The sequence below is a fragment of the Schistocerca nitens genome, chromosome 3, assembly GCF_023898315.1.
Source record: "Schistocerca nitens isolate TAMUIC-IGC-003100 chromosome 3, iqSchNite1.1, whole genome shotgun sequence".
Lineage (NCBI taxonomy): Eukaryota > Metazoa > Arthropoda > Insecta > Orthoptera > Acrididae > Schistocerca > Schistocerca nitens.
In genome coordinates, this window is record NC_064616.1 from 674361454 (window position 1) to 675514886 (window position 1153433).

The 1153433-nt window shown below is 42.4% G+C and overlaps 1 protein-coding gene, 1 non-coding gene and 2 pseudogenes across 3 annotated transcripts; 2 read left to right on the forward strand and 2 right to left on the reverse strand.

The window, feature by feature from the left end:
• Positions 1–67072: 67072 nt before the first annotated feature.
• LOC126249708 (protein Wnt-16-like) lies at positions 67073–946885 on the reverse strand. 2 transcript variants are annotated; one of them, XM_049951388.1, is made up of 7 exons: positions 946792–946885; positions 495315–495604; positions 213352–213508; positions 149322–149463; positions 120872–121012; positions 100368–100589; positions 67073–68455 (listed from the first exon to the last, which is right to left on the reverse strand). In XM_049951388.1, exons 1-7 carry the CDS (start codon positions 946842–946844, stop codon positions 68354–68356), a joined length of 1107 nt encoding a protein of 368 aa, XP_049807345.1. In that variant the 5' UTR covers positions 946845–946885; the 3' UTR covers positions 67073–68353. The 2 variants fall into 2 exon arrangements, with proteins under 2 accessions (XP_049807345.1, XP_049807344.1); XM_049951387.1 differs by having other exon boundaries at positions 100368–100592.
• Positions 244970–245087, forward strand: LOC126250179 (5S ribosomal RNA; annotated as a pseudogene).
• On the forward strand, positions 268352–268470 carry LOC126250562 (5S ribosomal RNA; annotated as a pseudogene).
• Positions 333771–333845, reverse strand: Trnal-caa (transfer RNA leucine (anticodon CAA)). Its single transcript has one exon. It is a non-coding gene; the product is annotated as a tRNA-Leu (tRNA).
• Positions 946886–1153433: the final 206548 nt, after the last annotated feature.

Below are 1153433 nucleotides of genomic sequence, written 5' to 3' on the forward strand. Positions count from 1 at the left end.
CAGTGCTTCGAATTCTGTTTGTGTACTTGTTCTCATTTTACCGTCTGCGCTTAGACCTCAGTGTGTGCGACGAGAAGGATGGAAAATAACGTCCATGACTCCAGCATAAAACATAAACTAAGCCTACTTACCGTTCCAGAAAAGTGATAAACACCACAGCAGCTGTAGGACTCAGAAATTTTCTTTATCTCTCTCTCTCTCTCTCTCTCACACACACACTCTCACTCTCTCTCTCTCTCTCTCTCTTTGGCGGACATTAAAACAAGCAGGTAAATCTTTAATGTTGGTGAGTGTCCTGCTTTTATAGTTACAGAGCGACGTTTATTTTGACGTCCAAATACCGTCGTTTTTGCGTGTAAAATCATGTATTACAGCTGATATCGGTTAGAGGATCTGGTTTTCTCACAAAAGCGTGTGACGTCTCAGGGAGGTTTCACAAGTATGCAGCTATCTTTTTGGAATGTGTGTTCGAGTGTGGCGGTATATCATAAAATTGTAGCAAACTACTGTGCTGCGATCTTTTTTGAAAGTGTGTTTAGAAACATATTCGGTTGCATTTAGTAACACATAAAGCAGTCCATGCTCAAAGACAAGGGTATTTCCCACAAAAGCGCACAAAGTGTCTCGGGGATCTTTCCACAAGTGTGCCGCGAACGTCTTTCTGAATCCCTTTTCAAGTGTGTTGGTGGTATTCCTCGGAATAAAACGCTTACACACCAGATGTAATAACTCCTGAGGCAGTTCGTGTTCAATGGCAAACGGTATCCATGCGCTGGGGATGGGAAGGAGGTAGGCTGCGGGTATTTCCAACAAAACAGGAAGTACGTGGCTGTCGCTGCGACTACCTCGTGGCTGTGCCCTGAGCCCAGCGCGTGGCCGCTGGGGCAAGGAGCGCTCTCACTCTGGAGTGAACATTTTGTTCTTGAGTTTCAAAAGACTGACTAGAGTTTTATCGAGTTATCTACTGTTCCAGCACACACATTTTTCAGCACAAGTTACGAAGTGTAACTTAGCCCCGTCCTGGTGCGTCTTCATTATCTGATGAAGCATATTCTTCTTCTTTATACGTTCACCAAATATCCTGCAGGTGGCTATGGATAGTCCTCAGCTGGATGATTGCAGCTAATATAGTCGTTAAAATCCTTCTCCAGTAGAGACATCTCATAATTAAACACATACGGTATTACACACAGTAAATAATCACATCCAACCTCCTAGTGCAGCTGCTGAACACAGAGTTCTTTTCCTGTCATTTTTCCCAAGACTGTCATCTTGGATTACGTCATGGGAGATGAGAAGGGGAGGGTTGACAGCACCCTCTGCTGGTGGTGTTGTAAATCATGTCAGTTGGACTCTGGACCTCATGGTGAACACACTGCATGGAGCTACTGTCTACAAAAACTCAAATTGTTTAAATAAACAATGCATATAAATGAAGACTTACGTCCATCCTAACCAACAGCCTAGCACAGACTGTGTCCTCTTTCCACCAATTTCCAGGTGGGGGTGGGGGCAGGGGGGAAGGGTAGGGGAGAGGGGGAAGGAGGTTGAAGATAGGTTAGTGGAGAATTTCATGATTCACACAGTCAAAAGCGTTTGAGAGAGCACAAAATTCCCAATGTGTAATTTTCGGATATTCAGAGTACTTTATATTTGATCAGCTGAAGCACATACAGCATTTTTTGTTGAAAAGCCTTTGTGAAAATCATATTGACATATTGTTAATACTTCATTTTCACAAATACATGAAGCTGTTCTTGAAAACATTATTTTTTCAAGAATTTTGGATCAGTAGACAATTAAGTGAGCTTGGACCACGATGTTATTCTTGGCGAACTTGTGCGGTTGCAGATAGAAGCCGCAGCTTCACATCGTTGCTGTCGAACCAAATTCAGTAGCTTTAGAACCGCGGAAATCATGTCCGCATTGCCATCGGAGTTACACTAAACGTCAGTACACGTATTGTCACAATATTTCGTGCCTGCCAAAGAAAAGTGCAGGTAGTTAATGTCTCTAAGGTCTGTCAAGTAAGGTGGACATATTTTCAGGATCCAAATTATGGACGCGTTACAAATTCTGATATTGCAAAAAAGATGTCATAATACAACTCACTTCAATTAGTACCGTCAAAAATAAAGTGAAAGCAGAAAGGCCGTATTTATCAGTGCTGTGAATTTTCTTCAGCAAGTTCGTATTCTTCAATAGTATATGAAAAAATTCAACACAGTGTCATCATAGTTTACTCTAGTCACTAACGTTGCTTTCATAGTTTCTACAGCAAACTGTGTTTTGTCATTAGTGTGTTTTGTCATTTATGTAGGTAATGATCCCTTCAGTAACATCATTAGTGCTAGGAAAGAGGAAGAGAAACTCCGTTAAGTGGAGTGAATTTGAGAATAGCACGTGATTCTAGCTGACATGAGAAATCATTTCAACACGACTTTCAGTTGGCAAAATGTTGTTAGCAATCAATTCTCTGATTTACTCACTGATTACAAACTATTTGACACAGAAGTAGTTCTTACAGTACCATCCCATAAGGGTATTTGATTTAAGACAACCCAGCTGAACGACTTTAAGTTCTTGGAACTTTCTTGAGTCTATTTTTTGAAGTAGGATAGAGCAGTTTCGTAGAGCAGTACAGTGCTATGAAACGTTCTGGCTCTGCTGGGAGCTGACCTTTCTCTGTTCAAAGCTTTTCAACCATTGTTTTATACTTGAGGGGAGAAACTAGTCTTCAATTTTGGACTCGAAGGTAGCTTTCAGCTTACTAATACAATTAGTCACTTCAAATAGAGTTACTGTCCTACAACTTTCTTCACTGCTTCATGAAATGATGAAGCCTGGTTGTGAAGAGAGTATAATCATTCTCCAGATAACGTGTATTGAAAGACGTTTTCCAGGAATATTGGGCATCTCTTTAAAGTGTGATTATAGTGGTTTAAACATGTTTATGACCCGTTCAACAGCAGGTAGCAGTGCTAACCACCTTGTTTGAGCAAAAGCCAAAATCATTGCAAAATCTATCTCCACAAAGCAGCAAAAGTCCTTGAGAGTTTCAACTCTCACAGCGTATGATTTGATTATACAAATATCTTGGAAACTACTATTCCTACACCTACAGGCAAAATATCAGTATCTGTTCGAACTGCAGAGGCATTCTGTTAAATAGGATGAGATGTTCACTCTGCAGCAGAGTGTGAAACTTCCTGGCAGGTTAAAACTGTGTGCCGGACCGAGACTCGAACTTGGGACCTTTAGGAAGTAAAGCTGTGAGAACGGAGCGTGAGTCGTGCTTGGGTAACTCAGATGGTAGAGCACTTGCCCGCGAAAGGCAAAGGTCCCGAGTTTGAGTCTCGGTCCGGCAAACAGTTTTAATTTGCCAGGAAGTTTCAGTCTGTTAAATAGTCAATCACTTTAATAGATGTTTCTCCAGGCAACGATTGTAATTGTAATATTCTTACTTTTGAATCAGGTTGGTGAATAAAATGTCTAACAAGGACAGATAAAAACATAATCTCTTTGTGGATAGCTCCCACAGTCAGAAGTGGAAATAAATGTCACCTTTTACAAATCACACCGCAACATACCTAAATCATGAGGTGCTAACACATTCACGATTGTGACCTCTGTTTTTTGTAATTACACAGGCAAATTTAGGCTCTAATGCTGCTTGAAGATATGAAGCTATAATTGTGCTGCATAGTAAATGCAAAGACTGCCTCAGCTACAACTAATCTCTCCTCCAAACCACACAATTTATCAGATTTAAAGAACAATTTAATGTTGGACTAGATGCCGCTGTAGAGACTGCTCTGCTACGTTTGTCACTTTTTAAGTTGAGTTGTCTGTATCCACGTCCACCGTGACTTGTTGAGAAACTAAAAGCACACGCGTGGCTGCTCACTTTTCCTTTTGAGTCCGAGGAGCTATTGCCACTTATGAGTAGAAATTCTTATTGCAATTGTTCATTGAAGCAGCATTTGCACTTCTTTGAATTCATTCTTACCGGAGGTATTATTAATGAAGAAAACGTCCGGCCGTCCAGATTTAGGTTTCCCGTGATTTCCCTAAATCGCTCCAGGCAAATGCCGGGATGGTTCCTTTGGAAGGGCACGGCCGACTACCCTTCCCCGTCCTTCCCTAATCCGATGAGACCGATGACCTCGCTGTTTGGTCTCTTCCCCCAAACAACCCAACCACAACCCAATGAAGAAAACTTAACTATTCCCAATATAGCATAACGCTACGTAACACAACACAATCTGATAAAATTTTGCACGAATTGATGAGATATAGTGGTAGGAACCAGCTTTGTGCGCCTTGTGCCCAAAAATGTAAGTGGGTGCTCTTTGGTAAGAGTACAATATCTTTGCCAAAACTTTTTCGCCAACTTAACTCAAACTAATAAGAAAATATACCAGTGTACGCGAAATAAATATCTACTTCATAGTAAATCGTTTCATAATTGCCAAAAATGGGATATAAAGGCGTCCGGAATTATTTCTGAAACAAATTGGAGATAGAGCTACAAAAGTCGTAACTGTCCCGGGAAAAAAACGCGACTGATTGGCACCTGTCGTCTAGCGGCTCGGCCACGGTCTGGTGCCAATACGGTGCTATCATATCGGTATCTACGTCAACCGACAGAACAGAACTCCAACCATATTGATAACCTTCTTAGTACAAAAAAAAAAAGAGACACACACAGACGTGGAGTTTCAGGTTAATGCTGCTGCTGCTGCTGCTGCCGCCTTATCTGTAATCAAATCGGAGAGCTTCTGTAAAGTTTGGAAGGTAGGAGACGAGATACTGGCAGAATTAAAGCTGTGAGTAGCGGGCGTGAGTCGCGTTTCGGTAGCTCAGATTGTAGAGCACTTGCCCGCGAAAGGCAAAGGTCCCGAGTTCGAGTCTCGGTCGGGCACACAGTTTTAATCTGCCAGGAAGTTTCAAATCGGAGACTATCACCACCTGGGTTCATCGCCGCATGGAAGACAGAGCGGCGACTAGTGATCTATAGTCCTCAAAATATTCCTTTAGAAAGCGAGCTGTCATTACCAGCTAAGTTTAAATAATTAGCGCGGTATGTAATATTTTTAGGAGTTACTTCATTCACAATTGGCTACTAATATATGAGGCTTGGATGAATTTTCTTTGTTTGGTTTCCGTACAGACGAACAGATCAATCTAGTATGAACCTGTATATCATTCAAAGAGACTACGCCATATTATTGCTACGCATGGTGGATATGTGGAAAATATCGTACTATAGAGTTTCCCAGATCGCAGCGCCATCTGTTGTTGAAAATTGTAACTACTGTACTTTCGAAAGTTAGTCCGCCTGAAAATGTACTGTTGTCCCAAGCATATTGCAACAAACGGTGTATTTCTATCGCTGCTCGTTTAGTTGTTATTGCCGTTTCAAATATACCGGTCATTTTTGAAACACCCTGTATATAGTTATCGGTGGACACAAAAACAATGGGGACACTGGTGCTTAACATCCATTTCGGGGTGTATCAATATAATAGGCTTCCATTTGATGTGGTTCGTCTCTGCTGATGACCAACTCCTCCGCCTCACTCATCTCCTCTCCCTCCAGCTTAACTCCCGTCGCCCCGCCATTTTTGTCTCACTTGACCTCGAAAAGGCCTATGACCGTGTCAGGCATCCCGGTCTCCTGTTTAAACTCCAAACCTACGCCCTTCCTATCAACTATATCCGTCTGGTGGCCTCCTTCCTCTCCCACCGCCCCTCCTATGTTACCATCCATAATGCCAATTCCCACACCTTCTACCCCTCTGCCGGTGTGCCCCAGGGCTCTGTCCTCTCCCCTCTCCTCTACCTCCTGTACACGGCAGATATGCCCCAACCCCCCCCCTCCAGTACACCTCTTGCAATATGCTGATGACACCGCATTCCTCGCCCTCGCTCCTACCCTCCAACGGTCCCAACGCCTTCTCCAGAATCACCTTGACCTTTTTGCTGCATGGTGTAACCAATGGCTCCTGAAACTCAATCCTTCCAAGACCCAGGCAATCATCGTAGGTCGTACCACTCGCTCCTTCCGGCTCCTGGATTTCTCCCTTACTGTCTGCGCACGTCCTGTCCGCCTCACCCCCACCCTCACCTACCTTGGCCTCACCATTGACCGTCACCTCACCTGGCTACCTCATCTCCGCTCCATCCAATCCAAAGCCCGCAACCGCCTCCGACTCCTCAAACTCCTCTCTGGCCGGACATGGGGGTTGCACCCCTCTACCATCCTCCACACCTACAAATCCTTAATCCGTCCCACCCTCTGTTACGCCAGTCCTGCCTGGATATCTGCCCCCCCCAAATTCTATCAGTCCCTCCAGATCCTTGAGCGTCATGCACTCCGCCTTGCCTTCCGTATCCGCCTCCCGTCCTCCACGCGGATCCTCTATGATCTCATTCCTTTCCCCCATCTCCTCCTATTCCTCGAACATATCCGCATCCTCTACACCTCCCGCCGTCTTGAACCCCCTCACCCCCTGGTTGCTCCTCTCCTCTCCCATCCCCGCCCCCTGCCACATCTTCACCGTTGTGTCCCCCCTACCCTCCATCTCTACACCCTCCATCTCCTTTCCCAAGGTGGCTTCCGTCAACTCCCCCTCCCGGATGATGCCCTCTCTCCCTCCATTTATCCTTCCTATCAACTCTGATCCTCACTCCCCCTCCTTTCCTCCGTCCTTTCCCTGGGCTCCCTCTTCCTCCCCCCCTTCCCTCCTGTGTTTTCTCCCCGCCCATCCTCCCCCTAGGTCCCTTCTCCCCCCCCCCCGAGTCCTTTTGCATTCCCCTCCTCTGCCTTCCCCACTCCCTGGCCCGTCTGCTCAGCGCCCCCCACCCCTCTTATGGGTCCTCATTCTCCACTGGCTTCTTTCCCCCCTCCCACCCTTCCCCTTTTCCTCTCCTTCCCCCCCTTTTTTATTTCTCCGTCATCTGTCCTGTTTCCCCCCCCACCTGCTCTCGGCTGTGGTATGTCATGTTTGTGCCCACTTTTTAGTGCCGTGTTTAAGTGAGTGTTCAGTGTTGTGCGTCCTTCCACAGTGATGCGAACAGAAATCATGCTGTCGCTGGGTGTGCATTTTATATTTTGCGAACGGAAACCAGACTGTCGCCGTGTTTTTTAACTGTCTGTCTGTTATTTTTCTGCTTCTTGTGTATTTTCTTAGTATCATGAACCCTGTGTTTTATGTTTTAAGTTCTAGAATTTTCTGCCATTTTACCTTTAAATCACCGATTTTGTCGCCAACTGTTATTTTTTTTCTTATCTTCATCTTTTTAACACAACTTCTGTAGGCTGAAGAGCGGCGTAGTAAGCTGCTGCCAGCCCGCCCCCTTCGGGGGGAATTGAAATTCAATAAAGAAAAAAAAAAAAAAAAAAAAAGATGTGGTTCGTGCTCATCTCCGGCGGTACACCGAAAGGTTACCGCCCTTCGATAGTGCAATTTTCGCGCTCATCGAAGTGCTAGGTGTTCCAGGTGCCAGCCAGCCAGCCCAGCAGCAGCAGCAGCAGCAGTAGCAGCAGCAGCAGTTCCCGGTCCCGGCCTGCAGCAGTGGTCCCGCAGCCAGCCGGCCAGCCAGCCAGCCCGCCAGCCCGCCAGCCCGCCAGCCCGCCAGCCAGCCAGCCAGCCAGCCAGCCCTCCGGTGGCAGCAGCAGTCCAGCCAGCAGCAGTCCAGGCAGCAGCAGCAGCAGCAGCAGCCGCCGCCGCCGCCGCCGCCGCCCCGGCCCCGTCCGCGGCAGCAGCGTTCCTGCCTCTCGCCGTCGCCGTCGCCGTCGCCGTCGCCGTCGCCGTCGCGCCCGCCGTCGCCGCCCGCCGTCGCCGTCCGTCGTCCCCCAGTGTGTGTCCTGTTCTTTTAGTGCTGTGTTTTTTCTTTCTTCTCCTTGTCGTCATGTCCGCCCCCACCACCACCGTCACTACTACCACCACCGCCATCGTGTATACGTCCCCTTCCGCCGCCTCCACCACTATCACTTGGTGTGCCCAGTCCCACCCCCCTCCTTCCATCCCTCCCCTCCTCTCTATCCCTTCGCCCTCGCTCTTTGTCGCCCCCTCTCCCGCTTCTTCCTCTCGTTCTGATTCTTTCCCCCCACTCCCCCAGCCTGTCACTGCAGCTCCGGCTAGGGTGGTGGCCCGTCGGGCCACTGTCCACGCCCAGCTCTCCCCGTCGCCATCGCCATCACCGCCGCCACCACCACCACCACCACCACCACCGTCATCATCGTCGCCATCACCATCACTGACACCTTCGCCTGCACCGTTACAGTCACTATCTCCGGCGCCGACTGCTGCGTCCGTGCCGGGACCTGTCCCTTCCCACCACCTCCCCATCGTTCCCGTCCCTCTTATCACCACCCGCCCATCTGCCGCTGTCAAACGCCCTAGTGGCGCCCCCACTTCCTCTGCTCCTAAAAAGGCTCCACCCCGCCCCCCCTCCCCACCCCAAAATGCTATGGACGTCTCCCCCCCAGGCCCCGCTCCCTCCTCCTCCTCCTCCCCACCCGGTCTCTACAAATATCTCCTGTCCCGTCCCGATCCTTCCTTCCTCGAGGCCCGGAATCTCTCCCTCCTCCTCCGCCAACATTTCCCTGGCGCCCCCATCTCTCTCCTTACTCCCAGACGGGATTCTGTTCTTATCTCCTCCCCCAGCCCAACCCTCCATACTGACATCCTCTCCCGCCTCCCCATCACCCGTTTTGGTCCCCACGCCTCCCTCACCCCTGCTCCCTCCCCATCTCCTACCCGCCAACCCCAACCCCCGCGTCGCCCGCCGACCCTCACCGCCGTGATCACTCGGCTTAGTCCGTCGATCACAGAGGAGGAGGTGTTGGCGGAGCTGAAGGCCCATCCCACCCTGGAGGTGCGGGCTGTCCGCCGCATTTTCAACGCGACCGGCCCCACCCGCCTTATGCGGGTTTTCTCTGAGGACGCCCCCTCCATTGACCGTCTCCTGAAGGAGGGTGCCCTCCTCTTCAATCAGCGGTACAAGGTCGACCCCTCCCGTTCCCCCCCTCAATCCCTGCGCTGCCAGAGATGTCTGCGCTACAATGCACATCCAACAGCGGAGTGCCGTGAGGCCCCCACCTGCCCGCATTGTCGGCAAGCGCACTTCCTCCGGCAGTGCCCCAACCTCCAATCCCCTCCCTCCTGTAATACCTGCAGCCTCCCCCACCCTACCTACTCCCAAAAGTGTAAAGCACGACCCCCTCCCACCACCCCTGAACTCACCGTACCTGTCCGTCCCCTGGACGCCCCCACCCCTCCTGGCAATTCCCTTCGTCCCCCCCCCCCACTGCTGAGGACATCATCAGGTTCCTCACAATTGTCCTCCAAAACGTCCATCCCTTTCAGCGCCCCCACACCCTCCAACAGATCTCCCTCGCCGCCCGTTCCATATTCCACCTTAAAATGTACGCCACCTATTCCAATAACCAGGCCCATTTCACCTTCTCCCGCCTTGACACCCTCGTCTAAATCCTTATCATGGCGCGACAGCATCGTATCCTTTTCAACAATATCCGCTCCCTTCCCGCCAACAAGAACCTCTTCCTGCACACCCTTGCTACCCACCATGTGGATGCCTTCCTCCTCAATGAAACCTTCCTCCAACCCCACCACTCCATCCACACCTCCCCCTATCTCCTCCACCGCTCCGATAATCCCCTCCCAGTTGCGCGTGGCGGAGTTGCCATTGGCCACCACCGCCAGATCCCCGTTCGGCTCCAACCTCTCCTTCCCGACCCCACCGAACACCTGATCCTTAGTCTCTTCTTCCCCGGCCTTACCATTACCTGTGCCACCATCTATGTCCGCCCCAACGCCCCTCTTCCTTTCGACTTGCTCTCCCACATCGACCGTACCTTCTCCTCCTATGTGATCGCCGCCGACCTCAACATCCATAGTCGCTACGCTGCCCAGTTACGGCGGTGGCATCGGTTCCTCTCCTCCCTTCAAGGCGACCTCATCCCCATCCCCCAGCACACCCGTCCCGAATCCAGTTCCACTCCCGACGTTATTCTCTCCTCCCCCAACCTCCTTGGTCGCATTACGGTGGATGTCCTGGAGCCTATTGGTAGCGACCATCTCCCTGTCCTCCTCACCGTTTCAGACGGTCGTCGCCCCCGCCCCGACCCTCGTCATGACCCGCCTCCTAAGTACATCCATGACTATTCCCGTGCCAACTGGAATGCCTACCGGGATACCCTCTCCACTCAGGTCGATAGCCACCCTCTCGCCTACCGCCGTCCCGATGATGTCTCCCATGCCGCCTCCTTTCTCCAGCAGACCTTGTCTGAGGCCGTGGAGGCCCACGTCCCTACTGTTGCCATCCACCCCCACCGTCCTACCTTGCCACCACAGGCCGTCCTCCTCCTCCGTGAATCTCGTCGTCTCTACCGTGCCTTCCTCCGCACGCGTGACCCGGACACCCTACGACGCCACCGGCAACTACAGCGACACATTCGAAATTTGCTCGCGGCTAAGAAACGTCGGGACTGGCGACAGACATGCACCCGTTTACATGCTACCCTCCCTATAAACTCGTCCAAGTTCTGGACCGCCTTCCGTCGCCTTACCGGAACTAAGCCCTCCCCCTACTATCCTCTTCTCCACGATGATCACCCCTTCCCTGACGCCCTTAGTAAGGCCAATCACTTTGCCTCCTACCTGTCCGATGTGTTTTCCATCCCTGATGATCCCCAGTTCGATTACTCCCTCTTCCCAGATATCCGCGATCGAACTGACACCTCTGTCCCTCCCCTCGCTCCTGGTTTCCAGTACTTGGACAACATTCCACACACGGAACTTAATGCCCCCATCACTACACAGGATCTCATCACTACACTCCGCACCAAACGCAACACCGCTCCTGGTCACGATCGTGTCACCTACCGTCACCTTCGTGAAGCTCCTGTCTCTTTTCTCTCCACCCTGGCCAGGCTCTAAAATGTAGTCCTGTCCACCAGTTACTACCCCGACCTGTGGAAAACCTCCCGTATCCTCATGTTCCTCAAACCTGGCAAACCGCCGTCCGCCGTCTCCTCCTACCGTCCCATCAGCCTTACCTCGGTCTTCAGCAAGGTCCTGGAATCTATCCTCACCCGCCGCATCCACCAGCATCTTCGCCAGCACCGCCTCCTCCCCGTTACCCAGTGTGGCTTTCGGCCGTCCTTCTCTTCCGACGATCTCCTCCTTCACCTCACTCATCTCCTTTCCGAACAGCTCAATTCCCGTCGCTCCGCAATCTTCCTCTCTCTTGACCTCGAACGCGCATATGACCGCGTATGGCATTCCGGTCTCCTCTTCAAGCTCCAAACCTTCGCCCTTCTCATTAACTACGTTCGTCTGATCGGTTCCTTTCTCTCCCGCCGTCCTTCCCATGTCACCATCCATAACACCGATTCCTACACCTTTTTCCCCTCCGCCGGTGTGCCCCAAGGCTCCGTCCTCTCCCCCCTTCTGTACTTGTTGTACATGGCGGACATGCCGCCGCCGTCACCCCCCGTCCACCTTCTCCAGTTTGCCGATGACACCGCCTTCCTTGCCCTTGCCCCCACCCTGCAACGCTCCCAACACCTTCTCCAATCCCATCTTGACCGGTTCACCGCTTGGTGCAACCAGTGGTTGCTCAAGGTCAATCCTTCCAAAACCCAGGCGATCATTGTAGGCAAAACCACCCCTTCCTTAAGCCTCCTTGATTTATATCTCACCGTTTATGGCCGTCCCATCGCTCTCACCCCCACCCTTAAGTACCTTGGCGTCACCCTCGACCGTCGCCTCTCCTGGACTCCCCATCTCCAGACAATCCAAGCCAAGGCACGTTCCCGACTCCGTCTCCTCAAGCTCCTTTCCGGCCGTACATGGGGTCTGGACCCCTCCACCATCCTCCACACCTATAAGTCCCTCATCCGCCCTATCCTCTGCTACGCCCATCCAGCCTGGATCTCCGCCCCCCCTTCCTTTTATAAATCCCTCCAAATCCTTGAACGCCATGCTCTCCGCCTTGCCTATCGCATCCGTCTCCCCTCCCCCACGCGGATCCTGTATGATCTTATCCCCTTCCCCCACCTCCTCCTCTTCCTCGAAAGGATACGAATCCTATACACCTCCCGTAAACTCGATCCTCCTCACCCGCTTGTCTCCCCGATCCTCTCCCACCCCCGCCCGCTGCCGCGCCTGTACTCCCATGTCCCACCCGGTCTCCATCTCTCCACCCTCCTTACCCTCTCCCATGGTGGCTTCCGCCAGCTCCCCCTCCCTGATGATGTCCTCGTCCCCTCCATCTACCCCTCCTATCAACTATGACCCTGCCCCCCCCTCACTCCTGGTGTCCTTTCCCTTAGGCACCCTCCCTCCTTTCTCTTCCCTTCCCTTCTCTTTCCTTTTCCCCCGTCCCCTCTCTCCACCCCTCTTCTTCCGGGCTTCCCCTCCCCCTTCCTCTCTCCCCCCCTCTTTCCCTTGCCCGTGGCGTCCCTGCTCTCCCCTCTCGCTTTCCCACTCCCCCTCCTCCTCCTCCCCCTCCTCCTCCTCCTCTCTTGGCAGGTCCCCGGACTCGCACACGCATCGTGAACTTTCGCGCGCCGGAGATCGTCGCCCTCGGTTTAGTGTTTGTGCCGTCGTGTCTGTGCATCAGTGTTTTTCGCCGTCCACGCTCCTTCGTTCACGTGCGTCGTCTACCTCGTCAGTGTTTGTGCCCAGTGCCGCCGTTTTTCTTGTTGTTTCGTCGAGTGTGAACGGCTTCATGTTTTTTAACTATTGTATCTCCTGTTCTTTAAACCGCCATTCTGTTACTTGTCTGTCTCCCTTTCTTTTTTATTGTACTGCCTATGGCTGAAGAGCGGAGTACACTGTTCCGCTGCCAGCCCACCTTTGTATGGGGTGTTCAAATTACAATAAAGAAAAAAAAAATGTGGTTCGTGCTATCGCTGTATTTTAACGATGCTTACAGCAGCTCATCATGGGCATCCCTCTGTGTTCAAACTGCCGGGACGACGACATACCGGTGACAGGAGCGACAAAGGAGAAACGCCTGCAAAATCTGTAAACCCCATTTGAGAGACGACAGTTAAGTGACCTACGTTACTAGCTTATCGTCTTTTCATTACTGAGATGGCTGGATGGGTACGATCCGAAAGCCAATAAATTGTAATAAAAACCTTCAGATGGTGTCTCTCTGCTGGTCATCGAAGACTCGCAATGTCGGGTAGTCATTCGCCTTGTAACGTTCCAGATTAATGGCCAGTAATCTTCACTGTTTTGTGTAAACTTGTGCGTGCCTTGGATTTTGCTGGGGAGCTCGTTGTATCTGTGATAATTTCCGATATTAGCATTCCTATGTCTTCTTTGAAGTTTATTCGAGCATTTTGTATACACTCAGAAGATGTAATTACGATCTTTCCGAAATGTTTAGTCATCCTGGGAGTCTTACGTTAAATTAAATCATAATTAGTAAAAATGATAAATATTAATTCAAATCGTATTCCGCAATAGCACAGGGATCTCCAGATTTCAGTGTACCAAAAAAATTACCGTGACGGGTTACACTTTAAAATCAGTATACCATCTGCGAAAGTTATGTTATACATATTTGTCTTTGGTAGTAGTACGTTAGAATCAAATGTGGCAGAGACATTTGTTCTGTGTTGCAGTTAACTTTCGTACTGTGCTGGCAATGTAATGGACTCTTTAAGAGCAGCGTTTGCTATTAATGTAGGCCTAAGTTTTTAAGGATTTTGGCAAGTTTTACACGAAAAGATTTGTGGACTTTATGGACGTGGCAACAAAGTTTGCAGTGAAAAATGTGAAGTACTAAGAAGAAAGCACTTAAACCTTTTCTTAGCCAACCCGTATCTCATTTTTGGAGTATCTAAATGGAATTTACCTGCCCCTGGACAAAGACGTCGCAATTACAAAAAATGAAATGATCTTTTCTTTTTCCGACCACCGCTACTGTTAAAAAAATCACGTCGTTGCAGTAAATGTGGTTTACAGACATACAAGCATTACGCACTGTAGATAATTCATCTAAGCAATTTATTATTGATTAATTTTCAACTGTAGTCCGCCGTGCAGTGGGGGATGAGGTATATCAGATAGAGGAACAATGGGCTGACTTCACGTTTACTGGCCCAAAGTCTGCGCTAATATTGAGCATAAGATCTGTAAGCGTCACGCTTGTTCACAAAAATCAAGCGGCTGCACCTCAGTGTTCTTATTCATGGCCCAGGCGTGAGCAACCTAGGGAGCAAATGTACATAGACTTCACTCGACCGTTCAAGGGTTCCATGTGGCTTTTACTTTATATACACTAAAATTTCGAGTATGTTGGCCAGATACAATTAACGACCATAGCTTCTACGATCCGGGACCTAGCTAGCTTATTCACTATAGAGCGTGAAGCACAGACTTTAGTATCGGGTAATGCTTTCCAGAATTACTGCAGAAGGAATGAAGTCGCGCTGTTGAACACTGCTCCCTTTGACTCGGCATCAAACTCGGAGGCTGACCGATTGGTCAGCACACTCAAGTCACGGATGAAAAAGATTCATCTATCGACACCATATGAATGCGAGTTGACTAAGTTGCTAGCTATGTATCTGTCCACCCCGGTCAACGATCGTAACCTGCCCGTATCCAATCCCGCCATTGTGGAAATGACGTTCTCAACATTAGCAACATTAGCAACGTCACTTCTGTAGAGGCGGATGTGGACCACAGTCTGCATTTTATGATCTGAAGATGGCCGATGCCAGCCGAAATAGCTCAATTCGGTAGCAATACCTGTGGGTGTATCATACAATCAATCACTGTAGTCTGCGCCTCTACAGAAATACCGCTCTTTCCAATGTAGTTAAATTTGTTCCAATATCTGTACAGATAGTTTAAAAAGTAGATGTAACGTTCTATTTAGCCGTCCGATGTGTCCGAGCGGTTCTAGGCGCTTCAGTCTGGAACCGCATGACAGCTACGGTCGCAGGTTCGAATCCTGCCTCGGGCATGGATATGTGTGATGTCCTTAGGTTAGTTAAGTTTAAGTAGTTCTAAGTTCTAGGGGACTGATGACCTCAGAAGTTAAGTCCCATAGTGCTCAGAGCCATTTGAACCAACGTTCTGTTTAATAGGAATCGAAGATGGTCACTTCTAGTGGCTGTGAATATATATATATATATATATATATATATATATATATATATATATATATATATATATATATATATACTGGCAGACTAGAAACATACGATTTGCTCACGAATATGAAGTGGCTCTAACGTAGTGTCTTCGAGTTAGGGGCTGTATATCTTATGACGACCGGAGAACTCTTCACTGAAAGCTTCATGCCGTTATTTAACAACAATAAATTTGGAAATTATATGTGAAATATCCGTCCATTGGCAGTTCTGGCAACTCCGTAGACGTTGTTTTCCAGTAATTGTTGGTTTTGAAAGTCTCTAATCGTCAATGGGGGCTAGGAAAGCGAGAATTCCGGTGGTCAGATGAATGAGGCAATCACTGAAACTGTGATCTTGAGTAGTGATAGGGGGTTAGCTGGCTCTATGGTTAGATGTCAGGGTGTTTATGGATTATGAAGGGTTAGTGTGCTGAATTTCGCTTGGAATAAAGTGTAAAGGATGTGGAGCTGCAGGATGAGCGAACATGTTGGTTTAGATGTGGCATCAACCACAGATTGGTGAATATTGGGGGGAAAGTTGGTTTTCGGTCTTCGAGATCACAATATGTATTGTATTTTCTAAGACGTTCCAGAAATTTGAAGAGAAGGGGAATTTTGTCAGTTGGTGGAAGATTCGTCTAGGAGAGGGAGTTGGCTGCGGAAAGATAGGCAGAGAGCTTAGTGCTCTAGGTCTAGTAAAAGTGGTAGCAGTTTGAACAGTCAGAAATCGAACTTACATCGACGAAGGTGAGGATGGGTCAGCTAAAGTGTTCTTGTTTGCAGAGAACGGTGGAAGGCTGTAATATTCATGTACTGTTAGCAGAGTTAGAAATTTCAGTTATAGTGGGCATTTTGCTCGAGTTTTGGTAAATTGGGGTGCCACGTTAGTTTGCGATCAAGGATTAATCCAGCATTGTACTGCCGCTGACAGTGGTCATTTTGAACAACCTGTGATGGTCTGGTGTCTCGTTACTGGTCAAAGTCCACTTACCTAGTGAATGCACACAGTTTCTTCTTTAGTGTTTGCTGCCATGGTGTTTTAATAGTGTCGATGTGGAAACTCTTCAAAATACATCACGTAAACACCACTGACATTCTGATATTGGGACCCTACTTTCAGTTTTTGAATGTCAATAGGCATTGTTACATTTAAAAAGTGTATGCTTTCACAAAAATGCATTTTATAAGTATTATTACAGTATGTGTATTGGCTAAGAGTATGAGCCCCTGGCTACCAATCCATTCTATGAAAACCGTACATCAATAGTGCTTTCAATTTCCGCATTGTTTGTGGTGAAAGTTTTCGGTTATTCACGTGATATAGTTGTTGCATTGAAATGTACTCATACCTTACAGTGATAGGTTCCATCAAAAGATAGATAAAGGGTGTACATCGTGCAACATCAATCGCTGTCATGGTTGAGTCTGCTAGGTGGTGTTGGTTGTGTTCCACCTGTCCCATTGTATTTCGTGCAATAACTTACTGTTCAATCACAAGACGGTAAAGCCTATCATATGCACATCCCTCATCCAGGTGATAGTGAGAGTGTGGGTATTAGCGAATACCATGTGTGCCCATGTGTGAATGAATACAGGATAGTATGACCCATTTATCATAGTGTAAATAGGTATGTGTGTGTGTGTGTAAAGTGAAACAAGCAGAGCAAATAAAAATGATACTTTTATTCAAGGACAATAATTAAACTGAAGTTACTGCGATTAATGATGGTCCCCCACCACTACAGAAGGCGGGAAGTCATTCTGAATAGGGTTTCTGATCACTAGACAACAGTGCATATTCAGGAATGTGCTCCCATGCTGACAAAAATGTTGATAAGGTCTTGTGGTAGGGCATTCCATTCCTCCACAGTGTGGTCGGCAACAGCTGTGTGGTCGTTGGTGTATGTTGGTGTACTATAAAACATCTTTCCAATGCGTCTCACAGGCCCTTGAGGGGATATAAGTTTGGGGAATGGGCAGACCAGTCAATTTTTCCCATATCCTCTCGTTCCAACGGCTTCTTCACCTGCGTTATTCGATGCGATCGTGTATTGTCACCCATAAAAAATTATTCAAGGTCAAATTCACCACTGAAAAATCGCATATGTTGCAGCAGTATAGTGTCACAATAACGTTACTGGTGAGTTCATCGCGTACATAGACTAGAGGTTGCATGCCCATGCAACATTATGCCTCACCATACCATAATACCTGGAACACAAAAACGATCATGCTCAATGCTGGATGCACCCCTCATATTGCGAGAGGTGGGAACTTGTATGCACCGAGGGACACTGTCAAATGTAATAGTTTTTGGTGATTCGGGCTCTATGATATTAGGAGGCACAATGCTGCAAGGGCATACTGACCAAGTCTTTGAATACGGTCATGGCATTACCTGTAAGATTACTGGAAAATGTAGTTATGTTGGTCAACATGATTTCGTTGAGTTTCTCCACTGAATCCCAATTTCTGCATGGGAAGACCCCCTTTTTCGTCACCAGCTGAAACTTCATTTCATCGGGACGTGTTGCTCAAGTGAGAAATAAAACAAGAGAAAAGGGCAATTGAAGAGAAGAATTCGTTAGTGCACTTACCATATGTGAAGAGCGTCAGTGGGCAGGTAGGCAACGTCCTCCGCCCACAAGGCTTAGAACAGATTTTTCGCAGCAGCTACAGGATCCACAATGATAGGTTCCACGAAGCAAGATGTCAACAAACTAAATACTGTAGGAGTATATGAACTACGTTGTGATAGCGGAGCACCTTATATAGGGGAGACAGGAAACCAGTTAGTGCACAAGTTCTAATACTCAAATGTGCGTTAATTCCTAAGGGACCAAACTGCTGAGGTCATCGGTCCCTAGACTTACACACTACTTAATCTAACGTAAACTAACTTACGCTAAGGACAACGCACACACCCATGTCCGAGGGAGGAGTCGAACTTCCGGCGGGAGGGGTTGCGCAAGCGCACAAGTAGCAGAACATGGGCGCTATATGAGATTAGAAGAGCATAATAAATTGGCGATTGCGGAACACCACTGTGGAATGTGGATAGCCCATCTTATTGCAGGAAGTCTGTGTGTCGTGGACAAGACAATGCAAAATTCGATAGGCGACTGAAATTATTAAGTACCCCGCCAAAATCAATAGAGAGGACGGCTACAAACTTCGGAAGTTCTATCTGCCGCCTGTACCAGTCCAACAGGCATCTGTATAGGAACTGTCAGTCCATTTCCGCGCACAGCAGTAAGAGAAGGTGCCCACCGGAAGCCAAGCGCCGATTTGCAGCCATCGCCAATCACTGACAAGCCGGCTAGCCAATGAATAGCTTCTTTCCTACCCTCCTCCTTCAGTCATGAGTACTGGTAGCCTATTATATTCTGGGCACAACAAAGTTTCAAAAATATGACGTATTCACACCGATTCTCGGTAGTAAATAGAGCCACCTTTCCTCCACTAAAACCAATCTTCCCTGAGGAAGGTCGTTGTAATACGGTCTAAATGTTTGTTTTAAGTTTACAATTAAAGTGTTTTAGACAAGGATGCGGAAAAACACCCAGAAGAATTTTGATTCTCAATACAGGACATATTCTTCACCTAGCAGTAGCGTAGTTTCTCCTCCTGGGACAATAGAAGAAACTGTACGTGCTGCTGACAGTGACAGGCTAAATTTGAGTAATGAAGGGGGTCAGACAAATTTGTTCTTGTCTGGCTTACTCTGCTTCAGGCAATAAATGTGCACGTATATACCACGATCTTCCCTCTCAAATGTGGGTACATCCTATAGATCTACAGGGTAATCAATACAACCAAAGCTACAATACCCACATTGTACTGATTCGTATGCTCAGGGTATATCTTATTTCTCTCACAAGCCAGTATTGACCAGACAAAGCAAAATTCGTCTTTAAGAATTTGAACATTAATAATGATATGCTTTTAGCTATATTCTCTGGAAGAGTTATATCGGAGAGTGTCTTACCAGCTCCTCTTTCCTGCATTTCAAAAAATTGACCCAGTATGACATTTGACGTGAAATCTCGGAAACACTCAGCAACAGAGTGCCCCAGATGTCAGGCCACTTCGCACCTCAAATACAGACAGAGATTTTCTCTTCAACATCACCACCTTATTTTGGGGGTACACAAGCTCGCAGCATGAAATTACATTGTGCTTGATGGTGGAATACCATGGATCGTAATAGATTGTGAGAAGATTCCATTCCAAAATGGATAGACGCATGGTTGGGAAACAGATCAGGTCTTGTTAGACTGTAGCAGGATTATGAATGTGGACATATGAAATCCTGTCCTCAAATGAACCTCAAATTATTAAGTTAAAACTGGCATATGATTAAGGTGATGCTAGTTGGATAAGCTAGAAAACTGCTCTCGTTGGTGGATAGCTATAACTAGAAGAGGTTAATGGCCATGATGAATGTGATAACCTGGCCTGGGATGGGGGGTTGGTTCCAGTGACAATTGTGGTGATCATGCAGCCAGTCATCCAGCACATGGTGATGATGACAACTGAGTTGTATTCACTCCTAGACTGTCTCTGGTTGTTTCCAACATTCTTACAAGGAAAAAAAATGAAAAACTAGTTAAGGGTTAAATCATAAGAGGTGCAAATTTCACAGCTAGAGTGCTGGCCTGTCATATTGGGTGTTTCATTCACAGCCATCAGACAGGTTCAGTCAAATACAATCCTGTAAGACCAATTTGGTTCTAAAAATTTCAAATAAACATTATAAAAATAATTGTTTACATATGTAAGAACTTTTACATATGATCTCAGTCCTTATTGCTTAGAGGAGCTGGTAAAGCCACCTCATTCAGGATCAATGCCATCAGGGGGCCTATGGTGTCATCACCCAGTAGTGGCTATGGCATGCTGATGTCTGTAACAGCAGAAAAATTCTTTAGATCATGTACAAACAAATGACACACATACATAATATATATTACATACATACTTGCAATGTTCTCAGCCAGACAAGGACGTTTGCTCCAATCACCACCACATCAATCAAAGGAGCATTTAACAGCTGATGACGGTGCTGGTAGTCATTATAAAACCGTAGTTGATCCAAATGGCACAGTGGTGTCTTTCTATATACTAACTTGGTCGTGAGCAGAGAGGGAATGCAGGATGTGCCCACAAAGGATGGGAGGAGAGGAATGAGGGATACTGCCCAATAGGTTAAAAGCCTACCAAAATTATAGGGATTTTCTCAGGAAACGAGATTCTCAGAAGCACATGTGGCAACCAGAACCCTGGGCAACTAATAATTGAGTAAGAAATTGTGGTAACATGGTACATTGTTTGGATGATCATAAAATTACAACAAGTGCCCACCAACTGCTGAAGTGGAGAAGTACAGCAATATTAAAAGCATCTGGTATATATTTTGAAGCTACAGCACCTAGGAGCACTTGAAACAACACATCTCAGGCTGAAGACCACCTGCAATGATACAGGACACTGAACTGCATTGAGCACTAGGGCTGGCTGTGTGATGAATAGCAAGGTGGAACGTTGGGCTGCAGCAGTGCATCACAGGTGGCAGCTGTCCACCAGGGAGTCATAGCCAGCTGATAGATACCACTGGCTGTCTATATGCTGTGGCTGTAGTAGTGTATGGGGATTCAGGCCATCTACATCTACATCTACTTTTATACTCCGCAAGCCACCCAACAGTGTATGGCGGAGGGCACTTTACATTCCACTGTCAATACCTCCCTTTCTTGTTCCAGTCGCGTATGGTTCGCGGGAAGAACGACCGCCGGAAAGCCTCCGTGCGCGCTCAAATCTCTCTAATTTTACATTCGTGATCTCCTCGGGAGGTATAAGTAGGGGGAAGCAATATATTCGATACCTCATCCAGAAAAGCACCCTCTCGAAACCTGGACAGCAAGCTACACCGCGATGCAGAGCGCCTCTCTTGTAGAGTCTGCCACTTGAGTTTGCTAAACATCTCCGTAACGCTATCACGCTTACCAAATAACCCTGTGACGAAACGTGCCGCTCTTCTTTGGATCTTCTCTATCTCCTCCGTCAACCCGACCTGCTACGGATCCCACACTGATGAGCAATACTCAAGTATAGGTCTAATGAGTGTTTTGTAAGCCACCTCCTTTGTTGACGGACTACATTTTCTAAGGACTCTCCCAATGAATCTCAACCTGGTACACGCCTTACCAACAATTAATTTCATATGTTCATTCCACTTCAAATCGTTCCGCACGCACACTCCCAGATATTTTACAGAAGTAACTGCTACCAGTGTTTGTTCCGCTATCATATAATCATACAATAAAGGATCCTTCTTTCTATGTATTCGCAATACATCACATTTGTCTGTGTTAAGGGTCAGTTGCCACTCCCTGCACCAAGTGCCTATCCGCTGCAGATCTTCCTGCATTTCGCTGCAATTTTCTAATGCTGCAACTTCTCTGCATACTACAGCATCATCCGCGAAAATCCGCATGGAACTTCTGATACTATCTACTAGGTCATTTATATATATTGTGAAAAGAAATGGTCCCATAACACTCCCCTGTGGCACGCCAGAAGTTACTTTAACGTCTGTAGACGTCTCTCCATTGAGAACAACATGTTGTGTTCTGTTCGCCAAGAACTCTTCAATCCAGCCACACAGCTGGTCTGATTTTCCATAGGCTCTTACTTTGTATATCAGGCGACAGTGCGGAACTGTATCGAACGCCTTCCGGAAGTCAAGGAAAATAGCATCTACCTGGGAGCCTGTATCTAATATTTTCTAGGTCTCATGAACAAATAAAGCGAGTAGGGTCTCACACGATCGCTGTCTCCGGAATCCATGTTGATTCCTACAGAATAGATTCTGGGTTTCCAGAAACGACATGTTACGCGAGTAAAAAACATGTTCTAAAATTCTACAACAGATCGACGTCACAGATATAGGTATATAGTTTTGCGCATCTGCCCGACGACCCTTCTTGAAGACTGGGACTACCTGTGCTCTTTTCCAATCATTTGGAACCTTTCGTTCCTCTAGAGACTTGCGGTACACGGCTGTTAGAAAGGGGGCTAGTTGTATCGCGTAGCCTACTCTGTGTAGAATCGAACTGGTATCCCGTCAGGTCCAGGGGACTTTCCTCTGTTGAGTGATTTCAGTTGCTTTTCTATTCCTTGGACATTCATTTCGATGTCAGCCATTTTTTCTTTTGTGCGATGATTTAGAGAAGGAACTGCGGTGCGGTCTTCCTCTGTGAAACAGCCATTCCGTGTCTTGCCGGTTTTATCTGTCTGCAGCAATTAATGAGCAACATTCATGGATGTTACATACACATTTTGTAATATCACAGCCATGAATGTGTGATGTAGGCACAAGTTAGGACATTTTTTATTTAAAGTTATAGTGTAATAAAACAAACTGTCCTGCTTCTCCGTTCATATAACAGAAGCAAAAGCTGCTCAGACTGAAAGGTTGAAAGACACATCTCAGGTGTGCCTATAGGAGGTAAGTGCAAAGAAGAAGAAAATGCAGTTTGCAGATAGGGAAAGTGGCTTAGTTTACAAATAATTGCATAGAATTTTGCCTATTGTCCAGCACATATCAACTCTTAGAAGCATTCCTCATCTGATGACAGGCATTTCCAATGACATATCTAAGACTTGGGTAAAATCCTGTTGCCTGTACTGTATGAATGACATATGCATCTTATCTGGATGAGAATGTATACTTACTGTGAATAAATTTGGCAACACGTACACTTACGGAAAAACATGACAACACCAAAAGTTATTAATGTAGAGTAATGCAATTTTGGGAATACGTTTGTCTGATAACATATGTAAGTGACAGATATTGTAAGATCACGCTTAAGGTAAGTGCAAGATAAGTCATTGAAAAGTCTTAATGCTGGTAAGTTAATAAGAGGTGTAACCACCAGAATGTTCTGTGAAGTCATGCAAACTTGCCTGAATTGTGTTTTACTGGTGCTTGATGTCAGTTTGTGGGTTGTTGTTCCATGCCCGTTGTTTGGTCAATACAGGAATGGTTAATACTGTTTGTGAATAACACTCGAGTTGTCACCCGGTGTTCTCAATTGGAAATAGCTCTGGTGGCCAAGGCAAAATGTTGACACTCCATAGAGTATGTTGGATTACAACAGTGGTGTGTGGGTGAGTGTTATCCTGCTGGAAAACACAGCCTGGAAAGCTGTTCATGAATGGCAGCACAAGAGGTCGAATCACCAGGCTACCTCATAACCAACACACTGGCATCAATGCAGAACCTGATTTCATTAGAAAACAGAACAGACCTCCACCCTGCCCCCCCCCCTCCCCCTCCCAGTCAGCTCACGGTTGACACCACTGAAATTGCAGGTGGCAGTGGTTTGATGTCAGTGAAATGCACACTACATGGCATCTGCCAAAGAGCTGTCTTTCAAGTAACCTGTTTGTGACGGATCATTCTCACTCTGGTACCAACTGCTGCTCAAGTTGCTGCTGTGGATGCAGTTCAATGTGCCAGAGCCATACACCCAACATGATGGTCTCCCTCTCGGTAGTGCCATGTGGCTGTCTGGAGCCCAGTCTGCTTGCAACTCCACATTCTCATGACGAACGCTACCGGCAATCATGTACAGTGGCTATATTCCTGCTGAGTCTTTCTGCAATGTCATCGAATGAACATCCAGCTTCACGTAGCCCTATTATATGTCCTCAATTACACGCATTAAATTGTTGATAATGGCATCTTTGTTGTCTTAAATGCATTATTGACTAACTTCAACTTAAAATGTCCAGTCTCAAAGGTAACTAACACTCATGACCATTACAGCTTGTATTTAAAGCAAACCTGATTCCCTTCCTCATAGAAACATTCATAATAATTTTCATTTATGTTGCACAATACCTTCTTGAGGTCGTAATATTTTTCCGTCAGTGTATATCCATGTTCTTATTTATAAACCTTATCTGCAGACATGTAGCTGCATAGGGTAGCTATGTGGTCTGAGGTGCCTTGCCCTGGTTCATTCGGCTCCCCCCGTTGGAGGTTCGCGTCCTCCCTCAGACATGGGTGTGTGTTGTCCTTAGTGTAAATTACTTTAAGTTAGATTAAGCAGTGTGTAAGCCTAGGGACCAATGACCTCAGCAATTTGGTCCCATAAGAACTTACCACATCTTTCCAACTTCTTGCAGACATGTAGGGAAGCTTGCTCAAACACTTTGATATTAAAGGATGAGGGGAAGTCACAATAATAAAACACCAATACACCAACATGAAAAAAGTTGTGGGATACCTCCTAAGATCATGTCAGACCTCCTTTTGGCTAGCATGCTGCAGTAGTTCAATTTGACATGGACTCAACAATTATTTAGAAGTCCCCTGCAGAGATATTTGCCGGCCGCGGTGGTCTCGCGGTTCTAGGTGCTCAGTCCGGAACCGCGTGACTGCTACGGTCGCAGGTTCGAATCCTGCCTCAGGCATGGATATGTGTGATGTTGTTAGGTTAGTTAGGTTTAAGTAGTTCTAAGTTCTAGGGGACTGATGACCACAGATGTTAAGTCCCATAGTGCTCAGAGCCATTTGAACCATTTGAACCAGAGATATTTAGCCATGCTGTCTCAATAGCCATCCATAATTGCAAAGGTGTTACTGGTGCAGGATTTTTTGCATGAACCAACCTCTCAATTATGTCCAATAAATGTTTGATGCAATTCATGTTGGGCCATCTGAGTGACCAAATCATTCACTTGAATTGTCCAGAATGTTCTTCAAACCAGTCACAAACAGTTGCAGCCCTGTGGCATGGCTCATCATTGTTCAGGTCCATGAAGTCCATGAATAGCTGCATGTGGTCTCTAAATGGCTAAACATAACCATTTCCAGTCAATGATAGGTTAAAATGGATCAGAGGACCCAGTCCATTCCATGCGAACACAGCCCACACCACTATGGAGCAACCACCAGCTTGCCCAATGACTTGTTGACAACCTGGATCCATGGTTTCGTGGAGTTTGTGCCACACTCAAACCCTACCATCAGCTATAACCAACCAAAATTGGGACTCATCCGACCAGGCCATGGTTTTCCAGTCATCTAGGATGCAACCAATATTCTTACAAGCCCAGAAGAGGTGCTGCAGCGGATGTCACACTATTAGTAAAGGCACTGGAGTCAGTTGTCTGCTGCCATAGCCTATTAACACGGCTTCGATTTGGTATTCTGGGCATACCCTTGACACTGTGTATCCCAGAATATTCAATTCCCTAATGATTTCCAAAATGTAGTGTTCCACGAGTCTAGCTCCAGCTACCAGTCCACATTCAAAGTTTGTTCATTTCTGACATAACCACATCAGAAATGTTTTCACATTAATGATCTGAATACAAATGACAGCTTCCCAAGGCATTGCCCTTCTATACCTCATGTACATGAGACTACGACCATAGATATGCATATTGTTCTCGTATGACTTTTGTCACCTCAGTGTAAATTACATTTAAAGCATCATTTATTTGTCACCAAACTTCAAAGTAATTTTATCTTATCTGAAGCACATATAACACTACTTTGTTCTTCTCCATACTCCTGGTTGAGCCGCCTGAGAGATGAGAGATCTATATGATTCCAGGTTCCAAATTGCTGCATGCCTGTAAATGCTACACATACATAAAGCCTTCTTGGTGTCTTCCCCATACAGAATTTGGTCTACATGACTGAATATTCAAAGCTATGTCCCCATTTTCTCATAAGTTATGCCATGAGAGTCCCAGTGGATCAATGATGGCTGTGCATTATTTCTTACCAAATGCTCAATCTGCCTAAAATACATTGTATTGCAGCAGCCTCTTATACAAAGAATAAAATCAGTCAATTACTTGTTCACAATTGGCAATCAATAAATAATGCATTGAATAAATCCATTATATATCAAATTAACTGTTAAAGCCAGATATATTGGCCCAACTGAGAGTGCATTTAAAACTAGATTCCTTAAACAAGGTACATGTGATTATTTGCAAGAACCTATTATCTGTCATGGATACAACATTATCATTCAGTAGGCCATAATCAGTGGTATAATCATTTTACTGCAGATATAATCAGTAGGTTATACTCAGTAAGCTGCAATTAGTATTTTATTTTCAACAGTTTGAAGAAAGTTTGTATAATCATGAAGCAAATAATTATCACTACTGCTACACCTTATCAGTCGTAAGAATTTAAATTTGTTCTTATTCATCAGCCTCCCAATCTCTCCCTTCCTTCCACATCATCCCACCTCACAAACACGTTTCCAACCAATTTATCTCCTTACCTCACCTCTTACTCCTCCAACCCCACTGCCCCCTCCCCCCTTCCCACAAACACAAACGTTATGTTTTGCTCACAAGTTTTGCGTATATAGTTTAACTTCTTTCTTCCCTCTGCCTCTGTATTTAAAGCCAATCCCACCCATCACCCTTGAATACCCTCAACTCCCCCCCCCCCTCCCCCTGTGTCTTTCTCATTATCAATTTGATGCCAGCAGAAACTGCATTCATTTGGGAAAAGTAATCAGCCACAACGTTATTAGCAATACAAAGGTGACAAATGTCAGTAGCAAAATAGTTGATGAATTCCATAAGCCAGATTTGCCATGGTGAGAAATAGCTGCAGGGGGTGTTGAAAGCCAACAAAACTAATTTATGATCCATACCAACTGTGAAATGCCATGCCTCCACATCTAGTCAAAAATATTTAATGGCTTTGTAGACTTTAAACATTTCCCTGTGTTAGGCACTCCGTCTTGTCTGTGCTTCTGTCAGTTTATGGGAAAAGAACTTACTGTTGTAGGGCCACTCCAGGCCCAGTCTGGTTTGCATCAACAGCAACTGCTAGTAGAGCAGAAGGGAGAGGGTGTGCTAAAAGCAGACTTTGATGATGTTGGATGCAGTCATCATTGCTGAGCTACATGTTACTCAGCATTGTTCTCATAACATTGTGCCAGTGAGTGCAGCAGTGAGTGGTGCTTGTAGGACCATGGCATAGGCATGTGGCTCCTGTAGAACTATCCCATACCCAAAAATGGCATAACTGCTGACAGTTCTATGGAAGGGGAACTGACTGAATCAGTTGTAAAAGCTGGATGCCAGAAAGGGTAGCCTGATGTTTCAAAAATTCAACTTCTTATTGTTTGAGCACAATTATACTTTTTATATTTAGTCTGTAAGAAGGAAATCTGTCAAAAATTATTTGCAGAAGTTTGTCATGTTCAGCAACAGAGGCATGGAAAACTTACACATAATTTCAAAATTTGAAACAGAAGAGCATGTCATGAAGGATTTCATTGATGAATCACTGCCTAGTTCCTTCAGGCCTAATGGCATTCCAGTATATTTGAAGAAGCCGAAGGGAGTGATTACTGCTGGCGTTTGTATAACTGCTGGTGCCAATATAATCTGGTAAAATGATATTGAAAATCAGTTATGCTAAACAGCTGAGTGCCTGTTAACACAGTAGTGAAAGCATAAGGATGCAGAATGGGGTAGCAGTCAGGTGTAGTTCATGTGTTTAAGGCATTATAGTCCCCATAATGATGCCAGGACATGTCTTTCTTCTTTGCTAAATGGAGGGCAGCCACCCCTTGAGCTATGTGAATGTCAAATAATAGCTGCAACCAGTAATTCTTCAAATTCCTTCTTCGCTCCACAGTATTTTGCAGATACCACCCAGTGGACTTTGGCAGCAACCAGAACTCCCAGCATAGTAATGTAGTGGTGAGTGTTATGTTGTATTCTGGGCAGTGAAGAGACTGTTTTCTCTCTATTGTCAAAGTGGTGTCATTCCATAGCTTATGTGTGTGAACCCAAGCAGTCTTTAGAGCAGCAGTATAGTCTTTAATGTGCACACACAACACATCATTGTCTGCAACAATACATGTTTTCTCTTCTTCCATGGCTGTCACTTTCCCAATAAGTTCACTAACAGTGTTTGATATGGTAAGAAGTTTGTTTAATAATGATGATTTCACATCCACAGAGGACTATGCAGCAGCAATGATTGTCCATATTGAATTTCCATAAACAGTCTCATTGGCCAGCGTGCATTGTGCCACTCGTATTGACACACCAGTGTGGAAATGAAATAGAATGTCTGATCCCATAATAGACTTGGCAACATATGAAATCAGGAGGACCTACTAAAACTACTGCATGAAACATAACCTCTCTACCTCACTTGCTTGGAGCTATAAGACAAGATGTAACCAAAGAGCAGACTTCTAACATTGCTAGCAGGGCACTAGCATAAGATATTGCAGCAATTAAATACTTTTGTGCATTGCAGCTGTCTTGAATGTACAAGTGGTGTGATGTAGGAAAGCTGTGAACAGCAGAGCATCTGTCAGGCATGTCAAGGGTACTCACATTTCAGATACAGGGATAAGATCTGCTTTTTTACAGCATATGGTTAATTACAGCCATTGAGTCATATGATGATGATGATGATGATGATGATGATCTGTTTGTAGAGGTGTGTAAGCACTTTACTTTGGAGTGGTCAGTTGTGCCTAATTCTGGTCTCTGTCCATGTTTGGGAATGCATTGAGGGACACATTTTTGGGTCAGCCATCAAAAGAAGGAATGATTCCCATACTGTATGAAATGCTGGCTGATGTCATGGCAAGCACTGCATTGTTTTGTAGGGTGGAGGCTGCTTTCAGCTGCCAGTGCTTCTTGGAGTTGTTGCAGAATGCTGAAGTCACACTGCAGTGAACTAATTTGTTCTGATATTGGATGCTGCTCTTAGCAGTCATGGCAGGAGTGTAGGACAAATGATGCAGGACAGATTAGGAACAGTGTACCAGCACATAAGAATTGTGAAGCCAAGAGCTAGCTTTAGCCAGGTGATAACGAACACAGGGAATTTGTGTACAGATATTGACAAAGAGTGCCAGGTTATCATAGCAGATAGAACAAGGAACAACCTGGCTAAAGACAGAAATAGTAGTATCAACTACACATACAGTGTGAGTTTTGCAGAGATCGTGTTGCACCATGACCAACTCTGGGTTAACACTTCTGTGACACAATTGAGCTGTCCCCCTCTGGCAGCAATTACATCTCATATGAGTGCAGTGCCTGTTGGTGCAATTGTGAGAAAGGGGGTGGGGGGTCGGGGGGTGGATATCACACACAGTCTATGGCTGCATAAGAGTGAAACATAGGTTGGCACAGCTTCTTGCAGAAGAAGTTATAGTGGGCCACTCTCACACAAAATTAGATACCTCAGTTACTGTTTCAGAAAGGTGCCTTTTTTAGGTGAGAATAAAAATTTAAGTAATCTACCATGAAGGAAGTTACATTAACAGCTGACCACCACATGATACTTAAGAATGCACAGAAAAGTAAGTTTGGCTTATTTCATCACAATACTAGAGGATTGAGTAAATGGAGTAGACGAGCTGTTGTCTGTTAAGAGAGCTCTGTAACAATAGACATCCTATGTCTATCTGAACACCACACAAACACAGGATAAGGGAAATTAAATATGAGTGTACCCTCTAACATATTACTCATGTAGAACTAATATGGGAAAAAGAGAAGTTATTACATATATTAAGAAAGAATACAAGTTCAAAAATATTGAGACAACTAGATTTTGTAGTGATCAGCATATAGAAGTGTGTGCTTGTGAACTAATACTGAAAAATATTTCACTATTGTCACTACATGTAGATCGCCACAGGGATATTTTGAACTGCTTCAGGCATTTCGATTCCTTACTATGCTATCTGTCAGAAGGCAGCAAGCAGTTAATAGTTTGTGGTGATTTCAGTGTAGATTTTTTAATGGATTCTGACAGCATAACTGATCTGAAAACCCTATTTGGATACTACAATTTGATCTCAATAATTAACTTTCCAACACAGCAGTATAAAGAAAGTAGAATCTTACTTGATCATGCGTTGTTTGATTAAGCTAAGAGCAAAGAAAATAACTGTATACCCAGTGACTAACGCTACTTCAGTTCATGCTGCACAGTTAGGTAAAATTAAAGGATGCGTTATGGTGAAACTTACTGGCAGATTAAAACTGTGTGCCGGCAAGTGGTAGAGCACTTGCCCACAAAAGGCAAAGGTCCCGAGTTCAAGTCTTGGTCTGGCACACAGTTTTAATCTGCCAGGAAGTTTCATATCAGCGCACACTCCGCTGTAGAGCGAAAATTTCATTCTAGAAAAATCCCCCAGGCTGTGGCTAAGCCATGTCTCCGCCATATCCTTTCTTCCAGGAGTGCTAGTTCTGCAAGGTTTGCAGGAGAGCCTCTGTGAAGTTTGGAAGGTAGGAGACAAGGTACTGGCGGAATTAAAGCTGTGACGACGGGGGCGTGAGTCGTGCTTGGGTAGCTCAGTTGGTAGAGCACTTGCCCGCGAAAGGCAAAGATCCCGAGTTCGAGTCTCGGTCTGGCACTCTGTTTTAATCTGCCAGGAAGTTTCATATCAGCGCACACTCTGCTGTAGAGTGAAAATTTCATTCTAGAAACATCCCCCAGGCTGCGGCTAATCCATGTCTCCACCATATCCTTTCTTCCAGGAGTGCTAGTTCTGCAAGGTTTGCAGGAGAGCTTCTGTGAAGTTTGGAAGTTAGGAGACGAGGTACTGGCAGAATTAAAGCTGTGACAACGGGGCATGAGTCGTGCTTGGGTAGCTCAGTTGGTAGAGCACTTGCCCATGAAAGGCAACGGTCCCGAGTTCAAGTCTCGGTCCGGCACACAGTTTTAATCTGCCAGGAAGTTTCATATCAGTGCACACTCTGCTGTAGAGTGAAAATTTCATTCTAGATGCGTTATGGTATTTACACTCCTCAGTTGAAATCAGTTACAATAATTAACGATAAAAGAATAAATTTTATTTAAAGGTAGCTTAGAAGAAAGGACCTGAATGAAATTTATAATGAACCAAATGCTGACATAAGGTTTAATCTGTTCCATGATAAATTCATAACATTATTTCAGAATAGCTTTCCACATAAGCTAATCAGAAAGGATGTTAAACACCTATGTGAAAAACCATGGAAATCTATAAAGTTAAGGTATACTGTGAAAAGAAAGGGGAAATGTATCTGTTGGGAAAAAACAAGCAGAGATCCTGCAGTAGCTGAACAGTACAAAACAAAGTGCTTAAAATTACTAAGAGAAGTTATGAAAAGTCAAGTAACAGGCACACTGTATCAGAAATCAATAGTTACAACAACAGACTTCAGGCTATATGGAATGTAGTGAAAGAGGAGACATGACAACAGGTCACAGTAGAGAATATCACTATTGAATGAAGAGGAAAGGCTGTAAATGATGAGTCACAGGTAGCAAATATGTTTAATAATCATTTGTTAAATATAGTAGAAAATATAGGGACAAACTGTTCAATAGAAAAATCATAGGAGTCTGTAGAATAAGCAGTTCCCATAAAAGTCAGTCACATGAAATTCTCCTTCTGAAATTAAGAAAATCATATGAGGAATGATGTTTCAAAACGTGATAACTCTACTCATGATTGTAAATTTGTCTGAAGCAGATTTCTCCTCTAGAAGATGGGCTGCATCAAGCTACGTTGTTTTCATACAAAACACAATTTTAACCATTTAAATCAAGTTTAAAGTTTGACCTTTTGTTCAAACATTGTATTTCCAGCAGCAAATCTAGTTCATATTGCAACACATCCATTGTCTAGGCTAGAGAAAGTCACAACAACAGACAACAATGTAAAAGGCTGTATCTTACTTCAGAATTAACTACAACAATACTCTTAGTGTTGTACATGAGCTTTCCCAACTTTTTAAAGGTAATAAAGTATTTCTTGAATAATGGTTTTGGAAAACTTTTAATGTAATATTTGGTGATCCTGCAAAGATGACTGTAGCTATTGCTGTAGAATGAAACACAAAATGAAAATCATTTAAGGCTTTGTCAAAAGACAAAGATTTTGATCAGAGTTTGCTCCTCATAAAAGGAGAGCAAACAAATAGTATAAAATTATGAAACAGAAGGTTCCCAACAGTCTGTCTGTCTGCCTTGATCTACAGCAAGTCCAACTCTCACCAAAACCTGTTACCTGTGCAGCATATTATGCAGGGTAACTGTCATATTGTGCTCCCTGTGTTACCAACACTAAAAATGAGTCTTCAAATTCCTACAGCTGCACTGAAGATCAGGGTGGTTGTTGATCAAATGAAGTAGCCTTGACCTTGATAGATACTTTACACAAACATAGATATGAAGAATACACTAAAAGTAAAAGATTATTTTATAATGACTGTCTAGGGCACAAAAGAAATTCCCATGCAGTTATTTCCCTCTACTGGTGGCTTCTAAATGAATCTCCAGACATATTGAAAGAAATATATCTAATATTTGCAGTTTGCAGTCATTCATACTTGCCTGCAAATTAACTTTTTGGTGCAGTGGAGAAGAATCTTCAGAAACAGACTGAAGTATTAACTCGTCAACAACAAAATAATATTTATCAGAAAATGGGAAATATTTGTGGGTAGGAATAGACTGGAATATTTTAAGCTTCAAGGAGCTCTGCCATTATCTGAGGAACATTATTTTTAAAATGGAGACTTCATAGAGCTTTGAGGATATATCAAAAAGTTATATGATCGTGGTACAAATAAGTGTATCAAGAGATCACCTACCTGACCCAAATATCATCAGTTTGATACACCCCATACAGCCAGAAAAAAGACTTGATAAATCTTCACCTGAAGGTGATGGGTATGAATCTCATTGAAAAAGCCGTGATTAGGTGATGCCCTACACTTGGTCGATCACCCAAGAAGATTTTGTCAAATGTATGTAATTACAATACCAGAATTCAGTACCCAACATTAATGTTGTCTTTAGCTCAGAAAATGGTGCACGATACTGTAACCAAAGTTGCTGATATAAAATGTCTGACAGACAGGAAAGTAAAATTTGAAAACAAACTGAAAAGGTTTCCCCTTGACAACTTCTTCTATTCTGTAGAAGAATTTTTATTATTGAGTTGAGCATTTTTTAGAGAAAAAGCACTTTTAAATTATCAGCGTATAGTCCTATTTACAAAATAATTCATGATATGAATATACAATCACTCATTCCACGCAACTGATTTATCATGCAAATTATCTTTTGAACATGAAACTAACTGACTAACCAACTAGTTAACATTTTGTAACTTATGAACCATACTTGATGAACACAGGATATCCCACAAACCCAGGTACATGCCACTGTGGCACAATAGACACTTATTTATATCTCACAGTTTCAGTTGATTGACTAAGTTTTAAATTCGTATTTTTCTCCCATGTATTCATTTCAGTCAAAAAATGTTTCTTCACAAGGTGTATATGTACTGTATTTATGATGAAATGTTGGAGTGCTATCGTTTAAGTATTTTTGCTTATGCCTAAGAGATGGTTTCTTATTCTGAATACTGAATATAAAACTTGCTCTCATGAAACATGAACCCATATGTATTCATATAGATAAGGATTACTGGCTAATGATCTTCTTCAGTGCAGATGCACTCACATTTCTCAAAATCTTATGGGAATCAGTAGATTGACTGCCATGAGTAGTGAGTATAGTGTGCAGGGGGACTACAAATGTAGTGTGTGGATAGTAAGTTGGAAATGAGGGTCTCACTTGGAGCATGTCAGAGATAAGTCCCTGCAGTCACACTGTCTTCTATGTCCTTGATGGCTCAGTTGGATAGACCATGTAAGCAGGAGATCTCGGGTTCGAGTTCAAGTCAGAGCACACATTTTCAACTGTCCCCGTTGATATTTATCAATGCCTGTAAGCAGCTAATGGTCTGGATTTCACTGTAATTTCATTCTTTGAGAGCTGGAAGGTAATCATATATATAATTCTTCTGTTTACATTACTGAGCTTCAAAGAATGAAAACAGAAGTTTAATGTTCCTTTCACTAAACTTGCTCCTCATAGTCTACCTGGGCAGTAATTTTCCCACCTTACGTTTGGGCAACTAGCTGTAAGGATAAACATTTTTCACCAGCTCCAGAGCTGCCAATGAAAATTTTGTCCCACTAATTGGTGACGAGGATAGATTTATTTACTGGCTCCAGTTTCACCATTCCACTTTCATCTCAGCATTAGCAATAGTTTCCAATTTTGTACTAGTTCCTGGTGATGGCTTCCCCATTTCTCATTCTGTATCAGTTGACAATGGCTTTCAAGTTTTGTTCCACTATTGATGAAAGCTTCACAGATTTAATAACTTTGTGCCTATCATTGTCAACAATTTCAGAGTGTCTCATCCACTTCTGCTAGCAGTGTGTTTTTTATGTGAACTCGCTCTGAACTTGTCCTAGTTCCCAGCCACGCAACCTAGTGTGCTAACTTTCAGCTTTCTTTGCAGTATGTTTGTCATTGACTCTGGTGTGACTCTCCAAGTCATGTCAGTATTGTGAGACATCCAGCAGATTGAGTGCTGCATACAGCAGGCACTGTACTTGGAAACAAAATCTGGTATCACTGCAGCTTCAAAGGGATATAGTGGTCTTACCCAAAGTGCCTCCATGGTGCATTGACTCCGGATGTCTCCACTGTAGCCCACTTCTTCTGTCTCAGCACCAGCTCTGAGTTACTTCTCTGCTCCAGGCTTGGGCATGCACTTAATCAATACAGACCCTCCAACAACACCCACCAACAGGCTATCATTGTCATTGCTGTCCCACCTGACGTCCCTCAACAATGTCATTGAGTGACCTCAGCAGTCAAAACATTTCCTGGTCACATGGTCCAAGACAACACTGCTTTTACCTATAGTTTTTCATGCTCTGCAAGGTGCTCAGTAGTTGGAGTCATTATTACCAATGTGCCAGGACTCCTTGCTGGCCTCTCTCCTTGTCACATTCTGTAGCCTAGGTGCTTTTGCACACTTACAAGCCCTTTGGTCAAAGGAATACTTAGAATGAGCTCTCACACTCATATACACCCTCCACATGGAATATTCCTATTTCTCAAGTGCTCCCACACCCTTATAAATCCTCCTGGTGCTGCACCGTTCATGCTTTGGTGCTCTTGCCTTCATATCCACCCTCCATGCAGTGTTTCCATCATGTTCTTTCCAGTGTGCTCTCACACTACTGTTCACTCTCTGAGCATTCTGTGCACACTTCCCAGGTGCTATTTCACCATTTTCAGTCTTCCTGGCATAGTGAGTTCATGTTGCTCTTTTTCTTACTTCTGCAAATTTGCTCAAGGTGGTTTGCTACTCAGCTGCTACCAGCTGGTCTAGGTCCACCCATGCCAGATTCAGGATGGGGCCAGAGTCAAAGCCAGTCACAGGATGTCATCTCTGACACCCCAGGCCACTTCACAATGGTGTCTTGCTCGCATCTCCCAATAGTGCCACCATCATTTTCTGGGGGATGATGGAGGCAGTGTCATTATGCTCCACCAATATGGCTTTTCCATCTATTCCCTGAGGGAAAGGGGTGCAGCACCTTCAGCTATGGGCCCACAAGACAGGAACCAGTTCCAGAATGAGATTTTCACTCTGTGGCGGAGTGTACACTGATATGAAAATTCCTGACAGATTAAAACTGTGTGCTGGACCGAGACTTGAACTTGGGACTTTTGCCTTTCGCAGGCAAGTGCTCTACCAACTGAGCTACCCAAGCATGACTCACACCCCATCCTCACAGCTTCTGCCAGTACCTCGTCTCCTACCTTCCAAACTTTACAGAGCCTCTCCTACAAACCTTGCAGAACTAGCACTCCTTAAAGAAAGGATATTGTGGAGACATGGTGTAGCCACAGCCTGGGGGATGTTTCCAGAATGAGATTTTCACTCTGCAGCAGAGTGTGCGCTGATATGAAACTTCCTGGCAGATTAAAACTGTGTGCCGGATCGAGACTCGAACTGGGGACCTTTGCCTTTCGCGGGCAAGTGCTCTACCAACTGAGCTACCCTTTCTTTCAGGAGTGCTTGTTCTGCAAGGTTCGCAGGAGAGCTTCTGTAAAGTTCGGAAGGTAGGAGACAAGGTACTGGCAGAAGTAAAACTGTGAGGATAGGGTGTGAGTTGTGCTTGGGTAGCTCAGTTGGTAGAGCACCTGAAATCACAGTGACTGAAATACTGAGCACACAGCCATACTTAGTTGTCTACATGTATGTATTTTGCTATTTCAGTTTATGTTCCATGTGCAAATCAAAAATGGAAATTTTATAGCATTGCACACTTCTTGAGTTGTACAAACTATCAGCAGGAGTGCCCTAGAAAAGTGTGGTTGGACTGCTCTTGTTTTCTATATACATAAACAAACAGATGGATTGGGTGAGATGCAATCTGCAATTACTTGCTGATGAAACTGTATCTTACAGGAAAATGTCACAGTTGAGTGACCATAGGAGTTTACAACATACTTAGATTTATACACTCCTGGAAATGGAAAAAAGAACACATTGACACCGGTGTGTCAGACCCACCATACTTGCTCCGGACACTGCGAGAGGGCTGTACAAGCAATGATCACACGCACGGCACAGCGGACACACCAGGAACCGCGGTGTTGGCCGTCGAATGGCGCTAGCTGCGCAGCATTTGTGCACCGCCGCCGTCAGTGTCAGCCAGTTTGCCGTGGCATACGGAGCTCCATCGCAGTCTTTAACACTGGTAGCATGCCGCGACAGCGTGGACGTGAACCGTATGTGCAGTTGACGGACTTTGAGCGAGGGCGTATAGTGGGCATGCGGGAGGCCGGGTGGACGTACCGCCGAATTGCTCAACACGTGGGGCGTGAGGTCTCCACAGTACATCGATGTTGTCGCCAGTGGTCGGCGGAAGGTGCACGTGCCCGTCGACCTGGGACCGGACCGCAGCGACGCACGGATGCACGCCAAGACCGTAGGATCCTACGCAGTGCCGTAGGGGACCGCACCGCCACTTCCCAGCAAATTAGGGACACTGTTGCTCCTGGGGTATCGGCGAGGACCATTCGCAACCGTCTCCATGAAGCTGGGCTACGGTCCCGCACACCGTTAGGCCGTCTTCCGCTCACGCGCCAACATCGTGCAGCCCGCCTCCAGTGGTGTCGCGACAGGCGTGAATGGAGGGACGAATGGAGACGTGTCATCTTCAGCGATGAGAGTCGCTTCTGCCTTGGTGCCAATGATGGTCGTATGCGTGTTTGGCGCCGTGCAGGTCAGCGCCACAATCAGGACTGCATACGACCGAGGCACACAGGGCCAACACCCGGCATCATGATGTGGGGAGCGATCTCCTACACTGGCCGTACACCACTGGTGATCGTCGAGGGGACACTGAATAGTGCACGGTACATCCAAACCGTCATCGAACCCATCGTTCTACCATTCCTAGACCGGCAAGGTAACTTGCTGTTCCAACAGGACAATGCACGTCCGCATGTATCCCGTGCCACCCAACGTGCTCTAGAAGGTGTAAGTCAACTACCCTGGCCAGCAAGATCTCCGGATCTGTCCCCCATTGAGCATGTTTGGGACTGGATGAAGCGTCGTCTCACGCGGTCTGCACGTCCAGCACGAACGCTGGTCCAACTGAGGCGCCAGGTGGAAATGGCATAGCAAGCCGTTCCACAGGACTACATCCAGCATCTCTACGATCGTCTCCATGGGTGAATAGCAGCCTGCATTGCTGCGGAAGGTGGATATACACTGTACTAGTGCCGACATTGTGCATGCTCTGTTGCCTGTGTCTATGTGCCTGTGGTTCTGTCAGTGTGATCATGTGATGTATCTGACCCCAGGAATGTGTCAATAAAGTTTCCCCTTCCTGGGACAATGAATTCACGGTGTTCTTATTTCAATTTCCAGGAGTGTATTTGGTGTGACTAATGGCAGCTTGCTCAAAATGAAGAAAAAGGTAAGTTAATGCAAATGAGTAGGAAAAAGAATCCTGTGATGTTCAGTTATTTTACATATATGTGTAAGTGTATTGTAAAATAATAATATATGTGCTCAAAATGTAATCTGCACTGTAACTGAAATTTTAAATGTGTGCTGATTTATTCAGTATCACTCTAAACAGTGATCAAAGGATGAATATATGAATAATACAGTATTAATGATGGGCTGCTTGACACTGTCATGTCAATTAAATATTTAGACATAACATTGCAAAGCAATATGAAATGGAATTAGGGGTATGGAAAGTGAATCATCAATTTCAGTTTACTGAGTGAATTCTTCCAAAATATAGCTCATGGGAATGAAGCAGTTGAGTTAGTGCGTAAGAGGATGTCTGCATGGGTGAATGTTTGCTGGAGGAATCTGGGAGAGTGAAGAGGGCTTCTGTTCCACACCAAGCCTTAGGATGTGGGTGGAGAGGAGTGGAGAAGATGCAGCCCTGACCAGGGGAAGCAGGGTGGGTTCTGTTTAGATCTGGTAGAATGGATATATATATATATATATATCAGGGCAGATATCATTGTTGGGTAAGGGAAGGTGATTACTATTTCATTGGGAGAGGATGTAGAGAGTGAGGAGTTATAGCTTTAGGGTAATATGGTGGTAGAGGAATGGCAGAGTACCAGGACTGGTGAGCAGAGGGGAAACTAGGGGGAGGGTAGGGTCACATTTATGAGTAACATAGGATATTCAGAGCTGTTCAAGATGGAAGAAGAAAGGAGGGGAAGGGGGGGGGGGTAATTTTATAAGCTGTTAGAAGATGGTGGGAGTGGGTAAGTGGATTCAGAAGGCTAAGTATAGTGCATGATGTTTAAGAATCTGAAGGGCATGATAAAAGGATGGAGGAGTGGAAGTTCATGGCACATTTGCATAGTGGGGGATGGGTCAGATCAGGGATTTACAGGTGTGAAGCATTGTGGAAGGATGCAATCTCCATGTTTGGCCAGTTAGTAGTTTTAGTAATTTTAGTCTATTGTGGGCTTTCTTTTGAATGGACAGTAGATTCAGCATCCATGTTAGTCAGTGATCAAGTGTTAGTATTTTAGTGTGTTAGTGGAGCATACCTTTTATTTTCTTTTGTATTCTATCCTCCAACATCCTCTCCACATGTCCTAACCATTATACTCATTGTGATTAGACAAACTTTACTAGATCTTCTTTGTATTAATGCTTGTAGTTAAGTGTTATATGATATCCTGCAGTCTTCTGCCTCCTTTATCCCTTTTGTAGGCAACAGAAAAAATTCTTCCCACCCCTTCTAGGATACTGTTCCCGACCCTATGACATACATTGTTCCTGCCTCTGTATGATGGTGCCACCTAGAGAAAAGTACAGGGTACTATTTCCAACTTGAATTTCCCACTATTATAGCTGTACAATCTCATAGAAGTATTGTTTCATCAACTGTTGATCTGTAGTGGAGCTTTTGAGTGCAGATATTTTGACTTTCTGTAATTTTGTTCTCTTTGCTTTAGTCTAAGATAGATAGTTCTGATATTTGTTATCATAACTTATTGTTTAGTGATTCCTGTTAATTGTAAAATGTGTTATTTACATACCTTGTGGACATCACCTGCAATGTTTGATATTGTTGGTGGGAAGTATCCTTCCCTGTCTCTATAGTCTGGATCATTTCCCTTTCAGATGGCTCATTCTCTAGATCTCAACAATCTTAAACATGTTTAACAGTCAGGTTTCTGCTGGTTATTCATGGTTTTTCTGAATGATATTTCAACCAAGTGACTCACAGTCTTCATCAAGAGCATATGACACTGATTACCATGTGAAACGAGTCAAGTATTTATCTCTGTCATGCTAGGGTTCTATTATTTGCTAGGATTAAACATCACACCAATTCCAGAGCAGTCAACAGTATTAAGCATTTGAGTGAGCTTAGCATTAGTCAGAGAGAGTATGTGCCATGTGCCACTGACCTGATGTGACATTCAGAGAGGTGCTTTCTCTACACCTTTTTATAGCAAACTCTCTAACTAGACAAAACTGGGACCAAGTTGATGGCACCTCATGCTCCCTAGCAGAGTGCACAAAGAAGAAATCAATGTACTGTCAACTAGCCAAGTTTCAACATCTTAACAAGGCACAGCAGAAAGAAGATGCTCGCATGGTTGTCAACCTGAGTGAGAAGGAATTCTATGCAACCATCTTGAAAGTACCAAGCAAGAGTCTTAATTTCACAGCTATCCCCAGAAGTTTTCCTGGTGCATCTTTTTACAGTGCAGTGGAGCAGGTGGCTCTGAAACTTCCTGCCAGTGTGGCTGAAGAAGTCAGAAGAGACACATGTATGTTGCTCACTAAAACCAAGCCGCCCTAATCAAACATCTTTGGTGATGAGGAGCTGGCCCTCTAACAACTCTACAAAGATGATAGCTGATAATGGGAATGCTATTGTCATCCTACAGAAGGCAGATTATGACAGTAAGGTGTGATAATTTCTGGATGACCCAGCATTCAGACCAGTAGAAAGGGACCCCACAGACAAGTTTCACCCAGACTTGCTGGCCTCCATAAAGTGCACAAGGAAGGGCACCTTAAGAAGTAGCTCTTGCCATATGTGAGGAAGTGAGCCCATTACATTCGCAGCTCAGAGGATTTCCTATGTCATGTCAGGCAGCTACAGATAACTGACTTTAACATCACGGTCAATTTAGAAATGGTCTCCCTGTTCACCGCATACCACTGAATGATACACTTGAGCTGGATGAAACTTTGATGGCGCTCTCCTGGACTTATTCAGGCACATATGGAACTCAGTGTACTTCCTATATGGGGGTCAGTTCTACAAACAAATGGGGGGGGGGGGGCGGGGGTGGCAACTTACAGCTCTCTCTAATTGGTGGTGGCCAATCTCTTTATGGGGAGATTTGAAGAGGAGGCATCTACATCAGGTCCAGATCAACAAAAAGGCTTTTCTGAGTACATGGATGACACCTTTGTTATATGGCCCCATGGGAGGGATAAGCTCGATGTTTTCTTGGACCACCTAAACTCATGCTACCCTAACATTAAATTCACCTTGGATCTGGAGAAAGATGGATTAATCCCATTCCTAAATGTACTAGTCAAGAGGAAGGCAGATAGTACCTTCAGTAACAGTGTGTACCACAAACCTACTTGCACTGACTTGTATTTGCAAGCCAGTAGTTGCCACCACCCAGTACAGAAAAATTGTGTATTCTGAGCTCTGGTTAACTGGGCATGAGCCCTGCCAGATTCTCATAACTTAGTGACGGAAATAGAACACCTATGCTCTGTGTTCTACAAAAATGGATACTCTACTTGAGATGTTCAAAAGACACTGTGCGCCACTTTCCTGCCAGAGGTTCCTCAAGATATGCAAGAAGAAATGGAGGAGGTCACATATTTGCCATACGTAAGGCTGATATCTGCCAAAGTCAGCAGAATTCTCCTCAGACATAAAATCAAGAGCATAATCCATCCACCCACCAAGATTAAGGCTCTGTTAAGAAGTGGTAAAGATGACTTGGGTCTACACAAACCAGCCATTTACCACTTATAATGTGAATGTGATATGGGATACATCATCCAGAAAGTAGGACTGTTGACATCAGGTGCAAAGAACACCAAAGACACACCAGACTCTGACAGGCAACAAAGTCAGTGATTGCTGAGCACTTTTTAGATCTTAGTCACTCTGTGGATTATAATCATGCCAAAATTTTAACACAAACATCAAGATATTGGGACAACATCATCAAAGGATCGATTGAAATTAACATCTTAGAGAATCTCATTAAACAATGACACTGGTTTCAAGCTGAGCTCTGTCTGGAACCCAGCACTCAATCTTCTGAAGACCCAATGGAGGCAGCATCAAGGCACCAAGGGACACATGTATGATTACGGAGTTAGAGCCAGTAACAAAGGACACACGTGAAATGGTATCTCAGACAACAGACCCAATGCCTGAAGGCATTTTACTGAGTCTAGAGTGGCAATTTGAACACCAGTGGCCTGAAAATAACACTGCAGCAACTCTTGGCAGGCATGGATCTCGGACAGAACACCTGACAAGGCAATCTACAGTAACAGAACATCCTAGATCACAGGAGAGCTTAACTGACAGCATTCGGAAGATAAAATGCCTAGCACAACTTGGATGTCATCCAGAACTTCATACAGCAGCGTTGACAATGGATAATAACCCCAAAGTACACATATACTATTTGGAACAGCCGCAGCTAGAAGAAAACAGTACAGACACGGCTATCAGACAGTACCTGAAGAAGACTGTGAGTCACTAAGTTGATATATTGTACAAGAAAGATACAAATAACTGGCAGGAACCAGATTATTCAACATGACAATACCTCACTGGGAAAACCTGAAGAATTACAAACCTAAAAATGTTGCAGAAGATTACATTATATTATTTTCGTTGCCTGATAAAAGTGATTTGGGAACTGATAGAGATGAAGGTGCCGTCAGTTAACTGAATGTTGTAGATGATACAACTGCACATGATACAATCACATTCAGTGGAGCAAGATGCTTATATTGGTGAACTTGACACTGAATAATTTGTCCTTCCTATAAATGCCAGTAGCAATAACTTGGACATAGTTGTGCTCAAGCAGTGGAGACATGCACATCACTGGTGCAGTGCATTACCTGTGCTGAGCTAGAAGAAGAACTGTGTAGCCGTGCTCTGACTGTGGAATGAGGCTGAGCAAATTGTTGTGCATTGTTATTATGTCACATCAAAATTGTCATGTTTTCCATAGCATAGAGTGGGCAGAAATGGGTAGAAGAAGAAGAAGAGGGCAGACACAGAGAAGCAGCCTTTGACACCGCAACCCACTGGGAAGGAGGAATGGAAGCACGACGAGCATCACGTACCTGTCCCCCCTCTGCATATTCAGTGTAGTAGCAGGTCGCGGATAGAGATGTATGGTGTTATAGCCAGCTGCTGCAGGGAAGAAGCAGGTGTAGAGTCCCTTGACACAGACTCCATTGTTCAGCTGCAGGCAGCGAGTGTGGCTGACCACCGCATATTGAAGAGCTCAGTAGCCACCCACATTGTTGATCCACCTACTGTGGAGAATACGACTGCACTGAAACAATGCGAGAAGCAAGCAAAGGCCCTCATAAGAGGGCTGCCTTGGATCTGTGATGAAAAGATGGTCCAAGAGGGGCTGTCACGTGCTGGATTCTGGGGTGCAACTACTAAGCTGCACAATCAGACGAATAAGAAGATGGGATAAGGAAGCTCTTAATCTTCCCTGTAACCAACAAAGCTCTCCCCCTAGGCATGGACCCTAAGCCACAGTGCTTCAGGTGCCAAGCTTAAGGGCGTGTGGTTAAATACTACCGCAACTCGCCACGGTGTGTAAACTGCCCCAGCGTGCATGACACGGTCGCCTGTGACAGGCAACAAGAAGAGGCACCAACTTATGCTCACTGTGGTGGGCCACATGTGGCAAACTGGCATGACTGCCTGGCTTTTGCCAGCAATGGCTGCAATGGAAACAAGGTGCAAACTGAGAAGACATGATGACGGTGCCATAAGTGCCGCCGAATGAAGATGCAACCAAAAGGAGGAAAGACAGCTGCCACTGCCCACAGGCAGCCAGAATGTTGCGCCAGTGAGAGTGGAGCAGGGGACTGCTCACTGGCGGTAGTACAGCAGGCACTGCAAGTGCAGGAGATGGGAACCATGCTGGCAGCCATGGTAGAGGAGGCGATTGCGGTCTACAAAGACACCATTGACTCAGATAGGGCAGCTTTTAAAGCCCCTCTGACTGCAGAAATGGAGGAGGCATGCATCCAACTATGGCAATTGTGCTTGAAGATGGTGCATGACATCTGTGCGAATGCCACACTCTGTATGGAGCAGCTGGCAGAAGGGCACATCTTGGTGTAAAAACCGAAGAAGAAGACAAAAGCTGCTACAACACCACCAAAGTCCATCTGTTCCTAGCAGCTCTACTCTAACGTGTGGGCTACCAGAGCAATCAGGATGCTCAAGGGCATGGGCTAGGTCATCCTCTAAACAGGGAAGACTCAACCGCACCCTCACTGAGCCTGTCAGTGCTGCCAACAAGTGAGGAGTGGTGCCGCTATGTGACCACACATCTCTGAGCGCTTGAATTTGATGCTTGCCCACCAGACACCGTTGGGCAACTTGGCCCTTCCCCCATGCCAAGTCACCACTGACGCTGTGTGGCAGGGGGCTCTCACAGCCCGAACTGCAGCACACCGTGCTGCAGCACCATCACGGACTGATCTTTTATGATGAACATATGCCATGACATGGTATCCGCTTGCATGATCTGCTACTCCTCTTACTACTTGACCTAACTATTGTAGAGTGAATTCTACAAAAATATAGCTCTAACCAGAACTCACCCTGCCTCCCCTGGTCAGGGCTGTATCCTTTTTTTCCCTTGGCACTTGCCTTGGCACTTTTTCCCTGTGCCCTTCTAACCACTTCCCTTCATTCAACTTTCGACCCTATCTATCTCCAGACAAGTGTGTATAAATGGTTGACCTTAACCAGACATAAGCAAAGATTGCAGTACCTACATCCTGTGACATCTCACTTTAGTGAAAACTAACCCGTATACAGAGATGGCAGTAGAACTTTTGAGTTGGTCATCATGCTGGTGTGAGTGGGGAGGGGCTCCACCTCTTTTTTTTTTCTTTTTTTTTTTTAAGAAAAAGAACAAAAAAGAAACTTGACATTGTAAGTGAAATTAAAAGTGAGAGTGAAATTGAAAGTGAAAGTGAAGAGGAATGGAATAGATATTATTTTTACTTTGACTATGTGAGGAACAACTTTCAACGAAGAAGGGAAGGGAAACTAATACTTATTTCTAGTGACAGTGAAAGCTCAGTCATTTTTTTCTGAGTTCTTTGGTGATGATTTTTTCACTTTCATTTTAAAGGAAGTAAAATTACATGCAAAACTAAATCATGTTAGCAGAAGCCCATCAAAAACCAAGATGGACAAATCCATTCAAGAAATTAAAGCTTTCCTAGGATGCTTTATTATAATTTTCCTGCTGTCTCTAACGTTTTGAATATGGACCATATGCTAAAAGTAGAGCCAATTACTAATGTAACAACAAGGGAAAGGTTGAGGAGACTATTCAGTGCAATAACAATGAAACTGCAAAACCTAGACATCATGCAGAATATGACAAATTACATAAACTGCATCCATTGATATCAAATGTCTATAGAATTGTAAGAACAATTATGGGCCTTCACCATTTGCATCAGTAGATGACTCAGTCATTTATTCAAAGCAAAAGCGTCAGTGAAACAATACATGCCAATAAATCTAGTGAAATGCGTCTGCAAAGTGTGGTGGTTGTCAGATTCAGTCTCCCAATAAATAATGAACTTTTATGTTCACACAGGAATTTGTAAAACAGTAGTTTGCCATAGGGTGAAAGGGTTGTTGTAGATTTAACAAAGGAAATACACAATAAAAATAACGCAGTTGCTTTCGATAGGCTCTTCACCACTGTGAAATTAATGCCAACACTTCTTCAGAAGTATGTTTACCCATGTGGGACTGTGATGACCAATAGGACAGATTTACCCAAAATTATGAAGGGAAACTTCAGATTTGGAAGAGGAGAGTTCCAGTTCAAGATGAAAGGAGCCATTCCTGCTATAAAGTTGATGGACAACCATCCTGTCACTTCCCTGTCCTCTGTTCAGGACCCAAGAGAAGCAACAGTGGTGAAAAAGGAATAACATGGTTTGTTCTAGTACAGACATTCCCTGTCCTGAAGCTGTGACAGGATACATCAAAATAATGGGTGGCATCAATAAGTTTGATAATCTATGAGACAGGTATGCTCTTGACAGACACTCTGTGACGTAGTGTCACAGAATATTTTATTTCCTGGTGGATGTTGCCATAGTAAACACTATATACTATGGAAAATAAGTAAAATAGAAAGTGTAGAGCATTATCAGCTCATATACAGAGCCTGTCTGACAAGGCAATCGGTTGCTGGCTTCTAATCCTGGAAAAGATGTTATAAATCCCTTTTTCTGGCAAAAAGGGGTAAAACACATGAAGATGTTCATCCTGTGGCTGTGGGACACACCAAACAATTCCAGGAGACACCTACAGGTAGTGCCGTCATTGTAGTACCAAAGCACCAGAAGAGTGCACTCACTGTGTTTGTACATACTGTGAAATTCCACTTAGCATTGACCCATGTCTTAGAAAATTTCTTGGAGAATAATTGTGAACAATAACTATAACAAAACAAGTAAATTTTTCAAATAAATATGAAATAAATTGAAAGTCTTGCTCATATCATTTAACTTTGAAGGAGGGCAGTGGGAAGACTATTCCCCATCTCATTTCATGGACTCACCTTTAAAAACACAGCAAATTTGACATTTTTATGATTAATATATTTATCTATTAACTATAATTTGCTTTCCATTTACTGAAATGATTATTGAGCCACAACTTCCACATATTAATTTTTACTCAAATGTTTTTTGAGCATTCTGCTTGTCTTCTGTCAGCATCTATACACTGGATCATATGTGACAACTGGTTGAACTAGGGAGTTGTAACAAGGCTTTTTCAGAAGAGTTGTGAATTTGCAAAGTAATCTCTGTTTCCTGCTTGTATCATTTCTCTTGTAGCCTTTCCAGTGCTGTTATCATTTGATATTAAGGCTACCAAGTAACTAAGAGAGGACACTGGAAGGGATTCTTGAGTACTACAGGAGTGTCTGAGATCCCCGCCAGGTTAGATCAGATGAAGGAATCAATGCAGTTCAGAACTGTTCTGTTGGATTTGTTACACTACTGAGAAAATTTATAGAACCTGTATTTGCTGCTGACTACAGAAGAATTCTACTACTGCCAATGTATTAAGAAGTCCTCCCAAACACTTAAATACCTCATCAAAAAGAGTTGCAGTGATCCTGAATTCTTAAATTTCTGTCACGGATCCAAAAACATCTATAGGAAGGTGCTGATTACTGCAAAAAACTCATTTAATCACAAAATGATATATAATGCAGAGAATAAAAGCAAAGCAGTCTGGGATGTTATAAAAAAGTAAATGGGGAGAGGCAAACAAACACAGAATAACATACTGCTAATGGAGGAGATAAGGTAATAAATGATCCACAACACTTAGCTATCTATGTAAATGAGCATTTTTCAAGTATTGCAGAGAAGTTACAGCAAAAATCCCCCAAACAAATATAACACCTGTAAATAAAGTTGCACTAAATACAATGATGTTACTTCCAACCACAGAGAATGAAGTCAATCAAACTGCTCAAAAACTAAAAAATAAAAAGTCAGTAGGCTTAGATGAAGTACCTATATGTGTACTGAAACAATGCATAGAGATTATACAAGGCCGCTTAACAAATATAATAAATGAATCCTTCACATCAGGGACATTTCCAGAGCAGTTAAAACAGGCAAGAGTTATACCTTTTCTTAAGAAAGGTAATGCAGAAGGCATAGAAAAGTACTGGCCCATTTCCCTGCTGTCACCATTCTCAAAAACAATAGAAGCAATTATGAAAGACAGATTAATGAATTACCTGAATAAATACAACCTTTTAACTGAATCACAGTTTGCTTTCCGAAGTGGCAAAAATATGGAATCAGCCATAGTAGAATTCAAACTGGTTCAAATGGTTCTAAGCACTATGGGACTTAACATCTGAGGTCATCAGTCCCCAGTAGAATTCACAAAGGTTGTGCCTGATGCTCTTGACAAAGATGAGTGTGTCACAGACATAGTTTTGGATCTTTCTAAGGCCTTTGATACAGTTGATCACAAGATTCTATTAAATAAATTAGAAGCATTAGGAATAAGAGGGGTAGCTAATGACTGGTCTCGATCATACCTAGCAGATAGGGTACAAAGAGTAGAGATAACACAATTTCAAATAGATCTAAACATTCAGTAAAACACTTATCAGAACCAAAATACATTAATATATGGGTTCTGCAAGGTAGCGTATTAGGACCAATACTATTCCTGATATACATCAATGACTTTCCCAGTAGTGTTACTCATGGTGAAAAAATTCTCTTTGATGATGACACCAATATTATAGTCACTGAAAAAACAAGAGAACTCCTTGCAGAGAAAGCAAATGAAGCTCTCAAGGAAGTTTATGACTGGTAAATAAGCAATAAAGTGACATTGAACATAAAGAGAACTAATGCCATGAATTTCAGTTTGAAGAGGGAAAATGACAATGTTAGATTAAATGTAGATGGCACCTCTATAGACTGTGTAACAAATGCCAAATTTCTAGGAATGAATATTGATTCTCAGTTGAAGTGTGAACACACAACGGTACCTGCAAACAGAATGTCATCAGCATGTTATGCCCTTAGAATCCTATCATCAGTGTGTAACATGCAGTGTCTTTTAGTTACATACTAGTTCTATGTACACTGAGATCTTAGCTATGGCATTCTTCTTTGAGGAACAAATGCACAAAATATGAACACAATTTTCAAACTCCAGAAAAGAGCCATAAGAATCGTAACCAAAAATTTTAGTCAAGCTCATTGTAAAGATCTGTTCAAAACACTGGGATTTTAACTGCTCCATGTGAATACATTTTCCAGTCAGTTGTGCAAATCTAAAATAACATTGGTAATAACTGCACAAACAGTTCTGTCCATGACCATGGAACAAGAGCTAGGCTCAACTTACACATTTGCCAAGAAAAAATAAACATAAAACTCAAAACAGCATCTTCTACCAAGGAATAAAGCTGTACAATAAATTACCAAACAGATAAAATAAATTGCTAAAATACACTTATTTAAAAAGGCAACAAAAAAGTGCCTGTTATACAATACATTGTATACATTGAACGATTACTTAGATAAAACAGAGTAGGGGTTTGGTTAAAAAACTGTTATACAAATAAATAACAATAATGATTATAAAAAATCCAACATTCCACATAATACCTTCACACTATGTTTTTTCCCTCTTTTTTCCTTTTCTAGGAAACTTACCTCCAAGCTATGCATTGCACAATACTAACACCTCTCCCTCTTTCTGAGCTCGTCTCACTCAATACAGAGGGACGCTGACTCAGATTTTCAGGATAGCAAATGGGAAGTTGTGGTACAGAAAATGGCCCAGAGATCACCAGTTTGTGTGTGTGTGTGTGTGTGTGTGTGTGTGTGTGTGTGTATGTAATGAGTGAGTATGTGCATTGACTGATAGTGAGATATGAGTGAACAGTGTGGCATTACATTATTTAATAGGTTATTTGTAAAAAAAGTATTGTATACCAGGAGTAAATCTAGTGATTGTCTCTAACTAGAAATCTGTAAATGTATGTGTGTATGAATTAGCTTATTTTAAATTGGTCTAAACTTGTAAATACTTTGACATGTCCTATATCCTTGTAAAAGGAGATCTACAGATGAATAAAGCTACTACTACTACTACTACTACTACTGCTACTACTACTACCACTACTACTACTAATGTACATTTCACATCAGGACCATGAAGACAAGCTAATAGAGAATAGGGATGTACTAAGGTGTACAGACTAGTAGTGGTACAGGGTACCTGCCACCTCGTACTGTATGATGGCTTGTGGAATATGAGTATTTATTTATTTATATATTCATCCTTAGATAATTCAGTACAACAGTACTGGACACATTACAGAAATAATATAGACATATATTCAGTATAAACAAAGTAGGATAGCATTTGTTGAGGATGCGACAGGAAGCTAGCTGTGGCCTAATGAAGGAACCATCCCTTCATTCACCTTAACAGCTACAGAAAACCATGTAAAACCCAAGCCGGGATGGCCAGATGGAGAGGAACACACACTGCTCTCCCTAAATCAGAGTCCAGTTCATTAAGACTGGCATAACCACCTCACTCTGTACATGACTGGAAGAGGAATTACATAATACACATTCAGACCGAAACACACAAGAAATAAATCAGTTATGTAACTAAAATATGAACTTTGATATAAACACTTCTGAAGAAGTAAATCTACATGAATACATTACATTACACTGTTGAAACATGTAGCTTCCTACTTCTGCAGAGTAGATATGGATGGAGGAGGAGTTGCCACATTTATCAAAAACTGCGATAAATTCAAGAACATTGACATTAATAAATTCTGTTTGGAGCAGCATCTAGAAGCATGTGCAACAGAAGTAAAGTTCCATAACAGATCCTATATAATAATAACTATTTACCAAGCACCTGCAGGAAATTATAATCTATTCTTAGATCATCTAGAAGCTCTTTTGGGTTATTTAACAGGAAGAAACAAAGAAATTTTGATTGCTGGTGACTTTAATACACATTTTCTAATGCAATCTTCCAGTAAACATTCACTGCAGTTAGTAATGTTGTCTTTCAATCTAACTCACACTGTAAACTTTCCAAGTAGAATCACTAAATCCTCAAGGACAGCCATTGATAACATTTTTATAGACAAATCAAAGGAACAAAATCATATCATAAAACCTGTTATAAATGGACTATCAGATCATGACATGCAGCTCCTTGTTTTAGATGTAAATTCTAAGCAGATTATCAAGACTGCTAAATATGAGTACAGGAGAGTAGTCAATCAACCAAAAATTGAGTGTTTTAGAAAACTGCTCAAAGATATGAACTGGAAAGATGTTTATAGTGCTCATGACATGAATGAAAAATATAACACATTCATGAACAATGTCAGTACCATGTTTGAAAGCTGTTTTCCTCTAAAAGTTACTCAAATTAAACAGAAGTCTATAATAAAACCATGGATTACACAAGGGCTAAAGATTTCCTGTAAGACAAAAAGGAAAATGTATCTGTCGACCAAGAATAGCTCCAATGCTGATGATTTAGCTAAATACAAGGAATACTGTAAAACATTAAAAAAAGTAATTCAGATGTCTAAACAAATGCACTACGAGAAGAAGATAGCAATGCCAGGGAACAAAATAAAAACAATATGGGTTATAGTGATAGAGCAGACTGGTAGAACCAGAAAAGAAACAGGAGCAAATAGCACTAAGGGTAGATGACACATTAGTAACTGATGGGCATAGTGTGGCAAATCTATTTAACAAGTACTTTATATCCGTTACTGATAGAATGGGACTTTCAGGATCAGTAAATAATGCCCTTGAATATCTGAAACTAGACTTCACAAATAGCTGCAAGTACATGAATATATCACTCACTTCACCAAAAGAAATAACGTCCATAATAAAATCTTTAAAAAACAAAGCATTCTAGTGGGTACGATGAAATATCAACAAAGTTAATTAAGGCATGTTCTTGTGAGTTTAGTACAATTCTAAGTTACTTGTGTAACCAGTCAATTATAACTGGGACATTTCCTGACTGGCTAAAATATGCAGATGTTAAGCCTCTATTCAAGAAAGGGGATAAAGAGATACCATCAAACTACAGACCGATTTCACTTTTGCCAGCATTCTCAAAAATTTTAGAAAAAGTAATGTACAGGCAGCTGCTCAACCATCTGACCACAAATAACATATTATCAAGAACACAGTTTGGATTTCTGAAGGGATCTGATATTGAGAAGGCTATTTACACCTACAGTGAAAATGTACTTAATTCATTAAATAACAAATTACAAGCAGCAGGTATTTTCTGTGATTTGTCAAAGGCATTTGATTGTGTGAACCACAACATCCTTTTAAGTAAATAAGAATTCTATGGTGTCACGGGCAGTGCTGCAAAATGGTTCAAGTCATACCCCACTAACAGGAAACAAAGGGTGTCAGTGCAAGGGACTAGTGAATTAAGTCATCAGTCAACATCAGAATGGGAAGAAATTACATGTGGTGCCCCACAAGGATCCATCTTAGGGCCATTGCTTTTTCTTGTGTACAATAATGATCTCTCATCAGTTACATTGACAGAAGCACAGTTCGTTTTGTTTGCAGATGACACAAGTATTGCAATAAATAGTATGTCAAGTGTAGTTCTAGAAAGATCTGCTAATGACATTTTCATGGATATTAATAAATGGTTTAAAGCCAACTCACTGACATTAAACTTCGAAAAGACTCACTATATGCAATTTAGAATCTGTAAGAGGTTTCCACCCAGCATATGCATAAAATACGAAGAAGAGCAGATATAAGAGGTTGACAGTCTTAAATTCCTGGGATTACAACTTGATAATAACTTCAGTTGGGAAGAGCACACCACAGAACTGCAGAAATGCCTTAACAAATCAGTATTTGCAATTCGAGTGTTAGCAGACATAGGCGACATAAAAATGAAAAAGCTTGCATACTTTGCCTACTTTCATTCCATAATGACATATGGTATAATATTTTGGGGTAACTCTTCAAGTCAAACAAAAGTTTTCAGAGTCCAAAAGCGTGTAATACATATTATTTGTGGAGTAAATTCACGGACGTCCTGTAGAAACCTCTTCAAAGAACTGGGTATACTAACTACTGCCTCTCAGTATATTTACTCATTAATGAAATTTGTCCTAAATAATATATCTCTTTTTCCAACAAACAGCTCAGTTAATACATACAATACCAGGAACAAAAATGATCTGCACAAGGACTTAAAAGCACTCACTTTAGTTCAAAAAGGGGTCCACTACTCAGGAACACTCATCTTCAATAATTTGCCAGTAAACATAAAAAATTTAGTTACAAATAAAGATCAGTTTAAAAGGAGCCTGAAAGACTTACTAGTGGCCAACTCCTTCTACTCCATTGACTAATTTTTTAATAGAAACTAATGATGTATTGTATATATTCATACTATTAGTATTGTTATTTCAGCTTTTTTTTAAAAAAAAAAAAAAATGACATGTTCCACATCCACGAGGATCTCCTCAGCACGGATCTATGGAACGTAAACTAATCTAATCTAATCTAATCAAATGAACACCCAAAAACCTGTCGACACCCTATACCTATCACAACTAAGCTAGAAACAGATCCCTTGTCTGAGGAGGTATATTGTGCTGAATTTGAAACAGAGAACACAGAAAAGAAATGGCAGAAACGTTCTTTTGCAAAGACAAACACAGCATATGTTGTTGATCAGTTAAGAGAATCAAAAGCACTCAACAATAAATGAGAACCTAGTATTCCTGTAAGCTCACATATTCATTTATGTTGTAGAAATACCTCTATAAAAGAAATGATTTTAGCTCTGTGATAAAAGCCCCTTCTTTCTCCAGCCTCTTTATGTACGTGGACAGTGGATTATAAGGAGTGACACCAAACTGTCTCACATGTCTTTGAGTATGAATTGTTCCTAATTGTACTACATGGAGGGACCCAAAATTGCGAATACTGTACCTATGGTAATCATGGTTGGTTTGCTAGTCACAAACACTAGCTCTTTTCATCAACACACATTTTTGTATATGTAGAGGGAGGGTACAGATCTCAAACAGAACTTTTAAAATAAGTGCTTCAATTAACCACAGCAGAGCTATGTGGTAAGATTTGAATAGCCTTTTTCTGTAATGCAAAAATTTCCTTTACTGTAACTGACTATTAATTTTACTCCAAAAACTATTCTGAAAAGATACAAGAGTCAGAAAGGACCAAAAATAAGACATTTTAGCATCGTCTGAGGAGCAAACTTCATAAATAATTCTCAGAGAGAAACTTGCACAACTGAGTCTCTGGGTCAGTTCAGTTAAATGGTCTTTCCAGTTTGACTTGATCAACATACATTGTTAATAGTTGTGTCCATTGTACCCTTTCTAATTCATTTCTGATGAGAGCCAGCTGGAGATCTTAGATTTGTTGATTCATCTTTCAAAATTTAATCTAATATGTTTTCTTCACCAGCCAGTGTGGCCGAGCGGTCCTAGGCACTGCAGTCTGGAATCGCGTGACCACTATGGGCACAGGTTCGAATCCTGCCTCGGGCATGGATGTGTGTGATGTATTTAGGTTAGTTAGGTTTAAGTAGTTCTAAGTTCTAGGAGATTGATGACCTCAGATGTTAAGTCCCATAGTTCTCAGAGCCATTTGAACCATATTTGTTTTCTTCATATTAAATAAAGGCCAGCCTGTTGACATTGAACTATGAATGTCTGGACTTCAAAACTTAATCACTTGTTGTGGACAAAGATTCCTTAACATTTCTCACTATTATACTAGTATCATCAGTGAACAACACATTAGCTGCAGTTTCTGAGGTGTATATCTCATTTATGTAAATGAAGAAAAGATGGGGGCCTAACACACTACCTTGCAGTAAACCTGTTTTGACACTCTTTGCATGTGATAATAATCTGATTTTATCATTAGCATGAGCTAATGTAGGTTTCACAACATGTGCTTTTTCGGCAAATATGACTGAAACCATTTGTTTCTATACCTTTCAGTCCCATTGCTTCCACTTATCTGAAAGAATTCCATGACTAAGAGTATCAAAAGCTTTAGAAAGGTCTGAATTAACTTGTACAATACTGTTGCTGATAGAAAAATTTCTAGTTAGTTCATCTGTGTAATCCATTATGATTGTTTATGGCCTTCTGAAATGGAAAATTCAAGATGGAATCCAACAATATTATGAAAAGGATAGTTGCTAGTAACTATAAAGTGGAGATTCATAATAACAGAAAGGCACAACAGAATGACGACTGACACAAACACACACACACACACACACACACACACACACACACACACACATGTGCATGTGCGTGTGTGTGTGTGTGTGTGTGTGTGTGTTCTTTGTCTGGCGAGGACCTTGTTATATGAAAGCTCATTTTATGGTCTTCTACCTGTTCGAAAGGCATTTTGATTATTATTCAGCAGGCCATGGTCTTCTAAGTACTTGGTGATTAGTTGTTTCATTAATCTCTCAGTTACTTCACAGACTATTGCAGACATATATGTACATCACAAAATTCTTTGCCTCGTCTGCTCAGCACATTATTTTCCTGAGCAGTTCATGCTTGTCGTACACTACATCATTAGACCCATGGATATTATCATAAGATTACAATTAACAGAAACAATTCAATTGTTAAACTACATTTCTTTAAAAATAAGTCTATTTGCACAGAACATTTGAAATTTTTATGTTCCTATAGATTTTGTGACTAAATAATCTTAAATGCTACAGAAAACAACTTTACAAGTATCAAATTTTTATACACTGTCAGTGTTACTTTAGTATATTTTGTATGTGGAAGATTAATACAGAATCCTTCAAATTTTAAATGTAAGCAATAAACACTAATAAGTGTCTGCAGCATAATTAATTTTTTGCAACTTATTAGAAGGATTTTGCATCATGGAATAAGAGTCATATTTTAAATCTAAAGCCAGACAGCTAATCAGTTTATCAGAATGAATATATTGCTCTTTGTCAGCACTGATGATAGTCTTTGTTGTGTCTAAAACACTGTGGCACACATATTTGTACACATAATGCAAATATTTGTGTTGCAGTCAATTAAATATTTATTATAAGCAGTGCGAAGTCATGAGATATTATTTGGTAGTCCATAAATGATATGGATTACAGACTGTCACAGTGTGGTTATAATGTCAAGAAAAATGTGTACATGTCTTCTTGTAGTTACCAGGCTGTGATCTGGACGTAAATAAAAAACCTCAAGAAACATTTGTGATAAAAATCCTCTTTAATTAGAGAAAACAATAAAATGAACTTCAAGAAAATAACTGCAAGGCTATTACAAAGGTGGTATTTTAGTGTGCTGAATCATTGTTAATGAAATGCAGACCTGAGCTGTGAAAAAAAATATTATTTGCTGTTATTACTGGGTCAGTCATGATAATATATCAAGAAAATGAACATATGTAAGAGCTGGTAGCATTTGAATCACTTCCTGCATATTAAATTAGATGCAAAATGAGTAAATAATGTTACTTCACAAATAGTTGTATTACTGTAGAAATGATAGGACTGTAACTATATGAAATGAAACTTGAATTGTACTTACTGTACCAATTAAGTCAGTATTAGGCATTTTGTTTCTTCAGACAATACACATGATGGAAGTATGATTTACCCATTTAAATATTATATCATATGATTACAATTAACAGAAACAATTCCATTGTTAAACTACATTTCTTTAAAAATAAGTCTATTTGCACAGAACATTTGAAATTTTTATGTTCCTATAGATTTTGTGAGTAAATAATCTTAAATGCTACAGAAAACAACTTTACAAGTATCAAATTTTTATATGTTCATTTATACTATGGTCTGTAAAACTGCAAAATAAATTTGTAAGAAAATCTGCCAATCATTGATTGTATAAAGATTGTTAAGCAATAGAATTGCATATGTATCTACATTTATAGTAAATGCTTTATGTTTGACACATTTTTAAGAATGAGTGAAATGCTACTGAAGATTCATCATACTGCAACATGTCTCATTGTCTTGCACACTTACTATCTTGTTGTACAAGTGGCATCAAAAGAGAGCATTCATAATCTTATTGTTACTCAGGTTTGTATAATGCCGCTGTGACACCACTCACATTATACAGAAGTGAAGAAAACCTACAGTACTACATCCATAGCACTCAAACATGCATCAACTCAGTGATAATGTAAATTTTAGCACACTTATTAATCATTCACTGTGCAACTCACAGTCCACAGAGAAATGTAGTAGTGATTTGCACTTAATATCAGCACAGTATTCTGTAACAACAGCAGCAAAAAATGCATAGTCAACAATGTAGTTGGTGTTAGACTATCTACATTGTAAAGTTTTTCATCGGATAGCTGTTAAGATAATAGAATTGGCGAAAATTATTATTTTTTTATTTTACAAACTACATACTATGTTTTACATTTAATGAAGATGTAAAGATTACAGATTGTACTGTACAAATTGGATGCCTCTGGTTTCAGAATACTTTCTGGAGTTGTGGTGATCTGTTACACCTGGAGCTACACCTAATATTAATCACTGACAAATTACACTGTTTCCTGTGAGCTGACACACATTCATTCAAAATGTAAAAATTGTTTCTGTATCAAGATAAACCAGTCACATAACTCCAAATGTCAAAAACTTTGAAGGGAATCAAGATTAGGGTTTAACACTCAGTGATCAATGAGATCATAACAGAAAAAGCACAAGCTCCAACTTGGGAAGGGTGTGGAAAGAAGTCAGCCATGTTCATTTCACAGGAACCATCTCAGCATTTACATTCAGCACTTCCGGAAGTCCATGGCTGGCCTAAATAAGGAGGGGAAGAAGGGGATACTAACTGATATCTGAAATGTGAGTCCAGCATCTTACCACTGTACCATATTGTTTGTGCAAAACCTATGGTGGTTTGAACTAAGGTATAGTGAAAGAAGTTTTACTAAGAAAAAAAAACACACAAGAAAATAGATATTTTAAGTCATTTTGTAATGATTTATGCACAAAGCTGTACAATGATTCAAGATGGATGTTTCTGAAAAGTTAATTTACACTTATGAGTTCTCACAATAATTACAGCATGTTAAAGATGTGTCAGGAAGCTCACCAGGAAACCGATGTGCACAAACAAGGAAAGTCACACTGATTACTTATATAGCAGAAGAGAAGTTGGACATGCTCACCATACACAGAACAAACATTTTTACTAAATACAAATAATCTTTAGATGAACATTTACATTTAGCTTTCTTCTCCACCATTTCCTTCTAACTTCTTCTTCTGCTACTGAAGAAAGTGGAAATGGTGGTGGTCATCAATGTTATTGTTATTATGACAGCAACAATGGCACTAGCAGTCATGCTTGTTTGGAGGTGGGGATGGGGCTGGAGATGGAGGTAAACGTGCTAGTGGAGAAAGTATGTGGTGGGGGCAAGTCATCAGTCACATTATCAACAATGTCTCATCTAAGATATGAACTTAGTGATTCCATCTAGCTGCCTAATTTCTTCCATGCAAGTTTCTTTTTAGTTCTAGAAAGAGGAGCAGACAGTGTCATGCAATAAAGAATTATTGTTATTTGTGCTTTTAAATTAATCCTGCCTTAGTGTTTAATGTCTCTGGTGAGTAGAGTTTTTAAACTCTCAGTCCACATATTGAAGAAAATAATATTGAAAAATCTTCCTCACAAAAATGTCGGATGTAGAATTAACATAAAATCTTAAATATAGAATTTTATTTTAAAACAGTTTTTTTTTTTTTTTGTTTTTCTTGGTATTTTTCTAGCATTTTACAGAAACTTTTGCATTTGCAGAATATTTTGTTCATGTCAAAAGTTACAATCAACATATTTTCACTTGTGACTGCAGCTGAATTTATTCTGTATAGAAGTTGGTTCCATCTCTTGGTGATTTGTAAAACTTACAGAACAATGAAATGCACAAAACAGATTAACAGTTAACATAGGAAGAAAACTGCAGAGAATGAATTCCTTTTAAAAGTAGAAATTCCCAAAGCAGCTATTACAGCCAATTACAGACTGCATATGGTCATTACTGGCCCACTGCCAGTATTTGAAGGAACAGGAAGCTACATACATTAACAAAAACAGATGGAGTTGGGGTATTGAAAAAAGAGTTGTCATTTGATACCACAGTTATTAAAGAGTTGTGCGCATGGGAAATCCTTCTGGCACCTGCCAGTAGACCCTTATCTGATTTTGACAATGATCAGATGCCACAGGGATTCTACGTAAATAACTAAAACGTTTGACACTTGCTGTTACAGCAAAATGTTCAGTAGTGACTAGATGCTATGTATCCATCAATATCTGATCATGCTGTAAGGAGAAAAGCAGGTCATAAGGAGTGGAAAATAAAGAAATATTGGTAACCAAGACAAGAATAAATTCATTTGAGCCAAACATGGTTACAGACCCTGTGAAGGACTTAATGTCTAAATCAATATACTACAATGTTCATGAGATATGTCACATGACTCTTATTGAGCTATACAGGTAAGATATTAGCAGACTACCTAATCAGAAGACAAATTACATCACACGAAATGGAAATTTGATGAAATACAGATACAAAGAGGCTACTATGGTGACATTTGAAAATTTTAATCTCCAATCTTCAATATGTCTTGGAACAAAATACTTCCAAACATTTCTTCTTTCTGGTGTCTTTGCCCTGGTTGCTTCCCAAGATTTCTATCATGAACTGTTAATGTATATCAATTTTACAATGAATCAGAAATAATGAGGACACATGGATAGATGTTCTGCTGCCCACTCTACCTAACAGTATCCCTGGCCTTCCTTCTGGTCTTCCTGCTCCAGAATACCTATCAGATGGCCATATCCTTGGAATAGATCCAAATGCAAAACACATCCTATACCTCTATCCATCACCTCCCATTCCACACTTGTATCTGTAAGTTCTTACTCCAACAGAGGCAGAACCATTTGTGAAGACAGCCACATCACATATTAATTTTGATGCAAGCATTTCAAGGAATTTCATGTGGGTATGGCCACAAAGAAATAGTACACTCAAATTAATAACTACAGTCAAACCAAAACCAACTGCCAACTGAATCACACAGTTATAGAACATGCTGTGCGACATAATTTGGTGATCTTTGACAACTGTTTCATTACTTTTGCCAATTCTTACCCTCCCCTTCCCTCATCCTCTCCACCTCACTTCCTTTCTGAATTTCAGAGGTGGGGCTCTCCCTGAAACATATCTTTCATGCCCATAAATCACTTGGCCTCTGACTTTGCTAATCTCAGTTCCACACTTGATCGCTCTCCGTAATTCAAACCCCATTTCATTATCTCATTACCACACCAGTCCCTCACTCCTCAAGATTATTTTCTACTCCAGTTGAGCTCGTCCTCCTTCTTGGAATGTTTTCCCATCTTCCCATCTCTTTCTTTCTCCCATAAATCTCAGAATCCCACAAACAACCCCTACTTGCAGTACTTGCTCCACCTCACCCCAATATTGTCTAACACCTTCTGACTGAATTCTACACTCTTCTTAGTCCACAACCCTTCTGTTTCCACATTTCCTATATGTATGCTAAAGACCAAGATATCAGGTTCCCAGATATGCCTGTCCATCCATCATTTTCTACATACTTGTCAGCTGGCAGCTGTGAGGATTACTCCTTTCTCATACAGATATGTCTACTGTTCATAGCATGATGATACTGTGTTTGTCATTTTAAACCTTCTGGCCATTATATACTGATTCATCTTTCATGCTAAATTTATGGCTACATCATACAGTGTCTGGCTGTATTTCCATCTTTGAAGTTTAATTAAATACATTCCTTATATACTGATAATGAGCTGTATCATTATGAAGTGTGATAATTTCATTATACAGTTTCAAATGGGAAACCTGAAGCACTTGTTGTCTTCCTAAGACAGCATAGAGATTGGAAATACCCAATTTTTGTTTTACAGAGGGTCTATTTACATGTATGCTAGCATAGCTAGCATACTTAGTATTGCATTTTCAGCAATATGAGAGGTTGGATAAACTAACACTTGTGAATCATTGCTACAAACGAAAGTACAGTCTAAGATTTGTATGTAAAAAATGTGTTCAGTACAGTTCTTCTTCTTCTCCTTTTTTTCTTTCTGATATGTCAATTTTTACTGAATCCTGCGAAATCTCTGTAATTCTGATAGAGATTGATTAGCCATTTCCAGTAAACTGAAAGCTTTGATTACTTTCTATCTCTTTTTAAAACTATATTGTATCTCTATATCATACCCTTATGTTAGAAATGTGTACACAACTCAGTAATTCCTCCTAGAGTGGTGGCCAACATTTTAAGCCTGCTCTGACTCTTTTGTATGGACCTGCATTTCCGTCATTAATATTTACTGTCAGTAAAACAGTAGGATCATTAAATACAGAGCATTAAACAAGATTCTGACAAGTACTTAATCATCTGTTGCCTTTTTTATTTGGCACATCAGAGCCCTATTTGGATGACTACATGAACATATAATGCCTTAGATTAATCTGTAGGATTCACAAGCACTCTCAGTTAAGTCCCAAATAAGGTTTTATGTCCAAGCTTAAAAGTCAGAGCAAGGATATATCCAAACAGAACTGCTAACTGTCATGCCTGTAGCCCTTTTATAAACTGCCTGCGTATTGGTACCTGAGAAATTCATGTAACAACAAATATATACATTTAACATACTCTCTTAATTTGAAATGTCAACTTTTGTGTTTTTCAGCAGTCTTTGGAATGTATAACAGTATGAAATTAGGAGGTTCCTTTCATAGTTCAAGGTAATTTTATATCTCTCAAACGTAAGGGAACACAAAAAAATATGTATTTGACAGTGTGTGAGATCACTAATACCATTGGCAATTGTGAACTGTCTGCACTTGGGTTTAGCTAAATGAGCCTAAAAACTCAATGTCAAGGACTTTCTCCACGGCGGATGAAAGACAATTTGAAGAGCACTCATATGTAACAACTGCAGTTACCCATGGAAATAAATCAGCATTATAAGGCATTTAGAGTACTGAGGAAAACTGTGTCTTACATATTACACTACGAAACAGAAGGCTGAAATTTCCAGATGTAGCTGCATAATAAGTATTCATCTGTTTAGCAATGGGCATCCTGCATTCTCTCACATAGAGCTGTCCTATAGTCAAACAATGTTATTTGTTAGTTCTCTGAACTTATAATGTATTTGTTTAGGTATTATTTGAACAACTGCAGCCAGTTTCTTTTATTTTTCTTCTTTTTTAAAAGATAGTTTATTTAAATATTTGTAGCTAGTTTTGATAAGATAATCTCTCATCTCCAGATGGCTTTAAATACATTAATACAGAAATTGTCCAGTAGTTCATACTAATAATCCACCTACTGTGTAAAAAAAGGATAATTACTTGTTTCTGCTACTGTTCTAATAAAAAAAAAACAGGAATAAAAAATCTTTGAACTAGCTTTATGTCATTGTTTGGTTTAATTTTGCAGACAAGTGACAGTAAGACAACAAATTTTCCCCCAGTTCTTCAAGGGGAAAATATTTCCCAGTACATTTTTCACATGGAAAAATTTGCTAAGTATATTTCTGGTGTGACTGTAATAGACACATTAGTGTCTCTCATCTGCAGAATTAAAGTAGACTAGGACATGGGAGTATAATGTATCTATTTTTACAGCATTTGTTCTCATAATATTCATTCAGATATATAATTGCATGTCATTTTAATGGCCATTATTATTAACATGTGTTTCAACCATATTGGGATTATGTGTTTTAAATAAGAGGGAACAAAAATGAAAATACCCCAGTAGTGGTTATTATAAGCACACCTAAAACTGTACTCTACTTGCATGGAGTTCATTACAAACTAATGTGGGACTGATGACCTCATTGTTGTGTCCCTTCCCACAAATCAACCAACCAACCAACAAATTAATGTACTTTCTTTGTGCAGTAAAACTATGATATCTGACTATACTTTTTAATATCCCCTATCTAGCATCACCAGCACAATTTAGTCGTACAAATCTGAAGCATGCTCTATTAGCTATCAAGTGTATATAGTGAACTGTTAGTAACACATTTCACATATGATAATCAATACATACGACATAAATTATGAAAGGAACCTCATATACATATTGCACTAGGCAATAGTGAGCAACTAATACAGCAGCCAATGTAAATTTCAGTATGGTTACAACTCCTGATTCAATATAATAGGATATTTCCTTATTTTTACATATACACAAAGTAGTGTAACAAGTTTAATATATAGTAAACAAACAACAATTGTCAGAGCTGTCTTCAAATTGCAGCTATGCATATTAAAAAATAGTCAACAGCTGCCTCCGTAAATATGAACATATTTGATATTCCTATGGTGAAATGGTAAAATGCTGACAACCTGTTTGATTGAATTATTCATATTATCATCATATGGATTCTCACCATTCTTTGTAGTATACATCTTATGCAAATTTTGGCTGATTACTTCCCTTGTCCTCCCCATATCCTTGAAAATGCTATGTTGCTGATGGGTTCACTGTCACAATGAAGATGTTCCAGATTTTATTATGACAACAGGATCATTATCAAGTCACTGAATGACAGTTGTTTTATTAAAAGATACATACATCAGAAATTTTCAGTCTTGATTTGTATTATGCGTGTAAAAAATATGTTTCTGGGCTATTATCAAGTAGCAATCAAGTTTAGAAGTTAACATTATTTTTAATGCAGTGAGAATACAGTTTCAAAGTGAAACATTTTGGAAAACTAATCATCTATATGGTGTAATTATTAGTGCAGCAACTAGCAGATCTAATTTTCCTGAGTGTTCGCATTTTCAGTGAGTCCAACAGAATTTTCATATTGCAGCATAATTTCCAAAACAGCTCTATTACATATTCTAATTTATCATTGAGGTAAGTCTGTCCTGAGACAATCCTAAAGCACACACAAATTTTTATTGAAAATATAGTTTGTTTGATATTTTTCAAGCATTATTATACTTTCCAGTAGCTTTATGTATTAGCCACAGTTTAAATATGCTCCTATCACTGCAGCCTCTGTGCCAAACTTGGATTATTTAAATAAGGAAACTACTCTTTATGAGTGGTATTTGCAAAGAATTCTACATAATACTTGGGAGTGGGAGAGCCCAAATAATGACATAAAGGGATTTTGGGACAAGATACTGAAAAGTTACCATGTAGTCCATGTGATCTGAATTGCCCTACTAAAGCAAAATGGAAAGAAAGTAGCTGTTTCATAAGATATTAAACTTTGAAAAATATTTGGTGGCAGATGACAAGCTACCAGTGTATGATAATGTGTAAATGGTCCTGTACAACCATATAATATAAAATGAAGGTAACAACAAAAAGAAACAAAACTGTCTTTAGGTGTAATTTTTCTAGAGTAGTTATCACTTAAAATGTGTTCACATTTCACTTATTTTAATAAAAGAAACCCACTGATGATGGCACAGAGTTGCTGAAACAGGTTTACATCACATGAAAAACCTGTGCTTTGCATTAACAGGTGGACCGCATATCCAAAAATTTTAGCTACAAACACAGCAAATTCAAGAGCAGCAAGTCATAATTTAGAAAATACATCAAGTTCAGCTCCAGAGATCTGAATAAGTATTGAGAATAAAATGAATATTCTGCATTGATAACCTGGATGAGGTCACAGTGGAAATACATTCCTCTTAAAACAGGAAGATTGAGATTTTATGTCCCCTCGAGGATGGGGTCATTAGAGATGGGACACAAACACAAACAGGACAAGAATAAGGAGGGGAACTGGCCATATTCAATTTGAGGGAAATATCCTCTGGTATTTACACCAAGCTATTCAGGTAATCTGCTTAATACCTAAATCTTAATAAATGAAGGACAATTTAGGTTCATTGGCTCATTAACAATGATTTCATTTAAGATAGATAATCTGAATTTGGATTTCTGTGTCATACACTGATTCCCATTTCTCCCAGATACACCTCCAATCCCTTAACCTTTGTACAACCACACTTAGTGCCTTTCTTGAACCCATATGCAAAGGGAGAAGGTGAAATGCAGGACTGACACACAACTTGACCCTCTAAAAATCCATCAAGGAACACTGAATTGAAGGTGTGCATCCAATGGAGAAATTAACATCACCAGTATCTAACAACCTGACACAGGAAGGCAAAGAAGAAAGCCTGTAATAAAACTGAGGACACTAGCTCATGGTCAGAAACACTGTACTGCCTCCTCAACTTTCTTTATCCCTGAAATTGAGAAGATGAAAATGTCTTCTTCTACCTCAACATCAAGATCATCTACAGATAATTCCATTAGCAACCTTTTTCATTGAGATGAACAAGATTTCAGGTATATCAATGCATAGAATGAACACTGACAATATAATGTATTTCATAGAAATACATCATAAAGGACTTACAAATATTATACAGTTTAAGGATATGAAAAATAAAGTGCATAATGTGTCCCATGACATTTTAAATGAAGTGACTGAAACCTACCAAGACAACATTTTCCCAGTTGATGACACTTTGAAAAAATGGTGTGAAAGAGTTCAATGTATCAAGAATTTATTTCATTTCTCTTTCAGAGTACCTGTTCTGTAGCCCACATGGATAGTCAAGTATGTTGAAGTGCTTGCTTCTTGGACATGGAGAGGCATGCTGTCCTTGGATCAAATCCATCTCATCAATTAACACTAGGAGCCAATGCATTAGCCAACTTGGATGTGGCTTTTAGGCAGTTTCGCATGTTCACTTAGGTAATTATTAGGTGTAGTTGCAGGTCCTTCCACTGTCACACAATGCACAAACACTTCAAAAACTCAATCACACTCAACCCTGCTATGTATTCTAGGCACAGATCTCAGGTATACATAGATTCCTCCCCAAGGGGAGCTGGGAGTATCTTCAAACTGCCTTTGGGAGTGGTGACCCCCATCATAATAGTAGCCTACATACAGGTATAGTTCTCTGGAAAAATGGAGCAGTACCATACCATTTCCAACCCAAAATTAGCTAGATGTAGGACACCGAACAAATTGATAGATTACCTGTTTTCTGAGGAATATTAAATTTTGACATCAGCTTTCTTTCTGATCTTCTGATTTCACCGTCAAAACTGGGCCCACACACACAACCGTTAAATATAAGCAGAAACATCGTAAACTGAAATATTATCACTGATCTGAATTGTGTGCAATTCAATATTATACAAAATATTGGATGATTAAGAATTAGATGTAGTTCTCACCTATAGGTCATAAATGCTGACAAAATGAGTATAATACAATTGTTGAGCAAGAAGAGGAAGTGTTAAGAGTATTCTTAAAGAGAAATTTTATCTTCAGTGTTTGGCTAGCAGTATGTGCGGTACCTCTTTTTCCTATTCATCTCAAACTAATATCGTATCTGTCACTGCTACCTTTCTTCTTGGAGAAAGTACTGCACCTATTCATCTAGTTTCATCTCTCAGTATGAATTCTTATTAGTTATAATACTTTTTTCAACACTGATCTATTGCAGATCATTTTTAAAATATTACCAATCAGTCAGTTATCATAATTGTTCATTATTTCCAGTCTATCAGGTAGTTTTTTTTTAAATGTTATGTGTCTATATCACTGCAACTACATAAATTCCAAACAGTTACAAATCATCCAAAACGAATTTTCACTTTTTAGCATATTGTGCACGGATTTGAAACTTCCTGGCAAATTAAAACTGAGGGCAGGACTGAAACTCAAACCCAGGACTACTGCCTTTTACAGGCAATGCTCTAGTGACTAAAGTACCCAAGCATGACTGATGACCCAACCTCACAATTTAGGAGTGTAAGATACGACACACTGATGGAAGTAAAGCTATGAAGGCAGGCCATGTTTGGATAGCTCATATAGTGCACTTGTTGATGAAAGGCAAATGTTCCAGGTTCAAGTCTCTGTCCAGCATACAGTTTTAATCTGCCATGAAGTTTCAGTTAATAAATATGTTTACGTGCAAGTAGAAAAAGTTTCACACAGAATTACAGATGCTTCTGATGATGTATTGATTAAATGACTGAAATACCCTTTTTTTTACTACACAGAATTTATAACTAGGAGCCCATAGGAACAGCAACTTTAACAGCTACAACAAATATATAGATGGAAACAGCATCAGACTGCTTAGGAACAATGTAAAAACAAAATATATTTCAAACAGTGTGACTTTACATTCCAGGAATGATATTTTCTGACAAAGTGGTCTGTGTTTGTGTATTTCATGAGCTCATCATACCTCCTTCCCAATAGATTCCACAATTAGGAATTTTTGTTATTAATCTATGTTTTGGTGTGTATTTTTTACATCTGCACAGTTATTGTCAGGTAAAAAAATAGGAGGAAAATGGTGGAAGTGAGGGAAGGCACAGTGGTTGTGACATTGGACTCACACAGTTCAAACATGAAGTTTTTTATTGTTTTCCTAAAATTGCTTCTGGCCAACTTTGAGATTTTTTTCCAGCAAGGTCACAGCTAATTCTTCTCTGCACTCATTCCAGTTAAATTTGTGCATCTTAATGACTTCAGTGTACACAAGATGTTATAAATTAATAAATAAATAAAACTATTACCTTAGAAAGAGTACCCAGTACTGAACTAAGAGGTTTCATGAACCTGTGATGCAAACAGGAAGTATCTCTGTGATAACACTTCACACATTTCTATTTCTGATAGTGCAGTTCAGTAAATGCTATCACTTCAGACTACAAGAATTCCCGTATGTTACAAGTAGAGAATCCACAGGCTTATTGCAATAAACATACAATGCCATACACACCAGTTAAAATGCAGCCTTTTTATGCCAAAATAATATTTTTAATACTTGTGAGAGAAAACTGATCACAAAGTATGCAAAAGAAAGTTCCATTTCTGTATACATGACAACATGGACGTCAATGAGTAAAACACCTTCTTATATTAGTCACTGCTAATACCTAATTTACACTTTTTTTCTTCAAGTGAACATTGTAAAGAATAATAGGTTGATAAAATTTAACTGGCAAACAGAATGTGGTCAGCTCACACCATATAGTTGCAGTTATCAACATATGACAAAACTGTAAGCAACTTATTGCTGATAAACAAGTACTTCCTACAAAATAAATCTTTGCTCACAGTTGAAGATGTGTTGTTGAGATACCCAGACTTCAAATGAAAATAACAATAATTCACAGGTAACAAAATAATAATACTAGGAATAATAAAAAATAAAAATAATGTATCTATTTACACTTAAACAAAATCTATACAGCAAAATAACTTAAACAAATACTGGTACTTGTACTACACAATCAACTTCTTGAATAAACAGTATTCTTGTGAAAGTATTAAATGTTTAACTGAGTATTGCACAAATAGCAAAGCTAAAGTGGCCCTTCTGGAGGAACAGTCAGTGTGTGACACACCAAGGATGAGTTCAAGATAACAAATGAGCTGTTAACAGTCAGTCATAGTTTAAATGATGGAATGTACACTGAATGCATGTACATTATTTACTTAAAATAATGTAATGTTGTCGATTTTAATATTACATTTGGTATTCGAGTTTCAACAGAAAGTCTGATGAAGAAAATTAAAATCATTTATGTGCTATTTACAATAGGAGAAAGTTAATGACATGAATAAATACTTGTAGGAAAAATGTTGGCACACATTAATGCATGTCCGACACAAAAATCACTTGCACGTGTGACGATCAACTTGAGTTTCACAAGTCTTGCACTTAACGTAGCAGCACCATACAAATTTGCACTGGCATCTCTCTGCATGTTTGATTACCTATAAACATGTGAAAAGAAAAAGACATCAGTTATTTACTCTTATTTAATGTTAAAGATCTGTGCACATTTTACCATTTACCATCAATGTACAATTAAGTCACGAGCTAAATCAAATCTGGGGCCTCTATTTAACCTCAGAGCCAGTGAGCCTATGTATAAAGTGCACCAGCCATAAATAAAAGTGTTTCCACCATTCTATTGCTGTTTCACAATTGTGAGCCCATACATATTCCTTCAGTATTGTTTCAACTAGCACAGTGATAAATTGTGTTGTCATACATCCAAGTGAGCAGTAGTAATATAAAATAAACAGTGAGCTGAAGGAGAAAAAATTATATCCCATGCAGAGAAATAATCCAGATTATGTGCTAGTAGCTCAATCCTACAATGAGGAAGTTGACTATGAGATAATTAATAATCAAACAAGCAGTTTCCTGGGATATGATGCAACTGTGCCGTTTACTGCCCACTCATATTCTTAAAAACAGGGTGCCCACTTAGGGGATGAATCTTAAGTTACCCATAACTGTTGTATGAAAACAGGTAAAAGCAGAGAGAGAGAGTCAAAGTCGACAACAGTGCTCAACTTGAATTTGTAGAACAATTTTTGCATTTAACTCAGTTCATATTTCCTCCATTTGCACATTACACATTTCTTATGCAAGAGAATTTTGGTGTTGTACTTACCAGAAATTTAATTTTACCATATTGTACTGTTAATGTGAAATCACTGCATCATTTTCTGTGAGTGCATTAATTATGAAGGATGCAGAAAATAAAGTATCAACAGTAAGTGTTTCATGAAAGTTCTGTGTGCCTAGAATGATGTAACTGAAATATTCTCCTTCATTGTGTCAGACTCGATAATAACTTTTAAAACAATTTTTCATCATCATAGTTTCAGAACCTATTTGATCATTCTGATACTTTCTTCCAGTGCAAGCTTTTCAGATTATCATAGAGTAACTTCCTACTCTGCAGATTCTTGGTTTATGAACTGCCTCACTTCAAATTTCTTACAAAGGTGCCTGTTCTTTCTACACTGTCTTTATATCCTTCATTCATGTAACCTCCTTCATTCCACCTTCCCTTCAAAACTTTATAATATTCTTTGCCATTCCTGATTTTATATTTTCCACTGTCTGCTCAATTTTGTCAGCCCTCCAGAGGACCAAGTACACAGCATGATGCTTCTGGGGTTTGCGTAGCACACTGGGCCCAGAATAAATTTGCCTGGCTGATTAATGATGAGGCTCAATATACTGGCCAGCCTGGATATATATTTTAGGCACTTTCACAGGTCCAGATACATTAATACTGGGCTAGTACTCATATTCAGCTCCAGTCACACTATTCTCCAACATTTTAAAAATGTTCTCATACATTCACATGGGCTAATACTAGAGACAGACAGGTGGGCTACACACATTGCATCCTGGTGGAAGGGGTGGCAACGGGAAGGACATCCAGGTATCTTCTGCCATTAACATCGCCTGAGTGAGAATAACATACTGACCCCATGAAGACTTGAGATAAGACCAGGAAAAAGAAGAAGCAGAAGAAGAAGAAGAAATTATGCTCTATTTTGTTAGTTTGTAATTTTATAGTGTGCCTTATTTCATATTTATTTACTTTTATTTTTGTATTTGTATGTGTTTAATTTATTTTCGTCTGTTTATTTTTGGCTATCCCCTATCACATGCTCTCAAACACTTGCAAGATCATCTCACCTTTCCTCAGTCTCTCTTTTTTGTTCTATGTGCCTTTTTCTATTTTCTATGGACTATTAAAAAGTGATCAGAAATTAGAATAATGTATATTACGCAAATTTCAGGTTTCCAGCGAGTTCATAGATGAGTAACAATATTTTGACAGGTTTTAATTATTGTTATATCACAGCTGACAACAAAATATCTATGCATCAGTCGCAAACAACAGTGAAAACAAAGGCTACATAATATTTAAAGATGACAGGAGATACTAAAGCAGCCTGCATACCACTGGTATTATTTACATACCCTTTACCTAACATTTAATTAATGATTTACTTAGTTATGAGTCCTATTGATTATATTTATGGTAAACATTATCATGTGAAAAATGTTAACTGAACAAAATTAATAACACATGTATTTAAATGAGTATGTTTTAGCAATTAGTGGGTTTGCAGATGGCAGCTTACTCCTCTTGAAGATTTATTCAGTGGTATAAGGAAAAATAGGTTTAATTGGCAACTGAAAATGATTATGTTTTCTGTAAGACACTTTTAGTTCCATGGGCACACTATAAAAGAATTTTTTAGCTTTACTTATTATTATTTTTAGCATCAGTGTTAGATTTAGTAGAGGGTGTTATGGATCATTGTTCCTCCTAGTATTTTATTTGTAAATATCTTCATTACTTTCAAACTTTAACAAACTGTTGATAAAAAATTTTATCAATGAAAGAAGGTGAAATATGTCTGACTTTGCAGCCATATTATTTGGCTACAAGAAGCTCTTTTTGGAGCAGGTGAGAAGGTAGCTGTGGCTAGATGACGTAATGTGGTGTGAGGTACTGATGACAGATGATTTATATGGCACAGATATCATGTCACCGAGTGAGGTGGTGCAGTGGTTAGCAAACTGGACTCGCATCCAGGAGGATGACGGTTCATTCCCGCATCCAGCCATCCTGATTTAAGTTTTCCGTGATGTCCCTAAATCGCTTCCGGTGAATGCTGGGATGGTTCCTTTGAAAGGGCACGGCCAAATTCCTTCCCTAATCAGATGAGACCGATGACCTCACAGTTTGGTCTTCTCCCCAAATCAGCCCAGCTCAGTATCATGTGAAAGACCACCAAAATTGTGGTCCTTCTCCATAATTGGCTGCCGTGTTCAGAAGTTGTGTACCAAAATGATAATCTTCTATTAATAATATTTGAAAAATTAAACAGTGTATTCACTTGAATTTCAAATTAAAGGATCTCTCAATAATGTGCTATCATTCCATTATTTCACAAGTATTATTAACTAGCAGAATAATAAGCAACTGCAAAACAAAAAGGCAGTGATTTTTGAATTGCGCCTAACTTAGATGGTGGGCGAAGTGGTTCAGCTGTAAGATGAGAGCTCATTCGGCAGTCTCGGAGGACGGTATCAGTTAATACTTAGTGAGCTGATTTGGCAGTGTCTGAAGACAAACATGAAGTCTGCCATGGTCAAGGTTAGTTAAGACTTTATTAGCAATGTATGGTTATTTGAACATATAGTTGAGTGATGCTAATTATGGAAACATGCAGTTCATTAATTCACTGAAAAATAAAAGCCATTTGTGACTCTAAAAAGGAATGTAATTGTGCTGTTTCTCATGTTCTACTAATAAAAAGTGAGTGGCATCCCCTGTAAACAAGCTAATTGGAAACTTAATCATTTCTAAAACAACATTTCCTCACTAAAATCAGAGGTAGGGTGTTTCATAGATATTTTCAGTAGAATAGTGGGACACTGTGACCCAAACGAGGTAACAATACTTGGTGACTTGAATATAGAGGCAACATCTTGCAATAACCATAACAGCAGGCTAATAGATACCCTTAACTCCTATAATCTTACAACTGCAGTAAATTCAGATACAAGAGTAACTCAGTCTACTTCTAGTAGAATGGACTACATAATACTAAGTAAAGAGGTAAAAGATAGTATTAGACGCTGGAATGTGGACTTCCACTACTCAGACCACAAATGTCAATTTGTAGACTATGAACACACAAGCATCCAAGAAAGTACTCAGGTCGTAGAACATCAAAGAATGCTTAAAGAGAGAAACATTAATGCTTTTAAAAGTAAACTAGCATCTGAGGAATGGCAATTAGTTCTTCAGCAAAAAGGGTCCGACTACAAATGGGCCAAATTTTATGATATTGTACAATATCTTAATTTTTGCTTCCCAGTGAAAGAAATTAAGAAAGTAGTAACTCACAACCAAAATGTAAAAAACACCAGATTGACTCTTCCAGCTTACATGATTAAACTCAGGCAAAATATCGAGGATCTAAGTATGCTACATAAGTCAACTAAATTGCGAATATTTAAGGATAAGCACAATGAAGCTAAAAAACAATTTCAGGAACAGCTCTCAAATTTAAGAAAACAGATCGTAGGTATGGAACTAGCTCAGTCAACAAATATAGGGTAGACTTCATGGAATATAATAAATAGATATCACACAGCCACCCATCAGTTAGATGCTCAAATTGACAGAATCTAATATGAAGGAAACTATACTAATGAGCCAGATAATATCTGCAATATATTTAATGAATGTTTTATGTCTTCAGCTGTGAATCCAGTTAATAACACAGGTCTGACTTGGATGGTAAAGCCTTACCCAAGGATGGAAACTGCTTTTGAATTTAAGGAAGTAAGTGTGGAGGAAATAGGAAAAATAATAAATAACTTAAAGAATAAGACCTCATTTGGCTGGGATGGACTGAGTAGTATTATAATTAAAAAATAGTTACCCATATAATCAACAGTAGTATAAGGGAGCACACATTTCCAAATTCATTGAAGAAAAGTACAGTTAAACCTGTGCATAAAAAAGGATCAAAAGAAGAGCTATCAAACTTCAGGGCCATATCACTAATACCAATTTTTGGTAAAATATTTGAAATTGTTTTGTTGACACAACTTATTGATTATTTTTCAAAGAACAATTTACTAGCAGAAACACAGCATGGCTTTAGAAAGCATCACAGTACCATTACAGCAATTACCAAATATCTCCACAAGGTGTATGATGCTCTGGATGAGGGAATGCAGACAGCACAGATATTTCTAGACCTTACTAAAGCATTTGACTCAGTGAACCATGAGCTACTACTAAGCAAATTAGTAACTTATAATGTAAATGCCACATCCATACAACTACTGATCACTTATCTAACCAGTCATAGGCAGTGTACAAAACTGAGTTATGAAATTAATGATCAGATCAAACATTTCCAATCCAGCTATGAAACAGTAAAATCAGGTGTACCTCAGGGCTCCATATTGCGCCCTTTCCTTTTCCTGGTCTACATTAATGATTTAAAGGCACCTCTGTTCTACCAATTAGTAAGTAATGCAGATGATACCTCACTTTTGTTCTTTTGCAAAGAAACTAATGACTTGACATTGGCTGCAACCTGATGGCTTAAGTCAAATAACTACTTACTTCCATGATCAAGGTCTAAAAGTCAATATTAGCAAATCCCAGCTTATACCATTTAAATTTCGTGATTGATACCAAACCTGTATTGATAATATAAGTGACATCAAAAAAGTAGGCACTGACAAATGTAAATTTTTGGGGATATACCTAGACAAAAATCTTAGATGGGTAGACCGTATCACTTTTGTATGCAATAAAATCAGCAGTTCACTGCACTTAATTAGCAAACTATCAAAATTAGTCTCTGAACAAACATTAAAAACTGCTTATTAGGTGACAATATTTGTATATATTCATTATGGAATACAGGTATTGGGGTGTGCTGCTAATAGTCACATGAACAGAATCCTAACACTGCAGAAAAGAGCAATCAGGACCATGCATCGACTAGGATACAGAGATTCATGTAGGGAAACCTATGTACAACATAAATATCTAACAGTATATTCTTTGTATCTTTACAAATTAATAACATTCTTTGTGGACCATAAAAATAATGAAGCTAAGTCCTCTGATGTGCATACCCATAACACAAGACAAAAAGATTGCTTCTTCAGAAAGAGAACTAAACTAAAGACAACAGATCATACTCCTTGGATTAATGGCCAGATATGGTTTAACAAACTGCTAAGTGCTGTAAGATGCCACAGAGGTAAAGTATTCAAAAGGGAATTAAAATCATTCTTAACTCTCAAATGTTTGTAATCACTGAAAGAATACTGATATTAAAATGTAGCAATTCTTAAATGTGGGCTTAACTCTTCTATCTATATGATGTACTATTCTGAAGTGATTGTAATATATATTATTTTTGTAACAACTTACTGTAAATGCAAATACCTATACTATGTAACAGCTGTATGTTGCATTATAAAGTTCTGTACCATATATTGCCAAGTGCATCACCTGTAAGTGGCTTCTTGCACACATGAATTGCAAATTCCTACTGTTTGTAAAAAAATTGTATAAAAATGCTATGACATTTGCAAACGTCACCAGTCGCTGACTATATGCATAAAAAGATAATAACTAAATAAATAAAAGTGTTTCTTACAGCCTCAAAACTATGGATTCATGACCTATGTGCTTTTGTCATCCTTGCTAACACAGAGGAGGTATGAAGAAGAGTAATATTTTTGAGGGAAAGGGTTTATCATATGCACTTATATAACTCCCTTTTTCAACTTGCCATAAAGAGCATCTTGCCTCTGTTGTTAATATTCCCAACTGCTTGAACAGATACCTGTAACATGTGCATGTCTTTTGTAAAACAATGTGCACTTTCCACTTAAGTCAGATGTAGCCCCAAAATATAATCCTTAACGATGTCTACAAAATTTGTGTGCAAAAATTGTAATTTACTGATTTTTATGTCTTAGAGCTGGTCAGTCATTCTTATGGAGAAAATGTACAAGCCTTAAGGTTTTAATATGCCTTTTGCACTTTAAGTTTTTATTATTATGTTCAGCCAGTAAATGAGTGTTTTCTACCTTGTTAATAACTCATTGTTAGAGCCCTACATTAACTGAAGGTGGGTTATTTTTTGAAGAAAAAATCTGTATGAGCAATGTTTTCACAAAGTGTGACACATTGACTACTGCAGCCAAAATGAGTAAACTGCCCCCAGAAGCCATATTAAGACGGTTGTATGTAGTGAATAAGTATCTCATTTGTAGTCCATCTGTATAAAATAAAGTTTTTATTGGTAGGAAAATGGAGCCTGTGAGTTATCCCATAGTTTGTGTACAAAATAGAAAGTTCAGTTCACGTGGCAACTATAGGATAACTTATTGTCAACAATCAGTCACCAGCTTCTGTATTTTGAAGCATGTATGAGAATATGAACCAGATCTTTGTTGTAACTGCATCAGTAGTTGTCCAGTCTTCATTGTACATGGTTCAGTGACATTTATCATTATCTGTAATCAATTTGTCTCATGAAATGGCTAGTAATAACAGGAAACTGAGTGATGTAAAACATGAACAGCTAGCTAACATGAATGATTTAGAATGGGAAGAGTTTATGAATCAAATCTCAGGTGGTGGAAGTCTCCACAAACCATCTACATGTGAGCATTCAAGTGAGGTTTCAGATGCAGGCAACAGTGAATGCAATGAAGAAGATGAACAGGTTGGTCCAATAGCAGCAGTTCAAATAACAGTGATGAGTGGAGTGACATTCCTCAAGACCCGCCAGTATTTGAGTTCAACGAGGATGTTGGATTGGCATTAGACTCAGAAAATTTTGGCATCAGTGCACTTGTTGATTTATTTTTTTCCCCAAAGAGTCCCTAATGTCATTGTTTGATGAAACAAATCTTTATGTGGGCCAGGAAGCAGAGAAATGTGGGAGGAGAGGGTCATCAAGGCTCTCAAGATGGAGGGATGCAGATGTTGTAGAACTGAAAGTATTTCTGTGGCTGTTGTCTGTAAAGGGACATCCTCCTCTAGCATTACTTTTCTTCAACAGAGGTTATCAATACCAAAAATACTTTCCACTTTTTAAACAACTTAATATTATCTCAGCTGTTCTTCTAAAAAAATTTCAAATGATTTTGTACAAGATGATGTGTATTTCAGACTGTTACCCATAAAAAGAAATTACTTTATTTTCGTTGTTACAATCAATGTGTACTAACTCTACATGTAAAGTTAAAATTACTTTTCTTTTAGATACATTTGAAATCATGAAATATCTGGCACATTTAAAATTCCTCTTATTAATTGTGCAATTTGATGATATTTGTTAAATTTATTTCTGGATTCATTTATAAAATAATGGTATAGATTTAAAAAAAAGTCATTTGTCAAGAAAGTTTGTAAAGTCTTTGGAATATTGTTAGGTCTGCAGAATGGATTGGTAGTGAGCATGCCTCTGATGTGATTGAACACATTTTTTATGTTTGACAATAACAATGTAATTTTCGATTTTGTAGTGAAAATTGTAAAGACAGAGTGATCTAGAAAAATGTGAAAGAATAAAAATCAACATAAAAACAGGAATTCTTCAGTAGTTATCATGTCAGTTGGAACCATGAGAACCTATAACATCAAAAAATTTCAGCTTCAAGAATCAACTCCTGGACATGAAGAACTGGAGCCAACTTTGAGAGAAGAAGATAAGTTTAGATTAGATTAGATTAGATTTACTTTCATTCCAATTGATCCGTAGTGAGGAGGTCCTCCAGGATGTGGAACATGTCAGAAAAACAACAATACATGACAAATATTTACAATTAAAACAAATAAGCTAATGTACCATTCCACAGGTCCCAAGTGGAATGATCGTCATTTTTTAATGAACACTAAGAGTAATTTTACAAATACTAATGCACTGAATTTAAAATAAAAAAGTTTTTTATTTATTTATAAGGTAATACAACTACTGTAATACTTATTTACAATGAACACATTACTGCACTGAAATGGTGCAGAAGTTAGATTATACTAACACACACACACACACACACACACACACACACACACACACACACACAAATTTTCAATGAACACATTACTGCACTGAAATTGTGCAGAAGTTATGTTGTACTTATATACAAATCAGTTGGTTTTACTAAGAAATTCATCAATGGAGTAGAAGGAGTTGGCCACCAATAAATCCTTTAGGCTTCTCTTAAACTGAATTTCATTGGTTGTTAAGATTTTTATGGCTGCTGGCAAGTTATTGAAAATGTGTGTTCCTGAATAATGCACACCTTTTTGTACAAGACTAAGTGAATTTAAATCCTTGTGAAGATTATTCTTATTTCTAGTATTGATTCCATGAATTGAGCTGTTGGTTTGAAAAAGTGATATATTTTTAATGACAAATTTCATTAAGGAATAAATATATTGGGAAGCAGTAGTTAGTATCCCTAGTTCCCTAAACAGGCTTCTGCAGGATGTTCTTGAGTTCACACCACATATAACTCTCACTGCACGTTTTTGTGCCCGGAAAACTTTAGCTTGGCTTGATGAATTACCCCAAAAAATAATCCCATATGACATTATGGAATGAAAGTAAGCATAGTATGCCAGCTTTTTCATTTTTATATCCCCTATGTCTGACAAAATTCGCATTGCAAACAGAGATTTGTTAAGACGCTTCAGCAGTTCTGTGGTGTGCTCCTCCCAGTTGAATTTATTATCAAGCTGTAATCCCAAGAATTTAACACTGTCCACTTCTTCTACCTTCTTGTCATCGTATGTTAGACATATACTCTTGGGACACCCCTTACAAGTTCTGAACTGCATGTAGTGTGTTTTTTCAAAGTTTAGTGACAAAGAATTGGCTAGGAACCAGTGATTAATGTCCACAAATATTTTATTGGCTGATCTTTCTAAGACTACATTTGACTTGCTATTTATTGCAATGTTTGTGTCATCGGCAAACAAAACAAACTTGGCATCTGGTAATGTTACTGATGAAAGGTCATTGATATACACAAGAAATAGTAAGGGCCCCAAAATGGAACCTTGTGGGACCCCACATGTAATTAGTTCCCAGTTGGATGAGGCCTGATAGCTTGATACATGTCTCTTTCCTAATAACACCCTTTGTTTCCTGCCAGAGATATAAGATTTGAACCATTTTGCAGCATTTCCTGTTATACTATAATATTCTAGTTTACTTAAAAGGATATTGTGATTTACACAGTCAAATGCCTTTGACAGATCACAAAATATACCAGTTGCCTGCAATTTTTTGTCTAATGAATTAAGCACATTTTCACTGTAAGTGTAGATAGCCTTCTCAATATCAGAACCTTTTAGAAATCCAAACTGTGACTTTGACAGTATGTTATTTGAGATAAGATGGTTATAAAGACGACTGTACATTACTTTTTCGAAAATTTTTGAGAATGCTGGCAACAGTGAGATTGGACGGAAATTTGATGCTATTTCTTTATCTCCCTTCTTAAACAGTGGCTTAACTTCAGCATATTTCAGCCATTCAGGAAATATTCCACTAATAAACGGCTGGTTACACAGATAGCTTAATATGTTACTTAGCTCAGAATCACATTCTTTAATTAACTTTGTTGATATTTCATCATACCCACTAGATGTTTTTGATTTTAAAGATTTTATGATGGACATTATTTCTGTTGGGGTAGTGAGGGTCAAATTCATATTAAGGAAGTTACTTGAAATGTCTGGTCTAAGGTAATCCATAGCAGCATCTACCGAACCTGACAACCCCATCTTGTCAGTAACAGTTATAAAATGTTTGTTAAAAAGTTCTGCAACACTATACACATCTGTCACCAATGTATCATTTACTCTTAATGCTATTTGTTCCTCTTCATGCCTGGTTCTACCGATCTCCTCCTTCACTATATCCCATATTGTCTTTATTTTGTTATCTGATATGACTATCTTTTCCTTGTAATATATTTGCTTTGACATCCGTATTACAGTCTTTAATATTTTGCAGTATTTCTTATAATGTGCTATAGCATCAACATTGGAAATGTTTCGGAGTGACAGATACAGTTTTCTTTTTGTTTTACAAGATACCCCTATTCCTCGAGTAATCCATGGCTTCTTTGTAGACTTTGCTCTAACCTCGGTAAGTTTTGGGGGAAAGCAGTGTTCGAATAAGGTAAGCACTTTATTAGCAAAAATGTTATATTTTTCATTCATGCCATGAACGCTGTAAACATCAGTCCAGTGAATGTCTCTGAGGAGTGTCCTAAAATAATCAATTTTTGGCTTACTGATTACCCTTTTGAGCTCAGATTTAACAGATTTTATATCCTGTTCAGTATTAACATTTAACAGAAGAAACTGCATGTCATGGTCTGAGAGGCCATTGACTATTGGTTTTGTAATATAATTTTGTTCATTGGACTTTTCTATAAAGATATTATCAATGGCTGTTTGTGAGCAAGTGGCTATCCTAGTGGGGAACTTTACTGTGGGAATTAAGTTGAATGATAGTGTTACTAACTCAAACAAGTTCTTATTGGGAGAGTCTTTAAGGAAATCTACATTGAAATCACCAGCAACCACTATTTCTTTGTTTTTGGTTGTTAAATGGGCCAGTACAGCTTCAAGGTGGTTGACAAACAGATTAAAGTTACCTGCAGGTGCTCGATATACACTTAATATTATGAAGGATTTTTTGTGAAATTCTAATTCTGTTGCACATGCTTCCATATGCTGTTCTAGGCAAAATTTATGAATGTCTATGTTCTTAAATTTATGACAGTTCCTGATGAATGTGGCAACTCCTCCTTTCTCCATTTCTGATCTACAAAAGTGAGATGCTAACCTAAACCCTGTAACACTTAAAAGTTCTATACCAGTGGTCACATGATGTTCAGAGAGGCAAATTATGTCAGCTGGGTTTGAAGACTCTAATTCATCTACGCAGATAGTTAATTCATTAATTTTATTTCTCAGTCCTCGAATATTTTGATGCAATAAAGATAGCTGACATTTCTCATTGACTGAGTTAAGATTGGGTGGAGTTAAAATATCTGCTGACAGTTGAAAATTCTTAACGAATGGCTGTTTATGCTGATGTAATAAGCTGGAATTATGTTTTTTGATTTCTTTCTCAAACTGAAGATTTGTCTCAGTTCTAACCTCTCTTAAAATTTGCTTTCTTTCTGTCCTCCCTACCCTAAAAAAGGGTCTTTTCTGAACCCTATAACCACTGGTATTTTACCACTCATGATAGTGCCTCCCCCCTTTAACTTTCATGCTATTTCCCCAGCCAATTTACCCTTCCCCTTCCTGTTGAGGTGAAGTAAAAAAGTTTATTGTAAATCTTGCTCCTCTCAAAGTTTATTAAGAGAATTTATTGTAAATTCAGTGACAATCAGCAAATAAAATGATGTGAGGGAGGAGCAGATTACATGCCGCACATGAGACCTTATTGCTTTCCATTAACAGAATGTTACTGCAGTACACTTCCTTTTTACAATGCCACATTCTGGAGATCTGTTATGAGTAGAAACAGATTTCTGCTGTTACTGAGATATTTACACTTGTCATACCACTCAATGCAATCTAATGACCAACTCTACAAAATTAGACCATTTTTATTCCATTTCAGTAGTATCATGCTCAATAATTACAGTCCTGACCAGAATCTCTGCATTGACAAATCAATGGTTTTGTGGTCCAGCTACCTGTTTTTCAGGCTGCATAGCAAAAAAAAAACAAACACAAGAATGGTATACAACTTTTGGAACTCTAGGAATCTAATGGTGTATTTCACAAAATAAAAATCTACTGTAGCAAGTCACAGAAGAAGATTGAGATGGGTCATGCATCTGACATTGTTTTACACCTGATGGAAGCTTTCTTTAATGAAGGATATGTGCTATGTATGGATAATTTTTATAATTCCATATCACTTACAAAATTTTTGTTGACTTACAAAACCTATGTGTGTGGAACATTACATAAAAAAAGAACGAAAAACTCAAAATTATTAGTTATTATGAAATCAAAAAAAGGTCAGTTGGCATGGAAAAGAAATGACAATGATTTGGTTTGTAAATGGAAGAAAAAAAGGGAAGTCATGACCATTTCTAATATGCAACATGGCAAAATGGTGGAAGTTCACCATAGAAATGGTGAAGTTGCCTTGAAATCAGACATAGTCAGAGACTACGACAATGGCATGAGTCAGATCAAGTGCTGTTATGTTATTCAGCACTGGAAAAAACTATTAAATGGCCATAAAAGCTTGCTCTACATGTAATGCAAATTTGTCTGCAGAATGTTCAGTGCTTTTATAATCAATAAGCAGGCAGGAGTATCAAGTCTCTAGCTTTCAGAGAAAAAATTATTCAAGCATTGATTGGGGATAGGACGGCAGACATTGCAAAGAAAATCATGACTGATGGCAGCTTTTATTATTTAGAAAAAAAAAAAAAACCTCTGTAAAGTGTGTACACAACAAAAGAAATGCCATGAGTCATGGTATTTTTGTCTTATTTGTAAAGAAAAGCTGGATCTTTGCATGGAAGAATGCTTCAAGACATACAATCAATAAAAAACTTTATTTTAATTACCATTAATGACACAAAGTATACATTTTACATCCAAAGCTAAAATAATTGTATGAACTTTTGTATGGATTTTTTTGTTAGATTATTCCAATTATGAAAATAAAAATTCTGTTCCATTATGCCCAGATGATTTAGCATACTTGTTCCTGATGTTTCACATCAGTGCATACTCCACTGCAGTGCACACTCCACTGCAGTGTGTGCACTGATGTGAAACTTCCTGGTAGATTAAAACTGTGTGCCAGACCGAGACTTGAACTCAGGACTTTGCCTTTCGCAGGCAAGTGCTCTTCCGTCTGAGCTACCCAAGCATGACTCACAACCCATCCTCACAGCTTCAGTTCTGCCAGTACCTCATCTCCTGCCTTCCAAACTTCACAAAAGTTCGCAAGTTTGAGTCTTGGTCTGGCACACAGTTTTAATCTACCACAAAGTTTCTTATGGACCTCCTCTCCACACAACCAGAAGGAATTATTTATTCCATTACTGTCTTAGCCTTTCCAAAGATGTGCAGGAGGTTACCCTCACTGCAGATGAGCCCCCTATGGTCCACATTTGCTCTCTGGCCTCCAGACACACCTGATCCATATATTTTTATCTCTAATCATTTCCTATCTTTGGCATCAATACTGCTTTTGATGCTTCATTTTTACTAGTGCTAGATACTACCACAGTTTGATCAGAATTCTGACTGATGTCACTAAATCCAGATGGACTGTCACATGAACAAGAGACTGATGACCTGGCTGTTCAGTCCTTTAAACCCTCAAGCAACCAATCAGTCTTCCTCTACATAATTAATTCATGACATTTTCACAGACAGATAAATACATCAATATATGACAAATGAAAACTTGTGCAGGTTGGTATTTGAACATGAACAATATCATTAACCATTAGGCTTTTTAAGCATCCTCTTAGATCAAACTAAAGTTTACATTATCATAGATGTTTTCATCTATTAATTTCACTTCAGTGGATTTAATTCAACTGTTGTATATCTGTATGACAGGGTGAACCAGGGTCCTTCACCAAATCAATACCCCATCGTTTTCTCCCGTACTCCTGAGTAACAGAAGGAAAGATGAATGTCAATGAAAATCTAATCCAGTGCTGATTGCAAGCTGTAATAGCTTGATAGTAAAGGCTCATGTCTGAAGATCTGAGTTGCAATCTAGCACAAAGTTTGTCATGTCACATTTATTATATTGCAGGTTTAGCTTTTCTGACCAGCTTTTGTTAATATCATTTCATGTCATTGCATTGTGATTGATTTCATTTACACTGACTGCATTCATTTCATTCCAGTGAATTTATTTTATTTCAGATTAATATATGCCATTGTGATGCCTCCCTATAAGAAGGATGATTCAATAAACATCAATAACTCACTCTCTCTCTCAACCACACTATCTGATGAGATAAAATGTTCCAGGCTTGCACATACAAGGGCAGTATGGGATACTTAGCCAATGACATACCACATTTCAGAATTTCTGCTCCACTGGGGAAAATATTTATACATTCAATGAGTAAAAAATAATTTTGAACTAATGCAATACTTCCAGTTGGCATCTTCTGTGCCACATGAAAGACATTTTAACATTTCTATGATTTTCTATTAAAAATCTTACATTTTTATGGAACACATGGTTCAACACAAGACTGCTTCACTTCCTACCTAAGAAACAATAAGTAGCAAGTTACACCACACTGTTGAAGATATTCACAAAGTCACAATAACTTCCTGTACAAGGTAAATAATAATTAGCGGCCTCCAAATTTAATTAGGTCTAACACCATCCTTGATCTAGAATAATGATCTACCATTTTATCTGTTTAATATACAAAGGAATTACAGACCTTTGCTGCAAGCAGGTTATAATTGAAATCAATGAGAGAAGTTGGAAATTTGCACCTGACTCCCCCACTGAGTTGAGTCAATGCCCACACACAGCCGAGGTCTGTAATTCCTTTGTGTATTAATGCATAGTGGCTGCTGGAGCAAAAATGGTGTCCGGTATTTCAGACATGTCTGAAAGAGCAGACACCGTGTGTGTGTGTGTGTGTGTGTGTGTGTGTGCGCGCGCTACGAGTTTCAAGCAACAGGGCAAATTCATGCTTTAAAACTAATACACTACTGGCCATTAAAATTGCTACACCACGAAGATGATGTGCTACAGATGCAAAATTTAACCTACAGGAAGAAGATGCTGTGATATGCAAATGATTAGCTTTTCAGAGCATTCACACAAGGTTGGCACCAGTGGCGACACCTACAACGTGCTGACATAAGGAACGTTTCCAACCAATGTTTCATACACTAACAGCAGTTGACTGGTGTGGCCTGGTGAAACATTGTTGTGATGCCTCGTGTAAGAAGGAGACATGCCTATCATCACGTTTCCGACTTTGATAAAGGTCAGATTGCAGCCTATCATGATTGCGGTTTATCGTATCGCAACATTGCTGCTCGCGTTGGTCGAGATCCAATGACTGTTAGCAGAATATGGAATCGGTGGGTTCAGGAGGGTAATACAGAATGCTGTGCTGGATCCCAACAGCCTTGTATCACTAGCAGTCGAGATGACAAGCATCTTATCTGCATGGCTGTAACGGATCGTGCAGCCACGTCTCAATCACTGAGTCAACAGATTGGGATGTTTGCAAGACAACAACCATCTGCACGAACAGTTCGACGACATTTGCAGCAGCATGGACTATCAGCTCAGAGATCATGGCTGCGGTTACCCTTGATGCCTGCACCTATGCCTGTGCCTGCAATGGTGTACTCAACGATGAACTTGGGTGCACGAATGGCAAAACATCATTTTTTTGGATTAATCCAGGTTCTGTTTACAGCATCATGATGGTCGTATCCATGTTTGGCGACATCGTGGTGAATGCACATTAGAAGCGTGTATTCGTCATCGCCATACTGGCGTATCACCAAGTGTGACGGTATGGGGTGCCATTGGTTACCTGTCTCGGTCACCTCTTGTTCGCATTGACAGCACTTTGAACAGTGGATATTACATTTCAGATGTGTTACGACCTGTGGCTCTACCCTTCATTCGATCCCTGCAAAACCCTACATTTCAGCAGGATAATGCATGACTGCAGGTTGCAAGTCCTGTACGGTCCATTCTGGATACAGAAAATGTTCGAATGCTGCCCTGGACAGCACATTCTCCAGATCTCTCACTAACTGAAAACGTCTGGTCAATGGTGGCCGAGCAATTGGCTAGTCACAATACGTCAGTCATTACTCTTGATGAACTGTGGTATCATTTTGAAACTGCATGGGTAGCTGTACCTGTACAGCTCTGTTTGACTCAATGCCCAGGTGTATCAAGGCCATTATTATGGCCAGAGGTGGTTGTACAGGGTACTGATTTCTCAGGATCTATGCACCCAAATAGCGTGAAAATGTAATCACATGTCAGTTCTAGTATAATGTATTTGTCCAATGAATACCCGTTTATCATCTGCATTTCTTCTTGGTGTAGCAATTTTAATGACCAGTAGTGTAATAATTACAGCATGTGCCAAACATGATCATATACATCAAAATCAATATTATCCATTTAGTGTTACCATATTGAGCCAAATTAATTATTAATGAAAAACACTATATGGTGTACTTAATTAACAATTATGATGTAGCTCTATCAAGAAACAAAAGAAGAATAAGTTAACATGACCAAATTATGAATTTTGAAACGTATTTGAAAGCTGTAAATCATCTGTCCTTCAAAATAAAGCTGGTTACCAGTATTTAATACTTTTGCACAAATGGGTAACTTTTAATACACTGACAGCCATCTACAAGTTATCTTGTAACTGATGACATGTCTGCTGGTACCTGATATGAGTTTCTGCATAAAGGCCAAAAAAAAAAAAAACAAAAAAAATGTTAATAGCAAATACATGCAATTTACAGGAATTTTCATATCACTGCACACTCCACTGCAGAGTGAAAATCCTATTCTGGAGGACCATAATATTGAAAATGCTAAATATATAATGGACATTGGTGGGACTGAAACAGCAAAATAAGGTGAAGGGAATAGTCAGGTTGGTGAGCAAGTAAGTGCTGTTGAGTGTCCTCTATGGCTCAGCATGTAATGGGAGACCACTCTCCCACAACTGTCTTGCCCCTAACCTGATATAGTCAAAGTGTTAACACCTTCTCTTGATGGAATCAAAAAAGCCTTTTCAGTTGTCCTTTGTCATCAGTTAAGATAAGGTACAAAGAATCCGTAAGACCTGGTCTTCCTTAGGATGCTCTGCAAAGGTGCATTTCTAAAAGAGTAATATAGAGTGCTACAGATATATGGGCTAACATCATCAAAAATTAAAAGTAGAGTACAAGAGGGATGAACAGTGTGGCTAATGGAGTAAATAGTGTTGAGGATGCCCAATTCCAGCTTGTGCAGTGAGGCACCATAAAGCCTATACATTGCCCCCTCCCCCCTCTATCCCAGAAAATAGATAAATAAAGCAGTTTAAACCATTAGATATGAGAATATGAATCACATTCTTTGTGGAAACAAGGAACAACTTAACTTCCCATACATTGTTTGCTAACATTAGAGGCAAAATTCTTGATTTAGAGATCCGGAAGAAGGTGGCATTTCACCAGATGTGAGCTATAAGGCTCATGAACCACAATGTGGAGGTGTTTCATTACATAAGACAAAACTATGTGTTAATCTGGTGTGACTGATGTGGAGGTGACATAGGACAGTGGTTCCATCTGGGAGGAATGGAAGAAGGGTTGCCATGCAGCTACAGTCTCCTTGATAGAGTGTAGTTCATTAGAGAGGGCAATAGCCCACCAGATGGTGTTCCATATCCAAAAGAGTAGAGGTCTTAAACGCACCTGTAAGTCCATGCCTGGGATTGTCAGAGGTGACTGGACAGGTAATTGCTTCTAGTCAAATGGCTGCCCAGTTCATTCTCTGGGATACGCACATAAATTTGGACCCAGTGAAAGACAACTGAGCAGGTAGTATGGCTAAGGTCAGAGAGAATATCATGAATAGCAGATATCACAGGGTGACAAGACTAGCACTGATCAATAATGGGAGGTTTGTTAAATAAATTGTAAATCTGTTTTAATGGCTATCAGCTCCACCATAAAAACACATGTTCCTGGCAATGAATTTTGTAACCCACTGTATGAAAAAAGAATTTAATAAGGTGGATGATTAGGAAATTGTTGTATGGTGATTGTATAAGTGATCAAGATGTGGTGTCACTGTAACTGAAAATGTATGATATCCATTTGCAGAAGGAGAATGTCTGTGGGACTAGACCAGATGATGTGAGTGGCCAGATTCAGTCCACAATGATGTATTGGGTTCAATAACTTCAAAACCAGTGGTTGCACTGAGCCATTAACCTGCCAAACATTGTCTACTTGGGACAAGATCAGGACCTGGTAAATACAGAGCAGAATAGCATCATAGCACAATATGCAACCCCAAGAAGTGTGGGTGAGGTAACAAACAACATTTAACATTCATTTTTAACTAATGAATATGGGACAACTATGTCAACTTTTTATCGAAGAGGGGTCCCAAAAATCAGGCCTCAACAACAATGTCTGAGTGCTAGGTATCCAAGCAGAGTTCTGGGACAGGATGAACTGGAGCACAATGAAAAATGGTTGATCATGTTTCCAGGGGGACAGCATTTCCAGCAGCATGGGTGATCACAACAGAGATGTCTCCCACAACCTTGTTAATACAACCTGTTGGGGAGGGGATGAAAGTTATAGCAGAGGTGTACAATTGCCTGTTTTCCCTTAAAAGAAGCCAACACGGAGGCCTTGGGAAAAGGCCCAAAGGAAAGCTCTTTGGGTGGCTCCTAGCAGTTGTCATTCAGCTGCAGCTGTGGATTAGGAAGTTTAGCAAATGCAATAATTTTCAAAATACAGTGTGGGGTTAACCACAGGCCCAACAATGATCACTGTCCCATTGATGGCTATAAGGAAGGACATAGCATTTAGTAAGGCGCCCAAGGCACATTGATCTCTTGAACCTGTGGAAGGTGGGCAATGTACCAACCCTAAACCAAAATGTTCAGATTGATATAAATTGACAAATAAGAATAACAAGGGAGCCTCTAAATCTCCAGTCATGATGGGTAAGTAAAATCTGATAATGCTAAATGATGTAGTAAGCTTAATGTAGCTCTAAAATGACTGCAGCAAGATGCTGCCATGAAAAAAAAATCCAGTAGGATTGCTATTTTCACCCTAGCCAGATGGTCAGATGTGGATCGTCCCTCTCAGAAACCCCACTGATAGGAGCACTAAAGGCCCTGTGATTCAAGAACCCAGCTTAATAATGAGGCTATCATCCTTTAAAGTACTTTGCAGAGTCTGTTGGTGAGGCTAATTGGTCAATAGCTCTTGACGGTCATTGATTCTTTTTAAGAACTTGGATGATGATGTGGTCACTCCATTGTGAAAGGAAGACACTGTATAGTCAAATACAGTTGAAGACTCTGAGTAAGTGGAGCATGTGAGTTAATTCATAAGTTGGACAATCTGATTATGAATTGAATCAGAACCTTGGGCCATATCACGTGATGAATAAAGAGGCTGAAGCAGTCCTCAGTCAGTGAAATGATAATTATATAAGTCTGGATTACTGGGGTACAGGATAGGGTGATGTGTTGAATTTGTCTTTTATGTGCTCAAAAGAAGGCAAGTAAGAAGAAGATGCTAATGATCTTACAAAATGGAGCATAATACATTCAGCAAGAACACATGCCTAGCTAGAAATAGAAATATGGGAAAGGAGACCTGGAACAGTTGTTGATTGTTGGCAGCCCAGTAGACTAGAGAGCTTGGCCGACATCTGAGATGAAATGACATACTGTACATTCCCAAAAAAGAGATATAATGCTCCCAACATTGCTTTTCATTGAATTTAATTAGGTAGTGCACCTTTGCATGGATCTGCTTCAAAGTGATGAGGGAAGTCTGTGAAAGATGTCACTTGAAATGTTGCAGGGCCCTTTGATGATTTGAATACATGCTTGCAATGTATTTTGTCCTGTACAGCACTGGTCACCATTGGAGGGGGTCAATACAAAGGGGGACAGCATTTCCAGCAGTATGGGTGATCACAACAGAGATGTCTCCCACAACCTTGTTAATGCAACCTGTTGGGGAGGGGACGAAAGTTATAGCAGAGGTGTACAATTACCTGTTTTCCCTTACAAGAAGCCAACATGGCAAATGGTCCATCAAGTAGTTAGTTAGTTAGTTAGTTAGTTATTAGTGGCAAAGAAGTGACAGGATCACCAGAAAGTGATAATTATCTCTGGGTCATCATGTAATGATCATTGTAGCAAGGCCAGAAGTCTGGGGAAAGAGACTGCCAGGCTGGCAACCAAAAATATGCATTGGACACAGAACAAAAATTGAATTGTTCAAACTCACACTGATATTGCTTGTGGTCTGGTAAAGAGGAGAATCCACTCATTGACAACTGTTGTGCAAACCAATGTACAAACCCTTCCAATACATTCTCAGGGACAGTATGATTCTGACACGAGGCATGGTAACATTAAAGGATTGGAGAATAGTCATCAGTGATGTGTCATTTTATGAAAGCAATACATACTGCAAGATTCCATTAGCTGTAGTAGTTTTAGTAGGTGACAGTAACATCCATTGCAGTTCCATTGCATTATCATGTTCAGTGTAGCCTAGTTAGGCATGACGGGGTCAAGGAGAATGGTCATTCTCCAGGATCACTGTCTGTCACCTGTGTGGGTGGAGCAACATCTACAGACAAGGGTTCTGGGCCTGCTGGTAGGGGAAGATCTGGTGCCTCCAGTGTAACCAGATTTCTTCTTTTTCTCCTTAACTACATTAGAGTGATGGGTTTCTTGTGGAGAATTATATTCTGTAGGCGTAGGAACTGAAGAGGGGCAGACAACACTGGAACCTGCGGCCTGTGACTCTATTAGCCACCAGTTCACATTATGTCTTTTCTGGGAAGAGTTTACATGGCATACGAGGATGCAGTTTCTCTGGCTGGGTGCAGTGATTCAATGACAACAAATATGGTGCTGCCAGAACCCCAACATCTATTCCCCGAATGGGTTAATTTACTGTTTTGAGTATCAATAATCAACTTTGAGAGAATGAAGAGAGTAAGTACTCGGGGAACTGCTGATGGCCTGGCTATAGCACCAACAAAATTCGATACCCCTGGGATGGAATGTAAGTAGCCACCCTTTCTTGGGCTTAAAAATATGAGGGGTGATGGAGACTTTAAGTTCATGAATTTTATATTCATTAATTAAGGTAGCACATTTATGTCAGGGATTGAGTATGGTGATCATCTCCACAATTGACACAGACTGGAGGTTGCTCACATGGTAAATTTTCATGAAGTGGTCATCCACTATCTCCAATAATTGGGCTATTCATTTAATAGGAAGATTAGAATCCCCAACAGAGGAGGTCAAATTAAATGACCATTAGGGGGCACCATGGCTATGTAATGCTGTCCTCATATGGGGAGATCACCACCATCTAGCAAAATGAGTACAGTGGTAAACAGCAGTCTGTGTAGCTAGTACATAGGTGGCTGTCAAGCACACTGTTGGTCATTTCAATGATCATGATTAATATTGTCATATCTAACTTTGCTGTACTAGGACTGCTTGATAACTACCTTGCTTGTCATCTAGTTACTGTCTTTGGATGCATCTTGGATTTGTCTCTGTGCTGCTCTTGGACTTATCGTCATCATTGTGGAGAAGTCTTTAGGTAGTGCCTTCTTGTAATCTAGGTTTTTTGTCCTTGTCTTGATCTGTTGCTTTTTCTGCAGTCTATGTGATACATTTTGTATACCTATTGTTAGATTGGGTTACTCTTCTGAATGTGGCTCTCCTGCTTGATGGCTCCCTCTGTTTCACCATTTCTTTCAGAGCTCTAATGTGTGCACCGACATCTGGCTACCCACAGGAAGTTATTTGGTAGCATGGACACAAAACTGGTTTCTCTGCTGAAGCATCAGTAGCAGTTAATGCAGCAGCTGCAGCTCCAGTTAGACCTGTTACAAAAATCACTTCAGTTTCAGCTGGACAAATTCAGAGAACATGAGACCCACTTGTCCAGGCCTCAGCACCTCTCACTGGTTGCACCCTCGTACCTCCCCCATCATTTCCACCTTTTATTGACACATACTTGTAATCATCTGAAACAGTATCCCACAGTGTTTCAAGTCACAAAGTCACAGCTGATTCATCACAGCCACCCTTTTTTTTTCTTTTTTTTTCCCCTCTTCGGGTTCATCAGAAAAGGCCATTCTGTTCCTAAAGTTAGTTACTCTGTTAGATCCTGTTGCACTCTTCATTTGTGAGATACACATTCTGTTGACTAATGACTAGTCCCAAAGATACCATGTGGTTGCCTCTGGGTTCAAGTTCCATCAGTACCATAAACAGCTGGTACAATCATACCACTCTTTGGTCGCTGATTTGCAAGGTGTCAGCTACAAATGCGATTTCCCTCACAAGAGTGAAGGCTGCAAGGCTTTGTACACAGACTCCTTGATTAATAACATGGTGGTCCAACATGCACCAGATTTAGGTGTCCACATTGTGGCACTGAAACTCGATAACCTCTCATTGGGGAACATTTTGTACACTGTACACTTGTTCAAAATTGCACAGGCTCAAGACTCATGGTGCGGCCACAAGCTATGGTGCACTTTCATCCACTGCACTCCCACACTGCAGGTGTAGAACAGCTCAAAGGCAGCACCATCATGATTTGTCCTTGTTTGACATTCCTTTGGCATCAGAGCCTCTGGTCACACCTTGTAGCAGATAATGGGGATAGCTCCCCTCATGCCCACAGTGTTTTTTCCACTCACTCCTGGGCTGACTGTCCAGATTGCTGGGGGTGCTGCACACTTTGTCACAAAGATGAGCAACTTTGATTGAAGCACAACCTGCTCCCATCCCTCCCCACAAGAGTATCAGAACACCATACATGTGCTGCAGTCAGCAGTCCCACTGGAAGACCTTTTGATCAGGAAGCTATTTTTCACACTCAACATTTGTAACAAGGATGTCCATTCTCAGGTGGATATGGGGCCACAATCTCTTTCATCAATCTGACGTCACAACTGGGTTCACCAGACTGGTCTCCACACTTGCAGCATTTTGTGGCCTATGAAAACAATTCTGCCCCTCTTTATGGGCAGTTTTTGATCACAGCAGCCTACGAACACCAACGTTTTTGGCCTCACTGCCTTCACACTGTTTCAGTTTTCTGTCTCCAATGAAGTGAAGGTCTATTCACTGCAGTCCACATCCACGGGGATCTCCTCAGCACGGATCTATGGAACGAAAAACTAATCTAATCTAATCTAGTCTAGGAAATGGATCTTTGTTCAGCATTTGCACCTCTGTTTAAATCAGAATTGTGGTGTGCCTCAGATTTTCAGGCACAGATCACCCTTCAACTGGATGGCACACCCCACCATTTTTACTGTGTCAGACCCATGCCAGTTGCCTTACATACTGCAGTGAAGCAGGAGCTTGATCATCTCCAGGCTGCTGGAATTACTGACCTTGTGAAATCTAGTGTGTGGGCCACCTGACTAGTCATAATAAGAAAGCCCAGTGCTTCTCTTTGATTCCATGGGGATTTCAAGGCTACCATCAATGCTCAGTCTGTGGCCAATGCTTAGCCTATTCCCTGGATGGAAGACCTCCTTACCAAACTTGCTGGGGTGGAATATTACTCAAAGACTGAGCTTGCCAACACTTACCTTCAGTTGCCCTTAGAACAGTTATCTCAGAAAATTGTTTTCAGCAACGCGCATTTTGGATTATGTAACTACAAGCAACTCCCATTTGGCACTGCCTAGGACCCTGCAATTTTCCAAAGGTATATGGAACAACTGACACAGCACAGTCCAGCTTGTGTGAATTATCTGGATAATCTCATTGTCATGGGGCCCTCCCACCAGGAGTATTTGCGAAACCTCCGCACAAAATTTACAAACCTTCAGGATGCAGGTCTGTGTTGTCATTTGGATAAGGGTCAATTTTTCAACCAGAAGAGGAGTATTTAGGGAATTGGCTCACCAAACACAGAATCAGGCCTACAGATTGAAATGTCCCCATCCAAGGAACTTACCTGATCTGCAGGTGTTTCTGGGCAAAGTCAGCTAATGCTCCAAACTCATACCTTAAGCAGGCTACATTGTACAACTCCTCAACCAACTGCTTAAAAAGGGAGCATTCTACAACTGGACCCCTGCCTGTAACCTTTATTTTACCCAATTAAAACCACACTGCAATCTGCTCCTAGTCTCACCCCTTTCTCTCCCGAACATTTGTTGTTCGTGCCATTCAACATATCTGCCTATAGCATCAAGGGGATTTTGGCACAGAGGAATGAGGATGGCTCCAAACAACCAATTGCATGTGTGCCTAAGATGGTGACCACTGCACAGTGCCACTATTGACAGATCGTAAAAGAGGCATTGCCGATACTGTTTCCCATTAAAATATTTCATGTCTATGTTCAGAGACCATTCTCTGATGAGAATTCATCATTGTTAAACATTGTCCAGTCTTTCAAAGTATCTCATGCTAATAGTGATCAGATTAAGGCTTGGTGTGACACTGCCACATGGGCTGCTGTTTCTGGTTATCAGGCATCAGACATTTATCCAGGGGATGATGATGTGGCAGCCACATAAACATCACCTCCACACCGCACTGGACATCTATGTGTCTACCAACAACAACAACAACAACAACAACAACCACAGCAACAGCAGTGTTCCAGGATTGCATTTTCCCCATACTGTTTCCTGCAACATGAAAGGTATGCATGCCTTAAGTATTGTGCGACTAGCAACAACTGCAGGAAAAAAAGATATATAGTACCTGTGTGTCCTTCCCAGCTCCCTCCTGCAGACATGGACAGAGATGATAATTGCGTGTCTCCAGTATATACAAATAATAACCTCTTTAGTGAAGTGTGAATGGTGGACAAAGTGATCAGACTACAAGTGGACACAGATGCAGCTGTGACTTTAATAAACTCACAAACTTATGTAGATTTGGGATGGCCAACTTTTTCTTCAGTTACTTGACATTTGGTGAGTTAAAACATGTAGAATTACAATTTTAGGGCTATTTTATGTCTCCCCCTATGTATAAATCGATGGTTTATTCCTGGACTTTTTTGAGATGGATGAAGCTGACACTACCAATTTGTTCAGTCTGGATGCTTTCAATGCTTTTGGATTTTCCATTTTTGATATGGTGCACCTCATTTCTGATGAGGTCCTTTCCAAGCAGTTAGTTTTTCTGTGTTCTGTGTTTGTAACTCTTTCCTCAGATAGGTTAGGTCTTGCCACTAATTTTACAGCCCACTGTACTTTTTCCATGCATGTCCTATTCCAGTGGCTTTGCATGGTCAAGCAAAATTAGAATTGGACAGGCTGACATTGTTGCCGTCATACAGTCTATTACACTGAGTGAGTGGTGTACCCTCCTTTGTGTTAAAAAAGAAAAGTAAGACACTGGGCACCTTCACCTCTGTGGTGACTTTAAAGTTTCAGTAAACATGCAGTCTATTGTTGATAATTACTCTTTGCCCTGTATGGACGAGTTATTAGTTAAACTCAGTTTTTCTCCATGAATGATTTACCTGAAGCCTAAGAGCTTGGAAGAGCATTTATATAACTTTTTAATAATCTTACATACTGCAGGGCTGAAATATAACTTGGTCAAGTCACATTTTTTTTACCCATCTATTGTGTATTTGGGCTTTGAGTTTTCTTGGGATGGTGTTAAGCCCTTATGTCTCCATGTTTCCATGGTCACAACTCTGCCTTTCTTTACAAATCTGAAAAAACTACAAGAATTGTTAGGTAAAATAGCTTTCTATTACAAATTTATTGTGACTGTGGCAGCATTGACCCATCCCTTCCATCGGTTGCACCACAAGACTGTTCATTTTCAGTGGACACTGGCCTGTGAGCTTGAATTCATGCTTTTGAAATCTAAATTACATTCTGCTCCTTGCCTGGCTACTTTCCACCCTAGCCACAACCTGATTTGGTTAAAAATGCCTCTTGATATGGAGTCAGGTCCATTCTTGTGCATCAATATGAGGATCATTCTGAATGTCCGATAGCTTATGCATGAAAAACACTCAATTCTGGTTAGCAGTGCTACTCTCAAGTTGGAAAGGAAGGACTTGCAGTCAGCTGCACCCTCAAAATGTTTCATGTGTTCTTGTATGGGTGTAAGTTCCACCTCTTTATTAACCACAAGCCCTTGATTTCATTGTTAAATTCTTCTGCTTCATTGTCTGACAAAGCAGCACATTGCCTCCAGCATTGGGTCTTGCTTCGGTCTCAATAAAACTGTGAAATACACTTTAGGACTACAGTGCAGCATGTTAACACTGATGCATTGACACAGCTCCCAAAGGAGCTAGATCCTGCTTTTGATCAGGATGAACTCATCTTTTTTCACTTAGATATTGAGATGCAACATACAGCCGAAGGGTTTCCTATTAAAGGCTCCCAGATCATAGTTGCTACCACTGCTGGTCAAGTTTTATGTGAAGTTCTCACCCTGTTCAGCTTGGGTGGCTGCATGGGCCTATGGGCAGGGCTTCTGATCCCCTGGGAAACTGTTTTGCCCTCTGTGACCACCTTTCAGTATTTGATGGTGTTGTTCTCTTAGCTACAAATGGGCTCTAACTCAGAGTTGTTATTCCATCTGCCCTACATTGGCATGTGCTTCAGCTCATACATCAGGGACATTTGGATGTCTTGCATACCAAGTTACTGGTCCATCATCAATGGTGACATTTTACATCTTATTGTGGTCTGCTTTCACTGTGCAACCCAACAGGAGGCCCCATGGGCAATGCTATCTCTTTGCCTTGCACTGCAGCCTCCATGAAAATGTGTCCATGTTAATTTCATGGAACATTCCATAAACTCTTACTAGTTGTTGGTTGTCAGTGCTTTCTCTAAATATCCATACATTATCCACCGTCCTTCCATGTCAACCATGGCTGATTCATTCCCTCTCCAAAAATTTTTCTATTGAAGGATTGTCTTATGCACTACTGATGAATAACAGTCCACAGTTTGTGACTCAGGCCTTCCACAATTTCTGCGCCTGTTAAGGCATTCACCACATGACTGCTCCTCCTTTTCACCACCAAACTAATGGTGAGGCAGAATGTCTCATCCACATGACCATGGTTCAAATGAAGAAGTACATCACAGACTCCTCCACAGACACTACCTTGTCATGCTTCTTCAGTTCCTACAGGTTTATGCCAGTGGGGGATCTGAGTCAAGATAAGATGCTATATCAGGGCTGTCCACAGTGTGCCCAACTTCACATGTGCAGCATATGTGGGCCACATGTGGGCCAAGGTCCACCTGTCCCTCAGCTCTGATCAGTCCTTCTTGGAAGTATTTGGAACAGCATGACATTTTGTTTAGCATTGTGGTAAAGTATTTTGTGAACAGCACAACTCTTTGCATGTGGAAGAATCAAGATATCAGTGCTGTTTCTCATTTTCTGCTTGTTCATGGTATGAAGAACATTCACAGGTCCAGTGGCTGTGTGCACAAAAAGAGGCAGTCTATCATCACATTCCTTTAAAATGAATGGGAATTACTGAAGAGAGGGATGAAGCTATGGGTACTGCTTAATTGCTAGGAAATAACATTATAGTGCCATGCAGAAAGAATTTAAACTTTCAGTTGGCAATGAAGGCACAAAAAATTACAACAATTGACAGTTGGAATTCACAGTTCTGCACATCGTCCTAAATTTGCAGGCTTAGACCACTTGAAAATATTGATGGTATGAATAGTAAACTTTCTGAAGTTACACTCATTATTTGTTTTTTCAGTTGCAAAGGTTTTCAGGGGAAAGGAACAAAGAGCCTGAAAAATTTTTCAGTTTAAATCTCACTGTTGTTGAATTTATGAAGGAAAAATGAGTGCAGGAACGAAAATTAAAACACCTTAAATCTATTGCAGACTTTGTATTTTAAGTGCAAGGTAACTTCTTTCTGATTTTATGGGTATGTATTTAAAAACCAAATCATGTTGCAGAAGGAACACATTCTGACAATGAGAGTCTAGTTCCCTAAGCTCACTGGTGTTAAAGAAAATGCAAAGTTTGAAGACTTCATTGTGGACTTGCAAGAATTCCAATGAAGGTTTTATATAGGTTATAAGGACACGCAATCTTACATCTATTTTTGAGATCATTTGCCATTTCAGCTGAAAGTGCCCCTGTACATTTGTGGATGTAACTGATTGACCTGCAAGGTAATTCCAGTTTTAATTACAAATCATTTTACATTAAGACTATCCAGGACATCTACGTTGATTTTCTCAAGTGGGTTTCTCAGGTCTCCATAATGAGGCTTCAAAAGTGCTTTAATATTTCGATTGACATATTTGAGTGAAAGACCTTTTTTTGATTATGAAACTAAATGAGTCATGATTACATAGCAACTTTAATGTGAAAGTTGGTGAAATTGTCTGTGTCTGTCCATAGCCAAAAGTCTGTAACAGATAAAAATTATACTGTGTCTTCAGCACATCTAAAATAATTAATGAATACTGGAAACTTGCTTCATTTGTGGTCTATGTTGTTGAGAAGTGTGAAATATAAAATCAAGTCAATGCAGTATGGCTGTACTGCTATTTAAATGCAGTGTGTTCACTGTTTTCCACTCTTTTCCCCTCCTCGCACTCAACAGTGCAGTGTGGTGGAGGGGGAAATGCGAAGCAAGCCATGGCCCACAAGCTGAAATCTTGGCCACCCCTGTGCTACTTGGTCACCAGCCACACAGCGTCCTACATCTGCTCACATTGACACACCAATGCATGTTGGTGCAGCCCTCATTATGGGCCACCTCCTTCTCTCGATTGAGGTCCAGCCCCCCCTGATGCCAGATTCTGAGTACTCCTGTGATGCTTTACTGCCTCTGGCAGTTTCAAGTGGAGTTCCCAGCACCCTGAGTGGCTGGAGTCTTCACTGTGAGTGCAGTCTTACCACAATGGGGACCAGACATTGACATGCTACCAGTGCCCTTGTTAACAGTTCTCACTTATGGTACTTAGTGGGGGAGAAGCCATTGCACATGTCCACGGCTGCACCACTTCACCCCTACTCATTGATTCTGGTCTGGAATCTCCTTCTGCCATCGCTGCCCTTTTCTGTGGCATCCATCACAAGAGGCCATGGTGATTCAGCTGGGATGCTGGTGCCTGCATTGACAGAGTGCCCTTTCCTCAATGTGCGAGGGGTACTATAACCCTGTATGTAATACTTGGGTATTCACTGCAGCACCAAGCTGATGGCACACTACACTTCAAATATTCTGCCAGCTGCATATGTGGCAGCCAACAATAGAGGCTACCTGCAGTGGCTCACATGACTTGTGCACAAGTCAGAGCATGTACCACACCATCAACCAGAGCCCTCTTCTTTACAAGGGTAGTGCGGCAGGCGCTCGCCCTCATATCATATCCATACTTATTGTCAGCAACTGCTTGTATCAATACCTGGATTGTTTCTATGTTTTTGTCTATGTTCACAACTGCTTTTTCTTGTACATGGAAGTGGAATAAACTTTGGTTCATTATGGTCATGCTGTTGTTTGTGTCTTACAGTACTATAAATGCACTACAAGTGTAAGTGAAGATGGCAATTTATAGTGTAATGCCATCATCTTTGATAAGATCATTACAGATGAATCTGTGAACTTATCTTCTGTGGCATATAAAAGTGATGATCCTGATGAGTATCCTGTATTTCCATGACTATTACAGACTATTCAGTCATTACAGAAATTTATTAAGTTGTATGTTTTAATGAGAAATTACAGGACCATATAGTGGAGTAACTCACAAATTCATTGTAAAAACATAAAGACAGTTTTCATAAAAAATACTTTAACAAGTCATGCATAGTATTGCCTCTCAAGAAGTTTCAAGAGTCAGCAGAAACATGACTGACTTATTCTGATACATGTTGGTGCACACCACTTTACATAAGAAATATGAAGCAAATAAATTACTAAGACTGAAAAGAATGTAAGCATCTTATTGATCCTGATGTGTTATTTCTTAGTTTGTCACCTTTAGTTACTAAATTTATAAAACTTGTAATAAAAATATTTGATACAGTTATGGCCTGATATAAACTGAGTAAAAATTTACTACACTATAATCCCTTTTTCCCTTTATAATTTCCTAATGTTCAGGTGACCATTCCATGAAATGAGCTGTATGACTTAGAAACAGATAGGTAGATAGTGAAGCAAGGCAGAGGATACTTTAAGTATTTGTTTCTCATAATACCAACAGATGATGCAAAAACTGTTTCAGTCTTTCTTTAAAAGTCTGAGACAATTAACACTCCAGGAGAAAGTGAAAATAAAAATGATATTTCTTTAAAAATTAAGGTTATGGAATGCAAAATGGTAAACATTGATGATGGGTATGTTCAGCCTCTTTTATTTATTTTTATCCATCAGTATGGCTGGACAGAACAATTCCATTCCCCTAATATTAGATCAGTGTTTCAACAACTGTACCGACTCATTTGGTCAATCTCTATTGTACAATGTTCCTTGATTTACACAAAATTTTGTTTCAGATAACTCACAAGATAAATCATAGTTTTGTTCTTCATTGATGCACATGTTAAGGGCACCTGCTCATGACTCCTGGACTATGAATATACGGCTATGCTGCTTGCATTGTCCGGAAAACTGACTCCATGCCCATAAACATTCGACTATGCTCCATGGATGTCTTCACGTTCTTCCCTCAGTCCACCCGATTAACTAAGTCAGTATGTGCCACACAGAGCTATCCTTTGATTTTTAACCCTCTAGACATTTTCCTATTGGGGTCTAAGAAGGCTGTTGTGTACCCAGTGCTTGCAGAAATAACTTATGAACTCACTGCATTTATCTTTACTACATCATAACAACAGAGAGAAGAATCCCACAAATAATAGGACATGATTTGGCATGACCAGCTATGTAGAAACATTGGTGGTCTTCACACTGAACATTTATTGTACACTGTAACTGAATAAAGCTCTGCCAATTACTCTGGAGGTGTGCTGCCTCTCCTGACTGCATGGAGAATGCACCATTATAAGAAAAGTAGTAAAAACATATCACAGTGCTGTAGATGTTCCTACGTTTATTTATGGGCATAGTTTATAGGTGACAAATATTCTTCATATCACCCTCCACAATCCTCTAAACTTTGGAAGTATCATTCACTTACACTCCACAACAAAAGGAATCCTTTCAGCTGTATGCACCCATACATACTTTGTCACATTATTTTTAAATGTTTTATTTATGTCATTCACCAAAATTTGATTTATCAGTTTCTTAACAGAGAAAATGTTTTTACTCTTGCACAGAATTCAGCTGTCACTCCCAGAAAAATGACAATCACTTTTTAGCAAGTGTTCATTTCATGAAACAAAAGGATGTTTCAGTATGTGATGTAAATTTCTTTTAAATATCTCTTAGACTTGACTCAATATCATAAATATTTCCAAAGTTTATATGATATTTTGTTGATTCTAATTAAATATGTTTAGTACCTGCGTATTGTAGCCTCGGCCACAGCAGAGTAGGTCACAACTGTCTGGACCATGTGAAGTCTTATTACAAATTCTTCCTGAAGTACCAGGAATATCCTCTGCAGGATTATGTACACAGTAATTTGGAGATTTGTGAATGTGGACTAAATCTCCTTTACTGACAGGCAACCCCTGTTTTGTCTTGCTCTTACGCCGAAGACGCTTCCTTGTCTTTGTCGCCACCTGCTTGAAAGGTGAGAAAATATGGAGAGACATAAATGAGTGTTACAGAAATAACATACAAAACAAACAAACACACTTGAAATATGAATAATAATAGATATGTATGTCATGCTCATAAGACTATATAAAATTTGCTGCATGTCAATGTAAAGTTCATTGTTGAGTAAGTGTGTCTCAACATAGGTTTTAAGGGTTTTATAGTGTACACTAATTGTCAGTGACAAATAGTGCAGCAGCTGAGTGGGGTGGAATGAGACATTGGGAAGAAAGAATAAAGAAACAAACCAGAAACACGAAAGCTAAAATTCTAGTAATATTAATGTCAATAATACAATTTTGTGGGAGTGAATGTGGTTCTGATTGTTGAAACATTACGAGCAGACATGAGAAGAGCAAATGGGAAATTCCTCAGTATTACAAACTAAGGTAAAATAGTGCCTTATTAGCCAAAGCTTGTAGAATTTATTTGTTTAGTTTCAGGGATGTAAACTCTGGTTAAGATTAATGTTCATATTAAACAGGGTTTAACTTCTCTAGTACACAGACAGCTGATCGCATTCTCTGAAATCGTTAAAGTTGCTTAAATGCTTTATGTAATATATATATATATATATATATATATATATATATATATATATATATATATATATATATATATATATATTAAATTAAGTCATTCTATATCAACAAACTCTTTATTATTTTACAACCTGTCCTTATTTGTGTAATAACTCGAACAATACTCAGCTGAATGGTAGAAGCATACTGGTAATTTTCAATGTATCTTCTTTCCTCCTAACAGAGTAACAGTATTCATAATTTGTTGTTAGTAATGTTAGTGCAGAATTACTCTATAGCATTGATTCTGCCTGTTACTGAATACTTTGGCTTGTTCCTCTTCTTCATGGTTGGACTGACAGAACATGACACGTGAATGAATGAATGAATGAATAAATGAATGACTGCACTATAGTGTGAATTTAGTTATTAAAATGGCTGGGGGAAAGGAGGAAAATATGGAAAGATACAAAGGATGAAATGGATAGAAAAAAGAAAGGAGAGGATGAGAAATGTAAAACAGAAGACAGATGACCATAAGAGTAACAGATGGGGGAACTGATACCGCGTGAGACACATGGAAAGTATGAAAATAAATAAGTAAGAGAGACATGAGAGTGAGCACATCATCAAAAAGAAGTGGAGCCAATGATGAGAAGTGCTGAGTTTACATGCATCTTGGGAGAAACTTGTGTTATCTAGGATGTTCTATAACACCAGCACAGAGTTAGAGCATATATGACAGGAATGTGTGGAGCATAGCATGGATCCAAGAGAGAGGACGAATCATGAGGATCAAAATCATGCTCCCTCCCTCACACAGAAAAAAAGCAAAAGCACTGTACTAGTGGTTTATACAGAATATTATTATCATACTAAAGCATTTTACATATTTTAATGTTGTTTTTAAAATCCCAGGCATCTTTGTCACAGTAAATTCCCTCAAAAGAGCAATAGATCTGTGGGTGGCTCTAACTGAGTATAGTTCTTCCCACATGTGATTTGCAAATGCAACAAGGAAGAGGATTATTGATAGTGACACTATGATTATATTAAACCATTTTATATATTTTAGTGTTGTTATTATTAAAATCCTAGGCATCTGTTGTATGTTAAAAGTGGGGATGGTGGCGAATTATATTCATTGTTTTTGGGGTGGGAAGTAAATAACGGTGATCCCCTCACATTCCTCAACAGAAAACTAAATCTATGGCTGTCTCTGACTGAGTATAGTTCTTCCCACACTCGATTCACAAATGGAAAAGGAAGAGGGGGGACTAACAGTGACACTAGAGGTACCTTCTGCCATCCCCTCAGAGTTTCAATGTTATAGAAGATCTTTTTAACTGTACTATTTTTTCAAGCTGCATTTACAATGAGTCAAGTGCATAAGTGCACAATGTGGATTATTATAAACAGTGCCTGTAAAGTATTGTGGTGAACAAATTTTGCTGTGAATTATAAGGAAACAGAGGAAAGTGAAAAAAAGGGTAGAGGTAGGGTGAGATCAAGTACGCCGCCAATACCTGTTCCTTTTGAAAAGCACCAACATGCTACAAAATTTGGTCTTCTTGCCTCTGCTATCAGGCTATCTGCAGTTAAGGTTCCATATAGTATTTTGCTTAGTATGGTACAAGAAGTAGATATTATAATCAACTTTCCTGTACCTGACACAGTAGCCATATCAACGCAAGAAACTAGACACACTTTACATATAAACTTGTAAAGAACTAGATTAGGCTGTTACAGCTTGAGTATCTGCATGTAGGCCGTTGAAAACCCAGAGTCACAGGAGGGCAGGGGTAACCAAACAGCCGATGCCCAGGCAGTCCGTTAGTTGACCTGTTGCTGACATGATTGTAGTACCCTGACCAAGTGCTTGCAGGCATGGATGGACAAGTGGTTTGTGAATGCACAGAACTTATGCAACTGGACATTCTGGTGGAGTAGCATGTACTATCATTGTTTGTCCATTGGCAACCTGACGAGCATTCACGGGGCAGCTTTAGGCAGCACTGGAACAGCTTGAACTAGACTGTTTTACAGATGGTTTTCTTGTACGGGGTGGTCAGAAACAGTCTGAAAAGCTTGGAAGGGTGGTGCATGTAAGGTTGTGCTGAGAAACAAGTGTTAGGAAAAAAAAATTTTATACATTGTGCTTTTTACGAGTTAATTAGCATTGAAGTTAGCCAATCAGGCCATTGTGTGCATAAATTCAAGTGGCTTGCCAGTTTTCTCATAGTATAGATGACAGTGCACTAGACTGCTCAGACTTTGGCTCAAGTTCAATCCTTACTACCATTCCATGCTCAATTTTTGAATAGCTCTCTTGTTTGGTTTTAGGAAACCAAACGAACAACACGTATGGTGAGACAGTCTCTGGTGAGCCACTCCAATTTGTGCATGAAACAGCCTGATTGGGCCAACTTTAATGCTAATTATCTCAGAAACAGTGCAACACAATGAATTTTTTCTTAACAACTATTTCTTAGCAAAACTACCCTGCAACATCCTTAAAAGCTTTCTGTACTGTTTCTGATCACCTTGCATATGCTGTGAGTCTTCACTATGTTCCAGGCCATAACATTCCTATCATAAGTGTGGTGTCACCGCCAGACAACACACTTGCTAGGTGGTAGCCTTTAAATCGGCCGCGGTCCGGTAGTATACGTCGGACCCGCGTGTCGCCACTGTCAGTGATTGCAGACCGAGCGCCGCCACACGGCAGGTCTACAGTGACTGCCTAGCACTCTCCCCAGTTGTACAGCCGACTTTGGTAGGAAAGGTTCACTGACAAATACGCTCTCATTTGCCGAGACGATAGTTAGCATAGCCTTCAGCTACGTCATTTGCTACGACCTAGCAAGGCGCCATTACCAGTTTATATTGAGATTATAAATTATGTATCATCAAGAGTGATGTTCTCCAATTATGAATTAAAGTTAAGTATTCCAAGATCTTCGTACTTTATTTGCAATTCTCAAGACATTGTCCTGTTCCAGACCTCACGCCAGTCTGCGTGAGCTTAAACGCGTGCCTTTCGGCTACCTCCGAGTGGCTTGGCTGTCTTGCCAAGTCACTACAATAAGCATTATGAACAAAAAATGTGTGACAGGTAGATTGTTGGAAATCATATGTACTGCACAAAAAGTGGAAAACAAATGAGATGCTGTGATCCACAAGGGCAAACTCAACATTGGACTTTTTACTTTTTTACTGCTACCCATAATCTCATGAAAGTTGATGTACAGTTCTATGCTTTTACTTTGTTGAGTTCATCCTTATTCCACACAGAAAATGAAGTTTAAGACATTGATGGATTTCTGTTAGAGTGGTAAGAGAGCTGGCCACATATGAGAATGCCACAGCTCCCTGCCACAAGGGTTTTGTGTAGTGAAACACAGTGCATGTCACAAGAGTGGAGTGCATAGTTTGAAAGTGCATTGTTCCAGTTAGCTAATAATTAGTATTGCGCTACGTTATAAAATATTGTGTGTCTAGTGTATGTGGGGACTGCTGTTTGGAAACTGATATAAATTATTAAATAGCTACTTTTCAAAACTATATTTTAGACTACGGATAAAATGAATGAGCTGGATTTGTATTTGGGCGAATGGAGGTTCCAATTTACATCCTGGTTTAGGTTTCTTACAGTTTCCCCTAATCTTTTTATTATTATTATTATTTATTCATATGGTTCACATGCAGTTTAAAAATACAGTATATAGCAGTAGTATCTGTATATAACAAGAGTACAAAAGAACAAAACTACACATTACACTAACTAAATGTCAATATCTACGTTCTTAATCCAAATAAGAGCTGTACCATCAGCTTTCATGAGGTCACTCCAAATGCCCTGATAGGGATGCAAGGACCATTCACCTCTAATGTATATGATTGTCTAGTTCAGAGCCCCACAGTCACAAACGAGGGACCCCGTAGCACCCCGTTTGTAAAGAGAGTCTGTGCATCATCGATTCCCAGTGCGAGCTCTGTTTAATTTAACCCATAGTTTCCTGTTGAGCTCTGTGCCAGCAGTAGGGGCACACATATACTTTTTAAGCCACTCGTGCTCTTCAGGATTTTCAACAAGTTGACATTTCTGATCCCCCAGGTCTCTCACCCCAGTGTTACTGGCATCTAAATTACTTCAGGCAAATTGTGGGATGGTTCCTACTATAAGGGCATAGCTGACTACCTTTCCATCCTTGTCAGACTAGACTTGTGAGTATGTAAATGCCTATTATATGTGATATTTTGTTTGCTTTAAACACTATCACTATGACAGGTCAAATAGCCTTGTAAGTGAGTCACAGACAAATAAAACTATTACTAAAATCACAGCTACCATCACTACAATTCTATGTCCCTGCTGGGGAGTAGAGTTAGTGTTGTATGTGCATTCTGTGGTGTCACCGCTAGACACCACACTTGCTAGGTGGTAACTTAAATCGGCCGCGGTCCGGTAGTACATGTCGGACCCGCGTGTCGCCACTGTGTACTCGCAATCCTAGCGCCACCACATGGCAGGTGACAAGACACGGACTTGACCTCGCCCCAGTTGTACGGACGACATAGCTTGCGACTAGACCTACCAAGTATTCCTCTCATTTGCCGAGAGACAGATTAAATAGCCTTCAGCTAGTCCATCGCTACTACCTAGCAAGGCGCCATGTGTATCATTGCTAATTGCTTACTACTATGCAAGAGATGTATTTCAACAAGAAGAACATCATTAAAGTTAAGTATATTAAAATCTCTCTTCTTTTCTTTATAGTTTTCATCCAGTCTCCTGTTTCAGAATTTACGCCCGTCTGCGTTAGTTTCGCGTGCACCTAGCCACTCATTGTGTCGAGACCTTAGGGAATCGACACAACAATATTTTGGCGACGAGGATGGGATGCCGCGCCCACGTTGCAGTCTTTGTGTTCTATTTGCTCTAATTTGCTTGTGTCATGGCTTCGCCGCATTCTCCAGATGTACTGTCCGAATTTTTTCGCTTGCAGAATCAGCAGACGCAGGCGTTATTGGAAGCCCTTGGACAGCTCGTCCAGGGTCAACGTGCGCTGCAAACCGATGCGGCGGCAGCCGCTTCTTCGCTACCGCAGCCACACAACGCTGTCGCACCGCCATTTAGGCCCTTTGAGGCCACAAACGAAAGCTGGACTGAGTGGGCCGATCAGTTCAACTTCCACCTCACTGCTTATGGAATTCAAGGTAAAGAGCGGCAGCCGTTTTTGCTTTCTTGTGTCGGTGTGTCTACCTACCGGGTGATAGTGAAATTGTTTCCCCGACGCGACGTAGCAACTCTGACCTACGAGGAAATTTTGTCGGCTTTAGATGCCTATTTCAAAGAAACAGTTAATGTTGTTGCAAAACGGTATACGTTTTTTTGTACAAAACGTACGGCCGGTCAGACTAATAGGGAGTGGGTAGCAACTTTGCAAGGACTTACTAGAGACTGCGCGTTTGCCTGTGAATGTGGCCTCCCATATTCAGATACTATGGTGCGTGATGCAATTGCACAGAACGTTTCTGATGTTCGCATAAGGGAACAGATTTTGAAGCTAGTTAATCCCTCCCTGCAACAAGTGATAGACATATTGGACAGGCAAGACACACTTGACTTTGCTCAGGCATCATTTGAAACTTCGCCAGCCGTGTGTCACATTAATCGGCCCGCCCGGCCCGCTGCACGGGACGCTAAGCGGCCCTCGCGCCCGACTTCGCTGCGGCCGCCTAGCTTGCAACCACGTGCGCCGCGTAAGCAAGCAAATGCAGTGAAATCTTGCCCGCGGTGTGCAACTAGACATTCGCGTGCAAATTGCCCGTCACGCCAAGCTATTTGCTTTTACTGCCAAAAGAAAGGACATGTACAAAGTGTTTGCCAGAAAAAGTTAAGATCAGACAATCACACAAATTCCAGGCCCTTTGCTTCGCGCCGGAATCGCACCCAGGACAATCAGGCTCGTGGACCTTCGCCCATGGACATTCATGTCGTTCATTCCCACCCGTCCAGTGACACTTTAGCTAACAGTGACTGTGTTCGTCCCACCCAAAGTGTGTGTCGACGTCGAAGGAAATCCCGTAAAGTTGCAAGTGCTTCTGGACCTGTATCAGTTCAAATTGCACGAGACAGTCGCTCTTGTCGTCAACAAGACAATAAACTTTTTGTGGACTTAGACTTTGCAGGAAAAGTGATACCATTCCAGCTCGATACCGGAGCTGCTGTTTCATTGCTCAATCACGACACGTACAAACAACTGGGCGCACCGCCATGGCGTGCCGCAAATGTTACGTTAACTAGTTACTCAGGACAGCATATACCTGTGTTAGGACAGTGCAGCCTTATTGCAACATACAAGGGACAGACAAAACTTGTGTCATTTTATGTTCTTCGTTCCTCTAGTGCAGTGAACTTGTTTGGTTTAGATTTGTTTCAATTGTTTAATTTGTCTATAGTAAATCAGGTCCTATCAGTGAATCAGACTGTGCCTTCCGCCAGTGTTTCTAGTCTTTGTGAAGAATTTGCAGACATTTTTGCACCGGGCCTTGGTTGCGCTACGAACTATGAAGCGCATTTGGAACTGAAAGACAACGCGCAACCGAAATTTTTCAGAGCGCGCAATGTTCCCCACGCATTGCGTGATGAGGTCGCACGAACTTTAGCCGAATTAGAATCTCAAGGTGTCATTGAACGAGTGCAGGCTTCTCTCTGGGCCTCACCCTTAGTAATTTTGCCAAAACCTTCCGGAAAACTGAGACTTTGCGTGGACTTCAAGGCAACTGTGAATCCGCAACTTGTGACTGCTACTTTTCCTTTGCCCCGCCCGGAAGATCTTTTTGACAAACTGTGCCCGGGAAAATATTTTTCAAAATTGGACCTAGCAGATGCGTACTTGCAGATACCTGTGGACGAAGACTCCCAGCGCGTCTTAGTGGTAAACACGCATCTTGGCTTGTATCGCTTCAAAAGACTGCCATTCGGGTGTGCATCCGCCCCTGCTTTATTTCAGCAATATTTACAAACTATTTGTGCGTCGGTCCCTACGGCTGCGAACTATCTGGACGATATTGTAATCTCAGGAAAGACAGAAGCAGCACATTTGCAGAATCTCCGAACATTATTTCAGGTATTGCGTCAGAATGGTCTTCGCTTGAGGCAGGACAAATGTGTGTTTTTTGCTCGTGACTTACCGTACCTGGGGCATGTCATAAATGCCCAAGGTATACATCCGAGTCCAGAGCACCTTCGTGCCATTCAGGACTTGCCGTCACCGCAGAACTTCAAACAGCTACAGAGTGTGCTGGGTAAGGTAAATTATTATCATCGGTTTGTGCGCAATGCTTCTTCTATTTCAGCTCCGCTTCATCGCTTACGCCGTAAAGGTGTTCCGTTCGTCTGGACGACGGAATGCGAACGCGCCTTTCGCCAGTTGAAATCGGCGTTACTTTCCAATACTTGCCTTACGCCATTCGATCCCCGAACACCCCTTTTGTTGATGGTCGATGCATCGGATTTCGGGATCGGTGCTGTGCTTGCGCACAAGGATGGCTCGCATGATCGCCCTATTGCCTTTGCGTCCAAATTGCTCTCATCTGCGCAAAGAAATTATTCACAAATAGAGAAAGAAGCTTTAGCTCTCGTGTTTGGTGTTACCAAGTTTCACGATTTCTTGTATGGTCGTCACTTTACCATACTCACGGACCACAAGCCTTTGACATCGCTTTTTCATCCGAACAAGCCTGTACCTCCACGTACAGCGCAGAAATTCATTCGCTGGTCTCTTTTTCTCTCGCAGTACCGCTACGATATCTTGTATCGGTCCACTGCTAAGCACGGAAACGCTGATGCGTTGTCCCGTTTGCCTGTTGCTGAGGATAAAGCATTCGATTCTTCCGAACTTGCTTGCATGTTCATTGATTCGGAAGCCGATGACGTGGTCGCATCGTTTCCGATTGATTTTCGTCGTGTAGCTACTGCCACAGCTGCTGACCCTGTCCTTGCTTCCGTTTTGCGTTTTGTTGCTACGCAATGGCCCTTGTCAAAGTCACGGATCGAGGATCCTTTGGTTCGCCGTTTTTTTGCTCACAAGGAGAGACTTTTTGTCCGACGTGGTGTTTTGTTGTTGCGTTCCGATAATGATCAATCCCGAGTCGTGGTCCCACGTTCGTTACAGTCCTCTGTCTTAAAGCTTCTTCACCAAGGACATTGGGGTATAGTGCGAACGAAACAGCTTGCTCGTCAGCACTGTACTTGGTTCGGAATCGATGCTGCGATTGCGAATATGTGCTCCTCTTGCGTGGCGTGTGCCGAACAACAATCCGCACCGCCGCGGAAATTCTTTGCATGGCAGAAAGCCACTTCCCCTTGGCAACACTTGCACATCGATTTTGCTGGTCCATTCTGGAATGCTCGATGGTTGGTTGTGGTCGATGCTTTCAGTAATTTTCCTTTTGTTGTCCGGATGTCTTCCACGACGTCTTCTGCCACCATCCAAGCCTTGTCTGCTATCTTTTGCATTGAAGGTCTTCCGCAGACTCTTGTTTCCGACAATGGCCCACAATTCATGTCCGCAGAATTTCAGTCGTTCTGCAAGGCCAATGGTATTCAACATCTGACATCCGCGCCGTTTTCGCCTCAGTCAAACGGTGCCGCGGAACGATTGGTCCGGACTTTCAAGTCGCAGATGTTGAAGTTGAAAGAGTCGCATTCTCGGGAGGACGCTTTGTTGCTCTTTTTGTCCTCATATCGCTCTCAGCCTCGCGATGGTCGCTCGCCGGCTGAATTGCTCCATGGTCGTCCTCATCGAACTCTGATGTCTTTGTTGCATCCGCCACATCAGGTTCCTGTGCAGCGGCAGAGACCTGCTTTTGCTCCTGGCGACGTTGTCTATTATCGCACCTATCGCGGTTCACAGCGTTGGCTCGCAGGGCGCATTCTTCGCTGCCTCGGCCGCGCGATGTATTTGGTTTTGGGGGCCTCTGGTGAGGTGCGTCGGCATCTCAATCAGCTGCGCCTCTGTCGTCGCCTGGGTTCTGCCGCTCCCCGTCTGCTTTCAGCGACGGAGCCGTCCGGTCAGCGCCCTGGGGACCCATCTACTGGCTCGCCTCATCCCCAGGTGTTACCGACGATGCCTTCCATTTTGCCTCATGGCGTCGCGCCGCCGCAGCCGCCGCCGGCGCCGCCAGCAGCGGACGCTTCGCTGCAGCCGCCTCGCGCCTCCCTGGGTCACGCGCCGCCGCTTGCTTCCCGTGACCAGCCGTCCTCCGCCATGGACCTCTTGCCCGCTCCGGACCAGATGTCGTCTTCGCCCGTCGGGTGCTCCGACCACATGGAGGTCGACCCCGCGGCTCCTCTTATATCATTACGTGCGCATACACCTCCTGTTGACGTGCACCCTGGACTAGGTTTGCAGGCGTTTCCTAGCTCCCCTCGGACCGAATGGCCGGGTGCGGGTGGCACAGCCTCGCCTGTTGTTAGGCTCCCCACCTCATCGCATACGTCAACATGGGGTCCTCCCCACGGCGGGCGGAAGCCTTATCTCACGACCGTTCGCCGATTTGCGGGGGAGGAATGTGGTGTCACCGCTAGACACCACACTTGCTAGGTGGTAACTTAAATCGGCCGCGGTCCGGTAGTACATGTCGGACCCGCGTGTCGCCACTGTGTACTCGCAATCCTAGCGCCACCACATGGCAGGTGACAAGACACGGACTTGACCTCGCCCCAGTTGTACGGACGACATAGCTTGCGACTAGACCTACCAAGTATTCCTCTCATTTGCCGAGAGACAGATTAAATAGCCTTCAGCTAGTCCATCGCTACTACCTAGCAAGGCGCCATGTGTATCATTGCTAATTGCTTACTACTATGCAAGAGATGTATTTCAACAAGAAGAACATCATTAAAGTTAAGTATATTAAAATCTCTCTTCTTTTCTTTATAGTTTTCATCCAGTCTCCTGTTTCAGAATTTACGCCCGTCTGCGTTAGTTTCGCGTGCACCTAGCCACTCATTGTGTCGAGACCTTAGGGAATCGACACAACACATTCTATGTGTCAATGATGGAAGATAAGTAGGTTGAGGAGGGTTAGCTTTGGAAGAGAACTCGAACTCCACCAAATGAATCAAAATGGTCTTGAAGGGGAAGCGGAATGACAGACAATAGTACACATCTTAAAAGATGGGAAGATATGCACATCTTGAACAACAAAAATGAAGGTGGCTACATTATGTTAGTGAACCTTGCTTCTGTGACTGTTATGAAAAGTTGGATCATAATAATATTCAATTTATTTTTGGTAACTTCATGTCTTTGGCAGATTATGATCTACAAAACTCATTCTTATGTAAACTTTTAGAAAACACTGAGGTGAAATAAATGTATGTTAAAGGAAGATCAAACTGAAAGTATGGTGCATTAGCTATAAAAAAGCAAAGCTTCATGTTCTGACCCAGATGGGCCATCATCTTCTGCCAATCATGTCATTTGGATGTGGTATGGAGGGGTATTGGGTCAGCAGACCACCATCACATTAGCTACAGTATAACACTGCAGTCTACAGTAGAACACTCATAGCAACAGTAAAAAATGTGTCCATATTGTACTAAACAAGATGCACGAAACAGGAACAGTCAAGAAAGACTTGAGTGGAAAACATGAGACTGCAAATAAAGTTGTAGTATAATGGATGTGAAAGGTAGGTCTGCACCTTAAGTCACTGTCTGTTCTCCCAAGTCATTATAGTCAGGCAAGAAGTCTGTTCAGAAAATATCTGAATGCTGTGTATGAAGTATGTGTAGTGGTTGACCAAAAATTATGGAGTTCTTGCATTTTTTCTAAAATTTTTTATCACAACAGATTTAATATAAATTTTAATATTGGATTTACCCCTCTCAGATTTCATATCGGCCACTTTGGAAATAAAATCACAATTTTCATAAAAATCCTGAAGGCCAGTGGTCAGCAGAATTCTGGAAAAGTGAAGAAGTTCAAAGCAGACAAACAGTAGCATATGACTCATGCAAAAGTGCCACACAGTTTCGTAAGGGCTCCTTACAAAAGCTACCAACACTGAGATGTGTTCATCATTATAAACACATCAAAAAAAGTTTTGCATCACTGCAGTTATCAGAACTCGTGAAGATAAACACTAACTGGGGATATTGTATCACAGACACAGTCCCTTTGACTGTTCAGAGATTTCACTAAACCTGCCCAAAAATGTAAACAACCATGCATGAGCAGTGCGTATTAGACGGATGGAGTCCAACAGCCAATCATTTCCAGTTATTCCACCAGGAAGGAGGTACATGGCTTGTGTTGTCTGTAGTTCAACCATCCCTAGATGGTCAATACCACAGTTTGATAGTGTCCACATTGTTACTTTGTGCCAGGAGGGACTCTCAACAATGGAAGTGTCCAGGCATCTTGGAGTGAACCTGTTGTTTGGGTATGGCGAAGATACAGAGAGACAGGAACTGTTGATGACATGCCTCACTCAGGCTGCCCAAAGACTACTATTGCAGTGGATGACTGCTACCTATGGATTATGGCTCAGAGGAACCCTGACAGCAATGCCACCATGTTGAATAATGCTTTTTGTGCAGCCACAGGACGTCACGTTACAACTCAAACTGTAGACAATAGGCTGCATAATGCACAACTTCACTCCCAACATCGATGGCAAGATCCATCTTTGCAACCATGACACCATGCAGTGTGATACAGATGGGCCCAACAACATACTGAATGGACTGCCCAGGATTGGCATCAAGTTCTCTTCACCGATGAGTGTCGCATATGCCTTCAACCAGACAGTTGTTGGAGATGTGTTTGGAAGCCATTCGGTCAGGCTGAACACCTTAGACACACTGTCTAGCAAGTGCAGCAAGGTGTAGGTTCCCTGCTGTTTTGGGGTGGCATTATGTGGGGCTGATGTATGCCACTAGTGGTCATGAAAGGCACTATAATGGCTGTATGATACATAAATGCCATCCTCCGTCCAATAGTGCAACCATATCAGCAGCATATTGGCGAGGCATTCATCTTCATGGATGACAATCCATATCCCCATCATGTACATCTTGTGAATGACTTCCTTCAGAGTAATGACATCACTCTACTAGAGTAGACAGCATGTTCTCCAGACATGAACCCTATCGAACATGCCTGGGATAGATTGAAAAGGGCTGTTTATGGATGCTGTGACCCACTTACCACCATGAGGGATCAACACAGAATTGCCATTGAGGAGTGGGACAATGTGGACCAACATTGACTTGATGAAATTGTTGATAGTATGCCACAACAAATACAGGCATGCATCAATGCAGGAGGACGTGCTACTGGGTATAAGACGTACTGGTGTGTACAGGAATCTGGACCACCACCTCTGATGGTCTTGCTGTATGGTGGTACAACATGCAATGTGTGATTTTCATAAGCAATTAAAAGAGTGGAAATGATGTTTATTTTGATCTCAACTCCAATTTTCTGTACAGGTTCCAAGAATTCTCAGAACTGAGGTGATGCAAAACTTTTTTTGATGTGTCTATTTGATCTCCAGCAGGCTCTTCCAGCTCCCAAAGTTATGGCCAGAATTCAGTTTTACAAATGAAAGCTGTCGACCTTCAATTTAGACATACACAACACCAAGAATGCAGAGGCAACTATGTATTTATGGGGTGAAACAGTTGCAAAATACGCAGCGTTTCGCTCATTACTTGTCAAATGCATATGTTAAGCATAAATTTTTGTGATTGCTTTGGCTGGACAAAAATTCTTAATATTGTTCTGGTCAATTCATCATTCATCCACAATAATACATGGTACCTGGCAATCCATAACTGAAGTGGAATTGTGATTTTGGCTATACTGAAAATAAGTATTACATGCTGAGGTTTCTTGTAAGAAAACTATGGATTCTTCATTGAAAAATTTGATAAGAAACACCTAGTTAAAGGAAATAAATCCAGGCCAGATTTCATGGTAAGTTTCTAAGTTGCAGTAATGTATCCCAAAATCACCACCCAAAGGATGTAAATCTGAGGATGGGAGAATGTTTGAATATAGTAAATACTATAAAGAGGGAGTTTACACACACAGCAGCTATGACACAGATTATGCAAAAGAGAAAGCAAAACTTCAGAAGGGAAAGTGGTGTCTGTATAACTTTAAGAAGTTCAGTCCTAGGGAGTAACACGTACATTCAATGTGAGGTTAGCCCATCCATGTACCATTGGTGAAATAAAACATGTGCAAGCTGCTCTTTCAAACACCTTGTTGTCATGTAGTGCATTCTTGACAAACATAATACACAATCACATATTTAGTTTTTATACTGTGGCCATGAATGATTATGATGAAAATTATGACATGCATATAAATTATGAATGAACTTTGTCTTCACAATGATTTTTTATTTTCTGTGTTCATTGAACCAAATGCACAATCAAATGTTTCAAATGTGAATAAATAGTAAACCCATAGAGAGTAACTGATGTAATTCATGTTGAGTTTACTGCACTGCCATTTCATAAATACAGGATTTACTCAAAATATGTAGTTGTTGAATTTGCCTTTGTGGTTTACAGTACCTCAAATGAAGGTGTAGAGAAAGAACTATGAGTAAAAGGACTTTGTTTATATGTGTTACAAGAAATTTAAGTAAACTTTTTATGTTACAGAATTATAACAAATACTTTCACAAAAAAACACTGTCAGCAGATTCCCCACACCAGAAGCAAATGAGAAAGTCCATAAAAATACACACCCAAACATCCTTAATTTCAGGATTATAACTGACAGTAACAACTTCCTTAAAAGAAAAATTTGTAAGAAATGTTCAAAATTTTATCCCCCTCTCTCTACACCCATGCACCCAATGGACCGGGACTGTTGGGCCCTTCCAGACACTTTCTGGTAGTGTTACGTGTTTCATAGGCATCCAGGATACAGTGACAAAACACCTCCAAATTATAAATAATGACTGATTATTTTGTTGTGGTTGTTGTTGTGGTCTTCAGTCCTGAGACTGCTTTGATGCAGCTCTTGATGCTACTCTATCCTGTGCAAGCTGCTTCATCTCACCGTACGTACTGCAGCCTACATACTTCTGAATCTGCTTAGTGTGGATTCATCTCTAGGTCTCCCTCTACAATTTTTACCCTCCATGCTGCCCTCCAATACTAAATTGGTGATCCCTTGATGCCTCAGAACATGTCCTACCAACCGATCCCTTCTTCTAGTCAAGTTGTGCCACAAACTCCTCTCCTCCCCAATTCTATTCAGTATCTCCTCATTAGTTATGTGATCTGCCCATCTAATCTTCAGCATTCTTCTGTAGCACCACATTTCAAAAACTTCTGTTCTCTTCCTGTCCCAACTATTTATTGTCCATGTTTCACTTCCATACATGGCTACACTCTGTACAAATACTTTCAGAAACGACTTCCTGACACTTAAATCTATACTCGATGTTACCAAATTTCTCTTCTTCAGAAATGCTTTCCTTGCCATTGCCAGTCTACATTTTAAATCATCTATTTGTTTTGATGTAAACATATAGAAAATAAAAGGACTGAGTTCAGGAGGTCATGCAGGCCATGAAGTTGGTCCTAACCTGCCTCTCTATTTGTCATGGTAGTATCACCTTCTTACTTGCTGAAGTACCACCTGTAGCAAGACTGGAAGAAAGCTCTGAGTAAAATCCTTTTAGACAATATGTGTAATATGTGCTGGCAGAATATCTAGATCTACCAGATGATCTGTAATTCCAGCCCACAGACTTATTATGAGTTACTGCTGGTGTCTATCTTGAATCACACAATGAAGATGATAAATTAGAGCACTTACATTGATAAGAAAATTAGCTATTCAGTCTCTTCAAAGTATTGCTACATCTGTAAAGAAAACTGAATATTCTAACAATAAACTGACAGTTATTGTGACAAACTGTCAGCAAGAGTATTCTATTAGTTGGTGATCAATAGGTGAAAATTCTTGCACAAGTTGAGGATGTTATGGATACATGAACTGCATATAAAATACCTTCTATACATTCCTATGAGTTGTGTAAGCTGCTAGTGCAATGTGAGTGTGTTGATAGATAGGTATTCTTTGACAGCCTATAGGATGTGTTCCTTCTGGTCAAGCATGCAAGTTAATCTTGGGCTATCTAAATCCACTATTTGTAATAATATGTATCCTCTCTCAAAAACAATGATAAACAACAACAAATACTGGTTGATGCCGTTATATTCTGGGTGGAAATGAATTTTGATAGAGCCCTTCAGGTTCATGTTCATGAATCATTATGATTTATATGGCCTTATATAAAAATCATGTCTGCCTCCTCACAGATAAGCTAGAGAATGTCCAAGAATGAATGCCAAGTGCCTTCATGGGTTCATTTTGTAAGTACCAGAGTTTTCTGGAGATGCTCATTGAAATCAGCTGGCAGAGTTGTTGTGCATTACACAGAGGAATAGTGTTCAAATTACAAGAGAAGGGTGAGACTACAATTAATTTTTTCCACACACACACACAGATAGAATCGAATGACTATAATGTGGATTCCTGGAGAAATTGAGCTGATGTGGAGTACTGCCAGTTGTCCTCCACACACACATCATCCTCGAGTGGAACAGGAGAAGAGCAAATGATATTGATACCAGAAATACCCAATACCAAACACACTACATCATGGATTGTAGAGTACAGGTGTAGGACATGAACTTCAGTTACTGAAATATACTTTGAAAATAAACTTGCACAAATACCTAAGAAACGAGAGTGTTTTATGTGCCTATGTTCAATATGGATCTTTTACTTTTATTTTCTAGGATATCCACTTGCAATATTTGTAAAAGTATTTCTGATAATTGAATTCTCATTGTGTTTCTCACTTAAAGATAGGTTGAATGAAATACTTTCATTGTTTCAGATGAGTAAACACAACTTGATCCTTACAGGCACAGTAAATATTTTTTCCCCTGCTTCAGTGAGTATTGGTTATGGAAAGCTTTACATAAAATGAGCAGTTAAGTAACTTCAGAAGAGCTTACTGATGAGAATTCAGGTGAAAAGACACTAGCTCAGAATGCCATCCAAAAGTTATTAAAAATTGTCTCTGTTATAAGCATTAAGTAGATAATGCCAGTTATAACATGCTTACAAACTAGTCTAATGAAAAAATAACATAGAAAAGACAATAGTCAAGGGCCTATAAGACCATGATATGCAGATCTTCATTAATATGAATTAATATTGATCAGTGTATGAAACCAATTAAATCTGAGTACAGAGGGGACATTAATATGCAAAAATCGGTGAGTTTAGGAGACTGCTCACAGACATCTACTACGGAGACCACTCATAACATGATACAAAAATACTGTACACAATGGTGAAGTTATAACCTTGTTTGACAAACATTTCTCCCCAATTGTATCTCAGACTAAACAAGAGTCAACAAAAAACCATTGATTATTCTTGAAATAAAGAAATCTTGTAGGACAACAAGGAAAATATCAATCAGTTATAGGTAATTCATATTGTGATGCTGTAGCTCATTACAAGGAGTACTGCAGACTTTCAAAAAAAGTAATTCAGACATCTAAGAATACTTATTATGGAAAAAATATAGTCAAGCAAGGCAAGAAAATAACAATAAAAAAGGATATAAAATGGAGGAGCTTGGTAGAACCAGGCATGAGATCAGAGTAAGTAACATTCAACATCCTTTCTTTCCAGTTTCTTTATCCAGCCAACACCAGGTAAGGACTGGAATGGTTCTTCTTCAGTTTTTGTGGCAAGCCAACCATACTCTTACTCAGGCTAGTATTACTTTGAGGTCACCACTGCCACAGGTTGGTTGGTTTTGGGGAGGGGACCAAACAGCAAGGTCATTAGTCCTATCAGATTAGGAAAGGATGGGGAAGGAAGTTAGCCATATGCATTCAAAGGAACCATCCTGGCATTTGTCTGAAATGGTTTACGGGAATCATGGAAAATCTAAATCAGGATGGCCAGACACTGGTTTGAACCATCATCCTCCCAAATTCAAGTCCAATGTGCTAACCACTGTGCCATCTCTCTGGTACTCCCAAAGGTATTCTAAAGCTACTGCCAGCTCCTCTCCTTGGGAGGAATCCAAGCACCCCTTCTGTCTGTTTCTAGTGTAATCACTTGGTCAAGTGTGACAATAGTTTCAAAGTGTTTCCACATTGTATATCTGAGGCATAACTTGGGAACCACACTACTATTTACCTAGATGGATTTGGAAAACTGCCAAAAAATCACATCTAGTCTGGATAACACAACAGCCTCCATAGTAAAATAATACATGAGGTGGTTTTGATCCTAGGCTGGCTCACCTCCCTGTGTCCCAATTGGATATCCAGGTGGGTCAAGTGAGGCCTTAATGCCCAGAAGTAGTGACTAAGTGTTTATGAGTTGTTGTTGCATGAATGAGTGTGAGTTTTCTACCTCTGAAGAAAACTTTGTCCAAAAGATGAAACTTTTGTAACATTCTTTCTCATTGTGCCTATTTGTGACTCACCAACTGCTCAATATGGTTAGCAGCAATCTATCCTTTCCATATTGCTGTTCTTGTGAAGGTGTTAACATTTGAACTCTTATTGAAACACATAAATAATCACTGAAATATATCCAGGCTGGGTGAAATATGATGAATTTATGTCTCTTTCCAGAAAAAGAGTTTAAGAAATGTCATCAAACTACTGTCAATAATCACTTTTGAAAGCATGCTACTAAAATTTGAGAAATATTATTTATAAAAGCTTCTAAATTACCTTACTGCAAATAATACATTTCCAATGCACAGTATGGATTTCTGCATGATTCCAGTAATCAGAAAACTGTTTACACACACAGGGAAAATTTACTTAATGCAATAGAAAATAAGTTACAGGTTACTGCTATTTTGTGTGATTAATCAAAGGTGGCTGGGTGCTTCAATCATAACATCTTTTTGAGTAAATTAGAATGCTACGTCTTCACAGGAAACATTGCAAAATGATTCAGGTCATAGCTCTGGGGCAGGAAATGAAAGGTACCATTAAAAAACACACATTGATAAAGGTGTCTGATTGATATGACTAGGAATAATTACAGAAAGTATGGTTTCTCCCATGGTTCCATTAATGGTAATTGACTTATGACTTATTTACTGTTTAACTTCCAGAGGCTAAGTTTCATGTGATACAAATATCATGATATGCAACAAGTTAAGTGTGGTTCCAGAAAGGGCTGTTAACAAAATTTTCCTGCGCTATTTGTTTGGCTGGTTATAGCTAAGCAAACAGTGGACAAACATAGTGCAGGCAGCCTCTTTAGTAGACCTGTGGCATTCTCTAAGTGTTCCGCCAGTAAATTGTGGTCTTTGTTTAGCTTTCCCCATAAAGTTATCAGTGAGATCTTTCCAGTTTCACTTCTGTTTTACTCAATGACTTTCTATCAGTTATTAAAAACTGTGACCTCTCTGACTGGAAATCATGAATACAGTCATACAACTGAGATGATACTCTATAGGCACACAATTTGATTAGAAATTGCTTGTGAGGAATGGTGTCAAAAGCCTCCTGGCAATCTAAAAATATGGATGCAATTTGACTCCTCTGTAGACAGTGTTCATTATTTCATGAGAATAAAGAGCTAGTTGTGTTTCACAAGAACTATATTTTCTAAATCTAAAATTTACAGTTATCTTATGCATGTTAACAGCCAGTATTAAAAACTACTTAAAACATGAATACAGAAATCAGTAACATGTATCTGAACATTACCGGCCTGACAGTAGGAAAATATGTACAGATCTAATACAAACTATATTATTTTATTTAAGTACATGGTAGGTGGTGTGTATTTTTTAAAGTGGTACCATTAATATGTTTTATGATTAATAAACACAGGTTTTCAGTAGCTTTGAGTTTACACTCCCTTCATTCCTCACACTTACACAAAACAAACAGTCTGTGACCATCCCTCACCTATATGCAAAACAAAGAGTTGCTATTTAGTCCTCCCTCCTTTTTTTCACCACATTATAGCCTCATATTCAGTGTACACTCATGTCACTGATGAACAATAATGAGGGAAGGAAGTGGAACAAAAGATCAGAGATAGATAAAAAATCTGAAATTCATATACTCTCTGCAGATAAGCCACCAACTTCCAAAGAAATCTACCACATCACAGGCTTTATGCAACTGACAGTATCTCCTCATTGGCAGTTATGTAATGTGACCAGCATGTGTCCACAGTTCACCAGTCCCTCCCTCATTAAAGTCATCACACTATTACGAGAGCTTGGTAATAGAATTTTTGGTTTTGCATGAACAGCCAGTATATACTGTGCTCTGTTCCTTAGAATTGCCTTTTGACAAATCACTGGGTCAAAATTTGTTATAATTCATTAGTTATAATTCATTATCCTACTTCTGCTTACATGACATCCACATTACCTTTGAAGTTTGGTAAATTGTGTTATGTTGAGAAAGGTGAGAGAAAAGCATAGGGAAAAGAGAGAGCTGAGTAACAATTTGTGTTAAACCAGTATTTTAGCTTTGAATGAAACACATTTTATTTTTTTCTACCTAGGCAGGGATCAACACAACAATGGAAAGATTTCTGCACAGCAGCAAAGAATTTCTCATCACTTAATGTACAGTATACATAACACATGAATGATACCTGCACAGCTTGATGATATTTTCTCTTGAGTGCATCACCAATCTCACTAAATGATGGCATAGTTTTCCAGCAAGTCTTCAGCTCACAAGAGCCAGAAACTCCATGACAGCGGCACTGCATACGCATCAAAGAAGCAACAATCTGGAACAGTTTCAATTCCCATTGTTCTCAGTTAATGGAATTAACCTAGTAAAATATGCAACAAAACTTCTGTGATATTTGTGAATGCAGGTTCCTGTGGAACGTAACTCATATAAAATATGTCAACATTTTGATGAGTTTTAAAAATGTTCTTTTATTTCTTTTGGTGCTTGTAGTTACTTCACTATTATCATGAATGCATGTTTGTAGCATTATGCAATATATCTTCAGACACATCATTTTGATTAGTTACAACATTATTTGTTTATGAAACTTACTGGCAGATGAAAATGGTGTGTCTAACTGGGACTCAATCATGCCTGTCACGGGCAATACTCACTTGTGCTGGGTATCCACACATGACTCATAACAACCATTCAGAGTTTAATTTTCTTCATTACCTCTCTTCTATTCCATTGGGAAAACCACTGAAGGATGCTGCATCCCTTCAAAAAAATACTTTAATCAAGTGCCCCTAAATGTTATAGCTATGAAAGAACCTGAATGAATGCTTGTAGAATATTCACTAACCCCCATTCCACTCTAGCTTTCAGTGTACTGAAGGATCTTTAGACAACAAATTACAGGCTACTAGTATACTCTGCAATCAGTGAAGGGCAATTTGACTGTGTAAATCACAATATTCTTTTATGAAAATTGGAATGTTATGGTGTAAAGTGAAATACTGCAAAATGGTTCATATTGCATAGCTCTGACAGGAAACAGAATATTTCAACAGGAAAGAATCTCATATTAAGTTATTAGGCATCATCCATATACGAACTAATTGAAAGTGGTGTCCCAAAGATTCCATCTCAGTGCCCTTACTTTTTCTGGGGTATATCAATGACCTTTTCTCAGCATCTTTTTGCATATGATATTGTAATAAATAGCAAATCAAGTATAGTTTAGAAAAATCAGTTGATGGAAATTCCTGGACATTAATACATGATTATGTACAGTCTCTACCAAACGAACTTGATGAAATAAATGTACTTCTTAGGAATGAGTGGAAGGAGGTATCAGTTTTATGTTTTTGTGAGCACTGGCTAGAGAAGGAGCATTTACAGTATTCAAACTTAACCGGTTTCACTCTGGCAAACTACTTTTGCAGATCAATATCAAAGCTTGGAGGAAGCTGCATTTATGTAAAAGAAAACATAGACTATAAGATAATAGACTGTGTATATCACTTAGGAAGCGAAAAACACTTTGAAGCCTCAGCTATTGAAATAACATCAGGAAAAACTATAATAATGTGTGTTTACAGATCACCCAACAGCAATGGAAACATTTTCTTTAAAAAACTTAACCTTGCACTAGGGAAACTTAAAAATACTTGCAAAACTATAGTTCTGTGTGGCGATTTTAATATTGACCTCTTAACACACAGCCACCAAAGAGAAAAATTCCTTAATATTATTCAAGAATATAACCTGTGCACTAAAATAAACTCCCCTACACACGTAACAAAAACTAGTGCTACAGTTATTGATCCGATCTTTGTAAACACTGACATGCACACCTCAGAAAACTTTAATACTGGCTACAGTGACCACAATGCACAGCTACTTGCCGTATGCGGAAGTGTTGATTTGTCTAGGAATGGAAGTGTTATCTACAAGAGAAAATACAGCATGCAAAATATTGAGCACTTCAAACATATGCTAAGTACCCACTCGTGGAATAAAATCTACAACAGTTACAACACAGATGAAAAGCTGGATAATTTCATGGAAATTTACAGACATTGTTTCGAAATTGCATTTCCAAAAAAGAAAATGATTTGTAAAGGCCCCAGCAAACCCAAAACTTGGATTACATCAGGGATTAAAGTATCATGTAGAAGAAAAAGAGAACTTTTTGCACTGTCACAAACAGATAGCAGCCCTGAATTTGCTCACCACTTCAAAAAATACAAGTTAACCCTGAGTCGTGTAATAAGGGAAGCAAAATTAAGGGAAAATGACAAACTTATTATGGAATCATCAAACAAAGCTAAGACAATGTGGAATATGGTACAGAGACTTACTAGAAAGGTGGAAACACACAAAAATATTGTATTGTCACAGGCGGGCAGCAAGATCACTGATCCAAAATCAATTGCTAACCACTTCAATTCTTACTACACCAATATTGCTAGTGAGTTAGCAAAGGAACAAATGGGGAAACCATCAAACAAAATATTACAGGAAATTTCTGGAAATAGTGTAACAAATACATCCATGTTCCTCCGTCCAATAAGTAGGGAAGAACTGTTAAACAGCATAAAGTCATTAAAAAATAAATATTCAGCCGGAGTCGGCAAGGTGCCAGACTATATTATAAAAGTATCAGCTGAACAGATACTCACACCACTGCTAGATATATGCAATTCTTCACTATCAAGTGGTATTTTCCCACAACAGTTAAAAACTGCAAAAGTTGTACCCCTTTACAAAAAGGGCGATCGGCAGCAGATGGTCAACTATAGGCCTGTGTCACTCCTATCAGGTTTTTCAAAAATCATTGAAAAACTAGTTCTGCTACAACTAACTGATTTCTTTAACAAAAAAAATATGATTTCAGGATGTCAGCATGGCTTCAGGCCTCAGTGCAGTACTGAAACAGCCACTTTTAGCCTCATAAATCATATTTTAAATTCAGTGGATAGTCACAAAAATGTTTTGGGGATTTTCCTGGATTTAACAAAAGCATTTGATCTAATAGACCATGAAATTCTCCTAAGAAAGTTAGAGTGGTATGGTGTAAGAGGCCTGCCACACGAGTGGCTGAAATCCTACCTAGAAAATTGCTCTCAGATAACAGAGGTAAAACACATGGGAAAAAATGAACTCCAAGCTTATCAATCAAAACCTTCCACATTACCCCACGGTGTACCACAAAGCTGAATTTTAGGTCCCTTTCTCTTCCTACTTTTCATAAACGACTTCCCCCTACATGTTCAATACTCCGAACCAGTGCTATTTCCAGATGACACAAGCATATTAATTGAAGGTGAAAATGGAATGGCTGTAAGTTTAAATGCTAAAGTCACAAGTGAAAATGTCTCAGAGTGGTTTATGAGGAATAAATTACTGATAAACCCTCAAAAAACAGTCGTCTTACACTTCCATACACAACAAAATAAAAACCCATTAAAACCAAACATGTCAATGGAAAACCAAAGAGTTAACAGTGTCACTGAAGCAAAATTTCTTGGCATCTACTTACAAGACAATCTTAAATGGAATTCCCACATCACTTCATTAAATTCTAAACTATCCAAAATGACTTATGCAATGAGGATTATATGGAACAACACAAGTCCTGAAACAGTTAGATCAGTGTATTACGCTTGCATACACTCCCTATTAAGATATGGCATCATATACTGGGGAAATTCTCCTCATCGCATAACCACATTCCGGAAACAAAAAAAGATTGTGAGGGTAATGAAAAATGCCAACAGCCGAAAATCATGCAAACCATTCTTTAAAGAACTGGGGATTCTACACCTACCATGTATCTATATACTAGAAGTTGTAATGTTCCTAAAAAAAGCATGCTAAAAAATGGAAATGTATTTATTCAAAATAAATCTGTACATGAACACCATACAAGGGCAAATAGTGACATACACAGACATCATTGTTATACCACACTGTGCAAGAAAGGTGTATATCACTAAGGTTCACATTTGTTTAATAAGCTGCCAAGTAACCTAAAGGCCATAAACAAAATCCATTGCTTTAAAAAATCTGTAACATCATATCTCTTGGAAAACTGTTTTTACTCAGTAACACAGTATCTTGAAAAATAAGTTAATTTCGGTTGTAACAATATAAAAATGTAATGTAACAATATAGCAATATAAAAATGTAACAATTTATAAATGTAATGTATACACCAATGTAACCGTATATTAATGTAATGTCATTTTGTCCAACATCTAAGGTATGGTATATGTACCAGGAAGATTCAGGATGTAAATAAATAAATAAATAAATAAATAAATTCCTAATCAATTATTTTATCCTAAACACTGGAAAAATTATTCACTATACGCAGTTCAAACCTTGTAAAAGGACGCACTCCCCCCTCCCCCCCGCCATTCCCACAGTAGGTACCTACAGTATGATAAGAAGCAGATAAAAGATACTGACTGTCTTAAATTCTTGGAATTACAACTTAATATGAAGTTCAACTAGGAGGATCTTGCCAAAAAATTGCTGAAGCACCTAAACAAATCTTTATTTACAAAATGGATTGTGTCACACGTAGATTATATAGAAATGAAAAATCTAGCATACTATTCTTACTTTCATTCCATGATGTCATATGGGATCATTCTCTCTCCAGTCTTAAAGGAGGTCAGAGTTCAGCATCAGCAGTTAATTGTTTGTACACAAATTCTGTACATTGTTTAGTTAATTGGTGTTCTTACATGCTTCTATATATAACATAACCATTAAAATTAGCAAATAGAACTTTATGGCCATGTCAGTTGTAGGCTTACAATTCCATGTTGCACTCAAAAAATTCTTTTAATTCACAGAAGGGATTGGCAACAAGCCATTTATTTAATGTTTTCCTAAATTCACACACTGGAAGATATTGTAGCATCTGCAGAAGCTTATTATACAATTTATGGCCACTAGCTCATAGCTGTTGATTGACTTTGATAATCTATGGTATGGCATATGTATGGAGATGTTTTTTCTTGTGCTGTGACCAGGAATATTATTTCTACATTTCACTTCATGTAGATTCTTTTTTGTATAGGTTAACACTTGGTATATATATAGATTTATAACAGTTGTTATTTTACATTCAGGGAACAAAGGCTTACAATGTGCTTTATGCTGGAAACATGTAATGACTCTTGATTGCTTCCTTCTGCAGAAGCAATATGTTTTGAACATGGCATGAGTTTCCTGAGAGAATAAGTCCATATAACATAATACTTTGAAAAAATGCAGAATAAGATGTTTTAACATAAGCTGTTGGTACACATTTCATAAGACATCTAAACAAGTAAATTACTCTGGATAATTTAACAGTAATGTGTTTTATGTGTTGCTCCCATGACAATTTGTCATCTAAGTATACTCCCAAGAACTTTATATAAAACAGATCATTAAAAGGACTTTTGTCCTTTAGACTAAAGACCATTTTTTGTGTTTTGTTCTCAATCAGGACAAACCCATTTGACATGGTACTTGGGCAAATGTAATGTCAACACAATCTTTTAACTTATTTATATTATTGTTATAGTTTAAGAAGGTACTGTCATCTGCAAGTAGCACTGTATTGGAACTTATAAAGGAGGGTAGGTCATCGATCATGATCAAAAACAACAATGGTCCCAAGAGAGATCCCTGCAGAACTGCCACCTCTGTTTGTTTATTGGTAGACTTTTCTGTGCTAATACACAGAACTTGCTTATGGTTTTGGAGATCAGACTTTAGTAGCTTTATGCTGTTATCCCAGATGCCATAAAATGGAGTTTCTGTAAAAGTGTGTCATGTCCTACACAATCAAATGCTTTATTCAGGTCACAGAAAGTGGCCTGAGCAAATCCCTCTTCCTCAAACACTTCAGAAACATACTTAATTACAGAGTCTATTGCAGCTACTGCTGACGATTTTTTTCTAAATTCAAATTGTGCTACACTAAATATTCTGTTTTTCAAAATAAGCAGACAACTGATGGGAAATGATGTATTCTATTATTTTGGCCATGACTGGAACTACTGATATTGGTCTGAAACTTGCAGCTCCTCTGGAAATTATCCCTCAGATAAACATTTATTTATGCAGTAAGTCAGTGGATAAACAATGGAATCAATGACTTTCTTCAGCAAATTGCACTATCTGAAGACATAAAGTTTCTTACTATTTTAACACAGTACTAGGTGTAACCTCAGAGAAAGTGAGAATATTATTGTAGGGTGTCCCATTATAATGTTTTTCTAAGAGTTCTGATGGACTTGTATGAGGCTTACTGATGCCACTGCTTACATCCTCCACAGGTTTAATAAAATAATAATTAAACTCTTGTGGAAAGATATTGATTTTGACCTTATGTGATTCTCTGGGAATGATATTTATGAGACTCCAAGCAGTTCTGCATTTATTGTTAGACGTCTCAATGTACTGGACATTGTGCAACTTTTTTGCTACAATAATTGCTTTTTATAATCATTTCTCCATAGTACAAACAAAGATTTTGCATCTTCATACTTGTTGTTGTTGTTGTTGTTGTTGTCTTCAGTGCAGAGACTGGTTTCATGCAGCTCTCCATGCTACTCTATCCTGTGCAAGGTTCTTCATCTCCCAGTACCTACTGCAACCTATGTCCTTCTGAATCTGTTTAGTGTATTCATTTCTTGGTCTTCCTCTGTGATTTTTACCCTCCACGCTGCCCTTCAATACTAAATTGGTTATCTTCATACTTAGTATTATTGTGTGTACCTAACAGCATCATTACATGATATTTCTTATCAGACAGCATTTTAGCATACCAAGAATTTTTTTACACCTTCTTTTTACAACCTGTGTCTCTTACTTTACATTTTCTAATGGGAGTACTGTTATTATATATTTGCAGAAATGAGTTAAAGAAACATTCAAAATTTATCTTAACTGACTCATTATTTGATAGACAAGTATTAGCATCATTTCTCTGGCAGGACCAATCTCTATCTGCAATGGTTTTCCTGAACTTGTCAGTTTTTCCAGTAGCTGTTTATTTTCTGTGTTTAATAGTAGTTTTTATTTTGTTTTAAGTGAAAGAGTGTTTTTCAGTAATTTGTGCAGAGAGAGTTAAGTTTGTACTGTAGTTTTCTAACCCTGTAATCAATAGTGGTGATTTATTTACACGATTTATTTGACCTTTGTGAGCTGCTTCTTTTTTCTTAATTAACCACTGATTGACTGGTTAGCAGATTTATTCCTGACTTTGCATAGATTTATGTAGTAGGAAACTGAGGCAGTGTATGTTGTGTGTGAAGACAAGGAGAATTGTTCATTGCCCAGAAGCAGCTAGAAGCTGTGTTGGCCACAACTGAGAGGCTTCAGACTGCTGTGCTAAGCTGTGGCAATGTTCAGGCACCAGTGGTGGTAGCTGTGCCACCTCTGGCACTACTGAAATCCACAAGCAGTCCTAATGTACTGAGTCTTCTGATGTGCATCATCTGAACAGGTTATCTTCCCCCAAGGGTGAATGGTTGACTGTGGTGGTTCACATATCTCTGGACATAAGGCAAAAGTGGGTACTGAATGCATGATGTTTGTAACACGTGTGAGCCAGCATGGGATGCCTCATCTGTTGGGATACAGGCCAATTTTCCTGCTAAGTCTGGAGAATCACAGAGAAGGGGTTTGTTGGTTATTGGGAGGTCCACAATTAGATGGATAATGTAGCTCCTCAGACAAATGGCACAAGGACCAGGAAAGAATGCCAGTGTAGAGTTGGTATGGAAGTTCTCATCCAAGATGTGGAGCATGCTCTGCTGCCAGCTACTGACGGCATTGGGTGCAACCGGCTGCAAATAGTGGCTAATATCAACATGAATAATGAATACTGATTGAGTTCTGAGTCCATCTTTGTATCCTTTCAGTGGTTGGCTTTATTAGTCCAGTCAATGAAGGAAAATTAGGGTAAATTTTTATACTGTGGTATGGATGAAGGAGGGTGTAATGAATAATGTACTAAAACTCCAGACTGATGGTATATGAGTGTGGAGGTGGATGGACATTTAAAGGTAACTTTCCTTTGTTTTTTTCTTGACTATCTCAAAAACTACAGATTCCAGTGAAAATGTTTCCCAGTAAAAAATTGAAGTACAATAGATTTCCTACAGTAAAGGTCTTATTAATTTTTTCTCTAGGGCTAATAGTTTCCACATTGCAGGGGATGAATAAATCACAGATTAATGAAAATAGTGTTTTAAGATTACAAAATTAATGTATATTGCTAAAAATTGTGAGTTAAGAACAAAAATGGTTGTAGCACATCTAGCTGGAGAAGAACTGTATGAAGGGATAAACTACATTCTGAAGGTATAACAGGGTAGGAGGGTCGGGGCGGAGGTTAGAAGCATGAGGGAAGATAGGTACCTGGTTGTGGTCATGGATTTCCCTCCATCATATGTCTGTGAAATGAAGAGCAAGCAGGCAATTCCCTATTCTCTCTACTGCACTGCATCACAAAAAGCAACTGCAGGGTATTTCACAAAGTTATAGCAATCCTTCTGAAGCTCACATTATAATCACTGATGCAGAGTGCACATATGCCCAGAGGTGTTTATTTTCCACAAAGCATGTCAGCAGTACATGGAATACTGATATGATTTACTGATAATGCTAATGGAAGAAATACATATGGATAGAATCTACATAAATCTTTGCACATTATTCTACAATGCTAGGGGGAAACTAATTCTTAGTCATTCTGTATGGTAGTTGTAGCATTATTACAGCAAAGGCAACTTATCTATCACAAGTACTGCTCACTCACTAAAGATGTGAATTTCTCAATCTCTGTTATAGAGTGGATATTTGTAGTGCCCCACCTCAGTAAGTCAATGTGCACTACATGCAGTAAGAAGGTACTATGATAGCACAACATGTGTGGCTTGAACATGGCAATTTTTAAATTAGAGGAGCCCCTTCTTGGGACCTGTCATGAATCACCTACAGAGATAGATGACAGATCAGTTACAATGTTCCCAGATAACATTTGTCCTGACTGATTAATACAATGTCAGTAAACTGCTAGAGAATCCTTCATGAGATACCAGAATTAGTATCACTTATTAAAGGTAATAATGCCCAGAGAGTATTAAAAACAGGAATTTGGTTAAGACCGGAAGTGAACAGAAATAAAATCCTAAATTCTGACTGGAGCATATATTGCAAGCATAGCCAATGGTGCACAATATTTACTGCAGTAAAGTATTTCATTATATCTAGTGAGGTTAAACAGATTCCTAATACAAAATAGTCTGGGTAGAAGTAAGCATCCAAGTTGGATCAAACATGATAAATGGATGCTTTTATAGACCCCATGGGTCAGGAGCTGTAGTGTTAGAATGCTTCAGAGAGAACCTACAGAATATTATTAATAGCTTTCCTCATCATGTTGTTCTAATAGGGGATGATGTCAACTTGCCAGGTTCAGATTGGGAGATTATGTCACCATGACTGGTGCCAGAGACAAGGATTTGTGTGACATAATTCTGAATGTCTTGGCCAAAAATTACTTTGAGCAGATAATTAGAGAACTAACTTGTGAAGATAATATCTTCAACCTCCTAGCAACAAACTGACCTGCACTTATCAAGTCATTTGACATAAAGGAAGGTATCAGTAATCTTAAGGCAGTTATAGAAACTGTGCCTATGGGCACAACAAGGAATGTTATGAAATGTAGGAAAATTTTTTGCTTAGCAAGAGTGACATGATACAAACTGAAGAGTATCAGAGTAGTCAATACTAAATATTTAATGCTGGAGATGAAGAGGTGGACCACAAATGGAAAAAATTCAAAAGCCTCATTCAATATACCTTAGACACATACATGCTGAGCAATGTTGTGATAAAAGGGAAAGATCCACCGTGATTCAATTTTCATGTTAGGAGATTACTGGCAAAACAAACAGAACTTTATCCCCAGTTTAAGTGAGGTCAGATCCTGGTAGACAAATAGAAGCCAAAGTGTGTGCAAGAGGAGTGATGCAAGAAGCATTCAATTAATTTTGTAGTAACATTTTTGGGAAACGTTCTGACTACTAATTCTAAGAAGCTTTGGTCTTAGGTAGAGCCAGTAATTGCATTAAAATCTTCTATTCAATCACTCATTGAATATAATGGCACTAAGACCTAAGACATCATGGCCTTCTGAAACTATTTCACTGCAGAAGACCATAATATGGCTACTCCTTTCAATTATTATATGAATTCTGAAACAACTTGAACTGTGGTAAGCTATTGTGGTATAGAAAGTCAACTAAAACTGCTGAACAGTGGGAAGACAAATGGATCAGATGAGATATCCATGATGTTCTACATAAATTATGCAAAAGAACTTGTTCCTCTTCTAGTTGTAGCTTATCATTATGTTGCTGGAAGTATGAAAGTTATCTAAAGGTTGTAAAAAAGCACAAGTCATTCCTGTTTTATGGAAAGCTAACAGACATGTGTGATTATAGGTTAATATCACTGACATCAGCCTGTGTAGAGTTATGGATTACGTTTTAACCTCATGCATTATGACATTCTTTGAGAATGAAAATGTATATGAAAATCAACATGGATTCAGCAAATAGACATCTTGTGAAACTCAGCTCACTTTATTCATCCATATGTAATGTGTCGCTCTTTCAAACCAGCAGCTTGGTTCATGGAATCAAAGAAATAATCTTTACAAAGTCACTTGCTTTGGTCCAAACCAGTTTACTCATGACCTCACATTTCCAGTAACATGAACACTGTGTATTCTTGTAAATGGGCAAATAAAAAAATGTACTAACCAAGTGGTGGCAGGTGAACACACACACACAAAAAGGTAAAACTTTTACAAGCTTTCAGAGGCAGTGGCTCCTTCTTCTGGCAGAAGAGTTGAAGGGGAAGGAAGAGGGATGGAGGAAAAGGACTAGAGAGCTATAGGGAAAGGGGTACAGTTCAGAAAAGTCACCCAGAACCCTGATCAGGGGAGACTTACTGGATGGGATGAGAAGGAAAGACTGATTCTTGGGTACAACACTGGATGAGATTTGAAAATCTGAGATCTTAAATATGGAAGATAGGGTAATATGCAAGACAGAGATTACTACTAAAGTATCATGCATGAATTAATAAGAGTGAAAAACTGAGTAGCTTGTGTGTAACAGAGTCAGGAGGGGGAATGGTGAAAAACAGACAGATCAAAAAATGAAAGATGTAGAGATGGAAGGAATTACATGAAATAAGGCCAGGTGGAAGGTGAGAACTAAGGACATGTTCTAGTGCTAGTTTCCACCTGCGGAGTTCTGAGAAACTTTTGTCTGGGGGAAGAATCCAGATGGCACACGTGGTAAAACAGGCACTGAGATCCTGACTGTCATGTTGTAGAGCATGCTCCGCAGCAGGATATTGTGTGTTGCCAGCATAAACCCTCTGACTATTGACTGGGTGGTAGTCATACCAATGCAAGAGCCTGAACAGTGTTTACATGACAGCTGGTATATGGCACGAGTCATTTGCAAGGTGGCAAGTCTTGCAGTTGTGACAGTCACCAGGGTCGATGCCATACCAATGCAAGAGCCTGAACAGTGTTTACATGACAGCTGGTATATGGCACGAGTCATTTCCAAGGTGGCAAGTCTTGCAGTTGTGACAGTCACCAGGGTCGATGCCATGAGGTAGGGAGATAGGTGCAAAAGGAGTATAGGGTCTGATAAGCATATTGCAGAGATTGGGTGGGTAACAAAAAGCTATTCTAGGTGTACTGGGAAATCTGAGACAGAATGGACCTCATTTCAGGGCATGATTTTAGGAAAACATGGCCTAGTCCAAGTAGCTGATTAATACATTCAAGACCAAGATAATACTGGGTGACAAGTGATGTGTTCTGAAGGTGTTTTTTGGAGGGAACAGCAGTACCAGGATTGAATGTGATGGCCCAGGAAATCTTGTTTTAACTAGGCTGTTGGGATAATTACATCCTGTTAAGGCTGAGGTGGGAGTGGTGGTATATTACTATAAGGGGTTTGCAACTGAACAGATGTGTTTGCCTCAAATGCCAAGGCCATATGGGAGGGAACATTTGTCATGGAAAGGATGGCAAAGTATAAAGTTGATTAAAGTGAGCAAGAAGGATATCATAGGCCTGGAAACAGCCTGGTGTTGACTGAGGGATTGTTCAGCAGCAGACAGATCATATATGTGGTGGATATTGGTACAGAGGGAGATAGCAAGGTGTGTGATGGGAGTGGGACAGGCATAGATTTCAGATGATCTAGGAAATGGTTGGTATATTGAAAATATTAGGGAAGTCTTTGTACTATGAGTTGCAGGTGTTGATCAACTAAGGCAGATATACATTCAGTGGGTGCTTTGAATCCAGCAAATGTAATATGGCCAGGGTGATTGGGATTGTGGATCTTAGAAAGAAGGTAAAAGGTGGGGGTGTGTGGTTTGGGTGGGGTAAAAAGTTCTATGGATTCAGGTTAAGTCTTTGTAAGGACACTGACGTTTTTAGGAGAGACTGCATGACAATTTGAATGACAGGGATGGAATCTTGATGCCATATGCTGCATGTACAGGTGTCAGACAGCTGTGGTGTAGACTTTCACTAACATACTCCTGTCGGTCAAGCACCACGGTGGTAGATCATTTGTCTGTTGGGAAGATGATGATGGAGTCATCAGGTTTTAGGGAATGTAGAACCTGGAGTTCTACAGAGGACAGCTTAGGGTCATCTAGTAGGGACCTGAGGAAGGGATGTGAAGCATTGTTGGGTGTGAGGAATTCTTGGAAGGCTTTTAAGGGATGATTTTGAGGCAGTGGTGGTGGATCAAGATGGGATCATGGTCATAACTGTTCAAGGCAAGATTCAAAGTCAGGTTTGCTGTTGGAAAGGTTTTGTGATTGTCTTGCAAAGTGATACTTCCAGTTGACACTGCCTGTAGAGCAAAGTAGGTCCTTCACCAAAGCAGCATGGTTAAATGCAGGTTTAAGGCTGAAAGTGATAACCATGGGTAATACAGATAATTTCCTTCATGTTGATCTCATCCTCTGAAGGCCAGGTACACTCTTCTGTCTACATTAAACCTACTAACAAACAACAGTAGTTACATTTTGACAGTTGACATCCTCTCCATGTCAAACATTCTTTCCCATACAACTTTGGAATTCGAGGCAAACATATTTTTCAGATGCAGACTCTTTACATCAGTACACCACCACTCTTACCTCAACCTTCACTTGACATAATTATTCCAACAGCCTAGTTTAAAAGTAGATTATCTGGGCCATCACATCCAACCCTAGTACTGCTGATCCCTCCAAAAAACATCTTCAGAACACACCTCTTGTCACTCAGTTTTATTATAGTCTTGAATGTATTAATGAGCTACTTCAACAAGGTCATTACTTCTTAAAATCAGGCACTCAAGTGAGACCCATTCTATTTAAGATTTTGCCCAGCACACCTAGAATAGCTTTTCATTGCTCTCCCAATCTCCGCAATATCCTTGTGAGACCCTATACTCCTTCTGCACCCATCTCCCTACCCATAGCTCCTACCCCTGTGACCATCCCCACAGCAAGACTGGCCTTGTGTACCCTCCTATCACCACCTACTCCAACCCTGTAACTGGCAAAACATATACGATCAAAGGGAGAGCCACATGTGAAATGATACATCATATACCAGCTATTATGTAAACCTTACATTGGCATGACTACTGCCCAGTTATCAGTCAGGATGAATGGGCATAGGCAGAGGGTGTATACCAGCAACACACAATATCCTGTTGCAGAGTGTACTCAACAACATGACAGTCATCGCCTCATGTGCTATCTGGATTCTTCCCCCAGATAACAGTCTCTCAGAACTCTGCTGGTAGTTTTTCAGAACCCTGCTGGTGGGAACTAGTGCTACAAGATGTCCTTGGCTGTCACTGCCCACCTGGCCTTAATTTTCATTAATTCCTTCCATCTCAGCATTTCTTCACAGTAACTACTCCTTTCTTCACTCCATTTTACATCTACATCTACATGACTACTCTGCAATTCACAAATAAGTGCTTGGCAGAGGGTTCGTCAAACCACAATCATACTATCTCACTACCATTCCACTCCCGAACAGCGCGCGGGAAAAACCTTTCTGTTCGAGCTCTGATTTCTCTTATTTTATTTTGATGATCATCCCTACCTATGTAGGTTGGGGTCAACAAAATATTTTTGCATTCGGAAAAGAAAGTTGGTGACTGAAATTTCGTAAATAGATCTCGCCGCGACGAAAAACGTCTTTGCTTTAATGACTTCCATCCCAATCCGCATATCATATCTGCCACACTCTCTCCCCTACTACGTGATAATACAAAACGAGCTGCCCTTTTTTGCACCCTTTCGATGTCCTCCGTCAATCCCACCTGGTAAGGATCCCACACCGCGCAGCAATATTCTAACAGAGGACGAACGAGTGTAGTGTAAGCTGTCTCTTTAGTGGACTTGTTGCATCTTCTAAGTGTCCTGCCAATGAAACGTAACCTTAGGCTCGCCTTCCCCACAATATTATCTATGTGGTCTTTCCAACTGAAGATGTTCGTAATTTTAACACCCAGGTGCTTAGTTGAATTGACAGCCTTGAGAATTGTACTATTTATCGAGTAATCGAATTCCAACGGATTTCTTTTGGAACTCATGTGGATCACCTCACACTTTTCGTTATTTAGCGTCAACTGCCACCTGCCACACCATACAGCAATCTTTTCTAAATCACTTTGCAACTGATACTGGTCTTCGGATGACCTCACTAGACGGTAAATTACAGCATCATCTGTGAACAACCTAAGAGAACTGCTCAGATTGTCACCCAGGTCATTTATATAGATCAGGAACAGCAGAGGTCCCAGGACGCTTCCCTGGGGAACACCTGATATCACTTCAGTTTTACTCGATGATTTGCCGTATATTACTACGAACTGCGACCTTCCTGACAGGAAATCATGAATCCAGTCGCACAACTGAGACGATACCCCATAGGCCCGCAGCTTGATTAGAAGTCGCTTGTGAGGAACGGTGTCAAAAGCTTTCCGGAAATCTAGAAATACGGAATCAACTTGAGATCCCCTGTCGATAGCGGCCATTACTTCGTGCGAATAAAGAGCTAGCTGCGTTGCACAAGAACAATGTTTTCTGAAACCATGCTGATTACGTATCAATAGATCGTTCCCTTCGAGGTGATTCATAATGTTTGAATACAGTATATGCTCCAAAACTCTACTGCAAACCGACGTCAATGATATAGGTCTGTAGTTAGATGGATTACTCCAACTACCCTTAAACACTGGTGCGACCTGCGCAATTTTCCAATCTGTAGGTACAGATCTATTGGTGAGCGAGCGGTTGTATATGAGTGCTATGTAGGGAGCTGTTGTATCAGCGTAATCTGAAAGGAACCTAATCGGTATACAATCTGGACCTGAAGACTTGCCCGTATCAAGCGATTTGAGTTGCTTCGCAACCCCTAAGGTATCTACTTCTAAGAAACTCATGCTAGCAGCTGTTCGTGTTTCAAATTCTGGAATATTCCATTCATCTTCCCTGGTGAAGGAATTTCGGAAAACTGCGTTCAATAACTCCGCTTTAGCAGCACAGTTGTCGGTAACAGTACCATCGGCACTGCGGAGCGAAGGTATTGACTGCGTATTGCCGCTTGTGTACTTTACATACGACCAGAATTTCTTCGGATTTTCTACCAAATTTCGAGACAATGTTTCGTTGTGGAACCTATTAAAGGCATCTCGCTTTGAAGTCCGTGCCAAATTTCGCGCGTCTGTAAATTTTAGCCAATCTTCGGGATTTTGCGTTCTTCTGAACTTCGCATGCTTTTTCCGTTGCCTCTTCAACAGAGTTCGGACCTGTTTTGTGTACCACGGTGGATCAGTTCCATCTCTTACCAATTTATGAGGTATGAATCTCTCAATTGTTTTTGCTACTATATCTTTGAATTTGAGCCACATCTCGTCTACATTTGCATAGTCAGTTCGGAAGGAATGGAGATTGTCTCTTAGAAAGGCTTCTTGTGACACTTTATCCGCTTTTTTAAATAAAATTATTTTGCGTTTGTTTCTGGTGGATTTGGAAGAAACGGTATTGAGCCTAGCTACAACGACCTTGTGATCACTAATCATGATGCTCTCTATCATCTCTGGATTGTTTGTGGCTAAGAGGTCAAGTGTGTTTTAGCAAACAATTAACAATTCGCGTGGGTTCGTGGACTAACTGCTCGAAATAATTTTCGGAGAAAGTATTTAGGACAATCTCAGAAGATGTTTTCTGCCTACCACCGGTTGTGAACAAGTATTTTTGCCAACATATCAAGGGAAGGTTGAACTCCCCACCAACTATAACCGTATGAGTGGGGTATTTATCTGTTACGAGACTCAAATTTTCTCTGAACTGTTCCGCAACTATATCATCGGAGTCTGGGGGTCGGTAGAAGGAGCCAATTATTAACTTAGTTTGGCTGTTAAGTATAACCTCTACCCATACCAATTCGCACGGAGTATCTACTTCGACTTCACTACAAGATAAACCACTACTGACAGACACAAACACTCCACCACCAATTCTGCCTACTCTATCTTTCCTGAACACCGTCCGAGACTTCGTAAAAATTTATGCAGAACTTATTTCAGGCTTTAGCCAGCTTTCTGTACCTATAACGATTTCAGCTTCTGTGCATTCTATTAGCATTTGAAGGTCAGGGACTTTCCCAGCACAACTACAATAATTTACAACTACAATTCCGACTGTTCCGGGATCCAAGCACGTCCTGTATTTGCCGTGCACCCTTTGAGATTGCAGCCCACCCCGTACTTTCCCGAGGCCTTCTAACCTAAAAAACCGCCCAGTCCACGCCACACAGCCTCCGCTACCCGTGTAGCCGCCAGCTGAGTGTAGTGAACTCCTGACCTATTCAGCGGAACCCGAAACCCCACCACCCTATGGCGCAAGTCAAGGAATCTGCAGCCAACATGGTCGCAAAACCGTCTGAGCCTCTGATTCAGACCCTCCACCCGGCTCTGCACCGAAGGTCTGCAGTCGGTTCTGTCAACGATGCTGCAGATGGTGAGCTCTGCCTTCATCTCGTAAGCAAGACCAGCAGCCTTCACCAAATCAGATAGCTGCTGGAATCCAGAGAGAATTTCCTCAGATCCAAAGTGACACACGTCACTAGTGTCGACATGTGCCACCACCTGCACCTGTGCTCTTCATGGCATCCGGAAAGACTCTTTCCACATCAGGAATGACTCCACCCGGAATGCACACGGAGTGCACACTGGATTTCTTCCCCTCCTTAGCCGCCATATCCCTAAGGGGCTCCATTACGCACCTAACATTGGAGCTCCCAACTACCAATAAGCCCACCCTCTGTGATTGCCCGGACCTTGAAGACTGAGAATCATCCTCTGAAACGGGGCAGGCAGCTGCATCTGGCTCAGCCAGAGACTGTGCCTGAAACCTGTTTGTCAGACGCACCGGGGAGGCTTTCTGATCAGCCTCCGGGGACGTCTTTCACTGCCTTGGAACGACCTCCCAATCAACCACAGACGAGGGCTCAGCCTCACTGCGGGCAGCAACCGGGGCAACCACAGCAGCAGACCGATCTGGGGACAGACGGGATGAGGTTGATATCCCCGTGATACCCAAGTTTTAGACGAAAACCAATGTAATTCTTAATAATTCATGTTACTTACTTATTTATGCAAATTAGAGAAGTCAATTGACAAACTTCTAAACAACGGCCTTTTTGTAACAAAGAATTATTCTGTCAAGTCAACAAATATGTCTGTCATTTTAATAACATGTTAAATTATGTCACTTGATGCAAATTAATGACTTTTCTGCACAAATTATGATAACAGATGTACATGTGACTTATAAACTATATCTCTTTTTAGTAGTTCTTTGACAATGTTATAAATACAAGCAGCGAGAAGGGTCGAGAGGCAGTCGGAGGCAGTCGGAATGTCACTTTGGTGAAGTGTGTTTCTGTGTTATTGTTTGGGATGGAAAAACAATGCAAAGAACATGTAAAGGAAGTACTACTTTGTGTTGTGTTATGGTCCTTGGTGGACAGTGGAATTAATATGGCCACCAAAGTAATAAATATTTGATGTTTACATATGTGTTGGTTTCGCTCGTTCTTTATCATCAAAAGCACATGAAAAACATGGGACCTCATGTTTTTACCCTAGACAACCAGATTTAGAGCCAGCATCAGCATCGAGACACAGCAGCGATCCAGCAAGCAGCAGTGATTGCTACAATGCATTGTAATGGCGCCAACCTAACATCAAGTGCTAACAAGCTCCGTAAATGGGAGTGAAATAGTGCGATTACAGCAATTAGCAAAATCGACGAAAAAGGCGGACCATTTACAAAAGTGGGGGCTCAGCCGGGATCTTTAATATCTACGACTAGGCGGACCATTACAAAAGTGGGGGCTCAGCCGGGATCTTTAAGTGCATCGATGATAATAGTGCAGCGATAAATTTCGTAAGTGCTTAGCATTCCAAAAATGTTTATTTGTGCAGTGTGTCAACAGTGAAAATATGTCAAAAATAAATAAATAAATAAATAAAGTGTGTTTGTGCGACCACAAAAAACTATCATCTCACCGCTCGGAAGATTAACATCTGGATTATGTCAATGGAATTCATAAATCAAGACTTCAGCTTCAATAAAACCGAATAGACGTGAAGAAAGCCAACAAGAACACCGATCATGAAATCATAGCATAGCTACATAAAGCAAGGTATTTTGTTGTTGTCATTTAAAATAATTAATTGTTAACATGTCTCTACCTGAGAGGGATGAGATCGTAGGAAATGTAAAAATTGAACCAGGGGATGGTGAACAATTAAACTTAACAGAGTGGCTAGCAGAGTTTACAACTCAAATAAGCTCGCAACTTAACCAATCAAGTGAAGAAAACACAGATAGACTGGATAAGTTAAGTTTGGATTTTAAACAATCAAGTGAACAAGTACGTTTGGATTTTAAACAATCAAATGAACAAGTAAGTTTGAAACTTAAAGAAAACACAGATAGACTGGATAAGTTAAGTTTGGATTTTGATCTATTAAGTACTCATCTCAATGAAAAGTGTGAGGAAATTAAAACTATCCTCAGTAAGAACACTAGCGAACAGATGATACTTCAGAAAAGAATTTCAAGTTAAAGTTGAAAGTTTAAATGAAAACATACAAGCGAACACAGACAGCATTGCTGTCATCTACAACAGAGTAGATACTGAAGTTGAAAGATTAGACCAGAGAATAGACAAAACATCAAAAAACCTCAAACAAAAATACAACCTGTATACCACTAATGTAGATACAAAAGTAGAAAATATACACACTAAATATACACAATTGGAAGATGCATTAATGTCAAAACAAGTGTTTTACAATCAAAATACAATGTATGGGCACATCCTAGTGAAATGCTTTCCTGGTGAAAATCTGCACCCTATTGACTTTATTCACCAATGTAAGGATATGTTTGTTGTAGGAATGTCAGATAACATAAAAATTAAGTTAGTAAAACGGTTTCTAGAAGGAGAGGCCCTATCCTGGGCAAATGAGAATAATGATTCTTGGAATACGTTTGAAGAGTTTGAAGCTAAATTTATTTGTAAATTTTGGTCACAGTCCATACAAGCCAGATTAAAGTCAGAATTTCTAAATGGACCAGTGTATAGAGGGAAAGTAGGGGGAATGCAAAAATTTTGCAGAGATCAATTGAAAAAACTTGCTCATTTGAATAACTCTTTTGATATTATGACACAAATTGATGTTTTAAAAAGAAGATTACCAGAGAGACTGTAGTGGGAATTGGTCCATGGACCAGACGATTCAATGGAAGAGTTCCTGAAATTTGTAGATAGATTAGATAGGGCCTTGGAAAGAGAAAATAACCAAAGTTTTGGCTCTGGCAACAACCAGTATGGGGGGTGGAACAGGAATGTAAATAGAGATTATTATGGGAGGAGAGACTTTGAAAATTCTGGAAATAATGCTCCAAATAGGGGAGATAGGAGATATGAAAATGGTTTCAGAAACAATACACAGGAGGGAGGATGGAGGAGAGATAACAGGAATTATAGAAATAGGTATTGGGGAAGAGAACAAGAGAGAAGGGGGTTTGTTGAAACTAGTGAACAAAACAACTACAAACGGACAGACTGAGGAAACCAGCCGGGAAACGGTGGACAGTCCCACTAGATGTCTGTAGTTTTGGGGCTAGACAATATTATGACAGGACAACACATAACCGAAACTGGAAAAGGAGAGGATACAATGTAAAGAGTAAATACCATGAAAATACTGATGTTGTTAGAATGAATAAATTAGAATTTAATAAAAGGTTTTGGGATACTATGAGTAAAAGTGATACAGTTAATAAAAACAGTGTTCAAGCACAGGTAGTTAGTGAAAGTGCAGAAGTTGAAAGTATTGCAGAGTTCCATAGTTGGGCTGAAAAAGATCATGGTGTTAATAACAAGTCAGACACACCACAAATAGAATCTATTTTGGGGGGTTTATTTGATAAGAAGGGGGATGACGAAGTGTTTAATGGAGCCAAAGACGCAATTGCTGAGAGTCAGATACATAGGGGGGAAACTGAAAATGGGGTTGTTGTGGAGAAGGAGGAAGAAGTAATAGAGGGACATTTAAATGATGATCCTAAATCAAGTGATGTTATTGATGAGAGTGTGGAGGAAGAAATAAAAATATTTGTAGAATTGAAAAGTGATTATGTGGTAAAGGTAAGTAATGTGACAAACATGGGTAATAATGAGGTTAATTTAAGTGAAATGCAGACTAGGGAATGTGTATCTGAGGACAAGCTATTGCCTATTGGGAACTATGAAACACTAATCTATGAGAATGGTAATAATAATAATATTAAAGAAAATATAAAGGGATGGAATGTAAATGTGTGTTTTCAAGAAAAAGGGGAAAAGTTTTTAGAAGTTTTGTGGAACAACTATGGGAACTGTATAAACAAAGAGGCCTTTTGGAAAGAATTAGCAAAGGTAAGTGCAACCTTGTATCCTATATGGTGGATAAGAATCCGTAGTGGACTTTATAAAAAATGGGGTGAAAACAATAGTTTGTTGAGTGGCAACACAGTGTTAAGAGGAACAGATGAAAGCAAAGGTTTATGTTTAAATGTCAATGCTTTGCTAACAGAGAGGGATGTGTCTAAGTGTAGGAAAGAGACATTAGACTTAGGAACTAAAGAAATTGAAAATGATCTATTGCTTGAAAATACTGAAATAGACAAAGATGTTGAGCTAGGTTGTCCATTTGAAATAAAAGAAAGCCCACATCCTAAGGCGTACAGACTTATCTTTCCCAGATCAAGAAGGTTATTTGGATTAAGAAACATCACTGAATTGAAACCATATAAACATGATTAAGCACATTTCCCTGTTTGAATACAGTTACTTACCCATTTTCCGTAAAGCGTGTTACCAGCAAAGATTTTTACTGGATGTGTCAAATAGCAACTACCACTACAGACCCTGGAAAAGTTCCAGATATCTGAGACAAGGTTTTTATATTTTTATTGTCACTATTGAATATTAAATATTGTGATATCTTCTTTACTTGCAATGGGCAAGAAGGTGACAAACATTTATTACTTTCTTTTTGTATTGTTGAATATGGGACATACTTGCACCAAATATAAAAGACAATGCAAAAATTGTTGTGCAAGACCCATCATTTTGTTACTATTCTTTTCTTAGGCATAAGATTTGTGTACAATTTTCTACAGCTAATCAGATGTTCACCAAGTTTGATGTTTGTGTTATGTTGTGACCAAATTAAGTGTGCAATTTTGGTATTAATATGTTCTGGTACTATCCTGACTATGTGTCTCAATGGGAGACAAGTTTTTTAAATATTTTCTTTTTTTAAATGCATATTATATTCATACATGTGACTTCTCTAGTGTTTGTGTTTATATATCATGTCCATACTTATAATTATGTTCTTTGTTTTCATTTCCTTTATGTGGCTCAAAACGAGCAGACAGTTGCAACATTTTCCTATGGACATCTGACCTGTCCATCTATGTAATATATTTATGTTCCTTCTATTATCTTGAATATTCTGTGACTCAATGAAAGCTGACTTTGAAAAAATTTACATATATTTTTTATATATCTTAACATCGCATGTGATACATTTGTGTCTGTTTTGATCATTTTCCATTGTGGCTCACTGGGAGCAAAGATTAACAATTTTTTTACTTTCATATATTACTAAATATTTTTATTATGCTGTCATACTGAGAGCCATAACACAAAGTGCATCTGAAACAACACAACTAAAATATTTGCAGGAAAAAGTCATTTTGAAATGGTGTAACGGTTGTTGTATACATACACATTATGCATAGTAATTGACACATTTGTCTTAGTCGGCTAATATCATTAACATTCTGTAAATGATATTACCCGAGGGGGGTATTGTAACGGAACATATTAAAGGCTTTACTTTAATGAAGTATGCGATCCCTTCCAAATTCAACCAGTTTAACGAGTATTTATGATTATAGAAAAATTATTGTGTATGTTAACAATGATTGCATAACATGTCTCCATAAACAGTCAACCCATTAAATTATAATGAATAACTGACCCACACAAAAGTTAATATCACTTGATCACTGATACAGCAAATGTCATCATGTAAAAACACTAAGTTTATCTTAAATAATTAATATGAAGTACGAAATATAGTGACCAACTTAGGTATTTTGGATCTCCTTAAATAAAAATCACCCAGTGAAACCTATTTGTTCACTAGGAGCGTTTTCACTCAGTATTCACGTAATCAATCCTATTTTAGATGAAAACCAATGTAATTCTTAATAATTCATGTTACTTACTTATTTATGCAAATTAGAGAAGTCAATTGACAAACTTCTAAACAACGGCCTTTTTGTAACAAAGAATTATTCTGTCAAGTCAACAAATATGTCTGTCATTTTAATAACATGTTAAATTATGTCACTTGATGCAAATTAATAACTTTTCTGCACAAATTATGATAACAGATGTACATGTGACTTATAAACTATATCTCTTTTTAGTAGTTCTTTGACAATGTTATAAATACAAGCAGCGAGAAGGGTCGAGAGGCAGTCGGAGGCAGTCGGAATGTCACTTTGGTGAAGTGTGTTTCTGTGTTATTGTTTGGGATGGAAAAACAATGCAAAGAACATGTAAAGGAAGTACTACTTTGTGTTGTGTTATGGTCCTTGGTGGACAGTGGAATTAATATGGCCACCAAAGTAATAAATATTTGATGTTTACATATGTGTTGGTTTCGCTCGTTGTTTATCATCAAAAGCACATGAAAAACATGGGACCTCATGTTTTTACCCTAGACAACCAGATTTAGAGCCAGCATCAGCATCGAGACACAGCAGCGATCCAGCAAGCAGCAGTGATTGCTACAATGCATTGTAATGGCGCCAACCTAACATCAAGTGCTAACAAGCTCCGTAAATGGGAGTGAAATAGTGCGATTACAGCAATTAGCAAAATCGACGAAAAAGGCGGACCATTTACAAACTTCACCGTAGATAACCAAGATGTTGCAAAATGAAAACTACATGCTAGACCTCTCAAATGTCTACATAAATATCTGACTTCAACAACATATATATGCCATATCATTTCCTAACAAACCTGTCTATTTTGTGAACATAAACATGTTTGTAAGACTTGAGATAACCATAAAGGAATATGCCAATCAACGACATACTCAGCAATAGGGAAAAAGGAGAAGGGCAGCTGCAATTTCCCCCCCTCCCCGTACCCCCTCCACCCTCCCCCCTCCCACCCACCTCCACCCTGTTTCACAGAAAATTATGACATTTGCACATCCAAACTCACATTTTGGCCCGTTACACACAGCCAGAAGACATATCGGTTCAGTTTCAGTTTGAAGAATCTGACAACATCTACTAAGCCATTTATTGTGAAATTGCAAAACTACTGCAGCATTCACTGCTGTTCTCCTTGCTACCAAAAGAGGAAAATGACTCTGGGTTCAGCAAATTTTAGTAGCACTGAACCTTTAATTCATAATGCTTTCACTTATGTTGTCATTCAGTGGTGAAATAATATTATAAAATGTGAATATAGCAAGTGTATCTGAATGCAGCTGAAAGTTACCTGCCTGACAGCACAATAATACATACAAATCTCACTCTCCTCACAAAACTCTCTCAGTTAAGTGTTTAGTAGGCAGTAAGTAGCAATAGCCTACTGAAGTTGTGGAATTAGTGTATTTGCTGGTTTGTAAACACAGTTCTCCTATGGCTTAGATTTTTATTTGCTTTTAAAATTGTGTATCACTTCCTGCATCCATCCCTCTTCCTAGCAACTAAAATGAGGCTCACACTCCTCCTCCTTACCTCAGTTTCTTGGTACACTCTTGATATCAATACATATTTGACACTATTACATAGAATATATTCATTGCAAAATGTTAATGCCAGTTGTAAGCGCACTTTTTTGTTTCAGTTGAATTAAATTCACTGAAATGAAATGAATGTAGTCAATAGGAATGAAGTTAGTAAAGCTGCAAAAGCATGAAATGATATCTGTGAAAACTGTTCAGCAATTCTGAACTTACTTGTATTCTAATGAACACATATTGGCAAATGGAAATTTGTGGTGCAGTAGGACTTGAAATTAGGTATTCTGCTACTCATGAGCAGTTACCTTAATCATTAGGCTACCTGAACATGTTTTCAGTATGGACTCAGATTTCCATAATCACTGACATTCTTCTAATACCACTGGACATATCTTTGAATCAATATATGTAATTACACATACTGGTATGTTTGATAAGGTCAGTGGGCATGGCGTGGAGTGTTGCATGTGCTGATGCCAGGTTATACAGGCAAACACATTTAGGCCAGCCACAGACCATCTTGGCCTTGCTTTTCCAATCTTGCTGATGAGTACTATACGCTCTTTGTTGGACTTATGAACAATAACCTTGTGATACTTGGCTATTTTCAAAGTAGGTACTTCCAAAAATCAGGAAACATGGATTTGAATCCTGGTGTGGTGTGAAATTTCATTAATTATTATGTATTCAGTATATTGCTGGTTCAACAATATGAATGATTTTCATGCTGTTGCATCTCTGTTGTTTTAATCCCCATTGACTACATTTCATTTCAATTCATTTCCCTGTGGCACAATAACCATGGTGCCACATCATATGCATTCTCCCAGCAGTGATTTTTCTTCTGGTTGTATTATTTGGAATACTAGAAGAAAACATAAGTGACAAAGAAGTTCAAGTCCCAGTGTTGCACATATTTTCTTTTGACAACCATTTTCACTTAGTGCATTGTTACTTTACAATTTCCTGAATTTATCATATTGTCTTTAATAGTGTAACTTAAAAATAATCTCATAAGATGACAGGAAATAAAATATTATTAATATGCTAGAATTTTTTGTGTACACATTAATGTGTTAAGAGAGAAGTAGTAGTGTCATTTACAAATTATGTCATAAGATAACAGGAAATAAAATATGATTAATATGCTATGATTTGTTGTGTGAACATTAATATGTTAAGAGAGAATTCTCGCTGTGATGTAGGATGACATGCTTGTTTGCACAGTTAGCAATTTTTCCTACAATATTTTTTCTTAATGTTCCAGTGTTACTGCAACATAGATCTGGAACATGTAAGCCACATGTATTTGCAGTTGCTATTCACTTAGTTCACATGAGCTGTCTGAAATCTTCAAGCTTTGACTTTTGTGTACTCTCCTGAATGCTTTTCATCTTTTGTACTTGTACTAAGACAAAATACTGTCTACTAAAAACACAATTTATGCAAATTACATAGAAAAACTACTGTACTGTATGTCTGGGAAGTCATGATATAATTATGTTAGATGTCTGGATATTTATCCTGATATTTTGAAACACAATTGTCAGGGATGTGTGTTAGTAATTTTATATTATTGTTTCTGAGGTTATGGAGGTGGGAAACATGCGTTGAAACTTCTCTAATAATAGCATTAAAAATGTAAAAAAAATGAAGAAAATTATTAAAATGGAATAATGTTCTCACAAAGATAGCTTGATGCCAAAGTACTGTTATTTATATTATACAGTCATTATTAATATGTTAACTACTGTATTTCTGCAGTAGAGTCACTCTGTCTCATAAAAAATAAGTACTACATTTAGTTAGATCAGAGATGTATTTGAAATGTGTAAATCATTGTATATCTGCAGTAGTGTCATTTTGTTTCACAAAATTTCTCATATGGTATCATGCAACACTCCTGAGAGGGCCATGAATTTGAAATCCTCTCACAGGAGCCACATGAACAAAAATAAAATAAAAACTAAGAAAATGTTGGTAACTACCATGAGAAAACTACACATAGATGTCGTCAAAATACTGTAACTCAAAAAAGAGCTGTCAACCATGACAGAGACTCCAGAACAGGGGTTAATTTTTTAAGACATTCATTAATTTATTGTTTTGAACAGCACCCAGTTTAATTTTTGCTGTATTTCTTCAGTAGTATAAAATGATGTGTGAACATCTATGGCTATAGCAGTGCTCTACAGGATACGATGTGATACAGTATAATTGCAAATTAATTTTTCACATACAGTAACAGCAGAAGTACTAATTTAGCAAGTGTGTTGTGTCTTATGTGTTATAGAATTTGTTTATCTTAGACGAAAGATTCTGTACAACTTTGTTATATATCAATGATTAAAAATCTTATTCAGTATCCTGACTTTATTTGTTGTAAAATTTTGATCAACAGTGGCATTCGTAATGTTAATTATAATAGAAAATCTGAAACAGAAAATAAACACTTGTGTAACTATTGGACAAATAAACAGTCCCAAGCAGAAGAAATATTGGCAATAGAATGAATAAAGATAACCACACAAACAAGACATATAACATGGTGATCCAACTTATGAACTTGAATTCTTCATCACATAACGCAGATACACAAAGCTACATCACTGAGATATGATTGGGATGGGGGATTGTGTTAAGTAGAACAGGTTAGATAAACAAGAAAGAGTAGGTGGAGGAAGTGGCAAATGAAAGGTAGGAGCATAATCTTGGGAAATGCAGAAAGTTGTAAGTTACCAGAGGAAGAGTCAGTTGTTAGTGCAGCCATATCTCAGACCAATCCCATTGCAATTTGTGCCCACCCTTTTATGCGGATACAACAACCAAGCAGCTGTCCAGCCAGATGACATGGCACTGCCAAACTATGATCACAAACATGTCAACAATTCGAAGGCAGAACGACATTGAGCACAAAATTGTCAACGTCAATCACTACTTCACACCCCATACCATGTGGAGCCTCTTCACTTAAAATCAGCTTCCTGGAATTGGGTAGGTGGGAACTGCCTTCTCTCACTTGGGTTCTACAGTCCACACTTGTATCAGTTTCTGCTAGCCCCTGCTTTTCAGCCAACTCTGCCCCTGCTACTACTACTTTCTGTTCCCCTTCAACTACAAAATTCTTATTCTTCCCTATGTCACTGTGCCTCTCCCACTTTATTCTGATTCATAAGTCTTTATATCCATGATTCTTTTCCTACACTGTTACCATGGTGTTCTACCTCTTCCATTATCTGATCCTACTTGAAGCTTCCTCCTACCCCTCCCCCCCTCCCCCCTTCCCCCCCCCCCCCCCATCCTCTACCAGCTGCCTATTTCACTATTTGCTTCTTAATGTTCCTATCCACTATGCCCCTCCAGCTTCCTGTCTCCACTGTGTCCAGCTTTCCAGCTCTACCTAGTTGGGCTGTAGCATCAGAACGTCACTGTGTTTGCATTTGTGTGTCTGTATGCTTCATAAGAAAACACAGACTCAATAGCTGAGCGATTGTACTCCAGTTCTTTCCCTATATGGAAAGTAGCTACCTTCACTTATAATATTGTCTGTATTTCACCCAGGATATGCCAGTATCATCAAAGAGGTTGTAACTCTAAAATAGACACACACAGAGAGTTAGGATGTCCTAATGGGTTATGTATTTTTTCCTTCAAAGCTAGTATCTAGGACCAACACATGCAGACACATACACTTCAAAACAGAATTAAAAGGTCACGTTTCCAAACCCAGTAATTGTCCCCAAATGCAATACAGAAGTTTGAAATTTGGCTCAAAGGTGCCTACAACTTTCCTCTGTAAATGTGCAAAAGCGTGGTGCCATGTGACATCACCCTGATGAGAGAGAGAGAAAGACAGAAAGAGAGAGAGAGAGAGAGAGAGAGAGAGAGAGAGAGAGAGAGAGAGGAAGTGAAAGGGGGACATACAAGTGAAAATGAAAGGATATCTACATTTTCATGTATAACTTCACTACTTGGTACGGCATACGTAAGAAGCAAATTTTCCAAAATTATTTAATTGTGTGTTTTTAACGTCTAATTCTTTGACATTTTGACAGAACTATGGATGACAACTGATAATGCTTCAAATTATAGCTTATTTACCTGCCTTCCAGCTTCATTGTTATGCAGGTTCATCTTTGTTCTTATGCTCCACGCTCTTTTATTTTTGGTAGTGGGTGGCTTCACCTTCTCTGCTGCATCAACAAATCTCCGAGCAAAGTTCAGACCAAACTGCAAATTGTCACTGAAAAGAAAATTTAGATTTGTAAAAAAATGATATGATATAAAAATTACTTGCTTGTATGGTAAAGTAAATGGTATAATGCAGTGAAATGAAATGTTTCATTCCATCTGAAAGATATGTACATTTATACATAAATTAGGATGCTTTGAGAAATTGAGCATTTCATTTCATAAATTATTAATCAACTTGAGAACAATTTTGGTTCCACTGCAGTCATTATATGGCAAAGAAATATGTATTTCTAATATTTGTATTTATAGTGACAGTTAAATTAAGAACATAAATTTTATTTTAATGTTAAATAAATTCTTCATTGATACATGGCAGAATATGGTAATAAGATAGAAAAGCAAACACTTACTTAATATTCAAGAAAAATTGTATTCAACAACAACTGGTATTTTGTTTTTGTCTCTCTTTTGTTCCTGTTACCATATTCTGTAAACCACAGACATTCTTTAGCTTCTTTCTCTTCTTATTATTATTATTGTTTTTAAGACCGTAACATATTTAATGATCTGGCATAACTTCATGTGATGTGATTTATGCAAAAGCAACTGTGTATCAATTTCCTGAGAAATGTTGCTTAGCAGGATATCAGAAAATATACTGGGAGAAATGCTATAATTTGAAATTTTTTAGTAATGCAATCATTTTTTCTGGCTATAGAGATTTATGTGTGAAGGTAAAACTGGCAAGGTTGTCAGTCTACAACTAACCAGGAAATTTTCAGCCAGCCACTGTGGCGGAGCACTTCTAGGCGCTTCTGTCTGGAACTCCACTGTTGCTACAGTCACAGGTTCGAATCCTGCCTCGGGCATGGATGTGTGTGTTGTCCTTAGGTTAGTTAGGTTTAAGTAGTTATAAGTCTAAGGGACTGATGACCTCATATGTTAAGTCCCATAGTGCTTAGAGCCATTTGATCCATGTTTCGGAAATTTTCACATAGGAGGGATGCACCGAAAGAAACACACTGTCAAAATTTTAGCTGTGATGGCGTACAGCAAATATTTTTTAATGTTAAAATTACTCATTTTTGCTGCACAAAGAATCACTTACAACAGTGGTTTGTATAGCCTTTCCTGCCTAGCGCCGAATTGGCGCCTTGTAGCGTGAAGTTGAATGCACACACACGTGAATTTTAAGCACTTAATCATACTGAAACTGTCTCACATCATTAATTTTTTGGATAACTTGCAGTTCATATTGACAACTAAACTGTGGCAAATGTAATTGTTACGCAAGATACTATCAAAGGAAAGAATATCAAGGCATTGTATGATGTTACATTACAGACGACTTCCATCAATCAAGACTTTAATTTGTCGACATTAAATATTTTATAACTATTTCTGCAGCCCTGATCTTATGATAATTTTGAACTATATATATTTTTCTGACAATGAAACTATTTCCTTCATTCATTCCCTGCAGTCGTTACTAAAATGCAAAATATCTATCGGATGAGGGACACAAACATTTTCATTGCATGAAGCAAATCTGATAAAAGAAAAGTGAAAGCAATATTTCAGTCCCTATGTTGATTAAGAAGAATGATGAATGTTGCTTCAGACATGCATGCACGAAAATCATGCAACATGTTCACATATTCGAATACGAAGTATCACCAGTTGCATAAGGGAATGCCAGCAATGAAAATTTCTGCTGGCATGCATGCATGTCAGAAGGAAAACTACATCACTCTTCTTAACAATTCAGGCACTGCAATATCATATTTATATGGCCATACCAGGCAGAAACGTTCAATTAAAATGTCCTCCCCTACTCAAGAATTACATAATGTGTGTACAAGTATTGGTTGTGACGCAGGAATGACGATGTATGGCAGTTTGGGTCAGGCTGTGAGTCATACATACATAAAGGTACATACATACATTAACACTTACTCCATAGATTATGAATATGATATTTCATAATGCTGCGGAATGTGCCACTTGAACATAAGTTTTCCTTACACAAAATAATAAATTAATTTTTTTAGAGTTAGGGCCTACTACTTCATATCTAAAAATTCATCTATTGAGTACAAGGAGTTGTCATTCAGAAATTCTTTTAATTTGTTTCTAAATGTTGGTTTGCTATCTGTCAGCCTTTTAATGCTATTTGGCAAATGAACAAAGATTTTTGTGGCAGCATAATTCACACCTTTCTGTGCCAAAGTCAGATTTAACCCAGAATAGTGAAGATCATCCTTCCTGCTAGTGCTGTAACTATGCACTTTGGTGTTATTTTTAAATTGGGGTGGGTTATTAGTAACAAATTTCATAAGTGAATATCCTGAGTTCCTAGAATAAATGTCTGCAGGGTGATCTTGGGTAGGCTATAGCTATTACTCTGATTACACGCTTTGGTGCAATAGATACTTTTTCTCTTAATAATGAATCACCCCAAAATATGATGACATATGAAGGCAGTGAATGAAAATAGTCATAGTAGGGTAATTTACTGATACGTTTTTATTACCAAAATCGGCAATAACCCTAATAGCATGAGTAGCTGAACCTGTTTCAGCAGATCATCGATGTATTTCTTCCAATTCCATTTCTCATCCATGCACACACCCAAAAATTTTGAATATTCTGCCTTAGCAACAGACTGCTGTTCATAATCTACATTTATCAATGGTGCTATGCAATTTACTACACAGAATTGTATATACTGTGTTTTCTCAAAATGTATTGAGAGTCAGTTTGCAGAGAACCATTTGATTATTTTTTGAAAGACATTACACAGAATTTCCTCAGCTGATTCTTGTTTGTTGGGTGTGATTACTATGTTTGTATCATCAGAAAGAAGAACTAACTTTGCATCTTCATGATTACAGAGTGGCCTGTCATTAATATATATTAAGAACCATAAGGGATGCAAAACGGAACTCTATGGGACACCATTCTTGATACCTCCACAGTTAGATGACTCTGCTGATTTTTGCAGACTGAATTCTTCCAGTTAAATATGAATTAAACCATTTGTGCACTGTCTCACTCATATCACAATGCTTAAGCTTATCAAGAAAAATTTAATGATTCACACAATCAATTGCTGGAAATGCCATCCATTACAACTGAGCTTTTACTTTTGAGTGAATTTATTATTTTCCTAATTTCAAGTAGGAGAGGTGAGTTGAATTACAGTTTTATCAGATTGCATAGGTATTGCCTCTTCCATGTACTGCCCTGCATTTTCCAATGAATAACTGGATCCTACTTGTATTTTCTCTACAACACTTAAAAATGATTATTAAAAATGACTTCTTGTTAACAAATTTTCATTGAGTTTGATAGAAATACAGTCCTCCTGTGCTCTCAGTTGCCCTGTTTCCCTTTTAACAATATTCCAAAATGCTTTAATTTTGTTATCAGATGTGCTAATCTCAGACATAATGTACTTATTCGGGACTTTTTGATAGCTTTTGTTAATACAGTGCAGTAGTTTTAATAAATGTTTCACTGCTTCTGAATTATTACTCCTCCTAGCTATGAGATACATTTCCCTTTTCTGTTTGCAAGATATTTTTATCCCTTTAGGAAGCCATGATTTTTAAATGGTATCTTACAATTATATTTCAATTTGACATCAGGTTCCCGGTATACCTTATCCCAGTCTAACTGTTGCAGGATTTCCCTAAAATTTTCAATTTGTAATTGTTAATTGAACACACTATTTTGGACGACTGTTTTGCATTACTGTGTGGGGCCACGTCGTATACTGTAACTAGCTGTGCATCATAATCAGGCAGACCATTCTTAACAGGGAATGTCTTTATGTGATTAAGTTTATCTTGGTCTATAAAAATATTATCAATCAGTGTGCTGCTTTCCTGTACTACCTGAGTAGGAAAATCAAAGAACTAAGTAATACTTCAAGATCAAGATTTCTATTGGACCCTTTCAGAAAATATACATTGAAATCCCCACAAACAATAATTTGCTTCCCTCTGTCTAACAGATAGCACAACAAAGAATCCAAGTTTTTCCCCCATGAGGACCAATACACGGCTACAGTTATAAACGTACCATTAGTTAGTTTAAGTTCACATGCACATGCTTCTATATCTTGCTCTACACAAAATGCTTATGTTTCCAAATTTTTCACACAGTGACATATTTTAACAAATATGGCAACTCCTCCTCTCTCCATAGTGTCTCTACTTACATGTGCTGAAAGCTTATATCCACCTACATTTATCATTTCCATACTTGTGACTATATGATGTTCAGATAGGCATAGTACGTCTATTCCACCCTCAGCTTCGAAATCCAAACAAACAAGAACCTCATCTATTTTGTTTTTTAATTCCTTGCTATTCTGATGCAATACACTTACATTATTTTTCACTGTGCATTTATGAGAATCATGTGACAAGCTAACATTACATTTCTCTGTACTGTTCTGAGAATATTGTGATATTTTACCATCTGTAGTACCTGCATGTCTGAGCTTCTCATTAAGATTAATTTCAATCAATGCTGGATGATTGGACACTGATATTAGCCTAAAAAAGAGGTACTCCCATGAGTTTCAGTGGGCCCCCTTATATATTTTGCTATCATCCCAGCCAATTTACACTTCACTTCATGCATGGATATCCAAATTGGTCACAATTTGGTGCACATAGCTGTAAGGAGTTGACATCTGCTTATGCCCCACCTGCATTAGTGTGTGAGCGACTGGTTTCCTTTTCTACTTCTTGCTGCATTTTTTGTGTATTGCGTCTCTCATACAACCAAGCCAAGGCACACTCTTACCACTGTGGAATGATCAAGATCAGATTCCATGCAGAAAATGCATGACAATGACCTTTTGAAATATACAACTTTATAAGGGAGGGTCTTCACCTGGATCAACAGGATGTAACTGGCATTCAGTTTTCCACCAGTGGAAACGTTATCTGTGTCAAGACACATATCGAAGAACTATGTACTGAAACTGTAAGCTGCCATGCTCAACACCTCATGTTTAAGCATCCAGACAGACACATAGGTGCCATCATGACTGACCACACCGGGTTTGGCCAGGAAGGACATGTCAACAAAAAATCTCCGATGGCAGCTTTAACAGACACCATTCAATGAAAATACCCCCACTGCACCATCCACTGTCCTTCCTATCTCCTAAGATATAGTCACTGCACCAAATGCTGATCTTCTGCAAGACCCACGTGACCCATCACAGACAATGACTGCTGTCACAGAGATTGTTCTGGCACCAGTCACATCACTGCAACCAAAGGCCTAGCACCAATGACCATGACATAGAGTGGAAATAGTGCCTGGATGGTATTGACTTCTGCCTTCCTTCCTATGGCAAGGAGGCAATGGACAGCCACTACCATTACGATTCCGAACAGCATGTAAGCACGAAAGCTCATCATGGAAGTGCCCAGTGTGGCACCATGCATCCTCAGATGCAGTGTCTCTACTTACATGTGCTGAAAGCTTATATCCACCTACATTTATCATACAACCAAGCCAAGGCACACTCTTACCATTGTGGAATGATCAAGATCAGATTCCAAGCAGAAAATGCATGACAATGACCTTTTGAACTATACAACTTTATAAGGGAGGGTCTTCACCTGGTTCAACAGGATGTAACTGGCATTCAGTTTTCCACCAGTGGAAACGTTATCTGTGTCAAGACACATATTGAAGAACTATGTATTGAAACTGTAAGCTGCCATGCTCAACACCTCATGTTTAAGCATCCAGACAGACACATAGGTGCCATCGTGACTGACCACACCGGGTTTGGCCAGGAAGGACATGTCAACAAAAAATCTCCGACGGCAGCTTTAACAGACACCATTCAATGAAAATACCCCCACTGCACCATCCACTGTCCTTCCTATCTCCTAAGATATAGTCACTGCACCAAATGCTGATCTTCTGCAAGACCCACGTGACCCATCACAGACAATGACTGCTGTCACAGAGATTGATCTGGCACTAGTCACATCACTGCAACCAAAGGCCTAGCACCAATGACCATGACATAGAGTGCTGCCAGATGGTATGGATCGTGCAAGGTCCCTGGAAATTCAAAGTGGCACTCCTACATTCGCCTCCTATTAGTGCTCCACAGGATCTACCACCAGTTACTAATGCCAGCCTGGACAGATGTACACCATGACTTGATGTCCCTTTCAATACAGCTTCCTGGTGTCTTTCTCGAAGGGTCGCTTTTTCCTGTCCATAAACCAAATGGTTGAACCTGTATCAGTGACTATTGTGAATTGGGCCACATGATGATGACTAAATGTCCGTTGATGTCATGTCCTCTGATGCTAAGATGTTTGACGGTATTTTTCCACCATCTCACCCCAACACTGGTTTATGTTGTAGTGACAGAGCGATGCTGATCCCTCCTGCTTGCATCCTGAGTGGCATCCTACCTACACGCACGAGGAATGACCCACCAAAGGACACCACATCTGTACTAACGGGCTCATGGGAATATCAGGTACAGAATGACACAGTGCTACTGCCTGGTGCCACAGAAGGGAGTGTTCCAATAGAGGTGTCGGGCACAGCACTGACACACTGACTGACAAACAACACATGCTGTGGCTGTTCATCCATGGATGGCTGCTGGCAGAGAGGACGTCAGTTTATTAGTGGACCTGGAGACCCAACGATGCCAAATGGCTACTCCCAGCGTCAATAACATCTGTGTGTACCATAAACTGACGATGTTGCAAGATATGCTCAGTGCAGCAGCTGTAGACATAGCCTTCTTACAGGAGGCTTATGCTGTGGATTTCATTGGCACTTTCAGATACACTGCTCACATGTCTTACATGTTCGCCACTGGCTGTGCCATGGAAATCCTTCTCCAAAACGGCATAATTTCGGAAGACTTCACATTTCTGCTTGACGCAACAGTTATGGTACTCCATGATGTCAGAACCATAACCATCTACATGCTCTACTGGATGGGGCCGTCGCTGTAAACAGTCCGCATTCTTCATAGATATGGTCACACCTCTCCTTACGGGACATCAGAACGCCTTAATTTTTGATGGGGATTTTAATTCAACCCCAAAGCTAAAGCACCAACTGCCACACTATGCTCCATGTGCAGCACTCTTCACTATAATCACCAACCAATGACTTGAGGACATGTGGGAGCATGTACATGGCGACAGGGAGGGTTTCACGCACTATACCAGCCATTCCTCCAGCCGCATAGATCGTGTCTATCTCTCATGCTCCATTGTTTGGGGCACATAGGCAGCTGTAATATGGCCGTTGGCTTTCCTGATCATGCAGCCTATATGAGCACTGTCACCTTGTGCTGCCAGATGGTATGGATCGTGCAAGGTCCCTGGAAATTCAAAGTGTCACTCCTACATTCGCCTCCTATTAGTGCTCCACAGGATCTACCGCCAGTTACTAATGCCAGCCTGGACAGATGTACACCATGACTTGATGTCCCTTTCAATACAGCTTCCTGGTGTCTTTCTCGAAGGGTTGCTTGTTCCTGTCCATAAACCAAATGGTGGAACCTGTATCAGTGACTATTGTCCACTGTCGCTCCTGAACTCTGACATGAAGCTCTTTACCGAGCTTTTGCCAGCTCACGTTTGAAGGTTCAAATGGTTCAAATGGCTCTGAGCACTATGGGACTCAACTTCTGTGGTCATCAGTCCCCTAGAACTTAGAACTACTTAAACCTAACTAACATAAGGACATCACACACAGCCATGCCCGAGGCAGGATTCGAACCTGCGACCGTAGCAGTCGCACGGTTCCGGACTGCGCGCCTAGAACCGCGAGACCACCGCGGCCGGCACGTTTGAAGGGTCACCTCCTTTGTGGTCTAACACGATCAAGCATCTTTAGGAGGTGATTACAAAATCTGGACTGTGTTATGTTGGCACCATGACATGACCACTCTTGCGTGGACACGGTGCATGATAGGGGTCTTTGGCTCCCTTGATTTCAGCAAGGCCTTTGATTGGGTTTACCACTCCTATCCGACAGCAGTGATGCAGAATATGGGATTCCCAGACAGTTTCGTGGTGGTAATAATGTGTCTGCTCCAGGATATGACATCTCAGATCTTGTACAATAGTCATCTTACGCTGCCCATCCTGGTACACCAATCTGTGTTGCAGGAATGCTCTCTCTCTGCTAGCCTGTACACTCTCGCCATGGAACCGTTACCTAACAGCCTTCGCCAATGCCTCACCGGCAGTCACTCTTGGTGGCCACACTTTTTGTTGCATGGCCTACACAGATGACATGGTCCTACTCCTGTGCAGCAGTAATTATGTTCTAGCAGTGTAGGCGAGGGTGGAGTCATACAGCGTTGCTTTAGGCAGTGGTATTAACATTTTCAAATCTCACCCACTGGCTATAGGATGTGGGCTACCTGATGAATGCATCGTTCCCTGTGAATCTGCAACGTGATACGATGTCTGGGCACTGAATTTAATGAGTGAGGTGACACAATGGTTAGCACACAGGACTCGCATTCAGGAGGATGACGGTTCAAACCTGTGTCCATCCTTCCTGATTTGGATTTTCTGTGATTTCCCTCAACTGCTTGAGGCAAATGCCAGGATGGTTCCTTTTACAGGGTGGGACCAATGACCTCGATGTTTGGTCCCTTCCCCCAGATCAACCAACCATTGAATTTACGGTCGACTTGTGGTGATCTGTGGCCCTTAAGAGTAGGCACTTACACTATGTGATCAAAAGTATCCGCACACCTGGCTGAAAATGACTTACAAGTTCGTGGCGCCTTCCACCCGTAATGCTGGAATTCAATATGGTGTTAGCCCACCCTTAGTCTTGATAACGGCTTCCACCCTCGCAGGCATATTTTCAATCAGGTGCTGGAAGGTTTCTTGTGGAATGCAACCCATTCTTCACGGAGTGCTGCACTGGGGAGAGGTATCGATGGCAGTCGGTGAGGCCTGGCACGAAGTCGGCGTGTCAAAACATCCCATAGGTGTTCTATAGGATTCAAATCAGGATTCTGTGCAGGACAGTCCATTACAGGGATGTTCTTGTTGTGTAACCACTCCTCCACAGGTCACGCATTATGAACAGGTGCTCGATCGTGTTTAAAGATGCAATCGCCATCCCCGAATTGCTCTTCAACAGTGGGAAGCAAGAAGGTGCTTAAAACATCAATGTAGGATTGTGCAGTGATAGTGCCACGCGAAACAACGAGGAGTGCAAGCCCCTTCCATGAAAAACATGACCACACCATAACACCACTTTATCCGAATTTTACTGTTGGCACGAAGTTCACTGGGCATTTGCCGCACCCACACCCTGGCATCGGATCGCCACATTGTGTACCACGATTAGTCTCGCCACACAGCGTTTTTCCACTGTTCAATCGTCCAATGTTTACGCTACTTACACCAGCGAGGCGTCGTTTGGCATTTACCGGCGCGATGTGTGGCTTATAAGTAGCCACTCGACCATGAAATCCACGTTTTTTCACCACCCGCCTAACTGTCATAGCACCTGCAGTGAATGCTGATTCAGTTTGGAATTCCTGTGTGATGGTCTGGTTAGATGTCTGCCTATTACACATAAAGACCCTCTTCAACTGTCGGCGGTCAGTCAACAGACGAGGTTGGCCTGTACGCTTTTGTGCGCTAAGTGTCCCTTCACGTTTCCATTTCATTAACACATCGGAAACAGTAGACCTGGGGATGTTTAGGAGTGTGGAAATCTCGCGTACAGCCGTATGACACAAGTGACACCCAATCACCTGCCCACGTTCGAAGTCCTTAAGTTCTGTGGAGAGCCCCATTCTGCTCTCTCACGATGTCTAATGACTACTGAGTTCGCTGATGTGGAGTACCTGGCAGTAGGTGGCAGCGCAATGCCCTAACATGAAAAACATACGTTTTTGGGGGTTTCCGGATTCTTTTGATCACATGCCAGACCATTCTTCATTATGCCAGATCCACGCAGAGCTCCTTGACAATCGACTCTGAACCCTGGACATGCTGCAATAGACCCAGTATGATGTCGCTTATGTTGCGCCGCAAATTCCACACCCTGGACATGCTGCAATGGACCTAGTATGCTGTCGCTTATGTTGTGCCGCAAATTCCACACCCGGCACAGACTTTCCTTATTCTGTCGTGAATGGCCAGATGCAGGTTGGGTGCACTGAGTTCCTTTGTGAGTTAAGGCATATTATTTAAAGTCAGCTAGGAGTCCCTCACGCTCCCAAGGGCAAAAGAGGCCTCATTCTTCATCATGTCCAACATCGAGCTACAACCCTCTTTGTAAGCATGCATGTCAAAATGTGGTGCTGTACTCCAACTCACCTCATCACCCTGTTGAGGGCCCTTACCCTGTGTTCGCTCATTGCCCCAGTGCCGCTAGCACATTTCCCAGCGCCCTTTTTCTACTTGAGCTATTTCTTTCTTGAATACAGCTATCTCCGGATCGTACTTCTCCCTCCATGTCTACCAACGGTGAACGTAGTGTATATGCCTTGCTGCAGTCGCGGATTCTGCTAAATGCGATTGAAGAAAAACGCCCCCTTATTCGGCAGAATGCCATGTGGTGGGCAGTACACGTCCCTAGTCTTGCGTCAGATGTCCAATCTATCTGGTACATGACGGTTAATGGGAAGCGGGTATGCCAGTCGTTTCTCCACCAGATACATCCGGCGGCATCACCATTACGTACCATGTGTGGCGTACGAGGGCGATGGCCATCGACTTGTCTGCGACGAAGTGAGCGATATTTGGTGTTTGGTCTGTTGGTTCGCCAAATGTTGGAATTCATCACACGCACGAACCCTTACAGCATCACCGCACAAATGCTTCTCTTACTGGACAAAAACTATTTCCCATGGATGAGGACCTACCCAGTGACTTGGATTAGCGGGAATGCTGTCCAGTACCCGTTTGGCGCCCATGACAAATCAACCCTCGATTTCTGGCAATATCTTAACGACTGACATAGAGCAGTTGTCAAGAACCTTAAGCACCAACAATATTTCTCGAACTTTTTCTGCAGTGCTTTCCACAACTCTCTTGCAGCTGGATCAGCCATGCTAGGAGCAGTTGACATACGTTGTTCCTTCTTCCAATTTACAGATTCGATCCCTTCAACGGTTATTCAACACACCAGCGAGAAGACGTATATCAATGATGTACTGATGGTCGCGAACACGCAGGGTTCGTGTCCTGGTCCTGCGAAAATTTTCATAGTTGTCATTTCCTTATACAGTTGATGGTTGTTCGTATTCGCAATTGCGAATACATTTCATGTAAAAATTGATGCATTCAGGCACTTCACAGTAAATACTAGTTTTATTTAGACACAACTGGAACTGAGTAAGAAATGCTTTTGGTCGTTGTTCTAGATATTGTGCTGTGTACTTGATCAAATTCTTAAAATGTTGTGATGCAAACTGACAACGGAGAAATGACTGACGTTTAAAAATAGTGTTCCGCTGATAAACCTGAAATGACAAAGAGTTAACGGAAACTATATTGCGTGACAATTTACTGAAAACTGCTTTAGACCGTTGAAAAATTTTAATCGAGAGGCTGAATCACACTATTAGTTCCGGGTGGAATCAGAATTCTATTTAACAGTCTTGTCGTCGTCGTCCTAATGAGGGAGATCTCGTTATGTCCAGGCCAAGAGACCAACAAAAGCTATGACTTATGCAAATGGTAAGAAGACGTTTTGGATGTAACACTGAAATTTATTTTCTCCCATTTTTCTGGATTTTGCTACATCGATTACAAGATTTTTACAAGGAAACAGTCCTTTTTTTTTTTAACTGTTGGTCCTAATTAGTATTGACGTATCTGAAGATAGTTATAAAACTACAGAAACAGTAATCCACTGATACTTATCACTGGCATCGTTGTATACGAATGTGTCACTCCTTTCACTGACTGCACAAGCGATTGCCTTTTTTGTCGCTCGAAAGGAAACCTGACTGTTTGGCTTTATACGCACCGTTTTAGGAGATAGCAAGTAGCTTCGTCTTCACTTTAGCTACGAATCTCTCTGTAGTATTACCTATCAGTTACGCCTCCTCTACACGTTTACTAGAGGTAAATTTCATAATTTTAAGACTCAGTTTTTCGTATAATTTCCTGAATTTGTTTAAACAGGTCGAAGAAACGAGGAAATCAGTAATGTTCATTTCACTTACAATTCACAGCGCCCAGTCTCGTAGACCTCATTCGGCAGCGGTTCAGTGACTTTCACGAGCGGTTCTAAATATTTCGAATAGTTTTTCTTTCATTTTATTTTGCGAAACGAGACCGGCTTTGCACATTACTTACTTATAAGCGTTCTCTTCTTACTTCGTTTATCTAAAAACGTTATAGCTTTCTCTTTCTCACTGAAAGCTATCCCTATACATGTTTACTTTGGGTTTGGAAGGTACTCCACTTTTGTTCTAGACTTTAAATAGCACAACAATCATCATTCGAACCACAGTTCACGGAATTGTAGGAGTTATTTCCTGTTACCTCTAATGTTTGCACAATTTATAAAGAAATGTCGACATCATTCGAATGAATGTCCAAGTAATTTACTAATAAATAACACATATGGAGGTCTTCAGGAGAAATAGATGATTTCGATTCCATATCATGCTTTTCATATTTCATCTTCACAAGGGTGAAACATTAACTAGATCCCACATTACTGTGAAACTTTGGAATCTGAACGAAGATAGATGCTATTAGTAAGTATACACCAAGAAATCAAAAAGAATACTAACTGAGTTTTCTTCATCTACATCTACATACATACTCCGCAAGCCACGGTACGGTACGTGGCGGAGGGTACCTTGTACCAGTACTAGTCATTTCGATTCCTGCTCGACTCGCAAATAAAGCGAGGGGAAAATATCTGTCTGTATGCCTCCGTTTGAACCCTAATTTCTCGTATCTTATCTTCGTTGTTGCCTCTGGATCACGGGGTCCCGGGTTCGATTCCCGGCAGGGTTGAGGATTTTCTCTGCCCGGGGACTGGATGTTTGTATTGTCATCATCATTTCATTATCATCGTCATTCGTGACAGTGGCTAGGTTGGACTGTGTCATCGGTCCCACCCTGTAAAAGGAACCATCCTGGCATTTGCCTCAAGCTGTTGAGGGAAATCACAGAAAATCCAAATCAGGAATGCGAGTCCTGTGTGCTAACCATTGTGCCACCTCACTCAGTAAATTCAATGCCCAGACATCGTATCACGTTGCAGATTCACAGGGAGCGATTGGACTGTGCAAAAATTGGGACTTTGTACGGGTGCTGACTACCGCGCATTTGAGCGCCCCACAAACCAAACATCATCATCTCATCTTCGAGGTTCTTTCACGAAATGTATGTTGTTGGCAGTAGAATCGTTCTGTAGTCACCTTCAAATACCGGTTCTCTAAATTTTACCATCACAATTCGAACAGTACTTCACGTTCCCTCCAGCACTGCAACTAAAACAGTCTCGCTTCAGTCCTCGGTTGACAAAAATCGGAAACCTTCGGTCAAGTAGTATATTTGTTTCAGCACCCGGAGCCGACCTTTGACATCCTACAATACCGTAACAAAATAACAACAAGAGCTCCACTCTTGAACATTACCGAGCTCTGTAGTCAGCAGCTGTGTGAACCAAGAGCACTGTTCCCAGACAACCTACGTCATGTGACACGTCTGTTGGATATTAGTCCTTAACTTAACCTAACCTATCCTAGATGGAATGATACTTTGATAACACTATGTGTATACAATCGTGCTCCACGGGAAAGGTTTCTTCTAGTAGATAGAAGATAAGAACAAGAGGTATAGGAGAGTCCATGGACCTCTTTGGGTTGATTTCTAAAATGTCTTTCCTTTTTTAGTCAGTTTCTGTAAACTGTGTGAGGATTAATGAGGCAAAAACTTTAATATCAAAACTTGAACAATCGCGAATAAAAAATCTAGGAAATATTTCAGATACAATGGCAGAAAATGCTGATCAACTTAAGGGAAGAGTAGAGTCAATATTAGAGTACAAACATCTGTATTTTGCATGTCGCCATCGCATTTTAAGAGAAACCTTGTAAGAAATTTTGCAGAATTGGTACAACAACTGCTTCTTAGTCAAATGTTTGGGAAAAATTCCAGACTGAGTTATGCAAGCAAGATCGGAGGAAATATAAAACAAGTTTGGTTGAAAAATTACTGTTTGAAGTAGGAAATGATATAAATTATTGTGATGACAGGTATGTAAAAGCAAAATTTATTCTGAAACTTCCTGGCAGGTTAAAACCATGTGCCGCACCGAGATTCCAACTCGGGAACTTTGCCTTTCGAGGGCAAGTGTTCTACCGACTTTTTTTTATTTATTACAAATCGCACGCGCTACTCTTCTCTTACAAAGACGCTACTTGTTTCTTTTTTAAGACCTCTTCCACTTCAGGCGTCGGCCTCTATCATCCATACTAGCCCCAAAAACCTTTCTAACCTAAAAACAAAAACAAAGCTAGTGCCACCGCCACTTTCACCCCAACAGCTAACTAGGACGGTTATTTGCCATCACTTCAGGCTCCAGCCACGAACAAAAGTTAAATACGCCTCTGATCGGTTTTTTTAAGAAAAGGCTAATGGAAAGGGTACAATCCTTTTTATCATATTTTTTCATTTTTTGTCGTTATGTCTTTGTTTGTAATTTTCTTTTTTATATTTATTTTTTTAATCTTCTTCCGGGGATGTCCACACCAGCCAGACGGCGGGATGTCCAGGTCGTCTTCTCGTTCAGTGAGGATGAAACAATCTATAATTACCGTTGATGTCTCTCAGCAGTCAGTCATGTGCTATATCTCAATCTCTTCTCACACCCGGTATCGCCTGAGCTACCCAAACACGATTCATGACCCATCCTCAAAGCTTCGTTCTAACATAAGTTAATCAATTATTGGGAGGAGATACAGATAACTTTTTTTCTTAGAGCTGGAGGTATTTAAGAGGATTGAAATCAATGCAGAACTGTTGATTTCAGCGTACAGCGTGAAAACGAACTTAATTTTAAAACTAAGAAAATGTTGAAAGTTTAAAGGACTGTTAATGACATCTGCAAGTTGACAGTTTTTTCCTGGCTTTTAAAAAGTCATCACATCGACGTCATTATCAGGTTAATCTCAATATTTTATATAATATTAATTTAGTGACATGTTTTTTTATATATTATTTCAAGGCTAAAGTCACTGTAAAGTGCAAGACAAAGAACAATGCAATTCATTTTCCAAGTTGTATCTGAATGGAAACGAAAACTTTCTACCTAACATTAACATAATAAAATACATATTGCATAATTTTATAATGTTATCAATAAAGATGAATTAAAACACAATCTTTTATAAGTTTTACACATATCATACTTTTAGTTTCTCTGATTCCTTCATTTTCAGTTTAGGTTTTGTTATATTCCCTTTTAAAAACAATTACTAAACTTTTTTATGAACAAAATAAAAAGGAAATAATTATACTGGTTAAGTACATACAATTGAATGTCTTGATGGTTTTGCCACTTTGCATAAAAAGTCAGTTTGAGGATACGCACTGAGACTTCACCTGAAACTTGTTAAGTACCACTACATCTTTAAGTTTTAGTAAACAAGTACTGCGAATGAAGCTTCAATGCAACAAAATTTTCTATGTTAATGTCGAGTTTTAGAATGTATGATTCCCGGACGAAAACGACAATTTTTTGATAAAAAACGTAGTTTTTCTGGGTATTAACCTAAATGAGGCAAGTGATAACACCATAAATTTGAAATGAACATGCCATACTCATTTTCTTGGAATTTGTCAACTTCGATTTCTTCTGACCACCCTGAAGTGTCACAGTTCCCAAGTGGTAACATCTCTCACAACTGGTAGATTTCAAAAACCTTTAAATGTTAGTGGGAACATTGCCTACCACAGCACCGAACCAAACTGGTACCTCAAATTCTCAGCGAATTGTGATTTTTTGTCTTTCTTGACGTTGTGAAAACGTGAAGAAATGTCTTATTAAAGACTAAAAATCACAATTCGCTGAGAATTTGAGGTAAAAACTTCCAAATGATTTGTGTGACCAGTTTGGTACGATGATGTGGTAGGCAATGTTCCCACTGCGCTGTAAAATACACTACAAAAGAAGTATTGGTTTCTTCTTCTGCCATTAAACCAAAAGCTGGCTATAGTTTGAAATGTGACTGAAGCAAATGTAGAGCGCCAGTGTGAGAACAGAAAGGACAACTGTGATGCGTTTTAATTAGTATAAGAAGGAGAGATCTCTCAGTCGGGCAAGCAGGTTGCAAAACTGATAAAGGGAAATGGACAGCATTAAGTTAGATATAGTGGCAAATGGTGAAGTTTGGTGGCAGGAGGAACAGGACTTCTGGCCAGGTGAATACAGGGCTATAAATACAAAACTAAATATGAATAATGTAGGAGTGGGTTTAATAATGAATAAGGAAATAGGAATGCAACTAAGTTACTATGAAAAGCATAGTGAATGCATTATCGTAGCCAAGACAGACACAAAGCGCATACCCATCACAGAAATACAAGTTTATATACCCCATGAACTTGAGCCCGCATCTCGTGGTCGTGCGGTAGCGTTCTCGCTTCCCACGCCCGGGTTCCCGGGTTCGATTCCCGGCGGGGTCAGGGATTTTCTCTGCCTCGTGATGGCTGGGTGTTGTGTGCTGTCCTTAGGTTAGTTAGGTTTAAGTAGTTCTAAGTTCTAGGGGACTTATGACCACAGCAGTTGAGTCCCATAGTGCTCAGAGCCATTTTTACCCCATGAACCATGGACCTTGCCTTTGATGGGGGGTGGGGGGTGGGGGGTGGGGGGGGGTGGGGGGAAGGATGCTTGCGTGCCTCAGCGATACAGATAGCTGTACCGTAGGTGCAACCACAATGGAGGGGTATCTGTTGAGAGGCCAGACAAACGTGTGGTTCCTGAAGAGGAGCAGCAGCCTTTTCAGTAGTTGCAGGGGTAACAGTCTGGATGATTGATTGATCTGGCCTTGTAACACTAACCAAAATGGCCTTGCTGTGCTGGTACTGCGAACGGCTGAAAGCAAGGGGAAACTACAGCCGTAATTTTTCCCGAGGGCATGTAGCTTTTCTGTATAGTTAAATGATGACGGAGTCCTCTTGGGTAAAATATTCCGGAGGTAAAATAGTCCCCCATTCGGATTTCCGGGCGGGCACTACTCAGGAGGACGTCGTTATCTGGCGTTCTACCAATCGGTGCGTGGAATGTCAGATCCCTTAATCGGGCAGGTAGGTTAGAAAATTTAAAAAGGGAAATGGATACGTTAAAGTTAGATATAGTGGGAATTAATGGTGGCAGGAAGAACAAGACTTCTGGTCAGGTGAATACAGGGTTACAAATACAATATAGGGGTAATGCAGGAGTGGGTTTAATAACGAATAAAAGAATAGGAATGCGGGTAAGCTACTACAAACAACATAGTGAACGCATTATTGTGGCCAAGATACGTACGAAGCCCACGCCTACCACAGTAGTACAAGTTTATATGCCAGCTAGCTCCGCAGATGACGAAGAGATTGATGAAATGTATGATGAGATAAAAGAAATGATTCAGATAGTGAAGGAAGTTGAAAAGTTTAACAGTCATGGGTGACTGGAATTCGATAGTAGGAAAAGGAAGAGAAGGTAACGTAGTAGGTGAATATGGAATGGGGGTAAGGAATGAAAGAGGAAGTAGCCTGGTAGAATTTTGGACAGAGCATAACTTAATCATAGCTAACACTTGGTTCAAGAACCATGAAAGAAGGTTGTATACATGGAATAGGCCTGGAGATACTGGAAGGTTTCAGATAGATTATATAATGGTGAGACAGAGATTTAGGAACCAGGTTTTAAATTGTAAGACATTTCCATGGGCAGATGTGGACTCTGACCACAATCTAATGGTTGTGAATTGTAGATTAAAACTGAAGAAACTGCAAAAACGTGGGAATTTAAGGAGATAGGACGTGGATAAACTGACAGAACCAGAGGGTGTAGAGAGTTTCAGGCAGAGCATTAGGGGAAGATTGACAAGAATGGGGTAAACAAATACAGTAGAAGAAGAATGGGTAGCTCTGAGAGATCAAATAGTGAAGGGAGCAGAGGATCAAGTAGGTAAAAAGACGAGGGCTGGCAGAAATCCTTGAGTAACAGAAGGTATATAGAATTGAATTGATGAAAGAAGCAGGCAAAAAGGAATAGAAACGTCTCAAAAATGAGATCGACAGAAAGTGCAAAATGGCTAAGCAGGGATGGCTAGAGGACAAATGTAAGGATGCCGAGGCATATATCACTAGGGGTAAGATAGATACTGCCTACAGGAAAATTAAAGAGACCTTTGGAGAAAAGAGAGCCACTTGTATGGATATCAAGAGCTCAGATGGAAACCTAGTTCTAAGCAAAGAAGGGAAAGCAGAAAGGTGGAAGGAGTATATAGAGTGTGTATACAAGGGCGATGTACTTGAGAACCATATTATAGAAATGGAACAGGATGTAGATGAAGATGAAATAGGAGATATGATACTGCGTGAAGAGTTTGATAGAGCACTGAAAGACCTAAGTCGAAACAAGGCCCCGGGAGTAGACAACATTCCGTTAGAACTACACATAACCTAGGGAGAGCCAGCCCTGACAAAACTCTACCATCTGGTGAGAAAGATGTATGAGACAGGCGAAATACCCTCAGACTACAAGAAGAGTGTAATAATTCCAATCCCAAAGAAAGCAGGTGTCGACATATGTGAAAATTACCGAACTATCAGTTTAATAAGACACGGCTGCAAAATACTAACACGAATTCTTTACAGACGAATGGAAAAACTGGTAGAAGCGACCTCGGGGAAATTCAGTTTGGATTCCGTAGAAATGTTGGAACACGTGAGGCAATACTTACCCTGCGACTTGTCTTAGAAGACAGATTAAGGAGAGGCAAACCTACGTTTCTAGCATTTGTAGATTTAGAGAAAGCTTTTGACAATATTGATTGGAATACTCCCTCCCAAATTCTGTAGGTGTCAGAGGTAAAATACAGGGAGCGAAAGGCTATCTATAATTTGTACAGAAACCAGATGGCAGTTATAAGAGCCGAAGGCACGAAAGGGAAGCAGTGGTCGGGAAGGGAGTGAGACAGGGTTGTAGCCTATCCCCGATGTTATTCAATGTTGAGCAAGCAGTAAAGGAAACAAAAGAAAAATTCTGAGTAGGAATTAAAATCCATGGAGAAGAAATAAAAACTTTTAGGTTTACCGATGATACTGTAATTCTGTCAGAGACAGGAAAGGACATGGAAGAGCAGCTGAATGGAATGGACAGTGTCTTGAAAGGAGAATATAAGATGAACTTCAACAAAAGCAAAACGAGGATAATGGAATGTAGTCGAACTATATAGGGTGATGCTGAGGGAATTAGATTAGGAAATGAGACACTTAAAGTAGTAGTGAGGATGGTCGAAGTAGAGGGGATATAAAATGTATACTGGGAGAGACAAGGAAAGAGTTTCTGAAGAAGAGAAATTTGTTATCGCGGAATATAGATTTAAGTGTTAGGAAATCTTTTCTGAAGGTATTTGTGTGTTGTGTAGCCATGTATAGAAGTGGAACATGGACGATAAACAGTTTAGACAAGAAGAGAAGCTTCTGAAACGTGTTGCTACAGAAGAATGACGAAGGTTAGATGGGTGGATCACTAATGAGTTACTGAATAGAATTGAGGGGAAAAGAGATCCGTGGCGCACCATGATTAGAAGAACGAATCGGTTGATAGGACACATTCTGAGACATGAAGAGATCACCAATTTAATATTGGAGGGAAGTCTGCGGTGTAAAACTCATAGAACGAGACCGAGCGAGGTGGCGCAGTGGTTAATCCACTGGACTCGCATTCAGGAGGACGACAGTTAAATCCTGCGTCTGGTCATCCTGGTTTAGGTTTCCAGTGATTTCCCTAAATCGCTTCAGGCAAATGTCGGGTTGGCTCCTTCGAAAGGGCGCAGCGGACTTCCTTTACCATCCTTCGCTAATCCGGTGAGACTGATGACCCAGCAGTTTGGTCTCCTCCTCCAAATCAATCCCCCCCTCATAGAACGAGATCAAGATATGACTACAGTAAGCAGATTTAGTAGGATGAATATTGCAACAGTTATTCAGAGATGAAGAGGCTTATTCAGGATAGAGTAGCAAGGATAGCTGCATCAAACCAGTCTTTGGAATGAAGACCACACAATAACAACAACAAGGGCAGTTCTGGCACGAAGGATGTCACCATCCCCTTCCTGTAACTTTTCCCCTCTATAATTCTCAAGTTCAAGGTCATCCCTCCTCCACCTCGTCCACTGTACTGAAACAAAGGGCATTGTTCTGAAAGTCACACCCTGCCCCTGCTACTGTTCTGGAACAAAGAACACCATCATCTCCTCCCCCTTGAGTTTTCTAGTTCTGGAACATAGGGCACTGCCACCTACTGCCTCCTGGATTGCCCATTTATGGGACAAAGGGTACTGTCTCCCAAGGTCATCCACTCCCACTCCCGAAAGTCCCACCAAATCCCTATTACATAGACCATTTACCCTACATATAAGATAGTACGACATTCAAAATGGAGGAATATTCAAATATAGCCCAATTGTGCTACAGAGTTTTCCCTCACTGATAGGAAAAGCATATGGTATATAGCATATGGTACTGGCCCTGCACTGTCAAGCGACCCCCACAGCGGCCGTCATTATCAGATATGAATTGAAAATAGTAACACTGTTTAATACTGTGTCCCCATGATTATATGTTATTTTTAAAGCACTGGAAATAATAGCTCATTGACATAAAATTATAAAGAATATATATTAGATGTAATTATATTTTTTAACTTTATTCTATGCATGGCAAATAAAGACAAGTATTTTATTTGTATGATCCGATTCGTTGTGCATTGTTTGGAATTTGACCCACACTATTGCTGACAGTATTATTTACTTCAAAGAGGTCGGTTAAACTTCGTTTCTTAATGTACCCTTGTAGCAAACCATGTAAGAATGTGAACCAATGAAATAAACAAAAAACAACAATGCTTCTGCAGAATCTGACAGCCAGTTGTCTGAAATAAAATTAAAAATTAGTGTTGATTGAGATAATTTAGTGCTGTTTTTGTGATCCTCTTTTATGTTGCTTTCACTAACTTTGAGCTTAGATATAGTGTCTTTTTACAGTGTGTTTTTGTACCAAGTTTCAAGGCATTTCTGTAAAGCTGTCATGCATGTTTCAATTGTAATCAATTCAGATACGCCAAGGTTCTCATTCTCTCATGCTAAGCACAACGTACATTAAGCTTTTCCAACAAGAGTGTAAGCTTCGTATGTTTAGAATAAGACGCATTTTACTTTTGAATGTGAGATGTTATAATTTACAATTAATTTCTCTACAGTCTACACAAATTGGTACCTGCAACAGGGGGAATCTTTCAGCTCTGCTTATAAAAATTTGTAACGTTGGTTAACATACATTTCTCTTCGCACTTCATATAAACAAGAACTATAGCACATAGTCATCTCAAAAAAATTTAAGTTTTATGATCCAGAGACTTAGTAGTCTAAAACTATGGTTTATCCTTTTCTTGTTGGGGAATGAAGTTAATAAGAGTCACTTGTGATGGGGAGGTCTAGTTATTTGAGTAATGTACATCTCGTTCCAAAGGTAATGGTAGAGAAGTATACATGCTTAGCATCTTTTCGAAGTTCAATGAATGAAATAAATTTTTACTGAACGTTATATTCACATATTTTTAAGGAAGTAAACAATACATAAAGCGATGGTATTCACTGCAGTGCTAGGGGTCCTGTGCGACTTTACACCAACTCTGGGGAAAGGATAATGATTTTGTCTTTCAGTCTCTTGACCTCAAGCCGAATTCAATCGGATGGGAGCGGTAGCACATATTTCTCGTGGAAGGTGTGAAAGTAATGTTCCTTCATATGCTTAATCCAAAGTGCCCGATTGACGGCATATGTTCCAAGCAGTTGATTAATTTAACTTTTGCAACTTGTGTCCACCACTGATAAAGGGAAGGAGTTTTGAACTTACCACCAAGCTCGAAAGCCACGCATACTCAATCTGCGCATCGTAAAAGTCTCTCTTAAAATTCTCAAGTTGAAATTCCAGCCAGCACACGTATATTGAGGGTGATGATACATACTAATGTTAAAAACAGCATGATCTGGACAAGGCATTGGCTCACTTTGTCAGTTAGTGTGAACAAGGGTGTCGGGCGTAAATATTAAGATAAATGTAGTTACAACCACACCGAACAAACATGCAGAAAAGACTGTTCTCTGTGTGAAAATGTATATGCAGGATTTAATAAAATGGCATTTGATTGACAAATTACAGAAGTGGGGGGGGGGGGGGGTAGTGTTGGCATTTAGGTAAACCGTACTAGATAAAGCAGTGCACGTACCTGAAAAAGATTGACACAGCGAGCATGTTGTATTTAAGAAGTAACTAGGTATGCGCCTACCACTCTACTCACTGAGACCCCAGTCATAAAGTTATTTCAGCCGAAGTGAAGCTGATTTCGGAGCAAAGTAGGTGTAAAAGGCCACGTAGGTTTGTTTGTTTGTGTTTGTTTGTGTGTGTGTGTGTGTGTGTGTGTGTGTGTGTGTGTGTGTTTGCCGTACATCAACAAGCTATAGTTCTCAGACAAGTGTTCGCAAATGCTTGGGAAAACTAAGCCCCGGTGTCTCATTTGAGGGTGAGAGAACAAAATTAAAATCGATGCCTAAAATAACCGGCGTGTATAAAAGTAGGACAGTAGTGTACGTTCAAGAACAGGGGCAAGGGGGATAGGCAACCTGTACCTCCGGAGGGAACGTAACACTAACTGATAAGCAGTAGTTATAATGAGCCACTTCCAGCCAAGATGACGAACTAATCTCAAGGTCACTGGCAAAGGCTCCTAGTGTCATGTTACACACTTGTGCTAGATATATTCATATAAGTAAGAAAAAAGGGTCCCTACATATTTGGCTACCTAGTTTAAAGTACTTTCCAAGGTCACTAAACTACCCATGAGTTACATGCATGTAGATCATGGCAGATAGGAAATTTCGTAGGATTTTTGACAAGTTAGCGAAAAGACAAACAAATATTCTCACAGAAATTCTTTATTAATTCCTGCATATACATTTACACACAGAGAACAGTCTTTTCTGCCTGTTTGTTCGGTGTGGTTGTAAAAACATTTATCTTAATTTTTAACTTATAATTTAAATCTACATTGGAGTCTTCTAATTCTTTTCCCATACAGTAATTTGACAACTCCAATGAAGGTATCTTCCCCAATTCTGAAACATTTCTAATTTTTTTCTGTAAAATATCTGTTTTATAGCTTTAACAATTAGTTGTGTTCCATCTCTCAAATCTTCTAGCCAGGAACATTCGGGGAGTTTAATTTTACCTCTTATTCACGCATGACGCTGTTGTTATATCACTTCACATCTTCCTCATGAGGGGCAATCCCCTTTCCTCCTACGTACATTTTGCATACACAGTAACTCAATGGGGATGGTCACATGGCCGAAGGTACTGCCATCTTGGAACTTTAGAGCATAAAAAGAGGCTTGACAGCTGTAAGCGGCCTGTCATCTGTGGTAGCAGAAAATGTCAACACGGATTCCTCCAAAGTGCTAAGCAACCCTCAGTTACTAGGGAGGAAGACGGGGTCATCCAACGAACGCTTTGGTTTGTGGTTATTACCGGAGAACCTGAACAATCTTGTTACATAGATTGGTTACATAAATTACTTCAAAAATGACATGCTCCTTAGCAATAAGTATTTAAATGTGCTTACATCCATTATAGAACCATTTTGCGATAACATTACGGTAGTAAAAATCTGTGATCAAGTGGAAAGTCAGGAGACAGTAAAGAAGGGCCAGGCTGTAATGTTAAAGAATATTATGTGTGGGTAATTTAACTATTGTCCACGAGGTAGCTTCTCCAATGTGAGACATGGTGTCAACGTGAAGATACTATTTCTTCTACAAGGAAAAAACACTGTGACAGTAAAAGAAATACTGAAAAAATCGTTAAGAAAGCACTGGCAACCATTTCGATAAAGCATAAAAATCCTGGGGCTCTACCATGCAAAGTGGAATTAGGCGACATTAAAATGGATTTTACAATGGAGGAGCTCTCTGGAATAATGCAACAGTTTCGTGTAGACGACTATTGCTTTTTTAATTTGGAAAGAACATAAGATTTTGCCAGGAATTTTCACAAAATGGAGATTTTCGACTATCTACTATCAAACCATGATTTCTGTATGGAAGGAAATTGCCAGGGAAACAGAAATGCGATTGTGGACAACGGTAAGGCAGTTGGGATCGGCCGTTTAATTTGAATGAGCTACAATTGGAGATTAAAAATATATAAAAAATTATATGTCAAATCACAAGCACAGGAGAGCACAAAGTTATTGGTAACCACATTACCGGTTTTGTGAAGTGCCCTGATATGCGACTCTGAGAAACATTTATGTCCTTCTTGGCTTAAGAATATGGTATTATCAGGTTGGAGGCTACAGAATCGATCGTGTGTTTGTCCATGAGCAAGATTCTTTAAGTGTTCAAACTCTAACAAACGCTATCTATAATGTGCGCCACTGTACTCTGTGCCGATCACAGCTAAGTGGTGTGAACTAACGAATAACTTGCAGAGCAACTGATGTGTGATGTTCAACAACATTATGTAGTTTGTCTACTGGGGCAATAAGAACACAGTTATAACCCTTTGACTATAAACTATGTGGAGATTCTTAACATTGACTTCACCACAGACGATAAAATTATTACACACATGTGTTATATTAAAGCAGGAAAAACATATTTTTCTCAATCTAGGGCACTGTTCACCACAATACCATCAACTATAGATATTTCCAACTTTGGGCTTATGTCCACAAACAATGTTATTCCACAAGTCTTATGAAAAAGAATAAATGTTTCGAACAGACTTAAACCATTCCCCATGAAAGAAATTACACCATTAAGTGCAGTTAATTTGTTATGGGCATGGGACTGGAGGAGGCCATAGTCAAAACAAGAAAACTGGAGTATCTGGTGAAAACAACTGCCAGGAAATAATAATATGAACTGCTATTTGAAAAAGAAGACGCTATTGTAGATGTGCAAGCAGAGTTTACATGCTGCTTTAAACACAGTGTATGGAGAAATCTGGGTATGACTGGGGAGTACAGAATTTATTCATTTATAGTAAACAGCAATCGAGACTGGTCACATGTCAGAATTCTAACCAAAATTAATGCAACTGTGAGTGTGTACAACATTAGAAGATACACAAAGAAGTTTTTCATACACCGTTCCCATATGGATCAGCTTAAATAGAGTGATCGCATTGCATCTAAATGAGGAAAACTGGATGTTGTCCACCTAACAAGAGAGCAACCATTTGCAGAGCTTAAAAACAACAGAATAGCCACATTTAATGAACACTCGTATACAAATGTTGTGTAGCTTAAGTCTTAAACGTAAATTCAGCAAGAATGTACAGCAGGAGAGCTGGCGGCGTATGTCCAGCAAGATTGGTGTCTTATAACAATAGAATAATGCAGGAAATAAGAATTAAAATTAAACTCCCCAAACCTTCACAGCTTGAATATTTGCAGGAAGGAATGGAACTAATTGTTAAAGCCATAAAACAGATATTTTACAGGAAAAAATTAGATAGGTATTAGAAATTGAGAATATACCGCCTTTGTATTTGCAAATTACTGGATGGGAAAAGAATTAGGATATGCCAATGTATATTTAATTTGTAAGATAAAAATTAAGCTAGATGCTATCAAAACGACACGAAACAAAAAAAAAAAAAGAGAAATGGTTGTTTTCTGTATGTAAATATATATTCACAAATTACTAAGGAATTTGTAAGAGCATATTTGCGTATCTTATTCGCTAATCTGTCAAATATCCTAAAAAGTTTTGCAATGATCTGCATGCATATATTTCAGAAGTGTGTCGGTGGTTACGTTACATTGAACAGTAGCTGAGACTAGGTAGCTGAAAGCATAGCGACCACCTTTTCTTACCTATATGAATAGAACTATTACAATTGTGTAACCTGATACCGGAAGTTCTTATCAGTGGCCTTGAGATAAGATCGTTATCTTGGCTAGAACTGACCCTTAACTACCACTTACCGTTTAGAGTGTTATCACCAGGCGTGCATACTCCCTATCCCTCTTGCCCCTGGCCTTCAACACACACCGCAACCGTACTTGTAAACCACCAAATAAGTCTTACAGTCTGGCCGTGATAATGACAGTGTGGCCAAATGGCCTGGTGCAAGTCTTTCAATTAGACCCCACTTTGGGTACTTGCACGTCTCTAAGCTGCCCCAGTTATCCAACAGTTTAACATGGGATCCTAACTATGTTTCGTTTCTGGCAAATCTTCACATCATTAAGAGGTGCCAAAGAAATCTGGGGGTCGACAGGGATTCGACACCACGACCTTTCAGTTTATGTGCAGATGCGCTACTGCTAGACAAACAGGCGCATCATTTGGCCCTGATGAAATTGCCTCTGTTCGACGTTGCAGTAACCAGAACGAACCCATGAAAGTTTGTCGAAACGCCATAGTTCGTTGTCAGGATCGAAGATGCAGGGTATCCACTGCTTAAACAATATTCACGTGTCTGCGTCGAGGCCCATTTTATGATATAAATCGTTTCGTATACCGATGCATTATATTCGTCTGAACCCCTGGGGGACATTTTCTTGGGAAAGATAAATTCAACGTTAGCTGCCAGCAAATAATGACGAAATCTTAGATATTTAACAATACAGTCTACCCGATAAAAATCACGAGTAGTATAAGGTATGACTGCTTGAAATACTACATGGGCTAAGTCAGATTGCGTGAAATACTGTTTGGTTTATTTCTCCTTGTCATTTGCATACACTATGAGTTTGACAGCTCCCCTGTTAAATGGGAAGTGTCAAAATGTGCAGTATCAATAGAGGATGATGGGTGGCTTCTAGATCTTTTAGAAACTATATCCTTTTTGCTAAAACGTCGCATGACTTATGTATTATTCGTAAACTACGTTGTGGGTTTGGGATGTCCATGTTACTCATGGCACTAAAGGCCTGCTTGGGGCAGTTATATTCCGACATGATTGTATCACTGTATCATAGATAAGGCATATAGATTCAAATTATTGGGTCCTGGGTGTCAGTTGTCTGGATGAAAATGGGGCAAGGAGCAACTGAAAGTTCGACAAAACTTTTATCGGAGCACACGATAAGAGATCGGAAGCGTCCGACACTATTTTCATGGGCCGAGAGGTAAAGTCAAGGCTACACTCGCTTCACCCATGTGTATACTAGAGCCGGTCAGTACTCGCATCAAGCTCGCTCGCTACTCGTGAGAATGGCAGCTGCTCGGGAGTGGGGCTCGAGCACAGGCGCTCACGAGTGAGACGACTCGGTCATACTCGTAGCGCAAGGGATATCGGCCAAGTTTATTAATCAGAGGCCTGCGATAAAACTGCACATATGATGTGTACACCCCATCTTCATAATATTTTGCCGACCGCGGTGGTCTCGCGGTTCTAGGCGCGCAGTCTGGAACCGTGCGACTGCTACGGTCGCAGGTTCGAATCCTGCCTCGGGCATGGCTGTGTGTGATGTCCTTAGGTTAGTTAGGTTTAAGTAGTTCTAAGTTCTAGGGGACTGATGACCACAGCAGTTGAATCCCATAGTGCTCAGAGCCATTTGAACCATTTGAACTTAATATTTTGACCTTTGTATTTTCGTGCTGCCTTGTTTACAAACACAATAGAAGAAAGAAATGGTCACACGGTTTGTTCCCTGGGCATGTGCCAAGAAGGGAAGCTTTTTTCTGCTATTATCAAACTGAATTTACGAAGTCATTTCATGGCTGTTTAATGAAAGAAATAACATTCTTTATGTTGTATATCAACCGGGGGCCTAAAGACGACGGAGAGGCTCCGTCCCCGCCGCAGCCGCAGTGGTCCACAGCCCCACGAAGACTACTGCAGTTCACTTCGCCCCTCCGCTACCCCACACCGAACCACTCTTTCAGGGTTATTGTGCGGTTCGGCCCCCGGTGGAACGCCGAGGGAACGTCTCACACCAGACGAGTGTAACCCCTATGTTTGCGTGGTCATGATTGTGTACGCGTACGTGGAGAACTTGTTTGCGCAGCAATCGCCGACATAGTGTAGCTGATGTGGAATAAGGGGAACCAGCCCGCATTCGCCTAGGCAGATGGAAAACCCCCTAAAAGCTATCCACAGACTGGCCGGCTCACCGGAGCTCGACACAAGTCCGCCGGGAGGATTCGTGCCGGGGACCAGGCGCTCCTTCCCACTCCGGAAAGCCGTGCGTTAGACCGTGCAGCTAACCGGGCGGGCAACATTCTTTATACTCAAATGCGAATTAGATTAAAACTACTGCTCTAATGAATGATAAAATGGAATCAGTTAATGAGGTTGAGGTTGAAGATAACATAACACAGTACCTGACATCCATGTGTCTAAAATACAAAAATCTTTTGGTAACAAAAACTTCTGAATATAAATCTGCATATTACATTTATATTATACAAGTGGACGCTATTTACACAGATTATTTGTGTTCCATCTCGTATGATATGATTGTCTTCATAAAATAACTTATTTGTCCCTCTTATTGTAATGAAGTAACAAGATATCATTGACACGTTCTGGATTGACACAACAGCGTTTCCCGGATACAATAAGCCTGCCCAGATAAAGTTTCTTTCGCTTGCAGCGCGACTAGCGGGAATGCAGATGCTTTCTTTCGCCAGTTCAAAGTGCTTGGGAAAGGCTATTAAATCTCGTTTCAACATCTTGATCTAATGATTTTCTGACCTTTCCACAAAACCAGAGAGTTTCATATATCCTACAGTTCTATGCACTGCCTGGATGGATTCAAAAATACCAGAAAATGCTTCACTAAGGAACTTGTCATCCAGTGTGTGCCTTAACCCGCGGTTTATACAGTGCACTGAACTTGGCAGACGTTTGTGGTGTTGAAGAGCTTTCTGTATGTTCAGCCCTCGATCCGTCACAAAAGTCACCTTGTTTAGTTCCAGAGGAGATACATCTATCTCAGGCAACTTTTCGAATAACTGTAAGAATATTTTCACTCGATTTTGAAACGTCGGGGAACCTCGTTGTAAGGAGCACATTGTTCCTCAGTTCACACCTGTTCTCAGAATCTATAATAATACTAGATATGACAGTCAGTTGATGTATTTTGCGGTAATTGTCAGTCCGGAGATCGCAAATCGTAGAACACTCGTTATGGTAAACAGCTTTCTTCACTTGAGACAGGATCTTACTTCTCACTTTATCGGCAATATCTTGTATATGTCGAGAAACGGTTCTCGGATAAAGCAAAATCTCTTGTGTTCTAACTGTCCCGTACTTGGCACCAATACAGATTAGTCTTTGTGAAAGGCTAATAAACCCTTCCCCCATAACAATATTGAAGGGCCGTAGATCCAGAGCACACATTTGCATACACCTGTCACAGATGGATTCTTTATCGCTGTTCGAAATTGTTGTTAATGTCGTGTGGGTAACACTTCTGCACGTATATCTTTTCGTGCTCCCCTTTCACAGGCCTACGAGTAACGCTTTGCATCCCTCTCTTCGGCGCTGAAAGTAATGCACAGGATCAAAAGTACCCCTATCAGCACCTATCTGGAATTAAATATAGCAGTAATGAACATCTGTTCTGACAAATACAGTTCCAATTTTTTTCTTGTATCTCTTTAACATAATCATGCAATTTTTCGGAAATTATAAGACAGAAAAATGTAAAGCGGAAAGTATGAATATTATTCCCACAAAGTCCCAAGTTCAAATCTGGTGGACTGTCTCTTTAGTACATTACAAACATCATTAAAATCTCAATGAAGTCTAGGGAACACGTTTTACAATTCCTCTCGCTAAAAGTACTGTTTATTTTATTTTTATTTTTATTTTTATTTTTAACAGCGACTTTCGTCCATGACTGAGCTTTTCAGCTTGATCTGGAACTGAGTTTACTTAAATTAAACTCTGAGCGAAAGAAATTCAACAGTTTTTACAGTTTGTAATGCGCACGTCTAATGTCCTGGCTATCTGGCGTTTATCGTGTTTCCTTAAGCTTTGAATTACATGTAAATAAACTTGGCATCGGATTTGTAAATACACAGTGCAGGTTATAAATTGAGTCGTAGTATCGTAATAAAAACACGCCAGATAACGAAACGTTGCACTAGACGCCACAATGTTATTAATCTATCAGAGCAGAAGGCATTTTAGGAAATTTAGACTTTAACAGCTAGCGGCTCTTCGACAAACTCTCTTTCAGTGAAGTTGATGTCTCTTGAAGAAACTGCGCATTCAGGGAAATGCGTCATTAATTAATCAACTTATGTGATGGCGTGCTAATTTAGACCATACATTCAGCCTGTCTGGTAGACTCTGGTTTATTTCTGCTGTTAGGTACAGATCGTACTTTTCCCAGGAAGTCTTAAACAGACGAAGCGAACATTAAAAGTAAGTAAATAAAACTTAGTTTTACTAGCTTTTTCGGTCAGTAATTGGAAGTAATTAGCAGCATCGAATAGAGAAGTTTTAACTCAACGTAGCGTCTTTGATTCACTCACTCGCAATGCATATCTCTTACGAGCGCTCAGAGTCCGCATTCTTAGTAACATTCGCAAATAAACTAAACGCTCTAATAATATTCTACAAGTTTTAACTCGTCACTGTTCACAAAGTAAAAGAGAGTCCAAAATAAGTGTTAACCACTTTTGTTTGACGTGGCTGTAAGAGTAAACTTCAGGAAAATGGAGAATGAAATGACAGAAATTTCTAATGAAATTAAATTAGTATCTTGAACTTATCCCAGCAGGAACTATCTGGCTTGTTCCGCGTCTGTCAAGCAGGACGTACGTCCCGTCTGCTAACGTTGCTAGAACGTCCTCTTTCGTTCATCATAGGTCTGTAAGAAACGGCACTGGAGCGCCTACGAGTCTCACGACTGCTACGGAAACTCGCAGAAGACGAGCCGCGGCAGGCTCGCCCAGCCCCACTGCTCTTAGTGGCTGCGAGTGCGACTCACGGCGGTAATGAGCTACGAGTGAGACTGAAGACTCAGATGACCAGTTCTAGTGCATACAGTAGAGAGCGAAAAGCGTGTGTCATCACTAGTTGGAGTCAGACGGTATTTTTGTGGCGCAGTGGGCTTTGACAAAAGTTGGATGGGCTTCGATTTCCTGCAAGTCACGTGTACTTGCATCCCGCAATTTATAATTGCGAATGGGTGACGTCAGGGTTCCATGTTTTGCCTACGTATGTGGCACGTGACTGGTGTTGTTGTAAATATAAGGGTTGCTGGTGGCGATGCATTTAACAAACGCTAAACACCAAAAACAAGGCTCTGATCACAGAGACGATCAGGGGTTCCGGTATTCGAGATAGTGCATATGAATTTCCGGATCAGTACTACGTAAGATGAAAGATGACGCCTCAGATCCGCGCACAAAGCGCGAAAGCCATTATCACTATTAAATCTATATTATGAGCCCACATTTCTTAGTTTCAGCTGTAGCACCGTACTGTAGGGTGAAAAAAAGACTTTGCATGAGAGCATTGGCTCTTTCAAAGGGCATGTTATACAGCCGGATGATACCAGGTGGCTATAATTAAAGTGTAACTTCTCACGGAGATCCAATGTGGGCTGTAATTATCGTGTGGCAGCGAAACGTAGTAGGTATGCTAATGCGGTAAATGGATGTAAACTGAAAAAAAAATTGTTCCTATTTTGGTCAACAGGTGCAAATCTGTCGCTGTACAGTATCTCGTCGACGTCTCCGGTGCTAATATTGAACAAACTCAACATTATGACTTTCTCACTTGTTTGAACTTTTCTGCTCAAGTCCCTTTCCTAATCTACTGCAGATGGAAACATTTCTACATGTCTCTCTTGCATTCACTGGGCCAGTTTTCACATGGTGGTCAAAACTGGAATTAGTTTTTTCCAAGGTACATCGGTTCCACATTAAAGCATTACAATCTCTACCAAGTTTCATTGCCATACGATAATTACAATCCACACTGGACCTCTGTGAGTAGCTGCTTTCGTTGCCATACGATAATTACAATCCACACTGGACCTCTGTGAGTAGCTGCACTTTAATTGTAACCATCCGGCATTACGACCTACTCCTGCACATGAGACAGAGACATTATAAACATTACTGTTAGAAGTCATACAGTCAGCTTCACCTTCAAATCTCGAGATTATTCATGCACAAATGTCATCACTCACAAGCTTAATATTAAAAAAAAAGTTTTCTTTTTTGCTGATGACAAGATGTAGACTGTGTAGTAGGTTTTATAGACTGTGTAGTAGGTTTAAATCTACTATCATACAAAACTAATAGCTTCATGTGAGTTACGTAAACAAATTTTTATAGCCACTGTATTTACAGATTCATCATACAACCAAAATCTTTAGACCTGTCGTAAATGAACAGCATATAATCCTTCAACTCGGTGATATATGTGGTAACTCTGTACCGTATGAAAACTAATTTAAAATGTTTGACACTTAATAATCACTCCTTTTAGAAATGCAAACATTTTGTAACAAAAATTCACATAACCCGCGCAAGAGGTTAACTTGCAACAAAAATTTTTAGAAAGAAAATTATCAATTAAGCACACTGAAGAAACACAAAAATTGATAAAACACCCCGGGGGGCAAAACTATAAACCCACAAGACGATATAAGTAAGTCTGCATTGGTAACAATGTCGTATTATAAACCTTGCGCCTTATGTTGATATGACTGATACCATCTGCTAGCCGCTTACATACAATCGCAATGCGGGGTTGTTCTTGCCCATAAGGGAAGCCTAAACCCAGAGTGCTTTATCTGAGTGTGGACTCCATCAAATGTAGGAAAGGAAGTACACACATGTCCTCAGCGGTTAAACGGCAGGATACACACCACAGCACACAGTGACTAGACGAAAACTGTGCTACCACCTCTCAAACCACAAGTATCAGCTCATGTCCTCACATGCAGCAGCTAAAAACGAGAAAATCCTTGGACCGAGACTGGTTCGAGGGCTAGACATTTGTATTTGCACATTGTCACTTATCAAATGAGCTACTGAGCAACAGCAGTGTGTGAGTAGGGAAAGTTTTATTTCTGTGACGTGTCAACGGTGCTAGGTGTGTTAGTGTGGTATGGAAAGAAGTACAAAGTTGAGCCTGCTTCCCAGTATGACGTTGAACCCCTTCTGAACTTGATACACATACTCATTCGTTTCGTAAGGTTACCATAAATCGTTGTAGCCTGCTTCGAGGCAAGGTGGCCCACAACCTCTGTAACTTGGTTGTGGTATCTTCGATACTGGAACAGGGACGGAGCTGACGTCCGAGCTGGTCCCATACATGTTCTACTGGGGACAGATCTGGGAATCTTGCTGGCCGTGAAAGTACCTCAACACCACACAGACAGCTCACAGAGACATATTACAAGTGTGAAAAGCATTGACCTGTTGAAAAATGGCACCAGGGTACTGTCACAGACAGGTAAGATTTGAGGACGCAGCGTGTCCATGATGTACCGTTGTGCCGTCAAAATCCCCGCAATCATTATCGGCATTGACCTGACGTAATACCCTATAGCTCCCGCTACTTTGACACAAGGAGTAACTTACAAGGGAACTTCCCCATCGCACCCCCCTCAGATTCAGTTATAAGTTGGCACAGTGGATGGGCCTTGAAAAACTGAACACAAATCAACCGAGAAAACAGGAAGAAGTTGTGTGTAACTATGAAAAAATAAGCAAAATATACATACTGAGTAGACCATGCGCTAGATAGGCAATATCAAGGATAATATGAGCTCAGGAGCGCCGTGGTTCTGTGGTCAGCGTAAGCAGCTGCGGAACGAGAGGTCCGTGGTTCAAGACTGCCCTCGACTGAAAACTTTAACTTTTTATTTTCAGTTTATGTGATAAACTCTTATGTTTTCATCACTTTTTTGGGAGTGATTATCACATCCATAAGAAAACCTAAATCGGGCAAGGTAGAACAATCTTTTTACCCATTCGCCAAGTGTACAAGTTAGGTGGGTCGACAAGATATTCCTGTTATGTGGCGTACATGCCGTCGCCAGTGTCGTATAGACTATATCAGACGTGTTTTCCTGTGGAGGAATCGGTTGACCTTTGACCTTGCGATGAAATGTTTTCGATTCCCATTGGGGAGGCACGTCCTTTCGTCTACTAATCGCACGGTTTTGCGGTGCGGTCGCAAAACACAAACACTAAACTTATTACAGTGAGCAGAGACGTCAATGAACGAACAGACAGACCATAACTTTGCAAAAATAAAGATAGTAAACTTTTCACTCGAGGGAAGATTTGAACCAAGGACCTCTCACTCCGCAGCTGCTCACGCTAACCACGGGACCACGGCGTTCCTGAACTCACACTATCCTTGATGTTGCCTGTCCTGCGCATGCACTAATCAGTTTGTATATTTTGCTTATTTTTTCATAGTTCCACACAACTTCTTCCTGTTTTCTCGATTGATCTGTGTTCAGTTTTTCAAGGCCTATCCACTGTGCCAACTTATAACTAAATCTGAGGGGGGTGTGATGGGGAGGTTCCCTTGTTAGTAACTTCGTGGCACCTCTCTAAAGTACTGAAAGAATGGCCAGGGTAGCTGCCATACTCGCCGACGATTGTCATCCTGGGTAATGCAAAACAGAGATTCATTGCTCAACACAACGTGACACCATTCATCAGCAGTCTATGCTTCCCGTTCCCTGTACGACTCCAAAAACGGACGTTTGTTGTGGTTTTAACGGCAACCTAAGTAAGCATGGGACGGTAATTCCGTATTTCGGCAGCCTCTAGTCTCCTACCAGTGACACAGTATGACACAGAATATTCAAGAGACTCCGTTATTTGTTCTCGGATGGTACGCGCAGACGTGAAGGGGTCGCTATGTGTTTGATGCCATAACAGACGCTGCTCCCTTTCGGTGGTCGACCTCGTCAAGTACAATCTTGACAACAATTATGCCTGTCCTCACTTTCCCAGTTCAATGTCGGGCCACTGTCTCGTCGAATGCCTCACAAACGTGGATATTTCACTATTCGAACAGCTGGCAAAATGGAGACCCACAAGCATACCCCTTTCAAACCCTGTTTTACACAAGTAAGCAGTATTCCCGTGTCCTTCACAGTGATCGCGCAACATCGGACGCTGTTCATACACCCTTTTATCTACTGTATATTACTGAAAGAGTATCCCAGAACCCCAGAATCCAGTAGCCGTTGCAGGTTGCCAATGCAACGGCTTCCAGGGGCAAAAAAATTTTGCTTCCCATACTTAGAGTAATCATTCACCGAGTTAAAATTTTTTTTAATGCGGTCATAATCTATTCATTAATAGGTATCATCTTGTGTTAAAAGTTTAACACAATAAGGCAAGTATTGTATTACAATGCGCAACTGGTTTAAAGGATTACTTTATCGAAACCCCATAGCTGTCTTCCATTGCGACGCATAAATTTGAAATTCGGTTAAAAGATGCGTACAACCTTCCCCTCTAACGTTGCAAAAGCGTGGGGCCCTGCGACGCCACCCTCGCGCTCGACGACGCTTCAAACGGTAGGTTGTCGAAACATGAGAAACAAAGGCCTCAGCTCAAAAGATCAGCTGAAACAAAACGTATATGTCGTGTGACTAGGGCCTCCCGTCGGGTAGACCATTCGCCGGGTGCAAGTCTTTCGATTTGACGCCACTTCGGCGACTTGCGGGTCGATGGGGATGAAATGATGATGTTTAGGAAAACACAACATCCAGTCCCTGAGCGGAGAAAATCTCCGACCCAACCGGGAATCGAACCCGGGCCCTTTTCCTTTTTTTTTTTTAAAAAAATTTGTTCGTTGTTTATCGTTGTGTTTGATCGTTGCGGACGTAACATGACATCCGTTCAAGTTCGTTTGTTGATCTTTCCACTCAGTTTTTTAATTACAGAGGCCAACGGACTCTCTGACCGAACACGCTGAGCTACCGTGTCGGCGGCCCTTCGGATTGACATTCTATCGCGCTGACCACTCAGCTACCGGGGGCGGACATCATGTGAATTGTAAGGTGGTTTAATGATGTCACATTGGCAATAAACTTCACCAGAATTCTGCTCAGCGTCACACGATGGGAAAGTCGTCACAGCCCCTCTTACCTAAATTTCACTCCTTCTTATGACGCCTCTGTAATGGGAGGTTTGAATTGTGACGCCCAGGGATGAAATCTCGCGGTTTTCTTACGTGACCGATGAAAAATTTCCAGTCACATAGCCGCTCATAATCGGTATGAAAAGGCGTCAGGGATTGGCCAAAGGGGCGTCGATGGAATGACAGCTCGCAGGGCGATGAGCATCAGGAAACCGTTCTTGACAACCTTTTACACTGTTGACACCCTCGGACGTTTCAGCCCTTCTGTAAGGACATTGTGGGCTGCAATCCCATTAAATGTCATCTGACCGTTTTGGATGGCAGCGCGACTGCAGTGTTTCCTCTCGTGTACAGTTTGGAACCAATAAACACTTTTGAAAACCAGTCGACGAAATTTGAAAGTGATCCATGGCAGAAAAGGGTACTTTGCACTTTCTTTCTTCCCTCCTTTCTCGCTCCCTTGCGCGGCTCGGAGGGGATGGGGGGCGGAGGGGGGGGGGCAGTAGAACGAACAACTTGAAGGCGTGCGTGAATAAAACGGCAAAGGAGCCCTTTAAGAGCCCCCCCCCCCCCCCTCCAGGTTCGGCAACACCCTGGGTACCACCTACCTACGCACGTTATTTGAGCACGTTACACATATATTTATCTGAAACTTTGACACACATTAAACCTTATGGCTGGTCTAGCGCTTGAGGGTTAGGTAACCCCTTTGACACCCCTCAGGCTGTGTTTGTCTCTCTTCAAGCACTGGGGTAGGCGCGAGGAAGAATGTTTGTTGAAGTCTCAGAGACGTACATTTGTAACGTACTCAACTAAGGTGCGTGGCTGGCAGCCATGGTGTTGCCGTACTGGGGGTCTTAGAGAGACCCACTTTGCTGTTTTATTGAGGATTGTATTAGTGCTGCCCCCACACGCCATGATCACGCAGTAGAAAGCTGCAATAAAGGAAGGATGAACCGCATAAGAATGCTTTCCTGCCACGGTTCACGCTCAAATTTCATCGAATGGTTCTGAATTGTCTCTATTGATTACATCCTGCACATAGGAACAAAAATTGCAGTCACACTGCTCTCCAAAGAAGTCAGATCACGTTTAATGTGTATGCAGACCCACAGTGTCCTTAGAGAAGGGCGGCAGCAGTGTCAAAGGTTGTCAAGAACATCGTCTTGTTGCTCGTCGCACTACGAACTGTAGTCTTCGATCGCGAAATGTGTGGGAATGAGCGCCCTAGGGAAAGGGGTGGGGTGGTTTCATTGGCCCCCATTTGTGCCAACCCTTGCGGCTGTGTGTCTGGAATGGTTTACTCGCCACTCATATGAAAACCTCGTGATTTCAACGATGAGCATTGCGGTTGTATCCTCCAGCGCAGAGGCGACAAAAGCAGGGGTGAAATGTCAGTAAAAGGGGCCGTGATGACCGTGTAATACGTTCACGGCGGCGTTGGGCAGAGTTGAGGTGAAGTTTGGTGTTAATGAGGCACCATTAACCCATCTGCCACGTCACACGAACTTTTAGCTGTGGTCTTTTTTCGCAGGTGTCGAAACCTAGCTGTTTGAATACTCGTTGACACCAGGGTAACGTCGGAGGGCGCCATGTTTGTGCACCGTTAGATAGGAAGGTTGTATGCACATTTGAGCCAAGTTTCAAACTTAAGCGTCGCATTGGGAGACAGTTGCAGTATTTCGAAAAAATTGTCTTTTAATTTTGTAGCACATTGTAGCTATAAACAATGTGTTTTACTTGAGGCTGCGTAACTGACGGCGCGCAAATATCCAAATTTTATTCATTCAGTATTTGAGAATGAGAGCACTTAGCGACTTGCAACAAACTTTACGTATAATTTCAAACCTTTACGAAACTTTTTATCACTTACTAGTCTCGCTAATATCAGATGCTACCCTATGTACCGTAATTCATATCTGTAAAGTTTGAGAATATTGTCAACAACCATGTTCCCCAAATGTGCAATATTGCTAGTCATAAAGTAATTCAAATGGATAACACAAGTTTAATGCCAGTGTCTGTGGATGAAATTGTTTGAATATAGGGATATTTTTGTGAGAGGAGTTCTATATGCCAGTACAGATATTGAAAATGACAAGTAAGATTCAAGGCAAACTTTATAATATGTATTAGAGGTAGAAACTATAAAGAAGAATGGCCTCTAAAAAGCGTTGTAATATGACATTCGTGGCGAAATTCACTTAAGTACACGTTGGGTGAACTTCAGTATCGTCATCAGGTGTGGCAGAGGTAAACACTTGCATCATTACTCCCACTAATAACTCTAACTAGTGTAATGGTGTGCTGTTTAAGGCACTACTTCCAACTGTCTGTCTGACCATTCAGATATGGATTTGCCATGGTTTCCATAAATCGATCAATGTGAATACTGGGCTCACGTTCCTGAATAGGTGACGATGGATTTACTTCTTCATTCTTGTCCTTTAAACTTGTCCTCCGTCTCTTACGACACTGTAGTCAATGAGCCAAATAATTGTAACGTATATTTTATCTTTTTCCGCGGTGAAGTTGAGGAATAATGAAGCTGATAAAATGTTCATCGACATTTGTTGCACTGCAGGGGGCAGAATGAGAAATCACCGAATCACTACCAGGGACATCAAAATTGGCACAATGAAGAAGAGATAATAAGCATCTCGTTCACATAGTTCTAAGGAGAGATTACAGATTTTACAAAATGCGTAATACCGTGCTGTCTGTGACAATGTTATTTATTCTGCTACCGGTTTCAGTTCTAAACCATCATCGGTGACAGCTGTACAACATACAAAAGTGGACAATGAGACAATGCCAAATTAAATAAGAGAAAACAGGAAAAACAGTTAAATCGATCGAAATACTCATAAAAATTAGTACAGGTTTATCACATCTCATGCATGATTCGACATAAGTTACCACTGAAGACCATAACCGCCAATAAAAATAAAAAATCGTGACAACATTAAAAAATGATGGTACATTGACAAAAGCACAACACGTGATGTATAGCAATACAATTCAAAGAACTTCAAAGTCAAAGCTGACAGTCTTGACCAAATCCAAAGAAGCTGCCGTTAAATACTTCTGTGGTAATAAGATTACAAAACTGAAGTATTAACAGTTCTACACTTGACTGATATCACATAAAAGCATCAATAAAATAAAATATAAGGTAATAGAATAACAGAATTGATGAATGTAAGACTATACAATATTTTACAATCCAGTCAAAAATATAAACATGCAAAACACCATCTACAAAGCAATCCATGGAATTCAAATCAGTCAAGCCATATCTGACGAAAATACACATTAAAATAAATTAATATGTAGGAAATACAATTTTTAAGAGTGAAGGAAAATATAAAAGGAATGTAGAATATGTAGATGTAAAACATCAAAAATTTTGTGCATATGCCACAGTCAAACTTTTATTATGAAGAAACATGGTATACATCTAAACTGTTATGCATTGGTTAGAAGAATATGTCATTCAGTGTCTACACAATCACAAAATGTAATTGAAATTCCGTTTATCATAGGGGTACAAATTAATGAAAAGATACGGTATGAACCTAAACGTTAACACACTGGTTCGAAAGTATTTCATCAACATTACTACACTGTCATAAGACAAAATTAAAAATACCAGTGAGAATACAGACAAAAATTAATCAAGGAAGAACAACACTCAGTTATGAAATCGAAATACAGGGTAATAATCGTATCATATTACAGTTTCTATAACTGACAAGACGAGGGATGCATTTGAAAAATTGTGCAGCTGCCATTGATGATGGCTTGGAACCGAAACCGCAGCAGAATAAATATCATTATCACAGACAGGACAGTGTTATGGATATATATGAATAAATAAACATGAATAGGATGAGCTGGGAGCAATATTGGGTGGTACTAGATCCTGATACTGCGAACTAACGAATCATAAAATTATGGATAAAAAATTCATATTGCACAATATAACTCTCGTTAGTGAATCACTTCGAAATGTATTAGTAACCGTCGACGGCTGTGACCTTTGTTCCGACCCTAAGAAAAACAGTAATGGAACTGGCAGTGATAATGGCACACACTGTTCCACAGTTATATATATATACACGCATTTCCAGTAAATTGTTTAAAAAAAGTACATGTCTTACCTCTTGAACTTTTAGAAAAATACATGCCTACTGAAAGCGCGTATTGCTCTGCTCTCTCGGAACAGGAACGTTCTGTTTTTGTGTAGGATACCGTTATGCAGAGATGGATAATTGATTTTAGATTATGGTAAACATTTCTATGATAATATGTTCCCCGATAATTTTTTTCCTAGGGTGAACCTTGGCGCAGACGAATGACAGTTCCTCTGACCACACCTCGAGTGTTCCTTGTGTGTTGTAGGCTGTGTAATTGACGCAGCACACTGGAAGGCAGCAGAATGGTCCCGTATTCATGTCGGTTACAAACCGAGTTAGTGTTTGTGTACGGCCAAGCAGACAGACAGGGTCGAGAGGCAGCACGGCTATACCATAACAAGTACGCACCCAGACGCCAGCCACATCGCACAACATTTCAAGCCCTATTTGGGCGTTTGTGTGATAATAAAAACGCACAAAAAGGGCTTGAAATGTTATGTGATGTGGTTGGTGACTGTGAACGTGCTTGTATTGGTATAGTCGTGCTGCCTCTCAACCGAGACGTTTTAGAAAGCCACAGTTAATTGAAGTTTCTTAAACATTAAACTTAAAATTTTTAGATTATATAGTCATAGAAAGCGATCTAATATTTTACACGTCATTATAATTGTGAAGTCTTGTGTACGTAGCCGTATGTTCAACTCTTGAAACAACACAATTACTTAATAAATTGTGACCATACTGGCTATGTCTGGGAACAGTGACTGTGTGGAATAATTATTTATTTGTATATTGTGCTACTAGTCACTTTTGTTTGCTTTATGTTTAATTAAATATAACGCGTTCTGGGCATGTTCTGCCCACCTTTAGACTTTTATATGTACAGAAAATTGTTACTTAAAAACAAATTGTCTTAAACTAGAACTTTTTTGCTTACTGTTGGCTGCTAAAGGGGCTGTTGCGGTATTCATGGGAAAGGGGGGAGGGGCAGTTGTGACCAGAAATTGATGTTCAGTGACGTCTTATGCTAGTCTGAAGCTGTGTCTCGTTCATTATGATTGATACCACAGCCTGTGTGGGTTGCAAATAGATTTGCATCAGTTATTATGTAGCGAAAATCGTGTGATACACTTTTCTAATATGGAACAAATGGAAATATGGAGATAATATTCTTAATGAGATAACCGATTTCAGAACTCAAAATTTTGCAGTAATCTGAAGTCAGTTCTAATGCAATTGATTTAAAATGGTCCAATGTAAGCATATGTACACCAGTGTGTTAATTTCTTGAATATTGCTACAAAGCGCTGTAATCGATATTCATTCGCGCTATAAGGACGTCGCATTGTATTAAGTGTACAGTGTTTACAAGTATATAGAAGAAATTTGTGCAGTGAATTATATCAAAAACAGTGACAAAGTAAATAGTACAAAGTTTAATGTTCCACAACAGCTTCACCAGTGTACCAAGGATGAAAAATGAAATTTATGACACCAAAATTATAAGTGAACAGCTGTCATATAGATAAGTGTATCACACGATTTTCGCAAGTCAATAGCTGATGCAATACTATTTGCATGCGACACAGACTATGGTGCAAATCGTAATAAACAACGAGACACAGAGCCACTCAAGTATAAGACAGCACATGAAATCAACCCCCCCCCCCCCGCTCCCACCCTCCAATACCCCAACAGCCCCTCGAGCAGCCAAAAGTAAACAAAACAGTGCTATGTTACTCTAATTTAAGGAAGTATTTTTAAGTTCCAATTTTCTGTATTCATAAACGCCTGAAGATAGACAGAACATGCTAGAAACGAGTTGCATTGTGTTAAATCAAACATAAAACAAATGAAAGTGACTGGTATCAGAAAATGCAAATAAACAGTAGAATCATTTATTTTGGTGACTGCTTACGGCACATTTCAGTAATTTTCATTGAAGCTGAAACTGTTAACGATTACCGACAATAACGACTCTCTAACAAAATTACGTAAAGGCTTCCGGAATGTTTACTTCGCGCACTTGGGCATTTAATAACAGTCTATTAAGTCTCTAAAATTAATCCATGTACATTAATACGCTTTGTGTTACTGGAGAAAGAATACCACGAATATCTAGCGCTGGAATACTGGAACTGAAGGTGTGAAGTCAACGATGTGTTTCGTCCCACACGAGGAGATAGAGACTATTTCTTCACGATACACAGAGCGATACGCTGAAATCAGGACTGATAATATTGTAAGTATAACCACTCGTTGATATGATATATGGCTGTGCGCTGGTGCTACTCTGAGCGAGATGCAGGATGTGTTGTTGTGCTGTCTGGTGTTTTGCGTCTAATGGAATCAAAGTACCGATCGTAGACAATCTCTAGCAATGATGCAGCGGACAGTTCAAGGGTGTTCAGTCGGACTATGCTTCTAACGACTGATGGCGAATGGAGCTTAAGTGAACCAACAAAGTGATCACATAGAACTTATTGGTCGATAGTGAGAAATATTATGCATGGCAGCTGGCGATAGCTCATCACTTTATCTCCAATGTTTACTGCACTGGAGGGTAGCGCAAAATCGTGCACTGTTAACAGACGCATTCCTGGTGCTATTTGACTTTCACTACAAGATTCGCTCCTCATCAGTTTTGACTCGTCGCTGATGTCGTAACATTTTCTTTGTTCTACTACCCTTCCTGACTCCAAAATATCATTTGAAACTTAGGAGGAGAACTGTGTATATACCATCTGCTGTGAATCGTTTAAATCGTACTATGGATAATTTAACAAAGCCAAAGAAAAGTTGAATGCCTCGTCGACATCAGGATAGCTAGAAACAGAGCAGTAGTTCGGCTGGAGAAAGATAAGGGTGAGAAACGATCGTGACCTTGTCGAAGGAACCATTTCTGCATTCAGTCTCTGTCGGTACATTATGGCCTGGGTGACAAAGAAATTTCTGCATTCGTGTGTAGTAATTTCGAACAGGCATGGGATATTCTAAAGAAGATGGTCCGACGGTAATGTGACCTCTGCCCCTCATTATTACGGATCCAGTGTCAACCACAGCGACAACTCACTCGGTAGTAGAAGTACGTAGCATATAATTTGGAAATATGCTGGGAAAATAATGTATGACTGGAAGAGAGATAGAATAGCGTAAAAGGCCGTAGAGAGTATTTAGAACCTTCACTTCTCAGGTTTTGAGAATTTTTTTTCTATAGTCAGGTAGCAGGAAAAGTAAAACGCGGAGTGCGCAAATAGAGTTTCGTTTCTAGAAGCAACTGATTCTGAAAATAATATAAAGTGATGTGACGCTCTGTCCAGGAAAATGAATTTAATCTTGTGTCAACTACAAAGATGTGGGAGATAGAGCACTAAATCAGTGTAGTATGGAGGAAGTAAGCGGGCACGATATTTCTAAGGTATCATCTCAGCATTGTCGCGTAGTAAACAGCATGAGTAATGTTTATCAACATGGCCGCGAAAGACTTTGAACATTCCTCCTGTCAGATACGAGCCCATCAGACACAGACACAAACTTCTTCAGAGACTCTCCCTCCACAATAATCCTGAGTAGATTGTTTGACTGAAACACTCGACTTACAGTCACATACCTATAGACGTAATCACAGTGAAAAAGACTGACATTTTGGTCAGACTTCGGCTCCAGACATCTCAGCACCTGACGTAACGATCCAATCCTCACAGCCCCCAAAGTTCTAACTGCGTCACATCACTTTTAGCGACATTAAACATATCGTATACTTGAAATGCATTCGTAGCTGCGAATATGGACAACCATTATCTGTATAGTGGAATGACGACAGTCGAAATTTGTGACGGACCGGGTTCGAACCCGGATTTCCTGCTTATCGCGCGCGATCGCCTTACCATTAGACTATCCGAGCGTGACTCACGGCCAGACCCAAACTTCCATACGTCCTCAACCATCGTTTACAACATGTACTCGTATATCCATTAAGTATATTCCCGAACACGCGAGGCACTTTACTTGAAAGTCGGTGGATAAATACGATACTGGAGTGCCTATCTTATTCCGAATTACGATGCAATGTTCCTTTGGACATGTATGCATGTCCACAGGAACAGGCATTGCGGTGACTACAGCCATCAAGAAATACATGGAATATACTCTCAGTTGCGAATATGGACAACCAGCAACTGTGTAATGAAATGGCGACAATGAAAATTTGTGCCTGGCCCGGATTCGATGTCGTCAATCACGTGTCTACAACCTGTACATGTTCATCCATTATGAATATTCCGATACAGACGAGACATTTCACTTCAAAGTCGCTTGCCCGATGTCGGCGGATAAATACGATGTTGCAGTGCCTGTGCTATTCCGCACCACGCTGTAATGTTTCGTTGCACATACATGCATGTCCAGAGAAGCATTACATGGCAACCCGGTATAATACAGGCATAGCAATATCGTATTAAGCATATCGATCTTAATACTCTGACAGAGGCCTCCTCAGAAACCCATTGCCGGCCGAAGTGACCGTGCGGTTCTAGGCGCTACAGTCTCCAACCGAGCGACCGCTACAGTCGCAGGTTCGAATCCTGCCTCGGGCATGGATGTGTGTGATGTCCTTAGGTTAGTTAGGTTTAATTAGTTCTAAGTTCTAGGCAACTGATGACCTCAGAAGTTAAGTCGCATAGTGCTCAGAGCCATTTGAACGATTTTAGAAACCCATTAGTGATACCACTATAGATGGTAAAATTCATGAATGTACTGATAAGCTCACAGCTCTCTACGACAGACAAGCTCCTATTCGTAGAATTCCAGTAATTGACAACAGAATTACGTATAATAATAAACAACAAGGATTCTGCTCACAGCTGTCTCAACTCATATCCAAAGCCTGAATGCTACAAAGAATACAGAAAGCTGCGACAGAGGGTAAAGCAATACGCTCACAATGTCAAAATCAGGCATGCTCGCTCCGTTGTGAGCAGCGATACAAGCCCTGCGATTCTGTGAAAGAATCTCTGTAGACTGGGTACCGGAAAGACAAAATCTTTCTTAGACCTCAGCTGACGAACTAAATGATTTTCTTTAGCAACATAATTCAGCCTCCATTCTGAAAAGAACTATAACACGCCAGAACTTCCAGATTACAAATTTTTCTCTCTTAAAGGGGATGTGCCCCATTAAATGGCATAGAAGTATAGCCAGACATTCCTTAGAGCGTTAAGCTTCAGCCAGTTTGTGATTAGCGTCCAATTTGCATCTTACCTGCTGCAACCAAAGTTCTGAAATAAATTATTAACTACCAAATAAAGACATATTGCAAACATCAGCCACGTTCTCGTAAACACCATAGCACAAACAATGCACTAATTAAGGCAACTGATGACCTGAAATATGCCACAGAGAACTGTGAGGGCCCGCATCTCGTGGTCGTGCGGTAGCGTTCTCGCTTCCCACGCCCGGGTTCCCGGGTTCGATTCCCGGCGGGGTCAGGAACTTTCTCTGCCTCGTGATGGCTGGGTGTTGTGTGCTGTCCTTAGGTTAGTTAGGTTTAAGTAGTTCTAAGTTCTAGGGGACTTATGACCAAAGCAGTTGAGTCCCATAGTGCTCAGAGCCATTTTGAACTGTGAGGACACAACGTTGTACTATTGGACTTCAGCATGACGTTTTGTTCCATCAGCTTGACATACTATTCAGAATTATGCAACAGCTGAAATTTATTAGTAGTGAGGTGGAGTATTTCAACGCAACTTGAGGAACAGGCAGTGATGTCTGTTAAAATAAAAAGTCTTTCTGGAGGGACGTAGCCACACAGCTTAGCCCTGGGCCCGTTCTTGCTTTCCTTGTATGTCGATAAAACCTCGTCGATTTACCGTCCTGTAAATATCATTTCTATGTCGAATTGCTTTCTATGTCGAGAAGCTCCAGCTTTAAGTAAGTTCCAGAGATGAAGATATCAATACAACTATCGTCAAGATGAATGACTGTCTGTCTTCAGTGGTTAAATGAACAAAAAGAAGTCTAAAACAATATGCCATCAGAAACTAATATCGCAAAGAGTTGCCCCCCAATTCCTCGCGAAGGTATCCAAGCATCTTAAAAAGAAAAAAAAAAAAAGCAGTGAAGAACTAGGGTGTAACTTTGAACACCTCGGTTGGAGACAAAGTATTATCCTCACGTGCAGGAAGACTTCTACTGAAGTTCTACGGAAGTTCCGTATCATATTTCCACAGGATGTGAAACCAGAAGTTGTGCTATCATTTGTTGTATCGAACCTCCACTACTGCACTGCGATGTAATCCAACACAGCAAGAGTAGTGAAAATTCAAGACGGTTAGAACTAATTATGAAAGACTGGATTTACTACAGCTGCAACATCCTTCCACTTGACCATGTCAGTACTTCATACTGACATTTAGGGTGACTGCGGCCAGACGGATTACGTGACTAGCATATACTACGTTTACTTCGTCGAATTCCTGTGCGCATATTCGTACACCCCAGTATGTCGCATCAGAGGTTAAGTACCTGTTATTCCATCATTCTCACAACACAAGGCCTAATTTATTTAGTGTCCTAGCTGTGCCCATGCAAAAAAAAAAAAAACCCTCTTCGCAAATACATTACCAGTTGGCGCTGTCCGCCTCTGGAACAAGCTACACTTTGCGCTCAATTCAGTGCCCTGGCATTTAAGAAACAGCTTTTGTCAATCTTATAACTTTTCCCTGAAAAATTAACGTATATGGTCAGTTTCTCTTTGTCAAAAAGTAAAGAAAATGCTTCCTTCTTCTGGTGTACTACTTTCTCTCTTCGTTTCAAATGGTTCAAATGGCTCTAAGCACTATGGGACTTAACATCTGAGGTCATCAGTCCCCTAGACTTAGAACTACTTAAACCTAACTAACCTAAGGACATCACACACATCCATGCCCGAGGCAGAATTCGAAGCTGCGACCGTAGTAGCAGCGCGGTTCCGAACTGAAGCGCCTAGAAACGCTCGGCCACAGCGGCCGGCTTCTCTTCGTTTGCTGATCAGCCATGTCACGTTCTTCCCACTTCTCTTCATTATCTACGTTGTACCGCGCTCCTCCTTTTCCCTCTATTCCAGCCCTTTTCTCGCGTCCATTGCTGCCAGTGTCCTCAGTTTAACTCCAGCTGCCTGTAATCTGTCTTTGTTGTTCTACTTTTCATCAACTTATATAGGTCAGATAATTTTCTACTATAGTTACTACTGATTTACGCTGTTTATGTTATAGTTATTTCTATATGTTATATCTTATATTCGATGTGGTTGTTGTGATCTTGAATCCGGAGACTGCTTTGATGCAGCTCTCCATGCCATGCTTCCTGTGCAATCCTCTTCATCTCCGAATAACTACTGCAACTTACATCCTTCTGAATCTGTTTACTGTATGCAGCCCTTGGTCTCCGACTACGATTTTAATCCCCCCCACACACACACACTCACACTTACACTCGCACACACACACACACACACTTTCCTCCAATAAATAATTGGTGATTCCTTGATGTCTCAGAATGTATCCAATCAACCGATCCCTTCTTCTAGTCAGGGTGTGCCAGAAAATTCTTTTCTCCCCATTTGTATCCAGCATCTTATTAGTTACGTTATCTACCCACACAATCTTCAGTATTCTTCTGTAGCTTCTCTTCTTGTCTGAACAGTTTATTGACTATGTTCCTGTGTAAGCCTTTATATTCTGAATATTGGAACCTGGATCCTACTGAATCTGCTTACTGTATTCATCTCTTAGCCTCGTTCTACGGTTTTTACCCCCCAAACTTCCCTTCAGTACTAAACTGATGATCTCGTCATGTCTCAGAATGTAACCCATCAATAGATTTCTTCTTCTAATTAGGTTGCGCCACAAATTTCTTTTCTCCCTAATTTTACTCAGTATCTCATCCGTTATGTGATCTACCCATCTAACCTTTGTCATTCTTATGTAGCAAAGAAGCTTCACTTCTTGTCTAGACTGTTTATCTTCCATGTTTCTCTTCCACACATGGCTACACTCGATACAAATACTTTCAGAAAATACTTCCAAACACTTAAATCCATATTAGACGTTAACAAAGTTCTCATGTTCATGATCGCTTTTCTTGCCATTGTCAGTCTGTACTTTATATAGTCGCTCTTCTTCAGCCATCATCATTTATTTTCCTGCCCCCCCCCCCAAAAAAAAACGCTCAGCTAGTACTTTAAGTCACTTGCTTCCTATTCTGTTTTGCTTCTATCCATGTTCATCTTATATCCTCCTTTCAAGATAATTTCCGTCCCGTTTAACTGCTCTCCCAGATCCTTTGCTATCTGTGGCATAATTACAGCGCCATCGCAAACTTCAAAGTTTTTATTTATTCTCCCTGAATTTTAATCATTATCCAGTTTTTCTTTTGTTTTCTTTACCGCTTTCACAATGTATAGATTGAATAACATCGGCGACAGGCTGTAATTCTCTCTCACTCTATTCTCAACCACTGCTTCCCTGTCTTCCCCCTGGACTCTAATAGCAACCATCTGGTTTCTTTACACGTTATTATTAGCCTTCCCGTTTCTTACCCCTGCTACCTTCAGAATATTAGAGTATTTCAGTCAATACTGTTAAAAGATTTTCTAAGTCTACAAATGCTATAAAAGTAGGTTTACCTATCCTTAACCTATCTTCTGAGATAGGTCGTACAGTCAGTATTGTGTCGCGTGTTCCTATCATTTCTCCGAAATCTCAAATTATCTTCCCCGAGATCAGTTTCTATCAGTTTTTCCATTCTTCTGTAAAGAATTCGTGTTAGTATTTTGCAACCACGACTTATTAAACTCATAGTTCATTAATATTCATACCTTTCAGCACCTGATTCCTTTAGAATTGGAGTTATTACATTTTTCCCGAAGTCTGAGGGTATTTCGTGGTAGGCTGTCCCACGGCTGTCAGTAGTTGTGACGGAATGTCGTCTACTCCCGGAGCCTTCTTCCGATTTAGGTCTTTCAGTGTTATGTCAGACACTTCTCACAGTACTATATCTACCATCTCCTCTTCATTTACGTCCTCTTCCATATCTACAAAATTGCCTTCATGCCCATTTCGCTTCATAGCCCCTCTATATACTGCTTCACCTTTCAACTTACCGTTCTTTGCTTAGTACTGGTTTTCCATCTAAGCTCTTTGATATTCATACAGCTGCTTCTCTTTTCCCCAAAAGCCTCATTAATTTTGCTGTAGGCTGTGTCTATCTTCCCCGCAGGGAAATACGCTACTAAATCCTGATACTTGTCCCCTAGCCATTCCTGCTTAACCCTTTTACACTTCCTGTCAGTCTCATTTTTTAGAAGTTTGTATTCCCTTTCGCCCACTTCATTTGCTGCATTTTTATATTTTCTCCTATCATCAGTTAAATTAAATATCTCTTGTTTTATCCAAATATTTATACTAGACCTTGTCTTTTTACCTGTTTTATTATCTGTTGTCTTCACTGTTTCATCCCTCAAAGCTAGTCATTCGTCTTCTTCTGTATTCCTTTCCCCTGTTTCCTAAGGCTCCATCTGAAACTTTCAACAACCTCTGGTTTTATAAACCAATCCAGGTCCCATCCCCTTAATTTCCTGCCTCTTTGAAATTTCTTTAGTTTTAATCAACAGTTCACAATCAGGAAATTGTGGTTGTTGTCCACATCTGCCCCTGAAATATCCTAAAAAATGGTTCAAATGGCTCTGAGCACTATGGGACTTAACATCTGTGGTCATCAGTCCCCTATAACTTAGAACTACTTAAACCTAACTAACCTAAGGACATCACACACACCCATACCCAAGGCAGGATTCGAACCTGCGACCGTAGCAGTCGCGCGGTTCCGGACTGAGCGCCTTAACCGCGAGACCACCGCGGCCGGCAAATATCCTACAATTTAAAACCTAGTTCCGAAATCTCTGTCTTACCATTATATAATCAATCTAAAATCCTCTGGTGTCCCCAGATCTCTTCCACGTATGCAGTCTTCTTTTTTCTTAAACCGTCTCTTAGCGATAGTTAAATTTTGCTCTGTGCGAAATTTTGTCAGGTGGCTTTCTCTTTGATTCCTTTCCCCAATCCATATTTACCTACAATTTTTCCTCCTCTTCCTTTTCTCACTACCGAAACCCAGTCCCCCATCTCAATTAAATTTTCTGCTTCATTAACTATCTGAATAATTTCTTTTATCTCATCATACATTCCTTCAATCTCTCCATCATCTGCGGAGCTAGTTGGCATATAAGATTGTGCTACTGTGGTGGGTGTTGGCGTTGTGTCTATCTCGGATGCAAACTACTCGTGCACTACCTTTATTTGATTTTCTGTTTATAAACTTGTATTCAACTAGCATGAAGTCCTGTTCCTCCTGCCCCCGAACTTCATTTATTGCCGATATATCTAACTTCAACCTATCCATTTCCCTTTTTAAATTATCTAACCTACCTGCCCGATTAAGGGATCTAACAGTCCACGCTATGATCTGTGGAACACTGGTTTAGTTTCTCCTGGTGACGATATCCTCCTGAGTAGCCCCGCCTGGAGATCCGAATGGGGTTATTTTATGTTCGGATTATTTTACTAAAGAGCATGACATCATCATTTAACCACACACTAGAGCTGCATGCCCTCGGGAAAAATTAGGGCTGTACTTTACCCTTGCTTTCAGTCAGTCGTAGTACCAGTACATCAATGCCGTTTTGGTTGCTGTTACAACGTGTGATCAGTCAGTCATCCAGACTGTTGCGCCTGCCACTACTGAAATGGGTGCTTTACCTCTTAAGAAACCACACGCTTGTCTGGTCTCTCAACAGATACCATTCCGTAATGGCTGCACCTGCGGTACGGCTACCTATGAGGCACGCAAGCCACTCCATCAGTGGCCAGATCCATGGTTCATGGAGCCATATTAAATGTATTTGAATTAAATGTAAGTATATTAAATGTAAAATATTTTATAACGGGTGTCGCTATAAACATATTGCAAACTATGTAAAATGCCTTATTAAATGTAAGAAGGGGCATGACTGCCCTAATTCTGCCTGGATAAACAGTTCATTACAAATTACTTAAAGAAATTAAGCCCCCTGCCAGTTTTCACAGCGTTTTAGGTTATGCCAAGACGAGTTTCGATGTTTCCACCTATCTTCGGTTCGTGTAATACAGTGATATTTTCATCAATATAACGTTTTCGTCGACTGCATTTTGAACGCTGCAGCTGCCTTTTATTATACATTCTTGTTTTTCATTTACATGCGTAATACAAAGCCTCATTGACAAACTGATACTTGGAGAAAGATGCAAGTCAGGGATGATGTAGTTTGTCACCGGTGTTGTTCAGTCTGTATGCTGAGAAAGGAATTGAGGAATTTAAAGATGATATGGAGGGGATAAAGTTTAAAGCATAACGCAGAGCGACGAAAAACTATAAAAACACTAGCAGAAATGAACTGTTAAGGACATTCAAAAAGAAACCAGCCAGAGGCTGTAAAATGAAAGCCGCTGAAGGGATCGTAATGTCATTGCCAACGGGAGAAAGTTTGGTCCCTATAAAAATGCTGAGGCCCTAAGCTCGCCGCTAGAGGGACATGGGTGCACACACTCGTGACGACTGAGCGAACACGTGGACGCATCGACCGTCCTCTAAATTCAGTAGTGCTGAAAATAGAGAAATGGAGGCTTCAAAAGAGGACGTAAAGGGATGCAGTGCGCTATCTTACAGCGGAAGGAGAGTAGGGAATGGAAATTCATTGAAAAATGGCACAAGTGTATGGAGAGCACTGAACGTCCGCTTGCAATTCCGAGGTTCAGTCCGACCTCTGGGATAATGACTACCTCTGTAATTCACCGGTCTTCAGTGAGGGCATCCACCTGCTGGACAATGGTGTCGGTAATACGATGTAGCGTTCCACATCGTACATCATTGGCCAACGACATCCGTCCCTCCTTGAATCTCTTGCGTCACGACTTGACCCTTGCAACAGGCACGGAGAGCTCTTCGTACACTTGTGCCAGTCTTTGATGAATTTCTGTCCTCCGCGTTCCTTCCGCTAACAGAAAACGCACTACACCCTTTTGATCTTCTTCCGAAGCTTCCAATTCTGTGTTTTCAGTTCGACTGAGTGCAGTAGACGGTCGACGCATGAACGTACTCGCTTTATCTTCACGTGGGTGTCCGCCCATGTCCCTCTAGCAACGGGTTTGAGGCCTCGGCTTAAAGATATTACCACACCCTCTTCCATAGGGAATGGCATTGTGATCTCTTCAACGGTTTTCGTTTTACAGTCTCAGAGTCTTTTATTTTTGAATTACCCTAATGGATGTCGTAAAGTAAGTGTAACATGAAAATTAACTCAAAGATAACAAAAATTATTATACGCAACAACCAACATGCTGTGGTAGAAAATATATTTAATGATATACCACTCAGAAATGTAAATACCCATACCGACTGCGGTGCCATACTCTGCCAACAGTTTCGTCCTGATATGGGATTGTGAGTTAACGAGCATTGCGCTCTCATTTAAATATATGGATGAAAGAATCAGCCTACATGAATTGTGAAACGAACCCTGTCGTCGAAGACAGTGTGCCACAAAGGGCGCAGATTCACCACAAGATGGGGAAATTCACAGGCGTATATTGAGGCCTAAGCGCTGTAGTGTGCGAGTGAGACGGACGAGAACCTACGTGATAGGGAAACCGAGTAGAAGCCGTTGGTGGCCGAGGAGACATAGCAGTGTTAAATATGGCGGACCTAAGATCGGTTATAAAGGGAAACATTTACGGAAACTATTTAATCCTCCATAAATTTTCATGATGATCCCAATAAAACTCGAATACTGATCATATCTATAATAGTTTAGGATTTACTGTTAAAGTTAAATTAACAAGTTTTCTAACAAAGAGCTGAATGCTACACTCTGAACGCTTTGGTCCATCTTAACGATCCGTATTTCATATAGAAGAGCATCATGAAAGTGACAAACGCTGTAAATATCAACTCTGTGACTTTGTTTGTTTAAAAGATAGAGTAAATTTAAATTATCAGTATTTGCAAGATCATCATTTCCTCCACACAAAACACATTGAACGACGACAGCACGACACCTTATTGAATCTTTAGGTAATAAAATATTTATTGGAAAGTTTAGTGCATAATAGTTACTTTTGTTCTTTATTTATTTATCAGAAAGCACATTGGTGCAAGGCTACTGGCCGTTACATTTAAAGTTAAGAAGGAAATTGTATTGGTTTTGTGTAAAAAATTTAACAATGGATATTATTGTTACTTTATTTAGAACGCGAAAGTGGTCAAGCTTTGATTATTTAAATATGTTAAAATGTAAAATAATTTAGAATAAGCTGTAGCTAATCAGATGGACGGCTTCAGGAAAGGGAACTGCCCTAGTCAGTTGAGCGAGGAGCTTCGGCGCGCGGGAAAAACAGCCGGGGACGAGCAGAGGGAGTGCTGTTGGAGACGCGACAGCGGACAGTTCGGCTGGAGACACCAAAGGGTACAGTTCGGACTGAGACGTGAAAGCGGACACTCGGTCTTTAGGCGGCTAGGAAGTGAAACGACTTAGAAAATTTCGCGTTATGTGGTATCGCGGTACTTAGTCTCTGAGCGGTGGGTAGTCGCGCGTAGATAACTTGTATTTCGCGATGAGATTGTGAATGATCTAACAGTGTCAAATGGATATGCGCATGAGTGTAACAGTAACTCTAAATACGACCACTTTCGCTATTAGTTTACTTCGTGAATAGACATTACTCTAACCAAATCGCAACTGTGTGGCCTACATCATTTAAGGGTCGTTAATTAAGTTCCCGACATTATAATTACTGTTATTATATTTTATGTTAACTTTGTATTTCGCAAACTTACCATCCTCCAGACAGTTTAACCAAAGGGTCACAAGTGTCTAATTTAGGGCGTGTAATGCGACATTTGCGGTTCAACCCCTAGACGAGTTTGAGCCAAGACATTTCGACGAAGAGGAACCGCCCCGAACATCTTTGGGATGTTAGCTCGCAGGATGCAGGGTCATGGGTTCAGTATACCGCTCTACTGGCCATTGTGGGCTTTCTTGGCCTTGAGCTGCTAAGACTCGCTCAAGCAGCTCGTCAGTTGGCATCACAAGGCTGAGTGGCCCGATTCCAGACGCCCCACCAAGAAAAAATGCCTGACAGTATCAGGAATTGAACCAGTGTCAAGCACATAACAGCTAGAGACGCTGACCACTTAGCTACGGAGGCGAACAAACACCTTTAACTGTTTGTTAAATAAAACCACCTGAGATGGTAAAAGTTTACCCGCCAGTGTAGCCGAGAGCGCTAACGTGCTGCTTTCTGGACTCGGGTGTTCGCGACGGCCCCGGCTCGAATCCGCCCGGCGGATTAACGACGAGTGCCGGCCAGCCTGGATGTGGTTTTTAGGCGGTTTTCTACATCCCACTAGGTGAATACCGGGCTGGTCCCCACGTTCCGCCTCAGTTACACGCGTCGCAGACATTTGAAACACGTCCGCACTCTTTCACGATTTACTCTCGACGCAGACAGTTGGGGTACACTGATTCCGTCCTGGGGGGTACGGGGTGGCGGCAGGAAGGGCCACCGGCCATCCCTCCAACTAACATTGCCAAATCCGTTGTAACCACGCCGACCCTGCAATCGCTGCGGGACTATGGCGTAAACGAAAGAAGAAAAGAAGATGGTAAAAGTTTAGCCAACATAAAGAGTAGAGCTCCGCAGGCAAACACATCCTATTGCAAGAAACAGATGCTGCTTACATCATGTAACCTAAATGTGGAGACAAACAAGAAATTTATTAAGAGCATTGCATGGAGGGATGCCTTTGAATGGCTCGGAAACGTGAACTAGTTAGTTGATTTGGGAAAGGGGACAAAACATCGAACTCATCGGTCCCATCGGATTAGGAAGAAAATTGACTGTGCCCCTTCAAAGGAACCATACTGGTATTTGCCTGAAGCGATCAACGGAAGTCACAGAATGCCTAAATCAGGATGGCCGGACGCAGGTTTGAACGGTCGTCCCCCGGTATGCGAGTCTACTGTGTTAATCACTGCGCCACCTCGCTCGCTGGAAACGTGGACTGTTGGTGCGTGCGACACTGGGGGCATTTGAAATGTGGTGCTGAAGAAGATTGGAAAACGTTTAATGGACAGCGAAGCTGACAAATGAAAAAAAAAATTAGAACAATGAGTGAAATAAAATAAATACTTCGACCCGTACAGGAAAGAAGAGATCAGTTAATTGGCTATTTATACTGACACAATAGTATCCTAATTAACGTTTTGGCCGGCCGGAGTGGCCGAGCGGTTCTAGACGCCTCAGTCTGGAGCCGCGTGACCGCTACGGTCGCAGGTTCGAATCCTGCCTCGGGCATGGATGTGTGTGATGTCAATAGGTTAGTTAGGTTTAAGTAGACCTACGTTCTAGGGGACTGATGACCTCAGATGTTGAGTCCCATAGTGCTCAGAGCCATTTGAACCATTTTTGTAACGTATTGGGATGAATGAGTGAAAACAAGAGAGGACGAGGAAGACCTAGATGGAATGAGAGATGCTGTAGGAGCAAGCTCGTATGAAAAAATGAAGAGAATTACAGGGAACGGAGAGGAGTGAAACAGAAGATTTGGTGCCACCCAGTCTTGGGATTGAGAACTGCGAAAGATATAATAAAAACCTGAATTAGGAAGAAGTAGTACATAATTCCAGCGTCTAGTGAACTGCGAGAATCGTTCTTGTGTGTAGCTGCTAGACTTACATACGAAGAGAACAACTTATTTGTGCAACTTCTCAGTGAAAACTTATAGCTTGCATCTACTTAGGGTTATTCAGACTCGAATACTGAGACATATTCCACACAAAGGGAAACAATTCTCGCTCAAAACCTCAAGTAATGTGTGGACGCTAAGGTTCAAATATGATATAATGGAAAAAAAATGCCTTGTTGTTCCGATTATTTTGTACTTGACGTACGTCCTAGAATGGAGTATATTAGATGATAACTCGGGAATGAAAGAAATAATTACAAGTTCCAATTACGTTTCGGTAACGGGACAGGGTACTGAAAATATATTAAAGCTTCTTACTGACGTAAAACAAACTTTTTACTAACGATTATATGGTACTTGTTTTCGTATTCTTGGCCAAAGCATACGACAACGCTGAGGCGAGAAAGAGAATAACGCATTCTCTCAAAGCTATTGACACTGCGATCCATCTGAGTAGTAGGAAATAGTATTCTGTTAAGAAGTAGAACAACTGGATCGAGGGAAAGTTGCGGAGTTGTCACACAGGGATCAGAGCTAGCCTCAGTGTTGTTCAACATGCATCCTGAAGATCCAAATGAATATTTCCATTACAGTTAATGGACAACGCATGTATTAACGCCAAAGACAAAACTGTTCAGTTGTTCCACAAAAAAATCTATACAGTCAACAGAAATTTACGTGATTGGTGGTCTTGCAATATTTCGTAGTAAATGATGATTTTTCACTAAACCAAATAATGCCAGTGTAGAATTTGCAGGAAGTGTTTCAGCTCACATTAACACTAATAGTGGTACGCTATGTTTCTGACAGCACAGGAAAGGCCAGCAGCATGAGAAGACTGTAGCAGCTATGGATCTAGTGAGTTCTTAGCTGTCCGCTCCAAGTGGAGGAAAGGAAAAATGGACCCTTCCTGGGCGAAAGGCAGTTCTCAATCAGGAATATTTGAACAATGACAGTAATAAACCTTGTATATAGTAACGTATCTGAGAACGAACTACACAAGTTTATGATAGTTATCAACAACAAGAATAAGAAATGTTTATAGGAAACAGATAGCGTTTGATAATATAGACACTTCTCACATCGAAGACGTTAGATTGTAATGAATGAATATACGATGACAACTATCACTGAAAATGTCAGCGGCGGCTTAGATGACAGTATAAGAACCTCAAACATATAAATAACTGTGGTGGCGAAAGAGTGCGTAAACAACATGTAATTGTGCATAAACAGCAGATGCTTGTAAGAAAGCTCTGATCTTTAGTATCTGAGCAATGTACGAAAGGTGAAAGTACATATAGACTATAAGGCACAAAAAAGGATTTATCAATTATCAGCCATGTTGTATAATAATAATAATAATAATAATATGAACAACAATAATAATAATAATTATTATTATTATATTTCAAGACATGACTCTTTGCATTCAAAAAATATGGCGACTGGATCATATTTTGTAATATTTTTCGGAACGACGTAGGTTCTGGACATAGGAAAATTTGTCAAGTAATTTCTGTGCGACTAGTACGAATTTCACAATGGTACAGTTGTGGACTTCAAAATTCACATGTGACTTTGCTTTTTATTTCGAACATGACTATGAAGGTAGGTGTTCGTGATATTTTAGATACTTCGTGGGAATTGTAGTAACGTATGCATCTCAGCGATGGTGAGTCATTCTGATAAATTAAGTCAACCTCAGTGTTAAACATGGAATAAATTAAGTACTGGTTATTGAGAATTACTCTAACTGATACCAGATTCTAACTTAATTTTGATACTCCGAACGTTTCTTGATCTAGTCAGTTGAATCAAACAGCTGATGTGCTTACTTATTGTATTTCAGTTGGACAGACATATTGAGAGCGTGTGCTGCCACATCTAGACACTCGATACGAGTGAACAAGCTGCTCTTCCACCCTAATAAGTGGATTGTAGTCATAGTAAATTGACACACTTGGACACTCTTAGGCTGACAGTCGGATGTGAAGCATAGTACTGGGTTTCATGGCTTCAATTAGAATAAATAAATAAATAAAAATGGATAATGTTTGTGTGTGTGTATTTTCCACATCTCCAATCACCTAGCCCCCATAATGGTGGGGGTGTGGGTGAAAAGGGTTGGTAAACACTGATACCTATGCTGCTCTAGACAACAGGCATATTATGAGGGTAGTATAGGAATTTATTGCGAATGGGCACAGTTGAGTCGAGAGAGAGGGGAGACAGAGATAGATAGTGAGAGCGAAGAGGATGAGATGGACAGAGAAAGAGGGAGGAGGAGACGGACAGATGGAGGAGTGAGCAGGGGATGGACAGAGAGAGAGGGGGAAGAAGAAATGGACAGAGTGTCTGGGAAGGAGACGATGGACAGAGAGGGAGAAGGAGAATTATGTGCTACTTATGTGCTGTTTGCATCCACAGGCGAAATCAGGGGGAAAGGATAGTATGCACAAAAATGGATGTGTGTGTTTAAGTTCCATATCTCCTCCTAAGCTGGTAGATCGATTTCCACCAAACTTCATACACATAACTGTCTGGAAAGAAGCACTGTGGGAATAAGATCCACCTAGCTCTCCTATGGGTGATGGTGAGGATGCTTTGTAATACCTGACATCTCGGCTGCCCTGGAGGACCCATGTATGTTTTCCAGGTAGTGTGTGAGCAGATGGGCACAGATGTGCAGAGAGAAGGGGAGGAAGAGATGGATAGTGAGGAGAAAGAGCTGGGCAGAAAGGAGGACAGGAGGAGTTGGAGAGAAATGGAGTAGGAGGAAATGGTTAGAGAGATGAGGGGTAGGAGATGGACAGACAGAGAAGAGGCGATTGCCACAGACACAGGGAGGAGAAGATTTGACAGAGAGGGGATGAGGAAGGTATAGAGAGAGGGGGAAGAGATGGACAGACAGTGTCGAGGGGAGAGAAGATGGACAGAGAGAGGGAAGAGAAGGTAGACTGAGGGAAAATACATTATCAGTTGGCGCTGCCCGCCTCTGCAACAAGCTACACTTTGTGCTCAGTTGAGTGCCCTGGCATTTAAGAAACAGCTTTTGTCAATCTTATAACTTTTCCCTGAAAAATTAACGTATGTGGTCAGTTTCTCTTTGTCAAAAAGTAAAGAAAATGCTTCCTTCTTCTAGTGTACTACTTTCTCTCTTCGTTTCAAATGGTTCAAATGGCTCTAAGCACTATGGGACTTAACATCTGAGGTCATCAGTCCCCTAGACTTAGAACTACTTAAACTTAACTAACCTAAGGACATCACACACATCTATGCCCGAGGCAGGATTCGAACCTGTGACTGTAGCAGCCGCGCGGTTCCGGACTGAAGCGCCTAGAACCGCTCGGCCTCAACGGCCGGCTGATTTTAGGTTACAGATGGTAGTGTTTGTGGGAACACTGACAACGTAACGGTACGTCACAGACATCCTGCGTCCTCATTCGTTACCTCTGAATGCACAATATCGTTGCGTCATTTTTCAGCAAGGAAATACTCGTCTGTGTGAACTTCCTGTATGGCGTTGAGGTACTACCGTTGTGGCAGGGTGCTCAGATCGATCCCCGATAGAATATTTGTGGAACCGGGACAGACGTCAACTCCGTCCCAGTATAAGTTAACAATGACGGTTACAAAGGTCGTGGGTCAGCTTGCCCCAGGATAAGATTCAGCGGTTTTGTGACGCCATTCCCAACCGAATCAATGCATGCATCCAGGCCAGAGGCGGTGCAACGTAATACTGATAAGTGCGCTCACACTGCCAAGTTTGTTCTAAATCTTACTCCAGTTTGTAATTACTGAAATAACATCACGTACCCTTTCAGCCCGTTATGTTTCACTTCATTTTTTCTCCTCTTCTGGGTTCTTCACCTTTTTGTCAGGTAGTGTACATTCGAAATGAAATACTAAAATTGGTAGATAAGTAACGCTGTTGGAGCAGCAAAATAACTGATAAACGCTGAAATAGAAAGGTCATAAAACCCGGCCTGCCAACAGCAAAGATAAGCAATTCTGAAAAACAGAAATTTGTTGACATCGATCATAAATTTAGGTATTACAAAAATTTTTCATTAACTATTTACAGGTAAGTGAAATATGAACGTTAACAGTTCAGGCAAGAAGTCAATATAAGATTTTGAACCGTTTATAATTACGAATATAAGCCAGCTACAGTGTTCTTTAAATAGTTTTTATTCAATAAATAATTCACGGTGAGCCTTTTTCGGCATATTTCCATCATCAGGTGCTCTGTAAATACATAAGTAAGCGATAGTCGTAATATAGTGGTAGGTAACTACGATCAGAAAAGTTATACTACATCGTTAGGTGTAATATCATTGTGGGTGACAGTGAATCAGCGACGTTACATGTTTACATAGTTACTATTATAAGTAAGTGATGTGTGGAAGTTCGGTTGTTTCTTATTATTGCTTCTAATTATGTTTTTGTTTGGAATTTGTTTTAGTTTTATTTGAGATTTTTATATAATATTTTTTATTTTTGTCGTAACAATTTGGCTATAGCATATGATTCATGGTGTTTACTTGATGTCTTTGTTTTATACTCTTCATGTTGTTATCGCTGTTACTATGGATATGTGTGACTTAGTGTCTCTGATTTATTACTTTAACCGTTTTCTTGATTTATAATGTGGATAGTTAAACAACCTACCTAAAGCACAACAATATACATAGAAAACTTTATTCTCATTATAAATCAAGAAAACGGGTAAAATAATAAATCAGAGACACTAAGTGACGGATATCCATAGTAACAGCGATAACAACATGAAGAGTGTGAAACAAAGACATAACACCAAGAAAACATCGTAAACCATAGGCCGAGTTTCCACAGATCACTTATTTATAATAGTAACTATGAAAACATGTAATATCGCTGATCCACTGTCATCCAAGCTGTCAATAGAAAAATAGCATACATAAAAACCAACTAAAGTCAGTTATACGTCTCCAGTGTACATCTAAGAAGAAACTAGTAAATCTAAAAAAGACCGAACGTGGCAGCAACGATATTACATGTAAGGTAAAACCACCTAACGATGTATTATAGTTCTTCTGATCATAGTTACAGACCAATGTATTAAGACTATCGCTTACTTGTGTAATTACAGATCACCTCATGATGGCAGTATGCCGAAAGGGGCTTATAGTGAATGATTTATGAAATAAAAACCATGGAGAGAGCAGTGTAGGTGGCTGAAATTCGCAATAATCATGCCATTAGAAGACATATTTTGCACTGCGGGCACCAAAGAACAAAACTTTTGAACCGTATTACTGCGAAGGAACGCTGAAGCTTAAAAGTACAGACCGAATAACTAATGAAGGGGAGCTGAATCGAATTTGGTAGGAACGAAATTTATGGCACAAGAAGCGGTGTCGTCGACTATCGACACTCACAACAAAAGGTCGACCACCATAAAGATGCTGCTAGCGAGCATAGAGAGAAGCAGTAATAGTACCGGAAATGGCCTCTCAGAATTTGTCTCAGAGTGTTACAATCGTCGAGTCAGTTCAGCGTACTGTTTCCAGGCTAACAAATGGAGTACTTCTGTTGTGCACCGCCTTACAGTGATTAGGAGTGTTCACTGTACTAAGTACATTGCACCTGCAGCAGTGGGGTGGTTTTGTCAGACCACCATTACCGAGGAGCACAGTTGTTATTTGACTGCTACCTTCCAGCTACCACGTATTAAACAACCACTCACAATTGTGTAAATTGCCACAGCGAGGGTGATCCATGAAAGTTGAGTTGTTCCTTATTTAATAAAGTCTTAGTGTTTCACTAAAATCTGTACTGATTTCTCTCCGCAGCCTGTACACAACACAACGTAACTAAACGAAGGGATCGGTTGAAAGGACCCATCCTGAGGCATCAGAGAACAGTAAATTTAGTAGTGCAGTAGAGTTGTATCTCCCAAAACTATGGGTCGGTAGTTTTGATGCAGTACTTAAATGATGTAGGACACGGCAGGATTACGGATAGTATTGGTAGGGAAAGAAACATATATGAATATGTAAGAGAGAAATTTGGATCCCTATTTGTATTTTGTTTGTTTGTTTTGCATATAATTACAACCGCACGACGTTCTGTGTTATACCACTATGTATTTTATATTCTCAGAAAATATAAACTTCGTTTAGTAAGTAATAAAAATTAGTTGATTGTGTAACTTCTGGTGTTTTATGTAAGCAATTACTTTTGATGCAGGTACAGTTTACATGCATGAACGTAAAAAATCTACATAATTATAGTTGTTGTAATGTACTCGATAGAAAGTTGTTCATAATGATCAAAGGCAAGCGTTTCCTGTTGTTGTTTATACGTATGATAGTTGTTTAGGAATAACAAATCGTTCAAATGTGTGTGAAATCTTATGGGACTTAACTGCTAAGGTCATCAGTCCCTAAGCTTACACACTACTTAACCTAAATTATCCTAAGGACAAACACACATACCCACGCCCGAGGGAGGACTCGAACCTCCGCCGGGACCAGCCACACAGTCTATGACTGCAGCGCCTTAAACCGCTCGGCTAATCCGGCGCGGCTTACGAGTAACAGAAACATGTTTTGTATAAGCTCGACGATGTATTGAAGCAATGTTTGATTTGTTTTGTTTTGCTGTTTTTCTTTAATTTTTTGAGGGAACTGCATTTTCTAGGGCAGTATGATAAATTTGTATTAATTTTCATTTTTAGTGCTAAATCCATCTATATCGCGTTAGATATCAACGATTTTCGAATAAAACCTGAATTAAACAGACAATTTCAATTTTGCTATAAATAATGTTTGTGTTTAAGTAATAGACAGGAGGATGACTACTTAGAAGCAAAATGTTCCCTAGGTTATGCGTCCCTTTATATACCATCACTCAGTTCCTAGACGGTTTAGGTTTCTAGTGAAACCTAGTAAAACACTGATCACAAACGCAAAAAAAGCGTAGGAAATAAGGTAACGCTGTATAGGTATGCAACACGCCTAAAGTACAAGTAACGCTGTTATGAACGTAACTGATCAAGATGGTTCAAATGGCTCTAAGCACTATGCGACTTAACATTTGAGGTCATCAGTCCCCTGGAACTTAGAACTACTTAAATCTAACTAATCTAAGGGCATCACGCGTGTCCATCCCCGAGGCAGGATTCGAACCTGCGACCGTAGCAGTAGCGCGGTTCCGGACTGAAGTGCCTAGAACCACTCGGCCACAGCGGCCGGCTAGCTGATCAAGAGTTGTAGGAAATCAATCGTAGTCTACACTTGTTCATGATAGTCTACGGTAGCCTAAGATAGCTTTATTACTCTGTAGTGAGGGAGGTGTGGAGGATTAAAAATGCAAGGAGATCCAGGCTTGTCTATAGTAAGCACGTTGATTTGGAATCAAGTTGCAATAGTTACGCAGAGGTGAAGAAGCTTGCACAGAGAAAACTATAATGGAGAGCTTCATCAAATAAGTTTTCTGACTGGAAACTACAACAACATGTGAAAATGTTTTCAGTAATTAGGGAGACTGAGACGCGTACAGCATGGAACAACGAGGGGCAGAGTGGGTACGTACCTGCAGCCGCCCCACTTCCAGCCCTCGGGCGTGTGCTGGCCCTGGCGCGACGAATCGCAGCTACACTCGGTCAGGTTGCCGGAGCTGCACGACTGCGTGACCGCATGCACCACGCCCGCGCTCGTCACAGCGTAGATGAACGCCGTCTCCTTGCTGCCTGCAACACGCACCACCGCACTCCCTTACTGTCTTTCCGGCTACATCAATAACATTTCTTTAGTTAATACTAGCGAACCCTGCAGTGCTCCGCAATTGCTAAATATCTATGGGAATTGCATATAGGGGAACGCGGGGCAGAACGGGATATTAATGTTTAACAATTTCTATAATATAAGGGAACACAAGGAAACACTTCTTAAAGTGATAAAAAAAACACCTTATGGTGTAACCTAATGTACCTTATATTAAAATCAATTAAAACAATACATTTTGCATTTTTTACTATTTTTCCATTCCATTAGAACTACTGATGGCCTTGGGAGAGCCAGTCATGACAAAACTCTACCATCTGGTGAGCAAGATGTATGAGGTAGGCGAAATACCTTCAGACTTCAAGAAGAATATAATAATTCCAATCCCAAAGAAAGCAGGTGTTGACAGATGTGAAAATTACCGAACTATCAGTTTAATAAGTCACAGCTGCAAAATACTAACGCGAATTCTTTACAGACGAATGGAAAAACTGGTAGAAGCTGTCCTCGGTGAAGATCAGTTTGGATTCCGTAGAAATGTTGGAACACGTGAGGCAATACTAACCTTACGACTTATCTTAGAAGAAAGATTAAGAAAAGGCAAATCTACGTTTCTAGCATTTGTAGACTTGGAGAAAGCTTTTGACAACGTTAACTGGAATACTCTCTTTCAAATTCTGAAGGTGGCAGGGGTAAAATACAAGGAGCGAAAGGCTATTTACAATTTGTACAGAAACCAGATGGCAGTTATAAGAGTCGAGAGGCATGAAAGGGAAGCAGTGGTTGGGAAAAGACTGAGACAGGGTTGTAGCCTCTCCCCGATGTTATTCAATCTGTATATTGAGCAAGCAGTAAAGGAAACAAAAGAAAAATTCGGAGTAGGTATTAAAATTCATGGAGAAGAAGTAAAAACTTTGAGGTTCGCCGATGACATTGTAATTCTGTCAGAGACAGCAAAGGACTTGGAGGAGCAGTTGAATGGAATGGACAGTGTCTTGAAAGGAGGATATAAGATGAACATCAACAAAAGCAAAACGAGGATAATGGAATGTAGTCGAATTAAATCGGGTGATGCTGAGGGAATTAGATTAGGAAATGAGACACTTAAAGTAGTAAAGGAGTTTTGCTATTTAGGGAGTAAAATAACTGATGATGGTCGAAGTAGAGAGGATATAAAATGTAGACTGGCAATGGAAAGGAAATCGTTTCTGAAGAAGAGAAATTTGTTAACATCGAGTATAGATTTAAGTGTCAGGAAGTCATTTCTGAAAGTATTTGTATGGAGTGTAGCCATGTATGGAAGTGAAACATGGACGCTAAATAGTTTGGACAAGAAGAGAATAGAAGCTTTCGAAATGTGGTGCTACAGAAGAATGCTGAAGATAAGGTGGGTAGATCACGTAACTAATGAGGAGGTATTGAATAGGATTGGGGAGAAGAGGAGTTTGTGGCACAACTTGACTAGAAGAAGGGATCGGTTGGTAGGACATGTTTTGAGGCATCAAGGGATCACAAATTTAGCATTGGAGGGCAGCGTGGAGGGTAAAAATCGTAGAGGGAGACCAAGAGATGAATACACTAAGCAGATTCAGAAGGATGTAGGTTGCAGTAGGTACTGGGAGATGAAAAAGCTTGCACAGGATAGAGTAGCATGGAGAGCTGCATCAAACCAGTCTCAGGACTGAAGACCACAACAACAACAACAACTATTTTTCAAAGAAAGTCTTGCACATTTCCCGTTCCGCCCCACCCACGGGGCAGAATGGGAAAGGGTATTTTTTGTTAAATTATTGCATAAATGTTGAATTTGAATTACGAATATCGTATTAAACTACGACAAAATGTTGTATAACAGGCAATTAAGACTAAGGACTGTGTAATTTAAACAATTAAAAAGTCATTTTTCAAAATAAGAAAATATTTTAAGTCATTCTGAAAAATGTACAATGCGTAATAACCATCAAACCACTAACTACTAGCCCTTTCGACAGCAGTCACTAATAAGTATTTCCTCTTCATCTTCACTGTCTATGCCTGCACATGAATTGTGTGCCCACTCTGGCATGCGACCCACCCCTCATTAGAAACGGAGTAGAAGTCCCCACAGTGGAGACACTCAGCATCCTTTCTCTCTCTGAATCTCTCTTCTCCATCATCTCCTTCCTTTTATTTTTCTTAAGGTCTTTGATGTACACTGTTTTGGTTATTTTGGGTGTACAGTTTGATATTTTTGACTTAAGTTGCATTGCACCTGACGTCTCTGCCCTGACATTGTTTATATTTGTGCACCCTCCTCCTTTCTGTAGGCCTACTTTACGTGCAACAGCATTCTGCAATTCCTTCTTATAAGGAGAATCTGTTAATAAGATGGTTTTCCCTTTTCGTCTTCTAGTCCGCCAAGTATTTTGACAGATTAGTGGGATTGGGATGACAGCCTCGGGCGATATCTGGAAAGCTGAGTTGTTCGGTGAACATAGCTGGTTGGGAGAGTCTTGCATCCATGAACATCCAGGCTGGGTTTGCTTTCTACTTGCATCAAAATATGACGGGGCAGAACGGGACACTATCCGTTTCTACCCCGACCCGTTCCGCCCCAAGAGCACTTTTGAGGTTAACACCTTTTATGGAGTGTAATAACTGACATATTTAAACGCATTAAATAACTAAAGTATAACAAATGCCATGCACTTTAAGGGAATGTATTATTTTAGTGTATACAATTAACAGTTTACCTGGCGTTGTAATTCACCAAACGTTAGAATAACGCAAGCGGTAACGTGACGGACAACAATTCACTTAGATCTCGCACTTCAAACTAAATCAAAATGGCTACCCTGACTTCCCTTCCATTCGGAGAAATAGTTACATGCCCATAGAACAGGTTGTAACACTGTCCAGTCTAGAAAAGAGCAATTTCCCATTGTGCCCCGCTATTCCGTTCTGCCCCGAGTTCCCCTACGTCTTGGTCTCCTTCTCCCGGCACCCTCCCTATCAGTCCATCTATTGCTTCCCGTATCTCTCGCCACCTCCTTCTCCCTGCTTCATCTCCTCCTCCCCCTATCTCTCTCCACCACCTCCTCTCTGCCTCATCTGTCCATTTCCTCCTTCCCTCTCTCTATACCCATGTCCCCCCCCCCCCCCCGCTCCTCTCTGTCCATCTCCTATCGCCCCCCCCTTCCCCCTTTATCGTCAGTCCTTGGACTATAATTACAAACTTCAGAACGATAGAGGTTCCTTAGTAATATTCCAATCGTGATGCGATACGTTAAAACCAACTGTGAACAATAAAATCAAGTTTTGGTTATAAAATTTTTGCTTACATTTATATACAAGGAGGAAGAATATATAAAGGAGAAACAGTTTGTCCAGTGGTCTAAATGCGGCGCTATTGTAGTTAAAACTGACCACGAGAAAGAGAACGAAACCGTACATTATCACAGAACAGCATTTTGTTTATCGCAGTTGGCTGAAACCGAAAGCCAGTCAATGATTTCTCAAAAAATATACGGCTTATGTCAGTCTGAATGTTTGTTAGAGTATCGTGTAAAATTTAACGTAAATAACGTTAGAGACTTGTGCTTGAGAGAGAGAGAGAGAGAGAGAGAGAGAGAGAGAGAGAGAGAGAGAGAGAGAAAGAGAGAGTAAACGTTGATGGTAAAATTCTCGAAAAGTTCTTGACCGTTTACTTCAAAGTTTTACACGATATTTAAATAAACATTTGGATGGACACATGGTATATACACTGCTGGCCACCGTAAATGCAACACCAAGAAAGACAAGAGGTAGCACAACAAAATTTTTTTTGTAGATAACATGTTGACCAAGTATCAACTGATTACGTTTTCAGACGTCTGTGACATGTGGTTCCTGCCAGAATCAGTAGCCAGAGTAGCCGCCATTGTTGGAGATCACCGCTGCCACACGTCTCGGCATTGAGTCAAAGAGACGTTGGATGTGTTCCTGGGGTACAGCAGCCCAAGCAGCTTCCACACGTTGCCAAAGATCATCTGGCGTGGCAGCGGGGTATGTAATCTGGGTCACTCGTAGAGCAACCATGGACCACATGTTTTCTATCGGCGAAAGATCCGGAGAGCGAGCCGGCCAGGGAAGCAATTCAATCTGGTTATTGACGAAGAACCTTTGGACAATGCGTGCCACGTGTGGTCGCGCATTATCCTGTTGAAATATGGCTGTGGCCGAGCCCTGAAGGTAAGGAAGGACAACTGGCTCCAGCACCTCGGATATGTAGCGCCGGCTATTTAAAGTACCGGTAATGCGTACTAGAGGCGTGCGAGAGTAATATCCAATACCGCCCCATACCATAATACCCGGTGCAAGACCAGTGCGGCGGTGCATAATGCAGCTGTCCAGCATCCTCTCTCCACGGTGTCTCCACACTCGAATCCGACCATCGTGGTGCTGCAGACAGAAGCGTGCCTCGTCAGTAAAGACAACGTCATTCCATTCTGCCGTCCACATCCGTCTGTCATCACACCATTGGCGACGGAGACGTCTGTGGTTCTGCGTCAATGGTAGACGAAGCAATGGACGTCTTGCGGACGGACCACTCTGCTGTAAACGGCGTCGAATGGTACGCGCAGACACTGGATGATGCGTTACAGACGCAATGTGCTGTGCTATGGTTCGGGATGTCACTGAGCGATCCGTCACTGCCATGCGCACAATTTGCCTATCAGCACGTGCAGTGGTGCACCGAGGTGAATGCGATCGCCCACGTCGGTCCGTCGTACCCTCCTGCATCCAACGGTCACATATCCGCATTACAGTTGTTTGGTTTCGTCCAACACGACTAGCGATTTCTCTGTATGATAATCCACAATCTCGGTAAGCCACTATCCTTCCTCTGTCGAAGTCGGATACTTGATCAAACGATGTTCGCTGTTGTCTACGAGGCATAACTGATCGTCTTGTGAAACAACCACAAGGTAAACACACGTGCCGAACGTACACTCGTCGAAATCGCCAAGCCTTAAATGGTGCTATGAGGTGGCGCCACAGGCGCGCGTGATGTGCGTCTGCGCTGAAATTCTAATCAGTTGCAGATCTCATCGCTGCAAACCCATGGTGGAAATTTCACTTGATTCGGATGCTTCCTTCAGGGTGTTGCATTTACGGTGGCCAGCAGTGTTTATACAGGGTGGTCCATTGATCGTGACCTGGCCAAATACCTCACGAAATAAGCGTCAAACGAAAAAACTGCAAAGAACGAAACTTGTCTAGCTTGAAGGGGGAAACCAGATGGCGCTATGGTTGGCCCGCTAGATGGCGCTGCCATAGCTCAAACGGATATCAACTGCGTTTTTTAAAAATAGGAACCCCCATATTTATTACATATTCGTGTAGTACAAAAAATATGAATGTTTTAGTTGGACCACTTTTTTCGCTTTGGGATAGATGGCGCTGTAATAGTCACAAACATATGGCTCACAACTTCAGACGAACAGTTGGTAACCTGTAGGTTTTTTAAATTAAAATAAAGAACGTAGTTACGTTTGAACATTTTATTTCGGTTTTTCCAATGTGATACATGTACCTTTGTGAACTTATCATTTCTGACAACGCATGCTGTTACAGCGTGATTACCTGTAAATATCACATTAATGCAATAAATGCTCAGAATGATGTCCGTAAACCTCAATGCATTTGGCAATACGTGTAACGACATTCCTCTCAACAGCGAGTAGTTCGCCTTGCGTAATGTTCGCACATGCATTGACAATGCGCTGACGCATGTTGTCAGGCGTTGTCAGTGGATCACGATAGCAAATATCCTTCAATTTTTCCCATAGAAAGAAATCCGGGGACGTCAGATCCAGTGAACGTGCGGGCCATGGTATGGTGCTTCGTCGACCAATCCACCTGTCATGAAATATGCTATTCAGTACCGCTTCAACCGCACGCGAGCTATGTGCCGGACATCCATCATGTTGGAAGTACATTGCCATTCTGTCATGCAGTGAAACGTCTTGTAGTAACATCGGTAGAACATTACGTAGGAAATCAGCATACATTGCACCATTTAGATTGCCATCGATAAAATGGGGGCCAATTATCCTTCCTCCCATAATGACGCACCATAAATTAACCAGCCAAGGTCGCTGATGTTCTACTTTTCGCAGCCATCGTGTATTTTCCGTTGCCCAATAGTGCATATTATGCCGGTGTACGTTACCGCTGTTCGTGAATGACGCTTCGTCGCTAAATAGAATGCGTGCAAAAAATCTGTCATCGTCCCGTAATTTCTCTTGTGCCCAGTGGCAGAACTGTACACGACGTTCAAAGTCGTCGCCATGCAATTCCTGGTACATAGAAATATGGTACGGGTGCAATCGATGTTGATGTAGCATTCTCAACACCGGCGTTTTTGAGATTCCCGATTCTCGCGCAATTTGTCTGCTACTGACGTGCGGATTACCCGCGACAGCAGTTAAAACACCTACTTGGGCATCACCATTTGTTGCAGGTCCTGGTTGACGTATCACATGTGGCTGAACACCTCCTGTTTTCTTAAATAACGTAACTATCCGGCAAATGGTACGGACACTTGGATGATGTCGTCCAGGATACCGAGCAGCATACATAGCACACGCCCGTTGGGCATTTTGATCATAATAGCCATACGTCAACACGATATCGATCTTTTCCGCAATTGGTAAACGGTCCATTTTAACACGGGTAATGTATCACGAAGCAAATACCGTCCGCACTGGCGGAATGTTAGGTGATACCACGTACCTATACGTTTGTGACTATTACAGCGCCATCTATCACAAAGCGAAAAAAGTGGTCCAACTAAAACATTCATATTTCTTTACTTACTACAAGGATATGTAATATAAAATGGGGGTTCCTATTTAAAAAAACGCAGTTGATATACGGTTGATCTATGGCAGCGCCATCTAGCGGGCCACCCATACCAGCATCTGGTTTCCCCCTTCAAGCTAGACGAGTTTCGTTCTTTGTAGTTTTTTCGTTTGATGCTTATTTCGTGAGATATTTGGCTCAGTCACTATCAATAGACCACCCTGTATATATATAGCCTACATCCGCCCAAACGTTCGTTAGAGTGTCCATAAAAATTTGAAGTAAATCGTTCAGTTTGCTAACAATGTTTCTCTTTTATTTGGTATATATGTATTTGTATACCACATGTATTTAAAAATGTAGCTTATGTCCGTCCGAACGTTTATTAACTGTGTAAAAATTTGATATTAAGTGGTTAAGAACTTGTCGAGATTTCTGCTAAAACGTTTCCCGTTAATGTAGTAAATACATATTTATATATCATAAACATTAAAAAAGACCTGCAGGCTATGTCCGTCCTGACATCTACTAAAGTATCGTGTAAAAATTTGAAGTAAATCGTTCAAGTACTTTTCTAGATTTTGGTGGCAACGTTAAACACCAATTTCTCTTTGTAAGGAAGCATAAATTTTAAGCATATATTTGTATACTACATATATTAAAAATTGTAGCCTGTGTCCGTCCTAGGTTTATTAGAGCGTCGTGTAAACATCTGAAGTAAATCCCTCAAGAACTTATCGAGATTTTTGCTAAAAATTTTTCCCGTTTATGTAGTATATATATATATATATATATTTATATATCATAAACATAAAATAATCTGCAGCCTATGTCTACTGGAGTATCGTGAAAAGAGCACGCCCATATGCACTAACAGCCATCCAGCAGTTGTCAGCTGGGCTGTTGGAGTAATAAAATGGTTCAAATGGCTCTGAGCACTATGGGACTCAACTTCTGAGGTCATTAGTCCCCTAGAACTTAGAACTACTTAAACCTAACTAACCTAAGGACATCACAAACATCCATGCCCGAGGCAGGATTCGAACCTGCGACCGTAGCGGTCTTGCGGTTCCAGACTGCAGCGCCTTTAACCGCACAGCCACTTCGGCCGGCTGTTGGAGTAATAGAATGCCCTACCACAGGAACTCCTTATCAGTTTTGTGGTTAGCATGGGAGCTCGTTGTAGAGCACACAGTGCCATTCGTGGTGATTGCGGACCCTGTTAAGAACCATGTCCCCCCTTTTGTAACATCTATGCGACCATCAGAAAGCCGGCCGAAGCGGCCGAGCGGTTCTAGGAGCTACAGTCTGGAACCACGCGACCGCTACGGTCGGAGGTTCGAATCCTGCCTCGGGCATGGATGTGTGTGATGTCCTTAGGTTAGTTAGGTTTAAGTAGTTCTGAGTTCTAGGGGACTGATGACCTCAGAAGTTAAGTCTCATAGTGCTCAGAGTCATTTGAACAATCAGAAAATGCAGTGACTTCGGTGTAATAACTGCCTTCGAATAAAAGTGCCATTTCTGTTCATCTCATTGCGAATTTGTTGCAATTACCTTCTGCATTGCACTGCACTGTACTTTACTATACTATAGCAGTTCTTTCTATGTATGGTCGAAGTTTAATCGAGTTATGTTACTTCGTAGTGATACATTATACGAGAGTTGCTTTACTCTTTGCTTTGCACATCAGTGTATATAAAAAAGACCAGCTACTTGAAACCTATTTACAAACACGAAAATGACTGATTATTTCCGTATGACGGATAACCTGTAGTGTAGAGGACGTTTTCAAGGTGTTACATATTTAATTTCCGCTTAGAAACACTACTGCTGCTCTTCAGACATGCTGGTTCAGCGGGTAGATTGCTAAGGCTTTTAATATGTGCGGATTTCACTGTTTTATGAGCCGATATTGGATTCAATAAAGGGAAATGCGTTTAACTTTTCCTTCTAGTATTTTATTTGTGGAAACACTACGTAGTGTACACACTGTCTAGTCACATTAATGTGACTACCTGTCAGAAACCTGGATAACCATCCTTCCGGGCGCGGACTACCGTGAGACGTGCAGGAAGACAGTCAGTGAGTTTCTGGGAGGTGCCGACAGGGATGTGGAGTCATGCCGACTCCAGTGCTATGTCTAGCTGCATTTAGGATTTGTGGTGCGAAGAGCCATATCGAGGTGGTCCCACAGAATCTCGATAGGGTTTAAGCTTGGGGAGTTTGGTAGTCTGGGTAATACGGTCAACTCATCCTCGTTCACTTCGAACCACACACATAAACTGCGAATTGTGTGACACGTTGCATTTTCCTCAACAAACTGCATGTACGGGTGGACATTGTCCCCAAGGACAGATACATATCTGAGATGAAGCTATTGCGCCATCCAGAATGACAAGGTTACCCGGGGAATGCCACGGAAACGTTCCCCAGACGATAACGCTCCCTCCTCCGGAGTAAGCCCTTCCGACTATTGTTGCAGGGTATTTGCTTTTAGTCCGGTGGAGCATAAAACGTGATTCATTTGTAAAGGCCATCTGTCGCCACTCACTGTACGTCCAGTTACGTTATTGGCGTCGATGAACAGCAGTCAGCACGGGTACATGGTTCAAATGGTTCAAATGGCTCTGAGCACTATGGGACTTAATATCTGTGGTCATCAGTCTCCTAGAACGTAGAACTACTTAAACCTAACCAACCTAAGGACATCACACACATCCATGCCCGAGGCAGGATTCGAACCTGCGACCGTAGCAGTCGCGCGGTTCCGGACTGAGCGCCTAGAACCGCTAGACCACCGCGGCCGGCACGGGTACATGAAACACGCGCCTGCTGCCGAGGCTCATACGCAGTAATGTCGCTGAACTGTCGCTGAGTAGACACTGTTGTAGCCCCTTGGTTCATCTCGGCGGTCAGTTGCTGAGCAGCTGCACGTCTATTCGCCCGTTCACATCGCCAATGGTCATGACCTTTCGTTGTCAGAAAAATCCCTCCGTTTCTTTCAATACGTGAACGATTTCAGTGTTTTCCGAATTCCCAGGCATGTTTTATATACCCTCCACTGTTAGTGCTGCCATCTGCTTCTTACAAGGGAACCTCCCCATCGCAACCCCCTCAGATTTAGTTATAAGTGGGCACAGTGGATAGGCCTCGAGAAGCTGAACACAGATCAATCGAGAAAACAGGAAGAAGCTGTGTGGAACTATGAAAAAAATATGCAAAATATACAAATTGAGTAGTCCACGCGCACGATAAGCAAAATCAAGGATAGTCTGAGCTCAGGAGCGCCGTGGTCCCGTGGTTAGCGTGAGCAGCAGCGAAAGGAAATTTCCGTGGTTCAAGTCTTCCCTCGAGTGAAAAGTTTAGTTTTTTATACAATCAACTTCGCTCTCCAAAATTCCAGGACACGCTCAGATTTGCTTGGACATATGCAGGATTTGACGGTTTACTCACGGAAATATTTTAAAACGTTAAAAACATATGTTTTGACAGAGCATAGGGAAAACTGTGCGACTGTGAAACTGTTGCATTCATTTGTTGCAGTTTATGTGACAAACTCATGTTTTCATCACTTTTTTGGGAGTGATTATCACATCCACAAGAAAACCTAAACCGGGTAAGGTAGAAGAATCTTTTTACTAATTAGCCAAGTGTACAAGTTAGGTGGGTCGACAACATATTCCTGTCATGTGACGCACATGCCGTCACCAGTGTCGTATAGAATATATCAGACGTGTTTTCCAGTGGAGGAATCGGTTGACCTATGACCTTGCGATCAAATGTTTTCGGTTCCCATTGGAGAGGCACGTCATTTCGTATGCTAATCGCACGGTTTTGCGGTACGGTCGCAAAACACAGACACTAAACTTATTACAGTGAACAGAGACGTCAATGAACGAACGGACACATCATAGCTTTGCGAAAATAAACTTTTCACTCGAGGGAAGACTTGAACCAGGACCTCTCTTTCTTTTCTTTTTTCTCATTTTGTTCGTTTTCGTTCGTTGTATCTGCTCGGTGCGGACGTCGCAAGACACCCGTTTCAGTTCGTAGTTGATCCATTATCTCAGTTTTTTTTATTACAGAGGGCAACTAACCCCCTGACCGAACACGCTGAGATACCGTGCCGGCTCATCCGCAGCTGCTCACGCTAACCAGGGGACCACGGCGCTCCTGAGCTCACACTATCCTTGATGTTACCTATCTTGGGCATGGCCTACTCAGTTTGTACATTTTGCTTATTTTTTTCATAGTTCCACACAACTTCTTCCTGTTTTCTCGATTGAACTGTGTTCAGTTTTTCTAGGCCTATCCTCTGTGCCAACTTATAACTAAATCTGAGGGGGGTGCGATGGGGAGGTTCCCTTGTTAGAAGTGGTTATTGCACACTGACGTCGAACGTAGTCGGAGGTCACAATAACGTGACTGGGTCTTTTAGTTTAACTTGCACATTACAATTTACTGATAAGTCGTTTCGGATAGCACTCATCATTTACCAAATTCCTAATACTGATGAAGTGGTGGCTTCAACATTAGTTGAAAGTTGAGAACGGATGCATGTCATCCGAAACTGATTGGCAAAAAATTGTAATATGGAAGTGAGACTACATACTAAGTACTGCATTCTAATGACTGACTGCTTTCTGCCACTAAGGCAAGTATTACCAAAGATTTGTGAAAGACAATACTATTCACTAGCTCGAAGATAATACAGACAACAATTTCATTTGTGAATAACTTATTGTGAGACTGCAATTAATGTCCTCAACTATTTAAACAAACGTTTACTATGCGTATACGCTACAAACATAAACTTCATATAGTAATTTTTTATTATGAAGTAAACAGCATTATTGCGATGCATTTCTTTCACATTTCGGGTTGTACTCGTATTTGCTGTATTCATTACAACAGCAAGCTTCAACAACGATTCCGACAGTGACGTGAACCAAAATGCTTACCTTCCATGGGAAGAGCGATACCATAGAAACAAAGCTTTGGCTTGCCACTGATTCTTTTTACTACTCTTCTTATGGGTCCGAGCTTTGCGTCGACTCGTGAATCGTATCCAGATAATCAGTTAGGTAGTACACTACTAGCAAATGGCCGGTACGACGTTTCGATTCGTGGTAATGTACACTTTTATATTTGTAACATAGGAAAAAATAGAAATACGATAGTATCTGTCCCCCAAAATACGAGTATACATCCCGCAAGACATTTTCAAATTAAAACGTACAAAAATGATTCAGTAGTAATATCTGTATTCCTGAACTACCCAATTACTTATCAGCTGAAGTCATGAAGTCTGTTAAATGAGTCCACGATCATGTTATGGCATTAATTTGTAAACGTCCGTCTTGCTCACGTAAATTGTACAGTTCACAGTTACCAGTTTCAGCCATTGCTGTCTTCAGGTCTGTTACAAATAGAAAAATAGCAGTGTAACCAACTGTGTCCAATTAGCTGAAACAAAATTTGCAACAAGCATAGTGTACATAAGAAAAATAAAAAAAATATTAGCGATTAACAGCCATGCATACCAGCTATACATGCCATAAAAATAGTCTGATGTAGGTATCAACGTCAAAGTTTGTGTACTTTTTCTAGGTGCATGGTAAGTTCTGGTGATGGCTTGGATGCGACCAGTATTTATACATATAACTGAGGCCAGTAGAGGTAACTATTAGTGGGGTAAATGAGTAACCAGTATCGTAAATTCAGTAGGTAAAATGCAGTATGCGTAGTCATTAATTAAAGATACATCATATGGCCAAATGAGCGTCTGACAATGAATTGAAACGCGATATGTGGAATTAAATTTATAATTAAAATTCATATGAAACGCGTAAAGAGTAATAATAGAAAACTTATAATCTGGCAAAGTAAATAACACATAATGGTGTAAAAGCCAGAGTAAAATGTTTAAAAGTAAGATAACATCTATAAATCGAAACCTGTCAGCAGGACAGAACAATTAAACATTAAGCTAAGTGTGAGATAGTTAACAAGACTGTGACTATTAATTAAAAATGTTGATAGACGATGAAACATACGGACTGGAATCTCAGGGACGCCACCACGTGGCTTCCCTGTAATAATCTTTGTTTTTCTGTAGCGGAGCTTGCGGAAGAAGCCCCAGTCTACTGCTCGCGGGTGACCGGCGCACACGACCGCAAGACAAGCCGTCGCGGCGCTCGACGCTGCTCAAACTAGTAGGTTTCTGAATACATCAGAATAAGAATTTAAATTAAACTCATTCTGTTTATTCAGCAGCATACCCGACTGCCGTTTTCTGTGTACGATAATTTCCATTTCTTCTAGTAGGTTCAATAATTGTCCTTTTCGCGTCTTATGCAACACTTTCATATTATCCTCTATATATCCTGCCACATGTTTTTATTCATCCAAATGTGTACCGAATGCGCTGTTATTCTGGCTGTTTGTATGCTTTCTAAAGCGAGACTTGAAATTCCTTCCCATCTGACCGACACAAAACTTTTCACAGTCTCCGCAACTGATTTTGTAGACGCCAGGTCCTATATATTTGTTACTGTTGTTCCCAACTTTGCAGTGTAGCCTAGAACCAACTATATCTTTCTTTCGAAATTCACCTTCTTTTTACTTTCGTTTATCTAAAGGCTTGTGCAATTCTGTCTGAAAATGCTCCATAGTGTGCACCCTATTATTCTCACAGCAATAGCAGCTGTCAGCAGTTTTTTACTCATTTTCACTCTGATATATTCTGGTGATATTTGCGCAGTAGTCACAGTCAAAAACTCACAAATTACCTCATGTCAGTGCACCACGTTCGTCTATGGTGCTACGCTTTTAGTACTAAGAGAGCTTCAAGCATCGGTTGCAATGTTATCTCGTTAGGACCAGTACATATGATCAGTGTTTGGCTGTTTTACTTAACGGACGGGCATTCCCATTGTTATTTTTCTTTTTGCACCTTTTACCGTTTCTTCTGCGGTGTCGGCAGTTGTTTATGGATTAAGGCCGTTTTAGCGATAGTTGGTGGTGGAATGCTTTTATGACGCTACTGTTCTCACCGGGAAGGAATATGTGTATCCCATCAGACTGTGTCTATAATAAATCTAAGTTCAAGCACGATCGCGTTTTTTAAATGTTTGTGTAGCGTGTATCCGAGGCAGGATGTGGGTAGAAGCCCGGTATTCACATAGCAGGATGTGGAAAATCCCTAAGAACCACATCCAAGCTGGCTGGTTCACCAGGCCTCGTCGTTAATACGTGAGGTGCATCTGATCTGGGGCTGGCTCACCCCCCTGAGCCTGCAACCAATAAAAGGTGCTTTAACGTGCTGTGCAATCTGGGCGCCTAGTTCCTTTAGACCGACCTGCTATTATTTATAGTTCTACTACTAAATCAAACATATCTTGTGCAACAACCTGGAAAATGGGGAAAATAAGGCAAATTGAATTTTTATGCATTACAATCTTTTTGCTCTATTTTTTTTATTTCCATCGATTCTTGAGGAAACTATAGTTAGGTTCGAATGTGATTTAGGAGTTACCGCTTTGTTTGCCACGCCTGTTGGCTATGGGCAGTCACGGCCCGTACGGCGCGGCCCAAGTCACGGAGCTTGTGTGACAGAGCGGCCTGCTTCTCCTTGCTGTGACAAGTACTTTGCTGGAGGAGCACATTACGCGCGAAGGCAGTTTATTAGGGCCATTGTGTCCGCTCCCAGACGACTGTTATTTTCTTTTGTTGTGAGTTTGGAGGCCATTGTTGACGCAGCGGCCGTAATGCTGGCTGTGTGGGCCGAGTGCGTGCGCTTGCTGGGCCGCGTGCTCGTTAATGCGTGAGCACGGAACAGTTCCGGTCGATGGCAGCGACCGCACTAGTCGAAGCCTGGCCTTTCCCTCAAAACGCCAATCCTGACTCTTCACTGGCGCGCATCTGCATTCTTTCTGGTTAGTCAAAGTTGTGGAAGGAATTAATTACCGTGTATACGTAGTCTATTGACACGCAAGGCTCTGTTGACATTTATCAGTTCCACTCTCGTGTACTGCTCGTCTACCTGGCATTGTTGTAAAAGGCAAACGAATGAAGTCATTATAAATGTGACGTAGGAGCGGCGGGATTTGTGGCGGATCTACTTGGTTGTTTCGAGAGCGTTACTGGCATGTTCTCAAACACGAGTTGGTGAAGCTAGAATAATATTATCCCGCCATCGTTCGAGCCTATTGTTGTCACGCGATAACTCTTGTACTAGATTTTTTTCTAATGGAGATAACTTTTACGTTTTTTGCTGTAAGTTCTACAGAAAACTACATTTATCACGTAAATTTCTTTTTCATTATTACCGACACATTATAGATACGTCAGAGCATTAAATGAAACATGTGTATTGCTTGACCTAAGAATATTTCAATATGGAATGGTTACAAGCAGTTTAGCATTACATTCACAACATCTCTCCTACTAGAGATTCGACATAATCTTAGGAAGTGAACAACTGAGGTGAACTTCATTCCCGTTTTACCAGACTGAGTCGATCCACCCTCTTGCGACTTTTTCAATTTTGCGAGGTACGTATAAAACACCAAGGAAAGCCGATAATTCTTCAGAATCTTTCTGTGAGCAGTCTCGAGCACTCCGCGAATAAGCTGCTCCTATTCTGTTTAATTGTTCTTGTTTTGTATATTGTACAATATGGCCAATTACAGCCTCTGGAAAAAATAGATTCCAGCAATACAGAACCGTTTTAGAATTTCTTTTTTCCCGCTTTACCCCTGGAAACTGCGTGACTGTATCCTGACGTGCAGTTTTTGCTGGAGGAACTTCATTCTTGAACTTTATTGTTCCTCCTTTTCTTGATACTTATCACGGTTTGCAGAAGTTAGAGCTACTATAGACGCAGTTTAGGAATCATTATCAAACTGCTCTGCTGTCCTTTCGTTCGCTTCATGCTCAGATTGTGCGTCCGTACTTGAAGACGAGCTCTCTATGTAGACAGTCTCGTCAAGCGGCTCCTCTAGCGACATCAACAGCAATTCGTCTGACATGGCTTCTTTCCTGTAAAATTTTGGATAATTTGGCATCTGGCAGAGTATGTATACCCAACTGCTTCAATCAATATGTAAAACCTTATAAGAATACTTATTCTACTTATAAAAAACGTAATATACGCAGAATACGTCGAGAAAAAAATTAACCTAGTCGCATGTTACTTACAGAAAGAAGTAAACTAAGAGAGAAGCAAGGTGGGGTATCAGGAATACATAAGGCATTGTTACGTAATAACTCGCGTGAGAGACGAAATCTTACAATGTGCACAGCTCCAAACAAAGCCGCTATTAGCAAGCTTTAATTGTTATTTGACCACTGAAAAATGCGTAGACTACAGATAAAGATATCAAAGAAAGCATTGATCGATCAACGCTTCAACACATTAAAAATACACTGAAATGTTTCCCTAAAATCATGATTATAGTGTACAGAAAAGTGAAGTTTAGTTACAATCATTTAGTTACAGTGTCTTAAACATCAAACTAGTGAAGTATTGTTACTGCATATACACATCTAAAAATATAAGAAAAGTGGGAAATCTTTTAGACAATAGTAATAAAGTCAGTAGGAAATATTGTTACCTTTAAATGCCAAGGGTGCTTGCCAGAGACATTGTGCATGCTTTCTGTAAGGTAGTTCAAAACACTTGTTGGCAGTGGACCGCACTACTGAGAAAGAACTGTCTCTGGATCTTGAATAATTTTTTGTGCCATCTGTCAGGCTGTACAGGAAATGGAAAAAAATATGGAAACACCATAAACACAAAACATTACCATGCCTAATACCACGTGGGAAATTCGTTGCCATTCAAGACAGCTTCCAGTAGTCTCGGAACGCATACATACAGTTACTGTGTGGTTTTCAAGGGAATCTTATACCACTCTTTCTCCAAAATAGTGGCAAGTTCTGGTAATGATGATGGTGGTGGATAGTGATCACGCACCCTGCTCTTCAAGGTAGACCATAAAGCCTCATTAATATTGAGTTCCTGTGACTGGTGGCCAGGGGAGATGCAAGTTCATCTTGTCCGCTATCCGGGACGTCTGCAGAGACGTCTTCGTTGGTCATCAGGGCTCAGTTCGAAGCGAAGACAATTCTACTCCGGTCAGTGAGGTTCCCGGCCGAAGACGTGTCAGGAGGCGCCCCAGACAACGATGGAATACCAGCTTGACTGTCGCCCGCCATACGGCTAGACAACCACGCGTGATGATCTGTGGTGCCATTTCATTTCATAGCAGAATCTCTTCGGTTGTCATCTGCGGCATTCTTAGAGCACAGCGATACATCAATCATATTCGACGCCCCGTTTTGTTGCCTTTCGTGGCAAGCCACCCTGGACTTACAGTTCAAGATAACACCCATCCCTAAAATGGTGAGAGTTTTTACTGCTTCTCTTCGTGTTTGCCAAACTCTACTTTTTACAAATAGGTCGCCAGATTACGCCGCAATTGAGAACGACTGGAACATAATGGGCAGGGCGCTCCAACCAGATCGGGATTTTGACGATCTAACTCGCCAGTTGGACAGAATTTTCGCACGATATCTCTCAGGAGGACATCCAACAACTCCATTAACCAATGCGAAGCGGAATAGCTACTTGCATAAGGCATGAGATGAACCAAAGGGTTATTGATTTGCTAAGTTTATGAAGTTCTTTCTCTTGAATAAATACTCCAATTTTTCTGAAACTATAATCATTTTTTTGCTGTATATATACATCACATCCACCCGATAATTAATTCGTGGTGGTTCTTATTATTTTGTCTCAGAGTGTAATAAGATAGAACAGCTGCTTGTCTCTTTGGAAAGTTTAAAATCTCTGAAAAGACTCAAGCCCTTTGCGATTGAGCACCACGTAACCACAGGATTTGAGAAGTTAAATATAAAAGATTACACTCTTGCACTGTAATCATGTAGAACTAACACTGGAAAAGGAGGAGTCGTCATATACGTACAATTTCAGAAACATTGAAGGAAGTAGATTTTGTAATAATCGGCACATAGAAGATTACACTTCTGAATTAATACTGAAAAATAGTTCACTTTTAGTTTTAACTGCATATATATTCCCACAGTGAAATTTTAAACTGTTTGAGGAATATGAATTTCCTGCAACGCTATCTGCCACACAACAGTAAGCATTTAATGTGTTGTGATAATTTCAATGTAGATTTTGTAGAAAACTCTTATAGGAAAATTATCAGGAAACCTTATTTGGACCCTACAATTTGATCTCAACAATTAACTTTCTAACAAAGGTGAATAAAGATTGAAGTATCCTAAGTGATAATATTTTATCTGATGAAGCATAAAGAACGAAAATAACGATATACACAGTAAAAATTGCTGTTTCTGATCAGGATGCACAGTTAATTAGGGTGAATGAAATATTGCCTTATAGTATAGATATTCATCAGAGAATGTTCATTAGCATAGTTAATGATTCCGGGACAAACATTTTTAAGAACAGTTTACAAGACATGATCTGGGAAAGTTTTTAACAAAATTAGTAATGAAAGAATGCTAAGATAAAATTATATCTATTCCATGAAAATTCATATCATTATTTGAAAATAGCTTTTCACGTAAGCTAATAACAAATCATGGACCACTAGAAGGTTTAAAGTATCCAGTGAAAGGAAAAGAGAATTGTATATGCCGGCAAGTACAAATAAAGATCCTGCAGTAGTTCCACTCTACAAAAACTACTCAAACTTACTGATAAAAGTTACTAAAAAGTCAAAGAACATTCACTTTATATCAGAAATCAGTAATTCTGACTACAGACGTGAGGCTGTAAGGGATGTAGTAAAACAAAATACAGGTCAATAAGCTATGAACTGGATAACAACACTATTAATTTAAATGGAATGTCTATAAATATTCAGTCACATATAGCATATCTGTGTAATAATCTTTTCTTACAAGTAGTAGAAAATGTGTGGACAAAGAGTTCACGATAAAAATCAAGAGGTGTGGTGAACAAGCTACTTACATAATTTAATTACGTGGATGTCCCACCCACTTCTCCTTCTGAGATTAAGAAAATTACAAATTCTCCCAAAAATAAAAGCTCATCTGTATTTTATGGGGTTCACAACACAGCACTAAAGACTTGTTCACATATAATACTGCTGCCTTTTCTGAAATATTTACTGCATCACAATAAGCCATTGTTAAACCCCAGTATGAGAAATGTCAATAACAACCAACCCATTTCACTGCTGTTATCTGAAATATGTAATGCATCACAATAAGCCATAGTTAAACCCCTGTATACCACAGGTGATAGGAAATGTGAATAACTACCAGCTCATTTCACTAATGGTATCGTTTTCTAAAATTTTTGTGACAGTCATGTATTCTAGAATAATATCCCATTTGTGCGACAATGATATCGTCAGTAAATTGCAGTTTGGATTTCAGAAGAATTGCTCAACTGAGAGTTCATGTACACATACATTCGCCGAATTTTACCAGCACTAAATAACAAAAAAAGTAGTTGGTATTTTCTGTAAAGTATCTACGGCATTTGACTGTGTGAATAACAATATTATCCTTGGTAAACTGATGTTATATGAAACTGATGGTATGGCAAACCAATGTATGCCATTTCTAACTAAAAGAATGCCAGAAATTATGCATAGTAATTCAACTAATGTAGGCAGGGGAGGGATATTTATGACTATTTCTGGCCAAGGAGAAACCACTTACGGCGCTCCACAGGGCTCAATCTTACGTCCACTATTTCTTCTCATACGTGGTAATGACCATCTGTCTAACATACAAGAAGCAGAATTAGTTCTTTTTGTGGATGACTCTATTATTGTTATCAATCCTAAAATACATACAGCAACAAAAAATGGTAAATGCTATTCTTAAAATATTATTGAGTGGTTTTCTGCGAATGTTCTCAGTCTCTATTTCAGGAAGACATGACATATTTAGCTCTGCACACATAGAGGTCCCACACCAATAGTAACTGTAACACATAGTGAGGAAACAATAACAAGGATGCAACAAGAGCCTTGTACGACATTTGCTTAAGATGATTTCTATGGAACGTCAAAATTCTTAGGTGTCCATATTAATAAGAATTTACACTGAAGTCCGCTCCCGTTAGCTAAGTGGTCAGCGCGGCGGAATGCCACGCCAAGGGGCTCGGGTTCGATTCCCGGCTGGGGCAGCAGACTTTCTCCGCTCAGGGACTGGGTGTTGTGTTGTCGTCATCATCATTTCATCCCCATCTCCGACGCGCAAGTCGCCCAATGTGGCGTCGAATGCAACAAGTACTTGCCCTCGGCGGCCGAACTTCCCCGAATGGGGGACTCCCAGCCCATAGTACTGTACGCTCATTTCCATTTTCACACTGAGAAAAACACCTTTTGGAACTCCTATAACAACTTAGTTTAGCCACATTTTTCCTTTGAATTATTGCAAATCTGCTGAAGATGAAGTCAGTGAGTTTGACATGTTTTGCGAATTTTCATTCAATAATGTTATATGGAATAACGCTCTGGGCTAATTCTGCTTTAAGAAAGGAAACCTTCATTGCTCAGATACGTGCTGTAATAACAGTATGTGGTGCTGACCCACGATCATCTTGCAGACAACTGTTTAAGGAGTTGGGCATTTTGACTACTGCTTCGCAGTATAATTCTCCTCTCCTGAAGTTGTAAGTAATCCACTGCAGTTCAAAAGGAACAATAATGTACATCATTACAATACCAGAAGAAAAAAATTACATTCATTACTCTACATTAATGTTTTCTTTACAACAAAAATGGGTGAAAAATGATGCAAGAAATGTGTGTAAAATGTCAGACAGATAGAAAAGTTAAATTTGGATAAACTGTAGGTGTTCCTCCATGAAAACTCCTTTCATTTCTTAGAAGAATATGTAATATGGCGATCAGAATAGATTGAAAATTGAGATTAAGGCAAGAAGCGCAACGGCAAATAGATCACATTTTTGTCTTATCGGTCGTACTCTACAACCGGTAATTCTATATTGCATTGAAACATTTACATTAAGGAAAATAAAAGAACAAAAGCTGCTAATCTTTGAGAGAGAAAGATATTAAGGAAAATTTTAGGCCTAGGAGGGACATCCAGTCGAAGGAATGGAAGGTATTAAAAAGCCAGGAGCTGTCAGACCTATACTTACAAGCTGATATTGTCCTAAGGATGAACAAAAGAAGATTGGTGTAGGCCGGACAACTAATTAGGATGGATGAGGAAAGACTACAACGAGTAGTAGTCTCAGGATCCATGGAAGTTAGAACGGGCCGAGGAAGACCACAGACATAATGGAAGGTTAGCAACAGGGATACGAAGGTGATGGACCTGAGAAACAGAGAATGGACCACGGAAGCCAGGAAGAGACATGGTTAGTGGAGGAATGTAGAGAACGCATATGGTCTCTGAGGCCTACGCGACAATTAAGAAGAAGAAGAAGAAGAATGAGGAAAAGAAAAACGAAAAGAAGAATAAGACGAAGAACAAGAAGAAAGAGAAACGGAAGAAGAAGTAATGCGTAAAAGTTGATGGGTAGGAATAACGGACTCAAAACAGGACTAAGAAAATGTAAGTGATCAACAAATAATCATATTTACATATGAATGTGTAATCTGATTATGAAATGACTCGTTTCATATCATTACGATTAATCGTCCAAATGATCCACGGAATCTGAAACTAACTAACATGCTCAATAATGATACCATTTTCCATGATAATGAAATGTCTCCATCACACGGAATAATTACTTGTATGAAAACACGATAAATAAGCGACTATTAGAATTCCCGGGATAGCTTATTCTGATGTAAATGTTAATTGTTGTTGTCGTCAGTCCGAAAGCTGGTTTGATGGAGCTCTCGGTGATAGTCTGTCTTGTGCAAGCGGGTTGATCTCTTCGAAACTGCTGCAACTTGCATCCATTTGAACCTGCGTGCTGTAGCCAAGCCTTGGTGTACCCCCACAGTTTTCTTTGCCGTACACTTCCTTTCATTCCTTGATGTCTCATGACGTATCCTGCCAACCGATCACTTCTGATATTCATATTGTTCCATAAATCTCTGTTCTTCCCAATCTGATTGAGTACCCTCTTTATTAGTTATCCGATCTATATATCTAGTCTTCTGGCATCGTCATTATTTTTTGATCTTCGCAACTGTGCCAATAACTCTTAAGGTATGTATTTTAGAGCCCATATTTACTGCACATTTTTTCTTGTTTTGGTCCATACTACCACCTGTGAAAGTTACCTACCTTACGACCCTAGCAACAACAGCACCGGCACACGTATTCCACTCTCAGAGGTGCCAGAACGAATTTCGCTTTATTTCGATTCGGTCGTTTCTGGACCGGGGCCTTTACATCAGATTGATACATTTACCCTCCTCTATCATCCTTGAAATTTTGTAATATTATCACGGTATTACCATGTATAAACTGCTGCAGAATATCAGTGCGAGTATATTGTTAAAATAATATTGAACGTTTATGTGCTTCAGGTTGACATAATATTATATCTACGTTCTCGAACAAGACTTTAAAGCACGTTGGGCAGACGTGACACATTCGCCCCTCCTCATCCATCCTCTTCAACGTTCATGGGGCTCTGGTGATCACTCCGCCGTACAGTACTTCGCGCTCGGACATCAGGTGGCTGCTGTCGGGCGGAGCGAGCGATAAACCGCCGGAGAGTGCGAATGTTCAAAAGCCGTACATTCAAGAGTTCATAACTGCATGTAGCTAGAATTATGGTCCCAATTTTGGCACTGGATCGATTTCTGGATCTGATATTGTGCAGGAGTGCTCTTTCATCGCTAAAATTGGAGGTCAAGATGGTGATGTTTCTTTGTTAGTTGTATTCCCGATGACGTTCCTGTGAGGTTATCTGACGTTAAAGAGCTGTTATCTACGTCCTTTTTACACCAAAATGAGTGACGTAAATGAACGGGAAGCACTCAACGCGACCATCACGTCTGGGAGATCGTTCACAGTGATGGCGGACAAGCACTTAACATGCCGTTAAGGCACTTGCGGCAGTGTGTTGCGCAGTTCGAGAGATTGGAAGAGGCTATACCTTCGGGCTCGGGGAGAAGGACTGCCCGCTTCTATCAACACCTGCCACTTCACCCGTTCGAGCTATTATCTACGCCTGCAGCGAGTGCCAATAAGATCGGATGCATTAGTCAGGATGTCCGATCCTAGGGCATCCTTATATACGGTACACAAGCACGCCGTTTTATTATAAAGTAGTACATTGACGGGTGGTAGAGTATCACTTTCTTTCCTTTGTTCCCCCTACACCTACATTGGCTCCCGCTAACTGCCAAACAAAGGTTTCGTAAGTGCTACTACTGTAAGTTCAATCAATATACAATAACGCGAAAAAATAGCAACACCAAGGAGAAGTTGAGCGACATAAGCGAAAGATGGTAGGTGTGTTTCTACATCTGAAAGATGATCTCTATTAAAATTTCACTCGAGTCTCATAAGAGTGGCGCTAATAGCACCACTACGAGACGCAAATAACGTTTGCTTTAAATACACGCATTCTTGACCATTAGTTACCTTTGAGATTGGATGTGGTGAGTTGGTGTCAGCTAGGAATGCCTTTAAGCCGTCAAAAAAGCCTTTATCAACACTCACTGTGTTTGAACGGGGTCTTGTAATAAGGCTATGAGAAGCTGTGTGTTCCACCTGCGATACTGCAGTAAGATCTTGCAGGGATGTTGCCACTGTGCATGACGGCTGGCTGCGGTGGTGACGAGAATGTACGGTCGAAAGAAGACCAGGCACCTGACGGGCACGAGCCGCTACCGAGAGGGAAGGCCATCGTGTTCGGCGTATGGCTCTGCAGCAGTAGTCTGAGCAGCAGTTGGCACCATAAAGACACAACGAACTGCTACAAATCGGTTACTTCAAGGACAGCTCCTAACCAGATGCCCTCTAGCGTGCATTCCATTGACCCCAAACCACTGCTATATTCGACTTCAGTAGTAACACGCGAGAGCTCAATGGAGGGCGGAGTGGAGGTCTCTTGTGTTTTCTGATGAAAGCTGGTTCTGCCTCGGTGCCAGTGATGACTTCGTGTTGGTTATGAGGGGGCCATATGAGGACCTACAAACGACCTGTCTGCATGATACGCACACAGGACCTACCCTGGAGTTGTGGTCTGGGGTGAGATTTCATATGACAACAGGAGCACTCTCGTGGTAGCATCCTGACTGAAAAACTGTACGTCGATCTGGTAATTCGACCTGTTGTGCTGTCATTCATGATTAGCATTCCAGTAGGCGTTTTTCAACAGGATAACGCTCGCTCAAATACCGCTTTTATAGCCCAAAAGGGTCTACGGAGTGTCTACATGTTGCCTTGGCCTGCTCGATCATCAGGTATGTCTCCAATCGAGCACATACGGGACATCTACATCTACATAGATACTTCGCAATCCCCCTTATGGCGTGTAACGGAGAATTCCCCGTACCACTACTAGTCATTTCCTTTCCTGTTCCACTCGCAAATGAAAGAGGGGGAAAAAGACGGTCTATGTAGCTCTATGGTCCTTATTGCAATGTTTGTTGAATTCTGTAGACTCGTTCTGCAGTCAGCTTCAAATGCCGGTTCTGCAAATGTTGTCAGTAGTGTTCCTCGAAAAGAATGTCGTCTTCCCACCAGTAACTCCCATTTCAATTACCGAAGCATGTCCGTAACATCTACATCTACTTCTACTTCATACTCCGCTAGCCAACTAATGGTGTGTCCCGGAGGGTACTTTCGATGCCATTATGTGATCCTTCCAGCCCCGTTCCACTTAAACTGTAAATCTCTACGAGACGCACATTGTCTCTCCTGTAACGTCTGCCAGTGAAGTGGTTTAGCATCTCCGTAACGTTCTCTCGCCAACTAAACGATCCCGTGACGAAACGCGCCGCTGTTCGTTGGATCTTCTCTGTCTCCTCTATCAGCCCTACTTGATAGGGATCCCAGACAGATGAACAATACTCAAGAAGTCTTAGGTGTTGTTCTAACCAACCAGTAACAAGTCTAGCAGCCCGTCTCTCAATTTCTTGAATTTATTCTTTTAATCTGACCTGGTACGGATCCCAAACACTCGAGCGGTACTCAACAATAGGTCTCCCAAGAGTCCTATATGCGGTCTCCTTTACAGATGAACCAGACTTTCCTAGAATTCTCCCAATAAATCGAAGCCGGCCATTCACCTTCCATACCGTACTCCACAAATGCTCGTTCCATTTCATATTGCTTTCCAGTGTTACAACAAAATATTTAAACGACGTGAATGTGTCAAGCAGGATGCTACTAACGCTATATCCGAACATTACGGGTTTGTTTTTTCTTCTCATATGCATTAGCGTAAATTTTTATACATTTTGAGCTATCTGCCATTCATCACACCAACTAGAAATTTTGTCTAAGTCATCTAGTATCATCCTAGAGTCACTCAGCTTCGACGCCTTACCGTACATCACAGCGTCATCAGCAAACAACCGCAGATTGCTACCCACCCTGCCCGCCGAGTAATTTATGTATATAGAGAATAATGGCAGTCCTATCACACTTCTCTTCTGACGATAAGCTTGTCTCTGATGAAAACCCGCCGTCGAAGACAACATACTGGGCCCTATAACTTAAAGAAGTCTTCGAGCCACTCACATGTCTGTGAACCTATTCCATATGCTCGTACCTCATTTGACAACCCACAGTGGCCCACCGTGTAAAACGCTTTTTGGAAATCTGGAAATACGGAATCTTCCTGTTTCTCTTCGTTCACAGTTCGCAATATATCATGTGAGAAAAGGGCAAGCTGAGTTTCTCACGATCGATCCTTTCTAAAACCATTCTGGTTCTTGGACATAAGCTTCTCGATCTCAAGAAAATTTATTGTATCCGAACTGAGAATGTGTTCAAGGATTCTGTAGTAATCCGATGTTAGAGATATTGCTCTGTAATTTCGCGGATCTATTCTTTTGCCCTTCTTGTATACAGGAGTCATCTGCGCTTTTTTCAGTCGCTTGGGACTCTGCGCTAGGTGAGAGATTTCCAATAAATGCAAGCTAGGCAACGGGTTAATGCTGTAGAGTACTCCTTGAAAAACCGAACAGGGATTCCATCCGGACCTGGTGACTTACTTATTTTCAATTCTTTCATTTGTTTATTTACGCCAGGGATGCTTATTACTATGTCGCCCATACGGGTGTCTCTTCGACGTTCAAACGGCGTTATGTTTGTACGATTTTCCTGCGTGATCGATTTCATGAACGTGAAATTTTAAACTTCGACTTTCGTTTTGCTATCTTCAACTCTCACACCAGATTGATCAACAAGTAACAGGATGGAGGCCTTAGACCCACTTTCCCATTTTATATAGGACCAGTATTTTGTCGGGTTCTCTGCCAGATATTTTGCTACGGTATGACGGTGGTAGCTGTTGTATGCTCCGCGCAAAGATCTTTTCTTAGTCACGAATCTCTACTAACCTTGGCTTGTCGTCATTTGCACGTTCTCTTTTGAACCGAGAGTGCAACAACCTCAGCTTCCTCAGCATTTCTCGGATTTCGTTAATAAACCATCGTGGGTCTTTCCCGTCCTTAATCCACTTACTAGGCACACAACTCTCCAAAACACAATTTACAATCTGTTTAAAATTTGCCCATAATTCTTCTACGTCCATCCTACTGGAACTAAGTGACGTCAATCCACTATCTAAGTGAGATGCTAACTGCTTTTCTGCTCTTCTAGCAGAAACACTATCCTAGCCTTCTTAACTGTTATATTAACTTTCGTAACCGTAGTTGCTATAATGACACCATGATCGCTAATACTCGTTTTTATACTGAAGTTGTTGATAAGGTACGGCCTATTTGTAGCTACAAAGATATTTCCAATGAATTTGGGCTGCCGAACAAGCTGCTCAAGACAGTTTCCAGAAAACGTGTTCAAAAGTACTTCGCAAGACTGTCTGTACCTCTGCAATGAATCCGTAGATATCCCATCCTATACTCGGTACGTTAAAGTCGCCTGCAACTAGTATTGCGTTATCTGGGTATTTACGCGCCACTGACCGTAAACTTTCTTTGAGTGATTGTAGAGCTGTCACAGTGGAATTGGGTGGCCTGTTAAAACATCCAACAATTATCATGCTTTCACCAAGACCTGTTATGACGACCAGGTAATTTCACTGTCAGAGTCAACTCGACCTCAGTAGGGAGAATATTTTTGTCAACTGCAATGAACACTTCCCCTCCTCTGGCCTCTAATCTGTCTTTCTGATGTGCGTTATATGACGCGCTAAATATCTCAGAGCTTTCCAATTCTGGTTTCAGGCAGCTCTCTCTCCCGAAAAAAATTGGAGCGCGAGAACTTTTTTCGAGGGCAGGAAATTCGAGAACTTAGTTATGAATAAAGCGCATGCACGTTTACATGCTTACAGTCAACATTCTGGCGATTACACCGGTTAATAATGTACCAGCGCTTCACATTTCCAACGGCTTACTTGCTCTTACATTAATCTGTGATCTTGCAATATTTACCACTTAAATATTTTACTTACACAAATGTATACCAAAAATGGTTCAAATGGCTCTACGCACTATGGGACTTAACATCTGAGATCATCAGTCCCCGAGACTTAGAACTACTTAAACCTAACTAACCTAAGGACATCACACACATCCATGCCCGAGGCAGGATTCGAACCTGCTACCGAAGTAGCAGCGCGGCTCCGGATTGAAGCGCCTAGAACGGCTCAGCCACAGCAGCCGGCAAATGTATTGCCGAAATTCCGATATTCTACATTACTTGTTGTTGGTGTGGCGATTTTTTTTCCGTCAGTGTATTTTCTAGCTGCCTATTTTCCATTTCCACAATCGATTTCAGCCCACATGTAAACGCACAACTGTTTCTGTAGCTTATTGGGTTTGTCAGGTTATCTATTATTTCCCATAATATTCGGCTAATGTAGAAGGAGTGATTTATTGTGCAGTGAAGGAGAAGTAGGAGTAGTAGACTAAGCATGAAGCTGTCTAACTGTAATATTTAAATTAAGAGAAATAGCGATCTCGCTGACTAAATCAGAATCTGGAACAGCTGTTTTCCAGACGCCGTTTTTTGACTGGGCTAGCAAATTCACTTTAGGCATTAACATGTAAACACGACAGCGTAAAACCGTTTCCGAAATTCGGTTTTCGTCTTTCGGAAGATGTTTTGCATGTAAACATACTGAATGTGTAGTCATCGGTGGAAGAGCATCCAGTTGTAAACAACGGATGCTGCTTTTGTCCGCACAGTATTGAACTCTGAATCTAGGTTCGAAGATGTTCTGGGTAGTTTCTAAAAAAAAAAAAAAGAATTTTAGGAATGACACTATGCCAAGTGGATTAGTGAGGAATTCAGATCCCTTCTAGATATGTTCCAGATAATATTACCTGTTTAATGAGTTTTCGATGAAATTATGCAAACTTCACATATTAGGGTGGCTACATGAATAAGTATTTGAAGAAAATAACGTTCACCATCATACTCATAAAATACAGTTCTTGCCTCTCGGTTTCCTTCGAGATGCTATGGCGTTAGCTCTATCTAAATTAATACTCAGTTAAAGTCATCATGATCAAAAAGCAGCGAATAACGGCTGCTTTTACATAATTGTGTTTTTTTTTTACTAGTTACATCTTAACTTCTGAGCACCATATCCTTAAGATGTTTAAAGGATTATTGTATTTTGTCAAATACGTTTGGAAAAAGAGACTGAAACTTCAACTTCAATTAATACGGCAAAATCTTCATAAAGAACAAATACCTGTCTCGCGTGAAGTGACTGATATGTAATTTTGAATGTACGAGTATATTTCTGGATGTAATGAATCATACATGATAACATTTTTCTGAAGGAGAATGTCATCCTCAACCCGCTTGGACACTTAAAAAAGTGACTTGTGTCAATCACTGCGAGAAGTCGTCGGGTTTATATGAGACTGCATGACATCAAATGTCAGTGCGTCAATAGAACTTCAAACGAGACATAAAAGAAATAAGGTGCATCGCTGGTTGGTTCTCGGCAGTAAAGATGGCTTTCAAGGTCATTATTCCCTACCATTAAACCACCTTATGTTGCCCTACGTTATTATCTACAATAACAAAGAAATATCATATTGTTCTTCGAAAATATGTGAATCTCAAAGACGCTCAAAGTGCAGCCGTATTGTATATTTTGCCATCCAAAAACCTTAGTTTCATCCCCACGTTAGCACCAGTGAAGATCATGACGTTAAGGCCTCCGTGGAAGCAAGTACCCCAGTACTAATGATAAGTAGGTTTATTATCGTTGCTTCGATAGAAGCTGCTAGTTACAAACGACAAAACAAAAAAAACAGAAAAACTGAGAGATAGAGATAAAGTGGACAGTTTCCTTTTCGAATTACAATGAGACGCAGTTTGCTATGAGGAACAAAACTGAGCTAGAGTGGTGATAAATGTAACAAAGAATACAGCTACATAAACAGCCTGCGTACCAACGCTGCATAGCAAAACTGTAATTGTACAAGTAAAAGGACTTCCTTATTGTGTGCTGTCACCATAAATTCCTAGACAATGCGTACTGCAGTTGAATATGGAAATACAGAAGTTTAAATATAGTTGACACATGATATGTCGTAGGAAGCAGACGACCAAGGTTATAATACAGTACTGTATTGAAGCTGAATAGATCGCTTCCAAAAAAGTCATACAGCCAGTGAAAAATTACTTTATTACTCAAACTTCTCACTTGACGCCTTCAGGATTTATTTCCATTAACAGAAATCTATTACTTCAGCGCAATGCTTGGATTTATATGTCAAGCGAACCTCACTTTTTACTTATAAACGTGTTAAGATCAAGCGCAGTCTCTTGCCCAGGATCAGTAGGAGGCTTACCGTAACACGGATCTTGAGGATCACGAGAAAATCATCGTTGATGTTGTGTGAAAACACCTGTGAGCCTGGGGAGCACAGTCTTCTATGAGAATCGCAGGATTTTTCTGTTCCGTGTGCAGTGAAATTTGTGTGCCCACTCGCAGGAAAGCCGGTGACAATAGTAAACATGACATCTTTGTATTACTTCACACCATGCAGCGATAACTTGCAGTTGCAAACAGGAGTACAGGAAGTTTCTACATCTGCTCCTACTTCTACAGGGTGTTTCAGAAGTGATAGTTAATAATTCACACATGGAAAGTACAGGTCAAAAGTAGGTAAAAAGCTTCAATAAACATGGGTCCACAAATCAACCGTTGTCGAGATACAACACATTTTCTCTTGTGGTTGACCAGTGTCTAGGAACACATGGCATCTCTAAACGTGAAAGTACGTAGGTGTTCGAAATTTTGTCCATGCGTCTAAATGCAACATTGAACTTGTCTCTGAAATGAGTTGCGAATCCTCTTAGGCACTCCTGGGGAATTCTGTAAACGCTGGAAGGTTGTATCAATACGCAAACGCCATTCCTTAACAGAGCTGGCCTCCGTAGCGTAGACCAGGCATTTGAGACGACCCCACACATAGAAATCCATGGGATTTAAATCCGAAAACCTTGGAGACCATGGTACAGGTCCTCCTCTACCTATCCAATGTTGGCCATACGTCAGAGTCGGCGCACTCGTAAATAAAAATATGCTGGAGCATCGTCATGTATGAACCACATGTTCAGGCGTTGGTTCAGAGGGACATCTGGATGTTTAGGCCGCAGAAACCGCATGTACGCTGTCCAGTTAGTCCCTGTGGTAGGAAGTATGGTCGAATTATGCGGTCTTCGAGCAGACCTGCATAAACGTTCAACGAATAAGGCTGCTGATGTCGTGATACATGTGTTGCATTAAGACTGACATCGGCCCATATGTGACAGTTATGGTTGTTCAAAATACCGCAACGGGTAAATCCTGCTTCATCCGTGGACAGAATACTGCTTACAAACAAGGGATTCAGGGTACAATGTTGCTGCATCCATTGGCAGAAATTCTCTCTAAGAGCGAAGTCTGCATTGTTGAGGGCTTGCACTCTCTGGAGATGATATGGATAGATGTAAAATCCGCCACACAGTGCTATGACTCTTGGGTAGCAGTCCTTCTTGTTGAAGTACTCGGCGTTCGTGTACAATGCGTAACACTCTTTCCTCAGCATCGGGTGTTATGGATTTTGATCGACCTTCTCGTACATGGTGTGCGAAACTCTCGGTTCCTCTGAGGCGCTGATGTAACCGGCTAAATGTACGCCTGTCGTGCTGTCTGCAGAGGGGAAAAGCTTCTTCATACAATCGTGCAGCCTCAAGGACACTGCCATTCGCCGTGCCATACATGAAGTGCATGTCAGCGTAGTCTTCATTGGTGTAACCTCTGTCCATGGTGCCTTCACATTCGTAACTAACACTGAGGCCTGTACGTCACAGTGCAATCTGTTAACATCCCTATTGAATATTATTGGTTAAATGCATCTATTCTTTCAACCGTCCTAACAATTAAAATTTCGATGAATTTGTCCTTCTTATATCCAGACAGGGCCAACGGCTTTGCCGCAGTGGTAACACCGGTTCCAGTCAGATCACCGAAGTTAAGCGCTTTTGGGCTGGGCTAGAACTTGGATGGGTGACCATCCGGTCTGCCGAGCGCTGTTGGCAAGCGGGGAGCACTCAGGCCTTGTGAGGCAAACTGTTGTGAGGCAAACTGAGGCGCTACTTGGTTGAGCAGTAGCAGCTCCGGTTTCGTAAACTGACGTACGGCTGGGAGAGGGTGCTGACCACATGCCCCGCCATGTCCGCATCGAATGACGCCTGTGGGTTGAGGATGACACGGCGGCCGGTCTCTGCCGTCAGGCCTTGATGGCCTGTTCGGGTGGAGTTTAGTTAACTTTAGTTTAGTTTACATCCAAAAAGACTCTGACTTTACCAGTTCTGCGGGCAATACGCGAACAACAGACATACACTACACTTAGATTACACAGATACAGACATAGATATATACACAGCAATAAGAGACGAAGAACACTGGGCACAATTAAACGCACTGACAAACAGTATTTCAAAAACAACACATGAAGAGTATATGCGGACACGACATCCCAGACATGCATATGTGCAGCGTAACAGCAATCTCCAGAGGATGGACAGCGATACCCACAGTGACAGTGAAAATAGTGACAATGAGGAGGAACAGGAGGAGGAAGCCGAGATGTGAATGTAAATAAGGAAATTGCTGGCAATCTAGCCAAGAAAACACCAGATGCTGTACATGGATGCGCACCTAATGTAGTTAATACATAGGATTAGTAACAAATAGGATAAGAAACATTATTTCTCTACTAATAACCATTTGTGTGTCTGTGTGACTTGCGGTCAACGGCTCGATGAAACCATTCCGAGGTATTCACCGCCAGTCACACTCGGTGATGGTACTAACAAATGTCTATCTATCCTATCTTCTTTTTAAATTCTTCTTAAAAACAACAAAATTTTATTTATATTTCAACCTCAAATTATTGTTATTTTGAATCATTCTTTGTAAATGTTGTAGATAAAACAAAAGGAAAGAAAACTGTAAAAAGATGAAAAACCAAAATTGTAAGATGTACGACCTGTTTTAAACATCAGGTAACAGGTCTATAATTTGGCAATAAATAAATAAAAAAAAAAAATTACCAGTGACGCTCCATGCGCGACTGCAAGCTTTCACAGTGGAGTCAGTTCATGATGCATGAACCTTAAAACGAGCTTTCTTATGACAAAGTGTTCTATAATTTTGAAAATGAGCTGGATCTTTTTCGTCGGAATTTTGTTACTATTGCTTTTGTTATTTTCCGCCTGCAGGCACGTTTCCTAATCTTCATTAATCATTCCTAAGCCTTGCTGTACTACGTACCAGTACATCGAGACGCATAGCGCTAATGGATGTTATTCTGAATGAAACAGGCGGAGTTCTTTCGCAGTACCTGAAAGACACTCCACTAGAAAAGACTTACATCTCATAGATGACGTCACAGAAACCAGCGGTTCAGTGATTGTGTCAGGTGGCTTCAAATTTGGAGGCGGCGTTACTATAAATAAATAATGAGACTGCATTCTGAACCGAAGTGTCTGCCGTGTATTTGTAACTGTTTGTACAGGAATGCCACATGCATACACTCCGTGGCAATAGCTAAAACAGATAAGCAGGAAATCTCCGTAGATTTTCCGTACTATCTCTGCTCCCTTCAATAAATCCATGCTATAGCTTTCGAAAGCTCTTTGAGACAGTGCACGGTTTAAACGTTACCTGTACGTAGGATGATGCTACTGAAGCTATAATGCTCTGTAAAACTTAAGGACGAGCTAGATAAAGTGACATAACATAGTAAAATACTGGGTGGAAATGAATGCAAATGCGAGAGCATGTTGCCAGTGGTCTCCCAGTCATGCATACAAAGTTGGATGGTAGACGGATTGAGGCCAGCGTGACTATAGCACCAAATTGGTCTGGCTTCGCAACAGGAGACAGTTGAAGGAACGGGAAAATACAGCGTGTCTCAGTTAGTGAGCAGATGTGATGCATTGTGGTTGTGTTCCTCATTGTACCATGACCCAGAGACAGTATTTGAAAGACTTAACACGGGGAAGAATCATTGGAAAAGTGGAAGAAGGAGGAAGTGTGGCGAGGTTAGCCCAGGAGTTTAGTATAGCTCACAGTACTGTTTCCGCGCATGGGAAGCCTTCCGAACCACAAGCACTGCTGCCCAAAAGAGGTGAGATGAATGACCACAGTCAACTACAGCAACAGATGACCTCTACATTGTGCTACAGGCAAGAATGGAACCACATCAAACTGCGGGTGCAATTGCAACTACATCTACATTCAACAGGGCTGTAAGGCACGCAATCTCACTCTCTACAGTGGCACAAAGACTACATGGGGGTGGTCACTTTTCCCGACGACCAGTACGTCTGGTTCTGGTGACACCCGCACATCGGCGGCACAGTATGCGGCGGTGCCAAGAGCTTAGGGAGTGTACCAACGAATAGTGGGATCAAATGGTTCAAATGGCTCTGAGCACTATGGGACTTAATGACAACGAGACGCTCAGATTGCATGTTTTGTACATGCCAGGTTCTGTGTTTGGACAAAAATATCGAAACACCGCGAGAAAGACATGCTTCAACATAAATGCTGGTGCTAGCCAAACCTGGGTAATGTCTTCAACACGCTGCAAGTGTCAGTCGTTGTCCGAACACTGTTCTGATGAGTTGTGAGTGAATTATGTCGGAGTAAGTGAATTCGAACGTTCGAAAATTGTTGGTGCTAGAATGGTGGGTGCCTCCTTCAGCAACGTAGCCGTAGTGTTTGGTGTTTCAAGAGACATCGAACTGAAGATTTATACTGGATACAGGGAAAAAAGACGAAAAACAATAGGGTGACAGCTGTAAAAGTCACTGCAGAGCTGCATGTCGCACTATTGAACCCTGACAGCACGAAATCAACACGAAGGGAGCTTCGTATGCAGGGAATTACAGGGAGAGCTGATATTTCAAAACCACTCATTAGTGATCTAACGCCCGTAATATGAAAACTTGGTGATGAAGCCATAAAACCTGGACTATTGATCTACGTCTACATCAACATCTACATGGTTACACTGCAGTTCACAATTAACTGACTGGAAGAGGGTTCATTGAACCATTTTCATACTACTTCTCTACCATTCCACTCTCGAATGGGGCGTGGGAAAATAGAAGACCTAAATATATCCGTTCGAGCCTGATTTCTATTATTTTATTGTGATGTTCATTTCTCCCTACGTAGGTGGGTGTCAACAAAATATTTTCGCATTCGGAAGAGAAAGTTGGTGATTGAAATTTCGTAAATAGATCTCGCCGCAAAGAAAACCGCGTTTGTTTCAGTGACTGCCACCCCAACTCGCATATCATATCAGTGACACTGTCACCCCTATTGCGCGATAAGACGAAACGAGCTGACATTCTTTGCACTTTTTCGATGTCCTCCGTCAGTCCTACCTGGTAAGGATCCCACACCGCGCAGCAGTATTCCAGCAGAGGACGGACAAGTGTAATGTAGGCTGTCTCTTTAATGGATTTGTCGCATCTTCTAAGTGTTCTGCCAACAAAGCGCAGTCTTTGTTTCGCCTTCCCCACAATATTATCTATGCGATCTTTCCAATTTAAGTTGCTCGTAATTGTAATTCCTAGGTATTTAGTCGAATTGACAACCGTTAGATGTGTGCGGTTTATCGTATACCCAAAACTTATCGGATTTATTTTAGTAACCATGTGGATGACCTCGCACTTTTCTTTGTTTAGTGTCAATTGCCACTTTTCCCACTTTTCACACCTTGCAGAAATTCTCTAATTTTGTAATTGGAATTGATGGTATGATGATTTTACTAGACGGTGAATTTCAGCGTCATCCCGCAAACAATCTAAGGGGGCTGCTCAGATTATCACCTAGATCATTTATTTAAATCAGGAACAGTAGAGGGCCTATGAGACTACCTTGCGGAACGCCGGATATCACTTCTGTTCTACTCGATGATTTACCGTCTATCACTACGAACGGCGACCTCTCTGAGAGGAAATCGCGAATCCAGTTATATAACTGAGACGATACTCCATATGCAATGGAAGAAAGTCATTTGGTCACATGAATCTTGTTTCACACTGTTTCCAACTTCTGGGCTAGTTTACGTCCAAAGAATGAAACACGGTAAGAGTTCGTGATAATTCTGGCTGCCGCACCGTAGTAATCAATGGGCCCATTGTTACTTTGCAAATTAGCATTAATGAAAAGGATTATGTGACCATTTTGGCTGATCAGATCCATCCCATGGTACAGGTTTTGTTCTCAAATGGTGATGCTGTGTTCCAAGGCGATAGGAACTATGTTCATATAGTTCGCATCGTCCAGGATTTGATTTGTGGGCACCAGGATGAATTGTCGCATCTCCTCAGGCCACCACAGTCATCATGTCTCAATATTATTGAGCTTTTGTAATCTGCTTTGGATAAAAAGGTATGTGATCGATATCTACATCCATAATCGTTACCTGAACCCTCCGGGATTAAAGCTAGAAGATTCCCTTGAAAACCGCACAGGACCTGTATTTAACCATTCCGAGATAACTGGAATCTGTTTCGAGTGCCAACGGGATTCCTACACCGTATTAGGGATGATAATGTGTTGTGTTTTTGGTGATTCCATATTGTTGTCCAACCTTGATATTTATTTACTTAAATATTTATGATTTCTGACAACAACAGGAGGCAAAGCTTTAATTAAAAAAGACGTTAGCTTTAGTCCCACACCCGTAGATGAGGTTTCGCTAGTTGTGACAGAATATGGTACTAGGACTGCTTTGAGATAACCCGTGCGTGTGTCTGAATGCTGTGTTGGATGAGCACTACTCGTAAAGGACTGGTAATCAGATCCCAGTACCAGTGAGACAAAGTTATTACTAATGCACGAACTTCATTCTGGGAGCCTATGTAGTCGAGGTCGCCAACGTCACGGCTGTCGGCTAGTGTTCGACACGTTGCACGTGGATCCCTTCTTGCCTGTTGCGAAGTGTAGCGGTCATCTGCTGCTGCAGTTGACCGTGATTGACCACCTCCTCACCTTCGGGCATCAGTGCATGTGGTTCCAATCGCTCACTATATACGTAAAACAATTCTGTGAGCAATGCCAAACTCCTGGGCTAGACTCGTCACACTTCGTCCTTATTCCGGTTTCCCTATGACTTTTCTCCGTGTGAAATCGTACAAAAGTTGTCTCTGGGCCATGTTGTAATGAAGGACACCACTACAGTGCACTGTAACTGCCTGCTGGTTGACACACACTGTCTTCTCGTGCTTCTTCAAGTGCCTTTTGTTGCGGCGCCAGCCCCATTCGACGCTATAGTCATGTTTATCTTACGGCATGTAACGATGTAACGTCCAGATTTCTGTGCAAGATTGAGAGACCTCTGGCAACGTGCTCCCGCACTTCCATTTATTTCCCCAAGGTTGTTGATATGTTATGTTAATTCATCTATGTCGTCCTAAATTTTGCAGAGATGCTTATTATGTCTTGATCGTAGCTAGGTTTCTATAACATAACTAAAATAAAAGAAACTTCATTAGACTGCTACCAACAACATGAAATCCACGATACTAAAAACTCTGTCTCCATCTTAATTATAGTAGTCATTAGTCGGATAGGTAAACTGAACTAACGAATGTCGTATAGACATCAATGCGTTGACGATCTGTAAAGCAGGGTGGGATCTATATTTCAATTTTTATTTATTCTTGTAAACATGTATGATTTATTATGGTACGGAGACTGGTTCTCAGCTTACCTATTAAATATTTATGAAGATTCCGGGCAGCCTAACAAGCAGGGTTTAGTGAAAAATCACTAAGTTCTTTGTTTATGACAACAAGTTTCGCTGTTTAGTGCCATCAGCAAGTCATATGCGATGGCATTAAGGTAATGTCCCTTCCCATTCGCTCTCTCTCTCTCTCTCTCTCTCTCTCTGTCTCTCTCTCTCCCACACACACACACACACACGCACACACAAATAGACTTCTGGTCTGGCTGTTTCTTACCCTTAGCCTCACGCTTCCTGGTTTACTCTAAATATGTTTGTTTGTTTGTTTGTTTATTTATTGTTCCGTGGGACCAAATTAAGGAGAAATCTCCATGGTCATGGAACGAGTCAATACATGAAATTATAACACGATATTAGAAACAGATAAAATGAAATATAGAAAAAAAAACATATTCAGGTGACAAGTCATAAGTTTAAATGAAGACAATCAACAATGTAACACTGGAATTTGCTTAATTTTTTAGCTCTTCCAGGAGCTCCTCGACAGAATAGAAGGAGTGAGCCATGAGGAAACTCTTCAGTTTAGACTTAAAAGAGTTTGGGCTACTGCTAAGATTTTTGAGTTCTTGTGGTAGCTTATTGAAAATGGATGCAGCAGAATACTGCACTCCTTTCTGCACAAGAGTCAAGGTACTGCATTCTACATGCAGATTTGATTTCTGCCTAGTATTAACTGAGTGAAAGCTGCTAACTCTTGGGAATAGGCTAATATTGCTAACAACAAACGACATTAAAGAAAATATATACTGTGAGGGCAATGTCAGAGTTTCCAGATTTTTGAATAGGGGTCGACAAGAGGTTCTCGAACTTACACCACATATAGCTCGAACAGCCCGTTTTTGAGCCAAAAATACCCTTTTTGAATCAGAAGAATTACCCCAAAAAATAATACCATACGACATAAGCGTATGAAAATATGCGAAGTAGACTACTTTTCGTGTTGAAGTGTCACTTATTTCAGATACTGTTCTAATGGTAAATAAAGCAGCATTTAGTTTCTGAACAAGATCCTGAACATGGGCTTTCCACAACAGCTTACTATCTATCCGTACGCCTAGGAACTTGAACTGTTCCGTCTCGCTTATAACATGCCCATTCTGTCTGATTAAAATGTCAGTTCTTGTTGAATTGTGAGTTAGAAACTGTAAAAACTGAATCTTACTGTGATTTAGCATCAAATTATTTTCCACAAGCCACGAACTTATTTCATGAACTAAATTATTTGTTACTGTTTCAATATTACACACAAGATCCTTCACTATCAAGCTGGTGTCATCAGCAAACAGAAATATTTTTGAATCACCTGTAATACTAGAAGGCATATCATTTATATAAATAAGAAACAGCAGTGGCCCCAGCACCGACCCTTGGGGAACGCCCCACTTAACAGTGCCCCATTGGGACTGAACATCACTACCACTCTCAATATTGCGGATAATTACCCTCTGCTTTCTGTTCTTAAAGTAAGAGGCGAACCAATTGTAAGCTACTCCCCTTACTCCATAATATGAGTTTGACTATTGATTTACACAGTGTAATACCGGTCTTATGTAGTGGTTTTTTGCTTAAATCATTTTCTTTCGCGTTTTTCAGAATTGGTTTAACGCATTTCTTAGTTGTTACTTTCGTGGATATGCACGAATTCTCACTTTTTTTGTTATCTTAGATAACGTATATTTTTGTGTCATATTCTTTGACGATCAAAGTCTGGTGCATGGTTTCATTGTGCTACCTTGTCTGCGTGTGCGTACTTTGGCATTCAAATCATACGTGGCTATTGTGATTCAACTAAGTAGTCATCCAAAAAGTGGTAACGGATTCCACACAGATTCGCATTAACGTGACCACCATCTATATTCGACGTCGACTTGCAGTAACTACTCACAGACAGCATGAGGCAGTACTAGTAGTGGACGACAGATAAAGCGTGTTGAGGGGACGCGGGAAAACAATGCAGTCGTTGTCGTAATGCGGAAACGGAGCGATTTGTCTGACGTCCAAATGGGCATGATCATTGGCTTTACGGCCAAGGGGGGAAGCATTGCCGAAGCGACTATGTTTGTAAACTGTTCGCATACCGCCGTGGTTGAAGTACACCGTGCGTGGCAAAATATCGCTATCCAAAACTGGCGCAGAGGCAACTGTGATGCACCACGGGCCATAAACGACAAGGATGAACGACGGCTGCGGAGACGTGTGCGAACTAATAGAATTGCAACTGTTGAGCAACTAACCGCTCAGATGAACCAAGGGTCTACCAATAGTGTCCCCTCAACGACCGTTCAGAGAACGTTCCTGTGTATGGGCCTCTGCAGCAAGCGTCTTGTTCACGGATCTATGCTGACTGCTGTTCAGTGGTGATGAAGCCTGCAATTTGCATTACAATAATACAACATGACGTCCATATAGCGGCGACAGGTGACACTCGGAAGGGTCTAGGTCGGAGGGGAGGGCGTTATGGTCAGGAGAATGCTTTCATGGCATTCCCTGGGTGATCAAATAAGTTTGGAAGATACATTGGATCAAAGGAAGTATCCTTCGGGCCATGCCTGCCCTTAAGTGCAATTTGTTTGTCCACAGCACGATGGTATCTACCAGCAGGGCAGTGCAACGTGCCACACGTGGTTCGAAGAGCACCAGGAATGAGTTGACCGGCGTCCCCTGGCCAACGAACTCCCCAGACTTACATTCAATCGAGAATCAGTGGAACATCTTGATCGGGTTGTTCGCACCGCGGATCATCAACCGAGGTACATAGTGCAGCTGGTCGCGGCACTGTAGTTGGCTTGGCTGCAAATCCCTGTCCGTACCTTTGAGAACATCATTTACTCTCTACACGTTTCGCAGCGGCAGCGCTGCAAGAGGTAGTTTTCACGCTTTTGGCAGGTGGTCACATTAATGTGAGTGGACTTTATCGAAAAGTACAAAAGTACATTGTAGCTCACTTGTAAGGAAAGTTTCCATGAAGGTAAGATAAATGAAGCTCCTATTAGATAAGATATTAAGGGAGAGTACACTTTCTTCTGTGTCATCAGTCTTCTGAGAGGTTTGATGCGACCCGTTAAGAATTCCTCTCCAGTGCCAAAATCTTCATCGCAGAGTATCACGTCCTCAGTTATCTGCTGTATGCATTCTCAATCATCCTGTCTCTTCTTCTCGTCAGTGTCTTCCGTACGTTCCGTTCTTCGCCGATTCTGCGATGGCCGTCCGCGGTGGCCAAGAGATTCTAGGCGCTTCAGTCCGGAACCGCGCGACTGCTACGGTCGCAGGTTCGAATCCTGTTGTGGCGTAACAAGACAGCCACGCCACTCGGAAGTAGCCGAAAGGCACGCGCTAACTCACGCAGGCTAGAGATAGGTCTGAAACAGGATACGTAATGAATGCTATAAAGAAAAATACGTAGCTCCTGGGATACTTAACTTTAATCCATCCTTGTAGTACATCGCTCTTGACGATACAAGTGAGACTCTTTAGATACAAGCTATGTAAGGCTAATGGCGCCTTGCTAGGTCGTAGCCATTGACTTAGCTGAAGGCTATTCTATCTGCTCTGCAAATGAACGAGGCTTCGTCAGTGTGCATCGCTAGCTACGTCGTCCGTACAACTGGGGCGAGTGCTAGTCCGTCTCTCGAGACCTGCCGTGTGGTGGCGCTTGGTCTGCGATCACTGACAGTGGCGACACGCGGGTCCGACATGTACTAATGGACCGAGGCCGATTTAAAGCTACCACCTAGCAAGTGTGGTGTCGGGCGGTGACACCACAAATCCTGCCTCGGGCATGGATGTATGTGATGTCCTTAGGTTAGTTAGGTTTAAGTAGTTCTGAGTTCTGTGGGACTGATGACCTCAGATGTTAAGCCCCATAGTACTCAGAGCCAGCCATTCTGCGATGAACAATCTTATTCTTCATGTTATCAGTCCACCTAATTTTCGGCATTCTGCTGTGCCATGTAAACACTTACCGCCTTGGTAAGTCAAATGACAGATAGGCCCCTAAAGGCAATTTTTTGTACTTTGCGGTTAATTTGGGTTATTCAGGGATTACTTTCAGTTATACGCACATATGATTTCTTTGTGTATGTCTCATGTTTTGTAGTCAGCTTTCCCGTTGTGTACTGAAGTTCAATGACATGAGTGGTGTCATTGTTGGAACAATATAAACCCATGCTTTTGGATAAACTGTGTGGGTATTAATTGTTCCTTTTACTTCCTGTCAAGATACATGGCCATCTATATTTCTTTGTGCTTTATAATATTTATAATACCGGTGCAGCCGGCCGTGGTGGCCGTGCGGTTCTAGGCGCTCCAGTCCGGAGCCGCGCTGCTGCTGCGGTCGCCTCGGGCATGGGTGGGTGTGATGTCCTTAGGTTAGTTAGGTTTAAGTAGTTCTAAGTTCTAGGGGACTGATGACCACAGCAGTTGAGTCCCATAGTGCTCAGAGCCAATACCGGTGCCGTATGATGGTCTCTCAGTGAAACCTGCCTAGTAATAAATATTTTTGTTTAACAGCAAAAAATGGCTGTAAGCACTATGGGACTTAACATCCGAGGTCATCAGTCCCCTAGACTTAGAACTACTTAAACCTAACTAACCTAAGGACATCACACACATCCACGCCCGAGGCAGGATTCGAACCTGCGACCGTAGCAGCAGCGCTGTTCCAGACTGAAGCGCCTAGAGCCGCTCGTTCTCAGCGGCCGGCTGTTTAACAGCAGTTTATGGTGATCTCGAGAATACCATGTCCTATGTAATTGAAAATTTGATAACTCATAAACATTATCAAGGTATGAACATGTTATGCCACCAGGACGCAACATTCCACTTCCTCATATTAGCCAGAACTATAGGCGGCGTCATGGATGGATTAGAGTGGGCTGGGTAGTCCATCGAAAATTTGTTTGGTCCACCCACTGACCAGCCCCCAAAAAAGACGGGCAACTTTCGTAATCAAAGTCCAAAGTCAAACATTATTTTATAAAATTGAACTAATTTGTATAAAGCGATGGGCACGTGGCGAACCGCTCTGATAATTTGTTAAATTTTGTATTGCCCCATAAGACAACAGAGAAATAACAGAAATATATTCGAATTGAACTATATGGCGACTAAGTCAACATCCATCCATCAATTGATCCGTACTTATTGAACAAAAAGCGAACGAACTAGTCGATCGATCTATTGAACACACGGTTCTTCCCCAGTTTCTGTTTTGGCTTTGTGTGCGTGTTTTATAGCCTGCATTAAATGTTCAGTTTTCGCGCTCCAGAAATTGAAGTAGAAGAAATTGTGTGTGATGATTAAATGGAAGCAGCAAAAGAATTAAAATGGTTGGGAAATGTAAAACGCGGTAAAAATAAAAGTAAAGATTTATTTTCCATTCCTAGCCGTGACACCAGGAGCTTTAATCCGTCTGCTTCAGTTTGTGATATAAACAACCTCTATTAAGGTATTTTTCTTTTCGCTTGTTTAGAAAAAGAAAAAGAGATTTTCAGGCTGTTACAAAATTCATCCATCGCTGGAACATAGACTCATAAATGATGCTGCATTTTGTTTTGTCTGTCTAATTTTCCGCCCCCAAACTTAAAGTGCGAAAAGAGAATCGCTTGGTTTTGTAAGTGAGGGTTTTAGTAATTGGAAAAGAGCAACAGAGTATAATTCCAGCTTTAAGCGGCGTGAGAACAGCTACACATACAAAAACTCTGTAGCTGTTTAGGAGTCCTTCAAAAACTTATAAAGGATATAGAGAATGAATCAGCTGCTGTTCTGTTAAATGAAACATGTGCTCTAATAGGTCAAGAAGACAGAAGATGCGTAGAAAACATGAACTTCGATACACAGCGCATCATGGACTAGCTCAAAGAGGTCATAATGATTTCCTTCAGGGCAAAGATTATGATATTGCTGCCGCAATCAACTTAGTAGAATCTACAAGGCACCATTTCAACCGAACGCGTGAATCATACTCAGGTTCCACTTCCGTTTGGAAAGAAAGTGTAGATGTGTCAACAAAAACAGGTGCTAATATTCCCACGGACTCTTTTTCTCTTGGTATAATTCGAAGATTGCCAAAATATCTTGGGGAATATGTCCGTGATTCGCGAATAAAGGCAGCCTGGAACCTGTAAAAACTACTTATTTCAAATATTTTGTATTTCATAAAGTTTTGCATACAATAGACAGCTATCTTGAGAGACGTTTTGTTTTAAACTCGGGAATAATTAAAGGAATCACTTGTCTAAATCGAAAAAGCCAAACTTTTATGGATAAGCAAATGTTACTGTCGCTGGCACAAAATTATTCTTGCCATACTGAATCATTGGAGGCACAAATGAAGATAGTAAAAACTCTTATCTTAATGAACAGCAAACCAGACTGAAGACTGACAATTAATTTGCTGCTCTGCCGATAGCTTGTTTTTAATGGAAAGAAAATATCAGGCTATGTATATTTAGCGGACGGTTGCATAGAAAGTGACTGTAGTAAGGTAGCAAAAGAGACCATTGTATTTACGGCCACAGTAATAAAAAGAAGTGGAGATGTTGTAGAACTGAAATATTAATCATTTTACTGTCTCTTAAGTCACTATTATTATTATTATTAATATCACTATTTACTTATCTATTTATGTAAATTAGTGCCACACAATTTTTTTTTAAATATTCTCGTCCAACGCGGAGTGGCTTTTGAGTCTACTATTGTACACTTAAAATACCAGCAAAATGACAGAATCAGTCACTGCTTTTATTATACAAGTGCAATGCATTTCGATGGTTACTCCATGATCTTCACTAGCACAGATTCAAATAACACTGATTTACATTCCTTCTGCAAGCAAAAAGTGAAGTCACCGTTATGCTTTGAATTTTCTTCCAATTTTGTTTGCATCGAAAACGTTATCCATATTTCTAATAAAACTTTGCTCATTGCTGCCACTTTATAAGGAAATCAACACTATTTGCTAGCATGAGCTATTTCATATTACGGCAACGAGAGAGACTTTTCAATGAGGCGTAGTACACAAGATGATGCCCTTGACAAAAACAAAAGATAGAAGCTCAATTCGCTGCAAATATTGCGGACGTAATCGCTCTATAAAATTTTATATTCGTTGATACAGGTACATAAATACACAAAAGAACTACTTTATCAGGTCACATAAATGTGACCAGCTGCCTAAAGCCTGAATAAGCACATTTTGCAAAGCGAACCGCCGCGAGATGTACAGGAAGAGAGTGAGTGAGATTCTGGAAGGTATCAACAGGGATGTGCTGACTACAGTGCCTTGGCTAACTGCGCTAGGTTTCTCGGCTGAGGATTCATGTCGCGAACAGCCCGAATGATGTTGTTGAAATCCAGAGAGTTTGATGAGCAGGGGAGTACGGTAAACTCATCACGGTGCTCTTCGAACAACGCACGTACATTGCGAGCTATGTGACACGTGGTATTGTCCTGCTGGTAGATACCATCATGACGAGGATAAACAATATGCACGTAGGCGTGCACATGGCCCCGAGGATAGATGCATACATGTGTTGTCACGTTGTGCCTTCCGGAATGATGGTATCACCCGTGGAATGTTACGGAAATTTTACTCAGGCCATAACTCTCTCTCCTCCGGTCTGGACTCTTCCGACGATGGTAGCAGGTTGTTTGGTTTCAGACGCCGATGGAGCATAAAAAGTGATTCATCTGAAAAGACCACATGTCACCTCAGTGGACGTCCAGTTACCGTACTGACGTGCAAATTCGAGCCTTCGTCGCCGATGAACAGCAGTCAAATAGGGAGCGGAGGTCCACACGCATTAACGTTCTGTGGTCTTTGAGGAGACATTTGGTTTATCTGGGCTATTAGTTTCTCAATAGTTATTCGTCCGTACACATCTCCGCAGCCATCGTTCACCACTGTCATCTATGGCCCGTGTTGCACCATAGTTGCCCTAGCGCCGGTTTTGGAAAGTGCCATTTTACCATGCATGGTATACTAAAAAACACAGCGGTACGCGAACAGCTGACAAACTTATCCGTTACGAAAAGTCTTCCACCGTTGGCCCGAAAGCCAATAATCAAGGCCTTTTGGCCGTCAGGTAACTCGCTCAGATTCTGCGTTACGACTAGGACTACATGACTGCACTGCTTTCCGTGTCCCCTGGACAACTTCTATGTTCCCTCCACTATCAGTGCTGCCATCTGCCATCTGTCAGTGGTTATTACACGTTTGACGTCCAACACATTAATATGACTGGACAGTGTATAAGTTTACAGTGACTATAAAAACACAGAACACCTACATAAACTTTATCTGCATCGAAACCAAATTTGGCACTGCGTGATATCTATTATAATGGATTTATAGGCGGAATTGAGCAAGGTGTATAAAGTAATCCTTTAAACTATATTTTGTCCTTCATATTTATCCACGTAAACTCGATGTTAGGCCCGCCTGTTTTATAAACTGGCCCATCAATATGACACAGGCTGTAGGCGCCACTGCCTATAACTGACTTGAGGGAGTGAAGACAAATTCGCCCACACACTTGATATTCTGAGGCTGTCTCCAGCGTTATCAGGTGAAACGTAAGCACATAAACATATGATATTCAGCACAGATTAGTACCAATGTAGGAAAAATTACGAAGATTTTATCCTAATAAAGTTTTTAGTGGTTTTACTAAATCATTACAGTACGAATGCCGGGATTATTTCTCCAACAGGGCTACGTCCAATTCTGAGCTACGCCCTAGTCTGTCTGAGCTGGAGTTCAATCTCTAACGACCTCTGTGTCGAAAGACGTCAAGACTATCTTACTATTGGACGTGGAAACCGTCTATTAAATTTTCCAAACATTTTGTGCAGTGAATATATGAGCACGCGGTACGGTTGCGAAACGGTGAGTCTGTTGAGGACGGGACGTCAGGGTCTGGCACCTACGAGTAAGTGGGTGCGCTGGCCTGTTTGCACAGGCGCGCCGCTGATTTCATCGGCTGACAATCTGATTCGTGACTGCCGTTTCTTCGCATGACCGGCTGCTGCGAGATGCTGCTCACTCCGCCAGTATCTCTGGCTGGAGTGTGAAGAAATGCGCTGCAGCACATACTCAGAAGCCGTTATTACTCCAGCTGCTGCTATTTCAACAAGCGCGTCTCGTCCGTGAGTCGAATCACATCTGGCAATAAAACCAAATTATGGGTTTTGCTAATGCATAACACGCGCTCGTAGAACTTGTGTTATTGGCCTGATGTTCTATGCTTCCGACAATGTCCTTCATAGTTTTTATCAAGAAAGCCAATGACTGTCAAGCAAGTGTTGGAATCCAAAGATGATATGGTAGTGCGCACTGGGTTGCCTACAACGGCCTTGCGCTCATCCGTATCTACAGTACGGAGTACACTCATCTGTAGCTTCTCGATATTAGAGTGTAGGAGTCTAGAATAACCGGGACTGGACTAACATTTTTATGGATAAGCGTGAGATCACTTTTAACACCGGAGGATTCTAGCCCATGCATTAATGACTGGGACTTAGTCACCAAGAGGCGCGGAAATCAGAACGCGAATTGACAATTTTAACTGAGATACAGTCTACACAGCGGGTATGCATGGAATTTTACGCTTAACAACAAGAATAGAAATTGGGAATTCTTTCTTAATTTACTTTTATTGTACGCTTGACAGTATCGTGCTTGTCGCCTGCGACATTGTATGTATGGGCCACAAGACAGATCTCACTGGAGAGTGAAAATGAGGGGGTATGGTAAATACAGAACTTCCTAGAAAAAGAAAAGGAGGGGGTATGGTCAAGAAAGAACTCTCTGTAGATTGATTTTTCAGAAATTGGGAATTGTTCCTTAATTTACTTTTATTGTACACTTAACAGTATCGTGCTTGTCGCCTGCGACATTGTATGTAATGACCACAAGACAGAACTCACTGGAGAGTGAAAAGGAGGGGGTATGGTCAATACAGAACTCCCTAGAAAAAGAAAAAGGAGGGGGTAGGGTCAAGAAAGAAGTCTCTGGAGGTTGCTGTTTCAGTGTTCAACTTTTCCCAGTGAGTGATTGAGCACGATATGCTCATGAAACTTCAATGACAACGAGTCTCACTGACAGAGGATGGATAGTTACCACAGTTCCTTCATGGATCTCTAAAAGTTACTGCCTCATTCTGTCTTTACTTACCGAAAAGAGCATATAAACTGTATGTGCATGATCCGATTGGCTCTCAAACACAGCTCTCACATATTAGACTCATATACACTCCTGGAAATGGAAAAAAGAACACATTGACACCGGTGTGTCAGACCCACCATACTTGCTCCGGACACTGCGAGAGGGCTGTACAAGCAATGATCACACGCACGGCACAGCGGACACACCAGGAACCGCGGTGTTGGCCGTCGAATGGCGCTAGCTGCGCAGCATTTGTGCACCGCCGCCGTCAGTGTCAGCCAGTTTGCCGTGGCATACGGAGCTCCATCGCAGTCTTTAACACTGGTAGCATGCCGCGACAGCGTGGACGTGAACCGTATATGCAGTTGACGGACTTTGAGCGAGGGCGTATAGTGGGCATGCGGGAGGCCGGGTGGACGTACCGCCGAATTGCTCAACACGTGGGGCGTGAGGTCTCCACAGTACATCGATGTTGTCGCCAGTGGTCGGCGGAAGGTGCACGTGCCCGTCGACCTGGGACCGGACCGCAGCGACGCACGGATGCACGCCAAGACCGTAGGATCCTACGCAGTGCCGTAGGGGACCGCACTGCCACTTCCCAGCAAATTAGGGACACTGTTGCTCCTGGGGTATCGGCGAGGACCATTCGCAACCGTCTCCATGAAGCTGGGCTACGGTCCCGCACACCGTTAGGCCGTCTTCCGCTCACGCCCCAACATCGTGCAGCCCGCCTCCAGTGGTGTCGCGACACGCGTGAATGGAGGGACGAATGGAGACGTGTCGTCTTCAGCGATGAGAGTCGCTTCTGCCTTGGTGCCAATGATGGTCGTATGCGTGTTTGGCGCCGTGCAGGTGAGCGCCACAATCAGGACTGCATACGACCGAGGCACACAGGGCCAACCCCCGGCATCATGGTGTGGGGAGCGATCTCCTACACTGGCCGTACACCACTGGTGATCGTCGAGGGGACACTGAATAGTGCACGGTACATCCAAACCGTCATCGAACCCATCGTTCTACCATTCCTAGACCGGCAAGGGAACTTGCTGTTCCAACAGGACAATGCACGTCCGCATGTATCCCGTGCCACCCAACGTGCTCTAGAAGGTGTAAGTCAACTACCCTGGCCAGCAAGATCTCCGGATCTGTCCCCCATTGAGCATGTTTGGGACTGGATGAAGCGTCGTCTCACGCGGTCTGCACGTCCGGCGCGAACGCTGGTCCAACTGAGGCGCCAGGTGGAAATGGCATGGCAAGCCGTTCCACAGGACTACATCCAGCATCTCTACGATCGTCTCCATGGGAGAATAGCAGCCTGCATTGCTGCGAAAGGTGGATATACACTGTACTAGTGCCGACATTGTGCATGCTCTGTTGCCTGTGTCTATGTGCCTGTGGTTCTGTCAGTGTGATCATGTGATGTATCTGACCCTAGGAATGTGTCAATAAAGTTTCCCCTTCCTGGGACAATGAATTCACGGTGTTCTTATTTCAATTTCCAGGAGTGTATTTCTTGGCCGGAGCAAGCCATTTACCACATCTGAACACTGCTTTTGAGTCCAACGGAGTTGTATTTCGAAAACGGCAAATTTTGTTGACTGTTTACATGATAGATACCGTGGGTGGGATACAGGGAAGATCGCTGTTAACTGAGGACATTGCAAAGCTCCCTGAGGTATTATTAATGTACGACGTGAATTTAGGTTGAAAGATTCGTGACTGCAACCTACACGCCAGTCACGAAAATTTTGTCCTCAAAATGAGGAAGGGAAGCACCAGCCTCCTAAAGACACACCACACACCAGCGATCGTTACCCTACAAAGCTACATATTAAGCTCCAAAGAACATGAAAGGTGTCTGTGCTCTCAGCAATGACGGTGAATACAGGGCGACGACTTGTATTTGAACGATAATCTCGATAATAGCCGATAATAGCGATGGGATATAACACCCAGAAAAATTTTAATCATCTTGACAACCGGTCGTGAAATACTTCGCTGTTATGTCACTGGATAATCATTTCTGGAAGAACACGGAGCGGTGGGGGTAGCATTATAATAAACATATTGTTTTTCATGGAATTCTCTAAGGTCAGTTAATCTGTATGTAAATTGCGCCCTTGGCCGACTAGGCTAAAAATCCATTTTTATAAGCAGATGCACACGGACCTAACTATTACTTTCTCTGTTTAGAGTAGGATATTGTAACAAGAAGATGTGACTTGACATATGATTAAGTGTCTGCAGATAACATAAAAGTATTTCGTATTCTTACCTATTCGAGAATTGAACTTCTGCGCTACCGTACCATTATCTCGGTCGTCGTGTTCAGTGTATGATATTTCCGGCACGTGTCTTTCAGTGGTTGTGAGGAGTGCTCCAGAAATTACGGAAACCTATTAGAACCTACCTGTGTCACGTCAACTTCTTCTGGCCACTTTGTGTATATGCTAGCAGACATTCGCCGTAATGACATTCGACATAGTAGACGTGTTTACCCTGACAAATTCCGTATGTCGCTGGACAAGAAATATTATTTCAAACTGCATACTTCAAATAAGGATGACGGAAACAAAAGACGTCCGATAACCACCGAGCGACGTGGCAGAATGGTTAGCACTGTAGACTCGCATTCGAGAGGACGATGGTCCAAATCCACGTCCGGTGATCAATTTTTAGGTTTTCCGGTATTTCCATAAAGTGTTTAAGGCAAATGCTGGGATGATTCCTTTGAAAAGGGCGCGACCGATTTCCGTCTCCATCCTCCCGTAGTCCGAGCTACTGCTCCGTATCTGATGACCTCTTTATCGATGGGACGTTAAACTGTAATCTTCGTTTCTATTTTCGAGCCATAACCCGCCCCGCGTCGTGCCCAGTACTCTGGCGCACACCAGCATGCGTCGTTAGCGACAAACAGTGACCGGCGCGATATGACGTAGCTGCGCCTACGTGCCGGCGGCCCTCTGTTTCGTCTCGCTTCGCTTGTGAGAGCTTTCGAGGACTTGTAGACTTTCCTTCATTAACTTTCATTTGCGTAAATCTTGTTTGGTCATATGTCAGCCTCTTGGCGTACCGTGCTTGCTCAAGGATCGACAGAACACTTCAAACTCTTTTTTTTTTTCTGAGGCGCGGCCGCAAAGCTCGGCTGCACCATTTTAACGAAGGACATGCCTCGCCGTTCAAACAAACTTCCTGGCAGTTCCTTAATATCTTCTACTTCTAATTCTTCCTTTTTCACTAAAAAAAAAAAAAGCGGTCCTTAGAAGAGATCGTCGGATATGGACGTTTTGCTGGTGCGCTGCTTACTATAAATGAAAGTTAAATTATTTGATATTTGGGATTATAAACGCACATTTTAGTATTATACAGCATCCGCAAAATCAGTCCTGTTTTAGGTATTCAGCTAGTTGTCAATAATCATCTACAACAGTTAATCATAGCCTTAGGAATCTGACAAACACACGATTCGCAAAGCGTCGTTAGGATCATTACACGATCTTCTGGCTTTTTCTGCTTCATATATTGGGACTTTCGTGATTTATTTATTTTGACATGACATTTCTGTGACAAGTGTACTATATGTCTGTAGCTTCCTCTCAACCACTCGTTGAAGTCCCTGCTATTTGCATTTGTATATGTCGCATGTTCAATTTATCCTTCATATGGACTGCTCTTTTTTCCAGGAAATTTAGAAACATTTAGTATTGTGCATAAGAATAACAACACTCAGCACTCAATAAACATTCAAATTATCATAATAATTATAAGAATTAAAATTCAAGAATGGTGAAGTGTTTCCAGAAGCCACATAGCTGTGTGAAGGTGCTTTATGATACTTCGAAAAACGAATGAGTACCCACCATATACTGCCACGTACAAATATTTCACTAAAAGACGACTCACATCCTCCTTTCATTTCAGGTCGGAGCAATGTTGGTCAGTATCCTTTACGTTTCTTGATATCTCAATAGACCCAGAAACTATCTGAAAGACTACGGTATGACGGTGAAATCACAGCGAAAGCTATGTTTGCTATTTCTCATCATTATGACAGGAGAAATTTTTACTCAAACCTAGGGAATTACACTCTAAAATCATTAAAATGTGACAAATGTGATTTTATCCAAGTTGAACTGGATGAAAAGGTAAATGAAGGTAATTTTTGAGACTGATCACTAGCAGTGGTTGATGAAAAAAGCAACTGGTGTATGTGAAATAGCTGAACTTAAAAGTTTCCTATTTGAATCGTTTTCATGGGTAAACACATGTAACAGTGCAAGTGCCTTTTTTTGGCGTTATCTGTCATGGGCCTTTGGTTGTAAGTGAAAAGAATCATAGAAAATCGACTAACCATTCGGTACTCCGGTTACAATGTGAAGACAGAGGAAACGAAGAGTTAAAACACAGCCAACAGACAATGCTTCTGCGAAAAGAAATCATCGTTCGTTAGTGCTGTGCAATATCATGAGCCATGCAGACACGTTCAATACGCAACGTTAGTCAGAGTGAAATGTGGCATTATTGTCAGGTTTTTCCAGAACAAGAACTTCAATTTTAGTCGGTCGAAACGGTCACCTAACATTCCACAGTGTACAATTCAAATGTTCATCTAAGCTGATGGTTCATGAGGTGCTCTTCGATTGTCCCTGAGTCTGTCACACCCTCGACTCTCGCAGCCTCCTAGCCCCTCTTTCTTTCACACACATATATAGACACATAAATAATCAGTTTATAGCTTATATTATAAACCAACCGATTCAGACATGCTTGTTTACTTCGTTCACCGTGGAAATAACTATTGAAACTCTTTCGAACGAACGCTGCGTAACTGAAATTCCTTCAGTTTTTATGAGAGTTAAGATTATAAACATAAATATTGACTTTTATGTTTCCTCGAGGTAAACCATCGTATTCAGCCATGATTAATATCGTAAAAATTTTGTGAATCTTTAAAGGTGCGCCGGCCGCGGTGGTCTCGCGGTTCTAGGCGCGCAGTCCGGAACTGTGCGACTGCTACGGTCGCAGGTTCGAATCCTGCCTCGGGCATGGATGTGTGTGATGTCCTTAGGTTAGTTAGGTTTAAGTAGTTCTAAGTTCTAGGGGACTGATGACCACAGCAGTTGAGTCCCATAGTGCTCAGAGCCATTTGAACCATTTTAAAGGTGCGCATGCTTAAGGTGGGTGTAGCCAGTACTTATTTCTGCCACCTTATAGCAACAAAGGATCGATTTATATTAGTTATATAAATTTAGCGAACACCAGCCCCGATAGCTGTACGTGTTGTAGCCCCGCTTCCAGGACGCGTAGCTATGCCGGCCCAGGCTCGAATCCATCAGACAGATTAACAACGAGAGTAATGTCTGTCAGCCTGCATGTGGTTATTAGTCGATTTTCCACATCCGACTAACTGAATACGGGCCAATGCCCAGGTCCTATGCAGTTACACGGTTCACAAACGCTTAGAAAACTTAAGGGACAGGAGGGAGAGGGGGGGGGGGGAGGCGGCTAACGGAGTGGTGACAGGAAGGGCATCCGGCCACTCCTTAAATTAACAATGCCACACCCGTTAGTAACCATGCCGACTCTGCGCTGATGTGGGACATTATTACCTCAGTTATCATTCCATTAAGAATGACACAATGTCAATCACTTCAAGTTCTGATGTGCAAACTGTTCATGCAACCTCAAATATTAAGCATATTCTTTTAACCAGTTTTAATCTTATCTATATTTGGAACTAAATATTTATTTAATTTTTAATCAAACATGGTTCATCTATTATTGTGTGGCATCATCACTGGTCTCTAAGTAAAAGAAAACTATTTCCTGGCAGAGAACGACCCGCCAGGGTAGCCGAGCGCGCTAACGCGCTGCTTCCTGGACTCGGGTAGGCGCGCCGGCCCCGGATCGAATCCTCCCGCCGGGTTAACGACGAGGGCCGGTGTGCCGGCCAGCCTGGATTTGGTTCTAGGCGGTTTTCTACATCCCGCTAGGTGAATACCGGGCTGGTCCCCACGTTCCGCATCAGTAACACGCGTCACAGACATTTGAAACACGCCCGCGTTATTTCACGATTTACACTAGACGCAGACAGTTGGGGTACAGTGATTCTGTACTGGGGGGTACGGGGTGGCGGCAGGAAGGGCATCCACCCATCCCTAACACTAACACTAACACTGCCAAATCCGTTGTAACCACGCCGACCCTGCGATCGCTGCGAGACTATGGCGTAAGCGAAAGAAAGAAAGACAAAAAGAAATTTTCTGGCAGGGAACGCTACATCCTAACAAAGTATGTATAGTTAAAAAAATTCTTTTCCCTACAGACCAATGATCATACGTCAAATGGATAGGTGAACCATGTTTCGTTCAAAATAAAGCAAACATTGATGTAAAATAATGACAATACTTTCAGTTGTATGTATTAGTTTTTATTAATCTACGACCGGTTTCGGTGGTACAACTCACCGTCTCCAGGTCTCTAGATACAACATACATATCCTATATCATATTACACATAAAAAATATTTACTTTTTTAAATGATAAAATGTTGACGGAACCAATTTTAATCATATATGTATGTGTGATCCATATAGTATTAAAAATGGAAGACATCAACTACGGAAAGTGTTTCCACTGTAAAAAATTTGTAATAAATGTTGAAAAACTAAACAGCCTATACGGTAGGTATATATGGTTTTCGAGGACTGTCTTCCTCTTATGCCGATCACACAACGCTGTCAAATGCTGTTGTGTCAATGTGTCATTTGCATGGGATGGAACAGAAGCGTATAAATAGAACAGTTATATTCAGTCTGGTTAGAACTGAAACGTATGTTAAAAAGCTGTTCACGCAGGGTAGAGTATTATTTACTATGTAACATGCTACAAGTGGCTATCTACGATGCTCCACATACTTCGTCTAATTAATGTAGGTGGAATTTCTATACGCAAGGTATATTGTAAGAGTGAGATCCTATTAGTAACAACGCAACACAGAGTAAACTGTATGTCCCTCACTGGATACGGACGTTTACATCAACCTACAACTACCAACACATGCTGTATTTCTGTCGTACATGATACATTTTTATCATATAGGAGACCTTTTTCGGATTAACAAAATGGTTCAAATGGCTCTGAGCACTATGGGACTCAACATCTGTGGTCATAAGTCCCCTAGAACTTAGAACTACTTAAACCTAACTAACCTAAGGACATCACACACATCCATGCCCGAGGCAGGATTCGAACCTGCGACCGTAGCAGTCGCGCGGTTCCTGACTGAGCGCCTAGAACCGCTAGACCACCGCGGCTGGCTTCGGATTAGCACACTCTTGGAATTATTTACTTCTTTATTACGTTAAGCCAACGGCCTAACCGCAGTGGTAACACAGGTTCCCGTCAGATCACCGAAGGTAAGCACTGTTGGGCATGGTTAGCACTTGCATGGGTGACCGTCGAGGTCTGCCGAGCGCTGTTGGCGGGCGGGACGCACTTAGCCTTTGTGAGGCCAATTGAGGAACTACTTGATTGAGAACTAGCGGCTCTGGTCAGGAAAACTGACAACGCCCGGGAGAGCGGTGGGCTGACAACATGCCCCTCCATATCCGCATCCTGTGATGGCTATCGAATGAGGATGATACGGCGATCGGTCGATAACATTGGGCCTTATGATACCTTTTCGGAGTTAGTTATTACGTTACATTTTGTTACATGGACGAGATGGAATAATGCTGTTGCTGAGTAAGTGTTTAAAGAGACCAGACAGCTAAGACCGTGTCTCCTAATCACTCCCCCACCCTCAGGACAGAAGAGTGTACCTAATCTGTCTGCGTATAGAACAAATTTTGTGTGCAAGTGTAAGAAAGTATTCTAGGTGCGTTGCGTGTATCTGAGGTGGAACATAGGAACCACCTCGGTATTTACCTAGTGCAGAAGTCCCTAAACATTTTTGACTCGTAGATTATGTGTTTCGGGTGAACCCGCTGCCTTTCATATATTGAATTTTTAAAAATTCATCAACTTCAAATGTGTTTTTTGACAACTGATACAGCGCTACTCACTTTGATAGGTTTCAGTGTAGAAATGAATAGTAAAAAACGTACAAAATATAAGCTCCGTACATTTACTGTTGTAAAAGGCGTCAAACGCAAATCTAGTGAAATTAAGACATACCTGCTTTCAATGGGAGAGATGAGTCTGATACTTTATTAGCAAATTTTCAATGAGGTTTAACATTAAATCACCTTTTCAGTGATTTCTACATCTACATCCACACTCCACAAGTCACCTGACGGTTTTAAGCTATCAAAAACTTACTCGCAATACTTAATAATATAGTATAAGTAACAGGTTTTTGTGACTGAAATCAGAATTTCTGACATCCGCCACTAAACTGTACCTAGGTTATTCGTCCGTGTTTATTCCGATCAGTAATTTTTGAAATATGAAGTCTGTTTTTTAAACATCACTGTATGGATTGATAACCGAATGTGGTATTTGCATAGTCAAATCCAGTTTCAAAGTCCGTTTTTAAACGACATTTAAATGTTGAGCGCAAGTTGAAATGTCATCATCCCGATCCCTTGTCTGTGACAGACTGGGAAACTGGATAAATTCGAACTGTCCCAAGTTTCACTTCGTTAGTTCAGTTATGGCAAGACAAGCTGAAGTGATGGACTTCGTGCTATTAGATTCAGGCTGCCACATTGTAACTACAAGTTAATTTCACTAAATTTAGAAAACGTACTTGTTGAGTAAGAAATGTCTGGTTTCCAGTTGATCAAATTTTCTTTCAAACCTTGAGTTTTAACATCCCTAAACTCTGAAACATTCTCAAAATGTGAGAAAAATATTGTCAAACATAAGCCTTTTAACACAAGCGTACTTCGGTGCGAAGGAGTAATCGATCAAAGTTTTCGTCATTTTCTTCACATAACAGCGCAAATAACCTAGAATTCAATGCGTTGCTTCGAATTTTGTTTACTGCTTTAATGACAAAGAGAAGAGACTAATCCAATCCACCATTCAAATCTTTAGTAAGTAAGCGTTGTCAATGCATGCCACAGTGCACTGCCAACAACCTGGGTACATTTCGTTTTAAATGGCTTATAAATCCACTATAGTACCCAACCATGGCAGGTGCTCCATATGCTGCTGCTGAAATTATATTTAATAAAGGAGTCGATTTCTGCTGAAATAATCATTCAGAACATTAAATATTGAGTCACCTTTTGTACGTGCTGTCACAATTCTTGCGAAGAGATTTCTTCGCGAATATTTCTCGGTCCGTAACAAAACGAATATATGCCAACGATAATCCCACATTACCAGATAAAACTGACTCGTCCAGTTGTGCGGAGAAATGGATAGTTTTGCAAACAATTACACAAGTTGCTTTCAGTGTCACAACGTATTTCATCAACATGTCTTTGAACTGCGTGGAGCCGGCCGGAGTGGCCGAGTGGTTCTAGGCGCTACAGTCTGGAACCGCGCGACCGCTACGGTCGCAGGTTCGAATCCTGCCTCGGGCATGGGTGTGTGTGATGTCCTTAGGTTAGTTAGGTTTAAGTAGTTCTAAGTTCTAGGGGACTCGTGACCTCAGAAGTTAAGTTCCATAGTGCTCAGAGCCACTTGAACCATTTTTGAACTGCGTGGTTGCTCAAAGAATTCCTTTTGAGTACATCATAAGCAGGTTTGTGGAGAGCAGTATTCAGAAATTCTTGAATAGTTGCAAAATATCCCTGATAGTAAGCGGTTTTTCAGATTTTGCTTTAAGTCGCAAGGTATTGTAAGACGCCCGCAAACCATCATCATCCCTTTGTGAAGTACAAGTGAACATTCTGTCCACCGCAGGTATCTTTCTGAGTTTTTCTTTAAGTATTTCAAATTTTTACTAGTTCATCAGGGGGACGCCTTCTCAGATGACCTACGCCTTGGATGGTTTCATAGCGTCATTGCTTACCCCTTTGTTACATAAAACACACATAGGTAGTCGTCTGCCCGACAATGATTGACTGAAGTCATCTTCAAGTAATCAACACTGTCCTGTCTACTTTTCCTTTTAGATTCTGCCTTGTTTAGTATCAGTTATCTGTGGGCAAAAATTAAGCCAATTAGGCAAATATGAGAAGACATAGCATTCAAAAACAGTATTCTCACCCTCAAGTCAAGATCAGCGCGTCTCCACGCAGTCGAAGGTACTACAAAAAGAAAATATGATACAAAATAATTTACTTACTCTTCTCTGCCACTCCCAAACAGTATGATATTGATCCACTTTAACTTGTGTGGTACCAACTATAGTCTGTCCACAAACAGATGGACGAGGGCTCCCTAATCTTGGACCAGCAGAAGTCGGTAGAAGTCAGTCGACTTTGACTAGCTCATGTTTTGTGTTTGGCCACCACCAACATCAGCGTTGTAACACAGAACTTTCGTATGTAGCCACTGGGTAGTGATTGTTGTGCAGCGTTATGTTTTGTAGAAAATTAATAATCTCGATATGTGACGAAGCAGTTCTTGGCCCATCACGAGCAGTTGGAGATACTGTCTCCACTCCTCGGAGAAGGACAAGGGGTAGTACCTTACCGAGTGGAGGTGGAAAAATAATTAATAACGTCGCTGAATGGTGCGAGCAGTACAGCGAAAATAAAGAATTGCCCCGCTCTCTCTTAGCCGATGAGCCAAACAGTGACATTCACAGGAGCAAGCTTCAGCACGGTGAGAGGAATTTGAAATTTTGTTTGCGAGCTATCTAAGTGGTATGGACGACTCCTAGGTTGGGATAGACCCCTTGGGATCGATATAAACCACTTTTTGAACTGCTGACTTTGTAGGATGTTGGAAACCGCCTAAAAACCACAGGCAGGCTGGCCGACACGCCGAACCCTTGTAGATAAACAGCCGTGCGGATTCGAACCGGGGCCATCATAACTCCCGTTCCGAATGCGGTCGCGTTAACATACACGGCAAACGTGACCTGCGGAATAATGCGTATAATCACAACGCACTATATACCTACATGTATTGTATAGAGAGAGATACAATTTACTCTATGTTGTCTTGTTACTAATAGGATCTCACTGTTAAAATATACCACGCTTATAAAATTTCCATTCCATATTGCATACCTACCGTAGTCCGATGAAGTGTGTGGAGCATCGTAGGTAGCCACGTGTAACCTGTTACATTATAAATAATATTTCTGCCCAAGGTGGATAGTTTTTTTAACATTTCAGTTGTGAACAAATTAAATACAGAGTGTCCCAAAAGAACACCGACAAACTTAAGGGACACCAAAACAAGGACAAAATGTCTGAGAAACATGGGCTCTAAAGCGCATTCCTTAAGAACTGTGAGCACTTGTTTAATAGAAGATGTACGTTTCACATTAGCGAAGATGAACAAGTGCTCATAGCTCTTAAAATATGCATTTTAGACGTCATGTTTAGTAGACGTTTTCCCTTATTTTGGCCAATACTTCTACCTCCTAAAAGATGGAAAGCAAAGACCTTGCAGTAGAAGAGATCTGTTTCATAGTATCGAAGATGAACAAGTTCTCATACCTCTTAAGGTATGCATTTTACAGCCCATATTTACTTAACATTTTTTACTTATTCTGTATAAGAACCCTTTCGCTGAAGTTTGTTGGTGCTTTTTAGGGACATCCTGTATAAGTGTTCTGCTATACTTTTCTATTGCATCCTCCATTGTACACCAAAGCATTTAACAGTTGTCTACAGTATTGGCTGTTTATAGTTTTCTAACAATTACTACAAATTTGTTACACTGGAGCCACTTTCTGTAACTGATGTTCCACATTTTTAATACATCGGTCACGCACACATATGTAATGAATATTATGGTTCTGCTTTTGTATAGTGCGATAAATTATACGTTTGCTGTATCTACGGGCATGAAGATGGTGAACTGTACCACAGAAGTCGGTCGTAAATAAATAAAAATTAATAATTACAGCTGCAAGTATTGTCATTATTGCTCATACGCATAGTAGGTACTATTTTATTCCATCATATATCAGGCGTGCGTTTCGGTTGACAACTTTACAACCACTCTCAAGTTGAGTCGCTTGCAAGATTTTTAAATCATTTTACGAAGTGCTCGTAGCAGCTGTTCTGCAAATAGCCTTCAGATAAAGGAGGTATATAGAAAACATTCAATTGCAATTGCAAGAGACGAATAGCACTTGTTCCTCTCTATCTGATAGACATAATCGAAGTAAAAAATGAAGAAGAATGGCTGTAGATATGAAAAATACTAATTTCCTTCTCGTAGGGAACACAATTTGTCTGCAGCCCAAGGTATGATTTACAGTTATCTTCTACAGTTAATGGCAACCAACTTCCCATTCCGAAAGAGACAGCGAGAAATTATCTTGATAAATTCAATTACTGGTTTTCTTACCTAAAAACAAAGAACACTCTGAATTTAGAAATAGGTGTCAGTGAACTGCAATACAGAACGGATATGGCCTGCTGAAGTAATATTTGCAGCTTCACATTTGACTCTCATTTCTTTCGCTTCCTTCAACAATCCAGTACATTGCAGAATAATGAGAATAAACGATGCACTAATTGTCTTAGTGTTGTCTTAGTGTTGTTGAAATAGTTATGTAAGGAAATTACAGTATACTTGCTCAGTAATGGAATGCATAACAAAGAAAGTAACAAGAAAGAGTTAGTTTAACGTCCCATTATTGAGCAAATTTCCATCATGTGTAATCCTTGTAAAAGCGGAAACAAGGATAAAGAGGTCCGCAGCTCGTGGTCTAGGGGGTAGCGGTGCTGCCCGGCCGCGTTTAGGTTCTTCTCTGCCCGTTTTCTCTGTTTGTGTTGTCCTCATCGTTTCAAAATCATTTGTAAGAGTGACTAGATTGGATTGTGAAAAGAAATTGGACTGTGTAAAAACTGGGACTTTGTACAGTTGAGCGCCCCACAAACCAGTCATCATCATCAAAGCCAAAGAAGACCTAAACAACACAGCAGGCAAAACAACTGTCACGGAGCAACACTGGTTGCGGTAACTTTCTTTAGTTCGTGGACTCCACCCTTTTGGGGGTTATCTGGGATGTAGTTACTTATCAACGAATCTTTTATATTTGGATGATTAAGTTACTACGAAGAGAGAGAAGTTTGTCGGTATAGCGTGATGCAGTCTGTGGGTGTATATTTTTCAGATACGTTGGTATACCCCGCCCAAGAACTAAATGCACTGGGTATCAGCTTTGTAATGAGTAACTTAGAGAGGAAAATTAGTCTTTCAGTCTTGTAGCTTGGCAGACACTTCGTGTTTTGGATGGCAGCCTGAGCGCTCCCCAGGCTAATCCCATGGGTTGCCGCGAAGGAAAATGACTTTTTGAATTGCGTTGTAGCTCCGGTAAACAAGGGAGGCGTGCAGCGGCACTAAACCGATTACGAGTTCATCTTCAGAGGACGCCAGCCGCTCTTCTTAACTCGTGCGCCGCTTTTTCCAGCAGCTGTACACACCATTCTACCGATTCTAGCCCCGTTCACTTGTATTTTATGTAAACATTAATAAAATGGAAATTTTATCAACATAACTGTTATACATTTTGTCACCAATGTGTCAAGAATCATTAGGATTTTTCAGGGTAATCATTTTATTGGCTTTTCAGATTCCTTAGATGAGACATAGATAATATAGGTAAACAGAAATAGTTCGAGGATATACAAAATTTAACAGAGAAGTTGAGGCTGCTGTTATCAGATTACTGCTGCACTAAAATAGCATATGAAAACCAACACAACCCTAGTCGACTGTCGCCATAGCGGACGACTGTGGTTTGAGTACAAGACAGCATTTGTTGCTGTGATATTTAGAGAACACAGCTCTAATCGCCAACACTGTCGAATGGCGTATAAACATTATTTATCCTAAAAATTATGGTGGCAGTCAATAGAAAAGCGGCAGGAAATGTGTGCTGATTTGCCGGGAAGAACTCTCATATCACCCATCTGCAAAACAAATGTTATTGTATGAAGCAGTGCCTATACGCTGCGTTATACAGGGTGATTAAGCTGCCATTACCGATGGATTTTATGCAACCCGCAACGCCTTGTAATATCTAGTTCAAGATTTTCCTATTCTCTCGCTCGCTACGAGCAAACTGTTAGTCCTACAGAAAAAATGAACAGAACATTTTTGTAGGAAATCCAATGTAGTTAAATTTTGTACTGTGATACATTGTGGATAGAGGCCGCACTTTTCGAATTATTCAAGAAGCTGACCTTCAAATGCGTTTTTTCTTGAATAACTGGAAAACCGTGGCCTCCAGCGGTATCGTATCATAGTACAGAATTTTTCTGTAGGACTAATAGTTTGCTCATTGTGAGTGAGAGTGTATGAAAATCTCACGTGTGGTTTTTGAAGGCAATGTGGGTTGCGTATAACTCATTAGTAAAAGCAGCGTAATCACTCTATATATAGTATATTTAGGGGCACGCAGAGATCTCTATAAGTTGTGGCACAAAACACATAAACTCACCGAACAAGTATCACACCCATAAACGAGTACACTGCTCTCTTTTGAGCGCTGTAGATGGTGTAGAAAGGAGGTATCGTATTAGGAAATGTCCTGACCGCACCGATAATTAAGTTCCCAGTATGTAGTTGTACCAACGTGGACTGTCCAAAGAGTCTACAAGATATAGTGTACCACTCACAAAACATGAAACACAATGTGGGAACAGTTGTCGTAGAAAGATCCTAACCGAAAGAGACTGGAGACGAGTGACACGCATTGTCAATGGTTCAAATGGCTCTGAGCAGTATGGGACGGAACTTCTGAGGTCATCAGTCCCCTAGAACTTAGAACTACTTAAACCTAACTAACCTAAGGACATCACACACATCCATGCTCGAGACAGGATTCGAACCTGCGACCGTAGCAGCAGCGCGGTTCCAGACTGTAGCGTCTAGAACCGCTCGGCCACCCCGGCCAGCGATTGTCAATGACTATCAATTTCAATCCCGACAAGAGCTGCTACTGTCAGTGATTGCAGCTGCATCTCAACCGGCTGCAGAGGGAACACTGCGGAGTGAACTGTATGCAATGGGTATTTAGAGTGAGATACATCGCGAAAAGCCATTGACCACAGTGGCACATAAGGCTGCACAACACAGAAACTGGACACTAGCTATCTGGAGATGTGGAGTGTGGTCCTTTGAATCGCAGCTTACCTATTTTCAAATCATATAGGCCGTCGAGAACACCAAAGGCACCACATGGTGTTAATCCGGGAGTGTGCGAAGGGTGTAGATTAGTTCAGAGGTGGTTCTGTGGCGTTTTGGTAATAGTTTCCGTACCATAACTTGGAAAAACTCATTCTCGAAGGTAACCATGACCGTAAACCATGATATTTATTTCAACATTCTCGATGATTAGGTGTTGTCCTTTCTTCTACACCTTCATGATGAGTATGATGTGAAAACTCCTGTCTTCTAAACTAACAACGGCTGTGTTTACAGAGCTACACACACAGAGGATTCAGGTGCACCTACACATGGGTTTTATGCAACCAACAACGCCTTCAAACACTACTCACAAGATTTTCATATTCTGTCGCTTGCACACAGGAAAAAAGTGAACAGAATCGTTCTGTAGAAAATTTAATATAGTTAAATATTGTACTGGGATACATTTTCGCTGGCGGCCGTATTTTTTGAATTAGTCAAGAAAAATGTACAAAAGCGACCTTTTAGTGCGCTTCCCTTGAATAACTCGAAAACCGTGCCCTCCAGCGAAAATGTATTCCAGAAAAAATTTAACTGCAATTTTCTACAGAAATGACCTGTTCATTTTTTCTGTACGACAGATAGTTCGCACATAGCGAGTGACAGAAAATGAAAACTTCGCGCATGGTTTGTGAAGGTGTTGCGCGCGTTGCGTAAAACCTGTTAGTAGGGTATTTGAATGGTTCAAATGGGTCTGAGCACTATGGGACTTAATTTTCTCTCTTCGTTTGAGATGGTTCAAATGGCTCTAAGCACTATCTGAGGTCATCAGTGCCCTAGTCTTGGAACTATTTAAACCTAACTAACCTAAGGACAGCACACACATCCATGCCCGAGGCAGGATTCGAACCTGCGACCGTAGCAGCAGCGCGGTTCCGGACTGAAGCGCCGAGAACTGCTCGGCCACAACGGCCGGCTGGGCAGTGGAAGCACCCTGTTCTATGTTCCTCGTTATACGAAAATTCAGGTACACTATCACGCCTCGATTGTACCGCTAAATCAACCGATCTTAATCTCACAAAAAAATACCTGGGATTATTTGGAATAGAAGATGACACCTAGAAATCAACATCCCGCACTTTTGTAGCTCTACGGTATCTAATCATTTTGCAAATACTCTTCTTCGCCAAATACATGTCATTATCAAGGAGTAAGACAAGGCTGCTGTCTGTCTCTCAACCTTTTGAATCTATATGATCGACCATTGCCCACTAAATGACAAGGGGGTAAAAATTGGAGGAAGAAGAATCTAGTGTTTGAGGTTTGGAACCGACAGTTTGGAAACTGCATGTTCCTTCTTGAAACAGGGGAAACAGAATTACAGGGTATTGTGAATATTACTGAATCTGATGGAAAGGTTTATGGAATGAAAATTAATACATAGAAAATAAAAGTAATGACACTAGGAGGAAATCAAATGGTAAAGGGAGAAATACCAGAATATATGCAAAGCTATAAATACCTAGGAAGCAGGACAGACACCACCTGGAAATTCAGCACACAAATTAAAACCAGTATAGCAATGGCGAAGTAGGCATTTCATAAGAAAAGGACAATTTTCTGCAGCAATATGGAAAAAGATTTGAGGAAAAGACTAATAAAATGTTTTGTATGGGTTTCCTCCTTTATCGTGCTCGATCGTGGACGCTGACGAAGAAAGATAGAGCAGTGCTGGATGCCTTTGAGTTGTGGACATGGTGGAGGACAGAAAGAATAAGTTGGATGGATAGTGTGATGGATAAAGAGATACTAAGAAGAGTGGGACAGCGAAGCCAATTACCAAATATAATAAAACGGCGGAAAAGAAACTGGATTGGACCTATATTGAAGAGAAGGAGAGGCTAATAAAAATAGTCTTAGAAGGGTATGTGGACGTGAAGATGATGAAGGTAGATATTTGTGATCCTGTATGATGAGATGGATGGTAGCACATACGGCAGCATTAAGAAGGAAGCAATGGGTTGCAGGAAATGGATAGCAGAAAACTAATGTGGTTCAAAAATGGTTCAAATGGCTCTGAGCACTATGGGACTTGACTTCTAAGGTCATCAATCCCCTAGAACGTAGAACTACTTAAACCTAACTAACCTAAGGACATCACACACATCCTTGTCCGACGCAGGATTCGAACCTGCGACCGTAGCGGTCGCGCGTTTCCAGACTGTAGCGCCTAGAACCGCTCGGCCTCCTCGGCGGGCAACTGATGTTGTGCTGATGAGCAAGGCTAGAGGCGTAGTTACGGAAGTAGCGTGTTAGCTTCCGGAGATGAATAATTTTTGGTTCGATGTACATATCAACGCTTACCTTGTGTGCAGACACAGTATTTTAATCTCTTGCTTGTTTATGCAGTTCAGCCCCACGTTAACGAAACAATCGCGTATAATTTGGGTTCCGTATCCTACAGACCTATACGTTAGAGACGTCATTTAAATAGTTACTGAGCACTTGTCCACACTGAAATTTTACTTCACTCCCAAAAGAAAACTGATATCAGAATTTATCAGAATTAGTCCTTCACGCTGCAGCGGAATGTGCACTGTATTGAGACTTCCTAATAGATTCAGACTGTGCTGAACCTGCCTCCCAACCCCGAACTTAACCTTCCGCGAGGCTTTCTCATACTGACTGACCTATAGAAGTACGAATCAGAACCTATGGTTCAAATGGCTCTGAGCACTATGGGACTTAACATCTGTGGTCATCAGTCCCCTAGAACTTAGAACTACTTAAACCTAACTAACCTAAGGACATCACACACATCCATGCCCAAGGCAGGATTCGAACCTGCGACCGTAGCAGACACGCGGTTCCGGACTGAGCGCTTTAACCGCGAGACCACCGCGGCCGGCGAATCAGAACCTATGATGACAGCTTCTTATTCATGTATATGTGACAGTAATTTGAACAGGTGCGTATAGTGTGATTTGCATTAAACATACATGGTTCGCTTCCCTGATGCTTCTGTCTAAATGTGATATTTTAATCACACAGGAATGATACGTTTCCAAATCACTTTGTGCACGTCATGCAGCTTATGTTTTAGAAGATGACTGTTGACGACATAACTGGCTACAAATATGCATGGCACACTATTTCTTAACGCACTGACAACGATGTGTCAACATCTGTTACTATAGGTGTTCTTGAAGGGGGACAGTGACTGAAACTAGTAGTTAAAATAAAGTAATTTACATCACAGCCTGGTGGAATCATGTCATTATTAAAAAACACAGATTCTGTTCTGGCAGTACCTCTCAGTCACGGTACAAACTTCACAGAAGCTCACCTGCATGCCTTGCTGGAGTAGTTACTACTTCTCAATTCCAGCCGTTGTCAGTTTTTAATTAATTCTATGTAACAGATTCGTAGTAATTAATATGGCATGGAGTTAAAGTTTGTGAAATATCATATATGCAAAAACAATGTCCTCTTAATGCACCCTTGTTTAAATAAAATGCGAATTACAGCGTGCAACGATGGCCATTGTACAGGCCTCATGGAGCACAACACCTAATAAACGGAAAAGTTGATAAAAAAAGGTGGACGCTAATATGAGAACGGCAAGAACTGAGAAACTGAGGAAGCCAATAAAGAAAATAGTTGCGCGATGGTAAGGAACTGGACCCGTATTTGGGAGGGCAGTGGTTAGATCCTCAGTCCGGCTATCTATACTTTTATTTTTCGTGGTTTCACTCAAAAAGTTCTGTGAGAAAAATGACGGGATCGCTCCATTGAAAAAGATACGGCTAATTTATTTCTTCCGTCCAAGCTTGAGCTCTATCTCCAGGACCGAGCGAGGTGGCGCAGTGGTTAGCGCACTGGACTCACATTCGGGAGGACGACGGTTCATACCCGCCTCCGGCCATCCTGATTTAGGTTTTCCATGATTTCCCTAAATCGTTTCAGGCAAATACCGGGATGATTCCTATGAAAGGGCACTGCCGATTTCCTTCCCAGCCCTTCCCTAATCCGAGCTTGTGCTCCGTCCCTAATGACCTCGTTGTCGACGGGACGTTAAACACTGATCTCCTCCTTCTCTACCTCCAGGGGCCTCGTATTCGATAAGACGTTAATACTCAAGCTTTCTTCCCTTTTCATTGGTCCAGAATTCAAATCCGCCTGCATGACCATTTTGCAAATTTATATTTTGCTCTTTTTCCATAATCCCCAACACACAAAATAAATTGGACAGTCAACCCACAAGCAGCGTGACACAAAATGTTTGGTTCACTGACAAATCAAACAATGGAAACTCCAAGTAGGTATATCAACAATGTAGGAAAAGACACATTGCCACTTACCGTAAAGAAGACATGTCAGGTAGCAGACAGGCACAATTAAAAGACACTTACAGAAAGCTTTCGTCCACAGCCTTTATCGGTATAAGAGAGACACAAACCACTCACACACACAAGCAAGCACACGCCTTGCACACACGTCCTCCACCTCCAGCATCTCCGGACGGAGATGCTAGAGTTGGCGATCGTCTGTGCGTCAGATGTGCCTGCTTGTGTGTGTTAATGATTTGTCTCTATCTTTTACTGATGAAGGCTGCTGGCGAAAGCTTTATGTGTCTTTTAATTGTGCCTGTCTGCAACCTGAAGTGTCTTCTTTACGATAAGTAGCAATGTGTCTTTTCCTACATTGTTCATTAACACATATACAAAGCGCATGTAGAAAACTCACCAACATAAGCCTATTGTATCATGCATATTTCGATATATTGAAATTGATTACCGTCATTGACTTTACAAAGTTTATAACTTCAAGCGGAGTCCCGTTACAAACAGAGTTACGTAAAATTATAACCGCTTTTCTAATAACAGATTTGGACTGCTTCAGCAGTTGAGACTTCAGTAGCAGGAGACACGGACTGGTAAATCAGTCAGTTAAAATGTCGACGACTTTAGTCTTGTTATTTATAGATTAAAAGTAATTTTCCTCAGCCAAACGAAACCACTAATTCACAGCTTGCGTAAATAGAGGACTATTGAATAATAGTGGTATAACAATATCCATTATCACCGATCTTTCAATTCATAAAATACACAAGATGGAGCAAATCGGCGAAAGTTCCAGGGCCCGTTAATTTCAGATTCAAGCCCAGGCAATAGCGACATGTAGGGATACTGGCCTCTTCCGCAGTCAGAGAACTGGCTCCACCCCAGGACCATATAGCCTGCGTATTGGGCGGACCGAGCTGCCCTCGGCTGAAAGCCGTAGCAACAATCTGCATTGCCACCCTCAGTCAAGATGGCTATAAGAACCGTTTCCTCTCTGAAGAAGCACGCTGCAGTGCGGCGTCGGAGGAAATAAAGCTTCGGAGATACTCGCACTCACTCAGTTAGCTGCAGTTCTTGACAGGTGTCACTTCGTGACTTACGGTAGTGCGGCAGGTGCCGACTTTTTCGCGATACATGTGTTGGTTTCCACATCTTGTAAGCAACCATGCACTGTTGTGTTCAGTTTTTTTCCAAAGATTCGCGCTCGTAGCAAATCCGTTCACTATTAAGATGGAAATATGCGATTTACACTGCGAGAAATCTGCATTACGGTTCCATGAATGTTACAGCGGTAAGCCTTGGCGCTCTCTCCCTGTCCGTGTGCTTCGCGTTACATGGTAAATCATGGCTCATTACTCTCGCTCATGATTCTAAATTCCGGATATTCATCTCTAGTTTTCTGACCAGTACTTTCTCTAGGGACTGGAAAAGATACAACGATGTCCCATGTGTTTCTATGTCTTTTCATGTACTACATTTCGCTTGACCTACGGAAAGCCTGCAGATCGCTGTATAATCCAAATTTGTGAGACGAACAATTCCAATTGTTTTGAAACGAGACTGTTACGCATTTCTGTGTTTTATCAAGCATGTAACTGATTTAATTACAGCTGTCAGTTACTGGTCTGTATTTTCACCCGTTCCCTTCATGTTATTTAGCTCGGAAATCGCATTCCCTGGTGTAAGAGAAGTTATCCGATGTCTCCACGGTCCAGAAAACGGACGATTTCCAGGTGAGATCACTTTCATCTGATTGTAGGGGAAATGGTGGTAGGCGTAACTCCTCGTTTCTCTCAATCCGCCAACACATTTCATCTACACGTCCACTCAGCATCGCGATGTCAACTAAGGAGTACCTGAATGAGAAGTAGCGGTTCCAAGGTCTGCTTTGCAGACAACGACCGGGAGAGCGGTGTGCTGATCACAGGACCCTCCATACTACATAAAAATGACGTCACTGCTGAGGATGACATGGCGGTCTGGAGGTCCCGGTTGGCTAGCCTGAAGCCATATCGGAGGAGCTTTACTATTTTCCGAATTCTTGAAACGTTTACATATAGAACTTACGTTAACGGTAACTTAAAAAAATTAGAAATTGGTATGAAGCATGGCGAATGTGCACGGTATTTGACAGACACACTTAACCTTTTTCCATCTTCCTGGCACAGTAGCTATAAGACAGCTCCTTAAACCACAATAATCGTAAGAAATGCTCTATCTTGCTTCAAATATGTCTCTTCTTCACGAAACATTTCGTATATACGAGGCTGTACGGAGTTTTGAAGGGCATACAGTTATACGATATCACTAACAGTACTGTAAAAAGCGAATGGTATCTGCTATCCCTAGTAAATTCAAGCGTTGTTAATCAACACTATGTATAATTTGAAGAGCCAGTAGGTGGAATTTTTTAGACTAAATATACCATTCCCACAAATGATGGGCGCATATAACCAGAAAATTTGGTTCAGAATAGCTACGAATTTAATACTTTTGTCCAAGTACATTAACAAAATTGAACTATACAGTCAAAATCATTCCGAAAATGTAAATGAATGTTAGAATGAGAATTTCCCAACAGGTACACTTCAAAAGGTGATGTATATTTGGATTCTTCGCTCATGAGCCATTTGCCCAACATTCTCCTTCGGGGGCTAGAGGACGGTGAGATCCCTCTTGTAGCAATGATAGACTAGGTTTTCACTTGAAAGCTCTGTCCACGGCAGTTTCACACTCTTTCTGCTGCTCCAAATTCATCCCAACGCAAGCAATAGTGCTTCACGTCGGCGAATTTTGTTCAATACCCAGGTTAACGGTATGTGTGTTTCTACGGTGTTCTCGTACTCCCGATACCTTCCCAACAGAATTTCCCCCCTCCCCCTTGCATCAAAATTTATCCGTTACTACGTCAATATATGAAGTTTTCTTGGTCACATAGAAACAGACACATTTCCATGCATGAACACCACTGTACTTCACTAGACATGTTCCTGTTGCACAAGGCATGCAACTGCCTCCCACCTACATTCGAAGTGCCTAACCTAACCAGTTACAGTGGAACCTATAGTTTAATGTTGATACCGAACCACTTTGCAACAAAACACTGGTGTCTAATGGGGATCAAACCCTTGGTTTTGGATTTTTAGTATATCACATAGGGTTTTGCATAGAAAACTCTAACATACGCTTAATCAAATTAATCATTGATGGCTACACATTGTGAATTTCTAAGATGCAGTAGTTTCATGTGCTGCAGTGATTGACAGTTGTGGTATTATATTCAACAGTCTTGTACTTTTAAGCTGAAGCACAAAGTCATAAATGTCTTAGTCTAACAGCAAAGCTGATGAGTCCCTCATTGAAACCCATTAAGGTGTGCAGTGTTGAGACAATATTCATCATATTCGTGATCTTAAGTTTCGTGCCTGTCTCTGGCTTCCACTTCTGAAAGTAAGGAAAGAAGATTGAAGATTTAACGTCTCATTGACGGTCAGTTGTCTCAGAATCAGGAAGGAAATCTCCTATGCCTTTTCAAGGGAACCGTCCTCTCAATTGATTAAAGCGATTTAGGGGACCACGGAAACCTAAATGTTGAAGGCAGGACGGAAATCTGAACCGTTGTTCTCTCGAATACGAGTGCAGAGTCTTACCACGGCACCACCTCACTCATTGTGTTCTCTTCTACTAGTACTGCTGCAGCTGTTGAAAAAACAGCAATTTTGCTGCAACAGAATTTGTTATGGAAGTTTGTGAAGAGTCTAAATAAATCAAAAGCAGAGGTTTGGAATTAATTAAAATATAGCTGTATGATGTATACTACAAAAACTTCTCTCCTGTGAGCCATACACCCAAAAGACAGCAAGACATAAATCGAGCATAGCACAATGGAGCTTGAAAGACACTCGTTTAAAGTAAACGAGTTTTTGCAGCGAACTGACATAGTGTATGTGCCTTTTTTGTTTTGTTTTAAGTTCCTTCTGTCATCGTCTTGTCTACCGCGATGTTTCAGAATAGCTTTATACGTCAACTAGATGAAGATATTCCTAATTTCGGCTTTCAACGGGATGTTGTTCCTCCACGTTTCCATCACACTATTCACGGAGATAGAAACGGTATTCTATTCGAATGGTGACAAAATGGACGAAACCTTTTGACATCTGTTGTGTCTCGCACTATATTTATTGCAAATCCTGAAAGTGAGAGGCCTGCAAGTTATGCAGGAGAACTTCTGTGAAATTGTGAAGGGAGGACATGAAGTACAGGCAGAAGTAAAACTGTGAGGACAGGTCGTGAGTAGTACCTGGATAGCCCAGTCGGCAGAGCACTTGCCCAGGAAAAGCAAAGGTCCCAGTTTCGAGTCTTCGTCCGGCACACAGTTTTGATCTACCAGTAAGTTTCTTATTTGTAATCTGTTTTCACTTAGACGAACAGTAATCAGACGCTCATGAAACTAACAGCAATGCGTCCTTACAATGTTATTAATAACCGAGGTACAAGAATCAACTTTTATTTGTATTTTTATATGGAACTATACACTTTTTGCCGACAGAATATCAGATCTTGATGAGACAAGTTCAATGATATAACTCTTTCGTAGAGCTAACAAGAAATCATGGAGCAAATACACAGTCAATACAAGGATTTTTGTGCTGATGTCGCTGAAATTTACACCATCCCCCCAAGTAAACTTTCGCTCGCAGATAATAGATACATAATGTTTATGCCACTCTCGACTGAAACCTGTTGTCTTCGAGCCAAGGCAGACGTCAGTTATGTATTGCCGTTGGGGGAGTTAACTGAAATGGAGTGGAATCACTGTCTACGTAGATAAGGATCGACACGTAGAATGGTGCAGTTCATTTCCCGTGTGTTGTTTGCAAAACGGACACAGGTGAATCGTTAGTAGCGCATAAAAAAGTTTCAGGAGTACAACGCTATTTACAAATGAAGAATTGGCTGACATGCTTAAATTTATTTAGAATGTCACTGTGGTGTCACCGCCAGACACCAGACTTGCTAGGTGGTAGCCTTTAAATCGGCCGCGGTCCGTTAGTATACGTCGAACCCGCGTATCGCCACTATCAGTGATTGCAGACCGAGCGCCGCCACACGGCAGGTCTAGTCAAGAGAGCCCTCTAAAACTCGCCCCAGTTGTGCAGCCGACTTCGCCAACGATGGTTCACTCTCTACATACGCTCTCATTTGCAGAGACGACAGTTTAGCATAGCCTTCAGATACGTCATTTGCTAGACCTAGCAAGGTGCCATATTCAGTTACTATAATCTGAACAGATAATATTGTGAATCATGTACCGTCAAGAGCGACGTTCATCATTAATGGATTAAAGTTAAGTATCAAACTAATTCCGTCCGCTTTCTGAATTCTAATTCCTTGTCATGTTCCAGACCTCACGTCAGTATAGTCCTTCCCTCCTCACGCCAGCCTGCGTGAGCAAAAACGCGTGCATTTCGGCCTCCACTAGTAACACGGTGGTGGCTCTTCTGCCAACACAAGTCACCAAAATGTATGCGGAACGGTTCCCAGATAGACGATGTCTAAATCGTCCCACCTTCTTTAGCACCATCCTCTTAAGTGATTTTCCGACAAGTATTTAAATTTTTCGTTCTACCGTTACAACTAACCTCACAGCGAAAAACCACGTTCCTGTAGGCCTTAAGCAAGACTTTATATGATACATTTTTAGAAATGGCGTTCGTGTAACTGACTAGGTACAGAAGCAGTTCCATCAGGGGGCCTTATAACTTCGACGATAACGTATTTGACTGTCTTGTCATCACGAATAAGTAATTCCTCAACAGCAATGGAGATTATCTTCGAAACAGTACATCCCAGCGAACGTGTTTTACTAAATGAACCATTTTAGCCTAATGCCCGCTGCAAAATGCACGCTAGAAACAAACGAGTAGCAGCAAGTAATTATTTCGCGGTGTGTAGTAATGGTGTTGAGGTTGTCTTAAGTAGTGCGGCTGCTGAACTCGCGACGTAACGGCCGTGCAGCGTTGACGTTAGGCTCCTTTCCCGTACGGCACGTGGGAGGAGAAACGAGCAGATTCAGCTGTCGTGCCACTCACTTTATCGTGCACTCTTAAGTACCTGCTGGGCGTAAGTAGAACAGCGTGAGCTTAATGTTGCTCCTTCCAATTTTTACGGTATGCGACACTTATACATTCTCATTTTTCAGTGACTACGGCACAGATCTGTCAGTTTACGTACTGAATTACTAAAAGCTACTACTAAACCGTTTTCTGAGAATTCGCTTCGTTTAGTTATTTTACGTGTGATTTGTAACATTAGGCAGATGCAGCCTATGTTGGTGTCTGCCGCGATTCTCTGTACACGTCAAGTGTCGGGCTTTATTCGCCTTCTACATTACAGTTGCACAAATGTATCAAAATGGATTTTTTTTCAGGAAATTGAGCACTACACAGAATTGGCAGCACCGATCACCATCGAACTCGAAAGCTGGAGTACACGGGACACTGCTATTTTTTGGGCAGAAGCCTCTACTGCGCATAGATTAGCCATGAAATTCTATCGGTATAGGGAGCAAATGCAGTATCGCTTCCAGACATAGTGAAATTGTTCCAACTATTTTACCAAGACCGCATAGACGTTTGTGATGCTGACCAGAAAGTCCAGATCTTGTGCCATGTGATTTCCATGTTTCTGGGAACCTAAAAGAACCTCTCCACGGAAAGAGATTTTCCGACGAGAGGACGTTCATACAGAGGTTCCCGAATGGCTCCGCGAAAAGGAGCACATTTCTGTTATCGAGGAACTGAACGACTGGTAGAACGTTCCCGGCCGGCCGCTGTGGCCGAGCGGTTCTAGGCGCTTCAGTGCGGAACCGCGCTGCTGCTACGGTCGCATGTTCGAATCCTGCCTCGGGCATGGATGTGTGTGATGTCCTTAGGTTAGTTAGGTTTAAGTAGTTCTAAGTTCTAGGGGACTGACGACCTCAGATGTTAAATCCCATAGTGCTTAGAGCCATTTGAACCATTTTGAGAACGTTCCGGCCATTGTTTACAGAGACTTGGTAACCATGTTGAAAAATAGTGTCATGTTTGTGTGTCACTTTGAAATGTAGTGCAGCATTCGATAAAAGTTATTTGACCTGTTACACTAATGTGGAACTTCCTCTTTGAAGTTTCCTCGTATTACAGGTAGAAGCATAGGCATTTCATCTCTGTCGTACAAGCATTTAGCGATTCATTGCGTGTGTCGCAAGTAAATTGGTTCAGACTTCTGGGTTTAATTGGGGAGAATTGTGACAGGGAATAGAAAGTTTACTGTATAGCAGATTGCTTATCATTTCCTTGCTGTATGACAGCAGCATAAAGAGTGTTTCCGTGATTTTGATACAAAACTTCCTGAGGTTATGTAGAAGGGTTAAATGTACCAGTCTGAAATTAGGAATCCTCATCCAAAAATAACTGAGACGAGAGTTTTTGGGCCGAGCATGTTGTGGATTAACTTTGCCAGTGAAATATGAGAAGCTACGAATCGTTGCTAATAAAATGTAATAAATTTATTTCTTATATACGGAGTTACTAGTATTTTGGGGTAGGTAAATCCCATCGACATGCTGAACATAACGAGAGATGAAGACAGGGCGCTCCACGTATAGTTTGGAGATGGTGTAACGTGGACGCTGACTTGGTCAGTCTTCCTGTCATGTCCTGTTATACTTCAGCCTGAATTTACAGTGTACAGTAGACCAGCTGTAGTGTGATGACGCCGTATCTGGTTATGGAACGGGCAATATGATTATGGATTTAGTAGACATGAAACTGTTGGAAAACGCGACAAGTTGTATCGGGTTAAGTAACCATATGGGAGCCATCCAACGCAATTCATGTTTCATACACCGGCACAATGGTAATTCGAAACAGGAAAATGGCACCACAATACAACGAACTCTGTACACGCCCCATGTGGAGAAAACTGTTGCTGCCCATACGGATGAGGAGTTTTCAGATGGTGCAGCAGCAACATTCTTACCATTCACAGAAAGTGGAAGCTTTAATTCCTGCCCACTTGGGATTTGTGTTGTGTTGATGCAATGGGTACTCTAACGCTGTATCTTTATTCCTAACTTTTTTGACATGTACTTGTCTCGGGTGAAATCGGTTGCATCAGAGACGGGATAGTCAAAAGTCATAGAAGTCCCTGCGTAGGCCGTTAAGTATAACCGCGCTGCAGTTACAACGAGCCATCAACACAGGTTTTTATTGAACCTGTGGGCGGGTACAGCCAATTAGTAGTTAAGGGTCACATCGGCTTTCTCTCTATTTACTCTTTTACATGGCATGAAGTAGCAGATTTCATACGTGAGCTACATCAAAAGAAAGTACCCAGTCCTCTCAAGATTCCTGTCGAAGGTTTATCAAACTATCTGGTGTACACCTGATTCTACGAGATGACAACGAATCGACGGGAGCCGGCCGCGGTGGTCTCGCGGTTCTAGGCGCGCAGTCCGGAACCGTGGGACTGCTACGGTCGCAGGTTCGAATCCTGCCTCGGGCATGGATGTGTGTGATGTCCTTAGGTTAGTTAGGTTTAAGTAGTTCTAAGTTCTAGGGGACTGATAACCACAGCAGTTGAGTCCCATAGTGCTCAGAGCCATTTGAACCTTTTTTTTGGATCGACGGGAAAATACGTACATCCGCAGCATAGTCACAAAAGAAGTTATGAACAGATGTCTAAGAAGTCCTCAGCAATATGACCGTTTAGTGCACAAGAAAAACTACGGATATTCAAAGGAGGACAAGGCGCAGTTGTTACAAAAAATGGTGTTTGCTTGATACATTTCTCAGGATGTGCATCATAGTAACCTATAACGTTGTGCACGTCAAAATTGCGCTCGACATAGATTACAGTGATATCAAGGGAATCAGTAGATGGTTGCATGATTTCAAACAGTGCTGCAGAACTGGAAGACGAGACAACGACATTTCAAACAAAGCGTTTTTTTTTTGACGATCCACAGCAGACTGCGGAATCGGCCCAGAAATTTGTAGATGAGATAAACAAACTTATTCCATCGTTCAATAAGGAATTTAATTTCAAGTCAGATCGATCTGAATTTGAGAGGAAATGCATATGGAAGGAAACCTGGCAATTATAGGTACCGAGAGAGTCGTATCAAGATCAACTAACATCAAAGCCCTAACGCATTCGTATACAATTATATCGAACTGACTGGAAGTTATTAATTGTACTGCGAGTAGTTGGAGGTGCTGTGCCTCCTACGATTCTTTCTCGTGTGCGTAATCTTGCAAGGGCAGTTGGGAATATCTACGTCACAGGAAGTAACAGTGGGAAAAATGGGCGTAAGAGAACTACAACTATAGTATAAGCACTGCTTTTGGCCAAGAGCTGGTCAATATAACTAGCTTTTTTTGGTTCCTGGTCTGCGTATATATGTCGTGCTCCTATAGAGCAAACTAACTTCCGGAAAAGTGTGTGACGTTGCAGTTCATACCACCTGGAACCACTGGACAAATACAGCCTATGAATGCTTGTTATCGCACTATTTGCAGCTAAGTCTCTAAGGACAACCAGTTGCATGATAAACTTCACAACAGACTATTTCGCATTCCGTTGCATACCATCACATTCCATCACCCCATTACATCAGTATGATTCTATTCGCATTTTTTAAGAGTGGATACCTAGCTGAACATCCTGCACGGTTTGTAACTCATAAGGAAGTCGCCTTCGATCCTGACGGTGCCACCTTCGTAGCACTGCGACGCTCCATTTTGCATTCGATCTTCATGTTGCAAGTTAACGGCTTGTTTTGAACATATCTTGAATGCCGAAGATGTCCATTTTGTGAAGTGTAATACACACATCCCTTAGAAGGTTGCTCTCTGCACCTCCTGAAGATTCGTTTTCTGTTGCCCACCTGATGCACCTGGTGAGTCATTTGCAGTTGATATTTTTCTTGTTATACTTGTTAACACAACACGTTCAAATGAGCCTTACTAAAGATTGAACTTACGACCTCGTACTCAAGGTGTTTCTTGTCAGTTTTCTGGAATATCAAGTGGCTACAGTCATTTATTCCGGCGGCTAGAAGGCCGTGGAATAGATGGAATATGCTTTTACATTTCCCACCACTCGGAAACAATATTTGTTGCTGGGATCATGTAGTGGTTTTATCGCGGAGCTGATAGCCATTAACAAAAACACAGTCTTTATTAATTAGTTTGTAATGACTCGATGAGTTGTCTCGAGCCCACTAACAAATGTTGCTCTTGTCACTCTACTTCACACTATGCGATCAAAAGTATCCGGACACCCCCCAAAATATACGTCTTTCATATTAGGTCTATTGTGCTGCCACCTACTGCCAGGTACTCCATATCAGCGATCTCAGTAGTCAGTAGACATCGTGAGAGAGCAGAATGGGGCGCTCCGCGGAACTCACGGACTTGGAACGTGCTCAGGTGACTGGGTGTCAACTTGTGTCATTCGTCTGTACGCGAGATTTCCACACTCCTAAATATCCCTATGTCCACTGTTTCCGAATTGTTAGTGAAGTGTGCCGGCCGGAGTGGCCGAGCGGTTCTAGGCGCTTAAGTCTGGAACCGCGCGACCGCTCCGGTCGCAGGTTCGAATCCTGCCTCGGGCATGGATGTGTGTGTTGTCCTTAGGTTAGTTAGGTTTAAGTGGTTCTAAGTTCTATGGGACTGATGACCACAGAAGTTAAGTCCCATAGCGCTCAGAGCCATTTTGTTAGTGAAGTGGAAAAGTGAAGGGATACGTACAGCACAAAAGAGTACAGGTCGACCTCGCTTGTTGACTGACAGAAACCGCCGACAGTTGAAGAGGGTCGTATTGCGTAATAGGCAGACATCTATCCAAACCATCACCCAGGAATTCCCAACTGCATCCGGATCCACTGCAAATACTATGACAGTTAGGCGGGAGGTGAGAAAACTTGGATTTCATGGTCGAGCGGCTGCTCGTAAGCCACAAATCACGCCGGTAAATGCCAAATGACACCTCGCTTGGTGTAAGGAGTGCAAACATTGGACGATTGAACAGTGGAAGAACGTTGTATGGAGTGACGGATCACGGTACACAATGTGGCGATCCGATGGCAGGGTGTGGGTATGGCGAATGCCCGGTGAATGTCATCTGCCAGCATGTGTAGTGCTAGCAGTAAAATTCGGAGGGAGTGGTGTTATGGTGTGGTCGTGTTTTTCATGGAGGGGGCTTGCACCCCTTGTTGTTTAGCGTGGCATTATCATAGCACAGGCCTACATTAACGTTTTAAGCACCTTCTTGCTTCCCACTGTTGAAGAGCAATTTGGGGATGGCGATTGCATCTTGCAACACGATCGAGCACCCGTTTATAATGCACGGCCTGTGGCGGACTGGTTACACTACAATAACATCCCTGTAATGAACTGGCCTGCACAGAGTCCTGACCTGAATCCTATAGAACACTCTGAGATATTTTGGAACGCCGACTTCGTGCCAGGCCTCACCGATGGACATAGATACCTCTCCTCAGTGCAGAATTCCCTGAAGAATGGGCTGCCATTTCCCAGAAACCTCCCAGCATCTGATTGAATGTATGCCTGCGAGTGGTAGCTGTCATCAAGGTTAAGGGTGGGCCAACACCATAATGAATTCCAGCATTACCTGTGGAGGGCGCCACGGACTTTTAAGTCATTTTCTGGCAGGTGTCCGGATACTTTTGATCACATAGATATCTGCTGCTCACGATATTCTCTCTTAACTTTATGGTATCATCTGTCGAGTCATCTTTCTCAAAATTTCCTCCACCTGTTCGTCTGACATGCATGCGCCACCAAAATGGGCGCAGGATATAGGGTTAAGGCTCAACCCTTCCAAAACCGAGGCGGTACCGGTTGGTCATTTTAGGCTCATTATGGCGAAGTATCAGGAATCCCTACCATCTTTAACCCTAAGTGGCACAAATATTACCTTTTCTCTTACAGCAAAAAGTGTAGGAGTAATAATTCATTAAAATATAGATATGGCTGAGCACATAACTGCAACATGCAACAAGGGATCAGCATCTCTCCATGCCCTACAAAAATATAAAAAAAAAATCTTCTTTCTTTACCCGAAAAAGAAGCTTGACAACTCTTCACCTTCCAATCATTGATTACAGCCATGTGATCGTGCAAGTACTTTCTCAGGAAAGTTCGCGGGCCTGGAAGTAGTTATGAAAAACTGCGTTCGTTATATCTGTGATGTTCGACTCTTCGATCATATATCACCATCATATGTACAGCTATCCTCGCTGCACCACACAAACGCAGAGATTTCCAGATTCTCCGCCTTCTCTATGGTCTTAACAACGACCACTGTCTCTCATATCTCTCCTGGACCTAACCCCCTAAGAACCATGGACCTTGCCGTTGGTGGGGAGGCTTGCGTGCCTCAGCGATACAGATAGCCGTACCGTAGGTGCAACCACAACAGAGGGGTATCTGTTGAGAGGCCAGACAAACGTATGGTTCCTGAAGAGGGGCAGCAGCCTTTTCAGTAGTTGCAGGGGCAACAGTCTGGATGATTGACTGATCTGGCCTTGTAACACTAACCAAAACAGCCATGCTGTGCTGGTACTGCGAACGGCTGAAAGCAAGGGGAAACTACGGCCGTAATTTTTCCCAAGGGCATGCAGCTTTACTGTATGATTAAATGATGATGGCGTCCTCTTGGGTAAAATATTCCGGAGGTAAAGTAGTCCCCCATTCGGATCTCCGGGCGGGGACTACTCAGGAGGACGTCGTTATCAGGAGAAAGAAAACTGGCGTTCTACGGATCGGAGCGTGGAATGTCAGATCCCTTAATCGGGAAAGTAGGTTAGAAAATTTAAAAAGGGAAATGGATAGGTTAAAGTTAGATATAGTGGGAATTAGTGAAGTTCGGTGGCAGGAGGAACAAGACTTCTGGTAAGGTGAATACAGGGTTATAAATACAAAATCAAATAGGGGTAATGCAGGAGTCGGTTTAATAATGAATAAAAAAATAGGAGTGCGGGTAAGCTACTACAAACAGCATAGTGAACGCATTATTGTGGCCAAGATAGACACGAAGCCCACGCCTACTACAGTAGTAAAAGTTTATATGCCAACTAGCTCTGCAGATGACGAAGAAATTGAAGAAATGCATGATGAAATAAAAGAAATTATTCAGATAGTGAAGGGAGGCGAAAATTTAATAGTCATGGGTGACTGGAATTCGGTAGTAGGAAAAGGGAGAGAAGGAAACGTAGTAGGTGAATATGGATTGGGGCTAAGAAATGAAAGAGGAAGCCGACTGATAGAATTTGGCACAGAGCACAACTTCATCATAGATAACATATGGTGCAAGAATCATAAAAGAAGGTTGTATACATGGAAGAAGCCTGGAGATACTGACAGGTTTCAGATAGATTACATAATGGTAAGACAGAGAGTTAGGAACCAGGTTTTAAATTGTAAGACATTTCCAGGGGCAGATGTGGACTTTGATCACAATCTATTGGTTATGAACTGTAGATTAAAACTGAAGAAACTGCAGAAAGGTGGGAATATAAGGAGATGGGACCTGGATAAACTGAACGAACCAGAGGTTGTACAGAGTTTCAGGGAGAGCATAAGGGAACAATTGACAGGAATGGGGGAAAGAAATACAGTAGAAGAAGAATGGGTAGCTTTGAGGATGAAGTAGTGAAGGCAGCAGAGGACCTAGTAGGTAAAAAGACGAGTGGTAGTAGAAATCCTTGGGTAACAGAAGAAATACTGAATTTAATTGATAAAAGGAGAAAATATAAAAATGCAGTAAATGAAGTAGACAAAAAGGAATACAAACGTTTCAAAAACGAGATCGACAGGAAGTGCAAAATGGCTAAGCAGGGATGGCTAGAGGACAAATGTAAGGATGTAGAGGCTTATCTCACTAGGGGGTAAGATAGATACTGCCTACAGGAAAATTAAAGAGACCTTTGGAGAAAAGAGAACCACTTATATGAATATCAAGAGCACAGATGGAAACCCAGTTCTAAGCAAAGAAGGGAAAGCAGAAAGGTGGAGGGAGTATACAGAAGGCCTATACAAGGGCAATGTACTTGAGGACAATAATATGGAAATGGAAGAGGATGTAGATGAAGATGAAATGGGAGATACGATACTGCGTGAAGAGTTTGACAGAGCACTGAAAGACCTGAGTCGAAACAAGGCCCCGGGAGTAGACAACATTCCATTGGCACTACTGACGGCCTTGGGAGAGCCAGTCCTGACAAAACTCTACCATCTGGTGAGCAAGATGTATGAGACAGGCGAAATACCCTCAGACTGCCGCCGTTGGATAAGCAGCTGCAAGCAGAAAGTCGTATACTCCTAGCTCACTCATTTGTTACATAGTTTAATTCTTAATTTCTTTGCGTGTTTCTGGTACTTGCATTGTTTAAATTCATAAATTTCGGGCCTATTATGGTATTTGAGAGTTGTAGCATCGCGTTTTAGTACCTGAATAGTGTAAATTCGCGTAGTCGCGTCTCTTCTGTTTTTGTTTTGAACGGCCAGTGTCGGTTGGTCACAGCCAGTGTGCTCCCTGCCGCCGTTGGATAAGCAGCTGCCAGCAGAAAGTCGTATACCCCTAAAAAAATGGTTCAAATGGCTCTGAGCACTTTGCGACTCAACTGCTGTGGTCATCAGTCCCCTAGAACTTAGAACTACTTGGACCTAACTAACCTAAGGACATCACACACATCCATGCCCGAGGCAGGATTCGAACCTGCGACCGTAGCAGCAGCGCGGCTCCGGACTGGAGCGCCTAGAACCGCACGGCCACCGCGGCCGGCCGTATACTCCTAGCTCACTCATTTGTTACATAGTTTAATTCTTAATTTCTTTGCGTGTTTTTGGTACTTGCATTGTTCAAATTCATAAATTTCGGGCGTATTATAGTATTTGAGAGTTGTAGCATCGCATTTTAGTACCTGAATAGTGTAAATTCGCGTAGTCTCCTTCCGCCGCCAAGCAGTGTGTCAGCAGTGCGCAAGTAGCAGCATTACTGCATTTACTGGGCAAACTTGTATTTTAATAACCGTTTAAATTTTGTGTCGATTTGTTTGTGCTCTCTGTAGATTAGTCCAGACGTTCTTTGCACAACAGTTTTTAGCATGGATAGGGACTGCAACTGCTGTGTTCGGATGCAGGCTGAGTTGGCATCCCTTCGCTCCCAGCTTCAGGCAGTGTTGGCTTCGGTCACATAGCTTGAGGCTGTTGGCAATGGGCATCACTGTGGGGGTCCGGATGGGGGTTTGTCGGGGACGGCCAGCTCGTCCCACGCATCCCCCGATAGGACTACGACTGTGGCTGCCCGGGATACTGCCCACATTGAGGCTGATCCCTCACCTGTGGTAGAGTGGGAGGTCATCTCGAGGTGTGGCAGGGGGCGAAAGACATTCCGGAGGGCTGAACGGAAGGCCTCTCCAGTTTGTCTGACGAAGCGGTTTCAGGCTCTGTCTCCGGCTGATACTTATGCTCGGCCGGAGATGGCTGCTTGTCCTGTTCCAGAGGTTGCCCCTCAGTCTGCAAGATCCGGGCAGTCGCAGAGGGTGGGCTTACTGGTAGTTGGGAGCTCCAACGTCAGGCTCGTAATGGGGCCCCTTAGGGATATGGCAGCAAGAGAGGGGAAGAAAACCAATGTGCACTCCGTGTGCATACCGGGGGGAGTCATTCCAGATGTGGAAAGGGTCCTTCCGGATGCCATGAAGGGTACAGGGTGCACCCATCTGTAGGTGGTCGCTCATGTCGGCACCAATGATGTGTGTCGCTATGGATCGGAGGAAATCCTCTCTGGCTTCCGGCGGCTATCTGATTTGGTGAAGACTGCCAGTCTCGCTAGCGGGATGAAAGCAGAGCTCACCATCTCTAGCATCGTCGACAGGACTGACTGCGGACCTTTGGTACAGAGCCGAGTGGAGGGTCTGAATCAGAGGCTGAGACGGTTCTGCGACCGTGTGGGCTGCAGATTCTTCGACTTGCGCCATAGGGTGGTCGGGTTTCGGGTTCCGCTGGATAGGTCAGGAGTCCCCTACACGCAGCAAGCTGCTACACGGGTAGCAGGCGTTGTGTGGCGTGGACTGGGCGGTTTTTTTTTTAGGTTAGATGGCCTCGGGCAAGTACAGAAAGGGCAACAGCCTCAAAGGGTGCGGGGCAAAGTCAGGACATGCGGGAACCAAGCAGCAATCGGTATTGTAATTGTAAACTGTCGAAGCTGCATTGGTAAAGTACCGGAACTTCAAGCGCTGATAGAAAGCACCGAAGCTGAAATCGTTATAGGTACAGAAACCTGGCTGAAGCAAGAGATAAATTCAGCCGAAATTTTTACAAAGGCACAGACGGTGTTTAGAAAGGATAGATTGCATGCAACCGATGGTGGAGTGTTAGTCGCTGTTAGTAGTAGTTTATCCTGTAGTGTAGTAGAAGTGTGAAATATTATGGGTGGAGGGTACACTCAACAACCAAGCTAGGTTAATTATTGGCTCCTTTTACCGACCTCCCGACTCAGCAGCATTAGTTGCAGAACAACTGAGAGAAAATTTGGAATACGTTGCACATAAATTTTCTCAGCATATTATAGTCTTAGGTGGAGATTTCAATTTACCAGATATAGACTGGGACACTCAGATGTTTAGGACGGGTGGCAGGGACAGAGGATCGAGTGACATTATACTGAGTGTACTATCCGAAAATTACCTCGAGCAATTAAACAGAGAACCGACTCGTGGAGATAACATCTTGGACCTACTGATAACAAACAGACCCGAACTTTTCGACTCTGTAAGTGCAGAACAGGGAATCAGTGATCATAAGGCCGTTGCAGCATCCCTGAATATGGAAGTTAATAGGAATATAAAAAAAGGGAGGAAGGTTTATCTCTTTAGCAAGAGTAATAGAAGGCAGATTTCAGACTACCTAACAGATCAAAACGAAAATTTCTGTTCCGACACTGACAATGTTGAGTGTTTATGGAAAAAGTTTAAGGCAATTGTAAAATGCGTTTTAGACAGGTACGTGCCGAGTAAAACTGTGAGGGACGGGAAAAACCCACCGTGGTTCAACAACAAAGTTAGGAAGCTACTGCGAAAGCAAAGAGAGCTTCACTCCAAGTTTAAACGCAGCCAAAACCTCTCAGACAAACAGAACCTAAACTATGTCAAAGTTAGCGTAAGCAGGGCTGTGCGTGAAGCGTTCAGTGAATTCGAAAGTAAAATTCTATTTACCGACTTAACAGAAAATCCTAGGAAGTTCTGGTCTTACGTTAAATCAGTAAGTGGCTCGAAACAGCATATCCAGACACTCCGGGATGATGATGGCATTGAAACAGAGGATGACACGCGTAAAGCTGAAATACTAAACACCTTTTTCCAAAGCTGTTTCACAGAGGAAGACCGCACTGCAGTTCCTTCTCTAAATCCTCGCACAAACGAAAAAATGGCTGACATCGAAATAAGTGTCCAAGGAATAGAAAAGCAACTGGAATCACTCAACAGAGGAAAGTCAACTGGACCTGACGGGATACCAATTCGTTTCTACACAGAGTACGCGAAAGAACTTGCCCCCCCCCCCCCCTTCTGACAGCCGTGTACCGCAAGTCTCTAGAGGAACGGAAGGTTCCATATGATTGGAAAAGAGCACACGTAGTCCCAGTCTTCAAGAAGGGTCGTCGAGCAGATGCGCTAAACTATAGACCTATATCTCTGACGTCGATCTGTTGTAGAATTTTAGAACATGTTTTTTGCTCGAGTATCATGTCGTTTTTGGAAACCCAGAATCTACTCTGTAGGAATCAACATGGATTCCGGAAACAGCGATCGTGTGAGACCCAACTCGCTTTATCTGTTCATGAGACCCAGAAAATATTAGATACAGGCTCCCAGGTAGATGCTATTTTCCTTGACTTCCGGAAGGCGTTCGATACAGTTCCGCACTGTCGCCTGATAAACAAAGTAAGAGCCTACGGAATATCAGACCAGCTGTGTGGCTGGATTGAAGAGTTTTTAGCAAACAGAGCACAGCATGTTGTTATCAATGGAGAGACGTCTACAGACGTTAAAGTAACCTTTGGCGTGCCACAGGGAGTGTTATTGGACCATTGCTTTTCACAATATATATAAATGACCTAGTAGATAGTGTCGGAAGTTCCATGCGGCTTTTCGCGGATGATGCTGTAGTATACAGAGAAGCTGCAGCATTAGAAAATTGTAGCGAAATGCAGGAAGATCTGCAGCGGATAGGCACTTGGTGCAGGGAGCGGCAACTGACCCTTAACGTAGACAAATGTAATGTATTGCGAATACATAGAAAGAAGGATCCTTTATTGTATGATTATATGATAGCGGAACAAACACTGGTAGCAGTTACTTCTGTAAAATATCTGGGAGTATGCGTGCGGAACGATTTGAAGTGGAATGATCATATAAAATTAATTGTTGGTAAGGCGGGTACCAGGTTGAGATTCATTGGGAGAGTCCTTAGAAATTGTAGTCCATCAACAAAGGAGGTGGCTTACAAAACACTCGTTCGACCTATACTTGAGTATTGCTCAACAGTGTGGGATCCGTACCAGATCGGGTTGACGGAGGAGATAGAGAAGATACAAAGAAGAGCGGCGCGTTTCGTCACAGGGTTATTTGGTAACCGTGATAGCGTTACGGAGATTTTTAGCAAACTCAAGTGGCAGACTATGCAAGAGAGGCGCTCTGCATCGCGGTGTAGCTTGCTCGCCAGGTTTCGAGAGGGTGTGTTTCTGGATGAGGTATCGAATATATTGCTTCCCCCAACTTATACCTCCCGAGGAGATCACGAATGTAAAATTAGTGAGATTTGAGCGCGCACGGAGGCTTTCAGACAGTCGTTCTTCCCGCGAACCATACGCGACTGGAACAGAAAAGGGAGGTAATGACAGTGGCACGTAAAGTGCCCTCCGCCACACACCGTTGGGTGGCTTGCGGAGTATAAATGTAGGTAGATGTAATTCCGATCCCAAAGAAAGCAGGTGCTGACAGATGCGAAAGTTACCGAACAATCAGTTTCATAAGTCACGAATGCAAAATACTAACGCGTATTCTTTACAGGCGAATGGAAAAACTGGTAGAAGCTGACCTCGGGGAAGATCAGTTTGGATTCCGTAGAAATATTGGAACACGTGAGGCAATACTGACCCTACGACTTATCTTAGAAGCTAGATTAAGGAAAGGCAAACCTACGTTTCTAGCATTTGTAGATTTTGAGAAAGCTTTTGACAATGTTGACTGGAATACTCACTTTCAAATTCTGAAGGTGGCAGGGGTAAAAAACAGGGAGCGAAAGGCTATTTACAAATTGTACAGAAACCAGATGGCAGTTATAAGAGTCCAGGGGCATGTAAGGGAAGCAATGGTTCGGAAGGGAGTGAGACAGGGTTGTAGCCTATCCCGATGTTATTCAATCTGTATATTGAGCAAGCAGTAAAGGAAACAAAAGAAAAACTCGGAGTAGGTATTAAAATCCATGGAGAAGAAATGGAAACTTTGAGGTCCGCCGATGACATTGTAATTCTGTCAGAGACAGCAAAGGACTTGGAAGAGCAGTTGAACTGAATAGACAGTGTCTTGAAAGGAGGATATAAGATGAACATCAACGAAAGCAAAACGAGGATAATGGAATGTAGTCGAATTAAGTCGGGTGATGCTGAGGGAATTAGGTTAGGAAATGAGACACTTAAAGTAGTAAAGGAGTTTTGCTATTTGGGGAGCAAAATAACTGATGATGGTCGAAGTTGGGAGGGTATAAAATGCAGACTGGCAATGGCAAGAAAAACGTTCCTGAAAAAGTGAAATGCATTAACATCGAGTATAGATTTAAGTGTCAGGGAAACATGGACGATAAAAAGTTTAGACAAGAAGAGCATAGAAGCTTTTGAGATATGGTGCTACAGAAGAATGCTGAATATTAGATGGGTAGATCATATAACTAATGTGGAGTTATTGAATAGAGTTGTAGAGAAGAGAAATTGGTGGCACAAAAAAATGGTTCAAATGGCTCTGAGCACTATGGGACTTAACATCTTAGGTCATCAGTCCCCTAGAACTTAGAACTACTTAAACCTAACTAACCTAAGGACATCACACACATCCATGCCCGAGGCAGGATTCGAACCTGCGACCGTAGCAGTCCCGCGGTTCCGGACTGCAGCGCCTAGACCGCACGACCACCGCGGCCGGCGAAATTGGTGGCACAACTTGACTAGAAGAAGGGATCGGTTGGGTGGGCATATCCTCAGGCATCAAGGGATCACCAATTTAGTATTGGAGGGCAGCGTGGAAGGTAAAAATCGTAGAGGGAGACCAAGAGATGAATACATAAACAGATTCAGAAAGATGTAGGTTGCAGTAGGAACTGGGAGATGAAGAACCTTGCACAGGATAGAGTAGCATGGAGAGCTGCATCAAACCAGTCTCTGGACTAAAGACCACAACAACAACAACCTATCAAGCTCATTATTTTTTTCACTTTGTTTCACAATTATCCATATTACTAGTGTTCATAAAGTTTTTAGCCTTTTTACTTTAACCGTTATCATTCTGCTCCTCACCCGGCAAGAACAAATTATTTATGCCGCTACTGTCTTACTCCTGAATCGGATCGCTGGACGGTCATGCGTAGGGACGTTCGTCACATGACAAATAATCCCTTGGAAAGGTGGAGGGGGTGGTGGGACAGGCTAGCCTTCTATATGACACGCAGGCCGGCTTTTTTTTTTTTATATCCATAACCTCTCACGTAGTTATTTGTCATCTCTAGCACCGACACTGTTTTCAATATCTCGATTTTACCACTCTTACATGTCCCGCCTCCCTGCTGAACCAATCGGACTGTATTCTTGAGACGAACACTGGTACCTGACGCTTATGCACTCTTCGACGACAGTCTTAAGATGTCAGAGAAAATCCTGCACTCGTCAGTGAACAAAACCCCACGTCAATGATACAAGTTCATTCCAGGGGTTCTTTTGTCAGCCTTCCTCACACACCGCGGTCCTGAAGGGTGTGTTCATACTATTGTTCGTGATGGACTCCTGGAGGCGAAATACAGTGGTTGGACAAAAATACGCAAACACCAGAAACACAATTCGGTGTAGTAAACCTGTTGGCATTCAAAACAGCTTCTAGTCGTCTCTGAAGGGATAAATATGGGTTCCGTATGGAATATGATATCATTTTTCCTGCAAAATAGTGAAACGCTTAGGCAACAATGATGTGGTGGATAGTGATCAAGCGCCCTTCTCTCCAAACTATACGACAAAAGCTCAATAATATTCAGGTCTGGCGACTGTGGTGGCCAAGGGAAAGGCGACAATTCATCCTCGTAATTGCAAGTACAGTCTTGGACGATGTGAGCTGTGTTAATAGGGACCCTGCCGTCTTGAAATACAGCATCCCCACTGGATCACAAACATTGTAGCATAGGATGAACCTGATCAGCCAAAATGGTCACATAATACTTCGCAGTAATACGATGTTGCAGAGAACCATGTATCCCATGGAATATCACGATATGGCTAACCAAATTATCTCCGAATATCCGTCATGTTTCACTCTTGGGACGTAAACGTTGTCAGAAGTCGGCAACAGTATGAAACAAGTCTCATCCGAACAAATTTTCCTTTCATTTCTCCACAGTCGAGGTTTTATGTTCTCAGCATCACGTTTTCCTGTTTCAGGCATTTGAATCACTGTCGAGGGTGTTCTAGAACTGAAGTTTGCTCTGCAATTCCCTGCTTATGGGGCCGGCCGGAGTGGCCGAGCGGTTCTAGGCGCTACAGTCCGGAACCACGCCGCTGCTACAGTCGCAGGGTCGAATCCTGCCTCGGGCATGGATGTGTGTGATGTCCTTAGGTTAGTTAGGTTTAAGTAGTTCTAAGTTCTAGGGGACTGATGACCTCAATGTTAAGTCCCATAGTGCTCAGAGCCATTTGAACCATTTTGAGCCTGCTTATGGAGCTCCCTACTTGTTATTTTGATGCTGACTCGGGTCGCGAGTACGACATTCAGTTCTGTAGTGAGTTATGCAGCTGTCGTCCTCTTATTTTTCGTCACAGTCCTTTTCAACGACCGCCTGTCACGATCACTCAACACTTACTTTCGTCCGCGTTGTGACTTAGCGTATGATGTTTTTCTGCTTTACCTGTATGAGGTATAAATCATCGATAGGCTGCGTCTTGAAACACCAAACACTTTCGGTACCACAGTTACTGAAGCACACACCATACAAGCACTAACAATTTGCACACGTTCAGATTCACTTAACTCCGACATAATGTACTCACAACTACACAGAACACTGTTCTGGCCACGAGTGACACCTGAAACATGTCGAGGACGTTACACATGTGCCAGTCATGGTCAGATACAACAGTGCCACCTGCAGGTTTGGCTAGCATTTGCATTTATATACGAGCATCCATTTCTCACCGTTTTTCATTATTTTTTTCCAACACCTGTATGTAATATGAGGCAGCTGAGTACTGTTTGAGCCAATTCATCCCTCCAAATTACTTGCGAAGAGGCAGCACGTAGTTGTGTTATATTCTCTCCAATGCAGCCATATGATTGATTTGTAGATAGTGGTCATCAGCAGGTGTTGGTGACCGCGGGTAAAGTCAACGAAGCAGGTCTTCAATGTCTCATCTATCACGATAGCTGCTGAATGTTCGAATGACATCAGTGTAGTGTACGTCAATTCAGTAGATATCTTCTGGTGATGACAACCCTTTTGCCTTGCAATGACGATACGCAAATGATCCAAGCTTGAAATGGCTCTTGTCAGCATGTTGACTGACTGAAGAGTGTACACAAGTCGCAACGTCGTTTAGAAAATTGAAGGCACAGCGAGATCTACTGAACTGCACTGAGAATTCACGTTTAATTTTACCACCATGAACTGGCGACTATACGTAACGGTTTCGTCTGGTCAAAAGAGTATGGAGGACACATTTCATATTTAAAACAGAGCTTCAACTGTGTAACCTATGAGAGTGGTATAAAAATACTTTTTGCGCTGTTTGGAAAGATACTACAAGACTCAGAGACTTACAAATTATGACGCACGCATCAAATTTTTCCTTTATGGAAGAATCAGTTAATGGTAGTCACTAATGTTTCTAGCAGCTTTGATGCAACACCAGTAGTTCTCAGGACGTAACAAATCATTGAAAGATATAAACTGACAGGGATATCGGTACAGATGCGACAGCATACGCTATAATTGTGGATCAAGACGCCGCGCATGTAAACGAGATTTTTCCGGGTACATATCTCGGGTTCTATTGGTGAGAGAAAGGTAGGGTCAAGTGTTTTGGGTAGCCCTTGGGCTAGGGACCATTTGTATACGCAGCTGAAGGATAGTCTTACTATAAGTACCCTACAATACAGGGTCAAAGTTTGAGTATCACATACTTCCTCCAGCTTTGGCAGATGGAGCGTATCGGTTGGTTCTTTTTGCATTAGATGTAGTCTACGGTGTGCCACGAGGGCAACCATTTAGTTTATGGGTGATGCCGGAGAAGACCCGAAATAAGCGTTTCTCGCCGTCAGCAGCGGATATTTAAGTTCCTAACCGCAGAAAACTGCTCCAATTTTGAAGATATATTCTCTAGGCATTTATGTAGGAGCGCCATCCTCCCGTTTCCAAAAATCTTTATCCGTCAGCGGGAAACAGCCCAGAAACATGATTTTTGGGTACCAAAACTAAGCCACCGATTCCAGGATGTCTCTGTACAGATAATGGCTGTAGTTTTTACGATATATTCCTGCCTGCGATCCCGATCTCGAACAACCTCCAAAATTTTCTTGATATCTTTATCTGTTTCCGGTATACAGAGGTTCAAATTTACGAAAAATACGCATGTAAAATCCGGTGTGAGGCGCAACGTAATTTAGAAAGTGACGTAGCATGGAGAAATATGCTTGTAACCATATTGTCCTGCTTGACACATAACGCTCTTTCAACAATTTTCATTTGAAGTGGACGTGAGTTTAATTTCTAAAGCAACTAGAGCCTGCGCTACACAATAAATCAGTTGGTGCACCACGGCGATATTAAACTCTTCATCACAAGAGAATACATGTGTATCGGCCTACATTTTTTAAAAACTTTGCTATGTCATTCGTCACCGTTTGTATGACTGCCTCACATGAAGAGAAACAACCACAGGACAAGTAAATTTGAGATCTGAAGCAGTTCACAAATTCATCAAGCAGTAGCTGATCCTGCAGGCAATTTATTTAATCATGGGAGTTTCCACTGTTACAGACAAAAATCACTGGATGAGAAAAACCCCTTTTGGGAAACATGAGACGATCATGTCTATGTCCGCGAATAGCTAAACACAGGTTGTTTTCCATACAAAATCTTCAGGATACCTAACACCGATACAAGTTTAGGTCATTCTAATAAGCAAATATAGGACGCAAATTCTAAAGGAACAAAGAGGCAGTAATAAATGTTGAAGATGGGAAGCAAGCAAGCAATACCTCATATTACATCTAGATTGCCGTCTATTATATAAAACCACAGTGTGGGACGAAAACACACACAACGAAATTGGAGAAGAGTGTAATCGGAAGTTGTCTTAGTTAGCTTGGTGTCTTCGTACTCAGCCTGCATTTCTGTATAGCTCACAGAAACAGTGCAGTTCAGCAGAAAGAAATTCATATTCGGGAGAGAAGGTTCATGTGGATGATAGACGAGGGACTCAGTAGTAACAGATAGTTGAGGTATACCGTACTTGGAACACGCCTGAACATTGAAATTCTAGTTAATATTCTGTTCACAATTCAAAGCAGTCGTGATATATATCGCCTGAGTTCCACAAGTTAGTTGTGGAGAAACTGTCGACTTCACGGGCGACAGAGATTGGTAGAAAAGCATTATTAGTTGCCATCAGCTGTATATGTTATATTTATTCCTGGGCGATTTCGGTTATTTCAGCAATCATCAATAACCATAACTGGTCAAGGATAAAGTTAATGTATACAGCTAATGGATAACAAAAATTCTTTTCTATAAATATCTCACAGCTGTAGTTAGTTACATACACACATTTTTAACGACGGAGATTGGCTTGCTAGTTCAGTTTCGCGAAGTGGTGGGAAGCCAGTAATTAACAACTGATATATTCAAGGATTCCATTCAGTATTGGCCCGAAGTTATTTTGAGATATCACAAAAAGTACGCCCAAGCGAATGGACAGGAATTCAATTCTGTTCCTGCCAAAACCGTCTCTAATATCGTAAGTACTCCATCACAGTGCTAGGTTTCACCTTCAAGTGCTTCAATACACAATCAACGCAAATGTTGAAAGATGTTACTAATTGATCTTTGATATTTGCTATTATAACATTATGATTGACTTACACAAATATACTGTAGGAAGACAAGTCTCGAATGCGTGGATTTGGAAACTCTGGGTCGCGAGGTACCTGGGAAGCCAATGTGTTTGACAGGATATATATATATATATATATATATATATATATATATATATATATATATATATATATATATATAGAGAGAGAGAGAGAGAGAGAGAGAGAGAGAGAGAGAGAGAGAGTTTCTTCTGGCCAGCAATGTAATTCGGTTTAGATATGTAAAATTAATTACATCGCCTGATCAAACCATATAAAATTCTGTTTCTTCAGTCCCATATTTTTAAATGAAAGAAGGCGTCTCAACGATATCCTCGCCTGATAGAACGCTACTTCTGAAAGGTCTGCTTCTCGCGTCAAATTCGGCGTTATGAATTAGCTATCTGTAGAAAGCAGAAGCGACATGCAATGAAGAATATTCATCTTGGGGAACGTGAAGGAGTTATTGGCGGCCGTGAGAGGTGGCTGTGTCGGCGCGGCAGGGATTTGACGCTTTTGATGGATGGCGGGGGTGCGGTAGGTCCGGAAGTGGCCTCCGGCCTCCCTCGCTGCGACCAGCTTGGTTGTTCCTACACGCTGCTCACAACTGACGCGGCCATTTTCAGTTTCTAGCTCCTACATCTACAAATAAAGCTTGCGGTACAAGACCTGTTTCATTCCAGAATTCACTAAGGACTCTTCATGTTGTATTTCCATGAGAAGGCTAGGATCATTACCGCTCAGTTTTTCTTGTCTGCATTTTTATTTAATCGTATTTTATCCTTCAGATTCAGAAAGAAGTTGTATGTAGCGGTATGGTGACTCAGTTTATTCTAGAACTCATCACCAAAATATTGTTCTTTATATTTCGTGAACAGAGCATGAAGTTATAACCGATGTCATTCTTACAGCGTCTCCCATTTCACATTTTGCAACTTGTATGTGATATGTGTCCCTTGTTTGTATATGACTGTCGTCATCCAGTGGTCTAGCCTAATTTAAATCGAAAGACTTTAACGATATTGTGTCGAAAGTAGTGGTCATTAAGCTGAAACTTGGTGTGAAAATCACAGTTTTTTATCTCATAATTAGTTCGCTAAACTAAATTACCAGTGACCTACAGTTTCACAACCCATGTAAACCACATTAATGTCTTTTATTTTCACATACACTAATAATATCTGCAAATGAAAGTTAATTAAAAAACAAAATGTACGCCAAGACAGTCAACTGAATACCTAGCACTTCTGTTATCTCCACGACTAGAGGTAATGGACAGTGGAGAAGACAGCCACCAGCAGCTGAGAAATTGACGACTTAATAGTACGCATAATTCTGTAGATATTGGCAAACTATCTTTTACTTATGGCTATACGGAAGCGTTTTCAGTGAGGAATACTCTCACGAGTGTGTCTCCTTCAATGGCAGAAGAGAGGCCGTTTGCAACAGCTACGAAAGCTGGTAATAAATATTTCACTTGGAAGAATGACAACTTCAAGGTTTCCAATCAGATGCATGGACATGTCCATAAAAATTAAGGAGAACGCTAGAGGAGACCATCCTAGGGTGAAGCAGTCTGCTACTACGTACTTCCACATTCTGAGTGCAATCACTGCTGTTGGAGTCTTTGCCGGTAGACACCTGATCCTTTTCAACGCAGCCACACATACAGTATCTGATGAAAAGTATCCGGACACCCCTTCGTAATGCGGAATCGAGCAGTAGATGTCGTGAGAGATGGACCCGCCGTTATAGGAGTGGCGAGGGGAGCGGGGTAGTCTTTGGATTTTAACTGAATAACAAATCCACCAGGGACATTTCACCCCATTTAAAGCTGCTGCAGTCGACTGTTCGTGATGTGACTCTTAAGTGGAAACGCGAGAACAACCGCAGCTAAACCAAGACCAGGTAGTTCTCAGGTACTGTTGGACAGGGGCCGTCGAGGATTTGTGGAGGTTGGTTGGCAAAAATTCGTCTGATATCAGCGGAAGGAATTGCTAGTAAGTTCCAAAGGGCTACCAGCAGCCCAGCTAACACAGTGACTGTGCTTACGGAGTTAAAGGGAGTGGGGTACAATGGTGGAGCAGCTCCTCACAAACCACACATTTCTGTAGTCAACGGTAAGCGACGTTCGAGGTGCTGTAAGGAACGAAGCCACTTGGCTGTGGATGACTGTAAACGAGTGATTTGGAATGATGAATCACGCCGTAACTGTGGAAATCCGATGTAGGAATTTTGGTTAGGCGTATGCCCGGAGAACGTTGCCTGCCGTCATGTGCAGAATTAAGTGGAGAAGGTTACAGTACGGCGATGGTTTTTGTGGTTAGGGTGTAGTATCATTATTGCGCTGAAGAAAACGCTAAATGCGCAGGATATGAACACATTTTACAGCGTGTAGCGGCTTTCGCTGAGACGAGACGACTTGCCTGTAACTGTAGCAGTTTATCTAATACATGGTAGTTTAGTTTAGCTACTGTTTTTTCAAGTACGTCTACGAATAAGTTTATAGTACCTGCATATTTTACTGTGTAGACTAGTGTTTACTAACGTACTCTGAGCTTTTTGCGTAAATTGTTGCGCATAATTGTGTGTGAGGTGATTTTCTCAGGCAGTATGTACTAGAGATAGCGTGGCAGCAGAACTGCACCCAGCCACTCCTTGGGTCAGCGTTACATTAATTATGATACAGACAAAAATAGGCTAAAGATGGACAGGGACTGTGCCTATTACGTACGAATGCAGCGAGAATTGATCACTGTCTGTCAACAACTGGAAGCATTGTCAACAGGCTTTAGCCTGATGCCGCGGGCTGCGGTAGCATTCGAGCACCTGAGACGAATACTTTGGCAGCTCTGCAGCTTATAACGACGCATAGCATCCATGATGCCTCTGCGCCTTCCGACTCGCACGTCCCTGGCAGTCGACTCTTGCTTGACGGTGATTGGCGAACAGTGGTGGGGATCGCGTATCTCGGGGATGAAGGCGAAAGTGATACCATCCGCACGGCTATCCTCTTCCGCTTCAACAATAGGTTTGAGGCATTGCCCACTGCTGAAAGTACATGTAAGCCAGCAAAGGATCCCACGCGTGTTGGGACTGTGACCGATCGTCCTCAGAGGTCCGGACGACTGCAGTGGGTGATGTTGCCATTGGAAGCTCTAATGTTACGTGGGTGCTGGAGACCCTCAGGGAAATAGTAGGTATGTCGTGGAAGAATGCTAGTGTCTACCCTGTTTGCTTCCTGGGAGAGTTTTGTCTGAGATTTGGAGGAGCCTCTGCTGGTAACGATTGAGTGTACTGGGTGTACATGGCTTCAAATCGTGGCTCACGTCGGTAAGAATGACTCCTGCCGCCTGTGTTAAGAGACAATCCTCGGCTCCGACAGGAAGCTGGGTGATCAGGTGAAGACAGGTAGACTCTCTCATGAGGTGGAAGCAGAGCTATCGTTTTGTAACATCGTTTCTATAACTAGTCGCCGTCCTCTGTTTTCGAGCCGAGTGGAAGGCCTAAACCTGAGGCTCAGACGATTCTGTGACCATCTTGGATGTGACTTGTCGACCTCCATTATCGGATGGAGAAATGTAGGACCCTCTTCAGTAGGTCAAGAGTGCTGTACACGCATGAAGCGGCTACCAGGGTAGCGGAGTACTATGGCATGCACATGTGGGTTTTTTAGCATAGTGAAATACATGCACAGGCCCTAAAAGACAAATTCTAAGTCCAAATAGTGTATTATTTGTCATAACAGTCCGGAGAAAGAAAGTATTAGTACAGTATTACTTAACTGCAGGGGCGTCTATGAAAAGGGCCCGAACCTACTCTCGCTCACAAACGTTAACAATTTCCATACAGTGCTATGGACACAAAGCTGGCTGAAACCAGGTGACAACAGCAATAAAATTTTAAACTTCGATTGGAAAGTATATCGCAAAGATAGATTCTACGCTGGTAGTGGAACCGTGTTTGTAGTAATAAAAAATACGATGGTATGTAGTGACATTAGTGCAGATTCAGAATGCGAAATAATTTGGGTGATGATGAGTGTTAAAGGTGGATCAGGCATGGTCATCGGCTGCGTTTGTTGACCTCCTGCCTTAGTAGAGGTAGTGCTGGATCATCTGAGGGTACACTTGAAAAATATTTCGCATAAATTTCCTGGTCCTGATACAATTTTAGGTGAAGATTATAACTTACCAGCTACAGACTGGGAGAATCAAGTAATTAGGACAGGTAGTAAGGACAGAGAATCGAGGGAAATGGTTCTAATTGCTGTATCCCAAAATTAACTTGGCCAGTCAATCAGAATACCGACTCGTGTAGATAACATCCTTGATGTATTGATAACAGACACACCAGAACTTTCCTACACAGCGTAGAAGAGGGAATCAGTGACGATAAAGCCGTTACAGTATCATTGAATACGTCTGTAAACAGGAATTCAAAGAAATGTAGGAAGAAATTTCTGTTTACCGAGGGCGACAAGACACAGATTTCAGGTCACCTGACATTTCATCTCCAGCGCTGACAATATTGAACATCAGTGGACGAAGTTAAATGGCACAATACAATACGCGTTAGACAGGTAAGTGCCGGGCAAAATTGTGAGGGATGGAAAAGACCCACCACGGTTCTAAAACGGTGTTCGGAAGCTGCCTCGAAAGCAAGAAGAGCTTAAAGAGCTTCACTGCAAATTTAAACGTAGCCAAAGCCTCACTGTCGAACAAAAACTAAATGAAGCCAAAATTTGTGCAAGGAGGGCTATGCGTGAAGCGTTCAACGAATTTTAAAGTAAAACTCTATCTGTTCAACAGATCGAAGGTATTTGCCCAGATATTCTGTGACCATGATGGCACTGCAGCAGATGATGATACAGAAAAGGCCGAAATAATAAACATCTTTTACCAAAAGCTGGGGGTGGATGGGGGGCGGGGGGGGATGGGCTTTATGACTAGCATTGCCAAATCCAATAATTAACATGCCGACCCCGTGAAGATACGAGACGAAGTCCAGCAGAAAGAATTAGAGATGAGCACATGTTACAACATTGTTACACACACACACACACACACACACACACACACACAACCTTTCATATAAATTATTAATCTCAGGCATAGACACAACAGTTCAGAAAACGTAATTTTTGGGTAAATGTTTTGCCTACATTAAGTTGTATATAGTTGCAGGTGACAATCTGTAAAGAAAAACAGACACTATAAAAACGTAATACAGCAGGAAGACCACACAATGTGGTAAGAAGGTATGAATACGCAATTTTACGTGCTCCCCAAAAACCTGTAATTACGATTTAGAAACTAATATTTGTATGTATTTAAACAGTAAAGAACATTCCTTATGTTTAAATGCCATAACAATAAAAAAAAACACTGATCATGCTGCAACTGCAGTGTAACATGTCTGGGTTGGGTTGGGTTGTTTTGTGGAAGGAGACCAGACAGCGAGGTCATCGGTTTCATCGGATTAGGGAAGGATGGGGAAGGAAGTCGGCCGTGCCCTTTCAGAGGAACCATCCCGGCATTTGCCTGGAGTGATTTAGGGAAATCACGGAAAACCTAAATCAGGATGGCCAGACGCGGGATTGAACCGTCGTCCTCCCGAATGCGAGTCCAGTGTCGAGCTACTTCGCCACCTCGCTCGGTAACATGTCTGGGACAAAAACAAAATTGTGTTTTGCTAAAGCCGGACCCCAATCTAAAACATGTTATTGTTAAAGCAGACGCAGACAACATCAAGATGATTGTTATAATTTATTATTATGTAAAGAATGTTTCATTCTTCTGTCTGCCTAACATTTTTTCATTGTGTCAGATGTTTTAGTTCATTCTTCATGTGAGATCACTCTCCTTGTAGCTCTTTTATTGATCTTCGTTTGTAGGCTGGTTTGTGTAACTAGTTATACTTTGGTTTTCTCAGTATTTTTAGGTAATCTACTGCAATTTGGAGATCCTTTATATCTTCCTTAATTTTTGTGATCCATTTAATGTTGGTCTTACTATTTCTATTTTTTCTATAATTATATTAAAATTTTGTTTTCTGGTGTTCTCATCAGATATTCAAAGAATGAGATGTGTTTCTTCCTGATCATGTTCACTACTCGTTCTCTATTCTTGCATACTGTTTTATTTAATGCATTTCCTAATTATTGTTCTTCCTATGTAGAATATTTTGTCAATTTATAATGTATACTTGTTTTGAATATTGTTTCAGTTGAATATGTTGCTTCTGGTTGTGTAACTGTTTATAACGTTGTAATTTTGTAGCTATAGGTAGGTATTTTTGTTGTATGTGCTTTCGGTAAAGTAATTTGCTTTGTTCAGTTTTTATTCTGTTTTGCCATGGTGGTTTCTCATTTAGTTGTATGTAATGATTTCGCATAAATACTTTAATTTATTAAAAATTTTGATTTTCTGTTCTTTAGCTGTAATTTTGTTTGCAAGTGGCGGATTAGTTAGTACGATCTGTCTTTTTTTAATGATATTCTATAGACGATTTTCTGTGTTATTACTTGTAGTCATTTAACTTTATGTCTGCTTTCTTGAACATTGTTGGCTAGGAGAGCAAGACCATCAGCAAATAAAAAAAAAAATTCAAATGGCTCTAAGCACTATGGGACTTAATATCTGAGGCCATCAGTCCCCTAAACTTAGAAGTACTTAAACCTAACTAACCTAAGGACGTCACACACATCCGTACCCGAGACAGGATTCGAACCTGCGACCCTACCAGCAGCGCGGTTTCGGACTGAAGCACCTATAACCGCTCGGCCACAGTGGCTGGCCATCACTAAATCCCAAACAGTTTAAACTTATATCGTTTTTCACACTTCCAATTCTTAAGTTCGCTGGGTTATCCTTGTACCATTCTCTCATAATATATTCCAGTGCACAGTTAAACACTAATGCTGATAGTAATCACCTTGTCTTAAGCCTGTTTTTATGAGGAACGGTTCAGAAATATTTTGCATGAAAGATTCCTTTGTAACGGTCCGGACTGCTCTTGCGCCCATTCTTGTGTGGTGGGTGGATGACGGCCATGGTACAAAGTTTGGAGGAATGTTCCGTTACCCAGATTTTTGTTAGAGCCATGTGTAAGGAGGTCTTGGTTCTGTCTCTCGAATATTTCCGCATTTCAACAAAAACCTTGTCTTCTACTCATGCCTTATAATTTTTTGTTCTTCGAGTGCTTTTCCTTCTTCTTGAAAAGTTAGAAGCTCTAATTTGTCAGTTTTGGTTTTTAATGGATATTTATGTTGATTTATAAGAGTTCTTTGCAATATTTGCACTTCAAAAGTTTAGTAAATTATTTTGCCACCCTTTATTGCTATGTGCCAATCTTTCATCTTTAAGTATTAGCGTAAGAAATGCATACTGTTGTAGTCGTTTCTCAAAGGTTTTGTGGTAGTTCTTGGAATTGGTTTTATGGTAATTGTTGTCTATAGAGTTTATTATGTCTTTATGGATTCGTCTCCTAATGTTTCGTGTAGATTTTTAACTTTCGTTTTTGAGGATGATGGTATTTTCTTCTGTTTTGCGTGTTTGAAACTTTAACCACGTTTCGTGTTTTTCTTAATGGAATTTGTCACATTCTGGTGTCCACCATGCATGTTTTCTTCCTCGGTTAAAGGGAGCTATTTTCTCTGCTTTTTATAAAAAAAATACTTCATACCTTATCGGCTAGATCATCTGCTGATTTAATAGTTTGCGTCATTTTTTGTTATTTGACATTTTTAATTAGCCGATGTGGGTCGTACCTCCTATTTTTTTCATTAGTTTTCAAGTTGTTCAAATGTGTGTGAAATCTTATGGGACTTAACTGCTAAGGTCATCAGTCCCTAAGCTTACACACTACTTGACCTAAATGATCCTAAGGACAAACACACACACCCATGTCCGAGGGAGGACTAGAACCTCCGCCGGGACCAGCCGCACAGCCCATGACTGCAGCGCCTTAGACCGCTCGGCTAATCCCGCGCGGCCATTAGTTTTCTATTCTTTTTCTATAACGAAGTGAATTTGTTTTGTTAGACAATTTGTTTCATTTGTAGGAAAATTGGCATTTGTTACTCTGTAAGTTTTATTGATTGTTTTAAAAGTTGGAGTTGGAGGTTGCATGAAAATCAAATATTTTCTCTGTTATTGTTACATTCGCTATAAACTCTGTTCCAGATTGGAAACATTGCTTCATAACCCTCTGTCCTGGTTTCCCATTATAAATTCTATATTATTTTGATTTTAACGGGCGCTTGTCGTGTTTGTCATTTCTTGAAGCCCCACTACTAAAATTTTGGTTTGTTTAATTCATCTGTGAAATTCCTGAGTTTTACGGTATTAAGTTGTGAGTTTACGTTGTGTGTTGGTATATAATTATTTATATAATATCTATGTTTACTAATTTGTCACTAAAATGTTACAGCTAGTTTACTCGCTGCAAAACATTACACTGTGTAGGGGGATGGCGTCTTCTGTACGTACACAGGATCTGCGCTCTTGAAATGAGTATTTAATCAGTTTTCGACACTCGCTGATCGTCGGCCAGCTACACCAGTCGTGTGACCGGTACCACTAATCCTCTGGAGACGTTCCGTTTACGACAAATTTAAAGTAAGCCATAGCTGGTACTTTCAAACGAAACATGGTATATCTTCAAATAGTTGCTTAGTCACATCTCTATTTGCTCTATGGGCGAACGAGACCACATGAAACAATAATTATTTCAGACTGTTGTGGTATCGGGTAGTGCACCTTCTTTGCTACCCAGAATCTTCCTGAAATGAAAAAAATCCCTTCCTTTTATTCGAATGTCTTTGTACGGTTGTAGAAATCCATAAACGGCGCAGTGTTGTGCCGTTCCTGAAATTCTCCTAAATGTTGTTTGAGCTGGGTACGTAGTATTAAACAAATTTTTCTATATGACAACTACCATTTTCTACAGTTAAAGCCAACTGCCAAAGTCTGTGTTAGGAGAGAAGTTTATTAACGCCTTAGTTGGCGCAGTTACACCTTTGTTCGAGGAAAGCCTAACATTGCAAACAATACTATATGCGACATGGCTAAAATATAATATGGGCAGCAGGAGCAATCGATATTAGTTCTGTGTTAGTTGATGACTATCTATCCAGGATAACGTACTGCTTTCTGTCTTCCAAGATGGACTTATGACTGGTTTGAGAAACCACATAAAAATTCAGGATTACCAAACTGTGTAGTCTTTTATTAGGCAGGCATGCAGTATTAAATCGAACACGGAATTGTTCAAGCATAGTTTAATTCTACCTTCAACGCACTTTCACCTTCGTCACATTGGATACAAGCATGCTGACGCTCCTTCATTGAGGTTTGGGTTGGGAGTAAAGAACTTTATAACCCTTTATCATTCGCTTCCTTGCTTTTTTCCCGTGCTGACTGTGCAGGTTGAAGACGTAAGTGCTGGTTTTTGCTAACAGTATTGGGTCTTAGTTTTGTATTTCCAAGTTCGTAATCTGAGCAGCTCGCATTTGGCTCATTCTTTTTGCAAGTTTGATATGGAGTTCATTGTTTATTTATATTGTTTATTTGGAAATGCGAGCTGAGCTAATACGGAACTCTGATTTTGTTCCTCCTTCAGTGTTCCTAACGATGTCAGTTAAAACCCCACATAATTAGTTTCGATTTTTCACGTTAGTTTTCCGCGTTTCTATTTTCCAAGAATAGCCCTCCAGTAATATTTTATGTTTCACTTTAAGCTTGAATAGAAGTTTGGTAATTGAGAAATGGACATGCATCTATGAGCCCTACATCCTAGAACTTCTCCCATGATTAGGTCACCCTTATTTAACTAATATAATCTGGAATACACTATGGTGTTATTTCAGTGTGACGGTATTTCCGTTGTGTGCAGTGGTCAAACTGAGTGGAATGATGCACGATATGCAAAGCTGCTAATTGCAGCGAACTGTGGAGAGAGCTCACACGTTTCTGTTTCAGGACTCAGGCCATTTACTAATGCATTAGCTTCAGATTTCTGGGGTCCCTCATTCACTACTGTCTTAAAGCCAGATGTAACTACATGCATTATGCAGTGTGAATAAAAGTATGCATGAAGAAAGGTAAATAAGAGGTCGTGCTAAAAATTAATACTTCCGAATATTTTATGTGGAAACTCTTAAAGATTATTAAATAAAATTAACATTATTAACATTCCATACATTTATTCTTCATGTCTACGTACCTATTTCTCAACATAGTTATTCTCGCGACGAATACATTTCTCTCAAATGAGACCAATTTGTTGATACCATACTGTAGCATGTTTAATATTGTTGACGGGGCCACAGCGTTACCTCCTCTTGCAGCGCTTCCCCATTGTTAAAGTGAAGTCCTCGAATGTGTTCTTTAAGTTTTGGAAACAGATGAAAACTGGATGGGGCCAAGTCGGACTATATGGAGGATGATAGATTACAGTGAACCCAAGGCGTCGGATTGTTGCACATGTCTCAGCGCTCGTTTGTGATCAAGTATTGTCGTACTGAAGGACGAAATCTTCGAATTCTATACTCCATAACAGCACACTGGTTATTACTCACCGACACAGTTACATTACACACCGCCATCTTACATTCTACAGTTTGGAGCTCACTAGCGGCAGAGGGCGGCAAATATTTAGACACGAAAAATAAAGATATATAACATTAATAGCGTTTGTTTCATTAATAAGGTTTTAGAAATTTTACATAAAAAATTCTGAGACATTACTTTTTCACCACGCACTCATACTTTATTTTTAAGAAAATTGTGACCCATGAAGCCTTCGTACGATAAAGTTATGGGTGAAATGTAAATCCCTGAAGACGGCTAGTCAGATAAAATTTATCTCAACGAATAAGGAATGTTGCGGGGACCAACTCTCTCTATGGTATGTATAAATCGTCAGGTAGGTAATGTCTGGAGCTGTATAAGGCTTGTCACAAATGATGACGGTCTCCATTGGAAAGTCACAACGTCACAAAATTGTAGCGTACTGAAGGTATATCTGTTGAAGAACCACCCCTGGAGTAAGAGCCACCAATTGACCCTCAACATTAATAAAGGCAACGTACTGCACAAATATGGATGACAAATACGCCATTGTTGTTCAACTACAACGATCGGCGATCAATCACCTGAAACAGTAACAGCATAAAAAATCTTGAACTGTGGGTCTGGAATGATCTAATTTACAATGACAACATATAACAAGTGTTAGAAAAACACTATACTAAACTGAGATAGCTTCGAAGAATCATAGGATAGGCAATTCAGACATGGGAGAGTTAGCCCATAAAACACTATTTCAACTGATCCTTGTTGCTCAGTTTGGGTTCCTAACAAGTTTGGATGAACAAAGGTGATAGATGTGATCGCAGGAGCAGCAGCTCGTTTGGTAATTCGTTTATTTAGGAAGCGAAAAGCCGTAAATACTTCCCCCGAGTTTACGTTACGAAGAGACGGGCACTTACACACTATGTGATCACAATTATCCGGACATCCCCCAAAACATACATTTTTCATATCAGGTGCATTGTGCTGCCGCCTACTGCCAGGTACTCCATATCAGCGACTTGAGCAGTCATTAGACATCGTGAGAGACCAGAATGGGGCGCTCCGCGGAACTCACAGACTTCGAACGTGGTCAAGTGATTGGGTGTCACTTGTGTCATACGTCTGTACGAAAGATTTCCACACTCCTAAACACTCCTAGGTCCATTGTTTCCGATGTGATAGTGAAGTGGAAACGTGAAGGGACACGTAAAGCACAAAAGCGTCGTACAGGCCGACCTCGTCTGTTGACTGACAGAGACCGCCGACAGTTGAAGAGGGCCGTAATGCATAATAGGCAGACATCTATCCAAAACATCACACAGGAGTTCCAAACTGCATCAGAATCCACTGCAAGTACTATGACAGTTAGGCGAGAGGTGAGAAAACGTGGATTTCATGGTCGAGCGGCTGCTCATAAGCCACACATCACGCCTGTAAATGCCAAAGACGTCTCGCTTGGTGTAAGGAGTGTAAACATTGGACGATTGAACAGTGGAAGAACGTTGTATGGAGTGACGAATCACGGTACACAATGTGGCGATCCGATGGCAGGCGTGCGTATGACGAATGCCCGGTGAACGTCATCTGCCAGCGTGTGTAGTGGCAACAGTAAAACTCGGAAGCTGTGGTGTTATGGTGTGGCCGTGTTTTTCATGGATGGGGCTAGCACCCCTTGTTGTTTTGCGTGGCACTATCACAGCACAGGCGTACATTGATATTTTAAGCACCTTCTTGCTTCCCACTGTTTAAGAGCAATTCGGTGATGGCAATTGCATCTTTTAACGCGATCAAGCACCTGTTCATAATGCACGGCCTGTGGCGGAGTGGTTACACGACAATAACATTCCTGTAATGATCTGGCCTGGACAGGAGTCCCGACCTGAACGCTATAGAACACCTCTGGGATGTTTTGGAACGCCGATTTCGTGCCAGGCTTCACCGACCGACATCGATATCTCTCCTCAGTGCAGTACTCCGTGATGAATGGTCTGCCATACCCCAAGAAACCTTCCAGCACCTGATTGAACTATGCCTGCGAGGGTGGAAGTTGTCATCAAGGCTAAGGCTGGGCCAACACCATATTGAATTCCAGCATTACCGATGGAGTGTGCGACGAACTTTTAAGTCATTTTCAGCCAGGTGTCCGGATACTTTTGATCCCATAGTGTACGTCTAGCGAAGTGACCATTATAGGATAATCAGAACAATTTTATCTCGTGTGGAAACTTATCGGCAGTTGTTCTTCCTCCACACAATTCGTGAGTGGAATCTGATTTTCAGTTCGTACAATTTATCTGATATGCACCTCTTATTTTACAGCAAACGACTTGGTAATGTTGTGTGGTCTAAATTGAAATAGTGTTGCGGCATTATAAAACTTATCTTATGTCTATGTGATACATATCTATATTTAAAATTTTTGGGATCATGAGAAACTAAAAATGTTGTTTGAGTTCCTAACAATAAGGAAATTTACACTGGTTTCACAACAGAAACCGAACGTTAAAGAAGTATGTTTACCAAACCGTTCAGAATTATAGTTTCATCCTTACATAACTTATCATAATATTACGTGAAAGATCAAACAGAGAAAACTATAAATTTCTTCAGAGAAGTTAAGGCCGCAGCATATACAGGGTACTTCACAATTTATGTCACACACTTCTAGAGGTTGTAGAGGGGACTTAGTAGATCAAGTTTTACATAGGAACCCATGTCTGGAAACATCATACAGTGATGCTACAGAGCCTCAGAGTTACAGGCATCGGCGTCTGTAAGTATTTGCACATACAGGGTGATCTCATGACTATGTTACAAACTTTATAGGATGATGGAGAAAGATGAACTTTCCTACCATACAGTCTTAGAATCTTAGAACGCTTGTAACATCGTCTGGGAATCGCCGCTTATACACATACATTTACAGATGCCGGCGCCTAAACCTTTGACGCTCCGCAGCGTCGATGGATGACGTTGCCGGACATGGATTCTTGTTCAGAATGTTAAATACTCACTTCCCTCTACAAGTCCTAAAGTTTTATAACGGGAACTTCCGAACACCCCGTAGGCGCCTGCAACTTTGACGCTCTGTAGCCTCGTTGGATTACGTTTCCGGACATGCGTTCCTATGTAAAACCTGAAGTACGAAGTCCCTCTACACTCTCTAGAAGAGTGCAACATGAATTGTGAAATACCCTGTACATCAGAAGAGTGTTTAATTTGTATTACTAAATGGTTTTTAAATTGTGTCCATATAGATACTTGCTGACTCCCTGCATAGCCGATTTTCACTTTATTCCAGATGCGCGCATCTTAATACTTAATGTGCTACTTCAGTTCCTTCATTCTTCCTACGGCTTGTAATCCTATATTCTTCCATCGTCCCACATGCTTTGGAATTTTTTTCGTCGTTGTTGTTGTTTCTGTGGTCTTCAGTCCAGAGACTGGTTTGAAGCAACTCTCCATGCTACTCTATCCTGTGCCAGCTTCTTCATCTCCCAGTACCTACTGCAACCTACATCCTTCTGAATCTGTTTTCGTTAGTAGTTCATAAATGGACTCGCATTGCGAAATAACAAGTTCAAATCCGCATCAACCATTCTGAGTGATACTTTCCGCCGCTCCCCTAAATCATTTCCTGCCCCAGTCTCATATTAATGATTTCTTGCTTTTTCGTCCATCCAAGATTTTTTCACACAGTGCCGTGTGATCGCCCAAAGCTCTCTAGTAAAACTGCTTCCATCACGTGATGCTACAGTGTAACTTAAAGATAGTATTTTAAGGCTGTTATTGGTGACACGTGTTCGGTGTCGCACGATTCCTTCAAGTCCTAACTTAACTACAGTACACTGTGGCTCTGACATTTATTTATTATGTAACAACGTAAATCGTTCTGACATTACACCAAAAACTTTGCTGTTGTTTTGACGGTCTTATACCTACGGGAACGAAAACCATCGAATCTCTTCCTGCTTTCATAGGTGTTTCCTATTGCCGTAAGAAAGAAACAAATACTTATAAACCAGATCATCTTTAGATATCAAGTTTTTTGCCTGTAGCAATTGACGTAATAACTATGAGCTGCTATTTATGATAAATTTGTATGTCACGATTGCCTCTCAGGGGAAAATGGTAAAGGTGTCGTATAAATCACGTCTATCATGGCCCAGGTTTTATTGGGCTCTCAAAACGAGGCGTATAATTAGTGCTCGTGTTTAGCTGTCACACCTGTTTTTATGCAAATGAGATCTTTGAACGATACTATAAAGTGTTGACGGTAATCAAGTGATATGTATATTAAACCGCACGCAAAAGAAAAACTAAACTCTAGAGTGCGTAGCTCTCACATATCAATAAGTACAACAACAAATAATTAAGTGAACTGTTTGTTTCCGTCTGATACATGTCTGAATATCAGTTTGTCATCAGTTTAAGTACGTAAATCAACCCATTAAAATGATATCTTACTTAAGCTGCCTTTATGCACCATAAATAAGTGCTTAAGTTCATTAAACGCGTGTCATTTTATTTACAAGTATTGTCAGTGCTCATTATTACAATTAAAATTTCTTTTACAGTTAACTTACAAAAACAAAAAATATAACCGATTTTCAAGTTAATGGCTATACAATAAGGATAAATCATTATCACCATCTTTTTACTAAATTGTAAACGAAATCTCAATTGTCACAAACACCACTGACGATTCTGTGAACTAAAGCAAAGCACAGTTGATCAAAGTAAAGTCTTGATGGCGTTGTGAAAGATGCCATAACTACGATATTCTTAAAATTTCTACAGAGAACATAAGATCACAAGAACATACGGGTGGAAAGCTAAAGTCAAGGCTCGGCATTACGTAATGGCCTTTACTTCATACATTATTTAGATTTTAATTAATTGTTACGCATTATATGAAAGGTGAAACAATAACAACAACCATGTCAATAGCAAACAGGAAGTCTCCAAATCGAAGATGAGGTAAGAAGTTAAAGATATCATCTTAGTTACATTTTTATTTTTTCCGAACTCCCGTGAACCAAATTTCAATTAATAACGATAAATCAGTCCGCATGTAAAGTAGATGATGTAAAAGTGCGGAATTTGTTTAAATTGTTCTTTACTAATTGAAACTGATCTTCCTTCTTGATGCTATTTTGCTATTTTTTTTTTAATATGGGACTTAGCATCTATGGTCATCAGTCCCCTAGAACTTAGAACTACTTAAACCTAACTAACCTAAGGACATCACACACATCCATGCCCGAGGCAGGATTCGAACCTGCGACCGTAGCAGTCGCGCGGCTCCGGACTGAGCGCCTAGAACCGCTAGACCACCGCGGCCGGCTTGATGCTATTGACGCACGCACTATTCATATAGCATTGCCACTGAATGTAAACATGCAGAAGACGAGAAAGAAACACTAGAAGCCGAACCAGGATTAACCCTGTGGTGCACACATCTACTGCAGTGGACAGCTGCTGTTGGTCGCTTCTTTGACGCTTCAGTCAGTCCTGAGGGTGCAAACGCACGCAGTCCAATGCAGTGGACGCTTCCTACTGGTGCGCCTTGTGTACATTTGCAGCCTCATGACTGACTGAAAACGCCAGAGAAGCAACCATTAACAGCTGTCCACTGCACTCGACGCATGTACCATGAGGTTAGCGGCATATCGATTCCATTTTCACACTAGACATCACCAAGCTCTTTCATGTATGTCTTATCACAAGCTACTTCATGTGGATTGACGATTTTTACGGCCAGGCAGTATGTGAATATTAGATTCCTAACATATCTAAGGAATCTGTATATATACTAACGTCATAAATCTTATGTAAGTAAAACAACACAGTTAGTCAAACATTATCATCTTAGTGAAAATTATGTATTTATGATAGTTTGATTTGGGACAGGTATTGTTTGACAAAGAGTATATTTCGAAATTGGCAGCGAGACTAATGCAAAAGCAAATTAAAGCTCTAGGAGAATTAATCCGTCTTTCAAGCAAAAAATAAAAAAAAAATCGTTAACGACGCATCACTTGTCATAGAAGGCTCTTACTTAGTAAGAGGAGTAAAAGGAACATGGATAACTTGTACCAGTAAAAAGTTTCGTCAAGAATCGTGCCTTATTGTTTAATTCATTTATCTGGAAGTTTCTGAACAGAAAAACTCCGTGGAAGTTGATTTTGTCAAGTTCAAATTTTTTGTGTTTAACCATGTGCGAAGTATTATAAAAGATTTGTACATTCAAAAGTGACGCATTTATAACAATGTGACACAAGGATGGTCAATCTTCTTCGTGTAGTAGACCTTTTGCACTGGTGGGACGAGAATGTTACACAGTTTCTCACGCCCTCGTCTATTGTGACACAGCGTTATTGCGGTAGTTCCAACAAAAATGACAGAAAAAAACACATATTTTACTTGATGGAAAAGATAGTGCCTAAGACGAGTATCTAAGTGAAAGTCTATGGCGCTCTGGAAGTGCACTATTTCTCAACAAGGTAATACCTACATCCAGAGATCGAAAAAGATTACAGGTACGCTTTACGGATTAAGTTCGGGAACACTTGACAATCCGCCAGAAACCATAGTTCATTTCTCGGAAGGTGTCCCCCTTTATTGATGACCTGAAGAAAGATATGCTAGAAGAATGATTCTCATTTGACGAGGAATATAACACTGGGTATGACCGCTGTTTTTCAGAAGCGCCTTTAGATGCCTGTTAGAAGTGAGCTGACTAGCACTCACGTTACTGTAATAAATGTCTCAACAGCTGCGTCAGTTACACTTGCGAGGGTTAGTTTCAAACATATGAAAAACACTGGGAATGGGATAAAGAAATCTATAGTCTGTTTGTCGATTTTCAAAGACAGCAACCACAGGAATAGCCTATGAAATGCACTTCTCAACTTCAGAATCTCTGAGAAGCTACTGAGGGTGATGCAAACTTGTATGGACGAACAGTACGTTTGCAAGGGATCACGTAAGAAACGTTAGAGCTGAGACAGATCTCAGACAAAAGGGTGATCTCGCATGTGATCCGTTCATCTTAGAGAAAGTAATAAGGAAATGTAGACAACAAGAAAGGTCTGGCGTAAGGATGGAAGATAATTTCAATTGTCTCGCATATGCAAATGATATAGTACTGCTAAGTTAATCAAACCATGAGTTGAAAGAAATTTACCAGAAAATTGACAACTATGCACAGAAGGTTGGGCTAAATGTGAACCAAGAGAAATTAGGGTTTATGCAGTTAGGAAGAAGACAAGAGCAGCAAGAATTTTTGAGATAGAAGGCATGAGATACAAGAGAGTTCACCACTTCAGATACATTGGATCTTGGTTTACTAGCAACAAAAGCATAGAAATGGACATAAAGGAAAGAATGGCAGTGGGAACGAAACGCACGCATTCATTCAGGGATACCCTCAGCTCAAAATCAATATCAGCGAATACTAAGATGAGAATATTTAAAACGGAGATATAGCCAGCAGTCATGTATGGTACAGTCAGCTGGGGCATGACTCAATTAGGAAAGGAAAAACTATTCATATTTGAAAGAAGAGTAATGAGGAAGGTACAGGGATCAATCTTAGATAAAAGAAAATGGAGAACGAGGAAAAAAATTGGAAATCTACCTCTTGATGCAACAACCAATAAATACTACAAAAGCTGAAGAGCAAAAGCAGCCGGCCGCTGGAGGCCGAGCGGTTCTGGCGCTACAGTCTGGAACCGCGCGACCGCTACGGTCGCAGGTTCGAATCCTGCCTCGGGCATGGATGTGTGTGTTGTCCTTAGGTTAGTTAGGTTTAAGTAGTTCTAAGTTCTAGGGGACTTATGACCTCAGCAGTTGAGTCCCATAGTGCTCAGAGCCATTAGCAAAAGCATCCAGCACCAGACCACACCTACATGTTCACATGTTGCTCCAACGCCGTAGTGAGTTATGATTGCATTGGAGACGGGACCATCGGGATTCCACCGTTGATCAACGGAAACGTGTCGGCTCTTCGGGAGAATCACATTTTTGCTGCAGTAAGTCGATGGTCGTCTCAACAAACGCCGTCATCGAGATGAAAGGCACCTCGAAACGTGCAGTGCCTTATGGACGAAGGTGGTGAGTGCACTATTATGCTATGGGAGTCATTCCCTTCGCTTGCGTGGAACCTATGGTAATAATCGAAGACACGCTGACAGCAGCGAACCACCTGCATCACTTCAAGCTTGATATCTTCCCCGAGGGCGATGTCATGTTTTAAGCAATATAATTGTCCATGGCTCGGAGCCAGAACCGTGCAGTGGTTTGAGGAGCATTATAGTGAACTCACGTTGATGTCTCGGCGACAAAATTCGTCTGATGTAAATCCTGTGGAACCCATTTGTGTAGCTCTGGGGCGCCACCACCGCGTACGCAAATCAGCGGGCTGTTATTTACGTGAACTGCATGACCTGTGCGTAGACATCAATGCCACATACTTCCACAAACCTACCAACAAACTGTCGGGTCCTGATACGCAGAATCAATGACGTATTTCGTTCCAAAGACAGACAAACTAGATATTAAGCAGGAGGTCATAATGTTTCGGCTCATCAGTGTGTGTATGTAATTAGTTACAAACATCATAACATTAAGGAAAGTTGTTGTTACTGTATAGAACCTACCTGTGATTATATGAAGTGTGACGAGGAAAGCATTTAAACCATATAGCAGAATGTTCGGACGGGGAACTGAATCCCATGATTTCCGAAATAAAATCCTTTACTCTCTGTGGAATTTCGCTTTATCTTTAACAATGTTGTCGAGTCATGAACTGTTCGTAGTGTACACGGACCTATCACACTAATGTGACCATCTGCCAAATGGGTGAATATCCAACCACTTTTGGCTGTTCGGACGTGCAGGAACAGAGTCAGTGACGTTCTGGGAAGTATCGAGAAGAATGTAGAGCTATGCCGACTCCAGTGCCATGGCCAGCTGCTCTAGGTTTCACGGCTGAGGAGATCCCACACATTCTGGATTTGGTGTAAATCCGTGCCGAGCGGAGTGGCCTAGCGGTTCTAGACGCTTCAGTCTGAAACCGCGCGACCGCTACGGTCGCCGGTTCGAATCCTGCCTCGGGCATGGATGTGCATGTCCTTAGGTTAGTTAGGTTTCAGTAGTTCTAACTTCTAGGGGACTGATGACCTCAGATCTTAAGTCCCATAGTGCTCAGAGCCATTTGAACCATTTTGTAAATCGGTGGAGTCTTCGAACCACGCACGTACGCTACGAGCTGTGTGAGATGCTGCATTATCCTGCTGGTAGACACCATCGTGCCTAGGAAAAACAAACCGTATTTAAGGATGGACATGGTCCCAAATGATAGATTTATACTTTTGTTGATCCATTGTGCCTTCCAGAATGACCAGATCACTCAGGGAGTGCTACGAAAACATTTTCTAGACCATAACGCTCCCTCCTCTAGCCTGGACCCTTCTGACGATTGTTGCAGAGCCGCATCCGTCAACGGCCATTTGTCTCATAGAACATAACACGTGATTCACCTGGAAAGGAAACCTGCCGCCACTCAGTGGACGTACAGTTGCGATAATGGTGTGGAAATTCGAGCCTTCGTCACCGATGAACAATTGTCAGCATGAGTACGTGAACCAGGCGCCTATTGCAGAGGCACATACGTAGCAACGTTCGCTAAACGGTCGTTGAGGAGACACGTGGCTCATCTCGGCTGTTAGCTACTCAACAGTTGCACGTGTATTCGACCGTACACATCTGTGCAGCCCGCATCTCGTGGTCGTGCGGTAGCGTTCTCGTTTCCCACGCCCGGGTTCCCGGGTTCGATTCCCGGCGGGGTCAGGGATTTTCTCTGCCTCGTGATGGCTGGGTGTTGTGTGCTGTCCTTAGGTTAGTTAGGTTTAAGTAGTTCTAAGTTCTAGGGGACTTATGACCACAGCAGTTGAGTCCCATAGTGCTCAGAGCCATTTTTTGAACATCTGTGCAGCTATCTTTCACCGCTATCATCTGTGCACCACAGTTAGCTCGGTGTCGGTTTCGGATAGTACCATTTTGCGATGCACGGTGTACTTTAACCACGACGTCAGGCGAACAGCTTAGAAATATAGCCATTTCGGAAATGCTTCCATCCTTGGCCAGAACGCCAGTGATCATGACCTTCTGGACATAAGATAAATCGCTCAGATTCCGCATTACGACAAGGACTGTAATTTTTTTTTCCTTGTTCAGCCGACACGCTTTATACAGGGTGTTACAAAAAGGTACGGCCAAACTTTCAGGAAACATTCCTCACACACAAATAAAGAAAAGATGTTATGTGGACATGTGTCCGGAAACGCTTAATTTCCATGTTAGAGCTCATTTTAGATTCGTCAGTATGTACTGTACTTCCTCGATTCACCGCCAGTTGGCCCAATGGAAGGAAGGTAATGTTGACTTCGGTGCTTGTGTTGACATGCGACTCATTGCTCTACAGTACTAGCATCAAGCACATCAGTACGTAGCATCAACAGGTTAGTGTTCATCACGAACGTGGTTTTTCAGTCAGTGCAATGTTTACAAATACGGAGTTGTCAGATGCCCATTTGATGTATGGATTAGCACGGGGCAATAGCCGTGGCGCGGTACGTTTGTATCGAGCCAGATTTCCAGAACGAAGGTGTCCCGACAGGAAGACGTTCGAAGCAATTGATCGGCGTCTCAGGGAGCACGGAACATTCCAGCCTATGACTCGCGACTGGGGAAGACCTAGAACGACGAGGACACCTGCAATGGACGAGGCAATTCTTCGTGCAGTTGACGATAACCCTAATGTCAGTGTCAGAGAAGTTGCTGCTGTGCAAGATAACGTTGACCACGTCACTGTATGGAGAGTGCTACGGGAGAACCAGTTGTTTCCGTACCATGTACAGCGTGTGCAGGCACTATCAGCAGCTGATTGGCCTCCACGGGTACACTTCTGCGAATGGTTCATCCAACAATGTGTCAATCCTCATTTCAGTGCAAATGTTCTCTTTACGGATGAGGCTTCATTCCAACGTGATCAAATTGTAAATTTTCACAATCAACATGTGTGGGATGACGAGAATCCGCACGCAATTGTGCAATCACGTCATCAACACAGATTTTCTGTGAACGTTTGGGCAGGCATTGTTGGTGATGTCTTGATTAGGCCCCATGTTCTTCCACCTACGCCCAATAGAGCACGTTATCATGATTTCATACGGGATACTCTACCTGTGCTGCTAGAACATGTGCCTTTACAAGTACGACACAACATGTGGTTCATGCACGATGAGCTCCTGCACATTTCAGTCGAAGTGTTCGTACGCTTCTCAACAACAGATGCGGTGACCGATGGATTGGTAGAGGCGGACCAATTCCATGGCCTCCACGCTCCCCTGACCTCAACCCTCTTGACTTTCATTTATGGGGGCATTTGAAAGCTCTTGTCTACGCAACCCCGGTACCAAATGTAGAGACTCTTCGTGCTCGTATTGTGGACGACTGTGATACAATACGCCATTCTCCAGGGCTGCATCAGCGTATCAGGGATTCCATGCGACGGAGGGTGGATGCATGTATCCTCACTAACGGAGGACATTTTGAACATTTCCTGTAACAAAGTGTTTGAAGTCACGCTGGTACGTTCTGTTGCTGTGTGTTTCCATTGCATGATTAATGTGATTTGAAGAGAAGTAATAAAATGATCTCTAACATGGAAAGTAAGCGTTTCCGGACACATGTCCACATAACATATTTTCTTTCTTTGTGTGTGAGGAATGTTTCCTGAAAGTTTGGCCGTACCTTTTTGTAACACCCTGTATACCCTCCACTGATAGTGCTGCCACCTGGCGTTTGTGAGTGGCTATTTCACGTTGACATCAAACGTCGGCGGTGGTCACATTAATGTATTGTGTATTTACTTCTACAGCAGTATGAAAATTTCTTTTCGCGCTACAAATTTTGATCAACAAATGAAGTGTAGGGAAGCAATCTACCAACATATGCGAGTAGAATAGAGATACCATAATAGGTGTGTTTCCGACTTAATAGTATCCTAACCGACCGACATTTAAAGAAAATGAAACTCCGCATAAAGACCTAAGGTCAGAGTGTGTAGAACTGTAGTAATTGTCCCGTGCCCCCAGATCTTGTTCATTATGCGATTAGTGGACATCAGGCTAATTGAGACTACGAGACTCCCATCGCAATAACTGCCCGAATCAGCAGCCTGATATTTGCTTATTAATTAAGCGATGCTGCCGCTGTGATGTCGATAATGGAATCGTTGAGTGAGGTGCCGCCCATGAATTGCGGCTGAATGGAAAGTCGAACAGACGGTGACCAACCGATTAAGCGCAGTGCAAAACGAAAAAGTTGTGCAAAGAGACATTTGAGACTGAAAGAGAACAGTAATTACATAAAATTAGCGGCATTTAAATTTATGGTATAATTGTGTGTTTATTTAAAAAGGTTCCGATTGCACCTACAAATTTATTATCGTTTCGGCTGCGAGTACAGGAGCGCCGTATATGTAACTTTTGTGTAATAATACTATACAAAATAATCTCCTCATCGTGTATACATGACTAAAATTACAAAATTCGCATCCCTGAGGCAGTCGGCGCAGCAGGCTTTTTTTTTCCTACGAAAATGTTTTGGGTTACCCTAAAGCGCCGCGCGAAATTACCCTTGCGGTCGCTGTAGTCATGGACTGTGCGGCTGGTCCCGGTGGAGGTTCGAGTCCTCCCTCGGGCATGGGTGTGTGTGTTTGTCCTTAGGATAATTTAGGTCAAGTAATGTGTAAGCTTAGGGATTGATGACCTTAGCAGTTAAGTCCCATAAGATTTCACACACATTTGATCATTTTTTTTTTGCCCTTAAGTGGTTCCATAAATACCAATACCGAAAGAAATAACTGAGTCCCCGAAACAAGTTTCAAGTTTTTGAGTGCAGAATTTTTGCGTGATTTCTGTTACGTCACTTGTTATGAGGTTGTTTGAACGTATGATTACACTACTCTCTATAAAGAGGTATAGTGAAATTGACTTTTTGTTTTCTTTTTACATCCTTTCAAAACTTTGATAACCTTAGATAACAGTATTTGTCAACGACACGAAAAAATATCAAAAATTTTAAAAAGTTCCTGCGGTCGAACATGCAGATTGAGGAGAATGACTTAATAATGAATGTATCGGAAGATGATACACTGAAAAAACTCTAACATATGTGGTATAGAAAACAAATAAACACAATAAGCGAGTGATTCATTTATTTATTTCCCTAAATACCTAGAAATAAGCAAAATCTTTATCAGGAAGTAACAATTTACGTAATAATGGGGAAGTATTACTGATTAAATCACGCAACAGTGGTAGCGTCTTGGTGAATGACGATTATACAGACGTAGACGAAACGAGCAATTGATTAAAAAAAGCAAATTATGCCAAAAAGAAATAATGTTGCAGATAAGAATAAAGAAAGAGAACAGAACATCTCAAGCAAATAACAAGTGAACTACTGATTACAAACGTGACAGTTTAAAGCAACTGCTAATACGAACATGGCTGAATATACTGATTATGGTGGCCTGGAAGCTTTTCCAGATGTAAACACTATGGCTTGGAAGACTAGGAGTATAGCCAAGAGTACAGGACTACTAGCGAATATTCCGTATGATACCTTGGTTCCATAAAAGCCGTTCAACATCTCAACTAGAAGAAAGAAGCTGCTTAATTCTGACGAGTATTTGTTTATTCGGGCCAAAGTGGGCAATGGAAATTGTAAGATAAAGATTGTAGGAGACTGTATGTTCTATTACAGGCAATAAATGACCTTCAATCTATAAAGTGTTTTATTTATATGACGTTGGACCCTACAAATACTCTACATTGATCTTGCCAAAAGCCGAGAAGCGATGCTTCTTTGTGTTGTAGCTCTTAGGGGCACTCTGGGATGCATACAGTGTCTCTGGGTACCTCTATGAGTCTCTGTGACCTTGAACACAGTGGTTTTATGTTTCTTTATTGGTCGCGCCTATAAGGCGGTGAGTGGACTTAGGCGAAATGTCTTCAAAAGGACGTAATAAAAAACAGCGCATATCTGGTAAAAGGATCGTTTGAAAACAGCAAGTGGATGTAATGAACAAACCATAAATGTATGTTGAATCGACATAACATTATATCAGGTAAGATGGTAGATGGCTCGGTAACTAACCCCAGAGAGAGAAATTAACGAGTTTTCGAATATTTCATTAAATTAAAGAGATGAATTAGATAGTGAATAATGAAAATGATGTTCTCAAAGAGAAGCAGTGTACAAAGTCATTAGAGATATGAAAAAAGGAAAGATGCCTAGAGATGACAGTGTTTCAGTATATAAAGAGAAGATTTAAGTAAAGTAATCCAAAAGAATTTTCAGTCACTTACTGAACGTGTATGGACTACGACAGTTCCCCAACTTTGCAAAGATTCTCTGAGTATGTTATTTTATAAGAAATGAGACAGAAAAGACATAAAAAAGCATGGACCTATCAGCCTCCACCCCATGATGTACAAGATATTTACTAAATTTATTACCAGACAGCAAGAAGTCGCATTGGATTTCTGTCACGCACAAGCAACATGAGGATTTACATGTAAATTAGTACACTAGAGCATCTGCAATTTGGGAACGAAAATTCAGACCAGAACACTGAGAGCTTTTTAAATCATTTTCAACGCGGTCTTCAGTCGCAGCTCTTGAGGAACAAGGCAATCATTCATTCTTTATTGCTATGCTATCTGCATATATGATAAAGAAAAACACCATTATTTTGTACGCAATACTCACGTTTATAATATAGTAAAACAATACTTTGCAATACTTAACATTTCATTTTATTATTGGTGGATCATCAGAATGCGTTTTAGCGGCAGTCTTCTATCACCAGCTGCTTTTATTTTCATGAGGGACATATACACATGTGACTGGGACCTAGCAATAAAAAAGCGTTGTACGGCTTCGTTAATGAGTAACTAATTCTGATGTAGGACTTATATTGGTTGTGTGTTAAAGTCACTGACCAATGTAAAACAAGAGGACAGATGCGGATACTGTTTTATTCTATCCCGTTTATGTATTGAACAGCTTAAAATGACGTACAGGCCCTTGTGAGTCAATTATTTGCGTTAAACTCTAACATAACATATGGATATTGACCATAATTAAGTCCAAACGAAACTGACTGACTGAAATTTTAAATTAACTGGCACTCCGAAGTGTGTTATTTCTCGTTGGTTGCTGTGCCCTGTTCCTCGTTCCATGTCACACATGAAGAAACGGGAATTTCATCCTACTTCAAACAAGAAAGAGCACATAGAAATTTGAGGTTTGAGAAGCATTAACTGGAAAGAGACCTTGTTTTCTCTAAATTAGCGAGAGCATTGAAAATTCCCTACCTTTATTTTGATGTAACCACAAGTTATGCTCATTGGTGCATGTTGTGGTAGGATATATTACACATAATACTGAGTCAGTGACTTACCTCCCGTTGTTGTGAATAATGAGGTGGACGCAAATGTTTTTAAGCCGACGATCCGCACGAGTTGTATCATAATGTAGCGAAAGGGTAAAATAGGGAAATGCGTTTCTGGGAACAAATAAAAACGGAACGTTGTACGTAAAATAGTTGAATGTAATACATGAGTAAAGTTTCAAGTCGTAGAAGTTTCACGACAATACGGAAATTCTCAGGGTACCTACATTAATTCCATTTAGAGAGTCTATGCAGAGAAATAACAAAAGAGAGGGACAAAGTTTTTAGTAAATATCGTCTTCTTAACGTGTTCACGTTTATGGTCAATTTTTCGCAGTTATCGTCGTCACTGGAGGCATGTGTGATTTTCAAAAGATACTGAGATTAAAAAAAAAAATTACGATACAAAACGTTTTTGCTATTAAAATTAGCCACTTACTTTCTTAAAATAATAGAGTTATTCAGTAAGCCAGAGTGTGTCATTTCTATTACTTCTATTTTTTCATTATTTCTATAATACCGTTATTATAAATTTCTTACAGTGAAAGTTCGGTTGAGGCCAAGAGCGATAAAGGATAATAACAAACTGCATGTGGTCAATTGCTTTGTTGAAGGTGTTGTTGAGATACTCTTTTCTATAGACGAATGCTCCTAGTTGCTAATGAGAGAAACTAGCTAGGTTAGGTGATAATCAGGACCAAATGTGGGGCTCAGAAGTTTGGATGAATGAATGTCGGGGGACTAGGGCCTCCCGTCGGGTAGACCGGTCGCCGGGTGCAAGTCTTTCGATTTGACGCCACTTCGGCGACTTGCGCGTCGATGGGGATGAAATGATGATGATTAGGGCAACACAACACCCAGTCCCTGAGCGGAGAAAATCTCCGACCCAGCCGGGAATCGAACCCGGGCACTTAGGATTGACATTCTGTCGCGCTGACCATTCAGTTACCGGGGTCGGATAGAAGGGTGGATGAGCTAAGAGGAAGTGAAAAGGCAAGAGCTGGAATCAAAGTACAGTTGTTTGAATGTGCCTTTATTTTACTAGCTTTGTACATTGTTTTAGCAGTGTTTATTATTAATGTCGATTTTGTATTAGGAATATTTTTCGATCCTACTGTAGCCTTCAAAAACAGATTTTGTGTGTGTGTGCGTGTGCGTGTGTGTGTGTGTGTTTAGTGTTAGCTTGCTTCTTTCGTGGTTTTTTATCGAGAATTTTCATGGCGTTTTCAATGTTTGAGTGTGTGCGACTTTACATTGTAACTCTGTGCAGAAAGTTTTGATCGGCTCGTTTCATTACGTTTATCATGTCGATAAGAACAAATACATATTTAAATTAGGCATTATCAGTTTTCTACAAAGTAAAAGATACTGTAAAAGTGTGTCCTAACGTGCTCTTTCTCTGTTGGTCTGCCCTATGTACAGGTTTTTGCAACTTTAGCAACCGAATTGTATGTTCCTACTTTCATGAATCTGTCTGTGTTTATTTTATTCCTGAGGATGTTTATGCACAGTGCGTTATTTGTTCTGTTAATGACATTGAAACTGTTTTTTAATATGTTTTCCCCTGTGTGAGATAATTTGTGTACATAAGTCTCAGTCTGCTAACTATCCTTTAATCATTTTGCCTGTTACTTATTGTGAAACTTCCTGGCAGATTAAAACTGTGTGCCGGACCGAGACTCGAACTCGGGACCTTTGCCTTTTGCGGGCAAGTGCTCTACCAACTGAGCTACCCAAGCACGACTCACGCCCCGTCCTCACAGCATTACTTCTGACAGTTTTAATCTGCCAGGAAGTTTCATATCAGCGCACACTGCGCTGCAGAGTGAAAATCTCGTTCTGTTACTTATTGTGTTTCTATTTGTCATTTGTGCTTATCAGATTTTTGCTGCAACTGATTTTTAATTACAGTAAAATAAGCAATCACACACACGCACGCACGCACCTACGCGCACACACAAACGGGTGAATCTCCAGTGAATTTTGCACTACAGTGTATAAAAACAGCATTTAAGGGTAGTCCTGAACGTTCTAACACTAAACTATGGTGTAATACTGACTAGTACTTATTACTATAAAATTTTTCTCGTTATCTAGCAAACTAACAATTACGGCAAATTACTTAAAGTAACAACAGATAATGACTGATAAGTACAATAAAAATCAGGTCTCAGGTGCTGCTTTTGGAAATAAAAAGCATCTCTTTCTATGTGCCTGATTTCTTTTTCATTCTCCGTGGGCAAAAAGAGTGCCCAACACATGATTGTAGATGACAGGCAGAGAAGAGCTACCTCAATGAAAAATAAAATAAGTTTTGGAAATCTACTCGTTCATCTAACAAAATACGGGAAAGTCTGCGATCTTCCTGAAATAAGAAATTTCCTTACATGTAATTTGAACTGTACAATATAACTGCGATGTATTGCGACTAGCATAGTAAAGAGTTCCGTGTAGGTCGCTGAGAGGACAAATGTAAGGATGTAGAAGCTTGTATCACTAGCGGTAAGATAGATGCCACCTACAAAAAAATTAAAGAGACCTTTGGAGGAAATAGAACCACCTGTATGAATATCAAGAGCTCAGATGGAAACCAGTCCTATGCAAAGAACAGAAAGCAGAAAGGTGGAAGCAGTATATAGAGGGTCTATATAAGGACGATGTACTTGAGGGCAATATTATGGAAATAGAAGAGGACGTAGATGAATATGAGATGGGAAATAAGATACTGCGTGAAGAATTCGTCAGAGCACTGAAAGACCGAAGTCGAAACAAGGCCCCGGTAGCAGACAAAATTCCGTTAGAACTACAGATAGCCTTGGGAGAGCCAGCCATGACAAAACTGTACCATCTGGTGAGCAAGATGTATGAGACAGGCTAAGGTATAAAGGGTTTACCAATTTAGTATTTGAGGGAAACGTAGAGGGTGAAAATCGTAGAGGGAGGCCAAGAGATGAATAGACTGAGCAGATTCAGAGGGACATAGGTTGCAGTAGTTACTCGGAGATGAAGAAGCTTGCACAGGAAGAATGGCATGGAGAGTTGCATCAAACAAGTCTTTGGACTGAAGACCACAACGACAACAACAACAACAATAGTGTGTATTTATTGATTACAATAACACTGCTCTACATCTAAAATGAGCCGTGCCAATATTTCGTACACTGACATTTAATTCGGCGTTGTTGGGGTTTGAATTACATTGTACATTAATTCTGGCCACTTTTGCTTCGCTAGGGTGATCTGGGGCAATGCTGAAATGAAGTACTTGGCAAGAAACAGCAAAATAGTAGGTTTTATTAACCCCGCACACCTTAACAGTCCTATAATATACTGAAATCCATCCTCAACCCGAAGATTAGTTTGAACAATATAGTGCCTTAATAGGTATGACTCTACTAGAAATGGTATACCATGGCCCTCTTCCGACCTTTGTACTTAATTACTTAAACAGTTGTAGCGCGACCTGCAATTTAACGAGGACTCTGTAGTGTTCTTCAAAGCAGCAAAGCATTGTCAGTGTTGAAGGATTCAATAAATTACATAAAATATCCCAGGACCGATTGAGGATCGATCTTCAGATCACTGGATTTGTAATCTGACATTTATACAATTCGAAAGCTAGCAAGGCCAAGAAGCACGAGCTTCAAAACGTGCTAAGTGCTTTCTTTGCTTTGCTTGACAATGTTCTAAATTAATATTTTTTAAATTTTTATTTCATTCTTCTCCATAATCATCGGCGGTTACAATTCGACGCTCTTCATCCAACCGATTTAATTTTTTCTAAGGAAAGTCCGACGCCAGCCGCACTGGGACATTGCAATAGTTCGATGGTGAAAGCTGAAAATTTCTGCCGAACCGGGACAAGAACCGGGATCTCCTGCTTAAAGCGAGCGGTCACCTTAACCGCCTTTTCCCCATTTTGTTCGTGATTGTTCGTTGAATTTGGTCTGGGTGGACGTCACTTCGCACCCGTTCAAGTGCATCGTTGATTCCTTTAGTCAGTTTTTTTTCTTTTATTACAGAACGCAACTAGTCCCCTGACTGAACACGCTGAGCTACAGTGCCGGCAGCGCCTCGGCCATTCGGAAATGCTTCCCGTCCCTCCCAAATTCTCAACTTGTCAATAGCTAGTAATCTTCACTGTCCATTCAGCTATTTGCTCACAACGAATCCTGTATACCCGCAAGAGACTCGGATCCTGTCGTGCATCTGCAAAGAAGTCATCAAGGCAGTCACGCCTAATATATATACGAGGGTTGTAAGTTAAATAGTGGCAACTATTTTTTCACAACCGATACAAAAGAGTTACATGTTTGCACCTGTTACTGTCTTTCAAAGTAGTCACCAGAGTTGTGCAGAACCCATTTCCAGCTATGTAGAAGGCGTAGTATACCGTTAGCAGAGCCTGTTCAGTTGATGGTGATAATGGAGCGGTCTAAGGTTTTGGTGATTCTCGTGTACGACTGTGATGGTGTTATCCTAACGCATTACGTTCCTCCACGGCAGACCGTCAATGCACAGTATTACTGTTCGTTTTTGCAGCATCACCTGCGACCAGATTTGCGAAAGAAGCGACGAGACTTTCTGCGCAACCCCACCCTCATTTTGCACGACAATGCGCTGGCGCATACAGCGCAAGCTGAGGCTGCTCTGTTCGGTCGATGGAACTGGGGGGCACTGTACCATCCACCATACTCCCCGTGCTTAAGTCCTTGTGACTTTGATTTGATTCCGAAGACAAAGGAACCACTTCGTGGCATTCGCTTCAGAACTGTTCCAGAGATTCGACAGGCAGCAGACTGTTCCATTCGCACCATCAACAGAACAGGTAACGGTATATTACTCCTTCCACGTCGCTGGCAATGGGTTCTACACAATGCTGGTGACTACTTTGAAGAACAGTAACGGGTGAAAACATGTAACTCTTTCGTATCGGTTGTGAATAAATAGTTGCCACTATTTAACTATTTAAGTTCCAACCCTCGTGTATATGGTTCTGAGCACTATGGGACTTAACATCGGAGGTCATCAGTCCCCTAGAACTTAGAACTACTCAAACCTAACTAACCTAAGGACATCACACATATCCATGCCCGAGGCAGGATTTGGACATCCGACCGTAGCGGTCACGCGGTTCCAGACTGAAGCGTCTAGAACTGCTCGGCCACACCAGGCGGCTTTAAGATTTTTGCTGTGTTCTAAATTTAAATTGTTTGCTACGTATGTGTGTGGTGTCTGTCCTGTCACACACACACACACACACACACATTATATATATATATATATATATATATATATATATATATATATATATATAAATTGAAATAAGAACACCGTGAATTCATTGTCCCAGGAAGGGGAAACTTTATTGACACATTCCTGGGGTCAGATACATCACATGATCACACTGACAGAACCACAGGCACATAGACACAGGCAACAGAGCATGCACAATGTCGGCACTAGTACAGTGTATATCCACCTTTCGCAGCAATGCAGGCTGCTATTCTCCCATGGAGACGATCGTAGAGATGCTGGATGTAGTCCTGTGGAACGGCTTGCCATGCCATTTCCACCTGGCGCCTCAGTTGGACCAGCGTTCGTGCCGGACGTGCAGACCGCGTGAGACGACGCTTCATCCAGTCCCAAACATGCTGAATGGGGGACAGATCCGGAGACCTTGCTGGCCAGGGTAGTTGACTTACACCTTCTAGAGCACGTTGGGTGGCACGGGATACATGCGGACGTGCATTGTCCTGTTGGAACAGCAAGTTCCCTTGCCGGTCTAGGAATGGTAGAACGATGGGTTCGATGACGGTTTGGATGTACCGTGCACTATTCAGTGTCCCCTCGACGATCACCAGTGGTGTACGGCCAGTGTAGGAGATCGCTCCCCACACCACGATGCCGGGTGTTGGCCCTGTGTGCCTCGGTCGTATGCAGTCCTGATTGTGGCGCTCACCTGCACGGCGCCAAACACGCATACGACCATCATTGGCACCAAGGCAGAAGCGACTCTCATCGCTGAAGACGACACGTCTCCATTCGTCCCTCCATTCACGCCTGTCGCGACACCACTGGAGGCGGGCTGCACGATGTTGGGGCGTGAGCGGAAGACGGCCTAACGGTGTGCGGGACCGTAGCCCAGCTTCATGGAGACGGTTGCGAATGGTCCTCGCCGATACCCCAGGAGCAACAGTGTCCCTAATTTGCTGGGAAGTGGCGGTGCGGTCCCCTACGGCACTGCGTAGGATCCTACGGTCTTGGCGTGCACCCGTGCGTCGCTGCGGTCCGGTCCCAGGTCGACGGGCACGTGCACCTTCCGCCGACCACTGGCGACAACATCGATGTACTGTGGAGACCTCACGCCCCACGTGTTGAGCAATTCGGCGGTACGTCCACCCGGCCTCCCGCATGCCCACTATACGCCCTCGCTCAAAGTCCGTCAACTGCACATACGGTTCACGTCCACGCTGTCGCGGCATGCTACCAGTGTTAAAGACTACGATGGAGCTCCGTATGCCACGGCAAACTGGCTGACACTGACGGCGGCGGTGCACAAATGCTGTGCAGCTAGCGCCATTCGACGGCCAACACCGCGGTTCCTGGTGTGTCCGCTGTGCCGTACGTGTGATCATTGCTTGTACAGCCCTCTCGCAGTGTCCGGAGCAAGTATGGTGGGTCTGACACACCGGTGTCAATGTGTTCTTTTTTCCATTTCCAGGAGTGTATATATATATACGTGTGTGTGTGTGTGTGTGTGTGTGTGTGTGTGTGTGTGTGTGTCCGACAGAACAGACATCACACACATACGTAGCAAACGATTTAAATTTAGAACACAGTAAAAATCTTAAATGGCACTAAACGTTGAATTTTTTCACAAAAATAGAACTGAGATAGTGAGTTGCTTCGGTTAAAAGATAAGAAGCCGATTTGTTGAGTGTTTAAACTATTTACACAGACTATAATGGAGTGACGAGTTTATGTAGACTGCGAGGGGCAATGGTAAATTGTGGGTCGTTTGGTGGTGTGTAGTATAGGTATTCTCTGGGTGGATGTTTGGTTTAGAGATATGAGAGGATGATGAGGGATAGGTTCCGCAACAAACCCTAGGATGTAGGTGGAGGGCAGTAGGGATGACAGAAGCGCTGACAAGCGGAGGAGTGGTAGGTTGTGCTATATCTGGTAGGACGGGTATATATTTTGGCGGATCTCAAGGTCGGATAAGGTGATGTGATTAACGTCTCGTTAGGGTAGGATGTGGATAGTGTGTAGGTTTAGTTTTGGGGGGATATATGGATACATACGCCTCAGAGAATTATCATCAGATAGCACGGTGGGGGGGGGGGGGGGGGGGGAAGCTGTAGGGTGATCTGCGTCAAGATCGTGGGTGATATAGGATATTCGTAGGTGTTCAATATGGAAGTTGTTGTAGGGGAAGGTAAACGGATACGAAAGGCTAGGTGAAGTGTGTGGCGTTCTAGTATTTGTAGGACTTGATAGGCTTTTTGTGACACAAAAATACATGCTATGTTAGCACATCAGAAGATAGGGCGGATCAAGGATTTATGGGTGTGGAGGACTGTGGAAGAGAGTAGTCCCCCTGTTCGGCCGGTTATTGGTTTTGGTGTTTTGTGGACTTCCTGCTGAATGGTTAGTAGGTGGGCTTTCGATATTAGACAGCGATCAAGCGTTAATCCGAGGTGTTCTACTATGTTAGTTGATTGGATAGGGCAGTCAAAAATGGTAAGGTAGAAGTTAAGTGGCGGAAGCTGCGTGTGAATAGTCCAGTAATTTGTAACTGGATTTTGGAAGGGTTTATTCTGAAGATTCGTTGGTTGCAACAGGAAGTGAATTGGTAGAGTTGAGTATGGAGGGACCGTTGTGGTTTCTAGAGGATATGCTAGAGAGCGGTGTCTTTGGCATACAGGAGGAGACGAACAGGAGGTGGCAGCTTACGCATATTGACTGTGCGTAGGACATACAGGAATGGATAAAAAATGGTTCCATAGGGTACACCTGCGGTGAAATGGAAGATACAGGAGTTGGTGTTGATGGTGACACAGGAAGGGCAACTGGACAGAAAGCATGCGATAAGGCGGACATTGTTAATTGGAAGTACATTATTATTAAGCTTGAAGAGGAGACCAGAATGCTGTACAAGAATATATGTTTTGTCGAGATCAAGGACATACAAAAATGTTAATTTGGGGGGATAGGAAACGGGTAACGTACAAGAGTAGGTCATTCGAAGTTAAGTTGAGGTGGATGCCACAATGGTTGACAGGAACGATTAGGTGTTGGTTTAGATGTTCATGAATACGTTGGAAGAAGGCGGACACGTAGACCTTTCTCTACACCGAGGTGAGGCTGATGGAACGGTAGGAGGAAGTGTTGCTGGCTTGTTTGTTGGGTTTGAGGAAAAGCTGAATTGAAGAGGTTTTCACAGTTCATACAGAAATCTTTGTGGAGGATTACATTGTAACGAATGGCCAGGATTTCTAGGTAGTGCATGGGGCATCCTTTCATATATCTGTAGTTAATACAGTCCTGAGAGGAAACTGTGTTGCGTTTTGTCTGGAGTACTTGTTGAATGTCATATGTTGTAACGGGAGTATTCAGCTTTCGCTGTGATATGTTGTATAGGTACTATAAGCTAGTAGCAAGAGATGGGAGAGAGGTATTGCTGCGTTTATGGAGTGTTGAGAATAAGGAGTAATAGAAGTGGTAGTAATCAGGGGCTGTAAAAGTCTCAGTGGTGAGGATAGTTGGGTTTGGTTGGGATGTAGTGAATTATGTCGTTTGACAAGATGTGTTACAGGTAGGTTGCCCCGTGGTGTGCGTCACTGAGGTGTGGGAGCAATAATTGATGGCTTCGAATTTGAGTATCAATCGATTCTCCGTCGGCAAATCAGTTAGTAAAGGAATAGTGTCGGATGTGCTTGGGATAGACATTACAAATGGGTGCACCAGTGGGGTGTGTTGTGTAGGAGATAGTTCAAAAAATGGCTCTGAGCACTATGGGACTTAATATCTATGGTTATCAGTCCCCTAGAACTTAGAACTACTTAAACCTAACTAACCTAAGGACATCACACAACACCCAGCCATCACGAGGCAGAGAAAATCCCTGACCCCGCCGGGAATCGAACCCGGGAACCCGGGCGTGTAGGAGATAGTGAGTAGGACAGGTAGCTGCTCACTTCCAGCTGGAGCGAGGGGTAACGACGATGTCACCATGTCTGGCGTCAGGAAACCGATGCCACCGGTGAAGTTCTGCACGAGGTTGTCAGTTAATGTTAAGGTAAGTGGTAAGTGGCAATAAAATAGGAGGAAACGGAGGGATTTCAGTGAATGAGAAAATCTTAAGGTATGGGATGGTGGGGTCGGGTACAAGGCTAGTTTGGAAAGTTCACGGAACCATCACCAGATGTCAGTGCTAGTGCAACGATGTTCATGTGTAATAAAGCGTCATATAAGTAAACACGTGAAGTTCAGTGCTCTGGGTACAGATCTGTGGTGTGGGCGTCTCGCTGTTGTTGTTACCGTCTAGTGATTTGTCAAGATGGAAAATATCGAAATTCGAAAAGCGGTTAAGTACTTCGTACAAAAAGGTATGAAAGCAAAGAAAGCCGATTTTGACAACACACTCGGGGACTCCGCTCCTTCGTACTCAACTGTTGACAGAGGGCAAACGAGTTATAAATTTGATTGGATCAGCTTAGACCCATGTAGTGGTTAGCCAAGATATGCCGCTACCCCATAAATTGTTGGAAAAGTTCATAAAATTGTCATGGGGGATCGCAGATTGAAAGTATGAAAAATTACTGACGTAGGGATGCCATTTGAAGAGTCATACCACATTTTAAAAGAGGAATTTGGTATGAGAAAATAATCTATCAGATGTGTTCCGCGGGGCCCTTAACGCAGGATCAGAAACGCATCGGAATGGAAATGTCCGAGCAATGCTTGACACGTTTTACTGCAACGAACAAGATATTTTGCGTTGGCCTGTGCCTGGAGATGGAACTTGGGTCTACTGCTATATTCCAGAGACGAAAAAACAGTAAACACAATGGAAACATTTTGATTCACCACCACCAAAGGAAGCAAGAGCCATATGGTCGGCCAGAGAGGACATGAAATCAGTTTTCTGTGATGGGAAAGGAATCTTCCCACTGGTCACGCGCCCAGGTTCCCGGGTTCGATTCCCGGCGGGGTCAGGGATTTTCTCTGCCTCGTGATGACTGGGTGTTGTGTGATGTCCTTAGGTTAGTTAGGTTTAAGTAGTTGTAAGTTCTAGGGGACTGATGACCATAGATGTTAAGTCCCATAGTGCTCAGAGCCATTTGAACCATTTTGAACCCACTGGTCAGGAAATTACGAGATAATGATATCTTGGACTAACCAAAGTAACAGATATGCGAAAGACTCCAGGTCTGGTAAGGAAGAAAGTCACGTTTAATCAAGACAGTGTACTCCCACACACAAGTGTCGTTGGCATGGCAAAAATACATGAACTAAGATACGAACTGTTGCTACATCCTCCCGCCTGATTTGGCTCGAACAGACTTCCATTTCTTCCCGGAGCTCAAAAGGTTCCTCGGCGGACGGTGATTCTCGTCAAAAGAAGAACTAACGGCCGAAGTTGACGGGTATTTTGCAGGCTTGGAGGAATCTATTTTTCGAGATGGGATCATGGCACTGGAACATCGCTATTTTTCTAATGAAACTATAACCGTTTTTCTGTGGCATCTAAAAGAAGCTTCAATTTCAACGACATAACATGTATCGGACTTCAACAAATAATATCAAGATAACAGCGCCACAAACCGCTGTTACGCCGTAGGGAGAAGAGGGACCACAAACTTCTGCCATATTACACCAAATGTAAACAAACACGTAACTCAGGTGTGGTTCTTGAGTTTACCTGTATGCTTACAGCCCCTCAGCCTGAGTTCTGCTGTTGCAGCAATCAGATAACTTGCTTGAGGAGGTATTGAGTCATTCACAATGTATACGACAATTGAAAAAATCGGTGTCGTTTATGGCGAATGTCAAAAAGCTATTACAGCAGCGGTGCGGTTGTATGCTGAAGAGTATCCAGATCGTGCCAAGCACTGAAGATCGGTCTTTGCCAACATTATAAAAATTTTCTTGGAACTGGAAGTGTGGAGAATAAAATACGCCAAAGAAAACGAAGAGCAACTGATGAAAGAAGTGAAACTATGGTCTTAGCAGCAGTAACTTACAACGCAAATGTCACTAAGAGGCATTTCAGAAGTTCGAGAGCGATCAACAGAAAGACTGTTCTGCTAACACTACATTCCATCGAATTTCATCCTCTCCACATTTTTTTGCATCTGCAGTTTCAGGAAAATGACTTCCAAAATTGGTTACAATTATCCGAATGTTATTTATGAAAAGTACAAAATTAGGTGAGAGATCTATAAAAAACTTGTTTAATGGAAAAGCATCTTTTACAAACCGTGTGCAAGTCAATCTTCGCAATATGTACTAATCTTTAGCTGAAAATCCACGCTGACTCAAAGTATTGGGTCTCGCGGGAGGCGTGCGCTAGATAGTCGTTCTATCCTCTGTGCCCTCGGTGGCTCATATGGATAGAGCGTCTGCCATGTAAGCAGGAGATCTCGGGTCCCCGTAGATATATATCAACACCCCTTATCAGCTGAAGGTATTAATATAATTCTAATTGCATAATGATCAAAGTTCTGAGTGTGTATTAATAATTTCTTGTACATCCGCGGACAGCAAGTCACACTGGAATGAACAACCTGAACACCATCGTTCAGCACCATGGGGATTCAAATAGTTTGTAAAAGGCACCAGAAACCTTTAAAAAATACTACCCATCGCGAAAAACACATACATGGAATTACGAAGGTCTGAGACTGATGACTGAAAAAACATCATCAAGAGAAAAGATGTAAATGCACGCTCCAGACTATAAAGAGTACAACTAACGTTAGAAGGGAAATCAGTATGCAAAATTGTGTCCACATAGCTTATAATGGTGACTCTGAGCACTATGGGACTTAACTGCTGAGGTCATCAGTCCCCTAGAAGTTAGAACTACTTAAACCTAACTAAGGACATCACACATATCCATGCCCGAGGCAGGATTCGAAACTGCGATCGTTGCGGTCGCGCGGTTGCAGACTGTAGCGCCTAGAACCGTTCGGCCACTCCGGCCGGCCATAGCTTATAGCATAAAGTAACATTAGGATAGACTTGTTTAAACGGCGTCTTTCGACAACTGTCCCCCGCCGGAGGCTCGAGTCCTCCCTCGGGCATGGGTGTGTGTGTTGTCTTTAGCGTAAGTTAGATTAAGTAGTGTGTAAGCTTAGGTACCGATGAGCTCAGCAGTTTGGTCCCGTAGGACTTACCACAAATTTCCAATTTTCATAACTGTAACAAAATCTATTGAAACACTATCCGGATTCCACAACAATGCCTCAAATGCATGCAAATAATACGCATAATAACATATTAGTATACCAACACGTAAAGAAGACGAAGATGATGAATGGCATAAAGAAGTCAGAGGCTTTTATGCAAGGGCAGGATGAACAGAAGACGATTAGGATTTCACGCAACAGTAAATTCTTGAAATATTAGAACGCATGAAACCCAATAAAGTAGTCTTTAAAATCTTAGATTATTAAAGATATAATATTGCAATTTAATGGAGCATTCTAAATAAATAATAAATAAATAAAAATAAAGTCATCGTCCCCGATGGTACGTTGAAATGCTAATATTTCTACTTCATTTTCTCAGCGCGTAGTACACCACCGAAAACCTCCATAATTTGAGTTTTGTGCCAACTGCTGCAATTCCTTTAGATTTCAATGCTTCGTAAATTCCTCCATCACCAGTTTTCCCGTATGGCTTACACTGACCTTCAGACATTTACAGGTGCATAAAGTAATCTTACCAGCACAACGTATGCAGTAACGTTGTGAATGACACAGAATGATATCTAAGTACTGAATTAATCTTTCGAATCTTCCAACCAGTATCGGTTTTATTGATCTCGACTCCTTGTTGCAATTTTCAGTAACAAGGATTATTTCTAATATTTACGACGTTCCTTAGCGTCCGGTGATCAAGCTTCCGGACTATGTTACCCATTCGGAAATCATTCTTCGAGGAACGGTTTATGATCCCTGGAACTTTGATAAAAACCACAAATACTACTAGAAAATAGGTAAGAAAGAAAATTTAGAGCGCAGCATCCAGTTAATCGTTGAGAACATTAGAGACTGCACTAGTTCAGTTCGATAAGCATATGGCAGAGGTAGAAGGGGAGATCGAATCGAATTTTAACTCAGCATCTTCTGAATGTGATACCAATCTCTTAAACACATCGTGAAAAATAAGAAATAAACTAGATTACCCTGGTGTTATTAATACTATCTTCGATTGAATGCAAGCATGATCACTAGCGTATTGTGCTGTGTTCCAGGAGAGGGCTCGTTGCTGTTGTTGGTGAGTCGCGAAACGTTCTCTGAGCGCCAGATTTCAATCGAATCCAGCTTAAATGCCAGTCCGCGACAATTATCGCCTGAGGATCGCAAGAGCCCTTGCACGCCTCGCCCAACTGATTGCCTATCTCGACTTTCTCACTTGCGGTAAATGAATTATCTCTCGCCAGCAACTGACAGTAATTTTAGTTTTATTCACTTCCTAACCTATCGTTCAGTCCTCTCCAGGTCTCTTCTGTGAGCCGAGTCCAGCGGACTTGAGTACGTACTACTTCGTGGCTGCGCCATTCCTTATCATAATTTACAAGCGGTAATTATTTTCGTGCAGAACGAGATACACTGTGATTCATGAGGCCGCAGTCTAACTTGCGCTGCAAGATTCGTTTTATATCTCACTCTGTATGAAAAAAAGGATGAACATAAACTGTAAACAGGAACAGGAAAAGTACAGCACGTAGAATTTCAGTGACCAACTTCGTCACCGTAAAGTCATTTTGTTATTTATTGGAGTATAATTTAGGTTGCTCAGATAAGAATTTTAGTGTTTGATAATGAAATCTTATCAGAGGTCGTAGTACTAAAGCAGAATAAATGTTGTGGAAGCTACCATAAAAACCGTGGATCAGCTACGCAATAACGCACGCTAGTAACACTGCAGGGAAAGTCAACTATCAACCTTTGTGTGTAAGCAAGTAACCATTCCCTTAGCGAGAGAGTCGGCGCTACTTCGTTATGGAACAGACGTCATCTTTTGGTGTTAATACCTACGAATGCTTGTAAAAATTTTAGTTTGTAATTCATACGATAAAATGGCGATTAGTATCAGGTGCCATATGCCCTTCTGGTATTTATTTGTCTGCTTTAAATATGAACTCCACGTAAATCTCATAATTCATTCGCAATGTTTGCTAGCGACAGGAGCAGAACGAATAAATTACCACCAATGACTCGCAACGGCTTCCACAAATTAGTAAAAAATTATGAAACAAGAAAATTACGAAGTTATTAATATGAAATTCTTCATTTGTGTGGCCATACTGTCCGTAGTTGATTTACAATTCTTGAGATTATGAAGATTGAGCGTTTTTTGCCAAACCAATATAGTGCAAGAATTCCGCAAGGAAAGCAGGCACTCAAGTGTTGATGGTGGACAACAGCATATCTAAGAATACGTGGCAATTGCAGCTGCGAACGTGGGAGAACATGTTGCGGATAGCCACCTTGGTTGAATGGTGTAGAGGAATCGTTTATTTGGTGGACTGTGATACATGGCATACTCTGGATGTAAGTAAATCAGTCAGTGTGGTCATGTGCTTGAAACTCTCGTCATTCTGTAGCTCAGATACTTGTGTAATAACTTGCGACAACCGTTTCGTAAAACACAATAACGGGAAAGAGCTAAGTCACTCTCGATACCGTCAACTGAATAATATGTCCCGCCATCCCCCGAGGGCATGTCTACATGTATATTCGACTAAGGATTAATAGTTCCATTTGCCGAGAAGTCGAAATACAATATCATCGAGTAAATGTTCGTGAAAGGTTTGTCTTCGGACAACGAAGTGTCTAATTGTCGAAAGGTGTACATGTTTTGCTACACGGATGAAATCCATGACACTTAAGAACGCCGTTTTGGTTGTGTGTGACGTGATGATTTCATTGTACAACACAACTATCACACTGCGCTCCTCTCGTAGACAAGAAACAATACTTCAGACTTCAAATTGTTCTGCTGTCAGTGTTCGTAGTCATCACTTTATTGACCGAACTGACACTTGTAAGCGAATGATCAAATATTATCTATATTCGAGCATAAATTCTTTGTCTAGAGTTGTATTCTCATGTTTTACATGCCCACCTCATGTATCGTGCACTTCAGCTATTCTTTGTCACATCCACAGAATAAATCTCGAATTATCGTCATTTCAATAATTTTGCGTTGATATATGTGGTACCTTGTGCCATGCAGAATCGTGGATTTGTATCACTGTCCCCTATTGGCTTTGCAAAATACATTTGGCGGCCGCAGTCGCAAGGGGAACTCCTCATCGCACCCCCCTCATATTTAATGGTAAGATGGCCCAGCAGGTAGTCCGACAAAAACTGAAAACAGATCAAGCACGAAAACAGGAAGAAGGTGTACTGAACTACGAAAGGGAAGCAAATTAGAAACACTGAACGGTCCAAGCTCAAGATGTGCGACATCGACCGAATGTGCTTTGCCACGGCGTCGAGGTTATATGGTTACGGTGTTGGAGTTCGAAAGGGGAGATCCGTGTTCAAACCTCCCTAGCGCCTCTTCTTTTCTCACAGAATCGTGAACTGTCCCTCCGGTCATTGATGTGTCTTTTCGCTGAATTCAGATTTGTGTCTGTGTAGTGGTGTAACGTCCGTTTGCAACAGCGAGGCGTAACGAAGGGACATCCAGACGTACGTACCCCCTACTTGTTCCACACAAGTACTACGTGTTATTACTCTTGCGTTCCGTTTTGGAAGTTTTGCCTCTTGAATTCCATTGTTGTAACATAGTTCACACAAGTTTATTTGTTGTTTCCATTTCTGGGAGAGGTCTACACGGCATCTCGCCTGCTCTCAGTATTCATCACATTTACTTGCGACGGTACTACACTGAAGAGCCAACGAAACTGGTACACCTGCCTAATAACATGTAGGGCCCCCGTGAGCACGTTGAAGTGCCGCAACACGACATGGCATTGACTCGACTAATGTCTGAAGTAGTGCTGGAGGGAACTGACACCGTGAATCCTGCAGGGTTGTCCACAAATCCGTAAGAATACGGGATGGGGATGGGGGTGTAGAACTCTTCTGAACAGCGCGTTGCAAGGCTTCCAAAGATATGCTCAATAATGTTCATGTCTGGGGAGTTTGGTGGCCAGCGGAAGTGTTTAAACTAAGAAGAGTGCTCCTGGAGCCACTCTGTAGCAACTCTGGATGTGTGGGGTGTCACATTGTTCTGCTGGAATTGCCCAAGTCCGTCGGAATGCACGATGTACGTGAACGGATGCAGGTGATCAGACAGGATGATACATACGTGTCACCTGTCAGAGTGGTATCTAGACGTATCAGAGATCCCATATCACTCCAACTGCACACGCTCCACACCTCTACAGAGCCACCACCGGCTTGAACAGTTCTCAGCTGACATGCAAGGTCCATGGATTCATGAGGTTCTATCCATACTCGTACACGTCCATCCACTCGATACAATTTGAATCGAGACTCGTCCGACAAGGCAACATGTTTGCAGTCATCAACAACCCAATGTCGGTGTTGACGGGCCCAGGCCAGTTGTAACGTCTCGTGTAGTGCAGTCATCAAGGGTACACGTGTGGGCTTTCGGCTCTGAAATCCCATACCAATGATGTTTCGTTGAATGGGTCGCACTCTGACACTTGTTGATGACCCAGGTCCGCAGCTCGTGGTCGTGCGGTAGCGTTCTCGCTTCCCGCGCGCGGGTTCCCGGGTTCGATTCCCGGCGGGGTCAGGGATTTTCTCTGCCTCGTGATGACTGGGTGTTGTGTGATGTCCTGAGTTAGTTAGGTTTAAGTAGTTCTAAATTCTAGGGGACTGATGACCATAGATGTTAAGTTCCATAGTGCTCAGAGCCATTTGCACCATTTGATGACCCAGTACTGAAATCTGCAACAATTTTCGGAAGGGTTGAACTTCTGTCACGTTGAAAACTTCTCTTCAATCGTTGTTGGTCCCGTTCTTGCAGGATCTTTTTCCGGCCGCAGGGATATCGGAGATTTGATGTTTTGTTGTATTCCTGAAATTCACGCTACACTCGTGAAATGGTCATACGGGAAAATCCCCACTTCATCGCTACCTCGTGCGCCGACTATAACACTATTGAAATCTTGACAACCTACCGATCTAACAACTGCGCCACACACGTGTCGTGATTATAGGCGTTGTCAACCGCAGTGCCGTCTTCTGCCTTTTACATATCGCTGTATCTGAATACGCAAACCTGCAGCAGTTTCTTTGGTGCTTCAGTGTATTTTCTTACCACATGACTAATGTTCTATAACCAATGTATAGTACGACAATTTTCAAGACTACAGAATGAGAACAGACACGTCGATGACCGGACAGACAATCCATAAATTTGTGAAAAAAAGAAAGAACTTTGAGCACGAGCGAGATTCGAACCCGTATCTCCCGTCTGGCAGTCCAACAATGTGACCACACAACGACAACGACGAGGCGCTTTTAATTTGCTCGATCTTGCACGTCTTAAGCTTTGATCGTTCAGTGTTTCTGTTTTGCTTTTTTCTTCACAGTTCAGTACATCGTCTTCGTGTTTTTTTGTTTTATCTGGGTTCACATTTGACGGGCAACCCACTGGGCCGTTTTGTCACTAAATCAGAGGGGGTGCGATGGAGAGTTCGCCTTGTTAGAAGACACGATATACAGGGTGAGTCTTACTAACTTTTAAAAATGCTGGAAGCGACGTAGGTGATGCTCAGACAAGTACTTTAATATATAAGACAAATAAAGCCACAAATGTCGGAAAATACCCCAGATGTGTATGACATATGTTGAACATGTGACGTCACCACATAACGTACTTCGCCACACGTGCAGCAGTTGGACTTGTCGATCCTACTCTCACTAGTAGGGGGCAGTGCTACACATCACTTCGCTAGGTTACACCGTTATCGTAAATGTAAACTGCCACTGTAGTCTTGTATTAACACTACCACGAGCACTACGATATCACATAGGATAATGCAGCAACGAAACAGAGTACCCTAGCGGAGCGGTGTGTAACACTGCCCTCTACCGGCGAGGGAGGGATCGACAGGCCCAACCGACGCATGTGCGATGAGGTACATCTGGTGACGTCACACGTTCAACATTTGTCGTACACAACCGGGGTATTTTGGGGGTATTTCCTGATATTTGCGGTCCGATGTGTCTTATACGGGGTATTCGGAAATTCCTGTTATAAAACTCTAGGACTTGTAGAGGGAAGTGAGTACATAATATTCTGAATAAGTATCCATGTCCGGCAAAGGCATCCAAGGACGCTACGAAGCGTCAAAGTTATAGGCGCCGACGTCTGTAAATGTACGTATATACAGGGTGATTCCGTGATAATGTTACAAAATTTCATGAATGATGGAAAAGGATACATGAACGAATTTGAGGTATGGTCCCTGAACGGGAAACTAACGAGTCGAAAGTTATAAGTGAAAACCGTTCTGATACCTCTAATAGTGGAATGCATGTACTGGTACTGTTTTGCTAATATTTTAGGGCACGCAACTTTCAGAGGTGGTAATACGGACCAAAACAAGAAAAAATGTCTAGTAAACATGGGCTCTAAAATGTATATCTTGAGAGCTATGAACACTTTTTCAGTAGAGAAGATGTGTTTCACAGTAGTGAAGATGAACAAGTGCTCATACCTCCTCAGGAATGCATTATAGAGTCCATGTTTACTGGACATTTTGTTTTGGTCCATACTACCACCTCTGAATGTGGTATACCTCACACTCGTGGCAATAACAGCACCGGTATATGTAGTCCACCGTCAGAGGTATCAGAATGGTTTTCGCTTGTCCATTTGGACTCGTTCATTTCCGAACTACGGACCCTTATCTCAAATTGATACATTTATCCGTCTCCATCTTCCCAGATCGTGTCGGCGCCTATACCTTTGGCGCTCTGTAGCGTCGTTGGATGACGTTTCCGGACATTAATTCCTGTTCAAAATATTATGTACTCACTCCCTTGTACAAGTCCTAGAAGTTAGTAACGGGAATTTCAGAACATCCTACATTAAATTACTGGTCTCGGAATCATCTGCTTCTGTATCGCTTCGGTTTTTTTATATTCCTGGGTACATTACGTGTTCCCACCTGTCGCTATATCAGGGTACGTTCAGCATAGTCGAATATGAATGTTTGGTGGTCCAGGTGGGGAAGCAATGTTGCATGGGCTTACTGATCTCCCAGTCTTTATCACTCACCGGTCAACGTTATTGTGACAACGAACTACTTCCACATGTGCATCTTAACAGAGGTGCATTCAGCGCTGACTTCATTTTTATTAATGACAATATGCGACGGCATCGGAATGCGCATGTGGAGGAGCCCTTGGAATGACAGGATTTTCTGCTAATGGACTGGCCTTCCGTTTCATCGACGTAAATCCCATTGAACACGTGTGAGATTCGTTGGGGAGATGTAATGCAGCACGTCCACATCCACCAACGGCCCTTCAGCAGTTGTCAGCCGTACTGGTAGAGGAATGGGACGCTCTACCGTAATAACTCTTTATCGATTTTAGGCCCAGAATGGGAGCTCGTTGTAAAGCAAGCGTTGCCTTTCGTGGAGGTCCCACACCCTATTAAGAACCATTTACCGCCTTTTGTAATGTCCAGGCCGGCCGGAGTGGCCGTGCGGTTCTAGGTGCTACAGTCTGGAGCCGCGTGACAGCTACGGTCGCAGGTTCGAATCCTGCCTCGGGCATGGACGTGTGTGATGTCCTTAGGTTGGTTAGGTTTAGGTAGTTCTAAATTCTAGGGGACTGATGACCACAGCAGTTAAGTCCAATAGTGCTCAGAGCCATTTTTGTAATGTCCAGGAGAACAGCACGTCTCCGTGATTTAAGTGTAGTTTTGTCTGAAAAAAAATTGGTCATTTCAGTTTGTCTCATTGTGTATTTCTTTCTGTTACCTTCTGTACTATACTATAGCAGTTCTTACCATGTATGGTCCAAGTCTCATCGAGTTATGTTGCTTGACAGTGACACATCATGCAAAGGTTGCTTTCATCCTTAAATTTTGAACACCACTGTACTTTGTGTAGTCACTAGTGCTCAAGAAGTCTGCAACCTATAGAGAAAGTGCTTTGTTTCAGAAAAGCAAGGGCTTTAGATTGAATTTTGCTGTTGGTACTATTTTCTTTCATTCCTACGCAACTCTAGCAACAGGTTTATTTTGGCTATGCAAATTATCAATATTTAATGTTTAATTTATATTTTAATAATCTTTATTATGAAAAAGGAGATAAACATTTTTGTAAACAGATTGGAATTAGAAATAACATGGATACATGGGAACTTTAAATCAAATCAGTAGAGTAATTTTATTTATGTTATTGTGTCTACATTTGTGACAAGTACAGCGTGTAACATACGGAGCATTACAAGAGTCAGGATCGCACTGGTCGTAGAAACATGGGAAATAATAATTATTGAAACATACAGCACATGTAAGAGAAGTCGAATTGTTGCATGAACTTGGTTTTTCACAAAGAGTCTATTCCAGAACAAACTTTGTTTACATTTATAAACGGTTCTTAGTGCTCATATAATTTCGTGGCGTACCACGCATATCAAAACATAACTGTCAGTGTACAACTGACTGAATTCTTATAGAATCTTCTCTAGCAGCTATCCGTCTATTCCGTTCGATGATGTACTTGCAATTTTGAGTCGTTGTATAAGGTTCTTCAACAGTCTGTAACAATAAACGTCGCCAGGCTGCACCAGTTGAACATATTTTGGAGTAATTGAATTAACACTGAACGTTGGCAAACTCTCTCTTTCTCGAAAAGTTTCGTCGTACAAACCCTCGTTCATTTGTCCTCTCGATGAATCGAGGAGCAGATTTGGAAGTTCGTGAAAATTTGTGGTGAGTTCCTATGGGACCAAACTGCTGAGGTCATCGGTCCCAAGGCTTACGCACTACTGAATCAAACTTAAATTAACTGACGATAAGGACAACACACACACCTATGCCGGTGGGAGAACTCGAACCTCCGACGGCGGCTGCGCGGAGTGGCCGCGTGGTTAGATTGCGCGGGCCCTCCCGCCGGAGGTTCGAGTCCTCGCTCGGGCATGTGTGTGTGTGTGTGTGTGTGTGTGTGTGTGTGTGTGTGTGTGTGTGTGTGTGTGTGTGTGTGTGTGTGTGTGTTGTCCTTAGTATAAGTTAGCTTAAGCAGTGTGTAAGTCTATGGACGGATGTCCTCAGCTGTTTGGTCCCGTAGGAGTTCAAACACACACACACACACACACACACACACACACACACACACACACACACACACACACACACCTCCCACAGGGGTAGCCGCGCGAACTGTGGCAAGGCGCCCTAGACCGCACGACTACCCCGCAAGGCGAGGAGCTAGTGAAATTGTTCTTCTCTCATGTATGATTTTACGATATAAATTCCTGCCTTATGCTGTTATGAGTTTGCCTTACTCTGAATATGTTATCATAACGTTTTTGCATTTGCGTGCGTACTCATAAACTTATTTTCTTTATCCCTGATCTACGGTCTCTTTCGAGATTGTTTTCTGGATAAAGAGTATGAAAATAATAAAGGAACCATAAAATATTGTTAGTGCAGTCACCATAAATTCGCTCGTAGGATTACTTGTCCCCGTTGATATATATCAACGCCCGTCAGCAGCTGAAGGTATTAATATAATTCTAATTTCGTTCTAGACGGTTGCAGGTCCGAAAGAACAGACACCCTATCCATAAAGTACATATATAGTTCTGGCAACACCGGCCATAACCTTCTTCTTCTGTGCGGATGCACACATATTCCCCGAACCCTTACGGGACATGGTAAGGAATGTGTTCCACGAGTAATGAGTGTCTTGGGGTGGGACACTACGAATGTAGTGTGTAGACATACAAGGTGAGAATGTGGGTCTCGCGGGAGGCGTGCGCGAGATAGTCCCTGCAGTCGCGCTATCGTCTGTGCCCTCGGTGGCTCAGCTGGATAGAGCGTCTCCCATGCATGCAGGAGATCCTGGGTTCGAGACTCGGTCAGGGCACACATTTTCACCTGTCCCCGTTGATATATATATATAAACGCACGTTAGCAGCTGAAGGTATTAATATAATTCTAATACAGCTTAATAATGTTTTCCATTACCCTTGCCGAACACGGTAGTTAAGTGATAGATTGATACAAATGGGTTTAACACATCTTGTTCCCTATTTGTGAATAGGGTTGATACGACATGTTTTCAGCGAGTCGATTTGGATCTTTTGTGTCCATACACTATTGTAAATTAGGAGCAGTATTAGTTTGCCTTTGAGTGGGATGTGTCGCAGCATTGGTTAGTCGTTGTAATCTGGGCCAGGTGCAGTACCCTTCCCTTTGGAGAGCGCAGTGTACCGTTCTTCCAGAGAAAAGGGTTATGGAATTACAGTGTTGTACTCTTCGTATTCCGCCTCATCTTCCTTGTCCATTACGAGAGGTGGATCTATCTTACACAAGAACGAATCTAAAGGTTCTTCGGATGGTGGTGGGGTGTGCATGGCCATTGTCAGACAGTTTTTATATTCCTTTTTACATTCCAAGTTCTAATTAGTTGCGTTTCTTTGCAGACCGCACTGCAGAAACTTTGCAAAGATTTTCTGTTTTTGTACTTGAAAATTTTTTTGGCTGCAACTTGTGCTTTCTTAAAGGCAATAAAGTTTGTGTCATTAGAGAGGTTTTTACAGTGTCTTAATGCCTCCCTGCGTTCCTTGAAGACTGCATCTCATTTTGAAGTCCACCAACAAGGTGGTAGCCTATGAGGAAGCCGCTTATGTCTTCCTGCTTCACTGATAAACGATGCCAAGGTCACATATTCTCCTTCCGGGTCCCCAGTTTCGACGTTCGATTCCAGTTTTTCTTCCAATCGTGTTTCGTATAGGTTCCAGATGGCTTTGTTTGTGTTCCAGATCCAGCTGTTTGCGTGTTTGGCAGTCTCCGTAGGTTGATCGTTTATTATACGAGGGGCGTTCAGAAAGTAAGCTCCGATCGGTCGCGAAATGGAAACGACTACGAAAATCCGATAAAGCTTTGCACAGATGTGTTGGGTAGTGTCTCTAGTATAACCCCAGTTAGCATGACGTCGCTCTTCTCATTTCTGAGCTCGCAGTGAGTGCGTAAAGATGTCTAGAAAGTAGTGTCTGCCGCCAAGTACGAGGGCCTGGTGAGAAATTTCGCCTGAAGCTATGCAGCTAACATTACATAACTGTCGTGCTGTTTCTGCTTCAAGACAATTCTCAGCCGCATTCTGCAGGGGCAATGAAGATGCTCCTGCATCGTTTTCAAATGGAAATGTGAGATTACCCGCAATACAGTCCGCAATTGTCTCCCCCTGAGTTTCATCTCTGGTCACATGAACCGCTGTCTTTGAAGACAACATTTTGACACAGACAACGAGGTGTAGGCCAGCGTGGAGAATTGGCGGAAAGCACTGGCGGCTGCCTTCTATGATGAGGCTATTGAAAAGTTGGTACAACGCTATGACAAAAGTCTAAGTCAGAACGGCGACTACGTAGAGAAGTAGCTGAAAGGTGTAGCTAATTGTTACAAGTAAAACATTTCTGATGTTCACTGTGGTTTCAATTTGGCAATCAATCGGAGGTTACTTTCTGAACAGGCCTCGTAATATGAACTGGCAAGTGATTCGAAGTTAAAGTATAAGTTATCATTTCCCATACTGTTCCGATAGAGTGTGCAGGGGATGGTATGCTCAAGTATACCGCAATCGGAACTTCATCAGGTCTGATTATTCGTGTTAGTGAATCACCATCTAGTAGTATAAGGTTTTCCGTATCTACTACTCGTACATGCACTAGTATTTTTCCCATTGAGTTGACATTTCTAGAGTACCACAGTGTACAATGGATGTTAAAGTCACGTGGTAGCAAAAGAAGTTCCCCTATACTAGGACAGCAACAAATCTAAAATGTTCTATATGTGTTTAAAAAGAAGCATTTTCCCACTCAATGTAAATGCATTTGTTGAAGAGGAATTTTCATCACATACAACAGAAAAAATGATGCCAGATCCCCAGAACACAACAGAGCCACCTACTGCTTCTGTGGGAGCCGCTGTAATCTAAGTGTCACAACATAAACTGGTGACGGCTTTGTTACCTTTTGCCCGTGGAGGTTTACAATTTTACTAAATTGGCAGATGTGAAAGCACATCATTTCCGTTAGCGACTCGTCATCTGTAAGGTAAGTTTTCAACATTATTAAGGATGCCTTGTTTAGTGCCGGAGTACATCGAAATACAGACCTCCTATTTTTTTGTCTAGGGAAGAATACTAAACCAAGACCTTAGCAAATTTTGGAAATTTGTGGTAAGTTCCTATGGGACCAAACTGCTGAGGTCATCGGTCCCTAGGCTTACACACTACTTAATCTAACTTAAATTAAGTTACGCTAAGGACAACACAAACACACCTATGCCCCGAGGGAGGACTCGAACTTCCGACGGGAGGAGCCGCGCGAACCGTGGCAAGGCGCCCCTGACCGCACGCCTACCCCCCGCTGCAGATGCCTTCGCAGTTAATCCTGACACAGTCTCAGTTTTCACACAGTTTTCCCCTGCCGCTGTAATATTGGTTAGGTGCTTGTATACTTTATTTCCATCTAATAGGTGTGCCTAGCACCATAGGGTGGAGCCTGTTTATGTTTCTGTCTCTACGGTCAACAAATAAGATGAAAGATCCGTTGTCGGTAGTTGCGTTTAAGTTACCAATGCCACTTAAATGTTGGTGGATGAAATTTCCTTCTTTGGTGGCATCGAAACTCGACACTTCCTCCATTTTGTCTCGTTGGTCGTCGTGTCCTTTTCCTCCGTGCAGTTCCACTTACGCTCCTTCGTGGGCTGCAGGTCTCTTGCTGGAGGTGCATCGACAGGTGGAACAGGTTGGTATGTGTGCGCGTTGGGGCGCGATGATTGCATCGCTGATCACTTCACTGATAGGTTCATGATGTGCATCACTATCCATTGCAAAACTGTGCAGCTGGTTTGTTGAGGCTTGGGGAGAAAGAAGGGTGAGAGGGCTGTAATCGCCACCGTCCATGATGGTGAACGCAGCGTAGCACAAAGTCTAACGATGTGGCACAGAATATGGAAATACTCGTATGAATATAGCAAAGACCGGTACGAACTATCACTGTGTACACCACGCGAGAACTAGGCGAGCCGGAAATGTTTACACCGTATTAGCGCGCCGATGTCATCTCTTCTGCGTCGCGGACCGAACGGCATCTCGGGAGGTGGTCGAGAAATTTACGGGTACTTTCAGTTTGACGTAAAATAGCCGTTTCCACACAAAGCGTAACACTTCTCCACCACTTTGTCGATATTAGGTTTCTTGCAATATATTACAAAGCTTAATTTACAGAAGACGGCGACACATTTTCCAACGAATTGTTCTCTGCTTTGCTAATAAAGAAGATATTTTAACGAAGTTTTTCAGTTATCGTTTCGCAATCTCTTGTGCGCTGACACTCTCCGCTCGATACCTAAATCTCTCTGTTTTTGTATGCCTGCTATTACTTTCCGAGGACACACCTATTCCGTTGTAGTATTTAGAGTTCGTAAGTTAAGAACCACAGAATTACAAGCAACAGCTGGAGGAGTACAAGCACCCCTCTCATTCGAGGAAACCTAACCAAGCTGGCTGCTGGCTTAGCAGTGGGGATCTTCGCACCCAGAAGAGAAAGGGAAGAAATTGTCAGGAGTGCTCTGACATCCGACGATCAAGCAGCTGCAGAATTGTCTTATTCTGATGCAAACAATTCACGGTAAGTGAAATACAAGGACCTGCACGTTCCATGCTGCAGAAAGCAATAGGGAACTTCAAGTCGCTTCCAAAGGAAGACATCAGTTGTAGACTTCTAGGATTACCATAATCGTACCTGTGGATATGGGTCTAGTGTAAAAAATTGTCCTGTGATTGACTGTGATGTACAAATCTGCAAGTTGTGTCTGCATTGTCCTTGATAAGATGAGAGCCAAAGTGAAGGAGAGAATTAAAACAAGTTGTAAATACATACTCCTTTCGTAAAAAAACCAACAGAGTCATCGAGCTTAAAGTCCGCATCAGACAGATGCATAATCTTCATGTCGACCTTAGGACCTCACTCCGTAATACACTGCGTACAGGTATGTCGGTAATGCTAATCTTCTTCCTTCTCCTCCCGCTCCACACAGATCCTTTTCCCTCCCCTCCTGCCCCCTTCCTCCATCTCACCATCGAACCTTGTTCATTGAGATGAATGAAGAAAACGTCTGTAATCTACATAGATCGTATCGGTTACCTCTTTTTCAAGGACAGCCACGTTACCGAGGTTTAATGGCCTCAACTATGGAAACAACAAGGGAACAATCCAGTACGACAATTAGATATTCTGATGCTTACTGCAAAAAGTAATTTTTCTTTAGCAATAAATTCACTTTTAAAACTAATATATGTAGGTATTATATTTAGGTAATTGCTAACTTCATTAGATACAAACTCGTAACTCTCTCTGGATGAACTGTATCTCCAACAGAAATATTGATACTCTCTCGCGCTAAAGAGAACAGAGGCTTGGAGTGATTAACATCTTTCGTTTTAAATTAGAGTTCATTCGTTACAGGAACCATAAATAAACCTTGTCAATGCTAAAACTAATTACGCCAGATCATTCTTACGTATATGTCACAAATGTAAGCCTCATGTTATTCAGAACTTTATGAAGTCTGAAGCAGCCCGTAACTTCTATTTGAATGGAACTTTGCTCGCCGACTGTCGAAGTATCTGATTTATGTAACAGCATTCTCGCTTCCCTTTCTTGGAAGCTATCCAATTTCTTTCTTAAGGATTTAGACAACATAGCGGGGAAAGTTTCTATTGCGACAGAAGGCTCTTGAGCTCCGCAAATATCGCTTTCGGAGTGTGCGCTGCCAAGACGAAGACACTCGAGCAATCTTAGTAGGCACGTTCCCAAGTATCCTTCCTGCCAACAGTCGGATGCGGTTCACCGCACCTTAATGTCCAATTTGTATTGTGGAAAGCGAGCTGAAAGAAATGTTTCCAAATTTTAATCCGGAGTTCTCTTAGATTGCACTTTGTCTCAATAGCCACATCTAACCTCGGATGTATACTCTGCATCTGGTGCAGTTTGAAAATGTGATGAAATCCTGTCGCAGTTACTGAATACTGAAGATGACGAAAATCTTTAGAACTATCTTTGTTCTGCATACACCTCGACATGGGCTCTGTATATTTCCCAAGCTCTGTGACTCATCCAGCGTGAAATGAACTTGCATGATGTTTCAAGAATAAGAAGAAGACTAAAAGACATGCACTGTCTGATCATAAACATCCGGAACCTCCTATGTAATGCGGAATTGTGCACTAAATATCACGAGAGGTGAAACTGCCAATATAAAGGAAGCGGTGAGTATCATGTTATCCGTAGAGAAACAGTAACAGAGGAAACGGCCGGTTAAAAGAGCTCAGCGAATTAGAACATGGAGTAGTTGTTGGATGTCACTTGAGAAATCCATCAGACACATTTGAAACCTTCTAAGTCTGCCAAGATTGACTGCTGGCGATGTCACTGTGAAGTGGAACGCGAAGGAACAACCACAGCTAAGAAAAGACCAGGCAGATTTCATTTACTGGTGGACAGGGACTGTTGAACCTTGTGGAGGGTGTAGTAAAAATCGCGTGAAACCAGTGAAAGGAAGCTGTCGTGAGTTCCAAAGTGCTGCTAGCAGTCCACCTAGTATAATGGCTGTGCTTAAGGAGTTAAAACGAATGGATGCGATACTTGAACAGCTCTTCAAAAGCCACACGTGTCTGTAATACTAACCTTCGCTTGAGATGGGGCAAGAGCGACGCCAATGGACAGTGGATGACTGAAAAAGAGTGATTTCGAGCAATGAATCACGTTATACCCTGTGGCTGTCAAACTGAAGAGTTCAGATTTGGCGAAGGTTTAAAGAACGTTACCTGCCGTTATGCACAGTGCGAACAGTGAAGTACGGAGGAGGTTGTGTTACAGTGTGGGGTGTTTTTGTGTTTAGGATGTGGTCCCTTACGCAAACACTAAATGTGGAAGAAGATGAACACATTTTACAGCATTGTGTACAGAGGAGCAGTTCAGAGACGATGACTGTACCAGCGTGACAATGCTCCCTGTCATAAAGCAGCATCTGTGCGGGTATGGTTTGTGGACAATAATACTCCTCAAATGGACTGTCCTGTCCAGGTCCCCATCTGAAACCAATGGACCGCCCCTGCGGGTCTGGGGGTTGGAATAGGCACGATGCATCCCTGCTTGTCGTAAGAGGCGACTAAAAGGAGTCTCACACTTTTCCGCCCTGTAAGTTCAGGTCCATTTTATGGTTTGACTTGCCACTTTCCAAATCTTACAGAAGTTCGGGCCATATGAGGAAGGACGCCTTATGTGGTGCATGAGTTATCCATAGTGTCCTTAGATTCGATCTCCTGAACTTCTTGTCATGGCTTTGCATTTCCACCTACAATTCAACTATTTGGGCGAGGACACTTTCTGGGGTATGTCATATTCTTCCGTCGTCTCCTGTCCTGTTTCACCCCAATGACAGTATTGGATTTCTCTGCGCCCAATATTCAGCACGGTAACCAGTTTGTTGTGGTGGGGCCGTCATGTACCCATTTGGTGGTAGCCCCCTAACAACACAGGGATCGCACTGCTGATGCCTGAGCTGTAAACTCCCCACGTATACCAAGAAGTAGATGCCTGTCTTCCTGGGGCCTCAGGACTCTCAGGAACAGCCATCATGCCAGGTGGCCTTTGCTGTGGCTGGGTGGCACCCATGGGGACAGTCCCTGATCGGAATGGGTGGCATCAGGGCGGACTAAGTCATCTCTTGCTGGTGACCGTACGGCGCCAGCAGTCTCTAAAATGGGCAAGATTGAGTGCAATGCTGACAGATATGACCCTAAATCGTTTCCCTCCCTCTATACACCATGGGAGGAACGTAGGGATACAGAAAGAGGAGAGCCATATTTGCCTCGGTATTTAGTCTGTATTAGAATGGATGGGGACTCCTTTCTACCTATGAAGCCTCAATTTTTTATTGGACGTTTTGAGGATAAGTTCAGAGAAGTGGCAGCGCTATCCAAGATGAGAAGCGCTGTAGTCTTGATTCAGACAGCATCGCCAGTCCAATCCTGGGCGTTACTCGTTTGTGATCAGCTGGGTGATACTCCTGTTTCCATCACTCACCATAAAAGCCTCAACATGGTCCAGGGGATTATTTTCATCGCGACCTCCTCTTGCAGTCTGACGACGAGCTCCGCGCCAATCTAGAACGGCAGGGTGTTCATTTCATGCGGCGCGTTTACAGGGGACCCAAAGACAACAGGGTTGCTACCGGTGATGGTTTACCGCTGTGACGGTAAACCATAAGTCCCTTCCCCTATGCAGTGCTTTAAGTGCTGGAAATTCGGGAACACGTCTTCCCACTGCACTCCCAACGCCACATGTTGAGACTGCGGACGACCACTGCATCCAGATACTCCTTTTGCGCCTCCTCTCACTTGCATCACCTGTGGAAAGCAGCACCCCCCTGCTCGCCAGACTGCACAGTACTCCAAAAGGAGCAGAAAATCATGGAGTACAAACCCTGGACTGGTTGACTTACCAAGAGGCTATACGTAAATTTGAACGATTACACCCCGTTCGGATGATGTCCACATGCGCTGCAGCTACATTACCATCGCCATCACAAGTACCAGTCGTACCACACTCTGTGCCAGGAACAGTGGGCCTTCTGGGCCTCCAGAATACATCCGCCCCCTTGGTGGTAGGGGGAAAAACTCCTTCCACTGCTTCCAAAGTACCTTCTTTGGGAACAAGTCCCCCCCTCCCCCCCAAAACGCAGGGGATATAGTCCCCTCCCCCCCCCCCCCAGCCAGAGAAGCAACAGCCTCCTCTGGCTCCTCTCATGTGGAAGGGGTACCTTGGGATCCTCTGTCCCAAGGTATCCACTAATTCCACAGAGGACACTCGCCAGTGGCTAAAGGAGCCAAAACCTGCTGGACGAAGAGCATCATGGTCCTCCTCCATGCCTGAAGCTACTTCAGATAAGTACTCACATTAAGCCCCTAAAGAGAAGTGAGAGGTTATGCAAACAAAGACGTCTGCTAAGAAAAAGGACCCTCTGGTGTCCCCAACGCCACCACTCCCTAACAATTGTGCACCTGCGGATAAGGTGGAGCTCTCAGCATCCTCTGAGGACCTGGATCTGACTGATGCCTCATCCACAATAGGAATGGATAAAAATACTCAGTCGGTGGCAGCAGGTGACCCTGAGGCATAACCTGCCTCCTTACATGCTTCATGCCCTCCCAGCCTCATGATAACGTGATCCTCCAGGGGAACTGCTGAAGTTTTTCCACCACCTGGCTAAGCTACGGCAACTGTTAAGCTGTATACCTGCTTTCTCTATTGCCCTCCAGGAAATCTGGTTCCTGTCAATGTGGACCCCTGCACTTCGCGGCTATAGGGGATATTATAAGAACCATAGCGACCATAGTAGTGTGTCAGATGGGGTTTGTGTCTATGTCCTGAACTCAGTACGCAGTGAACCTGTGCCCCTTCAATCCACTCTTGAAGCTGTGGCTGTCAGAATAAGGAAGACACAGGAAATAACTGTATGCAACGTATATCTTCCTCCAGAATATGCAGTATTCCTGAATGCATTGGCTGCACTGATTCATCAACTCCCTAAATCATTCCTGCTATTGGGAGATTTTAACACTCATAACCTCTTGTGGGGTGGCACTGTGCTTACTGGCCGACGTAGAGATGTCGAAACTTTCCTGTCTCAATTCGACCTCTGCCTCTTAACTACCGGGGCCCCCACACATTTCAGTGTGGCTCATGGCACTTACTCGGCTACCGATTTATCCCTTTGCAGCGCAGGACTTCTCCCATCTGTCCACTGGAGAGCCCATGGTGACTTGTGTGGTAGTGACCACTTTCCCATCTTCCTGTCACTCCCCCAACGCTATTCCCCTGGACGTCTACCAAGATGTGTTTTAAATAAGGCAGAGTGGGACGCTTTCACCTCTTTTGTCACCGTCGATCTCCCCCACATGGTACAATCGATGTGGTAGTTGAGCAGGTCACTAGAATGATCGTTTCTGCGGTGGAAAACACGATCCCTTGCTCTTTAGGGTGCCCCCGGAGAAAGTCAGTACCTTGGTGGTCGCCGGAAATCGCTGAGGCCATTAAAGGGCGTCGGCGGGCTCTACAGCAACATAAGGGGCACCCTTCCTTAGAGCACCTAATAGCTTTTAAACGGCTCCGCGCTCGCGTCCGCCAGCCTACAAAAAGACAGAAACAGGGGTGTTGGGAGAGGTAGATCTCGACCATTGGGTGCCATACGTCACCTTCCCAAGTTTGGACCAAGATCAAACGTGTTTGTGGGTACCAGACCGCGACAGGTGTTACTGCAATTAACATCAATGGCGTGTTATCCACCGACGCAAACGCAATTGCCGAGCACTTTGCTGAGAACTATGCTCGAGCCTTCACGTCAGAGAATTATCCACCAGTATTTCGCACCCTCAAACAGCAGATAGAAACGAAAGCCCTCTCGTTCACTGAGCGTCACAGTGAACCCTATAATGCTCCATTTACAGAGTGGGAGCTCCTCAGCGTCCTTGCACATTGCCCTGACAAAGCTCCTTGGCCAGATCGGATCCACAGTCATATGATCAAACATCTCTCGTCCGACTACAAGCGACATCTCCTCATCATCTTCAACTGGATCTGTTGCGATGGCGTCTTTCTATCGCAATGGCGGGAGAGCACCATCATTCCAGTGCTCAAACCCGGTAAAAACTCGCTTGATGTGGATAGCTATTGGCCCATCAGCCTCACCAACGTTCTTTGTAAGCTGTTAGAACGTATGGGAAGTTGGCAGTTGTCTTGGGACCTAGAGTCACGTAGCCTAATGGCTCCAAGCCAGGGCAGTTTCCGCCAGGGTCGCTCTACCACTGATAATCCAGTTGCCCTCGAGTCTGCTATCTAAACAGCCTTTTCCAGACGCCAACACCTGGTTACCGTCTTTTTTGATTTACGACAAGCTTACGACACGACCTGGCTACATCATTATGTGAGTGGGGTGTGCGGGGCCCGCACCCGATTTTGTCCGAAATTTCCTATCGCTCCGTACTTCCTGTGTCTAAGTTGATGCCTCCCATAGTTCCCCCCATATCCAGAAGAATGGGGTCCCGCAGGGCTCTGTACTGAGTGTATCTATTTCTAGTTGCCATTAACGGTCTAGCAGTAGCTGTCGGGACGTAGGTCTCACCTTCTCTGTATACAGACTACTTCTGCATTTCGTACTGCTCCTCCAGTACTGGTGTTGCCGTGCGGCGCCTACAGGGAGCCATCCACAAGGTGCGGGTATGGACTCTAGCCCATGGCTTCCAGTTTTCAGCCACGAAGTCGTGCGTCATGCACTTCTGTCGGCGTCGCGCCGTTCATCCGGAACCAGAACTTCACCTTAATGACAATCCACTCACGGTAGTGGAGAAATATCGATTCTTATGACTGGTTTTCGACGCCTCATTGACGTGACTTCTTCAACTTCGTCAGCTGAAGCGTGAGTGCTGGCAGCACCTCAATGCCCTCCGCTGCCTGAGCAACACCAACTGAGGTGCAGATCACTCTACCCTGCTGCAGCTCTACAGACCTCTGCAGTGGAAACACTGCAGCCATCTGGCAAGGAGTGCCTTGATGGCGCCATCAGCGTTGCGTTTACTCGGCCCAGTGCACAACTGTGGTGTTCGACTGGTAACAGGAGCTTTTAGGACGAGTCCGGTGAGGAGCGTCCTGGTGGAGGCCGATGTCCCTCCATTGAGTGTTAGGCGTGCACAACTGCTCACAACATACGTTGCACACATTCGTAGTTCTCCTGAGCATCCGATTTACTGTCTCCTTTTCCCATCCACGGCGGTTCATCTTCCTCATTGGAGGCCCAGGTCAGGGCTTACGATTGCAATTAGCGTCCGATCTCTTCTGTCTGAAACTGAATCCTTGCCTTTACCCCTATACTCGAGGTCCATTCTCATACACCTCCATGGTGTACACCTAGGTCGAAGCTTTGCCTTGACCTTTCACATGGTGCTAAGGACTCAGCTAACTCTGCGGCTCTCCGCTGTCACTTCCACTTGATTCTTGGCATGTATTGGGACCATGAAGTGGTTTACACTGACGGCTCGATGGCTGATGGTCACGTTGGCTTTGCGTACGTTCATGGAGGAGATATCGAACAGCACTCCCTGCCAGATGGCTGCAGTGTTTCCACTGTAGAGGTGGACGCCATTTCTCGTACCCTTGAGTGCATCCGCTCATGCTCTGGCGAGTCGTTTCTCCTCTGTACTAACTCATTGAGCAGCCTAGAAGCTATCGACCAGTGCTACCCCCGCCATCCTTTGGTAGCGAACATCCAGGAGTCCATGTATGCCCTGGAATGGTCCAGTCATTCCGTAGTGTTTGTGTGGACCCCAGGCCACGTCGGAATCCCAGGAAATGAACTTGCCGACATGCTGGCCAAACAGGCTATACGGAAACCTCTTCTGGAGATCGGCATCTCTGTAACTGACCTGCGATCATTATTACTCCGCAAGGTTTTTCAGTTTTGGGAGACGGGATGGCATAATCTCAGTATGCACAACAAACTGCGTGCACTTAAGGAGACCACGAGTGTGTGGAAGACCTCCATGCGGGCCTCTCGAAGGGACTCGGTGGTTCTCTTCTGGCCACGTATTGGCCATATCTGGCTAACACATGGCTACCTCCTCTGTCTCAAGGACCCAACTCGGTGTCGCTGTGACTCACATATGACTGTCGTCCACATCTTGCTGGGCTGCCCACTTTTCGCCGCTCTGCGACGGACTTTTAACCTTCCCAGCACCCTACCTTCGGTGTTGGGCCACAATTCCTAAACAGCAGCTTCAGTTTTACGTTTCATTCGCGAGGGGGGTTTTTATCGTACCATCTAAGGGTGGGCATTTAGCCTTCTCTCTGAGGTCGCCACACTCCCTCTATTTTAACTCTGTCTCACTTTCTTTGCATTTGTTTGTTTGGTGGTCGTCTTTTCCCTACATGTGTTCATCTCGCCTTGTCTTTTTGGGGTGGACATTTTAATGTGTTACACACTGGCAGGCTCATACTCTTTTATTACTGTGATCAGCCAGCCCAGACCATCTACTCTAAGGTTTTATTTAATACCTTCTGTTAGTTTTCCTTGTGGTATATGTTTTCCCGGTTTTTTTGTTCATTCCATTCGTTTTCTTTTTAGGTGTGGTGTTGGGTGTTTTTGTACCTTGAACCTAGCTTGCGTCATGAAAAAGGGACTGATGACCCTGTAGTTTGGTCCCTTTATACCCGAAACCAACGAACACCTTTCGGATGAGATAGAACGTTGACTTCCCTTCAAACTTCAACGTCCAACCTATCTTCCTTCTCTGGTTTCGGTTCTTGGGGAAGAATAGGTTGCCATTCCTCCTCAGACAATCAGATACCTGACGGAAAGTTTCCCGAACCGAGCTCAACCAGTAAAAAAGGCGAAATTTCAATGAATTACAGACATCAGCTGTGTCTGGGACGTTGATGGAAATCAAGGGGAGAGTTCAAAATGTGTGCTCTACCGGGATTCGAAACCGGGATCTCCTGCTTATTAGGCTTACTACCATACACATATAATTACGGCGGTCACAAGCCAAGGATCATTTCTGAGCGAATGCACAAATACGCTCAATCTCATCCGGGAATAGACCTTGCCACGAGCATTGAAATTATTAGAGATATAGGATCTTACCCATTCCTCTTGTATAGGGTGCCTTAAGGGATGCAGCGTTCTCGGAATGCTGCACGACAATTCATGCAAATAACAATAATAGTTTTATTTCTACGAGCAGATTAACAATTCTTAACTGTGGAGTTACATCAGTATCGTAAGTAACATGTAAACAGTAATATTCTTCTCTATAGACAAAGTCCAACTAAGCACTTCATACGGATCACGACAATCTGACATCGTAACACTAATGTCCGCATACTGAACCGATCTGAGGGGCCGAGGCTGGAAGGAGCGGCGCTTATATTCACTTCTTACAGATGTCACTCCTGGGGCGCCGAGGTACGTGTAAGGGGGCTATTGGCTGACGTTTCCTCACCGTCTTCTCTGGTCATGCGTTCGTCGTCTTCTTTCCGGCGCTTGTGGTTACACCAGAACAGGGCAGGTAGCACTACTTCCGTAGTTTGTGGAGTAAGTTGAGAATGTGCTGGGGGGGAGGGGGGAGGGGGGGCTGCTTGGGGTTAAGTCCGCACAGCAGAGCTAATTCCTGTGTCCTTGGTGGCTTACGGGTTAGAGCGTCCGCCTAGTAAGCAGGAGATCTCGGGTTTCAATCCCGGTCGGGCTCACATTTTCTACCTTTCCCGTTGATTTCGATCAACGTCCCGTACACAGGTGATGCCTGTTATTAATTGAAATTTCATTCTTCATGGCTGTCACGATCCACCATGGTGTCTGTTCTGTCGGACATGTCTGAAAGAACAGACACCGTAGATATAGTAATAAAGGCGAAGGATGGACGCGTCCCATAGTAATATCCACTATTAGGTGCCCAGATCAACTAGTATACGACATTTCATCAAGTACGACATCGTCGTGTCATAGCGGTAGTAGTGATTTGGGAAGTAAGCAAATTACTTTCATTGCAGTGTCAATTGTCGTCAATAACCTCAATAGATTATCTACTTCAGCTAATTATTATCAGTTACAAATCTAGTTATGTTGTAACGTAAACGGTTGCGAAAACTAACATAAATGCTTAAATTATTAAATTTTTCGAGCAGTTACCAACACCAGTAATGGAATAACATTAGTTGATGTTCTGAGCTTCCACTCAACGTGTTTTCCACCAGCAGAGGCACATCATCCGACACTGTCCTTGTTGTCTACGCAACAGCCGCATAACGTATCACCTCAGGTTTTCAAACCCGTCTTTCAGTGACATGGGTGGAAAAAAATGTATTTATATCGAGACCGTTCAAACTTCAATAATCATTACAAGGAAATGATATACGTAAACCAAATGCTAAAGAAAGACTGCCAAATCACGATGTACTGGATTGAAGCCCGCTACAGCTGACCGCTGTGGCCGAACGGTTCTAGACGCTTCGGCCCGGTACCGTGCTGCTGCTACGGTCGCATGTTCAAATCCTGCCTCGGGCATGGATGTGTGTGCTGTCCTTAGGTTAGTTAGGTTTAAGTAGTTCTAAGTCTAGGGGACTGATGACCTCAGATGTTAAGCTCAAAAAAATGGCTCTGAGCACTATGGGACTTAACTTCTGAGGTCATCAGTCCCCTAGAATTTAGAATTACTTAAACATAACTAACCTAAGGACATCAGATGTTAAGTCCCATTGCGCTTAGAGCCATTTGAACCATTTTAAGCCCGCTACAGCATATTGGGAAATCAGATAACTGACAGTCTTCCGTAAAAGGCAGTGATCTTTAGTTAAGATGATTATATGAAGGGTGTGCAATTAAGAACACAAATTTTGAGTTCATAATAAGATACAAATTTACTGATGAAATTAAGTAATTGAAATATTATAGAAGTGTAATCTACCTGTGATTATGTATTAAATATGATATTATGCAAATACTCTCCATGACTCTGTAGCCACACTTTCGTTCTTTTGATGAAACTTTCCATATCTTTCCAGCACACTTGCATCTCTAGTTCTGACATCACTCACTGAATCTCGATCTTTACCTGTGGAGGTGATCGTGGTTTGTTGGCATACACACGACATTTCAAATACACCTACAGAAAGATGTCACAGGGAGTCAAATCACAGTAATACATGGTAGCCAATTGACGTCATTGTTGCAAGAAATCTACAGCCCAGAGAACCTCACTCGCAATAAGTCCATTGTTGGAATCAATCTGTGACAGGTTGAAGCATCTTGTTGAAACCATATCTTTTCGTGATCGTTTGGTTTCAGTTCCGGTGTCAGATGGATTTTATATGCCCAAAGGTGCAGATATTTTTTCAGAATTCACTTCATGATGGTTCTGGGAATATTCAATTTTTGTGAACGTCGGCGCATAGATTTCATCGGACGTGCAGCAACATTATCACTCACGATTACGAAATTTTCTGCAGAACGGCTAACACGATTACGCCCCGAGATTTTAATGGTTAAACCGTTCTCACTTTTTTTTTCAAATTTAGCAATCAGTTGCATCGCATTATTACAGTTCGACTTATTCGATGCATTTCGTTGATCAAACAAACCGCAGAATTTGCGAACAGTCTCTGCGCAACAGTCACCACAATTTTAATTAGTTTTCACTATGACAACACGCTGTTCCGTCATGAAGTGCTCCATTACTGACCACAAAGAAAACAGACGATAACCGTACAACGTTCAGTGCTACCAACTTACTACAGGAAAAAGGGCAGGCACTTAAAAAGTGGCGTTATTTATGACACACACTTTACATGTTCAAACAGAAAATTTAGTAGCGATAATCAAGATCAAAATTCGTAATGAATAGGGCCAAGGAAGGCAAGTTTCGCGGGTAACTAAAGGTAAACACTGTTCTCAGATATTGCTACCTATATCTATTAGATTTTGGTATCAGTGACAGGAATATTTACATTATTATAGTGCGGGCCGCGTTCATCAATGTTCACCTTGGACAGCATCTACACCTTATAATCGTTATACTGGTTCCACTTTTCGACTGCGAGATCATGGAAAACATAAATCATTGTTACGTGTAACTTTGGGACCTCGAAACGGCTGCAGAACGTTGCCTCTACGATAAACCAACTAACAACATCTATGGCAATCACTGTATGTGAAGTGAAATGATATGTATGACCTAGCAACTGTAAATAAAAGAATTTTGTGTTATCCTATCATATTCTTGTTTGTACTGAATTAAATGCTAGAGATATAATCTTACAGAGCCCAAAAAAACGTATAATCTTATCATTTAATATAATTTCCATCTATTTATATTACCGAGGGTAAAGAAGAATCCGCTCACTTGGATATTAGAGCGTGATTCCTAGATTATGCCTGCACAAAATGTCGTGCTCTTCATACTTTACCCTGAAAAAAGAAGTCAAAGAATGACGAATAACAATACTGTAATAATATGCATGAGAAATATGTCCGTTCTAGAGATATTAGGATAAGAGTTCGAATGTGGCGCGAAGTAGTACTCTTTAATGATACGTCTATATGATGCTTACGACTGAACGGAACATGCATAGAGTAAGTATGAACTCAGTAGTGGAAGAGAAGAGAAGCGTCGGTAAGCTAAAAAGGATATGGATATAGTTGGTATTTATTACTTTTATAAAAGGAGAAGGAGTGAGAAGGGGGAAACAATTGTGAGAATGAATTGGAGAGAGTGAAGGAGTGTATTGCGTGGCGAGAGTACGCAGTGGACCCTTAAAGACAGAAGTTTTTAACAGTGAAGTAGTAGAATACTCCCGTTTCTGTATTACTACTGAGTAATTGTACACATTCTGCAAAAGACATACTACAATTACTGTTCAATGACTAAGAAACCGTGTATCATAACACATCAACTATAATTAGCAAGTAAAAACAAAAACACACGTCGCATAAGATCCTCTGCGTTGAGTACTGTGCAACGCCTGTAACGTCGTGTCGTACAGGCGATTACTGTATTGCGAAAATAAGATTATTCGACGTCTATTTCCTGCATAAGATGTACACAGGACCAAATTTCCTAACAGATAGTTTTGTATGGCTACAAAATAAAAAATTTCGCTTTGAAGTTCAAGTGCGTGAATGTTTGTTCATAATGTACAGCATTTGTACATGTTTTACCTGTTTTACTTAAGTAGTGGTAAAAGTTTTTTCAAAGCTAACTGTAGGTAAGCATATCTCCTGTTAACTATTTTGCGGTTTTGGCGGAGTTCTCTTGTTTTCTTAATTTAAAAATAAATGTTATTTTTCATTTCCAGAGCGTGATGGATTTTGTGGTTTGGAGTTTGTCACAATGTAAATCATGCATGACTGAGTCATCGTTCGTTGTTTACGAAACATGTTCTCATATCTTGATCATGGTTCACTTTTGGAAGCTAGCAATGAAGAGCGGTGTCACTGATAGGTAGTGACGAAGGTCAGAGAGTCATGGTGTTCTTCTAGTTTTTCTCTATGAGACGTATTTAACTCTTATTTTCATCTGAGCTGCATGTATCGTCTGTCAAATGCGTAGCTGTGTGTTCTTCGTAACAAATGCTCGCCTACGACATTTTGTACATGTATAGTTGCGAGTGAAAACTGAAAGAATAGATAAAGTGAAATCTGATGGCGAAAATGCCTGTTCCCTCTATAAAAGCATCTAGATAGCTAGCACCAAGTGCAAGGTTTTTTTTTTAAAAAAAAAATCCGAATTCTTCTACACGAAAGAAGATAGAAACTGGAGGTATCTTTAAACTAGGTACCTTTAAACTTGGTACCTTTAAACTAGGACTACAAAGTTCTATATTCATAAGAACCATCTGACTTAAGAAGGACACATATTTCACGTGCATGCACATACAACCTTGTAGCAGTTTTTAGGACCAAAGGTTTCATTTACACTGTAAAAATATTCAATGCGTCTTCCATTCGACGAACGATAAACATCCATACGATAGTCAGACTCGTCGAATACTTTTGCCAGCATGTCTGAAATTATTGCATTCAGTGCTGTTCCTATGCAAGGACGCTGTTCACCCAAAATTGTTAGTAGTGGAGGCACATTGATGGAATCTTCTACAAACACGTCCCCCCAAAAACGCAACATAGCATGAGACCAAGTAACCTGGGGGGGCCATTGGTGCAATGCAAGATCGGCACGCCTCATACGATGTAGGAGCTGCAGAGCCGTAGTATCGATGAAAATCATGTCACTCAATTGTAACTGAATTGCCTCTCTTGAAACGTAGAAAGAAGAATGCCTTTTGTTTGATATAATTCATTATGGAGTCGAGGTAGCAGTTGTCGTTATACTGGTTATCACTGTTAGCATTCAACCGCGATTCTTATACATATTTTAACAACGCGTTTCAAGAGACAATGCTCTCATCATCAGGTTGTAAAATCTATGTCATGAAGTTAAACGGATTAAAAAGACAAAATACCATCACCAATAGTTGGTAAGTCCATAGAGTAAAACAGAATTAAAAGTATATTGGACTGTGGGTCCTCGTCTTACATTGAAGTTGTTGACACAAGTCAATGGCCGTCCCATAGCTACCAAATATGCTGTCGACTGCGCCGGCTCGGGAGCTGTTGTGGACTGACGTGCCTAGGTGTTGTGGCGTGGTTACAGCCGTGTGCTTGACGGTAACGCTATGCTATTGGGCGCCTCATTTCCTTATTGCATTGGTCTGCCATCGTCAGCCTCTCGCAACTCCGTCATTGGCATGCTACAAGTTTAAAGTCGCATGCCTGCCCTAAAATAATTCTAAAAACCCGCTAAAAAATCTCATTTCTTTAAAGTTATCTTGTACATTTAGGATATTGCTTTGTTTCTTTTCATGGATAGCTATCTCGAATTCCTCTAGTAAATCAAGTTTCCTCCCTTTCTTTTCTACATGCAATATTTCTACGTTGTCTTCTATGCTATTAAGGGGATGGCCTGTTTCATATATATGGTTCGCAACAGCTGATTTGTCATAATTTCCTAACCTGAACGCATCTTTATGTTCTTTATACCGGATCGCGAATGATCTTCCTGTCTGCCCTATATATTTTACATCACACGTTCTGCACTGAATCTTATAAACTCCCGATCTTTCAAACTTATTTCTCTTCTCGCCAATATCGTGCTTAAGGCTATACCTCACTAGGTTATTAGTCTGAAAAGCTATTTTGACATCGTATGGCTTAAAAATATTTGCTATCTTTTGTGAGACTTTTCCGTAGTATGGCATCGTGATAATTTTCGCTTTCTCTCCATCAGGTTTATTCTTTTTGCGCTTATTACTTTTCCGTAACAGTTTTTTAACCATATCTATTCTGTAACCGTTATTCATCGCTATTCTCTTAACGGTATTAATTTCAGTCTCCCTATCTTTTTCACTCATAGGTATATTGACGGCCCTATGCACGAGACTACGGAAAGCAGCTTCTTTATAAGCCTGCGGATGGCATGAATCATTCGGGATCACGGCATCAGTCGTAGTTTGTTTTCTATAAACGGAGAACGCATGTTTGTTGCCCTGCTTTTTTATATTCAGGTCCAGGAACTGTAAACAATTGTCCGTTTCATACTCCACGGTAAATTTTATTTTATTATGTGCGTCGTTGAACTTTTTTACTATTTCCTCAATGTCCTCACGGGAACCATCGACAAGTAACAGAGTGTCGTCTACATAACGTTTGTAATAAACAATTTTATCCATAATGTTATCGTCAGAATTTAGAACTTTATCTTCAAGGTCATTGATAAAAATGTCCGCCATAGTTCCTGAAATACTGGACCCCATGGCTAACCCATCGTCCTGAATATAAAATTTGTTATTAAACGTAAAATAATTAAAACTTGTAATGAGCTGTAGGAGTTCAATAAATTCAATTGTCTCTTGCGTTGAAATTTTACCGTATTTCAGGAAATTTCTCTTAATGATTTCTATAGTTTCGTTAACCGGAACACTGGAGTATAAGTTCTTAACATCCAACGAAACCAAACGGGAAGTGTCAGTGACTGGCGTATCTTTAATTTCACCTATCATGCTCATACTACCACGCACCGAATAATTATTATTATACACGTAAGTCTTTTTCAGAATTTGGTCCAACATTTTCGTTATCTTATATGCTGGACTATTTCGACCGTTAACAATCGGACGAACCGGATGCAGATCTTTATGTATCTTCACCTGTGATCTTAATTTGGGGGCCGTTGGATTCATGATAACACATCTTCTTTTTTCGGCTTCTGTCAGCAGGAAGTGCGTGCGTTTAAGAGCATTTTTTAGTTTAATTTGGAAAGGAAATATTACCGATGAACGTATGGGAAGAGGTTACATGTAGACTTCACAAAATACTACAGAAGGAGTTTATAAAGAAAAAAGAAAAACAAGATAAAAAACTTCGTAAATTAAATAATAACACGCGCGAAGACGAAAAAGATCAACAACAAAGCCTTTCGTCTTTAGGCTTTTACCCACGGGTGGTTAACAAAACGGATATTGTATTTGATAATACAGAAGTAGAAATGTTAAATAAGGCATTAAAGTTTAATATTGAGCCGTCATTTAACAAGAAGGTCGCGAAAGAAGTAATTGCCCTCACTAAAATGACAACAGAAATTGCTAAATTAAATAATAATGAAACAGGGCATGTCGGTCATAAGCTACATAAAATAGTAAAAAATGAACTAAATAAGAGAAATAGTGTTAATCATAAGACTAGAGCAGACCGACTAACTATCGATTCTATAAATAAAAAGCTTAATGAAGTGAAAGCTATTACCACGAAAGCGGATAAGGGGAATACGGTCGTAATATTAAAAGAGGAGGAGTACGTTTCGAAGACCTTAGCGTTTTTTGTTGAAAATAGCATTACGGAAATTCCGAAAGACAAAACAGCCAATTTCCAAATTAAACTAAAAAAAAAAATGCTCTTAAACGCACGCACTTCCTGCTGACAGAAGCCGAAAAAAAAAAAAGAAAAAAAAGAAGATGTGTTATCATGAATCCAACGGCCCCCAAATTAAGATCACATGTGAAGATACATAAAGATCTGCATCCGGTTCGTCCGATTGTTAACGGTCGAAATAGTCCAGCATATAAGATAACGAAAATGTTGGACCAAATTCTGAAAAAGACTTACGTGTATAATAATAATTATTCGGTGCGTGGTAGTATGAGCATGATAGGTGAAATTAAAGATACGCCAGTCACTGACACTTCCCGTTTGGTTTCGTTGGATGTTAAGAACTTATACTCCAGTGTTCCGGTTAACGAAACTATAGAAATCATTAAGAGAAATTTCCTGAAATACGGTAAAATTTCAACGCAAGAGACAATTGAATTTATTGAACTCCTACAGCTCATTACAAGTTTTAATTATTTTACGTTTAATAACAAATTTTATATTCAGGACGATGGGTTAGCCATGGGGTCCAGTATTTCAGGAACTATGGCGGACATTTTTATCAATGACCTTGAAGATAAAGTTCTAAATTCTGACGATAACATTATGGATAAAATTGTTTATTACAAACGTTATGTAGACGACACTCTTTACAGTTCCTGGACCTGAATATAAAAAAAGCAGGGCAACAAACATGCGTTCTCCGTTTATAGAAAACAAACTACGACTGATGCCGTGATCCCGAATGATTCATGCCATCCGCAGGCTTATAAAGAAGCTGCTTTCCGTAGTCTCGTGCATAGGGCCGTCAATATACCTATGAGTGAAAAAGATAGGGAGACTGAAATTAATACCGTTAAGAGAATAGCGATGAATAACGGTTACAGAATAGATATGGTTAAAAAACTGTTACGGAAAAGTAATAAGCGCAAGAAGAATAAACCTGATGGAGAGAAAGCGAAAATTATCACGATGCCATACTACGGAAAAGTCTCACAAAAGATAGCAAATATTTTTAAGCCATACGATGTCAAAATAGCTTTTCAGACTAATAACCTAGTGAGGTATAGCCTTAAGCACGATATTGGCGAGAAGAGAAATAAGTTTGAAAGATCGGGAGTTTATAAGATTCAGTGCAGAACGTGTGATGCAAAATATATAGGGCAGACAGGAAGATCATTCGCGATCCGGTATAAAGAACATAAAGATGCGTTCAGGTTAGGAAATTATGACAAATCAGCTGTTGCGAACCATATATATGAAACAGGCCATCCCCTTAATAGCATAGAAGACAACGTAGAAATATTGCATGTAGAAAAGAAAGGGAGGAAACTTGATTTACTAGAGGAATTCGAGATAGCTATCCATGAAAAGAAACAAAGCAATATCCTAAATGTACAAGATAACTTTAAAGAAATGAGATTTTTTAGCGGGTTTTTAGAATTATTTTAGGGCAGGCATGCGACTTTAAACTTGTAGCATGCCAATGACGGAGTTGCGAGAGGCTGACGATGGCAGACCAATGCAATAAGGAAATGAGGCGCCCAATAGCATAGCGTTACCGTCAAGCACACGGCTGTAACCACGCCACAACACCTAGGCACGTCAGTCCACAACAGCTCCCGAGCCGGCGCAGTCGACAGCATATTTGGTAGCTATGGGACGGCCATTGACTTGTGTCAACAACTTCAATGTAAGACGAGGACCCACAGTCCAATATACTTTTAATTCTGTTTTACTCTATGGACTTACCAACTATTGGTGATGGTATTTTGTCTTTTTAATCCGTTTAACTTCATGACATAGATTTTACAACCTGATGATGAGAGCATTGTCTCTTGAAACGCGTTGTTAAAATATGTATAAGAATCGCGGTTGAATGCTAACAGTGATAACCATGCCTTTTGTTGCTGTGTTATCGCTATCTCACTTGGATGCACGTTGGGCAATGGAAGAACGAACTGGCTGCACCATCGAGACCCCTACCAGCAACTACATGAACCGAAAATTTACAACTGACCTCAAGGTAAACTTTTAGTTTGGATGGGTAAGTTAAAATCCAGCCCCACTGCTTATCTTCATTTATACATGGTGTTTCAGGTCAATATTCAGGGATATGACAGGAATGATCATTCGAAACAAGAAAAGTCAAGAAAACATGGGCTCTAAAATGCATGCCTTAAGAGCTGTGAGCAATTCTCGATCTTCGATACTGTAATACACATCTCTTCTACTGCAAGATATTTACTTTCCATGTTTTGGGAATTGGTAGTATGGGCCAAAACAAGAAAAAAAAGGCAGTAAACATGTGCTCTAAAATGCATACCTTAAGAGCCATGAGCACTTCTTCATCTTCACCACTTTGAAACATAACTAATGCAAGGTCTTTGCATTAGAAGGGATTTGCTTCACAGTATCAAAGATGAAGAACTGCTCATAGGTCTTAAGGCATGGGTTTTAGAGCCCATGTTTAATAACTTTTTTGTTTCGATTGATCATTCCTGTCATATCCCTGAATATTGGCCATCAATTCTGAAACATGCTGTATAGATGATACAGTCTTTTGAAATCGGATGAATGTCTTCGAAGCGCCCTGTGTTATAAAGAGTGCTGTACGCTGTTAAGACACTGCGGAGAACTATTCAGGCATACTGGTACAGAATCTAGTGACCATCAAATATATTTTTTTCCTCCACATTCCAGATGATGGAATTACTTTTTAAAAGGGACAAACCAACCGTGGAACCTTCCGAATGTGTGAAAATTACTAGTCTCAGCTACCGAGAGAGAATTCAGTAATAATAGGACAGAAAAATAAATTAAAACTTGCACAGAAACAAATAGTTTCTTACGCATTATTGTTAATGAAATTCTGAGGTAATGCTTGGAAAACTGACCTTTACGTCACATTTGCGGCGATTGTGATATTGGTGTGAAAGTGGGGATTGTCACGGTGGCAACTTCTGAGAAATGTGTGAGAAGAAGTCCAGCATTACCGATAAATTGTGGCGCTGTGTTGTGGGTGGTGAAGCTCGGCGCAGGAGGCGATGTTATGGCCCGAGCGGACCGGTAACGCGTTGCGTGTTTCCCGAGGAACACGCGTGTCTCGGCGTGCCGTGTGCGTTTTCCCGTCTAGGCGTCGTAAAACTGTTCCGGATAGCGCGCCGCCGTCAGTTGCGTGGGGCCACCCGGGGAGGCGCCAACACCCTTCACATTCAAATTATTATCACGCACTTTCCTTTTAAAACGGTCGCCACAATCAAATTAGCTGAAATATTTGTGGAAATACCCCATTCGCTCATTGCTGCGGAACAGGTAACTTTATACAGATTCTGTTTCCTAAATCTCATACTGATTTCGAATCAGTGGCGACTATTTTGTTTCGACTAACATAATTTTTGTCTCCTGTTCGACACGTATATTCTCTGTTTCGCTTCTCACTTATATCGCCGCATACCTTCGTTCGTGAATGCAGAACTTCACAGTCTGTTCTGAAGTATCCCCAAATATTTGAAGAGGGGGTAGTATGGGCAACTGCAGCGTGAAAGTCACGAAACCACATGTCTGATCTCCAGCGATGTAGTGTTTCAGCTTCTCGAATATACGAAGGGGAATTCAGAAGGTAAACTACACATTAATATGGCTGACTTGGTAACTATTATTGAATACTGCACAACACTTCAAATGATCCAGATACATGACACTATTATCTATTAACATAGTCGCCAATCCTCTGTAAGCAACGGCCGGAACGTTTACCAATCGCTAAGCTCCGCGATGATACAAATTCGCTCCTGGCCACAGAGCTATTCGAGAACCGGTGTGTGAACGTCCCCATCGTTGGGATATCTGCGATTACTATGTATCTGTTCCTCGATTGCCTGGGCATTGTCGTCTGTGGTCGATTCGATTGCTTCTTTCCCGCTCAGTATCACCCACGTCTGTGCGGTCTTGGTCAAATTCTTTGCACTATGGCACGACGCGTCATTGCATGTGGACCATATACTGCCACAACTGCACGGTGATTCTTTGTGCAATTTAGGCACTTTGCTCACAACAATCATACTGTTCCGCGTACTTCAACTTTTCCAGTTGCTGCGTCATTTTGCTTACACATTGATGCACCGGTTCTGCGTAGCGCAGCAGAACTATGTCTGCAGGTAGCCAAGAATACGTATTCTCTTCTCACACTGCGTCATTCTTGTTGCGTAATGGTCTTACAAGGAGAGGCCACGACGTTGGGATCACAGATTTACTTTAGACTTTGTACACCTTTAGTAGGACATTAAAACAACATAATGTTGAAGCACTAAGGTGCACTTCTCTGCCAATTCCGAGAAAATCGCAAGAGAAATTTTATACTTTTATTGTGTGGCTTATGTATCTGTGGGTAGCGGCTGGACGTTAGAGTACGTGGTAGTCAAGTGATAAGTGTTCCAGCTTCATAAGACAAGAGTCAATGACGCGAAGGCTCGACTCTCGCTCTAACTTAATTAATAATCTATATTTTTTCATCACTGGTCATATTATTTAATTTATATGACATTTGAGGGGTAACATAATGAAAAAACCACGTGTATTTGCATGAAGTTTCAATTTGTGTTCTCCACGTCTGCATGACAAATACTATCCTGCAAAGTGTGATGTCGAGCCAACATCCGGCGAGTGATTGTACATTAGTCTTGTGGTCTAGCACATTGTGACTTACTGTATTACTAATTATGGATAAAGTCAGTCCCATAACTATTTATCGAGGTTTGACTTGGGCTTTCCAAGCCTATCCCTCCACCTTGAAAATGTAATTACAAATAGTAAGTAGTTAAATTACATATGAAATTCACTACAACTCCATGAAAATGCACGTGGTTTTTTTTCATTACATTACCTCTCAGATGTCATATAAATTAAATAATGTGACGGGAACCGCGGGACTGCTACGGTCGCAGGTTCGAATCCTGCCTCGGGCATGGGTATGTGTGATGTCCTTAGGTTAGTTAGGTTTAAGTAGTTCTAAGTTCTAGGGGACTTATGACCTAAGATGTTGAGTCCCATAGTGCTCAGAGCCATTTGAACCAAATAATGTGACGAGTGAAGAAAATAATATAGATTTAAAAGTAAGTGTTACCGGAATTCGAACCGTCTTGTCGTTCACGACCATCTCTCCAAGCGCTACCGCTAACCACGAGTTCGTCAGAGAAGGTGGAAAATTTCTGTTTTGAAATGGGTCGATAATCGTTCTGTAACAGTAGCATCTACATTCTCTGGTGTATTTCCTACTAATGTAGTGAAAAGATGGGACACAAAAGCAAAAGAATTCATTGAAATACCTCAACCCTACTGTATCAGTGACTACAACAAATCAATGGCAGGTGTGGATCTTTGTGACAGAATGATTTACTAGTATTAAATCTCCACACGCACGAAGAAGTGGCCTGTAAGCGTCTTCTTCCATTTCATTGACATGGCAGTTGTGAACTCGAGGATTCAATACAAAAAGGATAAGCAGGCACTAGGTGTAGGAAAGAAATTAATCATGGATATACTAGATTTCAAGATTTACATTGGTGAATCGCTGAGTCCGGCTGCAACTGCTGCGAGACAGGACATTTACTCTTCAGACTCTGAATCTGAATTTCATGAAGTGGATCCTACAAAACGTGCAAAAATAGTTCAAATTCCAAACAAAGATGTTACATATCTGCCCAATTACAGACAAAGATAAATGGATGAGATGCCGAAACAAGGGCTGCAAAGCTAAAACCAAGGTCATATGCTCAGAATGCCAAGTATATTTGTGTATAACTAGTGACAGAAAATGTTTCTTTGACTTTCACAAATGAAATCGATTATAATGTACTACCACAATTTCAGAAATATCTGTGACAAAACTGTTTTTCTTGTGTCATAATTTTGTAACACTCTGTAAGTAATGTTTCTTAATGATAAATAAATAATATAAAACTTATACTAGTCTTCTTCCTTGGATAACCATGTATTATCAGTAGTTACTTTGCGTCCCAGTGTCCAGCCGGCTGGACATAGGAAAATCTCTTCCCAGATGAACTGTATCAAGAAATTACCATTACAATGCTCATTCATGATACCCATATGCAATGATCTTATTATAAAATATTTGAATTTTCCTTGGGACTGAAGAGGATAACAAATGATTCAGGACATTCCAATTAAATTAATCTTATTCGAACGCCCCCACGGGTTCCAATCATATTTACATTCCTTGTCACTGTGATACGTACACTTTACATCCTTCACACACACACACACACACACACACACACACACACACACACACACACATAAAAAACAAACGGAAGGAGATCTGTGATATATGGAAGTGACAACTGCATCTTCAGGTGCATACAAAAAGTCCTGGTTTCTAGTAAAAAGGATCTCATCCTTAAGCTGCATTAGTTAATCTTGCGTTAAGGCATAATACACTCCTGGAAATGGAAAAAAGAACACATTGACACCGGTGTGTCAGACCCACCATACTTGCTCCGGACACTGCGAGAGGGCTGTACAAGCAATGATCACACGCACGGCACAGCGGACACACCAGGAACCGCGGTGTTGGCCGCCGAATGGCGCTAGCTGCGCAGCATTTGTGCACCGCCGCCGTCAGTGTCAGCCAGTTTGCCGTGGCATACGGAGCTCCATCGCAGTCTTTAACACTGGTAGCATGCCGCGACAGCGTGGACGTGAACCGTATGTGCAGTTGACGGACTTTGAGCGAGGGCGTATAGTGGGCATGCGGGAGGCCGGGTGGACGTACCGCCGAATTGCTCAACACGTGGGGCGTGAGGTCTCCACAGTACATCGATGTTGTCGCCAGTGGTCGGCGGAAGGTGCACGTGCCCGTCGACCTGGGACCGGACCGCAGCGACGCACGGATGCACGCCAAGACCGTAGGATCCTACGCAGTGCCGTAGGGGACCGCACCGCCACTTCCCAGCAAATTAGGGACACTGTTGCTCCTGGGGTATCGGCGAGGACCATTCGCAACCGTCTCCATGAAGCTGGGCTACGGTCCCGCACACCGTTAGGCCGTCTTCCGCTCACGCCCCAACATCGTGCAGCCCGCCTCCAGTGGTGTCGCGACAGGCGTGAATGGAGGGACGAATGGAGACGTGTCGTCTTCAGCGATGAGAGTCGCTTCTGCCTTGGTGCCAATGATGGTCGTATGCGTGTTTGGCGCCGTGCAGGTGAGCGCCACAATCAGGACTGCATACGACCGAGGCACACAGGGCCAACACCCGGCATCATGGTGTGGGGAGCGATCTCCTACACTGGCCGTACACCACTGGTGATCGTCGAGGGGACACTGAATAGTGCACGGTACATCCAAACCGTCATCGAACCCATCGTTCTACCATTCCTAGACCGGCAAGGGAACTTGCTGTTCCAACAGGACAATGCACGTCCGCATGTATCCCGTGCCACCCAACGTGCTCTAGAAGGTGTAAGTCAACTACCCTGGCCAGCAAGATCTCCGGATCTGTCCCCCATTGAGCATGTTTGGGACTGGATGAAGCGTCGTCTCACGCGGTCTGCACGTCCAGCACGAACGCTGGTCCAACTGAGGCGCCAGGTGGAAATGGCATGGCAAGCCGTTCCACAGGACTACATCCAGCATCTCTACGATCGTCTCCATGGGAGAATAGCAGCCTGCATTGCTGCGAAAGGTGGATATACACTGTACTAGTGCCGACATTGTGCATGCTCTGTTGCCTGTGTCTATGTGCCTGTGGTTCTGTCAGTGTGATCATGTGATGTATCTGACCCCAGGAATGTGTCAATAAAGTTTCCCCTTCCTGGGACAATGAATTCACGGTGTTCTTATTTCAATTTCCAGGAGTGTATATTACAGTACTGCTAGAATGAAGTAGTACGGGATCGTAACATGTTGTTGGTATTAGTAAATGCACCTTTTCCTTCCACAGGATATTTAATCACCTTAGTTATCCGTGATTTAGTTTTTTATTAAATTTCTATAAATTTCTTTTTGAAAACTACTGTCAAACAGACAAATTTTTTTTTTGATAACATACAGTGAACTTTGCATTAGCATCTCTTTCCATATACAGTATATACACAAACCCATTCCAACTCTTTTGTCGTACTCTTAAAACATTGTTCGCCGAAATCATTAACAAACTTTCCTTTTGGTTTGGATGTGTCTCACCCGTCTGGTGGTACATTGTTTATATTCGTTTGTTGTCTGTTATGATCAAATGGCGCTTTAACAACGGAGAAAATGTTAAACTTTGCCGACCGGTGTGGCCGTGCGGTTCTAGGCGCTTCAGTCTGGAACCGCGTGACCGCTACGGTCGCAGGTTCGAATCCTGCCTCAGGCATGGATGTGTGTGATGTCCTCAGGTTAGTTAGGCTTAATTAGTTCTAAGTTCTAGGCGACTGATGACCTCAGAAGTTAAGTCGCATAGTGCTCAGAGCCATTTGAACCATTTGTTAAACTTTGCAGTCTGAACAGTATGAGTAAGGGTCCCACTGTCTCGCAGCACACTTATTGTATAATTCATTACTGAAATCAGAGTGTAACAACCAAATAGTGTTCCCTGGTCATTTAACTAACAGATTGTAGCCATAAATGAACATATAAATCTTCACAAACTATTAACAGTTTCTTGGTGTTTCACTGGTAGCTCAACAACAAATGTAGATTTCTCATTAATAACTGGAAGTGAAAGGTGTATCTGCAGACTATAAAAATTATAGGAGAAGTCTTCACTGTGAATAGTTTGGAAGCACATGTTTCTACGTTCTGACATATACGTATAGAAACACTGTTTATTTTAGTTACTGTGACTACGACTTCAGCTTCACGTACATGACAGCTTACTCTTGGCTCTACATACAACTGAAGATAGCTTATAACGACATATATTCAAGTATCTTTCCTGCAGTTCATACGTCTACGTAATAAATTTAATGTGAAAGTATGAAGGTCCGCCTATAGATGGAAGCTTCCTAATGATGAGATTTTTATGTTCTGTCCTCCAATTAGGTTAATGAGTTAATTTCAGTAGGTACTTGACGAAACAGGGAGGAGTGATCACCGTTTAACACCCCCACTAATGTAGATTTTATTGCAGACGGAGCATTAGCTTAGCTGGAAAAGGAAAGAGGAAACGACCGTCGCCTGTTCATGGAACCATTAAAAAAATTAGCCTGCAGCGGTAAAGAAAAATTATATAAAACATAAGTGAGAGTGACCAGACGGGTTTTGAACGCCGATACAACTTCACCGGGGCCGAAGGAAGAAAGGTTAAATTCTAAGATCCAGTTATTTAGAGATGATTGGAGGTAGTGTACTTACTTGTACCCACTGGAGAAGGAAGCCGGCAGTGACCTTTCTTTTAGGATCAATCGGAACTTTTGCCCCAAGTGAATAATGCAATCAATTGGCTGTAAAACTACTACATTTAGGTGGATATGCAGATGCTCAGAGTTGCAATGATCCTTGACGGTTTGAATCTCCATCAGTACACTTCTTGTCAACATGTAATAGTGTTGTTTTCAAGTCTGTTAGCGTATATAAAGGTCTTCCGAGCAGCGTCAAATGATTCGTGGGCACGGTGAGATACGCCATGGAATGACGCGTGCTGATGTAAGGCAACAATACCAAAATTTGAGAGAGATTGAAAGCTGCTTCGTTGAGGTCATAGACGCAGCCAGTTAGCCGTATCACGTAGTATCTAGTCATACGTGAGATTTGTACACAACAGTGGCGCCATGGTGTATTGAATGCGGACAAGCGAAAAACCATACGAGTCCTAACGACTGTGCTCGGCTAAGCATGACCACACCAAAAAAAGGTTCGCCGTGTTGTCCGTAATCCCTTAAAGCTTGCGTCTGCCATCCGGAAGTAAGCGATGAATTCACTACAACACCCCTCGTTTTTACTCGTCATTTTCCGGAAACTAACAGCAGCCAGACTTCGGACTTGCAGTCCAATGCGTAGGATGCCGTTAACAACGTCACACAGACGACTCAGATTGGGGAAGCATCTAATGAGTGCCACCGCATCATTTACAACCATTAATCTCGGTTCCGCATTGCTCTTGTCTTCGAGATCGGCGGCGCCAATGTAAGAAGACACACTCTGTCAATGTTTTGGGGAGAAACACCTGTATTACCTATAGTCATGATGCGGAGAGCCATCGAGTATGCCAGCAAATTCTGAGTTACTCCCCTGAGCAGCAAATTCCACTATCCGTGCCTGAAAAATACTTTATGGGGGCTACTCGGACCCCAGCTCTTTTCCAGCACAAAAATCCAGGGCGTAGACTGCCATTTACGACAGTTGTGTAACAGTTCCCTACCAAATCAGTGCACACACACACAGACCCAACTGGATGGAAAATCCTGTTGACAGGTTGGTTCTGTGTTCCACGTGATTTTGTGATCACTCGAACAACCTCTCGACGTTCGAAATTCCATTTCATTGCCTTATCTCTTGTAGATCATATTTTTTTTAATAAAAAAGGATATTTTGCCAAAAACTAATCACCAAGAGAACTAGCTGCTCTTTGACGACTTACTGTATTTGAATATTTTGCTCACCCCATTTTTACTTTAACTTATATTAATACTCACGTCATTGAGTGTTCACACCAGATCAATAGTAAATACACAGTTCAATGACATAAGTGAGATCTCCCTAAAATGATGAGACTGAAGCATCGTCCCCAACGTAGTGTTATAGGCCCTTTGCTATTCCTTATCTATGTAAACGATTTCGAAGACAATCTGAACAGCCAACGTAGGTCGTTTGAGGATGACACTGCCGTTTATTGACTAATAAAGACATCACAAGATCAAAACAAATTGCAAAACGCTTTAGAAAAGATATCTCAATTGTGCGAAAATTGGCAATTGACCCTAAATAACGAAAAGTGTGAGGTCATCCACATGAGTGCTAAAAGGAATTCATTAAACTTCGGTTACACGATAAATCACTCAAATCTAAAGGCCGTAAATTCAGTTAAATATTTAGGATTTACAATCAAAAACAGCTTAAGTTGGAAAGAACACATAGAAAATATTTTGGGGAAGGCAAACCGTTTATTGGCAGAACACTTAGAAAATGTAACAGATCTATTAAGGAGACTGCCTACACTACGCTTGTCCGTCCTCTTTTGGAGTACTGCTGCACGGTGTGGGATCCTTACCAGATAGGACTGACGGAATACACCGAAAAAGTTCAAAGAAGGGCAGCACTTTTTGTATCATGGGAAAGTATTGGAGAGAGTGTCACTGAAATGATACAGGATTTGGGCCGCACATCATTAAAAGAAAGGCGTTTTTCGTTGCGACGGAATCTTCTCACGAAATTCCAAACACCAACTTTCTCCTCCGAATGCGAAAATATTTTGTTAACACCGACCTACATAGGGAGAAACGATCAACACGATAAAATAAGGGAAATCAGAGCTCGTACGAAAGATACAGGTGTTTGTTCTTTCCGCGAGCTATACGAGATTGGAATAATAGAGAATTGTGAAGGTGGTTCAATGAACCCTCTGCCAGGCACTTAAATGTGATTTGCAGAGTATCCATGTAGATGCAGATGTAGATGTAGAAGACGTGGTCTAAGGTTTGCCCTAACATGTACAGTACCTTGTCTGTGGACGTGAATTCTATTCACGCCATATTTTATAAAATATGCAGACTTACGATTAACAAACCCAAAGCAAAACATACGAAAAAATTAATCACAAAATATTAATATTTGTTCCATACATCTAAATAGTCATAAGAAGTAGTAGATTTTCCATGGGTAGAGACTTTGTCATCAGTGTGCTTCCGTTCGGTATACTCATTTGTTGCAAGCGAACACGTCCTGTTAATAACTTAAAAGTTTCACGGATAAACAATCGATGACTTCCAAAACCAACCATATAGTCTAGTAGCATAATGAACCCCGTCAATAGTTTCCCTCTCGAAAAATTTTTCTCTGTGGAGTTATGGCAACATCAAACAGGTTAATATGATTGGAGCTGATTTCCTTGTCTAAGCGTTAACTGTTCTATTTTTAACATTCTTGGGAGCAATGGATTTTCATTAAAAACATACGGGGTAATAAGTGGTGCAGGTAATACCGTCAACGATTTTGTTAGCCGAAAACCTCACATACAATCTGCTACGACTATCATAAATAATGTTAACAGAATCTGATTAAGTGATAAAATGATAAAGTCGGCGATTATTCTCAATCATTATGACTATGATAAAGGAATTTTTCACAAGATTGAATTATCATGGACGAAGGAGACAATTTAGCTTGACATTTTAGAACATCACTAATATCTGCTTTACTGCTGCCTACGGTAGCCACATAGGATGTACTGAAACTTATGTATTGTTAACATTGTATCATCGAAAGGCGCCGTGACGTTAGTAACATTACGTGAATGATCTGTGATATACTGAAGCTCGTAGTAATATGGAGGTACTATAACTGAATTACTTATTTTTCCTCATCTGCGTTTTATTCATTTCAATACAGACTTCTCTTTAAGAAGTATTACTTCTCTTAGGAGCTCACTGTCCTGCGCGTACGTGCATTTACATACCTAAATACGGCTCCTCTCTTCCTAATTGTGTGAACTCTCCCACTGAGGCTTATACTGCACTTCGGAAGTAGTACCAGACACCTTATTTCCCCCTGATTACGACTTGGAAATTCAACTTTTTGCAGTGAACTGACATCCGATTTGTTTTATCCTTTATTTGATATTAGGTATTTATTATGACAGACGGCCATCCTTAAGGATATAAGAATAGAACACTGTATCAACTGAAATGACATACTTCCTTTCATCGTTATCATTAGCACCGTAAGTTCTATTCAATTATAGTTGAGAGTTAAATGTACATACATGTTTTGAAAAACGCTACAAAGTGTGTGGAAGAGCGTTCGCCCTAGCGTACCGTTCGTTATGCTTTTTGTACGTTGTAGTCACTGTTGGAAGATTTGAACAATGATTGCTACCATTTTTCTTTGTGGAACGTAGTTAGTCTCATTTGATCTTCACGGTATCCACATGTAGGATATGGAGAGCAGGAGATTATTTGTAGCTTTTGCCCTCAAAACTGATTCTTTCGAAGATTCTTTCCCAGTGACATTACAAAACTTTCTTCAGTTGTTGATGAGCTAAAATTACGCAGCTGAAGTTACACTGGTGAAGATATTCAGCTGAGATTACTCTGCTGTGTGGCTCGCCCGTTTAACAAATCTGTAACCAAACGTATTATCCTTCCCAGTAAAAAAATTTCAAATTCCCGTGTGCAGATAGCTTTTATTTATTTTCACACAACCGGTTTCTGGCGAGCTGCCCTTCTTCAGATCATTTGTTACTCTTACGGAGTAACCTATCGGTACATAACTGCAAGTTCACTGTTGTTTATTTGAAAATAAATAAAAGCGATATTCAGAATGAAATTGGACATTTTTGTGCAAATAAAGATTGCAGACAGTCCTTAATGACGAACAAGTCTAGTTTTGATACCCTTTCCAGTGTTTTGCAAGCTGTCTCTCTCGAAGGCAAGCTGCTCATTCCCATATCATCTCATTTAATTAACTCCTTCCATTTGATTTACCTACAACAGAGCATAAGTGATCACCATGATTTATTTCCATAACTATGTATCGTTACACTAACCTAACCTAACCTAGCCGTAACGATACACCAATTTCAATTGTGAATCTCTGATCGAATTGTCAAAGTTGTAATTTATCTTGAATTTCGATAATTGCAAAACTAAGCCTTCATCTACATATGCTGTCTGTTGCCTATGTTTAAACCAGGCTGACTTTTGTTTCGTGTGTGACTTTATATTATTCTTATTTTAGGTCGTAGCAAATCCTCATATGAGATGTCGACAACATCTAAATGGGGAGTTTAATGTCCTGTGGACGTCGAGATCATTAGAGTTTCAAATAACTGAAATTGCAACTAATAACCTTGTGGGCCAAAATGAATATCATATTATTAATAATGACTTCCATTTGTTCCTTGACCTGTGTGCTTTGGCGGGATGCAGTGGTGGCGACGCCGAAACAAAAGTCGCTGCGACCCGAGGGTAGGCTGCCGTGATGAGGCAGAGGCCACGTTGAATGGAGGCGCTCTGCCACCCCGCCCACAAGGGCAGCCGCTGCTAATCTGATATTAATGCGGGCGCCAGATGGGCGCCTAAGCTATGCGTATATTGAAGTTCAGCCTACCACTCGCTGAATTATTGAAGAGTTTCCAATAACGGCAGACGGCCCGTGCTCCGCATGTGCGTTTGCTGTTTTCTTTGGCCGGAAGCAACTCTTTGAAAGAATAACGCCGGCCGATTGGTTGTCCCTCGAAAGGTAAAGCCGGGAAAAGTAGCGGAGTGCTGGAGACACTGAACTCACTTTCTGAGGATTGTGGTTTCAAATCACAGTCGCCACCTAGATTTAGATTTTCCTTGTTTTCTTAAATCACTCAAGGTAAAAGCCTTACTGCTCCCTTAAAATTGTAAATCCAGATTCCTTTCTAATCATTGGTCCCATCCGAGCTTACGATCTATGTTTTAACCTTCCTTCTCAACGAGATGTGTAATCCTCAGGTTTCTTCCTATTTTCGAAATAATAATTTTCAATGTAGTTTCTCCTCCACAGTTTTTATTCCAACATCTAGTCTCTACTATTGCTTACTGTCGGCCTTTCCTTACCGCTGATCACAAAAACGTCACTTAGGGGCATTCGTGAGGAAACGCTACCTCAGTGGGTACCACAGAAGTACTAATACTGGATGGCCGGGTGGAGATTAGAAACTCCATCTTGTCGACTGCGCCAGTGCGTTAACCTCCATCGCAGTGACAACCTATATGTGGTCAGCAGCCATCATTGGTAGTTTTTGATTGTACCTGATGCTACAGCAGAGTGGAGACTATATAGGCGATGATTTATTAACTGGCACTGCAGTCTGGAACCGCGAGACCACTACGGTCGCAGGTTCGAATCCTGCCTTGGGCATGGATGTGTGTGATGTCCTTAGGTTAGTTAGGTTTAACCAGTTCTAAGTTCTAGGGGACTAATGATTTCAGAAGTTGAGTCCCACAGTGCTCAGAGCCATTTGAACCATTTTTTGATTTATTAACTGAACTAAGAATGCCACAAAGGTCGCATGCATGCCACATCATGTTAAACTATGAGGTGTATCATCATGTATAGCAGGATATATTTTAGTACTGTGTTTCGATATCATATCATGTTATACTGTGTCATTACGCTTTATTCCTGTTGCCAATTCATTTTTCAGGGCCACATTGTTATGAACTGCAGCTGAAATGACCCACTATTTGTATGAGGAACAATCAGGGAGAATATTTACCTATAAACCATCAGTTGAACTATAGTATCACAAGTTGAAAATGTAAAATTTTGCACTTAACAAAAAAATAAAATAAAACGTAGTATCTACCGGCTGCAACACCATTAGTCTCAATTGGTATCAGTCAACTTATAAAAATACGTGGTTGTATGAATTTGTAGGAGTATGAACAGAAACAACAACTACGAAGGCTCAGTCGCTGGTAAAGCAAATTACAGACTTCGATTCGCTGGCAGAATAATGGAAAAATGCGGTGAGTCTACAAAGGAGACTATTTAAAAATCACTTGTGTGTCACATATTAAAATACTAGAACTATCAGCGGATATTGAAGATCTACAAAGTAGGGCGGCACGAATTGTTACAGGTTTGATTGATCGACGAGAAAGTGCCACGGGAATATTGAGAATATTTAATTGACACATACTTGAATATAGACATCAGTGAGACTGTGAAAGCCTACTTATGAAACCTGATGAACCAATATTAAGTGAAGTCTCTAAAACTATAATTCAACCAGCCGCCTCCCTTCCCCTCCCCCGCAACGAATAGTTCTCATAGGGACAGAGAACACAAGGCTTGGCTGACTACAGCGCGCGCAGTATCATTTAGGCAATCGTTCTTTCTCCACTCCACACGCAGTTACAGTGAGAAGAAACCCTAACATGGTGCACCATGGCAAATACTATATGACTTATATTTCAAAGTTGTTTTCAAAGTGTATACGTAGATGCAGATGGTCGTCGAATCACAAAACTATCTGATTTGATGTATCACGTCGTTTCTACTGCTCCTCGGCATGAAAATGCACTCTACGGCAACCTAGATAAAACATAGACAAATTAAAAGTCATGGGTAGCTGAAATGAGCATTAGAATTGTTATTGGGCATGACAATATGAGCTTAACTGTTGCTTTTCCTGTCTGTAATCATCACCGAAAGTAAGTACTGTTTTTGAAACTCAGTTTTCGCTATTGAACAGCACCTACCTATGGACACAACCGTACAAAGTGTTGCAAGAGAAAAAAAAGGGATGTATGGACGGGAAAATAAATCGGTTACAGATTAGTGTGGAAAAAACTATTAATATACTCCAACTGGTGCAACTGCTTCTGCAAGATGCCCGCACTGTACTACTGTGCTCTAAATTTACATAATAAATTCTTTTTTCAAATAATACGTCTAATAAGGAAACGTTATCATAGAAAAAAAGGGAAAAAAAGACTGAGTTATAACATGTGAAGAGTAAACTAGCTGTTCGCGAAATGCCAACTGTAACGCCATTGCTTGGAATACGAAAGCCGTTGTAAAACTCAGCGGTAGCATGCGTTACTGCTGATTTTAAACGGCACCTACATGAGATTAGATGTTTTTATTCCTCGGAGGATCAATGTTACCGATGAATATTCGTAGCAAGTTCAACTGTGTGCCCGACCTGGTCTTGAATAAGGATACCAGCTTTTTACGGGCAGTACTGTAACAGTTGGGCGATTCAAGTAGGTCTCACAGACCGATTCAAGGCTTATAAATGTTAATAATTCCTTTGTAATATTCCAAACTCCATGCATTAATTTCACTGACAGAGCTGTCATGAAAAAGTACACGCTACCAGTAGTCTGTGTGTGTGTGTGTGTGTGTGTGTGTGTGTGTGTGTGTTTGTGTGTAGCTATAGGGAAGCGAAAAGAGGACAGAGAAGTGAAGTTGGTAGCTGATGGAGCGTCTGACACCGGACACATGTCATCGATAATCCATCCGACAACGGCAATTCACTTAGGCAGCAGGTTGGCGTCACCCTGGCAGTAGAGGTGTAGGTCTGGACACCAGAGACCATAGTGAAAAGCTGCTTGGCTATATACTCCGTATATTGCGTGCTCCACGCTGCCAGAGAATGTTCTGCGTAAAGTAGTCAGCACATTCAGAGATTATCTACATACTGATATGCACGGTTGCCTACATGAATTTTTCCAAATTGTACTGCACCTGTCAGAAATAGCACCAAATTAGAACATGTGGGAAATTTCTCTCTCTGACTCGGAAATGTCGACATCAATGTAATTTTGCAATTTATGTACTGGTAGATATTACACAATGACGTAAGCATGACATAAGATAGACCACAGCTCATTTTACATGAATAACTTACTATTGGCGTGTTTTGTGGACGATAGATGGCACCTTGGTTGAAATCTTATCAAACAGAAAAGCGAAAACGAATTTCCAATTTGAGCCAATACAAAATATTCCAACCAACTTCACACCTTAGTGAAATGTGCCAGTTATTTTAAAAAACCACTGATATTGTGTCAGTATGTGCATTTTTTACGTATCTAATATTACCATATGAAGAGACTAAACTAAAATAAAATCATAGGAATTTCCTCATAGACATCTGAAAAATTCTGTACGATATTGAAACGTTTAAAATTTCTGAAACTTAGAAGTCCCGAAAGTTGGACACTGGTATATGATACCTAGCGAACGTTTTCGGTCATGTGCTGTGGAGTACTTGTGCTTGCAGGTACTTTGCCACATGTGGAACTGAGAGGGTCAAAAATCGTGTTTGCAATCCAGAACTGCTGCATACATATAATGACAATGCCACGTTTTGAGTCATACGTTCAAGCGCGCGCAGTGTGTATTGTCAACAGACAGCAGACTTGCAGAGCCCATAAAATAATTTCAGTTTGTCTCAAGATTCAATTTAAACTGAGAGTCAAATATTTCATTCAGTATCTTCAGGCTTCTAAAAGTGCAATCAAATAAACCTTCTGTGCAGAACGTGCCATCATATACGTGATATGAGAATGCCTCATACACGAACGAACTCCCTTCGTTTTATGGTGTCGCTGCACAGTGCTTATTTGAACTAAATCACTTTCTATGTATTTTGAAAATTTTAACTATAATACGCACGCCACTAGTGCCAAGGTCGCTAAATCACCGTTGTGTGACGGCCTTTTAGAATTTTAGTACTGTGCGATGTGCTGCAGTAGCTACAGCACAAAATATGCGTTCTGCAAAAGTAAAGTTCCAATTTACGTGCATATAGTACGCAGGTACTTACTTTCCAGCCTTGTATCATATACAGGGAGTCGGAGGGTATAATTACAGATATTTCTAGTGAAGACTTGTACAGTGTACTGAACAACATTGCTTCAGTATCTGCAGACTAACAATTATAGCTATTACGAGTATATGTTTATAGGTTAGTCAGTAGTTATGGCACACGCAAGCCATTTGAGTTTATTTACCCTTGGGCAGTAGGTCAGGTATTGAAGTGTGGATGCATGGAGGCAGAAGGACAGTCTAGAGTGACAGGTGTAGTCCTCTTCGCGATGCAGTTAAGACCGTGCACAAAACATCAGTTAGTACATTAAGTGATGTGTTTGCGGGGAGACAGACGCATAGAAAAAACAGCTTACACGCTGAAGTTGGTACATATTAAGATCCCACTGATTACAGTATCTGTGCCTATACCCCTTATACTCTTTATTCAGTATCGTTTGTCAAAATATGTTCTGCCAATAGGAAACATGTGACTGAAATGAACTTTGTAGACAGATTAGGCGCATGACCATGCACAAGTGTTTAGCACCGTAGATTAGGAAGTGATGCATATCGTCGAAGGTACAATGTGTGTGATCGCCCATATTGCAAGCAAATGTCGTGGCATTGGATCAAAGATCTTCATATTACAGTGGAAACTCTACTTTTGAGTTGTTCGTACACAATTCGACAAAGCTTCAACAGTGATCAAGGCACAAAACAATTAAAGCCATTAGCTGTCAGTTGACACTGATTTATATCAATGTAGTAAGCTTAAAATTTGTGCTAGAGAAGGATTTGAACCAGGGTGTCCTGATTACTGGCAGATGCGCTGACCACTATGTCATCTACACACAGTGGTCACCACAGCAACACGCCTCCTGTCAGACCTGCAAGCTCAACTTGTATCACATACTACTGCTGTAAGGCCCCTGCTCATTTGCCTCATTACTCGCGGCATCTCGCCGATTCCCGTAAGAGTTCGAACTCGGTGTACATCAGCACTGAAGGGACCATTGGCTGTCATCGCCTTCTTTACATTTGTAGTGTCTGTTCATGTTGAAAAGACCAGACAACAAATTAACCTGCAGCCGCTATAAATCAAGACACGAAAGAATTAAAGACATTAGCTGCCAGTAGGCATCGATTTATATCAACGAGACAAGCTGAAAATTTGTGCCTGACCTGGATTCAACCTGGGTCTCCTGTTTACTATGCAGATGTGCTAACCATTATGCCATCTGGCCATACTGGTCCCACAACCGCCGCAGCATGAAATTGCCGTCTGTTCTTTCAGACATGCCCGGAAGAACGACGCGAATGAACAGACGCCACATACACCGAAGCGCCTAACAAACTGATATAGGTATTTGTATTGAAATACAGAGACATGTAAAGAGGCAGAATACGGCGCTGTGATCGGCAACGTGTATACAAGACAACAACTGTCTGGCGCAGTTCTTACATGGGTTAATGCTGCTACAATGGCAGTTATAAAGATTTAAGTGAGTTTGAACGTGCTGTTATAGTCGACGCACAAGCGATTGGACACCGCATCTCCGAGGTAGCGATTAAGTGGGGATTTTCCCGTACGACCATTTCACAACTGTATCAAGAATATCAGGAATCCGAAAAAACATCAAATCTCCGACATTGCTGCTGCCGGAGAAGGATCCTGCAAGAACGGGACTAACGACGACCGAAGCGAATCGTTCAACGTGACAGACGTGCAACCATGCCGCGAAATGCTGGCCCCTCAACAAGTGACACCGTGCGAACCATTCAACGAAACATCATCGACATGGGCATGTTGCCTAGTCAGACAAGTCTCGTTTCAAATTGTATCGAGCGGATAAACGTGTACTGGTATGGAGACCAGCTCATGAATCTATGGAACCTGCATGTTAGCAGGGGGCTGTTCCAGTTGGTGGATGCTCTGTAATGGCGGGGGCGTGTGCAGTTGGAGGGATGTCAGACCTCTGGTACGTCTAGATACGCTTCTGGCAGGTAACACGTACGTAAGCATCCTGTCTGATCACCTAAGTCCATTGATGCCCAGTGGGCATTCGGACGGACTTTTGGCAATTCCAGCAGGGCAATGCGACACCCTACACGTGCAGAATTGCTACAGAGTGGCTCCAGGAACACTCTTATGAGTTTAAACACTTCCGCTGGCCACCAAACTCACCAGACATGAACATTATTGGGCATATCTGGGATACCTTGCAACGTGCTGTTCAGAAGAGATCTCCACCCCCTCGCACTCTTACGGATTTATGGGCAGCCTTGCAGGATTCATGGTGTTAATTCTCTCCAGCACTACTTCAGATTCTAGTCAAGTCCATGCCACGTCATGTTGTAACACTTCTGCGTGCTCGCGGGGGCCCTACATGATATTAGGCAGGTGTATCAGCTTCTTTGGCTCTTCAGTGTATATGCACTGAGATGATGATAGTCACGGGATGCTTCCTAATATCGTGTCGGAAATACTTCTCCCTAGCGAGCGACTCAACGTGGCATGGACTCAACAAGTCACTGTAAGTCCCATGGAGAAATATTGAGCCCGGCGGCCTCTGTAGGATTACATACGTGGAGACATGGTACTGGCGGAATTGAAGCTGTGAGGACGGGGCGTGAGTCGTACTTGAGTAGCTCAGTCGGTAGAGCACTCGCCCGCGAAAGGCAAAGGTCCCGTGTTCGAGTCGCTGTCCGGAACACAGTTTTCATCTATCTGCCATGAAGTTTATCAGCGCACACGCCGCTGCAGAGTGAAAATTTCATTCTGGAAACATCCCCCAGGCTGTGGCAAAGCCATGTCTTCGTAATATCGTTTCTTCCAGGAGTGCTAGTTCTGCAAGTTTCGCAGGAGAGCTTCTGTGAAGTTTGGAAGGTAGGAGACGAGGTAGTGGCGGAATTGAAGCTGTGATGACGGGGCGTGGGTCGTGCTTGAGTAGCTCAGTCGGTAGAGCATTTGCCCGTGAAAGGCAAAAGTTTGAGTCGCGGTCCGCCAAACAGTTTTAATCTGCCAGGAAGTTTCCTTTCTATATTGATTCATCGTGGCTGCACTGTCAAATTGGTGTCTGTTCTTTCGGACATGTCCAAATAAGAGACACCACTCATATCAATATTGAAGATTGCTGCACACCAGTCACGTACAAGATGTCAACAAGTCATATCCTACACGTTAACGTAAGGTAACATGTGGAGTGGCTGCATATTCCAGGAAGACAATGGTGCCATTTCACCTTCGAAGATGGCTTGTAAATTTCTCAGTGCTTGTGCCAGGGTATTATTGTCCTGCTCCTAAGTCGTACCAACACCCAGTGAAGCTCTACATTCCATCATTTCTATGGAGTAATTCACTGCTATGATCGAACTACGTTGGTGCTGCATTCAACCTTCTCCTATCTATCGGTTCCGTACAGGCATGGATGCCGTAGCAGCATGCCGTCTGCAAGGGGAAATGACACGTTAGGAAAAATACATTTCTCACTGACAGAGCATTTTATCCCTTTCTAATTCACCGACCAAGACATTCCCATTCACATTCGTAGAGCGTAGGTTTCAAATCCCCGTCTTTCCACTCAGATTTAAGTTTTCCGTAGTTTCTCTAAATCGATTAAAGGAAATACAGGGATAATTACACTGAAAAGGACATGACTGATTTCCTTTCCCATCCTTCTTCCGTTTTTCGAAACTGCGATCTACAAGTAAGTATTCAACGACGTTAATACTAGAGTGTGGAAAGTCAGACCACGTGCTCATATTACGTTAATTTACGACTATGAGCATAGCAGCCCTTGCTTTTACTTTTCCATTTCGTTCGCAGGTTCTTCCGCCTGGGCTTGTCGTATCACTAGCATTTCCGATTACCTAAGATCTGCTGGTACTAGGTATATGTCATCCCGTCCACTGTTAGTATCCTATTGCTGGTGCAGTCTTATGCATATCATTCGAATCAGCTTTCATTGTGACTTTTGTTTCTACGTGCTTCAGTTTTCAGGAACATTAGTATATGTACTTTCTTAAGCCCCATAATACGATTTTAGCCTCATTATGGTCCTAATTTTAGGTTTATCTCAGCAAAGCTACTTGTTTTGCGTAGTATTTTTGAAATTGTAAGGATGATATGCAGCCGGCCAGTGTGGCCGTGCGGTTCTAGGCGCTTCAGTCTGAAACCGCGTGACCGCTACGGTCGCAGGTTCGAATCCTGCCTCGGGCATGGATGTGTGTGTTGTCCTTAGGTTAGTTAGGTTTAAGTAGTTCTAAGTTCTAGGGGACTGATGACCACAGATGTTAAGTCCCATAGTGCTCAGAGCCATTTGAACCATTTTGATGATATGCAAGTGAGGGACAATGACAAATAATTTTCTACCAACGAAATTTTTTTATGGGTTACTGTGAACTAGAAAGATCACATTTCCAGTTGCATAAAGGATTGTGTACATTGCCACGTATTTTGACAGCTTCCTCAGTATTTATTTATGTAACTGTACTGTAAAAACAATATTTTCGATGGAGCCGTAGATCAGAATTAGTGTGACATCCATGCAGCGTAGAGTAGTAGTCATAGTATATACACTCTCTTATCAAGAGTATCCGGACATTAACAAGGAGTATGACACCTTTTGCCAATATATCGGCTTGAACTCGTCTGGGGATACTTCCAATGAGATGTCAGAATGTCTGTGGAGGACTGGCAGTCTATTCCTCCTGGAGAATTGAAACGAGGGAAAGGTGGACGCAAGGGTCTGTAGTAAAGTCGACGTTCTGATACATCCCAAAGGCGTCCCATTGAGTTCACGTAGGGATCCTTGGGAGGTCAGTGCGTTTCAGAAATGTTATTGTCCAGAAACCATTCCCTCACAGATGCTCAATCATGACAGGGTGCATCGCGCATTGATACAACTAACGTATTTTCGAAATGTTCCTCTGCCGTACGCAGTACACAATGCTGTAAAATGTATTCACATCTTTTCGAATTAAGCATTTTCTATAACGTGTAAGAGGACCACAACGTACTCACGAGAAAGAACCCCATATCGTAACATAACCTCCTCGGTACTTCACTGTTGGCAGCTCACATGATGGCAGCCAATGTCCTCCAGGCGTTCGCCGTACCCAAATCCTTTCATCGGATTGGGACAAGTTCAGCGTGATTCAACAATCCAAAATAAGCGTTTTCAGTCATCCACCGTCCAACTGTGTGGTTCTTTACACCATCTCAAGAATCACTTAACCCTGACTACTGAGATGTGTGGATTATGAGGAGCTGCTCCATCATGGTAACCCATTCTTTTCAACTTCCAACACACAGTCGCTGTGCTAGCTGGGCTACTAGTAGCACTTTGGAACTCAGGAGTGAGTCCTTCCACTGTTTTCATGCCATTTTTGACAACCACTCTCCGAAACGTTCGATGGTCCATGTCCGGAAGTAATTGATGTCTGCCTTGTTTTGATTTAGCTGTTGTTGTTTCTTAGCGTTCCCATTCACAACCACATCACCAACAGTCGCCTGTTACACCTATAGATGGATTTAAGTATCGATGATGGATTTGTTACTCAGGAGACATCCAATGAGTAGTCCGTGTTTGAAGTCACTAAGCTCCCCTGACCGACCCATTATGCTGTTACTGCTGGTTTACTGACATCACAGCACTCCCCGCCTCCTCTTATACTGGCAGGTCCACTTCTCGTGACATCTAGTGTTCAATTCTGTATTGCCTAAGGAGCCCGGATACTTCTGATCAGATAGTGTATGGAGATGTTGCTTAACGCTTCTCTGGTATACGCTTCCGCCTCATTTATTACTTACTCTATAAAGTGTTTTTAAGATCATTGTTCGCGAATGAGTTTGTTCCGTCAAACGACAGTAATGAAAGTTTCGTTGTTTATCAGAGGCTAAATATTTCATTTTTTCCAAGACTTCTACAATTACTAATTAATATGCTCTGCACCAGGACCTATTTTTATGTTTACATATAGAGCTGTCAAAATGTGCAATGGATGGCATAAAGTTGCTTGTGATTAAAAGCTGAAACTTTGCAGTTGGTACTTCTTCGATCACTCATCTATTTTTTTGTCAGTGTAAAAGAACTGTTTCTATTTTTTCACTTCAGCAATTTCAGCCATACGCTTCTTGCTAAGTAGTCGATGGTCGTCAAGTTGTTGCAACTGCTAAGAAGGAATTTCATATGACTCACCCTGGCTAAGCGATCTACATACTATTAACAACCTTTCATCTATTAAAAACCCACGGTATTGTCACAGGTGCTGTGTCGAACGTTCGTCGCTTTTGCTTCCTTGGTTGTTTATTATTTATGCCGTCGACAGTTTTGTAGATGCAAAATTAAAGACAAAAAATGTGTGTTGCACGAGTATCTTGGCTGCATTTTAAAAAAACGGCAATGATCACCACCACATACACACAGACCTTTTTCATTGGTCCCATTACTCGTTCAGCTTCTTTCAAGATTTCTTTCTCACATTCTAACAGGTAAATTTCTAAATGTCTGAAATCAAATACGTTAGTCATCTATACTTTTCGACATTTTCCTCGTCCTTTTCTCCAGTGTTTATGATGCCAGCTCAGCTAACAACTTACAAACGAACGAAAACAAAAAAAAAGTTTCAAATGGCTCTAAGCACTATGGGACTTAACATCTGAGGTCATCAGTCCCCTAGACTTAGAACTACTTAAACCTAACTAACCTAAGGACATCACACACATCCATGCCCGAAGCAGTACCATATTAGGCCTATATTTACCTTACTGAAAATCTAGGCACTCTTACCGACTCCTCCGTGTGGGTAAAGATTTTAAGGATACGAGGCTCTGTAATGAAGACAGTTGTTGGTAATTATTACCATACGTTAATGAGAACTTGTTATTCCAAAACAATAAGTAAATGTAAACTCTGCCATTAACCAAGCTTCAGAGTGGAGCGGTCCGCCCTGAAATCAATCCGTGTATACAACACCGTGTGTGAACGAGTGCCCCTTCGTTCCCATTATCACAACGACAATACTACGCTGTCTCCGAAAATCAAAATGTGTGCTCAGCTTGGTGATAGCTCGTGCCTCTACCTTAACACGAACTCAAAACGGCTGAAACTTTTCGCTTCACATCGGATGTACATGTACTACGAACTAAAAACTAGTGACACTTCTCGCATTAGCACCGGACACACCGTAGTTTCACTCTGTGAGGGGGCGAGTTGCACACAAATGCTCGTGATGATCTTTCGCTCTGTCACGGTGGTTTTTACATTCCGGGTGGCGGAAATTGTACATATCTCCCGCTAAAGACGAAAGATCTGCACAATTTTCTAAAATAACACATTTTTTCTGTGTCACCTGAGCCCTTACGTAATATTCCCTCAATTTTTCTTTATTTCTCACCATCACAATTAATTGCCTTAGTTACAAAAAGTCTTTGATCAAAACTAACGATATGGCTCGACTCAAATGCTTTTCAGTTCTTCCTCAGCAACATTTGCAGTGATTTCGCCATTTGTTGATAAGTATCCTTCTAGGGCAATGGGAAATGATATTCCTTTCAAGGACTATCAGTCCTTTCGAAAACATGGTTATATTCTCCGTATGAATATGTTTCCCTTCGTTAATGCTTGTGCAGTGCACAATTGAAAGCTATTCCTGGATCAGTTAACACTATCTGTAAGTTTACTTTCATTTATGACGTTTACGATATAACATTTGAAAAGAAAAACGCCTGATGTGTTCAATGACACATTAATGTGACCACCTGTCTCTCAAAAGCCTGAATAACCACCTTTTGCAGTGCGGACCGCTGCGAGACGTGCAGGAGGGTCAGTGAGGTTGTGGAAGGGACCGACATGAATGTAGAGCCATGACAACTTCAATGCCATGGCGAGCTGCGCAAAGTCTCTCGGTTGAAAACCCATGGAGCGAACAGCCCGTTCGAGATGGTCCCACAAATTCTTGATTGGGTTTAAATCCGAAGAGTTTGGTGACCAGGGAGTACGGTAACCTCATCCTGGTGCTGCTTGAACCTTCGAACTACGCATATACACTGAGAGCTGTGACATGTTGCATTGTCCTGCTCGTAGAACCATCGAGCAGAGGAAAATCAAACTGCATGTAGGGGTGGACATGGTCCCAAAGATAGTGCATACTTATATCGATACAGTCAGCATTCCAGAATGACGAGATCACCAACGGATGGCCCCAGACCTGGGCCCTTCCGACGACTGTTGCAGGGTGTTTGCTTTTAGACGTTCCACGCTGTACACACCAACAGCCATCTGTCGGACGGAGCTTAAAACGTGAGTCATCAGAAAATACCAACTGTCGCTACTCAGTGGACGTCTGGTTACTGTGATGGCGTGCAAATTATAGTCTTCGACGCCGGTGGACAGCAAGCATGAATGCATCGATCAGGCGCCTGTTGTCGAGGCCCATACACAACAACGTTCGCTGAACAGTTGTTGAGGAGACAGTGTTGGTAACTCCTTGGTTCATCTGGGCGGACATTTGCTCAACAGTTGCACATCTATTTGCCCGTACACACCTCAGCCGTCGTTCACCCCTGTCATCTATGGCCCGTGGTGCACCACAGTTACCTCGGCGCCGGTTGTGGATAGCGCCATTTTCCCATGTACGATATACTTTAACCACGGCATCACGCCAACAGTTTACAAACCTAGCAATTTATGAGATACTAACACCCTTGCCCCGAAAGCCTATGATCATACCCTTTTGGACGTCAGATAAATCTCTCAGTACCCGCATTACTACCACGACTGCAGTGTTTTCCGCGTTCTCGCGACACCCTAATTTACATATCCTACACTGATACTGCTGCCACCTTCCGTCTATGAGTGGTCATAGCACGGTGATGTCGAAAATAGGCGTTGGCCACATTAAGGTGACTGCACCGTGTGTAAAAAATTAAAAACTGCTTGCTTGATGTTCTATGTCTGTACTCCACAGGCTATCGAACAGTTTCTGGTGGTATCCCACTGTCCGCCTCAGAAGATACGATACGCAAATTATTATAACACGATAAAACACAGAACCAAGTTTAAATATTCGCAGGCACACGACTTCCCTCTATTAAATAAGTGCCGACTTAGGTATCGGTCTTCGAAAATTTGAGCACGGCGTAGCCTGTACATGGTGGGATAAACTCTGATGAAAAGTAGAAAATTTTTTTCTGGATAAATTTAGTAATTTTTTGTCATATACATGCAAAGAAAAAGGTGTGATGACGAGCAAAATATGTTCCGAGTATATTAAATTACAGTTAAATAAATAATGTGACTGGTAACATTAGAAAACAATTAATTGAATCATAAGTGTCACGGTACATACGAGTACAATTGCCCGCTTGCGACAGTTCACATCTGTCAAACACTTCTGATGCAGTAAAAGTTGACGGACTCCTGACTCTCCTTAGTTAGTCGCTGTAGTAATTATTAGTAACTCTACTGAAGGAGCAATTCAACAACTTGTGCATAAAACACTATTTAACCTCCACTCTTTATACGACGACTCACTCTCACTGCCTTTTACAGACAAGCTCTTAACATGAACATACAAAAAAGCCTTAATGCCGTCCGTCGAACGTTCGGGTCATCGGTATTCTTTGGAGCAGCGTACGGCGCAGACGTCTCTTTGCTGCACTTATGGGTGACGTCAGGCGCAGATCGACCAAAGTCGGCAGCGGACGAAGGTCGAAACGAATATCTCAGACAGACAAACCACAACAACAATAAAACGCACTCTGAAGAAACTATCATCTCAACTAGGGATAACTTTAATCCTCGAGCTCCTCTTCCCATTAACGCGGAACATGTCACGCTCGTTCATTCATACGCTACTGCAGCACGTGATTCTCCCACCAGTCCATTAGATACATCAGAATTATAACTCAGGAAATACTGGGAAAATCTCGAACCCTTACACGCTATTCCCATAGATCATAATGGGTGTACAGTGTAGCAATATCATTTAACTACGAACGTTTAGAGGCTGTTCTGTAGGCGTCCTCATTGTTCTCAACTCTCCTTTGTCACACGATAAGCACACCTGCATTCAAAAGTCCCGATACGTGCCAATCGTACTTCAGCCTACTGGAGTTAAGTCGCATTTAACGCAGCGGAAGCAGTGGTGTAAGATTTCGTTTCGTAACGGAAGCCTCTGATGCCACATTTAAAACTTGGGGTTGCGATCCGCCGCTCCAGGAAGAGAACGGGGCTCGCTGAGGCTGCGGCGGCAGCCACGGCAATAACTCAGACCACTAATGAAGTTACCGGCCGCGGCGCCGCGGCGCCGCGCCGCAAACCTGCCAAACTTGGCTGTGAGCCCTTCTGCTTCCCTGCCCTGCGTCTTCGGAATCTGGAAGCGAGACACGACGAAATACGAAACTATTCCGTTTATTATGGAGGTGAACGGCAAGTGTAAGAATGAAGGTCTCACTGGTGCTCTCATTTTGTATCGACGGCCAATTATCAGCGAAAGTATATGAAAGTCCGCTCACCATTTATGAACGCCGTGCCTGTCCAGTCCTCAGTCGGTGTAATTCATTCACCATTTCAGTTTCACAACACCTGATCACGTGAGCACTCGAAGGGCTATTGCTGAGCGATTCTGGTTGAAAATGAAACAAACCGACAAACTGTAAGAATGGATTCCTGGTTGGAATTGGAGAAAAAAGTTGCTATGAACACAAGTCCGGAAATGTATCGTTGCCACGGTAGACGGCGCTGACAAATGACAGTTCCTCTGACCACTTGCAGTGTGTTCCTTATGTGTTGCAGGCCGTTTGAATGACGCAGCGTACTGTAAGCAGCAGAATGGCCAGTACTCATGTCGGCAACAAGCCAAGACGATGTCTGTGTACGGCAAAACAGATAGAAACGGTTGAGAGGCAACATGGCTATAACAAAATAAGTACCAACCATATCACACAACGCCTTTTTTGGCGTTTGTGTGATCATAGGTCCTTTCAGACAGACGGAAGTCCAGGAAGGCGGCGGACTGTGCGTACACGAGATTTGGAGGACCGGGTTCTACAAAATATTGAGACGAACACTAGTCCAAGCTCTAGGCAAGTGGCCCGGGAACATGGTGTAAGCCAAAGTATGCTTATGTGTATCTTGCATGATGACCATACTATCCGTATCACCTGCAATCCCATGGAGACCACTGGACATCAGTGTCTGTTCGATGCAGGTCTGTACTATGTTCCAGGACGATTTGTTGTCGTTGCAAGCACATCGTCCATTTCCAGACACATCTTCATTGGACTTGCTTCCTCGACTTCCAGTCAGGATTTCGTCGCTCGAGAGAAATACGTATAAGGCGCACAAAGGCCTGTGACCAAAATGACAACGATAGTCTATGACTTCTCGTTGTCTAGATTCTAAGACCTGCACGGGAATCACGAGAAGTGCGAGTGTGGTAAATGAATTAATAATCTATGAGAAGAAGTAGACAGGTGTGTGACATATGGAGTCGGCCCAGGAAGTTTCCTCGGACAGCCTAAGTAGGAGACCGCTCGCGATAAGCGGGAAATCTGTGTTCGAGGCCCGGTCCGGCACAAATTTTCGTTAGTCACTTTAGGTTGTGCATATATACCTATTACAGGCAACTTAAATTTTAGAAATAAATTTCAGTTTTAATTTTGATTATGCACAGTGAGGTGACAAAAACCGTAGAATACCTCCAGGTATCGTGTCGGACCTTCCCCAGCTTAGTGCAGCAACTCGAAATTACATGGACTCAACAAGTCACTGGAAGTCCGCTAGAGAAATACTGACCCATGCTGCCTCTATAGCCGTTCAAAATAGAGAAAGTGTTGTCGGTGCAGGATTTCGTGCACGAATTGACGTCTCGATTGTATCCCATATATCATCGATGGGATTCATGTCGGGTGATGCGGGGGGCCAAATCATTCACTCTAATTGTTCAGAATGTTGTTCGAACCATTCACAAACAATAGCTGCCCAGTGACATGGCGCATTTTTACACCTAAAAGTTCCATCATTGTTGCCTGCAAATGGTCTCCTAGTAGCCGAACATAACCATTTCCAGTCATTTACAGGTTCAGTTGGACAAGAGGATCCAGTCCATTCCATGTAAACATATCCCACACCATTAAAGCCACCTCGAGGTTGCATGGTGCCTTATTAACAACATGGGTCCACGGCTTCGTGGGGTCTCCACCACACTCGAACCCTACCATCAGCTCTTACCAACTGAAATCGGCATTTATCTGACCATGCCACGGTTTTCTATTCGGCTAGGGTTCAACATAAATTGTCACGAGTCCAGCAGAGGCGCTGCAGGCGATGTCGTGCTGCTAGCAAAAGTACTCGCATTGGTCGACTGCTGCCATAGCACATTAACGCTAAATTTCACCGCACTGTCCTAACGGATACGTTCGTCGCACGTTCCAAATTGATTTCTGCTGTTATATCATGCAATATTGTTTGTCTGTGAGCACTGACAACTCAACGGAAAAGATGTTGCTCTCGGTCGTTACCTACGGCCGTCGGCCACTGCGTAGCACGTGTTACGAGCTAATGCTTCAAATTTGGTATTCACGGCAGACTATTGACACGGTGGATCTCGGAATATTAAATTCCCTAACGGTTTCAGAAATGGAATGTCCCGTGTGTCTAGCTCCGACTATCATTCGGCGTTGAAATTCTATTAATTCCAGTCGTGCGGCCATAATCACTTCGAAAACATTTTCATAAGCATCACCTGAGTAAAAATGACAGTTCCCCCTACGCACTGCCCTTTTGTATCTTGTGTACGTGATACCACTGCCATCTGGGCATGTGGATATCGGTAGCCAACGACTTTTGTCACCTCACTGTGTATTAGTGAAAACCGACATTGATGATGAATCAATATATAGGTATATGTTAATTTATATTCGACTATGTTAATATATAAAGCAGTTTCAATCTCGATTCTCTGCAGAGTGAAGTGCTCACTGCTTCTACATTTCTTCCCAGCAGAATATCATTAGAAGACGGAGTGATTCTCCTCAGCATAGGCAGATTATTGAAATGCAGTGTACGGAAATCGTTACAGCTGACGTCAAACTGGCCAGAAAGACCCAATTTGCGACCTATGGTGTGGTTCAAGCGAGATATACAACTCTGTTCAGTACTTTATAAGTAAAATAACTTTACAGTTACTTACGTTAATTGACTATTCCGTTGGTTCTTGATAGAAAAATTTATAATTATAAATTAAGCGCACAAAGTTATGTATTTAGCGCATGCAAAATATTGTGCTTTTAATTGGTAACTATGAAGTTATTCTATCGGAAAGCAATGGAAGAATAAGTTAACACAAATATTATATAGATTATAAAATGAAAAAACACAATTGTATAATAGTCTAAAATATTGATTATTTAGCTAACCGATTTCCGCTTTCGGCTGTTAGACCATCACAAAGTACAAAGATTAATCTCATCTTTGCATCCGATGATGATTCAAAGCTGAAAACTTGATACTTAAATAATAAGTATTTTTACACATAACGCTTCTAACTACTCATTTCCACTCCATAGTAACTTTTGGTTTAAAAGGCTATAATCGGATGACAACTAGTGACAGTTAACGTAAATGGATAAGAAGTGGAACATTCAAACTTTCGCATTTAGTTCAGAATAGTAAATTGTGCATTTTGCCAGCTGGGCGACTTGACCTTAATGATCTTCGAAGTATGTCGGCTGAATGTTAATATATCATATTGTATCAATATCGCTGTCATAGGAGGATAAAAAAAGTGTGTGAAATATTATGGGACTTAACTGCTAAGGTCATCAGTCCCTAAGCTTACACACTACTTAACCTAAATTATCCTAAGAACAAACACACACACCCATGCCCGAGGGAGGACTCGAACCTCCGCCGGGGCCAGCCGCACAGTCCATGACTGCAGCGCCCCAGACCGCTCGGCTAATCTCGCGCGGGTCGTAGGAGGATAAATATGCACTTAAAAACCCAACTGTCTCGCGAATTTCAGCGAAACTGATCTCTTAAAGGAGCTGAAAAAAACGAAGCTTCACGGTTGTGCACAGGGAACTCATCGTTTTTCACCGATTGCTACAGAAATAACCTTTTGTCAAAATATCAGTCTAGTTTCATTTGACGTGTTGTTGTCTACTGCAACAGTGCAATTATAAAAACGACGATATAATCCTTATATAAGACTTTTTTATACTCAGTTGAAGCAAACAACTCCATGTATGTGCTCGTAGTGCATTTGTCTGTCATAGCTGTTTATTCATGGAAATTCATTTACTCTAATGTTTACTCCCTATTTTGACGCACTGGGATAGCTATTAGCACGAGCTCTTGCCCAGGCATATGGAAAAGCATGTTCCGAGAGTCGAGAATAGTAGTTACCCACTCTAAATCAGTTATTCATTAGAAGAAGTTCACAAAAGTGACATGTTCCGACATTTACGAGAGGCGTTCAGTAAGTAAGGCAACACTTTTCTCTGAAAGCAGGTTGGCTTTATTCAGGATTACAATAAATCATATTATTCCCCACTCTATTGGCTTCAAAACCCTATTTTTCAACATAATCTCTGTCCAATGTGACGGCCTCGCGCCACCTTACTGGGAGAGCCAGTATGCTCGCATGGTACCGTTCTACTGGCCGACGTCGGTGCTAAAATTTTGCTGCATCAATAACCTCCCCGTCATCGACGTACTGCTTCCCCCAGAGTGCATCCATCATTGGGCCAAACAGATGAAAGTCGAAAGGTACGAGATCCGGGCTGTAGGATGGAAGAGGCAAAAAAGGCCAGTGAAGTTCTGTGAGCTCCTCTTGGGTGTGAAGACTTGTGGGAGGCCTTGCGTTATCGTGGAAAATGAGAAGTTCTTTTACATTTCTGTGGTGATGAACATGCTGAAGTCGCTTCTTCAGTTTACTGAGGGTAGACCAATACACTTCAGAGTTGATCGTTGGACCATGAGGGAGGACTTCAAACGGAATAACCCCTTCAGAGTATCGTCGTCATGACTGTGCCACCTGAGGGTGCGGCTTTGAAATGTTTCTTCGGAGGAGAATTAGTGTGGCGCCACTCCATGGATTGCTGTTTTGTTTCCGCTTCGAAGTGCTGACTCCATGCTTAATCGCTATGACGATGTTCGACAAAAGACTGCCACGATTACCCTCGAAACCTGCAAGCAATTCCGCCAGGTAGTCCTTCGTTGCTCCTTACGGTCTTCTGTTAGGCGGCAGGGAACTCAGCCGGCACACACTGTTGAGTACCCCAATTGGTGGACGAGTGTGTCAGCACTGCCATTAGAGACGTCCAGTTGAGCAGTGAGGTATCTGACTGTGATCCGCCAATCACCTCGAATTAAAGTGTCTGCACGTTCCAAAAGTGCATGTTATCTGTGTACAGCCGGCCAGTGCAAGGGAGATCGGAGAGGTCTGCGCGACATTGTTGCACTGATGACAGACGCCTAGCCCAACAAGTACCGTGCTATTGTTCACTTCCAGGTCTCCACAGACGTTCTGCAAGCTCCTATGAATATCTACAATACTCTGGTTTTCCGGCAGACGAAACTCAATGACAACTCTCTGCTTGGGACTCGCCTTCGTTAGAGACGCCGTTTTGAAGTCTACGTAGTGCGCCGCCACCTATCGGAACTTCATGAAACTATAGAGGTTGAAGTGGGAATATTTCACGATGGCCTACAACAAATTCCGCATATTTTCAATGGAAATTGGCTGAGAAAAAATGTGTTGCATTACTTATTCAACGGGCCGGCCGCTGTGACCGAGCGGTTCTAGGCGCTTCAGTCCGGAACCGCGCTGCTGCTAAGATCCCAGGCTAGAATCCGGCCTCGGGCATGGATGTGTGTGATGTCCTCAGGTTAGTTAGGTTTAGGTAGTTCTAAATCTAGGGGACTGATGACGTCAGATGTTAAGTCCTATAGTGCTTAGAGCCATTTGAACATATTCAACGCCCCTCGTATATTAATTCCTAAAATTTCATTTTACAGTACAATAGGCTCATAGTGAATAAAAAATGGTTCAAATGGCTCTGAGCACAATGGGACTCAACTGCTATGGTCATCAGTCCCCTAGAACTTAGAACTACTTAAACCTAACTAACGTAAGGACATCACACACATCCATGCCGGAGGCTGGATTCGAACCTGCGACCGTAGCAGTCGCACGGTTCCCGACTGCGCGCCTAGAACCGCGAGACCACCGCGGCCGGCTCATAGTGAATACAAGTAGCTTATTCAAGTAATTATTAATCAAGAACGAGCGTTATATTATTGTTTTAAATGATGACACGTGATTTTATGAATTTCATATTGGCCGTGGCTGTTCCCACAGTCAAGGAGATACGATCTGCCTGTCACTGAAACATGTGATGTAGCTGTTTACAACGCCGAGATAGGGGAGCTGTATCCCGTGTGAGATGGTGAGTTTATGACTGCATACAGTTAAGGGAGGTATTTGAAGTTAGACGTTTAAAACATTTCGTAATTTTAATGCCGAACGGACACTAATAGGAACTTATAGGTTAACTTGAAAGTATCCTGGTGATAATTTGTTGACTGTTTCGTCACTTACTCTGTTAAAATTGTTAAATTCATGCTCTCTAATTTATGTGAAACTATCAATATAAGCACAAAAGTAATTTTTCATGTTATAAACGAGCTTCACTGAGAAAGATAAATATGTTTATGTCATTCCCACTTTCTATGAAAAATTTTACCTATTGCTATCAGTGCCGGCCGCGGTGGTCTAGCGGTTCTGGCGCTGCAGTCCGGAACCGCGGGACTGCTACGGTCGCAGGTTCGAATCCTGCCTCGGGCATGGGTGTGTGTGATGTCCTTAGGTTAGTTAGGTTTAAGTAGTTCTAAGTTCTAGGGGACTTATGACCTAAGATGTTGAGTCCCATAGTGCTCAGAGCCATTTGAATCATTTTTTTTTGCTATCAGTGTTCTTTTAGGTTCACGGTTATGGAAAGATTTACTGTTGTAACCTGTCATTTAAGAGCAGAAATAGAGAGAATCAGGGAGACGGTGTTGCTGGGCTCTGCACTACCTGGAAGGAGTAATGTAAGAGATACGATCGTCCAGCGCAGGTTCTTCTAATATGCAGTCGCGCTAGTTGACTTCACGTGGCGTAACAAAAGAGTCATTAGGAGCAGAAAAGCTTGAGGAATGAAGTGGCTCATGATTTTACCAAAGTCATGGTTTCAGTATTCAGCCGAAGTCTTTTTCTGGCAACCTAGGGACACTTAATCAGGAGGGCGTCATGGGAATTAGGCCTCCAATAAGTTAGTTGGTTGGTTGGTTGGTTTGGGGAAGGACACCAGACAGCGTGGTCATCGGTCTCATCAGATTAGGGAAGGATTGGGAAGGAAGTCGGCCGTGCCCTTTCAGAGGAACCATCCCGGCATTTGCCCGGAGTGATTTAGGGAAATCTCGGAAAAACTAAATCAGGATGGCCGCCTCCAATAAGTGCCTTGTTCACTATTCACTTACCATCTGCTCGGCACGTACCACAGATTTATCTACTTAGATAACGCGCAATTCATAAAAGTTTCAGTAAATGGAAGCAGGTCTACTTGAGCTGCCATATATTGATAAAGTTCGTTCCAAATTCTGAAACCACGTGTTTCTAGTTTTTAAGCATACTATTAAAGCTATAAATATTACACACGTTTGAAATTTTTATATGGCATGTAACGTTTAATTTACTATTCAGACATTTTACATTTGTGATAACTGAATACAAAACGAATAACAATAGCTCAGCTATTGGTACAGTTGTGCCTATCCTGTTTGGAAGGTAAGTAAAGCGATTTGGTGCTGTAGTGATTTCATTAGCTTATGCTGGTTAATTGTAATTATTGTATTATTAGCAGTGGTTCGTTCTACTAGAATAACTTACACGTTTCAGGGATTGTCTTCCGGCAACGCTTCCTCTAGATGCAACCGTTAGCATATCACAACAACTTAAAATTCAGCTTAAGGGAATATTACGTTCTTACATTGTAAATATTTGTTAACGTATTCGCTTTAACTCCCAAAATTGCGCATAAACGAGGCAACCACTGTGTTATTCCATCCGTAACTACAGACTGATTTCGAAGTACATCTACATCTACGTGACTACTCTGCAATTCATACTCAAGTGCCTGACAGAGGATTCAGCGAACCTCTTTCACTCTATTATCTACCGCTCCACTCCCTAACACAATTGCTACCCCAACTCGTGTAACATATCCGTGACACTCTCTCCCCTACTTCGCTACAATACGAAACAAGCTGCCCTTCTTTGAACTTTTTCGATGTCATCCGTCAGTCCAGACGTGCAAGAATCCCATACGAACAGAAACACAATACAGTTACACACCTGAGACGATACTCCAAGGGCAGGCAAATTGATTAAGAAGACCCTTGTGAGGAACGGTCTTTTGGAAATCTAGAAGTATGTCCATGGATTCAATTACGATAGCATTCGGTAACACTGATTCATGTCATAAGAACCCTGATTCTACTGGATGGAAAGCCCAAGTGCACCCACTAAGACATGGAAACTATCCAGATGTGGAAGAGGAAGGTAAGATTAGTGCACTTTGTATATTTTTGGTCTGGAAACTGAAACAAAATTCGCTCCTAATTACGTTATTAATCACAAAGATTGGGCCTAATTACATAACTATATGCATAGCGCTAAATAAGGACGGCATAAAAGCGCAATAAAGCTAAAAAACTGACGATACCATACATCTGGTGTTATCCCGCAGGGAACAAATTTCGCAGTACCACTCTAAACTAGTGGCAGACACACTCAGACTTTACCCTACACCTACAAGCTGGCGGGAAAACGGCAGGGGTGTAAGGTAATATCTTTCTTCTTTTTGGTGGGAAGTACATTCAACTGACAAGATGCTGTTGTTGGACAGATAGGTGTTTAAAAAGTGTGTTACCTGTAAGCATTACAGTATCTATCAGTGTTTGACGTCAGATTTCGCTACAGATTCCTGCTCAAAAACCATCCTGCAGCCCAGATAATCGAAGCCAATATACGCCAACTGATGGAAAAAAATGTGCCACAGTTCTAATTAACTTCGAAATTCTCGTGAAAAAATCGGCACTCGTAATGAACGGGTCATAATGCAGCACATGTGCTGGGTGAAAATCGTCGTCCTACAAGACTGAGGAGTGCAGAGGGGGTGGTAGTTGAACGTGCGTTCTTCCCGATGTAGAATCACAAACTGCCAAAACCAAGGCCTTCTCACTTCCCCTCACGACTCTTCCTCCCCCTCTCAACGATGCTCCGCCAAGCATCCCAAGCACTGCTACCACACTCTAAGGTGGCTGCTACCACTCGTCTTTCAACTCTTTGGCCGCTGCCTTAATGCGATGTTGGCCGCTGCCTTAATGCGATGCTCCTACTCCTGCACCTAGTCAACTAAAAAACAGGAGATAAAAGGACAGCCACCTCAAGTGCTACTTGTTCGTCTAAAATGTAGCGACAAAGCCCCCACGCACCGCAGACATGCTCCCCCCCTTCCGCTCCCTTTGCGCCACTCAAGATAAATGGCATGCCCTCAGACGACGGTCCTAGGCAACACAAAAGGGAAATTAAGGAGCATAACCCGCGCATTTGGAGAATGGTCCAGTTGGTCCGCAAAACTCGGCTTTCCACCATTTGGCCGGATGCTGCCTTAAGGTGATGCTCGTACGCCAACACAGTAGTAGATAAAAGACGACTGCCTCAAGTGCAACTTGTTTGTCTAAAATATAGCGACAGAGCCCCCATATGAAGCCCCCCCCCCCTCCCGGACAGAGAGTGGCTGTGTCCGGCGACCGCCACAACAGACACGCCCCACGAGCCCTCGCCCACAGCAGCCCACAGTTCGGCGATGGAGAACAATTACATTTGATGTCAACGCATCTATAATCAAGCATCTATTTAAAAAAGCAAAACACATTTGCGACCATAATAAATGTCCTCTTTCCACAAAAATGTGTGAAGTCCATTTTCTTTTAGTTTTATTGACAAAATCAATACAGTTTTTACGTTCAACTGCAGTCGCATCTCATTATTTTGTGATGTCAAGGGAAGGGTACCGCCACGTATCTCAAATGATCAGCAGAGACACGCACACACTGCGTAAAATCAGGAAAAAAAACTACTTCTCTTTTGGTTCGAGAACTACCAATCACCACACAATCTCCTTGTTATTTCAAAACCGTCCTCAGAGAAAAGAAACAGAGAGAATTTAAACTAAAAAAAATCGATATTAAGCAATTACTTCCAGCTTGTTGAACAAACTACACGACCTGAGAGCATCTCTCGCATTCAGTGTCTGTAGATAAGCTGTCATGCACGTGTGTATTACAAACATTTCAGACAATCTTTCATGTCATTGGCACACATGTCGCAAAAAAAACATTCATTTTATGTTTGACAACAAGAAGTTATAATTCAAGAGAACGGAGCTGTTTTGTACATTATGGTTCAAATGGCTCTGAGCACTATGGGACTTAATATAGGATATCATCAGTCCCCTAGGACTACTTAAACCTAACTAACCAAAGGGCATCACACACATCCATGCCCGAGGCAGGATTCGAACCTGCGACCGTAGTGGTTGCGCGGTTCCAGACTGTAGCGCCTACAACCGCTCGGCCACCCCTGCCGGCTGTACATTATGACATGGCTCCTTTTACCAGTGGGATGCTATATCATACTAGATCTTACGAAACATATCGTGGGAGCCGGTCTCGCCCTGTGTAGGTGGGAGATTGAAATTTCGTTAAAAGATATCGCCGCAACGAAAAAAAAAAAAAGGCTTGTCAAGGATCATTCTATGGTGCCCTAGCCATCTCTTCCACCCATCAGCGGCACGTCATTAATTTCAATTTGATAGACTAATTAATTAAATAGATCATGAGAGTCACTTTGTATGGTGAGTAACTTTATTATATTTTTTTTTCAGCAGTCGGATTACACTCGCCAAGTAGGACAACTGGGAACCCATGGAGGAAACACGATGTTATTTTCGAGGAACACTATTGAGAAATGACATCTGATGCTGACCACAGAGGGATTCTACAACCCACAACATACATTTCGCGTCAGGACCGCGCTATTTAAAAACACGATCATAAGCCCTATGTTACCATCACCCTGCATTAAAAGTGGTCTTGAGTCTACAGGCACAGATGGGCGCTGATAGTGTTACGCTTTCAGGCAGAAATGCCGTCCGAAATGCTGTCAGCAATTTGGAATCAAGTCTATCCATTCAACCACATATTTGCGTTGGATCCTGTAGACACATCTTTTAATGATTACAGTCACTGGTGAATCATATTCGTGCGACTCTCTTATCTCGAAACGAGTCGCCTTTATTCTTTTCTTCGAACCTATCTGCTAAGGATCCCATACACCAAGAACTCCAGCGCTGTTTTAAGACAGTCGCTCTGCATCTTATAATTGCTCCTAAGTCTCTGCCCCGCTCTCACTGCAGCTTAGACCATGTGATCGTCCCAGTTTAAGTTTGACCTCTACGGAAGTCGGAGAATGCTATATCTAAGACCTTCTGCATCCTGTGGGGAAACAGGATGAGCCGAGTTAATGCCACAGGAGCGTGTTTTGACCACTAGGTTGAAATGGGAACACATTGTCATAGCTCCGCCAACCGTGTACAGTTCAAAAATGGTTCAAATGGCTCTGAGCACTATGGGACTCAACTGCTGAGGTCATTAGTCCCCTAGAACTTAGAACTAGTTAAACCTAACTAACCTAAGGACATCACAAACATCCATGCCCGAGGCAGGATTCGAACCTGCGACCGTAGTGGTTGCGCGGTTCCAGACTGTAGCGCCTACAACCGCTCGGCCACCCCTGCCGGCTGTACATTATGACATGGCTCCTTTTACCAGTGGGATGCTATATCATACTAGATCTTACGAAACATATCGTGGGAGCCGGTCTCGCCCTGTGTAGGTGGGAGATTGAAATTTCGTTAAAAGATATCGCCGCAACGAAAAAAAAAAGGCTTGTCAAGGATCATTCTATGGTGCCCTAGCCATCTCTTCCACCCATCAGCGGCACGTCATTAATTTCAATTTGATAGACTAATTAATTAAATAGATCATGAGAGTCACTTTGTATGGTGAGTAACTTTATTATTTTTTTTTTTTTTCAGCAGTCGGATTACACTCGCCAAGTAGGACAACTGGGAACCCATGGAGGAAACACGATGTTATTTTCGAGGAACACTATTGAGAAATGACATCTGATGCTGACCACAGAGGGATTCTACAACCCACAACATACATTTCGCGTCAGGACCGCGCTATTTAAAAACACGATCATAAGCCCTATGTTACCATCACCCTGCATTAAAAGTGGTCTTGAGTCTACAGGCACAGATGGGCGCTGATAGTGTTACGCTTTCAGGCAGAAATGCCGTCCGAAATGCTGTCAGCAATTTGGAATCAAGTCTATCCATTCAACCACATATTTGCGTTGGATCCTGTAGACACATCTTTTAATGATTACAGTCACTGGTGAATCATATTCGTGCGACTCTCTTATCTCGAAACGAGTCGCCTTTATTCTTTTGGTTCAAATGGTTCAAATGGCTCTGAGCACTATGGGACTCAACTGCTGAGGTCATTAGTCCCCTAGAACTTAGAACTAGTTAAACCTAACTAACCTAAGGACATCACAAACATCCATGCCCGAGGCAGGATTCGAACCTGCGACCGTAGCGGTCTTGCGGTTCCAGACTGCAGCGCCTTTAACCGCACGGCCACTTCGGCCGGCCCGTGTACAGTGTGTAACGTCAGCGCCAAACAAAGCTTTGCCCTGAAACACGAGGTAGCAGGAGAGATAGTACGAGCAGTTATGGTGGTGTTTCTTGTGGGGAAAATTAGGAAGAGTACACATCATACATTGCATGGAGGAAGGACGCAGATTTTGCAACACATTTCCAAACTACATACAGGTAGTCCGAAGGAGATCTGTGTCTATCAGGGCGCATTCATGACTATCACCCAAACACATGTGGCGATCCTATTAAATGTACTGGTATTGGTTCATTGGAGCAGGTGGTTCGTGATCGAAGTCGCTTCCACAGACCGGTGTAAAGTTTCATTACCTGTACTGTAGGATGACCATATCCAACAGACTATCAATCACACGATAAGGTTACTGTATTGCTCCTTCATAAGCAGTTTAATACATAGTTTTTATCAGTTGTAACACCTCCAATCAGTGTTCACCACCACACACTTTGTTTTTTCTACAATGACTTATAGAACCGTGTCGGCTGCTGCTAAACTAACATTAACATGCTTTGACCCTCTGGCTCTCACAGAAAACTGAACATTGCATGCCATAAACTGTACAGCTACCACACCACAGGCTGGTAGAAATTAAGCAGCGACGTGATGTTTCTCATTTACAAAAATTTGGAAGACATCGCAATGTATGAAAACTGGAAGAGTTTGCGGTATTGTAGAGCGCTTCCAACAGCTATTCGAAGGTGATTACCTGTACAGTTACTCTCATTTTCCCATCGAAAGGTAGCGTATGTCTCGGTACTCCGTTTCGTAAAGCATAGTTCCTTCATTTTGCAGTCATGTACATGATTACTGTTCCGGTGTTGACCATCACCGGAAGGTGCTCTTCACAACACATGTGAGGTAGCACAAATAAAAAGAGGTACTGTTATCTTATTCGTGCGAAAAAATAAAAAATTTAAAAATAAAAACATGTAGGGTATCCCAGCATATGTAAATAGGACGAGTCTGTAGCAATGAGGAACGCTTCCAAACAATTGTATTAAGTTGACGACCTCTACATTTAATCCCATGTTCTACAGGGACAAGTAGCAGGTATCCAGTTTTCCGTCAAGGTTCCCTCCATCTCAACGGAGTGGTGTCAGTCAATCATTATGCGGTAATGAACGGCGTTCCCAGTGGATGTTCAGGATTGGAAAGATGCCATTGATGTGGAGCAATGTACTGTAATACACACCGCAGTTGATAATGAGATCAATTTTTGCAATTTTACCCAGAAGTCGGAGAGAGCAATATCCACCACATTTCACAACCTGTTTAGGAAAAGAGTGAGCTGAGTTAATGCTATAGGAGTGTGTTTTGACCACTAGGTGGAAGTGAGAACATGTTATCGTAGATCCTCCACTCGTGTACAATGTGTAAGGCCAGCAACAAATGAAGCCTGATCCTGCAACACGACGATAGTACGAACAGTTACGGTGGCGTTTCTTACTGGGAAAACTGGGAAGACTCAACATCGAAGAAGATCCGCGTCCGTCATGATCCATTCACATCTATCACCCAAACATTTTATCATCGTTATTCTGCACCATCCAGCAGGTATTTATCCATTGGAGCAAGTGGCCAGTGATTGACGTCTCTTGCGCGGACCGAGGTGGTACTGTACGAGAACCTTCTCTCACATGTTATCAGTCACAGGAGAGGGACCCTGTTTCGTTGTTTGAAACACCGCTTTTTCTGCTGAAAAACACTTTGTACATTGTCATACATTTTTTTCCGCCACGACTTCAAGGTCGGTGTCAGATTCTAAACTGACATTAACACGTTTGGTCCATTTACTCCCCCAGGAAACTGGACACCGCACAGTGTAAATCACATTATGTGGTAATCGACAGCGTATCTGGACTGTTGGAATGGAAAAAGACACCATCGATGTACTGTAATAATAAGCATCATAGTTGATAGTGCGATCAATTTCAGCAATTTTATCGTAATTTCAACTCCGACCAATGATGTGGTAGCATGCTTACCAGTTTCTGTATCATCGCTAAACAGCCCCTCCACTACTTTGTGAGTACCATCGCGAATGTAAGTAGATGACTGTGCAGTATCTTCATTCATAGTTAGCTCTCGAACATATACACCAAAGTATACCAGACAGCGACCGACGTGTCTCTAGCACTTCGATCATAGAGCGTAACTTACGCTTTCTCCCTTTGTGTGTGGGATTCATGGGGCATTCTCGCATTCTTAGGATAAAGTTAGAGACCGAAAGATCTCCACGCATTGTCTTTGACCAACGCTCCATGCCGCTGACCAGAAGTGGACCGTTACAGTCCACGTTTCGTGTAGGAACAATGCGAACCGAGGCTGTAACTCCTGTCCCGCATCCATCCAAGAGCACAAGATTTCTCCACATGCGCGAAAGTCGAGGAGGTTAGCACCTTTATCACTGAACAGTATATATGAAACTGTTTTGATGATATAACAGAGAGTTAAGAACAAGAAACGGGTGGTTTTTATGCATGATGGAGCTCCAGACAGACGGAGCTTGCAGCATTTTACATAAATCAACTGCACTAGCAATTGTAAAGTATTGTTCTAGTAAAATTTTAGTAAACATTTTTGGAAAACAGTGATCAATTAATTATTATATTTTGACTAAAGTTCAGTCTTGATCACACCATTTATGTTTTAATGATGTAGGTAACCGGTTTCGGTTCTTTTTACAAAACCATCATCAGACCCATGGCTCCCTTAGGATGGTTTTGTAAAAAGAACCGAAACCGGTTACGTACATCATTAAAACATAAATGGTGTGATCAAGACTGAACTTTAGTCAAAATATATTGTTCTAGTGTCTTGGGTCAGTACCAAGAAGGTATTGGTAAGATAGAACATAAACACATGCACTCCTAATGCTACAATGTTCTCCACTTAAAACACGCTATAATGTTAGATCGTTGCGGTTTCCGACCTATAATTCATATGGAATGCAACACTGTTACTATCCCATTGTAAGAAATATATTTCCAGCGCATAACATACATTCTCCTTGCCGGTTCAGAAATTATACTATGCTCGCATCAGTACTATACAAAATGATCGTTAGTAACGGGGAATGCCTCTTACAAAGAAAGAGACAAACGCATAGCAGCGGTGTTTGACATGTTAAATTACGTAATTCCACCAATAACTCCGTAAACAGGATATCTGTCAAGAAGATGTATACACGGAGATCGTAGTACCTCACAAACACCTGTCGATAACTTGGAATAGTGATGGAGTACTTTGCATATATCTTCATGCGTCCGAGCAATGTGTCGAAACAGGATGGAAGTCCACTGATGACCGAGAGGTTTGCTGTTTACGATCGCTAGTAGACAGTGCTCTACGTTACACACAGTACACACAGTTGTATGCGAGTCGAAGTAAGGTTATGTCACGCAATTGATGCATCCTGACATCAAATGACATGCAGCAACATGCCCCTCTCTCTCTAGAATGCATCGTCAGTTTACCATTAAATCCTACCTCGTTACAGCCCCATCTCACCCTATCACTCCATCCACGATCTGTCATCCTTTAACGCATATGCAAGTAAGTTTAGAGGCAGATGGCTCTCTTTTTTCCAGAAAACATCGAAGACAGTAGTCAACTCGCGCGTGTCACTATTACCTCAATAGCCATACAGTAGAATGCTGCATCGACGAAAAATAAAAGATTGTATCCCCGGTTCCCAGTGCTTCCATCTCACCGTTTTCCCGCATTCCTCTTGCTGTCGTATACTCGGTCCTATGTACAAGAATTGTTCTGCACCAGAAGACATGCAGGTACTCCCCCAATAAAATGACGGAAAATACGTATAAATTGACAGAAAATGTGACGAAAAGATGGGGAGAAAGACGCTCTCAGGAGGTGTAATTTTTCTTCAACATGCTGGATGAAATTGCTTAATATAGAGTTTCTTTTCTTTGGAATTTAAATTCTCTATTTTTCTTTTCTCTGATAATGGATTTGAAATAATGAGGACATTCTGTGGTGATCGGTAGTACACGCATCAAAATAGTCGAAGTTCTTTTTCTTGATTTTACACAGGGTGGGCGTGGCTTTGCTGATCATTTGTGACCGGTGGCGGTACTCATCCTGGACATCACAAAATAATGAGATGCAACTGCAGTCGAATGTAAAAACTATCCGATTTTGTTCATAAAACTAAAAGAAAATGGACTTTACCTAATTTCGTAGGAAGAGGACGTTTATTATGGTCGCGTATGTGTTTTGCTTATTTTAATAGATGCTTGATTATAGATGCATTGACATTAAATGCAATTGTTCTCCGTCGCCGAACGGTGGGCTGCAACGGGCAATGGTTCATGGGGGGGGGGGGGGGGGGGATGTCTGCTGTGGCAGTCCGGTTGGGGGCGGGGGGGGGAGGGGACGGCACGTGGGGACTCTTGTCACTATATTTTAGATGAACAAGTTGCACTTGAGGCGGTTATCTTTTATCTCCTACTGTGTTGGCATAGGAGCGTCGCCTTAAGGTGGCGGCCAGATGGTGAAAAGCCGAGTGTGGGAAGCCACCTTAGAGTGTGGCAGCAGTGCATGAGACGGTCGGCAGAGCATCGTTGATGGGATTAGGGAGAGGCATGAGGAGAAGTGAGATGGCCTTGGTTTTCGGAAGTTTGTGATTCTACATCGAGAAGAATGCACGTTCAACTACCACCCCTTCTGCACCCTGCAGTCTTTTAGGAGGACGATTTTCCCCTAATTAGAACAGTGACGCATTCATTTTCCCATGAGTTGTGGTAGCGTGTATTGGCTTCGATTATCTGGGCTGCAGGATGGTTTTTGAACAGGAATCTGTAGCGAACTCTGACGTCAAACAGTGATAGATTCTGTACGTTTACAGGTAGTACACTTTTTAAACTCCTCTCTATCCAACACCAGCATCTCGTCAATTGAACGTATTTCCCACCAAAAAGAATAAAGATATTATTTATACCCCTGCCGTTTTCCCGCCAACTTGTAGGTGTAGGGTAAAGTTTGAGTGTGTCTGTCGCTAGTTTCGAGTGGCATTGCGAAATTTGTTCCCTGCAGGATAACATCAGTTGTATGGTATCATCAGTTTTTTAGCTGTATTGCGCTTTTATGCCGTCCTTGTTTAGCGCCATGCATATAGTTATGTAATTAGGCCTGACCTTTGTGATTAATTATGTAATTATGATCGAACTTTGCGTCAGTTTCATAACAAAAATAAATAAAGCACACTAACCTAGCTTTCCTCTCCCGCATCTGGACGGTTTTCATTTGTTAGTTGGTACACTTGTGCTTTCCATCCAGTAGAATCAGGGTTCGAGTCCCGGAAAGAGCACAGCCATTTTCAATTTCCTGTCAATTCCAAGTGCTTCTGGTGGTTTAATTGTGTTAGGGGGCTACACTTGAGCTTTCCACCCAAGAGGACCATGGTTTGAGTACCGGAAAGGGTACTGCCAATCTTAATTTCCCGTCAATTCCTGGGTAGGGGGTGGGGTGAGACGTCAGCACAGCCCTGAGAATAAGAATTTCCCACCAAAATTCGAAATTCACGCCAAAATTCGAAATTCCGGCCAATAGGGTAGGTTGGGGCGAGTGGCGATGGGGTCGGGGGGAGGGGGAAGGGGGATTAGGGGCTTGGGCACATATGCAGCTGAGAAAACACGTGATGTCATCTGGGGGCGAGGGTGGGCGTGGTCGGGGTGGGGGTGGGGGTGGTTAAATGATCAATTTAAATAATTTGCATATCAGTTTGATTTAAAAAGTGCGCCACGAACGCCAGCTCCCTACTACTTATACAGACGGCGGTAATATCACCTACACGATGTATTGAAGGGCAGTGCATTGGCGGAGCTGTCATTTGTACTCAGGTGATTCATGACAAAATATTTCCGACGTGATTGTGGCCGCGAGACGGGAGTTAACGGACTTCTAACGCGGAATTTTAGGTGGAGCTAAGGGGTGTTCCACTTTGGAAATCGTTAGGGAATCCTGCATTCCGAGTCACACAGTGTCAAGAGCGTGCCGAGAATACTAAATTTTAAGCATTAACTCTCACCATTGACAATGCAGTGGCCGACACCCTTCACTTACCGACCAAGACCAGCGGCTTTTTAGTACGATCGTTATTGCTAACAGACAAGCAACACTGCGTGAACTAACCGCTGAAAACAATCTGGATGCGGCGAAATTTGCCGTTAATGGGCTATGTCAGCAGGCGAACAACGGATTCTTTTGCTAACAGCATGATATCGGCAGCAGCGCCTCTCCTGGTGTCGTTGCCATGTTGGTTGGCCCCTTGACGACCCGATTTCAGTTGATTAGAGTTGATAGTAGGGTTCGAGCTTGGCGCAGACTACATAAAGCCATGGACCCAAACTGTCTACAAGGTACTGCTGTACAAGCTGGTGTTGGCTCCATAAGGGGGTAGACTGTGTTTACATGCAGTGGGTCCTTTGGCCCAGCTGGGCCGATAGTTGACTGGAAATGGTTATGATCCGCTATTTGGAGACCCTTTGGATCTATTAATGGGCTTCATGTTCCCGAACAACTATGTAATGTCGCTAGGCCATAGCTGCTCGCGATTAGTTTGAAGAACATTCAGAAAAATCCGAGCGAATGATACGCCAGACATGAATCCCATCGAACGCTTATGGGACATAATCTAGAGTTCAGTTCATGCACATAACGCTTCACCGGCATCACTACCGCAGTTATGGATGGCTGTAGAGACAGCATGGCTCAGTATTTCTGCAGGGGACTTACAACGACTTGTTGTGTTGAGTCCATGCCGTGTCGAGTTGCTGCACTACTCCGGGAAAAAGGAGGTCCGACACGATATTAGGTGGTATCCCATGACTTTTTGTCACCTCAGTGTGTGTGAATTTGTAAGGTAACCATACGGAAAATGACAAGAAGATAAATACATCATCAAGTAAATACTGACCCACGCTTGTTAGTACGCCACTCTTTCTAGATCTCGGGTTGTGTTCTTGCTCTGCAATAAATTTCATAAAAATCGACCAGTTCAATGGCAGTGAATGAACAGCGGATAATATTTACATTCGTGCCCTCTGCAAGAAAATACCGCGCTCGACAACGGCACAAACGAATGAAACTGATGAAAATTTGTGTATGTGCCGAAGTGAAACCGGACGAATTGAGACTAAGAAGTGTTCAGTTTAATGTGGAAAGAAGGGGATATTGAGAAACATTTCATGGCCAGGTAGAAGCAAGTGTCAGTTTTGTTGGAGGCATTAGCTCTATGGCATGAGGAGATAATAGCAACGCCTTCTTGAATAAATGATTCATGAGGGATTTCTCTAACTAGCTATCGATAAAGCTCAGAGCCTGCTAATTTACGAAGCCACCGCGTGACTTAGCTGTCATTTTCATAAATGTCGCCCAGTTTTCTGGGTAAACACTCGAAAACGGCTTTTTAAGTCGAAAAAACTAGTGTTGTAATTGCGAAAATGTTACTCTCATTCAACAAATTTATGGCTGCGGTGTCCACTATGACGAAGACGTAAGACTGCTGATTCATATACTTTCGATTGGAGTTTCTGACGTACGTATTTTACCTCACCGTCAAAGTAATTGGAAATAATTGGGAAGTAATGAGTGGAGCACCGTCGTGCGCATTTCGGTTGTAACTTTGTATGTACAGCTAGTACTTTATGACTTTCGGGAAACTTAGGCAGAGATTTAAAAATAATAGCACCTTAACATTTGGATGTACGATCACATAAACGAATTTTTGCTTAGATTTAGAGTAGAGCAGAGCAATCAAAATTTGCACGAGAGCATCTAGTTGTCAATGACACGAAGTATCACAAAATGTATATGAGAATTTTTTGTGCGGAGTGTTGCAGATAGCGGCGGTGGACTGGGACGCGTGCCCTGGAGCCGAGCGAAGGCCGCAACACGCCCGCCAGATTCGAAAATAATTGCCGGCGCTGCAGCCGTTGTGTGCACAGCCACTCGAGAAACCGCCGACTCACGCCCTAATGGACTAACAGCTCTTTAACCTTCTTCCAATACGCAATTATTCTACTGCTGTTCAAAATCGGCCGGGCTTGGTGCGCTATTGCGGACAAGTTGTCCCCAATACAAGTGCCGTAGCGAATGTGACATCGTTTGCTAACTAACGAGGCAGCGCAGTTGTCACGCGTACAAGAATTGAATTCCATGAAGGTTAACGATTCACATCGTCGTTACGTTAATGCAGGTGGTGCAATTGCGAACCGTCGTAAAAAATTCGATGTTCGTACATAGAGGAAATTACATCGTTCGTCTAACAATGCTTAATTTGTGGTTTTCCCGAGCAGGAGTTTGTTGCAGCTCCACGTACGTCAGTTAATAAGACCGGAGTTAGAGCAGTAGCTCATAATGATGAATACAGAACCACTGGCGAAGGCCTCATCTGAGCTGTCATACCGAAATTTGCCTAACGCTTACACAGAAGTGAATAATAAAGTTCAGGAGTCATTCAGGAATATTTGAGAACATTTGTTTTTTGTGCAGTGCGGACAGTTAGCTTCAAGTATGAGCAAATGAAGTGTAAACCACAAAATTAATTGAAAATATTCTCTGTTGTTTAAGTGTGGCACATGTGGTAAATTTAAATTTTACAACATACTTTTAGAGTTTTTGCACTAGTGTGCAACGGCAAGTTCCTTTTAGTTACGTATTGTTCTTGCATATACTGAGCATTGCCCTTTGGGATCGATGTACGGAATGTGGATACATTTTATTGCTAAAGAAAAGGGCCATTACATTAATTGGTAAAAATAGTAAACAGACTAACTGTAGTCATCTGATTTTGTAATTGGGACCGATAACTGCACCTAATATATCCTCTGATACGCCACGTACGCTATCTAAAGCGTTAGCATCACAAAAGTAATGAAAGGAGGAGTGTTAGGGCGTAACATCCCGTCAACCACAAGTACGTCAGAGACGCATCAGAAGACTGAATAGGGTAAGAAAGGGTTACAGAAATCAGTGTCATCGATTTTCAAAGAAATTGTCACGGATTTAGCATCATAACTTTTACGAAAATCAAGGAATACTTACTATCTTGATGGCTAGATATAAATTTGAACCCTAGACCTTCCGAATGTGAGTCCAGTGCTCACGGGCAGCTGCTACCTCGGGCATGGATGTGTGTAATGTCCTTAGGTTAGTTAGGTTTAAATAGTTCTAAGTCGAGGGGACTGATGACCTCAGATGTTAAGTCCCATAGCGCTTAGAGCCACTTGAACAGTCCTGTGTTCACACGAATTTAATCATCATTAACCAGCTGGCAGACAGAAAACACTTATATGAAAATAACAATAAAAGAAAAAAAAAAACAAAATTGCGTTTTATTTTATGAAATACTGTAGAATACTCGATTTGCCTAAGCTACATGAGCCCGAAATAATGTTCGTCAGCATGTTCATCGTGGAGAGGTAAACGGGTCAGGCCTGTTTGCTGCTATTAGATTCAATATATTTCTATCAAGAGTGGGGTACCGAAACCGAACTGACTGTTCTAAGTAGTTTGTAGAAAAGTCATTTAATAATGTTTTGCAGGACGTCTTGTCATGCTCACCACTTACCATACAGCTGACTGTTGGATGATGAAAGTCTCCTCCAACAATGGCATTATGACTGGGGAACTTATTAGTGAACATAGATTTTCTCTAAGGAGCTCGGTTCGATCTGGGGGTGACTCTGGTAGTCGATAGAAGGATCGGATTGTTAGTTTATACATTCTTGATACTGAGTACTGCCCAGATAATTTCGTACTCATTTTGAATATATGTTTGATGGATTTAAGGTTCTTGTCCACTGCGACAAATACACCACCCCAATTTACCATTAACTTATTCTTTCGACATACCACTAAATTTTCCCCGAAAATCGCACTACTTTCAATTTCTGGATTTAATCATTTTTATTTACATGGTATTATGCGAGTTCCACTGCATTTTAGGAGCTGTTCAAACTCTGGCACTTTGTTGCGAATGATTCAGCTGGTAATCATTATGGTTTTAAAATTCATGCCTATAGGAGGAATTTAGGATCTTACACTGACACTTCCGGATCCCCTACAGCTATCGTTAACTGGACTGGTTGGAGAGTAGCCTAATCTGAAAACAAAATCTTGTGTGCACCCCATACACAGTTAACTACCTGGGTAGCTCCTTCTGGTGCCTAGTGTACACTTGGCTCATTTACCGGAATCGTGCAGTTCTCAGCCTTATGGTGCAAATCAAGGAAGTCGAAGCCTAGGTTGCCACGGAACCTTCGAAGTCTATGCTTCATTTCTTTCACTCTACTCCAGGGGGCCACGTTCAGTTCGGGAAAGAATGCCGCAATCTGTGAGCTTCGTTGAAACTTAGCAGGTAGTCTACTCTTTTGAACTTTCTCTGCCAGTTACTGCAATGACACAAATGTGATCTCGGAGACCCGACGACAGGCATCGTTTGTTCCAACATGCGCCACAATCTTTAACTGCTTACACCCTGTTTCCTAAATGGTTACCAGAATAGCCTCCTCAACATGCAGAATTAGGCTCCCATGCATGCACACTTATTGTACCTGGTTTCCTTCCCATCCCTTGCTGCCATCTCCTTAAGGGATTCCATCACCATACGTTTGAACTGCGAACGGTTAATAGGTTTCAACCCTTTTGTGTTTGCCACCTCCTGACATAGAACGCAGTAGGCTTCCCAACATGTGAAGCGAGTCTCATTGACTCAGTTTATGTTTCAGTGGAAGAGGCACCTCAAAGTTGTTGCTTAGGGGAATGGCTATAACTCCCTGAGTTGATCTTGATCCCTGTCTCCCTCGTACAGGCGCCTAGCCCTACCACTAACAAGCCACTCGCAGTCAGGTGGACGAGAAGTGATAGACCTCACACATCCTACATAGGAGACAGAATCCACAGTAGTGGATAATACTTGATCTCCGGTACATGACTTCTATGAGCTCTCCCAACACACCCATCCCCATAGCTTCCAATCGTTTGACATTAGTCAGAGCGAACTCCATCTGCTTACGAACGTCGACTAACTCATCGCATGTCTGGGAACAGCATTCACAATGTGGCTGCACTGTGTATGATGTAATGTTTCACAAATAAATCAAATGGCTCCAAGCAGTATGGGACTTAACATCTGAGGTCATCAGTCCCCTAGACATAAAACTACATAAACCTAACTAACTTAAGGACATCACACACATCCATGCCCGAGGCAGGATTCGAACCTGCGACAGCAGCAAATGTTTCACAGAGTAGTAAACATTTAACTTAACACTGTGGAGACAAACGCCAATGGGATGCTTCCTAGCATAGTGTCTCACCGCCTTTTGCTCAGCGTAGCGCAGCTACACCACATGACATGGACTCAACATGTCACTGGAAGACACTTCTAGAAATATTGTGCCATACTGCCCCTACAGCCCTCTATAATTGCTGAAGCGTTGCCGGGCCAGGACTGTGTGCATGAACTGAACTCTCGAATATGTCTCATAAATGTTCGTTGGGATTTCGTCGGACGATCTAGGAGCCAAACCATCCGCCCAAATTGTCAGGAATTTCTTCAAACCAATCGCGAACAGTTGTTGTCCGATGACATGGCGCATTGCCATCCACAAAAATTCCATTGTTGTTTGGGAACATGAAGTCCATGAATAGATGCAAGTTGTCTTTAAGCAGCGGAACATAAACATTTACAGTCAATGGTCGGTTCAGATGGACCAGAGGATCCAGTCTACTGCATGTAAACACAGTCCACACTGTTATGGAGACACCACCAGCTTGGACAGTATCTTGTTGTCAACTTGGGTCCGTGGCTTCGTGGAGTCTGCGCCACACTCGAACTCTACCATCAGCTCTTACCAACTGAAATCGGGAGACATCTGATCAGGCCACGGTTTTCCATTTGCCTAGGGCCCAACCGATACGGTCACGAGCCCTGGTGACGTGCTGTAGGGGATGTCGTGTTGTTAACAAAGGCATTCGCGTTGGTCGTTGCTGCCGTGTCCCAATGACGCCAAATTTCGCAGCACTTTCCTAACGTATACATACGTCGTACGTCCCAGTTTGATTTCTTCGGTTACTGCACGCGGTGTTACATGTCTGTTAGCAGTGAAATCTCTACGCAAACGCCTCTGCTCTCGGTCGTTGAGTGAAGACCTTCGGCCACTGCGTTGTCTGTGGTGAGAGGGAATGCCTGAAATGTGGTATTTTCGACACACTCTAGGCACTGCGGATCTCGCAAAATTGAATTCCCTAGCGATTTCCAAAATGGAATGTCGCATGCGTTTATTTCCAATTATCATTCCGCGTTCAGAGTCTGATAAATCCCGCAGTGCAGCTTTAATCACATCAGAAACTTTTTCCCATGAATCAACTGAGTACAAATGACAGCTCCACCAATGCGTTACTTTTTTACACCTTGTGTACGAGATACTAAAGCCATCTGTATTTGTACATGTCGGTATTCCACGACTTTTGTCACCTCAGTATAAGAAGCTGCTGATTGTCTTTTAACTTCTATATATACTAAGGCAAAGGTACACTCCTGGATATTGAAATAAGAACACCGTGAATTCATTGTCCCAGGAAGGGGAAACTTTATTGACACATTCCTGGGGTCAGATACATCACATGATCACACTGACAGAACCACAGGCACATAGACACAGGCAACAGAGCATGCACAATGTCGGCACTAGTACAGTGTATATCCACCTTTCGCAGCAATGCAGGCTGCTATTCTCCCATGGAGACGATCGTAGAGATGCTGGATGTAGTCCTGTGGAACGGCTTGCCATGCCATTTCCACCTGGCGCCTCAGTTGGACCAGCGTTCGTGCTGGACGTGCAGACCGCGTGAGACGACGCTTCATCCAGTCCCAAACATGCTCAATGGGGGACAGATCCGGAGATCTTGCTGGCCAGGGTAGTTGACTTACACCTTCTAGAGCACGTTGGGTGGCACGGGATATATGCGGACGTGCATTGTCCTGTTGGAACAGCAAGTTCCCTTGCCGGTCTAGGAATGGTAGAACGATGGGTTCGATGACGGTTTGGATGTACCGTGCACTATTCAGTGTCCCCTCGACGATCACCAGTGGTGTACGGCCAGTGTAGGAGATCGCTCCCCACACCATGATGCCGGGTGTTGGCCCTGTGTGCCTCGGTCGTATGCAGTCCTGATTGTGGCGCTCACCTGCACGGCGCCAAACACGCATACGACCATCATTGGCACCAAGGCAGAAGCGACTCTCATCGCTGAAGACGACACGTCTCCATTCGTTCCTCCATTCACGCCTGTCGCGACACCACTGGAGGCGGGCTGCACGATGTTGGGGCGTGAGCGGAAGACGGCCTAACGGTGTGCGGGACCGTAGCCCAGCTTCATGGAGACGGTTGCGAATGGTCCTCGCCGATACCCCAGGAGCAACAGTATCCCTAATTTGCTGGGAAGTGGCGGTGCGGTCCCCTACGGCACTGCGTAGGATCCTACGGTCTTGGCGTGCATCCGTGCGTCGCTGCGGTCCGGTCCCAGGTCGACGGGCACGTGCACCTTCCGCCGACCACTGGCGACAACATCGATGTACTGTGGAGACCTCACGCCCCACGTGTTGAGCAATTCGGCGGTACGTCCACCCGGCCTCCCGCATGCCCACTATACGCCCTCGCTCAAAGTCCGTCAACTGCACATACGGTTCACGTCCACGCTGTCGCGGCATGCTACCAGTGTTAAAGACTGCGATGGAGCTCCGTATGCCACGGCAAACTGGCTGACACTGACGGCGGCGGTGCACAAATGCTGCGCAGCTAGCGCCATTCGATGGCCAACACCGCGGTTCCTGGTGTGTCCGCTGTGCCGTGCGTGTGATCATTGCTTGTACAGCCCTCTCGCAGTGTCCGGAGCAAGTATGGTGGGTCTGACACACTGGTGTCAATGTGTTCTTTTTTCCATTTCCAGGAGTGTATTACTAATATTCATTAAGAACAGAAACAGTTAGTGTGTGAAACGTGATTTCTATGAAGACAACGTAGAATAACGCTATGTGAGTTGGGAAATGTGATCTTTCAATACAAGAGCAACTATTTTGCCAGTCTTCTATTCAACCTGGATCGATGACCGATGCAGTCTGGTCCCTTTAATCCCACAAACCAACCAACCAACCTATTCAACCTGTACAGCCTAGGTGAATTTCAAATATAAATCTGTTACTATCAACATTCACTTGAAACCACGTTAGCTGAATCTTCCGTCGGTTCTTAGTAGAACTATATTGGTTACACATGTTTTATATGGTATCTTACTGATTGCCTTACAAAGCCTCATCATGGGAAGGTCTTGCGAACTGCTTTGTGTAGTTCTTTTGCAGCTGTCTCTATCATTATGATTGGATGTCGGCGTAGTTCTGACATATTGGAAATTAACACATTATATGTGCAATGCTCCCGCCGACTGCGAAGAAATGAGAAGCTTCAAATATTCTACCAATACATTAGGACTGGAGTAATATTTTCACACTGAATACTTTGATTTATCTAAGTTGTAGAGTCCTGTTTTAGTATACATGATTAGCACAGTTTATATTATGCTTTTATGCGATTTATTGTATACCTTTACTGCATTACCAGTCAGTTGTAAATAACTGTCATGTTGAGAAGAGAGACAGGGGTTTAAAGTCACATCATTAGAGACAGAGTATAAGCTCAGATTGCAGAGGAATGGCGAAGGAAATCGCCCACGACCTTTCAAAGAAGCAGTTCCATAATTGGCCTTAAGAAATTTCGGGAAGCCTAAATCAGGACGACCGGAAGGGAATTTGAACCACCGTCCTCCCAAATACACGTTCAGTGTCTTATCACTGTAACACCTCGCTCGGCTGTCATGATAAATATTTCGCCAGATGGGTTTTAAACTTTCAGTACACGAAAATAATATTTCCGTAGAGGACAATTTCTCGAACTGTGAGTTCTAGCAAACCTTTTGCGTGTTCCAGTCTACTATCTTTCATATGTGCAATATCTTCACTTAGATTTAGCTTTTATGGAGTGATTCTAGAGCCCTAAAATCGGGAAATTGGCCTAATGGTCCTGGATACTATCACCAATTTTTGTCCTCCCCCACGGCCGTAAAATTAATGAGAGAATGCTAAAATACCGACTTCCAGATGAAACGGAATCCATCCTCAGGCTTCAATACTCCAGTTTCCGCCAATGAGAAAGTCGAGTCGTCCGCTGTTTTGGTGTGTCCGACGTCGCGCGATTACAGGCGCACCAGTGAAAAACGTTGCATTCAGTTACGTTAAAAGAACCAAGCGAGATGGCGCAGTGGTTATCACACTGGACTCGCTTCGGGAGAACGACGGTTCGAACCCGCGTCCCGCCATCCTCATTTAGGTTTTCCGTGATTTCCCCAAATCGCTTCAGTCAAATGCCGGGATGGTTCCTTTGAAACGGCCGACTTCTTTTCCTGTCCTTCCCTAATCCGATGGGACCGACGACCTCGCTGTTTGGCCCCTTCCACCAAATCAAGCAATCAACATCAAACGAGTGCCACTGAACAGACGCACGACTATTGACTCGCGACATTTGTCGCCACATCCGCCAGAAAGGAATCGAGTGTCAGCCGTCCATTTCTAAAACAAGCATGCATCAAGATGACTGCGGGCTACGTTGAGAGGAACACTGTTGGACCGCTGTCACCATCCAACATATTTGGGTGCTACCCCAAATAGGTGCCGGCCGCGGTGGTCTCGCGGTTCTAGGCGCGCAGTCCGGAACCGTGCGACTGCTACGGTCGCAGGTTCGAATCCTGCCTCGGGCATGGGTGTGTGTGATGTCCTTAGGTTAGTTAGGTTTAAGTAGTTCTAAGTTCTAGGGGACTTATGACCACAGCAGTTGAGTCCCATAGTGCTCAGAGCCATTTTGAACCCCAAATAGGGCTCCTACATATAAGCAACGTTGGACCAATAGAAAAATGATAGTCAGTGGCGTGGCCAAATCAGTATCATCTGCAAAACTGTAGGTTCAAATTAGTGTGTTAGAAAGTACATTTTAACTATCACTTTATTAAGTTATATCATTTCCTTGTAGACTGTATTTTTAAAATTTTTACAATTTCGATGTTGACAGTCATCAGTTTATGATGGTCTATAACTGAAACTGGTACATGATATATAGTTTAAATAAAACAGCTGGTGATTAAAATGCGTTGTCTAAAGTACTTAACGGCTGTTGGTTCTCACCTGATAATAAGATTAAATTAGTGTTTTAAGCCAAAAGTGCGCAACAGCACTGGCATTTTGCTATTCCGCCAGAGGGTATACCTCTCATCGTATGGTACAAATCTGCTCTGGCTACGCAAGTTTGTCACACACAACTAAATGTATAGACTGATCAATAGCTGTCCGGAGCATACTCCTCTATATAAGATCTACCACTTAGCTGGATTCTCTCCATCGACAGTTCGACGGGAAGTAACTGCCTGCAAAGAGAGAGTGAAGTTCTCAATGTCCGAACACAACGTACTCTATGGCAATCGACCAGATACTTAACGCTTTGCTACCACTGGGACGTATGTGTACCACGATGGGTTATCAGAGGACCAGTGGGAATTTGCTTTGTTACTGCTATGTATCAATGTTCCACTAGTAAGGGGAAGCCTGTTAAAGGTTTGTAGAATTACTCGAATTACAGATTTTGCCTGCAGGTTGTGCTGTCTTCGAATTCCTTTGTTAATCTACTCCTCCGCTCCGCTCTCTGTAATTGTACGGAATTAGTATGCGCCTGTGAATAGGCAACCCAATGAAGAAATGTGCAAAGTGGCTGCTGCCGCGCCTTCCTGGACAATTTGTGTCAACGAACTGAAAGCATATATTGTCCATATTGAGCTCCTCTAATGTGAGGTAAGAACTATCCACTGATGCCGCGTGAGGTGCCTTGCCACGGTTCGCGCGACTACCCATATCGGAGGTTCGAGTCCTCCATCGGGCATGGGTTTGTGTGTTCTCCTTAGCTTAAGTTAGTTTAAGTTGGATTAAGTAGTGTGTAAGCCTAGCGACCGATTACTTTAGCAGTTTGGTCCCATAGGTACTTACTACAAATCTCCAAATTTATCCACTGATTGTATGTTTTCTACAGTGTGTCCCAGAAATGTTGCGCCTAACTTCAGTAGGTTGCAAAGGGTGGCTTGAGGAATAAATCGAGGACAGGAACCCATGTCCGGAAACGTCATCCAATGACGCTACAGAGCGTCGAGTTTATAGGTGCCGGCCACCCCTTCGGTATCAAACTTGACTTTTTACGCCGACGGCCCACAGGTGGAACGTCTTGTATGTTGCTTGTTATTCAGTGATCGCGACTGAGTGCCACGCTCACCAGTGGAGAAGATTGAGCCAGCTACTGTGAAGACAGACCTTGTCTCCTAAGAACGTGATGCTCTGTAGCATTGGTAGATGACGGTTTCGGACGCGGGTACCCATTTGCATGTTATTTTCCTTCAGTACAACGAAAACCATTGGAGATTTCAGAGGGTCCCAGTAGAGAAATAAACTGCGAATGGAAACCCGTGTTCGAAGCCGTCATCCAACGAGGCAACAGAGTATCACACTCAGAGCAGAGAAGGCCTATTTACGCAGTAGGTAATTCCCCCATCTTCACTGGTGATCGTGGCAACCAATCACGATCACTGAAAAACAAACATAGCAAGACCTTCCGCTGCGGTCCGTCAGCGTACGAATTTGTGTTAGCAGCCGAAGGGGTGCCCTAGTAACGGGCGCTGCCGCCTATACTTCGACACTATGTAGAGTCGCTGGATGACGTTTCCGAAGACAGTTTTCTGTACTACATTTTTTCCTCAAGACACCTTCTACAACCCATCGAAGTTTGTCGTAACAATTCTCGGACATACTATGTATGTCTTGTAGTTTGTGTGTAATCATCTTCCGAAAACACAGAGGTATTTATGAATATACCTATATGTCCTACCCTTCCTCGCACTGCAAAACGAAAAGACGGGAAATAATGGTGACACTTCTGATTAAGACGTTAATTAAAATAACCATATAGTAATGTCTTTCACTCCGAAAATTAATTGTTAGTGAAAGGGCTACAAGCTATAATCGAGAAATTCCTTCCTCAGGGCAATTAAAGAGCACGAACACCAAACTGAACCTAAGGAGGAGACTGTATAGGCGCCATCACTAGATGGAACCATCAAAAGAGCTAACCCCTGGGGATCACGAAATCTGGGAAATGTGGAAATCCCATATCGTGCGGCGGACAGGGACAAGATCGAAAGCAAACTTTCTGAGGTGGGAGTACATGGTAATGAGGTCTAGACAACTTAACACATTAATGGTGTGTTATTGGGTGTAAAACCGTGTTGTTCACTCTGTTTTTTTGCCCAATATTACGACGAACGATTCAGTCGTCTTCTTTAGGTGTTGCAAAGTGCATTACGTATAGCGTTGTTGGAGTCCAGGCAGTCAGAACACATAACAACACAATTAAAATGGCTCTGAGAACTATGGGACTTAACATCTGAGGTCACCAGTTCCCTAGAACTTAGAACTACTTAAACCTAACTAACCAAAGGACATCACACGCAACCATGCCCGAGGCAGGATTTGAACCTGCGACCGTAGCGGTCGAGCGGTTCCACTGAATAACAACACAACTAGCAGCACCTGAAGATGACTGGGTCGCACGTGTAAATGTTGTGCACAAAATGGATTAACAGTTCGATTTTTCACTTAAAAGCACACCATTAATGAGTGACACGGAGAAAACTACACATCAAAACCTAATATACGCCGGGTGGTCAGAAACAGTCTGAAAAGTTTGTAAAGGTGTTTCAGGGGAGGTCGTCATAAGGAGCAATTGTTAAGAAAAGAATGGATGCGTTGCGTCCTTTGCACGTTATTTAGCGTTGAAGTTAGCCGGTCAGGTCGTCGCGCTCGCAAATTCAAGCGGCCTGTAAGAGGCAGTGTCGCCATACTTGTTGTTCAAATGGTTCAAATGGCTCTGAGCACTATGGGACTTAACATCTGAGGTCATCACTCCCCTAGACTTAGAACTACTTAAACCTAACTGACCTAAGGACATCACACACATCCATGCCCCAGGCTGGATTCGTACCTGCGACCGTAGCAGCAGCGCGGTTCTGGACTGAAGCGCCTAGAACCGCTTGGCCACAGTGGCCGGCATCCCAAGAGGTTTGAGAAATTTATTTGCCTACCTTTTTATCATTCCTTATTGATTTGCTTACCTTATTAACCCTCCTATCTCTATCAATTGAGATAAGGAAAATATAAACGAGATGAATAACATGCGCTTGGTTTCCTCGAGCAGCCAGTTACCTCAGCCATTGGCCTGTCGACGCTCTCGGCGAAAGGCGTTTATCATGTGGATACATAAGGGGCTGTTGTAAGAGTTTCTTTCCTCCATTTCTGGAAAAGTATTCATTTGGGGACCACATACCTGATGATAAAAAATGCTCTGCTTACAATTATCTATCGATCCCACTAATTTTGTCAATCCCGCGTCCGGCCATCCTAATTTAGGTTTTCCGTGATTTCCCTAAATCGCTCCAGGCAAATGCCGGGATGATTCCTTTCGACGTCACGGCCGACGTCCTTCCCCGTCCTTCCCTAATCCGATGAGACCGATGACCTCGCTGTCTGGTCTCCTTCCCCAAAACCAACCAACCAACCACCAATTTTGAATCGATTGCTCGTCATAACCTTTAGTGGTGATTTTCTCAAAAATGGGAGGGTGTTGAGCCAAAATATCTTAGAGCCCTTCGTTTTAGGTTGTACACAAGCGACCTGCCAAATCTGAGCCGAGTCGGTTGGCCGTGTCTGAGACCTCCCCGTTGTCAGCCCGCACTGTACTTCTCAGTGCAGCGTTGACGACCTTATGTCATAATTCCCCAATTCAGTCTTCGTTTTTCATATCTGTGCGTCTCGGCTAAACTAGCATAGGTAATACGTTATGTTTTGTGATATATAATTTTGCAGTATGTAATTTGTGTTACAAGTGTGGAACAATTCTATTTTCGTAACTTGTACTGTATTTTTCTGTCCTTAGTTTGTAATTTGGTGCTTCTGATACAAATAAAAAATAGCTTAGAGTTAGCCGTATTTTACCTAGCATTAAATACCCATAAGCAGTTTGGTGTAGCCCACAAGTTTGATCGAAATCAGCAGTACTCCGATCTGAAAGAAATCTTGAACTTTGTCCCGTCATCAGAAACTGCAGGTCGTGGTCACAGTTCTGTGCTTAGATGATCAAGTGTCTCAGAAATGTGTTTGATAATTGTACTAAGCGAACGCGTTCATTCTATCTTTCCCATCGGAAATTGTTGATGCTATTGACAAACGGTACTCCTAGCTGTGATTAGGGCACGCTTTGTCATTCCCTCTGCGTCTGATATTATCACTAGAAAATTAAACAGGATGTATTTGATTTATAACTTTTATACTCAATGAATGCGGATTTTTTCCTTTCGGGAGGTGATAATCTAACAAGAGGGTATTTATTCATTTATTTATTCCATTCCATTACATTGTAGCCTCTTACGTATAATTGAAAGAGGGACTGTACTGATTGTTACACAAACCATGCAGCATACAGTAATATTTAATTCTATCCTACATAATACTACCTAATCTAGCAAGAGAGTAATTGCTGTACGCACACAGGTTTCAATTTTCGTCATTAGATCATTTACTGTAGAACTGTCACATTGGAGTTTAGTCTCACATTCACGACTATTGTCCCTTTTTTTAAGAACCTTTGGGGTTCGCACCACGTCCTTGTCAGTAAGCTGGGAACACAACAATTGATTTTTATAAGCAACATTGTATATTGTACAAGGCGACAGGTAATACATTATTCTGGAATCGTTATTACAACTGAGGGAATGGCATGCCTTTCTTCCAAATGTATGCTTCGTAGAATGAGTAAATTACATTGCTGGTAGATGTTAATATAAGCGTGCGGAGTATTTGAATATTCGACTTGCCCCACCCTCATTCACATTTTGTGTTTTATCCATTATCAGAAATTATTCCCACGCAGGTAAGATAGACGGCAGAGTGCGGCGTTGGAGCTATCAGATAAAGAGACGACAATGAGGCCACTGCTATTGGCAGGATGTACCACCAACGAAATAAACCACGGCAGGAGGGCAGCAACTAAACTAAAAGGTTACTGCGTGTCGAGTTCCCCGGTGATTGGCCGTTTCAAGGCGATGTATGGCGTGAAGGACCTGCATTGCAAGAAACGAAGAGGCCCGCGAATTATTTCACGGCCGTCGTAAGAATAAAACCAGTACCAATAAAGCTACGTAATTGGTAGTAGCACCACGTCAGAGAGCAAAAAAGAGACGAGGAAGCACGTTTAAGTCTCACTTTGTAGGTGAAACTGTATATTAGCTAGAGACGATGAAAAAGGTGGACCTATCAATATTCTTTAAAAATTAATAACTATAAATAATCTCCGCCGATTATGCTAAAGCTGGTAGCACTTGCCCAGCGCTACTGAAATAGGATACCAGAATCTTTATTACATGGAAATAATTTGAATAATAAGCTGGAACAATGACTGTGATGATTAAAAATTACATTAAGATACATTACAAACCATCAAGTATAACGGCAGTATGTCACAAGAAAGCAATATTAAGATATTTAGATATATAATTGTTCGTAGGTGTAAATAGTTCATTCAGAGTAACGCCTTGATTAATCAGGAACACGTCTTAATTTCCATAGCAGAACACCAAGGCCACAATGTGACAGCTGGTTGATATTGACTGTAGTGAAAAAAATCATGTAATACCTCCTAATATCGTGTCGGACCTCCTTTTGCCGGCATAGTGCAGCAGCTCGGCGTGGCATGAACTCATAAAGTAGCTGCAAGTTCCCTGCAAGAAATCAAGCCATGCTGCCTCCATAGCCGTCCATAATTGCGAAAGTGTTGCTGGTCCAGGATCTTGTGCACGAAATGACCCATTGAATACGTCCCATAAATGTTCGATGGGTGACGATATCATTAGTTCGAACTGTCTAGAATATTCATCAAACCAATTGCGAACAATTGTGGCCCGGTGGCATGGCGCATTGTCATCCACAAAAATTCCATCACTGAATGGCTGAAAAAGGTCTCCAAGTAACCGAACATAACCATTTCCAGTCAATTATTATCAGTTCAGTTGGACGAGAGGACCCAATCCATTTCATGCAAACACAACCCATATCGTTATCGAGACACCACTAGCCTGCACAGTGCCTTATTGACAACCTGGGTCCATGGCTTCGTGGGCTCTACGCCTCACTCGAACCCTGTAGTCAGCTCTTACCAACTGAAATCAAGACTCATCTGACCATTCCACGATTACATGGTCACGAGCCCAGGAGAGACGTTGCAGGCGATGTCCTGTTAGCAACGACACTCACATCAGTCATTTGATGCGATAGCTCATTAACACCAAATTTCACGGAACTGATCTAACGAATACCTTTAGCGTACGTGTCGCATTGATATATGTGGTTCTTTCACGCAGCGTTGCTTGTCTATTAGCAGTGACAGTTCTACGCAAACGCCACTGTTCTCGGTCGTCAAGTGAAGGCCACCGGCCACTGCGTTGTCCGTGGTGAGAGGTAATGCCTGAAATTTGATAGCTGCGACATATTCTTGACACTGTGGATCTCGGAATATCGAATTCCCTAACGGTTTCCGAAACGGAATGTCCCATACGTCTAGCTCCAACTACCATTCCGCGTCTGTTAATTCCGGTCGTTTGGCCATCGTCACGTCGGAAACATTTTCACAAGAATCACTTGGGCAAAAATGACAGATCCGCCAATACAGTGCCCTTTTATACCTTGTGTACGCGATACTACCGTCATCTGTATATATGATTATCGTTATCCTATGACTCTTGACACTATATATAACTCATGCTAACGATAACTTGTATAAAATTAAAATGTTCGCGCTTAAAAAGCGAGAGAATTCGTAAAATTTATCTGTGAATTTCAATGAAATTGGTATTTTCTAATATCCTAGAGGAATCAACGCGTATCCGTGGCTTGTGTGTTGTATTTAGGTGCATAGTTTTAAGAGTAATATGTACAAAAATGGACTATTGTGAGCTTTCCAAAGGCAGATTGACTTCTACATTAGGCACACGGCCATATTCGTCTGGGTCAATCAGTTGTATGGGGTGAATATTCTGTGCGAACACGTTAAGAAACAAGATGGTTTATACGTAAAAGGAAATAAACTACATTGATACAGTTCATTACTTTATGCAGATATTTCTTACGCTTCCATGCGCAAAGAGAAGACAAAAGAGAAGTTATGCACAGTTGTAGTTGAGTGGCTACATAAAATAAGTTTCTTATTGGCTCTTATGCAGTTCGTTACATCAGTATACAATAGCAAGCTTACATACTATCATAGTTTTGTTGCTATGTTGGTCTGTACCAGAGAGCTTATTTATACTAGGCATTTGAAGGCAGCACATAACAAATGTCCGAAACACAGATGCTTCTGTTGATTGGGAACGCTATTTTCATGAAAAATATATAAAATTCCTCTAAATTTTCCAAGGAAACTGCACAAGTTTATCTTTCATCTGATTCTTCTATCTTCAGCACTGAAGAAATCAGCATATTCCCGGCATTTATTTATTTATTCCAGTCTTCTATTAGTTCATACATAAGAAAACCCCGTAGTTTCAACGCTGTAGTTTCAACGCTGGGCGTCTCGGTACTGGTCTCCATCTAAGGGGAGTCATAAGTAGGGGTGAAATATTGGTAGGAGGGACTGTGACGACCTCACATGAACTTCTCAGCTGTGACCATTTTTTGCATGTATCGACACCTTTTAGTCTGAAGCATCACTGAGACTGAGTGTGACGTCGCAGGCCGTCACGCTTTAACGCTGTAACAGAGGAATGTTGTTGGCACATTTGAGCCAAATATCACACTCCTGCGACGCAATGGGAGTCAATTACGAAAATGTGACCCATCAATCGTGTTACTCAGGTACGTTGAGGAGCCCAAGGAACTGGTACACCAGCCTAATATCGTGTACGGCAGCACGCACTTATGCCGCAGCAAGCCGTGGCATGGACTTGACTAATATCTGAAGTAGTGCTGGAGGGACTGACACCATGAATCCTGCAGGACTGTCCATTAATCTGTAAGAGTACGAGGGATCTCTCCTGAACAGCACGTTGCAAGGCATCCCAGATATGCTCAATAATGTTCAGGTTTGTGGAGTTTGGTGGCCACTGGAAGTGTTTAAACTCAGAAGAGTGTTCCTGGGGTCACTCTGTAGCAATTCTGGTCGTGTGTGGTGTCACATTATCCTGCTGGAATTGCCCAAGTTCGGCGGAATGCACAATGGACATGAATGGATGCAGGTGATCAGACAGGATGCTTACGTACGTGTCACCTGTTAGAGTCGAATCTAGACGTATGAGGGGTCCCATATCACTCCAACTGCAGACGCCCCATACCATTTCAGAGCCTCCACCAGCTTGAACAGTGCCCTACTGACATGCAGGCTCCATTGATTCATCAGATTGTCTCCACACCCGTACATGTCCATCCACTCAATACAATTTGAAACGAGACTCGTCCGACCAGGCAACATGCCAATGTCGATGATGTTTCGTTGAATGGTGTACTCGCTGTTAGTTGTTGAGGGGCCAGAACTGAAATCTGCAGCAGTTCGCGGAAGGGTTGCACTTCTGTCACGTTGAACGATTCTCTTCGGTCGTCGTTAGTCTCGTTCTTGCAGGATCTTTTTCCGGCCGTTACAAAGTCGGAGATTTGATGTTTTGTCGGATTCCTGATGTTCTCAATACACTCGTGCAATGGTCGTACTGGAAAATCCCCACTTCGTCGCTACCTCGGAGGTGCTGTGTCCCATGGCTCTTGCGGCGAGTATAACACCACGTTCAAACTCACTTAAATCTTGATAACCTGCCATTGTAGCATCAGTAACCGATCTGACAATGCGCCAAAACCTTGTTGTCTTACATAGGCGTTGCCGACCGCAAGGCCGTATTCTGCCTGTTTACATATATCTGTATTTGAGTACACATGCCTATACCAGTTTCTTTGTCACTTCAGTGTATACGCAAGGCATTGCAATCCTTTCAGCATTAGTTGTGCATTACACATATTTTGACTACAGTCCTGAAACACAAGTTGGATGACGCTTATTTGATAAGTGAGATTGCAATGGTTTATACCGCGACTGATGCTGCCAAAGATACTGTTCGTTTCATGAACAAAATTGGTGACGTGAATTCGATACAGACAAGCTTGAAGCAATAAACGGAGAGTAGGTGAAACAGCTTGTTTAAGATGCTACAGTCTGTAATTAGGAAGTACGATAACATCGTGGAAATGCTTCTGAACAGAGGTGCCTCTACAAAACTTTCAGGTTACGACAATAACACTGCAAAAGAAGTGGTGGCACTTTTAGATCCATTCAAAGGTGCAATAGGAACGCTGCAAGGCGAGAAGATGCCAACGATGCAGTTTGTTTTGTTAACGGTGCACAAACTGAAAGGCCATTATAAAACAAAGCCCGAAGATACAAAGATACGTTTATAATACTGTAGATCCAGTTTTCTTGTTTAATGCGCCCAGCGTTTGTAGCAAAATAAAACTGCGCTTAATTGCAAAACGCCGGTATTTTGGCGGTACAGTACAACTGTCGTATTATGGTCTAGTAACTGTAGATACTACGAGTTCTGAAAGATCGCTGTCTCTGTCTCACAGATGAGAATGTCAAAATTCTGACGTTCCACGGAACATTATCTCGGACTGGCAAAGCAAAATTGCTCCGTAACGAGTCTGTTCCTTGTAATTACGCAAACAGTGAAAAATTTGGAGACAATTTTGTTCTTGATGGGTTCCTACTTTCTTATGCCGTCGGGTACACATATGTAGATTTGAATCAGTAAAGTAGGCGGTGTTATAAAAAAAAATGCAATGTGGTTTTTCATTACGAGACCGGCAAAAGTTGACAGTAACATAGTTGTCCTGTGAAACTCCGAACTGTTTCCTAATTTTCCTTATTGCATCAAGCACGCTATTTTTTCTTATAGATCACAATGATGTCACGATTGGACGCTACCACCCAGGAATATACATCTACAGCATAACTTAAGTGAAGTGAGTGTAGTTACATCAATTGGTATGAGTATGTCAGGAGTGACACCAGCCTGCAGACACACATAGCTGGTATTAAATCGGTCGCTACGCACACAATCAAAGGATCACTATTTTGAAACGCCGCAATTTTCTACCACTGCAGCAAAGAAGTGTGAAATTTGGCTCAAAGGTACCTACAACATTTCGCTGCTACGGCGTAAAACCATGGCGCCCTGCGACGTAACACTCGGGCTCGGAGACGCTTCAAATAGCCAAGTATCCACACATGCTAAAAATGGCCTGACCTTAGAAGTTCACGTGAGGTGTAAGGTGGGTTAATCACATCACATTGGCACCAAATATTACCAAAATTCTGCCCAACGCCACCGTGAACGTGTTATACGATGGGAAGATCTTCGCACCCTGTCGTACCCACATTTCACCTATTCTTTTGAGACCTCGTCCATGGAGGTAACAACCGGACGCCGAGCGTTGAAATCACACGGTTTTCTTAGTGGTGACCGGACAAAACATTTCACAAACATTGCCACTCAGAATCGACATAAAAAGACCTCACGAGGTGGCATAAAGGGCGTCAATGTTACCAGCCCTTCCCTTGGGGCGCTGATTCCCACACTTTTCAAGGTCGGAAACGACAGATTGTACTGCGTCGAGCAACAGGACGACGTTATTGTCAAAATTTGACACTGATGACACGCCCCGGGTTATTCAACTTTCTCTGAGGACATCGTGGGACTGTAATCCCACTGAAAGTGACCTGACCCGTTTAGAGGGTAGTTCGTCCGCAATAAACGAAGAATGGGCAGGTGAAACATAGACATGCGTGAATAAAACTGCAGAGAGTCACTCTAACACCCCCCCCCCCGCCCCCTCGCTCCCTCCTGAGTTCGGCAACTCCCTTTATACCACCCGCACACGTTGGACTAACACTATAGGAGTATATCTGTACTGAGACTTCGACATCCATGCAGCTGAGTGACGCTGCGACGCTGCTCTAGCACCTACAAGCATGCAACCCGTTTGACACGCCGTAGGTTCCGCATGTCGGGAAGCAGGCGCTAGAGCAGTGCAGTGCCACTAAGCTGAATGAGCGTCGAAGTCTCTGTACAGGTACATTTTTCAAGTGTTCAGCGGTGTGCGCATGGCACCAAGGATGCTGCCGAACTCTAAGCGTCTTAGAGTGGACCTTTGCCGTTTTATTCACGCATGTGTCAATATTGCAAAAATGGTTCAAATGGCTCTGAGCACTATGGGACTTAACATCTTAGGTCATCAGTCCCCTAGAACTTAGACCTACTTAAACCTAACTAACCTAAGGACAACACACACATCCATGCCCGAGGCAGGATTCGAACCTGCGACCGTAGCGGTCACGCGGTTCCAGACTGTAGCGCCTAGAACCGCACGGCCACCACCCCGGTCGGCGTCAATATTGCACCCGGCCACTGTCCCCCCCCCCCCCCCCCCCACTCTCCCTCACATGATCTCGCCCCCCACTCACCCTCACACGATCTCGCCATAGGAGGGTGAAAGAGCAGAGACATTGAACGCTTTCAGATTTCATTGAACGGTTTTGGAGGTCGCTTCTACTCTGTATACCAGAGCAAGAATTGCGATCGCGCTACACTCCAAAGAAGTGCGATCACGTTCAGTGGGGTTGCAAGCCCACGATCTCCTTCGAGAATGGTTGAATCGTCCGGAGGGTGGCAACAGTGTAAAAGTTCTCAAAGCCGTCGGCCTGTTGTTCATCGCACTGAGAACTGCCGTTTTCGACCGCGAAATGGGCGGGAATCAAAGCTCCAAGGAAAGAGGTGGTTCCTCTGACTCTCTGTATGCCACCTTCTGAGGGCCTTTCGTGTCGATACTGAGCGTCGGTACGTCTGAAATCATTTCCTCTGCCACCTATAAGAAAACCGCTTAATATCGAGGCTGGGCGTCGCGGTACCGGTCTCCATAGAAGGAGTGTCAAAAGAGGGGTAAAATATGGGTAGGAGGGGCTATGACGACTTTACCGTCGTGTGATACAACCACTGTGGCATTGGGTAGAATTTTTATGAAATTTCGTGCTAAAGTTACCTCATTAACCTACCTTACATCTCACTTGAAACTCTAAGCTCTGGTCTTTTTGGTCGCGTGTCGACACCTTGTTGTTTAAAGACTCGTCGAGGTCGATTGTGACGCCGCAGGGCGCCGCGGTTTTGCAACATTACAAAGGAAGGTTGTGGGCACCTTTGAGCCTAATTTTAAACGTCTGCGTTGCAATGAGAGACAATTACGGTGTTACAAAGATGTGATCCTCTGATTGTGCGGCACAGAATAGTATCATTCAGATACTACATTCACAACAAAGGAGGAGGGTGGACATATCCGATACTAATGTCCAGTAAAATGAGTGCGCATTCATTTGATCATATAGGAAATTTCCGCCAGTACCTTTCTCGTACAGACCATACTTCAGAGAAGTTCTCCTGCATCCTTCTCGAGAATAGTGCTCTTGGAGGAAAGGAAGTTTCAAAACAGCGCACACTCTTCTGCAGAATGAAAGTTACATTCTGGAAACAGAACTCACGAAGAAGAACTTCTTTGAAATGTCTAATGCAGAAGACAGGCATTGGCGGAATTAAAACTGTGATGACGGAGTCGTGCTGGATGTAACAGTCGATAAGAACATTGCGAGAGAAAGGTAAGGTTCCGGGTCCACCACACAGTTGTAATCTGTCAAGAAATTTATATGCTTACGCTACAATGTTCACCTATCGAGCAGCTATGACCTGTGTTTTGAAGACTTCTGAGAAAAAAAATATTTCTGCACTCACATTAAGTCCCATTCTAAAAGAGATCTGTCAGTATCACATCGAAGGAAAATTTGTTGCAACCAGCAGAGAATTCAATATCTAAATAATATGAACTTAATATTACGATGATACCTCTCACTGAATAATAAGTTCTAGAAACCGCTTTTTGCAACAGAAATAATTCATACAACAGCCTCTCGACTCGAGTTTCTGCAATAAAGGCTGAATAAATTACAAAGTTTTTCAGGTACTATTTTGGACGGTTCACACCATTTGTCTTACTGACTTAAATTTCTTCTATGGAGAGTTAACCATATTGAATTTATGCATTACTGTAATACCACCAGTACGATAACGTTCAGATCTGCAGACTTCTTTATCTGTAAGTTACGTTTTTTTCGCAGTTTTCCAGCTCTAGCAACAGCACCAGTATAAAATTAGTAGAGGTGTTAGAAGATGTACAACACAGCGAAAAAGAATCGTTTCGTTAAGTTTTGAGTACTGCTGCTTTATTAATTTGTTGGAAGTTCTAATAAAATGTAGTCGAATTACTCCTACTTGTGTTCGTCGTCCTGAAATCATCTTGCAGAAGTAGCACTACCTTTTAGTACGAACGTGTTTATTAGTTTTATCTATATTGATTTGAACAGGACGTGTGAACTATACTCGAGAAATGCCTCCTCATCTGTATGCTTAGTTGGAGCAGAAATGAGTCGCGTCATCGACTTTTCTGTTAGTTCTTCTCTTATGCGCGCGGCATTTCAAGTCCCGTTTGTAAATATTGCGGGAAAAACTAATTGCGGCAACTCAGCGAACATTTTACAACCTCACTTATGACAGCGCCTCCTCTCGTCCATTGAAAGCTGCATAGAGCACACACGAGTGCGTCAACACTTCACCCTGCAGCCACGCAGCAAATCCGCAGTGACTCATGGCGTGCGCTTTGAAAAAGGAATGTCGATATTACAGCGAAAGTACGGCTACTTCCAGCATTTATAGACACATTTTGCCGTATACAAATTTATCACCAGGAAAACTTGGATTAAAGTAACGTTCGAAAAATTCTCACATTTTGTAGACTCTTCCCAAAGGAGTAGAGAGCGACGTCCCTAGTACGGCTGACCTTCCATTCACGGATGCAGCTGCCTTTACGGTGCTGATATGCCCTAACATCTGTTTTTTATAATTGTGATCACTACAAGGTAATCACACACATCTTCTTCTCTTTAAATACGATGTCTTGTGGAATTAAAAGCAATCTTCGACTTATCACCAAAGCCTTTCATTTAACTTTTTGTAATCATTCCGCCTGGAGTTTCCTAAGTATCTGTGAAACGCCCATATGCTGGAACGAAACTACTCCAACCATTTGTTCCTTTCGTTTAATTACTCCAAATATTTCAGAACCAATTTTTCAGATGCGCACACAGCATCTTGTTTTCAGCTTTGTCGCTTTGACTTTATAAGGACCACAGACAGACAAAAGCAAGCAAAAGTCATACGAGAGTGTTGTAACCTTCTTACCTTCTTCCGTCATAGTCTAGTTAAAATTGCCTTTTAATATCCATGAAGAATTCAGTCCTCAGTTATCACGAAGTACGGACCGCGAGAGGAAGTTGCGTACTAGCTGACAACAGCCTACAACACCATGCGTAGAGCTATACCACAAAGCGATTACTGTGTAATGTGTCGTGTTGAATATTACAACTACTACAGAGGGCTGATAGTGAAGAAATTGTCAGAACCTAGAAAACTGTTCAGGTCATTCATTGCGTACTATGGCCGTGTGACGATGAGCATTAAGCAACGATAACAGAATTTAATACAGTTGCATCAATAGCTAAAACGAGGAGGATAGTATCTTACACATAGGAATTCTTATTCTTACAACAGAAAATACAATAAATATTCAGCCGGACCAACAGGAGTAACCACAACCTTTATAACAGCATACGCTTGCACGTGAGCATCAGCACCTACAATCACAATAACAACATTCCTAATAAATTTACAGCAACAGTGACACCTCTTATAAAAATAGCAGCAGTAACATAAAGGTGATGTCTCAGTTAACTAGTGTACGGAAGTGACTTAGAGGTAGGTAACTTATTGTAATTAAGAAATCTGAAGCAAATGCTGACGGTGAGCTCAAATACATGTAGGGAAATATTCACTAGACACGACGTTGGAAAATGTTGGTCGAGGACGTGCCCAACGAATATGTCATTCAAAATGACCCAAAAGCAGACCCTTCTGCGTGGAGAGTAGTTCTCATAACATCAAACATCTTCACCATATGGCAGTTGGTAAACTACTCCATAGTTCACTTCCCAACACGAGAGAAAGTGTCATCACTGTTCGTTAGATTGCTAAAAATCTTATTAATATATCAGACGAGGAATCCAAACGGGCTAGCAAATTTGGGACGGAAAAAATTGCAACAGAAAGATTTGCAAGTGTACTTTCCTTCTGTTTTACTGTAAAAACAAGGAATCATAAAGGGCGTATCTTCTCTGAATATAAAGAAATCAACCAGAATATGAGAAGCCACTATAAAATAAATTATTCAACATACCCTACTTTGACAATGATATAAGCATTAACCCGCCGTCGCACTGCAACTGTGAAATTTGCTGATGAATTCCCGGAGTGATGTGCGTGATTTCGCAGCTTTCCACAGTTTGGACGAAAACACTGTGTTTATCTTGTACCTGGATTCAACACACGATAGCTTTCCAATATATCCGTGAATAGAAGTTCAAATGGTTCAAATGGCTCTGAGCACTATGGGACTTAACTTCTGAGGTCATCAGTCCCCTAGAACTTAGAACTACTTAAATCAAACTAACCTAAGGACAACACACACACCCACGCCCAAGGCAGGATTCGAATCTGCGACCGTAGCGGTCGCGCGGTTCCAGACTGTAGCGCCTAGAACCGCTCGGCCACTCCGGCCGGCTGAATAGAAGTCTAGTAGTTTCAGGTCTGAAGCATATAGAGGTCACCTTTTCATATCTGTCACGGAATGTATAATTTAAACGACGATGGACACTAACATAGAACTGAAGAGGAACTATCGTAGATATTTTATTATCTGATGAAGACACAACTTACAGAGGATCAGACAGAGTATTCTCTAAAAATTCGTTGTAAGTTCGTCCATTGTGTCGGCGAATGAGGCCCTAACGAACAGCCAACAACAAGGCCGTCTCAGATATCGACATAAAATCTTTGTTTACGACGTGTTTCAACAGTAACCTGAGTAATTTCCTTACATAATTCATAGTGATTCTGCTAATTTACAATCTGATCAGGTTGAAACAACGCCTCATACGTGCACAGCACACTTTGACTAATGTAAAGGTTAATACATTGTTGAATAAATCAGTTGCAGACGAGTAACCGTGCAGGAAAATCAGATGCTGATCGCGTTTGCAGATGCTATAAATTACAGGTTATCATGTAACATTGTCCAGAGTCATCTGGTCAACAGTGCTTGTTGCTACTACTTGTCTTATACTGGCAGTAGGGTTAGCGTCAACATCAAGAAGAACTACCTCATCCCGTTTCAATGTCCTTCGTCCTTTTAAGCCTTCCTCATCTGCATTATCTCTAACCATAGGATCAATTGCTTCAGACGCCCTCTAGCCTGGGCACTTTTGCTAGGGAAATCTCTGCCAGCAGAAAGTTGGAATAGTGCGGCTTTGTTGATATATACACAAAAGTCAGAAACAGTCTGAATGATTGCAAGGGTGTTGCACGGTAGATTGTGGTGATAGATAAATCTTAAGAAGAAAATTCGTTACGTTGCGCTGTTTACGGGTTACTTACAGTTGAAGTTAGCAGATCAGAACAATGCGCGCTCAAATTCAATCGCCCTCCAGATAAAAGTAGAGTCAGTTGTTCTCGTAGCGTCGATGACAGCGCTCGAGACTGCTCAGCCTTTGGCTTAGGTTCGATCCTACTACCGTTCTATATACAGTAGTTTTAGAAAACCAAACGAAGTACACATTTGGCGAAACCCGCTCTGGCGAGCCGCTTGAATTTGCGCGCACAACCGTGCGTGTGAACCACATGTGTGCATTACATTCGGTGAAATTGAACACTTAACACTGGCACTAAACTGAAAACTTACAGAGCAACTTATGTGACCTAGAGAAAATTTTGAATATTACGTGTAAGAAAGAGTCGGATGTAGTGTAGTGATCGACTGTATTCCTGTGTGTACTCCGTAAACAGTGTGTCGATACGAGTTGCACAATATAAACAACCATCAGCTATAGAACGGAATGACGAAAATAAAAAATTTTGCTGGACTAGGACTCGAATCCACATTTCCCGCTTACCGCGCACCGTCGTCTTACCGGTATTTTTTATTTTGTTCATTAATATTCTTTGTAGTTGGTCTTAGCGGAAGTTCATTGTTCATCCCTTCACTCCGTTTTTTATTACCGAGACCAGCCTACTAACTGACAGAACACGCTGAGCTACCATGCCGGCGATACCATGCAGGTATCTGTGCACGACTCACAGCCAGACATAAACTTCCACATTTCAACCATGCGTCTATAACATGTACTCGTAAGTCCATTATGTATATTCCTGTACAGGTGAGACAAAATGGTTCAAATGGCTCTGAGTACAATGGGACTTAACATCTGAGGTCATCAGTCCCCTAGAACTTAGAACTACTTCAAACTAACTCACCTAAGGACATCACACACATCCATGCCCGAGGCAGGATTCGAACCTGCGACCGTAGCAGGTGAGACATTTTACTCGAAAGTCGCTCGTCCAGTGTCGACGGATGAATACGAATTTGCAGTATCTGTGTTATTCCAATGCACGATGGAAAGTTACTTTGGACATGGATGCCTATTTGTAAACTTTGGCCGTCCGGAGTGGCCGAGCGGTTCTAGGCGCTACAGTCTGGATTCCGACTTCTGACTGAGTGGTTCTAGGCGCTACAGTCTGGAACCGCGCGATCGCTACGGTCGCACGTTCGAATCCTGCCTCGGGCATGGATGAGTGTGATGTCCTTAGGTTGGTTAGGTTTAAGTAGTTCTAAGTTCTAGGGGACTGATGACCACAGAAGTTAGGTCCCATAGTGCTCAGAGCCATTTGAACCATTTTTGTAAGATTTCTTGTTGTTTTAAATATAGTTCTGATTTCAATCTGATGGTATACTGACCTACAAATTAGGCGAAAATTTAGCATCTTGACCTACATAGTTTTCAAGTATATAGTCTAAAATAAATTTTAACTAATGGTGAGTGGAAGAAATTCTACGCAACTCTGCGAAAGCATCCCCGATTGTGCTCGGAGGTAGAAATTTTAAACCAAACGTGTATTTCAGAAACTTTCCGACTTCTGACTGAGAACCGATATGTTCATAACAAAGTCATATTTCGACTATCTTCTCATACCATGCCGAACGTTAAGTGGAAACTGCATCCGTTAATGTTAACGCTTGGAAAAACTTTTTGTACCGCTGCATGAACTGCAACTTCAAAATCTAAAATAATTGTTTCACAGATAATATTCTAAGACTCAAACTACGAATACTGTTCCAGGTGCATTCGTACGCTGGTACAGCTTTTGATAACACAGGAATAACGTAGCATTAATGAAAATTTAACTTTTGCGTCAGTGAAAAATTTTATTTTTCAGTAATGAAAATTAATTTCTACGGAATTTTTTTTACATTTTTGCGCACTTGCTATCCAGTCAGGTTTAAAGAAGGAGGAATAGGATGTAACGTTTCGTTGACATGGAGCTCATTAGAGACGGTAAACTTTTATGCTATTCACACTGTATAACATATTTTCTTTCCTTACGTGTGGGAAATTTATCCCGAAAGTATGACCATACTTTTCTGGTTATAACCTGTAGAAGATAAAGCTAAACAGGCGAATGCTGCCCTAAATCACGTCAGATATTGGGGAATGTCTTTCGCGAATTGTGAAGTATAAGTAGTCACGCTCTTACACCTCTCCTTTAGTTGACGTTTGTTTTCGTCCCTCATAAATAACCGCCACATAAAATAAGTCATCTTGAAATAGCTGAAGTCCGAACACGTTTTAGCCAGGATTGTTCGACCAAGTACTTCAGATACGTCTTGTAGGATGCGAATTATATGTATTACTAGCGACCCCGGCGATGCTTCACAACTGTTAAACATGTGTGAGAAATTTATATAGGCCTACATCCTAAACCGCATAACCCCTCTCTTTGCCTGTCTCCTCTTCTCCTCTCTCTCTGTCCATCTCCTCTCCCGCCCTCTCTCTGCCCATCTCCTCTTCTCCCGTGTCTATCTCCATTTCCTGCCTCCCCCCCCCCCCCCGCCCCCCTCATGTCTTCTTAACCCACTCCTTGACCTTGAGCCTTGTTTATTGTCATTGCAAACGAAACCCTGAATGGGAATTCAAGTCGCTTAAAACGAATGGATAAATTGGTTGAGATCATTGGTATACGTGGTATGAGATACACCTGGCCAGCTGCTGGATCTCTATGGATAATAGTTTCAATGACAATATTTCGCCTAATTTTAATCTGCGAATGGGTAGTACTACATAGTTCCAGAAGATTCAGATTAGTATCCTTAACACAAGCCAATATGCCATAAACACAACTTTTCTGTTTCTTGTAAAACCGACGGCGAACAGTGTTTGTTCGAAATTATTTATAAGGAGAAAAAATGCATGTGGTGAAAACAATGTGTCTAATGGTTTGCATGCTCTGCTATCGTAGTTGAAACTAACAGCCAGAAAGCAAAATAAACCATAAATTTTCACAGCACGGTACAACATTTTCCTTCTCGTAGTCCGGTTTAACAGAAAAACGAGTAAATTATCATGTATTTACAGCCTATGCTCTTCTGAATATTTATAAGTGCATCATGTAAAAACCTGAAGTAAATCGGTTAAGAGCTCTATGAGGTTTTTGGTAATAAACGCTTCCACTTTATGTATTACATATATGTTTATAATTATACAGGGTGAGTCAAAAATGACTTTAAAACTTTGGAATGATATAGAAATTTATTGAGATAACTTCCAGAATCGGTAGCAGACAACCTAAAGTTTGATTCACTTAGGGCAGCAAGATCCCATTCAGTCACCAGGAGCGCCAACGTAGTGTACAGTTACAGCGGTTACTTTCACTGGTGCGGAGAGTGCTCACTGTGTGTTTTGGTTTCATGAAACGAACTCTGCGATAACTTTTCGGCGTAAATTTCGCATCGAATACGCTAAAGAACCCACAAGTGGGCCTACAATTTACTCTTGGAACAAGAACTTTGTAAACTGAGACATTATAAATCATCAGGTCGCGTGTGTGTTGATGGCCCTTTCGCTTCACAGATTTGACACCTCTGGATTTATTTTCTGGGGTTTAATAAATGACCGTGTGTACGTTCTTCCGCTAACAAACAGTTTAACCGACATGAAAAATCGAATCTAAGTTGCCGCTGCAAAAGTTACGCCCGATTTGCTGCTACGAGTGTGGGAACAAATTGATTACCGATGGGATATTTGTCACATAGAATCAAAATGACACTTGACATTTTATGTGAAAGTTCAGGTTGTTTGCTACAAAATGACACATCTACCGATTCTGTAAGTTATCTCAATAAATTTCTACATCATTCCAAAGTTGTAAAGTACTTTTTGACTCACCCCGTATATATTAAAAAATATACAGCTTATGTACGTTTGAATATTTATTAAAGTATCGAGTAAAAATTTGAAGTAAATCGGTAAAGTACGTTTCGAGATTTTCGTCAACTACTGTGAACAACGACTTGTCTTTATACAGCAGTATAGACAGACAGGTTATAGATTTGTCATTTCCCAGTGGAGACAGAGCTCGCACCAGAGGGATTTCGTTAGTCAGGCGAACGAACGGCGATTACAGGAGCGAATGAAACGTAAGCAAGAAACCAGTGGGCTGTAATTTGTGTAATTGAAAGTAGCGTGGGAAGGCCGGCCGTAGACAAAGCACGAGGCTCATTAGTGCGACTGCCGACTACCTGGCCCTCTCGCGCTGCCGCCTTTTCATAATGCCCTTCGCTGCGCGCGTTATTAAGGAAACCGACTCGACTCGTTGAAAGATTATGCCAGCGCCGGCGGCATGCCCACTGGACAGCTGAACCTTACATATCCATCAGAGGTTTCCGATTGCCGTTCCTGGCTCGCGGCTGCGGCTCATTAACATCCCGCCAGCAAACACGAGCCGTAAATCTTGTGGTGCTGGTCATTAGTAGGCGCAATCCACCGAGTGCCATCTATGGGAAGGTGTAGAACCGCCACCGTTATAAGGAGACTAATATTCATTTTTACACGTTTTGTTTGCAAATAAGTCTCTTCTGGAAATTCTGTGTATGCATTAATTGCTGTAACACCATGCATCTTAATTTTATGGCACATAAAAAGTGTATTTCAGGTAGTATGGGACATTTATCATGTAGTAAAATATTTAATTGATTTTACAACATCAAAATAAATTTCCTTACCTTCAGTATTTAATTTGATAATGCAGATGTTGTTGTTGTGGTCTTCAGCCCTGAGACTGGTTTGATGCAGCTCTCCATGCTACTCTATCGTGTGCAAGCTTCTTCATCTCCCAATACCTACTGCAGCCTACATCCTTCTGAATCTGCTTAGTGTATTCATCTCTTGGTCTTCCTCTACAATTTTTACCCTCCACGCTGCCCTCGAATACTAAATTGGTGATCCCTCGATGTCTCAGAACATGTCCTACCAACCGATCCCTTCTTCTAGTCAAGTTGTGCCACAAACTTCTCCCCAATCCTATTCAATACCTCCTCATTAGTTACGTGATCTACCCACCTAACCTTCAACATTCTTCTGTAGCACCACATTTCGAAAGCTTCTATTCTCTTCTTGTCCAAACTATTTATTGTCCATGTTTCACTTCCATACATGGCTACACTCCATACAGATACTTTCAGGAACGACTTCCTGGCATTTAAATCTATACTCAATGTTAACAAATTTCTCTTCTTCAGAAACGCTTTCCTTGCCATTGCCAGTCTACATTTTATATCCTCTCTACTTCGACCATCATCACTTATTTTGCTCCCCAAATAGCAAAACTCCTTCACTACTTTAAGTGTGTCATTTCCTAATCTAATTCCCTCAGCATCACCCGACTCAATTCGACTACATTCCATTATTCTCGTTTTGCTTTTGTTGATGTTCATCTTACACCGTCCTTTCAAGACACTGTCCATTCCGTTCAACTGCTCTTCCTAGTCCTTTGCTGTCTCTGACAGAATTACAATGTCATCGGCGGACCTCAAAGTTTTTATTTCTTCTCCATGGATTTTAATACCTACTCCGAACTTTTCTTTTGTTTCCTTTATTGCTTGCTCAATATACAGATTGAATAACATCGAGGATAGGCTACAACCCTGTCTCCCTCCGTTCCCAACCACTGCTTCCCTTTCATACCCCTCAACTCTTATAACGGCCATCTGCTTTCTGTACAAATTTCGTAGCGAGAAATACATGGTCCAATGATATTAATGTGACCACATTCACAGCTATCAATTGGCAGCAGTAGTACTGAGATTATATAAAATGTGTCTGGGGGTCGCAGAAAACAGTGGAATCGCTGTTTTAATGCGGAAACTGAGAAATTTATATGACGTCATGAAGGGCATGATCATTAGCTTTCTGGCCAAGAGCGGAAGTATTCCCGAAACTGTTAGTTGATTAACTGTTAGTGGGCTGGCGTGGTTAAAGTATACCGTACATGACAAAATGGCCCTATCCAAAACTACAGCGAAGGTAACTATGGTGCACGGTTAGCCAAAGGCGACAGGGAAGAACGAAGGCTTTAGAGATGTGTACGGGCGAATAGACGTATAGACGTACAGCTGTTGAACAGTTGACAGCACAGGTGAACCAACGTGTTACCGACAGTGTCTCCTCAACGACTGTCCAACAAATGAGCCTCGGAAACAGGAGCCTGGTTCATGCACCCATACTGACTGCTGTTCATCGGCAACGAAGGCTGGAATTTGCACTCCAATACCGCAAGTGGATGTCCACTGAGTGGCGACAACTGGCCTTTTCAGATGAATCACGTTTCATGCTCCAGCGGCGTGAAGCAGACACCCAGCATCAAGGGCCGGGGGGCATTTCCTGGGTGATCTCGTCCTTCTGGAAGGCGCAAAAAATGGTTCAAATGGCTCTGAGCACTATGGGACTTAACAGCTATGGTCATCAGTCCCCTAGAACTTAAAAATACTTAAACCTAACTAACCTAAGGACGACACACAACACCCAGTCATCACGAAGCAGAGAAAATCCCTGACCCCGCCGGGAATCGAACCCGGGACAACGTGCTCGGGAAGCGAGAACGCTACCGCGAGACCACGAGCTGCGGACGAAGGCGCAATGGATCAACAAAAGTGTGAATCTATCCGTGCGGACCACGTAGAAGCCTACCTGCAGCATGCAGCAGTTTTTCTTTTTTTTTTGTTTTTTTTTGTTTTTTGTTTTTTCCGTCTCGCGATTGCGTCTGTTTTGTTTTAACCACATGAAACATGGACCTTGCTGTTGGTGGAGTGGCTTGCGTGCCTCAGCGATACACATAGCTGTACTGTATGTGCAACCATAACGGAGGGGTATCTGATGAGAGGCAAGACAAACGTGTGGTTCCTGAAGAGGGGAAGCCTTTCAGTAACTGCAAGGACAACAGTCTGGATGACTGACTGATCTGGCCTTGTAAGACCAACCAAAACAGCCTCGCTGTGCTTGCACTGCGAACAGCTTAAAGCAAGGGAAAACTTCAGCCCTAATTTTTACCGAGGGCATGCAGCTCTACTGTGTGCTTAAATGATGATGGCGTCTTCTTGGGCGAAATATTCTGGAGGTAAAACAGAACCACTGCTCGAATCTGCGGGCGGGGAATACTCAGAATGATGACACCATCAGGAGAAACAAAAGCGGTGTTCTACTGATCGGAACGTGGAATGTTAGATCCGTTAATCGGGGAGGTAGGTTAGAAAATTTGAAAAGCGAAATGGATAGGTGTAGTGGAAATCAGTGACGGTCAGTGGCAGGAGGAACAGGGCTTCTGGTCAGGTGAATACGGGATTATAAGTACAAAATCACATAGGGGTAATGCAGCAGTGTGTTTAATAATAAATAAGAAAACAGTAAGGTAGGTAAGCCACTATGAAGAATATAGTGAACGCATTGCCGTAGCCAAGATAGACACGAAGCCAACACCCACCACAGTAGTACAAGTTTATATGCCAACTAGCTCTAAAGATGATGAAGAGATTGAAGGAAAGTATGATGGGGGACTGGAATTCAATAGTGGGGAAACGGAAGAGAGGAAAAGTAGTAGGTGAATATGGGCTGGGGGAAAGGAACGAAAGAAGAAGCCGCCTGATAGAATTTTGCACAGAACATAATTTAATCATAGTTAACAGTTGGTTTAAGAATCGTGAAAGGAAGTTGTGTACGTGGAACACACCTGTAGACGCCGGAAGGCTTCAGAATGATTATATAATGGTGAGACAGAGATTTCAGAATCCGATTTTATATTGTGAGACATTTCCAGAGCAAGATGTGAACTTGGCCACAATTTATTGGTTATGAACTTCAGATTAAAACTGAATAAATTGCAAAGAGATAGGAAATTAAGGAGATGGGACCTGGGTAAGCTGACAGAACCAGAGGTTGATGAGAGTTTCAGAGGGGCATTAGGCAACGACTGACTGGAACAGGCGAAAGGAATACAGTAAAGACGAATGGTTAGCTTTAAGAGATGAAATAGTGAAGGCAGCAGAGGGTCAAACAGGTAAAAAGACAAGGGCTAGTAGAAATACTTGGATAACACAGGAGATTTTGAATTTAAATGATGAAAGGAGAAAATAATAATATGCAACAACTGAAGCAAGCGAAAGGGAATAAAAACGTCTAAAAATAAGATTGACTGGAAGCTCAAAAAGGCTAAGCAGGAATGGCGAGAAGACGAATGTAAGGATTTAGAGACATATTTCACTAGGGAAAAAATAGATATCGTCTACAGGATATTAAAAAGACTTTCGAAGAAAAGAGAAGCAGCTGTACGAAACCAACAGCTCAGATGGGAAACCAGTACTACGCAAAGAAGGGAAAGCTGAAAGGTGTAATGTGTATATGAAGGATCTATACAAAGCAGATGAACTTGAAGGCTGTTATAGAAATGGAAGAGGACTTGGATGAAGATGAGATTGGGGGATATGATACTGCGAGAAGAATTTGACTGAGCATTGTAGGTCCTAAGTTAAAACAAGGCCCGGAGAGTAGACGACGTTCAGTCAGAGCTACCGACGGCCTTGGGAGAGACAGCCATGACAAAACTCTTCTAGCTACTGTGCAATATGTGTGAGACCAGCGAAATACCCTCAGGCTTCAAGAAGACTAATTATTCCAACTTCAAGGAAAGCAGGTGCGGGCAGGTGTGAAAATTACCGGACTATCAGTTTTACAAGTCATGGTTGCAAAATATTAACACGAATTCTTTGCAGAAGAATGGGGAAACTGTTAGAAGACGACCTCGGGAAAGATCAGATTGGATTTTGGAGAAATGTAGGACCACGCGAGGCAATACTGACCCTAGGAGTTATCTTACAAGATGGGTTAAGGAAAGCCAAACCTACGTTTCTAGACTTAGAGAAACCTTTTAACAATGATGACTGGAATACTCTCCTTGAAATTCTGAAGGTAGCAGGGGTAAAATACAGAGAATTAAAGGTTATATACAACTTATATACAAACCAAGCTGCAGTGAAGAGTCGAGGAGCATGAAAGGGAAGCAGTGATTGAGAATGGAGTGAGACAGGCTTATAGCCTATTCCGATTTTATTCAATCTGTACACTGAGCAAGCAGGAAAGGAAACCAAATAAAAACTTAGAGGAGAAATTAAAGTTCATGGGGAAGAAATAAAAACCTTGAGGTCTGGCGATGACATTGTAATTCTGTCAGAGACCGACTGAGAAGAGCAGTTGAACGGATGAACAGTGTCTTGAAAGGAGGACATATAATGAGCGTCAACAACACAAGACAACGACGAAGGTCTGGAAGTGAATTAAATCAGGTGATGCTGTATGTATTAGATCATGAAATGATACATTTAAAGTAGTAAATAAGTTTTGTTATTTGCGCAGCAAATCAACTGATGATGGCTGAAGAACAAGAGAAATTTGTTAAAGTCGAATGTAGACTTCAGTGCTAGGAAGTATTTTCTGAATTTATTTGTGTGGAGTGAAGTCATGTATGGAAGTGAAACGTGGACGATAAATACTTTATACAGGAATAGAATAGAAACTTTTGAAATGTGGTGCTACAGAAAAATGCTGAAGATTAGATGCGTAGGTCACATAACTAATGATGAGATACCGAATAGAATTGGGGAGACAAGAAATTTGTGGCACAGCTTGACTAACAGAAGGAATCGGTTGATAGGACTCGTTCTGAGACATCAAGGGATCACCAGTTTAGTTTTGGACGGACGTGTGACGGGTAAAAAATGTAGAGGGAAACCAAGAGATGAATACAGTAAGCAGATTCAGAAGGATGTAGGTTTCAATAGTTACTCGGAGATTAAGAGCCTTGCACGGGATAAAGTATCATGGAAAGCTGCATGAAACCGGTCTTTGAACTGAAGACCGCAACACCAATTAGACTTTTTACGTTTATTTGCTCTTAGAAAAATCTTAAAGCTGAAAGACCTGTTACAGCAACAAACGGATAATTTTATGACGGCGGACAACTTTGATACAGCTGAATCTTTGTTATTGATTTGAAGTACGTTCTGAACACTTTTTCCTGTCATTACAATCTCTTTTGCAGTTCCCGAGTAATATATCGTTAACGCCGTGAAACAATAGAACTGAGTCCGCCAAACAATAAATTCGGATTTGTTTGAGACTCTTGCGAGTTTTGTGGCTTGATCATACGCGAAAATATTCACCTTGTCCCGTGCTTAGAATTTAGATACAGGAAACATACATCCAGGGTCCACCAAGTAACAACGTTATAGGGAAATGATATTTCGCAGGACACCCTCCTACGCCTCTTCCGGAATTCGGGGAACCGCGTCATCCACAGAATCCTCTTGGCGGATTAATGGCCATGGGCCAGCCTGGATATGGCTTTTAGGCGGTTCTCCACAACTGACTAGGTGAATTCTTGGCTGGCACCCACGTCCCGCTTCATTTACACGATTCGCAAACATTTCGAAAATGTTCACCCACTTTCAGATGGAATAACAGAAGGCGAAGCCAATGAGGTACTACACAAAATTGTGTCCCAAGGGGGAAGGGAAACCGACACGAAGGGCAACCGGCTACCCTCTACCACAAGAACTGTCAAATGCAGATTAACATGCCGTCTCCATGAAGAAACGGGATTTGGCATTTGGCACAGAAAGAGAAGAAAAAATACACAGAATCACGACTTTATATTTGTTTGAAGCTCGTAAATATTTGGCTAATGAATCATTAAAATAACACAACAGAACGATGCACTTTTTTGGCAGCATTGGCTACTTGGATACTATCTTTGAAAGAGGTCAAAAGTGACATAACATCAGTTACGGTATTGAGTGAGATGCGACCCCATCGGATTAGGGAAGGATTAGGAAGGAAGACGGCCGCGCCCTTTCAAAAAGAACCATCCCGGCATTTGCTTGAAGCGATTTAGAGAAATCACGGAAAACTTAAATCAGGATGGCCGGACGTGGATTTGAACAGTCGTCCTCCAGACTGCAAGTCCGTGCGCTAACCACAGCGCCACCTCACTCGGTGAACATGGTGAAAAAGTCATATCATTCAAATTCTTTAGTACAGGTCATCAGAGAGTTCGGATACATTTGAATGTGGCACAGGTTTCATATCGTTCGGAACTTTTCGAACACAGTGCCACTTTCAGATCGTTCAAATATTTTTGAATGTGACAGAAAAAGCTCAGACTGCTCAGATGTTTCTGAACAAGGTTCAAAAGACTGATTGTTCGGATACTTTTGAGCATTATGTAAATTTCAATTATTTTGGATATTTTTGAATATGAGACCATAACGGCCACTAGGACATATGAGGTAGTTCCTCCATATTGGATTTTTTGATATTTCTTAAATATTTAATTTTTAATTTTTTAAAATTACCCTATATGTCATCCTGCATTTTTAAATTTCCCACCAGCGCCTTCTCGGGTTTCTCAATTTGTGCCATCCGTTATCTCTGATATTTTAATTTTTCTCTTCCGCCAGCGACTGTAGCGCCGTGACTGCATAGTTGGCTACCAGACGACGCTTGAACTATGTGCCAGAATTTCCATAGATATACTATTCTCTACGATAACGTTTCTCAAGTGTACATTTTCTTTGTGGCGTATTAGCTGCGCTGTCAAAGTGTAAAACTGCGACGTGTCTCTTATCCATGCTTTCCTTTTGAATAAGTGAGATCTCGCAAAGTGTTCTGCAACGTATTAATAAGCGATTAACACTGAAATATTTAAATGAATTTCGTAGTTCTTACACTTAAAATACTTAGCTGAAGTAGTTTCGTTTCTTTATTGCACGAATTAAATTTAAAGGAAACCAAAACCATGACGATAAATGCTGCTTTCCTCACATCCATGTCAGCGGCAGTCGGTGTTGATGGCTCTGAGCTCTATGGGACTAAACATCTGAGGTCATCAGTCCCCTAGAACTTAGAACTACTTAAACGTAACTAACCTAAGGACATCACACACATCCATGCCCGAGGCAGGATTCGAACCTGCGACCGTAGCGGTCGCGTGGTTCCAGACTGAAGCGCCCAGAACCGCTCGGTCACCAGCGGCCGGCTCAGTGTTGATGCCACAACTTTGTTTCCTGGTGTTCAATATGCCGTAATGAAGCCCTGGTCTGTTTTCCGTACCTCTGGATTCGCAAACAGACAGTTGAACGTCTGTCCAGGTACATTAATATCCACATTTATAGGTCCACCGTAATAAATAAAATGAGGCTGATACGCTTCTCTCTAGTCTTCAAGAGTAATTCAGTTATCTCGAATGCAGAACGCTGTCAAACTATATAACACAAAATGTGCTTAGCGGTCCAGATACACAGAAGAGCCAAAGAAACTAGTACACCTGCCTAATATCGTGTAGGGCCCCCGACAGCACGCAGAAGTGCCGCAACACGACGTAGCATGGACCTGACTAATGTCGGAAGGTTGAAAGGTGTTCAGTTTGACATCCTCTGTCGAACAGCCGAGTTCCGCAACCATCTCTAAAACGATGGACATACGGAGACAATGTCGGAAGTAGTGCTGGAAGCAATTGACACCATGAATCCTTTAGGGCTGTCCATAAATCCGTAAGAATACGACGGGGTGGAGATATCTTCTGAACAGCACGTTGAAACGCCCCAGTTATACTCAATAATGTTCCTGTTTGGGGAGTTTGGTGGCCAGCGAACTGTTTAAACTCAGAAGAGTGTTCCTGGAGCCACTCTGAAGCACTGCTGGACGTTTGGGACGACCAGGGATTTGACTCCCGGTCTACAGTGTTTTAAACATTGCGCCGTTGCGCTAGAGTCTAAGATGAAGCACTAGCTGAATTGGAGGCGGTTCGAGGAAGGAATCAACCTTGTCATGTCGAAATAACAATCAAAGAATTATTATGAAATGATTTAACTAAACCACAGGCTACTAACCTTGCTCTTTCCACATACGAGCCATTTCCGTTAAACACTCCATCACCACGTTAGCTTATCTTTTCTTTTCTCCTTATTGTTCTTGGCAAATAGTCTTAAGCGGTACATCACCAACGCATTTTAAATTATAAATTGTTTTAATACACGCAAACTGGAAGTGTCACGCAGTTTATACACATGTACTACAGTGACTTAATGATTATACACACCACCCTGTTTCGATATTCACTGATGCTTTGTCTGCTGGTGTTACCTAATGGACCGCCTCCTGTTTGAATTATTTGTGACTTTTTCTCTTCATAAATCTCTTTCACTTTATTTTAAAGACAATCCACAGTTGCTCTAAATTCCAGTTTTGTTTGTTTTTGCGTAAACTATGCTTTTGAGAATTTTTGAGGACGTGCATTTTGTATTTCTGTCTGAGGCGACGCGAGTACTTTGTTACTTTCATACACCGATAAACAAAAAGAAGTAAGTCAGTGGTCGCCGAGGTAATTACACTGAACCACCAACGAAACTGGTATAGGTATGCGCACTCAACTACAGAGACATGTAAACAGCAGAATACGGCGCAGTTGTTAGATCGGTTACTGCTGCTACAGTGGCAGGTTATCAAGATTTAAGTAAGTTTCAACGTTGTGCTAGAGTCGGCGCAAGATAGATGGGGCACAGCATCTTCGAGGTAGCGATGAAGTGGGAATTTTCCAGTACGATCATTTCACGAGTGTACCGTGAATATCAGGAATCCGGTAAAACATCAAATCTCCGACATCACTGCGGCCGGAAAAAGATCCTGCAAGAACGGGACCAACGACGACTGAAGAGAATCGGTCAACGTGACAGAAGTGCAGTCCTTCGCAAATTGCTGCAGATTTCAATGTTGGGTCATCAACAAACGTCAGCTTGCGAACCACTCAACGAAACATCATCGATATGGGCTTTCGGAGCCGAAGGACCGCTCGTGTACCCTTGATGAGTGGACAACACGAAGCTTTACGCCTTTACGCCTCTCCTGTGGCCGTCAGTCCCGATATTGGACTGTTGACTGGAAACATGTTGCCTGATCGGATGAATACCGTTTCAAATTGTATCGAGCGGATGGACGTGCATGGGTATGGAGACAACCTCACGAAACCATGGACCTTGCATGTCAGCAGGAGACTGTTCAAGCTGGTGAAGGTTCTGTAATAATGTAGAGCGTATGATTCGTAATGATGTGGGTCGTGTTCAGTTGGAATTATATGGGACCATTCGTACGTCTAGGTACGAATCTGACAGGTGACATGTACATAAGCATCTTGTCTGAACACCTGCATCCATTCATGTCCATTGTGCATTCCTACGGACTTGGGCAATTGCAGCAGGACAATGCGACACCCTGCATGTCCAGAATTGCTACGGAGTGGCTCCAGGAACACTCTTGTGAGTTTAAAGACTTCCACACTGGCCACCAAACTCCCGAGTCATGAACATTATTAAGCATATCTGGGATGCCTAGCAACGTGCTGTTCAGAAAAGATTGATACGCTGTCATACTCTTAGGCATTTATGTACAGCCCTACAGGATTCATAGTGAGTGTCAATTCCTTCCAGCACTACTTCAGACGTTAGTCGAGTCCATGCCACGTCGTGTTGCAGCACTTCTGCGTGCTCGCATGGGTCCTACGCGATATTAGGCAGTTGTAGCAGTTCCTTTGGCTCTTTCGTGTAGGAATGATGTTCAGGTGCAGAGTTGGTAAAGATGAGAAAGGTACCGAGCAATAACCTTCTCAAAGGGATAGGAGCGATCTTTGCCTGAAGTGATTTAGGAAATTCACCGGAAACCTAAATTTATGTGGAAGTACAGACTTTGGAAGAATGAGATTGTGAGTCGATGAACCGTGATAAACCTTCCAGAAGCGATCAGAACGGTGTGTAGGAATGAATTTGGACCTTGCGCCCTGCCTTTCATGAACTTGGTTCAAATGGCTCTGAGCACTATGGGACTTAACTTCCGAGTTCATTAGTCCCGTAGAACTTAGAACTACTTAAACCTAACTAACCTAAGGACATCACACACATCCATGCCCGAGGCAGGATTCGAACCGGAGACCGTAGCGGTCGCGCAGCTCCAGACTGTAGCGCCTAGAACCGCTTGGCCACTCCGGCCGGCTTTCATGAACTATGTGGAGATATATTGCAATTTTGAAGATTTATGTGAGGTATGCATACGTAGTTTAGTGGAAAGAACACTACATGAGAAACACAAGTGTCCAGTTTTCATTTTCTTTGTGATGCGAAGTTCTAATTGCCAGGAATTTGCAGACTGCAGACTTAGAGACTTACTCTTTCTGAAATTTAGGCTTATATGAAATGTCAGTTATGCCTTTCGTCTTATTAGTCATAATAATATACGATACTCCAAGTGTGCTTACTGCGTTTACCATCCTGCCTCCGAAAAGATTATTAGAACTGGAGCGTGTATTTGTAGGAAGAACGAGCCTGACATTTGTCTCTAGGGAAGTATTTAATCAACGGAAAACCTACATGTGTATGACCGGACCGTGATCTGACCCGTTGTCAGGTCGTTGAGCTACGTTGCTGTGAGAGTATATGTTCCCTTAATGAGGAGCAAATTACGAACTGTTTCCTCTAACATCAGCGACACAAACAGTCAGCCCAAAGCTTTATGAAATGAGTCTGCTTCTCCTATACTGCATGTCTTTGCCAAACAACATTGGAGGCCACGCTGCAAGCGAATCAAATGGCCAAAATGGCTCTAAGCACTAAGGGACTTAACATCTGAGATCATCAGTCCCCTAGACTTAAACCTAACTAACCTAAGGACATCCCAGACATCTATGCGCGAGGCAGGATTCGAACCTGCGACTGTAGCAGCAGCGCGCATCCGGACTGAAGCGCCTAGAACATCTCGGCCACAGAGGCCTTAATAGAAGGTAACGAAACGAAACATAAAACAAAACATGTTTTAGAGAAACTGTGCCTTATTTTATATGTATGTCAATCAACTTGGGTATCTGTAAAGTATTCTTCAAGAAAAAATTAAAAACATATTCATGAATTGCTGGCCGAAGTGGCCGTGCGGTTAAAGGCGCTGCAGTCTGGAACCGCAAGACCGCTACGGTCGCAGGTTCGAAACCTGCTTCGGGCATGGATGTTTGTGATGTCCTTAGGTTAGTTAGGTTTAACTAGTTCTAAGTTCTAGGGGACTAATGACCTCAGCAGTTGAGTCCCATAGTTCTCAGAGCCATTTGAGCCATGAATTGCTGTCTACCTTGGAAACGCCCAGTAATTTTTAGATCCCAGTTCATTAAGTTAGGAGACGCAATTAGTTACGTGAAAACAATGCTTGTATTTACATTTTGGACCCGAAATGAAACGAAGCTTACTTCAGTAAGCAGCCCATATGAAAAAAAATGAAATGTCGTGTGACGAGGGCCTCCTGTCGGGTAGACCGTTCGCCTGGTGCAAGTCTTTCGATTTGACGCCACTTCGGCGACTTGCGCGTCGATGGGAATGAAATGATGACGATAGGACAACACAATACCCAGTCCCTGAGCGGAGAAAATCTCCGACCCAGCCGGGAATCGAACCCGGGACCTTTGGATTGACTGTCGTCGCGCTGACCACTCAGCTACTGGGGGCGGACGGTAGCCCACATAACCTCATATCATTATTTCGACTAAAATGCTTTGTGGTCAAACAAAAGCTTACGTTGAGGACAATAAAGACCCATAGCCAATTCGGATTTGACTAGGTAAACAAAGGAATAATATCTGTATATTAGACGTGTGATTGGATTTGCCTACATCCTCTAACTACATAATTCTACAGATGAAGAGGAGTGAGTACTATTACGTGGTCCTGGACATCGAAAAGATTTTGATCGTCTTTGGCACAATGGCCTCATTCGCAGACTCAACGACGCATATTTCCCTAACAGACTCGTACGTCTCATACACTTGCAACTCACGAAAATACAGAGCTACTATACTGACGTACAGGGCAAACAATCAACACGACACGGTATCCAATCTCGAATATCCCAAGGCAGCATCCTGGGGCCCTATTGTCTAACCTCTACATTAATGATATCCCAACTACGCAAAACGCGACGGTTGCCATCTATGTGGATGATACCGCCATCCTAGCGCAAGATTAAAAGCCATCGAACATCAACTCACGATTACAGACAGTGCTGAGAACTGTAGAATCTTGTAAGCGTCTGGTTCAGTCCTTCCACTCGACTCAGAACAAGAGGATCACCATCAGTTTTGAGGACAATGCTGCAAACTGAGAGCTCCGTTGAATCTCCATGCGCAAGGCTAGTCAAGCTCAGGAGCCCAAAATCCGCCAGCGCATGTTGCGAGTAACAAGTACATGTTCACTGTGAACGCGCGAGCTGGGATAATTTGGAGATCGGATCATTGGGTGGCATCCAGTGTCAACCAGATTAACAGGAACGATCTACCTAACATTTATCAGAGATGTTATTTCCATCCTATCGGATGAGGTGCCTATAAAGGTAAATCAGCTCCAGATCACTTTGATGCACGCCTTTTTAAATACAAAACGGTTCAAACGGCTCTGAGCACTATGGGACTTAACATCTGAGGTCATCAGTCCCCTAGAACTTAGAACTACTTAAACCTAACTAGCCTAAGGACATCACACACATCCATGCCCGAGGCAGGATTCGAACCTGCGACCGTAGCAGTCCCGCGATTCCGGACTGAGCGCCTAGAACCACTAGACCACCGCGGCCGGCTTATAAATACAGATAAAGCAAAATAATACCTATAACAAAGAGAAGTAATACAATAGCATCTGATTACCAGATTTATGGCAAAGATCTGGAGCACCTCATGTAATGTAAGTACAACATTGGTCATGAAAATTGCATCACCATAAAGACAGCATACACCAAGGTCAAATTAGCATTTACTACATGCGTACATATGCAAATGATTAACGTTACAGCGCAGTCGCACAGAGAAGGAAAGCGTATGACCACCTATATTCTGTATATAAGGAGTAATTGCACAACGGATTTCTCGTTCATAAATCGCATTTGAATGTTGTTTGCTTGTGAGAAGATCGCTTTATGCCTCTTGTAAGAAGAAGAAACCTCTACCACCATCTCGAAATTCGAAAGTGGCAGCATAGTTGCATATCGGTACTGTAGTTTATCGTTCCGTGGTGTTTTTGCGTTTGTAGGGACCATGTGAATGTAGAGCGGATATGGAACTGGTGTGTTCAAGAGGGCCATACTCAACGCCATACAGGATCATAGTGGTATCGCGTGACTAACGCCCGAAGGGAGGAAACTTTGTTCGCTTGTTTGGGATATTAAATTTTGCCTTACCCCCTTATTTTCCTAACATGGCAGCCGATAACTTCTTCGTTTTTCCTCGGATGAAGAAATCGTTACGTTTCGGCGTTTCAAGAATGACAACGAGGGTATTTTTCAAGATATTCCGTTTTCTATACAGCCAAAATGCATACTTCTACAACCAAGGTCTCCGCCAGATCATACATCGTTGGGAATAATGTGTCGCACTGAAGAGGTAATGTATAGAGAGGACTAACATAATCACCAAGTCTTGGTAGGTTTCCGGAGATCCGTAACATTAAATGTCAATGCAGAGGCCACGCAGTTCCCGTAAATTACGGGCCCATTGTTTGCGCGCGTGGAGCTAGCCCCGGATATTGTGTCACATGTATTCCATCGCTCTGAGATTAGGTGAGTTTCGAGGCGAGGACATGAAACTGAGTTCACCATCATGCTCCTCAAACCAGTGCAGCACGATTCTGGCCTTGTGATACGGACAATTATCCTGCTGGAAGATAGGATCGACGTGTCTTAAGGTACTACCACAGGTCCAATGAAAGCCCCTTAGCATAATACTGTCGCCACCGTCCTGCGTCCGTAGTGCGATGTATGTCTCAAGCAGCCACTAGTCTGGGTGACGGCACACCCATCAACCTGATGAAACGAGAAACTAGTTTCGTTCCACCAGGCAACACGTTTCCATTGACCCACTATCAGATCTCAAATATGCCGTGGCCATTGCAATTTTAATTGACGATGTCAACATGGTAAAACAACGGTGTCATCTGTTGCGGAGCCGACGTTCAGCAACATGCCCTGAACGATGTGCTACGAAACACTTGTTCCCACATCAGCATTACGCTTTGTCGTCTGGTCTGCCGCAGTTCTCCGCCTATCCTGATTTACAGAGCAAGAAAGCCTCCGACGTCCACACTCTGCAATGAGACGTGTACGTCAAAGACCATGTCGCCTACTCTTGGTTTCACCGTCCTTCAACCACTTACGATACATGCTCACCACAAAAGCACACGGACACTCATTCTCGCAATGGGTGGTGATTGTATTGTGTTGCAACATCTGTGTATTTTGATGCTACTATTTTCAATCTTTGATGTCCCATAGAGCCAATAATATGCATTTATGGACAGATATTCCGTCGTGCTAAATGACCAATTTCCCATACAACAAAACGTGCAGAGCGGTGTCGATGTTATTTCTATACACTCTGCTTAGTAACAGAGAGAGAAGACGTTACGTTGTTCAGTAGTTTCATTTAGTAATTTGAATACCACCTTTTACAATAATGTACTACAGTCATGGAGGATTATTGAGTATTACATCTATACATACAATCTAAATGGTTTGTGAAAGAGATTAATGAATACCTTGGTTAACGAAGTAGGTTTCAGTACTGTGGCACAAAAGTGTTATGTGAAACCGAGAGACGTATGTCTTATTATTAATATTTCACTGAGTTCTGACCTATAATGCACATATGGCATTCTGATTGCCAATTAACTATATCCACTATTTCTAAACTGATTTTGGGTTAGGGAAGTGGAGCATCTGGGCTAATTTAGAAACCATGCGGAGCAAGTAATAACATACTTATGCAGTACCTTGATGATGTTAAAATTGAGAAAAATTAGGCGAAGAAATGACGAGAGGTATTACGTATCGAAATCTCTACTGGCCACTTGTTGCTGACGATAAAGCACGAGGCTTTGAGTCAGTAAATATAATTAAGAGCTTTACGTTGCACCTATGAACATATGCTGCTAAAATGTCTATATATACTTCGGAATTACCATCACCAAGGCTTAAATCCATATAAATAATTATCGCTGTTGCGCCAAAAGTTGTATGAAGAAAAGGGAAGGGAAGGGGAGGGAAAGGACAATTTTGCGATACAGCAAATTCAGTAGATTTCAGATTTCATAAAACGTGTTTATGTACTAAAAGTACAGTTACTGTGCCTCTGCCGCACTTCTAATATACATGCAAATAATGGAAATAAGGATCATAACGAAAAAGTGTCATCTACTGTCGTCGACCCAAATGAGGAACACTACTGTGAAATGAAAAATAAATGAGACACATATGTGGGGTACTTTAAATAACGATACAGCATGAAACTAGTATACTTGGAAATATAAATGCCGTTGCGAGGGCTCGAAATCGTACCCTCTCGAGCCGAAATTCGCCGTTGAGGATCAAACCATCAAACTGCGTAGGAGTGGGAGAAGAGGACATCCCAATGAATGAGACTGCTGTGCCACTTGTTCAAAGGTGCAGAGAATCGATGTGGAGGACGGGGAAAAGAACAAGTTGAAACTTCTAGGTACACGATTAGTGACGTGGGAGACACCTACCCACCGCAAGAACAGCGTAATCTCATCGCCATTTCCTTTTCGTGCAATCGGCTTATTTCGAATTTCACGCATTATTTAATATAGGAAATGAGGAAATCATGTTTAATGAAATTTTATGTCTAGATCATAATAGCCATTTTATGTAGTTTACACTTTACCACGAGTTTCGATGCGAACGGTGTTCTGGTCTGAGGCACAGAACACAATTCAAATGGTTCAAATGGCTCTGAGCACTGTGGGACTTAACATCTGAGGTCATCAGTCCCCTAGAACTTAGAACTACTTAAACCTAACTAACCTAAGGACATCACACACATCCATGCCCGAGGCAGGATTCGAACCTGCGACCGTAGCGGGCGCGCGGTTCCAAACTGAAGCGCCTAGAACCGCACGGCCACTTCGGCCGGCTTAACCACATGAAACATGGACCTTGCTGTTGGTGGAGTGGCTTGCGTGCCTCAGCGATACAGATAGCTGTACTGTAGGCGCGGTTCCGGACTGCAGCGCCTAGAACAATTCAAATGATCGTACCTACAATACATCAAACAGTCCAGCATGAAATACGGCACAACGTGGAGCACATGCACTGTTGACCACTACAATTACAACAACACGAAGGCGGAATGCTACAAATGTGTGTGTGAATTCCTAAGGGACCAAACTGCTGAGGTTGTCGGTCCCTTGACGTACACACTAGTTAAACTAACTTATGCTAAGAACAACACACGCACACACATGCCCGAGGGAGGACTGGAACATCCGGTGGGAGGGGCCGCGCAATCCGTGACATGGCGCCTCAAACTACGCGGCCAGCAGGAATGCTGCAATCGTCAAACAGACAAAAAGTGTTCCACATACCGGGATATGTAAATCATAGAAATTCAGCGCAACCACAAAAAGAGGTATTATTATTATTATTATTGTGAATACTTGTGTAATATTTCTGATATGTTGTTCCTAGTCAGATATAAGAGAAGGGCTTTAGGCGCAAATCTGGTCAGGTTAAATAAGCAATAAGTAAATAAATAAATAATGTTAAAGCGTTTGGTGAACTGGGGTAAATAATAGTTGTTTAAAGGAGGTGATTCTAGAAGCTACAGTCTGGAACCGGGTGACCGCTACGGTCGCAGGTTCGAATCCTGCCTCGGGCGCGGATGTGTGTGATGTCCTTAGGTTACTTAGGATTAATTAGTTCTAAGTCCTAGGCGACTGATGACTTCAGAAGTTAAGTCGCTTAGTGCTCAGAGCCATTTTCGATCTAATGGCTCTGAGCACTATGGGACTTATCATCTGAGGTCATCAGTCCCCTAGAACTTAGAACTACTTAAACCTAACTAACCTAAGGACATCACACACATCCATGCCCGAGGCAGGATTCGAACCTGCGACAGTAGCGGTCACGCGGTTCCAAACTGAAGCGCCTAGAACCGCACGGCCACTTCTCTTTCTTGAACAGTATATGATTTTGTAATTCTAATTTTCCCCCAAATGAATTGTGAAAAACTGCTCAATAAATGACTTATGGTCTCTTTACATAGCTATATTACTTCCAGGAACATCGGTATCAACTTCGGTTTTAAAGTGGAAATACAGTAATAGCTGCTTCTAGTATCCTAGGTTAAAGGAGACAAATTGAACGGCGATCCACTTTTGAAACTCCAATTACTAATTTCTGTGAAATTACAATATTTGGAACTGAGGATTTATCTGTTTTGAACATGAAAGCAATTTCTATCTTCTGCGGGAATTGATATTATACAGATCTGTCGCATCAGGCTGATGGACCGTTCCAGCTTGACGCACCTAAGAGAGTCTATTTGTATAACGGAATAGCGGAGATACGTTTAGTTTATAACTGCCTACCTTCTAGTACAGTACATTTTGTTTTGATGTCGCATCAGAACTGAGAGAATAAGTAACACATGATACAGATCGAAGCTGTTTCTGCGCAAAATGAGAACAACGCTGGGCTGACTTATTGCAGAAGAACTCGCAGTTTGTCTGCAGCTAACTTGTAGATTATGAGCAACAGCTGTCAGAATATCTACTTCGTTCGCTCCGCTTGTTTCAGACTTGACATTTACTTTTTGCGTAGTATTCCAGCGACCTTCCAATTACAATTTTTCACGCATTCGCTGAACTGCCATTGTTGTTGTACACCGTCTGTCGGGATACCTCTGTGTGTACAATTCAAATGTTTTCTTCACGCTCTTCTGTATTCCTCGTAATGAAATAGCATACCTGGTTTGTGAAAGATATTTATGCTTCCAGACTAGAGGCACTCGACACACTTGTGCAACACACACAGAGTGAAAGCTACATTTCCTCTGTTCATCTTTTATACCGGTATAGTGGCGGTGCAACACTCCTTTCCCTCATGAAACGACTTCACTTTTAGGCCAGAAACGACCGACTTCCGCAGAAGACATCAGTCAGTTTCATGTTCAAAACAGGTAAATCCTAAGTTATAAATATTCTTTTAGAAGCACGATACTAGCAACAGAAATTACTGTAGTTTTATTTTAAAAAGCGAAGCTGATACCGATATTAGTGTAATTTATATAGCTATGAAAAGAGCCTAAACGTCGTTTAGTGATGACTTTCTCACAGTTTCTCTGAGCAAAAACAAAACTACGATATTTTAAACGGGTTTGGAAACATTTGAGGTGAGCAGATTAGCTGAAACACAAACTATAGAAACGCAAATGAACGTAGATAACATAAATCAACCATAATGTGCCGTATATTGTGTTCCGTGAATGTGCGGTAAAATGGAACGACTTGACATTATATGCGACCTTACAATGGAATTGGCAACGGTCTTGCCCCAGTGGATACAACGGTTCCCGTGAGATCACCGAAATTAAGAGCTGTTGGCCGTGGCCGGCACTTGGATGGGTGACCATCCAGCCGCCACGCGCTGTTGCCATTTTTCGGGATGCACTCAGCCTCGTGATGCCAATTGAGGAGCTACTCGACCGAATAGTAGCGGTCCAGAATACCATCATAACGACCGGGAGAGCAGAGTGTTGACCCCATGCCCCTACTATCCGCATCCTCCCTGAGGATGACACGGCGGCCGCACGGTCCCGGTGAGCCACTCGTGGCCTGACGACGGAGTGCTTTACAATGGAATTCATAGTGTATGAACAAAACAATAAAAGAAATCTAGGCACCACAGTGATTTGCCAACTCTACAGAACAGATAGTGCTAATCTTAGTGTATGTTATGGTAGTATCGCATCTACATTTAATTAAAGTCATTGTGTAAACAACATTTTTTGGGAGAACATAGCATCTTTAAAAAAAAAGTGTCACAAGTGGAAAAGTAAGGCTTCGGCCATACTGAAGTCTTTTCTTCAATTTCACAAAGATTGGGTGTGATTGTAGCGTCACTGGAAATGACGCCATTGGTGATGGACTTTGGAACAATTGCCGCAGTACCTGCATAGATACGCTACTTTCATGAGCGGCTTAATGAATATGATCATTTAAAATTATTCGTAGATATCGGAAGCCACCTTCCCTTCAGTGTGGCTGTAAAATACACTGTAACGTACGATATGGTTGTCGTCGTTCATCTATGAGGCATGATGTAACTTCTGTAAACGATTTCGGGCATGGGTGTGTGTGATGTCCTTAGGTTAGTTAGGTTTAAGTAGTTCTAAGTTCTAGGGGACTGATGACCTCAGAAGTTAAGTCCCATAGTGCTCAGAGCGATTTTTGTAAACGATTTAGTATACTTTCTATCCTCGTCGTACATCCTGTGGCCAAGAATATTCGAGTATAACATTCAGTCGTCAGCTCCACAACTAGTTTTTACAGGTTTCAACCGATTAATCTGTCTTCTTCAGGATCCTAAAAAAGTTTGGCTATTATTAATCATTACATCTTGGTCATATATTTATGTGAAGTATAAGAAGTGTAATAAAACTATTTGTGCAACTGATGACTGGATTTTGTTCTGAAATACATACTACAGTCTCTGAGAAAATTACAGCTATTCATAAAATCATTACCAAGAGTAACTTGTGTCGCATTTACACTAAATGTAGAATTACGTCCGTCTTTTTCATCGTGATCGATCAATGTATCGGTACGTAGAAATATTTTATAAAGAAAAATGCACATGAATAATTTGCTGAATGCAAACGACTGAAGAACAGATGTTCAACTGGACTAGAAGCTATCCTTATATTTTTGTATGACTTGACATAATCAAGTATGTGGATTAGCGATCTTAATTTTCAGTAGAAAGTTTTTTATTTGTCTAGACTGGAAATTTTTAAAATGATGACTTTACTAGCAGATGTAGAGCAATGATTCCCAGTCGCCCTGAGACCATTACTCGCCCCCCCCCCCCCTCGCCTCTTCTACCACCATCATAAACATTAGCGCATCACTAACTTCAAAATGAAAAGAATTTTCTTCGAACACTTTTATTTTTAAAATAACAAAAGATAAATGATATTTAGTTTTTCTAAATGTTTTATTAAACCACGAACTAATGATTTCATGAGACGAATGGTACTGTTTATTTCTAATGATCTTCTTTTTTAACATAGAATGATGAAGCTACGCTCAGTGCATGGAGATTTATACCTACACATCTTTTTCGGAAAAGAAAGTTTACTATCTACATCGAAGAAAGAGACTTGTTACAAAACATCCTTTCTCTTCATCACTCCTCTCGCTGCCGACTCTTGATTCACCCACACCCTGCACCCCCATTTAAAATCAACCAAATTAAAAACTTAGGCCGACCGTTTGTAAATCACTGGCTTGCTCGTCTTCTTATTTCTGAAGTGGCAACAGTTGAAAGACTTTAGGCTACCAGTGCTTTTTGTTTCACCACTCTCAGTAATAATAATAATAATACCGTGCAAGCCATACAGCAGTGTAGTAACCATTACGTAGTTATTATTGTGTTACGCTGTCAGTTAGTTCGTTTATTGTTGCAAAGTGAATAACGAAGGACTCTCTGGTCTATTGCAGGAACTACCTACAACTCTGAGAAGGCAATTTAATGAGATATTGAAGCATGTGTGATGTTTGTGTTTCAGTTTTAGGCATAGATACATTGTGCAATGTATACGTGTAGTGGTTGGACTATGTGAGGAAGAGGTTGTCTATGAATTCGTTTCACAAGCTGTAGCCTGTACCGCAATGTGTCACGCATTAATTCTAGTATCCGGAAAATATGTAATTATTGGGTAATTCTGTAATCTCTGTTACAGTATTACTAAATTGCGAGAATAGTAATGAGCATTTAAAATGAATTTAGTTTCGTGACTCAAATACAATTCAGCTGTTTTGCTTTTACCCATCAGAAAATTACCTTCTACCCCTCAAGGGTTCATTACGTCCACGCTGGGAATCACTGAAGCAGAGCATAGTTTCGGCTTTGTGTTGCTAGTGATAAAAGAAATAGGACGGCTCTCGATACCGGTATATATTTTACTGCTTTCGGCTTACACTAAGATGACACCAAGCTTAATGATCGCATGAGACGGAGAAATCATTACCAACAATGACGTACGGATTCATACCATGGGCTATTGTGGAGAGATTTGAAAGGTTTTCCAAGACACCAACAAATAGTCTCACAGTTAGAAACTGTACGTAAGCTATTCTTCTTTCATTGGCGAAACGCAAAACATTTTTCCAGTTTCGAAGCAGCTGCTTCAGGGTTTCACGCCCCGAAATATGTGTGTTAGTTACCTTGGCTGCGGGGGAAAAGTGGAACACTTGAAGTCGGTTCGTCGAAAAATTAGACCAAATGTAAGCTAAGAGCAGGAATTTTTTGAAAATAGTTTGCCTAGAAATAAACTCACCAGTAACAGTGATGAATGTTATAAGCACTCTTCCTCAGATGTTATGCCATTAAAAATATTCTTTTCTTTTCCCTAATGTCAGTAGTCGCAAACTTATCTTAATGGGAATACACACTGACTGTAATTTATACACGAGGTTAGAGTCACAGTATTTTATAGAGTGCGACTACATACCAGCAGTGACACATCATCAACTACACCCAATGCCAATTACCGCAAAAAAATGCTGTCCACTTGGCGCGGACTACAGAGGGTTTCTCAAGCTTTTAGTGAGACGAATGCTGAACCGGAATTTCTGCGGAATGTCAGAAATCCGGATTCACATTTTAGCAAACATCCGGTTTTATACAGACACTTCGTTTTATACGGGCACCGTCAGCTTACTTGGAAGACTCATCAGTTCCACATGTCACAGGATCTGTTGTGTTGTACAGAAAAACGAAGAGGAAACAATAATGAAACGAGTAACTGGAAATTTAAAAATGAAATATTGATGGAATATTGTATTGATGATGCTAGTGCATTATCAACCTCTGTTGTTCCTGTTAAGCATTCGTATGGAAAATTAGTCGAAACACCCATATAAAAAGAATTAACAATATTTAGAAGTGGAAGTGCACAAAAAGTCATAAAACATTACATCTACATTAACTGCGTAAGAAATGTAGGTGGCATACTATGGTTCAGTTTCTGTTTGCTATAAATCCTGGAAGAAGAAAATTTCATCGTCTCACATTTGTTATATTCGTCGAGCACATCATCTCATATACAGACACGCTGACGTGGCATGTATGACTGCAGAAATGACATAACGGAACGCAATAAAAAAAATTGTAATACGGGCTCGTGGTTTTTCCCACAGATACGTTATCACAACATTCTCGCTGAGTATTTATTCCTTGTGTAGTTCAGTGGGAAGATGAAGCTAAATGAATTATCGAAAATGCTTACAAAAGCCTACGTTGGCATCTGTACTCTGAAAAAATCCACACCATTTGTTGTATGTGAGGTGCCAGAACCGATTATTGTCCGTATATTCCATTTTGTTCATTAGGTGAGATGTGTGTTGGAGGAGAGAATATATTTCTCTGTTAGTATTGCCATGCAGAGTTTCGGAATTTTAAAGCCATAGCGTTCTGCGCTGCACATTGGTTTTGATCTATTGTCATTCACTGGAATCTATTGAGCATTTCTGTGACGTTCACAAACCTGGCACAAAGCACATTGCTCTTCTTCTAATTGTTTTTATCTCTTACATCAGTCCAGTTTGGTAAGGGCCAGACCCATCAAAAATGCTCAAGAACTGTAAGAACAGAGAGCTTTCTAACAACCTTCTCACTTCAAAATCTTCCATTTAATGTCAGTGTGGCATCTAATACCCCACTGCTAGATTTTGTCCTTAAATTTCTCTAGTCAGACGTTTATGTCTGATTCCAGAGATTTGCCGCTGCTCGTAAAACCGAAGTGCTCAGTTTATTTCCTCGCATTATATTACACTTTCTTTTGTTGGGAATCAGCTGGCAGCCTCCGCACAAAGCTCTTCAGATCTCCCCACAAATTATAAAAGTATGCTAAGGACAACACCATAAATCTCTGTATCACCTCTGAAGAGCGTTTATACGGGAGTAACTGGTATAAATGCAGAGATTTCTATTGGTGACAGAGCACAGTGTACCGAATAACATTACAGAAGTATTTACGTAATTTTTAGATTAACAATTGTAGCTATTACAAGTCCTGTATTTTTAGGCTGTGTACCTCCAAGTACATATTTCAAGAGCAACCATTAATACTTGTTTTCCCCTGGGCAGCAGGTCAAATGTTCAAGTGTGGGCACGTGGACGCAAAGCGGTTAGTCTACACGGACATGCTTCCCGATTAAAAATGGCGCACTGGTTCTGTTTCCCTGGAACTTTTCATTTTGATCGAGTATCTGTTTAGATAATTTATAATTACATTTGTTTCTGGAACCACATGCTCCTCCTTCCAATCACATGAAACACTCCGTTGTACTAGTTGTTTACTCACTTCGTATCAGTCACTTTCGCATCAATATGGCGGTCGAAATTGATTATTGTAACCTTCTTTGGTGAAACAATCTCTGAAGACAGAATTTAGAATTTCGACCTTCATTTTATCGTCCTCAGATTAGGTACCATTTTGATAATCGAACGTCTGTATAGATAGGTTCCAATCAGTTGGCTGAAATTAGAAGTACCAAAATTTGATGCTGGCCGTAGTGGCCGAGCTGTTCTAGGCGCTACAGTCTGCAAACGCGCGACCGCTATGGTCGTAGGTTCGAATCCTGCCACAGGCATGGATGTGTGTGATGTCCTTAAGTTAGTTAGGTTTAAGTAGTTCTAAGTTCTAGGGGACTGATGACCTCAGATGTTAAGTCCCATAGTACTCAGAGCCATTTGTACCATTTTAAACAAAATTTGCTAATGTTTTCTAATGACTCGCCTTGTAATATCTTATCTCGCATACCCGTTCTTACGCTTGATTTGATGTTGTTCAGTCACTGTTTGTCTGCAAGGACTCGGCTTTGTTTGAATCTCCTGTGCATCTCTTCATTTTTTTCGTAATAATGTACCAAAATTGTTTTTGATCCATGATGGGTCTTCCCCATCTTTCACTACCGTCCACAGAACAAACTTACTCAGCACGTAGCGTACAATGCTTCCGAGTTTGTGCCGTTTGTTACCCACATTCTCGTGCAAGAGCTGAATGCTTGCTGTTGGCTGCTAAGCTTTGTTTTTTATCATTTACTTGACGCCGTTCTACATCTTCAACTACATGAATACTCTGCAAATCACACTTAAGTGCCTGGCAGAGAGTTCATTGCCACAATAATTCTCTGTTATTCCAATCTCGAAAAGTGCGCGAAAAAAAAAAAACAACGAATTCCTATATCTTTACGTGCGAGCTGTGATTTCCCTTATTTTATTATGACGATCGTTTCTTCCTACGTAGGTCGGCGTCAACCAATTGTTTTCGCATTCGCAGAAGAAAGTTGGTGATCGAAGTTTCGCGAAAGATTCCACCGCAGCGAAAAACGCCTTTGTTTTAATGATGTCCATCCCAAATTCCTGTATCATGTTAATGATACTCTCTCCCCTATTTCTCGATAATACCGAACGTGCTGCTCTTCTTTGAACTTTCTCGATGTACTCCGTTAATATATCTGGTAAGGATCTAATACCGCCCAGCAGTACTCCAAATGAGGACGCAATAGTGTAGTGCAGGCAGTTTCTTTAGTAGATATTGGTAATCACATATTATCTTCCTAACTTTACACACTATGATTAATTATGGTATGACAACCTTGTTTTCGCTCACTCATGTCTCTACGACTTGGGTTCCCTAAGTGCCGGAACGGTTTCTTTGAAAACCTCCTTTCGCATCTCTAACGATCACGTCGTCGACTAGTCGTTAAGTCCTTTTCTTCCACTTATCCTTCCTTCCTTTCTCCACAATCACTTAATCGAACAATATGGGCAGAATTAATATAATATCTATGAGCGTGAGCTGTCTAATCAATCGTTCAATGCCATTTCCATAAAATAAGTTTAGTGCAAAATAAAAATTACCTTTGTCCCCCAGCACTCGTTCTAAACGCGTACGTCTGCCAATCCATTTGGCTTGAATGAAATCTCACCTTATCAGTATAGCATGACTGGCTACTTTAGGTGACATTGTTGTGACTTTGTACGACAAGTTTGCGCTTCTCATCACCCGGAAAAGGAGATCACTGACCCTGAGAAAAATTCTCGTCAAGTTGTACACAAAGGTTTTGCAGACTATAAATTAGCACACTGCCCTTGTCATGACCGTTATTTCGTTTAAGACGGTTCACAGGTGTTGGGAAGTGGAAAATAGGGAAATTAATAGGCTGAAGCCTTTTCGAAGGAACTATCTTGGCATTTCATTATTTGATTTATGGAAAACACGAAACCAATATACAGATGGCTGGACGACGATTTGAACCTCACTCCTCTCAGAATGCTTGTCCCGTGCTTCAACTACAGCGCCACGTCATTCGGTGAGAGCTTCTCAAGTGTCTGGAAAGCGGGAGAGTGGAGCTGGGAGATGAAAGCTGTAAGGCGCGCCATTACTCGTGCCTGGATACCTCAATTCATACGACTGCAGCGTGGGAAACACATTAGTCCAGTTTTGAGTCCTGGTCCATACTCAAGTCTTAACCTGTCACAATTTTATGTCTTCTATTCTTAATTAAAAAGGTTAGATAAAATAACTTACATTAAGATTATGGTGGTTAATATATGATTATGGACTTGCAGGAGTTTTCCGGCAACAGTGTATTCAGTCACGACAACGGCTAAACGCAGTTTCAAGGGAAGTCGGCTTGGGGCTATACAGGGTGTTTAAAAAAGTGTTTTATATTTTGGGAGGTGGTAGTATGGACCAAAACGACAAAAAGGGTCCAGTAAACATGGATTATAAAATATATACCTTCAGGTCTATGAGCAGCTGTTCATTTTCGCTGCTGTGAAACAAATCTCTTCTACTGCACGCTCTTTGCTACTGCGAACGGCATACAGACTGTAGTAAACAAATGAGAACACACTATTCTGCTACTGCGAAACAGCAGAGCTTTTAATGTAATCTGCTTGGTATTAGATATGACCAGCACCTGTGAGCTATCGCTAAAGGAGATGGTCCATATGGTGTTCGTACGTAGTAAGGCATGTTCAACGCTGTACAAGATGCAGTGGCAGAATGTGATGACTCGTTCCTGTAGAGTGTGTACATCAATAATGGGGCTTGCATACACTAAAGATTTCAAGTGCCGTACAACAAAATCCCAATAGATTAAAATTAGGGAGCGAGCTGGTCAATTTACTGGACCCCCAGACCAATGTATATGTCTTTCTGAGATGTTCTCGGACATTTCAGAGAAAATGGGCTGGTGGTCCATAACGCATGAGTCACATATCCAGTCGATATTTGAACGGTACCACCCCAGCAGGATAGCCAAATCATTTGATAGAAACTGACCGTACCTTGCACCAGTCAGCCTGTTTGGTAACAAGTAATTTCCTTTTAGTGTATCCCAATAATTCGTGCAGATACATTAATTGTAAATCTGCGCTGATACCTTGCTTCTTCAACTGCATGTGCGTTTGCATCAATCCATACACATATTGGTCACGAAAACTGTCAGTCCCATCTCGCGTGAAACCAGCCTCGTCTGGAATACAAACTGGTTCCATTAGAATTGATGTACGCGCCGCACTTATCCAAAACTGTAAATGCGGTTTACAGTACCACACTAACACTTGCATGGATGCTGTAGCCGTCGAAAATAACAGAGGAATGTGTCCCCATTTGTGGCCGAGCGGTTCTAGGGGCTTCAGTCTGGAACCGCGCGACCGCTACGGTTGCAGGTCCGAATCCTACCTCGGGCATGGATGTGTGTGATGTCCTTAGGTTAGTTAGGTTTAAGTAGTTCTAAGTTCTAGGGGACTGATGTCCTCATAAGTTAAGTCCCATAGTGCTCAAAGCCATTTCAACCTTTTTTTGTGTCCTCATTTGTTTGCTGCATTTTGTAGTTCGTTCGTAACAGCAAAGAGCTTCCAGTAGAAGAGATGTGTTTCACAGTAGCCAAGATGAACACGTGTTCATAACTCTTATGGTATGCATTTTAGAGCCCATATTTACTGGACAATTTTGTCTTGTTTTGGTCCATACTACCATCTCTCAAGAAAAGGAATACTTAAAAAAAAGAAAAAGAAAGCTCTATATAGGCTGGTCAGAAACAGTCTGAAAAACTTGTGAGGGTGCTGCGCCGTTTCCGATTTAATTAGCGAAGTTAGCCAATCAGGCCGTTGCGAGAGCCAGTTCAAGCAGCCCGCCACAGACAACTATTGTCAGTTGTTCCTATGGTGTAGATGATAGTGCACGACCCTGCTCAAACTTTGGCTTGGGTTCGATCGCTACTGCCATCCCATGTCCAATTTCTGCGTCGATCTCTTGTTCGGATTTAAGACACCAAATAAAGAATAAGTTTCGCGACACCGTCTCTGGAATGATGCTTGAGCTTGCTCGCACAATGGCGTGATTGGTTAACTTCAGTGCTAGTCAACTCGGAAACGCGCAAAGTATCAAACAGTTTCTTAACAATTATTTCTCAGCACAATATACCTTGCAACAGCCCTTCATGCTTTCAGGCTGTTTGAAAAAAACGAAGATGATACCGACATCCATGTAATTAATATAGCTTTGAAAAGAGTCTATACCTCATTTAGTGGAGATTTCTTCGCGATTCATTTCTGTGAATAGAGAATTAAAATACCTTGAACGCTTCTGGATATATCTGAGGTGAACTGCTTAGCTGAAGCATCCATATACAGACAGGTGTCTTCACACAAATAAATCGCGAAGAAATCTCCACTAAATGATGTATAGACTCTCTTAAAAGCTATATTAATTACATGGATGTCGGTATCATCTTCGTTTTTTTTTTTTTTTTTTTTTGTTTTTCAAATGGAGCTATAGCAATTTCTGATTAATCACATTGATATCGGTATCAATTTCGTTTCTTTTCAAATGGAACTATAGCAACTTCTGCTACTAGTACCATTGTTAAAAAAGCGACAAATTCATTAAGTCTCATTTTTCAAAATCCCGTTACTGGTTTCGTACAAAATTGAAGTATTTACTATTTAGAATGTATCGTTTTAACACGAACCCGATAGCTGCCTCATGCTGAAGTTCGTGTTGTTATACAGAACTGTGACATCAGGCTGATGGGGCGTTCCAGCTTGAAGGAGCTGACAAGGGAATTGTCAGACTTGTCACGTTCGAAACCTGCCTTGAGCTTTTTTGCCACTCGTAGGTAACGTCAGTTAAAATCTCTTGCTAAACGTCGACTGCTGATATGAACTGGAAGTTACCTAAAAAAAGGAATCACGTAAATAGTTATTTCCTTTCTTGGCGCTTGCAGCTAAGGAATGAATAGTCCTAGATTGCGCCAGCATTACGGTGAGCGTTATGCGCGTAATAGGAAAAGTGCAGCCACTTGTTAACGCCGCAGCGTTCGTCGAAGACGAATGACGCTTCAAAGTTTCGTTAAAAAGAAAGCTAATATACATTTTTTGGGGAAGGGGGGGGGGGCGGTGAGGCTCTGTCTTTTAATTTAGGGTAAGTATTTAGAAACACACATTTTTCACCCTACTTCGAGTTTTTCAGTCTTTGCCCAAAAGTGATGGGGAAACTTGTGAATGTTTTACCAATTGAAGTCATCAACAAAAAACACACGTGAAGATTTTATGATGTGTGAAACGGTTTTTAAACCTTTGATCGAACATTTTAATAGCACAGACACGTCGCTGTAAACGACTAAAAAACTGCATATCAGATTGTGAATCCAACAACGACGTAAAAAATTACGTACGTAATAATCTTGAAGAATTTCTGAAGTGTATTGCGCGAAAGAAAGCAGTAAGAATCACGTAGGAGTGAATGCTGTTCAAAAGAAATTCCGATTTGGTCATTCTGAACACGAATTGTTTCGACCGACGTAAGAATCCCTGAGATATAATTACTGCGTTAAATGAGCGTATTCCTAAATAACTTTTTCTGAAGCCATACAAAAGTCATTTAGTTTCAGTGATACCGTCTTGCGGGACTGGCCATTAGGTATTCCTAACGATACAGGCGCAAAAGAATTTTCAGCTCATCATAGCTGGATTTTTTGTGTAAATAAATCACATGAAGTAGCACCAAGAAAGATAACAAAATTAGTATTGAGAAATAGGTTGGTAATTGGAATAATTCAAACAGGTGAGATCGACGAAAAAAATGTTTTAGAGAATGCACATTTAGTTCAATCAAATTTTCGGTAAAAAGAAGCCTATGCCTTGCAAATATGGGGTAGAAGATTCTACTTTTTAAGACGTTCATATGGTTGGAAAGAATGAGAAACAAAGTTTTTCGTACAAAATTTGTGCTGGCTAAAAATTCAACAGTCAAGAAACTTCGAAAATTCGGACACTTTCAGTTTTTTCATAAATGTCAGATTGTTGTGCTCCTACGGTTTGATGTCTATTTCCTTTTTTAAAGAGCACAAAATTCTATGCAAATCTGATACAACAACTTTTTTCAGCACCCATTACCAAGGATGGCTGCATTCAGGATATTTTGGTCATATTGTGATTCTGAAAATGAATGCTTCTAACGTACATTTGTCTTACATCTGGGAAAAAATGTGAAGAGTGATGAACGTGTTGTGAAGAATAAAGGCGTGAGCACACTAATCCATTGTAGTATTAAATGTAGGGAGTATGCTCACAGACGTTGTTTTGAAAAGGCTCAGTGAAGAGATAGTGCATGAAATATGCTACATGAAGTATGAAGAAGTTAGTATTCGTCATCCTAAGGAACCAACAGGGGTGACACGTCGGTCGGAGGAAAGGGGTCAGTTCCTTTGCAAAGAGGCTTATTACCTGAAGAAGCAAATTCTCATGACTTTCGAATCAAGTAATAAAATTTTCCTATGCCATACGACATTTTGTTTAAAAAGTAATGATATTACAAGTGCGATCGACAGTATCAGAACAAGCTAGACGAGATGGCGATAAATTTGGCCAACAAGTGGTGGAGCGGATTCAAAACGTAAAAGACCTGGTAACTGCAAATGGGTGGTACCACAGAGTATGCTGCAGAAAACTGTTTCAACGTGTTTCAGCTACCGGAGAAAAACGAGGGTACCGACGTGCGATAAAAATAGATAAAGGATGGAGGCTATATTTGTCTACCTACAGCCCAATACGGAAAAATGTCAGCTTCTAACGGCTGATCTCTTAGCACAAATATCAACATCACATCGTCCTCATGTTCGAACTGTCAACGCTCGCCTTTTCCAGAAATATGGTGGCGATGTGATGGTAGCTGAAACAACTTCAAAGGTAGCAACCGTTTGTTTCAAAAACATTGGGCACCAAGTACTCAGCGAAAACTGGTACTCTCTAAAATAAACCACAGAATCTCAGTAGGAAAGACTCCGAATCGACAAAGCATCTGCAAATACCATATTAGACGATGTAAGAACAGTAGGATACGATGTAAAACAGTACCCTCCGCTGTTAACTTTTATGTGATATGGGCTCTGTTATACCACAATCTATAAAAGAGCTCTTTAAAACAATATTATGCATTCAGAAGTGATAACAGTAAATGTTAGTACATGTTAATGGCTGTTTAAATATAATAATTATCATAACGCTATCTATGTTTCAGTTGTATTGCATCGTTTCTTTATACAAGTATAACTAGCTACTATTTGGATTTTCCTCTTTCAGCAATTTTCAGTCGCTGGTTATTTAATATTCAGGGTGGTCAGAAATAGCCTGAAAAACTTGTAAGAGCTTTGCAGGGCAGGTAATGCTGAGAAATAACTGTGAAGGAAGAAATACGACACGTTACGTCGTTTCCAACTGACATAGCACCGCAGTTAGCCAACCGGTTCGTTGCGAGCGAAAATTGAAGCACGTGCACACGCGCAAATTCGGTAACGGGCAGACATCTGTGGGACATTTTGAAATTCAGATTACCAGTTAAAATGTGCCTTTTTCGGAAGTGATGAATTTTAGCTAGGTGAGCGAAACCTACGTTTGTTCGGTTTGAGCAAATCAAACAAAGAACACGTTCGGTGATACCGCCTCTGGCAGGCTGCTTGAATTTGCGCGCCCGACGATTTGATTGACCAACTTAAATGCTAAATAACTCGGAGACGGCGCAGTGTACTGAATTTCTTTATTAACAATTACTCCTCAGCAAAATCTTCCTCGCAACGCCCTTACAAACTCTCCAAACACCCCGCATATAACGTGATGAGTACAGGATGTAGTTTTAAAAATGTGTGAGTCAGGGCTGAAATGCCCTAGTGCTTAATTTCGACTAGTTATGTACGGATCACAATAAAAGGATGTCAGAAATCGCTAGATTGCACACGAAGTAACTGAATACCGCAAACTGTTATGTTTCAATTCCAGTATATAAGGTAAAATATAATATATGTCTAGAACATACACAGCAACTGAAATAAATGTGCTCAAAAACTAGATATTTTGCAGTTTTCCACAAAATTTGGAAAACCGGTGTTTTTTGACGAAGTTTAGCGTCCTTGGTATTCGGTGCAGAAAAAAATGGTAGTAATCAGATATGTGAAGAATTTTGTGCTCTTTTAAAAAGGAAATAGACATCAAAGTGGTATAGCACGAGGAAGTGAGATATTTTAAAAAATGGAAAAAGTCCGAAATTTTTCACTGCTAAGAGTTTTGCTGGAAAAACTTGGTTTTCCAGTTTTTCCAACCATATGAAGAAGTAAAAAATTGATAAAATCTTATATCCCACCTTTTGCAAGGTGTATCTACTACTTGACTGGACTAATTAATCCAATGTGAAAAAGCAATGCGAGCTAAGCGGACCCTTTCACTAAAAGTGGGAAACGAAGCAATGCCTGTAAGCAGTCTGGACGGATCATTTTTAGCTGTGCAATACGTTTATTTTAGAGAATCGAATGGAAATTTGGACAACGTATGAAAACATGAATGCTATTCATACAAACTCCTGTAGTAGGCTCAACGAAGTCTGGAAAAATCGGGAATGAAAACATACTTTCCATGCGTCAGGATCTTCTTTCGTCTTCTGGGAACAAATCCTTTCCCCATTTAGATTCTTCGCCAGATGATTTGAGAATCATTTATTTCCACATTTCATGCTCACCCTGATAGAGAAGTATAGATACTTCGGAATCCACCCTGTGCGACGAATGTACTGGTCCTAAGACATATATCTTTTCCGTCATTCAAAGATATTTTAACGAAAATTAACAGAGAAAATTATTATGGACTCCTAATTGCAGTTTTCAGTCCTAAAAATCACTTTTATTTTTCTCCGAGTGTTTCATTATATCACCAAAGGTTTCAATCAGCGCCGGCCGAAGTGGCCGTGCGGTTCTAGGCGCTGCAGTCTGGAACCGCGAGACCACTACGGTCGCAGGTTCGAATCCTGCCTCGGGCATGGATGTGTGTGGTGTCCTTAGGTTAGTTAGCTTTAACTAGTTCTAAGTTCTAGGGGACTAATGACCTCAGAAGTTGAGTCCCATAGTGCTCAGAGCCATTTGAACCATTTCAATCGGCGATTCAGCACTCGCCTCGCAAGCCAATTGAAGCACTGAGAAGATGACGCCACATAGAAGAAAGACAGAATTTAGGACTGTACACCTCGCAGTTGCAGGCACGGAAACCATGAGAAAAATATCACATTTCATAACTGTTTTTAGTAATTTAAAATTCATGTCGGCCATTGAAATTTAGCATTTGGATTTTAACTGGAGTTAACTACGAGTGGCAAAAGAATCAGGGCGGGTTTCGACATGACATATCTGACCATCCCTTTAGTGAGAAAGTATATTCGCAATATTAGAATAGTGGAGAAAAGTTGAATGTAAAACTGATGCTAATCACACATGGGTACCTGTGGTTGGACTGACACCAACCATAAGGAAAAGGACATGGTATTAAAGAATGATTCAGCAGTTAACTACTGTAGTAGTTCAGACCTTGTACCTGCTAGAATCTTTGAAGAAAGGTGTACGTCCAAATTTGAATACATTTACAAAATTGCGTATTTTGTATAAATATATTTAAATAATAACTTCTTGTCATGACTTTAATGTCGCAATGCATAGCTACCAGAGATGTTAATAAGCAATTCAATTTTTCTCTGAAATCATGATTACAATACTCCATATTACTCGTATTTCCGACTCTTTTGCCAAAAAACCCTATTTTTAACATAATCTCCGTTCAATGCTATGGCCTTATGTCGCCCTACTGTGAGCCCCTGTATGCCCGAATGGAACCACTTTACTGGTCGTCGTGGGATCCAAAATGTCTTCCTGTATCAATAACTTCCACATCATCCATGGACTAACTTCCGCGGAGTGTATCCTTCACTGGGCCAAACAGTCGAAGTCGGAAGCTGCGAGATCTGGGCCGCAGGGTGGATGAGGGAGAACAGTCCAATGAAGAGTTGTAAGCTGCACTCGGGTGCGCAGATTTGTGTGAGGCCTCGCATTGTCACGGAGAAGCAGAAGTTCGTTGATATTTTTGTGACGACGAACACGCTATACTCCTTTCTTTAATTTCCTGATGGTAGCACAAAAGAGAGTTGATCGTTGCACTATCAGGTACAGCATCAAACAGAATAGCCCGTGGCTTTACCGGCTAAGGGTGCAGATTTGAACTTTTTCTTCCGAGGAGAGTTAGTGTCACGCCACTCCATAGATTGCCGTTTTGTTACCCTATCGAAGTAAATTTTCATAGCCTGTAACGGTGTACGACAAAAAATTGTGGCGATAAGCCTCGTAAAGTGCATGCAGTTCCGCACAGATAGTCCTTCGTTGCTCTTTATAGTCTCCTGTTAGGTGCTGAGGAACTCTGCGGGCACACATCTTTCAGTAACCCAACTGGTGGCACTATCAAAAGAGACGACCAGCTGTACAGCGAAGTGTTTATTTGTGATCCGTCGATCATCTCGAATAAGAGTGCCCGCTAGTTCCAGCACTGCAGGAGAGGCACAGGTGTTTGCGGCGGGCCGCCACGTGGGAGAACGGACAAGTTTGCGCGACCTTATTGTGATAGTGACAGACGCTACGCACAACGACTCACCGTGCTTTTGTTCACTGCCAGATCTCAGTAGACAATCTGCAAGCCCCTATGAATATCTACGAAGCTCTGGTTTTCCTCAAAAACAAACTCAGTGACAACTGCTCCTTGGGATGTACCTACGTTACAGACGGCACTTTTGAAGGCTGCGTAAAGCGCCCCTACCAGTCGGAACTTCATGAAACTATAGGGACCGAAGCAAAAATATTCCACGATGTCTCACAGTAAATTCTGCATTATTTCGACTGATACTGGTTATGAATAGAGTGTTTTGCGTTACTTATTGAACACCTCACGCACGTTGCAAAATTACATCAGAAGCTATAACCAAAAGGAAATTGCAACAGAATGTGAATATAAACACTTTTTTCATGGGTTCCATTAATGTCATCAAGAATTCGAAATGTTCACCCTCTAGTAAACTACACGTCTGCAGTCGCTAGTGCAAAGACTTCTGTACAGACTGAAGAGATTTCTAAGATGTCATAGCACTTCTGTAACAATGCGATATTTCAAATTCTGTTGGGTCGTCAAACCTGTGTATAGACTTTCTCTCAGAGTTTACCCTAGAAAAAGACCAGTGGAGTCAAATGAAGCGTAAGTGCACGCCATTTGATAACGATATAACGTCCTATGCGGCGACCAGGAAAGACCTGAGTGAGCGGTTTCCTTGCCACAAGTAAGTAGTTCGCTAGGCACCCATCGCGCTGGCGGCACATACATCTTTCACGCTATGTTATCTCAGATGTCCAGCCTGCCGCGGCCAGAGCGATTTCCCAGCGGCCAGATAATGCATATCTCTTACATTCAGCTTTCCACGATTTTGTTCAAAAATGGTTCAAATGGCTCCGAGTACTATTGGACTTAACATCAGAAATTAAATTCCTTTAAAATGTTGTGAGAATTACAACGCATTATTGCAGGCGAACCAAAATTTTAAGCTTAAAACGTGTTCCACTCTTGAGAATTTTAAAATATCGTCGAACTACTGTGATGACGGTTCTCTCATTGTCGCGAGGGGTAGCCGTGCGGTTTGCGGCGCCTTATCACGGTCCGTGCGGCTCTCCCCGTCGGAGGCTCGAGTCTTCCCTTGGGTATGGGTGTGCTGTTGTCCTTAGCTTAAGTTAGTTTAAGCTAGATTAAGTAGTGCGTAAGCTTAGGGACCGATGACCTCAGCAGGTTGGTCCCATAAGACTTTACCACAAAAAAAATTTTTCTCTCACTGAGCGATATATGCTCCGTTTTGTAATACGGATATTACAGATTTTCCTTAAATATCCTGCATAGGACTGAAGCTAAGTACTTCTTTGTAAAGATACAAGGATTCTATACAAAAGAATCTTCAGGACATGCGTGACGGTGCGAGTGACCAGTTCAGGTATGAATATTAACGTAGTTGGCGCAATCCCAGTCTTTTTGGGAAATCTGACAATTTTTACTTGGTAAACTATGCTAATTAAAGAGTACTTTGAGAACAGCTTATTTCGAGGTAGATCTTAAAACAGGACGTTATGAGAGCGCTCTATGTTCCCTAAATATGACAATTCCTGATGTTCCGCTGCCTGAAGTTCGCCAACAGAACTATGGCATGAATGAAACCTGTGTTCATAGAACAGCTACTGGAGTATTGAAACTATCTGTAGTTGTTCATTAATCGTATGTTTAATAATGTTGCATTATACCACTTAGGTAGCCGCTTTCGCCCTACAAGCAGTTTCACTTCAATTCTATCAGTTCCACTACTGAATACTGAGATTCGGAATGAAATTGAATGGTTCTCGACATGTTAACGGTAATGCCATGCAGCATGAGTTACCAGGCATGGAAGTGCTGAATAGTCAAAAATGAAGTTTTAATATCACACATGGAGCCACTCTGAAATAGAATTACGTACGTACGGGAGCGATGTCTCAATCTTTCCAAGTGATTATATGTGGTGACTGTAACATTATTCAGGTCAGTCATACAATCCATTCCACACAATCCACCAAGCGGTATCCTGCAAGAGCAAAATGCCACTGATCACAATGACATTTTAGACAGACATAAGAAACATTGAAATCCGTTCCACTATGAACCACTTGTGAAAACTTGATACGTAAGTACTACGCTATTTGGTTTATAATGACGACTATAGACTTGCATAACGCTGCCGAATCCTCAGAACAGTGACTAAGCTTCAAGCTTCAACTAGATTAGAACTCTGGGAAAATAGTATTCATTAATTTAAAAATCACGGGATGCTTGATCTTTACTTCAGAGGTGAATTATTCAAAACTCTTGTTAGAGGAATGGTTAGCAGTCGTAGCACATACAGGTAAATACAGCCTAATGAGGTATAATGACGCGGAATTAAACTATTTAAGGTTAATGCATTCGCTGTAAATCATGAACTAATTCTTTTGGAGGTTCATCACGGCGAATATGTGGCGTAGTCAAACGAATGGGAAGACCTTCTGGGTTCGTTTGGTAAATTTTTGTCACCCATCCTTATGGAGTTTAAGAAGAGAATATAATGTTCATTGAGTCTCGACCCCGGAACTTCAGGGTCTTCGAGCGAAGTACTACCCCTGGCCGCGGTCTGCATTCATTCTATGTACAACACTCGAGACAATTTAGACGACGTACCGCTTCATAGATATACTCGGGAAAGTTTATTGGCGGATAAATTCTCAGCAGGTAAATTCTAAGCATTAATACGCTATTAAAATCAGTCTAATACTTTGACGTTGGCGCTCAGGAACTGCGTTTCTCACTGTGGGGTGGCGCGCATATTCATACTTTCCTCCGTCCGACGGCGCTGCTTTTCCTGTTTCGCGCTGCGGGACGGAGGTTGTATCCTAACGCCTGAGCTGTTTGTTGCGCCTGGCTGATCGGTAATACAGCACACGTTATTATATTTCTGGTAGCATAATTCGTAGAGTCCTGCGTCAACCGCTGGTGGTACACCCAGTCCGATGGTTGGGAGTAGCGTAAGCCACCGGTGGTGCACGCCGGCGTGAGCGTGTTAAGTAAGAGGCGGGGGCTTCACTTTGACCCGCGAGACACAGTTAAAATGAGGACTACTCCAATAACACTAACATATTCCCTTTAGCAAACCAACTACTTTCAGAGAGACTCTGCGATCCGCCCGTTGTATTGTGTAAGGTACATCGCTAATAGCCGGTAGACCGCTTTCAAGTGGTTCCCAGCAACTTGCACCGACAGTCTGCATAGTGACGAAACAGGAATAAAACTCAGTCAGCTGGTCGAAAAGCGCATGAAAAACATCACACTTCGCCGCGCGTGATATCCGTGCGGTCTTTGGCGCCTTGTCACGGTTCGCGCCGCTCTCCCCGTCGGAGGTTCGAGTCCTCCCTCCGGCGTGGGTGTGTGTGTTGTCCTTAGTGTAAGTTAGTTTAAGTTAGATTAAGTAGTGTGTAAGCTTAGGGACCGATGACCCCAGCAGTTTGGTCTCATAAGATCTTACCACAAATTTACAATTTCCAAACATCAGTCTTCAAGTTTCATCGAAAGTAAATATAATTCTTTGCCTTCTATTGACTTCGCCTAGTCTGCTCTTTTCATTAAACACCAAATCTAGCTAGGCAATTGCTTCACTCTCTCATAAGGTCTCTCTTTCTAATGAGCATTTTCACGCTTCCCAGCCGGCCGAAGTGGCCGTGCGGTTAAAGGCGCTGCAGTCTGGAACCGCAAGACCGCTACGGTCGCAGGTTCGAATCCTGCCTCGGGCATGGATGTTTGTGATGTCCTTAGGTTAGTTAGGTTTAACTAGTTCTAAGTTCTAGGGGACTAATGACCTCAGCAGTTGAGTCCCATAGTGCTCAGAGCCATTTGAACCATTTGAGCCACGCTTCCCAAATCATAACGCTCTCCTAGAAAATCGCAGAAGAACTAAAAATAATTCTACGGTCGCGCACAGGTTCGTATTTAGTAGTTCGTATTTAGAAAGTAACTGTGTTTATCGCCAATGATAACAAACTCCCAACTTCATGAAGTTAAACACTTCAAAACACGAATTCCGCCACATAGTGCTCAAAATTCGACTCAGACACCGCGCAAGGGCAGCCGACCGACTCATCTCTATACCGCGAGCTCCAGGCACACCCAACTGCTCTACGAAATTGTTCCAACATTGAGACCTTACAGATGTACAGCCCCAGGAGGAGAATTTGGGCTCACCCATTAGTCAATTCATGCTCCTGCTCGTAGAAGATTTATTTATTTATTTGATATTTTCTTTTAGTCTGTTATGTATATAAAAGAACAGACCACTGAATGTTCCACATAAATTGCCCTGAACATAGCACATAATATTTATAACATAGTTTAAAATGTGCTGGTAATAACTAAGCATTATGTTGTTTAACTGGGGTTAACTGGGGGGCGGGGGTAATCTACATAGAACACACATAAAAAAGTCCATACTACCACTTGGCCATCTGGCACATAGATGTCTGTTCATTTGGATTCCAGAAGGCACACACTACTCGTCTATAGATTACAAAGTTTGTAATTTATAATGCTGGGCTACTCTATTGTACAACACCTTACTTTACAGCACTACAGCACACTACACTACACTACACTACACTACTGTACTTGGTATCAGAACCAAGTTGGGTCTCTCCTTTGTCTGGATGGTTAGCTCCCGGCACACTGAGGTGCAACTCAGGATCAACAAGGGCTGCGCTGCTATTCTATGCTATTCAAGGTGTAGAGATTGGGGGATGGCTGTCAGGGTCTCAGGAACTTCTTCCTGGTCTTCCCCGAGGCTCATCTCCTCACTTCTTCCAGAAGGTTTTTTAGGTGGATATTGTGCCGTAGCGCGTCTCGTTATCATGATTTATGGCCTCCTCTTGGTTGTCTCTCAACCATGTAGGTTTGCAGTTCATAAGCTGATATTTTAGCTGTCAACGAATTCAGTTATGCCACGGTTCCTCACTCCTTATTATGATATTGACCGTTGTATTGCCAGAGACGTTCCATTTTTCGTCTGTAACGTTTTTTTCAAATGGTACATTCCAACATTGTGATCCGCGGTGTCGATTGTTCCACATTCATAAGTGCCTGTGGTGCACTGTTGCATTTTCAGTAAGTAGTTGGGATACAGACCGTGTCTCTACAGGTAGCGTATAGCTCACTTCGTCGAAAACAAGTACGTAATTCTTGTTCTTTCTTTTATGTTAGAAAGTATCTGATAGGTTCTCCTCCTTGTTTATGTCATGTCCCAGATATCTTTCCATTCCCTATCAACGCATGCCCTAATTTCCTTATTCGATACGGCTTTTGTGCCAATATTGTTCACTTCTCTTTCTTATGGATAGGTCTAGAGCTAGTAAGCCTAATATTAGCAACAGCACCTCAGTCGATGTTGTTCTATACTAGTAGAACACCTACCTCTCTTAGTAGGTGATTCCTGACACTTTATAACAGTTTATTTTCAGAGCTGCTGGGACACAGTTGATGTCATGCGAAAGTCACACAAACCTAGAAGGCCACAACCGCAACCAAATTACTAGGATTAAGGAAAGTCTGACCCATCATCTTGAGGCTGGAGAAAACTACAGTCCACCGATGATGAGAGAAATGATACACTGCCTGATAAAAAGTATGTGGATTCCCGTATGTGACTCGGAATGAAGCAGTATATGTCACGAGAGCCGGACCCACCCGTATAAAAGGATGCATGGAGTACTGTGGGATCAGTGGAGGAGTAACAGCAGAACGTGTCGGTCAGGAGATCTCAATGTTTTTGAAATTGGACAAGTCATTGGATGGCAGCTGAGGAAAAAATCCACCAGGTACGTTTCAACACTTCTAAAAGTGCACAGATCGACTGTTTTCTGTAGTTATTGTGAAGTGGAAATGCGAAGGAACAACCACAGATAAAAACGACAATTCGTACCTCATCTACTGACGGACAGGGTTCATCGAGAGTTGCGGAGTGTGGTTGTAAAAAATCGCCCGAAATCAAGGGAAGGCGTTACTCGTGTGTTCCAGAGTGCTAACAGCTAGCACAACGAACGTGCGTAGGAGTTAAATAGGTCGGGTAACAATGGTCGAACAGCTCGCCATATGCCACACATTTCTTTAGTCAATGCGAAGCGACGCTTGAGGTGGTGTAAAAGGAGCGTCACCACTGGACAATGGATGGCTGGAAACGACTGATTTGGAGGGGTGAATCACTGTACACCCTATGGCAGTCTGACGGATGGGTCTGTATTTGGCGAAGGCTTAGAGAACGTTGTCTGCTATCATGCGTAGTTGTAATAGTGAAGTACGGAGGAGGTGGTGTTACAGCATGGGTGTGTTTCCGTGTTTAGGATGTGGTCCATTTATTGTTCTTAAGAAAACACTAAATGCGGAGAAATTGAACACATTTTACAGCATTGTGTACTGTGTACAGTAGCGTTGCAGTTCGGAGACGATGATTGTGTCAGCATAACAATACACCCCATCATAAAGTACATTCCTTAAATGGACTGGCTTGTACAGAGTTCCGACCTGAGCCCAATGGGATGAGTCAGAAAGTCGACTTCCCTGCAGACACCAGCGTCCAGTATCTCTACCTCCTGTAGTCTTGGCTCTTGAGGAATAGTGGGCTGCTATTCCTCCACAAACATTCGGACACCTCACTGAAAGTGTCACCTTGTAGAGTTCACGTCGTCATATACGTCAAGTGTGAACACGCCCCACATTAGTGTCTACTGATAGGTATCCAGATACTTTTGATCTGAGAATGTACATTGAGCATGATCCATCTAACACCTATCATTGGCACTATTCAGTTTTAATAATAAAGACTAATTATTTGAATACACCATGCACAACAAAATCTTCGGACATCGCTCTGAAAATCGTTATTGTGATGTCAAAGCATACAAAAGTGCAGGAGATACTTGTGCAGTAAGAAGGAGAGTCGTACCTCTCTTGAGGATGTTGCCGAAGACGCTCTGCTCGTCGTTCTTGGTGGTGCAGTTCCAGCGCTCGTTGCGGAACTGGTACTGGCACTCCTGGATACCGCGGCGCGCGCCGTCGGACACGGAGTGTATGGCGCCCGGCTTGTCCACGCACTCGGCCACCTGCTGCTGCACCAGCCCGGGCAGCGACGAGCAGAGCGCGCGCGCCTCCGTCAGCGGGCTGTCCGCCTGCACCTCCCCCGCAGACGGCTGCGCCGGGCCCGGCGTCGGCGTCACGCCCACCACGCCGAGGTACCTGCGCACCACCCGCTAGACTCGTCTCGTTTCCAGAAAGAATTTTCAAGCTTTTCTCTAAACATACTGATATCATTTGTTTTCCGCCATTGGTCGAGCTCATATGACATCAGCAAAAAGGATGGCTAACACAAATTCGACCATTTTAAAAGCATACCTCCACGGACTGCATAATAAATGCTAACTCCTGTCACCCAATGTCACAAATACTCGCATATTTTTGCCGCATCTTAACAGACTGCCAAATCTACCACTAGAATCACCGAAAATTCAGAAAGAGATGTACACAGTCCAACACAGAGCACAAAAACAATTTGTCCCTAATATCGTCACTAAATTGTACAATAAATACATGACACCGAATTTCTACAGAGTGCACAGCGAAATACTACCAATCAAAGAAACAATATCTAGAAAGAAAACAAAATACGTTCCAAGTGCTTATAAAGGTCCAGTCTTGGACAAAATTATCGCATTATTCAGACCACTAACAACCTAGAACTGCAATTATGATCAGGTAATACAAAACAAGTGATCTAAGCTAGCCCTGGTTTATACAGAATCACATGCAACAGCTGTAATTATTTCTACATAGGGCGGACAGGAAGAAACTTTCTGTCAAGGTTTAAAGAACACATTCGAAGTAGCGATAACCATCAAATAAGTTTTTCTCCGCTTAAAATACCGTTCAACACACGGTATATACTATTGAAAAAGCATTGCAGGTACTTCAAAAAAATCCGAAAGTTCCTATCATCAACATTCTCGAGGAACTTGAAATTCTTATACTTATAAGAAACCAACCACAAGACAGACAAAGTTTAAACATCAATACTGTTTTTAAAAAAATATTGATATACTCAAAAAGTAATCGGATAAATTCAAAGCGTAGAGCACAGCCAAAGATGACGCATACCAAAATAAAACCTTAACATCGTTGCTCATATACATAGTCTGGAAACATATGTCAGAACGTCATTACAACACCTACGAGAATGTCATAATTTACGAAAACTTATCGAAATTGGAAGTTAACGAAAGCATTCACGTCAAATGAGAAACGTCTGTCCAAAAAACAGCTGTACATTAATGGCATCTGCGATTGCTGTGAACATAAAGCCCTTATATTTTGTAAACATATGACACCGTAGCTGCAAAAGTGTCACGTTATTATCATTACAAATTTATTACCACCTTAATGCAGCAAATATACATCCACAGTCAAAATACAGTTGCCAACGATGTTAAATGTATGTCAGTCCATCTACACAATACACATTGACAAGCCAAAACATTATGACCACTGCCCAGCGCGACTCTGGATGCCGCCTGGTGGCGTTGTGGGCACATGACGCAATAACAAAAGTACGGGGTGATCAAAAAGTCAGTGTAAAATTGAAAACTTAATAAACCACGGAATAATGTAGATGGAGAGGTAAAAATTGACACACATGCTTGGAATGACATGGGGTTTTATTAGAACAAAAAAAAAAAAGAAGTTCACAAAAGTCCGACAGATGGCGCTGGACAGCAAAACGTCAGTGACTGCGCATGACAATCGTATATAAAAGGAGCTGTAATGAGAGAGAGAATCAGATGCGCCAGCAGTCGCAGCATGTTGACACCTGAAAAGGCGCTTTTAAATGGTTCAAATGGCTCTGAGCACTATGGGACTTAACTGCTGACGTCATCAGTCCCGTAGAAATTAGAACTACATAAACCTAACTAACCTAAGGACATCACACACATCCATGCCCGAGGCAGGATTCGAACCTGCGACCGTATTGGTCGCGCGGTTCCAGACTGTAGTGCCTAGAATCGCTCGGCCACTCCGGCCGGCAAAAGGCGCTTTTAGTGAAGCTGTTTTATCAGAATGGGGAATGTGCTACTGCAACGTTACGATCCTATCGCCATAGGAAGGGGATTCGAACAGGTAAAGGTCCGTTGACAAATGCAGCTGTGGCAAGAATGATTTCGAAGTTCGAAGCCACGGGTTGTTTAGACGATAGACCCCGTAGTGGCCGACCAAGCACAAGGCGTATTGCTGCTGAGACAGTTCAGGAAGAAATGTAGCGGGTTCGTCTATGCACGGGGAAGTCAGCGATCGTGCAGTCACACGTCGCACCGGCATTCCACACACTACTGTTTGGTTGGCACTGAGGCGTACCCTCCCTCGGCATCATGAACTGTTACCTGGCGATTTAGTGAAGCAGAGGGCATTTGCAGTGTGGGCTTTTCAAAAGATGGCGGAAGGTGACGATGGGTTGAGTAACGTGTTGTGGACCGACGAAGCTCATTCCACTCTCCGAGGGTCTGTCAACACCCACAACTGCAGAATTTGGGCTACCGAAAATCCTAGAACTTTCGTGGAAACTCCATTGCAAGACGAGAAAGTCACAGCATGGGTTGGATTTACCACATCTACCGTTATCGGGCCTTTTTTCTTCGAGGAAATGCGTGATTCTGGTTTTGTAACTGCTACCGTGACGGGTGAGAGGTACGCCGGTGTGTTACAGAATCGCATCATCCCCAGCCTGAGTGATAAACACCTACTGGAACGTACGATGTTTATTCACGATGGCGCTCCACCCCATATTGCTAGACGCGTGAAAGATCTCTTGCGCGCGTTGTTTGGTGATGATCGTGTGCTCAGCCGCCACTTTCGTCATGCTTGGCCACCAAGGTCCCCAGACCTCAGTCCGTGCGATTTGGGGTTACCTGAAGTCGCAAGTGTATCGTGATCGACCGACATCATCAGGGATGTTTCAAAATGGTTGAAATGGCTCTGAGCACTATGGGACTTAACATCTATGGTCATCAGTCCCCTAGAACCTAGAACCACTTAAACCTAACTAACCTAAGGACATCACACAACACCCAGCCAACACGAGGCAGAGAAAATCCCTGACCGCGCCGGGAATCGAACCCGGGAGTGGGAAGCGAGAACGCTACCGCACGACCACGAGATGCGGGCTCCAGGGATGCTGAAAGACAACATCCGAAGCCAATGCCTCACCATAACTCCGGACATGCTTTACAGTGCTGTTCACAACATTATTCCTCGACTACAGCTATTGTTGAGGAATGATGATGGACATATTGAGCATTTCCTGTAAAGAACATCATCTTTGCTTTGTCTTACTTTGTTATGCTAATTATTGCTATTCTGATCAGATGAAGCGCCACCTGTCGGACATTTTTTGAACTTTTGTATTTTTTTGGTTCTAATAAAACCCCATGTTATTCCAAGCATGTGTGTCAATTTGTATCTCTCTATCTACATTATTCCGTGATTTATTCAGTTCTCAAATTTATACTGACTTTTTGATCACCTGGTATGTAAGCGGAGCAGACACGGACGAGGGATCACGCTAGCGAAGATATGGGCTTCGAGTGGGGAAATTCATTGATATTAGCGACTATGAAAAAAGGGCAGATTATTATTACGCAGAACCTGTGAACGAGTATCTCGAAAATAGCGAAGCTGGTCAAATGTTCACGTGCTACCGGTGTGAGCATCTACGAAAGAGGTATGAGAATAGGGAAACTACCACTAGGCGCTAAATGGTTGGACGTCCACGACTATTCAGAGAACCTGGGGTTCGGAGGCTTGTCTGCCCTTTAAAGTAGGATAGATGGTGATCTGTGGCATCTCAGTCGGAAGAGCACAGTTCTGGTGCACACCCAAGTGTTTCGGATTACACTGTTCATCGTACTTTGTTGAACATAGAGCTCCTCAGTAAATCACCCCTACGCACTCCCGTGTTGACTCAACGACAGCCGGCCGCTGTGGCCAAGCGGTTAAAGACGCTACAGTCTGGAACCGCGTGGCCGCTACGGTCGCAGGTTCGCATCCTGCCTCGGGCATGGATGTGTGTGATGTCCTTAGGTTAGTTAGGTTTAAGTAGTTCTAAGTTCTAGGGGACTGATGACCTTAGAAGTTAAGTCCCATAGTGCTCAGAGCCATTTGAACCATTTGAACCCAACGACATCGTCAATTACGATGCAGTGTTCACGGCATCATCGGGATTTGACTGTCGATTAATGAAAACGTGTCAGCTCTTCTGATGAATCACATTTTTGCTACGCTAGGTCGATGGTCATCTCATCAAACGCCATCATCGAGGTGAACTGCTGCTCGAAACGTGCAGCGCGCAACGAACAATGGCGTGGGAACAGTATTATGCTATGGAAGACATTCTCCTGCGCTTGCATGGGACCTGTGGTAGTAATAGAAGACATGCCGACAGATGCGAACCATCTGCATTCCTTCATGCTTGATGTCATATTGAAGCTGTCTGTGTCTTGGAGCCAGAACCGCGGTACAGTGGTTTGAGGAGCGTTATAGTGAACTCACGTTGATATTCGGCGACCAAGTTCGCCTGATGTAAATCCTATGAAACCCAATCTGGGTCGCTATTGGAAGCCATCACCGGAACGCAAATTACGCGAATTGCACGAACTGTGCGTAGACATTTAATGTCACATACCTCCACAAACCTATAAACGATCTGTAGCATTCCAAATACGCGGAATCAGTGATGTATTTCATTCCAAAGAGAGAAAGAAAGCTATTAAACTGGTAGTCATAATGTTTTGATACATCGGTGTATGTGTAAGTAGAAATCCATGTTCTGCTATAACATAAAAATATATAATGAAAATAAGGTCATCCATATTGTACTGCAGTTCGCTCTAGAATGGCAGATCTGTAGTGGAAGTGAAAAATATATCACACAGCACTCCTTACAAATGGATTAATCCTTTCACTACCAATTTTTTTCGAAGTGAAAGACATTAACGTACGTTTACTTTAATTAATACCACTTTCAAAATTTAAAAAATGAAACTTTTTGGGCCGTTTTGTTTTCCATTGCGGGGAGGGGTGGGACGTAATGACATGTTCATAAGAACCTGCAATGTTTCGGACGACGACTGTGAAAAAAATAAAAGACATACAGAAAACAGACATACATGAGTGAATAGAGCATCTCTCCAGGTTTATACCTCATATTACAGGTGGTCAACATGGGAATGTTTGAAGCGGCAAACGCCAAACGTGCGTGCAGTTTATTGATACGTAATTCTCGGGAAGGCGCCACAGCAGCCCGCTTTGCAACTCTGTTCATTGGGTTGACTATCTGCTGGCGCAGTCAAATCCGATGCGACAATACGGTGGGGAGAGGAGCAGAGGGTTAACAGCGAAACTTGAAGATACACAAACTACAGGTGCAAGTCGTAATTATAATAATTCTGCCAAACATAATCAGGTTTTGGTTTACCAGTGTGACTCTGATACATAGTAATAACATGCAGCAGATCTCCACTGGTTCTCTGTTAATCTATAGTGGGACAAATAGGTCCCCGTGGTAGTGAAAGGGTTAAGATAGCCTGAGAAATGCAAAGTTTCCTGACCTCTGAAACATATGTGAGTCAGTACCACACCAACGCGTAATAAAGAAAGACGACTATACAGTATATGGGGCTTCAAATAATTTCAGACTGAATCGAGGATTTCTCTGTACAGAAGATGGATAGTCATCGACAGATGAAGAAGTAACATCTGGTGTGTCCCAGGGAAGTGTGTTGGTAGCCTTTCTGATCAAGTAGTGTGTTAATGACCGAACAGACAATATTAATACTGACCTCAAACCTTTGCATGTGATGCAGTTATCTATAATGAATTCTGTAAAATAAGAATTGCGCAAATAAGGTGTTCCAATCCTCCACCAGTGCGGCTGACAACTGCTTGGTGGTCGTTGGTGCTTGTGGATGTGCTGCAGTAGGTCTCCCCAACCCATCCTACACCTTCTCGATGTGATTGTAGTCTGAGGAACTGGTAGGCCAGTCCATTCGCCGACTATCCTCTCGTTCCCAAGGTCCCCCACCTGCGCTGTTCTATGCGGTCGCGCATTGTCAGTGAAGTCAGGAAGAATGTACTCCTCAAAGGACGTACATGGGGAAGGAGTACAGTGTCATAGTGACGGTGACCATTGAGTATACGGTGTTCAGAGTTTTGTAGGCCAGTAAGTCCATGCAATATTTTTCCTCCCAAAACTATGTCAAACGGACAACGAAAACGATCATATTCGAAAACGTTTCTCGGTATATTACGTGTTCCCACCTCTCGCCATAGAAGGATACGTCCACAATCACTGTTCAGACTGAATTTGCTCTCTTCCAAAAATATGACGCACCCCACTCCTCCTTCGTCCAGTATCTATGCTCTTGGCATCATCAAAAATGGTGCCGCCGATGTGCGGGTGTCAACGGAACACGATGTACTGGTCGTCTAGCACTGTGACCACACACATATAGTCGCCTAGACACTGAGGACCGTGATATTACGTGTCTTGCAATGCTGCTAATTGAAGTTGCAATTGCACCCATTGTTTGACGTGGGTCCTTTCCTGCCTCTTGCATAATGTAGCGGTCATCTGCTGCTGTAGCTGCAGCAGTGACAGTTGTCCAGAACGCTCCCAGTCAACGCACGTGAAAGAATGCTGTGAGCTGCACTCAATGCACGTCGTCCTTCTTCCAGTTTCCCGATGATTCTTTCCCTTATCACGTCATTCAAATGTTGGCTCTGGGCCATGTTATATTGAAGAACACCATCACAGTGCACCATAACCTCTCGCCGATTGACACACACTGTCCTTTCCCGTTCCTTCAACTGCCTCGGTTTGCGTGGCCAGCCGCATTTACAGACACGCTAATCTCACGCCGTGTGACGTAAAGTTTTCTGTGCACGACTGGGATACTTCTGGCCACATGGTCCCTTACTTTCATTCTTTTCCAGTAAGTTGTTAATATGTTGGTTTAGCTGTATCATCCGTAAATTTGCACCGTAGTGTGAATAAGCCGGCCGAAGTGGCCGTGCGGTTAAAGGCGCTGCAGTCTGGAACCGCAAGACCGCTACGGTCGCAGGTTCGAATCCTGCCTCGGGCATGGATGTTTGTGATGTCCTTAGGTTAGTTAGGTTTAACTAGTTCTAAGTTCTAGGGGACTAATGACCTCAGCAGTTGAGTCCCATAGTGCTCAGAGCCATTTGAACCATTTTTGTGAATAATTGTTTTCAGCCATCTGCAGATGTACGAAAAATTAGAGGTATTCACAATGAGCCACATTACCCCACTAAATTATTAAATGAGTACTATTTGTTTGAAATAAAATACATCTACTGCTTAGTTACACTCTAACCACTTACATTACTCGCCGTGAATGGTTGCCTCATCATTAAAATACCGAGTGAGAACTAGGAAAGTACATTTATAGCAGTCACATTAAGCCATACGTAAAAATAAGTCGGAAGGGGAGCTGAGAGGCAGGAGCTGATGGGCAGATGAATATATAACTGCTCTTTAATGACCAAGACTGGTGGTAATTAAGTGAATCAGTTTGCTTAGAGTACTTTCCACAGCCGTTCACACACAACAGCAAGGAATATGTGTCCATGTGCAGCCACGCCTCTGTCCTCAAATTTTCGATGTTAAATTCCAAATGCATTCACTGCGTGTGTTGATATTCTTCGCGGTTTCGTCTCTAAGTTTGCTGGTAACGTTGTGATATTGAGTAGCATGGTATCCGATAATATCTCTACAGAATCAAGATATTCATAGGGTAGAACTCTTATACGTTAAAACTTTTGAATGTTTTGCGTCATCGAAATTAGCATTACGAGTTTCATGCGTAACCTTCTGGTGCAATGCCATTGAAGAATTTGAATTAATACCTGTATGCAGCTAAATGTATACATGAACTGAAGCGTAATATTTTTGCGGGTCTTATGAGTACTTCATAACGAGCTGTTTTGCCCTGTGCTTATGAACAACACGCTAACTGTTGAGTGGCATGGATCCATGTGTCATTTCTTCATTAATGAAATGAATTGCAATTGCACCCTGTTGCAGAATGGCTCCGTAAATTATGGTCACACTTGCATCATTAACTTCTTCTGCACGTTGTTTAAGCACAAAAAGCAGCTAGTTCGCAGAATTCCTTCCGCCATAAAATTTGAATAATTACGATTTGAATCGTATTAGCATCATACTTAATATTCAATGGCGAAAAACTACAAGTAGAGGGATTAACTTCGCAACCTGACAGTAGAAATATGAGACCCTCTAATGCTTTACAGACAGAGATTGGCACCCACTCTATGTGTAAGGAATTCTTGTATTTTAATGATTTGTCTGCATCATAAAGTCTATCGAAGTGTACTGCATCTCCGATCACTCACTCGATTTGATTCTTGGCCGAAACATCTTCATGAGTGAAATGATTAGACATCACACATAAATATCTGAATTTTTAGCATTTGCAGCAGTTAGGGGGATTGAGTCGAGCCATGTCCTTGGCTCAGAAGCAAGTTTGTCGACTAAATTTGGTTTTATACAGGCCGTACACCTTTATCGAAAGGTTCTTAGATCTAAGGATGTTACTGAATGCACGAATTCTTTCTCGGTGTTATCTAGCGCTTGCTCAGGTCTCAGAAACCTTCTTGTATCGTAAAACAGCTCGTAGCCGTTGCGTGTAATCTGGTGCCACTTATCTCCGTCTTCGGCCACGGACGAGTACTAAGTACTTCGAATATCTATCCACGACGAGATGCAGCAGTAATGAGTATCACCAATATGCTCTTAGGTGGGGGGTCATAAAAGTCAGACCGATCAGTCCTCACACACCAACAGAATATTATTGCCATCTGCAAGATCCTTCTTCACGTTCACAGAAATGGCGGTTACAGTAAGTTCCTGGATTTTATCAAGGATGGCTAAGAGGTTAGGTAATGTTTACGACAAAAACAGGCTCTGAGGAAGTGGATATGCTTGTGGAGAGTGACGAGCCTCTTGCTTAAATGGCACCGCCGACATAATGCGTAGGAGCTGCCGACGAGCGGGTAAGCAAGAGTACAGTTTTTATGAAACTTTGTGATCAGAAGATTCATATTAGATGCAAAAATGTTAAAACATGCAAAGCAACTGCAGGTGATTAGTGATTATGTGTACTGTAATTCTCGGATTTCGTAGTATTTACCAATTTCTTATATTAACAAATGAAGGAAGAAAAGAAGATTGGGTTTAACGTCCCGTCGACATCGAGGTCATTAGAGTAGAGACGGAGCATAAGCACGGAATGTGTTAAGGATGGGATAGGAAACCGGCCGTTCCCTTTCAGAGGAACCTTCCCCTATATTGCCTCGAGCGATTTAGGTAAATCTCGGAAAACTTAAATCCGGGTGGCCGGACGCGGGTTTGAACCGCCGCCCTCCCGAATGCGAGTCAAGTGTCCTATTTACTAACAAAGAAGTAGCCAAAATTTGATGATAAATGTGCGTCGTAAAAAGAGAATATAGGGAGTGAAGTGACGTACGGGTTTCAGTGAAGAGAGTCGCCATGCTGCCATCGTAATACAGCTTTTCTTTGATTTCTGTAGTGCAGTGCGACCTCTGATGGTTATTTCAACAACATCTACCATAACTATCTTACGTAGTTATTATTTACCGTTTGAGAAACCTGAAGTTCATGAGATTTATGTACAATCGACGGTCTGGATGGAAAAAATTAATCGGGTAGAGCGACAATTGTAAATTCGAAGAAGTATCATATTCGAGTTAATTAACTTGTATTCTGCTTCCCAGTCAGGGGCAGCATTTTCATGAGACTCTAAAACTTAGTTTCTGTCGACCAATATAGCCTTCGTAACTCCTAATTGTTTCAGTAATTTAGCCCCGAAGGTATAAAAATTGCAGTTTACGCTTTCTTTGTGTCATCTGGGCTATAGATCAGATACACATGTTCTAAAACATTACATCTGTTTCTGTATTGTTATTTACCAATACATGTGTTTAAGCTTGAAAATGAAAACATGTAAAAACTGGCATGTTTTCATGAAGACGACTTTGTGACATTCCATATGTCTGGGGTGTACCGTTCCATAGATCTGTAATTGCAGTCACAGTATTGTCGCACTATTGAACTCGATTTCAGTAACTGTTTTCGTCTTAGCAGATTTTACGTTTGTGTACTATGCATAAATACACAAACTCCACTTATGAGTGTCTCAGAAATAACCCCTCTCACTCCTAAGTTAGATCGTTAACGGCGCGTGGTTTCGATTCTGGTGTGGCTGACTTCCTTGTGTCGTGAAATAGCACTACGCGGGAAGTTCAAAATAGGGTCCCGGTAGAGGGATATATGGAAAATATCGTTGCATGAAAAAAGGAAATGTACAGAAGCCACAACATCATCCTTTTCTGTAACTGCAAAAATTATAAAAGTTCACAAAACCTAAGGCCGAATTACGTACATGTACCTTAAAACATAAGAAAGAGGGAAACTTGTAACTTACAAATCCTTTTCCTTGTGCTATATATAATACATCACTAGCCCGGAAATTGTTTGCAGACGAATTACTTGTGTCATTGTCAAACATTTTCATAAGAAACTTTACAGGAAAATTTTAATTACAGTCTAATTTTCTTACCGACATCATTCACCAAAATATTCGGAAAGTAATATTCACAAGAGTAATGAAGCCTTATGGATTTAGTGTACACAGGTTGGATTCCAGACGTATTTCTCGACAGAGAATTACATTTTTGCGTACACCAAATATTATTCGCCTTAAACAAGAAAATAACCACTGGAACATTTTTGCTGTCCGTTTAAAGCAATTGAGTATATTGATCACTATACCCCTTTAAACGAGCTTAAATTTTATTTAGTTGAATTGCGTGAAAAACAGTGAGTGCTCTCCTGGCACAATAAGTCAGTAGCGTATTCCGTTCCCATCAGGTTCTGTGGCATTTTTAGGTTATGTAGAATGGTTTTCCAACTATGCACTAGAGGTAGACATGTAATTCTCGCACTCGAGGGTTCTTCTTCTACCACGACCTTAAGAAGCTGTCTGTCAGCTCTATTTAGTAGTTCTACGAGGAAAGGGAGCATGCTTCTCGCAGACCGGGCGACACGGTTTATATAATTGGAAAAGATAACTTAATAGAGTATGTTACAAACTTATCGATCTTAATAAGTTATTTGGAACAGAGTTGTTAGTGAAATGAAATAAATACGACCGACCTTTTTCTTACGTCACTGTCATGTGCAAAATCAGCATAGGGACTAAAAACACTGAAGACTAGAAAGTACCTATAGCAAACACAGTTAGTGACAATGGTTCAAGTGGCTCTGAGCACTATGGGACTTAACTTCTAAGGTCATCAGTCCCTTAGAACTTTAGAACTACTTAAACCTAACTAAGGACATCACACACATCCATGCCCGAGGCAGGATTCGAACCTGCGACCGTAGCGGTCGCGTGGTTCCAGACTGTAGCGCCTAGAACCGCTGGGCCACCCCGTCCGGCTAGTGACAATGCATCACAGTGTTATTTGTGGAAGTTGCTTAGGCTTAATCCACAGCTGGGGCGGAGTCCGGAGTCACCAAGAAACAAAAGTTGGAAAGAAATCGCTGAGCGCTGTGCAGATGATGACGAAGATGATGAAAGTGAAGGTGAAGATGATGCTGAAGGTGAAGATGAAGATGCTGATGGTGATGATGGCTGTGATGGTTATCGTGATGGTGCTGGTATGGTGATATATTGGTTTCGGAACGTGACAGTCAGGGCTTTAGCGCCTATATTAAAAAATTAATGACACGAATGAAGTTAAAAACAGTATACCATAAAAATTCAATACATGTTTCCTGTCAGATCTAATATTTTGTACATTAAAGAGAAATTCAATCGTATGATGTAAGATAACACATTGTGTAAATGTGGCTGGCTGATCAGGCTGTGTGTGTAAATACGAAAATATAGGTCTTTGAAGAGTTCGCCTTGGATATTCTGCTGGATTGTGTCATGGATTCTGCACAACATTTTGGCCACAGGAGTTGGTGTCGTCTCATGTGACTACCAATTAATGAAGTCATCAGTAGTTACATGACGATCGGAGCAAGAGCTGTTGCAGAAAATTTGTGCAGAATGAACACATAAACATGGCAAATAATTCGATAACCAGTTAAATAAAATATTCGACGGGAAAAACTCCATCACTTTCAATATCTGATGTAAATAAAATAACTCCTCCACTAATGATAGGGAAAGACTACATGAGAGCAAAAGTCATGAGCTTAGTAATGTATGCTTGGAGATAAACATAATACTATCATATAGAGTTATTTATACTTATATTTCTGGTCTAATAAGCTAACAACGATCGAGAGTGTTGTGTGCTGAGAACATGCCCCTCTGTGCCTGCATCCAGTGACACCTATGAGTTGAGGATGACACGGCGGCCTGTTCGGACGCAGTTTACTGTAGACTTGTATTTACCCACTGGTTTATGAATCATTTCTGTGGTTTTTATATCAATAAAGCCATGAGACTGATAAAGTTTGGCATTAGAATTACGATGTTCTCCACTGAATATGGCCTCTAGACAACGGGCGAAAAGTTACACTTAAAAACATGCACGTAATATTAAAGAACATAAAAAACGATAACAAAGATAACATACCGGGTGATCAAAAAGTCAGTATAAATTTGAAAACCTCATAAACACACGGAATAATGTAGATAGAGAGGTAAAAATTGACACACATGCTTGGAATGACATGGAGTTTTATTAGAACAAAAAAAAAAAAACGAAGTTCACAATATGTCCGACAGATGGCACTAGACAGTAAAACGTCAGTGACTGCGCATGACAATCGTGTTTAAAAGGATCTGTAATGAGAGAGAGAGAATCAGATGCGCCAACAGTCGCAGCATGTTGAAGTTACCTGAAAAGGCGCTTTTAGTGAAGCTGTTTTATCAGAATGGGGAATGTGCTACTGCAGCGTTACGATCCTATCGCCATAGGAAGGGGATTCGAACGGATAAAAATCCGTTGACAAACGCAGCTGTGGCGAGAATGATTTCGAAGTTCGAAGCCACGGGTTGTTTAGACGATAGATCCCGTAGTGGCCGACCGAGCACAAGGCGTAATGCTGCTGAGACAGTTCAGGAAGAAATGGAGACAGTAGCGGGTTCGTCTATGCACGGGGAAGTCAGCGCTCGTGCAGTCGCACGTCGCACCGGCATTCCATACACTACTGTTTGGTTAGCACTGAGGCGTACCCTCCGACGCTATCCGTACAAAATCCATCGGCATCATGAACTGTTACCTGGCGATTTAGTGAAGCAGAGGGCATTTGCGGTGTGGGCTTATCAAAAGATGGCGGAAGATGACGATTGGTTGAGTAACGTGTTGTGGACCGACGAAGCTCATTTCACGCACCAAGAGTGTGTCAACGCCCACAACTGTAGAATTTGGGCTACCGAAAATGCTTGAACTGTCGTGGAAACTGCACTGCACAATGTGAAAGTCACGATATGGGTTGGATTTACCACATCTACCGTTATCGGGCCTTTTTTTTCGAGGAAATGCGTGATTCTGGTTTTGTAACTGCTACCGTGACGGGAGAGAGGTACGCCGGTGTGTTACAGAATCGCATCATCCCCAGCCTGAGTGATAAACACCTACTGGAACGTACGATGTTTATTCACGATGGCGCTCCACCCCATATTGCTAGACGCGTGAATGATCTCTTGCGCGCGTTGTTTGGTGATGATCGTGTGCTCAGCCGCCACTTTCGTCATGCTTGGCCACCAAGGACCCCAGACCTCAGTCCGTGCGATTATTGGCTTTGGGGTTACCTGAAGTCGCAAGTGTATCGTGGTCGACCAACATCTCCAGGGATGCTGAAAGACAACATCCGAAGCCAATGCCTCACCATAACTCCGGACATGCCTTACAGTGCTGTTCACAACATTATTTCTCGACTACAGCTATTGTTGAGGAATGATGGTGGACATATTGAGCATTTCCTGTAAAGAACATCATCTTTGCTTTGTCTTACTTTGTTATGCTAATTATTGCTATTCTGTTCAGATGAAGCGCCATCTGTCGGACATTTTTTGAACTTTTGTATTTTTTTGGTTCTAATAAAACCCCATGTTATTCCAAGCATGTGTGTCAATTTGTATCTATCTACATTATTCCGTGATTTATTCAGTTTTCAAATTTATACTGACTTTTTGATCACCCGGTATATCTTTTCGGAATGGTACTATCTTTGAGAAGTATGTTTGGAGGTGAAACAATACTCATCAGAAACGCATATCACAGGTCAACATCAAATGTCGGGAAACAAGCTCCTTGAGGCGAGTGTGTGAGAGAAAGAGGTTATATACACATGCAGACAGTTTACAACCTATTTCATATAGTTCCACTCAGGTCTAATATTTTGCTGTGATTCATCATTTAAAACAAGTATTCATCTCACGAAATCGTGTAATGAGAATAGGATGTGGTGTTTTATCCACAGTTGTGCTTTCTAACCAGTCTTCAGAATTAATATACAAGGTGCGCCTGAAAGGTTCGGTGAATGGCCTCAGGAAAAAAATGAAACAATACTTACAAACAGAATACCTTTCCTGGCCTGCAAAGTAATCACCGTTAACTACAACACACTTCTGACATCGGGTGTTAGGATGTTGAAACTGTCGGCTAACGCTTCTTGTGGAATCGCTCGAATCACCCAGGTCACGTGCAACGTATGGAAAGCGTAAGCCTTTCAAGGCTAATTTAAGGCGGGAAAACAAAAAGAAGTCTGCTGGCGCCAAATCTGAAGATTAAGGAGGGCGTTAAAGAACAGTTATCTTACGTTGGGCGACAAAGTTGGGCGCACAGACGTTGCTGATATCCAACAACGCCTGATCACGCTGCATCGAGTGATTCCATTCAGACGCACCTCGTATCGTTCAAATGGCTCTGAGCACTATGGGACTTAACTTCTGTGGTCATCAGTCCCCTAGAAATTAGAACTACTTAAACCTAACTAACCTAAGGACATCACACACATCCATGCCCGAGGCAGGATTCGAACCTGCGACCGTAGCGGTCACGCGGTTCCAGACTGTAGCGCCTAGAACCGCTCGGCCACTCCGGCCGGCGCACCTCGTATGTTCTTTTATAAAATTAGTCGTAAATGTCAATCATTGTTTCAATACTGTAACGTAAGTGGTTAATACACTTGAAAGAATTATTGTATTCACTACGTGTAACTAAATCTGACAGTGGATGACAAAATGTTTCAGTACGCGGTCATAAAACTTTTTGATTTGTTCAGTGACCTAAAATGTAAAACAAATAGAAAAGCAAATTTTAAATATAAAATAAAATCTTATAATGGACAAATATTTGTAGTCTAAAGACGAGTTTCAATTGTAAACTAGCGTCATTTGTAATATATATATCAAAGACGTTTACTTTTGTTGTTAAATTTAAGTATTTTTCATTCTAAGACCAGCATATTATTTTATATTACATTTAAGCCTTTTTTATTGATTCAGCTGAGGGTGCTTGGTGAAACATTGCACAGGGTGATTCAGTGATGATGTTACAAACTTTCAGGGGTGATGGTATCAATTTCAGGTAATGAACCTTGGTCCAGAAACAACTACCTCGGAATTTATGCACGAAAATCGTTCTGATATCTCTGACTGTTAAATTCATGGAGCAGCACTACTGTTGGTAAGATTGTAGGGTATCCAACTCCGACGATCAGATAGGGGTCGAGGTTGAAAAAAATTCAAGTAATCCAATGCAGATGGCATGTTCTGTACTGCCGTCTATGTTTATTTGTTATAGTACTAACGCCGATCAGCCATCATCAGATGGAGCTGTACACGGTGGCGGAATTTGCAGACATGATTTTCGTGCAGGGGAAGGAAATAGAAGCAGCAGGAAAGTGGTAAGTTTGTTCAGGACCATATATTCACACAGAAGACACCAGGCTCACACGATGTTCCCCAGGCTGCTCCAAATATTAGCCGGCCGGAGTGGCCGAGTGGTTCTAGGCGCTACAGTCTGGAACCGCGCGACCGCTACGGTCGCAGGTTCGAATGCTGCCTCGGGCATGGATGTGTGTGATGTCCTTAGGTTGGTTAGGTTTAAGTAGTTCTAAGTTCTATGGGACTGATGACCAAAGACGTTAAGTCCCATAGTGCTCAGAGCCATTTGAACCATTTTTTTTCCAAATATTAAGTGAAGCAGAGCAGGTGGTACCACAGCACAATGACTGAGGAGGGCAACGAAATACACTGACTCCCGACATAGACAATGCAGTGCTTACTTGAGTGGATGAGGCACCCGAAATCAGCACCCAGTCAGTGCACGTGAAATGAATGTTTCACAGAATAATATGGGGCGAGTATTACGAAAAATGGAGCTACACCCCTACCATCACAGAAACTGCATGCCCTGATACATGCTTTGACTCCTACTGATTTCGGATCTCTTACCGCGTTCAGTCAGTGCTTCTTGCACTGCGTTACAGTATATTCTCATTTTTATGCGTGTTTACTTCTCACGGATGATGCATATTTCACCAGAGACGGAATGCTAAATAGTTACAGTAGTCATTTTCAAGCCTTTGAGAATCCCCACTCTACAGTTTTGAAGAACCAACACCTCAGATTATCAGTCAACGATTACGTTTCTTCTTCGTCGCTGCTTCAATACACGAGTGTACACAGTGCTTATCTGAGACATACATACTACTAGGGTCCTAGAATATATCCCATTTGTTATCCGTCAACGGCTGTGGTCCCAACATGATGCAGCCGCACCACACCTTGCACTGAGCGTTCGTGTACACCTGGATCAGACAATCCCCGAAAAGGAAGTTCTGTTTCCTGGACAGCGTGTCCACTTGATCTTACCTCACTTGATTTCTTTTTGTGGGGCAATATCAAAAGTCTTTGTAAGAGACGCCTGTCGAGACCGAAGATGATCTGGCAAAATTACTCGCTGCTTGTTACACTGTGCAGAAAACACCGGGGGTACTAGAACGGCTACGACAGAACTTTCTGCGACGATGTCACGCCTGCATTGACGCTGGTGGACGCAACTTTAAACAAGCGCTGTAAATGTACCAGCTTGCGAAACTTGTGTAGGTAAATGGAATTCATCATTGCTGTACCACAGAATTAGGATTTTCGGTCTTTCTGACATCAGGTTGGTGGGATCGGATTTTAGGGCCTTTCCGGAATTTGGCATGTCCTAATCAGGGTTCAGATGTTAGGGTCTTCAGTTTGTGTGCAACAGGAGGCTAAGGTAGAGCTTATGTAGATTTTCACTTATACCTTTCGCCTCGGTCGTTACCGGACTAGGACCGCTTACCTCAAATTGATACATCTACCCTCCTCCATCATGCCTGGAAGTGTGTGACATCACAGAATCACACTTTATATTGTATTAACTAAACGAAACACTTTTTAGCCTCGTTTCACAAAATTTATTACGACTGTAAGACCTATGTTTAGCGTTATAAACCCATTGTATAACACACAACAATGCCAAAGATGGGAACCAAGCTAAAACAAACACGTCAACTTCTTGAATATCGATTCTTGACTTAAGCTATAAAATTATCTCTGTTGACAGTTTTGACCTAGTTAATTCTCTCAAAATTTGTTAGGACAGCATTTACGTTACCTAGTAAGAAGCATGCACTGCAGTAGAGCTGTGTGCCATGTTATGTCATCATCTAGTTATGAATGCAGGCACCAAGATTATTTTCTTTTGTAGAGATTGTAACATTGTCTAAAATGGATGAATAATTGAACTGAGTTTGTTAATTTAGTAGTAAATTTGGGGATGCACAGATATCTTTCTTAATTTTTAATACGTCGAACAGCGTGAGGTTTGCACGCTTTGTGGTCTTCGTTTAAGCAGTGTCGGACAAAAAAGGAATCTTGTCTCTTTAACTCTACCTCGTATGGTGTTCTCTGAGCCTGATACAGACTGACCTCCCAGTATGTCCAATACAGCAGAACTGACACTCTCGACATCACTTTCCATGATGTTTGGTTCTTTACCTTTGAATCGAAGAAAGTTCAACCTAATGTCTGTGGGACATAGAAAAAACACAGAGAAGCCCTTTGCCTTCAAAATGGTTATCCTATTTGAAATTTTGTCTATAACAGGTACAATACGCCAATTCATTTTCGGTCTATCTGCGTTGTTCTCTGTCCGCCTGCTTAGCTGGGTGGCAACGTGCTCGCCTCCCATGCAAGCGGGCACCGGCTCGATTCCCGGCCGGGTTGGAGATTTTCTCCGCTCGTGGACTGGGTGTTGTGTTGTCCTCATCATCATTTCATCCTCATCCCCGGCGCGCAAGTCGCCCAATGTGGCGTCGAATGAAATAAGACTGGCACTGGGCGGCCGAACTTCCCCGAATAGGGGCCTCCCGGCCAACGATGCCATACGTTCATTTCCATTTTTGCGTTGTTCTCTGGATACAGTAGGGATCTGGCTTACATCTTCAATTTTTTATTGGTAACTGTTAGTACTGCAGGATTCAAAACCATCATTTGTGGCTATAGCTTTTTTGTATTGAATTCCTGGACATAATCTTCTTGGGACATGGGGTCAGAAAGGAGACGGTGGATCATATGGTGGAATCTGCATGTTTTTAGATTGTTGGATCTTGAGAGGTAGCTGGGATGAATGTATTAGTAAATGAGTCTTTTAGGTAAATTTTAAATTTGTGATTGCCGTGTTCTATCTGTAAGTTGATATCTAGGAAAGTGATGGTGGAGCCCCCTGACTCCATACTGACCTGTATGTTAGTATGCCACTGATTCATTCTTTCACTAACTTCTGAAGTTTTTTGGTGGAAGCTTTTCACGTATAGAGAAATTCACCGACATGTCTTTACCACTAAACATGTTTTGCTGTTCATTCACTGTTAAGAAAATACTACTTGCCCATGAACATTTCTCTTAGCAAGGTTGATAAGCTATTTTGCTATGAAGGTGTAGACAGATGCAGAAGTCAGTAAAATGACCCATTATGCATAATTTCGATAGACACTGTGTCAATAATGCAGGGTAAAGAGAATTAAGTCAGTAACAAGCTGCCATTCATTAAGTTATATGGATATTTGGTCGGTGTCGTTGCGACTTTTCTTGCGGTTTCTTAGCGGAACTACTTTCTCATATGCGATTATGTCGAGAGCAAACCATGTGAGTATGCTGCTGACACAGCCTGATACACCACTTAAACGAATGTTCCAATCAAACTCCCTTGGAGCAATTAAGTTTTTAAACAATTCCGTATTAGCACTATCTATTTGAAATGAAGTAATGGAATGTGTCAAGCGAAAATTCTGTGAACGAAATCCCCTAATGGCACCATTGTTAGGAGTCGAGAATATGATACATTGACCATCTTTTGGAAATCTAGAAAAAAACAGTTTGACCGTCCACATGCGCCGATAACTTAAGATACTTAATACCTAACAAAGCGTAGCCACCTTGATAACATAAGCAACCAGCGGTTGTTTTCCAGTCATCTAGTATTGCATGCTGTATAAGAGATTCACAATGAATGTAAATTGAGAAGTTGGCTAGTTCCGCAACATATTGAATTTGAAACAAAATACAAATGCCGTCAGTAGGCTTCTTATTCACTTCCAGCCGCCTTAGTTGCGCTCCACCACAGTGTACATCAGTTTTTTATAATTCTGAACATCTTTGGAATATTTTTTATTCGTGCATCGATACTAGTTTTTATTGTAATCAGCATTCATTAGATAAATTTGTCAGTAAAACTTCAATAAACTAACGACATGTAGCATGTAATGGCATGGTAGGGAGAGAATTAGTCAATCTCCTAAGCGCAACAGTGAGAGAGATGAGATGTCGTATGGCTAGGGCCTCCCGTCGGGTAGACCGTTCGCCTGGTGCAGGTCTTTCGAGCTGACGCCACTTCGGCGACCTACGCGTCGATGGGGATGAAATGATGATGATTAGGACAACACAACACCCAGTCCCTGAGCGGAGAAAATCTCCGACCCAGCCGGGAATCGAACCCGGGCCCTTAGGACTGACAGTCTGTCACGCTGACCACTCAGCTACCAGGGGCGAACAAACGCAACAGTATTAAATAGGTCCAACACGTTTTAACGTCTCAAAAGCCTTAACTGGCACACGTTTCTGAAAAGGGGTGAATACTGATAACTTCCTGCTACAGCGCAGTTTTCACCCAAAAAATGAAATGTCGTGTTTAATTAGCGCGATGTCACAGTCAGCCACTGTTTTTGTAAGGTAAAAACCAGCACACGAGCAACCCGATTCCAGTGACCTCCGAACAACGCGTTTTGACTTGCAGTAGCCGGCTTAAACAAAATGTAATGCAGGCCGATATACAGGGTGGGGCAAATAAAAGTGGCCCGGAGAACAGAGTTCCAGGGTACAAAGAAACACAGCAGAGGAAAGGAAGTACAGTACTAACCCGACTATAGCAGATATAGAAAGTGACCATAGTTCATCTCTTGTCAATTTTGGGCCCTTGTCAGGAAATTGCTGAGGGCGGATCGAAGCTGGAATGCTGGAATTGCTGCAGTCTCATCTGAAGCGCTCTGCTGCAGTTCTTGAAGACTATGAGAGCTGTTGCGGTACACATTAGATTTGAGGGCTCCCCTCACAAAGTAATCATACACTGACAAATAAGGTGACCTGGTTTGCCAGCTGGGACAGTGACCAGACTGAGCTATGCTAATAACTACGTCAGACGAGAATATTCTATACACGTGCTCCACAGGTTCGGCCGGCTGTATTGGCAGTTGCTCCTTCCTGTTAGAAGTAATTGCAGGTCTTCTCCTCCTCCGTAAATTCTGCCACAAATGGTTTCAAAATGTTGGAAATGTAACATACCGAAGTCAGCATCTGATGAAAGAAGATGGGACCAGTAATGTGGCTTGCGCCCGCCCGGTTAGCCGTACGGTCTAACGCACGGCTTTCCGGATTGGACAGGAGAGCGTGGTCTCCGGCACGAATCCGCCCGGCGGACTTGTGTCGAGGTCCGGTGAGCCGGCCAGTCTGTGGATGGTTTTTAGGCGGTTTTCCATCTGCCTCGGCGAATTGGAGCTAGTTCCCCTTATGTCGGCGATTGCTGCGCAAACAAGTTCTCTGCGTACGCGTACACCACCTTTACTCTACCACGCAAACATAGGGGTTACACTACTCTGGTGGGGGCCGAACAGCAGAATTACCCTGAAAGAGCGGTTCGGTGTGGAGCGGCAGATGGGTGAAGTGGACTGCAGTAGCCATCGTGGGGTTGTGGACCACTGCGGCTGCGGCGGCGACGGAGCCTATCCGTCGTTTCTAGGCCCCCGGTTAAAATACAATACAATACAATGTAGCGTGCAGACACTGCACACCAAACCCCAACCTTCAGATCATACAATGGTGTTTCTTGGAAGTTATGCGGATTCTCTGCTGCCAAGAACCTTTTATTCTGTGAGCTGACCTAACCAATCAGGCGAAACCAGGCTTCATCAGACATATGTAGGCATGTATGTATGTATTAAAACGGGGACCTAGAAACGACGTAGAAGCTTCGTCCCGCTGCAGCCCTCAGTGGTTCACAAACACACAACAGGCCACAACAGTTCACCCACCCCACCGCCGCCCAACACCGAACCCAGGGTTATTGTGCGATTCGGCCTCCAGTGGACCCCCGGGATCGTCTCATACTAGGCGAGTGTGATCCCCAAATGTTTGCTTGATAGTATAATTATGGTGTACGCGTACGTGGAAACGGTGTTTGCGCAGAAAACGACGACACAGTGTAACTGAGGCGGAATAAGTGGAACCAGCCCGCATTCTCCGAGGTAGATGGAAAATCGCCTTAAAACCATCCACAGGCTGGCCGGCACACCGGACCTCGACAGTAATCTGCCGGGCGGATTCGTGCCGGGGACCGGCACGCAATCCCGCTCGGGAAGCTGTGCGTTAGACCGCGCGGCTAGCCGGGCGGGAACATCAGACATAACGAAAGATCCGTTTCCAAGCCATTCATTGTTATTTCAGTGAACAGCCACTTACAAAACTGAGGAGCATCTGCTGATTGTAATGCATGAAGAACAGATTCTCGGTAGAGACGCATATGCAGGTCCAGGTGGAGTATTCGTCCGCACGGTCGACGTGATGTGCCGGTCTCTTGCGACAATCGTCGGTTTGATTTGGTAAGAATCTGAAGCATCTTTTGGTGAACTGCTACCACATTTTCTGGTGTGTGTGTGTGTGTGTGTGTGTGTGTGTGTGTCACGTTTCCGGCTTTTTTAACTTGTTAAAAGCAGGTCCTGCCTGAAGCTATTTTCGGACAAAGCGGTATATGGCACCCTTTGCTGGCACTTTGACACCATTAAACTTCTCAGCAAACAACTCACCGCAGCGTTCCCACGACTTTGCTGCCACGTAATTTTTCCACTACCAACACACGCTGCTCCATTTTGAGAACCATCGTCCCCTTTTCACTGCTCCACTCACACTGACACAGCCCGCACTACGCTCTTAACCCGTGTGGATCACGTGGCGGCCATACACGTGGTGTGGGTGTCACGGTGTGCACGCATTCACGTCCAATCTTACCCACTCGTCCGGTCCACTTTTTTGCCCCAGTCTGTATTCCGTGAGGTTCTAACAGGTACGACCTAAGATGCCCACCGATCGTTCCCTTTTTCCTTTGCGCAACTCATAGTTGGGCTGTAACACTGATTTGCAATCTTAAGACACACAAATCAAAAGTATCCTAACACCCCTATAAAACGCGGAACAGACCACTAGATGTAACGATAGGAGGACTCGCCAGTATTAAAGTAGGCGGAGAACATTGTGTTGTTAGTACACAAGCAGTTACAGCAGAACAGGTCACTCAGGCGAGCTCACTGACTTCATGCATGGACTAATCATTGGATCACCCGAGTAAAAAATCCATCATAGACCTTTCAGCCCTTCTAAAACTGCCCGATTCGACAGTTGGTGATGTGATTGTGAAGCCAGAACGCGAAGAATGAAGGACAGTGAATCGAGACCAGGCAGTATCACGTCCAGACGGAGAGTGTCCGTCAAGCACTGCGTGGGATGGTTGTCAAAAATCGCATAAAATGAGCGGGAGGAATCACTCTTGACTTACGAAACGCTACCAGCAGTCCAACTAGCACAGGAAGTTAAAACTAATGGGTTAGAATGATCGAACAACTTACCGCAAGCCACACATTTCTGTAGTCAGTGCTAAACGACGCTTGAGATGGTGTAAACACCGACACCACTGGACGGTGGATGACTGGAAAAGACTGATTTGGAGTGATGAATTACTCTATATCCTGTTTCAGTCCAATCGAAGAGTTTGTGTGTGGCAAATGCCTGGAGAACATTACACTGACACGATGTAAAGTACGGAGGAGGTGGTTTTACTCTACGGAAGTGTTTTTCGTGGTTAGAGTGTGGTGCCCTTATTGCGGTTAACAAAACGCTAAATGCGGAAGATATGAATACATTTTACAGCATTGTGACTGCGTGCAGTAGAGGAACTGTTGGAAGGCGGTGAGTGTACTAACATGACAATGCACCCTGTCGTGAAGCGGCATCTGTGAGGCAATAGTTTGTGAACAATAACATTGCTGAAGTGGACTGAGCTGCCCAGAGTCTCTAATTGTACCCAATGGAACACCTCTGGGTTGAGCTAGAGCGCCGACTTTTCTCCAGACTCCAGATTCCGATATCACTACTTTTTCCGGTTTCGGCTCTTGAGGAAGAATGTGCTGCCATTCGTCCCCAGACATTCAGACACTTCATAGAATGTGTGCCCAGAAACGTTCAAGCCGTCATATAGGCGAAGAGTTGACTCATCCCAGATTAATGTGCACTAATATGTGTCCAGATATTTGCAGTCGCGTAGTGTACTTCTTGCATTTCTCTCTGTGTATACTCCTGCTGTGCAGCAATCATCATCAGATATAGCTTTCTTTTCGAAGACTACGTCTAGTTCGATGTGGCCTTTAATAGATATTTGTTGATTCTGGGTATCTTAAGATTAAAGCAAGTAGTAGTTGATTAAATTTATAACTCACACCAGAGCAAACGTTCGTTTCAACACATCAGTAGCATACTGGTCGTGATCCAGTAGCATGGATTTGCCTCCTCTGATGTGTGATGCCAAAAGGAAGATGAAGAAGAAAAATGAAGTTTCAACGTACCGTCAACGACAAAGTCCTCAGTGATAGAGCACAAGCTTTGAGTGGTGTAGGACTGAGGAAGGCAAACGGTTCTAGGCGCTTCAGTCTGGAACCGCGCGACAGTCACGGTTGCAGGTTCGAATCCTGCCGTGGGCATGGATGTGTGTGATGTTCTTAGGTTAGATAGGTTTAAGTAGTTGTATGTTCTTGGGGACTGATGACCTCATATGTTAAGTCCCATAGTGCTCAGAGCCATTTTTGAACTGAGGAAGGAAACCTACTGAAGTATCTGCGCTAGCAGAATAGAAATGCGGAAAACACAAGTCCGAAAACAGTTTATTGCACTTACCAAAACGAAACAATAATACGGTATCCAAAAGAACAACTGACTCGATCCGAACTGCGGATCGACACAAATACAAAATAAGAAATAATAATAAATAAATGCTTCACGAGGAGTGAACACAAATAGTTGTACAACATCAAGACGTTCGCCGTCTATACCAAGAGATCGGTCAGCTAGAAGAGGCGTCTAGCCGTGGCTGCCCGGGTATCCTTTCGAGCTTTGCGTCGAACTGCCTTTGCCGGCAGTGCGCCGCCTTATAAAGCCCGTTGGCGGATGTATCTCCCGGAACTATTTGCGATCACGTGCCTGGCGTAGCAGTGTAGTTCCTAGGCTAGCTGCGACCTCTGGTGAAGCTGTTCTGCAAGCTCAGCGAACGGGTAGCGGTCCCTGGCGGCCGTTGGTGGTGAGGTTGTGGTGTGCTGTGTTGTGGCCGCCGGTAAGTCTTTATTTTGACAACACAAACGACGTTGGTTTTCCTGGTGAATATACACCGTGTGATGGCGGCATCCCGTGATGGTTGGACGTAAAGTGAGATGCCGATGCTATAGGCGCTACGATGTCCGAAGTGTGCTTTCAAAATGGTTCCAATGGCTCTGAGCACTATGGGACTTAGCATCTATGGTCATCAGTCCCCTAGAACTTAGAACTACTTAAACCTAACTAACCTAAGGACATCACACAACACCCAGTCATCACGAGGCAGAGAAAATCCCTGACCCCGCCGGGAATCGAACCCGGGAGCCCGGGCGCGGGAAGCGAGAACGCTACCGCACGACTACGAGCTGCGGACGCCGAAGCGTGCTGCCACAGCACCTATCGTGTCCTTTTCAAAGCAACCAGCCCGAAATTTATCTCAAGTGGTTCAGGGAAACAACGGGAAACCTAAGGATGGCCGACGAGGGCTGACGCACAGTCCTCCGAATGCGAGTCGAACGTATTACCAATTCACCATCTCGCTCGGCGTTCATGATCCAGTACTGACCATTGCTACGCGGTAGTTGAGATACTGACAACATCTGGAGGATCGCGGGACAAATCTACTCTCTGCCTTATAAACTGAGGTCCCCTGGAATCACATCAGCTGCTTGCCACGTTGAGTCTTTTGAGTAAGCCACGGTAGCCTTCCCTCCTCCTCATTATACTGCTGAGCAAGTGCTTCGGTACTATCGATAGTGTCGGAAGCCCCATGCGGCTTTTCGCGGATGATGCTGTAGTATACAGAGAAGTTGCAGCATTAGAAAATTGTAGTGAAATGCAGGAAGATCTGCAGCGGATAGGCACTTAGTGCAGGGAGTGGCAACTGACCATTAACATAGACAAATGTAATGTATTGCGAATACATAGAAAGAAGGATCCTTTATTGTATGATTATATGATAGCGGAACAAACATTGGTAGCAGTTACTTCTGTAAAATATCTGGGAGTATGCGTGCGGAACGATTTGAAGCGGAATGATCATATAAAGTTAATTGTTGGTAAGGCGGGTACCAGGTTGAGATTCATTGGGAGAGTCCTTAGAAAATGTAGTCCATCAACAAAGGAGGTGGCTTACAAAACACTCGTTCGACCTATACTTGAGTATTGCTCATCAGTGTGGGATCCGTACCAGATCGGGTTGACGGAGGAGATAGAGAAGATCCAAAGAAGAGCGGCGCGTTTCGTCACAGGGTTATTTGGTAACCGTGATAGCGTTACGGAGATGTTTAACAAACTCAAGTGGCAGACTCTGCAAGAGAGGCGCTCTGCATCGCGGTGTAGCTTGCTCGCCAGGTTTCGAGAGGGTGCGTTTCTGGATGAGGTATCGAATATATTGCTTCTCCCTACTTATACCTCCCGAGGAGATCACGAATGTAAAATTAGAGAGATTAGAGCACGCACGGAGGCTTTCAGACAGTCGTTCTTCCCTCGAACCATACGCGACTGGAACAGGAAAGGGAGGTAATGACAGTGGCACGTAAAGTGCCCTCCGCCACACACCGTTGGGTGGCTTGCGGAGTATAAATGTAGATGTAGATGTAGACCATGGCATCGACAAAACGTGGAACTTAAAATTCTCTTACTCACTTCCGCTTTATTATCTGTGAGAAGCATTGCCAACTGCGTTACTCAGATCTATCAGCACATGGAACTGTCATTTATATCTCAATTAGCTACTCTTGTGTGTGTCAAGGAGTGGCTGATCTATACAATAGCAGGCGGTCACAGTATTACTCGATAGTAGTTAAGTCCCATAGTGCTCAGAGCCATTTTATTACTCGATAGTATATCGCCTTACTGTGATAACACAAGATATGGTTGTGTTAACTGTTAATAAGTTTGTTATCTGAATATACAATAAATGCTTAGATGACATAGCTCAATGAAACTTGGACCATAGATAGAAAGAACTGCTACAGTATAGTACAGAATGTAACTGAAAGAAATACGTAATGAGACGAAGATGGTTCAAATGGTTCAAATGGCTCTGAGCACTATGGGACTCAACTGCTGTGGTCATTAGTCCCCTAGAACTTAGAACTACTTAAACCTAACTAACCTAAGGACATCACACACATCCATGCCCGAGGCAGGATTCGAACCTGCGACCGCAGCAGTCGCACGGTTCCGGACTGCACGCCTAGAACCGCGAGACCACCGCGGCCGGCATGAGACGAAGAGAAATGACACTTTTGCTGAAAGACAGTTATTACACTGAAGTCACCACGATTCATAATGGTTCCCTAGACACTACAAAATGCGGGACATGGTTCGTTATAGGGTGTGTGATTACAATGAACGGCAATGAATGCCCGAAAACGTGCTCCCTTGCTGCCCACAAGGTTGCTAAGGTGTTCTTGTGGCAAGACGTTCGATCCCTCTACAAGCAAACAATGTTCCTGAGAGCATTACGTGTTTCCACCTCTCACCAAATGAAGCGACTTCCAGCATTGTCAAACATGATTGTTTTGGTGATCCAGGTGTTACCCTGTGGGGAGACATAATGTGCCAATGCAGCATGACCTCCGTATCTTTGAACGCGGTACAGTCGGCGGTCAACGTTATTTTGACACTGTACTCCTTCCTCATATACATCCTTTCATTGGTGCAATCGGCCTTTACTTCACTGATACGGCAGGATCGCATAAAGCAGCGCAGTTGGAGGAGCTCTTGGATAATCGGCGAATGGTCTGGCCTGCTAATCCCCCCGGCTTAAATCCCATAGAGCACGTATGGGTTGTGTTGGTGAGATGTATTACAGCACGTCCACAGGCACCTAAGGACATTCAGCAGTTGTCAAGCGCGCTGGTGGAGAAGTGGAATGCCTCACCACAAGAACCGGTTACCAACCTTGTGGTCAGCATGGGAGCAAGTTGCAGACCATACACTGCCGTCAGCGGTGATCAAACACCCCGTTAAGGACAATGTCCACGTTTTTTAATGTCCAGATGACCGTCACAAATCGCGCTGACTTCAGTGTGATTATTGTCTATGAAAAATGTATTATTGCTGGTAGTCTCACTGCGTAATTCTTTCAGTTATCCGGGCGTGGTGGCCGTGCGGTTCTAGGCGCTACAGTCTGGGACCGCGGGACCGCTACGGTCGCAGGTTCGAATCCTCCCTCGGGCATGGATGTGTGTGATGTCCTTAGGTTAGTTAGTTTTAAGTAGTTCTAAGTTCTAGTTGACTGATGACCTCAGAAGTTAAGTCCCATAGTGCTCAGAGCCATTTGAACCATTTTTTTCAGTTACCTTCTGTACTGTACTATACTATAACAGTTCTTTCTATGTATTTCTTGGAATAATTTCACATCATGCGGAAGTTCCTTTCGCTCTTAAATGTTGCATATCAGTCTATTTGCCACAGTTGTCTGTCGGCACGATGGTCACAAACGCATTCAGCCACGTCCGCCGACAACCTCGCCAGAGACCGCCAGGAACTTGTGCCTGCTATCGGAAAATTTATAGTGAGGATAGTATAATGCGTGAATACTTCGGTTTCTCTGTAATATTGGAGCCACTTTATCAGGTTACCACCGAGAGCCGCGAAACAAGTTTTGCAACAGACATTCCACTGCCAAGTCCCTTCGTACACGAACGGTACAATCGGTAACAGAATATTTTGGGCAACTGTATAAAATAAAACAAAATATAGAGCACTATTAGCTCGTTCAAACATTTTATCAGCAATGTTATCCTCTACAGTTGAAAAAAAAAAACAGCCGAAGATGAACAGACGGAGAAAGATCTTAGGAGAGCTCTCTGTGTGTCATCGCAAAAGAAACCTGGAAGCAACCAAAGTATTGAACGAAGATCGAAATTTAAATTAAGGTTAATGGAATCATCCATCGCTTTTTGGTAGACCTACCTCTTATTCAGTAACAAATAAATAACTGGTGATTACTGCAATGTTATTAATTTCCGTCATGAGCTGGCTGATCTCAGGAGGCTGCTGAGGGTTGTGTTGTTGTTCAGCCTTGAAATGATCACACATCTGTTATTAAAAAGTAAACTAAATGGCACGCAAGTGATTATGAGAGCCCTGTGGGAAACGAACGATCAGTAGATGTTTCACATCTTGGTACTGGAGATAAAATAGGAAATGTACACAGGTACTTGGATTCCTGTTTTATACTCAACTGTGATAGGGTCGACAAAAGTTACAGAACATATTTCGCGTTTAACATTTGAATACTATTGGGACTTACAAAATAAACGAAACAACTATTCGCAGCGCCTGTTGTTCTCCCACAAGCATCCACTCGCTTATCGCTCTAAGTCACTTATACCCTTCCAGTCCCAATTGCTCCTTCTCACTCACTCATTCAGCCCAACTCACTGTCATTATCTCTTTGTGTCTCTCTGACTATCACCGATTCCTGTCTCACATCCACTCTCCTTCGTTTTGTCCTACTACTAAAGTCTCCTCTCAGTGTCACTTTGTCCCTCTTGGTCTCTCTTACTGCTACTATCTCGTTCATTCATTCCCGCTGTTGCTGTCGCTTCTCACTGTCACTGACCCTTTCTTCTTCGTTATCATTGTCATTGACTCTGTCTCTCATTATCGTTATCATAGTCATTGACTCTGTCTCTCATTATCACTGACTCTCACTCACATCTTCGCCTTCTCTTTATTCCTCTCCCACTTGCACTGTCTCCTTCACTCCTTTCCTAACACTGTTCTGTCACTGTCAACTATGTTCCGCAACCACTTAGTCCTTTTCTTTCTCTCACACTGCTAGTGTCTCCTTCGCTCTTTCTGTACCACCATCAGTGTTTACTATCTTCCAGTATTTATTACCGTTACCATTCTTTCCCACTGCCACTGTTTCCTTCTCTCTCAGCATAAAACAGCGCGAACATGTTTGGTAGCCAAAGTTTTTGCAAAAATATTTAAAGGTGCTGAGGAAGGTACACTGAAGCGCCAAAGAAACTGGTATAGGCATACGTATTCAAATACAGAGATATGTAAAGAGGCAGAACACGGCGCTGCGGTCGGCAACGCCTACATAAGACAAGTATCTAGCGCAGTTGTTAGATTGGTTACTGTTGCTACAATGCAAGTTATCAAGATTTAAATGAGTGTGAACGTTTTGTTGTAGTCGGCACACAAGCGATGGGACCGAACTTCTCCGAGGTGGCGATGAAGTGGAGATTTTCCCTTACGACCATCTCACGAGTGTACTGTGAATATCAGGAATTCGGTAAAACATCACATATCCGACATCGATGCGGCCGTAAAAAGAACCTGCGCCGTGCGGTTAGAGGCGCCATGTCACTGACTACGTGGCCCCTCCCGCCAGAGGTTCGAGTCCTCCCTCGGGCACGTGTGTGTGTGTTGTTCTTAGCATAAGTTGGTTTATGTAGTGTGTTAGTCTAGGGACCGATGACCTCAGCAGTTTGGTCCCATAGGAATTCACACACATTAAAACAATTTTGAAAGATCCGGCAAGAACGTCACCAACGGCGACTGAAGAGAATCGGTCAACGTGACAGAAGAGCAATTGTTCCGCAAATTGGCGCAGATTTCAATGCTGGGCCATCAACAAGTAACTGCGTGCAAGCCATTTAACGAAACATCATCGACATTGGCATGTTTCCTGGTCGGATGGGTCTCGTTTCAAATCGTACCGAGCGGATAGACATATACGAGTATGGAGATAACTTCTTGAATCCATGGACTCTGCATGTCAGCAGGGGACTGTTTAAGTTGGTGGAGGCTCTGTAATAGTGTAGGGCGTGTGCAGCTGGAGTGATATGGGACCCCTGATACGTCTAGATACGCTGACAGGTGACACGTACGTAAGCATCCTGTCTGATCACCTGCATCCATTTATGTCCATTGTGCATGCCGACGGACTTGGGCAATTCCAGGAGGACAATGCATCACCACACACGACCAGAATTGATACGGAGTGATCCCAGAAACACTTCTGGATTCAAACACTTCCGCTGGCTACCAAACTCCCCAGACACGAACATAATTGAGCATATCTGGAATGCCTTGCAACGTGGTGTTCAGAAGAGATCTCCACCCCGTCCTACTCTTACGGATTTATGGACAGCCCTATAGGATTCATGATTTCAGTTCCCTCCAGCACTACTTGAGACGTTAGTCGAGTCCATGCCACGTAGTGTTGCGGCACTTCCGTGTGCGCACGGGGGAAGTACACTATATAAGGCAAGTGTACCAAAAAATGGTTCAAATGGCTCTGAGCACTATGGGACTCAACATCTTAGGTCATAAGTCCCCTAGAACTTAGAACTACTTAAACCTAACTAACCTAAGGACATCACACACACCCATGCCCGAGGCAGGATTCGAACCTGCGACCGTAGCAGTCCCGCGGTTCCGGACTGCAGCGCCAGAACCGCTAGACCACCGCGGCCGGCCAGGTGTACCAATTTCTTTGGCTCTTCAGTGTATAATGAGACAGCTGGTACCCCACGTTTCAGTCAAAGTCTTATAAATAAGAGCACGTTCGTCTTTTTGTCTTCCAATTGGAGCATTTTTCGCTGGTTCCATTCTTTTCTCTGCTATGGCAAGATATGTCCCTCTTATGTAAAGAGCTTTATGGGTCAGTAAAATTTTGATACTTATGTGAAATTGGAATAACGCCAAACTAATTTTACGTCTTAGACCGGATTTATTGTGCTCAGAAATTTTTCATGTGCTTCAATATTACAACATGGTTTTTCCCAGAACACTCCTCATGACAACAGAGACACTTCACAGCATATATCTCAGTGCTCCGTTGTCTCGGAAACGGATATAGATATCAAGAAAACCGGCCGTGGTGGCCGTGCGGTTCTAGGCGCTTCAGTCTCGAACCGCGCGACCGCTACGGTCGCAGGTTCGAATCCTGCCTCGGGCATGGATGTGTGTGTTGTCCTTAGGTTAGTTAGGTTTAAATAGTTATAAGTTCTAGGGGACTGATGACCTCAGATATTAAGTCCCATAGTGCTCAGAGCCATATCAAGAAAAGTTTAAAAACTGTTCGAGATCCGGATCTTAGAAATATGTAATAAATATTTCACCGATTTGCATTGCATAGGCGTCTTGGACTCCAAGGCTCGGTTTTGGTAGCCAAAACCTTGTTTTTTTGTGTGTGTGTTTCTCGATGACAGGTAAAGACTTTTTAGAACGAGAAGATGGCACTTCTAGATAAATGCCTGGGGTATGTACCATTAAAATTTGAGTAGTTTTTTACGGTTAGTTATATTTAGATATATATAATGCCGTCATAAGTATCCGGACACCTGGCTGAAAATGACTTGCAAGTTCGTGGTGCCCTCTATCGGTAACGATGGAATTCAATATGGTGTTGGCTCACCCTTAGCATTGATGACAGCTTCCACTCTCGCAGGCATATGTTCAATCAGGTGCTGGAAGGTTTCTTGGGGAATGACAGCCCATTCTTCGTGGAGGGCTTCACTGAGGAGAGGTATCGATGTCGGTCGGTGAGGGCTGGCATGAATTCGGAGTTCCATAACATCCCAAAGTTGTTCTATAGGATTCAGGTCAGAACCCTGGGCAGGCCAGTCCATTACAGCGATGTTATTGTCGTGTAACCACTCCACCACAGGCCGTGCATTATGAACAGATGCTCGATCGTGTTGAAAGATGCAGTCGCCATCCTCGAATTGCTCTTGAACAGTGGAAAGCAAGACGGTGCTCAAAACATCAATGTTGGGTTGTGCTATCATAGTGCCACGCAAAACAATAAGTGGTGCTAGCCCCTCCATGAGAAACACGACCACACCATAACACTAGCACCTCCGAATTTTACTGTTGGCACTACACACGCTGGTGCACGACGTTCACCGAGCATTCGCCATACCCACACCCTGCCATCGGATCCCCACATTGTGTACCGTGAGTCGTCACTCCACACAACGTATTTCCACAGTTCAATCGCCCAATGTTTACTCTCCTTACACCAAGCGAGGCGTCGTTTGGCATTTACCGGCGTGATGCTTATGAACAGCATCTAGACCATAAAATCCAAGTTTTCTCTCCTCCCGCCTGTCATATTACTTGCAGTGGATCCTGATGCAGTTTGGAATTCTTGTGTGATGGTCTGGATAGATGTCTGCCTATTACACATTATGACCCTCTTCAACTTTTGGCGGTCTCTGTCAGTCAACAGACGAGGTCGGCCTGTACGCTTTTGTGCTGTACGTGTCCCTTCACGTTTCCACTTCATCATCACATCGGAAACAGTGGACCAAGGGATGTCTAGGAGTGTGGAAATCTCGACGTATGCTTCAAGTGGATGGACTGTGTGGCTGGTCCCGGCGGAGGTTCGAGTTCTCCCTCGGGCATGGGTGTGTGTGTTTGTCCTTAGGATAATTTAGCTTAAGTAGTGCGTAAGCTTAGGGACTGGTGACCTTAGCAGTTAAGTCCCATAAATTTCAGAAACATTAGGACTTTTTTTTTTTGGCTTCAAGTGACACCCATTCACCTGACCACGTTCGAAGTCCGTGAGTCCCGCGGAGCGCCCCATTCTGCTCCCTCACGATGTCTTATGACTACTGAGGTCGCTGATATGGAGTACCTGGCCGCACAATGGACCTAATATGAAAAGTGTATGTTTTTGGGGGGGGGGGGGGGTGTCCGGATACTTTTCATCATATAGTGTAATAGTGAAAAACGCTTTTTTCGGCTTTTCTCAAGAGCCACCCATGAACTAAATGGTGCCTCTGTAGGCCCATTAAGGTGGTCAGTAGCCCACGTCTAATGCAAAAAGAACCAACCGATTTGCTCCATTTGTCTAATCTGGAGGAAGTGTGTAATATTCACAAATTAACCCTTAACTGTAGGATAGTTACAGTAAGACGATCATTCTGTTGCGTCTGCAAATGGCCACTAGCCCTAGGACTATCCAAAACACTTGACCCTATCTTTCTATCACCAATAAAAGCAGAGGTATGAGCCGCAGAAAAATCCTGCATTTATGCGGTACGTTTTGGAACACATTAGGTAGTGCATGCTATCGCATGCGTACCGATAACGTATACGGTCAGCATTGTAAGATATGTTGAATGGGCACCCTTCCTCAAAAACTGCTTTTTCCGAACAAGACGCCATCAATGCACTTCTAATGCCCATTGCCGTATGCTTATTGTGCTACCTAAGAATTCACATGTTGACGCGGTATCCATGACGTCAGAGAGGAATGCTAGACTTGTTTTCGTCTTTCTGCCTCGTTCGACTCTTCTTCACTGACTGGAGTAGGCATGATACCGACATAATGTAAAAAGACATTGCGTCTAGAACGACGTGATCACTTCTTGTTTCAACCGAAAATGGACTACCCGTCACAATGACTAGTGCAGACTTTGACGATTAGGCCTAGATATTATAATGTAGTTAACATATCATCTCAAAATCTTCCACTCGATAGTAGTAGAACATATGAAAAAGAATATTATGTCCCACTGTATGCAAAAATTACACTTCATGCCATATATAATACCTATTAATTACACCTACTACTGTCATATTGGAAAATCTGAAGATATATTTTATGTGACCCTTAACAGGTAATATTGAAAATGTGTGCTAGTCATCCTGGCGGGTAACAAATACTCATTTTGTAACTCTGAACTTAGGTGTTACACGAAGGATGGCGCTGCTGGATCCATGTACAGTATATGCCGTCAAATTTATATCTGAATCATTTATTGCTAGCAGATTCTCCCATATGTCTTCCAAATTTGGATTTATTCAGCCGGTTTTTCTGGATGACGCTTGTTTCGTAAACGTTAGTATAACAGGGCTAAAGTATTCAAATTTTCATAAACACAATGCATAGTAGGTGTCGTATAGTTTACTGTCTTGTAAAGTGGCCAAGACGCTAGTAAAACTCTCAAGACGGTCACTATCGTGGGTTAAGCTGTTCGACCTCCAGGCCGCAGCGAAGATATCAAGGAAAACAGCAGCATTAATCGTTTGATTTACACCTTGAACCTACTACGAGAAATTATAAATTCCAGTAATCAATCTTGTGTAAGGAATCCACACAACTTTTTCAGCTAGTAGTGCAGATGTAGTTGCATAACATAACAACTACTAAACGGTCGTTGGAAAAATTTTGATCGTTTATATTAGAAGTTACTTTTCCCGAAAAATGTTTTCCGTTATCGTTACATTTTCTTTGTGTTTAGTAAAGTAAATAAATGCATTTTAAAAGTATCAGATGCCAGATTCTATGTTTCTATAACGTTAGAGAAATTTGTCCCCCCATGAACCATGGACGTTGCCGTTGGTGGGGAGGCTTGCGTGCCTCAACGATACAGATGGCCGTACCGTAGGTGCAACCGTAATGGAGGGGTATCTGTTGAGAGGCCAGACAAACATGTGGTTCCTGAAGAGGGGCAGCAGCCTTTTCAGTAGTTCCAGGGGCAACAGTCTCGATGATTGACTGATCTGGCCTTGTAATATTAACCAAAACGGCCTTGCTCTGCTGGTACTGCGAACGGCTGAAAGCAAGGGGAAACTACAGCCGTAATTTTTCCCGAGGACATGCAGCTTTACTGCATGATTAAATGATGATGGTGTCCTCTTGGGTAAAATATTCCGGAGGAAAAATAGTCCCCCATTCGGATCTCCGGGAGGGAACTACTCAAGAGGACGTCGTTATCAGGAGAAAGAAAACTGGCGTTCTACGGATCGGAGCGTGGAATGTCAGATCCCTTAATCGGACACGTAGGTTAGAAAATTTACAAAGGGAAATGGATAGGTTAAAGTTAGATATAGTGGGAATTAGTGAAGTTCGGTGGCAGGAGGAACAAGACTTTTGGTCAGGTGATTACAGGGTTATAAATACAAAATCAAATAGAGGTAATGCAGGAGTAGGTTTAGTATGAACAAAAAAATAGGAGTGCGGGTTAGCTACTACAAACAGCATAGTGAACGCATTATTGTGGCCAAGATAGACACAAAGCCCATGCCTACTACAGTAGTACAAGTTTATATGCCAACTAGCTCTGCAGATGATGAAGAAATTGATGAAATGTATGACGAGATAAAAGAAATTATTCAGGTAGTGAAGGGAGACGAAAATTTAATAGTCATGGGTGACTGGAATTCGTCAGTAGGAAAAGGGAGAGAAGGATACATAGTAGGTGAATATGGATTGGGGGGAAGATATGGATTCCGTAGAAATGTTGGAACACGTGAGGCAATACTAACCTTACGACTTATCTTAGAAGAAAGATTAAGAAAAGGCAAACCTACGTTTCTAGCATTTGTAGACTTAGAGAAAGCTTTTGACAATGTTGACTGGAATACTCTCTTTCACATTCTAAAGGTGGCAGGGGTAAAATACAGAGAGCGAAAGGCTATTTACAATTTGTACAGAAACCAGATTGCAGTTATAAGAGTCGAGGGACATGAAAGGGAAGCAGTGGTTGGGAAGGGAGTGAGACAGGGTTGTAGCCTCTCCCCGATGTTATTCAATCTGTATATTGAGCAAGCAGTAAAGGAAACAAAAGAAAAATTCGGAGTAGGTATTAAAATCCATGGAGAAGAAATTAAAACTTTGAGGTTCAAATGGTTCAAATGGCTCTGAGCACTATGGGACTCAACTGCTGAGGTCATTAGTCCCCTAGAACTTAGAACTAGTTAAACCTATCTAACCTAAGGACATCACAAACATCCATGCCCGAGGCAGGATTCGAAACTGCAACCGTAGCGGTCTTGCGGTTCCAGACTGCAGCGCCTTTAACCGCACGGCCACTTCGGCCGGCTAAACTTTGAGGTTCGCCGATGACATTGTAATTCTGTCAGAGACAGCAAAGGACTTGGAAGAGCAGTTGAATGGAATGGACAGTGTCTTGAGAGGAGTATATAAGATGAACATCAACAAAAGCAAAACGAGGATAATGGAATGTAGTCGAATTAAGTCGGGTGATGCTGAGGGAATTAGAATAGGAAATGAGACACTTAAAGTAGTAAAGGAGTTTTGCTATTTGGGGAGCAAAAGAACTGATGATGGTCGAAGTAGAGAGGATATAAAATGTAGACTGGCAATGGCAAGGAAAGCGTTTCTGAAAAAGAGAAATTTGTTAACATCGAGTATAGATTTAAGTGTCAGGAAGTCTTTTCTGAAAGTATTTGTATGGAGTGTAGCCATGTATGGAAGTGAAACATGGACGATAAATAGTTTAGACAAGAAGAGAATAGAAGCTTTCGAAATGTGGTGCTACAGAAGAATGCTGAAGATAAGGTGGGTAGATCACGTAACTAATGAGGAGGTATTGAATACGATTGGGGAGAAGAGAAGTTTGTGGCACAACTTGACTAGAAGAAGGGATCGGTTGGTAGGACATGTTTTGAGGCATCAAGGGATCACAAATTTAGCATTAGAGGGCAGCGTGGAGGGTAAAAATCGTAGAGGGAGACCAAGAGATGAATACACTAAGGAGATTCAGAAGGATGTAGGTTGCAGTAGGTACTGGGAGATGAAGCTTGCACAGGATAGAGTAGCATGGAGAGCTGCATCAAACCAGTCTCAGGACTGAAGACCACAACAACAACAGAGAAATTTGTTGCACTGAAGCTCATTCGTCTTCATCATAGTCTTCAAAATGATTGTAGAGGAGTATATTCTTAAGTCACAAGGGCTATTGAAGTGAAAATGAAGAGCGAAGTACACAATTCAAATGTAAGGAAGCACATAGTATGGTGACATGTTTATGTAACAACTGCGATGGATATACGTTTCCGAAATGTGTCACATGTTTCGTGGTAATGGGAAACACAATCTTTCATGAAAAAAACACGTAAGACAAGTCGGCTGCTCTGAAAGTGGCCGAATGAAACCTAAGAGAAAGGTAAGATGGGAAGAATAAATAAAGGAAATTGTGCTGATGAATAACTGAAGAAAATGAACCACTTGTAACGACTGTGGCTGATTCGCAGTAGGCCTACTTTTCTTACCCCCACCAGCAATGACGTGACCAGAAAGAGACGCTCCACCAATAGATTTAACCACCGGTTGTCCGTTCACGGGCTTAAGCATTCGATAAATGATATAAAAAACAGTGCCGTGTCAAATTATAGCGGACATTAAAAGACGTTGTTCGCCTCCACACACGTGCTACGTACGTGAACTAAAGAGAAGAAATACGACAGGTTTTAATATATTCATGTTATAATTGTTGCCTAAGGATTCTTTGTATAGGTTGTAGATATACAGATCGACAAACGGCTGCAAAACTCATCAACTATGCAGCAAAGCAGTGATTGGGCAGCGCCGTCGGTAGAGTTAAGAGACAGTCCACCATCGCAGATATCTGGCCGCTATACGACTCCGCGAGAGATATTTTCTGTAACGTAAACATTAGGGTGAAGTCAAAAAATCGTGGCATTTGGTCTGTGATATGGTTTCTGGAGATCTTGGCACTGTCAGGTAGTTAGTTGAGTCCCCGCTTTGCCACAGGACGGAGCATATCGTCTGACGGGAGATAACACTGGTAACAGTTTGCCTGGATCGGTAAGTGTAAATGCTAAGAGAGGCCGCGGTTAGCCAGCTCCTAAATTTGTACGGTTTAGGAAACTTAGTGGTGTTCCTAATCGAGAGGTTGCGCATGTCAGAATTTGATTAATCAAGCTGCGAATGCCGTTACGTGGATTAGTGACATGCCTATTTGAGTAAGCGGCTGATGCAGTAAGCCGTGTATTTGTGAGGCCGGATAATTCCAGTGGCAATTAGTTTATTTGGACTTTAGTGGTCCTATAGTTCCTTGAAATGGTTGTAACAAATCTACTGGCCGACTCTGAGGTGATAGTGTTCGTGCTCATTTGGTTCTTGTAGGATTATTGTGGTTTCCGAGCTGAGGTCTCGATGTAATTTATATTTTGTTTGGCAGTCGCTAACGATTTATAGACTGGAAACTGTGTCTTATTTTGCTAGTGTACGCAGCGTGTTATGTGAAGTTTGCAATCTACCCTAACGCGTAAAGCAATGCGCGGAATTAGCCGAGTGGTCTGGGGCACTGCGGTCATGGACTGTGCAGCTGATCCCGGCGTAGGTTCGAGTCCTCCCTCGAGCATGGGTGTGTGTGTTTGTCCTTAGGATAATTTAGATTAAGTAGTGTGTAAGCTTAGGGACTGATGACTTTAGCCGTTAAGCCCCATAAGATTTCACACACATTTGGACATTTTACAACGCGTAAAGAAAAGGAACAGAAGGTCAGAAAACCTGGAACCATATTACGAAGCACTGTGTAACCATTTAAAAACTACTGAAGAGATTGTTGACGAGTGACTTTCGTCATTTTTTTCTGGTAATGAGACGTTGTATTGTCAGTTATAATTGAGCTTTTATCAATAAAAAGAAAATAAGATAGCTGAGGCTGGCAAGGGAAGTTCCTGGTGTAAGTGTTTTAATGTGTGCTGCGAAAAGCAGCAAATTTTAAATAGTGTGGATATTTGTCGAGTTACTTGGGAAGTTCTTTACTGATTAAACACATAGTAATACGACCAAATTCCACGTTCTGTTTGTAGTTATTTGAAAGTGATTTGCGTATGAAAAGATGTTTGCGAGTACGCTTGACGTATAACAGTATTTTGAACCAACGGTATTAATTATTCTTTGTGTTACGTCAAACGAATTCGCTTTAGTTAAAAAGATAAAACTTGAAATTTATTAAAAGGGATCGTATTTACTACGAACTAACTCCCAAGTGGAGACAAAGGAATAAAGTTAAATGATATGGCTGTAAATAATTGTATTAAGAATTGTAGATCAGAGACGCTATTTACGTAATAGTTCACCATACGTTTGAGTCAACAAAGAGAAGATATATTTTGACACTACATAACAAGACGCGAGAAATAATTACATACAAAGGATATTAACTCAGTTTATTCCGAGTTTTTTTAACAATGGCGTCAATATTTTCTGCAATCAGTAATAGTATACGAGAATAAATCTACGCCCCCTGAACATTTTGCTGGATTAATTAAATGGTTCAAATGGCTCTGAGCACTATGGTACTTAACATCTGTGGTCATCAGTCCCCTACAACTTAGAACTACTTAAACCTAACTAACCTAAGGACATCACGCACATCCATGCCCGAGGCAGGATTCGAACCTGCGACCGTAGCAGTCGCTGGGTTCCGGACTGAGCGCCTAGAACCGCGAGACCACCGCGGCCGGCTGGATTAATTAAACTGACTTACGTAGTATTATCATGGTGTGTAGGTACGACTTTGCATTATTTACAGCGGTTTTCTGCTGAGAATAGTTTTGCTGTAGTAATTAAAAGGGTTTTTGAGAGTCTTTGCAAATAACAGAATTGTCATTAAACATTAGCTTTGATAATACGTTACGTAATTGAAGCTGTTACATGTACGTTGCCTGTAGGTTTGAAAGTGATAATACTGGTACCTTGTGTTTACACGTAAACCGTCGGTATTACTGACTCTTAAAGGCATTGTCAATCGCTAGAGTCTAACCAAGTTTAGGAATAATAGTTCAAGCCATCTCAGATGCACTGATCTCAGAACGGTTGACTTTTCACGACGTACTGTACACTGTGAAAGTGATTGGATGCAACTGCGCATCGCGTATAAGAATTATTTTAATTTTGCAGGTATATGTATGTCAAATTAAGGCGCGACGAATGTCATTCTTGTAATCTGCTGAATAATAACTGCTTACGTAGAGTTACAGCGTAAGCTATTCTACACAGGGCAGACGATATCATCATGTATATACCCATTTGAACTTTGACGTAGTTGAAGGCCTTGGATGAAACCCACACAGCTACGTTCTTTGGATGGCTCTACTTGTGAATAGAGAAGCATTCTTAAAGGAAAGGGTGGAGCCCTGATAAGACTAGACCTTCGCTCACCGCTATAGCCCTTTCCATCCTCATACTTTCGTAAAGAAAATGGTGAATTAAATTGAATTATATGAATATTTTGGCATACTGTCTTACGATTAAGGAAGAGTAAAAAAAAATCTTTCACTAAAGATTTAATGATAACAGCACCAGTATGATCGTGTACGTTAGGCTGCATTTCAGCTTAATTAACCTCTAATTTAATACACTCTGGTATTATTAGGAATAGTAATTAATAGAACCTTCTTGTTTGATTTTTATTTGAATGAAATTATAGCAAAATGTTACGCGGTTTACCACTTAAATTTTATAACAATCATAACATATTTATAATTTTCGTAATTAAAAAAAATGGCTCTGAGCAGTATGGGACTTAACTTCTGAGGTCATCAGTCCCTAGAACTTAGAACTACTTAAACCTAACTAACCTAAGAACATCACACACATCCATGCCCGAGGCAGGATTCGAACCTGCGACCGTAGCGGTCGCGCGGTTCCAGACTGTAGCGCATAGAGCCGCTCGGCCACTCCGGCCGGCTTTCGTAATGCAGAGATAAGGTATAGACTGTTCCACTCGTTTTATGTAAGAGTTTGTAAGAAACCTTTCCTTTATAAGGCAGAGGTACTGATGCACTTTATGCACTTCCACTCCTGCTGTTGCGTAGTGTATATTCATATGTTCATAGTGACAAAATGTCATCCCCTGTAAGCCAGCGATCACTCCAGTCGTATTACTTCTTTATGCGTGGTTCTGGAAGAAATTTTCATATTTCTGCCTTTTCCGACTCATTTTGTAAAAGTCACTCACAGTCTTCTGCCATCGTCTTTCGTTCTAGATAAGACAATAGAGCCTGTTTCAGAGGCATACAGTATTTAAGAAAATCCACAATCTTAGTTTTCCGCAGTCTGATTTTTACGGCAGTGCTCTCTGAACAGAAACCAACAATTCTAACTGAAATGTAGACGAAATGCAGTTAACACTGATGAAATGTCACTCAGATCACGAAACGAATCTGATTTTCTGTTATACCCAGGAGCATAGCGTTATGACATGCAGGGCCTGCATTGTAAGCTGGCAGATAATCAAATAAAGTATTATAGTTATAATTATTAAGATTAAAAATGAATATAAAAATACAGATACGTACAATTATAAACACAGAAATATGTATAAGACAAATAGGCAAGTCAAGTTGAGGTGAGTTCAGCACAGCTATAAGAGTGCGTAAACAATGCCTTTCCTCGTAACACTTGGCCTGCAGCATGTTCCTCAGTCATCACAAAAAAGCGGCACATATTAATTATAACAAAACAAAGACACCAATGAAATGTATACCAAAATGTCACAATCTTGGTAAGTGAACCGGAGTTTTTACTACGCGCATTTTTTTCTAAAAATTTAACGTTTGTCACACGTTTATTCGACGACAGTGTCTATTATCCTATAAGATGATCAACACCAACTCAATTTCAGACGAGGTTTCTTCGCGGTAAGTTAATAACAAGTGTGTAGTTACGGTGTTCACGTAACTTATATGAATGAACTTCTTCCCTATACAGCGTTATATTAAAGATGTATGGAAAGCAACTTCGTTCGTGATTTTCCGTACCCATTGAGAGATAGCTAATAGCGTTCTGAAACAAGTCAACTAATTTCATATTCGTTTCTGAATCCACCAGAGAGATACCTCCATGTTTGTCAATATGAGACAAACGTGCTGAGATATAAATATCTCCTACCTGTTGTGAAAGACACGTTGAAGAACAGATCTGTGGGCCATATTATTGTCTTACAATCAACAAAATGACACGGGTCACGATCTCGGTTCCACATTCTTACAGATGATGTAAAGTTAAGAAGTAGCTAAGTCGCATATATTTACTTTTGTAACGTCTAGCTAAGTACAGAGTACGTATTCATTCATTTCTTGCCCACTGTTGTGGCCGATACACTTACGAGAACGCCCGTCGTCTGTATTTTTGTGTGAGGTAGCCGTTGTTAGTAAAACTACCCACGCTGGAAGACTCACAGTCTTGCGTATGTCACACAAATTTCTTGGACGATCACACAATACGAATCTCGGCATATTTTATAACAGCTTCTTTCATTACAGTAAAATAACGACAGTTGTTATTCTCGAATGATTAGCACAATAACTCCAGGAGGATACTAAACTCTACATCACACTTTTTTTAATATTTTGGCGTTGATTATCTGTATCCTTCAGTCTCCGCCATCGTTTTCACTCTTTATATTCTATTCCGTTTGATTCTTTAATTATAAATTATCTTTTGTTCACTGTGCTGTGTCAGTGGTTCACATATTTTCTTTCCATAAAGTTTCATCCTACCATAAAAAAGAGAAGATTATGAATACGAAGTATAGAATAAAAGGAAACTTTCAACTCAAGATAGCACCTGTGGACTATTACGTTTTCAGACCACGAACATTCAAAATGAAATAGCTTATTCCAAAGAGTAGCATCGAATTGGAAATAATTTTTATGAAAATTCTGAAGGAAGCACCGTGAATTTTCGCGACGAACGTACGCTAGTGCCATAAACAACAGAGGCATTAGGTCCATTCCACCTCTTTCATTCGCTATTATCTCGCGAATGCAGCGAACTCTCGTAAAAGGGTCACTTTAAAGCCTCGGGTCCTCAAAGGGCGCAGAATGGCTGTGTTTAGTGCTTTTCTGTCCTCTGTAATTGGTTAAACTTCCATTACGCACGATACGCTCTGTCGTTTTATTATTCGTCGCTGAGCTGGCGCCAGTACTTCAAACGAAAGAAGCCGTCCCTCGCAAGTGAGATAGATGAATTATTAGTGGAGGCACAGTTGCCAGAATAGCGGTCTACAAAGGAGTGGGCGGTACACAGCTCGAGGCCGCACACCTTGTTAATGTCCGTCTCCAGCTGGTTCATTAGACACCCAAAAAATGTATACCAATATAACAAGATTCTTGTTAGAAATAATTACGGAATGCTTCCCAGTTCCCCATGGAATTATTTAGAATGGTAGACATAAACGGCATTCCTCAGTATTACAATGACAGTAACTATGCAAAGCAAACCGCAATCCTTTCCCTACTTCTTTCAGTAAGTGTTTCCAGCTCGGGAAGTGATCACGTAGGTGATGGTCGTCAAACTCTTCCCATTAAAAAGTATGTATAAGGGCAAGAGAGCTTGAAGAAACATCGACGTCGGAGAAAAACTCTACTGCAGTGATGAATTATATATTTTGCCCCACATTCAGAATATCTACATTCCCTGATAGGTAAACCGAGGTATAAATGCAATGTGCTACACGAATGAAAGAAGGAAGATGAGTGTTAAACGTTCCGTCCATTACGAGGTCTTTACTGATGGAGCACAGGCTCTGTTTTCGAAATGTTGAGGAAGGAAATCGACGTCGCCCTTTTTATAGCAATCATCCTGAAATTTTTCTTAGGAGATGTAGTGAAACTGCGAATAACCTAAAGCTGGACGAAGATTAGAACTGTCGCCCTCCCTAATACGTGCCCAATGTCGTAACCTCTGCTTCATCTCGCTCACTGTGCGCACGAACAGCTTAAAACGGATTGCACAAAACATTCACTAATTTGAAACAGAGACGAATAAAAAGCCTATTAACGTTATATTTCTTAACCATTTTGAAAAGTCTGTTTCAAAATAGAATTTAGCAGTAACATGGTTCACCAAAAACTGTTGCTGCCGCTGATTATATACACTCCTGGAAATTGAAATAAGAACACCGTGAATTCATTGTCCCAGGAAGGGGAAACTTTATTGACACATTCCTGGGGTCAGATACATCACATGATTACACTGACAGAACCACAGGCACATAGACACAGGCAACAGAGCATGCACAATGTCGGCACTAGTACAGTGTATATCCACCTTTCGCAGCAATGCAGGCTGCTATTCTCCCATGGAGACGATCGTAGAGATGCTGGATGTAGTCCTGTGGAACGGCTTGCCATGCCATTTCCACCTGGCACCTCAGTTGGACCAGCGTTCGTGCTGGACGTGCAGACCGCGTGAGACGACGCTTCATCCAGTCCCAAACATGCTCAATGGGGGACAGATCCGGAGATCTTGCTGGCCAGGGTAGTTGACTTACACCTTCTAGAGCACGTTGGGTGGCACGGGATACATGCGGACGTGCATTGTCCTGTTGGAACAGCAAGTTCCCTTGCCGGTCTAGGAATGGTAGAACGATGGGTTCGATGACGGTTTGGATGTACCGTGCACTATTCAGTGTCCCCTCGACGAGCACCAGTGGTGTACGGCCAGTGTAGGAGATCGCTCCCCACACCATGATGCCGGGTGTTGGCCCTGTGTGCCTCGGTCGTATGCAGTCCTGATTGTGGCGCTCACCTGCACGACGCCAAACACGCATACGACCATCATTGGCACCAAGGCAGAAGCGACTCTCATCGCTGAAGACGACACGTCTCCATTCGTCCCTCCATTCACGCCTGTCGCGACACCACTGGAGGCGGGCTGCACGATGTTGGGGCGTGAGCGGAAGACGGCCTAACGGTGTGCGGGACCGTAGCGCAGCTTCATGGAGACGGTTGCGAATGGTCCTCGCCGATACCCCAGGAGCAACAGTGTCCCTAATTTGCTGGGAAGTGGCGGTGCGGTCCCCTACGGCACTGCGTAGGATCCTACGGTCTTGGCGTGCATCCGTTCGTCGCTGCGGTCCGGTCCCAGGTCGACGGGCACGTGCACCTTCCGCCGACCACTGGCGACAACATCGATGTACTGTGGAGACCTCACGCCCCACGTGTTGAGCAATTCGGCGGTACGTCCACCCGGCCTCCCGCATGCCCACTATACGCCCTCGCTCAAAGTCCGTCAACTGCACATACGGTTCACGTCCACGCTGTCGCGGCATGCTACCAGTGTTAAAGACTGCGATGGAGCTCCGTATGCCACGGCAAACTGGCTGACACTGACGGCGGCGGTGCACAAATGCTGCGCAGCTAGCGCCATTCGACGGCCAACACCGCGGTTCCTGGTGTGTCCGCTGTGCTGTGCGTGTGATCATTGCTTGTACAGCCCTCTCGCAGTGTCCGGAGCAAGTATGGTGGGTCTGACACACCGGTGTCAATGTGTTCTTTTTTCCATTTCCAGGAGTGTATTTTAAGGAGATTAAACATCTAAGGCCATTATTCACCTATTCACCTCCAGGACGGAATCAATGTACCTCACCTGTCTGCGTTTATAATAAATTTAGTGTACAAGTATGGGGAAATATTCGAAACGTCTGCGTAACGTGTATCTAAAAACCACATATAGGATGGCCGGCACATCGGGCGTCGTCGTTAACGCGCGGGACAAATTCTAACCAGGGCCAGTGCGACTCCTCGTCTCGCAAGCGGGCGCTTTAACACGTACGGCTATTCGGTCGGGCAAGGAAACTTGAGAATTGTGTAGCGGTTGCACAGAATTCAGAAATCTTGCATGGTTATTAAAAAAATGTTAACAAACTGAGGATTCACAGATTTGGAGGGTACCATTATATTGTTAAATTTTCTCTTGGCTTGAGAGATTGACAACGATTCGTTCTTCCTTCCATTGAACTGAAAATAACAACAAATACATGTAACAGAACATAAGCAAGTTCATGTCCTATCTCAAATACTATGACATCGCCACCGCGTGAAAATCATATTGTTAATAAGAGATGTGGTAAATGTTGGATAATTTTATGAATTCGAAGACAGTGAATCGATTTATGCTGTTCGTTGTGGTAAGACTCAACGCATGTTTGAAGTAAGTAGACTGGTAATTACATAGAGTAAGATGTTTTATGAGGTACATAATTTTGTTTATCTCTGCCTTCGATACAATTTCATAAATTCTAAAAGTCGTTCACTCAATCTTCTACAAGAAGGATTAAATTTCCCTATAAATTAGCTAAAGTACAAAGGAAAAAATGGATTTCTCAGGGTGCTGCAATATATTGCTGATAATGCGCTTCAGTAATGAAACTCAGTGATCTTATCGAAGTAGCAAAAATTAGCGTGTTTTGAGAGCCGTCATTCGCCTTACGGGCTTGTCTAAGTGGATAGTCAACTTGCATTATTCTTCCGGCATAGCTTCAATTCTGTTAGGTAACTCTACTATACTACCTGCACTTGTGTACGGTAAATCATTGTGACACTGCACGTCTGAATCTTACGCGTACTTGCAAACACCTTGAGAAAGTTCCACCTTTCATACCTTAATTTCTTGGATATTAATATAAATGATTCATTCACCACTCACTCTAGGAGAGAGATGGAGTAATTCTGTTGATAACATGTGAGTATTCAATAATGTATCTATCTTGTTTGCAGTATAATAAAATGAACAGTCCAGGCGTAATTTTTATTGAACTGACAATAAGCTTCCATGGTATGCTTATAATATAACACGCAAGAATACACGTTTACACGTTTTCATTTTAAAACGACGCAGAAACAGACTCACGTTTGAGAACATCACATCATAATAATGAGAGAAGCAATGCATCACTCAAATTTCAGGAAGTGGCCGTGCGGTTAAAGGCGCTGCAGTCTGGAACCGCAAGACCGCTACGGTCGCAGGTTCGAATCCTGCCTCGGGCATGGATGTTTGTGATGTCCTTAGGTTAGTTAGGTTTAACTAGTTCTAAGTTCTAGGGGACTAATGACCTCAGCAGTTGAGTCCCATAGTGCTCAGAGCCATTTGAACCATTTGAAATTTCAGGAGATTTAATTCTAAGTATGATTTAGCAAATACAGACAATTGTTGGATTCCGCAGCACAAGCTGAACTTCCGTGTAAGGGTGAAGATTAGAGTGCTAGTAGGAAGTCAGGAAAATACTGCGCTTCATGTAGCTGTAAATTGTGCTAAAACAGTTGACTTCTTTCTGTCGAATGTCACCATATGAAGAAAATTAAAATTTCTAATGGGCTCAAGAATTTACATCAAACACTATGGTTGTACAATGTGATACACTGTGAGGAACAGAAATTGAATGAGTCAGAAACACTGTAGGTGATTCAGGATATTTCACAACTCCTTACAACGACTACCCTGAAAGTGAGGAATGGTGCAGCTTTCGAAAAGTCTGCACTTTTCTTTTGTAGAGTAAACCATTCACTCAGAACCATAAAGCTACCTGCTAAACTGAATACGATTACATGCGGATGTACAGGGAGGGGGCACTGACAATAGTTTGCGTTTTAGGATTCTAAGAGTGCGATGATGCATGTATTTTCATTGGATACTGAGTTTACGGTCCTGTATAAATTTTTTATTATCAAGCTGGGCGAACTGACGTGCAGATATGTGCAACTGTCGGACCACATGTCCGGTGTCGATTCCTCCGAATTGCTACTTTTGTCAGCACTTACCGTCTTATTACATCGCAGATGAAGATATAGCCTTCCTTTGCATGTTTACGCAATTATGTCCGAAAATTAAAATACAAAGGTACTCCTTAATCACTTCGTTAAAACCTTCTTCATAGTACGTCAGACATTCATTTGTTCCGTTTTATGTAAGTACTATTGCTAAGTCAATATGGCATATATCAGTCTGTATGTGTGCTTTAGCAGTTGGCACAAAGGACCTGTAGAACCAGTTGCAGGTAAGCAGATATTTAGGAAGTTATCGGACCCCGCTCTGCGTCGATATCACATTTTGTGGCTTAAAAAAATAAAAAAAAGTACCAGCAATATGCGTGTATGTGTCTGCAAGTAAATCGATTAATTGTATCACTGTCATATGCAGGTCATACAATTTGCTTGTTTAATAGTACTTTACTGCGATAATAATATTGGGATGTATAATTATATAGCAATCATCGTGCAAAAAATTCACTGAGCATGTTTAAATGTGGTACGTATAGAAGAATGACAATTCATTATGAACCATTACATTTACATACCATGACAGTTATTAACAAGAGATGTTTTGTCACATCCCTGAAAATATGGCGAGCTGCAGGCGTGCAACTATCGCTCTTCACTCATGCTCAGAGCTTCAGAAAATGAGACGCAGAAAACAAATGAAGAGCCTTTGTGGTATGCACATCTTTTTTTTTATGTCTTGGACTTGATTCCGTGTGTGAGTAGATACATACGTTGTCCTATAACATTTCCGATACACACTTCATTTTCCTTTTCTTCCGAAGGTTAACCAATATCGGAGGAAACATTCAGATTCTGTTAATCGAAGAGAAACAGTCGTCAGGCCTTTACCACACTCATAATCCGTTTTGAACGTTTGATTTTAATTATGTGGATTCAGACGTTCTGCTTTCTTATTATCGGAATGATATAAAACGTCGAACGTTTCGCTTTGTGCTTAATGAGTTTTGCCCACGGAACAGGAGAAAGATTATATCATTTGTAAATGACAGGTGGCTCCGAGACTCAGATAAAACATTTTACGGAATTACAGCACTTCATAACACAATTACGTGTCGCAAAACCATTTTTTGTATATAAACTATGCATTTTTTTCTTTATACATCCTCGATCTTTCAAGGCAATCCTCTCATATAGTAACCCATTCACAGAAAAAGGACCGATCAATATACGGTATGGAAGTTTCGTAAATCGTTTATTTCCTGATGACGAAGATTGCGTGCGTTCTCACATATAGGCTGTTAATAAGTTGGCAGTGTAACTTAAAGGCTGTGAAACCCTTGTCTATGTTACGGCGTAAAGTCAAGCGCCGGCATGCCAGTCGGGAACGAGAGAGAAGAGATGGCTGTCAGAAGAAGTCAGCCAATAGCACGCTGACCGACCCCTCTCCAGGACGACAACGCGACAGCAGTGGCTCTATGAGAAGAGGACGTAGGCGCCACGCCCGACTGCTCGCGGCCCAGTCGAAGAGTAGCTTCAAAGTTAGCGAGTTCTATAGCAGCACCGCCACTAGTTACTTTTCTGCACAATCTATGTAGCTCAAAGGTGGAATTCTTATACTGAAGAGACTTGCTTATTTCTTATGTAATACTTTGCTTGAGACACGCTTGTGTAACACAAAGTTAAGTATTGTATATTTTTTCATTTTGTAATAAAACTCATTAATACGATTTGTTTGAATTGTTGTCTAGCGATCCGAGAAATCAGGCTTCTTAGACACCTCATATCTGATGATGACTAAGCTGGATTTAACATTTGGCGGCGAGAGATCAACGGATCCTACAACGGCAACCCAGTGCTTGGCTGCCACAGTTTTTCGTGAGCTTTTGTGTTTTCCTGGCGCCTTAATTCTACTTTCTCTTTTCCTTGCAGGGGTGTGTTTACGTGTTTTAACAGTGTCCTATAATCTTTTTGAAAATCAGTGTTTTCAGGCGGGCATTGCAGAAATTTTCTTTGCTTTTGTGCTAACCCACCCCCTGCTCAAGCACCTCAGCTGCAAGCGATAGATGCAACGCAGCTAACACAGATGTTTCAGGTTCAGACCCAGCAGATCGCCACGCTGCTAAACAAGGTACAGCAGCCTCGAACGTTGCATGCCCAACAGAACAATAAGCAATACCTGTAGCTCCAAATGCCGTACTGCCTTTTCGCCAGTTTAACGATAAAGACGAGGAGTGGCTTGAGTGGCTGAAAGAGTCTGAAGCCCATGTAATTGCTGACAATGTACCAGGTACTGTGAAACTATATTACTTTTTGTCCACAGTAGGACGTGCAATTTTTCGCCTCGAGCAGAAATTGTTCCCTAATGCAACACCGAGTGAACTTCTTATGATCATATTCTAGTTTCGCTGACTAACTATTATGACCAACAAGTGAATGTGATGGCAGATAGGTACCAATTATTTAATTGCAGCCGCGCGGGATTGTCCGAGCGGTCGGGGGGCTGCAGTCATGGACAGTGCGGCTGATCCCGGCGGAGGTTTGAGTCCTCCCCGCGGCATGGGTGTGTGTGTTTGTCCTTAGGGTAATTTAGGTTAAGTAGTGTGTAAGCTTAGGGACTGATGACCTTATCAGCTAAGTCCCGTAAGTTGTCACACACATCTGAACATTTGAACATTTTATTGCAATAACAGGTTGGAACAACCTTATTGTGAATAGGTAACAGATTTGTAGGGTATGACAAGGAAATGCAAATTTAAATGTGCTTGTGGTGCTTTATGTTTAGATGCTACATTGCGTGATGCCACCGTCAGATTTAGAGAGCCGGCCGCGGTGGTCTAGCGGTTCTGGCGCTGCAGTCCGGAACCGCGGGACTGCTACGGTCGCAGGTTCGAATCCTGCCTCGGGCATGGGTGTGTGTGATGTCCTTAGGTTAGTTAGGTTTAAGTAGTTCTAAGTTCTAGGGGACTTATGACCTAAGATGTTGAGTCCCATAGTGCTCAGAGCCATTTGAACCATTTGAACCAGATTTAGAGAACAGATTATGAAACTGTCAGATCCATCATTTCAACATGTAGTACAAATACTAGATCAGTACGGTTCAAGTGTCGTGTCGGCCAATAAATTTTAGCAGCCACCAATTTGTCGTGTTGAATCGTCCCATGCTTACGACTGGCCCATTCAGCAGCAGCAGCCCACACGTGCCACGCTGCATAATCAATGCAGTCTGTAGAACTGCTGCAGGCATTAGCAAAACTAGCTAGCGAACCGTTTCTTCAGTGCTATGCCACTCCATCAAACCTTTTGTTCATTTGCATATTAGTGAATAACGTGTGCAATTTCAGTTGGACACGGTGCCTCTGTTACATTGCTGAATCGTAACACATATGAACTGTTAGACTCCCCACGCCTGTCTAGAACTACCATGCACCTGACGGCTTATGATGAACAAGACATTCTCGTTTTCAGAAAGTGTAGTTTGTCTGCCATGTATCGCTCGCACACGTGAACTGTGACTTTCACTGTGCTCCAGTCACGCAATTGTAATAGCATATTTGGCCTTGATTCGTTTGATTTGTTTGGGTTTAAAATTCAGAACAATGTGTTGCCAGTGACTGCATTCAGCCGGACGTTGTGGCCGAGCGGTTCTAGACGCTTCAGTCTAGAACCGCACTGCTGCTACGGTCACAGCTTCGAATCTTGCCCCGGGCATGGATGTGTGTGATGTTCTTAGGTTAGTTAGGTTTAAGTAGATCTAAGTCTAGGGGACTGATGGCTGCATTCACTGTGACAGACAATGTAGCTAGCTTGCTGAAAGAATTCCCTGAACTCTTTTCTGAAGGTTTAGGCAAGGCTAATAATTTTGTTGCACATGTTGCTATGAAAGATAATGCTCAGCCGAAATTTTGTCGGGCCACAACTGTACCACTGCATTACGGGACAAAGTCGCTCCTGAACTTCAAGAACTGTGAGAGAGGGTAGCTATTGCGCTCATTCAAGCTAGTCAATTGGCAAGTACACTGGTTTTGCTCCCCAAACCTTCAGGTCACATCCGCCTCTGTGTTGAATTTAACCCACAAACTTTGATTGTTACTTACTCATTGCCACGCCCATAGAGTCTCATGGACAAATTAGGCGTTGGTCGTTACTTTTCAAAAATTGATTTGCGCAATGCATATCTTAAAACACCGCTTGATGAAGAATCTCAAAAGTGTGTGTAGTAAATACTCCTTCGGGTTTGATTAAAGATTTGCGTTTGCCTTATGGCAGTGCTTCTGCACCCACTTTTTCCAATGGTATTTGGAACAGTTGACTGCTAAAGTACCAAACTGTTCTAACTATTTGGACATTACTGTCGTAGCAGATTCTACGCCTGAAGAACACAACGCAAATTTGCTTGCTTTGTTTCATGTGTTATCTGATGCAGGACTAAAGTGTAGACTGGACTAGTGTGACTTTTTAAATGGCTCTGAGCACTATGAGGCCTAACTTCTGAGGTCATCAGTCCCCTAAAACTTATAACTACTTAAACCTAACTAACCTAAAGCCATCACACACATCCATGCCCTAGGCAGGATTCGAACCTGCGACCGTAGCGGTCGCGCGGTTCCATACTGAAGCGCCTAGAACCGCTCGGCCACTCCTGACTTTTTAAACCTGAGTTCCAGTATGTTGGTCATGTCATAAACAGTCAAGCTTAGGGAAAATGAACTACTGTATTCTGCTCTTACCGAATGCTGCACAAATCGCAGCTCCATTGCATCGCTTTCGTCGCAAAAATGTTCTCTCTCTCTCTCTCTCTCTCTCTCTCTCTCTCTCTCTTTTTTAAGGCTGCATTGCTCAGTGATCGATGCTTGGTTCACTTTCATCCTGACAATGCAGTTATGTTGCAAGTTGACGCTTCCTCCTACGGAATCGGTGCAGTGCTTTTGCATAGATTTGGTGATAAAGACAGACCGATTGCTTGCGCATCAAAAGTGTTGTCCAAAGCTCAGTGTAACTATTCACAAGTAGAGAAAAAGGCATTGGCTACTTTGTATAGTGTCACCAAATTCCACTACTGTTTGTATGGAATAAAATTGTACTTACTCACGGATCACAAGCCATTGCAGTCAATGTTCCATCCGACGAAGCCGTTTCCTGTACTAACTGCACAAAAATTGCAAATATGGGCTTTATTGTTGTCTTACTATCAGTACGAGATAGTGTTTCGTCCGACAGCTAAACATGGTAATGCAGACACAATTTCACGTCTTCGGATTGGCCCTGATACAGACTTCGACGCCTCTGCTGCATCTTGTCATATCGATGCTCAGGTTCTGAATTGCTACAATCCTTTCCTTTGAACTACAGGATAATTGCACAGGCCACGGAAACTGATTAGGATTTGAACATTTTGCTAAAATACATTCGCACATCTAGGCCTCGCTTATTGCATAGCATAAAGAACTCTGTAGTGCATCGATACTTTGACCTCGGCATAGCCTCGCTCTACAGGAAGGTTTGATTCTTGTTCAAAACGACAGTGGACAGTCACGTGTGTTGATCCCGCAAAAAGCAGTGTTGCAATTACTTCACCAAGGACACTGGGGGATTGTTCGTACGAAACAGTTAGCGCGTCGACACTGTGCTTGGCAGGCTATGGAAACCCAAATAGAACAGATCATGTCATAGTGTCACGCATGTGTGGAAATTCAATCCGCTCCGCCCCAAAAATTCTCTGCTTGGCCTAAGTCGAAATCACAATGGCAACGTGTGCACATAGACTTGGCGAGACCTTTCTGGAACACTCGTTGGTTGATTGTGGTAGACACTTACAGCAAGTATCCTTTTGCTGTGCCAATGAACTTGACAATGTCACGTAGCCCAATTCAGGTGTTGTCCTCTATTTTTTTTGCCTCGAAGTCTTACCTGAAGTCATGTGTCGGACAACGGCCCTAAGTTCTCGCCAAATTAATTGGAAACATTCTGTGAACGCAATGGCATACAGCATCTAACAAGTGCACGGTTCCATCCACAGTCAAACGGCAAAGCGGAACGTTTTGTCAGAACATTCAATCAGCAGATGGCCAAAAAATGGTTCAAAATGGCTCTGAGCACTATGGGACTTAACTTCTGAGGTCATCAGTCCACCGGAACTTAGAACTACTTAAACCTAACTAACCTAAGGACATCACACACATCCATGCCCGAGGCAGGATTCGAACCTGCGACCGTAGCGGTCGCGGGGTTCGAGACTGAAGCGCCTAGAACCGCTCAGCCACAGTGGCCAGCGAGATGGCCAAACGTCGCACCGTACATACCAGGGATCAAGCATTGCAACTGTTTCTCGCCTCCTGTCGTTCGCATGCATGAGATGGACCATCACCGGCGGAATTACTTCACGGCCGCCACCATCGGACACAGCTGTACCTGCTCCACCCTCCCCAGCATCCGGCGCCGAAGGAAGGCCGCAAGTATTGCTTCGCGGGGCGTGATTTTGTACTTTTCAGGATATTTAGCGGCAGCAGACGGTGGACACGGGGCGAGATCCGTCGTCGACTTGGCGCATGCATGTACCTCATTTCAGGCCCAGACGGATTGCAGCGCCGACATCACAGTCAAATTCACCACTGCCATGAGCACGGTGATCCCTCTGCGTTTCTTCCCCCAGATTAACGGATCCCGAGGACAGCTCGGGCACAGCAGCCGCCAGAAGGTATCATCACGACACCGCGGGACGACCCCATGGATACGGAGCCTTCACCTCCTCCGTCTCCTTTCGTCCTACTGATGGAGATGGACCCGCCCACGCCGCAGCAGCCGTCGCCTTCTACATCTTGTTATGGGACTCAGGAGGTTTACGCCTACCCTTCTGGGCGTTTTCCTGGAGACGTTTCCACCACTGCGTAGGCCGGGTAGCGGGGTACGACTGGAAGTCTGACGTCCCCTGCAGCCACAGCTTCCAGTCCATCGCAGCGTCCACGCTCCTGCCTCCCCTCTAGTTGTCGTGCTCCTTATACGACGACGATCAGTCGCTTTGTGGTGGTGGTGGTGGTGGTGGTGGGGGTCGGGAACGAGAGAGAAGAGACGGCTGTGAGAAGAAGTCAGCCATTAGCACGCTGACCGACCCCTCTCCAGGAGGACAACGTGATAGCAGTGGCCTCTGTGTGAAGAGGACATAAGCGCCGCGCCCGACTGGTCGCAGTCCATCGAAGATTAGCTTCAAGATTAGCGAGTTTTATAGCAGCATCGTCAGTCACTTTGCTGTACATTCTATGTAGGTCAAACATGAAACTGTGATACTGGAGAAACTTGCTTATTTTGCATGTAGCCCTTTGCTTGCGACCTATCTGTCTAACACGAAGTTAAGTATTGTATTTTTTCATTTTGTAATAAAACTAATTAATACGATTTCTTTGAATTGTTGTCTAGCGATCCGAGAAAGCGGGTTTCCTAGACACCCCATATTTAACGACGACTAGGCTGGATTTAACAGTCTATACACGCAAAATGCATTACATTTATGTTCATCTGACAGCAGCCACATCAGAACATGCATCGTTGTCGTAAGCGTAAATGGACAGTCGTGGTGGGTGCTAACTTGAAGAACTCTACATTACTGAGGTGTTGTAGAAGGGTGACGTAATGGAACCGTGGCTTTGTGAAAAATACGGATAATTTCACACTGTTTTATCTTTCTCAATCGTCATATTTGCACACAAGCGCTAATATCGTCAAAATATTGAAGGGTGTGTATGTGTGATGCTCTGCACTAACGGTGTATTTTAAATAGGACAACTGTTTGTGTGAAATGTGAATTTTTAGTTTATTGTTTTGTGCAGTATTAAGCTTCCCAACAGTAGACATCAGTACCTCAAAAACAATACAGAATTTTCCACGTAAGTAGCAGAGAAAAATTCAGTCCTCGACTTTCAGAACTGTTTGTACTATTCTTGCCCGTCATTAAGTCTGTAGAAAAAAAAAACTTTTTTCTAGTATAGGTTTTTGGTTTTTTGGTTTGCTGCACCACATCTCCCAAGATACTTTCACCATAGCAGGAAAATAGCGGATCGTATGGTTAGATGACACAAGATAAATATGCACAGTTGCTTGAAGATAAACCTGTCGGTTAGAAAACGTTTAATTAAGGAAACAAAATGATAATCAGTTTAATGGTCCATGGGTTTAGCAGTGCTCTTTTCTTCCAGGACTACAGTCTTCCATGGGATCAACATTCCAGTTTCTCATCGACTGGTGCTAGTTTTGTTATATTTAAACTCTGTATTAATAAAGGTTTTGTCCGATATCAGTCATAGATCCATGAGTAATGTATACCTGTTGCTATGGGCGTGCCGGCCGGTGAGGCCGAGCGGTTCTAGGCGCTTCAGGCTGGAACCGCGCGACCGCTACGGTCGCAGGTTCGAATCATGCCTCAGGCATGTCCTTAGGTTAGTTATGTTTAAGTAGTTCTAAGTTCTAGGGGATTGATGACCTCAAATATTAAGTCCCATAGTGCTCAGAGCCATTTGAACCTTTTTTTTTTTTTTTTTTGCCATGGGCGTATAGTGAAGTGAAAATTGCCCTTACTTAGTTGCGATCTTTTACAGACTACCAGTCATATTGAATATTACGTAGTTCCTTTACTGACTTGTCAACTAGCAAGAGCCAGGCATTTGGTCGGTTTGTCACGTTTGTGGAAGACTGAAAAGCCGACTTCTGTATCAGAACTGATGCATCGCACTGAGATGCAGGTAAGATATTGGTTATGTTACCGAAAAGTGTTACCTACCTCCCGAAAATTGCTCCAAAAATTACTGCACGCTGTTCTTTTTCTTCAAACGTGAAGAAAATGATTAGCATTGATTATTTATAGATATGCCATTCACGATGAGAGGGAATATGTTTCGCTAGAGGAAAAGTCTTAGTTGTAGAATCGCACTAGATCGACTGTGAACGGGTTTGAATTCTCACGAAAAACTCTGTGCTTTCCCCATAATTCTGCAGCGATAGCGTTGTGCAGCGGAGTGGCGAACGATCTCTCCAGTGGCTTTTACGAGCACTGCATATCAGCTCCCTCCCGTCCCCTTTCATCGTGACTCACTGCAACGCATGGTTCGGCAACAGGCTTGCCTCTTCACCCAATTCTCAAAGAGGATAATATCACACTTCTCCTGGAGCTTGTTTCTTTTGTTGTTCGGAAGGTACACTTGCCCTGAGTTCTCAAAGCGTTGTTTCCTCTCGACTCCCTGTGCTTCTTTCGTGTCACTATATAAACGCCATAAATAATATACGTTAATTGCTATCGTCTGTCTCTCGAGACACTGTCAGATGAAGCAGATGTAGGGAAGCTATTATAAACTGGGCTATTTACGTTCCCAAAGATATGAAGATATGATAGAACTAGGTAGGTAGCAGTTGAATTTAGTTATTCCTTAATTTATGAATCTAGATTCGTTTAACTATATCCATCCATATCTTCTTGTTCATTATACATTCCCAGGTCCTTAATAACACCGCATATCGAGCGCTTTCACTATGAAGCCCAATAAGTAATTATTACTCCAGTGTAGAGCTGTGTGCCTCTTAAAATTTTACCGGTGGATAGAATATTCCATCATCTTTCTGGCTCCAGCCGGGAGAACATCCAGCAGATAATTATTTCATCTTCCAATATGGTTTATTACGGCTGGTAACCTTACAGCACTCCACTTTAATAACTAACCACGTAGTTCGTAAACACTGTGGATTCGCTCATTCAGCGCTTGTTATGCTTTACTCTTAGATGCATGAAGTTTTATCTATGGCTGACGGAGTTTTGCGGATGGTCTTATCTGTGACACACATACATTTACTCCAAGATACTTTTGCGTCATGTATTTATAATTAAATCACCAGCATCTTGAAGATAACTATACGACTGTCAGCCGAAATACCGGAAGAAGAATTAATTATGTTCCGGATGCACGGCCGAAAGATGATGGCATATAATGTATGTTAGATAATCTAAATAAATGCACGACAAAATTCGATGATAACTTCGCTTCACGTGTTACTTCACAACAATTATGAATGGAGGAATTGTTGGTATGATATTAACAGTCAGTGTAAACGTGCATCAAAACTTCTACAAATCTGGGGTTAACGCTGTCAGGATGTTACATGCCACACAAGTATTAGGAAAATGGTAGCCTGTAAACGATTCACAGATATATTTACTAACTTAGAAACAGTCATGCGTTTTCCAGTTTTAATCAGATTAGATGGAGTAGAAAGTGTACTAGTATTGTTAAGCGACTACAGCGAAGTTTTTAGTGTGGGAGACCAATTCATCACTTTTGTTTACTTTTACTCAGCCGAGATCTACTTTCGATAATGTTGTACGTAGTTGACTAGTTGCTACATGCACTGCGCAAACAATTAAAGGATCACTTTCTCGAAACCCCATAATTGTTTCGTACTGCGACGCAGAAGTGTGAAATTAGGCCCAATTGTGGCTACTACCTTCCTTTGTAATGTTGCAAAAGCGTGGCTCTCTGCGACACATGCGAGGAAATGTCAGAGCTCAGAAGTTTATGTGACATGTAAGATGGGTTATTGGTGATAAATAGGCACCAAATTTCACTAAAATTCTTCGCACCGCTCCTGTGGAAGAGTCACACGGTGAGAAGGTCGCCACAACCCCACTTACCCACATTTTATCCCCTCTTTTGACGCTTCTGCGATGGAGGTCAGAACCATGACGCCCAGTGTTGAAATACGGTATTTTTTTTTAGGTGGTAGACGACAAAATTTCAGACACACCGTTGCTCAGAAACGACAAGAGAAGGTGTGCGTTGATTCCTGCACATTTCGCGGTCGAAAACGACAGTTCGCAGTGCGATGAGCAACTAGGCGACGTTCTTGACAACCTTTGACACTGGTGACAACCCCAGACCTTTCAACCCTTCTCTAACGACATTTTGAGGCTGCATCCCCGTTGAACGTAATCGCATACCTTTGGAGTGTAGCGCGATCGCAACTTTGGTTCTCGTGTACAGGTGGGAACCACTAAGGACTATTCGAACACATTCAACGAAATTTGGACGTGATACAAGGCAGCAAAGGGTAGCTATGCATTTTCAGCACTTCTATTGATACACGTGTGAATAAAACGGTAAAGGGTTCTTCTAAGCCCCCCCCCTCCCCCCCCCCCCCCCAGTTCGGCAACACCCGCGGTGGCACCCACCTACCCCTATTGAGAATTGTGCCTTTCCAAAGACAACCAGTGAAGTAGACCTAGGCACCTGGAAATAGGCATCGGAAATCGGTGGGGTGTTATGGGGTTGCCTGCCTTCAGGCGTGTGGGACTATTTCACAGGTTGTCTCAGTAGAGGCCCATTTTTAAAATTCTCAGTGGAGGTAGATGGATGCCACTGACAGTGTTTATCGAACTGGGAGTGTTGTTGCAATTTTATTCCTGCAATTGTCAATGTCTCATAGCCCTCTTTTCTCCCTCCCTTTGCGCAGTGGCTAGCACACTGGACTCGCATTCGGGAGGACGACGGTTCAACCCCGCGTCCGGCCATCCTGATTAAGGATTTCCGTGATTTCCCTAAATTGCTCCAGGCAAATGCTGGGATGGTTCCTTTGAAAGGGCACGGCCGACTTCCTTCTCCGTCCTTCCCTAATCTGATGAGACTGATGACCTCGTTGTCTGGTCTCCCCCCAAACAACCCAACCCCCCCTCTCCCTCCCTCTATATAATCTTTAAAAAACAACCCAAACCTTGAGATCTACCTATAATTTGGAAAACTCCAGCGCGCCACACGGTTTAGTTTAAAGCCTGATCATGTCACTAACTCTTGTACATTTTTTTCAGGTATCACATGTTTCCATGTTCAACTCTTTATTTAGCACACCGTTAAAGCTTATTAATTATTATCAATACTGTAACGTCTTGTGGCAACAAGAAGAGCATCCAGCCACCCTGTATCACTAATACGTCAAATCAATATTTAACAGGCCGACTACGTGTATGTACGTGATAAAAGCCGAAGAAGAAGAAGACTTTAATGAGTTGACCAGAGCCGCCTGGAGAGGCATAGATAGTGAAAAAGTTGCCAGACAAAGCCGCCCTCCAACCAGCTACTGTATGTCCAGAGGGTGTTTCCGTCTGCAATGTAGAGTTATAACTCGACAGGGCACGGAGTTAGCAAATATTTTGCAGAGGGACTAAACAGTTTTCCTATTATGTAAGAACATTCTTGGCGAGTACGCGTTTCTTTCAGCGTAGAAACGGAGAACGTTACACAATACCGTGAAAGTTGTTTCGATTGTCGAGAGAAGCAATCGGAGATGGCCGACACGAAGTATGGACATGCCAATAGGAAATCTTCGAGGACACTAGTAGAGAGAGCAACCAAGCGAGGGGCACGCCACTGCTATTCCTCATGTAAGGCACTTGAGCATCTGCTCAGAGGCCGGTCAAGACTCCACTTGTGACTGCAGTGGCAGTCATTGCTGTTTACGCCAGAGACCTGATCCAGCCACAGCAGAAACACCCAATGCAGCCAAAGCCTTCACGCCTCCCAGGAGCGTTGCATACATGATGACAGCAACCCGAGTCTGACGACGTCAGCTCACTGCCACGCATCACCTAGTAAATTAAATGATCTACAACATTTCAAAAAAAATCTGTCTGCCAATATTCCATTTCTTTCAGAATAATAACTGTAACTATAGAAAGTAACCATGAGATAATTACTGTATTAACACAATGGATGTATTATTGTTATACTTTTTAACGGGATTGAGTGATGGAGAGATATCAATTCTGTCAGAATAGGTTTTGTAAAGAGTAACTGCAATCACTCCAAACATTGTCCAACACAGCTATATTTTGTGAAATAAGGAAAAACTAGCTATTTATGTGGAATAGTGTGATTTATCGTCATTATAATGGACTGAAATGCTTTGACGAATAAATGTAACCTAAACTAACTAAATGTAATATGTTTTTTTAAACGTTTTTTTCCCCAGGAGGTACAATGTGTATTTAATGGAGTGTCTGGTAGTAGTAACAGTGACTATTAAAACTTTAAATACATTGGAAGTTGTCATTAGATGTGCAGACTTTCAAATTTGGCACACCGGTACGCAACTGGATACGTAAAAAACGTAAACTTCTTCCACAGACCCTGGTGGACCCACCGATACCGACCGGCTGCGGTGTCATCCTCAGCCCACAGGCGTCACCGGATGCGGATACGGAGGGGCATGTGGTCAGCACACCGCTCTCCCGGCCGTATGTCAGTTTCCGAGACCGGAGCCGCTACTTCTCAATCAAGTAGCTCCTCAGTTTGCCTCACAAGGGCTGAGTGCATTCCGCTTGCCAACAGCGCTCGGCAGACCGGATGGTTGCCCATTCAAGCGATAGCCCAGCCCGACAGCGCTTAGCTTCGGTGATCTGACGGGAACCGGTGTTACCACTGCGGCAAGGCCGTTGGCCCAGCTGGATATGTATAACCAGAAATTATACAAGGATTATGTACTACCGGTTGATCGTCGAAATTCTATACTTCTTGACAATCAAGGCCGTCCTCATTTGTCCAGTGGTGTTACGCTAGAAATCAAATTCTCGAGATGCGAAGCAATTTACATTCACCAAACATGTCTCCAGTGACTTTCACATATTTTATCATTCGGTCCCTTTCTTTCTCGGTAAAAATCGACTTTTTATGGCCGGCCGCAGTGGCCGAGTGATTATAGGCGCTTCAGTCTGGAACCGCGCGACCGTACGGACGCAGGTTCGAATCCTGCCTCGGGCATGGATGTGTGTGATGTCCTCAGGTTAGTTAGACTTAAGTAGTTCTAAGTTCTAGGGGACTGATGACCAAAGATGTTAAGTCCCATAGTGCTCAGAGCCATTTGAATCATTTTGACTTTTTATGGTTCAAATGGCTCTGAGCACTATGGGACTTAACATCTATGGTCATCAGTCCCCTATAACTTAGAACCACTTAAACCTAACTAACCTAAGGATATCACACACATCCATGCCCGAGGCAGGATTCAAACCTGCGACTGTAGCGGTCACGCGGTTCCAGACTGAAGCGCCTAGAACCGCACGGCCACACCGGCCGGCGACTTTTTGTGCTGGTATGATTTATGCTATGAGTGTCCGCTTACATGTTTGTGATGGTATCTTCTTTCTCATTTGGCAAAAAGTAAGCATGGATGGAAGGATAGAATTTAACGTTTTATTGCCCTCAAGGTTATTACAGCTGAAAATAACTTCTAAATGTACAGAAACTAGGAAGGAAATCGAGCATGTCCTTATTTTAAGAAAGTATCCTGGCAAACGCGTCAGATGTTTTAGGGAAACCTTGTGAAATCCAAATGAAAGAACGGTGACTTGAACGCTGGACCTCCTTTCACTCAAACATTGCACCACGTCGATAAATTTATGCAAATCGCATTACTGCCGAAAATGATTATTTTCGGTTGACAACTATTTCGTTTTATTCTGTTGATGCCCTTCTCAAAATCTAAAAGAACTTTCTTTCATAATTTGTTACAATCTCTTTTTTAATGTCGAATGAAAATACTGGAGTAGACAAATGTATTATTACAATTTTCCGTTACTCGAGTTTCACAGACTGTTTTATTCCCGTTACCTAAAATACAGCAATATTAACAAGATTTGTTCCGCAAATTCCACTGACCGAAGAAAATTATGCTTGGTTACATAAAGGTTCCAAGACACATAACATCGAAACTTCAGAAATCGAAAGCTTTTATCCTGTATCAATACTTATTTATTCACAAAAAACCGTAATGAACTCAGTAGGTTCGTATTTCGTCGTGCAGGATCAAACGCTGGGTGATAATGGCTGAGACTGTTACAGTACACTCAGACTCGAGATGACAGAAAATTTTCCTCTACAAATCCAGCAAAACTGCAGTGTATCTGTTCTTGAAGCTAGTGTTTCCAATGTCTAGTGTTTCCAAAATAGCACCTTCTCACAAGGGAAACTTCCCATCGCACCCCACTCAGACTTAGTGGTGAGATGGCCCAGTGGCTAGCCTGTCAAAAATTGAAACATATCAAGCATGAAAATAGGAAGAATGAGTACTGAATTATGAAAAAGAAACAAAATCGAAACAGTGAACACTCCAAGCTCAAGATGTATAACACTGAGCGAATTTCAGTAGCTACATTGTCGTGGTTATGTGATCACGGTGTTGGAGTAAGAAGGTCCGTGATCAAATCTCCCTCGTGGCACCAACATAGATTTTTTTTCACAAAATTATGAATTGATTTCCGGTATTTGACGTGTCTGTTCGCTGCATTTAAATTTGTGCCTGTGTCGTGTTGTTACATTCGTTTACAAAAAAAATGGTTCAAATGGCTCTGAGCACTATGGGACTCAACTGCTGTGGTCATCAGTCCCCTAGAACTTAGAACTACTTAAACCTAACTAACCTAAGGACATCACACACATCCATGCCCGAGGCAGGATTCGAACCTGCGACCGTAGTAGTCGCACTGTTCCGGACTGCGCGCCTAGAACCGCGAGACCACCGCGGCCGGCCATTCGTTTACAACAGTGAGGTGTAAGGAAGGGACCTCCAGACATACGAAATCTTTTGTTGTAATATAGTTCACACCCATTTACTTGTTTTTCATTTCTGTTAGAGATCTATGCGGCATCTCACCTGCTTACAGTATTCATTACATTTACTTGCGTCAGTAGTACATTCTTACCAAATGACTCATACATTATAAGCAATGTATAGTACGAGAATTGCCAAGACTACAGAAGAACAGACACGTGAATGACCCGTCGGAAATTTCGTAATTTTGCGAAAAAAAGAAAGTAATGGTGTAGGAGGGAGGTTTCAACACATTTTTCCCGCTTTGCACTCCAACACTGTGACCATTCAACCACTGCGCCATGATTCTGGCAATTCGCTCGATGTTGCACATCTTGAGCTTCGGTCACAGCTTCTTTTTTAACAGTTCAGCACACCTTATTCCTGTTTTCATGCTTCATCTGTTTTCAGTTTCTGACGGACTATCCACCTGGCCATTTTTCCACTAAATCTGAGGGAGTTTCCCTTGTCAGTTATGTTTCTTGAACGCAAAGGCATTACTTCCACTAGCAGGATCGCACAGGATCTGTTTCGATCTATTATCTTGTCGATTTTATCGATATGTGTATGTGTTTTTCGTATGTTCCGTATTGTCCTAAGGAATTTTTGTCCATTTTTTTTAATATCGTGTGCAATACCCACCCTTTATCGAAATCCTGGTGCAACATCAGTAAAAAACTGCATACAAAGTAACACGTCACATTCAACTTCTAAGTCTGATTGAGGAGTATACAGGGCCATCTTATAGATCAAGCAACTAAAATGATATCTCAGGAATGGACGTGCTACTTTCACCTCAAGGTCTCCATAAAGATACAATTTTATTTGTGTTTCTCGCTCAGTACTTCTATCACCGAAATGATTTTTATTTGTAAAGAGACTGTGATTCACTATACCACAAAGTCACTCTAAAGGCAACAACGTGTGAAGGTGAATGAGCTCATTTAGAAAGTCGTTGGTCGCTGAATGTACAACGTGTAATGGTCACTGACGTGGAGAGCGACAGATAGAGTAGAAAGAAGTTCTATCTGTATTGAATGTAGCCAGTTTTTATGAAGGCCAGCCTGAAAGGAAAGCACAGGAAAATACTATAATAAACGACTACTTTACGACAATATTCCTTGGATCAGGAATCTTATGACTCATAGTCATCGTGACTATTTGATGAATGGGCTTCTCTATGAAACTGTCTGGTTCAATGGTTCAAATGGCTCTGAGCACTATGGGACTTAACATCTATGGTCATCAGTCCCCTAGAACTTAGAACTACTTAAACCTAACTAACCTAAGGACATCACACAACACCCAGCCATCACGAGGCAGAGAAAATCCCTGACCCCTCCGGGAATCGAACCCGGGAACCCGGGCGTGGGAAGCGAGAACGCTACCGCACGACCACAAGATGCGGGCAAACTGTCTGGCTACCGTGCCACAGAGACAAGATAGACTTAAAATAACAGATTTTATATCTGATAGTTAAGTACTTCTATCTAACAGTTTTAATTACCTACTGAAAACAGCAAAACGCATCCGCTTGGCATATGACAATATTATAACGGTAATTAGTTTGATTGCTTGAGGATTGGGCTTCAAACCACTGTTCGTCCATGCAGATGCAGGTTTCCCATAGTACTCAACACTATATAAAGCGAATGACTGGATGATTCCTTTGAAAAGCCAATAATTTTTGTCACGATCTAGTCTTGCGTAATCCCAACTTGCACTCTGTATCTAATGACGTCATTACAGACGAGACTCTAAAACCTATCCCTCTTTCCTTCTCGATTCATTCAACAGAGCACCGGAACTGGTTTGCACTTGGAAATTTATTTCAATGCTTGCCTAATTGCCCCTTTAGATTTAATAATTGGTTACTTCGATAGAAATATTACTCCGATGATAGGGAAAGACTACTCTCGTAGCGTGTTCTACTCATTCCACTTTGACTTCACATGTAAGTGTGAAGAAAAGTTACCAAAGCAATTTAACACCGTGTTACAGGTGAGATTAAGTCACGATATAAAATTAAACGATCGTCTGGCCTCTCCTGTGACCTGAATACGCATGCGAAGATAAATGTCTCATGTCAAGCGACTGTTTCTAAAAGTCTGCCATATAAAATGAAGTTATAATTGCTGTCTTGTACAGCGTCTAATGTTTATTTAAATGACAATATTAACTAACTAGGTAACTGTTCTTATTTCTTCTCACTTCATGTGGTAAGATAAGATATTTTCATTAGTCCTACGACATCATTTTTGGATTTTTGACTTTTGATTTTATTGCACAATGTGATTTACAGCGTACATCTTCATCTACTTGGACGGACGGACGCATGTAGGCCGTTGTTGACGGTAGTATACTCTGAAGGACATTATCATGGGTTTCCCAGGAATGTGTGATTATTAGTCAGCGTCACTGACTACACCTGTGCAAGTGCACTAACACTCATTCGCGATCAGTGTGTTTTCCAGGAGTCGCAGTTTTTTCCAGTAGAGCCGTATTGTCGATTGGTATTACTGCATTGTACTTGATCTAAGGATATTTTGGCTGTCTCGAATGTCCTGCATATAAAATGGAGCAGTTCTCTCAACATTGATTCTGCCACGGAACGTAATTATTTTGAAGGAACGTCGACTACTGCAGGTGCAATGATTCGACTTGGGTCTACCAGAGTTTTGTGGAATTCTTCTCACAGTGTCACTTCATCAACCTCATTTTCAGTCATTTTCTCTTAGTAATGATTAGCGATCTGAGCTACTGGTGTTCGGACAGCTATTTCTCTTTTCTTCAAAGACTTATTTAGCTTTCATACAAGTGTCATGTAGCTTCGCTATACTCATTTGGGTGTCTATAGCTTGCATTTTCCCTCCACCCACACCAGCTATGCCGCTTTCTATTTAATGTCATTTCTTATGTTAAGTGTGTATATTCTGTAGTGGACTGTTAAGGCAGCCAGTCCACAGTGAAGTAGCCGAAAGGGCACGCGTCAACTAACGCCTTCTGGCGTTAAGTCTGGAACAGGATTCGTAATGAATGTGATAAAGAAAAGAACGTAGCTACTGGAACACTTAACTTTTATATTGTCCTTTGGTATACAGCATTCTGGATGATACAAGTGAGACTCTATCTTGAGGTACATGCAACGTTACAAATGGTTAATGGCGCCTTGCTAGGTCGTAGCCATTAACTTAGCTGAAGGCTATTCTAACTGTCTCTCGGCAAATGAGAAAAAGGCTTCGTCAGTGTAGTCGCTAGCAACGTCGTCGTACAACTGTCTCTCGGCAAATGAGAGAAAGGCTTCGTCAGTGTAGTCGCTAGCAACGTCGTCGTACAACTGGGGCGAGTGCTAGTCAGTCTCTCGAGACCTGCCTTGTGGTGGCGCTCGGTCTGCGATCCTGACAGTGGCGACACGCGGGTCCGACATGTACTAATGGACCGCGGCCGATTTAAAGCTACCACCTAGCAAGTGTGGTGTCTGGCGGTGACACCACAGATTCCATTTTACCCATTTGATCTGCTGCATTTTTATATATTCCCCTTTCAGCAATTATATTTAATTTCCCTCGTGTTATTCAAGAAATGCTGCGTGGACTGTCTACTAAACAGTTTTTCTGCTATCTTCACCACTTCATCTATCTCAAAACTATCCATCCCTCTTTTATTGTACGCCTTTTTTCACTTATTGTCAATTATTAGTCGATGCTTCCTTTGAACCTCTCCACAATCTCTGGTTTTTTCAAATTATATAGCTCCTATCTCCTAATTATCCTCCCTTTCTGCGATTCATTCAGCGTTAATCTGCAGCTCAAAACCAGAAAGCTATTGCCAGAGTCCATATGTGCTCCTGCATATGTTGCACAGTTTAAAATCCGGTTTATAAATCTCTATCTCACCATTATGTAATATGCTAACTGTGCCCGGCGAAACGTTGTCGTTGCTCAGTTTGGTTATGCGGAAAAGGAGAGAGAAAGTCATCTCCCCCTGTCTGGCCGTCTCCTCCTTCCCCTCTGTTTGTCCGTGTAGTCCTTCTTCCTTATTTCTCTATCCTCCCCTCCCTCTCCATCTCCTACTGTCCCCTCTGTCTAACTTCTCCTTTCTGGTCTCTATTTCAGTTTCCTCATATCCCTCTGTTCATGTCCTCTTCCCCCCTCGCTGCGTGGGATTAGCCGAGCGGTCTAGCCGCTGCAGTCACGGACTGTGCGGCTGGACCCGGCGGAGGTTCTAGTCCTCCTTCGGGCATGTGTGTGTGTGTGTTTGTCCTTAGGATGATTTAGGTTAAGTAGTGTGTAAGCTTAGGGACTAATGATCTTACAAGGGAACCTCCCCACCGCACCCCCCTCAGATTTAGTTATAAGTTGGCACAGTGGATAGGCCTTGAAAAACTGAACACTGATCGATCGAGAAAACAGGAAGAAGTTGTTGGAACTATCAAAAAATAAGCAAAATATACAAACTGAGTAGTCCATGTGCAAGATATGCAATATCAAGGAGATGATGAGCTAAGGAGCGCCGTGGTCCCGTGGTTAGCGTAACGGGCTGCGGAATGAAAGGTCCTTGGTTCAAGTCTTCCCTCGAGTGAAAAATTTAACTTTTTGTTTTCAGTTTATGTGACAAACTCTTATGTTTTCTTCACTTTTTTGGGAGTGATTATCACATCCACAAGAAAACCTAAATCGGGCAAGGTAGAAGAATCATTTTACCCATTCGCCAAGTGTGCTAGTTAGGTGGGTCGACAACATATTCCTGTCATGTGACGCACATGCTGTCACCAGTGTCGTATAGAATATATCAGACGTGTTTTAATGTGGAGGAATCGGTTGACCTATGACCTTGCGATCAAATGTTTTCGGTTCCCATTGGAGAGGCACGTCCTTTCGTCAACTAATCGCACAGTTTTGCGGTGCGGTGGCAAAATACAGACACTAAACTTATTGCAGTGAACAGAGACGTCAATGAACGAACGGACAGATCATAACTTTGCGAAAATAAAGAAAGTAAAATTTTCAGTCGAGGGAAGATTTGAACCAAAGACATCTCATTCCGCAGCTGCTCACGCTAACCACGGGACCACGGCGCTCCTGAGCTCAAACTCTCTTTAATATTGCATATCTTAAGCATGAACTACTCAGTATGTATATTTTGTTTATTTTTTCATAGTTCCACAGAACTTCTTCCCGTTTTCTCGATTGATCTGTGTTCAGTTTTTCAAGGCCTATCCACTGTGCCAACTTATAACTAAATCTGAAGGGGGTGCGATGGGGATGTTCCCTTGTTAGTAGTTAAGTCCCATTAGATTTCACACACATTTCAACATTTTTGACACACAGTCAACATGGGTTTAGAAAACATCGTTCCTATGAAACATAACAAGCTCTTTATTCACGTGAAGTGTTGAGTGCTACTGACAAGGTATTTCAGATCGATTCCGTATTTCTGGATATCCGGAAGGCTTTTGACAGTGTACCACACAAGCGGGTCGTAGTGAAATTGCGTGCTTATGGAATATCGTCTGAGTTATGTGACTGGATTTGTGATTCCCTGTCAGAGAGGTCACAGTTCTTGCTAATTAACGGAAAGTCATCGAGTAAAACAGAAGTGATTTCTGGCGTTCCCCAAGGTAGTGTTATAGGCCCTTTGCTGTTCCTTATCTAAGTAAACGATTTTGGAGACAATCTGAGCAGCCGTGTTAGGTTGTTTGCAGATGACGCTGTCGTTTATCGACTAATAAAGTCATCAAAAGATAAAACAAAACTGCAAAATGATTTAGAAAAGATATCTGAATGGTGCAAGAAGTGGCAGTTGACCCTAAATAACGAAAAGTGTGAGGTTATCCACGTGAGTGCTAAAAGGAAGTCGTTAATCTTCGGTTGCACAATAAATCGGTCTAATCTAAAAGCCGTAAATTCAACTAAATAAGGGAAATCAGAGCTCGTACGGAAAGCTATAGGTGTTCATTCTTCTTGCGCTATACGAGATTGGAATAATAGAGAATTGTGAAGGTGGTTCGATGAACCCTCTGCCAGGGACTTGAATGTGATTTGCACAGTATCCATGTAGCTGTAGATGTAGATGTAGATGAAGAACTTTTCAAGATTTTTGGTAACGATGTTTTCCTCGTATGTATTACACATTTATTTACATATTACAAATATAAAAATTGATACATAAAACCTCGCGCGTATTAAAAAACAAAATTGTGTTAAAATTTCAAGTCAATCGGCCGACAAGTTTTCGATTTTTGAGTGCACAAACACAAGCAGGCTGCATTTTTGTACACTCCTGGAAATTGAAATAAGAACACCGTGAATTCATTGTCCCAGGAAGGGGAAACTTTATTGACACATTCCTGGGGTCAGATACATCACATGATCACACTGACAGAACCACAGGCACATAGACACAGGCAACAGAGCATGCACAATGTCGGCACTAGTACAGTGTATATCCACCTTTCGCAGCAATGCAGGCTGCTATTCTCCCATGGAGACGATCGTAGAGATGCTGGATGTAGTCCTGTGGAACGGCTTGCCATGCCATTTCCACCTGGCGCCTCAGTTGGACCAGCGTTCGTGCTGGACGTGCAGACCGCGTGAGACGACGCTTCATCCAGTCCCAAACATGCTCAATGGGGGACAGATCCGGAGACCTTGCTGGCCAGGGTAGTTGACTTACACCTTCTAGAGCACGTTGGGTGGCACGGGATACATGCGGACGTGCATTGTCCTGCTGGAACAGCAAGTTCCCTTGCCGGTCTAGGAATGGTAGAACGATGGGTTCGATGACGGTTTGGATGTACCGTGCACTATTCAGTGTCCTCTCGACGATCACCAGTGGTGTACGGCCAGTGTAGGAGATCGCTCCCCACACCATGATGCCGGGTGTTGGCCCTGTGTGCCTCGGTCGTATGCAGTCCTGATTGTGGCGCTCACCTGCACGACGCCAAACACGCATACGACCATCATTGGCACCAAGGCAGAAGCGACTCTCATCGCTGAAGACGACACGTCTCCATTCGTCCCTCCATTCACGCCTGTCGCGACACCACTGGAGGCGGGCTGCACGATGTTGGGGCGTGAGCGGAAGACGGCCTAACGGTGTGCGGGACCGTAGCCCAGCTTCACGGAGACGGTTGCGAATGGTCCTCGCCGATACCCCAGGAGCAACAGTGTCCCTAATTTGCTGGGAAGTGGCGGTGCGGTCCCCTACGGCACTGCGTAGGATCCTACGGTCTTGGCGTGCATCCGTGCGTCGCTGCGGTCCGGTCCCAGGTCGACGGGCACGTGCACCTTCCGCCGACCACTGGCGACAACATCGATGTACTGTGGAGACCTCACGCCCCACGTGTTGAGCAATTCGGCGGTACGTCCACCCGGCCTCCCGCATGCCCACTATACGCCCTCGCTCAAAGTCCGTCAACTGCACATACGGTTCACGTCCACGCTGTCGCGGCATGCTACCAGTGTTAAAGACTGCGATGGAGCTCCGTATGCCACGGCAAACTGGCTGACACTGACGGCGGCGGTGCACAAATGCTGCGCAGCTAGCGCCATTCGACGGCCAACACCGCGGTTCCTGGTGTGTCCGCTGTGCCGTGCGTGTGATCATTGCTTGTACAGCCCCCTCGCAGTGTCCGGAGCAAGTATGGTGGGTCTGACACACCGGTGTCAATGTGTTCTTTTTTCCATTTCCAGGAGTGTATATAAAGATTTCAATCCGTCTTGTGTCTCGAGGTCTTTTCCGAGTGTACAACATTCTTTCATGGTTCTTAAACCAAGTGTTAATAATGGTTAAATTGCCCCCGTATCCAGGATATCAAGGACCAGTTACAGCAGTGGTGAGCCAGGGGAACAAAGGCTTTATAACACCCTTCCTATCCGAATCAGTGCTTGCGTCCAGCCCAGAATGAGTGCAACGTCATGCTATTAAGTGGGATCATACTGCCAAGTTATTTGTAAATTTGTCTCGATTTGGTAATCACTGAAATAACATCATATACCCTTTCAACCCTTTAAGTGTGATTCCATTTCCTTCTGCGTGCTCCATTTTTTCAGGCAGTTTATGTGAAGTTTTCTTATTCATTTGGCAAGTTCTGGCATTCGAGCTACGCGGGTTAATTTTGGAATGAATTAGAGCTTGAAGGTATGAAATGGTAAAATAGCCTGTAACCGCCCACAGCTTTACTGAGAGCCTGTATTTAACTAGTAGATATCATATCATAGAAACTGTGAAAGCGACTATCCATCGTTGAGGTAAGGAAGTTTACTTAAAGTAAAAGTTCTTTTCATCAAAGTACGTTGCTGTGAAACTGGTCTTGCAAGTGATCATAGTACATTTTGGAGTGTTATATTTCATATCATCAATCAAGAATGATATCGCTATTGGTATTTGGATGAGATTGATCAGTATTTTATAGATCTTCACTCTGATTCTTTTCCTGAGAATACAGACATCAGCGGTATTCTAGAAACTGTTGTCAACGTGGCGCTGTTACCCATCATACCTTCCATGGTTATCATGCATCGCGATTTTATCATCGAAGAATTAGTACCTCGCCTTTATGGATAACAGTGTTATTTGTCACTGATCTAAGTTCTCATTAGGGATGACCGTGTTGCTGGTTGTGATCTTTTGTTCTGGGGAGGGGCGAAGGAGCTAGGTTAACCTGAACCCAAGCAGCTATTGGCGTGTGTCTAAGCGAGAAGAAAGATGGCGAGATTCGTTAACACCAACTCCGTGCGCCACAATGACTGATGAGTGACACGCCTGTAGACTAAAACCATTCTCGATTGACACTCGCTGGAAGCAATCAGTATTACTAAAATGAATTTGAAACTGTGCATAGATGAAAGTGGATACTTCGAGCGTACACTGTCAGAGAAATCTCAAAAGAACGTTAAAATAATTACCAAGCATACGCTGTGTGACATTTCCACATCCATCGCAATCATCATGTTCCGCACAAAAGCTAAAATGTATTTTAAATAACTGAACCGTATTCTGGTGCATGTAATGGGAATGAAAATGTTGGCTGGTCCGTGAGTAACAAAAGACTGTACCGTATGGAAAACGAACATGTAAAGGAACATATGAGAGGGAGCAGAATCGCTTACAAAATAAGAGAGGCGCGTCTTTAAGTGGTATGGAAATATCACCAAAAACAATGGCAATTTCATGGCAAAAACACCTTCCATTGGGATCCCGGGAAACGTCGACAGCCCGCATCTCGTGGTCGTGCGGTAGCGTTCTCGCTTCCCACGCCCGGGTTCCCGGGTTCGATTCCCGGCGGGGTCAGGGATTTTCTCTGCCTCGTGATGGCTGGGTGTTGTGTGCTGTCCTTAGGTTAGTTAGGTTTAAGTAGTTCTAAGTTCTAGGGGACTGATGACCGTAGCTGTTAAGTCCCATAGTGCTCAGAGCCATAGTGCTCAGAGCCAAACGTCGACACCGCGTCCACCCAAAAAACATTGGCTAGACGAAGTCAGTACGGAGATGGATGTGACAGATGTCAAACACAAGTATGCGCTTAACTTGCTTAACAGCAAGGAAGGATGCTGACCGTGCACGAACATGGGACGCAAGGTAGGAATGAAGGAGAACTATATTCTGGAGGGGAACACCTCACCAGAGACGTAACAGCCAATGTCTCTTTATTCGTGTTTAGGTTAAGTTCATTTTGTGTCGGTGTTTCGTCCAAAATAAAACTGTTTTAAAAAGAGTTCTTCCAGGAGCAAACTCAGTTTTCTTATTTTTTCGCCCGTACATGTCTGAATAACATTTCTTCATCATTATCGGATTCCCTTTACTCTTCTGTCTCATAGCAAGTAAAATGTTGCTAGCGCACAGATAAAGTTTTGGGATTGTGTTCTTTATATTCATAACATTTGAACAAAATACATATTTTAATAACATATACTGTTGTCATGTACCTGTCGGTCGTTCGCAGCAGAGCTGATATTTCGGTACAGTTTGTTATTTGAATCTAAGAAGGATTTATCTATAGTACATTGCGCTTATAGCACGAAAACGCTATGCGTAAGGTGAAAGTATTTGTGTGTGGGACTCTTGTGCAATGTCATTATTACCTATCTTTTTGATACACGTTACTTGTTACCTTCTGCTGTCAGCACTGCTATGTTAATCATGTTTTATGGTTCGCTTACAACGTTATTCTGTTTCTGAAAATATTTTTAATTTTAAATACGATTAGTGACTCACTGCGGCAGCCCTAAGTATCAATGGTTGGACTACTTGTTTGACGTAGCGCTAATAAATCATGCACACAAACTTTCGTCGTCAGTCAGTCTGTCTACTAGTGAAAACCGTATCCAAATCCCCACAGTAGTTCCTGAGATTAGCTATCACGTAGAGAGAGAGAAAACCGGCTGCGGACTTTAATTTATAACTAGCTTTGCCCAAGTATTTATTTCCAGCTGTGCTGAGGCTTCGTAAGCGTGGAATTTTGTTTTCACTTATAAATCTTCTTTGTATACAACGTTTGGAGCTGTATGACTGGGGACATGAACGAAGAGCTTGTCTGCTTCACTAACATGGAATAGAGCTACACAGTGCTGGGAGTGCGAAGAGGAACTGACGCTAACGTCCACGCCCGCAAAACGCGGCGTCTAGCCTTAACATAAGATCACCGGGAATTGTACACGTTTAAAGTGAAATGGTAAAATGTTACGAATAAGCTGGATTGGGGGTAAAAATCTTGCTCGCCTACGCCACTTACCATCAAAATTTCCGCTTCTATGATGTTACATTGGAGAGCAGTAACATTAAGCCTCTATCAATTACACGATTTCGGTGGGCTTAAATTCTGTCACTGATGTAAACTTCCAAAATAACATCTGTCACTGAGTTAAAAAATCTAATAGAGCCATTTATTTGTTCCCTGTTGTACTGCGCCGTGATATCGCGTCACTGAGATAATCATACGAACTAGTACACTGAACAGACGCTTCTCGATAAAACCTTAAATTACTGTATCTTTCTTTTAGTACTCCTATTTTGATGAAATAAAGCCTATACGTTGCCCCAAGCTACGCACAAGTTATCTGTTAAAACTCTATGAAAATTCGTCAAGTAATTGCGGATTAGCGTGTCGAAACAGACAGACACGACGGTTTTACAGTTTTATTAATATAGTATTGAGATGGATAGATGACACGTTACTCGTGATAGGCTTTGTAAATTTGTGAGTGTAGAGGGCCTACGGGAATTTCTTTCAGTTACGTTTTGTCGTTTCCACGTTGCCAAGACTAGGAAACCGTACTCCCAACCACACAATGTATCACTGTTTATGAAAAATTCTAGTGTTCTAGGCGCTTCAGTCTGGAACCGCGCGACCGCCACGGTCGCAGCTTCGAATCCTGCGCCGGCCGCTGGTGGCCGAGCGGTTCTGGCGCTACAGTCTGGAACCGCGCGACCGCTACGGTCGCAGGTTCGAATCCTGCCTCGGGCATGGATGTGTGTGTTGTCCTTAGGTTAGTTAGGTTTAAGTAGTTCGAAGTTCTAGGGGACTGATGACCTCAGATGTTAAGTCCCATAGTGCTCAGAGCCATTGGAACCATTTGAACTCTAGTGTTCTGCCATCTTATTTTATGTGTTCTGGACTGTAATTTCGAACTTTTTTGACTTTAAGGTTTGATTCGCGCGTGTGTGTGTGTGTGTGTGTGTGTGTGTGTGTGTGTGTGCGTGTGAAGAAAGAGAGACAAAGAGAGGGGGGGAGGGGGCACTTCAGTATCGCACCGTGTTATCTGAGTACGTATCTTCTGATAGTTCTCTGAGAGCAGCATCTAGTTCTTTGTTTTAGAACCTCTAATTTCTAAGAGAAAAGGATTAATACACTATTGTGGAGAGAGAAATGTGTAGTATGGGATTAAGCATTTCTGTGTTAACAACTAAGTCATCAACACATTGCCGTTAGTGGACTGACGACCACGGATAGAGTAAGCACTTACGATGCTGATGGCGTGACCTTCAGCTGCCGTGGCAAGGGAGGTGGGGGACTGTATGGCTGGTTGTGTCTGTGGATAGCGCAGGGCCGGCGGCGGCTTTCACAATTAGCTGCGGAGCAGAGAGCAGCGCTGAGCCCAGCAGCCCTCCCACCTGGAATGCGGGCCGGACGGGGCGGCGCGCCGCAACTCAAGGCCGCCGCTGCCTCACATCTCTACCGCCCTGCCCGCTGCTAAGTGTTTCCTTCACACACAAACAACAATGGCCCGTTTCCCGATAAGCGTTCATTCCACCAGTAATGCCCCCACGCGAATTGGGTGGCAACTGTAAAAAAAGGCGTTTTTATTTGCGGCAGGGCCCTCTCGTGAAATTTCAGTCACCATCTTTCTCCTGAGAGTAGGAAAATATTTTGTTGGCGCACATCTACAAAGAGAGAAATTATCATCGTAATAAAATAAGAGAAATCAGAACTCGCACGGAAAGATTTAAGTGTACGTTTGTCCCGCGCGCTGTTTCGGAGCGAAACAGTAGAAAAATAGCTTGAGGGTGGCTCCATGAACCCTCTGCCAGGCACTTAATTGTGAACTGCGGGGTAATCATGTGGGTGTAGATGTAGAGAGAGTAAAAAGAAATGTTGGTCTGCAGAAGGGAAGATCACACCCACGCTCAAAATAGCGCACGATGTCCAGATTTCGGGCGTAAAGCGTCTGCTCTGTTACGCAGATAGTAACTGCAGTCCGCACATTTCGTTTCTAGTAAATAAGTAAACTCTTTCGAGTGTATAAGGCAATGTGAATTTTTTTATTTGCTTCCCTCCCTACAGCCGATTTGATTGTCTTTATACATGAGGAATCTATGGGTAAGGAGAAAGAAAGGCAAAGAGAGAACCAGAGAGGGAGAGAGATAGGTAGTGAGAGAAAGAGAGAGCCTTTGAAACGTTTATATCGCCTCAACAGCAGGCGTGTCCAACTCGCGGGCCATATGCGGCCCAAAGTAAGTACAATTGTGCCTCAAGAAGTCAACGTCTATCACACGATCGGGGGGGTGGGGGGGGTGGGGGTAGGAGAAAGTTCCTTTTACGAAAAGTTATGAAACCTCACATATAAAATGTCAAATTAATTCCATGTTACTTTTTTAGAATAAATAGTCATAGACCCCCCTTTTATTTGTGTTCCGTAGATTATGTGTGGCCCAATAATACTCATCTTTTTCCAGTTTCACCCAGCTAAGCTATAAGGTTGCACACTCAGCTCTAGAATGATAAATTTATGCTAATTTCTCGTTTTTTTAACATTTGAGTGTGTTTCTTTCATTTTTGTTGCCTCCAAACATAGAATGCATTTCGGGAAAGCTGCTGTAGAAATTAGTCGTTCATGATATTTCGTTATTTTGCAAGGAAACCAACATAGCTTTGTCAAAAAACATTGGGAGTGCCTCTCTAACAGCCATTTGTTAATATGCCCATTTATGCAATCAGAACAACGTGTTGCAACGTGCTCCACTACTGTTTGTGAAAATTCAGTCTGCAATAAAAATGAAAGAAACTGGCAGAAAAATAAAGCAACGTGAATTCAGGCATTGAGGAGTATGGTACAGTTACGCTGTAAACTGGCCTATGTGTTATTGTCGTTTCTGCACACCATTGTGCAGATCATCCCAGGAAAAGCTGCCTGCTCCTGAAATGATATTAAATGTCCTAAAGCTCGATCTCAAGAAGTAAGTCATATTTCTAAAAACACAGCGGTATTTCGAAGGAAGTTCCGCAGTAATTTCTTTGTCATTAACAAATAATCCTGATCTTACACGAAAATCAAAATAATTTTCGCTAGCTGTTGTACGTAAGGCAGATAAACTTAGTGTAACGTAAGTCCCTCACATATTTCGTGAACTCAATAGAGACATTTGAGCCAAGCTACTAAAGTAATGGAGAAAGAAAAAGAAATGCTCTGTAAACAACACTTCGCAATAGAAATTTCCAACCGATGAAATTTAGGTAAGCAAAAATTCCCGACGAATTAAAATTGTGTGACTCTGAATCAAACCTGTGCCCTTGCTCTAAGAGAAATGCTGTTACCACATGAGCTAACCAGACACGACTCACAACTCGTCCTCACTGCCTGTTCTGTCGACATCTCTCATCGACATTACAAACACCACTGAAAATTCCCTGTAGACTTGCTAGACTAGCACTCGTGCCATGAACAATATCATGGTGAAATGGCTTAGCCACAGCCTTAAGGTTGAAGTTAAACTTGTATTCTCTAGCGAAGCATGTTTACCTATGAATACATTTGTAACTGATTACTACTGTGTGCCGGATCGAGATCTTAATCCAGACCCTTGCCATTTGTGGGAAATCCAACCCATGTGGGATGTTCGGCCGCGTAGTGCAAGTCTTTCCATTTGACGTCATTTCGGCGACTTGCGCGTCGATCATGATGAAATGAAGATGAGAACAACAAACACACACCCACTCACGAGCGGAAAAATTCCCTGACCCTCCCGGCAATCGAACAGCTGGCCCCGTGATCGGTAGTCAGCAATGCTAACCACAAAACCACGAGCTACTGTCGAATCAATACAGAGTGGGCGTTGTTAACCCAGTACCACGTCCTAATCCTCTGTCACTCTGCATCACGACTTGGACGTGTCACTCTACACAAAATAACGGTAAGGAAAACCTGCTTCTGCATGGCAATTAGGACCCAGTAAGACTAGAAGTGAAAATAAGTGATCTGTATCGTTATTAATTGTAAATAAAAGAAATATTTGACTTTCTAAACGCTGTATACATGAGACAGTAATTTCATTACTCAGGAAGGTAGCAGGATAAACAAGAGTGAGGACAGAATTTTAGCGGATGGAGAACAGACTCAGTACCTGTATTGCCTTCTCGTAAAAAATGACAAGGCACTTATTGCGGCTCCACGAGGAGACTACAGAACTTTCTTCCGATGCACAGCACGACGCCCATATAAATTCAACAGATAATATTACAAAAAAAATTTCAGTCTACGTCTGAAGTTATCAGAATGTTCTCCAATATGAAAGGTTTCCATTTGCTTGTCTCAGCCGATGTTACCCTGAAACGTTTCGTTACGTATAAGTACTAAAACGTTGGTAAGTAAATTACTGTTATGGTAGTAAAACCCTATGCAATAGAGCTTCAAAGACAGGAATCTATTACGTGCCTTGCTGAAAACCTACGCAAGGGATGTTTCCCTCATTAAGATACTAATACAGCCAGAAAATTTCCAAAGATCTCACTCTATGCTTCAGAGAGAGATTAATTTTCTAAATGTGCACACATGAAAACAAGCCGTCTCATGAGTAAAACTAAAATAAAGTCAGATATCTGATTCGATCACAGTTAGGCGTAGCAAGCAGAAGAACTTTGGAAGATGACAAAATCATACATTACAAACTTGAACCGAGCAGCGCAACTGAAATTCACGTTCTTTCATTTGCGATATGTGCATGACATCACTTCCTGGTTTCTCTTCCTGCAGCGTACTTGTATATTTAACGTTCACAGTGACCAACAGCTATACAACACAATTCCTGAAAAAAAAAGAAAGAAAAACAATTCGTTGTGTTTCATTCTGTAGGAAAGAATCTGTCGTAAACTCAGATACTTTGTTTTACACTTTGACAGTCGAAAAGCTGCACTAGTAGTTCCTGTCATCTTACGTCACCAAAATCAAGTTAGGACTTGTTACGACAGGTTCTTGCTCGGACAGAGAAACGGCCGTTTATCACGACAGGTGGAACATTAACCAGAGCCGCTCGCGCTTGGCACACCGGTTACATGAAAAACTCCAGCCCAGACATGTCGGCCACAAAATTAAACTGTTACGCTCCGTTGCAACAGCCAGGTGCTTGAAATATGCACTTCAACTACGATCTGCTAGAAGACGCCAGAACGCTGACGGCAAGCTTCGAAGGTTTCTTCTAAGCCGTTAATTTTAGCAAACACATCGAAAGAGTTGTATCTTTTGGTGTAATTGCTACATCCTTTCACAAAATAAAATCGATTGTCGGTTCAGTTAAAGACGATACAGACAAGATTTCATTGACTTCTGAATGAAACTGGTATCTCTTATTATTGTTTTTGGACGAAAGAAAAGAAACTGCGATTGGAATTTCAAGTCCTGTTGATCGTGAGACCACCAGAAATACTAGTTCGTGTGATTAGGTACAGGGAAGGAATCGGCCGTGATCTCATCGAGCGTTTTCCAGAAACGAAATAATTATTTCACGACGATCGGATGGGAATTCTGTAAAATGGGAGTGCAGTGCCTTAATTCATGTAGTGCCTTTTCCGTTTACTTACTTTGAAAATGAGAAAAGTGACCAGCACCTAAGTATGTGGGCACTAAATCTTAGGAAAACGACACATATACTCGCAGGTCTAGATTGTCCATCAACTGTTTCGATCAGAAGTTCTGGAATGTTTCCAGATTTTATGGAACGACAAGTTATTATCTACTTTTAGGAAACCAAACGGCACTTAACCCTGTTCAAACTGTCATTGCTATCAACTGTTCTTACTCGAAGGAAAATATGGTGGAGAAAGAACTAAGCTTTCACTTGCCTTTAATGATCAGGTACCACCTTTTACGACCTGAATACCTGAAAAAGAGTAGATATTAATCCGACACTTCTCATATTGCAGAAAAAACAATCAGCAAAGTATCATATGTTAGAGTTTCTTCAGAAGACATCTGTACAAACATAATGTGTTTCATCAGTACAGGTGGCCTAGCCAGTCTAAGTATTTCAATTTTTGTCTTTAAGAAGATCTGATTCTTCGGTTATGATTCCTTGTGACAAACGTACAGAGCAAGACTATCGTCTCAGTAGAAGTTGTTTGCTCACAGAAGCTGCCCCCTATGCACAGCTGTTTTTAGTCAGTAGGTGGTTGTGTTGAGGGGGGAGGATGTTTGCAGGGAGGAGGAGAGGTAGGGGTAATATCGTGTGACCGGCCGTACGCCACCGGTGAACCAAAGCCCAAGTCGCGAGTTCTCTAAAAAAACGTTCAAATGTGTGTGAAATCTTATGGGACTTAACTGCTAGGGTCATCAGTCGCTAAGCTTACACACTACTTAACCCAAATTATCCTAAGGACAAACACACACACCCATGCCCAAGGGAGGACTCGAACCTCCGCCGGGACCAGCCGCACAGTCCATGACTGCTGCGCCAAAGACCGCTTGGCTAATCCCGCGCGGCGCAAGTTCTCCCTTCAGCTGCCATCCAACTACCTAGGACTTTTATATGAATGCACGGTGTCTGTTCTTTCGGACATGCCCGAAAGAACAGACAGCACGTATCTAAATAACTGATTCTCCTCAACGAGCAATGGATCCACCTCTTTCATTATCGAAGCACAATTACATCTGACCTCCTGCGGGAATATCCAAGGAGGGAGCATGGAGGACGTGGACAGGGACTGCGGATAGGTGGCGCTAGGTGAGAGTATTGGTCAACCAAGACCCGTGGGCCCTCCTGCCTGAGGTTCGAGTCCTCCCTCGGGCATGGTTGTCGGCATTGTTCTTAGCGTAAGTCAGATTATGTTACTTTAAGTAGTGTGTAAGACTAGGGACCGATGACCACAGTAGTTTTGTCCCTTAGGAATTCACACACATTTGAACATTTTGAGACCCGTGGGGAGAAAGTCCGCACAGGTGTGATAAACGCTGTGTCCGGGTGGCGCAGTCGTCAACGCAATTGCTTAGTAAGCAGGGGATCGCAGGTTCGAATCTCAGTTCGGAACATATTTTCGCTCGTCGCCGCTGATGCCGCAAGAAGGCCTGATGCAGAATATATCAATAATCACCTCCCTTTCCTTTCTCTGCCTCCTTCTTCACTTTACATAATATTTAGGACATGTTTAATTCCTGTCTGCTATATGAAGATAGGTCCTAATTGGACAAACTCACAGTTGTAGTCTCTCCGCACTGCCGAGACTCGCAGGTTGATCTTACAACCCCAAATATGACCCAAGTTCAGAATAAATTCGTTTCGGCCGATGATAATCTTATGTTTCAATGCTCGCTGCAAATGACTGCATCTTGTGAATCCCAACCAAGCTCACTATGCTCCTGTACACCATTACAAGTAGGATATTTTGTGGTTTTCCGCTACAATGACCAACACCCTTTAGAATTTTATGACGAAGTTACAACACATTAGCCAATATATTGAATTTTTCCTAGTTTATTTTCCCTGTAACAGTTTAAACTTATGAAACACGTATTAAAACATATTTGCATATCTAAAAGGTAGCTTATCAAAACGATGACTACTTGCATTGATGAGCTTCAACATTACGACCACATTTTACAGCGAGACTGAATTCCTCCTGGTGCCGTTGCAGTCACTTGTAGCGCGCGGTAAGGAAAGTACACACATCAGAAAAAGTTTTGCATCACCTCGGTTCCGAGAGTTCCGGAACCTGTACAGTTAATGGGAATAGAGATCAACGTAAACACCATTTCCGCCCTCTTTATTGCTCATGAAAACCACACACTGCATGTTGTACCATCATACAGCGAGACCTTCAGAGGTGGTACACACCGATACCTATGATACCCAGTAACACGTCCTCTTGCACTGATGCATGCGTGTATTCGTCGTGGCATACTGTCCACTAGTTCATAAAGGCACTGTTGGTCCAGATTGTCCGACTCCCCAACGGCGATTCGGCGTACATCCCTCAGAATGGTTGGTGGGTCACGTCGTCCATAAACAGCCCTTTTCAGTCTATCCCAAACACGTTCGATACGGTTCATGTGTGAAGTACATCCTGGCCACTCTAGTCGAGCGATGTCGTTAACCTCAAGGAAGTCATTCGCAAGATGTGCACGATGGGAGCGCGAATTGTCGTCAATGAAGACGAATGCCTCGAAAATATGCTGTCGATATGGTTGCACTATCGGTCGGAGGATGGCATTCACGTAGCGTACAGCCGTTACGGCTTCTTGCATGACCACCAGCGGCGTACGTCGGCCCCACATAATGCCACCCAAAAACATCAGGGAACATCTCCTTGCTGCACTTGCTGGACAGTATGTCTAAGGCGTTCAGTCTGACCGGGTTGCCTCCAAACATATCTCCGACGATTGTCTGGTTAAATGTATATGCGACACTCATCGGTGAAGAGAACGTGATGCCAATCCTGAGCGGTCCATTCGGCATGTTCTCGGGCCCATCTGTACCGTGCTGCATGGTATCGTGGTAGCAAAGATGGACCCCGCCATGGACGCCGGGAGTGAAGTCATGCACCATGCAGCCTATTGCACATAGTTTGAGTCACGACGTCCTGTGGCTGCACGAAAAGCATTATTCAACATGGTCGCGTTTTGTCAGGGTTCCTCCTAGCCATAATCCGTAGGTAGCGGTCATCCAATGCAATAGTAGCCCTTGGGCGGCCTGAGCGAGGCATGTCATCGACAGTTCCTGTCTCTCTCTATCTCCTCCATGTCCGAACAACATCGCTTTGGTTCACTCTGAGACGCCTGGACACTTCCCTTGTTGAGAGCCCTTCCTGGCTCAAAGTAACAATGCGGACGCGATCGAATCACGGTATTGAACGTCTACGCATGGATGAACTACAGACAACACGAGCCGTGTACCTTCTTCCTGGTGGAATGACTAGAACTGAGCTGCTGTCGGACCCCCTCCGTCTAATAGGCGCTGCTAATGGATGGTTGTTTACTTCTTTGGGCGGATTTAGTGACACCTCTGAACAGTCAAAGGGACTGTGTCTGTGATACAATATCCGCAGTCAACGTCTGTCTTCAGCAGTTCTGGTAATCGAAGTGATGCAAACCTTTTTTTGATGTGTGTATATAAGCGGGTTAGAAAAGAATGAAGGATCATACGGCCCATGCATGGCGAAATCCGCTGACAAAAAGGACTTTGTCAAAGAGCGGATTTTTATTGCCTGGCGCCTATGAACGAGCAACTCGCAGATGGCGATGCTGGCCGGTTGTTCGTGCGCTAATATCATCAGCAACTACGGAAACTGGTTGAAGGACGGTGAAAACTCGAATACATCTACATCTACATCCATACTCCGCAGGCCACCTGACGGTGTGTGGCGGAGGGTACCTTGAGTACCTCTATCGGTTCTCCCTTCTATTCCAGTCTCGTATTGTTCGTGGAAAGAAGGATTGTCGGTATGCCTCTGTGTGGGCTCTAATTTCTCTGATTTTATCCTCATGGTCTCTTCGCTAGATATACATAGGAGGGAGCAATATACTGCTTGACTCTTCGGTGAAGGCATGTTCTCGAAACTTCAACTAAAGCCCGTACCGAGCTTCTGAGCGTCTCTCCTGCAGAGTCATCCACTGGAGTTTATCTATCATCTCCGTAACGCTTTCGCGATTAGTAAATGATCCTGTAACGAAGCGCGCTGCTCTCCGTTGGATCTTCTCTATCTCTTCTATCAACCCTATCTAGTACGGATCCCACACTGCTGAGCAGTATTCAAGCAGTGGGCGAACAAGCGTACTGTAATCTTCTTCCTTTGTTTTCGGATTGCATTTCCTTAGGATTCTTCCAATGAATCTCAGTCTGGCATCTGACAAGGTGTTGGACGTCGACGCCTGAACGTGGAGGCATGGCTACTCACAAGGGAACCTCCCCATCGCACCCCCCTCAGATTTAGTTATAAGTTGGCACAGTGGATAGGCCTTGAAAAACTGAATCCAGATCAATCGAGAAAACAGGAAGAAGTTGTGTGGAACTATGAAAAAATAGGCAAAATATACAAACTGAGTAGTCAATGCGCAACATATGCAACATCAAGGACAATGTGAGTTCTAGAGCGCCGTGGTCCCGTAGTTAGCGTGAGCGGCTGCGGAACGAGAAGTCCTTGGTTCAAGTCTTCCCGCTAGTGAAAAGTTTAATTTATTATTTTCGGACAATTATTATCTGTCCGTCCGTCCGTCCGATGCGAGATAACTGCGCCGTAGTTTGGGGACGCTACACCCAAACAAACATCGAAACACACGTCAGTCGACTACAGCGCACGGAAGAGAGAGTATTCCTGCTAACGAGGCTCCCTGGTTGGCAGTTGACTGTTCGCTACTTTGGACGAGAGTGCACTAAATACATGAGATGTATTCCGTGGGCAATATGAATCCAGCAAATATAGCTCGCGACTTCAATAACAATCGCACGGTTTTGCGGTGCGGTCGGAAAACACAGGCGCTAAACTTATTACAGTGAACAGCGACGTCAATGAACGAACGGACAAATCATAACTTTGCGAAAATAAAGAAAGTAAAATTTTCACTCGAGGGAAGACTTGAACCAATGACCTCTCGTTCTACAGCGCCCCACGCTAATCACGGGACCACGGCTCTTCTAAGCTAACACGGTCCTTGATGTTGTCTATCTTGTACATGGACTACTCGGTTTGTATATTTTGCTTACGATTTTCATAGTTCCACACAACTTCTTCTTGTTTTCTCGATTGATCTGTGTTCAGTTTTTCAAGGCCTATCTACTGTGCCAATCTGAGCGGGGTGCGATGGGGAAGTTCCCTTGTCAGTTAAGGGGCTCAAAATCATGAAAAGTTCAATTTTTACTTTTTTGCGTTTTCTGAATCTGCAGACTATTACCTTTTAATACGTAGATATATAATTTATTCAATTCCGAAGACTACAACTATTTTTAAATTTTTTTGGAAATGTGTTCTACATGGGCGTGACCCACTGTGGCGCTGTTAAACTGCTGTCAAATGGTGTTATTATTAACGTCCGTGTTCATCAGGTACATTTTAGTGATGTGAGATAAAGTATGTGTTGTGGCTAACCTGTGATGGTTCAATATATATCGCTGGTGTGATTGTCGATTGTTTCATGTTTATTTACTCTGTCGATATCTCGAAAATATTCGTAATTAATTCTGTTTCTTGAGTCTCTGTTTTGTTGAAGTATAATAATGAGTACAAGTAAAGTTATTAGAAATCCTCTGAAGGCTTTTAAGAAAAGGAGAAATGTTGGAAAGCCAAAGGTATGTGTTATTACTGTAAACAATAAAGACGATAACCAAGTGAGTGAACCTAACCTCTCAAGTACACCTGCCATAGCAGTCAAAGTGGTAAAGAAAATACTTCACAGAAGAAGCTAGGTTCAATGAGTGAAAACTATGAATGTTTTATGGGCGAATCGGATGTGAATGAAATATTTGATATGTCGGTTCTCAAAGGAATTTTTTCAAACTGTGTAAGATGTATTCATTGTAGTGAAGTTGGTCTGGAACTCTCCATAATAAAGCACGTAGAATTTGCTAGTGAAATACAACTGAAATGTGATAAGTGTTCGCCGGCCGAAGTGGCCGTGCGGTTAAAGGCGCTGCAGTCTGGAACCGCAGGTTCGAATCCTGCCTCGGGCATGGATGTTTGTGATGTCCTTAGGTTAGTTAGGTTTAACTAGTTCTAAGTTCTAGGGGACTAATGACCTCAGCAGTTGAGTCCCATAGTGCTCAGAGCCATTTGAACCATTTTTTTTTTTTGTGATAAGTGTTCATACATGACCACCTTTTGGAACAGTGTTGCAGTAACTGCAACTGAAGAAAATGGCAGCAAAATCTACGAACACAACATTAGATTTGTTTATTCCTTGCGTTCAGTTGGTAAGGGTGCAACTGCAGGTGCAATTTTCTGTGGCATCATGAATCTTCCAAATCCCCCAACCAAGTTTACGACCTATAATAAATTAATAGGGTCTAAAGTAGAAGATGTCTGTATAGAATCTATGAAGAACGCTGTGGAAGATGCAGTAATGGAAAATAATGGTAACAGAGATTTGACTGCAGCGTTCGATGGTACATGGCATAAACGGGGACACACATCTCTTCATGGTGTAGTATCTGCCACCAGTATGTATACAGGGAAAGTTTTAGATGTAGCAGAAATATCAAAGTATTGTAGATGTCCACAACAATATAAAGGTACACATGAAAATATTTGCAAAGCTAACTATAGTGGCAGTAGTGGAGGAATGGAAGTGGCTGGTGTTGCCAGTATATTCCAGCGTTCTGAGGCGTGTGATAAAGTGCGATATGTTAATTACCTTGGTGACGGTGATTCTAAAAGTTTCAAACATGTTCAAGGACTGAAGCCCTATGGTGATGATGTTGTAGTGCAGAAATTTGAGTGTATTGGACACGTACAGAAGCGAATGGGAACAAGACTTCGGCGACTGAAAGCTTCGTACAAAAAACAAAAACTCAGTGATGGTAAAGGGTTGGATGGGAAGGGAAGGTTAACTGACAGTGTAATTGACAAAATACAGAACTATTATGGGATGGCTATTAGGCAAAATACACAAAGTGTCGACGAAATGAAGAAGGCTGTTTGGGCTCTTTTTTTTCATACTTCTTCAACCGATGAAAATCCCCAACATAGCTTGTGTCCCAAAGAAGAAGACAGTTGGTGTAAATATAACAAAGGATTGCTAACTGGTGAAGTGTACACTCATAAGCATAGTCTGCCTCATGCAATAATGGAGGTGATAAAACCTATTTTCAGAGACTTAGCAGCACCTGAACTGTTGAAAAAGTGTATTCACGGAAAAACTCAAAACCCCAATGAAAGTGTAAATAGTGTTATATGGTCGAGATTGTTGGAATAGAAACACTTCACTTTGGTGTGTATGATGCTGTTGCGACTTTCAATGATGGCAACACTGTGAGGTGCAAGGTATTTAGAAATATGGGAATGAAGATAGGTTCTAACATGGTACGAGCGATGCTTGCTTTAGACAAGGAACGCCTTCGGGCTGCAGACAGGGCTGTAAAGAGTCTAGAAATACAAGCAAGAGTAAACAGGAGGAGGAACAAGAGGAAGCTGGAGGAGGAGTTTGCATAGGATGAAGATAATCCATCCTATGGACCTGGAATGCACTAAAAAGTTAATCCAATCTTTGTCGCTCGATTCCCAAAACTTTTATTTTCTCATACTAATTACATGTTTTCTAAGGATCTTCCAAACATATTTGTTTCAAACTTTCAGTAAATGTTACACAGTACCTTCTGCATAATTTAACACAGCCTTTTTCCAAAAAAACTGTATATTTTTGAATATATAAATAAAAAATTGTAAAAAAATGTTGTGAATTTTCATTTCAATTGAAAAAAAATTATCTTTAATAACTGAACTAAAATTTTGTAAAATCTCTGTGTTAAGTTGTAGCCCATATTCCAATAAATAATCTGTAAAAAGTTCAACTTCCTACCTCAAATACTTTGTGAGGAAAGATGTAATTTATAAGCATTATTTTAACATTGCAAGTATAGGGCGTTCCGGAGCCCCTTAAGCTAGGCGGCGATCGTTGGAAGACCTGACGGCAGAGTACAGAGCTATTTCAGGCTCAAGTGTTTCTCAGCGCACAGATCAGCGCACGTTGTGAAACATAAGAGTTTGCAGAAGACAACCCATAAGTCTACGGTGTTTATAGAACATTTATGTTTTGCAGTGGGAACGGGATCATCGATATTGGACAGTGGATTAATGCAAATATGTTTCATTTCTTTAGTGGTAATATTTGGAGTCTTCTGTAGTTGATGAAGGCAGAAGCCGTGACAGAATTGTTGATTTTGCTGATGTCAGTCTGATGAAGACATCTGGGGACTCCAGAGCAAAGCTGGAATCTAAATATAAGGATGTACTCTAGTAGGACACAAGGTATCTTATATACTCCCTATGGTGAATTTGTCGTTCAGCAGAAAACTTTCATGAAAATTCTAGCAGAAATGTTATATCGCCAGTGAAAATGCTACTCATCCCTTGGTTCAAATGGCTCTGAGCACTATGGGACTTAACATCTATGGTCATCAGTCCCCTAGAACTTAGAACTACTTAAACATAACTAACCTAAGGACATCACACAACACCCAGCCATCACGAGGCAGAGAAAATCCCTGACCCCGCCGGGAATCGAACCCGGGAACCCGGGCGTGGGAAGCGAGAACGCTACCGCACGACCACGAGATGCGGGCATACTCATCCCTGTTAAAGAGCACACTGGATACTTTGGAGAGCTGTAGATGATGTAAAACTGGCACGCAGGCGGTCCTTCCACATTGAGGTGACAGAACTTATGGGACAGCGATATGCATATACAAAGAAGACGGTATAAAAAGGCAGTGCATTGGCGGAGCTGTCATTTGTCCTCAGGTGACTCATGAGAGAAAGGTTCCGACGTGATTATGCCGCAGAACGGGAATTAACAGACTTTGAACGTGAAATGGTAGTTGGAGGTAGATGCATGGGACATTCCATTTCGGAAATCTTTAGGGAATTTCATATTCCGAGATCCACAGTGTCAAAAGTGTGCCGAGAATACCAAATTTCAGGCATTACCGCTCACCATGGACAACACAGTGGACGACCGCCCTCGCCTAACGACCGAAAACAGAGGCGTTTGTGTACAGTTTTCAGTGCTACCAGACCAGCAGCACCACGTGAAATAACAGGAGAAATAAATGTGGGACGTACGACGAACGCATCCGTTAGGACAGTGCGGCGAAGTTTGACGTGAATGGGCTATGGCTGCCGATGAAGCCGCGTGTGCCTTTCCTAAAAGCATGACATCGCCTGCAACGCCCTCCTGGGCTCGTCACCATATCGGCTGGATTCTAGAAGACTGGAAAACCATGGCCGGGTCAGATGAATCCCGATTTCAGTTGGTAAGAGCTGATAGAGTTCGAGTGTGGCGCAGACCCCACGAAGCTATGGACCGAAATTGTCAACAAGGCACTTCGCAAGCTGGTGGTGACTTCATAATGGTGTGGGCTGTATTTACATGGAATGGACTGAGTTCTCTTGTCCAACTGAATCTGTCATTCATTGGAAATGGTGATGTTCACTGTTTGCAGAGTATTAGCAGCTATTCGTGGACTTCATGTTCCTAACAACGATAGAATTTTTATGAATGACAATGCGTCATGTCACCAGGCCACAACAGTTCGCGATTGGTTTCAAGAACATACTGGATAAATCAAGCGAATGATTTGGCCACCCAGCTAACATTTATGGAACATAATCGAGAGGTCAGTTCGAGCACAAAATCCTGCATCGGCAACACCTTCGCAATTATGAACGGCTTTTGAGAGACAGCATGTCTCACTATTTCTGCAAGGGACTTCCAACGACTTGTTGAGTCCATGGCACGTCGAGCTGCTGCACTCCGCCGGACAAAAGGATTTCGGACACGATATTAAAAGTTATCCTATGACTTTTGTCGCCTCAATGGAAGTCATGGTAGTGAAGTGTTGTGCATAAGCCAGTCGATTGTATGGAATCTGAAACTATAATGATTGCCAACACAATGGCAGAAAGAGGCTATCGAATTTGGATTTATTCTGTCTTGATATGAATATTCACTCCAGTTTACGTTAAGGGAAAAAGTATGGCTGCATTGAAATTTAAGTTAATATCCCTGAAGTCTATGGACAAGGTCCGATTTCTTAGAAAACCACTCAGTGAAACTATTTGCTTAATTCACTCATGATATCCTGCTGACAGTAAGTACAGACAGATTCCTCTCCCAAGACTTTGGACAGGTGTTCAATAATGTACCACACTCTTGATTAATAACCAAGGTAGAAGCAAACGAAGCAGATTCAAAAATAAGCAATTGGCCCGGTTAATTTTTACCGATAGAACCCAGTACGGCACACGGAACGCAAATGCTCAACCGAAATGAAAGAAATATCAGGTGTAACAGGATCGACAATGTTCTTAATATGAGTAAACATAAGCTATTTATCAGTTAGGGTCAGCAGCAAACTCACACTGTTTAGTGACCATGTTGATGTCTAGAGGAAAGTAATTAAACGCAGAACAGCTTAGTCAGAGTTTCCATTTGATGTACTCAATAATAATTGTCTTTGAATATGAATAATTACTAAATAACGACAATAACAAACAAGAAGATAATAACTTTATCGTATTAAAAGATAAGAGGTAAACGTCTGGAAACCGTATATAATTTAAATACCCGGTTTATTTACTGCGAAACGAAATTAAATGGAATGTACATGTAAAATTATTAATAGCGAAAGTAAATGGTGGATTCGAAGTTGTTCGTAGTAAACTGGGAAGTGTGGGTCATCTGCGAAGGAAACCACATTCAAGCTGAGAGACAATTACTTTTCCCTCGCTCCATGTGCTTAAGTGAAGAGTGAATACTTGTTACATTTGGAAGCAGAAATTTGTAAAAGCCAAGACGTTTGTTTTGTACAGGGTACAGTCAGCGTCCGTTGGATCTTTGGCAGGCTTAAAATATTAACAGTTATTTACTTCATTTATGAAAGAAGGAACTACTTTAGGGTTCGGAAAATAGCAATTTAATTACTTTTGTAATATTGTTTTCGCTGGAGTTCGTTGTATTTGCAACCATTCCTTCACTTCATTCAGCTCTTGTTGATCGCAAATTTTTGTGCTCCTACTTTCAAAATCTTAACTATTGAACTATCTTGTCTTCCACGGTAATTCAAATAATCAAACATCGGTCATTTATCGAAACATAAGTGGAACTAAATACATTGCCGTACGTAGGGAAAGAATGAAGAAAAAAGAAGGAAGATTAGGATTTAGCGTCCCATCTGACGGTGATCTTTAACAAAGATCGAAACCGCTAATTCGAATAAAAAAAAATGACCCAAACAGTGTCAATCCTTCTTCACAGTTGCATATACAAGTACATAAATTTTTTTATCTTTTGTAAAGCACATTTTCTTTGAGATTTTTGAATATTCTTGCCTTCATGTATTTGCATACTTACTATTCACACTTCGCCGACTTAGAGGACGGAACACAGGAAAGGGAAGTGGACGTTGCTTACTTAAGGAAAACTTTCAGCGTTCACCTAAAATAATTCAGGGAAACTACACAAAACCAAGATAAGCGTGCAGACATGGATATTATACCCACTGCATGATGTTCACAGTCTTAACAACATCGCTGCCTCGTTCGGTAGTTGAAGACCTTCGAGATAGTCATCACAGAAGTCCTACTTACATAAATGGTATTCACCACAGGTGGAAATAGACCGCAGTTATACTTGCAATTTGAAGTATCAGTTAATCCAAAGGTATCCACATAGAAGTCGAGTTTTCAGTCACTCGCTTGCAATATCAGTATCTCTAAAGATCTATAACATCTTACCGGTTGGCAGCACGAAGTGACAATGTAATCACGTGTTACAGGATCAACCAGCTCAGTGAAGGCTGTAATTTACTTAGCAATCAATCTCTGAGTGTTTTCTAAGAAGTGGATATACGAAGAAAGCTGTCACGTGCGAGTCGGCCTTTTGGCGTGGGATCCGCTCGGTTGACCCCGCTCCAGAGCAAAGCGCATTTTTGGATCAATGCGAGGCGACAGCGGCGGCTGCGGCCGAACCAGCAACAGGTAGTTCGCGGCCGCTGCTAAACAAATAAGGTGAAAGGAGGAGTTACAGTAGCTGCGTGCCTTTTAGTGCGGCTCACAGTTTTCGTGGTTTCTTTATAGCCGCGCGTCGCTCTATAAAGCCGCCGCCTTTCGCGTAGCCACAACGAGCAGACACCGTTAAACCAGTTCTCGACACTACCAGCTGCGAATAAACCTGCGCTTGTTCCTTGTTTTGAGAGCCGCAGATGCGGAAGTTATTACGAGTACTAAAGCAAACGGCCTGGAAGCCGCTTTACTAGCGTAAGTAGTACACGCCACTGCATCCACTGGAACGACAGTATTCTGCACGATCGAGGTGCTAATTTCCTTCTACCCATCCATGTTAGAGTTCCTGAATTTTCCATAATTAACTTTAGGGGAATGTTGCATCGATTCCTTTGAACAGATCACGACTGAATGATCTCCCTTACTTCTGAACTCGAGTTAGTGCACCGTCTCTGAGAACCTCAAAATCTACAGACCCTAAACTTTGTTCCTGGACGACATTACGGGTCAAGTCGTACATCGTATAATTTAAGATGTCTGGAGGCACCGTCACAGATTGTCGCCCAGCTGATGAAGAGTGAGTAACTTGTCGATCTGGATGCTTGTAGGAAGGAAAGAAGGAAGATTAGGGTTTAGCGTCCCATCTGACGGTGATCTTTAACAAAGATCGAAACCGCTAATTCGAATAAAAATAAAAAATTACCCAAACAGTGCCAATCCTTCTTCACAGTTGCATATACAAGTACATAAAATTTTTTATCTTTTGTAAAGCACATTTTCTTTGAGATTTTTGAATATTGTTGCCTTCATGTATTTGCATACCTACTATTCACACCTTATACAATTTCGAACATTGTAACTTACGTTTTTAGTTGCGTTTGTGAAATTTCTGTGATGCTGGTATTAGTGCTGGTTCGTGTCATTTTCTATGTAACAGTCAGAGTAAGTCTCTGTAGTGAATATAATAAGAAAGTAGCCGCATCATGTCTACTTCATGTCGTTTCTCGTTGTGTCATTCGATCGCTGATCGCGGAGTACGATCTTCAGTTAGACGGTGTACGTTATCAACAGTGATTCGCGATATTTGTTAAACAAGTATTCACGAATAGAAAATAACAGACTAATGAAAACTCTTAACATCAATCTTCTTTGGAGCTAACATGTAATTTAAACAGCGCGGAAGTTTAAGTCAGTGGTTAGTCAGTATCGTAATTGTAACTTTTCAGAAATTATTTTGTAATTTCGCAATTTTACAGTTAGTTGCAGAACCCTCCAGTTCAACTGAATGGAAGATTTCAACGAATATGAGAGATATATAGAATTTTTATCACGATGCCAATATGTTACTTCGTACGAGAGAATAGTCCACTAAAGCCACTGCTGAAGAATTTCACCATTTGCAGCGAATAAAAGCAACCAGAGTTTTCTTTGAGAGATGGTAAATAGCCAAAGCATCAAACTTTATGATGATGTGGACTCTTATTCACAAGCAGTTGATTCAAAATTCCAGTCTGTACAATTAGATTTTGATGTTATGCAGTTTAGTCAAAACACTGCAGGATAATGGCAAGATAGCGCTTCAACATGACAGTTACAGGTTTCTTGCACCTAACTTGTAGAAATGAGGAAGTGCTCGTCTTAGTAATCTTATTGTAGGCGGGCCAATAGACTCTTGCCTTCGTTCTTTCTTTATTTTTACAAAATTCCAAAAGTCTCTATACGTAGGCTAATATTCTAGATATTACATGTAAAAGGAACAATAATTAACTATATTAGTATCATTATATTCCACAAATTGGTCCAGAACATGTAAAGAGTATGATGACTCTGTGGTTAAGGCATTGAAATAGTATTCAGAATGAAATTACGTTCAAATCCTTGCCGTAGTATCCTAATTTCGGTTTTCCATTGGTTTTCCACACCCAAGCGACTGCAAAATAGTACCATCAAAAGGTTATGACAGCTTCCTTACCCATAATTCAGCAACTTACACTCAGATGACGTTCATGTTAAACTCAGAGCTTCAGTATTTTAAAAAAAAATCATTCGTCTATTAAACCCTCTTTCCTAGAATTCCACCGTTTGTACTGAAGAAGGTTCTCTCTAATAATTGTGATAGACACTTAATCGAGTGGGCTAACTACTATATTTAAAATAGCAGAAGTTTAAAAGAAATAACTTACAGGGATGATAAGTGACACCAAATAGTTTACTGTAGGTAAAATATCAAGAAAGATTATTTTATTGGACTCCATAAGCACATGCCTAAATGAATTGACACAGAAATTTAAAATTTAATGATTAGTAACGTATGGAAGGGTTGCATTACTTTATATATATCTGGCTATACTAAAGTGAGACTTGGTCAGGGCCGTTATCAGTGTGGGAAATACACTGGGGAAATAGAATTAAGTTGCACTCTGAGTGCGTAGTTCATTCTACAGTGATCTGTGTTGAACACTTTGCAGAACACCGAGCCATCCTAAGTCATAGGACATAGTTCCCGCGTGCACAATTAATAACGATCAAGCAACATCAAACAGGGAGGTTTATTGAAGAACTGCTCAAATATGTGCATGATTCAAATATACTTTTCTTTGATGGAAATATGAAGACTTCCTGCTGTTAGCCGGAAAGCGTCGTCTTATGGTGGTTCGCCCAGCATGAGCTCCCAGCCACTAGTGATAGCTGAACGCGTCTCCAAATACACTGATAAGGAATTCACGGTGTACATTAAGTGTGTGAAGGAATCCCACTTTCTGGAAACATTGCGGACTACAGAAGAAACGAGATCGGTCTACTTCCAGACTGTCTCGTGTGCCGCCGCCATCTGCGTCTTCACAAAATATACTCGTACGTCCAGTCCTTATAATTTCTATAACACAATTTCACAAAGAAAAAAAGAGAAGCGTTCTGTAGCACCTTTGGGATGTCTACACTCCGATCATTGAACCAAATCTGCTATACGATAGAGAGCATCACTACGTACATATTTTATGGAAAGCAAATAAAGAAAATAAAATAATATAAAATTAGAAAATTGTATTAATGAATACAAAATGTTTACCGTTAAAGTTGTTGGACAAAACACTTGAGTAGCCTAAGAGTAGTTCATTATGATGAATCTCTAGAATTAATCGAGAGGACTAATAATTAAAAGTAAATTTCTGACACGATATAAGACGTAAATTAGTTTTCATAGTATATTATAACACAAAAAACAGACTTCAGAATTAGACACATCGAATAAACTCGCTTTGGATTTAGCTCATGAATGATCTCAATTAATTACAGAAATGTCGATCGGTAAGTTCCTGAATACTAAAAAATGGAGTAATAAGTATTCTTGTGCCATTGAGGACGAAGTCACTAGAAGTGGAATGTAAGCTTGAATTCGCGAAGCCTACGAATGGAATTTGCCAGCGCCTTCAGCGATTAAGTGAATCACTTGACAACTAACTCTAGATGGCTGGACAAGTAAATGAACAGTTGTCCTCTGGAATGTGAGTACAGTGTCTTAGCCATTGCATCATTCACTCGATTTCCTTGCAACTGTTCACTTTGTGCCCTGTGTCACTAACTACTACTGGGGAGACACAGAAGGCAAAACTGAGTACGAAGCAATTTTCAGCAAGCAGCAGTATGTGACATTTCGTGAAATTTCGAGAATCTGTCTTTAGCGATTAGTCAAGAAATTCCTACAGACGTATCGTCTTAACTGCACAATAGCGAAAAATGAACCACATACTGAAGTGTTCAGATAAGCGTTCTCCTACTCTCCATTTGAACATGAAATATAAAAGAGGAAAATTTTCTTAGCCTCTCATGGCACAAATCTGTCAATCGTGCTAACGCATCCGCCGTTCCATAGGCCTTATATGAGGGATGTGTCTGAGAGGAGATTCGAATGGAAGGACAGCTGAACACATTCAAGACGGATTGCATTTAGTATCAGAAGTTAGTTGTTACTTTCAGTGGATCGCGCAATACATGTGTCTTGGAGGTGTGATCACTGCACGTAATTTGAAATTGTGCCTGACACACGAAGTGCTCCGCCAGTTTTTTATTTTTATTTATTTATTATTTAGCCTGAACAGAATAGTATCAGGCGCTCTCTTACGTCTAACCAGAATAACACATACCAAAAAATAACACTTAACAATCACAATAATAATAATCTGCATTAAAAATAATAATACACAATGATAGTAATGTAATAATAATAATAATGATAAGAACAGAGGTAATTAAGAATGATAATGATTATTTTAGCACTTCTGAAGCAATGTGTAGCATTATCATAAGTGGGAGGGATAATGAAACAGGAGAATATTGAAATGAAAGCGATAATGGCTGCCAAAAAAAAAAAAAGGCAGAATATCAATGGAGATCTCTGTAGGCAAGACGGAAGAAAAGTTGGGGGTGGGGGGGCGGGGTGAGGAACGACTGACGAGAGTCAGCTGCAAACAAGTATATGGAAGAGATAGCTATTGTGATAGAAGATGAACCATGAAGTTCGAAAGAATTTTGATTTCTCTGATATTTACAGGAAGACTGTTGCAAAGTCGGGTTCCTAATGCAGAAGATTATCAGAAGATTATTTAGAGAACCTGATAGTGTTTTGTAGTGGTACAGGGAGGGTTTTACCTTGTTGAAAACGAATATTTCTGACGTGTTCAGACAGTAGTATAAAGGGTTGAAGATAAATAAGGGAATGAAATGACGGAACAGACGATAGAGCAGACATACGATGTGATAATTTATACGCTTATCGGCACGTAACTATAATAACTGTTCGTAGGCACGATTGATGTGGTCGAAATAGTTTACATCAACGTGTCGTACACGAGCATTTATCGTCAGTTCCAGCCGGACTGTCATACGAAAGTCCTTGGATGATAGGATAATGATTATATGAGGATTTGAGCGCATGACTACAAGGTCCTTAGCGCCCGTAAGAAAATCTTATGAGATGAGCAGCGATAAAAGAGAATTCACATAATTAAAAAATTTCAGCTACAGTTAAAAGTAATAAAAACGCAGCAATAACTTCATACACACACAGAAATACGAAAAGTATGTAATGTGTCAAGTCTAAAACTTAGACTAAAATAGCATAAAGTGGCTGACAGAATTAAAATATTATATCAGATAAATCTGACAGGCTGATCGCTAAAATAAAAAGGAAAAAGGATGAATCAGACATTCTGCAATACACTAAAATCTCCAACCTAGAGGCTTAGGCTTGAGTTCTCACACATCACTAAATTTTAAAACCTACACCACATACGTTTAGTCATAAGCTAAAATAGAGGACAGGTCCGCACCGAAATTCTCTTCCGTCGTCTCATCACAACATAAAATGAACTCAATTGGAATGTGACGTACGGTAATTGGGGCGGCACAGTTATTACGGATTGGCGGATCCTCTCACCTGAATAAAGATCCATTCGTTAGGAGACAGTGGCAAATTTGAAGGCGGGGCGGAGCCACTTCATCCCGCCAGAGTGACAGAGTGAGGAACGTCACGGCGAGGTAGTGGGATTCACCAAGTGCGGCTTATTGTCCGTCATTGCCAGCCACTCCTACTCGCTCGGGCTCATGGATCTCCGACTCACCAGCTAAATGACAGCCTGTAGGAGAGTGGCAAATTGTGGAACGTCATGTTCTTTCCAGTTCTCTCTGGCAACGTGTTCATTTCTTCAAATTCTCATGTGCCCTGGTACCAAGCAGAATGACCCCCGCCACCTCAGCCCCCTCCCATGCTGTAGGACGTACGGTTGGTCGTCTATTAATTGGATCATTATATATGATGGGTACGCGTACTGCAACTGTTGTAGGGTAGAAAGAGAATCGGAGCAGATGGGAAACAGTTTGCGCTGAAGACGCCTCATCCACACCAGTGCCTTCAGGATTCTATGGAGCATTCATGAAAATAAAGTATAGTCACGGGGAAGGTGAATTCGGAAGACACGTTCGGGGAAGTTTTCTGAACAGCCGAGGGGCTTCCCTTGTTTAGAGCCATCAGCGCACAAAACTTCAAAATTATAATGGTTATGTAAAATGTAAAAGAAAAAAACAGAGATAGAAACGTAATAGCTGGAGTGCAATACTTCTTATAATTCGTCAAGTCTGAAACATTACTGGGTTCAAAATGGCTCGGAGCACTATGGGACTCAACATCTTAGGTCATAAGTCCCCTAGAACTTAGAACTACTTAAACCTAACTAACCTAAGGACATCACACACACCCATGCTCGAGGCAGGATTCGAACCTGCGACCGTAGCAGTCCCGCGATTCCGGACTGCAGCGCCAGAACCGCACGGCCATCGCGGCCGGCAAAATTACTGGGCCTCCGGAAAAACCAGGATGGAGATCTGCTCCAACACTGGTGTACAACGTTAAATCCAGGCTCATTCATCTCTAAAAGGCAATCCTTCGCACGAATTCTTAGGACCTCATCGCTAGATATTGGAAGCGGAGTTGTATAGGCCTGTTGCACTATGAGTCGTCACCCGATGTGAAGAGGCGACACGCTGGCTTCATCACAGACGCTTAGTATGGGGCTTGTTCGAAAGATCCCAGTGACCAGCCGAATTGGTTCATGATGTCCAACTTTTTTTTAAATAAGAGAGGCGTGCAGACCGATACATCGTGCCCCCATAATCTAGCCGAGAACGCACAAGGCCCTGTAAAACTCATTCAGTCTGCTCCCCTTGATTTATGACTAAGACAACTTTAAGCACTGAGCGCTTGGAGGGACCGTCTTTCCAGGTCCCAAACGTGTAACCATGCAAGTTTAGAATCAAATATGAGGCCCAGAAACCTCGCCGTGATTTAAAAATTAAGAACAATGTCCCTCATCCTCAGCTCACGAAAGTTTGTGAACGGTTAAAATGAAAGACCATAGACTTCTAGGTTGAAAATGTTAAACCCGTCTTCTCCGCCCACTCATCCAACCGTCAAACAGTGAGTTGACGCTGATGAGCTGTTGTTGGAAGGCTCGAGTAGGGACAAAATACAGAGAAGTCGTCAACAAACAAAAAACAGAGGAAAGGACATTTAACTGTTAATGTGAAACTGATAATAGATATGACGAAGACTTGAAACACTACCTTGATGGTCACCGTTCTTCTGCTCAAAGCGATCAGAGAGGACGTCACCGACTGAATATCTAAAATAGAGTGGTGAGAGAAAGGATCGCATAAACATGGGAAGAGAACCTGGAAAACCCCATTCATGAAGATCTCCGAGCATAATATGCCTCCAATTAGCATTGTAGGCCTACTTTATGTCAAAAATTATACCCAGGAGGTGATGTTAGTGCAGGAAAGCCTGCTGTGTAGCAGCTTCCAGGAGGGCCAGGCTATCAAATGTGGAGTGGTACCTCTGGAACTCACACTGAGAGCGGCTAAGGAGGTGCTTGGATTCTGAGATCCAGACAAGGGAGCGGTTGACCTTCCACCCCAAGGTCTTTCTCACGCAGCTAGGGAGATATCCACTCGGGTATGTACGGTCGTTCCTGAGTTTTAACAGTGGAATTAAAGATGCCTCTTGGCACGAATCAGGAAAATGACCTGATGCCCAAATGAGGTTAAAAATATTGAGAAGAATTTCTTAATGCCGACCCCTGAGGTGCTATAATATACTATAATAGGCTCTGTCGTGACCAGATGGCGTGCCGGCCGAAGTGGCCGTGCGGTTAAAGGCGCTGCAGTCTGGAACCGCAAGACCGCTACGGTCGCAGGTTCGAATCCTGCCTCGGGCATGGATGTTTGTGATGTCCTTAGGTTAGTTAGGTTTAACTAGTTCTAAGTTCTAGGGGACTAATGACCTCAGCAGTTGAGTCCCATAGTGCTCAGAGCCATTTGAACCATTTTGAACCAGATGGCGTGTCACGAGCTGCAGATAACGCAGAATCCAGCTCCCACGTGGAAAATTGCCTGTTGTACTCTTCATGAGTAACTGAACTGAAGTGCCAACCACCCCTCTCAGAAGCAACACTGTAGCCCCGGAAAGATGAATCTTGACTGATAGTGGCTTTAACTGTGGTAAAATAGGCCTTCATAGTCTGGGAAATGTCTCGTGGGTAGGTCTGGAGACTTCCATTGCCGCCGCGCGGGGTAGCCGTGCGGTCTTTGGCGCCTTGCCACGGTTCGCGCGGCGCCCCCCGTCGGAGGTTCGAGTCCTCCCTCGGGCATGGGTGTGTGTGTGTGTGTGTGTGTGTGTGTGTATGTATGTGTTGTCCTTAACGTAAGTTTAAGTTAGATTAAGTAGTGTGTAGGCCTATGGACCGATAACCTCAGCAGTTTGGTCCCATGGGAACTTACCATCACTACCACTTCCACTGCCATTTCAGCAGCCACAGAGCATCTCCCTCCTCACCAGAAATCCTCCTGGTGGCCTCCCTTGTGATTGTACTCTTAATAGAAAAGTTTATGGTTATCACGGGTACTGCCACGACTTCGTCCTACTCTCTGTAGTAATTCGGCCACATTTCCCCGTCACTACCAGACAGAGAGCGAGGTTCTCGGCAGCTGGGCGGCACTCGAATCTACGCAGAGCCTCCCACCTGGTTCTGATTGCTGAGCAGTAAACGGCGCTCCACCATGGGACAGGCATCCTTTATAGTTGCGCTGAAGACTGCGGAATGGATGTTTGAGTGGCACAGTGAACCATGTGGGTAATATGAATCACCCATTCCTGGGCGCTGGACACTGCGTTTAAACATAGTAAGTTTGGCGTAACACTTCCAGTCTGCCTTACTGAACACCCTTCCTTTCGGGTACCGCTTTGTCTGGTATGTGAATCCAGATGGGGAGGTTATCACCTGAGTACAAATCATCCACCACTTCCCACTGAGCGGTGTGTGCATGGGCTGGAGAACATACCGAGAGGCCTATGGCAGTGAACAACACTGTTGCAGTCCTGAAGTGCGTGCTTTGCCCAATGTGCAACAAACATGCAGACGAGGACATGAAAAGCACTAGGGCAGGTCGTTACAGAGGCCAAATTACATTGTGCGCGTTAATACTATCATAGAAGTGAAGGGGTGGGGGCTGAAGCACATGCACTGTTAAAGCTACTGCTTGTAGACTGGTTGAGGGGGAGAGAAGCGAGGAGCGCCATATGTTGTTTACGAAAATCGCCTTTCCTCCTTTACCCATCTCTCCAATAAGGTCGTTCTTTTTGTGGAGACTGCAGCCAGGTAGCACAGAAATGTCAGCGAATTTAAAAATCTGTCTCCTGAAGAGATACACACATTGGTCTACCCTGAGCAAATAGCCGTAGTTCTTACACGTGTGTCCTGAACCAATTCAAGTTTCACTGACGTAAGGAAGCCATATTAATAGTGATATTTTCCTCTGTCTGTCGTCCCTCTCATTGCTATGTGACGTGATGATTCCAGCGTGAGGGAGGGGGCGAGGGGAGTTACTTGAGGGACTCGCAGGTTTCCTCAGGCCGACGTCGCCACGTCTACCACACGCAGCCTGACAGTTACAACCCATGGTGATGAGACTGAAGCGTCGGCACTTCGGGCAACGTGTCGGATTAGATACTTAGGTAAGTTTAAGGCGGAAAACGTGTCTCAATTTACACAGACAGTTTCAGTAGACTGAATATCATCGATAGTCTGGTCATCGTCTGATCCATCAGACAGGACCAAGGTCACCTCATCTGATGACTTTGGACCTGTTCGTTTTGGCCTCATTCTTTTCGTCCACATATTGGTTTTGGGGACGGTAACAAGAACGTTTAAACCGAAACACTTTTCTGGGTCTCTTCTACCGTGTGCCATGACGGTCTGCTATCCTTGTCGACATCAGGTTCGGTAACCACCATTATTTCAGTGTTAGAATGGCTTGGTCATGGGACTAGCGGTGCAGGCTTGCACGCGCAGGCTGATTTGCTCTCCTCAGCTGTCAGAGTCTGAGTACCAACTGTAGTCACCTGTAAAGGCTACTTCAATAACGAGCAAACGATTTCACTAACGTGGGTGGCAGTGTGATCTTAAATACCTTCGTCGTGTCAGAATATGAGATGTGTATAGTGAATTTAATTCTCTGTATTTTCCTCTCTTCCCCGAAGACAGGACATTCTTTGCTTCAGACTATATGTGCTTGGTAGTGATAAACACACATGGTTGGGCTGCGCACTGAATACATATTTCATAGGCAGCACAGCCGCATCTACCACAGTTACAACCCATGGTGTCGAGACCGAAGTGTCGGCACTTCAGGAAGCGTGTCGGATTAGGTACATAGAGCGTAACTTTAAGACGGAAAAAGCCTGCCACAACTTACTAGACAATTTCGGTAGACTGAATATCAGCATAAAAGATGCTGACTTCTGCAACTCACCATCAACCCTTTTCATGAAATTCTATACTTCAGTAAGACGTTCGCCCTCCGATTCCCGTTGGAGTTTCTGGGTATCTACACTCCTGGAAATTGAAATAAGAACACCGTGAATTCATTGTCCCAGGAAGGGGAAACTTTATTGACACATTCCTGGGGTCAGATACATCACATGATCACACTGACAGAACCACAGGCACATAGACACAGGCAACAGAGCATGCACAATGTCGGCACTAGTACAGTGTATATCCACCTTTCGCAGCAATGCAGGCTGCTATTCTCCCATGGAGACGATCGTAGAGATGCTGGATGTAGTCCTGTGGAACGGCTTGCCATGCCATTTCCACCTGGCGCCTCAGTTGGACCAGCGTTCGTGCTGGACGTGCAGACCGCGTGAGACGACGCTTCATCCAGTCCCAAACATGCTCAATGGGGGACAGATCCGGAGATCTTGCTGGCCAGGGTAGCTGACTTACACCTTCTAGAGCACGTTGGGTGGCACGGGATACATGCGGACGTGCATTGTCCTGTTGGAACAGCAAGTTCCCTTGCCGGTCTAGGAATGGTAGAACGATGGGTTCGATGACGGTTTGGATGTACGGTGCACTATTCAGTGTCCCCTCGACGATCACCAGTGGTGTACGGCCAGTGTAGGAGATCGCTCCCCACACCATGATGCCGGGTGTTGGCCCTGTGTGCCTCGGTCGTATGCAGTCCTGATTGTGGCGCTCACCTGCACGACGCCAAACACGCATACGACCATCATTGGCACCAAGGCAGAAGCGACTCTCATCGCTGAAGACGACACGTCTCCATTCGTCCCTCCATTCACGCCTGTCGCGACACCACTGGAGGCGGGCTGCACGATGTTGGGGCGTGAGCGGAAGACGGCCTAACGGTGTGCGGGACCGTAGCCCAGCTTCATGGAGACGGCTGCGAATGGTCCTCGCCGATACCCCAGGAGCAACAGTGTCCCTAATTTGCTGGGAAGTGGCGGTGCGGTCCCCTACGGCACTGCGTAGGATCCTACGGTCTTGGCGCGCATCCGTGCGTCGCTGCGGTCCGGTGCCAGGTCGACGGGCACGTGCACCTTCCGCCGACCACTGGCGACAACATCGATGTACTGTGGAGACCTCACGCCCCACGTGTTGAGCAATTCGGCGGTACGTCCACCCGGCCTCCCGCATGCCCACTATACGCCCTCTCTCAAAGTCCGTCAACTGCACATACGGTTCACGTCCACGCTGTCGCGGCATGCTACCAGTGTTAAAGACTGCGATGGAGCTCCGCATGCCACGGCAAACTGGCTGACACTGACGGCGGCGGTGCACAAATGCTGCGCAGCTAGCGCCATTTGACGGCCAACACCGCGGTTCCTGGTGTGTCCGCTGTGCCGTGCGTGTGATCATTGCTTGTACAGCCCTCTCGCAGTGTCCGGAGCAAGTATGGTGGGTCTGACACACCGGTGTCAATGTGTTCTTTTTTCCATTTCCGGGAGTGTATATCCGTAAGGATCCGGCACGTCACAACTCATTCATAACAATTTAGCTCAGTGTGTAGCTCCATGTTGATAGCATATTCTTTGTAGTGTTGACGACATCTACGCCGACGGCACCTATTGCCCCGCGCGCGGCCAAAATCTACACGGGAGACGTCACTGTTGAACCTCCCAGCAGTGCTCCACGGGCGAGCTCTCTTTACCTCCGCTCGCCGTTCTCCGAGGTGTGGCATCAGGCATACACGCCACCAGAGGACGTGGAAGTGACATTACCTCACTGCACGCAAGTCTGATTGCCTGGTGAATCCTTTTAATCAACTGCTATTAGGGGTTCGCATCAGATTAAGTGCGTCTCTAAGACTTATGAGCATTAGTCCAGGAGACCGAAGTGAAGAATATCACATCGAAGTAGCATGATGCTACTAAGTGTCATTAATATTCAGAACCTTATGCAACTGTACTGTGTCACCATTCAAGAGTAGTTGTTACACTGCAGAACATCACTATCATTTGTTGACAGTGTAACTCAGCATCACCGAAGAACCTACAGCATTCAAAGTTACGTATAAATCAATTATACAGTGTAAATAAACCTATTAATGTGCTACCTTTTTGTAGACGACTGTTTGTATGTACTTCCACCTCGTCCATCGATACAGAATTCTCCAAGTACTTTGACATTTAACAACTTTTTCACTCGAGTAGCCTTCTGTGCCTCGATCAGAGTGTACCACTATGCACCCTCTTGATAGATTTAAGTTGCCCCACAAGTCCTTGCAGAGCTTTATGGTTGTAGGAAGGTGAAAGTTTTCCAAACGAACCTTCTACACGTGTAACAATAAATACGTCATCTATCACAGGATGTGATCTGTTACTATTACTGCTTTCTCTCACGTTCGCAGAAGTCACAGGTGGATTAGCCACACGAGGTCTTTCACGAGCTTGAGTGTTAATACTGCTCAACAAACCATCCGAACCAATGGGAGCAGAAAATAGTGATTTAGACTTCATGGAAATCCCACGAGCAGCTAGGGAAGTACGCGTCCACTCACACAGAGCCCCACTTCGCTGGGTATGCCTTATACAACTGAGGTGTGGCAGGTACCCCAGAGATTGTTCTTGGAGAGTAAGAACACCATAGTCCAGAATGGAGCGTATTAGTGACTCTACGAGTCTGTTTTTAAGCTCGAGACAAGCTACTTCTCTTATATTTTTGTAATGAATGAAGTGACGCTGATACCTTCTTACAACGGCAGTCGTTTGCTCAGTCCAGTCCAAGTAATTATCAAGAATTTTTCTCTAAATTCAATGCAGAAGAAAATAAGGGTATTTCTGTGCCGTTTAGAATTAAAGATGGAAGAGATTCTCTGAATTTAGGGCTACTAACTCTTTTGCGAGGGATTCAGATTGCTTGCATTTTAGCTGCGTGAAGTTCCAAACCTATATTCTATGCTCACTCTGATTAACCAAGTAGTCAGCATTTACGTGATGGATGGCTGTGCGTAGGTTTGATGGACTTGCACTGTGGTATACTGAAGCTCGTCGGCATATATATGATATTTGGTGGGGGAGGGAATAATCGACACAACATTAACATATAGTGAGAAAAATAATGGGCCCAATAGTAATCCTTGTGGGACCTCTGATACTACATCCCTCCAATGTGACCTTTTTGTTCCTATCATTACATACTGCTTGCGGGGTATAAGATATGAGTGTAACAATAGGAGAGCGCTTGAAGAAAAATTTTGACTTGTGAGTTCAGAAAGTCAAAGTCGACGTTGTCAAAAGATTTGCTGAAATGCAAGAAGCACGTAATAGTCGCCTCATGTTTGTCCACAGCTTGATTCATTTCGTGAGTCACTTTTATAAAATCTGTCATCGTGTTGCGATTTTTCCGGAAATGAGACTGTTATTCATCTAAATGGTTATTTGATGTTAAGTAATGAGTAAGTTGATCATAAACTATGTATTCTAAAGCCCTTAGGTACTGCTGGTAGAGTGCAAATGGGCCAGCAGTCCGAGGGTTCCTTAGCAGATTTCTTTTTGGGTTATGATTTTATGAGTCCTTCCTTCCATGCACTTGGGGAGACACTGGAGGTCAAAATATGGTTAAAAATGTCCATTACTTTGTGCATTAGTGAATCGACGATGAAACTGATCATTTGCACTGTAGTATTATATTATACTGCAGCTGCCGAACGAATTCGTGCAACTCACTTCCTGACCGTATTAAAGCTTGCTGGCTGCAGGAAAATATTTTCGTTTGTATCAATCACTGACTCTTTAAGGGAATCGATGATTTCCGCTCTTGTGCATTGGTCGAGTGATAGTTTCGGTGTGGCGAAATAGTCACTTAAATACTCAATCAGAACTAGAGTTTCGGCTGCAGATAATAAATGGGATGAAACTGTACGTGGCTTGCAGAATAGACAACCACAGCGCAATACGTGGAAACTGTGACGGGCGATACAAATCGCCCGTGACTGCTGATCACAGACACCACTACGAAGTGAGATGGAGGAGATTGGGATTTGACGTCCAGTCAACGATGAGTTTATTAGGGATCCTTTCAGTGGCATCATCACCCCATTCGCTTTAATCAATTTAGGGAGGCGAACGTGGAACCTAAATATGCATGGCCGGAATGAGACGCCCGTGCCTTCACCTCCAAGTCTCCGCACTTGGTAATAGGCGATGGCATGCTGAGCTGTATGTACAGCTTTCCGTGAATTGTAATAAGTAACAGTAAACACTATGACCAGAAGTTCTTCGGCGCATTGTAGAATACATATATTAGGATGCATGCGAAAATTAAAATAAATGCCCTTCCACAAATCCAGCTGTCATTTCATTTGGAGAGGCCGTTCTAAGTGTATTTACATTTTTCTTCTTGTTGTTGTTCCTATCATGAGCTCATTCCGATAACTGGACTACTTTCGAAGTAACGAAGCAGGCAAAGAAAGAGCACCTAACGTTAAGTTCTGTCTGTAGATGGTGGATGATTAAATCTCCCTACAAATGATCTATCAATGTCGTAAAATTAAAGCAGTCATCAATTCGAAGACTGTTTTGAACCCCACAGTACTTGCTTAGGCGTGGTGCTGTTGGAGGTGGCGTGCTGTTGCCTTCCTCTGACTTATGAACTGACTTACCCACACAGCTACAGCAAACATTGCCAAAGATCACAGAAGTGATAAGTGACATATAAAAATCCTAGGAATGACAGGGTATCGAAACCGAGCTCTTTAGATTTGTAGTCTGTCACTTTACCAGTGAGTATGAATTTATAATTACACAGGTGTTCATCTTCCATTTCCACAAGCTACAGCTTAATACGTGGTTCGTGAAGTAAACACTGTTTGCTAATAATTTGAAATAAAGAAGAATGTTTTTTCTTAGTCTTTATTCTAAAAGCTGACAAATCTGTCGAATTAACAAGGTTTAAAATGTTACTATCCAGTTCGTCCGAATACCTGATACAAAGGTTCGGTTTTTGTCGACTTATTTTACTGACTGGTCATTCAATCCATGCAGCTACTAGGAGACGCTGATAATATTTTCTCTATGGGACGCTTCTCAGTAGCTGACTGTGTGCGGTAAGGAGCAGCTTCTTTTCATTTTACGAAGGCTCTATTTCAAGTGGAGATGAGGCTTTCTACCACAAGTCATATTGTCTCTGGACGAATAAGAAATCTTCTTACCAAAGGTCTGTATCCGAGTTACTGGATGATATGGGTTGGTGTTGTTCGGCGGAAAGTGTGTATCTAATCCGGAATTGAATATAACGCTGTACTTCTAGAGGCGTATTTCAGTTCTGGAACTCCTTTCTACAAAACCCACACCCATTCAGCCCAAACATGAAACCAGAAATTTTACAGCGGTAATCCAATGCAGACAGTTTACAATGAAGATAAATGAATGGTTTTTTTTTCCTCCTCATGTCCCCAGATTCGACTTATGGTACCAGAAGGCCAAATGAAGTCAGACACAGTTTTTCCTTTCCCTTTTCGCCGTCTTTTCGTTACCCATATACCGCCATGTAGAGTTAGCAGATACTTTTTTCTCTCTTGACATCAAAATGCCTTGCATTGATATTTCTCCAGCTCTCCAGATTCCAGTTGTTTACTATTCTTTAGTATCGCCTTGTTCATCACTGCGTTCGACAAGCAACAGCGAAGCCTGGGATGTGGAACAGTTTCTCACCAATTTCCCATCCAGAGTACTCGCTCTGGCTATACACCGCGAAACTTTTGATCGATACATGAAGATATTGACATTCGATCTTCTATATTTCTCAATACTTTCTACCTCTCGTTGGAGGCGACGTACCTAAATTGATGTTGGAGCTGAGTTTTCGCGTTCTAATGGCCCTGCTGTCTCACACATTATCGAGAAACGTCAACCTAACGGGATTATTGTGACTAATTTCTTACTGATGTGGCAAAAAGTCACTTCTGTTGTTATATGTGGCACTAGATCTGCATGTATACTTAACAAAATACTTTCAACCAACCATTGATTTCATGCTCTGCGGAGAGTGCAAGTTAATTTCTCCTCTAGAGCTCGGTATGGTATATCCACGTATATTTCGTAAGCTACGTAATTGTCCATTGTTAGTCACTTGTAGTTCATGATTGGGACTTATTACCAGTCTTCTTCTTCAAGCATTCTACTATGACTTTAGCCTATAACGCAGCGTTAAGGGGTCTGCGTAAGCGGGTAGTTGCGTGCATTGAACTACCCGAGTCCCCAAAGCTGAAACCAAATTATACATCCCCAAATTACTAATTTAAACAAGATAAAATAATTGTTCTCTCTGGATTCTAATGGTTTAGGAATCTCGCCTACGAAGAAAAAAAAAATTGTCAATAAACCTCTAATAAGAAATACGAATGTACTATCAAGAAGTAACTAAATGATTCTGCAGCTTGTTATTAAGATGTGTGATACATCGCTCAGTGTATACAAATCTTACAGCAGTCGTGCAATTGGGGGCAAGGTCAGTCACGCGTCGATTAAGAATAAACAATAATTTCGCCACAGTATTAACGTCCCTATACATTTCACGGATCTCTGTTTCCTAATACTGTGTGTTCCTAGGTGAGGAGACATACCATAAGTAGGCATTTACGATAGCCCTATGTAAGTATTTTTATGACTGCTCAGTTGTGAATCTTGTCCGTCCACTATATAAATCGTTGCTCACTAATCAATGAAGTTCTGGTCTCACGCAGAAAGCCATGTAGCTGGGTGCCTTTTCAAGAAGCACAAGCACTGAATAATTACCCATAATATTTTTGGAGATAAATATATTTTTTAAGCTGCTTCCGTGTCTGTATATTTAAACTGTAAATAAAGTACAACATCACAAATCACTAAACTCTCATTTTTCAATTACTGCTCGTTTTGGAGGCTTCGCTTCACCATTAGATGACAGTTTTGATTTTAGGAGGCATTGTTCCCAGAAACGCAATAACGTCAAAATTTTTGCAGTGCTGCACACCTGCGTTGCGCGTTTTCCTCGTGAGCGCAGTAACTGAGCTTTATACAGGCACTGTTTACAACCAGTACTAAATGTATCTTTTAACAACAAACAGCGAATGTCATACACTCGCCGCACTAGGAGCGTCAGTTTGAAGAATGCTAAGCAAGTACGCCTGGCGTCTCCACGTTACCTGTAACTACACTTTTACTACGATTTCAGAGGCCTTCCTCCCTCGTCAGGTGACCCTTTTAGATTTTAGATCACCTGCATTGCCCCCAAGAAAGCATCTGTGTTGCAGATGTTACTCGAGATTTGTACAGTTTGTAAACAGTGTGTGTGTAAACCTCAAATCTCAAGCTTTCAATCAAAATATCGAACACAGATGTACAGTCGTGGACAAAACGAGCGAGACCCCTCGCCTTTTCGTTATGCTGATCCGCACGGCTTTAAAGTCTGCTACACAGCATAACAGGCAAGGCGACGAAGTGCTACCAACATACTATGCGCAGGCGTGAAATTGACAAACTATCTGAACTTTTTTAGACTGTATTCCATAATTTGTAAGACTATATTAATGCTGATTAGTGTGTTAAATACAACACGTAAATATAAGACAGAACTGAAAGAACAAACGCTAATTGGTATGAACTGGACAAATAAAAATGAATTTCAACTTATCGAGATGACTTAACTGTTTCAGTAAGACAAAGAACCCCAGATCGTTACGAAGTAGCAAAATATTATCCGCATTCGGCCGCGAAACGGTCTGTGTCAACGTTCAGACCAGTCATACTGGATTACCGTTGCTGACCTACCATGAAAGTGTGCAAATTTAGCAATGCGTGAAGATTCATAACGAAATTCAGTTAAAAATCATTCAGTGCCACGCTTAAGTCAATTCCATTATTGACAGAAGCGGAAAAAGTAGGCAGTAACATGTATGAAATTCTACAAGAGTGTCATATTGACATGCACAGGGCGCCAGTACAGAATAAAGGTAGCGATAAAACGTATTGGGTGCGCGAGAATTTCTTAAAATTGCTTTACTGATATTCTACCTGCCTCCATAGAGATTAGAACAGAAAACAAACCAGACCTTCCTTTCACTATGCTAGCAGACAACCTAGGCAAACAGCCCTCTATTATTACCCCAGACATGAACAAGCCGGCAATTTCGCAATAAAAATCTGCAGTTTCTGTTGCATAGAGCTTTCTGGACTCAAAAACATGAATTTTCTTCCTTTATGTCACCGCTTATGTGACAATCATTCGGGATGTTTATCGAAATAACATATTACTGTTATTAGAGAGTAAATTTTGTAGGATAATTCTGCACCACCCCAGGAAATAAACGGCTACATAGCTGCCAAACGTATTCTGCATTGTTTCGAATTCTCCACTAGACTCGCCACAGCCAGAAAACGTTCATTAGCAGAAGTGTTTCTTAAGCTAGCTAGCAATGAGAATGTTCGTACTTCTAAAACGCGGTGGCATTAATACTGGGATGTGAATTACCACGTGTATAGGCAAATACATTCTATTTGCATTCCTGTAAACGTGATTTGGATCGAAAACGTAGCTACGACTAATATGCTTATGTATCGACAGCAACTAGAACATTTCGAATAAAGAGTAGCGGGTGTTATTTATGCGGCCCTCATCTTCAGTATTTTCGTTGTTAGGATTTCGTCACCTAAACCGGTAAAAACGGAACCCTACTAGTCTCACTTTCTTGACCGTCTATCGGTCTACCCAACCCCTAAAACCCGTTTACCTCCAGAACGGGTGGACATAATAAGCGGAAATGTATCGCACTTCTTGCTGTAACCGGTCCCTTGCTGGTGTAAAAAAGTGAGCTTCTATGTCAACGCAATCAAAAGATACGACGGTTTATGTAAAGAAAATTTACGCGAAAGGTCAAAAAATGGCTTCAAGAACTATGCGACCTAACTGCTTAGGTCATCAGCCCCTAGACCTAGAACTACTTAAACCTAGCTAGCCTAAGGGCATCACAGACATCTATGCCCGAGGTAGAATTCCAACCTGCGACTGAAGCAGCCGTGCGGTTCGTCACTGAAGCGCCTGGAACCGCTCGGCCACCGCAACGCGGCGAAGCCCTACTCACCTCATGTATAATGATAATATATACTGTCTAGTGAGGATAAACTGTATTCTCCAGCAACTCAGATCGTTTGCTCACGGAACTTTTACGAAGCTACATTCAAACTTTGTCGAAGTCGTCTGCAATATCCATTACAAACACCCTAGGAACTTCGTATGCGATATCCACTTCTGAAGACGCTGGCAGATACTGCAGTACTATAACAAGTAGGTGGGAATTTATTGTTATTGGTCCACGCATGACACTTTATTTCAATATCAATTTAACGCGCCTAGGTGTTTGTATATGCCTGAAACTATTGAACAAAAAGTAAATAAACAACAAACGAGCCGGCCGCGGTGGTCTCGCGGTTCTAGGCGCGCAGTCCGGAACCGTGCGACTGCTACGGTCGCTGGTTCGAATCCTGCCTGGGGCATGGATGTGTGTGATGTCCTTAGGTTAGTTAGGTTTAAGTAGTTCTAAGTTCTAGGGGACTTATGACCACAGCAGTTGAGTCCCATAGTGCTCAGAGGCATTTGAACCATTTTGAAACAGCAAACAACTTCGATGTTTAAATCAAATGAAAGTCACATGTCGTAATTAAAACATAATTTCGTCGTTACATCTACATGACTACATCAACAGGATTTCTTGGCAATCCGGACTTACGTGCCTGGCAGAAGGTTAGGGTTATTTCTCTACCGTCCCACTCATTAACAGTGTGCGGGAAAAAGGACCACTTAAATCTTTTCTTGCGAGCCTTGAATTACATTATTACTATGGTTTCTTCCTGTGTTCCCGAGGAAATACCCCGATCTTGCTGAAACTTCGCTCAGTGAAAGCGGGGACAAAATAAGCGAACACGTGTCTCGGCTTATCTGCATACACTCTACCGCTTCTGAGAAAACGACGGTCAAAGTTTTCAATGCGCTGTTACTATAGTGTAGACACCTCTTAGCGGGTAAGCATTCAACTGGAGTGGTGGCTCTGCGGCTACCATAGCGATTTCTGAACTTTGCGCTGCGAGTTCGAAACCCGGTTTTTCCTTTTTTTTTCCCTTCACTCTCTGAACTATCTACGAATGTTTATTCCAATTTATGTTGAAACACTGTTGTCGTTATTCGTCAGTTAATTTACTGTGTAAAGAAATAAGTTAAAAAGGGAACACACAGTGCGTAGTGGGGCGATCACTCTGTTGTAGAAATAATTCAGAAGCCAAGATCGCTTAAATATTGTTTACTGGATAACCGGTTTCAACACACTAAAGGTGCCATCATCGGATCTGAATGTAGATTAACATTTATAAAATATTTGGTTATAACGATACATGAGGCAGCCCAGATGATGTTAGATCAGCTTGTCTCATTCGTTTATTACTTTTTAATTCATTAATTACACATAAAGTTAATTGGCGAATAATGACAACATTATTTCAACATAACTTAGAAAAAAACATTCGTAGATAATTCTGATAGAGAGGCAGGAAAATAAAATAATTAAAAAACCCAATATGGTATCGAACACGGGAATCAGTGTTAAGAAGGAACGACGGTAGCCACCACTTCAATTGCGTTCTCGGCTGCAGAAGGTATCTACACTAGAGCAACAGCGCGTTGATAACTTTGACCGTCGTTTTCTCGGAAACGGTCGAGTGTCTGCAGATAAGCCGAAACACATGTTCGCTTATTTTGTCCTCTCCTTCACTGAGCAAAGTTTCGGGACAATCAGCCTATGACATTTGGCGAGTTCCCCTCGCTCGTCGAGTCGCTTCTTACGCCCGGCGAGAATTATGTATGCCTCCGAGTAAACTGCGCCACCTGGAAACACGGCGAGCGGGGATAAACACGTTTTCCTTCTTATAAGGCAACCTTCTACAGATAATATTCACGAAGTGTTCTTCAGGTTGCCTCAGATATTTCAGAAATGTTTCTTGCCTCAGGCCTGCCGCATATGCAAAACGTAAACATTTCATTTAATGTAATATTTATCAGGATAAGACACGACAAGAGTGGACCAGTACCTTCTGAGAAAAATTAGAGATTCTAAGTTGCTCCACTATGTAATGACACGGGCACGGGCTTGCGATCTGTCTTTTATGCCATCGATTTCCGTGTTACACATACTTGGCCACTGCGTTGCGGCTGCCATCTTGGAGGAGGCAGTCTGTTTCCTGCCAGCGCTGTTTCCGCAGCCAATATTAACCGCGACGAATCATTCAGTCAACGCTAAATGGCCCATCTGGCTGAGGCAGACAAGGGCGCTATAACACTCCATGCAGAGGGATCTTCAAATGCCGACATAGCGAGAACTATGGGTCTTCACAAGTCGACGGTAGCCAGGTGGATCAGACGAAAGGAAGAGAGTGGTAACTTGAATGGGAGGCCTCATGGCCGTCGCCGCAAAACAACAGCAGCTCAGGATCAGCAGATACGCCGTTTCAGTGAGAACCACCCATTTGTCAACGCACGACAAATCAGCAAATTCATGAAGCTTGGAATGAGTTACTTGAATCTCCTAGTTCTGTGGCTCGAGTTGTGGGCTCAATGCCCAACAGACTTCCAGCTGTTGTGGAAGCCAAAGGAGGCTATACGCGATTTTTTTTTACAGACTTATGTTTTATATAATTTCAAGGAAACGCAATAAGTGGAATGGGGACAAACAAATTAATTCACAGCAAGATATGTAATATTTAATTTGATAAGAGAAGAAATACTCACCTTATATATTCATTCAGTCTCTATAAAATACGTGACACACGTGTGTATACAAGAAGGGTACAAAACAGTTCAGCACAAAATAAAAATGTTGAGGAGAAGCTCCCCGATGAAGACGTAATTGCAGAACAAAGGTTGGGCTAGAAGGAGAGGTAAGGAGGCCCGAAAAAGCAGAACAAAATCAAATACCCAATAGACTTTGAGTAGTTGTCGCAGCAAAGGGCGGTTGGTATATGCGATTCGGAGCAACTGTACAAGAATAGTTTTATTTACTGATTTTTGAGGCTTTATTTTGTGACGGCTAAACAGTGCTGCATCATGAGACCCGCTATTTTTCCACATGTGGCTAAACATCAGAGCTGAAAAAATTTTGAGAGGTACCGAAGTTCTCTGGAAGAGTAAAGTGTTTTAGACAAGAAGATGATTTTTAGTTCATTTCATTTTAACCATTCACACTATGCTTCGACATTCTAATCTTTGATTTCATTTTATTATTACGTATCTTTCCTTCAGTGAAAGTCAACGGTAGTAAGTTTCAAGATATGAAGAATAACTGGAAGTTTTTAATTTGTGGAATAGCGTATTTAACAGTTCATATTTTCAACAAATCTGTAGTTATAGGACATATTAAGAAGCAAGTAAAAATGGCACTGTGGAAAGATCAGGTTGGCCTCTAAAGGGTAACGACGGTAAAATAGCAAATACTAAACAATGGGTAACAACTATTGTTGATGGTGAATAGCCGTAATCGATATGTCACTTTTCCGTAATTGTATTTCTGAAGTTTATCGTCAATCCTAGGACTGACATCGATACTCTGTTTTACGTAAAGAATACAACCTTCAAAATTTATTTAGCAGCGCAGAATATTAAATCACAGTTTATAGATCAGGAACCTAATCCAACTGCCTTTAATTTTATTCTCACGGATGACTTTGGGACAGTAAATAACAAGAGAAATAACAAAACTCTCAGAATCAATATATAGAATTCAAGTGTCCAGTGGATTCAAAAGTTTGATATAATAGCGATTAATTGCTTTTACAGACTCCTTCATGCCTACATTTTCTATCAGACAATGTTTGAAACTAGGACTAAGAAGGTAAACAATTTTTCCACAAATTGTCAAATTGGAAGTCGGAGAGACAGTTACACAAATTACGATGACAACAAACGCTTTTCAAGTAAACTGATCACAGGAGGAATCCAACGCATTTATTGTGAGTTACATGCACAGTATGTAAACTGGCAACGCCACCAACACACAATACCACTAACAAGGGAACATCCCCATCGCACCGCCCTCAGATTTAGTTATAAGTTGATACAGGGGATAGGCCTTGAAAAACTGAACACAGATCAATCGAGAAAACAGGAAGAAGTTGTGTGGAAGTATGAAAAAAATAAGCAAAATATACAAACTGAGTAGTCCATGCGCAAGATAGGCAACATCAAGGATAGGGTGAGCTCAGGAGCGCCGTGATCCCGTGGTTAGCGCACGCAGCTGCGGAACGAGAGGTCCTTCCGTCAAATTTTCCCAGGAGTGAAAAGTTTAATTTTTATTTTCAGACAATTATTATCTGTCCGTCCGTCTGTCCGATGCGAGGTAACCGCGCCGTAGTATGATGACGCTACACCTAAAAAACATCGAAAGACATGACGTCAGTCGACTATAGCGCACGGAAGAGAGAGTATTCCTGCTAATGAGGCTCCCTGGCTGGCAGTTAACTGTTCGCTACTTTGGACGAGAGTGCATTAAATACGTGCGATGCATTGCGTGGGCAATATGAATCCAGCAAATATAGCTCGTGACTCCAATAACAATGTCAATGAATATTTTCCGAACTGTAAGGCATCGGAAAGTTCCTTAAGGGATCGAACGATTGTCGAACATTTGTATGATTATTTCCTACATTTGTTGAATAACAGTACGTGTGGTGATGATTGTCTGAAAATAAAAAAAATCAAACAACTAACCCGAGGGAAGACTTAAACCAACGACCTCTCGTTCTGCAGCTCCTCACGCTAACCACGCGACCACTGCGCTCCCGTGCTCAAGCTATCCTTGATGTTGCTTATCATGCACACGGACTACTCAGTTTGTTTGGTTTGAATATTTTTTTCATAGGTCCACACAACTTCTTCCTGTTTTTCGAATGATCTGTGTTCAGTTTTCAAGGCCTATCCACTGTGTCAACTTATAACTAAATCTGAGGAGGGTGCGATGGGGAGGTTCCCTTGTTAGCTATGAAACAACTGTAGCAAAACGGAGCATCCTCGTTATCCATGTGATGGATAAGACGACTAATTCGCAACATAAATGTCAATGTAAGCATCAGTTTCTGTTGGAACGTGCTTCCCGGACCAAATAACATACATTTCCTACGTCTTCAATGCGAATCATGTAGCAAATGTAATTTAAAGGACATAAAAATATCGAGTGAATTTACTAAAATAATTATGAACCACTTGAATTTGCATTCAACAGGCAATGTTCAGAAGTCTGGTGTAGGAGTACTGCATGCTCTAATTCGAAACAACAAAAATCAACAGAGTAACTATTATTGAACGTCATCAGGTCACTCGTCGAGCATTCCTATGCAGTACTGTTACTGGTGACGTGTTATGATGCCTTTATCGTTAACTTCCTAAGAAGAAATGAAAGGCTGAGCCCCACCAAAAGACGTAAACTCGAGGAAACAGTTGCGTGAACATATTATTTTACATCTGATAAATCCAAAAGTGTGTTTTGGGCTACGAATTCTGCCCCCAGGGTGTGTGCAACACAGCTGGAATTTGTTGCCAACAACTGTCACCTTTCGGTCACAGTGTAAGAAAATCGAGCAAAAAAACTACATCACCTGTGCTACTGCATGATAACGCACTATGTTGATTTGAGAAACAAAACTATCCAGGAGATTGATAGGAAAGTCGTCTCTCAGGCACATTTGTATTGATAGGGAAGTCCTCTCTCAAGCACTTGTCCCTCTCGTCATATATTTGTAAAATTTTACCTTTCCCACTCTAGATCGATCAACCGTCAAGGCAATTCATTTCTAGACGAAAATACTTTTAAAACTACTCTTGTTTATTGACATCGTTAGAACAAGTAGGTTTCTACAGGCGTAGAATTTGTAAACAACTTTAGCATTGTCATATCGTTTTAGATATCGTGAAAGAAAATTCTGCTGCTAATTAATTTCTCTTTGATAATTACTGTTGCGTTTAGTAAACTAATGGAAAATGCAATTAAAATATTCACTGTACTAATACAAACTAAAGTCAGCTTAATACAGAAACATCACGACGGCAGTCTATCTTAATAAAGCATTAAGTTTCTGTGAGACAATTGGGCTTATTTTAACACGAATTAGTAGGATATTACAGACTTTACACTTAGAAAAGATCTGTATTTATTTCATTTCCTGTACCATTCGTAAGTGTTATGAAAATGGGGCTTTTCATAGATAAAATTATGTATTCACAACAACAAAAAAATGTCGGCAGAAAACAAAAGTGGCATTATGAATCTGGCAGTACCGTAAGGTTTTCACTCTGACACTAAGAGTTACTGAAAGTAGCAAGAAGAATTTTGCTCGAGCGTTGTCTTACGATTCCCTTATTAAGTTTTTATCTGCCTGCTTGTAGCTGTGCTACAAAAGAATTAAAAATCTGGCTTTCAGCAAGTCTCGAAAGGCGAACAAAAGCAGCTTGCACCTGGTTACTAAGCATGTTACCTGGGGACTGGTTTTTTCTTAAAGCGGGAAGACATCCTTTTGTGGTTCAATTGGCAAATGTCAGTCAGACGTGTGACGTTAGTCTAAGCGTTTCGGTGTGTTGAATTTGTACCAATGATTTTTCTACACGTTTTTTCTGTCCCAAATAGAGTTGAAGTCTCCCATTAGTATTTTCACGTCATCTTGGTGAATTTTGCTCATGGTATTTTCGAGTGTGTTCCAGAATTTTTCAACATTGTCGATGTTTTTCTTATTTTCGATGTTGGTGGGTTCAAATGGTTCAAATGGCTCTGAGCACTATGGGACTTAACTGCTGTGGTCATCAGTCCCCTAGAACTTAGAACTAGTTAAACCTAACTAACCTAAGGACATCGCACACATCCATGCCCGAGGCAGGATGCGAACCTGCGACCGTAGCGGTCGCGCGGTTCCAGACTGTAGCGCCTAGAACCTCTCGAACACTCCGGCCGTCGATGTTGGTGGGGACACGTGCATTGATGAGTGTATATGTTTTACTGGGGCTCTGAATGACCATAGTCATAAGTCGCTTGTTGACGGGCCAGCCGCGGTGGCCGAGCGGTTCTTGGCTCTTCAGTCTGGAACCGCGCGACTGCTACGGTCGCAGGTTCGAATCCAGCCTTGGGCATGAATTTGTGTGATGTCCTTAGATTAGCTAGGTATAAGTAGTTCTAAGTTCTAGGAGACTGATGACCTCCACTGTTAAGTTCCATAGTGCTCAGAGCCATTGGAACCTTTTGATTGTCGATCGGTGTGAATTCTTTGGCAGAGTTGATAGATCGGTGTTCGAGAAATGCAATGCCGAAGATTGGTACGCCTTTCGTTACCTTTTGTTGTATTCTGCTCTTGAAGATGCAATGGTTTCCCTAATACACGGTTTCATTGTCAGTTAGTCGTGGTTCTTGAAGTGCAAGGATGAGAATTTTTTGTCGGTCCATTTCTTTTGTGAAATTATTTAGTTTTCGTGTTTGGATCAAGGTATCGATGTTTACTTTTAAATGCATGTTTTTTGCTTGTAGGGAAATTTACCAGAGATCTTCGATATTCTCTGTCGTGCTAACCTGGACTCCCCAGAATCCGAAAATCCAACTGCCGCCTGTCGACAGCCGGGTTGTGTACCACCTGGGATAAAGTTGACTTTGCTTGCATGGTTTACGTTTGCTTGTGTTTCATTGGTTGTGCTTGGGTGATACCAGGACCGGACAGGACCAGAGGGTGTTGAAGCCTTTGAAAGCAAATATTTTCAGCCAAGCTCATTGAGCTAACACGGTGACCAGAGTAACGGTGATTTTCACTCAGACGTGTCTGGATTTTGCGTTCAACGGATTGAGTAGACGTTCAGGATTGTGTTAGTATTTGGTTCACCCCTAGTATTTGATTTCCTCGGTACCACCCATATGGGGGAGGGTTTCCACTATCCGCCACACGCGATTATTATTATTATTATTATTATTATTATTATTGTCATTATGTCTCAGCAAATCCCATATGGTGTATCTTCCCACCACTGAAGTAGATGTGTATTGTTCGATTCAGTATTTCCATCACATAAATGTGGTTTATAATTACGTTACATTGCTACTAGTAGACATATTTCTCACTTTTTCTTAGACAGTTGCTACCTGTTACTCCATCATAGGAATTTATGTGCGAAGCATTGTTGAAATACAGACGTTCAAATTATCCGATTTCTGTAATTTCATTTCGATACCAGATCGTTCTAATCGGATTCACCCAGGTAGTCTTAATGTGGATATCCGACCACGTCTGTCATCATATGATAGACTGTGTAAACCACATTCTTTATCGGACTGTTGAATATAGATCACTTATCTATGACAGGACCTGAATTCTTAAACACTGTGGAAAATAATAATCCGATGTGCTTATTACAAATACGTTATTCCAATATAAATATGTGAACTAACGAGATAACAGTTTATTTACAGGAGCAGAACTAATGTTCAAATGTTCAAATGTGTGTGAAATCGTATGGGACTTAACTGCTAAGGTCATCAGTACCTAAGCTTACACACTACTTAACCTAAATCATCCTAAGGACAAACACACACACCCATGCCCGAGGGAGGACTCGAACCTCCGCCGGGATCAGCCACGCAGCTCATAACTGCAGCGCCCCTGACCGCTCGGCTAATCCCGCGCGGCTACTAAAAGTATACTCGTCCACAAAACCCATGTGGACAATTATCTGATAATCGGTCAAGCTTTGCTTTGTCGCAGCTCTTTAGGATACAAGTCCATTTACTTTCAGGCTCTTACATACAATTCTTGCAATGCAAGGTAATTGAAAAAACTCATCCACTCGACGCCAACTGAGGAACTGACTGGTTCATGTGTTGTTCAACACACAGTAGTTGTCACCCTCACTGGAATCAATGAGTGTGTGCGTGTGTGTGTGTGTGTGTGTGTGTGTGTGTGTGTGTGTGTGTGTGTGTGTGAGTGAGTTTTCGTGTTAATGCACAATCTGAATCAATACTATTAACATCAGACAGACAACCGGGCATCAAATATGACTGTAAAGTATGTTAATGCGATGGGAAGTTACAAACTGAATTTTCACCTAACCCACGTCCTGCATATTACGTTAAGTAAGATGTATTAACTCCATAGTATCGTTAGCAGAGAGTGCGCTCTTGTTGTCGAGGCCTGCGACAAGCGCAGCGATCAGCACTGCCCAATGCCGCAGCGATTTGTTTATGTTGGCTGAGCGTGGACACTGCAGCAGACGCTTCGCCATAAACAGAAAGAAATCACCTTGGCTCTGGCTGCAGTGAGCGGATATCACTGCCTGCGTGTTCTTATAGTTACCAACGTGAGACTCTACTCACAGGTGCCATGGAGCAATTGCAACGGGTATCATGTCATTAGTCATGAGAATATTAACCAGTGATGAAACGTCCACTCTACTTGAATCCTAAGAAAATAGGAACCTTCTCACAAAGGAATGTGAGGTGATATCAAAATTTATCCAACATACAAAAATTAACTGCAGGGCTTTCATGTATGCAGTAGTAGCACACAAGGAAATAATATGTCTTGGAAGCGTATATTTCATTTCCTCTTCTCATATTAACGTCCTTGTTTTAGAATGAAGTGAGAAAATTAACACGAAAAACTTAAGTTCCTGAGAAGCATATAAGTCATTTCCTCGTCTCATATCATAGCTTTTGTTTTAGTATGAGGTGAAAAAATAAACAGTTTACGGCTCTGAAACATAATATGACACCAGATTCTTATCGTAGGCGCTATCGGAAACGCAAAAAGCAGGGAGCTGTCCATTCTTTTGTCCTAAAGAGCTGCGACAAAGCAAAGCTTGACCGATTATCAGATAATTGTCCACATGGGTTTTGTGGACGAGTATACTTTTAGTAGCCGCGCGGGATTAGCCGAGCGGTCAGGGGCGCTGCAGTCATGAGCTGCGTGGCTGATCCCGGCGGAGGTTCGAGTCCTCCCTCGGGCATGGGTGTGTGTGTTTGTCCTTAGGATGATTTAGGTTAAGTAGTGTGTAAGCTTAGGTACTGATGACCTTAGCAGTTAAGTCCCATACGATTTCACATACATTTGAACATTTGAACATTAGTTCTGCTCCTGTAAATAAACTGTTATCTCGTTAGTTCACATATTTATATTGGAATAACGTATTTGTAATAAGCACATCGGATTATTATTTTCCACAGTGTTTAAGAATTCAGGTCCTGTCATAGATAAGTGATCTATATTCAACAGTCCGATAAAGAATGTGGTTTACACAGTCTATCATATGATGACAGTCGTGGTCGGATATCCACATTAAGACTACCTGGCTGAATCCGATTAGAACGATCTGGTATCGAAATGAAATTACAGAAATCGGATAATTTGAACGTCTGTATTTCAACAATGCTTCGCACATAAATTCCTATGATGGAGTAACAGGTAGCAACTGTCTAAGAAAAAGTGAGAAATATGTCTACTAGTAGCAATGTAACGTAATTATAAACCACATTTATGTGATGGAAATACTGAATCGAACAATACACATCTATTTCAGTGGTGGGAAGATACACCATATGGGATCTGCTGAGACATAATGACAATAATAATAATAATAATAATAATCGCGTGTGGCGGATAGTGGAAACCCTCCCCCATATGGGTGGTACCGAGGAAATCAAATACTAGGGGTGAACCAAATACTAACACAATCCTGAACGGCTACTCAATCCGTTGAACGCAAAATCCAGACACGTCTGAGTGTAAATCACCGTTACTCTGGTCACCGTGTTAGCTCAATGAGCTTGGCTGAAAATATTTGCTTTCAAAGGCTTCAACACCCTCTGGTCCTGTCCGGTCCTGGTATCACCCAAGCACAACCAATGAAACACAAGCAAACGTAAACTATGCAAGCAAAGTCAACTTTATCCCAGGTGGTACACAACCCGGCTGTCGACAGGCGGCAGTTGGATTTTCGGATTCTGGGGAGTCCAGGTTAGCACGACAGAGAATATCGAAGATCTCTGGTAAATTTCCCTACAAGCAAAAAACATGCATTTAAAAGTAAACATCGATACCTTGATCCAAACACGAAAACTAAATAATCTCACAAAAGAAATGGACCGACAAAAAATTCTCATCCTTGCACTTCAAGAACCACGACTAACTGACAATGAAACCGTGCATTAGGGAAACCATTGCATCTTCAAGAGCAGAATACAACAAAAGGTAACGAAAGGCGTACCAATCTTCGGCATTGCATTTCTCGAACACCGATCTATCAACTCTGTCAAAGAAATCACACCGATCGACAATCAAAAGGTTCCAATGGCTCTGAGCACTATGGAACTTAACAGTGGAGGTCATCAGTCTCCTAGAACTTAGAACTACTTATACCTAGCTAATCTAAGGACATCACACAAATTCATGCCCAAGGCTGGATTCGAACCTGCGACCGTAGCAGTCGCGCGGTTCCGGACTGAAGAGCCAAGAACCGCTCGGCCACCGCGGCTGGCCCGTCAACAAGCGACTTATGACTATGGTCATTCAGAGCCCCAGTAAAACATATACACTCATCAATGCACGTGTCCCCACCAACATCGACGGCCGGAGTGTTCGAGAGGTTCTAGGCGCTACAGTCTGGAACCGCGCGACCGCTACGGTCGCAGGTTCGCATCCTGCCTCGGGCATGGATGTGTGCGATGTCCTTAGGTTAGTTAGGTTTAACTAGTTCTAAGTTCTAGGGGACTGATGACCACAGCAGTTAAGTCCCATAGTGCTCAGAGCCATTTGAACCATTTGAACCCACCAACATCGAAAATAAGAAAAACACCGACAATGTTGAAAAATTCTGGAACACACTCGAAAATACCATGAGCAAAATTCACCAAGATGACGTGAAAATACTAATGGGAGACTTCAACTCTATTTGGGACAGAAAAAACGTGTAGAAAAATCATTGGTACAAATTCAACACACCGAAACGCTTAGACTAACGTCACACGTCTGACTAACATTTGCCAATTGAACCACAAAAGGATGTCTTCCCGCTTTAAGAAAAAACCAGTCCCCAGGTAACATGCTTAGTAACCAGGTGCAAGCTGCTTTTGTTCGCCTTTCGAGACTTGCTGAAAGCCAGATTTTTAATTCTTTTGTAGCACAGCTACAAGCAGGCAGATAAAAACTTAATAAGGGAATCGTAAGACAACGCTCGAGCAAAATTCTTCTTGCTACTTTCAGTAACTCTTAGTGTCAGAGTGAAAACCTTACGGTACTGCCAGATTCATAATGCCACTTTTGTTTTCTGCCGACATTTTTTTGTTGTTGTGAATACATAATTTTATCTATGAAAAGCCCCATTTTCATAACACTTACGAATGGTACAGGAAATGAAATAAATACAGATCTTTTCTAAGTGTAAAGTCTGTAATATCCTACTAATTCGTGTTAAAATAAGCCCAATTGTCTCACAGAAACTTAATGCTTTATTAAGATAGACTGCCGTCGTGATGTTTCTGTATTAAGCTGACTTTAGTTTGTATTAGTACAGTGAATATTTTAATTGCATTTTCCATTAGTTTACTAAACGCAACAGTAATTATCAAAGAGAAATTAATTAGCAGCAGAATTTTCTTTCACGATATCTAAAACGATATGACAATGCTAAAGTTGTTTACAAATTCTACGCCTGTAGAAACCTACTTGTTCTAACGATGTCAATAAACAAGAGTAGTTTTAAAAGTATTTTCGTCTAGAAATGAATTGCCTTGACGGTTGATCGATCTAGAGTGGGAAAGGTAAAATTTTACAAATATATGACGAGAGGGACAAGTGCTTGAGAGAGGACTTCCCTATCAATACAAATGTGCCTGAGAGACGACTTTCCTATCAATCTCCTGGATAGTTTTGTTTCTCAAATCAACATAGTGCGTTATCATGCAGTAGCACAGGTGATGTAGTTTTTTTGCTCGATTTTCTTACACTGTGACCGAAAGGTGACAGTTGTTGGCAACAAATTCCAGCTGTGTTGCACACACCCTGGGGGCAGAATTCGTAGCCCAAAACACACTTTTGGATTTATCAGATGTAAAATAATATGTTCACGCAACTGTTTCCTCGAGTTTACGTCTTTTGGTGGGGCTCAGCCTTTCATTTCTTCTTAGGAAGTTAACGATAAAGGCATCATAACACGTCACCAGTAACAGTACTGCATAGGAATGCTCGACGAGTGACCTGATGACGTTCAATAATAGTTACTCTGTTGATTTTTGTTGTTTCGAATTAGAGCATGCAGTACTCCTACACCAGACTTCTGAACATTGCCTGTTGAATGCAAATTCAAGTGGTTCATAATTATTTTAGTAAATTCACTCGATATTTTTATATCCTTTAAATTACATTTGCTACATGATTCGCATTGAAGACGTAGGAAATGTATGTTATTTGGTCCGGGAAGCACGTTCCAACAGAAACTGATGCTTACATTGACATTTATGTTGCGAATTAGTCGTCTTATCCATCACATGGATAACGAGGATGCTCCGTTTTGCTACAGTTGTTTCATAGCTAACAAGGGAACCTCCCCATCGCACCCTCCTCAGATTTAGTTATAAGTTGACACAGTGGATAGGCCTTGAAAACTGAACACAGATCATTCGAAAAACAGGAAGAAGTTGTGTGGACCTTTGAAAAAAATATTCAAACCAAACAAACTGAGTAGTCCGTGTGCATGATAAGCAACATCAAGGATAGCTTGAGCACGGGAGCGCAGTGGTCGCGTGGTTAGCGTGAGGAGCTGCAGAACGAGAGGTCGTTGGTTTAAGTCTTCCCTCGGGTTAGTTGTTTGATTTTTTTTATTTTCAGACAATCATCACCACACGTACTGTTATTCAACAAATGTAGGAAATAATCATACAAATGTTCGACAATCGTTCGATCCCTTAAGGAACTTTCCGATGCCTTACAGTTCGGAAAATATTCATTGACATTGTTATTGGAGTCACGAGCTATATTTGCTGGATTCATATTGCCCACGCAATGCATCGCACGTATTTAATGCACTCTCGTCCAAAGTAGCGAACAGTTAACTGCCAGCCAGGGAGCCTCATTAGCAGGAATACTCTCTCTTCCGTGCGCTATAGTCGACTGACGTCATGTCTTTCGATGTTTTTTAGGTGTAGCGTCATCATACTACGGCGCGGTTACCTCGCATCGGACGGACGGACGGACAGATAATAATTGTCTGAAAATAAAAATTAAACTTTTCACTCCTGGGAAAATTTGACGGAAGGACCTCTCGTTCCGCAGCTGCGTGCGCTAACCACGGGATCACGGCGCTCCTGAGCTCACCCTATCCTTGATGTTGCCTATCTTGCGCATGGACTACTCAGTTTGTATATTTTGCTTATTTTTTTCATACTTCCACACAACTTCTTCCTGTTTTCTCGATTGATCTGTGTTCAGTTTTTCAAGGCCTATCCCCTGTATCAACTTATAACTAAATCTGAGGGCGGTGCGATGGGGATGTTCCCTTGTTAGTGGTATTGTGTGTTGGTGGCGTTGCCAGTTTACATACTGTGCATGTAACTCACAATAAATGCGTTGGATGCCTCCTGTGATCAGTTTACTTGAAAAACGTTTGTTGTCATCGTAATTTATGTAACTGGCTCTCCGACTTCCAATTTGACAATTTGTGGAAAAATTGTTTACCTCGTTAGTCCTAGTTTCAAACATTGTCTGTCTGACGGAAAACGTAGGCATGAAGGGGTCTGTAAAAAGCAGTTAATCGCTATTATAGCAAACTTTTGAATTCACATGATACTTGAATTCTCTATATTGATTCTGAGAGATTTCTTATTTCTCTTGTTATTTACTGTCTCAATGTCATCCGTGAAAATAAAATTAAAGGCAGTTGGATTAGGTTCCTGATCTATAAACTGTGATTTAATATTCTGCGCTGCTAAATAAATTTTGAAGGTTGTATTCTTTACGTAAAACAGAGTATCGGTGTCAGTCCTAGGATTGACGATAAACTTCAGAAATACAATTACGGAAAAGTGACATATCGATTATGGCTCCTCACCATCAACAATAGTTGTTACCCATAGTTTCATATTTGCTATTTTATCGTCGTTACCCCTTAGAGACCAACCTGATCATTCCACAATGCCATTTTTGACTCGCTTCTTACTATGTCCTATAACTACAGATTTGTCGAAAACATTAACTGTTAAATACGCTTTCCACAAATTAGAAACTTCCAGTTATTCTTCATATCTTGAAACTTACTACCGTTGACTTTCACTGGAGAAAAGATACATAATAATAAAATGAAATCAAAGATTAGAATGTCATATCATAGTGTGAATGGTTAAAATGAAACTAAAAATCATCTCCTTGTCTAAAAGACGTTATTCTTCCAGAGAACTTCGGCACCTCAAAATTTTTTACACCTCTGATGTTCAGCCACATGTGGACAAATAGCGGGTCCCATGATGCAGCACTGTTTAGCCGTCACAAAATGAAGCCTCAAAAATCAGTCCACATTCCATTTACTGCGTTTCCTTGAAATTATATAAAATATACGTCTGTAAGTAAAAAAAAAAAAAAAGACGAAGAAGAAAGAAACAAAGCTTGAAACAGCTGATTGGTGAAGCCTCCTTTGGCTTCCACAACAGCTCGAAGTCTGTTGGGCATTGAGCCCACAACTCGAGCCACATAACTAGGAGATTCAAGTAACTCATTCCAAGCGTCATGAATCACATCAGAAAGCTGTCGGCGAGTCGACGGTGACTGCCCTTTTCTCGTATTACTCTGACCATTTCTGCCCAGATATTCTCAATGGGATTCGTGTCAGCTCCTTTAGGTGGCCATTCCGTTACAGTAATATTACTATGGTCGTCGACCCGCCTCTTAACCACACGTGCCATATGAATAGACGAGCGATCTTGTTGGAACATGATCTGATCATCGCCAAATCTTGCTGCCACAGCAGGCAACATCACGTTCTCCAGAATTGATATGTAATTGCGCGCATCGAATCTTCCTTCCACTTCCCACAGGAGCCCACACCCTTCGGCCGATATCCACGCCCATACCGTTACCGACTACAAATGGCTCTGAGCACTGTGGGACTTAACATCTGTGGTCATCAGTCCCCTAGAACGTAGAACTACTTAAACCTAACTAACCTAAGGACATCACACACATCCATGCGCGAGGCAGGATTCGAACCTGCGACCGTAGCGGTCACGCGGTTCCAGACTGAAGCGCCTCGAACCGCACGGCCACACCGGCCGGCACCGACAACCTGCCACTCCTTCGGCAACTATAAATATATTTTCGATTATACCTAGCACATTTAGGCCGGTAAACTAGTACTTTTCCGGATGATGCCGTAGAGAAAACTTTTTGGTGCGTGAAAATCACTCGCCTCCAAAACTGGAGAGGTTTGTCGCCATTTTCAGTAGCAAAAGCAAGGCAAGCTTCTCTTTGGGAAACAGTCAATGTCTCTTTCACAGCAGCGCTTCTTGCTCTCAGTCCACCTTCCCTTACACGAGGAGTGACGGTCTTACTGCTAACATTGAGACCCAAAGTTTGCTGAATTTGTCGTGCGTTGACAAATGGTTGGTTCTCACTGAAACGGCGTATCTGCTGATCCTGAGCTGCTGTTGTTTTGCGGCGACGGCCATGAGGCCTCCCATTCAAGTTACCACTCTCTTCCTTTCGTCTGATCCACCTGGCTACCGTCGACTTGTGAAGACCCATAGTTCTTGCTATGTCGGCATTTGAAGATCCCTCTGCATGGAGTTCTATTATAGCGCCCTTGTCTGCCTCAGCCAGATGGGCCATTTAGCGTTGACTGAATGATTCGTCGCGGTTAATATTGGCTGCGGAAACAGCGCTGGCAGGAAACAGACTGCCTCCTCCACGATGGCAGCCGCAACGCAGTGGCCAAGTATGTGTAAACGGAAATCGATGGCATAAAAGAGAGATCGCAAGCCCATACCCGTGTCATTACATAGTGGAGCAACTTAAAATCTCTAATTTTTCTCAGAAGGTACTGGTCCACTCTTGTCATGTCTTATCCTGACAAATATTACATTAAATGAAATGTTTACGTTTTGCATATGCGGCAGGCCTGAGGCAAGAAACATTCCTGAAATATCTGAGGCAACCTGAAGAACACTTCATGAATTTTATCTGTAGAGGGTTGCCTTATAAGAAGGAAAACGTGTTTATCCCCGCTCGCCGTGTTTCCAGGTGGCGCAGTTTACTCGGAGGCATACATAATTCTCGCCGGGCGTAAGAAGCGACTCGACGAGCGAGGGGAACTCGCCAAGTGTCATAGGCTGATTGTCCCGAAACTTTGCTCACAAGGGGAGGCCGCCAAATGTGAAATTCAGATTCGATTCATACTGCGCATAATAAAAGCTCATGGCCAGAGGTGTAATGTGGCAAAGCACCAAGATGCACTTCTCAGCTGTTGTCGAGAAAATCGACAGTTATAAGAAAGCGTTGCGGTGAAATACTCTCTAAGATTAATAATTTTCTACAGCGTCGTGGCGCAGCGGTAAGCGCTCGAGTTCGTAATCCGAAGGTCGCCGGATCGAATCTCACGCCATGCAACATTTTTTTATTATTATTATTATTTTTTTGTAATTCAAATATATATATATATATATATATATATATATATATATATATATATATATATATATATAAACTATTAATGAATTGCTTATGCATGTTGGTGAAGGCGGATCGCTCTCCAATTGTACCGCCTCCATTTTACCGTTTGTTTAACAGGGTGTACCAAAGCTCTCACGTCCGCACTGATTTTCGACGGTGTTATAAGTTGTGCTAGGGACCGCATCTACCTTCTTTCGAAGTTAGCAGGCAACTACGCTGTTATGCGGCGGCTCGTTTCGGCCCATTCAACATCTGTCCTTCAAGTGTAACGAGCGATTAACGGAGTTTATATTTCATACCTGCCACAGCAAATTTGTGTTCGTGGGGTTTCTATTCTAATTCGAACGTTTGTCTTACGCTATACGTATTCGTTTCGGAATATCGTTTCTACGTCTTCCGCTAACTATACGTGGTTAACATTATGAAGACAATTAATAACATTTGTGAAATACAAATTTGTTTGCGGAAAACATAATGATGTTCGAAGTCGCCAGTTTTTCCACGACAAACGACTTTCAACAACTTATTATATGCATAATTGTTGCAACCTGTTGCCGGGAATTATATATATATATATATATATATATATATATATATATATATATATATATATATATGTGTGTGTGTGTGTGTGTTTATACACACATTTGAATTACAAAAAACAAATACTAAAAAAAAAAGTTGCATGGAGCGAGATTCGATCCGCCGACCTTCGGATTACGAACTCGAGCGCTTACCGCTGCGCCACGACGCTGTAGAAAATTATGAATCGTAGAGAGTATTTCACCGCAGCGGTTTCTTCTAACTGTCGATTTTCTCGACAACGGCTGAGAAGTGCATCTTGGTGCTTTGCCACATTACACCTCTGGCCATGAGCTTTTATTATGCGCAGTATGAATCGAATCTGAATTTCACAATTGGCGGCCTCCCCTTGTCAGTGAAGGAGAGGACAAAATAAGCGAACTTGTGTTTCGGCTTATCTGCAGACACTCGACCGTTTCCGAGAAAACGACGGCCAAAGTTATCAACGCGCTGTTGCTCTAGTGTAGATACATTCTGCAGCCGAGAACGCAATTGAAGCGGTGGCTCAGTGGCTACCGTCGTTCCTTCTTAGCATTGATTCCCGTGTTCGAGACCATATTGGGTTTTTTAATTATTTTATTTTCCTGCCTCTCTATCAGAATTATCTTCGAATGTTTTTTTTTTCTAATTTATGTTGAAATAATGTTGTCATTACTCGACAATTAACTTTATGTGTAATTAATGAATTAAAAAAATAATAAACGAATGAGACAAGCTGATATAAAATCATCTCGTCTGCCTCATGTATCGTTATATCCAAATGGTTTATCAATGTTAATCTACATTTAGATCCGATAATGGCACCTTTAGTGTGTTGAAACCGGTTATCCAGTAGACAGTATTTAAGCGATCTTGGCTTCTGAATTATTTCTACAACAGAGTGATCGCCCCACTACGCACTGTGTGTTCCCTTTTTAACTTATTTCTTTACACAGTAAATTAACTGACGAATAACGACAACAGTGTTTCATCATAAATTGGAATAAACATTCGTAGATAATTCAGAGAGTGAGGGGGGAAAAAAGGAAAAACCGGGTTTCGAACTCGCAGCGCAAAGTTCCGAAGTCGCTATGGTAGCCGCAGAGCCACCGCTTCAGTTGAATCCTTAACCGCTAAGCGGTATCTACACTATAGCAACAACGCATTGAACACTTTGACCGTCGTTTTCTCAGAAGCGGTAGAGTTTAAGCTTATTTTGTCCCCTCTTTCAATGAGCGTAGTTAAAAGCAAGATCGGGGTCTGACACTTGGCGTGCCCCCTCGTAAATTGCGTGCGTTGGGATTCAGTAGACAGAATGCGTCCACTTTCCTCGACTACTCATTGACATGTTTGGAAACTTTCTTTGTTGTAGTTGCACTTTGCATTATGAGGGCTGGTTTTCCTGATGAGGATCTACTTATGGACTTTGCTCCTAATTTACGTTACTGTGTAGTAGACCTACTGCAACTACTTAAACCGGAAACGTTTGTTTGTTTGGATACTCCGCTTCTTAGTTGCTACATTTCGCTAAAATATTTTCCTTTTTTTCAAAACGGCAAGTTAAGATGACCACTGCAACATGGTAAGATCAGTAACAATTTAATACTTTGAAACAGTTATGTGTGGTGTACGAGGAGTCTACTGTTGTTGACTGAGGAATACATTAAACACGAAAGCTGCGTCCAATAACAATAATTAACTTTCGGTTACATGACAAAACACAAGTCGAAGCACTGTCAGTTCATCTCAGTACCCAGTAAAACTTAAACTGGAAAGATCGAAAACATACTTTTGTGGGGAAGGCAAACGAATGACTGCGTTTTATTGGCCGCACACTAAGAATACGCAACAGGCCAACTGAAAACACTGCCTACACTACGTTTGTCCGTCCACTGCTATAATATCCTTGACAGACGTGATTGACTGTGCACGCAAAAACGTCCAAGGAACGGTAGCACGCTTTGTAATGTCACGAAATAGGGGAGAGAGGATCCCAGATTTGATAATCGAGTTGGGGTAACATTCATGAAAACATATGCGTTTTTCGTTGCCACGAGATCTTTTCACGAAATTTCAATCACCACCATATGTTCTGAATGCCAAAACATTATTTCCTAGGGTACTTACACAAGAAGAAACCATAGTAATAATGTAATTCAAGTCTCGCAAGAAAAGATTTAAGTAGTCCCTTTTCCCGCACACTGTTAATGAGTGGGACGGTAGAGAAATAATCCGAACCTTCTGCCAGGCACGTAAGTCCGGATTGCAAAGAAATCCTGTTGATGTAGTCATGTAGATGTAACAACGAAATTATGTTGTAATTACGACATGTGACTTTCACTTGATCTGAACATCGAAGTTGTTTACTGTTTATTTACTTTTTGTTCATTAATTTCAGCCTTATACGAACACCTAGGCGCGTTAAAGTGATATTGAAATAAAGTGTCATGCATGGACCAATAACAATAAGTTCCCACCTACTTGTTATAGTACTGCATTATCTGCCAGCGTATTCAGAAGTGGATATCGCATACGAAGTTCCTAGGGTGTTTGTAATGGATATTGCAGACGACTTCGACAAAGTTTGAATGTAGCTTCGTAAAAGTTCCGTGAGCAAACGATCTGAGTTGCTGGAGAATACAGTTTATCCTCACTAGACAGTATATATTATCATTATACATGAGGTGAGTAGGGTTTCGCCGCGTTGCGGTGGCCGAGCGGTTCCAGGCGCTTCAGTGAAGAACCGCACGGCTGCTTCAGTCGCAGGTTGGAATTCTACCTCGGGCATAGATGTCTGTGATGCCCTTAGGCTAGCTAGGTTTAAGTAGTTCTAGGTCTAGGGGCTGATGACCTAAGCAGTTAGGTCGCATAGTTCTTGAAGCCATTTTTTGACCTTTCGCGTAAATTTTCTTTACATAAACCGTCGTATCTTTTGATTGCGTTGACATAGAAGCTCACTTTTTTACACCAGCAAGGGACCGGTTACAGCAAGAAGTGCGATACATTTCCGCTTATTATGTCCACCCGTTCTGGAGGTAAACGGGTTTTAAGGGTTGGGTAGACCGATAGACGGTCAAGAAAGTGAGACTAGTAGGGTTCCGTTTTTACCGGTTTAGGTGACGAAATCCTAACAACGAAAACACTGAAGATGAGGGCCGCATAAATAACACCCGCTACTCTTTATTCGAAATGTTCTAGTTGCTGTCGATACATAAGCATATTAGTCGTAGCTACGTTTTCGATCCAAATCACGTTTACAGGAATGCAAATAGAATGTATTTGCCTATACACGTGGTAATTCACATCCCAGTATTAATGCCACCGCGTTTTAGAAGTACGAACATTCTCATTGCTAGCTAGCTTAAGAAACACTTCTGCTAATGAACGTTTTCTGGCTGTGGCGAGTCTAGTGGAGAATTCGAAACAATGCAGAATACGTTTGGCAGCTATGTAGCCGTTTATTTCCTGGGGTGGTGCAGAATTATCCTACAAAATTTACTCTCTAATAACAGTAATTTGTTATTTCGATAATCATCCCGAATGATTGTCGCATAAGTGGTGACATAAAGGAAGAAAATTCATGTTTTTGAGTCCAGAAAGCTCTATGCAACAGAAACTGCAGATTTTTATTGCGAAATTGCCGGCTTGTTCATGTCTGGGGTAATAATAGAGGGCTGTTTGCCTAGGTTGTCTGCTAGCATAGTGAAAGGAAGGTCTGGTTTGTTTTCGGTTCTAATCTCTATGGAGGCAGGTAGAATATCAGTAAAGCAATTTTAAGAAATTCTCGCGCACCCAATACGATTTATCGCTACCTTTATTCTGTACTGGCGCTCTGTGGATGTCAATATGACACTCTTGTAGAATTTCATACATGATACTGCCTCCTTTTTCCGCTTCTGTCAATAATGGAATTGACTTAAGTGTGGCACTGAATGATGTTTAAGTGAATTTCGTTATGAATCTTCACGCATTGCTAAATTTGCACACTTTCATGGTAGGTCAGCAATGGTAATCCAGTATGACTGGTCTGAACGTTGACACAGACCGTTTCGCGGGCGAATGCGGATAATATTTTGCTAATTCGTAACGGTCTGGGGTTCTTTGTCTGTTATCTGGATAAGCTGAAATTCATTTTTATTCGTCCGTTTCATACAAATTAGCGTTTCTTCTTTCAGTTCTGTCTTATGTTTACGTGTTGTATTTAACACACTAATCAGCATTAATATAGTCTTAGAAATTATGGAATACATTCTAAAAAAGTTCAGATAGTTTGTCAATTTCACGCCTGCGCATAGTATGTTGGTAGCACTTCGTCGCCTTGCCTGTTATGCTGTGTAGCAGACTTTAAAGCCGTGCGGATCAGCATAACGAAAAGGCGAGGGGTCTCGCTCGTTTTGTCCACGACTGTACATAACTGTAGACATTCCTCTTTGAAGAATAGAAGTTTAACACCTGTTTACAAAGTATTTATTTATTTATGGCTTAAGTAGGCGTTACGTTTAATGTCAGCACCTGATAGTGATACTAGGGAAATGGAAACGTTGACTATGTTCTCTCAGGATCAGTTATTGGCATAAATTACTACATAGAAAATAAATCTGGACACATCCACTTCGTGTGCTGATCTTAAGATGTATTCCTTCGTGGTTTCATCCACGTCCTATATGAGAAACTGCAATAATCTTCTTTATCATACTGTGTACTTGGAGAACATGAAGTGGGTCTCCCTATGTGTGCATGAATCGAACATACTGATAGACGTAAACTATGATAGTGGTAGAAATACGAAGGCAAAAGGGTTGCAGTTCAGCACAACTAGAGACGATTCATTACGCCAGAAAGTCAAGCGCTGGTTAAAGTATCCGACTTGGTTGGCTCATATGGCTCTGAGCACTATGGGACTTAACATCTGAGGTCATCAGTCCCCTAGAACTTAGAACTACTTCAACGTAACTAACCTAAGGACATCACACACATCCATGCCCGAGGCAGGATTCGAACCTGCGACCGTAGCGGTCGCGCGGTTCCAGACTGAAGCGCCTAGAACCCCCCGGCCACACCGGCCGGCCGAATTGGTCTTGATTCAAAAGTAGACCATCCCGAATAAGACAGTGGTGCCTTAACCACTGCGTCACAAGTTAACGCAATGTACACTGTATTAAGCCGTAAATCTGCTGAAACAAACTGCATTCCTAAATTGTGAAAATCATAAGAAAACTGTAGTACGATTCCATTTACTGAACAAACGAGACATCCTCGCTAGTCAGCTAGCGAAACTCGCCCCATGGACTGAAAAATACTGTGCGTAATCGGTGTGAGGTTGCTACTCATGAAACTCCTTTCATATTTAAATTATGATCAGTCGTTATGTTTCCATTACAGTAACGTCATACTGCCTTACCACTATTAATGCAATGTGGAAGTGGAACCTCACAATAAAGGTATTGCCTCAAAAGTTCTGTAGGAGCTGTTTTTATAAATACATCGGAAAAACTTCATAAATCATCGAGGAACAAATTAACGGCACGATCTGTGTGGAACAGGGTAGAACTTCATGCAGCGGAAAATAACGAACAATCAGCGGTTAATAAAGAAAAGTAATGTAAATATTGTTACTTGTGCTATGCAAAAAATAATTTGTACAAATTACGATTTTTTTTTATCCTGACCTTCATTCTGAAGACTGGTTCTATCCCGTACAGGTCTCTGCACCTCTGCTTAACCACCACAACCTACAGTCACCAGAACTGATGTACTGCATCAAACCTGAGTCCTCCTTTACAGTTTTTACCCCTCTGCTTACCACACTTCCCTCTATTGACAAATTGACCTTCCGGCCTCAGGATGTGTTCCATCAAGCGCTAACTTCTTTTAAACAAGTTGTGCCGTCAATTTATTTCCTCTTCACTTTCACTCAGTGTCTCTTCTTGGGTTATTCGATCTAAATATCTACCCTTCGGCATTCTTTTATGGCTCCACTTTTAAAAAGATTGTATTCTCTTAGTGTCTACACCTTTCACTTCGGTACAAGATTACACTCCAGGCAATTACGTTCAGAATAGACACCATAACACTTAAATTTATATTCGATATTAAACAAATCAACACTCGTGCTACCCATCCTGCAATATTGACCAACTGTGTCGGATACGTACCAAATAGGATCATTAGGGGATATTGTGAAGCGTAGCACCTATGACCACAGGTTTGTTGAGCAACTGAACGTCGGGGAGACGACGAGAAGCCTAAACTGGCAAACGCTTGAAGACAGACGCAAACTATCTCGTGAAAACCTGAACACCTACTTATACAGTTCGAAGTACTTGTAATAAGTGAAGAATCTAGAAATATTATAGGAACTATTATGTATCGCTCCCATAGCAACCGTGAGGACAATATTAAACCAATCACAGTACGCACAGAAGCATTTACGAGCTCTAAAAGCAAATGGGACGAGATGCTACCCTAATACATGGTACTTAAGGGCGTACCCTCTTACACGCACTTCACAGTTCTTTGAAACCTATAGACGTACCTGTAGATGTAGAATTATATATTCCGGAACTGTTTACTTTGCTATTGTTAGTCGGCCTTTTATTTATTCTCTATTTCGGCCAGCATCACTTAGATTGCTGCCGAATTATCAAAACTCGTTTGCTAGTTTTAGTGTTCCATTCACTAGCATAATTTCTTCAGAATCACCTGATAAAATTCAAGTACGTACCATTATGCTTGTTTTACTTTTGCTAATGTTTACCTTGTAACCTCTTTTCAAGCCACTATAAATTCCGTTGAACTGATATTCCGAGTACTTTTCTGCCTCCGACAGATAAACAATGACTCTTCCATGCACTTTAAAGTTTTTCTGCAAAGTATAGATGCTAATGTATATATAAAATATCAGTTTCATGTCAAAGAATTCGAGAGAGACGTCTGAGTGGCGTAAATTACTTTCGAACAACGTTCATCTTAGGACTATTTAAACTGAGCGAAGTGGTGAAGTAGTTAAAACATCGGATTGGCATTCAGGAGGACTTGGATTCATTTCCTCGTTCAGCCATCCTGATTTAAACTTTCCGGATTTCCTAAATGGTTCCCTTCAAACGGGCACGACCTATTTCTTTCCCCATTTTTGTCCCCAGTGAGGTCATCATGATAGCTGTGGTAAATTCTAATCTCTTTCCTTCCTTCCGACAACGAGTTCATTCGAGACAGATGTCGAGCTTGGATCGGACAAGAATTTCGAAGGAAATTGTTCTACTTTTCGAATGTATTGAAAATCATGATCAAGTGAGTCGGTTGGAGATTTTTGAAGACGGTCCTCCTTAGTGTGAGTTCAATGTTTCAACTACTTCATCACACTGCTACGTTTCTCTTGTGATGAATGAAAATTCTTGGGAAATAATGACCACTTTTGACATTTTTGAAACAGGAGTTTCTTGTTATTATATTTGTTCAAACTAAATCACAGAAGGTAACGTAGTAGTATTTGTGGTACGTTAGAGTATGACGGACATAAATGTGATCACTACACCAGCCCAATTACTTATTTAGTCTGTTCGTATAAATAATTTAGTGGAATATTTGAGTTTGGTTCCATTTATCCCTCTCATACCCACATACAAGCAATTCAGATGCACGATACACGTTAAGCTACTTTAATTTTCGTCGTGTTTGTGTGCCTTATTGTACAGTACTGTCAACACTGGGTTCGTATAATGGTGTTTTACCTTCTTCCAAAAGCTGATTCACTTATATGTTTACTGTTATTTCACTGTTTGTACGCACAAATGGTGTAGTACATTTACATTTTCTCTCTTCCACCACTTGTTAGCAATGGAAGTCTACTACTCCACAAGTGAAATGGCGGTTACGATAATCTGCTGTGTGCCGGCCGAGGTGGCAGAGCGGTTCTAGGCGCTACGGTCTGGAACCGCGCGACCGCTACGGCCGCAGGTTCGAATCCTGCCTCGGGCATGGATGTGTGTGATGTCCTTAGGTTAGTTAGGTTTAAGTAGTTCAAAGTTCTAGGGACTGATGACCTTAGAAGTTAAGTCTCATAGTGCTCAGGGCCATTTTTTTTTTAATCTGCTGTGGTTTTAGCAAACGGACGTAGTCTGCGCTGCAAAATATCCACAGCGCAGAGTGCCCTCTGATAAGATGTTTGGGAAACTTTTCCAGGGTCTGAGGGACATGTATATCCTAGCACCTCGGAAGACTGACAGTGGAAGGCCCCGCAGTCCGCACACCTGACATGGAGGAGCGTGTGCTACGTTCAGCGGAAGAAACCCCTGGGACCAAAGTGCGAAGGCGTGTCTCACTCTCTTATCTGGGGGTACTTCATGAATAACTGCTGTACTCATACCAACCACAGCCCTCGTTCAGGCCCTAAGGCCACAGGATCATCACGGCAGACGGCGGTTCTGTCAATGGTTGCTGCAGAAGTGTGCCGCAGATCCACTGCACATCCAAGATATTATTTACCGATAAGGTAGTGTTCAAAAGAGACGGTGTTGTGAATTTCCATAACCAGCATGTATGGGTAGATGTAAATCCCCAAGCAGTTCAGGAAAGAGGGCATCAACAGCGATTCTCAATCAACGTATGGGCAGGCAGATTTGGCGACATATTAATAGAGCGATACGTGCTACCACAAAGGTTAACTGGGGCTCGTATCTGGAGTTTCTCAATAACGTATTGGCTACCTTGCTGGAGGCTGTACCATTGCAGAAATGAATACAAATGTGATTCTTGGACGATGGCGCGTCAGAACACTTTCGTCACAATTTGCGCGAACATCTGTCGCAGACACTTCAGGACCGCTGGATTGGTCGGGGCAGCCACAGAGCTTGCCCTGCTCATTCGCCAGACCTCAGATTTTAGATTATGGGGACAATTGAAGGAATTGGTCTTCGCCACGCCAGGGTCTCGTCTTCAATGCGTGCCAGCAGGTACAACAACAACCAGGTGTACTTCAAAGGGTGCGTCATTCCTTACGCCGGAGGGCAGAAGGATGCATTGTCAAGAATGGACGCGATGTTAAACACCTCCTGTAAACGTGTGTTTACCGCAGAAAGTATTGATTTCCTGGCCCATGTTTATTGGACTTATCTCAGAAAGTATGCATTTCCAGACCCATGTTTATCGGACTCATTTTTCTTGTTTCGATGAGTGTTACAACCTCTCAAACTATTATACAGTTTTTTTTAACATTCTGGATGTATAAATGATCTAACGAACAGTGAAAATTGTAGTCTTCTGCTGTTTTCTGATGATGCTGTGGTGTACGTCGAGGTGTCGTCGTTCAGTGACTCTAGGAGGATACAAGATAATTTAGAAAAAATTTCTAGTTGGTGTGATGAATGACAGATATCTGTAAATGCAGAAAAATATAAGTTAATACAGGTGAGAAGGAAAAAAAGTCCCACAATGTTCGAGTACATCATTAGGAGTGTGCTGTTTGACAGAGTCACGCCGATTAAATACCTAGACATAACGTTGCAAAGAGATATGAAATGGAACGAGCGTGTAAGGATTGAAATAGGGAAGGCGAGTGGTCGACTTCGCTTCACTGGGAAAGTTTTAGGGATGTGTGGTTCATCTGTAAAGGTGACCGCATATAGAACGCTAGTGCGATTCATTCTTCAGTGCTACTCGAGTGTCTGGGGTCCCCACCAGGTAGGGATAGGGAAGACATCGAAGCATTTCAGAGGCGGGCCTAGATTTGTTACCGTTAGGTTCGATAAACACGTTTCGGGAACTTAAATGGAAATCTTTAGAGGGAAGACAACGTTATTTTCGAGGGACGCTATTGAAAAAAATTAGGGAATCGGCACCTTAGGGTGAGTGCAGAACGATTGACTGAAGAGCGCCAGCGCAATTTAACGTAAGGACAAGGTAGATAACGTTCAAAATGGTTCAAATGGCTCTGAGCCCTATGGGACTTAACATCTGAGGTCATCTGTCCCCTAGTACAGAACTACCAAAACCTAATCAACCGAAGGACATCACACACATCCATGCCCGATGCAGGATTCGAACCTGCGACCGTAGCGGTCGTGCGGTTCCAGACTGAAGCACCTAGAACCGCTCGGCCACAACGGCCGGCTAGGTAGATAAGGGAAATCAGGATTCATACGGAGTTTTACGGACAGTCGGTTTTCCCTCGCTCTATTTGCGAGTGGCAAGGGGAATGTTAATGGTTTGTAGTAGTGCAACGTACCTTCCGCCATGCATTGTACGGTGGCTGGCAGAGTATTTACGAGGGATATTCGGAAAGTAAGGAACGATAGGACGCGAAATGGAAACCACAGTGAAAATCAAAGCTGTTTTATTTGCAACAGTTAGCTACAACATCCAGCGACTTATCTCCATAGTCGCCGGTCCGACTTAGATGTTTGTCGTGACGTTGTACCAACTTTACTGTACCCTCGTTATAGAAGGCAGCCGCCAGTGCTTTCCGCCAATTCTCTACGCTAGCTTACATCTTGCTGCCTGTGCCAAAATGTTGTCTTCATACCCAGCGGTTTATGTTAGCAGAGATGAAACTCAGAGGGAGAGAATTACGGGTTGCTTTGTGGGTAATCAAACATTTTCCAATTGAAAACTATGCAGGAGCATCTTCATTGCCCCTGCAGAATGTGACTGAGAATTGTCTTGAAGAAGAAAACGCACGATAGTTATTTAATGTTGGCTGCATAGCTTCAGGCGAAATTTCTCACCAGGCCCTGGTACCTCACTGTGGTTTCCATTTCACAACCAATTGTTCCTTGCTTTCCGAATAGCCCTCATATGTAGATGTACATGAATGAAGACAGGAACTTGGAACGAATTTTATCTAATGCATTGACACTGAAAAGTTCGAATTTGCGCCCGTTGTAAACTAGAAATTCGTATGGTTGCCGGTAGGGTGTCTTCCAGATGCAGCTAGCTCGTTCGCCCATTCCTTACCCATGTGGGAGGAATATGGGGAGCACAGCAACCACATTGCGTAGTCGATCAAGAAGAAAACTCTCTAAAGCTTCGTGAGTTACAAGAAGTTCCTTTTTGCCAAGAAGAGGTTTACAGGAATCAAGTACCCGAAAAGTTTGCAGATCTGACTTTTCGCTGAATTGAAGGAACGTGCAGAAAAATCACTTTTTCTACAAGACAGAGTACCAGTGCACTTGCACCTGCATACCTTCATGTTAGACTATTTTTTGACAATGTGCTGCCTCAGTTACGGATCGCCCATAAGGGACGTACGGATCTCGAATTGTACCAGCGATCCCCAAGGTCGCCTGATCTCACGGTGCGTGTGGATTTGTGAAAGACTCCAGCTATGTGTCTCTACATCGAGCTATTTGGGGTGAAATGCGGTCACACGTAGGATGAAGACATGCTCGCAAAGGAATGCGACGGGTTTGATTATATTCTGGATGTTTGTCGTGCATCCAGTGGACAGTATGTTGAAGGACTGTTCAAGGTATATCAATACTTGGCCCGCCTTCTTAGCTGACTGGTGACCGTGGGAAACTGGGTTCAATTCGTGGTACTTCGAACAATGGTTTATTTGGTGGGAGGACTGGATCGGGTTCCACTCACCCTAGTAATGCAAACTATAGAGATACTTCAACGAGAAGTTGCGGCTCAGAGGTCTGCAAAACCGATAACGGCAGGGAGAGATGTGTGCTCAACCCACGCTCCTCCATCCCACTTCCAAATGAAACCAGTGCCTGAAAAGGGAGAAAGGAGGAGCAACGTTTAGCGTCCCGTCGACATCGAGGTCATTAGAGAAGGAGCACATGATCGGACTATGTCAAGGATGAGGAAGGAAATTAGTTGTGCCCTTTCAAAGGAATCATTCTAGCATTTGCCCCGAGCGATTTGGGAAATCACGGCAAACCTAAAGCTGGATGGCCGGACGCGGCTTTAAACCGTCGTCCCCCAGAATATGAGCCCTGTGTGGTAACCACTGCGCCACCTCTCTGTGTCATTGACTGAGGATGACACGGCAATCGGTCGGTCCCGATTGGCGCTTCCGGGCCGGAAAGGCAGAGCAGATAAAAACATCGATCCAAAACTTAATTGTAAAAGTATTCCAAGGCATCTAAAATGCATGCCCTTGTAAAATGGGATGGTACTTTCGAAAGTATTACAGTTTTAGTCCTATGCGTAAATAAAATTTCCTCCATAATTCCTATCTTCATTCATGTAGGAGATATAGCCACGCGAAATTGGATGAATCTGTTTGAAATACTATGTAGATTGTTCACATCGCTCTTTTTCAGGTCGTTCTGAGCACGCTTCTTCAACAGTGATTCGTGTGTGCAGCCAGTGATACAACTGTGATAACCTCGAAATTTGATCACCCCATCAGACGACCAATATCTAGGCACCACGGTTGCAAATCAATTACCGGCCCGGATAGCCATGCGTGTTAAAGCGCCGCTTCCAGGTCGGGGAGATGCGCCGTCCCTGGAACGAATTCGCCCAGCGGATTAACGACGAACGTCTGTGTGCCGGCCACCCTCGTGATGTGTTTATTAGGCCATTTTCCATACCCGAAAAGGTGAATACCAGGCTGGTACCCAAACCCGCCTGAGTTATACGATGTGTAAACTTTTAGGTAACTTTCGCAGGCTTTCACGTGAATAACACTACAACCAGACAGTTGGGGTACACATACTACGTAACGGCGTTGCGACAGCGAAGGTATTCGTTCACCACCCAATTAACCACGCTCCATCCATTCATAACCTGGACGACTCTGCGCAGATACGGGACAAAGGCACAAGAAGAAGAAGAACGAGAAAATATGGTTGCAAACGACTCTACTGTTTCGTTCATTGTGTTATGTGTGGAACTGTGAAAATGCCTGCGTCGACTGTTCAACTTTGTCTGCTGCGGGCCGAGCTGCTGGCATGCATAACATTCCGTCAGCCAGAAACACATCAGATTCCATTAGATATGTGGGCGTCGTCAGTCGCATGTTGAGTGCGTTTAACCTTTTTTTTTATTTCCTGAAGAATCCCGCTTCAGCCCGTACTACGTGTTTTTTTTTTTTTTTTGCATTGCGTTTTCGGCCACCATTTAGATTCTTATAGTGGGCAGTAGTGTGGTATATTTGCATACAGTCTCAACGGCAATTGATTAACAATTAAAATTTAATGTTGTGTAGCATGTAATTTCCTAAATAAGAACAGAACTCAATATAACAAAATAACTATAATGGTACTGATCGGAGTCTGGCAGTCGGAACTTCTGAGCGGCACGGAACGCTCGTGCTTGTGAGTCGTAATAATAGTCGTATATAAAGGCGAATGAGTGCGTGTTTCAACTAATTTAAAGAAGCATCCATCCGCGCCTGATGGCAAAGACCAGAGAAACTGGTTCAACATACACTCCACCGTCCACTGTCCACCGCTGAGCGGGGATCCGAAGTGAATGCAGATATAGCCATCACGGCGGTAAATAACATGTCATTTCTTGCAGCTTCATCTCCATTAACAGAAGGGGCGGGATCGGCGCGGCACAGCGCACCGGATACATAAACAGCACGCGTACAAATTACGCGTTGCATAATGATCACGATTTAAATTGAAATGTGGTCTGGCCGGCCACGCCACCGAGAACGTTTTCGAATACCGGTCGCTCCCGTTATTACAGCTGGTGGACTACAATACAGTTGCTACAAAACCGGACGTAGGCAAACAGGCGGTGCTAGCTAGCCGGATTTTAAAGAGACGTCGCGCAGACAATAGCTCGCCGCCGAACCTAGCAGGCCGCGCCAAATGAAATCGTACACGACGAGGGACGCAGGGCGCCGGCCCGCCACCGCACTCCTGTCATATTATTAAATAAGATTATCCTAAAATGCCAGCTACGGTATAAATAAAACAGGAGGAGAACAGGTTAGTCATAGAGCGGAAACAGGTTTGCGTTTTTGTGGTCGGAGCAGCCGCCGCCGGCCGGCCCGCACCTGCCTGGCTGCCTCGGGCAGCGGCGCGCGGCTGCAGCGCTCCGCACATCCACCTCGCCGTCATCTGCAAGAACCACCAACGGTGCATACGAGAAATGCCTCTGTGAAACACCTAAGCGCGCGCTCACAAAAACTCGCCATCACCGGAATGAAAGCACCTCGGAATAACAGGACTTCAGATGCTGCGTCTTCAGATCTTAAGTACGTGGCACACCGTTCGTGACCTACATCAACCATCTTCCTGACACATTAAAGGCTTCATCAAGAAAATTAGTATCTACTGCTAATACGAGCATTCTGATCACTCATATCACTCATCCTATTTTGGTCATTCGAAGCACCATCAAGATAACTGAAGAATAAGCTTATACTTGTAATTAATATACACAAAGGTATATAAACTCTAGTAGACGTAGCAATGTCCTGGCAGTCCACGTGGAAGCGATACTGGGTAACTGCTTTGATCTTCATCTTCTGGTCCGTATACTAAGATTCGTAAGCAGTAGCTCTGTAGCTCTGGATGGTGCGTGGTATTTAGCTGGTCGTTTGAACTTAAAAATTAAACCTGATACATAAAACAAGTCTTTGCGGCAATATATGACCACAAACACTCTTTTAGCACATGTTTAGCACTGTTTATTCGACAGACATGCAAGGCTATGAAAAGTATGATCATTACAGAAAACAGCGTGAGAAATACTATACAATTTTAGTAAAAAATGTTACACGTGCGTCATTTATATAGCGTTCAGTTGTGGGAGATGCGAAACTATTTAGCAACGCTCTTTTATATTTTAAACGATACATCGAAAAAGGCCACCATTCTTCTAACTACCATTAGTGCCATGAATTCACTGGGCAACTTTAACTAGAATAAACATAGAACGAAATATATTTTAATCTGTTTTCTGTCTTTTTTACGACTGTTAATGCCTTTCCTCTGGGTTACTTGAGAGTCATTACAATATTGGTAATTTCGGATGACTCTGTTAATCGTTTTGTGACACTAGCGTCATAGGAATCGTCATCCTGGAGCTTGCTCTACATTAGGATTTTCTTTCCAGAGCTTCCTGACAGATCTTACTTCTCTTCAAAGCCGCTTATTTCGGTTTGTTAAAACTGAGTTTACAGTCGTGGAGCAGCAGAAATAATGGCATTTTATGTACGCCACATTCTGTTCCTGATTTCTGCAAGGTTTTTTTTTTTGTTTTTGTTTTTTACTTCATCTGAATGGAAAGTATCTTGGTTATATCTCATCTTGTTCTGGATGTGACTCAAATGAGTATCTTAGGGTTAGAGAACTGTAAGTAGGACTGAACGTTTTGCATAAGCTGTTTTATAAACTGGGCAGCATCTTAAACTATTTACGTAACTTGTACTTCTATTTTGACAGTGTGGAAGGCACTACCTATTTCTCTACATAGCTCTAATGCCACTACGCAGCTGACACAATCTAAAGTTCTGAAATTGTTTGTTCACTTCGCCATATGAATAACGCTAGTCAGACTGTGACATTTAACACTTTCATAACCAGACTTACGTAGCTTTAAGTTTAAAACATACCTTCAACATCTGTCTGACTAGAAAATGTTTCTGAGCACGGTGGCACAGTGGTACAGTCATAAAACTCGCAACCAGCAAAAGTGGATTGAAAATTCCCCTCTGAACATCCAAATTTAGGTTTTCCCTTGTTTCCATAAATCGATTAAGGCGAAATTACGAATATCTCATTTGAAAATGACATAGCCAATTTAATTTTACAACCTTACATTACACGTGTTTGTGCTCTATCCATAATGACGTCGTTGTCGATGGGACGATGAAACCCATATCTTCCTTCTCTCTTATAGTGAATGTCATGTATTAATCTGTGGAACAATACTGAAAGTCAGCACCACTGTTATATGACCCAAGAGAGCTTTCGTAAGCAGCTTTCTCTGTAGGAATTACTGATTTATGGCCCAATTTGCCTATGATATCTTCAACATCCACTTACTGCAGTGTGTATCTAAAACTTTTATTCACTTCTTTTCCAGCCTCTCCAGCACGCATCAAGCAAAAATATTGTCACCAAAATTCTCACACGTGGAGTAGTGATCATAGGTCTCATAGTTGCCAAAATCTTCATCTTCATAGTACACGCCTTTGCCGTCGTCGCTGCCGCCGCAAGGACACGATAATATGACGAACTTAATTTGTGCCTAATAATAGAGATAAGTTTCAGATTAACTGTGGTATATATAATCATTGTATCAGCTTAACGCAGTTTCCACGTCCTACTCAAGAGTAGTTTCACACATAATTGGAAAAAAGTTTTAGCTTATCACAGTTTGGATTTCAGAAGCGTTGCTCGACTGAAAATACTATCTACACGTTCACTCATCAAATATTAAAAGCCTTAAATAATAAAATATCTCCCGTTGATATTTTTTGTCATCTTTGCAAGGCGTTAGATTGTGTAGGTTATGTTACTCTCTTAAGAAAACTCCAGTTTTACGGAGCTGATGGCATTACACGCAGCTAGTTCGAATCATACTTAACAAACAGAATGCAAATGATCTTGCTCCATGATTCAAACAATGGCGGAAGAGCAGAAAATTTTAGTGACTGGGGATAAATCGAAAAGGGTCCACTCCCATTCCTTATATATGTGAGTGTGCTTCCACATAACATTCAACAAGCAGATTTGGTACTTTTTGCAGACGGTACTAATGATATAATAAACTTATTTAGAGAAGAAACAACAGAAGAGATGGTAAATGATATTTTCCAAAGAATTATGAAGTGATTCTCAGAAAACAGACTCACGCCAAATATAAAAAAAACCGCTATATTCAATTCTGTGCAACGAACAGAGTCAACTAACGATTGACGTAACACATAAGCGGGAATCAGCAAGTAGAGGAGAATATTCCAGATTTTTTGGGTGAATATACTGATGAAAACTTTACCTGGAAGAAGCATATTACAGAGTTTACTAAACAATTAATTTCATCTAATTTTGCTCTTCGTATAATTGCTAATCTTGGAAACAAATGAATCAGCTTCCTAAAACATTTTGCATATTTTCTCTCAATTATGTTCTATGGATTAATGTTTTGGGGTAACTCATCACCTAGAGAGAAAGTATTTATTACAAAAAGACGAGAGGCAAGAATAATATGTGGTGTTCACCCGCGGACGTCATGAAGGTGCCTCTTCAAGTAGATAGACTTTTAACTGCGCCGTCACAATACATATATTCGCTAATGAATTTTGTCATAAATAATCCATCATTATTTGAGAAGTAGAGTAATGTCCACACCCACAACAATAGAGGGGAAAAATAAGCTTTATTAGCCATTGCTAAAGCTGTCTGTGGCTCAGAAAGAAGATCAGTATACAGCAATGAAAATACTTGATCATTTGCCCAACAACATAAAATATCTGACAGGTAATAAAGCAAGTGTTTTATCCTTAAAAACTGATAGCAAGAATAAAACCGTAAGTGTAACTGCAAGAGTAGGACTAATATAATAAAAATAATAACGTGTTGTTTATTAATGTTTACACTAATCACGTACACGTATCCTGTAAACTGACTCGTCCCACATCATTTTGATAAAAGAAACGTTCAGTGATCTATGGAACAAGTAACTAACTAAGTATCTAACCACATAGAGCCCAATGCCTGAGTCTTCGTCTAGATTTCAGAATTCAGTACCTTATTCTGATGCTACAATGTTCAACAAACTGCCAGCAGATTTAAAAATTCAGTTAAATATGTAGAATTTTTTTCCACGCTGCACCAAGAGAACAGAAACCCTCAGAACAAAATTCAAACTATATGGTCAATTGTGAAAGAGATAGCAGGATAGACTGTGAGTGATCAACGATTACACCTCTCTTGTGTGAGAATGAAACTGTTATTGATCCACCAGAGTTATGCAAAATATCTGATAATCACTTCTTGTTAAGGGTCGGCAAGTTAAATAAAGATTTTATTGCTACAAGTAAATACGTAGATCTCTTGAAAAATGTTGCTCCTAGACAACTATATCACATGAAGCTACAGAAAACAATGGAAGGTGATAGTGAATTAATTATTATATCATTAAAGAGAAAAGACTCCCAGCGGTATGATGAAATTTCAAGAAAGATTATGAAGATCAGTGCACCATACATTAGGTCTGCACTCAGTCGCCTGTGCAGTGTGTCTTTCAGGTGTGGTCAGTTCCCTGGCAGATTAAAATACTCTTTACTGAAGTCACTTTACGAACAGTCTGAAGAAGATTACCGGTCAAATTATTTTCTACTAATGTTTTCAAAAGTTTGTGATACAACAATGCATATGGGAATAGTGGCATATATCACTGCACACAGTTTGCTGCCAAACATTCAGTTTAGCTTCAGGAAGGAAGTATCCTCAAAAATCCTATTTATTCTTTCGTGTGTGCATCACTATCAGGCCTAAACGACAGGGTCAGGAGTATAGGTATTTTCTTTCATTTAACAAAAGCATTTGATTGTGGGGACTATACTGCACGTTTCTGTAAGTTGTAGCAATATGGAATTATAGAAAAAGCTGAACAATGGTTCACTTCATATCTGGAATGTAAGAAACAGAAGGTTGTCCTCCATTGTCAACAGAGAGGGATGAAGTTTGAATTTGACTGGGTCGTGTAAAGGGTGGGTGCCACTGGGTTCTCCTCTGGATAGGTTGTCTTTCTTGATGTATATCAACGATTTGCCACTAGACAATACAGATAAGCAAACTGCTCTCTTTGCAGATGATACAAGTGTTATTGTGAAAGTCGTGGTACATAGTGTAAGAGATGTAGCTAATAGGGTAGTTAGTAACATCACCATGTAGCTCTCAGGGAACAGATTAACCCTTAACCGTAACAAAACGAAGTTCTTACAATTTCTGGCACGGAACTCTTGTAAAAGCGAAAATTTACTGTACGAAGATCGTCCTACATTCGATGAAGTCGACTGGTTTCAGTTCTTAGGATTGAGGGTGGATGGAAGGCTGTCTTGGAATCTTCCAGAAAGCTGAAACAGTCGGCAAAATTTATTAATGTTATTTTGTTTTAGGGGAACTCGATATCAAGATAACCAACTCACATAACACAATATTTCATTTTCGCACGTGTGTAGTGAAAATAAATTAAAAGTGAAATGATTACAGGTTTCATAAAGGAGATGAATACGACAACGGAAACTTCTGTATTACAAAAGCAAGAAATATGTGATGAAAAGACAGTCTCTCATGATGATCACTTTCGTTGCAAAAATCTCTGTATAAAAGGGGTTTTCTCTGTCAGTCACCGGTTTGGGATCATCAAGAGGAGGACTAAACCGAAGACGACGCCAAACCACGCGCACTAATTGGACTCGATAAAAAATGACAGAGATAAAATCGTGGCATCATCGTATGTTATACAGTATGTCGGTCACAGACAAGGTTCTAGAAGAAAAAGTTCTTCCCTTCAAACCAACCGAAAAAAGGCTTTCGTTAATTCGTATTTTATTTTTTACGAACAACATTTCAATTTGTGCAGACTAACTATTCTATTGACAATAAATGCGAATTCATTCTGCAGAGCTGGTAGGTGGTTGTGTAAGAAACACAAGAAAGAAATCTGCTCTTGCCTATATGTAAGTGAAGAGTGACGACTGCTGACGAATATTCAGGAATATGTGACATACATGGCTTCTGTTGCGTACCTCATGCTTGTCATTCTCCACCTAACTGAACGATCGTCAAAAACTGTGAGCAAGTAGTTTAACTTGGATAGAATGGCGACGGATAATTGGGAAATAAAGTTAAAAAATCTGATTTTTGAAGCTTGAATCAATTTCTTAAAAATATATTTCGAAAAATAAACCTCTCTCGTCAACGCTGCATGTCGCTTGTATAAAATCATTTTCAATGTGTGCTAAAGAACATAGAGGCTTAGTTATTTGTCTTTTTATGATACTGAAACTTTGAAAATTATTGAATTATTGCACTACTTGGCGATATGGTGGCAATGTTATATATTTGAGCAAATTCACTATGTAACGCCAATTGTACAGGTAATATTAGTATAATGTCGTTAACTGTATTATTCGCTGACTGAAACAAACCTATGCTTAATTTCATGTTGCAAATGGTAATGCATCAAACAAAATCTGTACGCCGAAACTCGCCAACCATGTCTTCCTGACGAAACGCTGGCATTTTCGATAAGAGTAAAGTAGTCATTAATCGGGTTCTCCGGCGGAACAGTTCGTTCCTACACGCTATAATTTCATCAATCGGTGATGATTGACAATTGCCCTGCTTTGTTACGTTGACTTAAAAATTCTTTCTTGGGTTCATATTTGAAACGAAAAACTTTGTGTGAGAAGGTACAGTAACTAAATTAGTATAACCTTCTGCATACAAGAGGATAATGCTGAGATCTTATATTTAATTAACATGTATTGGTTACTGGGATTGCAATAGTGATTTTATTGTAGTTTCTGGTTTAACTTTAGACGAGAGTACAGGACCCACTCACCTAACGGACGCTGAAACTCAACTAGCATTCCCCGCTCCTATTTACATTTTATAGTCCACTGAATTTCAGTATCGGCGAGTGCCTCAGTAAGGGAAATTCTTCATGTATGTGAAAAACGAAAAAGTTGTAGAGTAGTTCGAATTCCGCTGAGAAATATAGGTCTTGCCTTAACCGGTTGCATAAACTGGTTTAACAGGTCAGGGACAGGTAAGAACGTACTACCTCGACTAGGATTAACTTCAGAAGAGCTCTGAAAAATTCAAATAACTGTTTAAGCTGCTGACTATTTCACTCTATGTCGCAGAATACGTTGCAGCAATAACAGTTAGCTCATCGCTCACCTGTTCCTCAACATTAATCTATATTAGACGTAACAGTCTAGCGCGCCACTCTGAATCATGCAGTAATTACTAGTCCTTGAAGTATCGATAGTGTGAGACCTCGCCGATTCCAAGAAATCAGCGCCCTGAAGACGCAAATACACTGACGGAAAACAAATGACAACACCAAGGAGGAGTTTTGCGACATAAACGAATGTCAGTAGGCGTGTTTCAAAATCTGTGATAGTAGCGCTACCATGAGGATGCAAAAGGTCGTGAGCGTTAGTTACTTTTGAGACCGGACGTGGTGACATGATGTTAGTCAAGAACGCCTTTAAGACAACGATGACACCATTATCAACACCTCACTGAGTGTGTCAGAGTTAGGTGGCGCAGTGGGTAGCACACTGGACTCTCATTCCGGAGGACGACAGTTCAAACCCGCGTCCGGCCATCCTGATTTTGGATTTCCGTGATTTCCGTAAATCGGGCCCGACACATGCCTTTTTTTCTTTTTTTTCTTTTCACTGAGCTTCAACAAGGTCTTGTAATAGGGCGACGAGAAGCTGGATGTTTCTTCTGCAATACAGCAGAAATGCCTTTTTTTTCTTTTCACTGAGCTTGAACAACGTCTTGTATTAGGGCTACGAGAAGCTGGATGTTTCTTCTGCGATACAGCAGAAACACTTGGCACGAATATAGCCACTGTAAATGACTGCTGGCGGCGGTGGTCATGAGAATGTACGTTCACAAGAAGACCGGATTCCGGACGGCCACGTGGCTCTACCGAGAGTGTTCGATGTATGGCACTGGCGCATCGTAATACATCTGCAGCAGCAATTTGAGCAGCAGCTGGCATCACAGTAACACATTGAACTGCTACAAATCAGTTACTTCAAGGACAGCTCCGAGCCAGACACACTGTATGGGGAATTCCAATGACCCCAATCGCCCGACACTTACGAGTTCGGTGGTTTCAAGCGAGAGCTCACTTTAGGGCAGGGTGGAGATCTGTTGAGTTTTCTGATGAAAGTTTGTTCTGCTTCGGTGCCAATGATAATCATGTGCTGGTTAGAAGAAGGACCTGCGAACAACCTGTCTGCGTGCTAGACATACTGCACCTAAACCTGGAGCGATGGTCCGGAGTGCGATTTCGTATTGTGGCAGGAGCACTCTCAAGGTTATCCCATGCACCGTGACTTGAAGACTCTACGTCAGGCTGATGATTCGCCCTCTTGTACTGGCATTTATAAACAGCATTCCACAGAGTGTTTTCCAACAGAATAACGCTGGCCCACACACCACTGTTGAAACCCAACATACTCTACAGAGTGTCGACACGTTGCCTTCGCCTGCTCGATCACCAGATCTGTCTCCAGTCAAGAACATATGGGAACTCATTGGAAGGCAACTCCCGCATCATCCACAAAAAGCATTAACCGTCCCTCTATTCACCGACCAATTGCAAATGAGTTTTTGAGGTGGAGCTCCATACCATCGTCCGGCACTTGTACAACACAACTGTATGCTCTACGTGAATATTAGTGATCACCATCTGCATCCCTTCATGCTTGAAGTCTTCCCCGACGGTGATGATATCTCCTAGCACGTTAACTGTCCATGTCACACGTCAGACTCACACAACAGTGGTTTGAGGTTCATTACATTAAACTGAGGTTGATGTTCTAGCCACCAAACTTGCCTTATTTGAACCCTAAGGAACACAACTGCGACGCAGTGCGGCGCCATCTCTGCGCCTACAAGCCATCTGGTGTTACATCCCACTAGAAACCTACAACGGCTTGTCGAATCCATAGCAGACAGAATCGTTGCTGTATTGTTTACCAAAGGTAGATCAACATGCCATTAACAAGTGGCCATTATGTTTTGGTTCGTCACTGAATACAGAGTGTATCAGACTCAAATTTGGGGATGATTTCCTCACAACGAAAGAAGTAAGACTACATAAACAAATATCCAAAAACCCTTAGTTTTTTAACTACTAATAGAAGAAAGTTCTTAGATGTTTTCAATTTGTGTTAAAAATTTTCTTCGCTTGCTCGTGCACATACACGCATACATCGGATTATGGACTGTCACATACTTTCAAACATCCTCGGACAGTGTCGAATGGTGTGCAGACCTTCATTGCACTATAACAAACATCCTCTCATAATGTTGATTATGAAAGTATGTTATTCCATCTTTTCCAACGGTTGCCTTATCTGTTAACGAGTTTTGAACTGCAAACAACGGGCCGGCCGGGGTGGCCGAGCGGTTCTAGGCGCTACAGTCTGGAACCACGCGATCGCTACGGTCGCAGGTTCGAATCCTGCCTCGGACATGGATGCGTGTGATGTCCTTAGGTTAGTTAGGTTTAAGTAGTTCTAAGTTCTAGGGGACTGATGACCTCAGAAGTTAAGTCCCATAGTGCTCAGAGCCATTTGAACCATTTTTTGCAAACAACTGTCTAAAAGTTTGTGGAGACAAAACTTGTCAATAGTTCTTCTCTGGTCGGTGATCGGTAGTCGAAAGACTGCACACGTGGAAGATGGTTCAAATGGCTCTGAGCACTATGGGACTCAACTGCTGTGGTCATCAGTCCCCTAGAACTTAAAACTACTTAAACCTAACTAACCTAAGGACATCACACACATCCATGCCCGAGGCAGGATTCGAACCTGCGACCGTACCAGTCGTGGAAGATGAAATGCTTACATGGTCTGTCCTTCCAGTGCTCGCCATTCGATACAGTGAGACAAATCTGCCACGGTGGCGTGACGTATGCTAATGCCGAGATCTTCAACAATCAGCAGAATGCGTTCTTCCTTACCAGGCGTTTGCGCAAATGTCGGTCTACATCACTACCAGATTTTTAGCGCTACGTGTCCTGTCTCATCAACGCAACGATGAACAACTGCATAGTTGAAACTTCCTGGCGGATTAAAACTGTGTGCCGGAGCGAGACTCGAACTCGGGACCTTTGCCTTTCGCAGATAAGTGTTCTATCAACTTCGCAGAACAGCTTCTGTTAAGTTTGGAAGGCAGGAAATGAGGTACTGCCAGAATTGAAGCTGTGAGGACGGGTCGTGAGTCGTGTTGGAGTAGCTCAATTGGTAGAGCACTTTGGCCGAGCGGTTCTAGGCGCTGCAGTCTGGAACCGCGCGATCGCTGCGGTCGCAGGTTCGAATCCTGCCTCGGGCATGGATGCGTGTGATGTCCTTAGGTTAGTTAGGTTTAAGTAGTTCTACGTTCTAGGGGACTGATGACCTCAGAACTTAAGTCCCATATTGCTCAGAGCCATTTGATTTGGTACAGCACTTGCCCGCGGAAGACAAAGGTCCCGTGTTCTAGTCTCAAATTTAATTATGGCGCTAAATGGTTGGACGTCCACGACTCTTCCCAGAATGTGGGGTTCGGAAGCTTGTCTGATCTGTAAAGTACGATAAACGGTGACCTGTGGCAGCTCTGCCGAACGAGCACAATGTTGGTGCACGCGCGAGTGTTTTGGAGCACACCGTTCATCGTACATAGTTGAACACGGAGCTCCGCAGCAGGCCATCCCTACGTGTTCGCATATTAACCCCAACTACATCGTCAGTTACTATTCAGTGGGTACGGGACCATCGGGATTCGACCGTCAATCAATGGAAATGTTTCGGCTTTCGTGCGAATCACATTTTTGCTACGCTAGGTCGATGGTCGCCTCCAAAAACGCCGTCATCGTGGTGAACGGCGGCTCGAAACGTGCAGCGGGCCACGGACGCAGACTGTTTGGAACGGTATCATCCTGGGTGAGATATTCTCCTGCGCTTGCGTGGGACATGTGGTAGTGATCAAAGACACGCTGACAACTGCGAACCATCTGCATTCCTTCAGGCTTACTGTCTTCCTTATCATCTTTCAGCAGTATAATTTTCCGTGTCTCGGAGCCAGAACCTTCTACAGTGGTTTGAGGAGCATTATAGGGAATTCATTTTGATGTCTCGGCGACCAAATTCGCCTGATGTAAATCCTATGGAATCCATTTGGTCGCTATTGGGAGTCATCACCGCGTACAGAAATCATCAGCCCGTTATTTACGCGAATTACATGACCTGTGCGTAGACATCTAATGCCATATACCTCCCAAACCGGGAACTACTTTCGTAGTATGTGGATAAGTTGAGAATTTGAGTCTGACGGGAGGCTTGCTATGGTAGCCCGTGCAGTTGCGTTAACCACTGTGTCCGGACGGCTTAGTGGTCAGGGCATCTACCTAGTAAGCAGTAGACGCGGGTTCCACTCCTGGTCCGGCACAAATTTTCAACTTTCCTCATTGATTTAAATTAATGCCCACTCGCAGCCAATGTCTGTAATTCCAGTGCGTCGCAAAGGTTGATTTTCGGACATACATTTGTCTAGAATTCTTTATTTTAGAGGAAGGATTTTGCCAGAAAACTTTGTAAAGCATATTTGACACACCGCAACTTATGATTTCTTGGAATATTAGTGTGTGATATGTGCAGCGTAAGCTGGGAACGATATCTCATACCTAAAGACATCTTGCACGTTCTGATCGTGAGGTAACACACCGGCTACATTTTACAAACTCGGATATCATGGTCACTTGCCACCGTTCTACTTGATCATACAAGATAGTTATAATTAAGCTTTTGCTACTTGAGTGAGCCCCCATGAAAAACGAGTGACTGTATAACAATGAAAATTTGTTGAAAGGTTTGTAAGGGCATGGAAAGAGAAATAACTAATAAATCATTGAAAGAAACACATTTTAATTTCCATACGAAAGGGCAACATTAGTTTTCTTCATACCATGTTTACGTTCCAGGTTACAGACGTTGTTCATTGTTACGACCATCAGCATCCATAAGAGCCTGGAACCCCACTAGAGATTGCTCTACTGCTGCAGGAAACATCTGAGGTAGTATGTGGACCATTGAAGAATGTTCAGCTGTCCTGGCACAGCTCATGCACTGCTTGAATATCCACATTACGGCCAGCATTCCTAGCCATGGCAACAGTAACTTTTTCAGTAATTTTTGGCGTAATTGGCCTTTGGTCTCTCCTAGAAGAAACAATTCCCAAGTCACCAATTAGTTCGAACTTCTGCATAATTTACTTCAACCCTGGTGCGGAAATAGGACCTCTCCGTATTCCATCAATGCGTCGATTCTAACGAAGGGCAACAGGACTGTTGCTGTTATTTTAACAAAACAGCTTTACGAGTAAGGTGCTGCTCGACTTGTACAGACCAATGTTGACTGTCTGCAACTGCACACTAGTACGGCGCTTAACGAAAAGTTATTACACTAATACAACTAAGAACGTAAATCGTGCAGCGCAGTCTAAACATAATTCCAATAAAGTTGACTACCCATACTGTCAATAGTTTTCCGTCCACACTGGCTCAAGTAGAGGAAGTTTAATTATAACCACACTGTACTTAATAATATTTTTGTGTATGGATGTTAACTAAAGCGAAGACTAGAGAATGAACTTAAGCAAATGAACACTACTGTCAAATATTTTTTTAGAAGTTAAAGTTTCGATTATCAGTCAGTTGTACGATTTCTTTCTCATGACCACTATCATAGTTATAACCCCTAGTAATGCCTAGTTTATAAGAAAACTAGTTCCAGGGCCCGGCGTTGCCATGGATGCTTAATATGAGCCACACAAAATGACTGACACTTTGCCTTGTTGATATTCATACCGAATGCAAGCCGCATGGGAACTCGCAATCGCTTTAAATCGAAGGCATATTTGAATCTGGGGGGTCAACGGAGTGCGGGGAATGAATACTTCTTTACCTGCGACATTCATAAAAATCAGGTTCTTGGTTTTCGGTTCTGAGTTTTGCAAATATACATTAATTACAAACCCAAAAGTTTTGTCATGACAGTTATATCATACATTATGTTTTGATTCCTTTTTAAATTACAGATTAAAATAATATATCTGTAATGCATAATGTACCTAAACTCTAAGATACATACTAATTTCATTTCAGTACGCTTAACTTACTGTAAGAAATATTTTGACTCTAAAAATATGTGCACATGCCTTATTAATAAATATTTAATATATTTATTAATATTCTGTAGAAGTGAACACATATTTTTAGTCAGCAGGGGTAAAAAAATCTTACTTACTTAACGAAACATACCGATTTAACAGTTTCTACATTACATGCTGCGAAACCTTCCTTTCACGGACACATGATGAAAATGTATTTACAGTCAGCAAGGGTAGAATTTTACCCAGATCGCATAGAACTGTAAAATAAAACTCTTATCCTAAAGCTTGATGGCATACACCGTTCTTCGTTTGTCCATCTGGAATGTAAACAAACGAAATTGCGGCGTGCCGACTCCTGAGCAAGCCACGTATAACTGACCATGAGAAGAACATGACGTGAGCAATTTAATGCCTGTCACTCAAAGTGATTGGCCCTGATGGTCATAGAAAATGTAATTCAGATCGGAAAGTGCAATAGATTGAAGTCGAAGGGCATATTTAAATCACTAGGCATCGACGGAATGCGAGGACTGAATACGTCTTCACCTGCGCTATAACCTGTTACGTTCGCCAATATGTTCTTTACGGGCAGCTTTGTTCCGCTAAATAGCGAAGGTGGGTCGATGTTGCGTAATAAGGGATCCATTTTATTTTAAGTGAGTCTATATGGCGGTAATCCTGGAGACTCAATAGCATTTAAACATTCTGTCGGGTAATGCACAGCTTGCTGTGTATCCATTACTGAATCAATGGACGTAAAACTGCCAGAGTTGCCGAGAAGCATTTCCTAGATAGGTTATTAACGCATTTCACACAGTGATTTTGTGGTACTAAAATGGACCTTATCTCACAGTTCGGGAAATCTCTGGTTCTGTTCGATCTTTTGTTCGGCCCGCGATCTGGTGACATTTGTTGGCATTATATCCACGACCTGCTTTAGCGTTTGTAGGGCACTGGATTCTAAAACACGGACTAAAATATCTTCTAGTGTATATGTCTACGTAACAACGGCAACAAATCAGTAAATCAGAGTTGGCAACCATATTATGACAGTTTCTCTAGCTTACGTTTGTCCCGCGGTCTAGAGATAGGAACTACAATCAGAATACCACGATATATTTCGTTTTTAGGCATTACATTTTTAATTAATTTTCCTCATTGTTTCATATGAATGCAGAAATTTGAAGCAAATCGGCCAAGAACTTTGAAGTAAATCAGTCAAGTACATTGCGAGAAGTCTGATAACAACGTTTATCCGTTATACAGGGTAGTCAAGAGCAAAGGTACGTGTTTTGACAGGTGTTAGCATTAGTGATTCTGAACAAAAAACTTGATGCGGACATATGCCCTATTTCGAATAGTTTCCGAGATAGAGCACTTTTAATGTATATTTCTGTCTATTTTATGTATTATTCATTGACATTGTTTACGACATACCATAGTAGTATAGAGAAAGTTGAGACGAGCATTTTGATACAGTCGGAAAACTACCTCAAACTGGCCTACAAAAAGTACTTAAGCTACAGCGCACTCGTGTCGCGCTATGTTTCCAGTATTCTCGCGAACTCTTCGCACAAACTGTTAGTCCGAAAAAAGAAATAGGACCTTTTCTTGTTGCAAATTTAATTTGCATTAATTGCGTACTGAGACACGTTTTCGTTGGAGTGTGCGGTTTTCGAGTTATTAAAGAAAAACGTACGAAAGTGATATTTAACGTATTCTATCTCGGAAACCATTCGCAATAGGGCATATATACATATGAAGTTTTTTGTTCAGAATCACTAACACTATCGCGTCTCAAAGCATGTACCTTTCCTCCTGACTCACCCTGAATATTTTACAAATTTTTATATGTTGTGTATATTAAAAAAATATATAGCCTATGTCCACTCAAATGTTCCTTAGGGGATCGTACAGAAATATGAAATAAATCGACCAAGAACTTTTACAGATTCTTGGTAACGACATTTATCCTTTATATATTACATAGATATACACTGACGAAAAAAGTAATCGGAATACCAAGAAGGAGTTGTGCGATATAAACGAAAGTTGGCGGCGTGTTTCTACATCTCAAAGATTATGTTTATTCAGATTTCCCTCCAGTCACACAAAAGTGGTGCTAGTAGAGCTACTATGTGGATGAAAATCAGGTTTCCTATATAAACACGCTGTAACGGTCGCGAGCAATAGTTACCTCTGGGATCTGACGTGGTGAGTTGATGTTAATTCAAGAATGCCTTTAAGGCGACAAAGACGCCATTATCAATACCTCACTGAGTTTTGAAGTTGTAATAGGGCTACGAGAAGATGAATGATCTTTCCACGATATTGCAGGAAGACTTGGCAGGAATGTAACCTCTGTATATAATTGCTGGTAGCGGTGGTCACGAGAGTGTACAGTCTCAAGAAAACCAGGCGGCGGAAGGCCACGAGCCACTACCGAGGGTGAAGATCATCGCGTTTGGAGTATGGCTCTGTAGTGTCGTTCTGCATCTGCAGCAGCAGACGTTGGCACCGCAGTGACACAAAGAACTGTTACCAATAGGTTACTTCAAGAACAGCTCCCAGCCAGACGCCCTGTAACGTGCAGTCCACTGATTCCAAACCACGCCTTCTCAACTTCAGTGGTGTCAAGCGACAGCTAATTGGAGGGTAGAGCAGAGGTCTGTTATATTTCATGATGAAAGCTGGTTCTACCTCGGTGTCAGTGATGACAGAGTGTCGTTTAAAAGAAAGCCAGAGAAGGACCTGCAACCAATGTCTGCTTGCTAGACACACTGCACCTACACCGGGAGTTATTGTCTGTGGTGTGATTTCGTATAACAGAAGGAGTACTCTCGTGGTTATCCACGCATCCTGACTGGATATTTTTACGACTGTCTGGTGATTCGGTCAACAGTGCTGCCATTCATGAACAGAATTACAGGGGTTTTTTCCAACAGGGCTCGCCCTCATACCGCTATTGTAACCCAACATGCTCTACAAAGTGTCGACACGTCCCCTTCGCCTGATCGATCGCTAAATCTGTCTCCAGTCGAGCACATATAAGACATCATGGGATGATGACTCCAACGTCATCCACAAACAGCATCAACCATCTGTGTGTTGACTGGTCAAGTGCTCCAGGCATGGAACTCCCAAAACTAACATCCGGCGCCTGTGCAACACATTGCCTGCACGTTTGCATGCTTTCATTCAGTATCCTGGCGGTTACACTGGTTATTAATGCATCAGCGTTCCACATTTGCAGTACTTACATTAACCTGTAATCTTGCGATGTTAATCACTTAAACATGTTAGCTAGACAAATGTATTCACGAAATTTCATTGTTCGACATTAATAAATTTTTGGTGATGGAATTTTTTTCCATCAGTGTATGTTTCGAGTGATGATATGAAATCTTATGTAGACAGTGATCTTCCTCTTCTCTTGATGGTAGAGTGTGCGAAATTTCATCAAGAGCAGAATAAAAGTGTAGATATTTATGAATTACAAACAAGCAAACAAACGGGAACTCTTCCTTATATATACAGATATATTAACTGATAAATTCGTTACTGTACCCATCCTGTAAGATTACGTCCCTCTTTTGTGGCTCTGTCTTATGACGAACGATCATTCTCTCAAAATATTCAGAATAAAAACATGGATTGTAGCAAGCACTGAGATACACAAACATCTCTTCGTAAAGATTAATAGGTGAGTTGTTTATGCAAAACAGTAAACTTGTAAGATTATTGTATGATAACTAGGTACTAAACGAGCTAACCAGTGTCCTTTGCAGTCCGATCGTTAGTAACGCAGAACAAAGAATATTAGCGACAAAGATAAACTATCCAGTGAACTTGTTACTGTCCTCTATTACACACATCACATATTTTCTCTTGGTTAACCATCGAACAATACTGCAGTATAGGACGCAAAATGTTCCGTAGACTTACTTTTCATAAGGGTCCAGCAATTTCCCGCATCCTAATAAAGAACTGACTATTCAGCTTTCTGACCTACAACTGTGGGCACGTGTTAGAATCGAAAAACATAAATTCATCTGCGTAGAGACCTTCTTTACATATGTCTAGCAGTTCCTGAGTTTATAACATCAGAAACCGACGGACAGTCAATCACTACTAGGAAACTATTTTTAGAAACGAAAACTGGTAATGAATTTTCTTGTCGCCATTTCTCCGAGAGAAAGGAAACATCTACGTCTTGCCTTCAAGACAGATGATCCCATACATAATTCTGAACATACAAACAGAAATTTACGAGTTTGTTCCTGCGGAAGTTTTCCCGTGCTCCACTCCGGGCGGTTTACCTCAGGAGATTAGAATTCCGGGAATGCTTGTGTCGGCTCAGACGGCGTGTCAACAGCTGCACAGCGCTTCCACCTGTTTGTTACCTCTCTTTATATGACATCAAACAGATAATAGTTACGGTGCGCCTTGTTCCTCAGCTAGGTGGGGTAAATGTTTTATGGATCGCCTGACAGACAAGTAGTCCATTTTTAGGCACTGAGGTGGGCTCTCGTGAAGGCGCGTCTGTTGCCACCTTGAGACCCACTGCTGAACTGTGTGCACCCGGTACAGTGCTTCCTGCATAGCAGCCTTTGCACTCGTTGACGAAGGTGTACTTCGTGCGGAAGGACACAAACTACTTTTCTATTATACTCCAACGTTAGTAGGAAACTGGTCTTGTGGTCTTCTGCATTTCCTAATAGTTTTATCTCATTTGTTAGAAACTGTGTTGGAGAAAGTAGTTTTAAAAAACAGATCTCCCTGTCAGTATAAACTTTTTTCCACTGAATTACAGATTTGTATTATATAACTTTTGGAAAGTTTCTCAAAATTAGCACATTTGTATCTAATTTCAGACTTCGTTTATCTGTACGTTATTTGTTCCCCGTTGGTTTGCACTGAAATCCATAGACTGAGGTAGTCTATCAAAGTTTGCTAACATCTCGCTAATGGATGTAGCGTTAAAATTCTGTCTGAAACATTCCGTTACTCGCAGTACAAAAATTTCATACCGTACGTGGATTATGAATAGTGTGTTTCAGGTGGTGTCGGTGATGAGGCCATTAAAGATAGAGCAATAGTCCGGATCTTGCAGGAGTATGAAAAGAAATTCGCTACGTTCTTATCGAAGGAATTATCCCGTTATTAAAAGATTTGTGGAAACAAGAAAAACCTATCTATATTGGATCATGAATGTAGAGCCCTTCAAATGCGATTTCAGTGCGTTATCCACTACCCAACCTCTCTCGGTCAATATCCTCGCCAGATGAATGTACCACAATGAATAGTTAATATTTAATATTTTGATGCAGTGGGAAATTACAAGCATAAGTAGTTCATAAAATCATGGGCGTCGAGCGGCAACTGCTTCAAACAGAAATCTTACAACAAGATTAAAAAAGAAAAATAAGTCAGGCATCAATGTATAAGTTACTGATGTTTTATTAGATTTAAACGCATTCCAATAAATTGTAGTGGTACAGCGTAAGCTTGCAAAACTCCTACAACAGTCTGTAATACACTGCTAAGCGTTCCTCGAAATAACACGTTTACACTTGATCGGCAATATCGACGACGTTTTGAGTGATAGTATTCACGACACGAAAAATTACATCATCTATATTTTTTATGTCATTTCTGTATGATTTCCTTTACAGACGCCCTCACACACAAAAATCTGATGTTGCGAGGCACTGAGGCCTTGGCAGTTAATGAATGTGACCACAGCGGTTGATTCACAGTTCAGGTATTGTTACATTTAGTTGACGTGTTACCTCAAGTCCGTTGAGTGCAAGGTTACTTCAACCTACAACGATACTCTCCATCGTATATTTATAAATTAAAAATAACTTCGAGAATGAAACTTTTACTCTGCATCAGAGTGTGTGCTGATATGAAACTTCCTCCTAAATTAAAACCGTTTGTCAGATCGAGTCTGCCGTGCGGTTAAAGGCGCTGCAGCCTGGAACCGCAATACCGCTACGGTCGCAGGTTCGAATCCTGCCTCGGGCATGGATGTTTGTGATGTCCTTAGGTTAGTTAGGTTTAAGTAGTTCTAAGTTCTAGGGGACTAATGACCTCAGCAGTTGAGTCCCATAGTGCTCAGAGCCATTTGAACCATTTTTGAATCAGATCGAGACTCGAACTTGACATCACCATCGTCTTCGGTAATTGCATCAACTTCATTCTCGTCCTCATCTTCTGCCACGTTCTCTAAAGCAGCTGGAAGAAGAGGAGCAAACAGATCTTCTCCATGTGCAACTCGTCTAATTGCTGGATCAATACTTGAATATACAATTCGTTTCTAATTTTTCCAATTGTACCTCTGAACGTTAACTAAATAGAAGGGACAGTCATTAAGGTGATTTTTAGACTTCCTCCACATCACTGGAATCGCAAATGGCATGCTTTTTTTCTTTCCTATTGTCCACAGTCTAAATCTCTCTCCATAATGGATAATTTTCTTCGAATCTGGACAGTGCTTAAGACGCAGGAATAATATTCCACAATTGCGTGCTATAAATTAAAAAGTACCCTTACTGGTTTATGTTATCCGTAACTTTCTCTCAGCAGTGTCTGGCGAGAGCTGCCATGGTTAAATAGCGAAAACCTCAGCCGTTTCCTGAGTCCATCCTTGTACAGTTGGGCCAGAGCCCCTACCGATAAGGACCTCGCGTTTTCTCTAGCGCTCACACTTTATAAATGCTTTCAGCGCTTCAAGTAATTTATATTATTTGCAAATACGTTGAACACTTTTTACTTCGAGTACTGCTGGTCTTGCTTATGTTTTACTTTAATGAACTTTGAGCACGATTTACACGATTAGATAAGTAGTGTAAAAGCAGCTCATTTTGTTGAAAGACGGGCTCGTGTCTGTACCAACGTATCCCTAAGTCTATTTCAGAGTAAACCGCACTCGAAAACCGGAATTAATTATAGAAAATCGTCGAGCATCTCACAGAAAAGTAAATATGTGGACAATTATTTCATTAAATTAAAAGGCAAATTTATAAAACTCTGTTAATGAGCATGAATAAGCAGTCTCGGAACAAGGTAACACTTCTATTAAGTTTATTTAGTTCGTCGGGATACCTTTACGTATAGTGTGTTCGCATTTAACGCACGCGCACATTGCTTGTGTATCTTTCGCGCTTTTCCCTTTATTTATAGCTACGCTGTCAAGCGGAAAACGAGTTCATGCAATTCTGATATGGGATTGCCCGCGCAGTGAAATGAGGTGCGCTAAGCAAACACGTGACCAGCGGTGCGCTGGCAATTACAGCAAAGCCGCAGGTGGGATCGGCTGTTTCCAAAAAAACACGCGCTCTTTGTGGCGCACATCAAAGAAGCAGCTGCCAACGAGCGCCATTCTCTGCGCCGCTTCTGGCGCTCCCACACCGTCCAGCTATCCCCTGTATTCGAGTTTAATGATACTGTATATAATTTACATTTAATAAGGCATCTGCGATATGTGCAAGTGAAGGCATTTACTCGTCCTGTATTTGGAATTTATCTCTTATTGCACATGCTAATAATAAAGCCATATCGTTCAAATAACATTATGAAATAAACTGCGTGTATACTATTTGTTTGTGAATTGAGTGAATGTAATCAGTTTCTTGAAAAATTAACCTTCACAGTATCCCTCATTTATGAATGAAATAAGTGCATTTTACGTTATGTTACGTTTTATTCTATATGTGCAGGGGGTGATCATAAACTAAGGTTATATTCTTAGAATTTCATAGTGTGCTGAATACGATAGCGTGCTGAAAATTATGAGGGTGTGCTTTCACTTGCGAAGTTTTTATTCTGTTCTCAACATCGGTCGAGGTATCACATATCACACATATTACTCGGTCGACTTTCCTGGTTCACTGACGCAGGTTGAAACCCTCTGCTGCTCGACGTTCCGAATTGTTGCGTATATCACAATGGCGTGTAACGTATGTCGGTGCGTGAGAAACAGCTTGTTGTAATCGAGCTTCTAACAACAGAAAACATGTCTCCAATTGAAATCCATAGAAGAATGAAAACTGTATACGGTGGTAATTGTATCGACACCTGTAAAGTGCGTCGCTGAGTTTTTCGTGCTCTTAATGAAGGAAACAGCAGTCCACCTCTACCTCGCCCATCTGATTTTCATATGTTTCCAAAACTTGAAGAATACCTTCGAGGACGTCACTTTGATAGTGATGAAGTGGTACAAGCAGAAGTGAGGTAGTGGCTCCATCAACAATGTCAAACATTCTACAATGACGGTATCAACAAAATTGTCCCTCTTCAAGAGAAATGTATTCGTCGCTAGGGTGGCTATGTTGAGAAATGATTATGTAGACCAAAATTTTAGACTGTTATTAAGATTTGTTTTATTTAAAAAGATTCAAGACTTCTCACATAAAAAATTCGGAGGCAATACTTTTCAGCACGTTCTCATATATTCTGCTAGACACGAAGCACAAACACAAGATAAGTGTGTATAAATATGCAGAAAATGATGTGCAACACCAGTAATTTGCTCTGTACGGAAATTATAAACATTTCCTCTTAGTTTTTCTTTATGGGCTTTTTAATTGCTGTGTTGTAGTCCCCGATTTTCTAGTATCTGGAGTGTAGTATGTGTCTCTGTGTACTAACTACAACTAATACGCTTTGTCATTTACTGCAGTCTGTTCTCTTGCCCAGAATTATTAGGCATTTCAATCATTCTCTTATAGAAAATCTGTTTCCGTTTGCAGACTGAAATGATGTTTTCGATATCCCCTTGCGTGACTTCCGTAAGGACCGTATAGCTAAAGTCAGATTGTCAACAGCTGCACCTTTGGCATGGGATTCTTCCTGGAGGATTCAGGGAGTTATGCCTCCTTAGATTCGTTTCGTATCCAATGTATGACACCCCATAAAAGGAAATGAAACTAAGGTCGAACTTAAAGACACGCTAGTTAAGATCGCCCCCACACGTGAAAACAGCAGGTTCCGAAGAATGGATATTCAGTGATACACCTATGTTTGCCAGATGTTCGGTTTTCTTCCTTCACGTGATATGTATGAACAGCTATGAAGTGCTCTCTGGCAACAATGGACGACCGTACATACATCCTAAACTATTGTAACTGTTTTTGTGAAGGTTTTGATGATATTCAAAGTGTCAAATGAAGAGTGTGAAAAGATAATGAGGTATGAAACTGACCTGCGTCAGGTCTTGCTTTACAAGAGAAAGATTGAATTGCCTCAAAATAATCAAAGTAGTTAAGATAAGCTTAATTCGAAATCTGAGGGAAAATTTTTGTCAGATTTTCATACCCAAACGAAAAGTGCGAAATGGTCCAATGGGAAATGAAATGGACCAACGTGAAGTATTTTTTTTTTTTTTGTAAAATTGTGGTAAGATCTTATGGGACCAAACTATTTAGGTCATCGGTCCCTAAGCTTACACACTACTTAATCTAACTTGAACTAACTTACCTTATGGACAACACACACACCCATGCCCGAGGGACGACTCAATTCTCCAACGGGGGAAGCCACGCGTATTGTGACAAGACGCCTCAACGTGAGGTACACATTTGCAAAAAGATATTTAATGTCCGAAAGTGATCTGGGTAATAAATATATTATATTTCATACTTCACGAACAAAACTTTAAAATAAGAACGAAGAATTTGAAAAAGAACAGTCAAATGTTTTGAGAAATGATTTACCTACAAGTAAGAAATAAAACAGCTTAGAGAAACATTTGACGCGTCTTTGAATGATGCTGAAAATCATGTTCAACAAATGAGAATTCATAATTTTAAAGAGACCTAGAGAATATTTGTCTGGTAGTCTACATAATCCACGAGACAAATAACATCTGGTACTCATTAAAACTCTGAGATTTTAAGTTCACCATTGAACATCAAATTATCAATCGGTAATTCATCTGCTTTACATGATTTAGAGCATCTTTCAAAGGAGCGCCAAATGTTTCTCAAAGCTGTTTTAATTCTCACTTTTAGTCAAATCAATTCACAAAACATTTGACCACTTTTTTCCAAAAAAAATTTTTTTTTATTAGGTCTCTCCGAGGTAACGTTTGCAAAACCTTACTGAATGCAACGCGATTAGATTTCGTTATACGCATCTGTATGTAATTGTAAACCTGCGGTGGTATCGAGTCGTAAATAGCGTTTTATTTTCTATATTATCATCTGACTGGCAATACTCCAAATTACTATTTACAGTCATAGCCAGGTTACCCAACATAGCGAGTGAATAGTCTCGAATCTGGGTTTCATAGTCAGTTCAGAGCAATGTCACTTTCCTTTCCCGCAAGATGCCCTTCTAGAGCACCTCACTGAGACGCGACCTTGGAGTAATGCATATTCACGACTCAATTTGAACCGATAAGAATACTGAACTAAGCGAAGATATAACAGAGGTAATAGGGGTAGGGGTGCTTTTAGGGAAAAGAATTGTTTCGGTAATAAGATATGTTACTGGGACGTCTGCATAGACATCCAAGTACAGTTTATTTTCCGCCGTAAGGAGTAGCAGAGCGAAAAATTATAGTGACACGTAACAATCAGAATACGTAAAAATGTTCCGACACAACGTCGGAGGCAATAAATAAATAGAAATGAAAATATACGCTCGAAGCAAAAACAAATGGAGAATAGCACCATATTAGTCGAAAGACTGTTGACTGAAAAACATCATTTATAGCTATAAGTGTAAAGCTTTTTTTCTCTTGCCTTCTTGGTGAGGAAGTAAGGAAGAGTTTCCATCACATTTCCATTTCGCTTACTTTCTAGTGTAGGATAAACTAATTTGTAATGTTTTCCTCGCTGGCAACAAAGAAGTTTTCATCCCCATAATAGCCGTCTAACAGCTCTCACACGGCTTCATTCCGATGTTATCTTTCGAGAAAGGCGTCAACAATAGGAGGAACCATAATGCTGCCAATTTACGAAAGCGAAGATGTAGGTAGATTTTATCACGGAAGCTACTGAGAAATGGTGCAAGCGGTGGTGGTGTGGCATTGAGGGGGGGGGGGGGGCGGGGGAGGGGGCGTTTAGCACAGCATACTTATCACAGGCAACGGGTATTAATGGTTGTCGTCCATCATGTACAAATGTCTTACGTCTTCTTGCTAAGCTGATCTAGACTTCCTGACTAAATGCCGACCCACTACACGAATTGTCCTGCCATTTCAGCTGGACAGTGTGTAACTTTTCTGGTTTTTCTTCTAGCTTTGCAATTTCAGCCATTAGAATGCAATTATGTTAATACACCAGGTAAACATCGGAAACCTTTGAGGCTCAAGTCTCGTGTCTTGCTAATCAATAACAATGTGTAGGATAAAAAGCTATTGAAATATTTTGAAAGAACAGGAAGATATACATCTCTCGCTTTCATCTCAAAAGATTGTAGAAATGACATCATAAATGCTGTTCTGCAAAGGAATGAATACACTCCCGGATCAAAAGTAACCCGTCACCTATTAGTCAACAATTATATGGGGGTGTGTTCACACTTAGCCATTATGACGGCTCCCGCTCTGCTGGTGACCCTTCAATGATGTGCCTAAAAGTCTGTGGAGGATTGGCGGCTCATTATACCTCAAAAGCCGAACCCAGAGAAAGTAGTGATGTTGGACGTTCTAACTCACCCCAAAGGTGTTCCAGGAAGGGATAACGTGGTGGTGACTTGAAGGGCATCCGGCCACCCCCTAGGCTAACTGTGCCAAATCCGTTAATAACTATGCCGACCTTGCGCCGATGGGGGACAAAGGCACAAGGAAAAAGAAGAAAAATGAACAAGAAACAGTAACACTGAAATTATGTACGTAGCTAACTATAGAACCAGCCCAAAATGACGAGAACTATGTTTATTGCATAAACTGTGTCTGCGCCGCGAGTTGGTGTACAACCAATAAGGTTTGGGGCATCCATAAACAGTGTAACCAGATCCTCCCCCTTCTTTTACGCAAGATTTTCCACGTTTATTGCATGGGCCATATATATTTACGTGCGTTCAAAACGGTTCAAATGGCTCTGAGCACTATGGGACTTAACAGCTGAGGTCATCAGTCCCCTAGAACTTAGAACTACTTAAACCTAACAAACCTAATGACATCACACACATCCATGCCCGAGGCAGGATTCGAACCTGCGACCGTAGCATTCGCGCGGTTCCGGACTGAAGCGCCTAGAACCGTTCAGCGACCGATGCCGGCATTTACGTGTGTCTCGTAAAGAAAGGTCGGTATGTAACACCTCAAGAAAAAGGATGTAGGGGTCAAACCCAGGAATCGTATCGGCCAAGCAGGTGGTCTATCGATCCGTCTTTTCCCTATTATCGGTACACGCTATACTCTAACGGAACTGCAAAATATGGTAGTGCCTCATCGTATGGAAAATGTATGTCTTCAGTAATGTACGACAACATATTTCCCACGAATTCCATCAGCAATTCACGCAGGAAACAGATACTTATCACGTGATAGCCAGAGAGGAGGGATATACGGCCGAATTAAATCGCCATCCTTGATTCCTGCCCATTCACTGATGCAAAAAGTGTACAGAAATCAGTGATAATGTGTGGCAGGTGCGTTTACTTACTCCATTACGTGGATCTTGCTACTCAAACAATAACGTGAACTGGGCGTATGTGGATGAACGTACGAGGGTCATTCAACAATTAAAGAAAAAAACTGATCTGGCGAGAAAAAAAGCAATTATTTTTACAAAAGAATACTTTTTCTTCTTTTCAACGTAATCCCCTTGAACATTTATGAACTTGTTCCAACAGGCTACAATTTTTTTTTTATTCCGGCTGCAAAGAACTCTTTATGTTAATGTTTCAACCAATTTCCCACAAACATTCTCAAGTCCTCATTGTCCAGGAACCTCTTCCCACGTAATGCCTCGTTCAGTGCATCAAACAAATGGAAATCACTAGGTGCTAAATGAGGACTGCAAGGGGGTTAGTTGAGCAACATGAGGACGTGCGTTGTCTTGCTGGAGAATCACTCCTCTCCTCTGAGATCCACGACGTCTCTCTCTCATGGCAGGCTTCACCTTGATTAAAAGCAAATCCGAGTAGAATTGGCTGTTCATTGTTTGCTGCTCTTCGAGATAATCACAAAAAACTGGACCTTCGGCATCCAAAAACACCGTCCGCATGACTTTTTCTGAAATGAGGACTGCAAAGGGGTTAGTTGAGCAATATGAGGACATGCGTTGTCTTGCTGGAGAATCACACCTCTCCTCTGAGATCCACGACGTCTCTCCCTCATGGCAGGCTTCACCTTGATTAAAAGCAAATCCGAGTAGAATTGGCTGTTCATTGTATGCTGCTCTTCGAGATAATCACAAAAAACTGGACCTTCGGAATCCAAAAACACCGTCCACATGACTTTTTCTGCTGATGAGTGGGTTTTGAATGTTTTCTTGACAGGTGAGTTGGTGTGCTTATACTCCAAGCTTTGTCTTTTTGATTCTGTCTCATAACAGCAAACCAAAGTTTCATTACAAGTTAAATTTTGTTGTGGAAGTGCTCACCTTCTCTTTCATAACGTCCCTTTAGCTCTGTGCACACTCCCAAACTTGTTTCTTTCTGTAGCAGCGTCAACTCTTTTGGGACCCATCTTGCACATGTTTTGCGGTACTTCAGCTTCTTACAGATAATGTTATGAACTGTAACAGTACTAACTTGAACCTTATCAACTATCGCTTCCACAGTCACTCGGCGGTCGCCACGAAAATGTCATCAATTCGACTTTCAGTTGAGGGAGTTGAAATGGCAATTGGTCGGCCAGAACGGTGTTCGTCAGTCACTGAGTCGTGACCATTTTTCAACTGCTCTACCCACTTGTAAAAATTTGCACGATTCATACAACCTTCACCGTAAACTTTAGACATTCTACAGTATATATTCACTGGTTCTTCACCTTCAGCAAGTAAAAAACGTATAACAGAACGTTGTTCAACTAATGTGCACCTTTGAAACGGACTCGCCATCTTGAAATGTATTTTTGAGGTTGTAAACAAAACAATGTTGATACATCAGCTGATCAGGGTTCATCCTACTGATGTCAACTTAAAACCCATAATGGTACCAAACTTGCCCAACTAACAAGTTTTTCTCCAGACCAATTTGTCTCTTTAATTATTGAATTACCCTCGTATATCAGCGAAAGCATCCCAGTTTCTCTCACAACTGCTGAAATGGTGTTTTAGAACCAATATCGAGCGGCCAGTCAAGTACAAAAAGTGGCCAGACTTCATCCACAAGGCTATCACGCAGTAAATAGACCAGATTTATTCGGAATTGATGGCTTCAGTGCTTCTGCTTCAAATAACGTGGTAAATCATTTAGCAGTTATTGAGGTTTTATAATACAGGACAAGACAGATTTAAATACACAAGTTACTAGCTAACACACGAACGCTCCCTCGTTCTGAAATCAGCCACCAGCTGCGTGCACGAAGCACATTAATAGCGGTTATATCTTTTTACTACAAGCTTTATGTAGATGTTTGTAGTATGAAATATAGGGACCCAGATACTTTTCCACTACGGATTTAGCTGCCAAGGCTTCTAATACATTGTGGTTTAAGCACACATTTAGATGCCTTATGAAACAATCAAGCCCACAGTATTCCTCAGATATGTCTGTAGTTGCCGAGTGTGTATATAGATAAGGCATCAGCACATTGGAGAACTTTCTCTGGGAACATTTTGCACATTTCTGCTGTAAATATTGTGCTGTATTTACAGACGGAAACAGGATTGACACATGTGATATGCCCTCACACGTTGACCTAGGATGACATGTTTTGCCGTTCACTTTAATACTCTGTTTCCTTTCTCTCAGGAGGCTGATAAAGTCTGCTAACACAAACGCTCATACTATGAATTTTATTGACGAGAAGCTGAAGGAAAGGATTATATGTACTCTAAGTATTAATAAATACTCCTGTAATGTCTCCGGTTCCGCTCTATCTCAGCTACGTGTCTATCTGTTTGCATCGCGTGGCTTCCACTGTCTTGCCTATATAAGTATAAAACTACGTAATTATAAAATCTTTGTTATATTTTGAGGCCCAAATGTAAAACGTGTAAAGAAGTCAACGCTACCATCTGACTATGCGCTCAGGCCCGAAACTAGTAATGGCACAATGAAATCATTTAAAAACTCATGGGTGACTGCAGTATTTCCTACGGTGAAATGAGCTTCTGAGTAGCTTCTCGTTTATACTGTCTTGGATTATTTCACATTTCAAAGACAATGGTATTGCAGACACCGTTCCACTACAATTGGGATTTCATTTCATGCTTCATGTATGGTGTGTACGAGTAGATAGACAACTACATTGCCAGATCGATAAATGTAAAGAAACTGACGTATTCTGGTACCGGATTCCTTGCTAACCGTAGCATTATAATCTTGTCCGGCAGTTTATAAACATACTATGTTCAGTAAGCCCTTCAGATATTCTGTTAGTAATTTATTGGATACAGTTTGTCGTTGTCTTTTTGTTATGAGAATAGGTAAATGGGCCAACCCAAATATTATCACACAGGCTCCAAAATAAGGCACTAAACGCCACTGTAACTGGCAAAACATATTTCTACTGCTCTGCTATGTTCTGTTGGCTTATTTACTCAGGTTGATGATATATCGTTTAATGGTATTTGATTTTCTTTCTTTATACATATGATATTATTTTTCATCACCTATCTTCTCGTAGGTAATCCCAGCCGGCGTGGTTAACGCTGAAGTCCGCCATAAATAACTAATGAACTCTGTACCTTCAACTGCACGAACTGTTCCACGGGGGCTCTACAAACAGACAGAACACTCAACGGGGGGATATCGAGCGAATTTTGGCACCTACAGCTTCATACTAAGCTTGCTTAGAATTGGGGTTAGTTTGGTTGGACAGTTAACTATTCTTGATGAGAAATACAGTGTCATCATATTCGTCGACACTGCTCCAGAACAATCCGTAGAAAACAGAAATATTAAAATATATTCTCGACTGCAGTAAAGAACAAAGACTTGGACAAGCTGTCACGTGATTTTCTCCCAAGCATTTCCCCAAGGCAGATACCATTGTAGTATGTGCAAGTTTGGATCAAGAAGATCTGGTACAGCGATGTGCACATCACAGCCAGATGAGCTACCTGAACCTGACTAAATTACAGTCCTCGTGAGAGCGCACTGAACCTCCGAGACGCAAGGATTCCTTTCCCGTGTTCTGGAAGATTTTGCTTTTTTCCGCGCTGTAATTCCACATTTATCTCTTGAGCTGTATAATTCACGCTTTTTAAAACCGTAAAAAATAGTTAAATCACTACATTATAAGTTTAGTTGATGGTTCAAATGGTTCAAATGGCTCTGAGCACTATGGGACTTAACATCTATGGTCATCAGTCCCCTAGAACTTAGAACTACTTAAACCTAACTAACCTAAGGACAGCACACAACACCCAGCCATCACGAGTTGAAATAATTTAAGTATATGCCTTGAAGATGAGAAGATGAGAAATTGCAAAGACTTAAAAATCGATCTCGATACTGGCTCACTATTTGTCGATCGTGAACGTTACGCTACCATATGACCTCTCTTTGCCAGATAAACACAGGAAAGTTTTCTTCTAACATTGAGTCACATACCAATTGCTTCCGATCGAGCGCCTCCGACCTACTTAGACATACACTCCTGGAAATTGAAATAAGAACACCGTGAATTCATTGTCCCAGGAAGGGGAAACTTTATTGACACATTCCTGGGGTCAGATACATCACATGATCACACTGACAGAACCACAGGCACATAGACACAGGCAACAGAGCATGCACAATGTCGGCACTAGTACAGTGTATATCCACCTTTCGCAGCAATGCAGGCTGCTATTCTCCCATGGAGACGATCGTAGAGATGCTGGATGTAGTCCTGTGGAACGGCTTGCCATGCCATTTCCACCTGGCGCCTCAGTTGGACCAGCGTTCGTGCTGGACGTGCAGACCGCGTGAGACGACGCTTCATCCAGTCCCAAACATGCTCAATGGGGGACAGATCCGGAGATCTTGCTGGCCAGGGTAGTTGACTTACACCTTCTAGAGCACGTTGGGTGGCACGGGATACATGCGGACGTGCATTGTCCTGTTGGAACAGCAAGTTCCCTTGCCGGTCTAGGAATGGTAGAACGATGGGTTCGATGACGGTTTGGATGTACCGTGCACTATTCAGTGTCCCCTCGACGATCACCAGTGGTGTACGGCCAGTGTAGGAGATCGCTCCCCACACCATGATGCCGGGTGTTGGCCCTGTGTGCCTCGGTCGTATGCAGTCCTGATTGTGGCGCTCACCTGCACGGCGCCAAACACGCATACGACCATCATTGGCACCAAGGCAGAAGCGACTCTCATCGCTGAAGACGACACGTCTCCATTCGTCCCTCCATTCGCGCCTGTCGCGACACCACTGGAGGCGGGCTGCACGATGTTGGGGCGTGAGCGGAAGGCGGCCTAACGGTGTGCGGGACCGTAGCCCAGCTTCATGGAGACGGTTGCGAATGGTCTTCGACGATACCCCAGGAGCATCAGTGTCCCTAATTTGCTGGGAAGTGGCGGTGCGGTCCCCTACGGCACTGCGTAGGATCCTACGGTCTTGGCGTGCATCCGTGCGTCGCTGCGGTCCGGTCCCAGGTCGACGGGCACGTGCACCTTCCGCCGACCACTGGCGACAACATCGATGTACTGTGGAGACCTCACGCCCCACGTGTTGAGCAATTCGGCGGTACGTCCACCCGGCCTGCCGCATGCCCACTATACGCCCTCGCTCAAAGTCCGTCAACTGCACATACGGTTCACGTCCACGCTGTCGCGGCATGCTACCAGTGTTAAAGACTGCGATGGAGCTCCGTATGCCACGGCAAACTGGCTGACACTGACGGCGGCGGTGCACAAATGCTGCGCAGCTAGCGCCATTCGACGGCCAACACCGCGGTTCCTGGTGTGTCCGCTGTGCCGTGCGTGTGATCATTGCTTGTACAGCCCTCTCGCAGTGTCCGGAGCAAGTATGGTGGGTCTGACACACCGGTGTCAATGTGTTCTTTTTTCCATTTCCAGGAGTGTATATCCGCGAAAACGCAGATCCAAAATTCTTGTAAACGGCTGAACCCACGGCTACATTACAGTTATGTAGCGCAACTGTTACTCCTTCTGGTACTGAGAAGTTAAGTTTAACTAGCGTTGCGTGGAGCTCTCCTTCCTCATTCTTAATTTTTCTAGTAAATAGATTAGATCACTTGCAATCTGCGTATATCATTACAGTTTAGTGATTAATTTATTTTTCTTTTGTACATAATATCCTCCGTGGAAGTTCCATTTTCTAGTATCATTCTGCTCATGGAACTAATTGTCTCTCTAGGCACGTGGAGACTGTTGAACCGTGAATGTAAGAGCTCCCTGGGTGCCCAGTATATCGTGGGAATATATAAACCGAGGTAAAATTTTAATGTCGGATGGCTTGTTCCTGTATTACAGTGCAAGACGTACCTCGATTTCTGCCTTCAACGGACAGAAAAGTTGCTTTAACTACCACCGGCAACACACTCTCCCTCGTGTTATCCCTCCAACAGAAACCACAGAGAGTTGACATTAGACGCTGTTGGAAACAATCTGCACGCTTTTACTAACACACTTGCGTGCTACAGTGGTGTTCAGACAAACCGCCCTTTGTAAAAGGTAAACAATTTTGCGCCGTTTTCACGGCTAAACGGCGCGGAGGGGCACAGAAGCGTCTGAGGAGCCGCCGTGGCGTGTCAGCCACAAAAAGCTGCTGTACGTGCCGACGCGCCACTTTCATAAACACGCCACCAGCCGAAAAAGGCCCAGCCGGAGGGGGGCGGCCGACGCACGTGGAGAAATGTGTCAAACTGTTGTTGCACAAGGTACCTCCAGCCGACGACCCCCTCACAGGGAGATCTCAGCTGTCGAGCGCACCTGTAGCTAGTTCACAGCACCCACTATCTCCTTTTGCCTTGTGTCAATGGAGTTCTAAATCACACATGCCTCTCGCATTGTTAGACATGAAACTTACACCGCTAGAATAATAAAAAGAAAACTCCAAGAAGAAAAACGTAGAGAGGTTGGGAAAGTCTTATCGCAAGCTTCCCCGATGCTAAAACTAAAAGATTTAAGTTTCAGGCTAACACAACCAAATGTTTGTCGAAGTATCCGTATTTTTTAGCATATAAAAGCAGTGTTTATCAAACCGAAAGTTGCTTCGGGCACAACGGCTCTTCACTTGCACCTCCTTTGATTTGCAGACTGACTTTCTAGTTTCAGGCGGGAGTCAACACAACACGCAATACGAACAATGGTCAGGTGTCACATGTTTCAGATAAATATCGGAGAACCAGTTGGAAATTGACCGTCAAAATTTGGTTTTGTGGTTTGGTGCTTATTTAATTTTATATGAATTATTTTTTGTAGGCCTCCCGCTTACTGTGACTCTTTTCTTCTGTTCTGTCTTATCACCCTATTTCTAGCTTCTTCGGCAGCTTTATTCGTGTTTGTGAATGGGCACTCCTTAGAAATATATCTGCAAATGGCCTTAAGGAGCTACCAGTGCTTTCTACTAGATCATTTATACACAATGTAAACAGTAACGGTCTCATAACTCCGGAATTATTCTTTACTTTCATATACTGTGGAGAAATAGCTCTAAAATTGCAAACTATATCACCCAAAAATTTTCGTTACATATCTACTGAGAACAACGGCTAAAATCTCCTTAGTTTGTGTTGTTCTATAGCGCATATACATATATATGCGCTATGAGAACTTTACTGTTTACATTCTATATAAATGATCTAGTAGAAAGCATTGGAAGCTCCTTAAGGCCGTTCGCAGATGATGCGATTGTCGATAATAAAGTAGCAGAGCCAGAAGACAGCATCGGTTTGCAGAGGACTGACGACTGGTGCAGGCTCTGGCAGCTGACCCTGACCCTAAACGAATGTAACATATTGCGCATGCATAGGAAAAGAAATCCACTGCTGCACAACTGCACTGTTGATGACAAACTGCTGGAAACAGTATCTACCGTAAAATATCTAAAAGCAATAATTCAGAGCGACCTTAAGTGGAATGACTACTCAGAGCAAATAGCGGGAGAAGCGGATCTGAGACTGAGATTCCTTGGAAGAATCTTAAGGAAATGTAACTTATCCACCAACGCTTGCAAGACGCTTGTTCGACCTGTACTTCAGTATTCTTCATCACTCTACGATCCTTAGCAGGTAGGACTGATGGGGGGGAGGGGGGAAGGATAGAGGAAGAGAAGGAAAGGGAGAGATAGATAGATAGATAGATAGATAGAGAAGATCCAAAGAAGAGCGGCGCTTTTCATGAAGTGTTCGTTCAGTCGGCGCCAGACCGTTACAGAGATGATCAATAAACCCCGGTGACAGGCGTTACAAGACTGAGGATGTACATCACGGAAAGGCTTAGTACTGAAATCTCGAATGAGCACTTTCCGGGAAGAATCGGACAGCATATTGCTTCCTCACACATTCATCTCAAGAAACTAACTCGAGAGAAAAGTCGAGAAATTAGAGATACTAGAAAGGCTCACCGATAATCATTCGTGCTATGCACCACTCGGGAGTGGAGCAAGACATGGGGGACCAGTTAGTGGTATCAGAAGTACCCTCCGCCATACACCGTTAGGTAGCTTGGAGAGTATGATGTAGATGAAAATGTAGGTGCACATAAAACTGAAAATTAGAATCGATTTCTTCTCGTTCTTTTCGCTGATTTAACAATGTGCTCTCATGTCTTAATTTAGAAAATCTGGAATTTTAAGAAAAATTAGAAAAAGAAGTATAGATAAATAACATAAAACAGTGAACATTACGCTATACGGAGACTATGTAATACTTTCGTGGTGATTTTAACTAACACGCTAACTGGCATCGCGAGCTCGGCACAAAGCGGTAAGGGGAAGAAGTTTTGTGCTAGGATGAGATGCATAACACAATGAGCCGATCGCTGATTCACGCAGGCTGGCAGAAACGTAGTTAGTAGGATATGACGGCTGATATGATGCTCCATAGCGTTATCGCATTACCCCATGCAAATGGAGGCTGCTCGGAGACAGGTGACGGACACACTGGCTCTGACACGTCTCTCCCCATGGAACGAATAATAAAATAGTTGCAGCGGCCAAACCTGATCGCTGTCATATTTTATCTCGCTGTGCGTTCGTAGTTTGATGTTTAATATTCTGTAACCACGAGGTCTGTAATCAACGAAAACGCAGAAGTGATCAGGTTATCAACCACTTTTGATTGCGATTTTCTTCGGATGTTGGAGTAACCTTTTTCGGACGTTCATTTTGTTACTCTCAGCGTTTCACAGATGGTGACCAGCTTTTCTTGCTGCTCGAACTCTGCATTTTATGTCCTGTTTACTTCTGTCATCGTCAGTTATTTTGATGCCCATATATCAAAACCCGTCTACTACTTTCACAGCGTCATTTCCTTATCTACTTCACTCAGAATTTCATGATTTCAGCTGCATTCCATCATTGTTGTTTTAATTCTGTTGACGCTCATCTTACAACCTATTTTCAGTACACTATCTATTCCGTTCGCTCTTCTCCAACTCATTTGCTATCTCTGGCCTAATTGCTATAGCAACGTCAACCCTTCAAGATTTTATTTCTTCTCCCTTAATTTTAATTATATTTTCACATTACTCCTTGGTTTCTTTTAATACTTGCTCTATTTACAGAATGAATAATTTGGGGAATTAGCTACAATTGTGTCTCATTCCTTTCTCAGTTTCTACTGGTGTAGGAAAAAGTAGAATACAGTGACATTACTCTACACCTCTTTCCGAGAGTCTGTGAGCCTACATCTTTTGCTGCAGTAGTTACTGAAATACAATCATGAGTATATTTGGTTAACATAAGTGAATCTGATATGAAGGAGTAATGTTTTACACGGAAAGACACGTGCTTCTCCACTTGTTCTACACAGTCAGGATAACAGGAATTTCCTCATTTAGAGCATGAAGTTATTTGGTCCATACAGCTGCTGCAGTCTCTTAGTTGTCCACAACGAACTGAAATTAGAGAGGAAGAGGAGGAGGAGATGGTGTTTAATATCCCGTCGACACGAGATCATTAGGGATGGAGCACGAACTTAGAGTATGGAACGATGGAGGAGGAGGAGGAAAGCGACCGTGCCTTTTGAAGGATCCATCCCGGTATTTGCCTTGAGCCAAATAGGAAAATCATTGAAAACCTAAATCAGGGTGGCCGGACGCGGGTTTGAATCGTCGTCCTCCCGAATGCGAGTCCAGTGTGCTAATCATTGCGCTACCCCGCTCGGCTGAAATTACAGGTCCTAAAGTTAGACTTACATATTTCTCTACTCACCCTGAAATAAGTGGATTGTTTGTGTAAGATGTGCAGATAAATATTCAGTCTAGGAGTCGATGAATATACTTTCAGGATCGAAAGCAGATACGGCCTGCTACGGACCAGGTCCTCAACAAGCGGAGCCAGGAAATTGGAAATCATGTTCCGCTCACTCCACTTACTGCAGAGCGAGCACGCGGTCGTGAAAGGCCAATTATCGCTACCGGCGCTGACGTCTAGCACTCTCATCAGGAAGAGCAGCCAACCGGCCGATCGAATGGCTGCTGCTGCGAGCCAGCTGTTGATAAGCACGAGGAAATGCATACGAGCGCTTCTGATACGCTGTACTGGGGTCCTCACCCCATACTTTTTACGCTATCAGAGACGAGCTCCAGTAACCTTGTAACAATGTGACTTGTAGTCACGTAGTTGCGGAATGTCCGGCAGAGCTGAGAGTTCCCGGTTTGATCTCTGGTAATTCTGACCACTTGGGGCTTTTAGCCGATCTTCCATCGGCTTCCCTGTCAGTTCACCGGGGAATTAAGTCCTGGAAGCGTTAATGGCGAAAACCATAATCTCCAATTAACCAGTAATAAAAATGTGGTCCTTCATAATTCGTAAATTTGAAAAAATCAAATCGTAGGTTTTATGTTACAAAATTCGGTTTCCTAGAAGGAAAATAGCGCGTTCCTGGACTTATGGAAGGCGGCGTTTCATACAGTTCCGCACTGCTGCCTATCAACGAAAGTACGAGAACACGAAACATCAGGCCAGATTTTTGATTCGATTGAAGAGTTCCTAGCAAATAGAACACAGCATGTCGCACATAATAGTGAGAAATTATAAAATGCAAAAGTAGTTTTTTTTTTTTCTTTTGCATCCATAGGAAAAAGAGTGTTACAACGACCTCGGCAGTTCACAGGAAATTTAAATAAACTAATGAAGAAAATTGGTAGCTCATTGAAGTTTTTCGTTGATGATCCTGTTTTACAGGGCAGGCAAAATAAAAATGGCCCAGAAAAATCTTTCATGCACCTAAAGATAGGCAACCCATGTTACATCATCCGCCCCGGTTGCGAAAGATGTAAGCTGGGCTATTTATTGTTAGCTGAATTTAAGGATCCCAGGCCTGTTCAGTTTTTCCCCTCCTGTATAAGCAGAAATCCCAACGCTAGGATGTTGTAGTGAACTGTAGGGAGATCTGCAGAGGATCGACGCTTGACTGAAGGATTGACAGTTGATTCTAAACATAAGCAATTATAACGTATTGAACACAAAGAGGAGAAGAGAAACATTATATTTTTACTGCACAATAGCTAAGCAACCACTGGAACCGGCAACTTCCATTGAATGTCTGGGGGTATGTACGTGGAGCGTTTTAAAGTGGGAAGACCTTATCAACCTAATTATCGGAAAGATGGATGCCATAATGAGAGCCATAGGTGAACTTTACCAGGTAGATTGATAAAATAAACTTAAGAACATCCAAATAAGAGTACCGCATTTCCTCACGACTTCCTATACAAGTGCGAAAGCGTCATGAAGATACTGCGCCAGTTCCAGTGGGAAATGCTACAACAGGTGAATTCTGCAACACGGTGTGGTTTATTATTAAAAGTATCTGATTACACGGCGTTGCCCAGGTACGTACTTATTCCAGTCTTCTATTAGTCCATTTTCTCCTTCCTCCTCTCTCTGTCCATCTCATCCTCCCCCTCTTTGGCCATTTCTTCCTCCCCCTTTCAGTGGTCATCTCGTCCTTCCCCCTTTCCCTGTCAACCTCCTCGTCTCCCCTCCCTCTGTCCATCTGATTTTCACCTCTCTATCGACCCATCTCATCCCCATCACTCCGTTCCTCTCCTCCTCCCGTCTCTCCATATCCCCCTCCCCCTGTCTCCGCCCATCGCCTCCTGCCCCATTTTTCTTCCCATCTCCTCCTCCCCCTTTGACCGTCCATCTCCTCCTCTTCTCCTTCTCTGTCCATCTCCTCCTCCTATATCTTTCAACTCCTCCTTCCACACCCTTCTCTGTCCAACAGTCCCACCCCAATAGGTGTTCGTTCTCCCCCACAGCGTTCCTTCCAGATAGTTAGTAATATGTGTACCATATTTGGTTGAAACTGATACACTTGTTTACATACAGTTGACATATATTTAACATATCATACACATTTGTACATATATTTCACCCGTTTCCCTAACGAATTTCACCCTGCAGTTTCGTTTTCACGCGGCTTTCCTGAACATTCATTTTTGTAATATGCATGAGTTCCAAGAGCGTATATTGCTTGCATAGTAAACCTACATATTGCTCCATTTTACACACATTTCATGAAGAGACCATCAACGTAAAACGAAAGTGACTTGAGATAATACGGTGCTTAGCAAAAGCGGTTCCTCCAGCATACCATTGGCGACTGCATCAGGAAAGGGGGAAGTGCCAGTGTCACACCAAGTACACAACATACTGTTAGTTGACATGCTAAGTATAGACATGATACAGATGGAATGGGTACCGCTTAGACTAGCAATTGCGAAAGTCTGGAAGCTGGGACAAAATGGTAAATGATAAAATGATGTCATTTCTCTCATTTTTGGCTTTTCCAACAACTGTCGTTTGCATCTGGTAGATGAAGTTTCCGAAGGAGCTTTTGCAACCTCCCTTCTCTATTCTTGTCGAACTTCCAAGACCTAGCTTCATTTTGATTAACTCTGAAACTTCCCGTTCAAATTGTTTTCGAAGAATTTCGGCATTGATGGACGACAGCATTTCGTTTCCCGGTCTACCAAATAAATAACTGGTTTTCTCATTGCTTGTATCATTTCTGTATGGAGAATATCAGCAAAGTTCCCTCGATGCGCACAATGAAACTTGTACTACCTGCCCGTGGAGTCATTCCTACGTTTAACTCCGTTATCCTGTCCGTCATCTTCACATCGTGCTCCGTTCATACAGGACTGTGTATATTCTATTTGTAATGTGTATGGATACTGGTAGTGGGAAACTTGGAGGGATATGAAAGCGTCAGAAGAGGTAGGCGATCAGAGTCAAAGTAGTATTCTAATTGTAGAGAAGACCGTTTCTAGGCGCTACAGTCTGGAACCACGAGACCGCTACGATAGCAGGTTCGAATCCTGCCTCGGGCATGGGCGTGTGTGATGTCCTTAGGTTAGTTAGGCTTAAGTAGTTGTATGTTCTAGGGGACTGATGACCTCAGAAGTTAAGTCCCATAGTGCTCAAAGCCATTTTTCTGAACTGTAGAGAAGATCCACAGCAGGATGCACATGCACCGTCTTGAGCAGATTTCATAGGCTGCACTCGGCTATAGTGTGGGAGGATGTAGGTCGTTACAACAAAAGGCAGCCTCCCGGTCGGTAGCAGTATAAAAAGGTGTTTTACTTCAGAAAATCCTTTCTTAATGTCCGGTGAATACTGCTGCTGTTCTATACTCACAGTACGTGTTTATCCAAATTCAGTACTCCCGCACTTGCAACAAGTGCTTCCCTCTTAAATGTGTGAAAAATTGCCACTTATCACCAATACAGGGTCAAATAATAACTTACTTAATATTCTATTCTTAGCACTTTAAAGAACTTAACTGTTCCTGAGAGTTATTATGGGAGCCGACTGGTAAAAGCGGTTATACTTTGATAAGCGGGATCAGTATCGGGTCACATTAAGACACTTTCTACCGAGATGTGACTTCTACAGCACGTAAGCCAAGGACGTATTTCTTGCGATGTGTACCGCTGAAGTGAACATTAATGTTATGGTAATAAAAAGTGATATGACAACGCTAATGATCTCTCTGCGTTTGCTTCCTAACTATGGCACTTTCCAGTCCTCTGCTACTCATTTTAGCAGTTATATTTGTAATATGATGCACTGTAGACGCTTTCAGTGGAAATAAGCATTTTGACATCGGTCAATTTTGTGTACGTAAAACCACACTGATCATAACACTCGACTGGCTAGCTGATCTCCTGGATAGTTGTTTAGACATCACTTCCTGACATATTTGTACCACTTAGCAGCGAATGGGCAGGCTGACATTGTTCAATATACATGGCTGAAATGTAAAACGTTGAGGTTATGGCTGTAATTCCTTCTCCGGGCGCTACTTTGTCATCAGTGAATCTCGACAGATCTAGTATTTTGTTTACGTATATAATTTTCTGCGTGTTATAATTTGGTAATCACTTCCGTCTAAAATTTGCCACGTTCCCGTAGTTCAACAAACAGATTTCAGAGAAGAAACTGGGTACAGACAGATAAGAGGGCTCGCCAATTAAAACGTTTCGGGCACTAAAACCGGTTTCTGAGAGGCTACTGATTAATAGTGCGACTAATTCACGGAGCAAATATTTGTAAGGGTGCTGCAGTAATATACATCGGTCATTGTCGAGCGTGCGGAAGTAATTCCGAGAGGCCGCCAAATGGGATGGCACTATTAGGCTCGCCGCTGGCCACTGCAGCAAAGGGCGCGCTCATTACAATTATAGATGGTCGCATCCATTTCTTGGTGCTGTGCACCACCGAGCGGTGCCTATGGACAGGAAGCTATTTTTCTGCGTCGCGCGTAATTACGGCGATCGGAGGTGATGTGTACAAATGCCTCACAGGCATAAACAGCGTTCACAAAAGATCCATCACGTGCCGCAAATGTTTTAAGCGCTTCCGTGTGCTGCGTGCACCTGGCGTGAAAATCCGCCAGTCGGGCGCGCTGTTGTAGCGCACTACCTGTGAGGTGCTTGGCTTCTAAACAAAGCTTCTTTACCACTGAGTAGTTTCTGCCTGACAGTGAGTCACCTCCAGCGTAGATCTCCTGTTCATACGCCTACTTCGTCAGGCTTGATCGCGCCTGTCACTGTTCATATATCTCGTCCTTGCGTACTTTGTTGTTGTGAACACTGAGAACAAGAGAACTGAATCTACTATAGAGGAGTGTTTCAGTTTCACAAGCCACTGACCTAACTTTTATTTAAAAACGTAGCACGTATTGAAAGAGTCAACCCTCAGAATACAAGATTAGTCCGTTGACTTCGCTACTCCCAAATGAATTCAAACTATTACTCTGTTTGTTCATCAAACTTCAGTGGATGATTTAGGACTTTCTGTAATGAATATCTCTTAGTAGAATTTATTTTCGGACGAAAGAAGCTAGGGAGTAGTTTTGTAACGGAATAACTGTGAGATTTGACTCCCTCCACACAGTACGGTTCTTAGAGGTGTAGAACGAGTTCGGTTTGGTATCAGTGACGGAAGCAATCTGCAGCGTTTCGTTGTCAGATCCACGGCGAAAACTGCGTAAAGTAGTTTACGAAAAATGTGAAAGCACATCTTAGGAAAAAGATGGAGAACTCTGTACACGAACCTAGTTTTTCGGTCAAAAACACTTTAATGGGGAGGAGTATAGCTCTGCCACTATTGACATCATACACTGATGCAAATGTCTTGGGATAGCGGTATGCACACATACAAATGGCGGTAGTATCGCGTACACAAGGTATAAAAGGGCAGTGTGTTGGCGGAGCTGTGGGCTATGGTTCAAATGGCTCTGAGCACTATGGGACTTAACATCTGAGGTCATTAGTCCCCTAGAACTTAGAACTACTTAAACCTAACTAACCTAAGGACATCACACACATCCATGCCCGAGGCAGGATTCGAACCTGCGACCGTAGCGGTCGCGCGGTTCCAGACTGAAGGGCCTAGAAGCGCTCGGCCACAACGGCCGGCTGGCGGAGCTGTCATTTGTACTCAGATGATTCATGTCATTATGACCGCACTGCAGGAATTAACAGGCTTTGGAGCAGAATGATAGTTGCAGCTAGGCGCATGGGACACTGCATTTTGAAAGTCGTTAGCGAATTCAATATTCCGAGATCCACAGTGTCAAGAGTGTGACGAGAATAGCAGGTTTCAGACATTACTTATCACCAAGAACAACTCAGTGGCAGACGGCCTTCACCTAACCACCGAAGGCGGCAACGTCTGTGCGGAGTTGTCAGTGCTAACAGACAAGCAAGACTGCATGAAATAACCACAGAAATCAACGTGGGCCCTACGAAATAACGTATGTTAGGACAATGCTTCGAAATTTGTCGTTAATAGGCTATAGCAGTAGACGACCGACGCGAGTGCCTTTTTAACAGCACGACATCGCCCGCAGGGCGTCTCCTGGGCTCGTCACCATATCGGTTAGATCCTAGACGACTGAAAACCGTGGACTGGCCAGATGAGTTTCAGTTTGTTAGTTAGAGTGTGGCGCAGATCCCACGAAGCCATGGAGCTAAGTTGTCAACAAGGCACTGTGCAAATTGGTGGTGACTCCATAACGGTGTCAGCTTTGTTTACATGGAAGGGACCGGGTTCTCTGGTCCAACTATACAGATCATTGACTGGAAATGGCTATGTTCGGCTACTTGGAGATCATCTGCAGCCATTCATGGACTTCACGTTCCCAAACAAAGATGAAATTATTATGGATAACAATGCGCCATGTCAATGGGCCACAATTGTTTGAGATTGATTTGAAGTATATTCTGGAAAATTCGAGGGAATGATTTGGCCACCCAGATCACCCGACGTAAATCTCCTCGAACTTTTGCGGGACGTAATCGAGAGGTTAGTTTGTACACAAAATCCTGCAGCGGGAACACTTTCGCAATTATAGACGGCTGTAAAGGCAGCATGGCTCAACATTTCTGCAGGAGACTTGGAACGACTTCTTTTGTCCAAGCTACGTCGAGTTGCTGCACTGCGCCGGGCAAAAAGGAGATCCGACATGATGTTAGGATGTGTACCACGACCTTTTTCCATCTCAGTGTAGACTTCAGCACACAGCCCGATCAAGTGGAAACTATGCCTGCCTGTGAGAGCAAGTATTACCTAGGACGTGTCTCGGCGAGTAACTAAAAGATTTATTAGTGATGATATAGGACGGTAGGTACTTATAGAGGCCGGCGATCGTTCTTGTCGCACACACATAATACACACGCAATTTGTCTAGGTCACAATGTGTTTTTATCCCTTAGGAGGCTTGGAATAATAAACACATTGCAATCCAAACAAATTCTGCAGCAGTCAGTAATGAGTTTATAGCGAGGGGGAAACGTAAAACTGAGAATAAAATTGCCCAGTGTTCGTTGTTGCCTTGTATAGAGAAAAGAATGAAAAAAAAAGGAAAAAGACACACTGAGCATACTGCAAGAAAAGTAGTTCCAAAATGCACCACATTAGTGATTTTATTACCACTGTTGTAATCATTGTTTATAGTTTAGTTTGTCATTGTGCATTTTTTGAATAGTTTATGTAATAAAGCAGTGGTGGGTATCGGAGGCGACAGCGGTCCATTTGGAGTACTGCGGTAGAGTATAGACGCTTGTGTCTGACATCTACTTTCCTGATAGACCTACATGTTAGTCGCCAGCGTCAGCTCCAAAAGTTACTTTCGTTCTTTTTTAACAATGCACTTAAAAAAACTTTAAAGAGATGACAGTTTTGTACCAAAAATTGTATATGACGAGCAAGGAAGTCCTAAGAAATTTAGGATTTTATAAAATAAAGGGATCATTCAGAACGTAAAGATAGTTTTGTGGACAACGACATTTATAGAAAACAGTATAAAACTAAAAACATCATCTGCCCGGAATCTAATTGAGAGTTTTGGTTATTTTGTTATAAAATGTCGTACAATCTTTGAGTCGGCTCACATTATATTATTTAGAAATCGAAGAATTTTAGAACTAATTTTCATATGATTATACAATATTTGATTTCTGCATAGTACTAGGAGAGTGTCTCTGAACAGATGTAGACGCAGAATCATCATATGCAGAGTTCGATAAACTATCAGACCGCTATTGCTCCGGTATGTATAATAAATATAGCGTTTTGATATAAATTCAGAAGACCTAATAAAAATGTTATTCCCTGTCTGTTAATTGTTCTTGTTGTGGTAGTCTTCAGTTGCTTGATTGAGTCCTTCGCGCAAGCTCATCCCGTGTCAGCCTATCCATTTTTGAATAACCACTGCAACTTACATCCATTCGAACCATTTTACCGTAGCCAAGCCTTGACCAACCCTTAAAATTCTTATTCCTTACACTTCCCTCCATTAGCAAATTGACGATTGCTTGGTACTTCTGGATGTATTCTACCAGACGATCCCTTCTTTTACGCAAATTGTGCCATAAAGCTCTTTCCTCCACAATTCGATTCGGTACTTTCTCGTCAGTTACCTGATGGGTAACATCCTTCTTTTCATCACTCTTCTGTAGCACCACTCGTCTGTACTGCTTATCGTCCGCGTTTCACTTCTGTACAAGCCTACACCTCCTCCAAATACCACCAGAAAACATTGCAGAACAGTTACTCGATCACCTATATTAGTTATTAAAATATCTCTCTGTTTCAGAAATGCTTTTGTTACTATTGCTAGTCAGTATTTTTTTAATTCACCTCCCCCTCCCTTCTTCGGCCATCGGCACTTAATATGCTGTTCAAATGCAAAATTCGTCTACGACTTTTAGTCATTCATTTATTAATTCAAATGCTCAAATGTGTGTGAATTCCTAAGGGACCAAACCGCTGAGGTCATCGGTCCATAGTCTTACACACTACTTAAATTAACTTAAAATAAGTTACGGTAAGGACAACACACACACACACACACCCATGCCCGAGGGAAGATTCGAACCTACGGCGGTTTATTAAGTCAATTCCCTCAGAATCGCCTAATTTCATTCGATTATATTCCATTACCTTCGTTTTACTTTTATTGATGTTAATATTAAAACGTCTTTTCAAGAGATTACTTGTTCCGTTCAACTGGTCTTCCAAGTCTCTTGCCGTATTTTACAGAATTGCAATGTCATTAGCAAAACAGATGCGGATGACGGGAAAAATGATCACGTTAATGTCCAGTCATACTTGGCACCGTTTAAAGTTTTATCGTCATATCTATAGTAGAAAGGTTGGAAAGGAGTCAACCAGGACACTGTTGAAGAAAGCATACAGCTGTTACTCAGTAGTGGTTTAGTCCAATCACAAAAAGCTTAAACCTGTATATTTACATGTGATTTTATAAACATTTGCTCCCAACTACGAAGTTAGTAGATTAATTACGGATCGAACTAGCACGACGAAGTGAAATAAAATTGAATGTCTTTCGAAAAATTTAACATTGAAATGGCGACTGTGCAGTTCACTGAAGACCTTTTAAATCAGAGCCATCAAGATGTCAAAGAAGAGGCTGCTTAAGGGTTAAACGTCTGGAAAAGCCAATTATCCAGCGGAGGAAAACAGGAAGAGCGGAAATTACTTTAAGATAAAACGGCGAGGTAACGAAAAGCCAGGCCAAGCAGCTTACAGGTCGGATGTTTCATTTAATGGGCAGGAAACGATGAAAGGTTTAGCTTTACGGCCACGTAGGAAATTTGCATAAGAAAAGAAACTGTGGATATTATTGGTATCAGAATAAGGTAGCTGTGAGCGAAGTGAGAGGAATGATATAAATGTTTAGGTCCAGCGCTATTGCCAGCGAAATAACTTCTTATTGACTCGCCGTAAGGTAGTCATTTCCAGTTTCACGGAAATAATATATTTGCTAGTAAATGTAATACGAAATTGAAATCCTTCATTATGCAGAACATGGTGCTGCCAAATATGCCTCATGTTCTTGAAATTACGGTTTTAACACTTTTGCACATCGATCTTGTTACTTAAAATAAGACGATGATTCGAAGTCTTTCACAACAATCCATGTTTCGTACTCATGCCATCCTTTTATTCTGAGGTGCCGTTTATTCATTATATTGCAGGTTCGAACTATGTAACGGTATTAGATTCACTGGAAACAGTTATCTCGAGATAAACTTCAGGTCATAGAGGCAACATAAAGTGGAACCAAAGTAAGAGCAAGAGATATAAGACTCGTTCTTTAATCACATGTAGGAAAGATCTGAGTATCGTACTAGTAAAAGCGGTATTGGCCCAACATCCATCGAGTGGGAAAAGGAGACGTTACTTAGCGCCGTAAGAAATGGGGGCGCTTCTTATTATAGTATCGTATCGCACGCATTTCCTCTTTGGTGATCACAGGATGGGCTGTCAAAATATCATCTATGGCAGAGCTTTGATTACTCTAAACGAGATCATTTAAAGTACTGAACACGTTAATGCGCTTTCGGAACTATTTACGGGAAAAGCAACATTATACGTAAATGAATGTCATTATTAGAACAATGTGATAAAATTCTCTACAGGAGGCACATGTAAAAACCTACTTGCAGAAACCGTAAATCCCATAAAACGTAGATACCGGGGAGGTCGTTCAACGGATATCATGCCCGGGTTTTTCCTCGAGCATATGGCTGAGTAATAAAGTAAAGCCAAGAAACCCTACGGAAAAATGTTTTTCTGGAAGGAAACGAGATTTAATGTAAGATAATGCACCTACAGGAACGAAAATATGCTATAAATCTGGCACTTCAGCATTAATTAAAATCTGTCTACTAAATGATCATGGGGAAAATGTTTAATTCAGTAAAAAAGATGTACTGCATTTTAACCAACGAAATGTGCTTTAACCTATAGCAGGTATATTCTTTAGTAAATCTATAAACGTGAACTTTGAAACGGTTCGATAAGGCAAAAGAGTTTTGTTCTCGCCGCAGCAATATTTTCAATGAAACGATGTCAAGAAAGTGTTTTAACAACTACATGTCACTTGAAGAAATACTACAACCAGCCACTTTTTTTAGTTTTACTTATGTTATGGTGCGTTTTCGGCAGTCGCCCATCTTCAGTTAGCTTAATGCAGCTAAATATACACACTGAAGAGGGATAGAAGCCGAAACGCAACAAACCACAAAGTTAAAAAACATTTAAGAGTTACTGTACATTATGAGTAGTGAAAATTGTTCTGGTACCTATGACAATAGACCTCTTCTACTGCAAGCTCTTCGCTTTCCGTATTTTGGGAGGAGGTAGTATGGACCAAGCAAGAAAAAACTCTGCAGTCATTGAGCTCCAAAATGAAATGTATACCTTAAGATCCATGAGTATTTGTTTATTAAAAGAGATAAGTTTCACAGTAACATAGATGAACAGGTGCTCGTATCTCTTAGGGTATACGCCTTACAACCCATGTTTACTGGTTATGTTTTACTTGTTCTGGTCCATACAACGTCCTCTCAAAATACGGAAAGCAAAGAGCTTGCCGTAGAAGAGGTCAGGAGGATTACAACGATTTTCGCTCATAACTTGTGAGGAGGAGGAGAAGGAGGATGTTAGTGTTGAATATCTCGTCGACAACGAGGACATTGGAGTCGTTGCACAAGCTCGGATTAGGGAAAATCGAGAAGAAAGTCTAAAGCGTCCTTTCAAAGGAACTTTCGCAGCATTTACCTTAAGATATTTAGGGAAATGACGGAAAACTTAAATCGGGATGACCGGAAGTGTGTTTAAACCGTCACCCTCCCGAATGCGAGTCTAGTGCTCTAACCACTGCGCTACCTCACTCGGTCGTAACTTTCGACTCTGTCGTTTCTGGACCAGGGTCCCCTACATCAAATGCAAAAACTCATCTTTGTCCATCATCTCCGGAAGTTTGTAACATCATCAAGCAATCACCCTGTATATGTCTTCGACGCAGTTGTGAGAGAAGGAGACTACATCAGTATTCAATATTAAGAAAACCAGTAGAGACGGAAACGATCCGTTAACAGAACGCTCATCATACGCGTTTGCTTCCCATAAGCAGGTCTACTCTACACGCGTCAAGTTTTGATCACCAAAATGTAGAGGTATTCTTCGCTTTTTTATTTTACATTTCCTAAATAATATAGTCTGCATCACGACAAATGTCTTTTTGCATGCTAACAAAAATATTAGAACTCGATTTTGCACTTCTGTAAAAAGGTCTTATCAAAATGTGACTAAAAACATTTTACTCTTGGAATCTGTGATTAAGAAATTTTCTGCCGCATAGTTCTATCAGAAATACAATTCGGAAAGTGTAAATCTCCACTTCAAATATATGAAGTTTAATTATTGCTGTACAGTTTCAAGGGCATTAAAATATTTGCACTGAAGTAGGCGATATAGCAGGGACTTCACTTTCTGCTACCGATGTAAACTGTAGACAATAAAAGAGCACTAATGTATTCAAGCATAATTTGTAACTTGATGTAGATGGAAACTGCTTAAATATGAATTTAGCAATTGAAGTTTATCGAGCATGTAAATAAAGTAATGACGGAACAGGAATTACAATTTAATTGAATCAGTTAGTGGCAGATAGAAGCTGTCAGCGTCTACTCATCAGGTGAGAGCACTTCGTGGTTGAAACAGTTACAAATCAACACGTCTTGATCGCCACCTGTTGATGCATACATTTCTCTGTAGGTATATATTTCTGTCCTGAAAGCATCTGAAAATGCAGCCAGGGAAGGAATCTTAAAGTCAGGGGTGAAAGATGAGTTATCTACATCTATATCCACGAGATGTGTAACAGAGGTACATGCTGTACCAAAATATTTTTCCCCTTCTGTTCCATTCACTCATGTGTGCGGGAAGAAAGATGATCGGTAGTCCTCTCTATACGCCCGGATTTCTGTAATTTTATTCATCATGGACATTACGTGGGGCATATGCTAGAGGAAGTATTATGTTTCATGACCCTTAATGGAAAGGGAGCTCTCCGGATTATATGATTATGATTCTCCGCGATGCAGAGCACTTTTCCTATAGGGTCTCACACTGAGGTGTTACATATTCTCTCGTGATGACTAAATACACCTGTGGCGACGTATGCTGCTCCTCCTAGATTCTTCTCAGTCTATTTCGTTAATTCCCCTTTATAATGGTTCTAGACCGACGAAGAATACCCAGAAATTCGTCGAATCAGTATATTATGCGTGACATCCTCCGTGGGTGAACTGTACTTCACTGGAATTTTTACATATATCTGTCTTTAGCACGGTAATTATATACAGGGTAAATCAAAACTTGCTCACAAATTGAAGAAGCCGACAGAGAAGTTGAAATGCGACTCTGAAATAGGAAGTTGTGGTCTTGGAAGAAATTCTGAACCAATGGAAGCTCTGGAACATCAGGAACGACAATGACAACCTATGCACACACGCCGTAAGTTCGGAAAAGATAGTATACTATTTCTGTTGATCCAAATAGTCCGAGCACCTGCACACTCTTCTGTGAAAGTACGTGACGTACTAAATGAAAGAACTGGTCGGACTGAGATCAAGCAGTTGCTGCTCCAGAATCCGAGCAAGTTCAGTTGCATGGCCACATCGCTCTCCTGATCTGACGCCTCTTGATTTCTTTGTGAGAGCTATGTCAAAATCAACGTGTACGCGGCACCAATTCTCGACGAAGAAATTCTTCTTACCAAGATACTTGCATCATCTGATGAGTCTCGTGTCTGCTGTACTTGACAAAGTGCGCCAGAATTTCTGCGAAGATGTTATGGCTGTACTGAATGTGCTGATCCTCATCTGGAACACTTCTGTAATGTAAATTACTACAATGTTGAGTAAAAAGTACATAATCTTTGCTGAACGTAAGGCGCGTGTGCGTTGATTGTCATTTTTCTTGACATTTCAAAGCTTTCATTGACTAAGGTTTATTTCCAAAGACCATACGTTACTATTCCAGAGTTGTATTTTGATCCCTCTGTCACCTCAATTTGTGCGCAATGTTTTGAATCATAATACGTTTGTTGCGTGGCCACTGTTAAAATCTGTTACTCTTGGTTATTCGTCTTGAACTGACTGAAATTTAATTATAAAGAATTATACTAGACGCGTTTCGCTTTTATTTACAAAGCATCTTCCGTGGTTATTCTGAAAATTGGATATACACGTTTATATATTTTTTGTTGTTTGAGGTTAAAAACAGCGTTTTCTTATAAAATTAGTGTGCAAGTTACTTACGGTATTTCTTTACATATTCTGCTCCTTCCCTCCTTGCTATCAGCGGTTGACGTTTGCACTTGGCAGTTTTTACCATTCTGCAGTATTTCTTGAGCTGCATTATATACACTTCACTTTTGTAAACTGTTTCTCATTCCGCACAGTAACAGTGTTTATGTCTGTTCGTTTGTTTGCGTTCACATTGTGAGTGACGCCAACCTGTGAAACTACTTCTTTGTGTGTGTAAGTGTGTGTGTGTGTGTGTGTGTGTGTGTGTGTGTGTGTGTGTGTGAGTGTATCAGTGAAAATTTGTGGAGCAGTCTTGTATGTTAGGTAGAGACCTTAGAAGAGTGGGGGGGTGAGCTTTTTTTTTTTTTTGTGAGGGGGGACGGTGAAGGGCCTGGACGGTAATTATAGGAGATGGTAGTGGTAAATGGAACCTGTGGCTATACGTGTATATTTAATGTTATATTAAGTGGTCAATCAGTTTAAAGAGTGTATGGTTTCAAGTTGGTCGATCATTTATGAGTTCTTTCTTTTCCGTTACGGTTTTCTGTATATAGTAGTTTTCTTCTAAGGTGAGGAGGTGTTTTTTGTTGTTCTTTACCCTTATGATTTACATGTCTGTGTCTCTGGCTGTAATTTTATGTTGTTGGTGGTGTAAGTGTTCTGAAAAAAGTTGAATGTTTTGTCCTATACTTCCAAGCTCTTACATGTTCTTTGTATCTGGTGTTAAATATCCCCCTGGTTTGACCTACGTATCTTCCATCACATGCATTGCATTTCAGTTGGTATATTCCTGAATTCTGATACATATAAGTTTTTCCCATTCTTTTTGGGAAATATTTCAGAATTAAGTTGTTGGTTTGGTGGGGTATTTTTTTTTTTTTTTTTTTTTGAAATATTGGGTGCTCTGTGCGTGTATTTGTGGTTGTACATTATTGTGTACCATCTTTTACTTTCTCTTTCTTTCACACTTTGTGTTGTTCCTATTCTTGTATTTTGTGTATTTGTTTGTGTATTTTGTCCTTGTATTGATGACAGCTCGGTCTTTGTTCTTTTCTGTTTCTTGAGTTTCTTGTTCAACTTTGTTACTAAGTTCCCTTTGTACCCATTGTTTGTGGCTATTTGTATTATGTCATTCATTTTTTTTTATAATTGTCTGTATCAAATGGTACTGTGTTTAGTCTGTGGAGCATATATTTAAGTGCTGCCTGCTTTTGAGAACTGGGGTGTTGTGATGTCTGATGTATAACTGTGTCTGTTGTTGTCGGTTTTCGGTATATGTCAAATGCGTGTTGGTTATTTTGAATCTTGATGGTGATGTCCAAGAAATTTGTCGTCTATTTCACTCTTTCTCTATTTTAAAACGTATCTTATCATGAACAGAATTTGTGTCTGTTTGTAACTGATCAATTTTATTGTTTGGTTCATCTATCAGGCACAAGATGTCTTCCATTCATCTAATCCAGTATAGGATGTTGTGCATATCTGGCATGCATATTCTCTACATCAATGACAGGAGGGTGGCTGTGTCTGGAATTTGTATGTCTTTTATGCAATGAATCAATTGTGTGGTGTTTCTTACAATTCTGGCCTCTTCTAATTTGTAGTTTTCAGTTAAAAGTTTCAACATGTATCTTGCAAGTGAGTAAGTGGGAGAGTTTCTACAGTTCACAATAGCTCTGACATGTAGATCTTTTTTGTGTACCTCTGATTGGCATCGGAATGAAGGTGCACCGGGAATTGCTTGTAGCAGTTTTCTTTTTTCATTGTTTTCTATTGTATGCTCAATGTCTTTTAGTGTGTTTCTCAACTTCGTTTGGAATCTGTTAGTTAGATCTCATATTAGTTTTCAAATTTTATTTCTTTGTGATGAGCTCTTGTGTCTTACTTTATCTATGAGAATCACTGTTATCTTCCCTTGTGATGATGGTGTTATGTTCCTGGAGTTTCTTTCTAAGTTTTGTCACTGTTGTGGAATCCGTATTGTTTTGTTTTCCTCTGTTTTCTTTCGTCTGTGTTATTATGTTTTTGACATCATTACTGACTAGCTCCCTTGTCAGACCAGTGTTTACCTCACTCGTTTAGTTTCTGTTTTCCTGTGTGAGAATGGTTTCTGATTCAGCTATGAGATTTTCTATGTGTTTTCCGTCTATTTCTGTGTTGATGTATTGTATTCTAATAAACCAATAACGTAAACAATAAACGTTATGGCACAAAATCTTAAGATACACAGTATACTTCCACACGAATACTTCAAAGATACAGTCCGGCTACTAGAGCTAATAACAGACAAAACTATTTCCAGTTCAAAAACGAATTCTGTTTAAAAATTGAAGGATTACCAGTAGGAGCCCCAGTGTCTGGAACCATAGCAAACATATTTATGAACCATGTGGAACAGATTATATTTAACAAAATAGTGCCAAATAAGTACAACGTACTATACTGGATTAGATGTATTGATGACACTGTGTGCTTGAGAGATGAACCAAGCAATAAAAATGACCAGTTACACGCAGACAAAAATTCTGTTCATGATAAGATACATTTTACGATAGAGATAAAGGAATATAGATAATTAATTGGCCTTGCCATGATTCGCGCGGCTCCTAACGTCGGTTCGAGTCCTCCCCTGGGCTTAGGTGTGTGTGTTGTCCTTTGCGTAAGTTAGTTTAAGTTAGATTAAGTAGTGTGTAAGCCTAGGAACCGATGACCTCAGAGGTTTGGTCCCTTAGGAACTTACCACAAATTTCCAATTTGCAGCGCAAAAAATACTGCAGAATGGCAAATATTGCCAAGTGTAAATGTGAATCGAAGTCTTTCGACGTAAACCGCTACTAGCAAGGAGGGAAGGAGCTGAATATGTAAAGAAACACCTAAGTAGCTTACACACTAATTTTACAAAAAGAAAGCTGTTTTCAACCTAAAACAAGCAAAATTGTACAAACGTGTATATCCAATTAGCAGAATAACCACGGAGGATGCTTTGTAAATAAAAGCAAAAGGCGTCTAGTGTAAATCCTTTTTAATTAAATTTCAGTTATCTCAAGACGGACAACCAATAATGACGTTTTGAACCACTCCACATATGTGCTTGTGGAACTACTTACAGAAAAAGCAACGGCATTAAGTTGGTCAATCTTCTCTCCATTAACGGTGTTTTATTGGAGATACGATTTCCTCTCGTAGGTTTTTATGTGGACCGTCTGTAGAGAATTTCATCGTATCGTTCTAATAATCACATTCAGTTTTACTGTAAGGAGTTCCGAAAGCCCGAAAACAAATAGATTGTGTGATTCAAAACGTTGCGCACAAATTAAGGTGTTGAAGGAGTTAAAATACAGGGTATACCAAAAAATCCAATTTGGCACGTCTATATTTCTGAAACTAATAAACATAGGCAATGAATTTTGTTTTTTTGATGAAAGGGAGACTCAAAATGTTTTTTAATACCTTTTCATTGGTGTTCAATGTGACTCCCATTTGTCAATGCAGCATTCAGATTGTTCCCACACTGCAGCGAGCATGTCTTGAGTTACAGCTTCCACAGCTGATGTTATGCGACGTCTCAATTCATTCATTGTTGTTGGTTACAGAGGCACATAAACAGAGTCTTTTATAAATCTCCACAAGAAATAATCACATATAGTCAGATCGGATGAGCTTGGTGACCAGTAATGTAAGACTGAATCATTTGGTCCAGTGGAACCGATCCATCGTTCAGTAATACTTTGATATAAAAATGCCCGCACTTCCAGATGTCAGGTGCCCCATTCTGTCGGTATATGAAGTCGTTGGAATCAGCCTCTAACTGTGAGAAAATAAAGTTCTCAAGCATATCGAGATATGTGCTTCCTGTAACAGTGTTTCCGGGAAATAAAAATGGACCATACACATTTTCCCGTGAAACTGCACAAAACACGTTAAATTTTGGAAAGTCCCTCTCATGTTGTACAACTTCATGTTATTGTTCCGTACTCCATATTTTCACATTGTGACGGTTCTCCTTTCCATTTAAATGGAATGTTGCCTCGTCTAAACACTAAGCGTGGAAGAAAACTGTCATCCTCCATCTTGCCAAGAACGAAATTTCGGAACTCCACAAGTTGTTGTTTGTCACCTTGAAGAAGAGCTTGCAGTAGCTGAATTTTGTATGGTTTCATGTGTAAACGTCGACGCAACACATGCCAGACGGACATCGGGGGTATGTTGAACTGTCGATCGGCACGGCGAACGGATTTCTCCGGACTCCTTGTGAAACTATGGCGGATTCGTCCGACGCCCGTGACAGACACGCGGGGACTGACCGGCGATTTGCCTTTACACAAACAACCTGTTTCTCGGAATTTTTCATGCCATCGTCTAATTCTCTGAGCTGAAGGAGGTTCCACACTATACCTAGCACGAAACTCACGCTGGACAGTTAATACTGACCCGAGCTGAGCAAAACGTAGAACGCAAAGAGCTTTCCGTTGTGCCGACACCATTTTTAATAGAAATGAAGTAGGCGCACACAGCTGATACCTAGCGGGAACCATGTAAAACTCGAGAGTTTGCTCTTTCCAACAGTATGTTGTTCACGCACATATCTCAAATAACGTAATAGTTCTGATTCTTTTATATCGCATGATTCTTTTTGATATACCCCGTACAACAACTCTGGAATAGGAACATATCGTTTTGGAAGTAATACTGTGTCAGTGAAAGCTTTGAAATGTCAGGAAAAAATATGATAATCAATGCAGATGTGCGTTAAATTCGGTTTACATAATTTCTATTATACATCGTTCTGACAGACACTTCTATACAGTTGATGGTTGTTAACGGCTCCAGCGAGCCATCAAGCTTTCTTGAGATACACCAGACGGTACTTCCGGTCCTAAGAATATCTGCTTACTTAGGAACCGATGCTGTTTGCTAGAATGACTTCTATTCAGTCACCTACATATTATTAAACTGTATTAACACGAAAATATCTGCCTATTTAGGAACCGATGATGTTTGCTAGAATGACTTCTATCCAGTCACCTACCTATTCTTAAATTGTATGAACACGTATTTTGGTTAACAGGCGTCGGTACATAGCTCCGTCGAGAGCTTTCCAGAAGTCATTAATCACGGCATCAAACTGGGCCCACCCTCAACAGCCTGCTGGATCTCGTGAGCGAATTCATCGAGCTGAGATCAAGCAGCTAGTGCTCCAGAATCCGTATTGATTCCAACAGATGAGTCGTCTGGGATCGTTGGTCTCTAAAAGCTATTTCACACCAAAGCACAAACTACATTCCATAATTCTGTAACAAATTGACTGTGATATTGGTCCCCAGTCCTTAATGACAGTTTCGAGTTGCGTGTTTTTGCAGGAGATTAACACTATTGACTAGAAATCGAACAGATTACTTTGATTCACTAACTGAGTTTGCAAAGGCAGAATGACAACATTTGTCATTTTGACACAGCTTTCACTGACATTGCTTTAGAATTTACAGAATTCTTGTCGCAAATTGCTTATACTGATTTTGGTCAGCTTTTGTTTGTCAGTAAGGATTCGGCTGCATTCGAACTTATATTATGTTGTAGTAATCAACCATAAGTAGTCCTTCCATTTTCAGCACCTTCTTCCACGGCATAAACTTACACAGCACGTGACACATAATATTTCCGATTCATACCATTGATCGTACAAACTGTTCCTTACAGAGCTGAAAGTTTGTTGCTGTCCGTCTTGATAATTTTTAATCACTTTTGAACCCTTGTTGAACAGAAATAATTTTCTATCTTTCTTACCTTTTCTTTAACAATTGCGGTCATCGGTTATTCTCTCTACATTCAATTCACTATTTAAAAAAATATAGCAAGTTTTTTGCTAACAGACTGTTTCCCTCTCAAGCGGATTGATTAAGGCAATTTTCATAAAAGTCACAACATGCACATAGTACATATAAGATCATATTGACAGATTTGAAAAAGGTTCCGCTTTGAGACGCTCTTCATGAGTGAGGGTATTGGGACCATATCGCGCTTACAAACGGAGATTTCAGAAAAACATGGAATAGGAAATGAGAGTCCTTCTCGGAAAAAGCAAGCCCTGATCTGGAGGTGGGGGGTGCGGGGGGGAGGGGGTCGCAAGCCGGGGTATTTGCCCCGGGCGACAATTTTAGGGGGCGCCAAATTCACATTCTAGTAGAAAATAAATTTGTTTCACAAAGGGCCTAGCATCCTGCGCACTTCGGTCGATCGATTATTGATATGATTTTGAAACGCTTCCCTGTTAGATTTTGAACATTTTTGACCACATTCTAAGTTGATTTCTGAACGAATCATAAGTCGTTTTTTGAATGCGTGCGTAGTGAACCTGAAGTCTCTGACAGGGGAATTCAAGTCGCATCTACAGTTAGAAATAAAAAAATTCCAGCAGACAAAAGGAGACGAGTGAATGCCAGTCGCTGTTTGTTTATTTGGTTGAGTCGGTGTGCGATTGATGGTTCAAATGGCTCTGAGCACTATGGGACTTAACATCTATCGTCATCAGTCCCCTAGAACTTAGAACTACTTAAACCTAACTAACCTAAGGACATCACACAACACCCAGTCATCACAAGGCAGAGAAAATCCCTGACCCCGCCGGGAATCGAACCCGGGAACCCGGGCGTGGGAAGCGAGAACGCTACCGCACGACCAGTGCGATTGATAAGCATTGTTATAACTATTAGTAAAATCCATAGATTCAGACTACCAGAGTCGAAATAAACGACTAACAGAAATAACAGGTAAGTAAGATGTCATATTACCTTCTCGGCGTATCCAATAAAATGAAATTTTGACATAAAATTTTTGCCAGATCGCTACACCACTTAGTGTCAGTTGTACAGTCTGCGGTAGCAGCCGTTGAAGTTCTATTCTCGGAATAGCGTGGAAAGCGTGTTGTACAAACACGTAATAACGCCTAACCGGAGAATAAACGCGGGACAACCAAGCTGATGATTCTGCCAGGGTTAGTGAAGTTAACCTGAGAATAAGTTTTGACAATGGTAGGATCAGTTACAGAATTAGTAACGACAAGATAGCTTGTTAGAACGAGGAATGAGAAGAAAGGGGGATATCATACAAGTTATATGGCAGAATATGACGATTCCAAATTAATATGAAAATTTCTTACTGCTACTACTTTTCGATCTCATGCTTTAGAAACTGGACGAAATGTCAAGCTACCCTTCCTAACACAAAACTTTTCGCTTGTAGTAGGGCTAAAAGGCATTTGATATTGGTACTTCGTGAATTATATTCTGTCGTGGTATTTGTGTAAATGAGGTAGGAAAAAAATGACCTTTTGTGCTAAAATAGTCTCACTTATTTGGCGTGTATTACAACTTCGACAGTATTAGAAATCCTGTTTCGTTTCATCTAGCAGACAGTGACGAAAGAGACGTAATCAAATCGAGAGACCACACCAGTCTTTGTTACTATTCGTACTGACTGTTTTTTCAGTAGTAGACAACGACATTTTGAGTTTTCATGTGGCAAATGTTCGACGAACTACGATGAAGTAACAGATTGGTTTGCAGGAAGGAAAGCTCGCCGTGTAAACCTGTCGCAAGATTAGAGAGAACAAAATTCTGGGACCTAAGGATTGAAGAAATGTGTACCGTATGCTTGTCTCTTGTCTTTACTTGTTTTATGTTTAATATATTTAATTTAATGTCACACAAAAGAGAAAGTTATTTGCTAATACGCAATATAGATTGGAAATTTTCTGAAAAGTTCTTAGCGTCACACACATAAAATGAACATAGCTTTGAAAAATCGATTTTTTTTTTAATTTTTGACATCCTATATCAAACGCTCAAGAGGGAAGTGGGGCGGTTGGGTGCACCACCATCAAGTTTTTGTCCCGGTTCGGAAATATCGTACATCCGGGGCTGGGAAACAGATGAGTCCTGTGCTAATCGTGATTAACCGTATTCGGGGAAAAGAAAACGTGCGAATGGGAGAACTGTTTCATGGAAACAGTGCGAGCGGGCAGAGTTAGCGGGAGGAGACCGCGTACGGTGTATGTGTCCGCGGTAGGTAGGCGTGCGCTGAAAGGCGGGCCGCACAATGGGATTTGTCGGCGAGATGAAAGACCATCCGGCGAGGGACTGTGCAGGTAGCATTCCACACCGGAGCGATCCTTTCCCGCCATAGGGCTTTTAGCGTATTTACGGCGCGCTTTCAGTGAACGCCTACAGACCAGTGCTCATTACAACTCCCACCTATTACTCATATATCGTCGACTCCAGTTCTGCACATTTGGCTAGCTTGCTCTTCTACCCTCTGACACTGTCTTGGTTCTCCCACTTTGACACATTAAAGTCCCCGCGAAAGCATTCTGTTGTCTACGCCGACATATAAATTAGTGTCCCACAAACCAGCTTGCTGTGTCAGCTGCACTCCTTCCAGTTTTGTTCACAAATGCAATTCGGCGAGAATTTAGGCATCTGTACAACCACATTTTCTAAGGTTTAACGTCACTGTACCTATACAAATCCTTATACGACGACGAATAATTCTCATGAATGATAAGATTCCAACTCCATGACCACATTTGTCTGATTTATTTGTGGAGTCGTTTTAGGTGTTTAAATCAAGTTTCTAGAACACAAAAAGTGCTTATAATAAACTCTCGCACCACACTTCTTTCGAAATTTCGTAGACAGCTACGCTTTTTAAAATTTTATTTGTTAGGGTCCGTACATTGATCGGTAATGTGGGAGGTATAAAACTGAAATATATGTCACATATTAAGGTCTACGATCCCTTGGCGTGTAAAAATTTTATCTTCTAAGTCAATGCAGTCAAAAGATACGGCCATTTGTGTCACATATTTTGACACTCTCTAATCATAATCTATAAATGAACATTTTTAAATTTGTGAGGAACACTCTGAGCGCGAGTCCGACCAGTTTTTTTTCTTTCTTTTTGGTGACACCACTGTAGTGGTTGCTACCTAATCATGGAACATTTTTGCTGGCATAGGCGTAGCGAGGATTTTATTTCGGGGAGGGGGATTCTACAAATGAATATGTACTAAAGTCGACTTACAAATTTTTTGAATTATCTTCAAGGGCACGTTTAAATTAATAATGTTACCGGAACAGCCGGCTATGCTGGTGGCGTAATGGCCCAGTCACTAGAGACCAAAAAAGGTCGAATATCGGGAATAGTTCGTGTAGTCGGGCATTTCTGCCGGTGGTAGGATGGAGTGCCACAAATAACATACTAGAGATCCTGATAGGTGAGGAATGAGTGTGGGGGTGGAAGTGGCTTTGGAGATCACTTCTGGACGTTTTCCTCTGATAACTCGAAAACTGTGGCCTCTAGCAAAAACGTATCCCAGTACAAAATTTAAATGCATTAAACGTCCTACAAAAAAGGTCCAGTTCATTTTTTCTGTAGGGCCAATAGTTTGAGCGTAGCGAGTGACGGAATGTGAAAATCTGTCTTGAAGGTCAGATATAACATCGCGGGTTGCATAGAACGACATTAGTAAAGGCAGCTGAAGCAAATTGTATACATTGTTTAGAGACTGCGGTGAACATTTGAGCATACATGTATGCAAACAATGTCTTTCCAGTAAGTGGTATAGTTTCAAACACTAATGAGTTTCTACTGCCTGACATTATCAGGAATGAGAAAGCAATATTTGTGAACTTGTTAATTTAAAAAAATTACAAAAATCTTTCAATGTGTAGATCATATTTACATAAGGAAATTAAAATATGATGTCTAAATCAACATACAATGGCACTGCAATTGCATGAAAGTTTTTCGTCGTATCTTCATTTCACACAATTTTATTTGTACTGGTACAACCAGTTTGTTCGACCTGAGTGTATAGCCCAGGTTCAATTTTGTTGTTACTATTAGCACCAAATTTATTACTCATGTAGGTTTCCAAACAAATGCATGCCACCGCGTGATGATTGCTACTGATACGTCCAGTCTGTATTCAGCCTGCATTTAATATGATCATGATTTGAGGAAAGTTGTCGCTTACAACAGAAAGCAGCTAGTCATCATATTTTAGCTTCCTTATGTAAATGCGATCTACGCAGCAAAATAATTTCAAAGACCCATTTAAATTTTAACAAATAATTAGTTGTTGAGCGGGGGAAGCAGCACGAAGACCATCACAAAGAGAGGACATGGGAAATAATTTTCATTTTGCTCAGTCTCGACAACATATGCACCGTTTCCAGTTCTTCGTAGACCCATCGACCGTATGCTGTGGTAGAAGTAAGCAAGTAAGTTCAGTAGTTTACGTATATTCGACAGCTCCGTCTTTGAAGACCGAGCTTTGCTCGGATTTTTTTATTATTGGATGCGAAAGAAGCGGCATAGAGTCTTCAGAGAAGCATCTCGGCATTCGCGCAGAGTGAACTGTGAAACCATGGAGAAATCAAAGCTGGATGGCTACGTCTGGGGTTGAGCTCGGGGCTCCCGAATGCGTGTCTAGTGTATTAAGCACTACGCCATCCTTCTAAGTGCTATGGTAGAAATGACAGATAAAAATTGTAAGGTTTTGCGAAAGCTCAGAGTAGAAACGTTTATGTTCAAATATGGTTCTTATTAATTGTAATGGACGTGACACTAAATTAGGCATGATGTAACATTGTTAGATCGCTAAGATTGGCAATGGTCGACTACTGCATGGAGTTTACAGACTTTTGCTGACACACAGGCCGACTGATGTCAACTATAACCTGTAACAGCTTTCCCGCAGTTTCATTCCCTTTTTCTGATCGATACTTCTCCACAGAAGTCGTTGTACCGTTTGTGTCCTGTTTTAGGTCCCTGTCAGCCTTTGCAATCACCTCAATAATTGTGTTAGAACAGGATTAATTTAATTTTATCCTCATTACTTCAAGTGAGCACCACATTGAATGTGAACGTATCTATAATGCGCTTTCATGAAACATTGTCACTTCCACGTCTTCCACGATACATCAGAGAACGTTCATTTTTCATCTTTCGATTAACACTTGTTTCGGCTCCATAAAACGCTCAATGTCTGAAAATTCGCCCATTTTAGAAGAAAAATTTCTAGAGGAAATGTTTTAGAGCATTAAAATGGTTATCAGTATGTCAAAGAAAGTGTCTAAAAGCGTACTTGGTTAGTAAATATCGCCATTTATCAGTTTCATGGAATCGCATGGTTAATGAAAGTTAATTTTGTACTTTCCATTAAATGGTTTTCTTTTCTAATATTCGCTCTTTCTATTTCATTTATCTGTCAGTCCAATCCCTGGATTTCGTTGCTCCGCTGTCAATAATGTGTGCTTACTTCCGAGTCTTTTATTGACCACTGCTAAATTTGGCAGTAGAGGAAGCATCAGTCGTCAACTGACCACTAATTACGATTGTGAGTGGCAGTCAGAGTGACGTCTGAATGTCTGATTTGTGATGAAAGTGTCATGGACAGGGTACATCTGTCAGAGTGAAAGAAAAATGCACACAAATGTTTATTGAGAGGATTAAGACAAGAAATTGTTGTATACATGTTCCTTTGGTGTACCGTACCGTTGTTGACTCATTAAAAGTGCAGAAAATCTTATTAGAAGAACGGATGCAGTGGAAAATGAATCCCACATTTATCGACTGTCAGTTCAAAAATTTTCCCTCAAAACAAACTGTTTATTTTGTGGGGAAGACGCACCACAGGATTTAGTGGAATATGTTCGTGACATTGTAAAGACGTTTTCAAAATCGGTAGTGGAAATGGTGGCAGAACGGAATAACAACTGGGTAACTCAAGTAAAATTACAAGTGGGGCACATACAAGATCTTCTTGTGGTTGAAGGTAGGTAGCTTAGCAATTTTGCCAAACGATTTTTCAAATCTGATGTTGCAATTCACAGAGGTGTTGGACGACCAAAAGATGCTGAGGTATCTGCCTGGGTGAATTTCATTTGTCAGCATTTGGAAGCAAATGGAGATGAATGACAGCTCGCACTGGTAAGACATTCGGAAAAATTATAGTCGGTACTTCCAAAACATCGAGAGGAAACAAAAGCTGTCTTTTTAAAAGTTATATTAGGATTTGTCTTTCGTTGGAAAAGTAAATCAGCCCAATAAAGTCATGACATGCTTTCGAAAAACATGCTATTCCATATTTTTTGACAGATCGTATGAGGGCAGACTCAAAGACCAAAACGAGGAACGTAACTGAATGGTTAAAACTGCTACTGAAATTCTGGAGGACATTCAGGATAAAGTTGAAAGTAATTCTTAGAATGATCATTTGTCCAAAAAAAAGCAAGGTTGTTCAGCGCTGAAGACGACAATCAACTGCCTTTCACATCCTGTTGTTTCAGCTGCAGGCCCGAGATACTTAGTTTCTAATAGAAAATCCCATCTTCAGAAAATGGTGTGTAAAAATATGGTACAAGAAATCTTCTAGATGTGCAGCAGCTTTTGAATTAATCCTATTATGATATCAGACAGTTTGAAGTATCCAGAATGCAAAAAGCAGTAGAAACTCTGAAGACAATTCTTTTATCTGGTGTCCAATAATGTAAGAGCATATCGACTATCAGACCAATTGTGTGATTGGATTGAAGAGTTCCTAGATAACAGAACGCAGCATGTCATTCTCAATGGAGAGAAGTCTTCCGATGTAAGAGTGATTCCAGGTGTGCCGCAGGGGAGTGTCGTAGGACCGTTGCTATTCACAATATACATAAATGACCTTGTGGATAACATCGGAAGTTCACTGTGGCTTTTTGCGGATGATGCTGTAGTATATCGAGAGTTTGTAACAATGGAAAATTGTACTCCGTAAATTACCTGGGAGTAGGCATTAGGAGTGATTTAAAAAGGAATGATCATATAAAGTTGATTATCGGTAAAGCAGATGCCAGACTGAGATTCATTCGAAGAATCCTAAGGAAATGCCATCCGAAATCAAAGGAAGTAGGTTACAATACACTTGTTCGCCCACTGCTTGTGTATTGCTCACCAGTGTGGGATCCGTACCAGACAGGTTTGATAGAAGAGGTAGAGAAGATCCAACGGAGAGCAGCGCGCTTCATTACAGGATCATTTAGTAATCGCGAAAGTGTTACGGAGATGATAGATAAACTCCAGTGGAAGACGCTGCAGGAGAGACGCTCAGTAGCTCGGTACGGGCTTTTGTTGAAGTTTCGAGAGCATACCTTCACCGAGGAGTCAAGCAGTATATTGCTCCCTCCTACGCAAATCTCGCGAAGGGACCATGAGGATAAAATCAGAGAGATTAGAGCCCACACAGAGGCATACCGACAATCCTTCTTTCTGGAATAGAGACTGGAATAGAGAGGAGAACCGATAGAGGTACTCTAGGTCCCCTCTGCCACACACCTTCAGGTGGCTTGCGGAGTATGAAAGTAGATGTAGATGTAGATATTGATAAAATGAGTGATAAACATAACCAGAACCCATGTAAACAAATTTTTGTCCTTTGTCTGATGTTATTCTGTTAAATTCATTGTTTCCAAAACTAATATCCCGACGTACGCGATTCCTATTAAATAGATAAATTGCGATATTCATTTACCAACTTGGTTTTTCGCCAGTCTCTTAGACTTTTTGAAAAGCGTCATCTGATTTCCCCCTTCAAGGTAGACAAGTTTCGTTCTTTGTAGTTTTTTCGTTCGACGCTTATTTCGTGAGATATTTGGCCCGGTCACGATCAATGGACCACCCTGTATACAATGTTCAGGCAAGTCTGTCACACAGGTTGTGGATCAGTACTAACTGTTCTCGTAGCACTCTGGTAGGCCGTGCTAGTACTCCGCGAATACTTTTCACTAATGTCCGTATACGGAGCCGATCTCAGTGGCTGAGGCTGCCAGGAGCGGCGCCTATGTTTCAGAGGTCGCTCCTGGCGCGGTGTGGCCCTTGTCAGGGGGCTATTGGCTGACGTTTCCTCACCGCCTTCTCTGGTCTTGCGTTCTTCCTCTTCGTTCCGGCGCTTGGGGTTACGCCAGAACAAAAACATATTGAGATCTATCAACTGTTTGATTATAAGGGAGGACGATTTTCTGCTTATTACTACTAGATGCACTTAAACTAATGAAAAAATACAGGGTGAGGCAACTATGACTGGCGACCCCAAATACATACAGAATGAATATATATCTCGAGATGTCGTTTTTGCCAAGCTATAGCGGACAGTATGGCAAATTTCCTGATGTTCGGATGTAATTTTTATTGTATATAATCGACGAATTACGGCACCGACTTTCATTTAGTGCAACTATATACTTTTTCTGTGCTATTTTAAAGAACCTTCTAAAACAGCTTCAACGGCGTAACATGTATGGGACTTTATCAAATAGTATCAAGATAACAGTGTCATAATCCACTGTCCCGCCGTAAGGAGAAGGGGTTCCACAAACATCTGCCGTATTATTATAAATGTAAGCAGACATGTACCTCAGGTATAATTCTAGTGTTTACCTGTGTGCTTGAAGCCCATCAGTCTGTGTGCAGCTTTATTAGCCATCAGATAATTTGCTTGTAAAGCTATTGAGCCCGTCAGTCAGTTCACCATCTAGACGACACTTGAAAAAGTGAAAATCGTTTATGACGAATGTCGCCAAACTATTACAGCAATGTTGCAGTTGTATGTTGAAGAGTATCCAGATCTTGCCAAGTACTAACGATCTGTCTTTGCAAACATTATAAGAGAAAAGCTCTAGAAACTGGAAGTGTGGAGAATAAAATACGCCAAGAAAAAAGAAGAGCAACTCATGAAAGAAATGAAACTAAAATTTAAGAAGCAGTAACACACAATACAAATGACGCTAAGACGCGTCTCGGAAGTACAAGAGGGATCAACCAAACGAGTATTCTGCTAAAAATACAATCCCTCGCATTTCATTCTTTTCACATTTCTCTGCATCTACAGCTTCATGGCAGTGAGTTCAAAAATTGGTTTCAGTTCTCCGAATGTCGTCTACGAAAAGTGCTTAGAGATGCGGCATATCTAGTCAAAATTTTGCTAGAGGAAAAAGTGTCGTTTACAACCCATAGGCAAGTCAGTCTTCGCAAGGTGCACTAATCGTTAGTTGCTAATCCTCGCTGACTCAAAGAAGTGGATAAAAACGATGCCCTTGGTCTATCGACGTTTGGTGCACGTTGTTCAAGACACGTATCATTGGTCCCTGTTTTATTGATGGGAATCTGAATACACTCAAGTATCTGGACTTCCTAACATATGTTGCTGTGAAGTTATGGGAAAACTTTTTTTTTTAGTTCCTATGGGACCTAACTGCTGAGGTCATCTGTTCATAGGCTTACACCCTACTTAAACTAACTTACGCTAAGGAAACATACACACACACCCATGCCCGAAAGAAGACTCGAACCTCCGACGGAAGTATCCGCGCGAAGCGTGGCTAGGCGCCCTAGACCGCGCGGCTACACCGCGTGCTGGAAGACATTCCACTGGACATAAGGCAATCAGTAGGGTACCAACAGGACAGATGGCCCTCCCATTCCGTACATGTCATGACAGACCTTCTTACGAGAACATTTGGAGAACATTAGAACGGTCGTTCATGAAATGAAAAATCGCCTGCGCTCTCACCATACTTACTATTTCCATACTTTTATCGGTGGTGAAAAAATTAAAACAAGAAGACTATTATGAAACACCGACGATCCTAAAGCCATTAAGCGACTTAAAACACGGAGCTGTGCTGCCGTTAACTCTAGATGAAGTTCAGCGTGTAGTATTGTTTCTCCAGAATCACTTAATAGTGAGCCGGCCAGTGTGGCCGCTAAGGTCGCAGGTTCGAATCCTGCCTCGAGCATGGATGTGTGTGATGTCCTTAGGATAGTTAGGTTTAAGTAGTTCTAAGTTCTAGGGAACTGATGACCTCAGATGTTGAGTCCCATAGTGTTCAGAGCCATTTGAACCATCTCAACTGAATAGTGTGCAGCAATGCTCAATGCCAACATTTTGAGCACTTGGTATGCCAGTTCGTGATGATAAACACACCAACTGTACCTCTGCACCTGAGTTACGACCTTGCTCACATTTGGTGAAATAGGGCAGACGCTTGTGGAACCTCATCTCCTGAAGGCGGAACAGTGGTCTGCAGCGTTTATATCTTGATACTGTTTCATCAAGCACCATACGTGTTATAACGTTGAAATTCTCTTAAATGTTTCTTTCAAATACAAGAGAAAAAACATGTACTGCCCTTATTAAAAAGAAATAAAAAAACGAAGTCGGTGTCGTAATTCGGCGGACACAAACAATGAAAGTTACTTGCGGGCATCAGGAAATTCGCCGTATTGTTCACTATAACTTGGCGCTTGGCGAAGACCGCACCTCGATATTTTCATTTATTCTGAATGTATTCGAGGTGCCCTGTCTTAGATCTCTCGCCCTGTATGCTTCTTACGAGAACATTTGGAGAACAGATGTTCATGTTAAATCGAAGATGACACTTCCGGTACTCAGTTTTCCAATCAGTCCTGCAAGTACCTCTCACGCAAAAAAATAAATTGCGGTTTTGTGTTGATACCCATTTGCTGAATTCTGCTTACCGGTCTGAACCGGATCCTTTACATCGAGATGCTACTAATCTATTACAATTATCTTTCCACAAACACTCGAAAACTATGGTAGATTTCCTCCACTTTTATACAAAAGATTTCGTTACTGAGCATTTTAGTCTATGTAGAAATAAACCACACCTGAAAGACACACTGGACTGTTGCTGCACTGATCTTCATGACCCTAATTTATATTTCACCGTATTCACGTGAGCTCTCACTTTTCAGTGCTTTTGAAAATGATTCTTTTTCTTTTTTCTTTGTAGTCGGATATCGCCGTATAAAAATTCTGCATACTTCCCTAGATAAGTAAAATTTTGTGTGAAATACAGTTTCATATGCTACTCAGTTTGTTGATTGACTTATTTCGAAACTAACTCATTTTCACAAGTCACGTAGTCTTTGTATGAAATACAAATTTGAGTCACAAACTTTCTCCTCCGAATGCGAAAACATGTTATTGACCCCTACCTACATAGGGAGAAACGATCATCATAATAAAATAAGGGAAATCGGAGCTCGCATGAAAAGATATGTGTGCTCGTTTTTTCCGCACGCTGTTCGAGAGTGAAATAATACGGAATTTTTGTAAAGGTGGTTCGATGAACCCTCTGCCAGGCACTTGAGTCTGATTTGCAGAGTATCCATGTAGCTGCAGATGTAGATATGGAAACTATAAGTACAACCGTGGACTTTTGTACTCCGTCATTTTAATTATCCTGAATGTATCACTTAACGTGTATGATGTATTATTGTAGATATTCGTATTTGTGTTTTACAGAGTGTCAAAATGACTTTTTTCGGTACCGTTTGGGCATTCATGGCCGGTTTGGGCAGAGTTTATAATTTTATAACTTGACGCAAATCTTGATACCAAGTGTCGAACAACGACATTGCTCTCTGCAAAATAAGTCTTTGTCATAGTAAAGGAACTCAAGATTTTCCCAGAACATACCAAAACATAACACGGAATTGGCCATTTAGAAAAAAATAATCACTAGACTAGGACTAAAAAGGTATTGATGCTTACAATTTTAGCAAACGAAGTAATTTCTAGTGTGCCTTTTTTCAATATTCATGCAGCCGCTCGTACTATCAGATACGTACAAACAGCATTCTGTAATTTTATGAATCAGTTACTTTCATATTTCTAACAAAGGTGTTATATACCGCATTCATTTGTTCTAAAATTTTATCATTGGCTGGGCAATAAAGGAGTGATTATTAAATAATTAAAAAAGTCGTAAGGCATGGTACAAAGTGTGTTTGTTCGCATTTCCACGCACTGTAATTGGCTTTATCTGCCATTGGACAGAGTGTGATTCTTGGCATTAAATACGCTACACCTGATTCCGCAGCTCTCGACATGAAACGCAGCAGGTACCAGTGCTGCTACAGAAAGATCTGAGCATTCAAGCAAAGGACGTTCCTTTTCAATGGTATGGGATCAGGGAACCGGATTTCCTATTGTGGCGTTTCTTTGAAGCACGGAGGCTGAACCGTACGTCACAAAATGGGAGAGCATCTTGTCAAAGTTTGGAACCCTCGAGGGGCGCTTCTGATCGCGTTTTCTTCCTCACAGGCATGAGCTGATTCCGATCTCTCTTGAAGTGAATAGTCAGAATACTACCACATACGTTTATCAAGATTGGAAGACCATTCTATGTGAATAGTGTTAAAGGAACGCGAAGGCAAAATATAGAGCCTACATAAAAGATTGACCTAAACAGAGGAAGCGGCCGAGATCGTAGTATTGAGCGGGCAGGTAGCCAACATTTCCTTTGCTTACCTATGGAGATTATTAGTCACATCGCACTGCTAACTGTTGAGGGGGACCCTTGATTATTCTAACATTTATTAACGCGAGAATCCTGTACGTCGATTGAGTGTTTAGGGCTCCTAAGGAACGAGAGTAATCTCAGAAATCTCACAGATGAGTGCAAACAATGCCGCTTATATTCTTGATACTCATAAAAATTTCAATTTTAAAATTTGCTTTAGTCGAAAAGAATGGGTAATTGTTGATTAACGATAAGAAAACACTGAACAAACACATATACCGTAAGTGTTTCTACTTGACGTGATGGGTATCGTGTCATCTTAAATCTGGATAGATTTACAATAATTACCGAAAACATAATAATATACTCTTGGCGGTTTCTTGTACGAGATACACTATACACCTCTATACTTAGTTTATTCGATTAAATGCCTTTGTATGATCGTCCAGAACAATATGAAGTGAAATGGAATAAAATATGTTGTGGGATATAGAACAGGAATCTTTGGTTTATTAGAAAACTTACGTTGACTGTTGAGTAGCGTTCAGTTATTTGTAAGACTATCAAAGCCTCAATGAACAGTAAAATCGAAGGCATTAACAGACGTATAGGTATGGCTGTAACTGGCCGTTTGAATCCAAATATTCCTGGAAACTTTACTTTGCGTCGTGGTCATTAGAAAGAAGACATCATCCACGTGACAGGCTGCCAGCTAAGATTAAAAATCAGCGTTCTGGGTGGAAAGATTAAGTTACCTGTGGATGAACTGAAATTCATCATAGCGCATGTGACTGGTGACTGCCTGTTCAATGCAACATGTATCTCGATACTGTCGCATGTATTCATCCGTCAGTCATGGCCAAATTATTCGTATGTGTTGTAATTCTGTCTAATGCGTTTTATATAATAATTAAAAGAGTATAGATTTAGAAGTAGAGTATGAAATAGTCCTTCCAGTATTCAGATTTATTGTTGCTACAGAGGCAATAACATCAGGAATGATGAAGGATGCGAGCTAACATCCCAAAGATGTCCGGGCTCACATGCGGTTCCCCTTCATCGGAATGTCGGCTCAAACTCGTCTATGGGTTGAACCGCAAATGTCGCATTACACGCCCTAAATAAGACACTTGTGACCCTTTGGTTAAATTGTCTGGCTGATGGCAAGTTTGCAAAATACAAAGTTAATATAACATAGAATAACAGTAATAATAATATCGGGAACTAAATTAACGACCCATGAATGGTGTAGGCCACACAGCTGCGATTTGGTTAGAATAATTTTTATTCAGAAAGCAGACTAATAACGAAAGTGGTCGTATTTAGAATTACTGTTACACTCGAGCGCATATCCATTTGACAAGTTCGATCATTCACAATCTCCTCGCGAAACACAATACTCCACCTCGATATTTAAACGAAAAGTAAGAGTTCACTGCAGGCATGCGGCTGCTCACCGCTCAAAGACTACTTTCCGCGATACCACACAACGCTAAATTTTCTAAGTTGTTTCACTATCTAGCTACCTAAAGACCGATCGTCCGCTTTCGCGTCTGAATGCGAACTGTACCCTTAGGTGTCTCCAGCCGAACTGTCCGCTTTCGCGCCTGCACCAGCAGTTTCTGCTCGTCCCCGGCCGCTTTTCCCGTGCGCCGAATATCCTCGCTCAACTGACAAGGGCAGCTCCCTTTCCTAAAGTCGTCCATCTGATTGGCTACAGTTTATTCTATATTATTTTACATTGTAACATATTTAAATAACCAAAGCTTGACCATCTTCACGCTCTAAATAAATCAACAATCATATCCATTACATAATAAACGTCAAATTCTTTTACATAAAATATTTTCAATTGGAAGAAATCTTACAATTTTTTAATACATAATCTGTCTGATATTTGTAATTTTTTACGTATTTTATTGGGCATAATTCTAAATGCCGCAGCTCTATGCATATTAAAATAGGATACGCATTCCCTGTGACATCGTTTGCTTTACAAAGCTCATTGTATCACCACGTCAGATACATAATGCTTCTCTGAAACGAACTATGTTATTTGCCCGAGGGAGGTGAGGAATTTTTTTTTTTTGTGAGAGTATCTTTGCCTGAGAAGTAAAGCGAACAGAATGGAGACGCCATTCATATTCCTCACGTACCATTTGTCTTGTCTCTTGCGCCTACTGTACATCATTTCTTATGTGCTCGCTAGTAAATAATATGACGCAGGCGGAAACCAATACGGCGACATGCATGCTGCGATCACCGCATGACGCCCCGGCCGGTTGCCTGGATAGTGCGACAGGTGGTGAATCGGTTTCAGTGGAGAATAAACTAGACTTTTCAGAACCGACCTTACAACTGCATTACTGTGCATTTTAGTAATTCCTTTTAGTATTTGCCAGTATAATCTGCTAACATATCTGAATACAAACTGTAATCGAAATATTGTAAATTAACGATAGTATTTATACTGAACAATACGTATACTTTTATTCGACGCTAGGATGGTTGTTACTAGAAAAAATACCTTGTAGTACTGTCATAACAGCATTGCCGATGTATGCCCTTGCATTGTATTGCGTGGAATAACCGTAGGTCTTTTCGTTAGTTCTCCGGAAAACAGTTTCCGTGTATTATTCACATTTCTATCAGATACCTATCAGCACATATCAATCTGCAGGGAAAACTAAACAAAGATGACTAAAAAATTTGATCGATAGGAAATGCAAAATTCCTAAGTAAGAATGGTAAGAGGACAAATGTAAAGCTGTAGAAGCTTGCACGATTAGGGAACAGAAAGATGCTGTAATAGGAAAATTAAAGACACCGTTGTAGAAAAGTGAAGCAGCTGTATGAATATCAAGAACTCAGAGAGTTTTCTGAGCCAGGAAGTAGAAAGCTCTGCAATACTTAGCGAGAAGACAGGTTAGACGCCACAGGAGGATGAGTATTCATTGCAGTCGACAAAACATTGCCGGCCGGTGTGGCCGTGCGGTTAAAGGCGCTTCAGTCTCGAACCGCGTGACCGCTACGGTCGCAGGTTCGAATCCTGCCTCGGGCATGGATGTGTGTGATGTCCTTAGGTTAGTTAGGATTATTTAGTTCTAAGTTCTAGGCGACTAATGACCTCAGAAGTTAAGTCGCATAGTGCTCAGAGCCATTTTTGACAAAACATTGTCTCTCTAGATCGAAACTAAATGCGACTGTGAGGTATTTGGACACTTATGACAGATGTATGTGAACTTAAGTTAATTATCGGGCGTTTTTACCGGTCATCAGATTACGACGTGACTGTTCTAGAATCATTCAAAGTAAGTTTACGCCAAGAAGCGCAGAAATACCCAGGTCATGCAGTATTAGTTGGAGGTGGCTTTAATCTACTGAGTATAGACTGGAACGTCTGTTTTACTGTTGCTGATATGGACAGGCAGTCTAGTGAAGTGCTTTTGAACACATTTTCCGAAGACTGTCTTAAGCAGCTAGTTCAACAGCCTACATGAAATGGAAATATTTTAGACCTTCTAGGGTCACACAGACTTGATATTATTGACGGTGTTAATACAGACACAGGGAATAGTGATCATTACGTCATCATAGTGACGATGATTACTAAGGTTAATAAATCTATCCAGAGGGATAGGAGAGTATTTTTGCTAGAAAGAGCAGATGAAGTGTTGTCATCATGCCACTCACAAAATGAGTGGACGTCACATGGTTCCAGAATGATGGACGTAGAGGAATTATGAGCAAAGCTTAAACCAATTGTAAACCACGCCCTGGAGAAGGATGTGCCGAGTAAGTGGATAGAGACGGACAAAACACATCTTGTGTTAGTAGCAAAATTTGGAAATTGCTGAAGAAGGAAAGTATGTTGATTCAAGGTTCAAACAAGTACAAAAGACGACAGGCGAAAGTTTCTAGAAATTCGTGGGATTGTAAAAAGATCCATGCGTGTAGGATATAGCTACCTCAATCATACCTTAGCAAAAGATCTTTCCGACAACTCGAGAAAATTCTGGTCCTACACAAAATCGCTAAGCGGATCGAAGGCCTCTTATCCAGTCGTTGACCAGTATGGAGTGGTTATGTAAGATACCAAAAGGAAAGCTGAAGTTTTAAATCTCACCCTTAAGAAATCATTCACGCAGGATAATCGACCAAGCAGACCGCCCCGTGGCCGTCATACAGACTCCCGCGTGGAGGATATAGAAATAGGCATTGCTGACGAAGAGAAACAACTGAAAGAGTGTAGAACAAGTAAGTCGCCAAGTCCGGATGGAATCCCAATTAAGTTTCACATAGAGTACTCCAGGTCATCGGTCCCTTACTTAGTTTGAATTTATCACGCTCTTCTCGCCCTGCGCAAAGTCCCAAGCGACTGCAATAAAGCGCAGGTGACCTCTGTATATAATAAGGGCAACAGAACGGACCCACAAAATTTCAGACCAATATCTTTAACATCGGTTCGCGCAGAAGTCTTGAACATATTCTGAGTCAGAATATGATAAATTTCCTTGAGACGGAAAATCTTCTATCCACAGAACAGCATGGATTTAAGGTAGGTAACAAGTGAGAGTTTTTCACACTAGGAGAGCATATGCTAGTAATACATGTTGCGTAATCAGCGCCGAGAGTCAGGTCGCCGGCAGTGTCCAAGAATGGGGCAAGACCTCAGATAGTCGCGCTCTGCGATTTTAGATCTCTCGTGTGCACTGCAATGTCAGTTTCTCGAGAGGTACTCGTCCTATCTCTCAGAAAAGAAAAAGTATACCGGCACTGTCAGGGGCGCTGAGAGTACTCGGAGAGTGTGCCGAGAGGCCGTATTGCGTCCCAGATTTGTGCCCCATTTCCAAGTTAATGCAATATTACGTCTGGGTATTATACTTTGCCTTACTGATGCACACATTAAGCAAACGTACCCACGACACAGAATGGTTTGAACCGTAATATGTGTTCGTTGCCGGTTTCTGAGTGAATAAATCACCCGTTTTACCACCAGTTATTCCATTCAGAAAGTTCTGTTTTTAAAAATTGCTACGCAGCGAACAACATATAAGAATATCAAAGACATATTGTATAGAATCAACAAATGAAACTGAAAAGAGACGACCCCCCCCCCCTCCCCCTTAATATGAAAACATGAGTGAAAGACTAACACACTAACCACTGCACCACATCAACACCTTAACGATCGGCTCTATAGACGTGTACTGGTATCGCCGTGATAATTAAGACTACTATCGCGATGGATACGCACTGTGAGTCAGTGTCAACGATGTGTGAGCAAATAAATTAACTAGGAAAGCCAGGAAGGGACTCAGACGAAGTTGTGCATTTAATTAGTATTTACAAGGAAAAGACAGCATTACGGAATGTACAATTACTGGATTACAGGAACTGAGATAAGAAGCAACGTTTGTTGACTGAAATGGCTACAGTTTTTAACACTTCTACAGAAGAAGTCAACCAGAATATCCACAATCTAAGGAATTAAGTAAAGTAGTTTTATAACCTAGATCAACTGAAGTAGAGAAAGAAGTGAATTTATGTTTGGCTCTAACCTTTTTAGGGTTTGGAAAATTTTCATTTAACTTCAAGTAATATAGGTGTTTCTATAATTATATATGACGTGTTATTTATTGATAATATTATTATATTGAGTGTTGAAGAACAGACCGTCAGGAACTTACGAGTGGTACCTTAAGTCAATGCAAGTAAAAACGTTCAAATAAATGTACGTCCGGGAATGCTTCACTCATCATACACCCGCACTATTTGACTTTTGAACGTCTGTGGGTATCAAGATGAAATACTATATCCTCACAACTACTACTTTATTAAATATTAAACAGAATAAACGTAGCTAGTGCTAGAATGTTAGTGTCACAAACAGTCTTCATTTAACACTAATGGATTTACAAATAATACTGTTTAGATTGTCAATTTTGCATCCGATTATAAAGAGTATTTCTTCCATCTTTATCCCTGTCATTTTCGTAAAATTTTGAAATTGTGGATCTTCCATCAGATGCTCTGTAATGAGATTTTTGCATGCTCCAAAATCATCAAGTCCCTTAATTCGCTTGTTTATGTTTTTTCTCTGCCACTAAAGTGCATTTGGAGCGCGACGTTCATACATCGCAATCTTTTCCGTCACACTCAGAACTTCGATAGAGAAATCTCGCGGAGAGTGATCTGTCAGCTCTCGTAGCCATTCCCACCCAGGTGTGTGAGCGCTGCCGACATCTACTCTAGCAAGAGTTTCAGACAGTTACAGAAAGTACTCGCAAGGAACTACCAGACAAGAATTATCAGCGAAAACTCGCCCCTAGTGTTAACAGCTCTACGAGCACTACTGGGAGTACCAAACTGACTCAGAGCAAAAACTTATCACATATATCTTAGCCCTTAGAAATAATCACTCGTGCGAAACACATCTTGTCCTTTTCTCATATGGTATCCTACAAACCATGGATGGAGCGTAAGAGCCAAATTCCATATTGCAAGATTTCCGGAAAGCGCTTGTCACGGTGCCCCAGTGCAAATTCTTAACGAAAGCAAGAGCATGCGTAATAGGTTCCCAGATATGTGAGTAGCTCCAAGTATTCTTGAGTAACACAATCCTCTACGTTGTTCTGGAGGGCGGGTGTTCATCGGAGATAAGGGTGTCGGCAGGAGTACCTAGTAGGACAGCATTTGTTCTCTGTATGCATAAATGACCTGGCAGAAGGGGTGAGGAGCAAATGGCGGCCGTTTTCTGATGACGCTGTGCTATACGCTAAGATGTTATCGTTGAGTGACTGTTATAGAATACAAGGTGACCCAGAGAAAATTTCTAGTTGGTGTGATGAATGGCAGCTAGCTCTAAATGTAGAAAAAATGTGAGATAATGCAGTTGAGTAGGAAAAACAATTCTTAAAGTTCGAATACAGCATTAGTAGTGTACTGCCTGACACAGTCACATCGATTAAATATCTAGGCGTAATGTTGCAAAGCGATATGAAACGGAACGAGCACGTAATGACGGTAGTAGAGAAGGCGAATGGTCGACTTCGGTTAATTGTGAGTCTGTGAGGAAAGTGTGGTTCCTCTCTAAAGGAAAACGCATATATAACAGTAGATCAATCCATTCTCGAATACTGCTCAGGTTTTTGGGATCGCCACCAGCTCGGATTAAAGGAAGATATCTACGCATTTCAGAGGCGGACTGCCAGTTTTCTTGCCGTTATGTTCGATGGAATGCAACTATTACGGAGAGTCTTCGTGAACTCAAATGGGAATGCCTGGAGAGAAGGTGACATTCTTTTCTCGGAGTAATATTGAGAAAAGTTCGAGAACTGGCATTTGAAGCTGACTGCATAACGATTCTGTTGCTGCCAACATTCATTTCGCATAAGGATCGCGAAGATAAGAGAAATTAAGGGTCGTACAGTGGCTCTACTTGGGAGTGGAACAGGAAGTAAATGACTAGGAGTGGTACAGGATTCCCACCATCAAGATGCTCGTACTGTGATTTGTGGAGTATATAGTATATGGATGTAGATGACAAGTCAGTACTAAACAAAGAAGAGAAGACTGAAATGTGAAAGGATTATGTAGAAGGTCTATACAAAGGAAATGAACCTGAAAACGTGTTATACACTGTCCACTCTAATTAATGTGACTGCGTTCAGTGCTGACCGCTGCGAGACGTGCAGGAAGAGAGTCAATAAGGATCTGGAAGGTATCGACTGGGATGTGAGCCATTCCGACTCCAGTACTGTGGCCAGCTGCGCAAGGTTACTCGGTTGAGGATCCTTGGCAAAAACAGCCCGGTCGAGGTGGTCCCACATATTCTCAATTGGGTTTAAGACCTGGGAGTTTGAAGGCAAGGGGAGTGCGGTTAGCTCATCCTGGTACTCTTCGAACAACGCACGTACATTGCTAGGTGTGTGACACCTTGCATTGTCTTGCTGGTAGATGCCGTCTGGCAGATGAAAAACAAACTGCACGCAGGAGTGGACATTGTCCCCAAGGATAGATGCATCCTTGTGTTGATCCACTGTGTCTTCCAGAACAATAAAGCTCTCTCTTCCTGCCTGGACCCTTCAGACGATTGTTGTTGGATGTTTGCTTTAAGACGTTTCACGCCGTACACGCCAACAGCTACCTGTGCGATGGTGCATAATTGGTGTGAAAATTCCAACCTTCGTCGCCGATGAACAGCAGTCAGCATGGGTGCGTGAACCAGGCGCCTGTTGGGTAGGCCCATACGCATCAACGTTTACTGAACGGTCATTGGTAGCTCCTTGGTTTATCTGGGCGGTCAGTTCCTCAGTAGTTGCACACATGTCCGCAGACGTTGTTCACTCCTGTCATCTTTCGCCCGTGGTGCACCAAAGTTGCCTCGTCGCCTGTTTTGGATAGCACCTTTTTGCCATGTATGGTATATTTTAACCACAGGTGGGAGCGTACAGTTTACAAACTTTGCCGTGTGGGAAACGCTTCCCCTACCCCCACCCTTTGGCCCGAAAGCCAATTATCATGCCCTTTTGGACGTCAGATAAATCGCTCTACTTTTGCATTACGTCAACGATTATACTGTTTCCCGCGTCGCACCGACACGCTTTATATACTCTCCACTGTTAGCGCTGCCACCTGACGCCTGTGAGTGATTATTGCACGTCGACTTCGAACGTAAGCGGTGGCCACATTAATATGACTGTATCACGTTGAGATGGCACAAGAAGTCAGTGATGATGAAAGTGGAGATATGGTACTGCAAGAAGAACAACATAAAGGACCTAAGCCGAAACAAAGCCCCTGATGTATACAAACATTCCCTAAGAAGTGTGGAGATGATTGAGAGAGTCAGCCATGACAAAACTGCTCCATCTGGTGTCAAAGACTCATGAGAAAATCTAAATACTTGTAGACTTCAAGAAGAATATAGAAAAGGATGGTGTTGACTGGGGTGGAAACTATCAGTTTGATGAAACATTCTTGCAGTATTCTGACACTATTTCCTAACAGAAATTAGGAAACTTTGTAGAAGCCGATCTTGGGAAATAAGCTATAGGATTCCGGAGAAATATAGCAACACACAATGCAATACTGGTCCTGTGACCTATCTTACAAGATAGCTTAAAGAAAGTAAAACTTTCAGTTACAACATTTCTAGACTTAGAGAAAGCGGGGGGGGGGGGGGGGATGATTGTTGTTTCTTTATATCTTGATTCTGCGGAGTTCTGGAGTTCTGCTGTCACAAACCCTTCTGAATGCTCCCCTGTCTTCCTTTTTGTTGTTATCATTTAGCTACGGGAAATTAATGATGCCTTAATTCCGAAGATTCTCAAGTGAGATCGTAGAACATGTCTGCAACACACTCGTGGTGATGGAACCGGTCGATTACAGTGAAATATCTGCCTTTGAATTACTTCGACCTTTTCTTTCAATCTTGCATGCTGAGTATTTGAATAAAATTTATAGTTCATAAGAATAGGTCGCAACATCCCCCGCTATTCTCTCAAAAATGTAAGTCATTTAATTGTATATAGTGCATCTGATATTTCGTGTTCGTATCATTTCATAACATAATGTCTAAATATTTCATCGATATGATTGGGACATACAACTAACGCTGATCTAAAAACCTATATGATTAATTATTTTGCTGAACCACATTAATTACGATGATTTCATGTGATCACCGCCTTTAAAGTGAAAACTCAACATTACTTTAGGTGCAGGCTGCAGAATATTCACAGACTAACATCTATCACACGTTACTCACAGTATTCGTAGAAGAACAGAGACGTGGTTGTACCTGCGATAGTCATCATACGGAACATTAGGGTGTTTCAGCCTGCGATCTTCCGGAAGAGATGAGTGCACTACAGCAGCGAAGCTGCGCTCCCGATGTAGCGCGACGGGGCATGAAGCCGGCCTCGTGAAATTCGGTACGCTGGCAGCCACCGCGCCGCCGCCCCCAAGGTCAACGGCTTTTCGACAAAACTCGCCTCAAAAGGCGGACGCCAACAAAAATGATACTTTATGTCAGTGGTGGCCGGCGCGGTCGCCACGCTCCGCGTCCATGTATCCGTGGGCCATTGCCGTGGCACTCACAGAGTTTCTGGAAAAGAAAGTTCCGAAAGTATATGTGACATCTCCAAAACGGAGCACAGTCCCCGAGTCGTATTTTAACATTCTTGTGTAATTTCACACATTAGTTGGAGAGAGTTGATGTAGCGGTGGTTACAGGTACGTCACAGTTACCATTCATTGTTATATTGACGAGATTCGTCGATAGCCATGCTACAAGTCTTTTCAGCGTCTGCATACAAATACGTTAGCTGTGCTATACTGAGAACAGTGTCTGTTCTGTAGTATTTGTTAATTAAGTACACAGCAAGTATTAGAAATGAAAAATGGCGAACCTTCTGGAGTGTATTACGCTACAGTGAAAAAGATCAAAACTGCAGCACCTACCAGAATTCAGTGGTTGTGTAGAATAATGAGGATACTATGGGAATATCGGAAGATTCCTGATGACTCGACAAAAGAAATTATTGTAGTTATCTTTAAGAAGGGAAACAAGGCGTTATGTGAGAATTACAGAAGAATAGCACTACTGTGCCACTGCATGAAGATTTATGAAATGCCGGCCGAAGTGGCCGTGCGGTTAAAGGCGCTGCAGTCTGGAACCGCAAGACCGCTACGGTCGCAGGTTCGAATCCTGCCTCGGGCATGGATGTTTGTGATGTCCTTAGGTTAGTTAGGTTTAACTAGTTCTAAGTTCTAGGGGACTAATGACCTCAGCAGTTGAGTCCCATAGTGCTCAGAGCCATTTATGAAATGATAATTCACAGAAAATCCGGAATAAGATAGATAAACAATTAAGAGAGAAACAACAATAATGTCAATGTGGAAGCTCAACAACAGATGCCATATTTACAGCCCGGCAGGTGGTAGAAATGGGAATTTAGGGAATACATCGTAGTAGCATTCAGAGATATAAAAAAAGGCTTATGACACTGTTAGAAAGGAAGAGGTATGGCGAGGTGCGAATAGATGGGTACGTCAACAGGAGATGACATGAAAATCGTACAACATGCAGATGACGTGATGATTTGGGAAGAAAATGAGCACAAATTGGAAGACCAACTAAACTCCTGGCAGAGAGTAATTGGAGAAGCAGGCATGAAAACAGACTTAACAAACAGTAACGTAGTGTAAAACAGCAGTAAACGTGAAGAAAATGAAGAATGTAACTTTCAATGGAAAAATTATTAAAGAAGTAGATGCCTCCAAATATTTAGGAAGTAAACTAACCACGAAAGGAAACATCAAGGATGTAATTTCGGAGACAATAGAAAACTGTTTGAAATTTTATTATTGTGTATCAGACATTATTAGAAATTGGAAAATACTTGCCAAAGCAAAGATCATGATGCCCAGGTCGTATTATCTGCCAATTTTGACCTGTGGATCAGAATGTGGGCAGAGAAAGATATGGGCAGAATACAAGCAACAGAGATGAGCTTTCTACGATGGATCCTCGGTAAGACGAGAAGGGACAGGATAAGGAATGAAATACTACGAAACACCCTGCGGATCAAGCCCCTAAACAGAACAACGAAGATTAATACGCTTTAATAGTTTGGCCATATTAGAAGAATGGGACCGGCAAGACTTCCGGGAGGAGCCCTAGAATGGACAGAAACAGGTTGATGACCAATAGGAAGACCATAATCAAGGTGTAGAGACCGAGTGAAGGATGATGAGAACCAAAGGGGGCGGCAGTGGAAGGAGATGCTAAATGATAGACCGTGGGAAAAAAGAGAAACTTGGAAGAGGCTCTGTGAACGTTTCAGGAAGAAGAAGAAGAAGAAGAAGAAGAAGAAGAATTACACATCTCTGGAGGAGATTTGTTCAATATTATACAATATTTTGTTTTCCTGGCAAAAATGGCAGCATCTACTGAGCGTTTGCAAAACTAAACTAAACTCCTTCCCAACAGGCCTTGAGGGCCCAACGGTACTGACAGGCCGCCGTGTCACCCTCAACCTACAGGCGTCACTGGATGTGGATATGGAGGGGCATGTGGTCAGCACACCGCTCTTCCGGCCATATGTCAGTTTACGAGAACGGAGCCGCTACTTCTCAATCAAGTAGCTCCTCAGTTTGCCTCACACGGGCTGAGCGCACTCCGCTTGCCAACAGCGCTCACCCATCCAACTGCTATCCCAGCCCGACAGCGCTTAACTTCAGTGATCTGACGGGAACCAGTGTTACCACTGCGTCAAGGACGTTGGCAGCGTTGGCAAAGAAAAGATAAAATTTTAAAAGTAGTAGTTTGGTCCAGTTCAATTAAAAAACGTTGTGACGCACTCGTCCATTTCCAGATTTCTGGTAAGTTTTGGTTATCGGGAACACTGCTGCTGTTCCACTGAACGGGTGGAAGAGTTATGATGTTAAATACACTGACTAGGGAACGTCCCCATCGCACCCCCCTCAGATTTAGTTATAAATTGGCACAGTGGATAGGCCTTGAAAAACTGAACACAGATCAATCGAGAAAACAGGAAGAAGTTGTGTGGAACTATGAAAAAAATAAGCAAAATACACAAACTGAGTAGTCCATGCGCAAGATAAGCAACATCAAGGACAGTGTGAGCGCCGGAGCGCCGTGGTCCCGTAGTTAGCGTGAGCAGCTGCGAAACGAGAGGTCCTTGGTTCAAGTATTCCCTCGAGTGAAGAGTTTACTTTCATTATTTTCGCAAAGTTATGATCTGTCCGTTCGTTCATTGACGTCTCTGTTCACTGTAATAAGTTTAGTGTCTGTGTTTTTCGACCGCACTGCAAAACCGTGTGATTAGTAGACGAAAGGACGTTCCTCTACAATGGGAACCGAAAACATTTGATCGCAAGGTCATAGGTCAACCGATTCCTCCACAGGAAAACACGTCTGATATATTCTATACGACACTCGTGACGGCATGTGCGTCACATGACAGGAATACGTTGTCGACCCACCTAACTTGTACACTTGGCTAATGGATAAAAAGATTCTTCTACCTTGCCCGATTTAGGTTTTCTTGTGGATGTGATAACCATTCCAAAAAAAGTGATGAAAACATAAGAGTTTGTCACATCAACTGCAACAAATGAATGCAACAGTTTCACAGTCGAACAGTTTTCCCTGCGCTCTGTCAAAACATATGTTTTTAACGTTTTCAAATTTTTCCGTGTGTAGACCGTCAAATCCTGCATATGTCCAAACAAATCTGAACATGTCCTGGAATTTTGGAGAGCGAAGTTGATTATGTGTGAGTGCCTGAACTTTGATAATTGACACACGATCACGTAAACAATACGGCTCTGTGTACCTGTGCAGCTTCGCAAAATCATAGAATCTTTTCACGAAGTATTTCACTTGCCGGAAACCAAACACATCTAACGGTTGCGCAAGAGGTGTGCAACCTGGAGGAATGGTAATCACGTCTACTCCCACACTAAAATTGTCTGAAAATTAAAAAATAATCTTTTCACTCGAGGGAAGACTTGAACCAAGGACCTCTCGTTCCGCAGCTGCTCCCGCTAACCACGAGACCACGGCGCTCCTGCGCTCACATTTTCCTTGATGTTGCATATCTTACGCATGGACTACTCAGTTTGTATATTTTGCTTATTTTTTTCATAGTTCCACACAACTTCCTCCTGTTTTCTCGATTGATCTGTGTTCAGTTTTTCAAGGCCTATCCACTGTGCCAACTTATAACTAAATCTGAGGGGGGTGCGATGGGGAGGTTCCCTTGTGAGTGTCGATACCACTCTACAGTTACTTCTCTTATTGGAAGTTGAAATCAGGGTCACACCGGGGCTGTGGTTATTTTGACTTTTAGGCCTTTCTTAATTTTTACTTGAATACAGATCCGTGTTAATAATATTTATACATGGATCACTTTTTCATTTTCTCATATGTGTTAATCAACAGACACTTTAGCACAATGGTAGATTTCTGCGTCAAAAAGTAAGGTTTGTATGACAATGTATATCTATAAGTATCACAAACCAGTTAATAAATGAACTAAGTAAGACCGGTCACGTTGCTTGACAGCACTCGCGTGGTGAAACACTTATTTAGTTATGTAACCAACACATTTCTAATATATACAGTTGGAAATATTGTAGATTTGAAATGGAGAATTGTCGACTTGCCGCCAGTGCCAACCCATGTGGTAAAGTGTCTATTTAAATAACTATACCTAAGACCAAAAACATGGTCACTGCAGAAATGTTGACACTCATCTACACTGATGAGTCTAAACATTGAGGAATGTGTGGTGGGGTTGTTTGGGGGAAGAGACCAAACAGCGTGGTCATCGGTCTCATCGGATTAGGGAAGGACGGGGAAGGAAGTCGGCCGTGCCCTTTCAGAGGAACCATCCCGGCATTTGCCTGGAGCGATTTAGGGAAATCACGGAAAACCTAAATAAGGATGGCCGGACGCGGGATTGACCCGTCGTCCTCCCGAATGCGAGTCCAGTGTGCTAACCACTGCGCCACCTCGCTCGGTCTAAACATTGTGAACACCTGCTTAACAGCATATTGGTGCACCTTATGAAGGCCATATAGCAGCTGTTCAGCTTGTCGTGGATTCACCAAGTTCCTGATAGGCTTCCTGTGGTTTGTGACACAAGATAGCGAAGCACAGGACACTCAATTTGCGTGAAATACGGGTCGGTGGTGCGTCGACGGAGAGCTGGGGCCCAGTAGCAGGGCCAGAATACTAAAGTGAGTTCAAGATTGTGCTCTTCAAAGCACTGTAGCACGATTTCAGTCTTGTGACACGGACAATTATTCTGCTGGAAGATGCCATCGCCGTCGCGGAAGACATCAAGTATGAAGGGGTGTAGTTGCTTCGTAATAAATTCTTCTAAGTCTGACAGGACGCCATTGGTTACTACCACAGCTCCTATGGAGGCTCTGTGAATTTCCTCTCTAGCGTAATACTGCCCCTACTGGTGCTTAGTGCGATGCATATTTCGAACGGCCGTTCGCCTGAATGACTGAGGAACCTACCAAAGATCTCGGGCAACAAGGAACGTGATTCATATAATTCATCTACCAAACGACATGTCTACATTGATCCACCGTCCAATTTCGATGATCCTATGGCCACTGCAATCGAAATTATCGATTTCGTGACCAACATTGTCACACACTGTGGTTATTCGCTGAGGATCCCATGTTGCACGACGTGCGCTGCATGGTGTTCTCCGAATCATTCGTATCTGCAACAGCATCCTACTATGTTGCCACATGTCCAACAGATCTCTGCTGATCTTGCTTTACAGAGCAGGCATGAGGATTGGTCGACGTCCAACTTCTTGTCTCCTACTCATGGTTTCACCGTCAATCAGCCTCCTCAGTACTATATGCTCACGACAGCACCACGTGAACAGCTGAGCATCTTCACCTTTTGCGAGCTGCTCCTTCCCAGGCGCCGGGCTATAACAATCTGCCCTTTGTCAAAGTCACGTATGACAGTGACTTTCCACATTTGCGGCCCCTGTCGTCGCTAAAATGATGCCCCATTCTTTCTGCTCCGCTTACATTTTTTCCTTATAGCTTCACGTGTCCGTCTCGCGGATGACAGTGGCCATAATTTTGTGACTTATCAGTCTATATGCAGGTACCACTTGAAATCGAAAAAACGCCTATGGTATATGTTAATATTTTAGAAAAGTTTGACATATAGTTTACAGCTCCGAAGGAACCACGATTTACGTTACAAAAAATTCGTAACGGTTGTGGAACTAAACGTAAAGAAATAATTTACTCTTCTTCACTATCCAGGCACTAGTGGAAGATCATAACAGTGACTGCATCTCCTAGCACGTAAAGCGAGCAAAATGAGGTGTTACAAAGACGGAAGGAATGTCGGTAACCTGTGTAGATACTCATTTATTTGACATTAATAAATCGATCTTCCGTAACTATAATGTTTATTAAAATTTCCTGATATGGTCTTTTTAGTATGGTAACCTGCTGGAATCCATTGCAGGTGGTGTGGGCTGTCATTTTTCTGGTATACAAATGTTATTGAAAAGAGTGTTTACGCCATCTTGGATCTAGAACCAAGGGCTCCTACGGATTCGTCAACGAATTGTCACACTGAATTGCTACCATGCGGATTTAGATGAATGTTCCCTCAGGAAAAACATAAGAAATGTTAGCTTTGGTCACAGTGCATCCACTTAGACACGCAAGTCAGATACCGTAATCCTTACTCCCAGCCATTCGGGTATCAAGCTACTATGGAATGCATAAACTGTAAAGAACACAATCTCGAAAGCAGATCGACACCCGGTAGCAGTTAAGACAATAACTGCGACAGACCCCATCTGTGTTCTCCTAACGCCCCATCTAAGTGTGAAGCGCCGGGGACGGCGACAACGGCGTGGAGCCTCATGAAAAGGGTGACGACTTTCGAAGACCGTGAGTTTCGTCCTCGCTTCCTGCTGGGTGAATGGGGACTCACATACCCTTCAAGGGACTTCAGAGCTAACATTCCTTTCTACGTAATGTTTTTCTACATTTAATAATATGTCCCAAATATGCATCAGGTTGATGTGATGTTTTACAATGCTCATCTTCCAAGAGGAGCACGTGACAATAAAAGACTTAGGTAGTAATTTCACGTGACAAAGGGTGGCCTCTTCCTTTCCAGGGGATGACCAGACAGAGAACCTCCACAGCATTTATTTCTCTGCAGTTTGTATCCCTCCGCCTGGGTGCTCTAAAAGTACTTCCAAGACGTCCAACCTTCCTTCGAATTCCCATCTTGTCTGTTGTTCACGCTGCCTGGCCTGTCATATTGGACAATGAAAACTGGTCATTTAATACACGTATAAACTGACTCCAATTTTTCCACTAAAATTATTTTTGTACGAGGATTCCAATTACAAATTATGATAAATATGTATTTTATCAATTTCTTCATCATCTGCAGAGCTAGTTGGCATATAAACTTGTACTACTGTAGTAGTATTTGTACAGAAACCAGATGGCAGTTATAAGAGTCGAGGGGCATGAAAGGGAAGCAGTGGTTGGGAAAGGAGTGAGACAGGGTTGTAGCCTCTCCCCGATGTTATTCAATCTGTATGTTGAGCAAGCAGTAAAGGAAACAAAAGAAAAATTCGGAGTAGGTATTAAAATTCATGGAGAAGAAGTAAAAACTTTGAGGTTCGCCGATGACATTGTAATTCTGTCAGAGACAGCAAAGGACTTGGAAGAGCAGTTGAACGGAATGGACAGTGTCTTGAAAGGAGGATATAAGATGAACATCAACAAAAGCAAAACGAGGATAATGGAATGTAGTCAAATTAAATCGGGTGATGCTGAGGGGATTAGATTAGGAAATGAGACACTTAAAGTAGTAAAGGAGTTTTGCTATCTAGGGAGTAAAATAACTGATGATGGTCGAAGTAGAGAGGATATAAAATGTAGACTGGCAATGGCAAGGAAATCGTTTCTGAAGAAGAGAAATTTGTTAACATCGAGTATAGATTTAAGTGTCAGGAAGTCGTTTCTGAAAGTATTTGTATGGAGTGTAGCCATATATGGAAGTGAAACATGGACGATAACCAGTTTGGACAAGAAGAGAATAGAAGCTTTCGAAATGTGGTGCTACAGAAGAATGCTGAAGATAAGGTGGGTAGATCACGTAACTAATGAGGAGGTATTGAATAGGATTGGGGAGAAGAGAAGTTTGTGGCACAACTTGACTAGAAGAAGGGATCGGTTGGTATGACATGTTTTGAGGCATCAAGGGATCACAAATTTAGCATTGGAGGGCAGCGTGGAGGGTAAAAATCGTAGAGGGAGACCAAGAGATCAATACACTAAGCAGATTCAGAAGGATGTAGGTTGCAGTAGGTACTGGGAGATGAAGAAGCTTGCACAGGATAGAGTAGCATGGAGAGCTGCATCAAACCAGTCTCAGGACTGAAGACGACAACAACAGCAACAACATGTATTTTATAATCTATATAGAAGACCCACGTATTGAATGTTTTATCAAACAATTGGCTATTAGATACAGAGTAATGAGGCAAGTACATGTAGGTTTGTGACATGTATGAATCAACACTTACTTCAACGATATTTATGAATCAAACTTCATCTAGACAATGATTATCGTACAAATGGCAATCCAAAGTTTAACTCCACAGTCAAAATCTTCAGTTCACTTTTCGTATTATTTCACATTATTTCGGGTACCTTCTACGTCGTCCCAGTGTGTCAAGTAGGTAGTAAGTTGCTAACACGAGAGGAAGATACTTTTGTGTCTCCTTTGCATGGTAGTACCTCATCTGCATCCATTTCCAAAAACTATATTTGCTGGTAGAAATGTACTGCGCCTTGACGGTTCGTGTACATGGCGCCTGTGAGCTCGAGAAGCTGTGTGTCACCTCGCCTGGGATACTCAGGGCTCAGGGACTGTGTGACAATGACCCTTTTTGTCACAGACAACACTTCTATTAATAAGTTCATTTTATAGAAATAATAAGCACATTATTGCCAGAAGACGGTTTGTTGAGTTATTATGCCCACTAAACTGACTACGTGTCAAATCATACCACACATTCGGAGATGAAGGATAGTGGAAGTTTATCTGTACAGCTACTGCGTAGTAGTGACATCGATAATACGAAATCATGTTGACGCTGATGAGGTCCCGAGTGAAACGAGCTTCTTCAGTGTACCAGCACTAATGCTGTCAATCATTCAACAGGAGTATTTCATAGACACATTTTCAGTTGTCTGGCCGCATCTCATTCTTGAAGAATGGTTTGTGTTAAATTGACACACCTATTGCGCCTTAATTATTGAAAATGAAACGTGTTTGTGAAGTTTTTTCCCGATATTTGACAGTCTGCCACATGTGACGTGCTTAATGTCACAATGAGAGGGAAAGGGGAACAAGTGAGTAATGGTAATGGAAATAGGCGCCTGCTGCAACCACTCTCGGCGAACAGTGAACAAACAGACCGGAGAGCTAGTTTTATTGTGATGAACGTTTTAACATAGAGGGTAGTCACAAACAGTCCGAAAAGTTTGTAAGGGTGTTGTAGGGTAGGTTGTACTGAGAAATAATTGTTAAGAGAATAATTCTATATGCTGCACCGGTTCCGAGTTAATTAGCAGTGAAGTTAGCCAATCATTCCGTTGCGCGCACAAATTCAAGCGGCCCGCCAAATACAATTAGTGCCAGTTGTTCTCATAGCGTAGATGACAGCGCACGAGACTGTTCAGCCTTTGGTACAGGCTCAGTCTTCATTAGCGTCCCATTTCAAATTTTAATATTGCTCTCTTGTTCGGTTTTAGGAAAGCAAACAAAGAACACGTTTGACGATGCCGTCTGTGGCTGGACGCTTGAATTTGCACGCGCAACGGTCTGATAGTCTGACTTCAATGCCAGTTAACTCAGAAACGTCGCAACGTGTCGAATTTTCGCGAATAGTGTAAGACTGCAATATAACCAAAGATGATTTGAAGGGTGAGTTAAGACGGAACAACAGTTTATATTTTACGGGGACAGTGGAAGGAATCTGGGGTAGCCTTGTTGCAAATTTATCGTTGGATTCGCCTGAAATGATTTATGTTTAATGTAACACAGGAGGCACTACCAGATACAGTTACAGCAATTCAGCATGCAACATTTCACAACAGTCAAAGTATTCCTGCCCTGGAAATGTGCAACACAGAAGCAAGTACTACAGCATCGGTAAATTTCGCTGATCGTTTCTCGACAAAAGTTCATTGCAAATAATGCCAGTCCTATTGATTCCATAACGATCTCACTCCATTTAATTGAAAAAAATTTAAAACAATGACGTCGAGGTCATCAAGACAGAGGCACATGCTCAGTCTGGCACAGATGTGGAAAGTGATCTGTCACCGTCTTGCAGGAATCACTCCGACATTCGCTTGAAGTTTTCATGCAGCAACTGAAGGATATGTACACTACTAGTCATTAAAATTGCAACATCGTAAAGGTGGCATACAACAAACGCCAAACTGACAGGAAGTGTGCTACAAGCTTGCTTTTGCTAATTATTAGCACTTCAGCGCAATCGCAAAACATATGCTAGAGGAACGCCATCCACATTCTGTACGTAAGGAAAGATTACGCAGCTGGTTTCTCATTCAGAAATCGCAGCTGAATGCTGTTTGTATGTGAGGAGATTGAGGTTATGCATACTGTAGGAAACAGAAACGTCTACCAGTTCGTGTTTGAATTTGACAGTGACAGGATCATGACCTATGCAAACTGGACTTCATCTTTTCTCGATACTGCTGCTCGAGTTGATTGGGATCATAAGATTGTCATGCGAGTATGGAATCATGGGTTCAAGTGTGTCATGCTCTCTAACATATTGACTCCTCCTATCTTGACAGAGTTACTTGCGAGTCTGGATCGACTGCCATGAGGTTAATAACGCCATCCAACGTACCTAACCGGAATAAAATTTTGCAACGGCATTAAAAACAGCTGTTGTATTGGAGAAGGAGAGAGGGACAGGCAGACAGGCAGAGAGACAACGAGAGGGAAGTTGCCACAGTGAATGGAATAGTTCAGCGAGTCACTTGATTCGGCTGTCGTCAGAAATCTACTAGACGTTGACGTGGCAGTCGAAAATAAGATCAACGAAGCACGAGATATCAAAGCGTTTGATCGCTGTCAGATCGTGGTTGCCCGATGCATGTGGCACTCCATCTCCCAAACTCAATCATGGGTGTACTGTGAGTAATCCTCGATTCGAGAAAATCCGTTTTGGCATTGTTAGGCGTTGCGGGCAACAATAATGTTTTGAAGATGTGGATTTACGATGACCATCGTTGATTTTGTGACGGCTGATCGACAAATCACAGTAGAGCATACACAACAACGGTGAGCAACCATACATTCCAGAGCCATTTCTTCAGTATGAGACACAGAACTTACGTCGCACACATGTTCTTCTACTCACCACATCTCACTGACCATTGAAATTAGTATGGCCACAGGATCACCACCACTGATTGCTCGAAGCATGGAAAACATGTCTCCTAGAATGATGAGTCGTGACTCATGTTAGTACACAAATATGAAAGTGCGTGGGAAACCAAATGAAACCCCCTTGCCGACTATATGCCGGGTGTTGAAGGTATTCACGGGTGAAGGAACTTTACACGAGATGACATGAGCCCTTGATATCTCTCCCACTGTCTCTCACCGGAAACGGTACAGGAACCTATTATTATGCCATATGCATCGGTTTGTTCATCTACGGCACCCCGATGCCAACCTGGCTTTCAGTTGCAAAACACAACATTCCATTGACCCTGCACGACATTAAAATAGTTTAAGAAGCACTCGACGGACATGACGGTGCTTGTAAGATTGCCTGGGTCACTGGTCTAATTTCTATTGCACACGTCTGGAAATGCGTCGAAGGAGATGTGAGCTCCCTGGATCCAGATGTGATCATTCTCGACCATTAGAGGACGTCAACAGAGCAGTCACATACAAGCATGGCTCCTCATCGGTTACGATGTTTCGTTGTGTCTACGTCTAGACTCTTTCCCACCGTAATCACGAGGAAAATGGGTACTACTCGCCACTGCATAGGTATTTCTAATTGAATTACTCATCACGGTATGTAAGCGTGATACTGGTCATCGTGTAACTATATTGCGTAGCCCATAATATAATATAGAGTGACAACCGTGTTTTACTATGAACCGAGTCAGGTAGGGCATTGGTTAGGACAGTGGACTCGCATTTGAGAGAACGACGGTTCAGACCACCGTCCGGTCACCCTTACGTAGATTTTCCCCGATTTCGCTCCAGGTAAATGCTGGGATGGTTACTCTGAAAAGGGTACAGCCGGTTTCCTTCCCCAACTTTTCGTTATCCACAGGATGTCGAACTCTAATCTTCCGTTCTTCCTTTTATTATGAGTTGGTGTATGAGCATCATATAAATGAGAATCATAAGTGTATAACGTTCACTACTACAGCTCTGTTACACTAATATGCCGGATGTCGAAAAATGGTTCAAATGGCTCGAAGCACTATGGGACTTATCATCTGAGGTCATCAGTCCCCTAGACTTAGAACTACTTAAACCTAACTAACCTAAGGACATCACACACATTCATGCCCGAGGCAGGATTCGAACCTGCAACCGTAGTAGCAGCGCGGTTCCGGACTGAAGCGCCTAGAACCGCTCGGCCACCATGGCCGGTCTGCCGGATGTCCCTCCCAAGAATCTTCAGCGTATTTTCTCTGGTGTTTCGACTCATATATGCAGTTTCGTTTTTGCAGTGAGCAACTGGAGTCAGCCCACTCAAATACTGCTCATCACTTCTTTCATCCGACGCCCTGCATCGATAGGAAGCTTCTGTTTGTTTCCCGTTACGAACAAATTGTTTTTAAAGCAGCATTATATGCACACATACGACAGAGCAGTCCCATATTAGTTTAGCGCGATATTCGTTTCACAGACGTGTATTAACAGGAAGAATAAAACACGAAGAAGAAGTAATACTCCCGCAGCGACTCTCGCGCCGCCCTGCCTCGCACCTACACCTACTACCATAGACAAGCGCTGCTGTGTCGTTGCTCGAGTACTCGTTACTCTTCACGAGGTAACAGAGTTTCGCGTTATGGCCCAGATGAGACAATCGGTACCGACAGACATTCCGTGCCAATGGCGTCATTTGGATGCAGTATGTAGGGGCATGGGGTCACCACTCTCCCGGTTCAAAAATTTGGTTTAAATGGCTCTGAGCACTATGGGACTTAACTGCTGAGGTTATCGGTCCCCTAGAACTTAGAACTAATTAAAGCTAACTAACCTAAGGACATCACACACATCCATGCCCGAGGCAGGATTCGAACCTGCGACCGTAGCGGTCGCGCGGTTCCAGACTGTAGCGCCTAGAACCGCACGGCCACTCCGGCCGGCCCACTCTCCCGATCTTCGACGGTGTTCTTGACCTCGGGGCCGTTACTTTTCAGTCAGATAGCTCTTCACGTGGCCTCACGAGGCTGGGTGCACTTGGTTTCAGTACTCCCATCTAGGAGAAATCCCTGGCAATACTGGAAATCGGACCCAGGTCCTTCCCATAGGAGCCAGACACGCTGATTACTGATCAACGGAGAGGGACAATCTTATGAGGGACATCCTGTGTATTATATACACGTGATCTGTATGGTAGGGATTTGTTAAAAGGCTGGCTGGTTCAAATGGTTCAAATGGCTCTGAGCACTATGGGACTCAACTGCTGAGGTCATAAGTCCCCTAGAACTTAGAACTACTTAAACCTAACTAACCTAAGGACAACACACACATCCATGCCCGAGGCAGGATTCGAACCTGCGACCGTAGCGGTCGCGCGGTTCCAGACTGTAGCGCCAGAACCGCTCGGCCACCAGCGGCCGGCTGTTAAAAGGCTGTGTTACATTGTTGTCACATATATTGTCCACAGTATACAGAGTCAAACTAATGTGTTCACTATTGAGAACTGGAGACGTCACATGATTCTATATTTATAATCTGAAAGACACTATAAAAGGCATGACAGTGGATACTTCATGCCATTTAGCGACTATACTCTCATCCCATTCTGTCCGCGAATAGAACGATGGAAAAATAGCTGTCCATATTCCACTCTCAGTTCACTAAGCATTTCTGTTAAAGATTTGTACGGTCTCCCAGCAGAAGCCAGACACTATGCAGAGCTGATACTGAAGCGATGGCATCCATATCGCAGTACTTCTGCATCTGACGGTTGGTGAACTACTATGTGTAATGAGTTGTACGTTTTGTGATTGCATATTATAGGCTTCTTCACTGCTGTGAAGGTATTTGCATAAGAGAAAACGTAACTGAAGTACCAAACCTAATAAATCATAATTACACTATTCGCCCTAACAAGCCACCGGAGACCACGGCTCCCTGTTATCAAAATCCCCAGAAAATGTTCATACACAAGCTCTGAAATTTTGTCGATAGAGTTCGGATTCACACTGTACAATGGGTCGCACTGGTGTCTTGCATGCAGGTTCCTTTACACATACAGATTCCGTCTGCTTAGCTGAGCAGTAATGTGTTCGGATGCCATGGAGCGGGCCCGGGTTCGATTCCTGGTAGAGTTGGAGATTTTCTCCGCCCGTGGACTGGTTATTGTGTTGCTCTTATCATCATCGCCCAAAGTGGTGTCACCTGAAACAAAACTTGCAACCCGGCGGCCGAACTTCGCCGGATGGGGTCTCCCGGCTATCAGTGCCACACGATCATTTCATTTCATTTTTTTACATATACTAGTACAGAGAATTTCCCCGGAAGCTCCACAAATTAATGTCTACCATTCGCCTTCCCTTCTACTGATTTCACGTGTCCATTCCGATTCCTACATTTAAATCCCTTGACGTACTCCAGGAGTTATCATTAGTAGTCTTGTAATCACACATTATCGAAATGTTACTCTTTGTTATGGGACTTCACTTGTATATGTTTACATTTAAAGAGAGTAGCCAACTCAGTACTTGAGAGCGCATGCTAAGTCGTTCTGCATTAACATAAGCTCACCCAGCGACGAGACTTTCACGAAAACAACAGAATGTATAGCGAACAAACAGAGTGCTGCTGACTATATTTGAAAAATCAGTTATCTATATTGAGAACAGTAGAAGTTTTATTACATATATTTTGGGAACATCCGTTAGAAGCATTATTATAGTTTCTTGGGGCTCACTCAAAGTTACACTACTGGCCATTAAAATTGCTACACCAAGAAGAAATGCAGATGATAAACGAGTATTCATTGGACAAATATACTAGAACTGACATGTGATTAAAATTTCACGCAATTTGGGTGCATAGATCCTGAGAAATCAGTACCCAGAACAACCACCTCTGGCCGTAATAACGGCCTTCATACGCCTGGGCATTGAGTCAAACAGAGCTTGGATGGCGCTAACAGGTACAGCTGCCCATGCAACTTCAACACGATACCACACTTCCTCAAGAGTAGTGGCTGGCGTATTGTCACGAGCCAGTTGCTCGGCCACCATTGACCAGACGTTTTCAATTGGTGAGAGATCTAGAGAATGTGCTGGCCAGGGCAGCAGTGGAACATTTTCTGTATCCAGAAAGGCCCGTACACGACCTGCAACATGCGGTCGTGCATTATCCTGCTGAAATGTAGGGTTTCGCACGGATCGAATGAACGGTAGAGCCACGGGTCGTAACACATCTAAAATGTAATGTCCACTGTTAAAAGTGACGTCAATGCGAACAAGAGGTGACCGAGACGTGTAACCAATGGCACCCCATACCATCACGCTGGGTGATAACGCCAGTACGGCGATGACGAATACACGCTTCCAATGTGCGTTCACCGCATTTTCACCAAACACGGAAGCGACCATCATGATGCTGTAATCAGAACCTGGATTTATCCGAAAAAATGACGTTTTGCCATTCGTGCACCCAGGTACGTCGTTGAGTACACCATCGCAGGCGCTCCTGTCTGCGATGTAGCGTCAAGGGTAACTGCAGCCATGGTCTCCAAGCTGATAGTCCATGCTGCTGCAAACGTCGTCGAACTGTTCGTGTGCCCGCAGCTCGTGGTCGTGCGGTAGCGTTCTCGCTTCCCGCGCCCGGGTTCCCGGGTTCGATTCCCGGCGGGGTCAGGGATTTTCTCTGCCTCGTGATGGCTGGGTGTTGTGTGATGTCCTTAGGTTAGTTAGGTTTAAGTAGTTCTAAGTTCTAGGGGGACTGATGACCATAGATGTTAAGTCCCATAGTGCTCAGAGCCATTTGAACCATTTTTCGAACTGTTCGTGCAGATGGTTGTTGTCTTGAAAACGTCCCCATCTGTTGACTCAGGGATCGAGACGTGGCTCCACAATCCGTTACAGCCATGTGGATAAGATGCCTGTCATCTCGACTGCTAGTGATACGAGGCTGTTGGGATCCAGCACGGCGTTCCGTATTACCCTCCTGAACCCACCGATTCCATATGCTGCTAACAGTCATTGGATCTCGACCATCGCGAGCAGCAATGTCGCTATACGATAAACAGCAATTGCGATAGGCTACAATCCGACCTTTATCAAACTCGGAGACGTGATGGTACACGTGTCTTACACGAGGCATCACAACAACGTTTCAGCAGGAAACGCCGGTCAACTGCTGTTTGTGTATGAGTAATTGGCTGGAAACTTTCCTCATGTCAGCACGTTGTAGGTGTCGCCACCGGCGTCAACCTTGTGTGAATGGTCTGAAAAGCTAATCATTTGCATATCACAGCATCTTCTTCCTGTCGGCTAAATTTCGGGTCTGTAGCACGTCATCTTCGTAGTGTAGCAATTTTAATGGCCAGTAGTGTATTTTTATTTCTGTGGTGCTTTCACCGTCCAGTGCAGTCTATTAGGTTCTATTAGTCAGAAATTCCTCGGCGCTATATCTTATTTCTGATCTCACTTCGTATGATTGTATGTTGTTTATCAATAGAAACGGTAGAATTGTGTCGAACACCTTTCAGAAATCTAGGGATACAGGGTGTATCTGTTCACCTGCATTTATAGTTTTCTATATACTTTAAGTGGAAAACGTTACGTGTGTTTCACATCAGTCCTTCCTCACATATTGCTCAACTTTAAATTTAACCTGGTGATCGGAAAGGAGCCAAAGACGCGTAGCTTAGAGTAATGTGTTTCAGTTGTAATTCAGTTTGACTTCTATTCATATTAACATATTTTATGTATGTATCACTAGGCGCTGGTAATGCCTCACGTGAAAGCAAAGTGTTTTGTATATAGAATAATATAGTGTACAAATTAGTTTCTGTGCCATGCTGAACCGTGAAACACGCAAAGAGCACCATGTACACGCGTATGTTTGCCAGGGACGCCATAACAGCGGAAGTCTGTGATTGACAGTAACTGAAGTCAAGGTGGCGAGAACAGCTGAGATTCGTTTCAGTGTGTGTATTACCCAAAGTGCGTAGTCTCAAATGGCCCGTTTTCCGTTTTATCTATAGCTGATTTAAAATTTTAAGTTTGACACAACTGCTTTCCTATAAACGTTGAAGGACGTCTCCAAAGCCTGAGTGTGTATAGGACTACCGTGAGTTTCTAAAACCCGTCCAGTAAATTTATAAATAAAAAGCAGTACTATAAAAATTAAATAAAAAGGAATAAAAAACACAGCTTTTTTGGTATTAATATATTTTTGTTGTTGTTGACCGTTTCATAAATATTCAATCGAATATTTTTGAAAGCTTTTACACATTAAAAGACTGATGACGTAGCCGGCCGCGGTGGTCTCGCGGTTCTAGGCGCGCAGTCCGGAACCGTGCGACTGCTACGGTCGCAGGTTCGAATCCTGCCTCGGGCATGGATGTGTGTGATGTCCTTAGGTTAGTTAGGTTTAAGTAGTTCTAAGTTCTAGGGGACTTATGACCACAGCAGTTGAGTCTCATAGTGCTCAGAGCCATTTGAACCATTTTTGAACTGGTGACGTATTATGATACATTTCAGGACATGAATACAGGTGAAACATTACGTGCAAGTTTGAGGCGATAGCATAGGATGAGGTACCTTGTTGCGTAATAAAACCAGAGGATTACACGAAAACTGAGTGCTCGATAAGCTGATACTTAAGCTACGCCGAAGTGGCACTCCGAGCAGTTTTGGTGGCTTTGGGAGGCTGGACTCTTTCGCGAGTGATCGATTCTTGTTTCTCATTACCATGCTATTACATATCGATTATGATATCTTATTGTCATGCTGTTGCGTATCGAATTTACTTTCCCATTGTCTCGACGCTTCTGTGCAGCCTGCATTTGGTCTACAGCACAGCACAATGTGCAAGGGAGAATCGTTGTTTCACCTTGTCAAAATAAACCGCTACAGATACCCATCGCTCAGTCGAACTATATGTCATATACAGCAACGGGAATCAGTTATCATGAAATCTGCCGAAATATTACATCAACAGATCTTTAATAAATATAGGATTAGCACTGCTAGTTTTGTTATCAGACTGAAGTGTTTACGTTTCAGATTTCTGGGTTAAGAATTGTTCACAGATCACTGCAGTCTGTCAGTACGTCCAGTTGCTGCAGAATAACCAGTTCCTAGACTCACGTACAATGTTTGAGAAAGAATGGGGGTCCAGAGCAGGTTAATTAGACTAGAAAAGGGAACGAATGATTTTTTTCTGCATTTTCACCATAAAAATGTTCAAGGACGGAATTGTAAATTCATCTATAGTGTGTCTTTAGTATCATAGGCGGCCTTTGGTTGACTCCGCGTCAAAGCGCTAGCGCTTCGTGCATCATCCCGCAGGGGCTCGCCAGTTCGCAAGCAAACATTGGAGCTACAACGGCAACAACAATCTGTTCTAGTCTGTTTAACCGAGCTTATTTTTAAGAAAATGGAAAAAAACAAGTCGAAGTTTTCTCGATATTCAAACAGTTTTGGACATGCCTCTACCATCTCTTGAATATATTTACAACCAGCGAAAGAATACTCCTATCGGAGCACAAAAGAAGCGACTATGCTCCTTGAATATATTTACAACCAGGGGAAGAATACTCCTATCGGAGCACAAAAGAGGCGACTATGCTCCTTTTTAAAAGATTCTATCTTAAGAGTAGGGTACCAGCTGCCCTATTCTACTTTCCTTAACACCTTTAAAAATTTTCCCAAAAACTTTGGCATGCGAACATATTCGCGCTTTTTTTAACATGCAAATCACCTCTCACTTACACAAGGTCCCCTAACTAACTCGATCATACCAACTAGTCCACTGTTAAGTCGCAAATACACATCCAACCCCACTTGCCCATTCAGCCCAGCTCGTTGTCATTATCTCTTTGTGTCTCTCTAAGTGTCACTGTCTCCTGCTTCACGGCCACAGTCTCTTTCGTTCTGTCCTACTACTCCTGACTAGTCTCAGTGGCATTGCATCTCTCTTGCTATCTCTTAACTGCTACTATCTAATTCACTCAATCCCATTGTTGCTGTCTCTTATCACTGTCTTCCTTTTTCTCGCGGACGTTATCATAGACTCTGTCTCTCACTATCACCGACTCTAACTTTCTCCTTCTCTTTATTCCTTTCCCTCTGGCACTGTCGCCATCACTCTTTCCCCAGAGCTCTTGTGTCACTGTCAACAATATTGCACTGCCACTGTGTTCCTAACTTTCTCTCATACTACCATTGTTTCCTTCGCTCTTTCTATACTACAACCACTGTCTCTTATCTCCAGCATTTATTACTTTTTTCCCCTGCCACTGTCTCCTTCTCTCTCAGCATAAAAATGCGCAAATATGTTCGCATGCCACAACTTTGGGAAAATTTTTAAAGGTGATGAGGAAGGTAAAATGAGGTGGCTGCACTCCACTTTTCAGTCAGAGTGTTTTAAACAGGCGCATAGTCGCCTTTTTCGAGCTCTGATAGGAGTATTTTTCCGCTGGTCCCCTTCTTTTCCCTACTACAGTAGGGCATGTCACATATGGAAAGAACTTCATGGGTCAGAAAATGTTTGATAGTTTACTTATGCGAAATTGAAATAACGCAAAACTAATTTTACCCTTCGGTCCGGATTTTACGAAAATTTTGCAAGTGATTCAGTTCCCAGAATCCTTCTGATGATAATGGAGACACTTTACGGCAGATTTTTCCATGCTACGTCACTTTATAAACTATCTTATCACCCTACACAGGATGTTAAGTGTACAAATAGGTTGACTTTGAACCTCTGTATCACGGAAAGAGATGAAGGTAGCAAGCAAATTATCAAGCTTGTTCGACATTTGGATATTAGAAATATATTGCAAACATTTCAGCTGTCTTTTGCGTATATCCGTCTGCAAATCTTTTGCTCGGTTTTGGTACGGAAAAACCACGTTAACGGATAAAGAGTATTGAAAACTGGAAGATGGAAATTCTACATAAATACCAAATAGAATATACGATAAAATTTTAGGAATTTGATGCGGTAAATTATTTAGATATCCGCTGCTGCCGGCGAGGAATGGTGAAAAACGCTTTTTACTGTTTTTCTCAGGGGAACCACCCACGAACTCAATGGTGCCTCCATAAGGCCCTTAAGGCGCACAGTAGACTACATCTAATGCAAAAATAACTAACCAATTTTCTATTTTCCTAAGCTGGAGGAAGTGTCTAATATTCAAACTTTGTCTGTGTGCTGTAGGGCAGTTACAGTAAGCGAATCCTTCTGCTGGGTATACAAGTGGCCTCCAGCCCAAGGGCTACCGAAAATACTTGAGCCTATCTTTCTGTCACCAATAAAATCGGCGATGTGAGTCCCGGAAAAATCCTGTTTCTATGCACGGCGTTTTGGAACATACTGATAGGACATGCTGTCACGTGGGTACTGATGTACTACACAGAAGTAATGCAACAAATTTGATACGCCAGTAAGTCTATTCGGGAAAAGAGCAAAAAATTGACCTTAACCTCCAGTCCACAGTCCTGCAAGTCGAGACAGAGCACAGAGTCACCTATGAAATGGTGATTGAATGACAGGCATTCCCTTGTTCAGTGATCCATTTATACTTTCATTTGAATAACTTAAAGTAATAGCAGAATATGTAAACCGCATTGGTCTATAGATGATTTCATCCCCGCACCCAAGGAGCATAAATCAAAAGTTACAGACAGTGCACCAACTTAATCAGGAGGTTCAGCAGTTCTAGTTAAACAACACATATCTGCACATTGTAAGGTACCCTATTAATTGTTTCGATACGTAAGTAACCTTATGGAAAAACTCGGACAACATCAGTGAATTCAAAAATCTGTGAATAAGCTTCAGTTATGGATCTAGGGTATTAACACATAACAGCTAGCTTCCAACACAGGACAGTGAACGAGTAACTGATTAAATCGGAGGGTTACTGCTGTGTCCCACCCATGGTTCAACTCCTTCCCATTTATATAGCATAGGCAGACCCGTGGTCTAGGGGTAGCGTCTTTGACAGTCTGCGTTCGGCAGGGCAGCAGTGCGCACCGCGCTCGGCCGTCCACGCCGCTGCGCGCGCGGAGTGTTTTGTTTACTTCCTCGTCACAGCGCTTCTCAGTCGAACAAGCTGTAATGGCCAACTCTTACAGGAAGAACACTCTTAAGTTCACCTTCTCAAACGAATACGCACGACCCAAAGCACTGACCGTCGAACGCTTCCTACGTGAATACGTGAAGATCCCGCGTGACGAACTTATCGGCATACACCTATCGATTATTAGCAGCGTCGTTTATGTTAGGATGACTTCCGACGCTGCCTGCAACGAGATCATTCAAAGGACGCGACATGGACTAAAATTTCGGCACTCCGACGGAAACGTCGGGCCTGTGGCTGTCGACCATGCAGGACTTGGCCTTCGGACGATCCGTGTATTCGAACTGCCTTTCGAGGCGAATGAAGATGAAGTAATCGCGGCGCTAAGCCCGTTCGGAAAAGTCCAGAGCCACGTAGCCGAGACATGGGCACAGTTTACGATGTATCCGGTGCTTAATGGTGTGAGACAAGTCCGAATCGATCTCAAACGGCACGTTCCATCGTACATTTCTACCGGCGGCTGCCGTGCGGTGGTCATTTACGACGGACAACCTCGAACATGTTCCGGTTGTGGCAAAGAAGATCACGTCCGTAATGAATGCCTACAACGCCGCATCACACAACTAAAGCCCGACGATACGAACACCGACAGAACCACGACCACCCTTCCAGTCACCTATGCGGCGACACTGCACGTACAGCCCTCACAAGGCGCCGTTCATGAGCGTCTCTCTGGTCCGATACACCCGGAGGCGTCCCAGCACTTTGACACCGGCGATGCCGCCCGTGAACATGTCCAACAGCCGGACACACCCACGCTAGAAGATCACAAGGATACCAATGAGAGTGTTCTGGAGAATGAAGACCGCATCATAGCACCCGCGGCTTTTGTACCGGAACGACGTGAATCTCTTCCTTCCTCAGACACCGAAACTCATTGCCGAAAGCAGAAGTCGCCCAAACGAAGGGAAAAAAAAAAAAAACGCCGCAAGACGTCAGACTCGACCATTGAGCCCCCTCCGCAGGACGAAGAGATGCCACATCACTCCGACGGAGAACACGATAACACTTTCTCCTCTGCCACGGAGATGCGTCGTCCACTATACGGTGAACCGTCCAACAGAGATCGTGCGCAAGCCCCGCGCCCAGAAGCCATGGAACATAGCACGCCTGTTGTCACCGACGCCATTGAGCCGACTCGGCCAGTGCTGCCACCTCTCGCCGATGTCAAACCTGTCGGACACCTTTCATGGGCGGATGACACGGATTTCCCACCTCCATCTGATGCGGAAATGAGATCTGTTTCTCCGTTAGACCAACACTAAAATGTGGGAAGTTTCTACGGCGACTCCTGCGACTTCTATGGACTTCCAGCATCCACCACAACAATCTTCACCAGCTACGAACCTATCGGCAGCACGGATCTCCCATCAGGCGTACCGAATAGCTTCTATCAATACTAATAATATCGGCTCCCACGCTAAACTTCAACAGCTCCGTGACACGCTAAGAGCAGCGGACATCGACATCGCCCTGTTACAAGAACTGAGGACAGCGACTTGGACTGGGTGTTATGGATATGAGACGTACGCCCCCCTGCAGCTATGGAACACACAGGCGCAGCCATCCTCCTCCGAGAAGGAATTGCAGTTTCCGATGTCGCATACCTCCCAACAGCGTGAGGGGTGGCCATAACAGTTGAAGGACTCAAAATCATAAATCTCTACGCCCCATCGGGCACTGATAAACGGAGGGATCGCTCCCAGTTCTACGCAGAAGATATCACGCCTTTATTCCTCGGTCGATACGATCATCTCATCGTAGGTGGAGATTTCAACTGTGTTCTCGAGCGCACAGACCAATACCCTCATTTCACCACATGTCCCGAACTTCGCTTCCTCGTCCGCCGCCTTCGTCTCCTCGACACTTGGCGAGTGGTACACGGCGACCGCCCGGGGTATACACACATCACGAGCCACTCCGCCAGCCGACTTGATAGAATATACATCTCTAACGCTCTAAAAACAGTTCTCCTCGACGCGGAACGTTGGCCGTCTGCCTTTTCGGATCATGACATCTATATCTGTACCATGAACCTACGTCGACAGTCTATATGGTGCAGTGCAGGACCTTGGAAACTCAATGTCGCGCTACTGCGGGACCCTGAATGTCGACAACAGGTCACCGACACGTGTCACACCTGTGTTCAACGCATTATGCGTTACGAAACCACACTGCAGTGGTGGTTGCTGTGCGCCAAACCGGCCATCCGACGCACATTGACACACTATGGCAGAGCTAAAGCCAGGTGGAATCACCATACAACTGATTTCTACTATAGCGGTCTACGTGAACTCATGGATCATCCTCCATCCCCGTATCGCCTGAAAGAAGCTCATAACGGTGAAGAACCTTCTATGCATCATATTGTTCAAAATGTTCGTCGACGCCGACAGGCTTTAATGATAACTTTAGACTTACCTGATGGACGACGGCTGACTTCGCAAGCTACCATTGCAGATGCATTCACAACGCACTATAGACTTTTCTATCAAGAAGTACCTGCCGGTGCAGAGGCCATTGCTGAGGTTGCCCAGGAGACACTTGGTACTCTAAACGCAGCAGCTGCAACCCTCCTGACTGCTGAAGTGACCACCGACGACGTCTAAGGCGCTGTGGCCAAGGGGTCTCTGAATCGATCTCCCGGCCCGGATGGTTTATCTCTCGAATTTTACAGAACCTTCCAAGATTTGATGATGCCACGATGGAGGGACATGTACTGGGAACTTTTGTCCGGCGCGGCGAACCCGCCACCAATGTTCATGGAAGGCTTACTTGTACCAGTCCCGAAACCCGCAGGAGGAACACGACTCGACAGTTATCGGCCGATCACGTTACTCAATTCGGACTTCAAGATTTTCACACGCCTTCTAGCAGTGCGACTCAAACGTGTCTTGCGGGACATTGTTTCCCACGAACAAACATCCTTAGGCGGCGATCGCAATATACAGACAGCCCTCAGTGAATACTGAGATGTGATCGCTGTGGCAACACACTCGCGACTGCCAGGCGCTTTAATCTCCATCGACTTCAAACAAGCGTTTGACCGCGTCAATCATGCATTCCTCAACGCAGTGATGGACCGAATGGCAATTCCCCCGACGTTCACGCAAGTGATTATGCGGCTCCTTCGTGGAGCAACATCCAGGCTTCTCGTGAACGGTAAACTTACAGAACATATACGGATTGAACGCTCAGTACGGCGGGGTTGCCCTTTGTCGACGGTACTTTATGCCATTGCGATGGAACCACTCATTTGCGGATTACAGCGACGTTTGACAGGTATTCCACTCCGGGATCATATGTTCCGCTGCCGAGCTTACGCGGACGACTTGGCCCTCGTCGTACGTTCAGCGGCTGACGTACAAGCTGCGATGCAGTGGATTACCCGTTACAGTGCAGGGGCAGGGAGCGCTATGAACGTGGCAAATTCATGCGCCATGAAGATCGGCCGCGGCCTTCCCGCAGACAGCGTAGTTCCATTTCAACTGGTGGACACCCTTCGTTGTCTCGGATTGGTGTACACGCGAGACATTCGCCGCACCTCGGCGATCAATTTTCGGGCGCTGCTGCAACGCATCCGGGCCAACATACAAAATCACATACTACGCCCGCTGAATATGTGCCAGAGAGTCACCTTCGTCAATACCCATCTGGCAGCTCGGATACCCCATATAGCGCAGATTCTGCCCATCACTGCGACAATGGCGGCCAGGTTACAGGCGGCTTTCGGCTATTTCATTTGTTCTGGACACATCTTCAAAGTCCAGTATGAAGCTCTCACATTACCGAAGCGGGATGTTGGCCTCGATCTGGTTAATGTGAGAGCCAGGACTACGGCACTTTACACCAATACTATACTCCGGTTATGGAAAAGCCAAAATGCTAGTTTTACTGGAATGTTGACCACCGAGCTCGCACCTGTTTCGAGACGCCCACCGACGTCTTTGGCACACATCCCACCTCCGATGTCACATATCGGCCGTTTCTTTTTGGAATACAGCTACATATGCACCGAGCTCCCCAGGACCAGGAAGACGACCACCCGCGACATCTACCGCCTTCTCCGAAAGTCTCCACCCCGCAACCCCGTCGAAACACGTCACCCCCAGGTTTCATGGCCTACAGTTTGGAAAACGATCCACCAACCATATCACACCACTGACACCACCTCTATGTGGTACCTTCTCGTCAACGGCAAGTATACTACAAGACAGAAACTGCATCGCATCGCACTGGTGGACTCACCCCTGTGCCTCAAGTGCAATGTCGAAGATACAGATTTACATCGTTTTGAGTGTGGGCCAGCAGCAGCTGTCTGGACCCTCGTACAGAAGATTGTGGATTTCTACCTCCGAGTACCACCACATCACGTTTCTCCCACTATGATGATATATCCCGACACGACCTACTTTCCATCGGCTAAGTGGCACGCCATCACATGGATCAGTGGCATGGCTGTCAACTACCTCTTCCGGGACGACATCGTCGATTCGGCGGACTTTTGGACACGCTTCCAAGTACATCACCACACCCTTCGCCGGCATCGACACTATCGGGCCACTTTCGCGAACTATTTACAGAGCATTTTCACCAACCCGCCTCAAAGCTGGAATCTCAACGAACCGTGCCAGCCAAGACTGGACGATCCCACGTTCCCCTACAATGGTCAATGATAGAATGCATTTTGTTCTGATGGCGCGCCAAAGTGGAGCATGGCGCGGAAAGTATTCCTATTTTATTTCACTTCTCTTTTCTCCTCCTCTTCTAAGTTTTTTTTTCTCCTTACACATGTTTATCTTTTTCACACATAGCTCTCTATCTGCAGCCAATTTGTTTTCTTTCCCCTGTGCTCCCCCCCCCCCCCCCCCCAAAAAAAAAGAAAAATGCTGCTGATGGTGAGACTGTATACTCATTTACGTTAACAAAAAACATAAAAATAAAAAAGAAGGCCGTTGCGGAAATATAGCTACCTTTTATGTTTTAAGTTTCCAAAGGATATTGTGTTATTTTATGAAGAACGTCGTCTTTTATTTTCATACCCAAGAGGTTTTTATTTGTTTTCTTAAAAAAATTAGTAGAGCACTTTAAAACAAAAAAAATTCATAATCAAAATGTCTTCGGTCCCGGGTTCGATCCCCGCCAATGCCTAAATTTTGATAAATAATCAGCATTGGCGGCCGAAAACTTCCGGCATAAGAAGTCAGCCTCATTCTGCCAAGCGGTTCAGGGCACTCTCTTGTCCTAGCGAGGCAGTCTGCTTTCCGCAGCGCAGCGGCGAGGACGTCTTGTTTACGTCCCGTCCGCGCGGTCGCGAGTGCCCGTAGTTGTTTACTACTGCGCTGTCGCTAGTTTAGAGTCCATCACTACCGGCGCAACATGGCACATTCATACAGACAAACCACCATCAAGATCAGTTTTCTACCCGATCATGCACGACCGCGAGCTTTTGAAGTGGAACGTTTTCTACGTGACGACGTTAAAATTGAACCGCGAGACATAATTGGTATCCATCTCTCTATCACGAGCAGTGTTGTTTACGTCAAGTTAGTAAGTGACGAGGTGTGCAACAGAATCGTGCGCACACATGCGAACGATCTTAAATTCAAACATTCTGATGGCCATATTGGAGCAGTCTCTATCGATCACGCGGGGCTTGGCCTCCGTACGATACGCGTCTTCGAACTCCCTTTCGAAGTACCACCGGACGTAGTCACCGCGGCTTTCCAGCCCTACGGCAGAGTGATCAGCCATATGGCCGAAAAATGGACCACCTTTACAACGTACCCCGTTCTTAATGGGGTACGACAGATCAGAATTGAACTGACCAAACATGTACCGTCGTATCTTGTCATCGGCGGATGTAGGGCGATCATTATGTAAGGCGGTCAGCCACGCACTTGCTATGGTTGTGGCCAAGAAGGGCACGTCCGGTCGGATTGTCTCCGACGACGGCTAACTCAAATCCCGACAGGTGAATCTATGACTCCTTCTACGGTGACGACCCTTCCTCTGAATTACGCTGAAGTTGCACGGGCAGCAACTCTTTCCGATGCTGACCACATTAGTCCGATAGCCGCCCCCGATAGCGAGACCATGATGGATTCTGCAGTACAGGATCCGGCCTCTACAACGGCGCCCCCACCTGAAGATAATCACCGGCCAACCTTGCAAGAAGGCATGGATGCCAGGATGGACACTGACCCACGGGTTGTGCCGACAGCGGCTTTTCTTCCAGACGCCGGAGCAGCTGAAGAAATCCACCCACATTCAGATACTGAAACACACGTCCGTAAACAGCGTTCCCCGCGAAAACACAAGAGACGGTGGCGCCCTCCATCGGACGAGTGTTTGCAGTGATCGTCTGACATGGACTGTGGACACTCCGACGACGGTACCGGCGGTACAGAGGCCGCTGTAACATCAAACTCAACAGTTCGCCGTGGTGACGGCTTCAGCCCCTCCGACCCCACAGAACAGCAGGATCACAAGCAGACAGCCGCTGCCGATTCATTGCCAGTGTAGCCGATGGAGTCAGTGCCGAGTGCCGCAGCAGCCACTAACAGCCACCAACAGCCGATGGTATTTCATGGCGACTGGGAGGACGACTGTGAGGAAAACTCCTTGCCCACCATGTCAGACGACACGCGGGGAAATTTACCCCACCAGTGTTGATCCTTTTCCGCCATCAGATACAGTGACGAGACAGCCTTACAAGGGTATTGATGGCCAACACGGGTGCTATGGATAGACCTCAAGCTTATCGCGTTGCAACTATAAACATCAACACTATACGGACGCGCGCTAAGTTATCCTTGCTTCAGGACATGTTGAGCTCTGCTTTCATCGATATAGCCCTTCTCCAGGAAGTGTACGTCGACGACTTCCCAGGCATGTACGGTTACGATGCTTGCGTCTCTCCAGCTTCCCCTACAGGCAGCGGTGTCGCTGTACTTCTTCGGGAAGGATAGTGGCGGACGATATCCTGTTTCTGCCTGGGGCAAGAGGAATGGCACTCACAGTACTGGGTGTCCGCCTTATCAATATCTACGCACCTTCTGGGACGGACAAACGTCGCGAACGTTCACGATTCTTAAGACGTCGCCCCGCTCTTCCAAGGCCGCCACTACCATCTGGTATTTGGAGGTGACTACAATTGCGTACTGGCGCCCAGAGACCAACTCCTGCGACATAATCCGTGCCCGGAACTCGAGACGCTAATTCGAGACCTGCAGATGGTGGACACTTTGGAACATCTGCACGGCCACCGACCGGGATTTACACACTTCACGAGACATTCTTCCAGTCGTATTGATCGGATTTATGTCTCACGCTCTCTCGCCGCTGGAACACAGGATGCGGAACTGTGGCCTGCAGCCTTCTCGGACCACTCAGCTTACATTTGTGCCGTCACCCTGCGGTGGCAACAAGTATGGAGAAGCCGCAGCCCGTGGAAATTAAACATCGCTCACCTGTCGTACCCGGATTGCCGCCAAGCCGTTGAGGATACGTGGCATTCGTGTGAAAATCGCCTCCGTGCATATCCCACAACGATCCGCTGGTGGTTGGACTGCGCCAAACCGGCACTGAGGCGAACGTTGATAACCTACGGTCGCGATCACGCTACTTGACGTAGACATACACTCGACTTTTACGTCAGGGTACTGCGCGACTGCGATGCTATGGCGCCGTCTCTGGAGCGACAAACGGCGGTCCACCGTGCTAAGGCTCAGATCATCGCTCATATGCGACGCCACCTACAGGGGGTAGTCATCCGCTCGAGGACGCAGGATCGGATACCGAGCGAACGCCCGTCAATGTTCCACGTCCTTCGTGAACGTAAACGACGCCAACGAGCGCTGATACGCTTCATCGACACGGAGGACGGTCGTCGCCTCACCACGCAACAAGACATAAACACAGCGTTCTACAATCATTATTCAACTCTATTCCGCTCAGATCCCTGATCCGACAGCACTGGAGGACGTCTCTCAGACGATTTACGGCACCGTCATCCCGGCAATGGAAGCGGCCTTGATGGAAGAAATTACAGAAGAAGAAGTGATCGACGCCATTAGAAAAGGAGCTGTCAACAAGTCTCCGGGTCCTGATGGCCTTCCCTTGGAATTTTACCGGACTTTTCAATATTTATTAGCCTCCCGATGGACGGATATCTGTCGCGAACTACTATCCCCGGAAGTGCCGCTCCCTGCGGCCCTTGTGGAAGGGATGATTATTCCTATTCACAAACAGTCCGGTGGCTCACGACTGCAGGACTACCGCCAGTTGACGCTATTGAACTGCGACTTTAAGACCTTTTCTCGACTGTTGGCGGCGCGGATACGCCAGACCTTACGAAATATTATCTCACCCGATCAAACGTCATTAGGAGGCGACAATAATATTCAAACAGCACTCAGTGAATATCGTGACTTGATTTCACTGGCGAGGGCATGTCGTCTGAAGGGTGCACTGGCAGCAATCGATTTTAGTCAAGCTTTCGACCGAGTGGACCACGACTATTTGGAAGCGGTCCTCCAACATATGCGGTACCCACAGCCATTCGTCACTGTCGTCGTGCGACTACTCCGTGGCGCGACGTCCAAGGTGATCGTCAACGGCCGACCTACGCAGCCCCTCACCATTTCTCGATCGATACGCCAAGGCTACCCTCTGTCCACTTTACTTTACGCTGTGGCCATGGAACCACTCCTCTGCGGCCTGCGCCAACGACTAACTGGTATGACGTTACGAGGCCACACTTTCTGATGTAATGCGTACGCTGACGACCTGGTGATAGTCATCCGCAATGGTGACGACACCGCTAGCGCACTGAATTGGATAGCGAAATATAGCTTGGCCACTGGTAGTCGTATCAACGTCACAAAATCGGTGGCGATGAACATCGGGGTCGGATCGTCTGAGAACTGTGTCACCCCCCTTACAGCTCAAAGATCGTTTGAAATGTCTCGGCATTGATTTCACAGACGATATACGACGGACCGCTGCTCACAACTTTCGAAGGCTTTTTCGAAATGTTCGGACTGGCATTAACAACAACCGCCTACGAGCCCTGGACATCGTCCAAAGGACCCAGTATGTCAACACACATTTAGCGTCACGCATTCCGCACATCGCCCAGATATTACCTATACCGGTGATGGTAGCTCGCCGTATACTTGCGGCTTTTGGGTCCATCGTGAGTTCAGGAATGCTTTTCAAGATCAAATATGAGACTCTCACCCTTCCCCCGGATCGGGGAGGGCTTGGCCTTTATCACGTTTATGACAGAGCGGTCGCCCTATTTGTGAGCACATTAGTCAAACTATGGCACCGCCGTCCGGACAGTCTGACGAGTTTGTTAATAGAAGAACTAGCACCGCCCCCTCCCCCCCCCCCCCTGTTGCCGCCTGTGCCGATACACCACGTCTCCTCCTCGCTCTTCTACATCGGTGTCTTTTACCTCGAACTATGTTACGTTCGACTTGCCTTACCAGCGACTCAACTGGCGACGGCAAAGACGGTTTATCGGGTCCTGCAACGTGGACGACCCGATAACGTCGTGGAGAGGAAGCACCCGAACGTCAACTGGCGAGTAGTATGGAGGACAATTCACCACGTAACACTGGACACTGACGTCACGGCGATGTGGTATATCACTGTCAACGGTAAGCAGGTCACCAGATCAAGGCTACATACGATCCACATGGTAGACTCACCCACGTGCCCGAGCTGTGGCGTTCAAGACAACGAGGAACACCGTCTTAGCTGTGGCGAGTCTGCGGCAGTGTGGCACTGTGTGAAGCAAATGTCAGCATACTTCCTTCGGGTAACGTCGAATCATATCGACCCCAAGACTATCTTCTTCCCGGATGAGACGTATTACCCACGCACTAAAACTAATGCAATGACGTGGCTTCGTGGACATGCAGTGCATTATTTGTTTCACGACGGCACTAAGGACACTTTAGACTTTTGGAACTCTTTGCAGGAACGACATTGCAAGATCCTCCGTAACCCACAGTATCGACAGTATTTTTCCAATTATTTGTGGAGTGCGTTCCACGACCCTCCACGTAGCTGGAACATCACGGGTACGAGAAGCTAAAATTACAAGACGATGATAGAACACTACATGGTACAACGTGGGATCTACCTTGGTCATTACGAGAAGTCATACCTGGATGATCCAGCAGATGGAGAGTTTCGTTGTGAACCCTCACACTCTGTAGCCGTATTTGCCCCATTTCCTCATTTTGTCCCCGGTGCGAAAAGGTCCTCGCAGTTTTTGTTTCCCATCCGGTGCAAGATGTAGCACTGGTTAATGGTGGTATGGATTCCACCCCTCAGTTTTGTTTCAAGGTTTCCTTAGCCCCGCGCTTTGCACTCTTTCTTTATGCCTTTTTCTACAACTGTTATCATGTTTTTAGTTATGTACGTCCCCAACTCGACGCAACGAGTGCACTTACTACTTTTCAGTTCCTTACTATTAAAAAAAATAATTAAAAAAAAAGGGGTGGGAAATTGCCCCTAAAGGCGGAAGAATCAGCAATGATCAACGACATGAGGATGCAAAAGGCAATGGAAACCACTGCATTAAAGACACGTAACGTGTATCCACAGGACATGTGGCCTGTAATTGAAGAAGTGTCATGATGATCTCTCCATTGGAAAAAGATTCCGGAATAGTCCCCCATTCGGATCTCCGGTAGGGGACATCCAAGGGGGAGGTTACCATGAGAAAAAGGTTGAATAATCAACGAAAGGATAACGTCCTACGTGTCGGGGCGTGGAATGTCAGAAGCTTGAACGTGGTAGGGAAACTAGAAAATCTGAAAAGGAAAATGCAAAGGCTCAATCTAGATATAGTAGGGGTCAGTGAAGTGAAGTGGAAGGAAGACAAGGATTTCTGGTCAGATGAGTATCGGGTAATATCAACAGCAGCAGAAAATGGTATAACAGGTGTAGGATTCGTTATGAATAGGAAGGTAGGGCAGAGGGTGTGTTACTGTGAACAGTTCAGTGACCGGATTGTTCTAATCAGAATCGACAGCAGACCAACACCGACAACGATAGTTCAGGTATACATGCCGACGTCGCAAGCTGAAGATGAACAGATAGAGAAAGTGTAAGAGGATATTGAAAGGGTAATGCAGTATCTAAAGGGGGACGAAAATCTAATAGTCATGGGCGACTGGAATGCAGTTGTAGGGGAAGGAGTAGAAGAAAAGGTTACAGGAGAATATGGGCTTGGGACGAGGAATGAAAGAGGAGAAAGACTAATTGAGTTCTGTAACAAGTTTCAGCTAGTAATAGCGAATACCCTGTTCAAGAATCACAAGAGGAGGAGGTATACTTGGAAAAGGCCGGGAGATACGGGAAGATTTCAATTAGATTACATCATGGTCAGACAGAGATTCCGAAATGAGATATTGGATTGTAAGGCGTACCCAGGAGCAGATATAGACTCAGATCACAATACAGTAGTGATGAAGAGTAGGCTGAAGTTCAAGACATTAGTCAGGAAGAATCAATACGCAAAGAAGTGGGAGACGGAAGTACTAAGGAATGACGAGATACGTTTGAAGTTCTCTAACGCTATAGATACAGCAATAAGGAATAGCGCAGTAGGCAGTACAGTTGAAGAGGAATGGACATCTCTAAAAAGGGCCATCACAGAAGTTGGGAAGGAAAACATAGGTACAAAGAAGGTAGCTGCGAAGAAACCATGGGTAACAGAAGAAATACTTCAGTTGATTGATGAAAGGAGGAAGTACAAACATATTCCGGGAAAATCAGGAATACAGAAATACAAGTCGCTGAGGAATGAAATAAATAGGAAGTGCAGGAAAGCTAAGACGAAATGGCTGCAGGAAAAATGTGAAGACATCGAAAAAGATATGATTTTCGGAAGGACCGACTCAGCATACAGGAAAGTCGAAACAACCTTTGGTGACACTAAAACCAACGGTGGTAACATTAAGAGTGCAACGGGAATTCCACTGTCAAATGCAGAGGAGAGAACAGATAGGTGGAAGGAATACATTGAAAGCCTCTATGAGGGTGAAGATTTGTCTGATGTGATAGAAGAAGAAACAGGAGTCGATTTAGAAGAGATAGGGGATCCAGTATTAGAATCGGAATTTAAAAGAGCTTTGGAGGACTTGCGGTCAAATAAGGCAGAAGGGATAGATAATATTCCATCAGAATTTCTAAAATCATTGGGGGAAGTGGCAACAAATCGACTATTCACGTTGGTGTGTAGAATATATGAGTCTGGCGACATACCATCTGACTTTCGGAAAAGCATCATCCACACAATTCCGAAAACAGCAAGAGCTGACAAGTGCGAGAATTATCGCACAATCAGCTTAACAGCTCATGCATCGCAGCTGCTTACAAGAATAATATACAGAAGAATGGAAAAGAAAATTGTGATTGCGCTAGGTGACGATCAGTTTGGCTTTAGGAAAAGTAAAGGGACGAGAGAGGCAATTCTGACGTTACGGCTAATAATGGAAGCAAGGCTAAAGAAAAATCAAGACACTTTCATAGGATTTGTCGACCTGGAAAAAGCGTTCGACATTATAAAATGGTGCAAGCTGTTCGAGATTCTGAAAAAAGTAGGGGTAAGCTATAGGGAGAGACGGGTCATATACAATATGTACAACAACCAAGAGGGAATAATAAGAGCGGACGATCAAGAACGAAGTGCTCGTATTAAGAAGGGTGTATGACCAGGCTGTAGCCTTTCGCCCCTACTCTTCAATCTGTACATCGAGGAAGCAATGATGGAAATAAAAGAAAGGTTCAGGAGTGGAATTAAAATACAAGGTGAAAGGATATCAATGATACGATTCGCTGATGACATTGCTATCCTGAGTGAAAGTGAAGAAGAATTAAATGATCTGCTGAACGGAATGAACAGTCTGTTGAGTACACAGTATGGTTTGAGAGTAAATCGGAGAAAGACGAAGGTAATGAGAAGTAGTAGAAATGAGAACAGCGAGAAAATTAACATCAGGATTGATGGTCACGAAGTTAATGAAGTTAAGGAATTCTGCTACCTAGGCAGTAAAATAACCAATGACGGACGGAGCAAGGAGGACATCAAAAGCAGACTCGCTATGGCAAAAAAGGCATTTCTGGCCAAGAGAAGTCTACTAATATCAAATACCGGCCTTAATTTGAGGAAGAAATTTCTGAGGATGTACGTCTGGAGTACAGCATTGTATGGTAGTGAAACATGGACTGTGGGAAAACCGGAACAGAAGAGAATCGAAGCATTTGAGATGTGGTGCTATAGACGAATGTTGAAAATTAGGTGGACTGATAAGGTAAGGAATGAGGAGGTTCTACACAGAATCAGAGAGGAAAGGTATATGTGGAAAACACTGATAAGGAGAAGAGACAGTATGATAGGACATCTGCTAAGACATGAGGGAATGACTTCCATGGTACTAGAGGGAGCTGTAGAGGGCAAAAACTGTAGAGGAAGACAGAGATTGGAATACGTCAAGCAAATAATTGAGGACGTAGGTTGCAAGTGCTACTCTGAGATGAAGAGGTTAGCACAGGAAAGGCATCACGAATAAGAAGAAAGAAGAAGATATCAACCACTTGATGTTTTTCTGCAGTTTCTTCGACGCAAAGCAAAACCGCTTACTGCACAACCTTGTGAAACTGAAGGTGCCCCTTCACCAAGTGTATCTGTTTTATTATACCACGAAGGCCATCAAATATACAAAACTGAAAACTGTTTTTTTTACGATATTTTTTTTTTTTTTACTCCACTTCCTCTGTAACTGATACGTCAAGATTACTTAGCTGTAAGAGCTCAACTTATATGTAAATTGTAAAATAATTTAAAATCACTGTTCAAACTATTTGTAATACGATTTCTTTCTATATACAATTTTACATTTCTACCAAGCTCTGGGTAGTACGATTCAACAAACCCAAGGGGAATAAAAGAATGAGGGGTTGAACAGTTCTGGTACACATGTCAAACATGTGACAGTTGTTTCTTGTAGGATTCCCACTTATTTAGACTATTTCCACATTGGTCATTGAATTCTCCATCAGAAATACAAAACGCAAAATATTTAAACAGGAAACATTTCCAAGGTACATTTAGTATACGATTTTCGTACCTATTTTTGAGTAAATGAAAACGATATGTCAAACACCCACAGGAAAGAAAGACTGCCAATCCAGAAAGGACAATAATACACTGAAGAGCCGAAGAAACTGGTACACCTGCCTAATATCGTGTAGGGCCCCGCGAGCATGCAGAAGTGTTGCAACACTACGTGGTATGGACTCGATATAATGTCTGAAGCAGTGATAGAGGGAATTGACACCGTGAATCATGCAGGGCTGACCATAAATCCGCAAGAATACGAGGGGGTGGAGATCTCTTCTAAACATCTCGTTGTGAGGCATCCCAGATATGCTCAATATTGTTCATGTCTCGGGAGTTTGATGGGCAGCGGAATTGTTTAAACTGAGAATAGTAATCCTGCAGCCATTCTGAAGCAATTCTGGACGTGTGGTGTGTCTCATTGTCCTGCTGGAATTGCGCAAGGCCGCCGGAATGCAAAATGGACGTGAATGGATGCAGGTGATCAGACACGATGCTTATGTGCGTGTCACCTGACAGAGTCGTATCTAGACGTATCAGGGGTCGCATATGACTCCAACTGCACACAGCCCACACCATTACAGAGCCTCCACTAGCTTGAACAGTTCCTTGCTGACATGCAGAGTCCATGGATTCACGGGGTTGTCTCCATACCGTACACGACCATCTGCTCGATACAATTTGAAACGAGACTCGTCCGACCAGGCAACATGTGTCCAGTAATCAACAGTCCAATGTCGGTGTTAAGGGGCCAAGCGAGGCGTAAAGTTTTGTTTCGTGCAGTCATCAATGGTACACGAGTGGATCATCGGCTCCGGTAGCCCATATCGTTTATATTTCGTTTAATGGTTCGCACGCTGACACTTATTGATGGCCCAGCATTGAGATCTGCAGCAATTTGCGGAAGGGTTGCACTTCTGTCGCGTTGAACGATTCTCTCCAGTCGTCGTTGGTCCCGTTCTTGCAGGATCTTTTTCCGGCCGCAACGATGTCGGAGATTTGATGTTTCATCGGATTCCTGACATTCACGGTACATTCGCCAAATGGTCGTACGGGAAAATCCCCACTTCATCGCTACCTCGGAGATGCTGCGTCCCAGCCGGCCGCGGTGGTCTCGCGGTTCTAGGCGCGCAGTCCGGAACCGTGTGACTGCTACGGTCGCAGGTTCGAATCCTGCCTCGGGCATGGATGTGTGTGATGTCCTTAGGTTCGTTGGGTTTAAGTAGTTCTAAGTTCTAGGGGACTGATGACCACAGCAGTTGAGTCCCATAGTGCTCAGAGCCATTTGAGCCATTTTTTTGCTGCGTCCCACCGCTCGTGCGCCGACTGTAACACCGCTTTCAAACTCAGTTAAATCTTGGTAACCTGCCATTGTAGCAGCAGGAACCGATCTAACAATGCGCCAGACACTTTTTGTCTCATACAGGGTGAGTCAGTAACTATTGTCACCAAGAATAACTCAGAAAGTATGACAGGAGCTGAAAGTTTGTGGGACAAGGAAAAGTTGCATAGGACAACGGTGGCCATAATATGACGTTGGTTTTTCGTTGCTAGGTGGGGTCATGTCGGAGATAAGAAGCTCAAGTTTTTTTTTAATGGGATGCTATATTTTGACACTTATTTTCTGATAGAGGCTATCGAGACGAATCAAATGATATGTAACAGTAAGGTATTTGAAGGTCAACGTCGCCCATAACTAAGAGACTCACTCACCAGGTTTTAGAAAAACAAATGGTCAGTAATGGGGTGTAAATGAAGCTAAATTTGAGGACAAGACGTCATTCGATTTGGGAACTTGGTCATCGCTGAGTAACCTCGTCACAACGCTGGGGTACCACCGGGCCGCGAGACGACAGGACAGCGCCAGCAGCAGCCGCCGGTTCGAGACCAGGCTGTGTCTGCCGTCGCAATGGGTCTTTCACGGGACATGGTGCCACAACTCCACCGGCCTGCTGTCCGTGGCTGCTGCCGCCGACGCTGAGGTCCAGAGAAGAACTCTGAGTCACTATGCCAGCCGCCGTCCGTAGCCTGCCGACGGGCGCGGGTCGAGACCTGCGCACAGCCGCCCCGCCACCGCGGAACGAAGAGCATAGGGGCCGCCGCCAGGCGGGTCACTTCTCCGGGAAGCGCCGCTGTCGCAACTGGCAGTGGCCTTGCCTTCGCCGCCGGGCCGGAGTCATGATGCAGCATCGCCAGAGCGCCGTCCTAGCAGCCGACGCCATCTGAGCCGTCCAGAGCTCACGAGGAGAGGCGTGCCTGCCTGATGTATAATTCGAGATACAATAAAGTTATATTGTTAAATTGCCCACAGCCTTTCCACTGGTTCCCCACCGCCTACGGCAGGGGCGGGCAAACGTTGCACGCGGCTCATGAGCGCACAGCGCTGCACGTGTGCTGCTCGCGTGCAGGCGTCGACCGGGGCTGTGGCGACAGCTGGCAGGTTGCGGCAGTGTAGTGCCAGGCTAAGCTGCGGACGTTGATGCGAAGCGAGCACTATGTAGTCAACGTTGTATTTCAAGAAACGGAGAAGTGGAGATTTGCTATCTTTTAAAAAGTAATGGGAGAAACATTTTTTCTTTGTGCAAAAACGTGAAAATTCGAAATGTTTAATATGTGGCAGTATTCTCGCTGGTCAACGGAAGTTTAGTATTGAAGGCCATTATAATAAATTTCACAAGGACGAGTACAATTTATTGTCGGATTCTGAGCGGATGGGGAATTGACTGAGCTTAAGAAGACCGATCTGACGATACCAGATGAATCTGTCGTAGTTGGCAGGCCGGAGTGGCCGAGCGGTTCTAGGCACTACAGTCTGGAACCGCGCGACCGCTATGGTCGCAGGTTCGAATCCTGCTCGGGCATGGATGTGTGTGATGTCCTTAGGTTAGTTAGGTTTAAGTAGTTCTAAGTTCTAGGGGACTGATCACCACAGCAGTTAAGTCCCATAGTGCTCAGAGCCATTTGAATTTGTCGTAGTTGCTGTTGTCTCGAGAGATCTGCGACTTTCTCTCGTCATGTCTCTCATCTAACTGATCTAACATTTTATGGAGCACTGTTTTCAAGTTTTCAGGACGACAACAATAATAGCCCAGCGGTATGTGCAAGTTATAAGACTGCGCTTAATATAGCGAGAGCTGGAAAACCATTTGCTGGATTAGTAAGTCTCGGTTAAGAGCAAACATTAGTGGTGAAAATTTACGTAACTGTTTGTGTTTGTATGTATGTAGAAATTTTGTTCCACATATTAAACGTATTGCAAACTCCACCTGTGATAATTAAATAAAACGTATCGTAGGTAATAGGTACTCTTTCGAACCATGATTTCTTTCAAGCACTCCTACTAACCTTGTTGATTCACTCAATAAAGCAAGCTAGGAAACAAAACGCATTAGAGAGGAAGGAGCGGACAGAAGGTATGGTGGGGATGGGAGATAAGCGGGTGGCCAGCTTGCCCCTGTGTGCACGCGGAACACCTGTTAACTGCACGCGTGCAAGTGCACCGCACATGTGCAGGATTCCTGCGCGCCCCTGACCTACGGCATCAGCACACACGCGCCACCCTACAGAGGTGCCACTACAGAGTGGTCCATGCAGTATATTCCATATATGAACAGAAAATTTTGATGTCATTCAATCATCTTCTCTTCTCCAACGCCAGTCCCCCGCCAGTAACGACGTACGTGAGAACCAACAGCAACTGTTTAACTTTCCTTTTTTCGTAATTATTCAAAGATTAGCTTTGCTGTGTTCTTAACATTTCAAGAGCGTCCATCGTCAAACATTCCACTGGCAGAAATACTTTACTCTATCGCTAAGTTCGGCTTATTGTGAACTTCGAATCCATGAGGGGTCATTTCCACTACAATCTGGAACCGCGACACCGCTACGGTCGTAGGTTCGAATCCTGCCTCGGGCATGGATGTGTGTGATGCCCTTAGGTTAGTTAGGTTTAAGTAGTTCTAAGTTCTAGGGGACTGATGACCTCAGATGTTAAGTCCCATAGTGCTCAGAACCATTTTAACCATTTTTTTGATCGGTCATTTCAAATTCAATGCAGACTTCCGGGTAAAGGACTTGAGTTTGCGTGAAGAACGCAAATCTAGAAATGTAATCACTGTGAAATCTTTAATCATACGTACTGCCTTAGTACTAGCTCTGTTAGAAGTGAGAGATATTGGCATTGGCTTTAAGCAGTAGTGAATATAGGTGGCAGCAATGCAGCGCAGTTCATATTCGGTTGGTGAGAGTTCATCCATCTCTTTTTAGTTTAGATTATAATCGTTGTTTTGCAAATATCTTCTCATAATTTGTCTTTTGCATGAGTTCAGTGGAATCACAAGGAAAACATGTTACACGAATATAATTTTACAAAAAGACTGTCCACAGGAAGACGTTGCAGTGGACAGGCCATAACGGGTCTAAACGCAGTATACGTATTTACTTACATTTCGGTTAACGTTTAGTTGTTTAAAACTGGGATTTATTAGCCACGCGGGATTAGCCGAGAGGTCTCAGGCGCTGCAGTCATGGGCTGTGCGGCTGGTCTCGGCGGAGGTTCGAGTCCTCCCTCGGACATGGGAGTGTGTGTTTGTCCTTAGGATAATTTAGGTCAAGTAGTGTGTAAGCTTAGGGACTGATGACCTTAGCAGTTAAGTCCCATAAGATTTCACACACATTTGAACACATTTTGGGATTTATTAGCCCTCTTACAATAGTTAACATTCCACAAGGAATATATGGTCGGTAGTGGTACGCTATCATGCGTATAGTTCACTTGTGTAGAATACTGAACGCTCACGGCCTCTCTTGTTCGATACACACTTTTCGTTACACTACTCGCATAGCAGACGTGTCCATGGCATTACCATCTTCGGAATTTCCTTGCTTTTCTTTCGACTCCATATTCCTATCAGTTACTTTTTCCCTTTCACTTATGTTCAGAAGAGACTATATTTTATCAGGTATTCCAACGTTACATGTTCAAACTATCAAAAATGGGTGTGAATTCCTAAGGGACCAAACTGCTGAGGTCATCGGTCCCTAGACTTACACACTACTTAAACTAACTTATCCTGAGAACAACACAAACACCCATGCTCGAGGGAGGACTCGAACCTCCGGCGGCAGGGCGGCGCTATCTGTGAAATGGCGCCTCAAACCGCGAGGCCGCTCCACGCGGGTTCAAACCATCGAATATTATTGCAGTTCGCAACATTGACTGCAGTTACTCTAATTTCACCGCTTCCTAAAGAACTGGCCGGCCTATTTCTAACTGTAATGCTCTCTTTACCCGCAATATTTAGTTAATGTGCTTTACTGTAACTGGCCGTAGTTGGTTTCATATAGTTTTCCAATATTCTGGCAGGATTTACAGGACCGAGTGTTTGTTTAACGTTTTCCAACTATGTCATGGGAACTCTTCTGAACATCTCATGAGGTAGGGTGATACAGAGGGCAGCAATTATTGAAAGAGGGGGCCGAGTTGGATGGTATAACGGTGGCTGAAGCTGCAGCCAATCAAACCATACCTATACTGCTGGTCTATTGATAAGCTTAACTGTTTAACAGTAAGTCTTTAGTCACTAAAGCGCCCAAAGGCCCGCATGGTTAAAGGTGTCATGTCACGGATTGTACAGCCCCTCCCGCCGGAGGTTCGAGTCCTCCCTCAGGCTTGGGTGTGTGTGATGTTCTTAGCGTAAGTTAGTTTAAGTAGTGTGTAAGACTAGGGACCGATGACCTCAGCAGTTTAGTTCCTTAGGAATTCAAAGACATTTGAAATTTTTTTTAGTCACTAACATCTAGATTTGTAACGGCTTCCGCAGAGTGAAGCTATGAGGTTTTGCCGCCCTGGGGGCACTGAGCAGGATCAACAGAAATTCAACTGTTCTGTGCATTAAAAAGGTGTAGTGGTTGTCCCTAAGGGACCGCGGACTTAGGAACTAAGTGTCTGAAGATAACGTAAAACCGTGGTTAAGATTATTTTGTTAGGTGAGTGATGTGGAATGAGCAGCCGGCCGCCATGTCCGAGCGGTTCTAGGCGATTCAGTCCGGAACTGGCCTGGTGCTACGGTTGCAGGTTCGAATCCTCCCTCGGGCATGGATGTGTGTGATATCCTTAGGTTAGTTAGGTTTAAGTAGTTCGAAGTCTAGGGGACTGATGACCTCAGATGTTAAGTCCCATAGTGCTTAAGAGCCATTTGAACCAATATGGAATGAGCATCTGGAGAGATTGGCCAGAAGATGATGGGAATGACACATGTCGAAACGTCGTAGTATCCCAACACTACCACCCAGCTGGAAACTTGAAAATATGTCATCTGAATACAATCTATTGTTTCAGTGGAAACTGGTAGCTGCTTCATAACTACACACATCAAAAAAAAAGTTTTGTATCACCCCGGTTCCCAGAACTCCTGAATGTAGACGTCGGCTGTGGATGCTGTATCACAGACACACTCCCTTTCCCTATTCAGAGATGTCACTAAACCCGCCCAAAGATGTAAACAATCATGCATGAGCAGCGCCTATTAGACGGAGGGGGTCTGACAGCCGATCAGTTCCAGTCATTCCACCAGGAAGGAGGTACACGGCTCGTGTTGTATGTAGTTCAACCATGCCTAGACGGTCAATACCGCGGTTCTATCGTGTCCGAATTGTTATTTTGTGCCAGGAAGGGCTCTGAATAAGGGAAGTGTCCAGGCATCTCCGAGTGAACCAAAGCGATGTTGTTCGGACATGAAGGAGACACAAAGAGACAGCAACTGTTGATAGCGTGCCTCGCTCAGGCCGCCAAGGGCTACTGCTGCAGTGGATAACCGCTAGCTACGGATTATAGCTCGGAGGAATCCTGACAGCAACAAAGCCATGTTGAATAATGTTTTTAGTACAGCCACAGTACGTCGTGTTACGACTCAAACTGTGCGCAATAGGCTGCATGATGCGCAACTTCACTCCCGGCGTCCATGGCGAGATCCATGATTGCAACCACGACACCATGCAGCGTGGTACAGACGGACCCAACATGCAGAATGGACCGCTCAGTATTGCGCAACTTCACTCCCGGCGTCCATGGCGAGGTCCATCATTGCAACCACGACACCATGCAGCGTGGTACAGACGGACCCAACATGCAGAATGGACCGCTCAGTATTGGCATCACGTTCTCTTCACAGATGAGTGCCTTCAACCAGACAATCGTCGGAGACGTGTTTAGAGGCAACCAGGTCAGGCTGAACGCCTTTGACACACTGTCCAGCAAGTGCAGCAAGATGGAGATTCCCTGCTGTTTTGGCGTGGCATTATGTGCGGCCGACGTATGCCGCTGGTGGTCATGGAAGGCGCCGTAACGTCTGTACGATACGTGAATGCCATCCTCCGGCTGATAGTGCAGCCATGTCGGCAGCATATTGGCGAGGCATTCGTCTTCATGGACGACAATTCGCGCCCCCATCGTGCACATCTTTTGAATGACTTCCTTCAGGATACCGTCATCGCTCGACTAGAGTGATCAGGATGTTCTTCAGACACGAACCCTATCGCACATGCTTGGGATAGATTGAAAAGGGCTCTTTATGGACGACGTGACCCACCAACCACTCTGAGGGATCTACGCCGAGTCGCCGTTGAGGAGTGGGACCAACAGTGCCTTCATGAACTTGTGGACAGTATGCCACGACGAATACAAGCATGCAGCAATCCACGAGGACGTGCTACTGGGTATCAGAGGTACCGGTGTGTACAGAAATCTGGACCACCAACTCTGAAGGTCTCGCTGTATGGTGCTACAACAGGTAATGTGTGGTTTTCACGAGCAATAAAAAGGGCGGATATGACGTTTATGTTGATCTCTATTCCAATTTTCTGTACAGGTTCCGGAACTCTCGGAACCGAGGTGATGAAAAACTTTTTTTGATGTGTGCATATTGCCGAAAGAGATCGATCCAAGTTCGTCGATTACTTTTTCCTTCACAAAAATTACGTCGCATAGTGAAGTTGGCAGCGTCGATCCCAACCTTGAACATATGTAAAAAGGTAGTGTATCCTCCTCCGGTACACAGAGGAAGGCAATAGTTTAAAAGCATCTAATAACAGTGCTCTGTATGCTATTTTTCTGGTATGACCGGTTCTACTGTTTGACTTTTACATATGTTTAATTTTTAAATGCGCACATTAATCAGCTTTTATCACCTCAATATAATAGTTTCTCCCTTTCTGCCCACAGTAAGAAATTGGTTACAAGTACAAAGACAACAGTGTCAAGGGTCACTGCGAGGTGCTATGTATAGCAATATTTATTCGCTTACCTTGTGAGAAAGGCAAATGAATGAATTCTTTTTCAATTCTGCTCCAGGTCAGCGACCCTTGGTCTGAAATACTCACTAGCTTGCGTTTCGTTTTTCCCGTTAATTTTAGGAATTCGGAGTTTGATTACTAATTACTACCTCACTAACACAATAAAAACAGCTGAACCACAATAACGAGCAAAACATATGTTTCGTAATCCAAATTCAACAAAATTTTACCTCCTGCATTTCAAGAAAGCAGTCTGATCAAGATACAGATGCCAGATCTAAACTGAACGAATGTACATTAAGTGCCGAACGAATAGTGTCAAGAAGAAAGATAGCCTGAGCGTCTAGTACTCACCGCCGTATGTGGAAGATTGTGGGTAAGTCCTCCTCTGTCTTAGATTGCCCCAGCAGCCTGAATAAGCAACACACATAGTGTAGCGCCCGGGACGGTCGGCGCGGAGGTGGCGGCGCGAGCCGTGGCGGACTAACAGCATCGCGACTCGCCATCGAACGCTATTAGCCTCCGAATGAACGAAAGCGCTTGTACCCGCTAACTGCGGACGCTTAATAGCCAGCTGTCGCGAGATGGAGTGCCGACTGGCAGCGATAAATCTGCCTAACTGCGGCGATCAGTCGGCCGCTAATGTCCGACGTGTCGCCCGCGCCCGCGCTGGCCCTCTAATTACTCCTAGCGCCGGGCTCGCCGCCCTTGTTCTAGCCGGGCGGCTACAAAATACACATAAGCCGTCCCCGCACGTGGCCGAGGAGGCGGCGCCGAGTCACCTGCCACCGCTGCACGCATCCCGCAGTGGCTTTACCGGATGTCAGAGACGGCCCACTAGGATGCTCTGTCTCAAGAAGAAGAAAATTACACAGATAATTTAGCGACGACCTAATCGTAGTAGACAATGCATTTGTAGTCTCCCATTGCTGTCAGTATGAGTTAGCAGTCCTGTACTGTAGCGCGTTTGATGGGTAACTATTGTTCAAATGGTTCGAATGGCTCTGAGCTTTATGGGACTTAACATCTGAGGTCATCAGTCCCCTAGACTCAGAATTACTTCAACCTAACTAACCTAAGAACATCACACACTTCCATGGCCGAGGCAGGATTCGAACCTGCAACCGTAGCGGTTGCGCGGTTCCAGACTGAAGCGCCTAGAATCGCTCGGCCACACCGGCTGGCTGCAAATATTGTCCCTTCGTTATTGACCGTTCGCTCGGCCAATACAAACACGTGTATCCACTGACACTGTTGATGTCTATGTGTCGCATGACTCTTTGTCAGTGTTTATTCGTGTCACTATATTTGGACACATGCACAATGTCTCCAGAATAATCCATTGTAATAATAATAAAAAAAAAGTTGCGTGGCACTATGGCCTGGTGCAAATATTTCAACTGGACGCCACTTGGGCGACTTGCGTGTCCTTAAAACCAACGGCACCAGATTTTCCTTTGAAGATCACCCATCCAAGTACCAGCTGGTCCCAACAGTGCTTAACTTCGGTTATCGGGCAGGAACCGGTGTTACCAACGTGGCAAGAACGTTGCGTACATCCAGTGTAATGATGAGAAGACAAACCAAGCCAATAAGACACAACATTCTGCGAGCCTCGTAAGGCAACTCTGCTGTACTCATTGCTTCTCCAGTCATCAAGACGTCATGATTCTTTACGATCTGAAGAATGAAACACGAAGACGAAAGTCGGTCACAAACAAACAAATACACACACACACACACACACACACACACACACACACACACTCAGCCGGCCGGGGTGGCCGCGCGGTTCTAGGCGCTACAATCTGGAACCGCGCGACCGCTACGGTCGCAGGTTCGAATCCTGCCTCGGGGATGGATGTGTTTGATGTCCTTAGGTTAGTTAGGTTTAAGTAGTTCTAAGTTCTAGGGGACTGATGACCACAGCAGTTAAGTCCCATAGTGCTCAGAGCCATTTGAACCATTTTTGAAAACACACACACACACACACACACACACACACACACACACACACAGACAGAGAGAGAGAGAGGGGGGGGGGATGAGAGAACACAAATGGGTGGATAGCAAGAGAGGAGATAGGGAAATTAAGGGGTGAGACAGGGGACGACCTAGATCCTGAGAGGGTGAAGTTAGTGAGAGGATAGGGGAGGATGGGGGGGGGAATAAAAACGGTGAGAAAAGACGTAAAGAATTTATCAAAAAAAATTGTACAAATTCTCTCTTCAATCATGAAATTAACTGCTTATAAGCAATATAAAGCAGTGACACAGTGGCTGACTGGAAAATAAAAATTGCAAAGTGTTAGACTGGAATTTTAAATGCGTGGTGTAAGGACTTAATATGAGAAAGTTGAATCGCCGTCCCGAGTCCAAATTAAACAGTAGGTCCCATGCAAGCGGCTGTATAATTCAGTATAAAGGTCCGATGAAGAGAAGGGCCTACAATCTCAAACAACTGCAGAATAACGTGTTCAAATCAACATTCGTATGCTTTCAGAGACCTAACAACGGCCTGTCGAATCAATGTCACGTAGATTCTCTGCGCCGGCCGGTGTGGCCGTGCGGTTCTAGGCGCTGCAGTCTCGAACCGAGCGACCGCTACGATCGCAGGTTCGAATCCTGCCTCGGGCATGGATGTGTGTGATGTCGTTAGGTTAGTTAGGTTTAATTAGTTCGAAGTTCTAGGGGACTGATGACCTCAGAAGTTAAGTTGCATAGTGCTCAGAGCCATTTGACCCATTTGAGATTTGCTGCTGCATTGTGTCCCAAAGCTGGAACAAAGCTTTGTTAAGCAGGTGGTCGTCATATTTTGGCTCATGAGTGTAGTAAGATATGAAAACCTACTGGTTAGCGTTAATTAAGCACATATCTAGGATTTTTCCTTACAAAATACATTTGGCATTATTTGGTAACAGTCATGAATTTCGTTTTTTGCTCGTACTCTCTGTGGAATATGTGACATCGAATGAAAAAGAGAACTACTACAAAACGTACTCCTTTTTAGCAGCAACGCTTCCTCATCAATGGATATAGAGGTGAAGGCCAACTTTCTACAAACACTCAAACACGGTGCAGACACAGCAATGCGGCCACTGCCTATTTTCGACGTCAACGTGCAATAACCACCCACAAACGGGAGGTGGCAGCACTAGCATTGCAGGGTATATATAAAGTGTCCAGGGTGGAGTGGGGGGGATGCGGGACACAGTGCAGTCGTTGTCGTTATGCGAGAACGGGTAGATTTATCTGACGTTCAAAAGAACTTTATCATTGACTTTCTTGCCAAGAGTGGATGCCTCTCCGTCACGGCTAGGTTTATAAACTATTTGCGGGCCGCCGTAGTTAAAGAATATCGTGCATGGCAAAATGGCGCTATCCAGAATCGGCACCGAGGCAAGTGTGGTGCACCACGAGGCATAGATGACAGGGGAGAACGACGGCTGCGGAAATTGTCCAGGCGATTAGGTGTGCAATTGTTGAGCAGTTAACCACCCACATGCACCAAGGGGCGACCAGCAGTGTCTCCTCCGCGACCGTTCAGCGAACGTTGCTGCGGATGGGCCTCCGCAACAGGCGCTTGGTTCATGCACCCATGTTGCCTGCTGTACATCGTCGACAAAGGTTGGAATTTTCACGCCAATCCGCAACTGGACGTCCACTGACTGGCGACATGTGGCCTTTTCAGGTGAATCACGCTTTATGCTCCATCTCGCAGATAGCTGTTGGCGTGTACGGCGTGAAACATCTGAAAGCAAACACCCAGCAACAGTCGTCTGAAGGATCCAGTCCAGAAGAGAGACCTTTATTGTTCTGGAAGACACAGTGGATCCACACAAGTATGCATTTATCCTTGGGGACAATTTCTAACCCCAACGTGCAGTTTGTTTTTCCTCTGCCCGATGGCATCTACCAGCAGGACAGTGCAACGTGTCACACGATTCGCAGTGTACGTTCGTGGTTCGAAGAGCACCATGATGAGTTTACAGTATTCCTCCCATCACTAAAGTCCCCGGATTTAAATGCAATCGAGAATCTGCGCGATCACCTCGATCTAGCTGTTCGCGCCTTGGATGCTCAATAGAGAAACGTAGTGCAGCTGGATACTACACTGAAGTCGGAATGGCTCCACATCCCTGTCGGTATCTTCCAGAACCTCAATCACGTTGTTCCTTCACATCTCGTAGCGGTTCGCGCAGCGAATGAGATTATTCAGGCTTTTGACAGGTGGTCACATTAATGTGACTGGACGGTGTAAAACATAGCCACCTGGTGGCGATAAATGCCCGCGGCACTAGTACTCAAAGCCATCACAGTCGTTCTAAACGTTTTCTTTAGCTACACCATCTCGGTTTCGATATTACATTCTGCCCTCTAGGCAGCTATCTGACTCTATTATCCCAATTTTATAGGGTAATTACCTTCAGAATATCTGCCAATTTTGTGCTTCACTCTGTTCTGCTGGGCAGAAGGAGACTATTGTTCACAGGTTCTCTTGTATCCACTGTTTAATCTAGTGTATATTTGTGCACAGCGTTAAAGTTGTCTCTTACGTTTAAAAATTGAATGGGATATTGTTGCCCAATCGCAGATTGTCTGTTCGTTTTATGAAGGTACAAAATTTATCATTTGCAACAGCCACATATAATCTCTCAGCAGCTACAATGTAGCTCACTGCCTCTTTGTTTTGTACACCACTATTTAGGAAATACTGTTAGGGAAGATGAGGTGTTTCTCGAGTAAATCTACAAGCCGTTGGCAGAACTATAGTTTCCAAGTCGGACGTGGTGCAAGCAAGTGTAAAAAAAAAATATCTATGAATGTATTTCGGGTTGCCAAAAATGACAAAATCAAAATTCCTGGAATACTGTGGAATGCCATCATTCTCCTCCACGACAGTACTCCGAAACATGGATAGGATGCATTATAAGTATTTGGTTGGGAGTCATTATGCGATTTACTGTTTAGTCCAGATAATTAGCCGTGTGACATTGATATTTACCGTTTGCAACGAATTTGTTGTGTACTACTACGACCTCTCGTCTTTCGGCTACTTAAAGATTTAAGCAGGAAAAATGTCCTTAGTTTTATCTAACAGTGAGGTAAATGTCTTCGGAGTAACGAATATTTGAAATATCAAATCACGAAAGGCCATTATTTCGGAAGAGCTGCCTCCATTTTACTGCTTCGGTATGATAATCATGTGTGAAGGGCTTGGGCCGGTTGCTCGGTGTTTTTCTTCGAAAATAAAAAAAAATTGAGAACGTCCACGCTGAACTTGTCCCTTAGGGACGCAGTTGTAACGGGCTAAAATGTTTCGTGGACTTAAATTCCACTTGTTCCTACCACGCGAGAAGAGATAACGTGCTCTGCAATAATGTGCTGTTTATACCACGAAGCATTAATAATTTTCTTTTTTGTTCTGCTCCTCTCAGAGAGAGAATGTACGAACTGTAAGTTGCTTTAATGCATATTTTACGTCTCGCCGATTGCCGTTTCTTTTGATGTACGGCGGACAGAAACCTTTATGGCGGTCTTGAAATACGAGGTATTATCTGATGTTATTTCTCAGTTTAATACTTCGTACACTCGTGAAAAGTTAATTGTGAGTTCCGAGCTTAAAGCAGTCGGGTCCGCTAGCAGGCAAAATACGACGACGCGCCGGTTTTTGCACAATGCTTCGAAACAATAGTGCCGATCTACGAGCCCGGCCCAAATGCGAAATCGATGTATTCCAGGAGCAGAATAACGACACGGAACTGTCTTGGCAAGTGACTGCCCAGCAAGAGGGCGTTATACGGCTGACATGCCGCGGTGAGAATTACTTCGTAAATTGTTTCTCAAGCTTGTGGTTTGCTTGGCGGTCACGGAAAATGTTACCTGAGCTGAGTCACCGCAGAATGGCCGTAGTCGTACAAAAGCGACTCGTAAAGTTTTCAGTGGTTCTCTTTTAGCAGAGTCCCTCTGTCTTTTACATAGAGTGTATCTTTCTCTTCCTTTTAACTTAATTTTAGTGGTTTGTCCTTCATACGCATTCTGTCTCTCTGTCTCCCTCCCTATCCCTTCCTCTCTGAAGAAAGTAACTGATTGGTACGTACATGGACATATATTTTATTCTCTGCATTTTCCGGTGACAAACATACTGTGCCAAAAAATACTTTTTATTTAGGTCTATGTGAGCTATAGTTAATCTTATTACATCTTCACGATCCCTAGTGAAAATAGTCTTTGTGAAGCTAAAACTGTATGACAGACCAAGAATCGCCGACGTTGTAACTTGCCATAAATGGTAAACATCTCATGAACTACATCTTGGATAAATTAGTTCAAGCCTTCAAGTATTTAAATAGACGCATTACATTCGGAAATTCATCAGAGAAAGCTGACTGTTTTTGGTATAAATTCCACTTCCTTGGCTCTTTTCCAAAGATTTTCAGTCTAGATTTTCCATCCTCACACTTAGATTTGTAATTTTTTTCCAACCTATATCTTTCGACTATGTCCATAGGCACGCCGCGCGGGATTAGCCGAGCGGTCTCAGGCGCTGCAGTCACGGACTGTGCGGCTGGTCCCGGTGGAGGTTCGAGTCCTCCCTCAGGCATGGGTGTGTGTGTTCGTCCTTAGGATAATTTAGGTTAAGTAGTGTGTAAGCTTTGGGACTGATGACCTTAGCAGTTAAGTTCCATAAGATTTCACACACACTCCATACGCACACATCAAATAAGGGTTTTGAACATCTTTTTCACAATTTACAGTGACAATTTCTCGAATTCCAAAGCAACTGTTATGAAAAACGAGACAAAGCTATCCATTTGTTGTGTGAATAGTTCCCGCTGTATGTAATTTCCTGTATTTTGTGGTATCTTTCGGATATTTTTAATGAAATCTGGGCTAATTATTTGTACACAACAAGGCATTTACTGCACTGAAATGGACACTGCAACGACTCAGTGACTGGCTGACACACTAAATGCTTGGAAAGAAGCAAGGTACAGCGCTAACACATCATTGCAGCTTCGTATTTCAGACTTAAATATGCACACCAGCTACATTACAGTGGTCCTAACATAATCTCGTATGGATTGCAAGAACATTTCCGACGAAAGTTAAGGATTCAGTTTGAGTCCCAGTTCTTTACATAGTTTAATGCTACCTGGAATGTTTCAGAACAGGATAAGCACTTCTACAGAGTGTAAGATTTATTCTACAACCACTTTCTAAGTATTACTTTGTCTCAAAACGAGACGAACCCAATGACGGTGTCTAATATGGTGTAATTTTTTAGAGGAACTTTTTGGAAACATCTCAAGCACTTAGAGATTGTTACCAACTCAAATTTTCGTTTAAAGAACTAAATGTCACAATAAGCGAGACAAATTTTTGAATCCCCGGCAGTTATCTGTATTATATGAAGTAAGTAAAAAGTGCTGTCAAAGTAGCCGTTACGTATGTGATCAAATTTGCATGATGACGTATTGTAGAACACGAGAGAGGTCTTACTATGTGAATTATGGGCGTAAGGCCGTCGTCCAAGTCAGAGAATTAATGACTACGGGCTTATTCCCATAAATCAGTTATCAGCAATATCGCAAATACCGGCGGTGAAAGCCTCAATGTTATGATGAGAGAGGTCTATCAAATATGAAAAATATCACCGTACCGTTCTATGAAATAACAGTTAAGAACTACACCGATGAATTCTTGGAAGTCAACAATCACAGGCTCTTGCGCAAAATGTATAAAAGATATTCGAAACTCTGTTACGAGTATATAAATGTCACAGTCATCTAAAGTCCAACATAATGACAAGATAGACGACACTCTCCAATATTTTCGTTACCGACAACAGATGAGAATGGCGCCATATTGCTGGGGTAATTAGAATTCTTTCAACATCCATATCTATATCTAAAAACCACAAGTAATCTTACACAACATGGCTTAAGGTTCTTGTAGTACCACTATCATTTCTTCCAATTCCTGCTTCGTGAATTTTACGTGAGCACAACCAATGCCCGTGAGCCTCCTTACTAGTTCTGATATATCAGTTTTTCCCGTCGCGTCATTTCGATAAAGGTACGCAGAAAGAAACAGTTGAAGGTCTGACTCTTCTTGGGACGTACACTCTCGGAATTTCAACTGTAAATTTCTCCATGAAGCACGACGCCACACCTGTAGCGGCTGTTAATAGAATTTTATGAGCATTTCCGTAACGCTCTCGCGCTTACTAAACGAACTCCTAACGATAAGCCCGCTCCTTTTTTGATCATCTCTACCTTTTCATTGTAATTACTTGGAAAGTGTCCGAAACAGACAAGCGATGTTCGGTCGAACGTGTGTTTTGTAAGCTGTTTCTTTCGTGAATTGATTGGTTTTCTTTAGCACAGTCTTCTCATTTCCCTAGAACTAGTTTTATGTAGCCATTCTGCTTTAGTTCGCTCCGGATGGTTGCTCGTAGGTAGTTTATAGCTGTCACTATTTCCAAAGATTTTTTGCCAATAATATAGTCTAACAGATCTGAGTCTCTCCTCCTGTTCATGCGGAATACGTTTCATTTTCTTACACCGTAGGTTAACTGCCAGAATCTGCACCAGTCGTTGATTTCGTTGGAGCTTTAGACGGTTTCAAGATCGTCATCCGCGAACAGCCTTAGGAAGCTTCCGACTTTACCCCCTTGATCATTTATATACAGGGTGTAAGAAAACTTTGAGGAAACATTCTTCACACGTAGAGGAAAAAGATATGTTATATGGACATGCACCCGGAAACACTTTATTTCCGTGGTTCAAATGGCTCTGAGCACTATGCGACTTAGCTTCTGAAGTCATCAGTCCCCTAGAACTTAGAACTTAAACTAACCTAAGGACATCACACACATCCATGCCCGAGGCAGGATTCGAACCTGCGACCGTAGCGGTCGCGCGGTTCCAGACTGTAGCGCCTAGAACCACTCGGCCGCCCGGCCGGCACTTTATTTCCGTCTTAGAGCTCAGTTTCTATGACTCTTCAATACATTAAGCATGGGTAACACGCTCGGAAAGAGCATATCAGCACAGTATGAAACAGTTTTCTAAATGAAAATCTCAAAATGTCCTCAGTTACCAATGATACATGAAGCCGCCGTCGCATTGAATTCCTGATACGCTCATGTATCCCTGAATAATTTCGTACTGCCTTACAGGCTTCCTCAATGCGGACACAAGGGCTCTGTACATCACGTAGCGAGGTTCCGTACACAAGAGCTTTCAAATGTCACCACAAATGTCACTATAGTGTGTTTGGTTCCGGAGAGCGTGGAGGTCAAGAAACTGGTCTACTTCTACCTATCAATTTGTCACAAAATGTGTTATTTAACATTATCAATGAAATGAGGACCTCGATCGTGTAGGAAGTACGTGTCTTGTAACACTTGTAAAGGCACATGTTTCAGCAGAACCGGTAGAGTATTCTATAAGGAAACATGGTAAGTTTCTCCTTTGATCCCCGGAGGGAAGAACATGAGGCTCTGACAAACAGTCACCAACAATGCAGGTTCAATCGCTGACAGAAAATATTTGTTGATGACACGACTGCCGAATTTCGCGGGGATTCTCGACAACCCATAATAAGGAATAGGAGTGGACCAAAATTTGAACACTGTGTGACTCCCTCCGAAAATCTCCCTAAAAATTTTTTTTTCTTCCAGCATTGAGTGAATTATTCCGCATAATTATTGGGATTATGTTTATTAAGTATGTTTCAAACCAGTTGTGATTCCCGTGACTAGTGTGATTATAAAGAGAATTAGAAAATGAGCTGCAACACGGAAAGAAAGTGTTTCCCGACACATGTCCATCAACATCATTTTATTCTTCTATGGATGGGGACTGTTTGCTCAAAGTTTTGCATACCTTTTTGTTACAGTAGCAGCTCCATAACATTTCTTTCGGATACTTCCGACATTAATGTTTCACCTGGTTACTTCGTCCCGCTATGAACAACGTGTTGAGTCCTATCTGCTAGGATTTCCTGAGTCCAGTAATAAATCGCTTCTGATACTCGGTGCACTCTTATTTTGTCCACTAAACGAGAGTGCGGAGCTGTTTTGAATGCCTTACGGAAGTTATGGCACACAGCATCAAACTGGGAGCAGTTATCTAGGGCACTATTGATCTCAAGAACGAACAGAGCGGGCTGAAGTTTACAAAATCTCTGTTTGTGAAATCCATGCTGATTCCTAAAGATAATATTTTCATTCAGTGAAAAGGTGATAACAGACGAGGATGCAACGTGTTTGTTAATTGTGCAACAGGTCAGTTGGTTGGTTGGTTTGGGGGAGGGGACCAGACGGCGATCTCACCGGTCCCAGCGGTTTAGGGAAGGATGGGAAAGGAAATCGTCCGTGCCGTTTCAAAGGAACCATCCCGGCATTTGCCTGAAGCGATTTAGGGATATCACGGAAAACCTAAGTCAGGAGGGCAGGACGCAGGTTTCAACCGTCGTCCCCACGAATGTGAGTCCAGTGTGCTAACGACTGCGCCACCTCGCTCGGTCGTGCAACAGGCTGAAGCTAGAGACATAGTCTACAAATATGTCCATCTACGCGATATTCATTCTTTAATGAGGAATAATCAGCACCTTTTTCCTATCGCTTGGTACCTTTAGTAACTACAGTGACTGCTGCTGGAAGGGAAGCAAGTTACTTAGCATTATCTGTAGTGAATCGTACGTGTATATCAGACGTGAAAGAAGCAAAGTTGTGTTTTCCAATATATTGAACGATTCTCGCGTTGCTTTCTTTACGCTCAGTTTGGCTTCGTTCACCTTTTGTCTCTCAAAAGCCTTTTGACTTAGCTTAAATCTGTGATAAGGCTTCCTTTGTTTTCATAGCAATTTGGTAATATGGCAGGTTTTTCTCACCACTCACAACCTTGCGTAGCACATACACGTCTAGGGCGTATTACACAATGCTTTTTAATTTTATCCATTTATGCATCCGTATTTCCTATGGAGAAAGTGGGTGATTGGATGACCTTGAAAAGTAGTTGAAACTAGGTAGCTGAAAGTATGATAACCCCCTTTTCGTACCCATATGGGCGACACGTTGGTTCCTACATAAGCCTGGTAAATGTGTTTTAAATTCAGATTATCCTGTTTAAATGCTATGATTAGGTTTGAATTATTCCTTACCAGCTGTTTTGGGATTCTGGAATATGTCTCACTCAGATAAAATACATCAACAGCAATACGGCGACAGAAACAAAAATATCGCCTAATTTGATCTTGGTTTTCCACACCAACGTCGTCAAATATGAACACTGTGTTTGGCTTTAAATTTTCAGGTGGGGAGATATCACTGCTCTCACTGAATGTTGTGTATGTCACACCATCTACACACTGCAGAATCTCCTATAATAGTTGGTATTTGGGCTGAAACGGTGTTTTTGAAAATACACATACATGCTCAAAGCGGACTCCATCTAGATGTGTTAGCAGCGACATGAGTGCATTTGTCTTGCCGCAATTGGGTGGACCTATAATTATTGCACGTATGTTGTCGGGAAGGAGTACGCCATTCTTCTTCTTCCGGTCTTCTTGCGCACCGTCACAGCTCCAGTCGCTTACAACAAAGTCTTGATGCTTCACCCACTCTGCCATGATACCTACTACGTCAGGTACTGGCGTGTAATGGGTTTTTATAGAAAATAGTGAACACTGTGCCCTGTCCATGATACCGACTATTTCAGGTACTGGAATGCAATGGACTTTTATGGAGAATTTAGTTAAATGACACAATTTTCTGCTGTTGTCAGTTTCCAGTGAAAATACTGTGGCAATAGCTTTAATACTAGCATTACAATAAGGGGTTAGAAATAAGAACACATACATGGTTATATACTTTTTTATTCAGTAATCATACACAGGATGCACTACATCAACTGGTTCTTTCTTTATCTTAACTCGAGTACAGAATACAGAAAATAAAGCCTTTTTTTAAGCACAGAATTCAGCATGTATTTCTCTCAAACCTATTGGCAGTACATTCGTTTTCACCGGCACCATACTGACCCACTGTTCGAAGTCGTCTACATGCACACTGTTCATATTTAGATACTCTGCAATGTCTCTATACACAAGGCAACCATCTGTTCGATCTTTCCAACACAATGGATAGCACCATCTGTAGATCGAAAAAGTTTTTAACGGTGGATTGCTGTAGATAAACGGATGTGTCACCTGATTTCACGCGGAATGCAGAGTCGCTGTACACTGTTGTAATGGATAGAGTTACAGCAGCACAGTAAATGCCCAGAGGAGGACGCCTTGGGCGATACTCGGCGGTCAGCTCCTGCATGATATACGCTTTTGCACGACAGAGTTCATCCCATTCCATCTCCATAAACGGCACTTTCTTTTTGCTGCATTCTCGATCTTTATCGCAATACACCACTCCCTTTCTGTGGTTGCTTCTATACCAACATGTAAACGTTTCGAACCACTAGCAGTTAAATTATACACAGAAGAGAAGAGTAATGGTGCACAAGGCTTAACTGGTATCTTCTCATCCACTACATCCTCACTCTGTCCATGCAGTATCACTGGAATATACTGTAATGGCGCTTATGATGGGAATCCAGTACCGACCTGCGTCAAGCTGATTACGACCCCCGATGCACTTCAGCGAGTCAGAGGCTGGCTAGGTGTTTTCAACCGACAATAACAGCTTACTGTACTGTTGAATGAAACTGACCAGGTGTGCGACGGGATCACAGGATGCTGCCACAGCTGCGGCAGAGCCCGACAGGCTGGAGGACGTCGCATTCGCTGATGAGCAAAGAAGAAAAACCGTTACAAGGGATGACAGAAGCACAAAGACCCTCTCACGGCAGCAAACATACATTCAGCCGGAGGTACTTACTCTTCCGCGGATTCTTCGTATTCTGTTACTGCTGTGGCTGGACGGCGCTGGACGATCTCGACTGGCGCTTCATTCTGGGCGATTGACTGCAACTAATTCTGCACAGCTGCTGGTTCCGCCTTATATCCCCATTGTAATCGGATGCTGCGTTCCTGTTGGCTACTACCAATTTCAAGCGCCTCTTGTAGTATAATTTTGTTATGGGGGGGTGCACTTGGGCTTTCCATCCAGTAGAATCAGGGTTCAAGTCCCCGAAACGGCACCGCCATTTTTAATTTCCCGTCAATGCCCGTGTGGGTGGGTAGTGTGAGACGTCAGCGCAGCCCTGGTACCAAGAAATTCCTAACAAAATTCGAAATTCCTGCCAAAATTCGAAATTTCCTACCAAATTTCGAAATTCCCGTCAGTAAAGTAGATTGGGGGAGGGGGAGGGAGGGCAATGGGGGAGGGAGCGTGGGGGCCCAAATGCAGGCTGAGAAAAACACGTGACATCATCTGCGGCTGGGGGTGGTCATGGATAGGGGTGGTCGTGGTCAGCAGCTGGGGTGGGTGACGGTGGGGGTGATTAATTGATCAATTTAGGTAATTCGCATATCAGTTTTGTATCAAAATTGCGCTCGTAACCCCAACGCCCTACTACTGAAGACTACATTCTCTTGCTCATTCTCTCTAGTGGAAAGGCCCATATATAACACAATTTCGTGGAGTGATTTGGAACTTGCGAAATCGAGAAGTCGGCTGGCAGCCCTCGTGACGTCGAGGTGGCCAGTCGTCGGATTTCGGGATCTTTCCTGAAAGTAGTTAGCTACATAACTTTTAATCAATGAATTTAGAATTGTGAAAAGTTTAACCCTATGTCGTGGGTAAAATGAGGTTGGTGACACTTACTTTGATTTTCATAGTGTAGCAGAGCGGAGAATTAATCTGGGACCCCAAAAAACGCTTCTGATTCAATTTGTAGAATAGTTCTAGGATTGGACAAAAATATGGATACAAGGCGAGAAACTCATGCTTTAACGTGAATCCAGATGCTGCATATGCCTGCATATGACACTGATGTGTTTGACCGCAGAAGGCACGTCTGCAATATCCTCAACACGTTGTCTGTGTCAGTCGTGGTCAGAACTGTGTTCTGTTTAGTTGTGAGTGCATTATGTCGGAGCTACGTGAATTTGAACGTGGTCAAATTGTTGGTGCTCCTGTGGTGGGTGTTGCGTAACTGTAGTAGCCAAAGTGTTTAGTGTTTCAAGAGGCACGGTATCGAAGATCCATACCGCGCGCAGGGAAAGCGGAAAAACATCAAAGTCAAAACGCAGACGAAATTCTGTGTTGCAGTATCTAGACAGACGGTCATTGAAGAGGATTATGCCGATATAGTTTCTCTTATATGGGTACATATTCGAAGTGCTGTTGCTCCCCCTACACAATGCAGAAACAGCCTGCATGCAGTAACCTTTCCAACGATGTTTACCAGAATTTTAATAGATTTAATAAGGCTGCTATAGTTTCTAAGAAACATTCTTCTTCTGATAGTGCAGATAAACAAATGCGTGTGAGAATGAAGAGTTTTTTCAGCTGGTAGAACGTATTTCTGCAATATGCACATGCATTTCTTCATTAGTAACTGTGTTGTATATACAAAATCATTTCAAAAGCTGCATCACGATGGCTTAGGTTATTACCATTTTCCTTGTCAATAAACATGTCATGTAACACCTTTATAAAGAACATACAGCAAAAGGAATTTAACTATGTCACCGTGAACACAGTATTTGGCAATTCACACTACGCTGTTCTGTGTTATCGATCTGATACATTATTATTTGTTTCTGTAAATGCTGTGCTGCTCAGTCACTGTACCACTGTACCAATCACGGTATGTACGATCATAGGGATAAAATAACCGCACGTGAACCAGATGAGAAAGTCCGTGAACCATGGCTCGGAAACGGTAGGTTCATTTCTTACCAAGGCCTGTGCATCTTACTCCGTTAGATTTTGAATTTGCTTTATGTAAAGAGAGAGAGAGAGAGAGAGAGAGAGAGAGAGAGAGAGTGGTGGGAATAAAGTTTAGACCTCTATTTCCGGCAGATATCGCAGTCGTTAAGGGCGAGGTACTGCCTCACATTACCTAGCGTGCTTTGCGTGTGGAACTGGATAAGAACTCAGAGAGGGGCAGGTTTCTTTAAAGATTCGTGTTAAGAGTGACTTCCGATCAACATATTTACTGCTGCACATATTCTTAATTTCTACAGTATTTACTTTTTCTCCTAAGGCAGCGATGAAAATAAAATTATGACTAAAAGGCGACAAGAAGTGTATTAACTTTAGCGGGAACTGAAAAACCAGGCAGTGATAAGATCTCACAAGGAGAGGACGCCTACTCGTCATCGCCGAATTCGTCCAAATTCATGGTACATGTAGGGCGTGGTGAGACAAGAAAGTGTTCCAAGTGGAAACTCGAGATGGCCAAGCGTTTAGGAAATAAAAGGAATTCTGATACGGATCTATCACCATGTGCACCTTATCAATTGTCCCTGTGACATTCTGTTTATAAAGCGGTGTTTGGCTCTGTGGTAAGAGATCGGATTTCGTATTGAAAGGGTCGTAGGTTCCACTCCAGCAGGTGGCAAATATTTTTGTGCGCCTTGGCAATGCGTACACTACTGACATCACAAATAACAGCAACATCATATAGGTTATTTTATTATTTCATGTAAGTAGAAGAAGTATTGGCATAGAATGAAATGCGGGACTGCAAACATTTAAAACCTATATGATGTTGTGGTTATTTGTGATGTCAGTAGTGTAAGCATTGCCAAGGAGAACAAAAATATTTGCGACCTGGTGGAGACGAATATGCGACCGTTTCAGTAGGAAATGCGATCTCTTACCGCTGAGCCAAACACGGCTTCCTAAACATACTGTCACAGGGACAACTGATAAAGTGCACATAGTGATAGATCCATATCAAAGTTTCTTTTATTTCCTAAACGCTTGGCCATCTCGAGTTTCCACTTGGAACACTTTCTTGTCTCACCACGCCCTACATGTACCATGAATTTGGACGAATTCTGTGATGACGAGGAGGCGTCCTGTCATTGTCAGTAGCAGCATGGGACGACTGCTTTTGTGTGCCACAGAATTAGCAGCTGCTCTAGTAAGAGGAGGCTGCTATTGGCGCGGCGGGCGCCGTGATTTAGAACCAGAGACAGTGTGTGACGAATGCAGTCATTCTTCGTGAGGCGGACGATCATATCTCGGCAGCGCGTGCCGCTCGCCTGGGTCGGCGACCGTAAATCTTGAGGCCGCTATCAGATTTCACTGAGTGATCACCAACAACTTTTAACGACGAAAATTTGATACTGCGTACCGACGACCCCACCAAAATTCCTGCGTCGGTGAGTGACTGGTTACTAAGGAGCGAATAGCATTCACTAACAGCTATACTGCCGACAAACAGCAGTAAACTACTTTTTTGTTACTTGGGGCATACAGAGGATCATAAAAGGCTTACCTAATACGTCTCGTTTTACAAATGTGAACAAGCAGAGGGAGAAGGTACAGCTGGGTCGTATAGGCAACTGCAGGCTGAACCATCAGCTACACGATTGAATAGTTTCGATTACTTTTTTGAACACTCCACTGACGACTTAATTACACTTCCATATAATATTAAAAATTTTACGAATACTGTCTTAACAATATCTTAAGAATGAAATGTTTCCTGTAGACTTATACAATGTGCTTAAATCTACCGAGTAGAATTCTTTCCCATAGATCTATAAAAGCAAAAAAGATGTAATAATAGTATGTGACGAAAATGGTAACAAAAGAACGGTGTCTTGATCCTCCTCTGCCAAATAGCGAAATTTAATTTTCTGGAAGTTTACATACAAAATCACCGAGAAAACTTCACAGAAATGGTAGGCCCAATTGCCTTATTGCCGATCACGCTTCATCACTCATGCACGAAAAGCTAATTTTAAAATACCTAGGACCTCAAATAATGTTTGTGAAGAGTGTGACCCTCCACAATTAAGGGAAACTCTTTCACGTATAGAACTGCCACATTCTAATATCGATTAGCAATTATTCGTCGACAGAAGTGCAATCTGGAATACAACAATGGGATAGGCCTTCATTATTGACAGTTTGATCCTGCTCTTGCGCAGAATGGAGCAAAGTCTGCAGCTATAAAAATATTTGATGACATATCTTCTGAACGGAAGGCATATTTTGATAATGCGAACTGCTTTAAAAGCAAACACCAATTATTTCTGTTTAACAACCAGATCCAATTCCATCGAAACAGTTGTGCACAGTGACTGTAGCATATTTCAAAAGAAGAAAAGGTTATTACAGATCTAGATTTCTGTTACTGAATAGCTGCCTTCAGTGCGTTTGAATCTAAACGTAAAGACTTTTCAAGATTGTGATAATACACGTTACAATATGACTTCAAGATTCTAAGTTAGATTCATAGAGCAGCGACTCCTTTTTCCATCTATTTCACAGTCTTCCATTCTACAGATGTTCCACATCACAGTGAGATATTGCAGATGTGGCCCATGAAAAGAAACAATGATTACAAGACCATATGATAATTTAGAGGGGAAACACATTATTTTAATTTAATTTTTTGTGTATATAGCTTTCGGATACCATCAATTCAGCCGTCTTTACACTATCTAAAATTATTAGTACCTCTTAATGTTGCTGATTAGTTGGCTCTTTAACAGCAATGACATAAAACACGAATTAGGTAAGAGATATAACTATGTCCTTTTAAATACTGTAAATATAATTAAATATCTCTAACAAGTCTGTGAGCTCCACAGTTGTCCCAAAAATCTGTGAGAAGTATGAATCGCCTACCCTGGAGTATTTTTCAACATAACCTGCACTATGCATCCCATCAGTAATCGTGAGTATATCTGTTTAGTTCAGGTTATTCACTATGGATTTCATGTTTTGCGTATTCGGTCACACATCTTGATTCAGTATTTTATTCTAATAATCTGTAGCATAGCAATCATAATGATAGGTCACTGCAATTTTATGCCACGGGGAAAAGATATAGTAACAGGCGTGGTAGAGTATTGTCTACATACACTAAGGTCACAAAAGTCATACTTGTATAGATGGCGGCAGTATCGCGTGCACAAGGTATAAAAGGGCAGTGCATTGGCAGAGCTGTCATCTGTACTCAGGTGATTCATGGGAAACGTTTTCCGAAGTGTGTGTGTGTGAAATCTTATGAAACTTAACTGCTAAAGTCATCAGTCCCTAAGCTTACACACTACTTAACCTAAATTATCCTAAGGACAAACACACACACCCATGCCCGAGGGAGGACTCGAACCTCCGCCAGGACCAGCCGCACAGTCCATGACTGCAGCGCCTTAGATTTTCCGAAGTGATTATGGCTGAACGACGGGAATTAACAGGCTCTGAACGTGGAATGGTAGCTGCAGCTAGACTCATGGGACAGTCTGTTGCTGAAATCGTTAGGGAATTCAATATTCCGAGATCCGCCGTATCAAGAGTGTGCCGAGAATACCAAATTGCATTCAGCCGGTCGGAGTGGCCGAGCGGTTCTAGGCGCTTCAGTCTGGAACCGCGGGACCGCTACGGTTGCAGGTTCGAATCCTGCCTCGGGCCTGGATGCGTGTGATGTCCTTAGGTTAGTTAGGTTTACGTAGTTCTAAGTTCTAGGGGACTGATGACTTCAGATGTTAAGTCCCATAGTGCTCAGAGTCATTTGAACCTATTTGAACCGAATTGCATTCATTACCTCTCACCAGGGACAAGGCAGTGGCCAACGGCCTTCACGTAACGATCGACAGCAGTGGAGTTTGCTCGGAGTTGTCACTGCTAACAGATGAACAAGATTGCTCGAAATAACGGCAGAAATCAATATCGGGCGTACTACGAACGTATCCGTTAGGAGAGTGCGGCGAAATTTGGCCTCAATGAGCTACGCCAGCAGACGATCGACGCGGATGGTTTTGCTCACAGCACGACGTCGCCTGATGCGCCTTTCCTGGGCTCGTTACCGTATCGATTGGACCACAGACGCCTGAAAAACAGTGGCCTGGTCAAATGAGTCCCGATTTCATTTGGTAAGAGCTAATGGTAGGGTTCGAATGCGATGCAGACCCCACGAAATCTTGAACCGAAGTTGTCAACAAGACACTGTGCAAGATGGTGGCGGCTCCATAATGGTATGGTCTATGTTTACATGGAATGGACTGGGTCTTCTATTCCAACTGAGCCGATCATTGACTAGAAATGACTATGTTCGGCTACTTGGAGACCATTTGCCGCCATTCATGGACTGCATGTTCCGAAACAACGATTTGGCCACACAGATCCCTCGACATGAATCACATAGAGCATTTTTGGGACATTATCGAGAGGTCGGTTCGTGCACAAAACCCTGCACCGACAGCATTTCCGCAGTTGTGGTCGGCTATACAGGTAGTATGGCGCATTATTTCTGCAGGGGACTTACAAAGACTTGTTAAGTCCATACCATGTTGCGTTGTGGCACTACGCTGGGCATAAGGAGGTCCCACATGGTATTAGGAAATATTAGAAGGTATCCCATGGTTTTAGTCACCTACGTGTAAACGAATATCTGTTGGTTATATGATTCTACAACAATTCGCTAAACCTCAAATTGTCGTGCTAGAACCGTGCTCGTTTTAGGAGACATTAGAACCAATATATTGCTATCGAAGTTCGAGATGAATCTCGTTTACTTCCACGAAAAGCGAATATTTAGAGTAGTCCGTCAGTAAGGCTTTGTGCTGGCACGTATCAGTTGAAAGTTAGCAACTGTGCCAAAGCAGAGACATCCATCATCTATATGTAAACCATTAGTATACGGGCAGAATTACCCACACACTCTTGGGTGGTTTCCCAGGAAATGGCAACGAGAGTGTTTTTATATTTTGCCCTCTTCGTTTCCTATGGACAGACGATGCCGGGTGAAATGGTTCCAGTGACATCATCCTTAGTCATGGCATTTTTTTCGAATATAAACACGCTTTACGCTGGCGACACATCCAAGAAATACCGACACAACCTGTCAGCAAACGTCATCGTCACAGCCATGGATAATGGCGCCTCATTAGACTGTCATTCGTAAGTCATCGGCGTATCGTATAACCCTAAGTTGGTGTCCCGGATAACGTACACATTCCTGAAAAACTGACTGAGACAGTGGCTATGTTAAGGAGAGAGTGCTCCTGTTATCGCGATGAATGTAATAGTTCTAATTTCTCTCACGTGGCTGGTCTGTCGTCTGACGTTGTACTAGCCGTCGACATCGGTAGTCCCTGCTCGCAGTTCTGAGTTCGTCCTCTTCTATCACTTTAGTGATAGTGCATCTTATTCATTCAGGTCCTGCTGTAGGCCAAGGCGAATTATGAACGATGTTGTCTCCCACTGTTAGTTTCTTGCGTGCAATAGCAAAGATAAAGTCTCACTTTTGATCTTGAGTATTAATCCTTTCAGAGACGCAGTAGACCAAGATCTTGCTGGGCCCTGGGATCTTTGAGTTCACCCGCCTAAATCCCCCGTTTCTGACAAAAGCTTACGTAACGACACCACGTTTTATGAAGGTACCACTTTCTACATAGTTATGATCTCGATCTTTCCGGGGTAGGTGATAGCCATCAATTAGCAACTATTCAGTGAAGAGTAGCCGAGATATTGTGATTATGACGAGTCATACGTCTCATGTTTTGTGTACTTAATTTAATAACCTTTGCCATTAGAGTTAGGAAATGCAGTAAGAGATACAAAACTAAGTTTCTTGATATCCATACATTATGCCGTAGAGATATGTCGAGGTATCAGATTGACTCATCGAAGTATCATACGTGATGTAATGTGACTGAATAACTATTCGATAGTTTTAGAAGCTGTGACCTAGTCGCGGATATACAAACAATGAGACGGGAAGTATAAAAAGGTATTTATTCACTTCCAGCCTATTATCACGAAATACTGTCTCCAAACTATCGATTTCCGACAATAATTACTGCCATCAGAGCTGAGAATGGTCAGTACTGACTGAAGTCAATAGTCTGACGACAATATTTCAAGGTCACAGACTGGAAGTGACTAGTGCATTCGGTAGTTACAGGAATTTCGGTGAACGCATGTTAAGAGTAGACTGGTGCATCCATATGTTGACTTTAATTATTTTCAGTAATTTTGCTGTCTAGTGTGTGGTAGTCACGTGTTGTTCTTGCCTTCCGCTTCCGTTAGGCTCGTTTCGTAATGTAGACGCAATGTAGGCGGCGTCTGGTGGTGCGTGACACACGTTCGGCGCCTCCGGTAGCGTTAGTGTTTTGGTCACACAAGCACTGCTTCGCGAATTGCTCACTACCCACTGTCACCTGCTCTCGCGGAGATCTTTTTCACGTGATAAGCCAGTCGTCGAATTTAAAGTATTTTTCCAAGAAGTGCTGTTACCTGTTGAAATATAGGGGTTTGTAAAATATTCGTCTGATTTCACAAGACTGTATCTTCTACACTAATTAAGATGCCAGTTTTAATTTGTCGGTACATGTCGTTGCCAGTAGGGGACTTCCAGGTGGAGTCAGCTCATTACTTACTTGCGTCGAATGGAGAGGCCGAAACACGGCAACAACAGGCGTTTTGCCTCCTTCGTTTCCATAGGTCCAGAGCAGTTATAATTGCGAGTCATGATTTTCGTTGAAAACATGGCACTGAGCATCCTACAGTCTGAGGAGCGAATGGATCTCGGCTTGCACCATTCGCCCCAAGGTCGCTTGGGGTCACGGCATATCATGATTTTTTTTTCTGGATGGAGGAGGGGTATGTGTAAGCTCCGTAAATGTGCATCCATGTTCAACAACTTTGAGTAAGCCACGACGCCACATAGAAAACAGCAGTGAATCCAGTAGTTCTAGACGTGCTAATAGATGTATGGAATGAGTGACCATTGTCTGGGTGTTTCTTGTATGTGGGTTGAGACCACATTGAACACTCAAAAAAGGTAAATAACAACATTGATCTTACACATATATGTAAAAATTGCTCCTAAGTTATACTTGCATGCATGTAAAGGGTATTATTGTTTTGCTCAGTCCGAGGAATGTTTTGATGCAGAGCTCCACGATATTGTAACCTGTGCAAGCCTCTTCGAATAACTACTGCGACATTCATTAATTTTAACCTGCTTGCTGTGGTCGTCTCTTGGGCTCTCTCTGCAGTTTTACCACCCCACCCTCCTTACAATGCTAATTAACGATTCCTCGGCCCTTCTTTTTGTTCAAATTATACCACAAATTTATTTTCTCGCCAATCCTGTTGAGTACTTGGACATAAGTTATGCGATCAACCCATCAAATCTTCTGCATTTTTCTGTAGCACCACATTTCAAAAGCTTATATTCTCTTCTTGTCTGAACTGTTTCACTTCTGTAAAAGACTGCTATCCACACAAATTCCTCCAGAAAAGGCTTCCTAGCACATAAATTTATAGGCTATTAGATGTTAACAAGTTTCTCATTTTCTTAAATGGATTTCTTGCCATTGGCAATCTACGTTTTACATCCTCTCTTCTTCGGCCATCTTCATTTATTTTATTCCTCAAACAACAATACTCATGTACTACTTTTAGCGTCTAACTTCGTAAGTTAATTCCCCCAGCTTCATCTGATTTAATTCAACTACATTTCATTGCCCTTGTATTGATTTTTTTAATGTTCATCTTGTATCCTCCTTTCAAGACACTGTCTGTTCCTTTCAAGTGCTCTTCCAAGTCTTTGCTGTCTGTTTCAGAATTACAGTGTCATCAGCAAACTCTAAAATTTATGTTCTCCCTGACGTTTAGTTCAGAAAAAAACATTTATTCTATTCTTTACTGGCTGTTCAATGCACAGATTGAATAACACTGAGGACAACCTACAATCTGGTCTCACTGCCTTCTCAACCACTACTTCCTGTTCATGCCCTTCGACTGTAGTAGTGCAGCTATAGCAATCCTGGCCCATTTTAAGTCTGCAGTGGGGATGTCTACTCACAGGGGCAAGGCAGGGACAGGGGCACGGGCAGGGGCAGGGGCAGGGGCAGGGGCACGGGCAATGATGAACACATGATTTCATGAGTATGGCCTCCCCCTAAAGAAAGTTACTTATGATTTATCGAATTAAAAAAAAGAAACACACATACACCTGCTTGCGCACATACGCTCTCGCAGCTATCATGATGATCTTCATATGTTCCAAAACGCCGCACGTAAAACCGGGATTTTTCGGTACTCGCACCTCGGGTTCTGTTGGTAATAGAAAGATAGGGTCAAGTGTTTTGGATAGCCCTTGGCCTAGGGACTACTTTTATACCCAGCAGAAGGATCGCAGTATCACTATCCGACAGTACAAAGTCTAAGTATTAATATTACACACTTCCTCCTGCTTACGCAATTGGAGCAAATCGGTTTTTTTTTTTTTTTTTTTTTTGCATTTGATGTCGTCTATGGTGAGCTTTGTGCTGTTTAAGGAGGCACCATTAGTCCACAAAAAGCGTTTTTTTACTACATTTTCGCCGTCACCAGCGGACCAAAACTCAGCCAACGATTCCATGACAGCAAACTGCTGAAACGTTCAAGATATATTCCTAAGATTCCAATCTCGAAGTACCTTCAATATTTTCTTGATAATATATTTATCCATTTCCAAGATACGGAGGTTCAAGGTTATCCTGTTCCTATTCGTAAAATCTGGTATGAGACGAAATCTAAATAGTAAATAACAGCAACAAGTTGCTCACATTTTAACGGTACATTCTCTGGGCATTTATCTAGAAGAGACATCTCCCCGTTATCTGTTATCGAGAAACACCCCAAAAACTTGATTTTCGGGTGTCGAAATTCAGCCGCGGATTCCGAGATGGCTATGCACACGAAATAGCTGTAGTTTTTACGATGTATTCCTAAGTTCTCGATCTAGAACATGAAACTTTTTTCATATCTTTAACCGTTTCCGAGATACAAAGAGTCAAAGGTATCCTACTAGTTTTTTTTTTTTTTTTTTTTTTTTTTTTTTTTTTTTTTGCGCGCGCTAAGTCTGGTCTGAGGTTTAAAATTTTAAAATTAGTTTTCTGATAGTTTCGCGGAAGTAACCTATCTAAATTTTACTGACCAAAACATTTCTTTTCATATGAGTTACATGCTCTGCTGCAGCAGGGAAAAGAAAGGAACCAGTGAAAAATGCTCCTATTGGAGCAGAAAAAATGCGAATATGTTCCTGTTTATTCAAAAGACACTGACTCAAAAGTGAGGTACCAGCTGCCTCATTCTGTCTACCTCAGCATCTTTAAAAAATTTTCCATAAATTTTTGCATGCGAATATTTCCTCACTTTTTCGTGCTGAGAGATAAGAAGACAATGGTAGCGGCAAAGAGACGGAAAAGTAATAAATGCTGGAAGATAGTAGAGAGGGGTTGCGTTATAACAAGAGTGAAGGAAACCTTGGCAGTGTAAGAGAAAGAGAGGAACACAGTCGCAGTGGTACTTGTTGGACAGTGACAGAACAGTGCTAGGAAAAGAGTGAAGGAGACAGTGCATTGGGGAGGGAGGCGTGGGAGGAATAAAAAGAAAGAGAAAGTGGAAGTGGATGAGAGCCAGCGATAATGAGAGACAGAGCAAAAGATATCGACAGTGAGAGAGAGAGGGAGAGAGACAGTGACAGTAAGAAGAGACAGCAGCTGTAGGAAGAAAGGAATGAGATGTTAGCAGTAAGAAAGAGCAGGAGAGAGATAGTGACAGTAAGAGGAGACTGTAGTAGAAGGAGAAAACGCAGGAGACGGTGGCTGTGACACTGGATACAATGACAGAGAGACACAAAGGCGCCGGCCGGAGTGGCTGTGCGGTTCTAGGCGCTACAGTCTGGAACCGAGCGACCGCTACGGTCGCAGGTTCGGATCCTGCCTCGGGCATGGATGTGTGTGATGTCCTTAGGTTAGTTAGGTTTAATTAGTTCTAAGTTCTAGGCGACTGATGACCTCAGAAGTTAAGTCGCATAGTGCTCAGAGCCATTTGAACCATTTTTTAGAGACACAAAGGGATAACGACAATGAGTTGAGCTGGATGAGTGAGTGAGGAAGGAAAACTGGGAATGGATGAAAATGAGGGACCTACAGCGATGGACTAGTCGGGGTGAGTGAGTTACAATTACGTGGGCTTGTGGGAGACTGAGGTAAGCTGCAAGTTTAAAAAAGCGCGAAAATGTTTGCATGCTAAAATTTTTTGAGGAAATTTCTAAAGGTGCCGAGGAAGGTACAATTAGGCAGCTAGTACCCCACTTTTCAGTGAGAGTCTTTTAAATAAACAGGAACATATTTGCATTTTTTGGGCAGGGATAGGAGCATTTTTCTGCTGTTCATAATACGCAAATAATATTACAGACCTCTACAAAATGTCGTGCAAAATAAAATTGTAATATTTCTTGAAATATTTAAGACTGTGCACACACTTTGAAAGCTCTATGGACCCTCACATTAAATATTTCCGCATCTAAACTCTTTGTATTACTTATTAAAGTACACACAGCGTGCTTATTGACAACATTAAATTCTTTAGCATCACCGCAAAACTAACTTACAGCCTAAATTATACCGAAAATTAGCAAAGTAAAGCGAGACAATATCACAAATGCAGTCAACCATTCACCACAAAAGAATATCTCAAATGGCTCTAAGCCTCTCTCTCTCTCTCTCTCTCTCTCTCTCTCTCTCTCTCTCTCTCTCTATCTCCCTCTCACTATCCCTCCCTTCCTCCCTCCCTCCCTCCCTCTCTCTCTCTCTCTCTCTCTGCGTGTGTGTGTGTGTGTTTTCAATCTACCAACAGTTTCGGATTTATCCGGAATGTCCCGTGATGACGTGACAGAAACGTCAGTGCCCCAGGTCACATAATGTAAACAAAGTTCACGAGGATCTAGGTTAAGATCACTGACCTAGGTCACAAACACAAAAAAAGTGTGTTGGATAGTAGGCAGCCATATTATTGAAGTTGGCTAACGTTACAAGGCTAGATCAGTCAGTCATCCAAACTGTTACCCCTGTAATTACTGCAAAGGCTGCAGGAACCACACGTTTCTCTGGTCTCTTCACAGATACCTCTCCACTGTAGTTGCACCTGAAGTATGGTTATCTGTTTCGTTATGGCATGCAAGCCACACAGCCTCAGAAATGTCTGTTTTTCATGGGGTATGTGTAACATATACCCTTGTAAAATCGGTTGGTTATTTGAGAGTAAAAAATTCGTAGTCCTGTGTACGAGAAGCTAAAATCCGACCCACGTTTCTGTCTTCATGTAGAAGGTATAAACTTGTGAAAGCGGATAAATATCTTTGAAACTCCATTTTGGGCAATTAACCGTTTAGTCTGCTGCTGTCTATTATTTTCCTTGGTGCATCTACGATATACAGATATATGACGGAACAAAGTATACAATTTGGTGGGATTGCGTTTGCATACTCTGCGAACTTCTGTCGGCCAGCATGACGAATATATCGTGTTCTACTGAGATGTTACTCACTGAAATGGATGTATCTCATGGAGTTCAAAATGGCTCTGAGCACTATGGGACTTAACTGCTGAGATCATCAATCCATGGAGTTCAAAATTTTAGATCTTCGCTTATGTAAAGCAACAGCTGGTAGTGGCCCTGTGCACACAAAAATGAGCAAAGCAGTTCTATGACTAGAAACCTGAAACGCGCTGAGAGTACCTGGTGATTATTATATGATATTAAGGCAACACTTTTAGTTAAATATCCCGTTGTAATAACTGTAGTTAGTTCCTTAAAAACTGATGCACGTTACTTTATTGTGTTACGATAACATTCTGCATTACTCCACACTGCGTTACACAAATAATGGTATATATACCTCCATCAGGTTATCTAGGATCAAGCGGTCCTATACCGGCTTGCTAGCTGCACAGGCCGAATTGAGATTTATGGGAAGTCTGTTGCCCTCAGCAGTTTAGAGATTCATTAAATATATTGTTTATTACATCTTCTAAAGCGAGTAATAGTTTAACAAACAATTATTGCTACCAGGCCATATTTTATATGCAGTTTTAACAGACACAATGCAGGGTTCAGTATCGCCTTAAAAGCTGCTGCAATGAATAAATTATTACGAAAGATGTCTGTTTTAATAAGATTCGTCAAAAGGCACCAGGTGAATTAATGACGATTATCAAACTCTGGTCTACAATAAAGAAAATGTAGCATGTCGTAAGTTTTGCTTGGGATAAAAGTATGCTAAGAAAGATGCGGAAATAAATGTTAATAAAGAGTATTGCGAAACTCGCACGTTTCTGCCGCCAGGAGCATTACCGGTAAACCAGAGAAGACAACCGAAAGCTACTTTTCCGTCACAAATGATCAATGTATCACAAGGTTTTATCGGTTTTTATGAAAGGAAGTTTACGAGGCGGCCTGAATGTAACTAATAAGCTTTTCTTAACTTCTGGAACGTCTTTTATTAGGGGTTTGTCCGGTCTTCTGAGAAGCTAAAAGAAAACGCGCTTCGGATTTGGAGCTAAGGCGATGGGCTCCCCTTTGAAGAGAGCGTCTCTCTTAATGAACTCGTTGCAACTTTCCGATCGATTTAATCTGAGCCGAAAGAATGAGCTCCGGCCGTTACTGAACGTAAATAATGATACATCTGTGATAAGGATGGAGGATTAGGGTTTAAAGATCCATTGACTTCGAGGTAATTTCAGACGAAGCTATATCTTGGTTTAAGCAAAGGTGGGAGAGTAAACTGTCTGTTCCCTTTTAAAAGGAACGTAATTTATATTTGCCTTCGTGATTTAGGGAAACTACGGAAATCAAATGTGGATGAGTGGATTGAGATTCGGACTCCATACCTTCCGACTCCTCTCTCTCTCTCTCTCTCTCTTTCTCTCTCTCTCTCTCTCTCTCTCTCTCTCTCAGTGAGATTTTCATAAGACGGAATTACTGGACAATGTATATAGGTTGTGTCCACACTCGCCTTTATGACTACTTTAACATTGATGACGGAATTACTGGACAATGTATATAGGTTGTGTCCACACTCGCCTTTATGACTACTTTAACCTTGATGGGCACACTTTCAGTGAGGCTACTGAATGTCTGTGGGGGGAATGGTAGCCCATTCCTCCTCAAGAGCCGAAACCGAAGAAGGTAGTAATGTTGGACGCTGCGGTCTGGAGGGAAGTCGACAATCTAACTCATCCCAAAGATCATCCTCTGGATTTAGGTTGGAACTCTGGTGAGGTTAGTCCATTTCAGGTTTGTCATTTTCCACACGCTATTTCCTCAAAGATTTTGCTTTACGACAGGGAGCACTGTCATGATGATACCAATTATCATCCTCTCCGAACTGTTTCTCTACTCTGCGCAGTACGCAATTCTGTAAAATGTGTTCATATTATTTCGAATTGAGCATTTTCTTAAGTTCAGAGTAGGACCTCACACTAACCACGGAAAACAACCCCATAAATCACATATATCGCCATACCATCACTCCATTTTCTCCGTACTTCACTGTTGCCACTATACATGAGGTGAAGTAACGTTTCTCACGCATTCGACAAATCCCAACCCTTCCTTCGGATCGCTGCAGGAAACAGCGTGATTTATCTCTCCACATCGCTCGTTTCCAAGCATCCATTGTCCAGTGCCGTCGCTCTTAACACGACTTAAAGCGTCGTTCAGCATTCGCTACAGAAATATGTAGCTTATGAAGAACTGCTCGACTACTGTATCGTATTCATTCTAATTCCTTACGCACATTTATTGTGCTAGATGGAGATCTGGTACCACTTTCAACCTCACAAGCGATTCAATCTGCTGATTTCTTGTGACTTTATTACAGCCACCTCTTCTTTGTTTAATAGTGGTTATTCCTTCGTGTTTCTACTTCGTAGTCACATTGCCAAATGTCGACTTGGGCAGCTTTAGAAGTGCTGAAATGTCCCTGTTGCCTCCCGTGTAGACATGTTACTCAGGAGACATCGAATAACTAGTCCACGTTCAAAGTCACTAAGCTCTCCTGACAGACCCATTCTGCTGATACTGCTCCTGTATTTACAACACAGCAAACCCCGCCACTTTTACATTGGTGGGTCTGCCTCTTCTGACATCTAGTGATCATTTCCGCATTACATAGGGGTATTTGGACTCTTCTAATTAGATAGTCTATACTAAATCAATACCCACCGAAAATAAACGCAAAGTACTTGTCCTTAAAAAAGCAGATAACAATTCGCTTGACGCCTTTTTAGGAGACAGTGTCCACTCCTTTCAAACTGACTATGTAAGCAGTGATGAAATGTGGTTTGAATTCAAAGAAACAGTATCGACGGCGACTGAGATATTCATATACCACATAAATTAATAAACGATAGTACTGATGTTTCATGGTACACAGAACTGCGAAAACTCTGTTGCATAAACAACGAAAAAAAGATACGAAATTAAAAAGAAGGCAAACCCACCAAGACAGACGAAGTTTTACATAAGCTCGAAATTTATCGAGAACTTCAATGCGAGATTCTTTTAATAGTTTCCACAAGGAAACATTGTCCCCAAATCTGGCAGAAAACGCGAAGAGATTAAGGTCAGAAGTTAACTATACCTGCGGAAAGACACAATCATTAGCCGTCCGATGTGGCCGAACGGTTGTAGGCGCTTCAATCTGGAACCGCGCGACCGCTACGGTCGCAGGTTCGAATCCTGCCTCGGGCATGGATGTGTGTGATGTCCTTAGGTTAGTTAGGTTTAAGTATATCTAAGTTCTAGGGGAATGATGACCTCAGATGTTAAGTCCCATAGTGCTCAGAGCCATTTGAGCCATTTGAACACAATCATTACCTTCACTGCGCGATGAAAATGATGATGTCGCTAATAACAATGCCACTAAAGCTGAGCTGCTAAACACGATTTTTCCTAAATTCCTTTACCAAAGAAGTTGAAATAAATATTCCACAATTCGAATCTAGAGCAAGTGCCAACACGAGTAATTTAGAAGTAGATATTCGTATTGTAGCGAAGCGGCTTAAAGCAGTTAATGAAGGATGGGTCTCCTGTCCACATTGTAGACCCGTCAGGTTCCTTTTAAAGTATGCTGATACAATAGCTCTATACGTAGCAATCATTTACAAAATGTAATCAAAAGTATCCGGACACCCCCAAAAACACACGTTTTTCACATTAGGTGTTTTGAGCAGGCACCTACTGCCATGTACTCCATATCAGCGACCTCAGCAGTCATTAGACATTAGAGCAGAATGGGGCGCTCCGAGGAACTCACGGACTGCGAACGTGATCAGATGATTGGTTCTCAGTAGTGTCATACTTCTGTACGCTAGATTTCCACACTCCTACACTTCCCTAGGTCTACCGTTTCCGATGCGATGGTGAAGTGGAAACGTGACGGGACACGTATAGCACAAAAGCGTACGGGCCGTCCTCGTCTGTTGACTGACAGAGACCGCCAACAGTAGAAGAGGGTCGTAATGTGTAATACGCAGACATCTATCCAGACCATCACACAGGAATTCCAAACTGCATCAGGACCTATTGCAAGTACACTGACAGTTAGGCGGGAGGTGAGAAAACTTGGATTTCATAGTCGAGCGGCTGCTGATAAGCCACACATCACGTCGGTAAATGCCAAACGACGCCCCGCTTGCTGTAAGGAGCGTAAACATTGGTCGATTGAACACTGGAAAAACGTTGTGTGGAGTGACGAATCACGATACACAATGTAGTGATCTGATGGGAGGGCAAATGCCCGGTGAACGCCATCTGCCAGCGTGTGTAGTGCCAACAGTAAAATTTGGAGGCGGTGGTGTTATGGTGTTGTCGCGTTTTTCATGGAGGGGACTTGCACCCCTTATTGTTTTGCGTGGCACTGTCACAGCACTGGCCTACATTGATGTTTTAAGTACCTTCTTGGTTCCCACTGTTGAAGAACTATTTGGGGATGGCGATTGCATCTTTTACGACGATTGAGCACCTGTTCATAATGCCCGGCCTGTGGCGGAGTGGCTACAAGACAATAACATCCCTGTAATGTATTGGCCTGCACAGGAGTCCTGACCTGAATCCTATAGAACACCTTTGGGATGTTTTAGAACACCGATTTCGTGCCAGGCGTCACCCACCGACATCGATAACTCTCCTCAGTGCAGCACTCCGTGGAGAATGGGGTGCCATTCCCCAAGAAACCTTCCAGCACCTGATTGAACGTATGCCTGAGAGAGGGGAGGCTGTCATCAAGACTAAGGGTGAGCCAACATCATATTGAATTCCAGCATTACCGTTGGAGGGCATCACGAAATTGTAAGTCATTTTCAGCCAGGTGTCCGGATACTTTTGATCACATAGTGCACCTGTACAACCGGTAGCTCGTAGAAAGATCTGTATCTAAATACTGTAAACTTGCACAGGTCATACCAATACTCAAGAAAGGAAATAGGAGTAATCCGTTGAATTAAAGAACCATAGCACTTACATCGATTTGCAGTGGGGATTTGGAACATATACTGTGTTCGAAGATTATGAATTACGTCTAAGCAAACGACTTATTGACGATTAATCAGCACAGATTCAGAAAATACCATTCTTGTGAGGAACAAGTAGCTCTTTATTCTCACGAAGTAATGAGTGCTGTAGACAGGGGATGTCAAATTGAATCCATATTTATAGTTTTCCAGAAAGATTTCAACATCGTTCTTCACATGCATCATCTAACCAAATTGCGTGCCTATGGAGTATCGCCTCAGTTGTGTGACTGGATTCGTGATTTCCTGTCAGAAATATCACAGTTCTTAGTATTTGGCTGAAAGGCATCTAGTAAAACAGAAGTAAAACCTGCCGTTCCACAAGGAAGTCTTATAGACCCTCTGCTGTATCTGATCTATATAAAAGACGTAGGAGACCATCTCAGTAATCGTCTAGACTGTTTGCCGATGTTCCTGTTATTTACCGTCATGTAAAGTCATCAGATGGCCAAAACAAATTGCAAAATGATTTATACAAGATATCTGTACGGTGCAAAAAGTACCAGTTGACTATAAATAATTAGAAGTGTGAAGTCATGAACTTAAGCACTTAAAAAATCCGCAAAATTTCTGTTACACGATATATCACACAAGTCTACAGGATATAAACTTATCTAAATACTTACGGATTGCAATTACCAATACGTAAACTGAAACGATCGCAAAGATAATGTTGTGGGCAAAGTAAACAAAAGCTGCTATTTATTGGCAGAACACTTAGAAAATGTAAATTTACTACAGAGACTGCTTACACTACGTTTGTCCGCCCTCTTCTGGAGTAATGCTGTGTGGTATGGGATCCGCATCATACAGGATTGACGTAGGGCATAGAAAAAGTTCAAAGAAGGGCAACTCGTTTAGTTTTATTATCGCGAAATAGGGGTGAGAGTGCCAAGGACATAATATGTGAAGTGGGGTATCAGTCATTGAAACAAAGGCAGTTGTCGTTGCGACAGGTTATTCTCGTGAAATTTATGATCATTGTGACAAAATAAGAGAAATCAGAGGTCGCACAAAATGATTTAAGTGCTTGTTTTTCCCGCGCGCTATCCGAGAGTAGAACGGTAGAGAAGTACCTTGAAGGTGGTTCGATGAACCCGCTGCCAGGCACTTAATTGCGAATTTCAGAGTAATCATGTAGTTGAAGATGAAGATGTAGATGGTAGATACCAATGTGCATGTACGTATCTGATGTACATATCTCTCTCACCATTTCGAAGAAGTCCGCTGCATTTTACAATGAAAATTGGTACACCTTCCTAATATCGTATAGGGCCCCAGCAAACACGCAGAAGTTCCGCAACACGACGTGGCATGGACTCAACTAATGTCTGAAAGTAGTGCTGGAGGCAAATGGCACCATGAATCCTGCAGGGCTGTCCATAAATCCGTAAGAGTACGAAGGGGTGAAGATCTCTTCTGATCAGCAAGTTGCAAGGCATCCCACATATACTGAATAATGTTCATGTCTGGGGAATCTGGTGGCCAGCGGAAGTGTTTAAACTTAGAAGAGTGTTCCTGGAGCCACTCTGTAGTAATTGTGGACGTTTGGGGTGTAGCATCGTCCTGCTGCAAGTGCTCAAGTCCGTCGGAATGCACAATGCACGTGAATGCATTGTGATGCTTAAGTACTTGTCACCTGTCACAGTTGTATCTAGACGTATCAGGGGTCCCATATCGCTCCAACTGCACACACCCCACACCATTACAGAGTCTCCAGCAGCTTGAACAGTCCACCGCTGACATACAGCATATATGGATTCGTGAAGTTGTCTCCATTCATGTACACGTCCATCCGCATCGATACAATATAAAAAGAGACTCATCCGACCAGGCAACATGTTTCCAGTCATCAACAAGCCAATGTCGGTGTTGACGGACCCAGGCAGTGTCACGCAGTTATCAATGGTACACGAGTGGGCCTTCGGCTCCGAAAGCCCATATCGATGATGTTTCGTTGAATGGTTCGCAAGCTGACTCTTGTTGATGGCCCAGCACTGAAATCTGCAGCAATTTTCGGAAGGGTTGCACTTCTGTCACGTTGAACAATTCTCTTCAGTCGTCGATGTTCCCGTTCTTGTAAGATCTTTTTCCGGCCGCAGCAATGTCGGAGATTTGATGTTTTACCGGATTCCTGATTTTCACGGTGCACTCGTGAAATGGTCATACGGGAAAATCCCCACTTCATCGCCACCTTGGAGATGCTGTGTCCTATCGCTCGTGCGCCGACTATAACATCAACCTCAAACTCACTTAAGTCTTGACAACCAGTCATTGTAGCAGTAGTAACCGATCTAATAACTGCGCCACACGCTTGTTGTCTTTTGCCGACCGCAACGCCGTGTACCGCCAGTTTAAATATCTCTGTATTTGAATACCCATGTCTATACCAGATTCCCTGGTGCTTCCGTGTATACCGTGTGTAAGTTCTTGAAACAATATGCAGAAGGACTAGAAAAATTTAGGAACCATTGTTAGAGGTATTTTATTGATGTACTTCGATGTATGTTACCGGTACGTATATCGCAGTGCGTTAACTTGGAAGACGGGGGAGTGACCCAAACCTGGGTCGAATTCGCGCGGCGTGTTAACGTCCGTGGGCTGGAACGCCAGCCAGCCTAAGTGTGGGTTTTTGGTATTTTCCCATGCTCCTTTAGGCAAATACTGGGCAGGTCCCCAAATTCCGCCTAGGAGAATACAAAATGCAAACATTTCAAATACGATAACTCACGGAACACAGATTGCGCACAAGACTTCCGCCCATTTCCATGACGACTGTGACGTCAGGAAGGGCATCCCCCCACTAAGTTAAGTAATTAAATAACACTTGCCAAATCCTGTAGATTTTCCAACAGATGCCTCCTTTACTGAGAGGATTTTATAATCTCGTTCAGTGCTAGAAAAAATAGTCATAACCAGTCTATGCTAGAATCCTAAGCTTTCACATAATGAGTCCTTCAGTTTATCAACTGAGACATGGATTACAACTTGTACCATTTATTTGCCAGTTCACTTTCATTTGTTGTTCGGTCGATATAAGCAGACAATCTTTCGATATCTCGCTATCCACCCTAAACTATGTTTCCACCACTGGATATTTTCGACAAAATACGTCGATTTTACTGCGAACGAATCAACCTTCAAGTACAAAAGTATGTAGAAAAAATTTCTGATAAAACTTATGTCAAACAGCAGCTTTATGATCACAAAGTAAGAAATCTATACACTGACATCTCTAAGAAAAATAGTTTGAGTCATCCGATGTATTAAAACATATCCATTGAAGCTCTATTCTGGTCGGTAAACTGAATGTCACAATGAAAAGCGACAGCGTTCGGATGACGTACTTTCAAATACCTGTGTGCTTCGTAAGCGAGCAGAATGTGCGGGTGCAATATTAAAGCACGTCTGCAGCGCGCGCAAATTACCTAGCGCGCTTTGCGGCAGAAACGAATGCCGGTCATTCGGCCAAATACAGAACTCGGCGGACTAAATCGGGTGGACTGCAGCGGGGCTATTCGCGAAACAAATTACCCCGTGCTCCCCAAACGGCCGCTATTCCTCTTAATTCACCGGGACAGTTCGCAAACAACGTGACGAAGGCTCTGTACACGAGGGAGGACCCACTCAGACATTTCATAATCCTCTCCCTGTCCGTGCCCCCTCCCCTGCCCCCTCCCTCACCCCGCCAACCACACCGGTCCTTCAAAGAGAATCCGGAGCGAGCCGCAGCCGCAAACACGTCGCGTCACCTCAAACAAGTCACTCGAAAGGGGAAGCTGACCCTAAATAATGGAATGTCTGCGGAAACGCCAGCGCAGGCCTTTGTCCGCGTGACAATGCAGCTGGCTCGACCAGCGCTGCCCAGCACGCGTGCCCCGCATGGCTCCGTCGGTTCCCCACACTCATCTTGTTTTCTGTCCCAACCTCCGACACCTTTCTGTCCGGTAGCCATTCCTTGTGTTTCTCAATATGTTTTACTTAACAAGTCATTCTTACATTACCTAAAATCCAATCCTCTTGCAACTCAACTTCGTGGTTTTTATCATTCACTCACTCACTATCTCTTCCCCCTATACCACACGTAGTGTTTACGCACAGTGTTTTTTTTTTTTTTAACTTCGTACATTTCTCCTCTTTCGTCCTCTTCCTACATCCTCTTACCTCTGACTGTTCCCTCTAAAACGTTCTGTCACTGCAGCTGAAGAAGCTTTTCAGCAACACTCTCACCCTACCAAATGAACTCCTGACAAAGGTGCAACACCAATCAAGTATTTTTAAAGCTGTCTGCTTTATAAATAAATTACATTTCCTTAATGCCCTTCCAATGAGTCTCAGCCAGGCATCTTTTCTCTCTACCATACTACGTTTACATTGACCCACCTGGATAGCTGTGCATTTTGAAGCGCCGATTCCGGCATGGGGAGGTGCCCCAGCCCGGATCGAATCCACCTCGCGGATTAACAAGGGTCAGTGTGCCGGCCAGCCTGAATATGGTTTTTAGGGGGTTTCCCACGTCCCACTACGTGAATACTGGGCTCGTATCCAAGTCCATTCTCAGTTACACGATTCGCAAACTTCTACAAAACATGCGCTCACTTTCACGTACATAACACTACAAGCAGACAGTTGTGTGGTACACATATTCCGTCCCAACGAGTAGTGTGGTAATAACAAGAAAGGCATCTGACCAACCCTTATATGAACCATGCTGAATCCGTTAATAACCATGTCGAACATGCGCCGATGCGAAACAAATGCAAGCAAAAACTGAAGATATACCACGTTTATGTTGACATTATATCTCTTATACTTTCTCACATTTCATTTTTGTTTCTTTCAACTTGTTTTAACATATTCCTATCACAGTTTGCCTGAAACTCTGGCCTAATCTCTAATATTGCATTGTTTAGTTTGAATATTCTGATCTTTTGCAGCCCTCGAGCATGTAACAAATATTTGTGTTTGCATAAGCGCTCTTGTTAACATATAACCTGCTCCAATAGAAACCTATTTCTTAGATGCTGATCTTCTTTCTCAGTGGAGTGTGATATATTTCTCTATTCCTAAATAAGATCTTAAAGTACACATATCTGATTTCCTACGTAATGAGAATGTTTCATTCTATTTTTATCTATGTTTTTATTCTGAATCATGCTAGTCTATGAAAACTTGAAATTAAAAATGATTTACACCATTACACGTCGTAAAATTTTGTTTTTGGTGGATGAAACATAATCACTTAAATTTTATTTCCATCTAGTCTTGCAAGGCCATTTATTCTTCATTTTCTTCTAAAGGCGTGTGTTAAAGTGAAATGCTGTCTTCTGATCGGCCAATGCTAAGAATGTATGACCTCTGTCATTTCTGGTATAAATCCGAAGCTACTCACTAAAGAATGTTTTTTAGTTTTCGATCTACGTTAACATTAAAATTCTCCGTTATTTTATTGTAGGGATATCTGCTGTATTTTATCAACTTCTTCAACTCTTGGTAGCTTCCTCATCAGAGAATGAGCTCATTCAGGCATGAACCTGAATGAAAATCTTCCGTTTACTTTTAACACACATACACTACGTGATCAAAAGTATCCGGACACCTGGTTGAAAATGACTTACAAGTTAGTGGCGCCCTCCATCGGTAATGCTGGAATTCAGTATGGTGTTGGCCAACCCTTAGACTTGATCACCGATTCCAATCTCGCAGGCATATGTTCAATCACGTGCTGGAAGGTTTCTTGGGGAATGACAGCCCATTCTACATGGAGGGCTTCACTGAGGAGAGGTATCGATGTCGGTCGGTGTGGCCTGGCACGAAGTAGGCGTTCCAAAACATCCAAAAGGTGTTCTATGGGATTCAGGTCACGACTCTGTGCAGGTCAGTCCATTACAGGGCCGTGCGATATGAACAGGTACTCGATCGTGTTAAAAGATGCAATCGCCATCCCTGAATCGCTCTTCAACACTGGGAAGCAAGAACGTGCCTAAATGGCTCTGAGCACTATGGGACTTAACTTCTGAGATCATCAGTCCCCTATAACTTAGAACTACATAAACCTAACTAACCTAAGGACATCACACACATCCATGCCCGAGGCAGGATTCGAACCTGCGACCGTAGCGGCAGCGCGGTTCCTGACTGTAGCGTCTAGAACCGCACGGCCACTCTGTCCCGGCTAAGGTGCCTAAAACCTCAATGTAGGCTTATGTTGTGATAGTGCCACGCAAAACAACAAGGGGTGCAAGCCCCATCCATGAAAAACACGACCACACCATAACACCATCGCTTCCGAATTTTACAGTTGGCACTACACACGCTGGCAGATGACGTTCACCGGGCATTCGCCATACCCACACCCTGACATCGGATCGCCATATTGTTTACCGTAATTCGTCACTCCACACAACGTTTTTCCACTGTTCAATCGTCCAATGTTTACGCTCCTTACACCAAACGAAGCGTCGTTTGGCATTTACCAGCATGGTGTGTGGCTTATGAGCAGCCGCTCAACCATGAAATCCAAGTTTTCTCACCTCCCGCCTAACTGTCAGTGTACTTGCAGTGGATCCTGATGCAGTTTGAAATTCCTGTGTGATTGTCTGGATAAATGTCTGCCTATTACACATTACGACCCTCTTCAACTGTTGGCGGTCCCTGTCAGTCAACAGACGAGGTCGGCCTGTACGCTTTTGTGCTGTAAGTGTCCCTTCACTTTACCATCACATTGGAAACGGTACACATGGGGATGTTTATGAGTGTTGAAATCTCGCGTACAGACGTATGACACAAGTGACACCCAATCACCTGACCACGTTCGAAGTCCGTGAATTCCGCGGAGCGCCCCATTCTGCTCTCTTATGATGTCTAATAACTACTGAGGGCGCCGATATGGAGTACCTGGCAGGAGTGCCGGCACAAAGCACCTAATATGAAAAACGTATGATTTTGTGGGTGTCCGGATACTTTTGATCACAGTGTACGGTGATCTGCCTGAGATTCCTTTAATATTTGTAATCTCGTGTCCAGTTTTCATTGTTGTTGAATCCTGTCTTGTCATCAGTTGTGGGGTGGCTAGGAAACCGGCTTTCTCGGATCGCTAGACAACAATTCAAGCAAATCGTATTAATGAGTTTTATTCCGAAGAGAAAAAAATACAATACTTAACTTTGTGTTAAACAGATGTATTGCAAGCAAAGGACGACAAACAAAATTAGAGATCTCTTCAATACAACAATTCCAAGTTCGAGCTACATAGTATGTACAAGGAATGTAATGAGCTTTGGCGCTTTCATTAAGGTCGCTAGTCTTCAAGCTTCTGTAGAACTGGACCACGGCGAGTCGGGCGGGACGTTTGTGTTCTCTTCGCATAGAGGCCGCTGCTGTCGCGTTGGCGTCCTGGAGAGGGGTCGGTCAGCGTGCAACTGGCTGACGTCTTCTTCACAGCCCTCTCTGCTCTCTTGTTCGCGACTGGCGTGCCGGCGCTTGACTTTACGCCGTAACAATGGTTACGATAAAGTTTACACTTGAATAGCCTTTCTACTATATTTCTCTGCATTAAAATGCGTGTCTTGATTTTAATTCTATTTGCTCTTCGTGTATTCGTCCCACTTCTGGTAAACCAAACATATTCCATTAGATGTTAATCATCTCCTCTTCAGTTCCTCTAATTGGCTTAGAGGCCGTTAGCTGCCAAAGGCCAAGTAAATAAATAAACAACTCCAATAATCTATTTTAAGATCGTAAAGTTCTGTACGCACTAATCACAAATGAAATGTTGTTGAGGTAGGCAGGCTTGTCCACGTTACCGTACCGTATTTAGATCGTACCTCATGTTACAAAGTGGGGACGCAGAAGTACCTTGCCGTTCAGCGAAAGACATTGGCTTCAGTTCTACCTGACTTGTATCTACTTCGAATATTCTTTCACTTGGATCATACCTTCGACGTCCCAGGAACACGAAAGTGGCAGTAAGACGCCAGACAGTCTTATGCGTGGTACACTAACGTGCCACAACTTGAAAGGTTTGGTGAGACGCGTGAGCGGTACTAAACGTCGATGACGCTGCACTGATGACAGTCTGAGGCCAGGTTTGACTGCCTATATACTCTAAACCTGTGACTAACACGTCCGATTCATATAGATATCATGCACTATGGAGATCTCAAGTCCACAGTTCCAGATATGTAACAGCTATTAAATAGTAACTAGTTCATCTACATCTACATCTACATGACTACTCTGCAATTCACATTTAAGTGCTTGGCAGAGGGTTCGTCGAACCACAATCATACTATCTGTCTACCATTCCACTCCTGAACAGCGCGCGGGTAAAACGAACACCTAAACCTTTCTGTTCGAGCTCTGATTTCTCTTATTTTATTTTGATGATCATTCCTACCTATGTAGGTTGGGCTCAACAAAATATTTTCGCATTCGGAAGAGAAAGTTGGTGACTGAAATTTCGTAAGTAGATCTCGCCGCGACGAAACACGTATTTGCTTTAATGACTTCCATCCCAATTCGCGTATCATATCTGCCACACTCTCTCCCCTACTACGTGATAATACAAAACGAGCTGCCCTTTTTTGCACCCTTTCGATGTCCTCCGTCAATCCCACCTGGTAAGGATCCCACACCGCGCAGCAATATTCTAACAGAGGACGAACGAGTGTAGTGTAAGCTGTCTCTTTAGTGGACTTGTTGCATCTTCTAAGTGTCCTGCCAATGAAACGCAACCTTTGGCTCGCCTTCCCCACAATATTACCTATGTGGTCGTTCCAACTGAAGTTGTTCGTAATTTTAACACCCAGGTACTTAGTTGAATTGACAGCCTTGAGAATTGTACTATTTATCGAGTAATCGAATTCCAACAGATTTCTTTTGGAACTCATGTGGATCACCTCACACTTTTCGTTATTTAGCGTCAACTGCCACCTGCCAGACCATACAGCAATCTTTTCTAAATCGCTTTGCAACTGATACTGGTCTTCGGATGACCTTACTAGACGGTAAATTACAGCATCATCTGCGAACAACCTAAGAGAACTGCTCAGGTTGTCACCCAGGTCATTTATATAGATCAGGAACAGCAGAGGTCCCAGGACGCTTCCCTGGGGAACACCTGATATCACTTCAGTTTTACTCGATAATTTGCCGTCTATTACTACGAACTGCGACCTTACTGACAGGAAATCACGAATCCAGTCGCACAACTGAGACGATACCCCATAGGCCCGCAGCTTGATTAGAAGTCGCTTGTGAGGAACGGTGTCAAAACTTTTCGGAAATCTAGAAATACGGAATGAACTTGAGATCCCCTGTCGATAGCGGCCATTACTTCACAAAGCTGGTCCGATATTTTGTAAGCGCGTATTTTCACCACAAGGCGACAGTCCGCCAGTGTATCGAAAGCTCTCCTGAACTCAAGTAACCCGGCCTAAACCTCTTACCCACTATCTACTGCCTTTTGGATCACACAGGTGAGCAGAGGCAGCTGAGTTTCACTTGACCACTGTTTGTGGGACACATGTTTATTCCCACAGAGGTTCTCGGTCTCCAAAAACCTCATAACACGCAAGCATAAAACGTATTATACGCGTTTAACATTTATTGAAGTCAGATATATACACCTAAAGCTATGTGCTGTTGTCCGACGACCCTTCTTGGAAGCGGGAACGACCAGGTCCTTTTAAATTCGCCTTTAAGCTCTTTTCCTCTTTCCAAATACTGCACGTAACTGACGACTGGGTTTATGAAGAGGTTTCTCTAACATGAAGGATTTGCATATGCACATCACAAGTACCTTCCTCTCAGAAAAACCACGTAGTGCATGAATGACCTATTAAAGTAGACGTAGCAACTCTTCAACTAATATAAAAAGTCAATAAATCTGCATCCAAGGCCGTCGCAAGGTCATCTGAACTTCTGGTTTAAGCGCTCCACCCACCTCCAGACCAAATAACAACTACTGATTCCAGATATGATGCTGCAAATTGCAAGCTGTCTCCACCCTGCACACATGGCTAGCTGCCTTCACCACGTTAGCCTTTCGTCTAGTAATAGAGGGAGTCCACTGAGCGCAGTCAAGAAACGTCTTTCGTGCCGACATGAGCCAAGAATTGCAGCCGGATCCAAGAAATGCATTCAGTAGATGCCCGTTAGGAAGGGGCGGGATTGAAGCCCTCATTTACCTTTCCTGGTTTACCTTTTACAGTGATTTTCCTTAATCGATTTAGATTAATACTGGCAACGTTCCGTTGAATACGTAGCCGATTTTGTTGTTGCTTACGACCTAGTCGTTAACGGTACGTGGAACTCTGACTTTCCTTCTCCTTCTAGCAACAGATGACACAGCTTCCTCCACCTCTGGAAGCGACTATCCGGCAGGCATACCCGCTGTGGTCTCCACTCAACGTTTCTGGACAGCTGTTTTACAAAAGTTTTGTTATATGGTCGCGAGTACCATTTATGATGAAGAGGCTAAATCTGTGCAGGTTTGTGTAGAGGCGTCTAGTTTGAAGACGGCGATTCTCAACACGTGCTGAGGGCAAGGGACGCGTTATCATCTATCCAGTATCACGGACAAGGAGCGATATGGAGTTGCAGGTGTGATTTTTTGAAGTGGCATCTCTCTTGCAGCCCGCACAAAGGTCTTTATGTTACAACGTGGGACATCGCCTAGCAAGAGTGGAAGGAAGACGTTCTGTATAGTTGTTGTTGTGGTGTTTAGTCCGGAGACCGGTTTCATGCACCTCCCTTCGCAACTCTACCCCGTACAAGTTTCTTCATCTCCGAATAACTGCTGCGACCACAACCACTTGAACCTGCTTACTGTACTCGCCTCTTGGTCGCCCTTTGCAATGTTTACCCCCGGCACCCCACCTCCCGCCAATACTAAACTGATGATTCCCTGATGTCTCAGAATGCATCATCCAATCCTTTCCTTTAGTCATGTTATGCCCTATACATTTTCCCCAATTCTGTTTAGTTCCTCTTCATTAGTTACGCGATCTACACATCGAACATTCAACATTATTCTGTGTCATTACGTTTCAAAACCTTTTTTTCTCTTCTAGTCTGAATTGCTTGTCGTCCACGTTTCTCTTCCGTACAAGACAACACTGCAGACAACTGAATTCAGAAAAGATTTCCTAACTATTAAACTTATATTTGATGTTAAAAAATTTCTCTTCTTCAGAAACGCTTTTCTTGTCATTGGTAATCTACATTTTTTATCTTTCTCAACTTCGGTCATCATCCTTTATCTTCTGCCCCAAAAATCAAAACTTCTCTACTAACTTTAGTGTCCCTTTTCCTACTTCAATTCCCTCAACATCACCTCATTTAACTCGACTACATTCCATTATCCTTGTTTTCCTTTTGTTAATGTTCATTTTATTTCGTCCTTTTAAGGAACTGTCAATTCCATTCAACTGCTCTCCCAAGTCATTTGCTGTTTCTGGGAAAATTACAATGCCCGCGGCAAATGTCAAAGTCTTATTTCTTCTTCCTGATCTTTAATTCCTTCCCCAAATTTTTCTCAACCTCCTTTTACTGTTTGCAGAACGACAGATTGAACAAAATCAGACATATACTATAACCCTCTCTCACTCGCTTCTCAACCATTGCTTCCCTTTCATGCCCCTTAAGTGTTATAAGCGTTATCTGGTTTCAGTACAAGTGGTATAAAACCTTCCATTCCCTGTATTTTACCAGTGTTACCTTCAGAATTTCAAGGAGTGTTTTTGTGTCTACATTGTTAAAACCTTTCTCTAAGTATACGAAATCTATAAACGTAGGTTTGCCTGTCTTTGAGATATCTTCTAAGATAAGTTCTGGGGTCAGTATTACCTTGCATGTTCCTACATATCCCTGAACACAACCTGGTCTTCGGCTTCTACCAATTTTTCCATATTTCTGTAAATAATACGTGTCAATACTTTGCAATCGTAATTATTAAACTGCTAGTGCAGTAATATTCACGCTGGTCGTTACTTGCTATCTTTGCAATTGGAATTACTACGTTCTTCTGTAAGTCTGATTGTATTTCCCTTGCCTCATATATCTTACGTGGGAACAGTTTTGTCATGGCTAGCTCTCCCAAGGATATCAGCCCTGCTGAAGGAATGTCGGCTCTTCCAGAAGCGTTGTTTCGGCTTAGAACTTCCAGTGCGCTGTCAAATTCTTCTCGCAGTATCGAATTGGTCATTAGTCCATCACTCAGAGCTTCTCATTTGTCTTGTGCAGTACTCCTTTTCCCTTGTCCCTTTGACTCCCTCAACAGCCTTTGGCTCTTCCAACTTACCCCGTCCGAGCTCCTTAATTTACAAACTCTCTGCAATCCTTCAGTGTTAATTCACCTTGATGCTTATCCAATCAGACAGGTCATTTTCATTGAAGAAAATACTCGTTTACAAAGAGAAAGTGAACATTGCCTATATATATATATATATATATATATATATATATATATATATATATATATATATATATATGATGATGCACAGTATAAAAAGGATAAACAGTATAATACAGGATAGAAAACTCTGTACGCTTTGCTTTTAATTTGCGCTTTTCCTTCTGCCATCTAGCATTTAATGAAAGTACGAGGACGAATCAGGATTTGTGCTGGCTCAAAACAGGTAAATTCCATTGCTCTTTCCATCGTTTACGCAATGTATGCACAGCCGAAAGCAATAAAACACTAAAGGAAAGAACATCTGAATCTTATTTTATATGGCTGAATGTACCCATTAAGCTCACGGTTATATCTAACCGTTACACGCGCATTAAGGCTACCGAAAGTGTTAGCTAGTAAGGTTGCTTAGAAATTAATGCTTTAGACTCATATTCTGGAGGATAATGTTTCAAATTTCCACCTGGAAAACTATCATTCCCACGATTTCCCAAATCACTTGAGGCGAATGCCGTAAATTTTCCGTGGACTAGAGTACTGCTGTATTCCCACAAAATTCTTACCCCAACTATGGAGACCTCAACGTCAACGGGACGTTTAAATCTTACCTTTATCTGAAATCAAATTCAAATATGTGACCTCATAAGAAAGTTTTCGTGTATTAATTAGGTGGGGACCGGTAATTTGGATTTCCGCTCTTGGTCAGTATGTGATTAGCGCTGCAGCTGCCATATACTCTGTATGAGCAGACGTGCGTTAAGTCACCGGCCCCTACAAACATGCACACGGGACACGGATGACTGTGCCATTGCGTTGTTCTCACGGCTCGAAGCTCTGGAGCTCTGGGCAGAAAGGATGCGCTTCGTTGTCATCACGACTACGCAGGTTGTCTTATTATTGTTATTTCTCTCTTTCTCTTTTTTTTTATTTCGTCGTGCTGTATCACGTAACAGGAAGAAGGGACCTTTTGTTCGTCCCCTGCAACGGGTTCTAGGCTGACCCCAGCCGAGAGGGGTGAGGAAAGAGCCATAGATAGAAACTGTGTACATGTTGACTAGAGAAGGACGCATTCATTCACCTTGTGTCCTAACAGAGAATGATACTGTTCAGAGTGATTCTTGCACGACAAGGAACGATATCGATATCCGCTAATTCTAAGCAGATGAGGGAGGAGTAGAAACGAGTCCTCTTGTAAAGTCATCAAAACATCAGAATGAAATTACGTAGTAAAGGCATGATGAAACTAAATTAGGAAAGCATTTGGATTTTTCGTAGCATTTATCTTAAATAATGACGAGAATCTCGGACAGTAAGCCACGTCGTTAGATTCTGGGCAGCAATCATGAAGTCAGAACATTCACTCCAGTTTTATATGGCGTCACTAAAGGCATTTGTTAATTTTAGGGTGCAACTGTGGTGTGCACCTAGAAAGTGTACACTCGTTAGCGCCGAAATTAGGAACACCTACCTAGTAGCCAGTTGGATCTGATGACAACGACAATGCGTCTTTACGTGAATTCCAGAAGACTCCTAAAATGTCGGAAAGCCGCCCTAATCGTTGAATGCTCGACCTAGGCTGAAGACTCTTTGATGTTAGTCGAAGCTGGATGTAAGGCGTGTTCATCTCCCTCAATAATATCCCAGGCCGCTCGTAAGGACCGAGGGTGGCTAATGGGTGGACCACATGACTGAGGTAAAAAACGGGGAATGATTTCTGTACCTAATGCCAATGAGATGGTTCTCGAAGCTAGTAGTTTTCATCGACTGTTTTTCACAAACACTGAGCTGATGAGTAACTGAAGGCTTTGTTGGCCGTCCTTCTGCTGTTACAACACGCAGTCTTCAACATGTAGTTGGCAATTTCCAAGCAAGGGTGGTTGACCATATTAGAACATAAGCAGGGGTTGTATGACTTCATTAGAATACACGGTGGAAACATATATTTAATGACATATGTAGTTTCGTGACCGAAACAGAAGTTTCACATTTACAGTCGCGAAGGTAGAAGTGAAGGTAGAACATCAGTTGATGTTAAACTATTTTCTGAAAACTGATTTTCGATCATTGTTCAGATCATCGTTTCCATAAATATTTCGTACCAGAAATTATTCTATATAAATCACAAGTTCATTAAATGTGCTCATGTTAAAGTGGTGCGATTATCCAAGGCACTAGTTGTCCATATTCACGAGAGGAAAAATAAAAACAACTCAAAACTTGGTACTTCTCTTGGTTGCTAAGGACTTGAATAAACGCGTTCAGTAGCAGTGGAGCTTTATCATATTCGAGAGACGTGGCTTCTAAGCAGCACTGCAGCTGTGGTGGGGGTCAGGGAGGGAGGGGTGGGGCGGATGATGATGTTGGACGTCTAATGAGAGCGACTTTGAGCTGCGTGGATATTTCTTTATAGTAAGTACACAAACACATAAAAAGTATTAGCCTCGTTTTCAGTATTTGTAATTTCTTAGTTACAGACTAACCAGAAAGCAATAGTGGTATTTTGTCTAATAATGACAATATTGGAGAATCCTAGCTGTTGTGTGATAAACAATATTTATAACATACAGCAACAGGGCTTTTCTCTCTAATTTGTTGGGAATGTAAAGTTCAATATTTACCTCTCAGAGGTCATCTTTAAGGCATAAAATCCATTCATGATGATCCCCATGAGTGCAACGGCATTAAACGGAGCGATGTGTCACAGTGGTAAAACAATGAAGACCTGTTCTGGAGGACGACGATTCAAATCCCTTTCCGGCCATTCACACTTACGTTTCCAGTAATTTCCTTAAATCGATTAAGGAAGATGTGTATGTCAGTCAGCATGCAGCTACGGTGCACTGTGATGGTTCATTACAACATGGTCTGAAGACAACATCTACATGACTTCACACCGGGAAGAATCTTCGCGAAACTCAAGCAAGGACGGAGTGTGACGAGTCTAAACCAGGCGTTTGGATTTACTCACAGAGTTGTTTCGCGTGCATGGGGAGAGTTCCGAAGCACAGGAACGGTAGCACGAAAAGAAAAGGAGGTAGTCGACCACATTCAACTACAGTAGCAGATGACCGCTGCCCTGTGCAACAGGCAAGAACGGGTCCACGGCAAACAGCGAGTGCAACTGCAACCACATTTAATAGGACCACAAGGCGTGCAATCTCAAGACTCAGTTGCACGGCGACTGCATAGAGGTAATCACATTGCCCAGCGACCAGTACGTTGTGTTCCGCTGTCACCGGCACATCGGCAGCAACCTTTGTGATGGTGCCAAGAGCACAGGGGTTGGACCAGCGAGAAGTGGTGTCGCGTGCTACTCTCGTATGAGAGCAGATTCAGTCTGAGTAGTGATTCTGGACGTAACCCCAAATGGCGAGAGGTGGGAATACGTAATGTATCCAGGACCGTTGTCGAATTTCGGCGCTGACTGAACCGTTTTATGGATGACAATCCGCGACTGCATCGATCAGCGCAGATGGAGCATATGATGGAAAGGGAGAATATTCGGCGAATGGACTTGTCTGCCCGTTCCCCCGACTTCATTCCTATCGATCAATGTAGGATGCGCTGGGGAGACATATTGCAGCACGTACACATACACGAACGACTTCCCAGCAGTTGTCAACCGTGTTGGTGGAGGAATAGAACGCCCTACCACAATAAATCTTTACCAACCTTGTGGCGGTCACGGGGATACGTTTCAGAACACGAACAGACTATTAAGAACCGTGTCCCGCCTTTTTTAATGTCCACGGGATCACCATAAATCACGGTGATCTTAGTGTATGTAATTCGTGTCTTTGAATAAAGATTTTATTTCAGTTCGTCTCAAATGGTTCAAATGGCTCTCCGCACTATGGGGCTTAACATCTGAGGTCATCAGTCCCCTAGACTTAGAACTGCTTAAACCTAACTAACCTAAGGACATCACACACATCCATGGCCGAGGCAGGATACGAACATGCGACCGCAGCGGTCGCTCGGCTCCAGACTGTAGCGCCTAGAACCGCACGGCCACTCCGGCCGGCCGTCTCACTGCATATTTCTTTCAGTTATCTTCTGTGCTGAACTGTAACAGTTATTTCTATTTCTGGTTGAAGTTCCATTGAGCTATTTTACTTGATAGTGGCACACTATGCGATATTTACTATTGTCCTAACGTGTTGCACGTCATTGTACATGGAGTGATGGCCGGCCGATGGTGGCCGAGCGGTTCTAGGCGCTTCAGTCTGGAACCGCGCGACGCTACGGTCGCAGGTTCGAATCCTGCATCGGGCATGGATGTGTGTGATGTCCTTAGATTAGTTAGGTTTAAGTAGTTCTAAGTCCTAGGGGACTGATAACCTCAGATGTTAAGTCCCACAGTGCTCAGAGCCATGGAGTGATGTCTTGAAAGCAGCAGCAGCAGAACACATGCGGTCTTAGAATTACGGAGAACAGTGATGGTAGTAATTTCGATAGTTGGTAACTATCTCGTACGCAAAAAAGAAAAAAACTACCGAGTACTTGCAGATCACGCATCTGGTTTAATTGGTAGAATCGTTCCGGCAGCATTTGCTTGGGTGTGCATGGACCGCGCCAAATACTAGGAAGGCGGGCGCCATTATGCGTCGCTATTGTGCAGCGGACAGCCGTTTACGAGTCAGTTCCCACGAGCGGAACGGCCGCTTCACGGCGTATTGCCTTACACGCTAAACCGACCTGGCGTGCTTTTCACGGCCTTGCGATTCCGATTTATAGTTAAAATAATCTTCTACAAGACTCCAAGTCCTCGTTGCCTAGCGCAGTCATCACGTTGCCTGTACCAATCATAGAGCTCATCCACCTACACAAGGTATTTCAGGAAATGCTATTACTACGGTGTTTCGCGAGGTGCCAATGTACCGTTACGAGGATGAACCCCAATCATTTCCCAGCATGAGAGGAGATACACACAATATAGCATACTGTTGATTATTCCTATAGTGACAATAAAAGTGTACGAAACCTTCTACTGAAAACACGTGCTCACACAGAAGTATGGCTCTTTCGCTTTGCTGCTTTCAGTTTTGACACTCATAGCTGCTGCGATACGAAGTGCTGAATTACAGAGCAGAGGTCAGTGGTTTAATGTATAGCCAGTCCTATGGTTTTCTTTCTGACAATTAACGAGACTCTCATTTATGAAATATGAGAATATCAAAGTGATTCAGAACACACTTGATCCTCCCATCGAACACATCCCCCTATCGGTGGCTCACTCCCATCTCTACCAATTATGCGTACAGCAATACCCTAACGTAGGATGTAATTCCTTTCAGCCAAGGGCAACGAACAGCTGTGAGTACAGTTTTGTGTGACCTTTCAAAGAAAGAGTTCACTGAACAAATGCAATTAATCTAGTGTAAAATTATTTTATGTAATCTCTAAAATTTTTAAAAGAATGGACATCTGCTGCAATCAGAATAAAAGTTCAAGATGTTAAATTAGTGCCGGCCGGAGTGGCCGTGTGGTTCTAGGAGCTACAGTCTGGAGCCGAGCGACCGCTACGGTCGCAGGTTCGAATCCTGCCTCGGGCATGGATGTGTGTGATGTCCTTAGGTTAGTTAGGTTTAATTAGTTCTAAGTTCTAGGCGACTGATGACCTCAGAAGTTAAGTCGCATAGTTAAGAGCCATCTGTTAAATTAGCAGCGTACAGAGTGTGAATGCAACGGCCGCCCGACGCGCGAGAAACAGGGAAAGCAACTCCCTACATGAAGGGAAGCATAAATACTCGTGCCGCCCCCACAGGAGAAACACAATTCTCGGCGCAGGAGTGGACGTCTTAAACAGTATGTTCTCATTTGACTGATCGAGTGAGCCGGCAGGACGGCAAGGGCAGGCCACTTTTAATAAAGCCATGTCTATTAAACCGCAATTGCGTCAAAGTATATTCCCTAAGATATCGATGGTTAGGAGATCCTGACGTGTGCGATCATCTTTCTAACTGTGTATTTTTTAGTTTTTATGTTGTGTCACGCGTGTAATTATTTATTATAAGCATCTGCGATGGCTTAGTGTGTAGTTTAATGTCATTTTTCTCTCTTTTTTTTTTTTTTTTTTTTTTTTTTTTTTTTTGGCCATGAGTGGAGAAAGAAGCGGGTGAAGGGTGAAATGCGGTACTAGCACGTTGCCCACTCCTCGCGAAGGGTCGCTAAAATTAGCATTTTCCTTCGACGGATGGATCTTCATCAACATTACTAGACGTCATCACGGACTGATACACGGTTCAGAGGTTTTAAATTTAGTCCAGAACTTTTGCCCACAGTATGGCGATCATACACAGTAACCTCTCGTCTTGTATTTTCCTCGCAGATGAAAGCCGTAGTCGGACCGGGACTCGAACCTGGGACCTTTGCCCAAATGCTCCAGTGACTGAACCACACAAGCACGGCTAACGACCCACGCTCCCAGCTTCACTGTCGCCAGTACCTCATCTCCTTTCTTCCAACAGCGTTAGCCCCGCAAGATGTGTAGGAGAACTTCCCTGTTGTTTGGAACGTACTGGAGGAAGTGAAGCTGTGAGGGCGGGTCGCGAATCCTATATGGATAGGTCAGTCAGTAGGGCACTTGCACGTAAAAGGCAAAGGTACCAAGTTCGAGTTCCGGTCTGGCACAGTTTTTTTCCGGCGGGAAGTTTCATATCAGCGCACACGTCGCCGAAAAGTGAAAATTCATAATGAAAACCTCACGTGTTATTATCTTGAGTTGGTGTTCATGGCTACGGAATGGATTCTTTGATATTTAAACTAATCTGTGTTGACAATGGCTTCACATACGCGAACGTAACAGTCTCACATGCAGACTCGAAGGGTCAGTCTTTTATTATTGGCTTCCTTCTGTACAGACTCGACTGAGGCCTTCCTGTGCACTTTGCTGGGATATAAATCCTGAGATAGGGAATGAGGCAGAAAAAGCTTTTGCCACAGCCTATGGGATGTCTGCAGAATGAATTTCCCACCCTGCAGTGTAACGTATAGGTACATGAAACTTCATAACAGTCTGAAACTTTGTGCTTAATAGTGAATTAAATTACATTCCCTTTAACACAGCGAGTGAATGGAAACGAACTGGGGGAAGTACGTGCAGTAGACGAATATTCTTGACTGTAGTTCAGCTGTCAGATAACACATAACACAAGTGTATTTCCTACGTGTTTGCTATTGACGTATGTAATTTAGTAATGCTGACTTGATCATAGTTAATGAAGTAAATATGTTATGGGTGTATTTGCATAAAATAATGTGCTGTCAGGAAGTCTATCATGCTAACTATTATGCCATAGGTTACCTGTTTCGAATTTTGGTGGTAAAAAAAATTCTCGTCAGCCTTTGGCTGAAAAAGTGCAATAGATAGCAGCGTAACAATGCTCAAAACACTGATCAAGGCTTCCCTGCCCTTCTTTCCATGATTTTGAGTATAACAGCTATTCACAGTGCACCGTTACACGTTTAGATTGCCATCAGACCGCAGGAAGAACATAGTGATAAACCATCTTCACTGAAATTTTCAGAAGAGAAACAGATTCGTTTGTTGAGCTATGGCTCATCAGGAAAGCTGGAATCAGGTCGATCCATCTAATAAGTTACCCGATGTTTCTGTCATGCTGGGGGCTCTTGTCCAAAGTTTTTCGAATACACGTATTTCTCTTGTAAGTGGACTCCTGTGACTCTGTACACTTGTATGTGTCATGTGACGCTCTTCACGTCTATCATATATTTCTAAAAATAGTCTTAAGAATCAGAGCTCCGCACGATTTTTCCACGCCTGTGATCCTCAAATTTATACTTAATTATTAATGAAAACAACTTTCCATTGTAGGGTTTCCCGACTTAGGAAATAGTGGTATTATCCTCGAGTAGCTTATTGTTTCCTCAAATAAGCACGACATGAAATTTCAACAGTGTCGCACTCGACGTATTATTTAGATGATGCACTGTAAGTCTCTCCGAACGAATGTGAAATCAGGGACGGTTGCTACAAAATTCTTTACAGAACCTACATCCCATACAGTTTACAGCGAACACTGAACAGTGCTCCGTTGTTCCCCCAACTACACTTCGTCTTTACAAGAACCTTACGTATCGCTGTCCTTGGTTGAAGCTCTTGCCGCGTAGTATTATTTCCAGGAACGATGCCCTTTTATAATTCATAAAAAGTAATCGGCGAGTGTGCCAGAAGCCGTCTGCGCTGCCCTGAACAATGTGCAGAAGTGCGCCACCAATGATGAACGCTAGCAAGAGTCATATGCCACTACTGACTTCCTGTCACACCTTCTATGAATGGACTGAAAGCACTGTCATCTCATACACATTAAAACAATTTATCACGCCTGATTTAACGGAAAGCCCAATTCTGCCCGCTGTGGCAGTTCTAGAGTAATAAAAGAACGTCTACGGTCAATAGCGCGTAATTACTAATATCATGCAATACTAGTTGGTGGCGAGTATAGATTGTGATGTCTATGGATTCATTGCGGGGGTACAGACAAAAATTCATGCGAAATACTTTTGAACACCTTATCTGGAATGTGCCCTGAGCACCTAGCTCGGCGGCTCACACGCAGTGGAAATATCTTGGACCTTGTACCTACAAAGGGGTCGGACCTTATTGACAATATCAGTATAGAAACGGGGATTAGTGATCATGATGTCATTATAGCAACTATGTCCGCCCCGATAGCTGAGTGGTCAGCGTGATGGATTACCGTCCTACGTGCCCGGGTTCGATTCCCGACTGGGTCGGAGATTTTCTCCGCTCAGGGACTGGGCGTTGTGTTGCCTTCATCATCATTTCATCCCCATCCGGCGCGCAGGTCACCCAATGTGGCCTCGAATGTAATAAGATCGGCACCAAGGCGGCCGGACCTGCCCCGCAAGGGTCCTACCGGCCAATGGCGACAAACGCTCATAGCAACTATGATTACGAAAGTTATTAAATCAGTCAAGAAGGCTAGGAGAGTGTTCCTGCTACATAGAGCAGACAAGCAGTTATTAACATCTTATTTCGACAATGAATTGGCCTCACTTAGTACCAGTAAGATGGATGTAGAGGAATTATGGGAGAAGTATAAGCAGCCTGTAAATCGTGATCTGGAGAGTTATGTGCCTAGTAAGTGGATAAAGTATGCAAAAGACTCACCATGGTTTAATAACGAAATTCGGCAGATGCTGAGGAAGCAGAGGCTGTTACACTCTATGTTCAAAAGGGACGCACAAACGACGACAAGTGAAGATTAATGGAGATTCGTGCGTCTGTGAAAAGATCTATGCTAGAAGCATACAACTACCACCGTCACACCTTAGCAAAAGATTTGGCAGAGAACCCGAGAAAATTCTGGTCGTATGTAAAATCGCTAAGAGGTTGTAATCCCTCCATTCAGTCCCTTTTTGAACCCTGGTGTGGCACTTGAAAATGTCAAAACTAAAGTCGAAGTTTTAATTTTCACGTTCAAGAAATCGTTCACGCAGGGGAACCGTACAAACATACCGTCATTTGGCCGGCCGCGGTGGTCTAGCGGTTCCAGGCGCGCAGTCCGGAACCGCGCGACTGCTACGGTCGCAGGTTCGAATCCTGCCTCGGGCATGGATGTGTGTGATGTCCTTAGATTAGTTAGGTTTAAGTAGTTCTAAGTTCTAGGGGACTGATGACCACAGATGTTAAGTCCCATAGTGCTCAGAGCCATTTGAACCATTTGAACCGTCATTTGACCATCGGACAGACTCCCGTATTGACGACAGTTAAATAAGCATACCTGGCGTAGAGAAGCAACTTCAATATTTGAAAGAAAATAAATCAACAGGACCGGATGGAATCCTAGTTCTATTTTACAAAGAGTACTGTTTGGCATTGGCCAATTACCTAGCTTGCAATTTTCGTGAATCTCTCGCCCAGCAGGGAGTCCAAGCGACTGGAAAGAAGCCCATGTGATCCAGTATATACGAAATGTAAAAAACGGACCCGCCAAATTACAGAGCAATATCCTTAACTTCTATTTGTTGCAGAATCCCTGAACAAATTATCAGTTCGAATATAATAAACTTTCTTGATGCTAAGCAGCTTATGTCTACGAATCAGCATATCCCAAGTGTCTTCCATCTGTCCAACAGGTAACGAGTATTTATTCAACGATATTCATGGTCTCATCTTCCATATTTATCTCTTTTCTCTCCCTTCCATCTCAATCTCTAACCGTATTCTATTATTTCTCAGTCTTTCGTGGACCAGTCAATCTCATCTCCACATTTGATTCCTTCTATACTCCTGCCAACCATTCCCGTTAAACATTTCACTCACACTTGATAAAATCGTAATGAATAAATTGCTTAACAAATTGTTAATAAGATTAAAATTATTGGAATAGCATTAATTCAAAATTATGTCTATTATTATTATTATTATTATTATTATTATTACTACTACTGTTGCCTTATTATTATTATTATTATTATTATTGTAGTTATTGTTATTTACTGCCCACGTAAATAAAAAATAACACTCAATCACAAGTTATGGCTTATTCGAAGGCTACGGTGGCTGAAGTTCTAACGGACGAGGATTAGTCGCGAAATCTTAATTGTATCCTCGAAAGGGCAAGGCGTGACCATGAAACGTAGTGAGGTGGTAGTCGTTTTCTATATATTTATGCTTCAGTGCGACACACTTATCTCAACGATGGACAATTTGGTTGTAGAAGTCTACCTTTTGGCTGCGCAGGAAACAAACGTTCTACCTAGAAAATCACCGCGTCGTCGGTTGGTTCAAATGGCTCTGAGCACTATGGGACTTAACATTTGAGGTCATCAGCCCCTAGAACTTACAACTACTTAAGCCTAACTAACCTAAGGACATCACACAGGATTCGAACCTGCGACCGTAGCGCGTCGTCAGTCTGGAAATGCCTGCCACTCAATGGTTTCTTCATCCGAAGAAAGAGGAAGAAGTCAATTGACACTCGTTGCATTGTCAGGAGAATACCAGGAAAGAGGGGGAAGGCAAAATATGGTAGCCCAAAAAAACCGCTTATGTGTCTGTGTCCTGCGTAGCGTAATCTGGCTGTCCGGTGGGCTTTTTGAATGCGTTTGAGCAGTCGAGGAACCCAGACCGCAGCAACCTTCGTCATGTTCAAAATGTCGGCGGACAAGATACTGAATAATGTTCAATGAGTGATTTTCACTTTTTTCTTCGAGGACAGGGGGCTCCACTCCTCTTTCGATTCATATTTCTTCGCAGAGAAAAGATTTTTCATTCTCTGTTTCGTCATTCCAACCTGTCTGACTAAACTGGATGTCTCATTTAACGATGAATTGTATCGTTTTGATTAATTAAAACATAGCCAACTTGCTTCACTGCCGTCGCGGTCTAGTTTCTTATTTTATTGGACAGCATTGACGGCTTCTGGTAAACGCGTGGAGTCCGTTCAAAGGCCTAGAAAAATATCTGTCCCTAGTTTCGTATCAGTGCCATGAAACTCGGCATAGTGACTCGTCTGATTACGCCGGTCAATCGAACCGTCGAAAAACTATGCCAGTTTGTTTTTCGGATCACATGAGTAACTTTACCGAAAAAGAAAAAGAAAGAAGCAGTAAAACAAAAAGAAACACACGATAAAACTGTCAATTGAAGACTTGAGCTCGAGCAGATCATCTTGTCTATCAAAGAGCCCATCACGTTCCCAACAAAGGACGCGAAGCTACGCAGTATGAGGCGCTTCTTCCATTGGCAAAAAAATCGCGTATGCACTACACGAATTCCAGTTATTGGGGAAGGGTTGTAGAGTAATGATGGACAGATCTCTGTCGGTGGTTAACGTTGCAGATTAACCAGGTTTGGACAGGTGCGAACAGTCAGTCTTCTTGAACGTTGTTTGTTCTTTCGTGAAACATTAGTATGAGCCAGTGATCATTTTGTTACAGAGACGTAAGTGTATGGAACGTGTGGTCCGAAGGGAACTGAATGAGTGATAACGAGTATATGTACGACGAAATGTGACGGCAGTGAGGGATGACAAACTCCTGAATTCCATAGCACATAGCATTGAGTGAAAGTGGTGTCTGCAATTTCGGCACAAATCATAACGACTTACACAGATGAGCCATAGTTCTAGAGTAAATTTTTTGACGTGGGAAACTTTCACATATTCTGTTTCACAGGAAACACACGGAAAAAAAAAATCCAATGACGCCTCGGGTCGAAAATAATGTTAATACGGAGAGTGGATACCGCTTGACAGAAAAAGCCTTTTGTAATGAGGACTGCTTCATCAAGGGTTGCTAGGACGACCCATTAGTCATGAGGCGTTACAGTTATGAACCTCCTCTCCTAGTGTTTATTACGAGGGTGCCCTGAAAAATTCATGGGCTTGTTACCTTATAGTTGAAATAAAAGGAAAGAAAAATGACAGCTCATTTGAAAGTTTGAAATATTAATATGTAACTGTGTAAATACCAGGTGTTCACTGTTCAACTTTTTCTGTTGCAGGTTATAAAAAATGGCTCTGAGCACTATGCGACTTGATTTCTGAGGTCATCAGTCGCCTACAACTTAGAACTAATTTAACCTAACTAACCTAAGGACATCACACACATCCATGCCCGAGGCAGGATTCGAACCTGCGACCGTAGCGATCGCTCGCTTCCAGACTGCAACGCTTAGAACCGCACGGCCACTCCGGCCGGCTGCAGGCTATAAACAACATGGCAGAGTGAAAAGCAAGTTTCTCGTCATTGGAGTTACGGGCCTCCTTGAAGTTTTTATTTCTTCAGGGAAAGTACGAAAAGGACACTCACTCTGAGATGTCAGAAACGCTGGGAGGGAAGTGTGTTCCCACAGCACTGAAAACTTAGATTTCTCTAATCAAGACTGCCCATTTTACAGTTGAAGACGAGCATCTCAGTGGTCAGTGCAACACCCAGCACTGGCCATAAGCTGATTCTTCCGGGCCGACGACTATTCGTCAAAAAGACAGCCGAGATACGGGACATCTCCCAAGAGCGTGTTGGTCTCATTATCACCACAATCCTAGACATGCGCAAGCTTTCAGCAAAATGGATGCCGAAATGTTTGAACTGTGAGTAACGGAAGGAACTCGTTGAGACATCAAAAGTCATTTAAGACCATTGAAGTGATTGAAGACGAAGCTTGTTTTCACTTTTGTGATCCTGAAACCAAGGAGCAATGAAAATAAGGACACCACAGCGGATACCCACTGCCGAAGAAGGTCCACATCCTGAAATCGGCCAAAAAAGTGATGGCGACTGTTTTCTGTGACAAACCCGACATTCTGTTGATGGACTGTTTACCTCAAGCACCTCGTACTATAACTGGACAATATTAGGCTAACCTGATAAACCAGATGAATAAAGCAGTTAAGAATAAAAGCCTATGAAATTTGAGCAAATGGATTCTTTTGTTACATGACAGCACATCTGCACACACGTCCAACGTTGCGACCGCCACAATTGACGACCCTGGGCTTCCAGCTAGTCACCCATCCTCCCTACTCGCGAGACCTAGCCCCTTTGGACTACTGTCTGTTCCGAACTCGAAGAAAAATCTGAAGGGTAGCAGTTTTCAGAACACTGAAGAAGTCACGGAGGCTGCGGAAAGCTGGTTTCGCGTCCGGCCACATGACTTATTTGCACGGACTAGAAAAGCTGCAGCAGTGATGTACCATGTGTATCAATGCCAGGGTAGAGCATATTGAATAAATGGGTAATTTCAAAACTCTAGCTTTATTCTGTTTAGGCACAGTGAGGAAATTTTCAGCAGCCCCTTGTGTCCTGCTTCACAACAGGCAAACTGTATTAAGGAAATTTTGTAGCCCAAAGTACAACTCTCCTTCGACGTAATGCTAGAGTCGTATTTTAATAGCAAAATCCTCTTACACGAGTTGCAAGAATTATTCAAGGTATCATTTCTTCACACAAGGGCATCACTTTTTCTCTGACGATCTTAATAGCCGAATACGGCACTTGTTGAACTCATCTGTGATGCTCGTTCAGTGAGCAATATAACTAAACATTCGACTCGTCTATAACTTACCTAGAATACCTTTTCTCGTGAACATTCTCAAATTAGTTGGTTCCATTGTCACTTGGTGTAAGACCTCTTGTCTTAACACGTGAGGTATTCACCAGGTACTGATTTTGGGCATGAAACTCTATTGTACTACTCTGCATATTTCATCGCTTCTTAATAGCAGTATAGAAAAAAGATGTTAAATTCCTTTATTTTCTGGTTAATTCTTTTATGGTTTTTAATCTCTCGGTATCAGTATCTTTATTTCGTTTAAGAGTGGTAAGAATAATATTACCCTTTAGCATTAGGGGAAAGACACTGTCCGCCTAATAATTGCGCACAGTACAGCTATGCACTGCATAATAGTTCGGCAGCTACAGATGCGCATTTTGACGTTGTGTTTGTGAGCGAGACAAGATTTGCCTCGTTCTGCTGTCGCCTGTCGCCATAAAATCTCGCCATTGACAAAACATTTTCTTCTTGAAGAGTTTGGTGACGAAATGTCTGATCCATAAAACTCTCCGTATTAGTGAGTCCACGTTTTTGGTTTGATATTCTCTGCTGGTGGCCAGTCTATTCATTTTTATAGGAGGCTTCAAGCTGCTAATTCTTGTCTTTAATTGCGTATAACGCTGTCTGTCGTGATTCTTCCTTTTGGGTTGTAATTCAGGCAGTGTCACATAAACGCAGAGTTTATCGACTGAGGACTTCTCATCACAGAAAATGATGTCACACGTATTGGCAGCCTTCTCCTGTCAACACAAAAAGGAACAATAAAATCGCTAATGACGTAAAAAGGGAGAATGGCGATCTGCTAACGCAACCAGCAACGCAATTACGATGAAATACGCGGTGCTTATCTCTTTACAAGCCACCTCGCCTTTCGCGTCGACGTTCGCGATGCAAAAAGAGCGAAAACTCCATGAGCTATGTAATATACAGAAATTACTAGAGCAACAGGATTTTATATTCTCTAGCAGAGTTGCATTACAATTCGAACATGTAATGAAGATATCAAAAACAGATACTTCTGCTTAAGCGCTATAGTTCATTGCTAGGCTTGGTCATATTGCAGGTTAACACAGCAACATGCTATAAAAACGAACTATTCGGAGTTTTATTTCGTCATTACCATATATGGTTTTTTTGTACAAGTGCATACCAGATAAGATTTTTATGGGTTTCTGTGAGCCTCTCCCGTGAAGTAAATGTTGCTGTCATCGTTTATGTTCTCTGGTGGATGCACCAGATATACCTTATTAATTCGCCTCTATATGTGCGGAACATAACTGTAATCTGCCCTGAAGTTTCAGCAGATGTGTTCTTTCATACTTATTTTCAAACAAAAACACTGTTTCTAGGTTATATCCTGTTAATTTGGAAAGTTACGTTTGTTTGAAATTAGAAGTGTATGAAGTCTTTTCTTCAGTACAACATTAATAAACAATTTAATCTCTCCCATTGTCCTATACAATTCTTTTTCTTTCACTCAGTATCTTGCAACCAGTCACTGATAAGAACTTTTAATAATATCATAAAATCGGAGCAACATACCAAATCCTTCCCAGACAAATATCCTGGTAGCAACCTCTATTCACTGACAGTTTTTCTAACGTTCTGCAATTTACATTTAGGAACTGGCATCGTTTCATCCGATTTCAACATATTTGAAGCAATTCGCTTGGGACGACCGGTAATGCAGGTTCACATATAATACTGAATGCCTGTAGATACAATATGGTACGAATTACGCGGAGAGTATATATTACTGTGCAAGTTGCAGTATATTCTGTTGCTGTAAACTAATCCAAAATGTATGAAATTGAGCTGCATAATGTAGCTAGAAACAAGTGGCACGCCATAAACTCGTAAATTACATAAAAAATGTCACTAGTTTATCATGTAACTTATGAAACGTCACTGTTGTTAGGTATCTGCCTCTGTAATCAAGGCCACGAACACACGCTAATGTGGTGACGATCATCCCGAAGGTACCTGGTTCCAATCCCGGTGGCGGAAGAAACTAGTTTCACCAACATTTGGTGGAAAGAGGACAGATAGTGACGTGCAGTTTTTAACTTCTACAGCCTATGCATACGTACTGGCCTGAACATTGGTACATCTCCAAGTTTCTAATGGAGTAAGGGCATCCAACGTTTATGAAGTTTTCCGCTCACTCTATGAGAATCATTTGCAGCTACTACAAATGTGCCGCTTTGTGTATCATTCTCTCTGTTTATTTTATTTGACAATCAGTCCTAAAAACAGAAACACAATACGGAGGAGGGCACACGTGTCACTACACAAAGCAATGGAAGATCTTCCTTAGTAGGACCTTGCCCATAGTAGTAGTGAAAAATTTCAGAATTTTCTGCATCGCTGTTTGACGAGTACTGAATTTACTTTCTTTTACTTATGATGCCGTCATGTTCCCTTAAATACGACATTACATCCTTTTCACATGAAAAAGTTCAGCAGGGATGCACTAAGAAATGTTGATTGCATTCAGAAAGGAAGATAATCCTAGCGTCATAACGACGGCAATCACAGGCATGAGCTACGCTTGTACAGCCCTGGGCGGTTCGACTCCTTTGATTTCTTAGGCGGCTGCGTTAACGGGCGTGTAATTGAGGTGCCGTTGTTAGTTTTTGGAGACGCGCGTTGCCGCCTGGTTTGCCTTCACTGAGTAATACATTCGCGCAAATATACCTAAAAAAAGTACATCGTTCCGCTTAAGCAGAGTAAAATTGCTTTAATATGTCAACACAGAAAAGTGCTACGATTGTCTGCTAAGCAGCAAAACACTCATCTCTTTGCCTGATATAACTCGCTCAGAACATTCTTTCTACATCTTGACACTTGTTGGGCCGTGACGGAAATGTAAAGTGATGCACCATGAACACCTTAACTGAACGCTACCTAAGTGATACTCCAGTATTCTCATGTCGGTAGATTATGTCGATTAACATTTCATTCTTACGTGATCTTATTTTCGGTATAAAAAAAGCTGTTCCTACACATGTAGATCTATTTGAGTACAGGATGGCTACCTAGTGTCTCTAACATAACTGGAACATCTCAGATGGAGACCACAACGCAGAATGTCCAGAAAACGTGCACCTGAAGCTTATAGCCATATTTCAGACTTTGAGAAAGATCTAGTCAGAGGCACGAGGGCCAAGCCGGCAGCATACCGACAGGTCGCACAGACAGTTGGCTATATTACAACAATATGGCTTGAAGAGTAGGTGTGGGCGTTACAGAAGGACTACATTACGAGAAAAACGTAAGAGTGTTAGACTGGCTCCGACGAATAAACGGATGGCAACAGATGATATCCGGACCCAGGCTACATGTAAGGTGTCAGAACAACCCATCTGGAACACATTACTGGGTTGAAATATCGAGCTACCGTTCTTCATTTGCCGGAGAAACCATACAACAGACATTGGAGACTATCCTCGTATACAGCCAGAGTCAACTGGGACATTATGTGGTTATACGGTGTTCAGCGACGAACCTCGCTTCTGTATGCTGCAGTTAGAATGACGCCGACGTGTCCGCAGACGACCTGGCGAAAGGTCAGGGGAAGCTGCGATACTCAAGGCCCATACCTCTTCAACTTATGGATTCATGGTGCGAGAAGCTTTGGTATACGACAATACCTTGTTGAAGAGAGGCTGAATGTTTGCCTGTATATGGCAGTGGTGGTAAACCCTGTTGTCATACCCTTAACGGCTAGGGTAACAAATGGAACGTTCTACCTGGATAATGCAAGATCCCACACTTCGGTTTACACTACAACCGTTTTGAGGAATTTGTGAATCCCTGACTGGCCAGCCCAGTTCTCAAACTTGTCACCATTATAGCTTGTCTGCAATACCATGGGAGGCGTGTACTTTCCTACTAGCCTCCAGCCAAGATAAAAAATTGACACAGAATATATTCAAGCATGACAAGACATTCCTCAACATGATGTTAGGTGGCTCTTTGATTCTGTGCTACACAGAAATCGAGAGTATATTCGCACACTAGGAGTAATACCCGTGGTGGACAAAAGTATGGAAGCACCAAAACCAAAATTATCATGCCTAATACTGTGTAGGACCTGCTCCCATGAATCATGGACCTTGCCGTTGGTCGGGAGGCTTGCGTGCCTCAGCGATACAGACAGCCGTACCGTAGGTGCAACCACAACGGAAGGGTACCTGTTGAGAGGCCAGACAAACGTGTGGTTCCTGAAGAGAGGCTGCAGCCTCTTCAGTAGTTGCAGGGGCAACAGTCTGGATGATTGACTGATCTGGTCTTGTAACATTAACCAAAACGGCTGTGCTGGTACTGCGAACGGCTGAAAGCAAAGAGAAACTACAGCTGTAATTTTTCCCGAGGGCATGTAGCTTTACTGTATGGTTAAATGATGATGGCGTCCTCTTGGGTAAAATGTTCCGTAGGTAAAATAGTCCTCCATTCAGATCTCCGGGTGGAGACTACTCAGGAGGACGTCGTTATCAGGAGAAAGAAGACTGGCTTTCTACGTATCGATCACTTAATCGGGCAGGCAGGTTAGAAAATTTAAAAAGGAAAAGGATAGGTTAAAACTAGATATAGTGAAGTTCGGTGGCAGGTGGAACAAGACTTCTGTTCAGGGGAAAACAGGATTATAAATACAAAATGAAATAGGGGTAAAACAGGAGTAGGTTTAATAATGAATAAAAAACAAAGGCGCGGGTAAGCTACTACGAACAGCATAGTGAACGCATTATTGTAGTAAAGATAGACACGAAGCCCACGCCTGCCACAGTAGTACAAGTTTATATGCCAACTATCTTCGCAGATGACAAAGAGATAGAAGAAATGTAAGATGAGATAAAAGAAATTATTCTGATAGTGAAGGGAGACGAAAATTTAATAGTCATGGAATTCAATAGTAGGAAAAGGCAGAGAAGGAAAAGTAGTAGGTGAATATGGAATGAGGGTAAGGATTGAAAGAGGAAGCCGCCTGGTAAATTTTGCACAGAGCATAATTTAATCATAGATAACACCTAGTTTAAGTATCATGAAAGAAGGTTGTACACATGGAAGAGGCCTGGAGACATTGGAAGGTTTGAGATAGATTATATAATGGTAAGACAGAGATTAAGGAACCAGGTTTTAAATTGTAAGGCATTTCCAGGGTCAGGTATGGACTCTGACCACAATATATTGGTTATGGACAGTAGATTAAAACTGAAGAAACTGCAAAAAGAATTGAAAAAAATGGCTCTGAGCACTATGGGACTCAACTGCTGAGGTCATTAGTCCCCTAGAACTTAGAACTAGTTAAACCTAACTAACCTAAGGACATCACAAACATCCATGCCCGAGGCAGGATTCGAACCTGCGACCGTAGCGGTCTTACGGTTCCAGACTGCAGCGCCTTTAACCGCACGGCCACTTCGGCCGGCAAAGAATTGAAGATTACATGGGTAATCACGTAACTAATGAGGAGGTACTGAATAGAATTGGGGAGAAGAGGAATGTGTGGCACAACTTGATTAGAAGAAGGGATCAGTTGCTAGGACACGTTATGAGGCATCATGAAATCAGTTTAGTATTGGAGGGAAGCGCGGAGGGTAAAAGTCGTAGAGGGAGACCAAGGCATGAATACACTAAACAGATTCAGAAGGATGTAGGTTGCAGTAGTTATTCGGAGATGAAGAAGTTTGCACAGAATAGAGTAGCATGGAGAGCGCCATTAAAGCAGTCTATGGACTGAAGACCACAACAACAACAACTGTGTAGGAAAATCACTGACATTCATAACTGCTTCCAGAATGGACCAATAAGGTCCTGTATGGTTTTCAAGGGAATCTTATACCATTCTTCCTGCAAAACAGGGGCAATCTCAGGTAACGATGACGGAGGTGGATAGCGATCACGAATGCTTCTCTCCAAAATAAATTACCAACGTGCGTCAAGACTTTTCCTGCCAAATCACTTTCTTCCGTTTCTCCATAGTCCACATATTATGGCTTCGGCACCAAGTGTTCCTGTTACGGGCATTTGCATCAATGATGAGTGGCTTTCGAATTCCAGCTCGGCCTGCAGTTCCCTGTTTATGGAGCTCCCTTTGTATTATTTTGGTGCTGACTGTGTTCGCGAGTGGAAAATACTGTTTTACATTCATTTTTGCAGTTGTCGATTTCTTATTTTGCGTCAAAAACCTTTTCATGATCATTTGTCACGATCAGTCAACACACGCTTTCGTCCACCTCGTGAATTATCGGGTGACGTTTTCCCGCTTTAGGTGTGTGCGGTATAGATCTTTGATATGTTGTCTCTTGAAACGCCGAACACTTCGGCTGCCGTGGCTACGGAAGCACCCTCCATACGAACTTTCCCCACATCCGAATTCACTCAGCTCCGACATAATGTACTCATTACCACATAGAACAATGTCCTGACCACAACTGACACTTGCAGCGTATTGGGGACATTCCACAGGTGCCGTTCATGATCAAATACAACAGTCCAACCTCAAGGCTTGGCCAGTATCTGCATTTGTATTCAAGCATGCATTTCTGGCGGTGTTTCCGTACTTTTGTCCAACCTCTGCCCTCATACTGATGGGTATCAGTTCGGAACAGAATGTAAGTTTAATAATTTGATACCCGTTATGTGATGATAATCTCCATAGGGATCGGACTGGTGCGACGTGGTGCAGCACTTTACATTCCCAGCAGGTGAAGACAGACATATACACGACATGCGGGGCAGCAACTAAGTTGGGCTGGGAGGTTCAGGAATTTTTATAATATTCTACGATTACCGGCTGTGATAGTTCTGTTTGCCTTATTGGGTATAAGTCACATTTGTTTAGCGCAATACACATCATATGATATGGCCATGGGACAGACCGCGTTGGGAAAAGCACTCGTGAGTTAAGTTTTAAAATATAAACATTAGGAATAAGTAGTAAGTTAGAAAATGTAGTAGATTAGCTGTCTGAACATATTTGCGAAACAGTAAATTATGTACAAGCAACTAAGTGTTTTTTATGTTCGGTAGCACTATAACTTGATTATCCATTAATGAAACATGTTCATTTAATTGATGAATTGTCAGGTTTCGTCTATCACAACATTAGTTTCCAAAAGAGAAATTACAAAAGGGATGTACCTGATGTTTTTCTGGTAGCACTTTAAATCAGACACATTGTAGTAGATAGTGCACCTCAAGTGTTTCGCTCCCAAACTTATTAATGTTCCAATAGCCTTTACGTCGCATTATTCCAAATAATAATCTGGTCTTGATGTTAAGAGAACTGTTGTACTGAAGGTGTAAGGTTATCTCGAGCGTTCTTTTTCTTAAAAGAAAAAAGGAGGGACAGTCATTTCAACGACGACGTGGCTGATTTAATATACAGGGTGGTCCATTGATAGTGACCGGGCCAAATATCTCACGAAATAAACATCGAACGAAAAAACTACAAACAACGAAACTCGTCTAGCTTGAAGGGGGAAACCAGATGGGGCTTTGGTCGGACCGCTAGATGGCGATGCCATAGGTTAAACGGATATCAGCTGCATTTTTTAAAATAGGAACCCCTATTTTTATTACATATTCGTGTAGTACGTAAAGAAATATGAATGTTTTAGTTGGACCACTTTTTTCGCTTTGTGGTAGATGGCACTGTAATAGTCACAAACATATAAGTACGTGGTATCACGTAACGTTCCGCCAGTGCGGACGGTATTTGCTTCATGATACATTACCCTTGTTAAAATAGACCGTTTACCAATCGCGGAAAAGTTCGATATCGTGTTGATGTATGGCTATTGTGATCAAAATGCCCAACGGGCGTGTGCTTTGTATGCTGCTCGGTATCCTGGACGACATCATCCAAGTGTCCAGACCGTTCGCCGGATAGTTACGTTATTTAAGTGAACAGGAAGTGTTCAGCCACATGTGAAACGTCAACCACGACCTGCAACAAATGATGATGCCCAAGTAGGTGTTTCACCTGCTGTCGCGGCTAATCCGCACATCAGTAGCAGACAAATTGCGCGAGAATCAGGAATCTCAAAAACGTCGGTGTTGAGAATGCTACATTCTCATCGATTGCACCCGTACCATATTTGTATTCACCTGGCATTGCATGGCGACGACTTTGAACGTCTTGTACAGTTTTGCCACTGGGCACAAGAGAAATTACGGGGCGATGCCAGATTTTTTGCACGCGTTGTATTTAGCGACGAAGCGTCATTCACCAACAGCGGTAACGTAAACCGGCATAATATGCACTATTGGGCAGATTTTTTGCACGCGTTGTATTTAGCGACGAAGCGTCATTCACCAACAGCGGTAACGTAAACCGGCATAATATGCACTATTGGGCAACGGAAAAAACACGATGGTTGCGACAATTGGAACATCAGCGACCTTGGCGGAGTAATGCATGGTGCGGCATTATGGGAGGAAGGATAATTGCCCCCATTTTATCGATGGCAATCTAAATGGTGCAATTTATGTTGATTTCCTACTTAATGTTCTACCGATGTTACTACAAGATGTTTCACTGCATGACAGAATGGCGAAGTACTTCCAACATGATGGATGTCCGTCACATAGCTCGCGTGCGGTTGAAGCGGTATTGAATAGCACATTTCATGACAGGTGGATTGGTCGTCGAAGCACCATACCATGGCCCGCACGTTCACCGGATCTGACGTCCCCGGATTTCTTTCTGTGAGGAAAGTTGAAGGATATTTGCTATCGTGATCCACCGACAACGCCTGACAACATGCGTCAGCGCATTGTCAATGCATGTGCGAACATTACGGAAGGCGGACTACTCGCTGTTGAGAGGAGTGTCATTACACGTATTGCCAACTGCATTGAGGTTGACGGACATCATTTTGAGCATTTATTGCAATAATGTGGTATTTACAGGTAATCACGCTGTAACAGCATGCGTTCTCAGAAATGGTAAGTTCATAAAGGTACACGTATCACATTGGAACAACCGAAATAAAATGTTCAAACGTATCTATGTTCTGTATTTTAATTTAAAAAATACACCTGTTACCAACTATTCGTCTAAAATTGTGAGTCATATGTTTGTGACTACTACTGCACCATCTATCACAAAGCGAAAAAAATTGTCTAACTAAAACATTCATATTTCTTTACATACTAGACGAATATGTAATAAAAAATGGGTGCTCCTATTTAAAAAACGCAGTTGATATCCGTTTGACCTATGGCAGCACCATCTAGCGGGCCAACCATAGCGCCATCTGGTTTCCCCCTTCAAATTAGACAAGTTTCGTTCTTTGTAGTTTTTTCGTTTGACGCTTATTTCGTGAGATATTTCTCCCGGCCACGATCAATGAACCACCCCGTATACGGGTGTGCAGATGAAGGTTTTTCACGGTGTATCGATTCTATAAAAACTACTAACCATTTCAGTTATCCGAAAGATTTCGGTACGAATAGCCTCTCCTAGAATACTGTGTGGCCAGAATATGCTAGAAAAGAATGTTCTTCATGCCACAGTGCATATAGCTTACGAACTAACACGAATGTTAAATCATCTGTAGCTACTGAGGTATGTCTGCTGGCAACATTATCATTCAAAGGGTTAATTCGTAAATATCCCAGAGGAACATATCAAGAAACAACGAGTAGCACATAACCTTACTGTAGACGTGAAGTGCAGCACAATGATTTGGAGAATTTGAATCTGTTATATGTTGTGTTTCAGATATTGCAATTATATTGCCTCACCAGATGGTATGAAATGATCATATGGTATTGATGGCCGGGAGTCCCCACCTGGGGAAGTTTGGCCACTTAGCTGCAAGTCTTTTGGGTTGACGACACATTGTTCGACTTACGTCTCGATAATGAGAGCAACACAACACCCCCTCCTCAAGCGGGAAAAATCTCCGAGCCGGCCAGGAAACGAAATCAGACCCACTAAATGGCAGTTATGCGTGCTGACCACTCAGCTAACGTCCCTAATTAGGGACAGAAAACGAACACGAAATTTGGGAACTATAGAGAAGGAAATCAGTTGCGTTCCACGGACACCAGAGGAGAAGAATATGTGTGAAACGGAGCCTCCTCCAACCGATTTCCGTAGATATTTTGCAACATTTAGGGGATTATACATCAGCATAGCTCGCACAAACTTACATTGTCTTGCTGAACGGAAGTAAGGCAGGAGCTATACAGCTGCTACTGACGAATTATTTTTGTTGTTAGGACATATTGCAACTGTGCGTTGCCTCCCTTAGGCAATTAGCGAGCATTTCAATAACATATATCAAGTCAACCGAGTATAGGTTAACGTGGTCCCTAGCCAGAGGTATTAAGGCTTACAGACAGGGTGTAAGCTGTCTGTGTTATCTGAGAAAAGTAAAGTTCGAGTCCGCACACAGTACATAGTGTTAATGTCAGAACTTTACCGCATCATTTTAATTAATTTATTATCATTCTGTATGAATTTTCTAGATTTAAGCTATCTAGTCCGCAGCTCGTGGTCGTGCGGTAGCGTTCTCGCTTCCCGCGCCCGGGTTCCTGGGTTCGATTCCTGGCGGGATCAGGGATTTTCTCTGCCTCGTGATGACTGGGTGTTGTGTGATGTCCTTAGGTTAGTTAGGTTGAAGCAGTTCTAAGTTAGAGGGGACTGATGACCGCAGATGTTAAGTCCCATAGTGCGCCGAGCCATTTTAAGCTATCTACCTTCAAATTAAGTGTCAGTTACTAAATGTTTGGCAACAGTGAACTTAGACATAGCACGTCAGTTTTTTTAAATTGATCGTCTCTTTCTTTATATAAACGGCTAGAGAACCGGCACTTAATCGTGATCCACCCTAAATCGGCAATGTCCCTATACCGCGAAAGCATCAAATATTACATATTGTCGTATCGTAGTATGAAAATAAGTATATAGCGCAAGCCCGTGACTGGGCTATGGGTCTGCCTGCAGGTAGACTCCAGCCATTCTTCGCCACGGCACTGGGAGGGGGACGGTGTCAGGCCCATCGTCCCAGCCGTCTTTTACCCCCCGAGAAAGATCTCCAGCACTGATAAACCGTATAAAAGCATAAGGCCATGGTGAATCTATTACAACAATGGCAAAGTTTAGAAAACGCTGAAATTCTAATACCAGATACTCCATTATCATGTTCGGACCACTGTCGCTGAAACTGATAAGCTTGTTAGAGTAGAAGTAATTTTATGTACATTTTTACCACGGCATATAGGAAGCAGTCCGCAGGACAGTATCATTCCTGAGAAAATTCTTCGATAAAAGTGACTCATGCTAATATCTCTCAAATGATGAACAGGAGCGCAGCGTACGCGAGATGGAGCAAATTGCACGTGATGCTTCTGGTTAAAGTACATTGACCAAATTCTTGCAGTCGGGTTATTTGACCTTCGACTCTCGCGTCTAGAGGGTCGCGTGCAATTTAACCCGAGTCGTTACACAATGCCTTCTCCTCCCGCTGACTGCACTTTGGCCATTGCCATACGATGAACAAGTAAGTTGAATAAGGCAGCTATCATTTGTCTCCTATAGGACGATATCAGACGTGGAATTTAGATAACTGAATTGACACATTTGCCTTGACATAGTTCGACCGTCACCTTGGTTTCCATCTGATACAGAAGAAACAGATATGTCAGCTAATTAGCCTAATAAATAATGAAAACGGATAAACAAAAACTTCAAGAAGGTATCCATATTTCTGTTCAAATTCGTTATTTGCGATAATATTAAAAAATATCAAGATTAATGTATAATGACAATATAATTTCATTTTCAACGGTTCGTTTGGAAAGTAGAATACACGAGTACTGACCCATATCAATTCTCGCATCACTGCTAATATAAGTAAAAGAGATATTTACGTTACTGGTGTTGACAAACTGCTGAAATCTTTGAAATTGACCAAATTCGCAGGGACCTATGACACCCAGTCAGATTCTGCACAGAATTTTTGAGTGAGTTAGTCCCTTTTTTAATTATAGTAATATACTTCGTACAGCCTCGAACTAAAATTAGTTTGCAAAAATTTCACAGGTCACTCACTTCTACAGGAAGAGTAGCAGAAGTGACCCACAAAACTACCTCCAAATACCGCTGACATCCACCTGTTGTAGAGTCTTAGAAATTATTCTGTGTTCAAACGTAACGAGATATTATCTCCAACATAATAACGTCCTACCTGTCAGTTAGTTGGGATTTCGAAAACACCGGTCATACGAAACCCAGCGCTTTTCGCTCATGATTAGGATATTCAGGTAGACGCTTTATTTCTTGACTTCCGAAAAGTACCGCACGAGTGCGTCAGACAGGAAATTACGATCATATGGGGTAACAAACGAAATTTGTGAATTGATAGAGAATTCCTTAGTAAGGAAGACGCCGCATGTCACCTTGAGTGGAGTGTCATCGACTGGTGCAAAGACTGACAGCTTCATTTACACGTTTGGAAATGTAAAACTTTGCATTTCACAAAAACATAGTATCCTATGACTACAATATCAATGAGTAACGGCTAGAATCAGTCATTTCGTATATACATTTGAATGTAGACGTTTGTGGGGAATATCAAATGGAATGAAGACGTAGATTCAGGTAAAGAAGGTAGTAAGCTAAGATTAATTTGTAGGATATTGTAAATATGCAATCAACCTATAAAAGAGATTGCTTACAGAACACGTTTGCGACCAATTCGAGAGTATTCTTCCTGCGAATGGAGTCCTTATGAACTAAGTATGACAATAAACATCGAATGAATCCGGATTGTAACAGGTCGGTATAACCAGTACTAATTTGTACAAGGGGCGCTCAATAAGTAATGCAACAAATTTATTTCTGGGCCATTTGCGGTTGAAAAAATAGGGACTTTGTTGTGAGACATCGTTGAACATTCCCACTTCAACCCCTATAGATTCATGAAGTTCCGATAGGTGGCGGCGCTATACGTAGCTTTCAAAATGGCATCTGTAAGGGAGGTGTGTTCCAAGCAGAGAGCTTGAGTTTCGTTTGGCGGAAAACCAGAGCTCACAGATATTCACAAGCGCTTGCATGATGTCCACGGGGACCTGGTATTGAACAAAAGCACGGTGAGTAGTTGGGCAAGTCGTCTGTTACCATGGCAACTAGGTTGCGCAAACTTGTCTGATCTCCCGCATGCCGGCGGGCCGCACATCGCTGTGGCCTCCGCGAGAAGCATACGTGGATGATGGGAGGTTATTGTTGCAGTAAGGCGTTGGCTCCATTGTCGACAAGCGGATTGATAACCATGCGGGCATACAAAAAGCCCTCCTACTAAGGTGGCATAAGCTTGTCGCATTGAACGGAGAGTATGGTGGAAAATAAGGGTTTCTAGCCAAAAGAGTTGAGAGTAATATGGTGTTTAGGAATCGTGAATAAGACCAACCTGCTTTAATCAAAAAAAAAAAAAAAAGTTGCAATTCTTATTGAAGGCCTCTCGTAGCAGAGGTGCTCGGGGAACTTGAAGGGGAAACCTTGGAAGGAAGACAATGTAGTTCTTTCAAATGGCTCTGAGCACTATGGGACTCAACTGCTGAGGTCATTAGTCCCCTAGAACTTAGAACTAGTTAAACCTAACTAACCTAAGGACATCACACACATCCATGCCCGAGGCAGGATTCGAACCTGCGACCGTAGCGGTCTCGCGGTTCCAGACTGCAGCGCCAGAACCGCGCGGCCACTTCGGCCGGCTTGTAGTTCTTTCGAACTTGGGAGAACCTGTATTCGAAGAAGACTGTGCAACCATAGTCGTATACCTCTCTTATGAGAATAAGGTACTAGAGATTAGGGTGCGTACAGAAGCATAGACACCTAGTTTTCCTTCGCTAAATACGCGGATCTAATGGGACAGAAAATCGTTGATATTATCTTGAAGTACCCGCCACCATGCACTGTACAGTGGTTTCCGTGATGTAGAGATAGATTTAGTAGATTTCATTCTGATGTAGTAACGTGCCCTATTTTATATGAAGCGATAGTCGCGAAATGTTATCCACGAAGGGCACAGCGAGAAATAAAAACAGAAAAGCAACGGCTGACTACAGTTCAGATATTTTCCTTTTTTGTTAGTTAAATAATTTTATTTGCTTTTACAAGGAAAACTTCTTATGATTAGTGGGACCGTACTACAATATGTATACTAGACGTTAGATTTTCAGAGTGAAGGTAGAAAGTGCAAGGAACGATGAAGGTAAAAGATCTCTTACGGAGATTGAAAATTAAAATGCAAGTAATAGCTGAGAGATAGAGTAGCGAGATACGTAAATGACGTTGAGTGGTGCATCGATGGTTCCGAGAAGACGTCCTAGTAATTGCTCGGCGGTTAAGAGCACAGATGAGCATACAGCGTGGCCCCAAATTTGCCCACGTCACTCGTGGTCCGAGCAAACCAGAGACTACTCGTTCAGTTTACACTTCCGGTGCAAACATCAATCAGTTACTTGCATATTCGTAAATTTAACTGCTTACAGACAAATGAGCAACCTTCTTGCAAACTGATCCAGTTGACAGTTACTGAAGTCAGTAATTGTGCAAACATATTCAGATACTTGTGGACGTTAGGGAGAATCCAATACGACGCGAATGGGACTCTTTAGCGAGAAAAATAGTAAATATAAGATATTGTCGTAGGGCGTTACCAAAAAGCATTTTTTTTTAACACTGACAATGGTATACATGCCAAAGTCACATTGACAGGAAGACAGAAAAGACAGAAAGAAGCTAAGTAGATTAGACCATAATGTTCCAATGACACTGTGATCATTGAAGAAAGCAGTGCCCTGCGGTTATCCAATAAATGACTGAAAAATTGCCGCATAATTTAGAATATTGATGGAAAGCTTCTACTCCCAGAGGTGAGACAAGAGTTCACGGTCTTCCACGTCATAACAAGTTATTCGGCAAATCTTTGGAACAAATTAATTTAAAAATACCGCAGAACGCTGTAACCAATATGGTGCCTTTGAGACTTAAAAAATCAGTAGGCCAAATAATGAACAAATCAAACCAAATTTAGTAACAGAATATATTTTAGCCTGAGGATAGCCATTCATCTATTAACTATCATCAATGGAAACGTTTTTAAGTGGACTCCAATTTTCGTACCGACCGAGGTAGTTTAGAGGTAAGACACAGGCGGACTGTCATTCATATCCCAGTCCGGCCATCTAGATTAAGTTGTTCCTCGATTTCTCTAAGTCGACTAATGCGAAAGCCGAGATGGTTACATTAAATGAGCACGGCCGATTTTGTTCCCTAACCTTAACCAGCACTGGCTCGTGCACCATCTCTGATGGCCTCATTGTCGACTGAATGTTAAACACAAATCTTCTTTTTTTGCCACTTTTCGTGAAAACCTTTGTCCAGTTCTAGCATTATTAGACTGGAACAAGTAATCGTAGAAAACACCGAATCGATTGATGCGAAGTTCATTTTTGTGTCTCAATATAAACGTTAAACGTAACTTCGAAGAAGCTCTAATTTTTTTGTACAATCATTTACTTTGAGTTACAAATACCGTATAGCTCGTATTATTAAGATAAATGCCCCATAAACTCAGCTAGAGCTATTCAACACGCGTAAGGAAGAATGTAAATCCACTACCTGATCAAAAATACCCGGACACCCCTATGTAACTCGGAAATGACCACTAGATGTCACGAGAAGCGGACCCGCGAGTATAAGAGGAGGAGAAGAGTACTGTGTTGTCAGTAGAGCGGGCAGTAACAGCGGGATTGGTCTGTCAGCAGAGCTCAGTAACTCTGAATGTAGAGTAGTCCTTGGAAGTCACCTGAGTAACAAATGCATCAGAAATTTCTACCCTTCTATAGCTGCCAAGTCGACTGTTGTTGATGTAATTGTGAAGTGGGACCGCGAAGGAGCAACCACACCTAACTCAAGACCAGCCAGACCTAATGGACAGAGGGACAGGGACCGCTGAGCAATGCGGAAGGTGGTAGTAAGAAATCGCATCAAATCAGCGGATGGAATCACTCTTGAGTTCCAAAGTGGTACCAGTAATCCAGTTAGCACAATAAATGTGCATAAGGAGTTAAGAGGAATGCGATACTACAGTCGAGCAGTTACTCATAAACCACACATTCCTGTAGTCAGTTCTGAACGAGGCTTGAGGCTATGTGAAGAGCAACGAAATGGACTATAGATGACTGGAAACGAGTTATATGGAGCGATGAATCACGATGTAACCCGTGGAAATCCGATGTAAGGGTTTGCCACCATGTCCAGTGCCTACAGAGAAGTACAGCGGGTGTTTTTCGTAGTTATGAGGTGAATGCGTGTACAGTAGTGCAACGGTTCGAAAAAGATGACTATTTCTATCCGTGTAAGAATATCCCCTGTCATAAAGTAAAATCTGTGAGGCAATGGTTTTTAGACAGTAACATTCCTCAAGTGGACAACCCTGCCCAGAGTCCAGATATGAACACAAAGGAACACCTCTGGATGTATTAGAACGTCGACCTCGCTCCAGACCCCAGCATCCAATATTACAATCGTCTCTAGTTTTGACTCTTGAGGAAGAATGCGTTGCCATTTCTCCACAGACATTCAGACACCTACTGAAGTTGTCCCCAGCAGAGTTCAAGACGTAATAAAGGAGAAGAGTGGGCACACCCCCTATTAAAATCCACTAACAAGTGTCCTGATGCTGTTATTCAGATGGTGTAGATTCCGCAATTGGTGTATTAGAACGCTTTTGGAAGAATGAAAACAGAATCCAAATACAGTGTATTAGTAAGTAATTTTACCATTTACAATTATTAAATTTTGCGTTAATAGAAAAAGGGTTAAGCTAGGATAATTTTCAAATTTCTTGGAGTCTCATTAGAAATTCTAATTTGCTTTACAACACGTTATTAGTTTATCAATGTCAAATGTTAGGTTACTAATAATTTGTTGCTCATTTTCATTATCGACATCTTCGCTAACATATGATCATTCGTGATATCAGATTTTTTCCTGTGATTGAGTGTGGCTACATTTCAGGTCTTCTATATTCATCGAAGATTCTTTCTGCTGGTCGGAAAGTGTAAGGGACTGCCAAAGAAAGGCAGAGATCCCATTGCGATCCACTACACACACCTGATCTTTCACCGTGTTAGTAAGATACAGATTCTGTCCGAGTTGCCGAGTTGAAGTTCGCTACAGTAAGTGACAACAGCCAATGAAGACAAGATTACATGGGCGTACCTAACAAAAGTATGCCTTTCGGTGCAAATGAAACAACAATTGCTCATCACGCCACCCAACAATGCTAACTGTTCAAAGTACGTTATGTGTGCTACTGCTACTGTTTAGAAATGAAATCAAGCGATTTTATGGAACCCATAATCAGATAGCATTATCCTCGCTACGAACAGAGGAACCAGCGGAAATTATGTCGGTAGCTTAAACAAACACTCTACGGAGAGTGAAGTGAGGCTTAAAGAGAGAATGCGGAAGGAAATTGTGATACATCTGAAAATATGACTAATTACGGTTAAAGAGATATCGTGTGTATCTTCTGCATAATTTTTCCCACTTAGAAGGTAGACATGGAAGACTTTTAGCCAATATTACAGCGCTTAATAGCTAAGAACAAGACAAGTGGTAGTGAAATATGTACTTGGATAATCACTGCTTGACTGCTTGTAGTGGCCTAAGACCGGTATATCGGGTTTTCAATGGAAAACAAATCAGAGTCGACAATTTTAATATTGGCACGATTATACAGCAGAGACTCATTAAGCAAATCACACCAAGTGTGAGAGCACGCTACTGGTCGTAACGGACTCCTCTGTTCATATCGTTTAAACTTTACTGACGTAGAGTTAAATAAATTAAAGAAAGAATGCTTAAAATAATATAAAAACATGCAGTATTACGCTCAAGAATACACACTGAAACACACAGCTCTTTTCAGTATGGTGTAGTGCCTGTAAGAAAAATAATTATTTAAATAAAAATCAATTTTTAATACGAAATACGCCGTGCTGAAAAGCAATGCTTCTGAATTTTTTATGTGCAATCTCTTAAAGCTTTCTAAATAAAACAAACGTTACTAACATTATACATCTTTATTCTTCATGTGTACGTATTTGCATCCCTCTGCGCTAGATGGCTCCGAATTGTAGACAGTAACATGGCGCTGTTTAACATAATTACACTGGTGTCCAAAATTAAAGCCACAAACAGTTATTTCCAAGTACTGTGTCTAATTCACGATATAATCACACAAAATGTCAATAGATGTCGTTACGATCGTGTTCTACATGGAAGATGGCATTCCGATCAACGGACAACCACACCAACAATGTCAGGGCACCTATCAAGCAGGGTCGTCTCACACCCACAATCGCTGTGTACACAGTCACAGACGGTGCAGTACAGCACAGAGAAGACATTCGCATCTTCTGCGGAGTGTCATAGGAAGAATGGAGGCAGGAGAGTAGCAGACTGATGTGGCCCGATGGCTTAATGTGAATCGTTCTGTTGTTTCACGGATGAGGCGACAGTTTATAGAGACCGAAACTGTATCCCTGAGACCAGGACAGGGTCGATCACATACGAGATCAGAAAGAGAGGACCGTTATTTGGCTGTAAGATCACGACGGTACAGCCTTAGTACTGCACTGCAGATAGCATCTGACCTCACAGCAGCCCCTGAACGTGTTGTATCGAAGCAAACGGTGTACAGAAGGCTTCAGCAGAGTGGTCTTTTATTGTTGCAGACCTGCTGTCTGTTTACCTCTATCGTGTCTTCACAGAAGACAATGTCTAGAGCGGAGCCGTCAACATGCCACGTGGACGATCGAACACTGGGGGCAATGTTCTTTTAACAGATGAGTCCCGATTTGGTGTGGGGGTGATTCTCGACGGATTCGCATCTAGGACACGCGGAACATGATTTCAGAACCCGAACATTGTGGAAAGAGACCGATATCGCGGAGGATCCCTAATGATGTAGACAGGGAATATGTTGACCACTAGAACGCCTCTTCTTGAAATTGTATTGGTAAATCAGCAAGATTTAACTGCTGTCCGGTACCGTGAGGAGATCTTGGGATCTCATGCATGGTGGATGTGAGGTGCTGTGGGCCCAGACTTCGCATTAATGGACGACAATGCTTGACTTCATAGAGCACCAGTGATTGATGTTTTTTTTGAAAACGGAATATATTGTACGCATGGCGTGGCCTCCTCGCTCTCACTATTTGAATCCCATATAGCGCGTCTGGGATGCACTACGGAGACGGGTTGCATCATGACCAACTACTCTCCAAGAGTTGTAAACAGCTCTGAAGGAAGAAAGGGCGTTATTGCCTCAAAATGAGATTGATGACATCATTCACAGTATGTCCCGTCGATGTCAGGCCTGTATTGTTGCCAGAGGTGGTCACACCCCATACTGACCACATTAACCAGTTGTCAGAATGTGTGTACAAATCCGGTAAGATGGAAAAAAACGAACAACATTTTTGTCTACCGTTATGAATGTTGCAGTTGATTAAGTTCTGTATTTTTTAAATTTGTTTGTACTTTACTGTCACCTGCAAAATAAACGCAACCTTGCAAAATTTCCGTATGTTGCTTAAATTTTGGACACCAGTGTATGTCGGTGCGTGACAAACTGCGTGCTGTAATCGAATTTCGATTTGGAAGTGTTCGTCCACAAATGGAGCTCACTCTCCTTCAGTATACCAATGTCAGGCCAAGCACGAGCGCTGCGACATTTGCTACAATCCGACGCCTTGGGTTTACTGTCACGATTATTCTCCATACAGTCCCGACTTGGCTCCATCCGATTTTCATCTGTTTCCAAAACTTAAAGAACATCAACGAGAACTTCACTTTGGTAGCGATTAAGCGGTGCTAGCAGAGGTGAGGTTGTGGATCCGTCAACAATGTCAAACGCTCTACAGTGACGGTATCAACAAACTAATCTCTCGGTGGGAGAAATGTTTCGTCGTAAGTGTGACTATGTTGAGAAATAAATATGCTGATATGAAGAATAAAATGTAGGATGTTTACAATGTTTGTTTCATTTAAAAAGCGGTAAGAGTTTTCACGTAAACAATTCGGAGGTACCATTTCCCCGCACGCCCTCGTAATATCATGTTTTTTAATCAGACAAAAAGTATAAAATAATATCTTTTTTCCCCATAGAGATAGTCCTGAAAATCTGTAATTGTGAAGCTTTAATAGCTATGAAAATACTGTGAAAATTTAAAAAGAAAAACGTAGGCCGCATGGAATAGATATCTGTCGTGTGAATAGTTCACCTATTCATCTAATTAATCAAATAATTCATCTATTGTATGTGCCCCACGTTTTTATATCATTCATGTATTTTCATAGCAATTAAGAAATCACAACGACAAATTTTCAGAACTACTCATACGGGGTTAAGAATCTGTATGGGTCTTGGAGAAACTATTTTATATTTTTAGTCAGATATAAAAACATGATATATTAAAAACTGATCTTTATTTAAATAATTATTTCCTGATTTTTTTGCCCTGTGTATGTGAACTTTTTGAATCGATTTAAAACATTCTGATGTGGTCACAAGATGGACATGTGGTCAATTTCAGTTTTATTTCAGTTTCTCTTCATCCAGGTCAACCAATATAGTGTTCGCTCCCACGTACAGCTTGTGAAAAAACTTAAAGATAAAAATTAGTAAGGTGTGAGCTCACACGGAGGCTCGCCAACAGTCGCGTTTCCCACGAACCGCTCGCGAGTGGAACAGGAAAAGTGAGAAATGGCAGTGACACACAAAGTTCACCCCCGTCAGACACCAGACAAGAGAGCAAGTTAACATTACGTTGTCAGCCAGTTATAATCTATGTTAAAAACTTCAATCTCTAGCTCATCACGAAGTTAGCCTAAAATCAACTGCAAAATTTGTACCGAACAGACAAACAGAGAGACATGAAAGTGATCTAATAAAAAGGTGTTAAAAAGAGAGGAATTAACTTCTAGAGAAGTTGTTACTATGCAAAAATGGAATTTAGCTACGTACTGAAGACGTCACAGGACCGTCTCTTGTTAAAAGTCTCGACACCTAATTTCCGCCGGATTGTGACTCTCCATAGCCCTATTTCTCCAGTCTGGTAGCTCCCATTTCAGTCAAAACGCGAATACCAGTCTGGCGCGCTGACTGAAAACAAGTCGCCACTTTCGACGAATCGCGTTACACGTTGTCGCTCCGCGGTATATATTATATACAATGCTGGATATTAAAATCATAATACCAGAAGTGGTAGCAAAGAACCAATTTTTGATTAATATGCATACACATTGTAGTAAGAAGAATACGTGATTACAGTTGTAGGTGATATGGGCATAACAGGATGTAAAATTTAGTACATAGAGCTATCACCCATGGCAGCAAGAACTGTTCTACGATGATTGGGCATCAACATGATCTGAGCAAGGATGACATGTACAGGTGAGACATACCATGCTACTTTAAGTCTATGTCAGAGTTCATAAAACGTAATGGATGATGGATGGAGAGTGAAGCATGTAAGTATCCCAGAAATCTATGGCCACATGGTTTCAGTGGGTGAGAGATGTGGAGAACATACTCGCCAGGTCAACTGTGAAATAGCTTTTGTTTTGTCGAGGTAGGTCAGGACAGTACGGTCGAAATAGGGTCATGCGTTATCGTGTTGAAAGATAATGAAACGTAGACTTCGAAAATATGGCACAGCTATTGGTTTTATCATGTCAGAAAAGTAACGCACTCAGTCCAGACTACCGGCTATGGGAACCAGGAGCAATTAGGAGGTGTACCCAATGGCGCCTCATGCCATATTATGCCAGGTACTGGGTCGTATGACGATGACAAACACAATCTGGCAACATTAGTTCCCTTCGAAGTCACCACTCACGGAGACGCCGAACATGATCCTGTTAACAGAACCGGAGTTCGTCTGGGAAAAAAAAAAAAAAAAAAAAAAAAAAAAACGGCGTGGTACCACTCGAGCGCCCAGTGTTGCCATTGGACGCAACGTTGTCGGCCAGCTTTTCTCTGCTGCCGTGTGAAGAGAGGTGCAACAATGGTAGCCATGCTGACGATAGTACTCCAGACGCCATTGCAGTATCCGTGTGGATATTTCTTTTGCTGCAAAGAAGCCTTTTATTGTAGATGGCGTGGTTGTATGATCCTGCATGACAGGTAGAACAGCCTATCGTGCTTTCTAAGGCTATTTGGAAATAATAACAACTTGATAGATTATGCGGCGTTGTTTTGCGTAGTCTCGTGGAAAGTGCACAGTATTTCTACGGAGCATCTCCTGACCATGTTCAGGAGCGAATGAGGAGATCTGTAGTGGCTAGCCAGTTTATACGATTATCCATAAGAGAAGTGAAGGCGCCGGAGAGTGGGGCTATAACGTTATCGTAAAGGATGCTGATATCCATAGATCCCCGTAGGACAAACCAGTCGTGGACTCCGCATTCGCTGGGCCTGATCACAAGTCGCGGACGTGACCATAAGCCGGCGGGTAATGTTTTCGTATCCGATCTATATGTTCTGGCTCCGATTCCCATCAGTATAACCTCACCCGCATCTCGTGGTCGTGCGGTAGCGTTCTCGCTTCCCACGCCCAGGTTCCCGGGTTCGATTCCCGGCGGGGTCAGGGATTTTCTCTGCCTCGTGATGGCTGGGTGTTGTGTGATGTCCTTAGGTTAGTTAGGTTTAAGTAGTTCTAAGTTCTAGGGGACTGATGACCATAGATGTTAAGTCCCATAGTGCTCAGAGCCATTCAGTATAACCTCGTTAAATTCGCTTGTCTACGGCCGACGATGCCTTTGTGTTACAAATACAGGTTCCCGCTATTTACTGAGATGAAATCCAATGTCTCTGTTGATTAAGTCGTTTGTTACACGCAATTTGTCCGCTTTTTCAATTATGGAATACTGGTATGTGGAGGCAGACGAAAGGATCTTGCGCTCCCCTTCGTTATTTCCATGTCCCGTAACAAGGAACTGGTCAGCAACAGAGATTTTACTGGTTGAATTACTGTTCAAAACACGCCCTGTAACTGAGCGAGATGGCGCAGCGGTTAGCACACTGTACTCGCATAAGGGAGGACGGCGGTTCAAATCAGCGTCCGGCCATCCAAATTTAGGTTCACTATGGTTTCTCTAGATCGCTCCTGGCAAATGCTGGGATGAATCCTTGGAAAGGAGGCGACGGATTCCCTTCCCCAACTTTCAAACTTTCCGAGATTTTGCTCCGTCTCTCATGACCTCGATGTCGACTGAACGTAAAACCCTAATCTACCATATTTTTTTCTACGTTTGGTGAATGTACAATTTCACACAGTGACACAGGGTCTTGTATATTTCTGGTCCAATAAGACCTAATTCGTCTTTTCAGAGCCCAGCATGAATTTCTTTCGCGCCAGAGAACGAAGACATATTTTATTCGTTGCATATTGCAGAGTCTGCTAATCTTTAAGGACACCTCGCCAGCATAGGGCAGGAAAACCATCCTAGAGGAGTACTGCTCATCTCCTGGCTGCTCCTGAACTTCAGTGAGTGGTGGTCGAAAACCATGGCGAATTTGATCCTTCGAATACCCGTTCTTGACAAATTCAGAGCGGAAACTACTAAGTCTGCTGACAGTAACTCCGGTTCAGAGAAACCTAGAGTTCTGCGAACGAGTGTCCGTAACACACCGCTAGACTGGAGATTCGCTTCGAACTCTTGGAAAGGAATAGGCTAATTGATGTCTCAGTGTCTCACCTTCTGTCTCCTTATCATTTCTTACTCATCTACAATCATACGCACACAGCATTATGCTGCACAAGCACTACTCACGATCAGTCATACGATGAATTTACGTAACTCCTGCACTGCCCAGTCGCATTAATGTGACTCCCTGTCAAAAGCCTGAATCACCACCTTTTGCAGCGTGGACCGCTGCGAGACGTGCAGGAAAAGAGTAACTGCGGTTCTGGAAGGTACCGACATGTGCGTGGAGCCATCCCCACTCCAGTGCCGTGATGAGCTGCGCTAGAATTCTCGGCTGAGGATCCGTGGCACGTACGATCTGCTCGAAGTGGTCTCACAGATTCTCGACTGTGTATAAATCCGGGGAGTCTGATGGCCGGGGGATCATGGTGCTCTTCGAACCACGCATGTACACTGTGAGCTGTGCGACACGTTGCATTGTTTTGCTGCTCGATGCTATCGAGCAAGGAAAAATAAACCGCATTTAGGAATGGGCATGGTCCCCAAGGATAGATGCATACTTTTGTGGATCCAGTGTGCTGACCAGAATGACGATATCACCCACAGAATGCTACGAAAACATGCCCCATACCGTAACGCTTCCTCCTCCGACTTTGTTCCCTTCCGACGATTGTTGCAGTGTGTTTGCTTTCAGACGTTTCAAGCCGTACAAACCAACGGCCATCTGTCCCACGGAGCATAAAGCGTGATTCATCTTTTGAAATTCGCGGAAATTCACTCATCTTAAACGGCCACCTGTTGCCACTCATTGGGACTCCAGTTGCGCTACTGACGTGCAAATTCCAGCCTTCGTCGCTGATGAACAGCAGACAGCATGGGTACATGAACCAGGTGCTTGCAGTGGATGCCCATACGCAGCAACGTTCGCTGAGAAGACACTGTTGGTAGCCCCTGGTTCATCTGGACGGTCCGTTGCTCAGCAGTTGCACGTCTGCACCGGCCGGTGTGGCCGAGCTGTTCTAGGCGCTTCAGTCTGGAAGCGCGCGACCGCTACGGTCGCAGGTTCGAATCCTGCCTCGGGCATGGTTGTGTGTGATGTCCATAGATTAGTTAGGTTTACGTAGTTCTAAGTTCTAGGGGACTGGTTCAAATGGCTCTGAGCACTATGGGACTTAACATCTGTGGTCATCAGTCCCCTAGAACTTAGAACTACTTAAACCTAACTAACCTAAGGACATCACACACATCCATGCCCGAGGCAGGATTCGAACCTGCGACCGTAGCAGTCGCGCGGTTCCGGACTGAGCGCCTAGAACCGCTAGACCACCGCGGCCGGCGAGACTGATGACCTCAGATGTTAAGTCGCATAGTGCTCAGAGCCATTTGAACCATTTGCACGTCGGCTCGCCCATACACATTTCTGTAGTAGTCGTTGGCCCCTTTCATCTACGGCCCGTAGTGCAACGCAGTTTCCTCGGCGATGGTTTTGCATAGCGTCATTTAGTCATGCACGTAGTTCTTTAACCACCGTGACACAAGGACAATTAACAAACTTAGCTGTTTCGGAAATTCTTCCGCCCTTGGCCCGAAAGCCAATGGTGACGCCCTTTTGAACGTTAGATAAATCGCTCCGTTTCCGCATTACGACAACATTTACACTGTTTCCAGCGTTCCCCGATAAGCTTTATATACCCCTCTGCTGCTAGTGCTGCCACCAGCCGTCCGTGAATGATTATTGCACGTCAACGTCGACCAATGACGGTGTTCACATTAATGTCACCGGACCATGTACTTCATAAAAGGCAGAAGAATGAAACAAACCGTGGTACCGGTGTTTTGTTCAGAATAGATGCGCTAGATTCTCAAATCATTGTCCTCAAGTCTCATTGTCTGTACTGAAAAGTGATGTGTACAATTAATTCTTTTTTGATGTGACATGATTACTATATTTTTTGTTCTGCTATATTGATAAGCAGCAGCGTAGGAGAAGCAACGTCTATTTGAAGATTTACGGAGGACAAGGCATTATAGAGAATGATTACGGCGGAGTGTGCTGTCCAGCTGTCCCCGTGTCTTCGCTGGACAGCTGGGCAGGTGGGTCGGAGGCGCCAGCAACGGCTGCCGGCTCCCGAGAGACGGTGCGGCGGGCCGCGGCCGCTGCACCAATATTTGCAGATGATTTGCGCACAATGAGAGCGGCGTCCGCTTCCTGAGACCGCGCGCCCTTTCATTAATTACCAGCGGGGACGTGTTTGCGGCTCGCTCAGCACTCGACAATTAGCCGCCCGTAATTATTTAGCAGGGCTCAAGCGGCGCTCAATTGCCCGCCGGTCCGTATCGTGCACGCACGTAGCACTCGTATGAAATATTAGGGATCTCGTGCCCCTGAGTCAGCTGGCGTGGGGCTTCGGATCACAAACTCTTGTTCCGCGCAGACTCGGAGACCTCGATATCAGCTAGCGATTCCATCAGACTTTCTGTCACGCTGGTACTGTAGCTCGAATCTCCACATCCTTATTTGTAGCAACCCAGCATTCAAAACACTTTGAATCACCACTAATAACAAACGAAACCTCAGGTATGGTTAAGAGAGTTTTAGAAAACCACTCCTGTACATTATATTTGTACGTGAGTTAACGGTACAAGTCATTAACTTTCAAAAACTATACCACCTGACAAAAAATGTGAAGTACCCAGAAGGCAAGGCCGAACTGCGATGTAGCTTTGTACACATACGAAGTACCTACGGGTATGTAAAAGATTGGAGTTGCAATTCTAAGTGACAGGTAAAACTATCACTAGAGTGCATTGCCGTTGGTCGTTTTTAGTGTTGTTACCATTGCTGGCAGCGCATGTAAGGGACGTGAGAAGTATCAGATGTTGAGTGATCGCTATGAAAGACATGGAATGTCACGTACTCGAGTGCGACAGTGTTATCCCTACCTGACAGAAATAGGAAAGGGGACTCATTGTGGGTCTTCATTTGGTGACATTGATGAGCCATTCGGACGTGACAGTGGCCCGATGTTGTACTGCATGGAAGCTTGTAGACAGGCGAGCTCGTCGTCAAAATTCCGGTCGAACATGTCCGACCACCAGAAAGGAGGATCGCCATATTGTGTACCAGACACATTGTAACGCCTTCACATCTGTTCCTGCCATCCGAGTACAAGTAATAGACACTCTGCAATATTCCGTTGACATCTCGCACCACTGTTCGGAGACTAGAAGCAGGCAGACTAAGGAATTACCGTCCAATAAGTAGACTGCCGTTATCACCACAACATAAACAGTTGCGCTTGTAGCCATGATTGAGAAGCATGGACTACTGGTAAATAGTGTCGCATTGCGTTCTAGGATGAACTGACCCGGATGACCAACACTGTTGACGAGTATGGCGGCGACCTGGAGATAGGTCCCATTCTCCTACTGTTTTGGAGATGCACAGGGGTGTTACTGCTGGGAACCATAGGCTATGACTTCAGTTCAAGACTGGTAGTGACTGAGGGAACTCTGACGGACGCTCTGCGTTCTCTTGTGTTACCTCTCATCCGACAATAATGTTGTGCCATTTCTCAAGAGGTCAATACTCATCTAAACATGGTACGTGTTTCTATGAATTATCTGCTTGATTTGAGGCAACCATGTAGCCAGCAAGATCTTTAGGTCTGTCCCCGATAGGACACGGGTTGGACCAACTCGGATGTCAACTGCGTCCCAGTGCCAATCTGCAGGATATCAAGGAACAGTGACAACAATTTTCTTTGCCTCTGGAGAGGATATAGTAGCTTTATAAGACTCTTCCCAACTAATTCAGTGCACGTCTCTAGGCCAGACGGGGCCCCAAGTCATACTGATAAGTAGGCTCATGCTGCCAAATTCTTTGTAAATGTGACTCGATTTTCTATTCATTGCAATAACATCAGATATTCTGCCAACCCTTGAAGTTTCATTTTATTTTTTTCTCCTCTTCTGGGCGATTCACGTTTTTGTCAGTATATTTCCAAACAATTTTATCTCAAATAAAATTAAGATATATCCAGCAAACTGTAGTGTAACTCATGAGAATTTGCCGAAAATAGTTTGGTGCAGCAGCTCTTCAATATTTTTCATGTGTTTCAGATCCATATTATGTCTGAATAACTGGAGGTTTTTTTTAGGATGATGATGATCTAGTGCACTGTATTTTTTAACTACCACCACATACAGTATTAGCCTGCCTCTGGTCTGATGAGAGGCTAGATGTCGATTGCTCCTAAGTCTGAGTATCGACGCGAATTATGGTGCGTTTCTAAATCTCGGGATAAGTTATTGAGAACAATCGCTTCCCATTCTGCGACAGCTGAGTCAGGCTTCTTGTTCGGATGACTTAAAGAGTTTCATTCACGGTGAAGCCTCGTGGCGTGCAGTCGTAATGGATAGCTCCACACCCTGAGAGTCAAGTAAAATAATTACTGTGACCCTCACATCATTCCAGTTTTTCTAAGCTTTCTTCGGTCACCATGAATTATTCAGAATGTTTGGATTCAGCGGGATCGCGATTTTATTTGGAGATTACTGTCTCATACTCATTTTCATGTTGTGTAACGACCTTATCAACGGAATTTAATTGCTTCGTGTTTCAAGTATACGATCAGCTGTATATCGACGTCATTCAGTTTAACATTCCTGAAGTTCAGAACAAATTTACACACATGCGTTTTATCTATAACTATAAAAATGGCATGAAAGTGCTGTACAATTTATCTCTTAGGTGTACGACCAGTTTCGGTCAGAGACGATTTTCCAGCACTAATTCTTGATAACAGCAGATGTTACGTATGTACATATCATGAAAATAATTTCAAACTGTAAGTTTATAAATAATATTTCTTGCTATGGAAAGGTGACGCATCTCCTTTTGCATAACAAAAACTATTGTTTATAAATATGTACGTCACCTTTCCATAGCAAAATAATAAGTATAAACATATATTTCGAAATTTATTTTTATAATATTTACGTAACGCCTGCTATTAACTGGAACTTGTACAGAGCAATGGTCTCTTACTGAAACAGGCCGTACAATTAAAAATAAATTATACAGTAACTTCCCGTTATACAGTATGTTATTTCTACGATTTACCAAAGCTTTGGAACACATTCAATAAAAACTATTTTATATATAAGGCTTTTGCCAAATTTCAGTGACAATTAGCCATGGAATAACGAGTTCTCGGATAATTACTACCAGTACTCTGTTCACTTTTCCGGCTTTCCAGATTGATGACCCCTCTCGACTGACTAGAGGGTGACGTTGGAGTGTACACACCACTCTGTAATACATCTGAAATTCCACTCACCTTACTCGAATGCCTGTTTTACCATTCCTATCACTTCCTAAAACGCGCGTTCCCGATGTAGGCATAAAATGGTACATATAGGTTCACGATGCTCAACAACTTCCGTCATTTTCACAGAAAAGTAACGCGGCTAGCACTAAAGACTCCCAATCACCCCGTACTTGGATGGCAGATGATGAAAGTGTTTTTTTTTCCAATCTGCGTCTCACAATAGTAGCCCGAGCAGCTGATATACTTCGCCCAAGGTTATAACGCATTGAAACGTCCAAGAATATGTAGTTATGAAGACTTCTAAGTCAAAGTGAAAGTAGTCTCATACTCAGCAAACGAGTGTAGGGGAGCACATGTAGGAATCCTGCATCGCCTCTCAAGTCAAGGTGCTAATAATGGTGGTTAGTCATTGTCTTCCTCCGACCTTTTATTATGTGTCAAATGTATACAAGTGTCTTATGGATGACTGTGATGAGTACGTGTACAGCATAGTGTTGGTTTGTATTGTTCTGGATGAAGTGAAGCGAGAGGGTGAAAACCGGTGCCGGCACATAGTCTACCCCTTTCGAACAGCACCAAGGGGTCGCCGAGCTTATCGTTCCCATTCGACGGCTGGATCAGCATCAAAACTGTTACATGCCCTCGCTTCATGAGACAGTGAGGAGAGGTTTGGAATTTAATCTAGGACATGGGCGAAAAGACTGGTGATCAGAAACTTTACAGCACTCTCCTTGCCGGCCTGAAAATAGCAGTGAAAATTTTCCACCATCATGATTCCAACCATCTTACCTCCGACTCGAGCGCTACTGCATTATTCTTGTCTACATACTATATCCCAATACTCATTCTGGTAAAATTAAAGATTAATGCTCAGAAGAACAGGTACCGATGGTCAATTTTCGTATACATCGTTTACAGAACTAAACTGTGAGTGGGCGGGACGATGTAAATCTCATAGACTGAAATATAATCTTCTTCAGAATGGAATATACTTTTGCACACTAGTAGTTCGACAGGTCATTTTCTCCTCACCACCGCTTGTTGTGCTGATACATGCGCCAAGGGAGATAACGTATTCGTAAAAGTAATGCTCTCACTTCTGGGAGTTGCGGGTTTCGAATTTCCGTCCACCGAACCATGATTTTGTGTTAACTAATTTCCCTAAATCAATTCAGGATAATACTGGCATGGTCCGTCAACAAAGCCACGAACGACTGGTTTCTCCAACTTGTCCAGTCCGAGCCCGTGTCCGTCATAACAACCTCCACATCCATGGAACCTTAAGATGTAATTCTCTTTCAATCTTCTTCTGAAAGTGAGCAATATACACTAATTAGCTAAAACATTATGACCACTGATCAACATGACATAGGATGCCGCCTGATAGCACTTCGGGTAAGTGACGCGGTAACAAAGGTATGTAATCCGAGCAGACATGGACGGGGGATCACTAGCGAAGATATGGGCAGCAAATGGGGAAATCCACCGAGTAAAGCGACTTTGATAAAAGGCAGATTATTATTACTCAGAACCTGTGAAAAAGGCGAAGCTGGTCGAGCGTTCACTTGATAATCTAGTGAGCATACACGGAAAGAGGTAGAAGGACAGTGGAACTATCACTAGGCGTTAAATGGTTCGATGTCCACGACTCTTCACAGAACGTGGGGTTCGGAAGCTTGTCTGTTCGGTAAACTAGAATAGATGGTAATCTGTGGCATCTCTGCTGAACGACCACAATGCTGGTGTACGCACAACTGTCTCGGAGCACACCGTCCATAGTACACTGCTGAGCATGGAGCTTCGCAGCCCTACGCATTCACACGTCGATTCAATAACATCGCCAATTACGATTGCAGCGGGCAAGGGACCATCGAGATTGGACGGCCGCTAAGGCCGAGCTTTTCTAGGCGCTTCATTGCGGAACCGCGCTGCTGCTACGTTCGCAGGTTCGAATCCTGCCTCGGGCATGGATGTGTGTGATGTTCTTAGGTTAGTTAGGTTTAAGTAGTTCTTAGTCTAGGGGATTGATGACCTCAAATGTTAAGTCCCATAGTGGTTAGAGCCATTTGAACCATTAAAAACCATCGGGATTCGACCGTTGACCAATGGAAACGAGTTGACTCTTCGAGTGAATCCATTTTTGCTACACAAGGTCGACGGTCGTGTGCACAAACGCCGTCATCGAGGTTAACGGCGGCTCGAATCGTGCAGCGCGCTACCGACACAGGCTGGTGGAAGCAGTATTATGCTATGGTAGACATTTTCCTGCACCTTCAGGGGACCATTGGTAGTAATCGAAGACACGCTGACAGCTGCGAACCACCTGCATCCCTACATGCGTGATGTCTTCCCGAGGGCGGTGTCATTTTTCAGCAGTATAGCCGTCCGTGTCTCGGAGCCAGAACCGTGGGTAAATTGGTTTGAGGAGCATTGTTATGAACTCACGTTGATGTCTCGGGGACCAAATTTGTCTGCTGTAAATCCTATGGAACCCATCTGGGTCATTATCGGGCGCCATCAGCGGAAATTAGCTGGCCGTTACTTACGCGAATTACATGACCTGTGTGCAGACATGTAATGCCACATACCTCCACAAACCTACTAACAAACTATTGGATTCCTGATACGCAAAATCAGTGATGTATTTCGTTCCAAAGGCGGACAAGCTTGCTATTATGCAGGTGGTCATAATGTTTTGGCTCATCAGTGTACAAGTCACAGCATATTATAATTAAACTTAGATTAAAAATTGCGAGAGGTACTGAAACTTTAATAAGAGCCTCCGGTAGTGCTAAAAGTTTTCTCGGAAACCTGGGGTTCACATTTAAGTGTTTCAGTATGGATACTGAACAGCGAAACCATTCTAATTGTGCTTAAAATTAAATTCATGATACTCTGTCAATCCATTTCCGATGATGTAGATGTGGGCTACAAACGAGTATGTACAATTGACAGTTTCAGTGCTCAGTGTAATGTTTTTACGTGCCTTGGTGTGGAATCGCGAAAGCAAATGCTTACACTCCCCTGATTCACGTGGTCTAGTTGATGAGACACGCATCTGTTTCTTCCAGCCGGCAAAATGACACAACGGTCAGAGATGGAGACAATTTTGGTGGTGCCAGATCAACCATCCTACGCTTCGTAATTAATGAAAAAGTTTTGGTAGATGAAACCAGCTTTGCTTTGATCCTCAATGCCGTGTTGCATAGTCACGACTCCAACAACACTGATTAGTTAGATGCAGATAACTCACAAGGATATAAAATAGTAGCGAAATGCAGGGAAATCTGCACAGGGTCGACGCTTGGTGCACTGACTGACAGTTGACTTTCAGTAAAACAAGTGTAAGGTACTGCGCATATATAGCCAGAAAGACACAGTATTCTATGGTTACAAGATGACAGACCATTCACACTAAGAAGCCACATCCATGAATTGTTCTAGGAGTACGCGTACGGAGTGATTTAAAGTGGAACGAACACATAAAATTAATGATAGAGGACATAGAGAAGATCCAAAGAAGAGCTGCCCTTTTAATTACAGTTTCATGTTGTAAGCACGAAATGGTCATGGATATGCTCGGCCAATTCCAGTGCAGACGCTACGAGAGAGAAGTTTTGTATCTCAGTGTGGTATCTTTCATAATTCTGGTAGCTTATGTACGTAGAAGATTCCGCCAATATATCGCTTCGTACTACCTGTATCTCGCGAAAAGACCATGGGGCTAAAATTAGAGAGATTCGAGCTGTTCCGGGGGCTTACCAACAATTGCTATTCTCAAGGATCTTTCGCGACTGGAGCAGAAAAGGAGGGAAGTTTCAGTGGTACACACACAGTACCCTCCACCACACTCTATAGAATGACTTTCGGAGTATAGATGTAGATTAGTCCATTAGTAATCGATCACTTTGGTAGACTTATGATCAATACACCGTGGATAATATTCAATTAATCTAAAACTTGGTCTCCTCGAAATATGAGAAAAACAATTTATCGATTAAGAGTTCAAAAGTGCAGAGGGTATATAGCCATGTAAAATCAAAAACATCAGTTTGCAAGTAATCAGTATGGAATATTTCACTTTAAAAAGCGTCGAAAAGCTCGCTTCTTTAATCAAACTTCCTCTTGCTAGTTGGTAGATACACAATGTAACTCTAAACTGTCTTCCACTGGTAACACCCGCATCGTCTGTCGTATTTTTTTGCGTGAACTGTTTAGAAAGCAGCAGCACCGAACTCTTGATGGCGTAGTGCCGTGCCTCCGTGCTATCTCACAGACTTAGTTCCTTTTGGACGTAGTGCGTCTTTAAACGCACGTGATATAATTCCAGTTGCACCTCCAGTTCCCACTCGCTTCGTTAATAAGACAGATACTTGTTCCCCTACGAAGCTGACGAACTTTCGGCATGATATGAGGATGATCAGAAGTTCTTATGTTTCAGTTTGAATTAGCTTAAGATCCCGGGTTTGGTCCATAGTGATACTGGACAAAGGTCGTCATTCATTCCTGATGCAGCAGCAGCAGTGTCCTTAGGACTGGTGCTTCAATAAAACTTACTGTCGTCAGCATGTAAGCGGTAGTTACCAAAACGAGGCAAAGATGAAATGCCAATTATAAACAACGAGGAAACAGTGGACCAACGACGGAGTCCTGAGGGGTCCAGAGAGCACATCTCAGTGATGACTAGTCTTACCCACAGACGACTGGCTGACATCAGTTTTGATGTAGCTGTTGAGCCACAGTATTGTACTGTCTGATAAATTTATCTATTTCATTTGCATAATCTATACATCAAAATTCAGACCTCTGTAAAATCAAGCAGTGTTACAGTACGGTGCGTGCATGATTATACTTGACACCTGATGGCATTACATGATCCAAATTATTGTCGCCACTATCATTTTGGTCACACCTCCCCGAGTTCTGGACTTTAATTCTGTACATAAGCTCCAGATAGCATCCATTTCCAAACCCAGTCTGTATTATGAACATGGCTTGACATTCTCTCGTCCTATTCCTCTGACACCAAAGCTCTGAAGTAATCATCAGCTATATACCACCAAAACGCTTATTTTTGTATTTTTGAGTTACCTTACATTTCAGTTGTTGCCCCTGATGCATAAATCATCGTATTTTGTCCAATAAAGTCCATATATGGAATCCGTACAGATTTGAAAGAGCCCTCCCTGCTTTTTACTTTGAAGAGTTGATCCACAGCTTCATTTTATAGCGTATCAGTGTGAACGTTTATCCTTAGCAAGTGAGAAACTATGTCCCTTCCTTGTCATCCATGAAAGTGACAAGTACTCCTAGCATATAAAGGATCATTTCCAGACCTATCCTGAATTTCTTAATATCTGTATAAAAATTTTAAGATATATAGATACAAATACTCTCCTAACGTTCAGATTTCATAAAATACAGCTTCCCTGGCAATCAATATATTTGCTGATGACTGACAACCTCAGCTGCCGACAGGTGTTGTTGTTATACCTCGATGTGGACAGCTGAAAATGTGTGCCCCGACCGGGACTCGAACCCGGGATCTCTTGCTTACATGGCAAACGCTCTAACCATCTGAGCCACGGAGGACACAGATGAATAGCGCGACTGCAGGGACTTATCCCTTGCACGCTTCCCGTGAGACTCACATTCCCAACTGTCCACAATTCTACATATGTATTGTACCTTATAGACATTTGCCCACCCACTCACTACTCACGCACGCTTTGGCGATTCCCGTAAGAGTTTGGGCAACCTGTGCACATTCGCACAGACGAAGGTCAATGGCTGGGTAGCCTTTTACTATATATACGGAGACGGTAACTTGTTCTCGAAAGACCTCGGTGGCTCAGATGGATAGAGCGTCTGCCATGTAAGCAGGAGATCCCGGGTTCGAGTCCTGGTTGGGGCACACATTTTCAACTGTGCACATCGAGGTATAACAACAACACCTGTCGGCAGCTGAGGTTGTCAGTTAGTCATCATTTATTCCAGGGAGAAGCTGCACGCTCATCATCAGTAACTGTTCTTTCGAGAACAAGTTACTGTCTTCGTAAATATATTTACTGCCTAAACTCACTCTTTTATTAATGGCGCATTCCTTCCAGATAAGCCCTCGCATGGTTTGAAAAAAATATGTGAGAGCATACATCCCGTAATCTCCAGTAAATAAATAATCCCAACACTACCAGCTGATACCAATAAATTGCATGTGGTCTGACTTTGTAGCTCTCTAATGCAGTTTTGTTTTCCAAATCAGAAAAACAAATTACATAACATTAAATTATGTATCGCTCCTTGCGCTTTTATAATGTCACGAGGTCACTATTTTTCGTTATTCTGCTATGAATGAACAGAGAAATGCATTTATGCATCGGAACAATGGATAAAGAATGTTCAGATCTTTCATTGCTTTGATTTAAACTGATATGGTAACACCATCATAAGCCCCTTATATATCTAAGAACAAAGAACTTATATGTCCACTGGTGAAGAATGCGCTTTTAGTGTCTGGTGCTCAGTGTAGTTAGATTATTTTTGGTACACCTGGAATTACGGAAAACGAAATTCGTTTGCGATAATTGTTGGTAGTGTTCGAACCACTACGGAAACGGCCTTTTATCAGACGCTCCAAGGCTCTAATCACTCAGGTCACAAATATTGTTGGTCTCTCACATGATATCAGTTGGCCCTGCTCTAAGATTGCTTTTAGAGCTGGCACCATCGTCCAATCTTCCAGGAAGGTTTCTTCCGCCCATGTAGCGTTGAAAACCTCTTCCTGAACACCCAAGGCTTTCTGTATCATATTAGGAAACGTGACATAATTAATTAAATTATAACGAAATTCCGCAACGAATGAAATCTTATTTTTTTAAAGATATTTCCGTGTCACTTTCTAAAGCTAATCGGTTCAGGAGGCGCTAAAGGAACGGATTTAATGTCAGTATATTGCTCACTATAGGTCTGCCGGTACATAGAATGCAAGGTTTTTTCTCTTTTGCGTATTAAATTTTAACGAAATCTGATTTTTTGAGTATTTTAGTTAGCTTCCTGCAAAATACCTCTAGTGAACCTTGTTATGTACTCTGAGGAAGACCTTGGTGATTGCATTTGTCTTGTAACCTATGAAATTTTCCGACGTCTTGAGCGTTTTACGTAGCTCGAGGCCACTTTTTCTCGTTAGCATCTGTTCTAAGGCATTTGTGCTTCATCACAACGATTTCTGAAACACACCGCCTTTACTGTCATATGGTGCAGGGAGCACCAGAGGTTGTAATTCAAACACATTACGAAAGTTTGTACATAGCTGTAGATGAGAAGCATCCGTTATCCTTTCAATGTGAGCTTGTGAGTAATTAAGACACTTTAACTTGGGACTACTCATGTAAAATTGCCTATGGTACCTTGAGAAAGGTACTTCGCTCTTTCTTGGACATGACGTTGTTTGAATTGCTGTATACGAAACTTGTCGGTTGGTAAATATTGTTCCGAACGATAAGTGAATATCAGATAATAAACGAAAGAAGATTATGGTTTAATGTGCTATCGAAGAGGGTCATAAGAGACAGGGCGCAAGCTCGTATTGGTGAGGATGGAGGGAGAGAAATTATCCTGGCACTTGTTTGTAGTGGTTCAGAAAAGAAGCCACGGAAACACAAATCCGGATGGCCGGACCTTACCACTCCACCGCTTTGCTCGGTATTACAAAGTGGGCCGTGCACGATTGTAGCACCTATGGTAAACACATTTGGCGTGTACTGTTGGTCTCCCATACTGTCTTTCTGTATTTATAAAAAGCAAATACTAGACGAATTGCTTAACTGGATGCACAGTTGGTCTTATTTAAAAAAGAATTTCTTTTAAAGAGACAAAATTTGCTCGTCTCTGGATGCTAAACGTGTGTTGGCATGTTTACAAATTTGGCCTTCATTCCATGAGCTATTCTGTTAGAGAATCACCTCCCACCTGCATCCTCATAGAAGGGCCCGCTACTTCAAATACTTCAATTGCGGCTTACCGTGTGGTATATGTTCATAGTAACATTCCTTCTTATGTATTGTTGGTATTGTTAAAAAATGTATGTGTCTGTATTTTTCAACAGATGCTCAGTGATAACTATATTTGGAATCTTTTGGTTACTTATTTGTACTTTAAAACGGTTTCTTCTATGGGGAAGAGGCTCTTTACGGAACAGTTGACATCGGAGACGCACAGAGAGGTTAGTTTACCCTCTCTTATGGTGTTAAGTTGTCCAACATGTTACTTTTGTCTGAACAGAGTTTATCAGTTTTTCTTTCTTGTTTACCAACTTCCACATGACAGCGGATCTTGCGGCATGGAATGTGGGGCTGATTGTGTAACTTCAGACTGAGGACACGAAGCTGCGGTTGCACGCATCGACTGAATCCAAATAATTTGAGATCTGAATTCGGAAATTTCCTCATTGTCTAAAACGCTACGTGGATTATTGTCGTTATCAATGTAAATGATATGAGGCTTCTGTGAGATGAACGGATGATTGACGTTACGTAATGTTTAACTGTGCTGGTAGATTCCTTAACTAGTTGTTTCGTGCAATTTGTAACCAATGAAATCAAAGAATGTAACGTTAAACAGCTTATGTAATGTTTCCTGTCTGATTATTCGCTAGAGTTGTACAATCGTTGAAGCACGGAACACAAAAAGCGCATAGGTATTTTTCAGGTTAGAGGGTATTCAAACAGGCGACGCTTGTAACCTCCCCACAAAATAAAATAAATAATATGAATAATATTCACGTTTAGTGTAACCTCAAAACAGTAAAATTCCTAAACTTCTCAACAGTAAAAATTATAATTATGTCGCTCACATTCAGTGTAACGTCCCAACAAAAAAAATAAATTCAGTAACCTGGTGATAATACAATGTAACTAACCTCTCAATTAAATTGTCACTCACTTATGACTTTTCAATAATTGACTGTGAATTTAACCTGGTAAATTTTGGACGTCAGCAGTGCTACGTCGTGGCCCTGAAAGATCATTCTGAATAAAAAAAAGAAAAATTCTTACCTCAATGAAGTCACCGGATATATCTGCTCTTACAATAAATTTTTGCGGCACAGCTCTGTGCAATGCTGGCCGACCTATCTGTCATTTATGAAAGGAAGCAACTGATTTTTCTATTGCAATAATCGGGATGATCATGGATGGGAGAAATTAGTAAATTCTTTAAATTGAAATGAATGGTTGTTAAAAGTCACTTTTTATGACAAAGATTATTATTACGAGATTTTTAAAACATTTACATGAGACTTGAGATAACATTACTACATATGCGCAAGGCTGCCTTTTACCTTATACATTAATACTCAGGCTCCGACATCGCTGCACCGCGACCGGGCCAGCCAACACGATACACCAGACCAGACCAGAGCAGACTCCAGACTAGCAACAACTTACTGCTACAGCTACACAGTTCCTACTACAGTCAACACAGCTCTCTGGTCAGATATTTTCTTATACCTTGCATATCGCAGGTAGCGCATGAGCAATACGCTTCTTACACGCTTTCTTGTGCTTACAAACTCGAGGTATTTTACGTGTCACTAGTTCTGCAAACAGGATTTATCAGTGGTTTTCCTGTCGCATTGCACATTATAAATATGCATTACATAGTCATAATATCATTCGACAAATGTTACTTAAACAACGACATTGTAAAGTAGTATTGCACACCAACGGCTTGTGCTCATTACCCAGTGGCATTCGTGAGAAAGGTGGTAACGTGGTTAAGCCAGTGGACTCGCGTTGCAGAGAAGCTGGGTTCATATCCCCGTCTGGAAATCCCAATTTAAATTTTCTGGGATTTCCTTACATTCCTCAAGTTCCTTCGTTAATGACGTGGACTATGTCCTTCCCTATCTCTGTCCGTTCGAGTACGTGTTCCATTTATTCTGGCCTCTTCGTCGAGTGGATGTTGAAACCCTACCGTCCGTCCTACAGCGCCGCATCGAGTTCATGCAAATTTGTTTTTCCATCAGAGTTGTTTCCTCCTCACACTTTCAGAATGGACTCTTCGGCCGTATGCTACGGTATATGCCAGGATGGCCAGACTGCGTGTCAGTTATCGTTGAGCTGATTTGGCGTCCTGCCGGCGACGCTGCAGAGCGTCCATCCACGAGGCGTCGCCCACGGCAGGCCGCAGCACCAGCGGCGGCAGCAGCAGCGCCAGCGGCGGCGTGTATACAACTCTCACTGCCCGCGCTTCGTCTGTCGACACCGTGGCGGCTCGTGTCACCTCCCACGCCATTCCCACTCCTCGAGGACACTATACCAGAAAGAAATGAACCTCATACTCCGCTGACACTCTAGTGCAAGGCACAAACACGAGGGTAGCGGGTGGTTATAATTAGTGCAGCTACTCACAGAGTTCCAGTGAGGGCTCAAAATATCGTATGTCGGCGAAGCATGATAGATATGCTTATGCGTTAAAGCAGAACCGATTTACGCCGGAAAAAAATAGTTCCTATTTGGGCCACCAGGAGCAAATCTGGCGCTGTGAATCCAAGAAAGACGAATAGGAATTTTTCCATTTGCAATGGGGTACGAACGGGACGAGGGCTGAAAAGGTCACACAAGTGAGAAGGCATGATGTTGATTTTATTACTAACTGCCGCTTACACAATTAGTTCAATATGAGCACCGGAGACGTTGACGAAATGCAGCACCCGTTAAATGAAGTGATCAACAGTTGCTTGCAGCAGTTCCAGTACAATCTGAGCGAAGTGTTTCTGTATACGGTCTTCAAATCAGGTAGAGGCCGAATGTAACCCTGGAAAACGCGTTCTCTTAGAATCCCTAAAGCCAAAAGTCACATGGATTCAGAAGAGGTGATCTTGCAGGTCATGCATCTGGAAAACCTATGAACATAACACATTCGTGGAAGATTGTGTTACGTAGATCTTTCACTGAGTGAGCGACATGACCTGTTGCCCCATCTAGCATGGAAACAGTAGTTTCCACACAGATGTGCTCTTCCAAAGCAGGAATCAGATGCTGTTCCTGGAAGTATCGATAACGTACGGTGTACCTGACAGGCCCTCTGGGTGTACTCTCTTCAGAGAAGAACTGACCGAGCATAACGGTGGTGTGAAGCCACACCACACAGTCACACACAGCGAGTGCAGTGGCTCTTCGTGCACAACACGCGGTTGACCAGTACCCAAAATTTCGCAATTCTGTGTATTCGCTGCATCCTTTGGTGTAAATTGTGCCTCGTCACTCCACAGAATATTTCCCGGCCACATGTCATTAACTTCAGTCTGTGCCAGAAACCAACGAGCAAATTCAGAACATTTTGCGGATCTTGAGGTTTCAGTTGTTACATCGTGTGGATCCTGTATGGGTACCAGAGTAAAACGGATCGCAAAACTTCCCGTACTGTTGACCTTGGGATGGAAAATTCCCGGGACACTTCGCGAGCACTAGCACTACCGGGGACACCGAGCGAGGTGGCGCAGTGGTTAGCACACTGGACTCGCATTCGGGAGGACGACGGTTCAAACACTTGTCTGACCATCCTGATTTAGGTCTTCCGTGATTTTCTTAAATCGCTTCAGGCAAATGCCATGATGATTCCTTTGAAAGGACACAACCGACTTCCTTCTCCATCCTACCCTAACCCGATGGGACCGATGTCTTCGTTATTTCATCCCCTTCCCCGAGTAACTCAACTACCGGGGCCCGGCTGCAAGGTCAATTACAGCAACAGCAACAGCAATTTCGTCAATACCGTCCACCGGGTAGGACGCCTTCCCCTTCCGGGTGCTACACCAAGCTCACCCGTGTTTTCAAATTTCATTATCATCTTTCTTAGATCATTTAATAACATCGAGTCACTCTTCAGACCTTTCAGTTGGCGATACTCTCTCAACGCAGCACTGTAACTGCTGCCGTTCACACAAAACAGATTCACTAACGGCGCACTGTCTCTCTTCTCGACAGCCATACAGTACACTTACATTATGGCTTGTCAGATGACAAACAGTGTGGACGTCATACAAACAGTGTGCAGCGCCAGATTTGCACCTTGTGATCAAAAATGGATCTAATTACTTTTCCACCGTAAATCGGTTTCCCATTAACGCATTACCATCTTCCAAGTTTCGCTGACATACGATAATTACAACTCATACTGGACCTTCGTGAGTAGTTGCATTTTAATGTAAAAATCCGGCAACGATAACGTGGTCTGCAACTAGTTTGATTATTTTTAGACATATAGCAGCAGTTTCTCGTGGACGGAGGTTCATCCACATATAAATATGTATATTTCGTCCCTCCACATAGAAGTCAATGTTTTCATGTCATATTGTGATTACCACATACTGGTTGACACTCAGTAATATGTCATTTTCGGACCAACCATGTGTGATAGCCCTCTTTCACTTCGGGATCGGCTCGGCCACTTTCAGTTTGTAGGGGAAGAAGGTTTTTTTGGCCTAAGAAGACAGACTGGATTCTCACTAATCCTGCTAAATGGTTAGAGCCGGAATCGACTGGCCAAATTTCAAAGTCGGCCGTGGTGGTCGAGCGGTTCTGACCGCTACAGTCTGGAACCGCGCGACCGCTACGGTCCCACGTTCGAATCCTGCCTCGGGCATGGATGTGTGTGATGTCCTTCGATTAGTTAGGTTTAAGTATTTCTAAGTTCTAGGGGACTGATGACCTTAGAAGTTAAGTCTCATAGTGCTCAGAGCCAATTGAACCTAATTTTAAGTATTTCAGCCCGCATCTCGTGGTCGTGCGGTAGCGTTCTCGCTTCCCACGCCCGGGTTCCCGGGTTCGATTCCCGGCGGGGTCAGGGATTTTCTCTGCCTCGTGATGGCTGGGTGTTGTGTGATGTCCTTAGGTTAGTTAGGTTTAAGTAGTTCTAAGTTCTAGGGGACTGGTGACTATAGATGTTAAGTCCCATAGTGCTCAGAGCCATTTTAAGTATTTCCTCACAATGTTTCCAGTCCGTCACAGAAAAAGATATTAAAATTTTGTTAGGAGGTGGCATCGTATTGTACATCGAAACTACACTGCTGGCCACCGTAAATGCAACACCAAGAAAGACAAGAGGTAGCTCAAGAAAATTTATTTTGTAGATAACATGTTGACCAAGTATCAAATGATTACATTTACAGACGTCTGTGACATGTGGTTCCTGCCAGAATCAGTAGCCAGAGTAGCCGCCATTGTTGGAGATCACCGCTGCCACACGTCTCGGCATTGAGTCAAAGAGACGTTGGATGTGTTCCTGGGGTACAACAGCCCAAGCAGCTTCCACACGTTGCCAAAGATCATCTGGTGTGGCAGCTGGGGATGTAATCTGGGTCACTCGTTGAGCAACCATGGACTACGTGTTTTCTATCGGCGAAAAATCCGGAGAGCAAGCCGGACAGGGAAGCAATTCAATCTGGTTATTGACGAAGAACCTTTGGACAATGCGTTCCACGTGTGGTCGCGCATTATCCTGTTGAAATATGGCTGTGGCCGAGCCCGGAAGGTAAGGAAGGACAACTGGCTCCAGCACCTCGGATATGTAGCGCCGGCTATTTAAAGTACCGGCAATGCGTACTAGAGGCGTGCGAGAGTAATATCCAATACCGCCCCATACCATAATACCCGGTGCAAGACCAGTGTGGCGGTGCATAATGCAGCTGTCCAGCATCCTCTCTCCACGGTGTCTCCACACTCGAATCCGACCATCGTGGTGCTGCAGACAGAAGCGTGCCTCGTCAGTAAAGACAACGTCATTCCATTCTGCCGTCCACATCCGTCTGTCATCACACCATTGGCGACGGAGACGTCTGTGGTTCTGCGTCAATGGTAGACGAAGCAATGGACGTCTTGCGGACAGACCACTCTGCTGTAAACGGCGTCGAATGGTACGCGCAGACACTGGATGATGCGTTACAGACGCAATGTGCTGTGCTATGGTTCGGGATGTCACTGAGCGATCCGTCACTGCCATGCGCACAATTTGCCTATCAGCACGTGCAGTGGTGCACCGAGGTGAATGCGATCGACCACGTCGGTCCGTCGTACCCTCCTGCATCCAACGGTCACATATCCGCATTACAGTTGTTTGGTTTCGTCCAACACGACTAGCGATTTCTCTGTATGATAATCCACAATCTCGGTAAGCCACAATCCTTCCTCTGTCGAACTCGGATACTTGATCAAACGATGTTCGCTGTTGTCTACGAGGCATAACTGATCGTCTTGCGAAACAACCACAAGGTAAACACACGTGCCGAACGTACACTCGTCGAAATCGCCAAGCCTTAAATAGCGCTATGAGGTGGCGCCACAGGCGCGCGTGATGTGCGTCTGCGCTGAAATTCTAATCAGTTGCATATCTCATCGCTGCAAACCCATGGTGTAAATTTCACTTGATTCGGATGCTTCCTTTAGGGTGTTGCATTTACGGTGGCCAGCAGTGTACATCTACATCTTAATACATACTCCGTTAGCCAGCGTACCGTGCGTGGCGGAGGGCACCCTGCACTGGAAATAGAAATGAAGTCCTATGCTTCTCGACAGAGCGTAGGGGAACGATGCGGGAGACCCGCACCGCAGTATTAGGCAAGGTCCTAATGGTGATGGTTTGCCGTTGTCTTCCTCCGATGGTAATGGGGATGAATGATGATGATGAAGACGACACAACAACACCAAATCATCTCGAGGCAGGTGAAAATCCCTGACTCCGCCAGGAATCGAACCCGGGACCCCGTGCTCGGCAAGCGAGAATGGCCACGCGGGATTAGCCGAGCGGTCTAGGACGCTAGAATCGTGGACTGTGCGACTAGTCCCGGCGGAGGTTCGAGTTCTCCCTCGAGCATGGGTGTGTGTTTGTCCTTAGGATAATTTAGCTTAAGTAGTGTGTAAGCTTAGGGACTGATGACCTTAGCAGTTAAGTCCCATAAGATTTCACACACATTTGAACATTTGAACAAGCGAGAATGCTACCGCGATACCGCGAGCGGCGGACCACCCTGAACTGCTGTTTGTAATTTCCTTTTGTGTTACACTCGCAAACAGTGCGAGGGAAAAACAACTATATGTATGCCTCCGTATGAGCCCTTATTTCTCTTTTCATATTTTCGTGGTCCTTACGAGAAATATACGTTGGTGGCAGGAGGCTCGTTCTGCAGCCAGCTTCAAACGCCGGTTCCCTAAGCTTTCTCAATAGTGTCCTTCGAAAAGAACGTCGCATTCCCTCCAGGGATTCCCATTTCAGTTTCCAAAGCATCTCTGTAACACTTGCGTGTTGTTCGACCCTAAAGGTAACAAATGTAGCAGCCCACCTTTGAATTGCTTCGTTGTCATCCTTTAATCCGACCTGGTGCGGGTCCTGAATACTTGAGCAGCACTTAGGAATGGGACGCACAAATGTCCTACATGCACTCTCCTTTACAGGAGAACAACACTTTTCTAAGATTCTCTCATTAAACCGGAATCGACCATTAACCTTCCCTATCACGTTTCACGTTCGTTCCATTTCATACCGCTTTGCAACGTTACGCCTAGATATTTAAGCAATGTGACTGTGTCAAGAAGCACACTGCTAATGCAATCTTCGAACATTACGGGTTTGTTTTTCCTACTCATCTGCATTAACTTACATTTTTCAACATTTAGAGTTAGTTGCCATTCGTCACACCAACTAGAAGTTTTGTCTAAGTCATCTTCTATCCTCCCACAGTCACTGAACGACGGCTCCTTCCCGTAAGATGAAAGGGCTATAAGCAGGAATAGGAAACGACCAATGAGAATGCCTCTATTCTGCTCCTGATTCGGACTGGCTGAAAGGGCTATATGTTAAACAGTTTCGTAGTGTGGTGTTGGAGCTCACGCAGATGGCGAGTCGGCTGCCGATCCTTGTGAGGTTGAAGCGGGAAGTCACGGATTCTGTGGGAAGGAGTTTCTGTTTTGACGTAGTTATCAATTCGTATTTCGGAAGTTATTGATTCTCCCTTGATCAAAAATATAACTTTTTTCTGGCACGGAAAGGTTCAAATATCTCTGAGCACTATGGGACTTAACATCTGAGGTCATCAGTCCTCTAGAACTTAGAACTACTTAAACCTAACTAACCTAAGGACATCACATACATCCATGCCCGAGGCAGGATTCGAACCTGCTACCATAGCGGTCGCGCGGTGCCAGATTGAAGCGCCTAGAACCGCTCGGCCACACCGGCCGGCGGCACGGAAAGGCTACAAAACATTCGAATGTGCGTTCCCGTGCCCGGGCGTCGAATTCTCCTTTGGCATTCTCCTGCTTTTCTCAGCGAGGATTGTGAATTAGTGAGCAGGGACTTTTTCGGTAAACAGAGGCCTCTGCGATTAGCGTGAAGCCATCAGCTAGCTACGTAGTATTAGATAAAAGTTACGTACTTGGCTAGGGTTAATTCACGTCTATAAATTACATTTGTTGCGTGCAAATTTGAGTGAGATGTATTCGAGAGACATGTAACTTTATTGAAATTGAACTGGAGAGCTGTTTTTTTTTCGTGGAAATTATCACCGGAAGTTGTTAGGGCCCAGTTGGGGGTGGTGTATGAGTAGTTAGTGGTGAACATATTCCACTGTAATGATCGGATCTCAGTATATTTATTGTAAGTAGTTGGATTGCTACGGGGTTTTTAATTAATGACTTTGGAGTTGGGAGAAGCATAACCCTGTCTCGCGGATCAAAGCGAGGCTGATGACCGTTTTTAGATAGATACCATAGTGTAACGGAGCTCAGTATTAATCCAGGTCGGCCAGTAAACGTTTTCGGCTAAATCCACGGAGCAGCACATGGCGTAGTGTGCCTCGTGCTTCTCACGTCGCCAAGAGTACGTGCATTCCGGCCGCGGCTGCGAGTGTGATTTCGTGCGACGACACGGAAGTTTCGAAGACTGACGGAAGGTATGCTTCAACCGCATTTCTTGTTAGAACAGTGAAAAATACTAAGACGGTGCTGTTTTACGAAATCGTACTCGTCAATAAATGCCATTAATATGCAAGATAACATTCAAACTGTTCTCGAAACCAGCTAGATGTTGCGAAGAATGTCCGACAGCTCCTAACGTAAGGAAATGCTAAGTTGTGCACATCTAGATTTACGAATATTCTCCTTAAATCAGTGAGGATACATTGTAACACTACCGATTTTTATATCCCACTGCATTGGAATTTTTGGCGAGGGAAAGCTGACTGCCTTCGGACGCACCCTAATCCCTGTTACCTTGTTTCTTGTTCCCTACGCGAGATATACGATAGTGGCATTAGAATGGTCGCACAGTCATCCCCGAGTGACGTGGCCAGTTATGGGGCCACGCTCAACGCTCGTCTGCGCTGCCAGCCACCGGACAATTGCTCGGCCGTCTTCTCGGAACCATCGAAACACCACTCAACGTCATTCAAGTATCTCTCCACTCCATCTTCCAGCTTTTATTTTCATTTTCAATTTCAATCTTCGTAAGAGACCTTTTACCTGGGCGTTGCGTGCGCTTCCACCCTTCAGTTTGAACGCATAATGCCTAGAATACAGTTTTAATTCATTTTTGTTTCTCGTAACAAATGTTGGTAAAAGCAAGTAAAACTATTTGACTAACCATTAAGAAAATACTCAAAGTGTAGTCAGCCATTGTTTTCTTGTTTTTATTTCTCACTGTGTGCTTCGTAGTCATTCCACAGCTTCACGAGGGACAGATCGCTTTTTACACTTCACGACTTCTACTTCATTCAAAACAGGACACGTTACTACATCGAAAATAAATCTACTACCTCTGCGCTATACCTCGCAACCACAACACAGCGTATAGTGGCGGCTGCTTCCTACCAGTATTAACAATGTTCTGTCCTGCTCCATTCCCGTAATGAAAAAGCTCTTCTAATCTCTATCATTTTGTTCTAAGATTCTTATGCGAAATACACGATGGTGGTAAGATAAGTAGTACTCTTCAAATACAGGTTCTCTAAATTCATCCAACAGTGCATGGTGAGATCTATGCCTTCTGTCCTTCAATGATTCCCATTTAAATTCCCTCAACATTCGTGTTACACTTTCGTATGGCCTCCGTCGACCTGTAGTAACCTAGCCGCGCGTCTCTGATTCGTTCTATGTCTACTGTCATTCTTATTTGGTGAGATCTCTGAACATTAGAACAATACACTAGAAGTGATCACACTAGCCGCTTGTATTCGATTTCCTCTACCGGTACACTGCATTTTCCGCAGAACCCATCCAACGAATCTAAGCCTTTCATTCGCCTTACCTACCACTGATTTTACGTGATTGTCGCGCTTCATATCGCTCCTTACTCTTAGCCCTCAATACTTATACGATGCGATGCGTTCAGGATGTTTATTGACAAACAAAAATTACGCGAAGCGAAATGTAGTGTGAGGAGGGCTATGCCAGACGCGTTCAATGAATTCGAAAGTAAAGTTCTATGTACTGACTTGGCAGAAAATCCTAAGAAATTTTGGTCTTATGTCAAAGGGGTATGTGGATCAAAACAAAATGTCCAGACACTCTGGGACCAAAATGGTACTAAAACAGAGGATGACAGACTAAAGGCCGAAATACTAAATGTCTTTTTCCAAAGCTGTTTCACAGAGGAAGACTGCACTGTAGTTCCTTCTCTAGATTGTCGCACAGATGACAAAATGGTAGATATCGAAATAGACGACAGAGGGATAGAGAAACAATTAAAATCGCTCAAAAGAGGAAAGGCCGCTGGACCTGATGGGATACCAGTTCGATTTTACACAGATTACGTGAAGGAACTTGTCCCCCTTCTTGCAGCGGTGTACCGTAGGTCTCTAGAAGAGCGTAGCGTTCCAAAGGATTGGAAAAGGGCACAGGTCATCCCCGTTTTGAAGAAGGGACGTCGAACAGATGTGCAGAACTATAGACCTATATCTCTAACGTCGATCAGTTGTAGAATTTTGGAACACGTATTATGTTCGAGTATAATGACTTTTCTGAAGACTAGAAATCTACTCTGTAGAAATCAGCATGGGTTTCGAAAAAGACGGTCGTGTGAAACCCAGCTCGCGCTATTCGTCCACGAGACTCAGAGGGCCATAGACACGGGTTCACAGGTAGATGCCGTGTTTCTTGACTTCTGCAAGGCGTTCGATACAGTTCACAGTCGTTTAATGAACAAAGTAAGAGCATATGGACTATCAGACCAATTGTGTGATTGGATTGAGGAGTTCCTAGATAACAGAACGCAGCATGTTATTCTCAATGGAGAGAAGTCTTCCGAAGTAAGAGTGATTTCAGGTGTGCCGCAGGGGAGTGTCATTGGACCGTTGCTATTCTCAATATACATAAATGACCTGGAGGATGACATCGGAAGTTCACTGAGGCTTTTTGCAGATGATGCTGTGGTGTATCGAGAGGTTGTAACAATGGAAAATTGTACTGAAATGCAGGAGGATCTGCAGCGATTTGAGGCATGGTGCAGGGAATGGCAACCGAATCTCAATGTAGACAAGTGTAATGTGCTGCGAATACATAGAAACATAGATCCCTTGTCATTTAGCTACAAAATAGCAGGTCAGCGACTGGAAGCACTTAATTCCATAAATTATCAGGGAGTACGCATTAGGAGTGATTTAAAATGGAAAGATCATATAAAGTTGATCGTCGGTAAAGCAGATGCCAGACTGAGATTCATTGGAAGAATCCTAAGGAAATGCAATCCGAAAACAAAGGAAGTAGGTTACAGTACGCTTGTTCGCCCACTGCTTGAATACTGCTCAGCAGTGTGGGATCCGTACCAGATGGGGTTGATAGAAGCGATAGAGAAGATCCAACGGAGAGCAGTGCGCTTCGTTACAGGATCATTTAGTAATCGCGAAAGCGTTACGGAGATGATAGATAAACTCCAGTGGAAGACTCTGCAGGAGAGACGCTCAGTAGCTCGGTACGAGCTTTTGTTAAAGTTTCGAGAACATACCTTCACCGAAGAGTCAAGCAGTATATTGCTCCCTCGCGAAGAGACCATGAGGATAAAATCAGAGAGATTAGAGCCCACACAGAAGCATACCGACAATCCTTCTTTCCACGAACAATACGAGACTGGAATAGAAGGGAGAACCGATAGAGGTACTCAGGGTACCCTCCGCCACACACCGTCAGGTGGCTTGCGGAGTATGGATGTAGATGTAGATGTAGAACTCTTAATCGGATACCATTGGGTTCTTCCTGCATTAGCTGACATTTATCTACGTACGAGGAGACCTAGCATTCGTTAAACGAAGCGGAATTTTTATCCAAGTCTCTCTCCATTTCCTTACGATCGTTCAACGACGTTACATTATTGTAGACAACAGCATCGTCAACTAACAGTCTTATAGTGTGTGTTGATCCTATCTGACAAATGTTCACTGAGAACATTAGAATTCCATTACGGTACCTTAGGGCTCAACGGCTGCTACTTTCGTTGCTGAAGAATCTTCTTTTTCCACTACAACGTATGGGTTATGTTAGTCAAATATTTATCGAGACAAACACATATCTGAAAAAAACATCTTGTTTAATATTCAACGATGTGATACAGTGTCGAAGGCTTTTCTGAAATCTAAGAAAATGGAATCTGTCTGTTAATGTGCATCTATTGTTTTTACGATGTATCTGAACGAAGCACGTTGTGTTTCAAACGAGTGATTTTACGTGAATCCATGATGACTTCAAAGAAACATTTATCCTTTCGGGAACGTCGTAATGTTTAACCCTTGAGTATACTTTAGTAAGCTGCAATAGATGGACGCCTGTGATATTCGTTTGTAATACTAAGCATCCGATCCTTAATCCTCTTTGTAACCTGAAGTGACCTACACCCTTTTCCAGTCTCGCGGGATTATTCGTTGCGCAAGCGATACTGGATGAATATGAGCTAGGAAAGGAGCTAATTCAGAAGCGTATTTGATGGGAAAATCAAGCTGGAATTTCGCCGCAGTCTGGCGCTTGGTTTCTTTTAGAAGTCTTAATTATTTTTCAATACTGAGGGTGCTAATATTAGTATCTTATTTGTAAGGCGGTGTGGTGGTCAAACGTTGGTGCGGTAGTATCCTCATATTTCAGTAGCGTTTTAAATATGGTATTTAATATTTCTGCTATGCCAACGGCCTTGCCTCGTTGAATACACCGGTTCTCGTGAGATCACCAAAATCAAGGAAATTCAGGCGTGTCCAGTACTTGGATGGGTAACCGTCTGGGCACTCCACCTGCCATTAGCTGCTTTCCCTTTGCCTTTGGTGTAAGGGAGAGGAGAGATGATGACGTGAAGTCTCTGATCACCAGTTTTTGAGCTAATGTTCTAAATTAAAATCCAAATCTCTCCTAAGAGTCTCATGAAGTGAGGGTATGTGACCCTTAACCCCTACCACAAACACTTAAAGACTCATATCTCATGCATAGCGATGGAAAAATGCTTTTGTGCATGAAGGATTGCAAAATCCTTTCCAGTTAAGAGACTGAACATGCCCGTCGGGGTCTCCCAGCGGACAATGCCACACGACTTTACTTTTTAGGGTCCCATGCCGCAATAGGTAAGAACGGAACTGTTACAGGGTCAATTGAATGACCGTCACTCCGTCTCTCCGTTCGACTGTTAAAACCCATTTTTCTCAGGACTAGGTAGGTGTACCAAGTTGAAATTTATATCACATACTAAGGGATATGGTCCCTTGGAGGTGTGATGCACGGATGCACGAGTTTCTTCTAAGCTTCTCTGTAGCCTCTTTAGAAGGGAGAGTGCGGTGATCTCTGTTTTCGCAACATTCTTCAGGTGGAACAACTAAACCAAGGTCATGGATGAAAGTGAGTGGTGAGTTACATTATATATATACAAAAGTGTATTATACAGTTTTCGATGTTGCAAGATGATAAGCAACCTGCACAGGAACGTAATGGCGCGTATTCTTCATTAGCATCACCACCCCAAGGAAGTTTCGTCAGGTGGAGAAACAAAACACGAAATGTAATTTAAAATGTGAACCAGCCGTCTGAAGATGAACCTATCGGTTCGAAACTGGTAACGGCGCTGTTTGAATAAATACATTGCATTTAAAAAGTGGCTGGTTGCTGTAATCTTCTATGTAAGGGTCAACCTATATTTTGTACACAGCCACGGGCTCAAAATGTCAGGTTTCCACGAAATAGCAGTACTAAGTGTTTCTTTAACGGTAGTTGGTTCAAACAGAATCAGATGTTAGTGGTGCTGACAGCAGACTCAAAATACTTTGCTACGTGAAATACGCAAGATCCTAGATCTGATAAATACACGAAGAGACAAGGAAATTAAAAAGTGCAACCTACTCACAGTATATGAAGACGGTATCTGTTCTTTCGGACATGTCCGAAAGAACAGATACCATCTTCATATAGTTAAGGCTAACCGGTTGTTGAACTACTTCTGCGCGAATGTACACGTATTGCCCGAACTCTTACGGGACTCGGTAAGATTGTCTGCCGCGAGTTATGAGTGTAATGAACAGGGGCACTATGAATGTAGTGTGTGGACATTAAGTTGAGAATGCGGGTCTCACAGGAGCGTGCAAGGGATAAGTCCCTGCAGTAGCACTATCCTCTGTGCCCTCGGTGGCTCAGATGGATAGAGCGTCTGCCATGTGAGCAAGAGATCCCGGGTTCGAGTCACGGTCAGGGCACACATTTTCAACTGTCCCTGTTGATGTACATCAACGCCTGTCGGCAGCGTAGGGTCTCGATTTAATTATCATTTCATACACACAGTACCTATTAACTGCTTACTTCCAAGCAGAAACAAGCCAATAAAACTGAGCTAAGAGCAATGCACAAACTTAAGGCCCTGACAGCTGTAAGATTCTATGCAACTAGTGCTGAAACCACCGAATCTGAGGAAATGCGTCACGAAAGGTGAAAGTATAGTAGCCTTAGACTCACTACTAGTCAGTCATGTTTTAAAATTGTCTAGGAAAAGGAATGTGATAATATAATGTTGAAGTATTACATAGGGCTAGTTTTAGGCAAAAGAAATGGTAGGACAAGTTTATTGTATTGACATATGGAACGAAAAGTTCATGAGTTAATGGAACAGCTAAACTACATCTAGCGTAACAAAAAAATCACGATGACCACCTTGCCCACCTACCTTTCCTCGCTATATTAGTTCAGAGATGAATGACTGAGCTCCTTGTCCAAGGTGTGCATAGATAATTCACAAATATCGACCTCTGTCGATTATTGCCGGCTGCGGTGGTCTAGCGGTTCTAGGCGCGCAGTCCGGAACCGCGCGACTGCAGGTTCGAATCCTGCCTCGGGCATGGATGTGTGTGATGTCCTTAGGTTAGTTAGGTTTAAGTAGTTCTAAGTTCTAGGGGACTGATGACCACAGATGTTAAGTCCCATAGTGCTCAGAACCATTTGAACCATTTGAACCATCACTATTCGTCAAAACTAAATGCCGTGCTGAGGTATCCGATCCATAGCGTTCACGCACTACCAAAAAAGGCGAGCCTCGCCGAAAATCTAAAACACCTACGAATAGTGATCCACAGGAATGACATCACAAGTATCATGGTGCCGGATTCTAGTTTATGGAGCAACGTAATAAAATATACGAAAGACGGTAGAGGTAAAACATGTAACGAGAGAGTGAAGGTTAAGATTAGACAAGGCTTGGGATCCATTACTCAGTTCATAAGGTCTCGTCCGTCAGGACTGGAAAACACCGTTGACGTTTGCGTTTCACGGTATAACTTCAAAAATGTTCAAATGTGTATGAAATCTCATGGGACTTAACTGCTAAGGTCATCAGTCTCTAAGCTTACACACTACTTAACCTAAATTATCCTAAGGACAAACACACACACCCATGCCCGAGGGAGGACTCGAACCTCCGCCGGGACCAGCCGCACAGTCCACGACAGCAGCGCGGTATAACTTCGTAGGCACAGGAATGGAAATTTGCATAAAAGGAGAGTATCGGATCCCAGGAAATGAACTCGTCTATAAATACTGTAGATGCGCGACTACGTCACAGTCTGGTTGCAGTCCAGGCAGCGAGCGCATATAACATAACCGCTGTAAGCATCCTAAAAAGATGACTCAAGTAGCCGCATAAACACATTGTGTGAAATCGAGTCTTAGTGAGTCTAGAGACCAGAAAGCATACCATCATGCATTAACATTTTGGTAGCATAGTAGCAAACTGTAGCTTTTCTAACGGACCGATTGCTTACAAAATACGTATACTACCTGTATCTCATAAAGTATGTGTACTTCAAATCACGTTGAATAAATAGACGCTTTGATCTGGTACAAATAAACGGTGTGCGAATCATAGGCCGGTGTCTACCGGGAGAGAAATAGCAGATCTGTAAAGTGTAATCTGGTAGGCTCTTGGAAAAGACACACGTAATAACTCGTGAAAACGTACGTGGAAAATTATAGGAACAGCTTATTCAGGCAGAAATACAGAGGTGATATTAAACTACTACGTATCACTCTTGGAGAGACAATGAATATTCAATCACACTAATAACAGACCACAGATATGCGTACAACCAACAATTCTCCCCAGAGTTATGGTACGAAACTGATATATATGGTACAATAGAACTCCGTCCACGGGCCCTGGTCCATCGGTACAAACCAACTGCGGCGTCATCCTCTGGCAATAGCGTCCTTGGGTGCAGTATGGAGCGGCGACGGGTCAGCACACCGTTCTCCCGACTGCTGTCAGTTTTCGTGACGTGGACCCGCTAATATTCGGTCAAATAGCTCTTCAGTTGGCATCACGAGGCTTAGTGCACCCAGTTCCAGTCCTCCCACCGAGGAAAAAATCCCTGGCAGTACAGGGAATCGAACCAGTGTCCTCAGCATGGCAAGCACCTGCGCTGACCTCCCAGCAACGGAGGGGGATGGTACAGTAAAAGGTACCATCTAAAACACACGTTATTCTCATTTAAAGAATACAGAATTGTGCGAAGTTGTAGGATGATTACAGATAACTGTAACAGTGACCCATATTACACAAATGCATACAAATGGCTCTGAGCACTATGGGACTTAACATCTATGGTCATCAGTCCCCTAGAACTTAGAACTACTTAAACCTAACTAACCTAAGGACAGCACACAACACCCAGCAATCACGAGGCAGAGAAAATCCCTGACCCCGCCGGGAATCGAACCCGGGAACCCGGGCGTGGGAAGCGAGAACGCTACCGCACGACCACGAGATGCGGGCAAATGCATACATCCAACCATACTATAACAATGTATGTATGTATGGATGGATGGATGGATGGATGACCCACATGTCCTCGTAAGCCACTGGATCGATTTAAACCAAACTTGAAACACCTATCAGCAAATAGGTGGGACTGAAAAGGGAGTGTAGCTCATTGACGGACGAATACACAGGCCTTATCTAACCAGCATAGAGAATCAGCGCACTTAGTAACTTGCAACGGACTTTATACATAATTTCAAACCTTTGCGAAATTTTTCTCGCTAATGTGGAATCCTGCCCACTCGTGTAATATAGGGTGCCTAGGAAGCTGTTTTCTCGGATAGCTGGACAACATAAAAGCAAATCATATTAATGAAGTTTATTACAATAAATTGAATGGAAAATACTTAACGTGCGTTCCTACGATGAAGTGTCGCAACCAGTTGGCGACGTGCAAATAATCAATGTCCTTCGATAGATACAAGTTTCATGTACGCAGTTGATGTAGAACACAAGTCCCAGTTAAACAGTTACGCTGACGGCTCGTCTTCTAATGCGGCTCTTCATGTGCGGCCCTACTAGTGCCTGTCTTCTAGTGCGTCTTTTAGTGCGGCTCTTCTAGTGCGTCTTCTAGTGTGCGCCCGAGGCTTGCTGGAGCGGCGCTTATTTTCTCTTCGGTTTGGGTTGGGGGTTGTATGGGGGGAAGAGACCAAACAGCAAGGTCATCGGTCTCATCGGATTAGCGAAGGACGGGGAAGGAAGTCGGCCGTGGCCTTTCAAAGGAACCATCCCGGCATTTGCCTGGAGCGATTTAGGGAAATCACGGAAAACCTAAATCAGGATGGCCGGACGCGGGATTGAACTGTCGTCCTCCCGAATGCGAGTCTAGTGTGCTAACCACTGCGCCACCTCGCTCGGTATTCTCTTCGGATAGACGCCGCTCCTGTCGTGGTGCGGTCCTACTCAGCGTACTATTACCTGACATCTGCGGTTACAATCCATGCCGACGTGGCGGCACTATATATTACGCCGGAACAGCTAACGATCCCTACAATACGATGAAAAAATTTTGTCGCTTACTACTGTTCTTGCAGTAAAACTGCCCCATCAGCCAAGTCGTTTAAATTTATTACTTCTTTCCTACGAAATCTATTCGCAACAAATTTCGCAGGCAGTATCCACATATGCCGCTGAATGTACCTACAGAATTATATCACTGTACAGCACATAGTTCAGGACATACAATGTGTGAAAACCTGCCGCATCATGCTTGACGTTTTAATTTATTACATCTTTAGTGCTAACTCTTCTCCCAACGCATTTGTCAGACAGTATCAAAATATATCACTGAATGTACCTGCAAAATTATGTAACTGTAGAAAACCATTTCAGGAAATATGACGTCATAAAAACTGAGCTACTTGAAAACGAATCTGCAGGGTGAAATTCTCTACAAATATAGGCGAAACATGTTACATGTATGTGGTATGTGGATTCTCTGGTAGTCACGGATATAAATGTCCTGGATCGATTTCAGCCAAATCTGGTACATTAATTATTCGACTTTCTTGACTTGATTTCATTCCTTTGACCCCTAAGGGGGCATAGGGTACCCAGGAGAACTCCCCTTTCGTACCTATCTTTGACCATTTCTCTCAATTCCGCCCAGGTCTTGCCAACTCTTCCTGCTTCCACTTCCATTTTCCTCTTCTCCGTACCTCTAGTTCAGTCTTTCGTCCTCCTTCTTAGTGGATTCCATTCCAATGACTTCTTTTTGACTGCTCCATTTGGCTTTCTAAATGTGTGCCCCGGCCACCTCCATTTTCTCTCACATAACTGTTCCTATACAGGTGTATGGAAAGAAACACTTTTTTGGTAAGAACCACAAGCTTGCTATTGAGGTGGTGGTGATAACTTGGTGATGAAGAATGAGAATGGTGAGGAGGAGATGAACAGAGAGGGGGAAGGAGGAGATGGACATAGACGGGGGAAAACGAGGTGGACACAGACCAATTTCATCCACGCGTGGTGCTCATATCACTTACTGTCTGGAAAGAATCGCTATGGGGGTAATAACCAACTACCAGTCAAAGAAGAAGGGATGGGATCAGGGTCAAGAAGAAGCGTAGCCTACGAGGTGCGAATATCCAAACTTTATTCATTCAGTATTTGGTATGAAAGCACTTAATGCCTTTTAACAAGCATAATACGAAATTTTTTCTCGCTAACAACCTCCACAAAATGAAGAAAGAGAGAAAGTTTATTGCATACCTCATCTCCGCTGTTCGTGCAGCAAAACTGTAGTATCATTATGATGTTTTAATTTGTTATTCATTACTACTAACTGTATTCGTGACACACTTTGCAGACGATATTACTATATACCACTGAATATATCTGCAAAATTCTTTCATTGCACGACACATAGTTCAGGAGATATGGCGTCATAAACACGAAAATGCGTGAAAAACTGCCACATCATGGATAATGATTAAATTTATTACCTCTTTGTTACTAACAGCATTCGCAACAAATTTTGCAGACGGTATCCATGTCTGCCGCTAAATATACCTATAAGATTATAATGTTGTACGAGACATATAATTTAGGAGATATGAACGTCATGACTGTTGAGCTGCCTGAAAACGAAACTATAGGGCGAAAATTGTCTAGAGACGCATGTGAAAATACGTGTACAAATATGTGCGAAATATGTTATATACCCATATAATTATATGGCACATGTGTATGTGGGCAAATTCGTGGAAAAATAACGCCTCATGAACCCCTGAATCGAGAGTGTGTAGGTAAGAATCATCAACCTCCAACTGGGGTGAGGGTGACAACCTGGAGACAGAACGGAGGAGATGGGCAGACAGAGAGTGGCAAGAAGGAGATGACCCCAGATATGGAGGAGGAGGAGAGAGTGCAGGGGAAATGGACGGAGAAAGGGAAGAGGAGGAGATGGACAGAGACAGGGTGGGGTAGGAGATACAGGGGGTGAAGAGGAGATAAAGGGGCAGGAGGGGACGGACAGAGGTGGAAGAAACAGATGGATAGAGAGTGGGGAGTAGTAGATGGAAAGAGAGCTGGAGAAGTAGCAGATGGACAGAGAGAGGGAAAGGAGGAGATGGAAAGAGAGTCAGAGGTGGAGGAGGTGGGTAGGGACAGAGTGGAGAAGGAGATAGGAAGAGAAGGGGCTGCGGAGACAATCAGAGAGAGGGTGATAGGAAGAGATAGACTAATAGAATTTGAATACGTATATACCTGGGCAACGCCGGGTACTCGGCTAGTTTAGTAAAATACTACTTCAGAGTTTCGACCCACTTGGAGAGCCGCGCTCATTAGCATCTCCCTTCCGGGATTAGAGGAGATGTGCCAGTCGCGGATCGAACCAGTCTAGCTCGTTAACGACGAGGGTCGGTGCGCTGGCCAACCTGGATGTGGTTTTAAGGAGGTTTCCCACATCCGATTAGTCGAATACTGGGGTGGTACAGACACAGACAGATGGGGGTACACATATTCCGTCCAGGGGGAGGGATGGAGGTTGGCTTGGTGACAGAAAGGTCATCCGACTACCCTCTACCACTAACTTTACCAAATCCAGAATAACATGCCGACCCCGTGGAGCTGGCCGGATTGGCCGAGCGGTTCTAGGCGCTTCAGCCTGGAACCGCGCGATCGCTACGGTCACAGGTTCGAATCCTGCCTCGGGCATGGATGTGTGATGTCCTTAGGTTAGTTACGTTTTAGTAGTTCTAAGTTCTAGGGGTCTGATGACCTCAGAAGTTAAGTCCCATAGTACTCAGAGCCATTTGAACCATTTTTCGACCCTGTGGAGACACCGGACAAGGCCAGGGGAACGAAGAAAAATACTGCTTAAGAGTTTCATGTCTCTGTAAATACTCCTAACTACAATATTAACAACAATTCCAGGGTGAGTACTGCATATGTCGCATACACTTCAACAGACTGCAGGAGATAATAATGGCGGGAACTCCTACTTCTCTTTGTTTTAAATAAAGACTCCAAAACTGAAATTACTGGAATAAAACAATATTGAAGCTGATAAAAACAATTTCTCAACCACTATTTCAGTACTTGGTTGGGACAATGAAGGATGCATTCTACATCTATCATCATCAAACCACCTTCCTATGAGTGCGAAGGGTTCCTCTGGTACCGTTATCATTTCAGCTCCAACAAAATACGCTTATGTGGAAAACAAGTTCTCAGGCCGGAGAAAGGCAGGATCCCAATACATCGAATAAGACCACTCTTCGTAAAACATTTCCATATTATACTAAATTGTACTCGACTGGCACAGGTTGGCAGAGAGCTGTGTTTCGTACTCGAAAAGGATGGTTCATAAATAGTGAGAGCTACGGGAGACGTAGTAAACTACTTTGCAGACAGAATAGAAATCCCTATTTAATGCGCGCCTGGAATGTGGTATGCACACCAAGTGGAAACGAGTTAAACAGGTAGAGAGTAAGACGCGAGAGGGATCAAGCAGGATGTACAATAAGAGAAGGGGAAGCTCAGGTTCCTATACTGCGTAAAAGATTGGACGTAAAGTGAAGTCCAGGGGGCTGCAGGTACGCAGAAGAGCACCTCCGGCGGCGAAAGGCAAGAAATGGTTTTCCACTGAATCCTAATGTGAGCGAGGGCACCTACACTCTAGGTCTGCTGCTCAAGGAAGCAGGAAGCGATTACTCAGACAGCTATGAAGCAATTGGAGATCGGTAAATACCGAGTCTTCTGTTAGACATGCAAGGTTCTGTTTTCTGAAACGTGAAGCAAGAGAACACAGAGTTATAGCTGCACGCCATAGTCCTGTTGCAGCTCATACAAGACGAAAATTAAAATAAGTAAAAAACAGCTGGATGTGAAACAGTCTTAGGGATTTCGATAGGCAATAAATGTAAATTTGAAAGAAAATATTGCATTGTCTATTAGCGGTACTTCTTGCTGCAACAATATCGTGCGGAGGCACTCTTCCAGTAGTTAAGCCAACGAGCTCGGTACATTTCTCGTCATTCGCATCAATGATATGTTTCTTTAGCGAAGCATAGTTGATAAATGAAAGAACAGAGTCTATAAATGCATATAATGCCGTATAGTTGACGGAAGTGGCAGAAAAGAGAGAGAATCGAGGTACAGAGGGAATGAGAGACGTAGAGATGGACAGAAAGACAGGGACAAGAAACATAAGTTTGGATTTCAAACGTCGCATGTAGCCCACGCCTTCCACAAGCACCCTCCAACGCTGCGTAACGCCCTCATTTGAGCCCACATTTCAAAGAGACTGTACTCATGCTTGATATGGGCTCACTATCTGGTGTTCTTTTTTTCCTCTCGTAGTCTTCTTCTCGGTGATGAGATTCTTTCAATTTTGCGTATAGAACTTGCCAACTCAGGCTACAGAGGCTATAGAAACACTGTTCTACTAATATTTAGTTATTTTTGCCATAGAGTCACTAGTCTTGGATTTTTACTCGCTGAATCATTAGTCCTAAACGTACCAACTGGTGCCTTCTCTAGTACGCGGATAAGTACCCTGGAGCTTCCGTATCCACGAGAGAAATCCTCTTGGAAAAACAGCATACTAATAAACCCAGAACGTACTTTTAATTAATAGCCGGTAGTAACGTAGAAACACCTGCAGCTAACGAAATGAAATTCATCCTTCCGAAACATTAGTGTGAAGAAACCTATTTACTTTCAACTCGACTTTCATACACGTACAGGCCAAGACAAGCCTAGACTCTCATTAGTTTGCGTCACTCTTTTTTTGTACGCTAATCCCACGAAGAGCTATGATACAGACATATACAGGAAGAAAAATATCAAACTGTTTAAACAGGAGATTTTAGCCCACTGCACAAATGACATGATTAGGAACATGGGATTGCACAGAATATGACAACCATACTGTAACTCTATTATGTCTAAGATATTCAGTGATTCTACGAAATTTTCGGCAGATTTAATTAGCGCATAACTGAACTCGTTACTTGTAGCAAGTTGTAAAAGTGAGCTAGGAACAAAGTAGTTGAGCCGGCCGGTGGAACCCTATGGCAGCAGCAACGACGGAAAGTTGTTCATTCATTCGCACATATTCGGCCAAAATCGTTTCGACATCTGTCCATTTGTTCTTGAATGCACTTAACGGATAAAAGATTTAAAAACAGGGTACTGCCATACGACGCCAGTGCGACCTTTCTGACAAGTATGCATGCTGTGTGATTTGGAAGATTACACTCAAGTTCAGCTAGGCTGAAACACCAAACATCCATCTTTAGGACAAAAGATTAGTGAAAATATGGCAGATATGAGCTAACGTAGATTTAAGAGAGAAGACTCAGCGGTATTGTCAGAGACAGTCTGGTTCCACGTACAGTTTCACTGCGGAGGTACAGAGCAGGTCGCTAATGTTGGACTGTTCCATATCAATCAAACAGCTTAGAATGAAGTATGTGGAATAGATAACAGGAATTTTGATCGTGTGTCACCACAGAAGAAGAAAATCATATATAAATATTTGTAAAAATATCTTAATATGTAGTGTGCAGTCTCATTTACATAGTAAAATTTATGAAACGACCGGACTGGAGTGTCAAGAATTCGTTTTCCAGTTTAGCTTAGGGATGAAGCCACCACTACGTCACAGATCTCAACAGCTCTTTGTAAAGTATCTGCGACGACGTGGAGGCTTCACCGCTAACTGAAACATAAATATGGATGCTTCATAATACAAACAGATCGTTTAATGACTTTTGCTGTGGAAGTGAGCCTGTACACAACATACTTAATTCTGCCCACTCACTGCTGTTCCGCCTTATCAAGGAAAACATTCTATTAATCTGTAGTAAGAATTTCGGCGTTCAAACACGTAAAATTGACACACTCTACGTCGGTTCTTTCCTAACTAATTAGCGAAACATGTCACAAATCATCTTTCTTTAACCGTGTGAGTTTTAAGCCTAAAATTCGAGAATACTGCCATTCTCGTTCACCAGTACTGCTGACGAAGTAAGCACAGCAGACAACAAATTTATCATCCCCAGAAGACATCAGAGTGTAGCAATGGTCTCAATTCGGCTAAGACTGGAGTCTTCAAGGACGCCATATCCAGGTCAAGCCACTTACTGATGGTTAGGAACTGTTGAGCTACCAAACTGCGTTTCACTCGCTGTTCCAAATAGTTTCAGACAATTTAATTGGGAGTAACGTCGGAGGTTTAGTAGGCCATACGAGCTGTGATACGGTCGCTGGGTGTTCGTCATTCTAGGGACGTATACGTGCAGCCTGTGAACACGGCTATCGCCATCTTAGAAGAAGGGGGTGCTCACAGCATTTTCATCATTACAAAAATTTAAATGTCTTACGGCATTTGTGGTCGAGATATCCCGCCTGGTGGCTTCATCCACCTGTCGGAAAGGGTGTTCTGTCTCTGCGGACACTGGTCCCGTCTTATGTGTGTCTGTAGAGTGTAGACGTGTGTAATGGATGAGTGGAAAGTGTAGTGTTATATTTGCATTTTACGATGAATGAAGGGAGACGGTGAAACACAGTGCCGGCACACAGTCTGCTCCTCTCGAATAACATCAAGGTGGCCGCCAAGCCTAACGTCCCTGCCGGCCGGAGTGGCCGACCGGTTCTGGCGCTTCAGTCTGGAACCGCGCGACCGCTACGGTCGCAGGTTCGAATCCTGCCTCGGGCATGGATGTGTGTGATGTCCTTAGGTTAGTTAGGTTTAAGTAGTTCTAAGTTCTAGGGGACTGATGACCTCAGATGTTAAGTCCCATAGTGTTTTGAGCGATTTGAACCACAACCTAACGTCCCTATTCAACTGACGGAACACCATAAACAATGTCACTTTCCCTCACACCATGAGACACTGTGGAGAGGTTTGGAATTTACTCCAGGTCGCTGAAGCGAAGACTGGTGATCAGGTTCTTCACGACAGCACCTCTCGTAACATTCCCGGCCAAATAATATCATTTAAAATTTCATTCACCGCTGGGATTCGATCCAGAGTACCCCAAAGTCAAGCACCACCGGGGCTTGCGTCTGCGACCTGAGATACGGAGGCTAGTTATGCTCCTAATGAAGATGTAGAAATAAAATCAACGCTAGGTCACCAATAATGTTGAAATAAAAGTCTTAGTTCATACCCGCAGGAGCCATAATGAGCGGTCCCAAGTCACCGCACGGAAGACACCTCCAAAACATCACAGAGCCATCTCGGGACTAAACCATGCCAGCTGGACACAGCGCGTTAAACGCCTCATTCGGCCGTGACGTGCTTGATGCATTGGATCATTTAAAAAGAGACGACATCGCTAGTAGCCTGGCCAGACTACACACCTCCAGTCAAGTGCTGTCCAGTTTCTGTGCAGTTTTGCCCACTGAAGACGCGCCACTGGGAGAAATGTCTTTAACAAGGTATCTGACTCAAAGCGTCCACTGCATGCAATTCCTGTGGCAATGTTCGCCTGGAAACATTAAAATTCACCTATATTCGCTTACAGCAACAATTCCTATAGGGCTTGAAACTGACTGTCATTGACAAAGTGTCACCCTCGTCTTCGAATCCCATCGGTTTGGATTCTTTTGGTTATAAACACGGTTCTTACGCCGTGTTATACTTCTGCGAGTCGTACAACATACCTTTCAGACACGCTGAACAGTCCGCGTTGTTACACTAACCGACCACTACATTCACGGTGTGATCGTGGGCACATCTAAACAAAGTAGTTCTTCTATGGCATTCTCTCACATGTCGATCTATCTTAGTTTACTACACCGATTCTGTACAACCGACAGGCACTGATATTCACTGATATGAATTAGATCAGCAGTCAAGGGTCACATGACTGCCTGGTAGCAATTTGACATCATCTGCACTTACAGCACTGCGCAGTGTGCTCCTTTGAGTGGGTGAGAAATAGTTTGTCCGATGAGCTTACTCTATCCATATCACTCACTAATACATTGTAAAGCAAGCTCAACGTTGAATAGTTATCTGATCAAAAATAAATTTTTAGTAAAATACATTTTATATCGGAGTAAGAAGTATAAAATAATTTATCCTAGCCCTATGCAGCTAGGTAAACATATGCAGAAAGTCCTAGAAATTTGTACTTGTGAATTATAAGAGTTATAACAAAAAAAGTGGAGCACATACGATACATAAAAGATAAATGAATAGTTGACCCCCTAAGTATTATCTGTTGCATGCACGCCACGTTTTTTATTACAAATCTTAAAAGTATTGTCATAGCTATTAAAAATTAACAAACATAAATTATCAGGACTATCTGTATGGGGATAGGAGAAATTATTTTAGACTTTTTAGTCTGATTAAAAAATGCTTTACATTTAAAATTTATATTTGTTTAAGTAATTATTTTACGGTTTTTAGTCTTGCACGTGTAAAATTTCTTAATGGATTTTAAAAATTTTGATGGTCTTATATTTTTATTAAATAATTACTTGTATATAGACTAGCATTTCACAGACATTTTCACTTGTGTGTACGGGGGTTGGAACTTAAGTAGTGGCAACTATTTATTCATAACCGATACAAAAGAGTTACATGTTTGCACCTGTTCCCGTCCTTCAAAGTGGTCACCAGCGTTGGGTAGAACCCGTTGCCAGAGATGTGGAAGGCGTAGTCTACCGTTAGCAGAGCCTGTTCTGTTGATGGTGCGAATGGTGCTGTCTACTGCCTGTCGAATCTTACGCCGTATCCTGTTGTATACATGGAAGAAGCCTGGAGATACTGACAAGTTTCAGATAGATTATATAATCGCAAGACAGAGATTTAGGAACCAGGTTTTTAATTGTAAGACATTTCCAGGGGCAGATGTGGACTCTCACCACAATCTATTGGTTATGAACTATAGATTAAAACTGAAGAAACTGCAAAAACGTGGGAACTTAAGGAGATGGGACATGGATAAATGGACTAAACCAGAGGTTGTACAGAGTTTCAGGGTCAGCATAAGGGAACAATTGACAGGAATGGGGGAAAGAAATACAGTAGAAGAAGAATGGGTAGCTTTGAGGGATGAAAAAGTGAAGGCAGCAGAGGATCAAGTAGGTAAAAAGACAAGAGCTAGTAGACATCCTTGGGTAACGGAAGAAATATTGAATTTAATTGATGACAGGAGAAAATATAATAGGCAGTAAATGAAGCAGGCAAAAAGGAATACAAACGTCTCAAAAATGAGATCGACAGGAAGTGCAAAATGGCTAAGCAGGGATGGCTAGAGGACAAATGTAGCCCGCATCTCGTGGTCGTGCGGTAGCGTTCTCGCTTCCCACGCCCGGGTTCCCGGGTTCGATTCCCGGCGGGGTCAGGGATTTTCTCTGCCTCGTGATGGCTGGGTGTTGTGTGCTGTCCTTAGGTTAGTTAGGTTTAAGTAGTTCTAAGTTCTAGGGGACTTATGACCACAGCAGTTGAGTCCCATAGTGCTCAGAGCCATTTGAACCATTTTTTGGACAAATGTAAGGATGTAGAGGCTTATCTCACTAGGGGTAAGATAGATACTGCCTACAGGAAAATTAAAGACACTTTTGGAGAAAAGAGAACCACTTATATGAATATCAAGAGCTCAGATGGAACCCATTTTAAGCAAAGAAGACAAAGCAAGAAGGTGGAAGGAGTACATACAGGGTCAATACAAAGGCGATGTACTTGAGGACAATATTATGGAAATGGAAGAGGAGGTAGATGAAGATGAAATGCGAGATATGATACTGAATGAAGAGTTTGACAGAGCACTGAAAGACCTGAGTCGAAACAAGGCCTCGGGAGTAGATAACATTCCATTAGAACTACTGATGGCCTTGGGAGAGCCAGTCATGACAAAACTCTACCATCTGGTGAGCAAGATGTATGAGACAGGCGAAATACCCTCAGACTTCCAGAAGAATATAATAATTCCAATCCCAAAGAAAGCAGGTGTTGACAGATGTGAAAATTACCGAACTATCAGTTTAATAAGTCACTGCTGCAAAATACTTACGCGAATTCTTTACAGACGAATGGAAAAACTAGTAGAAGCCGACCTCGGGGAAGATCAGTTTGGATTCCGTAGAAATATTGCAAAACGTGAGGCAATACTGACCCTACGACTTATCTTAGAAGCTAGATTAAGGAAAGGCAAACCTACGTTTCTAGCATTTGTAGACTTAGAGAAAGCTTTTGACAAGGTTGACTGGAATACTCTCTTTCAAATTCTGAAGGTGGCAGGGGTAAAATACAGGGAGCGAAAGGCTATTTACAATTTGTATATAAACCAAATGGCAGTTATAAGAGTTGAGGGGCATGAAAGGGAAGCAGTGGTTGGGAAGGGAGTGAGACATGGTTGTAGCCTCCCCCCGATGTTATTCAATCTGTATATTGAGCAAGCAGTGAAGGAAACAAAAGAAAAATTCGGAGTAGGTATTAAAATCCATGTAGAAGAAATAGAAACTTCGAGGTTCGCCGATGACATTATAATTCTGTCAGAGACAGCAAAGGACTTGGAAGAGCAGTTGCACGGAATGGATAGTGTCTTGAAAGGAGGATATAAGATGAACATCAACAAAAACAAAACGAGGATAATGGAATGTAGTCGAATTAAGTCGGGTGATGCTGAGGGTATTAGATTAAGAAATGAGACACTTAAAGTAGTAAAGGAGTTTTGCCATTTGGGGAGCAAAATAACTGATGATGGTCGAAGTAGAGAGGATATAAAATGTAGACTGGCAATGGCAAGGAAAGTGTTTCTGAAGAAGAGAAATTTGTTAACATCGAGTATAGATTTAAGTGTCAGCAAGTCGTTTCTGAAAGTATTTGTATGGAGTGTAGCCATGTATGGAAGTGAAACATGGACGATAAATAGTTTAGACAAGAAGAGAATAGAAACTTTCGAAATGTGGTGCTACAGAAGAATTCTGAAGATTAGATGGGTAGATCTCATAGCTAATGATAAGGTATTGAATAGGATTGGGGAGAAGAGAAGTTTGTGGCACAACTTGTCTAGAAGAAGGGATCGACTGGTAGGACATCTTCTGAGGCATCAAGGGATCACAAATTTTGTATTGGAGGGCAGCGTGGAGGGTAAAAATCGTAGAGGGAGACCAAGATATGATTACACCAAGCATATTCAGAAGGATGTAGGTTGCAGTAGGTACTGGGAGATGAAGCTTGCACAGGATAGAGTAGCATGGAGAGCTGCATCAAACCAGTCTCAGGACTGAAGACCACAACAACATCCTAACACTGGATGAGACATGGGCCACGTCATACCAGCCAAAAGTGAAACGCCAGTCCAACGAATGGCGTCATTATGTGTCGCCGCGAAACTCGAAATTGCGTCAGAGCCCTAGTATTACGAAAGTTATGGTGGTTCTCGTGTACGACTGTGATGGTGTTATCCTAACGAATTACGTTCCTTCCACGGCAGACCGTCAGTGCACAGTATTACTGTTCGTTTTCGGAACATAACCTGCGATCAACTTTGCGAAAGAAGCGGTGACAAGAAATGGTTCAAATGGCTCTGAGCACTATGGGACTTAACATCTATGGTCATCAGTCCCCTAGAACTTAGAACTACTTAAACCTAACTAACCTAAGGACATCACACACATCCATGCCCGAGGCAGGATTCGAACCTGCGGCCGTAGCAGTCGCGCGGCTCCGGACTGAGCGCCTAGAACCGATAGCCCACTGCGGCCGGCTAAGCGGTGACACTTTCTGCGCAATCCACCCATCATTTTGCACGGCAATGAGCGGGCGCATACAGCGCAAGCTGTGGCTGCTCTGTTCGGTCAATGGGACTGGGAAGTAATGTACCATCCACCATACACCCCGGACTTAAGTCCTTGTGACTTTGATTTGATTCCGAAGATGAAGGAACCACTTCGTGGCATTCGCTTCAGAACTGTTCCAGAGATTCGACAGGCAGTAGACCGCTCCATTCGCACCATCAACTGAACAGGCTCTGCTAACATTATGCTACGCCTTCCACATCGCTGGAAAACGGGTTCTACACAACGTTGGTGACTACTTTGAAGGACAGTAACATGTAACTCTTTTGTATCGGTTGTGAATAAATAGTTGCCACTATTATGTTTCAACTCTCGTACATATGTTATACGTATTGCACACACACCCTCCTGCTCCTGTTTCTGTTCATCTCCCCTTTCCTCCTCTGTCTGCAGATATGTGTCTATACACTTGCGTACCACACGGAATACATTCCAATACTATCTGCACAACACACCGCTGCTGCAGGGCAGTCGGGAATTCAGGTGTTACCCAACTTTTTCACATCCACTTCCACCCACACTGAAAAAACTGACAACAAAGCGAGTTGATTATTCATTGTCATACAGTTCTGAGCTCCTTTAAAATTTAAAGCCGCCACCTCACTGGGTAATTCGTTTGAAATTAGATGAAAGATTTGTACCAGATGGACAGATAGACAAGAAAGGAACCTAAAAAAAAGTTATATAGCACAATTTACAGCAGTGTACTGTTTGGAGGGGGTGACTAATATTTTGTTTCTGGCAAGCTTAGTCTATAAAACTCTTGTGTATAGTTTTCGTTGCACTCCATGTGCAGTTTGAAATTGAGTCAGATTCTGTATTTTCAAGTTTCAGTCTGTCTTGAGTGCGAATCAAATTCTGAAGCATAACACAACACAGAGAGATCGGTGGAAGATTTACTGTGGCTTCCTGCTCTAAACATACGGTACTTAAACACTCGCTTTTTCTAAGACGCATCACATTCGTGGAAAAACTGAATGCCTCATCGACTTGGAAAAAGTTATAAAAAATTGCCGAATTGGTTGTACAATATGATTTTCAAGATCTTATGCGTGATGTAATGCTTGTCGCACACTGCTTAAATGTTGTAGGGAAAGATATGAGTGTTTCAAATTGGCTCTGGCTCAAGGTTTCTATGGGATCAGCCAGCCCTTATGCAGGTTGGGCCAAAAGTCACGAAGGGAATATAACTGTGAATAATGTTTTCATATATTGTTAGTTAACACTGATATTTCGCGGACTTATAGACCGAGGATGGTCTGTCTCCCTACCTTCCTCTGTCAGGATTGGAAATAAAAGAAAGGAGAGAAGAATAAATAAAAAAAAAGAAACAGTTACAATTATAAACTCTGCGTAACTTTTGATCCACTGTGTATATGAGTTACACTCTGCGTAACTTTTGACCCACTCTGTATATGAGCTACATTTCCTTCTTCTTTCAGTTACATTTCATGGTTCGATTATTTTAAAGGGAGTTGAAAATGAGAACAATCAAACGCATTAGTCTCTCCTCCTCCCCCTCTCTCTCTGTCTCTCTGTCTCTCTCCCTCTCTCTCTCTCTCTCTCTCTCTGTGTGTGCGTGTTTGTGTGTGTGTGTGTGTGTGTGTGTGTGTGTGTGTGTGTGAGCGCTCTATAAAGTGTTCTTAAACTCTGAAACTCGACTTATATTAAAAAGCTCATTTATGTTATAGTGTAGGCAAACAGTGAATTAAGCACAGAGAGAGCGAATGGAAGTGTTACTTTTACTGGTAACTTATCTGACGCACTTCCCATAATATACTCTCGTATCACTGTCTGTTTATCATACCACACTGAGGTGACAAGTAATGGGGTAGAGATATGCACATATGCAGATGGCGGTAGTATCGCGTACAGAAGGTATAAAAGAGCAGTGCAGAGTTGTCATTTGTGCTCAGATGATTCATGTGAAAATGTTTCCGACGTGATTATGGCCGCACAATGGGAATTAACGTACTTTGAACCAGGAATGGTACTTGGAGCTTGACGAGTGGGACATTAAATTTCGGGAATCGTTAGGGAATTCCATATTCCGAGATCCCCAGTGCCAAGAGTATGCCGAGAATACCAAATTTCAGGCATTACCGCTCACCATGGACAGCAGAGTGGCCGCCGGCCCTCACTTAACGACCGACGCTAGAGGCGTTTTTGCAGAGTTTTCAGTGCTAACAAACCAGCAACACTACGTGAAATAAACGCAGAAATCAATGTGGGACGAATGACGACGTATCCGTTAGGACAGTGCGGCGAAATCTGACGTTAATGGGCTATGCCAGTAGACGACCGATGCGAGTGCCTTTAGTAACAGCAGGACATCGCTGCAGCACCTCTCCTGGGCTCAAGACCGTATCGGTTGGACAATAGACGACGGGGAAACCGTGGCCTGCTCAGATGAGTCCCGATTTCAGTTGGTAATAGCTGATGGTAGGGTTCGAGCATGACGCATACCCCACGAAGCCGCGGATCCAAGTTGTCAAGAAGGCACTGTGAAGCTGATTGTGTCTGCATAATGGTGTGGGCTGTGTTTACATGGAATACGCTGGGTCTTCTGAATGTTCGATTAGTTGGAGACCATTTGCAGCCATTAATGTTCCAAAACAATGATCGAACTTTTATGGACGGCCATACGCCATGTCACTGGGCTACAATTGTTCGCGATTGCTTTGAAGAACATTCTCGTCAATTTGTGTGAATGGTTTGGCCATCGAGATCGCCCAGCATGAATCTCTTCGATTGGGATATAATCGAGAGGTTATTTCGTGCACAAAATCACGCACCAGCAGCGCTTTCGTAGTTAAGGACGTGTAGAGGAATCATGGCTACATATTTCTGCAAGGGACTTCCATCGATTTGTTGAGCCCATTCTAAGCGAGATGCTGCAGCACGCCTGGCAAGAGGAGGTCTGATGTGATATTAGGAGGTACTCATGACTTCTGTCACCTCCGTGTAATAAGCAAATGACGAAACGACGGACTGATGACCATACATGTCAAGTCCAATAGTGCTCAGAGCCATTTGAACGAAACCACGGCAGTGATCAGATGCGTTTGAGGGTCGCTTTATTAAACTAAGTCTGAGTGCTCTGACCCCTAGCATAAGATCATTTGAACTCGCTACGGAAGTAGAAGGAAGCCCTTTAAATGTAAGAAATCTCTCTCCTCCCTCCACTCCCCCCCCCCCCCCCCCCACTCCCCCAGCCCCCACAGCTTTAAGGCATTCATATCGTGCAATTTGTAGTCTTCGCTTCCCAGTAACAATACAAACCCTACACACACACACACACACACAGACATGAGAGACCAGCGCAGCTCGATATAGCATTCGTTTCTCGCCAAAATGCGTTAAGGCGCAGCCGCATCACAAAGAGATGCCAGAGGCCGTGCATCATTGAGGATATTTGCTGGGCGTGGGAATCGCGGCGGGGCCATTCATAGTGCGGCTGAGGACGGTCACGCTTGTTACTGCCACCGCCCGCTGTCAGCTGCTGCGCCGCCGGTGCCGCTGCCGCAGCCGCGCACAACCGGTTCGGAAGGACGCACCGCACCACGCCGTGCCGCGCCACGCCGCGCCGAAACTCAAACACGCATAGAAGCCAAACGCTGTCGGTACATAAGGCCATCACGAACTCCAACTTTTGTTCTGCCTCATCGGGTGCTGATATTCCCGAAAGCGTCAAACAAGAACTGTATCGGCTATCTATGTGCAATGTTTCTTTCGGACTGTGTTCTGCTCAACTAGGAGAAAAGGACAGAAAATCCATAGAATGTTCAGAAGCTTATGAATTAGCATTTTACTTAATACCACAAACCACAGTTATAAATAAAAGTATGGTCATATGCGATACCAAGGTATCAAGCGAAATTTGTGACTGGATTGAGGATATTTTGGTAGGGAGAAGGCAGCCAGTTATATGGATGGAAAGTCGTCAACAGACGCACACCAGGCTGAAACTCTTACAGCAATCGACGAAATGCCGCGAGTAATGGTGATAACGGGAAAGGGGCAGTACATTAGTAGTGTCTGGATAAGTTGAGAATTTGAATGTGATGGGAGGCGTGCGAAGACAGTCACTGGAGTTGAGATGACCTGTGTCCAGATGGCTCGGTGGGCAGGACATCTGCCTAGCAAGCAGGAGACACAGGTTCGAATCCCAATCCGCAACAAACTTTCTACTTTCAACATTGATTTCAATTAATGCCCGCTCACAAAGAATGTCTGTGTCCGCCCCCGGTAGCTGAGTGGTCAGCACGACAGACTGTCAATCCTAAGGGCCCGGGTTCGATTCCCGGCTGGGTTCGGAGATTTTTCTCCGCTCAGGGACTGGGTGTTGTGTTGTCCTAATCATCATCATTTCATCCCCATCGACGCGCAAGTCGCCGAAGTGGCGTCAAATCGAAAGACTTGCGCCAGGCGAGCGGTCTACCCGACGGGAGGCCCTCGTCACACGACATTATCATTATCAACAATGTCTGTAATTCAAAAAATGTTCAAATGCGTGTGAAATCTTATGGGACTTAACTGCTAAGGTCATGAGTCCCTAAGCTTACACACTACTTAACCTAAATTATCCTAAGGACAAACACACACACCCATGCCCGAGGGAGGACTCGAACCTCCGCCAGGACCAGCCGCACAGTCCATGGCTGCAGCGCCTTAGACCGCTCGGCGTCTGTAATTCCTTTGTGGCTTAATTTCGGATCTGACCCATGGAAGTGTATTGGAATCCTTGGTGTTCATGTTGTATATTAATGGCCTTATGTACAGTAACGCATTTCGCAGAAGATGGAGCTACCTATAATGACATATTGCCTGAAAGACGCTGCACAAATATTCACTCAGATCTAGATAAGATTTCAGAGTGGTACAAAGACTGGCAACTTACTTCAAATGTGCAGAAAGATGAAACTGGGCACTTCACAAAACAAAAACAAAAAGGAGTGGTATATTATCCTATTACTATGTTATCAGTGAGTCACAGTTGGAATCCGTCAACTGATACAAATGCTTGCGTGGAACAATTTCTACGGATATAAAATGGGAATATCACACAGGCTAAGCCGTAGGTAAAGCAGGTGGTTCATTCGTAGAATACTCTCTGTAAAGTCAGTCTACAAAGGAGGCTTCGTACAGAACACTCGTGCACCCGTACTAGGATACTGTTCAAGTGTGTGGACCCGTACCAAATCGGACGGGGCAGCACTAATGGGCACAGGATTGTTTGACTGATGGGAGTGCGTCACGAAGATTCTGAAGTAACTCAACGGCAGAGAGCTGAAGGCAGAGGCACACTACCCCGTGAAAAACTACTTAGAAAGTTTATAAAACAAAATTAAAAATGATTAAACTCGGAAAATATTAGTCCCCTACGTATCGGTCCCATAAGGATCGCGAAGACAAGATTAGACTGATTACAGGGCGCAAAAAAGCATTTAAGCAATCACTCTTCGCGCACTGCATAAGTGAATGGAACGGTAAAAATCCCTAATAATTGGCGCGATAGACGTACCCTCTCAATCTCACAGTGGTTTGAAGAGTCTATATATAGATGTAGGTGGAAAGTAATGCGGACACCTTCGTAGCTCTCAGCGAATGGCAGCAATGGTTTATGGCAGGTAATGAACTGTTGAATAGACGCTCCTCTACAGCTACAGTCAGCAGGAAGCTTTAACACCCTAAATAGTTGTGTTGTTACACTGTAACGCATGGAAGACTGCGCAGCAGTGTGATGACACTGAATTCTTGATAGCATAAGATGATACTCCAGAAGTATTTAATCGTAGAATATAAACTATTTATGGTAACTGTCTTGATGCGAGCACAGTTCGTCGCTGGTCCTTTAAAGATGTTGAGGAGGGAATGTCTGACTTTCATGACAGAGAATTACTCGTCGTTTAACAGAAACAACTGAGTTTAACACATAAAACGTTGACAGACTGATTCTTTGGGATCATGACATCACTCCGAGAGAAACTGCTAGCATTGTCGATAACACGACAAACTAGGATCCGAAAGGAAAAGGGAAATATTTTCCTGCAGCATGACAGTTCCAGAACACGCAGTTGAGATGCCAGCACAACAGAACTTCATATACTGAAATTCCCCCGTACAGTATCCTCTATACACTCCAGATTTGGCACCGTCTGACTTCCATATGTCCACGGTAAAGAAAGAAAATCTGGGGGGAGTCATCACTATACATCTGATGAAGAAACTGAGAGAACTATCAGAGACTGGTTCAGAGTCAGCATCTTTTTAGACTAATTCAGAACACTTGTTCATCATTGCCGGAAGTGCATCTATTTGTTTGGTGATTATATGGAAATGAGAAAGAAAGTGAAGTCGTGTGGCATTGTTGGGTGGGTCTCCCCGAAGGGCAGGTTCAGCCGCCTAATTGGAAAGGTTTTCTGTCTTTCCCGAAGTGTGAGAGTTGTGTGTTCGTGTTTATCTGGTAAGTGTAGGCGACTGTAAAGAGTGTGTGTAGTGCGGTGCCATGGATGATAATGAGAGAAGAGAGAGGTTGAAACCTGGTACTGCCACATATCTTACTTCCCTCGAATAGCATCAAGAGAGCCGCAGTGCTTGATGTCCCCATGCGACGGACGGATCAACCTCAACAGTGTCACATGCTCTCACTTCATGAGACACTCCGGAGAGGCTTGGAATTTAATCTCTGTCATTGGCTCAAAGTCTGGTGATCCTCCCCTTCGCCATAAATGCAAAGAAAAAGCAGCCAACAGTACGTGGCGTACCCATGTGGTTACCTATCCAAGTACTGGCGTGCTCCTAAGTCGCTTAACTTCGGTGCTCTGACGAGAACTGGTGTATTCAGCGAGGCAAGGCCCTTGGCACTTATGGAAAACTAGATATCGGTAATTAAACATCATATTCTAAGGATTAATTCTGCGTTTGATTTACTAAAATATTCCCTGCGATACTCAAGTTACTAAACAAGAGTAGTTGCTATTCATTGAGTCCTAGTATATACTCCGCAAGCCACAACAGAGAACATGGCAAGGGATAATTCATACCAATATTATCGATTTACAATCCTGTTCCATTCACATAACAACCCCAGAAAAGAATATAACACAAATAGAGCAGCCGGAAGAAGATGGAAGCCTTTTGGAAGCCACGGGAACTTAGCACATCATGATTTTAATGCATTTCCGAAGAAGACGGATGGGGCCATCATACTTGCCAACGGCGGCTTATCGACGAGAAAGTTTCTATTATGCTCGATATTACTGACCCTCTATTGCACATAACTGATGAATTACAGCCTTTTAGATTACTCCATATCTTCTGCTTCATGGCATAAACGGACGTCGGAGTATCCGGTGAGCACGAACACTCTGCAGCTATGATGGTGGGACGGAAATAGGTGGAGATCGAGCGTTTCGGTGTGAGGAATGTTCTCCAGTCATTCCATTCCATTGTGAACACAAGTCGTAGGCACCGCTGCCCGATTTGTTTACGAGTTCATTCTCCCAGATCAAACAAAATAAATTGTCACAATATGTAAGGCTCTCAGCTCATCTTCGGGTTTAAATACCCACCTCATAATTGTAATCTGGCCCATCTCCGTAGCCCCAAGGTCGCTCACGCACGCCTATGCGTTGCTGCTCTACTCGGACGTAAGCCGGTTCGAATCCTGTTGATGGATGAAGTTTTCACTGCCAGAATTGGGCCAGCAAAGTGTGGAGAGGTCATGGTGTAAGGTTTATGATCACCAGTTTTCGTGCCAATGACCTGGATTTAATTTCAAGCCTCTCCGAAGTGTCTCAGGAAATGAGTGCATATGACACTGTGGACTGTGTTCCGTTTGTCGGATGGGGACATTAAGCTCCGCGACTCCCTTGCTGCTTTTCGAGAGGAGCAGGCTATGTGCCTACATCGGGTGTCACCCTCTCCCTGCCCTTCATCCATAACAACACAAACCCAACACCTCATCTCATAAGACTCTATCATAACAGTATATTAACATCGATAGTGGGTTACGGCTCGGGAGTCTGGGCACACAGGCTCACGAGGGTGGTGCCCGCCATGACAGTGAGAAGGGTTCAGAGGAATATGATTCTTAGATCGGTTGGGGCTTACAGAACATCACCACGGGGAGCACTACTAGTCATAATGGGGCTTTGCCCCTTGGACATCAAAATCAGGGAGCAGGCTGCATGGTTCTGGATTAAGAAGGGAAATGTAACAAAAATAGAGGAGATTTTAGGCATTGGGGCAGGGGACAAGGGTGAGATTCGGCAAAGGGGAGTACAAATATGGCAAGAACTGTGGGACGCGGATGAAACAGGGCGCAGGACACATGAGTTGATACCAAGCATTAGGGAACGGCTAAAAATGAAGTACTTTGAACCCACCAGAGGACTAATCCATTTTCTCACTGGACATGGACCTTACCGGCATACTTATGTCGGTTCGGGAAAAGGGCCACACCCGCGTGTGAATGTGGTGAACCGGAGGGCACTCCCGATCATGTGATTTACGAGTGCCCCCTCTTCAATGATGTTGCTTCTACATTACGTGACCAACTACCCGACCATGACACATACCACCTGATAAGACGAGAAGACACCTTCCAAACACTGAATAGACTTGCCAACGAGGTATCACACAAAGTGTTGAGAGAATACATGAGGAAACAAAACTAAATAGCACAGATTACGACAAATACGTGCCCTACTCCCATACCGCCTGTGCGTGGATAGGCCGACCCTTTAGTCTGGAATCCGCTGCGTACGGGATTAGGGGGAGTGGGGAATAAAAATAACCTGGATTTGACAATACACTGGAGATGACTTAGGTTAGAACTAGTTAGTAGGAATTAGACTAGAAATCTAGATTTAGGAACCTGCAGCGATTAACATCCTGGCCTGCCCAGTGTCAGGGGCACGCCCATCGGGATTAGCTCGATGGGCAAGGCAATAAAGTAGGTTTGTACATTGCTGACACATCTGTGACGCTGCAGGAAGTAGAACGTAGGTTTAGTTAAAAATCTTAGGAGTTAAAATAAATAGCTGTACATAGCTGCCCACTGAAATTAGATTATAGCTGTAGCTCACAACTTAATATATTGTAATTAGCTGCTAATTGTAACTAACAGTAGCAAGTAGGACCCACTAATCAAATAAGGAGGTGGGTTGTTATGTATAAATATTATTGTTGATGGTAAATAAAGAATTTAAAACAAAAACCAACACCACACTGTAGAAACCCTCATCACAGTCACCTGCACGACACAGATACACAATTGACACTTCGTAACAGGTTGGAGGACTTCCAACAGTACTATGCCACCTGTGGCAGTGCAGGATTCCTGCATCTGCTCCCCCTACGCCCATTCCCCAAATATGAGACTTTTTGTTAAACGTTATTTAAGTTCTCAACTGCTTTCATCATTTGAATCAAATGCCAGGATAATTTCGTACCCGTTGTTGGTCTGTCTGCATTTGTTCTACGTCTCCAGTTACAGCTATGTAGGCGAGAGCAATAGTTGAGTCTGCTTTTCTTTCAGGAAAAGCTTTCCTGTTCGGACCGACCGACTAGCCGTGCACTTAATTTTAAGCCTACATGCTATGAGAGACTACGCTGAATTTTGCAGATGAATTCGGGACACGAGTGCACTTCCAGCTGTACGGTTTTGATGTTCTTTTTTTTTTTTTTTTTTAACATCGTAACCTTATAACAACGCCTGAGAGGAGGTCGGTTTACAACTTCATTTCTTCTTCAGGAACTGAACAGGTTAACTGAATACTTGTCTCAGTCAACCGATAGTACGGGCACATCTCACTAATCGTCAACCTGAAATTCGTGTCCCAAAGAAGTCATCACTAAATCATATAATCAAGTCAACAAATAATTCACCACCCACCTGCACCGCTCCTTTTTATAAAGTTCCAAAATTCTCAAATAATGTAGTCTGATACTGTAGCAAAATACTTGGGTTACAAAAAAAAATCTTGATTCTCTATTAAAAATGCATCGGGTGGCAATGATTTCTTAACACAGTGATGCTGAAAAACAGAATGTAGCACCTCATATGAGATGCGTGCACTGTGATCGGGTAACGCTGCAGACAGCCAAACGATAAGAAGGAAGATTACACCTGAACAGCCCTTCTGCTTCAAAATAAGGAGTTTGGACTGGGTACCGTGAAAGGGAAACCGGTATTGGCATTATTTAATCAACTATTACAGCATTTGTCTCGAGTGAAGTCGGGAAATTGCAGAAATTCTGAATGAGAATGGTCTTTCACGAATTTGAACCTAGCTCCTTCAGAATAGTAGTCGATTTGCTTACGACATTGTGTCAGGCCCCTGTGTTGGCTACCTAGCGTACCATACTGCAGCAATTTAACAGTTAAATTCTGTGTTAACTCCTACCACTCGCTTCACTTTCCGTCCAAAATGTGTCACGGATCTATCAGTCTAACTTAAGGTTCTCTATGAACTTCATGCCACGACTAAAGCAAACAACTGAAATATAAGTATCAAGGAGAAATGGAAGACTTGAAAATTAAGTTGCTAAAGTCAATTAATTTATTCTGATAAGGAAGGAGAGTTTCTGTCAGGCTCAACGTTGTTGTATTTCATAATAAATGAGTGGGAGAACTTTTCCTGGCGGTTCTCATGTTAATGCCAACTGTTATACAGAAAGAATGCCACTGCATGAATCTTATAACAATTTTCGCCGGCCGGGGTGGCCGAGCGGTTCTGGGAGCTGCAGTCTAGAACCGCGAGACCGCTACGGTCGCAGGTTCGAATCCTGCCTCGGGCATGGATGTGTGTGATGTCCTCAGGTTAGTTAAGTTTAAGTAGTTCTAAGTTCTAGGGGACTGATGACCTCAGAAGTTAAGTCCCATAGTGCTCAGAGCCATTTGAACCATTTATAACAATTTTCCAGAGACATACAGAGCTGAAAAGCTAAAAAAAGTCCTCTTTTCAGCTATCACCATGTCTGTGTTCTGGAAACTGGATCGCCCTTGAAGCAGGTAGGCTTCTACAGGTATCGTCAGTAGAATAAAACTCTTTAGGTTACCGTAACACACCTTCTTAATAGTAACAGAAGATTAGTGAAAAGCTGTACACAATTTCCCTTTTCATTAAGGGGCATCAACCTATTCTCGTGTATTACGACGTTGGTCGAGATAGAAACTCTTCTCTGCAGGATTCAACATGAATTAGGGAGAAATTCTGATCGCTCTGTTCCTACACGAGATCCAGACGTCAGTAGATTTCGGTTGCCAAGCTGATATCGAATTCGCTGAATTCCAGGAGTCGTTGGATACGGTTCCGTAATGTTGCCCAATAGTCCGCCCCGATAGTTGAGTGGTCAGCGCGGCGGAATACTATGCTATGGGGAATTCGTTCGATTCACGACCGGCCGGCCGCTGTGGCCGAGCGTTTCTATGGGCTTCAGTCTGGAACCGCTCGACCGCTACGGTCGCATGTTCGAATCCTGCCTCGGGAATGGATCTGTGTGATGTTCTTAGGTTAGTTAAGTTTAAGTAGTTCTAAGTTCTAGGGACTGATGACCTCAGAAGTTAAGTCCCATAGTGCTCAGAGCCATTTGAACCATTCAGTATGTGTACTGAAAGCGATTTCTGCTGCGCTTCATTTATCTGGGATCACTATACCGTTGTTAGTATCCTACACCTCGTCCAAAATGTGAACCGATATTGCATCAAAGATTTAACTGATGTGATAAGTTACATATTATATTTTTCGACTGCTTTTGTTAATACAATACAGTTTCCGAAGTGTAATTTAATTTGAAAGTGACTTAATAATCTATTTAAATTCATGTTGTTGAATATTTGCTGTTCATCTAACCTGTGCAAAAGTTTTTGTTCTTTCTTTTAATTAAGGATGTCATATGGCATTGCTGGCGGGGAACACCACGCGCTGGCTTCAGCCACCTAGTCGGAAAGAGCCTTCTTCTTGCGTGCAGAATGGCCCGTTCCTTGCGGATGTCTTGAGTCGTGTGTGCGCTTGTGTAGTATAATGCATAAGTGTATAGTGTAGCGTTATGAGTGTGTTTTACGATGTTGAGAGAATGGAGAGGGTGACACATGGTGCCAGCACATTGCGTACTCCGCTCGAATAGCACGAAGAGAGCCGCGGAGGTTAACGTCTCCATCCGACGGACGGATCACCATCGAAAATGTCAATTCGTGAGACACTGTGGAGACACTGACGCAAAATCTGGTGATCAAGAACTTTAAGTCTTCATCTTTCCTCCCGTGCTAGCCAAATACATTCAGTGAAAATTTCATCCACCACCAGGACTTCCACATCGAGCGCTACCGCGACGGCGTGCGTTAGCGACTTCGCTAAGAACGCGGATTTTCCTTTAATTATTCGTTGTAACGGCGTAACAGTGTTTATTACTACGTGTAATATATCAGTACTGAAGTTTTGGTGGTAAAAGACTTATATAGTAATGAATAATCGTGAAGTGTGCTATGAGATATACTTTCATATGTGATAAGATAATCCAAGACATCCTGTTTAAATCTTCCAATGATTAATTTCTGTTCACTAACTACCTAAATTTTCAGTAAAAGCCAAAACTAATTCGCCACTTCAGTGCTTCCAAAACATATTACTAAAGTGAACCAATACTGAATTTTCAAAGCGGTTTGAGCATTAATTACGTATTTCACGCTACTGTCATTTCTTTATAACTGAATACAATTTAAACCAATAACTGATTAGTTCAAATAGGCGTGGTCTCCTTGCAGACAGGCAAACGTTTTTGTTCCATGTAGTTCAAAGTCAGTCAGAGTAAGAGTTGTACGGATATTCTATTTTAATGCACTACTCTTTTGTTTCTGAAAGCCTTGTCAATTTTATTAGGCAAAACACGATCATGGTCGGTTCCAATTAAAATAGAAACGTTTGACAACGCGTAACAGGACCTGGTACTGCGTGTCAAAAGTAGGTAGGTATATTACATGTTGTAATTGAAGCCTTCAGCAAAAGTATTTGAGAAATGTGGTACAAGTGAGAGGTAAAACGGCTGGAATCCGGTACTGCGGTGTAAATTCAGCCGAGTCGGGTTCTCATACCAAGCTCCGCTGTTACACGCTGTAAGAAATTACACCGAGGCCGCCAGGATAAAACTTATTTCCTCTTGACTCTACTTCACACGACAGATGTATAAGTCTAAGATTTTGTAAAGAGAAATTAGTGCTAAATTTCAGTATATTATAAGGGGCTTGGAAAAACATTTCAAATAGTTCAAATGGCTCTGAGCACTATGGGACTTAACATCGGAGGTCATCAGTCCCCTAGACTTAGAACTACTTAAACACGTCCATGCCCGAGGCAGGATTCGAACTTGCGACCGTAGCGGTCCCACGGTTCCAGACTGAAGCGCCTAGAACCGCTCGACCACTCCGGCCGGCGAAAAACATTTCAAATACGTGTATGTCCTCATGTTTACGCAGAAATTTCATCGTCACATATAGTTTGGCGTTGTTCGAGCTTCATGGTATACCGCTTCTTCGAGTCCTTTCCACAAAAAGTGTTCAAACAGAGTTCAAATAGAGTCAAATTGGGAAACTGAGTAGGCTACTTCACTGTAGCAATCTGTCTAATCCATTGGTGAGTGAAATTTCACTGATGGTGTTTGAACTGAAACAACAGATTGTTGCCACCTTGCCTCTCAGTTTTAACATTTTCCTCAGATACCTTTCAGCGAAAAGTTTGAATGCCAACGTTAACAAGTGTTTTATTACTTTAAGCTTTTTATCGAGGCCATTCGAATGCTGTTTTTAGAAAGTGTATCATTACATTTAAAAAAAGAAAAACATTTCTGCCTCATTATGACGTCTCATAGAAGAGTTAAACCAAGTTACGTGCCTCACTGCGTGCAATCATTTGCCAATACCCTCGTTCCGATATCTTAAACCGTTCGCTAAACAAAATATTTTTTATGCATCTCGCTTCTCGCCTTGTTTACATATAGACGACCCAGTGGATAAAAAAAAAATGGTTCAAATGGTTCTGAGCACTATGGGACTTAACTGCTGAGGTCATCAGTCTCCTAGAACTTAGAACTACTTAAACGTTACTAACCAAAGGACATCACACACAGCCATGCCCGAGCCGCAGCGGTCGCGCGGTTCCAGACTGTAGCGCCTAGAACCGCTCGGCCTCTCTAGCCGGCCCAGTGGATAATTTCGGAAGCTCCGTGAAGCATGTTCTTGGTTGATGCTGTTGTAGACATAAAAGCATCACGCGAGAAAATAATAGTAAAATGCTGGAAGACTTGCAGAGACTAGACACTTGATACAGGAAATCACAATTGACCATTGACACTAATACAAGTAGCATATTGGGCATAAATAGACGGAGTATTGTTTCATTTGAGGGGCGGTAATATAATAGTCACGTAAGATATCTATGATCATACGTCCGGAGGGGCTTAAACTGGAACAACCACATAAAAGCAGTTGTATGATTCGAGAATGAAACTAATTGAACGAATCCAAAGGTACAACTGTCGACCCACTCGCGTAGCTTAATGCCCAGCACGCTAGCTTGAAAACCAGCAAAGTAATCCACATATGGATCGAATCCCCGCGGCGAGTTAATGAACGATAGTCCAGCACCCAGACCAGACTGAACGTAACTTTTAGACACTTTTTAAAGCTCACGTATGCCAAGTCTGAAGCGGTTCCAATCTCCACCTCAGAAAACATGATAAAGAAAAAGTTAAAATTCGCTAACACAGAACAAAGTTGACATGATTCAAAGACAGATGGTGCACACGACGACCTACCATTGGGTTACCTGACAGCGAAGGCGACGGGATGGGCATCTGGACATAAAGTTTAATAAAATACATTTGGTAAATCATGAAGACAGAAGACTCAGGGCGACAGAATAAACGCTAAGAAGAAGAGAGATCATGAGGAAATTTTGTTACTTACGAAGGAGGTAGCTTATGAAACACTCAGTGTAGTAATTCTTGAGTATAACTCATAAGTGTGGGAGCGTTACCAGGAAGGATCACTGCGGCAGATAGAGAAGATCGAAAGAAGAGCGACACGTTTCGTTACAGATATGTTTATTTAGTGCTAGAGCCTCACTTATAAGGTGATCTAACTCCACTGGGAGACATTACAAGACAAATGATGTGCATCACGGAAAGGTTTACCGTGAACATTGACATAGCGTACGTTACATTTGGAACATAGACTATTTTCCATCTCCGAGGCTTTTTCGAGGAATTCTGTTTATTTTATTTTATTTCATTTTATAATTCTTTTTTAGTGATGGGGTGCAAGCCGGTCGCCTTCGATATAGGATTCTGCAAACTTGAAAATGTCTACATATATAAATATTTGGGTGTCATTTTTACCTTTTAGCGCACCCCAGCGAGAAGAATGATAAAACTCAAAAATGCAACACTTGAGAAAGCTCGACTTACGCAATTCTGTAAAACTTACATAGTAATATTATAACCTTCATTTAAATGTCGAGTAACTATTGTCGGCAGTAAATTCCATTATGTTTTTCGTGGGCATTAGGGCACATCACACGTACTTTTCACTGACAAAATAAAAATGGCCGTTTATTGATTTGTGTCACTTCTCTTGCCGCTTTGCGATATGGAAGAAACATACAAGACATCACAGATAAAATTGGTCACGGAGAGTGTTTCTTTAGCCAACTGAACTCCTTACTCTGGAGTGACAGAATCACAAAGAGAACGAATGTCTTGCAGTACAAGTTATCAAATACGTTGCTGAAATATGGGAGCTAACCAAATCCGAGAAAAATAAATCGATATCTACTGAGATGGATTTTTGGCGAAGACGTTGTCGCAGCTCCACACACGTTAGAAATATAAAAATACGGAAATTATAGGATCATTGTCATTGTTACTAGAATATAAACGAATTGATGACGAACAGTGGCAAAAAAGAATCTATGAATGAACACCAACTGAAAGAAAGCATTGAAGATCACCTGGAAAGTGGATGCATGATGTTACTGATGCGGTGAATTCAAGAGGTCTTTAGGAGGAAGACTGGAAAAATATGAAATACGGACGTTGAGAAGCCGAAGACGACAACTGCTGTAAATACTGGATTTTCCCAACATTGTCTCACGAAATGAAAATGATAATAAAATCAGAGAAATTCGAGCATAGTCTTTTTTCCGCACGCCTGTAGCGAATGGAACAGGAAGTGGGAAGAATGTTGTGGTACATGATGTACCCTCCTCCGCACACGCGTCAGGTGGCTTCTAGGGTACTGATGCAGTAGAACACACTGAATGTTTTGGGAATGTGGGTAAAGCGTGGATGCAACTCACACAATGAATTGGTACAGTCATTGAACCTGGAATCTTAACCAGAGCAGAAGGGTCGCAGTAGATGCGGATGGACAACAAAGGCAGCGCGAGGTGTGTCGGCGCGTTTGATGGCGGCAGCGGCGGCGGGAAGCTGCGGCCCACACGCCGCGTGCAGGAATGCGCCGGCCGCTCACCCGCCAGCGGGCGCGCCGCAATCTCTGCACCAACACTACTCACACTAACCACCAAATCGCGTGCAAGCCGCTCCACATCTCACTTCGGCACTTCGCTGGGCAGTCGAGAAGGGCGAGCCGACGATCTCTGCAGAAACATTGTTTTAACACATTTTATCTCGTATCTCATATGCACCATTTGTAATCTTGTGGATAAATGTGGTGAACAGATCGATATTTTAACAATCTCATCAATACAAATTTTGATATACTTACCTAATTACGAGGTTCGGCAGCCGAGACTGCTGTTGCTCGCCACAGTGGTGTTACAGCTATCGGATGGCTACGTGTAGTAGATCGGGGGATTGTGATTTAACTAACTCTCCTAGCGCAAATGCTGGGACGGTTCTTTGAAATGAGCACAGCTGAATTCTTTCCTCATACTCCTCAGAACCGAGGTTCTCGTCGATCCCTAATAACCACGTCATCGACGGGACGTTACATCCTAATCTTCCTAACTTCCTTCGTTTCTTCTTCTGGGGTTATTATAGAGGTGAAGGCAAGCTGCTGACATCGGACTTTACTCTCTCTCTCTCTTTTTCATGTATTATCATCCGCAGCTCCTCAGACCGAGCGAGGTGACGCAGTGGTTAGCACACTGGACCCCATTCGGGAGGTCTACGGTTCAAATTCGCGTCCGACTATCCTGATTAAGGTTTCTCGTGATTTCTCTAAACCGCCCCAGACAAATGCCGGGATGGTTCCTTGAAACGATTCGAAGTTGTGCTCCGTCTCTAATGACCTCGTTGTCGACGGGAGTCAACCCAAGATTCTTTCGTTTACAAAGATATAGAGAGACCTCTGTATTGCTCTACCAAACCACTTTCACAAAGAATATCTCCACAACAGCACAGTCAGTTTTCCACATTGTCCCAAACTAGAACTGCGCTCTTCCAAAGCTACGGTTCGGTAGCTTTAGTACAGTACATAAATGACGTAGTAAATGATAGCATTGGTAGGGACAGAAGCATAGATATATGCGTAAGAGAGGAACTGGGAACCGACGACTTCTCTTTCTTTTTTGTATTTTTAGTTGTTTGTTTTGCACATAATTAGAAGCTCATATGGTTCAGTGTTAGTCCGTAGGCGCTACAGTCTGGAACCGCGCGACCGCTACGGTCAGAGGCTCGAATCCTGCCTCGGGCATGGATGTGTGTGACGTCGTTAGGTTAGTTAGGTTTAAGTAGTTCTAAGTTCTAGGGGACTGATGATCTCAGAAGTTAAGTCCCATAGTGCTCAGAGCCATTTTTTGTTAGTACGTTGTTTGTTTTATATCGATACAGAACATGAATTGCATTTTATAAGTAATAAAAAATTAGTTGATCGCGAAACTTCTGTACTTTTGTGCAACCAAACCAATTTCATTGATGCTGGAACAGTTTACATGCATAAACGTAGAAAAACTATATGATTATTGTAGATATTTTGTGCTCATTGGAAAGTTCTTCTTCATCATCAAAGGGTATAATTTCCTGTGATTAGTGATAAATACGAAAGTTGTTTACGAATAACAGAAATATATTCTGTGGTGTCACCGCCAGACACCACACTTGCTAGGTGGTAGCTTAAATCGGCCGCGGTCCATTAGTACATGTCGGACCCGCGTGTCGCCACTGTCAGGATCGCAGACCGAGCGCCACCACAAGGCAGGTCTCGAGAGACTGACTAGCACTCGCCCAGCTGTACGACGACGTTGCTAGCGACTACACTGACGAAGCCTTTCTCTCATTTGCCGAGAGACAGTTAGAATAGCCTTCAGCTAAGTCCATGGCTACGACCTAGCAAGGCGCCATTTGTACCATTGCATGTATCTCAAGATAGTCTCACTTGTATCATCAAGAATGCTGTATACCAAAGGACGATATAAAAGTTAAGTGTTCTAGTAGCTACGTTCTTTTCTTTATCACATTCATTAAGTCTCCAGTTTCAGACCTCACTCCACCCTTCGTGAGTTAGCGCGTGCATCTTGGCCTCCTCTTTCAATTAGTGTACGTAGTGTTGGCAAGTCTGCCGACACTACATATTCTATATAGTTCGATGAAGTATTGGTTGGGTTGGGTTGTTTTGAGGGAGGAGACCAGATAGCGAGGTCATCGGTCTCATCGGATTAAGGAAGCATGGTTAAGGAAGCCGGCCGTGCTCTTTCAAAGGAACCATCCCGGCATTTGCCTGGAGCGATTTAGGGAAATCACGGAAAACCTAAATCAGGATGGCCGGACGCGGATTGAATCGTCGTCCCCCCGAACGCGAGTCCAGTGTGCCTACGACTGCGGCACCTCGCTCGGTCGATGAAGTATTCAAGCGATGTTTGGTGCATTTTTGTTTAGAGAATTTTTATTTCCTCTTCTTGTTGAGGAAATTGCGTTTTCTAGCCTGTACGACAAATCTGTATTTTTTATGCTTGTGTTTTGTTTCTAGTAGATCCCTCTGTTTCAGGTTAGAAATCAATTTTCGAATAAAACCTGAATTAAACACTAAAAATTTCAGTTTTCCTGTGGACAATGTTTATTCAGACGGGAGAATAACTATGCAGAACAAAAATGTTCCATAGGTTACGCGGCCTATTATGTATTCTAACTCGTTTTCCAGACGGTTCATCTCTTTCCGTTTGTTAGTGAATCTGGTAGGACACTGATCGTATGCGTAAAAAACGCTATCGGTATGAGATAAAGCCCGATAATTGTGCTGCACACCTAGTGTACAAATAACTCAGATACGATCTTACGTCACCAAGGTTACTAGGAAAACTATAGTAATCGACTCTTACTTACGGTAGTCGGTTGTAGCCTACTGTGATTTTACAACTCCAGCCCTAACGTTCACTGCCGGAAAAAGCCACTGACGGAGTGGACTTCTCTAATTATTCTGCTTCAACAGCGTAGTATTTAAATGTGCAGTAATTAAATCAAGCAGTCGCAATGGGTTTCAATCATAGTGGCCGAAGTCTACTAACCTAGTTAGGAGCATATTATCTAACATGTGCCACAAGGCAAACGTGATACACACCGGTTAGCTACAGAATTATACGCTAAAAATATTACCGACGGTTATCTGTTAACTGTTTTACACATTTCTGAATAATCGTCACCGCTCACGATAAGGAATTGACTGTTGTCAACCACTTAGTTGTACCTAGTGAAGAATAATACACAAATGGTTGTGAAAAATGTAGCAGCAGGAACGTTACTGAAAAGGATGTCATACCACAGACTGAAATCATTTCAATGCACAAATAATAAGAGCTACAGAACCTTACAGTCCTAGGTGTCAGTATTGTGTGAAGTCCACAGGCGCTGCCGTCGTCACATGGGATCGCAAAAGACCTACATGTATAGTAGAGGAAAGCCGGCCGGAGTGGCCGTGCGGTTCTAGGCGCTAAAGTCTGGAGCCGAGCGACCGCTGCGGTCGCAGGTTCGAATCCTGCCTCGGGCATGGATGTGTGTGATGTCCTTAGGTTAGTTAAGTTTAATTAGTTCTAAGTTCTAGGCGACTGATGGCCTCAGAAGTTAAGTCGCATAGTGCTCTGAGCCATTTGAACCATACTAGAGGAAATCCTTCCCGCGCGTTCTATTAACGAGGCCACAAATCATCAGCCGAAATTACTCATTTGAAGAGGGCTTGCACATGTTCTTCGCATGTGGTCGGAGATACTGCTACTGAAATGTGGCTTGTAGTGGTTTATTAAAAAGGGTAAATGATTAGACTCGAAAACCTTACAGATGTAGCGATTAACGTTCAGACTGACCTAAGTGTGTAGTAGTCGAGATAACGTAATGAGTGACGTCATGAGCCATCACACTGTGTACTTGTGTGTTAAGTTGTTCAGTAACGTATGTTTCCAGACTGCTATCACAGTAAGGTAGCGTCTAAAGCATACGCAGCCATGTAGAATGTACCGCAGCGGCGCCCCTTCCAAGACGCTACATTTTACCACCAGAGTCAACGTTCGCGTCCTCATTTTAGTCTGAGGCGTTACTGTTCTCCGCAGAATGGGATCCTACGTAATGGCATGTTTGCTACCCACAGAGGGGTAGCGGAACGTAGACGCAGACATGATCACACCCGTTACAAGGGTCAAACCAATACGTCAATTAAACTGTACAGTCTATAGCGGCCATGCGGACAAGGTCGCGCTCATCCCATGCTGCGATCGCATTTTGTGGTCCAGTATCCGCTTGTCGCCTGTATTAGATCTTTGTCTCTTCGTTGGTTACATGTTCTGATCACTGTCGTAGCAACTTAAGCGAGGTCACGCAATAGTAACATACTGGACTCTTATTAGGGGATATTAGGAGTATTTCGCGACATTTGCCGCCCCATGCGTCTTATATTACATTACTTGTCCCAGCGTCACCTACGTCGCTTAGGAGATTTTTAGACGTTAATGAAAATCACACTATGCAGGAAGAGAAGAACAGAATGTCTAATTCATCATTTTGAGAGTGACGCATTATCAGACAAAGCGAAACTGACAGTCTGACGACCCATCAAACTTCTTACCAACTTGTATAGTTCGCAAGTTGGTCAATGTCCACCGACGCACACTTCAGACGACTGCAAACTCTTCAAAACACAGATTTTTATGTTATAACGAACGCTGATCCCTATAATTTTTCACACACATTAGGCTACATTTAAGGTAACCATCAATCTACCATTCAGAGGAAATCCATCATGTTTCACATAAAAACAACTATTTCGTCCTACAATCTCATAATTCCACTAGGCGAACAACACTTAATTTCTCTCCGTAACAGACCAGACATGACCTCACACGACTGTTTAGGAGGTGATACTCATTTATAGACTACACAAACAACATCCCTTCATTTTTTGTGTCTGACCAGAAAAGTCACCGTATGACAAACCCGTTTTCCGGAGACCCTTCATTTTGCCCAGTTCCACTGCACTCACGTGCTGATATTATGTCGAATAAACATACTCGTTTTCCAGTTTCCGATTCGTTTGTCGAATTTTTCTCGTGCGAGCAGAAAGGTCTGCACCATACCGAGCTCAAATCAGTCAAAGTGTAGCATCGGACTGACGTGCACGCCATCTCGCTCCATTCTTAATTCCTTCTCGCTGGTACAATTTTCAACAAATTCTTCAGATTCGATTGCATTATGGATAACGTTTCTTGGTGTGACAGTTGTTATAAATGTTAGGGTACTTCAAAGCAGAATTATTTCTCTGCATGTGGAAAGATTACACTGGAACAATGTTGCGTAGCCGTCTCTGCGTGTAAAAGGCTAATTGGTGGCACGAGGTCTGGGAAAACAGGAGCTGCACGAGACGTCAAAGAGAGAGAGAAGCAGCGTGGCGGCTTCTTTTTTACGTACTGGAACTTTTGCCTGTAGTACGAAAATCTCTATACACAGGTCTAATGATGGACTGGTGCTCTTCAATGGCCTGTTCCACCGAGGACTTGCTTCAAGTCGTGAAATGAGTTGATTTTATCAGTCACGCTCGCGAGTATCCAATTAATTAGTAAAAAACCGAGGCGAAACTGTTTGTTTTCATGAACCTGAGCGCCGTAATCTGCATTCACATTCGAACATACAACTAAGAGGGGGATTTTAATTACCAAGGGGACGTCGTACAGTTATAACATAGACATTGCAGCTCCTTCTTTCATTCGTTGCAACAGCAACTGAGTGTAGAAAGCTTTCTGACGACAGTTGCACAATGTATGTTATATCACTGAACGGTATACACTTAGTACACTGAGGATGCCATTAACAAGAATTATGTAAATTGATTATTTGTACGCTTCGGAAGACAACTCGTCTGTAGATCATCAGCATCATCATCATCATCATTACCACCTTCCTTCCAAGTATGATCCTGTCCAGAAGTTCTCCTGCCATCTTTTCATTGGTCGACTTAGCTGCCTTAAACCGCTGGGGTGACTGTGTTGCAGGGATTTTGGGATTCGCTTTGAGGTCATTCGTTGTAGATGTTTTCTCCAATTGATTCGGTAGTTATGAATATGACATGTAACGGTTTCCATTTTCACTTCCTTCAACACAACTTTGTTCCTTGTGTGATTCCATTTGGTGCAGGCAGCTGATCACCTGGAGATAATTTCATCTTTTGGTTTAGACCAGGACGTTTATTTGAAAATTGTATGATTTCACTACAAATTAAATATAATACGAAGAAAAGAAGTAATTATTGAATGTTCTATTACTTCTGGTTTCATCTGTGCCAAAAATTTTAAGTACTGAAGTGTAAATCTCTTAATTGACGGATATTCATTTACTGTGTTCATTTAACGATTGGTGTAAACGATTGCCTTATAGCCTTACAGTTACAATAATATTTTATTATCTTAGGATTCCAGTGGTTTCCTTTAAATATAATCTATGAATGAGAAAATACATCCGAAGGTAGACTAATTCTTCCTTCAGTCAGTGTGCAAATGCAAAGTGTCAGTGTAGATGACCCGATCGCTAAAAGAACTGGCCTCTAGCTACTTAAGACAATTTAAACCAGTCTCAGTTGACAGATCAAAGAAGCTAGATGCCGCTGAAGGTAAGTCCGTGTTTTTATGTAGTCCTTCATCTCCTGCGTCCTCTTCTCTGTGGCAGGTGACAACGTAGAATCTGCATAACGATGGCGAGTAAACTGCGAAGTCTCAAACACTTGGCTCTCAGCGACGCCGTCGTAACTGCATTCAGGCGATGTCGCTGCATCGCGATAACCGGAGAGTCTTTGTCGATTGCAATACGAGCCTTCTAGTTGTGCCAGAGGTCTGAATAGAACATGACGGGTAAGGTAGTGAAGAAGCGGGTTTCAAACCTGCATTCAGCAGTTATAGTTTCAGTTATCGATGGTTTCCGATATCGTTTAGGGCAAATGCCGGGATGATTCCTTTGAAAACGACGCGGCCGATTTCCTTCCCCGTCTCTGTTCAGTCTGGGCGTGTGCCCCGTCTCTAATGATCTCATCGTCGACAGGACGCTGAACAGTAATCTTCTTTCCGCCCGTCGTTCCTGCGGAAGGCTGCAAAAAGTACGCGAGCTGAGCGACGCAGCGCTGCAGCCACGAGCATTCGTTAAGGGGCGTTTACACGTCGCCCGCACACTTTTCGGCACGGGCCATTCGGGAAGTCAGCGAGTTTAACGAGCGAGATGCCAATGCACGGCTCGAGGACACTCGTCACTACGCCAGCCCGCCTCGTTAAGTTTTAAAATTAATTTGTACTTTCTGCGGGCGCGAAAATAATTGGTGCTGCCGCGTGCTTCCGTAGGACTTTTGCTTCTGCCTTATCGATTGTAAGTCTCCGCTAAACTTTCTAACCGATGGAGACGCATTACGAAGCCCTTATCCCTCCACAATATCCTGCTCTTGAAGCCCTTATCCGTCCACAATATCCCGCTCTTCCTTTTCTGCTTCTATTTGTATCGCAACCTACTGAAGAGGGCGTCAACCGATGAAGTGCTGACGTACCGAAGGAAGATGGTATCAAGCACTACGCGTTCTCGTTTACCTTTTCCGTGGTTTCCTTAATTAGCCACCAATGATTCGAGGGTTCATTCGACCAAGAAACGACCAGTCGCTCATCGTCATTCGTGAGTAAACAGCTTTACACCGAAACGCAATTGAATCAGAGCTATTTTTCACGATGGAGTGGTGACGCCCCTGCTGCCTTAGTAAATGGACTATTTCGTCTCGGCACGTAACAGACGCAGATGTATTTAGTATTACCAGTGTGCGTGAAAGGATAGACATGACATATCTCTGCATGACATGGAACACACCTCTGAGGACATGCAGGTACTAAGATTTGTAAGGACTGCCGCTACAAAGCTTTACCACGAGTAAATCCAATATGGATAAGCTTCAGCTGCAATGAAATGAATGAAGCGGCTCAGAGATTAAGATACTAGACTAACGATTTTCTTACGTCACTCCTAATGTCGGAATTATTCAATCGGATAATCCATGGCCCATTATTTAGTTCATTTCTGACCAACCAAACCAGAGCTCTATCTGTGACGCCCTCCATGACGACAGATATTTAAATTCTACATTTTTTTCTCTTTGCTTCACAGGATCAGCTATCGTACTCAACAAGGTGTGAGAGGACGCATCAACCACAGAGCAACAAATCACACTCCGATTCAGTGTTGTATCGTAATGTAATGCGGACAATCATACTACTTCCTTCATATACAGGCACACGGGGGCAGGGGTTTACTAGCTATCGGGAGCTTCAACGTTAGGCGCGTTATGGAGCCCCTTAGGAAAATAGCGTTCAGATCCAGAAGGAAAGCCATTGAGCTTTCAGTATGGATGCCGCGGGCACTCATCCTAGACGTGGAAGAGGCCTAGCCTGTGGCTATTGAGCGTACAGGGTGCACTCGTTTGCAAGTTGTGGCTCACGTCGCTTGGGTTCTGAGGCCATCCTCAGTTCACGTGGAACGTAGGAACTACCGTGGTTTAACGACGAAATTCGGAATATGCTGAGGAAGGCTGTTGCGCTCTCGGATCAGAGGAGAACGTACAAATGACGGCAGGCAAAGGTTGATAGACATTCTTGCGTCCGTAAAGAGATCGAAGCGCAAAGCATGCAGCAACTACCATCGTCACATCTTAGCAAAAGATCTTGCCGAGAATCCGACAAAATTCTGGTGCTACGTAAAATCGCTAAGCAGGTCTAAGGCTGCTGTCGAGTCATTCGTTGAACGGTCTAGCGTGGCAGTAGAAACAGCAAAACGATAGTCGAAGTTTGAAATTTTACGTTGAAGGAATCGTTCACGCAGGAGAATCGTACAAACATACCATCGTTTGAACATCCCGTATGGAGGACATAGTAATGGGTATCCCTGGCGTGGAGAAACAACTGTAAGAGTTGAAAACAAATAAGTCGCCAGGTCCGGGTGGAATCTCAGTTAGGTTTTACAGAGAATATTCTATGTCATTGTTCCCTTTCTTAGCTTGCTTATCACGAATCTCTCGCTCAGCACAAAGTCGGATTAAAGGAAGACATCGGAGCTATTCAGAGGGGGGCTGCTAAGTTTGTTACCGGTAGGTTCGAACAACACGCAAGTATTACGGAGACAATTCGGGAACTCAAATAGGTATTCCTGGATGAAAGGCGACGTTCGTTTAGAGGAACTATATCGAGAATATTTAGGGAACCGGTATCTGAAGCTGACTTCTGAAAGATTCTACTGCCACCAGAATACATTTTGCGTAAGAACCATGGAGATAAGAGAAATTACGGTTCGTATGGAAGCATATATTCTGTCGTCTCTTCCTCTCTCAGTTTAAGAGTGGAACAGGAAGAGGAAGGGAAATGTTTAGTAGTGGTACAACGTACCCTCCGCCACCCACCGTACGGTGGCTTGCGGAATATATATGTAGATGCAGATATGCCATGTGGAAACTAACTTCCGCTAAAGGCGCCTCTCAAGAAGTAGATGATATCGCCATGGACCCAGGCGCTTCACTGTCAGACTAGTAAAGCAAGCCTAGACGAGCGAGGAGCGTATACGGCAAAGTAAGACCGCATCGAAAGGCACACCGCTTTCATCTCTCGTTCAGGGACCAGCCAGTAGACTACGGGCAGTAGTTTGGTCTCATACAGCACCCATTTGTTTTTTCACTAAGCCAGTGACTTATTGTATTCCTCCTGAATCGTGTCATTCATAGAGGTTAGGTGGTAGTTGACGTACTCTACTCGCATTCAGCAAAAGCGGTTTTCAAGTCCACGTTCGGCCATTCAGATTTCTGTTCCTTCATAATTTCCTCAAATCACGTATATTTAATACGGGAATTGTTATGCTGGAAAGGCTACAGTTGATATCCTTCTCCCATCTGTTCCAGTCAGAAAATGTGATCTTTCCGTAAACAACTCGACTTGACGGAAAGCTAAACTATAATATTCGTTCGTTCGCTTGTCTCTTCTTCCCGCCCTTCCTTCCTGCCTCGTTCCACACTCTTTTACTTCCGAATTCTGTCGAACTGTTTACACGAACAATCCTTGGACGAAGTGGTGATGTTTCTAAAATCATTAACTTCTCATGAATTTTTAAGCCTTCGAAACAGAAACTGTTTCAATAGCCAGCTGTGAGTTCCTCACAGCTTTTGCGGTGTTATTTTCATATCAAATACTTACATAGCTTTAATTCAACATTTTTTCAGAAGTAGGCAAGAAATTATGCGATTTTTAAATTCCAAATCGCATGCAATAGCGTCATCTAAATTATTTTCTGCTATTCCTAAAACACTACATATTTCTCAGTTTCACCGTGTGCTACCGTTACCGTCCAGACATATTTACGAATAACTCTTCCACTGGCTGACTTCAAGGCAAAGGTACTTCAAACGTGTGGCTCTTCTAATTGCCTTTATATCAAACAATACTTCATTACTTCAGTATTTCAGTGCTTTAGTACTCCCACTGCCTGCCATACTCCGATGTCTCTATGTTGATAGCCGTAATATGAAAATGGCTGTAATTACATCAATTTAGGCCTTATATCCTCCTGTTAAAAGTAGAATAATTTTCTTTATATAGCTATGTATTTTCATATGTTTTCCATTCAGTTATTTTTTTATTATACGAATGGATATTTCTCATGGTCGTAGTCCCTAGTTCACCGTATGTATAAGCATCGAAAGCTACTGCATTGATTTAACCCTTTAAGCAACGCTGGTAAATACACATGTCACTTAAACTACCCTGTATAGTTTCTTTTGCTCCTGATTCGTTGATACATATATTTATCACCTCATACCTCTTGACACACTTAGAAATACGTGATAAATTGAGCAGTTTTGCTCATTATTATTCCCAAAGAGTAAATGCTGGAATGTATTTCATTGTTACGGTGAAGAAAAAAAAAGATTTTTTTACTTAATGGTTTAAAGTATGTATGCATCAGCTTTTAAATGGATATTTAATTACATATTTTACTGTCATGAGTTCCTGTTCCACACATCATGAAAATGTTGTAAAAACAGCAGCTATCAGACTACTAACTGCTCCTAAACGCTTAGCTGGAAACTTCTTCATAAACATCAATCGAGATTTAACATTCGCGTCTTCTGGAGAGACTGATAGTGGACGAGCTACTGACTCTCTTCATAGCACATTAGGCAATACATATTATTTGATGTCGCAAGGAGTCCTCATCTGATCTCTTCCTACTACAAACAGACGTCCCATAAACGAATCAGTTCCGAAGAGAGAGAGAGAGAGAGAGAGAGAGAGAGAGAGGTGGAATTAGCGGTTAGGAATCTTCTGTTGGCGGTACTCTCACGCGGTCGTAAGATTCTGCCTTTAGTGTTGCTACTACACAGGAACAGATGAATCTGAAACAAAAGTTGCGATGTAAATCTGACTTCATCCGCCATTTGCATATTCGTAGAATAAAGAGGAATCTGCATATGAATGTGAAATAAAGCCCACTCAGGATCGGGACCGGTTGTGGCCAGCTGACGGCGGGTCCTGTTCGTGTTACAGGGGGCCCCAGGCTGCATTTCCCACAGCCGCGTACGCCGTTAGACCTACGATAATGCAATGCAGTTCCAAAGACTCGCGCTCACCCTCTCAGTTTTCTTTTCCGGTCAACTTATCTGACAAATTATTTTAATTAGTCGAGATATTATCACTGAAATAGCATAAATAAATTAATTTCCTGCTTTTTATCCTTATTATTCGTTTCCATTGTTTAAATCGCTTCTTTGAGGTATCCGCTTCAGATGAACATGCCGCCGCCTTGGATTTGGCATTTGCTCTTTTGCGAGATGCCACTATTGTCACTATAATTTCAATTTATCCGTATCTAACAATGAAAGTCTTAAACGACATATGCTTGCTAATGGAGGATCATTTAAGCAGCATTTTTACCTGCAAGGGAGGAAAATTGGAGAGGCCGTATAGAAATTATAGAGAAATACTGAGGAAAACAGGCCAAACACCGCTATCACGCTGTTCGGCGCACCTGACGAATTTTAATTTCGGCTGATGTGTTAACAGGAAGAAAGGACGTTAGTGTGTGTCGCCGACGAAGACATTAGAGATAGAAAATGAGGCCAAAAGAACAGTGTTTTACGTTCGATCAACGACAATGTCATTAGAGAAGAAGAACCATTATAGACTGGAAAATGATGGGGAAGAATGGCGGAAGAAACTGGCCATGTCCTTTTCCAAGGAGCCATCGCTGCGTCTGCCTTACATGATATAGGGAAACCACAGAAAATCTAAATCGGGATGGTCGAACAGTGGAATGAACGCCGTCCTCCAGAAGGCGAGGCAAGTGAGTCAGTCACTGCGTCATCTCATTTAGCTTAGAATTAGAGCGATCACTATCTCAGAGATAAGATGAGGATGAGGGAAGGAACCGGAGGACTACGTTTCAAAACAATTTTTGTGAAACCATGGAATATCTAAATCTTGATGGTCGCACGCCCGTTCTTACGAATGCGAGTCCAGTGCTTTCATTACTCCACAAGCCCGGTGCAGGTGGGTGAAGTGAGGATACGATTCCTATACCTATCTCATAACAAACGTTCAACGTGATGCTCTACACATGTTGGTTAAAGGAATCCAACAGTTTTGTGTGAAAATTTTCCGGGTGGTAGACTACTTCTTGGTTTAAAACACGTCGTACGTTAGTGTTACATTAAATTTACTCCAGCTCAGTACGGGTCTTTGATTCAAGAGGTCAAACCCACAATTTTGAAAGCGACCGCCTTCGGGTTACAATTCTTCCAAGTAAACTGTCTGGCATAGATGATCCCAACAATTACACTCCGCGTTTTTACACGGAGCGAGATGGTGTTGTGGTAAGGCAATGGGCTCGCGTTCGGGAGGACAGTGGTTAAAATTCCTCGCCGTTCAGCCCGATTAAGGTTTCCCTAAACTAATCAAGGCAAATGTTGGGATGATACAATCGAATAGGACACGGCCGATTTCATTCCCTAATCCGAACTTACGTCCGCCTCTAATGACGTGGTCGTCGACTGGACGTTGAACCCTAAGTTTCTTTCCTTCAGTTGACCTGCATTATAAGATATTGTCTGCCACTGAGGGTCAGCGTTGTGACACCAAATGTAGATCGTAGGAGTTGTTACTTTATTATCGGACCAATTTCGTCATGTATAAAAACATGTCACCCATAAGCAGATATACGAGTAGATGTGAGAGCAAAACGTAAGGACGAAAGTGACTTTCACACGATGTTACATAGCTCGATGAAACTTGGCCCATCTACGGAAGGTAACTGGAAGAAGTGCGCAATTAGACGAGTAGAATTGACACTTTCATTCAGGATCAATAATTACACTGAACACAATGTGATTTATGATGGATCCCTGGACATTACAAAAGGCAGGACATAGTTCTTCATATGATGTATGATCACCATGGACGGCAATGCGCGCTCTGCAACGTGCTCTGATACTAGCTATAACCTTTTCAAGGAGTTCTTATGCCGCTCGGGATTAGCCGAGTGGTCCAGGGCGCTGCAGCCATGGACTGTGCGGCTGGTCCCGGCGGAGGTTCGAGTCCTCCCTCTGGCATGGGTGTGTGTGTTTGTCCTTAGGATAATTTAGGTTAAGTAGTGTGTAAGCTTAGGGACTGATGACCTTAGCAGTTAAGTCCCATAAGATTTCACACTCATTTGAATAAGGAGTTCTTATGGTAGGGCATTCTGTTTCTCCACCAACGCGCTTGACGACTGCTGAATGATCATTGGTGCATGTGAAAGTGCTGCAGTACGTCTGCCCGACGCACCACACTCGAGTTCGATGGAATTTAAGTCGGGGGAGCGGACTTGCCTAGTAGTCCATTCGTCGAATAATTTCTCATTCCAAGAGCTCTTCCAACTGCGCAGTTCGATGCACGCCCATGCGACGTAATGCATTCTCGCACCGTAACTCCTGGACCACGAAAACGATGATGTCCGACCATGTTGCTGGGTGCATTACGTGTTCCCATCTCTGACCAAATGAGGATACTGAAGCACTGAAGAACCTGATGGCTTTGGTGGGATAGCATAAGGTTGCAAGGGGGGCACTTACCTCCAAATCACTGAACACAGTACATTCACTGGTCAACGTTATTGTAGGACTGTACTCTTCACCATGTGCCTTTTTTTTTGACGATTGCATTCGGCACTTCATTTTTATGGATGACAATGCCTGGCCTCATCGAACTGCTGAGGTGGAGGAGCTCTTGGAACGAGACCTGACTTCATTTTTATGGATGACAATGAACGACCCCATTGAACTGAACAGGTGGATATTCGGCTAATGGACTGGCTTGCCAGTTCCCAAACTTAAATACCATGTAGCATGTATAGGATGTGTTGGGCAGACGTACTGCAGCACGTCCACATGCGCCAGCGCCCATCCAGCAGTCAACTGCCCTGGTCGAGGACCTCAAGAGCTCCTTAGCAAGCTCGTTGCCAATATGAGAGCACCTTGTAGAGCATGCAGTGCTATATGTAATGATCACAAACCCCATTAAAAACAATGCCCCCCCCTCCATCCCGCTTTTGTAATGTCCATAGGACCGTCATGATTCACGGTGACTTCAGTGTCATTATTATTTCTGAATAGAAGTGCCATTTCTGTTCGCCTTATTGTATATTTCTTTCAGTTACCTTTATGTTGTTTGCGGTAGTAGTTCCTTCTATATATGGTCCAAGTTTCATGGAACTAAGTCACTTGGCAGTGGCGCATCAAGCGAAAGTTACTTTCGTCCTTTTGTTTTGCACGACTGTGTATTTTTTTCAACTCGCGCACCATCCACGTATGTCATGAACAGTATATTTTCTGTTTTATTAGTCACACGTACACACGATGCAATTTTCACTTCTGATGATGTCTGTCTATAAATGACAAAATACTGAGTTCTGTTTACCAAGAAGTCTGTAGTGCAATTAAATTTCCCTACGATATAGCGTAAGTGCCTATTCTGTTTAATAGGCGATAGTTTGGAACCATATGGAAAGTTTTCATTGAAGCAAATAACAAACGCAGTCCTGATTTAGGTATTCCGGTGTGCAGGCCTTCAGTAAACTGCCACTTCATTGGATTGTGACTACTAACACCTGTTTTCTCTTTGGTATTGTACGACATAGTATTATTATGATCTCGACTGCATTCATTCTTGGGTCATGCATGTGTTACAAACAGATTCATGTCGTACTGGCTGTTCCTCTCTCAAAGCTAGTTTTTACCGCACGATGCACTTATGCCGAAAAGTAAAACTGTTACAAACTTTTGACTGTTGTTGAAGGAAGCTAATGTGTAAAAATTGGTTTTCCAGTACATACCACAATGTTTCGATAAAAATCAAACTTGATGACTGTGGGAGCAATGAAAGGAGCATTGAATGATGTTCATGGTCATCAAATTAATCCTAGACATATCCAGTCCTGTGAATGGGGGCGTTTTTATCTTTGAAATGATTTCAAGTACTTGTAAAAACATTTGCGATGTTTAATGAACGTGGGAAGCTAAGTAATTGTAGAATCACAAGTTACTTTTTCTTTAACGGCGAGCATAGAACCCATAGAGAATAACTGAACGAATTACCGCAGAATGTCCAATGTGTTTCACACCGGATTAATTTGGTATTTACATCTGCCACTTGTCCATGTTCTCAGCTTCTTGTTCATCTGAAACTTGTTCTTCCCGTTCACAAAAGATTTGAAGAACAGTATTTCACAGAGATTTGTGAATTGTACGAATTTTAAGTTTATACTATTTCTGGGTCATTTTTCGGCTGATACTGGGTTTTCTGCACATGTACGAGAGGACTTTCAAAAGTAAGTCACACATGTCGTCCCACGCTACTAACTTGTGCACCAAGAGAGGCTTATTATCCGAAGAAAGCACATGTTCTGGGTAATTCGCAAACACAGTTCTGCTGCGGTACAGTTAAGAGATGCATTACCATTTTCGAATGAAGTGTCGTGGCAACTGAATACGTATTGCAGTGCAAAGTTGAAGCACGAAGTACAGTATGGTTCTTGTAGGCAAATGCGTAACCTACGCACAAATGCGCCATGAAATTCTGATAGTCCGCAGCTCGTGGTCGTGCGCTAGCGTTCTCGCTTCCCACGCCCGGGTTCCCGGGTTCGATTCCCGGCGGGGTCAGGGTTTTTCTCTGCCTCGTGATGACTAGGTGTTGTGTGCTGTCCTTAGGTTAGTTAGGTTTAAGTTGTTCTAAGTTCTAGGGGACTGATGACCATAGATGTTAAGTCCCATAGTGCTAAGAGCCATATTTTTTTTTTTTTAATTCTGGTAGTATATGTACCAAAAGCAATGTCCCGTCCAGGTGTAGTGAAATGTTGCCAACATCTTGATTAACCTATACGAGTGCATGGTGTTGCTCCTTCGGACATATGCGAAAGAATAGACACGAAGTGGGATCCGTAGCTATCAAATATGTTATGTAAATTGAAGGGGAAGGGGGAGAAAGGAAACTTAAGGGAAGGAACTAACGATATCAACTACATCGGAACTCTGTGCGGAATCAGCGGTGATGAGTGAAAATGTGTGCTGGACCAGGATTCCAATCCAGGGTCTCCTGTTTACTAGGCAGATGCGTTGACTACTTCGCCACCCTGACGCTATGTTTATTGTACATGTGTGGTTCAAATGACTCTGAGCACTATGGGACTTAACATCTGTGGTCAACAGTCCCCTAGAACTTAGAACTACTTAAACCTAACTAACCTCAGGACATCACACACATCCATGCCCGAGGCAGGATTCAAACCTGCGACCGTAGCGGTCGCGCCGTTTCAGACTGAAGCGCCTAGAACCGCTCGGCCACACCGGCCGGCTGTACATGTGTGGACTGTGTAGGTACGCCGGTCGACTCACATTCCCACACAACTCCACATATCTGCAGAGCCTTTTATGTCCTCTAGGCTTGTCCGCAGCTCGTGGTCGTGCGCTAGCGTTCTCGCTTCCCTCGCCTGGGTTCGATTCCCGGCGGGGTCAGGGATTTTCTCCGCCTCGTGATGACTGGGTGTTGTGTGATGTCCTTAGGTTAGTTAGGTTTAAGTAGTTCTAAGTTCTAGGGGACTGATGACCATAGATGTTAAGTCCCATAGTGCTCAGAGCCATTTTGAACCATTTTTTTTCCTCTAGGCTTGCTTATTTTAGATACCCAGTGAAGTCGAACGTAAATGTTCATTCACATTGAACGTTGTGGTATCATTGCCCATCGAAGCTGTCAAAAAGAACAGACACTACACATTGATGTAACTGATTTGTCTCCATGGGCAATGAGTCCACAACCTTCAATGTGGATGAACATTTACGTTCGACCTCCACTCGGAATCTAAAATTAGCGAGCATGGTGGACATGGATGGTGACTGCGTATAGGTGGCTCCATGTGGGAATGTGAGTCGGCCAGGGACGTACCGATAGAGTACGCGCATTTCCGATAAACACTGTGTCTGGGTGGCGCTATATTTAACGCAGCCTAGTAAGCAGGAGATTCCGAGTGCGAGAATGTCTGGTACACATTTTCACTCATCGCTGCTGATTCCGCACAAAGTCCCGATGCAGATGATATCATTAGTTCTTCCATTTCCTTTCCTTTCCTTTCTCCCTCCTCCAACTTCATCTTACATGACTTAACTAACGTCGCGCAGACGTTGGTCATGTTGCTCGGGAAGGAAGGGCGTCAACACCCACCACAGACGACAGTGTACAGGAAACCGAGGAAATGATTCGCTGCAGTCGCTGATTTTACGACGATGAGGACATTCACATAGCGGTTCTCGAACGGCTACGTGACCAAGAATCAAATTTCTACAGGCGAGGAACTGAATGACTGGTCGAAAGTTCCGACTGTTGTTTACAGATATTTAAGGACTATGTTGAAAACAGAGCCATATTTCTGCATCACTTTGAAGTGTAGCACAGCATTCCGTAAAAGTTACTTGGCTTCCCATAATAATGTGTAGGTAACTTTATGAAGTTCCCTCGTAACAAGCTAACAAGTCTCTTAGGAAGCAGTGCAGATCAAGGGTTCGCAAGCTATTCCTCTGACGGAACAGTTTGAGAATCTTACTATTCTGATGGAGCACTTTGTTTATTTTGAAGGTTTAATCAATTTTTTAAAAAATGAGAAAAGCTTGTTTAATTCAGTTCTTCTATCAATTTTTAACGAAAACTAATAACACGGAAATCATAATAAAATTTTATAAAATGGTCAGTGTCGTCAAAATGTCGAATAAACACCATTTTGTTAATACTCTTCTGCGGAGCACTTATTCACATCCCGCTGAACACCAATGTTCCGCGAACACAGTCTGGGAAATCCTGGTCTAGAGATTAGAGGCGAAAACCTCGTTACTGGTGATCTGCCTCTATCAGTTACTTTACTTACTTTATTCGTTTGCACTTAGGTCGATTTTTTTCTCTCGCTATAGGTGTCTGCCGGTTCTAATGTCTATATGCTCTGCTGTGTACATAGCAGGCAACGTGCTCTCGGAGTCATCAGAAGGTTGCATGCGTGCGCGCGCTCCTCAGGCCTGCTGTTTTAGCTCGGCTTGTTTATTCGGAGGACCTAAAATGTGACAGCAAGTTGGCGGGCCTTCCATCAAACGGCGGTGTTGCTCGCGTGTCGCGTGCACTCCGGCTGTCGGTAACTGGTTGGGCGGCCGCTCCACTGCATTTGCGTACCAAGTGGCGGCCCGGCCCCGTCGTGACCTTCGGAACGTTGCTCCGCCGCCGCTGCTGTTGCCGCCGCCGCTGCTATCAGACCGTCTATGCGAAATTTAATTACTGGCCTCGCCCTTACACCTTACTCCCACCTGTTCGCTCCGTACTAACCGCTGATTTCTTGTGGACCACTACTACCTTCGCAGGTGCCTGCTAATACTTCTAGGTTCTACATTTGCATCGACATAGATACTCCACAAATCATCGTACGACGCGTGGTGGAGCGTACCCGGTACCACTAACAGTCATATCCTTTACTGTTCCACTCGCAAACAGAGCGAGGGAAAAACAACGCAGTGTGGGCGAGCGGTTCTAGGCGCTTTAGTCTGGAACCGCGCGACCGCTACGGTAGCAGGCTCGAATCCTGCCTCGGGCATAGGTGTGTGTGATGTCCTTAGGTTAGTTAGGTTTAAGTAGTTCTAAGTTCTAAGTTCGAGTATAATGACTTTTCTGGAAACTAGAAATCTACTCTGTAGGAATCACCATGGGTTTCGAAAAAGACGATCGTGTGAAACCCAGCTCGCGCTATTTGTCCACGAGACTCAGAGGGCCATAGACACGGGTTTCCAGGTAGATGCCGTGTTTCTCGGCTTCCGCAAGGCGTTCGATACAGTTCCCAACAGTCGTTTAATGAACAAAGTAAGAGCCTATGGACTATCAGACCAATTGTGTGATTGGATTGAGGAGTTCCTAGATAACAGAACGCAGCATGTTATTCTCAATGGAGAGAAGTCTTCCGAAGTAAGAGTGATTTCAGGTGTGCCGCTGGGGAGTGTCATAGGACCGTTGCTATTCTCAATATACATAAATGACCTGGTGGATGACATCGGAAGTTCACTGAGGCTTTTTGCGGATGATGCTGCCATATATCTAGAGGTTTTAACAATGGAAAATTGTACTGAAATGCAGGAGGATCTGCAGCGAATTGACGCATGGTGCAGGGAATGGCAATTGAATCGCAATATAGACAAGTGTAATGTGCTGCGTATACATAGAAAGAAAAATCCCATATCATTTAGCTACAATATAGCATGTCAGCAAGTGGAAGCAGTTAATTCCATAAATTATCAGGGAGTACGCATTAGGAGTGATTTAAAATGGAATGATCATATAAAGTTGATCGTCGGTAAAGCAGATGCCAGACTGAGATTCATTGGAAGAATCCTAAGGAAATGCAATGCTTGTTCGCCCCACTGCTTGAATACTGCTCAGCAGTGTGGGATCCGTACCAGATAGGGTTCATAAAAGAGATAGAGAAGCTCTAACTGAGAGCAACGCGCTTCGTTACAGGATCATTTAGTAATCGCGAAAGCGTTACGGAGATGATAGATAAACTCCAGTGGAAGACTCTGCAGGAGAGACGCTCAGTAGCTCGGTACGGGCTTTTGTTGAAGTTTCGAGAACATACCTTCACCGAGGAGAAGCAGTATATTGCTCCCTCCTACGTATATCTCGCGAAGTGACCATGAGGATAAAATCAGAGAGATTAGAGCCCACACAGAGGCATATCGATAATCCTTCTTTCCACGAACAATACGAGACTGGAATAGAAGGGAGAACCGATAGAGGTACTCAAGGTACCCTCCGCCACACACCGTCAGGTGGCTTGCGGAATATGGATGTAGATGTAGATGTAGGGGACTGATGACCTCCGATGTTAAGTCCCATAGTGCTCAGAACCATATTTTTTTTTTTATACAACGCTCTGTATGCTTCCGCATGAGCCCTAATTTCTCGTACCTTATCTTCCTGATGCTTTCGCGCATTGTATGATGGGGACAGTGGAATCGTTCTGCAGTCAGCTTCAAATGTCGGTTCTCTAAACTTTCTCAGTAGTGTTCATCGAAAAGGATGCCACCTTCCCTCCAGGGATTTCCATTTGAGTTTCCTAATCATCCCTTCAACACTTGTATGTTGTTTGAACCTACCAGTAATAAATCCAGCTGCCCATCTCTGAATTGTTTCGATGTCTTCCCTTAATCCGACGTTGTAAGGATCGCTAACGCTCCAGCAGCACTCAAGAATAGGTTACACTAGGGTCCTACATGCGGTCTCCTTTAGAGATGTATGCTTTCCCAGAGTTCTCTCAGGAAACCGAAGTCGCCCATTCGCCTTGCATACCATAATCCTCACTTGCTCGTTCTATTTCATATTGCATTTCAGCGTAACGCCCAGATGCTTAAATGACGTGATTGTGTCAAGCAGGACATTAGTATTGTTGTATCCGAACATTACGGGTTTGTTTTTCCCATCCATCCGCATTAATTTACGTTTTTCTACATTTAGAGGAAGCTGCCATTCATCACACCAATTAGAGCGAGTGCAAGTGGGTCGTGAACCCCAGGCAGCTCCATGCCACGTCCTCCTACGTCTGTTACGGCACACGCAACACCACATCATAAACTGAACACCGACTTTTTCTATTCAGTTTTTATTTTTGTTTAAAAGAACGAAACGAGGAATCTGCTGCCTTCATTAGGATCTTCTTCTTGGAACTAAAATAGACATCAAAATTCCCTAAATCGTAGAGAAGTGCGTAATTAAGGGCAGTTTCTTTCCACCTGTCCATCTGCTAAGATCCATTTTGCTCAGTAACGTGTAAAGATATCAAGTTGAAACTTACATAAAAAATCCTGATCCACAGTCCCTTGGCGGTGTACAAAATTTAAACTTCTAAGTCAATCCTATCAAAAGATACGGTCACACACGTCACATATTTTGATACTCACAAACTCGCTCATCAAAATCTATAGAGGAACTGTGTACATACATGTCGGGCCTATTGGTCTAAGGGTAAAGCGCGTGTCTGAAACTCGAGAGGTCACGGGATTGCAACTCTGTTGGACCATGAAATTTTCTGTTTTCGTTTTAATCAAGTCTTCACCTCTCAACGACGTAAGGAATCGTCAGAAACGACATTAGCTCGGATTCCACGTTAAACTGCAGATCCCCTTTCCAAGGATGGATTACTGGGTTAAATTAGGGACAGCAATTTTCCGAAGTGGCGTCTAGTAGAAAGAGTTGCACCAGGCAATGGAGCCACACGGAATTATTATTATCATTATTATTATCTATATACATAATTAAAATTGTACGGTACTCTCCGAACGCGAGTCCTACACGTTCTTGTCCGGTTGTATTATGCTATACAGTCTGAGGAGCATGAGATGTAACATCCATTTTATTTTGTGAACGGTTCAACATATCGAAACAAGATTTACGGCAAATAATATTTCGCAGAATGGTAGGTAATTGTGTTACATGTTTAAATCTCGTAACTATTGCATCAACCGAGGTATTGGAGCAAGTACGTTTGTTTTTATTGAAACGAAACACTTCTTTTTAAGGCATTAAAAAGGTATTGAAAATATGGGTACCAGTATAATGGTACAACGCTTGTTAGTTTTGGCGTTGAAAAATTCAGCAAATTTATCCGAGAAATGTGCCACAAGTGACAGGCAAGGCGGAGGGATCGGCTATTGAAATGAAATCACAACCATGTGGGGCTCTCTCGTATGAAACCTTACAATTATATACTTGTTTCCGCAAAAGTTGTTCACTTAAACATAGGAACGTATACATATTTGGAATAGTTTCCTTTAGTGCCTTATGATTAGCTAAAAAATAGCCTATCGTGCCATTTACAACATTCTCTAGCTGACGCTGTGTCGAGGGCGTATAAAGTAAAATCAAAAGGAAATACGTTTTATCTTAGTAATGTTGACTTACCTCATTTCTCTATATGACGACGGAGCTTTCATGACATTCCCACTTGGAGGAGTTCATGTCGCACTAGCCAATCCCGGTGGCCTTGCCTTTTAATTTGAGCACATCTCTCAGATACTTTTGGTAAAACTTTTTTCGCTAACATTAATGAGCACCATATCTCTCCACTCGTCTTTTCAATAGCTTGCAGAAGCCAATATCGTTCTCTCAAAAAAACTGCACTTGTTTCAGTATCTCAAACAGAGCGATGTAGTGCAGTGGTTAGCCCACTAGACTCGCATTCGGGAGGACGACTGTTCAAATTCCTGTCCGACCATCCGTAACGGTAACATAAACTGTCCACAGACCCTGACAAATCTATGACAATGGCGTTATTGGATGCAGTATGGAGGGCACATGTCATCACACCGCCTTTGTCATTTTTGGTGACCTGGAGCCGCTACCACTCGGTCAAGCAGCTGGAGAGCACCCTGAACCAGTCTAACCGCAAAGAAAAGCTCCCTGGTCGTACCGGGAATCGAACTCGGGACCTCCATATGGCAATCAGCTGCGTTGACCAATCTGATCCGGAGGCAGACTGTCTAGGCATCCACATCTGGGTTTCCCTTGATTTCCCTAAATCGCTCCAGGCAAATTCCGGGACTGTTCCTTCGAATATTACAAGCTCGACTTTCTTCACCATGCTTTCGTAATCCGTGCTCGTGCTCCATCTCTGATGACCACGCTGTCGATGGGACGTTAAACTCACATCGCCCTTCGTTCCTTCAGCATCTCTGCTGATACAGGTTAGGAATATTAACCGTACAACAAGATTACGTACTAACATTTACCGCAGACTTTATACGGTATCTTGAAAAGTTCACGAAACAGATGTTGGATACGTTTTATACGTCTCACCCTCTACCGAATCTCTCTCCCATGAGCCGTCAGTCGCTTTTCTCTGGTATTTCTTTTCTGCAGCGTGTAACAGTACTCAGCCCAAATAAAAACTGCTCATCATGCCTTTCGTGCGACGCCCAGCGTCGACGGAGAGCGGCAGTTTGTCTCCCTTACAAACAAAAAACTTTTGAATAGTAATTTTCTGTACACATTCGATAGAGCCGCCCCAAATTAGTCTAGCGTATTATTCGTTTAATCGATATATATATTAACAGTAACGGAAAAACGCGAGGAATAATCACTGCTCCAGCAGCGACTGTGCAATGTTTCTGCGCGGCAGAAGCAGCCAGCGCGGGCCAGGGCTGCTAGAGTACCGGCTATTCTTCATGTTTTACTGTTCCTGCTAACACATATCGACAAAACGAATTACGCACCAGACCATCTTGGGACCGCTCTATAGAATGGTCACGTAAAATACCACTTTTTTTGGTAATGAGGAATAAGCTTTAACTTTCCATCGACGCTGGGAGTCGCACGAAAGGCTTAATGAGCAGTATTTGTTTGGACTGACTTCAGCTACACGTTGCAGAAAAAAAAAAAATTCCAAATATCTGCCGAAACACCTGAGAAAATGTTCCTGACGGCTCGTAGGAGAGACACCCTGTATTAAGTATTCAGCCTACTCCAATCACGGATCGATCGAGTGAGGAATATTTGTCAAACTCGGTACCAGCTGTAACTGATGTATCTAATCTTAACCATCTGTATGGGAGCAGAGTTAACAGATCTCCAGACAATTCTACGAAAAATCACTCTTAAATACATCTTACGATGTTCGCTACATAGTTTTCTCCTTGTTCTGGGCACCTATCGATTGGAGGTTTTTCAAAATTTTTGTGTCACTCTGCCGCAAACTGAACAAAGCAGAATCATCTCCTATATCCGCTGCTAAGGTCGGTATGATGTACAGTATCTGTTCAAAAGTATTCGAATACGCCTATGTATTGTGCAATTGGCCATTAGATGTCACAAGAGGCGGACCACCAAGTGCAGAAGAAGGCTGTGAGTTTTGTGCTGTTCGTAGAGAAGTAGTAACAGCAGAATGGGTCGGTTCAGAAGAGCTCAGTGAGCTCGAACATGAGCGAATCACTGGATCTCACACGTGTAACAAATCAATCAGGGACATTTAAACCCTTCTACAGTTGTGCAGATCGATTGTTGGAATTAAAAACATTGGACTACAACGATCTAGCAGGTCCTCATAAGCCACACATTTCTGTAGTGTTCTAGATATGAAATTTACACACTGTATGCCAGTTATTATTATCTTAGAAGCGAAAAATTTAAGCAGTTCTACATCTACATCTGCATTTATACTCCGCAAGCCACCCAACGGTGTGTGGCGGAGGGCACTACTTGCCACTGTCATTACTTCCCTTTCCTGTTCCAGTCGCGCATGGTTCGCGGGAAGAACGACAGCCGGAAAGCCTCCGTGCGCGCTCGAATCTCTCTAATTTTACATTCGTGATCTCCTCGGGAGGTATAAGTAGTGGGAAGCAATATATTCGATACCTCGTCCAGAAGCGCACCCTCTCGAAACCTGGACAGCAAGCTACACCGCAATGCAGAGCGCCTCTCTTGCAGAGTCTGCCACTTGCGTTTGCTAAACATCTCCGTAACGCTATCACGCTTACTAAATAACCCTGTGAGGAAACGCTCCGCTCTTCTTTGGATCTTTTCTATCTCCTCCGTCAACCCGACCTGGTACGGATCCCACACTGATGAGCAATACTCAAGTATAGATCGAACGAGTGTTTTGTAAGCCACCTGCTTTGTTGATGGACTACATTTTCTAAGGAATCTCCCAATGAATCTCAACCTGGCACCTGCCTTACCAATAATTAATTTTATATGATCATTCCACTGCAAATAGTTCCGTACGCATACTCCCAGATATTTTACAGAAGTAACTGCTGCCAGTGTTTGTTCTGCTATCATATAATCATACAATAAAGGATCCTTCTTTCTATGTATTCGCAATACATTACATTTGTCTATGTTAAGGATCAGTTGCCACTGCCTGCACCAAGTGCCTACCCGCTGCAGATCTTCCTGCATTTCGCTGCAATTTTCTAATGCTGCAACTTCTCTGTATATCATCCGTGAAAAGCCGCACGGAACTTCCGACACTATCTACTAGGTCAAACTTCCGACACTATCTACTAGTTCAGTTGTGAGAAGAACGTTGCTTCATAGAAGTTTGTGTAAAATACGGCGACACCACATGGCTAAACCATTTTGCTACCGCGTATGTATTATGATGTTGCTCGTTACTGCAACACTTTCCACTGTCGCTAACAAAGGAAATCGGCTGAATTCCTTACCGCCGGGGATCTAATGAATTGTGGTACCTCGGACATTATTATCGAATTATAAAGTTTAGATATGGCTTCTGAAATTACCGACTTTTTTTCACTTAATTAAGTACTTCTCACTTCTTGCAAAGTACACTGCATAAAACAATTAAAGGCTCACTTTTTCGAAACCTCGTACTTGTAGCCCAGTCGCTACGCTGTAGGTTGAAATTTGTGTCAAATGTGCCCACAACCTTCCTTCGTAATGGTGCAAAAGTGTGGTAACGTGCAACGGCACTCTCGGGGTCGGCGACGCTTCAAACAGCAAGGTGTCGATCCAGGTGAAAAAAGGGCACAGCTCAAAAGTTCATCTAAGGTGTAAGATTGGTTAATAATGTTACATTAGCACCAATTTCACCAAAATTCTGCCCAACGCCACCGTGGATGTGTCATACCATGGAAAGGTCGTCACATAACCTCTTATCAACATTCCACCCTTTATTTTGTCTCCTCTGCGGTGGAGGTCAGAACTGCGACACACAGAGTTGAAATCTCGCGTGCTTTTATGGATGGCCAAGGAAAATATTTTAGACACATCGCCGCTCAGTATCGCCACGAAAAGACCTCAGAGGGTGGCATAAAGGGCGCCCATGAAACCACTCCTTTCCCTGGGGCGTTCATTCCCATACACTTTGCGGACGAAAGCGACAGTTCCCGGTGTGATGACCAACAGGATGATGTTAGTGACAACCTTTGACACTGCTGACACCCTTCTGACAATTCAGCCCTTCTCTCTATGAATATCTTGGGCCTACAACCAAACTGAAAGTGATCGCACCCCTTTGCTCTGGTGTACGGGCTGGAACCACCAGGGATTGTTCAAGACCATTCGAAAAAATCTGAACGTGATCCGATGCAGCGAAGGGTATTTATGCTTTCTCAGCCCTCCTGCTACCGAGCTCTCCTGTAGCGTGATCACGGGAGGTAGGGGCAGGGAGAGGTGAGAGGGGTGCGACATCGACACATGCTTGAATGAAACGGAAAAGGGTCCCTCTAAGACCCCCATTTCGTCAACACCCTCTGTGCCACCCGCGGTTCTTCGCTGGACACTTTAAGAATGTTCCTGCACAGACACAACAAGACACTGATTCCTAGGCGTCAGTGTGACAGGCAACCATTTCGACACCACTAAGTGGGGTGGCACTACGACGCTGAACCAGCGCCTGCTAAGGGATGTCGAAAGGGACGACTGCCACGCCGACGCTAAGGTTTTCATGACTTTCTCCCTATGTACAGGAACATATTTAATGAGCCCAACAAAGACGCGCGAGTGGCATCGATGGCGTTGCCGATCTGGGGGAGTCTTCGATGGACTCTTTGCCATTTTCTACACGAATGTGTCAATGTCAGTCTCCCCCACCTGATCATGCCACAGAAGGCGCGAAACAGGAGGGCTGTAAGACCATATTCAAACTTGTACCCAAAAGTAAAAATTGCCATTATCGTACGTTCTGAAGCGCTACGATCATGTTCACTGGAGTTGCAGGCAAACGATGTCCTTATAGAAGCGATGAATCGTCCCCAGGGATGTCAGCAGTGTGACAGATTGTCAAGAATGTCGTCCTGTTGCTCACAGAACTGGAGACTATCGTTTTAGGATGCGAAATGTGTGGGAATCAACGCCCCCAGGGGAAGAGGTGGTTTCGATGGAACCCTTTATGCCACCTCCTGAGGCCTTTTCATGGTGCCACTGAGCGTCAGTGTCAGAAATGATTTCCTCGGCCACCCATCAAAAAGTCTCGTGATGTGAACACTGGGCTTATTTGTGGTGAAATTTGGTGCCAATGTTACATCATTAACCCACCTTACATCTCACATGAACTTCTGAGCTGTGGCCTCTATTTCGCACGGATCGTGAAGTGTCGCCAAGCCCGATGGTGACGTCTCAGAGCACGACGCTTTAGCACCATTACAGAGGAACATTATAGGCACCTTTGAGCTAAACTTCAAACTACAACGTCGCAATGGGCAACAAATACGGGATTCGAGAAAGTGATCATATCATTGTGTAGCGCAGTGTAGAAAGGTCATTTTCTATGTGCAAATATGTTCTATGAGATAGCACAAGAGTTTAAGTGAAGAATATTATGAGATATTGGTTCTTGGTTACTGCTTTAGGAGGGAATAGAAATATAGAACTGAATTTTAACAACGCGTATATATATTGTTTTTCTGTCTCATTATACAAATTTTGTGATACGATATTGAATGAAACTATGCATGTTTTGCGATTTGATAGTGTTTGAAAATTCGGGCTCTAATGATAATAATTTGATTGCTTGCGATTATGACGCCTAAGAAGCTTCCATCACTTGTAACATTGTACAGATTTTGTTCCTAGCTTTGTTTCAGGTGTGCCTAAACGCCATGAGAGCACTCGGTGAACACATTTTAAAAATTCACCATATATACTGTCCCTTTGTGAACTGCACTTCCAGCGAATCCTTTTGTATTACTAAAGCTTTATCCCTCATTCTCTTCTTATCAAGTTTTAAACCGCTTAAGCGGACGGTCCCTGCGCTTCTTGTGGACCGAAGTTTAGTACAGCGCTCCCCATTATAACTTGCAGTACCATGAATGCGACATGCAACAAACGTCAAATTGACATGAAGTATTCTGCTTGCTTCGATGTTTGAATGATTAGCATTTCGACGCTGCTAGACAAAGCTGGAAGAAATTACACTATCTATCTATAGTTTCTGTGTTAGTGAAAATTACGCCGTGGTTTTGACATTCAGTAATCGCATTTGAATGTTGGCTGTTTATGAGAAGATCGCGTCATTGCTCCTATAAGATGTGGAAACTACTACCAACAAGTTCCAGAATTCCTCAGCTGCAGGATCGTTGGCTATCAACTCTAGTTGGTCTTTGCCCGACATTATATTGTTCGCTGGAACGTGCAGGATACCACAGCCAAGCAAGTACCTTGAGTCACGAAACTGACTTTCTTGCAACAAGACAAGTGTCCATACGGTCAGTACGATGACATCTGGAACTTCATGCACTTTCTGCACGTTGATCGTCGTCGCAGGCCGGCTGGAGTGGCCGAGCGGTTCTAGGCGCTTCAGTCTCGAACCGCGCTACCGCTACGGCCGCAGGTTCGAATCCTGCCTCGGGCATGGATGTGTGTGATGTCCTTAGGTTAGTTAGGTTTAAGTATTTCTAATATTTTAGGGGACTGGTAACCTCAGAAGTTAAGTCCCATAGTGCTCAGAGCCGTTTGAACCATTTTCTCTTCGTAGAATAGAGATGCGCACCATCGGTGGTGCGCTCAACCACAGGAGTGACACCAAGTCTTTTTTTTAGAAGCATCCCGCTTCTACACGCAACATCGCAGTGGACATGCCTTTTTGTGCAGGCCTGGAGGCAAACAGACGTTGCGAAAAGTGCACTCGCCATCGTCATACAGGCACAACATCTGGTGTGATGGTATAGCGTGCCACTGGGTACACACGATTATCATCTCCAGTTCGCATAGCTGCTAATTTGGACAGCAGCCATTGCATTTCTTACGTGTTAAAGCCGGTGGCTGTGTCATATCTTCGAGGTCCCCGTGACAATACATTAAAAAATTTAAAAAAAAATAAAAGAAACATAAAACTGTATTTATAAGTGTCGTGTTTGTTCTTTCCGACATGTCCGAAAGAACAGATACAACACACATAAATACATTGAAGCGCCAAAGAAACTGGTACAGGTATGCGTGTTCAAAAACAGAGGTATATAAACAGGCAGAATACGGTTCTTCGGTCAGCAACGAATATAAGACCACAAGTGTCTGGACCCGTTGTCAGATCGGTTACTGCTGCTACAATCGCAGGTTATCAGGATTTAAGTGAGTCTGAACATGGCGTTATAGTCGGCGCACGAGCGATGGGACACTGCATCTCCGAGGGTGCGATGAAGTGGGGATTTTCCCTTACGACTATTTCACGAGTGTAGCGTGACTATCACGAATCCAATAAAAATCAAATCTCCGACATCGCTGCGGCCGGAAACGGATCCAGCAAGAACGGGACCAACGACGACTGAAGAGAATCTTTCAACGTGACAGAAGTGCAACCCTTCCACGTATGCTGCAGATTTCAATGATGGGCCATCAACAAGTATCAGCGTACGAACCATTAAACGAAACATCATCGATATGGGCTTTCGCAGCCGAAGGCCCACTCGTGTACCCTTGATGACTGCACGACACAAAGAATTACGCCTCGCCTGGGATAGACAACACCGACATTGGACTGTTGATGACTGGAAACATGTTGCCTGGTCAGACGAGTCTCGTTTCAAACTGTATCGAGCGGATGGGCGTGTACGGGTATAGAGACAAAGTCATGCATACATAGACTCTGCATGCCAGCAGTGGACTGTTCAAGCTGATGGAGGCTCTGTAATGGTGTGGGACCACCAAACTCCCCAGACATGAACATTATGGAGCATATCTAGGATGCCTTGCAACGTGCTGTTCAGAAGAGATTTCCAGCCTTTTGTACTCTTACTTATTTATGGACAGCACTGCAGGATTCATGGTGTCAATTGCCTCCAGCACCACTTCAGACACTATTCGAGTCCATGCCACGTCGTTTTGCGGCACTTCTGCGTGATCGTGAGGGCCCTAAGCGATATTAGGCAGGTGCAGTTTCTTTGGCTCTTCAGTATATATGCTCCCTGAAAGGAAATAATGGTACCTTGAATGCGGATCCACTCTTTGTTCGACCTCTTGCTGGAATCTGGTGGGGCTGCGAGCAATGATAATAATGGACGCGGGACACTACGTATGTAGTGTGTGACATATGGGAATTTGGACTGGAGGGGAAGTGTGGTCTGATAGCCTGAATAGTTAAGGCTACCGCTCGCGAAGAGCGGTAAATCCGGGATCCTATCTTGGTCCGGCACAAATTTTAACTTGTTACTATTGCATTTATTTCAATGTCCGATTGGAGCTGATGTCGGAATTTATCTTTCATCATGTAAAAAACCAAATGCTGCCCGTGCTGTCGTGACATACCTTGATACAAAGGATATTCGATTGTAGCCTTGGCAAGCTACTTCTCTAGACCTCTCAAGCAGTGTAGACATATAGTCATGGGATGCCGAGATCCTGACACGCCACTACTCACAGCAACAGCATGAACTCTGGCGTAGAGTTGAGGCAGCATGGTGTTAAATACCTGTAACTACGGACCACCCTCAAGTCTACCCAAAGCCTAGTCGGATTAGAGTGATTGTAGTGAAGAACGTAACAGCCAAAACTTACAACAGTGCGAGGAACAGCCTTACAATGATGTGTGGTTTAGGAGCGCAAGACTTTGAGTCTTGCAGGAGAAGGCAACAAGCATTACAATCAGATGGATCCTTGCGTCAGAACACAAAGCCATGCTTTAACGGAATGTGGTCAATATATCAGTGCATAAGAAATCTTCGTCTTGACTTCACAAGAGTGAGAGGGCAGACTGAGGTTTACTGCGTGGTTTACTATATGGTGCACTCTCGCGTGGTATTTATTCCACGAGCAGCTATAAAAATACATCTCGATCTAGACAGAGCCTTGGATACCTGAGCAAGTCTGATACAAATGACAAGCGACGAGTGCCCCGGAGCCTGATGGCCATCTACTGTATTGCATCAAAAGTCATCCTTGGGATCCAGGGGTTAAGCCGAAGTTCCCACTGCCTCTGAAACACAACTTTCTAGCATAAAGGGGTGGTGAAAGTTGCAGACCTTACGGTTCTAAGGAATAGCATCTCCAAGCAGCAACCCAGAGCTGAGACCTTGCGATCGCTAATGCCATATAGTTCAGCAGCAGCAATTATGTAGGCTGAAGTTTTGCTTCAGAGTGTTGAACAACGGAAGAACACATGCAGAGTACGGTATCGCATCACTTCTCTTAAAAGCAGAAGACATTTACACACATTAAATACCATAAGGATGGAAAAGTAGGCGAACACGCAGAATACAAAAAAAAGTGTTAATTATATCTGAAATAACCTCTGAGATATGTCTATCATTAACATGGTATGTATAATTTACTTTGTGATTTTAGCTACTGAAATCATTTTGGAGTCCCCCAAACAGTCATTCTTAAGGGATTTTCAACACTGCATATGTTTGGTCTGAAACAGTTGTAGAAAAAGTATTACGATAGAATGCTGGCTTACACGGCCGGTATTTGCGTTATTGGTGACATTTGGTTTATGGGCATGGGGCTAATGCTGGAGACGTATCAGAGGATTTAAAGACTCAGGAAGGTGTTACAGATTCAATCAAACTCAGTAAGTCGAACTGGACCATGATTTTATGAGCATAAATCAAATATTAGCAATAAAACAAAAGTATTATGAGTTCAGTATCAAAACACACGACCCTTTCACTTCTTTTATAAAGATGTACAGCAGCATTTAATGTATGGACGTACACTGATAAGCCTAAACGTTATTACCAGTTGTTTAATAACGTGTTGGTTCATCTTTGGGGTGAAATACAGCAGCGATCCTGCGTGGCATGGATTCGACTGGACCTTGGTACGTTTGCGAGGTATTTAGCACCAGATGTCTATTCACAGACCAAGGTATTCCCCCCAATTACGGAGCGGTGGATTATGGGCGAATAGCTCGTACTCGACAGTGTCCAAGACGCCTTACATCGGATTCATAGCAGGCGATTCGGTGTCCAGACCCCAAGGTGACTTCACTCTTATGTTTCTCAAACAACTGATGAACGATTCTGGTCTTGTGAGACGGATAGTTATTTTGCCGTCGGTGGAACCAAGCATACAGGTATGTGGTGGTCCACAGTAGTGTTTGTGTAATCTACAGCTGTCATAACGGCTTCGATTACTACCACAGGTCCCACGGAATATCAGGTGGCTGTCTACCGTACCATAATACTGGTCCCTCCAGCCTTCGTCCACAGAGCGGTGCATGTTTTGTGCGCAGACGTTGGACTAGGATGACTGTGTAACTGGACACAACAGTCGAACAGGTATAAAAAGAAACGTGATTCATCTGATCAGGAGGCAAGTTTCCACGATACACGGTCCAATCTTGATGGTTCCGTGAACACTGAAATCGTGATGAACGATGTCATTGGATCAGTATGGGAACATGTAACGACCGTCTGCTGTGGAGAGCCATGTTTAGCAATGAACGCTGAAGGGTGCACTCTGTAACCCTTGTGCCTGCACCAGAATTGGATTCTGTCGTCATATCTGCTACACATCACCACCTAGCCTGCTTTGCAGAGCGGGAGAGCCTCCGGCTTCCAGGTTCTGTGGTGAGGTGTGCACGTCCGTCGTTCATACACTTTCCGTAGAGGCTCACAAGCAGTAACAGGCGAACAGCCGACAAAATTCGCTGTTTTAGAGGTACTCATTCTCAGGGGCTGTCCCATAAAAATGCGTCCTTCGTCAAAGTCACTTAAGTTAGTGGATTTCCCCGTCTGCTTCCCGGCTGGGATAGCCACTAGAATGATTCCCCATTCGTCTCTACTCCGCTGGTATACTTTCCTTACCGCATCACGTGCCTGCATTGCCACAAGGTGGCGTTCAGTCTCGTGGTGGGCAGTGAAAAAAAGATTTAGTTACCTTTGACACACTTCTTTGCCACAGAATTGCTTGATAAGTTGCAACTGTTATTCACTATTAATAATCATATGGTTCACAGACTGTAGTGCAATGTTCCACATTTGAATGAACAGCCATTTTGTCTCATTAATGTCTATCACATGAATGAGTTTAATGCATCTAAAAAGCCTCACAACGCTGTTGTGTATTGGGAAAACAGGTTGTTAGAAAATTAATATAAATTGCAGGAAGCCTGACTGGTGATCAGCGATTGATACGACTGGAAAATGACCCTCAACTTAGTAGACGAAAAGGGTCAGTATCGTTTGCCTACACGGATGGTAGTCAGGCACTGGAATCACCTGCAATCGTCAGATTTAGGGTGAAATGACCGCATTAATCTAGTGGTGTGAAAAAATAAATTTCAGTGTGAGTGCTATCGAAAGAATACAATGTAAGTAGAATTTACTGAAGGATGAGATCGTATGCAAAACTGTCGTTCTACCGACACTTGGTACTGATCGTCGCCTGAAAAGTCTTACAAAGATGAGATCCAAAAAATTCAAGGAACAGTAACTGAAAGTGGGAGACTATGAGATGGTCGTTGCGCACGATGCACGGTGTGTGTGTGTGTGTGTGTGTGTGTGTGTGTGTGTGTGCGCGCGCGTGCGTACACGCGCGTTTGCGTGTGTTTACAAAAAAATTGTTCAAATGACTCTGACCACTATGGGATTCAACTTCTGAGGTCATTAGTCCCCTAGAACTTAGAACTACTTAAACCTAACTAACCTAAGGACATCACACGCATCCATGCCCGAGGCAGGATTCGAACCTGCGACCGTAGCGGTCTCGCGGTTCCAGACTGCAGAGCCTTGAACCACACGGCTACTTCGGCCGGCGTGTGTTTACAGTTAATCAGTTAATCGAATGCTTAGGTATTTACAACATTTGTCATTTTCTGCAGTATCTTACAACTATTAAGTAAAGAAATCATAAATCCTCAGATTGGTTCGAACGCTGCAGGCTTTATTGGGGAATTTATAGTACAGGTAATACGTCCTCGCCTTATTCCTAAATCTGAAATAGCCCAACCACGCAGAAACAGAAGAAGTTCGAAGGAATAATCCGAAACACAACCTTCCGTGGCATTTTAACATACACAAGTCACTAAAAATCGTGAAAGTCACGTTAAGCGCCATTAGGAATCTAGGACCTGCCCTTGAACTCTAAACATATAATCAAACACTTACTCATGGAACTTCAGGATAAAAAGAAAGTATAAAAACTAAACGCTGAGCTAAAGTAGCGGTCATGGTATTACTGGAGAGAATACATGAAAACCCGTTGATGTTGTCATCCACTGGTGGTATGTATTAGAAACGAAGCAGCTGTTACTTTTCATGGCTGTAATAGCAAGAAATAAATTTGTTTAATAATTGACTTTATGGGATATGTGCTCGTTTCTTCTATCCATGCGATCTAAATATGGCTTCATTATTGTGGGCAATAGTGCGAAAACCTCACCGTGACCGACTCCTCGACATAAAGGGTGACCAATAAATGATTTTTGTGTTGTAGATTCTCCAGACGGGTGATTACACCAACGTTCGGAAAACTGCAATGTACAGGAATAATGGCTAGAACGATTCTATGTTCGAATTATGTGCAGAATAGTGAAGTAATAGATTGTAGGAGGTTAAGATTACAGAGATACGGCGTACATGCAAGTACAGTAACGTATTGTGTTGTGTGACCTAATACGTCGGTTTACGCCAATCTTAGCCAGAGAGCTGTCACATTAAGCGGACACATGAAATCAAGTGCCGACGTGCATGACAGATGTCAAACGATGCGCCGGCATGCTCATGAGTTCAGGGTAGAGTGATCAGCTTCCTGCTGTAATACCATGAAATATTTGTACATACACGGCATACTTATACTGCAGCGATGCGTGTGTGGAACCAGTAGCTAGAAGCGAGGAGCGTCATGACCATCACATTGCCTTGCAACGGATGGTGACCTGCTGTGTCGATGGTTCGACGCTGTCTCCTGTGTTTCTGACTGCTGGAAATAGATTCCAGCGAGTCAGTTTCCACTGTACAGAAACCAGAAAACTTATACCCTTCTCGATTATGTCCCACGGTAGATAGTTCTGCAGTGATGGTTGCATGTATGTTACAAATTACTGCGGTAAACGAAGTCTTACTGATTACGCCGAAGAATCGGGCAAGGAATAACTTGTGACATTTAATCCAAATGCGATGACCTCAAATTGAGACCTAGAAGACAAATGCCAATAAAATAAAAAAGTGCGATCATTTACAGCTCTTTAATCCCAATCCTTTGGTACTATTTTGTACTTCACCCATGCTATACGGTACATTTTATTCGTAATTCTCGGTATTGCAGTTTTCGCAAACCTTAGTGAAGCTTCATATTTTCAAGCAAGCTAAAATTGTGCAACGGACTGGTACTCAATTCTGAACTACCTGTTTTTGCAAAGCTCACGAGTGCCTGGGAAGATACAGGATATTTCATGGCATACGAAATATTCACAGCGGTAGAATAAATGTTACAAACATCATACAAGCATCCAGTATAATAGGAATGGAATAATACCTCTTTGTTGATGTGAAATTCAGCATATTTACGGAGATTAATTCCATCCATAGTGTACAAATGAAACTACCTCAGTTCTGACGGTATCAACAGCTTCCACACAACGCTGATTGACGATTCGACGAAAATCCAGACATCACTGTTAAGAAACGTTTTAAGCTACATTATGTTCTAAAAGCTCTGTGCCGTGTTACCAAAAGTGATAGTTCCTTAACATATACGGAAAAAAAGCTGTGTCAGAGCGACTACATATATAGTTTTCATGGAATATATGCTCATTTAGTGACTGGAATAGGTACAAATTATTGCTCATGGCCTCTGATTGTTCTAGCTATGTATAAAACAGATTAATTCACTGTACCCAAACGATGTATCGCTCGCTTGGTTTTCTATCAGATTTTCATGTGAGTCGATGGATACGGGACAAACCACGAGGCAACCACGAGAGGGCGAAATTTTGGTTTCCACTATGAACAATCCAGTCCTCTTAAAAGCCTTGCAATACTATGTTAAAACCGTTGTCGCACTAGTACGAAAAGACGTAAATAAAAACAGTGTTGATAGTTAGATTACTCATTTTCAATTTGAAAGATGTAAATTTTTATTCATTTCAAATCTGTAAATGCACCAATAAACAATTTTTGTTCTCTTACATTTTCCTAACGTTTTTTGTAGCGGAATATTCAGCCAGTACAGTCTTCATACGTCTCGACTACTACACTTCCTCTACAGGCTGTACGTCTTCAAAACTGCGTGGAAAATCAGTTTACAGGCGTTTGCACAATTCCTGATTGAGTCCTACTCAGATATTAGGATAGGAAATTTAAGGACAGATAATGATTAGAAGCCTGAGCAAGTCACTTTTTCTCGCTATTTATTTGCGCACGTACATCTAACTTTTCTCCCTAGTTATTTGCGCGTATAGTTCTCTGATATTTTCAGTTTCAGATAAAATATGTATGTAATTAGGTATATGTACACGTTTACATTTAAACGTGTCGCACCTTACTCAGGAGTGTACATATATTGCGTTGAGAAAACAGAGCGATACTTCATGCGGTATCTAAAGTACACTTCAGGTCATATAAAAGAATATGGTATAGTTTTAATATTTGGCAACGAATGTGGAAGGGATACGGTTCCAGCCCTTCCACATTGAGCGATTTAGCTAAATAAATTAGAATTAAAGTAACTGGTGGTCGTTCTTAGTCGTAAAATTGTTACACAATTCGACATCAGGCCTAACTACCGTGTGCTGCTGGATGCAATAGACACACTAACACGGTACACGACGCAAGTAGCCTTGTCATTCAACGTGATCTTGGCTGAGGTGCAATAGATCGTACTCGTACAGGACTAGCGGCACAAAATCTCCGATTACTGTTTCGTTAAACCAACACTGCTAAACTAGAGCAAAGTTCTATTAAACATTGACGGATCTGACAGAGTAACGCGTGAAGTCTTACGTTCTCTATACGAATCGTCTTTTGTACGGATACAGATTTCTCTGCGATTTATCTTGACTGAAGTCATATCTGCGTCCTACTTGCTGCATTTCTGAAAAGAAGTCATAGTTTACAATAAATAACTGGCTAAGCAGCTGTGTGACTGATTTTGTAAACGGTTATCAGATTCAGATGATGTGTGTACAGTAAAGCATATGACATGCCATGGAGACCAAATAACATGCCAGTTTCTTGTTCCGTGTAACACTGAACAACTTCTGCTGGTGGCAGTAACGATTATTTTAGTTTTTTTATCTTATCTTTCTTAGCACCAATAACAAACTTAAATATTTCCAGTCTGATTCACTATATCATGCAGAATAATCCTACCATCTTCATTAAATATTTAATTGCTGAGAATAGTACAAATATCTATATCGTTTAGCGTTTTGTCACAGATGACGCGAAAGAAAATGTATAACACCTTTTACCTTCAGACCAAACCCAAAAAAGGGCTGGTAGAAAAAACATCAAAAGTGATTTCGGGTGAGAGAAAGCTGGAGCCTTTCCAGTAAAAGTACTGCTCACGAAACCTCTTTTTACGTGAAGGTTAAGGAGAATTTTCTCACACTTGATGAAAAAGAATAATTTTTTTCCAGACGTGAGTAGTTGCAAAGTAATAGAAAGGTACGTTACAGAGGCATTGAATGTCTTTTAAGCAAATTACTTAACTGCACTTGAAAAATTCAGTCTGCAGTTAACACCTGAATGCCACTAGGAATTCTACTGTTTTGATAGCAATTACTCTAATAGATTCCCAATCGATTCCATGTTTTTTAGCGTTTAATCTAATTTTTGAAATGAAAATCTTTCGTGAATTCGGGACAACGGCAAGCTGCCTTGTGGTGCTTCCATAGCAAACTATATGAGTTTGTTTACAACTCGTACGAAGGTTTGAAGTCTTTCTTTTATAACTGTAAATAAAGTTTTTTCTCCTAACCTGCACACATGGATGTGACTTCTACTCAAAAAAATTTATTTCAGCATTTCATAATAATGTCAAAACACTACACACATGAAATTGGAACGCTAGTTATAAAAAAGTGTAGTATAGTCATACTTTTGCGTTAAATGTAAACATATTTGCTCCACTCGTTAACATATCCTTAGACTCATTAGTCTTATCTACACGCTCGTTTATGGAAAAGTGAGGTTTTGTGCTCTTCAAACAATCAAAACCTATTTTCTCACGGGAGCAGAATTAATTGCGGGTTCATTAGCACTTACTTTCAGACAACTATGAGTGTGTGCTTTACATTCGCTGTTTTATTTTGCTGGTTTTGATACTACTTCCTTATCTTATAACCAATAAGGTTTTGAAGAAACAAGAACATCGATATGGAGTCGCAGGTGATATCTGAAGACGTCGGGTGCCCGCGTGACAACTACGATAGTTTCTTGACTCAAACTGTAACCACTGTCATTCTCTTCAGGACGTTACTAATGACTTAAGTCAATTATCTACAACACGTTTTTTGCTTAAGGTTTCTTATTCTCATGGTAATAATAAGTTTACTACTGTTTTTCCACTACGTTAGCAATATTCTGCAGAGAGCTCTGGCTTATATATTCAGCGTTTCATCGCAGTGTATCAAAATATCCTTATTTCATCGAAGTAAACTTACGGTCATCTGAAACACGGAGAAATGCAGCCCATTTTATGAAAATATTTGGCTATCCTGCCAATCAAAAATTCGGTGCTCGATGCCTGGTCTGTTCTTCCGTGGTATGTATTTGCGTCACTAGCAACCATTAGATGGCACCGTCGCTCAGATTCTATGATAAGCTATAGGGAACCCCTCTCCCCCATAACTGCCTTTGCTAACCAGTCCAGAAGGTTAAAAGATCATGCATAAAACAGTACTATGATGGGTAAACCAATTATCTGGTTGATGTCCGCTTTATCTACATCTTACTCCATGAGCCACTGTACGCTGTGTGGTACAACGTATGTGTCCCATTTCTTCCCAATTTCCATTCTATTCGAAGCTGCTTCGCGAGAAGACTGTCGATACTCTTTGCATGAAACCTAACGTTTCTAACTTTCAGTGTCGAGGTCCTTACGTATGTTGCCACAAACGGCCCTACGGAAAATGCAGACGAATGGGTAAGAATGAACTGACATTTCCTCCTGCTAAATTTCTTATGATAGATTTTCGTTCTCATGCATCAGTAGTTCATAAGGTAAACTATATATCAGAAGATACTCGTCTTCATGGTCCAGCTCGTAAATTCTTACTTTATAAAAGGTCTTATCACCTATCTTAGATAACTTAGTAACTTAGCTAACTTACGCCAAAGTGTTAAACCTAAACTGTAGGACATTGACAAGCAACCTTGGTAATGATACATTACCAGCCTGCCACAATCAGACAATTTCAGTAACAAGCTATGGCTAGCCTTCGTAAATGAGTGCCAGTTTCATTACTAAAAAGGAAGAAATTATCATATTTTTATTTCGGAATTTAAGAAGCATTCCATCATTGATCTGCATAAACTTTTCACAATAAGGCGCAAAGAAGAGAAACAGTTGCAAATGTACTCAAAAGACACTGTTTATAAAGCCACTGAAAATACTGTTGTAGAAACCAATGTTACTCGACAACGATGGGGATAAGGGTAGCTAGTCGCAGCTGATTATGATGTACCTACGAATGAACGTTTGTTTTCCCTACTGTCATTATCAGATGTCAGCACTTTACCAGTCTGGAAAGTGAAATAAGAATACTAAACACAGTCTTTGCTATTTATTTATGCATCGCTGAAGAAAAGAATCATAAGTATAGACTCATAGCTCGCAGAACTACACGTCAACGAAAAGAAGTTACGTACATCATTATTTTCAAGTCACGCAAGAAACCTGGGCAAATCGATCAGAACCATGGGACGCGGAAAAGTAATATACCTAACAGTTCATTAGGTAAACACTAAAGGAAAATGAAAGAAAAGTAATTTTGGTTTTGATAGAATGCTTTTTAACCAACATCAGTTTTGGTCCATTTAACTCATCTCCACTCATTTTTGATTCGTTGTATTTACAATCTCACACATAACTCACTCGTTTGTTTCCTATTTTTGTAGGCAATTATATGTATCTGCATGTCTGTCGTGAAATATGAAATATTCAAATGCTATTAGAAGTTCGGTAGTTCAACTTCTGGCAGACAAACACCAGAATTTGATATAAGAAATACTCTTCCACTCAAGTTTCAAGTTAAAAGAGCATTCATATTTGCAATTACAGTGACTGTAGGAAAAGCGAATTAAACACTGAATCTTAGCCGAATTTTGAAGAAAGAATATTATGACTCAGCGTGTATGAACATGTGAAACAACTGATACAGAGCATTTTGTGTTAACAGACTACATACTTTTGTCTTGTGAATTGTGACGAAAGTTTCGACACTATATCAAGACATTTCTAGTAAAAAAATGCAAGCGTGCTACGCCATCCATCGCTCAATGAAGTTGGTGCAACTCAATAATGATTTGCCCAATTGTGCTTTATTGTTCAACCCATTTCACAAACCTCTAATCAGAATTGTATTACAGAAAGGTCGGGTAAACATAAAAATATTAAACCGACATATTCCCGAGACGAGGAGGCTGTATAGTGCCTGAAAATTTGTTTTCTTTGTTTGAGTATTCTCCTTCCTAAACGTAACCATACACTATGCAGTGGGTTGTGGAGTATGTATGTATGTATAAGTTGAAGTTCTAATCATTGGCTCATTTGTCAATGACGGACAGGTTGTATGAAACACGGTAAAATCACTGTTTACGGGTTTCTCCCTCTATACAACTAGACCGATGTATTCAGTACAGCGAAAATTCAACGTTAGTTTGGTATAATATTGGTTTGTTAATTTATGCCATCATCTAAGAAAATAAGACAATGATTCAGTAGTAAGCTACTATGCATTCGACTTTCGGTGTCTAATTTTTACTCTACTATCAATTTAATGAGGAAGGGAACATGAAAAATATAAACAAAATAGTCGTAGGTATCCAAAACGGATTTGTGTATAGCACCCAAACGTAAAAGCGTAAGTGCAGAACTTACGAGAACGTTTCGGGGAACCAAATTCTCTACATGTCGTGATATTACGGAGAGAACTTCATGGTACAAAAGTCAGTGACGAATTATCGATTTAAATCAGAAGTAACTGACTGAAAATATTAAATCTGGTACAAAAATAGGTAACGTTATTACAATGTACGTGCCAAAATTAAGCGATTTGTACGTATCATTTAAAACTTGTCTGGATATGTTTTCTTGAGTTAAACCATTTCCCTGTAATCTTTATTACGTGCCAAAGAAATCCTTATACGTTGTATTATGAATTAAGATTCCATTTAATTTACATAAGATTCAACAATCCCAGTGGAAAGATTATGTGAAGTTCTTAAAATTTTTTTCTCTGGACAGCTTATATTCTTCAAAGGAACAATTTATACGTCATTCACTTGATTTAAGTAAGTACACGATGATGAGAACCAAATCTGTATAATTATTTCTGACAATAACACGACTTCAGACACATTCGACTCCTTCATATATATATATATATATATATATATATATATATATATATATATATATATATATAGGACCTATTTATTTTTATTTGTGAAGTGCTGAGTGTCAGTTACCTAGTGGGGCGCTTTTAGCAACAGGTTCATGAACCATCACATGCTTCTGCAAGGGAGGCCCAGAAAACTTCATTTTTACTTGTCAATGAACTTATAATTGAAATAGACTAAGCGCATTTCGGTGTTTTAACCCTCCGAGCAACAGAATGGTAAGGATTTTTCGGGGCCTGAATGCTGCGGGCAAGTTCCACACGAGTGCCCACACGGATAATGGAAGGTTCGTGTACACTTCCGCACGGATCTGTGATCGGGCATTGAGGAGCAGAAATTCTAAAAACTGGAATTTTATCTCCGAGAAACACTGCACGTTGTCGATGCCTGCACGTTTTCCTCTCAGACAGAAGTTTATGGCATTAAGCTACGGTACTCTTTCACCAGTTGTTCTGTATTTTACAACAGTAAAACAATATTATTATACGTTACTGTTACGTACGAATGCGGAAATTTCTCTCAAATTTTTTAAGCGTAATAAGGAGTTTTGGGCGAGGTTTAGAAATATCAGTTAATAATTTTTCTATTTTATTTCGTTATCTCCATTTTTACGCGATAGACAATATCTATGTTTCGTGGCAGTGTATAACACTGAGAAATAAAGCAGGTAAATAGTTAGAATTCGCAGTAGATGTCTGAGCAACTGACAGTGAGCAATCACAATGAAACTGAATTAAAACGAAATTTCCCGGGAAGTTATCGAAAACCACCGCACCAGTTGGTGTTCCTGTGTAAGAACCAAATGGGATGAACGAGATGTCATAACAACAAACACGGCAACCTAGAATTTGTGTTCTGCCGTAAGTGACATGACGTTAAGTGGACGTCGGGGAGTTATAGCGAAGCCATGAGATTATTTGTATAAGGCATGTAACATCAGTTTCTGAAGTGTATGTTAAAGTACCCGCCTTCCTACGTCGAAAACGGAGCGTAATGCGTGTCGAAGTCTCACAGTATCAAAAATCAACCTACAGCATTTTATAAAATAAATTGGAGAGGATACCGACATGTGGTGGCGATCTTCAAAAAAAGGAAGAGAGGCAGTGTGTGGACGACTCCCGAGACGCATACAAATGCTGTTACGGTCTCCTGTGTCATCCACAGTTACCCGAAATATTGTGTGGCAAGTTACGACTTTTGGTATCTTAAGCAGGTTCTTCGTATCGTGTCTTCTTCACGGCCGCCTCAGAGCTTTCGCATTAATAATCTTAGTATGAGGAGAAAACCAGACCCCGTCGCTACGAACGGGGTAATAAAATGCTTCTTAGCGTACGCCAGGTTGCGAATCCGTGGAATGCGACAGCTGCTCCGAGCCACGAATTGTGATGTGATGTTCAACTATTTAGTTACAGTTCTATTTGCCAGATTCTCGTTTAATCGTGTGTTTTTCCCTCTTAGTTTTATTACTTGTTTTTATTTAGTCAGACCAATAAAAGGTTTTTTGTTCGGACGAAATAGTATTATTTCGTCGTATATTTTAAGGGTAAAATGACAAACAGATCATCCACGTAACTAAATTACCTTTACCTTAGTATTAAGCATTTTAGAGCAAATTTACAGTATGGAGTTTGACAAAGAAAAATCTTTGGTGTTGATTATTTGACAAATGATACTAAATTTGCGTGCGTTATTGCAAATCGACTGCAGCACAGTTTGAATCTTGGAAAGTAAAGGTATTAATACGTAGTAGGAAACACGACTTATATCACCGATTTGTAGAAGAAAAACGTAAGAAGTAGGCATATTCAAAATTGTCATCTCCAGGTCATAGCATCGGTTCAGAGCATTTTAGTTTGACAAAGTCGTAAAACATGTCGAAATAACAGAAACGATCTCTTAATTAGAGCAGAATTACTGGTGCATAAACGATAAAGTACATGACCTTTAAATGTCTCATGCACTCTTCTTTGGAGCGAATGTACAAAACAGGAGCAATAAATTAAGTGTTCAGTAACAGTGCCTTAATAGAGACTGCTGGTCTCATTTAATAAGCCAGTTTAACCATTGGTATAAAATATGTGTATCGCTGCACAGGTATTATGTTTCAATAGTGAACATTACAGTATAAGTTTGTGATAATATTTAGATAAGCTCCTTACGAAACATGTACGAACATTTGTCGTTTATCTTGTCAGCTTAGCATGCAGAGTTTCGAAAAGCAGCCGCTGCTACTTTCGCTGATATAGTGAAAACGCGGAGAGCCCACGAGGTGCAGCGCCTACGTTTGAGCGTGCCGCGCCGAAGGCTCCTCCGTGCAGACGCTGGACCCTTCCAGTGCGTCGCGTTTCCGCTACTTTTGACGTTTCCAGTCGCCGGACGAAAGGTAAATTTCGCCACAGAGACGGAAAAAAACTGCTGCGGCCTAAAAAGGTGAGCAAGAGGCAACGGCGAACGGAAAGGAGGCTGCACGAGCTTCCGTACTTACATCCAGTTGGCGGAGACTTGGCGCAGCAGGAGCACGATGACGGCCACGAGCATGATCGCTCAGTGTCTCATGTTAGTCCCCGACGGGCCAGGCCCAGCTCACTGTGAGCGCGCGCCGCGGCCGCGGCCGCCGTCGCCGGCTTCCCCCACCCCTGCGCCGCGCCGCCTGCCGCCATTGGCTGGCCCCGGCCCCCTCCCCAGCGGGCCGCTACGCTTCATTAGTGCCAGTGCGGTGCGCAGACGCGCTAACAAAAGCCACGCGGGACCTTTCAAACGCGCTCCCGCTTCAGCCGCCTCTCCGTTGCTTTCCCCGGTCGCACTCGCACCCCGAGATGTCACCACCGGACCTTCCCGAATTTCCGATGCCATATCGCAGTTTCTTATTTACATCGGTGCAGTACAAATGTCGCTTCGGTTGCTACACTAGCCGTGCTGTAACATTCCATTCACCACCTGACAAACACAGCATATTTCGCTCAGTTTGCAAGTTCCTTAGAGAGACTGAAGTGTCACATCAATGGCCTATACTCCCTAGCGGAAGATTCGAGTAGCCTCGAGGTGGCTTAGGACTTGTAACACCATAGCTCTAATGATCTACTGATTTATCTTGCTTTTATTTATTTTATGTTACTTCTGTAAATGTGTGTGATTGAATGGGTAACACATAACTGTATATTTCTTTATTTGTTAATATGTGCAAAAGTTCTGTGTTATCCAATGCGTTTGTTTGTTGTTATGTAAACTGCTGATCCTCACTTAGGAATCTTAGCAATTATTGCACCATAAGGTGTAGTGGTTCCCCACGGGAACGGTATTGCATCAGAATGCGCAAATTGTGTTTGGCCTTGCGGAAAAAGGTGGGACTGGTAGCCACCGGTCGGAGACGGACACGGAAGTAGACGAGGAAGTCAGTCGGAAAGCACACGGAGACGGAGACGGAAGCCGTCGGAGACGAGCCACCAGACGGACACGAGTTACGAGTCCGTGCTATTCCATGGGAAAGACGCATATTGTGCTGATTTCCAAGAGAGGATTTTCATGTTTCTCTCCAAGGGCTCGAATAGTTGGAAATATTCTGGAATTTGTCTCTATCATCGCCATCAAGAAATCGGCCTGCAATTCCACCTACCTGCATGCAGTTGCCACCACATTGCGCAATCATTGCTTCATAGTGACATTATGATGTACGGTGAAGGATCAGCTTAAAGGATGTGCTAATGTGCTGAAATATAAGGTAATTTATATCTGAATTTGTGTATCTACCTTGACTTTTCTCCTCATCATAACCTCTTAGGATCCTCACCGTTTGGACTATACTGATTACCGAGTGTCCTTACTGAAAGTACATTGGAGCCTAGAGTGATTTTGTTAATTAAAGCCTCTTGAACTGAAAAATAATTTTCCTAGTGAAAACTGCTTATTAACGTGTTGTTGCCAACTTCAAGTAAAAGTTCCTAAGACTGAGGCTTATAATGTTTCTTGCTTAGTAAATGATTACATTACTGCTTATTATTGCAAATCGCAGAAGGTGAGTCAGTGTCTTGTATATATGTTATTTTTGTGTCTCACTGCAGTAAAAGTGGAAAACTGCAATAGTAGGAAATTATATATTCAGGTTTACTCTTTCTCTCTCTCGTGTATTAGAAGTGCATATTAATAATAACGTTATAAAGACAAGTCACTTTGTGTAAAGTAATAGTGTGTTTTTAGTAGATGTTATAATTTTGCAAATTGCTTCTGCTGCTCTAATTGTTGGTTTCAACTTTATCATATGTATATGTATGTATCAGAGTTAATTGCACTCGCTTGTGGTCAAGTATAGGTTGTGTTTATCTGTTAAAATTATTAATTACTATTTTCTTCAACGAGAATGTTGATCATTCTTTTGCCTAGTTAGGCTGGCGGCCGTTTTACCATTATCAGTTTAACAGTGCAGGAAGGCAATTTCTTCGTTAGTCACTGTTTAATTAGTTACGCAATTCTGACTTTCATTTCCGATAAGCCACTTTCGTTAGGTACAACATGGTCAAACAACAAAATTCCTCTCAGAGGGTAACACTGTTCTGAGTGCGTTATACCATAATTACTATAACAAAATAATTTTGTTTTGTAAACTGACTCCTACTTTGGGGTTATGGTGTAATAGTAGCAGAGTGTAGTGTTATACGTGGCTTTTCTTTGACAGGATTACTTTTTCTGTTAGGACATAATAAGTAATATACCAAACTTGGTATTTGATTACGCAAGCTACGTAAACATTGCGCCACCACGCAGTCCTAGTAGTGTTATAGACTCTGATGCGAGAGCACGCTTAGCGCCCACAGGTGTATACCACACCAAAAGAGGGGTTCGTCGGAGACGATTGTGTACATCCTCGTTTCGCAGCGAAGCTGTTGAGCCAGGTGCCGTCGTGGAGCTTGCTGCCACCCTCGACGAGTTTTCTCCATCTGCTGTGGCATTCGGCAATCTCCTCCCATTTGTCGCAGTCAATATTAAATGTGTTCATATCGCTCCTCAAGCAACCTTTAAAGCACAAAGCAGCTCTTCTCTTGGCATGTACTATCTCACTGAGTAGTGTTTGTCGGAGAAGACGGGAGTGAGTTGTCCACAGTATGTAAGTGTCCTATGTACAGCAGGGGACGTTCCTTCAGAGTGGTGGCGATACACAGTAGATTTGCAGGATTCAGGACCATGTCTGTTGTCACATAGTCCCTCCTAGTTACGCGTAGAATGTTACGTAAGCTCCGCAGATGAAAGTCATGAAATGTATTCGCAGTTTTGAATATGTATAATGGAATGACGACAGTGACAATTTGTGCTTGATTGGGACTCGAAACTGGATTTTCCGCTTATCGCAAGCGATCGCATTATCATTAGGCTATCCGAGCACGCTTTATGCCCAGTCCCATGTTTCTACAACGTGTACTCTTACATCCATTATGTATGTTCCCATACAGGGGAGATATTTTAATTGAAAGTCGCTTGCTCGGTGTCGGTGGATAAATACGATTTTGCAGCGCCTGTGTTGTTCAGAAGCAAGATGCGATGGTCCTTCGGACATGAATGCATGTAACAACACAGGCACTGCAATATCGTATCGCAGACGAAAAGCGTTGAGCTTACATTCTTGTTTGGCATATCAGGCCCAGGTCTCAGCACCATACAAGCGGGTGCTCAGCACGCATGCATGATATACGAACATTTTTGTGGTCACCGTAAGGTATTTTTTGTCTCGTAATCTTTCGAGGATCTTGGCAAAAGTGTTCACGAAATTGCCAATTTTTGCATTTATTTTGTCGTCTGGAGAAAGACCTTCTGACACTAGCGAATCGAGGTAGCAGAATTTTTCGACTACATTCAACAAGGAGCCATCTGATCTTGTGGCAAGCATATTTGTATCCTTCCGCCATTATACTGTATAAGTATACTGCCTAAGGAAAACATAGTGAACCTCTTGTAATTTTTTATTATCTATTTCAGCCTCACATCATAAAAAAGGTATCATTACCGGTTTCGACCTAGTACTAAGCCATTATCAGATGATTGTTGGCCCTGATGGTCTAGTGGTAATGCGCGTGCCTGGAAACAGAGGTCTCGGGAGCGAATCCCAGTCGGAACACGGAAATATTCGTTCTGCTTTTAATCTAACCGCCACCTCTCAGCGATTTGAGGAGTCGCTGGGAACGACACTCTAGGTCCCCTTTACTCGACTGGAAAATAGGGATAGATTAGGGACACCCGAGTCGCAGCTACGACAAACGCGAGAATTAGTGTTTCAATTTCTGAAGAATATGATTTCAAATACAGTCATTCTCCTCAATGAACATTTGAGATATTCTCCAACCCTGTTAGCAGTGCATTTGCTTTTGAATTGAGAATTATGTTTACCGCAATTTTCCTAAACTCAACGCGAATGTTAGGCTGGTTCGTTTGACGACGCAACGAATGATTTCTTGCCCAATTTTCGCCAAACTAAAGTACTGCCGGAATTGAACAATTGTGGAATACCAAATTCTAACCTTCTTTCGTAATTACAACTTAACGGCCGGTCGGAGTGGCCGTGCGGTTCTAGGCGCTACAGTCTGGAACCGCGTGACCGCTACGGTCGCAGGTTCGAATCCTGCCTCGGGCATGGATGTGTGTGATGTCCTTACGTTAGTTAGGTTTAAGTAGTTCTAAGTTATAGGGGACTGATGACCTCAGAAGTTTAGTCCCATAGTGCTCAGAGCCATTTGAACCAATTTGAACAACTTAACGGTACGCAAAATGCAACTGCATGGCGCTTAAGAAATTCGTTTACGCTACACTAGCGGATACTACTTTTTTCGCAAAAAGCTACTGCCTTTGGTCGTGTCAGATCAGTCATTAGAGTTGACGCCCTCAGGTGAGTTAGCTTCACGTCACTTGCATGGATATTCCTTCACTACTATATACGACAAATGTCTCTCCGACTTTTCCAGCGGGGCTGGTCCTCCACTGGTGGCCCTGTTTGTCACCTACGCTACAACTGTGTAGCCATCGATTTCATCCAAGCATACAGATCTATCATATGACGCTCTATTTTCGATAGAGCCGTACTCCGAGCAATGCTGCGAGGAAACCCGGTAGTCATTCTAAGAAGTTTTGAAAAACGGGGTGAATGAGAAGAAATGCTCTCTGAAATCCTTAAATAGCAGAGAGGAAATTTTTTTTAAGGAGCCTATAATTTACAGCTTGTAAATATCTTTGAGAAATCATGATATACACAATAGATGCAAGTCATTTTATTAAAAACAGACTATCGTCAGGTATAAAAAGACTTCTGTTACAGAACATGTATTAAATCATGACAACGTGTATCTGTATCGTAGATCTAGATTCAAGTTGTCAGATCTGATACATATCCTGAAACTGATAGAGGTAGGGGTGTAAATGTGGAAACCCAATTTGTTCTTGCTGTATAAAAGATATGTTTACTTCTCTTTGAGCTTCAAAAATTAGCCAAAGCTAATTCATAATGTTTTAGCAATGAATGTAATATTATGAAACACAAAAACTAAATATGTTAAAAATTAAATAACATTTTCTGCTTGCACAGCAACTCACTAATTTTTCAAGAAGTGCGGGTGATGTGGAAACGCCTTAAAATTGTAGGAAACTGACTACTTCAAACGAAAACTATTGAAAATGTTGGAAACTATTTTATTTTATATTAAATTTAAATTACACAAAAATATTTTTAAACGCAACTGTATTAGAAAAATGCTTCATAAGCGAAGTTCACTTGCAAAAATCGCATATGTAAATATCTCCTTCATTTCCGGCACACAAAGAGTGACTCTACTTCTCACACACTACACACTTAATACACAATTCTCCCCGAATGTCTTTGGAAAATGCGCCTTCACAAAAAATACATATTGCATCTTCTTCAGTAGGTTTTTTTCCCCAACTGCGAGATTCAAATGTGACTCGCCTGAAGAGACAGTTGGTGCACTGGGTTCTTCATCTGAATCCTCAGATAACTTATGCCGTTTTTTGCACGGTTTTCTAGGAGGAGCTTCACGTTTTTTCTTGCTTTCGGCAGGTGCCTTAGGAAGCTTCTGTTTACCCTTCAGTAAGGAGTCTTCAAGGCGTGTTTAATAAGGCGAAGATGTCAAAACAGCTGATGAACCTGGCTTACGATCTCTGTTGGAAACCGTCCTCTTTAGAGGAGGGACTGGCATGATATCTTGTGGAGACACACACGTATTTGATGAGGTATTTGACAACGATGTTGACCTTCTGTTTTATCCATTTGAATGAGATACTGTACCAACTGTTTCTCAATAGCATCAGATAGTGCAAGCTTACGTCCAAGTCTCAAAGAAACACTTTCTTCAGGTGACATATCACTATGCACAAACCTTTGAAGTGTCGTCTGAAGTACACTGAAAGCTTTTACTGCTCTTCTTAACCCCACCTGCTTTCCCTTGAGGCTGTTATTGCCTTAATCATGTTTTCAGCATCCCAATTCTTCACAATAGCTCTTGGTTTCCGATCAGTTAGCTTTCGTGGCATCTAGGAACAGACGCAAAACGTATTAGAAGTAATGTATTTGATGTTGGTATTGTGGAAACGTTTCCACAATGCCATCGTATGTATGCTTCCACATTACCTACACAATGGCCATTTTAAATTTCGGTAGATTACATTAAGCAACTATCCATTTAAGGTTGACAAAGTACTGCTAAAACATTCTATGCACCTCCCTTAATAAGCTATCAGACGTAAAGAAAGATAACTACAAAGTATGTAGATAAATATAATAGCACAACTTACCTCGAAAAAAGTTTAGAAAATGCGGGTACGTAAATAGCATCACTGTCATGGCGTCTGTTGCTCAACTGAGTTCTAACCCTCTACCGTGACAAATAGGAACTATTGCAACAATTTCTGGCTGCCCCACTACAGTGCAGCAATCTGCAGACCAGATACTAGACGTTTCCACATTACCCACACGCTTCCACATTTACGCCCCTACCTCTACCGCTTTATATTTGAGGACAATGTGTTGTCTATTGAAACTGGTTGTTTTGAATAAAGTGAGATATGGCTAGTGTGCAAATCTGGTTGGGGAAATTAAAATCACAGCACAGTTTACACATTCGATCTTCGTACACATACCAGATCGCTCCATGCTGGAAAGATCACTGGATATGTTAAAGTATCCGTTAGATTCGGTATCGAATAAGAGGAAGCACTTATCCCTCATCGAGGAATAGCTTACTGTTGTTCTCTCGAACGACGAAACCGATCGACGTGGCACAGTGGGTAGCACACCGGAACACATTCGGGAGGGCGACGGTTCAAACCCGCGCCCGGCCATCCTCATTTAGGTGTTCCGTGATTTCCCTATATCACTTCAGGCAAATGCCGGGATGGTTCTTTTGAAACGGCGCGGCAGACTTCCTTCCCTAACCCGACTGGACCGATGACATCGCTGTTTGGCCCCCCCCCCCCCAATAAATCAATCAACCAACCAACTGTAAGTAGGCTGTATGGGTTTTTATGTTGGTAACGCCATGTAGCGCTCTATATGAAAATCACAGACTGTACTGTGTGAAGGCTGTGGTTGGTTTGCATTGTTGTGGTAATCTTCGCCATTGTAGTGTTGGGCAGTTGGCTGTTAACAGCGCGTAGCGTTGCGCAGTTGGAGGTGAGCCGCCAGCAGTGGTGGATGTAGGGAGAGAGATAGCAGAGTTTTGAGAGCGGATGATGTTGACATGTGTCCATCAGAGAGAGTAAATTTTTTAGACTGGATGTCATGAACTGATATATATATATATATATATATATATATATATATATATATATATATATATATATATATATATATAATGACTTGAACACTATTATGGTAAATACATTATTTGTTCTCTATCAAAATCTTTCATTTGCTAACAATGCCTATCAGTAGTTAGTGCCTTCAGTAGTTAGAATCTTTTATTTAGCTGACAGTATTGGCGCTCGCTGTATTGAAGTAGTTCGTGTAACTAAGATTTTTGTGAGGTAAGTGATTCATGAAAGGTATAGGTTATTGTTAGTCAGGGTCATTCTTTTGTAGGGATTACTGAAAGTCAGATTGCGTTGCGCTAAAAATATTGTGTCTCAGTTTAGTGTTGATCAGAATAAGTAAAGAGAGAAATGTCTGAGTACCTTCAGTTCTGCTCAGCTGTTTGAAAATCAAATAATGTAAGAGGTTTATCAGCACAGTCATTCATTAATTTATCTAAGGGTACGTTTCACAACCAGTCGAACGGCGAAGCGCCTTTCTTGACTGCAATAGGGCGTGTATAGTTCCGTTGCAACCAACAGGTGCGAGACAGATGCACTTATAATAGACCAACCTTTCTGACGTCAATGTGTTGCAAGCTTAGTAAACAGGATAATCGCGTTTGATGATTTTCTGGAGAAAGAACTCTTCTGTAGAAATGAAAACTGTTTCCACAAGCGGCGATCATGTGAAATCTTATTTTCTCTGTTCGTTCATGAAATCAAGATGGCAGGCAACAGCGGAGGTTTGGTTCCTGTCGTGTTTCTTGGTTTCCGGGATGACTTTGACACGGATCCGCGTGTGTGACTGGGTTAAAAACTTGCTAGCAAACAGAACTCATAACGTTATTACGATTGAGGAGAAATCAGAAACGGGACACCTCATGACAGAGACAGCCACTAGGTCTATTCCGAAGAGTCAATTTACAAGCTTTTGTATCCCGCCTGGAACGCGGCGCGTGGGTCTGCTCCTGTAAACTGAAGGGTAGGCCGAATGTAGGAAGTGAGTAGAAGCAGGAAAAGGTGAAATGCTTGGTACTGTACTTAGGTTATAACTCTTTTACTTAACTTTGCGTACAGATGAGCACGTAGGTGCGAAGCCGTTCATCCATCAAATCTAACAGTTACTAGTAGTTGGACAACTATCATTGAAGTAACTGAAGTAACACAGTCTGTATTGCTAGCCCCCTGTGAAGTAGAAACAATGTTGCTAGGTCGTCTTCTCCTAATCAAATGGACTGAATCTGGAGCGGAGCTCGTAGATCTGCACAGCGCCGGCTAGAGGGCGCTGTCGTCGTGTCGGTATCGTAGTGCCAACCTAAGAACTTGCACCTACGCCGTGGCATCGTAGCTATCGATGCCACACAAGCATGACAGCAGATATCAAATAATGTTTTTCGACGGAAAATATTATTACTGCGATAGTCAACAACCCAGGGGGAAAGTAATTTTGTGTTCTACATAATTCACACAGTATTCAGTAATACTATCGCGCTCTTTTTCACAATAATGCACTCACATGTGTTTGTACATCAGAGTACTTCGATTTTTGCTGCTTATGTTTAATAGTGGAGTGATAATATCATTTTTCTTTCAAGGAACTGTATCTCCGATAGCGCCAGAGAAGATCGTCAGCACTGTAAATCAGCAGTAGACAGAAATATTATAATGGTCTAAGGGCCCAGCAGCTCAAACAAGAAAAGAAGAATCTGGCTTAATGTCCAAGGCGCTCACTAGAAATGGAATATACACTGTCCAGTCATATTAATGTGGCCACCTACCAAAAGCGTGAATAACCACATTTTGCAGCGCAGACTGCTGCGAGACGTGCAGGAAGAGAGTCAGTGAGGTTCTGGAACGTAGCGCCAGGGATATGAGGCCACGCCGATTTCAGTGTCGTGGCCTGCAGCGCTAGGTTTCTCGGTTGAGGATGCATGGCGCGAACAGCACGATCGAGGTGGCTCCATAGCGTCTCGATCGGGTTTAACCCGGGAAGTGGGATGACTATGGGAGTACGGTAAATTCATCCTGGTACCCTTCCAAACACGCACGAACGCTGTGAACTGTGTGACACGTTGCATTGTCCTGCTGGTAGACGCCATCTTGCCAATGAAAAACAAACGGTACGCAGCGGTGGACATGATCTACAGGAATAGATACATACTTTTGTTGTTCCATCACCTAAGGAATGACGCGAAAACATTCCGCTGAGCATAACGCTCTCTTCTCCGTCATGGAACCTTCCGACGGTTGTTGCAGAGTGTTTGCTTTCAGAAATAAACGCCAACCGCCATTTGTCCAACGGAGCATAAAACTTGATTCACCTGAAAAGGTCACCTGCCGCCACTCAGTGGTCGAACAGTTGTGGTACTGACGTGCAACTTCGATCCTTCGTCTCTGTGAACAGCAGTCATCATGGGTGCATGTACCAGGCGCCTGCCGCGGAGCTCATATGCAGCAAAGTTCGCTGAACGGTCGTCGACGAGACACTGCTGGTAGTCCGGTTTGGATAGCTTCATTTTGCTATGTAAGGTGTACCTTAACCACGGCAGAAGGGAAATATTTTACAAACTTAGCCGTTTCGGAAATGCTTCCACCTTGGCCCCAAAGCCAATGCTCACGGCCTCTTGGACGTCAGATAAATCGCTTCGTTTCCGCATTACGACAACCGCTGCACTCTTTTCCGCGTTCCCCATATACGCTTTATGTACCCCGCACTGCTAGTGCTGCCTCTTTCCGTCTGTGAGTGGTTATTGGACGTTGACGTCGAACATAGGCGGTGGCCACATTAATGTGACTGGAGACCCAGAAAATATTAGATACAGGCTCCCAGGTAGATGCTATTTTCGTTGACTTCCGGAAGGCGTTCGATACAGTTCCGCACTGTCGCCTGATAAACAAAGTAAGAGCCTACGGAACATCAGACCAGCTGTGTGGCTGGGTTGAAGAGTTTTTAGCAAACAGAACACAGCATGTTGTTCTCAATGGAGAGACGTCTACAGACGTTAAAGTAACCTCTGGCGTGCAACAGGGGAGTGTTATGGGACCATTGCTTTTCACAATATATATAAATGACCTAGTAGATGGTGTCGGAAGTTCCATGCGTTTTTCGCGGATGATGCTGTAGTATACAGAGAAGTTGCAGCATTAGAAAATTGTAGCGAAATGCAGGAAGATCTGCAGCGGATAGGCACTTGGTGCAGGGCGTGGCAACTGACCCATAACATAGACAAATGTAATGTACTGCGAATACATAGAAAGAAGGATCCTTTATTGTTTGATTATATGATAGCGGAACAAACACTGGTAGCAGTTACTTCTGTAAAATATCTGGGAGTATGCGTGCGGAACGATTTGAAGTGGAATGATCATATAAAATTAATTGTTGGTAAGGCGGGTACCAGGTTGAGATTCATTGGGAGAGTCCTTAGAAAATGTAATCCATCAACAAAGGAGATGGGTTACAAAACACTCTTTCGACCTATACTTGAATATTGCTCGTCAGTGTGGGATCCGTACCAGGTCGGGTTGAAGGAGGAGATAGAAAAGATCCAAAGAAGAGCGGCGCATTTTGTCACAGGGTTATTTGGTAAGCGTGATAGCGTTACGGAGATGTTTATCAAACTCAAGTGGCAGACTCTGCAAGAGAGGCGCTCTGCATCGCGGTGTAGCTTGCTGTCCAGGTTTCGAGAGGGCGCGTTTCTGGATGAGGTATCGAATATATTTCTTCCCCCTACTTATACCTCCCGAGGACATGACAAATGTAAAATTAGAGATATTCGAGCGCGCACGGAGGCTTTCCGGCAGTCGTTATTCCCGCGAACCATACGCGACTGGAACAGGAAAGGGAGGTAATGACAGTGGCACGTAAAGTGCTCTCCGCCACACACCGTTGGGTGGCTTGCGGAGTATAAATGTAGATGTAGATGTAGATATTAGGGAAGAGTGGAGAAGGGCATGGACCGGGTCCTACCGAAGTAGTTATCCTAAGCGATTAAGGAAAACCACGGGAAACGTAAGTCTGAACTGCTGTGCGAGAAGTTGCAACTCGATTCTCCCGCGTACGAGTCTATTAAATTAGCCACTGCTCAACCGTGTTCCATCTGTAAGAGAGGCTGAACACGTGACAAAATTTATTGTCCTTAGGGCATTTCCGACGCTTGTCACCATATGGATCATGTCTTCAAATGGTTCAAATGGCTCTGAGCACTATGGGACTTAACATCTATGGTCATCAGTCCCCTAGAACTTAGAACTACTTAAACCTAACTAACCTAAGGACAGCACACAACTCCCAGCCATCATATCATGTCTTCTTGTTCTTCGAACTCACAGTAAGATGAGCTGCAAATCCTAGCTGCCGGCTGAATAAGAGAGTTTGTATCGTAGATTATATTTACTTATTTTGGTTTCACGAGACGCAAGTGACGTTGCGTTCCTTAACAGACGGTTACCAGGTCCTCGTTTTACCCGCGTTGTGCTTTCTACTGCGGGAACTCGTGGCGAATAACAATTGTGAGATGATGTAACATCACTTTCTAATGTAATCCTCCTGTGAACTGCTGCAGGGTGACAAGGAGTATAGCGAGGGCTGCCGCATGCGGTCAGTTTTCGCTTCTGTCATTGTACTGATGCGCAGTCCGGAGCAGGTGGGCGAGTGGCTTCGAATATTGCTTTAAATTACATCAGCGTAAAGGTTAGCATCACAGCTAATCTGCAAACTAAGGTAATAATACAAATGTGCAGCTTCTCAGTTTTCTTCATTGACGCTTCTCCATATTTGGATCCAAGTGCTTCTGGGTCATGCAGCGTGTTTCAGAAATAATATTGAGCCAGTTTGGTGCTGAATGGATCTCGAGTGCGGTAGCCCGATTTGATTTTACGTGTGCTGTCATTCGCCTAAAAAAGCGAAACAGTTAAGTTCTGCCCCACGGCTGTGACTTCTTGTCGCCATCAAAGTCTATCTGTGGAGTTGCGCACAGAGTCCATAAGGAGTGTAGGTGCAGCCGTGGTGACGCTGATGTCCGAGTCTGCTTGGTGCAAGGGGCAAAGCTCATTCTCACTCAGTTATTGGCAGCCTGTGTATGCTTGTGCCCGACATCCCTTGCGATTTGAGTGATGCGATGATGACTTGGCAGAGCTGAGTCGTTTTCTGGAAGCCGAACGTTTTTGTTTGTATTGGGACGACATGTGACGTGGTACATTGTGCAGTATGGTGGCCGCAGATGAGAGGGTCGTTTGCGGAAACTGTTGACCCAAACCGCTGGACGCATCATTTGATTGGGTGCATACTGCAAAAGGTGAGCATCGCCTGTTTCCGATGCGTGAGCTGTTCCCAGGAAACAAGCTGTTTTTGCAGGCCATTTTCTCCGCATGTTATTTTCCAAAGGATGCACCTTGAATACCATTTATATTTTTATTGTCTTTTCAATTATCAGTTTTTGATGGTCATTTGTTCTCTGCTTAACTTCTAAGTTGTTAAACACAAATTTTACTACGAACTGTAAGTTGTGGAACTCAAATTTCTTGTTTACCTCATTGTGAAATGTTGTGAACTAGCACAAGTACGTAAGCTGTTTGACATAAAAACATTTGTCTTTTGTGGTGCGCCGCCCTGCGTGGCCGAGCGGCTCTAGGCGCTACAGTCTGGAACTTAGGTTAGTTAGGTTTAAGTGGTTCTAAGTTCTAGGGGACTCAGATGTTAAGTTCCATACTGCTCAGAGCCATTTGAACCACTTTCTCTTGTGGTGCAGCTATAGTGTTATTGAGTTTACTGAATAGTTTAGCTTAGTTTCATTCATGAAACTGAAGTTTTCCAATAGGTCAGTGCTATTTAAATGTTCTTAAAGAGTTCATTAACTACAATTAAGATCACAGGTCTTAAATTTTACTTGTTGCTTAGTTTTGTAAGGATCCTTGTTTTAAAGATTTTATTATCTAGAGCTTAACTTAAAAGTTTCATAGTTTAAGGTCTTGTTATTTAGTTGTTAAAAGGATTCCTTAGAGTTTCGCTATCTACGTTATATGTGGCCGATTTTGGTTGGCCTTAAGATTTTATGCGATACTGCAGTACCTGTGTTATTCCGAATTACGATGCAATGTTCCTTCAGAAACACCTGCATGTCCGAAGGAAGTTTGTGTGTGGCTCTGAGTCGTATTCGGGTAGCCAAATGGTAACGGAACGCCCGTGATAAGCGAGATATCAAGATTCAAGTCTCGGTGCGGCACACATTTTTATTATCGTCATTCTATTATACAGTTTATGGTTGCCCTTATCGCAAATGTGAATACATTTCATGTTTTAAGATTTTATGTTCTTTGTCTTTTATAATGTATCTTCTCTGCGTTTTAGTTGTTTTAACTGTTCAACTGGTGAATATGGGAATCCGTTCCCTGTGGGTCGGAACTGTATCTTTGTAATATTTAATGTGAGGTGTTCTTCCTGTTACGAAATGTTGAATTTGGTAATGAGATGTTGCCCTCTTTGTTCATTGATTCACTTGAGCTGGTTGTATTAAATATTCTCAAAGACTAATAAAGAGACTGTTTAGTTCTATTAAATATTTTCATGGCCTAGACGCTTACCGTTCAACCAAAATCCTCGCTCCATACTACGTACTTAAATTTTAGGAGGTAGTAGATTCCATACAAGGTAAGTCCAGTTTTCGTTGGTCACATAGATACAGTTGTTAAAAGGATTCCTTAGAGTTTCGCTATCTAGCTTATTTGTGACCGATGCAGCTCTTAGAATATAGCCCAAAATATATTAGCAGAAGATGTCATGCAGTGGCAAATGGTTAAGTTCAAAGTTCATTTTTATTAATTCCAGTTTTGATTTCATTGCACTTCCGAATTCTTTTGACAACACCACGTGTAGCTCTTCTAATATCGTCCTGGCGTTCTTTTATAGCGGTGCCACTATTCATAATAAGAAAGATCAATTTGTCTCTTATGTAAACTTTGCCGTCCGCTGTGACCGAGCGGTTCTAGGCGCTTCAGTCTGGCACCGCGCGACCGCTACGGTCGCAGGTTCGAATCCCACCTCGGGCATGGATGTGTGTGATGTCCTTAGGTTAGTTAGGTTTAAGTACGAGGGTCGGTCAAAAAGTAATGCCTCCCATTTTTTTCTACTTAAAGAAATTAAGTTAAGTGAAAAATTTGAATTTGGCGCCATTCCTCAAACCTTCTTCTGCAATCCACTGCAGTAGTAACTTTCTGTGTCAACAGGTGGCAGCACAGCAGAAGTTTGTAAGATGGCCGACATCGATGTTCGTTTGAGACAGCGTTGTGTGATTGAATTCTTGAATGCAGAAGGTGAAACGCCCATACGCATTCATGAAAGACTGAAGAAGGTTTATGGTGTTGTGACAGTGGATGTCAGCACTGTTAGACGATGGGTTCGTCGTTGTAAGGAAGCTGAAGGGCAAACACCGTTGACTGACGAAAAGCGGAGCGGCAGGCCGGTGAGTGCAGTGACTCCACACAACATTCAGCAAGTTGATGACATCATTCGTGGTGACCGTCGGGTGACTGCAGATGAAGTGTGTCGCATTATTTCTCTTAGTAAAGGCAGTGTGATCACGATTATTAAACAATTGGGGTACTCAAAAGTTTGTGCACGGTGGGTTCCAAGAATGTTAACCGATCAGAATAAAGAGGCAAGGAAAACAATAGCCTCCCAACACTTGCAGCGCTTCCGTTTGGAGGGAGATGAGTTTCTGAAAAAAATTGTGACCGGGGACGAAACATGGGTGCATTTTTTTGAACCCGAATCAAAGAGGCAGTCAATGGAGTGGCGTCACACAAGCTCGCCGAGGAAGAAAAAATTCAAAACTGTGCGATCGGCAGGGAAAGTTATGGCAACAGTTTTCTGGGATACAGAGGGTGTGATTCTGGTTGATTTTTTGGAGCAGGGATGCACAATAAATTCTGTTCAATACGTCACAACCCTCAAAAAACTTAAAGCACGTCTTCAGCGAGTTCGCCCAACAAAATCAATGGCAGATGTTCTTCTTTTGCATGACAATGCAAGACCACACACCAGTCATCACACCTCTGACGAGATTGTCAAAATTGGATGGGAAGTTTTGCCTCATCCCCCATACAGCCCTGACCTGGCACCATCAGACTTCCATCTGTTCGGGCCACTAAAAGAAGCTCATCGTGGGATTCATTTTGAAGATGAGGAGGCCGTCAAAACATCCGTGCGTCAATGGCTTAGGAAGCAGAGCTGTGATTTTTACCGTGCTGGGATACATGCCCTTGTTCAAAGATGGACCAAAACTGTAGAGATGGGCGGAGATTACATTGAAAAATGACAAAATGATCCTCAATGTTGTGGTTTTCAACCTATGTAATTGCATTTAAGTTTCCTGACAATTAAACGTAGAAAAAAAAATAGGAGGCATTACTTTTTGACTGACCCTCGTAGTTCTAAGTTCTAGGGGACTGATGACCTCAGATGTTAAGTCCCATAGTGCTCAGAGCCATAGAACCATTTCTTATGTAAACTTTTCTTTGCTGATTTCGGTTTTAGATCGTCACAACACGCACAAATCTATAGGGGTAAGGCCTGTGAAAGTAAGTGATCAAGAAACGTGACCATTTCCGACGATACAACTTCCGGGGAATGTTGGGCTTAGACGATGTGTCTTGTGGTCACCTGACGATAGAACCTGCAGGCGCCCCGTCATGCCACAAGAACGCTGGGCCTATCCATCATTGTAGGCAAAGGAACCTCTTCCAACAATGCTGCAAGCCAGTTTTCAAAACAGTCTAGAAAACATGGACTTGTATCAGGCCCAATTAACTGGTAGACTATAATACCACATTCTGCGTGTGCTTCTTTAGCGGTTACCTTCTATCATTAGAATGATTTTTAGTATTTCTTTCGAACTCTGTTCATTTGTACATTTACATGAAATATCAATACATAAACGCATTAAGGACATTAGCTGCCAGTTGCCACTGATTTATATCAATGGAGAAAGTTGAAAATCAGTACCGTAATAAGATTCGAACCCGGGTCTCCTGCTTACTACACAGAGGCGCTGACCACTACGCGCTGCGGACACAGTGGCCAATTCAACGGCATGGACTACCGTAGCACGCTTCCCGTCAGATATAGTAGGGGTCAGTGAAGTGAAGTGGAAGGAAGACAAGGATTTCTGGTCAGATGAGTATCGGGTAATATCAACAGCAGCAGAAAATGGTATAACAGGTGTAGGATTCGTTCTCAATAGGAAGGTAGGGCAGAGGGTGTGTTACTGTGAACAGTTCAGTGACCGGGTTGTTCTAATCAGAATCGACAGCAGACCAACACCGACAACGATAGTTCAGGTATACATGCCGACGTCGCAAGCTGAAGATGAACAGATAGAGAAAGTGTATGAGGATATTGAAAGCGTAATGCAGTATGTAAAGGGGGACGAAAATCAAATAGTCATGGGCGACTGGAATGCAGTTGTAGGGGAAGGAGTAGAAGAAAAGGTTACAGGAGAATATGGGCTTGGGACGAGGAATGAATGAGGAGAAAGACTAATTGAGTTCTGTAACAAGTTTCAGCTAGTAGTAGCGAATACCCTGTTCAAGAATCACAAGAGGAGGAGGTATACTTGGAAAAGGCCGGGAGATACGGGAAGATTTCAATTAGATTACATCATGGTCAGACAGAGATTCCGAAATCAGATACTGGATTGTAAGGCGTACCCAGGAGCAGATATAGACTCAGATCACAATATAGTAGTGATGAAGAGTTGGCTGAAGTTTAAGACATTAGTCAGGAAGAATCAATACGCAGAGAAGTGGGATACGGAAGTACTAAGGAATGACGAGATACGTTTGAAGTTCTCTAACGCTATAGATACAGCAATAAGGAGTAGCGCAGTAGGCAGTACAGTTGAAGAGGAATGGACATCTCTAAAAAGGGCCATCACAGAAGTTGGGAAGGAAAACATAGGTACAAAGAAGGTAGCTGCGAAGAAACCATGGGTAACAGAAGAAATACTTCAGTTGATTGATGAAAGGAGGAAGTACAAACATGTTCCGGGAAAATGAGGAATACAGAAATACAAGTCGCTGAGGAATTAATTAAATAGGAAGTGCAGGGAAGCTAAGACGAAATGGCTGCAGGAAAAATGTGAAGACATCGAAAAAGATATGATTGTCGGAAGGACAGACTCAGCATACAGGAAAGTCAAAACAACCTTTGGTGACATTAAAAGCAACGGTGGTAACATTAAGAGTGCAACGGGAATTCCACTGTTAAATGCAGAGGAGAGAGCAGATAGGTGGAAAGAATACACTGAAAGCCTCTATGAGGGTGAAGATTTGTCTGATGTGATAGAAGAAGAAACAGGAGTCGATTTAGAAGAGATAGGGGATCCGGTATTAGAATCGGAATTTAAAAGAGCTTTGGAGGACTTTCGGTCAAATAAGGCAGAAGGGATAGATAACATTCCATCAGAATTTCTAAAATCTTTGGGGGAAGTGGCAACAAAACGACTATTCTCTTTGGTGTGTAGAATATATGAGTCTGGCGACATACCATCTGACTTCGGAAAAGCATCATCCACACAATACCGAAGACGGCAAGAGCTGACAAGTGCGAGAATTATCGCACAATCAGCTTAACAGCTCATGCATCGAAGCTGCTTACAAGAATAATATACAGAAGAATGGAAAAGAAAATTGAGAATGCGCTAGGTGACGATCAGTTTGGCTTTAGGAAAAGTAAAGGGACGAGAGAGGCAATTCTGACGTTACGGCTGTGGTGTCACCGCCAGACACCACACTTGCTAGGTGGTAGTTTAAATCGGCCGCGGTCCATTAGTACATGTCGGACCCGCGTGTCGCCACTGTCAGGATCTCAGATCGAGCGCCACCACACGGCAGGTCTGGAGAGACGTACTAGCACTCGCCCCAGTTGTACGACGACGTTGCTAGCGACTACTCTGACGAAGCCTTTCTCTCATTTGCCGAGAGACAGTTAGAATAGCCTTCAGCTAAGTTAATGGCTACGACGTAGCAATGTGCCATTTGTACCATTGCATGTATCTCAAGATAGTCTCACTTGTATGATCAAGAATGCTGTATACCAAAGGACGATATAAAAGTTAAGTGTTCTAGTAGCTACGTTCTTTTCTTTATCACATTAATTACGAATCCTGTTCCAGACTTAACGCCAGACGGCGTGAGTTGACGCGTGCCCTTTCGGCTACCCGTCTCTGTGGACTGGCTGCCTTGTCAGTCCACTACAACGGCTAATAATGGAAGCAATTCTAAAGAAAAATCAAGACACTTTCATAGAATTTGTCGACCTGGAAAAAGTGTTCGACAATATAAAATGGTGCAAGCTGTTCGAGATTCTGAAAAAAAGTAGGGGTAAGCTATAGGGAGAGACGGGTCATATACAATATGTACAACAACCCAGAGGGAATAATAAGAGTGGACGATCAAGAACGAAGTGCTCGTATTAAGAAGGGTGTAAGACAAGGATGTAGCCTTTCGCCCCTACTCTTCAATCTGTACATCGAGGAAGCAATGATGGAAATAAAAGAAAGGTTCAGTAGTGGAATTAAAATACAAGGTGAAAGGATATCAATGATACGATTCGCTGATGACATTGCTATCCTGAGTGAAAGTGAAGAAGAATTAAATGATCTGCTGAACGGAATGAACAGTCTAATGAGTACACAGTATGGTTTGAGAGTAAATCGGAGAAAGACGAAGGTAATGAGAAGTAGTAGAAATGAGAACAGCGAGAAACTTAACATCAGGATTGATGGTCACGAAGTCAATGAAGTTAAGGAATTCTGCTACCTAGGCAGTAAAATAACCAATGACGGACGGAGCAAGGAGGACATCAAAAGCATACTCGCTATGGCAAAAATGACATTTCTGGCCAAGAGAAGTCTACTAATATAAAATACCGGCCCTAATTTGAGGAAGAAATTTCTGAGGATGTACGTCTGGAGTACAGCATTGTATGGTAGTGAAACATGGACTGTGGGAAAACCGGAACAGAAGAGAATCGAAGCATTTGAGATGTGGTGCTATAGACGAATGTTGAAAATTAGGTGGACTGATAAGGTAAGGAATGAGGAGGTTCTACACAGAATCAGAGAGGAAAGGAATATGTGGAAAACACTGATAAGGAGAAGGGACAGTATGATAGGACATCTGCTAAGACATCAGGGAATGACTTCCATAGTACTAGAGGGAGCTGTAGAGGGCAAAAACTGTAGAAGACAGAGATTGGAATACGTCAAGCAAATAATTGAGGACGTAGGTTGCAAGTGCTACTCTGAGATGAAGAGGTTAGCACAGGAAAGGAATTCGTGGCGGGCCGCATCAAACCAGTCAGTAGACTGATGACCAAAAAAAAAAAAAAAAAAAAAATTGCTGCTGTAGTGCCCCTTGCCCATTAGCCTCATTACTTGCGGCATTTCGTCGATTCTCGTAAGAGTAGTAGCTTGGTATCCATCTGCACTGAAGGGTGCCTTAACTACCGTATGTATATGTAGTGTCTGCTCTCTTGGACACGTCCGAAAGAACAGATAACACATATGTACATGCAATATGACTGCTGGGCTCTGCACAAGCCTCAGACAGTTTAGTGAAAACACAAGTATGCACTCTTGAATCTGGTCCTGTGCGGTTTGGAAACTGTCTGCCGTGTGCTCCTCAAGGAGCAGCAATGTTTCAATTACAAAACCGGTATTCAAAAACCATATCGGTATTTTCTTCATTTATAAATACGTGCGGAATGCGTCAACGATACTGTAGAACTGGTCAACGATCACAATCACAGCTGAAATATGCAATCATGTAAACTCAAACACAAATCCCCATGAATTTAAAAAAAGAAATGAGAATCGACAAATAAACTTATAACAACGGGAGAAGCTACATGTGAAATGATAACTCATCACTGTTACCAACTGTATTCTGTAAACAACAGAAATTTGACTCTTGTTTATGGAATGTTTTATTCGAATTAGTTTACACTACCACCTTCTAAAATAATCGTATTTGTATTCTTCATGTTGGGGGTTGAGGTTGTTGTGGGGGAAGAGACCAGACAGCGATATCATCAGTCTCATCGGATTAGGGTAGAACGGGGAAGGAAGTCCGCCGTGCCCTCTGAAAGGAATCATCCCAGCATTTGCCTGGAGCGATTTAGGGACATCACGGAAAACGTAAATCAGGATGGCCGGACGCGGGACTGAACCGTCGTCCTGCCAAATGCGAGTCCATTGTGCTAACCACTGCGCCACCTCGCTTTCTTATTCTTCCTGTAACCATATGTATACAATAAAAATCGCAAAACGCAAAGTGACAGGATGTACTCTGACAGAGAATACAAAGTGAGCTGACTAACATGTGTGGAAATTCATAAATTAAGTGGGAGTTGAAAGAGTGATGTTACATAAGTCAGATTGCTGGAAGTATCGTCGGCGATTAAGTTCAGAAAGCTACCAGTCTTCGTACTACAGTATCAACAAAAGTGTTCACCATACAAGCTAGCCTTTTTTCCTAGAACTATACAGCGTGTCTGTCCCAACCGGGAATCGAACTTGGGTCTGTTGCACAGCATTCAGCGGCGCTGACCACTCTGCTATCGAGGCGAACTGAACGAGCAGAATACGGCGCTGCAGTCGGCAACGCCTATATAAGACAACAAGTGTCTGGCGCAGTTGTTAGATCGGTTACTGCTGCTACAATGGCAGGTTATTGAAAACGAGGCATTGTACGAAAAAAAAATTCCTAGGTGAATGGTTAACATTAGTAAATGGACATCTGTCTGCGGCACAACTGGTCGCATCGTAACCACCTCTTCTAGGTGGGTGGGGCCAATTCGTATTTTCAGATGGGAGCCCCCCCCCCCATTTTTATTCAGATTCTACGCCAAAGAATACGTACAGTTTACTTAAACCACTGTTTTCCATTAGTGTCGGGTAGTGCTGTAATCGTCAGATATCAAATAGGCTTGTTTTTGCAATTAAGAACCGACGCATTTGAATATACATTTCACTTACATTGTAAATGTAAACCTATGTGCTCTAACGATTGATACTGATATTCAACATTACTTTCGTGTTGCAAATTTGATTGTACAGTACAAGTAATGTGGTTAGGCAATGAAATTTCGGTCAATTAAGCTACCTATATGGTAACGCAGTTTTCTGTTCTCATCGGGATTGATAGTGGTGAGTCTGCAACCAATAGGAATGCTTGATTTCCGTGACCGCCCTCGAACCCCGCCATCTGGGCGAATGATTTTGGTCTTGAGTTTCAGTCCGACCGCCATAACTCTCGCGCTGACCGGTACGCTGCTGCCGGCGGAATACAAACCACAGCCATCGTAACAAGATAAAATGTCCATGAAGTAACAGTGACAGGGGGACTTGCGATGGATATTCACCGAAATGAAGCACTCAAATGGTGACAGACAAGGGGGGTCACTGATAACAAGCATCCCGACGGGAACAGAAAACTATTACATGACGTCATTGTTCCTGGATCACGCTAAACGTAGTCTCCAAACATTTAGGACTGTACAATCAAATTTGTAACACTAAAGTAAATTTCGAACATATATATCTACCCTTAGAGCACTAAGATTTCCATTTACATCGTAAATCAAATGCAGAATCGAATTCGTTGGTTCTTAGTTCTAAAAATAGGCTCAGATGCTATTTGTCGTTTACAGCGCCATCTGCCACGAGTGGAAAACAATGGTTTGAGTAAACAGTGCATATTCTTTGGCGCAGGATCCGAATGTGTAGAAAAATGGGTAGTTCTCGTTTAAAAATATAAAATTTACCCCGCCCACGCTGGAGGGCTGGTTAAGAGGTGACCATTGTAGCACAGACAGATGTCCCCTTCACTACCATTACCTTTTCATCTAGAACATTTTTCTTGTCGATGAGTCGGTTTCGAGTTGTTTAGCTGTCTCAGGTTAAAAGAAACACCTTATATATTCGCTAAAACAAATGCGATGAAGTACGTCCTACGTCTATCAAATGCGTCGCACGAAAAATTCAGAAATAAGCATCTTCTGTCTCCAGGGAACGTAGTCACTTACACCCATACCTTGAGGTCGTGCACCATTACCTCAATGAAATCTAATTACATTTTCGGAACCAGCTCTCACTGGCTCCCTGAATATTGTATGTATTTCCTCAGTGCAAATGTACATATTTGATTACTTAAAAATTTGTTTTTTGCACAGTATTTTCTGGTTTTGTTTCAGCGTTGAACAGAAATAAATTAGCGTTTCTCAGAAAAGGGACTAGTTTCTTGTGGAGAAAACTTCGCTGGATAGTAGCTGCTTCTAAATATCACGTGGACCGCGGATGTAATCTGAAGGTCAGCGTGTGTGGATATTCTGAAACCAAGATCTTGAAGTTCTGCTCGTCTGTATACCATCAACGTCTTTCTGTACGCATTGCTGAGCTATGTTAAATTCCAGTCCCACTCTTGGTGTTTTCAATGTCGTATAGGAATTAATTCAGCTCAGTCATCCACCGTAGCAGAAAATTGTTTGCCTGCTATAGTTCATTAAAGGTGGCTCATTGCATGATTGATAATTAAACGCTTGTTTGACAGGATGTACAATATTAGAAATGTGAGAACACAATAAGAGATCACCGATAACATTTATTAAGAGTATGTTACAAAATACACTGAAGCGCCAAAGAAACTGATATAGGCATGCGTTTTCTAATACAAACATATGTAAACGGGTAGAATGATGATGTGTGGCTAGGGCCTCCCGTCGGGTAGACCGGTCGCCTGGTGCAAGTCTTTTGAGTTGACGCCATTTAGGTGACTTGCGTGTCGATGTGGGTGATATGATGATGGAGACAACGCCACATCCAGTCCCTGAGCGGAGAAAATCTCCGACGCAACCGGGAATCGAACCTGGGCCTGTTGCACAGCATTCAGCAGCGCTGACCACTCTGATATCGAGGCGAACTGAACGAGCAGAATACGGCGCTGCGGTCGGCAACGCCTATATACAGGGTGTTTCAAAAATGACCGGTATATTTGAAACGGCAAAAAAAACTAAACGAGCAGCGATAGAAATACACCGTTTGTTGCAATATGCTTGGGACAACAGTACATTTTCAGGCAGACAAACTTTCGAAATTACAGTAGTTACAATTTTCAACAACAGATGGCGCTGCGGTCTGGGAAACTCTATAGTACGATATTTTCCACATATCCACCATGCGCATCAATAATATGGCGTAGTCTCTGAATGAAATTACCCGAAACCTTTGACAACGTGTCTGGCGGAATGGCTTCACATGCAGATGAGATGTACTGCTTCAGCTGTTCAATTGTTTCTGGATTCTGGCGGTACACCTGGTCTTTCAAGTGTCCCCACAGAAAGAAGTCACAGGGGTTCATGTCTGGCGAATAGGGAGGCCAATCCACGCCGCCTCCTGTATGTTTCGGATAGCCCAAAGCAATCACACGATCATCGAAATATTCATTCAGGAAATTAAAGACGTCGGCCGTGCGATGTGGCCGGGCACCATCTTGCATAAACCACGAGGTGTTCGCAGTGTCGTCTAAGGCAGTTTGTACCGCCACAAATTCACGAAGAATGTCCAGATAGCGTGATGCAGTAATCGTTTCGGATCTGAAAAATGGGCCAATGATTCCTTTGGAAGAAATGGCGGCCCAGACCAGTACTTTTTGAGGATGGAGGGACGATGGGACTGCAACATGGGGCTTTTCGGTTCCCCATATGCGCCAGTTCTGTTTATTGACGAAGCCGTCCAGGTAAAAATAAGCTTCGTCAGTAAACCAAATGCTGCCCACATGCATATCGCCGTCATCAATCCTGTGCACTATATCGTTAGCGAATGTCTCTCGTGCAGCAATGGTAGCGGCGCTGAGGGGTTGCCGCGTTTGAATTTTGTATGGATAGAGGTGTAAACTCTGGCGCATAAGACGATACGTGGACGTTGGCGTCATTTGGACCGCAGCTGCAACACGGCGAACGGAAACCCGAGGCCGCTGTTGGATCACCTGCTGCACTAGCCGCGCGTTGCCCTCTGTGGTTGCCGTACGCGGTCGCCCTACCTTTCCAGCACGTTCACCCATCACGTTCCCAGTCCGTTGAAATTTTTCAAACAGATCCTTTATTGTATCGCTTTTCGGTCCTTTGGTTACATTACCTCCGTTGAAAACTTCGTCTTGTTGCAACAACACTGTGTTCTAGGCGGTGGAATTCCAACACCAGAAAAATCCTCTGTTCTAAGGAATAAACCATGTTGTCTACAGCACACTTGCACGTTGTGAACAGCACACGCTTACAGCAGAAAGACGACGTACAAAATAGCGCACCCACAGACTGCGTTGTCTTCTATATCTTTCACATCACTTGCAGCGCCATCTGTTGTTGAAAATTGTAACGACTGTAATTTCGAAAGTTTGTCCGCCTGAAAATGTATTGTTGTCCCAAGCATATTGCAACAAACGGTGTATTTCTATCGCTGCTCGTTTAGTTTTTATTGCCGTTTCAAATATACCGGTCATTTTTGAAACACCCTGTAAGACAACAAGTGTCTGGCGCTGTTGTTAGATCGGTTACTGCTGCTACAATGGCAGGTTATCCAGATTTAAGTGACTCTGATCATGATGTTATAGTCGGTGCACGAGCGATGGGACACAGCATCTCCGAAGTAGCGATGAAGTGGGTATTTTCCCGTACGACCATTTGACGAGTGCACCGTAAATATCAGAAATCCGGTAAAACATCAAATCTCCAACATTGCTGTGGCCGGAAAAAGATCCTGCAAGAACAGGACCAACGACGATTGAAGAGAATCGTTTAACGTGACAGAAGTGCAACCGTTCCGCGAATTGCTGCGTATTTCTGTGCTGGCTACCAACAAGTATCAGCGTGCGAGCCATTCAACGAAACATCATCGATATGGGCTTTCGTAATCGAAGGCCCACTCGTGTACCCTAGATGATTGTACCACAAAAAGGTTTATGCCTCGCCTGGTCCCGTCAACACCGACGTTGAGATGTTCACTGGAAACATGTTGCCTGGTCAGTCGAGTCTCGTTTCAAATTGTATCGAGCGGATGGGCGTGTAGGCGTACGGAGACAACCTCATGAATCCATGGACTTTGCTGTCAACAGAGGACTGTTCAAGTTGGTAGAGGCTTTGTAATATTGTGGGGAGTGTGCAGTTGGAGCGATATGGGACCCCTGGTATGTCTAGATGCGACTCTGACAGGTTAGACTAGCGTAAGCATCCTGGATCCATTCATGTCCATTATGCATTCCGGCGGACTTGGGCAATTCCAACAGGACAATGCGACGCCACATACATCCACAATTGCTACAAAGTAGCTTCAGGAACACTCTTCTGCGTTTAAACACTTCCGCTGGCCACCAAACTCTCCAGACATGAACATTATTGAGCATATCTGGGATGCCTTGCAAAGTGCTGCTCAGAAGAGATCTCCACCTCCTTGTGTCTTACGTATTTATAAATATCCCTGCAGGATTCATGCTGTCAGTTCCCTCCAGCACTACTTCAGATATTTGTCGAGTCCATGCCATGTCGTGCTGCGGCACTTCAGCGTGATTGTGGGGGCCATACACGATGTTAGGTAGGTGTTCCAGTTTCTTTGGCTCTTCAGTGTAGTACTTAACTTTAGTACAGTTCGGTGTGTTGCTCTTGATGTCGTATAGCTAATGCAATGATATGTAAAAAAAATTGCTCTTTTGGCAGTCTTGATATTGTCACTATAACTCAACACAATATTGCAGGCACTCTGTTTGTGGTGTTAGTTCTGCGTGATTAGCGATTGCTAGGACGGAAGGTAGTCTTCAGAGTACTGTACTGACCTGGCTACAGGGACTGAACTGACCTGTCTAACTGCTGGTTATTTTAGTGTATATGCGATATACGATTATTAAACTAAGGTAAAATATGTGACAATAAACTAATGAACTAAAGACAAACTAAAACAGTTGTACATAGAAGAAAATAACTAAACAATAAACTTTGGTCACTTATTCCAAAGTTGTGGCTGAACAAAATAATCTTGTCTTTAATAGATCCTAAATTACGAAAAATAAGATATAATACTGATATTAAGCAGGTGATCGAAGCAGTTGTGATTACACACACTATTGGAGTGGATATTATGCGATGTATCATTGAATGAAAGGCAGCACGTGCTGTTTAGATTTTTGTGTTGGTAACGCCACGTAGCGCTCTATATGAAAATCACTGACTCTGCTGTGTGAAGTCTGCAGCTGGTTTGCATTGGATGTGAACAGCACGTAGTGTTGCGCAGTTGGAGGTGAGCCGCCAGCAGTGGTGGATGTGGGGAGAGAGATGGCAGAATTTTGAGAGCGGACAATCTGGACGTGTGTCCATCAGAAAGAGTAAATTTGTAATACTGTATGTCATGAACAGATATATATGTGATGACTTTGGAATATTCTTAAGGTAAATAGATTGCTTGTTCTCTGTCAAAATCTTTCATTTGCTAACTGTGCCTATCAGTAGTTAGTGCCTTGAGTAGTTAGAATCTTTTACTTAGCTGGCAGTATTGGCGCTCACTGTATTGAAGTAGTTCGTGTAACTAAGATTTTTGTGAGGTAAGTGATTCATGAAAGGTATAGGTTGTTGTTAGTCAGGGTCATTCTTTTGTAGGGATTATTGAAAGTCAGATTGCGTTGCGCTAAAAGTATTGTGTGCCAGTTTAGTGTTGATCAGAATAAGTAAAGAGAGAAATGTCTGAGTACGTTCAGTTTTGCTCAGCTGTTTGAAAATCAAATAACGTAAGGGGTTTACCAGCACAGTAATTCAACCACAAACTCCATTTTGAATTTTATACTGTTGTGTTTAGAATTTAGTTGCTCTAAGAGTTTTTGAAATGTTCTGGTAATACCTGTCTATAAGCACAGCACATCATCAACATATTTTATTCCTGAGTCTAACATTAACATGTTTCATATTTGGAAAAGGAGACAGTCTGTAGATGCAACACTTTAAAATCTTTGATCCAACGAAATTCCACTGCACCACATACTTACTTTTGCATCTGATGATCACTTAAGAGCCGAAAACAGTTCGTGTAACAAATAATAAACATTGTAGAATATTACACTAGTGTTTTGCGTATTTTATTCATTTTCAGATGAATTATGCAGTGCCACACTCTTCCTAATAGTTTCTCTTAAGCCATTTGAGAATGACGCTAGCGTTGCAAAAAGCCAGTAGCAATTAAGTTTAAAAAACAAGCAGTATTAAGAGGAAAAATGGTAACCCATAAAATGTTAATCGAAAATGTGAACTCACAAAACAAGAAACATTTCATGTCATGTAGTTATTCGGTTCAAACGGTGCTGGAAGTGTATAAATGATGTCAGAAGTTAGTGTATTCGTTTATCCACATCTGTAGTGTCATACAAGGCACAGTTTTGTTCTTCTTTGGTCGTTAATAATCAGCCAAAGCTGTTGAATGCTAACTTTTTTAACTTTCTTACAAAATGACTTCCAGTGGTTCCACTTACCTGCTATGAAGAAGCTTGTGTTATTTGTATTTATGTTGTCATTCGTTACGAAAACTTCTCACGTGGTGGGCTTCATGTGCAGCGTGTAAGTGGTATAAGTGCACATATTTTTATATGTGCTACCTTAATACCTACAGAAAACAATGCGTTGCCTGTTTATTCCCTGTGTGGAACATTATTCTCACAAACACGTAAAAAAACTTTACGAACTGATGTTTTCTGCACGGCCATAACTTAAATCACTAAATGGACTACGCCTGTCAGAACAGACTAACTGTTGTGCCTCCACGTGTCCACACTTCAACACCTGACCTTCTGACTAAAGGAAAATAATCATTAAGTGCTTGTTCTTACCATGTGTAATTGTAGGTACTAACAAACCCAAAAACGTACTTTTCCTAATAGCTACAATTATTAATCAGCAGATGAAGTAAATATTGATGTAATGTTGTTCAGTAAACCGTATTCAGTCGCCAGTAGAATATCTGCCGTCATGTCCATTACACACTTTATAAGCTGTAACCACTTCAGAACACTCGTACTTGCGCTAAGACACTGCATTTCGTTTGGCTGTTCATATTCGTCTCTTCCGAGAGACAGCTGCTGAAGTCGTTTCATTTATGTGATTCAATAAGACATTATGTCTCTCTTTCGCAGGCTGCTCACTTTATAGCAAATGCAGAATTTTCTTCGACTACTTCTTCTTCATTTTCTTCGGGATTAGGATCGATGGAACACATGACGTTATAACTGACGTTCTCCATTCTATTCCTTTTTCTGCCATACTTCTCCAATTTTCCCAGACACGCTGCGTTTGTAGAGCTCCTTTTACTGAATTTATACACCTGTTTCTAGGTCTTCCCATTGGTAGTTTGCCATAATGTCCGTTGAAATTTTTGGCTATCGTTCGTTTTTCATTTTAACTACATGTGCAGCCCCTTATAGGATCTTGCGATTGATTAATCCACAATGATGGGCTGTTGCTATAGGTTGTCTAGAGATGCGCTTGGGGGATTTCACATTTCCTGTATTCCACGTCATTAATTGAGCGTTGATTTTCCTGAGGGCCTCACTCAAGAGTGGAGAGCTGTTTCAGTTCTCTTGTTTTTGTGCTCCAACTGTGACATCCACAGATTAATAGGGAGTAATAGGATCTTGAACTCTTAAAATGCGCTCCTTTGATACACTTAGTGAGATCAGTAGGCTGGTGAGAGCGTAGAAGCAACTATTACTTGCTTAGATTCTGACTTAAACGTCTGCTTCGCGTGATGTAGTTTTGTAAGTGTGATTCGGTTCGGTGATAATTGAATTCTATGATCAGCTTCTCTTTGTCGCGATTCGCCTGTAGATCTTGCATTCCCTGTTCGTTTCTTTATAAAGCAATTTATTTTATTTTCGAAGTTTAGATTTTCATTCCAAACTTGGTTGCTGCTGTGTGAATGATTTCTATAATATTCCAGTAGTTTTTTTCTACTCAAATGATCGGAAAAATAATTTTGTTGATCAATTTCTTTTATAATTTTCTCGAGTGCCAGATTAAAACGCACTGTTGCTAACCTATTTCACCCGTTTTCAGCTTAACACCTAGAGCTTGAAATAACTTTATTATGCAATTGTATTCGAATCTGAAAATGATATTCCAAATTCTCTAAACTTAGGGCTTTGATTAGATTTTAGTGGATACTATCATATGCCTCCAGGAAGATAATATAGAGTAAATAAATGTCTCGATTACATTGCACCGTTTTTCACGGAGCTGTTTTTCGAAAAAGATGTCTGCTATGGATTTTCTTCGTATTCTTTAGTTACTTCTGTTGCAAACAGTTTGATGTGAACTAATAGGAATATGGAGAAAACCTAACTGTATGAAGGTGCATTTAACAGTGCCACAGGCCTACAGTTGTTAGCTAATTTTTTATCTCTTTTAAGGGTATAAGGGACAAGAGCAACTTCTCATTTTAGACCATCTACATTATTTTAAAATTGCTCTTATTAGTCCATGTATTTATGCCTCAAGTAGCTCCCCATCGACTTTAGCAGTGCGGCTGATATTCCAGTTTATCTATCACAAGTGGCATTACTTTGGTGATTCATGTGTTTTCTAATTGTAGTAAGACTGAGAGGGGAAACAGCTCTTATGAGCTCAAGAAAACAGAGATATTTTCTCGGTCCATCACAACTCAAAAGGTTTTTAAAATATCTGGATCATCGTTTTGCTATTTCTTGTTCGTTAATCAGTACCTTTTATTTTCATTCATTCTAAACTGGTGTTCTGATTAGATCCATTAAAATGGTTTGTGAAAGTTATTTATAGAAAAAGCCGTTAAACTGTTACTGTTCCTTCTTTGAACAATATCATTCTTCTATCTGCTTCCTTTTTGCTCACCCAAAGTATCTTTAGTTATTCAACGAAACCTATTGAAAGCTGCCGTGCGGGCCTCATATCTCACACCCTGTACCCATCCTGATTTGTCGTTTTGTCTCTTCTGGGCCGCTAGTCCATAATCTTAACTAAACCAGGCTTGTCTTTGGGTACTTTTCGTAGGTCGATGGTGTTTAGACACTTTCCTGTCATAATATCTTTGATAATATTTCAGCCATTTTCTATAAATTCATTTCCTACTTTTTACTCAATTAAAGGAACAAAACTATTTGTCACGTTCATTCTGAAAATGATTTGTACCTTACGATCTGTAAAGCTTTTGTAGTTTAATTTGGTACGTATCTACAAGCTCTTAAGAAACTTTGCTTTACAATACACTCACAAATATCCAGTAGCAAAGGGTACAGCAGTTAGTGGCAAATAACGTTCATTGCCATCTTCAGTACAAAAAGCCATATCGAACCAATTACAATACGGTAACATGCATGCCTTATTAAATGTACAGTTGTATAAGCCTTAAATGTGAGTCGTTTAAAATACATTCCAGGAAATATAAGTTAAAACATTTAAACCACATATAAGGACATAGTCCCAACTGGACTGTTCATGCTGAGGCGGCTGTTTATTTTTACAACACAGCTGGCTTCCGTATACGCCATACCACCATACAGTGTCAATTTACAGAGCGCTTTTTACGTGTGTGATGCGTTGACAACATTAATTAACTTTATTGTACAATTCTTAAGTTTTATTATTTTATACTTTTTAAAAACTTATGTACACAAAAGAAATGAAGTGGTTGTAACTAAGAACAGTAAGTAAGTTTTACAACTAGACATGGCGGTAATTGTGTGAACCAACCAACGATCATTCACACGTATAGATCAACCCTCTGCTATGCAAATGTGGCATGGGATTCTGCTCCTCCCTCCTTTTATCAAACCCTACAGATATTAAAACGCCATGCACCTCGAGTAGCCTTTTGGATAGACTTACTCTCCACCATCTGCAACCACTAACGACTCATAAAATTCCCCACCATACCCTTCGATCCACAAGATCTCCGAGTATTCTACGTTACCTCAAAGCTCAACACTACCCACCTACTAGTTTCCACACAGCGCAGTGATCCTGGTACTCTGCCACACCTGTACCCCAACACTACACCTTCTCACCCTCCATGTTCTCTCTAAACAAAACTTTAATCGCCTTCCCTTACCCAATCATGCAACCCACCCTGATATACACTTGTCGTAGCAGATCAAAGAGATCCCATCCTACCTCCCTTTATAAGCGTTCCCTTCCTCTCCAATACTGTCAACCCACTTCCAGAGTCTTGGTTTGGAACCGCATCCCTCTTCATTCTTCCCAGACCCCTTCTCCGAACATCTGCCCACACAGACTCTCCAATACACTACCCCAAACGCTATGTTCCCAGGATACCCCTATCCTTGGCAGTCTACATCCACTCATCACTTCACTTATCTATGTACCTATTTTAATCAGTCAACACATGGCCTTTTATCTTTCAACTTACGCAGCTGTCCATCTGTCCTTTATATTTGGGTGAAACGCTCATTTTTCATTCCTTTGTGTCAATATTATAATTAATCAATATATCTGTCTTTCATAGGCCGGCCGTTGTGGTCGAGCGGATCTAGGCGCTTCAGTCCGGAACCGCGCTGCTGCTACGGTCGCAGGTTCGAATCCTGCCTCGGGCATGGATGTGTGTGATGTCCTTAGGTTAGTTAGGTTTAAGTAGTTCTAAGTCTAGGGGACTGATGACCTCAGATGTTAAGTCCCATAGTGCTCAGAGCCATTTTTGTCTTTCATAGTTTAACTTATACTACTGACGATCTGGCTTTTTATTATGTAAGACCTTCCCTTTTGTCACCGCAGTGTCCAATTTTTATACTATGTTTTAAAATTTTTCCTCTCATGCGGCTAAAGACCGGCCAACTGTATCCACTGACAGCCCCCCTCCCCCGCCCCTATCCATATACGAGGGAAATGAAATGATAATAAAGGAAAGAAATAGCTTAGTGCCCCTCATATGCGGCTAGTTCGGATAGGGTACTGCTCAGTACTAGTTCGCTTGTTACTGTTCACCCTGTAACATAGACTGATAATGCTACTCTCCCACACTTTGCGTCCATACTTGTTTGTCTCTGTAGTTTATTGTGTCTTCGAGACTTCTTCTGTGTGTGTGCATGTTCATCATCACCTCATTTTGTGCTTTATCGTCGCTGTCGCTGTCTCCATCTCGTCGCTGTTCCGCCACCGCCATCCCCACGCCACTGCTGCTGTCACCTCCGTCGTCGTCGTCGTCGTCGCCGCCAACTCCATCTCTTCAACTGTTTTGTGTCACCACTGCATCATACCAGACATAGCTGCTGCCTTCCTGCCACGTAGGATACACTGTCATCATTTCACAACGCCACTGCAGCTTGTCTCAGTCGTCGTAGCTTTGCTTCAGTTGCCGCCCGCACCAGTCAACACTGTTCAACACTCTCCACCATCATGGACCATCCCACAACGTCTATCTTCTACGCCTCTCCATCTTCTGCTCTCACTGCCACCACATGGGGCATGTCCTCTCATCCCCTCCCCAATCTATCATCCCTTACCTACAGTATCCTGTACCACCACAGCAGTAACACATGCATCTCACTCCGTCCGCAGCTCCTTCCACCTTTTTTCTTTTAGACGTGATTCACCAGACACCTTCACCACTGCCCCACATGTCAGAGCCCGCCGAGCAACGGTTGGAACTGATAACATCATAAGCATCACTTCGTCAAGCCTTATCACACAAACCAACCAACGCTGTGCTGGAGGACCTACACAGCTCCCAGGTACATCTACATCTACGTACATACTCCACAATTCAGCGTAAGAGCGTGACGGAGGATACCCTTTACCAGTACGAGTCATTTCTTTTCCTGTTCCACTCGCAAATAGAGCGAGTCACAACATCACATCCCGCCACCCCCTATCCTACAACCATCCTTACCTCCAACAGCCGTCAAGGAGCCTATAAAACATGAAAATACCGACATTTCCCACTCCTACAGCTCAAACTGAACCTGATGACACTTAACATATGGACATGACTCCTCTCCCTCCAACATCTTCCCCTACCATCAACACCTTCATCCTCTTCCTCAAACTCATAGCTCTCATCCTCGAAATCATAAAATACCCACCAAGCTTCCACATCCACCAAATCATCCAAAGAAGAAACTCTATTTTACTAAAGTCCCTGAACCCCAACTTTCACACAGACATCCTCCCGAAAATTACGTGTGTTACGTTTGGTACCAAAACCTTCTTAACACTTCTGACAATAACACCCCATACAAAACAATCCCAACCCACCCACTCCCCCCCACCCCCACCATCCTTCCACCCTCAGTGCAATGATCTCCAAAGTCGACCATGAGATTACAAATGAGGAGGTGCAATCTGAACTGAACAACGACTGGGATTTAGAATTTCTTAAAGCTCTTAGGATCAGCAATGACACTGGACCCTTTCACCTCATCTGTGTGTATACTGAATCTACCTCCACTATATATCTTCTTCTTGACGAAAGAGCTCTGATTTACCACCACCACCACAAGGTCGAATCTTCCAAATTCCATCCTCAGTCCTACCACAGTTAATAGTATCTTTGCTACAATGAACACCAAATTTCAGACTGAAAAGTCTGTAACGCCCGAAATTACTTCAGCCCCACCTATTCCATGAAATACAGAGAAAAGTGTCAGTCAACCAAAGCAGAACTCGCTGTCCCAATCCACCCCATTGACACCACCATTCACCTCAATAATTCCCTCTGACGCATCCAACTGCTGAAGACGTCATAATATTCATGACAATTGGCCTCCAAACCAGTCATCGATTTCATCGTCTACACACCCTCCAACAGTTCTCGCTTGCTGCTTGCTCCATTTTCTATCTCAACACACAAACCACATACTTCCACAACCAGGTGCACTTCGTCTTCAACTGCCTCAACAACCTAGTCTAAATCCTCTCTAGTTCTCACCCACACACACCTTTCTTTTCCCTTACAACTGTGCAACAGCACTACAACGTCCTGTAGCACAACATCTTCTCCCTGCCAATCAACAAGCATGTTTTAATGCATACCCTGTCACAACACAGTGTCGATACCTTCATCTATAATGATATGTTCCTCCCCCAACCCCCCCCCCCCCCCTGTCACACCATCTAAGCCTCTGCCTATATCCTCCATTGTAGAGATACTTTCCTTCCCCTGACTGGAGGTTGAGTTGCAACTGGCCACTACCCCTGTTTGGCCACTACCCTTCTCACCAAACACCTAATCCTTACCCTATTCTTCAAAACCCTGTTACCTGTACCACTACCTGAATCCGATATATTCACTCCATTCCCTGAGACTTCCTCACCCACACTGATCGTACCCCTTCCACGTACATTACTGCTGATGACCTCAGTATCAATAGCAGATCCCGTACTTAACTCCTGTGTTGGAGTCCATTTACAGATTCCTTGCAAAGTAACAAGGACCCCATCCCACACCACATCCACGCCGAAAGCTACAATATCCCAGATGTCGTCCTTGTACCTCTCAACCTCTCCAAACCAGTTTGAATGGACCAAATACCTGTTCTCCTCACTATTTCCTACACACTACATCATCCACATGCACCCTATCTCAATCTCCATCCAAGAGTTCTTCAACACTGTTTCCATTCCCACTGGAATATCTGTCCAGAATCCATTGAAACCCCGGCTGAAAGCCACTCCACTGATCTTCCAGCAGCTTGACAATATACCTCATACCACATTCTTCCTGCAGCAGATCTTGTCAGACGTTCACTCCCCCCCATATTCCTACAAAGATCATACATTCTCATAACCCCAGCCTCTCTCAAAAAGCCCTTTTCCTTCTCCAAGAATATCATCGCCTGTACCGCTCCTTCTTATGGACTAATGACCAGGAAACACTCATATGCTACTAGAAGGTGCAGAGATATGACAGAAATTTATTGTGCAAAAAAAGAAGAAAACGTCGGAACTGGCCCCAGGCAGCACCAGGCTAAAATCTCCACTCTCCACTAATTCATTCAGGTGTTGAACAGTGTTATATCCACTCACTGGCAATAACCTCATCCAACATTACCCATTCATCCACAGCAACCATCCTTTACGTGACCATCTGAGTTAAGCTGACCACTTTGCATCCTATCTCTCTGACATTTCTCCATTCCTGATGACCCTCATTTTGATTACTCCCTGTTCCCTAATATTCACGAATGCACAAACACCCCTGGGTCTCTGCTTCCAGTATCTAGATATACTACAAACAGAATCAAATACACCACGCATAGCACACGATATAAAACGAGTACTCCACAAAAATGCAGCAGTTCCCGTGCTCGTGAGTGCATTACCTATCGACATCTCAAACAACGTGCTCTCTCCTTACTCGTCACCATGGCAGTCCTTTACAGCACTATCATCTCCACAGGTTACTGTCCTCGACTATGGAAAACCTCGAAAGATATACTTTTCTTCAAATTACACAAACTCCTCAGTGATACCTCCTCTTGCTGCCCCAATTGCCTCACCTCAGTGTTTAGCAAAGTTTCCAAATTCTTCCTCTCCACCACATCCATAAACACCTGAACCAGCACCACCTACTTCCCATTAACTAATATGGCTTCCGTCCTAATTTCTACTCTGACGACCAACTCCTACAAATCACCCATGTCCTGTGTCACCAGCTGCTCTTCCATAAATCTGCTATTTTTGTCTCCCTGGACCCAGAGGAAGCATACGACCTTGTATGGTATTCTGGTATCCTTATTAATTCTTCCTATCTAAGCGCCTACATTTAGTCAGTGTTAACAATACCAAATCCCGTAAATTCCTTCTGACTGCATGACTGACCCAATGATCCATCCTATATCCCTTCCTTTATCTCCTTTACATTACTGATATGCCCAGACGACCTCCACTAGTCCACCTCCTTCAGTGTTCTGATGACATCGTTTCCTCGCCCTTTACCATGCACTCCAGAAATCCCAACAATCCTCCCAAATCCACCACGAGAAGCTTACCTCCGGATATTACCAATGGCTTCTCAAGATCAACGCCTCCAAAACCCAGACGATAATTGAAGGATCAACAACCTGTACCTTCTGCCTGCAAGACTTTTACCTTACCATTTACGACTGCCCTACCCAGTTAACTAATACATTAAAATATCTTGTGCTAATCCTCAGTCAGCAACTAAAGATGAAACCTCATCTGCTAATCATCCAACAGAAAGTGCCCATTTGACTGAAACTACTAACAAGCCGAACTTGGGAATTACACCACTACACTATTCCCCCACCTACAAAACCCTGATATGACACATTATTATCTATACAAATGTTTCATTGATAACCGCCCCATCAGAGTTCTATAACTCGTTCCAAATCTCGAACGCAATGCACTCCGTCTTGCTTTTCGCTTCCATTTACCTTTCGACACGTTGATCCTCTAGCATCTGACCCAACTGCTACCCCTCGTCATCCACATCGAACACCTCCACATTTCCTGTACTATCCACAAACTATGTTCCAATAACCCCATTATCGTCCCTCTGGTCACCAGCCCTGGTATGCTGCTGCACCTTTACCATTACATCCCACCATCCGTACTTCTACGCACGCACGTCAATGTCCTATCCCAACGCAACGTCAACCAACTTCCTCTCCCAGACAATGAGATCTGCCCCGATATTTATCCCCCCTACCAACTTTAACTCTTCTGCACCTATCTTACTCCACATCAGGGGCCCTCTCTCCTCCCTCTCCATCCACACCCGTCCCTTTCCTCTTGTGACCACTACCCTACCCAAACACCAAACTCCTCTGCAATCTCTGCCTTTCTGACCTTACGTATTTCCACATTTCACCTCAGCCCCTACCTTTCATCTCCATAGTTTTCCTATGTAACAGACTCCTATCTTTTAACCCTGTGGAACATATTCTTTTCTCCCAAAACACATCTCACCCAGTGCAGGTCCTTCAGATTTTAAGTGACAGCGCAGTGCTTCAGTGCTTTTTCATAGAAGAATCTCACCACGTTGCAATGTGTTTTTAAATTGCATTCATTTTTACCCTTTTGGCTGTCCATTTATTATCTGTTTAGTTTTAAAATGAAAAAGAGTTTTATGTTTTTTTCTCATCTTTCTTATAATTTTTAGAATGCTCTTAGCTGAAAAGCGGAATACTGCGCCTCTGACAGCCCACACCCCGGCCATCACAGTGCGTCCGTCAGGATCAGCCTAATTCTAACTGTTTTCAACTCAATAAGCCCCCACTTCCCAAAACAGTTCTAGGCGCTTCAGTCCGGAACCGCGCTGCTGCTACGGTCGCCGGTCCGAATCCTGCCTAGGGCATGGATGTGTGTGATGTCCGTAGGTTAGTTAGGTTTAAGTAGTTCTAAGTCTTGGGGACTGATGACCTCAGATGTTAAGTCCCATTGTGCTTAGAGCCATTTTAACCAGGTGGGAGTAAAGAAAATATTTCCACATTCGGATGACATAGATGGTGATCGAAATTTTGTGAGAGAATCTCGCGACATTGAGAAATACCTTTGTTGTAATGATTGTCACCCCTGCTCATGTATCATATCCCTGACACTCTTTCCCTTATTTGGAGAGAATATATAACGAGCCTTCCATTTTCGAATATTGTCGATGTCCTCCGTCAATCCTATTTGGTAAGAATCCCTTTCAGCGCAGTAATGCTCTGATAGAAGACGGACAAGTATAGTGTAAGAAATCTCTTCAACAGATTCGTTGCATATTCTTAGCGTTCTGTTAATAAAACACAGTCTTTGAGTCGCCTACCCCACAACAGTTTCAGTGTTATGGATCAATTTTATTCTAAATATTTTGTTGAATCTGTAACCGAAATGTAGCGGATTATTTTTAGCACTCATATGGAGAACTTCGCACTTGTAATACTTCAGGGTCAACTACCACCTTTCACATCATACAGATATTTTGTCTAAATCATCTGGTAATTTGTATTGACTTTCTGATGACTTTACTATACAGTAAACGACAGAAACTTCGCACACAAACTAAGAGGGCTGTTCACATTGTCTCCCAAATCGCTTATATAGATTAGAAACAACAGATAGCCCATAACACTTACTCGTGAACGCCAGATACCACACCCGTTTCACTCGATGCCTTCCATTGAATTGCTACGAACTGTGTCCTTTCTGCCTCATTTTCTACACTAGAAAAATACTATTGTCATTATCAACTGAATAAAATAGCTTTTTTTCATCCTGAACATATCTGCAGTCATGTTAGTTCTGAATAAACCTTCGTTAAGTGAAGTTAGTGTTCTTCATTCATCTAATTACACCTTCTTCTACTTGAAAATATTCCAGAATTCGAATCGAGAATAACTGCCGACATAAGTATCTTAAAAGTAGCTATCCTTGGCGTAGCAAATCAGCTTATATCAGTTAATAAGAGTAAGGCCCCGTGTCCAGTTGTATACCACTTAGGTTGCTTTCAGAGTATATTGATATAATAGCTCCATACTTAGCAGGCATATACAATTGCTTGCCCCTTGAAAGAGCTTTACCTAAAGACTGGAAAGTTGCGCAAGTCACACCAGTACCCAAGAAAGGAAATAGGAGTAATCCATTGAACAGATGGCCTATATTACTGACGTTGATTTGCAGTAGGGTTTTGGAACATATGCTATATTGACATTATGTATTACCTCGAAAAAAACGACTTACTGCAAATAGTCAGCACGGATTTAGAAAATAACGTTCCTGTGAAACATAACCAGCTCTTCAATTTCATGAAGTAATGAGTGCTATTAACAGGGGATGTCAAACTGGTTTCATATTTCTAGATTTCCGGAAGGCTTTCGACTCCATTCCTCACAAGTGTCTTCTAATCAAATTGCATACCTATAAAGTATCACCTCAGTTGTGTGACTGGATCCGTGATTTTCCATCACAAAGGTCACAGTTCGTAGTAACTGACAGAAACTCATCTATAAAAAAAGTAATATCTGGCGTTCTCGCAAGGAAGTGTTATAGGCCACATGCTGTTCCTGATCTACATAAACGTCATAGGAGATAATCTGAGCAGCCCTCTTACATTATTTGCAAGCAAGGAGAGGCCATCCATGGTGATAACGAGACACGCCACGCTAGAACATCCACCTACAACAACTTTCTGGAATCAGTGAGTAGATGGGCGTCGGGGAGGACCAGGAAGGATTTCCTGACATCCTGACAACCATGTCCCTATATCCAGGCCTTGGGTGTCAAAGCAGTGCATCCCATATGAATACTGAGTTGCATCTCACCGCGACAGGGTCTAGCCATCCAGACAAATGAAAAATCGAATTTGGTTCTGATACCAAACACAATAGTGTAGTGTAGTGGCGTGCAGTGAAATTTTGTATATTAGTGTTGACTAGAATAATTTAATAGACCCGTAGCGTGTCCCTTCCGGATTCTGGATGAACATATATATGTGCACCAGATGTCAAAATGGATGTATGTAGACACTTTTAAATCATTTTACTTATTATTATTATTTTTCTTTCTATGTAGATATTCTAAGTTGAATTTTCCCCTCTCAAACAGAATAATGCTTAGTTATTACTAACGCATTTGAAATTATGTTAAAATATTATGTGCCAAATTCATGCCAGTTCATGTGCAACATGCAGACTGTTCTTTTATATACATAACAGACCACAGGAAACAGTAAATAAATAAAACTTCTGCAGATGATACAGTGATTTACCGTCTTGTAGAGTCATCAGACAACCAAAACTAATTACAACATGTTTTAGTCAAGATATCTGTATGGTGCGAAAAATGGCAATTTACTCTAAATAATGGAAAATTTGAAGTTATCCACATGAGTACAAAATAAATCCGCTGTATTTTGGTTACACGATAAATCACCCAAATCTAAAGGCTGTAAATTCAACTAAGTACTTAGGGATTACAATTACAAATAACTTAAACTGGAGGAGGAGCAGATTAGTGTTAACGTCCTGTCGACAACGAGGTCATTAGGGATGGAACTTAAATTGAAATGATCACATAGATAATGTGGGTAAAATAAAGACTGCGATTTATTGGCAGAACACTTAGAAAGTGCAGCAGTTTTACTAAAGAGACTGGAACAGTAGAGAAATAGCTCGAAGGTGTTTCAATGAATCCTCTGCCAGGCACTTACTTAATTGTGAATTGTGGAGTGATCATGTAGATTTAGATGTAACTGAAAGTACAGTAACCTCCTTTTTCATGCACATGAATGCGTAGTACCACCTTTCAGTATGATACGTCATCAATGTATCATGGAGGTTCCAGAACGTGATAGCAAACGTTGTATGCTACACTATAAAGTTAATACCCTAACACGGGGGAAACTGTACTTTTCAGCTGACTTCGAAAGCAACATAGCCACTTTCTTTTCTTACCTACACAAATGTTTACTACTATTGCTCAGTTGTTCAGTATACTACTAAATCGAAGTGTTATGTTGCCGGTGGCCGAGCGATTCTAGGCGCTTCAGTCCGGAACCGCGCGACTGCTACGGTCGCAGGTTCGAATCGTGCTCGGGCATGGATGTGTGTGATGTCCTTAGGTTAGTTAGGTTTAATTAGTTCTAAGTCTAGGGGACTGATGACCTCAGATGTTAAGTCCCATAGTGCTCAGAGCCATTTGAACCATTTGTTATGTGGCCTCCCTTTTATGACAGCATATTTACCTTTGTTACAAAGATCAAATTATCCTTGTTAAAAAGTGCACATTAAGCTATTAGTTAGCTCAGCGGTAGTGTCCACGCATATTATGTAACAAAAGCAAATCCTTACATCTTTCTGTTTCTTTAACGTGCAGTATATAGACTGAACTAAACTCGTCAGCTAATCTGTAAGATTTACCAGTAGTGCTAATAAGTGAGTCATGTGTATTTTCATAAGTAATACAGACAGTAAATACGTGGAATTATTTAATTTGAGTGTCCATTGTGCCTTGAGAAGCACTCTACAGATATCGAGCTTTAGTTGTCTGCAAGTGCAGCTTAACCTGTACGTTTTGTCAGTGGTGCAGTTATGGAAGCCAAGTTGCAGAACAGTTAAGTTATGATGGTAGCGCCCTTTGTTTTGTGCTCGAATACTTACGTATTTAGAGAAATTGTATCATATTGGTGCAAGATCGAATTTCGTTAATGCTGAGATATCTGTAATTCAATCTGCATATTACGATACGCACCTTGTGTCTGTTTTGTACTAGAAATCGTTGGTTATTTGATAAATAATTTTATTTTGGTGCAAAGGCTGTATTTTTAAGATACAGATTTTTCATCTCTGCTTGTGGAACCTTGTTCACTCTTTCTTTCGCCCGGTTGTATGTAACATTCCGTATTTCGTGCACTACGAACTACTCCGTGTGTATTACGAAAATATGTACTTTAAGCGATACAATAACACAATAATGATCTAGTCATAATGCATTATTTTTAGTACAGTTTGTTGTGCTATACTGACAGGAAACGTGACCTCAGTGTATAGAACATTTCATCAAATGAGAAGAGAATAAATCACCATCACCCAGAAATATCTTCTGAAAGCAACAAGAAAAACTAAAGAAGCTCTGTGCCCATCGGGTAGCAATCTGACGCTTACGCCAGATCCAGTCTACAGCAGCTCCTACACCTGTGTTACGTACTTTCAGTCGTCTAGCCGTATTATTTGAACCATTTAAAGAAAAAAATAAAAACAGCTTCGATTTGATTTCAGTCTTCTGCAGATGGAAATCTTTCAAAACTCTGGTTTCTCAAAATACAGTAACAAATGCATTCAAGCCGTTTGAGGTTTAAAGGAAAGTATCGATGTTTCCGGCCGCGAGAGGTACTTAAATTTCTATGTATATTTCCTGGAGTCGTTAATCACCACCGAATTACCTACTATTGAAAAGAAAGAGTAGCTGAAAATCACTTCACGAAAATAACGGCCCGCAGCTCGTGGTCGTGCGGGTTCGATTCCCGGCGGGGTCAGGGATTTTCTCTGCCTCGTGATGATTGGGTGTTGTGTGATGTCCTTAGGTTAGTTAGGTTTACGTAGTTCTAAGTTCTAGGGGACTGATGACCATAGATGTTAAGTCCCATAGTGCTCAGAGCCATTTGAACCTTTTTTTTTTTTAAAAAAAAATAACGGAATATTGGAATGTTGAGGTGCAGAGAGTCATAATTATCCACCAAAAAAGAGGCATTATTACTTCAGACTCATTCATATTCACGACTGTAATATTACACACGAGAGAACACATCAAGACAACAACAAGCAATAGAGAGGACTGTGGAGGGAAGATTATCGTGAGCGATCGTTATAAGGCATTATTGGCTATAGCCGTTGTAAAGGGTTTGTGTTGGGAGGGAGAGAGTTGTTGGAAATTGGGATATGTTAGAAGTTCCTGCATAAGACGATGGTTGCGATACGGAGGTGAATGGTACGTGAGACAAGTATGTAGTGGCGGAACAAGATACCTGAATGAGTAGGTTCCTGATTTATGTGCTAGTTTCGAAAGCGCTCCAGGTACACAAGAAAGTGTGTAAAATCGATCTTGTGGTAAATGCTGCATGTTGTGGAAGGGACACGAATGCGAAAGGAGAGGTGAGGTGCACGTGTCAATTGAACTTTAAGGGATTTGTAGAATTTTGGATTGGTGTAAAGACCTAGGTGGGATTACTAGAGCAGCCAAGTCGCTCACCATTTTGGAGGCTGTTCTCGCGGGACAACAGAAGCGCCTTTAGAAATGGTTGCTTTTAGTTACTACATTAAAGAAATGCCAGTGGAAAGGGGCATGATGGCCGGCACATTGGAATCGCAACTTTTGCGGTGCATCGTCGTGTGCACTCGAGCGTGAGAGGCTACAGAGAAACACGCCCAGTTGTTTTACTGGCAACACATGCGGTGACACTGCTAACGTCCCTCAGTGCAGACATCGACTTCATCTCTGGCAGAATGCTGGTATGAAGTCACGATGATACAAGTCGACTTATTTTACACTAACTACTGGTTATGAAAAGTCAATTCCATAGGTAGGTAGTTAGGTCAGTGGTGTTTAACGTCCCGTCGACAACGAGGTCATTAGAGACAGAGCACAAGCTCGGGTTAGGGAAGGATGGGGAAGGAAATCGGCCGTGCCCTTTCAAAGGAACCATCGTCATTTGCCTGAAACGATTTAGGGAAATCACGGAAAACCTAAATCAGGATGGCTGGAGACGGGATTGAACCGTCGTCCTCCCGAATGCGAGTCCAGTGTGCTGACCACTGCGCCACCTCGCTCGGTTCAATTCCATAGGCCTCGTCTATAGTCAGTGATCATGACGATCACCATAAAGGAGGTCCGTCTAACCTCGAGTTTCTACTCTAATCTGATGCTGCGAGAACACTAAGAATGCCTTAATCAAGGATTTCAATGGAAGAAACTCCTTTGACTTGGCGTGTTTTGTTTACCGACAAGGCCTCCTTTACCAGAGAATGGATTCAACAGTAACAATAACCAGGAATGCATCTCAGATAATCCTCGTCGAATTATTAAGAAACACTTCTGGCACAAATATGCAGCAAAACTATGTGCTGGTGTCGTATTTAACCATCTGGTAGGTGACGCCTCCTACCCAACACGCTTCGTAGAGAAAGCTATAGTGTAGTCCTACGTTTTGGAAGTCGCAGTGGCATTCAGAAATGGATGACATGATGTCTCTGCTGCCATGATTTCCTTTTGATTGGTTCAACCAGTACACAATAATACATCGACAAGAATTACACAGGGTGTAAAAATAAGATAAACAATTTTTTTTTACGTATATGATAAGTGTTCTGTATGACTCTTCTCGGTAAAGCGGACAACATTTAAATGATAATTCGTTTCATGCCACATATTTTGCATCATTCGTGAAGTCGCCGACGCTTGGGCATTCTAAATATGCCTTTGGAGATCTGGAATTGTTTTCGGCAAACGGATCGCACACACAAGGTCTTCCGTCCAAAAACAGAATCTGTATGCGCTGTAATGTATATTATACATTTTCCGACATCTTCGGAAATGCCATTTTGGACCTTGTTATGTTGACTTGAAAATGGGTCTCGGACCGAAACTGGTCATCGAATGAAAATTAAAATATTTGCAGCTTGGACTGATTTTTTGTTCTATTGAAAATCGAAGAATGTCAGGCTCTGAGATCGAAGTGGCAACGAACAAGACGCAGTGTCGACAGCCCATCAAACACTTTAAAAATGCGTCTTCCGTGTCACAACGCTTTCGCAACGCTCGAAATGTTGGACTTCCTTCTAGATTGTCTGTAATTTTTATCGATGAATTCAACTGTTACAGCCGTTTGTAACTGCTGCATTTGTTTTGAACTGCCAATTTCTTTTTACTTTGTCTGACCTCAGATGCGTATCTTTTTAGCTCCTCTGCCAACCATAAACCATTCCACATGAACTTTCCGAATGTCTCCCTCTTCTTTTTCCTGACCTGTAACCCGTATCTTCCCGGGGTTGGCCTGTTAATGTTTGGATTTGGCAATGTTAATGATAGTAGGTGGCCAGAAGCCCTTTTCTCGTTACCGGTTTCTCTCCTGGAACGGAAATTGTGTAACCCCACAGTTTTCGTCTAGTGTTACCTCACGCTAAAGTGTGCAAACGTTTTCTAAGTTGTTTGCGAATCGTGTAACTCAGGCGTCACGTGGTAACTGCCCGGTATCAACCTAATCATATGTGGGAAACCACCTAAAAACAACATCCATGCTGGTCGGAACACAGGCCTTTATCGTTAATTCGCCGGTTTGACTGGATCCGAGGCCGACACCCCTCCCCGACCGGATGGGTATCAATCCGCTGAACGTGTATACTGTGAATCGGAACGATTGTACTTTATTGTCACGTGGGAGAAAAAGTCTGTACGAATTGTTATGGGAGATGAGTGAACGCCCATTTTATCGGTATCAGTGCATGTATCTGTAATCGTGGACGAGACAGAAGGACAAAGAGAGGAACCTCAGCGGTACGAGTAGGCTGACGCGTCCGTGAGGAGGCCGTACCCAGAGCTCAGCACTGGTAGCGCTCGAAAAGGTCGGACAAAGAGCGACGGCTCTTCCACAGTTTTTCTGGTCCTAAACCTCGGCAAATGGGCCACAATTTGCCGCCCTTACAATAGGAAACAACTGCACTAGGTTCTTAACAGATGTAACGTAACAGAATTATGGTCAGTACCTGGGTCGTAAAAGATGAAAGACGTTAGCCGCGGGGGACACGCGGTGTCGCCTGAAAGCGGCCGCCCGGATGATACAACTAATAAACACACGCCTCGTGAATGTAGCGCTGCTGCTCATCCGGAGTACATCGTCCCACGCTCTCACGCACGGCCCGTGCGAAAGCAGTAAATCCTGTCGCCACGCTCAGGGCGCGCCGCTCTATTGCGTTACGGCCTTTCTCGGTGTCATTCAATTATTCTGACAGTGAAACACACTGCAGCTCACGCAAGCCAGAAGTGGCCTCAGGAATCGCAAGGCCTGTAAATAAGGCACGTTATATTGCTATTATACATAAAAACAGACATAAAAAAGAAATCATTAAATTTTGCTTTAACAATAACCTGCAAACTTTCAAAAGATTGAAAATCGGTGCAGCTAACACGGTCATGCGTTTGCGCCAGTTACAGTGATAACTTCGCTATACAGGGTGGTTGTAATTAAACTTTCGCTACTTGAGAGAACCCCAATGAAAAACACGTAATCATAGGGCAATGAAACGTTGTGTAAATATTTCTAAGGACAGGCGGAAGAGAAATGAAATGATCGTGTGGCATTGTTGGCCGGGAGGCCCCATGCGGGGAAGTTCGGCCGCCGTATTGCAAGTTCATTTTAGTTGACGCCACTTCGGCGACTTGCTAGTCAACGATGATGGAATGATGATGAAGAACACACAACACCCAGTCATCACGAGGCAGAGAAAATCCTTGACCCCGCCGGGAATCGAACCCGGGGTCCCGTGCGCGGGAAGCGAGAACACTACCGCAAGACCACGAGCTGCGAACTGGAAGCGAAATAACAATACATTACTGGAAGGAAACATGTTGATTTCCACACGAGAGGGTAACATTTTTTAATTGCGTTCCATGTTTACATTTTAGGTTACAAACGTTGCTCAGTGCGACAGCCATCCTCATTTACGATAGCCTGTAACCGTATTAGAGGTATCGTTTCACAGTCGATAGCAACACATTTAGAACGCAGGACCATGAAATGTTTAGCTGTAGTGACACAGCTCGTGCACTACATGAAGCTCGCACATTGCGTCCAGCATTCTCAGACATGGCAACAGTAACTTCTTCAACAATTTGTGGCTGAATTGACCGTCGAGCTCTTCCAGGAGTAATTCCCAAATCGCTAGTTGATTCGAACTTCCCGATCATGCTCTTCAACAGCGGTACGGAAAAAGAACATCTACGGTCTCCGTATTTCTGAAATGTGTCGATCCTCGCGAATAGCAGCAGCACCATTTCTGTCGTTTCGACAAAACTGCTTTATAAGTAAAGCTCTGCTCACATTGTCCAGACCCATGCTGACTGTCTGCAGTTATACACTCCTGGAAATTGAAATAAGAACACCGTGAATTCATTGTCCCAGGAAGGGGAAACTTTATTGACACGTTCCTGGGGTCAGATACATCACATGATCACACTGACAGAACCACAGGCACATAGACACAGGCAACAGAGCATGCACAATGTCGGCACTAGTACAGTGTATATCCACCTTTCGCAGCAATGCAGGCTGCCCAGCTTCATGGAGACGGTTGCGAATGGTCCTCGCCGATACCCCAGGAGCAACAGTGTCCCTAATTTGCTGGGAAGTGGCGGTGCGGTCCCCTACGGCACTGCGTAGGATCCTACGGTCTTGGCGTGCATCCGTGCGTCGCTGCGGTCCGGTCCCAGGTCGACGGGCACGTGCACCTTCCGCCGACCACTGGCGACAACATCGATGTACTGTGAAGACCTCACGCCCCACGTGTTGAGCAATTCGGCGGTACGTCCACCCGGCCTCCCGCATGCCCACTATACGCCCTCGCTCAAAGTCCGTCAACTGCACATACGGTTCACGTCCACGCTGTCGCGGCATACTACCAGTGTTAAAGACTGCGATGGAGCTCCGTATGCCACGGCAAACTGGCTGACACTGACGGCGGCGGTGCACAAATGCTGCGCAGCTAGCGCCATTCGACGGCCAACACCGCGGTTCCTGGTGTGTCCGCTGTGCCGTGCGTGTGATCATTGCTTGTACAGCCGTCTCGCAGTGTCCGGAGCAAGTATGGTGGGTCTGACACACCGGTGTCAATGTGTTCTTTTTTCCATTTCCAGGAGTGTAGTTCGCACTGATGCTTCTGTTTCAACCCTACATCGCTGTACCAGTACCGTCACTTGACGGCAACTCATGGCACTAACATTACTAACAATGAAAATCCTGTAGCGCACTGTGTGAGCATCATTCCTATAAATTTGGGTATCCATATGATAAATAGTTTTTCACCTACACTGGATCAAGCAGCGAACGTTTAATTACAACCACCCTACATAAAAATAAAAGAAAAACAAGTGCCGGCCGGAGTGGCCGAGCGGTTCTAGGCGCTTCAGTCTGAAACCGAGCGACAGCTATGGTCGCAGATTCGAATTCTGCCTCGGGCAAGGATGTGTGTGATGTCCTTAGGTTAGTTAGGTTTAAGTAGTTCTAAGTTCTAGGGGACTGATGACCTCAGATGTTAAGTCCCATAGTGCTCACAGCCATTTGAACCATCTGAACCAAAAAGAAGTATGAAAAAGAAATCACTCAATTCTGCTTTCACAATATCTCGCATACTCTTTTAAATGATCGAAAATCAGTACAGTTTATATGGTCATGCGTTTGCTCCCAGTCGACGTGGCCAACAGCATGATAAGCTTCACTCGTAACTAGGTATGTACAATAAATCATTCAGCTGTGATTTCACAATATCCCACAGACTTTCAAACGATCAGAAATTAGTACAGTTAATATGGCCATGCATTTTTCCTCAGTTAGTGTGGGTAACAACACGCTGAGTTAAAGTCATTATAACTTCGCACTGATCTCCAAACTGAATTTTATGTTGAAGATCTACAATATCTACGTTTTACTGATAGGTTCCACTACTCCATTCGGTACCACAGTCGGTGGGTACAGTGTGAGGATTACAATCTTACTCAAAATGACGTTTAGTTATTGTCTTCTTCAGACCTGAGGGTAGTGCGTTAGATGTCTAATTGTATAATGTGGATGACTTTAATGAGTCCATGTGCAATAAAATGCCGTGTTTGTGTTCTTAAATATGAGTGTGGAATAAAAGAAAGCGTGGTAGTGTAAACGGCGATGCCAGACAGCTTACTGGTCTCGAGAAACATCAATGAACTTTCACGATCATGTCAGTCGACGTCCAGTCGCTTACAGAAAATGAAAACCTTAGCCTGAAATAATACTTTGACGGTAGATTTCACTCTCATTCGCTACTTCTGTTTGCCAAAATACGATACAGAGTGACAATTATTGAACTATGTGAAATAAAATCGTCTTAACTCCTGAAGGGTTTGCGTTAGGACGTCCTAACTGCACGGTTGGCCGGGGGACATGATGGGAATTATTATGCACTGTATGGTTTGGTTTAGCAACGAAGACCACTTTCATTTGGATGGGATCGTCAATAAGCAAAACTGATGCATGTGGGGGACTGAGAATCCACATTTCGCGATCGAGGTCTCCTCACCCTCAAGGGTGACCGTGTGGCGTGCAATGCCCAGTCGCGGACTAATCGGTGCGATATTCCTTGATGGCACAGTTACTACCGAAGGTTTTGGAAGATGATTTCATCCCCATTATCCAAAGTGACCCTTATTTCGACAATATGTGGTTCATTTAAGACGGAGCTCGAACCCATCGAAGCAGGCGAGTGTTTGATGTCCTGTAGGAGCACTTTAGGGACCGCATTCTGGCTCTGGGATACCCAGAGGCCACTGGCATGGGCCTCGATTGGCCGCCATATTCTCCGGAGCTGAACACATGCGACAGCTCTTTGTGGGGCTATATTAAAGACAAGGTGTACATTAACAACCCCAAAACCATCGCTGAGCTGAAAACAGCCATTTAGGAGGTCATCGACAGCATCGATGTTCCGACACTTCAGCGGGTCGTGCAGAATTTCGCTATTCGTCTGCGTCACATCATCGTCAATGACGGTAGGCATATCGAAAGTGTCATAACCTAAATCATAATATCTGTAGTGACGTTTACATGTTGAATAAAGTCTGGCCACGCCGTATTTAGTCACTAATTTACTTTTTTTCATATAGTTCAATAATTATCATTTTCAGCAGGTTACCTTCCATTCAGAAGTATTCAATGAACTGTGGATGAAGCCCGACCAACAGGCATTACATGCATTGATCAAAAATGATAGTTCATTGAGAATGGCTAGTTTCTAGCTGAAATCTAGATCTGCCAATAAAATTTAAAAAGGACGACTGATAGCTGAAATCTATTATTTACAAGTCAATTATCATCTTGTAATTGCTGCTTCCAGATACTTCAGGCCCATGCCTCCACGCGTTGCATACACACTCTATGCCTGAAGAGCAGCCTCTAATGGGGCATCTCACCATATTTTGTACAATGATTACTCCATAATCTGAATCGTTATGATACTGAACACAATTTTGCTCTAGTCTTTGAGGAATATTAGTCTATCGACCAATCGCTGCTTATCGTCAACGATAGAAATGGTTCAAATGGCTCTGAGCACTATGGGACTTAACTGCTGAGGTCATAAGTCCCCTAGAACTGAGAACTACTTAAACCTAACTAACCTAAGGACAACACACACATCCATGCCCGAGGCAGGATTCGAACCTGCGACCGTAGCAGTCGCGCGGTTCCAGACTGTAGCGCCAGAACCGCTCGGCCACCAGCGGCCGGCGTCAACGATAGGCGACTTTCGAGAGCAGTGTTGAAAGGCTATGGTTAACAAACAATTGTCTTATTCTTTAAAGATGAAAGACAAGCGTGTGATGTCTTATCGACAAAGAGGTCGTTACTGCCGAATCGCAAGCTCGTATTGCGAAGGATGGGGAACCACGCTGGCATTCGCCATTAGCAATTCAATAAAATCGCTGAAAACATAAATCTGACTGTCTGGACAGGAATGTCAATCGCCGTCCCCCCGAAATACGAGTCTAGTGTCTCACCAGTGCAACGCCTCACTCATCTTTAACTCGAACTACGCACTACGCAACTGGAGAGACTATCACTCTACGAAATTTTTCTTCAGCTGTCGTCAAAAATGTGTGTGCACCCAATGAAGTAGCAAGATGCTTTTTTTTATTTCAATTTTATTACTAACTGCGAACAGTTTCTAAATTTACGGGGGTCAGGGATTTTCTCTGCCTCGTGATGGCTGGGTGTTGTGTGCTGTCCTTAGGTTAGTTAGGTTTAAGTAGTTCTAAGTTCTAGGGGACTGATGACCATAGATGTTAAGTCCCATAGTGCTCAGAGCTATTTTTTTTAAATTTACGGAAGACTGTCATATTTATGGTTGAACGGCTGAGTGACAGCGATTAGCAAGTACGCCTTGAAGGGGGCAGTGCAGTTCTCATTATAGCTTTTCGCGACGTACAGATCGAAACGGACAGCCTAAGTTTATTCCTTGCCCTCCCGTAGAGAGATAGTGAGTAATTTCGTGTGCCTTAGCAAACTAAGCTATATGTGGAGCTCTTGTGAATAAACGACGTAGACTAACAACTAGTATAGCCATAATGACACATTTATATTGAAATGCAACAGGACATTCCTTGGTAAAAGTTAAATGAAGTTCATCTATCTTTACATTGTGATTTTTAAGGTTTTCCCGGAGTATTCCACTAAGTTTCGGGATTGCAGCTTGATGAATCCGACACCTTGCTACACTATTTCGTCTGGAAACCATTCAGCTATCTTCACGTGAGTGTTTTGCACTGAATAAGTCACCTGAAGATGGCTGAAAGATTGCCAGTCGAAATATTGTGGCAAGATATCGACGGCATCCGATTGCAATTCCGAAACCTCGTGGAATATCTGAACATAGTTCGACAGGCATCTGGTTAAAGAATTTATGTAATTCACAGTGGATTTCTTGACATTCCATTCAAGAATAAACACACCTGAAAGTAATTTGGTGTTGATCAATTTAACTTAACATTCTTCATTTCATGTCCATATCATCATCGACTTAAATGATTTGTTCACACCCAAGGGGAAGCTGAGGTCAGGGGAAATCCTTTCCTCATGGGGATAAGCCACCAAGTCCGACAGCACCTGATTTTAGTAAAGAAATAAACTACAGGTTCATATCACGGTCAAAATTTCAAAAGACATTTAAGAAAAGTTTAACTTGCAAACCGTACGTTACTGAACCGGCTAATTTCCGAATTCACATTGAGAGGTGTCGGTGATACACTTTGAGGTTCCGTCCTACTAAAAGAAGTCAATTAGAAAAACAGATAAAAAGTGTAGACCATATAAAAATAATGGTGTGAACAATAAGACAATAACAATCGGTAATTGGTGATGAGTAATTTGAATATCATATGCGTATATAATGTAGCAAAACAATATGTAACCCTAAGGCGTTCTAATTGGAGTGATCTAAGCGTGAGCAGACAAGTATGACGTACTGATCTTGTATTAATAAATTACGTGAACATTACATTAAAAACAGCGTTATTGAGGATATAATATGAAATTCGAAACAACAGATGTTTGTTTCATGGAGACATTTGATGGAGAAATACACGACGATTTGCAGTTGTAGTCACTTCTCAGCTCGTGGTGGTCGCGAGAAACGTGTTTAATTTACATCGGCAATAATCTTCAGTTAATAAAGTACACAACCCATCAGTTGCCGGAATTTACTTATTTTTAGACTTGACAGATTTCTGTACCGCTAAGGGTATCTGTTTCAGAAGACCAAGGACGATAAGAACAAGGAGTTACTTGTCCTTAATGAGATTTTCACTCTGGAGCGGAGTGTGCGCTGATATGAAACTTCCTGGCAGATTAAAACTGTGTGCCGGACCAGGAAGTTTCATGTCAGCGCACACTCCGATGCAGAGTGAAAATCTCATTCTAGAAACATCCCCCAGGCTGTGGTTAAGCCACGTCTCCGCAATATCCTTTCTTTCAGGAGTGCTAGTTCTGCAAGGTTCGTAGGAGAGCTTCTGTAAAGTTTGGAAGGTAGGAGACGAGATAGTGGCAGGAGTAAAGCTGTGAGGACGGGGCGTGAGTCGTGCTTGGGTAGCTCAGATGGTAGAGCGCTTGCCCGCGAAAGGCGAAGGTCTCGAGTTCGAGTCTCGGTCCGGCACACAGTTTTAATCTACTTGTCCTTGTTCTTCTGCAGATACCCTTAGCGGTATCGAAATCTGAGTCAAGACCAAAAATTAATAAATTCCGGCCACTGATTGCCTGTGCACTTTATAAATTGGAAACTTACTCACAGTTTCTGCTAACAGTCATGTTCAAGATGGGAACTTACGATTTGTAAGTCTGAACGTGAAAATATATCAGTGCGTGCATTAATAATGACTGCGGCATGAATTCAACACTGTATATAAGGGTCTATGAATCGGTGAGAGGTGACCCTCATGTCGTTAAAAACGTAGATTACATCGCAGATGTTAGCATCTAATGTAATGTAATACGTCTCTTGGAATCCGAGACGCAGGAGCAGACAGTTTTGTTTAACAAGGATGTTGGATGAGTGTAAGATATAAGGATGTGAACTCACGAACGAATTGACAACGAAAGGGAGTGTGTACACGAAAATATAGAAATGTTTTACAACAAGGTAAAAAGCGTGCAGACACATCTAATTCAGCTGATTGATGATGAAATGAAAGTACTTTCAGAGAATTCAGTTCTGACTGTGATGAGAAAGTATGACACTTTCTGACAGGAAATTTCGCCTCGACCGTACCTAAAGAGTACCCACATCAAGTTCAATTTCTGAAAGATTGTGTAGACGAATTAGGTTAAAAGTGAGCTGAAAAGAACAGTGGTAACCAAATATGAAACGGATAGCAGTTGTAGTAATTCTCAGGGTACGCAAGAAACATGGTTAATTTACGTTGGCAATTATAATTCGTATCTTTGAAACTTAAATATATCCCAATGTGTGCATTAATGGAGGAGTGCGGCATGAAGTCAACACAGAATATAACGGTCTATGAATCCGAGAACGTTGATCTGGACATCGTTAAGAAACGTAAATTATCCCGTAGATTTTAGCATCCATTTACAATGTGATACGAATATTTGAATCTGAGACAACGGAGTAGACAGTTTATTTATCAAGGATTTTGGATGAGCGTAAGATAAAAGGAAGCGAACTCACGTGGGAATTGACGGCAGAAAGGGATGTCAACACTAAAATACAGAAACTTTTTTCAACGAGTTAAGATGCGTGCAATCCGATACAATTCAGCCGACGGAAGATGCCTGGAGAGTTACTTCAGACAATGATGACAGAAGGTGACACTACTTTCTGACAAGCAACAATCGTAGCTGGTGTACAACTTGACGAAGTGTTGCTTCTGAAACAAACTGAAGATGCATTATTTTGGAAGTGAGCTGAACATCGTAAAAATAATTTTGTAAGGAGAAACTTTCATAGAAAGGCAAAAACCTCAGCTGACCAAGCGGTAGCTGCATGTAAGACGCCCAAGAAAGCTCCAGTTCTCGATCAGTTTTGGTAAGAAGCAAAACAAAACGGTCAAACATGAGTTACTGTTTGGATAACGTTTCATTAAGTACGTGGTTCACAACACGGAAGTGAAACAAAGGTGGCAGGAGGCATAAGGCATACTTCCACAATGAAATTACTTACGATATATAGCGTCATCTAATAGCGGTGTCCGACTTTTCAGTCGATGTTAAAATATGTTGAAGCACACAAATGAAACTGTTTCCAGGCCGAGAGAGGTGATGCAGTGATTAGCACACTGGACTCGCATTCGGGAGGACGACGATTCAATCCCGCGTCCGACCTTCCTGATTTAGGTTTTCCGTGATTTCAATAAATCGCTTCAGGCAAATGCTGAGATCGTTCCTTTCAAAGGGCACGGCCGACTTCCTTCCCCATCCTTCCCTAATGCAATGGGACCGATGACCTCGATGTCTGGTCCTTTCCCCGAATCAATCAACCAACCAACCAAAACAGTTTCTGCGTCAGTCACTTGTTTATGTTGCCACTACTCGTTTCGATAGTTCACATCATCATCTTCACGCGGAGACTCTTTATTTACACAGCTGATGTTGGTGAAGAATAGAGACGTCATTCCACAGTAGCATATAAAGTGCAGTGTCGGTCGTGTTGCGCCTTTTGAAGGACGATAGAGTCGTAAAAAGTCTGCATACTGCTGGTTGATGTATGTCCTCTCCACTGTATATTGCGTCTACACTATCACTTGAAAGAGTTGTAATGTAGATTATATCTTGGATTTTAGCATCCCACTGCAATGTAACACGCCTATTGGAATCTGAACAGGCTGTTTGTTCAACAACGTCTTTGCTAGCTATGTAACTAAACAATTCTCCACCTGAATATGATGCTGTGAACCATCGAAACGCGTAGTGACAACACAAACAATTGACCGACGCAGAAACTGTTTTATTTGTAATTATCAACAGTCGCAGCTTTCATAATGCCGTCCATTACGCATGAACTATTCATATGGATTAATCACCCAAGAATGCAGGGCGAAGAGAGTGCATAATCTTGTTTCTTTGTTAGAGCTGTTCATTTGCTTAACAGCTACATGCTCCACAGTTTGGAAAATAGTGAAACAATGTTTATATTATTTACAATTTTAGTCCTCAGACCATCATCATGTATCTTAGAATTTCTGAAATGGCTCTCATGACAATATTAATCCCAAAGAGTCAAGTAGCATGAAATTCACCAAAAGTCATTGTTGTCAATGTTTTACACTTGACGAAAGTGACTTTGTCGTATGTCCGACCTTTGTATCTGCACAGTGAGTGTACTAATGTGTGCAAACTTAGCTTACCACTTTGCCTGCAAATGGACAAAACATCTGAACTGGCTTCTCAAGCCTAGGGTGTCAAACAGACATTCTAAATAAATATGACCCTGGCCGTGTGAGGCAGCAATATCAGGTGCGGATCGTAACAAAAATCATTAGAAATTCTGCTGTCACGTAACTACAATGCAGTAATTATTAAAAGTGAATGTGTATGTTGTATTCTAGAAAGACAACACAGTTATTCACTTTTTATTCGACATATAATTTATCAACTGTTGCTTTCAGGGGTCAAGTGATAAACAACAATCAGGTTCAATTACTTTTGACACTCAATAACAAAGTACGAGTATTTAAATCTTGGACATATCGAAATGACGAATATTAAAATCGTTAACTCTATACATGAAAATTTTATATCACAGGAAAGAATGATTATTAAAAATCCTCATCAGCTCATTTAAATCTACGTTGTCATAGCTGGTCAATGCTTTTGAACCAATGAAAAAACTCTCATGTACACAATGTGGGGTTAGGTTAGTATCCTAGCTTTTGATATTCAATGGCCGAAGCATATGCAAGTTGGAGTAAGTAAATCTAGATTCAACAATTACTGTGGCCTAATGCACGATGGTACTTCACTAAGTAGCATCTGCAACGGCGTTGTCTCCCTGCTTGATCTGAAAGGCAAATTCCCTACTCTGGCCTTGACTGAATTCACTCAGTCACAACTTTCCTGCGTTCCGTAGAATGTTACTCTTTCCCTAGTCAAAATAATGGCTATTGCACATTTGCTATGGGTTGGAGCGACGTGCACAATTCTTTGCCCGCAAAACTTCTGCAGGAATAATTAAATACCACTTTGCTATCTGTTGCCACGATACCTGAAGTGTATCGTCCTCACTTCACAGAAAGCAATGCTCTGAATGCCCTCTCTTATTACCACACACTTGTGAGGCCCGCTGCGAGACGAAAGAGAGAGAGAGATTTTTCAGGTCTCAAAATGCTTTTATATAATTGGGATCTCCCCACTGTGTCGCATCTGCATCGCCACGTATGGCTTCAGTCAATCATCATCTCACTAGAGGTGAATAAAATTTGTTTTTCTTGATGAGTCGCAGCCTAGCCCTGTTAATGAAGTGCAGCCACTTACCCTCAGTCCGGTTTTATTTACGTTAAAAGGAATAATGTATATTTCTGCCCTTATCCCTTTCTGCGCTGAAGTTCGCCGTTCTCTTGCTTAATGCGAGTTCTACGATATCCTTAACCACCTGCTTGGTTCGTCTTCAAAATGCATTTCACTTTAACTTGTTTGCCGGCCGCGGTGGTCTCGCGGTTCTAGGCGCGCAGTCCGGAACCGTGCGACTGCTACGGTCGCAGGTTCGAATCCTGCCTCGGGCATGGCTGTGTGTGATGTCCTTAGGTTAGTTAGGTTTAAGTAGTTCTAAGTTCTAGGGGACTGATGACCACAGCAGTTGAGTCCCATAGTGCTCAGAGCCATTTGAACCATTTTTTAACTTGTTTGTTCATGCCAGTCCATCTATTGGTAGATATTGTTTTGTTAGTTTTCGGTATATGAAATTAACTGCAATTGCCTTTTGTTGTTATAATTATTATTTTCTGAGGATATCATGCTGTATCATCCTGTCATTATCGACGAGGCTCATGTAGGGTCCGTAAAATCTGAGCGTCTTACACATCCCATCACTTCTGTATTAATTTTGTGCTGCTGTGATCAATGGTTGAGGCATAGCTCATTGCAATGCAAATTTATAAATTCAAAAAATTTAATCATCTTACGCTTGATGATGTCGTTTTAACATTATATTTTGATTTGAAATTTAGTGCTTTAAACGGCATTTTCTACTTAGATGATTATTATGTGGCTTTACAGTCCTTTATAGATAGTTATTTGACTAATCTTGCAACATTTTTCTCTAGTACTTGTGGGTAATTTCTACTGAAATGGTTCAACCACCCTTTACTTTACAATAACTTAAGGCATTCCACAATTCTCTAACATTGTGATATTGATGCTTGTAAAAGAGGAGTGAAGTTAAGGTAGCATTCGTTTCTCTTATATCTACTCTCAACACTTAAATGCTACATCACTATTGTCATCATCAACAGATCTTTATGTACTAAAGTGGACATTATATATGGCATTGGCGACAAACTGAAGACAGAAGTAAGGAATTTACTGTCTCATGCTTCACAATAGCGTGGAGAGCAAGCCAGGTGTATTTCGAAGAATATTGTCTGACGCCACAATTTCAACTATTGAATAACAGCTCCGATATTGCCGTTAACTCACTGCCACTATCTGCTATTGCGTTAACGACAATATCCTTCACTGTTACATGAAGTATCGGGCTTATCTTTGAAGTACTCCCATCTTCGACTTCCTCCATTAATACGTCCTCAATTACTTCATAACATAACTCATGTGTATTTGTTCATTCTGTCACAACTGGATGTTTATGGACATCCATAGTTGCGTCATTTTCCTTTCAAATTTGATGGTCTTCATCGAGAGTTTGGGGAGAAGTACTTCCCTTTTTTAAATTGTCCTACTTTAGTCTCGCTGCTTCTACATTAGCAGCCGGCCGGAGTGGCCGAGAGGTTCTAGGCGCTACAGTCTGGAACCGCGCGACCGCTACGGTCGCAGGTTCGAATCCTGCCTCGGGCATGGATGTGTGTGATGTCCTTAGGTTAGTTAGGTTTAAGTAGTTCTAAGTTCTAGGGGACTGATGACCTCAGCAGTTAGTGCTCAGAGCCATTTGAACCATTTTTACATTTGACTCTAAAGTTACCAATCTATATTTTAAATCCTCATTTTCACATCTTGCTACTTCTTTAAGTTTGTCTGTTGATCATACATCTGAGTAATTGTGTTTGATTTGGATTTTAGAGCCTGGTAAGTGTTCTTTAAGTGTGACACTACTCCAAACTTCTATTCTCGGGAGTCGTCAGATTCTGCTATAAGTGTGTCAGTACTCGTACCCTAATTCAACTCGTTATCATACCTGCCACTGAGAGTCTCGAAATACACAGTGCATCAGACTCTTTCCGCTTTTCTTCGAAAGATTTGTGGAAGGATTTTGGTAGATCCTGTAGCGTGTCGAACTTTTGATCAGGTGTACATATCTGTATTACCTTCTTTTTTCTATGACTTGTATTAGCCGTATTTTGTCGGTTAATACTATCGTCTTGATCAGTTGTAGCATCACAGGTTACAGTAGTATATGTATTATCCTGCTGAAAATCATTTTTCGTCTGTGCAGAATCAAACATCTGCACATACGAATCGCAAGTGTCTGCTATCTTCTGCATAATTTCAGCAACACTTCGCTCCATATGTGCGAAAATAAAACGTAATTTATGTTTCAATGGTTAATGTGTCGGTATTCCTACTTTAAATCGGTTAATAAATGTGCGGGGTGGAAAATATTTGCATCTTCCTTATAGTGCTGGTATTTCTGCACTGTGAGAAAGTGGTTATCATCAAAACCTCTCGCTTCTCTCTGTGATGTATCTGCTCGGTTTTGTAGACTGGAATTCTGTCCTTGGTTTGCGTCAAATCTATGCAAACGTGTGTAGCTTGGTTCATTCTGTGACATTTGTGCGATAGAATCACTTGCAGGTGACATTGTGCAATACCTGTGCATAACGCCCACTATCAGCTCTGTATCTTGACGTGTACGCAATTCTGGCTCGTTAAACGCCATATTGTAATCCGTCGGTATTCGTCCTACAGGTTGTGGCGTTGCGTACCGCGTCCCAATAGTTTGATCAGTGTATGTCACGCTTTGTGCTTGACATACTGAACCTTGCTGCAAACCACATTCTTGTATTCCAAATTGATCTGTTATTGCCGGCCGGGGTGGCCGAGCGGTTCTAGGCGCCACAGTCTGGAACTGCACGACCCCTATGGTCGCAGGTTCGAATCCTGCCTCGGGCATGGATGTGTGTGACGTCCTTAGGTTAGTTAGGTTTAAGTAGTTCTAAGTTTTAGGGGACTGATGAGCATAGTGCTCAGAGCCATTTGAATCATTCTTTTGATCTGTTATTTTTTCTTGAACAAGTGGTCGCAACCCCAACTGCTCCCTACGGTTACCATGATGTTCTGGCATACACTGGTTTGGGCTAATTTCCCGTTCACGGTTTGTGGTTTAGGACTGGCATCCACATGTCCCTTTCTGTCTTATGCTACACGTAATTTTGGGAACCCTTTCTGTACTATCATCAGCAACTGTTGATTTTCCAGTATTCATAGTAATACCTACCGACACTAAAATTCTTTCTGTCATCGTCTGCGACTCCTCAATAAAGCTTTCTACATCACCACGACTTTCGATCGAATGTAAAACTTCCGATCTCAGCTGTTGAAATTGGTGTTCACTTTTCTCTTATAGTCATCAAATACTAGCATCGACTTTCTTTAATGCTGCTTTTGTTGTTCTTTTATGAGACGTTGTCCCAGCAATAACATGTTTCGCCTTCGGCGTCGCTTTGATGGCGACAGCTTCGACCTGTTGTTTAACCTTTTTGACACTTTGTTGCATATCTTCAAGCAGTGTAACCATGTCTGTTTGGCAGTGTCAATGTTTGTTCTCAAATGTTTGTGCCCTGTAACGTGCATTTGAAGCTTGATCTGCGCTTCCTTCACTGCAGTTCGCATTTGATCTAATTGGCCTTGAATATTATCAAGTATTTTTTTTGTACTTCCTTGTTAGTTTCTTTCAGCCCAAGTGTTATGTCCACTTCTATGCCACACATGAAAATTTTTTATCACAGGGAAGAATGATTATTAAAAATCCTCATCAGCTCATTTAAATCTACATTGTCGTAGCTGGTCAATGCACTGGGTTGGTGGAGAATAAATTTACTCTTTGAACCAATGGAAAAAACTCTCATGTACGCAATGTGGGGGTAGGTTAGTATCCTAGCTTTTGATATTCAATGGTCAAAGCATATGCAAGATGGAGTGAGTAAATCTAGACTCAACATTTACTGTGGCCTAATGCGCGATGGTACTTTTCCAAGTGGCGTCTGCAACGGCGTTGTCTCCGTGCTGGATCTGAAACGCTAATTCCCTACTCTGGCCTTGACTGAATTCACTCAGTCACAACTTTCCTGCGTTCCGTATAATCATAATCTTTCACTAGTCAAAATAATGGCTCTTGTACACTCGCTATGGGTTGGAGGGATGTGCACAATTTCTTTGTCCGCAGAAAATCTTGCAGGCATAATTAACTACCGCTATGCTATCTGTTACCACAATACATGAAGCGTATCGTCCTCACTTCACAGAAAGCAATGCTCTCAAAGCCCTCTCTTATTTCCACACACTTGTGTGGTCCGCCACAAGACGAGCAAGCTAGATTTTTCAGGTCTCAAAATGCTTTTATATAATGGGGATCTCCCCACCATGTCACTTCTGCGTCGCCAAGTATGGCTTCAGCCAATCATAGTCTCGGTAGCGCTGAATAAAGATTTTTTTTTTCTTGCTGAGTCGCAGCGTAGCCCTGTTAATGACGTGCAGCCAGTTACCCTCAGCCCGGCTTTATTTACGTTAAAAAGAATAATGTATTGTTCTGGCTTTATCTCTTTCTGTGCTGAAGCTCGCCATTCTCTTGCTAAATGGGAGCTTTACGATATCATTAGCCACCTACTCGGTTCGTCTTCAAAATGTGTTTCACTTTAACTTGTTTGTTCATGCCATTCGATGTATTTGTAGATATTGTTTTCTTAATTTTCGGTACATGAGATTAACTGTAAGTGCCTTTTGTTGATATAACATAATCTTGTTGTTATAACATAATCTTGTTGATATAACATAATCTTTGGTGTGACGTCATAAGCGCGTGACTGCGTGTGAGATCGCTCTCTAAGTTTTCATCTATTTTTAGGTTTCAGATATATATTTTAACTGTTTTTGTGATAATATTTACTACATAAGTGACTTATTAGTGGTTTCTTCATTCACCTCTGCATTTCTTGTGTTGTGGCCTGATATTTGTGAGTGTTTCGTATCGAGCAACTTAACCTCCTACCCGTGTTTACATTCCGCGCTGACCAGTTGCAGCTGTAGCGGCGCATAGAAAGCTAAGTACTAATTAATTGTTTGTGTATAGTAGTTTATTTGGGAACTTTAGTAGTCTTCAACCGGTGTTCTTGGTGTTTTCCGGTGAAATAACTTCAGAAGAAATTTTTGCGAACTGCTTTCAGTTTCGTTACTGTCATTAGACGTTTGATTTTCTTTCTGTGTTAGTATTTTGTTATATTCTCATTTGTTGTTGATTAATACTGTCAATAATAGTAGTTACTTCCCTTGTAGAGCAAGTTTGTGATTATTGTAGTCAGTTTTTAACATCTTCTTATTGTAGTAGCGGAACTTAGATAAAGTTGTTTTCTTGTTTCAATAATTGTAAAATTTTACCATGAGTGAGAAGTGTGGGCTTTGCCGTAGGTTCGTGAGTAGTGGATTGCGGTGTGAGACTTGTTCGAAGTTTTTTCACTGGGGGGAAGCCAGCGGGCATTCTGGTGAGATCCTCTCCCGGAACTGCAGGTTATGTAGCAAGAGTAAGTTGATAGAGGAGCAGGAGCGTAAGATCTGTGCCCTTCAGGTGCAGTTGAAAAACGCACAGGAGGAGCTAGATAGGATGAGGAGGGAGAAGGGGGTTGGGGAATGGGAGCTGGCTGTTGGCAAGAGATCTGCTAGGAGAAGGAGATTTTCAGATAGTTTTACTATTGGTGTTTGTAATAGATATGACCAACTGTCAGAGTCTAGTGGAGAGGAATCTCTAGTAGCTGTAGATGTAGGAAGTATGCAGCAGACCTCAGCAGTTACGGTGGCTAGGACAGTTGCAAAGTCTAAGAGAAAGAAGAAGGTTCTGCTGTTAGGTAGTTCTCATGGTAGAGGTGTAGGCCAGCAGTTGCAGGAAGTTTTGGGGAGTGAGTACCAGGTCACCAGCATTGTGAAGCCTAATGCAGGATTGGCTCAGGTGACTTTTAACATAGGGGGGTTATGTAGAGATTTTACTAAAGAGGATCAGGTAGTGATTGTGGGTGGGGCTGGTAATAGTATTGATAGGGATGGGGAGTATGACATAGATGGTGACCTGGAAAAGATAGCCACTCAGACTGGCAACACGAATGTGCATTTCGTGGAACTGTTTCAGCGTCACGATCGTCCTCATCTTAATACAGCCGTCAGGCGTAATAACATGAGACTTGGGGGTGCGCTGATGACAGAAGGCATGAGTCACATTTCAGTGGTGTCGGTGGAGTCTATCAGCAGGACGGGTTTCACTAGACATGGCCTGCACCTCAACAGGTATGGGAAGGGGAGGTTGGCAAAACTTATAGGTGACAGCATAGGTGGGTTTGGTGGGATCACTCATGGGAAAATTCCGGTAGTTGTGGGTGTTAGAGCTGGTCCTTTTTTAGATTGAAGTCAGCTGATAGGTATTCCTGCTTAAGGGAAGTCTCTCTAACAAAGAAACCACTTTCTACAAAGCTTGGGTATCCGATTAATGAGGGAATTAGTATATTTCATCAAAATATACAAGGTATTAGAGATAAAGTTAGTGAACTGCTTATAGATGTTGACTCTGAAATTATTGGTATATCTGAACACTTCTTAAATAAGGAGATAATTCAGAGGCTTCCTTTACCAGGATACAGGTTGGCTGGCAGCTTTTCTAGGAGCTCTTTGCGGTGTGGGGGAGTAGCCATGTATGTGAAAAACGGTATCCCATTTGAGTCAATTGATGTTTCAAAGTACTGCACTGAAAAGGTGTTCGAATGTTGTGCAGGTGTGGTTAAATTTAGTGGAGCTAAACTTCTTACTGTTGTTATTTATAGATCCCCAGACTCCGATTTCACAACATTTTTGCTAAAGCTAGAGGAGGTTCTTGGTTCACTTTATAGGAAATACAAAAAGTTAGTTATATGTGGTGACTTCAATATTAATTGTATAAGTGATTGTGCAAGGAAAAGGATGCTGGTAGACCTCCTTAATTCATTTAATCTTATGCAAACCGTATTCTTTCCAACGAGAGTGCAAGGGAACAGTAGAACAACCATAGACAATATTTTTGTTCATTCGTCATTATTAGAAGGGCATTCTGTTAGCAAAAAGGTGAATGGCCTTTCAGATCATGATGCACAAATTTTAAGTCTAAAAGATTTTTGTGCTGCAACACATGTTAAATATAGTTACCAACTTTTTAGGAAAGCTGATACAGTTGCTGTACAGACTTTTGTAAACCTTATCAAGGAACAAGAGTGGCAAGATGTTTATAGTGCTGATACAGTAGACGATAAATATAATGCTTTCCTCAAGACTTTTCTCGTGCTCTTTGAAAGTTGCTTTCCATTAGAACGTTCAAAACAGGGTACTAGCACAAACAGACAGCCTGGGTGGCTGACTAATGGGATAAGAATATCTTGTAGAACAAAGTGGCAATTATATCAAAACGTTAGAAACAGTCAAAATCTGAATGCAGCAGCCCATTACAAACAGTATTGTAAGGTGCTTAAAAAAGTTATTAGGAAGGCAAAAAGTATGTGGTATGCAGATAGAATAGCTAAGTCTCAGGATAAAATTAAAACCATATGGTCAGTCGTAAAGGAAGTGGCTGGTCTGCAGAGACAGGTCGAGAATATAGAATCAGTGCGCAGTGGGGATGTCCGTGTTACTGATAAGTCGCATATATGTACAGTACTTAATAATCACTTTCTGAATATAGCAGGTGAACTAAATAGAAACCTAGTCCCAACAGGGAATCATATAGCGCTCTTAGAAAAAAGTGTTCCGAGACTGTTACCTGAAATGCTCCTCCATGATACTGACAAGAGGGAGATTGAGTTAATAATTAAATCACTAAAGACCAAGAACTCTCATGGATATGACGGGGTATCTAGCAGAATACTGAAGTATTGTTCCACGTATGTTAGTCGGTTTCCTGACCGATTAAAGTACTCGGTAGTGAAGCCACTTTATAAAAAGGGAGACAGGGATAATGTTGACAATTATAGACCTATTTCTATGCCATCGGTGTTTGCTAAAGTTATCGAGAGGGTTGTATATACAAGGTTACTGCAGCATTTAAATTCACATAATTTGCTGTCAAATGTACAGTTTGGTTTTAGAATTGGTTTAACAACTGAAAATGCTATATTCTATTTTCTCTGAGGTTTTGGATGGATTAAATAAAAGGTTGCGACGCTATGTGTTTTCTCTGATTGAACGAAGGCTTTTGACTGTGTTGACCACAAAATATTACTGCAGAAGTTGGAACATTATGGAGTAAGGGGAGTAGCTTACAATTGGTTCGCCTCCTACTTTAAGAACAGAAAGCAGAAGGTAATCCTCCGCAATATTGAGAGTGGTAATGATGTTCAGTCCCAATGGGGCACTGTTAAATGGGGCGTTCCCCAGGGGTCGGTGCTGGGGCCACTGCTGTTTCTTATTTATATAAATGATATGCCTTCTAGTATTACAGGTGATTCAAAAATATTTCTATTTGCTGATGACACCACCTTGGTAGTGAAGGATCTTGTGTGTAATATTGAAACATTATCAAATAATGTAGTTCATGATATAAGTTCGTGGCTTGTGGAAAATAATTTGATGCTAAATCACAGTAAGACTCAGTTTTTACAGTTTCTAACTCACAATTCAACAAGAACTGACATTTTAATCAGACAGAATGGGCATGTTATAAGCGAGACGGAACAGTTCAAGTTCCTAGGCGTACGGATAGATAGTAAGCTGTTGTGGAAAGCCCATGTTCAGGATCTTGTTCAGAAACTAAATGCCGCTTTATTTACCATTAGAACAGTATGTGAAATAAGTGACATTTCAACACGAAAAGTAGTATACTTCGCATATTTTCATACGCTTATGTCATATGGTATTATTTTTTGGGGTAATTCTTCTGATTCAAAAAGGGTATTTTTGGCTCAAAAACGGGCTGTTCGAGCTATGTATGGTGTAAGTTCGAAAACCTCTTGTCGACCCTTATTCAATAGTCTGGGAATTTTGACATTGCCCTCACAGTATGTATTTTCTTCAATGTCGTTTGTTGTTAGCAATATTAGCTTATTCCCAAGAGTTAGCAGCTTTCACTCAGTTAATACTAGGCAGAAATCAAATCTGCATGGGGAATGCACTTCCTTGACTCTTGTGCAGAAAGGAGTGCAGTATTCTGCTGCATCCATTTTCAATAAGCTACCACAAGAACTCAAAAATCTTAGCAGTAGCCCAAACACTTTTAAGTCTAAACTGAAGAGTTTCCTCATGGCTCATTCCTTCTATTCTGTCGAGGAGCTCCTGGAAGAGCTAAAAAATGAAGCAAATTCCAGTGTTACATTCTTGATTTTCTTTATTTAAACTAACGACTTGTCGCTTGAATATGTTTCTTATATTTCATTTTATCTGTTTCTACAATCGTGTTATAATTTCATGTATTGACTCGTTCCATGACCATGGAGACTTCTCCTAAATGTGGTCCCACGGAACAATAAATAAATAAATAAATAAAATAAAAAATTATTTTCTGAGGAGTTCATACTGTATTGTCCTGTCTTTATGGATGAAGCTCATGTAATGTTCGTAAAATTTGGACACCTTACAACTTATGTTGGATTTTATGCTATTTGATGTTAAACGTTTTATATTACCATGTAAGTTGATTGAAGTGTAGCAGGACGGAAACTGGTTGTAATAAAATAGGTTGGTTCTTGGTGGTGAAGTGTGATGTTTCTTAATTATATTATTTGTCCTGTATGTTTAAATATTTGTGACTTTTAATTCCAGATACACACACTGCCAACAATGATACTGGTTGATAAAACTTACCCCTGTATACTCTCAAGAGCAGTTTTACCAAAACTGGTCCATAACCTTATTACAAAACTGTTATTCAGATGAGGATACCCATGCCATTCAAATTATTAATGCTGCACATATTTAATTCTAACACCAATGATTACAAATCTAAGTAGTACTACTTTCTTTAATTTTGTACAGTGACAAATCCCTATAGTGTTTTACTGCAACTTTGATTTGGTAGCTGGCTACGAGACCGTACAACAACTCGGATGGGAGGCAGCGTGCCAGACAATAAAAATGTTTCTACTGAAAGCCAGGACTCATTCTGGTAAACACTGGGAATCACTTGTTGATTTTCCCTGGGTAGTCACCATGGTGGTGGCCCACCAAGAGCGTCCAGTACACGGTGAACTTTCAGCTTACAGAATGCTCTTTATAAAAGATAAGATCTGTGGATGGCGTGGGACATAGCCATTGGGATGCCAGAGGTGGTCGCACGTGTAGATGTATAAATTTTGTAAAGAGGCTTATGGTTGGCACATTGTTATTAATTTCATGGTGATGGCAGAGACATGTGAGTATAGATGTGCAGCCATTTCTACTGGACAAAACGCCAAATCTCACAGGTAGTGGGAGTGAATTTCTGTCTTCTGCCTCACTCCAAGAACTGAGAGGTATTCGGAAACCATAGAAGATTCGATAGGAGAAGGGTAATTGTTGCGATTGTTATAATCTTTACATTGGTCATAAATTTCAAAGTATACTGCTATTGACTAACTAGATTCCAGCCCTGGTAGAAACAGCAACGTTTTATGGTGAAGAGAAGAAAGCGACTTCATTCCAAGTCTCTATAGGGAGAAGACTTCATCATACGACCACAGACAGCAGACACTTTAGTATTTCAGAGATAGATGGCTTTGCTTTCGACCTGATCACAGATACTGGGGATGGCCTTAGAGTTCTCAGCTTCAACTGAAGCCATCCTCTTCACATGAGTAACAGCAAAATCGTAAGCATGGGCCACATTTGCGTAACTTTGTGACAAGGCGACTGGAAAGTTATTTGTTTCACGTCACGTTTTAGATTTCTGAATTAATCCAGAGAGCCACATAGCTGCACTCTGTATGTACTTTAGCGAGAGAACTGGTATTTGTACATACTTTCCTGGGTCTTTTCTTTTGGTTGTCAACTTACTCAGCAATAATTGGTGATTCTTGTTGACACAGTTATCTTTCTTGCCTCTTTTTGCACCCTTGTACCAATTAGTAATTATTTTTATTGTTTATGCAGTGGCTAGAATCACATTAATGCGTCCAGCAATAAATCGGATTTTGATAGTGGCATTTAACTTCGTTTAGTACCTTGATGGAAACCATAACCAATATATCTGTGTGAGTTGAGGTACCCATATTTCGTGTCTGACTGGGGCACCCTTGTTTAACTCAGATATTGAATTAGTTATGCAAGGTGCGACTCTACTTTTTGATTGCAAATGATCTCGTTGGGACCGATCTGTTCACTGTACAGGACATTGGGTTCAGATCTCATAACATTTCGAGGGTATGCTGAATGCTCAACTGACACCTCACGATTGGCAATACCGAGCAGTGTATTTCAGAGGCAATGTGCAAGTGCAGCTGCCACAGTGTTCCACAATACTACGGCATCCATGTGGCCAAGGTAAATCAGTATCAAGTGACTCTACCCTTAGCACGAAGATTGCGAGAGTTTCGAGATCACCGTTGGCCAAATATATCCCCTATCGAGATCCAGTGTCTCAGGCGTCTAATAGGTTCTGTTCTCCCAGTTTCCAACGGTACAAGCAGCAGGACACAGAGTGTGAGGCTGGCACTATAGTCGCTCGTTAGTGTATCACCAGGAGGGGGCTAAGGATCCCACTCCGACCTCCTGACAGTCTATCTTGTGTAACCATCATTAGCCTTGACAGGGGCTACAAATAAAGGAGAAAACTTATCACGCTAATATAGCTCCGATAGAAGGCAGTCCTGGAACCCAACACTGAGTTTGACAGATCAAGTTACAGAGATAGAGCAAACTTTCTAAGTTTCCGCACTCCTTGGACCAGAGTATCTTATGTGGTAGTCTTTCCTCCACGTTATTCGTAACTATTCCTCCTGTGGGAAGCCCTCTGAAAGGGTATTTCATTGACCATGACATGTGTCATGCCCAGTTGTGTTGGGTTGTGAATCCTCATGTGTCACCTGTTAACTAACGAAGACTGATATCCACTAGCGGCACCACAAGTACACCACAAGAATAAATCACAGAAAACTGAAAGAGATTATCAGATGAAGCCAATGAAAGTGAACCACACTGGCATCCAGCAAAAGAGGAGAATAGTTACAATGGATACTACCATTTTTATTCTCATGATGATTACTTGGCGATGAGTGTAGAAAAGCCACACCAAGATAACAGGACAAGGAAAACGAATGTTGGTCATAAATTTGAATAACTAAAGACACACAGATTAAATAAACCACAGTCACAAACAGCTGAGAAATAAATAATACTGAACCACTGACTGTGACAAAACAAAAAGCTGAAAGGACAAAGAGATGGAACAAGCTTCTGGGTTTGTTGTTTTGTAGTTCTGGGGATGAGGCCTGAGAAAAACAGCATACCTGTACTGGAGACAATACGACTATAGGTCTTAAATTTCACTTAATATCAAGGAAGACAGAAGAGAAGAAAGGAGTGGGAAATGTAATGGGCAGACATGTCTGTAGAAAAAAGATGAAGGACTGCAAATGCATACATTGTGGAGCCTAATAAAGGTGAGAAGGAGATATCGAGAACTTATGGATCAGGTAGAGGTAATTATTGAAGAAAAATTCACAGTAGTGCAGAAATAAGTGAAATAACAATTAAAGGAAAAAGTCAAGGCCTAGATAAGAAGAGAGAAGAACAACAGATACAAAAAGATGCCAGTTAAACTATATCCTATACTCAACATATCTGTATGTCAGTTGAACAGGGTTATGAGTCCTCCAATTAATTGTGTGATGAAAAATGAGGCAATACACCAGCAGAACTTAATATGCTTCAATCTGAAGAGATAAATAACATAGAGTTGAAGAAAAAAATCAGTAAATAGTATATCACCCAATAATTTAAGTGGATCTATGGGCTGCAGAAAGAGATTTCACCACTAACTCAGTAAAGCCATAAGGTAAATAGCTGATCAATTCGTGATTTTTGTTTTATAGGGAATAAACTACAATCTAAGGCTTAATTCTCGGTTTAATGTTTCACCTTCCAACGCCAGGAGCGTAACTACTGTTAACTCCTTTCTGAGTCATATAGCCTGTGATGATGTCTCCATCATTGCAAGACGAAACGTTAGGTAGAAAATTATACCTTGTACCACGACCTAATACCCATGAAGCATAAATCACTACTGATGTAACTACCGACCATGAAAGCCCATATTTAATGAGCAAGCCGGCAGCAGTAGCCGAGCGGTTCTAGGCGCTTCAGTCTGGAACAAGGCGACAGCTACGGTCGCAGGTTCGAATCTGGCCTCGGGATTGGATGTGTGTGATGTCCTTAGGTTAGTTAGGTTTTAGTAGTTCTAAGTTCTAGGGGACTGATGACCTCAGATGTTAAGTCCCTTAGTGCTCATAAACATTTGAACCATTTTTTTAAATGACCAATGAAATTCTTTTGATTCCATTTCAAATAACAAAGAAATTTAGCTTTTATCAGTGTGTGACATTAAAAATTTAGGGGTCATGAAAGATGTAAAACCAGTAGGATATTGTACACGTTTTCCTTTTATTGGAAATGCTGTGTGGCTAGGGCCTCCCGTCCGGTAGACCGTTCGCCTGGAGCAAGTCTTTCGAGCCGACGCCACTTCAGCGATTTCCGTGTCGATGGGGATGAAATGATGATGATAAGTACAACACAACACCCAGTTACTGAGCGGAGAAAATCTCCGACCCAGCCGGGAATCGAACTCGGGCCGTTAGGTATGACATTCCGCCGCGCTGACCACTGTGCTAGCAGGGGCGGACTTCCTTTTATTAGCCAAAAATGTAAACTGTCAACCATCTTAAAAACTGACCAGGCTTTAGTCAGGATTTCTCACTTAGAACTAGTACGCTACCTAAAAAATTAACCAAATATCGGCTGTAGGAAGGTGTTATGAGTTCAATAACAGCTTCAGGATATGAGTACCTTTTGAAGAGAGTCCTGTAAATAAATTGGAATTAAAATGCTGTTAAAATTTTGAGATCGGTATTCCTGAATACAGATATTTTCTGCTCATCATGAATATTCATGAAAGTAAAGTAATGTTGGATTAAGATCATGTGACAGATGAGAGGACTGAGGTGTAGGTACACAAAATACATAATAAAAGGGCAGCCTAATATAAAATATTAACATATGAAAATGCAGTATACCACAAGAACCAGGTTTGGTGGAAGACTCTAAGTGCAAAATTTTGAAACTATTCATAAAGAACAGTTCTGTGTTAAGCTCTGTTCAGTACCTTTAGATTAGATGTTGAAAACGAATGTTTGGTCAGATTATTATGAAGAAGTAAGATGTAGGCATTATAGTAAAACTGTAGAATATGAAGCAGGAGAGAAAGTACTAGTAACAAGGTATGAAAACGGGAAGTCATAACTTCTTAGATTCGACACTGCTACAGTGTATCAGTATGCCAGTTTAAACTGAAAGAAAATCACACTTTAACGCTAACAGGTCAGAATATCCAATGCCTAAAAGAAAGCTTGAGTTTTTTAATATGTCTGCTCTTAATCAATAACTATATAACTAATTAAATAGACAGATGGCGGTAGTAAGGCGTACTCAAGGTATAAAAGGGTAGAGCATTAGCAGAGGTGTCATTTTTACTCAGGTAATTCATGTGAGAATGTTCCAATGTGATAATGGCCGCGCCGGCCGAAGTGGCCGCGCGGTTCTGGCGCTGCAGTCTGGAACCGCGAGACCGCTACGGTCGCAGGTTCGAATCCTGCCTCGGGCATGGATGTGTGTGATGTCCTTAGGTTAGTTAGGTTTAATTAGTTCTATGTTCTAGGGGACTAATGACCTCAGCAGTTGAGTCCCATAGTGCTCAGAGCCATTTGATAATGGCCGCACGAAGGTAATTAACAGACTTTGAATGCTAAATGGTAGTTGATTGTAGACTCATGGGGCATTTCGTTTCGTTCCGAGGTCCACAGTGTCAAGAGGTTGTCAGGAACACCAAATTTCAAGCTTTCTCTCTCACCATGGACAACGCAGTAGTCGACGGCCTTCACTTAACGACCAAGAGCGGCGCCGTTTGTGTGGAGTTGTCAGTGCTAACATACGAGCAACACTTAGTGAAATAAAAGCAGAAATCAATGTGTGGCGTAGGACGAACGTATCCGTTTGAACAATGAGGCGAAATTTGGCGTTAATGGTCTATGGCAGCAAATGGCCGATGTGAATGCCTTTGCTAACAGCACGCCATCGCCTGCAGCGCCTTTCCTGGGCTCGTAACCATATCGGTTGGATCCTAGACGACGGAAAAATTGTGGCTTGGTCACATGAGTCCAGAATTCATTTGGTAAGAGCTGATGGTAGCGTTCAAGTGTAGTTCAGACACCACGAAGACAAGGACCCCAGTTGTCAACAAGACACTGTGCAAGCTGGTGGTGGCTCCATTATAGCGTGGGCTGTGTTTACACGGAATGGACACGGTCATCTGGTCCACCTGAACCAATCATTGACTGGAAATGGTTATTGGATAGCTACTTGGAGACCAGTTTAAGCAATTAATGAACTTCGTGTTCCTAAACAACTATGGAATATTTATGGATGACAGTGCTCCATGTCACCAGGGCACAGTTTTTCACCATTGGTTAGAAGAACGTGCTGGACAATTTGAGCGAATGATTTGGCCACCCAGATCGCTCGACATGGATCCCATCGAACGTTTCTGGGATCTAAACGAGAGGTCAGTTCATGCTCAAAATCCTCAACCGGTGCCGCTCGGCTACCACGGTTCACGGTTGTCACGGATCCCCCTCCCCGTCAGAGGTTCGAGTCCTCCCTTGGGCATGGGTGTGTGTGTTGTTCTTAGTGTAAGTTAGTTTAATTTAAATTAAGTAGTGTGCAAGCCTCGGGACCGATGGCCTCAGCACTTTGATCCCATAGGAACTTACCACAAATTTCCAATTTCCTGCACCGGCAATGCTTTCATAATTATAGGCTGTTATAGGTGCAGCATGGCTCGTTACTTCTGCAGGGTATTACCAACGACTTATTGAGTCCACGCTACGTTCAGTTTCTGCACTACGCAGGGCAAAATGACATCCGACATGTTACTAGGAGGTATCCCATGACTTTTGTCACCTCATTGTATTACTGTTGTGAGCCACGAAGGCTCACCGCACAAGTATTGCCTGTAAGGTCGGGACATAGAGACTCTTGTCACTGTCAGTTCTTCTGATACCAAACATAGTACCTACAAATATGTTATGAGTACAAATGCTCAATTTAGCCACTGTGCTAAGTAAGTTTACTTATGTCAGATTATTCATGAGATCAGGTTATGTTATAATACACTCCTGGAAATGGAAAAAAGAACACATTGACACCGGTGTGTCAGACCCACCATACTTGCTCCGGACACTGCGAGACGGCTGTACAAGCAATGATCACACGCACGGCACAGCGGACACACCAGGAACCGCGGTGTTGGCCGTCGAATGGCGCTAGCTGCGCAGCATTTCTGCACCGCCGCCGTCAGTGTCAGCCAGTTTGCCGTGGCATACGGAGCTCCATCGCAGTCTTTAATACTGGTAGCATGCCGCGACAGCGTGGACGTGAACCGTATGTGCAGTTGACGGACTTTGAGCGAGGGCGTATAGTGGGCATGCGGGAGGCCGGGTGGACGTACCGCCGAATTGCTCAACACGTGGGGCGTGAGGTCTCCACAGTACATCGATGTTGTCGCCAGTGGTCGGCGGAAGGTGCACGTGCCCGTCGACCTGGGACCGGACCGCAGCGACGCACGGATGCACGCCAAGACCGTAGGATCCTACGCATTGCCGTAGGGGACCGCACCGCCACTTCCCAGCAAATTAGGGACACTGTGGCTCCTGGGGTATCGGCGAGGACCATTCGCAACCGTCTCCATGAAGCTGGGCTACGGTCCCGCACACCGTTAGGCCCTCTTCCGCTCACGCCCCAACATCGTGCAGCCCGCCTCCAGTGGTGTCGCGACAGGCGTGAATGGAGGGACGAATGGAGACGTGTCGTCTTCAGCGATGAGAGTCGCTTCTGCCTTGGTGCCAATGATGGTCGTATGCGTGTTTGGCGCCGTGCAGGTGAGCGCCACAATCAGGACTGCATACGACCGAGGCACACAGGGTCAACACCCGGCATCATGGTGTGGGGAGCGATCTCCTACACTGGCCGTACACCACTTGTGATCGTCGAGGGGACACTGAATAGTGCACGGTACATCCAAACCGTCATCGAACCCATCGTTCTACCATTCCTAGACCGGCAAGGGAACTTGCTGTTCCAACAGGACAATGCACGTCCGCATGTATCCCGTGCCACCCAACGTGCTCTAGAAGGTGTAAGTCAACTACCCTGGCCAGCAAGATCTCCGGATCTGTCCCCCATTGAGCATGTTTGGGACTGGATGAAGCGTCGTCTCACGCGGTCTGCACGTCCAGCACGAACGCTGGTCCAACTGAGGCGCCAGGTGGAAATGGCATGGAAAGCCGTTCCACAGGACTACATCCAGCATCTCTACGATCGTCTCCATGGGAGAATAGCAGCCTGCATTGCTGCGAAAGGTGGATATACACTGTACTAGTGCCGACATTGTGCATGCTCTGTTGCCTGTGTCTATGTGCCTGTGGTTCTGTCAGTGTGATCATGTGATGTATCTGACCCCAGGAATGTGTCAATAAAGTTTCCCCTTCCTGGGACGATGAATTCACGGTGTTCTTATTTCAATTTCCAGGAGTGTAGTATTTCATGGGTCCACATTCATAGAAAAAAGGGCATTATCACCAGCGCAAATTTCTGTATTGATTTGAAATAACCACTCAGTTTATTTATATATGACATGCAGCTAACATTTTTTTTTCGAATTTTTCTGCCAGTAATTTCCCGAAATTTTCAGTGATCAGGTCTTCCGAACGCCTTTATTGTTTTATGTTCAATCCTCTTACTGTAATTTTACATTATGACTTACCCTCTGTAGATTTTTCCATTTTGGGATACTTCTGATCTATTGCTATTACATGTGATTCTATTCAATATTTTTGGTACAATGTCAGCCAAACACACATTTTAGTCGACCCAACCTTTATATAAAGCTTTGGATACCTCTGATAAGTTGTTACCCACGAATTTGTTCATTCAGTTTGTCAAATCAGTGTTGTCTGTTGGAGTTTTAGCTTATAATTACAGATTTTCTCTTTCTTATGTTTTCAGACTTCTTTTCATATGTCTTGATAATATTGTTGTGATACGGTTAACCCTTCGTTACTAGCGCGATAATTCCTTACGTGGTTACTCGCGCAGATGAGAGGTGTCATCCACAAACTTTGAGTGATTTATATGAGTGATTTTAGAAGTGTTTAATTTAAATCTAAATATAATACATTTACTACAAAAATACAGTGATTTATTCACTAGGTAATACATATTCTTGACAACTGTCCATAAATACCTCCAGTACTTCCAGATAGCATCCAACCTGTCATTCTCTCCGCGAAGTCATCTATCAAACCTTAGTCATCTCAAGTGCAACCTGAATCGGTTTTTACTCATGCACAAGCAGCATGTTGCAGTTCTATTGCCCTTTGTGTTATTCCAAAACCCTGAAAAACTCTTTCTAGAACATCTCAGAGATCCACCGAGGTACTGAAAACCAATAAAGCTCTGACCTCTATAACATACTTAGTTTAGCATCCTGTCCCTAGAAAAGTTACCACGAACTTCAAAAAATGGTTCAAATGGCTCTGAGCACTATGGGACTCAACTGCTGAGGTCATTAGTCCCCTAGAACTTAGAACTAGTTAAACCTAACTAACCTAAGGACATCACAAACATCCATGCCCGAGGCAGGATTCGAACCTGCGACCGTAGCGGTCTTGCGGTTCCAGACTGCAGCGCCTTTAACCGCACGGCCACTTCGGCCGGCTACCACGAACTTCACTAGTGTAAATATTAGTACATGTTGCGATAATGGGTGCTACATTTTCGTTCAAGAACATGCAAGAATAACTTTGTAGTAACTATTATTCCTGTCTTTGTTATACGAGCTTCATTTTTCGGTCTAAGTTATCACGTAATTACATTACAAGCCTTTAATCTGACAGCGGTGGGATATTTACCACTCCTCCATTTAACTATTCCATCTTTTCATAAAAGAAATAAGTCCCCTTGAATTACTTCTTCCTGTGATTAAAATTCATCATTTCCTGACACATATTGTTCCGTTAGTGGTCATGACCACTTTTATATACACAATTCTTGTTTTCTGATTCAGCAATATCACTCTAAGGATCTTCACTCATTTCTTGCAAACATCCCAGTCATACATCAGAATATCTGCTAAACTCTGCCATAGTTTTTTTTTATTCCACAAACTACGAGTATAGGGGATATTTAGTTTTCGTATGTTACTGCTATACGTAAAAAGTAAATTACCTTTAATTTTCTTAGATTCGCCTAAAATTATGTATATGAAAGTTAGATGAATCAAAGAAAGCAATACAGTAACAAACGTTACTTTGTTTCAGATTGTAGCAGTACTGCTTGTAAGGATGCCCAGTGTCGTCCTGTCTGAAATAATGTTTCATAAACAATGCAAGTTGCATAACAAAAAGCCAACCAAGGCTGAAAATAATTCATGGAGAGTTAACTGAAAGGTACTGAAAATGGCACGAACTCAGTCCAGCCCACTCAGACAAAACAGAACCGGAAAATCATGTGGATATCGAATGTCATCCATGTGAGCAACGGAGAATTAAGTGGATTACAGCTGAGACGGCTATTTGGACTTAATGGAGAATGTAGGTTACTTACGTTAAATTTTTGATATAGAGTTACATTCATGGTGATACAGTGTGTTGCGAGTAAACTTTTTCTTTCAAGCCCAATATACACTCCTGGATATTGAAATAAGAACACCGTGAATTCATTGTCCCAGGAAGGGGAAACTTTATTGACACATTCCTGGGGTCAGATACATCACATGATCACACTGACAGAACCACAGGCACATAGACACAGGCAACAGAGCATGCACAATGTCGGCACTAGTACAGTGTATATCCACCTTTCGCAGCAATGCAGGCTGCTATTCTCCCATGGAGACGATCGTAGAGATGCTGGATGTAGTCCTGTGGAACGGCTTGCCATGCCATTTCCACCTGGCGCCTCAGTTGGACCAGCGTTCGTGCTGGACGTGCAGACCGCGTGAGACGACGCTTCATCCAGTCCCAAACATGCTCAATGGGGGACAGATCCGGAGATCTTGCTGGCCAGGGTAGTTGACTTACACCTTCTAGAGCACGTTGGGTGGCACGGGATACATGCGGACGTGCATTGTCCTGTTGGAACAGCAAGTTCCCTTGCCGGTCTAGGAATGGTAGAACGATGGGTTCGATGACGGTTTGGATGTACCGTGCACTACTCAGTGTCTCCTCGACGATCACCAGTGGTGTACGGCCAGTGTAGGAGATCGCTCCCCACACCATGATGCCGGGTGTTGGCCCTGTGTGCCTCGGTCGTATGCAGTCCTGATTGTGGCGCTCACCTGCACGGCGCCAAACACGCATACGACCATCATTGGCACCAAGGCAGAAGCGACTCTCATCGCTGAAGACGACACGTCTCCATTCGTCCCTCCATTCACGCCTGTCGCGACACCACTGGAGGCGGGCTGCACGATGTTGGGGCGTGAGCGGAAGAGGGCCTAACGGTGTGCGGGACCGTAGCCCAGCTTCATGGAGACGGTTGCGAATGGTCCTCGCCGATACCCCAGGAGCAACAGTGTCCCTAATTTGCTGGGAAGTGGCGGTGCGGTCCCCTACGGCAGTGCGTAGGATCCTACGGTCTTGGCGTGCATCCGTGCGTCGCTGCGGTCCGGTCCCAGGTCGACGGGCACGTGCACCTTCCGCCGACCACTGGCGACAACATCGATGTACTGTGGAGACCTCACGCCCCACGTGTTGAGCAATTCGGCGGTACGTCCACCCGGCCTCCCGCATGCCCACTATACGCCCTCGCTCAAAGTCCGTCAACTGCACATACGGTTCACGTCCACGCTGTCGCGGCATGCTACCAGTGTTAAAGACTGCGATGGAGCTCCGTATGCCACGGCAAACTGGCTGACACTGACGGCGGCGGTGCAGAAATGCTGCGCAGCTAGCGCCATTCGACGGCCAACACCGTGGTTCCTGGTGTGTCCGCTGTGCCGTGCGTGTGATCATTGCTTGTACAGCCCTCTCGCAGTGTCCGGAGGAAGTATGGTGGGTCTGACACACCGGTGTCAATGTGTTCTTTTTTCCATTTCCAGGAGTGTACATTAAAACGGTATATTTTGTTTTGTGTAAGATTAAAATATACAGCGTATGATGAACAAGAAGTTGTTATTTAAGTTTTGTGGAAGTAATTTGATAGTTTTTTGAAATTTCTTGTGCTGACATTAATTTTATCTTGTGTTCTGGGCAAACATGAATTATGTAATTCTCATGTTGGCTGGCCGTTATTGTGGGTGGTGGTGTTGGGCAGGTTATGGTCAGGATGTTGATGAACCAACACTCCGGGACGGGGGCAGGCTGTAGTGTGGTGAGTAGGTGACTGCTAGGCACCTGATGACAAGTCAGAGAAACAGCGTTGACAAACCATACATTTATTATTCAGTGTGCATCAGTAGTTGTGATGTCCCTCCAGATAGCCAGTACTTGCAGGGAATCGGTAGAACACGTTTGCTGAAGTAGGCGCTGACCAAGACACGGTTCTTAACTACAGGATTGCGGCAGCGAGGGAAGTTGTGGCGTCAGCACCTGCAACACCACAAGACTGACTTTGCAGAGCTGTCATATTATGTCACCTGCACTGCCCAGTGGCCGCTAGCGGCTGTACAAGGTGGGCCGGCACACAATAAACTTCTATTACTTTAACTTTTCGTTTACAGGTAGCTTGTGAAGATTTTCCTAAGCAGCAAGAGGGCCTGTGTTGGCTGACACCAGAAGTTAGCTGAATGCCAACCACTTCACGCCCTTTTTAGAAAGAACACACCGCCATTCGACTGTATATTTCCGTATATTTCTTGTGTACAATCTAGATTTCAGCTTTCATGCCACTATCGAATACAATGTTCTTAGACTATTAAATTTATTTTGCTGTGTACTGTGCTGGATGACAAATACACAATTCAACACAATTGCTTACCGTGACAGAAATAGTACAAAAGTCTTGTAGGGATACAGCACATTATCTTAGAGGCATATCATATCTGGGAAAGTCTGTCCAAAGCAGATAAACAAGAATAGCGCATTCATTTAAGATGTAACTATAAAAGTGATATCAAAGAATGCGTTGCTACAAGACATTAATTTTGCATAATTTGTATACTTTTAAGTAAATGTATAGATCCGTATGTTTGTCGTTCTGCACAGTACACAGTTAAGTGATGTTAATGGTCTAAGAACATTGTACTCGATAATGGCATGAAAGCCAAAATATGGATTGTACATAAGAAATATACACAAACGTACAGACAAATGGTGGTGTATTCTTTCAAAAAATACTGTATGACTGCAGCTCACCATCATCGAAAAATTCACGCTGTGTTCACGTGGTCTGTGAACTTGTGCTGACAAGGTAATGGCATTGATAAGCATTACAGATGCTATCAGACAACGAAATGCACTGGACGAAATCAATCACACTAATGGAATCTTCCACCTGGGGCCCAGTGCGAGCTGAGGAGCAGGGGTGAGTGAAGTTGATTCGGCTGCTTTTCAGCCAGCTCTCAGACGTTCTGATCTCCTTTCTGTTTCTCTCCAACCATGAGACTCCCACCTTGTATGAAAGACTTCACACTTCATATCTGTATCCTTTGCCAACGGCCTTGCCGCACTGGGAACACCGGTTCCCGTCAGATCACCGAAGGTGGGCTAGCACTTGGATGGGTGACCATCCGGTCTGCCAAGCGCTGTTGGCAAGCGGGGTACACTCAGCTCTTGTGAGGCAAACTGGGGAGCTACTTGACTCAGAAGTAGCGGCTCTGGTCTCGTAAACTGACATACGGCCGGGAGAGCGGTGTGCTGACCTCATGCCTCTCCATATCCGCATCCAGTGACGCCTGTGGGCTGGGGATGGCACGGCGGCCCGTCGGAACCTTCGGGCCTTCCTAAAAGCCTGTTCGGAAGGAGTTTAGTTTTTAATCTGTATCCCTTAAAGACAGGCAATAAACCATGCCATGATTCAGCTTAATAGTAAGCTTTGGCATTTCTAATTGCATCCCTCCTAAACATTGGATACTCACCTGCTCTTGACGTACATCCTATCGGCCAAACTTTTATACCCCTGTCCACAGCCTTGGAAGCAGGCAACCAGGGTGTGCATGGTTTCGATGCCGTCTGCATTTTGAAGAAGTGGCAATCAGCCCACTTGAGCAGTACAAGCGGTAGGAAGTTTGCCCACACAGTTGGGAACAGATGTGTGACTACACGCCACCAGTGGTGAACTAGAAGCCACCAGTATGCCCATTAATTGCAGAGCACGAAGCCCGAAACATTGGACTCTGCAATAGCTCAGCGCTGTGGCTAACAGCGTCTAAGACCACAAGAAAAAACATGTAGACCCATGGAAATTGTAGATCAGCAGACATAAAGACTACAGACTGGTGTAGATCCTTCCTTGTAGCTGGATCCTGAGGGACTGATATACCTAAAAATGAGGAATATTTACATGGGCCTGGCACATGCTTGTTTTGCTACTCAAGTTATAAAAGTATCATTGTCTGGGCAATCAGGCTACTAACATTTCGGTTGCTCTGACTTCCTCCTGTGGCAGGTCTTTGGTGCCTGTGCTCGCTAGCTTGAAAAAAACGTGACGTACCTGCCTCATTGCCTGGGCAGCTATTTTCACCACAACAGCATACCGGTTTGCGCAACTTGCTTGGTTGGCTTCACCTGCTTCTGTACCTCATTGTGTTAGCCATGAAGAATCTTAATTTTCCCAGCCGTGCCAGATACATCATTTTGTGGTGCAACAGTCTGTACCGACAAGGTAGGGTTTATTCTGAGGTGTTGATGTTCTTTCGTTTGTATGTTCTGGGTCATGATTTTGTATTGGTACATTCATTCATGTATCTTAATGGCTGGAGAGGGTTTAGAAATTGTTGTGTAATTCAGTAGGTTCAAACAGGAAAATACTAGTAAAGGAGAAAACATTAGGCGATCGATGGTCTGAATACAGAGACTGATAGTATTAGGAACTAGTTTGGAATGTAAATCGCTTGTAAAATCAAAATTTGGTAACTGAAACCATGGGAATTAAGGAAACTTCGTCCCCCCCCCCCCCCCACACACACACACACCGACATCCAATTGCGGTTGCTTGCGAAGAAGACTTTGTCTTACGGGTCTAACTGATGTGATATTTCTGCACAATTATGCTCATAATTATGTTGAGCAACTTGTAATTTATTTTATTCGAATATTTATTTAATGATTTTGGAAAGTTTATCTGGACTTGGGAATGTTGTATGCGAATCAGCGTCGGAGGTGATGTAGAGAATATTGAGGAATTTCGGAAAATATTTAGTTTCCTGTGGGTGGTTGGGCAGTGCTTTTTATGAAGATTTTCCATAGGATTTTTAACTATTTCAATTCTGTAGTGAGATTTTAGCCATTTTCAAAATATTCAGTGACACTTTTTGTTATTTTTGCTAATTACTGACGTTAGTGAGAGGAGATTTTGATCCGTAGTTCCATTGTCTTGACAATTAAGTAGTTTGAAGGTCATTATTTAAGAATATTGAAGGCAGCGTTTTCATTTTTAAGAAATTCTGGACTTCTGAAAATTTTTTGTTGATCTGGTGGGTTGTGAGATCATTTTGAGATTGTTGGTTGATTCTTGATGGTAATACTAATCAATGCATAGTGGAGAAACCTACAGTTAGTTAGAGAGAGACCAGGAGAGGACGTTTTGAGAAAAGTAAGGAATGAGGAGAAGAATCTTGTGTCATGAAACAGTCTGATTTAGATGTCTTGTCAGCTTTTGCTACTCAAGTTAGCGATAATATGCTTAATATTCATTCAGTTAGCTTGCCTAGTAGTCAAGGAGACTGTGCTGCAGATGGTGATGTTAATATTGGAACTCAGGAAACCATCGGTATTTCCATGAATTGGACTAAAGCTGTTTCTGGTGTGGTTCAACCACATGAGTCTGCTTGTGTTGTTGATGTACCAACAGATCCATTTACTGCTTCTACAGCTTGTTCTGGTCAGACTGAGCAGAAGAATAGTGGCACAGTTCCTCCAAATTCTGTTGATAAAGAGTTTTCGTAATACATTGGTGACATCTTTAAGTGAGACATTAGGGGCTAGCAACAGAGTACGACTTAAAAAGTTAAGAATTGATGTGAAAGGGCTTGCAACCAACATGAAAGTTTAGTAAGAAGTTGGAATCTAGTACAAAGGTACTTGGGGTTAATATGACAGGACTTGACATCTCGTGGAAATCGGGTTTTCTGCCGGATATCAGCGTCTTCGAAACACGATATTACGACGTCATTACTTGACGTCTTCATCAGGTGTTCCCTGTCTTAGGGAACACCTGATGAACACGTCAAGTAATGACGTCGAAATATCGTGTTTGGAAGACGCTGATATCCGCCAGAAAACCCGATTTCCACGAGATGTCATCAAATCGCCGGGAAAGTCTAAGAAATTACATGAGAGGACTTAATGACAAAATGGAAACTAATGTTAAAGTACTTGTTGAGAGATTAGGAAACTTAATAGAAACCAGTGTAAGGAAGTTCATTAATAAATTGGAGGCCGGCCGGAGTGGCCGAGCGGTTCTAGGCGCTTCAGTCTAGAGCCGCGTGACCGCTACGGTCGCAGGTTCGAATCCTGCCTCGGGCATGGATGTGTGTGATGTGCTTAGGTTAGTTCGGTTTAAGTAGTTATAAATTCTAGGGGACTGATGACCTCACAAGTTAAGTCCCATAGTGCTCAGAGCCATTGGAACCACTAATAAATTGGAGGCTATTGTTGCTACTTTAGAAAGACAGATTGAGAGTAATAAGAGGGAAAGGGAGTTAGTACAGGACCTAAATCAGAGATTATCAAAGGTTGAAGGAAAGTTAAGTGATTAAATTGGTGAAAGGAATCGTGGTAGTAAAGAAGAGAGACATAGAATCTCAAATGAAGCAGGTGGACATGAAATTATTGCAGTTAATCTCTTTGGACATAATAAGAGCGTTTTTATTACAGTTTGCAACAAATTAAACATAAGGTGTCTTCTGTTCCAGAAGGTTTGGAACAATGATTAATTTTTTCTTGTGTGACGAGAGTAGACAGGCACGCAGCATGTCATATGAGGGCTTGTTGGCGTTAATCAGCCAGTAAGGCACCAACAACCTGCTGAGACAGAAGCAGAAACAGGGAAGTAACCGCTTTTGTAACTTTTACAAGTTCCTAATCAGGAGAAAATTGCATAATTTCATCTATGTGCTTCGACAGTTTAGTCTCTTGAGTTCCTGCGTGTTAATTTAATATCTAATAAATACAATTCTTGCATTTTCGATTGCAGTGGAAAGTAAACTGATTTTGTCATATATTACAAATTCCTTATCAGGAGCAGATTATTTAGTCTCATCTAGGTGCTTCGGTAGTTCGGTTTTTGAATCTCTGTGTACCAATCTAATTTCCTAGACACAGTTCTTGTGTTTTCTTATGGTTCTACAGTAGAGTTCAGCAACGTGAGTTGATAGTCCATTTGTCTGATTAGTGTAGTTTTCCATCGTCTTTCGTAGGGATAGGGACTGTGATTGTTGTGGGCAGATGCGAGCTTAGTTGGTGACACTTTAGTCTCAGCTCCAGGCAGTGATGTCTTCGGTTACACAGCTTAAAGCTGCAGTGGATGGGCATCTGCGGTCGAGTGGGAGGTCGCATCGGGGAGTGGCAGATGGCGAAAGACTTCACAGGGGGCCGCACGTAAGGCCTCCCCAAATAGTCTGGAAAAAAGTTCCAGGTGCTGTCTGTGGCTTGACCTGTCCCTCAGCCACATGCAGTCGCCTGTCCTGTTTCAGACAAAACCTCTCAGCTTGCAAGACCTGGGCAATCACAGAGCATTGTAGTTGGGAGGTCCAATGTTAGGCACGTTTTGGGGCCCCATAGGGACATGGCTGCCAAGGAGGAGAAAAAAGCCACTTTGCACTCCATGTGCATACCAGGTGGATTCATTCCAGATGTGGAATGGGTCCTTCCGAATGCCATGAGGGCACAGGGTGCAGCCAGCTGCAGGTGGTGGCTCACATCGGTACCAGTTATGTGTGTCGCTTTGGATCGGAAGGGATTCTCTCTAGTTTAGAGCGGCTAACAGAAGTGGTAAAGGCTGCCAGTATTGCTTGTGAGATAAAAGCAGGGCTCACAATTTGCAGCATAGTCGATAGGACCGATTGCGGAACTGTGGTGCAGAGCCGAGTTGAGTGTCTGAATCAGAATTTCAGATGGTTTTGTGGCCGTGTAGGCTGCAGACTCCTCGACTTGCGCCATGGCGTGGTTGGGTTCCGGGTTCTGCTGAATAGGTCAGGACTCCACTACACGCAGGAGGTGGTTACACGGGTAGCAGCTGCTGTGTGACGTGGACTGGGCGGTTGTTTAGGTTAGAGGATCTCGGAAAAACACAAAAAGTGCGTCAGTCTCAAAGGGTGCAGGCCGAACGCAGCAAGAACGTATATTCTGGAACCATTTGTATAACAGTTGTAAAATGTCGTAGCTGTGTTGGGAAAGTACCAGAGCTCGAAGCGCTAATAGAAAGCACTGATGCTCAAATCGCTAGAGGCACTGAAAGCTGGCTAAAGCAGGATATAAGTTCAGTCGAAATTTTTGCAAGGAACCTAACGGTGTTCTGAAAGGAGAGGCTAAATACAGTTGGCGGTGGCGTGTTTGTTGATGTTAGAATAAGTTTATCTCGTCGCGAAATTGAAGTAGATAGCTCCTGTGAGTTAGTATGGTCAGAGGCCATTCTTGGGAACCGGAATAAAATAATAATTGGATCCTTTTACCGACCTCCCAACTTAGATGATACAAGTGCTGAGAGGTTCAAAGAAAACTTGAGTTTCATTTCAAATACGTACCGGACTCATACAACTATAGGTGATGATGACTTAATTTACCCTCGATACGTTGGCGAAAATAAAAGTTTAAATCAAGAGGTACGCTTAAGACCTCAAGCGAAATTGTGCTAAACGCATTGTCTGAAGATTATTTCGAACAGTTAGCTCTACACCCCACACGAACAGTAAACGGTTGTGAAAACACACTTGACGTATCAGCAACAAATAATCGTGAGCTAATGACGAGCATCAGAACGGATACAGCGATCAGTGAACACAGGGGTGTCGTAGCGAGTCTGAGTATTGTAACCCCCATATCCAAAAATAAACGAAAAATGTACCTATTCAAAAAGAAGATAAAAATTCATTTGATGCCTTCCTGAGAGATAGTCTCCACTCCTTCCGAATTAACATTATAAATGTAGACCACCTGTGGCTTGACTTCAAAGAAATTGTATCGACAGCAACTGAGAGTTTATTACCAAATAAAAAAGCAAACGACGGAGCTGATTCCCCTTGGTACACAAGACACTGTTGCAGAAACAACGAAAGAAGCGTGCCAAATTTAAACAGATGCAATATATCCAACATTGGCGATCTTTTACAGAAGCTCGAAATTTAGCGCGGACTTTAATGCGAGGTGCTTATAATAGTTTCCACAACGAAACTTTGTCTCAAACCTGGAAGAATATCCAAAGAGATTCTGCTTGTATGTGAAGTATGTTAGCGGCAAGAGACAATCAATGCCTTCTCTGCGCGATAGCAACGGAAATACTATCGACGACAGTGCTGCCAAAGCAGAGTTACTAAGCATAGCCTCCCGAAGTTCCTTCACTAAATAAGACGAAGTAAATATTCTAGGATTCGAATGAAGAACAGCTGCCAACATGAGTAATGTAGAAGTAGATATCATCGGAGTAGTGAAGCAAATTAAATCATTTAACAAAAGCAAGTCTTCTGGTCCAGACTGTATACCACTTAAGTTCCTTTCTGAGTATGCTGATGCAATAGCTCCATACTTAACAATCATATACAACCGTTAGCTCAACTAAAGATCCAAAGACTGGAAAGTTGCACAGGTCACACCAATATTCAAGAAAGGTAATAGGATTAATCCTCTAAATTACAGGCCCATACCATTAACGTCGATATGCAACAATGTTTTGGAACATATGCTGTGTTCGAACATTAGGAATTACCTCAAAGTGAACGGTGTGTTGACACAGAGTCAACACGGATTTAGGAAAGATCGTTCTTGTGATCTAGCGCATTACACACAGGAAGTGCTGAGTGCTGTTGACAAGGGATTTCATACTGATTCTGTATTTTTACATTTCCAGGAGATTTTTGACACTGTATCACGGAAGCGGCCTGTAATGAAATTGCGTGCTTATGGAATATCGTGTCAGTTTTATCACTGGATTCGTGATTTCCCTTCATCGAAGTCACAGTTCGTAGTCGAATAAAGGAGAAATGAATTCTGGCGTTCCACAAGGTAGTGTTATAAGCCCTTTGATGTTCCTTATCTACATGGACGATTGAGAAAATAGTCTGAGCAGTCGTCTTAGTTTGTTTGCAGATGATGCTATCGTTTATCGACTAGTAAAGTCATCAGAGGATCAAAGTAATTTGCAAAACGATTTAGAAAAGATATCTGTATGGTGCAAAAATCGGCAATTGACCCTAAATAACGAAAAGTGTGAGGACATCCACATGAATGCTAAAAGGAATCCATTAAACTTCCGTTACACGGTGAAAGAATCAACTCTAAAGGCCGTAAATTCAACCAAATAGCTAGTAATTACAATTACGAACAACTTAAATTTGAGAGAACACATAGAAAATGTTGTGGGGAAGGCACACTTAAGACTGCGTTTTACTGGCAGAACATTTAGAAAATGTAACAGATCTACTAAAGACACAGCCTACACTACGCTTGTCCGTCCTCTTTTAGAATACTGCTGCGTGGTGTGGGATGCTTACCAGATAGGACTGACGGAGTACATCGAGAAAGTTCAAAGAAGGGCAGCACGTTTTACATTATCGCGAAGTAGGGGAGAGAGTGTCACTGAAATGAAACAGGATTTGGGGTGGACATCATTAAAACAAAGGCATTTTTCGTTGCAGCGGAATATTTTCACGAAGTTTCGATGACCAACTTTATCCTCTGAATGCGAAAATATTTTGTTGACGCCGACCTTCATAGGAAGAAACGATCATTATAATAAAATAAGGGAAATCAGGGCTCGTACGGAAAGTGTATAGGAGTTCGTTTTTTCCGCAGGAGTTTGAAATAACAGAAAATTATTGTGAAGTTGGTTCGATGAACCCTCTAGCAAGCACTTCAGTGTGATTTGTAGAGTATCCATGTAGATTTAGATGCAGAATTGGCGAACTACAGGTCAGTGATTACCTTTGTAGGTTGTCCATACTTCTTACTGTGTTACTTCCTTTGAATGATGTAGAACGCAACTGGAAACAAATCAGGTTCAAGAGTGAGATCCTTCACACTGAAGTAAGTTCTGGCTTGAATGTGGTAGCGCTTTCTGGCAACATATTTTTGTTATATTAGGCTCAAGAGGAAATATCCTGTGTTTTTATTCTTTGTCTTAATTAATTGTTTCTTTTGTCACGGGTAAAGACAGGCAGTCATGTTTCTAAGTGTATATATTTACTAGTGGTAGTACTTTCTTGGATGATGAAGCACTTATACTTAACATTAAGGAGAGTTTGCAGGGCCTATGTAGGCAATCTTAAACTAGCTTACTTTATGTACACTTATCTCTGGAACTAATGAAGGTAACACACTAAAATTTTTACAGGTATCTTATCCATTTTATTTATGTCTACTGAACGAGAATTAAGAGATGAGGTACTAAAGAAGGATATGTATTGAGTTATTGTACTTTTTATTACAAATATTTGTGCATATAATGCCCTAAATGACAATCTATTCAAATTATTGCCATGGTTGTGCTTCAGTAAGGGCATATTATAATGAAATAGGCGTTAAAGTTTCATATAGCTATCACAAGCAGTTTTTGATATAAAGGAACATATGGCATAAAAAATGTCATTTTGATAAAGCCACATTTAAAGTTTGAAATGATAAAAATGGACTTGTAATTTTAAATTAGCTCTCAAAAACACCCAGCAGCATAATCAGCACCATCCTCTTCTCTAAAAGCTTCTTCATTCAGATTGGCCTTGCCTCTTTGGTGGTGAACTCAGCTGCACGCTGTGTCTTGGCGAGTCTCAACTTGTCCAATAATTTCAAGCTGTTTACAGTATGATAGTCTGGAGTGATATTAAGATAAAACATATTAGGCTCAAGAGGAAATATCCTGTGTTTTTATTCTTTGTCTTAATTAATTGTTTCTTTTGTCACGGGTAAAGACAGGCAGTCATGTTTCTTCCCATATTTCCATCATTAAATGTTAATACAGTATCACTGACTCCCCATTTTAGTGTATTGAGCCCTACAAAAACATTTTAGGGAACTCTTGTCAAGATAATGTTATTGAAATACTCGTTAGGATTCTGTGTTCGCCCATGCAGACACTTTCTGAGAAGGTCTGGGTGAGCTAGGTCCCTATAAACCGGTTTGACTGCTTCCATAACAGCTTTAGGAATAGAGTTCTTGTGTTCAAACGGCACTTCTGAAACTTCAGCCTTCCAGAATTAACACCATGATTCAGCTCGAAGTGGACAGAGTGAATCTGTCGGTGTTCTGTCAGTTGAAAGTTTGTGGAAGTATGAGGGCCAGACTACTTTCCTCGTGCTTTCTCAACCATTTCTGTTATTTCTGATGGCCATTCCATAATAATGCTAAAGCTGATTTATTGTTTTATCAGTCAGCCGACCCGTAACTGACTTGCCATCAGACAGTGCGGTGGTTCGAAGAGTTTGTTTTAATTTTTTTGAGACGTGTGCCCTTCCACTTTTGCAATTGCTCAACTTTTCCAATTTCTTTATCACAATATTTCCTTATGGATTTGATTCAACAACACACTTATACGCTTTAGAATCCCCATCCCCAAGGTACTGTGTGTATCGGAGACGCCTTTCCTGCAATGATCGGCTAAACATTTTCATTGCGGCATCAGCTTCTATTCCTCCGCTGGTTCTTCATAAGTTTTCCGACAGTTTTCATGTTCATTTTTTCCATTTTTCTCACAGGAGCTATAGCAATGTTTTGTAAGTGCCTCAGAATCAATTACTTTGCCTGTGTCTACACTTGAGATTGTGGCAACCGAGTTTTTCGATGTGTGACCACAGTTTTGCGATGTCCCATCAAACGCAACTGGTATATCAATGCTACCTTCGTTCATTTCAATAGCTTCATTTGTTGCAGTCTTCATTGACAGGGAAGCGACGGATTCAACCGCTTCTCCTATAACTTCAGTGTTCCTTGAAATTTCGTAGGTGGTGGTAGTAGATTCAGAAGCGAACAGAAACACTGAGCTGCATTAAGACCTTTTACGATAGCTCTCATGGCATAGTAAAGTCTTACATTTACCTCATACTGATTATTCTTGCATTCCTTTAACGTTACAAATGACTCTGCTCTCACAGCCAGTGCAAATAACAGCTATTGTCGTAGTAATTCTAGTTGTTGCAGAAAAATCCTCTTCAATAATTACTTTTCCGCCACAAATATTAGAGCAAAATGAATCACACAACACCTGAGTTAAAATGTTTATAACACACAAAACATAATCCGACCAGGCGTGCTATTTTCTAAATTACCCTGCAGTAATCCTAGTTCCTTATATTGTTTATCTATTTTAGTTTTACTTGCACTGGGTGATGCCGCATCTCCCTTGTTCTCTGGTGGCACATTGAGGTTATTTAATTTTACGCTGGTTGTGGGTTCAAACTCTTGAACAACACTCGGTTTTACACTTATAGTGTGTTGGCTACCTCCCAACTTACGTTTCTTGAATAGACTAGCACTTCTAAGCATGCTTATATTACGACAAATTGTACTAGATTTCACCGAAAATCACCGTTTCACTCAAAACAAACAAACAATTGCTAAGCGACAGACAATACAGCAGTGTGAGTGACATCGAGCGCCACGTATTTTCTGTCAATAGATAAAAATCACAGACTTCTACAAAGTGTAGCTTCCGAGATATTCACATATAAACAGATGCACGTCCGAAATTCGGTGAATTCAGAGATACGCATGTACGAACAGAAAATTAAAAATAAAATACTTGTAAATGTAACACATTGATAATTTGTGCAAAATTTTCTGCAGCAAAGAATAACTAATATTCTAGGGCATATTTTGTAAAATGTAAAAATTTTCGAATTTTTGCTTTCAAACTCCCCCTAAATTTTGCTGCTTTTGATGGCATGTACAAAGTGAAAGTACACGATGATTTTGAGAACAGGAGTTACCACTGGTTATGAATGTTATGTTCTTCAGATGTGTTTCTATGTATTTTTCTTGAATTAATGTTTATTGTTGTGATGTAATAGCCATCTGTGTAACATGATTTAAGGATATAATTATGTTTTCCATATTTTAGATCGCTGTGGAGAGTTTACCACAGAATTTTTCATGGTATGCCTTGTTTTATTAATGCTTTGATGGCATGCAGCTGATGTGTGAATATAATGAGGAGCTTAACGAGTTCAGTGGAGCCATACAGGAGAAAGACTTTGCTATTTGCTGCTTGAAAATTGATGAATGGGTTACTGAAATTGTAATGAATATTCGTGTACATTCGATGATGTGGTGAGTTGCTATAGAATGGTGAATTATGATCGTTTTTGGGGCTTTAATTGTGATATGTGATCATGATCGAATATTTTTCTTAAAAGCAAAATTTATTGCTTGATCTGAATGATGTGAAAGCATAAAATAATATCTTGTGAAAGTTCACAAATTTCTTATTGTGAGTGTCTGATTGTTCGGTGATTCAAATGATGTGAAGTTTCTGTCCCGCAGTCCTCTTACTATCAGTATTCTTAGCGTAGGAGTTGTGGAAAGGTTAGCCATCTGTGAAAAAGTGTGTGTAAGTCTATGCATGGATGGTGAAACTAGATCAGCGGTGACGTTCTGAATCTACATCTACACCGATACTCCACAAGCCACAGTATGGTGCGTGGCAAAGGGCACACTGTGCAACTACTAGTCATTTCCTTTTCTGTTCCACTCGCCAATAGAGTGAGGGAATAACGATTTCCCGTATGCTTCCATATGAGCCCTAATTTTTCGTATGTTATGTTCGTGGTCCTTACGCACAATGTATGGTGGCGGCAGTAGAATCGTTCGGCAGTCAGTTTATAATGCCGGTTCTCTAAATTTTTTTCAGTAGTGTTTCTCGAAAAGAACGTCAACTTCCCTCCAGGGATTCCCATTTGAGATTCCGAAGCTTTTCTGCAACACTTACATCTTGTTTGAACCTACTGGTAACAGGGGTGAATGATGTTGAATGAGACGACAATATGGTTCTCTTTCCAGTAAAATCTGGTGATATATGATTGATGAATTCTCTAGACTATGGTGCTGAATACTGTTAGACGTGAATAATGTGAATATTTTGTTTGTGGCTGAGCTGAATACTGTGAAGATGCAGTTATTTGAAGTGAATTTTTGTGTAAGTATGAATTTTCTCCAAGGAGTGATTGATGTATTCTTATAGTCTTTATAGTATCTTGTGAATTAATGAGCGTATGATGTTTGTTAGTGTCCCAATGAAGGGATACTGTTGCTAGGTGATGTGTTTCGTTGTGGATCTTGGTTGAAGTTGGGCCTTAGTCCAAAGGATGATTTCGTACTTACCTCTGTTGTTGAGATTATGAAACGAGGTGTAATGAACAATATGCTGGCGTGAGGAACACAGCAGTCTAACTGTGAACAGAGGTTGATTTTGACTACGCTGGAAACTGAATTAGATAGAACCATACACAGAGATGAAGTATTTTTCTGGTGCTAGGTACACGACAACCTAGCTTTTATATAAGGGGAGAATTCGAGGAACCTAGCTTTTATATAAGGGGCGAATTCGGGGAGAATATTATTGATTGGATTACGATGAAGTAAGATTCTTCTGTCATTGTAGCTGGAATGAGGTTGTGTACAACTGCAAGTTTGTAAGGGAAATTTACTTTGCACCGTGAAGACACATTTATTTATTCTGAACAGCTAAGGAAGAATTGATGAAGGGTGAATTATAGCTATCACATGAATAATTGCAGATTTATTCTGAGAGGTGTCTCAGTCATTAGTTGGAACGGAACCTGAGGGTAACAATGTTCAAATTTATACTGTTTCATCTCTGTATGTTTTGCGAGTGAACATAATAATTTTAAGAAAATGGATTTGTGTAATGAATGGGTAGATTTTTTCTTGAAATTGGAGTTCTTTTGTTCCTTCACTCTTAAAACAGAATTTGCGGCAAATAACTAGCGACTGCTGGAGTGAATGGCTTTGAGTAATCTTCTTTCCGCTCATAGTGAGTTGTGTGTTGGTGGAGATAAGATATGGATTTGAGTAATCTTCTTTCTGCTCATAATGAGTGGTGTGTTGGCGGAGACAAGATACGGATTTGGGTAGTTACGGATGAAACATTTTTCACGAAATTGAAAGTTTTAGGATTCTTCAGCGTTAAAATAGAATTTTTGGTTTAACTGGAAAGTGTTTTGATGACAAATATGTATGTGTGTTTCGTGTGATGACTTTGAGATGATAATGTTTTTCATTGGAAATGCTAGCTGCCTGACTTAACTGAGTGCTGCGTATACTCTGTTTTCTGCTAACAGTCTGATTGACTTGTAATTGATTGTACATTTTGTATTTTGCATTATATCTCCTGCAAGCAGAGCTCCTTATTTTATTACTATTTCTATTTAGAGTAGTGTATGAGGCCATGTTCTTCTCTTTCACTATATTTATCTTTCCCTGTGGAACCACTTATTCTTAAGCAGGTGTTATAGCTGATGTACAGCTTCTAGGAAGTACATGATGATGGAAAGAGAAAATTCTAATAGTGTTTAAAATTCGATTTTGTTTTGATTATTGAGTTATTATTCATTATTTCTTTTTATTTGTGTGTTACTATATGATTATGTCACTGACGTGTTGTAAACTCTACCTAATAGTTTGTCTCAGCAACAAAGGACCTGTCAAATAAGTGACTTTACTAGATCATAAAGACGGAAAAAATTATAATGTAGCTATTTGACTAGGTGTCTCTTATGTGTAGGTACAGTGAGTGCAACCATGAGAACTGATGCAGCATGGAAGTGATAGATTTTAAAACTGTATATGTTGTTTCACCGAGCAAGGTGGCGCAGTGGTTAGCACACTAGACTCGCATTTGGTACGGCGACAATTCTAATCGGTCTCCGACCATCCTGATTTAGGTTTTCCGCGATTTCCCTAAATCATTTCAGGGAAATGTCGGGAGGATTCATTTGGAAGTGCACTGCTGATTTCCTTCCCCATCCTTCCTAATCCGAGCTTCTGCTCCGTCTCTAATGACCTCGTTGTCGACAGGACGTTAAACACTAATTTCCTCCTCCTATATTGTGTCCTACATTCTACAATGTTTTTTCTTGAACTGTTTATGTGTCATGGATATTTTCTTTACAGGGAGAGATTGATTCGGCATATAAATTTGACAACGACACGAATAATTTCTTGATAAGATTGTATTCCTTTCCAGTTACGCTTATTTCTGTTAGGTGTAGAAGCATAGTTAATGAGATCTGATTTTCTTTTGGTATATTTTGTGTAGACGTAATGGTTCTGAATGTAAGAGGAAAGAATGAGTCATTGCTCTGAATTTTACAGAATGAGGATTGATAAGCTGTTTATCACATTTTTGCTGTAAGAGTGTAGCAGTTGAGTTTGTAGTTAGATGTAGTGAGTTAGTGCAGGTAATGTAATGTGGTTTAAACTGGTCCATTGATTACTAGTAGTTAATCTTGCCAGTTCTGCAAGAATATTGTTAAACTTCGAGCTAGCTATTAACAAACAGTGCACTTAACGAATTAAACTGTAGTAAGTACAAAAACATATTAAAACTGCGATAGACTGTGTTGAACCGTATAAATATCTGCAAACTAAGTGAATATGTCCTAGTGTTATGTATTTTGTTGTGTGTACTATGAGTTTTATGAACAAGGTCAGAGAAAAGTTTTTAACTGCTAAGCAACAACTCAGTAAGTCAATTTCGTCACTATATATGATTAGAGGAACTCACTATAGGCGAGAATGCAATGTTTTATTTACAAGTGCTGTTAACCAATTGTTCGAATATGTTGCATGAAAAACTTTATGTGGGAGGAGGCCACTACTAGAACCAACAAGAAGGCACATCATAAGATGAGATGAAGGGATTCTGACCGATACTTGAACCTACCCAGATGCTGAACCATTATGGAGTTGGTTTCCCTACTATCCAGAGTTTAAAACTACAGCTGATTGCATTGGCAATGTCTGTTCATAGTCATCTCTAACAAGATTGCTTATACTATGCTACATAGTACTATTTTGTCCTCTGCACTAAGCATGTGATGTTATTGATGATATGCCAGACAGAGAAACAATTAGAACTGAACATTTGTCAGAGATCCATCCACGTGTTACCATGCTGTAAAAACTATTGTGTTCAGTGTAAGACAAGTGTGGCTTCAGCTCTCCTACTAGGAAATCCAGCGGACGAACATTTTCTTTACTGATAACAACTTCAACAAGTTAGTTGAAGATGATAAAGGTTTTCTTCATTTTCAAGGCATTTTTTTGTATATAATATTTTTGTATTGAATACATATTTATGAGAATACTTAAGTCATTGAACAGTAATGCTTTTAAGTTTCTTTAACACCTTCGTGCAAAGAAATACAGAATTGTTTGTAACTTCTTTGTTAAGTTAGTAAGATTATAGGACATCCACATATGAGGTTTGTTTCTTTGTAATTGGTAAACAACGATTTTATTTTATTATACATCATTTCAGTCTATTATCTTGGACCATAAGTATATATTTAGTTCTGTTTTATGAATATACTAAGATGTTTAGAAACTGTAAGTGCTTCACTCACTTCCAATGAGACTATAGTGAAGCCCTATACAGGTATATTTAATTTATACGTTGGTAGAATATTTTGTACATTACGTAAGTTTCTTTACACATAAGTGTATAGTCATAGAGGTCATAGTGAAGCCATATGTAGATACAATAGGAGTCAGGCATGGAGAGGGAATGTCGCTATTCCTGTTCTACATAATAGTAGAGGAAGCACCGAATGCAGCAAGCGATATGGAAGGGGAAATCAGCATGAGAATAAAAATGAATGTACTTGCTGTTGCAGTTGATTTAGCATTACTCGCTAAAAATCTAGATGGCTTGAGAATACTGGCAAAATAACTATTTAAAAAGTAAGAGAAGTTACATTACAGATTAATGGTGAGAAAACAAAATTAATGAGGACAGACAGAAATTACAAGTGAAATGTGCAGAAAAACCTGCATCTTGATAACCACTCGTGTTTTAAATAGTAACGATGTGGCATTCAGAGAGTCATGTTCACTCAACCAGTTACTGTCTTCCAATTTTTTTGAGATGAAACAAAATAAGGACATACATAACTTTAATAATTGCTATATTACTGTAAGGGGCATAAATATGGAGAACACTTGAGTATACAGAGAGAAAGAGATAAAAGTTTTTGGCAATGATATTCCCGCAAAAGCTATTTGGACATACATACATAACTTTAAGAATTCCTGTATTACTGTAAGGGGCATAAATATGGATAACACCTGAGTATACAGAGAGAAAGAGATAAAAGTTTTTGACAATGATATTCCGCAAAAGCTATTTGGACCAATTTGTGTCGGAGGAGAATGGCGAAGAAGGACGAGAGATCTCAGGGAGATATATACTGAACCAGATGTGGTGACAGAAGCCAAGCAAAGGAAACTGAGATGGAGTGGTGGCATCTAAAAAACATAAGAGGGACCTAGATTTAGAGAAGTGAGGGAGCAGAGATTCAAATAAACAAAGACCTCTTGGTAGCGATCTTCTTAAACTTGGAACATCGAAAGAAGATGTCAGGACAGAATTCTGTGGAGAAACTACTTCATGGGGTCAAAAACCGACAAGAGGTTATGGGTGTAGAGATTAAGAGTAAGTAAGTAGCGCATTTTGAACATTATCTAAAAATTCTTACGTGTGAGTGTATGTTCACTGACGCCACAGCGAGATTATATTTAAATAAGCTTCCACATTAATCCATTTATGTTGTCTTTGCTTAATTTTACACCAGTTTATAACCACTTAGACGAAATCATGATTATATCTTAATCAATGTTAATTTTCATTTGTTAAAATAATATTTAAATCACTTACATGCAGACATTTCTGTGTAATTCTAACCTAGTGGTGCGGATAAATACATTTATTTCAGATAGTATTTGAAAAATTCCGATATGTACCATGGTTGAGAAACCTCGTTAAACCTTATGTTCCCCTATAATTGGATTCTAAGTCAGTTCAGAAGTCGGAGGAAGGCAACGGAGTATCACCTCCAACAGGAGCATACCTAATCAAGCACTGTGGTGTTCATAACAATCTTCAGACTGATGACAGCTTTTATTATGCTTATTAGACTTAAGTATCCAGTCTGTTATAGAAAACTAGTTTAACCATTTCAACCCTTTGATTCTATAAAATAGGGACAAAAGTTACTACTTTTCCACCAACGTTTAGTGAACATATATGCTGCAATATTAAGTATATGCTAATTAATAATAAAGCCATGAGTGACGTATCTTACTTTTATGTTATGAGAACTATGGGTCCTTGAGACTCTTTAACTCTCTAATGAAGGAAAGGTAGTTTTAATTTTGTAATGTTTCGATGAATGAGGACCGCGCAGCTGATAATCAGGATAGTGTAGACGATCAATGAAGAATGTTTTCTGTTGATCACTCTACAGAAAATATTCGCACTCTGCTAGAAAGTATCAGCGGAGGAAGGCTGTACGATACGTGAATGCCATCCTCCGACCGACAGTGCAACCATATCGGCAATATATTGACGAGGCGTTCGTCTTCATGGACGACAATTCGCTCCCCCATCGCGCACATCTTGTGAATGACTTCCTTCAGGTTAACGACATCGCTCGACTAGACTGGTCAGCATGTTCTCCAGACATGAACACTATCGAACATGCCTGGGATAGATTGAAAAGGGCTGTTTATGGACGACGTGACCTACCAACCACTCTGAGGGATCAACGTCCAATCGTGGTTGAGTAGTTGGACAATCCGTACCAACAATGCCTTGATGAACATGTGGATAATATGCCACGGCGAATAAAGGCATGCATCAACGCAAGAGGACGTGCTACTGGGTATTAGAGGTACCGGCGTGTATAGCAATCTGGACCACCACCTCTGAAGGTCTCGCTGTATGGTGGTACACCATGCAATGTGTGGTTTTCATGAGTAATAAAAAGGGTGGAAATGATGTTTTTGTTGATCTCTATTCGAATTTTCTGTACAGGTTCCGGAACTCTCGGAATCTAGGTGATGCAAAACCTTTTTTGATGTGTGTAAATATATAATAAATCAATCCATTATCTGGATGTTGAAAGCTGCCTGTAGGTTAAAAATAAACTTAGTGGACATAGAAATCCCCACAGATATTTGTCCTGATGATAGTACCATCTCTGTACGAATGTTGACCCATGAAAATACTATTACAACTGCTCTTTCCAATTCTCATAATATTATAACAGTACACAGCCAGGCTGCAGTTACACATAACTCTGTTTCCACCTCAATATATTTCAGGACATTCACAATTCTTACCATACCACATTACACACAAGAACCGAACACCACCAGAGCCATAACAGACTAGGAATGTTTGTTATCGTTCAAAACTAAAGGCCATGCCGTCTGTCTGGTCTCTTGGATATCTTTTTGGCGGAACTACTGTTCGTGCTAAAGTCCTTAGTTGGGATAAGTCACTTACAAAGCATTAGCAGCGACTACTCAGATCGATTAGTGGGCACAGATATCGTAGCAAAGACTGATCGTGAGATAACCCTTTCAGGGGAAGTGGTTCCGTTTGAAACCACCTACAATTTTCTCATTTTGTGGCAAAAGGGCAGTGGCTACATTTGGGACACCATTCAGCAGCCTAGTTGGTGCTGCCCTCTAGCGGCTGTCACTGGAACCGCTTCCAAATCTGTAAATATTAGCAAGTAGTGAGGCGAGTTGGATAGCCATTTTTGTACACTGTGAGCGAACGTCTTTGTTCTCAAATTGTGACTGTATTCTTCTGTATTAGGTAATTTTTATGCATGTATTAAATGCAGAATGCTGTTCTACTTCCATTAATACTATATGTACTGTAATAATAACCAAAATAATGCATTTATTTCCGTGAATGTTGTGGTGGTTCCATTTGAAACTACCCTGTATGTTTTCAGTTTATGTATATTTCATTTAATTTTTACATTTTTCTGTCTCACTGTACGAAAATTAATACAATAAAAACAAGGAAAAATTAATTTTTTTTTATTTTGCCCCTGAAAGGGTTAACGGACACGCAATTTATGATAACTTCAAACTGAAAACAATAACAGGCATCGGTGAAGAGACCGTGATGCCAATCCTGAGCGGTCCATTTGGTATGTTGTTGCGCCCATCTGTACCGCTCTGCATGATGCCGTGGTTGCAAAGATGGACCTCGCCATGGACGTCGGGAGTGAAGTTGCGCATTATGCAGCCTATTGCAAACAGTTTAAGTCTTAATACGACGTCCTGCGGCTGCACGAAAAGCATTATTCAACATGGTGTCGTTGCTGTCAAGGTTCCTCCGAGCCATAATCTGTAGGAAGCCGTCATCCGCTGCAGTAGTAGCCTTGGGCGGCCTGAGCGAGGCGTGTAATCGACAGTTCCTGTCTCTCTGTATCTCCACCATATCCGAACAACATCGCTTTGGTTCACTCCGAGACGCCTGGACACTTCCTTTGTAGAGAGCCCTTCCTGGCACAAGGTAACAATGCGGTATTGACTGTCTAGGCATGGTTGAACTACAGACAAGAGCCGTGTACCTCCTTCCTCGTGGACTGATTGGAACTGATCGGCTGTCGGACTCCCTCCGTCTAATAGGCGCTGCTCATGCATGGTTATTTACATCTATGGGCGGATTTACTGACATCTCTGAAGAGTCAAAGGGACTGTGTCTGTGATACAAATTCCAAAGTTAACGTTTATCTTCAGGAGTTCTGGGAACCGGGGTGATGCCAAATTTTTTTTGGTTTGCGTATTTTATCTTTCCAGGTGTTAGGGGAAAGTGGTAAATATAACACAAAAATTCTGACATGAATCAGTGATTTTCTGTTAGATGGATCGCAAGCTCCAGAGTTCCGCTGTCTTGGCTGCCCTATCACACATATATTTTCTTAGTTTGAAGGATCTAGTAGTTTTCTGCAGACCAGGAGATGATGTGGGGTTTTTCAGGTCACCATACACACAAGAATAATCATCAGTCATGAAGCCCCACTTCCTGAGGTTCGCCTTGCATCACTGCACTCCTGGCCGGCCGCTGGTGGTCGAGCGGTTCTGGCGCTACAGTCTGGAACCACGCGACCGCTACGGTCGCAGGTTCGAATCCTGCCTCGGGCATGGATGTGTGTGTGTTGTCCTTAGGTTAGTTAGGTTTAAGTAGTTCTAAGTTCTAGGGGACTTATGACCTCAGCAGTTGAGTCCCATAGTGCTCAGAGCCATTTGAACCATTTTGAACTGCCCTCCTGTCCTAAATCTGTTTAGTGTCTTCCGTGTCATACGAGGGATGAACGCTCGCAGCAGGTTTCTCTTTGATGTTCCCGGCAACCTTTTCGGTTAATGAGTTTCACCGTTGGTCTGGTTAGAGAGTTCTATGTACTTGTGGAATTGCTGATGTTGTTCACACGAAGCTATTCCTTGACTTCGATGTAGGTTTTTGTGGTTCATATCCAAACAGCGGGTGCGTGGATTCGATTCCCTGCTTACTTTGCCCCATTTCCGGGACTGTTCTTCTGCGGATATCAGGTGGTGCTGAACACAGAATTTGATAAATTTTTGTGAAGGTAGTTGGTCGTAGGTAGCCAGACACAAGGCGTCCACTCTCATTCAATGCCGTATCCACGTGTTTAGCATGTGTGGAATTTCGCCAAACTGGTGCAGATACAAGTAGCTTAAAAATGCCGTCCTCATCCTGAAGTCCCCATGAAAAACCACAGGCCTTTAAAAACTATACTTACACATCTTCACCAGACCCTAGTCGTAGATATAGGATCATAGTTATTAAAGGCCTATGGTGTTCAGTGCAGACTGAAGGTAGTATTTTTTAAGGTATTTGCATCTGCTTTTCCATTTTTCATATAGTGATTGTAGAGAATTTAGATTACAATTAACAAGCGTTGTATGTCTGGATTAATACTGTTACGCACTGAGTATTGTGTGCTTAAAAGCATCTACAACTCAGAGTGGCCAAAGGCCAGTAAAACTGTCCTTTATGTGTCTGTAGTGGTAGCCCAACGCTTGTTATTTCTAATACAATCCAAGTTAAACCTTTGCGACCGACATAGGATGGTGAACTATTTTAGCTAAGGAAATTTTGCATATGAGCTATTGATTGATATGTGAGTGGTAATTATCGCATTACCTATTGATTAGAAGCATAGCTTTGCCCTTTTAGTGCATTTTGAACTGGCGTTCACGCCAAAAATTATTAATGAATACTTTAAAACTTATGAGTCAGGAAGCAGTAAGAGTACTGCATTTATTGAATTTTTTGTGGAGAAGTCACAAACATCAATAATGATTGGAGTATGTTGACAACAGTGTGATAACACTGAGATAATTGTTTGAGTAAGTAAACGTGAATCACTTAGAGACGGCTTTAATTTCTCCGAAAGTAAAAATTATGTAGTATGGGTGGTAGCATCAAACAAAGAACTTTGCCACGATAGTGTTGCTACGAAGATACTGCTGCAGTTTAAACCTATTCACACAGAATACTACATGCATCCAGTAATACCAGGGTGCTGATAATTCAACGAAATTATTACTCAGAAAAATCTGATTCTTTGCAGTAGAGTTTATACTGTGCGTTGTGCAGTGCTGTGTCAGATTTTGCATGTACGATGCACTTAGTTTCATTTACTGGAAGCCATCGCATTTTTGGTTTGCTGGAAGTATTGAGTTTTGAAGCATTTTTATTCAGTGAAACATTTCGATGATTGTTTTTTGGCTTTACTCTTGTCTTTCAAATAGAAGCACTGCCGAAGAAAAAGCTCCTTGACTCGTGGAATACAGAGCATACAAGGCTACTTAATAGTACTGAAATTAGAGATGACATTCTACACAAAAATTTTAGTAGAGCGCATAATTGAGCATTGAAACCATATATGGAAGAACTATTTCTCATATAAACATTATTTTATTTTCTCCGACAAATAAAATTAATGCCTTAGTGGCCAAACCTATCTTCCAGCTCGTACTGAGGTAAAAGTTATTATTTCAAAGCATAAACTCGTTTCACTGGACTCGCATTCGGGAGGACGACGGTTCAATCCCGCGTCCGGCCATCCTGATTTAGGTTTTCCGTGATTTCCCTAAATCACTCCAGGCAAATGCCGGGATGGTTCCTCTGAAAGGGCACGGCCGACTTCCTTCCCAATCCTTCCCTAATCTGATGAGACCGATGACCACGCTGTCTGGTCTCCTTCCCCAAAACCAACCAACCAATAAACTCGTTTAAAGAATAACGGAGGTGAAAATAAATTGAGAATAAAATTCTGAAAGAAAAACTTTTCGAAATTACATAGTAAACAGCCGTATGCAAACAGACTGAACGAGTTGAACAATATATGAGGCACTGGAATCGCGTTTGAAGGGAGCGTGTTTCATATCCGTGTCTGGTCATCCAAATTTCGGTTTTCCTTGATTTACCTAAACAGTTTCATACTAACACCGCAGTTATTCCTTATAATAGGAGACAACCGATTTTCTTCCTCATTTATGCTCAAATCGAGTTTGTGTATCTTCTCTTATGACCTAGTTGTCTACTATATTTTAAACTCTACTGCCGTCTTTCATTTTTTTTCTTTTTTTCGGTTCTGTGAATCTGTGGTGCAAATGCGAGAGCTGAATTCCCAAAGGGATGAACTACACTTGGCTAGACGAGTGAAGGATAGTTACTTGCAATAGATAGCAATGTTAAACTGCAAACGATTAAAACTTTGATTTAATGTGTAAGTATAATTTAAAAAACGAATTATAGATTATTAAAGAATTATGACTTATAAATGAATCGTTAGCTGTAAGAGAATTACGACCCTTAGGCTACTGGTACATCATGAAATTCGTTGTTAAATAAGACAAATAAAGAACACCGTCAAATGATCACATGCCCTCTCTGCGACAATGCGAAGAGATTTTGAAAATCAGCACTGGGTACAGTCTGGTAATGATGAACTTTACGCTACCATCTTCTCTCGCATCGCCTGCCAAACTCTGGCAACGAAATCTTCTCTCACTATCAGAATCCTAAGATGCTACCTTAAACTGGAAGGACACAGCATTGGCAGGCATCAGCGGTATTACGGAAGGAGGCGCATAAGTAAGGGGGCGTGTGAAAACGGGTGAAGCAGAGTTCATCTTACCGGGAATCTTTCACACGTAAAAAGTGGAAAGGAAACGTATCTAATAACACGAGGAAAATATCTGGCAGATATCGTCAACTGTTGTGGAAAAGACAAGAAAAGTAAACCAACACGTGAAGGATTCTGTATAGTTAGTTTCAGAGCTTAGGACAGCAGCAGTGCATAATTGGAAGATCGACAACACGGAAACCCTAAAGGGAACCAATAGTGTACTTGTCCAGCTGGGTGGCACGATTATCAACGCACCGACCCAAAAGGGGAGAAACGGAGCGGTCCTCACATGACTCGGAATGCCGCTTTCCCGTGCCTGTCGTCAGTTTCTTGCTCCTCTTTGTGGGGCTCTGCAGAGGCTGGAACAATGAAAACCCCGCCAATCCGGACATGTACTGCATTCCAGAGCTGTGTTTCAGCTTGCTGGAGAAAAAATTTTCTTCGGACGTATTCTGCAAGAAACATGTCCAGTCCATCAAATGTTTAGAGGACTTGGTTTTTCTGTTGGAGTGGTTGGGGAGAGGTTTCGGAGCTCCTTTCTTGAGTTACAAAATTATCACATTTTTCTCACGTAAGTTATTTAATGGTAGCTAACGTATTTGAAGTAGACGATTTTTACTCTACATTGAATCTTGCACATTCATTGCCTTCTGTAGTCTGGGGTCATTAACCGCAGTAGGAAGCAAATACACTGAACGCCACTTTTAAATTGTGCACGAAGCGTTTTATTTTCATACATTCTTTGCATGAGACTATGATCCTATTTTCTAGAATAATATCTCTAAAATTATTTATCAGAATCAGGAAAATGCAAAGCAGAAAATTGTGACTTTCGTGTTGTAGCATCTAAAATTACTCAAAGTACTCATTTACAAATATGATGTGATGAATTAGCTGGCACATTCTTAAATCTTCGGTTAAAATTCCAGCTCCAGAATAACCCACTAATCTCTGACAGTTGATCAGTTGTCGGTCGACGGTCTGTGAGCACAAGCTCTCGAATTTTTTCAATATATTCCTTGACTCGGGCAGTTGATGGACATCCAGAACGAGGCTTCTCATCACGATTGATTTTTGAATAGAGAAAACAACTCGTACAATTGAGTTTTTCCTATAGCATCATCTTGCTAAGCTGTGTTTACCATTAAAACAGTTTCAACAGCATTTTTACCAAGTAGAAAACAAAATTTCATAGCTGAACATTGTTCACTTAAACTTGCCATCATAAAAAAACGAAACAAGAACAAAGCAGCGCCAGCAAAAACAGTCACTGCTCATTAACAGAACAAGTCAGGTCGACAACACAGATACCACTGCACTAGCGGCAGAAGTGCGTGCTCCAACCGCGGCAATGTTACTCCATTTTTTTTTTCTTTTTGGGTACCCCTATTCCCCCCTCCCCCCCCCCCCCTCCGGACTCATGTCCACTTTATTTAATTCTCAACTAGTCACCCTGGTGACGATACGTTTCTCCCAATGTATGACCAGTTCGTTGATATCGTCACTGTTCAATATTTGACTTTGCTGATGAAGCCACAACCTCACCTCTGCTTCCACCACATCACTATCAGAGTGAAGTCCTCGAAGGTATTATTCAGTTCTGGAAACAGTTGAATATCAGGTGCGGCCAAGTCGGGACTATATAGAGGATTATCGCTGACAGTGAACTCAAAGTGTCGGACTGGTGTAAATATCATAGTGCTCGTGTGTGATCTAGCTTTGTCATGCTGAAGGAGAGGATACTCCATGTGTGAACGAACTCTTCGAATTCATGCTTTCAGTTGTCTGAGAGTCTCTCACTCACCCACATAGTTACGTTATGTAAATTGAAGGAGGAGGGATGGGTGTGAGAGGAAAGGATAGGAACTATTGATGTCAGCAGCCTCGGGATTTTGTACGGAATCAGCGGCGACGAGTGAAAATGTGTGACGAACACGGGATCTCCTGCCTACTAGGCAGTTGCGTTAACCGCGGCACCATTTGGACACTGTGTTTAACGCGAATACACGGACTATCTCGTCACACTTCTTGGCCTACCCACACTCCCTCTGAGGGCTACCTATCAGCAATCCCCGGCCACGTCCTCCAAGCTCCCTGCTTTGAGATTCCCACCACGGAGGTCGAACGTAGTTGTGCATCCGCACTGAAGGTGGTCGATTCATTGCCCATCGAGGTGAAATAATTATATGAATGCGTGGTGTCTGTTCTTTCGGATATGTCCGAAAGAACAGACACCACGCAATCATATAATTGGTACGTTGCAGGCTACAATAGCGAGCCCGGTATTGGCAGTGGATTATAATTTTCGTCAGCAAAGCGAGAAAGTTGACCGAGTAATACGCATAAATGCAATACCTCAACCGATATTGAGAAGAGAATAAAAGATTCGGAGGCATTACTCTTCAGCGCGCTCTCGTACACAGAAGCATTAACATTGTCTAAAATGCATTTCATGGATTAAAAATACATTTCAGACCAGACTATCAAAACATTAGAAGTCGCAGAAGGTGTTACAGTTCTGATCCCAAGAATTAAATAAGCTACTGCTTCACAGGCCGTGAGGCAGAGTAATACTTCAAGCAGTTGAGAGATACCACAACTACCAGGTGGTTACAACCAAGCTTTCCCTATTTAACACGCTGTAACACGGAAACTAATTACAGTACGAGTACCAAACTTGATAGTATTAATTTCCAGAGTATGGGGTGCATGATTTCTATGCGTCACAGTGCCACCGTTCAGTTCCAACTATGGCCACCAGCGTTGAGCGTGGCGATTTTCTGACGTCATGGAGTGGAACAGCACGTTCGGGAGCCTTTCCGAACGTGCAGAGCAATATCTAGCATATCAGATATTCTGAGCGTGCGTCTGACCGTTGAACAATCAGATGGCACAATGCAAACTACGTCACATGTACGCCATCTCCTTTTAGCACAGAGTTGTGAGCCGCCATATTGGCATTAATTTCAAACCTATACATGCCGTTTCTGAGCACCAGCAAATTGAGAATAACTCGCAAACCCGTTGTTAACTGTGTTATTCGTTGCAATAAAATAATGAGAAACGTCATAATCGTGGCAAAATAATTATTGTAACTTGCGTATTATGAGAGGCATCGACACACTGAGGATTCACCAAAAACGCATTGTTCTTGGTACAATTTGTTATAATTAAATTTCATTTAGTAACATAGCTACGATTAAAGCTTTCAGCAAGTGGCAAAATGCTAGGATTGACTACCGAAGACATGTTATTGGTTTAACATAGTCGGCACGGTAACTCAGCGTGTTTGGTCAGAGTTACCTGCCCTCTGTAATAAATAACCGAGCCTACGGCTCAACACTGAACTTGAAGAGGTGTCATGGGACATCCGCATCGAACAATATCGAACGAAAAAAGAAAGAAAAAAAAGGGGTCAGTGAGTAGCGACACGTATTTGCTTCATGATGTGTGATAGTTCTGTGGTTCGCGTCTCGCCATGTTTAAATTTTTTTCTAACATTCGCGTTTTTAATAGGTTCTGATGCTTTATTATCAGTTTAATATAAGTATATACTATAGTATTTGATGTAAATATAAGTTCACATTTTTTGAGGAGTGAATTTGTTCTATTGGCTTAATCTACAGGAAACATTGCGCTACTTGTTTAAAGATATTTTCCTCCTTTTTCTTTTACGTTTCGTAATTCACATGATGCAAAGATTCTACTACTGGGTAGGGACAGTGATCAAGTAAGAATGATCTTGGGGTTTTACTAAAATGTGGGCATGATGAAATAATGCTTATCTTATGCGGAAAGCTATTGAAAATGTGTATCGCACTGTTTGTAATGGAACTTTTATAAGCCTGTATCCTTCCTGATTGGACATAGTACTTTCCTTTTCGTCTTAAAACATGTACATGGATACTGAAGTTTTTATTTGTGCGTATTACATATAGAACAACGTGACTAGCATATGTACAATAGGGGAAATGTGCGTTTTAATAGAGCTAACGTGGGAATTTTACGCTCGCCCGTTTAGTAAACGATGTGATTTACGAACTAGAAACATCCCGTAACTGCTGTTGGAGTGCGTTTCGATCGCGTATACCACGTTGGGGCCCACGTACCTTGTGCACAAGTCAAATCGTTCCTGAACGTTCAGCAGCACGTTGAACTCAGCATGCTCAACGTTGACGTTCGACAGCACGGTCCGTGTGTCGACGTCTTAAGGAAAGTGGCTCGAACTATTCTCAAATGGTATCCGTACAAGATCTATATCGTACAACAGCTTGCACCACAGGACGCACGACGACGTGTTGATTTCGCTCTCCACTTTCCCGCAAGGGCTGAAGTTGACGAGGACTGGCCCTGCACCATCCTATGGACAGGGGATCATGCTGATCATGTCTCCCTCCAAAGAATAAAGAAAAATTAAAAAGTATACTACTAATAACTGACAGAAATTAATTATCATTATAATTTTGAAACATTATGTATATATTCTTTTCGTTATTATTGAAGTCCTAAGCATCTTTGGCATATTTAATGTGGATGTGACGGTACGTTATATTTGGAGTGGGAGGGGAGATGGGGAAGACAGAAAAAAACGTTGGATCCGTGCCTAATGAAACTCTCCATCTCAGAGTTGGTGCGGCACTGAGATTTTCATATGCCGCCGTATTAAGGGGTTACCATGATAATTCGTGATTCTAGTAAAACGAACGTGGACGGAGTCAAATGCCGCGGGCAACGAAGTGTTGATGGCTGGGATCACTGTCGACTGCGCTGATACTAACAGAGGAATGGGCGCATCACAGTCCAGCATATCATTCGCTAGGTCAGCGCTGGACAGTATCAATCGGTCAGCAGCCAACGGTCCCGAGCCAGCTTTGCTACTTGCTGATGACAGAGAATAAATAAATTGTAAATAATGAGGCTAGCATTTCATTTGCCAATAAGGCTCTGTTCATGCATCTGGTGGAATACAGGTGGTGAACAAAACTATGAATACACCAAAAACACAATACATTACCTTGCTTAATACGGTGTAAAAAGCTGTTGACAATAAAAACACCTTCCAGTCATCTTGGGATGGATAAATACAGGCCCTGTGTGATATTCAACTGAATCTTATACCACTATTCTTGCAGAATAGTTGCAAGTCCAGTTGTAGACTTCTCTCCAATATAGACCACAACGGCTCAACAAGATTGAGATCTGGTGACCGGTAACCAGGGCAGGCGCGACAATTCATCCTCGTGCTCACGAGACGAATCCTAATCGATGGGAACTGTGTGAATAGGGCTCCCACATTGTGGAACACAGCATCACCATTGGTGAACAAACATAATATCATGGGATGGATCTGATCCGCTAAAACGGTTACTTAAGATTTGGCAGTACTGCGACCTTGCAGAGTAGCCATGGTGTCCATGAAATACACTGACGTGGCGGTCCAGATCATCATCCAGCCCCGCCATGTGGCACTCTTGGGAGGTAAACTCGGCCAGAAGTTGGAAACAATGTGAAACAAGACACATTCAACCAAATAAGTTGCCTCCATTGCTGTATATATTTTACGGCTTCAGTACCACGCTTTCTTGTTACGGGTATTTGATTAACTGGTGTGTGGTTTTGGAATTCCAGTCCACCCTACACTTTCCTGCTTATAGAACTCCTTTGTGTTGTTGTAAAATGCAAAATTAAATTATGTAAATACTTTTGTAGTTGTCGTCCTCTCATTCGTCGTCAAAATTCACTTCAATGTCCACCTATCACGATCACTCAGTACACACTTTCGTCCACGTTGTGACTTAGCAGATGACGTATATCAGCTTTCCCTATATAAATCTTCTGTATGGAACACTAAACGCTTCGGCTCCCTTGGTTAAGGAAGCACCAATCATAGAAGCAGCAACAATTTGCCCACGTTCGAATTCACGCAGCTCCGACATAACGGGACCACAGTTACAGAGGACAACGCTCTGACCACGACTAACACTTGCAACGTATTGAGGACATGGCACAGGTGTCATCCGTGTTGAAACGCAACACTACAACCTACAGAAATGACTAGTATCTACATTTATGTTTAAGCATGAAATTCTCTCGTTGGTCCCATATTTTTGTTCACCACCTGTATTTCTCTTATGAGGGTGTTAAAATGCGATAAAATAAGGCTGTTGTCGTTTCTCGCCGACGAATGATAATGAAACCTACTGTCATATCACGTTCATCTGTTATTTCAACTATCACGTTGTTTTGCGTGTTGGTATTCCACTTGCTATGCATTTATTTATCGATTGCCATTTTTTATTTGTAATTCACTGTGGCTATTTGAGTTTACATATAGCCATTTTCTCATTTCGATGTAATGAGTGGAGCTGTGGACACCAGGTGGAGAAATCCAAACTTTTCCGATATATTCATCTGTTTGAGATCAATAGAGGGCTGACAACAGCGGAGGCAGTCAGAGACATTTGCAGCGTGTTTGGGAATAAAGTTATTGGACACAGAACGGCACGAGAACAGAGTTTTTGTTCTGAAAAGAATCGTTCTGACATTAGTAACTCTCCACGTTCTGCACAACCTTCTGGGTTTGATGAAAATCGTTTAAAAGCATTAATCCGCAATGATCCAAGTCAGGTACTCGAGAACTGGCAAACGTGATGAACTGTGATCATTCCACCATCGTGTGTCATTTGCACGCAATGGGGAAGTTTCGAAAATTGGGTGTATGAGTATCACATGTTCTAAGCCAAAATTCCAAAAATCAGTGGGTGGCCATACGAGGTGCGGCTAGAAAAAAAACGGACTGATGCTGGAAAAAACATTTATTTACAATTATTTACAATTTCATGTTATCTCCTTCAATGTACTCTCCTCCTCGGTCTCTACACCGCTCCATACGAATTTTCCACTGTTCATAGCAATGCTGCAGATCATTTTCGGTAAGTCCATACATTACTTCCGTCGCTTTTTCTTTTACTGCTTCAACAGTCTCAAATCTAGTTCCTTTCAAAGCTGACTTGACTTTAGGGAAAAGAAAAAAGTCACAGGGGGCCAAATCAGGTGAGTAGGGTGGATGATCTAAGATGGGAATGTTGTGTTTTGCCAAAAACGTCTTCACTGACAACGCACTGTGAGCTGGGGCATTGTCTTGGTGAAGGATCCATGACTTTTTTATCCACAAATCGTTCCGTTTTCTCCGTACTCGCTCACGTAGGGTAGCCAGGATGCTAATGTAGTAATGCTGATTCACTGTTTGTCCCTCTGGTACCCAATCAATGTGCACAATCCCTTTGATGTCAAAAAAAAAAAACAATCATCATTGCCTTGAATTTCGATTTTGACATTCGTGCTTTTTTTTGTCGTGGATAACCAGGAGTTTTCCAATGCATCGATTGGCGTTTAGTTTCGGGATCGTAAGTAAAAAACCACGATTCATCGCAAGTAATAACATTTTGTAAGAAGGTGGGATCACTTTCAATGTTTTCCAGGATGTCAGAACAAATCATTCTTCGGCGTTCCTTCTGTTCAATTGTGAGACACTTTGGAACCATTTTTGAACACACTTTGTTCATGTTGAAACTTTCATGAAGAATCTGCCTAACACTTTCCTTGTCAACTCCTGTTAACTCAGACACTGCTCTGATTGTTAAACGGCGATCTTGTCGAACAAGTTTACCGATTTTTTCAATGTTTGCATCAGTTTTTGCTGACAATGGTCTGCCAGTGCGAGTGTCATCACTGGTGTCTTCGCGGCCATCTTTAAATCGTTTAAACCACTCAAACACTTGTGTTCGCGATAAACAATCATCGCCGTACACTTGTTGTAACATCACAAACGTTTCACTTGCAGATTTTCCTAGTTTGAAACAAAATTTGATGTTAACACGCTGTTCTTTCTGTACATTCAACATTTTCCGACGCACAGACAAAACGTCAACTACTTAAAACAGACGCCACGGGCAGACTGAGTGCAGGAGGAAGATGAAACTCGAGCAGTAGGCGGAGCGAGAGTCACGTGACAGGCCACGCGACTTTCAGCCTTATTGCATTCGTTTTATTGTTTCACCAGTACTAGTCCGGTTTTTTTCTAGCCACACCTCGTATGTGCATCTCTGCTCTCTCGTCACAAATTGGCTTGTGAACAACACTTACCATTCCTATCCGGTACTGGTGGCGAGAAATGGTGTCTTTACGCTAACATAAGGAAAGGAATGGTTGAGTCCAAATAAAGCAGCAACTCCCCGCATAAAGACCTACACTCATCCACAAAAGATAAAGTTATGCATCTGGTGGCACAGCGACGGTGTGGTGTACAACGAATTCCTTCCCTGAGGTGTACCCATCACTGCTGACATTCCCTGAGGTGTAATCACCACTGCTGACGACATTTATTGTCAACAACTATGCATCCAAGAACGACGACCATGAAGACTGAATGAAGTGACGCTACTCCAAGATAACGCCCCCCCCCCAAAAAAAAAAAAAAACAGTCTTCAAGGAACTTCCTATTCGGATGAAAATTCGCTCCGAGCATGGCTTGACGAGTTCTTCGCCTTAAAACCACGTGATTTCTACAGTCGCGGAATTGAAAAGTTGCCACAGAGGTGGCAGACTGTTGTAAATAGTGAAGGAGAATATTTTATTGATGACTAAAGTGACTCTTGTCTGCATCTGTTATGTTAATTAAACCTGTGGAAAAACCTACGAACTTATGCACCAACATAATACAATACCATTCAGCTACTCAATCTTCGGCAACAGTGTTCAAATGGTTTTAACAACACTCCTCGGACATGAGCATACTAATGCAGCCTCATAGCAGTCCTGACCTGAGTGTTATTGGACACATCTGGGACGCCATCGGGAGAGATATCCTCGCCTCCGTTCAATATCATTGAAACGTGGGTGATGGTTGTGTGCTCGTGGATGAGATTGGCTTCAATGTCTGCTGTGTGACAATGAGTCCAATGGAAGGACGTGCCGCCTTGTTACATGCTAGTAGATAGGTGTGTTTCATTCAGTAGCTACAGAGCTAAACCTATGAACATTTCGTATAAATACATAGGAGTAACAGATTACTACTCAGCAGTTTTTCTTTTGACTTCATTTTCAATTCCCTACTGCTTACTGTCACCAGCAGCGCTCGTTCCCAACCGAGATATCGTTGGGAGAGTGAACTCCGTCTTAAACCTCTAGTAACACTACACGTACGTATGTGGATACGGCCATATTTTGTATATTTTATGCGTATCTAATACCGAAGGCGTTGACGCTCATGAAGGTTATGTTGATTGTTTCTTACGCAGAGGCCCGAATACAAGCAATTTTTTTGTGTTTTCACGGAATAGCTTGATATTGTTGACGATCTCGGGAAACACGTTTCTTTTGACCATATAAAAGAATTTAGCTGAGAATGATGCTAAAGACACCAAATAAAATCCTGTACGTGGTTTTAGCTGCGTCGTAAAATAGTTTGGTGGAAACTGAACATATGTGGCTTTTACATTACCGCCAGTACTGCCAAACGACTCAAATGTAGTCGAAAAGTTGCTACAGATCGAAGATGGATGTCAGAGCGGCTATTCAATAATGTAACTACTTTCGTTCCTAATTATATCAATCATATCCATTGATCACAGCGATACTACGATTTAAACAACATGTAAATTTTTACATCAGTTATTTCACTGGCCAATTTTACCCAAATTCATACCTACAACAAATACTGAATAAATATTTAATGGCCGTATTTGAAAGAAACGCATATCATCTGACCACTGATTGTTTAAACGAGTTGCTGTATGTTTGGACTCTTCAGAAATAAAGAGGTCGAGGTAATTTCCCTCCACACATTTATATGTCACGCAGATATATCGTCACTGATGCAAGCTTTTCACATACTGAACTTCTAACTACGATTGTAATGCAATACTACAATGGATAGCGTTTACATCAGAAATGCGATCTCTCACTGTTGACAGCAGCGCGAACTTTGAGAAGAAATTCCACATATCACTTTAGAATGATTCATATTCAGCCAGCTCGCATCGTCTGAATGACAATAACAAATGAAAATGTGACTCAGCGGATAAAATAAGTAATTGTGTACAAAAAATTTCATTTTTCTCCAAGTAAAATGGTTCAAATGGCTCTGAGCACTATGGGACTTAACTTCTAAGGTCATCAGTCCCCTAGAACTTAGAACTACTTAAACCTAAGTAACCTAAGGACATCACACACATCCATGCCCGAGGCAGGATTCAAAACCTGCGACCGTAGCGGTCGCACGATTCACGACTGTAGCGCCTAGAACCACTCGGCAACCCCGGCCGGCTTTCTCCAAGTGAAGGTATATGTAAATTCTCTAAAATTCTGTGAACAACAATGGACAAAAGTAAATTAGTTGTGTTACTGTAAGATAATTTATTGTAAGCTCAAGAGACGAAGAGGATGACGTTGAGGAATCTGTGATGTATAAGACGATTCCTCAGCTCTAGCATCACGGACACACACAGACTGGTAACGCATGAAAGTACTTGAACTACAATGAAATCGATCGAAGCGGAAATACGATATCCTATGATTACTTGACGAGATGTGGTCAATAGAGCTGTCAGAAGACACGGCTTCTTCGTTTGTCGAAGTAATTCAGTTCTCTTAGAGTATCCTTCGCAGAATTGCTTATGTCGTAACCGTGTTTTGGGTCAAGATGTAACATTTCGAATGGTCGTATGTGAAGAGCAAACATCGTCTCCTAGCACAAGAATGGTAATCGTTTTAATCATAGCCTGTTTAAACAACGTTTTGCAAGGAACTGACGAAAGTGCAACTTTTTTTCAGAACATCCTCAGTGTTCATGTTTCAAACCTTCTGAAAAAATGATCATGTTGTATTACTATAATTTTAACTATTAGATTTCAGTGATAACAGCAGTTACCAAAAGTTTGTCGCATATCTGCTGTTGATCTGTGCGTTGCATATTTGTAGCACACGCCATGAAAGATAGATCGCCATATGCCATATTTAATTAACTAACGCTGCACATAATTTGATTATATCGTTGCTGGTACACATTATTCGCTATAGTGTTAAAGAGCGTTTTTTTTCTGACAACGTAAGAGGAGAAGTCAAAACTTCGCAGCTAATTTACAAATTTTATTTAGGGTCGTTTGCTGAGTGTTTTCGTACATTGAACCCTTGGCCTCCTGTGGCCTCTTACACAATGATTCGTTTGCTTTATTATGCGAAATACTGTTGTAATTGCATTGCGCTGAAAATTTCTGCACATTAGTGTACACACTTGAATTACAGAAGGTGACTGTTTTATAAAGAAAAAGTTATATTGGCACATAATAATAACTGTTGACAACATCGTTAAATAATCGGTGGCTTCTTGACCATACGGTCGTAATTCCAGTAGCAATATGATACAAAACATGCCTCTAGCAACGAATAACGGAAACTTAGATAACAAAGAGTAAGCCATGAGCATTGTTACCGATCGGTAAAGTACACACAAACAACGAAATATACAGGGTGTAAATTTTAAATTGACAAACCAGTATAACTCGAAAAATAACCTTCACACAAAAAATGTGTAGAATCCAAAGTTGATTATTTTCGAGGGGGACATCTGCTGTTGCTAAAATTAGCTCGCCACCCCAGCCCCCTGCGCAACTTTAAAATTTGAAATGGGAACCCCCATTATTTATTGGAGAATCAGATTCTACATTAAAAACTACGTACATTTAGTTTTAAATCTTTGTTTTGTTTCTTGGTAGTTGGCGCTGTAATTCAAGAAAATCCATGTTCTCATTTTTGCGTGGAAAATGGTTACGGGTAAATAAAAAATATTTACTTCATAAAAGCCGGCCGCTGTGGCCGAGCTGTTGTAGGTGCTTCAGTCTGCAACCACGCGACCACTACGGTCGCAGGTTCGAATTCTGCGTCGGGCATGGATGTGTGTGATGTCCTTACGTTAGTTAGTTTAAGTAGTCCTAAGTTCTAGGGGACTGATGACCTCCGATGTTAAGTCCCACAGTGCTCAGAGCCTTTTGAATTGGCACTTCGTAAATTTTGATTCGCTAAAACTAAAACTCTCCTTCTTTCCCCATAAGGTGGGGTTTGAGAGAGAGAAATTAGACTTTTGCAGATGTTGACCCAAATATTAATTTTTTCCGCAGATTCGGAACAGTTTTGTTTCAAAATTTACGAAGTCAGTAAGTATTTCTTGTTTATCCATAACCATTTTCCACAAAAAAATGAGAATATGGATTTTCTTGAGTTACATCTCCAACTACCAAGAATCAAAACAAATGCTTAAGGCAGAATGTACGTAGTTTTCTTATGTAGAATCTGAGTCGGCAACAAAAATGGGGGTTCCTATTTGAAATTTTAAAGTTGCGCAGGGGGCTGGGGTGGCGGGCTAATTTTAGGACCACCAGATGTCCCCTCGAAAATAATCAACTTTGGATTCTACACATTTTTTTCGTGTGAAGCTTATTTTTCGAGTTATTCTGGTGCATCAACTTAATAATTACACTCTGTATATTTCCAAGGACTGTTCAAATTGTTATTATCACTGCAGTTCTAGTGCGACGTACCACGGACTGTCGTGCGCTCTTATCAATCCAAGGAGACAGGTGTACAACTTCAGTAGGCAGCACTGTGCGAGTTTCAACTGATGTCTTGACGACAAAGATCCTCGCCTGATGCCAGAAGAGGAAACCCGTCGGCGCTACATCTGATAACCAAAACTGCAGTCGAAATCCACGACCTGCTACATCATCAACTTTCCAGCATCTGTGAAACTATAGTTACCGACAAATTCTGAGCAGGACTTTTCCTGGCAACTGAAAGAGATTATGGTCAAGTACCGTTCCGTAATTGACCCTGTTGGGTTTGGAAGCTCTAATTCCAAAATTTTTTTACAGTCCCTGCCTATAAATCTCTAGCGAACTGCAAACATCACTTGGTATGTGACAAATATTGAGCAGTAAAATAAAGCTTGCTATAAATTTGTGCATATATCAGATGTCATGCAATGCAGCGGCTATAGAGCTTACGATAGTCATTAATCACGTGTAAAACAGAACCCGATATTATCTGTTTACGACATTAGTACTGAATATCTTGAGCACGTTCCTTTGTATAAGCATTTAGAGGTAACACTAATGAGAAATGGGATTATCACGTTACATTAAAATGCAAACAAACAATCACTCCGAACACTCCTTAAGGGCCCAACGGTACCGACCGGTTGCCATGTCGTCCTCAGCCCTTAGGCCTGACAGGATGTGCAGAATGCAGATAGGGGCGTGTGATCAGCACACCTCTCTCCCAGCTGTTGTCAGATTTCGCGACAGGTGTCGCTACTTCTCAGTCAAGTAGCTCAACTGGCCTCACAAGGTGGTGGTGGTGGTGGTGGTTAGTGTTTAACGTCCCGTCGACAACGAGGTCATTAGAGACGGAGCGCAAGCTCGGGTTAGGGAAGGATTGGGAAGGAAATCGGCCGTGCCCTTTCAAAGGAACCATCCCGGCATTTGCCTGAAACGATTTAGGGAAATCACGGAAAACCTAAATCAGGATGGCTGGAGACGGTATTGAACCGTCGTCCTCCCGAATGCGAGTCCAGTGTGCTAACCACTGCGCCACCTCGCTCGGTGGCCTCACAAGGGGTGAGTGCACCCCACTTGCCCGCAGCATTTGGGAGACCCGGACGGTGACCCATCTAAGTGCTAGCTAAGCCCGACAGCGTGTATCTTCGGTGAACTGACAGGAGCCGGTGTTACCACTGTGGCAAGGCTGTTGGCTATATTAGTATATGGCAAGGTGAATCATAGGCTTAAATTTGTTGGAAGGGGTTAGGGAAAATGTAATGTATCTATGTATCTGTAAAAGCAGTCACATACACACATCAAAAAAAGTTTTGCATCACCCCGGTCCCAGAACTCCTGAAGATAGATGTTGACTGTGGATGTTATATCACAGACACAGTCCCTTTCGCTGTTCAGAGATGTCACTAAATCCACCCACAGATGTAAACAACCATGCATGAACAGCAGAATGAGATTTTCACTCTGCAGCGGAGTGTGCGCTGATATGAAACTTCCTGGCAGATCAAAACTGTGTGCCGGACCGAGACTCGAACTCGTGACCTTTGTCTATCGCGGGCAAGTGTTCTACCAACTGAGCTACCCAAGCACGACTCACGCCCCCTCCTCACAGCTTTACTTCTGCCAGTACCTTGTCTCCTACATTCCAAACTTAACAGAAGCTCGCCTGCGAACCTTGCAGAACTAGCACTCCTGAAAGAAAGGATATTGCGGAGACATGGCTTAGCCACAGCCTGGGGTTTGTTTCCAGAATGACATTTTCACTCTGCAGTGGAGTGTGCGCCGATATGAAACGTCCTGGCAGATTAAAACTATGTGCCAGACCGAGACTCGAACTCGGGATCTTTGCCTAGGCACACAGTTTTAATCTGCCAGGAAGTTTCATGCATGAGCAGCGTCTATCACACGGGGTCCGACAGCCAATCAGTGACAGTTATTCCAGTGTTGCCTGTAATTCAACCATGTGTAGACAGTCAGTACTGCGGTTCGATCGCATCCACATTGTTACTTTGTGCTAGGAAGGGCTTGTGAGGTTACAGGCGAGTTGTGGCGCCCTGGAAATATTCTTAGTTTGGAGTTGGCGGGGCAGCGCTGGGCCACTCGGAAGGCCATGCCTCGTCGGCGTACACGAGGTGTCGAACGTTAGCCAGGGTCCAGAGAATTCCATGGTGACGCTGGGTCGATGAAGGAGACATGCTTGGAGTGCCAAAGATGGCGGACTTTGTGAAACCTTAATGGCAGTTATTTCACAGTTCGTATAGAAATTAATAGTAGCCAGATAAATCATGATACCTCAAAAAGAAACATGCAGATTACCATTATTTGCCCGACGATTCTGATGGTGTAATCAGATTTTCAATATCTTTATGAGCATAAAGTTTAGTACCTAACTGTAAATTATACAAGTAACACCCAGCAACGAATTTCCAAAATCTAAACGGTTCATCCGATATTGTCGATCGACATGTATTCAGAAAGCTATTAGTGTAAACCTAAATTGGCATAAATTACAGGCATGTCACTTGAATAGTACATGAGTTATTGGAGGTCAAAGCGGCCGATTACCGCGTCAGGTCATAAGTACTCCACAGTTACAAGAAAAAACGGTAGCAGCATTCTTATAAATATATTTATTCGTCTATGTCCTTGTTTACATACGATAGAAACTATTCATGAAGAAATTGGTTAAATATATACTGAGTTTTAGAAAGCACAGAGACTTTAGGCTACTGGCCTACCTTTTGTTTCTATTCCTTTTATATTTGTTTATTTAATTTGTTTATGTGTTTTATTATGTGTGTTAGAGCGTATTTATGGTCCAGCCGTAGAAATATTTATTTAATTTCAAGTTATTTAAATGTAAATCCAGTATTTCGAATGTGTTTCAAAATGTTTGTGAGTGTGGGAGCGCTGTCACCGATCACAGCGCTCGTTATTAAAGGAGGCGACTACCGAAGTGAATGGATGGGGAGTTTGAAAAGTGCGGCGCGAGGGACGGTACGGGGGTCGCACAGGTCACGGAGAGTCCGGGACAGTACGGCTCACGGTCGCGGAAGAGACTTCGAGAGTGCGGAGCGGTATGCGCGTGTCGCGGGAAGTAGAAATACTTCGGAGTGCCGACTTGTGCTCTTGTGAGATTTCCGTGGCTTCCACAGTGAACACGTAGTGTGTGTTGAGAAGTGAATATCTCGCGAGCTATGTTGTTGTTCATAGCTAATTACGTGCAGTAAGAATCTACTGTTTCCCTGTTATTCAACTTATATTTTATTTAATTGCGGGACCATCGACACCAATAAGTGTTTTGCAGAAATATACGACATTCTCAAAAGTACTTCTACCATTGTACTCACTACTTAAAGTCGTTAAGATAGTACCTGCAGATTTTGTTTAATTGCACTCTTTCATTTATAAATTTCTACGTTACATTCGCAATTGCCGAGTGATAGAAACTTTCGACCATTCCATTTATGGGTATACTCATATTATATACTGTAGACTCAGCAGTATTTGGCTTGTAATGTGGCAAATACGTATCCCAGCCCCTACACAACGAAACCAGACAAAACTTTTAATATTTCAACTCTGAGTTGGAGGGTATGTAGTTGAGGGCCACCTTCACATCATTTCATTCTTATTTGAAAGCCCGCAGGCTGTAAACAAGAGAAGTGTCCAGTCGTCTTGGAGTGAACCAAAGTGATGTTGTTCGGACATGGAGGAGATACAGAGAGACAGGAACCGTTGATGAAATACCTCGCTCAGGCTGCCCAAGGGCAACTACTGGAGTGGATAACTGCTACTTACAGATTATGGTTCGGAATAACCTTGACAGCAACGCCACCATGTTGAAGAACACTTTTAGTGCAGCCACAGGACTCCGTGTTACGACTCAAACTGTATGCAATAGGCTGCATGATGTGCTACTTCACTCCCAACGTCTATGGCGAGGTCCATCTTTGCAAACCACGACACCATGCAGCGCGGTACAGATGAGCCCAACAACATGCCGAATGGACCGCTCAGGATTGGCATCACGTTCTCTTCACCGATGAGTGTCGCATATGCCTTCAATCAGACAATCATTCAAATGGTTCAAATGGCTCTGAGCACTATGGGACTCAACTGCTGAGGTCATTAGTCCCCTAGAACTTAGAACTAGTTAAACCTAACTAACCTAAGGACATCACAAACATCCATGCCCGAGGCAGGATTCGAACCTGCGACCGTAGCGGTCTTGCGGTTCCAGACTGCAGCGCCTTTAACCGCACGGCCACTTCGGCCGGCTCAGATAATCATTGGAGACGTGTTTGGAGGCAACCCGGTCAGGCTGAACTCCTTAGACACACTGTCCAGCGAGTGCAGCAAGATGGAGGTTCTCTGCTGTTTAGAGGTGTCATTATGTGAGGCCGACGTATGCCGCTGGTGGTCATGGAAAGCGCCGTAACGGTAGTACGATACGTGAATGCCATCCTCCGACCGATAGTGCAACCATATCGGCAGCATATTAGCGAGACATTCGTCTTCATGGACGACAGTTCGAGCACCCATCATACACACCTTGTGAATGACTTCATTCAGGATGACGACATGGCTCTATTAGATGGCTCAAATGGCTCTGAGTACTATGGGACTCAACTGCTGTGGTCATAAGTCCCCTAGAACTTAGAACTACTTAAACCTAACTAACCTAAGGACAGCACACACATCCATGCCCGAGGCAGGATTCGATCCTGCGACCGTAGCGGTCGTTCGGTTCCAGACTGTAGCGCCTTTAACCGCTCGGCCACTCCGGCCGGCGGCTCGATTAGAGTAGCCAGCATGTTCTCCCTATCGAACATGCCTGGGATAGTTTGAAAAGGGTAGTTTATGTACGACGTGGCCCACCAACAACTCTGAGGTATCTATGCCGAATCGCCGTTGAGGAGTAGGTCAATCTGGACAAACAGTGCCTTGATGAACTTGTGGATAGTATGCCACGACAAATACAGGCATGCATCACTGTAAGAGGACGTGCTCCTGGATATTAGAGGTACTGGTGTGTACAGCAATCTGGACCACCACCTCTGAAGGTCTAGCTGTATGGTGGTATAACATGCAATGTGTAGTTTTCATGATCAATAAGAAGAGCGGAAATGATGTTTATGTTTATCTCTATTCTAATTTTCTGTGCGGGATCCGGAACTCTCGGAAGCGAGGTGACGCAAAACTTTTTTTGATGTGTGTATAAGATGCTAGTGTTTGGAGTCGTTATGAGGTATACACGACAACACGCATGGAAAGAATTCAGAGGCGCTTTGCTAGGATCGTAAAATAGCGGTAAAGCCCATATGAAAGTATTACAGCTATGCTCAGAGAACTTAAACGGCAATTCTTGTAAGAAGGAAGTCGTAGTTCTCGTGAAACACTGTTGACTACGTGTAGAAAATCTGTATTTGTAGAAGACTGTGCGACTTTTATGCTGCTACCATCGTATATCCCGGTTAGGGACCATGAAAATAAGGGAAGAGTCGTTAGAAAACTCTTAGAGACGGGAAGTGACCCCATGGAGGACTGGTCCGTTCCTAGGCAGGAGAAGGTGACGCCTCCTTCCGGGACACGGGTTAAAAGCGTAGTGATGGCTGGAACAGCTTGGCGAGCCGTTAAAGAAACATCTGTGTTTACAAAAGTTACTGTCATCACGTGCCAGCGGCGACGGGCCGTGACACCAGCGAAGTTGCCCCAGAAGTGTTCAAAAAATGTCCACCAGGAAGGAGGTACACGGATCGTGTTGTCTGTAGTTTAATAATGCGTGGATGGTGAATACCGCACTGTTACCTCGTGCCAGGAAGGGCTGAAAATGTTCAAATGTGTGTGAAATCTCATGGGACTTAACTGCTAAGGTCATCAGTCCCTAAGCTTACACACTACTTAACCTATATTATCCTAAGGACAGAAACACACACAGGACTCGAACCTCCGCTGGGACCAGCCGCACAGTCCATGACTGCATCGCCTTAGACCGTTCGGCTAATCCCCTGAAGTGTTAAATACAGCAAGTAGCAGCCTGACTAACTTGTGGCCTCCATGAGCCACAGCAGCCGTCTACGGAAAGCTGGCTACAGGTACTGTCAACTGGCTTGTGGCTCTTATTTCCTGACGTTACCGAGTAACTGCACGGCAAACTGTGGAATAAATCATATAGCGTACTGCGCTTAACGGAACTGGTTGCACTTGGTTTAGAAACGAACTACGTGTGCAACGGATCCAGAATTTGGGAATCGGCTGCCGTACAGCAAATTTTGTCCGGTGTGCGCTCTCTTTGTCTCACTCTGTGAAGCAATTGGGAATTGTGCATCAGCTTTTGACTAAGTTAAGCTCCACGTCCCGACAAAATGAAGAGCTCAGAACTCAAAACGCCAGACTCAGAAAAGAACTAGCGGTTGCAAACGCTCCAGATGCCCAGGAACGCATTCAGCCCCTGGAACAAGAAATAGCGGAACTCAAATCCGAAAATCAGAGACAAAAGTCAGAAAATAAATCACTCTCACTCTCTTTTGTAGCGGTTGCAGCTGCCGGTCCGATTGCCAAACCTAAAAGCAAAATACAGGAATGCATTCAAAACACAAAAGCTAAACAGTCCAGCACACTTTTCTTTGAATCAGAAATCAACCAAGATGCGAGAACCCATAGAGGAACCATCACTAAAACAAATAACCCCAAGCAGGACAAATTAAAAATAAAATCAATCAGATTAGCATAAAACGCCGTAAAAATTGAAACAGAATCATAAGTAGACGAGGAAAAGATAATAGAAAAAACAGCACTGCTTAAGGACATTAGGTGTGAAGAACCCATGAAGTTCAGACTCCTGATGGCAGTACACCATGTCTCGACATATTTAACTGACCAGGAATTCTTGGAAGAGCTCTACGAAATTAACCTGAGTGAACGCGTTACTAAAGACGAGTTCGATAACGAGGTTAAAATAAAATTTAAAACAGGACCAAAGGGCAAAAGGACGTAAACATTATTCTAGAAGTGTCACCAAGAGTACGATTACTGCTGCTTCAAAAAGAAAGTGTTTTTATTCAATTTTAATCTTTGTATATCAACAACTTTGTTGCTATACAAAAATGTTTTAACTGTTGGTGCTTCGGTCACCCATCGAACCGTTGCGACGAAGATCCAGTATGCGGGAGATGTGCAAACCCGGGACACAAAAAATCGGAATGCAGACAGGAGAATCCTCTAGGCTGTATACCATGCAAACACAGAAACAGAACATACGTTAAAGCAGGGAGGCCAGACTGTCCTACATACAAAGAGCTCTACGAAAGACAAATAGAGCGCACCGAGTACGGTGTTCTGGACAACGTCCATTAATAAGGAGTGATACCATAACTGTCAGAACCCCCCCCCCCCCCCCAACACACGCAGGAACAGACGTAACTAATAACACAAACAGGCAAAGATACAAATCGCCGTCGACTAGGATGAGAGGCCGGCGGCGAACCGTTGCCTGGCGGCAACACGTGGGGATATTACAACCCCCAAATGCAGATACCAATACTAATGTAATGCCTCAGTTCTGGGAGACAATACAGTGTAGGTACTTCAGTATTACCGACTATATAGACAATATGTACATGATGGACACGCCCGGGTTCCCGGGTTCGATTCCCGGCGGGGTCAGGGATTTTCTCTGCCTCGTGATGGCTGGGTGTTGTGTGCTGTCCTTGGGTTAGTTAGGTTTAAGTAGTTCTAAGTTCTAGGGGACTTATGACCACAGCAGTTGAGTCCCATAGTGCTCAGAGCCATTTGAACCATTTTTTTACATGATGGATGCAATTGAATATAAAGTTGCCAGGCACCTGAAACATCACATGTTTGATTGGGCCATCTTCCCTTCTGGTCACCTTTTACTAGTTGACGAACTGGAAGACGAAATACTGCGAGACGGTACAGAGAAATCTAACGACGTCCTTGAACTTCCTGAGCATGAAGATGTCACTGAGTTCACAATAAATTCAACACCACAGGCAAACACAATCAAAGACAATTGCACACTATCGCCGCAACCAAATGTAGACCCTATATTACACTAGTTCGTTTTGTTTACGGAGGTAGCAAACACAGTCACTACGAAAAACAAAACAGTAAGGTAGCTGGACAGAAAGACAGCCTGCACCGGTGCAACGCCAAACACAACCACCCCAGAAACGGAGTCACCTTTTACGAACAAGTCCCCGGTAGAGATCAAAAACAACACATCACTACCAGGGGAAATGCTCAGCGAAAACACATCAAACTCCATACTACCAGAAACCATAAAGCAGGAAAGACGCGCTGTACTACTAAATTACTCGAAATTGGAGCAACAAACAATAGCCAAACACACCAAACAGACAGAACCAAGGACCCCAAGCTGAATACCGTTAATTGTGTAAACTACGAAATCTTAGAAGTTAAAATACTGCGCAGCGCGGAGTGGCCGCGCGGTTAGAGGCGCCATGTCACTAATCGTGCGGCCTCTCCCGCCCGGGGATCGAGTCCTCCCTCGGGCATGGGTGTGAGTGTTGTCCTTAACGTTAAGTTAGCTTAAGTAGTGTGTAAGCCTAGGGACCGATGACCTCAGCAGTTTGGTCCCTTAGGAATTCACACACATTTGAACATTTAACCTACGGCTTAGCAGACTAGCAAAAAAGTATATATTTCAAACAGCTCTTCGCTATGTAATACGAACTAAGTATGAAAACGGGGATAGAATGTGCTTCCAAACTACAGAAAAAACTCACAGGATGATCCTAAGAGTTGAAAATCTTCCAACGAACCCCAAATCTATGTAAGTTCTTAGGGGAGGCATGTGCGCGAAAGGGAGAGGGCCTAAACCTAGTGAAAGTATACAAGGACTTCGTGAGAGCACATGGACGTGTATTTCTGGATTTTAAGGAAATCACACCTGTTGTGTACATAGTTCCGCGTAGTCAGCGCGTACACAACTTTCCCACTAGAGCGCGCCCCGCTAAGCACAACAGCGCAGGCGCAGCGCTCGTCCGTCTCCGCACTACGAGATGGCGCTGTCTTAGAGACGGACCAAATTCTGCTTCCGCCGATCCGCGTATTAATATGTAACGCAGCCAATGAGATTGCTGCTAACGTAGAACCTTTTCTTCTCGCGGATCACACTCGCGCAGTGATACCTGAACGCGCGAGGTATTATAACGAGTGTACAGACCTCAGATCAGTCAGTCTGCATTAGTCTGCATTAATCTGCATTTGTCTGTACCAGTCTATAGTCAAGTTTCAGTCTGCGCCTAATAAGATTATCATATTCCTGTATGTAGCCATGAAGATAAATGTATAGACCCTTTGTCAAGTATCAGAGATATGTGAGAATAAGATTAACGTACCAAGACCAAAGAAACTTCAGATGGTCAATTTTCTGTTTAAAGTTGGTCACCGTCAATCTGCTACTCTAAGCGTGCAAGTGGCATTTGTATCGTCTGACCTAACGGCAGGAGATAAACACGCCACGATAAGAAAAATGATTCAAATGGCTCTGAGCACTATGGGACTTAACATCTATGGTCATCAGTCACCTAGAACCTAGAACTACTTAAACCTAACTAACGTAAGGACATCACACAACACCCAGTCATCACGAGGCAGAGAAACCACGATAAGACCACGAGACATATTGCTGACACTCGCCTACTTCGTTAGAGCGACAAGTCAAATAATCTGATGGTGTGTGTACCAAAGGTATTACAGTAAGCACACCACAACACCCAAGTGTTTTTCCTTCACTAGATATACCTTCTGAAGTTAATACAACTAAATTGCCAGGGCAGTATCCTAGTAAACATGGAACTAGGTAGTCTCTTAGAAGAAACAAAAGCAGGCATCGCCTGCGTTCAGGAACCTTTTCTGCGAGGCGGGAAGATTTCAGGGCTCCCCTCACATTACATCACAATAGCAGGAACACCAAACGCGATGGCCGTAGTGATAGTAGTTAATAAAAACCTTATAGTAACACAGATCACCCAGTTTTGCTCTGAACACATTGCCGCAGCAGAAATAACAGACGGACAGGATAGAAGGCTCATGTCGTCTATTTACGCTCAGTACTCGTATGATATAAAACCTTTTTTAGACAAAATAAAAGACATTGCACAACACTCAGAAAGAAAAAGGCTGCTCATTCTAACTGATATCAAGGCAAAAGCCCCCTTGCGGAACTCAGATAGAACTGAGGACAGAGGGCAACTAGTGATTGACGTGGTAAATGAATGCAACCTCTTCATACTGAATAGGGAGGGTCAGCCATCTACCTAACGCGGAGACGCCGGTGGTGTAAGCAACATAGACCTTTCTCTAGGGAACGAAAATATCTTCCACTAGTCAATACATGGAGGGTATTAGAGCCATACACAGCGACCACCACGCAGTCGTCATGACAACGGACATATATATCAATACACATAACATGGACCATGAACAGCAGCATTTACTCATAGGAAGAGCTGATTGGCAAAAAGTTCTAGATGTTGTGGAGGCGTCGTCATTACACACTGATCAAGGCAGTATAGATTAGAAAACGCATGTACAGACAGATGTACTACAATGAGCACAGGAAGCAGCTATACCACGGGCAAAAACTGGGTGGGGACAGATACAACCGTGGTCGACAGAACTGGCAAAACTGAGGACGGATTCACGGGACAAAAGAAAGTTCTACCAACAAGCAAAGACAGCCCTTGAAAAACAGATAAGACTTGATCTGTATCTTGACGCTAAACAGAAATACCAAAAACAACTAAAGACAACAACCAATTTTGTAAAAACCCAGCTACAGAACAACATCTGGCAACAACCATTCTAGATATAAACAGAACGAGTTAAGACACTGATAGTACTGTCAACACTAAAACAAGCTAACGGCACAGCAGAATATCTTCTGAACATAGAAGACGAGCGACACCACGCTGACCTAAAAGAGAGCAGAGGCAACCATACATCAGTGACAGTGTAACCATGCTATTCGCGCAAGAAGAAGTCGCAACGGCAATCAGCAGGCTTAAAAACCGAAAAGCACCCGGCTCAGACAAAATACTTTCAGAATCGTTAAAACAAACAGTAACACAAATCACACCCTTTCGTACTAACATGTTCAACGAGGCACTACTAACAGGCAGAATTCAAAACCTCTGGAAAACTTCTAATGTTGTAACAATCAGGAAAGCACAATACAGAGGGTCAACAGACCCCAAAACGTACCGACCGTTCTGTCTCTTAAACACTCTCGGCAAGGTACAGGAAAGGCTCCTGTGTGACCGTTTACAATCGCACAGACGCCTGCTCGGCCTAACGCCCCATCAATTCGGCTTCAGGGAAGGTATATCAATAGAAGACGCCGTCAACCAAGCACTGACAGTTACAAATAGCATCAGCGACAAATACGTGGCCGCCATACTAGTCGACATAACTGGGGTTTTTGACAACTTGTGGTGGCCATCCCTCTTCGCCGTGTTAAAGGAAATGAGGCTATCCGCTTCCATCTACAATAGCCTCCTCGAATACTGCAGAGGCAGAGTGGCGGAGTGGAGGGCTGGTACACGGAAGGTTGTGAAGAGAATAACAAAGGGATGTCCACAGGGCTCGATCTGCGGACCAATATTCTGGGATATCGCAATAGAGCCCTTGCTGAACACCCTGGACGGTGACGACAGTGTAAGAGGTGTGGTGGCTTACGCAGATGACCTGATCGTAGTGGTGTCAGCCCACTCGAGAGCAGCACTAGAGACAAAAGGCACGCAGCTACTTCAGAAAATTAACACTTGGTGCAAAGAAAATTAATTAAAAATAGCTCTCAACAAAACTGTATAATTACTGCTCAGAGGGACACTACAGAGCAATCCAGTTCTAAAATTAGACAATACAAGCATACAGAGGAAGCAAGCCACACGTTATAGAGCTGCACTTTACTGGCTTAAGAGGGACAGGCTCAATAAAGTTACCGAAATTACGGGAAACAGCATTATGAGAAAAACACAAATGAAACAATGGCGGATTCAAACATGGCAGAGAGGGTGGGATGCATCCGAAAAGGGTCACCGAGTACACTCCTTCTTGCCTGATGTACGCGAAAGACTGCAACTGAAACATGTCGACCCAAGCCGGGGGATGGTCCATTTCCTGACAGGCCACGGGCCGTATTCGGTACATTTAAACCGTATGGGACTAACTAACGATTAATTATACGTATGCGGAGAAACTGGGACACCAGAACATGTCACAGTGCTGTGCAACACGCTAGCACAAGTAAGACCTATCCAGAACGACAATGACATCGTCAGAATAATACGTAATCCCGATGACTGGAACACAATAAACAGCGTAGCCGATATTGTATCGAACGCTCTGCACGAAGATTACAAGCGCCAAAACCCATATGGAAGGAGGCGTAGCCAAGCACAAACAACAAACAACATGGGAGGACACAAACTCGATGACTGATTTCGAAACCGAGGAAGGAACACTAAATAAATATAACTCAGAAGGGATCAACATGTAAGGGACCAAAACCAACAATGCGTGACACTGCGTGCCACGACACAGTCACATCAACACAACAATCATAAAACAAATGAACACCGGCACCACATACTAAGACTGTAGTAATAAGGTAATGTCGCTTGGGAGGAGTAGGCTCGAAGAACTTTTATCCCGAGGCTCCTCCTCCCCAGTAACATACTGCATAGTGTTTAAAGTATACTGCACACAAGCAGTAATGTATTGCTCGTCTTATTGTGTGCAGACAGAAGTATATTCTCTTCTCTATTGAAAGCTACAATCAATGAATGTTATATATCAGTAATGTATTAAGTTATTTAAGGAATTACGCATTCAAGTAGCAATGAACTACATTCTATTTCTATTAACAAATTACAAACATAAGTGTATTTCTCATGTAACGCTCAAATTTATGTATTCCATGTATGAAGTGCTCAATCAGTATTTAATCTGTATAATCTGTGTAAACATACTTTAGCACAAACAATTTCAGATGAAAATAGCACGACCTTGTACCGAGACCTTCTCATCTGAAATAGGTACAAATAGGCCATTATCAACTAACATGTTATTTAGACTATGTTACAAATCCAAATACAGCATATCACTTCCCTCTACATACTGCAAATTATTTTCACCACACTCATTGTATTACATTTTTTAAAATTTTTCTTTGACATTTGCGTTATATAAATTAAATTCTCATCAACTAGGTAGTAACAATTTATATGGAATCATTTTAACAGTTGTTAAGCATTCAATTCGCTGTAACCTCAGGGAACTCTTTATATATTCTGTTCTTTATATTATTTTAAAAAAGCGTTAACAACTGTATACCAATGAGACTGTAACAATGAGAAGTTTTTGCTGTTAGATTAAGAAGTGTCCAACCCACCTTACATTTGAAGGTGGTGGGTTACACTGTACTGTTAATGAAATAAGTAAATAAATAAACACCAGAATAGGCGGCTTTCAAACCGTAACATCCAAACTGGCCAAATTCAAAGGCTTATGGCCGCACTGAGCAGTGATCGGCGACGATGGAAGCCTTCACGAACTGGTGTACGGCAACGAAGAAACCGGGCCGATCCCAGCCCAGGCTCGAACATTCGTCACATTAGGGAAGTGGCCTCCAGCAGGAGGTGGTCATCCAGTAGGGGATAGAGTAGTGTGAAGGCACCAAGTCGTCGGCATACGGGTAGTTGCCAGCTGCTCCTTGAGATGTAGTCCCTGGCAGGTGACTGGATACGTAGTCCGGCATTACAGTGGTCTCCACATAGAATTCAGTAGCTGTCGGATACTGCGGTGTCAGCATCACTTCTACACCTCGATACGATCGTTCACGGAGAAATCTGGAGAGCATCTGAGAATGAGTATCTGATTTGGGAGAGGGGAGCTGCTTTATGAGAGTCTGCTGACTAGTACTTCTCCATCAGCAGTAGACCCACCCCAGAAGAATCATTAGGCTGTCGCAGTTGGGTTTCGCTATTGGTGGCGATGACTTCATTCGTTCTGATTTTCCTGTTTCCTGAAGGAGCTTAGCCTGAGCTGTAGTATTTTCCAATTTCGCCCTTTAGATGGCTGCCATTTTCGGCTTCGTCAGCTTTCTGAATGAGCGTTCTTTAGTTCTTAATATATAGTCTTGTGAAATGGTGTCCAGTCTTCAGGCTGCCTACTACAAAGTAGTAGGGTAACAGCACGCACAGGGGCATACAGATAGGGATTTTTTCATCCACTCAATATATGAATGAAACTGGACCGAAAATCGACAGTTCTGTACAATGTACCCTCTACCATACACTGTACAGTGATTTGAGGAATTTGCATGCAGATGTATATTGCAATCAAACACTCCTCGCATGGTCACTATCATCCATCTAACTCAAGAGTATCTTATCTTAGACGCCGGTGGAGAGGTGATACTACGGTGTGATGAGGTCTCCATTAAATTGTCACCATGAGGTCAGTGAGCTGCTCTTTCATTGTGTACAGCAGCCTTATCCATTAGGTACATACGGGTTAGGTTTGGTTACGTAAACGCATCTAACTTGAATTATTGTTCATATTCAAATAACATTGACGAAAGAAAAGCCGAGAGAAGACTGTACAAAACATACAGGGTGCATTTCAATATTTCCAGATCGAGTGAGTGCAGTTGATGATCGACATGTGCGTGTGCTCGCTCTGTCGCCACATGAATGTCTCTTCCTGTGACCCTCTAGCGGCGTGTTTGCGACCTCAGCTTTCTTCCAGGGACCGCACCCTCTTCCACAGGCAATGACGTTACGATAGTTTCATTACTTTTTACAGTCTCCTGTTCGTTTCTTTTTGAATGTATTTTATAATATTGAAGGTCTAAGGCGAAGATTCACGACTTTCAAAACACAACAAAAAAAATAATAATTCAGTGATCAACCACTGAAATCTTATCTGTGGGGTTCAGACTCAAGCTCCATTCTATGAGTTGCTCATGGAATTTCTTAGCTTATGACACTGTTACACGGCAGAAATTTTCATAGCAACCATAAAACAAACTATATTGCTTTGTTATCTCACGATTGTTACTGTTAGTTGTAAGTAGTAGTTAATAAAATTCAACTGTTAAAGAACATCAAGAAGGTTTTTTGTCACTACCATGTTCTGCCAAGTACCAATGCACAATAAAAAATTAAATGGTAGCCAGGTACTGTTTTTAAATACTTGTTTCAGTGATTAGTGATACATTATTGGTAATAGCTTTTTGCTACCGCTTTGCGCCAGAGTAATCTAGTTTCTCCCTCCATACATGGATGCATTCATTAATAATAGTGAACGTATTCTTTGTGACAATCACAACAAAACCAATGTATTCAAAACAGCAGGAACCGCCAAAATTAAAGGAATCCACCATTGTTCCTATAGTGTTGACCGAACTGCAATGGAATAGAATAACCTTTTTGAAATATTTCACTACAGTTAAGTTTTGTATATGTAGTAACTCAAAAATCAGATGGAATTACATAGGTCACAATTGTTAGGTATAAAAACTGTATATTCTGGAACAGAACCTGGGGTGTCCTTAAGGTAACAATGTGAAACAATCGAGAAACTCAAAAACTTGCCTCAAATCACACGAAATTTTCGGCAGAAAGATAACATACTGAGATAAGTCAACATAGATATCTTCCTTAGTCTCCTCATTATCATATAGTCATTACGCATAGTAGACAGAGCGCAGCTAAAAGGTTCCTCCTACACTGGGTTCTAGTAATTCTTCCTCACTGCTACCAATCATTGTGTATGTCTGCCAACAGAATCTCACTGATCTCAAAATATTTTTTGATGTATCCAGTGTCCTTCTTAGACCACGAAAAATACCAAGAAAATTAAACTAGCACATTCTGGCACAGCACCTTGTATGGAATAATGTACCTTAAGAATTGGCGGGTTGGTGCAACAGGATCCAGGTAGAAACCCTGAAATTGTTACATAAAAAATCCTCCTCGTGACTCTGATAATAGCACCCATGATGAAATGCACTGTAGATTCCTTCTGATCTCCTGCAGTGGTCTCTCAGGTCTTCCTATTAGCAAATTAAAGAATAGAACTCCGTCGGCAACTTGTTGCGTGGGGTCAATCGTAAACCGTAGAAATCACGAAACGTGACCTCAGAAGTAGATAAAAGGACAATACACAGCCAGGTGATAGAGAAGTCTTCATTCTTGAGGCCATATTGTCTGTAGTTGCTTTATGATTGCTGAAGGTATTTTAATTTCGTCTTTGAAACTTCAAGAAAATATTGAAATGAGTCCATCAGTGTTGTTTGCTTTCTAGACCAAAAAACTTTTAGTTAAGAAGGGTGTTGATATTAATTACGGTATTTTATGCCTGATTTTCGCTCACATCAGAAAACGCCATCTGCTTGCGCGTTTTGAGTTATTCATTTGTTTGGGGCTGTTGATTCTCGCCTGATCCCATACTGCTTTGCCCAAGTACGCATTTTTTGATCTGAAACGCACCACAACATTGCTCCACGATTGTTTGCATAAATCTATCTGGGTGCATATGGCGTGTGTGTTTTGTGTAGTTTTAACAACTTTCCCACTAGTTTCTTTCTTTGATATAAAAATATTCTCTTTCTCTGTTATTCGTCATACATGCGTTACGTCAATTAATTATGTTATTATATATTTTTTTAATTTGTATGAGTGTATGAGAAATGAAGGTGACGCAGTTTAAGATTTACACGTTGAGTAGCTAGTAGGGGTGGGGAGGGGGGGGACAGGGAGATGAGGGAAAGTGACTCAACAGTGAATGCAAAATAGTGAAATGTGAAACGGAGGGTGTGTTTATTGGAGGAAAGGGGTGAAGAGCAAGAAGTGAAATGAATGAGGAGAGAAACAGAGTGTCAGAAAGTGAGGGATGGGAAAGGACAAGGTATTATTTTCTCACTGCGTGATTTTTCAGTTACTTGGTATAGTGAAGATTTTATTCATAGCTGTTATTTCCTCAGAAACTGTGGCATATATCTTAAAATAAAATTCAGTCAGCAGTTGCACAGTTAGGAAATTTACTTCACTTTACATCTTTCAACAGATTAATCCGTCACCTTCAGAAGCCTGCAAAATTAGGGATATTATCAAACGTTATAACTTGGCTATACCTGCACATATAAGTGTATTATGAACACTTAATTAATGCTGATTTAGTAGATGTCAACTGATGCATAGACTGTATATTATCAATCTGTCTTTATAGTTATCACGTACATTGTCGATATGTCATTGCATTATGCTTCTGTGAAGAGGTTCTTGGCATCTGCTAAACCAATATTAAGTAAGCTTTTGCGATACACTTCTTATACTTTACATAGGTTTGTGGCTAACTTCTAATGATTTATAATATCCGGAATTTTGGAGGTTTCTGAAAATGACATATTAATCTGTTGAAACAGGTAAAGTGAAGCAAATTTCCTAACTGCGCGACTGAACTGAATTTCATTCAGAAAAATTTTATACGGTGTCTGGTTTCCAACATATCTCTCATCCGTGACAAACTATTTATTTTGTATTAATGTTTGTGTTGGAAGTTTTCTTGAAAAGGGTGGTGTCTCTCTTTAGTGATTTTTGTGGTGCACATGTGTTTATCTATTGTGTTTGGTCTATGTTATTCCTGTTTAAAGCACCAATCTAATGGATATGCTGTTTTATTTTTCAAGTCCTAAATTTCCCCCGCCGGAGGTTCGAATCCTCCCTCGGGCATGGGTGTGTGTGTGTGTTTGTGTGTGTTGTCCTTAGCGTAAGTTAGTTTAAGTTAGATTAAGTAGTACTTAAGCTTAGGGACCGATGACCTGAGAAGTTTGGTCCCATAAGACCTTACCACAAATTTCCAAATTTCAAGTCCAAAATGCCTGAAAAATGTGTTATTAACACAAAAATTCAATGTTTATGTCAAGTGTTACAATGTTATTCACCATACCCCTACACACACACACACACACACACACACCTGGAACACGATTGTACCGAGAGAGGTGGCGCAGTGGTTAGCACACTGGACTCAGACTCGCATTCGGGAGGACGATGGTTCAAACGCACGTTCGAGCATCCTGATTTGGGTTTACCGTGATTTCCCTAAAAATCTACCAACCAACCAAACACGTTTGTGAACTCTCAAATTAAATACCCTGATGCTGTTTTCATGCCTACATACCTATAAAATACAAGTTGACAAATACAACGTACTAAGAAACTAACTTTTATTGCAACCTTTCTTTTAAGATACAATAGACTTTCAAATTAAATGCTTGTCAAATGTTATGGTGGCATCTCTATGTCTGATTCAAGTGAAGAGTGTAGTCATGTCAGTCTGAGCTATGTTACTGGCGCTATGTGGAACGAAATGACATCACCTGCTTAGTTTATAAGTTTTTCAGTGATGTTTCACTTTAGCAAGCACCAATTTTGAAGGGATGGGGGATCGGGGAAGAAAAGGTAGTGTGTCATGCTTTACAACAGAAAAATGTAATTGATGATACTGTCTGACATTTATCCTTTTATTACAAATGATGTAGGCCTACCCATGGTTATATACAGTAACATCTGCTGAGTAAGACTGCATTATTTACCATCCAGAACTATGGTGCCAATGCTTTCTATGTTTCGCATAACGAAGTAGTAAGTAAAGGGAAATCACCAAACCGAAAGGGCTAAACAAAATATGTTATGTAAAAACAGTCGTAACATAACCAATCGACAAACTGACCAAACATAATTTTATGAAGTAAGACAGCAGGCGTCCTAACAATATATTTATTGAAATGTACCACTTACACTGCATACATTCGTTGCACACAAATATAATAGTTTTGTGATGCTGAGAAAGCGACATGTAAATACACAACACGCCCAAAGACGAAGGTGGAACAAGAGAGAGATGAATTTTTTCCGTTCATAATGGATCGAATAAGACAGAGATGAAATATCGATATCGTTAAAATACAATCTTTGCCACTAAAATGAAATTAATTCTCATAATAGATACCTATTTAGAATACAAAACACATGCAAGATCTTTTCATAATATGCTACTATAATAGCAGGTCTCTGATCAGGAACGAAAGTTAAAATTTTATACCTACATAACGTTATTATAGCTCTAATTTGTAAGATTCCCAGCACAAAACTCAAATGGCATTACTGTCGTCACTTCAGTTTTGTATAAGATGAAAAACACACTTAAGTTCTCGATTATGTTTTAGGCACGAGTTTGACAGATGTTGTTGTTGTTGTGGTCTTCAGTCCTGAGTCTGGTTTGATGCAGCTCTCCACGCTACTCTATCCTGTGCAAGCTTCTTCATCTCCCAGTACCTACTGCAACCTACATCCTTCTGAATCTGCTTAGTGTATTCATCTCTTGGTCTCCCTCTACGATTTTTACCCTCCACGCTGCCCTCCAATACTAAATTGGTGATCCCTTGATGCCTCAGAATATGTCCTACCAACCGATCCCTTCTTCTGGTCAAGTTGTGCCACAAACTCCTCTTCTCCCCAATTCTATTCAACACCTCCTCATTAGTTATGTGATCTACCCATCTAATCTTCAACATTCTTCTGTAGCACCACATTTCGAAAGCTTCTATTCTCTTCTTGTCCAAACTATTTACCGTCCATGTTTCACTTCCATACATGGCTACACTCCATACAAATACTTTCAGAAATGACTTCCTGACACTTAAATCTATACTCGATGTTAACAAATTTCTCTTCTTCAGAAACGCTTTCCTTGCCATTGCCAGTCTACATTTTATATCCTCTCTACTTCGACCATCATCAGTTATTTTGCTCCCCAAATAGCAAAACTCCTTTACTACTTTAAGTGTCTCATTTCCTAATCTAATACCCTCAGCATAACCCGACTTAATTCGACTACATTCCATTGTCCTCGTTTTGCTTTTGTTGTTGTTCATCTTATATCCTCCCTTCAAGACACCATCCATTCCGTTCAACTGCTCTTCCAAGTCCTTTGCTGTCTCTGACAGAATTACAATGTCATCGGCTAACCTCAAAGTTTTTATTTCTTCTCCATGGATTTTAATACCTGCTCCGAATTTTTGATTTGTTTCCTTTACTGCTTGCTCAATATACAGATTGAATAACATCGGGGAGAGGCTACAACCCTGTCTTACTCCCTTCCCAACCACTGCTTCCCTTTCATGTCCCTCGACTCTTATAACTGCCACCTGGTTTCTGTACAAATTGTAAATAGCCTTTCGCTCCCTGTATTTTACCCCTGCCACCTTTCGAATTTGAAAGAGAGTATTCCAGTCAACATTGTCAAAAGCTTTCTCTAAGTCTACAAATGCTAGAAACGTAGGTTTGCCTTTCCTTAATCTTTCTTCTAAGATAAGTCGTAAGGTCAGTATTGCCTCACGTGTTCCAGTATTTCTACGGAATCCAAACTGATCTTCCCCGAGGTCGGCTTCTACTAGTTTTTCCATTCGTCTGTAAATAATTCGCGTTAGTATTTTGCAGCTGTGACTTATTAAACTGATTGGTCGGTAATTCTCACATCTGTCAACACCTGCTTTCATTGGGATTGGAATTATTATATTCTTCTTGAAGTCTGAGGGTATTTCGCCTGTTTCATACATCTTGCTCACCAGATGGTAGAGGTTTGTCAGGACTGGCTCTCCCAAGGCCGTCAGTAGTTCCAATGGAATGTTGTCTACTCCGGGGGCCTCGTTTCGACTCAGGTCTTTCAGTGCTCTGTCAAACTCTTCAGATACAGATACTTTGACAGATATGTATGCTGAAAATAACATTGTGATACTTGACATAAACATTGTATTTTTTGTGTCGCTGACATGTTTTTGCAGACATTTGGGAGGTGAAAAAAACGTTGCGACACTTGAAGAGCATCACAGGACAATTTGATTTGGGAAATAGTTAATTTAAGGGTCCATTGTGCCTTACGCTAAGTAGGGTGCAGTAATAGAACTATGTACATTCACAAGCCCCAGTTGATTTTATTTGCCATTTTGAAGTTTTGCAAAATAGTAGATCAAGTAAAAGCCATTTTGTCAATCATGTATTTCTAATTTGTTAAGCTTACGAGCCTGGTGGTTCTAATTAAGGTGCAGCTACTCACGGAGTCCAGTGTTGGTTGTAATTACCTTAAGCAATGAAACTTGGTAGACATGCTAACGTCTTAATACAGAACCTATTTACGCTGGAAAAAGATTAGTTGGAGTTTTGTCCACCAGGTGCAAATCTGACCCTGTACACTGTTTTGACGAGCCATAATGTGAGTGAACAGTGTAGCTATAGAGAAGAGAGGCCGCTTGCTGTTAGTAAACTGTTTTATGTGAATGGCAGCAATTACGGTGCTGCATCGAGAGAGTATCGCAGTCTGAAAGATCTGAGGTGAGGCCCGATGTCATTAAATGGTTTAAAGAAGATGATAATGAAATTCGAAAACACGGGGGAGCTAGTTGTGGCACTTGAAAGCGGAAGGCGTCCTATTTCAGCGGAAGTTACTGACGAGGTTGCTGTTGCTGTAATTGGCCATCCAGCACGAGTCCCGGGGAATGCTAGTGCTCGTGCAGCGTCACGAGAATTGACCGTACCATGGGCAACATAACGGAAAGTTATGGGGTCTATATTACACTGATAGCTGTACAAGATACAAACAGAGCAGCAACTGAAATCTTGTGATCCGCAGCAACGTTCAGAATGTATTCTTCGGTTTCTGGTACGGATCGAAGCTGATGACACGCTGCTGGACAAAATTGTAGAGAGTGACGAGACACGTTTTACACTAAGGGTGCTGTAAATACACAGAACTGCCGAATTTGGGGTACCGTTAAACCGTGTGTTCTGCACGAAGAGCCATTGCTCTCGCCGTTTGTGACTGTGTGGTGTGGATTCACAAGCACCTTTATTATCGGTCTCTTCTTCTTTCAAGAGCATGCACCCAGGGTCTGTCGGGGGTACCGTCATGTAAGTTATCGGGACCTGCTTGTACAGCATGTGATTCACGGTATGGACGAGCGGAACTGTGGGAAAACAGCTGTTTTCATGCACTCATGTCACTCGCCAAGAACGCGTTTAACAGGGACACGTTCGGAGTCTAGCCGCTTATCCGATCTGAAGGCCAGTATACAAGAGCTCGTTACTCAGATTCCACCGGAGCTTCTGCGACAAACTGTTAATAATGTTGTTTTAAGGATGCAGCATCTAGTCGACTTCTCGGGTGCTCGTACTGAACAAACTGTGTAAGCGAGGGTTAGTAATAAAATCAACATTGCGCCTTTTTCACTTGTTTGACCTTCTCTGTCCACGTCCAGTTCCTAATCCATTATATATGGAAACATTTCTGTATATCTTTCTTGCATTCACAGTGCCAGATTTACACCTGGTGGCCAAAACTGGAACTATTTTTTCAGCGAAAAATCGGTGCCGCAATAAGGCATAATAATATTTACTAAGTTTCGCTGCCATAAGATAATTACAGCGCACAGTCGGCCTCTATGAGTAGCTGCAATTCAATTACAGCCACCCGGTATGTTTTCAACATAGAAATATTGTACTTGATGATATTTTACATAACATTTTTTGAACTTGGCGCAATTTTTACGCAATTCAAGTGGTTGGGTGCCTCATTTAAATATCTACTTAATTACTGTGCTGTCATTGGCTACCTCATTTCAATACATGTTGATGTTCGGTTGAGAGTGAGACAGGGAAAAAGGGAGGGGGCAGTGAGGGAAACGGGGTATATAGCACAACAGGACTAGGTCGTCCATCTTGCATTTTTTTTTAATTTCCTCTACCGTCATCGTGCATCTTGAAATTTACCTTCACCATAATCTTGCACCTTTTTTTTAAATAACAATTTCCGACCTCCAGCATGTGACATTTTCAAGTTTCCTGCCAGCATCTTCTTGGAATGCTCGGGTACTGCAGTGCCAACTAGCGGTGGAGACTGGAACTCTTGGTTAAGGAATTGGTGGTCTTATTACTGAAAATTTCACATTTGCTGCGGAACAACCAATATGGAACAGGTCAGGAAAATTACGTGGCAGCTGAGATGCACTGCCAGAGAATGGAACCACGAGACAGCATTGTCTCTGGTATTGTATCTGAGCGAGGACCACACCAGTCGTGACCAACCTGCCTGGTTTGTGACATGTTCTACAGCCCTAGGGTCCATCTGACTGTATACCGTATGACTGAATTTACGGGCCGGCCGGAGTGTCCGAGCGGTTCTAGGCGCTACAGTCTGGAACCGCGCGACCGCTACGGTCGCAGGTTTGAATCTTGCCTCGCTCGGGCATGGATGTGTGTAATGTCTTTAGGTTAGTTAGGTTTAAGTAGTTCTAGGGGACTGATGACCTCAGAAGTTAAGTCCCGTAGTGCTGAGAACTATTTGAATCATTTTTTTTTAATTTACTGAATAACATAAAATTTTCCTCTTCATTTAAAACACTGTCTTTAGACGCTGACATTTCACGAAACTTCTTAAGTCACGACTCTATACCAGCACAGTCGATTAGAGTCATTTCTGTTGTAGCTACCATGGATGCAAAAGAACACATGACAAACGAAGTAAAGAGGGCATAAAAAGCAGATCAGCAAAGGCAAAGAGAGCATTCATGTCCAAAAGGAGTCTACTATTTACAAGTATCAGCCTTAAGTTGAAGAATAAATTTCTGAAGATGTAAGTTTAGAGCACAGCATTGTGTGGAAGTGAATCATGGACTATAGGTAAACCGAAAAAGAAGACAATAGTAACATTTCGAGTGTGGCGTTATAGAAGGATGTTGAAATTTGATGGACTCATAAAGTAAGAAGTGAGGAGGATCTCCACAGAATCGGAAAGGAGAGGAAAATATGTAAAATATTGACAATAAAAAGGACAGGAAGATAGAACACGTGTTACGACATCAAAAAATAGCAATTAAGAGATTTATACCAAATAAGCTAATGAGAGACGGAACTGATCCTTCGTGGAACACAAAACAGGTCAGAGCACTGTTGCAGGATCAAGGAAAGAAACTTGCGTAATATAAAAAAGGACACAAACTCCCCATGACTGGTGATGTTCGCCAAGACACAATCAGTACCTTCACTGCGCAACAACAGTGGTAATATTACTGTTGACAGCGCTACAGAAGCGGTGTTACTAAATTTGGTTTTCTGAAATTCCTTCACCAAAAAAGTCGATGTAAATTTTACAGAATTACATTCAAGAATAGTTGCTAAGATGAGTAACTTACAAGTTGATACCCTCGTTAAAGCGAAAAAAATTCGGATGACTTGATAAAGACAATTCTTCCAGTGAAGATTGTAAACCAACTATGTTTCTTAGAGAGTATGCTGATGTAATAGCACCAGACGCAACGATCATTTACAAACGCTCGGGCGGCGAAAGATCCGTACCGCAAGACTGAAAAGTTTAGATAGGGTTTTAGAACATATACTGCCTTCAAACATTATGAATTACCTCGAAGAAAACTAACTGTTGCCGGCCGTTGTGGCCAAGCGGTTAAAGGCGCTACAGTCTGGAACCGCGCGGCCGCTACGGTCGCAGGTTCGAATCCTGCCTCGGGCATGGATGTGTGTGATATTCTTAGGTTAGTTAGGTTTAAGTAGTTCTAAGTTCTAGGGGACTGATGACCTTAGAAGTTAAGTCCCATAGTGCTTAGAGCCAACCAAACTAACTGTTGACACATTGTACGGATTCAGAAAATTACTCACGTGTGCAACACAACTAACTCTTTATTCTCATGCGGTTGTGAGTGCTGTGGAGAGGGGGATATCAGATTCCTTCCTTATTTCTGGATTTCCAGAACGCTTTTGATACCGTTCCTCACAAGCGGCTTCTAATCAAACTGCGTGCCTGTTGGGTGGCGTCTCTGTTATGCGACTGTATTCTTGATTTCCTGTCAGGAAGGTCATAATTTGTAGCAACTGACGGAAAGTCGTACTGTAAAACATAAATAATGGCCGGCGTTTCCCAAGGCAGTTTTATAAGCCCCATAGTGTTCCTAATGTATATTAATGATTTAGGAGACAACCTGAGTAGCCCTCTTAAATTGTTGGCAGATGATGCTGTCATTTACCGTTGAGTGAAGTCATCAGAAGATCAAAACTAATTACAAAACGATTTACACGAGATATCTGTATAGTACGAAAAGTGGCCATCGACCCTAAATAGCCGGCCGGGGTGGCCGAGCGGTTCTAGGCACTACAGTCTGGAACCGCGCGACCGCTATGGTCGCAGGTTCGAATCCTGCCTCGGGCATGGATGTGTGTAATGTCCTTAGGTTAGTTATGTTTAAGTAGTTCTAAGTTCTAGGGGACTGATGACCTCAGAATTTAAGTCCCATAGTGCCCAGAGCCATTTGAACCATTTTTTGACCCTAAATAATGAAGAGTATGAAGTCATGCACTTGACAACTGTGTGTATGTATGTGTGAATTTATAAGTGACCAAATTGCTTAGGTCATCGGTCCGTAGACTTACACACTACTTAAGCTAACTTAAACTAACTTACACTAACAAGGGAACCTCCCCATCGCACCCCCCTCAGATTTAGTTATACGTTGGCACAGTGGATAGGCCTTGAAAAATTGAACACAGATCAATTGAGAAAACAGGAAGAAGTTGTGTGGAACTAGGAAAAAAAGCAAAATATACAAACTGTGTAGTCCATGAGCAAGATAGGCAACATCAAGAGTAGTCTGAGCTCAGGAGCGCCGTGGTCCCGTAAACAGCTCCGGAACGAGAAGTCCTTGGTTCAAGTCTTCCCTCGAGTGAAAAGTTTACTTTCTTTATTTTCGCAAAGTTATGATCTGTCCGTTCGTTCATAGACGTCTCTGTTCACTGTAATAAGTTTAGTGCCTGTGTTTTTCGATCGCACCGCAAAACCGTCCGATTAGTAGACGAAAGCACGTGCCTCTCCAATGGGAACCGAAAACATTTGATCGCAAGATCATAGGTCAACCGATTCCTCCACAGGAAAGCACGTCTGATATATTCTATACGACGCTGGTGACGGCACGTGCGTCACGTGACAGGAATATGTTGTCGACCCACCTAGCTTGTACACTTGGGAATGAGTAAAAAGATTCTTCTACCTTGCCCGATTTAGATTTTCTTGTGGATGTGATAATCAGTCCCAAAAAAGTGATGAAAACATAAGAGTTTGTCACATAAACTGCAACAAATGAATGCAACAGTTTCACAGTCGCACAGTTTTCCCTGTGCTCTGTCAAAACATGTTTTTAACGTTTTCAAATTTTTCCATGTGTAAACCGTCAAATCCTGCATATGTCCAAGCAAATCTGAACGCGTCCTGGAATTTTGGAGAGCGAAGTTGATTATGTGTGAGTGCATGAACTTTGATAATTGTCTGAAAATAAAAAATTACACTTTTCACTCGAGTGAAGACTTGAACCAAGAACCTCTCGTGCCGGAGCTGCTCACGCTAACCACGGGACCACGGCGCTCCTGGGCTCGCACCATCCTTGGTGTTGCCTATCTTGCGCATGGACTACTCAGTTTGTATATTTTGCTTATTTTTTCATAGTTCCACACAACTTCTTCCTGTTTTCTCGATTGATCTGTGTTCAGTTTTTCAAGGCCTATCCAGTGTGCCAACTTATAACTAAATCTGAGGGAGGTGCGATGGGGAGGTTCCCTTGTAAGAACGACACACACACCCAAGCTCGAGGGAGGACTCGAACCTCCGGCGGGAGGGGCCCAGCAGTCCGTGACGTGACACCTCAAACCACGCGGCCACTTGACAACTAAAAGGAACAAGTTCAATTTCGGTTACACGATAAATCGCACAAATCGGGAGGCTGTCAGTTCAGCTAAATACCTAGGGATAACAATTACGAACAACTAGAACTGGAACAATCACATAGACTGTTTCATGGGTTAGGCGAACCGGAGACTACGCTTTATTGGCGGAACACTTAGAAAAAACAACCACCAAATATTAAGCTTATCCGTCCTCTGCTAGACTCTTGGTGTTCAAAGACAGGCAGCTCGTTTTGTACAATCACGAAATATGGGCAAGAGTGCCGCGGATATCTCTTACCGGGATGAACTAGGGACACTTATAGTGCTACCAAATGTTAGACGTAGAGACTTGGCCGTGTCCTTGTGCTGAGTGCAAAATGTTTTGCAAGACGTGCAAGGCATTCGACAAAAGCCTGTTCAGATTTAGATTTAGATTATTAATCACCAGATTTAGATTCTTGATCAAGAGATTACTTTGTTTACTCAGAAATAGAAGACGTTGGAGACTCTAATGACGCTTTATACAGAAGAGCTCCAATTGATTGGTACTTTATAATGTATTATATCTGATTCCTCAGCAAGGAGTACTTACTACTCCGATCAACCCATCGGCGAGTTGATGAGCGGCCAGCGGCGTGTCACGAAAACAGGTTTGGATTCGGTGCATTGGCTCCGCTGCTTTGTCTGACCTGCAGAGCAACACCTCCGGCGCACGCTACACCCGCAAACGCTGTCACGTTTTCTCGCATTCCGTGTCTCGCAAGCTCTGTTAGGTTAGTAATACTAATTAAAAACTACATGTCATAAATTTCAAAAATGGTAACTGACATTTTCATTCTAGTATTCTTCTTGTATTTAATTCATTATCCGGTTTTGTGTTAGAGGTTTGAACACCTGTGACTCTGGACAAATAATACACTCCGTGCTTTCACGGCCGGTATTTGCGTGTTTGTGGTATTTGTTTTATGAGGATTGGGCAGTGGTCCATGGCATAGTGCTCTGCCTAGCGTTTCGTCTTCCCGTGCTGGCGACATCATCAGAGGCACAACTCAGAAAGCAGTTACGGCCCGAAATGAGCTCCGCAAGCTGAACAGTTTATAAATTTCCAGGCAACGGTCAGTTCGTGTCGTCATCAGACGACTGTCTAAGTTTGCGGGATCGCGCCGACGTGTTTTATGGAACTTTACGAATATTTAGTATGAAGGCCAACGACTTGTCTGATTTCAACCTTTCTTCTTTTCCGTTAAAGTTGTTTTTATATTTCTGAATTTCTGTGGCGTCTCTGTACATCCTAGTAAAGCAATTATGGGATTTTGATAAAATCATGATATGAGGGAAACGAATTTCGTTGTTCCTGGTCTTACTGTGCGTTCTGCTACTACGCATTTATCCCTGTTGTCCAGGTGACAATTGCCCTTGCGTCGTTAAGGCGAGTGATAATGCTTCTTTTTCTACTTCCCATGTACACTTGACCACAGGTGCAAGGGATTTTATATATTCCGCCAATGGAAAACGGCGAGAGTAGGCCCTTTGAAGTGTTCCAATATTCGCTCACGTTACTTGTTAGTTTAAACGCTGTGTCAATACCGTGTCTTCTGAGTACTCTGCTGCTGCGATGTGTGACCGATTTCACGAAAGGGAGGAAAACTTTCCCTTTAGTCGGTTCTTTTTCATTAGAGTCTGCAGATCTTTTAGGGTGTAATGCCTTAATTGTCTCTTTCTCAGAGCAGCCATTTCTTCTCAAGGCAGTTTTTAAATGATCTATGTCACCCTCCAAGTACCGTGGCTCACTGGTTTTTCAGCGCGGTTCATCAATGTTCAGACAATTCTTTTTTCCTGCTGCATCTGGAGTATCTGTGAAGGTATCTCTCCGTGTGAGTGGGCTTTCTGTGGACATTGTACCATAAAGTTCCTTCGCGTTGGATACACAGATACTTAGCGGAAGACGGGTTAACGTGTCAGCAAAGTGGTAGGCAACAGGGAGCAACAATAAAGGGAACTAAGTCTACAAGAACAACTTAGAGTGTTTAAAGAAGCCAAGTTACGAAATCCCTGAGAACTACAAACAAAAGACTGATCAAATAAGCAAAAGAATGATACCGATCTGTCACTCGATACTAACTAAAGTCATACACAGCCCGATCGGGGACTTCAATTAACGAATAATTCGAAATAAACTCCTAAAGTACATTATTCGCCCCTTCCGTCAGTCACTCGACACGAAACGAAAGACAACAAAAGCAACATGCAGCCATAAGGTATGAGAAGAGGGGAAAAGTAAATAATATGGGATTTTGAAAATAAGCTTATAAGAAATGGGATGATTCTGATAAAGACTGGAAATACCAAGTAAGATGATCATGAAAACAGTGAAGGATATTAAAGAGTATTCATTTGCTTCAAACACCCCTCCCGCAGCAGATGCATTTTTGTACACGTATCTATCTCCTAGTCTGTAGAAGAATAGGTCTTTCAGTATTTTTCTTTCGTTGTTGCTTTCATACACGCTACAGATGAACGCGTATTGCGGCCTTCGTTTTGAATTTTACTGACTAGAGACGTAAGGGATACTGTGAGTATCTGCCAGAGAACGTCAGTGATTTCTTTAAGTTGATGAGTTTTACGTGCTTTAACAGAAACAAGATAAATACAAATTACTTACTTTACTCTGATTAATGTGTGTATTTATTTAATCTGCAGTAAGCTAATGTCTAAGAAAACTGTCAAATTTCGTTTGAAGTTTGTTAGTTTATGTTACCTACCGATTATTAATTTATTTCTGTCCTTCGCAATCATAGCACCTCCATCGAGATCAAGTGGTATAGATCGAATAAAATACGTTTGTGACTGACATCGAGTTTGCAGGGGGCACTATGGTATCCACCCAGACAAACTGAATCAGGTCCAGTATATCTACTAGACAGGACACATAACGAGCACTTGGCGATCATGGAAGGGCTATGATTAAATGGTAGCTAGCTCCCACCATCCGTCTCTTTGCAACGTCAATAGCAAAGTTATTTTAATCGAAGAAAATTGGAAATTGCTGACGAACACCGAAAGTTCCAAGCAATGTAGGAACTGAAATATTTTTATACTGAATTAAACAATAAAATAATCTGCTTAATGTGTAGATTTGCCACTATGAACAACATCACTCAAAATATGATACTTTCGAGTCATTAGTGAGACAAGAAAAGTTGAGAGAGTTGAAGTGGGGGCTGAAAATGCAACAGTTAATGTTTAATAAAAGGTCAGAACAAAAAGGTGGAGTGGGTGTATACCAACTAAGTGTTGTCAGAGTTCCTAGATGAACATATGAAATCTTTAACGATAACTGGTGTAATTAAAGAATGACTAACTGAAACCACTGACATTAATTGGCCGGAAACGAATAATCTGTTTGTTTTGAAGTGTGGAAGCAATAATTACTTCGAGTGACAATTTATGCATTCAAATACAAGCAAAATCTTCTAGTTTACAAGAGTTTACATTACCTCAGACCGAACTACGTACACTGTGGGCGTAGATCAATAAGAAAGGAAGTGAAATGTATTTTGGATCCAAGATCCCTCACAGGGGTATTCTGTACCATTGTAATAAACTTGAAAAATGTATCAAAATATGTCAAAAATAATTAATTTCATTAAATCTTCTGACTTCAAACAGCAACAGTTTTCTCCTTCCTTAAGTAAATTTTAGAACAGAGTGGAGTCATCAGCAGCAACAGCTTATCGTTTGTGCATAGACTGTATACCTAGTTTACTTTACTCGTGTTCTTACTTCCTTCGGATTAGAAGTGAACAGTAGCTGATTATTTATCTGTTTTTAGTAGTGCTATTTATTTTTGATGTGAGAGTTTGCGTATTTTTCTATTGTTTGTGTGGTTCTCACAATAACTAATTAAAGATGGATGGGGACTGCTCATGTTGCGTGAGGAACGTGCCATTATGTGTAAACAGCTGGTATCTAGGTTGACCACATTCGACAGCCTTTAGGCTGCTGCCCTGGCCTGCGGTGGCGTTGAGGCATCTGAGACTAATGTTTTGGTACCTCTAGAGCTCATGGTTTCGCATGGGATTCGTGATGTCGTTGCACCTTCCGATTCGCACGTACTCGTCAGTCAACACTTACCTGACAGTGACTGGCAAACAGTGGTGGAGTCGCTGATCTCTTCACGGAAGGCGAAAGTGAGTAAAGGACTCACGAGTGTTTCCTTCGCGTCTTAAAAATAAGCTTAAGGTATTGTCTGCTACCGAAAAAAAATCTGAGTCAGCAGGGGACGATTCCCCTCACGAAACAGTGGCCGATCTTCCTGAGAGATCTTCCGGAGAGTGGAACTGCTTGTTATTGTCATATTCAGTATTAAACAGAGCAGGTGATAGACTCCCGCAGGAAAATAGTGAGTAGATCGGGAAATACGACCATTTTACACTCTGTTTGACTGCCGGCGGTTTCTTCCGAGATGTGGAGGAGGCTCGGAAGGCAGCAATTGAACGCATTAGGTGCATCCGGCTGCTCATTATTACTCATGTAGGCTCGAATGACTCGTACTGCCTGGGTTCAGAGGCCATTCTCGGTTTCTGCAGGCGACTGGCTGATTTGGTGAAGACAGATAGCCTCGCCTGCGGGTCCAGGAAGAGCTATCGTGCTGCTTCATCGTTCTCAGAACCGATCGTGGACCTCTGGTGTCTAAATCAGAGGCTCAGACGATTCTGCGACTGTATCGGATGTACACTCTTTGACATAAAACTTGACCGGCGGTCGGCTGTTATTGAGGCTAAGTCCACACCAATCGCGACATAGGACAAAAAAACTGACCAACTCGCTAATTCTCTAAGTACGGCTATCTGCACAATCTGGCAACGCTGTAGACTGCGGCACTTCCTGGAGTAAGTCTTGTCCGATGTTAGAAAAAGCACAGATTGTTTATACCCCTGGTCTAGCGGTAGCATGCGTTGGTTCTGTGTACAACGTCTGTGGATCGAGACCAGCTGATATGAAAGATTTTTATAGCCTCTTCTGTCGGAATGCTGAAGACGTGAATTTTATGGTAGCGAAGATTCAATCTATTTCACTTTCTGACACACCGATAACAACATTTTATCCAGTAATCATTTTGCGGCAGATTTCTCGCAGACTGTCCTCTGGACTCCGTATGCGGCAAACCTCCGGGATCCACTTGCTGGCTACCGGCAGCGGCCGTGGCGACAGCAGCGGCGCTGCACTCCTCCGTTCTTTATAGAAAACGCCTGCTACCGCTCATCGCTTTTGATAATTTGAAACGCTTTATTATTAATAAATGTTGCTCCACAGAAAATTTCTACGATTTCCATTCACGCTCAATTGCAACGGAGATTACTGTATTACATTAATCGCCAAGAGCTGACTATGGCACGAAACTATTTTTATAGATTGGGACGAAATTAAACCAATTCACTACATTCTATGAATTTATAAACGCTTCGCCGGCCGCGGTGGTCTCGCGGTTCTAGGCGCGCAGTCCGGAACCGAGCGACTGCTACGGTCGCAGGTTCGAATCCTGCCTCGGGCATGGATGTGTGTGATGTCCTTAGGTTAGTTAGGTTTAAGTAGTTCTAAGTTCTAGGGGACTGATGACCTAAGATGTTAAGTCCCATAGTGCTCAGAGCCATTTGAGCCATTTAACTATAACCATAAACGTTTCATATTTCGTTTCTTTTTCTTTCAAAGTCAATTATTTGAGCAACTTTTGGCCAATATTCGGATGTTTTCGTCAAGGCAGAGTGAGCGTCTGTGGTGTAAAGTGTTTTTGTTTCTTTCCTCATGGTATGTCTATGCGATAAACTGTGTGAATACCTTGCAATGCATGCTCTGTAGCAGTGCAGGAACACTGCACATTTGTAGTTCGATGTATGGATTCATGAAGTATTTAACGTTGATCGGAAATGATAGTTAAAGTCATCAGATTTAAACCAGAAAAAGTTATCGTCTTTGAGGTTTCAGAGAACGGAAAAGAATTGCTAACGCCGGTGTCAGAAAACCTATACAGTTAAATGCTATTGCAAAAATTTAGAGGAGAGGAACTATATTAATCAACATGTTCACTTCATAAACAACCTCCTGACATGTTAGACCTATATGACGAACAAAGCTCAAATTCGCAACGTCGACGGTCGGTTTGAATCTTTTCAGAAACTAGTTTACAGTGAAGCACCTTGGCCGGCCGCGGTGGTCTAGCGGTTCTAGGCGCGCAGTCCGGAACCGCGCGACTGCTACGGTCGCAGGTTCGAATCCTGCCTCGGGCATGGATGTGTGTGCTGTCCTTAGGTTAGTTAGGTTTAAGTAGTTCTAAGTTCTAGGGGACTGATGACCACAGTAGTTAAGTCCCATAGTGCTCAGAGCCATTTTTGAGTGAAGCACCTTGACATTTTCGAAGCAGACATCCGTGATATTAACATAATTTACTAAGTCGAAATTGCACGAAGATTTATGTGTAAAGGCATTCTTCCGATTTCGTATAAGGAATTTTTACTAGCAGTTGGCAACTCCATTAATTAAAATGAAAAATAAAAGGTTGCATTCAGTGGCTTTCACCGAGATTGGAACAGCCATCTCATATAGCACTAGCATCCCAATGCAAAAGGGAACCGCTGAGCTAACGACACACTAGCGGCAACAGGCGGACTACAGTCAATGCGATATTGCCTGATCCTCAAAACACAACATTAAACACACAAACCGGTGTTATTTATGTGAAGAACGTCGTTCTTGGAGTCCAGAAATTAAATATACTTTCTGTCTCATCTTACAGTGGCTTATATAGTATGAGTCTTCGATGTGAAAAACGAATGCGAAGTGAATTTAGCGAGGTAATGCCAGGCTACACCCGGACATACTCGTAAATGCACTATCACAGTGTTGACAAATACTTCCTACGACGCTGCCAATTCTCAGCTTTCTTACGAGGCATCTCTTAAGCGAAATGTTTGTCGTGATTGTCCGATACGGTGCTTCAGAGGGGAGACGCGCGCGCACGTTTGTTTTTTATGCGGCGTTCTCTCCTGATAGTTTCTGACGGCGCCTTGTGGGCTATGTATACATTTGAGGCATTCAACTATATTTAATCAAGAATAATACACGTTTCAGCTTCCGGCGTGGAAGAAGGCTGTTTACGCCGACATTATATCATTTCAACATAGTGAAATCAAAACGGATGATTCAGTGTTTCTCATTCAGCATAAATCATGTGAGATAATTTTCCGTAGCGTTCATAATCATCTCTCGCGTGACCGCTACGGTCGCAGGTTTGAATCCTGCCTCTGGCATGGACGTGAGTGATTTCCTTAGGTTAGTTAGGTTTAAGTAGTTCTAAGATCTAGGAGACTGATGACCTCAGAAGTTAAGTCGCATAGTGCTCAGAGCCATTTGAACCATAATCATCTTAAAGTACAGACGAAGTAAAAATACATCAAAAGCTTATTTGAATTCCTCGGGCATGGATGTGTGTGATGTCCTTAGGTTAGTTAGGTTTAAGTAGTTCTAAGTTCTAGGGGACTTATGACCACAGCAGTTGAGTCCCATAGTGCTCAGAGCCATTTGAACCATCTTATTTGAATTGAATATTATGTAAGATATCAAACGCTTTGCACCTCGATGTCGCATGTGTCCACGTGCAGCATTTTTCAGGAAACATATATAATGTCATGATTAGCACGAGAATGAAGAAATATGTTGGTAGAGATGGAAGCAAGAAGAAACGCAGTCAACAAATATTCGATTCCTCATGCATTCATTTCATTTGAGATTTAAGAAGAGGTAAAACGGGACATTACTTTCGTTAACGCGAAAGACACGTCGCACATAACTATAACGAGGAAGTCGGCGTCTTCATAGTTTCCTCCTTGAAATCTGTATGGTATATCATATATTCAGTAGCCTGATCATTGTTTCTGTAATGTTACCCTCTCGTTTGGCCCCTAAACGATGAATAGATTCCAAATGCATGTCTCTGAATGAAAATAGTTGTTCGAACCCTTCCTGCGTTGTTTTTGTGTTTTTTATTTGCTTGGAATTCATGAAGCAGATCGCTGTAATTCCCCCGCCCCCCCCCTCCCCCGTCGGGGGTTAGGTCACAAAACTAAAGTGTTTTTTACCCGCTGGCGTAATTTATTCAGCCTTCCATTTACAGTTGCAACACTCTAACCAACATCTGACCCAAGGGTAATTCACGTTCATGGTCCGAAATTAGCAGCTCTCTGCTACTGTGGCAAAGTCCACAGCACCAGTTTATCTGGTAACACTGTGTAAAATCAACAGTAGTAGTTGCAGAGTTGTGCCAGCGTATCTGTCCTCCCATTGTCAACCTTATGTCTCTCACTTCTCCTGTAGCGTTGATCACGAGGTGCCAAAGTAAATGGTGTATTCTGCATGACGTAACATTCAGTATTCCCTTCTTTCATAGCCACTCTTCATGTGCATCGATACCAAATATGGATGTGAAAACTCTTGCGAATGAGAGAATGACAATAATAATCGTAACAAGAACAAGCAAATAATGAGTGAAGTTTATTGCAATGCAAAACTAGAATGGCTGTGAAAATAAATATCTATAAAAATAGGTTGATCATTGAGTTGGCACAATGCAAATATCTTCTTAGCATTTTGTTACTGAATTTAGTTCTGGATGTTTGCAGAGGTTATTGTAAATTCGGTACTTCTTTTAGTGTAATATAATGTGAACCAGCAACTACCCTTTCCTTAGAACACGACTCAGGCAAGTTCCCAATTAGCTTCCAAGGCATTGTTGCATTCTGTTCCCTGACATTGCTCTGATGACGGTTAATGCAGATAGTTCCGATTATGAAATACAAAACGTATTGCAGATTAGTTCCTAGGATGGTAATATTAAATTTGCGATGTGAAGACTATCCAGTTTACACGTCTATATAAAAAGAGAATATTATGGTAATTGGGCATGGTCTCACGGCCACTTCATCTTTTCCACCCTATATAGCCCCTTTCCTGGTATTCTTTCCATCAACGTCTAGCTGTTCTTGCCAGTACTCCACACTTTTCTCCAGCTTCTGATGCCAGGTAGTTGCCATACTCAATCAGTGCCACCACACGCACCCTACTCCCTCGATTCCACTGTGACTGAATTGGGGCTGTTGCCCTTGTGACGTTACCACGCGTTTTATAAAGAGGATCATCTACTTCTCAGTGGAGAAACGAAGACCCACAAAATAAAAGAATATCTTTTTTCAGCTATCTGACCACAAAAATATAAACTTCGTTAAAATGCTTTGTTAAGAATCACTATTAAGAAAGACACGACAATCACTAGGCAAGATATTAAACGATACTGTTGTTCATTTTAGTCAGACCACAAATAAGCAATAAAAGGTAAATTAAGGTTTCTGTCCCACTTATAATATTCATATAATCCATTTGACTTATTACTTGAGTAACATGTTGAAAAAACACGGCGCCCTCTTGACGCGGCCACTCGCAGCACGCGACGTGATGACCATTGTGCCCAGTCGAGTGGTGTTTGTGTTGACGAAACAGGAACGCTGCGGCAGCCAGTGTGTTGTAGAAATAGCAGTCGGTCTTGACCATAATCACATCACTCGACTACCCAAAAACTGACTCCCACAACGAAACTAGTGAAATCTTTCTTACCCAACTTTTTATCATCACAAAAACACCCTTCCGATACGCTACTGGACTCGAAGGCATTCATGAAATGACTTTTTCGAAAAGCATATAAATCACTTCTGCATCTTGTGACGTAAAACATGAGCTTTGTTACTGCCCACAGTGTTGTATTCCAGGACTTGCTGTCAGCAGGCCCTTCTTGAGAAGTGGTCTTTTGTATTTTAGAATCGCTGCTCAAACGATTTGATGCTCTACATGGAGTCAGAGCTTTATGGTTGTCTAACTTAAGGTGTGACTAACACACAATATAACGCTTTAGGAAATCTCTGAGGTAGGAATCAATGAGAAAAGTTCGAAAACATTCAGTGCGTCATCAGGGAATGGCCGCAAGCGAAACGCTACCTAACGTGAGCAGGTATTCTATCAATTACACGTTGGAAGTAGTTCCCATGTGAGTAAACTGATGCTTTTGTATCAAGATCACATTTTGATCTATCAGGAACTAAATTCGACGGAAACTGGTTCAACTTCACGGCACTCCCCACGCTCGCTATGGTCAACTTGCACCTCTTAATATTATTTTCTTTCATTAGGTCTGGAGTGTGCTGCAAATTGAAAGGCTCGTTCAGCTGTTCTGAGCGCTCGTATAAGCACAATTTCCTGATTGCATCACGGTAAACATTACATGTAGATGTTATTTCTCTTTCCTTGGTGTATAGCCTTTAATAAAATGGTAATGAGCAGTAGTAAGATTAAGTAAGGCTATGCAGAGGGTATTAGAAAATGAGATGATGGTAGTCGTAGGCGCGGTTTCCCATGTGGACAGCAAAATAACCGCTGCGGCAGAAGTAAGAAGGATATGAAATGTTGTCTGGAAATAGAAACAATAGCTTTATTGAAAAAGAAAACCTGCTACATCCGAAAATTACTTCAAATATCAAGGCGTCTACTCATAAGTATTTCTCTCTTTTCCTGCTGTTATTTGATGATGTAGGTAACAGTCGGTAAGCATGAACAGGGGTAATACAAGGGCTTTAACCATGATACGAGTCACATGCGTGGGAATTTTACTCAATGGGTTAACAATTAGGTTTTCTGCTCTTTTTAGACATATAGGCATACAGCCATATCTGTCATTCGGATTGCATTGTATCCCCATTAGTTCGTGAAGAATTCCTGCTAAGAAAATGGAATCTTCTTGCCACTAACGTAGTCAAGGACTCACAAAGTCGTACGCCTTATTTGGCAACTGTGTTGGTATGAGAATGATTTGTGGCTGCGAGACTGTGTTTTATGTGCTACAGCCATTTAATATTTCCTTGTCATCTCGATAAAATATTGTGAAAAATTACCACAGAAGAAGTAGTTTTGAGTTAGGAAACGTATTTCAGTTCAAAATGGTCGCTTCAGGCAAGAGGTGGCCGTACTCTCATGTTTCACGTTGCGAGCTGTATACGTCAGCTACGATTACGGTAAGGGCAGTATTTACTATTGTGCAAACAGGGCACTGCTGCAGTAAAGTGCTCAATTCATATAACTATAGCCGTTTTTTTTCATTAGCTCCAGTTCTTCTGCAAAAGCTTTAGCTTGTCAATTCCTTCCGCTACTGCATTTTTAAGTTCTAATGCCTAAGGGACCACACTTCTAGGGTTATCAGTCCCTAGACGTAGAAAGTACTTACACTAACTAACTTATTCTAAGGATAACACACACATCTATGCCCGTGGGAGTGCTAGAACCTCCTGCGGAAGCGGCCGCGAAATCTGTGACACAGCGATCCTGCCCGCGCTGCCACCCCTCGCGGCAACTGCTATTCTAAAGGTCACAACTAAGAGACTATTCTTAACCCTCCGTTTCATATGTTTTCTGGAAACCTCAGTGTCAAACAAGACGGTAACAGTTACTGAAGCAATAAACGAGGTTATTAAAGATGTATTAACTATGGCACCTATCAAGATAAACACGTATGAAAATCCACATCAGCGCATTTTCCCATTGTTTCCTTTCTTCTTCAGTAGTCTCACTTTACATTTTTCTGTGTGAAGCCACCAAATGAGTTCCATAATAACACCTGATATTCTAGTCATGTATAACAAGTTTCACTGAAAAAAAATGGTTCAAATGGCTCTGAGCACTATGGGACTTAACATCTATGGTCATCAGTCCCCTAGAACTTAGAACTACTTAAACCTAACTAACCTAAGGACAGCACACAACACCCAGCCATCACGAGGCAGAGAAAATCCCTGACCCCGCCGGGAATCGAACCCGGGAACCCGGGCGTGGGAAGCGAGAACGCTACCGCACGACCACGAGATGCGGGCAGTTTCACTGAAGCTGATCAGTATAAGTACACAATTCATTCGTAGATTTCAGTGGAGTAATGTGCTATAGGGTTGGATTCTGGCAGCTCAGCTCCACTAGGGCTGACACAAACAGGCTGTAGATAGCAGTGAGGCCTTTCTGATCTGTCCAATGCTTTCTTCATATTGCTACTGTCTTTCGTACTTGGCAGACCTTTTGAAAGTGTTTAGCACGCCTGTGGTCACTCACTCTCTTTCAGCACTGGTGCCGTGGGACAGTGCTCAATTCCCACAAAATTGTCTTTTTATATTGACGAGTAATCTGGATAGTCGTCACCTTCATGTGCCATCTACATCGCAAATTTAATATTACGATCCTAGGAACTAACCTGCAATTCGTTTTGTATTTCATAATCGGAACTATCTGCATTAACCGTCATCAGAACAATACCGGGGAACTGATGCAGCAGTGACTTGGTAGCTACTTGGAGACCTGCTTGAGTCGTGTTGTAAGGAAAGGGTAGTTGCTGGTTCACATTATATTACACTAAAAGAAGTACCGAATTTACATTAACCTCTGCAAACATCCAGAACTAAATTCAGTAACAAAATGCTAAGAAGATATTTGCATTGTGCCAACTCAATGATCAACCTATTTTTATAGATATTTATTTTCACAGCCATTCTAGTCTTGCATTCCCATAAACTTAACTCATTATTTGCTTGTTCTTGTTAAGATTATTATTGTCATTCTCTCATTCGCAAGAGTTTTCACATCCATATTTGGTATCGATGCACATGAAGAGTGGCTATGAGAGAAGGGAATATTGAATGTTACGTCATGCAAAATACACCATTCACTTCGGCACCTCGTGATCAACGCTACAAATGGCTCTGAGCACTATGGGACTTAACATCTAAGGTCATCAGTCCCCTAGAACTTAGAACTACTTAAACCTAACTAACCTAAGGACATCACACACATCCATGCCCGATGCAGGATTCAAACCTGCGACCGTAGCGGTCGCGCGGTTCCAGACTGAAGCGCCTAGAACCGCTCTGCCACACCGGCCGGCTCAACGCTACAGGAGAAGTGAGATAGATAAAGTTGACAATGGGAGGACTGATACGCTGGCACAACTCTGCAACTACTCCAGTTGATTTAACACAGTGTTACCATATAAAATGGTGCTGCGGGATCGAAAATGTATTACAGACTTTGGCACAGTAGCAGAGAGCTGCTAATTTCGGACCCGTGGCCGTGAATTACCCTTGGGTCAGCTGCTGGTTAGTGTGTTGCAACTGTAAATGAAAGGCCCCAATCTATATAATTAATTTCGGGCCATAGTCAGCTCTTGGCGATTAATGTAATACAGTAATCTCCGTTGCAATCGAGCGTGAATGGAAATCGTAGAAATTTTCTGTGGAGCAACATTTAATAATAATAAAGCGTTTCAAATTATCAAAAGCGATGAGCGGTAGCAGGCGTTTTCGATAAGGAACGGAGGAGTGCAGCGCCGCTGCTGTCGCCACGGCCGCTGCCGGTAGCCAGCAAGTGGATCCCGGAGGTTTGCCGCATACGGAGTCCAGAGGAGGACAGTCTGCGAGAAATCTGCCGCAAAATGGTTACTGGATGAAATGTTGTTATCGGTGTGTCAGAAAGTGAAATAGATTGAATCTCCGCTACCATAAAATTCACGTCTTCAGCATTCCGACAGAAGAGGCTACAAAAATCTTTCATATCAGCTGGTCTCGTTCCACAGACGTTGTACGCAGAACCAACGCATGCTACCGCTAGACCACGGGCATAAACAGTTTGTGCTTTCTCTAGCATGAGACAAGACTTCCTCCAGGAAGTGCCGCAGTCTACAGCGTTGCCAGATTGTGCATATAGCCGGACTTAGAGATTTAGCGAGTTGGTCAGTTTTTTTGTCCCGTGTCGCGGTCGGCGCGGACTTAGGCCCTACAGCGGCCGGCCGCCGGTCAAGTTTTATGTCAAAGAGTGTACATTTTTCGACCTTCGCTATCGAGTGGGTAGTTGTAGGGTTCCCCTTAATAGGTCACGCGTTTACTACAAGCAGTAAGCTGCTAGTAGGATAGCTACTCAAACTGGTTGCACAAAATAGCATTTCGTGCAACTTTTTCTGCGTCATGATCGGCGTCATCTTAATGCAGCTGTAAAGCGTATTAACATGAGGCTTGAGACGGCACTGAAGTCGGAGGGCATGGTTCACACTACAGCTGTGTCAGTTGAGTCTATCAACAGGGCGGGTTTCACTAAACTCGGCCTGCACCGCAGTAGATATGGGAAGGGGATGCCAGTAAAGCTTGTAAGTGACAGCGTATTTTGGGGTAATGGGATCACTCATGGAAAAATTCATGTACATTATTAGCTGGAGCTAGAGCTGCATCCTTTTTAGATGTAAGTCAGTTGAGAGGTATTCCTGCTTAAAGGAAGTCTCTCTAAGAAAGGAACCACTTTCGACGAAGGTTAGGTATCCAGCTAGAGAAGGAATTAGTATATTTCATCAAAACCTACAATGTGTTAGCGATGAAGTTAGTGAGCTGTTCACTCTGATATTACAGATATATCAGGGCACTTCTTAAATTACATGACAATTCAGAGGCTCCCTTCGCCAGGCTACAGGTTAGCTGGCTGTTTTTCTAGGAGTTTTGTGGTATAGGGGAGTGGCCTTGAACGTGGAAAACGGTATTCATTAAGTCCAATGATCTTTCAAAGCACTGCACGAAACAGGTACTTGAATGTTGTGCTGGTGTGACTGAATTAAGTGGAACTAAACCTCTTATTCTTGTTATTTATAGGTACCTTGACTCTGATTTGAGAAAATTTCTGCTCAAGCTGGGAAGGGGTCTTGGTTCACTTGATAGGAGGTGCAAAAAATTAGTTGTATGTGGTGACTTCAGTATTAATTGTGTAAGTCCAACAAGAGTGCAAGGGAACAATAGCACAATCATAAACAACATTTTTTGTTCATCCTCCGTTACTAGAGGGGCATTCTGTTAGCAATAAACATAATGGCCTTTCAGACTATGGTGCACAAATTTTAGGGCTAAAATATTTTTGTGTTCAGTCATACGTGAAATATAATTATAAACTATTTACAAAAGCTAATCCAATTGCAATAGTGACCTTTTTAAACCTCATTAAGGAACAAGAGTGGCAGTTGTTTGCAGTGTTGGTAACGTAGACGATAAATACAGTGATTTCCTCACACTTCTCTCATGCTCTTTCAAAGTTGCTTTCCATTGAAGCGTTCAAATCAGAGTATTATCACTAAAAAGCAAACTGGGTGGCTGACTAGTGGGATAGGAATATCATGTAGAACGAAGTGGGAATTACATCAAAATGTTAGAAGCAGTCACAATCGAGCTACAGCAGCCCATCATAAACAATACTGTAAGGGTCTTAAAGATATTATTAGGAAGAAAAAAGTATGTCGTACGCAAATGTAATAGCTAATTCTCAAAATAAAATTAAAATCATATGGTGAGTCGTGAAGTAAGTGTCTGGTCAGCAGCACCAGGTTGTGGTTATAAAGTAAATGGGTAGTAGAAATGTTTCAGCAACTGAGAAGTATGACATATGAACAGTATTTAATGGTCACTTTCTGAATGTAACTGAAGAACGAAATAGAAGCTTAGTTCTTACAGGGAATCACATAACCCTCTCAGAAAACAGCTTTCTGAGACTTTTATCTGAAATACTCCTCCACAATACTGATAAGGGATAAATTGAGTCAATAATTAAATCACTAAAGACTAAGGGCTCTCGTGGATACTCCGGAGTATCTAGCAGAATACTGTTCTGCAAATGATAGTCTAGTACTTAGCTATATCTGAAACTTTTCCTTTCTGAATGGTCAGTTTTTTGACAGATTAAAGTACTCAGTAGTGAAGTCACTTTATAAAAAGGGAGAAAGGGATAATGTAGACAATTTTAGACCTATTTCTTTGCCATCAGTGTTTGATAAAGTTATTGAAAAGTTTGTACATACAAGGGTAATTCATCATTTCAATCCATATAATTTTCTGCCAGATGAACACTTTCGTTCTAAAACTGGTTTAATAGTTGATAACGCTATATTCTCTTTTCTCTGTCAAATTCTGGACAGGTTAAATAGAAAGTTGCGAACACTAGGCTTCTTCTGTCATTTAACTAAGCGTTTGGTTGCCTTGACCACAAAATATTACTGCAGAAGTTAGACCATTATGGAACAAGGGGAGTAGCTCACAATGGAGTCACCACTTAATTTAAGATTAGACAGTAGAAAGTCGTTCAAAGAGGGAGGGAGCAGGGAACCGTGTTGGGATCGCTGCTCTTTCTTATCTACATAAATGATATGGCTTCTAGTATTACAGGCGAGCCAGCCGCGGTGGTCTCGCGGTTCTAGGGGCGCAGTTGGGAACCGTGCGACTGCTACGGTCGCAGGTTCGAATCCTGCTTCGGGCATGGATGTGTCTGATGTCCTTAGGTTAGTTAGGTTTAAGTAGTTCTAAGTTCTAGGGGGACTGATGACCACAGCAGTTGAGTCCCATAGTGCTCAGAGCCATTTGAATCATTACAGGCGATTGAATTCTGTTTGCCGATGACACTAGCTTGATAGTGAATAATATTGTGTGCAATACTGACACAGTATCAAATAGTACAATTCAAGACCTAAGTTAATGTGCAGTATAAAATAAATTGATGCTAAATCACAGTAAGAGTTTTTGCAGTTTCTAACACACAGTTCAACAAGAACTGACGTTTTGATTACACAGAATGGGCAAATGACTAGTGATACAGAACAGTTTAAATTCCTATGCGTTCAGATAGACAATAAGCTGTGGTAGAAAGCCCTGGTTCAGGATGTTGTTCAAAAACTGAACGCTGCCTTATGTACCGTTAGAACAGTGTTTGAAATAAGTGACTACATGAAAGTGGACTACTTTGCTCATTTTTATTCCCTTACGACGTATGGTATTATATTTTGGCGTAACTTTCCCCATTCTCAAAGGGTGTTTTTAACTCAGAAACGGGCTGTTCGAGCAATATGTGGTGTAATTTGCGGGCCTCCTGTCCACGCCTGTTCAGTAGTCTGGGAAATCTGACATTGGGCTCTCAATACATATTTTCTTTAATGTCGCTGTTGTTAACAATATCACCTTATTCACGATAATCAGCAGATTTCACTCAGTTAATACTAGCACAGATCCTATCTGAATCTGGAACGCACCTCTTTGACTCTTGTGCAAAAAGGCGTGTAGTATTCTGCTGCACCCATTTTCAAGAAGCTGCCAAAACAATTCAAAAATCTTAGTAGTAATCCATGCAGTTTCATGTCTAAAGTGAAAAGTTTCCTCATAGCTCATTCTCCTGCTCTGTCGATGAACTCCTGAAAAAATTAAAAAATTAAGCTAATTCCTGTGTTACGTTGTTGATTATTTTAACTTACGGCGTGTCGTCTTCATAAGATTAATATATGTTTCATTTTATCTATTATTTCTCTTCTGCTACAACTTCATATACTGAGTCGTTCCACGACCATGGAAACTTGCTCCTCAGTTTAGTGCTACAGAATATAACATATGAAATAAAATAGTGGTCTTCGTGTGGCGTGTAAATGTGAGTTTTGTTAGGACAGAGAAATCCCTCCACAAGACCGATAAGATGTGTTCTGATTGCCGACATGGTAGAATCCGTCATAACAGTTTGGAGAAAGAAAATGTTAACATAGTATTAGTTAACTGCAGGAGCGTCTGTGGAAAGATCCCGGACTAGTCTCGCTTGTAAACGGTAACGGTGCACACACAGAACTGGGGACAGAAAGCTAGCTGAAACCATATGTCAATAGCAGTGAAATTCTAAATTCGTATTGCAATTTATATCGTAAAGATAGGTCGAACGCCGGTAGTGGAGGTGCGTTTTTAGCCACAAAAAAAATACGATAGCATCTAGGGACAATAGTACAGATTAGGACTCGGGAAGTAATTTGGGTAAAGATAAGCATTAAAAGTGGATCAGTCATGGTCATCGGATGATTTTACAGACCCTCTGCCTCAGGAGCAATAGTGGGGGAACCTCTGAGGGTAAACTTCGAAAATATTTCACCTAAATATGCTCTTTATGCTGTAGTATTAGGTGGAGACTTCAACCTATCAGCAGTAGACTGGGAGGCTCAAGTGATTAGGGCGGCTATTAGCAACAGGGAATCGTGTGAAACTATTTTAAAAGCTTCATCTGAAAGTTACCTTGAGCAGCTAATCAGAAAACCGAATCGTAAAGGTAGTACATCGTAGATCTGTTGGTGACAAACAGACCCGAACTTTTCGAGGCAGTTAGCGTAGAATAGAGGATCAGTGATCATAAGGTCATTAGAGAATCACTGAATGCTATTGAAGAAGGGTGGGAAGATCTTTCTGATCAGCAAGAGTGAAAGGAAACAGATTTCAGATTACCTGAACGGTCGGCACGAAAATGTCCAGCACTAACAAAGAAGATTATCAATGGATAAATTTCAAGAGCATAGTGCAATACGCTACAGCTATTTTAGAAAGCTGCTACGACAGTACAGAGTGCATCACTGCAACTATAAAAGTAGCCAAAGTCACACATACACCAAAGAAGCCAAAATAAGCGCAAAGAGACAGATGCGTGAAACGTTTGCCATATTCGAAAATAAAACTCTGTCCACAGACATCACAGAAAATCAGAAGAATGTTTGATCTTACGTTAAATCAATAAACGCATCGAAGCCTTCTGTTCGGATACTATGTGACCACAATAGCACTGAAACGGAGGACGACACAGAAAAGTCCGAAACTGCTTCATAGAGGAAGATCGCACTATAATGCCTCTTGTAAGTCGTCGCAAGAACTACAAAACGGTTGAGATCGAAAAAAGTGACCATGGGGCAGAAAAGCCACTGAAATTGCTCGGCGTAGTGAAGGCCACTGGAGCTGACGAGATTCCAATACGATTCTACACAGAGTATTGGAAAGAACTTGCCCCTCTACTAGCAGTAGTGTTTTGCAGGACCTTGACGGAGTAAACTGTTCCTGATGACTGCAAAAAGCACAGGTAATTCCCGCTTTCAAGAAAGGTCGTCGAACAGAAGCACGAAACTACAGGCCTATATCTGTGACGTTGTTCAGCTGTAGAAGTTCGGAACATGTTTGTGCTCGCATATTATGACATTTCTGGAGATTGAAAATCTCCTCTTTAAGTATCAACATGCGATCCGAAAACAATGATATTGTGAAACCCAGCTTGACCTGTTCGTCCATGAGGCGGTAGACACCGGCGCCCAAATAAATACCGTGTTTCTTGACTTCCGTAAGGCATTCGATACAGTTAAGCACTGCCGTCTAATGAAGAAAACACAAGGGCACGGAATATGAGAGTAATTGTCTGATTCTAGCAAACAGAACTCAGAATTCCATTCTCAATGGAGAGAAATCTTCGGAAAGTGTGACTTCAGACGTACCCTAAGGGAGTGTTGTTGGTCTATTACTTTTCACAACATACAGGGTGTTTCAAAAGCACACCAACAAACTTCGAGGGAATGTAGAAAGTGTCTTGAAAACAAGGTGAGGATGGGAATCCATGTCGAAAAACATCATCCAACGACGCTACAGAACATCGAAGTTATAGGTGCCGGCGCCTGTGTATATATTTAATATCGGGCAATTCCGAGATGATGTTACATCCTTTCAAGGTTGATACACAAGGATAAATATATCAATCTGAGGTTATTGACCGTGGTCCGGAAAATAACGAGTCGAAAGTTATAAGAGAACATAGTTGTGATACCTCTGAAATACACATACCGGTACTGTTATTGCTAAGATTGTAAGGCAGGAAACTTTCAAAGGTAGTAGTATGGACCAAAACAAGGAAAATGTCTACTATGCAAGGGAATTAAAATGCGCACCTCAGAAGCTATGAACACTTATTCACCTTCTCTACTGTGAAAGACATCTCCTCTACTAAACAAGTGCTCATAACCATTAACTTATGTGTTTTAGGGCCCATGTTTACTGGATATTTTTTCGTGTTTTAGTCCATACTACCACCTATGAAAGTTACCTACCGTACAGTCTTAGCCACAACAGTAACGGCATGTGTATTCCACTGTAAGAGGTATCAGAACTTACAACTTTCCACTCACTCGTTTCCAAACCAGAATCCCTTACCTCAAATGGATACATTTATCCTTCTCCATCATACCTGAAAGTTTGTAACATCATCACGGAATCGTACCGTATATACAATGACAAAAAAATCGTAACATCAACAAGTAATTAATGTAGAAAAATGGTATTTAGGTTATATATTCGTCTAGGTAACATATTTCAGTGATTAACATTGCAAGATCAAAGGTTAATGTAATCGCGAGATAAACATTGCAACTGTGAAACGCTGGTACATTAATAACCGGTGTAGCCACAACACTGTTGAATGCAAACATGCAAACGTGAATGGATTGTATTGTACAGGTGCCGGATGTCAGTTTATGGTACTGAGTTCCAAGGCTGTTGCACTTGGTCGGTCAACACATGGATAGTTAATACTGTTGCGGATAATGCTGGAGTTGTCGACCGATGATGTCTCATGTGTGCTTCACTGGAGACAAATCCGGCGATCGAGCAGGCCAAGGCGACATGTCGACACTCTGTAGAGCATATTGAGCTACAATAGTGGTGTGTGGGTGGGCCTTATCCTGTTGGAAAACACGTCCGGGAATTCTATTCATGAATGCCAGCACGACAGGTCGAATCAACATACTGTCGTACAAATTTTCAGTCTGGGTATTTGGGATAAACAAGGGAGTGCTCCTGCTCTGATAAGAAATATCATCCGAGACCATAACTCCACGTGCAGGTCCAGCCTGGTTGCAGGCCCTAAACTGGCCTTCTCCTAACCAACACACAGCCACCACTGGCAACCAGCCAGAACCAGCTTTCATCAGAAAACACAACAGACCTCCACTCTGCTCTCCAATGAAGTCTCACTTGACACTCCTGAAATCGCAAACGGCGGTATTTTGGGGTCAGTGGAATTCACGCTATAGGTCCTCGGAACTGTCTTTGAAGTAACCGATTTGTAACAGTTCGTTGCGTAACTGTGATGGACGTACGACAATTTATAATAATATCATTTACTTCACTATTACAAACGCTGATAATGATTTAGACACTCACACCCAAGCCCGAGAAACTATACAATCTACACAGAGCGAACTGGGAAATTTTAAAGGAAGAATTCAAGATACAACCACTGCAAGGAAGCGGATTCGATGCTGACGACAGAGCAGATGAACTGGTGTGAGGGCTGCAGATGGCGCAAGACAAGGCGATCGTAACATTTGTTACGGAGTCAACAGGAATTAAAATTCTCTGGAGTCCTGCTGTTTAGTCCTTAAGATTTAAAGCAAGGCAGGCGACTAGATACTACCAAAGATTTTTAGGGGAAACAGAGCGACAAGGAAGGCAGATTTTCTATCGAACAGTCAAACAGCAATATAAAGAACTACTACATAAACAAGAATGGCAAAACAGGAGTACTACATTAAGGACAAAATGGTAACAGATGTTTGGGGTTTCCTACACAAATTTGCAATAAATAACGTTCGATCACCCACTGTGTTATCAACCCTGAGAAGATGACGACAGACTGGGAAACATCAGTACAGTACCTACTGAGAACTTTATTGCCGGACGATGCAACAATGAAAGACACAGAGTGCCATCAGCATTTTTGCTCTTAATTACTAGAGTAGCATGTGACTAACAGTATTGTGATATTGTGATTCCATTTGCCCAGGAAGAAGTGAGACTGGCAATAAGGAAGTTCAAGAAGGAGAAAGCATCAGGACCTGATAGAATAGTGGCGGAAGTGTTGCATCGGCTAGTGGACCAAATTTTGCAATATATAAAAGTGTTATTAAACGAATGTATTTTGCAGGGTCGGGTGCAAAGAATCTGGAAAATCTCAAATATCGTTATACTAAACAAAGTGGAAGAAGAAGGACCATAAGAACCGAAATCTTACAGGCCGATTTTCTTGGTAAATGCTATAGCCAAAGTACAAGAAAAACTTCTGTGCCGCTGCCTGAGAGACCACAGACAGTAGGCATGAGCCCCCTGCAGTATGGTTTCAGGAAAGGGAAGCCCACCGAGGATGCGATAAATAACGCAAGTAGAAGTATGTTATCGGCAGAATGATTAATATTGCTGGAAAGGGGGGGGGGGGATTTGTGGTAGCCTGCGCTGTTCAAGACAGGGAAACAGATGGACTGTCCAGGCATCTCTATAACAGTCTACGAGATTATTGCACAGAAAGGCAGGTACAATTAGAGTGTCATGGAAAGAAAATTGTGAAAGAGATCACCAAAGGCTACCTACAGGGCTCTGTTTGTTGTCCAGATTTCTAGGATGTTGGCATACAAACACTAGAGGCTGCATCGTCTACGCAGACCATCTGCTTCCTGTAGTATCTGCTAATACAAGGGCTAAATTAGAGCAAAATGGTAGGGTAGTTCTTGAAAGACTAAGCAACTGGAGCGTCCAAAACAAACTAACGATAGCAGCGCATAAAACAGTCTGTATGTTACTAAAAGGAACATTATCAAGAACAAGAAATCTTACAATCAGAATAAATGACCAACCTGTGAAAAGAAAAGAAGTATATAGGTACCTTGGAATTAACATCATCGAAAAGCAAAAGTTCCATGCACATGTAGAAATGGTCTGCCACAGAAGCATTAAAATCATATATAAAATAGCAACAATTGGCCAAAGAAGTTTTCAACTGCCACTAAGTGCAGTAAGAACATATCACAACGCAATCCTACTTGCTATTGTGGGGTACGGGCCGAGTGATTGGGTTCATAGAGCGAGAAAGGTGAAGACAGCACAGGCTTTACGGTAAGCACAGAGGAGTATTCTCCTGTGCCTGACAGATACATATAGAACAATACCGACTGAGGTGTAGCTGGCGATATTAAGCTTGCTACCTCTAGACCCAGCAGTATGAAAGATAGGTGCACAGTATTGGTTCAGAAAGCGAGAATATGATAAGGTAAAAGAGATACTTGACAGAAGAGCAATATCGAATAAGGACATTAAAGCATGCATTGATAGAGAAAGGCAAGAAATCTGGGACAGGGCAGATACATGGAGGAGAATCTAGAAGTTCCTTCCTAAAATAAAAGAAAAAAAAAACAAGAATGACATAATTCCTTACGACCAAGTGAGCTAAACACTACCCGTCGAGATTTTCCGTGTCCCGACTACTTAGACCGGCCGCTGTGACCAAGGTGTTCTAGGCGCTGCAGTCCGGAACCGCGCTTCTGCTACGGCCGCAGGTTCGAATCCTGCCTCGGGCATGGTTGTGTGTGATGTCCTTAGGTTAGTTAGGTTTAAGTAGTTCTAAGTCTAGGGGACTAATGACCTCACATGTTAAGTCCCATAGTGCTCAGAGTCATTTTTTGTAAATTTTAACGCATAAAATAAACAATTACAACGTTGTATTCGTCAGGCATTCCGACTACGAAGCTATTGTTCTTGTAAGGGTTAAGTTTAGCCCCAATCGTCAACGTAATTAGTTATAGTGTAACCTTTACAAAGGCCGATTTTCGTTCGTTACCCTCGATGGCACGTTTGAATTAATAATGAAAACGAAGTAGCCGACTATGCTAGTGACATAAAAGCCCAGTCAATAGAGACAAAAAAAAAGATCGAATATGGGGAGTAGATCGTGCAGTCGAAAATTTTTGTACAGTTGTAGAAGGGAGTACTACGAACAACATACTAGAAATCGTGAGTGGTGAGGAATGAATATGCAGGTGGAGGTGCGTTTGAAGGTCACTCATGTACGTTTATCTTCAGTTACTCGAAAACTGGGCCTGCAGCGGAAACGTATCTCAGTACAAAATGTAACTACAATGAATAGCCTACAAAAGAGGCCCGGTTCATTTTTCTGTAGCGCTAATACACTACTGGCCATTAAAATTGCTACACCAAGAATAAATGTAGATGATAAACGGATATTCATTGGACAAATATATTATACTAGAACTGACATGTGATCATAGTTTCACGCTATTTAGGTGCATAGATCCTGAGAAATCAGTACCCAGAACAACCACCTCTGGCCGTAATAACGACCTTGATACGCCTGGGCATTGAGTCAAACAGAGCTTGGATGGCGTGCACAGGTACAGCTGCCCATGCAGCTTCAACACGATACCACAGTTCATCAAGAGTAGTGACTGGCGTATTGTGACGAGCCAGTTGCTCGGCCACGAGTGACCAGACGTTTTCAATTGGTGAGAGATCTGGAGAACGTGCTGGCTAGGGCAGCAGTCGAACATTTTCTGTATCCAGAAAGGCTCGTACAGGACCTGCAACATGCGGTCGTGAATTATCCTGCTGAAATGTAGGGTTTCGCAGGGATCGAATGAAGGGTAGAGCCACGGGTCGTAACAAATCTGAAATGTAGCGTCCACTGTTCAAAGTGCTGTCAATGCGAACAAAAGGTGACCGAGACTTGTAGCCAATGGCACCCCATACCATCACGCCGGGTGATACGCCAGTATGGCGATGACGAATACACGCTTCCAATGTGCGTTCACCGCGATGTCGCCAAACAAGGATGCGACCATCATGATGCTGTAAACAGAACATGGATTCATGCGAAGAAATGACGTTCTGCCATTCGTGCACCCAGGTTCGTCGGTGAGTATACCATCGCAGGCGCTCCTGTCTGTGATGCAGCGTCAAGGGTAACCGCAGCCATGGTCTCCGAGCTGATAGTCCATGCTGCTGCAAACGTCGTCGAACTGTTCGTGCAGACGGTTGTTGTCTTGCAAACGTCCCCATCTGTTGACTCAGGGATCGAGACGTGGCTACAGGATCTGTTACAGCCATGCGGATAAGATGCCTGTCATCTCGACTGGTAGTGATACGAGGCCGTTGGGATCCAGCACGGCGTTCCGTATTACCCTCCTGAACACACTGATTCCATATTCTGCTAACAGTCATTGGATCTCGACCAACGCGTGCAGCAATGTTACGATACGATAAACCGCAATCGCGATAGGCTACAATCCGACCTTTATCAAAGTCGGAAACGTGATGGTACGCATTTCTCCTCCTTACACGAGGCATCACAACAACGTTTCACCAGTCAACACCGGTCAACTGCTGTTTGTGTATGAGAAATCGGTTGGAAACTTTCCTCATGTCAGCACGTTGTAGGTGAATGCTATGAAAAGCTAATCATTTGCATATCACAGCATCTTCTTCCTGTCGGTTAAATTTCGCGTCTGCAGCATGCCATCTTCGTGTTGTAGCAATTTTAACGGCCAGTAGTGTATATTGCTGGTCTTCCTCAGTTAGATAGATAGAACATAACGGGTTGCATAAAGCGACAACTGTAGGGGTAGCTGCATCACCCTGTATACAGGCGCCGTCGCGTATAACTTCGATGCTCTGTAGCGCCGTTGACTGGCGGTTACGGTCACAGGTTCCTATCCTCATATTTTCCTCAAGACACACTCTAAATCCCCTCGAAGTTTGTCCGTATGATTTTGAAACATCTAGCACGTATATAAATGGCATGGTAACAGCTCCAAGAGGCTTTCCGCGGATTATGCTGTGGTATACAAAGAAATCGCAACGCTAGAAAATTTCAGCGAAACGTAGGAAGAGCTGCAGGGAATCGACGCTTGGTGCAGCGAGTGGCAACTGACCCTCAACATAAACAAATGTAACTTATGGCATATACATAAACAGAAAGGCCTATTATCATATGACTACACGATTCCAGAAGAATCACTGAAAGCTCCTGTCTTCATAAAATATCTAACAGTATGCGTACTGGGCGACTTGATGTGTAACGACCACGGAAAACTAATGGCAGGAAAGGTAGATGTCAGACTAAGAGTCATTCGAAGAATCATCAGGAAATGCTGTCCATCAACAGAAAAGGTAACTTACAAAACCCTCGTTCGATGATTACTTGCATATTGCTCATCGGTATGGGATCCGTATCAGATTAGACTGATAGAGAAAATAGAGAAGATTCAAGGCAATGCAGAGCATTTTGCAACAGATTCGTTTAATTAACACGAAGGCATCACAGAGATGATCAACCAGTTTCAGGAGCAGACGTTTACAAAACAGACGTTCAGTATCCTGGCGCGGTTTACTGTTAAAGATGCGAGGGAATAAATTCCTGTAAGAATCAATTAAAATATTGCTTCCTTCTATGTATATATGACGAAAAGACTATGAAGATAAAATTAGCCCTCACGGGCGTTTACTGAACATCGTTATGTTCGCGATCTATTCAAATTGGTTCAAATTGCTCTGAGCACTATGGGACTTAACTGCTGAGGTCATCAGTCCCCTAGAACTTCGAACTACTTAAACCTAACTAACCTAAGGACATCACACACATCCATGCCCGAGGCAGGATTCGAACCTGCGACCGTAGCGGTCGCGCAGTTCCAGACTGTAGCGCCTAGAACCGCTCGGCCACTCCGCGAGCTATTCGCGACCTGAACAGGATAGTGAGTAAATGACAGTCGTGCGCTAAGTATTGTGCGCCACACCCCACAAGGTGCTTTCGGAGTATAGATGTAGTTGTAGATGTAGAGGAAATATGTCAGTTCGTCGTTATTATTCTCCTTTTCTGTACTGTACTTTCATTTAATACTTCCTGTGAAATTTCAAGGTATCTCTTCGTAGCTGATACGAAATTTTAACTCACTTGACTGTCCTGAGTTAGTCTTTGAGTTTGACATGCTTCTCTTGTATGAAGATATCGTTATGTGAATTGATAAACAGGCAAATATTCTGATTTGAATTTTTCGTGACAAATGAAACTTTCAAATCTATGTTAATACAGGTTGTCTCACGTAACTCTGCCACCTCAAATATCTCTAGAACAACAATAGATTTTTGAAAACGGTTTTCACCAACATGGACGTACGGCAGGGGCTTAGGAAACCAAATACTATTCGAAATTTTAAAACGTAAACGAACAATATTTTCAACAAAAAATTGTGTATTTTTAAATAGAGACCCCCTATTATTTCATATAAAATCAATAGCATGAATAATCACAAAAATAATGGCTTTGGTTGCATCGCAATACGGCAATTACATCCCGAGAAACTGCGAAGAAAAGTTCATTCAGTAAGATAATTTCAGATGTTTATACAAAATAGAGTAGTCTTGTTACTATAAAATGTCCAGTTGTTTAAGCTATAATGACTACATCTTTTTTGGTAAAGATTTTTAAGAAAAAAGAACATAATACATTTGGCAAAAGGTTTTATTGGTTCCCTTTTACAACTCTCACATTACGGTTTGATAGGAGGAGTTTCGTTAACTTGACATTCTGCATCCAAATCAAAAAGCTTATTGCAATAATCACACTTACAAATAAATGCATCACTCCGAAGCACTCGACGTAACTTGTGAAATCTGCTGAAATTTTCTACAAAATGGGCATCAGCTCTTTAACAAAAAAGCAATAGTTAATCACGTTCAAATTACGGTATTTTTCTGTAAGGTTTTTTATAATTTTCAAGAAGCAGCTTAAGAACATTACAACATTTAAGTGACTCAAACATGTAATAATCATTAACACTCTTCTCCTCATCGAATCTGTAGTCTTCAAGATGCAGCATTGTGACACACTCAGGAGTTATTTGTTTCAGAATACTTAGGATGATTGGGCTCAGTAAATTTCTTGAAAATGCCAACGACTTGTATTTTAGAAGTACATGAAATGTATTTCCAGTTGTCAATATGGTGAGCAATCAGATGTATAATGAAAAGACAACAATGAAAATTTGTGCCGGACTGTGACTCGAGCAATGCACTGTACTTCTGAACAACATAGGCACTGCAGTGTTGTCTTTTAGAAGTGACTTAATTAATAGGTTCAAAGAACTGAAAGAAGGTTCAGTGTTCAGAACCTGCAGTATACATTCGTCGCCATGTATTCAATTGACAACCGATACTATCATTGTGCGACTATCAGATTTAGCACTGAGTTTCATAAATGTATTCATTTTTCAATAGTATTTATGCTGTCAACTGAAGTGGCTGGCGGTGTATTGGCTCTACAGCCCAACGTATACTTCCTTTATACCCCAAGCAAAGTAAATGTTTCGTATTGTTAAGTTGCACACCTTACTGCGAATGATATTTATTAACAATATCTGAAAAGTTTTTCCCAGTTGTATTACAAACTCTTTGTCAGACATGTAAATAATGTGAAATACATGCCTCTGAAATGCAAATACAAAATGCAGAATACCTATTTGTTTCGCATTTCAAATACTTTCTCACAATCATGATGGCGACATGTATGATCGCCGAAATATTGTGCCCGTTGGACACTATAGACCGGCAGCACACCCGTGGATATTTTGATTATCACATACGCCGGGAGAAACTCAAGAATCACATTTCTATTTTAGTTTAAATACTTAAATTATAGATATTTTTTATTTGTAAAAGGTAAAATGTTTCTATTGATTTTTTCCTATTTCATACTTCGTAGTTTCTATTTATTTCATGAGCCATTTGTTTAAACAACAACTATTACGCAATGGATACAGATAGCGCATTAAGCGCGAAAGAGATATCCGTCAAGTGCATATGACCATGACCGTAATTGTTAGAAAAGGCAGTAAGACTTGAGTACACATTATATGTTACCCATTATTGTTTATTTAATGTAAAATGTAATGTGCTGGGATGTTTGGGCGTCTCACACTATGGGCTCAGCTGTCTACAGGAGAGGGAGGTCAGCTGATAGACCACAGTCAGGGCAGCCCTGTGTCTGCTGCTGTGGACTACGCCTGGCCTGGAGGCTGCTTTTGTCTCTCTGGCGATCACAGTACGATGTTTTAAAACATTTGCAAATGTTAAATACACCCTCGTACATCTGTCTGGTGCAAGAACGGTGGCTGCATATTCGAAAATTTCCCGATTCTTCTTTAAATACGGCTATGAAACATATCAGTAGTTGTTTTAACAAGCAAACCAGCTCACATTTTATGCTTCACCTAGCACTGCTGAGTGTTTCATTAACATAATACTGCTAAACACATGTCAGAAATGTTCCTAAGCAGATAAAGTACACTATTACTCCCGGATTTTTTAAATTTATAATGTAAAGCCATACAGCAATTTCCATATCTGGTATCTTGGTTACCATGAGCAATATTAAGTCATAAATTACAATGATAATAAGTTACAGCGATGAAGGTATTACAGCATAAATTATACAAATTGTGTCACAAATTGTACAGATACTGGTCGTAGCCAAATCTGGCAACTATGCAGGCTAACCAGAATGCCTCTACCATTTGCGATTTATACATTACCCAGTGGGCCTAGAATGGGGATGGATGGGTACAGGGGAGGGGAAGAGCGAGGCAGTATGACCTTAGAGCCTTAGGGGGAGATATAACAACAATGCATAATGTACTTGGACTGATTTTACCCCCCCCCCCCCCCCCCCACTGCACAAAATGTCAAAAAGCCGTAGGATGGAAGGCACTTTGGATCTCGAAATGGATTGTCTATACGTTTGGTCTTGTCATAAACAAGCAGCATTACAGAAATATTTCGAAAACTGGAGATCTGGTTTTGAAATTATATACATGAAGATATCCAGATTTTTTAACTTACATTGTGTTAGAGAATGAGTTTTCCAAAAGACCAAATGTGGAATATGACCAAAATAACAAAATTCCAAAAAGTGATATCTATGTTTTACGCCGACAAAATCTAAACACAAGGAAAACATTAGAAAATTATAACGCCCTGTCCAAAATTCTGTAAGCTACAAACAACTGTACGTGTAATCTGAAGTATCTGCGCTAGCAGAATAAAAATGCAGAAAACACAAGTCTCAATACAATTTATTGGACTCAGCAAAACGAACCAATAATACAATCTGCAAAAGAACAATCAGACTCGATCCAATCTGTGGATCGTCCCAAATATAAAATAACAAATAATAATAGAAAGACCCAACTTTTCATGGGGAGAGATCACAATAAAACAATTCTACAATATCAAGATGTTCGTCGATTATACCCAGTCCACCTGCAAGAGATCGGCCAGCTAGAAGAGGGGTCCAGCCGTGGCTGCTGGGCTGGCAGCTCTGTATACTTCCAAGCAGTCCGTCAAACTGCCCTTTACCGGCAACGCGCCGCGCTATAAAGCCCGTTTGGCGGATGTATCTGCAAGAACTATTTGCGATCACGTGCCTTGCATATCAAAGTACTGCCTGGGCTAGCTGCGACCTCTGGTGAAGCTGTTCTGCAGGCTCCGTGAACGAGTAGAATTCCCTGGTGGCCGTTTCTCGAGACATGGTGTTGTGTTGTGTTGTGGCCGCCAGTAAATATTTGTGTTGACAACACAGGCGACGTAGGTTTCCCTGGTGAATATACACCCTGTGATGCAGGCATCCCATGTAGGTTAGACGTGAAGTGCGATGCCTATGCAGTAGGTTCTACGATGTATGAAGTGGACGGCCACAGCATAATCAATTAATATCACACGTTACTGCAGAAGGAGAAGAAGACTCCTGCACAACTAACTAACATTACTGTAAGAAACATGCCAGATAAGAAATTTTTCTTGAAAAGTATTGAAATTTCTTTTCTGCCCTGCTAAGGAAGCAGGTATACCTTATCCCCTTCGATGAATGCTTGTACATTATAATAACTGAGGAAAACTAACAAACAAAACCGCCTTAGCCGAAGGAAAACAAATAACAAACAAATACACAGCTCTCTGCAACAGAACTCTGTTCTCTGCCCTCAAAGAACTATCAGACAAAACCAGCCCATAAACACACACACACACACACACACACACACACACACACACACACACACACACACACACACAATAAAATAAGTAAAACAAACGTAACTAAATAAATAAAACTCCCACACCTTCACCTCTCTCTCTCTCTCTCTTCTTTCTCTCTCTCTCCCGCACACACATTGTCAGATACACCTTGGAAAGATTAAAGCTCCCACGCAGAACATATTCATCTCTTTAACTATCCGCCATATTGTTTTCTAGTTTGTAAACAGTGGAAGTGTAAGTTCAGATACTGCAGGTTTCCACAGTGAAGACAATGGGTGTGGTGACTATCGACGAGGAAAACAGTATCTCTGAGTTTTGTCTCACAGATTCTCTGATCAATGTTCTTTGACGCTTTCGTCTTCACACGGGTTTTCTTATATTAGCACTTCGTGTGAGTGTTCTGCAGCTAGTAATTATAGTTGTTCTACAGCTTATCTAATTATGGTGATTTCTATTCCTTAATCGTACAAAAAAGGGGCGGAATGTACCACAATGCTGATCCCAGACTCGTTTTCACTGCTTCGCTCATTATTTCGGTGACTGTTTGCTGTGTGCACACAATGAACTATGAGCCATTCACTGTACGACATACCAAACGCCATGTTCTCTCATCACTTTTCGCCTTCGTTTTGTACAACTGAGGTGTACCAGTTACCTCATACCCACGGTAAAAATGGAACAACATTGATTCTTTTCTCATGTGGCACAAGTGAGCTCACTATTCTGTCCGAGTTCGCAGTGGCGTGAACCAAATGCATTGCCTTAGGTGTTTACGCAAGATCACGTCAATCTCGGCAGTCCAAAGTTCCGCTAATAGATGAACATGCATGTTTCAGACATGATATTACCGAATAATGCGGAGATAATGTGCTACAAACAATGTCATCGACACTCAGTGGCCACCAGACAGTGAACTACTACTCTCAACATGCAACTTAAGGTACTGTACATTTTCCAGTTCTGTACACTACTCATTTTTCGCTATCTCCTTTCACAGCCATGGCTGAACCATCCACGACGGCCTACCTCGCATCCACGCCTTCCACGTTGTGAAATCTCGCCCTGCCCATGTGGGACTTGTGCGATAAATCACATCGTGTTCTCGCTCAGTATCAAAGCACACCACTGCTGCATACGACTACCACAGTCGTTCCAGCTGAGTTGCTCAACCGCGCTCTCGCACTCATGTACCGCATGTGATCACCACCTTGACTCACCATGATGATGACCGGTGACACTGCTGTATGACACCATCCATCACTCAATCAAGATTTCGCCACTCACAGTGCCTCATCTCTGGAAGCATCAAGGTTCTCATATTCAACTTTCACCTGTGCAGCATGTTCTGATGTGCACGTTTACTAAACTAACCCCCTCCCACTTCCCTGTTGAAAGACAACTCCCGGTCTGGTTCTCCTTGGCCAACAGCTTCGACATCTATATGACGACACCGACCTTATCGATGGCTAGTTCTCTGCCCATCTACTCACCACAAGTACTCTGTGGCCGAGGCTCCGATAATCAAGCAATACCCCCCCTTCCCTCCCATCAGAAGTTATTCATCACATTATGCACGAATTGACTCAGTCCTAAACTAGCGCTGCCTGCAGGTACTGATTGTTGTGAAATTCATGACTGACATCCCATTATGGATTCTGTGCATTTTTGAGCTCCCGTGTGAGCTGCAAGTACAACTGCTTTCTCACGCTTCAGACTCTCGAAACTAATCCCCACGCCACAGAACAGCACCGACCCTATGATCATTTCTGATCACCGCCAAACATAAATCCGAACACACAGCTGACTCAACCTGGAACCCAACAGACGTCACGTAAATGGCACCAACTCTCCCCTACACTATTTACCCCATTTATGGATTTCACACTACATTCGGCGACTCCAAACGGATCTTCCAATCTCCCTGTGGAGTCCCAAACTCTGCTTGCAGTTCGATTTAGGTGAACTGGCCCATGACAGCCCAGCATTGCGCCTTACAAAACAACACACAGTGAATACCAACTCCATTCCAGGTGATTATCTCTATGTGGCGGAGCATGTATCGAGCTTAAGATTTCTAATCAACACTCCCAAAAAATACACCATGGGTGGGTGGGGGGTGGGTGGGTGGTTAGTGTTTAACGTCCCGTCGACAACAAGGTCATTAGAGACGGAGCGCAAGCTCGGGTTAGGGAAGGATCGGGAAGGAAATCGGCCGTGCCCTTTCAAAGGAACCATCCCGGCATTTGCCTGAAACGATTTAGGGAAATCACAGAAAACATAAATCAGGATGGCTGGAGACGGGATTGAACCGTCGTCCTCCCGAATGCGAGTCCAGTGTGCTAACCACTGCGCCACCTCGCTCGAATACACCATGTGAAAACAGGTCAGCGAGCTACTTGATGTGGATATTATAACCGCATAAGATAGCAATTGATCTTCCCCATGCACCTCGTCCACAAGAAAGGCGGGTCGTCTCATGTGCGTGAGCACTGAAGTGTTCTGAACTCTTGCACTATTATAGGCATGCGATCCCACATACTCAGGATTTTGCCCAACTGCTCCAATGGTGCGTGAGTATTCAGTGTATTTTATTGCCGCAAAGCTTATCACGGAATTCACTTATTCAAAGATGACATCCCTAAGACTGCTTTAATTTCTCATTTTGCACTGTTTGAGTACTGTTCCATGCCATATGGCCTCAAAAATATGATCCAGATTTGGTAGCGGTTTATTGATTATTTATTGTTCAACCTCCAATTCACATTTGCCTCTTTCGAGAACATGCTGATCTTCTGCCTCACCCCCAAGGAACATAAAAAGCATTTGGATCAAGTCCACACCACACTATGTAACAATGGTGTCGAAATCGACCAAGAGAAGTCACAACTACGTCGTAACAGTGGAACTTTCCTAGGCTATAGTCTGTTGGTTGAGGGCATTCGACTGGCATCCGACGTCATCGAGTTCATTTGAAATCTCCCACTAGCCATGGACTATTCCTAGGCACTATAAACTGCTACCATCATTACATCCCTTACGCTGCCTCCATCCAGACACCGCTTACCAGCTCTCTGATCGAAAAATGGCCTGAGGCCTGAGGAATGCTCCGTTGATAGATGATTGATTTAAGCATTAGAGACTCTCAAGTCTGTCCTTGCCACACCGTCACACCAGCACTTCCAGCATCTGATGTCCGCATCTTGGTCACAGCTGACGCGAGTGATACGTCTACAGTTGCGGTTTTGCAACAGCACATCCGCGATACCACCGAGCCTCTCAGATCCTTCTCCAAAAAAACAACTTCCGTCTGCCCAACACAAGTGGCCTACATTCGGCCACAGATTCCTCGCGGTTAGACCCTTCCATGATGAAATCGAAGATCGCGAGTTTACTGCCTTTACCGACCACCGGCCGCTTGCAGATGCGATTTTCAATCCTGACGAAGACATTGCCCCATAATGCTTCCAGCACACGGACCTAATCAGCCGCCGTGGCCGAGCGGTTCTAGGCGCTACAGTTTGGAACCACGCGACCGCTATGGTCACAGGTTCGAATCCTGCCTCGGGCTTGTTTGTGTGTGCTGTCCTTAGGTTAGTTAGGTTTAAGTAGTACTAAGTTCTAGGGGACTGATGACCTTAGAAGTTATGTCCCATAGTGCTCAGAGCCATGTGAACCATTTTGAACCTAATCAGCCAGTACTCTGTAGACACAAGCTATATACACGATTCTGCCATCGTTATCGCTGACTACATGCCCAGGATGCACATTATCACATTATCCATTGATATAGACGAGCTGGCCCACCGGCCGACCGGCTAGATAAATTATGTTAAAGATCGCTAAATGCGCACTGACTTTCGAGCCGTGCCTACTGCAGAACTCAGCCACTCCCATAGTGTGAAATCTCAGTGGGTACTCTCCAAACAGTTATACCATCCCCCTTCTGGACTTCAAACGTTTTCAAAATCTTGACCGCCCAGGCATCAAGGCCGCTATGCAACCGAATACCAAACAATTTGTCTGGCTGGGAATGAAGCATTCAAGTCACAACTGGACACGAACCTGCATCCTTGCAGAGAAGTAAAGCCAGATGACATATACTGCTCCCTCTAAGACAATTTAGCATCCCAAAAGCACGCCTACATCATGTACACACTGACATCATCAACCTTGTCCCTCACTCATGCGAGTCACGAGGTTAGTCAGAGTTGTCCCAGTATACAGTATTATGGCTGATTCGGTCACTCACGCCTTTGTCAATTCCTGGATTTCTAGTGTCGTTTTACACTCATCTATAAACCACCGATCAGGACGGCCAATTCGAATCCTAGCTATTTGTCAATCTATGTTAGCTATGTGATGCTGACAAGTTTCACTTCACCGCCAACCACCCACAGAGCAACAGCCTCATAGTTCGTTGGCACAGCATTCTTAAGACGGCAGTCATGTGCACCTATAGTTCCTGGTCAAAGGCGCTAACACGGATACTCCTAGAAAAGCGCGCCACTCGCAAGGAGGACCAATCAGCGTCGGTTTCCGCCATCCCTTGTGGTGAACCTGTCATCTTCAAAATGGCTCTGAGCACTATGCGACTTAACTTCAGAGGTCATCAGTCGCCTAGAACTTAGAACTAATTAAACGTAACTAACCTAAGGACATCACAAACATCCTTGCCCGAGGCAGGATTCGAACCTGCGACCGTAGCGGTCGCTCGGCTCCAGACTGTAGCGCCTATAACCTGTCATCTTCCCTGCTGAGTTCGTCAAACTATCTCACCTCCCGAACAATGACGAGCTCTCCACTCTAGCTGATCGAGTACGCACACATACTTCTCTGACGAAACCACAAACAACACCATGAGTCTTCGTTAACAAAGAACTCGCCTTCTGCTATTATGTTACGCTTAGTAACGACTGTGTCTGCACATTACTCAGCCCCCATTCTCAGGGCCGCAGAAGGTCCTCAAACGTGAACAGAACACATTGGACATACTACCAAACGACAAATACTAAGTAGTCTCTGTGAATAGGGTAAAGCCGTTAACAGACAACCCCAAAATCTGCCTGTTCGCACAAATTCGCAAGCAGCAATCAATGACGACCTTCTATGAGATGCAACACATAAAGCCTTCGACGATTTCGTCACTCAGAATGACAACCGCCTTTCTACTACTTCACCCCTACCCAATACAGTGTTTACCGTCGATGTCACAGACGTCAACCTGGACCAGCTCTCCATCGAGATTCGAGACAGTGAGGTCTTCTTTCTAGCCGTCCCTCCGCCTATGCAACGCGACGCCTCAACAACTCACACATATCTACTGAACTCCTTCGAGCTCGCCCCAGACGCTGAGCAATACCACATAGCGTCCAAAATGTTGAGCGATGGCGAACTCTCGATTCTCGTCCTTCTCCGCTCGTAGGTTGTGGACCTCCCTCCAGTCGACGAACCTCCATGTTTCCACGTGGGATGACACCTTCGTCCACCTTCGTCGACCTTCAAGATTTCGTCATGGACAGTATCTCTGGTTCAGTTGCTTCCCACGTGCTCCGCATTACCTGGGGGAGAGGGGGGTGGGGGAGGGTGACTACTGACCACAAAAAATAGTACCTCTGAGTTTTGAATAGCAGACTGTCTGATCTACGCTCTTTGAGAGCATCGCCGTTGCACAGGTTTTCTCATGTTTCTACTTCATCTGAGTGTTCTGTAGCTTGTAATTACAGTATTTCTATAGCGTATCTCGTATTGGTGGTTGCTGGTCCTTCATCACACAATGAACGGTCGGAATTTACCACGTAAGGAAACCATACAGAGCAAGTGAAACACACAGAAGCGCCAAAGAAACTATTATAGCCATGCGTATTAAAATACACAAATATGTAAACAGGCAGAATACGGCTCTGCAGTCGGAAACGCATATATAAGACAACAAGTGACTGGCGCAGTTGCTAGACTGGTTACCGCTGCTACAATGGCAGGTTATCAAGACTTAAGTGAGTTTGAACGTGGTGATATAGTCAGCGCACGAGCGATGAGACGCAACATCTCCGAGGTGGCGATGAAGTGGGGATTTTCCTGTACGACCATTTCACGAATGTACCGTGAATATAAGGAATCCGGTAAAACATCAAATGTCCGGCCGGGAAATGATCCTGTAAGAACGGGACCAACAACGACTGAAGAGAGTCGTTCAACGTGACGGAAGTGCAACCCTCCCTCAAACTGCTAGAGATTTCAGTGCTGGTCTATCAACAAATGTCAGCCTGAGAACCATTCAATGAAACATTACCGATATGGGCTTTCGGAGCCAAAGGCCCACTCGTTTACTCAAGATGACTGCACGACACAAAGCTTTAGGCCTCGCCTGGGCCCGGCAGCACCGACATGTGACTGTTGAAGACTGGAAACATTTTGCCTGACCGGACGAGTCTCGTTTCAAATTGTGTCGAGCGGATGAACGTGTACGGTTATGGAGACTCTGCATGTCAGCAGGGGACTGTTCAAGCTGGTGGAGGCTCTTTAAAGGTGTAGGCCTGTGCAATTGGAGTAATACGGCACCCCTTGGTACGTCTCGATACGACTGACAGGTGACACATACGTAACTATATTGTGGGTTTTCTGTAAATTTTGTGTATTTGTAGTGCTGTCTATGTTGAGGTCAGAGAAGTTAATGGTTTTTTTTAGTGCTACATTCATCGAACACAGGAAGAAAACTAAGTCTGTTAGAAGAACTTGAGGTAAACAAACATTGAGTTCAGAATCCTCAGCTGATTCTAAATTATCATTTGGAGCTCTCTGTATCCCCCTTTTAAGCTTCACATGAAGCAGTCAACGAGCCACATACCCACAGACCATCAAAATGACACATACTGCCACACAAAATTAAAATACCATCTAATGTCATATTCCGTACCTTGTTTACCTCACAAATTTCGACATTACAACAATATAATATGTAATACTATAGTACTGCATGTTTTAATCATGTACTATGTTTAATACTGTCCATTGTGCAAACTATAATTTACAGTGTAAAACATGTTTGGTGCACAACATTAGTGACTACAGCTCATGTAGTAAAATTTTAAGTAATGTCACGAGTTCACAAACTGTAGTATCATAAGCATATAACCAGTAATATTATAATATTGTATATGTTAATTATTTATTGTGTTAAATGTTGTCCTTTGGGTAATGTGTAATTCAAAATGTGAAAAACGTGTTTGGTGCACAATATATGTGAAGAAATATCAGTTTGACAGTTTCTGAACCTACGTCACGACTTCAATAAATTTAGCATTATGACCACATAAACACCAATACCATAATATTGAGCTGTTTAACTATTTATTAGATTTAATATTGTCCATGGTATAAATAGTAATTTACATCGTTAAAAAACAAGTTTGGTGCACAACATTCTGTGAAAGTGGACTGTATCTTAGCTTATAACATTTGGTTACATAAGAGGGGTTGTCCATTGCGGACCTTAGTCTGTTGTTTATTGAAGAGACTAGTTATAAAAAACCATAAATCAATACAACGAAAGCAGTTTACTTGTTACTCGACGTTAGAAAATGTGTATGAACCAGTGCAATTGATATTTCGTTCAATTGTCTTAGAAGAACGTCTCAGGATTCTTGTAGGTTTAGGACTGGGTGACAGTTTTCAAAGATAGTGTACTAATGGAGGTAAATGGCAGAGCAACAGAGCAAAGTGCTGCAGCGCTTAACACACGGGACTCGCGTTCGGGAAGACTACGGTTCACACCCCAGCTGGCCATCCAGATTACGGTCTTCCCTGATTTCTCCAAATAGCTCCAGGCAAACGCCGGGAGAGTTCCTTTGAAAAGGCACGGTAGTTTCTATCTCCACCCTTTCATATTCCGAGGGAGTGTTCTGTCTTTAATGACAGCGCTGTCGACGTGACATCAAACTCTGATTTTCCTTCCTATAAACATTTTATGTAGACGCCTTTGTCGATTTATACCCGGCATTCGTGTCCATACCAGGCCACCCACGTGTCATCTGCCCACAACGGCACGATCACAGTCGCCTCCAGGGCCACGAAAACGTCATTACATGCTCTGGGTGGGTTTCCGTCTGAAGCAACATACCACAACTTCCATAATGGTCCCATTATCATGCTTGTAGTTGTGTTCGGATTAGTTTATGACAGAGCACATCACAGGGAATAACTGCCGCTGATTATGGATCCACTTACGTATGCTTATCCTATTGTAAACGACTTCCATTCTGAGGGGTGTATATTGTCCTATACTAACAACAACGTTTGTACTCAAGAGTAACCGTTTTACAAAATCTTCAGAATTTCAAGCAACAATTTTTCTTATTGAAATTGAGTCACATGACATTTAGTGCTATTAACAGTGTGAGTGGATACTAGTTAACTTAAATAGATACCTATTTTATAAATGGATTATTTTTATATTACTTATTTATATTTCATTTCTTTGTTACTAACTCCGGGGTTGCAGTCCCAATTTGAAACGCTCATTTCTAAAAACAGCAATAATATCGAGGGGGGGGGGGGGGGGGCTGGCATCATAATTGGTCAAAAATTGAATTATACCTAAAAATAATGGAGAAAATAAAGGAAAAAGTGCTTAAGAGGATTTATTATTACACCCAACCTTTTCTGCTGGTAAATTCTCCACCGAAGCTACAATTTTTTTGTAGTTATTATAGTAAATAATTATGAGATATTTCACATTTCAGATTTTAATCTGTCTGTGACGGGAATTTTTCATTCAGTAATCGTTAATTGTTTATTTTCCAGGAAATATAAACCTGTAACATTCTACTGTTGAATGGCCTCTAGAATAATAGTTATTACTTTTTAGTTCTTAAGAAGTAAGGTTTAGTGTGGGTTGTGACAGTTGATTTGTATTTTGAAAGAACTGAGTGGGAGACATTATGCCTCATTCTGATTCAAATGTTTGTGGTTATCATAACGCAATACTTATGTTGGTTAAACATTGATATCTCAGTTGTAAAGGGATACATCTGAGGACTTATTCGTGGATTCATTGGTTTGGCCCCATTGCTGTTATCTGCTAAAGTGCAGTTACTCTTGAAATTGTAAAACTAAGTAGGTATGATACAGAAAAACTAAACGCACGGTATACAATAACAAACATTAACAGAAAGATCCTTGACAATGAAATTTATGTCAACGATGCGCTATTTGTCCCCTTGGTCCAACAATCGTACCGGCAAAATATATCATCACAAGGAACAGTACATGCTGTCGAAAGAAGTGAAGTTTTTAACGATGGTCAGGACATGTTGAACAAAATTTTACCATCTGTGTTTTATACAATCAGTAATGCTTATACTTTTATGAACAGTTCTGGAGCCTTTTGCGTCACGTGAAGTTGCACAGGTTTCATCGACTCGCCTACCACGCAGCTCATTCACCAATATGGACATTTTACCTATTGTATAACTAGAATGAGGTATTGGTGTCATGATACTTCACAACCTTTTTAATTGCTCTGTTCTCTACATTTTGCCATCAACAGGATTAAATGAAACCTGAAGCATGATTGCTCAATTTTCCTAATAGTTTTCTCCACAGAACTAACACAATTCATTAATTGGTTTTTGTTTCACTTTGTCACACACATATGAAAATTTTTTATATAAAGTGAATGTTTGATATACATTTTCCAGTTAGTTTCTTTTTTTCCCTGAGTCGATGCCTAATGTAAATAATAAACTGGAGAATTTTGTGAATTCATGTTGCTTCTTACACATGCAATAAGTTCAAACATAAATGCATGCGCCTGAGTTTGTGTCAGATTTTTGGCGTTCTTAGTTCTTGTAGGACTGTTCAAAAAATCGTTCAAACGGCTCTGAGCACTATGGGACTTAACTTCTAAGGCCATCAGTCCCCTAGAACTTAGAACTACTTAAACCAAACTAACCTAAGGACACCACACACATCCATACCCGAGGCAGGATTCGAACCTGCGACCGTAGTGGTCGCGCGGTTCCAGACTAGCGTCTAGAACCGCTCGGCCACCGCGGCCGGCCGTGGGACTGTTAACCCTTCTAACTCACATCAAGTAGATACGCATACCAACATGAGGACAGATAACGTTCTTATCTCAAGGTCACTGATAAGGACTTCCAGTGTCAGGTTTATCACTTGTGCTAATTATGTGCAAAGTAATCTCCCACTCACCTGGCAACTGATTAAGATCACCAAGGGAAGCTCAAAAGGCTCTGAGCACTATGGGACTTAACATCTATGCTCATCAGTCCGCTAGAACTTAGAACTACTTGAACCTAACTAACATAAGGACATCACACAACACCCAGTCATCACGAGGCAGAGAAAATCCTTGACGCCGCCGGGAATCGAACCCGGGAACCCGGGCGCGGGAAACGAGAACGCTACCGCACGACCACGAGGTGCAGACTCACCCAGGGAAACCCCCAACTTGTCAGTGACCTTGAGATAAGATCGTTATCTGGAACCTTATGGGTACTGCTTATTTATTAAATCAATGTGCAAAAGAATTATAGTACTGCCTACGTGTCGTGTTTGTTTTTATACACTTGAAGCTCTACTGGCTTCTTTTGTCAACTTGTGGTCTGCTACTGTACACTGATTACGTACAATTGGAAAAATGTCTTTAGACCTTTAATCTTGCGACTGCGGTGTCTAACACGGTAGAAATCTTATAAGAAGAGTCCAGATATCTCCCATTGTGCCACACTGGGTACTATTGTACCTCATTTTAACCAAGATTAAGAAAGGATGTCTAACGGCCTTTTGAAATCAATGTTCGTTTGATGCTAGACGTGATCGAACATCTCCGTTTCGCAGCAGGATTTCACCATATCCCCTTCTTCACGGTGCTGGCGCACTTCAGATAATCTCTTTTTTTCTGTTTACTCGTACTATGATTGGAACAAATTGCGGCAGTCACACCTTTCAGTAAATGGTTTATATTACCGTAACTAGTCAGGCCTGGAACCATCACCAGACGCAGCGAGAATTTCTAGTTCAAATTTCACATATTTGTTGGAATGTTCATGATTTTCGGATTTGAAAAAGATTTCACATTACATGTAAAGTCTTCGCATTGTACTTACTTGCGGAAATTTTACTTTATATAGTACAGCGTAAAAGTCTGGTTCACTGATATGTGACATGCTGAACTACGAGCTGGACTAAAGAGAAGGTGGCACACACATTTTCTCACATCTGACGTCAACTCAGCTAATGATTTGATTAGATGTACTAAAAGACAGGATGGTAAAGTAATGGAGTACTTCTGTAACTACTATGTATATTGTTGCAGATTCTTGTTCTTAGCCTGAATCGTGATTTATAACCTGCTGTGAAGTTTAATTTTACATATAACAGGAAAGGGAACAGCTAATAATTGTACGTAATACCTTCTGACATATAAAGTATAGTAACTTGAGAAACTTAGGTTTGAATTAACATAATCTTCCTAGAAGTGTTACCTTCAGTTTTATTCATTTTATGCTGCGCCATATTAACAAACCTAACCTCCTCGAGGAGGACTAGGATTAAACGACACGTAGACGATGAGACCTGTAGACACGGAAGATAAGTTTAGAGGATGTGACGAATATCAGAAATGTGCACTTCCAAAGAAGCACAAAGGTATTCTGGAAACCACGAAAAACCTAAAACACGAAGGCTGGACGGCGGCTTAAAACCCGCTCTTTCCAAAACAATGTGATCCATTATGCTAATCACTGTGCCATCAGGCTCGTTATCGGTTGGCTGTGGGATCCTTTTGTACCATATAAAGCTACTTTCAATTCTGCCAATAGTTTGCGTCTTAAGTGAAGGATTCCCGGCCACACAGTGGTAGGGATTCTGAGAAATAGTATGCTGAGTGCCTCTTCACATTATGACAGAGCCAGACTGCAGCAAGGTGTTTAAAAAAAAAGTATTTCATATTTTGAGAGGTGGTAGTATGGACCAAAACAAGACGAAAATATCCGGTGAACGTGGTCTCTAAAACGCATACCTTAAGAGCTGTGTGCATCTGTCCTACAAGTCTACTACAAGTTCTTCGCTATTACGATTGATCTATGGAACGCAGCAAACAGCTAAAGACAAATTCCTATATTATTGTCCATTGATACAGAATGGAGTAAAACTGTTAGTGTTGTATTTCACAAAATTATCTAAACGTAAATTGGTTCCATTAGAACTAATGTATGGTCTGCACTTAAGCAGAACTGTGAATACGGTTTACAGTAACTACACTAACAGACATCTACTGAATGCTGTATCCATCGAAAAGAACAGAGAAGTGTGTTCTTATTTGTTAACTGCACTTGTTTACTGCATTCTGTGGGTCGTTCATTGTAGTAAAGGGGTTGCAGTATAAGAGATGTGTTTTTCTGCAGGAAATATGTACAACTGGTCATAGCTCGCAAGGTACGCAGTTTATACCCGTGTCTGCTGCATATTTTTTTCTTGTTTTGCTCCATACTACCACCTTTCAAAATATGGAAAGTTTGCTTTTAACACCTTATACAGTGATGAACCAAAAAATTATGACCACCTGCTTACCTTATTTACCTGTCTTTGGAACGAAATACTCTGATTCTGTGTATCAGGGGTCCGACAGTTTGTTGATAAGATTGTGGAGATATGTGAAGTTAGATTTCTAACCTGACATGTAATTCGCGTAAATAATGGGCCACTGATATGAGTGTGCGGTGATGGCTCCCGACAGCGACCCAGATGGGTTCCATAGGATTTACATCAAGCGAATTTTGTGGCAGAGACATCTCCGTGAGTTCATTATAAAGCTCCTCGAACCATTGGAACACGGTTCTGGCTGAGAGACACGGACAGTTCACTACTGAAAGATGACATCGCCGTCGGGGAAGACATCAAGCATGAAGGGTTGCAGGTGGTTCGCTGTTGTCAGAGTGTCTTCGATTACTACTATGGGTCCCATGCAAGCGTAGGAGAATATCTCCCATAGCATAATACTTCTCTCACCAGCTCGCGCCCGTGATGTGGCGCGCTGCACGCTTCGAGCTGCTTTTCACCTGGATGATAGAGTGTGTGGAGACGAACATCGACCTAGTGTAGCAAAAATGTGATAAACACGAAGAATCGACCTGTCTCCATTGATCGGCGATCGAATCTCAATGATCCCGAGCCCACTACAACCATAATTGACGATGTTGTTTGGTCAACACCTGAACATTCGGGCGTGGTCTGTGGCAGAGCTCAATGTTCCACAATGTGCGATTAACGGTATGCTCCGTAACACTTGTGCGTGCACCAGCATTGTGCTGTTTCAGAAGAGATGCGAAAGATCACAATCTGTCCTACTTTACCGAGCAGACAAACAACAGAGCCCCACGTTGTGGCCGGCCGCGGTGGTCTAGCGGTTCTAGGCGCGCAGTCCGGAACCGCGCGACTGCTACGGTCGCAGGTTCGCATCCTGCCTCGGGCACGGATGTGTGTGATGTCCTTAGGTTGGTTAGGTTTCAGTAGTTCTAAGTTCTAGGGGACTGATGACCACAGATGTTGAGTCCCATAGTGCTCAGAGCCATTTGAACCAGCCCACGTTGTGTGAGAAGTCGTGGACGTCCAACCATTTAGCATCTAGTGAATGTTTCACTGTCCTTCTACCTCTTTCTGCAAATGCCCACGACAGTAGCACCTGAGCATTCGACCAGCTTCTTCGTTTTCGAGATACTCGTTCACAGGCTCTGCGTAATAATAATCTGCCCTTTGTCAAAGTCGCTTACGTCAATGGATTTCCCCATTTGGAGCCAACATCTTCGCTAAGGTGATCCCGTCCGTGTTTTTCCGCTTTTATACTTTTGTTACAGTGTCATGTGCCCACACAACGCCACCAGGATGCAACCAACGTTGCGGTGGGCAGTGGCCTTAATATTTTGGCTTATCAGTGTATATAAGTGAAAGACTGAAAATTTTGCTACATTTTACTGTTAACAGTGTTATATGTTATGCTACTTGCCAATAGTGATATATACTGGATTTTATGCTAATTGTTGCCCGCATCTCGTGGTCGTGCGGTAGCGTTCTCGCTTCCCACGCACGGGTTCCCGGGTTCGATTCCCGGCGGGGTCAGGGATTTTCTCTGCCTCGTGATGGCTGGGTGTTGTGTGATGTCCTTAGGTTACTTAGGTTTAAGTAGTTCTAAGTTCTAGGGGACTGATGACCATAGCTGTTAAGTCCCATAGTGCTCAGAGCCATTTGCCTTTTTATGCTAATTGACGCCATAGGTTTACTGTCTCCATGTAAACTCCAGTCTTACGAGACCTGCTGGTGGTATGAGGACTGAAACTGACCGTAACAGAGAATTATTTATTTTCAGCTCCTACAAGGAGACCACACGACGATCGGAATTTTTGTATTTTTTATATTTTTATGGTATGTGAAGTTCAGCCCATAAATACCACTCTCCCTAAATATTCTCGCAACTCTCAAAAGGTCTCGATAAAATCAAATTTGAAATTTTCTAACCATCTTGAATGCCCTGAAATAACGTCCTTTTCCTTCTTCGTCTAGTAGTGTGGTTCTATGAGCAGTCGGCTTTCAGCCGTGACACCGTGCGGACGGGATCGGCGCACCGAGCAGCGCTCCGCAGGCGTTGTTGTTTACATGCTAGCGCGCGGACGTACTTTGTTCAAAAATGGCTCTGAGCACCATGGGACTTAACATCTGAGGTCATCAGTCCCCTAGAACTTAGAACTACTTAAAGCTAACTAACCTAAGGACAATACACACATCCATGCCCGAGGCAGGATTCGAACCTGCAACCGTAGCGGTCGCGCGGTTCCAGACTGAAGCGCCTAGAACCGCTTGGCCACACCGGCCGGCCGGACTTTGTAGTTTTGACTTATAGTACCGGTACCGGCCTGCCATGGCGTTATCATATCGACAAGCCACAATCAAACTAACGTTAAATGCATCGTACATGAGACCGAAGGCCCATGAAATAGAACGCCTTCTTCGAGACGTCATGCACATTAAACCACAAGAACATTTGCTTTTGTGTCCAGCACAGTGAACCCCAAACTGATAGACGAAGCGGCCTGTGACAGACTCCTCCAACGATCTACAAAGGGCTTCCGCTTCTGTCACGCTGACGGAAATGTGAGCGTGGCAGCAGTAGACCATGCTGGTCTGGCGGTGAGTACCGTGCACATCTTTGAACTGCCTTTCGACGTTCCCGCCAACCTTGTCCTTGACACTCTGGGCCACATGGCACAGTTTTGAGCCATACAGAGGAGAAATGAAATACACTCGAAACGTACCCTGTACTTAACGGGGTACCCCAAGTGCGCATAGATCATAAGAAGCAATTTCCATCATATATTTTCGTTGGCGGCTGCCACGCAATTGTTATATATGATGGCCAACCGATGACCTACTCGGGCTGCGGTGAGGAGGGCTATGTCCGAACTGACTGTCTTCAGCCCTGCATCGTTCAGGTGCCCCGCAATGAACGTCTCTGCGATTTACGATGTCCTCCCTCCCGCTAACGTGTTTGGAAGCGGCAAGACATGATGTGACTGATGATCAAAACCTGATACCAGCTCACTCCGCTGCAACCTCGGTTGGAGAGTCGGCACCGACGACGACGATGACGCCGCCGCAGCCAAACGACGCAGAAGTTCCCACAGCCTCTGCCCATCGCGGCGTCGGGGCACCCGGCCACCGCCACTGTCGAAATCGGACACAGGGATTGCCTATGACCGTGTCGAGCTTCGCCCTTCAGTGGATGTCGAGTTTCGGACCCGCAAGCAAAAATCACCCAAGCGGCATGAGAAGATCCGATTGTCAGCTGAAGAACGGGACAGGGACGTGAGACTGGTGGAAGACATCGACTCTGTTGCAGCGTCTACAGTTTTAACGGATTCCAGTGGCCTCATTCACCAGAAGGCGCATGACGGTATGGAACAATCGCCCCCTCCTGGTGGCCCTGGAAACGAGGTGCATAGGGTCGACTCCCAGAATATGGGCTCCTGTGAAAGTGGCCAGCCACCAGTGACGTCCCAATCCCGTCTTGGTGATTGGGCAGACGACATGGAGGCAGATTCGCAGCACACATCGATAACTTCTCTGGTGCCCATGGCTGACACTGAGCCCGGAGGGCCCTGCCAGTCAAGGGATCATATGGCACAGTAATGTACATCATGCGGCCAGACAGCTGTGTGGTGTACGACCTCACCATGGGCTTGCACCCATGCATGGCTTCCACCACTTGATATGTCCCAATCATACCATATGGGAACAGTCAATGCCAATGTGCCAACTCCAATGTCAAGACCCGCATGTTATCGGCATGATCAGAGCGTCAGAGTTGGACATTGCCCTTTTCCAGGAGGTCCGTCCAAAGCTGTGTTTAGACCTTTATGGCTACACCACCTACAGCCTACCATCAGTTAATGGCGCAGGTGGTACGGTCATCCTTCTCCGAGATGTCATGGAAGCGATGGACGTGACATACTTGCCGAACGCGTGAGGCATCGCGCTCACGCTTGGAGCAGCCCGCCTCGTTAATGTCTACACGCCTACCAGTACTTCAGGCACGTCTTCTATTCGAAGGAGGTCGCTCCACGTTTGCAAGGATATATGGAGCATTAGATAGTTCGCGGCTATTTTAACAGTGTTCTGCGGCCCGAGGACCACATATCACATTACGTCCCATGCCCGGCTCAACACGTACTGTTACGTGACCTCGTGCTCTTGCATTATGGGAACCAGCGCGGATAGACACACTTTACCGGCCACTCTGCTAGTCGTCTGGACCGCATATACCTCTCGCGTGGCCTCCGCACAGTTACTCGTGATGCAGAAATCAGGCCGAGGATTTTCACGGATCATCTCACGTGTATCTGCACTATCACTTTACCATGACAGCTCACCAGACGCAGCAGAGGTCCGTGGACGCTAAACGTCACTCTCCTTCGCGTGGAAGCATGTCGACAAACAGTTACTGACACGTAGCGCCGATGTCTGACGCACCTGCCCATGGATGCTTCCACGTTGCTGTGGTGGCTGGGACGTGTCAAACCTGCACTCCGAAAGACTCTGATGGCCTACGGTCGTGACACATCGACCTGGCAAAGGACGACATCGAAATTTTAGCATACAACGTTGTGTGAGCTGGCGATGCAACCGCCGTCTCCCCAACGTCAGATGGAGGAGGAGATTAATTTTTAACGTTCCGTCGGCAACGAGGTCATTGGAGACGGAGCACACTCGGATTAGGGTAGGACTGAGAAGGACATCGGCCGTGCCATTTCAAAGAAACCATCCCAGCATTTGCCTGAAACTATTTAGGGAAATCACGGAAAACCTAAATCAGGATGTCCGGAGACGGGTTTGAACAGTTGTCCTCTCTAATGCGAGTCTAGTGTGCAAACCACTGCGCCACCTCGCTCGGTGAACGTCAGATGTCCGTACAACGAATCAAAAAAGCTCGTCTACTACGCATCGGGTCAGAGTAGCTAGAAGGTGCCCGCACCCGTGCGAGAGTGCAAGATTGCAGCCCCAACGAAACGGCATCAGTCTATCACATTGTGCTCGAGGGACACCACAGCACACGTCAGTTCATCACGGCGATAAACACCGAGGCGTGTGGCGGCGCAGTGACGCAAATGGACATAAGGCACACGTTCGCACGCCGTTATGGGACCTTGTACATGGAATATCCGCAAAACGTACGTGATTCTGATGAGCTGCGGCACGATTTTTCCGCCCTAGGGACGTGGTATCCGATGATACCCTGCTGTGGTCCATCACAGCCGACAAGCTGATATCGGCCATGGCACGTGGAGCATCGAACAAATCGCCAGGGTCGGACGGTTTACCTCTGGAATTCTAACGGAATTTTTATGAAATTATAGGTGACAAGTGGCTCAAAATGTTTCAAGAACTGGTCCGCCCTGATTCCACTGTCCCCACGGAATTCACAAACGGCATCTTTATCCCAGTACCGAAACCGAATGGTCGTTGTAGGTGGCAGGACTTCCGCCCATTCGCACTCCTCAACAACGACTAAAAGATTTTCGCCCGCATTCTCCGCGAGCGTCTCAACACCGCTATAGGAAAAGTCATTCACACCGATCAAACATATTTAGGTGGTGTCAACAATATTCATACCGCGACGTAATAGATTTGACGGCCGCCTGCAAAATACGAGACGCCCTTGTCGCCGTCTATTTTGACCACGCATTCGACCGCGTTAACCACGGATTCTAACGCGCAGTTTTGTAATGCATGGGCCTCTCTCCAGATTCTGCACAGGTGGTCCTTCGACTGATCCATGAACCGCGTTCCCACATGATGGTAAACGGTTACCAGTCTGGTCACATTGTTGTTGGACGGTCACTGCGATAAGAATGCCCATTGTCGGGCATATTATTTGCAGCAGCGCTTGAACTAGCTTTGCAAGGTGTACGACGGCGGTTAGCAGGCATTTGCATGCGGAGCGTGTTCTTTCGTTGTAATGCATTCGCCGATGATGTGGTTTTCCTGGGCAGGTCAGAGGATGAAATACATAGGGCGCTTCAGTGGCTACGCCAATACGGGGCGGTCGCTGGGAGCGTTATCAACATGAAGAAGACAAAATACATGGATGTCGGAGGGAGAGCTTTCCCACGCAACGGCGGTGCCATTTGACAAGGTGCCTGTACGCGAATGCTTAGCAGTGCAGTTCCATAGCAATGTACTGTACGTCGCACGGCGGCAGCTACGCACCGCCGGCTACTACACCAGACACGTGCTCAGCTGCAGGACAACAAATTACGTCGAATGGATATGCTCCTACGAATCTGTTACGTCAACACCTATCTTGTTTCGAAGCTGAACTATTTTGCGTATGTCATTGCCTTGACGGTTACAATGGCTGACAGATTTCAAGCAGCATATGGACATTTTGTGGTCTTGATTTTAAAGTCCTATAAACCACCCTGACACTGCCGCAGCAGGCGGGCAGTATCGGTTTAATTCATGTCTGTAGCCGTGGAGATCGCTCTATCTCAACACTATTCGTCGCACGTGGACCTCTGCCCACGCCAATCTGACGGGCACCCTGATAGCTGAAGTTGCACCACACTCTCTGCATCCACCGGTTTCTGTAGGACACGCTTCACCGACACTCGCCCACAGTAGAGAGTTCTTGATTGCCCTCAGATACTTACGACCAGACCTTCCGCCAGACCTTCCGACAAGACGGATGCCCAGCACGAAAGACTATTATCGCCTTTACCAACAGCAGTAACCTGTCAGTACGCTCGCACACAGACACCCCGAAGTTGGCTGGAAAACGGTGTGGCGAGCAGTACACACGCCTTTTGTACCTACGACGGTGAGTTCGTTGTCGTACGTGGTTGTGAACGGAAAGTTCTTTACTCGTCAGAGGCTACATTCCATTCATCTGACGGACGACCCCTTGTGTCCGACATGCTCAGTTGTTAATTCGGATGCACACCGCCTGCCTTGTCCCGCGACCAGCGATTGCTGGCTACTCACGCAGCGCATGTTGGCATTACTCTTGCGGTGATTGACGGAGTCTGTCTCCCCTTATGATATATTGCGCCCCCACGGCGTATACTTTCCACCAACCAGAACATACGCCGATAAGTGGCTAAAAGGCATGGCCCTTTACTACATATTTAGCTCGCCCGGTTAGCCGTGCGGTCTTAACGCACTGCTTTCCGGACGAGAAGGCGTTCCCGTTCCCGGCACGAATCCGCCCGGCGGATTAGTGTCGAGGTCCTGTGTGCCGGCCAGTCTGTGGATGGTTTTTAAGGCGGTTTTCCATCTGCCTCAGCGAATGCAGGCTGGTTCCCCTTATTCCGCCCCAGTTACACTATGTCGGTGATTGCTGCTCAAACACTTTCTCCACGTACGCGTACACCATAATTACTCTACCACGCAACCATTGGGGCTACACTCGTATGGTGTGAGACGTTCCAGGGCGGCTCCACTGGGGGCCGAACCTTACAATAATCCTGGGTTCGGTGTGGAGCGGCGGTGGGATGAGTGGACTGCTGTAGCCTGTTGTTGGGTTGGGAACCACTGACGGCTAAAAATAGTTCAAATGGCTCTCAGCACTATAGGATTTAACATCTGAGGTCATCAGACCCCTAGAACTTAGAACTACTTAAACTTAACTAACCTAAGGACATCACACACATCCGTGCCCGAGGCGACCGTAGCAGCAGCGCGGTTCCAGACTGAAGCGCCTAGAACCGCTCGGCCACAGCGGCCGGTACTGAGGGCTAAGGGGTAAACGGAGCCTCTCCGTCGTTTCTAGGCCCCCAGTGCCATACAAAACAATATTACATATTTCGTGATGCTCACAAAGGCAGCCTCGACTTTTGGCCCTACTTATTACGACACATGCCGCTTTCAGCTGCAACCCGAAGTACAGCACTCTCTTCGCTAATTATTTAGGCTCATTCTTTGCAGACCCTCTTGCTCACTGGGGCGTTTCGGGTATGAGACGCTGTACCTGAAGAAGAATCCTGGAGCATATTGATCCACTACGGACGAAATAGGGGGAGCCACTACCAACAGACGAGAAGACGACCCGGACTCTCGGCTGCGACAGTCGTAGGATCTTTCCTGGTAGAAAAAAGTTCAGTAGAGCACCTGCCCGCGAAAAAAAAAAAGGTAGAGTGCTTGCCTGAGAAGTGAGTGGTCGGGGTTCGGTTCCTGGAAGACCCAAAGTTTTAAACAGTTGTGCATGTTCCACTGGAATTTACGTGAGGCGTACAATAGGCAAAGACGTAAAAAAATTGTAATGCTTTTAATTTAAACAATGTTGATTGAAATCTTTTGTGAAAGATCGGCAATTAAGAATTTATGTTTGCAATTTGAACTGGAATTTTTTGAGTGGAATTTAATTAGGAATAAGAAGACTTCAGTTTTTCATAAAAATGAGAGTTATGTGTGGTAATAATTAGCATATATTTGATGAATTTTATATTTAAAGGACATAGGTCTTCGAAATGAACAGGAAAAAAAACGAAAAATGTAATTACGATCTCGATGCAGCGATTACCGATATCGAGCGCTACCAATTTTTGCCATCTTTATGTCTTCTACGCTGGTGATTCTTACATTAGAGTCTCCACACTGCAGTTTCAGAAAGATCTCGCCGCTCCTGCTTCCTCGCAGGATGACCTTAGCGCCTCTATACGTCGAAGGGATTAACTTGAGCACAGCTGACAGCATTTTCCACCAAGAGTCGATCTGGGTGCTTTTTACAATAATTAACTACATTAGCGGCCATTTTACCGCTCACGCAGGTACCAGAGGGCTAATCATGAAGGACTGTGTTCACGAAATACGCTTTACCTGCACGTCCCGTGGTGGAAGTTAGCGCTCGCGTTTACAGCATGGAAACTGCGAGACGGTGTTAGCGGAATCTGCGGCAGGCGCCGTGTAACTGCCACAAACAGCAGAGGCGGCGCGTGTCGTATGACGGAAAGCCAGCCGCACAAGTCTGGCGGTCGTAATGCACGTTAGCGGCGCTACCCCAGTACACGCTTTGGCTCTCCGCGTGCTAATGTAGCCTTGTTGCCCACGCTACGGCCAATTCTCGAAAGCGGCGCTCGTTCTGTAGGCGGAGCTCTCGGCAGCCAGCTGCTTGCCTTACTTTACAACACCGAATAACTGACTAATTTTATTTGACGCGCGATCTGTGACTGACCATCTGCTCGCATTTGTTACCCCAGGATCCCGTCCACTTCCTTGCCTGGTGGCTTCGATTTTACTAACTGAACACTGTACGATGAGTGACGGTAGCCTTACGAATCACTTTATAACATGTTTTATAACTGAAAATGGGCAACGAAGTGGAGAAATCAGGAAGTGTTGTCAACAATGGGAAAGTTGACAGTAAAAAGTGTTCATGTGAATATTTACGGTGAGTTAAAAACTGCTCAGGTTTAAAGCAGTCAGTACTTGAGACGATGTACAGAGTGATTGTGTGGCGATGATGCAAACTTTCAGGGATGATGGAGAAGTGTAAATGTATCAATTTGAGCCAAACGACCGTCTCTAAAATTATAAGCGAAAATGGTGCTGATACCTCCGACAAAAGAAAAAGTTCAAAATGTGTGTGAAATCTTATGGGACTTTACTAAATGGTTCTGAGCACTATGCGACTTAACTGCTTAGGTCATCAGTCGCCTAGACCTTAGAACTAATTAAACCTAACTAACCTAAGGACATTACACACATCCATGCCCGAGGCAGGATTCGAACCTGCGACCGTAGCGGTCGCTCGGCTCCAGACTGTAGCGCCAGGAACCGCACGGCCACTCCGGCCGGCATGGGACTTTACTGCTAAGGTCATCAGTCCCTAAGCTTACACACTACTTAACCTAAATCGTCCTAAGGACAAACACACACACCCATGCCCGAGGGAGGACTCGAACCTCCGCCGGGACCAGCCGCACAGTCCATGACTGCAGCGCCCTAGACCGCTCGGCGATACCTCTGACAGCGAAATACGTATACCGGTAGTGTTGTTACTAAGACTGTAGGGCAGGCAACTTTCAAAAGCGGAATTGTAGAGAAAAACAAGAAAAAGAACTCTAGTGAACATCGGCTCTACAATGCATACCTAAAGAACTATGAGCTCTGGCTTATCTTTGCTGCTGTGGAACGCATCTGTTCAACAGAACAAGTGCCCATAGCTCTTAAGGTATGATTTTGAAACCTATGTTTACTGACGTTTTCTTTGTTTTTGTCAGTACTAGCACCCTCCAATCTTAGCAACAACAGTACCGGTAAATATATTCCACTGCCAGAAATATCGGAAAGAATTTTCGCTTATAACATTCGACTCGATCGTTGTTAGACCAGGGTCCCTGACCTCAGATTGATACAGTTAACCTTCAAAAAATGTTAAAATGTGTGTGAATTCCTAAGGGACCAAACTGCTGAGGTCATCGGTCCCTAGACTTACAAACTACTTAAACTAGCTTATGCCAAGAACAACACACATACCCATGCCCGCGGGAGGACTCGAACCTCCGGCGGGAGGGGCCGCGCAATCTGTGACATGGCGTCTCAAACCGGGCGGCCACTCCGCGAGGATCAGTTAACCTTCACCATCACCCCTGAGAGTTTTTAACATCATCACAGAATCTCCACGCATAATAATTAGTGATTAAGTGCATATAGTCCATCATGGAACTCTGTGTAATGCTCCATACATTGGAAATAAGGAAAAAAATTTGATGGTAGTGATTTTATTTATTTTACTAATTATTTGTTTTCAAAGTATCGATTATTTTGGTATAAAGTTGCCTTTTTCATTTATTGTAGTTTCTCGTCTCACACGAAACGTGCTTTACATTGCTAGTACTTACCTGTGCCAGAGTGCAATACGCTGAAATTATAAATACAATGTCCGCAGCTCGTGGTCGTGCGGTAGCGTTCTCGCTTCCCATGCCCCAGTTCCCGGGTTCGATTCCCGGCAGGGTCAGGGATTTTCTCTGCCTCGTGATTACTGGGTGTTGTGTGATGTCCTTAGGTTAGTTACGTTTAAGTAGTTCTAAGTTCTAGGGGACTGATGACCATAGATGTTAAGTCCCATAGTGCTCAGAGCCATTTGAACCATTTTTATAAATACAATACACACTGGGGGCGACAGTTACAGCAGGTACTGGAAACAAAATCTTGTGCCCAGCTTCCAACTCCCATGTGTGCATGCACGACTATCTATTACTTTTCTTGCAGTTTATATATCTTTATAAATATAGTAACTAAAATAACGAAAATAAAAAATGAAACGTATAATAAAATAGACAAGTAACTCCACCACTGCTTATCCTAAGCACGAGCGAAAAAGGTGAGGGTGAGGTAGCCTCATACAAATACAAGGATTCGTCTAGAAAGCTGGCAGTATTGCCAGCTCGTACGGCAAAAAACATTAGTCACACTAACTTTCATCTCGAATTGTGCTCAACTTTCAGCAGACGAAATACCTCTTGAAAGGACCTCGTCCTCGTGAGCTGTAGGTTACGAATTCTCCACCTTCCTTAGAAATGTTTCGTGAAAGGTTTTTGGTAATTTCTCTTACTTTCTTTACCTGTCAAAATAGAAGTCTTGTTCCAGGCATATTATAGTTACAAAAATTATATTTGTTGGTTTTCACGATTCTTCGCACTCTTAACAGCCGGCCGCGGTGGTCTCGCGGTTCTAGGCGCTCAGTCCGGAACCGCGCGACTGCTACGGTCGCAGGTTCGAATCCTGCCTCAGGCATGGACGTGTGTGATGTCCTTAGGTTAGTTAGGTTTAAGTAGTTCTAAGTTCTAGGTGACTGATGACCACAGATGTTAAGTCCCATAGTGCTCAGAGCCATTTGAATCATTTTTTGAACGCACTCTTAACGACCAATAGACATCTCTAAACGTGTTCTGGCTGACATGTCCACTCGGTCTTTTGGCCACTTCCAACATTACAGACAAACCGTGTAGTGGCACTCCCAAACAGTGGTATTACGTGACAAAAGATTTATTTAGGGGCTATTATTTCAGAGCTATCAGAAGCAGTGTTAAGATATTAAGTTATGTATCTGAGACAGCAGTAGAGGTAGTATCGGTTCTCAATCAGCAAGTAAAAGTGCAACGGTTTCATTCAGCTACCAGTAAGGAACCGAGCGAGAAAGTAAAAGCGCGAAGTTTGTAGTTCGCTCTGGATGGCAACAATACATGCTGTATGGCCCATGGACTGCAGCAAGTCCTTCAATTGGACGCCACTTCGACGACTTACATGTCTATGGGCCAAGGACACGGATTTTCCAGAATGGCCACCCACCACAGACCTAACATTCTATTTTTCTTATTGAAAATATTTATTTACATTTTAAGACAGAGTCACAGCTATTCATTCACACAACGTTTACAGACACATGAAAACCTACAAGCAAATGCCTCTTGTGGAATCAGGACCACAAAAGGTTTGCCACATAGTCTATGATTAAACATTTGATCTCCACACAACTTACCTATTTAATTACTTGGCTAATAAGTATATTTTAATAAAGGCGATTTAATTATTCATGCCATTATCACTTACATTTAAACGACGGTGCATCCGTAGGCTGTAGACGATTACATAAGAAAATGTGGAGTGGAGAAACTCAGTTCCTTATGAACAGAAAAAGGAAGACCATTGGAATCTGTAAGACGAGAAACAGCTTTAGCAGTCAGACACAACAAGTAGGTCCATTTGTTCGCCGGGCTAGGATACAGTCGTTTCCTACCCACCCTTGCAGCTAATAGAATTATATGACATACAATACAAAAATTGGCACGATTTCATCATCCTCCTTTCCTCTTATGTTTTTTGCTATTTGAGGCCAGATTTTTGAATTCCATTCTTCATCTTATACGATGTTGCCTTGTTTGTTTTCATAAAGTTACTGTTGTATTTTTGTGCTTTCGCAATGAGGATTTTGACGGTTGTCGCAGTGTGGAAGAGGTTTTGTAATCGCAACCATCGCCCATGGTTTTTATAGTATAGATATCCCATCGGTCCTTAGTTTGTCGTTTAATTTGTTTTCTGCATGAGTGCAAGAGCTGGTTTCATAGAATTTCAGTTTTACTTTGCTACTACTTCAGTATTCTCTTCACATCCGAAGGCACATTCCGAAGTTCCTCATTCTGTGCGTTCTCAGTGACGCTGACACGATCCTCGTCGACTGATTTATGTTTATATAAAATAGAGAATGGGGGAAAAAACCGGGGGATGGATGAGAATTCGTGACTTCCAACTGCATAGCACAGTGGAGCCCGGATTTACCGTTTCTCATGAGTGGTTGCCTTAATCTCTTCGACCATCCTTACATAATCCCTGACCGATTCAAGTTTCTACGGTAGCGTTCCTCGTCCATTTGCCCCCTGTTCGCAAATTATTGATCCCCGTACGAATTCGGTCGATACTAGTGCATCCGCCCTGAAACAGACATCAAGGTGCGGTCGCGCTCTTACAGAAACGTATATATTTGGGTGTTGTCTGTTCTGTCGGACATGTCCAACAAAACGAACACTGTAACACCATAGCTCTAATACACTACTGATTTATTTTGCTTTTGTTTTATTTAATGTTACATCGTTGAGCCTCTGTACATGTTGTTTGATTGAATCGATAACACAAAATTGTATACTCCTTTCTTTGTAAAAACTTTGATGTCATGGTTTGATTCTATGCAGTGTAGTATATCTGTCATTTAAATTCTTTGTCACATTTGGAGGGAACAAAACTTACTGTATACAATTGTAATTTCTGTGTGAATAATTTTTTTGTAGAAATGTCAATATGTGCAAATGTTCTGTTCTGTTTAATGTGTTTCGTTGCTGTTATGTAAACTGCTGATCCTCACTTAGGGTTCTTAGTTATTCTGTATGTAAAAGTTGTTGCGGTTCCCCTCGGGAACGGAACTGTGTAGCGAGAGCAAATTGTGGTTGGCCTGGGTAGAAAAGGTGGAACAAAGAATCAGTCGGGGACGAGCTACCAATCTGTGCACTGCCCATGTAAAAGTTGTACATTGTGCTGGTTCCGAGTGAGGCTTTTCCTGCCGCTTTGCAATGCCTCGGATGGATGGATAAATAGCTGGAATTGTTCTGGAATTGGTATCTATCATCACCACCAAGAAATGACAGTCCAGCAATTCTACCTGCAATTCCACTTACCAACATGCAATCGCCACCACATTGAGCAATCACTATAATGGAGCACTATAGTAATGTACAGTGAAGGATGTTTTAGTGTGTTTTAGTGTGCACAAATATAAGGTAACTAATAATTGAATTCATGTACCTACCTTGATTTGTTCCCTAGCACAACACCTTTCAGGTTCCTCTCCATTTAAACTATGATTACCGAGTGTCCTAGTTTGTGGAAAAAATGAAAGCCTCAGAATATTAAATAAGGGAGTGTTCAGATTTACTGAGGATTTAGTGAAATTGTGGGGCCGGCCTTGGTGGTCTAGCGGTTCTAGGCGCTCAGTCCGGATCCGCGCGACTGCTACGGTCGCAGGTTCGAATCCTGCCTCGGTCATGGATGTGTGTGATGTCCTTAGGTTAGTTAGGTTTAAGTAGTTCTAAGTTCTAGGGGACTGATGACCACAGATGTTAAGTCCCATAGTGCTCAGAGCCATTTGAACCATTTTTTGAAATTGTGGGAGGTAGTAAATGTAGTCTTGTGAAAGCCTCTCAGGGATGGAAACAATCTAACTTAAAGTTTTGTGGAGTGTCAAAGTCACCTATTTAATCATTTGCTTGAAAGTGGAAGACTGTGGTAATAAAGACAATTTGCTGTTTCTTTTAAAATTAATAGTTCTTAAAACTGCGGCTTATAAAGTGTTTCTTACATAATGATCATAGTGCTACTTGTAGTAAATTTCAAAAGGTGAGTTAGTTTCTTGTAAATTTGTCAACATTGTGTCTTACTGCAGTAAAAGTCGTGAATTGCAGTTGTGGAAAGTTGGATGCTTGCTAAGCACTTGTTTCTTTTGGATATTGAAAGTGCATATTAATAGTGTAATAAGATCCACAGGTTATCCTTTACCACTATTTATGAAAGCAATAATTTCTTTATTCAAAAGATAGTGAGAAGTAACCTGTTAGTGAAATCCATTTAACTTTCATTCTAAATAGAATGGTATTTAGTTGAGAGATATTTAACCTGTGAGCAGTTCATAATTTTGCAGTGAACTATATTTATAATTTTAAGTCAGCTAGGAAATTATTTGAACAATAATACTGAACCTATGTCCAATTAATGATTCTGCAGTGAATATTAATAGTAACGTTATAAATACCATTCAGTTTGAATAAGCCCTGAAAGTAATAGTGTGTTTCGGTATCTGTTATATTTTTGCAAATAGTTTGTGCTGCTCTAGCTGTTAGCTTCAGTCTTACCGTGAACATATGTATGTGTCAGAGTTCATTGTACATTGCTCAGAGTACATTGTAGCAAAGTACAGGTGGTGTTTGTCCGTTAAAGTTACTCATGCCTATTTCCTTAAACAAGAATGTTAATCATTCTCTTGCCTAATTAGGCTGGCGACCGTTTCCTTTATTCTTTAAACAGTGTAGATAGGGAAAAATATTATTTGTTACTGTTTGAATATTTAAGTAATTCTGACTTCAACTTCCGATAAGCCGCTTCCGTTAGGTACAACACGGTCAACATGACAAAATTCCTCTCAGAGGGTAACACTGCTCAGTTGCTTTATACCACAATTGTTTTAACAAGATAGATTTATTTCACGACCTGCCTCCAACTTTAGGGTTATGGTATAGCAGTAGCAGACAGGAGTGTTATAACACCACTCAAATATAGTATACATGGTGAAGAAAAATTGGAGCACTCGAACTTTGCAGCGCGATTTCTCACATGCTAGAAATACAAAAATGTCTGTCACAAAATTTCGTCCTGCGCATATTTCGGGCAGTACACGGACGTTCAAGGTGAGCAATCTGGCAACGCTGTAATCAAGTGTAGGGTAACTATCTCTGTCAAGTTGTTTCAGTCGTGCAGAGTAGTTGGTGCTGTAGTTAGCGTTTTGGTTTGGCTTGCAGGAGCTCGAAGATTCTATTTTGGGTTGATGCTTATTTGTTTTCATTTGATAAAAGTAATATGCGTGGTATGGTATTTGGCGTCTTAACATTCATACAGAGATTACTATGGGTATTCTACAAAACATCTGCAGTTACATACTTTTTTGTCTTCAACCCTGAGGTTGGTTTGCAAAAAATGGTTCAAATGGCTCTGAGTACTATGGAACTTAAAATCTGAGGTCATCAGTCCCCTAGAACTTAGAACTACTTAAACTTAACTAACCTAAAGACATCACACACATCCATGCCCGAGGCAGGATTCGAACCTGGACCGTAGCGGTAGCGCGGTTCCAGACTGAAGCGCCTAGAACCGCTCGCCCACAACGGCCGTATGTTCGTTTTGCAGCAGAGCGCCATTCTTCTCTTCTATCTGCCTTCCTCTTCATTTCCACGTATGTGTTACATCCAGCGTCATTCATGATCTGTTGCATGTAAGATATCATTAGTCGCCCCCACCGATTCCTTCCTTCAATAGCTCCAAAAATGTTCAAATGTGTGTGAAATCTATGGGACTTAACTGCTAAGGTCATCAGTCCCTAAGCTTACATACTACTTCACCTAAAGTATCCTAAGGACAAACACACACACCCATGCCCGAGGGAGGACTCGAACCTCCGCCGGGACCAGCCGCACAGTCCATGACTGCAGCGCCCTAGACCGCTCGGCTAATACCGCCCGGCAATAGCTCCTTCTGCTATTGTTCTAATGATGTTGTTGTGTCGTAGGATGTGCCCTACAAATTTGTCTCCTTGTCTGGATGTGCCTCCACAGAGATCTGGTTTGCTGTACTTTTCTAAGCACCTTTTCAGTTGATCCTCGTCATCCTTCTATAGCACCACATCTCCACAGCTTCTAGCCGTCTTCTCTCTTCTCTTCCAATTGTCCAAGTTTGACATCCGTATAGGGCCACACTCCAAACGAAACCTTTCATGATACGTTTCCTTATTTTCAGACTGTTGTTGTTGCTGGTGAGTAAGTTCCTTCTGCGATTAAATGCAATTTTGGCCTTTTGTATTCTGCTCGCAATTTCTTTCCGCCTTATACCATCCCTTGTGAATTTGCTTCCCAGGTAAGTAAATTCCTCTGTCACTTCCAGCTCCTCTCTTCCAATTCTCATTCTCAGAGTTTCATATTCTGCTCCTGTACTACATACCATCACTTTAGTCTTTTTCTTGTTTTTTCTCATTCCATACTGATTGCATAGAATTTTTTCCATTGTTCTGAGGACTTCCTCTAGATCTTCTTTTGTCTCCGTGACTATAGCAATATCATCTGAATAACGTTGCATGTTATCTTCTGCCCATTAATTTTGATCCCCACCTCAGTAGTTTCTCGAACTTGGTCTATAGCTTCCTGAATGTAAGCATTGAATAGAAGAGGAGAGAGAGCACATCCTTATCTTACCCCTTTTCTAGTATTTGCTTCTTGTTCCTGGTGACTTCCTCATCACTGCCACCTGATTCTTATAGAAACTGAGTATCACACGGATGTCTTTATACTTTATTCCACTTTTCCTCAGCACTCTGAACATCTCTTGCCAGATAACGTTATCAAATGCCTTTTCCATGTCTACAAAGGCAACATAAGTTGGTTTATTTTTCTATAATTGCTTTTCGATAACGAGTCTCAGTGACAGAAACGCCTCTCTTGTTCCCAATCCCCTTCTGAAGCCAAACTGATCTTCACTCAGCATATCCTCCACCTTCTGTTCAATTCTCTTCAGAACTATTTTCATGAGAATTTTTTATGCATGTGATATTAGGCTTAGAGTTCGGTACTGTTCACATTTTGTAGCTGCTGCCTTCTTTGGTATAGGAACAATGATACATTTCTGGAAGTCTGTCTGTATCTCTCCTGTGTTGTAGAGGGACCTAATAAGTTTAAGCAGCATCATTTTAATGCTGTCACCAGCATTCTTTATTAGTTCTGCAGGATGTCATCAATAACCGTTGTTTTGTTGTCCCGTAGTTCTTTTAGAGCTCTGTCAAATTCTTCCATACAGGCCATGATGTATTCACAGTAAAGTCAGTCCGTCCTAACAAAACCGTTGCATATGTCATACATCCTGGTTGACTTGTTTCAATAGGCAATTTTACAGGGCGTCTATGGGCATCATTTTCCTTCAGATTTTCAGCGAAATTGCATACGAAACATGTGAGGGGTTAGTTTTCATACAGAACATACGCCCTATGACGGCAGACAGTCACATTAGAGGGTATGTGCTTCTGGAATTGTACGACAGCTGTTAGATTCTTCTCTGGTGCCATAAACTGTCCTGTATACTCTAAGTACTGACAGCAGTTACATACTACGAACACAGAAATGTAAAAAAATCGTTTTCATTGGTCAGATTTTAAAGAAACCTTTTGTACTTCGTTACCGTGAATTGTTTCACATCACTGCAGCTACTAGATTCCAACTTGTTTGTGTGTACCGACCCCCAGTGGTCCCATCGCTTAAAACCAACTATTATTCTTGCCACATTAAAGTTCATTATATTTCGTTAGGGCCTTACGTCACCAGTAGGTCTAGTAACGCGCTTTGCATATTATTTGATGCGATCATTGGCGGAGGGTGCACAGAAAATAAGTTTTCAATCTAGTAGATGCAGTAGCACGAAACAATTAGCGTCCACTAAGTGCAAAGGGCGTCTTTAAAAGCTGACCAATGAGAACGATTGTACTTCCATGTCTGTGTTCGTAGTATGTAACTGCAAATGTTTTGTGGAACACCCATTGTAATCTCTGTATGACGATTAAGACTCCAGATACCGCACCATGCAGACTACTTTTAGCAAATAAAAATAAATAAGCCACGACCCGCAATAGAACCCTCAACCTCCTGTATGTCAACCCAAAACGCAGCACTGCGCTGATTGCTGACGGAGTTAGTTACCCTACATGTGATTACAGTGATGCCAGACTGTCAATCTTTAATGCCCATTTACTGCCCGAAATATGCACGGGCTGAAATCTTGTGACAGACATTTTTGTATCGCCAGTATGTGAGGAATCGCGCTGCGAAGTCCGAGTGCGCGAATTTTTCTTTACCCTGTATATGACTTACGTTTATTGTCTGTTATGCCACTCCCCATTCCGTTCCCTTGCGCTTCGGCAATGGCTTCCCTGACACTTGCCGCCACCTCCACGTACTCTTTCAGTTCAATAGACGCTGTCTGATCTTTGGCATCAAACATTTTATCAGGTACACTGACAGCAACCTCGTCAATTGACTTACTTTTGTTATCAGCACTACCGCTAGTCATTTCGCTGCCGTTGCTCATCGGCGATAGTTTCTGTAACGTCCTCATTCATATTTCTCCCACTTTCAGGCCATGATGTACTCACAGTGAGGTCAGTCCGCCCTAACAAAACCGTTGCATACTTCATTCATCCTGGTTGACTTGTTGCAATAGTTAATTGTATAGGGCGTCTATGGGCACCATTTTCCCTCAGATTTTCGGCACAAATTGCATACGAAACGTGTGAGGGGCTAGTTTTCTTACAGAACATACACCCTATGACGACAGACAGTCACATTAGAGGTTATGTTCAAATGGGTCAAATGGCTCTGAGCACTATGGGACTCAACTGCTGTGGTTATCAGTCCCCTAGAACTTAGAACTACTTAAACCTAACTAACCTAAGGACATCACACACATCCATGCCCGAGGCAGGATTCGAACCTGCGACCGTAGCAGTCGCACGGCTCCGGACTGCGCGCCTAGAACCGCGAGACCACCGCGGCCGGCAGAGGTTATGTGCTTCTGGAATTGTACGATAGCTATTAGAGTCTTCTCTGGTGCCTTAAACTATCCTGTATACTCTAAGTACCGAGCGCAGGCCAATACCTGCGTAAGTTATTAGGACTGCGCCATAATTGTGCTTAAATTTTGCACGGCCATCAGTGTTCCTGATTATTCATTCACAAACTTCGTTATTCATATATTTTGCTCATACACAATTCACAGCATTATTAATCTGAATACCTATCATAGCATCATCAAGCAAACGCATTGTTAACCTAAATACCTATCACTTCTTCATCAAGCAACTGCACATAACAAATAATTTAAAAATCTTCGTAAACTAAAACAAAGCGAAATACTGCCGTCGAAACTACTACTCTCAAGGATCCAGCAGATGGAGAGGTCTCTCTCATGTCCAGTATAGCTATGATCCCATTTGATTTATGATTTTAAGCGCTTTCAAAATGTTGAAATATATGTGAATTCTTAAGGGACCAAACTGCTGAGGTCATGGGTCCCTACACTTACACACTACTTAAACTATCTTATGCTAAGAACAACACACACACCAATGGCCGAGGGAGGACTCGAAACTCCGGCTGGAGAAGCCGCGCAGTCCGTCGCATGATGCTTTAAACCGCGCGGCTACTCCGCGGGGCTTAAGCGCTTTTAGTTTCCAATCAAAGTTTCCTTTACAACATCAATAAACAAAGCAGAGATTAAGGGAGAGTGAGGAAGAGGAGATGGAGAGAGAGGGAGGAAATGAACAAAGAGAAGGGGAAGGAGGAGATGGACAGTGAGAGGGGGGAGGTTGGGAACGACAGAAGGAGAGAGAGAGACAGAGAGGAGAAGGTGACGGCTGAGAAAGGAGAGCGGAGGCTGCCATGCACAAAAGAAGGGGAAAGAAGAAATGAACAGAGAGATGACGGGGGGGCGGGGGGGGAGATTGTCGATGGAGTTTGGACGTACATCCAATTCCCATACATATTCAGTAATTGGGAAGCACTGCTGGACTCACTAGTTCTAATATCTAAAGACAGTACTTTACTAAACGTTCGGACGGACAGATGCTACATGTTTTTAACTGTATGTATTGTAAATAAATAAATAAATATATACACTCCTGGAAATGGAAAAAAAAACACATTGACACCGGTGTGTCAGACCCACCATACTTGCTCCGGACACTGCGAGAGGGCTGTACAAGCAATGATCACACGCACGGCACAGCGGACACACCAGGAACCGCGGTGTTGGCCGTCGAATGGCGCTAGCTGCGCAGCATTTGTGTACCGCCGCCGTCAGTGTCAGCCAGTTTGCCGTGGCATACGGAGCTCCATCGCAGTCTTTAATACTGGTAGCATGCCGCGACAGCGTGGACGTGAACCGTATGTGCAGTTGACGGACTTTGAGCGAGGGCGTATAGTGGGCATGCGGGAGGCCGGGTGGACGTACCGCCGAATTGCTGAACACGTGGGGCGTGAGGTCTCCACAGTACATCGATGTTGTCGCCAGTGGTCGGCGGAAGGTACACGTGCCCGTCGACCTGGGACCGGACCGCAGCGACGCACGGATGCACGCCAAGACCGTAGGATCCTACGCAGTGCCGTAGGGGACCACACC

Coding starts and splice junctions, on each gene's coding strand:
- LOC126249708 (XM_049951387.1), bottom strand. CDS start 946,844: ATGCTCGTGGCCGTCATCGTGCTCCTGCTGCGCCAAGTCTCCGCCAAC. Junction 149,464..213,351: donor TGGAAGTGGGGCGGCTGCAG/GTACGTACCCAC, acceptor TTTTCTTTTCAG/TGACAATTTGCAGTTTGGTC. Junction 100,593..120,871: donor AATATCATCAAGCTGTGCAG/GTATCATTCATG, acceptor TCACCTTTCAAG/CAGGTGGCGACAAAGACAAG.